The sequence below is a fragment of the Homo sapiens genome, chromosome 17 (genome assembly GCF_000001405.40).
Source record: "Homo sapiens chromosome 17, GRCh38.p14 Primary Assembly".
NCBI lineage: Eukaryota > Metazoa > Chordata > Mammalia > Primates > Hominidae > Homo > Homo sapiens.
In genome coordinates, this window is record NC_000017.11 from 1922899 (window position 1) to 3021130 (window position 1098232).

The window sequence follows — 1098232 nt, forward strand, 5'->3', positions numbered from 1 at the left end:
TAGTGAGAGAGAAGGAACTTCTGAGATGAAAAGGCCCAGTTTTTTTTTTTTTTTTGATGGAGACTTACTCTGTCGCCCAGGCTGGAGTGCAGTGGCTCGATCTCGGCTCACTGCAAGCTCTGCCTCCAGGGTTCAAGCCATTCTCCTGCCTCAGCCTCCCGATGAGCTGGGACTACAGGCGCCCGCCATCACGCCTGGCTCTAATTTTTGTATTTTTAGTAGAGACGGGGTTTCACCGTGTTAGCCAGGATGGTCTCCATCTCTTGACCTCGTGATCTGCCCGCCTCAGCCTCCCAACATGCTAGGATTACAGGCCTGAGCCACCGCACCCGGCCCAAAATATATTTTTTTTATGGTGAATTAACAGGGAGTTACGCAAAATATTACCATTGAGGGAAACTGGGTGAAAGGGCTCCAGGACCTCCCTGCTGCTTTCTTTTTTTCAGTTTCCTGTGAACCTGTAAGTATTTCCAAATAAAAAGAAAAAAACTAAGACACATTGTAAAATGTTGTAGTATCACCTAGGATAAATTGATATATGAATTAGTGGTTGCCCGTTCAGTTTTTAAGCCAATTTGCTATTAGACCATTTAAAATTGGAAACAAAATATTAAAATCCATGAAAATATTCCAAATAAGAAAAGTAGACATATTTGATTGAAATTAACATGAAAATTTTGAGACAATTTTTCAAATGAGCAAAAACAGTGAAAAGAAAATATAAATTCCAAGGACAGTCCCGGGATTCACAAAAGCTCTTGAGAAGAGGCCTAAAACTGTCACCAGACCCAGCTAATTTTTTTTTTTTTTTTTTTTTGAGACAGGGTCTAACTCAGTCACTCAGGCTGGAGTACAGCGGCACAATCACAGTTCACTGCACCCTTGAACCCCTGGGCTCAAGTGATTCTCCCACCTCAGCCTCCTGGGTACCTGGGACCACAGGCACATGCCACCGTGCCTGGCTAATTTATTTTTTATTTTATTTTATTATTATTATTTTTTTGAGACAGAGTTTCGCTTTTTGTTGACCAGGCTGGAATGCAATGACACGATCTTGGCTCACCGCAACCTCTGCCTCCCAGGTTCAAGCGATTCTCCTGCCTCAGCCTCCCGAGTAGCTGGGATGACAGGCATGCGCCACCACACCCGGCTGATTTTTTTTTATTTTTATTTTTATTTTTAGTAGAGACAGGGTTTCTCCATGTTGATCAGGCTGGTCTCGAACTCCTGACCTCACGTGATCCACCTGCCTCAGCCTCCCAAAGTGCTGGGATTACAGGCGTGAGCCATTGTGCCCAGCCTATTTTCTTTTTTTTTTTTGTAGCTGGACCGTCTATGTTGTTCAGGCTGGTCACAAACTTATGGACTCAAGTGATCCCCCTGCCTCAGCCTCCTAAAGTACTTGAATTACAGGCGTGAGCCACCGCACCCAGCCCTGTGTGTTGTTTTGTTTTGTTTTGTTTTGTTTTTGTAGCTGGGCCATCTATGTTGCTCAGGCTGGTCACAAACTTATGGGTTCAAGTGATCTTCCTGCCTCAGCTTCCTAAAGTACTTGAATTACAGGAGTGAGCCACCATGCCCAGCCTGCCCAGCTAATTAAAACAATTTTTTTTGTAGAGCCAGGCATGGTGGCTCTACAGCCAGTTAGGCTGCCCAGGCTGGTCTTAAACTCCTGGGCTTAAAACCAAGGCCAACATGGGAGGCTAAGGCAGGAGAATCACTTGAACCCAGGAGGCAGAGGTTGCAGTGAGCCAATATCATACCACTGCACTCCAGCCTGGGCAACACGGCGAGACTCCGTCTAAAAAAAAAAAAAAAAGGCCGGGCGCAGTGGCTCACGCCTGTAATCCCAGCACTTCAGGAGGCTGAGGCAGGCAGATCACGAGGTCAGGAGATCGAGACCATCCTGGCTAACATGGTGAAACCCTGTCTCTACTAAAAATACAAAAAATTAGCCGGGCGTGATGGCAGGCGCCTGTAGTTCCAGCTACTCGGGAGGCTGAGGCTGGAGAATTGCTCGAATCCGGGATTGCGCCATTGCACTCCAGCCTGGGCAACACAGAGAGACTCAGTCTCAAAAAAAAAAAAAAAGAAAAAGAAAAAAAGAAAAAAACAAATTGGCCAGTCGCGGTGGCTCATGCCTGTAATCCCAGCACTTTGGGAGGCTGAGGTGGGCAGATCACCTGAGGTCAGGAGTTCAAGATCAGCCTGGCCAACGTGGTGAAACCCCGTCTCTACCAAAAATGCGAAAAAAATTAGCCAGGCGTTGTGGCATGTGCCTGTAATCCCAGCTACTCTGGAGGCTGAGGCAGGAGAATCGCTTGAACCCAGGAGGCAGAGGTTGCAGTGAGCTGAGATCACGCCATTGCACTCCAGCCTGGGCAACAAGAGCAAGACTCTGTCTCAAAAAAAAAAAAATTTTTTTTTTGTAGAAATGGGTCTCGCTATGTTACCCAGGCTGTTCTTGAACTCCTGGTCTAAAGTGTCCTTCCTCCTTGGCCTCCCAAAGCATTGGGATTACAGGTGTCAGCCACCACACCCAGCCCAGAATGTACCTATTTTTTATTTATTTTTATTTTTAGTTTTTTTTTGAGACAGAGTTTCACTCTGTCGCCGAGGCTGGAGTGCAGTGGCGCGATCTTGGCTCACTGCAACCTCCACCCTCCGGGTTCAAACGATTCTCCTTCCTCAGCCTCCTGAGTAGCTGGGACTACAGGCGCCTGCCACTGCGCCCAGCTAATTTTTTGTATTTTTAGTAGAGAGGGGGTTTCACCATCTTGGCCTGGCTGGTCTTGAACTCCTGACCACGTGATCCACCCGCCTCAGCCTCCCAACGTGCTGGGATTACAGGCATGAACCACCACACCCAGCCATTTTTTGTATTTTTTGTAGAGACGGAGTCTTGCTATGTTGTCCAGGCTGGTCTTGAGCTCCTGACTCCAAGAGATCCTCCTGCCTTGGCCTCTCAAAGTGCTGGGATTCCAGGCGTCCACTATCTTCCTTTACTTTGTGGAAGGAATTCCCTGTGGCAGCCTCGTGGTACCCTGTAGGAAGAAGGATGATGGGGCCAGGTCTTCTTTCTCTGCCCAGACTACAGGAGTCGGTCACACTGAACATGGGGTCTTTTCAGAAATGAGGATTCAGCTACACCTGTCAAGAAACTGGGGCCACCACCTTGGCCAGTTTGGGAGTTTTCTGTTTGTTTGTTTTTTGAGACGGAGTCTCGCTCTGTCGCCCAGGCTGGAGTGCAGTGGCGCGATCTCAGCTCACTGCAGCCTCTGCCTCCTGGGTTCACGCCATTCCCCTGCCTCAGCCTCCCGAGTAGCTGGGACTACAGGCGCCCGCCACCACGCCCGGCTAATTTTTTGTATTTTTAGTAGAGATGGGGTTTCACCGTGTTAGCCAGGATGGTCTCGATCTCCTGACCTTGTGATCCGCCCGCCTCGGCCTCCCAAAGTGCTGGGATTACAGGCGTGAGCCACCGCGCCCGGCCCAGTTTGGGAGTTTTCTGCCACTGCCCCCTTTTCGTGGTGGGAAGGAAGACAGATGGGAGGGAGCTCTTGGCAGCTCCCTCAGTGACCGGGTGGGCAATCCCAGTCACCTAGTTTGGGATGAGGGGTCAGGACAGCAGAAAGATCTAGGAAAGTCAGGAAGACGGACCTTCTGACTTTCTCTCCAAGGCTTTTTGCACATCAGCTCTTCTGAGCTTGAAGTTCCTGGGAATGAAAAGGAAGATTCCCCCAGACTGGTCCCATCTTAGCCTTAAGGCGCGCAGGATGGGCTCTCCGCCACTTGGATTTCTTCCTCTTGGGCAAAAGGAAGAACAGGGCTGAGCTGAGGAAGAGCTCCGCTCTTGGACTCAGAAGCACAGGTCTGAATAACTAGAAGGACCATTTCTTTCTCTGTAAAGTGAGGATTATAATCCCTTCTCCACACAGGAGGCACTTCTCAGTTGTGTCTGGGAGGGGACTTTAAAAATCTGAAATACGGGCGGGGCGCGGTGGCTCACGCCTGTGATCCCAGCACTTTGGGAGGCCAAGGTGGGCGGATCACCTGAGGTCAGGAGTTCGAGACCAGCCTGGCCAACATAGTGAAACCCCATCTCTACTAAAAATACAGAAATTAGACGGGCGTGGTGGTGCTCACCTGTAATCCCAGCTACTCGGGAGGCTGAGGCAGGAGAATTTCGCTCGAACCCGGGAGCCGGAGGGGTTGCAGTGAACCGAGATCACACCACTGTACTCCAGCCTGGACGACAGAATGAGACTCCATTTTAAAAAAAAAAGAAAGAAGGAAAGAAATGAAGCCACTTTGAGCGTGAAGGGGGAGTGGGCAAAAGGAGGCAGCTTCCATGGTGGCCTCTGGGGAGCCTGAGACCAAGCACTGGGCCTAGCATGAGGTTGGCTGGGGAGGAGAGAGGAGCTCGTGCCGCAGCGGGAGTGGTCACAGGAAGATCCCTCCCCAAGGGGTCCCTGTGAGGCCAGAGGGATGCTCATTTTTGGGGTGGTGTGGAGTGAGTGAGGAAGGAAGGAGGGAGATCAAGTTTGAGGCTGGGGGCAGCCAGCAGGCTTGGAGGTCCCAGCAGCTGTACCCTGGCAGTTTGCAGCCGGGACGTCTCTAAAGCACCTTCTAACTAGAATACCCGACCTCTGCCCGTCTCCCCTCAGTAGGCATGATGCCAAGTGGGAGCCGCTCAAGGTGGCTTTCAGCCTCTTTCCTTTTTCTTTTCTTTGCTTTTTACTTTGTTTTAATATTTTTAGTCTGCTTGCTAAGGACCTTTTTTTTTTTTTTTCTGAGATGGAGTCTTGCTCTCTTGCCCAGGCTGGAGCGCAATGGCACGATCTCAGCTCACTGCAACCTCCGCCTCCCGCATTCAAATGATTCTCCTGCCTCAGCCTCCCAAGTAGCTGGGATTACAGGCGCACGCCACCACGTCCGGCTAATTTTTGCATTTTTAGTAGAGACAGGGTTTCACCATGTTGGCCAGGCTGGTCTCAAACCGCTGACCTCGCGATCCGCCTGCCTCAGCCTCCCAAAGTGCTGGGATTACAGGCATGAGCCACAGTGCCTGGCCAATGAACTTTTTTTTTTTTTGAGACAGGGTTTTGCTGTGTCACCCAGGCTGGCGTGCAGTGGTGTGATCACGACTCTCTGCAGCCTCAAACTCCTGGGCTGGAGCCATCCTCCTGCCTCAGCCTCCTGAGTAGCTGGGACTACAAGCACGTGTCACCACGCCCACCTAATTTTTATATTTTTCATAGAGATGGTATCTCACTATGTTGTCCAGGCTGGTCTTGAACTATGTTGTCCAGGCTGGTCTTGAACTTCTGGCCTCAAGCAGTCCTCCCACCTTGGCCTCCCGAAGTGTTGGGATTACGGGCGTTAGCCACTGTGCCAGTCCTGAGCCTCCTTTCTGAGTGCTCTGGTCACAGGCGAGGAGGCCAGCCTGGGAGTAGCTCCTGGAAAGGGGGCTGGTGCGGAAATTCAGAAGAGCCTGTACCTTAGACTCCCAAAGTGCCAGACACCCGGTGGCACTTTAAATGTCGCAGATAAAACAGTGAGAGACTCTCCTGGCAACAAGCGAGATGAGGGGCCAGGGACCTCAGGGCCTCCGAGGCTCAGATTTGAGATAAAGAATAAAAACATCACAGGACGAGGTGGCTCACGCCTGTAATCCCAGCACTTTGGGAGGCTGAAGTGGGCGGATCACGAGGTCAGGAGTTTGAGACCATCCTGGCCAACACTGTGAAACCCCGTCTCTAATAAAAATACAAAAATTAGCCGGGCGTGGTGGTGGGCGCTTGTAGTCCCAGCTACTCGGGAGGTTGAGGCCGGAGAATTGCTTGAAACCGGGAGGTGGAGGTCCAGTGAGCCGAGATCACGCCACAGCACTCCAGCCTGGGTAACAAGAGTGAAACTCCGTCTCAAAAACAAACAAACAAAAAACAAAAACAACTTGGGGACCCCGTGGTCCCTGGTACAGGGGAGAATGTCAGTGCACCCCAGCCCGCAGGGGGAGTACAGACCCTCCAAGCTCACACTGGACAGGCGAGGCATCGGGTGGGACTAGGGGCTTCCTGCCCTCGACGCCTCCACCCACTCCAAGTCAGATAAACTCCTTTAGGGCCAGGGCTCAGTGGGAAATGCCGCCACTCAGGGCGCAGCCCAGAATCTGCCCACTTATCACACAAGCGTCTGTGTCCCTGACAGATGGCCACCAGCCTGCGTGGAGGGCGGGGCTCAGCCCCACTCTTCACTCTTCCTGAGTGACAGCTGCGTGACAGACTCTGCTGCCTCTCTCCTGACAACTACCATGGCAATTAGATAAAGAGGGATTTGGTTTTCTGCCACTGCCTCCTTGGCTGGTATGTCAGCTGCACATGGGGAGGCCCTCGTGTTCACCCGGCAGTCCCAGCGCTGGCCGGGGCCTTGCACATGGCCAGGGCTCAAATCTGTTTTGTTTTGTTTCTTTTCTTTTCTTTTCTTTTTTTTTTTTTTTTGAGATGGAGTCTCACTCTGTCGCCCAGGCTGGAGTGTAGTGGCGCGATCTTGGCTCATTGCAAGCTCCGCCTCCCGTGTTCACGCCATTCTCCTGCCTCAGCCTCCTGAGTAGCTGGGACTACAGGCGCCTGCCACCACGCCCAGCTAATGTTTGTATTTTTAGTAGAGACGGGGTTTCACCATGTTTGCCAGGATGGTCTCAATTTCTTGACCTTGTGATCTGCCCGCCTCGGCCTCCCAAAGTGCTGGGATTACAGGCATGAGCCACCACGCCTGGCCCGAATCTATTGACTATGTGAATGTCCCACACTAGGCTGCATGAGACTGCACAAGGGAGAGAGGCAGGACGCCGTGCCAGAGAGGCATGTGCACGTGTGTGTGCAAAAGCCTCTCCCTAACGCGGCGCCCGTCTGCATATTTTCCTCCTTCTGCCTGTTTGGCTATACGGCTGCCCCGCAGAGCTGTGCCCTCTCTCTCCAAGTGAGACTGTACATGTGCATCCTTTGGGGTCTTGCTTAGAGACCACCTTCCCCTGCCCATCCAGTCCATGCTATTGTTTCCTCTGTGGGTTTGTCCCCCCGGCCTCTCATCACTGAGCAAGTCTTACGTGGCAATTATCCCTCCAATCTCTCTGGCTGGAGTGGCGCGTGGCCACCTGGATGCTGCCACTCAGAGGGCATTCTTGTCTTGCCAGGGACTGTCCCCAAAGCAGTACCGGGGGTGGGGAGAGGAGACACGAAGCCTGGTGCCTCCTCCCAACCTCCTACCTGTGTAGGCCTCCAGCACTTGTGTTTCCTTCTTCCTTAGAGTCGGTCTCCTGGGAAATGGTGCTTACAGAGATGGAAGAGTTTAATACATCTCTTGCTTCCTCTCTCTTTTCCGAGGCCCTCAGAGGGAGCTGCAGAAGCAGTGGCTGGCGGGGGCTCTGAGGCGCCTGGGTGAGGGAGGAGGGGGGTGGCGTGGAGCCTCAGCCAATTTGGAAAGCACTGTGACCCAAGCACATCTTGCAGCAGCAATGTCAAATTCTGCCGTTCAGGCATGCCATTAGTGTGCACGCTGCCACACAGGAATCGGTGACACAAAGGCACATCCTTCCCCACCCTCCTGGAGCTTAGAAACTAACGGCTCTAATGAGAAATGAGGGCAGAGAGGAGAGAGATGGGGGCGGGCCCCCTCCTTGTGGGCTGGCGCTGGTGTCAGAGGAGGCTGACCCACTTCTTGTGGTGGTGAGGGGCCTTGGCGGCCAGCCCACTGAAATGCCACTTAAACCAGCCGCTGCTCCCTGCACGAGGGTCTCCTTTGTCCAAACCCCTCACTCGGCGCTCTTGGAGAGAGCCCTGTCCCCCTGGTAGTACAGCTACTCTCTCTGCCTCGCTTCCTTTTCTCCCCCAGGGTCCCTTCACCTCATGGGCTCTTCAGGGCCCAGACTCCCCTGCCTTCAGCAGCCCTCTCTGGAGAGACCGGCAGGACCGCGCGAGGGAGGGTGCTCAGGTGGCCATGCGACGCGCCGAGCCTCTCTTCTTTTCCCGGCTTTTTGATTGTGCCGTGAGTTATTTAGCCAACAATAGATGTTTATGTATTTTTTTAGAGCTCATATTTATTAACAGCCTGGGAAGGAGGAGACCGGGAGATTTATACGGAAAGCACGGTGAGTTAAAAGGGACAATTAGAGGAGCAGAAAGATACCGAGCATAGAATTCTAAAGGATATTTTAACGCACAATCAAAGGTTCTTGAGATATTTTCCAAGTAGACAGAAGGTAAAAGAAAATTGGCCCATTACGAGCTGATAGTGGGGGATTGGTGATGGGGATGGAGTCGCGGCTGATGGCTGAACTCCTGCTTAGAGGAAAGTGAAGTTAGAGGGCAAGGCGGGGAGCTGAACCGGGTCAGGAGGCTTCAGAACGGGGGCTGGAAGGGACTCCATCAAAGCATGCACCCACCCCTCCTCAAAGAATGAACACCAGCCAGGTGCGCTGGCCCAGCCTGTAATCCCAGCACTTTGGGAGGCCGAGGTGGGCGGATCTCTTGAGGTCAGGAGTTCGAGACCAGCCTGGCCAACATGGTGAAACCCTATCTCTACTAAAAAGTTAAAAAATTAGCTGGGCGTGGTGGCTCGCACCTACAATCCCAGCACTTTGGGAGGCTGAGGCAAGTGGATCCCATGAGGTCAGGAGTTCGAGACTAGCCTGGCCAATGTAGAGAAAACCCATCTCTATTAAAAATACAAAAATTAGCCGTGCACGGTGGCTTGCTCCTGTAATCCCAGGTTCTTGGGAGGCTGAGACAGGAGAATCGCTTGAACCCGGGAGGTGGAGGTTGCAGTGAGCCAAGATCGCGCCACTGCACTCCATCCTGGGCGACAGAGCAAGACTCTGTCTCAAAAAATAAATAAATAAATAAATAATAAAACAATTAGCCTGGTATGGTGGTGTGTCCCTGTAGTCCCAGCTAATCAGGAGGCTGAGGCAGGAGGATTGTTTGAGCCTCAGGAGGCTACAAATAAACGCAGAGAAAGACTGCCTCCCTAGGTCAGCATAGAGTAGGACAAATAAACGCAGAGAAAGACTGCCTCCCTAGGTCAGCATAGAGTAGGGCCCGGAGGAGCTGGGTCCCTGGCAGAGAGGTGGGTCGGCTCATGGGCTGGTGGGGCCTGCCTGGGAAGCGGGCGTGCATGTCCAGGGGAATTTGCTGAGGGCTCGGTGGCTCCAGGGAGCCTCCGCAGCAAACTCCTTCCCTCTGACCCCAGTCCCTGCAGCTTGCCCTCCACGAGGCCTCCCGGGCTCTCCCGCTCCCCCCAACCTGCTCACAGGCCTTCCTGGAGCCCATTCACCGTGGCGGCAGAGCGCTGGTGATTAGCTGGGTGATGAGTAAACATTTGCTAAATGGGATTCTTGGCTTTTGCAAAGAACAGCCCCGGCAGGAGAGGAGGGGTGCGGTTGGTGGGAGGGGCTCTGGGGCTGGCTGATGGTCACAGCCCGCACAGGCAGAAGCGCCGGGGTGATCTGAGCTGCTCCGAAGTCAGGAGGGGCTGAGGGCGGCCGCGGCTGGGAAGCAGGGAGCGCAGGCCGTGGAATGCTTCCCAAGCTTGGAAGCAGCAGGTGTCTGGGAATGGGCCTGTGGCCCAGGCAGACTTCCAGCGAGCGCTCCAGCTTGCTGGCACCAGGGGAGGATCTGGCTGAGCCCAGGAGGCAAGTTTCCACCATGAAACCCACTGTTGAAGAACCGCGGCAAGGTTGCCACGGTCAGAAACCACGTGCCTATGGACAGGCTGGGGGGGGTGGGCGGGAGGACGACCAGGTCGGGGGGACCGCACAGCCCCTCCACTTCCACGGCAGAGTGGAGTCCCTGAGCAGAGTCCCCTGGGCCGCTCCCATACAGGGCGCGTCTCCCATGCCCTCAGCTGGGAGTGGTTTGTGGATACCCCAGACACAGTGCTGTTACCACCTCTAGCCCTACTCCCCACACTCTTCTCTGGGTGGCTCCTCATCCTCCAAGACTCATTGGAGTGTCACCTCTGCCTGGAAGCCCTCTCTGACTGCCCCCACCCAGCTGAGCTCCTCATTTTGGGGGCCGAGGGGTGCTACCACAAGCGCCAACTCCATACCAGTTGCGAATACTTGTTTCTACATCTAGGCTCTGAGCTCCTTTTGCCCCGAGCCACGTCTTCTCACGTTTATGTCCCCAGAGCCTGGCCAGTGGCTGGACACGGAGGTCCCTGATCAGCCCTTGTTGAATGAACTATGCAGAGCCAGCCAAGCTCTGGGGTCAGGGGAGGAGCTTGTGTGAAAGGCCTTAGAGACCACCAGTGGCCATCCAGCCCCTCCGACAGGGGTGGCTCTGTCCCCATCAGTCCACAGTGGAGGCCTTCAGTGGCCACCCAGCCCCTCCAACAGGGGTGGCTCTGTCCCCGTCAGTCCACAGTGGAGACCACCAGTGGCCACCCAGCCCCTCCAACAGGGGTGGCTCTGTCCCCATCAGTCCACAGTGGAGGCCTGTGTGGCAGGAGGGCTGGGAGGGAGAAGAGATGACTCCCTCTGGGGGTCCAGGGAAAGTGGGAAGATGGCAGCGGAGGGGTGGCCCCCGCCTCTGGGAAGACCACAGGAATCTGCATCTCCATGCCCTGAACCAGACGCAAGGGGCTGGAGCTGGCGAATAGAGAAGCTTTTGCCTCGCCCCTGACGCGTCCAGTTGCTTTGATGTTTGGGGCGATGGTGTCATCATAACTGCGTAGCATGAGCTGCTGAGTGACAACTGATGTCGTCTGCAACAGAGCTGCCTTGATTCCCCCTACCTCTTAGAGGAGAAAGCTGCTAAAAATACCTGGCGTCCTGGGCCCCCACTGCCTTGCCTCTAATAACAGTCGGCAACCAGAGACTGTGCTGTGCTTGACAGAAGCGGATCATTTATAAAACATTAGCATTTCTCGTACTGACATTTCACTTCCATATTACAGGACTTCCTAAGTCTTTTTTTAAAAAAAAAATTAATAAAGTGCTTAGACTCTTGATTTTCCCACTGAGGGCCTTGCTGTCTGAAGCTGGAAATGAAATCAACAACACAACAACATCCTTGGGTTCTAAGGGACAGCCAGGCCCTAGCACCTCGGCCTGGGTCAGAGCCTGCAGGCCACAGGGGAGCAGGTGCAGGCTGAGGATTCTTTGGTCTGCAGTCACTGGGCTCCCTTTAGTGAATGCCCCAAGCCTCATACTGAGGAGGATTTGTCCAGCCAGGCCTGAAAACACAGCCTTCCTCCCTCTATCCGGGGAACCCTCTCCTTTCTCTGAAGCCAGAGAGACGTGTGCAGTCTCCAAGCCCACCCACAGCTGTCCGGGTGGGTCCCTAGCCTCCTGGAAAACTCCTTGGGCCCCAGGTACTGACTGTTTCCTTGCAGCCGCCCGTCCCCACCAGCCGCCTGCCGGGCGCCCTGAGGATCAGTCACTTAGCCATTGCTCCGGAGACTCCCGGGAATAGGCCAGGAAGGACCCAGGACCAGCCTCCTCCGGGGAGAGCCACGGAGATGGTGCCGACCCGGGGCAGTCAGAATGTGGAAAGTGAATCATGATCTGTGCGGGCAAGGGAAGTGCCACGAAACGGAGCACCAGGGTGTGCGTGCTCTCATGTGTCCCGTGAATCAGTGCGCCCCTGCCCCCTGCGGCTCCTCCCGCCAACAAATGTGCTGTGTTCCCAGAGCTGTGCCCGGCCAGGCTCGCCCACCCACAGAAGCCCAGGATCTGCCACCTGTCGGGAATGCGGGGTTAGGAAATGAAAAACAGGGTTCTTGTCCAAGATCATTTATTGTTATTATTATTTTTCTCTCTTAATTGGATTCAGCGTTTCTGGCTCCTCACACACATCCTCTCTGGTGGGGGATTCAGGTTTGTGCAAAGCACAAAGGAGCTTGTACCCACCTGGGCCCCCGGCCAGCAGCACGGCCGGCTTTGATCGGAGCCCCTCTTCCCTGTCCGGGCTCGCCTGCCCCAGTCCCTGCTTCTGACCCCTGAGTCCGGCCTCCCGAGCCTCTGCCTGCACCCTGAGCATCCCCAGGACGGCTGGGAGGGCCAGGTCTTCCGTGATGCAGAAGTGCCTGAGATGGTTCATGAAATGCCCTCATTGTTCCCCTTCTGCTAAGGCCCCCGACGCCTCCCTCCTGCTGTCCCACACAGGGCCCTTGCTGGGTCACACACCAAACAGCCTCAAGGAAAAATTCAGCAGCTGAGCCGTGCGGGAGGCCTGGGCTCAAGCCCGGAGTCTCCTTGGCCCGTCCAGGCCGTCACTGACCAAACGCTAGGCTGACGACACGGTCCGACCCTTTGGACTAACACTGTGGATGCTGCCTGGCCTGCTGGTTTCCAGATCCCAAAGCCCCTTCCTTCCCCTTCTCCATCTCGCTCACCCTCGGGGCCTGGCTCCCTCATATACAATAAGCTGCTTCTCACTTCTCACCCTGAAGCCAACAGCTACGACAGCAGGGGTGACAGGGCGCTCCAGGGTGGCAGACAGGCTTGTGTTGCATATAAAAACAAGGTGATGCTCTAAATATCTAAGAATATTGGTCCCCCAAAGTGACTCTTGCTGCCTCCCCCTTCCTCACCGTCCCGCCGACACCTTGCCCCAGGCCCTTGGCAAGGCCAGGTCCCTTGGAGACTATCGTTGCCAGTTTGGGATTCTAGACAAAAATTCTATCACTTTGTTTTTGCTAGAAATCACCAATACAATCCTTAGTTCAGCAAATACAGTTTTCTGTATAGTTTATAAACATGAAAAGACGTACAGTTAGGTAACGGAGTGGGAGGGGGACTGTGCATTTGTGTATATATATATATATATATATATATATATATATATATATATATGTAGAGTGTGAATATATATAAGTGGACGTAGTTAGTTATAAAACTGCACCTTCTGTGAGAACCTCATTGCCCGGGATGAAGTTCTAGATTTCAGCCTCTGATGATCTTTCCTTTGGTAATTGGTTCTTGGACCCCAGCAGTTGGACCTGGGTCTGCCAGGGTTGCCTGAGACATCAGGAATGAGAGGCGCTACCCCCGAGGGAGGGGCTGAAGGTGGAGTAGGATAGAATTCAGGGCAGGGTGACTGGCCTCAGGCAAGAGCCAAGATGCCACCTGCTCGTGTGTGCCCAGACTGCTGGCCACCCAGCCTCGTGGGTGAGCCTCATTTGTTCTTCTCTGCGTCCTGCTTTCTCCAGGAACCACGGGGCCCTCCAGACCTCTCGGAACGATCGGGATTCCACAGAGCCCCGGTGCCGCCGTCGGGGGCAATTGTCCCACTGTTGCCAGTGGAGGATGCACTTGGAGTGCCTTTTCCCACCTTGCCAGAGTGGACACTGTCCGTGGGCGCTCTGCGGGGCTGGCTGGGACAGCCGGCTGAGAAGCGCCACCCCCTCCCGCCTAGGGCTGTACACTTTGGGTTTATAATCCACATGGCAGGGTCCAGACGTCCAGACAGCAGCCGAAGGCTCTACCAGCCTTTTCCTGAAACCCAGCAGATCTTCCACTTGTTAAAAAAAGAAGAAAATAAATTCTGTTCCTTGGTGGACATGTGGCAGTGCTGGGTGCTGACGCCCTGGGTCCTCAGCGGAGAGTGACCGCCAGCCCCAGTGTCCAGGCCAGGAGGGAGGCCCCCAGGGAACTGGCCGAGGAGGCCTGCTGCACCCCGCTGGGGGCACGGATGGGGGTCCTGCGGGCACACTTGCCCTTCCTCTTGGGCCGGGCCGTAGGCATGATGTCAAAACTGAACTTGTGCTGGTAGTCTGGGGCATAGTCTGGCAGCTCGGGGGCCTGTTTCCCGGCGCCCGCCTTAGAGATCTGATTGCGGTTCCTGGGGTTGGTGCAGTTCTTCCCCGGCTTCCTGTGGCCGGGCCGGGGGCCGTGCGGGTGGCCCTTGCTCCTGGTGGGGCCGTGGGGTGAGTGGTGTTCCTTGCGGGCGGCCCTGTCGGTGGTGGTGAGCGTGTGTGACTTGATCTGGTGCGGGGACGCTGGTCCCGTGCAGTTCCGGAAGTCCTCGGCCCTCAGCAGCTTCAGGTCCTGGCCGTGCCGCAGCCCAGGGGACACACAGGGGACAGCGGAGCTGGAGCCCCGGAACCTCTGCAGCCATTCCCACAGGGAGCGCGCGCGACAACCACAGTCCCAGGGGTTGCCGTTGAGGCGGAGGAACTCCAGGGCCCCCAGCGGGGCCAGGCACTCACCCTGCAGCTCCGAGAGGCTGTTGTTGAAGAGGAAGAGGGTGGTCAGCCTGCGGAGGTCGTGGAACGCCTTGTGGTGGACCCACTGCAGCTGGTTCTCGTGCAGCAAAAGACGGTCCAGGTTCACCAGGCCCCGGAAGGTGCCCGGGCCCAGACTCCACAGCTTGTTGCCGTGGAGAAACAGGTGGCTGAGGTTGACCAGGTCCACGAAGATGTCGTCCTGGAGGTACTCGATGTGGTTGTCCTGCAGGTAGAGGTACTGCAGGCTGTGCAGGCCGCCAAAGACGCCGGCCGGCAAGGCGCTGAGCCCACACTTGTAGAGGTAGAGGGCGTGAAGCTTCACCAGGCCCTGGAAGGTCTCGGGTGCCAGCGTCCGCAGCTGCCGGTTGTCGCCGAGGTCCAGCTCCTCCAGGTGCACGAAGCCCTCGAAGGTGCTGGGGTGGATGTAGGTGATGTTGTTCGAGTAGATCCACAGGGTGACCATGGCGGGGCTGAAGTGGCCGGGCTGGAGGAGGCCGATGCGGTTGTTCTGCAGGAAGACGCGCTCGCTGTCCACGGGGATGCCCTCCGGGATGGCTGCAAAGTTGTGCGCCTGGCAGCTGACCGTCATGGGCGCCGGGTAGCACACACAGTCCCGTGGGCAGCCACCACCCAGGGGCAGCTCCGCAGCTACCAACAGCAGCAGCAACTCCACACAGCACCCTGGCAGGGAGAGAGAGCACAGCCAGGTCAGGGGCCGTGCAGGTGAGGACTGGCACCGCACCCTCCGGCGCCCGCCGAGGACGCATCCTCGTCTTGGCTGAGCTCCGTGAGAGCCTTGTCCCTGGCTGGAGCAAGGCCAGGGTCAAGGCCCAAGCCTGGAACCCGTCGGGGATGAGAGGCCTCCCCTCCTTGGTGACCCACTTCTGCTGGGCTGGGAGGTGAGTCTGGGGTGAAGGCCCCAATCACCCCCACACCTCCTTAGTTCCACCCCACAGCTGCTGAGCCCCAGCCCCACCTGCTCCAGCTCTGTCACACTGCTGGGGTGTAGGTCATGACCCAGGGACACAGCCGTCAGCCTCCTGCTCTCCTCCTAGCTGTGCCGCTGGTTGTTGTTATCTGTGCTCACGGATATTGGGAAGGACTCTTGCTCTAATGTAGTAAATATCTCATGCAGAGTCCTGAAGAATCTCTATTTATTTATTTTTATTTTTTATTGAATTTAATTTTTTTTTTGAATGGAGTCTCACTCTGTTGCCCAGGCTGGAGTGCAGTGGCGGGATCTGGGCTCACTGCAACCTCCGCCTCCGGGGTTCAAGTGATTCTCTGCCTCAGCCTCCTGAGTAGCTGGGATTATAGGTGCGCACCATCACGCCCAGGTAGTTTTTGTATTTTTAGTAGAGACGGGGTTTCTCCATGTTGGCCAGGCTGGTCTCGAACTCCCCGCCTCAGGTGATCTGCCTTGGCCTCCCAAAGTGCTGGGATTACAGGTGTGAGCCACCGCGCCCGGCCAGAATCTCTTTATTTGAATCATTCCCAATTACAAGCACAGCATGCATGCGTGGCACCAAAGTTCACCTCAAATAATGTCTCCTTTACATTTACAGTGTCTTCCACATCCTCAAAACATACGGGCAACACCCCTTCTAAGCCTCAGTTTCCTCATTTCTGAAATACAGACATGGCCGGGCGCGGTGGCTCACGCCTGTAATCCCAACACTTTGGGAAGCCGAGGCAGGCGGATCACCTGAGGTCAGGAGTTCAACACCACCCTAGCCAACATGGTGAAACCCTGTCTCTACTAAAAACACAAAAATTAGCCGGGTGGCTACTCAGGAGGCTCAGTAGTACTCAGGAGGCTGAGGCAGGAGAATCGTTTGAACCTGGGAGGCGGAGGTTGCAGTGAGCTGAGATTGCACTACCACACTCCAGCCTGGGTGACAAAGTGAGATTCTGTCTCAAAAAAAATAAATAAATAAAATAAAGGCCGGGAGCAGTGGCTCACACCTGTAGTCTCAGCACTTTGGGAGGCCGAGGCGGGCGGATCACGAGGTCAGGAGATCGAGACCATCCTGGCTAACACGGCGAAACCCCGTCTCTACTAAAAATACAAAAAAATTAGCCGGGCGTGGTGGCGCGCACTTGTAGTCCCAGCTACTTGGGAGGCTGAGGCAGGAGAATAGCGTGAACCCGGGAGGTGGAGCTTGCAGTGAGCTGAGATCGTGCCACTGCACTCCAGCCTGGGCGACAGAGCGAAACTCCGTCTCAATAAATAAATAAATAAATAAATAAATAAATAAATAAATAAAATACAGACAATAGCAGTTCTCCCTGGCAGAGCTGTGTGGATGTCCTGAGAGGGCGCCTGTCTGTGAAGGTCTGGGGGTGGCACCAGCTGTCAGGCGAGGCTGCCCCAATCCCGGCCCACCTTCTGGCCACTCCCCTCTCCCACCTCACTCCAGCCTCCAGGCTGTGGTTGCAAAACCAGGCCTTGCCTCTCGACTGTCCAGAGCGTTTCCTCTGTAGCTTCCCTCTAATTGGGCATTAATTAGGCATTCGTTAATGGATCCTTAAAATAATTTATTTTCCGATGTGTCCAGCCTGTGGTCGGATAATAGCCCCGTGCTCATTATTGGAGCACCCTCATTACGGACGATCGTCATTACCTACCTTTTTCCAGGGTCCCAGCTGCCCCAGGCGGCCAGGCAGGCGCGCCGAGGTTGGGGGGCCGGCTCCAGGCCTCCAGGCCCCCACCCTGGAGGGCCAGGCAGCCATCTCCTCCCTACCCAGCTAGCCTCCAGCCCCTTTGCTTCTAGCTTTCCAGCCAGGCCTCATGGGAGAGCCGGGGCACCCAGGGCAGCTGAGTCTCTGCTGCAGCTGTACCCAGAGCTTGTGGGATGAGAGAACCAACCCTCTGGCCACTCTCGGGCCAGCCCTGCTCCCGGCCTCGTGCCGCTGCCTGCCCAGGCTCACGGCCCAGCAGGCCTCACCGCCACTGTCACCCCCTCGTTCCTGGCAGAAACAGCCTCGTAAATAAGTGACAGCTCCCAGCTGTTGGGAGTTATGGGCTCCCAGAGAGTGGCAGCTGCTTCCCGTCCCCTGTAATCACCCGGCTTCGACTGAACATTTCCAACACATAAAAATCATCGTACATAATTTGTTTTTTTTGCATAATTGGGCTCGGTTGCGAATTCAGAGGAATTATGACTTCAGCGGTGGCGGTGGCACAGCTTCAAGGACCCTTTCTGGGCCAAGCCGTGCTCTCTGTGCTCTCTGCAGTGACTTCTGTCCCGCCCAGTGCACAGCCCGCAGGCTGGGCCGAGGCTGCTGCTGTTTCCCCCTCCTACCTCAGTTTCCCCTCCTACCACACGTAGGAGATGATGGCAGTGTCCACCGTCTCCACTTGGAGGCTCAGATCTGGCTTCCAGCCCCTGCTGCCTGCCTCCATCTGCCCAAGGAGACCCAGCCTGCAGGGGGAGGCAGGGGTGTGTTGGGGGAGGAACCTGGGCTCCAAACCCCACTTGACTTTTGGGAAGCCTGCCCACTGCCTGAACCCTCCACACCCAGGGCTGGGAGGGGGCCCCAACCCACACCAGCTGCACCTTCCACAGAGCCGACACTCCCCGTCTCTCTCAGCTCACACTCCTCACCCCTCCTCGGGCTGCTACCCTCCAGGAAGGTGCTTCCCGCACCTGTAGGAAGCTTCCTCCCCCAGGGAGCCGCCCCGCTCTGCCACCCTGAGGGAGCCAGGGTGCCCCTCCTAGCTCAAGGGTGTTCATGGTGTTCACTGCTTCTCATCCCACATCTCAGGCTTTTGGGGACGGGGCCACAGCCAGGCCATTCTGCAAAGACAAAGCCATTTCGTCCCTTGGGCTGCAGCAAGAGAGGCCTTGCGGCAGGGGGACGGGGTGATATGTGTCCGGCTCAGCGCTAATCCCACTCGACATTTGCACAGCTTACTGGAGTTTACAAAGTGCTTCTGCTCACACTCCCCTGAGCCTCAGGACTACCCGGTGTGCTGGGGTGTGGGGAGCCCTCCTTCACCCACTGTGTGGCTATCTCTGTAAGGTCCAGGATGCAGTTCTCTGAAATGACACCCGGAGAAGCTAATAGCGGGTCCCACGGAGAGACATTTCCCCGTCAGACACAAAGCAGGTGCCTCCAAGGGATGTCAGGAAACAGGGGACACCAGGCAAGGACCCCAGTTTAGGTGAAAAAGCCAAATGGCCCCCACATCCAGGAGTGGGCTTGGTACGTGGCTCGTGGGTGTGCCGTGGGTGGGAGGGGTCAGAGAGCAGGGGTGGAGTGAAGACCCAGGGCAGGAACCCTCCTGCCCCTCCTCTGAGAGGGCTCCAGGCTTGGTGCAGGGCCTGGCTCACATTCCCGGTCTCAAGGAAGAACAAGCCATTGTATCAGGGGCCTGGGGCGGGGGCCGGGCAACAAGCCACAGGCACCAGTGTGGGCAGCCCCTCCCGTCCCAGTGCCTGAGGATGGTGGAGGGCCCCTCGGGGGCCAGGCGGTGGGGGGGGATCCGAGCCCGGGGGAGTGCTCACCGACCTTGGGTACTGCCCAGATGCAGGGGACCCACCCCAGGGAAGCTGTCCTTCCAGGCACCCCTGCCCCTCCTCCTGGAGAGTAGGGATGTCTCTGCTGAGTGCTTCTGCACGCTGGAAGTTGGTCCCATCTCCAAGACCTGGACCAGCTGTCCCAGCTGGCCCCGCCGCCTCTGGTACCCCCTGCCAGAGCCAGTGGGTGCCCCAGTCTTGGACGGTCCCCCTGCTGGGTTTCTCCCAGGGAGGCTGGCGCAGCTTTGCCACGGCTCCTCTCATGCCCCTCCATGCAGCCCTTGGGAGCCCCGACCCGCTGATTGCCTGATTAATGTGCAGAAGTGAGGCCCGAGCCTTGGCGGTGCATTTTAAGATTGCAAATTAGCAGGGATCAGACTCTCTCCGGAGGAGCCCTGCACCCCTCCCACCAGCCTCCTCGTCCCCTCCTGGGTGGGCCAGGGGTGGCTCTGCCAGAGGGGGCTGAGGAGAGCAAGGCCGGGCCTCCCCCAAAACTCCCCCAAGCTTTCCCTGGGGGAGTCCCCCTGCTCCTCCTCTCCTCCAGGGGCACGTGCTCGGCTGACTGCTCGGGTATCCCCAAACCTCCTGGCCTCCCACATGCCTGAGCTCACCCGCATCTCTGAGGCCTCATTCATTCCCTCCTCCATTCAACACTTGCTGCCTGAGCCCCGGGGTGTGGGGGGTGCCAGTGGGGAGGGCCCAGAATGACTGGGTGGGGGGATACGGAGGATCCTCATGGCTCACTAGCAGATGGGGGGGCTCACTAGGAGATGGGGGCTCCCAAGAGCAGGCAGTCTGGCCAGGTGCTGGGGCCTAGGGTAGGCCCCTGGAGGTGTGTGTGGGAAGTGGGGGTGCTCAGGAAAGACCCCTGCCATCCCCGTGCCACCTGCCAACATTGTTCCGTCACCTCCTGGAGTATGAATCTGGGAACCAGGGAGAAGGGTCCCTGCCTCACAGGGTTGCCTTAGGATTCCAGCCAGCACAGAGGAGGCAAGGAGAGCTGTGTTGTGTTCAGGTCCTCCTTTCTGCAAATCCCCAAGTCCCTGCTTGCTGGTCAGGGAGCATGGGGGCAGCTCAGGCGGGTGGCCTGAGCACGGGAAGCCACCCTACCCGGTCCGCTCAGCAGCCCCAGATGTGCCTACAAGTTGTCCTGTGAGGCCACACCTGCCAGGATGGTGGGAAGGGAAAGGCAATGGCCACAGCCCGTGCGAAGGCCCTGCAGTGGGAAGGGGGCGACGTGCCCCTTCCTACCCTGGCTCTGTCTCTCAGGCTCTAAGTACACAGAGCCTCCAAGGAGGCTGTAACCTCAGCTCAGCTGGGCTGGGGGAACCCAGAGCCAGGATGGCCAGAGATGTCCCCAGTGGGACCAGCCCTCACAGGGCCCTTGCCCCAGGCCCAGGCCGGCCAGCCACAGCTGGTCATTGTGGAGGGCACTCTGCAGCTTCCCGGCCCCTGGAAGCAGGACAGGACCAACCAAGGCGGACCCAGCCCTAACTGTGTACCAGAGTCCTCAGGACAGCCCCCATTTCACAAAGGAGGAAACGAGGCCCACCAGGGTAAGGCACCGGCCACGGCACATGGCTGGCGACAGGGCAGCGAGCAGGCCTCAACCCAGCTGACTGCAAGTCCAGGGCTCTGCCCCCAGCTCCATCCTGCACGTGGTGGGCAGGGCGTCCTCCACGAAGGGCTGGTTGGCCCTCATAGGCCCCAGAGCCTCGAGCTGCTCACCCCAACTTGCCAGCACCGAAGGGACTGCCCCTCCCTGTGCCTGAGCAGGGCTGGCCCCATGGCTGGTATCCCCGCAGCCCCCTGGGCAGGGCCGTGGGGCTCTCTGGGTCTTGGAGACCGGTAAGATCCCTCTGGCTCTGCAGCCCTCCCTCTCTCCCCCTCCCCGCTTTCCCAGTCCTGGCAGATTGGCAGATCCTCCTCTCTATGCCAGTCGATGCTAACCCAATGCTCTCTGCTGGTCAGATAACAGCCTCAGGCCAGGCCGGCTGCACTTGGGGCTGCTGGCGCCTTAGGCTACTTGGCACTGTCCCTCCATGCTGCACCCAAGCACAGGCCACTTCCTGGTGGGCCCATCATCCCCTCTGCAGCCCCGCCTGGAGCCTGGCTCAGCCCTGGAGACATGGAAGCCAGCCAGCGCACAGCTGGGCTTCCCTCGTCCTATTGCTGGACGTGGGGCGTGGGGTGTGCAGGATGGGCAGGGGCTCCTTGTCCATGGCATAGGGCATTGGAAAGAGCACAAGCTTTGGAGCCAGAGAGACCTGAGTTTGAATCCTATTTTTTTTTTAAGACACGGTCTTGCTCTGTCGCCTGGGCAGGAGTGCAGTGGCACAATCATAGCTCACTGCAACCTCAACCTCCTGGGCTCAGGAGATCCTCCCACCTCAGCCTCCCAGACAGCTTGGAATATAGGCCCACACCACCACGCTCCGTGAATTTTTTATTTTTTGTAGCAATAGGATCTCACTATGTTCCCCAGGCTGGTCTTGAACTCCTGGGCTCGGCCTCCCGAAGTGCTGGGATTACAGGCGCGAGCTACCTCGCCCAGCCCTGGATCCTCAACTTAACCGGTGTGTCCCCACGCTTGTGTGAGCCTCATCTTCCTCACCTGCAAAATGGGGCAGTCATTTAAAGCTCCAGCGTGGCCCTCTTGTCTGCGGACGTCGGCCTCCCCCACATCTCCATCTGTCACACGAAAGCCTCCCAAACTGAGCTCTGCTCTTCCCCCACAAGCCTCCTCCACTCGCATATAATCCATCTCAGTCAGACGCAGCGCCTTCATTTCAGCTTCTCCGGCCAAACACCTTAGAAATATTTTAGACAGAGTCTCGCTCTGTCCCCCAGGCTGGAGTGCAGTGGTGCGATCTCGGCTCACTGCAACTTCCAACCTCCTGAGTTCAAGTGATTCTCCTGCCTCAGCCTCCTGAGTAGCTGGGATTACAGGTGCCCACCACCACACCCGGCTAATTTTTGTATTTTTAGTAGAGACGGTGTTTCGTCATGTTGGCCAGGCTGGTCTCAAACTCCTGACCTCAGGTGATCTGTTCACCTTGGCCTCCCAAAGTGCTGGGATTACAGGCATGAGCCACCGTGCCCGGCCAACTTCAAAATGTATTACGCAACTACCCACTTCTCATGGCCACCACCCTAGTCTGGGCAACCATCACCTCTCACCTGGACTATTGCAATAGGCTCCTAAGTGGTCCCTCTGCCCCAACCTCGCCCCTGTATCTCATCTGACACAGTAGGCAGGGAGATCCAGCACCCCTCTGTGGCTCCCATCTCTCTCAGTAAGGTCCCTCCAAGTCTGTTCTGTGGCCCAGAGGCCCAGTTGGATCTGAGCTGCCACCCCCTCCTTCCCTCCCCAGCCGCAGTGGCCTCCCTGATACACCCTATTCACGCCAGGGATGCTCCACCTCTAGCCTTTTGCACGTGCTGTTCCCTCTGCCTGGAGCGCTTCCCAGGGTGTCTGGGGGACTCCTGCCCTCACCCCACCATTCGCAGCTGTCCCTGCCTCTTCCTCAGGTGCCCCAAGTCCCCTGAGGCCTTGTCTGAGCAACCTGGTGGTTTTGTTTTTTGTTTTCTGTGACAGAATCTCACCTATCACCCAGGCTGGAGTGCAGTGGCACGATCTCAGCTCACTGTAACCTCCACCTCCCGGGTTCAAGCGATTCTCTCGCCTCATCCTCCTGAGTAGTTGGGATTACAGGTGCCCGCCACCATGCCCGGCTAATTTTTGTATTTTTAGTAGAAATGGGGTTTCACCATGTTGGCCAGGCTGGTCTTGAACTCCCAACCTCTTGATCCACCGCCTTGGCCTCCCAAAGTGCTGGGATTACAGGTGTGAGCCACTGCGCCCAGTCTTTTTTTAAAAAATAGAGATGGGGTTTCACTATGTTGACCAGGCTTGTTTCAAACTCCTGGCCTCAAGCAATCCTCCCACCTGGGCCTCCCAAAGTGCTGGGATAACCGTTGTGAGCCACCACGCCCGGCCGCCCTGCTTCACTTTACCCCACAGCATTCCCCCTCTTCTAATACACTACGTGATTTCCTTATTTTTCTTATTGACTTTCCATCTCTCCGCACTGAGTGTATGTTGACTCCGTGAGGACGGTGGTTTTGCCTGCTGTGTTCTCCGCAGTACCCTCAGGGCCCAGAACACTGGCATCCAGCAGGTGACCTGTCACAATGGCTGGATGAAGGAAGAATCTTTCTGAGTCAGCAGGGGGACTGAGAGATGCTGCTCAGGAAGCCCTAGGCCCAGGGCCTGGCTCCTAGCAGGCGCTCCATAAACAGAGGGGCGCTTACCCAAAGCGAGGAGACTCAGAGCCTCCAGGGTGAGAGCAGAGACTAGGCCCTGGCTCTATCTGGAGGCTTCCTGGTCAATCACGGGGTGACCACACGGTGAGGAGAGCTCTGGGAAGGAGGATCCAGCCCCAGGCCAGCCAGAGGCCCAGGGCAGGGTGACCAGGGCAGGTTTGCCTGGGACAGAGGGGTTTTCCAGGATGTGTGGGACTTTCAGTGCTAAAACCAGGACAGTCCCAAACAAACCAACCAACCAGGACAGGTCAGTCATCCAGGTCATTCAGGTCAGGCAAATCCAAGCCTGTGCCTCCCTCAACAAAAACCTCTGAATGCAGGAAGGGGAGGGGCACACAGGCAGGCACAAGGCACGTGTCTTCTCAAACACCATGCGTCCCGCTCAGTCCCTGCAGCCAGGAGGCCGGCCTGGGCCCAGACTGAGCCTGTGCGTGGTGTGTGTACCTGTGTGTCATGGGCATGTGTACGTGTGTGCACAGGGTCTGTGTCCATCTATGTTGAATGTGTGTCTGTGGGTGCACGGGGTCTGCGTGGATCTATGTGTGATTGTGTGTCTGTGTGTGCATGGCAAATGTGTGTGTCTCTGTGTGAATGTGTGTGTGTGCACGGGGTCTGTGTGCATCTATGTTGAATGTGTGTCTGTGTGCACGTGTGTCTGTGCATCTCTGTGTGAATATGTGTGTGTGCATGTGTGTCTGTGTGCATCTCTGTGAATGTGTGTGTGCACGGGGTCTGTGTGTGTCTCTGTGTGAATATGTGTGTGCACGGGGTCTGTGTGGATCTATGTGTGATTGTGTGTCTGTGTGTGCATGGCGAATGTGTGCGTCTCTGTGTGAATTGTGTGTGCACGGGGTCTGTGTGCATCTATGTTGAATGTGTGTCTGTGTGCACGTGTGTCTGTGTCTCTGTGTGTGCACGTGTGTCTGTGTATGCACGTGTGTCTGTGTGCATCTCTGTGTGAATGTGTGTGTGCACGGGGTCTGTGTGCGTCTCTGTGTGAATGTGTGTGCATGGGGCCTGTGTGCATCTCTGTGTGAATGTGTCTGTGTGTGCACATGTGTCTGTGTGCGTCTCTGTGAATGTGTCTGTGTGTGCACGGGGTCTGTGCGTGTCTCTGTGTCAATGTGTGTGTGCGCACGGGGTCTGTGTGTGTCTATGTTGAATGTGTGTCTGTGTATGCACGGGGTCTGTGTGCGTCTCTGTGTGACTGTGTGTCTGTGTGTGCACGTGTGTCTGCGCACGCACGCTTGTGTGCTCATGTACCTGGGCGGGCCTGTGTTTACATGTGTGTGCACAGCTGAGTGCACGTGCAAAGCCGATGCATGTGTGCAAATACACAGGTATGCACACAGAAACACATGCCTGTCTCGGGACTGTGGATAGGGTGGCGGCCCGGCCCCCTTCACCCTGCAGCGTGCCTCGCTCACCCTCCTGAAAAGGGAGCGGGGCCCTGTTCTGGGCAGAGCCACCCATCCCAGGTCTTATCTCGGCACTGGCTCTGGTTTGCCTTCAACTCCCGCCCTCCTCCCGACACGCTGAATTATGTACCCACTCCAGGTCCCTCCAGCACGCCAGGATCGCTCTCAGCTGAGAAGTGGGCGGCCCCTTATTGGAATAGCCTTTCAGCTTTCATCTGCCTCGCTGGGCCCCTGGAGCAGGCCTGGCTGGGAATGCCGTGCTAATTAGGCCGCCACATTCTCAGGGGGCCTTGTCGGAGCCACCCCCAGCTCCCCTACCCTCTGCCCATCGGGTCTCCGGTCTCCTTGCTGTGAAGGTCTCGCATGGGGTGGGGGCTGGACGCTGGCACTCTGACAGCTCTGGACCCACGTACTGCCCAGGCTTGAGACCGGCCCCCGTGGCAGCACATTGCAGTGGGATGACCTTGGGACAGGCGCTCAGTCCTGAGGTCTGGGAACTGCGGGTCAGAGCGGCTGGCTCCTCAGGTGCACTCAGTGGGACAGGGCTGGTTGTACGGGTGGCCCTCCCTAAGCCGTGATGATTACGTTACTGCTAGTGTTACCAGAGGGAGCTGCCCCCACTCCTGCTTAGGGCTCTCCCAACCCCCAGTGGACCCTGGACCCTGGATTTCACTCCACCCACCCTGATGCACCCAACCCGCCGCAGAAAGACCTGACATATCAGATGCCGAGAAGGGGCTTTAGCCCAGGGCTGAGGGTCCCTGCCAGGCTACGGCTGCAGGTGGAAACAGCGCACTGACCTCTCTACTGGGCCCTCTCTCCCCATCGAGCCAGCCCCACCTGGTCCTGGCAGTGCTCTGCAGGAAGCCCAGGGCCCGTGGCCTCTATTTCCACCTCCTGTAGCCCCTGCTTTCCAGGGCTCATAAAATGTGTCCCGTTATGCAAATTTGCTCCCAGGTTTGGGGGCCCCAGAACCTGAGTTGTGGCAGCGCAGACTCCAGGGCTGAAGGCCGAGGGCTTCTGAGAGCTTGCCCTTCCCAGGAGGTTTCAGTGAAGGCTCTGGGCCCTGCGTCTGAGCTTGGCACCTTGTGGAGCCAACTGCCCCTCCCCCAAAGCTACAGCTAATTGTGGACCACCCACTGCCGGACAGGCAGACAGGCAGACAGGCAGACACAGGCAGACAGGCGGACACAGGCGGACGGGCAGACACAGGTGGACGGGCGGACGGGCGGATGGGCCCACCAAGTCCTCAGTGATACCATAGGTGTGTTTAGTGGGGCAGGGGTTACCTCCGTGGCGACGAGACCGTCCTCGGTGGCAAATGTCTGTTTGTGATGCCTGCCTGGGGGTCCAGGAGGGGTGTGAGGGGGAGGGCGTGGGGTGGGGACCTACTGTTTTCTTTTCTTTTTCTTTTTTTTTTTTGAGACAATCTCAGTCGCCCAGGCTGGAGTGCAGTGGTGAAATCTTGGCTCACTGCAACCTCCGCCTCCTGGGCTCAAGTCATTCTCCTGCCTCAGCCTCCTGAGTAGCTGGGATTACAGGCACCTGCCACCACGCCTGGCTAATTTTTGTTTTTTTTTGAGACGGAGTCTCGCTCTGTCGCCCAGGCTGGAGTGCAGTGGCATGATCTCGGCTCACTGCAAGCTCCGCCTCCCGGGTTCAAGGCATTCTTCTGCCTCAGCCTCCAGAGTAGCTGGGACTACAGGCGCCTGCCACGACACCTGGCTAATTTTTTTTTTTGTATTTTTAGTAGAGACGGGGTTTTCTTGTGTTAGCCAGGGTGTTCTCAATCTCCGAACCTCATGATCTGCCCGCCTCGGCCTCCCTAAGTGCTGGGATTACAGGCGTGAGCCACCGTGCCTGGCCTAATTTTTGTATTTTTAGTAGAGACGGGGTTTCACCATGTTGGCCAGGCTGGTCTCCAACTCCTGACCTCAGGTAATCCGCCCGCCTCAGCCTCCCAAAGTGCTGGGATTACAGGCGTGAGCCACAACGCCTGGCCAAGACCCACTGTTCTTGAAGGCCCTGGTGCTCACGGGCAGGCCAAGGTGTCAACAATGCAAAACAGGAGCTGGGAGCCTGCCTTTGAGAAGCAGGTGCAGAACGCCCTGCCAGGGTCCTTGTTCCCCAGCCCCGAAGACCCGCCCCTTCCCTGCGATCAGTGAAAGGCATTCAGAACCGGCATCTAGAGCTCTGAGCGCAGCCCAGATCCTGTCCATCACCCGGTTCTGAATCTATCCCCACTCCTTCATTCACGAGAGTGACTGAGCTCCGGGTTTGCTTCCACAGCAGCAAGAGGCTCGGCTCCTTCCCTCCTGGGGCCTACATTCTCCTGGGGGTGCAGTCAAAATAAAGGAACCAGATAAGCCCCAAATGACGGATCATGGTAAGTGCTGGGGACAAAAAGGGTTGAGATAGAGACAAAGGAAGGGACCTATCTTAGCTGTGTGCTCTTGGAGGGCCTCCCTCCCTGGGCGACTTCTGAATTGAAACCTAAAAGATAAGAAGGAGCTGAGGAACAGCATTCCAGGCAGAGGGCACAGCAGGTGCAAAGGCCCTGAGGCAGGACTGAGCTTGGCTTGGACAAGGGCAGAGGGGCAGGAGATGGGGTCAGAACAGCAGGAGCCAGGCCTCGTATGGCCTGAAACACCACCAGAAAGGGTTTGGATCTAATTCTGAGTGTGATGAGAAGTCACTGAAGAGCCCGGGGCGGGAGCAACAGGATTGGGTTTGGATTTGGGAGGTTGCATTTGGAGGGTGAGTTGGGGGGGAGCAAGGAGGGAGGCCTGTGGCCGTGAGAGACCTTGGGGGCCTGAAGAGGGCAGGGGCCATGGAGACAGACAGTGCTGAATGGACCGGACAGATGCCAGGATGGGGCCCGACAGGACACACTGACGGATCAGGGTGAGGGAGGCGACGGGGGTCACGGGGCGGCTTCCCAAGTCTATTCCAGAAGACGGACAGGATGAGGGTATCACTATGAGACTGGAGGAATAAAACAGGAAAACCGGCTCAGGGCAGCCAGGGCACAGCTGAGGATGCATAACGTCCGAGAAGCCTTAGAGAGATGTTTAGTTGGCTGCAGCTGGAAGTACAAAACTGAAGCCCAGAGGTTGGCTGTACACTCAAGAGCTGTCGGCACAGAGCGGGCGTGTAAATTGGTGGGAATGAAGCCGGGGCAGCAGCTCACGCCTGGAATCCCAGCACTTTGGGAGGCTGAGGCAGGTGGATCACTTGAGTTCAGGAGTTTGAGACCAGCCTGGTCAACATGGTTAAACCTCATGTCTACTAAAAATACAAAAATTAGACGGGTGTGGTGGCGCGCACCTGTAATCCCAGCCACTTGGGAGGCTGAGGCTGAGAATCGCTTGAACCCCCAAAGCAGGGGTTGCAATGAGCTGAGGTCACACCCCCGCACTCCAACCTGGGCGACAGAGTGAGACACAGTCTCCAAAAAAAAAAAAAAAAAAAAAAAAAAAAGGCTACTTGGCAACATACTGAGACTCTCTCTCTCTCTCTGTCTCTCTTTCTCTGTGTGTGAAAGGAAGTTTGTTAAGAAAGTAAAGGAACTAAAGAATAGCTACTCCATGGCTGGGCGCGGTGGCTCACGCCTGTAATCCCAGCACTTTGGGAGGCTGAGGAGGGTGGATCACGAGGTCAGGAGATCGAGACCATCCTGGCTAACACGGTGAAACCCCATCTCTACTAAAAATACAAAAAATTAGCCAGGTGTGGTGGTGGGTACCTGTAGTCCCAGCTACTCGGGAGGCTGAGGCAGGAGAATGGCATGAACCTGGTAGAAGGAGCTTGCAGTGAGCCAAGATCACGCCACTGCACTCCAGCCTGGGCGACAGAGCGAGACTCCGTCTCAAAAAAAAAAATATTAAATTTTATTAACAAAAAATAGTAAACAAACAGGATTGAGGCTTTTCGCGACACAATGCTTTTGTGGAGGGGAAAGGAGGAGTCAGCCAAGGAGAAGGAACCGCCAGTAAGGTGAGAGGAAACCAGGAAAGTGTGGCTTTACCGAAGCCACAAAGTTTTTTTTGTTGTTTTTTTGTTTGTTTGTTTTTTTGGGACAGAGTCTCGCTCTGTCTCACAGGCTGGAGTGCAGTGGTGCGATCTCGGCTCACTGCAACCTCTGCCTCCGAGTTCAAGCGATTCTCCTGCCTCAGCCTCCTGAGTAGCTGGGATTACAGGCACACGCCACCACACCTGGCTAACTTTTGTATTTTTAGTAGAGATGGGGTTTCACCACATGTTGGTCAGGCTGGTCTCGAACTCCTGACCTCAGGTGATCCAGCTGCCTCGGCCTCCCAAAGTGCTGGGATTACAGGCGTGAGCCACCGCGCCCGGCCCGAAGCCACAAAGTTTTTCAGGAAGAGGGATAATCAACTGTGATGAGGACTGCCGAAGACTAACGTGAGGACAGAGAAGCGCCCCACTGATTTGGCGACTTGGAGGCCACTGGAAAGTTCCTTCCTGGCAGAAAGGCGGAGGCAGAAGGCATATGGAGTGGGATGAAGATCGAATGTGAGTGAGGTGGGGGAGCCAGGACAGGCGGGTGGTGCTGAAATCACGAGGGACTCAGAATTCTAATGGCTCAGGGACAGCAGGACGGCTGAGGCTCTGCTCCAGGACCTGGGCTGAGAGGGCACCCTCTACCCAGAAGCTGCTGCTCTCCTAGCAGAAGGGAAAGACTTGTGCACGTGGCCCTTGCCCTTTTGTTTCAAACGACACATGTCTCTCCTGCTCACATTTCATTGGTCAAAGTAAGTCACGGGGTCCAGCTGCCATCATGCACGAATACCCCCAGGGGAGTTTGGGGAATAGTGAATATCTGTGAGCACCCAGAGACCACGCTGCATGACGTTTTGCCATGAGGGGCAGCGGAGAAACGGGGCTGGACTTGGAGGGGCATGGGTCAAGGGAGGTTGGTTTTTTTTTTTTTTTTTTTTTTGAGATGGAGTGTCACTCTGTCGCCCAGGCTGGAGTGCAGTAGTGCGATCTCGGCTCATTGCAACCTCTGCCTCCCGGGTTCGAGTGATTCTCCTGCCCCAGCTTCTTGAATAGCTGGGATTGCGAATGCAGGCATCCACCACCACGCCCGGCTAATTTTTTCATATTTTTAGTAGAGACGGGGTTTCATCATGTTGGTGAGACTGGTCTTGAACTCCTGACCTCGTGATCCACCCGCCTCAGCCTCCCAAAGTGCTGGGATTACAGGCGTGAGCCACCACACCCGGCCTCTCCTCCCCCATTTTCATTCTGCACAGGTCCACCCAACCCCCCTCCTCTTGGCAATCAGGATCCAAATTTCCTTCAGAGGCAACCATGTGCTCCTCTAGAGGAGCCGGGCTCCTCTCCTGCCGGGGGTGAGTCTTTGTCTACTTCACTGTCTGGGGTTGGTTTAAACAGGAGCATGTAATCCCAGCACTTTGGGAGGCTGAGGGGGGTTGATCACCTGAGGTCAGGAGTTCAAGACCAGCCTGGTCAACATGGTGAAACCCCATCTCTACTAAAAATGCAAAAATTAGTCGGGTGTGGTGGCGTGCCTCTGTAGTCCCAGCTACTCGGGAGGCTGAGGTGGGAGAACTGCTTGAACCCAGGAGGCAGAGGCTGTAGTGAGCCGAGATTGTGCCACTGTATTCTGGGTGACAGAGTGAGATCTAGTTTCAAAAAATAAAATAAAATAAAATAAAATAAATAAATATTAAAAAATAAAAATTAAGGCGAGACATGGTAGCTCATGCCTGTAATCCCAGCACTTTGGGCGGCAAAGATGGGAGGATTGTTTGAGCCCAGGGTTTGAGACCAACCTGGACAACATAGTTAGAACCCATCTCTACAAAAAATACAAAATCAGCTGGGCACAGTGGCATGCACCTGTAGTCCCAGCTACTCAGGAGGCTGAGGCGGGAAGATCACTTGAGCCCAAGAGCTTAAGGCTGCAGTGAGCCATGATTACACCACTGTACTCCAGCCTGGGTAGAGCGAGATCCCGTCTCAAAAATTAAAATTGGGGGGAGGGATAGCATTAGGAGATATACCTAATGTAAATGATGAGTTAATGGGTGCAGCACACCAACATGGCACATGTATACATATGTAACAAACCTGCACGTTGTGCACATGTTCCCTAGAACTCAAAGTATAAAAAAAATTGAATTAAAAAAAAAATTTTTTTTTGAGACAGAGTCTCACTCTGTCACCAGGCTGGAGTGCAGTGGCGTGATCTCGGCTCACTGCAACCTCTACCTCCTGGGTTCAAGCGATTCTCCTGCCTCAGCCTCCTGAGTAGCTGGGATTACAGGCGAGCACCACCAAGCTCGGTTAATTTTTGTATTTTTAGTAGAGGCGGGGTTTCACCATGTTGGCCAGGCTGGTCTCGAACTCCTGACCTCAAGTGACCCACCCGCCTTGGCCTCCCAAAGTGCTGGGATTACACGCATGAGCCACCGTGCCTGGCCATTAAATTTTTTTTAAAGGATTGGGAGATACAAGGAAGAGATGTTCTACCTCCTGCCTCTGGGTGTGGCTGGACGAGCATGAAATGCATGGCCCTGAAGCCCCATCTTTCAACCATGAAGGGACCAGCCCAAAGGCTAATGTCAGCTTGCCAGGACTACAGAGTAAAACGGAGAGAACCTGTGTCCACAGTGATCTTGTTAAGCCAATGAGTCAACCAATGCTGGAATTTCCAAACTTCTTGTCATAGAACATGGTAGTATGTCCTCTTTCTGTTTAAGCCATTTTGGGTTGGATTTTCAATTACTTGTGTCCAGAAGTGTCCCAACACGCCTTCCAATGAGTTCCTTTTTTGCTCAGTCAGTCAGACAAGATTTCTCTTGCTTACTACTAAAAAAAAGTCTAACTTACATACTGGGCAACTCTGTGATTTGGCTCAGATGGGACCTGCTCCAGAAGCCTCCCTGGACTCACTCTTCCTTTCCTTTCCTTTCCCTTCCCTTCCTTCCTTGCTTCCTTCCTTTTTTTTTTTTTTTTTTTTTTGAGATGGAGTCTCGCTCTTGCCACCCAGACTGGAGTGCAGTGGCACGATCTCAGCTCACTGCAACCTCCGCCTCCTGGGTTCAAGTCATCTCCTGCCTCAGCCTCCCAAGTAGCTGGGATTACAGGTGCTCACCACCACGCCAAGCTAGTTTTTGTATTTTTAGTAGAGACGGGGTTTCACCATGTTGGCCAGGCTGGTCTCGAACTCCTGACCTCAGATGATCCACCCGCCTCGGCCTCCCAAAGTGCTGGGATTACAGACAGGAGCCACTGCGCCCAGCCACTCCCACTCTCTTCTCTCTCCACCCCAGAGGCGCAGCACTGCTGCGCGTCCAACTGGTTCCTGGTACATAGAGGTCATCCTGCTGTCTGTCAAGTCAATGAATGAATGAATGATTTAGCTGATGTCATTCCAGTCAAAAGCAAAAACCCCAGGTGGCCTTATTGTGGGTAAATGGAGATATATAATAAGTTGCAGCAGCCAGACGACCCCAGGGTAGGTAACTTATGCTTACAGGATAAGTTGACTACCAGCCATTTCCAGCCTCAGCTCACAGATAATTCTCCTCGGACCCTCTGCAGGATTTCTCCTCACTGGCTGCTTGAGATGCCTGCAGTCTCTAAGAATCTCCGGTCCCAGGCCTTAAATTACCTTCTCTTCTCTGTCAGCCTGAGCGCCGCCCTTTCACTAGGGACCTACCTCTCACCAGCCACGAGCCCCTGCCAGTCTGTGACCTCAGGCCCAGGAGGTTGAGCCCAGGTAGCATTTAGCATAGGCCTTGTGTGCGGTCCCCAACCCTATTTCTCCCTGTAAGGTTTTTATTTAATATCACTCATCTTTATTTACTTTCAAAATAATACTTGCCAGGGCTGGGTGAGGTGGCTGACACTTGTAATGCCAATAATTTGGGAGGTCAAGGCAGGAGGATGGCTTGAGTCCAGGGGTTTGAGATAGCCTGGGCAACATAGTGAGACTCCATCTCTATAAAACATTTTAACAATGAGCCGGCTGTGGTGGCACATGCCTGTAATCCCAGCTACTCAGGAGGCTGAGGCGGGAGGATCACTTGAGCCCGGGAGGTCAAGGCTGCTGTTAACCATGATCATGCCACTGCACTCCAGCCTGGGTAACAGAGTGAGACCCTATCTCAAAATAATAATAATAATAGTTATTATTATTACTATTATTATTTTTTGAGAGAAAGTCTCACTCTGTCGCCCAGGCTGGAGTGCAGTGGCGCGATCTCGGCTCACTGCAACCTCCACCTCCCGGGTTCAAGCGATTCTCCCATCTCAACCTCCTGAGTAGCTGGGATTACAGGCGCCCACCACCATGCCCGGCGAATTTTTGTATTTTTAGTAGAGACAGGGTTTCGCCATGTAGGCCAGGCTGGTCTCGAACTCCTGAACTCAAGTGATCCGCCCGCCTCAGCCTCCCAACGTGCTGCGATTACAGGTATGAAATAATTATTATTGAATTAAATAAGACTTGCCAGTTGTGGAAAACATGAAAAGTATAGAAGTAAAAAGGAAGAAAAATCACTACAGTCCCATTACCCTTGACAACCATTGACAGAGCCTTGCTGTATCTTCTTTCAATACTTCCCTTTTTATATGGAGCTATATAAAATTTAAATAAAAATTTTATTTAAAGAAATAAAATTGGGATCATGCTATATATGGAGTTCTGTATCCCGCATTTTCTACTTAAGACCATTCCATTCATTCAGCAGCTCTCAGGGGGTCTCTATCTTTGAGGCTGTGTACTAAGGAAGCAGCAGGCAGCTCAGCAGGCAGAGGGGCCCCACCACCCAGCGGGGTGCAGGCGAATAGGTAAACAGGCACTCGTCAAACACCACGCCCAGATACAATCGCAGCTCCTAACGCGTACGGCGAAAGATCCAGGTAGCTATGAGAACTGCGGGGTTTCCCTCATCAGTGGGGGTGTGAAGCCTTGGACAGCCTCGGAGAGTCATCAGTGGGGGTGTGAAGTCTTGGAGAGTCTGAAGGCTGAGGACTCAAGTGGGGGCCTGGTGGGGGGGCGGGTTCCAGCCAGAAGCAGTAGTCTAGGCTGAGGGCCTGGGGCCAGAGGCAATGCACAGTTACTTAACAGAAGAGGGATGCGGTAACAGGCACGATGTTTAGAGACTGCAGAGTATCCCACTGCATGGACAGACTGTAATTTATTTATCCGTGAAAGAGTTAGATCGTTTCTCATTTTTCACTGTTACAAATGATCATGGCAGAAATTGGTAACAGTTGCCTCCTGGGAGGGCTGCAGGGGAGCTCAGGGTCTGGGGTGAGGGAAACATCACTGCATACCTGTCGGGAACTTTTTTTTTTTTTTTTTTTTTTAAGATGGAGTCTCACTCTGTCGCCCAGGCTAGAGCGCAATGGTGCGATCTCAGCTCACTACAACCTCTGCCTCCCGGTTCAAGTGATTCTCCTTCGTCAGCACTCCCCGAGTAGCTGGGATTACAGGCGTCCACCACCACGCCCGGCTTTTGTATTTTGAGTACAGACGGGTTTTCACCATGTTGGCCAGGCTGGTCTCGAACTCCTGACCTCAGGTGATCCACCCGCCTTGGCCTCCCAAAGTGCTGGGATTACAGGCGTGAGCCACCGCGCCCAGCCAGGAACTTTTGATGTATTACCACATGACTGTATCTATTGATTCTTTTCAAGAGTCAGTTAAATTAAAACTAAATAACGTTGGAATGAACATCTTTGTGCTCACGGCTTGGTTCAAATACCTGATCCTTTCCTTAGATCAGATTGGTTGAGTCCAAGTGCTCCTGACATTTGCTGATGAGTCACCTTTCAGAACATTCAGCTCCTAAAACCTCAAGTTCTACACTCGGAAAATCACCAGCTGTGGGAGCTCTCAGAGATTCAACCCTTTCCTCTGTTTGCCTTCCCAACTGGCCCGTGAGCTATGTAAAACAGACCAGGCCCGTGAGCCTCATATGAAGAGGAGACCGTGGGGAAGGGAAGGGGGTTAACATGTGCTGGACCCCTTCTGTGTGCCAGGCCTACCCACGCTGGGGGTGTCCACATACACGCTTTGAACAGTCTCCTCTCAATTATTATAAGGGTATTAATAGCCTCATTTTACACTTGAGAAAAATGAAGCTCAACAAAGTGAGGTGGCAGGGCCGGGTGCAGTGGCTCACACCTGTAATCCCAGCACTTTGGGAGGCTGAGGCGGGTGGATCACCTGAGGTCAGGAGATTGACACCAGCGTGGCCAACATGGTGAAACCCCGCCTCTACTAAAAATACAGAAATTAGCCGGGCATGTTGGTGGCGGGCACCTGTAATCCCAGCTACTCGGGAGGCTGAGGCAGGAGAATCGCTTGAACCCAGGAGGTGGAGGTTGCACTAAGCCTAGATTGCACCACTGCACTCCAGCCTGGGCAATAGAGTGAGACTCTGTCTCAAACAACAACAACAAAACAAACAAACAAACGAACAAACAAACAAAGTGAGATGGTGGGTTGCAGCACTCACACCTGTAATCCCAACACTTTGGGAGGCCGAGGCAGGAGGATCACTTGAGCCCAGGAGTTCAGGACCAGCCTGGGTAATGCAGTGAGACCCATCTCTACAAAAACTAAAAAAATAAAAAATAAAAAAAAATTAGCCCGGCATGTCAGGGCACACCTGTAGTCCCCGCTACTTGAGAGGCTGAGGAGGATAGCTTGAGCCCAGGAGTTCAAAGGTTGCTATGGGTTGTGATTGCACCACTGCACTCCAGCCTGGGAGACAAAGTGAGATTGTGTCTCAAAAACAAAAACAAAAATAAAACCAAAGCGAAGTGATTTGTCCAAAATGGTGGAGTCAAGATTCAAACAAGATTGCCGTGGCATCCGACCGTGGGAGGAGACATCTCTCTCCTTAGAGGCCGCTGCTGCACAGAGACCCCTCTCCCAGCATCGGCCCCCGCCAGTGCCCCACCAGGCACCCCGTCCCCACCTCCCATGAGCCGTGTCTTTGCTCCCTTGCCAATAACTTCATTCCTCCCCTGTTTTCATTATTAATTCCCTCTTCTTGTGCTTCACACTCATGAGGCCGGGGAAATGGACAAGGCGGTTGGGGAAGGAAGTGGAAATTCTGTGTAATACCATCATCGGTATCACAAAACTTGTCTTAAGTGCCAGCCCCAGGGATTTGCTGGAGTTGGCACGACAGAGGTGGGGCTGAAGGTCAGATTAAATTGGACTAGTAACCCCAGGGGATACTTGAAAGAGGTTGCTAAAGAAACAGTTCCGGCAGGATCGTGCAGCAGCTGAGGCAGGCAGCTGGCAGCAGCGTGCGGGCCGGCCGGCCAGATCAAGCCTGCTTAGCAGGGCTTGCTGGTGACAGGCCTGGGTTCACACGTCCTCCTCCGGAAGCCTGAAATCTTGCCTTTTCCCCCCAATAATGAGTTGGTATAAAAATGGATCTTGAATAAAATTGTCTGCAGTTTTCAAATTTCAAACTGCATTAGTCAAAATATATCAAATTTCCATGTACTGACTTACCACCTGCTCAAAATCTGATCCTTTTTCAGCTGGAATATATTGAAATATGAATCACCTCCTGAGAGGCAAAAGGGAAAAGACGCGGAGGGTGAGGCCCTCTCAAAACACGCCGGTGGGCGAGCGGGAATCCTGGGCTCCGCTGGGCTCCCCCGGCCTCCACCTGACAATGGCTCCTTTTATTTCCGGGGTGGCCCAGGCCTCTTGGCCACTTCCCTTGATCCTAGGTTTCTGGCTGAGACCCTTATACTCTGGGCAGTCTATGGCACACAGTGCAGAAACTAATCATTTCATGCCTCTGGCCTTTAATAAGCACCTACTATGTGCTGGGTGCTCAGACTCACCAGAGAGGCAGTCCTATCATGGTATTGCTGAATCTAATAGTGTCTTCTTCATCCTAATCTGCTCACCTTGGCAGCACTGGACACAGTTGGCCCTCCCCTCTGGAAACTCTTTCTTCTCTTCTCTTCAGAGACCTGGCTCTGTCGTCTTGTCTGCCTTGCTGCCTGCTTCTTCTTGGTCTGCTCTTCCCGGCCTGATGACCACATACACCTAAATCCCCAGAGCTCAGCCCTTGAAACTTCTCTCTTCTGTAGTCACACCTGTCCCCAGGTGAGCTTGTCCAGGCCCAAGTCTTTGTTTTGTTTTGTTTTGTTTTGAGGCAGAGTCTCACTGTGTCACCCAGGCTGGAGTGTAGTAGCACGATCTCGGCTCACTGCAACCTCCACCTCCCATGTTCAAACGATTCTCACACCTCAGCCTCCTGAGTAGCTGGGATTACAGGCACCCGCCACCACGCCCAGCTAATTTTTGTATTTTTAGTAGAGACGGGGTTTCGCCATGTGGGCCCAGCTGGTTTCGAACTCCTGACCTCGTGATCCACCCACCTCGGCCTCCCAAAGTGCTGGGATTACAGGCGTGAGCCACCGCGCCCAGCCAGGCTCAGGTTTTAAATACCATCTTCATAGGGGTGGGGATTAGACATGTGTTCTGGCTCTAAACTGCAGACCAGTCCACCCGCCTGCCCGCCTGGCACTGCCACGTTAGTATCTAATAAGCAGCTCAAACTCCGATTGTCCTGTGTTCACCGTGTAGGCTTCCCTGTCTCAGCAGGTGACACCTGTAGCATTTCGGCTGCTCAAGCTGGAAATGCAGGTGTTATTCTCCATTCTTCCCTTTCCTTCATCATCTCTTCCTTTAATCCACTAAGTCCCACTGGCCCCACCGTCAAAATACATCCCAAATTCACATCACCCCGCCCCCACCACCCCCACCCTACCCTGGGCCACTCTCTTCTGTTCCCTGGACCTCTGCCGTGGCCACCCTCACTGGTCTCCCTGTTTATATTGCAGCCCCATCACCACCCACAGCCTAAGCACAGCCAGAAGGATCTTCAAAAACAGTAAGTGCTATCATGTTACTTTCCTGCTCGAAATCTTCAGTGGCTTTCCATTGCACCAGAATAAAATGCAGGCTGCTCACCAGCCCACGTCGCCCTCGTGAGCGGCCCCACCTCCCTCTCCAGCCCCGTCCTGCGCCACTCTTCACAGCGCTAGCTGCACTGGCCTCTGTTCCTAGACCACAGCGAGCTCATTCTTGCCTTGGAGGCTTTGTTTTCTTGTAAAATATACACATTTTTATTACAAATAAATAACTAAAAGTTAACATTTTAAAGCGTACAATTCACTGGCACGCAGCATATTCGCAACTATCATCACTATCTGGCTCAGAACGTTTTCCTCACCCCAAAAGGAAACTCCATCCCCCTTAGCAGTCACTCCCCATTCTCCCTCCCCCAGCCCCTGGCAAACACTAATCTGCTGCTTTCTGTCTCTGTGGATTGGCCTCTTCTGGATATTTCATACAAATGGATCATAGCACGTTGGCCTCGGAGTTTTCACACTGACGGTTCCCACGGGGCCCTCTCTGCCCCAGGCCTTTGGGGGACCATCTCCTTCTTAACATTTGTCTTGGCTCAAAAGTCACCTCCCTGTCTCCAGCCGATGCCCACGGCCCCTCTGCTCCTGGCCACTCTCAATGTCATAAGGACCCAGCCCTATTTATTTCCCTTTCAGCACCTAACACTCTCTGAGAGCACCTTGCTTAATTATTTGTTTACACATTTATTGTCTTTCCCCTTGTCGCTCCCTGTGATATCCCCATCCCCGGGACAGGGCCAGGCACCCAGGTAGTGCTCAGCAATTATTTGTGGATTGAATGAGCCGGTTCACTATCAAGCACTCGGATGAAGCCATCTACAAAGATAAAGAAACAGCCAAGGAAGGAAGAAAGCGGTGCTGCTGGGGAGGGGAGGAGTAACCAGGAAAAGTCACGAAGGGAAGGGGGGCCTGGAAGGATGACTAGAAGCTCAGCTGGCCTTCGGGGTGGAAGGGGCATTGGAGGACGACGGGGCAGGGCATTCCAGGCAGAAGGAACCGCATGGGCGGAGGCCTGGAGGCGCGAGAGAGGGAGACAGCAGTCACGGTAGGAGTCACGTGACGGCCTCTCTAGTTTGCAATTTGTCCCCTAACTGATTGGCATTCACTGGCCTCCCACAGAGAGAACATTTAACACAGGTCTGGGAGTTGGGTTTGATACAACACGTAAGGGACTGAGAGGAAAGAAAGGGTGGAGTCTCTTTTGTTCGTTTCTTCTTCCCTCCTCCCACTCTTGTCCTAGTGTGCTCTGGACACCCCACAGACACAAAGAAAAGTAGGCCGGGGCCAGGCGCGGTGGCTCATGCCTGTAATCCCAGCACTTTGGGAGGCCGATGCGGGCAGATCACTTGAGGTCAGGAGTTCAAGACCAGCCTGGCCAACATGGTGAAACCCTGTCTCCACTAAAAATACAAAAAAAAAAAAAAAAAAAAAAAAATTAGCAGGGCGTGGTGGCATGTGCCTGTAATCCCAGCTACTTGGGAGGCTGTGGCAGGAGAATCGCTCGAACCCGGGAGGTGGAGGTTGCAGTGAGCCAAGATCACACCATTGGACTCCAGCCTGGGCTACAGAGCGAGACTCTGCCTCAAAAAAAAAAAAGAAAAGAAAAGAAAGAAAAGAAAGAAAGAAAAGAAAAGCAGGCCGGGCGTGGTGGCTCATGCTTATAATCCCAGTGCTTTGGGAGGCTGAGGTAAGAGGATCACTTGAGTCCAGGGGTTTCAGAACAGCCTAGGCAACACAGCAAGACCCTATCTCTTAAAAAAAAAAAAAAAATTAGCCAGGCGTGGCACGTGCATGCAGTCCCAGCTACTCAGGAGGCAGAGGTGGGAGGATTGCTTGAGCCTGGGAGGTGAAGACTGCCATGAGCCATGGTGCGTTACTGCACTTTATCCTAGATGACAAATCAAGACCCTCTCTGGAAAAAAAAAAAAGAAAGTAAGAAAAAAGAAAAGAAGTAAGAAAGAAAAAGAAAAAACAGACTAGTTACCAGTTTTCTTTTTATTTACTTATTTTTTGAGATGGGGTCTCACTCTGTCGCCCAGGCTGGAATGCAGTGGTGCAATCTCAGCTCCCTGCAACCTCCGTCTCCCGGGTTCAAGTGATTCTCCCTGCCTCAGCCTCCCGAGTAGCTGGGACTACAGGTGCTCGCCATCACGCCTGGTGTAGTTTCCAGTTTTCTGATTTAAAATCATCTTGTAACCACCTTTTAAGAGTCATGGGAAGGCCAGGGGTGGTGGCTCACACCTGTAATCCCAGCACTTTGGGAGGCCGAGGCAGGTGGATCATTTGAGGTCAGGAGTTCGAGATCAGCCCGGCCAACATGGTGAAACCTCGTCTCTACTAAAAATACAAAAACTAGCCGGGCAGGATGGTGTGCCTGTAACCCCAGCCACTCGGGAGGCTGAGGTAAGAGAATAGCTTGAACCAGGAGGCAGAGGTTGCAGTGAGCCGAGATCGCACCACTGCACTCCAGCCTGGGCGGCAGAGGGAGACTCGATCTCAGAAAAAAAAAAAAAAAAAAGAGATGTGGGAAGGTAGGGAGGGCAATGAAGTATATTACAGATCATTGCCAACTCTATTTTATTTTTTTTTTAAGAGACAGGGTCTCACTCAGTTGCCCTGGCTGGAGTGCAGAGGTATAATCATAGCTCACTGCAACCTCGAACTCCTGGGCTCAAACGATCCTCCTGCCTCTGCCTCCTGAGTAGTTGGAATTACAGACATGAGCCACAGCACCTGGCTTGTCAACTGTGTTTTAATGGTCAGAGGAGGGTCCCCGCTCTTTGGGTTCCTAGGAGGAAGGCAGAGCTGGGATGGACCTGGGATGGCTTCCCATTGGCCCTCCCCAGCCTCATCTTTCTGGGCTGAGCCACCAGCCCCTCTGGGCGTAGAGCTGTCTGTGAGCCCCGTGTCCTTCATTTCTCTTGATTGAATCAGGCCTGGCTGACCCAGCCCCGTGGCTCTGGGAGTCCAGCTGAGCTCCCAGGAGGAGAGGCCCTTGCCCAAAGCCAGGAGGCTCACAAGGGCAAATTCAATTGTGGGCGAGGTAGGAGCCATTAACCTGTCTGTGGACTGCAGCTCCCCCACCTTCTCTCCCTCTGCCAGCCAGGCCTGTCCAGGCTGCCTCTGCTGGATCCCTACTGCCCGCCACCTTCAGGGGCTCCCTGCTGCCTCTGGGCTGTGTCCACCCGCCTTTGCCACTCGGCACCCCATAGCTGTCATCACCTGGGCCTCTAGGATCAGAGCGGATTTTGAGGTGAGAAGGAGAACAAATCTATGGGAATTTGCACTTCACCATGGAGGCAAACCAGGCTCTTGGCCCTTCCCAACTCTCAAGCTTCCGGGTGCAATCTGCCCTTCGGAGTTTTTTCTTTTTCTTTTTCTTTTTTTGAGACAGTTTCGCTCTTGTTGCCCGGGCTGGAGTGCAGTGGTGCGATCTCGGCTGAGCGCAACCTCCACTTCACGGGTTCACGCCATTCTCCTGCCTCAGGCTCCCGAGTAGCTGGGATCACAGGCGCCACCACGCCCGGCTCATTTTGCATTTTTAGTAGAGACAGGATTTCACCATGTTGGTCAGGCTGGTCTCAGACTCCCGACCTCAGGTGATCCACCTGCCTCGGCCTCCCAAAGTGCTGGATTACAGGCGTGAGCCACCGCGCCGGGCCTGCCCTTGGGAGTTCTAATGGGGAGGAGGTCCTGGAGGCAGGTGGGAGTCACTTGAGAAAAGCGTTCTGGGGTCTCAAGCCTCCGGAACAGTCTGGGGCTGCGCTGTCCAGCATAGTAGCTGCTACGCACACGTGGCTTCCAAAAACTTGAAATGTGCTCACTTCAAAGACTTAGTAAGAAAAAGAATAAAAATACCTCATGAATAATTTTATATTGATTGCATGTTGATATTGCAATATCATATTTTGAATATATTTGGTTAAATATAAAAATATTTTAGGCCCAGTGTGGCTCCTCACGCCTGGAATCCCAGCTCTTTGAGAGGCTGAAGTGGGAGGGTTGCTTAAGTCCAGGAGTTCGAGACCAGCCTGGGCAACATGGCAAGACCCCCATCTCTACAAAAAATTTAAAAATTAGCCACACAGGTCGGGTGTGGTGGCTCACGCCTGTTATCCCAGCACTTTGGGAGGCCAAGGCAGGTGGATCATGAGGTCAGGAGATTGAGACCATCCTGGCTAACATGGTGAAACCCCGTCTCTACTAAAAATACAAAACATTAGCCGGGCGTGGTGGCGGGCGCCTGTAGTCCCAGCTACTCGGGAGGCTGAGGCAGGAGAATGGCGTGAACCTGGGAGGCGGAGCTTGCAGTGAGCCGAGATCACACCAGTGCACTCCAGCCTGGGCGACAGAGCAAGAACCTGTCTCTAAAAAAAAATTTTTTTAATTAATTTCACCGTTACAGTTTGCATTTCTTTTCTTTTCTTTTTTTTTTTTTTTTTTGAGATGGAGTCTCGCTGTGTCACCAAGGCTGGAGTGCAGTGGCGCAATCTTGGCTCACTGCAACCTCCGCCTCTCGTGTTCAAGAGATTCTCTTGCCTCAGCCCTCTGAGTAACTGGGACTACAGGCGTGCGCCACCACGCCTGGCTAATTTTTGTAATTTTAGTAGAGACAGGGTTTCACCATATTGGTCAGGCTGGTCTTGAACTCCTGACATCGTGATCCGCCCGCCTCAGCCTCCCAAAGTGGTGGGATTACAGGCGTGAGCCACCGCGCCTGGCTTACAGTTTGCTTTTCTTTTCTTTCTTTCTTTTTTTTTTTTGAGACGTTGTTTCACTCTTGTTGCCCAAGCTGGAGTGCAATGGCGCGATCTCACCTCACTGCAACCTCTGCCTCCCGGGTTCAAGTGATTCTCTTGCCTCAGCCTCCCAAGTAGCTGGGATTACAGGCGCGCGCCCCCCATGCCCAGCTCGTTTTTCGTATTTTTAGTAGAGATGGGGTTTCACCATGTTGGTCAGGCTGGTCTTGAACTCCTGACCTCAGGTGATCCGCCCACCTCGGCCTCCCAAAGTGCTGGAATTACAGGCATGAGCCACTGCGCCCAGTCCAGTTTGCTTTTCTAATATGGCTACTAGAAAATCTAATGTACCTGTGGCTGCACAGAGTTGGTCTTGAGTGGGGAACACAGGCTCTGGGTGGGTCCATCTCCCTGGCCCCATGGACTTACTGTCCTTTGGGGTGGGAAGCAGCAGGAAGCAGGCCAGAGTGGGCCCCCCTCTGAAACACCCAGTTACCGTGGAGGAGCAGGGCAGGCCAGGAGCCCCGAATGGGTCTGGGCGACCCTCAGGGGTGCAAAGGAGAGTTGGCTCAAGGTAGAGGTGGTCTGGGGCCTCTCCCAGTTCACTTTCCAGGTAAAGACCCCTGGCCCCGCCAGGCCCCCACTGCCCTCAGCGCTGACCGACACCTGTCCAGCCCATTTTTGCGGGAAGTCTAGCTCCTCAGCCCCAGGACTCTCCGCCCTCGTCTGGGCTCTGTATAGCAAAAGGCCATGTGCCTGTGGTGAGGACTATGGCTTCTGCCTTCCCCCCACCCCTGAGAGGGATGGCTCGCTCTCTTTCCCTGCTTCAAAGCCCAGAACACCCTCTCAGGCTCCCCACTAAAGCTCCTGCTTCCAGCTCAAGAACAGGGCAGGCTCGCTGACACAGCCAAGACAAGCACATCACGAGCGGCTCTGGAGCTAAGGAAGGAGCCCAGCCTCCTGCTCAGGTCAACAGCCCCCCGCCCACCTCCCTGCCCCTCTGTGATGGCTCATTATTCCGGTATTCCCAGGAGACAGATGGAATTTTCCCCACCAGCGCCTAATTACATTCCAACTCGACGTGGTACAGTGACATGTGTCCAAGCCGCGTACGATTCCCAGTGTGACTGAGAGCTGAACACTCTGCAAAAGGGTCCAAATGGGGATGTTTCAGTCTTGAGGTGTGTGTTGAGCTGTTACCTGGGGAGGCCCTGGGGCGAGGCCCCCTCTCCTGTCAGGAGCAAGCCCCATCTGGAACTAATAGAACTCAGCCTAAGGCTACAGCTGGGCAGGCAGAAGATGCTTCAGATGGAAACCGATGGAGGGAGGGGGTGTAGGAAAAGCATTCCCTGAGGGCCTGTCCCAAGGGAGGGAGAGGATTCTGACCCGGAATCCAAGGAGCAGCCTAACTTCCCTGGACAGGAGTGCTTCCCAGCGCTCAGTGGAGCGATCTCAGCGTGCTCCTAGCCTAGGAGAGTCCCTGGGCTGGGGAAGGGCAGTCTCTGTCTTGGGGTTCCCTGTCTGTGTGGCCCGAAGTTCCAGGGACTGCCCCCACCCACTAACATAGCCAAGGGTCTGATGTTGGGTGTGGAGGCTCCTAGAGGACACAGAGATCCTCTGCCCTCTGCTTCTCTCCAGAACCGGTTCTGTCATCCTGTGATGGGAATGGAGCCACTACTGGTTCCTGGTTTAACATTTTACCTAGTTCCGGCATTGCCACCACCAAAGCTCTTCTCCACTGAGGGCTTCCCAGCTTCACCCCCTCCCTCACTGCCTTCAGGGGCCCTTCCAAACCTCGCCCAGTCTCTCCCTACCTCACCTCCAGGCCTGGCCCCTGGCCTTCCCAGCATCCTCACACATCCCTCCCAGAATTATGGGCCCTCTGCCTCTGGTCCCATTCTCTCACTGCTCCTGACCCCGAGGTCTCAATTCAAATGATTTCAGAGGCCACGCAGGAAACAGAAGAGGCTAAAGTGGGCAGGGAGGTGGTACAGGTGGCAACCCAGGAGCCAGGCCCCTCTGCAGGCCCCAGGCTCCCGCCGCTCCTCCCCAGAAGGAAGAGGGGGCCCTGGGTTATCAATTCTTTGGATTTTGCCAGAGGCTGGGAATCAGGATTTTTGCATGCAATTGGTTGGCAGCAAATTCGACAAAACAAACAAAACAAACAAAACACTGTGTGGGCCAACACAGCTCCACCTGCAGCATGGATTCCGCCGGAGGCCAAGGCTTCTGACAGCTGCCTTCCTGGTCTAGATGGCCCCCTCAGCATCCTCAGCTCCCCGCCCCCGCTACCCACCACGCCTCGCCGTCTGTCTGTAGACTCAGATCAAGCCTCTCCCCTTGAACCACAAAACCCGCCCAACCCAAATCTCCCTGCAGCCACTGCCTCACTCTCCTGCCCTTCACAGGCAAACTTCTCCAAAGGCCGCCTCCTCCCTGGCCTCTCCCTCTTCGAGCCCTACACCTGGAATTCTACCCCTCCTCCCAGACAGCCATGCAGACTCCTGCTGTTGCCCAAGCCCAACACTTTCCAGTCTCTCTCTTTCTTTTTTTTTTTAAAACAGAGTCTCACTGTCACCCAGGCTGGAGTGCAATGGCGCCATCTCAGCTCACTGCAACCTCCTCCTCCCAGGTTTAAGCGATTCTCCTGCCTCAGCTTCCCAAGTAGCCGGGAGTACAGGCACCTGCCACCACGCATGGATAATTTTTGTAATTTTTAGTAGAGACGGGGTTTCACCATGTTGGCCAGGCTGGTCTCGAACTCCTGACCTCAGGTGATCCACTCGCCTCAGCCTCCCAAAGTGCTGGGATTACAGGCGTGAGCCATCGGGCCCGGCCTCCAGTCTCTGTCTTGCCTCAACTGCCCTGAGGTCAAAGTCCCCTTGAAATCTCCCCCTCTCGGTTTCCTTGACACAACGCCCACCCGGGACCACTCCAACTTTCCTGGACGTTCCTTCTCAGCCCCTGGCATGGGCACCTCTTCTCATTTTACCCACAGCCCGTGGGAGCCACCGTGACCTGTGCATATACTGGTGGCTCCAGATTCCCCTGATCTCAGCACTCTGCCGACTCCAATTCCGAACTGCTTTCCGCACAGGTCCTCTGGAATCTCCTGGAGGCTGCCCCCTCAGCATTCCCCAAATGAAAAGCACCCCGTCCAAACCCTTTCCCTCTTCCTGGGCCACCCTCTCAGTGACTACCACCGCCTCCATCTGCCAGAAACCCAGGACGCTGCCTTCTCCTCTCCCCTTGAGTCGGGTTCACCAAGTCCCATAGCTCGGGCCGGCCGTCCTCTCTCCTGACAGATCAGCTGCCTCCTCACTCATCTCCTGCCTTTGCCTGGCCCCACTCCCCCTTCTCTATCGGAGTTTTTCTAAAACTCAGCTCCGATGGTGTCACTCCCAATTTCTGTGACCCTTCTTGCAGGAGGATTTCTGACTCTGCCCTGGGCTCGAAGCCAACACTCATCTGCAGTCAGGAGCTCAGCGCACTCAGGAGCTAATGTTCCCTGCATGTGCCATGTTCCCTCCCATCCCCGGGCCTGGGGTCACACCATCCCCTCTCCCTGGGATGCCCCTCCTTCCTGCACATCCCCGGGCCTGAGGTCACCCGTCCCCTCTCCCTGGGATGCCCCTCCTTCCCGCACCTGCCTGGCTCATTGCACTTGTTCTTTGAACTTGGCACAGGCTAAGGGGATTGTCCCCCTTTGGGGCTTACCCAGAACACTGTTCATTCGACCTGGCCTCATAATTGTCAGTTTACATGTAGGTATCTATCGCCGAGTGACAGACTAGAGGCACAAATGGACAGTGCCAGGCCACATATAAAAATAGAACTCTGACCCATGGTCTGCAGCAACCAGCCCAGGAAACCAACCCATGATCTATAGCAACCAGCCCAGGAAGCCAATCTGCTGTCTACAAGTCAGACTCGTGGGGGAGCTGGACCACTGTCCCTTTTTTTTTTTTTTTTTTGAGATGGAGTCTCACTCTGTCACCCAGGCTGGAGTGCAGTGGCGCAATCTCAGTTCACTGCAACCTCTGCCTCCGAGGTTAAAACGATTCTCCTGCCTCAGCCTCCTGAGTAGCTGGGATTACAGGCACCCACCACCACATCCAGCTAATTTTTTTATTTTTAGTAGAGACAGGATTTCACCATGTTGGCCAGGCTAGTCTTGAACTCCTGACCTTGTGATCCACCCGCCTCGGCCTCCCAAAGTGCTGGGATTACAGGCATGAGCCACCATGCCCGGCCCGGACCACTGTCTCTAGCAAACAATCCGAGAAGCCAAACAAGGACCTCTGCAACAGTCTGCCCAGAACAGCTAGGACTTGATTAGTTTCCCTCATTTTTGTCCCCACTTCTAACTTCAGACCAACCAGAGAGAAAGCCAAATATGCTCCCCTAGCCGATCACAGTGGATGAGCTGCTTCCCCTTAGCCAGCCGCCAGCTTCCCTAAGCGAACAGCCTCCAGTCAGGGCAGGCTTGAAGCTTTCCCATTTTCCTCTATAAAACTTGCCCACTCCTCTGCCTGCCTGGACTATCTGCCAGAATTTGAGTGAGGTGGCTGGCTCCCTTGCTATAAAAGCTCTGAATAAGTAGCCTTTACCGGTTCTCATTTGGTTGGTCATTTATTTCCACATGTGTAACAAACCACTCTGAACACGAGGGCTTAAAACAAAACCATTTCTTACTACAATAGTCCTGTCCATGAAAAAAAGTTAATGATCTCATGACTCTGTGGGTCAAACAGGCTCAGCAGGATGGTTCTTCTGTTGTTCTCACTCCAGGTGTCTCATGTGGTTGCAGTCAGATGGTGGCAGGGGCTGGAGTCATTTGGGAACTGAGTTATGATGTGTAGACACCTGAGCCTCTCTCTCTCTCCATGTGGCCTCAGGATTTCTGCTCTCTCTCTCTTTTTTTTTTTTTTTTTTTTGAGATAGAGTTTCACTCTGTCGTCTAGGCTGGAGTGCAATGGCGCAATCTCAATTCACTGCAACCTCCGCCTCCCAGGTTCAAGCGATTCTCCTGCCTCAGCCTCCCAAGTAGCTGGGATTACAGGCACATGCCACCACGCCTGGCCAATTTTCTGTATTTAGTAGAGATGGGGTTTGACCGTGTTGGTCATGCTGGTCTCGAACTACTGACCTCAGGTGATCCACCTGCGTCAGCCTCCCAAAGTGCTGGTATTACAGGCGTGAGCCACTGTGCCTGGCGAGGATTTCTCCTCTTAATGTGGTCTCTGTGCACGATCTCTCCAGCAAGGTAGCTGGATTTTTTACCTGGTGGCTCTGAGCTCCTAAAACCACAGCGTGAAACTGCCAGCCTTCTTAAGGCTTAGGACCTGAACTGGCACAGCCTTACTTTCACTGCATTCTACCCGTTAGATCCAGCCGCAGACCCAGCCCAGGTTCCACGTGGGAAGGGGCCCTCGTGGGACAGGCGTGGCAGGAGGGATGGGGGCCATCTTTGGAGACTGGCCACGACCCAGCTTCCTTCCCCGCTGACACTGTGTTCTTGGTCTCTGTGCCCTCGGCATCTAGCAGGGTGCCTGTCCGAGTCAGTGCTCAGCAACACCTGATAATCAAGGGACTGGAGGGAAGGACGGTGGGTCCGACAGATGGACAGAAGGGCTCCACACTGGCTCCCCTGCCCCCAGGCTCCTACCACCCTGTTTAGTTCACATAAACACGGCTCTCTGCTGCCTAACACTCCTCTATTTTTAAACCTCTCAAGCAGTGAGTGGTGCTTAACATTTTTTGAATCAGGGACCCCTTAAGGAATCTCATGAAAGCTGTAGGAGACCCTCTCCCTAGAGAAGCGAGCCTACACATAATCACTCACACTTCTGCAGTATATTAATGACGGCTGCCCTTGACTAAGATCTTACCACGTGCCAGTGACTGTGAAGGCACATTGTGTACATTACCCGACCTCTTACCCCAAACATCCTGCAAGGTAGATGCTACTCAGTATGGTTTGGCTCTGTGTCCCCACCCAGATCTCATCCCTTATTGTAATCTCCATGTGTCGAAGGGGGAGGTGATTGGATGATGGAGGCAGTTTCTCCCTTGCTGTTCTCGTGATAGTGAGGGAGTTCTCATGAGATCTGATGGTTTATACGTGTTTGACAGTTCCTCCTTCACATGCTCTCTCTCCTGTCGCCTTGCGAAGAAGGATGTGTTTGCTTCCCCTTCCGCCATGATTGTAAGTTTCCTGAGGCCTCCCCAGTCACGCAGAACTGTAGGTCAATTAAACCTCTTTCGTTTATAAATCACCCAGTCTCGGGTGTTTCTTTACAGCAGTGTGAAAACGGAGTAATACGCTACTATTTGTTCAGTTTTATAGATGAGGAAGCTGAGCCTCAAAGAGGTGAAGGAATAACTAGAAAGAGGTAGAACTGAGGCTCTGAGCAGGAAGGTCTAACTGCAAAGCCACGTACTTGGCTGGGCATGGTGGCTCACACCTGTAATCCCAGCACGTCGGGAGGCTGAGGTGGGAGGGTTGTGTGAGCTCAGGCCTTGGAGACCAGCCTGGACAACAGAAGGAGACCCTGTCTCTACAAAAAAAAAATTTAGGCCAGGCACGGTGGCTCAAGCCTGTAATCCCAGCACTTTGGGGGGCAGAGGCGGGTGGATCACGAGGTCAGGAGATCGAGACCATCCTAGCTAACATGGTGAAACCCCGTCTCTACTAAAAATACAAAACATTAGCCAGGTGTGGTGGCGGGCGCCTGTAGTCCCAGCTACTCGGGAGGCTGAGGCAGGAGAATGGCATGAACCTGGGAGGCGGAGCTTGCAGTGAGCCGAGATTGCGCCACTGCACTCCAGCCTGGGCGACAGAGCCAGACTCCCTCTCAAAAAAAAAAAAAAAAAATTTTAAACATTAGCCAGGTGTGGTGGCACACACCCGTAGTCCCAGCTACTTGGGAGGGTGAGGTGGGAAGATCACTTGGGCCCAGGAGGTCAAGGCTGCAGTGAACTGTGATCACACCACTGCACTCCAGCTGGGCAACAGAGCAAGATGCTGTCTCAAAAAATAAAGTAAAATCAAATTAGCTGGGCGTGGTGGCAGGCACCTGTAGTCCCAGCTACTTGGGAGGCTGAGGCAGGAGAGTGGCTTGAACCCAGGAGGTGAAGGCTGCAGTGAGCAGAGATCGCGCCACTGCACTCCAGCCTGGTGACAGAGCAATACTCGGTCTCAAAAATAAATAAATAAATAAATAAAAATTTAAAAAAAAAAGTAAAATCAAACCCCTCTCTAAGTGCTCCTAGAGTCCTACTTCCTGTTCTAAACACCCGGCCTGGCTTCAAGGCCCTGAATAAGCCAGAGTGATAACTCTGTGCCCCCTCTTAGATTTCTGGCCGCTCTCAGGCCACCCCTCCTGCTCCCTTCAGCCTGGCCACCCTTGACCCTTCCCGCTTTGCGGCCCCTCCCCTGCAACGCCCTCTCTACCCTCTGTCTCCACCCTAAGGTCAAGTCTCCCTTCTCCCTGGAGATTTCCTCGACCCTAGCCTGCCCCAGACTCGTGCCTGTTTTCCCGCCCACGTGGAGCTCTCATCATTTCCTGAGTAAAAGTGAACTTCCCGACTCAGCCGCAAGTGCCTCGAGAGCAGAGACCCATCGTCCACGTCCTTCTCACTTTCCAGACAGGCACTGGCATCAACGCTAACTGTTCACAGACTCCTCCACAGGCCCATTTTCTATGCGATTCTGTTGTTTCCTGAATCCTCAAACCCAAAGACTAAATGAACCTCCAGAGGGGACCAGGCCAGAGAGAGCCTGGCTGGAGCTGGACTTCTCTCCTCTCTGCAGATGAAGCAGCGGCCGAAATGAAATGCAGAGTCCGACCCCCACCTGCTGCTCCAGCGGGGATATCAGGTGTCATCTGTTTCTTTCTTTTGCATTCTCAGTGGATACCATGTTGCACGAAATCTGTGGCTGCTTTTGTTTCCCAATAACAACAAATAAAGACTAGGCTGGGCACGGCGGCTCATGCCTGTAATCCCAGCACTTTGGGACGCTGAGGCAGGCACATCACTCGAGATCAGGAGTTCAAGACCGGCCTGGCCAACATGGCAAAACCCCGTCTCTACTAAAAATACAAAAAAATTAGCCGGGCGTAGTGGCAAACGCTTATAATCCCAGCTTCTTGGGAGGCTGAGGTGGGAGAATCACTGGAAACCTGGGAGGTGAAGGTTGCAGTGAGCTGAGATTGCACCACTGCACTCCAGCCTGGGCAATAGTGTGAGACACTGTCTTAAAAAAAAAAAAAAAAAAAGTCTGGGTGGGGTGGTTCACACCTGTAATCCCAGCACTTTGGGAAGCTGAGGCGGGCAAATCACTTGAGGTTACAGTGAGCCGGGATCGCGCCATTGCACTCCAGCGTGGGCAACAGAACAAGACTCCATGTCAAAAAAAAAAAAAGCAATCCCAGCTTCTTGAGTTCCTCAGGATTCTGCTCCCCTGGTGTCCTCCACCCAAACTAGGTCATGAACAGAAAGCAGAGACTCCCATTGGTCCAAGGACAGACGTGACTGACCAGTCCTGTCCCCATCATTTCTGTCTCTGAGGCCTGGCCCCAGCCCCGCATGTTAGCTTGAGGGACAAGGTTACACTTTGCATATAATGATACATTTAGTTAAAAAGAGCTGGCCGGGTGTGGTGGCTCATACCTGTAATCCCAGCACTTTGGGAGGCCGAGACAGGCGGATCACCTGAGGTCAGGAGTTTGAAACCAGCCTGGCCAACATAGTGAAACCCCGTCTCTACTAAAAGTACAAAAATTAGCCGGGTGTGGTAGTGTACACCTGTAATCCCAGCTACCGGGGAGGCTGAGGCAGGAGAATAGCTTGAACCCATGAAGCGGAGATTGCAGTGAGCCGAGATTGCGCCACTGCACTCCAGTCTGGGCGACAGAGCGAGACTCCGTCTCAGAAAAAAAAAAAAAAAAAAAAGCTATCCTTAGGAGGGGGGAAAGGTTACATTTAGTTCTCACTACCACCACACATGGAAACTGTTTAATAATAAAACTTTCCAGCCTGGGCAACAGGGCGAAACTCCATCTTTACAAAAAAATACAACAAATTAGCCAGACACAGTGGCCTGTGTCTGTAGTCCCAGCTACTTGTCTGCAGTCCCAGATGAGATCTGGGTGGGGACACAGAACTACTGTAGACCCAGCTGCAGAGATGAGAGGATGGCTTGAGCCCAGGAGGTGGAGGTTGCAGTGAGCTGAGATTGTGTCATTGCACTCCAGCCTGGGCGACAGAGCAAGACTCTATCTCAAAAACAGAACAAACCCTCCATTTTACAGATGAGAGAGAACCAAAGCTTAGAGAGGTAAATGACTTGTCCAGGACCACTGTGTCAGCTGAGTGTCATTATGTAATTTGAGGAGAGTTTAATAAAGGGATGATTGACAAAGGTGTGGGTGGGGCCTAGGGCATCCACAGGGATAGTAAATAACAGGCAAGAACCCACTGGTGTTACTACCCAGGGTCTGAAAGGGTAAAGAAAGGGACTGGAAATGGGAACCCAAACAGGGAAGCCAGGTGGAGACGGGCTCTGACCAGAGCGAGAACTTTGGTCAGGGGCAGTGCCAGCCTGTGGGGGTGGGGAGGGGGGAGGGAATAAATACCCAGCGGTCACTCTCCTCCTCACTCCCCTCTCTCACTCTGCTCACCTGCCACTGTCTCCCATCGGCTGAACCTGAAGGCCGAGGGCAGGAGCCCACTGGTGTCATCAGCATAGGCCAGCTTCCCAGGCATGGTGCCTGATGGAAGGGCAAATGGGATGTCCCAGCACCTTTACTAGCTGGGAAGGAACAAGCCTGCACTGAAACTCAGCCTCACTCGCTGCTAAAGGCCAAGCATTTAGCCCTTCCACTACCATCTTTCCATGGGGTAGAATCCAGAGGCCCAGGGGCCCCCACTGCCCTGAGTGTTGGCACCTGCGGCACCCCCACCCATGGTGATCTAACTCCTACCTTGCTCTCAGCACACGGCTCTGATCCCAAAATGTACTTTCTAGTTTTGAGAGAAGACATGGTACAGGGAGCCGAGGAAATCCCCAGCAGAGAGGAGCTGTTCTACGATTAACCTAAAGCCTCTTATTAGCATCTTTACCTAAAATGTCCCAAACACCCACCCAGAAATGAGTCTCCTCCACCCTGACTGGCTTCTTCCTTGGGGTAGTAAAAGGGTTTCAATGAAGATGTGAGCTGAGACTCTGCAGTTCAGAGCATCAGCAGAAAACTTTGGGGGGACCAGACGTGGTGGCTCATGCCTGTAATCCCAGCATTTTGAGAGACCGAGGTGGGTGGATCACTTGAGGTCAGGAGTTGGAGACCAGCCTGGCCAACATGGTGAAAGTCTGTCTCTACTAAAAATACAAAAATTAGCCAGGTGTGGTGGCGCGGACCTGTAATCCCAGCTACTCGGGAGGCTGAGGCAGGAGAATCGCTTGAACCCGGGAGGTGGAGGTTGCAGTGAGCTGAGATTGCGCCACTGCACTCCAGCCTGGGCAACAGAGTGAGACTTTGACTCAAAAAAGAAAAAGAAAGGAAAAGAAAAATAGAAAGCTTTGGTGGAAGGGAGATTAAGCTGCACCGTGTGACAGGAGGCTCAAAGCAAGCTAAGGCCACATCATCTCACTGAACCCTGCACCATTTGCAGATTTACTGAATCGAGAGCCAATTCTGACACAGTTTCTTTCAAGACGATCTACCTCACGGGTGTGCGAAATTTATTTGAGATAAAGAAAACCACTACAGAGAGAGCACAATCTTCAAAGCCCACCCCTGAGACCAGAAATAAATAAAAACAGTAGCCCGTACAAATACTTGGGAGCCGTGAGAAACGCCATCCCTGCAGAGAGCAGGTCTTTAAGGCAATTTTCTTGAACTCTATTCAGCACTCACTCAAAATGCCTTTTAAAAATAACATATGATTTTCCTCCCTCTCCAAATGCACCCTTGTTCTTTCTCTTTCAGGTAAGAATGAGCCAGCTCTGGAGTGAGAAAGGCAGTCACTCATGTTGATAGGCAATGATGGACTATGTTCCCAGGAGGGCAAATCCCAAAGCCAAACAATAGCCCAGGGCTACAGGAGTCTTGCTGAGCCACGAGAAGGCCCAGGGGCAGGGGGCTGGCCCCAGGGGTCTTCACTCAACCCTAGAAGGTCAAGGTTCCAGAGACCAGGCTCCTCTCTGAAGAGGTGTCGGCCCATGGCCTGGTCTGGGTTCAAATAATGAACACTTTCCCCAGATGGAGATTTGATTCCCTGTGAGAAGTCTCAGTTTCACTGTAAGGTTTGCTAAGAATGAAAGGATCTTCTCTCTGCATGAGGTTGAGGGAGTTACAAAGAGGTTTAAGTAGTGTTGGTGCTGCAGAAGGAAACGGGACCCACATCCTGGCCCTGCCACTCAGCAGCAGTGTGACTTTGGGCAGGTGGATTGGCCTCCTTGAGCCTCAGTTTCTGAGCTACAGTGGGGTACTTCCCAGGGCTGTTGGGAGGCCGTGCAGTTTATCTGAGTACCTAGTTACAGTCCCTGAATCTAGGCAAAAACCACTGCAGTTGGGGCTCAAACCATTGCCCCACTCCTGGAAAGAGACCACCACCCAGCTCACGGGGCAGGGAGCCAGGGGTGACACTGTCCAGAGACAGCACAGGCCATGGTTAAAACTAAAGCCCGGTCTTTGGGTGGAACTCGGCTGGGACTCAACTTGTCATTTAGTGGCTATTTGCTCTTGGCCAAAGCCCTTAGCTTCTCTGAACCTCAGCGTCTGTATCTGTGAAATGGGAACATTGATAACATGAGATCAAATGAGCCAGTCCAGGTACAGTGCTTAGCTAGTGCCTGGCTCGGAGTAAGTGCTTATTTTGTTACCATTGTGGCCTCTCAGATCAGACTCCCTGTGCTACCATTTAATCACATTTTGTTTCTTTGTATTTATTTTTACAGTTAGTTTCTGTTTATGGCAGGTGATAGATACTCTGCCTCTCCACTTAAAGATGCCGTATCCAGTTTCCTTTTAAAATACATTTATCTAAGTGAAAATGGGTCAATCTACGGAAGAAAACAGAAGTGCAAAAATAGTGCAGGTGTGCACAGACGGGCGAGACGCTGGGAAGGTGCGAGGCAGAGACTAGAGTCTGGGGAACACCCAGGCAATAGAAAGGCAGAGTCAGGCCCGAGAGCGCCCCGCACCCACCCCACGGCCACCCCAAGGTCGTTCCACCCCAAGGTCAGTCCAAGGCCAGCAACGGCGGTGGTGACCCTGACGACCTTGGAGCCTGCCCTTCCCCACCTTCGGGGTTCTCCCTGGATCCACCACCTCGTCTCAGGCGGAGGTCCCCATCCCCCTGAGGATGACTTTCCCCAAACAAGAGCGGGGTCGAGAGCCGCCCAGTGCCGCCCCCCACCCCGCCCGCCGGCCTGGGGTGTCTGGGACCCAGGAACCACCCGCGGCTGGGAGACCTGGGGCGGCCTGGCCAGAGACCGCGGGGCCTGGGGCTGGGGGAGGGGAGCGGTAAGTGGGGGCGGGAGGAGGTCCCTTTGCAGAGGGAAACCAATGTCATCCGTCTCCAACTTCTGAGGAGAGACCCGGAGCAGCCAGCAGATTAAAAACCCCATCCCGGCCCTCACCGAGGTGTTACAACTCTGTCCCAGTTGCCTGGCAACCGCGCAGGTGTGTGATAGGGCGAGCGGCGCTCCCGGGAGCCAACCAGCGGCCGCGGGCCGCCCGGGTGGGAGCCGGGGTCGGGGGCGCATCCTGCATCCTGCACCCCGCATCCCGCACCTGCATCGGAGCCCCGCGTCCCGCACCCCGCACCCTGCACCCTGGATCCTGCATCCTGCACCCCGCACCCCTCATCCCGCATCTTGCACCCCGGATCCCGCACCCCGCATCCTGCACCCCGCATCTCTCACTCCGCATCCGGCACCCCGCAGCTGCACGCACCGCAACCCTCCCGCGGCCCCGCCTCCTGCACTCTCGGGGAGGGAGGAACCGCCATTGCCTGTGGGGGTCAAGGTTGGGGCGGCTGCCAGGCCCTGCTGGGCTGCATTTAACCCCAGGGTGCTCCTGCCGCCTCTGCTGTCTCCAGGCGTCGCATCACCGGCCTTGAAATCAGTGGCCAAGAGCCCCGACCCGTGCAAGCGGCCTCCAGGGTCCCCACCCCACTGGGATCCAAACCCAGCACTTCAGGGGAACCCAAGAATGGGGACGGGAGGCACCTCCCTCTCCAGGACCTGGGCTCTGCTTTGGGCCACACATACACCTTCTCCTGTCCCCAGAGGACGGGCTCGTGGAGCAGAAGCCTTTAGAGGAGAGGCTTGGCCGACCGTCCGCAACAGCCATCCAGGCGGAAGCGCCCAGGTGGGCTCTGCAGCCGGCCTCCCAGCAACAGCAGCCAAGAATAGTGGCCAACAGCTCTTGCTTGGAATTAGGCTGCGTTTGGATCCCAGCCGGTGACTGTGTGACCTTTAGCCAGTCTTGCAACCTCTCAGTTTGCTCATCCGGAAAATGGGGGGGGTGGAGGGTGGGCTGCTGTGCGGATTCAGTGAGGTAGTGCGCACGGAGCATGGAGCGTGGTGCTTAGCAAATAGCCCTCCATTCAGCTCAGAGAAAGAAATGGTTCCTTTGGGAACTGGAAGCTGTTGCCATTAGGCACAAGTCCCAGAGTTGCTGCAGAGAATCCCAACACAGTGCTCCAAGCTCCCCACCACACCCCACTTCCAGTAACCTGTGCAGGGAACCTCTCAGAGGTAGGGCCCAGAGAAGGGTGGAGGGCCACCTGGCTTCCCCACGTGGTGGCTATGCCCAGATAGCAGAAGGTGTGGCCCCCTCATCTGCTGCCTCTTAGCACCATTTCCATCAATCCTAAAGAAACACTGAGGCCAACGCCTGTAATCCCAGCACTTTGGGACGCCTAGGCGAGTGCATCACTTGGGGTCAGGAGTTCAAGACCAGCCTGGCCAACACGGTGAAACACCATCTCTACTAAAAATGCAAAAATTAGCTGAGCGTGGTGGCACGCACCTGTAATCCCAGTTATTCAGGAGGCTGAGGCAGGAGAATTGCTTGAACCTGGAAAGCAAAGGTTGCAGTGAGCCAAGATAGCGCCACTGCACTCCAGCCTGGGCGACAGAGCCAGACTTTGCTTCAAAAAAACCAAAATAAAAAACAAAAAACCCCATCTCTACAAAAAAATACAAAAAATTACCCAGGCATGGTGGCACACGCCTGTGGTCCCAGCTACTCAGGAGGCTGAGGTGGGAGGATTGTTTGAGTTCAGGAGGTCAAGGCTGCAATGAGCTATGCGTGCGCCACTGCACTCCAGCCTGGGTGACACAGCAAGACCCTGTCTAAAAAAAAGAAAAAAAAAGACAAAGAAGGAAAGAAAAGAAATGCTGAGTGGGGGGGTGTGGGTTGGGAGTACCACTCAAGGCTTTGCCTAACTGCCCAACTGACTCACCCTGTCTTGGCCCTAGCTTTCCTCTGTCCCTCTAAGTAGCATTCCCCATGGGAGTCTTCACCAGCCTATACTAAGATCTCTGCCTTCCTGAAGCAATCACTGCGCACCTGCTATTCAGCAGGGCCAGAGACAGACCAGGACAGAAAAGGGGAAAAAACAGGCCAGCCAAGTCCAGCCCTTTGCCCAGTAGGGTGGCCCTTCTCTTTGGAGAGCACCTCCCCACCCCTTCCCTCCTCCTCCCCCCTTGACTGCCGCTTACCGCTAGGCAGGCCAAGCGTGAAAGTGCTCAGACCCGGAATTGCGTGGAGAAGGAAATCTCTGTTCTTCAGGCAAACCCCATCCAGCCTTTTGGGATTCTCCTGAGAAGCCATGCTGAGCCCCAGGAGCTGAAGGCCCAGGCCCTTTCCCACACACCCTGGCCTGGGGGTGTCTTAAAATCCCAGCACTCCTAATCCACTTGGCTCAGATATATTTTTTCTTTTCTTTTCTTTTTTGTTTGAGACAGGGCCTCACTCCGTCGCCCAGCCTGGAGTGCAGTGCCACAATCACGGCTCACCAAAGCCTTGACCTCCCAGGCTCAGGTGATCCTCCCACCTCAGCCTCCCAAGTAGCTGGGACTACAAGCTCGTGCCACCACGCTCAGCTAATTTTTTTTTTTTTTTTTTTTAGTAGAGACAGGACCTCACTATGTTGCCCAGCCTGGTTTGGAACTCCTGGGCTCAAGTGATCTGCCTGCCTCGGCCTCCCAAACCGCTAAGATTACAGGCATCAGCCCCCATGCCTGGCCTGATATGTTTTCTTAAAAAGACAAATTCCAATTCCATAGGATCCCAGGCAGCTTTTGACACTAATGTTTCCATGGGGCTTTTTAAAAGCTTCGGCTATTCGGTGGAGAGCAAACATGTTCACATGCTAACAGTGGTGCTTGGCTCTGCCCTGGGTATTTGCCTCCCTCCCACTTCTTTATAGCGTTCTGTACTTTTCATACTTTCCACAGATGACATATATTACTTTTATAGTAAAAATAAATAAACAAACACAAGAGATTAATTCATGGGCCCGCTCAGCAACCTATTTAAATCCTTATCAAAGTGGAGCATTTGGGAGGCTGAGGCGGGCGGATCACCTGAGGTCAGGAGTTCAAGACCAGCCTGGCCAACATGGAGAAACCCCGTCTCTACTAAAAATACACAAAAACAGCCGAGTGTGGTGGTGTAGCCTGTAATCCCAGCTACTCAGGAGGCTGAGGCAGGAGAATCACTTGAACCCAGGAGGTGGCAGTGCGGTGTGCGGAGATCACACCACTGCACTTCAGTCTGGGCCACAGAGTGAGATTCTATCTCAAAAAAAAAAAAAAAAAAAAGAAGTGGAGCAGAGTTTCCCAGGGGGCCAAAACTGGCCCCTGTCCCTGGCTGCTTCCTGGAGCCACACTCATCAGGCAGGAGGCACTGATGGGGTAAAGTGCTCCACAGGAGCCCCTTGTGACCCACAGGGAGTCACAGTGCAAGAGGCCAGCAGTTTCCTGGGAGCCTCGTGCCTAGGACATTGGCAGCACTTTGGGAGGCTGAGGAGGGAGGATCACTTGAGCCCAGTTCAAGACCAGCCTGGACAACATAAGGAGACTCCGTCCCTACAAAAAAATTTAAAATTATCTGGGTATAGTAGTGCACACCTGTAGTCTCAGCTACCTGGGAGGCTGAGGAGGGAGGATCACTTGAGCTCTGGGGGTCAAGGCTGCAGTGAGCCGTGATCGTGCTACTGCAACTCCAACCTGGGTGACAGAGTGATACCTTGTCTCCAAAAACAACAACAACAAAAACCTAGAAATGAAGCTGACTCCATCTTGGTATTTTTTTCTTTGCATAACTCTGCTTTCCAGAGACTTTAGGGAAAGGGGACTGCTGGGCCTTCCCTCCCTTTTGCCCTGCGGCTGCCTCGTGTGCAGATTGGCTGTGCTGAGGTCTTCCCTCCCTCATGCCCTGTGGCTGCCTCGTGTGCAGATAGGCTGACCTGGTCCACCCTGAGCAGCCTCACACGAGTCACTGCCTCCTTCCAGCTGAGCCTGCTCCAGCCTGAGCTGTGGCTGACGTGCTGGTACACACTGCCCTGGGAGCTGTGTGCCTCAGCCTGGACTGCTGTTCTCCCAGGAAGCTCTAGAACCCACAGTGCAGTGTCTGGGACACAGCTTGTACCCAACAAGCACAGTCATGCATCACTTAATGACAGGGTGTGTTCTGAGAAATGTATCATCAGACCATTTCACTGTGCAAACATCATAGAGTATACTTACAGAAATCTAGATGCTAGAGCCTACCGCACACCTAGGCTATATGGGATAGCCCACTGCTCCTAGGCTACAAACCTGCACAGCACGTGCCTGTGCTGAACACGGCAGGCAACTGTAACACAAGAGTGAGTATTTATGTATTGAAACTGGCCGGCACGGTGGCTCACGCCTGTAATCCCAGCACTTTGGGAGGCCGAGGCGGGTGGATCACCTGAGGTCAGGAGTTCCAGACCAGCATGGCCAGCATGGTGAAAACCCATCTCTGCTAAAAACTACAAAAATTAGCTGGGCGTGGTGGAGAGTGCCTGTAATCCCAGCTATTCAGGAGGATGAGGCAGGAGAATCGCTTAAACCCAGGAGGCGGAGGTTGCAGTGAGCTGAGATCACGCCACTCCACTCCAGCCTGGTGAACAGAATAGGACTTTGTCTCAAAAAGAAAAGAGAAGAGAAGAGAAGAGGAAGCCGGGCGAGGTGCCTCGCGCCTGTAATCCCAGCACTTTGGGAGACCGAGGCGGGCGGACCACGAGGTCAGGAGTTCGAGACCATCCTGGCTAACACGGTGAAACCTCATCTCTACTATAAATACAAAAAAAAATTAGCCAGGCATGGTGGCGGGCGCCTGTAGTCCCAGCTACTCGGGGGGCCAAGGCAGGAGAATGGCATGAACCAGGGAGCGGAGGTTGCAGTGAGCCGAGATCGCGCCACTGCACTCCAGCCTGGGGGTCAGAGCGAGACTCCGTCTCAAAAGAAAAGAAAAGAAAAGAAAAGAAAAGAAAAGAAACTCTGGGAAGGGGCAGTTCCACAAACACCGGGCCCTCGACGCCGTGCAGGAAGCCCTCCCCTCCTGCATGGAGGTGGACCGCCAGGCTCCCCGACAGCTCCAGGTTGCTGGGTAACCCTGAAAATGGAGTGAGGAAAGTTCGACAACTTGCTGACCCAGAGGAAGGAGGAATGGGGTGGCTGAGCAGGAGGTAAAGCGAACCTCAGGGAGGGGCAGCGGCTGACAGTCACTGTGTGCCACAGGCTGGGCTCCCTTTGCTGTGAGCTCCTTGAAGGGCTGGGTTTTCCCCAGTTCTCTCTCAGGCACCCCGCAGGGCAGCAACCCGCAAACTGGGCAAGTGCCTCTGGGGGGCCATTTGGTGGTGGAGCTATGCTGAGACCTCACATTCTTCTTCTTCTTCTTTTTTTTTTTTTTCCTGAGACAGAGTCTCGCCCTGTCACCCAGGCTGGAGTGCAATGGCGCCATCTCGGCTCACTGCAACCTCCACCTCCCAGGTTCAAGCGATTACAGTAGCTGGGATTACAGCTGGGATTACAGGCACCCGCCACCACACCCGGCTAATTTTTGTGTTTTTAGTAGAGACAGGGTTTCACCATGTTGTACAGTCTGATCTTGAACCCCTGGCCTCAAGTGATCCACCTGCCTCAGCCTCCCAAAGGGCTGGGATGACAGGCGTGAGCCGCCACACCTGGCCGAGACCTCACATTCTTCTGAGGATACTTGTCCAGTAATGACACCAGCGGGGGCCAATTGACAGTGATACTAACAAAACATCCGCAAGCCCTTCCCAAGACGCTGCACCTAATTCGGGAACGAGGTTCACTGCAGCCTTCGCCTCCTAGGCTCAAGCGATCCTCCCACCTCAGCCACCCGAGCAGCTGAGACCATAGTCACACAGCACCACGCCTGGCTAACAGCTTCTATTTTTTCTGTAGAGACGGGGTCTTACCAGGTGTGTCCAGGATGGTCTCAAACTCCTGAGCTCAAGCGATCCTCCCACCTCAGTTACCCAAGCAGCTAAGACCATAGGCAGGCACCACCATGCCTGGCTAACATTTTCTATTTTTTTTGTAGAGACGGGGTCTTACCCAGTGTGTCCAGGATGGTCTCGAACTCCTGGGCTCAAGCAATCCTCCCACCTCAGCCTCCCAAAGTGCTGGGATTACAGGTGTGAGCCACGGCGCCGGGTCCTGAACCTAACTCCGTACTCATGACTCGTTTTCATAACGGGGTCCACAAAACCTTTAGGCTCCACCCAATCCGGATCGGAACCCTGCTCCCTCCCGGCTGGGACATGTAAGCTGGTTTCCCCTGGTAGAACCAGGCTGGAATAAGGGCTGGCCGGAGCCCTGAGGCCGAGGAAACCCCCAGATCATGTCTCAAGGCCAGCTGTATACACCAAATGCAGGTGGGCAGGGCGGGCAGCACCTTCCCTTCCCCCATTTAGTCACAATATCACAGAGTCCAAAGAAATTCTTGATCATTTTGAACGGGGGCTCCTTTCGAGAAGCCGATAAAGCCCATGGATATTCTCCCCCCTAAAATGCACCTACACCTATTGTTCTAGGGGCCTGTGGATGCCTGAGGCCCACCAGGTGCCCTGTAGGAGCCTGAGAAGCCGAGTCAAGGCCGCTGCTCTGCTCTGGAAGCAGCTTGGCGTGAAGGTGACACAGGTGACAGTGAGGAGGCTGAGTTCTATCCCAGCCGCTGCTGCTTCTTTTCATTCTTTCCAGACAGGGTCTCGCTCTGTCAAACAGGCTGGAGTGCAGTGGCCCAGTCATAGCTCACTGAAGCCTCAAACTCCTGGACTCAAGCGACCCTCCCTCCTTAGCCTCCCAAAGTGCTGGGATTCCAGCCAGGAGCCCATGGTGCCTGGCCCCATCCCAGCTTCTAAGTCACTTCCCCAAAACTCTACTGAGCTTTGTATGAGATGTTCTCAAACTTCCTCCCAACTTGAGAATTCTGATCCTTTCTGCGACTTTCATCTTCTGCAGGAATGAGCCCTGCCCCGAGGCCTTCAAGAAAAACAGGAGAGCCGGGCGCCGTGGCTCACGCCTGTAATCCCAGCACTTCGGGAGACCGAGGCCAGTGGATCATCTGAGGTCAGGAGCTCGAAGCCAGCCTGGCCAACATGGTGAAACCCCGTCTCTACTAAAAATACAAAAATTAGCCGGGCGTGGTAGCACACACCTGTAATCCCAGCTACTCAGGAGGCTGAGGCAGGTGAATCGCTTGAACCCAGAAGGCGGAGGTTGCAGTGAGCCGAGATCCTGCCACTGCATTCCAGCCTGGGCAACAAGAGCGAAACTCCATCTCAAAAAAAAAAAGAAAAAAGAAAAATAGGAGAAATGGAACTCACTTAGGCTGAACACCCCGTTATATGCGACAAGCATTTTTCACGCACTGCTCATTTCATTCTCTCAATGACCCTTTCAGGCAAATATACTTTGTTCCTTTTTAACTGATCATGAAACTCTCCTGTCAGGTGAAGGAACTTCCAGGAAGGTGTTTGGCAAGTGGTGGGGATTGGATTTGAACCTGGGCCTGCTGGACTCCACAAGCCTGTGCTCCTGGCACAAAGGTGTTCACTCCCTGAGTGCCTGCACCAATGCCCTAGGTCCCCTCCTTCTTCTCACCTCCTCTGTCAACTCTGCCCGGAAATGTGGGCCTTCCCTCTACCTTTGGAACCTCTTGGGATCAAGCCACCTGCCTCCTACTCTCTGTCCCCAGGGCTCGCAAGCCGCCTGGCAGATGGGAAACGAAGATCCCATTCCCATCCATCTGCATCAAATCCTACTGAGTCCACCCCCTCCTGGGTCCACTGCTTCACTGGGGGACAATTAATAGCTATGGTTGATTACTGGACACTTATGCACGGAGGAACATAAACCGGGTTTACATTCCCGGCTTTAAAAGCCCAGATTAATCGCCCTGGGCTGGTTCTGTCACACATAGGGATATATTTTCTTCTTGGAATTTACAAGTAGTTCCATCTGAGAAATAAACAACCAGAGATAAAAATTACATTGTCACAGTACAGGTGTGACAGATGTAGGAAGCCAGCCGTCTGGTGGCTGAGGAGGTGCTCTGCCAATGGAATCCACCAAATGAGCCCTGGAGGAGCCCCAGGTAAGGGGGATAGGATGCTGATGGGATCTCAGCCACAGGGGAAGTGTGGAATCTCTGCAATTTGCATTTCATCACTGTAAATCACAGGGTTCCCAGGCCGGCCTCCAGAGCCAGGGTGAGAGGTTGATTGGCAGGAGACCTCCTCAAGCTGCCCCGCCTCTCAGCTGCAGGCCTCAGGAACCCCAGCCTTCAGGGACAGTAGGATGGCCCCAGCTAAGCAACAAGCAGGAAGACACTTGCCTATAACCTTGACAGCTCTGTCTCCACCAAGACACGAACCACCTCTCTTGTCTCTACTGCTACTAGCAGAGAGGACTAGGCCCGTTGGTGGAAGAGAGCCATCTCCAGAAGGTCACAGGAAAACCAGGCGGGATCTGGGGTCCACAGAGTCATAATAACAATTAGCATCTCTTGAGTGCTTACCAAGTGCTCGGCACCCTGTGAAGGACTCGGTGAGGATTATTGTGTATTAATCCTCATGACCACCCGATGAAGTAGGTATTATTATTAACCTCACTTTACAGATGACAAAACTGAGGTGCACAGAGGTTAAGTGACTTGCCCAAGGTCCCTGGAGTGAATTGAATGGTGGCCCCCCAAAAGGATATGTCCACATCCATATCCCTGGAGCCTGTGACCTTATTTGGAAAAAGGCGTCTTTGTCGATGTAATTAAGTTAAAGATCTTGAGATAAGATCATCCTGGATTACCCCAAAGGGCCATAAATGCAATGACAAATTTCCTTATAAGAGACAGAAGAGGAGGAGACAGAGGGAAGCCACGTGAAGTCGGAGGCAGAGACTGGAGCGATGCAGCCACAGAGAACCCCCACGGCCCCCAGAAGCTGGAAGAGCCTTCGTGGGGTGCACAGTCCTGCCAACACCTTGATTTCAGATTTCTGGCCTCCAGAACTGTGAGAGAATAAATTTCTCTGGTTTTAAACTAACGAGTTTGTTGTAATAGCCATTAAAAAAAAAAAATTCATAGCCAGGAGTCACAGAGCCAGGAGTCAGGTCCGGCAGGCTGACCCCAGACTCAGGCCCTGCCCCCCGACCCAGGCCCAGGCTCTGCCCACCACATGACACAATGCTCACAGGCTTCCAGGCCTGGGTTCCAGGCTTGGCTCTGCTGCAACTGAGCCGTGCGACCTTGAGGACATCTCTAAGCCGCAGCTTCCTTATCTGCAAAATGAGGGGGCTGGACAAGATAAGTGGGTGCCTTCGGGGCTGCCGCTGCGACAAGGGGACCAAGTGGGGTTCTGAGTAACGCAGGCAGGTGCGAAGGAGAAAGAAAAAAGGTTCAGCAAACCACCTGTAGGCAGCCATTTATTACAGGGAGTTTGGGCCACCCATGATATGTTCCCCTCCTTTTAGCCACAGAACCCTGCTTTTCCTTTGGGAGAGCCGGTCCCCTCCCCCAGCTCTCCACCCATGCGCCATGATAGAGCCAGCTCAGCCCCCACCTTCCGGAGTGGGCTCGTACCCAATCAACACCTGCTCCCAGGCCTCCATGACTGGTTCAGGGTTGAATTTGAGCCAATGTTATCAGGCCCACAACTTTCGTTCAAGCCTGTGGGGGAAGAGAAGTTCTCCTTTTCCGGGAGGAGGGACAGATGGAAACCTGGAGCTGCTGGATCCTTCTGAGAATGACGCCAACTCCGTGAAGCCATGCCAAGAAGCCAAGAAGGAGAAACCACGTCCGGAGACACCATGGGCTCAAGATGCACCTGAGGACGAGGCTGTCTGTTTCATGAGCCTGTAAGATTCCCGCTCTGTCCCAGTGGTTTTGTTTCCGTCTTTTGTAACCAGAGTCTCACCCTTCAGGTCCCCAGGTCTGGCCATTTCCAAGGGTCCTTCTAGCTCTGAAGCAGTGTGATTTCACAGCCAACAAAATCACAGCACCTGTTTGCCTGCACTGCAGATGTGTGTGAGTTCAGGGACACACACACACACACACACACACACACACACACACACACACACACACACGGACTTTCCACACATTATCCCACAATATCTCTGACCAGAAATAATTAAGCCCTCATGCTGGGTGCGGTAGCTCACGCCTGTAATCCCAGCACTTTGGGAGGCCAAGGCAGGTGGATCACCTGAGGTCAGGATTTCAAGACCATCATGGCCAACATGGTGAAACACCATCTCTATTAAAAATACAAAAATTAGCCGGGTGTGGTGGCACACACCTGTAATCCCAGCTACTCGGGAGGCTGAGGCAGGAGAATCACTTGAACCCAGGAAGTGGAGGTTGCAGTGAGCTGAGATCACACCATTGCACTCCAGCCTAGGAAACAAGAGCGAAACTCCATCTCAGAAAAAAAGGAAAAAAAGGAAAAGAAGGAGGCCGGGCATGGTGGCTCACGCCTGTAATCCCAGCACTTTGGGAGGCTGAGGTGGGCAGATCACGAGGTCAAGAGATCGAGACCATCCTGGCCAATGGTGAAAACCCGTCTCTACTAAAAATACAAAAATTAGCTGGGTGTGCCTATAGTCCCAGCTACTCAGGAGGCTGAGGCAGGAGAATTGCTTGAACCTGGGAGGTGGAGACTGCAGTGAGCCAAGATGGCGTCACTGCATTCCAGCCTGGTGACAGAGCAAGACTCCGCCTCAAAAAAAAAAAAAAAAAAGAAAAGAAAAGAAGGAGCCACGAATATGTTCAGTATTTTGTATTTACTGTACTCCAGCCTGGGGGACAGAGAGAGACTCTGTCTCAAAAAAAAAAAAAAAAGAAAAGAAAAGAAAAAGAAAGAATTAAGTCCTCAATGATGGAACATCCCTCCCCTCTCCAGAGGTGTCTCTCTCCACCGCATCCCTAGCACCCAGGAGTGTGCCTGAACCCCCTGATGTCTTAAATGCTTCCTGAAGGAATGGAGAAATGAATAAATGGATGCTGGATGCTGTAGGCACTTATAACTGGGGGACCTGACCTCGTCTGGAAGGCTCAGGACCACTTCCCAAGGAAGCATCCTTTGAGCTGGGCTCTAGAAGAAGGGTAGGAATTGTCCAGGTAAGCAGGCTGAGGCAGGGGCAACATTACAGGCAGCACAGCCCAGGTACATGTGAGGAACAGAAAGAAAATAGTCAGCATGAGCGGACACTGGTGTGAGATGAGGCTGGAGGAGAGGCAGGGGCCAGATCTCATGAGGTCAGTTAAAAAGCCCTGTTAAAAACAGGGGCCCCTATTTCAAGAGCCGTGGGAAGCCACTAAAGGATTGTAAGCAATCAAAGTGATATGATCACATCGTGTTCCCTAACATCCCCTAATTGCGGCAAGGAGGCTGGAGACCAGAGAGTAATCTAGACCACCAATCAGGAGGCTACTGCAGTAGTCCAAGCAAGAGATGTAGGACCCTGGTTTAAGACGGTTAGCGGCGGCGGGGGAAACGGAGAGGAGGGGATGGAGGTAAAGGATGTGCAGGAGATGGACTCAACTGATGGAAGATGACGAGGGAGAGGATGACTCAGTGGGTGCTCAGCACACAGCAAGCCAGATCCTGCACCGCCCTAGATTTGGACACTTCTATTAATGTGGCCAAAAATTATAGAGGCTTTTTTTTTTTTGGAAGGCACATCAAACTTTCTGACTCACTGTGCTTGCAGGCAAATAAATGCTTCCTCATCATAACCCTTAATGGGACGAGAAGGCTCTACTGCGAGCACGCTGGAGGGGCCCTGGAGCCAGGGCCAGCTGCTGGATCACAGGCTTGAGAAGGGTGCTGGAGCATCACACTGGCTGAGAACAGAAAGCCGGGGAGTGGGGGTGTCATATGTTTTTTATTTATTTATTTTTATTTTTTGAGACAAAGTGTTGCTCTGTCGCCCAGGCTGGAGTGTAATGGCATGATCTCGGTTCACTGCCACCTCCACCTCCCGGTTTCAAGCAATTCTTCTGCCTCAGCCTCCCGAGTAGCCAGGATTACAGGTGCATGCCACCATGCTTAGTTAATTTTTGTATTTTTAGTAGAGAGGGGGTTTCACCATTTTGGACAGGCTGGTCTCGAACTCCTGACCTCATGATCCACCAGCCTCAGCTTCCCAAAGTTCTGGGATTACAGGTGTGAGCCACTGTGCCTGGCCTGAGTGTCATTTCAAGAAGGAGAAAGTATGCTTAAGCCTAGGAGTTCGAGACCAGCCCGGGCAAGACAGCAAGACCCTGTCTCTACAAAAAAAAACAAAACAAAAAACAAAGGTCACGATAGTTTGTACAACAATGTGAGTGTGCTTAATGCCACAGAACTGTACACTTAAAATGATTACAATGGTAAATTTTGTTGTGTACATTAAAAAACTTTTTTTTAATTATCAAGGATGCATAGAATATTTGGGAAGCTGAGGCTGGAGGATCACCTGAGGCCAAGAGGTTGAGACCAGCCTGATCAACACGGTGAAACCCCATCTCTGCTAAAAATAAAAAATTAGCCGGGCATGGTGGTGGGCACCTGTAATCCCAGCTACTTGCGAGGCTGAGAGGCTGAGGCAGGAGAATCGCTTGAATCTGGGAGGTGGAGGTTGCAGTGAGCCGAGATCGAGCCACTGCACTCAGCCTGGGTGACAAAGCAAGACTCCATCTCAAAAATAAACAAATAAAATAAAATAATGAAAAATAAAAAGTTCTTGTAGGCCGGGCATGGTGGCTCACATCTGTAGTCCCAGAACCTTGGGAGGCTAAGGCAAGGCAGGAGGATGGCTTGAGCTCAGGAGTTCAAGACCAGCCTGGGCAACAGAGGAAGACCTCATCTCTACAAAACATAAAAAATATTAGCCAGATGTGTGGCATGCACTTTTGGTCCCAGCTACTCGGGAGGCTGAGGTGGGAGGATCGCTTGAGCCCAGGAGGTTGAGGCTGCAGTGAGCCATGATGACACCACTGCACTCCAGCCTGGGCAATAGAGCAAGACCCTGTTTCAAAAAACAAAACTTACTGTAATACAATCAAGGCTAACAGAAGAAAGGAAGGAAGGGATTATCATGGAACTTTTTGAGTCCACTACAGATGCGCTTCTGAGTCAGAATCTTTTACAAAGCTGGGTTTTCCGTCTATCACACTGTTGTTTCGCTCTACCTCTTAAAGTCTCTCTGAGCTGTGTCTCCAAGAGAGGAGACGGTGTGCACACAGCCCTGCACCCACCCTTTCCTGCATGTGTAGTGCTCCCCCTGCATAGCCACAATGGAGAAAATGAGAGCATCCAGGGAACGAGTCCCTCTCTAGGCGCAGAGAGCACCAACCCATGTGCAATTTGGATGCCTGACCTTGGCCAATTAGTACCTTGCTCAGTGTAACCAACCGAGTCGCAGATTCCATTCGATTCAGCAAACATTTATCGAGCATCTCAGTGCCAGCTGATTTCTGTCTGTTCTATAAGTGCAATGGAGCTCAGCCTTCTCTCCAGATTAGAGTTATTTGTATTTCAAGGCAAAAAGATAGGTTTTAAGTACCTGTAAGAGGCGGTAATGGATGCCCCGGGGAAGGGTAGGCATAGGCTTGTAGGGAGGGAGAGGAGCTGAGAAAAGGCCTGAGAATCAGGGTGGTAGGACCGGGCTGGAAACGGAAGAAAAGGTGGACTGAGAAGCCAGATAAAGCCTGTGAGTTTGTTTTTTTTTGAACCTCCCCCAACTTTCTTTTTAATCGAAAAGATAATACATGCACATAGTAAAAAAAAAAAAAAAAACAAAAAAAAACTTCAAAGAACACAAAAGGGTATACAATAAAAAGTAAGTCTCCTTTCCTCTCCCAGACCTCCAGGCCCCAGTTTCTTTCTTCAGAGGTATCCTACTGTTAACAGTTTCTTTTGTGTATTTCCAGAAAATTTCTATCACATACAAGCATGTCTTTTTAGAACCCAAATGGTAGCGCCATGTATTACCACTGCTTTTTCACTTTGCAAGGTAGCTTGGCATCCACCCCATCTCAGTGCACACAGAGTCACCCATTCCTCGCAGCGGAAAATCCCATCGCACGGGGGTGTTGTCATCTACCCAGTGGATCCCCTCCTGATGGACAAGTAGGTTGTTTCCAGTTTCTGAACTTGCATGCTCCCACATGCGCATTTCTGCCCACAGATACAAGGGTAGCAGTAGATCAATTCCTGGAAGTGGAATTGCTCTATTTACGGAGCTGTAACTGACTCTGACTGAGAAGTCCAGGGAGAGCTATGTCTCCAGAAGAGGAGAGACGTGTACTGAGCCCCACGCCCACCCTCCTTCCTTGTACACACAGTCCCCCAGATCCTTCATGACATGGGCCACGTAGGAGCAAGGGTTGGACTGCATGCAGAAAAAGAGTCCTCGTGCCGGGCGCAGTGGCTCACGCCTGTAATCCCAGCACTTTGGGAGGCCGCGGCGGGTGGATGACGAGGTCAGGAGAACGAGACCATCCTGGCTAACACGGTGAAACCCCATCTCTACTAAAAATACAAAAAATTAGCCGGGCGTGGTGGCGGGCGCCTGCAGTCCCAGCTACTTGGGGGGGCAGGAGAATGGCGTGAACCCGGGAGGCAGAGGTTGCAGTGAGCCAAGATCGCGCCACTGCACTCCAGCCTGGGTGACAGAGCGAGACTCTGTCTCAAAAAAAAAAAAAAAAAAAGAAAAACGAAAAAAGAAAAAGAGTCCTTCTCTGGGTTCAGAGAGAACCAACTTGTGTGGCTGGGGACTCAGTTGGGGACAAAGAGCCGCCCCCTCCCCCAGTTGGGGCTAAGAGCATGTAGAGGGATTGAAGCTTAAGGATACAGTGCCTGGCACGCAGTGACTGCTCCATCAGCATGACCTATTGTGGGTATTATTATTATCGCTGTTGTGATCCAGAGGGAGCCTGTCTCGCGGGTGGCTGGGAAAGCTCCCTGTGCTGTTCTGTCCAAGAGTCCAGTTGATTCAAAGGCACTGAAGTGGGAGCCTGCTCAGCTCTTGGAGCTGGATGAGAGCTGAGACAGGCAGTTCCCACTTAGCACAGCTTGGCATCTTCAACTCCCGGGCCTTTGCCAGTACCTAATAAACACCATACTCCATGCCTTGCCATCGTCGCCCACGTGTGTCCTACGCCTGCTGACGATGGCTGCCACAGCACACAGTCAGCATTTCACCCTGACACATGACTCTCTTATGACCTGCTTTCTCTTTGAATGGATGCGGCCTGAATGATGTCACTGTGACACAATGAAACTACAGGTGAGGGCCGGGCGCGGTGGCTCCCACCTGTCCTCCCAGCACTTTGGGAGGCCGAGGCAGGTGGATCGCCTGAGGTCAGCAGTTCGAGACCAGCCTGGACAACATAGTGAAACCCCATCTCTACTAAAAAAGAATACAAAAAATTAGCCGGGCATGGTGGTGAGCACCTGTGATCCCAGCTATTCGGGAGGCTGAGGCAGGAGAATCGCTTGAACCTGGGAGGCGGAGGTTGCAGAGAGCTGAGATCGCGCCACCGCACTCCAGCCTGGGTGACAGAGCGAAACTCTGTCTCAAAAAAAGAAAAGAAAAGAAAAGAAACTACAGGTGTGTATTACTGGGTGGGGAATGTCAGAACTGACACACCCAAAAAAGAATTAGAAGAATTAGCCTTGACTCTGGGGCCAGTCAGACCTGGGTTCAAATCCTGGCCCTGACACTTCTAAGCATGTGTCCTGGGGAAGTCATTTAACTTCCTTGAGCCTTAGTTTCATCACCTGTGAAATGGGCTAAGCACTTGTTCTAACAGGATTACTGTGAGGAGTAAGCAAAATAATGGATTATTTATGAGTTTTTTGTTTTGTTTTGTTTTTACAGACCTGCTTTATTCTTAAACTTATTTCGGCAGTTGAGATAATATATGTAAAGTGTCTGGCACATAGTAACGGTTCAATAAAGCATCCGTTCCCTTCCCCTACCCTTCCATCAGAGTGGTCATCTTTGAACCCAAGTCCCCCATTGCAAAGCACTGCCATTACTTGAAACAATTCTGGAACTTCCTCGTGAGAAAACTGGCTCAGTTGGTTAGGGTGCCATCGCGTTTTGAATCTCAAAAAAAAAAAAAATTCCGATAACAAAAACAAATCACATTCTGCAAATTGCTCAGCCCCTGTATTCACAACACACAGCTTCAAATTACTTTTGGCCTTTTCCAAAAAATCAAACCCACCCTCAAAGGTCAAGGATTCACCACTGCCAAGGCTATTAAGAGGAAAATGCTGTGAAATCTGAAGCAATTTCCCAAGAAGAACTCATCAAGTTTTAAGCAAGCACAGCAGAACTGGTAGAAAAACAAAGCCCCCCAGTCCCCACCCCCGGCTACGCTGAACCACCCCGTTCCTCAGGACACGTGCACTCGAACCTCGCCGCTCCGGGTCCCAATCTGTGGATTGCTTTCCCCAGTCTCTGGAGTAAGATCTCATTTTGCTGCCTCTGAGAAGAGTGTGCCCAGGTGGAATTCACAGGCGCTGGGAGCTTGAGGGGGAAGTGATGGGCAAGAGCTGGGGAGGACAAAGCGGCTTTCACTCCATCCCTTATGGGGATAGTGAGGAGGGAGTCCAGGGACAGGGGGCCAGCAACTAGATGCCTTGGGGGCACAGCCATGTCTCCCCTGTGCTGAGCCCACCGTGTTACAGAGGACCTACCAGCTCTCCCAGCCAGGGACACACTTGGTCCCTCCTCGGGCAAAAGCAGGGCGAGTACTGCCCAAGTCCTGAATATCCTCGGCCTCATCCCCTGATATTCTCAATTCTCAGGTCAGAAAATGCCAAGGGGCCTGCTCCATCCCCTTCCCACCAGCTTGCGAGCTTATCAAACCCACAATTTGGGAGAAGGTCCTGCCACTACCTAACTTCACAGAAGGCAGAGGACAATGAGTCTGAGTGAAGATGCTGGAGTCAGCCAGGCCTGGATTCCAATCCCAGCTCCGCCACTGACAGGCCCGGTGACCTCGGTCAACACAAGCAGGCTCTGCTGCCTCCCACCTCCAAGCCTCAGTTTCCTTCTCTAGGAAAGGGGATAATACACGCTTGCGTTGGGGGAAAGGTGGTTAAAAAGGAGGCTTATAAAGATTAAATGACGGCCAGGTGCAGTGGCTCATACCTGCATATAATCCCAGTACTTTGGGAAGCCGAGGTGGGAGGACTGCTTGAAGCCAGGAGTTCAAGACCAACCTGGCCAACATAGTAAGACCCCATCTCTAAAAAAAAAAAAAAATCATGAAATGAGATGACAGAGGCTGTCAACAGATGGCCAGAAATACTCCCAAGGCCCTGTGTCTGGAGCATGTGGTTCCCCTGTGCTTACAGGGGCCCTGGGACCATGCTCAGAGCCCACAGTGATGGAATGAGCCTCTCAGGCCCCAGCAGCCCACTGAGCTCTCACTGCAAAAGGTAGGCATGGGGCCGAGTGCAGGGGCTCACACCTGTAATCCCAGCACTTTGGGAGGCCAAGGGAGGCCAAGGCGGGTGGATCACCTGAGGACAGGAGTTTGAGACCGGCCTGGCCAACATGGTGAAACACCGTCTCTACTAAAAATACAAAAATTAGCCGGGCATGGTGGTAGGTGCCTGTAACCCCAGCTACTCGGGAAGCTGAGGCAGGAAAATCACTTAAACTCGGGAGGCGGAGGTTGCAGTGAGCCGAGATTGCGCCATTGCACTACAGCCTGGGTGACAAGAGTGAAACTCTGTCTCAAAAAAAAAAAAAAAAAAAAGATAGGCATGGCAGGGGAACCTCTACAGCCAGGAGGGCCTAAGCTTGGCTCTGGAAAGACCTTTGTCCTTTGCTCACTCTCCTCGTCCTTACAGGCTCATACCCCAGATGAGGGAGCTGACTCTCACTGTCGCCGGAAGTCCCACCTGCCAGAAGGCGTAGAACAACATGGTTCTGCCTGGCACTGCGTGCTGAAGAAATACCCCTGGATCATTATCATCCCCCTCAGATGGCTCGCTGCAAGATCTACCATCAAAGGTAAACAAGTCCTTATCTTCTTGCTAATTGGTTCGAATCGATTGACTTTATAAGTGGGTCTAATGTGCAACTGGTGAGAGATGGCCTATGTGCCGAGCAACCCATGCACTTAACTAGCTGTCGCTCAAGCACGGAACAAGGCATATTAACCCAAATTTCTCAGACCGCCTTCTCCTGAGAGGCTGCAGAGCCAGCGTCTCCCCTGTTGGGCTCATATTTGCTGGGTCAACAGGCCCGCTTAGAGGCACCTGGATGCTGTTAGGCGGGTGGCGATAACACTGGTGTAGGTTCCTTGGCGAGGTGAGGGCGTGCTGAGCCTGTGACAAGCATCCCTGGGCCCTGCCCTGCCCTGGCTCAGGCTGCCTGGCAGGAGAAGGGACTGAATCCCAAGTGTTGGCAGGGGAGGAGCAGGAAGGCAATTTTCCCGGTACTCTCATCATCTGCCTTCCATGTGCCTTTTGATGTGTTTCCTTACTCGGCTTTCTCCCAGGAAAGCTTGAATCTGTCTCATTGAACCCATCTCTGAGGCCAGGTCACTGCTGCTTTCCAGGTGAGAGCTGATGTTCAGTCTTTTATCACTGCCAGTGTCTGAAATAGTCCAGAAACTGGTAAAGACAACAGACACCAGGAGATGACCTAAAAATCTTGGGCAGAGTACGGGTGAACAGCAGCTCTCCCCACCTCCCCTCCCCCCCGGCCCAAGGTCCCCCTGCAGAGGGCTGGCTGCTGCCCTCCCCCTGAGAAGCGGCCAGCTACCCCCAACTTTTTTCTGCTCTATTAATAAACCTCAGCTGAGATCCTTGTGACCCCCCTCTTCCGGATGTGATCCTCGCTGCCTTGCCTTATCAGCCTTGCTTTTCACAAGCTCTTAAATTCATGAGAAAAGGGAAAAAGTGAAATCAGATAGAAATGCAGGTCTGTTTGCTGTTTTCTCCAATGAAATGGTTCTGGGTAAACAGCAGACGCCTTTGATGAAATCCCAGCAGGCTTAAACAATAAAGCTGGTTACAAACTCAATCTGGCGGAGATATCAGATCTGAAATTGTTTCAAAAAACATGTCAACATTTTCTAATGCTCCTAAAAAAAACCTTCCTGGGCTGCCCACTGTGGAGTCTGGGTCTCGGAGACAGGACGGGGGCCACCCCAGCCTCTGCCCAGGCCAGCTGGGACTCTGTGCACAAAGAACCCAGGAGCAGGCTATTCCTGGTTGCTGGGGGCCCTGCCAGCTGCAGATGTGTAAATGGCCACTTCAGTCATAACCCAAGCCAGGCAGGGGACCAGCCACCCTTGTGTACACCACTGCACCATCCCCCGCAACCAACCTGGCCTCCCCGCCTTCCCCCTTAACTATCTTCCATTCTCCACACTGCAGCCAGCAGAGGCTTTTAAAAATGTAAATCAGATCATGTCATTCCTTTGCTTAAAACCTCTAATGCATTCACACTGCACTTAGAACAAAATCCAAACTCCTCCGTGGCCCACGAGACCTTCAGGGATCTGCCGCTCACTACCTGCTTCTTCACTCACGACAATCAACCTCACTGGCCTTCCTCGCAAATTATTTCCTGCCTCTGGGCCTTTGCACTTCCTACAGACTTTGTCTGGGATGCTTTTTCCCCAACCCATCGTCCTCAGCCAGCTCCAGGACCAGCCCAGCTGATGTGGCTCCTCTCCCGGCCAAGTACAATATCACATTAACAGTTTTATTCTCTACACTGAGTCCAACCACGATCTGAAATCATCGCATGTGTTTACTTATTAACTGTCGCTCTCTGGAATGCGATCCCTCTGCAGGTCTGAACTTGTCTGTCTGGTAGTCGACAAGTATGACTGGCCCATAGTAGGTGCTCAATCATAAACCACTGCATGAATGAGCAGTGAGGATGTCACCGTCCCCTCTAGGTATTCCCCAGGCAATGCCCAGGAAATCGGGAGCACCACCAGCACACTAAGGTATCCTACTCCAAGGTACAGGAACACCTCGCCAGCCTCCCTCTAGGGCACCCCTAGCTGCCCCTGCCCCACCCAGGCCTCATCCAAGCCCCTGCTGGCTTTAAACCACTAGGACTCGGAGGTCAGGCCTGAGCCGGGGCTGGGAGGTCCCCGCCCCCTTCACAGCCCTCCTACTCGGGCCTGCATCCCCGCAGACCCCCGACCCCAGCTGACGCCCTCTGAGAAGGGAGGTGACAAGGGCAGGCCGGCAGGGGCCGGCGCGCTCCTCGCAGGCCTTCTGGGGAAAGCGTGGGCGCAGGTGCCTTCGGTTGGGCTCCTGGGTCTGGGGCCTGGGGGCGGGCAGCGATGTCCCCCTCAGGGTGCCGGGCGCCCCACCCCCACCCCCGCCTCCGCCCCAGGCCGCGATCGATCCCGGCCTCTCCCGGCCTCATTACCGAGGGAGAGCTGCCGGGGCTGGCAGGGGAGCCAGACGGCGGCGGAGGGGGCGGGGAGGCCTCCTTGGCTCCCTGGCCCGGATTAAATATTTACTATGTTTTGTTTGGCCTTTGGGGGAGGGGCGGGGAGGGCTGTCGCATTGATCCGGAGCTGCAGGGCGAGGGCGGTGCCCAGACCCGGCGCCCCAAGGCCTCCCGCAGGCCGACCCGAGCCGAGCGCGCCCTTTGGGCACCGGCCCCGCCCGGGAGGGTCTTCTCGCTCTAGAGCCGGGGGCCCGCGCTGAGAGATCGGGGTTACCGCGCGGGGAGCCGCGGCCGCGCTGGGATCCGTTCCCTCTCGCGGGAGCCGCCGGCCGGGGATCTGCGCACCCCACGCGCCCCGCTCGGGTCGGGCCTCCCCTCCCCGCGGCTGCCCCCGGGCCGGCCACCGCTGCCCAGCGCGCAGGTCCCTGCCGGATCCCCGGCGGCTTTCCTGCCCCCACTTTACAGACGTGAACGCTGAGGCGGAGGGTGGGGGACGTGGGGCCGGCTCGCCTCCTCCTGGGCTCGCCGGGATGTGGCCTCCGAGGTCGCCGCGGCGCTTTCCTGCCCAAGCTGGCGCTGCCGGAGCGCCCGGGCCCCGCTCCCCTCACGGGCCTCGCAGCACAGACGGGGACAGGGGCGGCCTCGCGCGCACGGGGACCCCGGGGTGGGGGTGGGGGTGGGGCTCTGCGAGGGCCCTAAAAACGCTGGGGACGCGGGTTTGACGCACTTTCCCGGCAGCCGAAGACGACCCCGGAGCCCCTTTATTCTCTACGCGCTCATCCCACGCGCAGAACAGACACAGGCCCTGCCCTCACCGAGGGTTCCAGTCGGCTGTGCACAACTGAAGAGCTGCTCCCCCTTCCCTGCACGATGCCATCCTCTCACACACAGGGCGGGGACCACTCCACAGCCCCTTACAGCGATGTTCACTCGCCCCAGAGAGCTGCTCACGCCAGTCTACACCAGACACATGCGCGATCACACACACACACACACACACACGCTGCACTGAATGTGTGCTCATCATACACACACACACACACACACACCGGCCGGGCGCGGTGGCTCACGGCTGTAATCTCAGCACTTTGGGAGGCGGAGGCGGGCGGATCACGAGATCAAGAGTTGGAGACCATCCTGGCCAACATGGTGAAACCCCGTCTCTACCAAGAATACAAAAATTAGCCGGGCGTGGTGGCGCGCGCCTGTGATCCCAGCTACTCGGGAGGCTGAGGCAGGAGAATCACTTGAACCCGGGAGGAGGAGATTGCAGTGAACCGAGATCGCGCCACTGCACTCCAGCCTGAGCAACAGAGCAAGACTCCGTCTCGAAAAAAATAAAACACACACACACACACACACATGAACTGCCCCATCCCTATCCACGTATGTGCACATGCAGCTCCCAACACCCATACACAAAGAGCTGTTCACCCACTGCCACCCTGTACATGTCGGTGTACACACAAGCACACACGTACACAGAACATCCAGCCTCTTCTTCCTGTCCCTGCACACATGCACAAATACACACTGCAGTGCCCACTCCCTATACATGCCCCCCCCACACACACACGCACAGGCACACACACTCTTGCGTGCTGACTGCAGGCGGCTGGGGAAGAGCTGCAGCCTCCAGCCCTGCTCCTATTTAAAGAGAGGCATTGCTGGAAAAGGAACAAAAGCAAAGCTGGCTATAAATAGCCACCTCCCTCCCGGCTTTTCCTGCCCTCCGGCCTCACGGCCTTGCCTCTTCTCGCCTCTCCTCTCCTGTCTAGGGCCCAGAGCAGCTGGGGCAGGCCTGTCCCCAGGGGGGCAGGCAGTGGGGCCCTGGAGGCCAGGTGGCCAAGTGCTGACCACTGGGCAGGCCAGGGTCCCTGGGCCTGGATGGGTGCAGGGGCACAGGCCGGCCATCTGCAGCCAGCCCTGTGTGCATGTACCCAGCACAGAGGGAGGGAAGCCTGCCTGGGCCAGGGCTGCTGCCTCAGCAGAACTGCAAAGGCTGACAGCTGTGTCAGGGAGAAGGCGTGTCTGCCAAGTAGCAGCCACCGCTGCCCCAGGTGTCCCTACCCAGCCCGGCCAGGCCTTTCCTAGTTTGCTTCCTGGGTTGGCTCCTGGAGCCCAGAGCCAAGGATATTGGGTGCCTTGTTAGGAAGCAGGATGGGGCAGAGGAAGGAATGTCAGGACGGGAGGCAGGGAAGGGACACAAAGTCCTACTTTGGGTTCCAGTTTTTGTTTGTTTGTTTGTTTAAGATGGAGTCTCTCTCTGCCGCCCAGGCTGGAGTGCAGCGGCATGGTCTCGGTGCTACCTCCACCTCCTGGGTTCTAGCGATTCTCAAGTCTCAGCCTCCCGAGTAACTGGGATTACAAGCACATGCCACCATGTCCAGCTAATTTTAGTATTTTATTTATTTATTTATTTATTTTGAGACTGATTTTCGCTTTTCTTGCCCAGGCTGGTGTGCAATGGTGCGATCTCGGCTCACCTCCGTCTCCCAGGTTCAAGTCATTCTCCTGCCTCAGCCTCCTGAGTAGCTGGGATTACAGGGGCGTGCCACCACGTCTGGCTAATTTTTGTATTTTTAGTAGAGATGGGGTTTCGCCATGTTGGCCAGGCTGGTCTTGAACTCCTGACCTCAGGTGATCCGCCCAGCTCAGCCTCCCGAAGTACGGGGATTACAGGGGTGCGCCACTGCAGCTGGCAGGGTTCTGGTTCTATTACCTACGGGTCCAGCAGCCTTGGGCAAGGCTCCAAATCATGCCACCCAGCCTCACCTTCAGCCCCTCTTGGAGGGATGGTGGGAATACTGCATGGAAACAGCTGTGGCTCGCAGGCCTTTGTGAGCTGTGGAGGGTCATGGAATAGGAGACGTGACAGGCTGCCCTCTGTGTCTGAGAATCACTTGATAAAGATAACAATAATAATGTTTTTCATTTACTTTTTTTTTTTTTGTAGTGATGGGGTCTCACTATGTTGCCCAGGCTGGCATTGAACTCCTGGGTTCAAGTCATCCTCCCCTCTCAGCCTCCCAAAGTGCTGGGATTACAGGTGTGAGCCACCACGCCTGGCCTTTCATTTACTTTGTATTTTCCATGTGCCAGACACTGGACTATGTTTAGCTTATTTGATCCTCTGGGTTTTTTTTTGAGATGGAGTCTCACTCTGTTGCCCAGGCTGGAGTGCAGTGGTGTGATCTGGGCTCACTGCAAGCTCCGCCTCCGGGTTCACACCATTCTCCTGCCTCAGCCTCCCGAGTAGCTGGGACTACAGGCGCCCGTCACCATGCCCTGCTAATTTCTTTTCGTACTTTTAGTAGAGACGGGGTTTCACCATGTTAGCCAGGATGGTCTCGATTTCCTGACCTCGTGATCCGCCCGCCTCGGCCTCCCAAAGTGCTGGGATTACAGGCATGAGCCACCGCGCCCGGCCTTATTTGATCCTCTGTAAGGTAGGCACTATTTATATTCCCATTTTCCAGATGAAGAAACTGAGACTCAAGTGCTTGTTCCAAGGTCACACAGGCCCCTAAAGCACAGAGCCATGCTGCAAGGTAGAACTGGGTCTTTCTGAGACCAAAGGCCTCCTTCCTATGTCCTGTACTGCTGGGGACTAGGGCAGCCTTGTTCTCGAGCAGCCCCTCCTCAATGGCCAGTGGAGAGCTGGGCCGGGCTAGGCTGCCTCCCCCAGGACTCGATGGGCTGCGGGAAGGGGTGACTGCGGGATTCTCCCCTGCTAAGGTCCCCACTTGGGGTTTGCAGCATCAGCTCCCCCCGTCCCCGGCTCCCCTGAGGGGCCTCTTCACTTCAGCCCTGGGGGAGGGGAGGGGAGGGAGTGGGGGGAGCTCAGGCAGACCTACTTTCAAGGTTTTAATCCTTTTTGCTTAAAGGATTTTTTTTTTTTGCTTGGGGAAGACTTGGTCTGATCAGAGGAGAGACGCAGGGAGCTGACAAGCATCGGAGGTTGGGGGATGATGAGGAGAAAGAAATACATATTTATTACCCTCAATTATTAAAAAATAGATAGTACGAGATCTTAGGTCCTGGCAGACACTGCAGCGGTATTTCTGCAAGGACTGTCTTCCTTCCTTCCTTCTTTCTCTTTCTTTCCCTTTCTTCCTTCCTTCCCTCCCTCCCTCCTTTCTTTTTTCTTTCTCTCTTTCTCTTTTTTTTAATTTTTAATTTTAATTTTTTTTTTGAGACGGAGTCTTGCTCTGTCGCCCAGGCTGGAGTGCAGTGGCGCGATCTCGGCTCACTGCAAGCTCCGCCTCCCGGGTTCACGCCATTCTCCTGCCTCAGCCTCCCGAGTAGCTGGGACTACAGGCGCCCGCCACCTCGCCTGGCTAATTTTTTGTATTTTTAGTACAGATGGGGTTTCACCGTGTTAGCCAGGATGGTCTCAATCTCCTGACCTCGTGATCCGCCCACCTCGGCCTCCCAAAGTGCTGGGATTACAGGCGTGAGCCACCGCGCCCGGCCTGTCTTTCTTTATTTCCTCTCTCTGTCTCTTCCCTCCTCCCTCCCTCCCTTCCTTCCTTCCTTTCTTTTCTCTGTCTCTGTCTCCCTCTCTCTTCCTCCCCACGCCCGTCTCTCTCTGTTGAGATTGTGACATGGCTAGCTTGTTAGTAAAAACACTCTGGCCAGTTCCCAGTGGGGGGCAGAGGGAAAGTCAGGTCCCGGCGAGGAGGCAGGGGCAGCAGCCAGGGTCCTCCATACCCCGGCTACCAGGAGGGGCCCAGACCCAACTCAGCAGCAAGGGTGGGGCGGGACGGATCTGTGCCCCCGTTTTGGGCTGCACAGGCTGGGTCCGAGGCCGGCGTGTTGCCCCAGCTATTTTTTTATGTACCTGCTGCTCTCTCAGGACAAACCCTCCACCAATAACAGGCCTTCCCTTGTGTTGCTGTTCTTTCCAAGGGAGTGGTGAGAGAGGAATCGATTCCAGCTTTCTCTGTGGGGGAGGTGACAGCTCTCGCCCCAGGCTTCTGAGGGCTTCACCAGGGGGCACTGCCAGCTTCCAGAACACACCCTTATCCTCCCAGGGATTGGATCTGCCTGCCGAATGGGGGCCAGGCATAAGTGTGGTGCAGAGATGCCAAGGCAGCCTACGAGAGTCCTGAAGGCCTCCGATACCTGATCCTGCAGGCTGGCAGACGGGCGGGTGACACCCACAGACTCTTTTGTTATGGCTCCTAAAACAGGGAAGGCAAGAGGGATCTACGGTGAGGAGAAAGGCCAGGGAGGCAAGCCCACCGAGAAGAGGACTGTGGCATTTTCATTTGGGTGCCCAGAGTCCCCCCAGAGCCTGCCACCGAGAGGCCTCGTCCATGGCTGCAGTGATAGAGGACAGTGATGCAGGAGGAACAGCAGCAGCGGCTCCGGGAGGCCTTGCTCTGCCACAAGAAGGCACGCTACATCCACTTTGTCACAAACTCTCAAAGCCCCAGAAGGCAGATGGCATTAACCCCACTTTTCAGATGACAAAACTGAGGCCAGAAGGATTTAAAGCATCTGCCCAGGGTCAGGCACCTGGTAAATGGCAAAGCAGGAGCCCAAGTCCCGCCTGCCTGGCCCCAGGGCCCCGGCCCGTGTCTGCTTGGCGCAATCTACGGAAGCAGCAGGAAAACCCGAGCAGACCAGCATTAACTTCGAGAGGAACCAAGCAAGAAGCAGTGTCTTGGCCGGGCGCGGTGGCTCATGCCTGTAAACCCAGAGCTTTGGGAGTCTGAGGCGGGCAGATCACTTGAGGTTAGGAGTTCGAGACCAGCCTGGCCAACATGGCGAAACCTGGTCTTTACTAAAAATACAAAACTTAGCTGGGCTTGTTGGCAGGTGCCTGTAATCCCAGCTACTCGGGAGGCTGAGGCAGGAGAATCACTTGAACCCTGGAGGCGGAGGTTGCAGTGAGCCGAGGTCGCACCACTGCACTCCAGCCTGGGCAACAGAGTGAGACCCTGTCTCAAAAAAACAAAAAGCAGGCCGGGCGCGGTGGCTCACGCCTGTAATCCCAGCACTTTGGGAGGCCGAGGCGGGTGGATCACGAGGTCAACAGATCAAGACCATCCTGGCTAACACGGTGAAACCCCGTCTCTACTAAAAATACAAAAAATTAGCCGGGTGTGGTGGCGGGCGCCTGTAGTCCTAGCTACTCGGGAGGCTGAGGCAGGAGAATGATGTGAACCTGGGAGGCGGAACTTGGAGTGAGCCGAGATCGCGCCACTGCACTCCAGCCTGGGCAACAGAGCGAGACTCTGTCTCAAAAAAAAAAAAAAAAAAAAAAAAGCAAAAAACAAAACAAAGAAGCAGTGTCTATTTTGCGGGCCAGGAGGCAGAGGCACTGGGCTGAGGCGGGGCTTTCTTTTCCAGTCGGGGGACCCTGTTTCAGAGACAAGGAAGAAGTGGCCGCCTGGAGTTCAAGGCTGTGGACTGGCAGTTCTTGGATGATGCACCAGTGTTCTGGGGAGGCCTTCACCCTTATCTCACTTTTCCAAGCGAATGGAAACCACTTTAAAATGCTTCCCGCAGCTCCGCCTGCACCGCCTTAGGGGACTTCTCCCTGGCCCTGGGCAGAGAGGGCAGAGGGTTCAGGACAGAGCAAGGATAGTCCTTGGCAAACAGGGTGGCCCCCTCCACCCTACGTGACCTGTCCCTGCTGGTCTTGAGTTTCCTGCCCCTGGCCAGGGCTGGCATGTGTCTGTCCTGATCACTCACACAGCTCTGGAGGCAGAGAGGCAAAACTCCAAAGGGCAGTGAGATGTGGGCTGTAGCTAAGGCCGGCACATGGAGCATGCCTGGAAGGAAGTTACCACCGCTGCTAGCAGTAGGAATGGCGGCGTTCATTGAGCTCCTGTTCTGGGTCAGGCCACAATATAGTGCCAAGAGCTTTTTAAATTTTTATTTATTTGTTTATTTTTGAGGCAGGGTCTGGCTCTGTTGCCGAGGTTAGAGTGCAGTGGCACGATCTTAGCTCACTGTAGCCTCGACCTCCTGGGCTCAAGCAATCCTCCTACCTCAGCCTCTCCAGTGGCTGGGACTACGGGTGCACACCACCACATTTGGCTAATGTTTTTCACGTTTTGTGGAGATGTGGTCTCACTATGTTGTCCACGCTGTTCTCAAACTCCTGGGCTCAAGTGATCCTCCTGCCTCGGCTTCCCAAAGTGCTGGGATTACAGGTATGAGCCACCACATCCGGCCACCAAGAGCTTTATAAGCATTGTCTTCTTTAATCTTCACAACTCTAAAGATAGGCACTGTTATTAGGCCCATTTTACAGATGAACTCAAGTCTGGAGAAAAAAGGTAATTCCCAGATTTCAACCTGGCTCTGGTTTAATCACTCCACTCAGAGGTGAAGGGCTTGGCCACTGACCTTTGCAATTAGGCCCTCCCTACCAAGCCCTTTCCTCTGATGAGGAGGAAGCTTCCATTGAGAAAGGACAGTCACTGGTACATCCAGAGAGGCCACAGGGCTCATGGCTGGTGTGGTGGCGTACTCCTGTGGTTCCAAGTACTCAGGAGGCTGAGGTGGGAGGATCGCCTGAGCCCGGGAGGTGGAGGCTGCAGTGAGCTGGGATTGCACTGTTGCACTCCAGCCTGGACACCAGAGCAAGACCATCTCTCTCTCTCTTTCTCTCTCTCTCTCTCTCTCTCTCTCCTTCTCTTTCTTTTTTCTTTTATTTTTCTTTCTTCCTTTTTTTTTTTTTGACACAGAGTCTCGCCGTGTCGCCCAGGCTGGAGTGCAGTGGCGCAATCTCGGTTCACTGCAACCTCCGCCACCCGGGTTCCAGCGATTCTCCTGCCTCAGCCTCCCGAGTACCTGGGACCACCGGTGCATGCCGCCACGCCCGCCTTATTTTTTGTATTTTTTAGTAAAGACGGGATTTCACTGGATTAGCCAGGATGGTCTCGATCTCTTGACCTCATGATCCACCCGCCTTGGACTCCTAAAGTGCTGGGATTACAGGCGTGAGCCACCACCCCGGCCTCTTTTCTTTTAATAGGTAGGCTAAGGGGAATTAGGAATGTCATATTTGGGGGAGGTTTGCAATTTTTTTTTTTTTTTTGGCAACAGAGCCTTGCTCTGTGGCCCAGGCTGGAGTGCAATGGCACAATCTCGGCTCACTGTAACCTCCGCCTCCCAGGTTCAAGCAATTCTCAAGCTTCAGCCTCCCAAGTAGCTGGGATTACAGGCGCGCGCCACCACACCCAGCTAATTTTTTTGTATTTTTAGTAGAGACTGGGTTTCTCCATTGTTGGCCAGGCTGGTCTCCGACTCCTGACCTCAGGCAGTCTGCCCACCTCAGCCTCCCAAAGTGCTGGGATTACAGGCGTAAGCCACTGCAACCAGTTGGGTTTTTTTGAGACAGGGTTTTGTTCAGTCACCCAGGCTGGGGTGCAGTGGTGCAATCATGGTTCACCGTAGCCTTGACCTACCAGGCTCAAGTGACCCTCCCGCCTCAGCCTCCCAAAGTGCTGGGATCATAGGCATGAGCCACCACGCCTGGCCAAATTTGTTTTGTTTTGTTTTGAGACAGTCTCTCGCTTTGTTGCCCAGGCTGGAGTGCAGTCGCACGATCTCAGCTCACTGCAACTTCCGCCTCCCGGCTTCAAGTGATTCTTGTCCCTCGGCCTCCTGAGTAGCTAGGATTACAGGCACATGCCATGATGCCTGGCTAATTTTTGCATTTATTTTTTTTAGTAGAGACGGGGTTTCGCCATGTTGGCTGGTCTTGAACTCCTGGCCTCAAACGATCCTCCTGCCTCAGCCTCCCAAAGTCCGGGGATTACAGGCATAAGCCACTGTGCCCGGCCTTTTCTTTTTTTTAATGTGTGCTCAGCGGAGCAGAGGTACAGGAAGAGGTTGGCGATGGGGTCCTGGAAAGATGAAGGGTGTGTTACCCACCGTGCTCTACGGAACACATTGGCTGACCATTTCCAGTGCCGTATGATGCTGGGCAAGCTGCTGCAGCTCTCTGAGCTTCAATTTTCTCAGCTATAAGGTCCCTTCTGGTGCCGCAGTTGAAAGTCTACAAATACATCAAAATCACACAAATCCCCTGGCCCAAATCAGAAGCAAGGGGTACGCCTTTCCTCATACTCCAGCCACAGTTTTCTGATGCCACAAGCCACCCAGATCCCAAAGAAAACAAATGCCTCTGTACACCTTCCTCCTCTGGATCACCCACAGTCGGCTGCACTGCAGACCTAGGCCATGTTCACAGCCCCAACACACACACACACACACACACACACACACACACACACTCTTCCTCTCCAAATAATTGGATGATAGTAATTCAAGTCCCGTCTGGCTGCTTGGGGTGGTGCCAATGGATGTCGCCGACCTCTTGCTCTGGCCTTCACCCAGCCAGCTCCCTGTGAAGGCCTTGGCCTCTCATTCTGCTCCCCTGCCTCTGCTCAGAAACTCACAAAGTGGGTAGGCCAGGCTGCCAGATGCTGGCTGTGGCATGGTCTCTAACAGTGGTCTTGCCAACCTGAGGGTGCTGGCAAATCCTACAATGGAACATTTTGCAGCCGTTAAAACTGAGGCTTGGCTGGGCACAGTGGCTCACGCCTGTAATCCCAGCACTTTGGGAGGCCAAGGCGGTCAGACCATGAGGTCAGGAGTTCGAAACCAGCCTGGCCAGGGTGGTGAAACCCCGTCTCTACTAAAAATACAAAAGAATTAGCCAGGCATGGTGGCACGCGCCTGTAATCCCAGCTACTCAGGAGGCTGAGGCAGGAGAATCGCTTGACCCTGGAAGGAGGAGGCTGCAGTGAGCCGAGATTGCGCCCCTGCACTCCAGCCTGGGTGACAGAGCAAGACTCCGTCTCAAAAAAAACCCAAAAAAATAAACAACAACAAAAAGCTGAGGCTTAGGCCAGGCATGGTGGCTCATGCCTGTAATCCCAGCACTTTGGGAGGCCGAGGCGGGCGGATCACCTGAGGTCAGGAGTTCGCGACCAGCCTTGACATGGAGAAACCCCGTCTCTACTAAAAATACAAAATTATCCGGCTGTGGTGGTGCATGCCTGTAATTCCAGCTACTCGGGAGGCTGAGGCAGGAGAATCACTTGAACCCGGGAGGCAGAGGTTGCGGTGAGCCGAGATTGCGCCATTGCAATTCAGCCTGGGCAACAAGGGCTAGACTCCATCTCAAAAAAAAAAAAAAGACCACCCCAAACTGAGGCTTAGAATTACAAACATAATGAAAAATAAAACAAAATTTTGACACATTAAAAAAAAGGAATTACCAACATAGAAAGGTGTTTGAGAAATACTGTTAATTAAACGAGACGGGTGCATCTGCGTGAACGTAGGAAGGAAGCGTAGCCGGATTATGAAATGCACGAACACCCTGGGAGGGGTGAGCTTTCCCACACTTTGCTCTTTGGGCTGTGGGGTTGTAGTGATTTTCTTCTTTTTGCCAATCTGTAGGTTTCCAATCTGTGTTTGCTCCCTGGGTATGCATTTGGGAAGTTCAAAAAAATTCTGTGGCTGTTGAGTCAACCAACCTCCTCCTCCCTGGTTCTTGAGGCTTTGCAACAGTTGGGCTCCCACCAATCCGCCCTACCACTAACTGATCTGCCACCGATCCGTGGCACGAACAGTGACTGTGGCCTAAGCACGGGTTGTCGCGTTGCTCTCCAGCCTTTCCAACCTTCCTGTCAAGCCTCTCTTCCTCTCACAAAGCCTCCCAGGTGCACCTGGGAGCAGGTACCTCACCTCCAGCCGCCTTCCCCCTGGCTTGAAAGTGCCTTCCTTATCACCTACACCATCCTTTCACTTATCCAGGGTGTGGCTTCTCTCTCCTAGCAGGTTGTAAATTTCCTGGGCCTGCAGACTGAGCCTCAGCCCAGGGTTTACTCACTCCCACCCTGCCTGGAACACAGTGAGAGTTCATTCAGGAAATGACTACAAGGCACAGGGGCTCTGGTCTGGCTGGAACTGATGGTGTAAATGGGGAGAAAAGGGTGATGTATCAATGAGACAGGGACTGAAAAAGACAAGGCTGTGCCCAGAACTAAGTTCTATGTTGTATGCTGTGGAGTAAAAGGGCAGGGTTCGCCGGGCTTGGTGGCTCACACCTGTAATCCCAGCACTTTGGGAGGCCGAGGCAGGTGGATCACCTGAGGTCAGGAGTTCAAGACCAGCCTGGTCAACAAGGGGAAACCCTGTCTCTACTAAAAGTACAAACATTGGCCAAGTGCGGTGGCTTACGCCTGTAATCCCAGCACTTTGGGAGCCTGAGGTGGGCAGATCATGAGGTCAGGAGTTTGAGACCAGCCTGGCCAACATGGTGAATCCCATCTCTACTAAAAACACAAAAATTAGCTGGGCGTGGTGGTGTGTGCCTGTAATCTCAGCTACTCGAGAGGCTGAGGTAGGAGAATTGCTTGAAGCCAGGAGGTGGAGGTTGCAATGAGCCGAGATCACGCCACTGCACTCCAGCCTGGGCGACAGAGCAAGACTCCGTCTCAAAAAAAAAAAAAAAAGGCAGGATTCATGGGAATCAATCTCTGACCTTATACTCAAACTGCAGCCTGGGCCACATAAACAGCTGAGAAAGAGAGGCATCTGACCCCGATGTAAAGGGGGATCCCCAGATCGGCCACTTCTCCTCCTGCCCGCTGCCATAGCTGTTGCCTTGGTCCCTGAACCCCTGGCCAAGTGGCTGATGGACTTGGGACTGACCGCAAGTTCTGGTACTCTCCAAAGGAATCTCAAACCACTCCACAGGCCACAACACAGAATGCCGGCCCTGTCCACAGCCCCAGCCACGGAGACAGCCAGGTACTGTAGCAAGCACATGCCTGACGCAGGGCCTTTGCACCTGCTATTGTTCCTTCTGCCAGGAGAGCCCTCCCCAGGGAGAAGCAGCTCTAATGTCTGCAGCGCCCTCCCTCACTCCCTCACTTCGCTTAGGCCTCTGTTCGAATGTCCGTCTATCAGAAAGACTTCTCTGCCAATCTCCTAAAATAACCGCTCTCTGGTCACCCTCTGTTCTTCAACTGTTAATTTTCTTCAAAGCACTTACCCCACCTGATAGAATATAGTTGTTTAGCCAGGCGCGGTAGCTCACGCCTATAATCCCAGCACTTTGGGAGGCCGATGTGGGTAGATCACTTGAGGCCAGGAGTTCAAGACCAGCCTGGCCTACATGGTGAAACCCCATCTCTTCTAAAAATAAAAAAATAATAATAAAAAATAAAAAACTAGCCAGGCACGATGGCAGGCGTCTGTAATCCCAGCTACTCAGGAGGCTGAGGCACGAGAATCGCTTGAACCCAGGAGACGGAGATTGCAGTGAGCCAAGATCTTGCCACTGCACTCCAACCTGGGCTAGCGAGCAAGACTCTGTCTCAATATATATATAGTTGTTTATTGTCTATTTCTCCACCCCAACTAGAATGTAAGCTCCAAAAAAAACAGGAAACTTGGAATTTATTTATTTATTTAGAGATGGGGTCTTGCTCTGCCACCCAGGCTGGATGGAGTGCAGTGGTGTGATCACAACTCATTGCAGCCACGGTCTCCTGGGCTCAAGCAATCCTCCCACCTCAGCCTCCCAAATAGCTGGGACTACAGGCACACACCATCATGCCTGGCTAATTAAAAAACAAACAAACAAACAAACAAACAAACAAAGCACTTTGTAGAGATGAAGTCTCACTATGTTTCCCAGACTGGTCTTGAAATCCTGGGTTCGAGTGATCCTCCCACCTCGGCCTCCCTAAGTGTTGGGATCACAGGTGTGAGCCACCATGCTCGGTGCCTTGGATTTTATTCATCGCTTCACCCTCAGTGCCAAACCAGCAGTAGGCAGGCAGTTCATCGTTGTTAAATAAACGTTTGTCGGCCGGGCGCGGTAGCTCACACCTGTAATCCCAGCACTTTGGGAGGCCAAGGCAGGCGGATCACCTGAGGTCTGGAGTTTGAGACCAGCCTGACCAACATGGAGAAACCCCGTCTCTACTAAAAATACAAAATTGGCCGGGCGTGATGGCGCATGCCTGTAATCCCAGCTACTCGGGAGGCTGAGGCAGGAGAATGGCTTGAACCTGGGAGGCGGAGGTTGCTGTGAGCCAAGATCGCGCCATTGCACTCCAGCCTGGGCAACAAGAGTGAAACTCCATCTCAAAAAAATAAAATGAAATGAAATAAAAATAAACGTTTGTCAAATGGAGACAGCCCTCCATACCCCTCCTGGCTGACAAGATAAAAGGTGACCGCTCATCCATGGATAAAGAACTGGTCGGTGATCATGGTCTGTAACACGGTCCGACAGGAGTCATGACACGGCTGGCTCCACTGGGCTCTTCCTTCTGGGAAAGCCAGGAATTGGAGGCACCTAGCTGTGGGAGGGGAAGATGAAAGGCCGTGCTGGAGAGCAAGGGGTGGGTCCATGGCTTTGGATGTGGGGCAAGAGGAGGAGCTGGCGGGGTGGAGGGAGAGGCCAGGGCAGAGAGGCCAGGAGAGGGACCACGGAGGGCTGTACATTCTGGAGCTCCTCCCTTGCCTGGAGGCTTTGGGAGTCCAGGTCACTCATCTCCTTGCAATAATCCCCCATTTCCAATGAGCTCCCATGAATCTCTGCAATCAGAATTGGCCATGAAAGCAGAAATACCAGCCCATCAGGGGCAGTGGGCCAATTAGGTAAGATGATCATTGCCACAATCTCAAGGCAGCCCCGGGGCTAACTGCCACCCCACGAGTCACGTGTGAGTGGTAAAATGTCCCCTTTGGCTGGTGCATTCTCTTGAGCATAGCCCAAGAAGTTCCCGAGCCTCTTTCCCTCGGCCCCTCCTCGCTTGGGGAGATTCTTTTTAAACCGCAGGCCTGAGCAACGCCCCTGGAGCCCTCCCTGGGAGGAGAGGAAGCAGTTCAAAGTAACGAGTCAATTTCACAGATGGGAGCCAAGACAAAAGAGGCAGCGTCTTCTCACCCCAGGCACCACCCGAGCTCAGCTTCCTCTGGCAATTTTAGCATGTTTGGTCCGGCCTCATTTAGACATTTCAGATCTCTGAAGCCCAGAGAGTGTCCATGAGAGGTTTCCGTTTGCCACGGAGTCGATAGTACAAATTTTGTTCCAAACACATCTGCCAAGTACAACCCTAAACTTTTCCAAGCGAGAGGTTATTTTCCTAACACAGCGCCTGCTCTGCTGGGCATCCTCTGTGGTCCAGAAGGCCAGTCTTTCCGTGCCTGCTGGCTTCCTGGAGCCACAAGGAACACAGCTGGGCTGCGGTGAGGCGGCCCTAAGGCCCTGCCCAAGCTACTGAGCCCCTCAGAGCCTCGGTATCCTCATCTGTAACTTGGGACTAATGAGACGTGCGTTTTCTGCTTTTAATGAGGCATTGCACAGGGAAAAGTGCGTGGTGTAGGACTCTTCTCTGCATCCTCCTCACTAAAAATTCCCCATTTCCTCCTGGTTCCTGGTACTGTTTCTATTTTTTTCTTTCTCTTTTTCTCCTTCTCTCTCTGTTTTTTTTTTAAGCCCTAGATCACGATTTAATTTCTCTTATGGTTACAGAACAATATAAATATTAGGTTTTGGTACTAAGTTTCTTGTGGTCCAACCTATGTACAATCATTCAATCAACATTTATTAGCCAATCAACTCAAGTCTACTGATCCAGCACTTTTTACCTAATGTCACTATGTGCTATGTTCTTCTTCTTCTTCTTTTTTTTTTTTCTGAGTTGGAGTCTCGCTCTGTCACCCAGGCTGGAGTGAAGTGGCATGATCTCGGCTCACCGCAACTTCCACCTCCTGTGTTCAAGCAATTCTCCTGCCTCAGCCTCCCAAGTAGCTGGAATTATAGGCACACGCCACCATGCCCAACTAAATTTTGTATTTTTAGCACAGACAGGATTTCATCATGTTGACCAGGCTAGTCTCGAACTCATGACCTCAGGTGATCCGCCCTCCTCGGCCTCCCAAAGTGCTGGGATTACAGGTGTGAGCCACTGCGCCCGGCCTGCTATGTTCTATTTTGTGCAGGATGCTGTTTTAGTGGGGTCCTGATAGGAAAGAGCATTTTCAGATTGAGTAATTTGATGAATAAAGAAGAAGAGAGAAGTGAGGGGGACAGGGAAGCCCTAAGAGATAATGTCATAACCACCCCCAACACATACAGACCCCCAGGGCTAAGTGAGGGGGAGCTCTTACTGAACTCACAGGTAGAAAGAGCTGCCAGGAGGGCTAGTGGCAGGGGCTGTGTAGCAGATACTGCGAGGGCCTGCCCACAGCCCTGGCTTTGACCATTTCGGCACACCAGCCTGACTTCCAGCTGCAAAGACTTGCATTTCTTTGCCTCAGGGCTTTCTCTAGCAGCGGAGCTGGCTTTGCTCACCTACAGAGCAGGCCAACTGTGCTGGGAATGAATACCACCACAGGAACAAGACTCAGCCAGTGACCGGTGGGTGCTGGAACATAAATACCCCTGCTCCCTCACCCTGGAACATAAATACCCCAGCTCCCTCACCCTGGAACATAAATACCCCAGCTCCCTCACCCTGGAACATAAATACCCCAGCTCTCTCACCCTGGAACATAAATACCCCAGCTGTCTCACCCTGGAACATAAATACGCCAGCTCCCTCACCCTGGAACATAAATACCCCAGCTCCCTCACCCTGGAACATAAATACCCCAGCTCCCTCACCCTGGAACATAAATACCCCAGCTCCCTCACCCTGGAACATAAATACCCCAGCTCCCTCACCCTGGAACATAAATACCCCAGCTCTCTCACCCTTGGGGTTTGATAGCTTTGAGGTGCGGGTTCTAGACTGCATCCCAAAGCTGTGCAGCAGGGTTAAGCTCTGGTACCCACAGTGGTAATTACTTGACCCAGTGAGTCCCTGACTGGCTTCTCCCCTACTCTGTTTCAACCTCTCACTCAGTTCCTGGCATTTCCTTGGATCATTTCCCAAATAAACTACTTGCTTGAATTTTTGAAACTCAGGCTGTGCTTCTGGGAAAATCTTTCAGTAACCTTTTGGGAGGGACACCCAGTGCCCATGGGGACTCACCCTTGGCCAACCCAGCTGGAAGTGGGAGGGTGTGGAAGCCCACTGTTGAACTTGGACAGGCCAACCCTGGAGGACACAGAGCAGCATGAGGGATCTGGAGGGGCACAGGGTGGAGAAGTTGCAGTCTCCTCATGGAACTCACCAACTGGCGGGGAAGACAGATCACATAAAAGTATTATCATCGCAACAAGGAAGGCTGAGTACCATGACAGGGATGTGCAGAGCCCCACAGAGCTCTCAGGACCCCCCACTCTCCCCATTCAAGGCATGGAGGGACCTTCCCCAGAAGATGTGTATAAGTTGAGACCTGAGGATGGGAGTGCAGGGGAAGCAGCCACGGAGTGTTCTAGGCAGAATGAGCTGCTTGAGCAAATCCTTCAAGACAAAAGAACATGATTCAGGCTGGGCACGGTGGCTCATGCCTGTAATCCCAGAGCTTTGGGAGGCCGACGCAGGCAGATCACCTGAGGTCAGGAGTTCGAGACCAGCCTGGCCAACATGGCAAAACCTTGTCTCTACTAAAAATACAAAAATTAGCCGGGTGTGGTGGTGTGCACCTGTAATCCCAGCTACTCGGGAGGCTGAGGCAGGAGAATCGCTTGAATCTGGGAGACAGAGGTTGCAGTGAGCTGAGATTGCGCCACTGCACTCCAGCCTGGACGACAGGGAAGGACTCCATCTCAAAGGAAAAAAAAAAAAAGAACATGATTCAATTGAATCCAAAGAAGTTCGGTAGACCTGGAGCTCAGAGTTCAAAGCAGTGGGGAGAAAGAAGGCCAGAGCTGTGGTGGGGCCAGGGGGAAGGACATGGCAGGCCATTCCCTGATGAAAAAGGGAATCGCTGAAGGGTTCTAAGAAGAGAGAGACAAGGGCACAGGGCACTGTGGAATCCGGCCGCTGTGTAAGGCCTGGTTTCAGCAAAGGCAAGACAGGAGGCTGCTGGGAGGGTCAGGAGATGATGGTGGCCTGGGCTCAGGTGGAGGCACAGCAGGCAGTGGCGGAGGAGGTGCAAAGGGCATCATGGGAGAAGGGCAGGGCTTCGCGAGGCACGGAGGGTGTGGGAAGGGCAGGGGTCAGCTCTTGGGCTGGGGGTGGCTGGAGAGCAATGGTGCCAGATGCCATGATGGGGAAATTGCGGAAGAGGCAATTTCAGACACGCCGGGTTTGAGAGGCCTTTGAGGCCACCAATGAGGGCACTGGGGGTCGGTGGGCAGGTGGCTCTGGACATCAGAGGCTGGAGACGGGATATCTGGGGAGTCAGTCAATGGCCGGCCACTGCAGCCACGGCCGTGCTGAAAGCCCCCAGAGCCAAGCATGGCGCTGCCCGGGGAGGTGCCACATTGGAGAGGTGGCAAGAGGAGGGAAGCTGGCCAAGACGGCCGAGAGGGGCAGCCGCAGAACCATGGAGGCTGCCATCAGGGAAGCCGGGGAAGCAGGACGGCCAACAGGGCCGATGCCCCAGAAGGTCAAGGAGATAAGGAAAAGGTCTGTCGGGTTTAGTGTCAAGCCAGAGCAGTGACTGTGGATGCCAGGGAAAAAGCAGGGTCTGGCTTGAGGAGTGAGAGGTGAGAATAAGGAGTCTCCAAGTGTGGACAACCCCTTCCTTGATCCGGGCAGAGAGAGCCGAGCGGCCGCAAGGGGTCCGAAAGGAGGGGATGCAACACCCCATCAGCCGCAGGTGACAGAACTCAAACCCCTCGCCCTGTGGACAGCGGACAGTCCTCCTTGTTAACAGGCAACGCTCAGCACACCCAGTGGCTTCCTATATCCTGCTAGGAGGGACCACAGGGGACTCCAGAGCCTCCAAGCTGGAGGGGCGGCCAGGGTGGCACCGAGGCCAAGGGAGGAAGCCCTTCCCCCTGGGTCTGGCTCTGATCATGGCCCCCCTGCCCTGGGCTCTGACATTAGGTACCATTTGAAGAAACTCCTGCTATTGAAAAACCTTTGAAGGCCGGGCGCGGTGGCTCATGCCTGTAATCCCAGCACTTTGGGAGGCCGAGTTGGGAGGATCACCTGAGGTTAGGAGTTCAAGACCAGCCTGGCCAACATAGTGAAACCCCGTTTCTACTAAAAATACAAAAATTAGCCAGTTGTGGTGGCAGGTGCCTGTAATCCCAGCTACTTGGGAGGCTGAGGCAGGAGAATCACTTGAACCCAGGAGGCAGAATTTGCAGTGAGCCAAGATCACACCACTGCACTCCAGCCTGGGTGACACAGCAAGACTCCATCTCAAAAACAAAAACAAAAAACAAAAAAAAACTTTGAAAGACCATTGATCTAGTCATATTACAGATGGGTAAACTGAGGCCCAGAGATGAGGAGACATGTCTGGGGTTCTACTGAGTCCGCCCCAGAGCTGACCGAACACAGCCCCAGGGTGCCAGCTCCGTTGGTCTTTCCACAGCCCCACAGTTCCTGGAAAGGAAAGGGCCGTGACAAGGGCAAAGCCAGGGTTGCATACAGGGCTGCGGTGAGAGACGGAGTCTGGCAGCGTGTGATGAGAGACAGAGAGACGCAGCGTGTGGCATGCGGCACATGCCAGCGACAGGCGGCAGCAGGCGGGCAGGCGGGAGGCCGGGCTGCAGCGCCAGAGCATAGCCATTGTCCCCAGCGTCCGGCCTGCCCAGGTGCCCCTCACTGGCCATCAAGTGACCTCCCTCGGCCCTGCCTCCCCTGAGGCTGGCCAGCTGTAGACCCCAGGCCCACCTCCACACGTGCTCCTTCCTTCTCCCAGCTTGCTCAGACAAGCCCATGAATAGAACATTAAAGGCAAAACCTTCTAAAAGGAAAAGCAGCTCCCTGGTAGGAGTCACCCCACTAAATGTCAAATGCAGAGCAAGGCTTCTTGCCTTGTGCGCTTCTCACTCATGGAGTCACCTTAGCCTCCATATCCCCATCATCCTATCGCCGTATAAATAAATCATGGTCAGAAGAATGCCAATTTCCCCCCAGGGCCTCATGAATCTCTCAACATAAGCATATGTAAAGGCCCCCTTCACTGCGTGCTGGTCCTGGTGCCCAGAAAGAGATAGCAAATCCTGTGGGGATGATTTTGGAGGCAGAAGCAAACTTTCTACCACCTCAGTGGGCTGAAAGTTGGGAGCCCAGCTTTTGTCCTGATTTGGGAAAGACCCTTGCTCACGTAGTTGTCACCATGATGCCACTACCCTCTGGAATCAACTCAGTGAGCTGCCAAGTGGCCCATCGCTGGGGGCTGCAGTGGTCTGTCCCCTGGCAGACATGTCACGAGTCGTGCCCACCCACCCCCTGTGAGGGCGAGCCACACACCCACTCAGCAAGTGTTGTTCCTGACATGTGGCACACACAGCGCTGGCCTGCCCACTCCTGGGAGCCCCTGCCCCCACTGACTGGCTCACCATCGTGCCACGGCACCGAGCCCTGCCAGTGGACCAATGGTGTGGGTGCCAGCAGAGGCTCTGGTGCACTAGGGTGTCCTGCTCTGCAACAGTGACCTCTGCCACACACACTACAGGGAGCCTGTTGCATGCTTTGCCAGGTGTGTTTCTGTACATACACACACACACACACACACACACGCACACACACTATGGTACCAACTCTTTTGCTGTGCCAGCACAGAGGTCTCCAGAGCGACTCTCCTGAATCAGATAGCAGGGGCTGTTTGCAGTTTCGTTTCCACGCTTCGCTGACTGGTTAGACAGTGATCACAGGTTCGGAAGCACGAGCCTCACCACAGCGGAGGAGGCCTCCACTCTGAAGCGGGATTCCACGCTCCTGCACCCTAAGATCAGCTAGACTCTCTGCCTTGTTTCATCTTCTTTCTTTTCCTAAAGAATCACGGGGAGAACTGACCTCTCTGGGACTCAACCGTGGCTGGAAGGGGACAGGAGAAGCCCTTTCTGGAGGACAGCTGAGCCCTGCAGCTGCCATCCTGCCTGGCAGGCTAGGGCTGGGCTGCGGGAAGGCCCCCCAGGAGGTAGGGAGCACTACAAGGCAAGAGGGGCAGGTATAGGTGGTGGAGCCAGTGTGTTCCGGGGCTGTGCTAGCAAGTCCATCAGGTCACCCTGGAGGGAAGCCAGGGAGAGCAAACCATGGGGAGGGCTGAGATCCCAAGCAGAGCACAGCCCCCCAATAATCCATGGCCCTGGGCCCTCCTCAGGGGCGTGAAAGCAGGCAGGAGGGTTCCTGGCCCACTGTCCCATCTCTGTCCCCAAGGAAGAAACCAGGGCAGGAGACAGAGGTGAGGACTGTGTCTTCCAGACACCGGGGGAGAGGGAGTAGGAGAGGACATATGAGACAGCAGCTCAGGCCCCAGGAGTCCCAGATCCCAGCCAGAGAGGCTCCTGAGGAACCGCAGAGGGGAGTGCATAGGAACCACCAGCAAGCTCTGCGAGAAGCCAGAAATGAATCAGCAGCGCCCAGCGCCCCACAAAACAAATGTCAGAGAAATCAAGACAGATGGGCACGTGAGACAGTGGAGCACAGAGGTCCAGAGGGCAAGGGAGACGGTGGGCTTGACAGACAGAGCGGGGGCTGCATCCTGACTCAGCAGTGCGCCGGCTGGGTGGCCCAGGGAAAGGGACTCCAGCTAGCTATGCCTCAGTTTCCTCATCTGACACGGAGGAATGAGCACAGACGGATCCTGCAGGGTGGGGGTGGAGGTGGCATGAGATAAGGCGTGGAGCACACTCAGTGAGGCTGTAACAAGTGCTCAGTAAACACAAGCGGCTATTGGCAGCATGTGGACAGTGACGGGCAGGTGGGGAAGAGCAGGTTATTGCCTGCTGCCTGTTTCCAGCTAGCATCCATGTCTCCTCCCAGCAGGCTTGGCTGGGCATGCTCTGTGAAGCCCGAGGTGGCTGGGACTCATTCTAGTGATGGACACCAAGTCAGCGGGCTCCTCTCTCCAGTTCCTCGACATCCCTGGAGGCCCCTCTGCTCCTGCAGCCCTAGCCTTGGAGCTGATGGTTCCCTCAGTCTTCTCCAGGCCTTGGGGGGGGCCCTCACGCTAGGGTCCCTTCCCAACTCCTCTCTCTGTCTCATTTCTGCCCAGGGAGGTCCGGCCACTGCACCCCGAGGAAAGGGCTGCTTTCGGCACTCTGCGTGGAGGTCCTGGCTTCTGCCGTCCCTGGAGGCTCCGTTCCCGTTTCGCCAGCTATTTTGCTGCCTCGGCCATCTGTTCCCTCCCTGTCATCTCCTCTCTGCTTTAACCTTAACCACTACTTCACTGCAGATGGTACCAGGCAGTTCTGCTCTCGACATCCTTCACGACGCCTGGCCCTCCTTCTCATCTCCAGCAAGTGAACCGCTCTGTCCTTTTTAAAGCCTCATCCCAAAGACACGGCCAGAGCTTGGAGTTGGATTCGCCCCACACAACTCCCCCTCTTTGATGCCATCTGCTTTCAACTCCACCACTGGCCAGGGGCAAACACCTACCCCTTCCCCTGCCTTTTCCTCCTGAGACTTCTTCTCAAACTCGGCCAAGAAGCTCTCCTGGCATGGACAGCGTGTCTGCTCCGGGTCTCTACCTGGTCTCCATCAACAGAGCCATGTAACCGCCCAGAGGGCTCCAGGTCCGCAAGCTGAGGCGGAGGCCAGAAACTCTGAAGTTCACTCCTACTGTGGAGGAACGAGGGCTCGTGCTGGGAGTTTGGGTCATGAACAGTTTCCCTGTAGAAAATGGACCTGAACACTCTGCAGTAAGGAATTGTTTCCCATGCTGGCATGGTGGGAACCGAACCAAAACACATTTTCTATGTTGTCTGAGCTCACAGGGAACATCCCTCTGCTGTCCTTGCTGTTATTCTGGCATGCTGGTGAGAAAATGCATGCATGGGCTTTACTTAGCAACTCGCTCTGCCTCTCCTCTCTGTCAGGGCGCTCCCCTAAAATCTCTCCTCTTGACGTCTTTTTTCTGGCATAAGGACCCGGAGCTTTGAGGAGCGCAGCAGCCCAGAAGCTCCTAAGGAGAGAAGCTGTTTTGGTGAGATTGGTTCCACCAGGCTACATGCCTTGACTGGGACAGAAATGGGCTGGGAAGGCCGAAATTTGACTTCTGCACCTGGATTTGGGCTAAAAAGTCTCACAGCTCAGCCTCCTTGATAAGGGTTCTTCTATCTCCCCTCTATACTTCCTCTGCAGCAGAAAAGAGTATCTTGGCCGTGCAGGGAACGCTCTTCTCTCACTCTCGCCACTGGGGTTAAGGGCAGCTACATTACTATAGCTCCAAGTCTTGGTTGCCCCCAGAGAGAGGCAGAGATGTAGCCTGCCCACATCTGGACACTTGAAGACTCTCCAAACACCTAGAGGAGCTGTGGATTCAAGTGAAGCAACCATCTGATGCCACCACGGTCCCTCCTTCCCTTTGCCTTCCCTTCTTCCCACAAAAGAGAAGCCCAAATCCGCCACCAGACCAGCCCATCTGCCCGTGGAAACCAAGGGAACCAAATGCATCGTACTGGGTTGCAGGCCTTAATCTAGCTCTCGCTGAATTATTCAGGGATGGCATTAACTTATAAATGAGTGTGTTTGACTGATTTTGTGGTTGATGTACAGATAAAGTCTAATGAAAGACAGTTATAAGATTTTAAATTATTAATTAGACTGCCACTTAACAAAGCCTATTTGGCACTCTATTTTCTTGCTTAACAAGACAAAAACTTTAAGGAAAGGTTCTGTATTAGCCCAGAGGCTCTGGATTTGCATTCTGTTTTCATAGCTCTACACAGGAAAGCCACGGGTCCCGACCTTAAGTAGAGGCCACTTCTGGCAAAGCAAACCCCCCAGCGGGCCGCCCTTCCTTCCTGGATGTTGCCGGGTGGCTTGGGGCCTCGCTTGCCCTGCTGCCTCTCACCTCTTAACCAGAGGCTTGCTTTTAATATCCCTGGTTTTGCCGGCTAGGCCACGAGATGGAGAAGCAGGGAGGGCAGCTGCTGAAGCCTTCAGCTACCAGCACTGTCAGCAGCTTGGTCCCACTGGGGTTGTTCTAGTTCACAGAGGTGGGGCTGTGGCCAGTAGAGTCCTTTCATTAAGAGATGCAAGGCAGTCCCCCTCAGTCCTCCCAAAATGTCATGCCAGGGGACAGCTTTACTAGGACAACCAGGAATCAGAGAGATGATCCTTATGGCCCAAGGTGTGCTCCGCCTTCCTCCTCCTCTGGGGCTTCATACCACTGCACCCCTCACTGCATAGGGCACCCCATTATCAAGACCATGAGCCCTGCCCTTTGCAGAAAGATGAGGGGTTTTTTCTCTTCCCTCCTTCCCACAGGATCTAGGGAGGGCTACCCTTTCTTCATCTTTCAAACCCTTTTCAGAATCATAATTAAATTATTACACTCCCTCAGGTCCAGGACCCCACATAGGGCTCTGCATATTATAGGCAAGAAAACAGCAAGAACTATTTAAACACATCCTATACCTTTTTTTTTTTTTTTTTTTTTGAGACAGAGTCTCGCATCTTCTCCTGGGCTGGAGTGCAGTGGTGCGATCTTGGCTCACTGTAACCTCCGCCTCCCGGGTTCAAGCAATTCTCCTGCCTCAACTTCCCAAGGAGCTGGGATTACAGGCATGAACCAGCACGCCCGGCTAATTTTTGTATTTTTAGTAGAGACGGGGTTTCACCATGTTGGCCAGGCTGGTCTCGAACTCCTGACCTCCGGTGATCCTCCCAACTCGGCCTCCCAAAGTGCTGGGATTACAGGTGTGAGCCACTGTGCCCGGTCTTTTTTTTTTTTTTTTTTTTTTTAAATAGGGTCTGGCTTTGTCCCCCAGGCTGGAGGGCAGTTGTACAATCTCGGCCCACTGCAGCCCCCACCTCTCAGACTCAAGTGATCCTCCCACCTCAGCCTCTCAAGTAGCTGGGACCACCAGTGTATGCCACTGCAAATTTTTTAAAATTTTGGCCGGGTGCAGTGACTCACACCTGTAATCCCAGCACTTCAGGAGGCCGAGGTGGGCAGATCACTTGAGACCAGGAGTTTGAGACCAGCCTGGCCAACATGGCAAAACCCCATCTCTACTAAAAATACAAAAAATGAGTCAAGCATGGTGGCGTGCACCTGTAGTCCTAGCTACTTGGGAGGCTGAGGCAGGAGAATTGCTTGAATCTGGGAGGCAGAGGTTGCAGTTAGCTGAGATTGCACCACTGCACTCCAGCCTGGGCAACAGAGTGAAACTCTGTCTCAAAAAAAATTTTTTTTTGTAGAGACGAAGTCCCACTCTGTTGCCCGAGCTGGCCTCGAACTCCTGGTCTCAAGTGATCCTCCTACCTCGGCCTCCCAAAATGCTGGGATTACAGCCATGAGCCACCACACCTGGCCTCCTGTATCATTTTCGCTTGGAAACTTTGGGAAGAATTCTAGAAGCAGACACTTCAATGGCCACCTCCCTGGGCATTAGCCTCAGGCATGCTTTTGGCTTTGGGCGCCTACCTAGAATCCATACAGAGAATCTGAGTGTCCTATACAGGTGTGCAGAAGAAACTAATCCAAAAGATCAGGATCTGGGGCCAAGAGAGAAAACTGCCTGCCCAGGAAAGAACCAACACAAGTCACCCGTCCACACGATGCCCTAGGGGCGGTCTCCAGGTCACCCAGGCTGAGCCCAGCCCAGTGAAGGGCTTCTCTGCTCTGCTTCCTTTGGGCCAATCCAGGTGGAAACCTATCGGTGGAACCTCTTCAGCCAACCAGGCTGTGCAGGAAGGAAGAAACAGCCCGAGTGGCAAACACACGTGACTGCTAAGCCTCCGGTGGCCGCCTCTTGTGCAGGGTAAGGAGCCTCCCCCCGGGGAGCGGCCCCCACAGTGCACTGTGCTCATCCACAGCTGGGCCTCTGGCTAGCCAGGGTGGGAGAGAAAGGCTCTTGGAGGCTGCTGGAGCCTCCTTGGGCACCTAAACCATATAAATAAAGTGTGTGGGCTGCTTGGTGGCTCATTTTTAACTATAAACTGCCAAAAGACAAAAGACCAAAAGGGAAATGAGATGTCAGTTCCTCTCCATTATCCCTATCACAGACCTGCAGCCCAGACATGGCGGCCTCTCAGAGCTGTCTGGGAAGCCTTCTCGACCGGGGCAAGTTTGCACGCTCCAGGCCCAAGTTTCTCAGACCCGGGCTTCTGCTCAGCTCTGTAAAAAGCACCTTCTCTGTGCAAAGACACTTTGGCCAGCACTGCTCGGTTGCTGAAAGGACTTTTTGTCCCTTTCTGCAGGGAAAAGGAGAACCTGGGGTGTGTCTGCGAAGCGGTTTCTCCAACTAGCCCCAGAAACTCTTCCATACCACAGCGAAGGCAGCCGGCGTTTCCCCCTGAACTGCACCGACCCACGTGGAGGGCACAAGTCACACACAAGTTTGTTACTATTCCAGGACGACGGGGCAACTCAGCTTCCTCGGTCGGCCCAAGCTAGGACCACCACACGGCCTTCACTGCCCCACCAAAGGCGTGGTTCCTCCACCCACCTGCCTGACCTGCTTATATCTGGGTCTTCGCCATCACCTCCACATCTGCTTCTCTCCGCCCATCTTAGGGCTTCGCTTCCCCCCACCTCCCCAACCTCCCCCCCCTCCACCCCCTCCCCGTGCGCGTTTTCTCCTTCCCCATCCTGCTGTGAGGTCAGAATCCTGTGCTTACGACACCTCGGTCTGTTGCCATGGAAACAGGGGCGGATTAAGGCTGGAGCGTGGAGCGCAGGGATCAGGCCCCTCGGCTACCTGAGCTCCCGCCTCAGCCGCTCCCGCAGGGCCGGGGCAGCCAGCCGCAGGCGCCGCGGCTTCTCAGCCTCCTGGCCGGGCCAGGCGCGGGGGGGATCCCGGCGGGGCGCCACAGCCTGCTCGGGCCTGGGAGGGGAGAGGCAGACGCAGAGGCTGGAACAGCTGGTGGCGGGGCCCGTGGGCTCCCGGCGTGATCACCTGCCCTCCCAGGGCCCGGGGGACGGCGCCCCGCGTGGCAACCACGTGGGGGCGCGGCGGGACTTCCCCGGTGCCCGCACCAACTTTGCCGCGCTCCGTACCGGGCCGGGCTGCTGGGGCGTCTAGCTACGGTGGTCGCGAAGCCAGCTGTCCTCAAGTTGAGCTGTGCACCGGTCGCGCACACTGGCGGCACGGCTTTCGCGTCCCTCCGCTCCCAGCATAATGAAAGTTTGAGGAACTGGACATCAGGCGCTGGCCGCTCCCCACCCTCAGCCGCTGGGTGCCCAGAGCCCATCCCTAGCGATCAGAGCAGAACTGCAGAGAAGACGTCCGCGTCCGGGCCCCGTCTGGGGAGCTAGGGCGCGCGGGGAGCGCCCGGGCCGCGCGGTCACTGACCGCTGGCTGCACGGGGGCGCCGTGCGGACTCGGCCTCCACAAAGCGGCAGAAGCAAGGGCGTGTGCCCGCGCAGGGAATGGAGGCTGCAAGTGCAAAACTTTATCCCAGCAAAGCAAAGGTCCCAGGAGGCCGGCTCCCCTTCCACCACCGGCCGCTCACTCTGGTCTCCGACTGACCCCTCCGGGCCGGATCTCTAGGCCTGGCCACTCGATCCATGGAGAAAACCCCGTGTCTCACAACTGGCCGCTGACGGGAGCTGAGCCCCAGCAGCAGCCCCTCGGCGGGTGCGCCCGGCAAAACCCACCAGCCCGCCGGGGGCTACTTCCCAGACCGGGAGCCCCGGCGCCGGGCGGCGCCCGGGCTCGCGGCTCTTTCCGGAGCGCATTCAACTTCAACTTGCCCCTGCGGCTCCAACTCACCTTTGCGAAGCATGTTGGCCACGGGGCCGCCGCTCCGAGGTCGGCCTAGGCGCACTCCCTCCCGGGGTCCAGATTCAAATCCCTGGGCGCCAGCTGCAGCTAATCCGAGCGCGTCGAGGCGGGGGCAAGCCGGGGATCCGCTCGTGCCCGGTGGCCCGGCCCCGCAGGGGCATGGTGAGCTCCAGCCCCGCGCCGAGGGCACCGGCGCCCGCAAGCAACCGTGGTGCTGCCCGGCAGCCCCGCGCGCTTGCTCAGCCCCGGGGCGAGCGGCTTGCTCCGCGGAGCCGGCGGCCTGCTTCTGCCACCCGGAGCACTTCGCAGGCGGTTTTGAGGGGGGACGCCGCCCCCTGGCCGGCCGGCCGCAGCCCCCTCCTCTCCGCCCCCTCGGACCACCGCCGCCGCGGCTGCAGCAAAAGGGCGCTCGCACGCACCGCCGAGCTCCGGGGAAAGCGCCCGGCGCGCGTTTGCAGGACCGAGCGATCGGCGGAGCGGGGCGCCTCCCTTCCTCCCCCCGGCTTCCCCCTCCTCTCCTCCTCCCTCCCTCCCTTGCTCTCTAGCTCCCTCCCTCTCGCTCCGCTCCCCGCCCCCGCTCACGGAGCGCCTCCCATACAAAATTTATGAAAGTGCTCTCAGCTCGCAGTGCCGAGCGCCGTCCTATTCCCAAGGCAGCAGCGCTCAGCCGCGCGGCGCCGCCTCCCAAGGTGTTTTCACTGCGCCCGCCCCCGGGGAAGATGCTCGGCCCGCGTCCGTCCAGGCACCTGCCCCCAGTCCCCAAGCCGGTCCTCGGACCACTCCACGCCCCTCCCCGGCCCCGCAGGCCTCCTGGAGCCCGAACCCGCAGCCCAGCCCCCGCCCGCTCGCCCTTCGCGGCTGGAGGTCATCGGGAGACGCGGCTGGGACGCGAGGACCGCCGCCCAGAGTACGGATCGCGAGTCCGCTCCCTGCCCCGTCTCCTCCCTGGCCAGCGCCCCTTCTCCCAGTCTCGACGGCTCTTCCCCGCACTGAACAGCTCCAGCGAACCCGGCTGCCCCGCACCCCGAGTCCCAGGACACTGTTCTTTCGTGGGGAGAGGAGGGGAGCAAGCATTCGGAAAGGGCCAGCTGCAAATTCCAGGGAGAAGGAAGGACCCGTGCGGGTTCGGGTGGGCCGTCTCCGCCTGGGTGGGGTGGCGGCGGGGGGTCTCTGATCTCCCTTGGTCCACACAGACCCCGCCGGGGGGTTCGCGGAAAATGGAGGAGGCGCCGCTTGGAAAGCGGGTCCCGCAGGGGCCTGTTGAGCTGAGGGAAGAGAAGGTTCGGGCCAGGCGAGATCCTGGGTGGAGGCGGCACCCCCTGCTGGCCTGGGATCAGAGGGATTCGGAGAGAAGAAAAAGCGGATGGACCAAGGCTGTCATTCAACACACATTCACCGAAGGCTCAGCATGTGTGGGGCACTACTGTTCCTGAAAATTCAGCAGACGAAAAAGACTTGTCTTTGCCCTGTCCTCAAGGAGTTTCCATTTTAATAGGGGCCAAATGAGGAAAGTCCAGAGAAGATGGGAAGATTGTGCTTCGAAGAAAAACAAGCAGAGTATTGTTCTGGAGCTGACACGGGGGTAGAGGTGGCAGTCAAGGAAAGCTGCTCTGAGCAGGTGACATCCAAGCAGAAATCCAACTGAATCCCTCCTTGTAGGAAAAGGTGACATGATAGGAAGGTCAAAAAGAAGGTCAGGGCCGGGCGCGGTGGCTCACGCCTGTAATCCTAGCACTTTGGGAGGCGGAGGCAGGCAGATCACGAGGTCAGGAGTTCGAGACCACCCTGGCCCGCATGGTGAAACCCGGTCTCTAATAAAAATACAAAAATTAGCCGGGCATGGTGGCAGGCGCCTGTAATCCCAGGTACTCGGGAGGCTGAGGCAGGAGACTCGCTTGAACCCGGGAGGCGGAGGTTGCAGTGAGCCGAGATCGCGCCACTGCACTCCAGCCTGGGTGACAGAGTGAGACTCTGTCTCAAAAAAAAAAAAAAAAAAAGGGCCAGGCTGGGCGCGGTGGCTCACACCTGTAATCCCAGCACTTTGGGAGGCTGAGCAGATCACTTGAGGTCAGGAGTTCGAGACCAGCCTGGCCAAGGTGAAACCCCGTCTCTATTAAAAATACAAAAATTAGCCGAGCGTGGTGGTGTGCGCCTGTAATCCCAGCTACTTGGGAGGCTACGGGAGAATCTCTTGAACACAGGAGATGGAGATTGCAATGAGCCGAGATCACACCACTGCACTCCTGCCTGGGTGACAGAGCGAGACTGTCTCAAAAAAACAAAACAAACAAAAAAAAAGAAGGCCAGTCTGACGTATTCACTCACACCTGCATTTGGTGGCACTGAAGCTTCAGATTTGAGCTAAGGCTCTGGGCTTGGACTTCCAGAAGCTTCAGGTGTCGTGGGAAAAGAAAGACCCGCAAACCATCTTAGAGTGTGACTGACAGAAGTCACAAAGACTGCGAAAGGGCTCTGCTAGCTCTGCCAGGGGCTACCAGATAATCAGGAAACAGTCACAGAAGAGGTGCCCTTGGAGTTAGGTCTTGAAGGCTGAGTTCACCACACTAAGAAGGGGGAAGGGCATTCCACGTAGATGCTTGAAGGTGAGAAGTAACCTTGTTCTGAAGATAGATAAGATTGGTCCTTCCTGAGGACCATGGGCTCACACCTATAATCTCACCACTTTGGAAGGCTGGGGTGGGAGGATTGCTTGAGGCCAGGAGTTTGAGACCAGCCTGGGCAACAGTGTGAGACTCCATCTCTATTTCAAAAAAATGTTTAAAGATAAAAAAAGATGGATGGCTGCTACTCTGGGCACACTGCCCATGGCCACAGGAGCAGTTAAACACGAACAAAAAAAGATTGGTCCCTCTTGGCGTAGAACAGAAGGTGAGGTATTCCTTCTCTTAGCCACCAGCTACAAGGCAGTGCTCACCCCACTGCCTGCCTTAGCCCTGACACTGGGAGCCTGAGAGGTCCTCTGTAAGTACACCGAGGCCCAGAGAGGATGAACAACTTGCTCAACGTCACATCACAGATCAGCGATAAAGTGTGGGCCTGACTCAGGGCCTGAATGTGGGATAATCCTCCTTCCACCTCTCCAAGCCGCCTCCCCATGACCCCCTAGCCCACAAACTCTAGCGTCTTAGGAAAAGTTGGCTGGGGCTGGGCGTGAGTGTGAGAAGCAGAGTTATTTCAGGCCTCAGGAGGGTTGGGTGCTGCCTTGGAGTCCAGCCAGGGAGTGGGGGCGAGTGAAGGCGGGTGTTGTGGTGTACTGTGGGGGTGCACTGTGCCCGCCTTCTTGTCAGGCAGTAATTACTCAGACTGCTGAGTAACTCAGGCAGGGAGACCCCCACAGACAGATGGAGGTGCCCTCAGCCCAAGCTGAATGGCAGCCCCCAATGTCCTGCACCACGGAGTCTTGGGGAAGCATTCTCACATCTGTTCTTCATGTCCAGTTCTCCTAGGCATCATCCGGCTTCCTAATGGGGGCCAGAGCAGCTCATTAGGCACAGCGGGTGCGGGGCAATGTTACTAGAGGGATGGGACTTTTGCCATCAAACAGGCCCCACCTCTGATGAGGGAAAGGTCCCAAGGGATATGGCGCCTGCTAGGGAGAAGCCATTGCTCAGTTGGAGCCAGTCCTTTCCCCTTGAAACTCCATGCTGCAGTCACAGCTAAGGCTGTCCACAGGCTGGGCAGCAGTGTCCTGAGAGAGGAGGGGCTGAGCTCCCAGAATTCAGATCTTGCACCCTGGGGATCCAGAGAAGCTGGGGGGAGATGGGAAGGTCTAGTCCGGACGCTTATCGAGTTGAGGGGAGTGTTCCTGGGACCCACATTGGTCACTTTTCTGTCTAGAGCTACCTGTCCTAAGAGTGCCGGTGGCCTGGGGGGCACAGCACTGACCCTTGGTGATGGTCCCTCAGCTGCTCACTCCCTGCCTGTCCAGCCATTCCTCCTCTCTGGGCAGCCTCCCAGGCAGGGCCTGTCTCTGGCTGCTTGTTTTTACTTCTCCCTGCACCTTAATTAGGGGTTTCCAAGCAGGGAGGGCCTCTGGGGGAGCCCGAGGACACAGAGCTGACTTAAAGGGCCAGCTGTGATCACAGCACCACCGCAGAGAGAGGAGGAGGATGCCAGGGGGCTGGGTAGACCGTCAGACCTGGAAGACCATTGTTCCACGGGACAGACTGCTGAGGGCCAGTCCTGCAGGTACTTTGCTCTTCCACAGGTCAAAGCCGTCTCACTGGCTGTCTTCTCTTTGGGGTCTCTGGGGCTCTGGCCAGTGATCAGGAGAAAGACCAGCCCTGAGGGGCAGGGCAAAGGTTGGCCAGGGTCCAGAAGGGTTAGACATCACAGTCCTCCACTGCCCACCTTCCCAGGAAAGCACCCTCAGGCTGTGGGCCTTCCCCAGAGGGGCAGTTTCTACAGGGTCTACGCAGTGGATTCTAAAGGTGATAAAGGCTGGGTGCAGTGGCTCGCGCCTGTAATCCCAGCACTTTGGGAGGCCAAAGTGGGAGGATTGCTTGAGTCCAGAGGTTCAAGACCAGCCTGAGCAAAATAGTGAAACCTTATCTCTACTAAAAAAAAAAAAAAAAAAAAAAAAAAAAATTAGCTGAACGTACGCCTGTGGTCCCGGGTACTCAGGGGGCTGAGGCAGGAAGATGAATTGAGCCCAGAAGGTTGAGACTGCTGTGAACCATGATCGCACCACTGCACTCCAGCCTGGGCGACAGACCAAGACCCTGTCTCAAAAAAAATAATTTAAAAAGCTGATAAGGGCGATCCACAAACCTGCACCAAGACTCTCAACTTGGAGCTGGGCTGGTGGTCCCTGAGTTCTGTCCTGCCGGACAGTAGAGTCCCCCTAGGTAGGGAACGTGGCCCCACACGGCGGCCGGGTGACCGACCACTGCTTACCAGGAGGGGAGACTGGCAGGGGGGGCTCAAGGAACATCTGGTGGGTGTCCCCTTCACAAGACTCGGCCTGCAGAGTTCGTGCAGGGAGTTCGCACATAGGAGAGCACCGGTCCGGGAGTGCCAGGCTCGTGCCCGGCCGGGGAGAGGAGTGGGAGACTAAGTCGCAGGGCAAGGGCAACTGCATAGTCGGGGACCTCTAGGGAATCCTGAGTCCCGGCATTCTGGGCTGGGGTGGAGCCCACTACAGCCCCGCCCCTATCTCCTCCTTTATGGCCCCGCCCAGCGGGTATCCCCCGCCCCCGCTGGCCGATCGGCGATCGATCGCAATGTCTGCGCTCTCCGCGTTCTTCCAGCGCTGTCTTTTTAGTACCACATGCGCAGGCAGGTGATGGCGGCGCTGGTCGTATCCGGGGCAGCGGAGCAGGGCGGCCGAGACGGCCCTGGCAGAGGTGGGTGCTGGAACGCTGCGCCCTCCAGACCTCGCATCTCGGGGCGGGGCCCCCAAGTTAGGGACAGGACCAACCCCCTTTAACGGCGGCGGCGCCTTTCTCCGCTAGATCCCGCTGTTAGTCGCCTTGGGCCGCTGTCACCAGCTCGGGGTCGCTGTCAGCCGGAGCCCAGGGGTACCAGTCTTTTGCAGCTTTAGGGCACGACCGAGAGCAGCCCTTAATCCTCCAATCGGAAACTACAGCCTTGTCTTGGCGGGTAGACGGATAAAATGGACTCGACGGGGAGGGAAAGGGCCAGGCCAGATGCAGCGGGCATTTTACGAGTGCGCCCTCAGGGAATGCTTTCAGGGAAGAGGCAAAAGGTTTCATTCGCCAGGCATTAACTGAGCGCCCACCGAATGCCAGGCCTGCGCTGGGTGCAGGTACTAGAATCAGAGATCTCAGTCTACTGGGGGAATGTTAATGTAAACATATCATAGCCACGTGATAAAGGAGGAGGTGCCTACTGGTCCCTGGGACACATTGAAGGGCTAATGTTAGCAGTTCCTTACACGCCAGCGACCACTAGGGACCTGTCAGAGGAGGATCTGTAATGGGCCTAGGAAGCCTAGGCTGATTGTCCAAGGCTTTTGAAACAACTGGCCAAAAACCATAGCAGTGGTAACGTTCAAATCTGATCTCAGGGCCCCAGCCTCCGCTGGACCATCCCCACCGCCGCCCACACAGTGGGTGAAGCCTCATGTCTGGGCGGGTCCCTCCTATCATAGTGTGGGGCCCTAGCAGAAGTTGTGGCACATAGCACAGTCTCAATACATATTCGTTGAATAAGTTAATTTCTTGCCTTTTCATATCCTCAGACTCTGTGGCTCCTGAAGAGATAACGGGGTTGAACTAAGCTTAATTGTCGGGGCAGGGCATAGTGGCTTACACCTTTAGTCTGAGCACTTTGGGAGGCTAAGGAGGATTGTGTGAGCCCAGGAATTCCACACCAGTCTGGGAAACATAGGGGGACCCTGTATGCACAAAAAAATAAAAAATAGCCGTGCGTGGCCGGGCACGGTGGCTTACACCTGTAATCCCAGCACTCTGGGAGGCTGAGGCGGGCGGATTACCTGAGGTCAGGAGTTTGAGACCAGCCTGGCCAACATGGTGGAAACCCTGTCTCTACTAAAAATACAAAAATTAGCCGCGTGTGGTAGCACACGCCTGTAATCCCAGCTACTCGGGAGGCTGAGGCAGGAGAATTGCTTGAGTCCGAGAGGCTGAGGTTGCAGTGAGCCGAGATTGCACCACTGCACTCCAGCCTGGCCAACAGACAGAGTGAGACTCTGTCTCAAAAAAAAAAAAAAAAAAAAAAATTAGCCCTGCGTCTTGGCACATGCCTGTGGTCCTAGCTACTGGGGAGGCTGAGGTGGGAGGATTATCGTTTGAGCCCAGGACGTCGAGGCCGCAGTGGACCATGATTGCACCCCTGCACTCCAGCCTGGGTGATGGAGTGAGACCCTGCCTTAAAAAATAATAAGATGAATTGTTTATTCAGCTTATTATTTTTTATCCTACTTAGGAGTAGGATGAGACCAGAGTAAGAGTTGCAGTTTGCTAAGGGCTACGGTTTCCCCTTTACTCCAGGAGTTGTAATTATGTGTATACCTGTCTTTTCCCCCACTAGACTGCTGGTCTCTAAGGGACAAGGTCACTTTTCTGTCCTTACTGGTACGTCCACCACCCTGACTCAAGTGTTCTTTCCATCCTTCCTGGTTTAAGAGTAAGGAGGAGCAATGGGACAGCTAAGTCAGTTAAATGTATGATGTTTATTTCCCTTTTAAATGAGGAGAGGTAAGCGTGAAAGAACGAACAGTGTGGCCACAGTCAGTGGGGTTCTGAGTCAGGAGGGCAGTCTTTTAAGTTAGTATTCATGTTTAACGGTTTGCTTATAGACCTCATATCTAGAAGCTCAAAACTTCAAGGTGTCCTCAGGAGGTGGGAGAGGGGGGACATTCTCCCAGGCTGGCTGGGCTGGCTAGACTGACTCTTAGGTTTTCCGCAGGGCTGTTCTCTATCAGGGAGCAGTATATGGACTCAGACTCATTCTTTGCCCCTTAGCCCCTGGTGTCACCTCTGTTCTCCTGAGGAAGAAGGTGAGCCATATTCTATTCATGGGCTCAAGTCTTCGATTCCCAGTGATTTCACAACATGGAAATTATACCGGTTACCTTCTGGCTTAATGAATTGTCTCTACCTTCAGGATGAATTCAGTGAGAACGAAAGCTGGGCCAACCCCCTTGGTGTCTGGATCTGGCCCTTAAACTTGGTGGAGTTAACAGCTTAGCTGGGTCTTGTTACCAAACTCAACTTGGGTCTTCCCATCCACACAAAGCAAAAGCCAAACACTGACATGGAGATTTGCAGGGAGAGAACAAGCATTTATTGTAAGGCACCAAGCAGGGAGACTGGGCAGCTAAAGCTTAAGACCTAAACTTCCTGATGGCTTACAAGCAAAGGGTTTTTATTTTATTTATTTATTTATTTTTGAGATGGTGTCTCGCTCTGTTGCCCAGGCTGGAGTGCAGCGGCGTGATCTCGGCTCACTGCAAGCTCCGCCTCCCGGGTTCACCCCATTCTCCTGCCTTAGCTGGGACTACAGGTGCCTGCCACCAGGCCCGGCTAATTTTTTGTATTTTTAGTAGAGAGTAGTATTTCCCCGTGTTAGCCAGGATGGTCTCGATCTCCTGATCTCGTGATCCGCCCGCCTCAGCCTCCCAAAGTGCTGGGATTACAGGCGTGAGCCACTGCGCCCGGCTGCAGAGGGTTTTTAAAGGCTGGGCTTCTGGGGATCTTTAAAGTGAATTAAGGGCTGGGGAATTTCTGGAACTTTCTTACCTATTTTCTGGCTTCAGTCTGTCTGAGGTCTTACATGACAGCAATTAGTTGGCATTTTTCACCTGGTGGGGGGGTGGGTGTCCTGGTTTCTGAAAAACAACTTAGGGATATATGTCAAGGTGTTATGTGTAGTTTCTATAGGGAACCAGGCATCTCGTGACTCTGACTTGGGTGACTGTTGTTTATTATCTTCTTGTTTAGCAAGTTATTTAATTCCCTAATTGCTGGTTGTAGGGCTAGCTAAGATGCCTGGGATTTTTCTTGAGATGACTCAAAATTTTTATTTCTATGCTTGAGCGGGGGCACCGGCAGGCCCTGAAAAGGGATCCCTATTCCATCTCAATCTGGCTTCAGCCAAAGACAGACACCAACTCAGGCCTTATATCCATTCTAGGTCGGGCCCCTCGGGGCCGCGTGGCCAATCAGATCCCCCCTGAGATCCTGAAGAACCCTCAGCTGCAGGCAGCAATCCGGGTCCTGCCTTCCAACTACAACTTTGAGATCCCCAAGACCATCTGGAGGATCCAACAAGCCCAGGCCAAGAAGGGTGAGCCTGTGATCATTGAGCTGGGGTTGGGGTGGAGAGGTTGCCTGGCCCAGATGGGACAGTGTCCCCCTTGCAGCCCCTTCCTAGCCCTCCACCTCTCATGTCTCTGCTCGTCTTGCAGTGGCCTTGCAAATGCCGGAAGGCCTCCTCCTCTTTGCCTGTACCATTGTGGATATCTTGGAAAGGTGAGGCTTGGGGCACTGGAGAGGAGGGTGAGCCAGGCTTCCCCCACCCCCTATGCTCATTACCCGGGTGGGTAAAGCCCTGGTGGCGGGCATTTTTTCCTTCTGAACCTCCACCTTCCCCCTTTCCCTCCCACAACCATACACACACTCAGGGAAAACCCAAAACAAATCTCCCAGCTTGCTGAGAGCCCTGCTTGTCCCTGCAAATCCCCCCTCCCCTAAACATTTGGGACAGAGAAAGAAATCAATCCCAGTGTCTTCAAAGCTAGACCCAGAGCAGGTGGTAGGACCTGGGGAGGACCCTAAGAATTCTCCAAGCTGCCCCTGAAATGCGCTGAGTGATCAGTGGGAGGTCTGCCGGTCGGGGGCGGTGGGGGGCACCTGTTCCTCGGGCACATTTGGGGAAGTAGGGCAAGGATGGGTTTGGAGTGGGAGGTGCCTGGGAGAAGGTATTCAGTTCCTCTACATCCTACCCCTGTCACTCTAAGTTTCTGCAATACAATGAGCCATCCTTGGTGGGGAGGGTGAGAGCTCAGCCATCTGGAACCAGCACAGGAACAGGGGAGGGGAACGAAGAAAGGGGAGGTCATCTCATGCTGGGAACCTCCCACTCCCCTGCTGCCCCATCGCCCTCCCCTGCTCCTCCCTCCCCCTCCCCTTCTCCCCCATCCCCCTCCCCTGCTCCCCCATCCCCTGCTGCCCCATCCCCCTCCCCTGCTGCCACCCTCCCTCCCCTGCTCCCCCAAACCTCTCTTCTCCCCCCTTCCCCTCCCCTGCTCCCCCTCTCTCCCCTCCCCTTCCCCCTCCCCTGCTCCCCCTCCCCTCCCCTGCTCCCCATCCCCCTCCCCAGTTTCCCCATCCCCTCCCCTGCTGCCCCATTCCCCTCCCCTACTCCCCCTTCCCCCTCCCCTGCTCCCCCCTCCCCTGCTGCCCCCTCCCCTCCTCCCCCACTCCCCTGCTGCCCCATCCCCCTCCCCTGCTGCTGCCCCATCCCCCTCCCCTGCTGCTGCCCTCCCTCCCCTGCTGCCCCATCTTGTTGCCACAGACTCACTTCCCTGCTCCCACCGTCTTGCCCCTTGGGGATGCTCTCTGGGGCTCAGGCCAATTTGCATACATTTTAATCTATAAAAAATTAAGTGCTGTGGCTGACTTAGACGCCTGGGCTGCATTCTAAGGAGGTGAATAATCTGCTTCTGGGCACAGCCTGATTTGGGGAAGGGGGTGGAGGAGGGGGTGACTAGCAGGAGCTCAACTCTTCCACTGCCACACCCCCAGGGGAAGGATGGGGGGACCCCAGTCACTGAGCCAGGCTCCACGCCCCAAGTGTGAGTCTCTTTCAAGGAAGAGGGGGTTCTCCTCCATTCCTAGGGTGAGTTCAGGGGTACAAGGTCTTCCCCACCCACCCCCTCCCCCAGTGATTCAGGCCTGGCAGCAGTTCCCACGGCAGTGTTCTGGCCAGAGCCTCCTCTTCCTGATGCAGGAGGCGTGTAGGTGGTGCCATGTGCTATGGGGGAGCTGTGCCTGGGTCCCCCCATCCTGGGCACCAAGGGCCCTGCCTGCGGTGGGGAGGTAGTGGGGGTCCGGACGAGAGGGCCCTGCCTGTGGTGGGGAGGTAGTGGGGGTCCGGGTGAGGGGGCCCTGCCTGTGGTGGGGAGGGGGTGGGGGCCCTGCCTGTGGTGGGGAGGGAGTGGGGGTCCCGGCAAGAGGGAGGCTGTGTGTATTCATACAGCCACGCCCATGCCCACCACAGCACTCAGCGCGGGAGTGAGGACCTTTGGGTGTGTGTGCGTGCTCACGGCTCTGGGTGGGTGAGTCAGGGCATGGGGCGTCTGTGTTTTGACCCCACGTGTGCCGGAGTGAGGGTTGGGGTCCCTCCTGCAGCCTGAGCCTGGGTAGAGGAATGAGGGTCCTCACGCAGCAACAGTTCCAGGAGCGGCTGCCAGGCTGGGGCAGGCGGCAGCTGTGCCCCTCCTAATCTTTGTTGGCAGAAGTGGCAGCTGCCATCCCGAGGAACTGGGAGAGGTAGGGAGAGAGGAGCTGGGCCCTGAGACACCCTCCCAGGGTTGGGTCTCTCCTACCTCAGTCCCTGTGTCCCTGTCCCACCGTTCCCCGCCCCTGTGCCCGCAGGTTCACGGAGGCCGAAGTGATGGTGATGGGTGACGTGACCTACGGGGCTTGCTGTGTGGATGACTTCACAGCGAGGGCCCTGGGAGCTGACTTCTTGGTGCACTACGGCCACAGTTGCCTGAGTATGGTGGGGCCAGGACACCTGGACGGTGGCGGGGCTGGCAGGGAGGCAGGCTGCACATTCATCTTCCCCATGGCAGTGCCTTCTTGTCCTGCTTGGAGACACAAGGTCCCTCCTGGTTTCTGGGGTGGCCTCTGCCTTCCCGCTCTGCAGGTAGATCTTTCCTTTGGATTTGGTTGCCTTGGCAACGGTGCTCTGTCCCAGATGCAGGTGTTTGAAAGGCTGTTGGTTGTAGAGCAGGCTGGGCCCCGGCCGGGTGACAGAGAAGTCTGATTGAGAAGGAGCTTCTAGGGGATCTGTGACCCCCCTCTTCTCCTACCCTGTCCTTTTACCCCCAGGCTGAAGCCACTGCGCCTGGCTGCTCAGAGACCTGAGCCTGGCCGGGCCCTCTGCTGCTCCTGCCTTCCCAAACAGCCCCTGAACTCCTCCCTCCCACAGTTCCCATGGACACCTCGGCCCAAGACTTCCGGGTGCTGTACGTCTTTGTGGACATCCGGATAGACACTACACACCTCCTGGACTCTCTCCGCCTCACCTTTCCCCCAGCCACTGCCCTTGCCCTGGTCAGCACCATTCAGTTTGTGTCGACCTTGCAGGTGGGTGGAACGAGGATCCTCGGCCTCCTGCAGGGTGGACAGCGGCCACTCTCCAGCTGTTGCGGGATCCCCAGGTGCTCCAGGCTGTTTCTCAGCCCTGGCTCTCCTGCCCCAGCCGCTGGCTTCACTTCCCTCGTCATTCCTACAGGCAGCCGCCCAGGAGCTGAAAGCCGAGTATCGTGTGAGTGTCCCACAGTGCAAGCCCCTGTCCCCTGGAGAGATCCTGGGCTGCACATCCCCCCGACTGTCCAAAGAGGTGGAGGCCGTTGTGTAAGTTAAAAATGGGGGCCAAGTAAGTCCTAGAGACATGCGTGTACCCTGGGAGGGAGCCTGAGGTTCATCATCCAGGAAAGAAACCAAATCTAATGCTCCTTACCTGTGAGCCCGAGGTCACACTGCAAGGTAGGGACCAAACAGGGAGCAGACCTCAGGTTTACTGTCGCTTTCTCCACTGCCCAGTCCATCATCCAGAAGGCTGTGCAGGGTGGGGGCAGGAATCAGAGGGCCTGATGGGGGTTGAGGGTGGGCTGGAAATGGTGGGAATATAATTGGAGAAGATGGATGGGCACGCCCAGGCTGCAGCCCCATTAATTTACCATCCGGACAGCTAACAAGCAGAAGCAGCGTGTCTCCTGCCGCCTAATTATTTTAGGTAATGGAAATGCTTAATGTTGTGTGAATGCAGCCAGCCTGAGAGCCGACGGCTCCCCCGACTGGGACTAGGGAAGGGAGTCCCGTTCCGTACTAATGGCAGGGAGGGAGGGTCGCTCCCTGACTCAGTCCCACCTCTGGGGCTTTGGAGGCTGTTTCCACAGGCCTGACACCCCTGTCCCTAGACAGGCCCACATCAGGGCCTTCCCCAGCCCAGATCTGGCAGCCCTGCTCCCCGAGCAGCACTGAGTGGCATTCCCCCTGTGCCCACGTCACTCAGTCTCTACCCTTGGGGTCTTCAAAGTGTATGTTGGAGGGAGGGACACCCTGAGTGTTAGCCATTCATCAGAATGAAGTGTGGTCTCCAAGAGGGAGAGAAGGAGCTGCCACAGGCAGGTTATCTTCCACGCTCTGTAATCTTCATGGGCTGGGAAGCTACTGTCAGGGACAGCATGTCTGGGGGCACACTTGGTACAGCCTGGGTTGAGCCTCAGACACACTGCTTCCTAGCTGTTTAATACTAGGCGAGTTTCTTAACATCCCTGAGCCTCAGTTGTTACCTTCTGTAAAACAGGTATACTATACGTATCTGGGAGGATTAGGAGATAGGACTGCGTGAACTAATTCACAGCAGGTACTTAGTCTATGCCTGGTACACAGAAGGCACAAGTCCAATAAACAGTAGCTGTTGGCCGGGCACAGTGGCTCACGCCTGTAATCTCAACACTTTGGGAGGCCAAGGCAGGAGAATTGCATATGTCCAGGAGTTTGAGACCAGCTTGGGGAATATAATGAAACCCTGTTCTCTCCAAAAAAAAAAAAAAAAAAAAAAAAAAGAATTAGCTGGGTACAGTGTCCATGCCTGTAGTCCCAGCTCCTCAGGAGGCTTAGGTGAGAGGATCGCTTGAGCCTGGGAGGTTGAGGCTGCAGCGAGCCATGACCGAGTCACTCAACCTGGGTGACAGAGTAAGACCCTGCCTCAAAAAAACAAAATGAAAATCCGGTAGCTTTTGTTATAACTCAGTAACTGGCCCCAAGAGCTAGTTTGGGCAGAAAGTAGCCATTGTATGCCCTGCAACCTCATGTACAGCATAGATCAGAGGTCCCCAACCCCTGGTCCCATGTCCTGTTAGGAAACCTGCCGCACAGTAGAAGGTGAGGGGTGGGCCAGCCAGCGTGACCACCTGAGCTCCGCCTCCTGTCAGATCCGCCGCGGCATTAGATTCTTGTAGGAGCTCAAACCCTATCGTGACCTGTACATGCGAGGGATCTAGGTTGCATGATCTTTATGAGATCCTAATGCCTGATGATCTGAGGTGAGACAGTTTCATCCTGAAACCATCCCCCAATCCCACCCGTGTCTTCCACAAAACCTGTTCCCAGTGCCAAAAATATTGGTTACTGCTGGCGTAGATGACTCCTTGAACACTACTGTCCACATCTGTATTGAGCTTGTGAAGGAGAATCTGTTCCCCAACTTCCAAATGAGGATCTCTAGAACCCCAGGTGGCCTCACCACGGCCGGCTGCTCCTTCACTCTTCCTCAGAAGCTTGGGGTGGGACGGTTCTTAGATTCTGCATTATGTAAATAGAGGGACCGTAGAGTCATCCAATTCAAACTCCTTATTTCACACGTGAGAAAACCAAGGCTCCAAGAGGTGAAGTGAAGGCTTGTCCCAGTTTACACAGAGGCACAGCACAGCCAGCTGTGAACTCAGTCCTCTGGACTTTTTTTTTTTTTTGAGACAGAGTCTTGTTCTGTCGCCCAGGCTGGAGTGCAGAGGTGCGATCTCGGCTCACTGCAGCCTCTGCCTCCCGGGTTCAAGTGATTATCCTGCTTCAGCCTCCCCAGTAGCTGGGACTACAGGTGCCCGCCACCACGCCCAGCTAAGTTTTTGTATTTTTAGTAGAGACAGGGTTTCACCGTGTTAGCCAGGATGGTCTTGATCTCCTGACCTCGTGATCCACCCGCCTCGGCCTCCCAAAGTGTTGGGATTACAGGCATGAGCCACTGCACCTGGCAGCCCTGTGGACTTCTTTTTTTTTTTTTTTCTTTTTGAGACGGAGTCTCACTCTGTCACCCAGGCTGGAGTGCAGTGGCGCGATCTCAGCTCACTGCAAGCTACGCCTCCCGGGTTCACGCCATTCTCCTGCCTCAGCCTCCCGAGTAGCTGGGACTACAGGCGCCCGTCACCACACCCAGCTAAGTTTTTGTATTTTTAGTAGAGACGGGGTTTCACTGTGTTAGCCAGGATGGTCTCGATCTCCTGACCTCATGATCCGCCCGCCTCGGTCTCCCAAAGTGCTGGGATTACAGGCGTGAGCCACCGCGCCCGGCCAGCCCTGTGGACTTCTAAGCCAGCGAGTGCCTCTTCTGCTGCCCTAAACCACACTTAGCCTCCTTTCCACCCCTGCAGGTATCTTGGAGATGGCCGCTTCCATCTGGAGTCTGTCATGATTGCCAACCCCAATGTCCCCGCTTACCGGTATGGGCTGGGCCGGGCTGGGCTGACCAGCTGGTGAGGGGTGAGATTCCCTGCCACTGAGGTCCTCAATTGGTTGCATCCCCATTTCCTGGCCACTAAGCCACCAGCCCTAAGGGTCTGAGGCACTTGGGCCCTGGATCTGGGCATTAGCCCCAGGGCTGCTGTTGCCTACCCGTCTCCTGGGGTTTACACGGAGATCTTAAAGCCGCCCACTCTTGTCTGCTCCAGCTGTGGGACAGGTCTTCCTAATGACAGTCCCCGCTCTTGCCTCTGTTCTTAATTACCTGCGTGGGGCCTAAAGGTTCAGGAGCCCACGGGGCTGAGTCAGGAGCTGTGTGCATAATACTGGTCCTGACAGTGGCTGCCACAGTGACCCTGACTGCTTCTTTTCCAGGTATGACCCATATAGCAAAGTCCTATCCAGAGAACACTATGACCACCAGCGCATGCAGGCTGCTCGCCAAGAAGCCATAGCCACTGCCCGCTCAGCTAAGTCCTGGGGCCTTATTCTGGGCACTTTGGGCCGCCAGGGCAGTCCTAAGATCCTGGAGGTCAGTGGGCTCAGGACAGCCTCTGGAGGAGGGAAGTGACTGGGAACACAGCTGGGAAAACCAGTAGGCCACAGGTTCAGCTTTGGCTGCTTGACCAGGTGACCCCCACCCTGCCTCCCTCTCCCAACAGCACCTGGAATCTCGACTCCGAGCCTTGGGCCTTTCCTTTGTGAGGCTGCTGCTCTCTGAGATCTTCCCCAGCAAGCTTAGCCTACTTCCTGAGGTGGATGTGTGAGTATCTGCCTGGCTATGACTGGCTAAAGAAGCTTAGAAGCTGGGTCTTGCCCAGCTCGTCTTGAAGGCTGGAGCCAACAGGAATTGCTTCCATGGTCATGGAATTTTACTGTTTACAGAGACCTCCCTGGGAGGGCTAACTGGGTCATACCTGCTTTGGGACTTTGGGGCTCAGAGGCAATGGCAACATCACATTTGTCCTTGTGAGATGAGTTTGAGCGGTGGCTGACACCTGCCCTGTACCAGGTACTAAATGTGGTTCTGGGGATACTATCACCAGTGAGCTGCCCTGGAAAGCTCATTGTCGGCAGAGGAAACAGGAGAAAACACGCAACAATACAGTATTCCAAACAGCAGTGGGTCACTGTCTTTACTTTAGGATTCATAAAGCCTGTTAATGAATGGGTGTGCTGGGGGCACTGTCATGTTCTTCAGCATGCTGCCTGGGCGACGAGGAGGCCCTTCCTAGGGTCTGACCTGGCTTCCCTTCCCAGGTGGGTGCAGGTGGCATGTCCACGTCTCTCCATTGACTGGGGCACAGCCTTCCCCAAGCCGCTGCTGACACCCTATGAGGTAACACCAAGCTCTGGGAGAGAGTGGGCTTTGGACGTGGTTCTCAAAGGTGAGGTCTGGAGTGGAGTGGGGTGGGTGGGCAGCACTTCGTTATGTTCGTAGATTCCGGAGTCTGTCTCGATTTCTCCAGCGGAGTCACTTCCTAGCTGTGTAGCCTTAGGCAAGGCCCTGAACCACACAGTTCCCTTCTGTGGCAGGGGACAGTGTGCCCTTCACAGGCCGTCGTGAGGACTGAATTCAGTAATCCAGGGGCAGAAAAACACTGGCAGATGTTATTGTCCCTCCCTCCCCTCCCCTAGGCGGCCGTGGCTCTGAGGGACATTTCCTGGCAGCAGCCCTACCCGATGGACTTCTACGCTGGCAGCTCCTTGGGGCCCTGGACGGTGAACCACGGCCAGGACCGCCGTCCCCACGCCCCGGGCCGGCCCGCGCGGGGGAAGGTAGGCGGGGGCTTCCAGGAGGGAGGAGAGACCGCGCCTGGGCACTGGCCGCCGCCCTGCGACCGCGACGGGAAACGCACAGGAGCGGAGCGGAGGGAAACGCAGGGTCGCAGGAGCGAGACCCTAACCAAAGTCTGCGACCTCAGGTGCAGGAGGGGTCCGCGCGTCCCCCTTCGGCCGTGGCTTGCGAGGACTGCAGCTGCAGGGACGAGAAGGTGGCGCCGCTGGCTCCTTGACGCGCTCCCGGGCCTCAGGTATCAGCCCCCGCTCTGGGTGCGCCCCGCCTTTTGCCGTTGTCATGGGAACGCCTTGGCGCTCCGAGGCCCGCCCTCGGGGCGGTGCTGACGTTCGGTTCCGCCCCGTGCATTGTGCTTCCGCTCGGGGAAAGACCGCTTCCGGTGCTTCCGTCGCTCCTTGCCGGGCATAATGGCCGCGCAGCGACCCCTGCGGGTCCTGTGCCTGGCGGGCTTCCGGCAGAGCGAGCGGGGCTTCCGTGAGAAGACCGGGGCGCTGAGGAAGGCGCTGCGGGGTCGCGCCGAGCTCGTGTGCCTCAGCGGCCCGCACCCGGTCCCCGACCCCCCGGGCCCCGAGGGCGCCAGATCAGACTTCGGTGAGACAAGCCCCGCTCCGGAAACGCACTCAGTTTCCTCCATCTTGTTTCGTCCCCCTCGACACCCTTCAGCATCCCCCACCCTGCGTCCACCCGCATTCCTCCCACCCAGTCCACACCCTTCATTTCTCGCGACCCATACCCTCTTTGCTCAAACTGCAGCCTGTCCTCCCAGGCTTCCGCCTTCACCGTCTTCCTCCGCTGTCTCCTGTTCAGGCCAATCCACTCATTTCCCCCCTCTCATTTCCCCCAGACTTTTGCCTCGATTCCCTTTTTCTCTCTGTCATCTCGAACCCTCCTGCCCTTTCTCATTTCTTTCCTTCCTGGAGCCTCCCATGCCCTAATCCCATCCTTTTTCCTCATATCGCTGTAGGGTCCTGCCCTCCGGAGGAGCAGCCTCGAGGCTGGTGGTTTTCAGAGCAGGAGGCCGACGTTTTCTCCGCATTGGAAGAGCCCGCCGTCTGCAGGGGCCTGGAGGAATCACTGGGGATGGTGGCACAGGCACTGAACAGGCTGGGGCCTTTTGACGGCCTTCTTGGTTTCAGCCAAGGGGCTGCGCTAGCAGCCCTTGTGTGTGCCCTGGGCCAGGCAGGCGATCCCCGCTTCCCCTTGCCACGGTTTATCCTCTTGGTGTCTGGTTTCTGTCCCCGGGGCATTGGGTTCAAGGAATCCATCCTGCAAAGGCCCTTGTCATTGCCTTCGCTCCATGTTTTTGGGGACACTGACAAAGTCATCCCCTCTCAGGAGAGTGTGCAACTGGCCAGCCAATTTCCCGGAGCCATCACCCTCACCCACTCTGGTGGCCACTTCATTCCAGCAGCTGCACCCCAGCGTCAGGCCTACCTCAAGTTCTTGGACCAGTTTGCAGAGTGAAAGATCAAGAAATGTCTCTGCTCCTACATCCAGCTCCTCTAGGGGCAGCCTCCGTCATCCATGCCCTCCCAGGACCCTCCACTCACTGCTGTGAGTGCGCCTCACCAGAACCAGTTAAGAGACAACTATCAATTCTTGAGACCCAAATTATAAGGGCCCTGCCCTGTACTGAAGAAAAGGGGAGCACAAGGCCTTAATGGACATTGACTTGTGAAAACGCAAACATGAATATGGTTGGAGAGCCCTGGATTAGGAGGGTGACATGGGGAAGGCAGAGGCTGGCACCATGGTGACTGCCACATAATAAAGTGGTGATTTGGATTTTGAGCATCTTTTTCCTGGTACACACAGAAAAACATTTTATAATGGAAGTCGGTTTCTTGGCCATCTACATAGTTTTCTGGGCAGCGCCAAGCAGGGAGGTGTCTCCAGTTGTGAGTCCTCGGACAGGCTGCTGCATGGGTGCACATACTCACGTTATTGGTGGAAGTTTTAAGTCCCAAACTGAAGGGAAGGAGGCCTAGGTGGCACAATCAGGGAGGAATATACATCTGAGAAGTTTTGGGAAGACATCACCTGGCAAGGCTGCCTGAACCACAGTAATTTAGTCTTCCTCTATCCAGATCACTGAGAGTTGTGTGCTGGTCTTCTCTCAAACCCTGGATGTGTTACCTGCTTCTCCCTAAGTGCTCTAACCTCGCTGAACTATGAGCCTGAAGGGTGGGTCGATGCCAGACCTTAGGTGGAGGCCAAAGACAGTACAGAATAAACAGCTTCTTCCTAAATTGACCCCATCTTGAGGGTTTCTGAGATTGATGCCATTCTTTAGTGACTACAGCCAAGGCCTAAGCAATCCAGCTGGTTTTCCCCTTGGGGCGTGTAGTTGTTCTTGGATACTTTGAGGATTGCTCACTCTTTTTTTTTTTTTTTTTGAGACAGGCTCACTCTGTCACCCAGGCTGGAGAGCAGTGGCCAAGATCCTGGCTCACTGCAACCTCAGCCTCCTGGGTTCAAGCAGTTCTGTCTCAGCCTCCTGAGTAGGTGGCGTTACAGGCATGCGCCACCACGCCTGGCTAATTTCTATATTTTTTTGTAGAGATAGGGTTTTGCCACGTTGCCCAGGCTGGTCTCAAAACTCTTTAGCTCAAACAATCCACCTGCCTCAGCCTCCCAAAGTGCTAGGATTATAGGCCTGAGCCACTGCACCTACCTAGGATTGCCCACTCTTTTTTTGTTTTCTTTACTTTTAAAGACAAGGTCTGACTCTATCACCCAGGCTGGAGTGCAGTGGCACAATCTTGACAGCCTCCACCTCCCGGGCTCAAGCCATCCATCCTCCCACCTCAGCCTCCCAAGCAGCTGGGGCTGCAGGCGCAAATCACCATGCCTGGCTAATTTTTGTATTTGTTGTAGAGAAGGGGTCTCACCATGTTGTGCGGATGGTCTCCAACTTGCGAGCTCAAGCAATCCACCTGTCCTGGCCTCCCAAAGTGCTGGAATTAACAGGCGTGAGCCACCTCACCTGGCCAATTGCCCACTCTTAATGAGTTCCCTCCCATTTCCAGTGCCACCTGACACCCCCCACCCCCTGACACACACACACACACTCTTGTTTTCTGACTTCCTGCCTCTGCAAGACAAGAAGCCTGTTCTTTTTCTGGAAGATCACACCAACTCCTGTTTAGCCCTCAGACATAGTTGCCAGGGAGCTAAGCAACTGAGCAGGAATTATGGTCAGGGACACAGCACAAATACTCCAGCCCATTTTTCTGACAACCAGACTAATATCCCTTACATTACCGAAAGTTCTGGGTTCCTCACTACAGAGATTAGCTGTCCAAAATTAAAAAAAACAAAACAAAACAGAATTATCCGCCCAGAGACCTAGTTACTGGGTGTGGAAAGTGTGTGTGGGGAGGGGTGGGAGGTGGTTCTCCCTTGCTTCAGTTGGCTTCTGCCTTGTTTTAAGGAATCTTCTCCTTTAGCAAAAGGAGGAGACTTTGGAATGGATTGATTACACAGACTGTGGTATCTGACCCATTGAATTTTAGAAAAAATTCTGATTTAAAGTTTCAGAAATTGCACAGAAAATTTCAGATTTCTGGCTTCTCTGGAAATGATAGATTTGCAGTTCAGGGCTCCCATACCCTCATGGTAATCATAGGCTGCCCCCTTTAGCACGGTCCCAAGAGGTGAAAACGACTTGTACACCCCAGCTGCTTGGGATTATTGAGGACGAAAGTAGAGAGAAGGGGAGAAATATTGGGGAGTGAATTTTGAGCCAAGGCTTAAAATTAAAAGTGGGGGAGGTAGAGCCCAGCAGTAGTAGGTGGAGGAGAAGGGCTCCTGGCCGGGGGTGAGGATTCCTCCTGAGAACCATAGTGTCCAAGCTAGAGGGAAACATGGGGTCCACTAGTTCTCGACAAGTGGAACAGGTCACTTCCCATCATGCCGTCCAGGAGCAAGAGAGACTCTTAGGGGGTTGTGCCCCTCCCCACCCCCAATACGCAGATTCTGTGTACCATTTACATCCAGAACATTGGTTAAAACCTGAATTCTGGCCCTGCGTGGTGGCTCATGCCTGTAATCCCAGCACTTTGGGAGGCGGAGGCGGGCAGATCACCTGAGGTTGGGAATTTGAGGCCAGCCAGACCAACAGAGAGAAACTCTGTCTCTACTAAAAATACAAAATTAGCCAACCATGGTGGCGCATGCCTGTAATCCCAGCTACTTGGAAGGCTGAAGCAGGAGAATTGCTTGAACCTGGGAGGCAAAGGTTGCGGTAAGCCGAGATCACGCTATTGCACTCCAACCTGGGCAACGAGAGCGAAACTGTCTCAAAAAAAAAAAAAAAAAAAAGTAGCTGGGCGTGGTGGCATGCACCTGTAATCCTAGCTACTTGGTAGGCTGAGGCAGGAGAATTGCTTGAACCCAGGAGGCGGAGGTTGCAGTGAGCCGAAATTGTGCCACTGCACTCCAGCCTGGGTGACAGAGTGAGACTCCATCTCAAAAAACCAACTTGAATTCTGGGGCCAACTCCAGATGTACTGAGTCAGAATCACTGGGACCCAGGAATCTGCATTTTGGCAAATTGCCCCCATCATTCCCAAGCAGGGATTTGAAAAGCCACTGCCTTAGGGGTTGAATGAAAGCCTCGGGTGAGGGTGTGTTATCTGAAAAACCCCTAGTGTGACTCTCTTGCAACCCACCAGGGAGGGGAGCAAGCTCCCCAGAACAATCACTGCTTAAACATTTTCAATTTATAGCAAAGGAAAATTAGGTCTGAAGGATAGAAATAGGAATAGCATTTATTTATTTACTTACTTATTTGAGACGGAGTCTCGCTCTGTCACCCAGGCTGGAGTGCAGTGGTACAGTCTCCGCTCTCTGCGACCTCCGCCTCCTGAGTTCGAGCGATCCGCCTGCCTCAGCCTCCAGAGTAGCTGGGATTACAGGTGTGCATCACCACTCCCAGCTAATTTTTGCATTTTCAGTAGAGACAGGGTTTCGCCATGTTGGCCAGGCTGGTCTTGAACTCCTGATCTCAAGTGATTCGCCCACCTCAGCCTCCCAAAGTGTTGGGATTACAGGTGTGAGCCACTGCACCCGGCCAGAAGAGCATTTATTGAGTAATAACTGTATACCAGACATTGTAATAAGCAAGAGCTTTAATGCGGCCTAATTTAGGGCCAGGTGCGATTGCTCATGCCTATAATCCCAGCACTTTGGGAGGCTAAGGCATGAGGATCAATTGAGCCCAGGAGTTCAGAACCAGCCTGGGAAACATAGTGAGACCCCCTCTCTACAAATAATTTAAAAGTTAGCTGGGTGTGGTGGCATGCACCTGTGGTCCCAGCTACTCGGGAGGCTCAGGTGGGAGGATCACTTGAGCCCAGGAGTTTTGAGGCTGCAGTAAGCTGTGATTGTGCCACTGTATTCCAGCCTGGGAGACAGAGCTAGACCCTGTCTCCAAAAAAAAAGAAAAAAAAACAAACTACAAAAATTGGCTGGGGGTGGTGGCACACACCTGTAGTCCTAACTACTCAGGAGGCTGAGACAGGAGAATTGCTTGAACCTGGGAGGCGGACGTTGCAGTGAGCCGAGATCATGCTACTGCACTTCAGCCTGGGCAACAGAGCAAGACTCCATCTCAGAAGAAAAAAACAAATAAAATTATATATATATAACACATATATATTTTATATATATTAGGCAATAAATATATATAGCTTAAACCTTACAACTTCATGTTTAATCTCACAACTTCATGAGGTAGGTACCATTATTATTATTATTATTTGAGACGGAGTGTCACTCAGCCACCCAGGCTGGAGTTCAGTGGCACGATCACGGCTCACTGCACCTCCGTCTCCTGGGTTCAAGTGATTCTAGTGCCTCAGCCTCCCAAGCAGCTGGAATTACTGGCAAGCACCACCATGGCTGGCTAATTTTTTGTGTTATTAGTAGAGACGGAGTCTGACCATATTGGCCAGGCTGGATTATTATTAAGACAGGGTCTACCTCTGTCACCAGGTGCAGGATCATGGCTCACTGCAGCCTCGACCTCTTCGGCTCAAGTGACCCTCCCGCTTCAGCCTCCTGAGTAGCTTAGCTGAGACTACAGGTGCCACCTATCACACTGGCTTTTTTTTTTTTAAGACATGGGGTCTCACTATGTTGCCCAGGCTGGTCTCGAATTTCTGGGCTCAAGCAGTCCTCCAGCCTCTGCCCCGCCCCGCAAAATGGTGTGATTACAGGCATGAGCCATGTCTCCCAGCCCTAAATAATGATTTTTTTTTTTTGAGACAGGGTCTCACTCTGTCATCCAGGCTGGAGTACAGTGGTGCAATCACAGCTCACTGCAGCCTCAACCTCCCAGCCTCAAGCAATCCTCCCACCTCAACTTCCCAAGTAGCTGGGACTACAGGTGTGCACAACTAATTTTCTTTCTTTTCTTTCCTTTCTTCTTTCCTTTCTTTCTTTTTTGTAGAGATGGGAGTCGCATTGTATTGCCCAGGCTGGTCTCGAACTCCTGGGCTCAAGAGATCCTCCCACCTATGCCTCCCAAAGTGCTGGGATTACAGGCGTGAGCCACTGTGCCCTGCCCTAAATGATTTCTAAGATGCTAAACAACCCTGACGTACGGTCAATCCTCTGGTTCTTTCCCCTCTGACCACATTCTGACCTCTTCTCAGAATATCCCAACCATTTCTGTTTTCCACCTCTGATTCCACCTTGGATTCCTAGAGCTCTTAGGAGAGAGAACCCCCTTAGCAAGGAACCTCTCAACAGCCCCAGGCCCAGAGTGAACCCGGGAGGCGGAGGTTGCAGTGAGCCGAGATAGTGCCACTGCACTCCAGCCTGGGCGACAGAGCGAGACTGTCTCAGAAGAAAAAAAATAAAAGTATATGTATGTATAACATATATATAATATAGATTATATATATATTAGACAATAAATATATATAGCCTAAAGCTCAAGGTGTACCCCCCACATCCCGTTCATTCTGCCTAAGTGCACAGAGCTGGGGTCCCCTCCCAACACCACCCCTTCACAAACATGTAGTAGCCTAACAGAATACTTAAGATCAAAATAACATTCTGCTGTTTTTGGATTTTTACTTACATGATCCTATTTAATCCTCACAGTGCACCTGCCGAGGAGAAGAGATTATTATCCCGTTTTACAGAAAGCTCAGAAACAGAATATGGCCCCTTAACCACCAGTTGCTGATAATGCCAGGTTGGACCTCTGGCTTCCCAGAGCACTACACCCAGCAGTCCACTGCAGTCCACCCACTGACATCCCCTGGAACCCAGAAGCAAGTGCGTTTTAATCTGCAAGACCTCGGGGCCCTGGGGAGGTGGGATGGCTAGCATGTGGGTGTTGATTAACTGGGAAACCGGCACGAGTGTCTTAGAAGTACTTCACAAAGGAGCCGGGTGGGGAGTGAAGGAGGGGGTGGGGCGTGAGACGTTAAGAAAAATTGGATTAACGTGTCGTGGGCTGGGTTGCATTAACCATTCCCAACACTATCTCTGGGGAAGTCTCACACCTGATATTCAATAGACATCCCCTGTAGTGGGTGATGTTGGCAGAGGCAGGCGACATATACAATAATATTTTTAGAGATCCTTGTTCACACTTCATCCGCACCAGAGGACTTCAGCCCCTGTGGTATTCACTCCTCTTTAGGGCTAATTTGAGAAACTGTCTCAGATTGGAATCCAGCACCTAGAGATAGGCTGAGGTGAGCAGGCTGATCTGTTCAGACGCTTCGCGGACCAGGTTAACTTTACAAGCTCATTGGCTTCCAGAGGGTTGGGGACCCTTCTTATCCTCCTAGCTCAGAGGGAAAGATTCAAGAGTTTACTCTTCGCCCAATGCCCACTTCAGCTAGGGGTTCCTGGAAGAACGGGGCTGTGGAGTATCTCAGAAAACTTTCCTCCCTCTACTGTCTTCAGGCCCCAGGAGACAAACCTCCTTCCAAGCCTCCTGGTCCCAGTGGCTTCCCTCTCACCGAAATCGAAAGAACCCGAGTCCCAGCCCGACCCCTTCTCTCGCCGAGCCCTGGCTGGGATACCTTGGCCGGGAGGACAGGACGGCCTCAGGCTGGCCGCCAGACGCACTCCGCAGGACGCGCGCGCTCGAGCCTCGGTGGACTCAGCCGCCGGCCCCGGGAGGCCGCCTCCCTGCGCAGCACCTCCTGCCACCCGCGCGGGCACGTGGGATCTTGACTCGCCGCCCCCGCCTCCTTCTGCTCCGCGTCCCCAGCCCGCGGCTCGGGGCGCGGCGTGGCGCGGCGCGTGGGCGTGCTGCGGGGCGACCATGGCTGTAGACTGTTACCTCCAGTTCCCACAGTAACAATCGAAAGCCACGGTTGCCCTGGAGACGCGGGGGCGGGGCGCGCGGACGGCGCCGGCGCGGGGCGGGCTGACGTCAGGGCCGCGGGGGGGCGGGCGGGGCGGCGGGGGCTGAGGAGCGCGCGTGGGCCACCGCCCCTCGCAGCCCCTAGGGACCCGGACGGGGCGGCCCGATGGCGGCGCCTGCGTTGATCAGCACCGCGGACAGCGGCGGCGCAGGCAGCGGGCCGGGGGCGGGGCCCTGAGGGACGGGGACTGGGGGTCCCCGGGCGCGGCGGCGGCGGCCGGGGCCGCGGTCCTGGGGCGGGGCCAGGCGTCGGTGGCCGTGACTGGAGACTGTTACTGAGGGCGGCCCGGGCAGTAAGCAGTCTAGAGCCAAGGTGCCGGCGCGCTGTCCGGGCGGGGTGCCCCGGTCGCCCCGGCTGCCCCGGCTGGGGGCTCTGCTGCTCCGCCTCCCCTGCGTCTCCCGCCCTGCCCCGCCCGGCGCTCGCGACCAGGCACGCGGCCCCTGACGTCAGAGGGCCGTGACGTCAAAGATGTCCCAGAGGGGGCACTTCCGGCGGGGGCGTGGGGGCGGGGCGGGACCTGGGAGGCCCCGCCCCCCCGGTCCTGAGAGGACAGCTCCGCTCGCAGAGGCGGGAAGCCGTGGGCGCCGCGGGACCCGCTGGACGGGACCTGCCGGGAAGGGGCGCCCGACGCCATGCGGGGCGGGGGTCCCAGGAGGGCCGGGGAAGCGGGGGTGGGCGTCCGTCTCTCGCCTGCACCCCCGCTCAGCCGGCCCGGGCAGCGAGGCTGAGTCACCGCGCCGCAGGGAGGGAGAGGAGGGGGCGCGTCTCCTGGGGCGCCAGCACCTTCGCCTCACTTTCCTGGGAGAATGGCGCAGGAGCCCCAAGAAAGCCGGGGGGGGGTCTCCGAGGTCGGTCCTCCACTCGATGCTCCTCCGAAGTAGCTGCGTGTCCATCGGGCGCCGGCAGGTGCTGCGCGGGCTCGTGTCGTCTCTGGCCCCGGCTCCGCAGCCGCGAGGGGACCCCGGTGCCCCCCGTCCGCCCCCATCCCCACCCCGGAGGGGCCGCCCCACCCGCCGCCTGCCCGTCCCCTCCTCGTCCTCCCGTCCGTGTCCGCACATCTGTCCCTCCGCGGCTGGTCCGTCCCGCTTACCTGGCGGGCCGCGTCGCCACTGCCCGGTCGCCTCCCGCAGCCTGGCCGGCGCGGCGGCTTTTATAGGCGCGCGTAGTACTCGTGCGGCGGCTCATTCATGCGGCCGCGGCTCCTACACACTGACGCGCTGCCGACGTCAGCGGGGAATTTAGGAAATGGGAAAAGGGGCTATTTATAGTGGCGAGGCGGGGGGTGGGGACCGAGGCGACCGGGAGGGGAGGAGGGGGCGCGGAAGCGGCGGCGGGGTAGGGGGAGCCGCGCCCCTGCCCAGCCGACAAGGGGTTAACTTTCCGGAACCGCGGGCCTGGGGCCGGGGAGGCGGCGCGGAGGGGCGCGGCGGGCCCTTCGAGCTTATTCACGCTCTCCTTCCGGAGCCCCGCGGCTCCTGGGGGTCTTCACGTGGCAGCCCCTTCCCCCTCCTCAGTTCCTGGACCTGACGTTTCTGCCGTCACACCCCGCAAGGCCACTGCGGTGTCGCCACCCTCTCGTCCTGCAGGGTGGGCAGGAGAGGAAGCTGGACTCCCGTGGGGGCCTGGGGCGCAGCGAGGGCTGTGGCGTCGGGGGCCGGGAGAAGAAGAGTAGGGGAGCCCAAAGTAGCCCAGGAGTCTTTAGCGGAGGAACCTGGGCCTGGGAGGGAAGGCCCAGCGGGGATTCAGGTACCACCCAGGAGCTGGAGACCCGAGGGACGGCAGAGAAGTTGGGGAAGGTGGGCCAACCTCCCCAGAAATGATGAGCAACGGGATCCTCTATGAGGGAGCTGGGGGAACGCGCCAGAGGTAGGGGTGAGAGGAATGGGCAGCCTCAGCAAGGGAGAGAGGAAAGGCTGTCAGTGCCACGCTCCAGAGCCTGGCATCCAGGACCCACCTTCGGACCATTTGTGGCACGATGGACGCTCCCAGAGCTCACGTTAGGGTAATAGAGAGTGAAGGAGACCAGCAGCTTGGCCAAGAGGGGCCCCCAGGGGATGAGGAGGACGGTTTCCTGGAGAAGTTAATGTTCCCGGAGACCAGAATTGGCAGGGAGAGCCCATGACTTGTGGGGCAGTTCCCCTGGTTGGGAGCGGGGAAATGCATGGTCCTGGCCCAGCCTGGCTCCATCGAGATGGAGGAAGGGTCTAAATGAGAGGAGTGTGTTCAGACGAGGAGCTGGACCAGGATGGGGAGGGCTGTGCAAGGCATGGCCGGAAGAGCGGGGCAGGGAGAGAAAGGTCGAAGAGTGAAGTGCACAGGAGGGCAAGGCGGTCCTCACCCTGCCTGGGCTGGGGCAGGGCTGTGAGACCCTCCCTTACAGAAGCAATGAGGGCTTGAGGAGGGGGTTAGGGGCCTGGGCTGGGGCAGGGCTGTGAGACCCTCCCTTACAGAAGCAATGAGGGCTTGAGGAGGGGGTTAGGGGCCTGGGCTGGGGCAGGGCTGTGAGACCCTCCCTTACAGAAGCAATGAGGGCTTGAGGATGGGGTTAGGGGCCTGGGCTGGGGCAGGGCTGTGAGACCCTCCCTTACAGAAGCAATGAGGGCTTGAGGAGGGGGTTAGGGGCCTGGGCTGGGGCAGGGCTGTGAGACCCTCCCTTACAGAAGCAATGAGGGCTTGAGGAGGGGGTTAGGGGCCTGGGCTGGGGCAGGGCTGTGAGACCCTCCCTTACAGAAGCAATGAGGGCTTGAGGAGGGGGTTAGGGGCCTGGGCTGGGGCAGGGCTGTGAGACCCTCCCTTACAGAAGCAATGAGGGCTTGAGGATGGGGTTAGGGGCCTGGGCTGGGGCAGGGCTGTGAGACCCTCCCTTACAGAAGCAATGAGGGCTTGAGGATGGGGTTAGGGGCCTGGGCTGGGGCAGGGCTGTGAGACCCTCCCTTACAGAAGCAATGAGGGCTTGAGGATGGGGTTAGGGGCCTGGGCTGGGGCAGGGCTGTGAGACCCTCCCTTACAGAAGCAATGAGGGCTTGAGGATGGGGTTAGGGGCAGTAAGTTAACTTGGGGAGCGGATGTGGGGGAACGCTGAAGAATAAAGACTGTGGGCACAGCAGACCCCTGGGGCAGGTTAGCAATGCACAGACTCCACTGCACAAGATACATGGGGCGGAGGGGCTCTTTGGAAGTCGGGGGTGGGGGATCTGACTCTATCAAAAAGAGAAAAGATAAAAGAGATGGGGTCAGAGAGGCCCTGCATAGTCTGGATTTGGCCTACTAGAGCTCCAGTTTTCTTGCCGCTAGCCTTTGTTCCAGGGATTCTGTTATTCACAAATGCCTTCCTGCTCGGTAGAAGAACTCCTATTCATCCGTCAAAGCCCAGCTCTAGGAGCACTTATGAGGAGCCTCTCCACCTCCCCTCAACACTCCGTAACTTCCACCTCAGGCCGCAGCACGTCCCTCGGGCGAGATGTCGGGGTCCGCCTTCCCTAGAGACCGGCAGCTCCGGAGGCCTCCGTTTTCCTCTTTGGGACCTCACTGCTTCTAAAGTGAGGATGCTATGGGGAGACATGGGAGAGGGAGTGGGTAAGATGGATCCAGAACATGGGGCGGACTCAGGCAGCGGCGGGAATCAGGCGGACTCGTTTGGACCGAAGCCTCCGCCAGGCACCGAAGCCGTGAAGTCGCCTGCGCAGCAAAGGGAGCCTCCGGGGGGCGCCCGAGACCTTGGTGTCGCTCGGGGGCCGCTGGTAGCCGCGCCCGCTGCCCCTCGCCCGGTGACTCAGCCGGTACCTCTGGCGGGGCCATGGGGGCCAGAGGACAGCGCGGGGGGCGGCGAGCGCGGTTGCTAAGCTCTCCAAGGCCTCGGAGGGACAGGATCTGGGCGCACCTCACCGGTTGCCATGGTAACGCAGCGCCCCAGCCCCTCGCGCTCCGCGGTGGAGGGAGGCGCAGCCAATCGGAAGCGGCGGAGTTCTCGGGGACCCCCCCCCCCCCCGCTCCACGCCGTGTGTGGGCGGGGGTCAGGAGGTGCGGGGCGGAGGCGGAGCGTGGGCCGCGGAGATCCGGCGTTCGCAGGAGGCTTGGTGCGCGGCGGGGCTGCACGGGGCCACTTCCGGAGTAGTACTGCGAGCAGCGGCGCGACAGTGCGGGGTCCCCTTTCTCCCAGAAGAGACGTCACCCACACAAACCTGACCTTCACGTGGGGCGCGGGACCTTGCGGGGTCCCAGCCGCAGGCGCCCCTGTTGTTTCCTTCGGGCGGGTGGGTTGGAGAAGAAGTCCACGCGGGATTCTTCAAAACGGCGTACAGGGGGATTCTAGGGCCCCATGGTTACTTCTTTGGACCCCCCGGAGGCGCTGTCCAGCCACTTCCAGTCGCCCTGATGACTCGTCGTGGGTTCCTTTAGGAGACCCGAAAGTTCAGGGCGGGCTGTGTGGGTAACACCTCTGCCCAGGTTCCCGGAGGGCCCTACGTGGCTGCCCCTGGAGTATCCCAGAGCGCTAGGGCTGCGGGAAGGGGCGGGTGTGCTTCTGGAAACATGAGCGCCTGTTAGTATCAGTGCCTGGATAGGGCTGGGGACAAATCAGTTTATGCCGCGCACACCGAATCCATGCGCCTGAGTGAGGGTGGGTGTGTTGGGGAGTGCGTCCAAGTGGACAGTGCCGTACAGTAATGTCTACGGGGAGTTCCAGGAGAGCTCGGCTACTCCTGCGCAGGATAACCTCTCCCCCACCACCCGAGTCCCGTGCTCGCGGGCAGGACTTTTCCGAACTGGGGCTGTGTGCCTAGAAATACGTACATGGGAGCGCTCAGCTCAAAGCCCCAGGGTTTCTGGGACTCGCGTGTCCGGGGTCGGGGTCCCAGGTGGGTACAGGTGGGAGGGCGAACCTGCGGGTAGGGTGGGCCCCTCCCCGCGGGCTCAGCATCTGTGCGCCTCCAGCTCAGGTGCGCGGGAGGAAGGCAGCGGCCTGCCGCGCAGAGCCCTGCGCGCCCGCGAGGTGGCGCCATAGCCGCAGCAGCGCCCGCCGGCCCGGGCCGCTCCAGATAAGAGTGTGCGGAAAGCGCGGCGGGGCTGAGACGCGACCAGGACGCGGGGAGGACGGACCAGCAGGACAGACCGACCGGGGGCCCGGCGGGCGGAGGGCAGCGCAGCCACGTCCCCCCTGGATCCGCCGTCAGCCGGGCCCGGGGCTTTCGACATGCCCCCCAGGTGGGTCCTCGAGCCGGGGACCGGGAGGGACGGGGGACCCGGGACAGCCCGGTCCTCGTGCGTCGGCCGCCTCGGGTGCATCTTCTGGCGCGGGTGCCCCATCGCGGCTGGCGGCTGGCGTTCAGGGCTCCGGGTGTCGTCCCTTTCGGACTCAGGACCACCGGGCCGCGGCTCCGCGCCGGGTTCACGGCGGGGTCAGCGGCCCGGGGCCGGCTCTGCCCGCACATGGGCTGGAGAGGCGAGGGGAAGGGAAGGGAAGGGGAGCTGGCGGGCGGGGCTGGCAGGGGCGCTGCCCTGGCACAGCTCGGGGCCTGGCAGCGGCGGGTGGGGCATCGGCTAAGAGCTGCCACCGCCGCGGGGAGGGGAGCCCGGCCCGCCGGGACCGCAGGTAACGGGCCGCGGGGCCCCGCGGGCCAGGAGGGGAACGGGGTCGGGCGGGCGAGCAGCGGGCAGGGGAGCTCAGGGCTCGGCTCCGGGCTCTGCCGCCGGATTTGGGGGCCGCGAGGAAGAGCTGCGAGCCGAGGGCCTGGGGCCGGCGCACTCCTCCCGCCCTGTCTGCAGTTGGAAAACTTTTCCCCAAGTTTGGGGCGGCGGAGTTCCGGGGGAGAAGGGGCCGGGGGAGCCGCGGAGGGAGGCGCCGGGCCCGCGCGTGTAGGGCCCAGGCCGAGGCCGGGACGCGGGTGGGGCGCAGGCCCGGGTCAGGGCCGCAGCCGGCTGTGCGCCGTGCCCGCCCGGGGCGCTGCCCCCTCCCTCCCCTGGGAGCTGCGTGGCTCCCCCCTCCCCCCCACCTGCTTCCTGCCTCAGCCTCCTGCCCCGATATAACGCCCTCCCCGCGCCGGGCCCGGCCTTCGCGCTCTGCCCGCCACGGCAGCCGCTGCCTCCGCTCCCCGCGCGGCCGCCGCCCGGGCCCCGACCGAGGGTTGACAGCCCCCGGCCAGGGCGGCGCCAGGGCGGGCACCGCGCTCCCCTCCTCCGTATCACTTCCCCCAACTGGGGCAACTTCTCCCGAGGCGGGAGGCGCTGGTTCCTCGGCTCCCTTTCTCCCTACTTGGGTAAAGTTCTCCGCCCTGAATGACTTTTCCTGAAGCGGACATTTTACTTAAATCGGGTAACTGTCTCCAAAAGGGTCACTGCGCCTGAACAGTTTTCTTCTCGGAAGCCCCAGCACCCAGCCAGGTGCCCTGGGGCGTGCAGGCCGCCCTGGCCTCCCCTCCACCGGCGGCCGCTCACCTCCTGCTCCTTCTCCTGGTCCGGGCGGGCCGGCCTGGGCTCCCACTCCAGAGGGCAGCCGGTCCTTCGCCGGTGCCCAGGCCGCAGGGCTGATGCCCCCGCTCAGCTGAGGGAAGGGGAAGTGGAGGGGAGAAGTGCCGGGCTGGGGCCAGGCGGCCAGGGCGCCGCACGGCTCTCACCCGGCCGGTGTGTGTCCCCGCAGGAGAGTGTGCTGGGCAGACGATGCTGGACACGATGGAGGCGCCCGGCCACTCCAGGCAGCTGCTGCTGCAGCTCAACAACCAGCGCACCAAGGGCTTCTTGTGCGACGTGATCATCGTGGTGCAGAACGCCCTCTTCCGCGCGCACAAGAACGTGCTGGCGGCCAGCAGCGCCTACCTCAAGTCCCTGGTGGTGCATGACAACCTGCTCAACCTGGACCATGACATGGTGAGCCCGGCCGTGTTCCGCCTGGTGCTGGACTTCATCTACACCGGCCGCCTGGCTGACGGCGCAGAGGCGGCTGCGGCCGCGGCCGTGGCCCCGGGGGCTGAGCCGAGCCTGGGCGCCGTGCTGGCCGCCGCCAGCTACCTGCAGATCCCCGACCTCGTGGCGCTGTGCAAGAAACGCCTCAAGCGCCACGGCAAGTACTGCCACCTGCGGGGCGGCGGCGGCGGCGGCGGCGGCTACGCGCCCTATGGTCGGCCGGGCCGGGGCCTGCGGGCCGCCACGCCGGTCATCCAGGCCTGCTACCCGTCCCCAGTCGGGCCTCCGCCGCCGCCTGCCGCGGAGCCGCCCTCGGGCCCAGAGGCCGCGGTCAACACGCACTGCGCCGAGCTGTACGCGTCGGGACCCGGCCCGGCCGCCGCACTCTGTGCCTCGGAGCGCCGCTGCTCCCCTCTTTGTGGCCTGGACCTGTCCAAGAAGAGCCCGCCGGGCTCCGCGGCGCCAGAGCGGCCGCTGGCTGAGCGCGAGCTGCCCCCGCGCCCGGACAGCCCTCCCAGCGCCGGCCCCGCCGCCTACAAGGAGCCGCCTCTCGCCCTGCCGTCGCTGCCGCCGCTGCCCTTCCAGAAGCTGGAGGAGGCCGCACCGCCTTCCGACCCATTTCGCGGCGGCAGCGGCAGCCCGGGACCCGAGCCCCCCGGCCGCCCCGACGGGCCTAGTCTCCTCTATCGCTGGATGAAGCACGAGCCGGGCCTGGGTAGCTATGGCGACGAGCTGGGCCGGGAGCGCGGCTCCCCCAGCGAGCGCTGCGAAGAGCGTGGTGGGGACGCGGCCGTCTCGCCCGGGGGGCCCCCGCTCGGCCTGGCGCCGCCGCCGCGCTACCCTGGCAGCCTGGACGGGCCCGGCGCGGGCGGCGACGGCGACGACTACAAGAGCAGCAGCGAGGAGACCGGTAGCAGCGAGGACCCCAGCCCGCCTGGCGGCCACCTCGAGGGCTACCCATGCCCGCACCTGGCCTATGGCGAGCCCGAGAGCTTCGGTGACAACCTGTACGTGTGCATTCCGTGCGGCAAGGGCTTCCCCAGCTCTGAGCAGCTGAACGCGCACGTGGAGGCTCACGTGGAGGAGGAGGAAGCGCTGTACGGCAGGGCCGAGGCGGCCGAAGTGGCCGCTGGGGCCGCCGGCCTAGGGCCCCCTTTTGGAGGCGGCGGGGACAAGGTCGCCGGGGCTCCGGGTGGCCTGGGAGAGCTGCTGCGGCCCTACCGCTGCGCGTCGTGCGACAAGAGCTACAAGGACCCGGCCACGCTGCGGCAGCACGAGAAGACGCACTGGCTGACCCGGCCCTACCCATGCACCATCTGCGGGAAGAAGTTCACGCAGCGTGGGACCATGACGCGCCACATGCGCAGCCACCTGGGCCTCAAGCCCTTCGCGTGCGACGCGTGCGGCATGCGGTTCACGCGCCAGTACCGCCTCACGGAGCACATGCGCATCCACTCGGGCGAGAAGCCCTACGAGTGCCAGGTGTGCGGCGGCAAGTTCGCACAGCAACGCAACCTCATCAGCCACATGAAGATGCACGCCGTGGGGGGCGCGGCCGGCGCGGCCGGGGCGCTGGCGGGCTTGGGGGGGCTCCCCGGCGTCCCCGGCCCCGACGGCAAGGGCAAGCTCGACTTCCCCGAGGGCGTCTTTGCTGTGGCTCGCCTCACGGCCGAGCAGCTGAGCCTGAAGCAGCAGGACAAGGCGGCCGCGGCCGAGCTGCTGGCGCAGACCACGCACTTCCTGCACGACCCCAAGGTGGCGCTGGAGAGCCTCTACCCGCTGGCCAAGTTCACGGCCGAGCTGGGCCTCAGCCCCGACAAGGCGGCCGAGGTGCTGAGCCAGGGCGCTCACCTGGCGGCCGGGCCCGACGGCCGGACCATCGACCGTTTCTCTCCCACCTAGAGCGCCCCTCGCCAGCCCGCTCTGTCGCTGCTGCGCGGCCCTGGCCCGCACCCCAGGGAGCGGCGGGGGCGGCGCGCAGGGCCCACTGTGCCCGGGACAACCGCAGCGTCGCCACAGTGGCGGCTCCACCTCTCGGCGGCCTCACCTGGCCTCACTGCTTCGTGCCTTAGCTCGGGGGTCGGGGGAGAACCCCGGGACGGGGGTGGGATGGGGTAAGGGAAATTTATATTTTTGATATCAGCTTTGACCAAAGGAGACCCCAGGCCCCTCCCGCCTCTTCCTGTGGTTCGTCGGCCCCCTCCCCCGGCTCCGCGCTGCTCTTAGAGGGGGAGGGGTGTCACTGTCGGGGCACTCCTAGCCCTACCTCCGGCCCTTGCGACCACACCCATTCTCACTGTGAATCTCCCCGCTGGGGTCGGAGCGTCGGGCAGAGTTGGGGAGTGGGGAGGGGACTGAGCCGGCCGGAGGGCCCCCCGCACCCCCGCTCCCACCCACCCCGGGACTGATAATGTGAAGTTCCTCATTTTGCACAAGTGGCACTAGCCCCAGGGCCAACCCTTCCTTCCTCAGTCACCAAGGGCGGGGAGTTCTGGAGTCGGAAGGCGAAGAGCCTACCACCAGGTCTCCCACTCCCGCGGTGCCCTCCCTTCCCTTCCCTGCGGCCCCGGACCATATTTATTGCATGCGCCCCGGCGGCCCCCCATCCCGAGCCCAGGCTGGGCTGGGCTGGAACGCGGTCTCTTTAGCTCCCTCCTCTTCGTTTGTATATTTCCTACCTTGTACACAGGCTCTTCCAGAGCCGCTTCCATTTTCTATACTCGAACCAAACAGCAATAAAGCAGTAACCAAGGACCCCGACCCCGCTGCTCTCTTCTGCCCCTGCACAAGGACCTGGATGGGCTGCGCCCGCTGGGTGGAGGAGCCAGAAAGGGCCACCCTCACACAGGTGCAGAGGCTTGGACCTGCCTCCCTCCCCAGTCCCAGAAACAGATCAGCAAGAGGTCAGGTATGTTTCATAACTAAAAATTTATTAAGGAAACAAAACCAGTGCTGCAAACGGGACAGAAAGGAGAGCTGGGTCTCCCTCCCGACCACCCAGTCATCGGCCTTCCAGCTGGGGAGAGAATCTTAAAGGAGAGGCCGGGGACCCTGTACTCCAAAGAGCCCAGTCTTCTGAGACTCTAGGGGACTCCTACCCCCAAACTACTGGCCTTGGCTCCCCTACACGGTACCCCATCGCTTCTGGCATAGTCCTGGGCCTCAGGGAGGGCAGAGCTGCGCACCCATCCTCCAGGCAGGCTGTGCAGTCAGGCCATGGGCTCTGGGGTATCCCCCACTGGTCCCATTAAGATTTGCCCCTGGCTCCACCGAAAACCCCGTCTTCCCCTAAGTTGTCCTTGTCTCTGGCCCTGGGTTTCAGGAACTCATTCTTGGTAAGGAAGCCTCCCCACTGAGGTACCAGCTAAAGGGGCAAGGAAAGGGCCCCTGTGTCAGTGTCAGTTTTTCCGGGGAGTGAGGGCAAAGCTAGAAACCAGGTTAGGCGACGGTGCCCCAGCACTGGAATGCCTCAGGCTGGGCTGTCCACGCCTGGAAGTTTCTCCCAGCACAGGAGCCGAGGGTGGAAGGCCCTGGGTGGGAGACCTGTACTAGGTTCCTGCCATGGGTAGTAGAGAGGGAAAGTTCAGAGTGAGAACCCCTATGACGAGGAACCGCGGTGAAGAAATGAAGGGGATCAGGGAGGTGAAAAGGATCAACTAGAAGGGGAAGAAGGGTGAGGGGCTATTCTGGAGGGAGGGTAGGCGGGCAAGGAGGGGTGAAGGGGGAGCTGAGGGGAGTCAGGACATTTCCTGAAGAGGAAGCTAGACGGAAAGAAAGGCCAGTGAGGAGAGAGGGAGCAGGTGGAGGCCACCCGAGAGCACGGGCCTGAGACCAGATGCCCCTTTCCTCTAGACTCATGACTGTCCACGGGGACGCAACTGGCGAAGTGTGAGGGACCCAGGTTGATAAGGGCAGGAAGAGGAGCAGCAGGAAGGGTGTGTGGTAAGTCTGGGGTGGATGGTAGAAGAGGTGGGGGCCCAGGGCTGCTGTTAGGGACATGCTGTCTAGAAGCCGACTTGGGTTCATGGGCGAGTCCAGGCCTCAGGGAGACTGGGGACACACACCCTGGGCACTTCTTCCTGACTTAACCAAAGCCTCTTGAACACATTCACGACAGAGGTTCTGAAGATGAAAGGGAACTGTGATTTCACTGCATCTGACGGAAACTCAGAACCCCTGCCCTGTCTCCACTGGAGAAAGTGGCTGCGTCCCCAGGCGAGAAGGCCCTCCCTCAGCCTTGGAATGAGACGGGGGAGGGAGAAAGGCTGAGAGCATGGGCGGCCTATCTGGCTTGCCCAGCTGCTGTTGCTGTAGCCAGCCACCTCCCTGCTAAATCCTGGCAGCCCAGGAGGGTCCCAGCAGCTTCCGCCCGATCCTTGGGAGGGGCTCTGTGAGGAGCAGGTCCCCCACAGCATGGCCGTGGCGTGGGTTGGAAGAGGATGGTTTATTGTCTGGGTGGATTGGTGGCTCAGGCACGTGGGCATCTTCCGTGCTACACTGGGCGCCTGGTGGCCTTTCAGGAACGGTTCCACGGGGGGGGGGCCCCAGTGTGGCTCCCTCAGCCCACCTGGGCCCACGTGAGGAAGGCTGGGATGTCCCGTACAGGAACATTCCTTGTGAGCGCCTTCACACGCAGGTTCCGGTCATCCGTCAACAGCACCACCTCCCGCAGTAGCCGGATTGGCTCCTCTGTGGGCATGAGAGAGCAGAAGGCTGTCACTGAGGACAGGAGGCAGAGGGCTGGCTGCTCTTCTCACCCTGGAGAATGTGGTCCTGGGGAGGGGGTGCCACGCTAGCCGTGTCTTGGCTCTTCTACCAGTCCTTTCCTCCGTCCGGGCTCTCAGCCCCGGGGACCCTCCCCTGCTGGCCTAGAGAGGGCTGCACTGGGCTTCTGCCTTGACTCCGGCCTCCCATACAGGACTCTCTTCTGCCTAGTTCCCAAAAGCTGCCCAAACCCGTCAGCCTCCCAGGACCCTAAACTGAGGGAATAGAAGCAGCCCCTTGACCTCTACTCCTTTTTACCACATGGCTGGCCCCCAGATCACAACACCGCTCTCCCCACACCCCACTTTTTTTTTTTTAACAAGTCCTCTCCCTCTAAAAGCCAGCAGGTTGAAGCTTTACGCATCCAGAGGCAGAAAACTAAAGATGGAACAGAAAATGTATCCAGGGTTTTCCAGATGTGGGGAGAGGGGTTAAGGGAGCCCTGAGGAGAGGAGAGGGTAAGGGTCTTGGCAGAATTGTGCCAAGGGCACACCAAGGCTTTGGCCAACCGGTCGCCCCTGCTAAGTAACAGTAATCCATGTATACAGGCGAAAGTCTCTAAGAGGACAGAAGAGTAAAAAGGAAGAGTAGAGTTAAGATGATGATCCCAGTTCTCCGTCTTGTACCCCAGGGAAGACCTGTGTATCCTTCCAGGTTTCTTTAGGCACATTTACAAGTACATACACTTGGACATATAACCTTTTTTTCCTACAGCATCATGATCATATTAGCCACACTTTCAGAGTATATACTTAAAAGGTCTTGCTATAGTGGCACAGATATCTTTCATTCTTTTTAGATGACTTTTTTTTTTTTTAAGCACAGTCTCTCCACTACCTCTCTTTCCCTAACTCCCTAATCTTTAACACATTGGAGAGAATTTAAGCCAGGGACAAGCACTCACACAAGTGACATCCCTACCCTGACAGGCCTGCTTGGGTGGCAGGTCTACTCGTCAGTCCCAGGCTGGGCATTTCCTGACAGAGGTCCAGGTCCGGCAGACAGCAAGGCACAGGAAGTGTCCTGCTGTGCTCACTGACTGCGTGGGCTGGCGGGGGTGGGGGGCTGCAAATATCCATGTCGGACCTGAGCAGTCTCAGGCTTGCCAGCTCCAGGCAGGGAGGCTGAGAACTGGCTTTCAGCCTGGGGAGGAGTTTGGAGGATTCGGGAGGGAGAGGTTTGTGGGGTTGGTGGTGGCGAGAGAAGAGGACAGGAGGAAGGAGAGTGTGAAGGGAGGCAAGGGGCTGTGGGCAGAGGGGAAAGGAAGGTGGCCTCGGGTGAGGGGATACTCAGAGACTACTCAGCTGCCTGGGCCAGGCCCCTCTGCAGATAAGTGTGGCTGGGGTGGTGGTATGCAGGGCTGTGTGGGGCTCCCAGCTGACTGGCTGCGTCTGTAGCAGCCCCACTATTCCTGCCCTGGGCCTCAAACCAGGAGCGTCCCAGGCCTTAGGTCAGCTAACCAAGGCCCGACATTGCTGGCAGGGGTCTGCAGGGGTTTCTGTGGATACTTTGACATTTTTCACAATAAACATCCTCTGTTTTGACACTGGTAACTTCACTTTGTTAGAAACCAGAGACTGTCATCTTGTCAGGCCCCATCCGCCATAATCCACATGATTTTAAAATTCAACATCGTTTACACATAAACATTTAGTGACGGTTTCTCTGTGAATCTGACAAGTTAATCTGCTAAGAATTCACACTGACAAATGGGCTTTGATTACACCAGCCATTGCTGATGTCATTCTGATAGGGGCGGTCCCCCGGATGGCAATGGGTTCCTGTAGGCTGTTTGGGGTGAAGTCGGGGGTGGGAGGACTAGTAGGACCAAAGCCAAAATGTGTCCGTTCTGAGAAAGAAAGTTCTGAGGCTGGGGTGGGGCCCAGCAGTCCTGGAACCACACTTCCCAACAAGGCCTTCAGCAATCCCGCCTACCTTTCTCTCAGGAGGTACCCCTCTAGGAAGCTCAGGCTTGCCAGCTCCAGGCAGGGAGGCTGAGAACTGGCTTTCAGCCTGGGGAGGAGTTTGGAGGATTTGGGAGGGAGAGGCTTGTGGGGTTGGTGGTGGCGAGAGAAGACGACAGGAGGAAGGAGAGTGTGAAGGGAGGCAAGGGGCTGTGGTGGGCAGAGGGGAGAAGAAGGTGGCCTCGGGTGAGGGGATACTCAGAGACTACTGAGCTGCCGGGGACAGAACATAACCTCCTCTGTTTGGCTCAGCCAGGTCTCCTTTTATCACTTTAATGCTCATATCTGGTCCCAAGGGATATGGCATGCAAACCTGGTGGCAGGACAGGACCTCTCTTGAGTAGCGGCTGTGGGCTCGTAACCAGCCCCTAGTAAAGAGACTCATGCAGGAGTGAGGGGCTGTGTCTGTATGGGGAGAGGACGCAGGAGAGAGTCAACTCCCAGAGCAGCCTGAACACAAGGGCTAGAAAGAAACACGCACAGAAAGGAGAGAGCAGCAGAGACGGAAAGGCAATGACAAGAGACCACTTATAGGTAGACAGAAACGAAACGGTGAGAACTGCCAGCTCTGCAGATGACACAGAGCTGGCAGGTCCTAGGAATTCCTTCCAAATGAAAAAAATGCCAGAATCCTGGGAGCCAGGAGCAGAAAACCCTAGTGTCATTGACCTGTGGGGTGAGGCATGAAGGCCAGCTCAGGGTTGAGGGTGAGGTGGTCAAGCGCTTGGGTGAGAAACCCAGAGTGGGCCTTTGGCCCAAAGATGAGATTCTGCTTACCCCAAAAGGTCTTGAAAACCGGGCTGAGGGCTCAGTCCTCAAGCTCTCACCAACCTCAAACTCTAGCCAGCCTTCAAAGTGCTACAGCTTGTGACCAAAGAGACCAGGAAGCAAAGCCCACTATTCACTGGGGAAATGCCTCTGCCCCAGGCCTGAAATAGGGTAAACACTCAGGGGTGAACAGAGAAGGTAGGAAGGTAAGCATGGCCAAGAAAGGGAAGTGTGCCCCAGGGACCCCTGGGGGGCTGCCCTCAGAGCTGCAGAGGGCTGGGCTCGGGAGACCATGGCCAGCACCAGCTACAGTGAATCATAAAGACATTCTTGCTGTCAGACGGAACTCACTGAGGACACCCAAGAAAGGAAACGGATGCATGCGGGGTGAAGAACCTCGCGGCCTAGGGCTGGGCTTCCTGGGCTAGGCTCATCTCTAGTTGGCCCAGGGTGCACCTGGCATTCCCTGGGGCTGGGGGAGCCAGGACAGGGAGGTTGGGCCTCAGGCATACATCAGCCCTGAGCACTGATTCCTTAGACTTCCCAGGCCAGAGTCAGTGGAGCCCTTCTCAGGGGCTGAGGATGGGTAGGATGAGGTAGGGCAGTGGGGATGGAAGATCCCAAGGCGGAGGCAAAGCTGTACCTTTGCTGGCGGGCATGAAGTCCTTAGCCTTGTCTTTGCAGTAGTGGAGGCAGCAGGACAGGATGAGATCATCGTTGTTACCCTGGAGGAAGACGTGTGTGAGAAGCACCACTGGGCAGAAGGGGGCGCCATGTGGAGGAGGAGGAGGGATCCTCTGCCTCGGGGGCCCTGGGCAGGGCCACCTCCCCGATCCCTCCCATGCATGCGCTGGCCCTGCCTGGCCTGATCTGACTGTGCTACGAGTGACTTAGGGGAGAAGGAACTCCCCCACCTGGGCCTCCATGGTGGCTGGCCCTCAGCTGCCCAGGCTGATGGGCCTCCTTCAGCCCTTCCTTCCTGGAGACCTTGTTCTGGAAGCTGGCTGTGGGCTTTCCCTTCCTGCCACAGGGTCTCACCAGCTGGCCAGTGATGTCCTCACTGCGGAAGGCGATGGATTCGAGTTCATTGCCACGGCTGGTCAGGGCTCGCAGGCAAGAGTCCCGACTCTCGAATCGCTGCTCGAGGAACTCGATGGACTTGCGGGCCTTCTCTTGTACCACACGGGCGTAGCCCCCAGCCCGGTGGTCTGTCTCCTGCCCCTTGGCCAGGCCGTCCAGCTCATTGATCACTGATGAGATAGAGCCCCACAAGGTATCAGCCTCAGCAATCAGCTTTCATCCTAGGCCTCTGTCCATTCACTTTCCCAGCCAACACCTTCCCAGACCAGAATCCATCCTTCCCCCACAGGAGTCTTCCAATGAAACTAGGGCCGGAGGGGAGCTTGTGGGGGCAAGAAGTGTCTCGAGATTTCACAGGGCTCTACTCCCTTTCTGTCTCTTCTCCTGGGCCCTGCCCTCCTCTTGGGAGGAACTTAAAGGAATCTTCTGGAGCTGCTGTATTTAGAGGAAGAAATCTGGTCCCTCTATTGCATTCCTTGGTTACAGGACTCACGTGAAAGGGTCCCTCAGGAGAGTCCAGGGTATGCAGCAGCTCGAGGGAAAGGGAGGCGTCCTTCCTTAACTCCTTGGGCCCACACACACTGCAGTCCAGGAGGGGTAAAGTTCTACCCCCAGCCCCACTGGTGGAGTGCAGGGAGGTCACCATGGAGGAAGGGGCAGTCACAGCCTCATTTGCAAGGCCCTGGTATTTCTCAAGACCAGAACCTTGGCACATCTACCTTCTCTGATACTGCACGTGTGTGTGTGCGCGCACGTGTATGTCTGTGTGCGTGTATGTGTCTGTGTGCGTGTGTACATGTATGTGTGTGTGTACATGTGTGTATGTGTATGCGTGTATGTGTGTACATGTGTGTATATGTCTCTGTGTGTGTGTGTGTGTGTGCCTGTCTGCCTCCCTATGTGTCTGGGACATGGCTTCATTTTCTGGTGAAGATTCTTTCCAAAATTCCAGCCAAAAGCCTGAGGTCAAGTGGGAAATATGTGCTCCTCGGGGGCTCTGGGAGAGTTTGGGGTCTGAGGCCTCTCCTTAGCGCAGTGATTCATGGCTCAGGGAGCCGGCGTGAGCATGCTGTTCCATGGTGAGCCTGGCACTCATTGTCTGGGTATTCGGAGACACTTTCTGGAAAGGGCCCATGTGGGAATACACACACACACACACACACACACACACACACACACACACACAATGCCCATGCTTTCGGCACCCTGAGGCTGCAGTGTCCACACAGTGCATGGCTGAGGTTGGGAAGCAGTGGTAGATGGGTGTATGGTACAGCAAACAACATCAAACAGGAAAAACGGGTATTCTATCCCAAAATCTGCTTTCCTGCTTCCAAACTAAACAGGCTTCAAAGAGGAAGCTTGTTTGTGCTTCTGCACCAGGCGGGGCTTCTCCACGCTGGGGTCAGGTCTGCGGAGCACAGAGCAGGTTAAAGAGCACCAGAAACAAGAAGGGAAAGCTGGCGGCTTAACCCTTTGCTGCTCTGGGCACAGGACGTGAGTCTACCAAGGAAAGCATCAGTAAACAGGAGCCCTCCTCTTACAGCCTCTGGGAGAGTCCAGGAGCCTGCCCAGCTGAGGCAGGTCCAGAGAGGCTGGCCTGTATGGCTGTAGCACAACTGTCAGTTCCCAGCACCCTTAGGCGTCGTCTCTTTGTCCTGCATGTATCTGCTGGGTTTTCTCATGCGTTTGCTCCCTCCCCACCGAATCCGGATTTCCTTACTAAACCCTAAGCTCCTCAGGGCCAAGGGCTACAGCCTGCCTTTCACCGGATCAAGAACAAGGAGACTCAGCCCACAGCCTGGGGTACGATCAGTCCTGGTGACAAAAAACCCTGGCAGCCTGGGACGGCGTCTGAGGCACCTTACGGCTCTTAGGGGGCTCCTGAGATGTCCACAGCCTCTTTCAGTTGTACCCTTTCCTGACCATCTAGCAAAACACTTTCTTTCCCCTGAAAAGCTCCTGGGTAGGAAAGCAGAGAGACATATGACCCGGCAAGGCAGCCCGCCCCAGCGAGGAGAAGGGAAAGCCTGGGACAACGTGATGGTTCTGCTGCCCTGCCTTGGTGACAGAAACTGTTCTACTGTTGAAGAGCAGAAAGCCTTCCCTTAGGTCTAAGGGCCTGGATTTAAGAGGTTCTGGCCAGGCCACATGGGGAGGGGAAGGAAGACGGGGAGGGTGGAGGCAGGGAGGAGGGCTGCTTCGGTGCCAACATTCTCAGGTGGTGCTAACGTGTTTCCCACAACCCCCCAGGGTTCTGCAGCCTCTGCAGGGGCGGATGTTTCCTGCCCTTTGTTTCCACCCCCATCTGGCACTAAGACACTTGGGACTGGGAGGGAAGGCCCAATGGAACATCTTGGCATGGATGTCAAAGGTGGCTTGGCAGGCAGACTGCCAGTCTGGTGGCTTTTCCAGAAGACAAGGCTCTCAAACTTGCTCCAAGTAGCTGCTGAGAAGGGGATGTGCAAACGCCTGGGCCTCCCAATCATCTCCTAGACTCTCTCCCTCCACAGAGGCCATCAGCTAGATATGAGCCCAGAGCCCAGAGCCCACCCTGAGGCTGACCCACCACAGAGCTCCAAGAACTAAGGGTACCCAGACGGTCCCGTGGAGACGGCCCAGCTGGGCCTCTCTGGCTAGAGGGTGGGAAAGCAAGCTAGCTGGGTCCTGAGATGCTGACCCTGCACCAGCACCAAGGCCCAGACAGTGGTAAGGGCCCAAGTGGTAGGAATCCACAGGCATGAGCCAAGGGCTTGCTCTGGAGGGTTCCTGCTGGCCTAGCCTTAGGGTGACACTGGCCAGAAGAATGCTACCTCGAACCAACAGAGTGATCATGAAAAGCTACAAGACAATCAGACCAAAGGCATCTAACCACTTCAAAATCCTCCCAGCCTCCCTGCCAGACCACCCAGCAGCACTGCCGTTATCTGCCAGGGCTGAGTGTTTACCAATAACGGGAACCAGCTTTGCTGTTTTACTGCAAGCTTTATAAGGATAAAAACAAGGGCTGGGCTCATGCAGCCTCTGGTTGCTGGGACACAGGAGTCCATTTGCTCAAGCAGTTTAAGCCATGGATCAGCCATGAGAATGTGAACTACTTTGATTATTAAACAGTTTTCTTTGCCCCACGCGTTCCCTACTCCCCTGCAAATCCCATCTTACACACGCACAGCAGGGCTCTGCCTGCCTGGCCCCCAGGCCGTGGGGCGTGTGTGGAGGGGGCTGCTGTGCACATGCAAGGCCGCTCTGCCCTTCCCGCCTGACTCACCGATGAGGGGCACCACCAGGATGTACTTCCTGCTCTCCAGCAGCCGCGCCAGACTGGCCAGGTGGTCAATGAAGCCGTTGGTGTCTGGTACGAGGAACAAAGGTCTGATTTCGAGCTCCATCTGCCTCATCTGACTGTGGTCCTCCAGGACAGCCTATGGGGACAGAGTGGTGAATGAGCCAGACAGCGAGCAGGCAAGCAGGTGGGTGAGCCAGGGCCCTGACACTACGGTGTGTCAGCATCCTGCCCCTAGGAACCTCTTCCCCTCCACAGTAATAACCAGTCCCCGTCGGGTCTCAGGGATAGGCCCAAGGGCTGAGCATAGCACTGCAATAAAAACAGAGCTCAAGGGGCCCAGGGAATGGCATGGGTACAACCCTGCCGAGGGCTGAGAAAGGATCCTGAGGATATTCAACATAACAGGTCTCTCAAAGTAAGACTGGGACTCAAATTCAACAAGGGAGAATTAGGTTCCTTAGATATGAAAGTGGTTTCACATACATTATCTAGAAAGCCTACAGAGGAGGTACTTTTCAATCTAGACATGAAAATGCAAACAGAATCTGTTATTTTGACTTACTTCACTGTGTAGCTAAAACAAAACAAAACAAAATAAAATATACCCTGGGCAACATGCTGAAACCCCGTCTCTACAAAAAAAAAAAAAAATTAGCTGGGTGTGGTGGCACACGCCTGTGGTCCCAGCTACTTGGGAGGCTGACATGGGAGGATTGCCTGAGCTCTGGAGGCGGAGGCTGCAGCGAGCCGAGATCACACCACTGCACTCCACCCTGGGTGACAGAACGAGACCCTGTCTCAAAAAACAAAAACAACAACAACAAACAACGAACAATGAAGTTGAACTCAAAGGCTATACAAAAAAGTGATACTGACAGCTAATAATACGAAATTCTCCTGCAGCAGCAGCCGAAGTCCGTGCAATGTGATGAATTAAGACTCAACTCATGTGTCTGCAAAGAGCAACACCCAGGTCGATCACAATGGCCCACCACCTTGCCCTTGACCAGCGCAGTTTCCTAAACACGGGTCTTTTCTGTTCTACCTCTGCTCCTTTGCCACGAATCTGTACCAGCTACACTATTATTTACTCGACGTTTTTCTTTAAACTGACTTTGTCACTTTTTTTCTTAGCCTCTTCTTCAGCAACCATATCGTGGTACTAAGCAATTGACAGCCTAGTCATATGCTTACTAGTGCAAGCTAAACTGCCAAACAAAAAGTAGACAAAAGAATAAAAGCAGAAGAGTCTCCTTGGCCCCACTGTCCCACCGCCTCCTCTAGCACCTCTCACCAAGCACGTGGCCCAGCGCTTGCCTTCCCTGTGGACTTTCACATTTCTCAGGGAAGTTCCCGAGAGATGCACATTTGCAAAAGCCTGATTTTCTTCTCTGACAGCCTTACACGTGTGGCAGCGGCCCTTCGAGACCGGCTCTGGGTATGTCTGCCACTACAGAACATGGCCACTACTGCACTGCTTCCTCTTCTGGGGACCATGGCCAAGAATCGAACTGATCTGCTGGCATCTGCCCAGACAGCATGCTCCCTGAGTAGGGAGGTGGAGGGCACCCACACAAACCTGGCGGGGCCAGGAGGGCAGGTCCCAGCCCTGTCACACCCTCTCATGGCCTTCTGCCACAGAGCAACTTGCAGAGACCCAGATGCAGGCACAGGGCTGGGGAAGTGGACGTGCGTGCCAACCGAGATGGGGCCCACAGTGCTGGTCCTGGCCACCAACAGTCAGTGAGGAGGCTGCTCAGGTTTCACTGACAATGACAGTAAAACTGAAAGGGCATGCCTTCAAATGATGGGGGTGGCTTCTCTGTGACCTGCCAGGGACCTCTCCCTATGAGTAAGTTGTTGCTGCCACTGCCACCACAGCTGGTAAAGGCACAGGCTACAGAACGCTGGCAGGCATGAGAAATGCAGCTCAGGGGCCCGCTCTGCTGAAGTCTTCCTACTGATCTCACCTCATGAGAGCAAGGTGCCACTACTGCGGGCTACCTTCCCATGGGAGGCGGGGTCACTGACCCTCTACATAGGGCTGCCACCTAGAGGGTGACAGGCATTCCAACAAACCTGGCTTGGGCAGTTTGTAAGAACAGGAAATGGTCCCTGCTCAGGTTCAGTAAACCCCTCTGCCCTTTCTCCTCTTGCGGAGGAGCATCAGCACTCTCGTTCCTCATTTCTCAGGCCATGCGCTCTCCGTCTAGCTCTTCTGTTGCCAGGCATGCTCTCCTGGTACCGTGGCTCTCAAATCTGTCTTTCTGGGTGAGCAGGGACAGAACAAGCATGGCTTAGGGAGACGTGGGAGCAGTGGCAGCTGGAGTGACAGGGGCTGGGGGTCCGGCTCTGCACTGCGCCTCTGCCTCTGCCTCTGCCCCGCAAGTCCACTACCATCTCAGTTCTCCTGCCTTGAGAAACAACCGTCCAGCCTGGTCTGACTCTATCAAGGAAGTGGCTGCCATTTTTTTTTTTACCCTATGTGAACAGTCAGCTCCTAAGCCCTGGTACCATCCTACCTCTATTGCTGGCAATTAGGCAGGAGAGCCTTGAAGCCAGGTGGCTGAGGGATGCTGGGGACAAACTGAGCCTACCTGTGTGTTCTGATGGCAGGACAGAAGAAAAATCTAGAAGCGAGGTCCAGAGACGCTCTAAATTCCCCGGGTTCTTAGCTCTGGCTTGCAGCTAGAAAGGTGAATAGGCCGCAGCCTTTCAGAGGGGGCTTCCCTGGGTGTGGGGTGGGGCCAAGCCCCGTGAGGGTGGTCAGAGCTGTGCTGCCATCATCCGGTCCCAGGGACGCCCGCAGACAACTTCCCTTAACCTGGCTCTGCCCAGTGAGTCACCAAACAACTGCTTCCTGTTCCCCGCATGCCCTCATGGAGTCTCAGGAGATGAGATGAAGCTGCTCCCTTTTCTCCTGGGGTACCGGTGGGCCTCTGGGCGGGGGGGGTCACACCTGGGTCACAAGACTGGCTCAGTCCCCTTAAAAAGAGTGGCAGGCGGAGGAGGGCTTCGGAGTCCACAGGCACCCTTCTACGGGTGTCTGCATTTCCGGCCCTTTCTGAGTGGCGCTGTGTGTGTGTGTGTGTTTAGCATCTGCCCTCCCAACTTTTCCAGATTTTACCCGTCAGATTCCTGGCAGCTGTGCACGGCGCCTGTGCCGGCCGTCACGTCCCATTCCGATCTCTGGGTCGCACGGTAAGAGGAGGACACAGGATGCGCAGGGAGTGAAAAAGTGATGTCGGTGGGGAGAGTGCCAAGTCCCCACTCGCAGCCATGGGACACTTGGGGAGCAGGGGAAGCATGCCGCTGCAGAGTTCAGAGGCCGGTAGTGAGGTTTATTTTTGTTTGTATGAGTAAAAAGCTGCAGAAGCCTCTGGTGGGGGTGAGGGGGGTGCAACCGGAATGCTGTGGTTCAGACAGACTGGCCCTGGCATGGAGTCAAGCGTGCTGACCCGGAAGGAGAGTTCCACAGGAACCTTCTAACAGCAGCTGAGGTTGGGCCACAGTGATCCCTGGATAGTGCCCTTGGAACCCAAGCAACACACGGACACTCTGAATCAGGTTGGTAGCAATAAGGACCCAAGTTGGCATAAAATGTGGAAGAAAAAAATAATTCTGTTTCTGGAAGGTGCTAAGTAACTAACTTTCTCTAAGGTATGGGAGTTTCCTGGAGCAAGCTGGCAGAGAACTGGGAAAGAGATCATATACAATAATACCTAAGGAGGAAGCTAACAGGCTTGGGTCTCCAGGAAAAACTTTTGCAGGTTAAGTTCCTTCTCTACGGTGGAGATGATCTTATGATGCTTACCGCTGCAAGCTGAGACACTGAACATTACAAGTAACAGCAATTCAATGAGCTGACACAGGAGGTGTGGCACTTGGAGAACCTGGATCATGAAGCAGAGCAAGACCAGGAGAGGGCCTTCTGAGGTCTTCCTTCTGCTTAGGGGCTCCCATAGGGAGTGCGGCTGCTTCCTTCCCTCTACAGGGTGAAGAATCATTCATCCCTGAGCCTCTCTGGCCAGAGCAATGTCTTCAACAGAAATTAGAAGCTTTGTAACACAGGAAATTTCCACATTCACCTTATATATGAAAGTACCTAGCAAAGTGCCTGACACATATTAGTAACTCAATAAATGCCAGCTTCCTTTCTTCCTTCCTAACTCTATTTTTTATTTTCTACATATCCAGAGCATAAATATCAGGGGGAAACCACCAGGAAATAGAACTGGGGATGAGGAGGGGTGGAGCAGAGGACTACTGATGTGTTTTTTTTGTTTTGTTTTGTTTTGTTTTGTTTGAGACGGAGTCTTGCTCTGATGCCTATGCTGGAGTGTAGTGGCGTGATCTCGGCTCACTGCAATCTCTGCCTCTCAGATTCAAGCGATTCTCCTGCCTCAGCCTCCCAAGTAGCTGGGATTACAAGCGTGAGCCAACACGCCCGGCTAATTTTTGTATTTTTAGTAGAGATGGGGTTTCACCATGTTGGCCACACTGGTCTCAAACTCCCGACCTCAGGTGATCCGCCCGCCTCGGTCCCCCAAAGTGCTGGGATTACAGGCGTAAGCCACTGTGCCCAGCGTTTTTTTGTTTTGTTTTGTTTTGTTTTAAAGAGACACGAGTCTCAGACCAGGCACGGTGGCTCACGCCTATAATCCCAGCACTTTGGGAGGCCAAGGCGGGTGGATCATGAGGTCAGGAGTTCGAGACCAGCCTGGCCAACATCGCGGAACCCCGTCTCTACTAAAAATACAAAAATTAGCTGGACGTGGTGGCTCATGCCTGTAATCCCAGCTACTCGGGAGGCTGAGGCAGGAGAATTGCTTGAACCCAGGCAGCAGAGGTTGCTGTGAGCCGAGATGGTGCCACTGCACTCCAGCCTGGGCAACAGAGCGAGACTCCGTCTCAAAAAAAAAAAAAAAAAAAAAGAGACAGAGTCTCATCCAAGCCTGACCAACATGGTGAAACCCCATCTCTACTAAAAATATAAAAATTAGCCAGGCGTGGTGGCACGTGCTTGTAATCCCAGCACTTTGGGAGGCAGAGGTAGGCGGATCACTTGAGGTCAGGAGTTTGAGACCAGCATGGACAATATAGTAAAACCCCATCTCTACTAAAACTACAAAAATCAGCCGGGGATGGTGGCACATGCCTGTAGTCCCAGCTACTCGGGAGGCTGAGGCAGGAGAATCGCTTAAACCCGGGAGGCAGCGGTTACAGTGAGCCGAGACCATGCCACTGCACTCCATCCAGCCTGGGTGATAAGAGCAAAACTCCATCTCAAAAAAAGAGAGAGAGAGAGTCTAACTCTGTCACTCAGGCTGGAGTGCAGTGGTGCGATCACAGGTCACTGTAGCCTGAAACTCCCAGGCTCAAGTGATCCTCCCGCCTCAGCCTCCTGAGTAGCTGGGACTACAGGTGTGTGCCACCATGCCCGCGCTTCTGATTTCTATGAAAAGACTTATTGTATATATGTATCTTAACTATGTGGATGTACATGAAAAACTGGAAATAAAATAAAAATAGGAACAGTGGGTGAGATAAGCACTGGCTAACTGTTCATCCTGGGCCAGCAGAAGCCAACGAGGGCAGATACTGAGGGTGCTAGAAAAGGCAGGCAGAGCCACCAGCAGCATCCCCTGGGAGCAGGAGGAGGAGCATCTTCATTTGGGGTACACTGCAAATGAAAAACTGCTGCTTAGAACTCCTTTTCTGGATGTCCAAATGTACCACAGAGCTTAATATATTCTTGCACTCTTTTTAAAAGTGATAACTATGGCAATTTGTTTGCTATTTCTTACTGTTTTAGGAGGACTCATCTTATTTTCAAACTAGACTGTCAAGTGCTCAAGGAGAACTGCCTACTTTTCTTGCAGTTTCCATTGTCATACCTCCCATACCGCCTGTTGTATCATAGGACTTCGGGGGACAGTGGGCTCAGTCACTGGCTCTCAGAGCTGAAGGGCACTTAAAGATAATCGGATTGAATTTTAACTGATAACTTGATCTAAAAAGCCAAAGAAGCAGGCAGGCCCTTTCCTGATGGAGAGGGAGGGGCAGGGCTAAGCATGACACCTTTGAGCTTGCTCTGAGCAGCAGCCTGAGGGCGTTTCAGACAGTGGCCTGGCCACTCTGTGGGAAGCCAGGCCCCCAGTGGATGGTGCTGGAGCAAAAGCTGGGGCCCAGCACTCAGGTTTTGGGGAGGCTGGAGCGGGTCTGGGTGGGAAGGGCGGATGCCCGCTCCACAGGCTGATGTGCTTTCCTGCCTTGACGTGAACGTGCCCCCGGCCTGGTGCTGTGCTGGCTCCCACCCTGTCTCCGACAGCCAGGAGCCAGGCCTGAGTGTCTGCCTTCCGCCAGCTTCCATACAGGTGTGGGGGGCTCTGTGTATACCCCATTGTTCCACAACAGCCCCCCCTAGCTGGGTGGCAGTATGAATGGACGGCAGCTAAATTTAGAGTGGAACTCCTGGGGCCACCACAAAGGAGGGACTACATCTTCAGGAGGGCGGGTGGGCGGGAAAGGGACAGGGGAGAGAAGCTATTTTGAGAACACATGTCATTGCTGGCCACAGAGCAAGACTGTGGCCATAATGCTGAGGGAAACAATAGATGTGGCCAGAGGAAGAGCCTGTTATGTTTCAGGTGGGATGTTTGCAACTGCTCAGGAAACCTGACCCCGCCCGACAGCAGCACAAATCACAGCAAAGCCTCAGAGAGGCAGTGAGGAAGCGGGGGATTCACAGGGCCAGGGCCAGCATGAGGTGCCAAGAGGCCACGCCTCATGCCTGGAGGAGCATTTTCAGTGACTGCTTTGCCCTGGTGGTTTGGTTAGGAATCAAACACTTCTGACCAACTTCCCAAACCATGTACCCTGCCCTGGTCTCTGAACAACTCCAAATGGCAATGGGAACAAAAAGAACTCAGGAGAAAAGCAGCAAGGTGGGCAGAACCCACAGGAGGAGCTGTCTCAGGCAACAAGACAGAGCGTGGGCTGAGCCGGAGAGTGTGGCCTCAAAGCCCTGGGTGGGCGGACTTGGCGCCCCCAGCATCCAGGGGCCTGCCTGGGCGCTGCAGCTCCAGCTGCACAGGCTCTGAGAGCTCCCCACACCCCTTTTCTGACCTCCAGTCGGCCCCACTCACCAGCCTCTGTGCAACGCCGGAAGCAGGGAGGGACAGGCTGCAGAGGGAGACCAGGCCTCACCTCCCCCATGCTCACAGAAGAGCTTAGGCGGCCCAGGGGTCTAGGTAAGAGCAGGGAAGTGGGGGTGTGGTTACAGCCCCAGATCTCACTTGGACTTTATAGCTATCCTGGGGGCCAGGAGGATTTTTTTCAACCCCATCTTCACATCCCCTTCCCCAAACATGCGTGGTTCCTGTTTTGCCACATCTGTGAGAGGCGCTGGGAACGGGGACTTGCCTTACACCTCTCGGTTAACACCCTGGAGACTGATGGAGTTCAGAGCAGGGTAATTTACAGCCCATCCCTCCAATCTTAATTCACTCGATGCTCCTTTCTTCCTTATTGTATTAGTGTGACCCAGGTACCTGCCAACAATAATGGCCTCTCCAGCTAGGAGCCTCTCCCCAACTCCCAGGACAATTTATACCTTTTCCTTGGATTTTCCCCCCTTAAATTAAACAAAAAGAGGAAAAATGAGAAAAGGTTAGCATGGGTTTGGAGCACTGAAGCCCCCGTGGTTCTGGGCAGGAAGCCAATGGCCTGAGGGCACACATGTGTGTGCTCTCCCAGAAGGGCCTTCACCGGCCCTGTTTTACAGCCACCTCGGCACAGACTCCAGGGTTCACGCATATGGCCAGACAGATGTGTCTGGCTTACGTTCAAGGCTGGAAAATGAAGAATTATGGAAGTGAAGGGCCCCGGGCATTAAAGCGGGGTGGGGAAGGGAAGGGGGGAATTTTTCCTCTGCTGAGAAATCCTCTTGTGGCTGTGAGGCTGGAGGAAGGAGGCTGACAGGAGGCAGGGCCGCCAGCTTGGTGCATGTGGGGCCTGTTCTTAAAGGGGCCACAGCAACCCCAACTCCAGCTGGCCCGCAGCAGGCCTTCCATGCTTGGGCCTAAGCAGCTTCCTCAGAAGGAGCTGATCAGGAGAACAGGCAGCCTGGACAGGGCCCACCAGGCGCACGGGAAGTCAAGCGTTGGAGGAGACCTCCAATTCTGAAGGTGCTGCTGGTCGCTGGAGAGGCAAAGCTAAACACCAAGCTCCAGAAGCGGATGGATCCTGGCAGCATGTGCTCCCTCGGCATCCTGGACTTGCGTTTTGTACGGACGCTCATTCACACTTCAAATCACTTGTCAAGGACTCTACCACACTGTACCACTGTACACTCTGGAATGTGATTAGTTCTGTGTCCCCCAGACACTGGCACAGTAAATGCTCAATGCCGCTTGCTAAACTGAGCTGAAGACATGCCTCCCGATTCCAAGGAGTGCACAGACAATGTGGGAAACAAGTCCAGAAATAACTGGAACATGAGACATGATGGCAGGTCCACAAATGAAGCCTGAAGAGTGTCACAGGAACGCTAAGCAGAGGCAGACGGATTCCTCCTGGGGGAGACCAGGGGGGGCTTCACTGGGGAAGTGGAGTTTCATCTGGGGATTGAAGGAGGAATAGAATTTCGACAGGTAACAAGACATATGGAGCAGAAAAAGGGCACTCTGCTTTGAGGGACAGCATGAACAAAAACCCGAGTGGAAAAAGGCAGAGCATGCCTAGGGAGTGGAAAGGAAGGTGGGTGTCACTGTCCAGGCAGGAGGGCCTTAGTGTCTGCACAGGCATTTTACGTGCACTGTGGTTCATTCCGAGGCCTCACAGCAGCTCTAATATTGGTGCTTTTACCACTTTCACTAAAAAAGTGTTTAAGAGACGGGGTTTTGCTATGTTGCAGTGGTTATTCACGGGCATGATCACTGCACACCATAGCCTTGTACTCCTGGGCTCAAGCTATCATCCAGCCTCAGCCTCCTGAGTAGTTGGAACCATAGGCACGTGCCCACTGTGTCTGGCATTACTTTCATTATAAAGATGAGGAAACAGGCTCAGAAAAGTTAAATAATCTGCCCAATGTCATATAACTAGTAAGGGTTCATGAGGGATGGGGTAGTGGGAGAAGAGGCTGGAAAAACAGACTGGGAACAGATCAAAAAGCCTTAAATGCCAATAATAGGGAATTAAGACTTTTTTTTACTAGCCAAGCAAAGGCCTGATGATTTCTGAGCAGGGGAGTGGCTCTTTCAGGAAGAGAATGATGGAGGCAGTGCAGTGAATAGGAGCCTGGTGGGCAGGAGCCTGGTATGCTACAAACTCCAGGAGGTGCCACTTACAGAAACAAGGCAAATGGCACCTTCTGGGGCTGTGCAATGCAGGGGCCTTGACTGCTACACTCTAAGCAACTACTTGACCTAGAATAGTAGTAGTGGCAATGGAAACAGAGAGGAGAAGAGGGAATAAATGTGTGAATAAATAGTATTTAATATGAAATTAGATACTAGGGGTTAAAAGCCAGAGTGGAATTTAAGATGATGCTCTAGTTGCTACTATTATTGTCACTGAATACTTTTTTTTTTTTTTTGAGACAGAGTCTCGCCCAGGGCTAAAGTCTAATGGCTCGATCTCGGCTCACTGCAACCTCCACCTTCTGGGTTGAAGTGATTCTCCTGCCTCAGCCTCCTGAGTAGCTGGGATTACAGGCACCCGCCACAACACTCAGCTAGTTTTTGTATTTTTAGTAGAGATGAGGTTTCATCATGTTGGCCAGGCTGGTCTTGAACTCCTGACCTCAAGTGATCTGCCAGCCTCGGCTGCCCAAAGTGCTGGGATTACAGGCATAAGCCACTGCGCCCAGCCACTGAATACATATCTGCTGAGCACTAACTCAGCTTGCTGAGACTAAGGAGTAAAAGGAAGGATGGAGGAGACCAAAAAAAGAATGGTGGTGAGGAAGCCCAGGAGGGTGGTCTGGCGAACAGGGAGAAGACAAGGGGTCATTCATCGATGCTGAAGGGAAGCTGAAGGAAGGTGGCTTTAGGGCCCAAAGACAAAGGGAGGTCAACTATGACACAGACTGAAATTTGATAAAGATAGGTCATTGGTGATTGGTCAACTATGACACAGACTAAGGTTTGATGAAGATAGGTCATCGGTGATTTTTCTTTTTAAGATGGAGTCTTGCTCTGTTGCCCAGGCTGGGGTGCAGTGGCGCAATCTTGGCTCACTGTAACCTCCGCCTCCTGGGTTCAAGAGATTCTCCTGCCTCAGCCTCCCGAGTAGCTGGGACTACAGGCACCCGCCACCACACCCGGCTCACTTTTGTATTTTTAGTAGAGACAGGGTTTCACCATGTTGGCCAGGCTGGTCTCGAACTCCTGATCTCAAATGATCCACCCACCGTGGCCTCCCAAAGTGTTGGCATTATAGGCGTGAGCCACCGTGCCTGGCCATATTGGTGACTTTTGACGCAACAGTTTCCATAACTGCTGGGTTGAGAGTCAAGAAATAACGGTAGAAACAGAATTTCTGGGAAAACAGATGGTAAGGAAGAGCAAGAAAAGAAGCATAAGGGCACTTCGGGAGGCCGTGGCGGGCAGATCACGAAGTCAAGAGATTGAGACCATCCTGGCTAACATGGTGAAACCTGGTCTCTACGAAAAATACAAAAAAAATTAGCTGGGCGTGGTGGTGCATGCCTGTAATCCCAGCTACTTGGGAGGCTGAGGCAGGAGAATCACTTGAACCTGGGAGGTGGAGGTTGCAGTGAGCTGAGATCACGACAGCGAGACTCCATCTCAAAAAAAAAAAAGTAAAAGAAGCATGAGGATAAAGCTGTTTTGAGGATCATGCACAAGTTTACATGTAGACCCACAGCAGGGCTGGGGAGGCAGCCACATGACAATGGATGATGCTGGTAGAGGTATTACACACTGATTCCAATGGTAGCAGGGACGTGAATCTGTCTAAAGAATGATGGAGGCTGGGCGCAGTGGCTCACGCCTGTAATCCCAGCACTTTGGGAGGCCAAGGCGGGCAGATCACCTGAGGTCAGGAGTTTGAGACCAGCCTGGCCAACATGGTGAAACCCCATTTCTACTAAAAATACAGAAATTAGCTGGGTATGGTGGCAGGCGCCTGTAATCCCAGCTACTTGGGAGGCTGAGACAGGAGAATCGTTTCAACCCGGGAGGCAGAGGTTGCAGTGAGCTGAGATTGCGCCACTACACTCCAGCCTGGGCAACAGGGCAAGACTCCATCTCAAAACAAAACAAAACAAAACAAAACAAAACAAAACAAAACAAAACAAAAGAATGATGGATCTTGGCCAGTGTGACGGCTCATGCCTGTAATCCCAGCACTTTGGAAGGCAGAGGCGGGCAGATCACCTGAGGTCAGGAGTTCAAGACTGGCCTGGCACACACAGCAAAACCCTGTCTTTACTAAAAATACAAAATTAGCTGGGCATGGTGGCAGGCATCTGTAATTCCAGCTACTCTGGAGGCTGAGGCAAGAGAATCGCTGGAACCCGGGAGGTGGAGGTTGGAGTGAGCTGAGATCATGCCACTGGACTCCAGCCTGGGCAACACAGCGAGACTCTGTCTCAAAACAAAAACAAAAACAAACAAACAAAAAAAAGATGGCTCTCGATTGGTATTTATTCCTCTTCCCTGGCCAGGGTGATTAGACAAATATCAGACAAAGGTGGCCGTTCATGGAGCACATACTAAGTGCCATGCACTATGCTAAGTGCTTTACATACACTGTCTCGTGTAGGCCTCACAGTGACTCTGAGAGATAGGTGCTATTAGCACTTTTTTCTTTTTTCTTTTTTTTTTTTTGAGATGGAGTCTCACCCTGTAGCCCAGGCTGGAGTGCAATGGTGCAAGATTGGCTCACTGCAACCTCCGCCTCCCGGGTTCAAGCGATTCTCTTGCCTCAGCCTCCTGAGTAGCTGGGATTACAGGTGTGCACCACCATGCCCAGCTAATTTTTTGTATTTTTAGTAGAGACAGGGTTTCACCATGTTAGCCAGGATGGTCTCAATCTCCTGACCTCATGATCCGCCCGCCTCAGCCTCCCAAAGTGCTGGGATGACAGGCGTGAGCCACCGCGCCCGGCCAGCACTTTCATTTAACAGATGAGGAAACAGGCTCTGAGAAGCTGAATGATTTGCCCCATGTTACAAAGCTATTTAGGTGGCAGGGCCTAGACTGTCACTGGGTCTGCCTGATCACATGCATCAAACCCTATGCCAAAGGACAGGGTTGGAAATGGGCATCCTTAAAGAAGCGGAGTGGGTGGCTTGATGCTTCCCTATGCACACGGTTCACCTTTAAACGGGGAGCAGGACTGCCTCTTCCCTGTCTGCCCCGAGCCCTAGAGGACAGCAAACGGCCTCACAGCACAAGGGAACAGACCTAGAAGGCCAGGAAGAAACACTTGCTGGGGGTGAAGGCACAGGCCCGTGAGAGGGCTGATGGGGGTCAAAGTCCCTGTGTGGAGATTAAGTAGTTTGTCTCTGCAAGGGTGTAGGGAGTATCTTGTCCAGAGGAGTCTTCCATTTCATTGGGAATCCAGGCAAGCAGACTGTGGCCATGCCATCCTCTCCCTGGGAACAGGCGTTCTGAAGTAAGAATCCACAGCCTCTCCAGGGATATCTGGATAAGGCTCAGGGAAACTCTGAAACCCCTCACATTGTGTGAAAGATCATGTATGTGTGGTGTGCATTTGGAGATTCTCACTGGGGAAGCAGCTTTTCTCAGAGTCTCTGAGAAGACCGTACCCCTGCCTTGGAGCCCAGGATGAGGGAGACTCTAGGCACCAAACCTGCTACCAGAATTTAGTGGTAGAGTGAAAAACGGGTAGAGCTAGAGAGAACACTGCAGGACTGACTCACTCTTAGTGTCCTGCTCAGCTCTGCTCTCTGCCCACATCCTCTCATGCCCTAGACAGCAACCCCCATAGTGGGAACCACGCTCCCCAGGCCGACTTCACCTGGATCTTTTCCTGGCGACGCTGCTGCTCAGCTATCTTCCTGGCCAGAGCCAGCTTCTTGGCCCGAAGCTCCCTGATGTCATCCTCGCCTCCGCTGCCTTCAGCCTCTGAATCTTCCTCAAAGTCTTCAATCACCACATCCTCCTCCTTTGGGTGGTGGAGCCGACCAGGACAAAGAGGAGACAGTTAGCTGGGCCCATGGCTCTTACTGAACCCAACATTGCCCTTGTGGCCCCTCACCCACGCAGACTGGGACCATCCCTTGCAAAGGGTCCCCTGGTGTGTGCTTCCCTCTACTCAGGCAAAGGGAGGTTGACAAAAGCTGTCACTCTTCCCCCGGAGCTGCTCTCTTTTATACTCTGGGGCTTTTCCCTCAGAGAGTTACACCATAAGTCACTCGCAATCACACATATATACCTGCGTGCTTTACTCACACTCTGTGTTCTTCCTGGTACACACTCACAAAGTCAAACTTTAGGCCTATTTTCATTCTGAAGTCACCAATGATTCAAGAGGGAAACAACAGAGAAAGTTAAACCACCCAACTTAAATCTAATTCATGCTAACGATCTGATAGGAATCAGCTCTGGCCAACAGCTGGGAATGAGGCGTGGAAGTTCCCTTGCCGCAGACAGCATCAGGGACAGATGCTGCAGCTCAGCAGACCTCGCCCTGGTTTCTTTTGAAGACTCCAGCCTGGTGGTGTGAGGACTGCTGGGCCCCTTTACTGGAATTCACACGACATGACCTTGCTCAGCTGCCCTCAATGGCCTGGGCAGGGTAGGAGGTGGCTGGCTGGCTTAAGGAGCCTCCTGCCAGGCTGGTGGCACATTCCCCAAGGATGGCACCTCCCTACTTGCAGCCTCAGCTCTTAGCAGCCATCACTCCCTGGGTGGTCCCAGGCTCCATTCCTTGCTTTCTTACTTTTGGCCTTGGTCAACAGAGAACATGCAGCTGCCCAAGATAGCTTCCTTTGAGGGACAGGGTTAGCATGGGTACACAGGGAATAATTTAGTAGAAGGTTCCTGTTTCTAACTGGATTATAATAATGACAGTGATGACAACAGCTATCACTTACTGAGTGCTTATTACTGGCCAGGTACCGGGCTACCCATTTTTCATGTATTAACTCAGTTAATCCTCACAACAGCCTGTGAGATAAGATAGGTGCTATCACCATCCCTATCTTATAAATGAACAAACTGAGGTTTAGAAGTCAACACCTCGCTCAGGGTCACATGGCTAGTAAAGGCAGAACAGGGATTGAAGCCCAAGTGAATCTGACTCCAAAGTTTATGCTCTTACCAATAATAATAAGCTAAGCCATCCTGAATCCAGACCAGAAGCTCAGATCCAGCCCTCAGTGGCTCAGCATCGTGAGGCCTGCTGCAGGCCCACCCTAGATCTGTTCAGTACAGACTGCTCTCTTCTCTAACTGTCCAGCTCAAGGTCATATACAGATGGAATCTCTTGACTGAAAGGGATTACTCAGGTGGGTGGCTGGGTAGATGACGGGGGTATACTTTGCCTTGTGAGCAGAATCTAGGGGTGTTTTGGTAGGATCCCTAAGCGACTAAACTGTGTTCTATTCACAAAGAACTATGTCTGAAGAAACACCTTTCCCTACCTCTCCCAATCTGCTGAAGTGATTCAGTTTTGCAGTTTGGGGAGAGATGAGATCTGAGGATGGGGCCAGAACTGTCACTATCCTAAGAGATGTCAGGGGTCTGGGATGCTGTCCACAGTCACCATTCATCTGACACAGGCATGCTATAGTGTCACAGCGCTCACCTCCAGAGAGGCCCAGGCCGTGGAAAGAAGGAAAACTCTGCACATTCACTTCCTTGTTCATGAGGTTAACCCAGACTGCAGTGAGCGGGACAGAATGCCTGCCTAGCCCATGGGGGAACACTGCCTCTGCCTGCTCTGACTAGGGATATACAAGGTTATCACGGGGCTTGAAGTGAGCTTGACTGAGGTCAAAAGAGGGTCAGAGAAGCTTGTCTGAGGTTGGCTCAGCTCTCACAGTAAACGAGGAAGTGCAAGGTTATGAAATTACACAGACCAGGGTAAGCACAGTTTCCCAGAGGCCACTAACATGAAGGAACCCAGGAGACTCGTGGGAAAAGGAAGAAGTGGGCAGCCTGGTGTGGGTCACAACCTTTGTCTGGTCAATAAGCCTTAGAACGAGAAAAAAAAGTGTGGCACTACCAAGATCCGGGACCAGAGAAGTCATCTGTTCCTTGTGAGGGCAGAGAAGGCCTTCTCTGGCTTTGGTGCTGTGGCCCTCTCTGGGCCTCACTTGCCTCACTGGATTTGGGACTGCAGGCTCCCCTGGCCACAGGGCATCTTTGGGCAAGCCTGGGAGCTAACCTGGCTGTGCCCTCAGCCTGAAAGTGCGGGTGAAAGAGCTGACGGAGGCACTGCTCCACCTGTGCTTCCCCACACAGTACCCAGGGCTTGGGTGGCACTGCTCTGCCCTGCCTGAAGCCTGGATGCCCTGCCAGCTTTAGCAAGCCTGCTGTCCCCTCCCATGCTAACAGCTCATTCTTTCCCATTATTCTCTGCCCAGGTTTCATCTGGAGAGTCTGGAATCCTAGGCTCAGCTTTATCCCTGGAACCACCTCTGTCCTGGAAGCTGAGCCCTATGTCATCAGGGGTGGGGTGGGGCTCTCCAGTTATTCTAATGAAGCCAGTCCAAGACTCTGCTGCTCTCAGGACTCTGATCCAAAGGTGGCCACTCTATCACTGTTTCAGATCACAAACGACAGCTTCCAGCTGACATCTGGCTTCCTTGGCCTGTTGCTGACTTCATCCCTGTACCCCGCCCTGCTCTACCGGGCGCTTGAGACTGCTGCAGGCCAAATGACTGTGTTGGCCTATGGGTGACCTGGCCCCTGGCTAGAATCGCTTCCGTCCCTTCCCTTAGTCCCATGTTCCTTCCCACCTAAGTCTCTTGTCTTTAACACTGTGGGGTAAAAAGAAGAGTCAACCTTCAGGTAAAAGTGAGGTGTGTGTGAACACACATCCAGACAGAAATACCCACACCCAGACACACAGCAGGGCAGCTGGAAGTGATACTAAATGCATACATGCTCCAACAACATCACACTCACAACCACTCAGAACCCACAGAGAGCAGGGAAGCTGGCAGCAGTGTTTACTTAAACTGACACACAAACCCAGCACACACAGACCCACATCAACAATCACTCCCAGAAAGACACAAATAGGCAATGGCAATATATAGGGCAGGGCAACTGCCAGTGGACTATTGCAGGGGCGGGTACACAGGCTCATGCATGTGCATGCGCGTGCGCACACACACACACAGACGCGCACACACACACACAGACACACACACACGAGTCTGGAGTGAAGCAAGGGCTACAGGAACAACCAAGGGCAAACAAACAAGAGGAGAATTCCTTAATCACATCAGGATGTGCAGGAGGGAGGGAGGGAACAAGGGAGGGAGGGTAGGGCAGGGGAGGGGTGATTTTCCACACAGGGCCAGCAATGTCAGCTCTTCCTGTACGTGTGCTGGAGGCTGGAGTTCAGGCCTGTGCTGCATTGGGCTCCACACATCTATAAACTTGATCCTGACCACCCCCCTCTCCCTTTCCTAAGCCTCGAGAGCTGCACATTATTCAACTCCTTTCTTTCTTTTCCTCCCTTCTCCTCAATGCAGCATTAAAAGAAGCATCTGGAACTCGTAGTGGAGTAGGATGGAGGCACCGGGGTGGACTGGCAGGAAGGGGCACCATCAGAGCACACTCTCGAGAAGCTGGCTGGTCACATTAACACAGACGCTGTTCTCTGTGCTCATAAATAAGCAGGAGGAAAAGCTGAAGCCACGAGCAGAATGGGGAGGGGGCCTTCCCTCTGCCACAGCGGGCTCTTCCCGCATAGTACCTCATCTTCCAGTCGTGTTCCCTCTTGGCTTCCCATTTCCTTTCCCATGGTGTCTGGGACGGGTGCCACTGACACATACTTTCCACCCTTGAATGCCAGCAGAGGCTCTTCTTGTCCACAAAGGGCTTCCAGAAAATACTTCAGCACTGTGACCCTTTTGCAGTCAGCTGCAATAACCTACAGGGTGAGAGGGAGAGAAGAAAAACAGCATTTTCTGAAAGGGAAGATGGAGACGAGATGTTGCTTGCCGGCTGAGGGGCACAGGGGAACTGTGTCAAAGCTACCAGGCAAGGGGGTCAGAATGAATGACGGGGTGCGGAGGGCACAAGGGCATGTCAGGTGGTAAGTGAGGGCCCAGGGCAGGCTGAGGATCAAGATCTTCTGAGGTTATCTCTCCTTAGGTTATCTCTGGGGCAGCAGACAACCCCAGGGACCAGTGACAGGTGCCTTACATTTATTTGAGTAAGGTCCTGATACAAAACAGAATATATGACATATCTTCTAAGTTTGGTCTAGAACCAGCAGAGGGAAGAGTGGAGTGCTTTCACAGCATAGAGCTTTCTGGGGCCCCTCGCTGCCACTCTCCACTCCTCTCCCAGCACCCCTGCTCCAGACTCCCAAAAGGAGAATTTTCAGCCCAAGTGCAAATTGAATGCTAAGGGCTTTCTTGGCTGTTTCATTTCAACCAGATCATTTTGGGCTTCCCCTGACAGGTTCCTGCCCTATCTAAGAGCTCCTCATGCTCAAGAGACTAGAGTCAGGCAGGAAATTGTCAGGAGAGAGACAGGCAGAGCAGGTGGGGATGTTTCACCAAAGCTATACTCTTTCTGACGTTTACGCCAACCTGCTCCCATGTGGCCACATCAGCACACAAGTCAGTGCTGTCAGAGAAGCTTGGGCTGATTTAGCTGAGATGAAACTCAGTATCTTGAGCAACAGTCAAATGTGTAAGTGTCTCAGATTAAGTGTCCACCGTCCCCCAGTCTGGGCCCCCCTTCTGGAGGCACCACACCTGCATGCCCTCTCCTCCACACCCGTTTGCTTGGCTCACACTCTCCTCCATGCTTGCCCCTGTGTGCCCTTCTCTTCATCTCTAGCCTCCAGCATCCTCTTCTCCCTACTGGCTGAGTGCTCACCAAGGGAGAGGGGCCCTGCTGGATCTGGAGCTTGAAAGCTGAAGGCCATTCCACATGGGAAACACACGTCCGTGGCCAGACGTGCCACAGGGGACGGCCCCTTCATCCTCACTGACTAGCCCCTGCCTCTCTTTTAATGCATCCTCGTTTCTTAGTGTGAAAGGAACTTCACAGTAATAAGCCTTCTATCTGCAGCACATAGGGAAGTACTAACCTGGAGACTACTGATGATCATTTTACAGGTGCAGGTGTTCTCTCTCTCATGTGGACAGCAACCCCTCTGGTGGCAAAGCCTAAATCTCATCGTTTTCGTACGTCACTGGCAAGAATTGTAAGGACAAGCTGTGCACACAGTAGGCTCACAGTAAAGACGGACAGCCCAGGGAAGCTCGGCTGGGTACCACAGAGAGCAGATGAAGCAGGCATGACCCATGTTCTCTAAGACAGTGGAAATAAATGAGCACCGCTGTGCAGGCTGGCTGCCCAGGAAAGTGCGGCACACACCGGTCAACTGTGTGCTCTGTGGCTGCATCCTCTGCCACCTTCACCAAAAAGCCAACCCCGCTTTCCTACACGGTCTAGGAGTGTTCTCTGCTTTCTCTCACCATTGGCCCTGTTACCATTATAGGCTGGAATCTCAAGCTAAGTACTTTGACCACCTTCACCTGAGAGGTTGATGTAGAAGGTTCTCGGCTACCCAGAAGGGCTTAGAAAAAGTTCAGCCCCTTGAGCTTGGGGTGCCTGGTCCTGGGCTTGCCTCCGTGAAGGAGAAGGGAAGCTTGTCTTGGCCCAGGGCAGGTAAGCCTGGTTCCATTGCGTGTATTCAAACATGTGATGAGGAAGGCTAGAAATACAGAAGCAGGGGCTAAAAGGCATTAAAGAACAGAGCCGAAATGAGTAATAGCCTGGCAGGCAGCACGCACAGTGGCCTCCCTGCATCTCCAGCCTCTCACTTGCATAGGAAACTTCTGCATTTCCACAAGACTGCCAGTTTCCTCTCTGTGGTCTAATTTTAACCACCTTGTCGTTACAGTGTGTGTCAGCCACCTGACCCCACTATGACCTCTGACCTTACGCCCCAGCTACTGCTTGCACTATGGAGAATTATGTAATGGGTCCAGGATTTTCCTTCTTGGTGTGAGGCTGCTGCCACTGAATGGAGAGGAGAGGGGAGCTAAGGAGTGAGAAGAGGACAGAGGAAAAGCTTGCAATTGTCCTTGGCCTCACCTGGACGATGAGAGGTACACTGGCACCCCTGCTAAGTGTGCAGAGGAAACCTGCCCAGGACAGGAGTGTGCCACGGACACATGCACAGACAGGCGGGCAGGAGTGTTGCTGCTGCTAGAGCACGGGCTACATGGTATGCTGCGTGGCTAAGAAAGCATGGTTTCTGGCCGACAGGGAGAAAAGCCACATGTGTGGATGTGGGACTCCTGGAGATGGGGATTTCCAGGGCACAGCAGGACCCAGGGATGTGGACATCCTGAGGCCACCTGCAGCACTTCCTTACAGGGTCTGTGGGAATTGCCTATTCCATGGACACAAGCAACGAGGAGTAGCCCTCTCCCAGTTTTCATTTCCGCCCCATTTAGAAGGAAATTGGTTTCCTTGGGGATTGTGTCTGTCATAGCTATTAGTTCCTTCTCTAGGACAAGGACAACTGCTGGCTGATATGCAAAAGGCTGTGATCTACTGGGGTCTCTGACCTGGTGTTAACAGGCCTGGAAAGGATTCTACCTGTTTGGAGAGAGAAAGGTTGTCTGTCTTTTGGAAGAGTACCCTGTCCTTTGCAATCCAAGCAGCAGGGAGGATGGTCAAAGCTGTGTAAAGTGTACTGTGGGAGTGAGAAGTGCACAGTCTGAGCTCTTTAGTAGATGGAGAAACTGAGAGGCAGAATGTCCAGGGCTTGCCCAGAGGCACAGAGAAACCTTCTGTCTGTAGCTCACTGGCCTGTCTGCAAAAGCATTCTGTCTTAACTTGGGGGGAATAAGCCCACTGGGGAGAGGACCACCGCTCTCTTGATGCTGGAGTTCTGTAGGAGACTTACGGGAATATTCTCCTAGACAAAGCCTCCAGCACTTGAGTCAGGGAAAAAGCAACACAAGACAGTTTAAATACAGTTAATAAGAGACTTCATAATGAAAGAAGCCTTTCAAACCACTGACAAAAAGCCAATTCCAAGATGATCTTTGCTTGGTCTAGGAGGACTTCCTGGTAGGAGAGGGGTTAAAGCTGGACTCCCTGCTTGGAGAGGAAGGACTCCAGATGAAGTCTGTGACATCATCCCCACAGTTAACTCTGCTCGTGAGCACATTTTTCCACTCTATATCAATGAAAACCAGAGAATGTAAGTGGCATGTATATCGCAGCTCTGGGGGCAAACTCTGGATCCTCCAGAGGAGAAAGAGCTGGGCGGGAGAGGCTCCCTTCCTGGGCTACATTAGCACGTGGGGCTGGACTGGGGATAGAGGCGACTAAAAGGGCCGCCAGCCAGGGAACACCCTGGGGAGCCTACGGACCTCTCCTCTGCGGTGTACCTTCTCAGTCACAGTCCTGACCCTTCTGGAGGGAGATGCACTGTGTAGGCGATTGTCAAGAATTCCCAAGTTAATTGACAAAATATCACATACAAATCATTTCAATCAGCTTGGGAAAGAAAACTGGGGCTTTAGGTCAGGGAAGAGCTGAAAGAAAGCCCCTTTCCCTTCCCCTGAAGATTGTCGGAGGCAGCTTACCACTGCAGCAGGAACTGAAACCTTTAGCTTTAGGGCTCCAGTTATCACTCTAATCAAGTCCACACGCAAAGAACCAAGCAGAAAGGAAAACTGAAAGTGAGATGTGGAGAGGCGATACCGGAGGCTGTTCTCTCCTAGGCTCAGTTCCTTAGAGAGAGATAATGTAAGCATCGGGTAAGTAGGGGCTGGAGCCAAGGGGAGCGAGGAACAAAGGAGAAAACCTCTAGGTCAAGAGAGTAGACTGGGTTACTGTTCTGGGGTATTTAAGGTGGAGAGGTGGAGAAGTAAAGAAAAATGGTGTTTCTTGACTGGGCACGGTAGCTCACGAATGTCATGTCAGCACTTTGGGAGGCCAAGGTGGGCAGATCACCTGAGGTCAGGAGTTCAAGACCAGCCTGGACAACATGGTGAAACCCCATCTCTACTAAAAATACAAAAATCAGCCGGGTGTGGTAGTACATGTGGTAGTCCCAGCTACTAGGGAGGCTGAGGCAGGAGAATCGCTTGAATCTGGGAGGTGGAGGTTGCAGTGAGCCGAGATTGCACCACCGCACTCCAGCCCAGGCAACAAGGCGAGACTCTGTCTCAAAAAAAAAAAAAAAAAAAAGGAAAGAAGAAAAAATGGTGTTCTCTGAAAACTGGTGACTCTTCACAGCCACTCGGTAGGGAACAAGCACAGTGTGGGTAGAGATGCCCGGCGGGGGAGGGGGGTTGGGGAGAGAAAACGAGCTATATGCTGCTTTATGAAGGTAGGGAGGGTAAGAGAGAACGGGAACTAAGCACCAGGTATCACATACTCATGTGCTCTGAGTTGCAAGACTTAACACCTCAGGGCAGCCCCGGGGAAGGGAGAAAACCTCCAAATCTAGCCAGGGAATATGAGGAAGGGCTGGAGAGCCAGGACCCTGGATGCAAGCTCTAGGGAGTGAGGGACTCGCTCTATCGTTACCTGGTCCCCGTTTTCTCCAAACAGGCTTCTTGGAAGGCACAACCATGGTTACTAGTCATTTTGCAAAATTTCTTTTTCTGAATTTTTGGTTTGGAGAAATCGGAGTTTAAACTTGTACTATCAGCCAGTTCTTTTTTCTAGTCTTAACAGTCCAGCTTGCTACTGCTCCTCTGGTTAAAGAGAACAATCACACGGGTTTCCCCCCACAAACTCAAGTTTACAGGTTGTTTTTCTTGTTTCTCTAAATGGAGCCAATTATTCTCACATTTGTTGAAACCTTCAATCAAACTTTATAGCTTGTTAATTTTACAGAATGTCCTTAGAGCAAATAAGATGCAGACAGGAACATGAAGTCTTTCTGAGATTATTAAGAAACCTTAAAATAGCCTACAAATCCAACACCAAGGCTGGTAAAATACAGGCTGCTTGGCTGGCTTCTGAGGTCAATTAGCAATGGGTTAATTATCATCTTTAATGAGCCAAACCTCCAGGATTGGCCACAAGAAATTTAACTCAGACTAATGTGTTTTCACAAACTGGGAACCTCTAGTTATGCACTACTCACCCTCAGAGGAAACTGAAGGGTGGGAAGCTCAATTCTGTAGCAGCCAAGGGTGGGCCAGCCTACGAAGGGGTCTGCCAATGGAAGTTCAGACACAAGAAATAAAAAATACCACACAGGGAATCCTCTGGAGCTGGGAGGACAGAGGAAATGGTTTATTCACATTCCTAGGGGGAGGGGCCTCCTGGCAGGAAGCAGACTCCAGAAGGCAGGAGCGAAACTGGCCACAAGGATGCACAGTCAGTCTGAAGACACAGGCAGTAGCTTAGGATGGGGAGACAGACATTCACAGCCTACTTGAGTCAGAAGAAGTTGGTATGAAATTGAGAAAGAGGCTCATGGGTCAGAGAGGAGGGAAAGAAAGAACCTGTGCAGGGGCTGAATGATAAGGGGGACAGAGTGAGAAAAAGCACACATCCTTGGACCAGATGCATCTCCTGACAACCTCGGAGCATACTGTCCAAGGGATCAATTCAAACAGTATTTCACTCTTTCCCTACCCCTGCTATAGCTGGGCCTCTTTCTATGTAAAGCGTTAAGTACAGGCTACTTTCTCAGTCTTTTTGCTTTTTTTTTTTTTTTGAGAGAGAGTCTCGCTCTGTTGCCCAGGCTGGAGTGCAGTGGTGCGATCTCGGCTCACTGCAAGCTCTGCCTCCCGCGTTCACGCCATTCTCCTACCTCAGCCTCCCGAGTAGCTGGGACTACAGGCACCCGCCACCACGCCCAGCTAATTTTGTGTGTGTGTGTGTTTTTTTTTAGTAGAGACGAGGTTTCACCGTGTTAGCCAGGACGGTCTTGATCTCCTGACCTCGTGATCCGCCCGCCTTGGCCAACCAAAGTGCTGGGATTACAGGCGTGAGCCACTGCGCCTGGCCCCTTTTTCTTTTTTTTTTTTTGAGACAGAGTCTTGCTCAGTCACCCAAGCTGGAGTTGCACTGGCATGATCTCAGCTCACTGCAACCTCCGCCTCCCGGGTTGAAGCGATTCTCCTGCCTCAGCCTCCTGAGTAGCTGGGATTACAGGTGCGCACTACCATGCCTGGCTAATTTATGTATTTTCAGTAGAGACGGGGTTTCGCCATGTTGGCCAGGCTGGTCTCGAACGCCTGACCTCAAGTGATCCACCGCGCCCGGCCTTTCTCAGTCATTTCTAATCCCGGTGTCCAGATCCAACCCTCCGTAGTCCTATGGTTGGCCTGTGCTAGCTGAAGGGTCATTGGGTCACAAGATGAAATGCTAACATCATTGGTCCACCCACAGCAACCACACCATTCCATGTGTCTGGTCCCAACAGCTGTGTTTTCTTCTTAGAGGAGGCAATGAGGGCCATTATCAATCAGCCAGCATTGCACAGATGCCTGCTGTCCCCACCTGTAACCACCAGGTGTGTGCTGAAGTCTCTTAGAGAAGGGGAGGTGGGAACTGGCAAATGGTCAGATGGCAAGACCTGGTGCTGGTGGGGAGACTATCCCAAGACAGGGTTACTGAAGATCCCAAAAGGTACACGTATATTTGGCTACTAGGAAGGAGACGATGTTCACACTGAAGGGAGAACCAGGGGAACAGGGGAGTTGTGAAGCACACACAGGAAGTAATGAGGTAAATAAAGTATAAAAAACAGGGCCATTCTGGCAAGAGGCAAGACAAGGCAATACAGGAGGTTGGACAAGAGCCTGGGCTTCATAGTTACACAGACGTGAGTTCAAGTACTAACTGCCACTTCCTGGCTGTTTATCCTTAGACAAGTTACTTAACCTCTCTGAGCCTTTGTTTGCTCAAGTTGTTTGTGAGGTTTAAAAGATAATACAGGCCGGGTGCAGTGGCTCATGCCTGTAATCGCAGCACTTGGGGAGGCTGAGGCAGTGGATCACCTGCGGTCAGGAGTCCGAGATCAGCCCGGCCAACATGGTGAAACCCCATCTCTACTAAAAATACAAAAATTAGCTGGGTTAGTAGCGGGCTCCTGTAATTCCAGCTACTCAAGAGGCTGAGGCAGGAGAATCTATTGAACCCAGGAAGTGGAGGTTACAGTGAGCTCAGATCGTTCTATTGCAATCCAGCCTGGGTGACAGAGCAAGACTCTGTTGCAAAAAAAAAAAAAAAGATAAGACAAGCCTGGGCAACATAGTGAGACTGTGTCTGTCAAAAACAAACAAACAAACAAAAAAGCTGGGCATGGTGGTGCAACACACCTATGGTCCGAGCTAACTAGGAGGCTGAGGTAGGAGGATTGCTTGAGCCGGGGAAGTCAGAGCTGCAGTGAGCCATGAGCACGCCACTGCACTCTAGCCAGGGTGACAGAGTGATATCGTGACTCAAAAAGAAAAAAAAAGACAGAGGGAATACATATCAAATACTTAGCGAGATGCCTGGGCCCAGTAGGTGCTCGATAATTGAGCAGCTGGCATTTTTTTTTCCTCTTATCTCCACTCTCTTCAGAGGTGGGAGGGGCACTGCCTAACATGGCTGAGCTGTTTGGAAGCCAGTCTGAGAGGCAAGGTGGGAAGCATGGGGCTGGCACATAGCCTAGGGCCAAGGGGAGAGGCCCTGGAATGCTTACCTGGCTGTTGAAGCTGCAAAAAAAATTTTTTTTAAATTTGTCCAGGCTGGAGTTTGCAGTGGCGTCATCATGGCTTGCAGCAGGCTCAGTCTCTTGAGCTCAAGCGGGAAGCTGGCTAATTTTTAAAAATTGTTTTGTAAAGATGAGGTCTTGCTATATTGTTGGTCTCAAACTCCTGGCCTCAAGTGATCCTCCCACCTTGGCCTCCCAAAGCACTGGGATTACAGGCACGAGCCACCACTCAGGGCCTGAAATATTTTATTCAGAACTAAGGTGCTAGATCCAGGCTACTGGGCTGGCCAAGCAGGGGAGGAAAGACCTTGCCTCTCTTCAGCAATCCCTCTCCCTATTCTTCAGAAAGACTCCGGACCTAACCATAGGTATGCATGCATTACTCCAGTAATCTAGAGAGGCTCCAAGGTCCCGGGCTTCGGAACAAGCGGGCCACTAATAAATGTATCAGAAATACAGTCACAATTGCCTTGTCCATGAGGTCCCTTCACAGTGGGGTACGGGCGGTGGCTCTGCCTTTGCTAGTGGGATCGTTGAGGGTTTGAGGAGGCCCTGCAAACCCTGCAACGTAACTTTCTTTCTTTTTTTCTGAGATGGAGTCTGGCTCTGTCACCCCAGGCTGCGGTGCAGTGGCGAGATATCAGCTCACTGCAACCTCCACCTCTTGGGTTCAAGAGATTCTTCCTAAGTAGCTGGGGCTACAGGCACGTGCCACCACACCCAGCTAAGTTTTGTATATTTAGTAGGGATGGGGTTTCACCATATTGGCCAGGCTGGTCTCTAATTCCTTACCTCAAGTGATCCACCTGTCTCGGCCTCCCAAAGTGCTGGGATTACAGGCGTGAGCCACTTTGCTTGGCCAACAGTATCTTATTTTATTCTAAGATGGGGTCTTGCTTTGTTGCCCGGGCTGCTCTTGGCTACTCCGAACTCCTGGCCTCAAGGAATCCCACTGCCTTAGCCTCCCAAAGTGCTGGGATTATAGGTGTTAGCCACCGTGTCCAGCCTGGTATCTTTCTTAAATAAGACCCAGCTGGATCCTTGCCTCATGTCTCCCAATATGAAAGTAGTGATGAGAAGATCCCCAATATGGTATTTTCTACCCACCTGAATTTCCTGAGCTTAGATGTTCCAAACAAAGCCAGATAGGAGTCTGGTCTTCCATGGGCAGAGTAAGCTTGCTCTTCTTGAACTGTTCCTTCATGGACAGAAACTATTCTTTTCTAGAGCTCTCGGCTCCGGCTGTACCAGAAAGGTACATTCTCAGCGGCAAAAGCGTCACAGAGAGCAAGCTATAGGCAGCAGTAGCTCGGGCTTCAGTCCAATTCTGCTTCCCCTGCAGAGTGCTCTTAGAGCAGCCACCCACATTGGCAGGGGTTAAGGACGGATATTGGCACTGCCAACACAAGCCTTTCAGGTCTGGCTGGCTTCAGCTGATCTGAAACCTGGAACACAGGCGCTGGGGCCCTCACTTACTGAACCAGCAGGGGAGGCTGCAGGCTCAGCCCCTGGGGATGAAAGTCCTCCCGTCTGTCTCAGTCTGCAAATATCCACACACAGTCTGTTTCTACACTGCCAGTTAGCTCTGGGCCAGAAGCACTGAACCTTGGGCTCTAGTCACTCTGAACCACACTGTTTGCCTTCTAGACAGCCACGTCCAGGAGGCCTCCCCTTAGGTTTGTGTTTAGGCTCCTTTACCAAATTTGCTCCTAATTGTATTTATTCTACGCGTGGCACAAGAGTGGACTCTCGGAGACATCTGTAGTCTTCAACACACTTAGGCAACATGCAGTTCAGCAACATGTAAGTGCCTACTGTGTGTGTGAGGCACTGTCCTCCAGACCCTGGGGACTCATCACAGAACAAAGGAAAATCCCTGTTTCACTTGGGGGGTTGGGTGGCGTGGGTCACATTCATACCAGATACATCAACAGACCCCCTGCATCAAGAGAGCACGCGCCCCTCCCCGGCTGCCATGACCTGCGGTACTCAGGAAGGCAGAATTCTCAGCCCAAGGGAGAAGAAAAGCTCCTTGCAGAGACCCAGGACACTGCTCCTTCATTCCTTTCAGGCGGATGGGTCCCGAGGAAGTCGGGATGGAAAATTCTTTTGGGCTTAGCCTTGCTATCAAATGAAATCCCAAGCTCCTTGCAAACCCTCGCCCACCCACCCCTCCCCCCAAAGATCACTACTGGCACTTGTGGCTATTATTCCCTAATCCGGAACTTCAAGCCCCAGGCAACCCCCTTTGCTATACCCTGCAGGCTGTCTGCTTCCCCTGGCACCTCTGAAAGTTCACATATTACTCCCCCAACCTGCAGTTATTTTACATTTAAGCAATCAATTCATTCCCTCATCGTCTTTTAAGCTTGGTAAGGTCTTTTTCTTTTTTCTCTTTTTTTTGAAACAGAGTCTTGCTCTGTTAGCAATCAAGGCTCACTGCTGCCTCAAATAACTGGGCTCAAGCAATCCTCCCACCTCAGCCTCCAGAGTAGCTGGGACCACAGAGGCACACCACTTATGTCTGGCAAATAATTATTTATTGAGACAGAGTCTCACTGTATCGCCCAGGCTGGAGTGCAGTGGCGCGATCTCGGCTCACTGCAACCTTCGTCTTGAACCTGGGTTCAAGTGATTCTCGTGCCTCAGCCTCCTGAGTAGCTGGGATTCACAGGTGCACGCCACCATGCCCGGCTAATTTTCATATTTTTAATAGAGATGTGGTTTCACCATGTTGGCCAGGATGGCCTCGAACTCCTGACCTCAGGTGATCCACCTGCCTTGGCCTCCCAAAGTGCTGGGATTACAGGCGTGAGCCACTGCGCCTGGCTAATGGCTAATTTTTTTTTTGTAGAGACAAGGTCTTACTATGTCCCCTAGCTGATCTCAAACTCATAGCTTTAAGTGATCCTCCTGTATTGGCCTCCCAAAGTGCTGGAGTTGCAGGTGTGAGCCGCCCATCCCAGCCTATAAGTCCTTCAAGACGCCAGTTAGCCTTTGTCCAGTCTGCCAGCCTACCTTCCACAAATCTTTCGTAACGCCCTACTATGTGACAGGGACTGCTAGACATCCTGGGCACACAAGACAAGACAAGACAAGACAAGACAGATGCAGTCCTTGACTTCACATGACCTTCAGTCCAGCAAAGGACTCCACAGGAACCTCACACTAACCTCTCCCAAGTACACAGGTATCCCTCCAGCAACTATGGACTAGGCCTACACTTCATTCATCTTCTCTGACTCCATTAGCAGCCCTCAACATCTGCACTACTTGTACGTCACAAAGTGAATTCTTTTGTCCTTTGGTTGGAAGAGACCTTAACAATCACTCAGAGCCACAAGAGAACCTCCTCTAAATACCCCTCAGTGATCCAAGTCTTTCTTGACTACTTCTGGTGGAGAGGACTCAAGGCCCTGGAGTAGTTTTTAAAATCAATCATTACTTAACATTGAAGAAATATATAATTTTTCTTTTCTTTTCTTTTTTTTTTTTAGACAGGGTCTCTCTCTGTCCACCCAGGCTGGTGTGCAGTGGCACAATCACGGCTCACTACAGCCTCGACTTCCTGGGCTTAGGTGATCCTCCCACCTCAGCCTCCCAGATAGCTGGGACCACAGGTGCGAGCCACCACACCTGCTAATTTCAGGGTTTCACCATGTTGGCATGGCTGGTCTTGAACTCTTGGCCTCAAGCAATCTGCTTGCCTCCGCCTCCCAAAGTGCTGGGATGATAGGCATGAGTCACCACGTCCAGCCAATCATTTTTATTGTCTACACTAACAGACTTTTTTCCTGACCATTCTGTATGAGGTGTGTTACTGTGTTGAATCTGTAAGGGGGCATATTTCCTACCAGAAGGCCATTCTATTTTTGGACTTTTCTAATTGCTAGAAATGTTTACACCTTTTAAACCCAGATCTGCCTCCCAATGCTTCTAATTCGGTTCTCTGGGGCCATGTAAAAAAACAAAAAACAAAAGAAAACAAACTCAAATTCTGCTTTTATCTGACTGGCCTCAAATTATGAGGTCTGCTGTGTTATACACCTTCTCTAGGCTAAACAGTCCCACTTCCTTCAACTGTGCCTCACTCCAACTGTCTCCTAAACATCCTGCTTATTCTTTCACTAAGACTTTCACTAAGACTAAAGTGTCTCCCACAGTGAGTGCCCACGTGACCTGGTAGCAGAGCAGAGAGTAGACCATTCCCTCCCATTTCTATCGGGGATACTCAATTTTAATAATAGACTTAACAGCATTACTGTTGTTGTCCCCACCTTGCACTACTGATAAACTGTGAGCTTCTTTTTTCCTTTTCTTGGGGGGCGGGGGACAGGGTCTTGCTCTGTCCCTCAGGCTGGAGTACAGTGACGAGATCATGGTTCACTGCAGCCTTGACTTCTCAGACTCAGGTGATCCTTCCGCCTCAACTTCCTCAGGAGCTGGGACTACAAGCACGTGCCACCACACCTGGCTGTGTGTTCTGTAGAGACGGGGTTTCACCATATTGCCCCAGTTGGTCTTGAACTCCAGTTCAAGTTTAAGGAATCCTCCTGCCTCAGCCCCCCAAAGTGTTCGGACTACAGGTGTGAGCCACTGTGCCCTGCCAATTGTGAGCTTCTAATCAACAAATCCCCAAATTGTTTTCACATATGTTGCTAAATCCTATCTCCCTTTATGGAGTACAAGCCCTCCACCAACTATTCCCTTTCACATCTTTTCCTTCACCAAGGTCTTCTCCCCATGCCTGAAGAAATCCGATTATTTACCATTGTGCTGCATGCTACATGCTAAGTGTGGCTGACTTTTTGGACCAGGGTAGGGTTTTACATTCTTTCTTTTCTGATTTCATCTTGTCATTTACTTCTCCCCATTGCAACCTATTAAGTTCTCTTTGGATCCTAAATTTTTCATCTAAGAATGCATTCCCTTCTCAGGTTTATGTTACATACTTTTTGTTGTTGTTGTTGTTGAGACAGTCTCGGTCTTGTTGCCCAGGCTGGAGTGCAATGGCGTGATCTCGGCTCACTGAAACCTCTGCCTCCTGTGTTCAAGTGATTCTCCTGCCTCAGCCTCCCGAGTAGCTGGGATTACAGGCACCCGCCACCATGTCCAACTAATTTTTGTATTTTTAATAGAGACGGAGCTTCCCCATGTTGGTCAGGCTGGTCTCAAACTCCTGACCTCAGGTGATCCACCCGCCTCAGCCTCCCAAAGGGCTGGAATTACAGGCGTGAGCCACCGTGCCTGGCCATGTTACATGAATTTTATCAGTTGGTTTTATTTACAATTCTTAATATCTTTCTCCCATTAATCTGTCGTGTTTTTTTCTCCTAAGTAAGATTCTTGAGGGGAGGCACTAGTGTGTGTGTTTGTGTGTGTGCTTAAAATAAAATCTATCTGCAGTATTTAACATGCACTATGGATACCTGAACAATGTGGATGAGTGATCGTGGGGGTCAGATGGCAGCCTCAGGACAATCCCAGAGGACATCACGGAGGTGGTGCGGCCATACTGCCTATACTGTGTCAATCATGCTCCCCGAAGCTGTGCAACACAGACACCTGGACACACTCGGAGATGCTACCTTCTGTTTGGGGGGTGCTCCTCATGGGGGTTTGGACTCAATAAGGAATAGGGACTCCTCTTTGACAGGCTGCCTCCAGTTTCTCATGTGAAACCAGATACCAGAAGAAGCCACGCTCTGGGCAGGTCTTAACTCCATGGAGGCTGTTGTACCAGGTCAAGGTAAAATGTACCTCCTAAGAAGTGACATTTAATGATCTTCAAAGCACTGATGTCATGCTTTGAAAAAAAAAAATTACATCCACATCTGAAGAACCCCCACAGCATATTAAAAAATGTAGTATGCAGACATTCTCTGAGATTTGGGCTGAGGTAGAAAGCCATTTTAAGTTGCATTTTCAGGTTCTATGTTTCTGGAGTCCTGAATCACAAACATGACCCATGCCTCATAGTTGGAGACAAGAGAAGCTTTGTTAACGAAAACGAACTAGCCTATCCATAGCTCGGGATAACGTGTAAGTCAGCAAATGGCTGCCATACAGAACCAGCTCAATCAGTGTCAGTTCTCCCTTCTTCACATCTGAACATGAAAAGGCATTTTTTCAAAACCAACTGTATCACAATCACACGCTGAGCTTATTAAAAATGCAGATTCCCGAACTCCACTTTTTTTCTGGAGACTGGGTCTCACTCTGTCGCCCAGGCTGGAGTGCAGTGGTGAGATTTCCGCTCACTGCAACCTCTGCCTTCTGGGCTCAAGTGATCCTTCCATCTCAGCCTCCTGAGTAGCTGGGACTACAGGTGCCTGCCACCATGCCCAGGTAATTTTTATCTTTTTTTTTTTTTTTTTCGAGACAGTGTCTTGCTTTGTTGCCCAGGCTGGCGTGCAGTGGCACAATCTTGGCTCACTGAAATCTCCACCTCCCAGATCTAAGCAATTCTTCTGCCTCAGCCTCCTGGGCAACAGGGATTACAGGCAAGTGCCACCATACCCAGCTAGTTTTTGTATTTTTTGTAGAGATGAGGTTTTGCCATGTTGGCCAGGCTAGTCTCAAACTCCTGGCCTCAAATGACTCGCCCGCCTCGGCCTTCCAAAGTGTTCAAGTACAGGAGTGAGCCACCGTCCCTGGCCTAATCTTTGTATTTTTTTTAGAGATGGGTTTTCACCACATTGGCCAGTCTGGGCTTGAACTCCTGGCCTCAAGTGATCTGCCCTCCTTCACCTACCAAAGTGCTGGGATTATAGGCATAAGCCACTGGTGCCCGACTTTGTTTGTTTTCTTTTTACCTAACACTACTCCTTGGCTATGGATTCCACTTTGAATTCAATGAATTAGTATTTCTTGAGATAGGACCTTAGAATGTGTACTTTTAAACATTTTATTCTATGAGACAGGGTTTTGCTCTCTCACCTAGGCTGGAGTGCTGTGGTGTAAACACGGCTCACTGCAGTCTCAACCTATCGAGTAGCTGGGAATACAGGCGCACACCATCACATCCAGCTAATTTTTAAAAAATGTTTTGTAGAGATGGGGTCTCGCGATATTGAACAGGCTGGTCTTGAACTCCCAGGCTCAAGAGATCCCCCTGCTTCAGCTTCCCAAAGTGCTAGGATTACAGGTGTGAGCCACAGCACCTGGCCAGAATGTATTGCACAGGCTGGTCTTGAACTCCTAGGCTCAAGAGATCCCCCTGCTTCAGCCTCCCAAAGTGCTGGGATTACAGGTGTGGGCCACAGCACCTGGCCAGAATGTGTGTAAGTGTTCCAGGTACTTATGAACACTGAGTTTTAGAATTACTGCTTTAAAGGATGGAAGGTTAGGTCAAAGTGGTCACAATTTTACTAGACTCTTCAAAATGCAACTCTATTTTTCAAAGGTGCAAACACTACTACTATCTATATATTTTTTGAGACAGGGTCTTGCTCTGTCACCCAGGCTGGAGTACAGTGGCGTGATCAAAGCTCACTGCAACCTTGAACTCCTGGACTCAAGTAATCCTCCTGCCTCAGCCTCCCAAGTGGCTGGGACGACAGTCATGCATCACCATGCCCAGCTAATTTTTGAATTTTTATTTTTGTAGAGATGGGGCCTCGCTATGCTGCCAGGACTGGTCTTGAACTCCTGGTCTCAAGCAGTCCTTCTGCTTTGGCCTCCCAAAGTGTTGGGGTTACAGCCGTGAGCCACTGCACCCAACCTACTTTATATTTTTCATGATACTTTTAGGATCTAGAAATCCTCTGCACTCTTTGATGCAGTTACTACATCCAGATGATGTAGATGAGGAAACTAAAATTCAAATAAATTCAATGACATTCTCAGGAGAACTAAGATCCAAAGCCAGATAAAATGACTTCCTCATTCAAGGTTTACCAGCTCACCAGCGCTACCTTCCTGGAAGAGTGCCATCGGCCTTCCGGGACGTAATAAAACCTGCTGCATGCCTCACTCACCCTTCGCAGCCACAGCGAACACCGAGCGAATGGTTACTACAAGCCAGGCACTGTGCCAAATGCTTTACACGAACCAACTCGTGATCCCCACAACCTCATGAAGTAGATACTGTCACTGCTTCGATTATAGAGGTGAGGAAATTAAGGCACAGAGAAGTAACTTGCTCAGGAAATGCAGCCAGTAACTGCAGGGGCCGGACTGTTCTAACTGCCACAGCTCTCCATGATCCAGAACATTCACAGGTGTTTCAGAGACCCTCACCATCTCCCCAAGGAGAAAGCTCTTCTCTTGCCTGGAAATTCACAGAAGAAGAGAAAAAGGCAGCCTCTCAGAGCTGATTTCTTGAAGACTGAACTCTTCTGGGCATGGTGCACTCCTCCTGGGTGGGTGACACGCCACAGTCTAGGACAAGCAGGGCCTAGTGGAACGACAGTGTCGTGGCCTCCTAACTTGTGTGCTCTCAGGCAAATTACTGAGCCCTGTCTGCAAGATGCTAATAACTCTGAAGATCTATATTCCTAGTCCTTTACAAAATTTTATTATAAATTGACAATTTATATTTGTGTTTATTTACAAGGGTACAAAGTGATATATTTTATGAATACAATGTATAATAATTAAACCCAGCTAATTAACATACCCATCACCTCAAATACTTATCATTTTATTGTGGTGAGAAAATTTGAAATTTACTCTTAAAGGAATTTTTTTTTCTTTTAGACAGGGTCTTGCTCTGTCACCCAGGCTGGAGTGCAGTGGTGTGATCAAGACTCACTGCAGTCTTCACTTCCCAGGCTCAAGTGATCTTCCCGCCTCAGCCTCCCAAGTAGCTGGGACTACAGGCGTGGACCACCACATCCTGCTAATTTCATTTTTTTTTTTTTTTTTTTTTTTTTTAGAGATGAGGTCTCACTATGTTGCCCAGGCTGGTTTGAGCTCCTGGTGTCAAGTGATCATCCTGCCTCAGCCTCGCAAAATGTTGGGATTACAGTTGTGAGTGACCACGTCTGACCTCTTAAAGCAATTTTAAATGTACAGTGCTGTATTTTTATGCTCACCATGCTGTTCAACAGATCTCAGAAAAACACACACCCATCTTTCTCCCATGGAACTGACGCTTTGAACCCTTTGACCATCATCTCCCCATTTCCCAGCCTCTGTAGCCACCATCCTACTCTCTGCTTTTATGAGCTGGACTCTTTCAGATTCTACATGTAAGTGAGAACATATGGTATGTGTCTTTCCGTGCCTGGCTTATTTCACTCAGCATAATGCTCTTCAATTCCACCCATGTTGCTGAAAACAACAGAATTTCTTTTTAAAGGCCAAATAGTACTCCATTGTGTGTATGTCCCACCTTTTCTTTATCCATTCATCTGTTGATGGACACTCAGACTAATTCCATAACTTGGTTATTGTGACTAATGCTGCAGTGAACCTGGGAGTCCAGACATCTCTTCAACCAACTGATTTCAAATCTTTTGGGTGAATGCCCAGAATTGGGATTACTCTCTTTCCATTCTTACAGGTTTCTGTGATTCTGGGCAGTCATCTTGGAAAGGAGGAAAGGATCGTTCTGCCACTGAGCTTGATGGAGGAGCTCAGCTCTGTCATAGGGGACAGTGCCAAGAGCTGGGCTTGGCCTTTTTGGAAGGGTTAAAGATTCAGAATGCGAACTAACAGTGAGAGGCTAGAGATTACTCTGATGGAAAAGGGTGGTATAGGTTACTCTCATATGATAAGCCACTCAGGAAGACTTGGAGGGTTTTATGGAATCATTAGCACAGAGCTCCCCTCTGGCCACAGAGCAGAGGAAGAAACAGCGGACCAGTTTATAAAGCTACAGAGCGGAAAATTTCTGTTGCTGTCCAAACTAAGTTTTTGGCTTTCTGTGAAGCTTGGAAAGACTTATACTGATGTTTTAATCACCTGTTTAGTGTTCTGAGGACTCTTGTCAGCGGCCTCACTGAGCTTGCTCCAGCAGGCAGTGGGGAACGGCTGGCTCTCGCCCCACGCTCTTCTTGTGAGCTGTTTCTTTCCCATGACCACCTCCAACACCCTGTAGCTCCCATTGGGCCACTTGGAGGGTATAAGCCAAACCTGTGAGCCCTATAGGAGACTGAGCACACTCTTTTGGGCTAACTCATCACCGGATCTAAAGTCAGGAAAGACCCCTTAATAAGAGCCTTGGTGCAAAGAGGTAAGAAGTCGTCTCAAGATTAGTCTGCCAGCAACACCTCTGTGATGGCACAGAGAAAGCAGGCTTGACTTCCAGGAGAATCACCATCAACACATTCTTTTTTTTTTTTTTTCAGTTGGAATCTTGTTCTGTAGCCCAGGCAGGAGTGTAATGGCACGATCTCAGCTCACTGCAACCTCTGCTTCCCAGGTTCAAGTCATTCTCCTGCCTCAGCCTCCCGAGTAGCTGGGACTACAGGCGCCCACCACCTCGCCCGGCTAATTTTTTGTATTTTTAGTAGAGACGGGGTTTCACCATGTTAGCCAGGATGGTCTTGATCTCCTGACCTCGTGATCCGCCCACCTCGGCCTCCCAAAGTGCTGGGATTACAGGCGTGAGCCACCGCGCCCGGCCACACCTGGCTAATTTTTGTATTTTTAGTACAGACAGGGTTTCACCATGTTGGCCAGGCAGGTCACGAATTCCTGATTTCAAGGGTTCCGTCTGCCTCAGCTTCCCAAATTGCTGGGATTACAAGCTTGAGCCACTGTGCCTGGCCACCATCCAGACATTCTAAAGCACTTGGGTATTTATTGTGAAAAGAAGTCCTCACAAGTGACAATGCATACTGAACAAATTCAGGGCAGGGAAAGTTCTAGAAAGAAAAACCCATGAGCATGCCAGAAGCTCTTTAAAGAGGTTAAGGGGGTTGAAAAAAAAAAAGGTTCAGGGTAGTGGCAGGTAGAGCAAGTTAGCATCTTACTTCCTCTGCAATTTTCATTGATCACGCTTTCTTGGTGGCCTAAATATCCCATTTTACTGGGAAAGCTGTGGTGTAGATGAAGTGGTGACAGATGGTTACTAGGAATTATGTTATTTCATTTGATTATCATGGTAATCCTGTGAGACAGGAAGAGGAAACTAAAGCTCAGAAAAAGCAAGTGATGAAGTGATGAAGCTGGGCTTTGAACCCAGATTTGTCTTACTCCAAAGTTTGTGCTCAGTTCATTATATTATAATATGGCCTCTTATGAAGGTAATGGCACTTTCACAAAGAGTATAGGGAAAGGTCTCTACTTCAAGTCATCTTTTTTTTTGGGAGACAAGGTCACACTCTGTTGCCCAGGCTGAGTGCAATGGTGTGATCTTGGCTCACTGCAGCCTCAACCTCCCAGGTTCAAGTGATCCTCCCACTTCAGCCTCCTGAACATCTAGGACTACAGGTATGCACCACCACACCCAGCTAATTTTTTTTTTTTTTTTTTTTTTTTGTAGAGATGGGGTCTCACCATGTTACCCAGGCTGCTCTCAAACTCCTGGACTCAAGCAATCCTCCCGCCTCGACCTCCCAAAGTGCTGGGATTACAGGCGTGAGCCACTGCACTCAGCCTACTTCAAGTCTTTCTCACTTAAAAAATATTACACTCAGCCGGGCGTGGTGGCTCACACCTGTAATCCCAGCACTTTGGGAGGCCAAGGTGGGTGGATCACCTGAGGTCAGGAGTTTGAGACCAGCCTGGCCAACATGGTGAAACCCAATCTCTACTAAAAATACAAAAATTAGCCGGGCGTGGTGGCAGGTGCCTGTAATCCCAGCTACCTGGGAGGCTAAGGCAGAATTGCTTGAACTTGGGAGGCGGAGAGTGCAGTGAGCCAAGACCGCGCCACTGCACTCCAGCCTGAGCAACAAGAGCAAAACTCTGTCTCAAAAATAAATAAATAAATAAATAAATAACACTTGCCCAGACTCAGCAGTAGCCTAAAGGCCCTCAGGACAGAAGAAACAGTTCTGACGAATTTGCCTTTAGAGGAACACAAATTGAATGGGTGCTTGGCTAAGCTACAGGCAAGAAAAGAAATACTGAAATTTAAAATTTCTCAGGATACCTGCCCTAAAAAGAGTTCTATCACTTAGATTCATTTCATTTCACTGGACATAATATGGGCAAAACCTCAGCTGAATACTTGATGAGCTGAATGAATATAGGAAACTAGTAACTGCCAGATGTTAAGTTTTAAGACCTATATGTGGGTAACCTCTGAAAGTTGTCTGCACCACAGCCTTGAACTTTTCTACTGAATGTAAAGAGTAAAGTCCATCATGAAGACAGGAAAATGGAAATCAAAGCTCCCTCCTGATACTTGGCACCCAAAGGCTCCACAAATCTGTCAATCCAAGTAACTTTTACTTTGCAAGCAACAGGGTGTGTTACTTATCTGGCAACGCTTGATCTTGGAGAAGGTATGAAGGAGGAGAAGAGAGAATAATAGTTTACTTCTCAGTGGAAAAACCAGGCTTAAGGAGGAGATACTGATTTCTGATTGAGTTCTCAGGGAGACCTTCTCTGCCATAGAATTTTCCCTTTCCACCCCATCACTTTTCTTCTTGTCTCTTTTCTTACTAAGGGAAGTTTCTTCAAACTGCTGTCTCTGGCTCAAAGTTAATTTCCCTTTGGCCAAAGCACTCTGCACATGCCATTGTTCCATGCCCTGTTATGCCAGAGTTCAAGCAGATAAGCCACCAACGTGCCTTTTAATAAAGGAAGGGAGGGGGGTCTCTCAAGGGAACTCTGCTTACTGGGGGAAAAGAGAGTCCTATAGCAGCAAAGGCACATACTACCATTCCTCGGTGACCTCAGAGGAGTCTATTTACAAAGGCTATAGTTAGAGAGGAAAGGGCAAGAAGGAAGGGAAAGAGAGGGAGACCATGACCAGAGAGGTCTTATGTCCCACAGGAATAACTCCGAGGACAAGGGAAAGGCTGTCCTGTCACAAGGGCAAAATTAACCAGACCCAGCCGATTATGAGAGAGGGAAGGAGGATGCTGGGAACATGAAGGGGGCAAAGCTTACAGGCCACTACATATATGGGGGAATGCAGGAGGAAAATGTTTCAAAGCTGATGACAAGGCAGACAGGAAACCTCCGTGTCCCTGCTGACAGGAAAGAAAGAGTGAAAGAAATTCTGGGATCTTCTCTCTAGGCAGGAATTTTTTTTTTTTTTTTGAGACAGAGTCTCGGTTTGTCGCCCAGGCTGGAATGCAATTGTGCGATCTCGGCTCACTGCAACCTCCGCCTCCCGGGTTCTAGCAATTCTCCTGCCTCAGTCTCCCAAGTAGCTGGGATTACAGGCATGTGCCACCACGCCTGGCTGAGTTTTGTATTTTTAGTAGAGACGTTTAGTATTTCAGTACTTAGTAGTTTAGTATTTTAGCCTGACATGTTGGTCATGCTAGTCTTGAACTCCTGACCTCAGGTGATCTGCCCACCTTGGCCTCCCAAAGTGCTGGGATTATAGGTGTGAGCCACTGTGCCCAGACTCTATGCAGGATTCCTAATAGGCATGTGAAGTTCCCTGTCTTCCCATGGGTGTGCTGACAGCTGGAAATCCTGCCCTTTGGGTCAGGCAGGGCAGGGATCTAGACCTCTCGGGAGTTCATGAAGAGGTTCACTAAGGACTGAAACCATGATCCCAAACACAAATGGGGACTGTCATTTCCTGTTGGGTTTCCATGCTGTAAAAAAGTGGGGGAGAAATGCCAGCTACGAAGTACTATGTCTTCTATGGAAAATGGAGTATGCAGTGTATCTGGCTCCTGGTTCTGACTTGTAAATCTAAGTGAGAACTAGTTGTTAGCTGCTAGAGGATTATAGTGTTAAACAGACATTCTACCACCCAACCTGCCAGCCTTTCTGCTCACTGTCTCTGGGCCTCTAGGTAGCTGATGACACAGTTGTCTTGAGCCTCCATAGGAAGGGCAGTCTTGGGCTGGGGCAGCTCCTCTGGGCACTAGTTCACTGCTCTGTGTTCTTAAACAGCTCTGATGGAACAAGCCATCTGTGAGGGTTATTTAACTTGGAGCTGGAAGAGGGTGAGGATGTGGAAAAAATAAACTGAACAGCCAATGGATGGGGCCAGAGAGAGAGAGAAGGCAGGTGGCATGTTCATGGGACTGCGTGCCAGGGCCAAGCGGGGTGGGACTGCAGAAAGGAATGGTGCCGAAAGGAGGCCAGCATGGGAGGGGCTGGAACACCCAGGACAGCAGAATTTTATTTCCAAAATGGTATTTTGTTGTTCTCCTTCAAGGGCACCCAAGTCCTCACTTTAGAGTTCTATTTCTGGGAGAATCTTGGAATAGTGTAACTAAGCACACCTGCCTCGCCTTCTGAAAAGCTACCTGAACCTTGCCCAATTTCTGAGCCTTAGCCTACAAGATAAATCTAACAGGTTTTTTTTTGTTTTGTTTTGTTTTTTACATCCAATGCCTCAAAATAATGGCAACAGCTAAGTGGGTAGAAAACGGAAATGAAGGATTACAGAGAATTTGCATGAATTACAGAAAACAGCTATAGAAACTACAGGATGATCCAGAAGGAGACATGGGAATCTGATGTGTGACTGAGTTGTAACTGGACCTCTTTGGAGTCTTCTTAGCCACTCTCCAATCCCCAGCGTCCACTATGAAAACACATATTGAAACTTTCATTTTTAAAAATCTTGCCAGGCGCAGTGACTCACGCCTGTAATCCCAGGCCTTTGAAAGGCCGAGGCGGGCGGGTAACTTGAGGTCAGGTGTTCGAGACCAGCCTGGCCAACATAGTGAAACCCTGTCTCTACTAAAAATACAAAAATTAACCAGGCCCACGCCTGCAAACCTGCAGGTGCACACCTGCAGTCCCAGCTACCCAGGAGGCTGAGGCAGAAGAATTGCTTGAATCTGGGAGGCAGAGGTTGTAGTGAGCCGAGATTGTGTCACTGCACTCCAGCCTGGGCCACAAAGCGAGACTCTGTCTCAGATAATAATAATAATAAAAAAATTCTGAGCCAGGTGTGGTGGCTCATCCCTTTAATTCCAGAACTTTGGGAGGCCAAGGTGGGTGGATCACCTGAGGGTTAGGAGTTTGAGAACAGCCTGGCCAATACAGCGAAGACCCGTCTCTGCTAAAAATATAAAAAAATTAGTCGCGCATGGTGGCGGGCGCCTGTAATCGCAGCTACTCGGGAGGCTGAGGTGGTAGAATCACTTGAATCCAGGAGTTGGAGGTTGCAGTGAGTTGAGGATTACACCACTGCACTCCAGCCTGGGCGACAGAGCAAAAAAACCTAGGCATTTTCACTTATTTTATCTCATTTAATCCTTACTAAAATCTTATGAAATAACTAATGTCATCCCCATTTTTCAGAGAGTAAACTCAACCCCAGAGACAATACATTAATTATCTGGCGTTTTCTCATGACTAGCACAGAGCATAATAAAGGCTATGACATCTATCTAGAACAGGAAGATGTATTTTTCTGCAGGTTGTCCTGGCAAAATAGCATTAGAGTTGACAGTATCTCATCTGATCCATTCCTGATTACCAAGTCTATGTAGTATATTCTCACAGGATTTGAAAAAGAGACCAAAAAGCTGCTGTTAGAATATATGTCTCTCTTTTTTTTTTTGAGATGGAGACTTGCTTTGTCACCCAGGCTGGAGTGCGGTGGCACAATCTTGGCTCACTCCAACCTCCACCTCCTGGGTTCAAGTGATTCTCGTGCCTCAGCCTCGTAAGTAGCTGTGATTATAGGCGCGTGCCACCACGCCTGGTTAATTTTTGTATTTTTAGTAGAGACAGGGTTTCGCCATGTTGGCCAGCCTGGTCTTGAATTGCTGGCCTCAAGTGATCCGCCTGCCTCAGCCTCTCAAAGTGCTGGGATTACAGGTGTGAGCCACCGTGCATGGCCTTTCTCATTCTTTATTAAATATTTTCAAGGCAGTAGATTAAGAATAGGATTAGAGACAGGAATCCAATAACTACGTGCTGCTTACTCTACTTTTGAAGAACACATATAGACACGCAAACCATTATAAACTACTTTGAAGTATAGTTTCAGTGCTTTATACTGACAAAACAGAGACAAAATTTCTGGACCAGCCTATACTAGAGAAACCTATATACACCCTAAACTTTAAAAAAATTGACAACACAAGGGCAGACGCAGTGGCTCACACCTGTAGTCGCAGCACTTTGGGAGGCCAAGGTGGGTGGATCACCTGAGCTCAGGAGTTCAAGACCAACATGGCAAAACTCTGTTTCTACTAAAAATACAAAAATTAGCCAGGCGTGGTGGTGCACGTCTGCAGTCCCAACTACTTGGGAGGCTGAGGCATGAGAATTGCTTGAACCCGGAGGCAGAGGTTGCAGTGAGCAGAGATTGCACTACTGCATTCCAGTATGGGCGACAGAGTGAGATTCCATCTCAAAAAAAAAAAAAAAAAAAAAAAAGACAACACAGAACTAAAAGCTGTCACTTAATTCTGTTACTTAAGCTAAAGTCACTCTTGCTGCTGACAAAGTACCAAAGGAGTTCAATGAGATATGGTGGCATCTCAGAATCAAGTACCAGGCCAAACTGAAGCCAAAGCTGCTTAGTAACGTGGAGTTCAGAAACATGGCACATGGTGAAAAAAAGCAATACAAAGGCCGAATTTTAAAAACAAAACCTTCCCACCTTTGATTTTTAGGCCCTGTTGCGAGTTTCTGGTATGTTCTTCAGAGATAGTTCTGCATTTACTGACATATGTGATTAACTACGAGCTCTCTCTATGCCTTTTATAGATACATTTATGTAAGTGGTGATATACTATGACACACGCACACGCACACACACGGTATTTTAAAGATAATCAACATCATTTGTGAAGCACATTTCATGCCAAATACTAAGGATCATCAACAATAAAGCACTCTGTGTTGGGGGGACTGATGGAAAGATCTGGCGGAAGCAGCAAAGGAAAGCAGACGGAAGAAAGACCCTGATGAGGTGCTCAAGTCCATCAGTCATCATCAAGTCCAACAGGCCTGGGAGAGGTCAGCAACAACAGTCTCCCCAGCCAAGCAGGGTCTCAAATGACAAAAAGTTGGGCAAAATAATGTGCAAAGTATATACATGTGCTCCAGTCTGCACGCTGCCCAGAAAGAGCTCCCACCCCAGAGGAATCAATATCAGGAGGGTCATCAACAAATTTGAAGGCCAGAAACAAAGAGTGCTATATATGTATTTACTGTGAAAATTAAGCGGCTCCAATTCCATTTCGATGTGTAGGCTATAGGTGTTACGGCAAGAGCTGCCTGGTACATCTGAAGGCCGCTACGCCCACCTTCAGTGCCAGTTTCCTTATCAGAGGAGCTCGTAGAGCCTCACAGAACACAAAGTAAGATATCTGAGGTGTTTCAGGCTGATCTCACAGTCTGAGTTCTAAATGTATTCTACTGAAATTCAATAAATATTTATTAAGCACATGCTATGGTGTGGCAGGCCCTATTCAAACCACCAGGAATACAGCAGTGAATAAAACAATGCTCCTGTTCCCATGGAACTTAAAACATTTTTCTGAGACTGAGAATCAAATAAGCAGACAGTAGTGGGAAGTACTGTGAAAAAAAGTTGGGTAAGGGAGACAGAGAGCGGCAGGGTGGGGAAGAGTATTGCTATTTTATATAAGATGGTGAATAGAAGACCCTAAGAAAGGTAATATTTGATCAGACTTGAAGGTGCAAGCCACAAAAAAGAGAGGTCCTTTCTTATCTCGCTCAAAGAGGTCCTCTGAGATCACAGGATCTCGCTGTTGCCCAGGCTGCAGTACAGTGGTGTGATCATAGCTCACTGCAGCCTCGACCTCCTGGGCTCAAGCGATCCTTCTACCTCAGCCTCCCAAGTAGCTGGGACCACAGGCGCCTGCCACCACGCCTGGCTAATTTTTTATAGAAACGGGGTCTCCCTATATTGCCCAGACTGGCCTTGAACTCCTAGGTTCAAGGGATCCTCCGGCCTTGGCCTCTTAAAGTGCTGGGATTACAGGCATGAGCTACTGTGCCTGGCCCGAAAGGTCCTTAGAGCGGGTTTCTTGGGTGGTGGCTGGAGCATCAAGGAGTTCCTTCTCTGATCGAAGGGCTTGTTAGCTACACAGTTTGAAGGAAGGAGAACAGGCTTTTCCAGCTCAGCCTGGTGAGAGGAGAGGCCTTTGAGAGTTTATGCAGCTTGCACACCCGCTCCATGCAGTTTCTGGAAAGTTTCCATCACAGATGAGAGTTTTACGTTGAATTTTAAGTTTGACCACAAATATTTAAACTTCCCTGGACCACAAATACAGTATCTTCCCTGTGGTTTATCTGGCAGCAAGTACATATTTACAAATCTCTATATGTCTGCCTGTTATTTAAATTTCTTACAGAAGTGCCAAGGTCTTTAGTTGTGATTTATCCCCTCCCCCTCCGTACTGGTAGGTATAGTCTTCATTAGGCCTAACTCTTGGGAAAAGGAGGTATCTTTACAATTGAAGCTTAGAAATCTTCCTGATTAAATTTCCTATTACCGCTTCCCTCTTAAAAAAAAAAAAGTCGGCCGGGCGCGGTGGCTCACGCCTGTAATCCCAGCACTTTGGGAGGCTGAGGCGGGTGGATCACGAGGTCAGGAGATCGAGACCATCATGGCTAACATGGTGAAACCCCGTCTCTACTAAAAATACAAAAAAAAAATTAGCCAGGCGTCGTGGCGGGCGTCTGGAGTCCCAGCTACTCGGGAGGCTGAGGCAGGAGAATGGCATGAACCCGGGAGGCGGAGGTTGCAGTGAGCCGAGATCGTGCCACTGCACTCCAGCCTGGGTGACTGAGCAAGACTCTGTCTCAAAAAAAATAAAATAAAAAATAAATAAATAAATAAATAAATAAATAAATAAATAAATAAATAAAAGGCAATGGTCTGTTCCAAGTTCTTGCATTTGAATTGAAATGTAAAAATTGAATTTTTTTGGTGCTTTTTTTTTTCCACTAGGGAATTGAGAACAAAACTTAAAGCTAAATAAATCTGCATACTTTAGCTATATTAAAAAGCAAAACAGCAAACAATAAAAGCCAGGTGTAATGAGCTCCAAACTTTTTTTTTTTTTTTTTTTTGAGACAGACTCTCACTCCGCCACCCAGGCTAGAGTGCAGTGGCGCAATCACAGCTCACTGCAACCTCTGCCTCCCAGGCTCAAGCAATCCCCCTGCCTCAGCCTCCTGAGTAGCTGGGACCACAGACATGCGTCACCATGCCTGACTAATTTTTGTATTTTTGGTAGAGATGGGGTTTCACCATGTTAACCAGGCTGGTCTTGACCTCCTGAGCTCAAGTGATCTACTGGCCTCAGCTTCCCAAAGTGCTGGGATTACAGGTGTGAGCCACTGTTCCCAGCCTTTTATTTTCTTTTTTAAGAGACAGAGTCTTGCTCTGTCACCCAGGCTGGAGTGCAGTGGCATGATCAAGGCTTACTGCAGCCTCCATCTCCCAGCCTCCCAGGCTCCAGTGATCCTCCCCGCGACTTCAGCCTCCTGATTAGTGAACAGCTAGCATTGCAGGCGTGTGCCACCATGCCTGGCCAATTTTTTTTTTTATTTTTTGTAGAGATAGGGCCTATTTGCCCAGATTGGACTCGAACTCCTGGGCTCAAGTGATCCACCCGCCTCGGCCTCACAGCGTGCTTGGGTAACAGGCATGAGCCACTATGCTGGGCCTAAGGCCCAATTTCTAAATGAATACTCATTTGCTTACCAATTCCTGAACATTATAACATGCACTAGGGTTACAAAGAATACAGCACACATCCCTGCTCTCCAGCTGGGTCTTGAACAAAGCCGGCTTGGGAAAGGGTGCTGGCTCCACGAGAGCACACAATTCTTAAATGGGTCTCTGGGTTATCAGGACTGCTTTCTCTTACACAGCTGCCAAGTGAGCTATATGGCATTCTTATCAAATGAAAGCAAACAGCTAGATCATCTAAAACCCATGGCCTCAAAACCATCACTCCTACTCCATTCTGGAGATCTTATTATTTTCACCTTTCCTTTCCTGGACCTTTGGGGTATGGTCCCTATTAATATCCAGCCTACAGGGTTGAGACCCAACACAGAAAGACTTAAGGAGCATCTTCATGAAATCACTAAATTATCTCCTCCTGAGTGTCACACGAGAGTGGTGGAACTAGTTATGAAGTAACAAACCCATGCATATAAACCCATGAAAGCACAATCTAAGTCCAATGCCTACCTTTATCAAATGAACAATGACCTTCCAAGTATTTCAATCTGGAAGGCTAGAAACTCATTTCTTAAAAACTAGCATTGAGGCCAGGCACGGTGGCTCACGCCTGTAATCTCAGCAGTTTGGGAGGCCGAGGCAGGCGGATCACCTGAGGTCAGGAGTTCAAGACCAGCCTGGCCAACATGGCGAAACCCCGTCTCTACTAAAAAAATACAAAAATTAGCTGGGCACGGTGGCGCATGCCTGTAATCCCAGCTACTTGGGAGGCTGAGGCAGGAGGATAGCTTGAACCCAGGAGGCAGAGGTTGCAGTGAGCCTAGATTGCGCCATTGCACTCCAGCCTGGGTGACAGAGTGGGACTCCATCCCAAAACAAAACAAAAAATACTCCCCAAAATGAAAACAAAACTAACATTGATTTGTTTAATCAGAATGACATTAAGCATATGCTTCTCTTCTATCCTTCCAGTTTCCCATTGAAATGACTAAAAATAAATAAATAAATAAAAATGAAGAAAGCATCCATCAGTACTAGGCAACCCCATACCAGAAACTTTGGGAAACTGTCTGCAAGTCTAACAGTGGGTGGAACTGGAGTGAGAAAAAGGACAACTGATGTTCAACCCTTTTCAGGCTGAGTAAGAATACAGATGAGACCTTAGCGGCAGTACCACATTAATACCCTTATCTTGGGGCAACTAAGACAAGAACCAAGGTGGGTTGTGATGCAGTTGGAAGGGCACAGGGGCCAGGCGCGGTGGCTCACACCTGTAATCCCAGCACTTTGGGGGGCCAAGGCGGGTGGATCACCTGAGCTCAGGAGTTTGAGACCATCCTGGCCAACATGGTGAAACCCCATCTCTACTAAAAATACAAAAATCAGTTGGGCGTGGTGGCAGGCGCCTGTAATCCCAGCTACTCAGGAGGCTGAGGCACAAGAATCTCTTCAATCCAGGAGGCGGAGGTTGTGGAGTCGAAATCGTGCCACTGCACTCCAGCCTGGGCAAAAATAAAATAAAATAAAATAAAATAAAATAAAATAAAATAAAATAAAAAAATGAAATGAAATGAAATAAAATAAAATAAAATAAAATAAAATAAAATAATTAAAAAAAAAGAAGGGCACAACTGGATCCTACCAGGGTTGATGGGAAACACAGCAGGTATTTGTGGCTGCTAACTGATAGCTGGTGTGGGTGGCCAGATGAGGCAGAAGGAAGACACAGCTGAGGAGGATGGGTTCTAATAAAGGCAAAAAACCCAGAATAACATTAGGTTGAGAAACCTAGTCTACTCTAGCAAACAGAGTGTTTAACACTGGCAGTATAAATCAAATGTTCCTCTTTTCCCTTTGTCTGCACCTGAAAATCTTAAGAGGCCCATCTAAACTCTCAATATGAACAAGTATAGACTGGCCCTAGTAAGGATGAAAAAAAAATCACCTAACATATAAAAAAGTATTGCAGTTCAACAGGATACCAATCTAAGGAATTGGTAAACCTCTTTCTAGAAGAGTCAATGTGAAAACAGGCACAAACTTCGGAAACTTTCAAACTAATATTTAAAAATTTAATAGTAATGGCACAAGCAGAGATAAATAGACCTTTGGGGAAGAAGATACAGTATAGAAATAGACCCAAACATATATAATCATCTGACTTATGACATGGCATCATTGCAGTTCAGTGGGGAAAACTGATCTTTCAATAAAATGAACCACAGACCCAAGTGTGAATGGTAAAATAATATAGTTTCAAGATCAAAATACAGAAGAATATCTTCCTTCCAATATGTTGCACTTGGAATAGGCAAACATTTCTCTTTTTTGCGGGGGAGGTGGGAAGTCAGGTTTTTGCTCTGTCCCCTAGGCTGGAGTACAGTGGCATGATCATAGTTTACTGTAGCCTCGAACTCCCGGGTCCAAGCAATCCTCCTGCTTCAGTAGCTAAGCGTGTACCACCATGCCAGGGTAATTATTTATTTAATTTTAGAGACAGGGTCTTGCTATATTGGCCAGGTTGGTCTTGAACTCATGGATGGAAGCAGTCCTCCCACCCTGGCCCCCCAAAGTGCAAGAATTACAGGTGTGAGTCACTGTGCCTGGCCACATTTCTTAAATAAGACACAAAAAGCACTCACTAACTTTTAATAAAAATATATCTATTTATTATTTCATTTATTTATTTTTGAGACAGGATCTCGCTGTGTTGCCCAGGCTAGAGTGCAGTGGCATGATCTTGGCTCACTGCACCCTCAACTGCCTCGGCCCAAGCAGTCTTCCCACTTCAGCCTCTTGAGTAGTTGGTACATATGGGTATGAGCCACCCTGCCCAGCTATTTTTTATTTTTTATTTTTTTTGTACAGGCAGGGTCTTGCTATGTTGCCCAGGCTGGTACTGAACTCCTGGCCTCAAGGGATCCTCCCGCCTCGGCCTTCCAAAGTGTTGAGATTACAGGCATGAGCCACTGTACCTGACCAAGAAAAAATTATTTTAACTAAGATTTGTGTTCATAAAAAGATACCATTAATACTGAAAAGATGGCTGGGCATGGTGGCTCACGCCTGTAATCCCAGCACTTTGGGAGGCTGAGGTGGGTGGGGTCAGGAGTTTGAGGTCAGGAGTTCCTTGAGGTCAGGAGTTTGAGACCAGCCTGGCCAACATGGTGAAACCCCGTCTCTACTAAAAATACAAAAATTAGCTGGGTGTGGTGGCGGGTACATGTGTAATCCCAGTTACTCAGGAGGCTGAGGCAGGAGAATCACTTGAACCCAGGAGGTAGAGGTTGCAGTGAGCTGAGATTGCGCCACTGCACTCCAGCCTGGGCGGCAGAGCGAGACTCTGCCTCAAAAAAATAAAAACCCTGAAAAGATGAACCACAGACTGCGAGAAGATATTTTCAATACTTCTATCCAACATAGGACTTATATTCAGAATACTGGAAAAAAAAAACACCCTATAAATCAGTAAGAAAAAAGACAAAGAATCCAAGAAAAACATGGGTAAAAATCAGGAACAGGCACTCCCCAGAAGAGGGTATTCAAATGGCCAATAGCAGAAGAAAAGGCACTCAATATCATTACTCATCAGGGAAATGCAAATTAAAATCACAATGAGAACAACAACAAAAAAAGAAAGCAAAACAAAACAAAAATCACAATGAAATACTTCTAGACAGTCACCAGTATGGCTTTTAAATTTTTTTTTTTTTTTGAGACAGGGTCTCTCTCTGTCGCCCAGTGTGTAGTGCAGTAGCGTGAACATGGCTCACTGCAGCCTTGACCTCCTGGGCTCAAGTGATCCTTTCACCTCAGCCTCCCAAGTAGCTGGGACCACAGATATACGTGGTCCTAGCAAGGATGCCTGCTCTCACCATTTCCTTTCAACTCACTAGTGGAGATCTCAGACACTGTATTAAGGCAAGAAAAAAAACGCTGAAAGCATAAAAATGGAAAAGAACTGCCTCTGTTTGCAGATGACATGATTGTTTAACACAAAAAATCCCAAATAATGCGCAAATAACTACTAGATTAAATTCTAATAAAAATGTCTTTAGGATTGAAGGATACATCAATATACAAAAGTCAATTGTATTTTCATATTCTAGCAGCAAAAGACTGGTAAATACAATTTAGAAACAATTCCATTTATAATGGCATAAAAAATAAAATGTATTTAGGAATAAACTTAACAGACAATGTATAAGACCTGTACAGTGAAAAGTATAAAAGACCTAGGTAAAAGGCTAGCTATACTATGTTCATAAACTAGAAAAATGTTGTTAAGATGTCAATTTTCTCAAAACTGATACGTAAATTAAACTTACTCCCATAAGGATTCTAGCGTTTGTCGTAAGAATTTTTAAATAAAACGAACAAAAAGAACAGAAAGCATGACACCCCTGCTTATATGCTCATCTGATATTTGAAAAAAAGTACCAAAGCAATCCAGCAGAGGCAAGAAATGCCTTTTCAATAAATAGTGCTGATATAACTTGATATCCATATGGGGGGAAAAAAGTTTTAGTTCTTATATTACACCATATACAAAATTAATTTGAAGACCAGGCACACTGGCTCATGTCTGTAATTCCAGCACTTTGGGAGGCCAAGGCAGGGGGATCACTTGAGTTCAGGAGTTCAAGAGCAGCCTGGGAAACATAGTGAGACCCCATTTCTATAAAAAATTAAAAAATTAGCCAGGTGTGGTGGTGCTTGCTTATAGTTCCAGCTTCTTGGGAGGTTGAGGTGGGAGGATCACTTGAGCCTGGGAGGTTGAGGCTGCAGTGAGTCATCCCTGCCACTGCATTCTAGCCTAGGTGACAGAGCAAGACCGTCTCAAAAAACAAAACAACAGGAATGGGCGCAGTGGCTCATGCCTGTAATCCCAGCACTTTGGGAGGCTGAGGCAGGCAGATCACTTGAGGTCAGGAGTTAAGAGACCAGCCTGGCCAACATGATGAAACCCCGTCTCTACTAAAAATACAAAAATTAGCCAAGCATAGTGGTGTGCACCTGTAGTCCCAGTTACTCAGGAGGCTGAGGCACGAGAATCACTTGAACCTGGGGAGTAGAGGTAGCAGTGAGCCAAGATCGTGCCACTGCACTCCAGCCTGGGTGTAAGAGTGAGACTCTGTCTCAAAAAAAAATTTATTTCCAATGTCTCATAGACCTAAATATAAAAGCTAAATCTAGATAGCTTTTTTTTTTTTTTTTGTCTTTTTAAATTTTGAGCAACGGTCTTGCTCTGTTGCCCAGGCTGAAGTGCAGTGGTGCAAACATGGCACACTGCAGCCTTGCCGTGCACGGCTGCAAGTAGCTGGGACCACAGGTGTAGGCCACCATGTCTGGCTGATTTTTTAATTTTTTTGTAGTCATGGGGGTCTCACTATGTTGTCCAAGCTGGTCTCGAATTCCTGGACTGAAGGGATTCTCCTGCCTTAGACTGATAAAGTGTTGAGATTATAGGCATGGGCCACTGTGCCTGGCTCAATGTAGCTTTTTTTTTTTTTTTTTGACATAGAATCTCGTTCTGTTGCCCAGGCTGGATGGAGTGCAGAGGTGTGACCTCGACTCACTGCAACCTCCGTCTCCCGGTTCAAGCAATTCTCCTGCCTCAGTCTGCTGAGTAGCTGGGATTACAGGCACCCACCTGGCTAATTTTTTTTTTTTTTTTTGAGACGAAGTCTTGCTCTGTCGCCCAGGCTGGAGTGCAGTGGCACGATCTTGGCTTACTGCAACCTCCGTCTCCCGGGTTCAAGCAATTCTCCTGACTCAGCCTCCCAAATAGCTGGGATTATAGGCATGTGCCACCACGCCCGGCTAATTTTTTGTATTTCTAGTAGAGATGGGGTTTCACTGTGTTAGCCAGGACGGTCTCAATCTCCTGACCTTGTGATCTGCCCGCCTCGGCCTCCCAAAGTGCTGGGATTACAAGCATGAGCCACTGCGCCCGGCCATAATTTTTGTATTTTTAATAGAGACAGGGTTTTACCATATTGGCCAGGCTGGTCTCGAACTCTTGACCTCAAGTGATCCGCCTGCCTCAGCCTTCCATAGTGCTGGGATTATAGGCATTAGTCACCGCACCCAGCCCAGAATTATTTATTATTATTATTTGAGACGGAGTCTTGCTCTGTTGCCCAGGCCAGAGTACAGTGGCACGATCTCGGCTCACTGCAACCTCTGCCTCCTGGGTTCAAGCGATTCTTGTGCCTCAGCCTCCTGAGTAGTTGGGATTACAGGCATGTACCACCATGCCCAGCTAATTTATTTTTTTTTGAGACGGAGTCTTGCTCTGTTGCCCAGGCTGGAGTGCAGTGGCGTGATCTCGGCTCACTGCAAGCTCCGCCTCCCGGGTTCATGCCATTCTCCTGCCTCAGCCTCCCAAGTAGATTGGGCTACAGACGCCCGCTGCCATGCCTGGCTAATTTTTTTGTATTTTTAGTAGAGACCAGGTTTCACTGTGTTAGCCGGCATGGTCTCGATCTCCTGACCTCGCGATCCACCCGCCTCGGCCTCCCAAAGTGCTGATATTACAGGCATGAGCCACTGCACCCGGCCATGTCCAGCTAACGTCTTATATTTTTAGTAGAGAAACGGTTTCACCGTGTTGGTAAGGCTGGTCTTGAACTCCTGGCCTCAAGCGATCCACCCACCTCGGCCTCCCAAAGTGCTGGGATTCCACGCGTGAGCCACCGCGCCCGGCCTCCATACAGCGCTTAGAGGAGAACCGAGTAGAAGATCCTCATCACTTGGGATTTTTAGCCCTCATAAAGTAATAACCATAAAAGAAAAGCAGGATAAATTGATTTCATGAAAATTAAAACCTTTTGCTTATCAAAAGATATTAAGAAAATGAATAGGTAAGACACAGGCTTTGTGAAAATATTCACAAAACATGTATCTGACAAATTACTTACATCCAGAATACATAAGGAACTCAACAAGAAAATAACTCAAGAAAATGGGAGGAAGATGTGAAAAGATCCTTCATAAGGAAGATAGGCAAAAAAGTCAGTAAGCATATGAAAAAGTATACAACTTCAGCTGGGCATGGGGGCTCACGCCTAGCACTTTGGACGAGTGAGGCAGGAGGACTGCTTGAGCCCAGAAGCTGGAGACCAGCATAGACAACATAGCAATACCTTGTCTCTACAAAAAATTGTAATAAAATGAGCCCAATGTGGTGGCACACACCTGTAGTCTCAGCTACTTGAGAGGCTGAGGCAGGAGGATTGCCCGAACCCAGGAGGTCAAGTCTGCAGTGAGCTGTGATTGTGCCACTGCTCTTTGGCTTGGGTGATAGAGCAAGACCCTGTCTGAAAAAACAAAAAGCATACAACTTCATTAGTCATCAGGGAGATACAAATTAAAGCCAAAAATGATATATCACCAGTCACCACACACCTACCAGAAAGAGGATGTGAAGCAATGGGAAGTGTCATAATTGTTGGAGTCTAACAAAATCATCTTTGGAAAAAGCTGTAGGGCAGGGGTATCCTGGGCCACGATGGAAGAAATGCCTTGGGCCACGCGTAAAATATAATAGCACCAACTATAGATGATGAGCTTAAAAAAAAGCGGGGGGCAAAAAAGCTCATAATGTTTTAAGAAAGTTTACGAATTTGTGTTGGGCTGCATTCAAAGCATCCTGGGCTGCGTGCAGCCTGTGGGCCACGGGTTGGACAAGCTTGGTCCAGGGGATCTCTAATAAAAAATGCACATCTAATCTCTGACTCAGCAATTCTAATCCTAGGCATTTACTCAAGTGAAAACACATGTCCAAAAACAGATTTGTGTACAACTATTCACAGCAACTTTATTCATAACAGCTAAAAACTAGAAACAGATTCACTGTCAACCAGATAAACTGTGACATATTCATAAAATGGAATACTACTCAGCAATAAAAAGGAGTGAGCTACTAATATATACTAATATATGTAACAACACAGAGGAATCTCAAAAAGATTAAGCTAAATGAAAAAAGCCTTTCTCAAGAGCATGTACTTATTGTGTGATTCCATTTATATGGGGTTCTAAAATAGGCAAATCTAATCTTGGTGGAAAAAATCAGAACAGAGCTTGCCTCTGGGGACAGAGGTGGAGATAAGGGATTATAATATAATTATATGATTATTTATATATACACACACACACATATATGTATATATGTACATGTCTGTCTGTGTGTGTGTGTGTGTGTGTGTGTGTGTGTGTGTGTGTGTGTGTGTGTGTGTGTGTGTAGAGAGAGAGAGAGTATCACCCAGGCTGGAGTACAGTAGCATGATTTTGGGCTCACTACAGCCTTGACCTCCTGGGCTACTAAAGCAGCTCTCCCGAGTAGCTGGGTCAACAGGTGCTAGCCACTACATTTGGCTAATTTTTGTATTTTTTGTGGAGATGGGGTTTCGCCATGTTGCCCAGGCTGGTCTTTTCTTTTCTTTTCTTTTGAGATAGTCTCACTCTGTCGCCCAGGCTGGAGTGCATGGCGCAATCTCAGCTCATTGCAACCTCTGCCCTCCTGGGTTCAAGCAATTCTCATGCTTCAGCTTCCTGAATAGCTGGGATTATAGGTGCCCGTCACCACATCCAGCTCATTTTTGTATTTTTAGTAGAGACGGGGTTTCACCATGTTGGCCAGGATGGTCTCGAACTCCTGGCTGCAAGCAATCTGCCCGCCTTGGCCTCCCAAAGTGCTAGGATTATAGGCATTAAAAAAATTATTTAAAAGAAGAAAAAATGGATGGATGGGTGGATAGATGGGGGAAGAGAGGGAGAGAGAGAAATAAACAGATAACATGATAAGACAAATACAGTAAAATGAGAATCACAGCATGTAGGTACTGGGTATAAGTGAGCTCACTGGAGAATGTTCAACTTTGCTGTATAATAAAATGTTGGAAAATCAATCACATCACTAAAAAAATAAAAAGACAATATCTGGAAGCAGTGGACCTAGTCAGATTAAAAAAAGAAAATCTGCATCAATCCCTGTTGCCGTCACTAAACAGCTGTCTCATTAGCTATTAAGGAAAACACAGTGTCAGAGGGCTGGTTTTGCCATGTAAAAGAAGTCTTCAGCTTGCTGTGTCCTAACACTGGATCGCATATAAATCCCCAAATTCTAAAGGCTAGAAAGGTTTAAAATGTAGATGCAGCTTCAATATCCAGGAGGCAGAACTAAGAACAAGAGATGTAAATCTAGCTCTGGCAGTGGGAAGCGGGGCGGGGGGCAATGGCGAAGCTAAGTTAGAAGCCGCGAGCCACTTAGCCTCTCCAGCTCCAGTAGTTCTGTGTCTGGACGTCGGCCCCATATACTGGCTTAAAACCTCAAGATACTAGAGGATCTCACCAGTGGGAGGTGCCAGAGCAGCTGAAACATGTCCCTGTAAACAATAAATGTTTATCTGGGCAGATAACCTGGCAGACAGCCTTATTCTCATCTTAGGCAACTCGAAACTCCACAACAGGAGACTGAGCACAGAGGGGCCCCTTCCTCTTTGCCACATGGGTAGGAAGCAGAGATGGAGGTGGTCCTGGCTCCTACCACATGAGGGGTGGCAGAAAGCCACTCTCTGTAAATGCCAGCTTCTTCCCTGCTGGATGATGGCCAGATTCCCTTAAACACAGAGGGTGGGGACAGAGAAGTCAAGTGAAGCAACGCTAGACAATGCTGCCGCATAACGCTGGCTGCTCCACCGCAGCCCTGAAGGTATGAGGAAACCCTGGCGTGTTGGCGGCTGCCTCAGGAACCGCGCTGGCTAAGGGCTTCCCCAGGCCTGGGTGGGAGGCTTGTCACTGACTCTGGCCACACACATAGGCTTGGTCGCCACCTCGGTCAGTGGCAAACAGCTGCTGAGAGGGGAGGGGAGGAGTAGACCCAGGGGTGCTGTGTGCTGCACAGCCAAATCTTCCACTTCTGGAGACTCCAAACGATATTCCTAAGAGCCATATGGCTTAAACCCCATGGAGGTACCAGGAAAAAGGCAGTACGACGGAAAGAGGCAGCTGGAAGGAAGGAATGGAAGTGTGTTAACGGCACAGAAACTCCTTTCATTGACAATTAACTGCAAACAATTTTATTACCAGTTCTGAAACCCCAATCCCTAACTGATGAATTAAATCTTGGCAATGGTTATTCCTCCCACCTATACACTTCTGCCCACACTCTTCTTGGAAGGAGAGAGGACAGGGAAGTGAAACCCACAGTATGCCAAAAGGGAAGTCGAGCTCTCATTCATAAGACTACTAAGCTCTCTCCCAGGGAAGAGAATGGAGATGGCACAACAAAGGCTCTTTGCTCTGAAATAGCACCGAAGTGAAGCCCGGCAGAGCCAGGGTGTGGATCTTGGATGGAGTGCAGAGGAGGAGTGTGTTTGTGTATATGTTTGTGCTCATCTGGTTTTTGTTGGGGGAAGGTGACAATTCATTCTTTTGATTTCATTCAAACTTAGAGCTGCTTTTATAATCACTTCCTGAAAACAGAGCAGGAAGAGAGTGCTATCTGCTCACCCCACCCTCCATTTAACACTGCCCCAGCAATCCAACTATGTGCTTTACACTGAGAGGCCAGCTTCTTGCCTTTGGCAGCACTGAAGGCCAGACATTACCAGCACTCCTGTGTACAGCTCAAGGCTCCACCCAAATCAGACTGCACACACTGAATCCAAGAGGAATATCATTCCAGAACAACAACCCAGGAGAGAGAGAGGAGAGCTGAGCAGGCTGGGTGGGACAGTTGGGGCACTTCTAACTTCTGACACCAGGACACCCAAGTGGTTGGCAGAGGCATTTTGGTAGTGCGGTGACAGATCAACTGTAGTGTGGGAAATCCCAAATGCTACAGTAAAGAAGTTATCTCTGTACAAAGAAAGGGGTGACAATAAGGGTGGGGTACAGGCCACAGGGCAGTAAGGTAGAGAAATCAGTTTTAGCGAACTGGCTAACTACTGGGTTAGTCCAATTCTGAATACACAAGTAATATTCTAGCCTCTTTTCAGGAGAGACTGATGTAGAGTAGTCATGGGCAGGCCAGGGAACAAAGTTCCATTTCTGGCCTAAAGTGGATTGGAGGGTTCCTCCGCAGAGAGTCGTAACAGAGTGTTTATATAAAACCCCACAAACCCACTGCTCCTGGCTGTCCAAGGCCAAAGGCATCTTCTTCCTGGAGAGCTGTGTCTCTTACCCTCTAGGCTCTAAGACTCCCTATTTTACTTAGTCAGGTTTCCTGTTTACTCTGAGACCTGTGATCTCCCCGGGGAGTCATTAGAGAGAAGCTGGGGAAGGGGCAGCAGGGAGACGGAACAGTACTAAGGACACAGGTCTTCCGCATCCTACCATTACTTCTTACATGGCAGAAAAACGAATGGACACTGAAAGGGGGTTTCCTGGTTTAATTAATTATTTACAGCGTTTATTCTTTATTTTTTGTTTCTAACGTGCAGGCATCTCTTAGACTGCTGACCCTCAAGGAAAATGCAATTGGGAGCACAACCATGATTGGCACCGAAAGGCATTTTTTGTTGCTGTTCCCATGAGAACCCCATCAGAATGATGAACAAGGTACATACGCTGCTATAAAATAATCAGCATCTCCATTTGGAGAAGGAATTTCTTTTAAAAACACCTCATTTGGGGCACTATGGTCTCTTCTTCTATGGAAATAGGAAGAGGCAGAAGGAGTTCCATTCCTGCCAGAGCAGAGTCTACTTTTTGCTAATTTTTTGGAAAACAAGAGGTTCTCTTTGGCTCTGGAGAAAAACAGACATTTCCAAAGGGAAAATAGAGAAGGAGACAGGGTCTGATGTGGCAAGACTTGTAGCCCTCTCATATCTCCGAGACAGAGATAACCTGGAGGGACCGAAACCCCCTATTTATTCACCCTTCTAACCATGCATTCCATACAATCCAGACATCCTGAGACCAATGATGATTCAGATACTACAAGGCCTCTGAAGACGTCACTACGATCCTACGATTTAGGAAGAAAAGAAAATCTGAGGATAATTCTCTTGGGCTTGCTGGCCAATAGGATGATGATTAGCTACAATATGGCCAAACAAATTTAAATTTCCTAAAATTGAATATAATTAAAAACGGAGTTCCAATAAATGGAAAAACATTCTATGTTCATGAATTGGAAGACTTAATATTGTTAAGCTGACTACAGTAACCAAAGCAATCTACAGATTCAATGCAGTTCCTATCAAAATCCCAATGGCATTTTCCACAGATCCATAAAAACATCTTAAAATTCATATGGAATCTAGCTGGATGCAATGGCTCATGCCAGTAGTCCCAGCACTCTGGGAGGCCAAAGCGGGCAGATTGCTTGAGGTCAGGAGTTGGAGACCAGCCTGGTCAACATGGCAAAACACCGTCTATACTAAAAATACAAAAATCAGCTGGGTGTGGTGGCGCATGCCTGTAATCCCAGGTACTTGGGAGGCTGAGGCACAAGAATCGCTTGAACCTGAGAGGCAGAGGTTGCAGTGAGCTGACATTGTGCCACTGCACTCCAGCCTGGGAGATGGAGTGAGAACCCATCTCAAAAAAAAAAAAAAAAAAATCATATGGAATCTTAAGGGACCCCATACAGCCAAATTAATCGTGAAAAAGAACAAAAGTTAAAGGGCTCATGCTTCTGGATTTCAAAACTTACTGCAAAACTATACTAATCAAAACGGTGTGGTACTGGCATAGAATAGAACAGAAAACCTAGAAGTAAACTCTCACAAATACAGGGTCAACTGACTTTTGACAAGGGTGTCAAGACCAATTCCAATCTTATGGAAGGAATAGTCTTTTCAATAAAAAGAGCTTAAAAAAACCTGGATATTCACATGCAAAAGAATGAAGCTGAACCCTTACCTAAGACCATATACAAAAACAAATTCAAAATGGATCAAAGACCTAAAAAGAGCTAAAACTAGAAAACTCTTAGAAGAAAGCATAAGGGAAAATCTTTATGACACTGGATTTGGCAATGATTTCTTGGATATGACATCAAAAGCATAGGAAACAAAAGAAAAAAATAAGCAGACCAGACACAGTGCCTCATATTTGTAATCCCAGCACTTTGGGAGGCTGAGGCAGGCAGATCACTTGAGGTCAGGAGTTGAGACCAGACTGGCCAACATGGTGAAACCCCATCTCTACTAAAAATACAAAAACTAGCCAGGTGGGCCCCTGTAATCTCAGCTATTTGAAAGGCGGGGCACAAGAATCACTTGAACCCGGGAGGTGGAGGTTGCAGTGAGCCAAGATCAAGCCACTGCACTCTGGCCTGGGCAACAGAGTGAGGCTCAGTTTCAAAAAAAAAAAAAAAAAAGCAAACTGGACTTTATCAAAATTAAACACTTTTGTGCATCAAAGGTGGAAACTCACACCAGTAATCTCAGCACTTTGGGAGGCTATGGTGGGACGATCACTCGAGGCTGAGGAGTTCAAGAGAAGCTTTGACAACATGGGGAGACCCTATTTCTACACACACACGCACACACATGCACACAGACACAAACATACATGCACACATGCGCACACATGCACACACACACATATACGCGTGAACACACGCGTGCATATAATTAGCTGGGTGTGGTGGTACGTGCTTGTGGTCCCAGCTACTTAGGAAGCTGAGGTGGGAGGATCCCTTGGGCTTGGGAGTTCGAGGCTGCAGTGAGCCGTAATGGTGACACTGCACTCCAGCCTGGGCAACACAGAGAGACCTTGTCTCAAAAAAAAAAAAAAAAAAAAAAAGACAAATATTGCATGATTCTACTTATATGAGATACTTACAATAGGGAAATGCATAGAGCTAGAAAGTAGAAGTTGCCAGGGGAAGGGGGAATGAGGAGTTACTGTGTAATGGTTACGGCGTTTGGAATGATGAAGAGTTCTGGAAATGGATAGTAGTGATGGTCGCACAACACTGTGAATGTACTTAATGCCACTGAGTTGTACACTTAAGAAATGGTTGAAATGGTAAATCCTTTTCCCCCCCTCTTTAAATAGACACTTTATTAGATCCACAGGTGATAAAATCCCAGAGCTACTGTTAGGCACGTAAATATAGACCCTGCTAAATATTTAATATTATCAAGCTTGTATGACTCAAGCATGGTTTTGGGGCCAGCATCCTCAGTTTCTATCTTCCTATCTCTCTGGGTGACGGCCCAATCTTGCTGGGCATGCAATGTCACTATTTCTGTTCTCAATTCCAGCAGCTTCCTTTCATTCAACGAATACAATTCTTTTACTCTGCTCTTTTCTAGGTTGAAGTCTAATTTAGTATCTGTTCGGACTTTAATCACTTCATCCATTACTTGTTTTAACTGATGTAGTTTGAGTTTTATTTTCTCACGTTCTGCTCTGAGGGCTGAAAATTCACTCTTCTCCAAAGTAATCATATCGTTTTTCACATTCACAGTCTGAGACATTATTTGCTGAAGAGCGATCTCCTGCTTCATCTTGGTGGCCATATCTTTGTAGACGATGTCCACGTTGGCCTCCAGTACCTGGACCAATGCAGACACAATGATTTCTGCTTGCTGAGTAGCAAACCCATGGTCTTCCAGAAAGCACACTAAGGAACGAGTGTCAAAGGAGAGCTTCCTACTCCCAGAAGAGCTGAAATCTCTCCTGTGCTCCAGCTGCAGGTATCCAGCAGACTCCTGCAGGAAGTGAGTATAGGCACCATGCTGAAGCATGGGTGAAGGGCGCTGGCAGCAGCAGCGATGCCCAGGGCAAGGCCCCACAGGCACATCCACGCGCCGCTTTGTCCAGCCAGTGGGGCGGCATACCCAAGGCACGAGTGCTCCCAGTCCCCAGGCTGCCGGCACGGAGCAGCGGCGGTCAAGTGCAGGGAGGGCACGAAATGGTAAATTTTATGTTGTGTATATTTTACCACAATTAAAAAAAATCATTTCTTCAGGTAGACCAGCCGCATTTCATGTGTTCAACAGCTACATGCGGCCAGTAGTTACCATACTAGACGGTGTCAAGTAGAACACTTTCCCCACTGCAGAAAGTGGTACTGGACAGGATGGCTCTAGAGTTAGATTAAAAACCACCGGATTCTGATGTCAACGGTATTAACCTATACGCCAATCCAACTGCCTTATGCTGTATTCTGTATGCCACTATCCTGCCAATTTGTTATTCTAACAGCCTCTCCAAGCATTGTATACCCACTATTGCAAACTTGAGGTCAGGAGTTCGAGACTAGCTTGACCAACGTGGTGAAACCCCGTCTCTACTAAAAATACAAAAATTAGCTGGGCGTGGTGGCGTGCACCTGTAGGCCCAGCTACTTGGGAGACTGAGACAGGAGAATCACTTGAACCCAGGAGGTGGAGGTTGCACTGAGCCAAGATCGCGCCACGGCACTCTAGCCTGGGTGACAGAGCAAGACTCAAAAAAAAAAAAAAAAAGAGAGAGAGAGAAAGAAAGAAAGAAAGAGGAAGACAAAAAGACAGAAAAAGAAAGAAAGAAAGAAAATGGCATGCAAGCAGCAGAGTAAAAACCTTTAAGAAAATGAAAGAAATATGTTATCTCCCATGAAACAACTATGAGTCAAGAATATGCTCATTTTGAAGTTTGGGAGAGTACACTGGACTATTTTAGGAAGAAAATGATAGTTTTAAATTAGAATTTTATTACTGGGCTGGGTGGGGTGGCTCACACCTGTAATCCCAGCATTTTGGGAAGCCAAGGCAGGCGGATCGCTTGAGCCCAGGATGGCGAAACCCCATCTTTATTAAAAATACAAAAAAGTAGCCAGATATGGTGGCACATGCCCATAGTCTCAGTTACTCAGGAGGGTGAGGTGGGAGGGGCAAGCCCAGGGAGGTCGAGGCTGCAGTGAGCCATAATCGCACCACTGTACTCCAGCCTGGGCAATGGGAATAAGAACCTATTTTAAAAAAATTATTAATGTGTAACCCCATATAAACAGGTTAAAAAGAAAAACTACACTATCATCAACAGATTAAGAAAAAATATTTAATAAAATTCAGCCCTTATTTGTGATTTAAAGAAAATACTCAGCAATCTAGGAATAGAAGCGAATGGTCTTAACATGACAAGATACACTTATCACAAATCTATGGGCCAGGCATGGTTGGTCACACCTGTAATCCCAGCACTTCGCGAGGCTGAGACAGGCAGACCACTTGAGGTCAGGAGTTCGAGACCAGCCTGGCCAACATGGTGAAATCCTGTTTCTACTTAAAATAAAAAAATCAGCCTGGCGTGGTGGTGCGCTCCTGTAACCACAGCTACTCGGCAGGCTGAGACAGGAGAATCGCTTGAACCCAGGAGGTGGAGGTTGCAATGAGCTGAGATCATGCCACTGCACTCCAGCCTGGGTGACAGAGCAAGGCTCTGTCTCAAAAAAAAAAAAAAAAAAAAAAAAAAAAGAAATCCATGACAAATAGATTTAATAATGTAACTTTAGAAGCATTGCTATTAAAGTTAGAAACATAGAATTTCTATTATTATGGTTACCATTATAGAACAAGACAGTTCAGTAAAGTTGATAGATGTAAGATGAAGATAAAGAAACAGCATTTAGGCTGGGGGCGAGGTGGCTCACATCTGTAATCCCAGCACTTTGGGAGGCTGAGGCGAGTGGATCACGAGGTCAGGAGATCAAGACCATCCTGGCTAACATGGTGAAATCCCGTCTCTACTAAAAAATACAAAAAATTAGCTGGGCGTGGTGGCGGGCGCCTGTAGTCCCAGCTACTCGGGAGGCTGAGGCAGGAGAATGGCGTGAACCCGGGAAGCGGAGCTTGCAGTGAGCCGAGATTGCGCCACTGCAGTCCGCAGTCCGGCCTGGGCGACAGAGCGAGACTCCGTCTCAAAAAAAAAAAAAAAAAAGAAACAGCATTTATATTCATACCATTAATAGTTAACTAGAAAATATGATACTTAAATTAGTAACAAAATCTGTGCGAGGGTTTTATGGGAAATATTACAAAACATCCTTGAAGGGCATAAAAGAAGACCTGAATAAATTAACAGTATATCATGTTCATGGATGGGAAGACTAAATATTGTAAATATGGCAATTGCTCACTGGCTCAATGGAACAGAACAGAGGACTAGGAAACAGGGAAACCTGCTTTACAAAATAAATTCCAAATGGAACAAAGACATAAATGTAAAACCAAAATGAAAACCAAATATTCAGAAGAAAAATTTAAAGTAAAACTAAAACTTTTAGAAGAAAAATATGTTGGTATATATTCTTTATGACCTCAGGGTATGTAAGGTTTCCTTTTTTTTCATGTAAAATTGCAATTACTCTTGGTAATATTTTAACCTAACAATCAAGTGGTTTAAAAAAAAAAAAACATCAAATAGGCCAGGCGGGTGGATCACAAGGTCAGGAGTTTGACACCAGCCTGGCCAACATGGTGAAACCCGTCTCTACTAAAAATACAAAAATTAGCTGGGCGTGGTGGCAGGTGCCTGTAATCCCAGCTACTCAGGAGGCTGAGGCAGAGAATTGCTTGAACCCAGGAGGAAGAGGTTGCAGTGAGCCGAGATCACGCCACTGCACTCCAGCCTGGACGACAAGAGCAAGACTCCGTCTTTAAAAAAAGATCAAATGACAAACTCCTGCACAGAGATAAAAGTAACCCTTTTACCCCACCAAATTATAAGCTCTGGCTTATTATTAAAACAATTGATTTTTATATACAATAAAACTTTAAGCATATTTGCTATTAAATGAATGCCAGTGGTCTTGTTTTAATTAAAATTTTATTATGGAAAATCTCAAACATATATAAAAGGAGAGACTAGAGACTAGTGTAATAAATAAACCTGCTATCATCACCTAGCTTCAACATTTAGCAATATATGGCCAATATTGCACACTCAGAAATGATTTTTTTTTTTTTTGAGACGGAGTCTTGCTCTGTCACCCAGGCTAGAGTGCAGTGGTGCAATCTAGGCTCACTGCAACCTCCGCCTCCCGGGTTCAAGCGATTCTCCTGCCTCAGCCTCCTGAGTAGCTAGGACTACAGGTGCCTGGCCACCATGCCCAGCTAACTTTTTTTGTATTTTTAGTAGAGACTGGGTTTCACTATATAGGCCAGGGTGGTCTTGAACTCCTAACCTTGTGATCTGCTCACCTCGGTCTCCCAAAATGCTGGGGGATTCCAGGCATGAGCCCCCATGCCCAGCCAGAAAGGATTTCTTAAATAAGACATAAACTGGAAAGGAAATGGCTGATTTGTCACACAAATTTTTATGCAAAGAAAATGCTGTAAATTAATTTAAAATTAAACTATAAACTGGGTGATCCACAATGCACATAGCTGACAAAGATTCATATTCAGACTTGCAAATCAATAAAAACCAACCAGCTGGGCACGGTGGCACACGCCTGTAATTCTAGTGTAATTCTAGCACTTTAGGAGGCCAAGGCAGGCGGACCACTTGAGGACACGAGTTCAAGACCAGCCTGGCCAACACAGTAAAACCCCGTTTCTACTAAAAATACAAAAATTAGCCAGGTGTGGTGGTGGGCACCTGTAATCCCAGCTACCCGGGAGACTGAGGCAGGCGAATCCCTTCAACACAGGAGGCGGAGGTTGTAGTGAGCCAAGATGGCACCACTGCACTCCAGCATTGGGTGACAGAGCAAGACTCTGTCTCCAAAAAAAGAAAAAAAAAAGGAACTTTTGAACTCGAGCAATCCTCCTGCCTTGGGCTCTCAAAGTGTCGGGATTACAGGCATGAGCCACCACGCCCAGTGAATTTATTTTGCTTATTTATTTCTTTACTTCTTTGCTCTGTATCCCCATAACTGGAATGTAAAATCTATGAGGTAAGAGACTATGCCTGTCTCATTCACCACAAAATCCCTAGCACTGTGAATGTCTGGTAAATAGTAAGTGTTCAATAAATATCTAATGTTGAATGAACGCGAGAAGTCAAGCCTCAGAGCAACTTAACAGCAGATGCGTCACCCTGGCAGAGAAGCCCAGTCTACATGTGGACTGTCAATTCAAGTGCCGGTTCTCACTGAGTTGTCTATGGGGAAGCGGTGTGGGACGATCAGTGGATGGTGCTCTTACCTGCTACAACTCATAAGAGTACCAGAGGGAGTGGGAGTGAAGAGAAAATACAAAATTGTATTTGGAAATCAAATTTCTATTAACAAGATATAGAAACTTTGAGCCTCTGGATTCTCTGCAGACATCTCATTAATTCCCCAGCACAATTTTCTCATGCAAGTTCCTACATGAGGTACAGGAACTAAACTTTCTAAAAACCTAAAGCATGTCAATCTCTTTTCCTAGCCTCAGGTCTGAGAGAGTGACAGAAGAAGAAAGGGGACAGTGAAGAGAAAAACAAGAAGGCACATTAAATATACTGCCTTTTGTTGTTGTTGAGACAGGGTCTCATTTTGTCACTCAGGGTGGTGGGAACATAGCTCACTGCAGCCTCGACCTCCCAGGCTCAAGCAATGTCCCTGCCTCACTCCCCAGGAAGCTGGGACTACAGGCACGTGCTACCATGTCTGGCTAATTTTTGTATATTTTGTAGAGACGGGGATTCACCATGTTGTAATCCCAGCACTTTGGGAGGCCAAGGTGGGTGGATTACTTGAGGCCAGGAGTTTGAGACCAGCCTGGTCAACATGGTGAAACCCTGTCTCTACTAAAAATACAAAAATTAGCTGGACGTGGTGGCGCATGCCTGTAGTCCCAGATACTCGGGAGGCTGAGGCAGGAGAATCACGTGAACCCGGGAGACAGAGGCTGCAGTGAGCGAGATGGCGTCACTGCACTCCAGTGTGGGTGACAGAACGAGACTCCATCTGGGGGGGAAAAAAAAGTTTAAAAACGTAAAATTCTTAGAATAATATCTAAGACAAAGCAAGTCCTCAGTAAACTGTAGCTTTTACTGTAATTATTCATCTGGGAGAGAGAGAACTTATGTTTAATTCTTTGGAAAAAATGGCAGCCTTCATAACAAGTCAGAGACAATATGAAACAGTGGGAAAGCGCTAGACTAAATATCAAAACACCTCCTGGAGCAGAGTTTGCTAGTTACCTCCCAATCCAGTCTTCCCTTCTTTAGCAAAATAACTTTGATTTTTAGCTAAGAGTATGAGTGCATGTGTGTGTTTTAGACACAGGGTCTCAATATGTCACCCAGGGATGGGATACGGTGGCATGATCATGGCTTACTGCAGCCTAGAACTCCTGGGCTCCAGTGATCCTCCTGCTTCAGCCTCTAGAGTAGCTAGGATTACAGGTACGTGCTAACACATGTGGCTAATAGCTGGATACATTTCTGCCAGCCAGGTGACCATATTTTCAGCTTTTTCTGCAGGTAGGATAGCCATGTGACTCTTGAGATGTAAATAGAACTTTTACGTAAAACCTTGAAGAAGTCTCTTTAAATATATGGGGCATACCCTTTCTGTTTTCTTCCTCCATTAAGCTGCCTGCTGATGCTCTACTAACCATCTTGGGATGGGACCACATTGTAGGATGTTGTATACTGAGCTGGAGGTTCCAGTGTCTGCCAACTTGGGGAAGCCAAGTGGTAGAGCCCGAACACTAGCCCTGGACTGCCTATGTCTAGACTCTTGATGTAAGAGGATAAAACTGTATGTTTAGGCCTCTTATTCACCTAAATCTAATACAAAATGATAGTTCTGGGTTCTGACCTAGTATTGTCATATGATCTCAGATAAATCAGTCTAAGTCTTAATCTTCTCAGCTGTAAAATGTGATAATGCCCACTTTGGGAGGCCGATGTGGGTGGATCACAAGGTCAGGAGTTCGAGACCAGCCTGTCCAATACGGTGAAACCCCATCTCTACTAAAAATACAAAAACTAGCTGGGCATGGTGGTGCACGCCTGTAATCCCAGCAATTTGGGAGGCCGAGGCAGGCGAATTGCTTGAACCCAAGAGGCGAAGGTTGCAGTGAGCCGAGATCGTGCCTACAACCTGGGAGCCTGGGCGATAAGAGCGAGACTCCATCTCAAAAAAAAAAAAAAAAAAAAAAAAAAAAAGATAATGCCTCCTAGAACTGTAGTGGAAATCAAATGAAATAATACATCATGATAGCACTACGGAAAATGCTGATGTAAGTTTTATCTATGAAAATGAAACACTGAGATTGGAAAAGCAAGTGTTAACAATGAAGGCATAAAGACAAAATCACTTTTTAAGAAGTCTATGAAAGGAGGCTGTTTATAAGAGTAGACAAATTCCTTATAGAAGGTCATGAAAATTGATCATGTTGGAGATAATATTCTGAATCCTGCTAAATACACTACTAAATTATCTCAGTAGGAATCTTGTAATTTTCCACTCTTTGAAGTCCATGGCTTCTGATGCTGATTCATTCCTAATTAAATGGCTTTAGCTATTCAAATCCTAGTATCTCCCTCTCAATATCCTCCCTGTCATCATCCCAGACCTTTTTTAAAAAGTTTTATTTTAATTTATTTTTTTTTTTGAGACAGAGTCTCACTCTGTCACCCAGGCTGGAGTTCCGTGGCACGAACTCGGCTCATTGCAACTTCTGCCTCCTGGGTTCAAGTGATTCTCCTACCTCAGGCTCCCGACTAGCTGGGATTACAGGCGTGAGCCACCATGCCTGGCTAATTTTTGTATTTTTAGTAGAAATGGAGTTTTGCCATGTTGGCGAGGCTGGTCTCAAATTCCTGACCTCAGGTGATCCACCTGCCTCGGCCTCCCAAAGTGCTGGGATTACAGGCATGAGCCACTGCACCCAGCCTAATAGTTTTATTTTAAATTGACAAATAGTAATTGTATATATTTATGAAGCACAATGTGATGTTTTGATAAATGTATACATGTGGAACAATCAAATTGGACTATGTAACACATTCGTCATCTCATATACTTATTTATTTGTGGTGAGAACATTAAAAATCTATTCTTTAAGCTATTTTGAAATATACATTATTCACTCTAGTCACCATGCTGTACAACAGATCACAAGAACCTACTCCTCTTGTCTAATAAAAACTCTGTATCCTTTGCCCAACGTCTCCTCTTTCCCCGTCCACCCCCACCAACCCCAATCTTAAAAACTGAGTTATACTTAGTGACTTTATCACAAAGCAAAGCTGTCTAAGAGAACCTTATGGCAATAATGGAAATGTTCTATATTATGCTTGACAATACAGTACCCATTAGTCTCATGTGGTTACTGACCACTAGAAATGTGACTAGTGTGACTGAAGAATTGATTTTTCAATTTTACTTAATTTTAATTAACTAAGTTTTGACTGATTGATTGAAACAGTGTTCTCACTCTGTCACCCAGGCTGGAGTGCAGTGGTGCAATCACAGCTCACTATAGCCTTAACCTCTCAGGCTCAAGCAATCTTCCCACCTTAGCCCCTTGAGTAGCTGGGACTACAGGCGCTACCACCATGCCCAGCTAACTTAAATTTTGTGTAGAGATGGAATCTCACTATGTTGTCCAGGCTGGTCTTGAACGCTTGGACTCAATCCTCCCACACTGGCCTCTCAAAGTGCTGGGATTACAGGCATGAGATACCACACCTAGCCTATATATATATTTATGTGTGTGTGTGTGTGTGTGTGTGTGTGTGTGTGTGTGTGTCTGTGTGTGTATATATACAGATATAAATATATACATATTTTTTGAGACAGAGTCTCGCTCTGTCGCCCAGGCTGGAGTGCAGTGGTGTGATCTTGGCTCACTGAAACCTCTGCCCTGGGGTTCAAGCGATTTTCACGTCTCAGTTTCCTGAGTAGCTGGGATTACAGGCATGCACACCATGCCTGGCTAATTTTTGTATTTTTAGCATAGACGGGGTTTCACCATGTTGGCTAGGCTGGTCTCGAACTCCTGACCTCAGCCTCCCAAAGTGCTGGGATTACAGGCATGAGTCACTGCGCCTGGCCAATTAATTTAAGTAGACAAATGTGGCTAGTGACTGTTATCAGTCAACCACACAGTGAGCTCTAAGAAATAGAAGTAAATCATGGCATTTCTTCATTTCTATCTCATCTATCTCATTGATTCTAAATATCTGTGGCAAAATGTTTCCTTTTCGCCTGCTCCTGACACTCCTTGGAAAGTCTCCATTTCCCTATTCAGAATTTGGATTTAATGATCTTTCCAGAGGAATAGACACATATGTTCAACACACACACGCATACGCACACAGAGTCCTAAGTCAAACTCAGGGAAAACTTTACTGAATACACCAAAATAGCTGGATTCATGGAATTCACCAAAAAATGCACCAAAGACGATTCAATCCCTGAAAAGGCCTCACCTTTTTTTCCTTTTTTTTTTTTTAGCTTTTTTGTCTAAAGACACCAGAATTTCAATTATCCTTCTTGGTAAGTCCTTACATAAGTTTAGTATGTTCTTTTTATTAAATAAAACACAAGAAAAAACAGGCATGTTCTGCTCCTGAAAGATCAAATTAAGGTCAGGCATGATGGCTCACGCTTGTAATTTCAGCACTTTGGGAGGCCGAGGCAGGAGAATTGCTTGAGCCAGGAGTTCAAGAACAGGCTGGGCAACATGGTGAGACCTCTTCTTTACAAAAAAATAAAATAAAAAAATTAGCTGGGCATGGTGGCACACGCCTGTAGTCCCAGCTACCTTGGAGGCTGAGGTAGGAGGATCGCTACTTGAACCCAGGAGGTGGAGGTTGCAGTGAGCGCAGATCCCGCCGCTGCACTCCAGCCTGGGTGACAGAGTGAGACCCTGACTCAAAAAAAGGATCCAGCTAAAAGAAATGGTTTGAATGCAGGTTACTAACCACGGAACGCTTCTTGGTACAGGTTACTACTACCACACTAATAGGTAGACAGGAGAAAAGCAACTCTCCAGAAGGGAGTACCAAAAGTGGTGATATACGGAGAAATGTTTTTCCAGCTCAAAAGAAACACACTAGAACAAACACCCTAACCTTGATGACCCCCACAGGCTGCTATTCAGGTGCTCATGTTTTCGATGTGAGCCAAAGTGTCATTCCTTAAAAAACTCCTTGATGTGACTCCAAGAAATGGTGTGACAGTACTCGCTGCAGATTCGCTTACAGGCACGCCAGCAGGACCTTTCACATGCAAATGGGCTTACTCATCACAGCTGTCAGGGTTCTCGGGGAGGAGTTTAAAAGAAAAGGCAACACTTCCCTCTCAGTGAACTGAGGAGTGTGGCTGACCCTGATTAAGTGAGAATGAAGGGATAAAAGACACCTGGAGAATGACCCCAGCAAGCAGAAAGCGCCATGGGACTAGGTCTTGAGAGAACTTGATGGGAATTGAAAGTCTTTGGCTCTATAGATTCTCTGATTCAGTCAGCCCACCTTGATTGGTTTTGGCACATCCCCCACCCGCAAGCTGGCTTAGATATTCATGGACCTTAGTACAGAATCCAAATGTCCTCTGTATCTCCAAGTCAGATCTTCCTTGTCTTTACAGCAGGAGTGCCTGTCAACCATGTCATTCAGCTAGGCCTCACTGGCTCTTCCTCACACAGCCCTCATAAGACATGAGCACCACACTAGACACTTGGGGATGGCGGTTGGAGAGTAGTATCACGGAGCTCACAATCGAATTGTCCAGTGTGTAGTCTTAAAGGCAGATGCAGACAGAAAGAGCTGAGCGATGGCCCAGAACTGTGTCCACACCTGGAAAATGCCTTTGGTGTTGTTATATCACAACATGGAAATACAGTTATTTAGTAGGAGGCAGGAAAAAAAAAACACCCTGGAATTTCAGAAAGAAGAAAAAAAATATACGGTAAAGGTAGGCAGTGGCTGGGATTAGTGAAAATGACAGTGAAAGCTTTAGATTTTTTCAAATGTAAAGGTTAGGGAAATGAGAACTGGATACTCAAACACTCCAAGATAAAGAAGCCTGTCCCCCATCTACAGGAAGTTTATCCCTGACATCTAAATAGTCATGTTTTAAAATCAACAAGTTTGCTGGTTCTCAGCTGCCACTAACCAGAACCCCCAGTGGCTGTGGCCTACAGTGTAGACAGACTGTGCCCAGCCAGACTAAATGAAGACATATAACCGGAAGTCAGCCACCAGCCTGACCCCTCCCAGTTTCAGGAGGAGACTGAGCAAAACACTATCCAGCTACAGGAGTAGTAGACCAGATGCTTTAACCCTAGCAGCATGGGGTACAAAGGACCCCACATATGAATCAGCAGATTCAGAGAGTAAGTGGTCTATGACCCAAGGAAACTCTAAGAATAAGAATGGAAACTTACCAGCAAGGTCAGCAGGACTTTTGGTTTCCCCCACCTCTCTCCCTCCCTGTCCACTGCAGTTACATATTCATGTCCACAGTCACATATTTTTAAAATTTGATATAATTATCTCCTAGAAATTACTGTATGTAGCCTCTTGGGATCTAAAGCAATTAAGTGAAGATAAATGTATTTCATAGAGCAAGCTGTCAAAGGATAAAGCAATTTCATTCCCCATTTGAAGTGGAGGCTTGGGTCATGCATGGTTTATTTGAAACAAAGCCATCACCTAAAGCTGCTGATCTTATCTCTAACTCTGTTCTCCATTCCAAACTGCTGGAGATGTGTAGCGTGGCACTGCCTGAAGTTATGACATCTGGCTCAAGGCCAGCAGAACAAGCCAGCTCCTCTTCTAGGTTTCAAGCATAAGAGGACGAAAGTCATATTAAAAGACAGTAACTATACAGGTGAAGTCTGTTAAACCCTAAAAAAGGGAGATGTTTCCAGGGTATTGGGAGTGACTACAGAGGCATCTAACAATGGGGAAGTTGTGCAAGAAAAGGCAGAAGAAACAGCCCCCAAATGGGGTAGGTAAAATAAATGCCAAGGAACCAGATTTTTCTCTTCTGGGAGACACCAAACCAAACAGTGAGGCCTATTTCACCAAACAGCCTAAGAGATGGAAAGCACGCCAGACTGACAATCAAGAGCTCAGGGTTCTAGTACTATAAGACCGTGTGAAACTTATGGAAAAGTGCCTGCTTTTTTCTTTTTTTTTTTTTTGAGATGGAGTCTCACTCTGTCACCCAGGCTGGAGTGCAGTGGCGCGATCTCAGCTCACTGCACCCTTGGCCTCCCGGCATCAAGCGATTCTCCAGCCTCAACTTCCCAAGGAGCTGGGATCACAGGCGTGCGCCACCATGCCTGGCTAATTTTGTATTTTTAGTAGAGACGGGGTTTCGCCATGTTGGCCAGGCTGGTCTTGAACTCCTGACCGCAAGTGATCTGTCTGCCTTGGTTCCCAAAGTGCTGGGACTACAGGTGTGAGCCACTGTGCCAAGACATTTAACAAACAAATTTTTTTTTTGAGATGGAGTTTCGCTCTGTCACCCAGGCTGGAGTGCAGTGGTGTGATCTTGGCTCACTGTCACCTCTACCTCCTGAGTTTGAGCGATTCTCCTGCCTCAGCCTCCCAAGTAGCTGGGATTACAGGCGCATGCCACCATACCCGGCTAATTTTTGTATTTTTAGTAGAGATGGGATTTCACCATGTTGCCCAGGCTGCTCTCGAATTCCTGAGCTCATGTGATCCTCCCACCTCAGCCTCCCAAAGTGCTGGGATTACAGGCGTGAGCCACCACGCCCAGCTGGGAAACTGCCTGTTAACTAATTTTTTTTAAACTGTTAAGGGGCACTTTATTTTTGAGACAGGGTCTCACTCTGTCACCCATGCTGGAGTGCAGTAGTGAGACCTCGGCTCACTGCAACCTCCGCCTCCCAGGCTCCAGTGATCCTCCCACCTCAAACTCCCAAGTAGCTGGGACCACAGGCATGTGCAACCATGCCCAACTAGTTTTTGTACTTTTAGTAGAGATGGGGTTTTGCCATGCTGCCTAAGCTGGTCTCCTGATATCAAGTGATCTGCATGCCTCAGCCTCCCAAAGTGCTGGGGTTACAGGCGTAAGCCACTGCACCTGGCCTGACACTTTATTTTTTTAAATTCTTCATATCCAGGCCGGGTACGATGGCTCACACCTGTAATCCCAATACTTTGGGAGGCCAAGGTGGGTGGATCCTGAGGTCAGGAGATCAAGACCATCCTGGCTAGCATGGTGAAATCCTGTCTCTACTAAAAATGCAAAAAAATCAGCCGGGTGTGGTAGCACGCACCTGTTGTCCCAGCTACTTGGGAGGCTGAGGCAGGAGAATCGCTTGAACCTGGGAGGCGGAGGTTGCAGTGAGCCGAGATTGCACCACTGCACTCCAGCCTGGGTGACAGAGTGAGATTCCATCTCAAAAAAAAAAAAAAAAATTCTTCATATCCACATTGTATTCATTTTTATAACATGCAGTCAATGCAATATTTAGAAAGTAGTATTCAATTAAAAAAAAAAGCCATTGAAGCTGTCTTTAGGTGAAATCCATGCATGTCAGACCTTGTCTGAGCACTGCTTTTTACAGAAGCCTTGACAAACTGGAATTGCCTTTCAAGTATTAGTGCATTGGAATCACCTGGAGAGCTTGTTAAATGAGCCTGCTGGGCTCCACCCTCAACTGTTTATGATTCAAAAGGCTGAGGTAGGGCCTAAAACATTACAAGTTCCCAGGTGAATCTGATGCTGCTGGTAATGGCACAGAGAAATCTGGCCAGGAGAATGATCTAGAATTGCAGTGTTTAATACAGTAGCCACTAGCCACATGTGGATATTTCAATTTAACTACATTAAGATTTGTTTTTCGGTTGCACTAGCCACATTTCAAGTATTCAAAAGTCACATGTGGCCAGTGGCTACCATAGAGGATGGTGTGGAAATAGTAACTTTCCATCATTACAGTACTAAACACTGCATCATTACATAAAGTCCTATAATATTTCGCAGCACTGGCCAAGAATCTATTTGATTGCACTGGTTTGTTTAGCTTAGAGAAAAGAAAACGTAAAGAGAATTTCAAGTATAACTAAGGTGTGTCAGATATAGAAAAAACAGACTTTGTGATTTTGAGAAAACTTTTAAAAAATCATTAAGTGGGAATTACAGGAAGGCAGGCTGTGTTCAGTTTGAGAAGGAACTTTTTTTTCTTAGAGATGCGGTCTTGCTCTGTCACCCAGGCTGGAGTGCAGTGGCACAATCACAGCTCACTGTAACCTTGAAATCCTGGGCTCAAGTGATCCTCCTGCCTCAGCCACTTGAATGGCTAGGACCACAGGTGTGCACACCATACCCGCTAATTTTTAAAAAATTTTTTTGCAGAGGCAGGGTCTTGCTATGTTGCATGGCTGGTCTTGAACTCCTGGGCTCAAGTGCTCCTCCTACCTTGGCCTCCCAAAGTGCTGAGATGACAGGCACAAGCCACCTCACTCAGCCTGAGGAGGAACTTTTTATAGTGACTGTCTCATAATAGAGTAAATTCTGGGGAAGCATCTGGAGCAGAGGCCATTGAGAAAACTGGAGGACTATTTTTTCATTAGATAAGAGACTGGCCCTGATGTCTTCTAAGGAAGCTTTTAACTCCATGGTTCCTTTGTAATCAATCTGATCCAATTTTATAGTTACAATCACTGTTTACCATTTCTTTGGAATCTAGGATACTTTTCTGAAGTGTGTACTTCAGGTAGAAGAAACTTCGTTTAGTGAGGATATTTGGTGATAAACTCTGTTTTGTTTTTGTTTTTGGCGGGAGGACAGGATCTCACTATGGCTGGACTCCAATGCCTGGGCTCCAGTGATCCTCCTGTCTTAGCCTCCCAAGTGGCTGGGAATACAGGCGCACACCAGCTTCTCCCAGTCCTTATTGTTTAAAAATGTCTTTATAACACCAAAGCACAAGTAACAAAATAAAATAAACCAGATTAATTGGACTTCGTAAAAATTAAAACATTCAAGAAAGTGCAAGGACAATCAAATCATAGGGAGAAAATATTTGTAAATCATTTATCTGATAAAGGACTTGTATCCAGAATCTATAAAGAACTCCTGCAACTCAAGGCTGGGTGTGGTGACTCATGCCTGTAATCCCAGCACTTTGGGAGGCCAAGGCAGGAGGATCGCTGGAGCCCAGGAGTTCAAAACCAGCCTGGGCAACACAGTGAGACCCTCTCTGTCTGTCTGTCTATCTATCTATGAACTCCTACAACTCAATGTAATCTTTCTATCTATCTATCTATCTATGAACTCCTACAACTCAACAATAAAAGACAACCCAATTTTAAAAGTAGGCAAATATGGCCGGGCACAGTGGCTCACGCCTGTAATCCCAGCACTTTGGGAGGCTGAGGTGGGCGGATCACCTGAGGCCAGGAGTTCGAGACCAGCCTGACCAACATGGAGAAACCCCGTCTCTACTAAAAATAAAAAAAAAAATTAGCCAGGCGTGGTGGCGCATGCCTGTAACCCCAGCTACTCGGGAGGCTGAGGCGGGAGAATTGGTTGAACCTGGGAGGCGGAGGTTGCGGTGAGCCAAGATTGCGCCATTGCACTCCAGCCTGGGCAACAAGAGCAAAACACTGTCTCAAAAAAAAAAAAAAAAAAAAAAAAGTAGGCAAATATTTGAACAGTATTCCAAAGAAATACCAACAGCCACTGAACACATGAAAAGCTGTTCAACATCATTAGTTATTGAGAAATGCAAGTGAAAATCACAACTGAGATACCACTTCACACACACTAGGATGGCTATAATAAAAAAAATAATAAGTGTTAGTGAAGATGTGGGGAAATTGAACCCTCATACATTTGCTGCTAGTGAGAATGTAAAATGTTGCAGCTGCTTTGGAAAACTGTCTAGTGTGGAAGTTCCTCCAAGAGTTAAACACAGTTTACCATATGACCAAACAATACTACTTCTAGGTATATATATCTAAGAGAAATGAAAACATATGTCCACATAAAAACTCATACACAAATGTTCATATCAACATTATTCATAATAGCCAAAAAATGCAAACAACCTAAATGTTTATGAAACTGATGAATGGATAAACAAATGTGGAATTACCATATAATGGAATATGATTCAGGCATAAAAAGGAATGAAGTACTGATATGAGCTGTGACATGGATGAACCTTAAAACATTAAGCAAACCAGAAGACACCAGATACAAAAGGCCATAATTATATGATCCCATTCATATGAAAGAAGCAGAAGAGGCAAATCTAGAGAGACTGAAAGTAAACTAGTGGTTGACAGGGGCTAGGAAGAAGGGAAAATGGAGATGACGCGATAGGTAGAGGGTTTCTTTATGAGGTAATGAAAATGTTCTGAAATTAGTGGTGATTGTTGTATTGCTCTATGAATATAATGAAACAACGGAATTGTGTACTTTAAAAGGTTGAACTTCATGGAATGTGAATCATATCTCAATAAATTGATTAAAATTTAAAAAGGGTATTAAAACATCTTCACTCTTATTTTGTAGTTAGGAAATAATAAATTGTATCTTTTTAAGCTAAAGGGGTTAAAAGTATTCTTTTAGATTTTTTTCTCCACAACTGTACTGGGGTATAACTGAAGTGTACTAAAACTGCACATATTTAAAGTGTACAATTTGATCAGTTTTGGCTGCAAGTGGCAGGATCATGGCTCACTGAAGGCTGAAACTCCTGGACTTAAGGGATCCTCCCCACTTAGCCTCCCAAGTACTGGGACTATAAGTGCATGCCACCACGGCCGCTTTTTTTTTTTTTTTTTTTTTTTTTTGAGATGCAGTTTCACTCTTGTTGCCCAGGCTGGAGTGCAATGGTGCGATCTCGGCTCACTGCAATGTCCGCCTCCCGGGTTCAAGTGATTCTCCTGCCTCAGGCTCCAGAGTAGCTGGGATTACAGGTGCCTGCCATCACGCCCAGCTAATTTTTATATTTTCAGTAGAGACGGGGTTTCGCCTTGTTGACCTCGAGACCAGGCTGGTCTCAAACTCCTGACTTCAGGTGATCTGCCCGCCTCGGCCTCCCAACATGCTGCGGTTACAGGCGTGAGCCATGGCGCCTGGCCATTAATTTTTAAATCTTTTTGTAGAGATGGGTTTCTCATCATGTTTCCCGGGCGGGTCTGGAACTCCAGAGCTCAAGTGATCCTCCTGCCTTGACTTCCCTAAGTAGTGGGTTTACAGGCATGACCCACCATGCCTGGTCACCTTTGTTTATCCTTTACAAGGTAGCTTTTTTGGGAATGATAATTATTTACTTTAAGTATATTAAAGGCTGTGGGCTGATTTCCATGGAACTGTATCCACGGGAATTCTTTGTGGCCTGAGTAGAAGCTGCTTTTTTCCAGAGAGGACTTGTCTTTGCTTCTGCGGGTTACCCTGGGACACTGTCAGACACAGAGATCACTTTAAATTAAACCATCTGCTGCTCAAGGTTTTTCAGAGTACATAGGTAGTATGAATTCAGACTCAAAACTCAGGTGAGGGTTAGCTCATGGTCGTAAAATGCTCACCATGAGGTTTCCTAAAGCTGGAATCCCAGCTTTAGGCAGGGCCTCCTACATCATTCCTCACCTAGGGCGCACCCCACGCTTTCAGGCCCGCTCACCATAGTCCAAGCAGTTTTTAGTGAGTAAGCCCAAAGCTTCCAGGGCTTGACAGAAATCATCAGGGCAAGCACCAGCCAGCTTTGGCACTCGCTTACTTTTCAGAAATCTTTTGTTCATTTAGTTCTTAAGATCTGCAGATTTCTCGTTTTCATGCCAGCTCAGGATGCGTTATATTATAGTTAGCATTTTATGTTATTTATTTATATTTTTATTTTTTTGGAGACAGTCTCTCTCTGTCGCTCTGTTGCCCAGGCTGATCAGTGGGGTGAAATCGGTTCACTGCAACATCTACCTCCTGGGTTCAAGCGATTCTCATGCTTCAGCCTTCTGAGTAGCTGGGACTACAGGCGTGTGCCACCACACCCAGCTAATTTTTTTTTTTTTTTTGTCCTCTTAGTAAAGACAGGGTTTCCCCCAGGCTGGTCTTCAACTCCTGAGCTCAGGCAATCCACCTGCCTCAGCCTCCCAAAGTGCTGGGATTACAGGCGTGAGCCACTGTGCCCAGCCTACAGGGAGCACTTTAGCTGTGTTAATTGAGAAGGTTGTTCAGTGTATCTAATCCTACCATACAACTAAAAATGGAAGACCCTATTAAGCTCCTTGAGTTCTAAAAACCTCATGTAGGGTGGGCGCAGTGGCTCACACCTGTAATCCCAAAACTTTGGGAGGCCGAAATGGCCGAGATCGCGCCACTGCACTCCAGCCTTGGTGACAGAGCAAGGCTCCATCTCCCCAAAAAAAAAAAAAAAAAAAAAAAGCATATAGCTTACCTTTGCATCAGAAGCCACAGAGAGGATGCTGATGTACCTCCAGAAATAAAAACAAAAAAGAAAAAACAAAAAACAAGAAGCCACAGAGAGGAAAATCCATTCTTATTCATCCATTCTGAACTCAATTAGGTGACTGTTGGTAACTGGAATAGTTTCTGGAAAGCACAATCCACCCTGAAGTTTGGGTCAATGTAGATTCTACCTGTCTGCAACTGTTCCTGAGTAGATGAATGATGCTCTATCTAAATCTCAATATATATTCCATGTCTTTCAGTTATTCAGATTAGCATCTGAATAACTAAAAATATTTAAAATAAGTAAAATCTTAAGGGACTCCTTTCCTAAATATTTCTCTTTGTTGAAACAAAGAAACAACAGGAGAAAAAGGGCCTAGAAGATATGATTAAATGAACTAAAATAATATATGTGGGAGGTTATAATTCTCAAAAAACAATAGTAATGCAAAAATATGCTTAAGTAAAACCTAGTGAAGCATGTGGAAGCATGAACTCTGGTGTCTGGCACATGCTAAGTGGTAAATATTTGTTAGATTACATAACATGCTTACTTTAGATGGGCAGGTGATGGGGCCAATGCATCCACATCCCTAAACAATGCTGAGCAGACTTTGTGACCATTTTCAGGGAAAAACCAAGTCAGAGACTTGACCCTTGCCCTAGTTCAGAGGAGGCAACCCCATACTGGGAGATGAACAGATATGAGTAAGTAGGTCACCTGTGCTCTGTTCCCCTTACCTACCAAAGAAACATACAGCCTTTGGTCTAAGACAAAAAGACTAAATTTGTTTTGCCTTCAGGTTTAGCAAAGAATTTCAGTAACAGTGAATTTGATGGCTCAAGATGATAATGTCTTTTCTTTTTTTGAGACTAAGACTCTGCCACTCAGGCTACAGTGCGGTGGCGTGATCTCAGCTCACTGCAACCTCCACCTCCCATGTTCAAGTGATTCTCGAACTCTTAAGCTCAAGTGATCTGCCCACTTCAGCCTCCCAGGTAGCTAGGACTACAGGCGCATGCTGCCACGCCCGGCTAAGTTTTGTATTTTTAGTAGAAATTGGGTTTCACCATGTTGACCAGGCTAGTCTTCAATTCCTGGCCTGAAGTGAGCCACTCACCTCAGCCTCCCAAAAAGCTGGGATTACACGTGTGAGCCACCACGCATGGCCTAAATTGTATTTTTATAAAATCTTTACAAAGTGCTTTCATAGAGCTGATCTCCTTTAATTCTCACAACAGCTCTTTGAGCTGGGTAGGGCAGTTAGGGGTTTCCTTATTTTATTGAAGAAGATACAGAAGCCCAGAGAGGTTACAGGGATATTTCACTTTTGCTTCAAAAAGAAAGAAAATCCAAAAGAAGGTATATATGAGATAGAGTTTTTGTTCGTTTGGTTTAGAAAGCTATAGGTTATAGGGGCCAGAATGGTGGCTCACACCTGTAATCCCAGAACTTTGGGAGGCCGAGGTGGGTGGATCATTTGAGGTCAGGAGTTTGAGACCAGCCTGGCCAACATGGTGAAACCCTGTCTCTACTAAAAATACAAAAATTAGCTGAGCGTGGTGGTGGGTGACTGTAATCCCAGCTACTTGGGAGGCTGAGGCAGGAGAATCACTTGAACCTGGGAGGCAGAGGTTGCAGTGAGCCAGGATTGCACCACTGCACTCCAGCCTGGGTGACAGAGCAAGACTACATCTCAAAAAAACAGCTATAGGTTATAGGCCACACAAGTAGCTTATAGCAAGTTAGGATCAGAGCCTAGGTGGGCGTAGTGGTGCACACGAGTAGTCTCAGCTACTGGGAAGGCTGAGGCAGGAGAATCACTTGAGCTCAGGAGTTCAAGTCCCGCCTGGGCAACATAATGAGACCTTACTTCTTAAAAAAAAATGATCAGAGCCAACATCTGACACCTTAATGCTCAAGCATTCCAAGGCCAATCAACTGAGAAAGGAGAAATTATACATTTAAAATGAACACAACAAATAAGCACACAAAAAGATGTTCGACATCACTTGTCATTAGGAAAATGCAAAATCAAAACCACAGTGCAATACTGCTTCACACCAATACACCGACTAGGATGGCTGTTACTAAAAAACAAAAGTATTGTGAGAATGTGAAGAAACTGGAACTCCTGTGCACTATTGGTGAGGATGTAAAATAGTACAGCCGCTGTGGAAAATGTATGACGATTCTTCAAAAAATTAAACACAGATGACCGGGCACGGTGCCTCACGCCTTAAATCCCAGTGCTTTGGGCCGAGGTGGGTGGATCGCTTGAGCTCAGGAGTTCGACACCAGCCTGGGCAACATGGTGAAACCCCATCTCTACCAAAAACACAAAAACTTAGCTGGGTGTGGTGGTGCGCACCTGTGGTCCCAGCTACTGGGGAGGCTGAGGTGGGACGATCGTTTGAGCCCAGGAGGTGCAGGTTGCAGTGAGCTGAGAGTGTGCCACTGCACTCCAGCCTGGGCGACAGAGTGAGACCCCATCTCAAAAAATAAAATAAAATAAAATAAAATAATTAAACATAGAGCAACCATAGGATTCAGCAATTCTACTTTCTACTTCTGGGTATACACCCAAAAGAATTGAAAGCAGGATCTCAAAGAGATATTTGTACATTTACGTTCACAACAGCCAAAAAGTGGAAGCAACCCAAGTGTCCATCAACAGGTGAATGGACACACAAATTGTGGTAGATGTATGCATACAACAGAATATTATTCAGCATTAAAAAGAAATGAACTTTTGCCACGTGCTACGGCACGGATAAAACGTGAAATCATTATGCTGAGTGAAATAAGCCAATCACAAAAGGACAAATATTTTATGATTCCACTTATATGAGGTTCACAGAGTAGTCAAATTTATAGAGAAAAGCTGGGCACCATGGCTCATACTTGTAATCCCAACACTTTGAGAGGCCAAGGCGGGCGGATCACTTGAGGCCAGGAGCTCAAGACCAACCTGGACAACATGCCAAGACTCCGTCTCTACTAAAAATACAAAAATTAGCCAGGTGTGGTGGCAGGCACCTGTAATCCCAACTACTTAGAAGGCTGAGGCAGGAGAATTGCCTGAACCCAGAAAACTGAGGTTGCAGTGAGCTGAGATGGCACCACTGCTCTCCAACCTGGGAGGCAGAGTAAGACTCTGTCTCAAAAAAAAAAAAAATTCAGAGAGAAAGTAAATAGAATGATGGTTGTCAGGGGCTGTGGGGAGGGAGGAATGGAGACTTATTATTTCATGGGTACAGTGTTTGAGTTGGTGAAGATGAAAAAGCTCTAGAGATGGTTGTGGTGATGGCTACACAACAGTTTGAATGTACTTAATGCTGTAGAACCGTACATTTAAAAAACTGGTTAAAATGGCTGGGCAAAGTGGGTCACGCCTATAATCCCAGCACTTTGGGAGGCCGGGGAGAGTGGATCACTTGAGGTCAGGAGTTCGAGACCAGCCTGGCCAACATGGCGAAACCCTGTCTCTACAAAAAATACAAAAATTAGCCGGGCGTGGTGGCACATGCCTGTAATCCCAGCTACTCGGGAGGCTGAAGCAGGAGAATCACTTGAACCCAGGAGGCAGAGGCTGCAGTGAGCCGAGATCACACCACTACACTCTACCCTGGGTGACAGAGCGAGATTCCCCCTCAAAAAAAAAAAAAAAAAAAAAAAAAGGGTTAAAATGGTAAATTTTATCTTATGTATATTTCATCACAATTAAAAAAATAGAATGAACATTACTTAAAGAATAAGACTAATCTCTCTTCCTAACTCCTCACCCTCTTGCCTCTTCTGGTAGTTGACATTTTGCAGCTTCTGGTATTGACAACACAAGGAAGAACAGGTGAAAGCTACCAGTGAACGAAGGGCTGTCCCGTGACCCCCATACACCTGGAGCAAAAAGCAATCTAGGCAGGGCTTGTAGGCACTCCTTGACATCGTGGTCTGACTGGCAAGGCCAAATATTGTCCTCAGCTCTGTCTGTGTGAGATATGGAGGTGAAGAAAGAAATAACAAAGGACTGCTTCAGTTGTCTTTTTATGGGTTGGGCCCTCCAAGAAACAGAGCTGGCTCTTAGTCCTAAGAGGCTAAAACTTGCCTTCTATCAAAATGTAAGTCAGTGGCAAAGCACCAATTCCAACATTTCAGTTCTAAGTCCACAGGACTTTAATGTTTCCACCGGGAGGGTCCTGCTCATGTTTTGTAATCCTAAAAGGCAGAACTGCCTGTTCATTCATGTTCAGTTTAGCAGGAGGGCTAGAAAGGAGACAGGTTAGATTCTGGCAGAGTGCCTTCTTCCCCCAACTGCATCCAGTCTAGAGCAGGGGTCCCAGCCCCCGGGGTTGTGGACCGTGGTACCAGTCCATGGCTTGTTAGGAACTGGGCCGCACAGCAGGAAGAGAGCGGTCAAAGCAAGCAAGACCGCCTGAGCTCCGCCTCCTGTCAAGTCAGCAGCAGCATTAGATTCTCACAGGAGTGGAGCGCGAACCCTATTGTGAACCACACGTGCAAGGAATCTAGCCTGCGTGCTCCTTCTGAGAACCTAACTAATGCTGGATGATGGCAAGTGGAACAGTTTCATCCTGAAACCACCCACTGCTAACCCTGTCTGTGGAAAAACTGTCTCCCACAAAACCAGTTCCTGGTGCCAAAAAGGTTGGGGACCACCGGTCTAGAGTATCAAGGGCCCAATACCAATGTGTTGAACAGATGCTGTTGGCACTGTCTACTGTGTTCATCAACATCCCCAAAGGACACAGCTATGCCCCATGTCATCAGGGGTAGCTCGCCTCTAGGTGGTTATGTCTTCCTGGCCCTCGATGCTATGGAAGTGATCCCCAAAGGACACAGCTATGCCCCATGTCATCAGGGGTAGCTCACCTCTAGGTGGTTATGTCTCCTGGCCCTCGATGCTATGGAAGTGACCAGGTTCAACTCTGATGGCCATCTTGAGATGTTCTTCCTATTACACTTTATATTGCTGTTCCCAGAAGTCAGGCAAAGGCAAATCACAAAAGATCTCTGCCTATACAAAGTATGACTCTAAGGTAATAAGATATGTTTTTAAAAATCACAAATGAGTATTGGTCTAATTAGGATACTTGACAGTGACATCTTACACCGAGGCTGTGAAATACCCTTTCCCCCAACTCTCAAACCCAGATCTCACTTGAGTGTGAAGGATTAAAAAAAAAAAAAATCCGTAACCCAGCTGTGACACTTCCTTCCACCTCTACCTGTACATCTGTTTCCTATGGCGTGCTGCCGCCTCAAGTAAGATGGGTGAGGCTTCTGTAGATGCTGGGGAACAAGATGGAACAAAAATGCTTCACACCTGGCTCCCAAATTACAGGAACGCTGGACCGAGGCCAACATAAGCTGGCACAGCACCAGCTGAAATGGACATCAATTAAGGAGCTTGTCATCTTTCAAGACTACAGGGTCTTTTTTCACTCCACAGTCTGCACTGCTCCACAAACCAGCCATAGCACCACTAGCAGGGTTTTCCAGATGGGATCATTTCCCTTAGATTCCACATTTGCAGATTTATTGCAGAACTTTTTAACCCATCCCTCCATTTTTAAAGCCTGAAATATTATTCCACATTACAGTTTTATATTCAATTGATTTGTCTATAGCAAAATCTGTACTTTCATGAGCAGAAAAAGAAAGTTTTAAGCCTGCCTACAAGTTGCTGTTTGCTTACAAAAAGACATGCAAATAACTGAGATTCACGAAGGCTCAGAAATTCTTCTCTGAACACATTGCTCCAACTGGGATCAGAAGTCAGAGAGCCTTCACCAGGCTCCACTGTCCTGGAGAAATGGTCAGATCTCCAGCACTAAGGCAGGCCTCCTCTGACCATCACATGCAGTGTTAGTGATCCATGTCACATGCACAAAGAAAAAGAAACTCTACTAATGTCTAGTCAGTGGCAAATGCTGCTTAAGAAAAACATCTTAACACGGATCAGCAATTAAAAAGTGACAAGATTCCACATAGTATCTTCTCTTGACTTTTATCCAATGGGGCAGGACATTTTCCCTACACCTATGCGGCTGCCCAGTGGAAAGAATTCCACACAACATGAAAGAGACCCATGGTGAGTATGTTCTGAGAACTGAATTCCATTGCCTCGGGGGCCTGTCTGCTGCTGCCAATTTGCTTCTCATGGCAGAACCCTGTGTGTCAGAACCCTGACTAGGCTCTGCCGATGGTTGTTTGGAAAAGAGTCCAGCTGGAGATGAAAGGAGTTCTTCAAAGCAATGACTCCTTGGAGGCTATCACTTTAGAATTGGGAATGATTACTTATCAAAAAACGACTTCACTCTGGAATATACTACGGGCAAGAAGCTGGCCTGACCTCTCGGGTATTCTGTTGGAGTCGGCCTGAGCCGGAGAGGCCTTGATGAATTTGGAGTGATGGCAGGAAGTGAGGAACCCAGTTGAAGGTAAGAGCCCAGAAGCTACATCATAGGCGGGGACAGGAGAAAGAACTGAAAAAAGCTTCAGAAATCTGTCTGGACAATTCAGTTTGGCCCACCCCTTATCCCCCTCTTTCATTTTAAATAAACAGCTTCAAAAGGGGTGGTCCTCACAACTTTCTGCTGACTAAGGTCTCAATTTCCTTATGGTCCTCTACTAAGAGAGCCTGTGAACCCTTCAGCTCTCAGCATTTAATCAGTCAAAACTTAGTCTCTAAAGTGAAAAGACAAGCCACAGACTGAGAGAAAATATCTGCAATGCATTTGTACCTGACAAAGGATTTGCATCCTAAATATATAAAGACCTCTCAAGACTCAGTAAGAAAATAATCCGATTTAACAATAGGCAAAAGATGTGAATAGACACTTCACCAAAGAAGATACACAGATGACAAATGAACATATGAAAAGATGCTCAACATCATTAGCCATTAGAGAAATGCGAATTAAAATCACAAGGTACCTAGTATAATTATTAAAAAACAAACAAACTGACAGGATCAAGTGCTGATAATGATGCCAGAACAGGAACTGCTCGTGCAATACGGTGCAGCCACTTTGTAAAACAGTTTGCTGGTCTCTAGCGAAGTTAAACATACTCTTATCACATAAACCACCCGTTCCACTCCTAAGTATTTATCCAAGAGAAATGAAAACCTAAGTTCATTTAAGAAACGTAAAGACTGATGCACAAATGTTTACAGCAGTTCTATCCATGACCACCAAAAACTGCAAATAGCCCAAATGTTCAACTGGTGAATGGATAAACAAATCATAGTGTATGTATACAATGGAATACTACTCTGCAACAAAAAAGAACATATGATTGATATAGGCAACAGCATGCATGAATCTCAAATGTATTACGCTATGCGAAAAGAAGCCAGACTCAAGAGCTCTATATCAAGCTTATCCAACCCGTGGCCCACGCAGCCCAACGCAAATTTATAAACTTTCTTAAAATACTATGAGATGTTTTTTGAGACTTTTTTTTAAAGCTTATTAGCTATCGTTAGTGTTAGTGTAGTCTATGTGTGGCCCAAGACAATTCTTCCAATGTGGCCCAGGGAAGCCAAAAGATTGGCACCCCTGCTCTATGTACTGTATGATTTTATTTATACGTCATTCTGGAAAAAGCTAAGTTACAGAGACAGAAAACATCAGAAGTTGTCAGGGACTGGGGTTGGGAAGGGAGCTGGTTGCATGAGGGAATTTTTGGGGGTGTTGAAAATGGTCTATATCTTAATTGTAGTGATGGTTACATGAAAGTATGTGTTTCTCAAAACTGTACAACAGAGTGAATTTTAACTTATGCAAACCCGCCCATCTTGGTTGCTAAGAGTCTCTATGGCACAGGGGTAAACTGGTGGAACGCCACTCCACGCGGTGACTGGGGGAACCTGGGGATGCATGTAGAGTGTGACGGTGACTGGGGAACCTGGGGATGCATGTAGAGTGTGACGGTGACTGGGGGAACCTGGGGATGCATGTAGAGTGTGACGGTGACTGGGGAACCTGGGGATGCATGTAGAGTGTGACGGTGACGGGGGAACCTGGGGATGCATCTAGAGTGTGACGGTGACTGGGAAACCTGGGGATGCACGTAGAGTGTGATGGTGACTGGGGGAACCTGGGGATGCATGTAGAGTGTGACGGTGACTGGGAAACCTGGGGATGCACGTAGAGTGTGCGGTGACGGGGGAACCTGGGGAGGCACGTAGAGTGTGACGGTGACGGGGGAACCTGGGGATGCACGTAGAGTGTGACGGTGACTGGGGAACCTGGGGATGCATGTAGAGTGTGACGGTGACTGGGGAAACCTGGGGATGCATGTAGAGTGTGACGGTGACTGGGGAACCTGGGGATGCATATAGAGTGTGACGGTGACTGGGGGAACCTGGGGATGCATGTAGAGTGTGACGGTGACTGGGGAACCTGGGGATGCATGTAGAGTGTGACGGTGACTGGGAAACCTGAGGATGCACGTAGAGTGTGACGGTGACGGGGGAACCTGGGGATGCACGCAGAGTGTGACGGTGACTGGGAAACCTGGGGATGCATCTAGAGTGTGACGGTGACTGGGAAACCTGGGGATGCATCTAGAGTGTGACGGTGACTGGGAAACCTGGGGATGCATGTAGAGTGTGACGGTGACGGGGGGGAATCTGGGGATGCATCTAGAGTGTGACGGGGCTGAGGGAGGGCCCACTTTCACCTTGAAATTACAGACAACACTATAAAACAGACAAAGATTTATGTTGGAAAAAAAGAATTTTATGCCCTTTGTCCTTCAACTTTTTCCTTGTTGTAGAGACAATACAACCTTCTTTAGAGATTACAAAGGTATGAAATCTCAGCCTGGTATTCCTCCTCCCTTTACATGTCCTGTTTCACTTAGGCAGAGGTCTCTGTTTCTCCAAAAGAGCAAAGTGTATATTCAAGCTGAAATCAGAGGCCTAGACTAACTAGAGGCCTGCTGGCTGGAAGGGATTAATGTGCACAGAACTTAATAAAAATGAATACTGAAACTATTGTTAATAATAAACACCTGCTAACCTCTAATTAAAAAGTATAAGGACAGCATGGTGGCTGTAATCACAGCACTTTGGGAGGCCAAGGTGGGTGAACTGCTTGAGCTCAGGACTTCAAGACCAGCCTGGGCAACATGGTGAAATCTCATCTCTACAAAAAAATACAAAAATTAGCGGGGTGTGGTAGCATGTACCTGTGGTCCCAGCTACTCAGAAGCTGAGGTGGGAGGATCCCTTGAGCTCAGAAGGTTGAGGCCACAGTGAGCCACTGCATTCCAGCACTGGCAACAAAACAAGATGTTGTCTCAAAAAAAACAAAGTATACTCTGAGAAAAAAAATTTTTTTTTTTTTTTGAGATGGAGTCTCACTCCATCACCCAGGCTGGAGTGCAGTGGTGGGATCTCAGCTCACTGCAACCTCCACCTTGCTGGTTCAAGTGATTCTCCTGCCTTAGCACCCCTAGCAGCTGGGATTACTGGGATTACAGGTGTGCGCCACCATGCCCGGCTACTTTTTGTATTTTTAGTAGAGACAGGGTTTCACCATGTTGGTCAGGCTGGTCTCAAGCTCCTGACCTCAGGTGATCTGCCCGCCTCAGCTTTCCAAAGTGCTGGGATTATAGGCGTGAGCCACGGCGAATGAACCAAGAAATCTGTCATGTTTTCAGTGGGTAAGGGAAAAAACATAAAGTATCCATGTGAAAATAAAGTTTCTCTTCATGTCATTAACAATAAAATGATGAGGATAGCCACCTCCAAAGATATAGCAGATTAAATGAAAAAGTATGCCTCTTATAATGAGGTTACATGACCATAAGGAGCAAGTAGGTTCCATGGAAAAAGATGTGTGTTACAGCAGTACCCAGAAAGCTATGAAAGCAGTGAGCCTGAAGAAGAGAACACATCCCACTCCTACCATAGTGTCTGATCTCCACGCCTCTGCTTCACAACTTAGTCCTTCTAGCACTTTTTGGGTGCTTCAAGAGAGGAAGGAAATGGTACAGAAACGCAGCTTGTACATAAAGGGCACAAGCATGTAAGCATATGCACACATACAAATGCAGAGAAAAGGTCTTTTCATTTAAATGGAGGAAGCTGCCATGTCTACCTCTATAAGCAAAAGTATTAATCATCCACCGTCTGGTTTTAATCCACACGCTCCTGATCCTGCATTTGAATGTATTGTTATCAGGGGAAGAAGCATTTCTGCTCAATCTTATTCACCAGCCAAAAACCTGAAAATGTGAAAACCACATTGGTAGGGTACCTTCTTGGGGACCCAGAAAACTGAGCTGAGCTGCTCTTTTACTGTTTTCTTTACCTTTTTTTTTTTTTTTTTAAAATAATGAACAAATGTCAATTTCAGGGGCACTCAGATTAGATAGAGCTCAGGCCGGGTGCCGTGGTTCACGCCTGTAATCCCAGCACTTCGGGAAGCTGAGGTGGGCAGATCATTTGAGGTCAGGAGTTCGAGACCATCCTGGGCAACATAATGAAACTCTGTCTCTACTAAAAATACAAAAAAAATTAGCCGGGCGTGGTCAGTGGGTGCCTGTAACCCCAGCTACTCCGGAGGCTGAGGCAGGAGAATCGCTTGAACTCGGGAGGTGGAGGATGAAGTGAGCTGAGATTGCACCACTGTACTTCACCCTGGGCAACAGAGAGACACTCCTTCTCAAAAAAAAAAAAAAAAAAAAAAAAAAAAAGAGTTAAAAGCTCAAACTACAGGTCCTTCTATCTTAGAGTGACACTATCCTCAGGGAAATTAGCATCTTTTCTTCTGTTATTTCCCAAAGAGATCCAGCCACACACAACTTGACTAACATCAGCCTGTCAGATGCAAGACTGGGCACCCAGGTGCATCCCTTATGAGCATTTACAAATGAAATGCCAAGCCCAAACAGCAAGCCTTTCCCTCCTGTCTCTGTTTTGTTTTTTTTTGCTTGTTTGTTTTTTGAGACAGGGTCTTGCTGTGTAACCCAGGCTACAGTGCAGTGGCACGATCACTGCTCACTGTAGCCTCGACCTTCCAGGCTCAAGCAATCCTCCCACTTCAGCCTCCAAGTAGCTGGGACTACAAGCATGCAACGCCATGCCTGGCTAATTTTTATTTTTTTGTGGTGACAAGGTCTCACTATGTTGCCCAGACTGGTCTCGAACTTCTGGGCTCGAGCGATCCTCCCGCTTTAGCTTCCCAAAGTGCTGGGATTACAGGCATGGTGTCACCGGGTGTGTCTCCATTCTTCTAGTTCATGCTTTGCTAACAGTAAGGGAAGGGTTTAAAAAAGTGTTTGTATGTATCTCAGCATGTTTCTTCCACTGTTTGTGCTAGAGACCCTCCCTCCTCCTAAGGGTTAACCTAAAAAGGTTCCCAAAGTCCGTATGTGGGCTGAAGTACCTTCTTCAAAGCCATTAGTCACCAACCTTGCAGTCTTACTCCAGACTGCACACGGGGCCACCCATGACACAAAAACTCTGGCAAGATTAGGGGCTAGCAAGAGCAGAAGAAACCACAATATGCCTGAGACTCCCAGGAGAACAGTGACTAGTGCTGGTAGGGAACAGACTGACAGACAAAGCAGACAGACTCTAACCAGGCCTCGCTCTGTTTTCGATGCAACACAAATGTTTTCCATTAAAAGTTCCCTGCCCCACAAACACTCATACATGCAGCTATGAACTCCACATACTCAACTTCTGCTTTTCTGGCACACTGACCCAACTACCTCTCCTGTTCCTCTGGAAGAGAGCAAAGATGAGGGTAAACAGATTTTGGTACCCCTATCACAAAGGTAAGTGGAAGGGAACCACAATTAGAAGCATGCTTACTAAGTACCACCCAACATGAGTATGACTGAGCAGGCCAAAGGGAAGAAGGCAGAAAGCATGGACTTTCCTTTTGCCAAAACCAATCCTGTCTAGCTTTGGATCTTACTGTTTGGCTCTCATGCTTTCAGCTTAAAGTTAGGCTTAACTTTGTAGTAAAGTCTGCAAATGATCTTCATCAGGAGGTGTTGGTCACCAATAAAACCAAAACAGGCAAAAACCTCAGAACACTCATTACAAAGTCTGCAAAATTCTAGTACTAAGCAATCAGGGAATGCTGGCTGATTTGTAACCTGTATTTCAAATGCTTAGAACCAGCTGGGTATTGCAATGGCGACAAGAAGCTGAATTAGAAATCCCTAAACCATCAGCAAGCTCTCCTCCCACCACCAGTAGAACCTGGCCCAGGTGCATTTCTAACCAAAGTCACAGGAGTGGGACACATAAATGTTTGAGTAATTCCTTAAAAGAAAAGAAACCACAAGTAAGAATTTAAGGGAGTAATAAAAAGGGGTGAACATTGAAAAGAAGGGAAGAAGTTAATTTTTTAAATGGCATGTGAGAAATAAAAAGGAAATCCCCTGTTCAGGCAGCTCTGGAGTTCCCTAATTGCACAAGAGCAAAGGACACCCCCACGGAACATGTATGCCTTCTGAAGCCATTGCTCAACCTACACTCATTGTGCAATTTCAATCTTCCAAAGTTTTTTGCTGCACATATGCAAACCACGTTTTCCTCTGCATTCTAGAATTAAGAACAGTTTATCATTATTCTCTTCACTTTAGAGAGGGGTGTATGCATGAGCCAAAAAAGAAAAAAAAAAGTATTGCTAGATAAGCATTCACTACAAATGAGGTTTTATATTATTTCATCTGGTTATTTCTGAGTTTACTGGTAGTTAAGAAACACTTGAATTCACTCTTAGGCAGCTAAAGATTCATTTTTCCTGTCACTGACAATAATGATATCACAAAAAATAGCCCACGAAAACATCAAACCTTCAAAAGCCTTTGTCCTAAATGATGGCAATTCTAGAGTATTTGAAACAGTTAAAAGTGGAAGTCCCTACTGTGTAGTCAAAATTCCACCGGAAGGCTAAGCGCCGTGGCTCATGCCTATAATCCCAGCACTTTGGGAGGCTAAGGCAGGTAGATCGCTGGAGATCAGGAGTTGAGACCAGCCTGGGCAACATGGCGAAACCATGGCTCTACGAAAATTACAAAAATTAGACAGGTGTGGTGGCGTGCACCCATAGTCCCAGCTACTGGGGAGGCTAAGGTGGGAGGATCCCTTGGGAAACAGAGCAAGACCCTGTTTCAAAAAAAAAAAAAAAAAGTTTGCTGTTCAAGACTATGTTTAAAAAAAAAAAAAAAAGGCAAACCAGTCACAGACCACGAGAAATATTCACAGGATGTATATCTGACAAGTATTTGTGTCAAGAATATTTGAAGAACTCTTATAACTCAATAAGAAAACACCCCAATGTTTAAAAATGGCCAACAGATTAGAACATTTCCCAAATGAGGATATAATAATTGTCAGTAAACTCATAAAAAGATGCTCATCATTATTCAGGAAAATGACTATTAAAACTATGGCCAGGCACAGTGGCTCACGCCTGTAATCTCAGCACTTTGGGAGGCCGAGGCGGGTGGATCATTTGAGGTCAGAAGTTCGAGACCAGTCTGGCCAACATGGTGAAACCCTGTCTCTGCTAAAAATATGTAAAAAAATTAGGTGGGTGTGTGGTGGCATGCTACAGCTGTAATCCCAGCTACTTGAGAGGCTGAGGTAGGAGAATTGCTTTAACCCAGGAGACGGAGGCTGCAGTGAGCTGAGATCACGCCACTACACTCCAGTGTGGGTGACAGCGAGACTCTGTCTCAAACAAACAAACAAAAAAACCCTCCAAAAACATAAAACCAAAATGAGATACTACTTCACACTTACTAGCATGTCTAAAACTATAAAGATCAGAAATACCAAGTGTTGGCAAGAATATGAGCAACTAGAACGCTCACATATTGCTAGTGGGAGTATAAAAGGGTGTAATCACTTCAAAAAAGTTTGGAAGCTTCTTTTAAAGTTAGATATATACTTAAATGACTAAGCAATTCTACTCCTGGATATTTATCCAAGAGAAATGAAAATATATGACCACAAAAAAACCTGTACATTAATGTTCACAGTATCTTTTTCATAACCCCTCCAAAATAAAAACAGCCAAAATATCTATCAACAAGTGAATGGATAAACTGTGATATATCCATACAATGGAATACTACTCATCAATAAACGACTGAAAAAATATAATGCCCAATATGGATGAATCTCAGACGTTATGCTGAGTGACAAAACAAAGACATAAGAGTATATACTATATGATTCCATGTATATGAAATTTTATAACAGGCAAATCTAATCTATAGTGAGAATAATTAGATCAGTAGCTGCCTGGGGCAGGGAGTAGGATGGGGGATAGAGGCACTTGGGAACATTTTGTGGAGAAGGAAATATTCTATACCTTGATTGAAGTGGTCCTTATGCAGAATATATAAATATTCTGTATCTTGATACGGGTATATATACACCCATACATTCAAATGTATACCTTTCATTGTATGTAAATATATATTAGTAAGTTGATTAATGAAGTAAAGGTATTAACTATAAATTTATTTTTAATTAATTTTTTTGAGACAGATCTCACTCTATTGCCCAGGCTGGAGTGCAGTGGTGCAATCTCAGCTCACTGCAGCCTCCGCCTCCTGGGTTCAAGTGATTCTTGTGCCTCAGCCTCCCAAGTAGCTGGGATTACAGGGTGCACAACCAAACCTGGTTAATTTTTGTATTTTTAGTAGAGACAGGGTTTCACCATACTGCCCAGGCTAGTCTCGAACCCCTGACCTCTGGTGAACCGCCTGCCTCGGCCTCCCAAAGTGCTGGGATTACAGGCATGAGCCACCGCGCCTGGCCTTCAATTGTTTTGAATATCTAAAATTATGGGCTGGGTACAGTGGCTCATGCCTGTAATTCCAGCACTTTAGGATGCCAAGGCAGGAGGATCACCTAAACCTAGGAGTTCAAGGCCAGCCCAGGCAACATAGTGGGACCCCGTTTCCACAAAAAATTTAAAAATTAGCCAGGTGTGATGGCGTGCGCCTATAGTCCCCAGCTACTCAAGGGACTGAGGTGGGAGGATTGCTTGAGCCTGGGAAGTCAAGGCTGCAGTGAGCCATGATTGTATCACTGCCCTCCACCCTGGACAACAGGGCAAGACCCTGTCTCAAAAAAATAAATAAAATAAAAGTAAATATAATTATGAAGTAAAAATATATATTCTTTTACATATATGATATTATATTAGTAAAGAAAACTAAAAAGGGTGAGACAAAAAGTACCAGGGCAGAAGTTTAAATCAAAGTTTCTTTTTCTATCATACATTCTCCTCTTAACCAATTTTAATTTTATATTTATTAAGTCTTGAGACAAAGGTTGTATGTATGTATGTAGGTAGGTAGGTAGGAAGGCTAGGCAGGTAGGCATGCTCACATAACTGACCCTTTTTTTTTTTTTTTTTTAGAGATGGAGTTTTGCTCTGGTTGCCCAGGCTGGAGTGCAGGGGCGCGATCTTGGCTCACTGCAACCTCTGCCTCCTGGGTTCAAGCAATTCTGCCTCAGCCTCCCGAGTAGCTGGGATTACAGGCGTGCATCACCAAGCCTGGCTAATTTTGTACTTTTAGTAGAGATGGGGTTTCATCATGTTGGCCAGACTGTTCTCAAACTCCCGACCTCAGGTTGATCAGCCTGCCTCGGCCTCTCAAAGTGCTAGGATTACAGGCATGAGCCACCAATCCCGGCCTTTATTTATTTATTTTTTTTTTTGAGACAGAGTCTCACACACTGTCACCCGGGCTGGAGTGCAATGGTGCGACCTCGGCTCACTAATCTTCAGGTTTTCATATACCAGTCATCATCATTAATTACTGTTCATCTATAAGCAATCTTGCCTCCAAAGTTTGGAGTCCAGGACATTGTCCTGATCTTCTGGTCCTCAGACATTGCACTGCCACTACTCTTATATTTTTGCCCTTGAACACACCTCCTAAATGATGTAGATAAGACTACATACATTTAGTACCACTCAGAGCACTCTCAAGTCTCAAGGATTTGTCTAAAAAAAAAAAAAATCAAATTCTCTCTTCAAAGACTCAAATTCTAGACTTTGAGGTGCTTTTGAATCCAGGGCATTCCAAGATTTGAAGAACATTCAATCCAGAGGGAAAGATGCTGATAAATTCAGTCTGAGCATTCTATTCCACTCATATGAACCTTTCCTTCTTTGTTTATCCTCGGGAACTATTCTGAGTCCCTTTAAATATCTATGAAATGATAGAGAGGGAGGTCTAAGAAGGAGAAACTATCTCAAAGGGTAAGAACAAAAGACTTATGTGTAAGGCTCCCTGAGATGGCATCGTTTATACAACAGATAAAAGTCAATAACTTCCTATAAAACATCTAATGATTGAGGACTAAACAAATATTATAATATATTCATACAATATTGTGCAGCTCTTAAATTCATGTTATAGGTAAACATGGAAATATATATTTATTGCTAAGTGAACAAAGTACATTACAAAACAAAACATAAAGTTTGATTCTATTTCTGTTAAAAAGCAAAAATTGGCCAGGCGAGGTGGCTCACGCCTGTAATCCCAGCACTTTGGGAGGCCGAGGCGGCCAGATCACGAGGTCAGGAGATCGAGACCATCCTGGCTAACATGGTGAAACCCCGTCTCTACTAAAAATATAAAAAAAATTAGCCAGGCGTGGTGGTGGGCGCCTATAGTCCCAGCTACTCGGGAGGCTGAGGCAGGAGAATGGTGTGAACCCAGGAGGTGGAGCTTGCAATAAGCCCAGATTGCACCACTGCACTCCAGCCTGGGCGACAGAGTGAGACTCCCCATCTCAGAAAAAAAAAAAAAAAAAAAAAAAAAATCAGTGCTGGACATGGTGGTTTGTACCTGCAATCCCAGCTATTCAGGAAGCTGAGGCGGGAATACTGCTTGAAGCCAGGAGTTCAAGACCAGCCTGAGGAACACAGCTGAGATCCTGTCTCTAATAAATAAACAAATAACCAAAAAACTTCACTTATATCCAGTCATCCATCTACCTATCAGCCATCCTTCTAGGTTGGAACATATGCAGCAACATGGAACAAGAAACAGTAGTTATCTCTGGGTAGTGGATCAAGAAAATCTTTTCTTTTCCGTATTGCTAATCTTGATTTTCCTCTCTTTTTTTGAGAAAGGGTCTCCCTCTGTGGCCCAGGCTGGAGTGCAGTGGTGCAATCTAGGCTGAGTACAACCTCTGCCTCCTTGGTTCAAGTGATCCTCCCACCTCAGCCTCTCAAGTAGCTGGGACTACAGATGCACACCACCACACCTGACTGATTTTTTAATTTTTTATAGAGACAAGGTCTCATTATATTGCCCAGGCTGGTCTTGAACTCCTGGGCTCAAGCGATCCTCCTGCCTCAGCCTCCTGAAGTACTGGCGTTACAGGTGTGAGCCAACATGCCTGGCTGCTAATCTTAATTTGTAAAGTATTTCTAAATGAACATTTATTTTGTAATACAAAGATTATTTTATTTATTTTTTAGACAGGGTCTTGCTCTGTCACTCAGGCTGGAATGCAGTGGTATGATCACAGCTCACTACAGCCTCGACCTCCTGGGCTCAAGTGATTCACCCACCTCAACCTCTCAAGTAGCTAGGACCACAGACGGAGGCCACCAAGCCCAGCTGATTTTTTAAATTTTTAGTAGAGATGCTGTGTTTCCCAGGCTGGTCTCGAACTCCTGGGCTCAGGTGATCCTCCCACCTTGGCCTCCCAAAGTGCTGTGATTAGAGGTGCGAGCCACTGTGCCAGGCACCAAATCTTCATTTTGTTTGATTCTAATATGTAGATATGGGATTGATTTTTGTACAATGGCTTCATATCCAGCAACTTTGCTACATTTACTTATTATGAGAATAATTCTAATAATTTATGCTTTTTGGGGATTTTCTAAATGTATCATGTTATTATCTACAAATAAAAACAGCTTTATTTTTTCCCTTCCAACAGTCTTATTAATACTTCATTTTTTTTTTTTTCACGTCTTACTGTACTGACTAGGACCAACACAGACTGAATGGAACTGGTAACTCACCGCCCTTATCTTATTCTGTTTCTTGAGCTGCTTGCTTGGTGGTTATGTAGTTGTTTATTCTCTAAGGCTGAGGGCAGCAGATCACTTGAGGTCAGGAGTTCGCGACCAGCCTGGGCAACAGGGTGAAACCTCATCTCCACTAAAAATACAAAAATTAGCCGGTGTGGTGGCAGGTGCTTGTAGTCCCAGCTACTCAAGAGGCTGAGGCAGGAGAATCGCTTGAACCAAGAAGACGGAGGTTGCAGTGGGTCTAGATCACGTTACTGCACTCCAGCCTGGGCGACAGAGAAAAACTCTGTCTCAGAAAACAAGGACGACAATGACAGGGTGAAACCCTATTGTACTAAAAGTACAAAAATATAAAAACTTAGCCAGAGAGGGGCACAGTGGCTCACACCTGTAATCCCAGCACTTTGGGAGGCTGAGGTGGAGGCGGGCAAATCACTTGAGGTCAGGAGTTTGAGACCAGCTTGGCCAACATGGTGAAACCCCATCTCTACTAAAAATACAAAAATTAGCCGGGCATGGTGGCAGGTGCTTGTAGTCCCAGCTACTCAAGAGGCTGAGGCAGGAGAATCGCTTAAACCCGGGAGACAGAGGTTGCAGTGAGCCAAGATCATGCTACTGCACTCCAGCCTGGGCAATAGAGCAAAACGCTGTCTCAGAAAACAACAATGACAATGCAAACAACAACAAAACTTAGCCGGGCGTGGTGGCATGCACTTGTAATCCCAGCTACTAGGGAGACTGAGGCAGGATCATCACTTGAACCCAGGAGGTGGAGGTTGCAGCGTGCCGAGATCGCGCCACTGCACTCCAGCCTGAGTGACAGAGTAAGAGAGTGAGACTCCCCGTCTCAAAGAAAAAACAAAAACAAACAAATAAAAAAACAACCAGCCGGGAACGGTGGCTCATGCCTGTAATCCCAGCACTTTGGGAGGCTGAGGCAGGTGGATCACCTGAGGTCAGGCGTTTGAGACCAGCCTGGCTAACATGGCAAAACCCCATCTCTACTAAAAACACAAAAATTAGCCAGGCGTGGTGACGCGTGCCTGTAGTCCCAGCTACTCCGGAGGCTGAGGCAGGAGAATTACTTGAACCTGGGAGGCAGAGGTTACAGTGAGCCAAGACTAAACCACTGTACTCCAGCGTGGGCGACAGAGCGAGACTCCATCTCAAGGAAAAAAAAAAAAATCCTTGATGACATCTGCAAAGGTCTTTTTGTCACGTAAGGTAACATGTAACAGGTTTTAGAGATTGAAGACATAAACCTCTTTGGGGTGGGGGTGTTACTTTGCCTACCACAAAGGGTTACGACAGCTCATGAGGTAGACACAGACCACCACTTGGAAGCTTTCTCACTGCTACGAATCAGTACCATTCGCAATGCTTCAGCAGTTCAGAGAGGTCTAAGGCAAATTCCCATACTAAATGGAAAGTGGCCCAATGACAGAATTTCTTCTTCACATGGTAGCTCCAAGAAGGTGACAGGACACTGCAGTATCATTTATATGAAAGAGACTGAAAAAAAAAAAACTGAAAACTAGACATGAGCGATAGCTCTGATACAGCAGCTCCACTGTATACAGAACAGAAAATGTAGAAAATAAATTCATTTATTGACATTGCACACCACTTGGTCCCCTTCCCACTCCCTTGAGGTTAATGACTTGCTAATATAGCTTATTCTTTATCCAAAATGCCTGGGACCAGAAGTGTTTCAGATTTTGGAATATTTGCACTTTATCCTTACTGGTTGAGCATCCCTAATTGGAAAATCTGAAATCAAGCTTTGGATTTTAGAGTCTTTTGTATTTCAGATTTTTGGACTAGGGATATTCAATGTGTACAAACTCTATACTTGAGCAAGGGATTTCACCTATTATCTGTGGGTCACTCTGGGAGGCCAAGGCGGGAGGATCACTTGAGCTCAGGAGTTTGAGACCATCCTGGGCAACACAGGGAGGCCTTGCCTCTAATAAAAAAGTAAAAATAATTAGCCAGGTGAGGTGACGCTTGCCTGTAGTCCCAGCTACTCAGGAGGCTGAGGGGGGAGGATCGCTTTAACCCAGGAGGTCGAGACTGCAGTGAGCTATGATCACACCACTGCATTCCATTCTGGGTGACAGAGTGAGACACTGTCTCAAAAACACAAAGAAACAAACAAAATGGACGGGCGCGGTGACTCAGGCCTGCAATCCCAGCACTTAGGGAGGCCGAGGTGGGCGGATCACTTGATGTCAGGAGTCTGAGACCAGCCTGGCCGACATAGCAAAACCCCGTCTCTACTAAAAATACAAAAATTAACTGGGCGTGGTGGCAGGTGCCTGAAATCACAGCTACTCGGGAGGCTGAGGCAGGAGAATCACTTGAACTTGATAGGTGGAGGATGCAGTGAGCCGGGGGGTCACGCCACTGCACTCCAGCTTGGGAGACAGAGCCAGACTCCATCTCCAAAACAACAACAACAACAAAAAACTACTGTAGACAAAGAAGGTATCCAGTGAGAATCTACCTAATCTGTTCAAAGAAATGTAAGTGACCAGCATCAAATCGTAGAAACTAGAGCTGAGGTCTAAGAAAATAATCTGCAATATATTAATAAAAAGGAGAATGTAGCACGCAAATAGAGAAACAAATTATATTTTGGGGGAAAAAATGCCAAATGAAAAAGAAGGTACTATCTGCTATATTCTTTCAATTGAATTTATTTTTAAAGACAAGGTCTTGCTCTGTCCCTCGGGCTGGAGTATGGTGGCACAATCACAGCTCACTGCAGCCTAGACGGCCAGGGCTGAAGTAATTCTTCCACCTCAGCCACCTGATTAGCTGGAACTACAGGTGTAATACCATCAACCCTGGCTAATTTTTATGTTTTTTGTAGGGACAGGTTTTTGCCATGTTGCCCAAGCTGGTCTCAAACCCCTGGGCTCAAGTGATCTGTCTGCCTTGACTTCCTAAAGTGCTGGGATGACAGGCATGGGCCACTGCTCCTGACCTTCAACTGAATTCTTCAAATTATAGACTCTGTGAAGTATGCTAAATGAAAAATGAAAAAGCAAAGACAGATATAAGGGGACTGAGGCCAGGCACAGTGGCTCATGCCTGTAATCCTAGCACTCTGGGAGGCTGAGGCGGGCAGATCACCTTGAGGTCAGGAGTTCGAGACCAGCCTGGCCAATATGGCAAAACCCCGTCTCTACTAAAAATACAAAAAAATTAGCTACTTGTGGCAGCGCGTGCCCCTGTAATCCCAGCTACGCGGGGGGCTGAGGCAAGAGAATCGTTTGAACTTGGGAGGCAGAGGGGGTGCAGTGAGCCGAGATCACACCACTGCACTCCAGCCTGGGCGACAGAGTAGGACTCCATCTCAAAAAAAAAAAAAAAAAAAAAAAAAGATATAAAGGGACTGACTAAAAGGCAGGCAAAAAAAATAAAGGTTATAAGATATAATGTAAGAGAACAAATAATGCAATAGAAGACTTAAAACCTGAACTAGAAGTAGTAAAGAGTAGAATCAATGCTATAAAAATATATCAAGATGACAAACTTGAGAAACCTTCCTAGAATGCAGAAGAAAAGCAAAAACAGATTAAAGTGATGACAGAAAAAGTGACATATAGGACAAAGAATGGAGATCTAATGTATCAGGACAGCAGAAATTACTGAAGAAAAGAATAGAACAAAGAGAGTATTTGCACTCAAAGGCATATAAGGTGAAAACTTTTCTGCTTCAAAGATACAATGATTACGTTAATGCCAAATCAGTGCTCTTGAAGCACGCCTTCACCGGGGTATTACCAGCTCAACAAAACTCAAGAACTCTTCAAATTCACTTATGGTGCCACTCACATCTTTATATATGGCACAAACTGTCTCTCGAACTAGGAAGATACCTGCCTTATGTGTCTGGATCTCCCAGGCTGTGTTGGCAATACGTGTTTCGTAAGTATCTGCAGAATAAGCATCAAGGCAGGACCAAACATGAGACTAATCTCGACCAGCAATAAAGCTGCTCACGTTGCTGCCACTGATGAGCACTGGAGATATGTTTTACATTTCCTAGTAATGAACACTAGAAGCTGGAGGAAATGTTTATATTTTTCAAATTTCCTTTTTCTTTCTTTTTTTTCAGACGGGGTCTTGCTCTGAGACCCAGGCTGCAGTGCAGTGGCGCAATCATAATGAGCACCAAACCCCTGCACTTAAAAAGTTCTCCTGCCTCAGGCTCCTGAGTAGCTGGGACTACAGGCGCTTGCCACCACACCTGGCTGTTTTTAAACTTGTTTGTAGGGACAAGGCCTCACTATGTCACCCAGGCTGGTTTAGAGATCCTGGTCTCAAGTGCTCCTCCCACTTTGGCCTTCCAGAATATTGGGATTACTGGTGTGAGCCACCATGCCTGGCCCTTTTGCAGGTTTTTTTTAAAAAAATTTTATTTATTTATTTTTTGAGACAGAGTCTCACTCTGTCACCCAGGCTGGAGTACAGTGGCACAATTTCAGCTCACTGCAACTCCACCTCCCAGGCTCAAGCAATTCTCATGCCTCAGCCTCCCGAGTAGCTGGGATTACAGGTGCCTACCACCATGCCTGGCTAATTTAGTAGAGACGGGATTTCACTATGTTGGCCAAGCTGGTCTCGAACTCCTAGCCTCAAGTGATCCACCCGCCTCAGCCTCCCAGAGTGTTGGGATTACAGGCGTGAGCCATCACGCTAGGTCTGCTTTTGCAGATTTCTAAAAGGTCAAGAGTTCCTAAAGATTCAACTCCTAGGTTGGCCATGGAAATGACCCATGTGAGCTTATCATCATTCTTTTCTCTTGAGCCTCAGTATCCTCTTTTACAAAATTTGAAGGGTGTGGCTCACACCTATAATCCCAGCACTTTAGGAGGCCGAGGCAGGAGGATCACTTGAGCCTAGCCTGGGCAAGATGGTGAGACCCCGTCTCTATTAAAAAACAACAAAAAAAGTTTTTTTTGTTTTGTGTTGTTTTGTTTTGTTTTTGAGACGGAGTCTTGCTCTGTCACCCAGGCTAGAGTGCAGTGGCACGATCTTGGCTCACTGCAACCTCTACCTTCTGGGTTCAAGCAATTCTCCTGTCTCAGCCTCCCGAGTAGCTGGGATTACACGGCCCGCCACCACACCTGGCTACTTTTTCTATTTTTAGTAGAGACGGGGTTTCACAATGTTGGCCAGGCTGGTCTCAGACTCCTGACCTCGTGATCCGCCTGCCTCGGCCTCCCAAAGTGCTGGGATTACAGGCATGAGCCACCATGCCCAGCCAAAACTTTTTTTTTTTTTAATCAGCCAGGCATGGTGGCACATGCCTATAGTCCCAGCTACTCAAAATACAAAAAATTTAGCTGGTCATGGTGGCGTGCCTGTAATCCCAGCTACTCGGGAGGCTGAGGCAACAGAATCGCTTGAACCCGGGAGAAAGAGGTCCCGCAGAGGCGGGAGGATTGCTTGTGCGCAGGAATTTGAGGTGGCAGTGAGTTATGATAGTGCCACTTACTCCAGCCTGGGTGACAAAGTGAGACTCATCTCTTAAAAAAAAAAAAAAGGAGGTAATAATACTTACATGGCAGGCTTATTTAGAGAACTTAACGAAATACTGTACAGAAGTACCTAGCTCAGGGACTGATACATGATAGATACTCAGGAGATGTTATTTTCCCCTGCCGTGGATGGAGAATAATAAAGCAGAGTACCACTTTATATGATTATATGATGTGGCCAGGGAAGCTCTCTTTACCAAGGTGATAGAAGGGAGTGCGAGAGGCACACAGCCGAGTACAGAGTGTTTCCGGTTAAGAAAAGAGCAACTGCAAAGACCCTGAGGCATGAGCGCTTGGTTTGTTTGAGGAACAGCAAGGATGTCAATGTGACTAGAGCACACTGGGTTGAAGGACAGTAGGAGGACCTGAGGTCAGAGAGCTTGGGAGTGGGATGAAGGTGGGGTCACATAATGGAGGGCATCGTAGGCCACTGTGAAAACTTTGGCCTCTAAGTGAGAGGAGCAACCATCAGAAGGTTTTGAACTAAGAAATGACATGATCTCACTGATATTTTAAAAATAGACTGAAGAGTAGAAGGGGGAAGGAACCAGAGCAACCAGTCAGAAGGCATTTCAGAGAACTGAACCAGGGTGCAGTGGGAAGACAGAATTGTATCTGTGTGTGTTTTGAAGGTAAAGAAGACATTACCTGCTGATGGATTAGATATGGAAGTGTGACAAAGAAGTGCCAAGAATAACCCCAAGCATTTTGACACAAGCAGCCCAAAAATCAAGGCTGCCATTTACCAAGATGGGGAAGGGTAAAGGAAGACCAGGTTGGCGGGCAGCGGGTGGGGCAGGATTCAGGAGTTTGGATTTGGACATGTTAGGTTTGACATACCTATTTCACAGTCGTTGAAGTGGAGACCTACCTTAGTCTCACTGAGCCGCCACTGCCCCCTAGGTAGCCTGTGGATCACTACATAGGCTGAGGGCTGGTCTGCTGGCTCTGTGTTCTCCTCGAGCCAAAACACATACGTGGTATCTGACACTAGAGCTGAGAGAGCTGATGAAGATGGGGCGTAGGAAGAGTCTGAAGCTCGTTAGGACTCTTCTACTCAGCACCTGTCCCACACTAAAAGACAGCTTCAATAGCGAACTCCCCAAAGCATCCTCTGGAATCAAGACCACCTTGTGATCACCAAAGAAAAGTATGGGGATCCTCTGGCCCAAGCCATGTCATCCAGTCTCTCTTCTAACTCAACATCTTCCACATGTATAAAACAACTTGTTAGCTGTCCTCAGCCTCACATACTACAAATCCCCATTATTTTCCCATTCTGAGACTAGAAGAGCAGAATTTCACTCTACGTTTTTGTTGGAAAGGCAAAAAGTAAGTATTCCTCTTGGGAAAGAAGGGTTCTCTGATTCCCAAGATGTAGTAGCCATTAAGTGCATCCAAAGAGTATGAGTTTTTGATATATCAATGTCTAGAACCTTAATCTACTTACAGCAATTTAACCAAAGGGAATATATGCTCAAATTCTGCTACAAGAAATTGATACACTATTCATAACTGTAAAAAAATTGGGAACATTCTCTTGGTTCAATAAAGCAAAGATTGGTTAAAGAAATCTTGGAATATAAAAGAATTCTGGGTAACTATAAAAATGATTCCATATAAGAATATATTAAAAATGTTAGGAAAAAAGCAGATTACAAACAGTATATACAGCTGGGCATGTTAGCGCAGACCTATAATCCCAGCACTTTGGGAGACTGAGGCAGGTAAATCACTTGAGTTCAGTAGTTTGAGACCAGCCTGGCAACATGGTGAAACCCCATCTCTATAAAAAATACAAAAATTAGCTAGGTATGAAGGTGGGTGCCTGTAGTCCTAGCTATGTGGGAGGGTGAGGTAGGAGGATCACTTGAGCCTGGGAGGCAGAGGTTGCAGTGAGCTGAGATTGTGCCACCATACTCCAGCCTGGGCAACAGAGTGAGACTCTATCTAAAAATAATAATAATAAAATAAAATAAAAACAAATAGTATATATAAATATTAATATAACCTCCAGTTTTATTGAAAATGAAAGAGTGTGTGTGTGTGTGTGTGTGTGTGTACTATAAATTAAATACGATTATATATGATCAGCAAAATAACAGTGCTCTCACTTCTGGGTAGAAAGAAGGATTACGGATAATTTTTCCTCTTTTTATTTGTGTGTGTTTTCCAGATTTTCCACAGTGAACAAATACTCTTTTATACTAAAAACTGTTTGTTTGCTTGTTTGCTTGTAGAGACAGGTTTCTCATGTTGCCAGGGATGGTCTCAAACTCCTGGGCTCAAGCGATCCGCCCGTCTCCGCTTCTCAAAGTGCTGGGATTAAAGGTGTGAGCCACTGCAACGGGCCAAGACTTTATATTCTACATAAAGTCTCTCATATTTGTGGCTCATGTTTGGAATTTTTACTTTTTTTTTTTTTTTTTAACATCTCCCTATGTCCCTAGTATATACTTCATGTAGGTCAAAAGACTTCCTCCTGAGAAGACATTTGTGGAGCCTCCCCAAAGGCCTGTCCCCAGGGGATGTGATCCTCACTACTCTGCAGAGAAGTCAGTCACAGGGTATTCCTGCCTCCACACAGCACTTCGCTCCCAAGCTCGGTGGCTACTACTTCCCTAGCCTAGTAACTGTTATTACACGTGGGAAATGTGAAGCCGACTGGACTACCCCTACTCTTTACCTGGCTGAAAACCCAACTGATAAGCAGAGACTAAGAACTCCACAGTCTCCAACAGCGCAACAGGGAATCGGCTTTGTTTTCTATAAACAGACAGGCAAGAAAAACGTTCAGGTTAAAACGCAGTCCTCAGAGGAAGGAAAATAGAAACCAGGCAGTGGGGAATGCTTCATATTCCTACAAGTTTTTTTTTCTAAGTTAACACATGGTGTCTGCTTCTCTCTAGTCACCTATTTATCACTCTCCTCCTCAGAGAAGGGAAAAAGCCCTGGCTGTTTTCCTAGTGCAGAGCTTTGTGGCGGAGGGGGGCGGGGAGGAAGGGGGAGAAAGGAGGGTGCTTTAAGCATGATGCAAACCATTTGGAGCTGAGTGAGAGCACTGCCAACACAAGCTGCACTATTTAAACAAGTGAGGAAATGATCGTATATACAACATGCCAGCAAGCACACACACACACCAAAGGAAGTCGAGAGGGCTTTTTTTTTTCAGGACACAGAGCTGGATGTCAGCGGCTAAAAGGTCGATATTTTCCCTTAACACCCTTCTCAATGACTTAATCATGTTCCATTTGCACAGAAAACTTCCCAAGAATAAAAAAGTCTGGAGAATTAAGAGGAGGGGCGAATGGGGAGGGATGTTTGGCCTGGGGCTGACCTTATCCGAGGTTTTCTCCACGTAGCAGGGGTCCTGAGGGGCAGCCAGCAAGGGGACAAAGCCCGAGAGAAGCCGATCCTCTTCCAGGATAAGAAGGGTGAGGTCATCATCCGGGTCCTTGTACAGTGGCACCTCAGACTGATTCACTGCAGTCAGTATGTTACAGAAATCAGCCAGCGTCGACCATACATCCACAGCAACACTGTGAGAAATAAGGTAAGAAAAGAGCAGCTCTAAAGAGGGACCAGTAAAAAAAAGTATTCTCAGTATTTGTGAGCAGGGAAGTACTTGCAGCAAATGTTGTCTAGGCTGGCATCTGCCAGGAAATCATACCCCAAAAATGCTAGGAAACAAAACTGTGCCCAAGGCAGCAATCTGAGGTATGTGTATGTGGATTTATGCAAAGTTGAAATTGATTAGGGGGAGTTTTTAATCCTCACCAGAGAGGAAAAAGAATTTGGAGACTCAGTTGCCTAATGCAGGGTCCTGTCATCTTTCCAGACAGTGTGCCTGAGACGCTTACTCAAACACTCTAGACACCCAGTGCTTGTGGCTGCTCCCAGAATTCCCCACTGCTGTCCAGCCAAGTACATGCCACACAGACAGCAACTGAGCACCAGCCTCTCCTCCTCCAGCCACAGCCATGGAGGGTCTAGTCACAATACAGCAAGAGTCATGCATGTTTTCCTCCTACAATGCTTTAGAAATCTCTTCCCTATATATAGGCAGGCAATCAATCAATCAATCAACCAATCACACAAACAAACAAAAACCTCATTCCTGGCCCATCAAGATCCTCACAGGAAGGTAAAGCCTCTTACACAATTCATCAGCGCTGTCTCAGCCATTCCACACCTCTCCTTTCTCTCATTTGTGGAAGGTGAGATACAGGGTGATCAACTATTCCGGTTTGTGTGGGACTGTCCCAGTTTTAGCACTGAAAGTCCCACGTCCCCAGAAACCCCCCAGTCCTGGGCAAACTGGGATGGCTGGCTGTCCTAATTGCGTATCACCAGGTCCTGGCTGAACCTGAGAAGAAACCTTGAAACTGCAAAGTCTGGCTCTCCTTAATTGAAATTTCAGCATAGAATTATAAAAAAAGAGGTTCATTTCTCTGTCACCATCACTTGTCAAAAATCGACTGTGGGTCAGATTCCTGCTTTGGTGGGTGCTGAGGATCCATAAAGCTTTTTTTTTTTTTTTTTTTTTTTTTTGGCCTGCCCAGGGATACTACAAATTGTGGTAAGCATATAGGGCCTGCCAAGGCTACAGACTTGGCTTTCTTCTCCAGGAAAGCACCTAACCAGGAGTCTGGAACAGATAATATCCTATGGATGCTAAGTTTTACTCTAAAAGAAGAGAGATGCATAGGAGAATTACAAAGAAAAGCTTCACAATTAGATTCATGAGCTAGAGTGGCAAGAGGCAATATGTAAAGAGAGCTGTAAGAATCATCCTGGGCGGGGTGTGGTGGCTCACGCCTGTAATCCCAGTACTTTGGGAACATGAGAAGGGAGGATCACTTGAGGCCAGGAGTTCAAGACCAGCCTGGGCAACACAGTGAGACCCTCTTGCTAAAAACAACAAAGAAGAATCATCCTGGAATCTCCCCAGTGGAGTTACTGCCTATGAGTCCTACTAGGGAGGGGCCTCAGATCTAAGCAATTTGTTTCTCCTGGAGACCAAGAATCTTTGGGAGATGGCAGAAAAGAAAGCATTCAAGGGACATGCCACCGAAGGTGACAGTGGGGGAGAAAGTGGAGCAGAGGTATGGGAACTCCCTGACTGGCTCCAGGTGGAAGGAGGCTGCAATGGTTTATTTACTGTAATCATTGCACTAGGAAAAGGCAATGAAATGAAACATCTTGTTTTCAAGAGTGTCCTGGGAACCAGACGGAACACAGCCCCATTAATCACACAACGGCACATAATCAACACACGTGTACTGCAGAAGTAACTCGCTTCACAGGCTTTACCCAGGAAAAAGAACATGTTTGGGAAGAATCACCGGAGGGACGAGTTTTCTAAAGCCTCTCTCAGCGCAGACACCGACAACCAGACTCATTCACAAAGCTCCATCTTTTGGCTCAGCCGGGTTTGGCTGTCAGAAATGTTTAAATATGGAAAAAAATAAACAGTTGCAACACGTTTCTGTGCAGAGATCTGCCTGAGCTCCTTTGTGATGTAATGGGAAACGCGGCATTCAGGCTACCAGCTGTAGAATAAACAGAACTTCGAGGGTTAAAAGGAACTGAACTTTCCACGACCCCATCTGCAGAGAAGAAAATAATAAGAGGAATGATGCACTGCCCCACAGCCCTGATAGTTTATCCTCCGGTCCCGGCTGCAGAGACAAGCACCGGATGTGATAGGGCTGCTCAGGGCCGCCTCCGAGGTTAGTGCTGCCCATGGGAGACGCACAGGGAGGCTCTTCCAGTTCCCCGCTTCCTCCCCCAGTGCCCTGCTGGCCACTTGAGCCCGCTGCCTGAGTCTGATCCCACAGCACTGGTGAGCTTTGGCCAACAGGCACTGCTCGGCTGCAGAGCAGCAATTTGGAAAATAAACAGGAAAGACGACAGTGAGAAGGAAGAAGGTGAAAAGTCTCCCAGCTGAATTCTTGGCTTGGGGGCCCTGGTTGGTGCGTGCAGGTCAAGGCTGCTGCAGGACATAGTTGGGGGTTGGGGGTGGTGTGGGCAGCAGCATCCCCAGCCAGAGAGAGGCGGCCGAAAATTACCCACGGCTGCCACAGTGGGAGGCCCCACATCCCTCTCTCATCCTCCCACCCCTACCATCTTGGATCCAAGATGAAGAAATATGTGGTACCATGTGGTTCTCATTACCATGCTCTCCTGTCCCCTAAGGCTCAGATAAACCAAAACTGACTCCTCCCAGAGACTGCTGGCCACCACTAGGGACCCCTGCCCACATACGCCTTTTTGCCCATTACCACCCACCTTGTACCAAAACCTTGAGACTCACTGCAAAAATAAGGTGGACGAGAATCCCTACCTCAATGTTGATTTGTAAGAAAGCAGCTGATGCCAAAAGACACAGGGAGTGCCCAGAGTTCCCAACTCAGAAATATAAATAAAAGTGGTCCAAGAGCCAAGCTAGACTGTGCAGAACCAAGGAAATACACAAAATGCTTCAATGAGAGGTCACTTCTGCTCTGGTTAATTCAAATTGGTCTTGTGCTCTGATTGTGAGTAGCTGCCTTCTTCTGGTGTTTCAGTGGGATCACCCAAACTCAGTTCACATTCATATCATCAGTTATCTCCTTTCATCGAACACCACAGACATGAACACAACACAACTACCCAGAGACCCATGGGCGACACAGTGACTCTCTACAGGAGTGAGGGAGTGTCAGGAAACTCAAAGGAAGAGGTGCTTTGAAAAACCAGGTGAGATGTCTGAACTCAAAAGTTAAGATATTTGCAAAAGGATGAGGTAATTCCTGGAAGCTGGGCAACATCACCTCAGCTTACCCCAATCAGGCCTCTGGGCTGGGAGGTCAGTTCTGTGGGTGCACATAGGATTTCCTGTCTGTAGAAGGAGAAAAGCTTAGCTTTTTCCTGCTTTAATTCCTCATCCCAACCAGGAGCACCTTCTAGCCTTCACCCGACAGCAGCCCTTAGGCCCTATGGATTCAAGGTTGGCCAGGGCCAAGGAGCCAAAAGTCAAATTCGGGTGGCGATGAGGATCTGTAAACAGCTGCCAATCTTTTGGAAATGCTTGGGAAATAACTTCCCAGAAGGTTTCCCAAATAATCTCAAACAACTTTTGATTCTAAATGGACCCTCTAGAGTGCTGTGGACTCATGCAGGTCCTTCTGGTTTGTTCTGGTTCAATGCATATTTTAGGGAAATTCCCAGAGTCCACAATATCCCGCTAAAGTTAGGGTGGACTGTTCACCAAGCAGACACAAAGCAGCCAGAGAATACGCAACTGTGTCCAATGAGCCTGCTTATGGCTCCCAGAATGATGGCCAGGGAGTCTCTCAGCAGCTGTGATGTGATTAGAGAGCAGGGATCAGCAGTTGCAAGGTGACCCACTGGCCCAACCCCACAGAACACACCACACACCAGGACGGCAGAGCCCTGGCTGGAGTCGGAAAGCCAGATCCGAGTTTGGGACAAACCAGCAGTGACTAGTTACAAGTATGCACTCAGAACCAAGGCTCACTTGCTTCCCTACAGACATGCATTCACTTAGTCCACCAGGAAAGGAAAAAAATAAGAGTTAATTTACTTTTTATTGCCTCAGAATTCCAAGGTTTAATGTATCTGTCAGTTTGAGTGCAGTGCAGCTGCTGGCCGATACAATGCAGCCCAGGCCAGCCCAGGTGACTGGGGAAACACATTTCACAGAAACAAACCAACACACACTCCTGGCTGGTTGTTTGGGGGATATTGACTCCGGAATCAGATTAACCCTTCAGGCTGAGGTGAGTTCTGCAAATAGCTGTAGAAAGGCAGCTGACGTCCAGGGAACTGAGAAGCCCTGCTCTCAGAGGGGCCATGGGTTTCTGTGTTCCTAAAATTTTGCTTTTCTCACAGGAGAGGTTACCCAACTGCAGCATCCTCTGACAGATTAAGGTATGCCAGGTGAGACACGTCACACCACAATAATCTACCTTCTTGCCCAGAACTCAGAAAGGCAGTCTGCCAGCTTCATAGGGAAGGAGTCAGGCAGGACTTTTTCTGAAAGCTCCACTGGGGCAGGACTGAGAGGAGGAGAGAGTCTGAAAAGAGTGGAGCACCAACGCCTGACCAAGACTCAGTCCATCTTCCTGGCAAGTCTAAGGAGGATGAGGCACTCACACACTCCTTCATATTTTACTGGGGGAACAAGCTGACTGGTGATTAACATCAAGTACAATGACCCCATGTTACAAGCCTGCTGGGGCCTGTGGAGGTGGCCATTTCCTGTGTAATACCAGCTTGTTTAAACACTAACATTCAAACTCCACAGCTGCAGAACAAACCCGGAAAGAGTTGAGTGAGAAGAAGCCGTGCATTGTGTTTCAGAGCTATGGAAGATCAGAGAAGCAGTACAGATGGGAAACAAGTTGGGTCTTCTGGTTCCTGGAGTGAGGAGATCTGGAAATACAGCCAAGATGGCACAGAAGCTAGGCACAAAGAAGCTGAAAAAGAGGACACCCATGTGGTACAGACACAAAGACAAATGGCTGTAACAAGAGAACCACGCCTAAGACATGCAATATCTGCCTTTTCAAACGGTTTCCCTGTGGGCCATTATATCCTAGCCTACAACTGTCCACGCAGGGGTCAGAGGCTAACATAAGACCACTGTTGCCCTGGAGAGCTTCTCACTCCACTGGAGAAAACTGCAGGAATTCAGCAGCTAATAGCAGAAATGGACTTGAATCCAATAAGTGTGGCAGAGTTAAAAGAATAATACCCGGGCTTGAAATGGCTTAGCATGCCTCTTGGAAAGCCAAGATGTCATGCCAACTCTGTTTGCATTGGGCGAAGGATTTGATTCTGGTACCTCAGTGCTAGGTAGCTCAAGAGGCCCTGGGCTGGGCTGGAGATGGGGAGAATTCTATGCGGCTCCTGGAGATTTCTAGCAACAATGTGTCATCCAGATGCCACATGATACAAAGAAGAGACAAAGGTATCAAAGGCCACCATTCCAGGAGTTAAGATATGAGCAGCAAGACACCATCCTCTAAGAATAAGAGATGTTTGCTGGGTGACCCCTAAAGAGACCAGACTTAGATGAAGGTAATCCCTTCTATCTTTCTCATTTATACCAACAAGTCGACTTGGGACTTTGGGAGAGTACTCACCCTAAATCAATTTTGCCCAAAAGGGCAAATCAAATTCTGAAGCTTAGTCATCCTGCCCTACTGCAAGAATATAAACCTCTCCATGTTCTAAGCAGGGCAGCTGGAACCCTATGGCCAGCAATAGGTCACAGTAACCTCGTTCCAGGATTTCTCAAGTATCAGAGCACCTCAACCATCCACTGCCCCCAATATGTTCGGGGTCGGCGCCTTATTTGATTTCAGTTCTCCAAAGCCACCCTCATATGTATAGCCTCTGTCATATCACTATGGTGTGCTAAACCCATCAGCACTGTATGTTTGGGAAAGAGCAGCCCCTAGGGGATCCTGACATCTCCACGGCATGAGTGGAGCCCTCGGCGGCCTCCCTGGTGCGGATTCTCACGGTTCCTGCCTCTCCAAACTTTTAGCTGTAACCACTCCAACACGTCTTCTTAGCTTAGCACACACTGGACCCAAATAACCTCAGCTCAGAGCTGGAAAGTACTCTCCCTGGGGTCAGCTGCTGTACCCTGCTGGGGTCAGACTGGAGCCTTAGGCCAACACCCCTTCCTCTCACAAGGAGTCCTACGGGAGGCGTGGGGAGGGGACAGGGGCTCCTGCCGTGGGAGAGATCACGTGTGCCCCACACTCAGCACTTGGAGGAAGAGGAACCCCCTGGTGCCAGGCTGCAGTGCTAACGCCCCAACCCGGAGCCAGGGAGACTGGGTGGGGAGCCAGGGTAGCAAAGGGGCTTCCCACAGCCACCACCACTTCCTTCAGGGAAGTGCTGATGGACTATTACTCAGTGACCTCCTAAAATGCCCTTTTGGGAAGGCATATTAAGTGTCCTTGAAGGGGTGCCGATTAGCCTTGGGATTAGTTCTTATTTCAGAGCTGCCCTATGAAGGTGAGTGAACTAGTTGTTTTTTAACTTGAGAATTTCTATCTCATCTACAGAGTCAACACATGGAAGCTCCCTAAGGAAGTCAGCTTACTGCATACGCCCTACGTATCCCTCTTTCTCCCTATGTGACAAGACCTCAGAGGGCTCCCTACGACCCTTCTCCAGTGTGCTCTGTAGACTATGGAAGACGATCCATGGAAAAGCAGCAAGTACAAGAATTTCTAGAGTTTTTTTTTTTTTAAACAGTACTCCAATCCAACAGTGTGATAAATGCATCCGAGCTACAATTAGGAAGATATATAGCATCAGAATGCGAAGGTCTGGGCAGCCTGGTGAAACGCGGGCTCTCCAGAGCCCCAGCTATGTTTCCCATTATGTAACCCTGGTCATGGGCAGACAGCCAGACTCCAAATGAAAAAGAGACTCTGGCTTGGCACTGGTTCTATTTTCCTATCCTCATTCGGGGTCAGCGCAGTGTCATACAGCTGCAGAGAAAGCTCTGGGGATTAAACCTGGGAAAGCCTCCAAGACCAGGACCTGGGTTCAAGTACCAGCTGAAAGCAATAAACCAACTGCCACAGCTGGGCTAGGTTTGGATGTTCTCAAAGTCCCCTGACTCTTTCACTTACTGAGAACTAGAAATCAGGATAAGTGAAGATTTGGCCTCAGCAGAGACTGAAATGAGGTAGGCTGTCCCACTGCCCTAGCCTTGCCAAAGGTCCTGGGATGCAAGGGGTCACTATGCTCAGGTCCATGAAGCCTGTCGCTCTACTCCTCTCCAGCACGACTTTCCTTGTGCTCACTTGCCGAAGTAGGGGTGCAGCTGCCTCTCCCTTCTCACCAGAGGCTTGGTGTGGATGGGAACACAAACTATGCTAGCAGATGGGGCAAGTAGGTGGGCCCTCCAAACCAAGCAGTCTGTCCTAAACACACCCAGCACTCTACATTGACTTTCACAGTGGCCCCAGGCCACTTTCCACATCCTGCTATAATCCTCTATACCAATAATCTCCTGGGATTATGAAGCCATTCTGTTACAATCCCTAACGGGTACAACTGGGGAGTCAACTTGCTTCCATCCATGCTGGCTCTAACACACAGATCTAATAAGTGCCACAGCGAGGGAAGGCACACATGCCCACATGCCCAGCAATCCTGCCCTCATCACTCTGCAGTGCCAACGATACTCTCATCATCATCCTAGGTGTTCCACATGTGCCTGCTGTTGTGGTTTTGACTGGAAGGAAGAGGAGCATGGGCAAAGAGGAGAGAACCAAGGAAACTCAAGATGAACCCTGGAATTCCCCTCAGAGAGGGGAAGATGCTGTGCAATGATTCTCTAACTGCATAAGGAAAGAGGGTAACAAATTAAAGACAGGGAGGGAATGAAGGAAGAGAGATGAAAGAAGGGTCCCACATGTCAGAGGGACCATTTGGAAGTGGGGTTTCTGGAGGAAAAGCAAAGGAGACTTCCTCTTTGTAGGAAAAACAGGCTCTCTGGTCACCTTATCTTAGGATCAGAGAAATGTATCTTTGCAAAGAAGAAACTCAGGCAAAGACCAATGAAAGCATGCCAAGAAGGGGCACTAAACAGCAGCCATTTCATTCCTGCTCCCTTGGGAGCATTTCCAAACCCTTCAAAACGATGAGCAGCAACAAGGACTTTACAAGCGTCAGGGGGGTTACAGTTTTGGCATCTACAGAACCATTGGGGTGTGTTATTCTCTATGACCTTAAAAGAAAAGCCTCTTCAATCTGTAAGGTCAGTGGGCATGAGATTAAGTTTGAAACCCACAAAAGCACCATACCTTTGCCAATCTCTCAACCAGAGTATTTACTCAGTGAGTATTAGGAAGCTACATGAGAATATGGGAAACAAAAGAAGGAAGGTGCAATTCTGATTCCACTTTTCCAGGCCTCTGATCTGAAGACTCTGAGGTGGGACTACCCTCAGTGGTAGTCAGGCCAGGTTTGCTCTGTTGAACGCGGGCACCAGTCCTTAAATAGCCATGCCTTGGGGTCAGGCCCCAGGATAGCAAAGCCTCTCTTTCATGCTTAAACTCGCATTCCAGAGATAACCAGCTGCTGATCCTAACTGCAGAGAGAGAAAGAAAGAGAGCACAGAAGGAGATGTTTTTCTCTATTACACTGTTTTATCTCTCTAGCCCGGACTGGCTTCACGAGAGAGTAAGTGGTATCCACAGCTACGGTAACGTATTTGCTGGGTAATTAAATTCAATATACTATTTGGTCAGATTTGCTCTCCTCGTGAAGAAGTCTGAGAAGACTAAGCAAATATGACTCAAATGTCCCAACCCCCTCTGCCTCTCTGTAGCCCAGAATGTGAAGCCCAGCCGGGGATGGCTGTAGCTTGGACCACGTGCCTGCCTGTAGATTGAGCCCTTGCCCAAAGATGGGCAGCAGCTCAGAGCCGGCAACGGGCCATTTGCTGCAGCATCCAAAGAGAAAACAGACTCAGCATCTCAAGCAAATGAGACCCAGCACTTCCTGTGTGAGCTTTCCATTTCCTCAGCCGAACAAAAGCCAAAAGGGAGTGAGAGAGGGAGGAGGGATGAAGGGAGACATGCTGCGTGAGAGAGCTAACAGACCTGTGGCCCGGGATATGGGTAAACAGGGGCTGTGTGAATCCTATCTAAGAGACCTGTGGTTGTGAGGTGAGGTGACCCGGGGAAGGCCCAGGCTCCAAGGACAGATGGTCTGCCTCCCCACCCTGAGAGTAAGGAAGGGACACTCAGTGACCCTTGTGCATGCTCAGAAGCAGTGGCTTAGATACTTGGAGAACTGAGTCCTTTCTTGGCATTTTCGTTCCAAAACTGCAAACTGCCTAGTCCTCATTACAGATTAATAGCCTGAAAAGTTTGAGGCTGTAGATGTTAACTCTTTGGGGATCACTGCTGAGAAACAGCTGTCCCCTGGCCAGCAGATCCGTCAGTTCCTTTGTGTGGCCCCAGCTGCACAGCTTGGAGCTCCAAGGCTTCAGCCTGGAGTGCATTTTGGAAACCTAGGAGGGCCCACAGATAGGATGCAGAGAACTGTCCGATGCTGTGAGTGCCGCCCACACCGTTACAGAGCTAGAGGTGGGGAGGGCATGGGGAGACTGAGATTAATAACAGTCCAGGGGGTACATCTTGAGGCAAGTACAGGGAAAAAATTTAGAAAGAAAAGGGGAAGAATCAGACTACACAGTCCACACATAAACTGCTGCCCAGAAATCTCTGCTTTAGCCTTCCCTCTGGAGGTTACCCATGAGTCTAGGAGACTCACATGGCTGGTCCCCAAGTCAAACAAGCTCCCCTCCCTACTCCCCAAAAGTGCCCTCCAAAGTAGCCAGGGTCTCCATAATCTATCCCCCAGCATTACTTCTCTCCAGAGAAGAACACTGGAGATGCTTGTTCTGAAACACACATAAATGCATAACACAGAGCATGAAGGAGCTTTGGGTACACAGCACCAGCCGAAGACCACACTGAGAGAATGTGGGGTAGGGGAAGAAAAGGAAGAGGGAAACGAGAAATGGCCAGGGGGGTGGGGTGGGCAGGGGTGAAACAGAGAAAGACAGAGACACTAAGGAAGAGTAGAGATAAGAAAGAGAGGCCCAGCACTGTGGGAGGCCGAGGCAGGCAGACCGCTTTAGCCCAGGAGATCAAGGCCAACTTGGGCAACATGACAATGCCCCATCTCTATTTAAAAAATACAAAAAGTTAGCCGGGTTGGTGGTGCATGCCTGTAGTCCCAGCTACTTGGGAGACTGAGGTGGGAGAATCACCTGAGCCCAGGAGGTCGAGGCTGCAGCGAGCTGTGATCGTGCCACTGCCGTCCACCCTGGGTAACAGAGCGAGACCCTGGGAAAGGAAGGTAGGAAGGCAGGAAGGGAGGGAAGAAGGAAAAAGAAAGAAAAAAGAAAGAAGGGAGGGAGGGAGGGAAAAATTAAAGTGAGCAGGAGGGAGAGATGAATAGTGAACAGGGCTGAACAGAGATGGAGCCTACACGCACAGTTGTACAAACATGAACACACACAGTGACACTAACACAAAGAAGAATGTGACACATGGAACATGGACAGAGATTGAAGTCAGCAAGCTTTTTCTGTAATGAGCTAAACTGCAAATATTCCAGGCCGTGTGAACCATACAGCCTGTGGCAACTACTCAACTCTGCTCTGTAATGTGAAATCAGCCATAGACACAGTGTAAACAAGTAAGCATGGTTATATTCCAATCAACTTTATGGACACTAAAATCTGACTTTTATACAATTTTCATGAGTCATGAAATAGTACTCGTTTGATTTTTTGTTTAACCATTTAAAAATGTAAACCATTATTAGCTTGTGGGCCATGGTATGCTGATCCCTGATACAGGTGCGTGCGACACACACACACACACACACACACACACACACACACACACACACACAGCAGAGGCAGACGAAAGCAGAGGCAAAGAGAAAGACAGAGGCAGGCAGGCAGAGACAGGCCAGGACAGACAGACAGACAGGTAGGTAAAAGGCAAGGCAGGCAGATACAGGAAGACCCACATACACAGAAACCCCCTCTAACAGAGAGATCCAGACTGGCATACAGAGACATAGTTACACACAAACATGGACACAACACAGACATTCAGGAACACATACTCACAGACCCAGACACAGACACAGACTGACATGGACCCAGAATCAGCACAGACACAGACAGATACACTGGTCTGATGTGGTGGCTCACGCCTGTAATCCCTGCACTTCTGGAGGCTGAGGCGGGTGGACCACTGGAGGGCAGGAGTTTTGAGACCAGCCTGACCAGCATGGTGAAACCCCATCTCTACTAAACATAAAAAAATTAGCCAGGCCTGGTGGCTCATACCTGTAATCCCAGCCACTTGGGAGGCTGAGGTGGGAGAATCACTTGAACCCAGGAGGCAGAGGCTACAGTGAACTGAGATCATGCCACTGCACTTGAACCTGGGCAACAGAGCAAGACTCTGGGGGGAAAAAAAAAAAGGGCCAGATGGGGTGGCTCACACCTGTAATCCCAGCACTTTGGGAGGCTGAGGTGGGTAGATCACCTGAGGTCAGGAGTTTGAGACCAGCCTGGCCAACATAGTGAAACCTCATCTCTACTAAAAATAAAAAATTAGCTGGGTGTGGTAGCACATGCCTGTAGTCCCAGCTACTTGGGAGGCTGAGGCAGGAGAACTGCTTGAACATGGGAGGCTGAGGATGCAGTGAGCTGAGGTCGCGCCATTATACTCCAGCCCAGGCAACAAGAGCAAAACTCCGTCTCAAAAAAAAAAAAAAAAAAAAAAAGGCTGGGTACGGTGGTTCATGCGCCTGTAATCCCAGCACTTTGGGAGGCTGAGGCGGGTGGATTGCCTGAGGTCAGGAGTTTGAGACCAGCCTGGCCCACGTGGTAAAACCCCGTCTCTATTAAAAATACAAAAATTAGCCGGGTGTGGTGGCAGGTGCCTGTAATCCCAGCTACTCGGGAGGCTGAGGTAGGAGAATAGCTTGAACTCAGGAGACAGAGGTTGCAGCCAAGATTATGCCACTGCACTCCAGCCTGGGAGACAGAGCGGGACTCCATCTCAAAAAAAAAAAAAAAAAAAAAAAAAAGACAGCTATAGATGTGGACACAGAGACATGAAAACACAGACATACACTGAAAGAAACCTACTTGGGGACACATGAATCCCATACAGAGATATATATACTCAAGGATATACAGACACAAACAGGTATAGACACAAATACAGACATAGATACGGACATCCCACATGAACACATACAGATAACAACACACGTGGCCACAGTTGGATGGATGCACATGGACAAGTAAACACAGACAGACATGGACCAGGCACACGGAAAGACCCCTAGACAAGCGCCCAGAGGCAGACACACAGAACTTTGCGCTCAGATACAGACACTAAGACACACACAGACTTACAGACACACAGACAAATGGACCTAGACAAGCACAGAGTCGGACACAACCCAGACACAGATATAGACAAAGATAAAAGAAGTAACCATATGGGGTTCCACAACACTCTGTAAATGTAATTTATGTCACCGAACTTAGAAATAGTTAAGATGGCAAATGTTACATCTATCTCCACAATTAAAAAAAAGAAAAAGAAAAAGGTATACAAACACATAAACTGATCTACGTAAATACACCCAGACAGACACACAGACTCCAACACCTGCCCCCGCCCCCAATACACAAATGCTCTCTGCTATACACAAATGCTCTGAGAGATGCCAGACTGACACACAGAGACAGGGGGCGAGGGCAGGCTCATGGTGAGAAGACAGGGGATGAGGGTGAGGGCAGAGGCATGGTGAGAAGACGGAAACGAGGGCGAGGTGTAGTGAGAAGACGGGGACGAGGGCAGGGACGTGGTGAGAAGACAGGGGGCGAGGGGAGGGACGTGGTGAGAAGACAGGGCATGAGTGAATGGAAGAGAGATGTGCATGCATTCAGCCTCCCCACACGCTGCCATGCCAGGAGACAAACTGCAGAAGACAGCACAAGCAGCAGTGAGAGAGCCTTAAAGATGCAGAGAAGGCTGGGCATGGTGGGTCATGCCTGTCATCCCAGCACTTTGGGAGGCTGAGGCAGGTGGATCTCCTGAGCTCAAGAGTTTAAGACCAGCCTGGGCAACACGGCGAAACCCTGTCTCTACCGAAAAATACAAAAAATGAGCCAGGCGTGGTGGTGTGCACCTGTGGTCCCAGCTACTCAGGAGGCCGAGGCAGGAGGATCACATGAGCTGGGAGGTGGAGGTTGCAGTGAGATCGCGTCACTGCACTCCAGCCTGGGTGAGCTGAGATCATGCCACTGCACTCCAGCCTGGGTGACAAAGTGATACCCTGTTTCAAAAAAAAAAAAAAAAGCAAGATGCACAGAAAAACTAATAAGAGAAGATACAAAGTCTCACACACACATATCCACACAAATCCAGACTCCAGAGGCAGCTGCAGAGATGGTGAGTATGCACAATATGGAGTGAGGATGAGGGAACGAGAGCAAGAACAAATAACAAAATGGAGAGTGAGAGGAAAAAGAGAGTGTGAGAGGAGGGGGAAGAGGCCTGGAGAACAGGAAAAAATAACCTAAAACATCAGAGGATAGGGAAGGTATTCAAAAAAAGTTCAAATAAAGAAGAAATAGAGAGGCAGGCAGGCTGTGGGCAGAAAGAAACAGAGCAGGATGAAGAGGGGAGCTGTAGGAACACGGGCAGGCCCAAGCCAGTGGTGCTGAAGCAATGGGCAGGTCAACTCACTGCGAGGGCAGATCCAGGGATGTGGGAGGAGGATTCCAGGTGTCCGGGTAGCCGAGCATCCAATCTGACCAGACTTTGACACTGGGGAGCAGCTCCTTCAGGTCCGGGACAAAGGAAGACACCTTGATGTCGTCTTGGTCATCCTGGTCCTCAGGAGAGGACAGCTGAGCTGCAGAGGCAAAGGGTGAGAACTGGGCCTATGTCTGCTGTAGCCCCCGAGTGAGGCCTGGGGCGCTGGGACGGCAGCAAGCTCTTAGGGAAGGGAGACCAAGTCCACAGGAAAGATAGGCCCAGAAGCGAGGACAAGCGCCAGCACCTAAGAGGATTCTGAAAAGTAGGACAAAGAGAGAACCAGTGTACTGGGTCTGCCCCTGGACACAACTGCTTCTGCTTCACCTGTGGCTTGGCTGAAGCCTCTACTCTGGCCTCTAGCCCACCCTTCCAGCCTTCCTTCAGCACAGTACCAAGATGGCACCAGAGTTCTTGCCAAAACTGCATGACCTGAATTTAATCACAAGGAAACACCAGAGAAACCCAAACTGTGGGACACTGTGCAAATGCTTCATATTCTTCAAAAATGACAAGGACATGTAGGACAAAGAAAGACAGAAAAACCATCCCAAATTAAAGGACATTAAAGAGACACGATGATATCTAAATGCAACGTGTGCTCCTGCACTGGATCCCAGAGCAGAAAACAACTTTTTTTTCCCCTTGCTATAAAGAAATTAGGGCAACTGGCACAAACTAAGTAAGGTCTGTGAATGCAATAATAGTATTTTGTCAATGTTGACTTCCGATTTTGATAACCGTTGTTAAGAGAATATCCTTATTATTAGGAATATAGAGTCAAGTATTTGGGGGTAAAGGGCCCGCAACTCTGTAACTTAAAAATCAAATGGTTCAGAAGAAAAATAATAACCTTAAGTATGTGTGTATGGAAAGACGAACGTAAGCCCATATGGTAAAATGTTAACTGGGGAATCCGGGTGAAGGGTATGTAAGAGTTCTCTGCACTATTCTGGCTACTGTTCTGTAAATATGAAGTTACTTCAAAATAAAAAGTTGCCCTTCTGTCCCTAAAAAAAAAAAAGGCAGCCTCCGAAGCTGGAGGCATTCACAAAGCTGGTGCGGCATGGGGTGACAGTGGGGTCTCATTAAGTCACTAATATTGATCTAGGAGCTGAAAAGAAAGGTGTAACCTTCAGCCCTACCTTCTACTGCTACAACAATCTGGCTTAGACTTCTAAGGGCAGCCTTAAAGGATATGGGATACTGTCTCAACCTAAGGGCTAAAAATAGCACCTGCTCTATCTGGTCCAGTGAGTCTCCCATGATGGCTGGTCCACAGCGGTTACAGAACTCACCAGGTACCACACAAACAGAAACAAAGAGATAAAGGGGAAAACACAACGTCGATTATGGAAACTAACTTTTCTGGTTTCCTGAAGATGCAGGAACATGCAGCAGCTCATAGGTACAGTGAAAATCCTAACTACTAAAGGAGAAAAGAGAGAGGAAAGGGTTCTACAAAAAGGAGAAGAGGGCCTTAGAGGCAATCAGACTGTAAAAGGAAATGGGACTAGTTAGGCAGGCAAAAGGAAGAGGGGCATGTAGGTAAGAGGAAGAATGGAGACTACAGGGAGAAGACACCGAGAAAACAGCATGGCACTGTGAGGTCTGGACAAGGCCAGGCAACTGGAAAGCCCACCAGGCTGGGGACTCCTCCTGCTTACCTTTGGCGGACTCCTTAAGTAAGCAGGTGCAGCGGCGGACCAGTAGAGAAAACATGGCCAAGCCCAGAGCTGCGGCTTGTTCCTGGATCACAGAGCGGCACTCCTCCGAGAAGCAGTCTGCGGACAGGCAAATGAAACTCTCAGCGCCCCAGGCGGACAAGATGCACATCACTGGCCACGTTACCGAGCTTCCTTTTCCTCACTGAAGACTAGGGCTAGTGATATTCCCTCTCTCAGAGTGGTCATAAGGCCAAGTAGAAAATGCATGTGAAGCACTTACCATGAGGTCTGGCATATGGATATGTGTTTGATAAGATGATAAGGGTCACCTCTGTCAATTCTACATCACTTTCCCAGGAACGGTTACCTCAGGAAGGGCAGTCTGAGCTGGAGCTGCATGGTCTCTGCCTTTAGCTGCCTACTGATAATGTAAAGCCATCGTAACAAGAACTCAGATTTAATTAACTCAGTCTCTCTAGTGTATAACTAACAGGAGCACAGTCATCAGTTAAGATTGGAAAAATACACATTTAAAAATGATCTTCTGTCTACTGCCATACCACCCTGAACGCGCCCGATCTCGTCTAAAAATGATCTTCTTGAATCACCAACCTTTAGTCCCATCCTTACTTCCTCCATGTCCCTCCTCCTAAGAAAACACACATGACACAAATAACCTACTTTCATGGAATGAGTTAATTTTATGCAGAACAGTGCTTGGCACATAATAAGCACTTAATCAGTGTTGGCTTTTGTTTTCACAAATTCCTTCCCCTAGCGCTAAAAAATAAACCTGGCTCCCAATCCCAGTACCCTCTTCCCGTCACTTTTTCAGCCTGGCTAACTAACTTCCTTCTGGCTCCAGGTCACCGAAAGGAGCCATCTTTTTGGTGGGCAGAATTATTCTTTGGTGGGAGCTATGTGGCATACTCCCAAAAGCCTGCCTGTACCTACTCTTCATCACTGGCCTTCCCTGAAAGCCACGTCATCTGAACTCGAGAGGAGCTGGTGACACACAGAAGGCAGCAGTCCACCACACAGCCTCCGAGGAGGAGACACCACATACCCACAGGAGACAGAATCAGGGGCCAGGCTCACTAGCTCTGGCAGCAGCTAATCTGTGAATTCCCTCTCTAATACAGGAGAACTCTCAGAATCTCCAAGTGTTAAAAGGATAATCAGCTGAATGTCTGATCTCTGTCCCTGCCTGTATTTTAACCTCAGTAGCCAAGGGGAGCCCTCTCATCAGCTCACCAGTCTTGTCAATGGGGCCCCATTGAAGTTGTTACTCCAGGAGACAATACCCAACCACAGTGATTCCTTACCATCTTTGCCCCAGGAGCAAGTATGATTGGAGTACACAAAGCCAGCCCCAACCCACTTCTGAAAGTACTGGGTGTAAGAAGGAGCAGGCTGCTGCTCAGAAGGGCCCAACAAACGAATAGCATCCAGGGTAGTAATTCTTTGATTGTGGCTTTCCCACCAACCTTCCAGATGCCCACTGGTCCCAGATGTCACCCTCTGACTTTCCAGCTCAACTGTGGCAGGCAGTTAAGGAAGTGGTAACAATCCATGTGATTAGAATAGACCAGTCTCACTCCTGTCCTGTTAAGGCCCTAAACCTCTGTTACAAAGAAAACAAGCATGCAAGAGCCAAGAAGAGGGGAGGATGGAAAGCAGGAAAGGGGGAGATATGTAAGTTGTCAAGAAAAGTTACCAACTTCTCCCCTTCACCCTCCCCATAGGCAGCAGCACTGTCAGTACCGCCCAGCTCAGTCCAGGCCATTGCCACGCCCGGACAACATCCTGCCTCTAACTAGCAACAGAGCCGGGAAGAAGGGAGTAAGTCCAGAAAAGAGGGAGTTGGGAGAAGACAAGTGGAGGCCACATCCTGGTAGCTGATACTCTGAGTAAACATTAGTGCCTCCTCATCAACTAAGCAGAAGTTACCTGCACTCAGAAGGCTAGAAGGGATGGAGGGGGGTGTCCTGGCTCCAAGAGACTGGCATTTTATGAAGCACAGGCTACACTAAGACACTCCCATGACCCTGGACAGGGATAAGACAGGGGAGGTTTCTTTCACCAAGCCCAGTTCTGTATTTATGACAAATGGCAATCACAAGCTAGACTGTCTCTCAGAGTTCAAGGTGGGGGCTAGGGCTCAGAGGGAGAATGGCTGCTTAACAACAATGGGATCTGCGGTCTTCGTGGACTCCAGGTTGGCTCCTTTTCTAAAGGCTCCTGCAATAAGGTCTGGAGACCAGGCAAGGTAGCAACAGCTGGAGTCTCTTTGGTGTAGATCTGAAAGTGCTCAGCCACCTCCCAGGGCAGCAGCTAGAAGGCAGCTTCATGACTGCTCTGTCCTTGGTGACGGTTATGTCACCTCAACTCCCCATCCCCTAACCCCCTCCTGAAGAAAGGCTTGAAATAACACTGCCTGCTTATGTGTCTGGTCCATCTGATGCGGAGTATTAAGCAGTAACTGTTCTGCTGTAATCAAGCAGGTGGAGATTTTACAAACGATCAAGGGGGTCAGCATGTCTGAGTGTTGGTCAGGCCTCTGACTGGCCATGTTACCTAGAGCACCTCCTGGAAGGCCTGTCCTTCTCCATGGCTCAGTAGTACCTCAAGCACATACTGAGCATGTAGAATGTTCCAGACTCTGTACTAGGTATGATGGAGCACACAGTTACAAATAAAACATGGTCTCTGCAACCGTAGGACCTTTCAATAGGGTAAAGAAAATTGTTATTTATCCAAGTATCCACGGCAACTTGGATCCAGTGCCTCAAGTGAGACATGCACTAAGTGCACAGCATCTTCATGGGCTGCTCTTGGCCTCACGTAGGCTTCCACAGGCTAGAAACCGTAAGACGCTACTCCCTGAAAGCATTCACCGTTACACAAGTGGGTAGGAAAACAGCATCTAGATTCCCAGAGTCCACCCACTTTGGGGCTAGATCTAGGAAACTGGCCCTAGTCTGATGAATGCCCATATATATCCCTAGTGTTGGGCTGGGCCAAGCCAACAAGTGATGTGGGGTGGGGGAGGAAAAGGCATTGTTTGCCTTGGTATTCGCCTGGGTTCCTCTGGCTTTGTGTCAGGTAGCAGGAGCATGACAGGAGCTGAGGAACTCATTAACACTGTGAAACAGCCTTTCCCCTTCTTTCCAAAAGCAGAGACTTGCTTAAGGGTTTCGGGTAAGGGTTTTGGCTAAGGAAGTCAGACGGAAATATTTCTTAATAAGAAAGTCACCTGAGGTCTGAACTTGGTTCTGCTCCTTCCCACATGTGGGCAGGTGACCACAGCTCCTATTATTCCTATGGCCAAATACCGGCTCGGACAGAAATATTCTTCTTGCTCCTATGTAACAGGGAGACTTTCTCGTTTTTCTGAGAATATATTCATGGAAAACATAAACCAACTGTCGTCAAAGTTGCATGAAATCAGGAAATGGAGCGGCCGGGAGAAGGCTGCCATGTGGCCGGATGTTATGTATTTCTAATTAGTGCTATACATCTTTCAACAGCAAGTGTCCTTCTGCTGGGAAACACAACACACTGCCCTTGTTATTGTAACTGTCAGAGAAGTGCTTAAACAGATAATCTCCAGGAAAAGTGATAAACACGTCCCCTCTCCCACCAGTATGTGTGCGACGGTGCTGCCAAAGCAAAGCTGTGCCTGACAGCTCCAGGATGGCAAAGCATCCTCCTGCAGGAAATGGGAGTGAGGCAGGAGGGGCGGAGAGGGAAGAGCAGGGGATGGGAGGCAGGCCCACCTGCCTGGGCCCTCTAAGCCGAGCCAAGGGATGGTGGTTCAGAACCACTGCTTCTGATCAATTCCAGTGTTGCCATCAGGGAGAGATTTGAAGGAAACCAGTACCAGTGGGATGGAGTTTGGTTGGTCACAGAAAAATCTGGCAGCGATGGAACTATCAGAGTTCCCTTGGTGCACACAGCCAGTTTCCTGGCAAGAGCATAAGAAGAGTAATGAAGAGAAGACACAGGATGGATGACACCTAAGTCTGATGCTCTGATAGCAGCAGAGGGGATTCTGAGGGCACTGGGGTCCACGAGCCATTCCAGCCCAGAGAACCAACTATCTGCCTGGCTGCATCACTAAGAGCTGGAGAAAAACGCAGGCAAGACCACTTATTCACCAATTCCCTCCCCACTGTCTCCTCCCAAAGAAAGGAAATGAATGGTCAGTCACCTCCAAACTACCACCACCTGGAGGCAATTTGTTGGCCCTTATCTTTCCGACATAAGGCTGCTTTTCTCATGAGTCAGTTACCAGTCAGACACAAGGCTGGCACAGTTCCTAAGCAGCCCACCAAAACCTCCTTGTCTACAGGAAGTGGGCAGTGAGAGTATCTTTCAACTGCTGCTGCTTGAGCCACAGAGTTCCCCGTGGCAGCTGCTAGCTGAAGAGGAGGTAGAGGAAGCAGTCGCTGTATAGGAACGAGACAAAAACAAAATCTCAGAGCAAAAGCAGAGATGTCTTTTCATCATTTTATTCCCTGAGGAGCAGAACGAATGAGTCAGCAGAATCAGGCACTAATACACCCAAGCAAATTATTCATGCACAATGGCAAAACAGAGGCTGACTGAGTGTAAAGCAAGTCATAACATTTCCCTAAACTGATACAGCCAAGTGACATGGTGGAATATTTGTCCCCACCCAAATCTCACGTCGAATTGTAATCCCCACTGCTGGAGATGGGGCCTGGTGGGAGGTGTCTGGATGGCAGGGTGGATCCCTCAGGGCTTGGGTGCTGTCTATGTGGTAGTGGCTGAATTCTTGCAAGATCTGGTCCTTGAAAAGTAGGTGGGACTGCCCCACTCTTTGCTCCTGCTTTCGCCATGTAAAGTGCCTGCTCCCCTTTCGCCTTCTGCCATGATTGTAGCCTTCCTTAGGCCTCCCTAGAAGCCGAAATGCTTCCTGTACAACCTGCAGAACCGTAAGTCAATGAAACCTCTTTACTTTATAAATTATACAGTCTTAGGTATTTGTCTATAGCAATGCAAGAACGGCCTAATGCACCAAGACAAGACAGAAGAAGGTGGAAGGTAATTTCCTCCCTAGGAGCCCTCGCTGTCAGTGTTCCCTTTGGATTTTCTTCTAAAGCTCTTCTGAAAGTAGGGAAATATGGGGGCAAAGGAAATCCCAATCTTCTAACAAAATGACTTCTCCCATTAATTCCGAAAACACTTGAGTGCCCAATTGTGGAGGATATAAAGGAAAGTAGGATCCTGTCTGGGAGAAGAAGATAATCTAATAAGGAAGACAGGAAGAATACATACCTACTCAAGTAACTATAATTCAAGACAATGTACTACATATCATAAGGAAGATGGAAGTAAGATGTTTCTGTCACCAGAGGGAGAGGAAACCATTTCAGCTAGCATGTAACAGAGAAGGTTTCATGGTAGAGACCTTTATTTTTGAGACAGATTCTCACTCTGTCGTCTAGACTGGAGTGGTGCAGTGGTACAACTGTGGCTCAGTGCAACCTCTGCCTCCTGGGTTCAAGCGATTCTTCCGCCTCAGCCTCCCAAGTAGCTGGGATTAGAGGCACGCACAGTTTCACCATGTTGGTCAGGCTGGTCTCGAACTCTCGGACTCAAGTGATCCACCTGCCTCGGTCTCCCAAAGTGCTGGGATTACAGGCATGAGCCACCATGCTCGGCCAGAAGAGACCATTTCTAAGGTGGGCTGGAAGAGATGAACAATGATGGAGTTGGTGGATGCAGGGGGGACCACATGTACTACTTGAGGCACGCAAGTACTGTGTGTGCTGTGCTCTACCTGGAACCACAAAGTATAGGGCCTGCAATGCCAGAACAGGGAACATGAACTTGACTCAACAGTGAGGGAGCACTCACTCAATGTTCTTGGATGAAGCAATGAGTGAATATTTTATAAAGATTAATCTAGCTAAAGCATTTAGGACTAATTAGGGTAGCTGGAAAAAGGTAACAATGAGGGAGACCAGTTGGGAAGCTAAGAGAGCATGAACTTGTTTGAAGCAAGCGAAATTACATGTAAAGCACTCATAAAGTTTATAATGCCAAGTAAGGGTAACATCTTCTTATAATAGAGGTAGAAGAGGGAATGAAAAGCAGTGCACAGATATGAAAATTACCGCAGAAAGAAAATCAAAAGAGGCCAGGAATGGTGGCTTACGCCTGTAATCCCAGCACTTTGGGATGCTGAGGCAGGAGGACTGCTTGAGAGCCCAGTAGTTCAAGACCAGCCTGAGCAACAGAGTAAGACCCTGTCTCTACCAAAAGAAAAGAAAACAAAACAAAACAAAAAAAAAAAGAAAGAAACATCAAAAGAGGCTGGAGATAATGCTGTTGAGGGGGTACGTAGGGGTGAAGACTGCTGGAGCAGGTCAAAGACTCTCACGTGTATTCTCGGCAGGTTCCAGAGGATCCTGAAAACTCAAGAAGAGTAACAACTCACCAAACAAGATCCAAGTAAGGGGGAAGAAACTCAGGACTGCAAAACACCTGGAGGGAGAGAGGTATGTGTCAAGGAGTCCCCAGGCTCCCTCCCTCTTGGCTCTGGGCCAAGTCCTGTCTTTCCAGAACAAAGACACTTCAGGGGGTCAGAAATACTTGAGGAAGACCTAGCAAGAGGCGGCCTGGGAAGTCTGAACTGGTGCTCCCTGTGGAAGCCATTAGATATTCGGCACTTCATTTGTTTCCAATTCTTGTACGAGTACAGCTCCAGGCTGTGGGGTGACAGGCTCCTCTCTGACGTAATCAGGAAGCAGCTGCAAAATTAAGGAATCCCTCATGACATCATAAAAAGGGTCGATGGTTTACTGGGGAAAGTATAAAAATTAATTACATATTCCCACATGACACCCTTCCCCTAAATCTGTACACACCCTCTCCCACCTCCACACATTCTCTCATCAACAACATCCAGAAGCCACCTCAATGGACAGGGTACAAAAGGGCAAACAAAACCCAGAGAAGGTTCTTTGATGCACTCACACTGTCTGCCCACCTATTTGGAACTTAACAAGCAATACCTTGTCCTGGAATTGTTATTCATACAGTAGGTTTCCTCAACAGAATTATAAGCCCCTTGAGGGCAAGAGCTATGTCAAGACTTCACATCCTTGGAAATCAGCACCATAGAGAGGTTCAAGAAACATTTGCTGCTCATAATAGTAGGCACACTTGCCTCTCTCACTTTGGATCTAACCATGAATGACATGATTCCACTGTGGCCAGACATAATAACTAAGACATTTTGAGACCTATGTTAGGCAAACAATATTTATATATATTATCTCAAAGCTTTACAAAAGGATTGCCTGAGTATTATTCTCCTTTTTGACATTTGAGGAAACAGGCTCAGAGAGACTAAATGACCTGCCCAATAACACAAGGCTAGAAAGTGCCAGAGCTGGGATCTGAATCCAGTTCTGTCTGCTCTCATGCCCACATTGTTTGCATATCTGATTTTCACACGCCCGTGACTCAAGTGTCACACTCCCACTGCTCCTCTCTCCTTTGCTATGAACATGAAAAGCTCAGACTACTCCAACCACAGTGCTGCACAAAGAGCTCAGAGATGATGACTGTGTGGAAGCCAAAATGAAAAACATGCCATCGTTTACAATAGTGACAAAGAAAATGAAATATTCAGGTATAAGTCTAACAGAACGTACGGAAACGCTATGCTAAAAATCTGAAAATGCTGATGAAAATCAAAGACAAAGCCAGGCATGGTGACTCAACGCCTGTAAACCCAGCACTTCAGGAAGCTGAAGCGGGCAGATCACCTGAGATCAGGAGTTCGAGACCAGCCTGGCCAACATGGTGAAACCCTGTTTCTACTAAAAATACAAAAATTAGCTGGGCGTGGCGGCGCGTGCCTGTAATCCCAGCTACTCGGGAGGCTGAGGCAGGAGCAGGGGAATCACTTGAACCCAGGAGGCGGAGGTTGCAGTGAGCCGAGAATGCGTCATTGCGCTTCAGCCTGGGTGACAAACTCTGTCTCAAAAAAACAAAACCCAGAAAATAAAAGACAACCTAAAAACTGGGGAGAGTTACCATGTTCATGAACTGAGCAACTCAGCATTGTAGAGATGCCAGTTAATTGTTTAACGCAATTGCTATCAAAATCTTAGGAAGGTTTTATGTAGACAATAGATCTATAGGTTTAACGCAACAGCTATCAAAATCTCAGGAACGTTTCACGTAGATAAAGACAAGCTTATTCTAAAGCTTATCTGGAAAAGCAAAGGATGTAGAACATTTCAAACAATTCTGAAAAAGAATAAAGCGGGAGAAATCGTTCTCCCTGATGTTAAGTTAATGAAGAAAGGGGCCGGGCATGGTGGTTCATGCCTATAATCTCAGCAATCTGGGGGACCAAGGCAGGACTGCTTGAGATCAGGAGTTTGAGACTAACGTAAACAACATAGCAAGACCCCACCTCTTCTAAAATAAAATTAAAAGGAGGAATATCTTTTCAACAAATGGTACTGAAGCAATTAGACATCTGTATGCAAAAAAACAAAGCAATAAAACCTTGACCTAACTTTCACACTTATACAAAAATTATCTCATAATAGATCGAAGACTTATATATAAAACATAGGACCATAAAACTCTTAGAAAAAAATGGAAGAAAATCTTCAGGACCTAGGACTAAGAGTTCTAAGACTTAATGCCAAAAGTACAATCCATAAAAGGAAAAACTGATATACTGGATTTCATAAAAATTAAAAACTTTTGCACTGCAAAAGACCCTGTAAAAAGATGAAAAGGCAAATGATAGGCTAGGAAAATCTGTTTGTAAACCACATATCTGCCGAAGAACTAGTAACCAGATTACATATAAAACTCTTAAAACCTGGCCAGGCGCGGTGGCTCACGCCTATAATTCCAGCACGCTGGGAGGCCAAGGTGGGAGAATTGCTTGAGCCCAGGAGTCTGAGACCAGCCCTGGCAACATAGCAAGACTGTGTCTCTAAAAAAAAAAAAATTTAATTAGCTGGATGTGGTAACATTTGCCTGTAGTCCCAGCTACTTGGGAGGCAGAAGTGGGAGGATCACTTGAGCCTGGGAGGTCAAGGCTGCAGTGACCCGTGACAGTGCCGCTGCACTCCAGCCTGGGTGACAGAGACCCTGTCTCAAAAAAAACAACACATAAAGAAAAATAAACACAAACCAAAAAACAAAAAACCTCTCAAAACTTAACAGTAAGAAAACAACAATACATTTAGAAAATGGGCAAAAAAAAAGACAAACCAGATATTTCATCAAAGAGGATATACAAATAGAAAATAAGCACAAGCAAAGATGTTCAATATAATTAGCCATTAGGGAAATGGAAAATAAAACTACAGTGAGATCTCATTACATATCTATCAGAATGGCTAAAATAAAAAACAGTACCACCACCAAATATTGGTAAGGATGCTGGGAAATTGGATCACATGTACGTTGCTGATGGAATGTAAAATGGTATAGCTGCTCTGGAAAATAGTTTGGCAGTTTCTTCTAAAACTAAAAATGCACTTATGATATGATCCAGCAATTGAACTCTGGGGCTTTATCCTGAAGAAATGAAAACTTACGTTTAGAAAAAAAACCAGTATATAAATGTTCATAGCAGCTTTATTCATAATGGCCCCAAACTAGAAACAACCCAAATGTCTTTCCACAGGTGAATGGTTAAACAACTGTGGAATATCCGTACCAGGGAATACAGGGAATACTACTCAGCAATAAAAAGGAATGAACAACCAATACGTGCAGTGAGTTGGACAGACTCCAGGAAATTACGCTTAGTGAAAAGCCAGCTTCAAAAGGTTATATACTGTACAATCCCATCTATATAATATTCTTGAAATAATATATTTATAGAGATGGAAAACAGATTAGTGGTTGCCAGGGGTTAGGATTGGGGGCTGAAAGGCGGTAGGGATGGTTCTAAAGCATAGAGCAGGAAGGAGCTTTGAGTGTTGGGAAAGTTCTGCATCTTGATTATAGTAATAGTTACATGAAGCTACATGTGTGATAAAATTGCACAGAACCCCACACACACACGCACACAAGTGCAAGATAACTTGTGAAATCTGATTAAAGTCAGTGGATACCAATGTCAGTTTCACGATGTTGATATATACTAAAGCTATGCAAGACATGAAAAATGGGGAAGGACGGGTGAAGGGTGCATAAGACCTCTCTGTACATTTTTAAAACAACTTCCTGTGAATCTATAATTATTTCAAAATAAAAAGCTTTAAACAAGTAAACACAACAAAAAAAGTAAACCCAAGTAAAACCGAAGAAGATCTGACACAGCATTCCAGAAAGTTTTACACAGAAAAGGGTTACTCAGTCACTTGGGGGATACTTTCTCAATTAACAGTAGCTGATTACCCTGTCCAGATGCTGGAGCCCCTTGTTCTCATCTTCTGCTGCCTGGCCTGAGCTGGTGGAGATGCCCAGTTGCGGCTCCTCACCAGCTTACACAAGAAACTGTCAGGGGCAACCAGAAGGAAAATAAAATAAAATTAAAAAAAAAAAAAAAAAAAAAAAAGAAAAGTTCACTGAAGACAGAACTTCTGTCTAAAGAATAAGGAGTATAGCAAGAGAACGTCATCGTCAAGGCCGTGAATCACTGGATCAGTAAATTCCACAGCAAGCAGCACAAGATGAAGGTGATGAGAAAGTGAAGAAAGATGACGAATGAATTGCAGAAACTGAGCGAGCAGTTAAAAAATGTTCTTGCTTCTCAAAAATAAGGTACACATCTCAAACCAATGGTATGCACATTCTTCAAGAAAGGGCAGTCAGAGGAAAAAGCGGCTTCAAACATGAGTCTGAGTACTGTTTTCTTCATAAAGGAAACTACTTAGGCATTTTTGGTGTTGCTTTGGATTATCAATCAGATGGATATTAAGGTATTTATTTTTGGCCAGGCATGGTGGCTCATGCTTATAATCCCAGCACTTTGGGAGGCTGAGGTGGGAGCATCACTTGAGCCCAGGAATTCGAGACCAGCCTAGGCAATACAGTGTGAGACCCAGGAGGTTGAGGCTGCAGTATTGTGGAGTGATTATGTCACTGCACTCCAGCCTGGGTGACAGACCAAGACCCTGTCTCAAAAAAATAAATAAAAATAAATAAATAAATAAATAAATAAAAATAAAAAAGATTTAATTTTGATTTAAAAAAATATTTTTGTAGGCCAGGCACAGTGGCTCACACCTGTAATCCCAGCGCTTTGAGAGGCTGAGGCGGATGATCACTTGAGGCCAGGAATTCGAGACCAGCCTGTGGGCCACCGTGGCGAAACCCCATCTCTACAAAAAATACAAAAATTAGCCGGGTGTGGTGGCGTGTGCCTGTAGTCCCAGCTACTTGGGAGGCTGAGGCAGGAGAATCGCTTGAACCCGGGAGGCGGGGTTGCAGTGAACTGAGATTGTGCCACCGCACTCCAGCTTGGGTAAGAGAGCACGATTCTGTCTCAAAAAACAAAGGTTTGTTTTTTTTGTTTGTTTTGAGATGGAGTCTCACTCTGTCACCCAGGCTGGAGTGTAGTGGTACAATCTTAGCTCACTGTAACCTCTGCCTCCCGGGTTCAAGCGATTCTCCTGCCTCAGCCTCCCGAGTAGCTGGAATTACAAGTGCCCACCACCACACCCAGCTACTTTTTGTATTTTTATTAGAGATGGGTTTCGCTATGTTGGCTAGGCTGGTCTTGAACTCCTGACCTCAAGTGATCCACCCACCTCGACCTCCCAAACTGTTGGGATTACAGGAGTGAGCCACCGTGCCTGGACAAAAAAAACTTTTTGTTTTTTTTAAGTGCCAGCAGTAAATGAATTTTATTTTAGGTAAACTTTGCTGAAAAGTGGAGACTAAAAGGGATTCAACCTGCATATACCTTTTTTAAAAACGTGAATTTAAGCCCTGTATTCCTTATTTTTTTTAATTATACTCTAAGTTCCAGGGTACATGTGCACAACGTGCAGGTTTGTCACATATGTATACATGTGCCATGTTGGTGTGCTGCACCCATCAACTCGTCATTTACATTGGGTGTATCTCCTAATGCTATCCCTCCCCTTCCCCCAAACCCACGACAGAAAAAAAAAAAAAACTTTTTGTAGAGACAGGGTCTTGTTTTGTTGACCAAGCTGGTCTCAAACTCCTGGCCTCAAGTGATCCTCCTGTCTCAGCCTCCCAAAGTGCAAGAATTAGAGGCATGAGCCACTGCACCTAGCCCTAGATATATACAAACAGACACACATACACACAATTTAATTTAATTTTATTTATTTATGAATGAGACAGGCTCTCGCTCTGTTGCCCAGGGTGGAGTGCAGTGGCGCAATCATAGCTCACTGTAGCCTCAACTTTCCAGGTTCAAGCAATCCTCCCACCTCGGCCTCCCAACCTCCTGGTCTCAAATTCCTGAACTCAAGTGATCCTCCGGCCTTGAACTCCCAAAGTGCTGGGATTACAGGTGTGAACCACCACACCCGGCCCATTATTTATTTTTTAATTGGCAGCATCAACTGCAATACTCTGATAAATAGCCCCTTTGCCAATGTATCTGTAATTACAAATCAAACATTTTCTAAAAAGTAGGTGATTTTATCAGAATCAAACATGTTTGCTTTTCAAAAGACAAAATGAAAAGGAAAGCTACAGAAAATTATCTCACTGGGAGAAAATAATTGTAAAAGATACATCTGACAAAGGACTCAGAACTGAGGTATATAAAGAACTCTTTCAACTCAGCAAAATAAATAAAAAATTGGGCAAAGAAGATATATGGATGGCAAGTAGGTACATGAAAAGATGCTCAACATTACTAATCATTAGGGAAATGCAGATCAAAATCACACATACAACTCCATACCCAACAGCATGGCAATAATAAAACAGATGGATGAACAATAACAAGCATTGGAGAGGATATCAAGTAACTGAAATTCTCACACACTGCTTTAACAATGTTAAATGAGACCGGGGCACAGTGACTCACACCTGTAACCCCAGCACTTTAGAAGGCTGAGGTGTGTGGATGGCTTGCGGTCAGGAGTTCGAGACTGGCCTGATCAACATGGTGAAACCCCATCTCTATTAAAAACACAAAAAATATTGGGCGTGGTGGCAGGCACTGTAATGCCAACTACGCAGGAGAATAGCTTGAACCTGGGAGGTGGAGGTTGTAGTGAGCCGAGACCACGCCACTGCACTACAGCCTGGGTGACAAAGTGAGACTTGATTCAAAAAAAAAAAAAAAAGTTAAATAATATAACCACTTTGGCAGTATCTTAAAAAGTTAAACACCAGGCTGGGTGCGGTGGCTCATGGCTGTAATCTCAGCACTTTGGGAGGCCAAGGTGGGTGGATCACTTGAGGCCAGGAGTTCGAGACTAGCCTGGCAAACATGGTGAAACCCCATCTCTACTAAAAATACAAAAATCAGCCGGGCATGGTGGCAGGTGCCTGTAATCCCAGCTACTTGGGAGGCTGAGGCAGGAGAATCGCTTGAACCCAGAAGGTGGAGGTTGTAGTGAGCTGAGATCATGCCGCTGCACTCCAGCTGGGGCAAGAGAGCGAGACTCCATCTCAAAGGAAAAAAAAAAGTTAAGTACCAAACGACCCAGCTATATCACTCACAGGTATTTACTCCCTAAAAATGAAAGCATACATGCACGCAAAGAATGTTCATAGCAGTTTTACTCATGAAGGTTAAAAACTGGAGGAGAAAACACCAAATATCCATCAACAAGTGAATGGATAAATAAATTGTGGTATATCCACACAGTGAGGACTATTCAACAATAAAAAGGAATAAACTACTTAATCATTCGAATGTCAAAAACAGACTCACACCTGTAATCCTAGCACTTTGGGAAGCCAAGAGGAGAGGATCACATGAGCCCAAGAGTTTGAGACCAGCCTGAGCAACACAGTGAGACCCTACCTCTAGCAGAAAAAAATAAAAAATTAGCCTGCAGTGGTGGCAGGTGCCTATAGTCTCAGCTATTTAGGAGGCTAAGGCAGGAAGATCACTTGAGCCCGGAAGTTCAAGGCTACAGTGAACTAAGAACATATCACTGCTTTCCAGCCTGGGTGATAGAGCAAGACTGTGTCTGAAAAAGGAAAAAAAAAAATAGAGTAATGACATTTAGAAACACATTAGTCTGACCCTTCACTTGAACTGTTAAGAGTTCATAACTGGAGGCTAATTTGATAAAGAAAAGTAGACATACATGAGTACCCAGTAGGTAACAAAGCCTTGGACAAGGTGTTTTGCGTATTTTATCTAACACTCAGAAAACCCCTGAGAATTGGCACTGATAACCTGCTTTATGAACAAAGAAACTCAACCTCAGAGACGGTAAGTAAACTTTCGTCATCAAGGTCACACAGCTGGCAAGTGGCTGAGTAGAGAATTCTCGCCCTCCATCAGGTTGATTCCAAAGCTCTGTACAGCATTACCACACAGCTGCTGCCTTCTGCAGGTGAGACAATGATCTCCAGAAGTGCTAGGCCCCCTCCAGAGGACACCCTGGCTTTCCCTTCTTCTTTATATAGGACTCCAGGGCCAAGAAATGTCCTGGGGGCTCTATCAATACATCTTGGCAAGAAAGACAGCAAACCATCTACTCTCTACAAGAAAAAATGAAAACACTTCTAAATGGGTGCTTCCCTTGTTCCAGGAAATACCCATGCAGTTTCAGAAATGGTACTCCAATAGATTTCCTGGAAAATAAATAAATAAGTAAGTTGCCAGTCAAAACACACTTTGGCCATTTCCACCTTAGTTGTGTCTCTGGATTGATATTTTTGTTACTTACAGGTTACTGTCTGAGCCCAGAGTTATTCAATACACATCCCCTCTTGGGCAGGACAGAGCTGCTGCCAGCAGAATAGCATGCTGGCACTGGACGAGTCCCTTAGTAATGGGGCCCAGGAGAACGAGGGCCTGCCATTCCAGCATCTCATTTGGAAGAGTTACAAGCAGATCTTGCAGGACAGAGTTTCTGCTTCTACACTGCTTGCCAGACGTTTTGGGAAGCTTGCCTCTCTCCCAGTATTTGAGGAAAAGCAAAGGAAGAGTAGAAAAGCATGGCAGGTCTTTAATTAAACAAGACAGGTAGTCCCTATGGAATCCCATACAGCAGATATGAGGTGTCCTGTGTCAAAAGTTATTTAAGGTTGTGGAGGAGAAGTGATATGAAAGAGGCTTCCTAAGAGGCATACCCATTAGCCAATCTAGAAGGAAGTTTTCCTGTTAACAGTCAGGAGGGAGAAATATAGCTATATCACTTTTAATAAAGCAAGGAGAGATTTGGCTGCTGATTCAGACACACACCTTGAAACCCACCTCTGCTGGCGTGAAGCTTCAGGAGCACTTTGAGCCAGAAGTAAAAATTAGGGAGGGATAATGCCTGCAGACACCCTGATTCAGAGAAACTCCATTGACAGGGCAGGCAGAGGGGCAGGGAAGTGTTCTGCTTCCATTTTTACAAATTAACTCAATTTCTTTTCATTCTGTGGCTTCCTGAACGATTTTTTTTAAGAGATGGGGTCTTGCTCTGTTGCCCAGGCTGGAGTTGAGTGGCATGGTCATAGCTCACCACAGCCTTGACCTCTCAGGCTCAAGCAATCCTCCCACCTCAGCCTCTGAAGTAACTGGGACCACAGGCATGTGCCACCATGCCCAGCTAAGGATTTTTAAAAGTCTGACAGTGTTTGTAAACAACGCCAAAAATAAAACAATTCCGAGATAGGTGAGACAGAAAGGTACCTAGAATAAAAAGGACCTCTTGGAGGCCTTCTGAGAAGTTAGCTTTTTCAGGAAGCTTCCAGAATGTAAAGATTAGAGTCATCAAACAAACTTTGAGGGGTCAGTACTGAAAAATAAGACCAATGATAAGGCACAATTTTTTGGTGGTTACCTTGTGAATATCCAGATCTGCACATTCATTTGACTCTGCTCCAGAAACTCATCCCAAAATGGTTCCTCAAGGCCTCAGAATCCATGATCAATGTCCAAACCAAACTGCGAACGTAATGACTTCATCCAACCCCACCCACTGTGGTGCATCTAGTTTTAAAGTAGAGGTCAGGAGAATAATAAGCTAGATAAAGCAGTTATGCCAAGGAAGGAAGTGAGAAAGCAGCAATGAATGAAGGTGACTAGAAATGTGCTAAGGTGCCAGCTAGTCTCCTGACCTAGAAGCTGTGGAATCGACATACCTTTTAATAATAATGCTTCCAGCTGGGCATGGTGGCTCACGCCTATAATTCCAACACTTTGGGATGCGAGGTAGGCGAATCACTTAAGCTCAGGAGTTCCTGGCCAGCCTAGGCAACGTGGCAAAACCTCACCTCTATTAAAAATACAAAAATGAGCCAGACGTAGTGGCACGTGCCTATAACCCCAGCTAATCAGGAGGCTTAGGAAGGAAGATCGCTTCAGCCTGGGAGGCAAAAGTTGCAGTGAGCTGAGATCATGCCACTACACTCCAGCCTGGGCAACAGAGTAAAACTCTGCCTTAATAGTAACATAGCCCTTCCAAATTTGTACTCAGTTGCTGGACTGGTCAATTTGTCAATACACTTACCGAAACCAATATACATTGTTTGAAACCTGTATGTATCTAGTTTTTGGTTTTTTTTCTGAGACTGAGTCTCGCTTTGTCACCCAGGCTGGAGTGCAATGGCGCGATCTCAGCTCACTGCAACCTCCGCGTCCCAGGATCAAGCGATTCTCCTGCATCAGCCTCCCAAGTAGCTGGGATTACAGGTGCTCACCACCATGTCTGGCTAATTTTTGTATTTTTAGTAGAAATTGAGTTTCACCATGTTGGCCAGCCTGGTCTCGAACCCCTGACCTCAAGTGATCCGTCCATCTTGCTGGGATTACAGCAATTACTCCCAAATTGCTGGGATTACAGGCGTGAGCCACCACGCCTGGCCTGTATCTAATTTTAAACTAGATTAAAATTTTTTATATTTACTCTTTTATACCACAATTCACAAAAGATTTGTGACAACTTACAGCAAAATCACATAAAATGAGATAACATTAAAGTAGATTAGAGAATCAAGACCAAGAAAAAGGTAAAAATGTCAATCACATGGATTAACAGCCTACCATAAACGGACTTAAAATTTGACTTAAAATTTCCTGTCAGGCAAAGCAAAAGAGGAAACACCAATAACTGTATAGTTCTCATTATTAGAAAGGAATAAGTATATCAATTCTTCAGGAAAAACAACTCCTTTTTCTCAGCACTGAGTTCTAAAATAACTTTTTAAAGCATGGACTCTATGCAAGAGATAGTATATGAAAAAAGTGAACAATAACCTTACAGATATATAGATAAATATATATGTGTATATATATTTTTTTTCTTCCCAGACAGATGCTAGCTCTGTCACCCAGGTTGCAGTACAGTGCCGCAATCTCAGCTCACTGCAACCTCTGCCTCCCGAGCTCAAGCAATTCCCGTGCCTCAGCCTCTTGAGTAGCTGGGACTACAGATGTGTGCCACCATGTCTGGCTAATTTTTATATTTTTAGTAGAGGTGGCATTTAACCATGTTGGCCAGGCTGGTCTCAAACTCCTGACCTCAACTGATCCACCCGCCTTGGCCTCCCAAAGTGCTGGGATCATAGGCGTGAGCAATTGCACCCAGCCTGAAAATATTTTTTATAACACACAGCCTCTTATCACATGCTGTTAAAAGATACCCCAAAAATAGTATCCTAAAGTTATCTATATGGTGAAACAAAATACATATATATATAAAATTCTAAAAATATTTTTCCAAAACCCATATATAGGAATAAGTTACATATTCATAGATACATGGTGTTTTAAGAAGCTCTATAGGCCAGATGCAGTGGCTCATGCCTATTAACCCCAGCACTTTGGGAGGCCGAGGCTGGAGAATCACTTGAGTCCAGCCTGGGCAACATAGTGAGACCCCATCTCTACAAAAAAAATAAATAAATAAAATTAGTTGGGCAAGGTGGCATGCTCCTGTAGTTCCAGCTACTCACGAGGCTGAGGTAGGAGGATCACTTGAACCCAGGAGTTCAAGGCTGCGGTGAGCTATAATCACACCACTGCACTCTGGCCTGGGCAACAAAGCAAGATCTTGTCTCTAAAAAAAATAATAAAATTTGGCGGGGAGCAGTGGCTCATGCCTGTAATCACAGCACTTTAGGAGGCCAAGGCAGGCGGATTGCCTGAGGTCAGGAGTTCAAGACCAGAGGCCAGCCTGACCAACATGGTGAAACCCCCTCTCTACTACAAGTACAAAAATTAGCTGGATGTGGTGGTGCATGCCTGTAATCCCAGCTACTTGGAAGGCTGAGGCAGGAGAATTGCTTGAACCCTGAAGGCGGAGGTCACAGTGAACTGAAACTGTGCCAGTACACTCCAGCCTGGGCAACAGAGTGAGACACCTTCTCAAATAATAATAATAATAACGATAATGATAATAATAAAACAAATAAAGATGAAAGTAAAATATTTTTTAAAAAGATCTATAAAACTAAATTAAAATAACAATAGGTCAGGCACGGTGGCTCATGCCTATAATCCCAGCACTTTGGGAAGCCGGGGCAGGCAGATCACTTGAGGCCAGCAGTTCAAGACCATGCTGGCCAACATGGTGAAATCTTGTCTCTACTAAAAATCCAAAAAAAAAAAAAAAAAAAAAAATAGCAGGCATGGTGGTACATGCCTATAATCCTAGCTACTCAGGACACTGAGGCATGAGAATCACTTGAACTCAGGAAGCAGTGAGCCGAGGCCGAGATGGTGCCACTGCACTCCAACCTGGGCAACAGAGCAAGACTGTGACTCAAAAAAACAAAACACAACAAACAAAAAACCCCACTAAATTAGAAAATGATCAGTTTTATTTCAAAATTATCCATGATGGGTTTCTTTAAATAGAGGGATACCTGCTATCTAATGCAGTTGTTTAGTCAACATTCTGTACATGACACCTCTGACTAAGGGTCAGAGAAACCCAAATGCAAAAATGCTTTACAGCTGATCATGAACGATCCATCCAGAATGAGGAATGAAGAACTCTAAAGTCCTAAAGAAAAACTCTAGATAAATGAGAAAGTGACATACACTAGAAAAGATTGTTTTAAAAAGATCAATGATATATTAAAATATCTATAATTAAATATATACATATATAAACACAAATGTATGGATATAAAGGGGGAATTGTCTAGATTGTAAAATTTAATTTAGGCACATTTTTGGAATATTTCTACAACAAAAAGTATAACAGTATGCTATAAAGCAAGGGGATTTAAAAGCTACATTTATATTTTAACACTGGTAGCGAGAACAAAGCTCCATAAATGTGGGATTAGCAACCCCCTGCCAAACAGACAGTTTTTAAAGCACCAGTTCAACTTTATTTTCTTGGTGAGACTTCCTCCATTTAGAGGATAGAACTGACCTGCTTCTGCCTGGCTCAAAAGACCTAACAGGTTTATTTATAGACCACTGCCTTGCTTCTTTAAAAGGGCCCCACACTTGCCGGGTGCGGTGGCTCATGCCTGTAATCCAAGCACTTTGGGAGGTCGAGGTGGGAGGATGGCTTAAGCCCAGGAGTTTGAGGCTGCAGTGAGCAATGTTCGTGCCACCGCACTCCAGCCTGGGCGACAGAGGGAGACCGTGTCTCTCTAAAATAAATAAATAAATAAAGGGTCCCACATCAAAAGATGGTGAATGACCACAGTCAAGAGACAAAATAGCAAACCTGCCTCCACACTCCTGAATGGCCATTCTCCTACCCCCACTCTCCACAGTTTACGTCTTTCCTCTCCCTTGCCTAAGTCGTTCCTTCAAGATCCAGCATGTTATCAGACCTGTACTACAGGCCTCCTCCTCTGGATTCTGGCAGTATTTCTACCTGTAGAAATACTGTAACACTCACCAGGTATGTGGGCTCACAGCTGTCCTCGTACAGGATTTACAATTCACCAAGCTGCCCCACTAGCCTAGAAATCCCAACAGGGAGGGGTCCACAGCGCAGACCCCACCAAATCTGAAGTGCTTACTGCAGCGCCTGGGTGTTGAAGCTGATCTGAACGGTACTTCACATGGTGCTGAACCAATTCGTTTCTTTATATTCACACAGTCAGCATTCACCAAGTGGCTACTACAAGTAAGGATCTGTGCTGGGCACTTAGTTTTTGAAGATGAATCAGACATAAACTGGACCTTCAAGGAGCTGAAGTCTAACAGGACTTGCTTATGCTATCAACTATAAATCAAAGAAGAAAGTGAAAAATCTCTTAAGAAGTTTAAAGAGGCATGAAATGACGTGAATGATGAAACTCACTGTTGATATAGTTTGGACAGAAAAAGGTTGCAAACATGAATATAAAACCACTAAAATTATGGTACACACGTATCGTGGGATAGATAGCCGTTAAAAAGCGTAACATGTCCAGGTGCGGTGGCTCATGCCTGTAACCCCAGCACTTTGGGAGGCTGAAGTGGGTGGGTTGCCTGAGCTCAGGAATTCAAGACCAGCCTGGGCAACAAAGTGAGACTCCATCAAAATTAGCTGGGCATGGTAGCATGTGTCTGTGGTCCCAGATACTGGGGAGGTGAGGTAGGAGGATGGGTTAAGCCCAGGAGGAGGAGCTTGCAGTGAGCCGAGATCACACCACTGCATTCCAACCTGGATGACAGAGGGAAACCTTGTCTCAAAAAAACAAAACAAAACAAGAGAGTAAGATGTAAGACAGCTCTATTTGTTTTCTGGTTTTGTATTGAGATGGAGTCTCCCCTCTACTGCCTAGGCTGGAGTGCAATGGTGCCATCTCAGCTCACTGCAACCTCTGTCTCCCGGGTTTAAGAGATCAGCCTCCCAAGTAGCTGGGATTACACGTGCACGCCACCATGCCCAGCTAAAAATTTTTTTTTTGAGGTGGAGTCTTGCTCTGTTGCCCAGGCCAGAGTGCAGTAGCACGATCTCGGCTCTGCAACCTCCACCTCCCAGGTTCAAGCGATTCTCCTGCCTCAGCCTCCTGAGTAGCTGGGACTACAGGTGTGTGTCACCACGCCCCGGCTAACTTTTGTATTTTTAGTAGAGATGGGGTTTCACCATGTTGGCCAGGCTGGTCTTGAACTCCTGGCCTCACGTGATCTGCCCACCTTGGCCTCCCAAACTGCTAGGATTACAGGCATGAGCCACTGCACCCAATCTAAATTTTTGTATTTTTAGTAGAGAAGGAGTTTCACCATGTTGGCCAGCCTGGTCTCGAACTCCTGACCTTAATGACCCACCTGCCTTAGCCTCCCAAAGTGCTGGGATTACAGGCGTGAGGCACCGTGCCCAGCCAAGATAGCTCTATTTGTAAAAATATATGTATACAAAAGTGACACAACAATTAAAGCTACCATTTACTGAACCCTTACTATATGCCAGGCAGGGAAGAGGGTCAGAGAGGCAAGCAATACACAGAAAACAGGTACAGAAAGAGGCCTTCACTGAGACCTTCACTGAGACTTGATCTCAGCTAAAGAAAGGCACTTCCCCCAAATCACCGCACCTTCCCAGGTAACCTACATCCAACTACTTGGTGGGGAGAGAGAGGGGGTATAAAGACTCAGCCCCTTTGACCCAATTTGGGAGTACTTGGAAAGGTTAGCCTAGGTCCAGAGCTCCTTGCTGGACTGGGTAAGCCCTTTGTTATAGCTGCAACACAGTTCAATTTCTCCCTCTGCCCCAATCCAGCTTCCTGCATGCAAATATCCATCTTCACAGTCTGCTTCCTGGGGGGAACTTGACAAGTGAGGGAGAGGATGAACCGTTTTCTTTTCTTTTCTTTTTTTTTTTTTTTTAAGAGATGGGGTCTCATTATGTTGCCCAGTTTGGCCTCAAACTTCTGGGCTCAAGCGATCTTCTTTCCTCAGCCTCTTGAGTAGCTGGGACTACTGGTGTGCATTACTGCAAACCAGCTATGGATGAGTCAATTTTGAATAAACTTGCGATTCCAGGTGAAAATATAGAACAAAAAGTTAGAAATGTGGGCCAAAGTTCATGAAAAAGATCAGGGCAGTAAAGAAATTTTGCGAGGGTGCACAGAGATGACAGTTGAAACGACAAGATTTTACAATACACCAATGGGGAAAGAGAAAGAGGAGGGCAAACGTAGTATCTTTAGTTAATGCTGATATACTGGATGCTGCACGAGAAAGAGGAAACCCAAGAAACAGGCAGAGAGGATGAGCAAACCGAGAGAAAACAGATACAGCATTTCTGGAAATGCTGTCTGCAGCCAACAAAGGCAAAAGCTTTAAAAAAAAATAAAATAAAAAAAAAAGCAAGCTAAGAGCTAAGAAGAAAGACACATAATGAGTGCTTAACAAACCCTTGTTAACTAACTGAGTGGGATACATGACCTGCAGGATGCTCAGCTTTTACACCTAGGTAAGCCAAGACACAGATTAGCTTCTGCTTGAGCAATCTGGAAGAAATCCCCTTCTGAAAGGCTTCTTTCAAGAGCATTCCCAAGGATCTCCTGAACAAACTGCCGGGGTACTTGAGAAGGATCACCATGCTTGACTACCAAATTCCAACCTCAGTCAAACCGATGGACTTTCAAATACATAGAACTTCCTGGAGGAGCTGGATTTTATTAAAAAAAAAAAAATAGAAAAAAGATACATAGAACATGCTATAACAGGATGTCTTAGACTGGACAACAGTTCAAAGGTGAAAGAAAAAAAGAAGTTAACAATCATAAAAAATAAGAAAAAATACATAGACAAATTCTAATACATATATATATTTTTGCTTCAGAACATTTTTTGGGAGGTAAACATTTTTAACAATAGCAACATCATTACTGACTTGAAGGAAAATAAATAACTCTTCTTAGCCTTGGCACCCTAAAGAAAATAACAAAAAGGTGTTATTTGGGCCAGGCGCGGTGGCTCACGCCTGTAATCCCAGCACTTTGGGAGGCCAAGGCAGGCGGATCATGAGGTCAGGGGATCGAGACCATCCTAGCTAACACGGTGAAACCCCGTCTCTACTAAAAACACAAAAAATTAGCCGGGCGTGGTGGTGGGCGCCTGTAGTCTCAGCTACTCGGGAGGCTGAGGCAGGAGAATGGCGTGAACCCGGGATGTGGAGCTTGCAGTGAGCCGAGATCGTGCCAGGGCACTCCAGCCTGGGAGACAGAGCGAGACTCCATCTAATTAAAAAAAAAAAAAAAAAGGGCGTTCTTTGACCTTCAGTCTTGGCTGGAATAAACAGAAAGTAGTTTACCTTCTATGCATAGACACATAGAAGGAATATACATTCTGTTACTGTGCCCAACACGGCTATGCCATATTCTTCACTGACTCACTGACCTTCCCTGTTTCCCTCTGGGTGTGGCTGGGGATCCCCACATCCACATCTCTCGCTCCAACTCTTCCTGCCCAACCTGCCAATCAAAAGCCAAGGCTCCAAGCATCACAGACTCCCCAAGAGCCAGTTTGGTTATATTTCCCACAGAGATCTGAAAACCTGCTGGAGCTCCAGAAGTCAGTACCAATTTCAAATCTGATCAGCATCTCTGAAAGTCACAGTTACCATATAGCTGAATATTTTTTCATAAATTTAATGCCAGCGTGTCTGTTTGGAAACTTTGAAAATACATGTTGTATGGTTTACTGCACTGGAAAAGGTGCCAACAGAGTTTCAAAGGAAGGGAAGTGTATAACTGTTTCCTTTCAAATGCATTTTCCAATGGGATCCATTCAGCGAAAAGGCTGGAACTAACTAAAACATTATTAAAACTGTTATGGAAAGAGACAGGGAGATGGAAAAAGATAGACCCAAAAAAGTGAAATACATAAGCAAGAGTGAGACAGACATACGAGGAAAAAGAAAGGGGATCTGGGCAGAGAGACAGGTTGGACAGGGAAATGGGGTGAGATGGAGTTTTGTCTGGCAGTTGCTGTTCGTGGTTTTATATTGCTGCAGATCAATCGATCAGGACTGCAGTGCTGCTGGCCCAGTGGCACAAGACAAACCACAGAGTTGGCTTTACGTTCGGCACTTGCGAACTGCTGACCTTCAGTTTTCAAACCAAAAATATTCTTTGGTAAACAGTAATACCAGGTTCAGTCCAACCAGTCAAGAGAAAACAAGGACTACTAACCTGAAGTAGCACCCTATTCAGTTACATCAGGCACCAACCCTTCATAGGCATCAACCGGGGATGTCTGCAAACCTGAAACCACACCCTACCAAACTAACTCCAGGTTCTGACTCAACCAACTAGGCAGTGATAACCAGGAATGCTCAAATAAGTGACATGTTTCAAAATTGGCTTAACCGGGACCTACTCAAGCGGGAAGGCCAGTCCACACTCACAGAGCCAGAAACACAGCAATGCTTTCTGAGGTCACATGTGCATGACTCCAGTGGAATCTGCATGCAATGCTCAGGGCAGGGTTTGGCGCTGCCTCACGAAGCCATTACATTTCTAGACAAAGAATTAACAGTTTGTAGTGAGTGGGTTATCTGTTATTTCTTGCTGAATTCATCTAAGCTAGCATGATGCTAAAATTTATCGCCTAAACTGGGATACTTCCGAGAGTGAAGGGGTGTGCTATGAGTAATTCATAAATAGGATCCATCCCTGGGCAAACCAGGACTTACAGTCACCCTGGCCTAAACCATAGGATCTTTTTTCTTCTCTGGGTCAGTATTATAAAACTCTACCTCAGAAGAATCTTTTCAAGAGGCAGAACTGCTCTGCTGAGTGCCAAAGCACTTTCTTTTTGAGCTCCTCCAATGGAGAGGTAAACAAATCAATTAAGTTAACTACAAAAACTAACAAGAAAGATTGAGCTGACAATCAGGATTCTGGAGAAGCTCAAAATTCCAAGCAGCAGCTTCAGAGAAGGGAAATGTGCCACAGATGGAGCTGTGGAGGCTGATCCACCCGGCCTCTCAGCGCTAGGCCCTGATGCCGCAGCCAGCTTCAAACAACAGAATGCAGGGCGGGCAGACGTTGGTGCGAGTTTGCTGAGTTCCAGGCCATCATTCTTGAGGGTGTAATAACCATGGGCTGTAGCACACATGTTGAGGGATGAGGGAAAAAAATAAACAGAGAGACAAAAGAATGAGGATGCACTGCCAATTTCAATTGTGCAGCTTTTATTTTTAAATGCTTATCAAGCTGAGAGAGAGCAGAGTTCTTGGAAAACAAGGTTTCCTTTTTTCCAATGCCAGGGTAAAACACCCTCAAGGATGGGCACTGCACAGACTGTAACAACAAGGAACGTGGCTTTGCATCCTCCCAGCAACAAAGTCTACCACGGATCCCACCCCACTCTGATTTCGGCTCAGCCGAGAACTTGAAATAACGGGCCCACTGCCTCTGGTAAAAACTGCTCTTTTAAAATTTTTTATTAATCTCCAAACTGGCTGTGTTAGAATTACAGCCCATTACCTACCAACTCTCTTCACTAATAAAATAAATTTGTAAAAGCCCTAATTACTACTTTTACTGAACTACACTGTTTGGGGATCAAGTACAGGAAGCTGAGAGTTCAACCATTTGTCAGCCAGGGGATGATGGGGAGAGGACCGGGGGACCTAGAGTCACTAGCAGGAACATAAGGCCCAGAGATAAGTCTCAGAACCCATGCCCAAAAAGAAACAAAAGGTCACTAACCCTGTTTTTGTTCTCAACAGCTCCACGAGGATCCATGCCATCATGGCACTTTGGGAGGCCTGTCACGAGTTACACAGGCCTAGGCTGCCCACACCCCAGCTCAGCAGAAAAAGAGAACTGCAATCCAAGTCAGACAGATCCTGCCTGGACTCTCCGCAGAGAGCCTGGAGAGTCTGACCAGCAAAGAAACAGCAATCTTCCTACCTACCCCACTCTCAATCCCCCCCACCCCAATCCAGGCTCCCGAAGAAGAAAAACAAACAACAACAGAGCAGGCAATTGCACAAGAGCTGCAGAGTGAAGGCGAGGTGGACGGCAACGGCTTCTCGGCTGTGCCCCGTATCTCTTCCCAGAACACTGATGACAAAGCTGGAGACGTTACTCACATGCTGAGCCAGTCAGCCCCTCACCCAGGGCTGGTGCTGAGAAGTCTGACTAGAAACCGGCAGTCAACGCTGACACACTCATTTATAATAAAAGGTGTATATTAAACAAACTAGTCAAATCCTTAAACAAAAAGTAAGGGCAAAATGTGACTGTCATTCTTAATTGTCCATGCAAAATCCTCCCGGTTAAATTCCATGTGTCTCCTGGACTTTGATAAATGTTATTTCTCCTCTCAAGAACATGAACAGAGATACCGCTGTCGAAGTAGCTCTCTTGGAAAGAAACCTGATAAGAAAACCTGCTATGGCAGGTGAGTGAAACCTGTGACGGACACCATTTTGGGGGATGACCAGACTGGAACATAATATTTCACTGAGGCAGAGGGGTCTGTGGTTACTTTCTGCATGCCACATGTCTAGCCCTAAAGAACTGAGGAATGCTCTCGACAGGAAAAACACAGCAGCCAATGCTGCGATACCAAAGCCACAACTCCACGGGGCCCTGGAGCCTCTCAAACTAAGCTGCCAGCTAGGGAGCTAACACTAGCTTTGGATAAAACACAGCTCTGGTACAGTAATTAATTTTTTTCTTAACTAGGATTACATTAATTTTCAAGGACTAATGGAGTCCAGCTGTAATGTGAAGAGTGGCTGCTGATGCACAAAGGCACTTGTGCGTACATTATAAACACACACACACGCGCGCGCACACACACACACAGACCTATAAAAAGGATCTACTATAACAGGATATTTTTAGTTTCTACAATGCTGCACTAAAAATACAGTCCCGGCTGATACATCATGGCAGAACTATTCTCTCTCTGTCCCTTCAGGAACAGTTTAAAACATTTATTTTTGTTTCCTTTTGCGATGGTCAGAGTAGAGAGAGAAAATAGCAACTCATTGATAAGAGGAAACGAGACAGACATGAAAAATTGAAAACTACCTAAAAACTCATGGAGAGGTTTATTTTATTAGTTCTTAATAAATATCTTGCAGATTTCCTCAGGAAATACACCAGATCACATGTAAAATAGTTTGATACTGATGTCAACTGCATCAACATATGAAGTCTATTAGGGTGAAGCCGCAGCAGGGTGATCAGCGTGCTGAAAAACTCCACAGTACTTGTGTGTGTGGGGGGGGATCTCACGGCCTTCCAAATTCTTCGAGAGGTAAAAAAGTCAGCCAAGACGCAGAGAGAGAAAGAGAGAGAAAAAAAGATCCCACATCCTGCTTTCAGCTGCCAGCAATGTGAAGTGCCCAGAGATTAATTCTACGTCTGGCCTGGAAATGCGACTTTAAAGCATGAGGGAGGGGAGTGAGGGTGGGTGGGGGGCGGCGAGGAGGAAAGAGGAAAGAGAAGGGCAGGCTAACCGAGGCTGGCAGCAGGCCACCAACCCCTTCCCAAGCCATGTTTCAATGCAGACAGAAGTAAACCCCTATAGACAGCAGCGCCTCAGCCTGCCAGGGCCTTACACCAGCTGCAGTGCATCTCGCGCTCTCCCTCAGCCCTGAGTGCAGATGTTCCCCGCAGCATCACTTCCGCTACACTTTCTTTTAAAGAAACAGCGCACACATAGAGGTATTTCTGCCTCTTCCCAGTAGGCAGAAATTTTTGGCCTTCAGGGATCTCGGGCAAGGTGGAAACTCAGATGGCAGGTACCACGATGGTAAAGCAGCTACCCCAATCTCCCTTGGAAGGGACCAACCAAGGTATCCAAGGAATGGGGTCAAGAGCATTAGTGAGGTAATAGGAATTTTTTTTACAGATTTGGCTTTCTACTGTCTTCAGAGGGAGAGAGAGAGGTCCCCACAGTTTGGGGCTAAGAAAAGGGGGGGAAAAAGTAGGCTGAAGATTTAAACCGTGATTTCTCAAAGCAGTCTACTGTAACATTACCATCTCAAAGGGATTCTGATGACTTCATCATCATGGAAGTCTTACAGAATTTTTTAAAAATATAATTCTAAGGTATTAACATTTTGCAAGGCACAAATACTTACCTATAAGACATAATTTTTTTAAATCAACAATCTGTTAATTTCTTATTTGCCTAAACTCTTTATACATTTTCAGACCTTAGAAAATCAATCAATCAATCACTGATTAGGCACCTAACTTTTTCAAAATTTCTGGCCCTTTTTTGTGAGAATAAGCATCTAATTTTGGAGTTAGCCTTGAACATTGTTAGGAATTTGCTAAAATATTATATAGTCTCTTGTCCCCATGGAGACATACTCTAGTTGAGGGATTTATGCATTTTATGAAGCTAAAATAATTCCATTTTCAAGATGAGCTAAATATTCCCTAATTGATCTATGAGGTTGTTAGTTCTTCTGGAATGCAGGAAGAGTTAGAAGAATCAGTAATGTCAAAATGTCAAAAAAAAACAAGACAACTGGTATACCCTCAAAACCTAAGTTGCTTCTTTTGAAATTCAAGTTCAAAATAAGAAACAGAATCTTCCTTTATGGGAAGGGGAGAAACACTGGCAATCAGTGGCGAACACATTATGGCAGGAAAGTTTAATTCAACAAACATTTATTAAATGTATTCCATCCACAAGGTACTGGACGTAGAAACAGGTTTGGAAATGGTTAAGTAATTTGCATAACACAGCAAGTAAACAATCAGAATTAGAACCTAGTTTTATCTAATTTCAAATATTTCTTTTTATCATTATAATTTTTAAAAATACATTTACACAATACATTATTACTAAAGTATTGTGATAATTTCAGAAAACTACAAAAATACAGAGAAAAAAGAAAATTTAAAACATGTTTAATTCTACCATCTTAGAGAATCATGGGTAAGTTTTGATGGATATCCATCAGTCTATTAAAATTAATATATGTATAATATATATTATTTTACCAAAATGTGATCAATTGCAAAGTTCATAACCATGAAGCCACACGGTCTTCAGGAAAAGCAGAGATCACATTTTTGGCAGCTGACCACTCCCAACCACCAGAAAACAGAAGAGTCATGGTCCAACTCTAAACTGGGCAGGATTTTTCTATTCCATCTTTACACTTCTCTCTGAACTCTTTAAAGCAAAGAAATTTAAAAATATCTCATTACCCTCTACCATCCTCCTGCACATCACCTAGAGCCCAAGACAGCCAAGTGCACTGGCTCCCCTCAGCCACCTTCCACAGTACTTCCAGAGCCAAAGAATAAACAATGAAAAGGACCGCCGGGCACGGTGGCTCACGCCTGCAATCCTGGCACTTTGGGAGGCCGAGGCGGGCAGATAACAAGGTCAGGAGATCGAGACGATCCTGGCCAACATGGTGAAACCCCGTCTCTACTAAAAATAAAAAAAATCAGCCGGGTGTGGTGGCGCACACCTGTAGTCCCAGCTACTCGGGAGGGCGAGACAGGAGAATCGCTTGAACCCGGGATGCAGAGGTTGCAGTGAGCTGAGATTGTGCCACCACACTCCAGCTTGGGCGACACAGCGAGACTCGGTCTCAAAAAACAAAAACAAAAACAAAAAAAAAAACAATGAAAAGGACCATCAGAGATGGGTAACACCTGTATTTAAATGTTTAAATGTCTGGCTGAGTATGGCACCCTGAGCCCCCACAGACAGCCTACTCTCTTGCTGTTCAGCTCAATAGAAGGTTTAATCCAAGAGCTTTTACTCCAAAAGAATGATGTGCTTCTCCCATAACATTCTGTTATGGTGCAGACAATTCATTCGTTAGTAAAAAAATAAGATAACCAAATAGGCCAGGCGCGGTGGCTCACACCTGTAATCCCAGCACTTTGGGAGGCTGAGGTGGGCAGATCACGAGGCCAGGAGATCGAGACCATCCTGGCTAACACGGTGAAATCCCGTCTCTACTAAAAATACAAAAAATTAGCCGGACACGGTGGCGGGCGCCTGTAGCCCAGCTACTCGAAGGCTGAGACAGGAGAATGGCGTGGACCCAGGGGCAGAGCTTGCAGTGAGCCTAGATCGCACCACTGCACTCCAGCCTGAGCGACAGACCGAGACTCCGTCTCAAAAAAAAAGATAACCAAATAAGGAAACCACATTCTTTCCTCCCTGTAATGGCAAACCAACAAGACTACTCACCTACATACCCATGCCAACCTTCCAAGCTTGAGCTACTCATCACCTGAGGTGCTGGCATGTCATCACCTGAGGTGAGGTGAAAGATTTAACCCTGACAATGTAGTCCATGATGACTCCAAACTTACTCACTCAGAGTGATGTATAAAAATAAGCTAGTTACCCACAGAATGCACAACACCGAGAGTGAACCCTAATGTAAACTACGAACTTTGGGTGATGATGTGTCAATACAGGTTCACTGACTGTAACAAATGTCCCACTCTGGTGTGGGATATTGATAGCGGAGAAGTTTTTATGTTGTGGGAGACAAGAGGTACATGGGAATTTTATGTATATTCTGTTCAATCTTGATGTGAACACAAAACTGCTTTAAAATGTAAAGTCTATTTTTTAAAAGGACAGGTTTTATTCTGCCATTTATTCAACAAATACATGAAGGCCTACATTGTGCCAAAGACTGTAAAAAATTTAAAATGCTTAATGCAGCCAGGCACGGTGGCTCATGCCTGTAATCCCCGCACTTTGGGAGGCGGAGGTGGGTGGATCCCCTGAGGTCAGGAGTTTGAGACCAGCCTGGCCAACAAGACAAAGCCCCATCTCTGCTAAAAATCCAAAAATTAGCCACGCGTGGTGGCGGGCACCTGTAGTCCCAGCTACATCGGAGGCTGAGGCAGGAGAATAGCTTGAACCTGGGAGGTGGAGGTTGCAGTGAGCCGAGATCGCGCCAACACACTCCAGCCTGGGCGGCAGAGCGAGACTCTGCCTCAAAAATAAAAAACAAAATAAGATAAATAAAATGCTTAATGTCTACAGGAAGGTGGTTGCTGGACATTCTCAAACACTGCTAAGAGTGTAAGCTGATACACCTTCTTCAAAAAGTAACCTAGGTCGGGTGCAGTGGCTCATGCCTGTAATCCCAGCGCATTTTGAGAGGCCAAGGTGAGAGGACTGCTTGAGCCCAGGAGTTTGAGGCCAGCCTGGGCAATATAGTGAGGCTTCATCTCTGCAAAATATTTGAAAATCAGATGGGCGTGGTAGCACGTGCCTGTAGTCCCATCTACCTGGGAGGCTGAGATGGGAGGACTGCTTGAGCCTAAGAAGAAGCTTGAGGCTGCAGTGAATGCAATGAACTATGACCACACCACTGCACTCCAGCCTAGGTGACACAGAACAAGACCCTTTATCAAAAAAAAAAAAAAAAAAGAAAAGAAAAAGAAAAAAGAAAAAATAATCTAGCATCATGTATCAAAAGTATTAAGATGCCAAAACCCCTTCACCCAACAACCAAACTTCTAAAAATATAGTATTTATTTATTTATTTGAGACAGGGTCTGGCTGTGTTTCCTAGGCTGGAATGCAATGGCATGATCTCGTCTCACTGCAACCTCCAACCCCTGGGCTTAAGCCATTCTCCCGTATAATTTTCCCAAGTAGCTGGGACTACAGACATGTACCACCACATCCAGCTAATTTTTGTATTTTTTTGTAGAGATGGGGTTTTGCCATGTTACCCAGGCTGGTCTCAAACTCCTGGGCTCAAGTGATCTGCCTGCATGATTACAGGCATGAGCCACCACGCTTGGCCTATTCTAATAAAACAACATGAAACGCAGACAAAAATTTTATGTACAGAGATGTTAATTACAGCTTTATTTATAATACTAGAAACCTGAGAAGAAAATGTTCAAAAAGAGGGTAATGATTAAATGAAAGTTAACATATTCATGTGAAGCCAAGCTCAGCGGCTCATGCCTGTAATCCCAAGACTTTGGGAGGCCGAGGAAGGAGGATCACTTGGACCCAGGAGTTTGAGACTAGCTTGGGCAACACAGTGAGACCCTGTCTCCACAAAAAATAAAAAATTAGCTGAGCGTAGTGGCATGCGCTTGTAGTCCCAGCTACTTGGGAGGCTGAGACAGGAGGATCACTTGAGCCCAAGAGTTCGAGGCTGCAGTGAGCTATGATCATGCCACTGTACTCCAGCCTGGGCAACACAGTGAATATACATAACAATAAAAACATTCATATGAGAACATGATTCAGTTTATACTAGGTTGGTACAAAAGTAATTGCACTTTTTGCCATTACTATTATTTGTATGTAAATTACAAATGTTTACAAAGAATTTTATAGCTTTGTATACTTGTAAGTAAAAATAGTAGAATCAAACATTGTATAGTCAGTATCTTTTCAACTGTGTAAAAACTCCTTGAATATTTATACATCGTATAGGAAAGAATGTCACTGCCAGAAGTTGGTTTCTACTTTACCTTTTTTAGTACTTTCAATGAAACCCAAAATGTTAAATCCTTTAAAAAAAATCATTTAGTTTTCATAAATAGGACAGAATTGCTCCAGTTAGGTGAATGTAAAAATATGATATATGAGTAGGGAAATAAAAAAGTATTTCTAGTCAGGAAGAAAGGACAGAGAGTAAAAGATGAAAGATTCAAGAGACCAGAAAGGACTGAACTTACGCTGTTCTATAGAAATTTACTTTCCAGAGCCCCAATGATATTTACTCCAGGGTTAAGAGCTGATATGGTTTGGATTGTGTCTCCACTCAAATCTCATGATGAATTGTAATTTCCAGTGCTGGAGGTGGGGCCTGGTAGGAGGTGACTGCATCCTGGGGTGGTTTCTGATGGTTTAGCACCATCCTCCTGGTGCTATCTCCTGATGGAGCTCTCGGGACATCTGGTTGTTTTAAAGTCTGTAGCCCCTCCCCCTTCACTCTCTTCCTCCTGCTCCAGCCATGGAAGACGTGCCTCCTTCCTCTTTGCCTTCCACCATGATTGTGATTCTCCTGAGGCCTCCCTAGCCATGTTTCCTGTACAGCCTGTGGAACTATGAGCCAATTAAACTTCTTTTCTTTATAAATTACCCAGCCTCAGGTATGTCTTTATGGCAGTATGAGAAAGGATTAATACAACAGTAGATACCAAAGCACATTTAATGGATTTTACTTTAATGCCAGATGTAAAATATGCATTTGGAAATTATGCTTTCAAGAAAGTCACCTTAACAAAAAACAAGGAAAGACAGTAAGATTATGAGCAGTAACCTAGTTAACAGATGCCCCTGCCCTTGCCATTCAATCTTCATTGTCCAGGCTGACCTGCTGACAGATTATTCTTTTTTTTGAGACGGAGTCTTGCAATGTTGCCCAGGCTGGAGTGCAATGGGGTGATCTCGGCTCACTGCAAGCTCCACCTCCCGGGTTAACGCCAGTCTCCTGCCTCAGCCTCCCAAGTAGCTGGGATTACTACCATGCCTGGCTAATTTTTGTATTTTTTAGTAAAGACAGGGTTTCGCCATGTTGGCCAGGCTGGTCTTGAATTCCTGAGCTCAAGTGATCCACCTGCACTGGCCTCCCAAAGAGCTGGGATTACAGACGTCGGCCACGGCACCTGGCCTCAAATTATTCTTTGACTTGAACTTGATATAACGCATGTTTACTGAGAAGTTACAACAGGTCAGGGACTGTTTTAGATGTTCACAATGTATCAGTGGATAAAACAGACCAGAGACCCCTATAAGCAGGGAGCTTACATTCTTGCAGAATAGTAGAGGAAAATAAATAATAAACATATACACATTAATTATCTAGTATTTAGAAAATAAATCAATAGAATTGGAAGATAAAGAGTGCAGGTTTGGAGTAGAATGCAGCAGTGTTAAATAGGATGGTTGGGGCAGGTCTCACAGAAGTAACATTAAGCAAAGACTTATAGGAGGCGAGGTATTCACCAGACAGATGGCTGGATGCAGAACATTCCAAACAGAGAAAACAGCTAATGCGAAGGGCCAAAGGTGGGAGAGTCCCCAGCTTAGCAGAGAACTTGCAAGAAGGGTAGTGTGGCTGAAGCAGAGTAACCAAGCCATGGGGAGAACAGTCGTGAATGAGCTCAGAGAGAGGCAATGCGGGGGCGGGGGGGGGGGGGGGGGGCAGGAGAAGAGGTCCATATATGAAGGCCTTGTAAATAATGTGGCTTTTACACTGAGTGAAATGGGAAGTCAGTGAAGGATTTTGAACACAGCAGACTCTGTATGTAATGTGTCTGTGTGTGCATGTTTGGGAAGGAACGAGAGAGGTAAGGGGTACAAAAAGAGACCACTTAGGAGTTTCAAGACTTTCTTTCCAAGTTTAAAAAGAAGTTTTATCCACAAGGGGTATTCAGGCCATGTTTGCAAACACAGGTTTTCTCTTCCAATGAGGAATATTGAAGAATGTGTCAATGGCCTACAACTGTATCCCTAGCAGGCATCTGAAAAATAATACTTACGAAACATTTTCCTCTGCTCATTGCCCTGACATGAGTTCTGGGCATCACCCTCTCTCAGGGGAGAGGTGAAAAGAGGTTATGTGGAACAGACAGTGATAACAGGATGACGTCACAGGTGTGCCTCAAAGAAGTCCCTGGTGAGCTGGGCTCATAACTACTCTGCAGTGATTTATTCGACCCTGCCAGCTCCAGCTGGAGAAGAGATGCAGAAAGCTGACACAGCCTAAAGCCCTGGGCAGGCATTATAAGATCTTTCTCCCTGCAGTCCCCTGCCAGCTCCTCCCCTCTTTCAACCACTGATCCTTGCCTCAGAAGCCAAAGTGTGAACAGCACGTGTCCGGATTTCAGAAACCTGCCCAGCAGTTGGAAATTCCCTGCAGCGTGTCAACTGCTACATCTGCTGTTGGCACTTGGGGCAAAGGGATCACACGCGCATATTTTCTGAACATAAGCTTCAAGATATGAGTCTTATATTTGAAGAGGGGACTAAACAAGCCAGAACACTCCAATTACAGTAAATGCATTCCTAAATAGACGACAATCTGCCTTCTGAAAAGGAAACTGAGACATACAAGCAAACCGAATAGCACTAAGAACAGCAGTAGTCAAGAACAAAAGCACAGAGAACCCTGACTAATGGAAAGGATTTCATGGGCCAGCAAGGTTCACCAGATATATAATGTGATGTAGCTGAAACAACAGAGTACTCTTTTCCAAATCTCTAACTCACATCTTTTTGTCAATAAATGGCTCCTATCACTTCAGCTGCAGCCTTTCCTCTCCACTCCTTTGATCTTTCTTCCCCACCCAATTAGCCCTCTAAGTGATATTCTATACACTGGACACCTCTTGGAAAAATGAAAAAATGTGAGCCCAATGACACCATTTGCCATAAGACTGAGCTGTAAATGGGCAGGAGCTGGAAAAGAAACTAATCTTTGGAAGAGCAAACTACATGCCCTTGCCACCCTGGATGTAGGTGCCCAGTCACACTGCTCATGGGCATCACAGGCAGAGCAAAAAAAAAGAAAAGAAAAGAAAGAAAGTCTGAGTAAGTCTGATGGAACAAGGAAATCCCAGCTTCCTCTGGTAGTACGGCAGACTAGACACCTAGATCCATTCTCCCAATCAAACAGCTCATTATTCTGAAAAAAAGAGTATGTTAAACATCTTTTTGAAAAGCATTCGTGAGCTAGTAAAATAAAAGAAAATCCTTTGGTCAGAGATTGAATAAAGATGGGAAACCAGATAGGTAAGTGTGGCATTACAAACAGCCTTTACCCTAAGAACATTTGCTACCTGATGAACTCGAGCTTTGCTTTCCAAGGCTGCATGGACACAGCCAAGATCCTTATCATAAAGCTAGGGTCCCACAAGGCTACACCCCAAATACACCATTTCAGATTATGGAGTCTCTAAAATGCCATGTTGAATATATTTTAGAGAAATAAAAGACAAGCTCACAAGTATATTTGGGAAATAAGAAACCATAAAGAAAGTCAAAGCAGATTTGATTTAAAAAATATATGGAAATAAAAAATTTATTAAAATTAAAAACATTGTCAATGGGGCATATTTAATAGAAGGTTAGATATAGCTATGGAAAGGTTCAATGAACTGAAAGATAGTTAAGGAAATTATCTGGAATGTAGCACAAAAAGAAGGGAGTCAGAAAAATCAAAGAAAGGTTTAAGAGACATCAAAAACTAAGCCTGATGTATGTCTTATCAGGGTCACAGAAGGAGAAGAGAAAGCATGGGGAGATGCAGTCTTTGAAAAAAGACACTAAGAGTTTTCCAAAACTGATAGGAAAACCAACCAACCAACCAACCAACCAACCAACCAACCTCATAGGTTACATGAAGCCCGACAAATACTTCGCAGGAATAATTTTTAAAAATCCAAACCTAGACCAATCACCAAAACTGTGGAACATCAAAGATTTTAAAAAGACCTGGAAAGCACCTAGAGAGAAAAGACAGGCTGCTTTCAAAAGAGAAACAAAACAGATAGCTGACTTTAATCAACAACAGTGAAAGCCCAAAGATGTAGTAACCTATCTTCAATGGGCTGAGCAAAAGTAACTGTTAGGCTAGAATTCTATTACTGGAATAAGGGTAAAATAAAGCATTTTCAGACAAATAAAAAAATGAAGAATATTTGCCTTCAAAAGAACTTCACTAAATACATTCTAAATATAAATAGTATACTTCAGGCAGAAAGAAAATGATCCCAGATAGAGGGTCTGAAATGCAAAAGTGAATTTAACAGTAAATATACAGGTGAGTTAAGGCCAGGCGCAGTGGCTCACACCTGTAATCCCAGCACTTTGGGAGGCTGAGGTGGGGAGATCACTTGAGGTCAGGAGTTCGAGACCAACCTGGCCAACAAGGTGAACTCCATCTTTACTAAAAATACAAAAAAAAGAAAAAAAGAAAAAAAAAAAAAGAAAAAGCTGGGTGTGGTCATGCCCTTGTAATCCCAGCTACTCAGGAGGCTGAGGTACAAAAACTGCTTGAACCTGTGAGGCAGAGGTTGCAATGAGCCAACACTGCACCACTGCACTCCAGCCTGGGTGACAGAGTGAGCCTCTGCCTCAAAAAATATAGGTGCGTTTGAACAAATATTTACTGTCAAAATAATAATTAAAAAACCAAATAAATCAAACCAAAAATAACGATAACTTGTTTTATAGGGTTTAAAAGGAAAAAAGAATATACATGACAACGATGGCATGCAAATTGGGAAAATAAATTTAATAAATAAAATTTTAAGTTTTTCTGTGGTTCTTATATTGTTTAAGAGGAGAATGGAAATCTGATTAACTTTTGATTTTGGCAAGGTGAAGTATGCATGCTTTAATTCCTAGGGTAACCCTAAAAGAAAAGAAGACTAGTGCTGGGGGTAAGGAGTAGGGGCACGACGACAACGGTGGAATGGAAACAATAATCCATCCAAAAGAAGACAGAAGAAAAAGAGAAACAGAAGAGACAGGAGAATGAGAAAGCACCCGGAGAAAATTTCTGCAAAATATAAATCGGATAAGGGCTTATGTCCAGGTTATAGAGAGAACTCTTAAGACGTAATAATAAAGACAAACAACTTGATAAAAAAACAAGTGGGCACTTTGGGAGGCTGAGGCAGGCGGATCGCCTGAGGTCGGGAGTTCAAGACCAGCCTGACCAACATGGAGAAACCCTGTTTCTACTAAAAATACAAAATTAGCTGGGTGTGGTGGCGCATGCCTGTAATCCCAGCTACTAGGGAGGCTGAGGCAGAAGAATTGCTTGAACTAGAGAGACAGAGGTTGCAGTGAGCCAAGATCATGCCATTGCACTCCAGCCTAGGAAACAAGAGTGAAACTCCGTCTCAAAAAAAAAAGAAAAAAGAAAAAAAAGAGCCGGGCGTAGTGGCTCCTGTAATCCCAGGACTCTGGGAGGCCAAAGTGGGTGGATCACGAGGTCAGAAGTTTGAGACCAGTCTGGCCAACACAGTGAAACCCCGTCTTACTAAATATACAAAAAATTAGCCGGGTGTGGTGGTGTGTGCCTGTAATCCCAGCTACTTGGGAGACTGAGGCAGGAGAATTGCATGAACCCGGGAGGTGGAGGTTGCAGTGAGCCAAGATCACGCCATTGCACTCCAGCCCAGGCGACAGTACGAGACTCTGTCTTAAAACAAACAAACAAACAAACAAAAAAAAAACAAACAAGTGGGGCTGGGCTCACACCTGTAATCCCAGCACTTTGGGAGGCCAAGGCGGGTGGATCACCTGAGGTCAGGAGTTTGAGACCAGCCTTGCCAACATGGTGAAACCCCGTATCTACTAAAAATACAAAAATTAGCCAGGCGTGGTGGTGAGTACCTATAGTCCCAGCTACTCTCGGGAGGCTGAGGCACGAGAATTGTTTAAATCCAGGAGGCGGAGGGTGCAGTGCAGTGAGCCGAGATCACGCCAATGCACTCCAGCCCTGTGACGGCAGAGTGAGACTCCACCTCAAAAAGGAAAAAAAGCAAGTGGGCAAGAGATGTAAACACTTACCAAAGAAGATATACAAGTGGCAAATAAACACATGAAAAGTCTCTCATCCTTAGTTATTAGAGAAACACAAACCAAAATGAAATAGCACCACACATTTACTAGAATAGCTAAAATAAAAAGAAATGACAATACCAAATGCTGACAAGGATATAAAGAAAGTGGAATTCTCACTGCTGGAGGGAATATAAAATGGTCCAACCACCACAGAAAACAGTTTAGCAGTTTCTTACAGAGTTAAAGATACACATGCCATATGATCCGGCAAGTCCATTCCTAGGTACTTACGTAAGAGAAATGAAAACACGTCCACAAAATACTTGCATATAAATGTTCATGGCAGCTTTATTCATACTAGTGAAAAACTAGAAACAACCCAAATGTTTATCAACAGGTAACTGGATAAACAAAACTACACAATATCCAGACTCCTCAGTAATGCAAGGAAATGAAATACTGATACATGTAACAACATGAATAAATCTAAAAATTACTATGCTGAGCTAAAGAAGTCAGACATTAGTCAGACACAAAGAGTGCACACTCTTAGGATTCCATTTACATGAAACTCTAGAAAAGACAAATCTAACATACGGTGACAGAAAGCAGATAAGCAGTCGCCTAGGGCAAGGGGTGGGATGGAGATCAACTGGGATGGGCACAAAGAGAACTTCTGGGGATGATGGAAACGCTCTCTATCTTGATTGTGATGGTTAGTAACTTGGGCATGTAAATTTGTCAAACTGACTGAAGTGCATGCTTAAAATGGGTGTGTTTTATTGTATGTAAACTTTACTTCAACAAAATTCATTTTAAAATATAGGATGATGCATATAACTCTCAAGGTACCAATAACTGCAGTAACCATCAATAGACTCAATGCTTATAATAGTCCCAAAGAGAAAACAACCGAAATGCCCATCAATGGAAAAATGGATAAACTAATGTGACTAAAATGTAAGATTACTGCAATGAAAATAAATCAACTACAGCTACACATATGAACATGGACAGAACTCGCAAACATATGGAATAAAATAAACCAGGGAGAAAAGAATATAAATAGTATGATTAGCACGATACCATCTCTATGCAAGCAAAGCAAAATTATGTGTTTTGTTTTATTTTGACTTTTTTTGAGACAAACTCTCGCTCTGTCACCCAGGCTGGAGTGCAGTGGTGTGATCTTGGCTCACTATAACCTCCACCTCCTGGGTTCAAGCAATTCTTGTGCCTCAGCCTCTTGAGTAGCTGGGATTACAGGCATATGCCACTGCGCCCAGCTAACTTTTTTTTTTTGAGACGGAGCCTCACTCTGTTTGTTGCCCAGGCTGGAGTACAGTGGCACAATCTTGGCTCACTGCAACCTCCACTCCCCAGGTTCAAGCGATTCTCCTGCCTCAGCCTCCTCAGTAGCTGGGATTACAGGCGCCTGCCACCGTGCAGGGCTAATTTTTGTATTTTTAGTAGAGATGGGGTTTCACCATCTTGGCCAGGCTGGTCTAGAACTCCTGACCTCATGATCCACCCGCCTCAGCCTCCCAAAGTGCTGGGACTACAGGCGTGAGCCATCGCGCCCGGCCTAATTTTTGCATTTTTAATGGAGGCAAGGTTTCCCCACGTTGACCAGGCTGGTCTTGAACTCCTGGCCTCAAGTGATCTGCCCGCCTCGGCCTCCCAAAGTGCTGGGATTACAGGCGCAAGCCACCGTGCCTGGCCCCAAATTATATTTTACATATATATACATATACACACACATACATATATACATACTAGGTGATAACACTACAAAGAAAAGCAAGGAAATGAATTCGCAGGTCAGGATGATAGTTACCTGTTGGTGAGGTAACTACAGCTATACAGAGAGGAAGTACATAGGAACATCTGAGGGACTGACAATATTCTATTTCTTAACCTGGGTGGTAGTTACATGTGTGTTTACTTTATCCTTCTTTCAGATGTTTTATACTCTCACACTCCTTTCTGTATCAATGACATATCTACCTTCCCCCCAGGCCACAAAAAGTAGCACAGTCTCTCCTAAGAAAAGCATGTGAGAGGCCTCTTTTCTAAAAGAAGAGGGATATTAGACATGATGGTGAAAATATGAAACAATGCTCCTTAAAAAAATCCGCCCACCCCCTTTTTAAGAGACACTATGTATCCTAAGCCAAGAGAAAGAGTAAACACTTCTACCAACTAGTCATGGACTGCGCTTTCCATGTGAGAGGGAGGTTTCCTCTACCCATGACAATAATGAACATGAACTCCAGACAGCCCTGAGTTGCCCAAACAACAACCTTCTGCTAGCTTATTTGTTGTAGCCCCACCTGAGTGTCACGCCACTCAGAGAATTCTGACTTACCCCAACTCTCTTACCTTTACTCCTGTTCCTCTTCCTATCTCAGATCAGATTCACAGGTCACTTTCTTCATCAGAGAACAACAGTGCTCAGATTTGGGGGGACATTCCTTGCACTGTCTAGCTGCCCAGAGAAGCTTTTTCTTTTTTCTGATATCAAAGGATGGACACTTGACACCTGTGTATAATTTACTAGCTGTGCAGCCCTGCTTAACCTTTCTGATATGATTTTCCTCATCTATGAAACAGGACACAAAATATCTGTCCAGCCTGTCTCACAGGGCTGACAAGAGAATCAAAGGAAAACACATATGCAGTAACTATAAAGTGTCATCATGTATTAGAGCATGGAGTCATTGCTGTGGTTGTCATTACTGGTCACGCCCTCTGAAAACTACAATTCTTCCTCATATAGGCATTTACTTGGTTAGGGTCCAAAGTTCAACACTTCCCACCCCTCACCAGCCCCCTAGAACATACCTACTTTCTCTGTGAATTCAGCATACAGTATGAATCTGGCCTGAGCCCCACACCCACACCCAAGCTATACATTTACAAAACTTAGAGCTCTGAAAAGGTAGCTGAAAGTCCTGCTGCCAGGCCAAGCGCAGTGGCTCATGCCTGTAATCCCAGCACTTTGGGAGGCTGAGGTGGGCGGATCACTTGAGGTCAGGAGTTTGAGACCAGCCTGGCCAATGTGGTGAAACCCTGTCTCTACTAAAAATATAAAAATTAGCCGGGTGTGGTGGCCTGTGCCTGTAATCCCAGCTACTCGGGAGGCTGAGGCATGGGAATCGCTTGAACCCAGGAGGCAGAGGTTGCAGTGAGCTGAGATCGTGCCACTGCACTCCAGCCTGGGCCACAGAGCAAGACTCCGTCTCCAAAAAAAAAAAAAAAAAAAAAAAAAAAAAAAAAAAGGAAAAGAAAGGAAAAGAAAAGTGTCCTGCTGCCAAAATTCCTCCAAATAATGTTTCTCCTTCAGAATAAGTCCATGTCGGGGCAAAAAAAAAAAAAAAAAAAAAAAAAAAAAAAGGGAAAACCACAAACAATCAAATTGACAAGCTATAAAACGGCAAAAGAAACGAAATCTGGGCAACATGGGATATTGCATCTCTCACTCCACACCAAAGCAGCCATGGACACCAAACCACATGGCTATCTTGGGGCAAAACAAAGACCATTTCTTCAACTGATATGATAAAAGGCTTAATTTTACTGAGATGACAATTTTCTCATTTCTTTGGCTTTTCCTATTTCTCCTTCCCCAGCCTAAATACATTCTGAAAACAAGGACCCTGGAACCCAGAAGTGGAAAGACAGGTGGGTCCCTTGACATACTCACTTCTCTTCAGGGAACTACAGGCAGATCCACAGGCAGAGAGTGCCGAGAGCAGTCTGCACTAAGCGGCCTGTCAAGAGTTCTATCTCCCCCACAGGGAAAGAGGGCAGAGCTGAAGCATGCATCCTTCTCTGGCCTGCCTTCCAAAGCCTAACCTATTCTGACCTTTGAATCTACTTCTACTTTGAATCTACTTCTCACAAAATTCCTTGCTCAGGCTGGCTCTGTTCATTTTCTCTAAACTGAGGCATCCTGAAAATGAAAGTCAGGTGGCAATGATTCCCTACGGAAATCTACCCACAGAGATCCTTGTAGAGAAAAAGCCCAAGGGTTTCTACCACCAGAGATGTAGGAGGAGGAATGAGGGGGCCAGTTTACACAGCTAACTCAAGCCTAACCCCTTATGAAAGGTGGATTTCCTGTACAACTGTTCTGACAAGCGGAGGATTAGGCACTTCATACATTCTGCTTGGGTAAGAGACTCACGACAGAAGTGAATCACCACAGAGGAGCATACTGCTTTTCTGAACGTCTCTGAGATTGTTGTATGCTGGAAGACAAGGACACTTCGGTTGCGAACCAAACTCAACTAGAGTCACCTCCCATCACAACAATGGCATGAAACATCCCACACCTACAAGTTAAAGCTATCAGTCCTATACAGACAGCTGTAGCTAGCTAGCTAGCTCTCTCTCCCTCTGGAGACCCACATGTGACACTCCCTCTACCTTCTGTAATTCAGGATTACTAACACCATTCAAAGCAAGCATAAGGCTGGGTGCAGTGGCTCATGCCTGTAATCCCAGTAATTTGGGAGGCCGAGGCGGACGGATCACGAAGTCAGGAGTTCGAGACCAGCCTGGCCAACATGGTGAAACCCCCGTCTCTACTAAAAATACAAAACTTAGCCAGGCGTGGTGGTGGGCGCCTGTGACCCCAGCTACTCAGGAGGCTGAGGCAGGAGAACTGCTTGAACCCGGGAGGCAGAGGTTGCAGTGAGCCGAGATCGCACCACTGCACTCCAGCCTGGGCGACAGAGCAAGATTCTGTCCCTCCCTCCCCCCACCCAAAAAAAGCAAGCATAAATGATAATGAAAGGAATGCCAGTCAGGCTCTACCTTAATCCCAGCTCCCAAATATTCCCTAAAAGCAGGCAATACCAATAGCACGTGCAAGAAGTGTCTCTTGGGTGCCCTCTTGCTGCCACCGGGGCTTCTCTGCAAAGCTAAATGGATGTATGTGCTATGAAACTGGTAGAGGAAAACAGAGGGAGCCAGGGCACAGAAAAGGGAAGTTATTCCAGTGGTGGCCAATGAGTAACATCCAGTGATTTATAGGCGGTATAATCCAATAATACAGTAAAATAAAACAGTGTGTGCCTGAAGTGGTTTTGATTCCAGGAATTATAAAACATTTTTGAAAAAGAGAGAACAAGAGGGGGAGAGAAAATGAAGGAAGAAAAAAAAAAGGGCCAGATTGGAACAAATTGGGCACAGATGGGGGATGCAATGGGGTTTCAGTGCTCCCCTACCACAATGCTGCTTCAATTCTTCCCTTCAAGAAACTAGAGTTTTATTTCCTTAAATTACAAAATTTTTAAAAATTAAAATTCTTGGAGTACTTGTGGTTTAGATCAATAGGTCACCCTCCGGCACCACGTCAACCAATGAGATGACTACCGAAGTGTTAAATACGGAGGCACGTGGAGAAAGCCCTTCCTCGCTTCAGGCTCAGGAATGCCTTAGAGAGATTATCAGTTATGACATCACTCTGGGAACCACCTATCTCACCACCAGCTTTGGACCTGGTCCACGTAAGAAACACTGCTCGGTGAGAGCTGGCTTTCCCAGAACTGTTGCCTTCTTCACCCATGCACTCAGCAAATGCTTACTGAATGCCTAATACATACCAGGCCCTATGCCAAGGCCCTCAAACGTCCCTTGTCCCACCCCTCAAATTTATCTATCCCCAACTACCTGAGTGTGCAGTATGAGGATTCTAGAATTCTGTATCCACTGACGTAGGACTCTGCATAGGGCCCAACCGAGAGGAGATCAAGGTCTCTCCACCAACACCCGTGAACCCGTGAGTTTTAAGACCACTGCTGAAACTGGAAAGTTTAGTTGGTTAAATAATGTGGCATTACTCAACTTATTTCGCCCTGTAGGAAGGGGGGCAAATCTGGCCTCACATCCTCTGCCTCCAAGAGCAGAGTGGGCTCCTAGGAAAACCATAACCTAGGGAAAGGCAAAGATGCCATTCTCTCACCACCATCTAAACTTTTCCTTTCATTTTGCCTTCTGCAGTGTCCAAAGCTTTTCTACACACTTGAAAAGTAATCACAGTAAAACGTTAGCAACAATATGATTTCCATCCTGGATTACTGATATTGCAGAAAGAAGATAGTTATACAAGGGTGGCACTGAACACACAAGAAACAAATGATTCACGGTAGCATTAGAGGCACCAGCAAAGGACACACTTTTAGAGAAAGGAATCTGCTCCCCTGTGGCTCTCCAAATCACACTCCTTAGGCACCACATCTACAGGGAAGACCCAGGTAGAGACTGTGAGGATCTCAATGGCCTGGTGGGCCACAAGATCACTTCTGCTTCCGGCTGGAATGCTCCTTCTCCACAGAGTCCGGAAACTGACATATGCAGCCACCCACCCAGAAGGACATGTCCAAGAAGGAATGGAAAGAAAAATGATGGCCCAGATGTTCTGTAGCTTGCAGTGACTGCCAATTCACCACAGACCCCAGTACCTGGGAGGGCAAGGCAGCATCAGGCTCTTGCTTCCTGGTTTCAGGCAGCCAGGGCCCTGATGGTGGGTGGCAACTCTGACAGAATGCAGACTGGCCAGGGGAGAAACCTTTAGAAGGGCACTGGCTGACGGGACTTGGGGGTTGAACACACAGCGCTGATTTATCACTTCCTTACTCATAAAAATGTGATTCGAACTGCTGCTGATTAGTGAAGGATTTCAATCTTTACCCTCTCCCCAACCCCCCTCCTTCTCCACCCCCGGCACAGATGCTGCTACTCAGCCACAACACCCCCTTATTGCCACTGTCCAGGCAAGCACAGCACAGCACAGGGGACCAAAGATGATGACTCATGTGCTGGGAAATGGAAAAGTGCATCTTCCCACCAGCCAGCCCTGCCGAGCACTCTGCTCGCCCCTGTCCCAATGGCAGCCCACACAGCGGGGTCTGGATGGCCACCTCAGCTGCACACTGGGTACTTGGCAGCACGTCCACAGAGCTCTCTGTCCTCACTGAGTGTTATATCCTGTGGCCTGGGCCGTTTTTCCTTGAAACACCCTTGGAGCCTCTGAACACCTCAACCCATACTCTTCTTGGCCCCAGTGACCTCATCGAGGTGACAATGAGGTGAGAGTCAGGAGCAGACCAGTCATGAAAAGTAGGGTCTCAAGTACGGGCTTTATTTTTCCATGTCTCTCCTGGCTAGAGGGTACTCGTTATGACCCACCATGGAAGAGTCCTAGAAAAAGTGCCTTGGCCTCACATCAGGGAACAACCGATTTCTTTCTCTGTACTCACCATCTTACCTTCCTTTTACCTGTATTTTCTTTTTTTTTTACTTTTAATTCTTAATTATTATTATTATTTTTTGAGATGGAGTCTCACTCTGCTGCCCAGGCTGCAGTATAGTTTGCAATCTCGGCTCACTGCAACCTCCACCTCCCAGGTTCAAGCAATTCTCCTGCCTCAGCCTCCTGTGAAGCTGGGATTACAGGTGCCCACCACCAAGCGCAGCTAATTTTTGGTATTTTTAGTATAGACAGGGTTTCGCCATGTTGGCCAGGCTGGTCTCAATCTCCTGACCTCAGGTGATCTGCCTGCCTTGGCCTCCCAAAGCGCTGGGATTACAGGCGTGAGCCACCGCACCCGGCCTACCATTATTTTCTTAACCTTTACTTAACAACAGCTACAAGAAAAAGACTCACTGGTGGCCTATTAAAAGGCCAAGGTATTCCTTTCCATGGAATAGAAGCTGCTGAAAACAGATGCTTCATGGGCAAGGGCTTTTAATTCTTAATTATTATTATTATTATTTGAGATGGAGTCTCACTCTGCTGCCCAGGCTGCAGTATAGTTTGCAATCTCGGCTCACTGCAACCTCCACCTCCCAGGTTCAAGCAATTCTCCTGCCTCAGCCTCCTGAGAAGCTGGGATTACAGGTGCCCACCACCAAGCACAGCTAATTTTTGGTATTTAAAGGCAGGTCCTTTACATTCACACCTAAAGAAGCCACAGGTCATTTGGTGCTGGAACAATGTCTTGGCTGAGGCTGCAGCTCTGTGACAGGTAGCTCACTGAACTCTGTGGGTTGTTTTTAGTGGGAGATGGGAATGAACAGGAGGGCACCTCAGGAGGGCCCATTTCCAGAGTCAGGTGGGCTTCCTACTTGGTAGCAGACTGTCCCTCCCCTTTGGGCCTCACCAGCACAGCATTTTACAAACTTTGTTCTCTTCTCCCTGGAAACCAGTGCTGCCACTTAAGAATCGATGCTTCCTCAGGGCCATTTACCCAAATAGCCATCTCAGGAAAAATTAGCCAAGTTCAAAAAGGCATCTAAGCCCCTGGATCTCACTTTCTGCTGGGAATTCTAAACGCTGTAGCAGGCAGCATGAGAGGAGGAAATCCTCTAGGATTCAGAAGTAACTGAGAACCCAGACACACTCTGAGAGGACCTTGCCTAGTCCCAGAAAGATCCGCATTTCCATTTCAAGGCAAAGTGTGGCATATTCACTCCCCCACCACAACCAAGTGAAGCATAACCCTTAAGTACAAACGGGGAGATAAATCAATCAACTTCATGGTGAGAGAAAGTGCTATGAAAAGGGGCAACAAGAGACCCAGCGCCACTCTGTCAAGAAACACCAGATCTGTTTTACAGCAGGGTCTCTATGGGCCAATTCCCACTTCCTGGCATTTCTTGCCCTGAGACCAAACACTCTCTGTCAGTGTTCTGAAATGACTCCTAGGCAGCATGGACCAAATTACCCTTGCGAACAGACACAGAAAATAATGTCATCCCTGTACTACATAATTCCATCAAGTCATACCATATCATCCTTACCTAAGTGAAATGAAGGGAACGGAAGGGAAGGGAAGGAATCCTGGTAACATCCTTTGACCCTGACCTGGTCATCAGAACATTTAAAACCCTGCCAATCTGTCCTTCTCCCCTCTACTTCCACACCCACCCGACCCCCTATGAAAAAACCCCAAAATGTTCAGAAAAACATTTTAGAATGCACACTGGTATAATAGCTAAATTCTGGGACTGGTGGTTTTTGTGCTTCCAGATTTGAGTCACCAAAGCTCATCAATTCTCGGTTCTTACTCCCTGGCAGGCTCCCACTAGGGATATCCCATAGGGAACTAGACTTTTCCATATTGAACAAACAGGGTACATGAGTCCAGAAACAGCTATTCCCAATCCCTGCCAAGCGTATGGTCTCTGCAATGAAACATCTCAGCAATGCCTCTCCCTTGGGAGAGGCTCTGGGTCTGCAGCCTTCAAGAGGCCTTGCTGCTGCCTTTCGCGTGGCCAGATGTGCAACTGCATCTCTGCATTTGCAAATTAAGCTCTATACCCATGATTCCCTCCTTCCATCCCACCCAAGCACTAGAGAGTCATACAGATTTCAAAGTAAACTAAATATCTGAGACAATGGTAGGAAGCGTAGGGTAGGGTGTGTGTGTTCGGGGGTGGGGTGGGGGGAGGTAGGTATGGTAGGTATGGTAACACAAGAAAGAAGCTACATTAATCTCTATCTGTCTATATTCTAGATGAAGAAACTAAACATGCCTTACCTTTCAGCTGGGAGTTGTGTACTGCAAACATATTGATGGTCATAAGCTGCAGCATGCGGGTACTTCCAATGGGAGAGGGGCTGTGCTGCAGTAACACCTGGAACTCCTTGAGGACCTTCTCAGCCACTGCAGGGAATGTCTCCATCCTGCAGATTCAGAAAACCCATCAATGAGGCACCTCTCTCTTTCAGTCTCTCTCTCACTCTGTCTCACACACACACACACACACACACACACACACACACACACACACACACACACCAGACAACTACTGCCTAGGACATTTCTTTGCTACTTTCACAAACCTTCCCGGTATCCTGCAATTTTGAACAAATTCAAGATAAAGGAGTTTTCAGGGTCCAGAGATGCAAACAACTCAAGTTTTGGATAAATCACTATGAGTTATTATGCTTTGGTATGCTATTTCCTCACCCCTGGCAATAACTGTGTTCAAGCTAATATCAAAGTTTCTCTCTGAAACCATCGGCTTTTCTAAATACTCAACAAATTTCCTGAAACCTTCACAGTCCCTAAACTCTCTGGTATGAAACTTAATTCAATTAAAAAAGTAATGTGAATCTAAACAAAAAAAAAAAAATTTTTTTTTTTTTTTGAGACAAAGTTTCGCTTTTTTCGCCCAATCTCGGCTCACTGCAACCTCTGCCTCCCAGGTTCAAGCAATTCTCCTGCCTCAGCCTCCTGAGTAGCTGGGACTACAGGCATGTGCCACCATGCCCGGCTAATGTTTGTATTTTTAGTAGAGACGGGATTTCACCATGTTGGCCAGGCTGGTGTCAAACTCCTGACCTCAAGTGATCCACCTGCCTCGGCCTCCCAAAGTGCTGGGATTACAGGCATGAGCCACTGCACTCGGCCTAAAGATATTTTACCCAAGCGTTTACTTTAGGTAACCAGACATAGTTCTGCTATTGTCTTCTGAGGTACTATCACACTGACTGTTCCGCCTAACGATCCCAAATTTCCCCTTGAAGAATGCCTAGACCTAGAAGCCCCCAGTCATCTGTCTCAGTTCTTCGTGTGTTGCCGTCCTCCTCCCTCTCACAAGGCTCTGCTCATCGGGGTCTGTATGTTTTCAGGCCAGTGGAAATAGAATGCCCTGGCCAAGTGCCACTCCCAATACAGGAAGAGGCTGTAACGCAGGGAGGCAGAAATCTAGCCAGTGACCTAGGGCTCCTAAGGAGAGGTCATTCAAATCACTCCTTGCCAAATGTGGCCACTGGATCCCAAACAGTGGTGCATGCCTGGAGCTTCTTTGGCAACAGAAACAAACCACAGCTGAAGTCTTCAGAAATAAAAAGCAAGTTCAAGCTTGGTGCTAGAGAGAGTAGCCAGGCACATGGGCCTTAGGGTTATGCCAAACAATTCGTGGTCACCAAAGTATTTTTTACCATGTCCCCCAGCCCCCAAATAAACAAACTGCTTGTGACATACTTGTGGGGTTGGGGAAACAGCTCCAGGTTGGATTAACAAATAGCTTCTGAAAAGCCACAAGGAAGGTAATCCTTCTCAAAAGATAGAAAGCAGTTTCAAGTTCTAGAGGAAGGTGCTTCTAGCTTCACCCATCTCGGCCCTTCCCGACTGGGAAGTGTCCTCCCTGGATTAGAAAACTCCAGGTTTTCTAGAATCTTGGCAATCTTCACTCCTTGCACTTGGATGGCAACTCTTATTACTGACCCCCTGGTGCCCAGAAGTCGTGCCACAGTTATGGGTCAATTACAGTTTACATTCCAGTTCCCTCCTCTGCTGAGCTGTCCTCATTTTCATTGGCACAAAAGATGCCATGCATTTGCTTTTTTTCTCCACATGCCATTTCAAGTACCCACCCCTCCAAAACAAAACAAAACTCTTTTTTTTTTCTCTAAAAAATTTCAGAGCCGTTAAAACTCTTGGAAGATGTGGAATGGCAGAGAGTGACATGTTTGGGGCTGGACTAGATCCGTTTTTCCCCACGGGCTCTAACAAAGGTTTCATTTTAAACCCTGACACTGTGCAGCACTCTTTCTGGTCAGAGGTGGGGAGGGGGCTAGCACTTCTCGTTACGAGAATAGCAGCGTTCACTCTGCTTGAAAAGCAGCCACGCTGGGCAAGTTTCAGAGCCATGTGTCTCCGTGTTGAAAGGCAGTAGAGAGCCAGCACAGAACGACAGGACAGAAGTGTCACGTGGGACAGTTTTGCTTCGAAGCTGTGTCTGAGGAAGCCTCTTCCCTGGAGTAGGAATTGGAAACAGATCCATTAACACTCTCTGGGTCAGACTGAAGTCTTGAACGAGCACCAGGTCAAATGTCCACATTTCCTTTTTATAAAAAGTTTTTTAAAAAAAATTCTCCCTTTGCCTTCCAACTAATTCAACATGATTAAAACAAAAGAAAAAACTGAAAGCAGAAGGATATAAGTTAGAGTAACTTCAAATGTGAGATGTGAGAGAAGGTGGATCTATTCATGCAAAACCAGCCTTGTTCAGCAGTAACCACGGGAGGCACAGATAAAGAGAGGAACCCTCCTCAGGGCTCAGTAGGTGGTTTCTGGTTTCCAGTTTTGTAACCAAAATGCTATCTAATTCTGGCCTCAAACTACCTGTAAGTAGTTTTATGTCTTTCTCTCTGAGAAATAATCTTTGCTTCACCCCGCATTACTGATGGACACGTACGTAAGTATGTAGGTAGATGAGTGAAAGGTCTGGAAGAATACACGCCCTGATGTCTACTACTATCTTTTTGGAGGGCACAGAGTTAAAAGAAATTTTACTCTTAGTTTTAATGTTATACTTTTATAAGGATTTCTGGATAATACTTATGTAATAATTATAAAATTATAGCCAAGAAGAAACAGCAGTCTCAGCAATAAAGCAGGAAGAGAAGCAACAGAGAAAACATACAAAAAGTGGTCATTTATAATCGCCAAAAATTGGAAGCAATCTAAAGTGCCCAACAATAGATGATTAAGATGGAACATGCACACAATTGAATACTAGTTTTTTTAAGTTGTATTACATTTTTTAATCATGTGAGAGAAACTTCCAAACATATTAAATGAAAATAGTTGTAAAGCAATAGAAAAAAAGTGTGTATGTGATATGTAGGAAAAAAATTGAAAAAATTTTACCAAATTTTAACGGTGGAGTTATCTCTAGGTGGTAGGAATATGGGTAATTTTTTATTTGTTCTTCTTTGCTGAGTTTTCTAAATACTTTACAAAGAGCACTGTAAAGAAAGAAAAGATTTCTCCCATAATGAATACATCTTACTTTTGTATTTAAGAACATCTGTTAATTTAAAAAGCAAATCAGACACAAACATTATATTTTTAAAAATTAAAAGTACAAAATAAATATATCAGTCTTTGAATTCCAAGAGACTTCGAAGCTATGCAAATAGCATGACTAGGCAAGCAAGTAAAAGCTAAAGTGGTAACTGTGATCAAGGCAATAAGAGGAAGCAAAAGCATACTATTTGTCACAAATTCAGAGCCTATAGGCTGCCAGCTTCCTAACCTCTCTCAGTGGAGTCCAAGTGCAGGTGTGATCTGCCTCTCACCAGGAAAGGGTCTGTCAGGAGCCATATGGCACCCCGACTGAGTACTTCTCCCGAATCCGAGATGACTCTGTCCCTATCCTTTAAAACCTCAGAAGATACCATCGTTTTCGGGCTGTGTGTGTCACTGACTAAAGTGGCTGCCTTGTGATGTGATCTCTAGAGACACCTTGTTTCATTTGAATGGCAGTTTCAAGAAACCAATCTTTCAGACAACACCGGGACCTAGGCCCAGGACTGACTCAGACGGTGACTAACCGAGCAGGACTCAGCCCTCAGATGCTGAGGAACACAGCTGGGCTAGACAACATTCTCTGCAGAAAACAATCCAGGTTAGTTTTTCTCAACCTCTTATTTTTAAAAAACGAGCAAGATACGAATAACCCAGGAGCAAAAGACCAAAACCAAAAAACTAAGCCATGTGACAGGGTGGAAATGAGAAAAAAAAAAACAAATCATAGTACTACAGAACATAAGGACTGGAATGGACCTCAGAGACCATATCTTTAAACCACTGATCAGGTTAGTTGAAGCCCGCAGCAGCTCTGACTTGTTTACTCTCAAGATCTTGTAACTAGTAAGTGGTGAAAAACAAACTCTTTTTGGCACTGAATATTTCCTCTAAAGCTCTGAACCTCTCGTCAGCTAGTGCTGGGAGTTAAGAGACTTATCTTGCACATAGTAGGCATTCGAGTCTCTGCTGACGCAGTGTGGAGCACCAGGCACAGAGCAGACCATGCCTGGAAGCGCAGCGTCCGAGCTTTTCCGAAAGGGCAGGCGGGAGAGTGATGTGCCTTCAGCTGCTCCCCATTACAATCTCCTCACTCTTAATTCGTTTTCAACACCGCCCACATTTCACATCTTCTTCGTAATTAGGCAACAGTCTACGATGTTGTGTGTGGCTTGGGCTCATTGCTTTCCTAGTCTTACAGACTTCTATACCTTTTTCCCTGCAACAGAAATGTTATTTCTGTTTCTGCCTTCCAGAATAAATATGGCGCTCAATTTTATTTTACCTCCAGGACAGAATAAGAGGATACCCATAGAGGGAGTGTAGTGCCTAGAATCCACATACATTTTCCTCAATGAAAACTACCGTAAGTCATTTCTTAGGAAGGTGAAATTGGGCTGGCTTTACCTTTTTGACAACAGAATATGTTATATGCAGGAATAAAAGAGATCCTGAAAAATAACCTGGAACACAGTAAACCACCTCAGACAAATGAGATATCTATTCATTTTTAAAGGCCTCCAAAAAAGAAAACTCTCAAACATCCTCCCTTCTGTGAAATTTTCTTACACCTAACCCAAATCTCTCCAGCTACAACAGAAGCCAATTTCTCTTACTGTCATCCCATAAAAATCAAGACTATCCTATTAGGACCCTTTTATATTTAAACATGTTAGGCACCCTACAGCTGTCTCTAAATAAGTATTTTTTTACCTTAATGTTTTTCAAAATTAATTTTTCCTTTCAGATCTCATTTTCTGGCTTTTAAAAAAATTATCTATTATACTCATTAAAAAGAGAGATGGGGTCTTCTGCCTATGTTGCCCAGGCTGGTCTTGAACTCCTGGGCTCAGGCGATTCTCCCACCTTGGCCTCTCAAAATGCTAGGATTATAGGCGTGAGCCACCGCACCCGGTCATTATCTCGCTTTTTCATCATTACTGTGGTCCTTTCCCAAACTTATTCCAAAATATGTGTCAAAATATAAGAATTTTAGAAGTGGAGGGGAAATCAGGGTGTTTAGCTACTGCATAACCTGATAAAAATATATCCTAAATGTTCCTACATTCTGCACCAAGATTTATAACTTTTTTATTCCCAAAAGTCTCTAACAGGGCAAGAAATATCTAGAGTAGTGGTTTTCAGTGAGGGGCAACTTTGTCTCCCAGGGAACACGTGGCAATGTCTGGAGACATTCTGAGTCAGCACATTTGGTGCACAGTGGGAAGAAGGCAGGGATGCTGCCAAGTATCCTACAACGCACAGGACAGCCCCTCACAGCAGAGTCATCTGGCTCAAAATGTCGACAGCACCAAGGGTTGGGAAATCCTGACTTAGGGCAACATGGTACGGGAAAATTTAAAGAACAAACATAGGCAAAGGAAAAAAGGAGAGAAAACACTGAGTGAAAAGTAGTAAAGGAGAGAAAGGTGAAAAAACGAGAATAAAAGATAAATAGGCCGGGCGCGGTGGCTCACACCTGTAATCCCAGCACTTTGGGAGGCTGAGGCGGGTGGACCACGAGGTCAGGAGATCGAGACCATCCTGGCTAACGTAGTAAAACCCCATCTCTACTGAAGATACAAAAAAAAAAAAAAAAAAAAAAAATTAGTCGGGCATGGTGGCAGGCACCTGTAGTCCCAGCTACTCGGGAGGCTGAGGCAGAAGAATGGCATGAACCCGGGAGGCGGAGCTTGCAGTGAGCGGAGATCGCGCCACTGCACTCCAGCCTGGGCGACAGAGCGAGACTTCGTCTCAAAAAAAAAAGATAAATAAGCCATCTGTGGTGGTGTGAGCATGCAGTCCCAGTGACACGGGAGGCTGAGCCACGAGTTCAAGGCTATAGTGCGGTATGATCACACCTGTGAATAGCCACTGCACTTCAGCCTGGGTAACACAGACAGGCTCCATCTCTTTAAAAAAAAAAAAAAAAAAAAAAAAAAAAGAATAAGAAAGAAGCAGGAGTACCATCAACTGTCACTTTAAGTGTAGCACAATGGTATTTCCTACTCGGATGTGTTATTTTTAAGATGATACCGATATCATCTTATCCACCTTCAACCTTGTAACTACAGCCTTACATTACTCACTAGTGATTGTCTTGGGTCTACAGTAACCTACTAGAATACTACATATTTCTCTGCAGTGCTTAGCAATCCATCCGTCTTTTTATAATTCATTCATTTGTACAACAAATACTACATGCCAGGCTCTAGGAACACAACAGTGAGGCAAAAACTGCCAGAGTGGAACTTAAACTGGTGGCAGTGGCAGTGGCAGGACGGGGGAGGTGGGAGGCAGGAGATGGGACCAGTGATGCATCTAGTTTACTTTGCCTAAGTGAATGTCTCCACCTGTTATGTCTACAGATAGAGATTCATCTACTGGTACCTTGTCCAATTTTCCCAAGTCATTTTGAAATCCAAACTATGCTTGCAATGACCATCACTATCATTCTTACCCAGGTTGATACCAAATGAATATGTAATAAGCACACTTTCTAGTCCACCGCCCGTGGAGCAGAGTTTCTTCCAGTGGAACCAAGCCTTTCCGCTTCTCAAAAAAGTTAACTACAACGGTATGTGGAAACTGACATAGCCCCTACCTCCACTAAGAGAGCCTTCTAGGCCGGGCGTGGTGGTTCACGGCTGTAATCCCAGCACTTTGGGAGGGCGAGGCAGGTGGATCACATGAGGTCAGGAGTTCAAGACCAGCCTGGCCAATATGGTGAAACCCCATCTCTGCTAAAAATGCAAAAATTAGCCAGACGCGGTGGCATGTGCCTGTAATCCCAGCTACTTGGGGGGCTGAGGCAGAAGAATCACTTGAACTCAGAGGGCAGAGGTTGCAGAGAGTCGAGTCATGCCGCTGCACTCCAGCCTGGGCAAGAGAGCAAGGCTCTGTCTCAAAAAAAAGCCTTCTAGAGAATTACAGATAAACTTACGAAGTTATGACGGGAAGTGAAAGGGAAACATTGACAATAACTGGGGTATTCATAATTCAAAACAAATCACCCCAAAGGGTAGCTCACAATACAACTTCCAACTCAGAAAATATTAGAATCCAGTAGAAAACTGGTCTAGTGGAAGACTGGTCTGGGGGCACTGCCACCTACTACTTTCTTCACTCTCCTATACTCAGGGAGATCCTATACTAAAGAGGCACCAGGCATCCATCTGCTCTGGCGTGTAGGCATTACGTTGGGCTTAGGATCACTAGTTTTATGCAGAGAGGAAGAACTCGGATCCATCCAAGGAATAAAGGAATACTCAAAACTCGATCTGTTTCCAGGAATTTAAGCAGTCAAGTGTTAGTTTTGCACACACTACCTTCCCTGAGATGTCTATGGAAATCCATGGTGGATGATGAAACCGTAAGAGGCTTGGTATCTAATGAGATCAGCAATATGGCAAAGGAATCTGAGCATAGGAGGAAAGGATATGGGTCAAAAGGATATAGAAAGAAAATGTTACTCTTATTTTTGATGGAAAAGTAGTGGACAGTATTCTTCCCAAGGAGGACCCCCTGACAGCTGCACCCAGGGATTTAGCACAACTGCCCTGAGGCACTCACTAGGGACCTAAGCCGGAAGGCAGAGGAAAGAGAAACCCAGAGGGACTGGGGTGGGGGCTGGGACAAGATTGTATTTAAAGGAGTGTTTTAGTAAAGGTAGAGAAAGAAGAAACAAGAGAGATAGAGAGTAATATTTACCAAATTTCATGAGCACAGTAGGACAGAAGATGAAGGGAAGAGAAGAGAAGGTGGAGGCCTCTAAGAATTCACACCCTGTGCCCTCAGTTACAAACACAGTCCAGTTGCTAACAATATTAAATTCCAAAATGACTTGTAATGTAGGAAAATAAAATAAACATCCTGCACACTTACCCAATCCGGGTAAACAGCTTCCCATGGGCATGGAGAAAACTGAGGATGAACCTTTTGTTCAGCTGCATGGGAAAAAGGGAGAGGAGAAAACAATTAAACTTTCCCCAGTTTCCTGTTACTGAACAGAGTCCCCAGTGACACAATAACCTGGCCAGGGTCTAAGGGGTGGGCACTAGGGATGGGAACCAAATGGACATGCCCAAACTCTCACAGACCCAGGGCACATGCCCAACAGCTGCCGCTCAGCTGAGCCAAGATGACAACAGGCTCAGTGAGCAGACAGCACCCTCTGCCGGCAGTGGCACCTGTGTGCAGGGGATGAGGCGGTGAATCCTAATAAGCAGGATATAAAGAAAGGTGCCCACAGCTCTCTGAGGATCTAGGAGCCACTCCGGCTCCATAATCATGGAAATGAAACTCTAACAGGAGCAAGGATAATAGTGAAGGCCCTGGTTCTATTTGGGTTATTTTTCTACCTACCTAGCTAGGAAAGCAGGACTCTTTGACAACCAAGAGCAAGGTAACCCACCACTAACTAGCTCATCAAATTGTACTTCACCAGCTTTAAAAACTAGAGTTCATGTTCTAGGTCTGGAGTTGAAAATTCAAGTGTCTAAAGGGCTAGGCGTGAAGTATGCTGATGGAGACAGTAGCAAGCTATGACTATTCCACTCCAGTTTTGGCCAAATCCTCTATGTAGGCCCAAGCTGGAAACTGCAATCTGGGTTTTTTTGTTTTTGTTTTTTGAGACAGAATCTTGCTCTGTCACCCAGGCTGGAGTGCAGTGGTATGATTTCAGCTCACTGCAACCTCCACCTCCCAGTTCAAGCAATTCTCGTGTCTCAGCCACTCAAGTAGCTGGGATTACAGGCATGCACCCCCATAATCGGCTAATTTTTGTATTTTTAGAAGAGACGGGGTTTTGCCATGTCGGCCAGGCTGGTCTCCAACTCCTGGCCTCAAGTGATCCACCTGCTTTGGCCTCCCAAAGTGCTGGGATTACAGGCATGAGCCACTGCACCCAGCATGTTTTGTTGTTTTGAGACAGGGTCTCACTCTGTCGCCCAGACTGGAGCACAGTGGTGTGATCACAGCTCACTGCAACCTCAACCTCCTGGGCTCAAGTGATCCTCCTGCCTCAGCCTCCTGAGTAGCTGGGACTACAGGTATGTGTCACCACACCTAGCTAATTTTTAATTTTTTGTAGAGAGGAGTTCTCAATACGTTGCCCAGACTGGTCTCAAAATCCTGGGCTCAAGCAATCCTCCTGCCTCAGCCTCTCAAAGTGCTGGGATCACAGAGGTGAGAGTCACTGCACCTGGCTGAATCTGGATTTTTATGTGAAATACTCTGGCTTTTACATGTTGGCTACTAATGAAAATAATTTAAGCATTAAAGAAGCCAAAAAACACATTTGCCAGCTACATCTGGCCCATGAGCCACCAATTTACAATCGTGGTTCAAGGTTCTAGAAAATCTACTTCCATTGAAACCAAACTATTTCTCAGCAAAACAAGGGAGGGAAAAAAATTTCAATTCAAATCCAAAGCAAGTAGAAACAATCTAAAAACTAAACCTCCTTGTCATCTTCCCTGGTCTCCTAGAAGCAGTATATTCAGGGCTCTGTAGCCAGCCAGGAAGAGAAGTGAAGAATCTTGACCCCAGGATCCCAGTGGTCAGGGCAAGGAGTCCAGTATCGCTGGGCAGTCTGCCCCACAAGGAGAAAGTCCCTGTTTAATCCTCTGACAAAACAGAACATCAATCAAGCTATGGCAGTTCCATCTATTTCATATGGAAGCCAAGTGTGGGAAAAGAGGTACATTCTCACTTAACCAATGATCAACATCAAACTCTGCATAGAATGTTCACTCTATTTTTGCTTTAAATGAGTTACACTCATTTAATTTATAGATAAAAAGCTCAGAATATTTCATTGAAGATAACCTGTCTATACAGCAAGGTGAGTCAGGGCCAGGGACACTGGGTTCCATCAACAGAATGGAAGAGGCCGGGTGCAGTGGCTCATGCCTGGAATCCCAGCACTTTGGGAGGCCATGGCAGGTGGATCAATTGAGGTCAGGAGTTCAAGACCAGCCTGGCCAACACGGTGAAACCCCGTCTCTACTAAAAATACAAAAATTAGCTGGGTGTGGTGGCAGGTGCCTGTAATGCCAGCTACTTGGGAGGCTGAGGCAGGAGAATCGCTTGAACCCGGGAGGCAGAGGTTGCAGTGAGCCAAGATCATACCATTGCACTCCAGCCTGGACAACAAAGAGCGAAACTCTGTCTCAAAAAATAAAACAAAACAAAACACAAAAACACTAGAATACAAGAGTGAGGAACAGCTGCAAAATAAATTGCCCATGGCTACACCAACATTAGTGGCGAAACCTGGCCAGAATGCAGATCTCTAGATTTCCTAGTAGAGGAAGATGGTGAGAAACAGGGACCTTCCCATGAAAGACCTCTGCCATTTACCTGCGGTGGGATCTTAGGCAACGGATCTAAATGCTCGCTTGACCTGTAAACACTCAATTGTTAACATTCTCTCCTAACAAATGATGAAGCAAGTGGTGAAATGAAGCAACTGGAGAATCTGGGAGAAGAATATGTGGGAGTTTTTTGTGTTATTCTTACAACTTTTCCACAGATAGGATGTTATTTCAAATAAAAAGTTAAGAATACACATTCTCTCTCTCTTCCTATTTTAACTTGGTTATCCCTCTTCCTATAGATGTCAATCATAAATTGGTTAATTCATTCATAATCAGAAGGAATCCCTTATAAACTGGTTCTATTTATATCCTAAGTCTTTCATAAACTGGTTATATATAAAGGTTACTTGTACAGCCGGGTGCAGTGGTTCACGCCTGTAATCCTAGGACTTTGGGAAGCCAAGGCAGGTAGATCATCTGCGGTCAGGAGTTCAAGACCAGCCTGGCCAACATGTTGAAACCCTGTCTCTACTAAAAATACAAAAATTAGCCGGGTGGTGGGTGCCTGTAATCCCAGCTACTAGAGAGGCTGAGGCAGGAAAATCACTTGAACTTGGGAGGCGGAGACTGCAGTGAGCCATGATTGCTCCATTGCACCCCAGCCTAGGGGACAGAATGAAACTGTCTCAGAGAAAAAAAGAAAAAAGAAAAAAGATACAGGCCAGGCATGGTGGCTTACGCCTGTAGTCCCAGCACTTTTGGAGGTTGAGGCGGGTAGATCATGAGGTCAGGAGTTCAAGACCAGCCTGGCCAATATGGTGAAACCCAGTATCTGTTAAACAAACAAACAAACAAACAAACGAAACAGCCAGGCGTGGTGGCACGCACCTGTAGTCCCAGCTACTTGGGAGGCTGAGGCAGAAGAATCGCTTGAACCTGGGAGGCGGAGGCTGCAGTGAGCCGAGATCACACCACTGCACTCCAGCCTGGGAGACAGAGTGAGACTCTATCTCAAAAAATAAAAAATAAAAATAAAAAGATACTAACCCACTTCATTCAAGCCTAAATACCATCCCCCAAGCCAACTCAGAAATTTAAGCAACTTTACTTTAGTAAATGGCAGAGTCAGAACTTGAACCCAGGTCTTCAGATTCCAAACACAGTTTTCTTTCTCTTATCCTACACCTATCTCGGGGAAAAGAACTGGTGAGCTGATTCAACCAAGGGCTAACGAGGGAATAAGAGCAACTAAGAAGCCGTTCAAGTTTTGCTTTTAAGTTTTCCTTCCTGATTAGGTAGGAAACTCATACTGTTTGAACCACAACACCTCCTGGACTAAAACGAGAGCCCCAAGAGGTTTGGAACATCTGTGCTTCTATGTGTACTTCACAAACATCCTTCCCTTAGGGTAGGAGATGAAGCCCACCTAATTACCTGAGTCTGTACTTGCCACTACCGTATTTTAACTGCAAAAAGTCGATTTCAATGCATTACTTTTCAACTAGTGGGAGTGAAGAAAATCTCAGATAACCTTTTCAAACTATACACACACTCTCCCTAACCTTAGTTAATGAGAACCACCGCTTTATTTTTAGTCTGAAGGTCACTGTTAAACATACTTTCTCTTTGTTGTCATCAATAACACTTCAATTAGGAAAGGAGCTAAAAATGTAGATACATCTAGAAGGTATGTGACATGAAGGAGCAGATTTGTTACATATTGATCAAATCGGACCTAAACAACATTTACAAGAGACAATATGAAGTCAACTAGCACTGAGACAGATACTTTGGAGAACTTTTTTTTTTTTTGAGACAGAGTCTTGCTCTTTCACCCAGGCTGGAGTGCAGTGGCGCTATCTCAGCTCACTGCAAGCTCCGCCTCCCGGGTTCACGCCATTCTCCTGTCTCAGCCTCCCAAGTAGCTGGGACTACAGGCGCCCGCCACCACGCCCCGTTAATTTTTTTTTTTTTGTATTTTCAGTAGAGATGGGGTTTCACCGTGTTAGCCAGGATGGTCTCAATCTCCTGACCTTGTGATCCGCCCGCCTTGGCCTCCCAAAGTGCTGGGATTACAGGCGTGAGCCACCGCGAGAACTCTTAACTGACCCCAAACCCATAGTCACAAAAACCTTAGTCCGAGCTTCCTTCTTCCTTCCTAACACATCAGCATGGACTGGCTTCCATTTCTACCACTTTTCAATTTTTATCATTTATCTTAGAGACAGTGTCTCACTCTGTTACCCAGCCTGGAGTGCAGTGGCAACATCACGGCTCACTGCAGCCTCTGACTCCTGGGCTCAAGCAATCCTCTCACCTTAGCCCGCAAAGTGCTAAGATTATAGGCGCATACCAATGTGCAGGGCTAATTTATTTTCATTTTTTGTAGAGATGGGGTTCTCACTTTGTTGCCCAGGCTGGTCTCCTCACTTTGTTGCCCAGGCTGGTCTCAAACTCCTGGCTTCAAGCAATCCTCCAGTTTTGGCTTCCCAAAGTGCTCAGATCACAGGCGTGAGCCACCTTGCCTGGCAGACTTTTTTCATTTTTAACAATACACCTAGATGGTTCTCGGTCAGGTGGAAAATAAATGTTACTTCTCAAATTGTGAGGCCACCTGCGTTCAGATCTTCCTTACATATTTACCTACTGTTCACTGAAACAAAAATGCTTCTTGGGTGTATCCCTGAGAGGTAGTGTTAGAATTATTAAAGGTCTTCTGGCTCCTTAGCTCAAGTCCAAAACAAATTCACTGTGGACTCCTGAGCTCAACCCAAAGAGACACCAATGGCAGTAGATGGATGGGTAGGTCTCTGGACACACAATAAAGTCCGTCCTGTCATTAACTGTGGGATTATAAGTAAAATGTTTTGGATTGTTCCTGGACTGTAAAATGGAATTTCTACCACTGACATTACCTAATTCAGAACTAAAAGGATGAAATGAAATAATACAAATTAAAGTAGTCTGAGGAGTAGATGTTTTACACAAGCCTTGAAAGTTATCACTCAAAATTGTGTCTAAGGGCTTGGTGACTGTGGAGCAAGGAAGGAGAGAGAAGCTGCTCAGAGGCAACAACGCAAGAGGAGGGGATTCTGAAACAGGCCCAATTTCAGTTCCGAAAGAGTCGTTCCTGCTTCTACAGAGTCGTGTGAAAAACCGAATTTCTGAAAAGTGAATCATTTTAAGGACAGTAAGGGTAGTCAGTATTAAAGGAATTCCAAAGTGCATTTTAAAGTGATTTTGAGGAGCATAAATTATTATTCTCTTATCTGTATGGAATGTCTCTATTTTTATATACACTTTTTTTTTTTTTGAGACAGGGTCTCACTCTGTCACCCAGACTGGAGTACAGTGGCACAATCAAGGCTCACTGTTGTCTAGACCTCCTAGGCTCAAGTGATCCTCCCGCCTCAGCCTTCTAAGTAGCTGGGCCTACAGGCACACACAATCATGCCTGGCTAGTTTTTTATTTTTTGTAGAGACGGGGTCTCACTATATTGCCAAGGAGTCTCAAACTCCTGGGCTCAAGCGATCCTCTGCCTCACCCTCCTAAAGTAGTGGGATTACAGACATGAGTCACTGGTCCTGGCCCCATATATTTTTAAAAAAACAAAACTTTCTTGCATTTTAGAAAAGGGATCTATCCTCTTAGATATGAGACAACATAGGTGGAGACCAAATTTCATGAGTACCTGTTAGTAAAACAGCCAGGACTTTCACAGCATTCAATCAAAGCCCACTTATCAGTCTCTCTCAAGCAATGAGATCACAAGGCGGAGGAGGATGTGGGCGCACTGGTGATGTTGTTCACACGTCATCCTCATCCCTGCGCTCCTATGCTGGGCATAAGAGGAAACCAACAAGATAGGGTCTCTGATGCCAAGGAGCTTATAGTCCAAGAACAAAGATAAATAACATACCAACTTGCCCACTGGCCATTTATGCTCCCACACCTAAGACAAGGCCTATGAAGGTTCCAGGAGGCACTGTGTTTCCCTTACTGTCATTTTTCCTGTCACAGAGATGAGATGGAATCTAAGAAAAAAAAAAAATGAGGGAAGGGGGGCCTGGTACAAAAAATGTGGAAACCCATCAGTAATGCAATAATCATTCAGTAAAGACAGAGTTATTCATTATTAGTACTTTCAGCATTCCTCTTTCCAGGATATACAGATTAAAAAAAAAAAAAAGCACGGGAAAACCAAATAGCGTGACTCAAATGCCTCGTAGGAAGATGTAGCAAATCAAATCAACCCTTAGGCCCCTTACTTGGACCAAAGAGCCACGCTGAGGCTGAGGTAGAACCGGGATGGCAACAGCTCTTCACCCTTTACTTCCTCCACTCCAGAACTGTTCAGGGCTGGATGACAGCTCAATTAGCTTCAATTAAACATAAGTTCCTGTACAGATGTCCCACTTAAGATGGCTAGATCTGAGACATGTGAATTTAAGTGTAAAATGTGCCTTTTAAAACTACCTCTTCCAACTAACGCACCCCTTGAAACAATGCCTCTCAACTTTGCACTGCAGTTTAGTGCTGCCTCTTATACTAAAGCAATTTGTTACTTCGTTATCCCTCCTAGTTAAAGCCAGCAGACTGAGGGAAATTGAGCTAAATCAGTAGGCAGCTCCAGAAAACACAGCCAACCAGCAGAGGGACAGCCGAGCTCAGAGTACCTGGCTGGCTCTCAGAAAGGAAACTGGCACCAGGTATAAAGAAAAGAAGGGGCCAGGCACAGTGGCTCATGCCTGTAATCCCAGCACTTTGGGAGGCCGAGGCGGGCGGATCACCTGAGGTCGGGAGTTCGAGACCAGCCTGACCAACATGGAGAAACCCCATCTCTACTAAAAATACAAAATTAGCCGGGCGTGGTGGCTCATGCCTGTAATCCCAGCTACACTGGAGGCTGAGGCAGGAGAATCGCTTGAACCAGGAGACGGAGGTTGCAGTGAGCCAAGATCGCACCACTGCACTCCAGCCTAGGAAACAAGAGCGAAACTCCATCTCAGAAAAAAAAGGAAAAAAAAGAAAAGAAGGAGGCCGGGCACGGTGGCTCACGCCTGTAATCCCAGCACTTTGGGAGGCTGAGGTGGGCAGATCACGAGGTCAAGAGATCGAGCCCATCCTGGCCAACGGTGAAACCCCGTCTCTACTAAAAATACAAAAATTAGCTGGGTGTGCCTATAGTCCCAGCTACTCAGGAGGCTGAGGCAGGAGAATTGCTTGAACCTGGGAGGTGGAGACTGCAGTGAGCCAAGATGGCGCCACTGCATTCCAGCCTGGTGACAGAGCAAGACTCCAACTCAAAAAAAATAAAGAAAAGAAAAGAAGGAGCCACGAATATGTTCAGTATTTTGTATTTACTGCTCATGTGTTTACTGGGGGAAGGAATATGACAGAATGGTATGAACAGAGACCGCTGATCTTAAGAGTTGAAAACCTGGGTTCGAATTTTGGTCATGCCATTTATTTGCTGTTAATTATCAGGAAGTCACATAAATCTTCTAGGGCTGTTTCTTCAACAGTTAAATGAGTGAGATCAGTACTGCTAATTCCACAACCCTGAGTGTATGTCTATCACCTGAACAGCTTTTATAAAAAATACAGATTCCTCACTCCTACAGAATCAGAATCCTCAAGGACGAGAGAGGGGCACTTCGAATCAACATTTTTAAAGGTCTCCAGGTCACTGTGAAAGATAGCCAGATTTGGAAACCACTGGGCTATATCAGACACTGGCAAACTATGGCCATGGGTCAAATGTAGCCTGCCACCTGTTTTTGTATGACCCATGAGCTAAGAATGGTTTTTACATTTTTTTAATGGCTGAAAAAAAAAATAAGAGAATATTTGATGACATGAAAATTATATGAAATATAAATTTCAGTTTCCATAAATAAAATTCTGTTGAAACACAGCCACCCTCATTTGTTTACATATTGTCAGTGGCTGCTTTCCCCCTACAAAGGCAGAGCTGAGTAGCTGCAGCAGAGGGCACATGGCCCACAAAGCCTAAAATATTTTATTTTATTTATTTATTTATTTATTTATTTATTTATTTATTTTGAGATGGAGTCTCGCTCTGTCACCCAGGCTGGAGTGCAGTGGCGCGATCTCGGCTCACTCTAAGCTCCGCTTCCCGGGTTCACGCCATTCTCCTGCCTCAGCCTCCTGAGCAGCTGGGACTACAGGCGCCTGCCACTACGCCTGGCTAATTTTTTGTATTCTTTTAGTAGAGATGGGGTTTCACCGTGTTGACCAGGATGGTCTCGATCTCCTGACCTCCTGATCCGCCCGCCTCGGTCTCCCAAAGTAGCCTAAAATATTTACTATCCAGATCGTTACAGAAAAAAAATGTCTGCTGATACCTGGGCTAAATAATCTACAACGCTGGTGTCTCAAAAGATGTTTCTTCCTGCACCGCACTTCAGAGCTACCACACACGTGTACTGGAAACAGTCACGATTCTCATGAGCTAAGAGGTGAAGATGGGTAGTGATGAAGAGTATGGTTTAAAAGACCCCCCTCCGCCACCAGAATATTCTGATATCCACCCACTTCTCACCACCACAGGAGAAGCACCAATTTTCAGTATTTCTCCCAATGCTAAGAGCCCACAAATGCATAATTCTAAGTAAATATAACTTTTCTTGCCAGCTTCTGTGTAAGCACCATCCCATTCTATGATAGCACAAGTGACACCAAATGCCAAAGACTCCTGCTCTCGGACAGTCACACACTCCAAAGGCTACAGAGAAATATAAATGGGACTCTCCAGGTTTCCACCTGCAGGGTAGAAACAGAACACACCCAAGCCCAACGGAGACTTCACTTAGGCCAGAGGGCTCCTGGACGTTTCCCAAAACATCCCTATCAAAGGAAAGTGCCAGATTAAGATTTATGAATCCCTATGCTGTGGTGTGACAATCTGTAACAACCAACTCAAATGTGCCACCAGCTTAGCATCTCCAGGTACACAGAAAAAGAGAAAGAAAGTTCAGCCAAAGGGCAACACTGTTGCTCTGACTGAGTTACTTTCTGAATGACTCTTCTTTCTGCCTCATCTCTCTCATGCCTGGGAACTCTCATGCCCATCCACCCAAATAGTAGGGGAGCTAGGACACGCTGTGTCTGCACTCCAGGAAGTGAGAGAGAAGAGGAAATGGCTGAAGCTCCCACTGCGTGATCCCATGGACAACCAGATAACAGTTTTCCAAGAGCACATACATAAGCTCAAACCCATTTTTTTTGTTGTTGTTGAGACAGAGTCTTGCTCTGTGGCCCAAGCTGGAGTACACTGGTGCAATCCCAGCTCACTGCAACCTCCGCCTCTGGGGTTCAAGCAACAATCGTGCCTCAGCTTCCCAAGTAGCTGGGACTAGAAGCACGTGCCACCAAGCCCGGCCAATTTTTGTATTTTTAGTAGAGACGGGGTTTTGCCATGTTGTCCAGGCTGGTCTTGAACTTCTGGCCTCAAGTGATCTGCCCACCTCGGGCTCCCAAAGTGCTGGGACTACAGGCGTGAGATACCGTGCTCGGCCATCAAACCCATCTTATAAATCAACAGGTTGACACAGCGTAAGAGGGATGGTGAAGACTTCCTCACACATGGACCCATACATTTATTCATTCAACAAAAACCTACTGGGCACATTTTATGTACAAAGCACAGTGCACAAGCTGTGAACAAGGCAGAGATAATCCTTCCTCTATGGGTAACACAGACAATTATGAAGTGCCATGACTGGGGAAGGCTAGGATGCTGTGGAAATATACAGAAGCAGCACCAGAGATATCCTCTCAGAGGAAAAGACCTTTGAGTTGAAAAGTGAGGGTTGAAGAAACAGTTGGTTTTGGAGAGGAGAGGGAGTCACGTCCTGGTGTGTCTTAAGCAAAGGGAACAACATATATGATGTTCTCAAAAGTGGTACATTGTAGACTGGCATGGCTAGATGATTGATTCTGTAAGAAAGTCTGGAGAAGTGGGCAGGGCATGTTGGACAGGTCCTTGTTAAAGAATGTGATCTTCGGCCGGGCGCGGTGGCTCACACCTGTAATCCCAGCACTTTGGGAGGCCGAGGCGGGCGGATCACGAGGTCAGGAGATCGAGACCATCCTGGCTAACACGGTGAAACCCCGTCTCTACTAAAAATACAAAAAATTAGCCGGGCGTGGTGGCGGGCGCCTGTAGTCCCAGCTACTCGGGAGGCTGAGGCAGGAGAATGGCGTGAACCCGGGAGGCGGAGCTTGCAGTGAGCCGAGATCGCGCCACTGCACTCCAGCCTGGGCGACAGAGCGAGACTCCGTCTCAAAAAAAAAAAAAAAAAAAAAAAAAAGAATGTGATCTTCATTAAAGCCACTGAAGGGTTTTCAGCAGGGAAGTGACATGAGCAAACCTGTATTTGTAAAGGTTGTTCTGGATGTTTAGAAAACTTAGGGTTTTGGCCAGCTGCCCCGTCCGGGAGGGAGGTGGCGGGCGCCTCCGCCCGGCCAGCCGCCCCGTCCGGGAGGTGGGGGGCACCTCTGCCCGGCCGCCCCTTCTGGGAAGTGAGGAGCCCCTCTGCCCGGCCACTACCCCGTCTGGGAGGTGTACCCAACAGCTCATTGAGACGGGCCATGATGACGATGGCGGTTTTGTGGAATAGAAAGGGGGGAAAGGTGGGGAAAGAATAGAGAAATTAGATTGTTGCTGTGTCTGTGTGGAAGGAAGTAGACATGGGAGACTTTTCATTTTGTTCTGTACTAAGAAAAGTTCTTCTGCCTTGGGATGCTGTTGATCTGTGACCTTACCCCCAACCATGTGCTCTCTGAAACATGTGCTGTGTCCACTCAGGGTTGAATGGATTAAGGGCGGTGCAAGATGTGCTTTGTTAAACAGATGCTTGAAGGCAGCATGCTCATTAAGAGTCATCATCACTCCCTAATCTCAAATACCCAGAGACACAAACACTGCGGAGAGCCGCAGGGTCCTCTGCCTAGGAAAACCAGAGACCTCTGTTCACTTGTTTGTCTGCTGACCTTCCCTCCACTGTTGTCCCATGACCCTGCCAAATCCCCCTCTGCGAGAAACACCCAAGAATGATCAATAAAATAAATAAATAAATAAATAAGAAGAAAAAAAAAAAAGAAAACTTAGGGTTTTTTTGAGGGGTGAGGGGTTGGGTGGAGTCAAGTGTGTGGAGGTGAGGAGACCAGGTAAAAGGTTGTTGTTGCAATCATCCACTGGCAATGGAAACACAGAGGGAGGGAAGATGTGAAGATTGTCATTCCACACTTGGACAATCATGAGCCCTGTCTTTAAGTCTCAGTGGTTCTAGTTCCAAGTAACTTAATTTACAGACTAGCGGTGGTGCAGAACCAAGCATGAGTATTTTAAAAAGACTAAAGGCCAAGCACGGTGGGTCACGCCTGTAATCCCAGCACCTTAAGAGGCTGAGGCGGGTGGATCGCTTGAGCTCAGGAGTTTGAGACCAGCCTGGGCCAACATGGCAAAACTCCATCTTTACAAAAAATAAAAATAAAATAAAATAAATCAGCCACGCATGGTGGCGCACACCTGTAGTTCTAGCTACTTGTGAGGCTTAGGTGGGAGAACTGCTGGAGCCTGGGAGGCAGAGATTGCAGTGAGCCGTGATGGTGCCACTGCACTCCAGCCTGGGAGACACAGTGAGACTTAATTTTTAAAAAAAATAGATAGACAGATTTGATACGGATTAAATAGGTTATCCAGGCAATATATACAAGAAAACTCGTGAGAAAAAGAGATGAATGTTGTAGGGAAAGAGCATACACATCACTATCTGTGAGAATTTAAATCCACTTCTTTTTGGAGAGTAATGTGGCAAAACCCAGACAAAGGTATGTATGTATGTATGTATGTATTTATTTATTTATTATTTTGAGACGGAGTCTCACTCTGTTGCCCAGGCTGGAGTACAGTGGTGCCATCTTGGCTCACTGCAACCTCCACCTCCCAGGTTCAAGGGATTCTTCCTTTTTTTTTTTTTTTTGAGACAGAGTCTCGCTCTGTTGCCCAGGCTGTAGTGCAGTGGCGTGATCTCGGCTCACTGCAACCTCCGCCTCCCAGGTTCAAGCAATTCTCCTGCCTCAGCCTCCCGAGTAGCTGGGACTACAGGCACGTGCCACCACACCCAGCTAATTTTTGTATTTTCAGCAGAGACGGGATTTCACCACGTTGGCCAGGATGGTCTCCATCTCTTGAGCTCGTGATCTGCCCACCTCCCAAAGTGTTGGGATTACAGGCGTGAGCCACTGCGCCCGGCCAAAAGAATCCTGTGCCTCAGCCTCCTGAGTAGCTGGGATTATAGACACGAGCCACCACGCCTGGCCCCCAAAGGTATTTAAAGGAAAAGGTATTTCTGTCAGGATTTAAGGATTCTGATCCTGAGTAGTAGCAATTCCATCTGCTACATTCCAGCCTAAGTGAGTGGGCAAAAAGAGACTACACTTAACATCAGAATGAAAGCCAAAGTCCTTACAATGGCCTACAAAAGACCTATATAATCTTACTCCACTACCTCCTTCTGCTCCTTAAATGTGATGAGTATGCTCCCAACTCGGGCCTTTGTATTTATCTTCCAGCCCAGTGGTTCCCAAACTTTACAGTACATTGAAATTTTCCTGGCTGGGCCTGGTGGCTCATGCTTGTAATCCCAGCACTTTGGGGGGCTGGGCGGATCACGAGATCAAGAGCTCGAGACCAGCCTGACCAAATGGCGAAACCCCATCTCTACAAAAAAATACAAAAATTAGCTGATGGTGGCACATGCCTGTAGTCCCAGCTACTCAGGAGGCTGAGGCAGGAGAATCACTTGAACCCAGAAGGCGGAGGGTGCAGTGAGCTGAGATCATGCCACTGGACTCCAGCCTGGGCGACAAAGCGAGACTCTGTCGCAAAAAAAAAAAAAAAAAAAAAAAAAAATATACACACACACACACACACACACACACACATATATATACATATATAGATGGTCAAAACTTCTATAGCATCTTCTATGTGTAGCACACTACTCTAAGCACTTTGCGTCTGTTAACATTACAACAATTCTGTGAGGATAAGTACTACTATTATTTCCTTACAGAAAACAGCAAAGAGGTTAATTGACTTGCCTAGAGCCTGAGCTCTTTATTTCTCGCCTTTTAAAAAAGGCGACCTTGGCTGGGTGCAGTGACTCACGCCTGTAATCCCAGCACTTTGGGAGGCTGACGCAGGCAGATCAACGGAGGTCAGGAGTTCGAGACCAACCTGGCCAACACGGTGAAGGACCATCTCTACTAAAATCACAAAAAAATTAGCTGGGTGTTATGGCACATGCCTGTAATCCCAGCTACTGGGGAGACTGAGGCAGGAGAATCATTTGAACTGGGAAATGGAGGTTGCAGTGAGCCAAGACTGCACCACTGCACTCCAGGCTAGGCGACAGAGTAAGACTCTGTCTCAAAAAAAAAAAAAAAAAGGCAACCTCATTTGAACCTAGGAATTCAAGACCAGCCTGGGCAACATAGAGAGACCTTGTTTCTACGAAAAAATAATTAGCTGGGCGTGGTGGTGCAGCCTGTAGTCCCAGCTACTCTATGGGCTGAGTTGGGAGGATTGCTTGAGCCCAGGAGGTGAAGGGTGAAGTGAGCTGTGATCACGCCACTGCACTCCCAGCCTCAGTGACAGAGCAAGACGCCAGCTCAAAAAAAAAAAAAAGGAACTGGCGCGATGGCTCACACCTGCAATTCCAGCATGTTGGGGGGCCGAGGTCAGGAGTTCAAGACCAGCCTGGCCAACATGGTGAAACCCCATTTCTACTAAAAATACAAAAATGAGCACGGTGTGGTGGCATGTACCTGTAATCCCAGCTAGTTGGGAGGCTGAGGTAGGAGAATTGCTTCAACCCAGGAAGCGGAAGTTGCAGTGAGCAGAGATCACACCACTGCACTCCAGCCTGGGCGACAAAGCGAGACTCTATCTCAAAAACACACAAACAAAAGGCAACTTTTTCAGCAGAACCGAGACAGACACGGAGAATGTTTCTATAAAGACCAAAAGCAAAAGCCCCAAACAAAACCCACCAATGGTTTCAGCTTTCTTTCACCGAGAGACCACCAGGCCAAACCAACAGAGAAGTCTTGGAGATTAAGGTAAGTAAATACTTCCAGTCCAGACAATACCATGCAAGTTGGCAGAAGCATGTAACAACATGCACCCTCAAATAGTATCAGTAAGAAGAGATAAAAGATAAAATTGTAAAACTGAACAAGTTTATTCATGGTGATAAAGCAACAGGAGCCTGATGAATAAGGAAAGAGTCCTTCAAGGACGGGCACAGTAGCTCATGCCTGTAAGAGGATCACTTGGGCCCAGGAGTTTGACCAGCCTGGGCAACACAGTGAGACCTCATCTCTACAAAAAATAAACAAAATTAGCCAGCTATGGTGGCACACGCCTGTAGTCCCAGTTGGGAGGCTGAGGTGGGAGGATCACCTGAGCCCAGGAGGTTGAGGCTGCAGTGAGCCGAGATCGTGCCACTGCACTCCAGCCTGGGTGACAAAACGAGACCCTGTCTCCAAAAAAAAAAAAAAAAAAAAAGTTCAAGGAATATGTGTGCATTCGCACACTAATAAAGGGACTGTGCACAGTCCAGAAAAATATTTGAAAATATAACCTCTCTACCTACCTAACGCCATACAGGAAAACCCCTGAATCTCTCAGGAAAGGGAGGAGCACGAACTAATCTAAGAACCCAAAGGAGAACGAAGCTTCAGTTTAAGATAGATGTGGTCACAAAGACGGTTTCACAAACCACTCTGCTGTGGTTATTTGCCATAAAGCAAATAACCAGCACACAGGGAGCTTTGGCTACCTTGTGCGAGCTTCAGATTTAAGCAAGGCACCAAATAAGGGAAGGATTCTGGCGCATCAACTCCCAGGAAAAGTGTTTCAAGTTAAAAATGGTCATTCAGGTTTGGATGTGAACTTCTGTATCTGCTCTTTATCAACAGAGGCAACTCTACCTCCCTGGCAGCTAGCAGCAGAAAAAGAAGAAAACTGTTAGAATACAAATGGATTACACAAAGACAACAACATGGCCTGCTACAGCCTGGCATTCGCCTTGACACTAAAAACAAGGCTAGAAACACGCATTGCAGATCTTCTGGGATTCCACATCTGAGCTGAACCAAGCATGTCCAGGAGAAGGCAGGCCATGATGTCACTTTCCCCCCCCACAGCCAGATGCTTCAAGATGAAGGCTGTAAACCACAGCACTGTTGGTGAGAGACTCAGTTTCACTGTGACTGGAGGCAAGGCCTGCTTCCAGCTAGTTTTTTTGGTCAATCAAATCTTTTCTGTGCTGGTTCCCAGACCCAAACTCTGTAGTTCAAAAGTCAAAGCAAACACCTCAAATCTTTTATCTTTGATCCAATTCTTTATCTTCCAAATTCTCTCTTCGTCCTCTGTCTCTGAACAATGAAAATCAATCTTAACAAGGATCCACAAAGCAAGGAAAACATGGGCATTAACTTCTTCCTAATTTATTTAAAATGCTCTGTCACTGCTATCATTAAACGTATAGAAAAAAATTTGAGTTTAGAGTTAAAAGGGAAGAGGCCGGGCGCAGTGGCTCATGCCTGTAATCCCAGCACTTTGGGAGGCCGAGGTGGGTGGATCACCTGAGGTCAGGAGTTTGAGACCAGCCTGGCCAAAAATGGCAAAACCCTGTCTCTACTGAAAATACAAAAATTAGCTGGGTGTGATGGCGGGTGCCTGTAATCCCAGCTACTTGAGAGGCTGAGGCAGAAGAATCACTTGAACCCGGGAGGCGGAGGTTGCAGTGAGACGAGATCATGCCATTCCACTCCAGCCTGGGCAACAGGGCAAGACTCTATCTCAAAAATATATTTAAGAAAAAAGAAAAAAAAGTCGGGCGCGGTGGCTCACGCCTGTAATCCCAGCACTTTGGGAGGCCCAGGAGGGCAGATCACGAGGTCAGGAGATCGAGACCATCCTGGCTAACACAGTGAAACCCTTTCTCTACTAAAAATACAAAAAAAAAAAAAATTAGCCAGGTGTGGTGGCGAGCACCTGTAGTCCCAGCTACTCAGGAGGCTGAGGCAGGAGAATCACTTGAACCCGGGAGGCGGAGCTTGCAGTGAGCCAAGATCGCACCACTGCATTCTAGCCTGGGTGACAGAGCGAGACTCCGTCTCAAAAAAAAAAAAAGGGAAGAGAAGAATGACAGCGATACAAGTAAATAAACTGCTGGTTATACAAGTATGCTTACATTGTCACAATTTATCACCTGTATGGCTCTGTTATGTGCACTTTTCTGTGTATATATATTTTTGGAAGATTTCTTTTAACTCTGCAATAATTTTTTAAATTGCCACAACTTTTTCTACTAGTCCACAAAAAGCCTTTGTTTCACAGCCAATAAATACCCTTTGCCCCATATGTCCTAATCCCCACCATTATTCTAACTCTGAGGTGGTAGACATGCAGATGACTGGTGCTATAATAAACAACTTTCTGCTACCCCTCGGTGGACAAAGCTGTGCAGATGTGTTGATGGTGTATGCTATATCCCCAGTGTACGGATGTAAAGACAAGGAAAGAGATTAAAAAATCTGTTCATGCAAACAAAAAGAAATTTAGGAATGCAACCCATAAGATCTCACTCCTGGTCTGCAGTGACCACAAGTGACAGCTTCCTAGGAGCACGAAGGGCACTATTAGTGCCTTATTCAACCTTTTGACATATGTCACTTGCAAGTATTTCAAAAGCCATAGAGTTTTATAGATCTGTCCAGAAGTCTAAAGGAAAACCTGCCAAAGACATTCCTCAGAAGAGAATGTCAAATGTGTTAACATAGTTTGCTTGACAAATTAGGACCTAGCATCTCAGAGATTTGTGGCACAAGTAAACTCAAAATCTCAATAGCAAGAATAAGGTTTTAGCATCTTTATCAAGAAAAAAAATCCCAGAAAAATGTAAATCCATAGCGAGTATTATCACAATTCCTCTTTCCCATACGCATCAGGAGCTGCAGTCCTACTGTGTGTGTGAAAGTCAAGAATAGGACTTAGTGCCAATGATTACAACACAAAGCATAACTTATTCCTAAGCCAAGCTGGGCTTGGCTCAGAAAGCTTCCCAGAATGATGGAAGGCATGACTTTAGAGTGAGTCAACCTTTGCTAATACATAAAATAAAGCAGAGAAAGAACTATTTGAAGGATTCACTTCTAAGCTTGAGCCAAATCAAAAGCTCAAATCTATCTACATTGTGATGAATCTTCAGTTCCAACTGAGTGATCAGACAGCACCAATGTGGACATCTGTACCATGGCCCAAGACATTATAATGACAGAATCTTGGCTGGGAATCTCAGAAGCAACCATTCCTTGCAGTTTCGAACCATGCTATGTTTTTATCCATGTTGTTCCTTCTGCCAGAAAAGTCAGCTGACCACATCTACCTAAAATACTTCTTTGACTTGCAAAATTAAGGACAAAGATTACCTTTCTAGGTCGCTCTACCTGTTCACCCTGAGTTAATCTCTTTTACCTCTGTCCAGTGTATATATTTCTATTATTACATTTATAACACTTTATTGCAAGTATTTATTTACATATCCTTTTTTCTTACTAGACTGTGTTTTTGAGGGAAGGACCAACATCACTTACTTTTCTGTGTGCAGTACCTAGAATAACAATATATAAAGGTGCTCCATGAATATTTATGGAAATGACCTGAATTGGGACAGGGAAAAACTTGATTTCCTCAGAGACTACTAGCTGGCCTCAGAGGAGGTTTTACAGCAAAATGGGCAAGTGAAAAGAGAAAAAATATCTATATAAAACTTTGAAGCCACTTATTTTAGGCAACATACAAAGGTATATACTATACTGTAAGATAAAATAGATAAAAACAAGAAAGAGAAGCCAAAGAGAAAAAGATAAAGAGGTCACCAAACAGTAAGGTCACGACCGAAGATAAACGCCCTTTACACTTACTAAAGGAAGTTTGGCTACAACCTCTGGAACAATTAAAATAGAGAATCATTCTGGGTTAAAAATTCACAAATTTGCTATTATAACAATCTTACAAATGTGCATGAGGTTGAAGAAACCCATTTTCTACTAAGAGCAGAAATTTCTTCCACAGGCTTCCACAAAGACACCACGCAACACAAACAGCAATCCTTCTCTAGGTCTCTTTTTTATGTATCTTCATAGAGGCTGATGACACACTCAAGTACAAATCAGTAAAAGCAGTACTACTAGTAACCAATGTTACCTAGTTACATAGCTCTCTGATGGTTCTAAGCATGAACGACACGGAAAAAACAGTAGCAGGAGAGGTGCCTAGTGATTTCTATAATAAATGCTCAACAAATTTTGGATCAGAAGATGGAAGACAACTCAAAAAACCACTTAAGCTCTTAAAAATAAAAATGTGTGGTTAATACATTTTATAGGAACCAAAACATCAGAAAGACAGAGGGTACAGATAGTATTTTAAATTCTTTCTGGTCTAGAGAGTCTATCCACTCATACTAGGGAGAAAAAAAAGAGCACAGTTCACTTCAATACTAAATATTTATGAGTAAAGTGAAAGGCTTCCAAGAGGGGAAGAACCTGGAGTTTCCCCCTGGAGTCAAACAAACAGCCCGCAGACTGGGGAAGGATCACGAGCCAAGAAAACAACGATTTCATATTCTCTATCTTAGCTCAAATACATCAGATCTAAGATGTTGAAAAGAGGGTAGAGAGATGAAATTCTGGCACCTTTAAGAGCAAAGAGGGATTTTACAGAATGATCAAACTATGGATACAGCTCCCCAAGAGAACAGTCAGAAACAAAAACCAATATAGGAAGTTGGTGAGAAACGCAACACGGGAAAAACATAAAGGGTAGTGCAGTCTTACCCCACATAACAGGCAGTGTGTTACTATATAAAGTGAGCTGCTCCCAGAGTAACATCACCTCACTACTCCTTCCTATAGCAGCTGCAGATTGAACAAGGATCCAATGTACAGGTCTCATTCTTATTTGGAAGGCTCTTCACAGACCACAAGCTGGATCCTAAGGGACGATTTATAGTACCCCCTCACGTACATTCCAGTTGGCTGGAACTCAGCAGCTGATTGCTCCCTTGTCTAACTTGGCAAGGAGCCAAAGGAGGACTTTTCTCAGTCAACTCTCCCAAGCTGGAAAATTCTCTAATGCCAGAGTTCTGGCTTAAGTCGGGATATCAGGTTATTCATGAGATGCCAAAACTACATCTTTACATTGGCTTTGAACAAGTCCCTCAAGTACACCATACAGATTCCCACAGACCTCAAAATCATCTGGATATTAAGGCCAAAGATGGCTACTCCATCTCTCACATAGAGAGGAATGTGCTTTTCACAACACCAGCAACATCAAAACAAACCTTTCATAAATCACAAATCAATCTCAATTCTTAAAATAGGTGTCAAGCAACAAACGCAACATTAAATTACTTCCTAGGCTGGACACAGTGACTCATAGCTATAATCTCAGCACTTTGGGAGGCTGAGGTGGGTGGATCGCTTGAGCCCAGGAGTTTGAGACCAGCCTGACCCACATGGTGAAACCCCGTCTCTACGGAAAATACAAAAATTAGCTGGGCATGGTGGTGTGTGCCTGTAGTCCCAGCTACTCAGGAGGCTGGGAGGGGAGGATTGCTTGAGCCCAGGAGGCGAAGGTTGCAGTGAGCTGAGATCGCGCCACTGCATTCCAGCCTGGGTGACAGAACGAAACCCCATCTCAAAAAAAAAAAAAAAATTTCCTTAAAATCTTGTATTCCACCCTACTGAAAACTCTCCCTATTCCACTAGCTACTCAAATTCTCTCACTATTGTTAATCCCTAGGCCATCAAGATCCAAATCCCAAGTCAGGTTCTCTGAGAGGAAATGAAGGAGTAAACCTTAACAAAATGTTTTTGACCTTGTCAAGCTTCAAAAGTAGTGGTTCTCAACCAGAATATGACCACCCATCCCAGGAACTGTTTGGAAGTATGTGTGGGCCGTTACTGGCATCTAATGAGCAGAGCCAGGAACGCTAAACATCCTGCAAGGTCAGACCTGCATAATGAAGAACTGTCGGCCGGGCACAGTGGCTCAAGCCTGTAATCCCAGCACTTTGGGAGGCTGACCACCTGAGGTCAGGAGTTCGAGACCAGACTGGCCAACATGGCGAAACACCATCTCTTCTAAAAATACAAAAATTAGCAGCGGGTGGTGACAGGAGCCTGTAGTCCCAGCTACTGGGGAGGCTGAGGCAGGAGAAACGCTTGAACCTGGGAGGCGGAGGTTGCAGTGAGCTGAGATTGCGCCACTGCACTCCAGCCTGGACAACAGAGCAAGACTGCCTCTCAAAAAAAAAAAACTGTCTGCTTAAAAGGCGATAACATTCTCATTAACAATCAATTTCCTAACAGAAGAACCTTATCATTAACTGCATTCACCTCTCCCAGCTTTTACAGCAGTGGTAAATTTTTTCTGTAAAAGGTCACAGAAAATAATTTAGGCTTCGTGAGCCACGTACATCTCTGTCTCGTGTTGCTCTTTTTAAACAACTCCTGACATAAGAATGTAAAAACCATTCTTAGCTCATAGGCCACTGGCAATATTTTGCCCATCCCTGTTCTAGGGTATTACCTGAATCATTAGTCTGTTTATATTAATTTAGAGATGCTGGTTAAAATAAAGTGTGATGGAGTATGCTATAAACAACACCAATAATGCATATGACAATCTTAAAGAATGAAATATGAACTTCAGAACTTAGCCTTACCACCTAAGAACTGGTGCATGTGTTGGGCTTCTAATCACCTCTCATTCTCGTCCCCTGTGCATTTCAGGTGCTTTAGGTTTTCTTCTGAATGTTCATTTTCAAACACTTTACCAGGAAGAGCACAGAAATGCCTTTCCCCCCTCTTCAGGATCTAGTACTTTCTGTTCACCATGCGTGCCACTCAAAGTCTTTTACAATTATTGCTGTTAACATCTTCTAAAATGTCTAAACCAAACCAAGGCCTGGAAATTCTGACGGGTATCTGGGTCCTGACTTTCCGGATGGTAACTAAAGGTCACGTGGGGTGGAAAGTGGCCTGTGGGTAACACAGAATATACACACGCACGCGAACAGGATATGCTGGTAATCCGGCTTCCTGAGACCTGGTGAGTTTTGAGAGTTCTCATCAACACTCTCGGGGAGGATGAAAAACCTTAAGCTGGGAAATGGCAGATTTTAAGCAAGTGCTCATTGTTAGATCTCTGTCTACAGCAGAATGGGAAGGTACACCATTTACTCCTCTATATTTTATTTGCCTAAAAACACAATACACAAAAAATAAACAAAGTGACTACTGAGAGAGGTTTCTTCAGTGTGGAAGCTGGCGTTTGCAGCATGGCTTATGTCACGTCTCAACCCCAGAAAGATGAAGAGTGTGGTTTTGGTGTTTAACCAGCCTCAGCAGCACCCTGGCACTCTGTTTCTTCCCCCAGAGAACTCTGCTCTGTTAGAGGAAAGAAACCAACCTCACATATTGAAACAAAACGGATAGGATAAAAATAAAGCCCTGAAGTGGTTTGGTGACCGAGGTCATTTGGGGCATTAAGGGTTTATAGGTAGGGCTGATGTACTTTGAGAAACTTGCACTCACTACCAACCACAAAGACATTAGCCTTACAGTCCAGCAGTGATCTGGACAAAGCAGCCCCAATCCTTGCCTACCAGGGGCTGCTCCTTGCAACCCACCTCACATTATCAACATCTGAAAAACCCGGTTCTGGTTCTGACCTTCTTTGAGGATCCCACTAAGCTGTTTCTCATGGCCTAAGAAAAAGAAAACCAATCTGCTTCTTCCCACAGAAAGAGGCTCTAATGAACTGCTGTCATCACGTGCTGCCAAACTGCAGTTCACACACTTTTCAAATAGCTTCCAGAGTGAAGAGTACAGCCTGAGGTACATATTGCAAACTACTTTACAAAAGCATAGGACTAATTAAAGACATGAAGTCAACTCACAAAAACCCTAAAAAATTTTCTGATGCCCACCTTACAGATACGGAATCTTTTTCTTTTGAGGCAGGGTCTCACTCTGTAACCCAGGCTGGAGTGAAGTGGAGCAGTCAAGACTCACTGCAGCCTCAACCTTCCAGACCAGAGTATTCTCCCACCTCAGGCTCCCGAGTAACTAGGACCACCCACCACACCTGGCTAATTTTTTTTTTTTAGTAGAGACAGGGTATCCCTACGTTGTCAAGGCTAGTCATGAATGAACTCCTGGATTCAAGCAATCCTCCTGCCTCAGCCTCCCAATGTGCCGGGATTATACCGGCGTTGAGTCACTGTTCCCAGCAAGATATGGAGTCTTTATATCCATGAGGCCAAAAAATTAAGCTGGCTTTCTCTGTCATGATGATATAATTATGAGACAATGAAATAACTGGGTTATCACAGATAAAGCACTTACCTACTAGTGCAGAGACTCAACTATTCTTTATCATTATAGATTAAATCAGTGCTTGTGCTATCCAGAGAGAACCAGGCCAAAAGCTTTCTTTTTTAATGTATTTACTTATTTATGTATTTTTAATTATTTTTATTATTATTTTTTTTTTTTTTGAGACAGAGTCTCGCTCTGTTGCCCAGGCTGGAGTGCCGTGGCGCGATCTCGGCTCACTGTAAGCTCCACCTCACAGGTTCAAACCATTCTCCTGCCTCAACCTCCCGAGTAGATGGGACTACAGGCGCCTGCCACCACACCCGGCTAATTTTTTGTATTTTTAGTAGAGACGGGGTTTCACCGTGTTAGCCAGGGTAGTCTCGATCTCCTGACCTCGGGATCCGCCTGCCTTGGCCTCCCAAAGTGCTGGGATTACAGGCGTGAGCCACTGCACCCAGCCTTATTTATGTATTTTTTAAGTGAAATATTTTTATTATTATTAGAGACGGCATCTCATTATGTTGCCTAGGCTGGTCTCCAACTCCTGGGTTCATGCAATTTCCCACCTCAGCCTCCCAAAATGCTGGGATTATAGGCATGTGCTACTGTGTCCAGTCTAAAAGCTTTTTCTAAGCTTCATAATGGGTACTGGCTCTCAAACTATAAACCTAAAGCCTCATGATACAACTCTAGGAATTAGAACTCATTCCAACAGAAAGCAAGTCACCTTGTCTAAGGAAACCTTATAAAACCATGCTCTGATCTATAATTGTTTTGCGGGGAGGGTGGAGGAATTAGATGTGTACCACTCATACACAGCAGCTTTCACAGCAGCAGCAGCTCAGGTGCACAAACTACGCAAGGGGCACTGAAAAGACAAATGATGAGTCTAAAGAAAATATTGGGTGGGGAGCAGTGACTCATGCCTGTAATCCCAACACTTTGGGAGGCCGAAGTGGGCAGATCACTAGAGGTCAGGAGTTTGAAACCAGCCTGGTCAACATGGTAAAACCCCATCGCTACTTAAAAAAATACAAAAATTAGGCCGGGAGCGGTGGCTCACGCTTATAATCCCAGCACTTCGGGAGGCCGAGGTGGGCGGATCACAAGGTAAGGAGATCGAGACCATCCTGGCTAATATGGTGAAACCCCATCTCTACTAAAAATACAAAAAAATTAGCCGGGCATGGTGGCGGGCACCTGTAGTCCCAGCTACTTGGGAGGCTGAGGCAGGAGAATGGCATGAACCCGGGAGACAGACCTGGCAGTGAGCTGAGATCACGCCAGTGCACTCCAGCCTGGGCGACAGAGTTAGACTTCGTCTCAAAAAAAAAACGATCAGGCACGGTGGCTCACGCCTGTAATCCCAGCACTTTGGGAGGCCGAGGCGGGCAGATCACGAGGTAAGGAGATCGAGACCATCCTGGCTAACATGGTGAAACCCCGTCTCTACTAAAAATACAAAAAATTAGCTGGGCATGTTGGCAGGCGCCTGTAGTCCCAGCTACTCATAGTCCCAGCTACCCGAGAGGCTGCGGCAGGAGAATGGTTTGAACCTGGGAGGCGGAGCTTGCAGTGAGCCGAGATCGCAGCACTGCACTCCAGCCTGGGCGACAGAGCCAGACTCCATCTCAAAAAAAAAAAAAAAAAAAAAATTAGCCGGGTGCAGTGGTAGGTGCCTGTAATCCCAGCTACTTGGCAGGCTGAGGCATGAGAATCACTTGAACCTGGGAGGCGAAGGTTGCAATGAGCCGAGATCGTGCCGCTGCACTCCAGCCCAGGGTGACAGCATGAGACTCTGTCCCAAAAAAAAAAGAAAGAAAAGAAAATGCCACCTACATAACACACTTTCAAAACAAAAAACTATACATTAAAAAAAAAAAAAATAGCCCTCAAGCAAATACAACAAGTTGAGCATGTGGTGAACGTTCTGTGCTACAGGCCACCTGGCCTGGGTTTTCCACAGGGAAGCCATGCTCCTTTGCTAACCAACTTTCACTTTGCTGGTCTACTGATTAAATGCAAAAAGAAAATATACTATCCAACTTTGTGTAGCCACGTATTCCAACTCAGAAAGAAAACTGTCCTTCTCAACTTTCAATAGCACCTCTAAGAAAATCACGAGAGATTTGGGAAGAGGCAGCATGCAAAATTCCAAGCAGAAACTATGAGCTCCAGCCCTAGGGAAACAAGGTTATCACTGTCATCATCTTACAGATAGAAAACTAAAGCTCAGCCAGGTTACAGAACATGCCCAAAGTCTCGCAGCTAATATCTGATAAAAGTAGGACTTCAGGCCAGGCATGGTGGCTCACGCCTGTAATCCTAGTGCTTTGGGAGGTCAAGGCAAGAGGATGGCTTGAGCCCAGGAGTTTGAGACTGCAGTGAGCTATGATGGCGCCCCTATGCTCCAGCCTGGGCGACAGAGTGAGACTCTGTCTCAAAACGAAAAAAACAAAAAAACTAGCACTTGAACTCAGGACTTTCCAAAGCTCTGCACTATCCTGGCTCTGACATACAAATACTAGACAAAATTATGAAGGCTATCAGCCAGGCTCTAGAGAGATACAATGGATTTGAGGGCAATTACTCAGAGAAGGATCTCCGAAGTCCAGTAGCAATAGGGAAAAAAAAAGGTGAATATACCAGTGTGTATAATATGCCACTAATAATGCAAGAGAAGAAAAATAATCACATATACACCTACATAATATATGACCTACTGAAAATAGTTCTTTAGAGTCCAGGTGTAGTGGTTTATGCTTGTAATCCTAGCACTTTGGGAGGCTGAGGTGGGAGGATCACTTGAGCTCAGTTTGAGACCAGTCTCAGCAACACAGCGAGACCCTTCCTCTATGAAAAATAAAAAACATTGGCCAGGCATGGTGGCACATGCCTGTAGTCCCAGCTACTCAGGAGGCTGAGGCAGGAAGACCACTTGAGCCTGGGAGATGGAGGCTTCAGTGAGCGATGATCATGCTGCTGCACTCCAGCCTGCACAACAGAGAGGAACCATGTCTCAAGGAAAAAAAAAATTCTTCAACTAAAATACTTTAAAAGGCAATCACTCCTCTGTGTGATCTCTTTCAACCTCTATTCCCACTAACTTAGAAACCAACTCCGGCATTACAGCCTAGGCACTTTTCCAACTACACCCCAGCCTTTGAAACAAGGTCATCAACTTTCCATGCCCAGGGGGCGTCAAATTAATGCCCCATTCCCCAAGGTGTCACTAGTTCAAGATGCTTCCTTACGAAATGGGCATTTTCAGACTCAATCTTTCGAAACAATAATTGGTCTATCAGATGCCTAACATTTCTTGAACTCTCTATGCTCTATTCATGTGGCTTGAGAAGTTTCTCTCTACACACAGGAGGAAAGGCCTACAGTTGTAACTTTAATTGTGTTACTTTGATAAAACAGAAAAATAAGGCCAGGCGTGGTAGCTCACACCTGTATCCCAGCACTTTGGGAGGTTGAAGCAGGAGGATTGCTTGAGTCCAGGAAATTGTTCTTCTGTTTTTTTCTGGTTTTTTTTTTTTTTTTTTGAGACAGTCTCACTCCACAACCCAGGCTGGAGTGCAGTGGTGCAATCTTGGCTCACTACAACCTCTGCCTCCCAGCATCCCGAGTAGCTGGAATTACAGGCATGCACCACTATGCCCGGCTAATTTTTGTATTTTTAGTAGAGACGGGGTTTCGCCATGTTGGCCAGGCTGGTCTTGGACTCCTGATCTCAAATAACCTGCCTGCCTCAGACTCCCAAAGTGCTGGGATTACAGGTGTGAGCCACCATGCCCAGCCAAGTCCAGGAGTTTGAAACCAGCCTATACATTTTAAAAAGCAGCCAGGCATGGTGGCTCATGCCTGTAATCCCAGCACTTTGAAAGGCCAAGGTGGGTGGATCACCTGAGGTCAGGAGTTCGAGACCAGCCTGGCCAACACGGTGAAACCCCGTCTCTCCTAAAAACTACAAAAATTAGCTGGGCATGATGGCGGGCGCCTGTAGTCCCAGCTACTCAGGAGGCTGAGGCGGGAGAATCGCTTAATCCCAGGAGGCAGAGATTGCAGTGAGCCGAGATCATACCATTGCACTCCAGCCTAGGAAACAGAGCAAGACTCCGTCTCAAAAAAAATAAAAATAAAAATAAAAAGCTGTAAATTTTTTTTAATTAAAAAGAAAAAAGGCTTTGCCCTACTTAACCCAAACCACTGGCAATTTCCTCCAACTACCAAGACACAGAGAGACACTAGCATGTTTGAGTTCAAAATGCCTAAGTGCATTGTCTAAAAGAATAGCCCTTCAACTTTTTAAGTCAGCAAACTGTGGGGTAAAAGATTCAGTCAATCTCCACCCTACCAAATTTAATGGATAGAATAGTGCTGCTTTTGCTCAATTAACAATGCAGACATGACAAGTAAACAGTGAGAAATTCCAGAAACAAATTATTATTTCCAGAATCCTAAGGTATCTTATGGGAGATCAGCCCCCTGACTACCTCCCAAGTGCACACCATGGCACCAAACTAGAATGTGGCTCTGGCAGAAGGCTCAGCCTCCTCTCTACCCTCCAACTTTCTCACATTGGCCTCCAAATTACCACAGATTTAGGTGCCCTGTGAGCCCTCTGCTGTTTCACACCTTCTCTGTCTTTGCTCATGCTATTACTTCTATTTGGAACACTCTCTTCCCACTCTGCCCAGTTAACTTTTCCAGGAAGCCTTCTGAATTCACTTTCCTCTCTCCTCACCCCAAACCATGCCTCTGCCAGGGCTGGACCAAGAGCCTCTCTCTGTGCTTCCACAGTACCCAATACATACCTCCCTCCTGGCACCCACCACAATACAATCAACCTTCATTGTTCATGGATTTTGCATTGTGAATTCACTTACTTGCTAAAACTTACTTGTAACCCCCAAATCACTACTCATGATGCTTTCACAGTCATTCCTAGACATGCACAGAGCAGCACAAAATTTGAGTCACCTGAGGTGCATGTTCCTAGCTAACTAAGGTCAGAAAAAGCAACTCTCTGCCTTCGTATTTCAGGTCATACTTAGAAGTGTCCTTGGCCGGGCACGGTGGCTCATGCCTGTAATCCCAGAACTTTGGGAGGCCGAGGCAGGCGGATCATGAGGTCAAGAAATCGAGACCATCTTGGCTAACACGGTGAAACCCCATCTCTACTAAAAATACTAAAAATTAGCCGGGTGTGGTGGTGGGCGCCTGTAGTCCCAGCTACTCGGGAGGCTGAGGCAGGAGAATGGCGTGAACCCAGGAGGCGGAGGAGCTGAGTTCACGCCACTGCACTCCAGCATGGGGGACAGAGAGAAACTCTGTCTCAAAAAAAAAAAAAGTGTCCTTTTCATGGTGTATTTAGTATCACATTTCTGAGATTTTTGTTGGTGATTTTGTTGTCTCACGTGGCCCCCACACCACTGTGCTTGGGGAGTGTGCCGAAGTGTGTGACTCCCTAAGTGCAAGAAGGCTGTGATGTGTTTTACAGGGAAAATGTGTATTAGATAAGCCTCATTCAGCTATGAGTTATAGTGCTGTTAGGCAGTGAGCTCTCTGTTAATGAATTAATAATATATATTAAATAAGGTGTCTTTAAACAGAAACCCACATAAAACAAGGTTATATAACTGGTCAGGTGTGGTGGCTCATGCCTGTAATCCCAGCAATTTGGAAGGCTGAGGTGGGCGGATCACTTAAGGTCAGGAGTTCACGACCTGCCTGGACAACACAGAGACACCCTGGCTCTACTCAAAATATAAAAATTAGCCAGGCGTGGCTGGGGACAGTGGCTCACGCCTGTAATCCCAGCACTTTGGGAGGCCGAGGCGGGTGGATCACGAGGTCAGGAGATTGAGGCCAGCCTGGCCAAAATACACAAATTAGCCAGGCATGGTGGCGGGTGCCTGTAGTCCCAGCTACACGGGAGGCTGAGGCAGGAGAATCGTTTGAACCGGGGAGGCGGAAGTTGCAGCGAGCAGAGATTGTGCCATTGCACTCCAGCCCGGGCAACAGTGTGAGACTTTGTCTCAAAAACAAATAAATAAATAAATATTAGCCAGGCGCACACCTATAATCCCAGCCACTCAGGAGGCTAAGGCACAAGAATCGCTTGAGCCTGGGAGGCAGAGGTTGCAGTGAGCAGAGATCGCGCCACTGCACTCCACCCTGGGCAACAGAGTGAGACTGTGTCTCAAAAAAAAAAACCCAAAAAAAGCAAGGTTATATATTGACCAGTTGATTAAAATGTTGTGATCAGAGGCTTGAAGGAATGTAATTCTGTATTTCCCTTAGGAGCAACAATCCACTATTCACTAATTCAGTGTTTGTGGTGAATTTATTGAATGTATAGAACATAACCACCACAAATAACAAGAATCAACTGTTTACTGTATTCTATTTATGTAACCATTTCTTCCACTGGAACAGAAGTTGGCAAACTAGGCCCACAGGCCAAATTCAATCCACCATCTGTCTTTGTAAATAAAGTTTTAATGGAATACAGTCATGCTCATTCATTTACATATTGTCCATGGCTACTTTGGTGGTACAACAGTAAAGGTGAGTGGTGGCAACAAAGAACATATGCCCTATAAAGTAATTTACTATCTGGCCCTTCATAGAAAAAGTTTGCTGACCTATACACTAGACTACACAATCAGAGAAAGTAACAATAGTGTATTCATCTTTACAATCCTAGCACAAAACTGGCACAACAGAACAGGTAAACTTTAGTCTACTTAAGCACTGAGCCCAGAACATGGTCTTCTACTCCAAAAACTCAGGGGCAACTGCATTAAATTCTCCAGACCTGAACAAGTCCTGAAAAAAGACATTATGCAAATAAATAAAATAGATAATGATATGTAACAGAAGGAAGAAGAGCAAAAGGAGAGAGAACAAGGTAAACAAAATCATTTGTTGGGTGAAGATAGAGAAAAAGGAAAACAGACAGACACGTATTACATTCTATTTGGATAACAGAGATTAGGAGCTTCTATGGTACAGTCCAGACTGAACCACAAAACATTCAAAGAGGCCAAGGAGAAGGAAGGTTTGACAAGAGCTTGGCCAAATATACAATGGCATTTCTCTTGTCTAAAGACATTATTTGCTACAATCAGCACCAAGCATGTTGCAGGAATAGTCACAGTGGCTTGGAGAAAATGCTGGCAATGGTAAACCAAATCATTCCACGGCAGGAAGACTCACTCAAGTTTCAGAGACAAACACCTATTGGCCACATGCAGTGGCTCAGACCTGTATTCCTAACACTTTGGAAGGCTGAGGTGGGAGGACTGCTTGAGCCTAGGAGTTTGAGACCATCCCAGGCAACATAGCAAGACCTTATCTCCACATATTTAGCAAAGCATAATGGATGGAATAAGCATAAAAAAGCATGGGCAAAAAAAAAAAAAAAAATAGGCGTGAGCATAAAAAAGGTAGAAACCTAATTATGTAGGTTCCTATCTTTTTAATTATGTCACTGAGGAAGTGTTTTAAGGGTTGTGCTCCTTCCTACATATATAAAGAATACGAGCCGGGCATGGTGGCTGACGCCTGTCATCCCAGCACTTTGGCAGGCCAAGGTGGGTGGATCACTTGAGGTCAGGAGTTCAATACCAGCCTGGCCAACATGGTGAAACCCCATCTCTACTAACAATACAAAAATCAGCTGGGCATGGTGGTGCGTGCCTGTAATCCCAGTCACTCAGGAGGCTGAGGCTGGAAGATCACTTGAACTCAGGAGGTGGCGGCTGCAGTGAGCTGAGATCACGCCGCTGCACTCCAGCCTGGGAGACAGAGCGAGACTCTGTCACAAAACAAAACAAAATTAAAATAAGTCTATCAGTCTATCATCTATCAACCACTCCCAATCCTATATGCTTTCTTCCCCAGCAGACAGACATGTATTACATTCTATTCAAGATGCTGATAACAAAACAATCAGATCTAAAAAATCCTCAGCAGTTCTATCAGAGACCCTTGCTTTTCAGTGTGAAAATGATTTCTGATGCTGTAATTTAATATCCTTAACTCCCTGACTGTCAGCAACAACCCAGTTGACAAGCAGTACCCCGTTTCTAAAGGGAGACGAAGAACAGCAGAAGATATAGCCACTAAATAACAAATGCCCAGAACCCTGGCAACGTGGATTTGGAGGGTCCTGGCTGGCAGGTGGAAGAGTTGAAATGTGAATCTCAATAGGATGCTACTTGCAGTTGAGGCTGGCAATCCCTCCCCAGGCTGGATGTTCAACCCAAACCACATCTCAAGACTAAAAACCAACAACCCACAAGCTAACCTCCTGCAACCATTCAGAGAGAGAAAGATCCAAAGCAAATGCTTGGCAGAGAACAGACTAGTTGGGATGTTACCACTGTTACTAACAACCACCTGAAGCCAAACTTTCTGTTTACTCATGGATCTAAATTTAAGCAGTCTGTATTAGAAATTCTCTAGGAGTTGTCAAAGGAACAATTCCAATTAAGGCTAATCACCCAGTTCTGCTATAATGTTCATTTTGAAAATGAGAATTTGTTTCATTGCCATAAATACATAAACGAACAATTTGGGCATAACACAAACTTTGCCTTTCCTTATGTGTGATTTTGTTTACAAGAAACACCAGGTAACACAGAGAACTGCATCCAGTTGAATCAAGCTGCACAGGAATACACAAAGCATACACACGCACACACCCCAAACATCTACAGCTACCCCAGTTCACCACAGGATCATGTTAGGAGCCAGGCCTATCCACATCTGCTGTTACAACTGTCCAGCAAACGTTTTTTTTTTGTTTTTGAGTTTTGCTCGTTGCCCAGGCTGGAGTGCAATGGTGCGATCTTGGCTCACTACAACTTCCATTTTCCAGGTTCAAGTGATTCTCCCGCCTCAGCCTCCAGAGTAGCTGGGATTACAGGCATACGTCATCACACCCAGCTTATTTTTTGTGTTTTTAGTAGAGACAGGGTTTCACTATGTTGGTCAGGCTTGTCTCGAACTTCCAACCTCAGGTGATCCACCCACCTCGGTCTCCCAAAGTGCTGGGATTACAGGCGTAAGCCACTGCACCTGGCCTCTGTCCATCAAATTTTAAGTAACCCTCCTTCTACCACTTCACAGTAACTCACAAGCCGTAACCCTTCCCAAGTCCACTTCCACATGCCAACTGTATGTCTTTTTGTTTTTTTGAGATGGAGTTTCCCTCTTATTGTCCAGGCTGGAGTGCAATGGCACAATCTCGGCTCACCGCAACCTCCACCTCCCGGGTTCAAGTGATTCTCCTGCCTCAGCCTCTTGAGTAGCTGGGATTACAGGCATGCGCCACCACGCCTGGCTAATTTTGTATTTTTAGTAGAGATGGGGTTTCTCCATGTTAGTCAGCCTGGTCTCGAACTCCCAACCTCAAGTGATCCGCCTGCCTCAGCCTCCCAAAGTGTTGGGATTACAGGCATGAGCCACTGCGCCCGGCCTACTTTATGTCTTTTTCAAGGTAAAGTGCTATGTTTAATGTAGTATTTACACATTTATTTATTTATTTATTTATTTATTTATTTATTTTTTATTTTTTTTTTTTTTGAGACAGAGTCTCGCTGTCACCCAGGCTGGAGTGCAGTGGCGCGATCTCGGCTCACTGCAAGCTCCGCCTCCCGGGTTCACGCCATTCTCCTGCCTCAGCCTCCCGAGTAGCTGGGACTACAGGTGCCTGCCACCATGCCCGGCTAACTTTTTGTATTTTTAGTAGAGACGAGGTTTCACCGTGTTAGCCAGGATGGTCTCGATCTCCTGACCTCGTGATCCGCCCGCGTTGGCCTCCTAAAGAGCTGGGATTACAGGCGTAAGCACCACGCCCGGCCATATTTACGTATTTCTTAACCATTTCACATGTATAAAATTGTACAACAGTTTTAAATCAGGCTCCTATCTTTTTCACTATGTCACTGAGAAAGTTTTTGAGGTTTGTGCTCCTAACTCCATTTTCTGCATAAGCCCTGTGTGGTTTTTATTGCATGATTTTGCACAGCACAGCAATTTTTAGGAATGTATATATTGCATTATAGCAGGAATAATTTATGTTCAAATAATAATTTTAAAAAGTAAGTTGCAGATTGTTATACATAGTACTATCCTCCTTTTTGTTAAAAAATGTATTTCAGCCAGGCTTGGTGGCTCACACCTATAATCCAAACATTTTGTGAGGCAAAGGTGGGAGGATCACTTGAGCCTAAAAGTTTGAGACCAGCCTAAGCAACATAAGGAAATCCCATCTCTACAAAACATTCTTAAAAAATTAGCCAGGCATGGTGGCGCATGCTTGCAGTCCCAGCTACTCAGAAGACTAAGGCAGGAGGATCACTTGAGCCCAGGAAATAGAGGCTCCAGTGGGCCGTGACCATGCCACCGCACCCCAGCCTGGGAAACAGAGGGAGATCCTATCTCTCAAAAAAAAATTTTATAATGCATTTCATGTTTTTACAGGTATGTGCATACACGTATACACTTATAAATGCTTAGAAAAAGGTCTGGAAGGACATCAATCAGTTAATAGTGATGTCTCCGAAGGAAAGAATACAAGTGACTGCCACTTTATATATACTTTTTTTTTTTTTTTTGAGACAAAGTCTCCCTCTGTCGCCCAGGCTGGAGTGCAATGGTGCAATCTTGGCTCACTGCAACCTCCGCCTCCCGGGTTCAAGCGATTCTCTTGCCTCAGCCTCCCGAGTAGCTGGGATTACAGGCAGACACCACTATGCCCAGGTAACTTTTTTGTATTTTTAGTACAGATGGGGTTTCACCATGTTGGCCAGGCTGGTCTCAAACTCCTGACCTCAGGTGATTGGCCCGCTTCGGCCTCCCAAAGTGCTGGCATTACAAGCGTGAGCCACCGTACCCAGCCTAAACTATATATACATTACTGTTTAATGTTGAGACAATGAATTGTTATTAGTTATGCAACTTGAAAAGTTCCTTTTAAAACAAAATAAATTTGTTCCAGTACTGGAAGTATTGGAACGAGTGATCATTATAGAAATCCAATTATATCATCCCTCTGCTTAAAATCCTTAGTACCTAAATGACTAATGTTTGACGTGACAGACATTCTAAATACCGATTTGATCATTACACATTCTGTGCACGTATAAAAATATCACATGTAGCCCATAAATATGTACAATTATTATATATCAATTTTTAAACATGACCAACACAACTCCAAAAAAATTAAAAGCCCTCAATACCTGACAGCCAAACTTCAAAATATTTATGAAGGACCTGGCCCCTGCTATCTTCTCTAGCCTCATCCCTCGCTGCCCTTCCCCTCATTCGCGTATCAACTAAGATTTATTTAGAATCTTCCATATGCAGACACTGGGGACAAAGAAGTGAACACACTAGATATGACTCTACTCTCACAGGGCCTTCAATCTAGCAAGGGAAAGATCTGCACAAAACTACACTTAAAAGCACTTAAACCAGAAATGTGGTTATTACAAAGGCGAAATGGCCAGTCTCAGGGATCAGGAAACGCTTCCTTGAAAACGTGACATTTAGGCTGAGACCTGAAGGGTAAGAAAGAAAGTGACTGATAAAGGCAGAAATACCAGTGAGAGGTAAGAGCGGTGCGGGCAGAGAGATGAACAACAGCCAGGAGCCAGAAAAGAGCTTGGATCCTTCAAGGAAGAAGCCAGTGTGGCTGGAATACAGTAACAAAGGAAGAAAAGTATGAAAAGTGTAAGATTTGAAGTAGCAGGAGCCAGATCATGAGGAGCCTAGTGGACTATGTCGAGGATTTTAGACCTGATTGTAAGAGCACACAGAAATAACTAAACACTTTCAAGAAGGCAGTGGCATGATCAGAAATGGATATTTGGAAGTTCATTCATTTGGGTTACTGTCTAAAATGAAAGGCCAGAAGAGGACCAGGAATAAATCTGAAAAGACCATTATGAACTTCTTTCCATAGTATATGGATTACTGAAATGGTGATAGCTTGAACTACGATGGCAGCAATGAGAAAGGAGAGAAGTGGATGGCTTCAAGTTACGATTAGGAGGTGGACTCAACAGTATCCACCTCCTAATACCAGGTGGTACTGACTGGATGTGGGGACAGAGGAAAGGAACATGTCAAGCACGACTCCAGTCGCTCACAGGAGAACTTCTCACACTCTAGACTCCAGCCATACTGAACTACTCGCAGTTCCTGAAGCCTCCATGCCTCATCCACATTTTCATGCCTCCAAGTAGAAATGCCTTTACGACATCTTTAAGCTGCAAAATGCGGCCTCGCCCCAGCCTTCCCTAACCATGACTGGATTAGGTGTTCCAACTGCATGCTCCCACGGCCTCTCATGCTTGCCTTTATCACAGTACTTACCACACGGAACTATAATGACACACCTATGTCTTCCTCACGTGACCAAGTGCTCTTTGAGGTTAAAAATCATTTTTGGTTATTTTAATTTCTCTATCCTCAATGCTTACTTCTTATCAATGTGTGTGTTCCAAGGAACAGAGAAAGCAAGCTAAGCTCTTGGGACCTACTGTGAGAGAAAAAAAAGAATATAGGAAGCTAACTTGGGCCTAAGAAAGCAGGTAAAAATGGCAGTGTGGTTTCCTGGATAGATAAATGAAAAGTTATGAAACTGCAGATTTCTTTTTCTTTTTTTTTTGAGACAAAGTCTGGCTTCTTTGCCCAGGCTGGAGTGCAGTGGCACGATCTCGGCTCACTGCAACCTCCGCCTCCCGGGTTCAAGCAACTCTCCTGCCTCAGCCTCCCGAGTAGCTGGGATTACAGGAGTGCGCTGCCACGCCCAGCTAATTTTTTTGCATTTTTAGTAGAGACAGGGTTTCACCATGTTGGCCAGGCTGGTCTCGAACTCCTGACCTTGTGATCTGCTCGCCTCGGCCTCCTAAAGTGCTGGGATTACAGGCGTAAGCCACCGCGTCAGGCCAGAAACTGCAGATTTCTTCGAGGGCTGGTAGCCTAAAATGAAAAGCTCAAACTCAAAGATTTAAATTTAAAGAAAATTAAGGGTAATAGTTACCCAAGGATGATGTACAAACTAAAAATATATAGTTTCATCAATAGTTTAGAAAACAAATTACCACGTTGTAGTCTACCTACAAGAATTTAAAGTTTTTACCAAAAATATATTCATCTATTATTTGTATAATTAGAAATAAAATGGGACAGACATGATACACCTCATGCCTGTAATCCCAGATCTTTGGGAGGCCACGGGAGGACTGCTTGAGGCCAGGAGTTTGAGACCAGCCTGCGCAACAGGGCAAGTCTCCATCGCTACAAAAAATTAGCTGGGTGTGGTGGCATGTGCCTGTAGTCCTAGCAACTCAGGAGGCTGAGGCAGGAAAATCACTGGAACTCAGGATTTCGATCGCATCACTGCACTCTGGCCTGAGCAACAGAGACCGACCCTGTTTTTGATTGTATTCATTTATTTTTTGGAAGGCAGAGTCTCACTCATCACTCAGGCTGCAGTGCAGTGGTGCAGCCTTGACGCTCTTGGGCTCATTCTTGACTTTTTTGAGACAGGGTCTTGCTCTGGCACCTACGCTGGATCATAGCTCATGACATCCTTGAACTCCTGGACTCAAGCAATCCTCCTGCCTCAGACTCCTGAGTAGCTAGAACTAGAGGCCCGCATCACCATGCCCAGCCAATTTTGAAAATTTTTTTACAGAGACAGAAGCCTCGTTTTGTTGACCAGGCTGGTACTGAATTCCTAGGCTCCAGCGAACCTCCTGCCTTGGCCTCCCAAAGTGCTGGGATTACAGATGGGAGCCACCACACCAGACCTTGACTCTTTCTTCTCCCTGAGCTCCCCACGTTCAACCAAGTCTTTTGGATTCTACTGTAATAATATGACTTGTGTCTGTTCACTTCTTCCCACCTCCAAAGCCATTTCTTGGTTCAAGTCTTTTTCATATCTCACTTGGAACTACCGCAGCACCCTCCTTGTCTCCTATTTCTAGTCTTACTCTTCTCCAAACATTTTACAAAGCGGCCAGGGTTTATTTCTGAAGAGCAGATGTTATTCCCCTATTTAAAGCATCCAATAGCTTCCTACTATTTTCAGGATAAAGGTCAAATAATTTATCATATGACCCTTCAACATCTAGCCCCAGCTTACACCACCCACTGGGTGAATTTTACCCTTAAGGCGCAACGAACCAGCCACTGCAGTTTTCCACCTACCGTGCTCTCTCTCCCCCAGCCAGCCTCAGCCCTTTGCATATGCTATTTCCTTTGCCTGGGAATCACTTTACCACCTCCCTTTCCTTCTCAAGCTAACTCCTACTTGTTCTTTATACTTCAATTGACCAATGGCTGCTTTGGTCCCATGGCTATGTGCTCTCATATACTGGGTGTGCACCCCAAAAACAGAAGTAATTACAATGTTAAGTCTCTTGCGTCCTCCACTAGAATGCACTGAGACAGCAAGAGATCTTGTTCACTGTTATCTTTAGTGACTGGCACACTGTCGATAATTACTTACTGAGTCAATGAAGAGGAGAAATCTTCTAAACAAGCCTGTGATTTTTCTACTGTCATTTCTCCTGGCTTAAAGGAAAAAGTCCCCGCCCAAGAGTTATAAGAGGATATCCCATAGAAAGCCCATCACAAATCAGACTAACTAACCTATCCATGCTACTTTAGTTCATTCTCGGAATATAAGGTCAACCAAGAGGAAAAGATAAGTACAAAATCCCACATAGAATCCTAAAGCATCATGTTGATGACGCTGAACAAAAAGCAGCAAAAAAAAAAAAAAAAAAAAAAAAATTCTAATCCTACTTTTACTAAATTCTGCAGTGACACATAGTGGTGAGAGAGGGAAGTACATAATAAAGATAAAGGAAGCGTACATGAGAAGGGAAAAGACCATCAGGGAGCCTCAAGTGGTTTGTCTTCCTTGCAATCAGTGGGAAGTATCTGTGCCTCACAGCTGTATGAACCAGGGCACCCAGGCTTACTGAGCTAGTTTGGCTCATTGCATCATTCTCAGGAACTTACATCACTGGGACTCAGGCTGCCCAGCCCATTCTCTTGCTCAGAATCCTTCCCAGACTCAGTGCCCTGGGAAGACCGTGGATGGGATGGATGAATCCAGATCTCCAGGCGAGTGGTGTCATCTCCAACATGCCGGAAAGTAGACTTCTTTCCTTTCCGCCACTGGTCAGGGCTCAGGTCAAATTCCTCATGTTGCTTCTTTTCCATCTGTTCTGCCTATATAACATACAAACACATTAGCTCATGGCCTGGTGTGGTGGCTCACGCCTGTAATCCCAGCACTTAGAGATGCGGAGGCAGGCGGATCACTTGAGGTCAGGAGTTTGAGACCAGCCTGACCAACATAGTGAAACCCTGTCTCTACTAAAAATACAAAATTAGCTGGGTGTGGTGGCGCATATCTGTAATCCTAGCTACTCGGGAGGCTGAGGCATGAGAATCACTTAAATCCGGGAGGCAGAGGTTGCAGTGAGCCAAGATCGCATCACTGCACTCCAGTCTGGGCAACAAGAGCGAAACTCTGTCTCAAAAACAAAAAACACACATGAGCTCAGACTTTCCTGAGACTCAGCTTACAAAGAGAAAAGCCTCACCTCACCGGTATTTATTTGACAATAAAAATACTGTACCACAGTCCCAAAGTAGCAGAGTGTCATCTGCTTTGTTTCATATAGTTATTAATTCTGTAGACTGAAGGCTGTAGAGCACGTACATGTACATCCAAGGGCCCCTGAAAGCTCTCCTGAAGATCACAGTTTTGTTCTGCACAGGGGCTGACCAACTACCCACCAGCACAGTCTGATGGGACCATTTAAGGACACTATGAGTCATTCCCCGAGGACACACAGACACTGAGCAATAACTGCACCTTGGATAAACCTCACTGGCTACGATCCTGCCGGTGCGCAGAGCTAGGGCACACCAACACTCAGGGAAATGCACTATTCGAGGAAGGAAGGGTTCTGCCACATCCCCACTCACCTTCCGCTTGGTCTCTTCAAACAAGCTCATGAGACTCTCCTTGGCAGTCAGGATAGGGTTGCTGGCAGCTAAACTGCGCATATAGTAATAGACAGCGTCAAGCTTCCTCCTCTGTGGAAAGAGGCCAGAGACATTCAGTCAACCAATTCTCGTCCTAACTCCAGCAAGAGGCAGCTGACTCAGGAAACCCTACTATCTCTCCCAGCCTGTCTCCCAAACTGAGAGGAATCCCAACAACAAAATCAGAAATGCTATCCACAGGAGAAGCCATTGCAATTACATCACAGATCTCTTCTTGCACAGTATTATATCTTACATGCAGAGGTGCTCCAAGAACCAAGTACTCATAAGGAGAGAAAGGAATAAACAGGCTCTTAAAATATAAACAGAAATTACATCTTGTTCTTAGAAAAAGCATGATGTTCAATTCACTTTATATTTCCTGTTCTTATCAGAGAGTCAGTATGCTATAATGAAATCACGAAATTACAAGCCAGACAGACCTTGGTCCAAATACTGGCTAATCCAGGAGTTGACTCGGAAACTTTGGACAAAAGACTCCAAGATTATTACATTATTATGTAATAATCTTCCTGAGTTCCTATATCCTCAACATTACAATGGGAGTAATAATACCCAATGGAGGAGTATCCTCAGGTTTACAAAGTGTTGTCCACTGTCTCACACTTAACTGTACTTAATCAATGATGTTGCCATTGTTATTGATAATTTTTTAAAATAAATAAGTAGCTGAGTTGAACATTTTATGGATATTATTCAAGAAATTCAGCAAGTCTATTTATAAGCAATTAATAGGGAAAAGAAGAAGTAAAGAAAAAGGAAGTGGGTCAGAAAGAAGGAAAAAGGAAAACATTGAAACAAAGGCAGAAAGAATATCCAAAAGGCTTTCTCACTTTTTCTCCAACTTCATGTACATTTTCAATGTTTTCCATAACTGTTTCAAAATACATTTAAAATGCTAGCTTCTCTCTCTCCCCAGCGTCTACCCATTCTTCAAAACTCCTATCTTATATTCACCTGGCATGGCTAGAGGTGCAGGTTCTAAGGTCAGTGCCTGAGTCTGAATTCGGTCTTGCATTTATTAGGTATGACACAGCACGTTAACCTAGAGAGGTTTCCTTATTTGCAAAATGGAAATGTTTACAACATATGGCTCCCAAAAAGATTAAAATTATATAATGCATATAGTTTAACAGAATATTTGGCACACCATTACAGTTACTTGGTAGCTATTTTTATTATTATTCCAATCCATACTAATTTCTATCTACACTACTCACCTGATTTGAGACTGTATTATATTAATTCTATAAAATATTTTTTCATATGAAAAAATTTCCAAAACAGAGATACAACTTACAATCGGTATCTATTGTTATGTCTTATTTTAATTTGCAGCATTTTTCTTAGTGGAACAGAAGATAATGGTGCATCTAACAATCAATTACATATTTATCAAGTCTAATTTGCATCACTGTCTATACAGCTCACTTGTTTTCTCAACACATTTTTTTTTTCAGGGAAGAAAGCAAGTCAATATTTTATCATTCCTGGCACCTAGAAAAGCACTACTGTACACGTGTTGTGTTCTCAATAAATACCTGAGATTCACTGATTGGAAGAGACAGAATGACTGACTGATTGGAATTGGCAGAAAAGTTGGGAAAATGTTGCTAACAGACAACTAAGATGAGACAGACAGAAAAAAGAGGGATAGAGGAAAAGAACTTGAAGAAAGTGCGAATCTAGGTCAGAGGTCTGTGAAAAAGAAAATTTAATTCAAATGACAAAAAGCCATTGAGGGAATTCAGCACAGTTGCAACATACAAGATCAACACACGAAATTCAGTTACATTTCTATATACTAGCAATGAGCAATCTGAAAAAAAAGAAATTAAGAAAACAATTTCTGGCTAGGCCCAATGGCTCAGGCTTATAATCCCAGCACTTTAGGAGGCAGAGGGAGGAGGCTCACTTGAAGCCAGGAGTTCAGGACCAGCCTTGGCAACGCAGTGAGACCCTCTTTTCTTTTTTTTTTTCTTTTTTGAGACGAAGTCTCGCTCTGTCATCCAGGCTGGAGTGCAGTGGCATGATCTCAGCTCACTGCAAACTCCACCTCCCGGATTTGAGCAATTCTCCCGCCTCAGCCTCCCGAGTAGCTGGGACTACAGGTGTGTGCTGCCACACCTGGCTAATTTTTATATTTTTAGTAGAGATGGGGTTTCACCAAGTTAGCCAGGCTGGTCTGGAACTCATGACCTCAAGTGATCCGCCTGCCTCAGCCTCCCAAAGTGCTGGGATTACAGGGGTCAGACACCCCACCTGGCCAAGACCCTGTCTAAAAAAATAGAGAGAAAGACAGAGAAAAAAAAGAAAACAATTCCTTTTGCAAAAGCATCAAAAAGAATGACATACTTAGGAATACATTTAACCAAGGAAGTGCAAAACTTATTATACACAGGGTTAAAAGAAATTAAAGAACGAAGTAAATGAAAAGACACCCTGTGTTCATGAATTAGAAGGCTTAATATTTTGAAGATGGCAATACTTCCCAAAGCAATCTACAGATTCAGTGCAACCTTATCAAAATTCCAATGATTTTGCAAAAATGAAAAAGCTGACCCTAAAATCCATACATAATTACAAGGGACCTCAAATGGCCAAAAAAAAAAAAAAAAAACGAAGTTAGGGGACTCACATTTCCCAATTTTTCTTACCACAAACCTACAGTAACTAACACAGCTGTGGTACTGGCATGAGGACTGACATATAAATCAATGGAAGAAAACTGAGAGCTCAGAAAAAACCCACATATAAAGTGACTTTTTACAAGGGAACCAAGACCATTCAATGAAGAAAGAGCAGTCTCTTCAACAAATGGTGCTGAGAGAATGTAATAACCACATGTAAAAGAATGAAGTTGGACCTTTACCTCATACTATATATAAAAATTCACCTAAAATTAATCAAAGGCCTAAATATAAGAGGTAAAAGTCTAAAACTCTAAGAAGAAAACGTAGAGGTAAATTTTCCAAACCTTGGATTTGGTAATGGTTTCATAGCTATGACATCGAAAGTGAAAGGAACAAAAGAAAAAAAGATAAACTGGACTTCAGCAAAATTAAAAAACACTTGTGCATCGAAAGATATTCTCAGCAGAATGAAAAGACAATCCACAAAATGGAAGAAAATGTTTGCAAATTATGTATCTAATAAAGGTCTAGCATCCAGAATATATAAAGAACTCATACATCTTGACAACACAAAACATAAAATAATTTTTTTTTTTTTTTTTTTTTTTTTTGAGACAGAGTCTCGCTCTGTCGCTCAGGCTGGAGTGCAGTGGCGTGATCTTGGCTCACTGCAAGCTCCGCCTCTCGGGTTCACGCCATTCTCCTGCCTCAGCCTTCCCAGTAGCTGGGACTACAGGCGCCTGCCACTGCGCCTGGCTAATTTTTTGTATTTTTAGTAGAGACGGGGTTTCATCGTGGTCTCAATCTCTTGACCTCGTGATCCGCCCGCCTCGGCCTCCCAAAGTGCTGGGATTACAGGCGTGAGCCACTGGGCCCGGCTAAAATAACAATTTTTAAATGGACAAAGGACTTGAATAGACATTTCTCCAAAGATGATATGCAAATGACCAATGTGCATATGAAAAAATGCTCATCATTAGGGAAACATAAATTAAAACCATAATGTGATATCACCTCACCACCACTACGATGGCTACTATCAGAAATGCAGAAAATAACAAGTGTTGGCAAGGAAGTGGAGAAATCAGAAGCCTTGCATGCTGTTGGTTGGAATGTAAAATGGTGTAGCTGCTATGGAAAACAATATGGTTGTTCTAAAAACCTAAAATCAGAATTACCAAATGATCTAGTAATTCGTTTTCTGGGTATGTACCCAGAAGAATTGGAAGCAGGGTCTTGAAGAGATTTTATTTGAACACCCATGTTCACTGTGGCATTATTCACAATAGCCAACAGATGGAAGCAATCCAAGTATCCATCAATGGGTGAACGTACATATAAAATGTGGTATATATACACAATGAAATGTAATTCACCCTCCAAAAGGAGGAAATTCTGACACATGCTACAACATGGATGAACCTTGAGGACCTAAGCTAAGTGAAATAAGCCAGTCACAAGAGGACAAATACTGTATAATTCCACTTATATGAGGTACCTAGAGTAGCCAAATTCATAGTGACAGAAAGCAGAAGGTTAGTTGCAGAGGTTGTGGGAAGAGAGAAGTGGGAGCTGTTATTTAATAGATATGGAGTTCCAGTTTTGTAAAATGAAAAGCATTCTGGAGGTTCGTTACACTACAATATGAATGTACGTAATGCTACTGAAGCTACACTTAAAAATGGGTAAGACAGGCAGGGCATGGTGGCTCACGCCTGTAATCCCAGCACTTTCGGAGGCCAAGGTGGGTGGATCACCTGAAGTCTGGAGTTCGAGACCAGCCTGGCCAACATGGTGAAACCCCATCTGCATTAAAAATACAAAAATTAGCCAGGCGTGGTGGTATAAGCCTGTGGTCCCAGCTACTCAGGAAGCTGAGAAAGGAGAATCACTTGAACCCGGGAGGTGGAGGTTACAGTGAGCCAAGATCGTGCCACTGCACTCCAGCCTGGGCCACAGAGCGAGACTCCATCACAAAAAAAAGAAAAAGAGCAAGACAGCCCGGGAGTGGTGGCTCATGCCTGTAATCCCAGCACTTTGGGAGGCTGAGGCAGGTGGCTAGCTTGAAGTCAGGAGTTCAAGACCAGCCTGAGCAACATAGTGAAACCAAATCTCTACTAAAAATACAAAAAATTTAGCCAAGTGGGGTGGCATGCGCCTGTGGTCCCAGCTACTTGGGAGGCTGGGGTAGGAGGATCACTTGAGCCTGGGAGGCAGAGGTTGCAGTGAGCCAAGATTAGGCCACTGCACTCCAGCCTGGGTGACAGAGACCTTCTCTCAATTAAAAAAAAAAAAAAAGTGGGTAAGATAGGCAGGGCTGGTGGCTCACACCTGTATCCTAGCACTTTGAGAGGCTGAGGTGGGCAGATCACTTAGGAGCTCAGGAGTTCAAGACCAGCCTGGATAACATGGCGAAATCCCGTCTCTACAAAAAATACAAAAATTAGCCAGGCGTGAGCAGCCAGGCGCGGTGGCTCACGCCTGTAATCCCAGCACTTTGGGAGGCTGAGGTGGGCGGATCACGAGGTCAGGAGATTGAGACCATCCTGGCTAACACAGTGAAACCCCGTCTCTACTAAAAATACAAAAAATTAGCCGGGTGTGGTGGAGGGCGCCTGTAGTCCCAGCTACTCGGGAGGCTGAGGCAGGAGAATGGCGTGAACCCGGGAGGTGGAGCTCGCAGTGAGCCGAGATTGCGCCACTGCACTCCAGCCTGGGCAACAGAGCAAGACTCTGTCTCAAAAAAAAAAAAAAAAAAAAAATTAGCCAGCTGTGGTGGCGGGCACCTGTAGTTGCATCTATTTGGGGGGCTGAGGCAGAAGAATAGCTTGAACCTGGGAGGTTGAGGCTGCAGTGAGCTGAGGTCATGCCACTGTATTCCAGCCTGGGTGACAAAGTGAGACCCTGCCTCAAAAAAAGAAAAAAAAAATTAAGTGACTGGGAGCAGTGACTCATGCCTGTAATCTCAGCAGTTTGGGAGGCCAACGCAAGAGGATCACTTGAGGCCAGGAGTTCCAAGACCTGCCTGGGCAACGGAGTGAGATCCTGTCTATACAAAAAATCAAAATATTACCTGGGTATGATGGTGAGTGCCTGTAGTCCCAGCTAATCAGGAGGCTAAGGCAGGAGGATCACTTGAGCCCAGGAGGTCGAGACTGCAGTGAGCTATGATTGTGTCACTGCACTCCAGCCTAGGTGACAGAGTGCGATCCTATCTCTTAAATATATATACACACATATATATGTGGGTAAGAGGATAAATTCTATGAGTATTTTACAATTAAAATTTTAAAACTGCCAGGTGCGGTGGCTCACGCATATAATCCCAGTGTGAGGCTGAGGTAGGTGGATCACTTGAGGTCACAAGTTCAAGACCAGCCTGGCCAACATGGTGAAACCCCATCTCTACTAAAAATACAAAAAAATTAGCAGGGGCTGGTGGTGTGCACCTGTAATCCCAGCTACCCTGGAGGCTGAGGCAGGAGAATAGCTTGAACCCAGGAGGCGGAGGTTACAGTAAGCCGAGACTACTGCAGCGCTGCACTCCGGCCTGCGCAACAAAGCGAGGCTCCATCTCAAAAAAAAATAATTATTATTTTATACATATATATATATATATATATATATGTAATTAAAATTTTTCTCAATGAGCAATGAAATAGATATTTCTCCCAATAGCAAATCAGCACATGAAAAGATGCACATCATTAGTTGCTAGGAGAATCCAATAAAAAACCACAATGAGTTATCACTTAATACTCACTAGGTTTGTGGATACCAACAAAGTGATTCTAAAGTTTACATGGGAAGGCAAAAGATCCAGAATAGCCAATACAATACTGAAAAACAAAGGTGGAAGACTGACACTACTGAACTTCAAGACATAAATAAAGTTACAGGAACCAAGACAGTGTGGTACTGACCAAAGAACAGAGAAATAGATGAACAGAGAGGCCAGAAATAAACTTATGCAAATATAGTCAGCTGGTCTTTGACAAAGGAGCAAAGGCAATTCGATGGTAAAAGGACAGTCATTTCAACAAATGGTGCTAGAACAACTGTATATCCACCTGCATCAATAAATCTATACACGAGCCTTACACTTTTCACAAAAATTAACTCAAAATGTATTACAGACTTAAATGTAAAACATAAAACTATACAACTGCTAGAAAATAACACAACATTAAGCTAGCCGTGGGTGTGAAGACAACTTCTTAAATAAAACACCAGAAGCATAACCCATGAAAGAAATAACTGGTAAGATGGATTTCACTAAAATTTAAAACTTCTGCTCTGCAAAAGACACTGCTGAAGAATGTGAAGACAAGCCACAGTCTGGAAGAAAATAGATGCAAATCACACACCTGATAAAGGACTTGTAACCAAAATATATAAAGAACTCTTAAATAAGGGAAAAAACTCAATTTTAAAAATGGGCAAAAAAGTAGTGGGGGGGCCAAAAGATCTGAACACCTCACTGAATAAGATATGTAGATGGCAAGCATATGAAAAGACGCTCAACATCGTGTGTCATTAGAGAACTGCAAAAAGTCATACATTATATGATCCCATTTATGTGAGACATCCAGAACAGGTAAAGATACAGAGACAGAAATCAGACTAGTGGTTGTCAGGGGCTGAGGGGAGGCAGGGATGGAAAGCGTAAGTATCAGGTCTCCTTTGGGGTGATGAAAATGTTCTGACACATGGCCAGGTGCGGTGGCTCACGCCTGTAATCCCAGCACTTTGGGAGGCCGAGGCGGGCGGATCACGAGGTCAGGAGGTCGAGACCATCCTGGCTAACACAATGAAACCCCGTCTCTACTAAAAATATAAAAAACTAGCCGGGCGTGGTGGCGGGCGCCTGTAGTCCCAGCTACTCGGGAGGCTGAGGCAGGAGAATGGCGTGAACCCGGGAGGCGGAGCTTGCCGTGAGCCGAGATCGCGCCACTGCACTCCAGCCTGAGCGACAGAGCGAGACTCCGTCTCAGAAAAAAAAAAAAAGGAAAATGTTCTGACACTAGATAAAGGTGATGGTTAATTGTACTTTCTAATTAACAGTTCATTCAACGATTACAAAGAAGGAATCAGGAAAAGACGGATATAGAGAAAAAGGGAAGAAAAAATAGTGCTGCAAAGAGGGCGGGAAAAAAAATCCCATAAACCCATCACGGAGAATGAGACAGAGGCAAAAACCGGAGAGAGATCAACCAATTCTGAAAGAAGTGTTTCAGTAAACCACATTACTTAATCAACTATTTCAATCCATAATTATTAAGAATTTTCTTGGGAGGCTGAGGCTGGAGGATCACTTCGGCCCAGGTGTTTTGAGGCCAGCCTGGGCAACAAAGCAATACCCCGTCTCTACAGAAAAATACTTGTCATCCGGGTGCAGCAGTGTGTGCCTGCAGTCCCAGTTACTTGGGAGGCTGAGGCAGGAGGATCACCTAAGCCAGTAGTTTGCGTCACTGCACTCCAGCCTGGGTGACAGAGCAAGACCCTGCCTCTCTTAAAAAAAAAAAAAAAAAAAGAGAGAGACAATTTTCTCCTTGCTAATGAGCATCTTATTTGTTTCTTACGATGGAACCTCTGGTACCTACCACTGGTCCCCACTTTCCCCCTTGAATTGAGCTTTCTCCCTAGGAGCTGTCTCAGCTCCCAAGGCCCGCTTCTCCATTACAGACATATTTAGAGCACAGTGATTAGACCTAGGGAGGTACAACCTGCTGCTTACTGTGCTTCTGCTAAGGAGGCACCTCAGATAAAAAGTTAAAAGAAGTAACAGGGTCTAGGGAAAGGAAGCAAAGATCTGACTACTTAGAGGTAGGTGAAAACTTTAAGGGAGAGAAGTAAGCCTTATTTTTCGTCTAGAATGAGTTGCCTAGTTCAACAGAAAGGGAAGAGAATCAAGACAAAATTCAGAGTGGCAGCTCTGGTCAGAAACAAAGAATGGTGTTTAGCTGGAGCATGAGCATTCCCTCAGGAATTTGAGTGCAGTGGTAAGTGGAGAGATGAAGTACAGAGTTAAGTGAAGTGAGGAATCCCTGACAACTTAATTCTGAGAGTAACCGTAACAAAAGGAGTTTGAGGGGATATTCTTTGGGCTACAGTGATGAGATGAAATGAAGCTCCAGGAACTGATATTATCAAACTCCATATTGTAAGATACTTCCTGCAAAGCACTTTTCCCCTGTCCACAGGATTTCTTACCGTATACACTGCCAGCAAAGCCAACTGGTTATAGGGGCGCCCATTCTTGGGAGCAATGTGCTGGGCCTTCAGGTACCAACTAGAACAGAAAAAACAGTAAGAAAATGCTAGTTCCAGATTAGCTTTTTCCCAATTCATCCTGATAGCCCTAATACTTAAAACATAAGGTAGAGTGTTAGATGTAACCCTGGAGGGGTAAGGCATGACTACAGGGACCAATAGGGACACCTGTACAACACCCACATGGCCTACTGCTCTTAGTAAGGCTTAGCTTAGAGCCACATAGGGAAGAGAAATAACGAAGCAGAGGTAAAAGTACCTGCGTGCTTTCCCATAATTCGCTGTATCACTGGCTTGCTCCCGGTACCTAGCAATATCTCCTTGGCATATCATGCATCGCTGGGCACTGATCAAGGCATATTTTACCTTCAGGAAAAACAACCAGTTAGTAGAAAAGCCAAGAAACACTAACTTCAACCCTCAAAGGACAGGGATGGGGTGAAAATGACAATGTAGCACTCGTAAGGCACTAGCGGTCCTCAACAAAGTATAAAGTTTTTAGCCTAAACCTGACTACCAAAAAAACACAACAAACTATAAAGTTTTCAGCCTAAACCTGACTACCAAAAAAACAGTCAGCAGTGTGATACAAAATTTAGTGAGAAAGAGAGAGGGTGATTCTTGAGTCCCAGGCAAATGAAAGAAAATATTTTGATATTAGTAGTCAGGAGATCTGACTCTACGGAATAGTGTTGGATCTCAAGGAAGTCTTTGAGATGCTCTGGGACTCAGTTTCTTCACCTGAATGTAAAAGTAACTACTCTATAGGGTAACTGGAGGAAATAAATGTAAAAATATTTTATAAACTATAAAGAGACAAACAAATATGAAAACAATTGTTTACTCTATTCTTTTTTTTCCCCCCTAATAATTTCTGAGACAGCGTCTCACTCTGTTGCCCAGGCTGGAGTGTAGTGGCGTGATCTCAGCTCACTGCAACCTCCACCTCCTGAGCTCAAGTGATTCTCGTGCCTCAGCCTCCTGAGTAACTGGGATGATAGGCATGCGCCACCATGCCTGGCTAATTTTTTTATTTTTAATAGAGACAGGGTTTCGCCATGTTGCCCAGGCTGGTCTCAAACTCCTGGCCTCAAGTGATCCATGTGCCTGCCTCAGCATCCCAAAGTGCTGGGATTACAGGCGTGAGCCATCACGCCCACCCACTTTTTTTGCCATCATTATAGTCTTTCTTCAAACTGTTAACATCACTGAATTGTACCACGGCATTACATTACCTTCACCTAAAACAATGGATCGTCCTTTATCACACATTAACAACGTGCCACACACTGTGCAGGACTATGTGTTTTCTCACTGATTGGCTTGGCATCTGTCACTCAGAAAACAGAGTAAACCAATCCCAAGGCATGTGCCCCCCAAAATATCTCCCTAGGGAACACCACCTCACAGCACACAATATAATTCCACTCCACTCCACACAAAAGAAATTAACATATCACTGAATAAAGAACAAAGCTTCATTGAGAAGAAGATACTGACCCCTCAGGAAGGCACACTCACTAAGCGAAATAGCTACTGCACATTAACCTCCTACCTAGCACATAACTCAAATTTGTACCTCAGCAAAGTTATAATGACTACATATCACATACCCCAAGTCCTAACTGTTCCACAGATTCTATGAATGAACATCCCCAAAGGTGTTAAGAATCCTCTGTATTTAACTGATAAAGCACAAAGAGAACTGATTATGCCTCCATACTACATCCACTTTGTCATGTTGGTAAGAGACAAAAACAAAACAAAACAAAACAAATTCTTTCAAAGGCTCTCCGTCAGCCTCAGCATGAAGTCCTGGACGATTGAGCCTCTGCTTACCTCATCAGCACCATATTCCCGGTCACTTTCTGTACCTCAGTCAGACCAGACTCCAAAGTTCCCCTAACACACCACGGTGTTCTCCACTTCAGGGCCTTTAAGTATATTGTCCTCTTCCCCTAAAATGTTCCTCTCCTTGCATCTACACATACACCTTCACCTGGCTGAAGCTTTCGGCCTTCAGCGTTAGTTTAACTATGATTTTCTCAGTCTCACAGGATTCTTTAAAACTAGGTTAACCCTTTACAGTATACACCCCCAACATCCTTGGCAAAAGTCACTCCATCAGCAATTACTCATCCAAAGTCTGTACTCACCAGCAATCAAACACTAAACTCCAAGAAACAGGAGCACGGTTTTTTTTCAATCTGCACTGAATTGCCTCTGCCTAAAATACCACCAAGCATGTAAGAGGAACTCAATAAACACTTTTTTTTTTTTTTGAGATAGAGTCTCACTTTGTTGCCCAGGCTAGAGTGCAATAACGCAGTCTTAGCTCACTGCAACCACTGCCTTCTGGTTTTTAAGCGATTCTCCTGTCTCAGCCTCCTGAGTAGCTGGGATTACAGGCATGCACCACCACACCCAGCTAATTTTTGTATTTTTAGTAGAGAGGGGGTTTCGCCATGTTGGGCCAGGCTGGTCTCAAACTCCTGACCTCAGGTGATCTGCCTGCCTTGGCCTCCCAAAGGGCTGGGATTAAAGAGTGAGCCACTGCGCCCAGCCAAAAACATCTGTCCATCAGTAAGAAAGTGTGTATGTAGTAGAAGGAGCAAAAAGGCAAGAGGAAGCCTCTGCTCCATAAATCACGCTGCTCTCCCTAATGCATCTCTAACTGCTTCCTAAATATGCTCAACTTTCCAATCTTAAAACAAAAACTGGCCAGGCGTGGTACAGACAAAAAAAACGAAAAACAAAGAACAAAAAACCTTCTCTTAGAACCCTATGTTCTTTTAGCTGTCTTCCCTCCTTGTCTTCGCAGCCAAGATGCTTAAAAGAATGGTCTATATTACTCTCTGGCAATCTCTACTGCTTTATCTCTCTTCACTACAATCCGGCTTCCAGTTTCCCCAACTAAATTAACTCTTGATAAGTTCATCCAATCCAACGGACACTTTTTAGTAATCTTAACATTTGACAGCTCCATTGCACTTGACAATTTTACCTACCCCCACCTTGAAATGTAACCCCCGTTTCTGGCCAGCCTTCCCAGTACCCCAACTTTTGCTTCAACCACCACCTGTATCATGATGACTCATGAATCTATATCACCAGCCCAGCTTTCTCCTGACCTCCAGAGAGACCACAATATTCACTTGTTCACTTTCAAGTTCCTGTAACACACACACCTCCACATCAGCATATCCAAACCTGAACCAATCTCTTTCCTTTGCAGCCACTCCCCTGGACTACCAGCTGGGAGATGATTCAGACTCTTCATGCCTCCAATCTCATCCCTCACACCAAATCAGTCAACAATTCCATTCTATTTCCTTTCTTTCTTTCCAATCTGTCTTCTCTTTCCCATCTCCACGACCTCTATCTTAGTTCAGACCTACAACCTGACTCCTCTATCTCCACTCTTGCCCAGCTCCCATTCAAACTCACCAATTTGCCCAAGTGACTGGTTCTAAGAACAAATCTACCTTATCCATTTACTAAAAAATCAATTAATGGTTCCCCAGTGCTTTCAGAATGAAGTCCAAACTCTTCGGCATAGCATATGAGAGTTTATGACCTAGTCGCTTCCCACTTTGTTAGCTTTTCCACCTACAATAGCCCCCTCCACACTACAAACACCAGCATACTGAAGTTCTTGCACTTTCCCAACAATGCCTGGTTCTCTTTTGCTGGACCCTCTATCTAAACTGCCCCTCCCACCTTCAAACTCCTAGTCATGTTTCAAAACTCAGCTTGACAATCTCCAAGAAGCCTTCCTTGGCCCCACCAGGCTACGTTAGATTCACTTCTCCCTATGGCCCTTCAACACTCTATATCAGGGGTCCCCAGCCCCCAGGCCGCGGACTGGTACCAGTCTCTGGTCTGAGCGGTGGGCAGGCAAGCATCACCACCTGAACCCTAACTCCTGTCAGATCAGCAGCGGTATTAGTTCTCACAGGTGCGCAAACCCTATTGTGAACTAAGCATGCGAGGGACCTAGGCTATGCACTCCTCATGAGAATCTAATGCCCCAACATCTCCGTCCATGGAAAAACTGTCTTCCATGAAACTAGTCCCCGGTGCCAAAAAGGCTAGGGACTGGCCAGGCCCGGTGGCTCATGCCTGCAATCCCAGCACTTTGGGAGGCTGAGGCGGGTGGCTCACCGAAGGTCAGAAGTTCGAGACCAGCCTGGGCAACATGATGAAACCCCCGTCTCTACAAAACATAGAAAAATTAGCCAGGCTTGGTGGTGGGCACCTGTAACGCCAGCTACTCGGGAGACTGACAGAGGAGAATCCCTTAAACCTGGGAGGCAGAGGTTGAAGGTTACAGTGAGCCAAGATCAAACCACTGCACTCCAGCCTGGGTGACATGAATGAAACTCCTTCTCAAAAAATGAAAAAAAAAAAAAAAAGAAAGAAAGAAAGAAAAAAGGCTGGGGAGCACTGCTATATACCACTACCATAGTACATATGACATTACAATTGTTGGTTTAATCTATCTGTCCCTGCACTGAACTGTATCATTATTTTATCCTCAACACCCAGTACAGTGTCTAGCACATACCTAACACTAGATAAACGCTTACGAAATGAATGAAAATTTAAGATACATAAAGAAGGTAGCTTACTGTCTTGCGTAATGGCTTGCTGCGAATGGCAAGACCATCCATGTAGTCTTCCAGTTTGAACTTGTAAGTAACCTGCAGCTTCTGAAGCAAACTATCAAAGAAGTCACTACCCTATAAAAAGAAAAAAAGAAATGACTGAATCAATCTATTCTAATCCAACCTATCCACCAAAAACCGGGGCAGACAACCCTTTCACAGTTCTGCTGATGTTCAGACATCCTATGAAAAGGGAGGCACGCACAATATTCACTGGCCACCAATTTGAGAACAAGGCAAATTCACAGTCAAAGCCTCCATGGTTTTAAAGATATGAACACATGAACACACACACACACACACACACACGCTCTCTCCACACAAACACAAACACATACATACACATTCTCATTCTCTCTCTTTTAGGCCAAGGCATTCAGAAAGCTTTCAACCTCAAAACTCCAATTGCCAGTAATTTATGGTCCCAAGGAAGCAACTGGTGTAGGGAAGGCTCAGAACCCAAGAAAAGGGCAGTTTTTTTGTCGATATTCTGTTCTAAAACATAGTATTTCAGGTAGTAAAAATCCATCGTAACTACAGAATGCTGAAGCCTTTATCCTGAGGACAAAAAGATGACAGTTTACCTCATCCAAGAGCTCCAAAAGTCTGTTCCGAATCTGTTCTGGGTTCTCAACATTCGGATCCTTGACAAGTTGCCTGAACTTCTCAATCACCTGATAGAAAGCATTCTTCCACAGGATCTGATCCACATTCTGATTATCAGAGAACTCAATATCTAATAGAATACAGCGCTCATATAGCTGCAGCAGTTCAGCTCTGGAATAAAATACATGCAACTTCCAGCTCCAAATACACCACAGAAAAAGCTAGACTCAAGTTTTGAGATTCCTGCAAATTAACCACCTCCCCTGGCAGGAAATAAAAAATGTGACCAGGTAGGTATACTACTCACTCTGGTTTCCATTCTGCAGAGCAGAATGTCATTCTAAAGATAGTTGTGTCTAGGAAAATAGTTTTTCCCCATATGTCTTCACCTAAATTTAACAACTGAAATAAGATCTTCACTGCAAGTTACATGTTGTTCATTTCTTGGCATTCTAGAAAGTCTTTTTCCATTTCAAGATTCCATGATCCCTTAAAGATAATTTTTTCTTAAAGAAAAAGTAGGATGCATAATTATTTCTAAGACTAGAAATAGGGCCGGGCGCGGTGGCTCATGCCTGTAATCCCAGCACTTTGGGAGGCCGAGGCAGGCGGATCACGAGGTCAGGAGATCGAGATCATCCTGGCTAACATGGTGAAACTCCGTCTCTCTAAAAATACAAAAAATTAGCCGGGTGTGGTGGCAGGCGCCTGTAGTCCCAGCTACTTGGGAGGCTGAGGCAGGAGAATGGTATGAACCCAGGAGGCAGAGTTTGTAGTGAGCCAAGATCGTGCCACTGCACTCCAGCCTGGGCGACAGAGCGAGACTCCGTCTTAAAAAAAAAAAAAAAAAAGACTAGAAATAAAACTTCTGTTCTGTTTCCAACTGCCCTTCCCTTACAACGTGAAAAGGAAATAATACCCAGTGGCTCAGCTAAAAAGTTTCTACCTTCCTCAGCCATAGCAATCTATACACCTCCGGCTGATCCCCATTTCCCTCCAGCCAGAATAGACCACATCATACCTGAGTTGCGCCATCTTCTCCAGGCCCTCCGGACTGATGCGGTCCCTGGAGAGCAGGTTGCTGAGCTGCAGTTCCTGGTTGTCAGCCACCCGGAGAAGCCTGTGCAGCTCCTGTTGCTGCAGGTTCCTCATGTGCTGCTCTACCTCCTCGGGACTCATGGTGCTGGTAGGTAGAGGGCTACACACATACTGTCCTGACGGAGTCGGGTAGCCTGGGTAGTAAGGCCCTGGGTACACACCATTCGTAGGGCCCACTGGGTACTGTAGAGGGTTATAGCCCGTATAGGGATACTGGGAGGCAGGGCCTGGTGTCCGGGGGTAATAATAGGGGTTGTCAGAGTTTTGAAACTTATAGTAAGATGCCTGAGCCTGGCGTGAGTCACCCCAAGATGTAGGGCTGACTTCATCATCAGTGTCCAAGAAATGTAGCTGGGGCGTCTGAGTCTTTAGAGCAGGTTTCTGATCAGGATTGTTTGGGTCCCACAATCGGCGTGTGGTGCCTCCACGGCCCCAACTCCGAGATCCCTTACTACCAGATCCAAACAAAAGCCGAGGTCCCAAAGGCGCGGACTCTGGAGAACCTGCTGAATTGACAGATAGGGTGGTATGGGCAGGCAAAATCAGAATGCCACGACCACGACCCCGAAGTTCTTGTTTCGGGTTTTTGGACTCCTGCTTCTCAGAGCCTTTGCCCCCACTGCTCAAGCCTTTGTCAGGCTTTCCTCTATCCATATCATCCCTGGCTGACCTCACCATGGGAGACTCTTTGTTCATGGCTTCTGCATCGAAAGTGACACGAAGAGTGCCTCGATATTCTTTAGCACTGTTTTTCTGCTCACCCTCCCCACGGCCAGACCAGTTTCTTTCTAAATGTCTCTTCCTTTCTGAACTTCTCCTGGGTCCTAATCCATCAGGCTCATCAATTCTGTCCTCGTCTAAGGAATCGGTTGAGGACACAGACACTTGCTTCTTCAGTCGTGGCCTCTCCTTGGTCCTATCCTGTCGGCGGCGGCGACATCCATTATCCGTCAGGCCAGCTCCCTCAGCGCTGTTGTTGCTGCCAGCTGAGCTGGTGCTGCGCGTGCGGTAGCGATTCCTTCGTTTGTCTGAGCGGGAGTAGCGCTTTGCGGAGCCCGGCCTCCCGCGGGCTGGGTCGTCGTGGGTTTCCCTCACCCCCTCCCCTTTTCCCATCCTCTTTCCTTTTTCTCCTTTTGCAGCCCCTACTCTCCCACCACCTGGGCTCTTTTCTATCTCAGCCCTGTCTGGTTTATTCGCAACTTCCTCCTTCGCAACATTTCCCCTACACTCATCTTCCTCTACTCTCAGTTGTTCTACCTGGTTGAGGACTTCTTCCTCCTCCACCCGACTGGCGGATTCTTTGCTAACAGTCTGCAAACGTCGTCCAGGCTGATAGATCTGCAGGTCGGGTTTCTTTGTTCTTTTGATAATTTTTAGACTACGATCCTCTTGTCCAGCAGTCCTAGGAAAGGATTCTTGTCCCCGATTATTTTCTGGGTCTATAGGACCATTCTGCTCTTGGTTGTTCAGTTCCTTGCAGACATCTTTAACGGGCTGTGTACCATTTTCAACAGCAGAGCAATCTCGGTCATTAACAATTTCATCTTTGAATTCCTCACTCCCAGGGGGTTCCTTGATTTTGGGCTTGTTCCTTAGCCGAGAAAGGCCAGGCTTATAGATTTCCAGATCTGGACGCCTGTTATCTTTGCGCGGCCTGGCCTCCTTTAATTCCTTCATGTTTTCTGTTATGTCGGGGAAAGAGTTTGGGAGGGAAAGGTAGAAGATAAGAATAAAGAAGGAAGATAGGGGAAAGACTGTCATTCTGGTTAAGTAACAAAAAAAGTCGAGCAAGAATTACATATCCAAATGCTAATACTGGTAGGCAAAGAAGGACATTTCTGTAGAAGCAGAAATTCTGGGTTTACAACACTTGTTCAACAATTCACAAGGCTAAGGACCTAACTGTGTTGGGGCTACCTACACTTGGGTAAGTGAAATGGGGGAAACCCATCTCCTTATGTGTCATCCAAGTCATATTCAGAAATCCAAGATCCCAAACTACCTCATTATTGTCAGAACAAAAGACCTCTCTAACCTTTTCAGCACTACACTGTTCTCTATCTATAGAGCCTGTGAATCCACCTCAGCCTTTTCTTCCGCCTCTAACTTTTTCCTGGGTGGCTAAGTTCTTTTAACATAACAGCAGGAGGAAGAAGTAAAAAAGGAGAAAAAGGAGGGAGGGTATTATAACAATTATCAGTCCTGGACATCTCTGGAGAAAAAAAATGCAACTTTAGTCTTTAAACTTGACCAGGATGATTCTCTTCTTCAAGATACCAATTACCAAATAACATACCTGCTGGTGAATTAAACAGCAAGCAGTTCTTTTCCCATTCTTCAACTTCACCCATCCTCACCAACTCACTAACAGTAGCTCACAGAGTTACCAAAATACTGCTCAGACTATCATACTAGAATACTGACACTAACTGCTACTGTGATGATGGAATTATTAGAAAAAAGTTCCATAAGGGAACTTTCCCTGGATGCTGATGGAAAGATTGTGACATACTCTCAAAATGCCAACAACTGGGAACTCAAGAATTAAGAATAATACAGGACTTTAGAAACCACTCTCGGCCGGGCGCGGTGGGTCACGCCTGTAATCCCAGCACTTTGGGAGGCCGTGGTGGGTGGATCACGAGGTCAGGAGATCGAGACCATCCTGGCTAACACGGTGAAACCCCGTCTCAACAAAAAATACAAAAAATTAGCCGGGCGTGGTGGTGGGCGCCTGTAGTCCCAGCTACTCGGGAAGCTGAGGCAGGAGAATAGCGTGAACCCAGGAGGCGGAGCTTGCAGTACGCGGAGATCGCGCCAGTGCACTCCAGCCCAGCGGACAGATACTTACTTAAGTATCTGGTTTTTTAAAAAAGTATCTGTTACCGTTATCAAAAGTAACCACTAAACATTACAATGGAAAAGTGACAGAATTCGGGAGAATATTATCAAGTACACAAATGGAATGCTATATAAAATCCTAGCATAGGCCAGGTGCAGTAGCTCACGCCTATAATCCCAGCACTTTGGGAGGCTGAGGCGGGAGGACTGCTTGAGGCCAGGAGTTCGAGATCAGCCTGGGCAACATGGCAACACCCTGTCTCTATAACGTATACAAAAAATAGCCAGGTGTGGTGGTGCAGGTCTGTAATTCCAGCTACTCGGAAGGCTGAGGTGGGAGGATCACTTGAGCACAGGAGGGGGAGGCTACAGTGAGCTGAGATCCCTCCACTGCACTCCAGCCTGGAAGACAGAGTGAGACCCTGCCTCAAAAAAATTGGCCGGGCACGGTGGCTCACGCCTGTAATCCCAGCACTTTGGGAGGCCAAGGCGGGCGGATCACGAGGACAGGAGTCCAGACCATCCTGGCCAACACGGAGAAACCCCGTCACTACAAAAATACAAAAAATTAGCCAGGCGTGGTGGCACACGCCTACAGTCCAAGCTACTGGGGAGGCTGAGGTAGGAGAATGGCGTGAACCCGGGAGGCGGAGGTTGCAGTGAGCAGAGATCGCGCCACTGCACTCCAGCCTGGGCGACAGAGCTAGACTCCGTCTCAAAAAATAATAATAACAACAATAAAAAAGTTTTTAATCCTAGTATTGCTCTCTAAATATAAATGGAAACAAGCCCAAAACAGGAATCATATGCTCCAGCAAGTACATTTACTGTTTGTAGGTGTAAGGAAAAGGGGAAGAAAAGAGACTGAGGTTTTGGATAGTGCTTCACTATTTTCATAAGTTTAAAAGGTAGGTTCATGAAGTATCCACAAAGATAAAGCAGTTTAACCCAAGAATAGCTCACCCTCGGCAGTCTGTAACTTGGTGGGGGGCGGGGGGATGGGGAAAGCTATTCCTACTACTTTCTAGAGCAGCGGGAGAAAATAGCCTTAATAATCCAATTATGTTAATCAACAAAAACCAATTTCACAGACTGGCCGCAAACCTAGAGAAGGCACCTATCACAGCTACCATTCTACACAACTCTATTGCCTAACGCAGGAGAGGTGAGACACTTAGAATCTTTCTTACTTTCCTGACGTGGCTGGAGACTTGAAATTAACTTGCAAATTGAGCATTCTCTCTAATAAAAACTGCTCCCACACATGCCAGGGCCAAACCCGAGTAGTCTGAGGTCCCGGATCCCTCCAGTGGCGCAGCTTTCGGAAGCCTGTCTTGGGGGGGAAAAGTTCAGCAACGAAGTCGCAGGCTCTTAAACCTTTCTCCCCAATTCCTTCTCTCCGACGTTAAAGCGGTGGCCGGGGCAGGCCCGCGGAGGGCGGCCTGGAGAGCGATACGCCCGGGGCCTCCACCAGACCCCACTCCTTTCCGCGTCTCCCGATGCCTGGGAATCCGGGGCGGGTCTGAGAGGGCTGGGGCAAAAGGAACAGTCACCTTCGCGGCGAGAAAGAGGGTGGAGGCAGGAATTCGGGCCAGGCTCTCCCGGAGCTGGCCAGGACTGGCCGAGCCCGACCCCGCACTAACCCGCGAGAGAGGTAGGGCAGCGAGGGTCCGCCGCGGCCCCAGCGCCTACTGCTGGGGGAAGGGGCGGGGGCTCCGGAGCCGAGGGCCGAGCGGGGAGGAGGCAGAGGAGGAGGAGAGGGAGGCGGGGCGGGCAGGCCCGGCCCAGGAGCTGGGCGGCGCGACTCACCTCTGCTCCCGGCCTGCGGGGCCAGAGTAGCCAGGATCCCGCGCAGCTCCGACGCGGAGATCCGCACACGCTCCAGCCCTTCCGCCATCTTCGCGGCTGCTGCTACAGCCGTAGCGGCTCCGCCACCGCCGCGCGCAGCCAGGAAACCACCACAGACGGGCGGCGCGCGCGCTCGCCCACCTCCCGGCCTTTCCCCGCCCCCTGCCGCCCTCCCTTTCCGAACGACGGTGGCCGCGCTGGGAGGAAAAGCGCCCGCCGCCGGTTCCAGAGGGGCGGGACCGGAGCGAGAGCCTGGGTGGGGCGGGCGGGCGCTGCGCGTGCGCAGAGGTGCGGCCGGGGAGGCGCGCGGAGGCTGGAGCTGGAGGCGCGGCGCCGGTGAGCTGAGGTGAGGCGAGGCCGGGCCGTGCCAGGCCAGGCGGGCGTTTGCGGCGGTGGCTGCCGTTGCTGTTGTCGTGGACACCAAGGACACTGCTAGTCTGGGACTCGGGTTGACAGAGACACCCCTCAGCCTGGGCTCCTCTGGACACCTTAGGCCAGGCTCTCCCGCCACAGGCCCGGCCTAGCGCCGCGGGCCATTACTTGGGACCTTGAAGATCTGCTAAGAGTAGTTGTTACTATTCCCTTTTTTTTTTAGTTGGAGTCTCGCTCTGTTGGAGACTCCCGGGCTGGAGTGCAGTGGCGCGGTCTCGGCTCACTGCAACCTCTGCCTCCTGGATTCAAGCGATTCTCCTGCCTCAGCCTCCCTAGTAGCTGGGATTACAGGTGCACGCCACCAAGCCCGGCTAATTTTTGTATTTTTTGTAGAGACGGGGTTTCACTAGGCTGGTCTCGAACTCCTGACCTCAGGTGATCCACCCGCGTCGGCCTCCCAAAGTGCTGGGATTACAGGCGTGAGCCACCGCGCCCGGCCGCCCCCTGACTTTTAAAAACTAGATACGATATAGTTGGAATCGTGTGGAAGGAAGTACATCAGGAGGCATATAAGTCCATTTGGGACCTGTAATCCCGGCGACTCGGAACGCTGAGACGGGCGGATCGCTTGAACCCGGGAGGCGGAGACTGCAGTGAGCCGAGATCGCGCCACTGCACTCCAGCCCGGGAGTCTCCAACAGAGCGAGACTCCGCCTCAAAAAAAAAAAAAAGTCAATTTGGGAATTTCTGTGTCACTATGGATTCTTGAAAAAAATTACTGCTGTGGATCTCAGGTTGACTTTTTAATTTCCCATCTTTAAAATTGAACTATACCAGAAGGCTGGTACTTGAATCTTTTTTTGGAGAACTGTACAGAGGTGAAGCTCCCTTCCCCAAGGCCTCCTGCCTCCACCTGTTGCCCCTCCACAGCCCCATAGGCTTTTACCCCACACCCATCACAGAATAGTTACCAATTATTCCTTAGTCTGAGCCGAAGGGATTGCCACAACCTCTGACAGAACTCCTTCAGTTCCTTTTACGTGACACTTTGTCACCGGAAGGTTAAGCATAAGAAGAAAGTCAGTAGATGATGGGTGAAAAGATCCAACAGTTCAGAAGAGGAACCATTTGAGTGGTCAGAGCAGAAGACAGCCTTTGCCACCAGATTTGAGAGAAATAGGAAGAAGCGTTAAAAAATAATCTGTTTCATATTGAAATTTGAGAGGCCATTGCATGATTTCTTTTTTCAGCTGGAAAAATAATGGAAAACAAGAAAACTTTCTTAGGACAAATGGCACCACCCATTTAATGCAACAGTGTCAGTGAACTGCAGATTAGATATGCCAAAAGTTAAACCAGTTCAAGAAAATTTACCAGAACTCAGAAGGAAAAGGTAATAGATAAAAACTGAGAGACAAAGATAGGAGACATGGAGAAGGGGTACAAAAAATTAATAATTAAATACGAGTTCCAGAAGGGGATAATACAGCTGACTGCAGAAGAGCAATAATCAAATAGTAGAAGAAAATTTACTACGTTGGTGGAAATTTTTGAATTATCAGATTTAAAGAATTCATGAAATACCAGGTAAAAAGAAATGACAAGAAAGACAACCATATTTAAGTCAGTATCACAATGAAAGCTGCTGAGATTTTTTGTTTTTCGTTTTTTTTGAGACGGAGTTTCACTCTTGTTGCCCAGGCTGGAGTGCAGTGGCACAATCTTGGCTCACTGCAACCTGCCTCCTGGTTTCAAGCAATTCTCTTGCCTCAGCCTCCTGAGTAGCTGGTATTACAGGCGCCCACCACCATGCCCAGCTAATTTTTTGTATTTTTAGTAGAGATGGGGTTTCACCATGTTGACCAGTCTGGTCTCGAACTCCTGACCTCAGGTGATCCACCCGCCTCAACCTCCTAAAGTGCTGGGATTACAGGCGTGAGCCACCGCGCCCAGCCTTGAATTCAGTTTCTAAAAGTAAAAATTGTACAAGTTGGCCGGGCGCGGTGGCTCACGCCTGTAATCCCAGCACTTTGGGAGGCCGAGGTGGGCAGATTGCCTGAGCTCAGGAGTTCCCAACCAGCTTGGGCAAGATGAAACCCCATCTCTACTAAAATACAAAAAAATTAGCTGGGTGTGGTGGCGGGCACCTGTAGTCCCAGCTACTTGGGACGCTCAGGCAGGAGAACTGCTTGAACCTGGGAGGCAGAGGTTGCAGCGAGCCGAGATTGCTCCACTGCACTCCAGCCTGGGCGACAGAGTGAGACTCCGTCAAAAAAAAAAATTGTACAGGTCATATTTACTTAGCACAAAGTAATAAAACTAGAAGTGAATAGCCACAAATGAAGCAAAACATTCTAACCATTTGGAATTTTTTTAAAAACAACAATTTTAGGCCAGGCCCCGTGGCTCATGCCTGTAATCCCAGCACTTTGGGAGGCCAAGGTGGGCAGATCACTTGAGGTCAGGAGTTCGAGACCAGCCTGGCCAACATGGCGAAACCCCGTCTCTACTAAAAATACAAAAACTAGCCGGGCGTGGTGGTGGGTGCCTGTAATCCCAGCTACTTGGGAGACTGAGGCAGGAGAATCACTTGAACCAAGGAGGTAGAGGCTGCAGTGAGCCGAGATCACGCCACTGCACTCCAGCCTGGGTGACAGATAGAGACTCTGTCTCAAAAATAAAACAAAACAAACACTTTCCACCCATGGACACCGCCAAGTCTAAGTCAGAGTCTCCTAAAGAGCTCGTACAGCTGAAGAAGCTCTTCATTGGAGGGCTGAGCTTTGAAACAACCAATGAGAGCCTGAGGAGCCATTCTGAGCAATGGGGAACACTCGCGGACTGTGTGGTAATGAGAGATCCAAACACCAAGCACTCCAGGGGCTTTGGATTTGCCACATATGCCACTGAGGAGGAGGTGGATGCAGCCACGAATGCAAGGCCACACAAGGTGGATGGAAGAGTTGTGGAACCAAAGAGAGCTGTCTCAAGAGAAGATTCTCAAAGACCAGATGCCCACTTAACTATGGAAAAGATATTTGTTGGTGGCATTAACGAAGACACTGAAGAATATCACCTAAGTGATTATTTTGAACAGTATGGAAAAACTGAAGTGATTGAAATCATGACTGACCAAGGCAGTGGCAAGAAAAGGGGCTTTGCCTTTGTAACCTTTGATGATCATGACTCCGTGGATAAGACTGTCATTCAGAAATACCATACTGTGAATGGCCACAACTGTGAAATTAGGAAAGGCCTGTCAAAGCAAGAGATGGTGAGTGCTTCATCCAGCCAAAGAGGTCAAAGTACTTCTGGAAACTTTGGTGGTGGTCGTGGAGGTGGTTTCGGTAGGAATGACAACTTTGGTTGTGAAGGAAATTTCAGTGGTCATGGTGGCTTTGGTGGCAGCTGTGGTGGTGGTGGATATCGTGCAGTGGGGATGGCTATAATGGATTTGGTAATGATGGAAGCAATTTTGGAGGTGGAAGCTACAATGATTTTGGCAATTACAACAATTAGTCTTCAATTTTTGGACCCATGAAGGGAGGAAACTTTGGAGGCAGAAGCTCTGGCCCCTATGGTGGTGCAGGCCAATACTTTACCAAACCACGAAACCAAGGTGGCTATGGCGGTTCCAGTAGCAGCAGTAGCTATGGCAGTGGCGGAAGATTTTAATTAGGCAACAAAGCTTAGCATGAGAGGAGAGCCAGCGAAGTGACAGGGAAGCTACAGGTTACAACAGATTTGTGAACTAAGCCAAGCACAGTGGTGGCAGGGCCTAGCTGCTACAAAGAAGATATGTTTTAGACAAATACTCATGTGTATGGGCAAAAAACTCGAAGACTGTATTTGTGACTAGTTGTATAACAGGTTGTTTTAGTTTCTGTTCTGTGGAAAGTGTAAAGCATTCCAACAAAGGGTTTTAATGTATTTTTTTTTTTTGCACCCAAGCTGTTGATTGCTAAATGTAATAGTCTGATCGTGACACTGAATAAATGTCTTTTTAAAAAAAAAAAACAACAAAAAAACCACCAATTTTAAATAATTCATGGGTCAAAAAAGAAAACAAGACTAAAATCTTGGATTATTTAGAAATTATAATAATGAAAATATTGCATAATGGAATCCATGATATTAAAGCACTTCTCAGAGGAAAAATCCTATAAGTAACCTTATATGCTTTCTTTTTAAAGTGAAAATTAGTAAGCTAAGCATTCAACAAATATAGAAGACAATTAAAGGAAAATGGCAGAGTAAACAATCAGAAATAAGGGAAAAAGAGCTGTACTTTAAATAGATTGAAAAGCTCATTCTTCAGAAATAAAGCAGATACTAATATACACACATTTCTGGCAAAAAATAATTTTTAAAAAAGGGACATCCTCTTGGATGTTTCATAAACAATTCAAACTTAGCTAATCAAATCTGATTTTCCTGTCAAATACTTATTTCTTCTCCTGTTTTAAATCTCAACAAATTGTACCACCATTTAAGTCAAAACCCAGGAGTTACTCTTTTTAAAGAAAAATTTTTGGCTGGGCACGGTGGCTCACACCTGTAATCCCAGTACTTTGGGAGGCCGAGGTGGGTGGATCACAAGGTCAAGAGATCAAGACTATCCTGGCCAATTAGCTGGGCATGGTGGCACGCTCCTGTAATCTCAGCTACTTGGGAGGCTGAGGTAGGAGAATCACTTGAACCCAAGAGGCAGAGGTTGCAGTGAGCCAAGATCGCACCACTGCACTCCAGCCTGGTGACAGAGTGAGACTCCATCTCAAAAAAATAAAAATATTGGCCGGGTGTGGTGGCTCATACCTGTAATCCCAGCACTTTGGGAGGCTGAGGCAGGTGGATCATCTGAGGTCAGGAGTTCGAGACCAGCCTGACCAACATGGTGAAACCCTGTCCCTACTAAATACAAAACATTAGCCAGGTGTGGTGCTACATGCCTGTAATCCCAGCTACTTGGGAGGCTGAGGCAGGAGAATCGCTTGAATCCGGGAGGCGGAGGTTGCAGTGAGCTGAGATTGCCCCATTGCACTCCAGCCTGGGCAACAAGAGCGAAACTCCATCTCAAAATAATAATAATAATAATAATTTGTAGAGGCAGGGTTTCCCTGTGTTGCCCAGGCTGGTCTCAAACTCCTTGCCTCTGGCAATCTTCCCACCTTGGCCTTCCAAAGTGTTGGGATTACAGGTGTGAGCCACCAGGCCTGGCCCAGGATTTATTCTTCACACTTCTCTCCCCCATTCAATCCACTATCAGGATATGTCTCTTCTGTTCCTATAATGAACATGTATGGAATCATCTCCCCAGCATTCTCCCCTTTATTTTCACTTGGAAAATGCCCCTTACTCCCACTCAAAAGTACTTTTTTCTTTTCTTTGTTTTCTTTCCTGTGTCACTCCTTTATTTTGCTATTTTCCCCTCAGGTGCAGAGAATTGAGCCAGTCATACTCGTTTATTCACACTGTCATTAACAAGCCCTTTCTCATTTTATCTTTTCTCTTCATTCCAGTTCCCACTAATGTTCCTTTCCTCCCTCCTTAGGTATTCACTCTAATGTGTTTGATATATGTCTTTGAATATACATGTATCTTTGAATAATATGTAATGTTTTATGTATGTATGTGTTTTAAATGTACCTAATTGATACTGTGTTACAGATCTCATTCTGTTTCTTTTTCATGTTTATGTAAATACTTCTGACTATTGCACACTGTTATCTTCAGTGACCTCATACCCTGGCCACTGGTCCTGGGCCAAGATGGGCCAGAGTCCTTACCCAGAATTTTTTTAACTGAAACTGAGAAAGAAAATTCCCCTTCAGTGTGGAAGCCATAAAATGTAAAACATACGAGCTGTCAGCAGCCACGTGTCAGTTGGTTCCATATGGAACCAACTCGCCTGTGTGAAAAAGAAGCCGACGTGCAGAAAGCAGCAGAGGTGAGAGACTAAGAGTCTGGGAAGCTGTCAAATCTCTGGTTCCAGTAGTTCCTGAAGCTCCATATTCCTCCCCTTACCATGGTTTGTTCATTTCTTCATGGATTCCATGAGCTAGTAAATCTCAACACCTCCACCTTGTGCCTACTAAGGTAGTACAAATTGAGGTTCTATCACTTGCAACTAAGAGGACTAACTGTTTACAACCTCCAAAATATATCTTATTTTTGATAGTGGGTTTTTTGTATTCTGGGTTTTGTTGTTGAGAGACAGGGTCTACATGTAGGAATGGAATCGGTAGATCATAGGATGATTCTATGTTCAATTTTTTGAGGAAGCACCATACTGTTTACTGTAGAATTACCACTACAGGCGCCTGCCACCTGCACGGCTAATTTTTGTATTTTTGGTAGAGATAGGGTTTCAACGTGTTGCCCAGGCTGGTCTTAAATTCCTGAGCTCAAGCAGTCCGCCCACCTAAAGTGCTGGGATTACAGGTATGAGCCACTGCATCCTGCCAAGGGGGCATAATTGACATTTATTCATAAAAATATTGAGACTTCAGGCCTGGCATGGTTTTTTGGGATTTTTGGTTGTTGTTTTTTTTTTGAGACAGAGTCTCACTCTGTCGCCCAGGCTGGAGTGCAGTGGAACATTCTCGGCTTACTGCAACCTTTGCCTTCCAGGTTCAAGCGATTTTTCTGCCTCAGCCTCCCTAGTAGCTGGGACTACAGGCAAATGCCACTACTCCTGGCTAATTTTTTTGTTTGTTTGTTTGAGACAGAGTCTTGCTCTGTCACCCAGGCTGGAGTGCAGTGGCATGATCTTGGCTCACTGCAAACTCCGCCTCCCGGGTTCATGCCATTCTCCTGCCTCAGCCTCCCGAGTAGCTGGGACTACAGGTGCCCGCCACCATGCCCGGCTAATTTTTTGTATTTTTAGTAGAGACAGGGTTTCACCATGTTAGCCAGGATGGTCTCGATCTCCTGACCTTGTGATCTTCCCACCTCAGCCTCCCAAAGTGCTGGGATTACAGGCGTGACCCACCACGCCCGGCCAATTTTTGTTTTTTTAATGGAGACGGGATTTTACTATGTTAGTCAGTCTGGTCTCAAACTCCTGAACTCCTGATCTCAAGTGATCCACTTGCTTTGGCCTCCAAAAGTGCTGGGATTACAGGCAAGAGCCACCACGCCCAGCCAACTATTTTTTGTTCTCTTGTTTTTTTGTTTTTAAGAGACAGGGTCTTGCTCTTGCAGTGGTACAATAACTCACTGCAGCCTTGAACTCCTGGGTTTAAGCAATCCTCCTGCCACTGTGCCCAGCCGAGGGGGCATAATTGACATTAAAAAATATTGAGTTTTCGGGCCCGTCATGGTGGCTCACGCCTGTAATCCCAGCACTTTGGGAGGCCAAGGTGGGTGGATCACTTGAGCTCAGAAGGTCAAGACCAGCCTGGGCAACATGGCAAAACCTTGTCTCTACAAAAAATACAGACGTTTTTTGTATTTGTGGTGGCACAGTGCACCTGTGGTCCCAGCTACTCAGGAGGCTGAGGTGAGAGGATTGCCTGAGCCTGGGAGGCAGAGGTTGCAGTGAGCTGAGATCATGCCAATGCACTCCAGCCTGGACGACAAGAGACCCCGTCTCAGTAAATAAATAATGCCTCCAATTCATTTATACATCTTTACAATGGAATTTCTGGCAACTTTGATAAAGTAATTCTAGTTCACCTGAAAGAATTGATATGTGAGAAAAGCCAATGAATTTTAGAGCAATCAAGGGAGAATTTATTAATACAGTATATAATAGGAAAAGACATTGGCAGTCTGGCCAATGGAACAAAATACAATAGCCCCAACCATTCATAGAAATTTAATTTTTGATAAATAGAGCATTTCAGAGGAAAAGGATTCTGTCAGTAAATGGTGTGTTAAGAAGGCTGGGTGTGGTGCCTCATGCCTGTAATCCCAGCACTTTGGAAGGCCAAGGCGGAAGGATCACTTGAGCTCAGGGGTTTGAGACCAGCCTGGGCAACACAGCAAGACTTCCTCTCTACTAAAATAAAAATTTAAAAAATTAGCTGGGTATGGTGGTGCACAGTCATAGTCCCAGGTACTTGGGAGGCTGAGGCGGGAAGATCACTTGAGCTCAAGAGTTTGAAGCTGCAGGGAGCCATAATTGAGCCACTGTACACCAGCCTGGACAACAGAGTGAGACCTTATCTAAAAAAAAAAAAAAAAGACTGAGAAAAGAACAAGTGGCCAAGATACACAAAAAAATGTTCAATCACTAGTAATTAATGTAAATTAAAACTACTAGACATTGCCAGGCACAGTGGCTCACACCTGTAATCTCAGCACTTTGGGAGTCTGAGGCAGGTGGATCACGAAGTCAGGAGATCGAGACCATCCTGGCTAACACAGTGAAACCCTGTCTCTACTAAAAATACAAAAAATTAGCCTGGCGTGGTGGCACACACCGGTAGTCCCAGCTACTCGGGAGGCTGAGGCAGGAGAATCACTTGAACCTGGGAGGTGGAGGTTGCAGTGAGCCAAGATCCCACCACTGCACTCCAGCCTGGGCAACAGAGCAAGACTCCGTCTCAAAGAAACAACAACTACTAGACATAACTAAATTGACATAAAAATGATATAGGACGGATGAAGGAAAAGAGGCATCATTCCATCAAAACTGTTGTTGGGAGTACAAATTGATGTAATATAGGACCCTTCTGGAGATCAGTTTGGCAGTGGGTATCAGATTTCTTAGAAATATGTATGCCTTTTGATACAAAATACCATTTGGTGAAATCTACCCTAAGGACTGACGGAGGTACACAAAAATCTTGCAACAAGGCTATTCATTACATCATTCTTACAGCCAACAACAACAAAAGGAAATCCAAATGTTCATTTGAGCTATGTAAACTTAAAATTATTATTTTTTCTTTTTCAAGAGATAGGGTCCTGCTTATGTTGCCCAGGCCACAGTACAGTGGCTATTCATAGACGTGATAATAACACACTCCCGGGCTCAAGCAAGCCTCCCGCCTTAGCCTCCCAAGTAGCCGGGACTACCAGTGTGTGTCACTGCCCCCAGCTAAATTATTGTATTTTTGTAAAAGAAGTACTATTAAGTCATTTTAAAAGTTGGATAAAGCCGGGCGCAGTGGCTCACGCCTGTAATCCCAGCACTTTGGGAGGCTGAGCCAGGTGGATTGCCTGAAGTCAGGAGTTCGAGACTAGCCTGGCCAACATGGTGAAACCCTGTCTCCACTAAAAATAAAAAAATTAGCTGGGTGTGGTGGCAGGCGCCTGTAATCCCAGCTACTAGGGAGGCTAGGGCAGGAGAATCGCTTGAACCTGGGAGGCAGAGGTTGCAGTGAGCTGAGATGGCGCCACCGCACTCCAGCCTGGCGGCAGAGCAAGACTCTCTCAAAAAAAAAAAAAAAGTTGGATAAATGGGCCGGGCGTGGTGGCTCACGCCTGTAATACCAGCACTTTGGGAGGCCGAGGCGGGCGGATCACCTAAGATCAGGAGTTCAAGACCAGCCTGGCCAACATGGTGAAACCCCGCCTCTACGAAAAATATAAAAATTAGCTGGGTGTGGTGGTGGGCGCCTGTAATGCCAGCAACTCAGGAGGTTGAGGCAGGAGAATTGCTTGAACCCAGGAGGCAGAGGTTGCAGTGAGCCACAGTCATGCCACTGCACTTCAGTCTGGGTGACAGTGAAACTCCATCTCAAAAAAACAACAAAAAAAAAATGTTGATAAATGTACTCACCTATGAGATTCATTGATATTCATAATACTGTCTGACAAAAAAAGAAGTTACCAAACCTACCAAAGAGTTTTGTCTGCATATGTAGTTGGGCCTGGAAAGGTAAACCACTGGATAGCAACTGTCTTTAGGTAGGAAGGTTTCGTGGCTATTTTCATGTTCTTTTTGTATCTCTGTATTTTCAGATTAACTCAGTTTTCTAATGAATATAGATTCTTTTGTAATAAGGAAAAATAGAGAAACTTCATATTTAACTGCTACAATAGACACAGTGGAAAGTGGAAGCTTAATGTAGTTATTGAAAATTATGAAAATTGTAAAGAAACTGAGTCAAATGTAGGAGCAAATAAAATGTTTGCTTTAACTGTTACATAATGTATATTGAGAATGCAGAAGGAGCCGGGCGCAGTGACTCACGCCTATAATCCCAGCACTTTGGGAGTCTGAGGCAGGCGGATCACCTGAGGTCGGGAGTTCGAGACCAGCCTGCACAACATGGAGAAACCCCGTCTCTATTAAAAATACAAAATTGGCCGGGTTTGGTGGCTCACGCCTGTAATCCCAGCACTTTGGGAGGCCGAGGCAGGCGGATCACGAGGTCAGGAGATTGAGACTATCCTGGCTAACACGGTGAAACCCCGTCTTTACTAAAAATACAAAAAATTAGCCAGGCATGGTGGCAGGTGCCTGTAGTCCCAGCTACCAGGGAGGCTGAGGCAGGAGAATGGCGTGAACCCGGGAGGCGGAGCTTGCAGTGAGCCGAGATCGCGCCACTGCACTCCAGCCTGGGTGACAGAGCGAGACTCTGTCTCAAAAAAAAAAAAAAAAAAAAATTAGCTGGGCATGGTGGTGCATGCCTGTAATCTCAGCTACTCGGGAGGCTGAAGCAGGAGAATCGCTTGAACCTGGGATGTGGAGGTTGTGGTGAGCCAGGACTGCACCAGTGCACTCCAGCCGGGACAACAGGAGTGAAACACCATCTCAAAAAACAAAAAAAAAGAAAATGCAGAGGGAAATAAAGAAAATGAACATAGTTATTTAAATGGAATAGTCTAGCTATTTTTTCTTTATCAAATAATTTGTTAAATTTTTATTAAAAATTAAAAATTTAAATTTATAAATTAAAAATAATATAAAAATTGAATCCAATTCATTCAAGTAGCTTCACAACGATGATTAAAAGAAAGGTGGAGCTGGGCACGGTGGCTTACACCTGTAATCCCAGCACTTTGGGAGGCCGAGGCAGGCGGATCACGAGGTCAGAAGTTCAAGACCAGCCTGGACAACATGGTGAAACCCCGTGTCTACTAAAAATATAAAAATTAGCTGGGCACGATGGCACATTCCTGTAATCCCAGCTACTCGGGAGGCTGAGGCAGGAGAATTGCTTGACCCGGGAGGCGGAGGTTGCAGTGAGCCGAGATTGTGCCACTGCACTCCAGCCTGGGCTACAGAGCGAGACTCCGTCTCAAAAAAAAAAAAAAAAAAAGGAAGATGGAGACCAGTGGCAGTGCCAACAGTGCCAAGAGATGGGTGGTGTGGGTGGGGAGTGGGCTTTAGCCTTCTGTAATCACCATCAGTTACTTCCCTCAAAGCTTCACCAGAAAAACTTCGTTCAGCTTTTAAGTCAACTCTCTTTTAGGGAAATTCTGACACTCCAATAATGGAGAATTTCCACATGACACCACAGGCCCCAGGTCTATTCTGTTACGTATTTTCAAAATCTCTTCAATAAACATACTGTCTCAGACTTTGCTTTGACCCCTTTCTTATTCCTGGGTTTCAGAACCATGTGTGCTCAGTATTGCATCTCCTTTGCTGATGTTGAAAAAGCTCATATCAACATTCGAGATTCTATCCACCTCACACCAGTGCTAACAAGCTCCATTTTGAATCAACTAACAGGGCGCAATCTTTTCTTCAAATGTGAACTCTTCCAGAAAACAGGATCTTTTAAGGTAACAATCCTTTTTCTCAGTGTATCATGTATGTTTTCACACCCTTTCACATATCAGTTTGATTCTCCTGACCACCCAATGAGATAGGCAGAAGTAAATTAATGCCTTTATACAGCTGGAAAAAAGGTTACAGAAATTTTCCTTTCAAGTCCTTGTTTTACCTAGCATCATAGTGTTGATAAGCAACTTTTACACAGTCATAAATCCTTATAATTAGGATAATATATATAACTTATCCGAGTAATTTTTATATATATGTATGTGCATATATATAATATATACATAAAATACAGTCATATGCCACATAACGTTTCAGTCAATGACAGACCACCTATATGATGGTGGTCCTTGGTCCCATAAGGTTATACCACACATTTACTGTACGATTTCTGTGTTTAGATACAGAAATACTTCTCATTGTGTTATAGCTGCCTACAGTATTCAGTACAGTAACATGCTATACAGGGTTTGCAGCCTAGGAGTAATAGGCTGTAACAGCTGGATTTGTATAAGTACACTCTATGGTGCATGCAAGATGATGAAATTGCCAAATCATGCATTTCTCGAAACATATCCCCATCCTTAAGCAAAGCATGACTTTATTATATATACCATCACTTACTGTCCAAACTAAGACATAATTTATTATCCAAACTAGGACATGTTTGGGACTGAAAGAAGCAACCTGAAATATCTAAACAGACACCTGAACTGTTGCAGGCAAATTGGAAAGTGTTATCACTCTGTATATGACCCAAGTTTAAGCATTCACTGTATCAACTTGCTACACATGGATACATTATCAATATAAAAGATCTAAGCCTGGGCCACACGGCAAAACTCTGTCTACAAAAAATACAAATATATGACAGGCGCAGTGGTTCACACTTGTAATCCCAGCACTTTGGGAGGCTGAGGCAGGTGGATCACCTGAGGTCAGGAGTTCGACACCAGCCTGACCAACATGATGAAACGCTTTTTTGTTTTGTTTTGTTTTGTTTTGAGACGGAGTCTCACTCTGTCCCCCAGGCTGGAGTGCAGTGGCACGATCTCGGCTCACTGTAAGCTCCACCTCCCAGGTTCACGCCATTCTCCTGCCTCAGCCACCCGATTACCTGGGACTACAGGCGCCTGCCACCACGCCCAGCTAATTTTTTTTTTTTTTTTTTTGAATTTTTAGTAGAGACAGGGTTTCACCGTGTTAGCCAGGATGTTCTTGATCTGACCTTGTGATCCGCCCGCCTCTGCCTCCCAAAGTGCTGGGATTACTGGCATGAGTCACCGCACCCAGCCTTGGTGAAACACTTTCTACTAAAAATACAAAATGAGCGGGACTTGGTGCCAGGCACCTGTAATCCCAGCTGCTTGGGAGGCTGAGGCAGGAGAATTGCTTGAACCCAGAAGGCAGAGGTTGCAGTGAGTTGAGATCACGCCATTGCACTCCACCATGGGTGATAGAGGAAGACTCCATCTCGGGGGAAAAAAAAAAAAAAAAAAAAAAGGCCGGGTGCGGTGGCTCACGCCTGTAATCCCAGCACTTTGGGAGGCTGAGGCAGGCGGATAACGAGGTCAAAAGATCGAGACCATCCTGGCTAACACGGGGAAACCCCGTCGCTACTAAAAATACAAAAAAATTAGCCGGGCGTGGTGGCGGGCGCCTGCAGACCCGGCTACTCGAGAAGCTGAGGCAGGAGAATGGCGTGAACCCGGGAGGCGGAGCTTGCAGTGAGCCGAGATCGCGCCACTGCACTGCAGCCCGGGCTACAACAGAGCGAGACTAGGTCTAAAAAAATAAAAAAAAAAAATTTAGCCGGGCATGGTGGCAGGTGCCTATAATCCCAGCTACTTGGGAGGCTGAGGCAGGAAAATCACTTGAACCCGGCCCTGGGGGTAGACGCAGTGTGGGGAGGCGGACGTTGCAGTAAGCCGAGATCGTGGCACTGCACTCCAGCCGGGATAACGGAGACTCCATCTCAAAAAAATAAAAAATAAAGATGCACATGAGATATTTAAGAGGTAAATCGATAAGATTTGGTGACAGATTGGATGTGCATGTTAAGGATAGAAAATCTAGAAAAGCTCCTTGCTTTCCAAAACAATGTTTTAATCAAATATGTGAATTCACCATCCCTCTTTTTCAGATTCGTGGTGCTCTCAATGCCGTCAGAAGCTTGGTTCCTGATGCTTTAGAAAGGAAGCCGAAAGCTGTTGTTACTCACAGCAGTGGAAACCATGGCCAGGCTCTCACCTATGCTGCCAAATTGGAAGGTACTTGATTTCTCAAGGTACTGGGTAGATCTTCAGAAAGGAGTGGAAAAGTGCCCTTAATTTCAGTGAGAGTGATGATAGCTGTGGGAAGTAACTTTCCAAAGAAATCTCTATCTGATTGCAAGCAATATGAACATAAGTTTTTTTTTTGTTTGTTTTGTTTTTTTGAAGACAGAATCTTGCTGTCACCCAGGCTGGAGAGCGGTGACGCGATCTCGGCTCACTGTAACCTCCACCTGCCGGGTTCAAGCGATTCTCCTGCCTCAGCCTCCTGAGTAGCTGGGACTACAGGTGCGCACCACCACGCCTGGCTAATTTTTTCTATTTTACAAATACAAAATACTAATTTCACCATGTTGCCCAGGCTGGTCTCGAACTCCTGGGCTCAAGCAATCCACCCGCCTTGGCCTCCCAAAGTCCTAGGATTACAGGCGTGAGCCACCACACCTGGCTGAACATGTTTCTTTCTTTTTTTTTTTTTTTTTTGAGACGGAGTCTTGCACTGTCGCCCAGGCTGGAATGCAGTGGCAGGATCTCGGCTCACTGCAAGCTCCACCTCCCGGGTTCACACCATTGTCCTGCCTCAGCCTGGGACTACAGGAGCCTGCCACCATGCCTGGCTATTTTTTTTTTTTTTTTTTTTTTTTGTATTTTTAGTAAAGACAGGGTTTCACCGTGTTAGCCAGGATGGTCTCAATTTCCTGACCTTGTGATCCGCCTGCCTCAGCCTCCCAAAGTGCTGGGATTACAGGTGTGACCCACCGTGCCTGGCCACATAAGTTTCTATTCTAAATTCTCCTGACTTTTTCCTCTCGTTTTCCTCTCCCAGGAATTCCTGCTTATATTGTGGTGCCCCAGACAGCTCCAGACTGTAAAAAACTTGCAATACAAGCCTACGGAGCGTCAATTGTATACTGTGAACCTAGTGATGAGGTAAGGAGAGCAGTGCTTGGTACCACCTTAACAGCTTTCATTTGACCAATGGCTCTTTCTACCTTACTGGCTGCTCCTTCTCAGCCTCCTTTGTGGTTTCCCCTTTATTTCTGTTAGCATGCTCAACCTTTTCTCTATCTACACTCACAAGATCTCATTAGTCTCATTTCTTAAATTATTACCTATGGTCTAACAACACCAACTCCAACTTCTCTCCCTTTAACAGCCAACTTTTATATAACAGCTACCTAACTTTCCCACTTGATGTCTTAAAAGGCATCTCAAACTACAGCTAAAACCAAACTCCTGATCTTACTTCCCTATATTGCTTCCCTTCCAGTCTTCCTCATCTTAGTAAATGGCAATTTTTATTCTTCTAGTTACTCAAAAAAAAGTTGGAGTCATCTTTTTTTGAAAATTTTTTGTTGTTGTTGTTAAAGATGGACTCTTTCTATGTTGTGGGATCCTTCTGCCTCAGCCTGTTGAGTAGCTAGGACTACAGGTGCATGCCACCACACCTAATTCCTTTATTTTTTGTAGACAGGGTCTCACTGTTGCCCAGGCTGGTCTCAAACTCCTGGATTCAAGCAGTCCTCCCACCTTGGCCTCCCAAAATGCTGGGATCACAGGCATGACCCACTGCACACAGCCAGGAATCCTCTCTGATAACCCTCTCATACCCCACATCCAAATCTCAGTCTGCTTTCAACATATTTCCATAACCCAACTGCTTCTGTGTCTACCGTTAGCACTCTGATTCAAACCAACATCAATTCTCACCTATATTCAATTCAGTAGCCAAACTGGTCTCTCTGCATCCACCCTTGCCACACTACAGGCTTTTTTGAGCAACCAGAGGTCTCCATTTAATAAAGTCAGAACTTGTCTCTTCTTTTTTTTTTTTTTTGAGGCGGAGTCTTGCTCTGTCGCCCAAGCTGGAGTGCAGTGGTGCCATCTTGGCTCACTGCAAGCCCCGCCTCCTGGGTTCCAGCGATTCTCTTGCCTCAGCCTCCCGAGTAGCTGGGACTACAGGCGCCTGCCACCATGCCCAGCTAATTTTTTCTATTTTTAGTAGAGACGGGGTTTCACTGTGTTAGCCAGGATGGTCTCGATCTCCTGACCTCGTGATCCACCCACCTCGGCCTCCCAAAGTGCTGGGATTACAGGCGTGAGCCACCACGCCTGGCCAGAACTTGTCTCTTTTCAAGTCTAAATCCTCTGTTGGTTTCCCATCTCATACACGGTGGAAACGAGAGTTCTTGCAATCATCTAATCCCTGGATAAACTCAAACATTCCTATCTTTCTGACCTCATCTCTCATCTTTTTTTTTTTTTTTTTTTTTTTTTAGACAGAATCTCCCCGTCTCCCAGGCTGGAGTGCAGCGGCACAATCTCGGCTCACTGCAACCTCCGCCTCCTGGGTTCAAGCGATTCTTCTGCCTCAGCCTCCCGAGTAGCTGGGACTACAGGCGCGTGCCACCATGCCCAGCTAATTTTTGATTCTTTAGTACAGACAGGGTTTCACCATATTGGCCAGGCTGGTCTCGAACTCCTGACCTCGTGATCTGCCCGCCTTGGCCTCCCAAAGTGCTGGGATTACAAGTGTGAGCCACCGTGCCTGGTCCCTCATCTTCTTTTTATTTATTTTGAGACAGGGTCTCACTCTGTCCAACCCAGGCTGGAGTGCGGTAGTTTCTTCTCAGCTCCCTGCAGCCTCCGCTTCCTGGGTTCAAGAGATTCTCATGCCTCAGCCACCAGAGTAGCTGGGATTACAGGCGCGTGCCACCACATCTGGCTAATTTTTGTATTTTTAGTAGAGACGGGGTTTTGCCGTGTTGGCAAGGCTGGTCTTGAACTCCTGACCTGAAGTGATCTGCCCACCTTGGCCTCCCAGAGTGCTGGGATTATAGGTGTCAGCCACTGCACCCAGCCTTGACCTCATCTTCTATTATTTCTCTTGCCCACTCTGTGCCAGCCATACTAACCTTTTTAGCTGTTCCTCAGAAAGGCCAAGCACTCCTACTTTGTAGTCTTTGCACTGTTACCCCCTCTCTGGAATATTCTAGACATCCACAGCACTTGTTCAGATCTTTTAAAATGTCACTTTACTAGAGGCTCTTCTTGGCTACCCTATATGAAATAAATTCCTTCATTTTACTCCATTGCACTTAGACATACCATATATTTACTTCATCCATCTCTACCATACAATATAACGTGCTTGAGGGCAGGGATATTTTATTAACATATATATCTCTAGTACCTGAACAAAGTGTGAAAAAAGTAGATGGTCAATAAAATGCTGAATGACCAAATGGAACTTGTTGGGGACTCTATTAAATACAAATCAATTAAGCTAAATTAATGTACTTTCAGTCCAGAGAAAATGTTGCAAAAAGAGTTACAGAAGAAACAGAAGGCATCATGGTACATCCCAACCAGGAGCCTGCAGTGATAGCTGGACAAGGGACAATTGCCCTGGAAGTGCTGAACCAGGTAAAATAGCTGAGTTCTTCCTGTTTAGCTACTGGTAAAGCTGTTGGGCTATATTCAATTATTTTATATGTATACATTAAATATAAAACTGCTTACAGTTTATATTTTCACTAAAGGTTCCTTTGGTGGATGCACTGGTGGTACCTGTAGGTGGAGGAGGAATGCTTGCTGGAATAGCAATTACAGTTAAGGTGAGCAGCTTCTGGAGGATTCCCTGCTTCAAGCAGAGGATTTACTTTACATCCTAAATGTTCTGTATACACGTGCTCAACATTCTGCACACATTACCATTCCTTCCCCTTATTCCTTTGGGACTTGAGATGAAGGCCCATCTCTGCCTCACTACTCTATTTACTATTATTATTATTTTTTGAGACAGATTCTCGCTGTTGCCCAGGCTGGAGTGCAGTGGCACGATCCTGGCCCACTGCAGCCTCCACCTCCCGGGTTCAAGCGATTCTCCTGTCTCAGCCTCCTGAGTAGCTGGGATTACAGGCATGAGCCACCACACCCCGCTAATTTTTTTGTATTTTTTTTAGTAGAGACAGGGTTTCACCATGTTGGTCAGGCTGGTCTTGAACTCCTGACCTTGCGATCCACCCGCCTTGGCCTCCCAAAGTGTTGGGATTACAGGCGTGAGCCACTGCGCCCGGCCTATTTATTATTTCTAATATTTTTATTTTTTTTAAGAGATGGGGTCTTGCTGTGTTGGCCAGGTTGGTCTGGAACTCCTGGGCTCAAGCAGTCCTTACTTTGGCCTCCCAAAGTGCTAGGATTACAGGTGTGAGCCACCGCACCCAGCCAACTCTCTTCTTAATCCATGACAATTTTACAGCACAAAAGCAGTTACAAGTGACACCATCATAGTCTTTTCCCTGAATTCCATGTCATCAAGCTACTATCCATACCAAGGGGCTACCCTTTTCTCAAATTACCAGGACAATCAGATGTGATCCAGGCAATGGAAGGCTAGTATCAGACATATAATTTATTTATAAAGTGCTTGAAGATATTTTCATTACATCCACAAAAGGGAAGGCTCTTACTTGGGCAGAAATGTATTACTTATTGTGCCTATTTTCTTTTTTTTTTTGAGACGGAGTCTCACTCTGTCACCCAGGCTGGAGTGCAGTGGCACGATCTTGGCTCACTGCAAGCTCCACCTCCCAGGTTCACGCCATTCTCCTGCCTCTGCCTCCCGAGTAGCTGGGACTACAGGTGCCTGCCACCATGCCTGGCTAGTTTTTTTTTGTTTTTTTTTTTTGTATTTTTAGTAGAGACGGGGTTTCACCGTGTTAGCCAGGATGGTCTTGATCTCCCTACCTCGTGATCCGCCCACCTCGGCCTCCCAAAGTGCTGGGATTACAGGCGTGAGCCACTGCGCCCCACCCCATTTTGGTGTGATCTCAGCTCACTGCAACCTACCCCTCCCAAGTTCAAGTGATTCTCCTACCTCAGCCTCTTGAGTAGCTGGGATTACAGGGGTCTGCCACCACGCCTGGCTGATTTTCCTATTTTTAGTTGACACTGCATTTCACCAGGTTGGCCAGGCTGGTCTTGAACTCCTGACCTCAGCTGATCCACCCGCCTCGGGCTCCCAAAGTGTTGGGATTACAGGTGTGAGCCACCACACCAGGCCCATATTTTCTTTTAGACATGCAGGCAATGTTGTGGTTTGTTGTTAAGATGTCTTAATATTCCTCTTCCCAGGCTCTGAAACCTAGTGTGAAGGTATATGCTGCTGAACCCTCAAATGCAGATGACTGCTACCAGTCCAAGCTGAAGGGGAAACTGATGCCCAATCTTTATCCTCCAGAAACCATAGCAGATGGTGTCAAATCCAGCATTGGCTTGAACACCTGGCCTATTATCAGGGACCTTGTGGATGATATCTTCACTGTCACAGAGGATGAAATTAAGGTGAGGCTCCAGCAAGAAAAGAAATAGCAAAGCATGGTGTAACTTCTTAGGCAGAAGAAACTTCCCTTAGGAGTAGCAAGTGACCCACGGGAACCTGACTAGGTAACTTCATGACATGGGAGGGTACCCTAGATGTATTAATGACAACCCTCTTGACAGAAGCAGAGTCAGAATTAAAGAAAAGCTTTGGGAAGCGTGTGTACACAGTGATAAGAAAATTCAAACTGGACACGTATTCTCATCTGAACTTTATAGGTAAACCAACTAGACTCCCCTTTCACTAATTCCTACTCCCTTCCATATCAACAGTGTGCAACCCAGCTGGTGTGGGAGAGGATGAAACTACTCATTGAACCTACAGCTGGTGTTGGAGTGGCTGCTGTGCTGTCTCAACATTTTCAAACTGTTTCCCCAGAAGTAAAGAACATTTGTATTGTGCTCAGTGGTGGAAATGTAGACTTAACCTCCTCCATAACTTGGGTGAAGCAGGCTGAAAGGCCAGCTTCTTATCAGTCTGTTTCTGTTTAATTTACAGAAAAGGAAATGGTGGGAATTCAGTGTCTTTAGATACTGAAGACATTTTGTTTCCTAGTATTGTCAACTCTTAGTTATCAGATTCTTAATGGAGAGTGGCTATTTCATTAAGATTTAATAGTTTTTTTTGGACTAAGTAGTGGAAAAACTTTTATACTTAACTGAGACATTTTGTCAAGGCTAAAAAAAAGTCTTGCAAAATGGGGCAGTGGACTGACAGGCTGACATAGAAAATAAACTTTGCCCAATCACAACTTGTGCCTCCCATCCCTGGAGTACTGACTGGCACCGGTAAGACAGAATCTCTTTGAATCCATTACTCCATGCCCCCTTGAGGCACTGTTGAAGAAATCTCACTTTTCAGCCAGGGTACTGGTTCTGGTACATATGGATCATAAGTCCATTTGGGGAAGACTCGTTTATACAGGTTCATCAGTACTGTGTCTTGAGATTTTAGCTTCCCATCAAAGCTGCATTTCATGTGGCCATGGGTACCTAGAAAGACATCAGAACAAGTCGGTCAAATTAAAAGTAGAAAATTTTAAAGCAATGACTTCCAACCCAACAGTCATTTAGCAACACTGCAGAAATGCAGACATGGTCTCAAATCCCGTGTTTCCTTACCTAAAGGTTCCTTGATATGTCCTCTCCGGCCCCACTTCGTTCTCAGTTCCACTGGTTTAAACCACAGCACATCCTCTTAGAATCAAACACATTAAAGACCAAGATGAAACATTTACCCACAAAATGTAAACCCAACCTTTATACCACAAAGGCAATCAGATCCCATCCTCCTCCTTCATACCCACCTCTGTTGAAGAACATGTAACGTACTACTGCCATCTTAGTAAAAATTTTGAAAGGATGACCACTCAGAACAACTCTCTTGATGACCATTCTGTCTGGATCTACTGACATAAGATGGCCTGTAGCAATGAGGCTGTGCATTCCTAAAGGACAAAAGCAAAGAAGCTATTTAGGAATTTACAGGCCAAAGTCTTCATTTATTGCCCAGTCCATTTAAAGACCCATGCAAGAGCCTGGTTTGTCATCCCTGCCCTAGCCCAATCTGAGGCTAAGATTGGTAAACTGTAAGCCCACACTTAACCTTGTCAATAGGTTCTTGAAAACTTGTACTTCAAGAGAAATGATGTATAACAAAACCATACTTTTTCTCATCAGTTGTTACAAGGAAAGGATGTTGAACAAAAGGCAGTTATTTGAGGACTGGCTATACACTGTTTCACGTAAAAGTTGGAGTTTTCATTGTTCTATTAACAATGTTAAATGAAGACTTACTGTATTTTGAAAACCATCATTACCTTCTCCATACCATTTGGCTCCCAAATTTAAATAAACAAGAGAAAACGGTGTTCATCTATTAAGGACCTGCAGGGTCTGTTCATCTCTGTGGCTCAACTTACCATTGCTTTTTTGCTTGAAAAGCAGCACAGATGCAGGAGGAAAAGTGATTGGCGCATAGACTGTCGCCACCAGGGCCATGTCAGCAGTCAGGAATCTCTGCAATTTATGTTTGTCCGCTGCCATAAGGGTTAAAAAATGAAAAGCAAAACCATTTTGAGAAACCAGAGGTGATAGAGGCCTGTGAAAAGCTGTATTAGTGCAACTCTTAAACCTATGGCAGCTTCTACTTCTCTAAACCACCAGTTCTCAAAAATTTTCGCTGCCTCAATGCACCTAAAAGATACGATCTAGTCCTATCAGTAACTTTTTTTTTTTCTTTTTTTTTGAGTTTGAGTATCGTTCCTGTCACCCAGGCTGGAATGCAATGGTGTGATCTCAGCTGACTGCAACCTCTGCCTCCCGGGTTCAAGCAGTTCTCCTGCCTCAGCCTCCTGAGTAGCTGGGATTACAGGCACATGCCACCACGCCCGGCTAATTTTTGTATTTTTAGTAGAGACCGGGTTTCACCATGTTGGCCAGGCTGGTCTCGAACTCCTCACCTTGTGATCCACCCACCTCAATCTCCCAAAGTGCTGGGATTACAGGCGTGAGCCACCGCGCCAGGCTGTATCAGTAACTTTTTATTTATTTATTTATTTTGAGATGGTGTCTCGCTCTTGTTGCCCAGGCTGGAGTACAATGGTGCCATCTCTGCTCACTGCAACCTCCACCTCCCAGGTTCAAGTGATTCTTCTGCCTCAGGCTCCCGAATAGCTGGAATTGCAGGTGCCTGATCAGTAACTTTTTTATCTGGAGTCAGAATCTTGGAGCCTAGACTGTATTTGATGTTCTACCTTCAAGGTAGCCCTCACCTCCTTTTTAAAATACTAAACTTAAAGGAAAATAAAATATTTTAAGGCAAAGAAAAATTAATCTCACTTAGAGATTGTGATTCTCACAATTGGTGAGAATAAAAATTATCCAAAACACCATTAATACTGCTTTCTTCATATTCCTCCTGCCACTGCTGAGAGTGAGTGAACTAGGACGATGTTCAGAAGCCCCCAAGTTAGTGGGCAACATATCTTCCTGCTCCTACTGTGTAGGAGACAATCATTTCTGCTGCAAGTCCCGTCCAGTAGTCTCTCAGTATCTCAGGACCCCTACCTCTGCTTTACCCAACTATGAGCCATACCCAGCCTCCATTCCTTCACCCACACTGCCCTTGGCACACTAGACATCAAAGTTTCCACACTTTATCACACCCTTTTAAATTCTGAGAGACAGTGTCTCACTCTGCTATCTAGGCTAGACTGTATTTGGTGTTCTACCTTCAATGTAGCCCTCACCCCCCTTTTAAAAATACTAAACTTATAGGAAAATAAAATATTTTAAGGGCTGTGGTGTGAACACAGCTCACTGGAGCCTCAAACTCCTGGGCCCACTGGCTCAGGCAATCCCTCTTGCCTCAGCCTCCCAAGTAGCTGGGACTGCAAAGCACATGCCACCACACCTGGCTAATTAAAAAGAAAAATTTTTGGCCGGGCGCAGTGGCTCATGCCTGTAATCCCAGCACTTTGGGAGGCCAATGCGGGTGGATCACCTGAGGTCGGGAGTTTGAGACCAGCCTGGCCAAGATGGTGAAACTCTATCTCTACTAATAATAGAAAAATTAGCTAGGCATGGTGGTACACGCCTGTAATCCCAGCTGCTTGGGAGGCTGAGGCAGGAGAATCACTTGAACCTAGGAGGCAGAGGTTGCAGTGAGCCAAGATCCTGCCACTGCACTCCAGCCTGGGCAACAAGAGTGAAACTCCATCTCCCAAAAAAAAAAATTTTTTTTTCGTAGAGGCCGGGCATGTTGGCTCATCCCTATAAATCCCAGCACTTTGGGAGGCCAAGGCACGTGGATCACCTGAGGTCAAGAGTTTGAGAACAGACTGGCCAACTTGGTGAAACCCCATCTCTACTAAAAATACAAAAAGTAGCTGGGCGTGGTGGCAGACACCTATGGTCCGAGCTACTTGGGAGGCTGAGGCGCCAGAATCACTTGAACCTGGGACGGGGAGGCTGCAATGAGCTGAGATCATGTTACTGCACTCCAGCCTTGGTGACAGAGTTGGACTCTATATCAAAAAAAAAAAAAAAAAAATTGTAGAGACCGGAGTCTCACACTCCTGACCTCAAGCGATCCTCCTGCCTCAGTCTCTGCAACTGAGACTTTTATTTAGTTCCAGTTCTAAGGATCTGCCTTTACAAAATAAGCAAAGAAGTAAATAAAGTTTTATGCATACAGATCTAGTTTAGAGCAAAACATTAGAAATAGCCTAAGTGCTCACCCGTAGAAGCTCAAATAAGTATCAGTACATCACATACACTGGAATATATCCAAATGACAATAAAGCATTAAAAGTCTCATTAACTAATTAATCTTATGGAAAATTGATCAAAATCAATTAAGTGATAAATGCAATGTTTAACACCATATTTACAATTACAATCCAAATTGTGTAAAGAAAAAAAATGAGATCTGGATGAAAATGTATAAAATAAAAATGAATTTTCTCTAATATAAGGTAATTTTACTTTTACATTATTCCTTATTTTCCCAACTGTATAAAATATGAAAATAGTTCATCCTAAAAAAAAAAATCAAAACCATTTTGAAACAATAAAAGAATGACTGGCCAGGCGCAGTGGCTCACGCCTGTAATCCCAGCACTTTGGAAGGCCAAGGCAGGAGGATCGCCTAAGGTCGAGACCAGCCTGGCCAGCATGGTGAAACCCCGTCTCTACTAAAAATACAAAAATTAGCTAGGCGTGGTGGCGGGTGCCTGTAATCTCAGCTACTCGGGAAGCTGAGGCAGGAAAACTGATTGAACCTGGAAGGCAGAGGTTGCAGTGAGCCTGGATTGCACCATTGCACTCCAGTTGAGCATCAGAGTGAGACTCGGTCTCAAAAAAAAAAAAAAAAAAAAAGAGGCCAGGCACATTGGCTCATGTCTGTAATCCCAGCACTTTGGGAGACCGAGGTGGGCGGATCACCTGAGACCAGGAGTTCAAAACCAGCCTGAACTCCTGGTCTTGGTGAAACCCCATCTCTACTAAACCCCAACATGGTGAAACCCCATCTCTACTAAAAATACAAAAATTAGCTGGGCATGGTCGTGCATGCCTGTAGTCCCAACTACTCTACTCGGGAGGCTGAGGCAGGAGAATTGCTTGAACCCGGGAGGCGGAGGTTGCAGTGAGCCGAGATCACGCTATTGCACTCCAGCCTGGGCAACGGAGTAAGACTCCGTCTCCAAAAAAACAAACAAACAAACAAACAAAAAAAAACAAAAAAAACAAGAGGGGGCGCGGTGGCTCACACCTGTAATCCCAGCACTTTGGGAGGCTGAGGCGGGCGGCTCACGAGGTCAGGAGATAGAGACCATCCTGGCTAACACGGTGAAACCCCGTCTCTACTAAAAATACAAAAAATTAGCTGGGCATGGTGGCGGGCGCCTGTAGTCCCAGCTACTTGGGAGGCTGAGGCAGGAAAATGGTGTAAGTAAACCTGAGAGGCGGAGCTTGCAGTGAGCCTAGATCGCGCCACTGCACTCCAGCCTGGGCGACAGAGTGAGACTCCGTCTCAAAAAAAAAAAAAAAAAAAAAAAAAAAACAGAAACAAAAACAAGATTAAATCTTACCTTTTTTGGTCTTCAATTCCCCGTTCTAATGCCACAAGTGTTGGGATTACAGGTGTGAACCACTGCACCACTGCACCCACCCTAATACCCTTTTTATAAAGCTGCCAACTTCTATTCAAAACCTGCTATGGAACAAATACTCATGGCAAAAAAGCCTCAGTATCACACAGAAGTTGCATCACTGGGATGCTTCAGACAGGTTCAGACATTTTGAATAAAAACATCATTGGCTCTTAAGCCAGAGTACTGAAAATACCTCTAACCCAGAGATGTAAGATTTTGAAACCATATATTTTGGCACCCCTCCACCACAAGTCACTTTCCCAAAAGACAAGATGGACAAGAACCCAGCTTCCCCATTGCTAACCTGCAGTGTGCTGAGAGAATAAAGGTGAGGCTCGGAAGCGCCTGAATCCACAGTGAAATATGAGCTCTTCCTTGGCTTTCACAGGTTCAGTGTTGCCAGGGTCACGCCTCACCACCATATTCAATACTGACATCTGGGGACCAAGTAAGAAAAACAAAAATCTTCATAGTCTAGGAATACAATTGCCTAAACTGAAAGAAGGCAAACCAAACTAGCAGATTCAGACTCATTCTAAGAACTGACAATGCTAATTAATGGTGGAGTGTAGATGCTGAAACACGGGTTCATCCTTTACCTCCACCAATGACTGGCATTTAAGCCAAACACAGGCTGATCAGAGCTTTCATGCACCCTTCAATGCTAACCTACCTTCCTGCACCTAACAGAAAAGAGCTCAACATCTGCCACACAAAAATCAGTGGCCTTCAAGGCATTCACTCACCACAATCTCAAAACCACACTCATTCAAGCCCCTTCTTCTTGAGCCCTTACCAAAACCGATCAAAGAACTATCACATACCCCACAACATACACAACTACTGGCCACCAAGAGAAAAGAGATCTGCACTTTGGCATAAACTTTTTTTTTTTTTGACATAAGAGTTTCGCTCTTGTTGCCCAGGCTGGAGTGCAATGGTGCAATCTTGGCTCACCACAACCTCCGCCTACTGGGTTCAAGCAATTCTTCTGCCTCAGCCTCCCAAGTAGCTGGGATTACAGGCATGTGCCACCACGCCTGGCTAATTTTGTATTTTTGGTAGAGACAGGGTTCCTCCATGTTGGTCAGGCTGGTCTCGAACTCCCGACCTCAGGTGATCCACCCACCTTGGCCTCCCAAAAAGTGCTGGGATTACAGGCGTGAGCCGCCGCGCCCAGCCAAACCTTTATTTTTAAGGCTGCCAACCCTTATTCAAAATCTGGTCTGAAAAACATACTTGGAGAAGTCTCAGAACCACACAGAGATTGCATCACTGAGATGCTTCAGACAGGTTCAGACGATATGAATAAAACCATCATTGACTTCTCTATTATTCTCCAATTCCTAATCATAAAGGCAGACTTTTTGCATCCCAATGAGCAAAATTTTAGTCACACATAAACAGAATTTTAGACTGTCAGAAGCAGCTGGAAAGTTTCACAACCCCCCATTTTCCCACAAGACAGCAATTTACCTTCTGTTCATGAGGTAGTAAAGAAAATGCAATCAAGGGTGTTCCTTGCCTGAAGCACTCGACCACTGAGACGGGGACTTCAGAGACATGAAGTGTGACATACCAGCCAACCTGCCACAAGAAAGCAGAAAGCAATCATGGAGTTACCTTTCAAAGTCCCAATAGCGAGGAAGCTTTCTCCAAATATGTTGAGTCTCTCAGATAAAATTTTTAAAGCCAACCCTCATCCTTCAAGATGCTTCATTTACCCAGATCACACTTTTTCATTTAACATAGCTGATACCTCTTTGTTCCCAGTATCATTCTAATCAATGACTCAGGGGCTCCCCTAATCCCCAAATGCAGCATATTTTCATGCCAAGAGAAGGAATAAAGTAGGGAGCATGTTGACAAATGAAAGCAACATACAAGATGAACAAGGAGGATAGATACCTCAGCTCCTTCAACCTCTTTTTCTTCAACCTCTTTAAAGATGCTTTTCCTAGTGTTAGTAAAGTTCTGAAACTGAAATATTCGAGCATAATCTTGAGGAAGGTTTTCCTTAGGATCCCATGGAGATGTCCGGAAGCTCTTAAGGCCTCTGTATTTCTGAAATCTAGAATATTGAAGATTTTTAAAGACATTAAGTCAGATTTATATGGTGCTATATAGACTCAAGTCACTGCTAAAATGGCTAAGGAGCTAGCTGAAAAGAACTCCAATCATCCTCTCTCCAAACAACCCAACAGCTTAAACCAAGACGACACTCCGAACAGCTTATAACAAGTTCTATCGGAACCAAACCCAAGCTTCTCACTGACAAAAAAGATGCTTGGTAATGGCCTGATACAGTTCAGATGTGTCTCCCTGCCCCAATCTCATACTGAAATACAATCCCCAGTGTTGGAGGTGGAGCCTGGTGGGAGGTGACTGCATTAGGGGAGAGGTTTTCTCATGAGTGGGTTAGCACCACCCTCCTTGTTGAGTGAGTTCTCATGAGATCTAGTTGTTTAAAGTGTGTAGCACCTCCTGCCTTGCTCTCGTTACTGCGCTGGCCGTGTGACATGACTTGCTCCCCCTCCACCTTCTGCCATGATTGTAAGTTTCTTGAGGACACCCCCAGAAGCTGAGCAGATGCCAACACCATGCTTCCTGTACAGTCTGCAGGACCATGACCCAATTAAATCTCTTTTCTTTATAAATTATGCAGTCTCTGGTACTTCTTTATAGCCATGCGAGAATGGCCTAATACATAGCCTTACCTCCTAATATCCAAAATTAATTCACTGGCTTTAGTCACTCACCTCCAGAACAGATATAATCATCTACTTCTTCACTCTTCTACTTCTGCTATTCTACCCAAACCCCCTAAAATTTCCAAACATTATATACTTCAATTGAGTACTGGCTCCTTTGGGAAGAAGTATTTGCTAATTAACCTTAGTATTTCCCCTTCATTCAAGTCCTGTAACGTGAGTCTGCACCACAGTCTAGAACTTAATTACATATGACCATTTCCCGTATGTATGTCCTGCCTTCCCATATTAAATGTTAGCTCTTCAGGAGCAGAAAAAATGTGTTTTTCTTCTTTTGCATCACAGTGACACAGCTCTGAGCCAAGTTTTTAAAAACGTATTGACTGAATTTAGATTTGTTGATAGACTTGTTGACTAACCGAATTCGAGCAGCCACATCACGGGGCGTGTCCACTTCATCTGGAAACATCTCTTCCAGTCTTTCTTGTTTATATTTCTCCAACATTTTTGCCTCAGCTTCTTCATCTACTTTCTTATCATACAGATCATCATGCACAGACTCCCCAATAGTCATAGTTTCATATTCTTCCTCTTCTTCACTACTCTCATCCTGTAGAATAGGATTACAGTTTTTTCAGAAGAAATCCACACCTGTCTCTACCCCAAAGGCCAATAAGCTAAGAGTAAAATAATTGTACTAGATCCCTATTCCCAACCAACATAAATTCTAATACAGTCTAAAGTATAAAACAAAAGCCTCATTCCTGGCAACTACAGAGTCATTCCTAAGAAACTAACCATACACGGCCGGGTGCGGTGGCTCACGCCTGTAATCCCAGCACTTTGGGAGGCCAAGGCAGGCGGATCATGAGGTCAGGAGATTGAGACCATCCTGGCTAACACAGTGAAACCCCGTCTCTACTAAAAATACAAAAAAATTAGCCAGGCATGGTGGTGGGCGCCTGTAGTCCCAGCTACTCAGGAGGCTGAGGCAGGAGAATGGCGTGAACCCAGGAGGGAGAGCTTGCAGTGAGCCCAGATCGCACCACTGCACTCCAGCCTGAGCAACAGAGCAAGACTCCGTCTCATAAAAAAAAAATAAAAAAAATAAAAAAAAGAAACTAACCACACACACCCATCAAGATCACACCTGCACTTTGCCTTACATTTGGAGCTAGACACAGAATTGGCCTAAGGCCTCATTTCCTTACCTGAGATTCCTCCTCCATAAAATCCTCATGTTCCATATCATCATATTCATATTCATCTCCTTCCCCACCACTTTGGCTGCCACCATCCAAAATCCATTCAGCTTGGTAACTGGATGTTCCTTTGGGGACCTTCTTTACCACCTTAGAACTTTCCTTCAAGAAATCTGTAAAAGCCCAAACAAATTAAGTAAATTACAGACTTCTTTTCCCTATCCCTCTGGTTATTCTCACCTAGGCAAGGCACCAGATACTGCTGCCAACATGGGAAATTCTGGCAGACACTGTAAATAGAACTACTTCCAAATTTAATTCAGCTGCCTCACAACTAGCAATACTTACACAGCTAAATAAGCCCTGCAATGAATCCAAAGTTGTTTATCTGTTCATGATAAAACATTAACACAAGTAATTTTGAGAAATGGAACAAGACTGTGTATAATGTTTGTTTATTGAAAACATACAGCATTTGAGGGTGAGGAGAGACTTTCAACTATACCCCCACCCCACTCTATCCTATAGGGCCCTCACTTGGAACAGCTACAGAAAATCCACAATTCCAGGTCAGATGAATTACAGACAAGTTTACCAATACTGACCCTTTGCCTCGCTCAGCTCCTCCTCAGTGGGCCAGGTTTGCTCTCCCTCCATTGGATCTGGGATAACCTCTGCTTGCAAGGATTCCTGTCTACCAGGGTCTGCCTTCATTAGGACTTTAAGACCTTCTTCCATATCATCTACAGCATCCGTAGCACAAATCTGAAAACCAAAAGCAGGTGATAGTCAACCATGAACCAAAAATCTCCTAAATCTAACACAGTAACCAGAAAGACCCAGAAATATCAGTCCTCATGTATAAGATGAGTGCGACAGAATGCTAAAACTTGTCAAAACTTTTCCAATGGCTGTTTTCTAATTTCCAGGGTATTTTAAGTCTCTGCTTGGCTCTTGAGGTCTTTCTTAATCTGCTCCCACTCCTATCCATTTATTACGTACCTCACTCCCATCAAGCTGATTTCTTCAAGGTTCACATAAACCCTTTGATCCACCACTGTGCCTAGGTTCATTCTGTCTCTTATCTTCTAGGATATTCTTTTATCCCTCTTCAACTCATAAATCACATTTATCCTTCTCAACACCTAGCTCAAGTCTGATCTCTTATGTGAAGCTTGCTAGTCTACTTTCTCAACTTCCACTGCTGGTCCGCACTCTAACCATATGCTATCTCAATCTTTATTTCACACATGCCATTTTGTTCCAGCCCAATTAAGTCCCTTGAGGAAAGCAACCACATCTTGAGTGTGTTCTATAAACTCAGAGCCAATCACAGTGCAGACTACCTAGAAAGTGCTGGATAAATATGTGATTTATCAACCTATTTATAACTGACTATTGCCTTACTTCAGACTAGCAGTCTCCTCATTCACCTAAGTGTACAGACTATCTTCTCTGAATTTAAGTTTCCTTCCTGTGCCAACTTTCATATGAACATGAATTAAGAATATCAGTCTTACCTCCATTGCCATGTCTGGGTCCTTTTGGGGTTTAATTCCTCTAGGATTTAAAGGGAAAGGGTCTCCGGGGGCATCTATCTGTTTCATCTGGAAATCACCATATCCAACGATATGCAGCAACCTATTGACATTCAGAGTCTGCCCTCGAACATAGCCTGAAATTTTCAAGGTGCCCACCAAGTTATTCTCTTCACTAGGAACAAAATCAACAGCATGGGCAAATAGGTAGGCCCGCCGATCTCGAAAAGCAAGATGCTGTTGCTTCTGGTTAGCCAACTGCCTAAGCAGCATCCCTGCCTCCTGTTGAGTGTCTAACAAGAGGAGTTTGTCATGCGGAAAGCGCTTCTCCACTGCTTTACTTAGCTTCTTCCTGGTATCTATTTGTTTCTTCAGTGGGAGGCCAGAAATCCCCTGGACAGCTAGTGCTGTAAGCGAAAGAGAAAACGCTTCATGACCTACTGCTTCATTACATAAAAATCCCTCTGCAGTTCACAAACAACCTAATAGCTCAGTTGCAAGCCCAGAGATCACTGGGAAGCCCAACACTGAACTACCCTGAAGGAATTTCACAGTGAAATCAAACTTCATATCCTTGTTTCTCTGGGCAAAGGACAGCCAAAAACAAAAAGACACCCTGAGTGATAATCTGTAAACAATGGATCAAGTTTAATCCATATGTGTACATCCCACCACCAGCTGAATATGATCCATCAGTTGTATTCCTGTATCAAATACCAGGCATAGTGCCTGACAAATTAAAGGTGCACAATAAATGCTAACTCACTTACTATAGGTCGGAAGGCCCTGAGCAAAGAGGCAGGAAAGACAGTAATCACCGGTGCTGTCCCAGCCTTCTAGTGGATCAAGGAGGAACAGGATGGTATCAGCTACTTTAGCCATGTCTAACACAACGTGCAGATCCCCTGCAGATAGAAGACACAGTAAGAAGAGGTGGTTGGCACCAGCACATTATTCTAAAAAAAAAAAAAAAAAATACCACTACTCAAACATAATACAAAATATTGGTGTATACTCTAACCTGGCCTTGCTGAGGTGAAAAACCACCGATGTTTCAAGCGGGGGCACAGCAGCATAAAGTTCTGGGTGTTTCCCAATTCATTCAAGTGTACTGTTCCAGTGTCCCTATCTTGAAGCAGCTGCATGGCCTCTGGCAGGGAAATTCTGCTGTGCAGGGGCACCACCAGTACCTGATGAGGAGGGCCATCCTTGCCACCCAGCTGTCTCTTCTCTGCCAGAACCTGAAAATAGAAAGATATCCGAGAACATCTCAGTGTCTCAGTACTTCACTCCAGCATTGCATTTCCACTCCCACAGATGCTCCCCCTACCCAAAACCAGCATCTCTCTAGTAAAAGACCACAGGTATGCCAGCGGGGTGGCAGGAATTCTGACCAAAGCAAAGAATGCTAGACCTGCACGCTCGACACGTGCTCTAGGGCTATGCTCTGTCCCTGGACCCTCCTCCCGGTCTCATTTTCCACTTCGAGGCATTAGCCACCTAGAACACCAGAGAAGCCGCATTCTCCCAAATCCCGCTCCTCTCACCGCCTCCTTCTTCTGCTTTCGGAGCTGGCTGGCGCGATGCCTCTGGTCGACTCTGCTGAGTTCTTTTCTCACCTTCTTGCTTAGGGTTTTCAGTGCCAGACGGCCTGAATGGCAGATTAGAAGGGGCTGGTGTGATCGGCCCCACAAGGTCAAGAAAAGGGACTCCTCTCCGCCCACCTTAGAAAGGGCCTTTCGCGTGGAGCCCAGACGGGAGACAGAAGCTCAGTCTGGGCATGAGGAAAAAGAGTTAATAACGGCCAAATAGCCCTTATTCCTTCTACGTTATCTCCTTACCCTTGCCGTCCCGCTGTGCAGATCCCCGACCCCGATGCCGTCCGCCTTTATGAGCTTTATTCTGCTGCTTGAGCGGGCCGGGGCGGTGGGCCGCCATGCCGCAGCGCGCGTGTACGGAGTCAGCACTGCTTCCGGGCCAGGACAAGCGCTTCCGGTCCCCTCCAAGGGGGCGGGCCCTCCAGGGAGCGGGACTCCCTGCGCCCTCTCGCGAAGGTCTTTTCCAGCAGCTCGTGAGAGCGCCGTGTTAGCGGGTTCGCCAAGCCGCGCTGGGAACTTTTCCCACTTCGCAGTGTGTGGTTGGGGGCTTGAAGGCGCCGGATGTAGACTGTCGAGGCTCGGGCTGTTGGTCTAGCAGGGCTGTTTGTACCCCTTGCATTGTCATTTTTTTGCGCTATAAAGCTGCATCACGTAGAAGCATGTTGACTGGAAGGCTCCATTCGTGCCGAAAAGGCCTAAGCCCTTCCTGTCACCTAGATTCGGGCACGTTGCTCTTCCGTTTGCAACGGCATGTTCTTTATCACTCTGAGCAACCTTTCTTCTCCCTCGATTCCCTAGCGAGGCTTGGGAATCGCGTGGAAGACACTTCTCTCACCTTGCCCGGTTCCGTACCAGCTCAAGCCCGTCCCTGTTACTCCAACCTGCGCCCCGCCTCCCACGGAGCGGCCGGGAAGGACCTTGTGGGACGTGGCGACCCGGCAAGGGGGACTGGCCGCGACCCTCCGGCCGTCGGGCTCGGGCGGCTGCGCTCCCACTAATCTTCCCAGAAACTTGACAACTGCACGGCGACGGCCGGACGGGGATTCAGAGGGGTCACGGGGCCAGGCTGCACCGGCTTCGCCGTGGGCAGGCTCGGACCGCAGGGGACCCCATGCCCGAGCCCCGGCCCTTTCCGTCCCGTCGGGAGAGGGAGCAGGCAGAAGTCAGGGGAGCTTCAGCGGGACCGAGGCTCGCTCTCAGCCGCGGGGCCGCGGGCTCCAGGGCCAGCGCTCACAATGCGGCTTCGCGCCCTCCATGCGGGAGCGGGTGCGTTGCCATGACAGCGACCCCCGTGGCGCGCGCCCGGGTCTGCCGCCCCTAGGCGCGCACGGCCTCTCCCCGCCCCGATCCCCCGTCGCTGTGCGCAACCCCCCTCCGGCTGTGGGAAGGGGCCGGGCCTGCCGCCTGACGTCTGTGCGGGGCTCGGAAGATGGCTGCGGAGCCGAGCACCGGGCAGTGGCTGCGGCGGCGGCGGCGGCGGCGGGCCGGGAGCGCGGCGGGCGGGGGCTCCGCCTTGCGCGTGGGGCGCTGAGCCGAGAGGCGCGGAGGCGGCGAGGGCGCGGGGGCTCTGAGGACCGCTCGGCGCCGCCTCCTGCCACACCATGGGCAGCGCAGAGGACGCAGTCAAAGAGAAACTGCTGTGGAACGTGAAGAAGGAGGTAAAGTCGAGTCAAGAACCCCGGGGGGCTCGCGCCCTGGCCCGCGCGGCCCAGGGGGCAGAAAGGTCCGCGCCCACCCCCCGGCGCGGGCACCCGGGCCGAACCTGGGCCGGGCGGGGCGGGTCCTGGACGGGCTGCGCCTCCTTCCCCTTTCTCGGATGGGGGAGGGCAGCGCCCCTCTGCCCGGGGGACCCGGCCGGCGCTCCCGGCTTGTTTGCTTCGCAGCCCCGCAGCTCCCCGCCCAGTGACGGCAGCGGCGCTGGGAGCCCAAGGCCGGGGGAGGGGTGGCGGCGATGGCGGGGATGGCTGGATCCGGAGCTGCCCATTCAGTGCCCGCGCCGCCAGGGGAGGGGGCGGGGCCCCGCGCGAGCTCCCGCGGCGCAGGTGGGTGTCGTGCGGGCCGAGCTTCCCCACGTCCTAAGTGGGTGTCGTGCGGGCTGAGCTCCCCCTTGTCCGACGTCCGCTGTGCCTCCAGCTACGGAGTGATCGCTGCCGGAGGGGTGCGCCGCACACCTCAGTTTCTCCCTCCACGCCCACCTCCTTAGCCAGGGACCAGGGGCTTGTTTGGAATGGTTTTTAACACTCGGAAGTTTTTCCCTTTTGAGGGAAGCCCCCCTACTTCAGAAAGAGAAGTAGTCCTTCCCTCTACTAACTCCGTTTACCTTGACCCTGCCCAAAAGCCCATTTCCATTTCGGGTGGGGGGCAGTGACCATGTGAATGACTCACTCCCATATGAGAGCTGGAGAGCTCCAACCCACAGCGCAGCTTAGAATACATTGGGCCTCCTTCCCCTGCCTGCCTCTGTGGCTGTTGTCTGCCTGGTAAGTAAACTCCACCAGGGCAGGAGACCCTCTGTTTTGTCCACTGCCTTGTATCCAGTGCCTGGCATACTGTAGGCACTCCGTGACTGTTTGGTAAATAAATGTGCTGATTTTGGAGACTTCGAGGCCTGGTGTTTGGAAAGCATACATTTTGGAATAGTCTGGACCTAATTCTGTGTGACCTTGAGTCTCTATGCCGTCTCCCTAATATATATATATATAACCTCACGCCTGTAATCCCAGCACGTTGGGAGGCCTAGGTGGGTGGATCACCTGAGCTCAGGAGTTCGAGATCAGCCTGGCCAATATAGTGAAACCCCGTCTCTACTAAAAATACCAAAATAAGCCAGGGGTGGTGGTGCGTGCCTGTAATCCCAGCTACCCGGGAGACTGAGGCAGGAGAATCGCTGGAACCTGGGAGGTGGAGATTGCAGTGAGCCGATATTGTGCCACTGCACTCCAGCCTGGGCGACAGAGTGAGACTCCGTCTCAAAAAAAAAAAAGTTTACCTTAGCTGAGCCGTAATTAGAGTTTCAGGGTTGGGGAAGCGTCTGGACTCTCATAACATCCTGGAAAGTGGACAGGCGCGGTGGCTTACGCCTGTAATCCCAGCACTTTGGGAGGCTGAGGCGGGTAGATCACGAGGTCAGGAGTTCCAGACCAGCCTGGCCAAGATGGTGAAACCCCATCTCTACTGAAAAAAACAAAAAATACAAAAATTAGCCAGGCACAGTGGTGGGCACCTGTAATCCCAGCTACTCGGGAGGCTGTGGCAGGAGAATCGCTTGAACCCAGGAGGTGTGGTTGCAGTGAGCCAAGATCGAACCACTGCAGTCTAGCCTGGGCGACAGAGCAACTCTCCGTCTAAAAAAGAAAGCTGGGCATGGTGGCTCACGACTGTAATCCTAGCACTTTGGGAGGCTGGGACGGGCGGATCACGAGGTCAGGAGATCGAGACCATCCTGGCTAACACGGTGAAACCTCTCTCTACAAAAAATTAGCTGGGCGTGGTGGCGGGCGAATGTAGTCCCAGCTACTTGGGAGGCAGGAGAATGGCATGAACCCGGGAGGCAGAGCTTGCAGTGAGCCCAGATCGTGCCACTGCACTCCAGCCTGGGCGACAGAGCAACACTCCATCTCAAAAAAAAAAAAAAAAAAAGTCCCGGAAATCTCTAGATGGTTCTCATGCGTTAGCCATGGCCTGGCTACTAGGCCCTAATGTTTGTTCCCACCCCTCCCCTTGGTAAAGATGTAGTTGAAGCCATCAGCTTTCCCGCTTGTGGGAGAAGCTTCATTATGTCTTTGCTGTGAAGAGGCCCAAAAAAGGATTTCTTAGGCCAGGGGTGTATCAAGTCAGCATTTAAGCCCAATTCTGCTCTCCCCAATGAAAAGAGAAATCTTGATTCTCCTGCAAAAGGAAGCAGTCTAGTGACAGAGACTTGAACAGTGTAAACAAAATAGAAAAGTACTTGTGTCTACACTTGAGGTGGATATGCTGGGATTATAGATATGGCTCAATTTTGGAGGTTAGTCACAGATAATGGGAAATACTTTTTTTTTTTTTTGGAGACGGAGTCTTGCTCTGTCGCCAGGCTGGAGTGCAGTGGTGCGATCTCAGCTCACTGCAACCTCCAGCTCCTGGGTTCAAGCGATTTCCCTGCCTCAGCCTCCCAAGTAGCTGGGACTACAGGCACATGCCACCACACCCAGCTAATTTTTCGTATTTTAGTAGAGATGGGGTTTCACCATGTTGGCCAGGATAGTCTCGATCTCCTGACCTCGCCTTGGCCTCCCAAGGTGCTGGGATTACAGGCATGAGCCACTGCGACCGCCAGGAAATATTTTTTAAGAGGATGATGACTTTTTCCACCAGTGCTTAGAAACTGGACTATACTGCTCCAAAAGTGATTCCTAAGAAAATGTGAGAAATGTCAGAATATGCCACAGCTACGTATCATTCCTGACAAAAGTTGACCTGCTCTGAACTCATGTTTCTCCTTTCCTCCTTCAGTGTTTGATTTCTTTTTTTTTTTTTGAGATGGAGTCTCGCTCTGTTGCCCAGGCTGGAGTGCCGTGGCGCCATCTCAGCTCACTGCAAGCTCCGCCTCCCGGGTTCACGCCTTTCTCCTGCCTCAGCCTTCTGAGTAGCTGGGACTACAGGCGCCTGCCACCACGCCCGGCTAATTTTTTGTATTTTTAGTAGAGACGGGGTTTCACCATGTTAGCCAGGATGGTCTCGATCTCCTGACCTCGTGATCCGCCCACCTTGGCCTCCCAAAGTGCTGGGATTATAGTCGTGAGCCACCACGCCTGGCCCAGTGTTTAATTTCTACAGAAACATCCTGTCCCTTCTGCAAGGAAAAACAACAGGAATATTGGTAGACCAGGCTGGCCTTTCACAAAGGACCACTGGTATAATTCTAGGGGTATCTGCAGATCCTTCAACCCAAAAATCCTCCCCATCAGCCTGCTTCAGATGCCTCCAGGTCTTTAGCTGTGACATTATCCTCTGTTGAATGCTAACATCCTTGGGAGGTAATCTAGGAAGTTTTTTTTGTTTGTTTGTTTGTTTTTTTGAGATAGAGTTTCACTCTTGTTGCCCAGGCTGGAGTGCGATCTCAGCTCACTGCAACCTCTGCCTCCGGGTTCAAGTGATTCTTCTGCCTCAGCCTCTTGAGTAGCTGGGATTACTGGCACCCACCACCATGCTTGGCTAATTTTTGTATTTTTAGTAGAAATGGGGTTTCACCATTTTGGTCAGCCTGATCCTCCCAAAGTGCTGGGATTACAGGCGTGAGCCACCATGCCCAGCCGTCTAGGAAGCTTTTAACAGCTTAGAGTGCATTTGCATTAATTGATCTGATCCCCTTTTACCTGAGCACTAACCATTAGCAGTTTCCGGCAGGGAGGGGCCTCCAGGTCCTTCTTCCCGCCTCCCCAGGCTTTTGAGGTTCTACCACCCTCCAAACTATACAGTCTTGACTAAGGGTCTTGGGAACCTGGACAGCATCAGAACATTACATTCCTGTCTAAAGAATGGGGAAGACTAGCTCTACCCAAGGCTCACTTTATGTGTAACATTCTGCACTAGGTAATCTCTATAATCTCCAGTACTAGGACTGCCTGCTAGCAGGTTCTCCCAGGACATCAACAGAGTTTGGGTTAAATGTTGGGAACCACCAGAACCTCATACATGGGAGTGTAAAGTGGTATAACCAACTTTGGAGAACAATTTGGCAATATCTAATAAAGTGTGTGCATCAGACATTCCTTGCCTAGAAACATAAATCCCAAACATTTGTTCACCAGAAGACAGTCCTCAATGTTCACAGCAGCAGTATCCATAACAGCCCCAAACTGGAAACCACCCAAACGCCGGGTGTTTGTACGTTCACACCACGGAGAGTGAACAACCTACAACTGTACACAACGCGCACGGAGAATGAACAATCTACAGCTATACACAACATGAACAAATTTCAGAATGACACAGGTGAGCAAAAGAAACTAGTCACAAAACACTACACGCTGAGTGATTCCACTTATAAAAAGTATAAAAACCCAGGCCGGGTGTGGTGGCGGCTCACACCTGTAATCCCAGCACTTTGGGAGGCCAACGCGGGTGGATCACCGAGGTCAGGAGTTCAAGACCAGCCTGGCCAACATGGAGAAACCCCGTCTCTACTAAAAATACAAAAAAAAAAAAAAAAGCCAGGTGTGGTGGTGCATGCCTGTAATCCCGGCTACTGTGGAGGCTGAGGCAGGAGAATCTCTTGAACCCGGGAGTTGGAGGTTGCAGTGAGCTGAGAACGCGCCACTTCACTCCAGCCTGGGCAAAAGAGCGAAACTCCATTTCAGAAACAAACAAACAAAAAAAGTATAAAAACCCACAAAACTGTCGTGTTGGAATCAGGAGAGTGGGTACCCTTAGGGGGAATAGTGACTAGAAGGGAAGGTGATGAGGCGAGGGTGTTGGTCACATGTTCTGTTTCTTGCTCTAGTTGCTGATTTCACAGGAGTGTTCAGTTTGTGAAAATTCACCACGCTGTGTAATTGTGATATGTTCTTTTATATGTTTACTGCACATCAGTTAAAAAGATTTCTTTTTAAGTGCTTTCTTAAAGAAATGACTGAGCACAGTGGCTCACGCCTGTAATCCCAGCACTTTGGGAGGCCGGGCGGGTGGATCACCTGAGGTCAGGCGTTCAAGACCAGCCTGACCAATATGGTGAAACCCCATCGTTACTAAAAATACAAAAATTAGCAGGGCGTGGTGGCATGCACCTGTTGTCCCAGCTACTCGGGAGGCTGAGGCAGGAGAATCGCTTGAACCCGGGAGGCAGAGGCTGCAGTGAGCCGAGATCACGCCACTGTACTCCAGCCTGGGCAACAGAGCGAGACTCCATCTCAAAAAAAAATGACTGTTTACCTTACAAGGTATTTGGGAACTTTTACATCCAGGTGGGAACCCCAAACATCAGAGTTCTAGACCCTAGATGGAAAGAAGGCTGGGCTTTTGAGCATGTAGAGGGTGTCCCTGAGGTATGAGACCTACCCCTAACCTTGGAGAATAGGGAGAAAAGGAGGAGGGGCAGGTTGTTTATCTGCAGGCTGTACCGAGATGGTTTGTCTCTAAAGGACAGTATATCTGCCCAGAAGCCCTTCGTGAGCTGAGAACAGATGAGCAAACAGCATCCTATTCCTGTTCTCCAAGGCAGGGCACTTCCACCTGGGCTGGAACATGCACTGATTGTTTGATGGGTTTTTGGCATCTCTTTCCCTGGTTTCCCCTCCAAAAGACTGGAATCAGACTGTGCTGAAGAAACTTTGCTTCCCCACACCTTTCATCCCTGTCATCTCTGCAAGTGTCTGAAAGTGCCCTTCAGACCAGAAGGGCGGAACCAAACTATTTATTTGCCCAGAGGTCTTTGATAAGGGAAAATAATAAAAGCAGTGATGCTGTCCATGTGTCCGCAGGTGAAGCAAATCATGGAGGAGGCTGTCACCAGGAAGTTTGTGCATGAAGACAGCAGCCACATCATTGCTTTATGTGGTGAGTGAGTGACTGAAGGATGATGGGAGGTCGGTCTAGAGCCGAGGACACTGGCCTGGGGCCAGGAAAAGATGAGTCCTCAGGTGCAGTAGCTCTCAAATCTGGCTGCAAGTCCAAATCAACCTGGAAGCTTTTGAAATCCTCTTTGGCCCCATTTGCAGACCTACTAAATCAGGTTCTTCAGGGGTCAAGAATCTGCGTATTTTTTGTTCCCCAGGATAGTAATTCTCACATTTTAGCATGTATCAGAGTCACCTGAAGGGCTTGGTAGAACACAGATTTCTGGGTCCCAACCCTGGAGTTTCTGATTCTAGTAGGTCTGGGGACCCCACTTTGAGAGCCGCTGCCCTAGGTCATTTGAGTTCAGGAACCAGTGCTCTGACTGATTTTGATTTTGACTTCAGGGAGGGGTTTGTGCTTTTCGGATGCTCTGTGCCACTTTCCCTTTGTTTCCCACCCGTGTTGCTCCATGATCCTAACCCCAAGCCCTTGACTGGATGCAAAGGAGCCTGAGCGTGGGCTAGGAGAGGTGGCTAAGGCTTCCAGCCTCAGAAGGGACTCTCTCATCACCTCCTTCTCAGTGTGGCCAAGCCTTCCAGCCCCAGAAAGGAGAGAGTCGCTTATAAACCATTTCCGCCTCCTCAGCCTGAAGACTTTTGCTTTGTAGGAGCAAGCCTATCCCTACGCACAGACTCTTCTTGGATTTCTAGGAATTTCAGCTTCCTCTCAACCCCCCATCTGAAGGGACAGGGAACCATTCACCTTCTCTGTGTTGTATTCCTTGGCCTCTGAGATTGGTGTTGGGGTTTGTGGAGGGAAAATAATGAAAGAACAGATAAGGGAAGGGATGCTTTGGACGGTAGTGTGGCACAGCAGATACAGCTGCCCTTCCCCTCATCCAGCAGCAGATCCCCACCAAGGGCTCACCAGGTGCCAGACACCGTTCACCGTGCAAGGAAATGGCAGTGACAAGATGGACAGAGTCTCTGCCGCAGGAGCTTACATTCTGTTGGGGAGACAGACAGGAAACAAATGCGCAAGTAAATATGTCATCCAATAACTTGGCATGTGATAAGAGCTAGGAAGAAAAAACATGTGGGAGGGCAGTCGGAGAGGCAGCCTCTGAGCAGAGTCTGAGTGACAGACTGGGGTTTGAATCCTGGCGTCCTGCCTTTTAAGTCGTCTTGGACAAGTTTCTTAACTTCTCTCACCCTCAGTTTGCTCCTCTAAAAACAGACTGATGATTCCCACCTCAAGGAACTTTCGTGGGGATTGAGATGATGTGTGTAAATGTTCATTCGTTCGTAGCATTGTAAGCACTCAAAGAATATTCGTCTCTCCTCCTTTGGCTGTTGAGGCTGAAGGTAGGTTTGTAGGACTTGAGTTCATACCATGTCCGTTTGGGAAGGTTTCCCCAGTTCTTTGAGATGGTGGAATAATGATTCCTAGGTTTACAAGACACAGCCTGACCTCAGTTTTTCTCAGCAGAACCTATGCTCTGGAAAAAAAAAAGGCATGCCAGTATTATGATAAGCAACTTTGAAGAGTATTAGAATTCTCGGCCGGGCACAGTGGCTCACGCCTGTAATCCCAGCACTTTGGGAGGTGAGGCAGGTGGATCACCTGAGGTCAGGAGTTCGAGACCAGCCTGGCCAACTTGGTGAAACCCCGTCTCTACTAAAAATACAAAAATTAGCAGGGCGTGGTGGCGGGCGCCTGTAATCCCAGCACTTTGGGAGGTGGAGGTGGGCGGATCACGAGGTCAGGAGATCGAGACCATCCTGGCTAACACGGTGAAACCCCGTCTCTACTAAAAATACAAAAAATTAGCCAGGCGTGGTGGCGGGCGCCTGTAGTCCCAGCTACTCAGGAGGCTGAGGCAGGAGAATGGCGTGAACCCGGGAGGCGGAGCTTGCAGTGAGCCAAGATCGCGCCACTGCACTCCAGCCTGGGTGACAGAGCGAGACTCTGTCTCAAAAAAAAAAAAAAAAAAAAATTCCTACTTTTTAAATACTGACAGCTAATTCCCATTTAAAAAAAAATTGTGTGGGCCACACAAAAGACATCTGCCAGCCTCTGCCAGTGTGCAGCCTCTGTTTTGGGTTCGGTACAGTCACGGAGAACAGGAGCAGGAGAGGTTCCAACAGTATCGGGCTAAGTCAGGCCAGGGTATCTCAGGGCCTACAGACAGAGAAATCCTTATGCTTTGTCAAAATTGGTGCTCAGTGGTGAGCTAAATCCCAATTTGGGCTGAAACTGAGGCTCGTTGAAAGCATTGATTATCAACCTTTTTCCTCTGCCTGCAAAGCAGCTTCCTTGCATTGCATGGTGGAATCACGAGAGACTCTTGCGGGGGACGGGGAGGGAAGACTAGCAAGGTATGGATCAAAAACACCACCCCTCTCTGCCTTTTTGGAGATTCTGATGTGCCAGTCTCCCTCAGTCCCTGGAAAAATGCTCTGAAATGCATTTTTAGTCTGAAGTTGATCCAGACTTAAACTGTGCCTTGCTACTGTCCTAGCCACGTCCGAATTCAGCTTTGTTGTGGGAGAAATGGGAGTATAGAGAACGTGCTGAGAGGTCAAGAGCAGAGTGAAGTCTGTGGAGACTGGATTACCAGCCTAGCGACACCACGGTCCCTAGTTTCAAGGGACCCTTGTGTACTGGGCCCCTCAACTCCACACCGACCCATGGTTCTTGGCAGAGGAGGGTTGGGGGTGACTGAGGAGAGCCAGGCCTAGGCAATACAAGCTTCTCTGAGCTTCTTAGAATGCAGACATTTAAACAGAAAACACAGAGCCTTCCTGGAGAGCCTTCCTGAAGAATCACTGTGTCAAGACCTGACCATGGGCAAACCCAGGAAAGTTTGCAGCCAGATCCCCATTCCTGTTACCCAACGGGAGGGGCAAGACTCCTAGGACTGGCTAGAAAATTGCTTTGTTGAGTGTTTGCTGTGGTTGTTCCTAAACCTGTCTGTCCAGAAGCTGGACATGCAGTAGGCCCCTGCGAGTAGAAACTTTCCTTGTGTGGAAGTTTTCGCTGGCAAACCAGTCTGGCGGCAGCAGGGGGGTGGGTGGGGTTCTCTGTGTGCTGTTCCCAGGCCCGAGGATCAGAACCTATGTAACTGCCACCTCCGTGCCAGTGGAGGGTGGCGCTAGGAGAATGGACTCAAAACTACCACTATGGGGCCAGGCATGGTGACTCACACCTGCAATCCCAGTGCTCTGGGAGGCTGAGGCGGGAGGATCCCTTGAGACCAGAAGCTTGAGACCAGCCTGGGCAATATTACAGGATGCAGTCTCTACAAAAAAATAAATAACTCGCTGGGCATGGTGGTGCACGCCTGTAGTCCCAGCTACTCCAGAGGCTGAGGTAGGAGGATCACTTGAGCCCGGGAGGTTGAGGCTGCAGTGAGCTATGATTGCACCACTGCCCTCCAGCTTGGGCAACAGAGAGAGAGAGAGACCCTGTCTCGTTTGTTTGTTTATTTATTTATTTATTTAGAGACGGAGTCTCACTCTGCTGCCCAGGCTGGAGTTCTGTGGTGCTATCTCAGCTCACTGCAACCTCCGCCTCTCAGGTTCAAGCAATTCTCCTGCCTCAGCCTCCTGAGTAGCTGGGATTACAGGTGCCTGCCACCACACCTAGCTAATTTTTGTATTTTTAGTAGAGACAGGGGTTTCACCATGTTGGCCAGGCTGGTCTCGAACTCCTGACCTCAGGTGATCTGCCCACCTTGGCCTCCCAAAGTGCTGGGATTACAGGTGTGAACCATCACACCCGGCCTCATTTTTTTTTTTTTTTTTTAAACAAAATCCAAAAACTACCACTGTTGGGGAGAGGTCTTTGATATATCCTTTTATCCTTTTTATCTTAAAACATCACATCAAGTTTACATTTTTCTCTATCATATGGTTTTTGGATTTTTTTTCATTTTAATATAAAGACTTACTGTTGAATTAAAGTATAGGCTGGTATCTCCTGTCGCCCCCTCCCCTGGAGGGGAAGGTGCTTTTGTTTTTTCTTTTTTTTTTTTTCCAGATGAGGTCTTGCTATGTTGCCAAGATTGGTCTCAAACTCGTGGGCTCCAGGTATGCTCCTGCCTTGGCATCCCAAGTAACTGGGATTACAGGTGCATACCACCGCCCGAGGTCCATAGTGTTTTATTTACCCTATTCCGATTGGGCACTGAGTTTGCATTTTAACCTTTGGCTGGTAGAGCAGGTTTCAGAGGCTCACAGAGAGGCTTCTGGCCAGGCAGAGCAGGTTCTCAGGCCAATCATATCTCCCAGGACCTCAGCCTCCCCACCCCCCAGGGATTGGGGCAGACACCAGCCTGCCTCCTCAGTCACCAGATTCCCTGCCCTGCTGTGTGCAAGTGGGTCAACATGAGGGTTGCTTCAGACTGAGGATGAGCTGTAATTCGAGAAGGGTGGAATCTGTGGAGCCGGGAATAACATCAGGCTTTATTAACCAGCTCCCTGTTGCTAGGCAGCTTTCATTAGCCAGGAAGGTCTGCCCTGCAGTGAGCTCCTTCAGGGAATGGCAAGGAGATGCTAATAAGCTGGGAGAGAAGCCGGTGCTAGGGAAGGCTTGCCTCTCCCCTGGGATATTGCAGCCAGCGATATTTCAGCACATTCTGAGATTTGGACTCCAGGCAGTCTTCAGCCTGTCTCTTTTCAGTAAAAGGGATTCCTGGAGGCTGAGGTGGGAGGATCCCTTGCAGGAGTTCGAGACCAGCCTGAGCAAAAAAGACCCCATCGCCACAAAAAGGAGGAGCGGGTTCCTCCTCCTTCCCACCCACAGGGAATGAATAGCTCATTCTCTTGCTATCTAACTCGTGCCTTCCATCTAGAAATGATCTAAGAGGAAGGAGGGAGCTCTGAAGGAGCTGACTCCCCTCACTCTATCTTGGGGCATTGCGGAGGGCATATGGGGATGTTCATAGCTGGGACTTTGGGGTCACACAGACCTGGGTTCACATCCTGGCTGTGCCACGAAGTGTGTAGCCGTGCTTACTCATCTCTGAGCCTACCCCAGAAGGCAGATGTAAGGAACAGAAGAGCAATGCAGGCAACACACACAGCATGGATCTGAGTATGCAGAAGGTGCTCAATCGCATTCTACTTTGGTTTTTATTTTGTTTTGTTTCGTTTTGTTTGAGATGGAGTCTCACTCTGTCTCCCCGCTGGAGTGCAGTGGTGTGATCATAGCTCACTCAGCCTCGACCTTCTGGGTTCAGGCGATCCTCTCACTTCAGCCTCCTGAGTAGCTGGGTCTACAGGTCTACGCGCCACCACACTCGGCTACTTTTTTGTATTTTTGTAGAGACGGGGTTTCGCCATGTTGCCCAGGCTGGTCTCAAACTCCTGACCTCAAGTGATCTACCCGCCTCGGCCTCCCAAAGTGCTGGGATTACAGGCATGAGCCACCACCCCACCCCACATCTGCTTTGTTTTTGAAAGGGAGCATAGGCCGGGCACAGTGGCTCACGCCTGCAATCCCAGCACTTTGGGAGGCTCAGCTGGGTGGATCACCTGAGGTCAGGAGTTCGAGACCAGCCTGGCCAAAATGGCGAAGCCCCATCTGTACTAAAAATACAAAAATTAGCTGGGCATCATGGTGCACGCCTGTAATCCCAGCTCTTTGGGAGGCTGAGGCAGGAGAATCACTTGAACCTGAGAGATGGAGGTTTCAGTGAGCGAGATTGTGCTGCTGCACTCCAGCCTGGGCGACAGAGCGAGACTTGGTCTAAAAAAAAAAAGTGACCTTACAACCTTTCCTATAAAGCCTCCTCGAGCCTTCCCCAGGATTCCATCTGGGAATCTGTGTTTCTGGAAGTTTGGAGCATCTGGAGAATCAGAAATTTGAACATCAGGAACTCAATAAGGAAATTTGATAATATAAAGGAATTGTTACCAATTTTGTCAGTGTAATAGAGGTATAAGTGCATGTTTTTAAGAGTCCTCTTTCAGAGATAAATATATATGATGTCTAAAATTTGCTTCAGAATAATCCAGTGGTAGGAAACAATGGTTGCAGGCGGAGGAGCTGAAGCAAGATGGTCGTGACTTGATCATTGTTGAAGCTGGGTAATGAGTACATGGGCAGCTGTTATACTGTCCCCTTTTCCTTCTGTATATGGTTGGAATTTTCCCTAGTGAAATGTTTTGTTTTTTTTTTTTGAGATGGAGTCTCCCTCTGTCGCCCAGGCTGGAGTGCAATGGAGCGGTCTTGGCTCACTGCAAGCTCCGCCTCCCGGGTTCACACCATTCTCCTGCCTCAGCCTCCCAAGTAGCTGGGACTACAGGCGCCCACCACCACGCTCGGCTAATTTTTTGTATTTTTAGTAGACATGGGGTTTCACCGTGTTAGCCAGGATGGTCTCAATCTCCTGACCTCGTGATCCGCCCACCTCGGCCTCCCAAAGTGCTGGGATTACAGGCGTAAGCCACCACGCCTGGCCTAATTTTTGTATTTTAGTAGAGATGGGATTTCACCATGATGCCCAGACTGGTCTCAAACTCCTGACCTCAGGTGATCCACCTGCCTCGGTCTCCCAAAGTGCTGGGATTACAGGTGTGAGCCACTGCATTTGGCCTAGAATGTTTATATTCACATGGGAAGTATCTAATAGGGAAAAATTGCAGGCATAAAAAAGAGAAGAGAAGTTTGCTGGAGGAGCGTCTTTGAAAAGGTGCAAGGGAGGTGGGGTGCGGTGGCTCACACCTGTAATCGCAGCACTTTGAGAGGCCAAGGCAGGTGGATCACCTGAGGTCAGGAGTTCTAGACCAGCCTGGCCAATATAGTGAAACCCTGTCTCTACAAAAAATACAAAAATGTGCCGGGTGTGGTGGCGCACGTCTATAATTCCAACTGCTGGGGAGGCTGAGGCAGGAGAATCGCTTGAACCCAGGTGGTGGAGGTTGCAGTGAGCCGAGACCGTACCACTGCACCACTGTACTCCAGCCTGGGCGACAGAGTGAGACTCTGTCTCAAAAAAAACAAAAAAACAAGACATAAGAAATGGTGCAGGGGCAGCACTCCAGCCTCCAGCGTGCCGGTGGAAGGTGACCTCAGAGACAAGTCCAACTAGACCATCCCTAGGAACGAGAGGAAGGCAGGGACTGGGCATGAGGTGCAGGGAGGGAAGGCACCTGCATTCATCAGTCCCCTTCGGTGTGGTAGGCAGGGGCCGAGAAGCCTTTCACACCTTGGGATATGCTGTTACTTTTCATCACCCAGCATCCATTGAGGTAGACCCTGATTTTCTCCCTAATTACATCAGAAGCTCAGAGAGGTTTAGTGACTTGACCAAAGTCAAACAGCCAGTAAGGAGAGGAGCCCGTGGGCTGGGCGTGGTGGCTCACGCCTGTAATCCCAGCACTTTGGGAGGCTGAGGAGGGTGGATCACTTGAGGTCAGGAGTTCGAGACCAGCCTGGCCATCATGGTAAAACCCCTTCTCTACTAAAAATACAAAAATTAGCCGGCCATGATGGTGGGTGCCTGTAATCCCAGCTACTTGGGAGGCTGAGGCAGGAGAATTGCTTGAACCTGGCAGGCGGAGATTGCAGTAAGCCAAGATCACGTCACTGCACTCCGACCTGGGCAATAGATCGAGACTCAGTCTCAAAAAAAAAAAAAGGAGAGGAGCTAGTGTTTGAACCCACCTCTGTCTTGCTCCAGACTCTGTGCTGCCCAGGGATTGGTCTGCCTGTGAGGCCTACCCAGGAGTAGAGACTAGAGGGGCGGCGGCATTGAGGAGTTGGCCCTCATGCAGACGAAGCTCTGGTCATTGAACTGTGGGCTTATGGTGTCCAGAGACACTCTAGGAGACTGTGGCTTCCTTACCCAGCCAGCTGAGTGTGCCCACATCAGTGTCCACTGCATGAGAGGCTGGCCCTGGCCTGGTTCCCTGGGTAGCCGCCATGAGCACTGTGCATGCGGACCCTGTCTTGCATCTCCAGCAGGACAAGGACAATGGGATGTGTAGCATGGATTTCATTTCCCCCTCCTTGGTTCTAGGTTCTGGGTTCAGGCGATCTCTCACTTCAGCCTCCTGAGTAGCTGGGTCTGCAGGTCTACGCACCACCACGCTCGGCTACTTTTTTGTATTTTTGTAGAGACGGGGTTTCGCCATGTTGCCCAGGCTGGTCTCAAACTCCTGACCTCAAGTGACCTACCCGCCTCAGGACAGTTCTTTATCCTCCCAATCAGAGTCCAGTTGCGAATGTTGCTTTCTTGTTTTGGGGGTTGAGCAGGGCTGAATGCCTTCCAAAGTTGAAGCAAACAACCAGTATCACCAGTGCAGGCTGAGAGAAAATGCACCCTAGTTACCGCAGAAACGCTCATCTGAGTAAAGGCAGCCACTACAAATCCCTGGGTGGAAATAGCCAGGGAGAGAAGCGGGGAAGAGAGGGGCAGGTCACACTTGGCGATGGCCCTTCGCTCCTCTCACCTTGTCTGTGGCAGATGAAACACTGGCTCCTTCCACCGGCAGTTGGAGTAAAGATACTTGATGCTTCTTCTCCTTCAGTTGTTACTTGAAAGAGGCGGGTCCTCCCACCCATTCCTTTATCTCCAGGAAGGCTGCTCCTCTCCGGCATTGTTGGTTCCACCATCCAGGGACCTGAACCACTGGCCCCCAGGCAGGCATTGGGCTTTTGAATTCTGCTCTAATTAGCGTCTCCCAAAGCCCCAGGTCCAGAATGGACTACCTGAGGCTGGCTGCCCTGCTTGCACTTCCTCGCTTGGGTTCTGTGTGGCAGCGGTGGCTGAACTCCCCTGTCGTGCAGATGGCAGCTGGTAGCAAAAGGTGAAACCGGGCCGGAGGTGGGGAGCAAGCCACACCTGCCAACTTGCTGTCCTCCCATTCCCAACTCCGGGCCCAGCATCTCAGGCCCAGTTTCATGTTGAGTTGTGCTAACTCTGTCCCTGTACCTCAAGCAAACTAGGCTAGTCCTCTGAAGGCCACTGAGTGGTTCCCACTGTTACCAGGCTGGGCTTGTCCAGGCTGCTGAGTGCAGCTTTCAACGTAGATATATATGCACATGAGAGCCAAGGCAGAATGCAGGTGCAGAGACCCAGCCCTGCTTCTGAGGCTCCCTGGGCTGACTGATGACCCTCCTAACCACTGCTGCATTTTCTTTTTTTTTTTTTTTTTTTTTTTTTTTTGAGACGGAGTCTCGCTCTGTCGCCCAGGCTGGAGTGCAGTGGCGCGATCTCGGCTCACTGCAAGCTCTGCCTCCCGGGTTCACGCCATTCTCCTGCCTCAGCCTCCCGAGTAGCTGGGACTACAGGCGTCCGCCACCACGCCCGGCTAATTTTTTGTATTTTTAGTAGAGACGGGGTTTCACCATGTTAGCCAGGATGGTCTGGATCTCCTGACCTCGTGATCCACCCGCCTCGGCCTCCCAAAGTGCTGGGATTACAGGCGTGAGCCACCGCGCCCGGCCCACTGCTGCATATTCTAGCAGCCGAGCTATAGTTCATTTCTGTGAGCTCCTGAGACACCTTAGCTTGTCTCAGCCCTCTGGATCGTTTCTCTAATCCCTGCCCCGCTCAGGTCACCTGCTGCTGCCCTAAGCAGAGCCCACATGCGCCCCCTAGTGGTGGGAAACCAAACGATTCCACAGATCCTGTTTGTTGAGGGAGGAGGTGAAACGAGATGCCCACGGGCGACCCAGCCTTCCTGGGTTTTGTGAATTCTGATTCACACCTAGATTGGAGAGACTCTCTGGCATCATCTCATGATGGGAACCCTAGTGCTGGTCACCCACTCAATTATTATAATTAATTTTGCATTCATAATATATTTAACTGGTTCAAAAATCAAAACCATATAAAAAGGATACAGTGGGGCCGGGCACATTGGCTCACACCTGTAATCCCAGCACCTTGGAAGGCTGAGACGGGCAGATTGCTTGAGCTCAGGAGTTCGAGACCAGCCTGGGCAACATGGTGAAACCCTGTCTCTACTAAAAATTTTTAAAAATTAGCCAGGCATGGTAGTGCACGCCTGCAGTCCCAGCTACTCAGCAGGCTGAGGTAGGAGGATCACTTGAGCCTGGGAGGCAGAGGTTACGGTGAACAGAGATTGTGCCCACTGCAGTCCAGCCTGGGTGACAGACTGAGACTCTGTCTTTAAAAAAAAAAGCGTGCAGTGAAAAGTCTCACTCCTTTCTCTGCTCTTATTCACCCACTTCCTGTCTATGTACGAGTCCCACACAGGTAACCACTTTTGTTTCTCATGCATCCTTCTAGAGGTTTTCTTATGTTGGTTTTTTGTTTGTTTGGTTGTTTTTTGAGACAGGGTTTCATTCTGTCACCCAGGCTGGAGTGCAATGGTGCAATCTCAGCTCACTGCAACCTCCTGGGCTGGGCTCAAGCAATCCTCCCACCTCCACCTCCTGAGTAGCTAGAATACAGGCTCATGTCACCACACCCAGCTAGTTTTTAAATTTTTTGTAGAGATGGGGTCTCCCTGTGTTGCCTAGGCTGGTCTCAAACTTCTGGGCTCAAGTGATCTTCCCACCTTGGCCTCCCAAACTGTTGGGACTATAGATGTGAGCCACTGCACCTGACCTAGAGTTTTTTTGTTTGTTTTTTAGTAGAGACGGGGTTTCACTATGTTACCCAGGATAGTCTCAATCTCCTGACCTCGTGACCCACCCGCCTCGGCCTCCCAAAGTGCTGGGATTACAGGCGTGAGCCACCGCGCCCAGCCAAGTTTTTTATACTAATAAAAAAGATTGTATTCTTTGTTCACACCTCCCTTTTTGTAATTAAAAGGTGTCATGCAATTATACCATTCTGCATCTTGCTGTTGGCGAGCTTTCCATTATTCATTCCTAGAGAGCATCCTCATTCTTTTTCAGAGTTGCATGATATTCTGCTAGAGATGTACCATATTTACTTCACCTGTCCCCTATTGATGGGCATGTGGATGACTTCCAGTCTTTTGCTGTTATAACTAAATAATCACGCAGTTATATCTGTAGGACGGATTCTCAGAAGAGGGGTTACTGGATCAGAGGTTATTTGCAGCATTAGTGGAGAGGGCCATATTGCGTCTATACGGGTTGCAGCATCTTGCCTACCTACCAGCAATATATGAATGGATTCAGCAGCTCCCCACGTCCCTTCCATCTGTGTCTTCCTGGCGTCTCCTCTACTCTAAATTGGGTCTCTTGGAATGGTGAAATCAGTGTGTAAGGGTTGGGGGCAGGGACCCTATATCTTAGAATGGTGGAATCGGGGTGTAAGCGTTGGGGAAGGGACCCCATATCTTAGAATGGTGGAATCGGGGTGTAAGCGTTGGGGAAGGGACCCCATATCTTAGAATGGTGGAATCGGGGTGTAAGGGTTGGGGGAAGGGACCCCATATCTTAGAATGGTGGAATCGGGGTGTAAGGGTTGGGGAAGGGACCCCATATCTTAGAATGGTGGAATCGGGGTGTAAGGGTTGGGGGAAGGGACCCCATATCTTAGAATGGTGGAATCGGGGTGTAAGGGTTGGGGGCAGGGGCCCCATATCTTAGAATGGTGGAATCGGGGTGTAAGGGTTGGGGGAAGGGACCCCATATCTTAGAATGGTGGAATCGGGGTGTAAGGGTTGGGGGCAGGGGCCCCATATCTTAGAATGGTGGAATCGGGGTGTAAGGGTTGGGGGAAGGGGCCCCATATCTTAGAATGGTGGAATCGGGGTGTAAGAGTTGGGGGAAGGGACCCCATATCTTAGAATGGTGGAATCGGGGTGTAAGGGTTGGGGCAGGGGCCCCATATCTTAGAATGGTGGAATCGGGGTGTAAGAGTTGGGGGAAGGGACCCCATATCTTAGAATGGTGGAATCGGGGTGTAAGGGTTGGGGAAGGGACCCCATATCTTAGAATGGTGGAATCGGGGTGTAAGGGTTGGGGGAAGGGACCCCATATCTTAGAATGGTAGAATCGGGGTGTAAGAGTTGGGGGAAGGGACCCCATATCTTAGAATGGTGGAATCGGGGTGTAAGGGTTGGGGAAGGGACCCCATATCTTAGAATGGTGGAATCGGGGTGTAAGAGTTGGGGGAAGGGACCCCATATCTTAGAATGGTGGAATCGGGGTGTAAGGGTTGGGGAAGGGACCCCATATCTTAGAATGGTGGAATCGGGGTGTAAGGGTTGGGGGAAGGGACCCCATATCTTAGAATGGTGGAATCGGGGTGTAAGGGTTGGGGGAAGGGACCCCATATCTTAGAATGGTGGAATCGGGGTGTAAGGGTTGGGGAAGGGACCCCATATCTTAGAATGGTGGAATCGGGGTGTAAGGGTTGGGGGAAGGGACCCCATATCTTAGAATGGTAGAATCGGGGTGTAAGAGTTGGGGGAAGGGACCCCATATCTTAGAATGGTGGAATCGGGGTGTAAGGGTTGGGGAAGGGACCCCATATCTTAGAATGGTGGAATCGGGGTGTAAGAGTTGGGGGAAGGGACCCCATATCTTAGAATGGTGGAATCGGGGTGTAAGGGTTGGGGGAAGGGACCCCATATCTTAGAATGGTGGAATCGGGGTGTAAGGGTTGGGGAAGGGACCCCATATCTTAGAATGGTGGAATCGGGGTGTAAGAGTTGGGGGAAGGGACCCCATATCTTAGAATGGTGGAATCGGGGTGTAAGGGTTGGGGCAGGGGCCCCATATCTTAGAATGGTGGAATCGGGGTGTAAGAGTTGGGGGAAGGGACCCCATATCTTAGAATGGTGGAATCGGGGTGTAAGGGTTGGGGGAAGGGACCCCATATCTTAGAATGGTGGAATCGGGGTGTAAGGGTTGGGGGCAGGGGCCCCATATCTTAAAATGGTGGAATCGGGGTGTAAGGGTTGGGGGAAGGGACCCCATATCTTAAAATGGTGGAATCGGGGTGTAAGGGTTGGGGGAAGGGACCCCATATCTTAAAATGGTGGAATCGGGGTGTAAGGGTTGGGGGAAGGGACCCCATATCTTAAAATGGTGGAATCGGGGTGTAAGGATTGGGGAAGGGACCCCATATCTTAAAATGGTGGAATCGGGGTGTAAGGGTTGGGGGAAGGGACCCCATATCTTAAAATGGTGGAATCGGGGTGTAAGGATTGGGGAAGGGACCCCATATCTTAAAATGGTGGAATCGGGGTGTAAGGGTTGGGGGAAGGGACCCCATATCTTAAAATGGTGGAATCGGGGTGTAAGGATTGGGGAAGGGACCCCATATCTTAAAATGGTGGAATCGGGGTGTAAGGATTGGGGAAGGGATCCCATATCTTAGAATGGTGGAATCGGGGTGTAAGGGTTGGGGGAAGGGACCCCATATCTTAGAATGGTGGAATTGGGGTGTAAGGGTTAGGGAAGGGACCCCATATCTTAGAATGGTGGAATTGGGGTGTAAGGGTTGGGGTGCCCATAGGATTCCATCAGCATCTGTGGTCTCCAGCCGTGTGTAGCATTTGTTAGGCTGCAGAACTTGATGGCTTTGAGGTCACATCGGGGCTGGTGAAGGGAGCCCCAGGGCTAGTCTGGGTCTGTAGTTCCTGGCCTTTCCCTGGGAAGATGGCTCCAGACCTTTGTAGGGGTGTCCAACAGTGTGCTGGAGTTAAATGCAGTTATGCTCCTGCCCACTCAGAGTTGCAGTTCCTTGAGCCTTGCTGTCAGCAGGATGGGATGGGCTGACAGGGTAGAGAATGTACCTGGGCTCAGCTGGCCCAGACTCCAAAGGCCACCAGAAAACCAGGGTGACAAATGCCCATCATTCAACGAGTGGATAAAGAAACTGATAAATACATACAGTGGAATACTACTCAGCCATAAAAAGGAATACATTCATGGCATTCGCAGCAACCTGGATGGGATTGGAGACTATTATTCTTTTTATTTTATTTTCTTGAGATGGAGTTTTTGCTCTTGTCACCCAGGCTGGAGTGCAATGGCGCGATCTCAACTCACTGCAACCTTTGCTTCCCAGGTTCAAGCAATTCTTCTGCCTCAACCTCCCAAGTAGCTGGGACTACAGGTGCCCACCACGACACCCGGCTAATTTTTGTATTTTTAGCAGAGACGGAGTTTCACCATATTGGCCAGGCTGATCTCGAACTCCTGACCTCAGGTGATCCGCCCACCTCGCCTCCCAAAGTGCTGGGATTACAGGTGTGAGCCACCATGCCCAGCCACTAAAGTCATGTTTCTCTCTTCTCCATTTTGATTCATTTGCCCAAACCTTTCCATGCCAACCAGTGTTGGTTTTTATTAATTAGTCCACATTTTTTCTCATATGAAATAAGCCAAATAATGTCAGGGTCATCACCTTGTGGTGGTGCACCCAGGGTGGCCGTAGCTGGTGCTGGGACCCACTGGATCAGGGGTCCTGAAGCCTTCACAGGTGGGAGCCCAGGGCCCAGACAGCTCAGTCAGCAGGCAGGTAGGTTCAGCTAACCTGGTGCTTTAGCCCTGCAAGTATCTCCTGCCACCACCCTCCACCCTGGGAGGTGGGGTCACAGTGGGGACCTGGGGAAGGAAGGAGTAAGGGGAGTAAGGCCCTGGAGTTCTGCTTGGTGCTCTGGGCCTCCAGTCAGAACGGGGGATAAGCTTGGGCCGTCATGTGGACTCTCCCTGGGGAAGGGTCCTTCACCGTCCCGTGTCTGTGAGACACGTCCCCGGGGAAGGAGGACACTGTTGCTGCCGGCTTTGCAGGCAGTTCTGAGTGTGGTATTCACTAGATGCGGGATGGCATGTGTTTATGTCTCCATGTATGTTTCAATTAGTGACAATGCCTGGGTTTCTGCTCGACTCAGAAGTCTCAGAGCCAGGCTCAGTGGCTCAAGCCTGTAATGCCGGCGCTTTGGAAGGCTGAGGTGGAAGGATCACTTGAGCCAGGCATTGGAGACCAGCCTAGGCAACATAGTGAGACCTCAGTCTCTACAAAAAATTTTTAAAAATTAGCCAAGCTTAGTGACCCAAGCCTGTAGTCCCAGCTGCTTGAGAGGCTGAGGTGGGAGGATGGCTTGAACCCAGGAGGCTGAGACTGCAGTGAGCTGTGGTTGCACCGTTGCACGCCAGACCAGGCAATAGAGTGAGACCCGGTCTCAAAAAAAACGGCTTCTTAATCTTTTTTGGGTCAGAAGCTGAGAACCACAGACCTACTATCCAGGAAAAAAAGCACTCTCCTAATCATTCTAGAGCACCTCAACAATTTGCATTCAAATTGCTCCCAATATCAGGGAGGGGCTCTTTTTTGTTGTTGTTGTTGTTTTTTTTTTTTTTTTTTTTTGAGACAAAGTCTCGCTGTGTTCCCCCAGGCTGGAGTGCAGTGGCGCCATCTCGGCTCACTGCAACCTCTGCCTCCCAGGTTCAAGTGATTCTCCTACCTCAGCCTCCCAGGTAGCTGGGACTTCAGGTGCCCCCTACCACGCCCAGCTAATTTTTTGTATTTTTAGTAGAGATGGGATTTCACCGTGTTAGCCAGGATGGTCTCAATCTCCTGACCTCATGATCCGCCTGCCTCGGCCTCCCAAAGTGCTGGGATTACAGGCGTGAGCCACGGCGCCCAGACCCAGGGAGGGAGTTTTTGGAGCCCCAGAAGCCCATTCACAAAGTCCTCTCGGGGCCATAGTTCTCAAGTAGTGGTGTCACTATTATTATTTTGTCTGCACACTGCACGCGATAACATATTCATCACACGTGCACACTCTCGGTGGGGAACACCTTGTGGGCATGGCATAGGACAAGTGCAGTGTGAACAGTTACTGGCCGGGAGCCCACAGAGCTGAGTCAGTAATGCCTGGCCTAATGGCCTAACTGGTCTTAGCTTGGAAAGTCGATGCATGAGAGGGATTTCTCCTTCCCCAGACACTGCCTGGCACCTTGCCTGGGTTGCACAGAAGGAAATTAGGGACCGTGGGGTAAAGGGGGGACTGAGCGTGATGCCTGGCTTCTCTCAGTATTCCTTAGTTGCAGTAATTGCTTAGGAATGCCTCCTCTCACCCGAGAGAACCCCATGGCTGTGCTCAGAGGCTGGCCGGGAAGGTAGGCGAGGCCACCCCGATGGGAGTGCTGGGGCCGGCCACTCCCCAGTCCCCACGGCCTGGCTGCTTTTGCGGTCGCCTAGGGAAGGTGGGGAAGCGAATGACTCATTATCCCGGCAATTAATCACACCACTGAGGCATGTGATCCGTGCAGGACATGTGCCACCTGCTGCCCCTCTGTCCTGTTCAGTGCTGCTTCTCTCCCCACTCTGAATGGGAAGTGCAACCCCAGGAAATGATCACCCCCTTTCCACAGGCACGGAATTGTAGCTGCAGCAGCCCAGGACCAAGAGACTGGGACAAAAGGGTCATTCGCCTGTATATCCCAGGGCCACACAAGACCTCCAGGGACCAGGGGGAATGATCATGGAGAGGAGCATGTGGACGCTTAAGCCAAAGATTTCCCCATGTGGGCCGGGCGCGGTGCCTCACGCCTGTAATCCCAGCACTTTGAGAGGCCGAGGCGGGCGGATCACTTGAGGTCAGGAGTTCGAGACCAGCCTGGCCAACGTGGCGAAACCCCGTCTCTACTAAAATACAAAAATTAGCTGGGCATGGTGGTGTGTGCCTGTAGTCTCAGCTACTCGGGAGGCTGAGGCGGGAGAATCACCTGAACCACAGAGGTCAGCTCTCAGCTGCTGTGAGCTGAGATTCCACGATTGCACTCCAGCCTGGGCATCAGAGTGGGTCCCTGTCTCAAAAATAAAAATAAAAAAACCTTGACAGACCTCAATTTCCCTGTCTCCACCCACTTCTGGGGCAGCCTTGGATCGTCTCTCCAGTGCACCCTCTTCCTGTCCCTGTCGGGGAGAGGTCCTGCTGAAAGCCAGCTCTTAGAGGCTAGCTGTAGAACTGTATCTGAACCAACAGGGTGAGGAGTCAGGAACTGACCTAGACCCAGCACCTCCTGAGAGCCAGACCCCGCATGGGTGATTTCACATCCTCCGTCTCATGTGACATCTCACACTAGCCCTCTTCCCATTTCACAGAGGATACAACTGAGTCTCAGAGCAAGTGACCGTGCCAAGCTCAGACTTTGTTCTGTCTGACTGTCTCCAGCACAGCTCACTGTTTCCAGTCCGTGTGAAAAAACCACCTCCTTCTCCCCTCAGTGTCCCTGCCCCCAACCAGACACACCTGGACGTGGCAAAAGGGGCTCGGGCCGAGGCTTGGAGCCCTGGGTCCTCATCCTGGTGGCTCTGCCATGTTGTGACTGTGATCGAGTTTCTTCCCCTCTTTGGGCCTTTCCCTCCTCACCTGTAAAACTGTTAGTTTGGCCCAATCATGTAGAAGCTTCTCCGCCCCACACACATACACACTCCTGTCTTTAGAGTCTGTCTGGGCACAGGGCAGCTCCCTACTGTCTCCTACCAAGCCCTTCTTTTCTTCCTGCAGGGTCTGTCTGTGGAAAGTCCAGACAGAGACTAAGCCTAACCCTAAACCATGAATGAATGGAGGGAAGCCCTCCTAGCATGGAAAAGAGAAATCTCTCCCTCAGCTGCTGGGCTCATCAGTCCAGCGGCCACTGTCGGGTCCAAGCTCTGCAGTGACTTCATCAATATTTTAGCTCCTGCAGAGCCCTGTTCCTTAGCAACCGCATCCTCCGTGCCCTCCAGAAAGGCTCCCGAGTCGGGTGTTCCTCACATCCCCGTCCTGTAGGTGCTGTGCCTTGCTGTCAGGTTTGGAGCCACTCATGCCACCCTGAATGGGGAGCTTTGGTCCTCATGACCCCCAGGGGTGAGGCTGCATATAGGAGGTGTGTGCGCACCAGGCGAGGGAGAGGGACAGCTTGGCATGTCAAAGCTCTTCGCCCCGGGCAGGAGCCGAGGGACGGGGAGGGGAATTTTGGAAGGAAGCCAGGGTATCTCCCTGGCCTGCCCTTGGCTTGCCCTTACCCCTTGCCTCACCACAGGTATGGGGAAGAGGAGCTTTTCTTCCTGCTCCCCCGTCTTTCCCAGGCTCAGATGCCGTTTCCCTTTGTGGCCTAGGTGCAGTGGAGGCTTGCCTCTTGCATCAGCTGAGACGCCGTGCCGCTGGCTTCCTGCGCAGTGACAAGATGGCAGCCCTGTTCACCAAGGTGGGGAAGACGTGCCCAGTGGCGGGGGAGATTTGCCACAAGGTACAGGAGCTGCAGCAACAAGCAGAGGGCAGGTGAGCCCTGGGCCAGCCCCTTCTTCCCTCCTTTCAGCTCTTCCCACTTGGCAATTGCTACTTCCTAGGACACCCATCGGAAAGTTGGCATCCTGGGCCTGTTCCTTGCAGGGCCTCTGGGTGAGGGATCAGCTTGAGGGAGGGGATTGGTTCCTTGTGGGCACAAGGCTCTGTACCCCTCCTTCACCTCCCAACCCCAGTCAGTTCTCTGTGCTCCCATCTTGGGGTACCAAGCCCCACTCCCAATGCCAGCATTCTGGGGTTTACCCCTAGACCACTGCACTCCTGGAGCCCTCCCCGCCTTTGCAGGAAACCCTCAGGGGTCAGCCAGGAGGCCCTGCGGAGACAGGGCTCAGCCAGCGGGAAGGCCCCGGCCCTCAGCCCTCAGGCCTTGAAACACGTATGGGTACGCACGGCGCTCATCGAGAAAGTTCTGGACAAGGTCGTGCAATACCTGGCGGAAAACTGCAGGTGACCGCCCCGTTCCCCAAAAACTGCAGGTGACCACCCCGTTCCCCCCAAAACTGCAGGTGACCGCCCCGTTCCCCAAAAACTGCAGGTGACCGCCCCGTTCCCCAAAAACTGCAGGTGACCGCCCCGTTCCCCCCAAAACTGCAGGTGACCGCCCCGTTCCCAAAAACTGCAGGTGACCGCCCCGTTCCCCAAAAACTGCAGGTGACCGCCCCGTTCCCCAAAAACTGCAGGTGACCGCCCCGTTCCCCAAAAACTGCAGGTGACCGCCTCGTTCCCCAAGCAGCCCCTCCCTTGACCCGTCTCCCGACGTCCCTCAGCCCCAGCCCTCAGGATGCTTGCCTGTCCGTGACAGCCTGTAGGCAACCCTCCATCTCCCCGTCCCCTTCGGTGCCCTCAAGGCATTGGCCATACCAGGCACCTCACGAAGCCCAGTCCCTAAGGACTCACTGTTTCTTGATGACTGATCTGAATCTGGTCTTTGTGGGGATGTCCCTACCTGGTGAGCTTGACTGCCCTGGAATGAGCCCCGGAGCCTCGGCAGTCACACTGTCTGTCTCCTGGCAGCAAGTACTACGAGAAGGAGGCACTGCTGGCAGACCCTGTGTTCGGCCCGATCCTGGCCTCTCTTCTAGGTGAGCCTGAGAGCACAGGCACAGTGGGTACGGGGCAGGTGCTGAGGGAGCATCGTCTGGGCTGGCTGTCTCTGTCTCCACAGTGGGACCCTGTGCCTTGGAATACACTAAGCTCAAGACAGCCGATCACTACTGGACTGACCCCTCTGCTGATGAGCTGGTCCAGCGGCACCGCATCCGGGGTCCACCTACTCGCCAGGACTCCCCTGCAAAGCGCCCAGCCCTGGGGGTAGGTGCCCCCTCCCCACCCTTTGGGCTCATCTGGGCTATGCCCATGGGCCTGTAGGGACGGGAAACCGGCCTCTCTACGGGACAGGCCTTGGAGATGCCCCAAGGTAGCGGCTGCCTCAGAAGAGCCTTCTCCGCACAATAAAACTTAACACAAATGCCGGGAGCCCATGCTGGTCCGTGGCTGGAGAGCAGAGGGTGGCTGGGAGTAAACCGGGGCAGGAAGGACCCCTGGGGTCAGCTGGAGAGGGTCAGCATGGAAGCGTGAGGGTTCCCAAGCCTTGAGGCCAGTTTCCCAAGGCTGGAGGCTGAGCCCCGGCCTTCCACACAGATCCGGAAACGGCACTCAAGCGGCAGCGCGTCGGAGGACAGGCTGGCTGCCTGTGCCCGCGAGTGTGTGGAGTCCCTGCACCAGAACTCACGGACGCGGCTGCTCTATGGCAAGAACCACGTGCTGGTGCAGCCGGTAGGAAAGCTTCATCCTGCCATCCCTCCCCGAAGGTCCCCGAACGAGACGACTGGAAGCCTCTAGCCATGGCTATTCCTTTCCTGAGGAGCTTGACCAGAGACGGGGGGGAGAATGGCCCCAGCCTCCCAACTCCCTGTTTCACACGACTCACGCCCAGCCTTTAGTTGGCAGGGGACAGGAATGGCAGCCAGCAGGCGAGGGGAGTCCGCAGTGTGGGTATGGCTGGCCTGGAATGGACCTGGCATCCAGGAGGCTGGCAGGAGAGAGTCAGTGGCACCAGGCTGACCAGGGAAACTGAGTCCTGTTTTCCTGTGCTTCTGCCCCGTCCCTAGTCCAGGACCCCGTGACTAGCCTAGCTTGGCCTCCCCTCCTCCCAGCGGGAGCTCATTTCTCATAGGCCATCCCTGAGAGCCTCTCAGCCCTTCATCGTCGGTCTTCCGGTGTCTCCCGCTGTAGAAGGAGGATATGGAGGCGGTCCCTGGCTACCTCTCCCTGCACCAGTCTGCAGAGAGCCTGACTCTGAAGTGGACCCCCAACCAGCTCATGAATGGGACTCTGGGGGACTCCGAGCTGGAAAAGAGGTGGGGGCTTTGGGACTCAATCCCAGGAGCCAGGGCAGGGAGTGGGTTTGACCTCAGGCAGAGGGATGGAGAAACCCCGCTTGCTCCAGGAGGCCAACCTCACTCTTTATTTGGACGCCAAGAATAGCAGGGAGCGGCTGCCTGGAGTGATTCCCAAGCTCTCTAGGACGGAGCCAAGCCTGGCCGTGAAGAGGTTTGTCTGAGCCAAGCTCTCAGCGGCTGAGACGGACAGCTGTCCATGTGCCGAGCGGGCAGCACAGATCTCAGGGGTCATGGCTGGCTGTGTGCACCTCTTGGCTATGGTCATCCTATCTTCAGGGGAGTTTCGTGGGGTGGTAGGACCAGGAGACAAGGAAGGAAGGAAGGATGGCAGGTCTTTGGACACAGTGACAGCAGTCTGGTTCCTTTCTAGCGTTTACTGGGACTATGCCCTCGTGGTGCCCTTCAGCCAGGTCGTGTGCATCCACTGCCACCAGCAAAGTAAGCCTGCCTTGTCCTCGGCTCGGGTGGGAAGGGAGAGGCTGCCTTCTGCCAGCTGTGCACTGTGCGTGGGGCCTGTAAGACTCCTCGTCCTCCTCCCATCCTTGTTAATGGGGCTCCCAGGCCATGCTGTAGCCCAGCCATCTGCCTCCTACCCAGCCTGGGGGCACTGGCCAGCAGGGTGTGATAGCCGACGAGAGGGCCTCAGCCGCACTCTCCACGTTCACCCCCAGAGAGCGGTGGCACGCTTGTGCTGGTGAGCCAGGATGGCATCCAGAGGCCGCCGCTGCATTTCCCACAGGGAGGACACCTGCTGTCCTTTCTGTCCTGTCTGGAGAATGGGCTGCTGCCTCGGGGACAGCTAGAGCCCCCGCTGTGGACCCAGCAAGGGAAGGTAACTCGGGTGGGAGGCTTTAGGGGAAGGGCTGTGTGTGGGGTTCTCTGCCCGCCTCCCTTCCTTCCCCACGTGGAGTTCTTAGGAGCGGCCTTGTGTGGAACCCTGGATGAGACTCTGCCCTATACAGCCCGACCACCTACCCCTCCTTCCACAGGGGAAAGTGTTCCCCAAGCTACGGAAACGAAGCAGCATTCGCTCCGTGGATATGGAGGAGATGGGCACGGGGCGGGCCACCGACTATGTGTTCCGGATCATCTACCCCGGCCACAGGCACGAGCACAGTGAGTGTCCCGAGCTTCATCCCGGGGGAGGAGAGGAAGACGCTCTGGGAGGCGGGGAGCGCAGCGTCACCCAGGAGGGCAGCAGGCAGGGCCCACTGACCAGGCCAGGTTAACACCAGAGGCTCATCGCCTAGCCTCTCAGCTGGACCTTTTACCCACAGATATTGCCTTTGAAAAGGTGCGTCTCTTCTACCCAGCTCCCTTCCCCACTTCTCCACGCCAGGACTCTTGGCTCAGCAGACCTAGGCGTCACTACACAAGACTCTTAGTTATCCTTTCAGACCCTGTCCAGGGGTAAAACACGTGGAGAAACGAGAAGTAGAAGGTGGGGAACCCTCCATTGCTCTTCACCTCCTGCTCCCCAACCCCTACAAGACAGCCTGGGTATGGGACCAGCGCTACTTTTTTTTTTTTTTTTTTTTTGAGACGACGTCTCGCTCTTTTACCCAGGCTGGAGTTTAATGGCGTGATCTCAGCTCACTGCAACCTCTGCCCCTGGGTTCAAGCGATCCTCCTACCTCAGCCTCCTGAGTAGCTGGGATTACAGGCGCACACCTCCATGCCCGGCTAATTTTTGTATTTTTAGTAGAGATGGGGTTTCACCATATTGGCCAGGCTGGTCTCAAACTCCTGACCTTGTGATCTGCCTGCCTCAGCCTCCCAAAGTGCTAGGGTTACAGGCGTGACCACTGCGCCCGGCCCAGCGCTTCTTTTTGGATGGTGAATATTGTCTGCTGACTCCCCTAGAGCCAGAGCCCTCCTCAAACCAACTACTGATGAGCGTTAGCTGAAGTAGCAGGTTGCATCAGAGGCAGACTCGGGGCTGCCTGGGGGCTTTGGGCACTGGCGGGTAGAAAGGCGGCTTGGCCCTTGTGGGTCCTGCCCCACCCTGGACACACACCCCTGGGCCCAAGGGGGTCTCTCTGTCTATGTGCATCTACCAACACCAAAGTTCCCTTTCTGGTCAGAGTGCTGCTGCTGCCCATAGGCTTCTCTGGGCAGACTTGCTTTTCTTACAGATAAGGTCGGGGAATTTGCCAGCCCAGAGCGTTTATTGCTAACAAGACCACCCGCTCCCTAAATTTCCAACTTGTGCCAAAAAGTTGTCAACAAGTTGTCTCTGTATTAGGGACCGGACTGCCCAGACGGCACACTCAGCCACAGCACAGATAGCTCCACCAGGCTCAGAGGGCACACGGCACAGGGATGTCCCCCCTTCCCAGATGTACCTGACAAAGAGACGCATCTTTGGCCAGAATGTATTTACACACTTGGCACTTAGTCTCAGGCTGTTGCTTGGTTTAGCTTCTCCAGTCTCTGCCTCCCCTCTTCGATCTTTGCCATTTCCCAGTCCTGGTCACTTCACTTCCAGGACCACCTCGCCAAGGGCAAGCCAGGGCACCCAGAGGCTGAAACTCCACCAAGCGACTCCAGCTCCTTGAGGACAGCTCTGGGAAAACCCTTTCCTTTTCCTGGGAGGGAAGAAGGTGGAATTTATAGTCTGAAAAAGGGGATTTGGAGTAATCTTCAGATTTGGTCCAGCCTGAGAGGAGCTAGAGAACGATCAGGACCCATCTGCCAGCTGTCATGCGCAGCCTCTGTGAGGGCCGATGACCTCCTGGGCTGCCAGCCCATCCCAGACAGTCCCGGTCTTTCACATCCTCCCACCTCTGTTCTCTCTCTTCTGTTCTTCCTAGAGAGGCTGCCTCCGAAGAGTGAGGTTCTGCAGCTGCCCCAGCCCCTCGCCTCCTTCCACACTCTCCCAGGAAAATCATCCAAAGAGCTTTCTGGTCCCCTCCCTTCCCCTCTTCTGTGCCCTGCAGATTCACGATGACCCCGGCCTCCATTCCACTCCCCTTAAGGAGGGAGTCCGTCCTGCCCAGGGATGAGGGCCTCATGCCTCTGCCTCTCGCTGTTCTCTTTGAGCAGTCACTATTAACTACCACCACCTAGCGGCCAGCCGCGCGGCCTCGGTGGACGATGATGAGGAAGAGGAGGATAAACTGCACGCGATGCTCTCAATGATCTGCTCGCGGAACCTCACAGCTCCCAATCCGATGAAAGGTTCTTATCCCTCCCTCTCCCTGACCCACCTCATCCCCACCCTCCCTCCCGGGCCCGCCTGCCACCCACCACAGGGGTTCGAACGGCAGTGTTGGCATTAGGGGACTTGCACCCAGGGCAGTTCCCTTCCATCGGGGGCAGATCAGGGAGGGCAGAAGGAGGCCAGACAGGTGCTGGCAAGAAAAGGGGCTGGCCCAGGGCAGGTGGCTCCAGGCTGTGAGGAGGAAGAGGATTTGCTAATAGGAAGGTCTGATTATCTGATTGCCTCCTGGGCACCCTGAATGGATCTCTGAGCCCATTCCTACTCCGGGGGTCAGGCTGGCAAATGCCAGACAGAGGTCTCTTCCTTTCTCTCTGCTGATTGGGAAGACCAGCCTCTGGGCCTGGTGCTTCTGACTCCTGACTTAACAGAAACAGGATGGAGGTACCGGGTCCTTCCTGGGGCAGGGGCAGCAGCTGTGGGTCAGGCGAGGGGTTGAGGGCTGCCATGCGAAGGGCCCCAGGGCTCAGTCTTCCCAGGAGGCCTGAGGGCCCCAGCCGGCAGGGCCTGGTACTTTGGCATGAAATCTAGAAATAGCTGCAGCATGGTGTCCAGGAAGGGGCCAGGCTCAGGGCCTGGCAACATGAACTCCCGCCCCAGATATGCCCCTGGTTCACTGTGTGGTTTTGAGCAAGTTTCTCACTATCCCGGAGCTCCGTCTCTTCACCTGCGCCAGGGATATAAGACAGATGTGTTCCTGCCCTCATGAGTCTCAGGGTCCACGAATGGAGAGGTCACCTTTGTTGGAGGTGATAGCGTAGTGCCCTCAGCCTCTCAGGGTTCCTCTGCCTACCACCCATCTTTCCTAGCACAGAGCTGGCTTGGTAGAGAGGGAGCCCCCCTCTTTTCAGCAAGCAATCAGCCAGGCGACCTGTGAGGGCTGGGATGGGTGCTCCAGAAAGGGGTGGGTAGGAAGAGGCTGAGGCCAGTTCTCCCAGAGACGAGGGGAGCTTCCCCATTCCCACCCATTCCCATGCTACAAAATCAATTGCTTCTCCCTTTCCCCGCCCCTGCAGAGGATGTCCTCAGAATATGTCACACTCCCCTTAGGCTTCCAAAGTTCTGCCGGGAAGCCCAGTTCCTTAGCCGGCCACTGATCCAGTAACTGTCTCCGGGCAGGCAGGACGGCCTGGTCTGTGTTAGAACACACCCAGCACACCCTCTGCACAAGCTGCCAGCTGCCCTCCTACTGCCAGGCGCCTGCCCTCATGCCCACCCTCCCTCCCAGCCCTTCCAATATGAGCCCGTAGGCCAGGCCTAGGTGGGAACATCCTACTTCTGATGTTTATTGCCTACACACACCCCTGCCATCTGGTTTCTTGCAAACCTGGACTTGGGGCTGTTGCCTATTTACAGTGAACTGACTGAGCAGTGTGGGAAGGTTGAGCTCTGAGGGGACCCACGGAGCTACTTCTTCCCCCACGAACTGGTAGTCAGGCTAGAGGCTGGAGGGTCCTAGCAGAGCCCTTGGCAGACTCGGTGATAAAAAGCCTATCCCTGACTAGTCTTAGGGCTGAGGCCTCCGGGATCAGAGAAACTTCCAGACCCACTTCCAGGGGTCCAGAGGCCTCAGGGCTCATCTGTGCATCCTCTCAAGGAACTCAGGGGCTAGGCCAACCTAGTATAGAGCTTCTGGGCCCCTAATACTTGGGAAAGGAGAGGAGGCATAAGAGCAGAATCAGCAGGCGGTTGGGGAGAGGGCTGGGGAATGGGGGCCCCCCACCTCCACTCCAGTCCATAATGACAACACTGTTGAGTCCGTTCTGCCAGCTGTTGCTTTTCAGGCCTGCAACATGCTTGACTTGTGCATGTGAATCAGTGGCGGGGTGTCCAAATTTCCTCTCCCTCCCTCTTCCTCTCCCCTTCCTTTTCCTGCTGCCTCCCCACAGAGCAGATGCTATTCACTCTAATTCTGCTCCAGGCCAGGCACCTTTCACTCGGAGTCTTAGGGGCTGTGGGGTTCGCCCACCCTGTTTTCTTGCTTTACACTTTCCTCATGCTCAGAGGAGAGAGTCAGAGTCAAAGCTGACCCAGCAGACCCCCCTCCCCCCGTCCAGCCTGTGCCCTCACCCAGTCACGCCATAGCCCCAGCTATCTGCACTGGGCTCGCTCAGAGACAGTGTTCGAATGTGGCTGGTTCAGCTCCTTCCTGGAGGATTAAGGTGAAGAGCATTGGCCCAGGAGACCTTGGCTGGGCCTCCTTTCTGGGCATGAGCTTGGTTCCCTTTGCCCACCCCCGCCCTCACCCCTGTTGCCCTCCCTGCCTGCCCGCCTGTTGCCTGCTGCCTGCCTGGCTGGGCCTCTTCCCACCCCGGCTCCTCCCGGGACTGTCCTCTTCTCTCCTGCCTGCTGCAGGGGCCTGAGCTGGGCTCCTGCCCCACTGCACCTGCACCCTCCCCTTCTTCCCAGAGTCTCAGGCATGGCTTGCAACGCCCTCACTCCCAGAGCCGCAGCCCCTCCTCACCACGCGTGTTCCCTTAATTTGCCTCCTGGTGGAGCTGAAGGGCCAGATATCTGCAAAACTCCCGGCCGTGGGTCTGGGAAGAGAGCCCCGGCCAAGGCAGGGCAACCGCTGAGGGAACCGGAAGGGGCTCAGCTCAGCCCTCCTCACCAAGGCACACCCAGAGCTGGAGTCCAGCTCCCACCAAAGCCAGGCCCACGCCTGCGGCAGGCCACAGTGGGCCCCGGCCCAGGCTGAGCCAGCCGAGCAAACTGCTGCTGACAGGACTCCCTCAGCACACACGGCTCTCCATCCCTGTTCTTCCGAACTCTTCTCCACTCTCTCCCTCCCTCCCGGCATCACCCCCCAGTGCTTCCACTTCCTCTCTCACTTTGCTTCATGTCTGTGGCTCCCTGGACCTGCCAGAGTCCCCCTTAAGCAGTGCCCTGCCCCACGTGGGCCGTGGAAGCTCTCGAGGGTCTTGAGTTCTGATTCAGACCGCCTGGGCTGGCTGGGCAGGCCCTGTCGCTGGCAGCGTAGCTGTGTCTAAGGAGTCATCTTCTGAGGCTGCAACTGGGCCTGTTCTTCTCTGTCACATTGGATAGTGGGCCTCTGTGCCCAGCCACCACTCCCGGCCCCGCAGTGGCCTCGTAGTCCTGGGACCTGTGACTTCCATCCAGCTCCCTGGTGTTTTCGGGAGGCCACCATGCTAACTGCTGTCAGGCTAGGCAGGGATGGAGCAGAGCTCAGAAAGGGGCCATAGGAGCTGACAGCAGGGGTACCTGGCCTGGGCACGGGGCACTGCTCATCCGTAGCCACTGGCCACCAGATCTAGACTCCCCCAGAAGAGCCAGGCCTACGGGCAGGTGACTCAGATTCCTCGGGGGCTTTGAACAGTGGGGACTCCCTGGAGGGGAGCGTTCAGAGTTGGAAGTATTCCAAAGACCTCCTTGAGCATCTCAGAGTTTGCCAAGAGGACCGAGCTGAATCCGTGAAGGCTGAGCTAGCTGGTGGCTTTGAGGAGCTCAGGTCTTTGTTCCTTCTCTTTCTTTCCCTTCCCTCTAGAAAAGCAAGTGCTTGCTGGTCGCAGGATAGAGCTAGGCACAATCATCCAAGACTCAGTCCAAGCATTTTACCACATGCAGAAGGACGCCTTGCGCCCCTCTCCAGGCTTGCTGGAGGCTAGGAAGTGTCAGGCGCCCTCTCTCCCTACCGTTTCCATCTCTGGGCTCTGGACCAGGCAGGCCCCACCTCTGTGATTTTCCACCCATGGGTGACTTGATGCTGCAGCTCTGGGCACAGAGGTGGGCATGGTGCAGGGTGCCTGGGAGAGAAGGTGTCTCAGGCCCTGACCATGCCACCCTTCCTGCCCGCAGACGCTGGTGACATGATCGAGATGCAGGGCTTTGGGCCCAGCCTGCCAGCCTGGCACCTGGAGCCCCTGTGCAGTCAGGGCTCCTCCTGCCTCTCCTGCTCCTCCAGCAGCTCCCCACATGCAACCCCCAGCCACTGTAGCTGCATCCCCGACCGGTGAGTGGGCAGCGCTCGGCCCCAGCTTCCCGTTAGCGTGTCCAGCCACGTGTGTGTCCGTCTGTCCTTAAAGGCCGTGTCACCTGCACGACAGGGTGGCCTCTAGAGTGGGACAGATCTGGGTTCAAATTTCACTTTTGCTACCCACGTGACTTACAAGTTATGGAATTACCATGAGCCTCTACGTTTCTGAACCTCAGTTTCCTCATCTGTAAAATGGGGATGATGCCACTTGCTGCCTGCAGTACTTATGAGGACAGAATGAGAGAGAACCCAAGTGAAGGTCCGGAGTTGTGCCGGCACATCATGGGCTCAGTGCCCGTGAGCTCCCCTTCCCGATGTGCACACAGACCCTGCTGACAGGCCGTCCACCTGAGGACACTCAGCAGCCACCTGCCGTGTGCCAGGGCAGTGAGTGAATGGCTTTTATGGGAGGTGTTCTCTTTTACCTTTACTTCGTCTTCCGTTTATTAATCCTGATGATCCTCCGCTGCCTCTCTCCATTTTTCACATGAGGAAACGAAGATTCATGTAGGTGAAGTTCGTTGACCAAGATCCCTGGGTGGTTGGGGGCCAGGCGGGGGCCCCACAGCACTCTGTCCAGGTGGCAGGCAGGGACAGGGCACCCACTGACGGCTGCTGGGCTGCGGCTCCTCCTCCTCGCACCCTCCCCAGTGCCTTACCTGCCCCCCAGGACAGAGCCTCCTCCCTTCTCTCTCTCCTCCCACCAGAGGGGCCGCAGCCCCTCCCTGCTGAGCCCGGTTGTTGCCACAGGTTGCCGCTCAGGCTACTGTGTGAGAGTATGAAGAGGCAGATCGTGTCCCGGGCCTTCTACGGCTGTGAGTGTGGGGCGCGCCGGGCTGTGGCGGGCTGGGGGCGGGCGGCCCTGGGTCCCAGCCTCCTGCTGCCCACCGCTGCCCACCGCAGGGCTGGCACACTGCCGCCACCTGTCCACGGTGCGGACCCACCTGTCGGCGCTGGTGCACCATAGCGTTATCCCACCTGACCGGCCCCCGGGGGCCTCCGCGGGCCTCACCAAGGACGTGTGGAGCAAGTATCAGAAGGACAAAAAGGTGCCAACCCTGGGGTTCCAGGGCCACAGGTCGAGGGGCTGGGGCGGGCAGGAGTGAGGGCTTCAGGGTAAAATGTGCCAGTGGGTGCGGTTGACAGGCCAGGGCCGATGCCACGGAGTGACCAGGGTCCCGGCAGAATCTCTTGCAGCTGGGCCTGGGGCTGACACGGGAAGGGGGCTGGACTGGGAAGCCGTCCTGCCTCCACATCGCCCTGTGACCCTGGACAAAGCTTTGCCTCTCTCCGGGCGCCATTTCCTGCCCCTTAAGGAAGGAGAGCAGAACGAGATCTCATCCCACTGTGAGCTGGGGCACGGGAGGACGTGGCCACCCCAAAGCAGGCCTTGCCTGGGCTTCAGCAGTCACTACAGGCCCCGCCCCAGCCCATTCTCCGTGGGATGGGGCTCACCCAGCTGGGCCACGGTGACTGTGGAGGCTGCACAGTCTTGACTCCCCGGGTCCCTCAGAACTACAAAGAGCTGGAGCTGCTGCGGCAAGTTTACTACGGAGGCATAGAGCACGAGATCCGCAAGGACGTCTGGCCCTTTCTGCTTGGCCACTACAAGTTCGGCATGAGCAAGAAGGAGATGGAGCAGGTGAGGGGAGCCTGTTCCCATGGGGCTGATGAGATGGGGAGCTGGGCCAGGGGACGCCAGGGAGGGGACCTTGGAAGCCTCAGCCCCTTCCCAGCCGGAAAGAAGCATGGCAGGGCAGCTCCACCGTCCTTACCCTGAGGCCCGTCTTGAGTCTGAGACTCAGGACCCAAGGTCCAGTGCAGGCCCAGCTCCTGAAGGGGAGGGCCTGGTGCACGCTTCCCCCATGGTCGTGGTGTGGTCTGAGTACAGGTGGACGCAGTGGTGGCAGCAAGGTACCAGCAGGTGTTGGCAGAGTGGAAGGCCTGCGAGGTGGTGGTGAGGCAGCGGGAGCGGGAGGCCCACCCAGCCACACGCACCAAGTTCTCCTCAGGCAGCAGCATCGACAGCCACGTGCAGCGCCTCATCCACCGAGACTCCACCATCAGCAACGATGTGAGCCAGACGGGACCTGGAGGGTTGGGGGTCTCGGGGGCCACCCGCGTTTTATGCACAGTGGTCCTGAGCACCAGCCTGACCTCTGGGAACTGGTGGGGCCCTGCGAGAAAGGCCTAAGGTGCCTGTGTCTCATTTTCTCCAACTGGAAATGGCTAACTGTGCCTCTGCTGCCTACTTCTCTGGGTATTGTAGGAATAAAGTGAGAGAGTGCATTGTGCTCAGTTTTAGCCAACTATAGGGAAAGATGGACTTACTGGGATTTAGGGAAGCCCTCCTCCTTGTAGAAAGACCTCAAAGCTAGCAACAGGCAGCGCTGGGTTCTAGTCCCAGATCCACTACTGACAAGCTGAATGTCTCTGGGCAAGCACTTCCCGTCTCTGGGTCTCAGTTTCCCCTCTCCACCCATATCCTCTGACTGCAGAGGCTTCCTGAGATCTGTGGGCCTGAGAATAGGGGAGCCCGTAGAGCAGCCCCATTGGTGTCGACTGGCGAGATCCTTCCTCCCCGCGATGTTGCCTGTCACTGTACAGAACTGACTATGGCAGGCTTGTTCGGAGCACGGGAGGGTAGCTCTTTCTGGCATCACTCCTGCCTTTTGAACAGCAAGTTCTAAACTGTGACTGCCTGGCCCAACCAACACTGATAAGTTTCAATTTTAAGGACGCTTTATTAATTTTTCTTTAAAATTGCCTCTTTAGATAATGTGTATTCTTGTTACTTTACTAAATCCTTACCAACATTAACAGAAAATGTAAGTTGAAGTAAGTTAAATATAACTGGCTGGGTGTGATGGCTCATGCCTGTAATTCCAACACTTTGGGAGGCAGAGGTGGGAGGATTGCTTCAGTTCAAGAGTTTGAGACCAGCCTGGGTAACATGGCGAAACCCTGTCTTTACAAAAAATGCAAACCTTTGCCGCATGTGTTGGGGTGCGCCTGTAGTCCCAGCTTCTCGGGAGGCTGAGGTGGGGGGACCACCTGAGCCATGGAGGTTGAGGCTGCAGTGAGCCGTGATACCACCACTGTACTCTAGCCTGGGCCATAGAGTGAGACACCCTGCCTCAGAAATAAAATAAAAAAAAAGAAATAGAACAAACAAGGCACATTGTCATTTCCCACGTGCTTTGTTCTTAATCCCCTATCCAGGAACACATTCTCCCTCTCTCTGGCTTTGGGTTTTGTAAAAATCTGTCTGTGCCAGTGCCCAGCTGCTGAGCTCATGGACAGCAGTAGCTCCTCGCTGGCGTATTAGATTGCCACAGAACCGTGGCCTTACCCAGCACTTCATGCTTCCTGCCCAAAGTAGAAACTACTTTTAGCATTGCTTTCCCTACGTGGTGAAAACAGAGAGAGAAAAATCCCAAACAGTCTCTGTATGTGTCTCTTCTTTTCCTCGTGCCTTGTCCATGGTGGTGGACTGTATCTAGGAGGCAGAATGTTTGCTTTTCCTTCCTACATCTCCCCACCTTGCCTGAGGGCTAATGGAACTGACTAGGTGCTTGCTACAGAACGTTCCTGTCTTGTCCTGCTGAACACTCAGTACTGAAAATAAGGCAAAACTTGTTTTTCCTAAAACCTCTAGGCTTCTCTCCACCCAGCCACACCAAAACACTAAGGCCATTCTCCCGGTCTCATGACTTCAGGCGTTTCTAGAATGAGACTGAGTTCAAACTGGCCATTGAGCGTTCAGCCCCCTGGCTCCCCTACTTCCCTTCAGTAGCCACAGGAAGACCTGGGGCTGTTCCTTCAAGCAGGGCTGAAGACGTGTCTTCATGTTTGGCCAGAGGCTTGTTTCTCTCCGCCTGGCTGGCTGGGTCAGAAGCTGGCTTGGTGCCCCGTGGCCACAGTGTTGGAGGCTGTGGTGGGAGAGGGGGTGTGAAGAGTTTTGCATTCCAGCTCCCTTCTGGCCCGAGGAGGCGGTGGGCTGCGGGAAGGTGCTGGAGTGCAGGTGGAGCCGCCCTGTGTTCACCCCCCAGGTGTTTATCTCAGTGGATGATCTGGAACCCCCGGAGCCCCAGGACCCTGAAGATTCCAGACCAAAACCTGAGCAGGAAGCAGGACCCGGGACTCCGGGCACCGCCGTGGTGGAGCAGCAGCATTCCGTGGAGTTCGACTCTCCAGACTCAGGACTGCCCTCCTCTCGCAATTACTCCGTGGCCTCGGGCATCCAGTCAAGCCTAGATGAGGGGCAGAGCGTGGGCTTCGAAGAGGAGGACGGCGGTGGGGAGGAAGGCTCCAGTGGGCCCGGCCCTGCAGCTCACACTTTGAGGGAGCCCCAGGATCCCAGCCAGGAGAAGCCTCAGGCCGGAGAACTGGAGGCCGGAGAGGAGCTTGCGGCTGTGTGTGCGGCTGCCTACACTGTGCGTACATGCTCCCCAGGCTGTTCCCAGCCGCCCCAGAGGCCCTCCTGACATCCCAGAGCTGGGGAAGCGCTGGTGGGGTGGAAGGCGGGGCGCCCTGACTGCCCTGGAAGGGAGTTCTGAGCCCATTTCTCAGCATCCCCACAGGACTCGCTCTGGTCTCTGGGTTCCGTTTTGCTGCATTTCTTGGGGCGTCACCTCCTGCCCCCAGCCTGGGAAGGGCTGCCCGGTCTCATGCCTGAGGGCCCTCCACTCTTCCAGATAGAATTACTGGACACTGTGGCCTTAAACCTGCACCGCATAGACAAGGATGTGCAGAGGTGTGACCGCAACTACTGGTACTTCACGCCCCCCAACCTCGAGAGGCTCAGAGACGTCATGTGCAGGTGCCTTGTGGGGCGGGGCTCAGGGTGGGAGGCGGGACCCTGCCGCCAGTTACTCTGTGAAGATGAGGTCCGGAAGGTGCCCTGCTCCTCTCTCCTGCTCCTGAATCACACTTGGCTCCCCCTGCCTGGAACGCTTTTTTCCTGCACACCCCTCCCCCGCGCCTCTTCATTCTTAGGGGCCTACCAGACCTCCACTTCAGCCACACCTCTTCAGGAAGCTTTCCCTCATCCCCGCACCCCCGCCCCACATACCAAGCGTGACGGCCTTGGCTCTCCCTAAGTCGGAGTGCCTTGGGGGGGACCCGTGGGTTGTTCCCCGTTGTCTCCCTGTGGGGGGTGCACAGTACATGCCTTAGGGTCGTGGAAAGGCTGACTTCTGGGCGGCAGGTGGCTCTGGAGGACGTCTTCCCAGGGATCCCGAGGGAGGGAAGAATGGGGCACAGCCACAGTGACTCTCCCCCTGCCTTTCAGCTACGTGTGGGAGCACCTGGACGTGGGCTATGTGCAGGGCATGTGCGATCTGCTGGCGCCTCTCCTGGTCACCCTCGACAATGGTGAGGGATGGCGGGACATGGGACTGGGCTGCGTAAGCTGGAGAAAGGACGAGAGGGTGGCCAGGTCTGGAGGGGTGGGAATGGGAGCCGGCTCTGTCCCCTGCGTCTCCTGCCCTGCCAGCTTCACTCCTGTCTCCCCTCAGATCAGCTGGCCTACAGCTGCTTCAGCCACCTCATGAAGAGGATGAGCCAGAACTTCCCCAACGGGGGTGCCATGGACACCCACTTTGCCAACATGCGCTCCCTCATCCAGGTGAGGCCGGTTGCCACCCATGGGCATGGGAGCAGGCAGTGCTGGGCTGGTCCATCGTCCACATGGCTAGGGAGCATTCCACAAACATACTTGACATAGAAACTTAACTTCTTTCATTTTAAAAGACATGGTTTCAGCAGGGCAACGTGGCTCAGGCCTGTCATCCCAGCAATTTAGGAGGCCGAGGCAGGCGGATCACGAAGTCAGGAGTTTGAGACCAGCCTGGCCAACATCGTGAAACCCCATCTCTACTAAAAATACAAAAATTAGCCGGGCGTGGTGGCACACACCTGTAGTCCCAGCTACTCGGGAGGCTGAGGCAGGAGAATCACTTGAACCCGGGAGGTGGAGGTTGCAGTGAGCCGAGATCACACCACTGCACTCCAGCCTGGGTGACAGAGCGAGACTCTGTCTCAAAAAAAAAAAAAAAAACCATGGTTTCAGCGTTAGAAATTGAGGAGGAGTGTGTGTGTGTGTGAATGCTCGTGCCCATGAAAGTTCTGGCGAACAGTAGGGGTTGCTGATGACATCAGACACCCAGAAAATCCTATAACCCTAAAAATAATGCAGCTCAGAGAGATGGGTGATGGGAGGGGCAGCAGGAGCAACCCACCCTCCACAAGGAGATCCGAGGGGGAGAGAGTGCACCGCGCAGCACAGGGCAACAGACAGACCCACTGCCAGGTTGGGGATCGCCTGCATCCCTGGGCGTGAGCGGACGGTGAGTGGCGGCCAGAGGCAGCATCGGCTCAGGGCTCAGCCTCTCTCCCTTTTCCCACCCACATAAGATCCTGGACTCAGAGCTGTTTGAGCTGATGCATCAGAATGGAGACTACACCCACTTCTACTTCTGTTATCGCTGGTTCCTGCTGGATTTTAAGAGAGGTAAGAAGTGGGTTGGATCATGGGGCTGAGGTCAGGGACAGTGAGAGATCCCTCTTCCCCCAAGCCAACAGTTCTCAATCCTAACTGGACCTTGGAACCACCTGGGGAGCTTTAAAACCTGCCAGAACCCTGGCCCCACCCAGCCCAGACTCATGAACTGTGGCTGCCTGGGCCTATGGGTTCTTAAATGCTCGCTGACCAGACACAGTGGCTCACGCCTGTAAACCCAGCACTTTGGGAAGTCAAGGTGAGAGGATCGCTTGCACCCAGGATCTTGAGACTAGCCTGGGCAACATAGCGAGACCCTGTCTTTAATTTTTAAAAAAGAAAGAAAAAATGAGGCTGGGTGCGGTGGCTCATGCCTGTAATCCCAGCACTTTGGGAGGCCAAGGCAAGCAAATCACTTGAGGTCAGGGGTTTGAGGCCAGCCTGGCCAACATGGTGAAACTCCGTCTCTACTAAAAATACAAAAATCAGCCGGGCATGGTGGCGGGTGCCTGTAGTGGAGGCAAGGTTATGGTGAGCTGAGATTGTGCCACTGCACTCCAGCCTGGGCAACAGAGCCAGACTGTGTCTCAAAAAAAAAAAAAGAAAAGAAAAGAAAAAATTGAAAAGAAAACAAAATTTCCATAGGTGATTCCGAAGTGCCACTAGGGTTGACAGTTACAACTCTCATAGATCATAGTTTGGGGAACTTTTTTCAAACCAAAGCATTCCTGAGCACCAAGATGGGAGGCCTGTGACAGCTGCCCGGCTGAAGTGCAGGCAGAGTCTGCAGGAACCCAGTGTGCAGAAATTACCCAAGAAAAGGATGGGGCCTTGGTACGGGGTACAGAACCCCCATTCCTGAGCCAGGCTCTGTGTCATGGAGAGAATCCCACGACTTTGGCCCCTGAAGCTCTGATCCCTCACCTGGCTCCATTTAGAGGCCTGTGAGCAGCCAGTCCGGCCAGCATCAGCCCCAGCCCCAGCCTCAGCCTCAGCCTCAGCCCCAGCCTCAATCCCAGCCTCAGCCTCAATCCCAGCCTCAGCCCCAGATATGCGGCTAGGACGGGTGAGCAGCAGCCGCTTACTCTCCGCAGAACTGCTGTATGAGGATGTGTTTGCTGTGTGGGAGGTGATCTGGGCAGCCAGGCACATCTCATCGGAGCACTTTGTCCTGTTCATCGCCCTCGCCCTGGTGGAGGCCTACCGAGAGATCATCCGTGACAACAACATGGACTTCACTGACATCATCAAGTTTTTCAATGGTACGAGCTGGTCCAGCCATCCAGGCTGCCCTGAGCAGAGGTGTGGAGGCCCCCACCTCTGCCCCGCACACAGCTGGAGGGTTCTCAGGAATCCTGGGGGCCCTTCCCCAAAGGCCGGGATGTCAAGAATCTAGCAGAGCAGATGGAAACAGAGCAGGGTAGTCAGCCACCTCCTAGCCTGCTGCCCTTTCTCTGGGCCTCTCTACAGCTCTTCACGTTTCCCCCCAGAACGTGCTGAGCATCACGATGCCCAGGAGATCCTGCGGATTGCCCGGGACCTCGTCCACAAGGTGCAGATGCTCATAGAGAACAAGTGAGCTGGGGCCAGGAGGCAGCAGCCGTGCAGAGCCTGGGCTCCGGCAGGGAGAGGTGCAGGGGAGTCACCGCCCAGACCTCCCCAGCCACCAACCGACCCCACCTCTGTTCCTAACAAAGCGGTTGTGAGCCTGGATCCGACTCCCGGCAGTGCTGACCCTGCAGGGCAAGTCAGGGGCCAGGATGCCCTCGGATCAGGGCCGGGATGGGAGGGGTCAGCCTCAGGGAGCAGCTGCCTTGGGGGACACACCTACTCTGCTCCCCTCTCACACATCTGGGAGTAGCCCCACTGCCACCTGCAGCCGCAGCCTGGACTGCTGCCCACGAGTGAACCTGGGGCCCCACAGGATTAACAGGGGCTATAGCGGCCTGGGCCCTACTCAGCTGGGGTGGCAGAGGGCGAGAGGCTCTGTGCTGTGTCCCTTCTGAGGGTCCCTTTGCAGTCCCAGTATATTGTGCGTGCACCAGCCCCAGCTGGAGCAACCAAAACTGCTTCTGGTTTAGGCACACGTCACGGGTGCGGGAGACCCGGGCACGGGAGACCCGGGCCGCCTTCAGGCCGCTCCCCCGAGATTCTGGGGCAGTCGGAAGATGTGGGCCCTGGGTGGGAGCAGCCCACTTCAGCAGCACTGCCACTGCCTTTGGCCACCTGAGGTGACCCCCAGGCCTCCCCGGCCTTGTACAGTGTACCTCTGTGTATCTGTACAGCCTCGCTCCTGCCACCCCACCCTTGCGTTCTGCATTAGGTACTTCCCTGAAAACCACGTGTAAGAAGTGATGCTTTTGCCAGTGGATGATCTGGAATGCGACCGGAGCACTTGCTCTGAGGAATCCCAGGGTGACTCTGTCGGGGAAGAATCCGGTCACAGCCTCCCCTCAGAGACAGGCCTCAGTTCGAGGGCAGCCCATTATCTGTCGCAGACATCTGCCATGTCCCTGAGACTGCGGGAGGCAGGGGATGCATGGGTGTCCCCATCTGTCCCTGGTGAGAAGCAAGGCTAGCTCTGCCTTCCACATGCTTCTCAGGATGCCAAGAGGCCTAGGAACCCAGAAACCCCCTTGGAGGAGCTGTGTATGCGGGGGTGCCAGGAAGGGCATAGCTCCTGCCCCCAGGCCTAGGCATGCTGCTTGCTCGGCCATCCCCACTTCCTCCTCTACCCCAACACATGCAGGCTAGGCCTTGCCCTGGAACATGGAGGCCCTGCCCGGGGCTGGGGCCTAGTCCAGCAGCCACCAAAGTCTGGCAGACTTTCTGCATTTGAGAAACATGACAAAGGGCCCCGCAGCCCTTCTGCACCCAGCACAGCCTGCCCAGCCCAGCCCTGCCCCCGGGCACTGCACAGCCTGTCTGGGGGCCAGACCACCCCATTGTCCATCCTTGTTGTCCGTGAGTCCTTGGCCTCCACCAAGCACGTGTGGCCATTGTGTGCCTGCCTTAGTGACTCCGTGGTTTTGTGAGGAGCAGAGTGTGTATGATTTTTGCCTCAGAAACTATACTCTTCTGTGTAACAGACCAATAAACAACATTTGTCAACACTGGAGCCTCTGGGACTGGACACTGAGAGACCACGTGCCTTCTTTAAGCTCCACAGTCGGCCAGCCCCAAAAGGCGAGGACGGCAAAAAACTAAAGTTTCCAAGAGAGGTACTCCAGCCGCCAGTCTGGAGGGTGTGGGCTGGTCAGGAAGTCAGGGTGATTTGATAGCCAAACCTCAAGTACTCAGCGCCCTTGAGGGGACCTCACCCCAGAGTCATGGCCCCATCTCACGATGACCAGTGGCCCCTCTAGCCTGTGGATGAGAGAAGGTCCCTGTCCCATCCCTACCCCCTGCCTGCCCTACTGACCAGGCTGCAATGAGAAGCTGGAGCTTGACTATGCCACTGCAGCTGATGGCAACGGAGCTGCCCCTGTGGGTGTGGCTCTCACCCCGAGCACTGTCTGAGAGGCCGGAGGGGAGTGTCAGGAGGAGTCAGACCCTGCTGAGCTATAGACAGGCCCAGCTGTAACGGGTCTGCACCTCTCTTCCTGCCCTTCCCCAACCCGAGTGCTACTGGTCCCATCGTCGATGGCTCCAGGGAGAAGACACCAGTCACACAACATGTCTTCTACCCTAGAGGACACTGGCTTCCTGGACATTAGGGCCTGTTTTCCACTCACTCAAAGCTGAAGACCCCAGCCCATGGTCCTAGCAGGCTGAACCCAGCTTTATTATACAGAGAGAGAGACAGACAGATAGACAGACACAGAGTCTTGCTATCTCTCCCAGAATGGAGTGCAATGGTATGATCATGGCTCACTGCAGCCTTGAACTCCTAGGCTCAAGCGATCCTCCCAACTCAGCCTCCCAAGTAGCCAGGGATGCAGGCCCCCATCATGGCAGTTTTTCTATCTTTTTGGTAGAGGCAGAGGCTCACTGTTGCTCAGGCTAGTCTTGAACTCTGGCCTCAAGCAGTCCACCCACTTGGCCTCCCGAAGTGCTGGGATTACAGGCTTGAGCCACTGCATCTGGCCCTGAACCCAGCTTTTAGGAAAGAGTGCAAACTAGTGGCCAGAGCTACCCAAAGAAACCAGTTGGTGCAGAGAGAGCTCTGGGGCCAGGGAACTTGATGAGCCCTTCAGGGGAACACCCCCGACCCGCCAGCCGACTCTGTTGCCTGGAGGAGTCAGAATTCCTTTGCTGTGACCACCTAAAGGAAATTTCACCTAGCCTGGGAGTAACCCTTCACACACTTCCGTCCTGCCCTACTCCCCCTGACTACTGGACTGGGATCCTGGGACCAGAGGGGATCCCACAGCTTTTCAAAACGATGGGACAGCTGGGGCGGGAAGAGCAAGCAGCACAGTGGGCTCTCCAAACACCATCTCAAGGAACCTTTGCAATCTGGAAAGTCAGGTCTTCCTCTTACAGAGCAGGAGCTGGTAAATGGAAGCACCTGGATTCATACTTTATCCTGACCACAGGCCCCTTTCTTATAAGCTCCAGCTGAGCCATGGGTGAGTGAGAACTGTGGGTGAGGGGGAGCTTTGAGTACAGCTTCTGCCTAAAGATTTAGTGACAGCCCTCAGATGACAGCCAAGTTATCACTGCCTGGGGAGGGTCTTCATCTGTGTTCCCAGTGGGCACAGGGCCTGGCACTGAGCATGCACCCAGGAAGGGTTAACCCTCACCCTATCCCTTCCCTAAAGCGTCGCTTAGTGAGCTAATGGAAGTGACCCAGCTCTTCCAGGAGCTACCAGCAGAGGGAGCCCGCGTCTCACAAGTAAAAAGGGCAGGCTCAGTAGGGAGGGCTGGATTCCGAACTTTCATTTTAATTAAAAAAATTTTTTTTGAGACAGAGTCTCGCTCTGTCTCCCAGGCTGGAGTGCAGTGGCGCAATCTCGGCTCACTGCAGCCTCCACCCCCCGGGTTCAAGTGATTCTCCTGCCTCAGCCTCCTGAGTAGCTGGGATCATAGGCATGCACCACCATGCCCGGCTCATTTTTGTATTTTTAGTAGAGAAGGGTTTTTGCCATGTTGGCCAGGCTGGTCTCGAACTCCAGACCTCAGGTGATCTGCCCACCTAAGCCTCCCGAAGTGCTGGGATTACAGGCGTGTGCCACCGTGCCCGGCCTGAACTTTTTGAAGTCAACTCTTCTCTTTCAGAAAACAGGACCCAAGACAGCACTCCCTTCCTCAAGGATAACCCCTACCCACCCCACCTCAGGAAGAGACGCAGAGTCAGTCTCCCCTGTGGGGACTGGGAGTCAGTCAGGTACTGTCAGGGTGGAAATGAGAAGCTGGGCCCCCTTGCCCAGCCTGGTCTCCAGCAAGGCCTAGCTAGTGGCTCCCTGACCTCACTTCCCACACCACCTCCTCCCATGACAGCCTGCCCAGGGAGAGAAGACACAGCCACAGGGACAAGGGGCTTCCAGCCCAGCTGAGAACACGGCTCTTTGCCCCTGACCTCCAGCCTCTTCTTCCCCTTGTTCCTTTCCCTTAGAGGACAGCTTTATGGACTCCCCGGCTGACCTGTTGTAACTGCACCCCCAGAGCAGCCCCTCAGGAAGCTCTCACCCTCTGTGCCCAATCCCTGGGGCAACTCCCCTGTACCTTTTTTATTGGATCCGAGTCTAGGACTGGCCCCAGGTGCCACAAGGGTGGCAGATGCTGGGTAAGAACTCTGTACCCAGTTCAGAGGTCTGACTGCAGCTCCAACGAAGTCTCCAGCTAGCCGTGTGGCCTCAACAAGTCACTGGGCCACCTCAATCCTGTTTCCTTATCTGCCAAAATGGGGCTAAGTCTGGCTTATTTACTTCACTTGGCTGTTGAAAGATGAAACAAGATAATGCTTGTAAAATGGTCTGAGGAAATACGAAGCTTTGCAAAAGTTTCAGACCGACCAGAACTGCCATTTTCAGAGCGGCGGAGGCACCGGGTCAGAGCCGCTTGAGGACTATGCTGGGCAGACAGGGTCGAGACAGGTGATCTCACCGCTCCTGCCACATGCTTCCCTACAGGCCTCAGCCTCCTTTTGCAATAAAATGACCCAGATGCTGCAGGCTGGCAGCTCCATCTCAGGTTTCAGTGCAGGTTTATTTCAGTTTTATATTTTATTCCAGGCAAGTGCTTATTACATGGATAGTATTCATGTCTCGGTAACTAAAGTCTTGGAGCATGAACAGCCACTAGAATACAGTTCAATAGTAAAAATACAGTATGTACAAAATTAGGGTTTTTGTAGTTTTTTTTTTTTTCCACACAGCAGATGTATCCAAACACATAAAAATCTCTACAGTCTGGGGTCGCTACAGTTTATATTTCAGGAAACAGAGACACAGTGGCCGAGTCCTCACTGTAAACAAGGGCCACCTCTGGGGGTTGGGGGTGGGACCCTGGGATGGGGGGAGAAGCAGCTGTTTCTGGAGAGAGAAGGGGTCATGGTGGCCCCCCAGTTACCCTCCAGGCATTCCCTGCCTTCTTTGGCCCCCCAAGGAACCAACCTCCCCCTCTCCCCGAGGTAAGGACTCCCAGCCAGTGAGCCACTCTGAACATCAAAAGGTAAAACACGCATGAGAGGTAAGATGTGTGCGTGTGCGTGCGTGTGTGTGTGTGTGTGTGTGTGTGTGTGTCCCAGGCTGGAAGGGCTAGGGAGGGAGGGCCAGGCGGTCCCACAGGGTGAGGACAGATGTGGTCCCGACAGCACTCTGGGGGAGACGCCCAAGGAAGGGCTGGGTGGTGACTGCCCACTTGGGCACACAGCATCACAGCGTTCACAAACGACAAGAAAAACAGCAACACCCATCGTCACCAATCTGGACATAGTCATTCGGCACTAGATTTGCAGGCCCCCGATGCTGGGGGACAGGGACGGGGAGGGGCAGCGGGTGGATGATGAGGTATCTGTGCAGGCCCGGGGGCCACTGGCCTCAGGATGCAGGGAGAGGTGGGCAGGCTGAGGGGAGGGGCGAGCTCCACGAGGCTGCTCTAACTGCCCCGTGGGTCAGGCCTGCCATCGCTGTCACAATGGGAATAGCAAAGCTGGCTCTCCCAGAGCCACGGGGTCTGGCGGAGGTGGCTGTGCTGGGGTGGGTACAGGGCTCAGCCTCTGAGGATGGTGACCTGGTTTGTAACTGTCCCTTTACCCACACCAGGAGAGAGAAATAAGGAACAGTCCCCTGGGAGGTGTCCAGGACCAGGAGGGAACAGGAAGGGAATTTTTAGGCATCTAAGGATTCTTTATTTCCAGAGAAAATCTATTCAAGACCTTTGCTGACCTCCTCTGTGCCTGCAGGGCACTCCAGGAAATCCTCAGCTCTGTCCCCTCCCCCCGGCCCCCTCGCCGGCCCAGGCCCCTGCCCCAGCCCATCAGTGTGAGCTTCACATCCAGGGACACCGGCTTCCTCCCGCTACACTGAAAGGCCACTGGTGAGTGTGTGTCCAGGTGGGGAGCCGAGCGTGTCTGACACAAAGCCACTTGTAATAAACACCCACATACAAGGAAAGGCCAAAGCAGGCTGCCCAGAGGCAGAGAAAGCCGCATCCTAACACAGAGCCCCTGACTCCTCCCCCTTCCACGCTCAGCCCTGTCCTTGACCCAACCAAGGACCTCTTCTCAGAGAAAGGTGCTGCTGCTCTGCAGCTCCCCGGGCAGGGCCCACTCAAAAGCGTCCCCGGGAGAAGCAGGGTGTTGAGGGGATGGGAGGACAGAGGCAAAGGGGCTGGAGCAGAAGCAGCAGCCCTAGCTCTGGCCCTCTGTTCTGTATAGGTCCCAGGGTTGGTCTGGGGACAGGCTTAGGGCTTGGCTAAGCCGCTGGGTTTTTACCTTCCTGATGTCTCAACGATGTGGCTTCTATGCTCCTGGAAACAAGACCAGATGCTGGTCCATGTCTCCCAAACTGCAGGAGGCACCCAAACCCACAGGCCGCCAGGCCCACCTGTCCCTTGGAGCAGTGCCCAGCACTCAGCAGAGGTCAGAGATCAGGGGCTGAACGCAGGACAGCGCCCCTCTTTGCTGCCTTCTGGAAGCCAAGAGCCAAGCCCAGGGCTGGGGACTGGGGACTGGGGACAGGGGCCCAGTGGCTCTCCTCCCATCCAGACCCAGGCTGCAGGGGACGGGGAAGGGGAAGGACAGCCAAGTCCCTCCTTCCCCACCTCAGCCTGCCCTCCTGAGGTCCAGAGCCCAGTGGCAGGGATTGGGGTGAGGGCACAGGAAGCTTGGCAGTGGCTGGGTTTGGTTTATTGTTGGTAGAGAATCATTTTAAGTAGTATCTACGGTAACGAATCACAGTGACTGCAACCGGGTCAGAGAGCCCCAGGCTGAGGCCCCACCTGTCCGGGTGGGACTCCAGACCAGCCACTTCCTATGATCTGTCACCTGTGCTCAGAGCAAGGCCCCTTATCACCCCAATCCGCAGCTTTCTGGGCCAAGTGGCTTCAGTTCTGCTTTCCCCATTTCCCCTCCAAAGGCCTGGGAAGAGAACATGAGGCTCCGGAGGAAAGCCGGGGGCCTGGGCCACCTCACCAGACAGCAATAGCAGCAGCAGCACACGAAGGCGGGGCAGGGCGGGGGAGAAGTCAGGGAGCGTGACGTCCACATCGCACTGATTTCCGAGGGTAGGGAGGGGAAGCAGGAGCGGCACTGGAGCTGGCACTGGGCCGGACAGGTGGCACATTCCATCAGAGTCTCGCATTTTCTCAGAGTCATCTTACCAAGTCCTAGTGCAGCAGGGTGGCCCTTCCCTCCCTTGGCTCAGAGTCTTTGCACCCCCTTCCCCTAGGAGGCCTGGGGGTGGGTGGGGGGGCTGGCCTGGGCCTGGCTGGAATGTGTGGAGCTGGTGGGTGAGAGAGTGGGGGACAGGTCCCCCTCCCTGTCCCCACTGGGGGCCTCTGAGTGGCCTCGTCCTCAAGCCAGCTTGAGTGTGCTGACTGGGAAGGAGGGCATGGTGACCATGGTCACAGGGTTGAGCACGGTCTGGCCCACCAGCTGGGGGTGGTGCACCACCTGAGCCCCCACGGCCGGCTTTGCCATGACAGTAGCCGGGGGCCCCAGGCCGGCCGTGCCGTTGACTTGCTGGTGCGAGAGGGTGTGGGCGATGTGGCTCACTGCCACGGGCTGCGGGTACAAGGGCAGCTGGGAGCCCAGGTGGGCCACATGGTTGAGGGTGGCAGGGTGCACAGTGATGTGCCCAATGGGGGGTGTGGCAGGCGCCAGTTGCACCGCAGGGCTGGGGGCCGAGGGGGCGATGTGGGCGATGTGCTTGCCGCCTGGCCCCTGCAGAACGTGGTTCACAGTCTGGATGACTGAAGCGTGAGTGGTGGCTGTGTGGGCGATGACCGTGGAGCCACCCCCAGCCGTCGCCACCAGATGGGCTGGAGCTGGCACCAGTGTCTGGGCAGGGGCAGCCGGTGGGGGAGGAGGGGCTGGCAGAGGGGTCTTCTGCTGTGGCTGCTGCTGCTGCACGGGGAGGTGGGCAGGAGGTAGGGCCACGGAGTGGGGGTGAGGGTGTGGGTGTGGAGGCAGAGGCGCAGGGGTGGTGCTGGGGGGTGGCAGGGTGGACTTCAGCAGCTCCGGCTGGGGACGATGGCTCAGCTTAGGTGGGCCCAGGCCCGCCCGGTCCTCCTCCATATCCTCGTCTATGTTGTCCTCACCCTCTGTGGGGAACATGGGGCAGGGAGCAGGTCAGAAGGGCGGGGAAGCAAGTGGCTGGAGGCGTAGATGCTCGTGGGGGCGTGGGAATGTGATGGGGCTGGGGCCAGGGCCATCTTTTCTAGCAGGCAAGAAAGAGCCTGGCCAGGGAGGCTGGAATTTGAGGTGTAACATCTGAGGGCTGGGGGGCCAGCGTGGGGGCTGGGGCTCACCAGAGGCGGTGGAGGTGGAGGCCTGGTCATCCTCGGGCTGGCCCGTCTGCCGCAGCACGCGGTCAATCTCCAGTACGTCCATCCACTGGCTCAGCTCGTGCTTGAGCTCTGCCAGCCGCTGCTGCGTGGCAATCTTCTCACGTGCCAGCCGCTCCATTTCATGCTCATATTCCTTCTCCTTCCTCTTCAGGGACTGGCACACAGAGTAAGGGACAGCAGGACACCCTGAGCAGCAGCCTTGGGGCCCAAAGCCCCCACAAACCTCTCCCTATCAGCTGGCCCACAGAGGCAAGTCCGTGGCAACCAGCGGGCCCAGCCTGACGGGGGCTGCTGGAGACCGCACCTGTTGTGGTCCATGCCCCTGCCCAGTGAGGCCCAGCGTCCCAAGGAGTGTGGGCTCTTGGGACAGGCACCACTGAAGCAAGCTCAACCAGGTGTGCAGGTCCTTCCCTGTCCTCCACAATTCATCCTCAGGGGCTTCTCCGCCTCTCGCCCCATCCCTCCTCCAGCAGCCTCTTCACTTTGCACACTTCTGCCGCGAGCTACCCTCTAAGGAACCTGATCCTGCGCTTCCACCTCACCGTTCACTTGTCTCCCTGGTAACATCAACATCCTTGCACGATGAGCCACTAGGCAGTGACACGCCCTCGCCCCATCTCATCTCCAGGACTCGCCTCCCTCCTGGCTGCTGGTCTGCACCTGCTCCCCGACCCCCTAGGCGACTCTCCACTGTGCCCGCCTGTGACGCTTCTCGACGAGGCTCCATTTACATGCTGCTCCCCATCACCCTGCCCACTCCCCTCCAGACTCCCTGGGCTGAACAACCCCCAAGCCTAGGAACGTGCCCCCTGTACTTGGGCTAAACCGATCCATGAGAAATGGCTGTTGCGTCCCATGACCCAGCTCCCCTCCACACTCAGTCTTTCCCGTGCTCCAACCCGACACTTCATCAATCCCACCCTTTCAAGTCTCACAGACCTCCCTGCTGGCAGCTTTTCGCCCAGGCACGTCATGACCAATGTGTCCACCAGGCAACGCCGACACGTGTCCTTGCTGCCTCCCGAGTCCCTTTCTTGGCCTGCTCTCGAGCTCCTAGCTTCCCAGGCTTACTGGTCATGTCCAGGTGCAGGGCCCGCAGGCTTTTCACACACACAACTCACCAGCCCGCCTTGGTTTTCCTCTCTGAACCCCGTCTGCCCTCATCACACACAGATCCTCCTCCCTTTACCCCCTAGATCTTATCTGCCCGTGCTCCAAGACCACATCTCAGCCCCTACCTCCCCCACTGTCCTTCTGTCTGCCACATCCTCCTGCCTCCAAGCCCTTCCAGGCACCGCACCGTTTTTTTCGAGGCTGGTTTGGATTTGGGGTGGGTTTTGGTTATATTCCCCTCCCCCACTCTCCCTCAATTTTTTTTTTTTACTGTTTGTTTTTTTCCAACAGAGTTTCGCTCTTGTTGCCCAGGCTGGAGTGCAGTGGCATGATCTTGGCTCACTGCAATCTCTGCCTCCCAGGTTCAAGCGATTCTCCTGCCTCAGCCTCCTGAGCAGCTGGGATTACAGGCATGTGCCACCACACCCGGCTAATTTTATATTTGTAGTAGAGACAGGGTTTCTCCATGTTGGTCAGGCTGGTCTCGAATTCCCGACCTCAGGTGATCTGCCCGCCTTGGCTTCCGAAAGTGCTGGGATTACAGGCATGAGCCACCGCGCCCGGCCTACTAGTGTTTTATCTTTGATTCTCTGTCAGCCCTCACCCCTGGTTCTTGCCTTTCTTGATCAACACCTTTTCTTGCCTCTGTCCCCTTCTCTCCCTGTATCTCTCACTCCCCTCCAACCTGGGGGACAGTGGTGTGGAGGAGGAACCATAGGCCTGAGAGTCCATCTGCACTCCTTCCTGGAGCCCAGAGGCAGGAGAAGGGGGTGGTGTCTCCAGCCCCCTGGCACTGAGGAAAAATGGGGCTCTTCTCACTCCACCCTTCCCTTCCTACCCTGCACCAGGACTGGGCCACTTCTGGGTGGGGCGGTGGGTCACAGATTGGCTCACACTGAGAATGTAAGAACTGCAAACAAAATTTCTATTAAGTTTTCTGTCTCAAAAAAAAAAAGCGGGAGGGTGAAGAAAAGAGCCCCATCTGCCTGGGCAGTAAATACGAGGCTGAAAGATAGGACTTCATCAGGAACCGGCTCATACAAAGTCTCTCACATACATGTTTTGTCTTTCCGCCTCAACACACACTGTCCCTGTCCGAGCTGTGAATGAAAGTGAGAATGGCTGCATAGTCCGTTTAGATCCCAGAGCCCACAGGCGGCCAGGAAGAGCTACGCGCAGGGTGCTTACTCAGCCCCAGGGGAAGGACCTGGAAGAGTGCTGTCCCGACTCCTGGTGACCATGTTCCTTCCCACCTCTGTCCTGTCTCTTCCCTGCATCGCAGGGAGAATCACAGTAACCCATTAGACCCAGGTTTCCCTTCTTTCATCCCCTAGGGCGGGGGACCCCAAACCCCAGGTACTGGTCCGTGGCCTGTCAGGAACAGGGCCGCATGCAGGAAGTGAGCAGCGATGGCGCTCTGATCCTGTCACATCAGTGGGACATTTGGTTCTCACAGAAGCAGAAGCCCTCCTGTGAACTGTGCACACCAGGAGTGTAGGTTTTGTGTGCTCCTTAGGAGAGTTTGACTAATGCCTGATGATGGGAGATGGAACACTTCCATCCCGAAACCAGCCCCGCCCTCCCTCTCCATGGAAAAATGGTCTTCCAGGAAAATACTCCCTGTTGCCAAAAAGGTTGGGGATCGCTGCACTAGGAGCAGTTTTGCTGTTTTGTAGCAGCTTTTCCTGACCAGGCCTGGCAAAGTCTCCAACCCCACCCACCAGTGAGGCCAGCTTCCCACACCCACTCCTGCATACATTTCTGCCCTCACCAGTGACAGATGTCTCTAACCATTAGTGCCGGCAACACATAACCCAGGTAGAACCGTGCTCTGTACTGGCCTGAAACCTGGCAGCTTGACACTTCTGTTGCCAGTCCCAGGCCACACACAGCCCTCCCTCATTCTGGCTTTAACAGTTTCTCCCCATTTTCTGCTAGGAAGACAGTAGGAAACTCCCTTGCCCCTACACACACACCTGTGTGGCTTTTCTTTTTTTGGAGACAGAGTCCCGCTCTGTCACCCAGGCTGGAGTGCAGTGGCATGATCTCGGCTCACTGCAACCTCCGCCTCCCGGGTTCAAGCGATTCTCCTGCCTCAGCCTCCCGAGTAGCTGGGACTACAGGCATGTGCCACCAGGCAGGACTAATTTTTGTATTTTTAGTAGAGACGGGATTTTGCCATGTTGGCCAGGATGGTCTTGAACTCCTGACCTCAGGTGATCCACCTGCCTCGGCCTCCCAAAGTGCTGGGATTACAGGCGTGAGCCATCGCGCCCAGCCTGTGTGTGGCTTTTCACCTGGCTCTGAGGCTCTAACAAGGGGCCCTAGGTGAGTCAGCTCTCACTTGAACCTTGCTGCTGGGGGCTGGAAGCAGCAGTCCTGAACTCAACCCACCTGTGGGTAGGATATAGTTCTGGGCCAGGGAGTGACATGGGTCAAAAGCTTCTTCTTCTCACCTAGTCCAGTTCTTCACAGGCCTACAGACCCCTGCAAGGTTTCCCCAGGGTCTAACTTTAACCCACATTGCTTCAATCTAAACCCATTTCCTTTCTGTGACTACCTGGATGCACGGTTTGGTACCTATTTTTCTTGTCTCTGTCCACTTTACTGTGGCTGTCTTCAAACCTTTGACCACCTCCAAGCCACTCCGTATTCTGGCTGGGGACCACTGCCTTCTTCCTGCAGCTTCCTGCTCTCAGCAAACAACCAAAGCTCCCAGTCTACACAGCCCCACTGGTCTCTCCAGGACCAGCTCTTGATTCTGCCTGTCTCTGAGTGACAGCCTCCTGACCATGTTTGTGTTTGTTCTTAGAGACGGAGGTCGCACTCTGTGGCCCAGGCTGTCCTCGAACTCCCTGGGCTCAAGCGCTCTTACTGCCTTGGCCTCCCGAGTAGCGTAGCTGGGACTCAGGTGCAAGCCACCGTGCCTCACTTTTATTTCCAAAAAGCATCCTGTTCCCTCCTGCTGGAGAAACTGGGCTGCCCCTGGGCTCTTGGCCTCCACTTTGCTCCGTGCCACCCAGACTTATCCTGCAGGTCTCAGCTCAAAGGTCCTTTCCTCAGGAACAGCTATCCTCCCTCCCCAGAACAGATCCCGCCGCCCGGTCCCTATTATGCCCATACGGCCGCCTTCTGTAGAATGACTTGTTCGTCATCTGCCACAAGACCCAGGCTTTTTTACTTGCTCGCCACCATTCGCCCAGAAGCAGAGACTTCGCTAAAAGCACCTCAATGAATAAATGAATAAATGGTTTGTAGACAGGCCTTTGAGGTTCCTGCTTCTGTGACCAGCACCAGAATGGGTGTCCCTTCTGCACAGCCTGAGTGAGGCCTACCCCGGCTCCTACTTCACCGGGCCCAGCTCCTCAAGAGCTTCCTTCTGCGGCTGCTGCTGAGTCTTCTTCCGATTCATTTCCAAACCCACACGTTACGCAAGGCGCCCTCTGCAAGTAGTATCTGCAAAGAGGAACTCGCCATGCCGTCCTTCCTATTTCTCAAAAATAATAGCTAAGCAAATGTCGGGAGTGCAGCGAAGTGTCTGCATGAACACCCTCAGCCAGCCCTGCGACTAAACTACAACCAAGCCCAGGTTCTGCAAAACGATTCCAGAAATAAGCCACCGGCCTGCCGCGGCCTCCGGAGCCCTCTCCCGCTCGGCGCCCCGAGGCCCCACCCCGAAGCACGCGCGCACCCACGCGGCCGCGGCTTCCCTGCGTCACCCTCGCCGGCTGCACCGCCCTCCGCGACTCGAGAGCACCGCCCCCGCCCGCTGCAGCCAATCCGCGAGCCCGGCCCCGCCCCTCCCGGCTGCCCGGAAGCGGCCTGGAGGCGCGCCAGCCCCGCCCCCTGGCCGGGAGGGCGGGCGGAAGGGCGCGTTGGCGGGAGGCTGGGAGAGAGCTGCCCCCCTGGAGCAGTCGCGAAGCAGCGCCTCAGCCCCTCCCTCAGCAAGTCAGGCTCCGGTTACCTCAGGGCTGTGACCCCGCGGTCGAGGCCGGGGGAGGGGCGGCGCCCAGCGGCTGGCTCCTCGCGCGCTGGACCCTCCTCGCCACCCCTCCCACGGGGCCCGTGACGCCGCGCCGCCCCCGGAGCTTCCTCAGAGGATGGACAGGGAGAGTCCCGGCTCGCCGCCCACCCCCCCCCCAACGCGGGCTGGGAGCCCCACGTCCCTCCATCCCCTACGGCTCCGCGTCTCCGCGGCTGCCGGCCCATCCCCCACAGCCTCCGGCCCGGCGCGCGGAAGCCCCGCCGGTTTCCAGGGAAACCGAAGCTCAGGCCGCCATGGCAACCGCCTGACGTGGCGGCGCCCCCGGCCCGAGCACTGCAGAGGGAGCGACGCCCAAAGGGAGGGGACGCGCAGCCGGGAGGGCCCCGAAAAAAGAGACACCCCCTCTTCCTAGCCCAGGAGGAAGGAAAGCGTGACGTGTTTCAGGCTCGGCGGCCCCGGGGCTGTTTGCCGCCCAGTCAAATCGGAGTTTTCCCCGCCCCAGGCGTAACCCCACACTCGGGCCGTGGCGCCTCCACGCGCGCTCCGAAAAGACCTTCCTCCTTTGGGGTAAACGGGGCTCGGCCCGCGCCGCAGCGTGGACGGGGACCACGCCCAACCCTCCCCGCAGATAGCTACAGACATTCGGGCGGAATCTGGGCTCCCGCCCAGGCTCTGCGGCCGGGGAGGAGGCGCCGGGCCGCCCCATGCCCTTCCCTCCCGCGGCTGCACCAACACGCGCGAACGGGAGCCGCCATCGGGACTCGCACCAGGCGTCACGGCGCGCGCCTCACGGCCCCGGGGACGCCGAGGCTGCAGGGGCTCGGGAGCGGCGCGGGAGGGGAGCCGCGCCCTCCTCTGCGCACGCGCGCCCTCCCGGGCAGGGAGCCCCGCTGACGTCAGCCGGGCCATGTGCTCAGCGCCCGCGTGGAGGTGGGAGGGAGGCGCGGGGGAGCCGCCGGGGCGTGAGGGCGGGGCGGGGCGCGGCCGGGGGAGGGGCGGCGGAGGGAGGGCGGGGGAAGCTGCGCGACGCCGGCCTCCGGGCCCCATACCTGGATGTACCGCAGCGCCGTCCGCAGCACGCTCAGATTGGACGTCTTCTTGTCATCCACGTTGGGGATGTTCCGCTTCAGGGTCTCAAAGCACTCTTTCAGATGGGCCCTCCTGAAGAGAGGGGCGAGCGCCGGTCAGCGGTGCCTGGGGCGGGGCTGGGACGGGGGGAGGCAGGACCGGGGAAGCTGGGGCCGAGGGCCGCCGGGGCCCGGGTCGCGCGCGCACGCACGCACGCACACACACACACACACACACACACACCTGTTCTTCTCCAATTTGTTGTGGACTTCTCTGGTTCCGATCCTGAAACCCAGACAGATAGGAGGCTCAGGGAGGAGGACTCGATTAGACGGCCTTCCTGACCAGCGCCGCCACCCGCAAAATTGCCACAGGCTGTTTGTCCCCAACACTGTCTTAAAGCAGACTGGGAGACGTTCGCCCTGTGCCATGCTGCGCCCACCCCCTGGAGGACACATCTGTGCTCATAATCACAACTCCTGTCACCCTCCGTCCCACCAGGAGGGAGACAGGAGGACTCCTGGGACTCAGAGGCAGCCGGTTGACCCCAGCCCTCACCCAAGAGGCCCATACTCTGTCCAGAGGCCTGGGAATGCCATAAGCCTCAGCCTTGGACTGCGTTAGGAAACACAGAAGCCTGGGAACGGGGGGCAATGGGACATTCCTTCCCAGGATAGACATGGGCACAGTGATGACGTGTTCAAATACAGGGGGCACTTCTAAGCTGGGGAGGGCACCTTGTCTTGCACACAGCCCGGGGGATGGGCACCTCTCCTATCCCCCACCAGCCCGACCCCGCCACACCCCACTCACCCCCCGGGCCTCTTCTTCTGTTCACTGGATTTGACTTCTTCAGCTGGTGCCAACTTCAGGGTCCCCAGCGTGGGTGGGGGCGGCTGCTGGGGGGCCAGCTGAGGCTGGACTCCAGGGTGTGGCGCTATGGTCAGGACAGGCGTGGGGAGGGGCTGCAAAGGCTTGGGGCTGCCATTGGGTGGAATGGTGGCCTTCGAGTCCGGCAGTAGGGGAGCAGGGGTGGGCACCTGCGGCCTGCTGGGCAGGGGGGCAGGCTCCTTAATGCTGAGTCCGGGGGCGCCAACCAGGGCCGGCTGACGAGGCGCCAGGGGCAGAGGCTGGGCTGCCGCGGGCAAGGGTGGGGGTGGGGGTAGAGGCTGAGGGGAGTTGGTCACCACAGGGATAGGGATGACAGTCAGTGGGGCAGGGGTGGCAAGTGGTGGTGGGGGTGCCGGCGGGGGAGCCGGTGGAGACAGAGGCAGGGGTGGCGCCTCCATGCGGGGTTCCTCCACAGGAAGGGTATGTGCCAGCCTGGCCAGGCTATTGGCCTTCTTCTGTTCCTGCTCTCGCTCCTGCTCCAAGCGAAGCCGCTCCTGCTCCTCTACACAGAGAGAACACAAGGGGGGGAGGGTCTCAGCGGGGCCCCAGAACTCCAGCCCTAACTCGTCCTCTGACCCTAGCCCAGTCAGTACTCAGTGACACCCCTGCTCAGCGAGAGACACCACAAATAGCCTACCAGCCCAGCCAGGCACGGGGGAAAGTGCCGGGGGCACAGCAGTGAACAAATCAAGCAGACCTGTTCCCCGCCACCAGGGAATAGTAGGACAGTCACGGGGGCTGACAGTCACGGGGGCTGACAGTCCGGGCTGCGGGCAGGACAGGCGGCCCTGGAAAGGTGGAGCAGAGCTGTCAGAGGGTGCTGCAGGCCACCTGCCAGCCTGCAGGGTGAGGAGGAAGGCGGGTGAGGGCAGCGAGGGTCAGGGGACCACAGGGCCGAGGTGGGAGAGGCGGGCAGAGGCCCAGCCACCCAAGACTTCACACCAGAGGGGGGGGTGTGCTGACAGATCCCAGCTTCCGTGGAAGGCCTTTAACAATGTTTACCAAGCACTTTCTAGAGGGCAGGCAGTGCCTGCATGGCACAGATGAAGTCAGTGAAGCTCAGGGAGCAAAGTGATTCGCTGCAGGTCCCACAGCAAGCCTCCTGACCCCTGGAGGACGCTTGCCGTGCTCACAAGGAAGTGCTGACAGTCCCTGGATCCTCACAAGAGCCCCACGTCACATCATGGGCAGGACAGGGACATCACCCTCATTTCACACATGTGGAAACAGCCCAGCACTCTTGACTCCGAGGCTAGGTCCCAATGCCTGTTTTCCTCAGGGACCATTCAACAAACACACTTCGTCCCTCTCTGACCCTTCTCGTGTTATAACTCATTTTCCCCAAATCCCCAACATCCCCACCACCAGCAGCAGCGCCAGCATGTCCTGTCCTTCAGGCCTAAAGCATCCTCTGACATCCTCAGTGACACCCCGCTCAGCCTGAGACAATACAAATACCCAACCACTCCAGCCAGGCACCGGGGAAAGTGCACCTGCCTGGTTCTGGGTGAGAGAGGGCAGTTGAGGAGGAGGAGGTACAGCAGCGACCATTTCTCCCAAACAAGAAGGGGCTGGGCTCTTCAATGGGGGCTGAGCAGGGCAGTGCACCCCACCACCCGCTCAGCATCCCTGCTGAAAGCCCAGCAGGAAGGCAAGGCCCACTCAGGAGCTGGCTGCCAACAGGGGAAGGGGAGGCACCTCCATCTCCCGCTTGCCTCGTCCTCTCCCAGGCGCCACCATTCTGGTTCCCTGGCTACGGGGCTGGCCCAGGCCCTTGGAGTCTGCAGACTCCAGGCCAGGGAGCCGCCGGGACAAGCAGCCCTCTCCTCTGACCCCGGACGCCCGCCCCGCTCCGCTGACGAACGCAGCAGACAGCCCGGGCTCGTGGACACGCCCCAAACACCCGGGCAAGGGGTGGCGTGGGGGACTGGAGTCGGCTAAGGCCCCCTGGGGAGGAGAGCACCCACCTCCCACACTCTTACTGGCTCAGGCGCCCCAGAAAACCTGAGGCCTCAGGCCCTTTGGCCAATCAACAACTGGAGTGTGAGCCAGGCCTGCTCCCAGCCCCGCCCTCCTGCAGAGGGAAGAGGCCGAGGAGGAAGCGGAGGGGGAAGCGTCCTGGGAGGGGAAGCCTCAGTGGTTTCCCAGCAGCCGGAGTTCAGGGGCTGGGCCAGCCAGCGGGCCTCTTCCAGATCTCCCTAGCCCTTCGGGAAGGGGCGATGCCAGGCCGGTGCAGGCCTGCTCCAGTGCGGGGAGGCCTTAGGTTACGCCCGGGAGAAAACCAGCCCTGCGCTCCCGCTTCCCACAGACCGCAGTGGCCAAGCAGCCTGCTGAGTTCCAGTGACAGGGCCCTTCTCAGTCGGGCACAGCCTCAGTTGTCCCCAGCCCCTTCCCCTACCCCAAGACAAGGCTCTGGATCCCAGGGCCTAACACAGACCCTGCCTCCATTCCTTTGGCTGACACAGACCTAACTTTTCATTGGCCTTGAGACATGGACTCCACTCTTTATAGGCAGAGGAACAATCAGGGCCCTCCCTGAGTCACAAGGACATGTGGGACCCTAGAGTGCAAGCCAACCCCCATTCCCCATATTTTAAAGCAATCCCAAAGCTCACCTGGGAGGTAGCAACCTCCTTCTCACCTGCCCTCTCTCACCCAGAACCACGCCGGTACACCTCACAGGTGCCAGGAAGGACCCAGTTACACCTGGAGCAGCATGAAAAAGCTCCACAGGTGGTGAGGAAGAGGAGCTGCCCCTGGCCAGATCCAGCCCACCGGAGCTTCCTGTCCCTTCCCACCCAGCGGCAACCCTCTCCCTGTGCACTGGAGAACCACCAAACTGGTGGTGGCTGGTGCTCCCTCAGGAGCACCCTGCGCTTAGGCTCTTTAAAAGAATGTTCTGCACATCCACCAGACAGGGTGCGCCCCCTCACATGCTTCCCTGGGCTCCACCCAGAGGCTGCCCCCAAAGAATTTAGCATGCCCCTCTGCAGTGACCCAGGGGCCAAGGCTTCCGCCCACAGTCAAGAGCAGAGCCAGCGTGCTCCCTTCAACCTTCCCAAGTGACTGTGGCCCAGGTGCTCTGCAGGCACAGGGCTAGGGGTGGAGGAGTCCACACTGGTGGGCCCCAGCAGCCACAGGAATTCTCCCATCTGCACGCTAAACAGGAGGCTTGGTGCCTAAGGCAGGCCCAGGGTAAGCCTTGGAGAGTTGGTCAGGAGCCTCTGGACACTCCAACCAACTCCCTCGAAACAAGGCAGAAGAGTTGCATCTGAGCCACCTCTATGAACACTAGAAATGACCAGGCCAGGCCTTCCGTCTGGGCACCAGGATAGCTCTGCCCTTTCCCCTCTCTCTCACAGGCACACACATCTGCGGGGTCCTCATGTGAGCAAACTGGCTGGTCTAGGTCAGAAACCCATGCTTGCGGTTGAAAGGGAGAAAGGACAAGAGGATCCCTGTCCAGAGCTGGTCCTAGGTCCCGGGAAAGCGTTCTGGTCAGCAGGTTCACCTGCCATGCCCTTCCTTCCATTCGTCCTGCCCCAGCTCAGAGGACAGAACCTCAAGAGGGAGAAGAAAATGAATTCTGGAGGAGAAACTGCTGGGATCGGTTCCGGACACCCGTACATGAGTTTTTGAGTAGATCTAGCTTTCCGCACCCACTCATCTACAAAGACCTCTGACCGGCACACAGAAGTCGTGACCAGGCCGCTGAACTCGGCCTAAACACAGTGCGTACTCGAACTGCAACGTGTTGATGGCGGCAGCAGGTGACTTAATCTCTCCGAACCTTGTGCACGGTCTTCCCCTGACCCCTGTGCCCAAACGTAGGACATTCTTGGTCACCAGGGGCACTCTCCACTGCCAGACCCTGCTCTGGACCATCAAGGCAACAGCCGGGGAGTGTGGGCGATGTCCCCGCCCATCACTTCTGCAAAACCCAGGCATCTGAGCCTCACATATCTCCAGTGACTCTTGACCTTGAGAGGCCGGTCGCCCCGACTAGGCCGCCGGCCCCGCAGCTCCCCCGCCCCTTGCCCGCTGCCGCTCCCCCCTTCCCCCACCCCCGCCCGCCGCGGCGGCGGCACACGGCGGCGCGCGCGCACACAACACACTACTACCTCCTGCATGACTCATCATTGAAGCAACAATAGGCAGAGAGAAAGGAAAGGAGGGCGAAGCACTCTCCAACACAACCAACCCTGCCGGGGGATTCTGGGGGGCGGGGAGGGCACAGGAGTCCCCGGGTCCTGCACACACACCGTTCCAGAGCCGAGGCCCTGGCAGCACCCTGGAAAAGGGAGGTCTTTCCCGCCAGCCCCTCTGCAGCACCCTGAAGCCAGGGACCACCAACAGGGCGCGTGAAGATAGGAGTCATTAGTCTCTTCCCTTTCGAGGGAGCGCCGAAGTTTGCCCTTTCTCATCCTGGCTCATTCCAGCGTGGCCCCGGCTGATGCCAGGGGGCATAGTTGGAACGTTTTGGGGGTCAGTGGAAAAATGTGAGCTCTAAATGTCTCGTCGCCCTGCGATTCTGAGGGTTTCCCTTGCCTCGGGATCAAACACAGGAGGTTAGGGGCCAGAGCCGACAGGTGAGCTCGGCTCCTCCCTCGCAGGGCAAAGGCTCTCCCTGGGAGGTGCCCAGAGGCCGGGGCCCGGGCCCAGGCCCAACCCAGCGCAAGGCCCCTTGCCAGCCCCGCCCAGGCCCCGCCCCCGGCCGAGCGCGAGGCGGTGAGGAGGGGCCGGGCCGCGCCGTCCCCAGCAGGAGTGTCCCCGGTGCACGTGGTCGGGGGCGGAGCCCGTCCACGTCACCACCCGGTGTAACCAACGGGCTCGGAACGCAGGCACACGCAACATTCCAGGCGAGAGCGGGTTTGGAACGCGCAGACACGCCACATTCCACACTGGCTAAAGCGGGGCGCAGCGAGGGGGGCCCGGGGGCTGACCCCCAGCGACCCGCGGGCCATTTCGCAAACGCCCAATTAGCCCGGCTTTCACCCAAACCCCGGACGCGCAGCCCAGCCCAGCTCTGGGAGGCGGGGTCAGGCGGGGCTGGCCAGGATCATAAGACACGCGATGTCATTTCATTCTGCAAAGGCCGCCTCCGCCCCAAGCGGCGCGTAGATCTGCCGGGAGCGCCCCCCGCACCCTCCCCACGGGGCCAGGGAAGCCGAAGAGCTGCTCCGCGTAGAGTAGTCCCCACCCCCACTCCGTTACACACACGCCCACTCGTGTGCTATACACACGCCCGTGTACACGTCCGTTCATCTGCTCTTCCCGAGGCTCACATCACACATCCCCCGTGCACACACGCACGCACACGCGAGCCTGCCACCCCCACGCAACACCATTCCTCACCCCACCCCCCGGCTCACACATCCTCAGTGCCACCGAGGGCTCCGCTGGCCCACGCAAAAGCAGCCCACCACAGAAGGGGCACAGGGGTGCCACGCAGCCGGGGTGGCGCCCGCAGGAGCCAGGTCCCTCGCAGCATGTTAATGAATTCATTAATTAATTTCACTGCCCACATCACCCCTCCCCAGGCGGCGGCTCTCGCGGGGAGCCGTGCGCTGCCAGGCTCCGCAGGCCGCCCGGGAGGGGGCCCTGTCCGCGGTTTCGCGTGGGTTCGGGGACCGGGGTCACTCGCTTCCCCTTCCCCAGTGCCCCAGGGGCCCAGCCCGGCCGCTCACCACGTGCTCTCTGTTGTTGCTGCGCTTGCCATTCCAGGAAGCGGGCCGCCTCCAGTAGCGTCTCTATGCTCATCGCGCCGAGAGCTGCCGGGGGCGCGCCGGGGCCGAGGCTGCGGCCCGCGAGCCGGGCACAGGTCAGGCTGGCGGGCAGGCAGGAGGGAGGGATCACCTCCGGGGGGCGACAGGGCTGGGCGGCGCAGCGCACTCCGCAGGGAAGAACGGGGGAGCACGGGGAGAAAAATCAATGTCTCTCAAAATATTTGCAAAATATAAAATTGCAAATTTAAAAAAATGGGATGCAAAAAAAAAAAAAAGGCGGCACTGCCTCCCTTCTTCCCCTCCCTCTCTACCTCCCTTCCGATGCCTCCCGCCCCGCGGCCCCCGGGAGTCCCGCCGACAAGAAAGGGCTTTGCAACAAGATGGCGAGGAGGCACCGACACACACAACAAGGGAAGGAGCCGCGCTGCCCCCGGCCGCCGCCCCCGCTACTACACCGGGGCCACAGCCAAAGCCCGGACCGGAGCCCCCGCCCGCAGGGCCGCGGCGTCTCGCGAAGGGAGGGGCGGGTCCTGCGCTGCTGGCCCCGCCCCCCGGATCCGGCGCGCGCACACGTGGCCCGGGCAGGGAGGGAGAGGTCCGAGCGGGGTGTGCGCGCCGCGGTTCCGCTTTCCTGCTGGCCCCGCCCCGGCTGCAAGCCACAAGTTGGGCCGGGGCGGTGCGTTTGGGTCGTTCACGACGAAATCTGTCCTGCTGGAGGGAGGGTAGGGTGAACAATTCAAGATTTAACAGAGTTCCAACCAGGATATTCCGGGTCAGGGAAACCTTGGGAATGGCAGAGACTGGCCTGACCCTGGGTCTCCACGCTCCACCCACTCGCGACCTAAATCCCGCAATCGCCGGGCTGTCGCAATTCCCCCGGGATCCGCCCCTGGGCGGAGCTGCCGGCGACTGGAGACTGTCAAGAGAACCAGCGGAGGGAGCGGAGCGGCAGTCCGGCTCCGCGTTTTGTCTCCGTTCCTCCCCCCGCAGTGCGTTCGCATCCTATTAGGGGACGTCACCGGGCCGCGAGCCAATGGGCGGGCAGGACAACACGGCATGGAGCAGCTCCACATGGACACCCCGCGCCGCCAGCCTTCGGTTTAAAGGGCCAGTGTCTGCAGGTCACATTCGCGGGTGCGGATGGGGCCACTGGGCGAACCCAGGGTGGGATGCCGTAAGGGGAATCCCGCAGTCGTGCCCTGGCCTCTCCATTCCTTTTCACCACCTTCCATTTAAAACCAGGCCTTTATCTTTCCTTCCCCTGAACTCCAGTCTTTGTCCACGCGTATTCGATGTGGGTGGAGATACGGACTGTGCCACCCCATGGGCCACCCTTTCCTCTGGGGCCGGGGCCAGGGCGGGGAACACGAAGCGCCCGCAGCCCAGACCGGGGGGCGTGGCCCAAATCGGGAACAACAACGTGGAGGGCGGAAGCCCGGCCCTCCCCGCGCCTGGCGACCGGCGGTGGGCGGGGCGCGGGGGCGGGGTCCGCTGCGGCCGGCTGGAACCGCGCTCCCCAGAGGGAGGGACCCCCCGTCGCCCGCCCGCCCGCCCGCGTCTTCCGGGCTCGAGTGTTTAGGGGAGCTCGGGTGCAATCGGAGAGTTAGCTCTTTGAGGCCGGCTGCCCTTAAATCCTCTCACTTCACACATAAGGAAACTGAGGCCGTGACGGCCAAGGACTCGCCTAAGGTCGTTCCGTATTCCACCTGCTCCTCTCTCCCGAAGCGGGGGCACTCTTCCCTGACCCCAGGGACGACTCTGAAGCCAGTTCTGGAGGAGGGCCCCCAATTAGAAAAATGCCAGGGAGGAATAGCAACCCTGACCACTTAACACACTGTGATTGGGGCAACAAAAATCTTCACCTGAGACCCAACTCCGCTGTTCTGCTTCCTCGGTGGAAGCCACACGAACCCCACTGGTACAGCGGCAGCGATAGACCCCAGGCGGCTGAAAGCTTATTTGGAGCGTCCCGGAGCATGTCGATTGTGCTGTGCCAGTGCAGGGGGAGTACCCCTCAGTTCTGGCCCCAGGCTCCATTCTTTGCTAACCGGTCCAAGAAGTGGGGGGGCAGTCAGTGCCAGTGGGTTTAGAACTCCTCAGCCGCGGCTTCAACATCACACACAACCAGAAAGCAAACCTTCATGAGGCTGAGAGGCAGGCCGCCCTGCCAATACATTCCATCACATGGCACCCTCGGAGCGTTCCTATTTTAGGGACTGGTTGGAAGACAGCTAGAAACATAGAAAGCAGGCAAAATGTTTGCTGGCTTTACTCCTTTCCTTTGAGGGCATCGTCATGCATCCTAGGGGGGAAAAATCTGCACAGATCCTGGAAATCAAGAACTTCGTGAACCAGAGGAAGGGGGCTGTTTGCCAGTACTAGTCTACAGAGGCCTCTGATCTTTTCACATTTAATGCCCCAGCATCTAGAGCTGAGCATGCAGAAGTCGCCACACACACAAATGTCCAGGTAGGTACCACTGATTTTGCTTATGATGAAGCTGGAGCAAAGGCGGATTAGAACGGAACAGCCCAGTTCTTCTCCATGGGATGAGTGCCCCTTTGCTGGGAGGGCCAGATCTGTGCTGGCTCCAACATTGCTTCCTTTAAGGTGTCTGCCACTTGCCACCAGTATGGTTGGGCCTGGCCCATTCTGCACAACTAGAGAAAATGGAAAATTCAAAGGCAATATAATATATAGGCGGCAGTGGAACAGGGACTCTCAACAGTATACAGACAGTCCCTGACTTGTGATGGTTTGACACAGGACTTTCCAAGTTTGCAATGGTTGTAAAAGTGATAATCTAGCATGCGCTCAATTTAGGATGGGATTATGGCTGGTGAAACCCGTCCTAAGTGGAGCTGCATCTATACATGATTGTGACCTGAGTTAATGCTTTTGGGCAAGTTCTTATTTTGTGTGGGGTCAGCACCGTGGTGCACAGTGCTCCATCCAGCTGTCCCTTCCTGCTCTCCTCAGGTGGCCATGCACTCATACAGCCCTGGAGTTTCTGCTGAAGGCTGAGGTTTAATTTTTTACACTCTTCTTTGTCACTGGCCAACTCTATACCAGTAAGTAGGCACCTCTCTGAAAGGCAGTGTTCTTAAGACACTGTTCGCTTCAGGGGTGAGGAAGCAGAAGGTAAGAGTAGAGTGAACACAGATTTGAATGCCAGCCTCTCCATTGCCCCCAATACTCCATCTGCTCCAGAGCTTAGTGGAGATGTTTGCTATTTAAAACAAACAGCCTTACTGGCTTCACATGATCATCTGTTTATTTGGGTCATGTGGGGACAGCAGCCAGGGGATGTTAGACAAAAACAAGGGTTTAGAAGGGAGGCTGCAGGCCAGGAGCGGTGGCTCACGCCTGTAATCCCAGCACTTTGGGAGGCCGAGGTGCATGGATCACTTGAGGTCCGGAGTTCGAGACAATCCTGGCCAACGTGGTGTGGTGAAACCCTGTCTCTACTAAAAAAAAAAAAAAAAAAAGGAAGAAAAAAGAAAATTAGCTGGGCGTGGTGGCAGGCGCCTGTAATCCCAGCTACTGGGGGTGGTTAAGGCAGGAGAGTCACTTGAACCCGGGAGGTGGAGGTTGCAGTGAGCTGAGATGACACCACTGCACTCCAGCCTGGGCCACAGAGAGAGACTCCGTCTCCAAAAAAAAAAAAAAAAAAAAAAAAAAAGGGTGGGGGAGGCTGTTTCTGGACCTATTGTTGCCTACAGGAGCCTGAAAATGGCCAAAAACAATACCTCATCAACCAAGCTTTCCCCAGTTGAGGAATGGACAGTGGGGGTGGGAGATACCTATAAATGGCGATGTGAGGGCATGAAAGAAGAGGGGAATGAATAGGAGGGCTGTTTAATATTTTAGCCCCAGCTTCCTGTTCCAAGGGGGTGGAGCCAGGATAGAAGCTGGCAAATGTACTCACTCAAGAGAAAGAGAAATAAGTCCTTTTGGTTTCAGCAGAAAGGTTAGCAGGTTTGGGGAATTATCCAAAGGCCAGCAATCTCTAAAAAGGTGTTCCTTAAGTTTCTTTTTCTTTTTTTCTTTTTTGAGATAGAGTCTCCCTCTGTTGCCCAGGCTGGAGTGCAGTGGTGTGATCTTGGCTCACTGCAACTTCTGCCTCCCAGGTTCAAGTGATTCTCCTGCCTCAGCCTCCGGAGTAGCTGGGATTACAAGCACGCACCACCACGCCCGGCTAATTTTTGTATTTTTAGTAGAGACGGGGTTTCACCATGTTGGCCAGGCTGGTCTCAAACTCCTGACCTCAAGTGATCTGCCTGTCTTGGCCTCCCAAAGGGCTGGGATGACAGGCGTGAGCCACCGCGCCCGGCTGTTCCTTAAGTTTCTTCATGGCTTCTGGGTGCTTAGTACCTTGGAGCAGGAGAAAAGCTGGGCTGTCCATCATTGTGAGTTTCTCACGAGAGGGTTTCCGTTTTCAGTCTTCCTCCCCGAGTCTTGTGCACCCCACCTCCCAGTTCAAATTCCATTATGTCCTCCAATTTTTTAATCTTTTATTCTTTTTTTCACCAACCACAATAAGAAGCACCAATTCCCCAATTTTTTAATATGCTGAGCCAGAGACATCCCCTTAGTGGAACTGTCTTCCTATCCCCCACCACTCACCTAACAAAGTATCAACTCCAAGAGCTATGAAAATCAGTGCCCTGACTCCTACAAAGCCTGAGTCATGAGATGGGGGAAAGGGCGTGAAGCCGAAAGTACAGATGTTCACAGGAAATCCCAACCCTTCAAGCCTGATGTCTCATCTTTTGCAAGCAGCTAAGGAGCTTTTCACATACCATCATTAAAACAAGACCCATGGGAGGAAGCTGGCTGCAGGATGAAGAGGAAAAAACAGAAGACTAGTACACTCAAGACATACCAGAGAAGATCCATTTCATAAATATTTATTGTGTGCCTGAGGTGCCAAGCACTAGGCTAGGTATGCTGTGGCCAAGGCCAGGGGACCTCTGGTAAGCCAGAGCGGGGCAAAAGCAAACAGAGCGGAACTCCACTCCACTGTGATAACTTGCAAAAGATTAGTTCTGCTGTTCGCCACCGTGCTGGATGCAGCACCAGAGACAGGACGACACGAGGACCCAGAGGGCGCCGCCATGCTCATTTCAGAAGGTGCAGCCTCCGTGTCCGTGGGTCCGCACCCATGGAGGCAACTAACCGTGGATCAAAAATATTCAGGAAAAAAAAATGGAAAATATACAAGAAAAAATAATACAAATTTAAAAACCAACACAGCACAAGAACTATTTACACAGCATTTACATGGTATGAGGTATTTGAGTAGCGCAGAGATGAGTTAAAGGATACCTGAGGATGTGCATAGGTTACATGTAAGGGATTTGAGCATCATCCATGGACAGGTATTCAGGGAGGCTCCAGGAACCAATCCCCATTGGACAGTGAGAAGCAACTGTAATTCCGTTTTTCTATGTAGAGATAAAAACAAATTCAGTGGATTTAAGGCTGGGCCAGTCAACTGAGCCTGATTCCCCCAGTCTGAATGATGAGTGGGACTCTGAATTCCTTTGACAGAGGTGGACCCATTCAATCATCAGTGAAATGGGGTCCCCACAGCCAAAAGTTTCCACAGGACTCTTTACCTCCTTTCCCCACCCCAAGTGAGTTGTCAGAGGACCTCTCCTGAACTCACAGAACAGGTCCAATCAAGTTCCACCTCCCCATTCATGTCCTTTCCAGAAGCTGGGCGCGGTGGCTCACGCCCTAAGTTCCAGCTACGTGGGAGGCTGAGACAGGAGAATCGCCTGAGCCCAGGATTTCAAGGCCAGCCTGGGCAACATAGCAAGATACTGTCTCAAAAAAAAAAAAAAAAAAATTGCAGCCTCACATGATGTCATAGCTGGAAGAGCTGGGATCATGGGGTCTGACCTCCCAAGAGAAGGTGTATCCAAGGTCACAAAGCTGCCAAGCATCAGCTAGGTTGAGAAGTGGCCTGGTCCTCCTCTTTGGCTGGCTGGGCCAGGCCTGGGGAAGTGCTATCAGTGTGGGGTGTTGAGTCCCTGAAAGCCTCCCAGAAGTGGGTGAAGATGGAGAGGGAACTCCACCCCTCCTCGTTAAAGACAGGAATAATCATTCACTTTGCTTAGTGGTCCCCAATAAACAAGCTTAGCAGATAAGCGGGAAGACAGGGAAAGGGAATCAGACTTGGGATCCAGGAGCTCGCAGGACCCTGTTCTGCCCCAGGCCACTCAGGAATGGAGAGCTGCTAGCTGGACCTGGGTAGGTCACCATTACTCACTGGGGCTTTTGTCTGGCATGAAAGGTGACGGGAGAAAGGGGCAGATTTTTATCCAGGCAGCCACCGTGGGTGTGGACACTGAGTAATAAGGAAAGAAATGCAGTTCAGAAGCAAAGAGGGAGGAGCCAGGTCCTCTGAGCTCTTCTGAGAAACCAGAGCCCAGTCGAGCTCTGCAGCTAGAGTGGCAGCTGCGGATGACAGTGGGTCAGAAGCTTGGTGGGAGGAGGCTGACCCAGCGGAAAGGCACAGGAGACGGATGACGATGTCAGGGATTCCTTTAAAGGAAAAAAGAGGTGGCTTTATGACAGCAAAACTAATTCAGGTCAAGGGAGTGGGACTGGGCAGAAGTTATGAGTAAAGCCGGGTGGAGTCTTGCCATGGGAGTCAAGAGTCCGCTGGATCACGCAGGGGTGGGGACATGGTGATAGGGAAGAAACCTCCCAGGACCGACGGGCTGCAATGTGATCAGTGCCCCACACAAAGGACTAAGGTCTATATCCCAGCAGCCCCAGTTCACACCCAAATGCAAGGCTGTAGCATCAAGTCTTGAAAGCCCAAGAGATCAGCAGCCTATGCCAGGAATGAGGCTCTCTCTGGAGGCAAGGCCGAGAGCAGTGGCCGGTCACTGGCTGCACAGCCCAGAGCAGATACCACAGAGCCAGGGCTCAGCTCCAGGTGCACTATGAGATCTCTCCCCAAGGCCCCAGGGCCCACTGGGAAAGGACACACCACTGCTGCCCAGCCTGCTCCACTCCCTGTGCCATCAGGGACACCTCAGTGGGGAGTGCTAGAGCTTCCCAGCGCCCTCTCTGATGAGTTAGTCTGAAATAATGCTGAACCACTGGTAAAAGACAGGTCCTTAAACTTCACACCATACAGCAATGTAAATTCAAATGCTAAATGTAAAAAATAAAACTAAAATAGCCATAATAAAATATAGGAAAACATTTTTCAGCTCTAGGGTGGTGAAGGAGTTTCTACCCATAAAGGCAAACAAAGAAAATATAAAAGCACAGTGTGATAGATTTGATTACCTCTAAAAGCTATAAAAATAAAACAAAATCATCACTAAAGAAAAGAAAAAGGGGCCGGGCACAGTGGCTCATGCCTGTAATCCTAGCACTCTGGGAGGCCGAGGCGGGCGGATCACGTGAGGTTGGGAGTTCGAGACCAGCCTGGGCAACATGGTGAAACCCCTGTGTCTACTAAAAATACAAAAAAGTACCCGGGTGTGGTGGTACATGCGTGTAATCCCAGCTACTCTGGAGGCAGAGGCACGAGAATTGCTTGAACCCGGGAGGCGGAGGTTGCAGTGAGCCGAGATTGCACCACCGCACTCCAGCCTGGGGCGGGGCTGGGGGGTATGGGGAGAAAGAGCAAGACTCTGCCTCAAAAAAAAAAAAAAAAAAAAAAAAAAAAAAAAAAAAGGCCGGGCACAGTGGCTCACGCTTGTAATCCCAGCACTTTGGGAGGCCGAGGTGGGCGGATCACGAGGTCAGGAGATCGAGACCATCCTGGCTAACACGGTGAAACCCCGTCGCTACTAAAAATACAAAAATTAGCCGGGCGTGGTGGCATGCACCTGTACTCCCAGCTACTCAGGAGGCTGAGGCAGGAGAATCACTTGAACCCAGGAGGCGGAGGTTGCAGTGAGCCGAGATCACACCACTGCACTCCATCCTGGGCGACAGAGCGAGACTCCATCTCAGGGAAAAAAAAATCACAATGGGGCCAAGCGCAGTGGCTCACACCTGTAATCCCAGCACTTTGGGAGGCCGAGGCGGGCGGATCACGAGGTCAGGAGATCGAGACCATCCTGGCTAACACGGTGAAACCCCGTCTCTACTAAACAAAATACAAAAAATTAGTCGGGCGTGGTGGCGGGCGCCTGTAGTCCCAGCTACTCGGGAGGCTGAGGCAGGAGAATGGCGTGAACCCGGGAGGCGGAGCTTGCAGTGAGCCGAGATCGCGCCACTGCACTCCAGCCCGGGCGACAGAGCGAGACTCTGTCTCAAAAAAAAAAAAAAAAAAAAAAAAAAAAAAAAAAAAAAAAAAGAAAAGAAAAAGGAAAGTGAAAACCAGAAAATCCAAATTTCCGACTAGTAACGGCTAGCTGAAGCAATGCTCACAATACTGACAGCATGTGAGGAAAACAGGGTTGCTACTATTAGCAGGGCTTGTCGCTGGGCAGTGTGGTTACCACTAATTTTTATTTGTACAAGTTTTCTGAAACATGTTAACTTTATAATAAGAAAAAAGTTATATTACTAAATGAAAAAGATTATAAAACACTAAGATACCATATGATCCATAATTTCTATGTAAAAAATATGCATATAAAATAGACAACAAAATGTAAAATAATTTGATTTGAATAGTAGAATTCTAGTGTTATTCAATATTTTCTAAAATTTTTCTCAGACAGGGTCTCACTCTGTCGCCCAGGCTGGAGTGCAGTGGTGTGCTCACAGCTCACTGCAGCCTTGACCTCCCTGGCTCAAGTGATCCTCCTACCTCAGCCTCCTGAGTATCTGGGACTACAGGCGTGCACCACCACACCCGACTAATTTTTTTATTTTTTGTAGAGATGGTATTTCGCCATGTTACCCAGGCTGGTCTTGAACTCCTGAGGTCAAGCGATCCATCCACCTCAGCCTCCCAAAGTGCTAAGATTAAAGGTGTGAGCCACAGTGCCCAGCATTTCTAAATTTTTTATAATGAAAATGTACTGCTTTTTTTTTTTTTGAGACGGAGTTTCACTCTTGTTGCCCAGGCTGGAGTGCAATGGCGTGATCTCGGCTCACCGTAGCCTCTGCCTCTTGGTTCAGGCGAGTCTCCTGCCTCAGCCTCCCAAGTTGGCTGAGATTACAGGCATGACGCACCATGCCCGGCTAATATTGTATTTTTAGTAGAGATGGGGTTTCTCCATGTTGGTCAGGCTGGTCTCAAACTCCCAACCTCAGGCGATCCGCCCGCCTCAGCCTCCCAAAGTGCTGGGATTACAGGCATGAGCCACTGCATCCGGCCTGTCCTGCTTTTTAAAAATAAAATTGCCGGGCACGGTAGCTCACGCCTGTAATCCCAGCACTTTGGGAGGCCGAGGAGGGTGGATCATGAGGTCAGGAGATCGAGACCATCCTGGCTAACACGGTGAAACCCTGTCTCTACTAAAAATACAAAAAATTAGTCGGGTGTGGTGGCGGGCGCCTGTAGTCCCAGCTACTCGGGAGGCTGAGGCAGGAGAATGGCGTGAACCTGGGAGGCGGGGCTTGCAGTGAGCCAAGATCGCGCCACTGCACTCCAGCCTGTGCGACAGAGCAAGACTCGTCTCAAAAATAAATAAATAAAATAAAATAAAATAAAATAAAATTGTCGGACTAAGAATTAAAAAAACCTGGCTGGGCACAGTGGCTCACGCCTGTAATCCCAACACTTTGGGAGGCCGAGGTGGGCGGATCACGAGGTCAGGAGATCGAGACCATCCTGCCCAACATGGTAAAACCCCGACTCTACCAAAAATTCAAAAATTAGCTGGGTGTGGTGGCGTGCGCCTGTAGTCCTAGCTACTTGGGAGGCTGAGGCAGGAGAATCGCTTGAACCTGGAAGACAGAGGTTGCGGTGAGCCGAAATAGTGCCATTGCACTCCAGCCTGGCGACAGAGCGAGACCCCGTCTCAAAACAACACAACAACAACAACAAAACCTGGAAATTATCAAAGGGGGAAAATGCTGGCCTGTCCTGTATCAGAAAGGGCCTCCCATTTTTTGGGATCTCGCATCTCTTGATCTCAACCAACTCCCCTGCCTGTGGGATCTATTTCCCATTCTACTCTTTCTTTTGAAAGCTTCCAGTTCACTCCCCAAACAAAGCAGATTTCATCTTGTTCTCTGCCCAAAATACCTAAATCTACTCTTTCTACTTCTTTACTCTGAAGCTCCCCGGAACTCGCTGAGGCCATTACAGAGCTCTATCGGGCTGGACTGGGGAGAGGTTTCTAAGGTGGAATTGGTGGGATTTAGTGGAAGACTTTACACCTGGTGGGAAAGGAGGGGGAAGAACAGAGATTTGTCCTCTGGAGAGCTGGGTGGATGGTGAGCAAGGCAACAGGAGAAGCAGGTGCAGACAATCAGAGGAGTTTCACACGGCCATGGGCCGGCGGGTGAGGAATGAGGATGCTGGAAGTTCAGGATGGGTCTGGATCTGGGCACAATGAATGTATGAGGAGTGGTTGAAGAAACTGGCGTGGATGAGGTCAGCCAGCAGTGGGAGAAAGAGCAAGCAGGCCCATGGGTAGACTCCTTCGGACTCCTCCCTTAAGAGGTGGGAAGGACCCTAAAACAGGGAAACAGGCAGCAAGCCGACCAGTAGCTCCAGTGAGAGGGTCGTGGAGGCAGGAAGACACAGGCAGTTCTACTCCTGGTGGCAGAAGTGGTCACTGACAAACGGTTTACCGCAAATTGTTTTTTTCTTTTTTTTATTTGAGACAAGGTCTTACTTTGTTACCCGGGTTGGAATGTAGCAGTACGATCTCGGCTCACTCTAGCCTTGACCTCTCTGGGCTCAAGCAATCCTCCCGCCTCAGCTCCCCCAAGTAGCTGGAACTACAAGTGCGCACCATCACACCCAGCTAATGTTTTGTATTTTTCATAGAGATGGGGTTTTGCCATGTTGCCCAGGCTGGTCTCGAACTCCTGGCCTCAAGCAGTCCACCAACCTCAGCCTCCCAAAGGTGCTAGGATTATAGGCTTGCGCCACCATGCCCAGCTGGTTTACATTTTTAATAAAATAATTAATTGTCAGGGTTCACAATTAAGCAAATTTCTCATAAATCTGGATTTCTGGCTTCCCTCAAAACATCAGAAGATCCAGCAACACTGGGCACCTATTTCAGCACAGCAATAACCAGGGGGAGCTGAACACAAGCCACTCCACTATATTTTTATTTTTAGATTTATTATTATTATTTTGAGACAGAGTCTCGCTGTGTCACCTAGGCTGGAGTGCAGTGGTGCTATCTTGGCTCACTGCAACCTCCGCCTCCCGGGTTCAAGCGATTCTCCTGCCTCGGCCTTCCAAGTAGCTGGGATTACAGGCATGCGCCACCACACCCAGCTAATTTTTGTATTTTTAGTAGAGACGGGGTTTTGCCATGTTGGCCAGGCTGGTCTCGAACTCCTGACCTCAGGTGATCCGCCCTCCTCGGCCTCCAGAAGTGCTGGGATTCCAGGCTGAGCCGCTGCACCTGGCTGAGATGTTTCCTTTGAGAACGAAGAAGTCCTCATCTTTGCTAGTCCAGAGCTCTCACTGAATATGGCCAGAGTTTGCTCCATAAAGCCCCCAAATAAACCCACATCTGGGCAGCCGTGTGCGGTGGCTCACGCCTGGAATCCCAGCACTCTGGGAGGCCGAGGCAGGTGGATAACCTGAGGTTGGGAGTTCAAGACCAGCCTGGGCAACATGGTGAAACCCCGTCTTCTACTAAAAATACAAAAAATTAGCCAGGCATTGTGGCAGGTGCCTGTAGTCCCAGCTACTTGGGGAGACTGAGGCAGGAGAATCGCTTGAACCCCGGCAGAGGTTGCAGTGAGCTGAGATCACGCCTTTGCACTCCAGCCTGGGCAACAAGAGTGAAATTCTGTCTCAAAACAAACAAGCCCACATTTGGCCTTGAAGGCAGGAATCTGGGACAAATATGTGTGAAGTAAGGATCCTGTGTCAGACCAGACAGGGACTCCCCTTTTCCCAGCAGGAGACACAGTTTCCAAATGGCCAGTCTCTGGGCACAGGCCCCTGCTCACCAGTGTCCCAGGAGGGGGCCTGCTCAGCAGTGCCCTCTGGGCCACATTCTCATTCTCTCTCTGGACAGCAGCAGCACAAGCTGCCATTTCCCTGGGGCCTGACTGGCTCCTCGAGCCAGCCAAGTGCCCCAGCTGGGAACTTCCTGGCTCTGGTTTTTAGATTCTGGGGCCACATTCCCTGAATGGGTCCACCAGATGGCAGGCAGCCTTTCCTCTTCCCAGACTGATACTAGTTCACACACCCTGCCCGGGGAGGAGGCCTGGCTGTTTTTCTGGCAATTGCTACCTTCTCCAGGAAGCTCAAAAAGCACATCAGTTTTGTGTTGTTCTGTAAGTGAAATATCTGGAGCTGCCTTATTTTAAAAAAATAATTAAACCTCTCTTTCATTATACAATTATGTATTGCCAAAGAATAATTCACCTAATAATCAGTTATTTCCTATTGATTCTGGTCCAACATGTACTTTAACTAGACATTTTATTTTGCGCTTTCACTAACTACATAATTACCTGCACTACTGCCAAATACAAAGTTCTGTGAAGATTTGGTAGCATAATTTTTTTTTCTCATTCTGTCCCCCAGGCTGGAGCACAGTGGCGCGATCTCGGCTCACTGCAACCTCCGCCACCCGGGTTCAAGCGATTCTCCTGCCTCAGCCTCCCGAGTAGCTGGGATTACAGGTGTGAGCCACCACGCCCGGCTAATTTTTGTATTTTTAGTAGAGACGGGTTTCACCATGTTGGCCAGGCTGGTCTCAAACTCCTGACCTCAGGTGATCCACCCGCCTCGGCCTCCCAAAGTGCTGGGATTACAGGCGTGAGCCACTGCATCTGGCCCCAACATGTACTTTCACTAGATATTTTATTTTGCGCTTTCACTAACTACTTAATTATCTGCACTACTGCCAAATACAAAGTTCCGTGAAGATTTGGTAGCATAAATGAAGAATTCTAAGTAATTCCACTGACTACATGTCACTCGTTCATCATAGGCTGGAAAATAATATTACCTTGAAGTGCTAAACTGTGAGGGTGAAAGATGCTTTTTTCCTTCCCCGTGTTGTATCACTGCAGCCCCCTCCCTAGAGGTGGGTCAGACGAGCCTGGAAGTACATTTCCACATGAAGTGCGGCACTTGCTATAGACTTTTGAGTTCCGGCACAAGATCCCAGTCTTGGCTTCTTGGACCTGAGTTCGAATCCCATTTCTATGACTGAGCTCCGTGGATAACCTTACAGCAAGTCACTGACACTCTCTGAGCTTCCCTTTCCTTCAGCCACCACCTAGGAACGTCACACAGGCTGACGGGGTTACTAAATGAGACAGTGTGTGTGGAAGGTGGACCATCAATATTGGCCCCCAGTCCTCCCTCCATCACATCAAGTATGGGTTTTGCTCTTTGTCAACGGTGGTACTTTACACCTACAGACATACACGTGAGGTCTCAGCCTTTTCATCTGAGTCTACTGGTAGAAGGTTTTCTGAATGGAAATGGACAATTCAAAGAATCGGAAGAGGAGCAAGTGTTTCCACCCTCTGCTGAGATTTCAGTCCTTCTTGCACTTAAGCACTGCTCTAAATGTGAAGCGACAATTCCTCATCTGTGGCACGAGGAAGACAAGGCTTAGTAAACGGACTTACCCTGTGCAAGGAATGGAACTGGACGGGAACCCAGGTCTGAACGTCGAAGTCTGTGCTCTTTCCTGCCTCTTGCTCCCCTAGGGTGGGTGGAAAAGAGTCTTGGGTTTACACCTGCCTGGCCCTCTCAGAGCACCATTTGCGAGCCAGTTCTGCCAAGTCCGACTGTACTTTTCCTCTACCCCTTCTCCTTTCAGTTCCCCTGTGAGGGAAGCACCCACAATCTTCCTCTTCCCTAAGGAAACCCACGCTTCTGCTTGGATTGAGACCGGCAGACAGGCTACATCTCAAAGGGCACCTCGAGGGGCAAGGGCGTTCTGTAGTCACAACACAGTCCGTGGAGTACAAAGCACAGCCTCCACCAGGCAGCATTAGCTGCTCCAACCAGGAATTTAAAACACCAACCGCTGTTTTAGTCATTTGGCTGAGCCACAGCAGAGCATGTGAATGTCACAGAACAGAGCAGGAACGCCGGGGCACGTGTGATGCCCATCATCAGTGGGGCAGGCGCCGTCCGGGCCTCTGATACTGCGCTGGCACTCATACCGAGAGCCGCGTACTCGGGATTACTAGAGAGGTTCGACACATCAGTGCTGCCCGCAGGAGGCAGGAGTCAGTTCATTCTATTCAGCCTCTTCTGGGTTTTACCGAGGTTAGTGCCCATTCAGCAAACCAAGTCTCCTGTGCACCAACTTCCCTAAAAAGGCCGTGACCCTTTCCTGAGGGGACCCCCTCTATCGCCATAAACCTGCTGCACCTTTGAAATGCTCCTTCTTCCAGAGGGCTCTTGACTTACTTTTCCCACCTGGCCCCTTCTCCTCCTATGTGCACAACTGCTGGGCGGCCACATCTGATCCTGTACCAGAAACATAAGGGGAGACGGGATCCTCCTTGAGCCCACACAGACCCCAGCGTTCTCCCCAGAAACGCCCCTTGTGAGAAGCAAGGCCGGCTAACCGACAGCATCTACACCACACAGAACCCTCACCTTCTGATATAAGCAACACACGACATGCATGGTAGCCAGCCAACCAGAGGAACCCCAAACAAGGGTCAACAACAGAACACTGAACCCAGCTGCTTTTTTTTTTTTTTTTTTTTTTTTTTTTTGAGACTGAGTCTTACTCTGTTGCCTGGGCTGGAGTGCAGTGGCACGATCTTGGCTCACTGCAACCTCTGCCTCCCGGGTTCAAGCGATTCTCCTACCTCAGCCTCCTGAGTAGCTGGGATTACAGGCATGCACCACCACGCCCAGCTCATTTTTGTATTTTTAGTAGAAACAGGGTTTCACCATGTTGGTCAGGCTGGTCTTGAACTCCTGACCTTGTGATCTGCCTGCCTCTGCCTCCCAAAGTGCTGGGATGACAGGCGTGAGCCACCGCACCCGGCCTTCTGAACCCAGCTGCTTTCTTGGAGATCTTGGTATTACTCCTGGCTTTTGGAAAGTTACTGTTTGAAGATCACTCAGCATTTCCCCTCCAGTATCTTCATTAACTAGATATCAAGAAAAACTGGATCCAAAGGACTGGCCCAACCTGGATATATTCTAGAGTAGAAGGACAGCTGGAAAGAACAGAAAAAACAGTCAGCTGGGACCATTAAAAAAACATTAAAAAGTCGAAAGGGATTATACCAGGTAAAGAGACCATGGCTAGTGTTTTTTTCTCTTTCTACTTTTATTTTTCAAATTTTATTTCTGTGAAAATGTATTTGTTTACATAAAAATACAAATCTGGGTAGCAACTGGGTATTTCAAGAAAACACCGTGGACAGACTTGTCTCCATTCCCACGGGGAAGTGAAGGCGCTTTGATAAAAGGGCCAAGGGTGCCCTCGTGTGGCCACGGAGGGAAATGCCGCGGCTTCAGCAGAAAGGAGGGGCTCCAGGAGCTGGTCGTGAAGTCATCAGCTCCCTTCTTTCAAAAGGCCTCGGATTTCCCACAGGCTTTTCCATCTTTTCCACTCCTTGCAGTTTTGTTATTCCTGTCACAACTTAGAAGTTCGAGTGCTCACATGGTAAGCTTTGATTTCCATCGAGAGGAAAGGCTTTATGTTTTATAAAAAATATATACTAAAGTAATCTACACGAAGCTTAGGATGAGTTGAAAGGGTACTGCCAAAACGCGGCCCTGCCCAGGACACACAGCAGAGGTCTGGAGTGGGGACAGTGCGGCCAGCATGTGTGGGGAAGGAAGCAGGCTGACGGAGGCAAAGCAGATTCCGAAGAACAAAAGCAGCTTTAGTTTGCCTGGGCAACAGGCTCAACTTCTGTCTCCACTTCAGTTATCAGGAGACCAGAAGCCGATTCTAGGGACCAGAAGAGAATGTAGGGTCACATCACCAAGATTTAATTTCATACCAACCCCGCAACATGAATGTGACCTCTGGACACCGGGAGAGTAACACTCAAGGTTATGACATATGAGTCAATAACCCATTTCTTCAAAGAAAAACTTGCCCACCTGTACCAGAGGTATATGCTATGAAACAACACACAATTATAAAGCATATGCATGACCAAAACAATGCTTAGATGTCCTTTAAAAATATTTTCAATGTTCTCTCACTAGGTAGCCTAAGAAAATCTTCTCAGGGAAGGAAATGGAAACATCCAAATGCACAGAAGGCACTCGGCTCCAGACTGAAAGCTGGCCTGCTCATGGGTTCCTTTTTTTTTTTTTTTTTTTTTTTTTTTGAGACAGTCCCACTTTGTCGCCCAGGCTGTAGTGCAGTGGCATTCTCGGCTCACTGCAACCTCCACCTCCCAGGTTCAAGCGAGTCTCCTGCCTCAGCCTCCCGAGTAGCTGGGATTACAGGCACGTGCTATCATGCCCGGCTAATTTTTGTATTTTGAGTAGAGACGGGGTTTCGCCATGTTGGCCAGGCTGGTCTCAAACTCCCGACCTCATGCGATGCGCCCATCTCAGCCTCACAGTGCTGGGATTACAGGCGTGAGCCACTGCGCCTGGCCACGGTCACGGATTTTTTAAAACTCTAAGGTCATTAGCTTGACATCTATAAAATCTCCTCCATGACATGAAGCCTTAAACCTAGGGACAGAAACACACTGAGACACAGAAACACCTTCTGTGCTTCAATACACAGAGCATTCTCTGGAAATCCCTACGACACAGGCTTAAAGGCCAGTGCTGTGCCTGAAAGACATTTTGAACAGGCAAGGAGTGTAAGCTAATACACTACTGTTACAACATGGACAAATACTTGTAAGATGTTAAATGAACAAAGGACCAGAATACAAAACTGAATACGCAGCATGAGGACAACCAAAGTTAAACCCACACACTCACACACCCCGTCTACAGAGAGACTAGAAAGGAACACGCCAATGCCAAGAGTGGTTATGTTACAGAAGGTTGGGACTCGGGGTGATTTTGTTGTTTTGACTTTCATTTTTCCAAATCTTTAATGAGCATGTGCCACTCTTTCATAATGAAACAAGCAAACAATAAGTACTTACTACTTACTGAATGAATAGTTGCCACTTAAACAATTATCCTAAAATTATACCAAGGAAACTAGGTTTGGGCCCAGCAAATGACTCAAATGTAATATTCACTCGAGGTAAGGACAGTGGGGTGGTGTGGGCTGGCACAGCAGAAAATTTCTAGACCAGGGGAATCCACGGTCCTGAATTGAGTCTTGGCTCTGTGTGACCCTGGGTATTGTTTTTTGCAGCCTGACACATGAATGCTTGGACTAGAATAATGATTCTTAATCCTTAGTGGGTTATTGACCCCTTTGTCTGTGTCTGAGGGTTCTGGGAACCCTCTCTCCAGGAAAAAAAATACACACACACACACACACACACACACATGCTCACAGAGCTTTTAGAAGTAACTCTAGGAGGTACATGGACTCTCTGGAGGTCCACGGACCAGGTTAAGAACACTGGTCAGAGGCTGGGAGTAGTGGCTCACGGCTGTAATCCCAGCACTTTGGGAGGCCAAGGTGGGCGGATCACCCGAGATCATGAGTTCGAGATTAGCCTGGCCAACATGGTGAAATCCCATCTCTACCAAAAACACAAAATTAGCCAGGCGTGGTGGCGCGTGCCTGTAATCCCAGCTACTTGGGAGGCTGAGGCAGGAGAATCGCTTGAACCCGGGAGGCGGGGGTTGCAGTGAGCTAAGATCGCACCACGGCACTCCAGCCTAGACAACAAGAGTAAAACTCCACCTCATAACAAACAATCAATCAAAAAGCCACTGGTCAGTATGCTGCCTTCTCCAGCTCCAGCTCCACAGCCAAGTTAAGGCACAGCAGTTCCGCTTCCTGTGTCTCTGCCGAGGGCCTGATCTAGCTGCTGCCAAGACATGCCAAGGTCACCAGCTTCCCGTCCTGACCAACAGCCACCTCTCAGAAGGCTGGCTTAACTACTCAGCCCCAGTCTTCTTAGCAGATGGCAAGGAGCTCTGGCCAAGATTTTAGTCTAAACAGAACCCTAGGCTGCTGATGCAACATCAAGCACAGCAAAAGGTCACCCCTTTCCGGGGGGACGGCTACTGAACCCTGGCATTCCAATTAGAAACGTGTTTCAAGGACACAGTTACTCCGGCCTCAGAACTCTCCAATGTGAGTAGGTAAGTACAGGGGGGATTACAAGTGAAGCCACAAAAAAACAGTATTTGATCAGCAACAAAATATCTGAGACTTTCTTAAGCTACCTACGGCACATACTATTTTGTTCTATTTCTCATTTCTATCATCAGCCGCTCACTCAGCTAACCCCAGGATTCAAATAGGACCGCTGGTTTTTAATTTGTGAATATTCTTATTTAAAAACAAAACAAGCTCTACTTCAGATGTCCAAACAAAAATCACACAGTAGTAAAACTGCTACAAAATGGTACTGTCAACAGGCTGGAGGTGGGGGTATGGGTGCCTTCTGTGTGCCTCAGTCACACCGGGGAGTTTTGCTTACCTAATTCTGCTTCTGAAATAAGCAACATCAAAACAGCCAGGTGTCAGGAATGTGCCATTTACCGGGTGGTCCCCAGACTCTGCTGCTCCTTCCCAGCATTACTAAGGTTTCTCTCCCAGATTCCCCACCACCCACCATACAGCTCCCTTTGTGGGATTGATGCAAGGTAGGCCCCATCTTGAAGAGTGACCTAGAACAGGGTACCAGGGCCTCCAGCTGGAGGCAGAGAGAGCCACCCCTCCTCAAGAAACACCCTTGGGTGACAGAGACAGCATGATATTCTAGGCAGTGCTGCCCAGCCCAGACTCCACAAACAACCCTTCTGACCTTGCAGAGGCAGTCCAGAGCTGAGGGGCCAGCTTGAGCCAGCTTGCAATCCCTCGGGAGTTTACTGAGGGCTTTCTGTTGTTACTGATGACCACAATTCCTCCTTGTAAATGACCACACTACGACTCCCTGTAACTCAAAAAGCGGGAAGGAGGCGGGGGGAGGTGGGGGACAGATTCATAGGTTTTTGTTTTCGAAGATAATTCCACATCGTGCTACTAATGGGCCGCTGGTAGGATTCCTCTTGCCACCCCACAGGCCACTCCAAAGCAAGTTACTATCAACACGTTTCCAACTGTGCAGGAGGTTTCTAGTTAACTGCAACAAGCCTGAAAATTTGGTTACGTATGTAGGTGCAAAGCTGGTTCATCAGATCCCTGTTCTGGCCCTCAACCCAGTGCATCTCCACTAAGGCATCGTCCACCTCCTTCTTAACGTTTATCAAACACTTAAACAGGTACTGTCCGGCCACTCCTGGGAGACGTTTCCCCCTTTCAGCCACTGGGCTGCCGAACTGCTCAGAAGCCTCTTGGTCCTGGGCTCCGTTGCTAGAGCCTTGACAACTTTCCAAAACCTCCACCCCTCCCTTTTCCTCACTCCTTTCATCCTCCGTGGGTTCCGGGTTTTCCTCCTGGGACAGGGACTCCTGGCTCGGGCACGGGCCCTCCACAGCGGCAGCCTCGCCTTCCCGCAGAGCAGGCCCACAGGGGGTCCTCTCCTGGGGGCCCCTGGCCAGTTCTTGGCTATTGCCAGACTCTTTGGGGGTGGGCTTTTTCTCTTCCAAGGCCTGAATGACGTCCTCAGGAGCTCGGGGAACTTCTCTCAGCTGTCTCACACGCTCTCTTTTCTTTCTCCTTAAATGAATCCAGGAGTTTTCTATGGCCGTTAGGAAAAGGCTGACTTCCTCTTTTCCACAGGGAACTCGTTTATGCTGGACCTGTTTGGAGGAAAAACAGAATTTTGTGGGAAATCACGTTTCCCCTCTCTCCAAACTCTCAATAAAAAAAAAAAGAAAAAAGAAAAAAGAGAAGGATCATTATGAGTACTTCGTCAATATGGTTAAGCAGGTACCTTCAAATCAGTGAGAATTTTTTCAATCCATGTCGTGACAACGACTATGCCTTCCGCCGTCTCCGAGCGCAGAGGTGATGCTTTGAGGGATAATTCCTTCATCACGGACGCCAGCACCACGAATGTTATGGGTTTTCTCGGTTTCTCTAATTTTCTTCGCTTACTTGGTGGTGACTGCAAGAAAAAGGAAGCATAGAAAAGAGAAGAAAGTTATCCGAATAATTAAACCTCATGCATTGTAATGAACTCAGAGAAAATTTCCACAACTTCTGCTACCAATCATAGAGCACTGAAAACACAAAGGGTTTTGTGTGTGTTATGTCCAGCACTTAAAACAACCCTGCAAGGTGCAGTCATTCACGCCTATAATCCCAGCACTTTGGGGGGCCATGGCAGGAGCATCACTTGAGCCCAGGAGTTTGAGATCAGCCCCAGCAACATAGTAAGACCTCCATCTCTAAAAAAACGTTTAAAACTAGTCAGCCACAATGGTGTATGCCTGTGGTCCCGGCTACTCTGAAAGCAGAGGAGGGAGGATCATTTGAGCCCAAGACTTCCAGGCTGCAGGGAGCTCTGATTGCGCCACCGCAATCTAGCCCAGGAAACGGGGTGAGACCCTGTCTCTTAAGAAAAAAAAAATTTTTAATTAAAAAAATAAGAACCCCACAAGATAGTTTAGGCATCTCCAGGAAAACGAAGATACAGAAAGGCTATGTCACACAGCTCAAGGTCACACAGTAACTGCAGTTAGGACTGAACGCCGAACCCACGTTCTTTCCAGCCGCACCGCACTGCCTTTGTTCTGGCTATCAGATGTAACTCCTCCAACTGCTAAACGTCCTTCGTGTACCTGTGGTACCCAAAGCAGACCTGCACAATTATTTATTTCATGACAACTCGAGGACCCTGGGGGCACTGTGTTCTTGGCTGGAAAGAACTGCAGGGCAGAAACATCATCAACTTGTAGTTTGAGTTTATATTGGCTGAGGCTTGAGATAAAGCAGCCGGTGAACCACAGCCATGAGATGACATGCGAGGAAGGATCAGGGCCACTAAGATCACGTGGGCAGAGGAGGAGGACTCCTGAATCGTGGCTGATGTCGGGACCAAGCCGGCGGCGAGCTAAGCACTGCCTTTTAGCTGGGGAGGGTGACACCGGCGCTGATGAGAAGACTGGATTTCAAAGCTGGTTCCAAGAAAATCACGACTGGCATCTTCCATTCTATCTCAAGCTGGGAAGGTGAATTATACCCTACCCACTAGAGGGACTCAAGTTCCACTTTAAAAACCAATGGCACCTGCCGGGCGCGGTGGCTCATGCTTGTAATCCTAGCACTCTGGGAGGCCGAAGCAGGCAGATCACTTGAGGTCAGGAGTTCAAGACCATCCTGGCCCACATGGTGAAACCCCGTCTCTACCAAAAATACAAAAATTAGCTGGGCATGGGGGCACGCACCTATAATCCCAGCTACTCGGGAGGCTGAGGCAGAAGAATTGCTTGAACCCAGGAGCCAAAGGTTGCAGTGAGCCAAAGGTTGCAGTGAGCCGAGATTGTGCCACTGCACTCCAGTCTGGGCCTGGGCAACAAGAGTGAAACTCCGTTTTAGAAAAAAAAAAAAACAAAACCAATGCCACCACTGTATTGAAAATTTATTTATTCATTTATTTATTTTTGAGATGGAATCTCACTCTGTCACTGGAGTGCAATGGCGCCATCTCGGCTCACTGCAACCTCCACCTCCGGTTTCAAGCGATTCTCCTGCCTCAGCCTCCCAAGTACCTGGGACTACGTCACCAAGCCCAGCCAATTTTTGTATTTTTAGTAGAGACGGGGTTTCACCATGTTGGCCAGGATGGTCTCGATCTCTTGACCTCGTGATCCACCCACCTCGGCCTCTCAAAGTGCTGGGATTACAAGTGTGAGCCACCGTGTCCAGCCTGAGAATTTCTTTCTTTAAAGTAGAAACTTTAGGCTGGGTGTGGTGGCTTATGCCTGTAATCCCAGCACTTTCGGAGGCCGAGGCGGCCGGATGGATTGAGCTCAGGAGTTTGAGACCAGCCTGGCCAACATGGTGAAACCCCATCTCTAGTAAAAATACAAAAATTAGCCGGGTGTGGTGGCCGCGCCTGTAATTCCAGCTACTCGGGAGGCTGAGGCAGGAGAATCACTTGAACCCAGGAGGTGCAGGTTGCAGTGAGATGAGATTGCGCCACTGCACTCCAGCCTGGAGACAGAAGGAGACTGTGTCTCAAAAACAACAACAACAAAAAGGATAAAAAAGAAAAAACACCAAGTCAGGTTTGAAGATCTTTTTCTGCTAAAAGGAATCTGACGACTGCTACTGATCATTCCAGTCGTACCTGGCCACACTGACAGCGCACACGCACACATGCAGACACCACAGGTTCTGATTACTGGGGGACGTCTTCTAATAAGAACTAACCAGCGGCCTCACACTGCATACATACACAACAACCTAACCAGTTTATTCTATACTAGGAAACTGTTAGGGAAGGATAAAAAACAAAGGGTGTGTGTGTGTGTGTGTGTGTGTGTGTGTGTGTGTGTGTGTTTGAAGAACCTGCTCTTGAGAAATGAATAGTGGACTCTAAGACCTGTCTGAACCTGAACTTGTTCAATTATGTTTCAGACAAGATGAGACAAATTCATATTGACATTAAGACAGTCATATTGTTATTACTCAATCATCCTGCATGAGAAACATAATTTCTAGTCTACTGAGAGCCTAACGCTTTGCAGTAAGGAGCTTACAATAAGCGTATTAAGCTGGGGAAGAAGCGTATTAAGCCGGTGTGTGGGAGGATGATGGGGGTGGAGAATCAGACTCCCCATTCCCCGTCCCAACATCAAAGGCCATGACCATGGAGAGCTCACTGCAACCTGGCCCTCCCTGCCAGCCCGCCCTGTACAGCAAAGGTCACCTACAAGCATGGCTAAAAGGGCAGCACTTCCCATCTCTTCTCACAGAAGGAGTGATCATTTTGCTCACAAATTCTGACCAGTAAAGTCAGGATATTGCTGTTTCTCATTATGCTAAAGCTGACCTGCGACACTCTTTCTCCAAAAGTAAGGACGGGCTTCATCATTTCTAGAGATTAAAATAAGAAAATACATCTTTACCAACCTGACAAGAACTCTATCAGGGATACTTTCAGAGTTCTGAGGAAGTCAGAAATCACAAAATCGACAACTTATTACCCAGTTATCTCAGGACTAAAATGAAAACTTCCCTCTCTCAAATATGGCTCCTTCACCTGCATCCTGACCCAACTTTCCCATATACAATGGTCAGTCAACAAACTTGATATTCCTGAAGATTTTTTAAAAAATTTTCCTTTTATTTTATTTTATTTTATTTTATTATTTTATTTTTTTTTTTGAGACGGAGTCTCGCTCTGTCGCCCAGGCTGGAGTGCAGTGGCGGGATCTCGGCTCACTGCAAGCTCCGCCTCCCGGGTTCACGCCATTCTCCTGCCTCAGCCTCCCAAGTAGCTGGGACTACAGGCGCCCGCCACTACGCCCGGCTAATTTTTTGTATTTTTAGTAGAGACGGGGTTTCACCGTTTTAGCCGGGATGGTCTCGATCTCCTGACCTCGTGATCCGCCCGCCTCGGCCTCCCAAAGTGCTGGGATTACAGGCGTGAGCCACCGCGCCCGGCCTTATTTTTATTTTTTAAATAGAGAAGGGTCTTGCTATATTGATTGCCCAGGCTGGTCTGGAACTCATAGGCTGAAGCTCTCCATCTGCCTCAGCCTCCCAAAGTGTTCGGACTCCAGGCCTGAGCCACTGCGCCAGCTGCATTCGGAAGATTTCTAATGAACTGCTCTAGCACACACATGCACACACATCATCTCAGGACGGTCTTCAATTTGGCTTTGCTCTACTATAGAAACTAGACATTAAGAGACAGACAGGCCAGGCGCAGTGGCTCACGCCTGTAATCCCAGCATTTTGGGAGGCTGAGGTGGGTGGATCACAAGGTCGGGAGATTGAGACCATCCTGGACAATATGGTGAAATCCCATCTCTACTAAAAATACAAAAAATTAGCCAGGCGTGGCGGCACACGCCTGTAGTCCCAGCTACTTGGGAGGCTGAGGTGGGAGAATGGCGTGAACCCGGGAGGCGGACCTTGCAGCGAGCAGAGATCGCGCCACTGCACTCCAGCCTCGGTGACAGAGCGAGACTCCGTCTCAAAAAAAAAAAAAAAGACAGATAATTCATACTCCAGGAGTTCTCAGGCAAGGCTTTTAAATGATGAAAGATTAACTGAAGTATGGCTCACAGCAGTTGTTCAGTCCCCTCTTATTTATCATGAAAAGTCCTCGTGGGCAGGGTCACAGTAAAATATAGGATCAAGTTCTAAGAAATTAATAGTTAAATTCAACACCACAGCTCTCTGGTCGTAGGCAATTTTTACATTTTGCTGCAAACACTAGTACATAGAAGCTGTCAGTTTTTCCCCAATTGAAATGATCTTATTTTGCTAATATCCTTATAATTGCAAAACACAAATATTTTAAATGAAGAGTGCTACACTCAAACTGTCATAATCTAGTTTAGCAGGCAAGGCGTACATAAATAATTCAACATTTTAAAGTCTACCCCAAAACCAATCATTTACAATGATTAATCCAGTTTAATGCAAAGAACTAGGTGAATTTACAGCTGATTTTGGATTTGAAGATGCACTGCTGGAATTACAATGTGAGAGAAGCCTGGTGAGCAGTCGTAGGTCTGCAGAGACCACAGGTTTTATATCTTTTGAATTCCAAGTAGTCAAGGAATGATCATCAATAAGAGAGGAACTGCAAGCGTTAAAAACACATTAGATCACAGAAGCCATCAATCAGGCACAAACAAACAAACAAACAAAAAACCAGTTCTTAAATTTTAAAATATGCTACGTAGCAGGGTGGTCTACAAATTTCTTTTCTTGTCTTTTTTTTTTTGAGACAGGGTCATGCTCTGGCACCCAGGCTGGAGTGCAGTGGCGCAATTACGGCTCAGTGCAGCCTCCACCTCCTAGGCTCAAGTGATCCTCCCACCTCAGTCTTCTGAGTAGCAGGGACTATAGGTGTGTGCCACCATGCCTAGCTAATTTTTGTATTTTTTGTAGAGATGGGGTTCTGCCATGTCGCCCAGACTGGTACAAATTTGAATCTTCACTTTAATTTCTAAATCTCAATGATGCCATCAGCCAAGAAACTTTCACATGTGGTGTAGCTTGACACAGATCAGTGTAGCATGTTATGTCTCCGTTAATTATGGCTAAGGCAAAAAAAAAAAAAAAAAGCCACAGGCTGAATGAAATCATTAAATTCTCTCTAGTATTTGCAGGAAGAGAAGAGCCATTCTACAGAGAAATCTGGTGCGCACGAAGCCACAACCTCTTTGTTTTGGCAAAGCAGCTTCTAGAAAAACCTCAAGTGGAAAGGGGACAGGGCAGAGAGGAGACCCCAGTGCAGTGGCCGTCTGTTTTTTAAAAGAGATAGGGAGTTACAATGTTGCCCAGGCTGGCCTTGAACTCCTGTGCGCAGGTGATTCTCTCACTTCAGCCTCCCAAGTAGCTGCAACTACAGGTGCACATCACCACACCCAGCCCATTTCTTTCATCTTAATCTGACAGGTCGTTGTTTAAAATGTCCTGAAATCACCCCCAGGAGTACGTAAAAACAGTAAAAAGTAAAAATAGCAGCCGGGTGCCATGGCTCACGCCTGTAATCCCAGCACTTTGGGAGGCTGAGGCAGGTAGATCACAAGGTCAGGAGATCAAGACTAGCCTGGCCAACATGGTGAAACCCCATCTCTACTAAAAATATAAAAATTAGTTGGGCATGGTGGCACGTGTCTATAATCCCAGCTACTCGGCAGGCTGAGGCAGGAGAATTGCTCGAACCAGGGAGTCGGAGGTTGCAGTGAGCCGAGATCACGCCACTGGACTCCAACCTGGGTGACAGAGCAAGACTCCGTCTCAAAAAAAAAAAAAAAAAAAAAAAAGTAAAAATAGCAAGGGGAAGAAAACTATTGCAGAATGCTACCTATTTAAGAAGGAATGATTATAAATACATACGTGTATTTCTTTGAATTTGAAAAAATGGGTCAGGCACGGTGGCTCATGCCTGCAATCCCAGCACTTTTGGAGGCCAAGGCAGGCAGATCACTTGAGGTCAGTAGTTCCAGACCAGCCTGGCCAACATGGTGAAACCCCATCTCTACTAAAAATACGAAAAAAAAAAAAAGAGCCGGGCATGGAGGCATACACCTGTAATCCCAGCTGCTCGGAAGACTGAGGCAGGAGAATAATAGCTTGAACCCAGGAGGCAGGGCCTGCAGTGAGCCGACATCGTGCCACAGCACTCCAGCCTGGGCAACGGAGCAAGACCCTGGCTCAAAAATATAAATACAAATAAAGGAATGATAAATTATAAAACTGTTTAAATAGTAACCCATGAAGAAGTAAAGGATTAGGGTGAATGAGATAGAAGAAAGAAGTCAGACTTCTGACCATTCTTTTGAGATTTTTTTCATTTCACAGGTAGAGAAATAAGAAATATATTTTATTACAAAACAAAACTAACAACAAAAAAGGCACTCCCTAAAAATCTGAAGATGATGAAACAAACGAACCTCTGTCCTGACTCCATGCAGAAAATTCAGAGTGGAAACGTTCCAAATGACTTTGAAATCCATCATGAGAGTCTCCAAGGACAAAAAAGAATTGTAAAAGTAAAAAAGTAGCTATTTTCAGAAATCACTTTGTTGATGGTAATGTTACTTTTGAGACTCCTGGGGCATATTGTGAGATAAAGTTAATGAGTAATATGTTGGCTGAGGACTGGAGTTTTTGGCATGGGATTCTTTTATTTTTTTAAGAGATAGGGTCTTCTGTGTTGCCCAGGCTGGCCTCAAACACCTGAGCTCAAGTGATCCCCCCGCCTCAGCCTCCTGAGTAGCTAGGATTACAGGCGTGCACCACCGCAGTCACAGGATTTTTGAATGGGAGATACAGATGGACAACTGATGAAATTAAGTAAAAACCCACAGATGTGAAGCTGAATAAAGTATCAGCAAGTATATGCTGGGTACAGTGGCTCACACCTGCAATCCCAGCACTTGGGGAGGTCGAGGCAGGAGGATCACTTGAGCCCAAGAGTTTGAGACCAGCTTGGGCAACATGGCAAAACTCCATCTTTACCCAAAAAAAAAAAAAAATTAGCTGGATGTGGTGGCAAGGAAGGAAGGGAGGGAGGGAGGAAGTGGAAGAGGGAAGGAGAGGGATGGGAAAGGAAGGGGAGGGGAGAGGAGGAAAGGAAAAGAAAGGAAAGGAATCAACAAGAACTTGCAACATATTTCATCTTAAAAATAGTAATTCCTAGCTCTGCTGAAAAAGCCTCTAAAAACAATGACTAACCTGGTACCATCCCTAGTGCCCAGATGAATACCTTTAAATACGACTTCCCAGCAAAATAAACCAGATCTCCTGGGAGAAATGGTTGATTCCAGATCTGAGAGAGGAAAAAATATGAGCCTAGAACAACCTGTGATACCAGAAAGCAAGGAAGCCACCAAAGACTACAGTGGATATGATAAAAAAGACTCACGAGCCAAGTTGAATAAATTCTCCATGGCCAAAGGCGGTTAACTGTGCCTCAGTAGAGATAGTAAGTGTAATGAATTGAAAAATGTAGCCTCAACCCGGGAGGCAGAGCTTGCAGTGAGCTGAGATCCTGCCATTGCACTCCAGCCCAGGCGACAGAGCGAGACTCCGTCTCAAAAAAAAAAAAAAAAAAAAAAAAAAAAAAAAAAAAAATATATATATATATATATATATATATATATATATATATAAATTGTAATACAGCGGGGCACAGTGGCTCACACCTGTAATCTCAGCACTTTGGGAGGCAGAAGCAGGAGGATCACTTGAGCCCAGGAGTTCGAGACCAGCATGGGCAACATAGTAAGACCCCATCTCTATTTAATAAAAAGAAAAAAAAAAGTAATCCATGACTTCATAAGATGCTACAAAGGAAAACCAAACCACCCTCTTTGGTCACTTTTGGAAGATGCTAGGGAACCACCAACTCATTGTTTTTATTTATTTTACTTTTTTACTTTTTGAGACGGAGTTTTGCTCTTGTTGCCCAGGCTGGAGTGCAGTGGCACAATCTCGGCTCACCGCAACCTCTGCCTCCTGGGTTCAAGTGATTCTCCCGCCTCAGCCTCCCGAGTAGCTGGGACTACAGGTATGCGCCACCAGGCCTGGCTAATTTTGTATTTTTAGTAGAGACAGGGTTTCTCCATGTTGGTTGGGCTGGTCTCGAACTCCCGACCTCAGGTGATCCACCCGCTTCGGCCTCCCAAAGCGCTGGGATTACAGGCATGAGCCACCGTGCCCAGCCAACTCATTATTTTTAAAACTGATAAAGCAAAAGAATGAAACTTTTTTTTTTTTTTTTGGAGATGTAGTCTCACCCAGGCGGAGTGCAGTGGTACGATCTTGGCTCACTGCAACCTCCACCTCCCGGGTTCAAGCGATTCTCCTGCCTCAGCCTCCCAAGTAGATGGGACTACAGGCGTGTATCATCACACCCGACTAAATTTGTATTTTTAATAGAGACGGGGATTCACTATGTTGGCCAGGCTGGTCTCGAACTCCTGACCTCAGGCAATCCGCCCGCCTCGGCCTCCCAAAGTGCTGGGATTACAGGTGTGAGCCACTGTGCTCGGCCAAGAATCAAACATTTATCCGGCTTTACTAGATGAACTGTACTTCAAAGTTACTAATAACTAATAGGAGAAGTTTCCTTTCATAGAAGTACCTCAGCTAATAAATGAAGGGACGAATAGAATTGGAATATCATTATTTGCAACTCTAAATGAATTAATGGATCTAGGCAATGATCATCAATGACTGCTCACATCATGAAGACACAATCTAACATGTGCCTCCATACGATAGTATATACCACATACCACCTGCAAAGTATTCTTGCTCCCCCTCCCCAATCAAAAAAAAAGAACAATCAACCCTGTATCTGATCAAGCTGCTGCTGCTTCTTTTTTTTTTTCTGAGGCGGAGTCTCGCTCTGTCGCCCAGGCTGGAGTGCAGTGGCACGATCTCAGCTCACAGCAACCTCTGCCTACCGGGTTCAAGCGATTCTCCTGTCTCAGCCTCCCGAGTAGCTGGGATTACAGGCGCCCGCCACCATGCCCGGCTAATTTTTTTCTATTTTTAGTGGAGACGGGGGTTTCACCATGTTGGCCAGGCTAGTCTCAAACTCCTAACCTCAGTTGATCCACCTGCCTCGGCCTCCCAAAGTGCTGGGATTACAGACATGAGCCACCTGCCCACTTCCCACTTTTTTTCTTTTTAAGACAAAGTCTTGCTCTGTCACCCAGGCTGGAGTGCAGTGGTGCAATCATAGCTCACTGCAGACTCAAACTACTGGGGTCAAGCGATCTTCTCATCTCAGCCTCCCAAGTAGCTGGGACTTCAGGCGCATACCACCACTCCTGGCTATTTTTTTTTTTCATAGAGACAGCGCTGCTGTACCTAAAAATATGCTTCTATCTGTATTTAAAGTTGAATTATGAACTTTAGACAGTTTCAGTTGCCTTAATTCTGTTCTATTCAGATATATTTTTAGAATTCTCTTTTTTTTTTTTTTTTTTTTTGAGACGGAGTCTCGCTCTGTCGCCCAGGCTGGAGTGCAGTGGCGGGATCTCGGCTCACTGCAAGCTCCGCCTCCCGGGTTCACGCCATTCTCCTGCCTCAGCCTCCTGAGTAGCTGGGACTACAGGCGCCCACCACCACGCCGGGCTAATTTTTTTGTATTTTTTTAGTAGAGACGGGGTTTCACTGTGTTAGCCAGGATGGTCTCGATCTCCTGACCTCGCGATCCGCCGGCCTTGGCCTCCTAAAGTGCTGGGATTACAGGCGTGAGCCACCGCGCCCAGCCTAGATATATTTTTAGAATTTTTTTTTAAATTGAAATATAGATACAGAAAAGCACATCTGTTATAAACGTTAAGTCTTAAGAACTTATTTACCAGGAACCCCAATTCCCTCTCATGCTCATTGGCCATTACCAATCCCTCTCTCAGTATCCCAATTTCTATCACCATGGGTTGTACCTGTTTGCAGGCTTCAGTATCTGACTTCTTTCATGTAAATTATTAAATAATAATAATTATTATTATTTTTGAGACAGAGTCTCGCTCTTGTTGCCCAGGCTGGAGTGCAGTGGTGTGATCTCAGCTCACTGCAACCTCCGCCTCCTGGGTTCAAGCAATTCTCCTGCCTCAGCCTCCCAACTAGCTGGGATTACAGGAATGTGCCACCATGCCCAGCTAATTTTTGTTACTTTTAGTAGAGACAGAGTTTCACTATGTTGGCCAGGCTGGTCTCAAAATCCTGACCTCAGGTGACCCACCTGCCTCTGCCTCCCAAAATGCTAGGATTACATGTGGGAGCTGCTGCACCCAGCCTTTTCGTGTAAATCATGTGTATGGGATTCATTCATATTGTTGTGAAGGCAGGTTCATTCACTGGAACAGAATTACTGTTTAGTTTCCATCTTCTGAATATACTACAACTTATTTACCCTTTCTACTATTTAGAGACATTTCAGTGGCTTCTAGTTTAGGGCTATTATGAATAATGTTGCTGTGAACATTCTTGTACAATGTTTGTGATACGTGTGAATACACATTTCTTTTGGATATAAACTTAGGAGTGGAATTGCTGGGTCACAGGGTATGAGCAAGCTCAGCTCTCATAAATCTTCCTAAAGATATGTTCTCCTGAATGTTACCAGTTGACACCCAGCTGCATGAGAGGATCGGCAATTGCTCTGCATCCTTGCCAACGCTGGATGGTCTATCCAGTATGCCATTATGCTTTTCATTTGCAGTTCTCTAATAACTAATGAGATTTAACATCCTTTTTGGTATCTTTTGACTCAAAAATAAATAAATAAATAAAATGCCTGTGAATTGGGGAGTCTGCAATCTGCATTTTGGGGAATAGATGGTTTAAAATTAAATGTTTAAAAATAACCTTATCATTTGCCATAATTTGTAGAAATAACAACGGAGCAAGAGAAATAACAACAAGGATATAATAACAATAATAACAAGGAGAAATAACAACAAGCTATCTTCTCAGAAGCTCAATGTGACTCAATATTTTTTTTTTTTCTTTTGAGACTGAGTCTTGCTCTGTCGCCCAGGCTGGAGTGCAGTGGCACGATCCTGGCTCACTGCACACTCTGTCTCCCAGGTTCACGCCGTTCTCCAGCCTCAGCCTCTGGGGTAGCTGGGACTATAGGCGCGCACCACCATGTCCAGCTATTTTTTTGTATTTTTAGTAGAGACGGAGGGAAGGTTTCACCGTGTTAGCCAGGATGGTCTCGATCTCCTGACCTCGTGATCCGCCTGCCTTGGCCTCCCAAAGTGCTGGGATTACAGGTGTGAGCCACCACGCCCAGCTTAAATGTGACTCAATGTTAAATTAGTTTGCATTTTAGGCTGGGTGCAATGGCTTATGCCTGTAATCCCAGCACTGTGGGAGGCCGAGGAAGGTGGATCACTTGAGCCCAGGAGTTCAAGACCAACCTGGGCAACCTAGGGAGACTCTGTCTCTATAAAATAATACAAAAATTAGCCAGGCATGGTGGCACATGCCTGTAGGCGCAGCTACTAGGGAGGCTGACAGGGGAGGATCACACGAGCCTGGGAGGTCAAAGCTGCAGTGAGCCGTGAGCGCGCCAATACATTCCAGCCTTGGCAACAGTGAGACCCAGTCTCAAAATAAAAAAAAAAATTAAGCTTGGTGGAATTATTTATATCCGACGCTCACGGTCATCGCCAAGGTCTGAGTTTTCACAAAAAAAAAACTTGCAACTTCCGGCATAAATGGGTTAATGGTCAGAGGAGGAATCTCCAGGCAGAGGGATTAGAGAGCTGTAGCTCAACATGACTGGAGTAACAAATACAGGGGCAGGTGGGAAGAAATGGTGGGAAATGACAACACAATATATTTTACTGAGCATTACTACATACCAGGCACTAAGTTAAGTACACTTAATCCTCAAAACAACCCTATGTGGTAGATACTATTATTCTTCCCCATTTTACAGATGAGGAAACTGAAGTTTAGCGAAGTTAAGTAGCCTGTTCTATGTAAAGCCAGACAGGGACCAGCTCACAAAAGGCCTTTTCCACACCTATGCAAGAAGGTTTTGGTGTTATCCACAGTACCTCAGTTAAACAAAACACCAGTGTAAAGTATGCCACAAGGAAGTTTATGCAGAGTATAGATAACTGAAAGAGATCAATGCAGTTAAGTCCAGAGGAAGGGAGAGATGTCCAGGTTCTATGGGCTGAATGCTTATGGGAGCTCTATGCAAGTAAGTTGGAACTGGGCTGGGTTGCAGTGGAGGACGTCAGAGGGAAGGATCAGAACAGGGTATGAGCAAAGGCTGTACAAAGTCAGCTCTGACTTCGGCACCATGGGAAGGCTGTGGAGACAGTACAGTCAGGACAACTGGGAGTGATTAGGATGGAAAGTCAGGACAGATCTGGGAGGCCCAAGGAGCCAAACGAGGAGCTGTACTTCCTCCCACTTGTGGTAGGTGGCCACTCAGGAGTGGGTGAGCAGGATGCTGACTGCAGGATGAATCCAGTCACTCGCAGATGAGAAACTGCTAGGATGGTCCATAAGCAAGATGTGAGGCCATCATGAGCAGGTTCTGGCCAGGCCAGGAACAACATAGGGCCGTGGCGGGCAGAGTGTCAGAGTGACATTAGGTGCTCAGGCTGTGAAATCAGACTCATCTGGGTTCTAACCTGACTTTTTGGAGCCTGCAGTAGACGTAGTTCACTCGATTGCTGTCAGGTGGAAATAAAATGAGACTATAATGTATGTGAAGTATTCAAACAACAACAAATATTATATCCAGTGCTTCAAATCTACTAAATCTACTGGATCCTGCGCACGATGTTGCTCTTTAACGCAAGTCCTACACCATTCCTTTAAACATACAACAAACACTGGGAACGCCACCCACCGACCTACGAGTCAGACGCTGGCGACTCCTCCTCCATAAAGCGGTCTTTGACTAGCCCCAGCCTGAGCCACTTCCTTTTCTCAACTCCTGGCCACTCCTGCCCCTACCACTCAGCACTTACTCACATGCAAATCTGCTGCAGATCGGGATCAATAGCTCCACGTGTTTTTCTTTCCTATAAAACTCATCATTGTGAGTAACAGAAAACAATGTCTGATTTGTTTATCATCACAATGAAGACCACACTTAAGAAGAAAAGTAACTAAGAAGAGGGTCCTAAGCTTTGGTTTTGCTCAAGAGCTCAGCCCCTGTCCATCTTGTAGCATAATGCACAGCCTGGTACAGTACTGGTTTTCAAACTATTTTTATTCAAACTTCTTTTTATTTTGAGACCCAGTCTCACTCTGTCACCCAGGCTGGTGGGCAACGGCGTGACCTCGGCTCACTGTAACCTCCGCCCACTGTAACCTCCGCCTTGCAGGTTCAAGCGATTCTCCTGCCTCAGTCTCCCCAGTAGCTGGGATTACAGGTGTGCACCACCACGCCCAGCTAACTTTTGTATTTTTAGTAGAGATGGGGTTTCATCATGTTGGCCAGGCTGGTCTCAAACTCCTGACTTCAGGTGATCACCACCTTGGCCTCCCAAAGTGCTGGGATCACAGGCATCAGCCACCACGGCCAGCCCAAACCATTTCTTAACAGCAGGACACTTTCAACAAATAAATCAACACATAATAATGATAAAAGCAGATGAGCTCTTTAAAATGAGAGGGAGGTCTCAAGTACCAGCCTGATGTCTGCCCCACCCTGGGGCACCTACCTGGCATCCCTCAGCTATGTGGACAAGACTGAAAACCTAAGGAGAAGGGAGCTGGGCACTGTCAGGATACCCAGCTCCAACATGCACAAAGTTGCCTAATTAATTTGACACCTCTCCTCCATCTGCTCTCCAAAAAGCCCTCTAGTTCTTACTCCCTAGACAGCCACGTCCCAGGCTTAAAGGTAATGTCTTCAATGCAGGGGATCCTTTTTAAGCCCAGAGTTCCTGAGCAGTGCTCACACCAAGAGTGAACAACTCACTAGGGCTACACTTTCCCCTTTTTCTCCTAACAAACGTCAAACTTCCTTCAAGCAAACCAAAACAAAGCTAAAATAATGCTTTCGGCAATTAGCGGAGAGCTGGAACAAAGAGGTAAGTGGCTTGTTAGAATTCTGCAGAGAACAGTTTGTAGAACATGCTTCCTTATATTCATCATTAGCTGAAATTATGGAACAAAATTCTATCAACATTAGGACCTTTTTGTTGCTAAAAGAAATCCAGACAACAGGAATGGGCTGAGTGTGGGCACTTGAATCACCAGTGAATTAGAATTTTTCAGCATTCAGCACCAACAGAAACGAGTCAGTAGGCCTGAGATAAGTGAAAACAGAAGTTGCCATAGTAACTTGCACATTTACCCTAAAATGGCGGGAGTGGGGGTGGGGAAATAGGTCAATGTTTCTGCTTAACTAGCTCTATTCCTTGTCTAAAGCAGCATCCTCCTCCTTCCTTACCCCCACCAGGAGCAAGAGGGGGAAAGTCAGATGGGGTTTTCAAAAAACGAGGGTGGGGAGAGAGGTCTAGGAAGAGGGAAGAGAACCAAGAGGATGGCTAAATAAAAACCTCGTGAGTACCCTGGGACGACCCCCTGGGGAAAGCAGTTGCCGATCAAGGGCAGCAGTGCTAAGAAACTGTTGCTGGGTTACTACAAATCAGGAATTGCCGTTTTTTCCTGTAGCGGCTGAAGTGCGTCTAACAGAACACTTGGGAGTGCATTATTAGCAGCTTGGGGCTGGGGTAGTGGTGGGGAGGAAGGAAGACTCTGGCAGGGGGGAGTCTGGGGCCCTCAGCATTCTCTGATGGTTGAGATGGGAGTGCATTATTAGCGGCTTGGGGCTGGGGTAGTGGTGGGGAGGGAGGAAGACTCTGGTAGGGGGGGAATCTGGGGCCCTCAGCATTCTCTGATGGTTGAGAACTATGAACGGGGCTGAAGGATGCCCCAAAACAGAGGAGAGGAGGGGAGGGAAGCTTAGGGGGTTCCTTTGCAAAATAAGCTGGTTTTGTTAACACAGAAGCAGTGCCCTTTACTACGTGGACCTGACAAGGCTACTCATGCAGGAGGGCCCGGAGGACTCGGTCTCGGAGCTGGTGTGGAGTGCCAGGGTGCTTTATCTGCTCTTCCACCTGCAGCGCCGACACATGTGGGAGGCGGGTGAAGCAGAAAGCACTTGAAAACAGGTGCAGTTCCAGTTTGCTGCAGCTGTTAGTGTCTCCACGGGGATAACTCAGAGCATTACTAATGATTTTAACCATGTGGTGTGAGGGCCCTGATATTCTAGAAAATGACAGAAAGGATAATTCTTCGGGGTGGTGAGGGGTGTCAAAAAAGGAGAAGCATCTTTTTAACCAGAGACTATTTCAAACACAAACCTCTAGATAACTTACTGCACTGTCCAGGAGTCTACCCTTCATGGAAGGGCCATTCAAATGGCACTGGGGAGTGTAATTGAACCCAGCAGCACTTCTAGCTGCAGAGTAGGACAGGCTCAACCTCGGATTTAAGCTCCTGTTTTCAGAAACATGGTAGTATCTGCAAATTGTTCCCTTGTGCTACATGTCTCTACTCCTCTACCCTACAAGAGCAGGAGAAGAGACTCAGACACACAGCAACATGTAAGATGACGTTAGAGACCAAGAGCAGCCAAGAGCTTGGAAGAACAGCACCCAGAACAAGCCCACTGTAGGCGCTGAGGGAGCAAAGCAGCAGGTGTCAGGTCCCCGCACATACTAAGAAAGGAAGAGCACCTGCTGGGCAGTGTGTGCAGACACTTCAGCTGGGAATCTCCAGGCAACAAGAAGCCAACCACACCTGGGAGGGAACTGTGAGAAGCAACAGATGCTGTTCTGTCACTGCCCGGAAAATCATTCAGTCTGGCCAGCTCAGAGGTGGTTTTCCTTTACCTATAGCAGCACTGAGGACAAAGAGACATCTGTGAACAAACCTTTTTTTTTTTTTTTTTTGAGACAGGATCTCACTCTGTTGCCCCAGGCTGAAGTGCAGAAAGTGCAGTGACACGATCAGGGCTCACTGCAGCCTCTACCTGCCAGGCTCAAGTGATCCTCCCACCTCAGCCTCCGCAGCAGCTGGGACTACAGGCATGCGCCATCAAAATACAAAAATTTTTGTATTTTTTGTAGAGACGGGGTTTCACCATGTTGCCTAGGCTGGTTTCGAACTCCTGAGTTCAAGTGATCTGCCCGCCTCGGCCTCCCAAAGTGTTGAGATCACAGGTGTGAGCCACCAGGCCTGGACACAAATCATTTCTTTAAACTTTTTATTCCAGAAAATGTTCTAGCACACACAAAATAGAAAGGAATAATGATCTATCACCCAGCTTCAAAAATGGTTAAGATTCTAGTGCTAATCTGAAAGCCAAGACAGAACCCTTCATTAAAATGATCCCCAAGTGTTGCACATCAAAAGCCTGCAATCCAAAAAGTCAACTTCTACGTTCTCCAGGAGCCCCAAGAGGCAGCTATTCTAGGAAAGCAGCAGTGGTAAGGAAAAGAAAGAGACCTCATTTTCAATTCTTGAGGAATGTCCACCAGCGTAATTATATCTGCAAAATGTTTCTACAGGTTATGTTACCTGAATTTTGTTTTTTAAAAAAATTTTTATTTATTTCATTTTTAATATTTTTGAGACAGAGTCTTGCTCTGTGGCCCAGGCTGGAGTGCAGTGGCACAATCTCAGCTCACCGCAACCTCCGCCTCCTGGGTTCAAGCAATTCTCGTGCCTCAGCCTCCCGAGTAGCTGGGACTACAGGAGTGCCACCACGCCCAGCTAATTTTTGCATTTTTAGCAGAGACACAGTTTCACCATGTTGGCCAGGCAGGTCTCAAACTCCTGGCCTCAAGTTATCCGCCCAGCTCGGCTTCCCAAAGTGCTGGGATTACAGGCATAAGCCACCATGCCCAGCCAAATTTTTAATTCCTAAAAGATACATTTCTGTCAGCTGAGCAAAAATCACTATGTTGTACAGACTCACAGAGGAAGGCTCCACAGTCTCCAGGACCAGCCTTCTAGGACTGTGTCTTGGTTACAACCCCTTTCCATTCTGACATAAGCATTTGGGACAAACTTCAGTTAAACAGGACACTACCAATTCAGTTCACTTATGATGGACTGAAACCCACCATGTGCTGGCAGGTGGTGAAGCGGAGCAAGGTCTGTACTTACTGGTACTGTGACATCATCATAAAAACTCCAAGCTAAGGCCCATCTCATTGTCCGACCTTGACAGAATTCAGTGTACGTTACTTTGGGAACCTGAAACCAACAAAGACAGCATCTCATCAAACTGCAATCATTCTACCAATATGTTTCTGGCTGCTGCGTCATGCCATATTATGTTGATCCTTCTTTTTAATCAGTTAACAAACAATATTACCAAACAACAGTTATAGATAGCTGCCTAATAATGAATGAATAAATCATCTCTCAACAAAGTTATATTTTTTCCTCCCATAAAACATAAGAGAATTTACAGATATGACTTGAAGGTTCAAATATATGAAACACTGAAAACACAGCTCTTTAGAGAATTATTTGTAATATGACTCAAGTGAGTTTTTTTGTTTTTTGTTTTTTTGAGACAGAGTCTTGCTCTGTCACCCAGGCTGGAGTGCAGTGTGCGGTCTTGGCTCACTGCAACCTCCACCTCCCAGATTCAAGCAATTCTCCTGCCTCAGCCTCCCGAGTGGCTGGGATTACAGGCGCATGCCACCACGCCCAGCTAATTTTTGTATTTTTAGTAGAGATGGGGTTTCACCATCACTGGTCTCAAACTCCTGACCTCAGGCGATCCGCCCACCTCGGCCTCCCAAAGTGCTGAGATTACAGGTGTGAGCCACCACACCCAGCCTCAAGTGATTTTTTGTTTTCTTTTTTAGAAAGAAAGTCAACCAAAGTCTGGGCTAGACACAGGTAGGTAATCTGTTTTATCAATCAGATTTTAGGAAAGGTAAAGGAACTAGTTTGTAGCTCTCACAATTTACCCAAGAAATGGTATTGTGAGGAAAAGAGGAGGAATAGGACGTCAGAGAGAAACCAGAGACCAGAAACTCTGCTCCTCCCACTGGCTTGCATCTGACCCTTTTGCTGAGAAGTCCTCTGACTCACACTAAAAACCAGAAACTGGGAGGAAAGTGGAAGTGGCGGTGGGAGTATTTATTTTATTTAAAAGAAAATTTTTTGGGGAGACAGGGTCTCGCTCTGTCGTCCAGATTGTAGTGCAGTGGCGTGATCTTAGCTTGCTGCAACTTCAACTTTCCGGGCTCAATGGATCCTCCCACCTCAGCCTCCTGGGTAGTGGGGACTACAAGCACGCGCCATCACACTTGGCTAACTTTTTGTATTTTTTTGTTGAGATGAGATTTCGCTGTGTTGCCCAGGCTGGTCTTGAATTCCTAGGTTCAAGCAATCTGCCCGCCTCAGCCTCCCAAAGTGCTGTGATTACAGACATGAGCCACTTTGCCCGGCCTGGGAGTACTTACTTGCGACCTGCCTTCTGAAACAGGAGCACGGGGCTCTGCTCTTGTGGAATGTCATCCTAGTGGGAAGCACAGGGGACCGAGACCGTGTGCTGGTGCTGTTCCCCCAGAGCTAACTGCATGGCCCACAACAAGCCCTTAAACCTATGTAGCTTGAGTTTCTGGATCTATAAAGGAGTGAGTTGAACTTGTCTTGGAGGCATAGTAAAAAATAAAAATTAAAAAAATATTAAAAAGGAGTTCGATGTGAGGTCAGTGGTAGATACCAGGTTTTTTGATTTCTGGCTTCTCTCTGACATTCTACTCACCCTGTTTTTCTCCACCTTTCTCTATAATTGTCAAAAAAGGCCTTGTTTTAATAATCTATAAAAAATATATTTTAGCCCTAAAAATATAAAACTTAGAAAACAAAACAAAAAACATATTTAGAGTTTTAGAGTATAAAGAAAATTCTATACTCAAAACTACCATCAGAGTAGACACAGGTCAGGTGCATGGGTCACGCCTGTAATCCCAGCACTTTGGGAGGCCAAGGTGGAAGGATCACTTGAGGCCAGTAGTTTGAGACCAGCCTGGGCAATACAGCAAGACCCTATCTTTATAAAAAATAAGGATTACTTGAGTACAGGAGTTTGAACTAGTCTGGGCAACACAGAGAGACCTTGTTTCTACTAAAAATTTAAAAATTAGCTGGGCGTGGTGGTGTGTGCCAACAGTCCCAGCTACTTGAGAGGCTGAAGTGGGAGGATTGCTTAAGCCTAGATGTTTGAGGTTGCAGCAAACTATGACTGTGCAACCACACTACAGTCTGGTTGACAGAGCAAGACACCATCTTTTTTTTTTTTTGAGACGGAGTCTCGCTGTGTCACCAGGCTGGAGTGCAGTGGCACGATCTCAGCTCACTGCAACCTCTGCCTCCCAGGTTCAAGAGATTCTCCTGCCTCAGCCTCCCCAGTAGCTGGGACTACAGGCGCGTGCCACCATGCCCGGCTAATTTTTGCATTTTTAGTAGAGATGGGGTTTCACCATGTTGCCCAGGATGGTCTCGATCTCTTGACCTCATGATCCGCCCACATCGGCCTGCCAAAGTGCTGGGATTACAGGCGTGAGCCACTGCGCCCAGCCCGACCCCATTTCTCAAAAAAAAACAAAAACAAAACAGTAGATATATGAAAAAAAACCTCAAGATGGACTAAAGACTTGAATATAAGACCTGAAAGTACAAAAAATACTAGAAGACTTGGTCCCAAAGGAAAAGAAATCATTAGGTGGGGTGCAATGGTGCACACCTGTAATCCCAGCACTTTGGGAGGCTGAGGTGAGAGGACTGCTTGAGCCCAGGAATTTGAGACCAGCCTGGGCAACATGGCAAGACCCCATCACTACTAAAGAAAAACAAAATTAGCTAGGCATGGTGCCATCTGCCTATAGTCCCAGCTACTCAGGAGGCTGAGGTAGGAGGATGGGTTGAGCCCAGGAGTTCAAGGTTACAGTGAGTCATGATCCCACCACTGTACTCCAGCCTGGGAACAGAGCTAGACTTGATCTCAAAAAAAAAAAAAAAAAAAAAAAAAAGAAGAAGAAGAAGAAGAAAAGAAAAGAAAGAAAAGATATCTGGACTTGAATAAACTTAAGTATCCATCAACAAAGGACTGGATTTTAAAAATGCAGTATACATACACAATGGAATACTATTCAGCCATAAAAAAGAATGAAATTGTGTCTTCAGCAACATGGACAGAACTGGAGGCCATTATCTTAAGTGAAACAACTGAGACAAATACCACGTGTTCTTACTTCTAAGTAGGAGTTAAATAATGTGTACACATGGAAGCAAAGTATGGAATGACGGGCAAAGGGAGACTTGTGGTTGGGGAGTGGGAGACCGGGTGACGGGAGGTTGCTTGGTGGGTAGGACATGCACAACGACATGAATTGTTCCGGTGACAGTTACACTGAAAGCCCTGACTTCACCACAATGCAATATATCAATGTAGCAAAACTGTACTTGTGCCCCATGGATACAAAGAAAAGTAGCTACACGAGAACAGTAATGAGGAAGCCTCACCCCTTGTATGCGAAGCTCCTCCTTCAGAGGCGCCAGGCTGCATTTCTTTCCCAGCATGCAGCTATACCATCTAGGAAAAAAAAAATCAGACAAGTAAATACGGTTTATGTGGTTAAAATTTTAAACTAAGCATTATTCAAGTGAATAAGATGAGAACAGTAACAAACAAACATTGAGTAAGGTCACAAGTGAAAAATATCAGGAATTACATACAATGTATTTCGACAAAGACCAAATCTAATGATGGAAAACAAGCCCAAGGCAACTTAAAAAATAAATAAATAAATAAATGTACTTAGCCTCTCCAATGCTTCAGGGCTATGTATTAAATATTTGGAAAAAGAGTAAAGAAGTCTCATCTGTCATGCTTACAACGAAGGCCGTTTATCTCTAGGACAGAAATTAGAAAATAAAAAACAACAAAAACATAATACTAAGAGAACTCAAGATTAGATCCAGCATGAACCTGTATTGTGAGATGTCCTCATCTGCACGTAATTTAAGGATAGATAATGCATTTGAGTTTCAACAGATCATGAAATCAATTTGCTCTAGAGTAAAAACAAATCCAGAAGAAGGAATGTGGAGAAGTTGGACTGAACTGATTAAAAGGTAAAGGGATAGAATATACTGCTTCTGATTATTCTAAAAAGTTTGTAAAGGACCTTTGCTTCAGCCCATGAAAGATTAGTTACTATGGGAATTGCCCTTCCACCATAAACAACCAGGAAACTGGACAAAACATATAAAATAGCTGTTTTTCAGACATTGGATAACTGGCAGTGCAGACCTACAGTCCCAGAAACAAATGAGGTGAGCCTGCATTTGCTAGAGCTTTCCTAGAAGGAAATTCCCAGACTGCAGTACAGGGAAAAGAAATTCAAACACAGTCCAACGTCTTGCTGAGTTGATGAGACACAGATCAAAGTTCAGAGATGCTGACGGAGTTACGATTTGTAAAGCAAATTAACAAGAGCAAATGAAACCCAAGTAAGAAGAAGAAAGGAAAAAAAAAAAGATTAGAGCAGAAACTGAGGAAAGAGAAAACAGGAAAACAATGGAGAAGAATGATGAAACCAAGAGCTGGTTCTATGAAAACAAATTTTCTTGAAGTCAAGAAAAAAAGAAGACAGAACTCTCAGTATCAGAACTGAAAGAGGGGACGTCCCACAGACCCTATAGGTATTAAGAGGGGACGTCCCGCAGGTCCTACAGGTATTAAAGGGTGTGAAGAGGTATAGAACAACTTTTTGCCAATAAATTTCACAACTTAGATGAAACAAATTGCTTCAAAAACACAAACTACCCAAGATTACTCAGGAAGAAATAGATAACTTCAATAGTTCTTTTTTTTTTTTGAGATAGTCTTGTTCTGTTGCCCAGGCTGGAGTGCAGTGGTACCATCTGGGCTCACCGCCACCTCCGCCTTCCGGGTTGAGGTAATTCTCCCGCCTCAGCCTCGCAAGTAGCTGGGATTATATGTGTGTGCCACCACGCCCAACTAATTTTTTTGTTTTTGAGACAGAGTACCACTCTGTCGCCCAGGCTGGAGTGCAGTGGCGTGATCTCCACTCACTGCAACCTCCACTTCCGGGCTCAAGCGATTTTCCCGCCTCAGCCTCCTGAGTAGTTGGGATTACAAGCGTGCGCCACCACACCCGGCTAATTTTCTTTTGTATTTTTAGTAGAGACAGGGTTTCACCATGTTGGACAGGCTGGTCTCAAACTCCCGCCTCAGCCTCTCTAAGTGCTGGAATTACAAGCATGAGCCACCATGCGTGACAGAGAAATAGATAACTTGAATAGTTCTCTATCAATTAAAGAAACTGAATTTGTATTAACTTTCCAGACCCAAGTCACTTCACTAGTGAATTCTACTAAACATTTAAGGAAGAAATAATATTAATTATATGCAAACTCTTCCAAAAAATATTAAAGAGGGAACACTTCCCCAACTCATCTTATAAGGCCAGTATTACATCAACAAATCATATCATTTCTTTTTTTTTTTTTTTGAGACACAGTCTCACTCTGTCACCCAGGCTGGAGTGCAGTAGCACGATCTAGGCTCGCTGCAAGCTCCACCTCCTGAGTTCAGGCCATTATCCTGCCTCAGCCTCCCGAGTAGCTGGGACTACAGGCGCCCACCACGACGCCCGGCTATTTTTTTTTTATTATTATTTTTATTTTTAGTAGAAACGGGGTTTCACCATGTTAGCCAGGATGGTCTCGATCTCCTGACCTCGTGATCCGTCCACCTCGGCCTCCCGAAGTGCGGGGATTACAGGGGTGAGCCACCGCACCTGGCCTTATTTCTTATAATGATAAGAAAGGTATAGACCAGGTATCCTTCATGAACATAAGATATAAAAATCCTTAACAAGGGAGGGTAGGCTGGGAAAAGGGAAGATGTTGGTGGGAGGGCACAAAGTTTCAGACAGCAGGAATAAGTTTTAGTTTTTAGCATAGCATGTTGACTATAGTTAATAATGACATATTACATATTTCAAAATTGCTAAAAGATTAGACTTAAAATGTTCTCACCACACAAAAAATTGGGTGAGGCATATGTTAGTTAGTTTGATTGAATCATTTAACAATAAATACATACAGCCATGAGTCACATAAGGACATCTCAGTCAGTAACAGATGGCACTTACAACAGGGGGTCCCATAAGATTAAAATGGAGTTGAGGCCGGGCACGGTGGCTCACACTTTGGGAGGCTAAGGCGGCAGATCACTTGAGGCCAAGAGTTCGAGACTAGCTTGGCCAACATGGTGAAACCCTGCCTCTGCTAAAAATACAAAAATTAGCCAGATGTGGTGGTGGGCATCTATAATCCCAGCTACTCAGGAGGCTGACGCAGGAAAATAGCTTGAACCCCAGAGGTGGAGGTTGCAGTGAGCAGAGATCACACCACTGCACTCCAGCCTGGGCTACAGAGCGAGACTCTGTCTCAAAATAAAATAAAGTAAAATAAAATAAAATAAAATGAAGTTGAAAAATTCCTATTGCCTAGTGATGTCGTAGCTGTTGCAACATCATAGCACAGTTTTAAAAAATAAAGTGTAGCTTAAGTGTACGGTGTTTATAAAGTCTACAATACTATACAGTGATGTTCTAGGCCTTCATATTCGCTCGCCACTCTCTCACTGACTCACACAGAGCAGCTTCTAGTCCTGCAAGCTCCACTCATGGTAAGTGCCCTACACAGATGGACCATTTTTTTTTTTTTTTTTTGAGATGGAGTTTCGCTCTGTCGCCCAGGCTGCAGTGCAGTGGCGTGATCTTGGCTCACTGCAAACTCTGCCTCCCGGGTTCAAGCAATTCCCCTGCCTCAGCCTCCCGAGTAGCTGGGAGTACAGGCACCCCCTCCACCACTCCCAGCTAATTTTTGTATTTTTAGTAGTGACAGGGTTTCACCATGTTGGCCAGGCTGGTCTTGAACTCCTGACCTCAGGTGTTCCACCCACTTAGGCCTCTCAAAGTGCTGGAATTAGAGGTGCATGCCACCATGCTAGGCTAATTTTTTGTATTTTTAGTAGAGACAGGGTTTCACCATGTTAGCCACAATGGTCTCCATCTCCTAACCTCGTGATCCACCCACCTTGGCCTCCCAAAGTGCTGGGATTACAGGTGTAAGCCGCCGTGCTCAGCCCATTTTTATCTTTAATTTTTACTGTCCCTTTTCTATGTTTGATATGTTTACATACACAAAACTTACCACTGTGCTAAAACTGCCCATGGTATTCAATACCATGCTGTACATGCCGTACAGGTTTGTAGCCTAGAAAACACAGGCTATTATTACATTATAGGCCTAGGTGTGTAGTAGGCTATATCATCTATAGCATTCACACAATAACAAAAAAATCACCTAATGATGCATTTCTCAGATTTCCCCCCTCATTAAGCAACACATGACTGTATATTAAAACATCACCTTGTACCCCCCAAAAAATACAACTATTATTTGTCAAGTAAAAATAAAATGCATATAAAGGTCAGGGATTTATATGCGTGGTGGCTCACGCCTGTAATCCCAGCACTTTGGGAGGCTGAGGTGGGTGGATCACTTGAGGTCAGGAGTTTGAGACCAGCCTGGCCAATATGGCAAAACCCCGCCTCTACTGAAAATACAAAAATTAGACAGGTGTGGTGGCACACACCTGTAATCCTAGCTACTCAGGAGGCTGAGACAGGAGAATTGCTTGAACCCGAGAGGCAGAGGTCACAGTGAGCTGAGATGGTGCCACTCCACTCCAGCCTGGGCAACAGAGTAAGACTCTAACTTAAAAAAAAAAAATTAATTAATTTAAAAAATAATAAAATAAAAGGTATATAAAAAAGGCTTTAAAATCCTTAATAAAATACTAGTAAATTTAATCCAGCAATATATAAAAAGAATAATACATTATAACCAAGGGGCATTTACTACAAGAAGGCAAGGCTGGTTTAATATTCAAAAATCAATATCTATAAGTCACTGTATTAATGGACTAAAAAGGACAAACCACATTATCACCTCAATAGACTAGAAAAAGCATTTGGAAAAAGTCAATGCTTTTTCATGACAAAACTCATCATTCATGATTAAAAACTCTAAACAGACTAGAAATAGAAGAAAACTTCCTCAACCTAATAAAGTGAATCTAAGAAACAAACAAAACCCCCAAACCAAAAAACTCTGTAACAGCCAACATCATCATGGTCAAAGTATAATAAAACTGCCTTAAGATTGGGAATGATGCAAGATGGCCACTCTTCACCACTTCTATTCAAAATTGTGCTGGAGATCCTAGTCAGTACAAGTAAGGCAAGAAAAAGAAATAAAATGCATACAAACTGAAATGAAAGAAGTAAAACTGCCTTTACTTCTGCCTTTACATCACAGAAGACATGGTCTTCTACGCAGAAAATTCCATGAAATCTAGGAAAAACCTATTAGAACTAATAAGTGAGTTCAGCAAGGCCACAGAATGAAAGGTCAACACAAAATCAATTGTTGGGGCCAGGTGCAGTGGCTCACACCTGTAATCTCAGCACTTTGGAAGGCCAAGGTGGGTAGATCACAAGGTCAAGAGATCAAGAGCATCCTGGCTCTCCCTCTCCCTCTCCCTCTCCCTCTCCCTCCACGGTCTCCTTCCACGGTCTCCCTCTGATGCCGAGCCAAGGCTGGACGGTGCTGCTGCCATCTCGGCTCACTGCAGCCTCCCTGCCTGATTCTCCTGCCTCAGCCTGCTACGCCTCACTGGTTCTCGTTTTTTTTTTGGTGGAGACGGGGTTTTGCTGTGTTGGCCGGGCTGGTCTCCAGCTCCTAGCCGTGAGTGATCCGCCAGCCTCGGCCTCCCGGGGTGCCGGGATTGCGGATGGAGTCTCGTTCACTCAGTGCTCAGTGGTGCCCAGGCTGGAGTGCAGTGGCGTGATCTCGGCTCGCTACAGCCTCCACCTCCCAGCCGCCTGCCTTGGCCCCCCAAAGTGCCGAGATTGCAGCCTCTGCCCAGCCGCCACCCCGTCTGGGAAGTGAGGAGCGTCTCTGCTTGGCCACCCATCGTCTGGGATATGAGGAGCCTCTCTGCCTGGCTGCCCAGTCTGGAAAGTGAGGAGCGTCTCTGCCCGGCCGCCGTCCCATCTAGGAAGCGAGGAGCGCCTCTTCCCCGCCGCCTTCCCATCTAGGAAGTGAGGAGCGTCTCTGCCCGGCCGCCCATCGTCTGAGATGTGGGGAGCACCTCTGACCCGCCGCCCTGTCTGGGATGTGAGGAGCGCCTCTGCTGGCCGCAACCCTGTCTGGGAGGTGAGGAGCGTCTCTGCCCGGCCGCCCCGTCTGAGAAGTGAGGAAACCCTCTGCCTGGCAACCGCCCCGTCTGAGAAGTGAGGAGCCCCTCCGTCCAGCAGCCACCCCGTCTGGGAAGTGAGGAGCGTCTCCGCCCGGCAGCCACCCCGTCCGGGAGGGAGGTGGGGGGGGTCAGCCCCCCGCCCGGCCAGCCGCCCCGTCCGGGAGGTGAGGGGCTCCTCTGCCCGGCCGCCCCTACTGGGAAGTGAGGAGCCCCTCTGCCTGGCCAGTCGCCCCGTCCAGGAGGGAGGTGGGGGGGGTCAGCCCCCCGCCCGGCCAGCCGCCCAGTCCGGGAGGTGAGGGGCGCCTCTGCCCGGCCGCCCCTACTGGGAAGTGAGGAGCCCCTCTGCCCGGCCAGCCGCCCCGTCCGGGAGGGGGGAGGGGGGGTCAGCCCCCCGCCCGGCCAGCCGCCCAGTCCGGGAGGGAGGTGGGGGGATCAGCCCCCCGCCCGGCCAGCCGCCCCGTCCGGGAGGGAGGTGGGGGGGTCAGCCCCCCGCCTGGCCAGCCGCCCCATCCGGGAGGGAGGTGGGGGGTCAGCCCTCCACCTGGCCAGCCGCCCCGTCCGGGAGGGAGGTGGGGGGGGTCAGCCCCCCGCCCGGCCAGCCGCCCCGTCCGGGAGGGAGGTGGGGGGATCAGCCCCCCGCCTGGCCAGCCGCCCCGTCCGGGAGGTGAGGGGCGCCTCTGCCCGGCCGCCCCTACTGGGAAGTGAGGAGCCCCTCTGCCCGGCCAGCCGCCCCGTCCGGGAGGGAGGCGGGGGGGTGGGGGTCGGCCAGCCGCCCTGTCCGGGAGGGAGGTGGGGGGGTCAGCCCCCCGCCCGGCCGGCCGCCCCGTCCGGGAGGTGAGGGGCGCCTCTGCCCGGCCGCCCCTACTGGGAAGTGAGGAGCCCCTCTGCCCGGCCACGACCCCGTCTGGGAGGTGTGCCCAGCGGCTCATTGGGGATGGGCCATGATGACAATGGCGGTTTTGTGGAATAGAAAGGCGGGAAGGGTGGGGAAAAAATTGAGAAATCAGATGGTTGCCGGGTCTGTGTGGATAGAAGTAGACATGGGAGACTTTTCATTTTGTTCTGTACTAAGAAAAATTCTTCTGCCTTGGGATCCTGTTGATCTGTGACCTTATCCCCAACCCTGTGCTCTCTGAAACATGTGCTGTGTCCACTCAGGGTTAAATGGATTAAGGGCGGTGCAAGATGTGCTTTGTTAAACAGATGCTTGAAGGCAGCATGCTCGTTAAGAGTCATCACCACTCCCTAATCTTAAGTACCCAGGGACACAAACACTGCGGAAGGCCGCAGGGTCCTCTGCCTAGGAAAACCAGAGACCTTTGTTCACTTGTTTATCTGCTGACCTTCCCTCCACTATTGTCCTATGACCCTGCCAAATCCCCCTCTGCGAGAAACACCCAAGAATGATCAATAAAAAAAAAAATAAAATAAAAAAAATAAAAAATAAAAAAATAAAAAAATAAAAATAAAATTTAAAAAAAAAAAAAAAAAAAAAAAAGAGCATCCTGGCCAACATGGTGAAACCCCATCTCTACTAAAAATACAAAAATTAGCTGGGTGTGGTGGTGCGCGCCTGTAGTCCCAGCTACTTGGGAGGCTGAGGCATGAGAATCGCTTGAACCTGGGAGACAGAGGTTGCAGTGAGCCGAGATTGCGCCACTGCACTCCAGCCTAGTGACAGAGCAAGACTCCGTCTCAAAAAAAAAAAAAAGTAAAATACTAATAAAATAAATCAACTGTATTTTCTTATAGTAGCAATACCTAACTAGAAATTAAAATTTTAAAATGCCATTTACGGTAGCATGAAAATACATAAAATACTTAGGAATAAAGTTCGTATAATGTGTGTAAAGGTGAAAGATATTGAAGACCTAAATAAATGAACAGCTAAACCAGGTTGGAATGGAAGACTCATTATTGTTAAGGTATCAATTCTTTCCAACTTGACCTATAAATTCAACACAATCCCAACCATACATTTTCATGAAAATTGATAAACTGATGCTAAAATTTATATGGAAATGCAAAAGATTTCAAGTAGCTAAAACAAATTTTTTTCCATAAAGACAGGGTATGCCTATGTTGCACAGGCTGGTCTCAAACTCCTGGATGCAAGCAATCCTCCTGCCTCAGCCTCCCAACGTGCTGGGATTACAGGCGTGAGCCACCATGTCTGGCTTAAAACAATTTTGAAAACAAAAAACAAACAAAAAAAAACAAAGATAGAGGATTTATACTGCCAGATTTCAAGACTTCTACAAAGCTATGATAATTCAGACCATATGGTACTGGCATAAGATAGACACAGATTAACAGAATGGAACAGAGTCCAGAAATAACTCACTTACACGGTCAGCTGATTTTAAACAAAGGCCACTAAAGGTTTGGTCTTTTTAAAAGAGATTTATAGAAATGGAAAGGCAACTATAGACTGGGAGGAAATACTTGCAAAACACATTTGACAATGGACTGTATTCAGAATCTATAAAGAACTGCCAATCAGTAAGATTAATAAACCAATAAAAAGGAGATACAGGAATGGCCAATAAGCACATGCGGATACTCCCTATCACCAGCCACCAGAGAAATGCAAATTCCAATCATAATGAGATACCACTACCTACCCGTTAGAACAGATACATTTTTAAAAGGTGACAACAGTACCAAATGGTGTCAACGGAAACTCTCAGATATTGCTGGTGGGAATGTAAAATGCTGTATAGTCACTTTGAAAAGCAGCTTCTTAATAAAGTTAAACATACACTTACAACAGGACCAGGAGTCCTACTCTCAGGTATTTACTTAAGATGGAGGAAAATTTAATTAGACACAAAAAATTATAAGCAAATGTTCAGTTTTATTCCTACTAGCCAAAACCTGGAAATGACCCAAATGTCCTTCAACTGGCAAATGGATGAACGAACTGTGGTATACTCAGCCTATTTAGCAACAAAAGGGACAGGCCACTGACACAAAAAATCATGGATATGCTGCTACGTGAAAGAAAGCAGACAATCAAAACCTACATTTTCTATGACTCCATTTGTATGAAAAGTCTAGAACACACAAAACTGTTGTGACAGAAAGTACATCAGGGCTACAGGAAGCTGGGAGCAGAGTGTGGACAGACTGCAGAGGGGAACAGGAAACTTTTCAGGGTGATGGAAATGTTCCACATTTGTCTAAACTCATCCAACTGCACACTTAAATGGGAGTTACTCAAGTTTACCTCAGGACGACTGACTGAAATATATAAATTTATAAATGGGATTATCTTATACCTTCAAATACACATAAAATAAGGTTAACCATATCGTAACGTTTTACATGTTTCCTTCTTGTTTTGTAACAGCTTAGCCAAACTAACAATACATATTCTGTCTCCTGCTTTTCTCACTAAGCATTATAATCAACCTGTGTCATTCAAAATTCACCTAATCGCATTAAAAGGGAAATTTCAGATTAAGGGATATACATTCAATATTTAATTGTTTATATACAAAATGCCTACTACAAGATGAATTTTCAAGAATTTAATTTCAAGAATTTAAATTTCAAGAAATTTCAAGAATTTAAATTCTAAGAGAATTTAAGAGCCTCTAAAATCACCAATTAGGTTAAAACTGTATGAAACTGACATTTTTATACATCAAAAACTGTTTTATAGGTCAAAAACTATTGAAGACTGGCAATCTGGTATTTCGACCTCATACATTAAATAACATAAATGAAAAATCTAATTATTTTAAAAGTATGAAAAATACTATTATATTACTTTAGAAACAGTGGGCATCAACAAATATTTTGTCTTCACTGTGAATTCAACAAGAGGTGACCACATCTATTTTTGTTTAGGCAATCCTTTTTCCCTTTGAAAATAAAGAAATAATTGTTATAGCTAAAACACTTTAAACAAACCCCGGTAAAGTTATTTAAAGGATAATAAATTTCATTTGGTGGTTTAAAAATGTTTAGAAGAAAAATAATATGTTCCCTTTAAGAAAGTATCATCGGGCACAGCGGCTCACGCCTGTAATCCCAGCACTTTCGGAGGGCGAGGTAGGAGGATCACTTGGGGTCAGGAGTTCGGGACCAGCCTGGCCAACATGGGAAACCCTGTCTCTATTAAAAAATACAAAAAAATTTAGCTGGTGTGGTGGTGCGCACCTGTAGTTCCAGGTACGCAGGAGGCTGAAGCAGGAGAATCGCTTGAACCCAGGAGGCGGAGGTTGCAGTGAGCTGAGATGGTGGCACTGCACTCCAGCCTGGGTGACAGAGGTAGACTCTGTTTCCAAAAAAAAAAAAAGAAAAGAAAAGAAAGAAAGTGTATAAATGGATTCATTAACCAGGAATTTAAAGCCTTGGGTATATTATGAACAAGAGGAAGGAAGAGAAATCGGGAGCAATTAGTGCTGACACAGTAACAGCATAAAACAGGTTAACAGTTTCCTTTAAAACTAGCATTCCTCAACAGATTAGATAGATCAGAGCTATCAGAAGCCAAGAAGCGGCACAGAACAACAAAAAAAGATACTGGCTTGGCGTGGTGGCTCACATCTGTAACCCCAGCACTTTGGGAGGCCGAGGCAGGTGGATCACTTGAGCCCAGGAGTTTGAGACCATCCTGGGCAACATGGCAAGACCCCATCTCTACAAAAAATAGCTGGGCATGGTGATGCATGCCTGTGGTCCCAGCTACTAGGGGGGCTGAGGTGATAGGATCGCTTGAGCCTGGGAGGTCAGGGCTGCAGTGAGCAGTGATTGCACCACTGCACCCCAGCCTGGATGACAGAGCAAGCCCTTGTCTCAAAAAAAAAAAAAAAAAAAAGATACTGTAAGGTTCTTCAGGAGATGAAGGAAAAGAAATATTTAGAAGACAAGAAAAGCTAGTAATAGTTAAACATGCCATTGATACTTAATAGACACTCGGGAGGGAGTTCATATTTCTTTTAACCTTTGCACTAAACTGAATACCACACTGCGAATCATTTCAGATTGAATGTCATATATACGCTGTTTTCAGCAACAGTTGTATTTGTTATGGAAAAAGCAGAAGTCATTGGATGTGTTAAAAATCCTATTTTAGCTGCACATTTTAAATATGCCTACCCACTAGATCCTAGCTACTCTCAACGGGCATCTTGTGACAACTAATCAAAATGCAAGTGGAAAAAAAAATGAAGAAAAGGAAGATCTAGTCACCCAAGAGACTTTGAATCCATTAAACTATTTTAATGATGAAAGTAGCACTCTACTTATTACAACATTTAGGAATTCCTCTGAGATGGTAGGTTTCAAGAAAAATTATTTTGAAATAATTTCAAACTTTCAGAAGAGTTGCAGGATTCGCGCAAATGACTCCAGTATACCCTTCACCCAGATTCACCAATTACATCTTCCTTCATTCTGTGTGTATGTGTTTTTTCCTAAGCTGTTTGAGAATCAGTTACAGACATCAACATGTCTCATTAACTGTAATATTTTGGCATGTCCATTTTAAAAGCGTGTATTGTTTTTTGTTTTTGTTTTTGTTTTTTTTAGACTTTTTTTCAGACAGAGGCTCACTCTGTCTCCCAGGCTGGAGTGCAGTGGTGCAATCTCAGCTCACTGCACCTCCACCTCCCAGGCTCAGGCGATTCTCCTGACTCAGCCTCCAGAGTAGCTGGGATTACAGGCATGTGCCACCACAACAGGCTAATTTTTGTATTTTCCCTAGAGACAGGGTTTCACTGTGTTGGTCAGGCTGGTCTTGAACTCCTGACCTCAGGTGATCCACCTGCCTTGGCCTCCCAAAGTGCTGGGATTACAGGTGTGAGCCGCTGCGCCCCCACGGAAACAAGTGTATTCATTTTTGTAACCACAGAGGAATTATCAAATTGCTAAAACTTAACACTCATTCAATACTATTATCTGGAATACAGTCCACACTTAAATTTCACCTGTTTATCCCAATATTCTCCCCGATACAAGGCCCCTTAGGATTGCGAATTTCATGTACTTGTCATGTCTCTTTAGCCTCCTTCAATCTGGAATAGTTCCTCAGTCTTCTTTTACTCTCATGACCTTAATGTTTTTGAGGAGCTGATTTTACACAGTCCCTCAACTGGGTGTGTCTGAAGTTTCCACGTCATTGGATTCAGATGACACATTTCTGGCGTGAAGAGCACGGAGGCGCTGCTTGTCCTTCCAGGTGCGTCACATCAGGAGATGAGCACCTGGTCAGGGAGGTGGCCTGTGCTTTCTCCAAAGCAAACTCTTTACTTTGTAAACTCCCACACTTCTCTCTGTAACTGTAAGTAACCTAAAGGGGGAAGGGGTGGTTCTTTGAAACTAGGTAGTTATCCTGTTCCTTTTCAAATTTCCCTTTGCCAATTGTTCCACGAATCAATTATTACTATGATTGTTGCAAAATTTAAGAGCCTCTAAAATCACCAATTAGGTTAAAACTGTATGAAACTGACATTTTTATACATCAAAAACTATTTGATAGGTCAGAAACTATTGAAGACTGGCAATCTGGTATTTCAACCTCATACACTAAATAACATACATGAAAAATCTAACTTTAAAAGTATGAAAAATGCTATTACATTATTTTAGAAATAAGTAATATAATAGTTTATTATTCTTTCTATATTTATTCATCGGCATCCACTCTATCCCCTGTATGTACTGTATCTTATTCAATGGGTTATAAGTCATTATTGTCATTATTCATCTTGAAACTCATGTTGTCCCAGCTTTGCCCTGAGCTCACTCTAGGTTCTTCTGACATGTCATTTTTTGAGTATGTCATTACTTTCTGGTACTAGAAGATATTCCAGGCTCATTGTGTATTCACCCCAACTCAGAAGTGGAATTTACCGTTTCTCCAAAAAACTTTTTTTCCCCTCACTGGGGAACGGTTATTTAGAAACTTATTAAAAACTCAAGTGAAGTATAATATAGAAAAACAGGAAAGCAGAGGTTTGGGGTATAAGCAATTATGAACCTTACCTAAAAAGTTCTCTAAGTAGTAAAATCCAACACCTTGCTGCCTATAATAAATTACCAGAACAAATGCCCCTAGATATTCAACGGAGCAGCCCCAATGTCCACCTGATCTCAAAATTTACTATTTAAACTATCATAAATTTCGAATCTATATAACTAAAAATAAACTTTTATCCTATGCTCTTATAAGTGATTTTAATTATTCACTTTTTGACATGGATAAGACTATATTATTATTATTATTTTTTTTTTTTTTTTTTTGAGACGGAGTCTTGCTCAGCCGCCCAGGGTGGAGTGCAGTGGCATGATCTCAGCTCACTGCAACCACTGTCTCCTGGGTTCAAGCAATTTTCCCATCTCAGCCTCCCAAGTAGCTGGGATTACAGGCACCCGCCATCATGCCCAGCTAATTTTTGTATTTTAGTAGAGACAGGGTTTCATCATGTTGGCCAGGCTGATCTTGAACTCCCGACCTCTGGTGATCTGCCCACCTTGGCCTCCCAAAGTGCTAGGATTACAGGAGTGAGCCCCCACGCCCAGCCAAAAGACTACATTATAACAAGCAAGTGGAACCAAGGCTTTTAATTTGTTATCCTATTTATTTATTTATTATTTTTGAGATGGAGTCTCGCTCTGTTGCTCAGGCTGGAGTGCAGTGGCGCAATCTTGGTTCACTGCAACCTCTGCCTCCCAGTTTCAAGCGATTCTCCTGCCTCAGCCTCCCAAGCAGCTGGGATTACAGGCACGTGCCACTATGCCCAGGTACTTTTTTTTTTTTTTTTTTTGAGACGGAGTCTCACTCTGTTGCCCAGGCTGGAGTGCAATGGCGTTATCTTGGCTCACTGCAACCTCCGCCTCCCAGGTTCAAGCGATTCTCCTGCCTCAGCCTCCCAAATAGCTGGGACTATAGGCATGCACCACCACGTCTGGCTACTTTTTGTATTTTTATAAAGACGAGGTTTCAACATGTTGGCCAGACTGGTCTCAACTCCTGACCTCAGGTGATCCGCCCACCTCAGCCTCCCAAAGTGCCAGGATTACAGGCGTGAGCCACCGTGCCCAGCCTGTTATTCCTTTGTAGACTGTTAGATGAACTCAAAATACATGCTTGTTGATTTTAAGAATTCTCTTCTTTCACCAGCTAACGCAGAACCAAGCAGTGACTATGTCACGTAGTCGGAAATGCCATGTAAGCTGACACAGCTAGCTCACCGTGGCGCAAGCTGCTGGATCCAATCTTTTCTCCCTGAGACCTCAGAGCAGACACCAATCAACAAGGCTGCCATATCAATCCTGAAAGGGATTAAACTAAGCATCATACCTGAGTTAAAATGATGAAATGCATATAACCTAATTCATCAAAGAAAATAAGGTAAGGCCAGGTGCAATGGTTCACGCCTGTAACCCCAGAACTCTAGGAAGCCAAGGTGGGGTGGAATGACTTGAGCCCAGGACTTTGAGGCCACCCTGGGCAACATGGCAAAACCCCATCTCTACAAAAAAATGCAAAAATTGGCCAGGCATGGTGTTGTGCACGTATAGTCCTAGCTACTCAGGAGGCTGAGGCAGGAGGATTGCTTGAGCTCAGAAGGTGAAGGCTGCAGTGAGCCGTGATCATGCCACTGCACTCTAGTCTGGGTGACAGAGCAAGACCCTGTCTCGAAAATTAATTAATTAATTAATTAATTAAAATAAAATAAGGTAGTCCCTTATCTTTCAGGCTGCTTATCCTTCTTTTTCCTACCTTAGTATGAAGGAAAAATCAAAATAGCAGCATCTACCCCCTGTGGAGCTCACAACTGGGAAATGTTCCTTCATGTTTTAATTGCAAAAACGCTGCACTACCTGGAGAACAAGCTGGTACACCATCTGTCCCCAGTACTTCTCTATCTCTGGTATCTGTGTAGGAAGCTGAGGGGCACAATTCTTTGTAATGATACCCTAAAACACCTTTACTGACTGACAACCCTACTTTGGGTCCCAGTCAAAGATGAAAGCAGGGGTCAAACGTAGCCATTCATAACAGCCTCAACAGATGGCAGTTCAGTAAGAAACAAGAAGTGGTATGTTCTTTTTAACAGTGAAAACAAGAAAACCTCTGAATGCCCAATAACAAAGAATTAGTTAATTATGGACTGTTGTTAAGCTCACTAGCTACTGACTGATTGACTGAGACAGGGTCTCGTTCTGTTGCCCCGGTTGGAGTGCAATGGTGTGATCATGGCTCACTGCAGCCTTGACCTCCTGGACTTAAGTGATCCTCAGGCCTCAGCCTCACAAGTAGCTGGGACTATAGGAACATGCCACCACACACCAGGCTGATTTTTTGTAGACACAGAGTCTTGCTATGTTGCCCAGGCTGGTCTTGAACTCCTGGCCTGAAGCCATCCTCCAGCCTCAGGTTTGCAAAGTGCTGAGATTACAGGCATGAGTTACCACACCCGGACTGTCAAGCTACTTATTTTGTATTTATTTATTTATTTTTAAGACATAGTTTCACTCTGTTGCCCAGGCTGGAGTACACTGTCTCAATCTCAGCTCACTGCAACCTTCTGTCTCCCAGGTAAGTGATTCTCCTGCCTCAGCCTGCCATGTAGCTGGGATTACAGGCGCATGCACCCGGCCTTTTTTTTTTTTTTAAATGCCAAAGCAGCTTTCTCCATTTTCTAATTTCCTGTAAGTGTGGTTATATTGTTTAAGAGATAACAAAATTATAAAAATAATAATGTCAGCTGGGCGTGGTGGCTCACGCCTGTAATCCCAGCACTTTGGGAGGCCAAGGCGGGTGGATCACGAGGTCATGAGATCGAGATCATCCCGGCTAACACAGTGAAACCCCGTCTCTACTAAAAATACAAAAAAAAAAATTAGCTGGGCGTGGTGACGGGCGCCTGTAGTCCAAGCTACTAGGGAGGCTGAGGCAGGAGAATGGCGTGAACCTGGGAGGCGGAGGTTGCAGTGAGCCGAGATCGCGCCACTGCACTCCAACATGGACGACAGAGCGAGACTCCGTCTCAAAAAAAAAAAAAAAAAAAAAAAAAGTCATTATCTAACATTTATACTACATGCTGCAACCTCCTAGAATAGTCAAGAGTTAAAAATCGGCCGGGCACAGTGGCTCACGCCTGTAATCCCAGCACTTTAGGAGGCCGAGGCAGGCGGATAACCTGAGGTCAGGAGTTTTGAGACCAGCCTGGCCAACACGCTGAAACCCCATTTCTACTAAAAATACAAAAATTAGCCAGGCATGGTGGCGCGTGCCTTTAATCCCAGCTACTTGGGAGACTGAGGCAGGAGAATTGCTTAAACCTAGGAGACGGCGGAGGTTGCGGTGAGCTAAAATCACGCCACTGCACTCCAGCCTGGATGACAGAGCGAGACTCTGTCTCAAAAAAAAAAAAAAGAGTTAAAAATCACCCTATTTAATATCCACTATTATTATTATGTCAAATATGTATTCATTTAATTCTATAACCACTTTATGAGATAGCTACTATCATTCCATTTTACCAATGATAAATCAAAATTTCAAACCAAAGAATCACATTCAAAAGGCCCAGATTATTACCAATTTTTGAGACGGGCTCTTGCTCTGTCACCCAGGCTGGAGTGCAGCGGCATAAACACAGCTCATGGCAGCCTCAACCTCCCAGGCTCAAGCAATTCTTCCACCTTGGCCTACTGGGTAGCTGGGACCACAGGCACGTGCAACCATACCCAGCTAATTTTTAAATTTTTTGTAGAGATGGGGTCTTGCTATGTTGCCCAGGCTGGTCTCAATCTCCTGAGCTCAACTGATCGTCCTACCTCAGCCTCCCAAAGTGCTAGGATTATAGGTATGGGCCACTGTGCCTGGCCTAGGCCCAGATTATTAAATTTATTACCCATCCCAAAATAGGTGGATTATATCCAAATCCAAGCAGTATCCATCATCTGGCAGGGGACACGCTGGTGCTTTGTAGAATACAGATCTCTGGTTCCTAAGAAAAGCCTAAAATCATTGCCATAAAGGGCATCAGTTATAGAACTGGTAACCAATGACAAGAGAGAATCCAAAACATACAAAATTATGGTGTGGAGAATAAATTAAAAAAAAAAAAAATTCAGGGCCAGGGTGTGGTGACTCACACCTGTAATCCCAGCACTTTGTGAGGCCAAGGGGGGCAGATCATTTGAGCTCAAGAGTTCCAGACCAGCCTGGGCAACATGGTGAAACCCTGACTCTAATAAAAATACAAAAATCAGCTGAGTGTGGGGGTACACATTTGAAATCCCAGCAACTAGGGAGGCTGACGTGGGAGAATCACTTGAACTTGGGAGGCAGAGGTTGCAGTGAGACAAGATCACTCCACCTCACTGCAGCCTGGGTGACAGAGCAAGACTCTGACACACACACACATACACACACACTCACACACAATTCAGGCCATGAGGAGTTTGATAAAGTCTGGTAATTTATCTAGAAGGTTAGATGGGTGAGTCCCTTTTTTTTTTTTCTTTTTTGAGATAGGGTCTCACTCTGTCACTCAAGCTGGAGTGCAGTGGTACAATCTCGGCTTACTGTAGCCTCGACCTCCTGGGCTCAAGCGATCCTCCTACCTCAGCCTCCCGAGTAGCTGGGACTAAAGGCATGTGCCACCACATCCAGCTAATTTTTGTATTATTTGTAGGGAAGGGGTGTCGCCATGTGGCCCAGGCTGGTCTTGAACTCCTGGGCTCAAGTGATCCACCAACTCAGCCTCCCAAAGTGTTGGGATTACAGGTGTGAGCCATTGTGCCCGGACTGGGTGAGTCACTTGAGAAAAAAAAGCTATTAAGTAAGCTCAAGCCACAGGCACAAAAAGCCAAAGTAAGGGTGACAAGCACTTGTAAATCCTCATCAACGACAGAAAGGCTCTTCACAGAGTCCAACTGCAGCTTAGAGCTGCAGAGGCTGCAAGGGGTGGTGGAAAGACCACTGGACTAGAATGAGGATATCTGAGTTCTAATTTCCAGTCTGTAAACCAAGAGGTTGGATAACTTTACCTCTCAAGGTCTTTCCAGCTGCAAAATTCCTTAAGATACAAAACAAAACTGTTAACTGCTGCTGAGCATGACAGAGGTGAGACATGAACCTCCCAGGGGAGGCGAGGCATCACAAGCGCCATCCTGAGGTCAGTCCAACACATTTAACTTATTTCACCCCATAATGCTGCAAATTCTGCTTAGTTCCTGTATTTCTTCAGGGACAAGGAGAAAAACATTCTACAGGGATAAGAAACAGATGGTAGGGTTAAGGCACTTGTTTATAATCTCTTATTTTTTAGAGCTTCAAAATACACAATTTTCAGAGCATTCTGAAATGTGAGTCACACGGTTGTATAAACATTATGATGTCAACTATAAAAATATGCATGGGGGCCGGGCGCAGTGGCTCATGCCTTTCATCCCAGCACTTTGGGAGGCCGAGGCAGGCGGATCACCTGAGGTCAGGAGTTCGAGACCAGCCTGACCAACATGGAGAAATCCTGTCTCTACTAAAAATACAAAATTAGCCAGGCATGGTGGCACATGCCTGTAATCCCAGCTACTCTCGAGGCGGAGGCAGGATAATCGCTTGAATCCAGGAAGCGGGGGTTGCAGTGAGCTGAGATCACACCATTGCACTCCAGCCTGGGCAACAAGAGCAAAAACTCCATCTCAGAAAACGTATGTGTATATATGTGTATATATACATGCATGGGGACACGAACTGGTAGTTGTACAAATGTAAGTCATCATGGTAGGATGTGAGTGAAAACAATACTTGCAAGCAACACCCTTTCACAAAACACTGTTCTAGTTTCTTCTCAGTAAAAATCACTTCATTTCTTCCTTTCTTTCATCTAAACTCTCAAACTGCTTGAGTCCTCACAGAGAAGAAAGTTGCACCCTGTTTTAAATAAATCCTAAAGGGCAGTGTTTCCCATATATGAGACCAAGCACAAAATGGCCAGCTCTCCAGAGCTGGGATGGGCTCTTGCATTTTATCCTTCCTAGCAAATTTACACCCTTCATTCAATTTGCAGGCTGCCACAGAGCCAAGTATAAGCAGACTAGGAACATACTGAGTCCATTTCTACCCCTTAGAATGGTGTTCTATTCAAACATATTTTTGTAGTTCAAATGGTACTTTGGAAATAACAGAAATTTACTGTTTAAAAGCCTCCTAAAAACAACCCCATTATTATTGTAGCCTAGTAGAGCCACCTACAGTTCCCCATTTTCCTGGCTGGCTCTAGTTCCCTCAAAAGCCATAATGAGGGTTGGGCGCGGTGGCTCACGCCTGTAATCCCAGCACTTTGGGAGGCCAAGGCGGGTGGATCACCTGAGGTCGGGAGTTCAAGACCAGCCTGACCAACACGGAGAAACCCCATCTCTACTAAAAATACAAAATTAGCTTGGTGTGGTGGCACATGCCTGTAATCCCAGCTACTCGGGAGGCTGAGGCAGGAGAATCACTTGAACCTGGGAGGCAGAGGTTGCAGTGAGCCAAGATCACGCCATTGCACTCCAGCCTAGGCAGTAAGAGGGAAACTCAGTCTCAAAAAAAAAAAAAAAAAAAGTCATCATGAAATGGTCACATGACTTGGTTAACTCTTTTCTGTGAATTTCAGTGCTGTTACCTTCTTTAAGTTTATTTTACTTTCTCAGACTTTTCTCAATGCTCAGTATAATTTTAGTCTATTTCTTCTTCAAGATAGTCTAATGTGTCTAAATAAGTCAATCTAGACTGGGTGCGGTGGCTCGCACCTGTAATCCTAACACGTTGGGAGGCTGAGACAGGAGAATCACCTGAGGTCAAGACTTCGAGACCAGCCTGGCCAACATGGTGAAACCCCAACACTACTAAAAAAAATACAAAAACTTAGCCAGGCGTGGTGGCGCGTGCCTGTAGTCCCAACTACTCAGGAAGTTGAGGCATGAGAATTGTTTGAAACTGGGAAGCAGACAGAGGCTGCAGTGAGCCAACATCACCCTAGTGCATGCACTCCAGCCTGGGTGACAGAGTGAGACTCTGTCTCAAAAAAACAAAAAACAAACAAACAAACAAAAACAGGATATTTGATGATTTTGGAATTGGTCTTTAATAAAATAAGCAGCTTTCCACCTTTGGGAGATAGGAAAGATTTATAGAATAAGAATATACAAAGATTGAAAAGGTAGTAGTAGCTCCTGTAGCCTGCAAAGACCCTGTTTCTGAGGATGTTTTCATTTCTGAGGATGTTCTCCTGTCTTTTTTTTTTTTTTTTTTCAGATGGAGTCTCACTCTGTCACCCAGGCTGGAGTGCAGTGGCACAATCTTGGTTCACTGCAACCTCTGCCTCCCAGGTTCAAGCAGTTCTCCTGCCTCAGCCTCCCGAGTAGCTGGGATTACAGGCGCCTGCCACCACACCCAGCTAATTTTTTGTATTTTTTACTAGAGACGGGGTTTCACCATGTTGGTGAGGCTGGTCTCCAACTCCTGACCTCAGGTGATCCACCCGCTTTGGTCTCCCAGAGTGCTGGGATTACAGGTGTGAGCCACCGTGCCCAGCCTTCTCATGTCTTTAAGTGATTTTGTTTCCTATAATCATCTATACTACATAGACAGAAAAGAGGACAATACCGTATAGGAAAAAAATCTTCCCTATCCAGGAATTCCACTTCTAGGTCTACATCCAAAGAAATGAAAGCAGGGTCTCCAGGAGATATTTATATACCCACATTCACACAGCATTATTCACAATAGCCAAAGGGTACAAGCAACCTAAGTATCTTCCATCAATAGATGAACGGATAAACGAAATGTGGCATATCAGCCTTAAAAAGGAAGAAAATTCTGAAATATGCTGCATCATGGAAGAACCTTGAAAACATGACGAAAAGTGAAAAAAGCCAGTCATAAAAGGACAAATACTGTATGATTCCATTTGTATGAAGTGCCTAGAGTAGTCAAGTTCATAGAGACAGACAGCAGAATGATGGTTGCCAGGGGCTCAGGAAGGAGAGAATAGGAGGGATTTAACGAGTACAGAGTTACAGTTACAAAACATGAAGAGTTCTGGAGACTGCTTGTGCAACAGTGAGAATGTACTTCACATTACTAAACTATACTCTAAAATTTTAGATGGCGATACGGTTTGGATTTGTGTCCCCGCCCAAATCTCATGTCAAACTGTAATCTCTAGTGTTGGCGACGGGGCCTGCTGGGAGGTGACTGGATCCTGAGGGCAGATTTCCCCTTGCTGTTCTGGTGACAGTGAGTGAGATCTCACTAGATCTGGTTGTTTAAGTGTGTAGCACCTCCTCCTTCCCTCTCTTCCTCCTCCTCTGGCCACGTAATGATGTGCCTGCTTCCCCTTCACCTTCCGCCATGATTGTACGTTTCCTGAGACTTCCCCAGCCGTGCTTCCGGTACAGCCTGTGGAACTGTGAACTAATTAAGCCTCTTTTCTTTACAAATTACTCAGTCTCAGGTATTTCTTTATAGCAGTGTGAGAATGGACTAATACAGATGGTAAATTTTATGTTACGTGTATTTACCACAATAATAATAATAAATAAAACCTTCCCTATGTCCCAAAGCTAAATCCTTGGATTGAAAGCTCTTTTAGTTTTTGAACTACCATATTATCCATCATTTCAACAACATGTGGCAGGGTGAGAAGTCAAGCGAGACAAATAGCTCTTTTTGAGTACCTTATGTTGCTTAATGACAGGTGTGTTGTCCAAAATAATTAGCTTTCAAAAGGAATGGCCTTAACCCTCCTCTGCAACTGGTTAGTGATCTCAGTTTCCCTTCATTAAGTTCTTGACAGCTCAATGTCCTCACATCTGTCACTGGGAGACTGATTCCAAGAACCTAAACTGCTGAAAGGACGAGGCAACAAATTTATTCTGGTTCATGGGACAGAACTGAACCCATCTGTTTTCTAATCAAAAGCCATATTTGAATCCGTTTTGTTCTATCACAGGACCATCCTAATGGGAGCAATACAATCATGCGGTATTTTCCTCTTTCCTGTCTATGTAATATACATGATTACAGTAAACACTAATCAATTAAAGGCATGGAACATCCTCAGAAACACAGTCTTCGCAGATTGTAGGAGCCACTACCTTTGCAATCTTTATTTTTATTTTCATTTTTATTTTTGGAGAAGGAATCTTACTCTCTCACCCAGGCTGGAGCGCAGTGGCATGATCTCGGCTCACTGCAACCTCTGCCTCCTGGGTTCAAGCGATTCTCCTGCGTCAGCCTCCCTAGTAGCTGGGACTACAGGCACCCACCACCACACCCAGCTCATTTTTATATTTTTAGTAGAGACAGGGTTTCACTATATTGGCCAGGCTGGTCTTGAACTCCTAACCTTCTGATCTGCCCACCTCGGCCTCCCAAAGTGCTGGGATTACAGGTGTGAGCCACCACGCCCAGCCTGCAATCTTTATCTGCTTGTTCTTCTGAGCACTAGGATTACTTTTGCTCTGAGTGACATAGTTTGTTTTAGAACTACACAGGGGAGGCCGGGCACAGAGCCTCATGCCTATAATTCCAGCACTTTGGGAGGTCGAGGCAGGCAGATCACCTGAGGCTAGGAGTTCCAGACCAGCCTGGCCAAAATGGTGAAACCCCCTTGTCTCTACTAGAAATACAAAAATTACAGGTGGCAGGTGCCTGTAATCCCAGCTACTTGGGAGGCTGAGGCACAAGAAAAGCTTGAACCCAGGAGGCAGAGGTTGCAGTGAGCTGAGATCACGCCACTGCACTCCAGCCTGGCAACAAGAGCAAGACTCTGTCCCCCGCCACCAAAAAAAAGAGAACTACATAGCGGGTAAATATTCCTGTGTTGTAAAGATGGACTCTATGTTGTAAAAACAGACTTACCTTAATCTTTTTTTAAGTTGTAGACTGTCATGGATGATCCTTTTAACAAACTCTAATTCACCTCCTTCTGCCATGATCTCTGTGATGCCTCCTGTATTAACAGAACTAGGCGGAGGTCTTCGAGGATTTCGTGAGTTTACTCCCTGAAAAACAACAAAAAACCCTGGTGAAAAATGTGTACACCCCAAGAACCAAGTTTGAATGTAATCTATCTCTAAGTTAGAATGTTTAGTTGCAATTTTTACTTTCCAAATAGTATGCTAGATTTAGGATTTTAAAATCATAGCCACTAAAATATTTTATTTCAAACAGCTACTTCATGCAACTATTTCTTCCCAGGTCTTTTACTTTCCATTTTTGTGGTTAAACATGAAAATTGTTTACCTTTTTATAAAGCCCAATCTGTCACTTTTTCTTTATGCTTTCTTTCTCCTGTACAGAAGATCCACCCAAAGATTAAACAAATATTTACTTGTTTTTTCCTAGCATTTTCACGGTTTTGCTTTTCACATTTAAATATTTAATCCACCCTTACCTCATACCATATGAAAAGTTAACTCAAAATTCATCAAAGAACTAAAAGGAAAAGCTAAAACTATAAATTTTCATGAGCTTGGATTAATTTTCATTAAGAAAATTAATTTTCATGAGCTTGGATTAGGCAACGGTTTCTGAGACATGACAACAAAAGCATAAGCAACAAAAGAAAACAGATAAATTGGACTTCATCCGAATTAAAAACTTCTGAGCTGCAAAGGGCACCGTCAAGAAAGTGAGAAGACAACCCACAGGAAGGGAATGTTTGCAAATCACTATCTAATAAGGAACTTGCTTATAAAGAATGCTTACAACTTAATAATAAAAACAAAAACAAACCAACTTAAACGTGAGCAAAAGATATGAATAAGCATTTCTCCAAAGAAGATATGTAAATGGCCAATAAGCACGTGAAAAGATGCTCAGCATCATCAGTCATCAGGGAAATCCTAATCAAAACCACAGTGAGATACCACTTTTTACCCACTAGGATGGCTATAATCAAAAAGACAGATCAGGCCGGGCGCGGTGGCTCATGTCTGTCATCCCAGCACTTTAGGAGGCCGAGGCGGGAGGATCACGAGGTCAGGAGATTGAGACCATCCTGGCTAACAAAGTGAAACCCCATCTCTACTAAAAAAAAATACAAAAAATTAGCTGGGCGTGGTGGCTCACGCCTGTAGTCCCAGCTACTCGGGGGGCTGAGGCAGGAGAATCGCTTGAATCCAGGAGGCAGAGGTTGCAGTGAAACGAGATCACGCCACTGCACTCCAGCCTGGGCGACAGAGCAAGACTCCATCTCAAAAAAAAAAAAAAAAAAAAAAAAAGACAGATCAGGCTGGGCATGGTGGCTCATGCCTGTAATCCTAGCATCTGGGGAGGCCAAGGTGGGCAGATCACTTGAGGTCAGGATTTCGAGACCAGCCTGGCCAACATGGTAAAACCCTGTCTCTAATAAAAATGCAAAAAAAATTAGCCACACGCGGTGGTGTCCACCAGGAGTCCCAGCAACTCAGGAGGCTGAGGCATGAGAATCACTTGAACCTAGGAGGTGGAGGTTGCGGTGAGCAGAGATCTCACCACTGCACTCCAGCCTTGGCAACAGAACAAGACTCCATTCCCCACACCCCCCGACCTCAAAAAAAAAAGGACAAATAAGAAGTGTTGACCGGGTGTGATGGCTTACACCTGTAATCCCAGCACTTTGGGAGGCCAAGGCAGGTAGATCACTTGAGGTCAGGAGTTTGAGACCAGCCTGGCCAACATGGCGAAACCCCGTCTCTACTAAAAATACAAAAATTAGCCGGGCGTGGAGGTGCACGCTTATGATCCCAGCTACTCAGAAGGCTGAGGCAGGAGAATTGCTTGAACCTGGGAGGTGGAGGTTGCAGTGAGCTGAGATCACGCCACTACACTCCAGCCTGGGTGACAAGAGTAAGACTCTGTCACAAAAAAAAAAAAAAAAAAAGCCACTTAACAGTAAAAACATTGATTTCCTTCCTAAGCCAAGAAGCTCAGTCCAGGAGTGGACTATGACCTGAGTTGGTCCAATGAGAAGAAAATCAAATGTTCAATGGTTTAGGGAAGAAAAAAGCTCTCTCCTCACCCTCCCACCCTCTAAATATTGCTGTACCACAAGTAAACCAGCTTAAGAACAAAAACAACCATAGAACAAGTCACAGCCAAGAGAAAAACAGAGCTCTTAATACTGCCAACACCTTAATCAAGTCATTATGAAATCCCAACTACTGCTGGGTTTCTCAAATATGTCAGCCAATGAACTTTCTTTGTCGTTAAGTCAATCTAAATTGGGTTTTTAGGTACAGGACTCCTCGGTATCTGAGGAAGATCTGCCTTAGATACCAAAATCCAAGGAAGCTCAAGTCCCTTTTATCACATGGGGTAGGATTTGAATTTCACCTGCCCACATCATCTGGTATACTTTCAATAATTCCTAGATTAGTTATAATACCTTATACAATGTGAATGCTATGTAAAAATAGTGATACTGTATTTTTGTATTATTTTTCATTGTTACATTGTTATTTTTTTTTGTTTTCTTTTTTTCCCAAAATATTTTTTTTTTGAGACAGGGTTACCGAGGCTGGAGTGCAGTAACACGATCCTGGCTCAATGCAACCTGCACCTCCTGGGCTCAAGCCTTCCTCCCACCTCAGCCTCCCAAGTAGCTGGGTCTACAGGCACACGCCATAGTGCCTGGTTAATTGTTTTTGTAGTTTTTGTAGAGACAGGGCTTCACCACGTTGCCCAGGCTGGTTTTGAACTCCGAGCTCAAGCTATCCACCCACCTCAGCCTCCCAAAGTACTGGGATTACAAGTGTGAGTCACCGTGCAAGCTTCCCAATGCTTTCAATGCATGGCTGGCTGAATCCACGATGCGGAACCCACAGGTGTAGGACCTGTGGATACAGAGAGCCGAAAGTACTTCAAACCAAAAGCCCCCTAACTGGTATACAGCTTTCAAAAGCGAGGCACTGCAGCACACGCCTATGGCCTCAGCTACTAGGGGAGCTGACGGGCGGGGGACTGCTTGAGTCCGGATGTTCAAGACCAGCTTGAGCAACACAGCGAGACCTCATCTCAAATATATTAATTTAAAAAATAGTAAGTTAATTTTTTAAAGTTTTCTTTGCTCTTATCTGTGCAAATAAGGCAAATTTAGATTTTTTTTTCTTTTTGAGATAGAGTCTTGCCCTGTAGCCCAGGCTGGAGTGCAATGGCGCAATCTTGGCCCACTGCAACCTCTGCCTCCCGGGTTCTAGCGATTCTCCTGCCTCAACCTCCCAAGTAGCTGGGATTACAGGCATGGGCCATGACGCCTGGCTAATTTTTTTGTATCTTTAGTAGAGACGGAGTTTCACCATGTTGGCCAGGCTGGTCTCAAACTCCTGACTTCATGATTCACCCGCCTTGGCCTCCCAAAGTGCAGGGATTACAGGCGTGAGCCACCGCGCCCAGCCTATATTCAATTATTTTAAAGCAGAAGACATTTTACCTTGGCTTCCAATTGATTGGCAAAAAAGGGAGGGTTGCACATGCAAAAGTCATAGATTATCTCAGATTCTTCTTTAAGAGCATCCATCAGGAGTGTCTTCTGTGGCACTTTCACCACTAGGAGAAAAAACAGGACTGTGAACTAATATTAATGTTGCAGTGGTTCTAAAGTATAACCGCGCACTGCGTAATGATTCTTTGGTCAACTGCATATATGATGGTGGTCCCGTAAGATTATAACACCACATTTTTACTGTACCTTTTCTATGTTTGATATGCTTAGATAGACAAATACCATTGTGCTAAAATGGCCTTCAGTATTCAATACAGTGACATACTGTTCAGGTTATAGCCTAGGAGCCACAGGCTATTACACATAGGCCCAGGTGTGTAGTAGGCTACACCATTCAGGTGTGTGTGAGCACACACTACGATGAATCACCTAACAATGCATTTCTCAGAATATATCCCTGCTGTTAAGTAAGGTGTGACTGTATGTCCTCAAACTCTTCGACAGTACTCCCTTCAGGAGATGGAGTTTAATTTCCCTCCCCTTAAGTATAGGCTGCATTTTAAGGACACTCAAATAGCTTCATGGAGAGATCCACATGGCTATGAACTAGGGTTTCCTTCCAAGAGTCGTGTGAGTGAGCCATGAGTAAGCCATCTTGGAAGCAAATCTCTACCACCCATACATCCTTCAGATGACTGTAGCTCTAGCCAACAACTTGACCGCAAATGCATCAAAGGGTCTCAGCTAGAACCACTCAACTAAGCCATGCCAAAATTTATGACCCATAGGAACTAGGAGATAAATGTTTATTGTTTAAAGTTGCTAGGGCCAAGTGTGATGGTTCATGCCTGTAATCCCAGTGCTTTGGGAGGCCAAGACGGGAGAACTGCTTGAGACCAAGAGTTCCAGATTAACCTGGGCAATACAGCAAGAACCTATCTCTACAAAAATTTTAAAAATAAGAAAATTATCTGAGCATGGTGGTACGAGCCTGTAATTCCAGCTACTTGGGAGGCTAAAGTGAGAGACTGCTTGAGCCCAGGAGGCTGAGGCTGCAGCGAGCCATGATCACGCCACGGCACACCGGCATGGATGACAGAGTGAGACCCTGTCTCTAATAAAAAAATGTTTTTTTTTTGTTGTTGTGTGTGTGTGTTTTTTTTTTCTAAAAGGCTCCTAGCGCCAGGCATGGTGGCTCATGCCTATAATTCCAACACTTCGGGAGGCCGAGGCAGGTGGATCACTTGAGGTCAGGAGTTCGAGACCTGCCTGGCCAACATGGTGAAACCCTGTCCCTACTAAAAAATTACAAAACTTAGACGGGTGTGGTGGTGGGCACCTACAATCCCAGCTACTCAGGAGGCTGAGGCAGGAGAATCACTTGAACCTGGGAGACAGAGGTTGCAGTGAGCAGCAGATTGTGCCATTGCACTCCAGCCTGGGCGACACAGCAAGACTCTGTCTCAAAAAATAAAAAATAAAAATAAATAAATAAATAGGCTCCTAGATTTTGGAATAATTTGTTACACAACAATGGAGAAATAAAACAAATGCACTAATAATATTAATGTCTCCCCTTACAAAGATATGTTCAATACTATGAAGAAAAGTCTTATTTCTTTCATAAAGAGACATAAAATCTCTTTAACGGAAAAAAAATTAACACTGCTTTATACACAGAATGGTCACAAAAATAAAAAGTAACTAATCACAAGGGGATTTGACTATTTCTAGCACAGTTCTATGTACTGAAATTATTATTTGTTTTTGAGACACAGTCTCATTCTGTAGAACAGGATAGAGTGCAGCGGCGAGATCTCCACTCAACTGCAACCTCTGCCTCCTGGGTTCAAGCGATTCTCCTGCCTCAGCCTCCCAAGTAGCTGGGATTACAGATGCCCATCACCACGCCTGGCTAATTTTTGTATTTTTAGTAGAGATGGAGTTGCACCATGTTGGTCAGGCTGGTCTCAAACTCCTCACCTCAGACAATCTGCTTCGGCCTCCCAAAGAGCTGGGATTACAGGTGTGAGCCACCGCACCCGGCCTATGTACTGAAATTAAAAAGATGGTATAGTTTAATCAACAGTAGGGTTTCCTTCCTTTTAAAATCTTGGTGACTAAGTTACTTCATATATAGTCAATTCTCATTATCTGCGCTAGTTATATTCTACAAAGTAGCCACAAATAGTCAATGAGTGAATACTGAACCACTGATTCCCAGGGGAAATACAGGGTTAGGTTCCTACAAGTCTCTCTTCGTATTTTCATCAACTGATAGACACACAACCTTATTTTATGGTGTTCCTGTTCAAAGACACTTTATCGAATATATGTCGCTGATTCACTAACACTGAACTCATGGCCAACAGCACTACAGCTCGCGTCTGAAGGAAGCTTGTCTAACACACGTGTTTTCTCTGTAAGGCACATCACAGCCTTTTTGCACTGAGGAACACAAGACAGCCTTTCAGCACTATGTTTAGGGACTATTTTAAACAGCAAAATCACCAAGAGAAAGCACAAAAATGAAAAAGAAAAAAAAAACCCCAAAACGTGGTATTAAATAGACCAATAAAAGGACGCTTGGTTCACAGTCCGGAAGCTGGAGTAAGAAGGCAGAGCATTGCCTTGTTGAGCCTCAGCTGGGAACATGCACACTGGGGCAACTCCAATTATTTGCCACTATGCACAAGTCTGTGAATGACCACAAAAGTACCATGAATGTCAATTTTAAGTTAAAAATAAATTTTAGGTTGGGGGCAGTGGCTCATGCCTGTAACTCCAGCACTTTGGGAGGCTGAGGCCAGAAAATCACTCAAGCCCAGGAGTTCAAGACCAGCCTGGGCAACACGGTAAGACCCCATCTCTACAAAAAAAACACAAAAATTAGCCAGGCGTGGTGGCACGCACTGGCAGTCTCAGCTACTCACAAGGCTGAGGCTGGATGATTACCTGAACATAGGAGGTTGAGGCTACAGTGAACCACTACACTCCAGCCTGGGTGACAGTGAGACCCTGTCTCTAAAATTAAATAAGTAAATACCTTCATGCATACAAACATATACATACACTTTAGCTATTGATAAACTAATTGTAAAGTTTATTTGGAGAGGCAAAAGACTCAGGATAGCCAACACAATACTGAAAGAGAAGAGGCAAGTTAAAAAACTGACACTACCCAATTCTAAGACTTACTACAAAGCTACTGTAATCAAAACAGTATGTTTTTAGTGAATGAATAGATCAACAGAAGAGAATAGATATAGTCTTTTCAAGAACTGATACTGGCACATCACTTGGACATCCACATGCATAAAATGAATCTAGACAAAGACCTTATATCCCTCACAAAATTTAACTCAAAACAGATCACAGACCTAAATGTAAAATGCAAGACTATAAAACTCCTAGAAAGTAACAGAGTCCTGCTCTGTTTCCCAGGCTGGGGTGCAGCGTCGCAATCTCAGCTCACTGCAACCTCCGCCTCCCAGGTTCAAGTGATTCTTGTTCCTCAGCCACCTGAGTCACTGGGATTACATGCATGCGCCACCACGCTGGCTAATTTTTGTATTTTTAGTAGAGATGGGGGTTTCATCATATAGGCCAGGCTGGTCTCGAACTCCTGACCGGAAGGATCTACCCACCTCAGCCTCCCAGCATGCTGAGATTACAGCACTTTTTGGATATAATACCAACAGTACTGTATACCATTCCTTAAAAGAAGGGATCAATGGCCAGGTGCAGTGGCTCACGCCTGTAATCCCAGTACTTTGGGAGGCCGAGGCGGGCAGATCACGAGGTCAGGAGATCGAGACCATCCTGGCTAACATAGTGAAACCCCGTCTCTACTGAAAATACAAAAAATTGGCCAGGCACGGTGGCGGGCGCCTGTAGTCCCAGCTACTCGGGAGGTGAGGCAGGAGAATGGTGTGAACCCAGCAGGCGGAGCTTGCAATGAGCCGAGATTGCGCCACTGCACTCCAGCCTGGCGACAGAGCGAGACTCCATCTCAAAAAATAAAAAATAAAAATAAGAAGGGATCAATAAGCTGGGCTTGGCTGGGGGCAGTAGCTCATGTCTATCATTCCAACGTTCTAGGAGGTCCAGACAAGAGAATCACTTGAGGACAGGAGTTTGAGACCAGCCTGGGCAACATGGTGAAACCCCATCTCTACTAAAAATACAAAAATTAGCTGGGCGTGGTGGCAGGCGCCTGTCATCTCAGCTACTTAGGAGGCTGAAGCAGGAGAATTGCTTGAACCCAGGAGGCAGAGGTTGCAGTGAGCCAAGATCATACCATTGCATTCCAGCCTGGGGAACAAGAGCAAAACTAAGTCTCAAAAAAAAAAAAAGGGCAAAAGGCCTGAACAGACATCTCACCAAAAAAGATATACAGATGGTAAATAAGCACATGAAAAGATGCTCCACATGAATATCAGCAAAATGCAAATTAAAATAATGAAATACCACTACACGCCTATTAGAACGGCCAAAATCCAGAACACCGACAGCACCCAGCACCCAGTGCTGGCAAGGATGTGAGCAACAGGAACTTTCATCCATTGCTGCTGGGAGTGCAAAACAGTACTCTGGAAGACAGTTTAGTGGTTTCTTACAAAATTAAACATACTATTACCATACCATCCAGCAAGCACACTGCTTGGTATTTACCTAAAGGAGTCAAAAACTTACATGCACAGAAAAAGCTGCGCACAGATGTTTCTCACAACTTTATTTGTAATTGTCAAAATTCGAAAGCAATCAAGATGTCCTTCAATAGGTGAATGGAGAAACTCTGGTACACCCAGATAATGGAATATCAAAATGAAATGTGCTAAAAATAAATGAGCTTTCTGCAATTAGAGAGGCAGCAGGAAAAAAAAAATTAAAAGAATAAAAAAAAGCTATCAAACTATAAAAAGACATTAGGAAATTTAAATAAATGTCACTAAGTGGAAGAAGCCAATCTGAAAAGTCTATATACTGTATGATTCCAATTATATGACATTCTGGAAAATGTAAAACTGTGGAGACAGTAAAAAGGTCAGTAGTTTCCTGGGGTTGGGGGCAGTGAGAGATGGACAGTTGAGGCACAGAAGACGGCAGGGCAGTGAAACGATTCTGTGTATACCGTACTGGGAGATACATGTCAGCTTCATTATTCCAAAACTACAGAATGTACACCACCAAGAGGAAACCGTAATGTAAAGAATGAACTGTGGGTGATAATGATGTGCCAGCATAGGTTCATCACCTGTAACAAATATCCCACTCTGTTGGGGGATGCTGATAATGGAGAAGGCTATGCGTGTGTGGGGGCAGGGATATACAGGGAATCTCTGAACCTTTCACTTCATTTTGCTATGAACCTAAAAATGCCCTAAAAAATAAACTCAACAAACAAACAAAAAACCCCCACTTAAAGTCTCTGGAAATGTTTCTAAGGGGTTATAGCGAATAAAGAAACATTTATTCAAGAAAATCTACTAAAATAAATGAATGGATAAATAAATAAATTTAGGCAAATAGGCAAATTCACAAAAAAAGAATCCACAAATCATAAGGATCAACTGTAGTTACTATTTTCTGAGTTAATTCTGGTATCAAGACAGCAAACCCAATTACAAAGTGCCAGATTTTTTTAAATTACCGAAGTCTGTGTATTAAAGAAAAAGGTAATGAAATGCGTTAAACTAAAAAGGCAGGTGAAGACACAAAGTTTGGAGGCATTCATTCTGTGGCGCTAACCTTTTATGAGATCAGATAAGTTATTCTGTTCCACATTTTTCTTTGCATAGTTGAAACACATATCATCCACTTCTGTTGCGAGGAAATACCAGCCATTCAAGGTTGCTCCAAGTAAGGGGTAGATGCAAGATGCCCCCGTGCCTAATAAAATAAAAATACAAAACACATTCTACACACCAGAGGGAAAGGTTACAATAATCATGAAAACACCATTCTTCTCAGAATTCTGTTTGCAGACAGGGTCTCACTCTGTCGCCCAGGCTACAGTGCAGTGGTGTGATCACGGTTCACTGCAGCCTCAACTTTCTGGGCTCAGGCGATTCTCCCTGCTCAGCCTCCTGAGTACCTGGGACTACAGGTGCATGCCACCATGCCTGGCTATTTTTTGTATTTTCTGTAATTTTTGTATTTTTTGGCAGAGAAATCACAAGCTGGTACCTGATGTCATACATGTTATGGCTACTGGGTTCCCTAGTCATTCGTGTATGTTAGTCCTACCTCCTAATTAGATCCAACTTCCTAAAGGATCGAAACCTTGCTGGCCTCCTCTTTCGTGTGTTGTATAAAAAATGAAGAACACACAAGCAGAGGTCGAGGAATACATGACTAATTCACCTAAAATGCTCAAAACTCAGCTGATTTACTTTGTAAAGAGTCTTCATTTTAAATCTCATACAAAACTCAATTTTCTTAAAAGAAAACAATGCTATTTATTAAAATGCCTTTGTAATATCTTAAAATGGATCAATGTACATTCCATTCTCCAAAAGCAGGAAAAAATATGTAGGGTATAAAATGTTTATTATATTAAACTGCTGAATTACCCAAATGTCTGTAAGTTGTCAGCTGAAAGAAACAAAAAGAAAAAAAAAAAAAAAAAAAAAGCTAAACTAAAGAGATAACTCATCTCTCAGATGAGAAGACATGCGAAAATATTTGGTTTGGAGCCACGACATCAGAGTCACTGGCTAGCCCCACCACAGTTTCAAGGGAAGCACTCAAGAGGCAAACGCTCCATGCAAAAAAAAACACTCTTTGACCACTAGGGTTTGGTACTAAATTATGTAGAACCGCTAGCCCTGGACTGGACTATATACTAACCAAGAATATTGTTTTTACAGGCCGGGCGTGGTGGCTCACACCTGTAGTCCCAGCACTTTGGGAGGCCGAGGCAGGCGGACCACCTGAGGTCAGGAGTTCGAGGCCTGCCTGGCCAACATGGTGAAACCCCATCTCTACTAAAAGTACAAAAATTAGCTGGGCATGATGGTGGGTACCTCCAGCTACTCAGGAGGCTGAGGCAGGAGAATCGCTCGAACCTGGGAGGCGGAGGTTGCAGTGAGCCGAGATCGTGCCATTGCACTCCAGCCTAGGTGACATCAAGTCTCTCTCTCTCTCTCTCTCTCTTACAATATTGACTATCTTGGCCAATTAGATCCTAAAGAGTATTATCAAGAGAAGAGTGTTTCTCCCAAAAGCCTAAAGCAGTCAGCCTCTACCAGCCACTCTAGGCCTGCTCTCATCTGACCATATCCCAATTCTGGTCTAGCCTTGTAAGGATTTGCCAGGAAGAAGCAGAGGCTAGATACTCTTAACCCAGAGGAAATCCAGACTCGTCATACTGCTTCCTCATTACGCATCCTGAACAGGCTAGTAAAAGATGATGGCCGCAACATTTAAGCTCTCCGACGGTCACGGTGAACGCTGCATTGCCTACCATTTTTGCCCGAGGGTATCCTGGCCCCAGTGCTACTGGACAAGCACGTCCTTGGATACCTGCGGGGCAGTGAGGGAAGGCGTGGTAAAGGGTATTCGAGGTCCTGTCAGAAACCACAGTTCTTTGGCTGCTGCTAGCCGTTCTAGTAAGCCAAACACACACACAGTAAGAACATGTCAGTTGTACTTTCGACTCTGTAGGAAAAAAATCCAGACCAGATCCTTGACTTTTATACAACTGCCTCTCTCTTCAAACTTCAATTTCATTTAAAAGATAAAAAAGTACACTTACCTCCAGGGTAATAAATACACATAAAAGATTTGTCAGCGCCAAAAAAAGTTTCTTAATTCTTAAGACCCAAAGACTTGCACTCTAATAGAACGCAACAGATTCTCTACTAGTCCTTTACAGGACAGAATGAAATCCCCTCAGAAAGCCAAATGACATTTTTAAATGGGTAATAATCTTTGTAATGACAAATAAAAATGGAAAGTACATAATGGTAGAATTAGAGCAAACTGATGGAGTCTGGGGGAAGAATTTATATAAAACCCTAATTAGAATGGATGTGATTGCAGTTAGGTAGTGCCCCTTGTGAAGAATTGAAATCCATTAACCTCCTCTATCCCCAAGTGCTATTTTAGAGGGTTTGGGGCATAATTAAAATCAAATTAGTACCAACTAGGCTGTCAAGCTTTTTAAGCAAACTAGCTGAGAAGCAGAAGAGGTGAGAAATGCAGAAAGGTGAGAGACGATGACTTGGCTAGGATGGCAGTGGAGATGGAGAGAAGTAGATGATTTCAGAAGTATTTAAGAGACAAAGTCAACAGGAAACAGTGATAGATATTTTTTCACTGCATGTGGAGAAGCAAGTATCAAGGACCACAGGGTGGACTATGGTAGACTCACTGAAACAAGAAACAAAGAGAACCAGGATTAGGGAAACAGAGTGTGGGTTTGGTCTTGGACATAGCAAGTCTGAGATGTTTTTCAGAAATCCAAGTTTCTCATATATATGAGATTGGAGGTCAAGGAAAGTAATCTGAGTTGGAGGAACATATAAATATGTGATTTATTTGCATGGAGTTGGGAAATCGTCATAGAAGTGAATGCAATTACCAGGGTAGGGTGCTGAGTGAGAAAGGAGCTAAAGGCTGAGCCTTATGCAAGGAATACCAGTATCTAGTGGTCAGCTACAGGAAGGTATGCCTGAAAAGTGGAGAACAGTGCAAAGAAATGAAAGAGGAAACCAGCAGTCTGGTGTCATGGAAGCCAATGAAGGAGAGTGAACAAAAGAGAAAGGAGGGATCAATAAATGCCGCTGAAAAGATCATGTAGGATGAGGGCTGAAAATGCATGCAAATATCAAAGTTAAACATTTACTGCTATCTAGAAATTAGGACTGCTATTAGTTCTACTCAGTTAGAAATAGAGGCTGGGCATGGTGGCTCACGCCTGTAATCCCAGCACTTTGGGAGGACGAGGCAGGCGGATCACCTGACGTCAGGAGTTTGAGAACAACCTGATCAACATGGTGAAATCCCACCTCTACTAAAAATACAAAAATTAGCCAGGGGTGGTGGCAGGCACCTGTAATCCCAGCTACTTGGGAGGCTGAGGCAGGAGCATTGCTTGAACCCGGGAGGCGGAGGTTGCAACGAGTCGAGACCGTGCTATTGCACTCCAGCCTGGGCGACAAGAGCAAAATTCCGTTTCAAAAAAAAAAAAAAATCAGAATACGAACACATCAAATAATCCAGAGTAAAAATAAAGCCCAACAGACACAGACATCAAAGTGGTAATCTGAAAAGCTAAATAGGGCCAGGCGTAGTGGCTCATGCCTGTAATCCCAGCACTTTGGGAAGCCAAGGCAGGTGGACTGCTTGAGCCCAGGAGTCAAGACCAACCTGGGCAACACGAGACCCCATCTCAAAATAAAAAAATTTTTAAATTAAAAAAATAAAATGAAAAGCTATATAAATAAGAGCCTCATTTTCATTTTGTACTTCCCTTAACCTCTTGCTCCCTGTTTGGACTGACAATCCCTTCTCAAGAGAAATCAGTGGGAGAAAAGGCCAGGTGTAGTAAAAAAGAACGGTAATGCAGGCTGAGGATCCCTAATCCAAAATGCTTGGGATGAGAAGTGTTTTGGATTTCAATTTTTTTTTCAGATTTTGAAATATGTGCACTATATTTACAGGCTGAACATCCCTAACCCCCAAATCTGGAACGCTCCAACGCACATTGCCTTTGAGCAACACATCAGTGCTCAAAGGTTGCAGATTTTGAAGCATTTCGGATTTTCGGATTAAGGATGCTCAACCTGTATCTGTAGCCAGCTTCTTTTGTACAACAACAAATACCCAGTAGAAAAGTTTACAAAGAATTTGATCTCGCAAAACTTATGAAAACTGTTTAGCCAAAAAAGAATTTAAAATGATATACCTATGTCAATTCCTCTTCGGAGAGTACTTTTGTCAGAATCCTGGTGACCGATCAGATCTTCTACCCAGTGAATATAGTTGAGTCTCAAGGGAACTGTGGGAATTAGTCTCTCCAATGGAATATCAATAGAAAGTCCAAAATCTTCCCTTAGGAGAGTACACGTCAGAGCTCTGACTGCTTCGGGGTCTTTAAAATTAAGGCTGAGGAATAAAGAAAAGGAAGTAAAACTGATTAGTAAGATTCACTATGTTGTACAAGCTCTACGGCAAACAGGCAGAACCAAATACCCATCCGAACCTCCCAGGGAGATCACACACAGTTACACAGAGCACTCATCCCAGTGGCACATACACGAGTGTTTCACACAGTCACAGCTTATGAAAATCAGTACAATCCTCCACCAAAAACACTGCATATCCGTATATGGAGCACAGAGATTAAATGACTCGGCTCAAATTCCTGTCTCGTCGTCTCCTCACTGTGTGACTTTGAACAAGTCATTTACCTCTATGAAAGTGTTTCCTCTGCTGTGAAATGAGGACAGTAATACCAATATCACAATGCTACTGTGAGATGACCTGAGAAGTACTTAGCATAATGTCTGGTGCATAATAACTATTTTACAAATGCTAGCTGTTTTTACTCTTACCATTAACATCATCTGACATTAGCATTCCTTGAAAATCCTACTTAAAAGTGGAAAGAAGTCAGTATAAAAATGTTTAATATGAACACAGGATAAGATACTTAAATATGACAAATATTACAGACATCAAATTTTAAATGTAACTTTTTAAAGCTTTATGAAGTATAATTCACATACTATAAAATTCACCTGTAAGTGTACAATTGAATAGTTTCTAGTATATTAACAGAGTCGTGCAACCATCACCAAAACCCACTTTTAGAACACTCCTATCACCCCAAAAAGCAGAACTCATGACCATTTGCATGTCTTTCCTCATTTCCAACGTTAGCCTGAGGCAACCATTGATGTACTTTCTGTCTTCATAGATTTGCCTTTTCTGGACACTTCAAGTAACTGAAATCATAATGAGGTCTTCTGGTCACTTAACACAAGTTTGTGAGGTTCATCCATTTTGTAACTTGTCAGTGTTTCACTTCTTTTTATGGGCGAATAATGTTCCATAGTAAGAATGACTACATTTTGTTTATCCATTCACCAGTTCCTGAACATCTGGGTTGTTTCCATCACGGTCATGATGGATTGTTGACCATCACGAACAATGCTGCTATGAACATTTACATACAAGTCTTTGTGTGGACATACGTTTTCGCTGCTCTTGGGTAGACAGTCAGGAATGGATCATAAGATATATTTGTATTTAACCTTTTAAGAAACTTGTACCAATATAACTATGTTGATGTCAAAATACTGCTAAACTGAAAATATTAAAAAAGAATATCAACAGACCTTATTTATAAACAGAGCAGGGTCTTTTTTGGTTTTTGTGGGTTTTGTTTTGTTTTGTTTTGTTTTTGAGCCAGGTCCTCACTGTCTCCCAGACTGGAATGCACGGTGTGATCATGGCTCACTGCAGCCTCACCCTCCCAGGCTCAAGTGACCCTCCTGCCTCGGCCCCACAAGTAGCTGGGACTACAGGTGCATACCACCACACTAAGCTTTTTTTTTTTTTTTTTTTCGTAGAGAAAAGGGCCCAGCCCCTTATGTTGCCTCAACTGGTCTTGAACTCCTGGGCCCATGTAATCCTCCCGCCTCAGCCTAAGTGTTGGGATTGCAGGCGTGAACCACTGCACCTGGCCAACAGAGCATTTTGAAGAAAGCAGAAAGTCAGTAGATGGGGTATGAAAGGGAGGAGTTTTGAAACTACTTAGAATTCTGGCCTCAAGGTGTCTGGTCAGGCAACAACACATCCTCAAACAGCTTCTGGTCTGTACTATCTCCTTTTCTGCTCCCCTGCCTGGTCATCAAATGACCAATCATTGGAAAAATTCAATGTCCATCGGGATGCTTGAGTGCCAAGACAGAAGGAAGAGTGCTGTTTCCACCCAGCAACCATGGAAACTTCAGGCAGGTACCATCAACCCAATCTCTCTCCACTCCCCACAGCAAAAATGTTCTAGTATGGAAGTTAGGAGATCTGGACTCCACTTTTGGCTCTGCAATCAATTTGCCATGGACGTAAGTCACTTCAGTTCTTAGGTCTCAGTTTCTCCACCTATAAAAGTAAAGGACTGGCCGGGCACGGTGGCTCACACCTGTAATCCTACCACTTTGGGAGGCTGAGGTGGGTGGATCACCTGAGGTTGGGAGTTCGAGACCAGCCTGACCAACATGGAGAAACCCCAACTCTACTAAAAATACAAAATCAGCCAGGCATGGTGGCGCATGCCTGTAATCCCAGCTACTCAGGAGGCTGAGGCAGGAGAATCGCTTGAACCCGGAAGGCAGAGGTTGCAGTGAGCCGAGACTGTGCCACTGCACTTCAGCCTAGGTGACAGAGAGAGACTCTGTCTCAAAAAAAAAAAAAAAAAGAAAAGAAAAGAAAAAACATACCTTTCACAGGAAAAGACCTTGCAAAAAGATGGATGATGGGCAGCATCAGATTTCATGAATATAGATTTGTTATCTATACAAAAATTGCATTCCATACCTGAATATAATGATTTCGTCTGACCTCTAAGAATGCTTCCAGACACTAACTTATAGGGAGGAAAATGGAAGGGATGAAGAATGAAGCTTTAATATAATCTACAGCAGACAGAAACAGGATGACTATAGTGGACCCTGAAGAGACACAGCCAGAGCCTGGAAGCAATGACGCTCCCATCGCTACGAGCATACCTAGAGTGCCAGACCTTGGTTTCCAAATAGCACTCCCCAAAGGAATCGGAGTTCCTTGGATAAATGGTTATTCCAGAATTGGAAAGGGAAGTACAAGATAAACCCGAAGCATTTTATTGTATTAGAAAACAGGACATGCTGAAAGGAAGATAGAAACAAATCAGAAGTACACTAGACCCTGCTTGATGGGGCTCCCTTTGGCCAAATCTGTGTCAATGTGAATGAAGAAGGCTAACAAAGGATTATAGACCATAGAATAAAATACATGAGTCCATCCTTAAATGTAGAAGTAATGAAAGAGTTAGATAATTACATTTGGCAATCGCCATGCTAATAATTGTTTCAATTAAGAATTATCAATGGATGCTAAAAATAATGAGTAAAAGTTTGTTGAAAAACAGGATATTGGGCTGGGCACGGCAGCTCACACCTGTAATCCCAACACTTTGGGAGGCCAAGGCAGATGGATCACTTGAGGTCAGGAGTTCAAGACCAGCTTGGCCAACATGGTGCAACTCCATCTCTATCAAAAATTACAAAAATTAGCCAAGCATAGTGGCACATGCACCTTTAGTCCCAGCTACTCAGGAGGCTGAGCTTGCAGAATTGCTTGGACCTGGAAGGGGCAGAGGTTGCAGTGAGCCTAGATGAAGCCACCGCACTCCCGTACGGATGACAGAGTGAGACCATGTTTCAGAAAAAAAAGAAACAATGACAAAAAAAAAAAAAACCCAGGATATTTACACAGTCACAACGTACTTCCCCACAAATTATCAACTACCTTGATAATGATATCAATTATCAGATTATGAAAGGATAAAATAACAGTAAAATGAAGAAATCTGACAGATACCCCCTTAACGAAGTGACCAAAGTTAATACCCCTAATTATGAAACAAACTGGTATTATATGCTTCAACGATACAGAGAAGAAGAGAAAGGGATACAGCAAGCAAGACCCAAAAAAGCAGGCACAATTAAACAAAATTCAGGAAGGAGAGAGTGGCCATGGTTGTACACGTGTCAATATACTAAAAACCACCAAGTTATGAGAGTGAATTTTATAGTATATGAACTATATCTCAATAAACAAATGAAATGGAAAGGAGCAAGAAGTTTTAAAAAGTAAAGAAAAAGTAGTAAACATAAGAGAGGTTAATAATGAAGACCCCCTTGCAGATAACTGGGGATTCTGAATAAGAGAACCAAAGGATTAGAATAAAGAAATATTCAAAGACATGATTCAAGGTAACTTTCCAGAAATAGAAGGCTCACTATGTTCCCAGGAAAAGATACAGAATTAGAAATACCAACACCTAAAAAAATTACCAGACTTTAAGGCTTACAAGAAAAAAAAATCCTTTAGATATCTAGGCAAGTAAGCTAAACAATTGATTTTGGGGTTAGGGACGCAGTAGGGTACATGAGGCTGCTTTTAGATGTCCACACAGCACCATTCAATAGTAAAAGACAAAAGAACAGTGACTACAAAGCCCTTAGAGGAAAAAAAGTGTGACACAATTTTATGCTCAGCCAAACTTACTTTGATTATAATGACAACAGATAAACATTTTGAGTATACAGGAACTCAAGGAGTAGAGTTTTCACGAGCTCTTTGTGAAGAAATTCCTAATGGAAAAAGTTAATCAATTGAGATAAATTAAGGAACTACAGTAAGTCTTCACTTAACATTGACAATAGGTTCTTTGACTTTAAGCGAAACCATACGTAACAAAATCAATTTTTTTCTCATCACTTATAAGGAAATGACGTTATTAGAGGACCTGCTATACATCATTTCATTCATGTCGCAGTTTCCAAGAATCTACTGGCAACACTAACTGAGGACTTACTGTATAGCAAAACAACTGGCACTGAGCAGTTAAGCCATTTTAACCAGAGAGCTAAGATGAAAACACCTGTGAACCGTGGCTACATAATAAAATGTAAGTGTTTACAAACCACGACAACATACACATAATCAAAATTCGGGACAGGAAACAGGAAATGGAGAGGGAGTGCCTCAGCTTTTATACACAGGGTCAAAAGACTTCATTTAAGGCTGATAAACTAAGTAGCAGAGATAGAAGCACACATTTAGGAAGATAAACTGGCTGGGCCCAATGGCTCACACCTGTAATCTCAGCACTTTGGGAGGCCGAGGTGGGCGGACTGCTTGAGCTCAGGAGCTTGAGACCAGCCTGGGCAACATGGCGAAAGCCCGTCTCTACAAATAGTACAAAAATTAGCTGGATGTGGAGTATGGTGGTTGTGTGAGCCTGCGGTCCCCGCTACGCAGGAGGCAGGAGGATCACTTGAGCCCAGGAGATCAAGGCTGCAGTGAGCCAAGATCCCATCACTGCACTCCAGCCTGGGTGACAGAGTGGGACCCTGTCTCAAAAATAATAATAATAATAATATTAACACTAGAAGAATGAAGATAAATAATATAATCAAATAAAATCAGGGGCAGTAAAGGAAAGGTAGGTGAAAATCAGATCATATAGTGTTAAAAAAAAAAAGCAGCAAGAACAAAGCATGATATAAAATGAATGTGAAATGAATGTAAATAGTAAACTCATAATACTCTCAGATTAGATTACAAAAGACAAAACCAACTAATTACAATAAACTGTTTTAAACAAAAACTACGGCTAAAACAAAATGATCCAAAGGTTGAAAATAAAAGCTTAACCAAAAGTATCCCAGACAACTACAAATAAAAATGAAAATAGGAGTTATTTCACAACAGACAACCTTAATTTTTGGATCAAAAGGATTAAATGAGCAACTATGTAGAATGGGTTAAAAATATAAAATGCTGATGGAGGTCAAGAGAATAATAACTTTAAAAAGTGACTGACTCCATTTCTGTGGGTGTTGGTTTTAAAGAACAGCTTCTATAGGACAGTGGAAGCAGAAGTTTATTGCATAAATATATGCTAGCAATTAAAAGTCTCATTAAAATACATTAAGTCTATTTAAAGGGGTATTAAGTTTATTCTTAGACATCAGAATTGGATATGTATTAATTTTGTCATTTATGGGGGCTAATAAAAGAGGGTTAATCCAGGGGCAACAACCACGAACACATTTCTGCTTTACTCAATAGCACGCAATGGCCTCAATCAATTTTCACATAAAAAAAAGATTTGCACTATCTTTGTATTTCTTACTCGACTAAAAGCAGTATAAACTCAGGATCAACAAGATAAATGATGAGCAATAAAAAGGTATAAAATCTATAAGCACTTCAGTTTTACTTCTAACGAGAATATTTTATTCCTGTGAAATCAGTCAAGTGTGTGAGAAAAATGGGCCAATTCCATTTCCTTCAATGACATAGGAATGAAAGTCAAGTTTTACATATGACGAAGAAGTTCACATCTAAGTACCATGCTAAGGCATTCAAACACATTCGTGTCTTTAACTCGAGAATGGTAGCCTGACCTATTAACTAAATTTCACTGCTAAACACACAAAAGGAAAAATATCCCATGTCTATGTTCAAAGGCTTAATATCTCAAACGTAAAATTTCATGGTAAAAGGAATTTGAGGAGAAAAAAGTTTTCAGAAAAATCTCTATTAAAGAAACTTAGTAACTTACTTATAAAATAAGCTTGATAAAGAGTATTATCTAAGGGCAGTAAATAGTAACAAAAGTATTGCTATTTTGCACTGGCATTTCAAAGTAATTGTGAAAATCAGGGGTTTCAAAATATTTATAAGGAATAGCTATTGGTACTACTCAAAATGCCAGTCCCTGACAAGATAAAGAGCTTGTGCCAGAATGTAAACAACACATTAAAAAGTCAATTAAACCAAAGAAATGTGAGGTAACCTAAACATACGGCACAAGGTCCTTATCTCTGTGGACAGTAACAAATAGTCTGTGGTTAAGCAGCCAGTTCAATAACCACTTTTAGTAGCACTATGCCAGATGCCACAAATGACCATTTCAAAGGTTATGACCACTACTCTGTTCTTTTTTTTTTTTTGAGACGAAGTTTCGTTCTTGTCGCCCAGCCTGGAGTTCAATGGCGCAATATCAGCTCACTGCAACCTCCACCTCCCGGCTTCAGGCGACTCTTCTGCCTCAACCTCCTGAGTAGATAGGACTACAGACATGTACCACCATGCCCGGCTAATTTTGTATTTTTAGTAGAGACGGGGTTTCGCCATGTTGGCCAGGCTGGTCTTGAACTCCTGACCTCAGGCATACTGCCTGCCTCGGCCTCCCAAAGTGCTGGGATTACAGGTGTGAGCCACCGCGCCTGGTGACCACCACTCTAAGTAGTTAATGTTGTGTGGATTTGCCAGCCCGGTTTTGCCAGCTCTCTAATACTTTCAAACAAAACCAGTGATCCATGTTTTCATATGAAATGGATCTGATTCTTAAGATTAATATGGGCAATAAATAATAACTGCAAGCCTTATACAATTCACAGGCTAATGGGCCGCACCCTCTATTACAGGAGTCCCCAACCCCTGGGCCATGGACTGATATTGGTCCCTGGCCTGTTAGGACTTGTGCCGCACAGCAGGAGGTGAGAGGCAAGCAAAGCTTCATCTGAATTTACAGCCACTTTCCATTGCTCACATTACTGCCTCAGCTCCGCCTCCTGTCAGATCAGCGCAGCATTAGATTCTCACAGGAGCGTGAACCCTCCTGGGAACGCCGCATGCGAGGGATCTAGGTTGAGCACTCCTTGAGGATCTAAAGCCTGATGATCTGTCACTGTCTCCCATCACCCCCATATGGGACCGTCTAGCTGAGGGGAAACAAGCTGCGGGAAAACAAGCTGATTCTACACTATGGTGAGTTGTATAATTATTTCATTACATGAAATAATACAACGTAATAAATGTACAATAAATGTAATGCGCTTGAATCATCCCGAAATCACCCCTCCCCCACCACAGGTCCATGAAAAAATTGTCATCCGTGAAACTGGTCCCTGGTGCCAAAAAGGTTGGAGACCACTGCTCTACTCAATTGTAAACAGTAGAATTGTAAAGAAAGTTGGGGTACTTGGCTACTCTACTTTTAAAAGTGAAATATAAAAATGTTTATTTTGAGCACTACTTTGTTCAACTGAGGTATACAGAATAGGTCAGAATTTTTAAGAAACTGTGACAGCTGGCATGCATTCCTTTATTCATTCAACAAATAGTTATTAAGTGTCAACTATGTGCCAGGTATTACGCAAAATGCTAGGGATATTGCAGTAAGCAAACACAGACAATCCCTCCCTTTCTGAAGCGGACGGTCTGGCGGAGGATAGGTATTATCCAGAAATCACTTAAATACCTGTAAAACTATAACTGCGACAGATGCTATAAAAGACAGGTAAAAGATACTACTGACCCCCCCTAATTAGTGGATCTGCCTTAGGAAGGTCAGAGGAGGCTTCCCTGCACAGACAACTAAGCTAAGAACTGACAATGGAAGAAAAATTCACAAAGGAAGGAACGAAGGGAAGGGAACGTGGCATTCTAGGGTCCTAGGTAAAGCAAACCGCAAGTACAAAGACCCTAAGGCAGAACTTCTGGAGCATTCCAGGTACTAAGAGACAGTCACTGTGCCTCAAATGCAGAGAGCAAAGTAAGCGTATATAGTTCAAGGTGAAGCTGGGGAGGAAGGCAGGTTCCAGATTACGTAGGGCATTATAATTAGAGTGACCATATAATTTTATCATGTCCAGTCTGAAACTTTCTGAAAGTGAAAGAAAAACTATTAATAATCACACCAGGATACTACTCTTTTTTTTTTTTTGAGACAGAGTCTCGCTCTGTCACCCAGGCTGGAGTGCAATGGCGAGATCTCGGCTCATTGCAACTTACGCCTCCCGGGTTCAAGCAATTCTCCTGCCTCAGCCTCCCGAGTAGCTGGGACTACAGGCATGTACCACCATGCCCAGCTAATTTTTTGTATTTTTAGTAGAGACGGGGTTTCACCGTGTCAGGCAGGATGGTCTCAATCTCCTGACCTCATGATCTGCCCGCCTCGACCTCCCAAAGTGCTGGGATTACAGGTGTGAGCCACTGCACCCAGCTGATAAAAGTATATTCTATGTTAAGGATTTAGGTATGGTATAGAATAAAGTTGGAACAAAGTGGAAGCAAAGGCTCTAATTAGGAAGCTACTGCTATACCTGCGTTAAGAGGCTAGATAAAGGCTGGGTGTGGTGGCTCACAACTGTAATTCCAGCACTTTGGGTGGCTGAGGTGGGTGGATGGCTTGAGTCCAGGAGTTTGAGACCAACCTGGGTAGCATGGTGAAACCCTATTTCTATAAAATATACAAAAATTAGTCAGTGTGGTGGTGTGGTGGCATGCACCTGTGTTCCCAGCTACTCTAGGCGGGGGAGTGGGAGTAGGGCGCGGTACTGAGGTGGGAGGATCACTTGAGCCTGGGAGGTGGAGGCTGCAGTGAGCCGAAATTGTACCACTGCACTCCAGCCTGGGCAACAGAGTGAGATCCTGTCTCAAAAAAAAAAAAAAAAAAAAAAAGGCTATATCTAGATAAAGGTAGCAATGGCAGAGATAGGGAAAAGTGAAAGGAATTAGAGATATTTTGGAGAGAACATCTGTGAGATTTAGCAACGAAATGATATGTGAGCTAAGGGATGCTGTGTTTCACATGAGTCTCCCAAGGTTCTAGCTTGCTCAACAGGATAGGCGGTGCCACCCTAACTGAAGTTAGTAACTCTGGCAGAGAACCGTTTTTGAAGAGAAATATAAATCTGAGCTGCATCTGAGACATTTAAGCGGAGATGGAGCCCAGAGAAGAGGTGTGTAGAAATAAACATGTAAGTGATTTGCAAACAAACAAGTGAAGCCCTGGCACGGATAACAGCGATGAAGGAGAAAATATAAAGTGCGAAGGAAAGAGAGCTGCGGCGCAAGCTTTGAAAACTCCTTTAATAGCTGTATGCACAGTCATTACAGAGGAAGTTCCACAAGGAGACAAAGGAACACCAGAGTGGAAGAAGGAAAACCAGTTTTCCAGTGTGGTGCTGAGGAGGCCAAGGCAAGAGGGTATCCATGAAGGATAAACCAACCAGCAGAGTGACCTGCTGCTCAGAAGGCAACGGAGCCCTGAAAATCAGAGTCAGTGACATGAGGCTGCTGGAGACCTTTTAAAGAGCTGCTTTGGTAGTGGTAGAGTTAGAAACCACTGTGGAATCAGCTAAAGATTAAATGAGGGCAGAGTGTGGAAGCTCACACCTGTAATCCCAGCACTGTGGGAGGCTGAGGCGGGAGGATTGCTTGAGCCCAGGAGTTCAAGACCAGCCTGGGCAACAAAAAGAGACCCTGTCTCTACAAAAAAAAATTTTAAATTAGCCAGATGTGGTGGCAGACACCTATAATCTTAGCTACTCAGGAGGCTGAGGCAGGAGGATCACTCAGCACAGGAGGTCAAGGCTACAGTGAGCTGTGATCGCATCACTGTATTCCAGCCCAGGCAACAGAGCAAGACCCAGTCTCAAATAAAATAAAATAAATAAAATAAAATAAAAATCATGCAGTACACCTTAAATATAGACAATTTCAACTCTAAAAAATGAAAAAAACCTCAAAAGATTTGAAAACAGGACCTCAAAAAGATATCTGCACACCCATATTTACTGCAGCATTAACCCCAACAGCCAAGAGGTGAAAGCAACCTAAAGGTCCACTGACAGATTAACAGATAAAGCAAATGTGGTATATACACAAAATGGAATACTATTCTGCCTTTAAAAAGAAGGAAATCCCAGCCCGGCGCAGTGGCTCACGCCTGTAATCCCAACACTTTGGGAGGCTGAGGTGGGCAGATCACCTGAGGTCAGGAGTTTGAGACCAGCCTGGCCAATATGGTGAAACCCCATCTCTACTAGAAATACAAAAATTAGCCAGGCTTGGTGGTGGGCGCTTATGATCCCAGCTACTCGGGAGGCTGAGGCAGGAGAATCGCTTCAACCCGGGAGGCGGATAGGTTGCAGTGAGCAGAGATAGTGCCACTGCACTCCAGCCTGGGCAACAGAGCAAGACTCCGTTCCCCACCCACCAAAAAAACAAATTAAAAAAAACAAAAAAAAGGAAATCCTGTCACGTGCTAGAACATGGATAAGTCTTTGAGGATATCAAGCTAAGTGAAATAAGCGAGTCAAAAACAACAAATACTGCATGATTCTACTTTAAGGTAAAGGTATCTAAAGTAGTCTAACTCATGAAAAGGTTCTAGAAATCTGCACAACAACAAGCACAGGGTTAACACACTGTACACTTAAACTGGATTAAGATGGGACATTCTACGTTGCGTTTCTCACAACAATAAAAAAAATTAAGTGGCCTTAAATTATTATTCGCGTACTGTACTGACATCCTTCCCACTTTTCAACTCTCTGATACAGAAGACTTATTGAAGAAAATGTCCACTTTTTAAACACTCTCATGGGTCAAATAAGCAATTAGATAGTAATATACAAAAACACAGATCCTGAAACAATGGAAACAACCATTACTGATAACCCTAAGTTAACCAAAGAATCCAAAATCCTACTGGCAAAATAAAAAATTGTACCTCGATCAATCAAGCTAAACTTTTCATTCTTTTTTTTTTATTTTTTTTTATTTTTTGTAGAGAAGGGGTCTCACTATATTGACCAGGCTGATCTTGAACTCCTGGCCTCAAGCAATAGCTTCCCAAAATGTTGTGATTACAAGCATAAAGCAGCTTGAAGCCAGGCCTTCAGGCTGATCTTTTAAATGCCATTCCTATGCTAACTAAAGAGCAACTAACAGAAAAGAAAAATCTAGTCATCCAAACACCTCTTTGCCCTTTCCAGGCATAGTTAAGAATACTGTGATTTCGGCCGGGCGCAGTGGCTCACATCTGTAATCCCAGCACTTTGGTAGGCCGAGGCAGGCAGGTCACCTGACGTCAGGAGTTTGAGAGCAGCCTGGCCAACACGGTGAAACCCCGTCTCCACTAAAAGTACAAAAATTAGCCGAGCGTGGTGGCAGGCAACTGTAATCGCCATTTAATAGAGACGGTGAAATCCCGTCTCTACTAAAAATGCAAAAAAAATTAGCTGGGCGTGGTGGCACGTGCCTGTAACCCCAGCTACTAAGGAGGCTGAGGCAGGAGAATCGCTTGAACCTGAGAGGTGGAGGTTGCAGTGAGCCAAGATCACGCCACTGCACTCCAGCCTGGATGACAGAGCGAGACTCAAAAAAAAAAAAAAAAACGAATACTGCGATTTCCTAGCAATGCCCAGTGACTTACCCTAAATTCAGTGAAGCTTAAAAAGAAAGAAAAATAAGTCCAGTGATAAAAGAGGAACTGTTAAATTTAAGTTTTGTACTACAGAAAATTTAGGAACAACCTAAAAGTAATCAGTATGGAATTGGCTAAATAAGCTATAATATAACCATGCAAGAAAATCCTATACAGTTATTACAAAGAATAAGATTAGGCTGATCTACATATACTTGTATGAAGAGCGTTCCTCAATATATTACGTTTGAAAAAGAAGTTGAGTAGAAGTATATATGTACATTCTGATTGCATTCTTGTAAAAACAAAACAAAAAGACCCTGTATAAACAGATGCAGAGGAAAAGTCTGGAAGGTAAGTAGGGACTCGATATGCACGCAGGTGGGTAGATGCGTCGGGTGGAGACTTCCTTCACCTCACATTTCTGTATTATCTAAACACATTTAATTACATAATTCCACTTTTTTTTTAACTAAATATGTAAACTCTCTTCATACAAGTGTATGTGGATCAGCCCAGTCTTATTCTTTTTAATGACTGCACTGTACTCGCTTGGGGGGATGTATTACAGCTTTTGTAACTTTATGCAAAATGCTTACAGTATAATGTCAAATGGGGGAGAAGACGACGAATGATTGTATGTAACTACAACTACAACCACAAAAATTCCTACGTATGAATAAAGACAAGGGCTTAGAAAGATGAGATTACGGACTAATTTCATCTTTTAGGGTGAAAGAACTGACTTTTTGTATGTATGTGACATTACCATTATAAATGTAGTTAGGAAAAATATATTTCTCTAATTTTCCCATTAAGGGGTCTATAATGTCTGTATAGTAAAAAATAATTCCTTTTTTGAAAACCAGAAAACAGGTCCTTGGTTCTAGAATATCTGCTCTCTGTAACACAGTGACAGCAATCACCAAAAGATAGTGCTGCAGCTGTAGGGCTCATCATAAAGCTTCAAGAGACATTTTGGGCAAGAGAACAATGTAATTAATGTTTTCCAAGGGCCTTCAAAGAAAGTTGTTGCTTACATAAACAATTCTTGTTATTCAAATATATATATATATTCAACTTACAAAATGATGAACTAGAGCACACAATTTATTCACAAGGAACTATATCCTAAAAAAGTACAAGACATTAAGCTGAGGCTAGTTTCATGGAAGGAAATAAAGTGAACACCAATGAAGAGCTGATTGTTAGACTTTGTTGTTTATTTTCTTTTCTGAAAAGATCCAGACACTAGTCTGAGTGTCAAAAATACTTTTGTTGGGCAAAGTCAAGTCACTCGACTTCACTAGTTAAGAATCTAGGTCACGTTAGCACTCTGGGACATTCAAAAAACCTGAACACAGACAGGCAAGATCTTTTCTCATTCTCATTTCAGAGATCACAGGGAGGCCCAGGAACTAAAATTAGCTCTCACGTGAAAATCAGCAGTTTATTCATTTTCAGTCTTTGTTGTTTGTTTAACACATTCAGCTTCCCAAAATAGCCTATTGTCAACAGGCTCATGGCCGATTTCCCCAGAATGACTCCTGCTCTACCACTGATGAATACAGTATTACCATTACAGATGGATTTTGAACAGACACATTTCTGTAATCCATTGTTAAAATAACAATCATTCTAATCCTGTAGAAGCTGAACCTGATGCAACAAAAACAAAAGCCAAAAGCCTCCCAGTGTTACTCCAAGGTTGGTTTCTAGTCTTTAGATGGTCACTGAGGTGCTAAAAATGGTACAGTCTACCCAGCATGATAAAGCCCTTCCATGCTAGGTCTTTGGTTTAAAAACAAATCAGTTGGCCGGGCACGGTGGCTCACACCTGTAATGTCAGCACGTTGGGAGGCCAAGGCGGGTGAATCACGAGGTCAGGAGATGGAGACCATCCTGGCTAACACGGTGAAACCCCGTCTCTATTAAAAATACAAAAAATTAGCCAGGCGTGGTGGTGGGAGCCTGTAGTTCCAGCTACTCCGGAGGCTGAGGCAGGAGAATGGCATGAACCTGGGAGGCAGAGCTTGCAGTGAGCCGAGATCGCGCCACTGCACTCCAGCCTGGGCGACAGAGCGAGACACCGTCTCACAAAAAAAAAAAAAAAAAAAATCAGTTAAAATAAATAAAAATAAAAACAAATAGGGCTGGGCGCGGTGGCTCACGCCTGTAACCCCAGCACTTTAGGAGGCCAAGGCTGACGGATCACGAGGTCAGGAGATCGAGACCATCCTGGCTAACACGGTGAAACCCTGTCTCTACTAAAAATACAAAAAATTAGCCGGGCGTGGTGGCGGGTGCCTGTAGTCCCAGCTACTCGGGAGGCTGAGGTAGGAGAATGGCGTGAACCTGGGAGGCGGAGCTTGCAGTGAGCCGAGATTGCGCCACTGCACTCCAGCCTGGGCGACAGAGCAAGACTCCGTCTCAAAAATAAACAAATAAATAAATAAAAACAAATCGGTTAAGTGTCACATTCTATTCAAGCTGAACTGACAGTGCTGAACTAAATTGTAGGCTGTCCCTATGGAACTGATTATTGTGAAAAAACACAAACTAAAATCTAATTGCAATGGTCAGATATGATTATAACAAAGCAGTGACATGCAGGGGAGAAAAATAAGATATCAGAGTAGCAATCCTTGCCACCTTACTTATACCAGGCTTAACAACAATATGAGCACCTACCATGAACTCAGTGTCCATAGAATGCTAGTCATTCTACACAACTGCTAACCTTCATGAGGATGTCCTCTCATCCCTCCTTTTCAGGTGAGAAGATTCAGTCTCAGTAAAGCTAAGAAAATTACATAAAATCTCACAGCTAAGGCCGGCCACAGTGGCTCACACCTGTAATCCCAGCACTTTGGGAGGCTGAGGCAGGTGGATCAAGAGGTCAGGAGTTTGAGACCAGCCTGGCCAACATGGTGAAACCCCGTCTCTACTAAAAATAAAAAATAAAAAAATTAGCCAGGTGTGGTGGTTGGCACCTATAATCCCAGCAACTCAGGACGCTGAGGCAGGAGAATTGCTTGAACCCCAGGAGGCAGAGGTTGCAGTGAGCCAAGAACACGCCACTGCACTCCAGCCTGGGCAACAGAGCAAGACTCCGTCTCAAAAAAAAAAAAAAAAAAACAACAAAAAAAACACAGCTGGAACTGGCACCCTCAAGACTGATACTTAACAAGACTAACTTAGAAATGTCCCCTTTCCAAAACACCCCTGATTCCCTTAAGAGACCACTTAGGAGTTAAGCAAATAAGTGACACTCTGACCCACTGAAGGTCTAATGTTTTGTGTGACATTTCTTTTCCATCATTAGTTGAGTTTATATTTTGGTGATTCTTCTTTTTTTTTTTTTTTTTGAGACAATTTCAGCTCACTGCAAGCTCCGCCTCCCGGGTTCATGCCATTCTCCTGCCTCAGCCTCCTGAGTAGCTGGGATTAGAGGTGCGTGCCACCACGCCCGGCTAATTTTTTTGTATTTTTAGTAGAGATGGGGTTTCACTGTGTTAGCCAGGATAGTCTTGATCTCCTGACCTCATGATCCGCCCGCCTTGGCCTCCCAAAGTGCTGGAATTACAGGCAGCCACCACACCCAGCCCAGTAATTCTTCTTTAATACAACTGACAGAATTAAATACAAAGCCATTGTAGGCTGGGCGCTGTGGCTCACACCTGTAATCCCAGCACTTTGGGAGGCCAAAGCGGGCGGATCACTTGACGTCAGGAGTTCGAGACCAGCCTAACCAACATGGTAAAACCCCATCTCTACTAAAAATACAAAAATTAGCCAGCTGTAGTGGCACATGCCTATAATTCCAGCTACTCAGGAGACTGAGGCACATGAATTGCTTGAGCTCAGGTGGTGGAGGTTGCAGTGAGCCGAGATTGGGCCACTGCACTCCAGTCTGGGTGACGCTGTGAGACTCTGTCTCAAAAAAAAAAAAAAAACCATTGTAAAAATGAAGAACATTCTACCAGTGCAGACAATCATCAACAACTCCTACCTAAGCAGGAAGGGGGAAGATTTCTGGGAGCTGCCAGGTCATTTACACCAAGGTAGACTCTCCTATGTCTACCACAGGTTCCTGCGAACCATGCGAGGTTGCAACTATAAATAGGCTCACATTGCTCTCATCTCTAAAAGAAAAACAAGGAAGTTCTCCTCAAGACTGCCGTATCCTCTTCCCATCGCCTCACAGACACATTTCTTCTTCCCTGTAACAAGTCTTTTTAAAAAACTTTTTAAAGATTACTTTTAATTTCTTTTCTTTTTGTTTTTGACAGAGTCTCGCTCTGTTGCCCTGGCTGGAGTGCAGTGGTGCAATCTTGGCTCACCGTAACCTCTATCTCCTGGGTTCAAGTGATCCTCATGCCTCAGCCTCCCGAGTCGCTGGGAGGTTAATTTTTGTATTTTTAGTAGAGATGGGGTTTCTCCATGTTGGCCAGGCTGGTCTCAAACTCCTGGCCTCAAGTGATCCACCCACCTTGGCCTCCCAAAGTGCTGGGATTACAGGCGTGAGCCACTGTGCCCAGTCAAGATTTACTAATTTTTGTGGGTACATGGTAGGTATATATATTTAGGGGGTATATGGGATATACATTGTATTTTTAGCAAATCAAATGTTTGTGGCAATCTTACATCTAGCAAGTGTATTGGTGCCATTTTTCTAATAGCACGTGCCCACTTTATGTCTCTATGCCACATGTCAGTAACTCTCACAATATTTCAAACTTTGTTGTGGTGATTTATGATCAGTGGTCTTTGTTTTTTGTTTTTTTGTGTGTGTATGTTTGTTTTTGTTTTAGTGACTCAGGAGACTGAGGTAGGAGGATTGCTTGAGCCCAGGAATTTGAGGCTACAATGAGCTATAATCCTACCACTGCACTCCAGCCTGGGCAACAGGAACCCTCTCTCTAAAAAAGAAAAACAAGGCCGGGCGTGGTTGCTCACGCCTGTAATCCTAGCACTTTGGGAGGCTGAGGCAGGCGAATCATGAGGTCAGGAGATCGAGACCATCCTGGCCAACATGGTGAAACCCCATCTCTACTAAAATACAAAAAAACAGCCAGGCATGGTGGCGTGCACCTGTAGTCCCAGATACTCGAGAGGCTGAGGCAGAGGAATCGTTTGAACCCGGGAGCCGGAGGTTGCACATCTTATTATTTAAGAAACATTTTAAGGCCATAGATAGTGATTCCTCAGACAGATCTAGGCAAAGTAAATTGAAAACCTTCTGGAAAAGATTCAGCATTCTAGATGCCATTAAAAACATTCAGGATTGGCCAGGCATGGTGGCTCATGCCTGTAATCCCAATACTTTCAGAGGTCGAGAGAGGCAAATCACTTGAGCCCAGGAGTTCAAGACCAGATGGGGTGAAACAACAACGACAAAAAATTAGCTGGGTGTGGCAGCACACACCCAGTCCCAGCTACTTGGGAGGCTGAGGTAAGAGGATCACCTGAGCCCGGGGAGGTTGAGGCTACTGTGAGCCACAATTATACCACTGCACTCTAGCCTGGGCAACAGAGTGAGACCCTGTCTCAAAAACACAAAAAATAAAAGAACATTTGGGATTGATGAGAGGAGGTCATTATCAACATTAATCGAATATGAAAAAGATGATTTCGGCTGGGTGCGGTGGCTCACGCCTGTAATCCCAGCACTTTGAGAGGCCAAGGTGGGCGGATCACGAGGTCAGGAGTTCGAGACCAGCCTGGCTAACATGGTGAAACACTGTCTCTACTAAAAATACAAAAATTAGCCAGGTGTGGTTGTGCGCACCTGTAATCCCAGCTAGCCAGGAGGCTGAGGCAGAAGAATCCCTTGAACCCAGGAGGTGGAGGCTGCAGTGAGCTGAGATCCGGCCACTGCACCCCAGCCTGGGTGACAGAGAAAGACTCTGTCTCAAAAAAAAAAAAAAAAAGAAAAAGATTATTTCAACCCTCATAGGTGAGTCTGACGGGCTCAAGACTTCAGCATGGGAAGTAACTGCAGATGTGCTGAAAATAGCAAGAGAACTAGAATTAAAAGTGAAGACCGGCCGGGCGCGGTGGCTCACGCCTGTAATCCCAGCACTTTGGGAGGCCGAGGCAGGCGGGTCACTTGAGGTCAGCAGTTTGAGATCAGCCTGGCCAACATGGCAAAACCTTGTCTCTACTAAAAAATACAAAAATTATTTGGGCGTGGCAGTGCACACCTGTAATCCCAGCTACTCAGGAGGCTGAGGCAGGAGAATTGCTTGTACCTGGGAGCTGGAGGTTGCAGTGACCTGAGACCACACCACTGCACTCCAGCAGCCAGGGTGACAGAGCGACTCTGTCTCAAAACACACATGCACACACACACACACAAAACAAAACAAAAAAAAAGAAAAAACATCCTACACAAATAGTATTTTTATCTAATTGTGTTCAAGGCATTCATGGATCCTCTCAAAGTCCCTAAGTTCACTCTTCTCTGTATATTTCTGTCTACTTAGTTAGAAATATTTAAAAAAAAGTTCCAAATTACGTCAAACAGTGTTTTTTAGAGATGGGTCTCACCTTGTCGCTCAGGCTGGAGTGCAGTGGTGTAATCATAAGTTCACTGCAGCCTTGAACTCCTGGGATCAAATGATCCCCCCACCTCAGCCTCCCAAGTAGCTGGGATTACAGACGTGCACCACTATACCCTGTCAAACATGTTTTTAAAAATTTCTATACTTTTCAAAATGCTAAGTCTTCATCTTCACTGAAAGTTATTTATCCACATAATTTTCCATTTTGATGCTTTTTGCCTTCTTTTCTACTTTATTTGATTTAGGGGGAACTCTCATTTACCTACTTATTTTTGCGCATCCCTTTACTTTCATTTCTCTGTAATTCCGTTTTAGGTATGTGCTATGATCTGAATGTGTCCCCCAGAATTCCTTTGTTGGAAACCTAATCCCCAATGCCAACAGTGTTAGGAGGTGGGACCTAGTGGGAGAGGTTTAGGTCACGAGGGCTTTGCCCTTATGAATGGATTAATGCTGCTGTTTAAAAAAAAGCTTGCAGAAGTGGGTTTGCCCCCTTCCACCTTCCACCCTGTGAGGATGCAGCAAAAGGGCCCTTAACCAGATGCCAGGGCCTTGCTCTTGGACTTCCCAGCCCCCAGACTATGAGAAATAAATTTCTGTTCTTCATAAATTACCAGTCTCATGCCACTTATGTATGGCATATCGTTTTGTTGTTGTTGTTTTTCTTTTTTATTTTCTTGAGGCAGACTCTTGCTCTGTTGCCCAGGTTGCACTGCAGTGGCACAATCTCGGCTCACTGCAACCTCCACCTCCTGGGTTCAAGCGATTCTCCTGCCTCAGCCTCCCGAGTAGCTGGGATCACAAGTGCGCACCATCACGCCTGGCTTATTTTTGTATTTTTAGTAGAGACGGGGTTTCACCATGTTGGCCAGACTGGTCTCGAACTCCTGACCTCAGGTGATCCGCCCACCTTGGCCTCCCAAAGTGCTGGGTTTACAGGCGTGCGCCACTGCACCCGGCCTTTTTTTTTTTTTTTTTTTTTTTTTGAGATAGGATCTCACTCTGTCGCCCAGGCTGGAGTGTAGTGGCACAATCTCAGCTCACTGCAACCTCTACCTCTCAAGCTCAAGCGATTCTCGTGCCTCAGCCTTCTGAGTAGCTGAGATTACAGGCATATGCCACCACGCCCGGCTCATTTTTGTACTTTTAGCAGAGAAGGGGTCTCTCCATGTTGCCCAGGATGATCTCAAACTTCTGAGCTCAAGCCATTCGCTGGCCTCTCAAAGTGCTGGGAATATAGGCATGAGCCACTATGCCCGGCCTGGCATATCATTTAATAGAGAAATTATTCTCATGCAGTCAACAAATATTAACTCAATGTTTGTGACTTGCCAGGTACCTTTAGATATGTTGTAAAAACACATCTGTTAGGTCTGCTTCAGACTGACAGGTTTTTTTTGGAAACAAGGTCTTGCTCTGTTGCCTAGGCTGGAGTGCAGTGGCGCGATCATGGTTCACTGCAGCCTTGACCCCCTGGGCTCAAGCAGTCCTCCTGCCTCAGCCTCTGAAAGTGCTGTGACTGCAGGTATGAGGCACTGCGCTTGGCCTTTTAAAAAATATACCTCTTAGGCCCGGCGCGGTGGCTCACGCCTGTAATCCCAGCACTTTGGGAGGCTGAGGTGGGCAGATCACGAGGTCAGGAGATCGAGACCATCGTGGCTAACACGGTGAAACCCCATCTCTACTAAAAATACAAAAAATTAGCAGGGCGTGGTGGCGGGCACCTGTAGTCCCAGCTACTCAGGAGGCTGAGGCAGGAGAATGGCGTGAACCCGGGAGGCAGAGCTTGCAGTGAGCCGAGATCGCGCCACTGCACTCCAGCCTGGGCGACAGAGTAAGACTCCATCTCAAAAAAAAAAGAGATCGAGACCATCCTGCCCATCATAGTGAAACCCCGTCTCTACTAAAAATACAAAAATTAGTTGGGCATGGTGGCATGTGCCTGTAGTCCCAGCTACTCAGGAGGTTGAGGCAGGAGAATCTCTTGAACCCGGGAGGCAGAGCTTGCGGTGAGCCGAGACAGCGCCACTGCACTCCAGCCTGGTGACAGAGCAAGACTCTGTCTCCAAACAATGCAAAACAAAACAAAAATCTTAAAAATCCTAACCATCAGCTGGGCGCGGTGGCTCACGCCTGTAATCCCAGTACTTTGGGAGGTTGAGGTGGGCAGATCACTTGAAGTCAGGAGTTCTGAGACCAGCCTGGCCAACATGTTGAAACTCCGTCTTTACTAAAAATACAAAAATTAGATGGCCGTGGTGGTGCGAGCCTGTAATCCCAGCTACTCAGGAGGCTGAGACAGGAGAATCGTTTGAACCCAGGAGGCGGAGGTTGCAGTGAACCAAGATGACATTACTGCACTCCAGCCTGGGCAACAGAGCAAGACTGTGTCTCAGAAAATAATATAAAACTTTAGTGGATGAGGATGGGGATGGGCAAGGCACAAGAATCCTCCATACCACGCCCTTAAGAAAAATTTCAAACTCCTCAGTGGGCCTTATAAAGCACCACAAAGTATAACCATCCCCAGCCCACCTCCTCCTGTCTCTTGTCCACTGCACCCCAGCCACGCTTCACTTCTTCAGTTCCCCTCTGCCCAGTATTCTTTGCACATGCTGCTGCCTCTGCCTGGAATACTCTTCTTTCTACCTGGCTCACTCCACTCATTCCTTAAAACACAACCAAGAGACCATTTCGGTTTCAAATCATTCTCTAAATCCCAAAGTCAGGGTACGGTCTCCTTTTCATGTGATCCCACTGCACATCCCCCGGATTCTCCCATACTAAAAGGTTAACGGCTTATGTATTTGTCCATTTTCCCCACTAGTGTATAAACTAGCGTGTGACTGTGGCAGTGACATCTTTCTTGTTTTTTAAGGCTTTCCTAGAACTGAGCACAATGTGGCTAATCAATAGGTTTTTGTTAAATAGCTGATTAAGTACAATAGTAAGTATAGAGAGGAAACAAACAATGACAAAACTATATCTTTTTTTTTTTTTTTTTTTTAATTACAGGATTTCGCTATGTTGCCCAGGCTGGATTCAGACTCCTGGACTCAAGATCCTCTCACCTCAGCCTCTCATGTAGCTGGGACTACAGATGCACAGTGTTGCACCCCACTAAAATGGTATCTTTCCTAAAGCTACTAGGATCAACATCCACGTATATCACTATGAAACAATGACTTACAAACAATGAGAGAGATGTTATAAACAGAGAAATCCCAATTCAATCTCTTTAGGGTAAGTGACTCCAAAGTAAGGTGCCAAAGGTGATTATGGTATCCAAAGAAAATACCTGAAGTCCTATTTAAATATATTTTTAATTTCTATTTTGAAATATGTTTTCAAATGTACTTAATATATTAACACAGTAAGTAGTACAAGCATTCACATATAGGCTGTGCTCAATTTATTCTATTTTTTTGAGATAGAGTCTCATTCTGTTGCCCAGGCTGAAGTGCAGTGGCATGATCTCGGTTCACTAAAACCTCCGCCTCCCCAGTTCAAGCAATTCTCCCTCCTCAGTCTCCTGAGTAGCTGTGACTATAGTGTGCATCACCACACCCAGCTAATTTTTTGTATTTTTAATAGAGACAGGGTTTTGCTTTGTTGGCCAGGCTGGTCTTGAACTCCTAACTTCAGGTGATCTGCCCACCTCGGCCTCCCAAAGTGATCTTAACCCTTATACTTGGGTGTGGGTGGAGAGTTTCACAGATCCCTTTGAGAATGTGATGACAGCTAAGGATTATCTGTCAGAAAAATGAACATAAATATTTGTTTGAACTCCTGTATGATTTTAAGGGTTATCTTGGCTTCCAGGTTAAGTCTTGCCCCAGGGCCTCCATTTCTAAAGCTATAAGAAGAGGGCTTAGAGTAAAGAAGAGGTGAAGAAAATGCCTCAAGCCCTATGATCCTAATCTTCTTTTTTTCTTTTTTCTTTTTTTTTTGAGATGGAGTCTCAGTCTGTCACCCAGGTTGGAGTGCAGTGGCACAATCTCGGCTCACTGCAACCTCCACCTCTCAGGTTCAAGTGATTCTCCTGCCTCACTCAGCCTCCGGAGTAGCTGGGATTACAGGCTTGCGCCACCACACCCAGCTCATTTTTGTATTTTTAGTAGAGATGAGGTTTTCACCCTGTTGGTCAGGCTGGTCTCAAACTCCTGACCTCAAGTGATCCGCCCACCTTGGCCTCCCAAAGTGCTGGGATTCCAGGCGTGAGCCACCGCGCCCGGCCACTATTATTCTTTCCCTTCCTTTTTCTCCTCTAATCCTGCTCCTCTTCCTTCCCATAGCTGAATCACCACGCCTCTCTCCAGGCAGGCTGGGAATTTCCAATTCCCTCTGTAACTCGCAGAGTTGAGGAATGCAGTTAGAGATAGTTCTTTCTCAGAGGTATAAAAGACACATCAGTCATTCCCATATAGTTATCATAATTTTGCCATTTCCTGAAACACTTATACTATTATTTTCTTAATTTAAAAAAATCAAGGCCGGGCACATGGCTCACACCTGTAATCCCAGCACTTTGGGAAGCCAAGGCGGGCGGATCACCTGAGGCCAGGAGTTCAAGACCAGTCTGGCCAACATGGTGAAACTCTGTCCCTACTAAAAATACAAAAATTAGCCAGGCGTGGTGGTAGAGGCCTGTAGTCCCAGCTACTCAGGAGGCTGAGACAGGAGAATTGCTTGAACTCAGGAGGCAGAGGTTGCAGTGAGGCGAGACTGCACCACTGTACTCCACCCTGGGCAACAGAGACTCCGTCTCAAAAAAATAAAATAAAGTAAAAATAAAAAATCAACTTTCTGGCTTGGTGTGGTGGCTGTAATCTCAGAACCTTGGGAGGCAAAGGAGGGAGGACCACTTGAATCTAGGCGTTTGAGACCAGCCTGGGCAATATGACAAGACCTTGTCTCTACAAAAATAAAAATAAAAATAGCTAAGCATGGTAGGGCACACTTGGCTATTTTTATCTGGGGAGGCTGGGGCAGGAAGACAGCTTGAGCCCAGGAGTTCAATGCTATCACAAGCTATGACTGTGCCACTGCACTCCAGCTTGGGCAACAGAGCAAGATCCTATCTCTAAAAACAAAATAAATAAATAAAAATAAATCAACTTCTTAAATTTAGTAACATCTTAAATAATAATATCTGTGAAATCAGTCCTGATGTCCTGGTTATTATTTTCCTGCCTCACATCAAAATAAACACACACTTATTAAAATATCTTTAGGCCAGGCACAGTGGCTCACACCTGTAATCCCAGCACTTTGGGAGGCCAAGGTGGGCGGATCACGAGGTCAGGAGTTCCAGACCAGTCTGACCAACATGGTGAAACCCCGTCTCTACTAAAAATACAGACGTTGGCTGAGTGTGGTGGCGGGCGCCTGTAATCCCAGCTACTCAGGAGGCTGAGGCAGGAGAATCACTTGAACCTGGGAGGCAGAGGTTGCAGTGAGCCGAGATCATGCCACTGTACTCTAGCCTGGGCAACAGAGCGAGACTTTGTCTCAAAAAAAAAAAAAAAAGTGTTTAGATCCTCACCAGTCACTAAGTTTTAGATCACAAAGAGCACAATCGTAAATCTCTGAAGTTACTCTGGGATTTCCGTAGGGTAAGCAACAATTTGGACATCAAGAGAATTTTTTTTTAAGCCAGAAGGAAACTTAAAAGCATCTGGTCCATTCCTCTAATGTTATACATTAAAAAGCTGAGACCAAGAGAGGTTAAGTGATTTGTCCAAGGTCGCATGGGACGTTTAATCAAATGTCTAAGATTAACACTCAGGTGGGCTTTCTATTACATCATATCCATTTGAATCACACAAGAATAACAGTGATTTTTCATCCGTTACCTACCTCACTCTTCCATTCAGATTTATCTGAACATGCTGCTTAAAATCTGGATATTTGGATGCCAGATATGCAAAGTCAGGAGGTTTGTCCTTGTATCTATTTCTTGCATGCATTGATTTACTCAGAGCCATCTTAAGGAGAGAAAGAGAGAAAGAAAATCAGCATATTTATTAAAAACCATTAATGGGGGCCGGGTGCGGTGCCTCATGCCTCTAATCCCAGTACTTTGGGAGGCCAAGGTAAGTAGATCACCTGATTCAGGAGTTCAAGACCATCCCATCCTGGCCAACATGATGGGATGAAAGCCCGTCTCTACTAAAAATACAAAAAGTAGCCAAGTAGCCGAGCATGGTGGCGGGAGCCTGTAATCCCAGCTACTTGGGAGGCTGAGGCAGGAGAATTGCTTGAACCCAGGAGGTGGAGGGTGCAGTGAGCCGAGATCACGCCATTGCACTCCAGCCTGGGCAACAAGAGCGAAACTCCGTCTCAAAAAAAAAAAAATCAGTGGGGAAAGCTGTGGATGCCAAGTTAATAGTTACAGCCAACATGTCTTTGCCGATCAAGTGAGAAAGTAGAAATCACATTTTTAAAATGCATACAACAAATAAGCACATGAAGAGATGGTGAACATCATTAGTCATCAGGGAAATACAAATCAAAACCACGTGAGACACCACTTCATACCCACTAGGATGGCTGCTGTCAACAAAAAAACAAAAATAAAAAATTAAAAAAACAGAAACAACGAGTGTTCTGCAAGGATGTGAAGAAATTGGAGTTCTCATGCATTGCTGTTGGGAATGTGAAATGGCACAGCTGCTGTCGAAAAACGCTTGGCGGTTCTTTAAAAAGCTAAACATAGAATTACTATCTGATTCAGCAATTCCACTCCTAGGTATATTCCCAAAAGAACTGAAAGGAGGAACTGAAACAGATATTTGTACAGCAGTGTTCATAGTAGTATCATTCCCAAGAGTGAAAAGGTGGGAAACAATCTGAGTGTCCATCAGCAGATGAATGTGGACCAACAAAATACAGTATATCCATACACTAAATATGGATCAACAAAATACAGTATATCCATACCCTAAATATGGATCAACAAAATACAGTATATCCATACACTAAATATGAAAATACGGTATATCCATATAATAAATATGGGTCAACAAAATACGGTATATCCATACCCTAAATATGGATCAACAAAATACGGTATATCCATACACTAAATATGGGTCAACAAAATACAGTATATCCATACAATAAATATGGGTCAACAAAATACGGTATATCCATACACTAAATATGGGTCAACAAAATACAGTATATCCATAAAATAAATATGGGTCAATGAAATACAGTATATCCATACACTAAATATGGATCAACAAAATACAGTAATCCATACAATAAATATAGATTAACAAAACATGGTATATCCATACAATAAATATGGATCAACAAAAGATGGTATATCCATACAATAAATATGGATCAACAAAATATGGTATATCCATACAATAAATATGGATAAACAAAATACAGTATATCCATACAATAAATATGGATAAACAAAACATGGTATATCCATACAGTAAATATGGATCAACAAAATACGGTATATCCACACACTAAATATGGATCAACAAAATACGGTATATCCACACACTAAATATGGATCAACAAAATACGGTATATCCATACAATAAATATGGATCAACAAAATACGATATACCCATACAATACATATGATCAACAAAATATGGTATATCCATACAATAAATATGGATCAAGAAAATACGGTATATACATACAATAAATATTATGCAGCCCTAAGAAGAAATGAAATTCTGATACATGCTACAACATGGAAGAACCCTGAAAACACCATGCTAAGGGAAATAAACCACACACAAAAGGACAAATATTGTATGCTTTCACTTATATGAGGCACCCAGTAGAGGTAAATTTATTACACAGATGGAGAGTGGAATAGAGGTGATGAGGAGCTGGGGAGGGAAGAATGAGGAGTTACTGTTTAATAGGTACAGAGTTTCACTTTGGAATGATGACAAAGTTCTGGAGATAGAGGTGATGGTTGCACAAGAGAATGAACACATTTAATGTCACTGAATGGTACACTTAAAAATGGCTAAAATGGTAAATTTTATGTTATGTATATTTTTCCATGATTTTAAAAATGCAGACAACGTAAGAGTGAGTCTTTTTTTTTAAATCAAGGGAAGAAAGCTGAAAAGTATTCCTTTAAGAGCATCAAAGTGACAGAACACAGTCTGTATATATGATCTATAACCAAGGATATTAGTTAGAGGTTAGTTGTGTTTTGTTTTGTCTTGTTTTGTTTGTTCTGAGACAGTGTCTCACTCTGTCATCCAGGATGGAGTGCAGTAGCACAATCATACCTCACTGCAGCCTCAATCTCCCATGCTCAAACAGTCCTTCCACCTCAGCCTCCCGAGTAGCTGGGACTATAGGTATGTGCCACCATGCCACCACGCCTGGCTAATTTATTTTTAATTTTATTTTTTGTAGAGACAGGGTCTCCCTTTGTTGCCCAGATTGGTTTCCGACTCCTGAGCTCAAGTGATCCTCCTGCCTCAGCCTCCCAAAGTGCTACGACTACAGACATGAACCATCACACCCAGCTTGGGGGTTAGTTTTTACAGTATCCTTACAAGGACTGAATATTTGGTAGTGTACCATAACATCACCAAACTTTGAAAAAATATCTTTGATTCCAACTTAAAGTTTCAATCTTGTCATTCCTAGGTAGCTAAAACCAAATGAAAACGAACATAATTTTGTCTTCTTCCAGATTACAACAAGAAATAAAAGCAAATGTACTTATATCAAGACATAAACACTGAAAGAGAAACTATTATAATGGTTTAGTAAATCTCCAGGTAGTTGGTAATTTAAAAAATATTTTACTATTATATATATATATATCTCTCTCTGGGTGGCAAGTGACTTTTATTTTCTTAATATCTTTATTTTTTACCTTTTAAATAATGATTATTCTTCTAAACAATATTATGTTAGCCAAAAATCTAGGAGTCAGTTGATAGTTTCTCATATCCAAGAAATCACCACTTCTGTAGGTTTTACCTGCTAAATACCTCTTAAATCCACTCTTTTTCCCTGTCCCCAACAATGTCAAGCCCAGAGGCATTTTTTTTTTTTTTTTTTTTTTTTTTTTTTTTTTTTAGATACATGGTTTCGTTATGTTGGCCAGGTTGGTATTGAACTCCTGGCCTCAAGCAATCCTGCCACCTCAGCCTCCCAAAGTGCTAGGATTATAGTTGTAAGCCACCACGCCCGGCCAGAACAGCCTTTTTATTTACTTACTTTTATTTCCTTAGAGACTACATTGCCCAGGCCAGACTTGAACTCCTGAGCTTAAGCAATCCTCCCACCTCGGGCTCCCAAATGGCTGAGACTACAGGTGTGCACCACCGCACCTGGTTTACAGTAGCCTCTTAATTGGTCTCCCTGCATCCACTCTTGTTCTCACCATCCCTCCTTCCACCTCGTAGTGATCATTTCCAAACACAAATCTCAGTATGTCCTTCTCCTATGTCCACCTGCTCAAAACCTTACTCTTAGGATAAAATAAAAAAACATCACTTCAGCCTACATGCAAGGCACTACATGACCTGGCCTTGCCTATCTTTTCACCATCAGTTTAAGTCACATGCCCTTGCTCTTTGTGTCCTTCTACCCTGACCACAGGACCTTTATGCAGGCTATTCTTTTTTTTTTGAGACAGAGTCTCCCTCTGTCACCAGGCTGGAGTGCAGTGGCGCAATCTTGGCTCACTGCAACGTCTGCCTCCCGGGTTCAAGCGATTCTCCTGCCTCAGCCTCCTATGCAGGTTATTCTTTTTATCTGTAACGTTTTTTCCTCCCTCTCTTCAGTCGGCAAATTCTTAGTCATTCTTGGGCTCACAGTTCAAGCACCTCTTCTTCAGGAAGATCTTTCCTTCCCTAATCTCCCCAGTTAAGACAAATCCTCTCCCTCTCCCTCCCCCTCCCCCTCCCTCTCCCTCTCCCCACGGTCTCCCTCTCCCTCTCCCTCTCCCCCTCTTGCCACGGTCTCCCTCTGATGCCGAGCCGAAGCTGAACTGTGCTGCTGCCATCTCGGCTCACTGCAACCTCCCTGCCTGATTCTCCTGCCTCAGCCTGCCGAGTGCCTGCGATTGCAGGCGCACGCCGCCACGCCTGACTGGTTTTCGTATTTTTTTGGTGGAGACGGGGTTTCGCTGTGTTGGCCGGGCTGGTCTCCAGCTCCTAACCGCGAGTGATCCGCCAGCCTCGGCCTCCCAAGGTGCCGGGATGGCAGACGGAGTTGCGTTCACTCAGTGCTCAATGGTGCCCAGGCTGGAGTGCAGTGGCGTAATCGCGGCTCGCTACAACCTCCACCTCCCAGCTGCCTGCCTTGGCCCCGCAAAGTGCCGAGATTGCAGCCTCTGCCCAGCCGCCACCCCGTCTGGGAAGTGAGGAGCGTCTCTGCCTGGCCGCCCATCATCTGGGATGTGAGGAGCCTCTCTGCCTGGCTGCCCAGTCTGGAAAGTGAGGAGCGTCTCTGCCCGGCCGCCATCCCATCTAGGAAGTGAGGAGCGTCTCTGCCCGGCCGCCCATCATCTGAGATGTGGGGAGCGCCTCTGCCCTGCCGCCCCGTCTGGGATGTGAGGAGCATCTCTGCCCGGCCGCCCCGTCTGAGAAGTGAGGAGACCCTCTGCCTGGCAACCGCCCCGTCGGAGAAGTGAGGAGCCCCTCCGCCCGGCAGCCACCCCGTCTGGGAAGTGAGGATCGTCTCCACCCGGCAGCCACCCCGTCCGGGAGGGAGGTGGGGGTCAGCCCCCCGCCTGGCCAGCCGCCCCGTCCAGGAGGTGAGGGGCACCTCTGCCCGGCCGCCCCTACTGCGAAGTGAGGAGCCCCTCTGCCCGGCCAGCCGCCCCGTCCGGGAAGGAGGTGAGGGGGTCAGCCCCCCGCCCGGCCAGCCGCCCCGACCGGGAGGTGAGGGGCGCCTCTGCCCGGCCGCCTCTACTGGGAAGAGAGGAGCCCCTCTGCCCGGCCAGCCACCCCATCCAGGAGGGAGGTGGGGGGGTCAGCCCCCCACCCAGCCAGCCACCCCGTCCGGGAGGGAGGTGGGGGGGTCAGCCCCCAGCCCGGCCAGCCGCCCCATCCGGGAGGTGAGGGGTGCCTCTGCCCGGCCGCCCCTACTGGGAAGTGAGGAGCCCCTCTGCCCGGACAGCCGCCCTGTCCGGGAGGGAGGTGGGGGGGTCAGCCCCCCGCCCGGCCAGCCGCCCCATCCGGGAGGTGAGGGGCGCCTCTGCCCGGCCGCCCCTACTGGGAAGTGAGGAGCCCCTCTGCCCGGCCACCACCCCGTCTGGGTGGTGTACCCAACAGCTCATTGAGAATGGGCCATGATGACAATGGCGGTTTTGTGGAATAGAAAAGGGGGAAAGGTGGGGAAAAGATTGAGAAATCGGATGGTTGCCGTGGCTGTGTAGAAAGAGGTAGACATGGGAGACTTTTCATTTTGTTCTGTACTAAGAAAAATTCTTCTGCCTTGGGATCCTGTTGATCTGTGACCTTACCCCCAACCCTGTGCTCTCTGAAATATGTGCTGTGTCCACTCAGGGTTGAATGGATGAAGGGTGGTGCAAGATATGCTTTGTTAAACAGATGCTTGAAGGCAGCATGCTCCTTAAGAGTCATCACCACTCCCTAATCTCAAGTACCCAGGGACACAAACACTGCGGAAGGCCGCAGGGTTCTCTGCCTAGGAAAACCAGAGACCTTTGTTCACTTGTTTATCTGCTGACCTTCCCTCCACTATTGTCCTGTGACCCTGCCAAATCCCCCTCTGCGAGAAACACCCAAGAATGATCAATAAAAAAAAAAAAAAAGACAAATCCTCTATTATAACATCTCCTAGCAATAAATATTTTTCTTTTGCAATCTTTGTTAGAGACATAATTTTACATAGTCATAAATCTGTCAATGCTATTTCAGATGGTTTTTTGACAGCTTCCTACACTGGAAATTAAACCAATTTCAGAAAAGAACTGTTGTCTTCATTCCAGACTTTTCCAAATCACATATCCAACTGCCTACCATATTTCTCACTTGAAGGGCTCAAAAATACATGTACAATATGTGCAAAATTAAATCACTTCTACCCACCCCAAACTGGTCCTTCTCATCTTCCCTATCTCACCAAATGCACTGCTATCTTTCTTGTGATAAACACATCAAAAATCTTCAACACCTTCTCCATGCTGCCTCCCCCATTCACAACACACCAGGTCCTGAATACTCCATCTCCCAATTATTTCTTGACCTTATCCCACTTTTCACCCTTCACAACACCACCTCTCTGGCCCAGGTCATTATCATGTCTTTCTTGGGTTGCTCTAAGAGTCTCAAACTGATCTCTTCATAAACACTCTTGCCCTCTACCAGCCACTTTTCACTCAGCAGACAAGCCACTCCCCCCATGCAAATGTGAACATTTCCTTATTAAATCCCTTCAGTGGCATCCCAAAGCTATTAAGCTAAAAAAGTCTAAAATCATTAAAAAGGCAGGCATAATCCAGGCCTTATCTGTCCCTCCAACTTCATTTGTTGCCACTTTCCCCTTCCAGACATACTGGTCTTCTTCCATTTTCTCTGCTGCATGGTAGTCTGTCTCACCATCTCCTATTCTTACTGCCTGTAAGACTCTCCTCAACCTCCCACCATCGCCTTTCACCTCTGAAGGTCCACTAGCTACTCAAATCACACCCTAGGCATCATTTACTCAGGCAGCCTTTCTCTGACCCCACAATCCAATCAGATGCCCATCTACACGCTTTCAAAGCACCCTGTGCTGCTTCTCCCTCAGAGATCTTCAGTTTACTACTGGGTGTGTAATTAATTTGCATATGTCACACATAGACCTGCAACCATATCCATCCTAGTCTTTACTATACCCCCAGCAACCTGTATACAATAAATATTTTTTGAGTAAACAATTCAGAATTTGAGGGGATTAGTAGTCACCTGAAAGTTTTTCAGCATACTGTTACTACATTTTGCCCCTCACACTATGACTAAAAATGACTATATACCTGTCTTAATTTCCTAGCATTGACATACCCTTTACTGACCATCAGGAAAGAGGGGAGCATAAAACTAGGATGGCCCCCAGTTCTCAAGAAAACATCAACTGGGCAAGGTGGTGCATGCCTGTGTTCCTAGCTACTAGGGATGCCAAGGATAGCTTGAGCCCAGGAGTTCCAGTCCAGCCTGGGCCACACAGTGAGACCCTGTCTCAAAATAAACAAATACAAATAATAGACTTTATTAAAAAGAAAATATCCAAAATTAAAGTGTTGGCCGGGCACAGTCGCTCACGACTATAATCCCAACACTTTCGGAGGCCAAGACTGGAGGATCACCTGAGGTCAGGAGTTTGTGAGACCAGCCTGGCCAACATGGAGACCATCCTGGCCAACATAGTGAAACCCTATCTCTACTAAAAATACAAAAATTAGCTGGGTGTGGTGGCATGTGCCTGAAGTCCCAGCTACTTGGGAGGCTGAGGCAGGAGAATCACTTGAATTCAGGAGGCCGAAGTTGCAGTGAGCCAAGATCACGCCACTGCACTCCAGCCTGGTGACAGAGCAACACTCCGTCTCAAAAAAAAAAAAAAAATTAGCTGGGCGTGGTGGTGGGTGCCTGTAATCCCAGCTACTCGGGAGGCTGAGGCAGGAGAATCACTTGAACCCAGGAGGTGGAGGTTGCAGTGAGCCAAGATCGTGCTACTGCACTCCAGCCTTGGTGACAGTGAAACTGTCTCAAAAAAAAAAAAGAAAAAGAAAATGTTCTTTCTTGTGATTCTGGCAAGCAACAAAAAAAAGTAAACTAAGAGTAATTTCTTTAAACTGATGGAAAATATTTTCCCAATTTATGGGGGACATGTGACATTTATGCGGTATTTGTTCCACGCATAGAATGTGTGCTGATCAAGTCAGAGTATATGGGGTATTCACCACTTTGAGTATTTTTTATATCTATGTATTGGTAACATTTCAAGCCCTCTCCTAGCTATTTTGAAATATACATTGTTGCTGACTTTAGTCACCATATCCTAACAGTGACTTCAAGAGACAGTGGCATGTTAGGGCTCTGCCACACATTAAGGAAAATTCTACAGACTACATAGCTGACATCAGTGCACACACAACATAATACTCTGAATATATGTGAAACAAATTAAATTACAGACATGGCAGATTCGATTCATTTCCTACATTATTCAACTTTTCTGGTCAGAACAGATACAGAATGAGTAAATACAACCACTTCTTTTCTAACTAACCTCCCAATATAGGCAATGAGTTCTTAGCTAAATATAACCTATTCTTCAGAGTTTAACTGGGCATCAATTCTTTTTTTTTTCTTCTTGTTGAGACAAGGTCTTCCATTCTGTTGCCCAGAGTGCAATGATGGAATCATAGCTCCCTGCAGCCTCCAACTCCTGAGATCAAGCAATCCTCCCGCCTGAGCCTCCCAAGCAGCTGGGACTACAGGTACAGAGCACTGCACCTGGTTAATTTACTTCATTTTTTGTAGAAAGGGAGTCTGGCTTTGCTACCCAGGCTCTAGCTTCAATTTTCTACACAGAATTTACCCATCTGGCATTCCATATATTTTACTTACTTTAAAAAATCTCCCGTCAGTAAGTTTCAAGAGGGTAAATATTTTGTCTGTCTTGTTCACCGCATATCCCAACGCCTAAAATAGGGCCTAAGAGAGTAGGCACTCAAGTATTTGTTGATTGAAACCACGATAGAACTCTTCCCTGTCTGGACCACCGACACAAAGCACCCTCACTGAGTTTCAAAAAAAGCTCAGCCCATGGACTGGAACTTTTCTTCCCGGTTACTTGAGTCAGTCCAGAAAGCCACAGTTAATAGTAGAACCCTGAGAATGAGGCTTTCCCTTTTTTTTTTTTTCTTTCTCATCTCCATGCTTCTGTTTCCTTGGTTCCTCTTGACCATTAACCCTCTTCAACTACCACTCTCTTGATACACAGCCTGTAAAACAGTCTAAATTCCAATTTCAGAACTTCAAATTCTTTCTGCACAGATCCCTCCCACTTCCACACCAATCTACATCTTCTCTCTTCGCCTTCTCTCATAAATCCGACGTTTCCCACTAGTCCTGCCACTGCCGTTCTTTCCATGCCCTCATTTTATCAGCTCAGTTTGTCTTCCCGCCTCAGTTTTGGATCTCTCTAAACCTCCTAAACACCGGGGAGTCTTTCCTACTTCAGTCCTAGTCTCTATTCTATTCGCCAACTCCTCCCACTCATCCACTCTCAACACCCCCGCGTGCGCACACACAGCCACATCAGGTCTCCCCTCCTAGACCCCGAAGTCGGCACCTCACTAGCCCAAAACTCAAGAATGAGGAACCCGTGTGATCCACGGGTTAAGTGACCCATGATAGTAAATCTGCGTGAGAGATATAAGTGACCCACCTCTGAGGCCGAGGTTCCTGCCAGACGTCGTGTCTGGCGTGGGCCTGTACAACCCTAGAATCTTAAAGCAGCCGCATAGCGAAGCTCCTAGAAACGCAGATGATACGCTCCCAGCGCGCCGCCATCTTGTGAAGCCATCTAGCCTCGTGATTGGACACATCCCTCTCGCGCGACCTGTGGCTGATCTTGAAGAAAGAAGAAACCCTCGCGACACCTGGGGTTTGCTGCTCCTAACAGAAGGCGCGGGGGCGTGGTGACGAGCGGAGTCCTTTGAGGTATGGCAGGAGGAGGACATGCGTTCGAATTCGCGAGAAAACTTATTTAAAAGAAAAAGAAACAAGTTTTCCGGGCCCTGCTGCAGACTTACCTCTCACACTCACTGGGATTGGGCAGGTTATGAAGATGAGGGTACGAGACTTGGGTGTGATGGCGTGCAGTGAGCCCTTTTTGTGCAACAGGTGTGTCCTCAGCCGATGTCTCACTCACTGAATTGTAAGAGATATAAGCCTGTGGGTTGGGGAAGAGTACTCTCGTTTACAGCGAAAGAACTGAGGATCCGGCCGGACGCGGCGGCTCACGCTTGTAATCCCAGCACTTTGGGAGGCTGAGGCGGGCAGATCACCTGAGGTCAGGAGTTCAAGACCAGCCTGGACAACATGGTGAAACCCCGTCTCTACTAAAAATACAAAAATTAGCCGGGCGTGGTGGCGGGCGCCTGTAATCCCAGCTACTCGGGAGGCTGAGGCAGGAGAATCGCTTGAATCCGGGAAGCGGAGGTTGCAGTGAGCCAAGATCGCACCACTGCACTCCAGCCTGAGCGAAAGAGCAAGACTCTGTCTCAAAAAAAAAAAAAAAAGGGGGGGCCTGCCTACGTCCTCGTCGTTAATGTGAACGCTTCTGGCAAACTATTACCATAAAATTGGGAGATAGTAAGGATTAAGGAATGGAGACTTATACACAAGTGAGTACCAGTAGTCACCCAAGGAAAGCTGAGGAGGTGTTTTCATAATCTGTTGTGTAACAAACCGCCCCAAAACGTAAGACTTAAAACAACCACCATTTTACTTGCTCACAGTTCTGCAATCTGGGCTGGGATTAGCCCACCCGTTCTGCTGGTCTTGCCAGTGGTCATAGCAACAAGTGGGGGCTGGTTCCGCTGAAAGAACTGGGTCTCTCTCCCTGTAGTCCAAGTTCTCTCCCTGTCCACGTGGCCTTTCCATGTAATTTGTCTAGCAGAGTAGGATGACATTTTTTTTTTCCCCCGAGATGGAGTTTCTTATTGCCCAGGCTGGAGTGCAATGGCGCCATCTCGGCTCACTGCATGCAACCTCTGCCTCCTGGGTTCAAGCGATTTTCTTGCCTCAGCCTCCCAAGTAGCTGAGTAGCTGAGATTACAGGCGCCCGCCACCATGCCCAGCTAATTTTTTGTATTTTTAGTAGAGACGGGGTTTCATCCTGTTGGCCAGGCTGGTCTCAAACTCCTGACCTCAGATGATCCACCCGCCTCGGCCTCCCAAAGTACTGAGATTACAGGCATGAGCCATCGTGCCCCGCCAGAATACTTCTTACATGTTGGCTCGGGGCTCCCAAAAGGGCAAAAGTGGAAGCTGCCAGGCCTTCTTAAAGCGTAGGTGCAGAACTAGCACCTTGGCTATATTCTTGGTTAAAGCAAGTAGAAGGGCTAGCCCCAATTCAAGGGGAGGGGACTATGCCAGGGTCCCTTCCAATACTGGAAGGCATGGTTCATTTCAGCAACCAATGTAACATATTACCACAGAAAGTTTTCCATCTTTGGTTGGTAGTGGCTTTGATACTAGTTATGGCATTTTATTTAGTGCATGCTGCTGGAAAGGTAAAAGAAAAGATGGCCTCGGAGATAGGACTGGTGGGGTTGAAGTGATTGTATTTAAGATATTGGTAACTTTCTGTTAGCTCCAAAGAGCAACCCAGTTTACCTGTAGGTCGGGCCAGAGAGACCCTAGTAGCACTGCAGCTGGGAAACCTGGCCTTTAATCCTGCCCCCACCATTTACTAACCCTGTGAGTATGGGCAATTTGCTTAAACACTTGAAGGCTTAGTTTGCTCAATATTACAAAATAGGATAATAATCTCATGGGGTTGTGAGAATTAAATCAGATAATGCATATAAAACAGCAGAATGTCTAGTATATAGTGAGTTCCTAATAATAATAATATTGTTCCTTATAACTTCTCTGGTCAGTTTTTTTTAAGTATTCCATAAAGATAAAACATTTTAATAACTGAAAATTTTTAAATAATTTAAATAATACATAAAGATATCAGAAAGACAAAAATTATCTAAAATCTCACCACTCACAGCCAAGCACCATCAAATTTGGGTAACCTTACTACTAAACCTCTATATCTCATAAGGATATATAACCAAATAATTTTTATACAAATAATAATATATATTTGTATATATATGTAATTACATATATATACACACACACACATGCACATATACTCAAATATAACTCTTGGAGATTCTTCCACTTCCAACAATATAGCTCTTTATTGTTCTTTGTGATAGGTGCACAGTATTCCATTGAATGCATATAACACTTTTTTTTTTTTTTTTGAGACAGAGTCTCTCTGTCGCCCAGGCTGGAGTGCAGTGGCGTGATCTCGGCTCACTGCAACCTCCACCTCCTAGGTTCAAGCGATTCTTCTGCCTCAGCCTCCCGAGTAGCTGGGATTACAGGTGCCCACCACCACGCCTGGCTAATTTTTTTGTATTTTTAGTAGAGACAGGGTTTCACCATGTTGGCCAGGTTGGTCTCGAACTCCTGACTTCGTGATCCACTCGCCTCGGCCTCCCAGAGGGCTGGGATTATAGGCCTGGGCCACCGCACCCAGCTGGATATACCACTTTTTAAAAAACTAATTCGTGCCCAGGTTGGGTTGGCCAGACCTATAATCCCAGCACTCTGAGAGGCGAAGGCAGGTGGGTCACTTGAGGTCAGGAGTTTGAGACCAGCCTGGCCAACATAGTCAAACCCCGTCTCCATTAAAAATACAAAAATTAGCTGGGCGTGGTGGCGGGCACCTGCAATCCCAGCTACTCGGGAGGCTGAGGCAGGAAAATCGCTTAAACCCGGGAGGCAGAGGTTGCAGTGAGCCGAGATCGCGCCATTGCACTCCAGCCTGGGCAACAGAGTAAGACTCCATCTCAAAAACAAACAAACAAACAAACAAACAAACAACAACAAAAAAAAAACTAATTCCCCTGTGGATGGACATAGGTTCTTTCCAATGTATCTGGTATGACCTATTCCCAAATATTGTGGTACAATGATAAATACATATCCTTGAAAACTTTTTTATATAAAATGAAAATTATCTGGAGACTCCACAGAATAGATTAACAACATCTGCCTTTTTCCAAATTTACCCTGAAATGTCCAAGGATGTAATTGGTCAGAGAAGTCTCTCAAACTTCCATACCACAGCAAGGACAGTGCAGATGTCCAATTAGCCAGTTACATCCTTTGCTACCTCTTTGTAGCAGGAAACTGATTCTGCACATCCAGTGAATAATGCTGCTAATTATGAAATGTTGCCTAGCAAGTTATCAGAGCTGCTTTCAGCATCAGCTGCCTACTGGACTGGAATCAATCCTTGAGGGCATCAGACTGGACTCCCTCTTGACTGAAATTAATTATTTCAAGGACTTTGTGGCCCTTCCCTGTCACTGTCCTTTGGCCACAGCCAGCCTGTCAACAGCCACAGGTCTCTCTAACTTTGTATTTCAGAAAGTAATCATTGAGTATCAATTTCTTCTAGCTTAGAAGACTCTAGCTTCCTTATGTAAATGTATCCACCTCCTTCTTAGGGACCAAGTTTACATATCAGGGATCTAATAGCCATTATAGTTGTCACAAAAGCTATATCCAGGCAGGTGCAGTGGCTTACACCTGTAATCCCAGCACTTTCGGAGGCTGAGGAGGGTGGATCACCTGTGGTCATGAGTTCTAGACTAGCCTGGCCAACATGATGAAACCCCGTCTCTATTAAAAATACAAAAAATTAGTCAGGCGGGGTGGTAGATGGCTGTAATCCCAGCTACTTGGGAGGCTGAGGCAGGAGAATCACTTGAACCCAGGAGGCAGAGATTGCAGTGAACTGAGATCACGCCACTGCATTCCAGCCTGGGCAACAGCAAGAGTCCATGACAAAAAAAAAAAAAAAAAAAAAAAGATATCCTGTTACAGAACAATTATTTTTTCTCAGCTTACATTTACATAACTGAGAGAGCCACTGAAGTGATCCTCTGCACTAAGGATACCACATTTTCTTTTTCATTTCTTTACGGTTTTTGAGACAGGATCTCATTCTGTCACCCAGGCTGGAGTGTAGCGTCATGATCACAGCTCACTGTAGACTCGACTACCTGGGCTCTTGAATCCGGGAGGCAGAGGTTGCAGTTAGCCAAGATCACGCCATTGCACTCCCCCCTGGGCAACAGAGGGAGACTCCGTCTCAAAAAATAAAATAAATAAATGAATAATGATAGCTGGTGGAAGAACTGGATATAAATGTACATCTTACTACTGCCCTGCTTCCTGTTCCAAGTCTCATAAAACAGAACATACTCATTTTAAAAATTAAACAGTAAATTTCAAATCGAGCTGAAAATTCAGAATTAGTGTTATTGACACACCAGAAAATTTGAGGATACTCTGAAAAAATACAGGGTGAATAGGAAGACCATCTAAAATGCCAAGAAGTTTTATAGGAAGCTTAAGATGATTATAACATTTAGCTGGAAAACAAAATGTGCAAGAATAGCCAATAATGATGTTTTCCACTTGGAAAAAAATTAAAATTACACCATACATAAAATAATCCCATATGGATTAAGAAACAAAATAATCATAAAAACCAAAAAAAATTGACCAGGTACGATAGCTCATTCCTATAATCCCAGCACCTTGGAAGGCTGAGGCAGGTAGGTTCGCTTGAGCCCAGGAGTTTGAGCCCTGCCTAGGAAGCCAACATGGCAAAACCCCATTTCTACAAAAAATACAAAAATTAGCCGGGTGTGGTGGTGTGGGAAGCCAACATGGCAAAACCCCATTTCTACAAAAAATAAAAAAATTAGCCGGGTGTGGTGGTGTGGGAAGCCAACATGACAAAACCCCATTTCTACAAAAAATACAAAAATTAGCCGGGTGTGGTGGTGTGTGCCTATAGTCCCAGCTACTTGAGGGGCTGAGGCAGGAGGATTGCTTGAGCCGAAGAGGTCGAGGCCACAGTGAGCCATGTTCATGCCACTGCATTCCAACCTGGGTGACAAAGCGGGACCCTGTCTCAAAAAAAAAAAAAAAAAAAGGAAATCTATATCTACTGACACAGAAAATTTCCAAGATATGGAATAAGGTAAAAGGAAATTGTGAAACAGTAGGTTCAGTTTGATATTGTTTATATAAAGTAAAACCAGAACACATTTCAATATGAAAATATAAAGCATAAAAGTAGCCGTAGAAAAAGATCTGAAAGGAAAAACCCAGACTGAGAACAGCGTTACCTTAGGGAAACCTCAGGAAAACTGAGTTGGAATGTTAGAAGTGGGACATGAGAGTCTTTAATTTTGTCTATATCATTTGAATGTCTTACAATGATAATGGATTCATACATCATTTGTATGATTTAAAAAAAAATGATTTAAAATAAGAAAAAGAAGAGAAAATCAAATTTGTCAAAAAAAAAAAAAAAAAACCACACACACACACACAGCCTGACACTTATGCAGGAAAAGACAGTTTGGAGGGGAAGCAAAGCCTCCTGTGGCCTCAGCAGCTGCTCAGGACAGCCATCCTCCATGTGACGATTCTATGATCCACATAGCCACAGTCTGCGGCACCACCATGTCAACATGGGCTTCCAGGACCCCTGCAAAAAGGAGAGAGAGAGGATGGCTTTTCAGAGCTTCCACTCGGAAGTGAGACGCATCATTGACAACCAAATCAACTCAGATGTCCCCACCTAACTTGGGGTGGGGAAGAGGGCAGGCCTGCAGTCCCTCCATGTGCTCAAAATACTGCTGAAGAGTGATGGTGTTCACTACACACACCTCATCCACAAGCACCACAGACAGACAAAACAGAATCAAAATGTAGACGAATAGGGATTATACTCTAAAATGAGCAATTCCTCAAAAAATTAAAAATAGGATTACCCTGTGATCTGGCAATTCCACTTCTAGGTATATAGCCCCCAAAACTGAAGGCAGGATCTCGCCTACCATCACACCTGCCTAATTTTTTGTATTTTTAGTAGAGACGGGGTTTCACCGTGTTAGCTGGGATGGTCTTGATCTCCTGACCTTGTGATCCGCCTGCCTGGGCCTCCCAAAGTGCTGGGATTACAGGCGTGAGCCACCGCACCTGGCCTCCATGTCAGCCTCTTAAGTAGCTACGACTACAGGTGCACACCATCACATCCAGCGAATTAAAAAAAAAAAATTTTTTTTTTTTTTTTTTTTTTTAGAGACAGAGTCTTGCTATGTTGCCCAGGCTAGTCTTGAACTCTTGGCCTAGAGCGATCCTTCCTTCCAGCTGGGCCTCCCAAAATGCTGGGATTACAGATGTGAGCCACCACACCCAGCATGAATACCTTTTTTTTTTTTTTGAGATGGAGTCTCACTCTGTCACCCAGGCTGGAGAGCAGTGGCATGATCTCAGCTCACGGCAACCTCCGCCTCCTGGGTTCAAGCAATTCTCCTATCTCAGTCCTCTGAGTAGCCACCACACCTGGCTGATTTTTGTATTTTTAGTAGACACGGGTTTTTACCATGTTGGCCAGAGTGCTCTCCTGACCTCAGGTGATCCGCCTGCCTGCCTTGGCCTCCCAAAGTGCTGGGATTACAGGCATGAGCCACTGCGGCCGGCCCGCGTGAATACCATTTTTAACACATCGATTTGAATCGTCCTGTTGGTAATTCATGTACTTCCCACATATGCTTGAGTTTATTTCTAGACTTGTTTCATTGATCTGTCAGCTTATTTCTATACATGTACACATTTGTTTTAATTAGTGTAGCTTTCTATTACTATGCAGTATAATATAACATAAGGCCCCTATGTTAATCTTGTTTTTCAGAATTTGCCTGACTCACATGTCCATGCAATAAACTCCAGAACCATTTTATTAAGTTTTCTACAAAAATCCTTTTGGGATTTTTTTATTGTTATTACATTTTATATAGATAGATGAATTTTGAGAGGATTGGCATTTCTTCAATATTGACTCTCCTACTCATATTTAATAAGACTTCATCCTAGAATACAAGACCATTCACAGCAGTTCCAATCTACCTTTTCCTTCGGCGTTTAACTACCTTCCAGCCAAATTCACTATGATCTGGTCTCTGAACATATTCTGTGTTCTTTTCTGCATCTCTCTTCACCCAAACTAGTCTCTCTTTCTGAAACATCCTCCTCCTCTTCTTCCCACAGTTTCCTGGCCGGGCACGGTGGCTCATGCCTGTAATCCCAGCACTTTGGGAGGCCGAGGCAGGCAGATCATGAGGTCAGGAGATGGAGACCACCCTGGCTAATATGGTGAAATCCCGTCTCTACTAAAAATACAAAAAATTAGCTGGGCGTGGTGGTGCACGCCTGTAATCCCAGCTACTCGGGAGGCTGAGGCAGGAGAATCACTTGAACCCAGGAGGCAGAGGTTGCAGTGAGCCGAGATCATGCCACTGTGCCACTGTACTCCAGCCTGGGAAACAGAGTGAGACTCTGTCTCAAAAAAAAAAAAAAAAAAAAAAAAAATATATATATATATATATCCTCCTCCTCTTCTTCCCAGTTTCCTTTTTTTTTTTTTTTTTAATGAGACAGAGTCTCCTCTGTGGCCCAGGCTGGAATGTAGCAGTGCAATCTCAACTCACTGCAACCTCTGCCTCCCAGGCTCAAGTGATTCTCCTGCTTCAGCCTCCTGAGTAGCTAGCTGGGATTACAGGTGCCCGCCTCCCTGCCCGGCTTTTTTTTTTTTTTAAAGAGATGGGGTTTCACCATGTTGAACAGGCTCAAATTCCTGACCTGAAGTGATCTGCCCACCTTGGACCCCCAAAGTGCTGGAATTACAGGTGTGAGCCACCATGTCCAGCCTCCTTCCCACAATTTCTACTGTCCCACAGCCTACATATACTTTCATGTCTCATTACAAATTGCCACTTAACCCATAAAGCCTTCTTCATTCTTCCATCCAGATGTAACCTCTAGCTCCGTTGAAGCCCCATAGCATTTGTTTCGTCACTTTCTTAGGGTACTCACTCAAATTTGCCCTCTGAATAGTTATTTGCGTTTCTTTTATTGGCCCACAATCAACAACAGTTCTGTATTACAGCAACAGGTCTCAACTAGGAGTTCACGTCAGAATCTTGGAAGACCTTTTTAAAAAATCCAAATGCTAGCCAGGCGCAGTGGCTCACGCCTGTAATCCCAGCACTTTGGGAAGCTTAGGCGGGTGGGTCACCTGAGGCCAGGAGTTCGAGACCAGCCTGACCAAAATGGAGAAAACCCCATCTCTACTAAAAATACAAAATTAGCCTGGTGTGGTGGCACATGCCTGTAATCCCAGCTACTGGGGAGGCTGAGGCAGGAGACTCGCTTGAACCCGGGAGGCGGAGGTTGCGGTGAGCCCCGACATCGCGCCACTGCACTCTAGCCTGGGCAACAAAAGCAAAACTCCGCCAAAAAAAAAAATCCCCACAGGTTGTCTGTGAACCTCTGGTTGAAACACTGTTTTATTTATTTATTTATTTATTTATTTATTTATTTATTTATTTATTTTTGAAACAGTCTCACTCTGTCGCCCAGGCCAGAGTGCAGTGGCACGATCTCGGCTCACTGCAAGCTCCGCCTCCCGGGTTCACACTGTTCTCCTGCCTCAGCCTCCCCAGTAGCTGGGACTGCAAGTGCTCGCCACTGCACCCGGCTAATTTTTTGTACTTTTAGTAGAGACGGGGTTTCACCGTAGTGTTGTTCTCCTGACCTCGTGATCCGCCCACCTCCGCCTCCCAAAGTGCTGGGATTACAGGGGTGAGCCACCGCGCCCGGCCCGTGTTTTATTTATCTCTTGAGACAGGGTCTGGCTCCGTTGTCCAGGTTGGAGTGCAGTGGCGCAATCTTGGCTCACTGCAACCTCTGCCTTTCTGCAACTTCGACTTCCCTGGGCTCAAGCCATTCTCCCACCTCAGGCTCCCAGGTAGCTGGGACTACAGGCACCCACCATCACACCCTGCTAATTTTTATATGTTTTGTAGAGACGGGGTTTCACCATGTTGCCCAGGCTGGTCTCAAACTCCTGGACTCAAGTGATCCACCCACCTTGGCGTCCCAAAGCGGTGGGATTACAGGCGTGAGCCACCGCGCCCGGACATCAAGCCACTTCTAATAGCTGCACAGCATTCCACTGGAAAGATGAGCCATTACATATTTTACCAGGCTTCTACTAGCAAGCAGCTGTTTTTAGTTTCTTTCTACTATAAACAATGCTGGGATACACATCTTGTACCTGCGGATCCTACAATTTAAGGGGTCAGCGGAAGTAAGGGAAGCATCAGGGGAAAATGGGATTCAACTTGTCCCTTACGGAGGAGAGTGTCTGAAGCTGCTTAGAGATGACCTTGGCCTGACCTCCTTGATGGCAGTGCTTAGAGCAGTAGCCCTCAAATCTCAATGTGAAGATCACTTGGGGAGCTAATTAAACAGCAGGTTCCTAAGTCGCACTCCAGAGAATCAGGTTCAGTCTGGGGCAAGGTCTGAGAATACGCTTTTTTTTTTTTTTTTTTTTTTTTGAGACAGTCTTACTCTGTTGCCCAGGCTGGAGTGCAGTGCTGTGATCTCTGCTCACTGCAAGCTCTGCCTCCCGGGTTCAAGCGATTCTCCTGCCTCAGGCTCCCAAGCAGCTGGGACTACAGGCATAAGCCACCATGCCCAGCTAATTTTTGTATTTTTAGTAGAGATGGGGTTTCACCATATTGGCCAGGCTGGTCTAGAACTCCTGACCTCGTGATCTGCCCACCTCGGCCTCCCAAAGTGCTAGGATTACAGGTGTGAGCCCCCGTGCCCAGCTGGGAATCTGCTTTTTTTTTTTTTTTTTTTGAGGCAGAGTTTCACTCTTGTTGCCCAGGCTGGAGTGCAATGGTGCAATCTTGGCTCACCGCAACCGCAACCTCCCAGGTTCAAGCGATTTTCCTGCCTTGGCCTCCCAAGTGGCTGGGATTACAGGCATATGCCACCATACCTGGCTAATTTTTCTATTTTTAGTAGAGATGAGGTTTCGCCATGTTGGTCAGGCTGCTCTCAAACTCCCGACCTCAGGTGATCTGCCCACCTCGGCCTCCCAAAGTGCTAGGATTATAGGCGTGAGCCACTGCGCCCAGCCAAGAATCTGCAATTTTAACAACACGTCAGCTGATTCTAATGTAAGTGGCTGTGTGCCACACTTGGAGAAACACTGACTTCAAGAGTAGAGGGAAGTAAACAGTGTTCACCTGAGAAGCAGGAGAGGCTGTCGGGGGTCGGATAGGACAGACAGTTACTTAGGCATCTTCAATCATTCCCAGAGGATCAGGCCGTAGTGTGCTTTGGGGTGGAACAGAACTATGAATAACAAATCCACCAGCTGGCTTCCATTCTCTAAGAAAGTCCAGGGATTCTCAGAGTCACATAGAAAGACCCCAAGTCCCCTAGTCTCTCCCTAATCTGGCAATTCCTCCCCTCCCTTGTCCTCCATGTCATTCAGTTAGGACTATAGGACTACAGGACTAGAAGTAGCTCAGCATGTTCACTGGAGCATTAAAAAGTCCACTAGTGGCTGGGCGAAGTGGCTCATGCCTGTAATCCCAGCACTTTGGGAGGCCAAGGCGGGCGGATCACCTGAGGTTGGAGTTCAAGACCAGCCTGACCAACATGGAGAAACACCGTTTCTCCCACCTCAGCCTCCTGAGTAGCTGGGACCACACGTGCACACCAGCACACCTGGCTAATTTTTGTACTTTTTTTTTTTTTTTAGACAGAGTTTCCTCTGTCACCCAGACTGGAGTGCAGTGGCATGATATTGGCTCACTGCAACCTCCGCCTCCCGGGTTCAAGCAATTCTCCTGCCTCAGCCTCCTGAGTAGCTGGGATTACAGGCACGCACCACTGTGCCTGGTTAGTTTTTGTATTTTTAGTAGAGGCGGGGTTTCACCATGTTGGCCAGGCTGGTCTTGAACTTTTGACCTTGAGTGATCCACCGCCTCGACCTCCCAAAATTCTGGGATTAGAGGCATCAGCCACCAAGCCCGGCCTTTACTTTTTGTCGAGACAGAGTCTCACTTTGTTGCCCAGGCTGGTCTCAAACTTCTGGGCTCAAGCGATCCTCCCACCTCAGCCTCCCAAATTGCTGGGATTACAGGCAGAAGCATTATTTAAACAGCAAAAATCTGGAAAAGAATTCCAGTTGTTAAAATGAGTGGTAGGTTCACAAGTCTTTGTCTTATTGTGCATACAAAATACATATGCATGACTTTATTTTTTTTTTTTAGACGGAGTCTCGCTCTGTTGCCCAGGCTGCAGTGCAGTGGTGCGATCTCGGCTCACTGCAAGCTCCGCCTCCTGGGTTCATGCCATTCTTCTGCCTCAGCCTCCCGAGTAGCTGGGATTACAGGCATGCGCCACCATGCCCAGCTAATTTTGTATTTTTAGTAAAGATGGGGTTTTGCCATGTTGGTCAGGCTGGTCTTGAACTCCCGACCTCAGGTGACCCGCCCGCCTCAGCCTCCCAAAGTGCTGGGATTACAGGTGTGAGCCACCGTGCCTGGCAACATGTATTTTTTGACTATGTTAAATATTTTAAAATTAAAAAATAGGCCAGGCGCGGTGGCTCACACCTGTAATCCCAGCACTTTGGGAGGCCAAGGCGGGTGGATCACGAGGTCAGGAGATCGAGACCATCCTGGCCAACATGGTGAAACCCCATCTCTACTAAAATACAAAAAGCTAGCTAGGCGTGGTGGTGCATGCCTGTAGTCCCAGCTACTTGGGAGGCTGAAGCAAGGGAACTGCTTGAACCCAGGAGGCGGAGGTTGCAGTGAGCCAAGATCGTGCCTCTGCACTCCAGCCTGGCGACAGAGGGAGACTCCGTCTCAGGAAAAAAAAAAAATTAAAAATTAAATTAATAAAATAAGAGAAAGACAAAGTTCCTTACTCACTACTGGAATCTCTTGAGGTTATTTACCCTCTGTACCTCATCTCTCCTCCATCAGGCACTAGGGACCAGGGAGCAAGATGTCAGGCCTCAGCTGGATGCAGTGGCTCATGCCTGTAATCCCAACACTTTGGGAGGCCGACATGGACAGATCATGAGATCAGGAGTTCAGGACCAGCCTGGCCAATATTGTGAAACCCCCATCTCTACTAAAAATTCAAAAGCTAGGTGGGCATGGTGGCACAAGCCTGTAGTCCCAGCTACTTGGGAGGCTAAGGCAGGAGAATCTCTTGAACCCTGGAGGCGGAGGTTTCAGTGAGCCGAGATTGCGCCACTGCACTCCAGCCTGGCCAATAGAGGGAGACTCCGTCTCAAAACAAAAAACAAAAAAGACGTTAGGCCTCAAGAGGCCAATGGAAGCTTGTAAAAATCCACCTCCGCCTCCCCCATGCAGACTGCAACCAGCCCCTGTCCTGCTCCTCCCAGTCTGTGTCTCACAGCCTGTATCTGTCACGAAGACTTGGCCTCATTTCCCAGCCGAGCTGATTGCATGTTTGGCTAATATGACATTTTTCTCTGATGACAACAGGACTATGTGGGACACTGTATTTTGGACAAGCAAGTCATTCCAGCATCTACCTTCTCCTATCCTACTGCCTCCAAACCATTCCCACTGTTTCTCTTTTGCATCCTCCAGCCTCACATCTGGCTGTGTCTCTAGGTTTCCTTTTGCATCTCTAGTGATGAGCCTTCTTTGGCTCTTTCTCACTGTTTGTAAGCTCAGCAGCCAGCCTAGAGCTCTCCTGAGTCTTTTTTTTTTTTTTTTTTTTTTTTGAGACGGAGTCTTGCTCTGTCGCCCAGGCTACAGTGCGGTGGCGTGATCCTGGCTCACTGCAGTTTCTGCTTACTCGATTCAAGCAATTCTCCTGCCTCGGCTTCCCCAGTAGCTGGGATTAAAAGCATGTGCCACCACGTCTGGCTAATTGTATTTTTTAGTAGAGACGGGGTTTCGCCATGTTGGCCAGGCTGGTCTCAGACTCCTGACCTCAGGTGATCTGCCCACCTCGGCCTCCCAAAGTGCTGGGATTACAGGCATGAGCCACCGCGCCCGGCCCCAAAGTGCTAGGATTTAAGATGTGAGCCACTGGGTCCAGCTCCATCTAGTTTTAATCACTTGTCTTAAAAATGGAAAAACTAATGCTAGAGTGGGAAGGAGACTTGGATGGACCGAGGATGCTTAGCTCTTCCGTGGCAGATTTTGGACCAGAACCCGGATCTCCTGTGTCTCCTGAGGGATAGAGGTGAGGGAGGAGGACCCACAGCCACTAGCTCAGCCTTGCCCCAGCTCCTCCCAAGGCCTCAACACTCAGCCCTTTGAAGATGCTGGCTACTAAGCAGCTAATGAGTCTACCACTCTGGGGGTGGGAAGAGCCTGCCTCACCTGTCAGCCGGTCCATTGCATAACTTGACAAGTTGAGGCCAGGGACTCTGCTTCCCACACTAGGCCCAGCTGAAGAGGGGAAAGGTCAGGGTGCAGGGAGTAACAAGGAAGCTGGACGCTAGTCCTACCTTCCCCTCAGATCCTACCCCCTCTCCCTGCAGGGCTTGGGGTGGGTTAAAGTTAAGAGAGGCCTATCGGGGAAGCAGGGGTGGGAAAACAGGTTCTCTGCAAGAGTTCAACGGGGCAGGGCTAGTACTCTTTCTCACCTCTGAAGGGTCTTTTATTTCAGGGAGGGAATTTGCGGACAAGACAGAAAAGAGGCTGGGTGCAGTGGCTCACACTTGTAATCCCAACACTTTGGGAGGCTGAGGCAGGAGAATCACTTGAGCCAAGGAGTTTGAGACCAAACTGGGCAACATAGTGAGGCCCTGTCTATACCATTTTAAAAATTAACCAAGCATGGTGGCGCATGCTTGTAGTCCCAGCTATTTGGGAGGCTGAGGCAGGAGGATGGCTTTAGGAGTTCGAGGCTGCAGTGAGCTGTGATGTGCACCACTGCACTCCAGCCTGAGGGACAGAGCAAGACCTTGTCTTAGAAACAACAACAACAGCAACAAAACACGTAGGCCAGGTGCAGTTGTTCACCCCTGTAATCCCAGCTACTCAAGAGGCTAAGGCAGGGAGAATCTCTTGAACCCAGGAGGTGGAGGCAGCAGTGAGCTGAGAGCTGAGACTGCGCCACTGCACTCCAGCCTGGGTGACAGAGTGAGACCTTGTCTCCAAAAAAAAGAAAAAAAGAAAAATAAAAAACATGGAAAGGAAGAGGAAGCGCCGGGCGCAGTGACTCACGCCTGTAATCCCAGCACTTTGGGAGGCCATGGCAGGCGGATCACTTAAGGTCTGGAGTTAGAGACCAGCCTGGCCAACATAGCAAAATCCCGTCTCTACTAAAAATACAAAACTCAGCCAGGCGTGGTGGCAGGCACCTGTAGTCCCAGCTACTCAGGAGGCTGAGGCAGGAGAATCGCTTGAGCCCAGGAGGCGGAGGTTGCAGTGAGCTGAGATCGCGCCACTGCACTCCAGCCTGGACGACAGAGCGAGACTCCATCTCAAAAAAAAAAAAAGAAAGGAGGAGGAAGCAGCTTTTGGCTGGTCCTTCTTTCAGGCCATGAGTTGTGAGTTTACGTATAAAATGGAGAAATAAGAGATGAGACGGAGAGCCGACTTTGTCGTTGAGGCTGCCCATGCAGCCTCTAATGGAGGCACTGGAGAGTGGACTCAGTGCAAACATGTCCGGGGTCCCAGTTTGGTTCCCTGAGCTGTGAGGCAACAAATGCAGAGGCCAGACACGCCTTTCCCAGGGCCATGGACTTTCTCAGGTGTGCCATGAAGATGGCCATACTTGGCCACTGTTCAGCAATTCCATCACAGCCTCTGAGCAATCCAATGAGAGGCTTTTGTTTTTGTTTTTTTTTTGGAGACTGAGTCTTGCTCTGTCACCCTGGCTGGAGTGCAGTGGCATGATCTCAGCTCACTGCAACTTTCCCCCTCCTGGGTTCAAGCAATTCTTGTGCCTCAGCCTCCTGAGCAGCTGGGATCACAGTCACGCGCCACCACACCTGGCTAATTTTTGTATTTTAGTAGAGACAGGGTTTCACCATGTTGTCCATGTTGAAGTAAGGAGTCTCAAACTCCTTACTTCAAGTGTTCCACCCGCCTTGGCCTCCCAGAGTGCTGGGATTACAGGCGTGAGCCACCACTCCCAGCCTGGTTTTGTTTTTTTAAATTATCCAACTGTTTATCATCTATAAGACCACATATATGTATATAATATATAGTATATATCATATATATGATATATATTTAGTATATATCATATATATATATAAAATATATATCATATATATGATATATATTTTATATATATATCATATATAAGGCCCTCCCACAGAAGCACTCCCAAAACTGTACACAACCCATGGAAATACAGGATCCCCAAAACCCAAAGTACTTCCTACGCAACTGAGTTTGGGGGTTGAAGTTTGTGGCAGCTACAGAGGCCTCTCTGGTGACTGAAGGCCTGGTTTTAGTTACAGACTTCTGTGCATTGTAGATATCAACAGCACGGAAAAGTCAAACACACGTGTTCGCATGCTGAGGTCCAGTTTGGACTTGCCGTGTACGCTTCGCTGTAACATTAAATGAAAAAAAAACCCTCTTTGTATTATACTCGCCCAGCCAGAAATTTATATTTTAGATACAAATTAGTGAATATAAAGATGTAATTTTTTGGCTGGGCGTGGTAGCTCACGCCTGTAATCCCAACACTTTGGGAGGCCAAAGCAGGTGGATCACGAGGTCAAGAGATCGAGACCATCCTGGCCAACATGGTGAAACCCCATCTCTACTAAAAATAGAAAAATTAGCCGGGTGTGGTGGCGGGCGCCTGTAGTCGCAGCTACTCAGGAGGCTGAGGCAGGAGAATCACTTCAACCCCGGAGGCCCAGGTTGCAGTGAGCCGAGATCATGCCACTGCACTCCAGCCTGGTGACAGAGCAAGACTCCACCTCAATAATAATAACAAAAAAGATGTAATTGTTTTTCCCATCCATATTCAAGGACCCCAGGTCATAAGAAATCCTGGCCACAAGAAATTCATCTCTTCTCAATCCCAAACTCTTCCACAGGACTCACAAGGCCTCCAGAGACAAGTAGCCCAAGATCTTTGACCTGCTTGAAGGAAGAGCGGGAGAGGGTGGGGGCGCAGTTCTCACCCAGCGTCAGCCCTTGATGTGTCTCTGGGCTTGCTCTGGCAGGCCCCAGTCCAAGGGCAAAATGGAGGACATTTGGCTTTGATTGGAAAAGATTTCAGAATTCTGTGGTTTGATGCTCTCTGACCATGAGTGGATAGGTGGGAGCCACTGATGGTTAATATCTCAATATAATATTTTCCCATTTACCTTTATGGCGTTACACACAATCCTAACATGCCTAGTCATCTCCCCTCCCCTCTCCTCCCCTTCCCTTTTTGAGATGGAGTCTGGTCCTGTTGCCCACACCAGAATGCAGTGGCATGATCATAGTTCACTGCAGCCTTGAACTCCGGTGTCACAAATAATCTTTTTTTTTCTTTTTTTGAGATGGCGTCTCCCTCTGTCGCCCAGGCTGGAGTGCAGTGGCGTGATCTCGGCTCACTGCAACCTCCACCTCCCAGGTTCAAGCAATTCTCCTATCTCACCCTCTTGAGTAGCTGGGATTACAGGCATACACCACCACACCTGGCTAATTTTTCCATTTTTAGTAGAGACGGGTTTTCACCATGTTGGTCAGGCTGGTCTCAAACTCCTGACATCATGATCCGCCCACCTCGGCCTCCCAAAGTGCTGGGATTACAGGCGTGAGCCACCACACCCGGCCCTATCTCTTTTCTTAACTCACAGGAAAATAGAAGCAGCAGATTAGAAAAGTCTGATCAGCAGCTGCTAAAAAAACACATAATACCGAGGCTGGGTGTGGTGGCTCACACCTGTAATCCCAGCACTTTAGGAACCTGAGGTGGGAGGATTGCATGAGGCCTAGGAGTTGAAGACCAGCGTGGGCAATATAGCGAGACCCCTGTCTCCACAAAAAAATTAAGAAAAAAAAACAAACAAAAAACTAGCTGACTGTGGTGGCATGCACCTGTCATTCTAGGTACTTGAGAAGCTAAGGTGGGAGGATTGATTGATCCCAGAAGTTCGAGGCTGCAGTGAGCTATCATTGTGCCATTGCACTCCAGCCTGGCCAAGAGAGCAAGACCCCGCCTCTAAAAAAAACAATAAAAATGGCCGGGCACAGTGGCTCACGCCTGTAATCCCAGCACTTTGGGAGGCCAAGGTGGGCAGATCACAAGGTCAGGAGATCAAGACCATCCTGGCTAACATGGTGAAATCCCATCTACTAAAAATACAAAAAAAAATTAGCCAGGCACGGTGGTGGGTGCCTGTAGTCCCAGCTACTTGGGAGGCTGAGGCAGGAGAATGGCGTGAACCTGGGAGGTGGAGCTTGCAGTGAGCGGAGATCGCACCACTGCACTCCAGCCTAGGCGACAGAGCAAGACTCCGTAAGAAGAATAATAATAATAATAATAAATAAATAAATAAATAAAAATGGCCTGGCGCAGTGGCTTACGCCTGTAATCCCAGCACTTTGGGAGGCCGAGGCGGGCAAATCACCTGAGTGATCAGGAGTTCCAGACCAGCCTGGCCAACATGGAGAAACCCCATCCCTACTAAAAGTACAAAAATTAGCCAGGCGTGGTGGTGGGCGCCTGTAATCCCAGCTGCTCAGGAGGCTGAGGCAGGAGAATCACTTGAACCCGGGGGGTGGAGGTTGCAGTGAGCCAAGATCACACCACTGCACTCCAGCCTGGGAGATAAGAGCGACACTGTTTAAAAACAAACAAACAACAAAAATAAAAATAAAAATAAATAACACATAATGCCTAAGGTAATTGAAAACACCCTGAAACATACAGAAGATTTTTGTTTTTGTTTTGTTTGAGACATATCACTCTGTCATGCAGGCTGGAGCGCAGTGGCATGATCTCAGCTCACCGAAACCTCCGCTTCCTGGGTTCAAGCGATTCTCCTGCCTCAGCCTCCCAAGTAGCTGGTATTGCAGGCATGCACCACAACACCAGGCTAATTCTTTTTGTATTTTTAGTAGAGATGGGGTTTCACCATGTTGGCCAGGCTGGTCTCGAACTCCTGACCTCAAATGATCTACCTGCCTTGGCCTCCCAAAGTGCTGGGATTACAGGCGTGAGCCACCATGTCCGGCTGAAGAGATTATATATATTTTAATGCCAGATGAGAATTCAAAAATCACAGAAAATTGGAAAAGCCTGGGCAACATGCTTAAAACCCCATCTTTACCAAAAAAAAATATATATATAGATATAGATATAGATATTAAAAAATTAGCTGGGCATGGTGGTATGAGCCTGTAGTTCCAGCTACTGGGGAGGCTGAAGTGGGAGGATTACTGACCCTGGGAGATCAAGGGTGATGAGTCATGATCCTGTCCCTGCACTCCAGCACTCAGGGTCAACAGAGCAGGACTGTCTCAAAAAAAAAAAAAAAAAAAAAAAAAAAAAGGAAAGATTTAGTTGGTATAGGAGCAGATAATTATATGCATTTTAATTTCCCGAAATGCTTCTCTGACATTACAATAACTGATATTTATCACTATAACCCTATATTCTGAAGAAAAACCCAGAGAACATAGATTTGTTAACCTATACCTAAGAAAGAGATGCATAGAATATATTTAGCAGTTTCCAAGCAAGATGGTAAAAATAAAAAGTTTTGGTGCTTAGAGAGGTAAATCTATAGGTTCTGGATAGCTGAAGTTTTGAAATTAATATCACACTCCAGACCCCATCTGCCCTTAATCCTGGGGTTCTTACAGGATACCTTGTTTTTGAGGAGTCTCGCTCTGTCTCCCAGGCGGGAGTACAGTAGCACAACCTCGGCTCACATATTGGCCAAGGTGGTCTCAATCTCCTAACCTCAGGTGATCTGCCTGCCTTAGCCTCCCAAAGTGCTGGAATTAGAGGCATGAACCACTGCGCCTGGCTTTCTTACAGGATACTTTTAAGTTTCCTATGCTCCCCTGGGAGGAAAAGGAGGTGGTGGAGATCATAGTGTGTCCGGAACTGGTGGGTTCTTGGTCTCACTGACTTCAAGAATGAAGCCGTGAAGCCTCGTGGTGAGTGTTACAGTTCTTAAAGGCGGCGTGTCTGGAGTTTTTTCCTTCTGATGTTCAGATTTGTTCAGAGTTTCTTCCTTCTGGTGGGTTCGTGGTCTGACGCTGGCTCAGGAGTGAAGCTACAGACCTTCACGGCGAGTGTTAATAGGTCTTAAGAGGGCACATGTAGAGTTGTTCCCTCCTCTCAGTGGGTTTGTGGTCTTGCTATCTTCAGGAGCGAAGCTGCAGACCTTTGTGATGAGTGTTACAGCTCATAAGAGCAGTGTGGACCCAAAGTCTCAGCAGCAGCAAGATTTACTGCAAAGAGCAAAAGAACAAAGTTTCCACAACGTGAAGGGATACCCAATCAGATTGCTGCTGCTGCTAGCTCAAGCAGCCTGCTTTTATTCTCTTATCTGACCCCACCCACATACTGCTCATTGGTCCATTTTATAGAGAGCCGATTGGTTTGTTTTACAGAGAGCTGATTGGTCCGTTTTGACAGGGTGCTGATTGGTGCATTTACAATCCCTGAGCTAGACGCAAAAGTTCTCCAAGTCCCCACTAGATTAGCTAGATACAGAGTGCTGACTGGTGTATTTACAAACCCTGAGCAAGACACAGAGTGCTGATTGGTGCATTTACAAACCTTGAGCTAGACACAGAGTGCTGATTGATGCATTCACAATCCCTTAGCTAGACATAAAGATTCTCCAAGTCCCCACCAGATTAGCTAGATACAGAGTGCTGATTGGTGCATCCACAAACCCTGAGCTAGACACAGGGTGCTGATTGGTGTGTTCACAAACCTTGAGCTAGACACAGAGTGTTGATTGGTGCACTCACAATCCCTTAGCTAAACACAAAGCCTCTCCAAGTACCCACTAGACTCAGGAGCCCAGCTGGCCTCTCCCCCTGGATTGCTCACTGGGGCCGCAGGTGGAGCTGCCTGCCAGTCCCGCGCCCTGCGCCCACACTCCTCAGCCCTTGGGCGGTCGATGGGATTGGGCGCTGTGGAGCAGGGAGCGGCACTCCTCAGGGAGGCTCAAGCCGCGCAGGAGCCCAGCGTGGGGGGTGGGTTGGAGATGCAGGCATGGCGGACTGCAGGTCCCGAGCCCTGCCCCGCAGGGAGGCAGCTAAGGCCCGGCGAGAAACCGACCACAGCAGCTGCTGGCCCAGGTGCTAAGCCCCTCACTGCCCGGGCTGGCGGGGCAGGCCAGCCGGCTGCTCAGAGTGCCGGGCCCGCCCAGCCCACGCCCACCCGGAACTCATGCTGGCCTGCAAGCGCCGCGTGCAGCCCGGGTTCCCGCCCGCGCCTTTCCCTCCACACCTCCCTGCAAGCTGAGGGAGCTGGCTCCGGCCTTGGCCAGCCCAGAGTAGGGCTCCCACGGTGCAGCGGCGGGCTGAAGGGCTCAAGCGCGGCCAGAATGGGCACCGAGGCCGAGGAGGCACCCAGAGCAAGCTAGGGCTGCCAGCACGCTGTCACCTCTCAATAGGACCCCTGGAGGAGGACCCACTTCAGTTCACATGGGAACATCCATTGCAGATTACAGACCACGGAGAATGGAGCCCAGGCAGCTTTCACTCATCCACTGATGATCAGCCAGTACCGAACCACACAATGTTTTTTTTTTTGAGACGGAGTCTCACTATGTTGCCCAGGCTGGTCTTGAACTTCTGGGCTCAAGCGATCTTCCCACCTTGGTCTCCCAAAGTGCTGGGATTACAGGCATGAGCCACTGCACCCGGCCATACCAAACCACAGAATTGTGAAGCCTTTTTCAAAGTGAAATATCTTCAACTTTGCTCTTGCCCCAGGAGTCCCCTGTAAGCAGCCAAGAGTGAAACTTTTGAGTTTAGGTGGTCCAACATCTGCCTTATACAGATGAGAAAATTGAGGCCCAGGTATGAAGTTAGTATAAAAGTAGCATTCTTTCTTCCTTAAGTATTTTGGTAGAATTCAATGATAAAGCCATCTGGGCCTGGAATTACTTTGTGGGAATGGATTTAATTTCATTAATATTTCTTTCTTGGGACATTCTTTACCATTCATCTTTTCTTCTTGTGATAATTTTCTTTTTGCCAGCTTGTGCCTGTTTCTACAATATGTAGAAATTCCTGAAATAAAGTGGTTTGTAATGTCATATAAAAATATTTAAGGAACTGGCTGGGCGTGGTGGTGGGGCCTGTAATCCCAACACTTTGGGAGGCTGAGGCGGGTGAATTACTTGAGGCCAGGAGCTTGACACCAGCCTGGTCAACATGGCGAAACCCCGTCTCTACTAAAAAAAAAAACAAAAAAAACCCCACAAAAACTAGCCAGGCGTGGTGGCGCCTGCCTGTAATCCCAGCTACTCAGGACGCTGAGGCACGAGAATTGCTCGAGCCTGAGAGTTGGAGGTTGAAGTGAGCTGAGATTGTACCACTTCACTCCAGCCTGGGCGACAGATAGAGACTCCATCTCAAAACAAACAAACAAACTGCCCTGCTACTTTTAACCGCTTACATTCCCACCAAGAGTACACGAGAGTTCCAATGTTTCCACATTCTCTCCAACACTTAATTTTCTGTGTGTGTTTTTTTTTTTTTTTCCTGTAGTGGCCATCCTAATGGGAATGAGGTTTTGATTTACATTTCCTTAACGATTAGTGATGTTGAGCATCTTTTCATGTGTTTCTTGGCCATTTGTATACCTTCATTTGTCTCCCTCTGTCGCCCAGGCTGGAGTGCAGTGGCGTGATCTTGGCTCACTGCAAGTTCCGCCTCCCGGGTTCATGCCATTCTCCTGCCTCAGCCTCCGGAGTTGGGACTACAGGCTCCCACCACCACGCCCGGCTAATTTTTTGTATTTTTAGTAGAGATGGGGTTTTACCGTGTTAGCCAGGATGGTCTCGATCTCCTGACCCCGCGATCCGCCCGCCTCGGCCTCCCAAAGCGCTGGGATTACAGGCGTGAGCCACCGCACCCGGCCTTGCCGATTTTTAAATTATTATTATTAATATTTCTGTTTTTGAGTGAATGATGTGCCTTTCTGCATCCTTATATTTAAGGTGTATATTATAAGAAGCGGTGGCTCACTGCACTCCAGCCTGGGCGACAGAGCGAGACTCTGTCTCAAAAAAAAGAAAAGGATTTGTGGATATATCTGAAAACAACTGCATCTCGTATTTTGAAAAGAGTAATTGCCAACCCCCTGGCATAGCTGGTTAAGAAAAAGACAAAAGGTTTTTTTTTTTGTTTGTTTTTTTTTTTTGAGACGGAGTCTCATTCTGTCACTCAGGCTAGAGTGCAGTGGCACAATCTCTGCTCACTGCAACCTCTGCCTCCTGGGTTCAAGCAATTCTCCTGCCTCAGCTTCCCAAATAGTTGGGATTACAGGTGTGTACCACCACACCTGGCTAACTTTTGTATTTTTTTAGTAGAGACGGGGTTTCACTATGTTGGCCAGGCTGGTCTCAAACTCCTGATCTCAAGCGATCCACCCACCTCAGCCTCCCAAATTGCTGGGATTACAGGCGTAAGCCACCGTGCCCGGCCAAGAGAAAGAAAAAAGGTTTAAATAACCTTTATCATGAATGAAAAGAGGTACTAAATAAATATCAGCTGCACTTAAAAATTTTTTTCCAGCCAGGCATGCTCACGCCTGTAATCCCAGCACTCTGGGAGGCCGAGGTGGGCAGATCACTTGAGCTCAGGAGTTCGAGACCAGGCTGGACAACATGGTGAAACCCCTATCTCTATTTTTTTTAATCAAAGAAAAAATTCCTATATATTTACAACTGACAGTAAGAGAGTTTTTAATGTTTTGACCAAAATATTTAAAGGTCACAGAGCAATCATACATTTTCTCATTGATTATTAAGATTGCTTTGCGGCCGGGCGTGGTGGCTTATGCCTGTAATCTCAGCACTTTGGGAGGCCGAGGCAGGCGGTCAGGAGATGGAGACCATCCTGGCTAACACGGTGAAACCCCGTCTCTACTAAAAATACAAAAAATTAGCCGGGCGTGGGGGCGGCAACCTGTAGTCCCACTAATCAGGAGGCAGAGGCAGGAGAATCGCTTGAACCTGGGAGGTGGAGGTTAAAGTGAGCCGAGATGGCGCCACTGCATTCCAGCCTGGGTGACAGAGTGGGACTCCGTCTCAAAAAACAAAAACAAAAACAAAAAAAAAGGCCGGGCGTGGTGTAATCGTAGCACTTTGAGAGGCTGAGGTAGATGGATCACAAGGTCAGGAGTTCAAGATCAGCCTGGCCAATATAGTGAAACCCCATCTCTACTAAAAATACAAAAATTAACTGGGCGTGGTAGCGCACTCCTGTAATCCCAGCTACTTGGAAGGCTGAGGCAGAAGAATCACTTGAACCCAGGAGGCAGAGGTTGCAGTGAGCCGAGATTGTGCCACTGCACTCCAGCATGGGCAACAGAGCGAGACTCTGTATCCAAAAAAAAAAAAAAAAAAAAAAAAAGATTGCTCTGCATGGTTTCAGCTTGCACGGTCCTATCTGTGGTCCTGCATGGCCATGCAAAGTGAAGGCTGCTGGTTAAGCAGTTTCTACACCGTTGTTGTCTTCATATCTGATGCTGGAGTTTGAGGTCCCCGGGGCAGGCAGTTGGTAAAGTGGAGAATGAGCTGGAACTCACTAGCATAAACTGGAGCCCATGAGGGCAGGCTGGAGACCGCGTCAGTTCTTGTTGCTTCTAATGTTGGTGGTGTGGGCATCCAGGAGAAACCAGGGCTCTTTGCCCAGAGATATAAACACTGACACCTGGTCCAGGAGTAAGAGAAGCTGAAGGAAGATTCAGGAGAAGGTGAAGCAATTACAGGTGTAGCTGCTGCCTCTTGCCAATGAGTTGAGGCATCAGATAACCAGCACTGTCAGCTGCGGAACGGCTGCTGCTTCAATTCAGCCCTCCAGTCTCTCACAGGACTCTCTTGTGTAGTTTTCAATTGGGTTCAGGGGCGAAAAAAAAAAAAAAGAATCATTTGTGGCCCATGCTAACTGGAAATGAACAGGAAAGGGAACTCTGGGAAAGGGGATTCTGGGAAAGGGAATTCAGCCACCATAGTTACCGTATAGTTTAATGGCTGTGCATGGAGGGCTCGAAGTCAGACTTCTCAGATTTGATTTGTTTCCTTTATTTCAAGTCGTATGTCCAAGGGTAAGTTTCTTAGTCTTTCTGGGCCTCAGTTTGCTTGTCTGTAAAATGAAGATGTAATAGTAGCATTTAAGATTAGTTTGAGGTTTTTTAAAATTATTTTTATTTCCTTTTAATTTTTTGTTTTGTTTTTGTTTTTGTTGTTTTTGAGACGGAGTTTCACTCTTGTTGCCCAGGCTGGAGTGCAGGGGCTCAATCTTGGCTCACCGCAACTTCTGCCTCGCGGGTTCAAGTGATTCTCCTGCCTCAGCCTCCTGAGTAGCTGGGATTACAGGCACACGCCACCACGCCTGACTAATTTTGTATTTTTAGTAGAGATGGGGTTTGTCCATGTTGGTCAGGCTGGTCTTTAACTGCTGACCTCAGGTGATCCGCCCGCCTCGGCCTCCCAAATTGCTGGGATTATAGGCGTGAGCCACCACGACCGGCCCCTTTTAAATTTGTATTTATATAAAAACTTCTATGCTAGTTTGAGGTTTAAATGAGATAATACATATAAATTGTTAACATATTATTGGTGTATTATCAATAAGACTTGCCTTATTGGAAATGTTTAATAAACATCAGCCATGTCGGCCAGGCGCAGTGACTCACACCTGTAATGCCAGTACTTTGGGAGGCTGAGGCAGGAGGATTGCTTGAGTCCAGGAGTTTGGGACCAGCCTGGGCAACATAGGGAGACCCTGCTTCTACAAAAAAAAAATTTAAATTAGCAGGACGTGGTGGTGCACACCTGTAGTCCCAGCTACTCAGGAGGCTGAGGCAAGAGGATCACTTGAGTCCAGGAGGTTGAGGCTGCAGTGATCCAAGATTGTGCCGCTATGCTCCAGTCTGGGCAACTGAATGAGACCCTGTCTCAAAACAAAACAACAAACAAAAACAATCAAATAGACAAAAATATATCAGCCATGATTATTAGTAATTGTGTGATCTTTCTGGTCCTCAGTTTTTTTCAGCTGTAAGGTGGGGATAACTTCCTTGGCCTACTTCACAGGCATATATTGAGAATCAAATGAAATAAATAATTCAAATAAAATAGGAATAATTATATGAATAACATATCACCACTTCATGGTAGAGGTGGTGGTAAAAATGATGATAAACATAGTTCTTAGTTCCTTCCAGCCTCCATATTGGTATCTACTCCAGTGACTAAAGCCAGCTATTCCATGATTATTAATCAGAAAAGCAGTTATCCAAATGTAAGATGTTAATAGGGAAACTGAGTGCAGAGGATATGGAACTTTTTGTACTTACCATCTTTGCCATTTTTCTGTAAATATAAAACTGTTTACTAAAAAAATAAGTTTACTGAAAAAACTTGATAAAAAAAAAAGAATGTCATTGTCAAACTTTAGCAGAATTCTCTGGAAGGCTTATTAAATATTAAATACACATTGCTGGGTCCTAGCCCCAGAGTTGCTGATTCAGTGGGTCTGGGCTGGAGCCAGAGAACTTGCATTTCTTTTTTTGAGATGGAGTCTTGGTCTGTTGCCCAGGCTGGAATGCAGTGGTGCGATCTCGGCTCACTGCAACCTCCGCCCCCTGGGTTCAAGCGATTCTTCTGCCTCAGCCTCCTGAGTACCTGGGATTACAGGCATGTGCCACCACACCCGGCTAATTTTATATTTTTAGTAGAGATGGGGTTTCTCCATGTTGGCCAGGCTTGTCTCAATCTCCTGACCTCGTGATCCACCTGCGTCGGCCTCCCAAAGTGCTGGGATTACAGGCATGAGCCACTGTGCCCTGCCGAGAAGTTGCATTTCTAACAAGCAGTGCTGAGGCTGCTGATCTGAGGATGACACTTTGAGAACTCCTGACTTAAAATGTAAAGTAGTACGTGGGTTTCCTGTCTTTCCTATGAACAAAGGCTCCTATTCATCACGGTCTGCCATTTCTTGGTTCGTGCTGTCCATGACATCACCCAACATTTACCTACGAAGCAAGAGGAAGGAGACAACTGATGACTGACTGAGCAGGATGATACTAAACGGGGCCTGCATAATCCCTTTTACCCTGCTTTTCTCCAGCTTCTTCGAAGCTTTAGGCCATGGATCCAAACCATGCTTAAAATAACACACAAGTACATATTTAAATATGTATATGTTAAATATATAATACATATATATTTTATGCATACATTTCATTACAGGTTGAGCATCCCAAATCCCAAAATCTGAAACCCGAAATGTTTCAAAATCCAAAACTTTTGAGCACCAACATGACACTCAAGGAAAATGCTCACTGCAGCATTTCAGATTTTGAATTTTTGGATTTGGGATGTTCAACACATAAATATAATGCAAATATTCCAAAATCTGGAAAAAAATCTGAAATCTGAAACACTTCTGGTTGCAAACATTGCAGATAAGGGATACTCAGCCTGCAAAAAGAAATACATGGGCTGGGCATGGTGGCTCATGCCTGTAATCCCAGCACTTTGGGAGGCTGAGGCAGGAGGATCATTTAAGGCCAGGAGTTCAAGATCAGCCTGCACAACATGGCAAGACCCTGTCTCTACAAAAAAATTAAAAAACAAGCCGAGTATGGTGGTGTGTGCCTATAGTCCCAGCTACTCAGGAGGCTGAGGTGGGAGGATCGCTTGAGCCCACGTTGTCAAGGCTGCAGTGAGCCATGATCGTGCCATTGCACTACAGCCTGGGCGACAGATCTCAGGCTGTCTCAAAAATAAATACGTGTGTACATACGTGCATACATGCACACATGCATGCACGCATACACGCATGCATGCATACATACATGCATGCACACGTACATGCATGCACACATGCATACACACGTACATGCATACACACATACATGCATACACACCTACATGTTCATAGAGGAAAAAAATTACCCACAGCTTCCCAAAGACAACCACTTAACATTTTGGTCTAGTCCCAAATTTTATTTCAACTATGTTTTGAGGGTTTTCTTTTAAACATTGCTTTTGCTTCTTTTGTTTTGCTTTGTGGTTTCTTTTTTCTTTTTTTTGAGACAGAGCTGGCTCTGTTGCCAAGCTGGAGTGCAGTGGCATGATCTAGGCTCACTACAACCTTCGCTTTCAGGGTTCAAAACATTTCCCTGGCTCTGCCTCCTGAGTAGCTGGGACTACAGGCACGTGCCACTACACCTGGCTAATTTTTGTATTTATAGTAGAGAAGGAGTTTCACGATGTGGGCCAGGATGGTCTCTATCTCTTTACCTCGTGATCTGCCCACCTCGGCCTCCCAAAGTGTTGGGGTTACAGCGTGAGCCACCGCACCTGGTCTGTTGTTGTTTTTTTTTTTTCGAGACGGAGTCTTGCTCTGTCCCCCAGGCTGGAGTGCAGTGGCGCAGTCTCTGCTCACTGCAAGCTCTGCCTCCCGGGTTCATGCCATTCTCCTGCCTCAGCCTCCTGAGTAGCTGGGACTACAGGTGCCCGCCACCACGCCTGGCTAATTTTTTGTATTTTTAGTAGAGACGGGGTTTCACCGTGTTAACCAGGATGGTCTCAATCTCCTGACCTCGTGATCCGCCCGCCTCGGCCTCCCAAAGTGCTGGGATTACAGGCGTGATACTGGGATTACACCACGCCCGGCCCTGTTTTGTTTTAATAGAAACAAGGTCTCGTTCTGTCACTGAGGCTGAAGTATAGTGGTGTCATCATAGCTCACTGCAGCCTTGAACTCCTGGGCTCAAGTGGTTCTCCCATCTTAACCTCCTGAGTAGCTGGGACTACAGGTGTGTGCCACCATGCCCAGCTGTTTTTTTTTTCTTTTTTTGTAGAGACGGGGTCTTGCTCTGTTACCTAGGTTGGTCTCAAACTTCTTGGCTCAAGTGATCCTCCCACCTTGGTCTCCTAAAGTGTTGGGATTACAGGCACGAGCCACCATGCCCAGCCTCTTCTAAACATTGTCATAATTTAGGCCGTGTGCAGTCTCATGCCTGTAATCCCAGCACTTTGGGAGGCCCAAGCAGGCAGATCACTTGAGGTCAGGAGTTCAAGAACAGCCTGGCCAACATGCGGAAACCCAGTCTCTACTAAAAATACAAACATTAGCCGGGCATGGTGGTGGGCGCCTATAATCCTAGCTACTCAGGAGGCAGAGGCAGGAGAATCGCTTGAACCTGGGAGGCAGAGGTTACAGTGAGCCGAGATCGTGCCACTGCACTCTAGTCTGGAAGACAGAGAAAGACTCCATCTCAAAAAAAAAAAGACAAACATTGTTGTAATTTATAAGGGCACACACGTCCTGCTTTTTCACATAACACTGTATCATAAAGATTTCTATGTTAGTGTGTAGTATTTGTAAATATTAAATACTTGCATAGGCCGGGCACAATGGCTCATGCCTGTAATCCCAGCACTTTGGGAGGTTGAGACAGGCAGATCACTTGAGCCCAGGAGGTTGAGACCAACCTGGGCAGCATAGCAAAACCCTGTCTCTACAAAACATACAAAAATTAGCTAGGCGTGGTGGCACATGCCTGTAGTCCCAGCTACTCAGGAGGCTGAGGCAGGAGAATCGCTTCAGCCTGGGAAGCCTCAGGGCTGCAGTCATCTGAGATGGTGCCGCTGCAGTCCAGCCTGAGCGACAGAGTGAGACCTCGTCTCAAAGAAAACAACAACAACAAAAAACCTTGCTTAATACTGCAGGGTTATTGTTGGATCCCCGCTTTTCCATTTGTTCACTGTCATCAAAGGAGACTCAAATTTCACAGTTGCATGGACTTTATTTTTCTATAACTGAACTAAATGTCTTTCTTAAGCCCCAGGTCTCTGGAAGCAAAGAACATAATCAAGTCACTTCCAAGTAAACTCAGTGTTTGTGTGTGTGTGTGTGTGTGTGTGTGTGTGTGTGTGTGTATATATATATATTTTTTTTTTTTTTTTTTTTTTTGAGATGGAGTCTCGCTCTGTCACCCAGGCTGGAGTGCAGTGGTGCGATGTCGGCTCACTGCAAGCTCCGCCTCCTGGGTTCATGCCATTCTCGTGCCTCAGCCTCCCGAGTAGCTGGGACTACAGGCACCTCAGCCTCCCAAAGTGCTGGGATTACAGGTGTGAGCCACCGTGCTCGGCCCAGGTAAACTGTCTTAATCAGATTCTGCTGTTCTCAAGTCCTCACCACTCTGTTGCTGAGGGAGTTATGTAAATGTCACCAAAGAGCCAATGGGGAGGCTTCTTGATCTTTGTCAGCCTCGTTCCATGGTGGTCTCCTGTTCCAGGTATACCAGGTGAGCCATCCCTGTCTGTCTCAGGCTGGGGTAGAAGAAGGTAGGAAGGCAGCATTGAGGGAATGTGTGAGTGGGAGGCAGGAAGGATCTGCCTTGAGTGTGGATAACCTGCTGTGTAGCCACATCCTCATCCATCCATGTGGCATTCTCTTATCACAGCCATGAGATCGCCCCTCTCTAAAGAAGTAGAATGTAGAAGCTGGAAGAACCTGTTTCTTTTTGTTTTTGTTTTGAGACAGAGTCTTGCTCTGTCGCCCAGGCTGGAGTGCCATGACATGATCTTGGCTCACTGCAACCTCTGCCTCCTGGGTTCAAGTGATCCTCCTGCCTCAGCCTCCCCAGTAGCTGGGATTACAGGCACCTGCCACCATGCCCAACTAATTTTTGTATTTTTTAGTAGAGACGGGGTTTCACCATGTTGGCCAGGCTGGTCTCGAACTCCTGATCTCGTGATCCACCTGCCTCGGTCTCCCAAAGTGCTGGAATTACAGGCGTGAGCCACTGTGCCCGGCCAAGAATCTGTTTCTAATCTCAAGCCTAGACATGCCAAGCTACCATTTCTATTCCACAGTGTCCATGCCATCATGGTAGGAGATCTGCCTCTGGGGCTTACTGCCCTCCTGGGGCTTCCCCAGGAATCAAGATCTTTTCAATCCACTTAAAAGAGGTTTATTGAACTTCAGATGGGGCTGGGTGCGCAGTTCCTGTTCTTTCGCTTCCTCTTCCAATGCCCCACCTGTCTTCCCTCTCTAATGAAACCTTATCTGGAGCGGAGGTGCGGAGAATTGTTTCTCCTCTTCCTGAGTCTTTTGGTCTCACTCTTGAATGCACAGCTTGTGAGTTTAAAAACCAAGATGTTGTTGACTTTTTTTATCTGGTTCTATCCTAGGAGGGATGGTGGCCTTGGATTAAAAGGGATTTTGAGAAAGGGAAAGAAGAAACTCGTTATCATCTTAAATTATTATCCTGCCTCATAAATAATGCAGCAAAATTATCTGGGCACATGTCACCAGTGACCTTTGGCAGACAGGGTGGAGCAGAGAGCTGTGTATGAGCCAAGACCTGATGTCATTGAGGAAGGTAAAGTGAGGCTGGGGAGGCTGATGGTAAAGACAGCAGCATAGGCAGGTGGTTCCCCCTGTGAAAAAGGAGAAGGGTGCAGACTGTGGGTGTCTGAACAACGGTGGTTTGTGCCGTCCGCAGAGCTGCAAGTCATCACCCGCCCCTCCTCCCTCAGTAAGAAAGTTGGAGCACAGACTCAGACAATTAAGGGCGCCCTTTCCAATCCACCCGGACACAGTGATGATTGTCCAAAGCAATTGGCTTGCTCAGACAGCCAGAAAAAAATCTAGTCTATCGGCATAAACTGTTTGTTTTTTTTGTTTTGTTTTGTTTTTTGAGATGGAGTTTCACCCTTGTTGCCCAGGCTGGAGTGCAGTGGCGCCATCTTGGCTCACTACAACCTCTGCCTCCTGGGTTCAAGTGATTCTCCTGCCTCAGCCTCCCCAAGTAGGTGGGATTACAGTCGTGAGCCACCACGCCCGGCTAATTTTGTACTTTTTTTTAGTAGAGACGGGGTCTCACCATGTTGGTCAGGCTGGTCTCGAACTACTGACCTCAAGCAATCCACCTGCCTTAGCCTCCCAAAGTGCTGGGATTACAGGTTTGAGCCACCACGCCTGTATGAACTCTTTATGTGTATATAATCATATACAAAGTGATTACAATTTGCAGTGAGCCTCAGCATAAACTCTTTTTGTGCATGTAATCCGGATATTTTCTTTAAAATTTTTCCCATGAGTAGAATTGCTGAGCCAAAGGATAAAACTTATGCAATTATGATGTTAAAAAAGAAAGGTCGGTGGTTCACGCCTATAATCCCAGCACTTTGGGAGGCTGAGGCAGGCGGATCACGAGGTCAGGAGATAGAGACCATCCTGGCTAACATGGTGAAACCCCGTCTCTACTAAAAATACAAAAAAAAAAAAAAATTAGCCGGGCGTGGTGGCGGGCGCCTGTAGTCCCAGCTCTTCCGGAGGCTGAGGAGGAGCTCTGTCCCCTAGGGGCTGAAGTGCAGTGGTGCCATCATAGCTTACTGCAACCTGGAACTCCTGAGCACAGGTGATCCTCCCACCTGAGCCTCCTGAGTAACTGGGGCTATAGGCAGAGGCCGCCAAGCTGAGCTAATTTTTAAACTTTTTGTAAATACAGGATCTCAAGATGTGGGCCAGGCTTGTCTCAAACTGCTGACCTCAAGTGATTCTCCCACTTCAGCCTCCCAAAATGCTGGGATTACAGGCAGGAGCCACAGCGCCCAGCCAGCCATGGTCTTAATACAAAAAGTACCAAAGCTGTTAACTTAAAGGGGGATGAGGCATGAGTCATGGTGGTGGAAAATAAATTGGTACAATCTTTCTGTAGGAAAAGTGGTCAGTATGTCAATATGCATAAAAAAAATTTAACCTAGCACCTCTACTTTTAGGAATTCATCTGAAGGCAATAATTGGACAGATGTGCAAAGATATATATATATGCCAGGAAGTTTAAAGAAGCATGTTTATAATAGTTGAAAATAGACATGATTTAAATATCTAGCAACAGAAGATTGTTAAAAATAGTACTTCCGGCCAGGCACAGTGGCTCACACCTGTAATCCCAGCACTTTGGGAGGCCAAGGCAGGCAGATCACCTGAGGTTGAGAGTTTGAGACCAGCCTGACCAACATGGAGAAACCTCGTGTCTACTAAAATTACAAAATAAGCCAGGCATGGTGGTGCATACCTGTAATCCCAGCTACTCAGGAGGCTGAAGAAAGAGATTCGCTTGAACCCGGGAGGCAGAGGTTGCTGTGAGCCGAGATCGTGCCATTGCACTCCAGCCCGGGCAATAAGAGCAAAACTCCTACTATATATACATATATGTGTATACACACACACACACATATACATATATATGTATAGTACATTCACATAATCAAATATCTTACAGTCATTAAAAATTATGACAAGGCCGGGCGTGGTGGCTCACAGCTGTAATCCCAGCACTTTGGGAGGCTGAGGCGGGCAGATCATGAGGTCAGGAGTTCGAGACCAGCCTGGCCAATATGGTGAAACCCCGTCTCTACTAAAAATACAAAAATTAGCTGGGAGTGGTGGTATGTGCCTGTTGTCCTAGCTACTCAGGAGGCTGAGGCAGGAAAATCACTTGAACCCAGCAGACGGAGGTTGCGGTGAGCTGAGATCTTGCCACTGCACTCCAGTCTGGGCGACAGAGCAAGACTCTGTCTAAAAACAAAACAAAACAAAACAAAACAAAAAACCACTTTGAAGAAATAAAAAGATAAAAAGCAAAACAAATAACAAATTGTATGTACTTATTGTGTACAACATGATGTGACATTCTGTACATTTTAATCTTTTTTTGTTTATTTATTTATTTTGAGACGAAGCTCTATCGCCCAGACTGAGTGCAGTGGCACGATCTCATCTCACTGCAACCTCCACCTTCTGGGTTCAAGAGATTCTCCTGCCTCAGCCTCCAGAGTAGCTGGGATTACAGGTGCATGTCACCGTGTCTGGCTAATTTTTTTGTATTTTTAGAAGAGATGGGGGTTTCATCATGTTGGCCAGGCTGGTCTTGAATTCTCCACCTCAGGTGATCCGCCCACCTCGGCCTCCCAAAGTGCTGGGATGACAGGCGTGAGCCACCGCGCCCAACCACATTTTAATCTATTTTTCACTTAAGGATCTTCCTGGGCCAAACTAGATTTCTTGGAAGCCATGCTTTGTTTCATTTCGTAAGTTCAAGCCTTTTTCTTCCTTTTGGGTAACTCCAGAATTCCTCACTCTCCTCCCCCACTCATTGCCTCTGCTTCTTCCCACATGCCCCTCTTCTCTTCCCATCAGGCTTCCCTAGTCAACATTCTTTTCAGAAGTGAGGCTTGCCCTCGTGACACCTCTCTTAAGTGGCTCAGCCTGGAAAATCCTCTAGGAGAGTTGCCCTTGACGACAGACAGACTCAGAGGTCACAGGCCCTGTGGGCTGTGGGGCCTGGTGTGGATGAGGGTGTCAGCCAAAGTGGCACTTCTGGGGCAACTAACAATAGATTACACAAAGTCCACTGCCAAGTAGTCGCTTGGGCTGGGCCGGTAAAAGGCCCTGATCAGCCGCTGGGAAAGGCTGGTCTTCAACCCTTGGACTCTAACCGCGGCAGGACTCAGCAGAATTCAAGGTCCTGATCATGAGAATGGCTTTGGGTCTCACATGTGCCAGTTCCTGCCCTGAAGCCTTAAGTTTGAGAGCAAGAAGGAAACAAATGGACAGGAAGACTCCCATGAATACAGGAAGCGCCCAAAGATCTCAGGAGCAAGCCCCTTCTTTAACTGAGAGCATTCACTTTCCCTTCTGATTTACTCCCCCAGAAAAACATTAGAGCTGACACCTTCTTGGTGACTTTGGATCATGAGCTCAAACACGATCTCAGAGCTTTGCCATTAGAGATCATCTGTCCTGGCCGGCGCGGTGGCTTACGCCTATAATCCCAGGACTTTGAGAGGCCAAGGCGGGTGGATTACTTGAGGCGAGGAGTTTGAGACCAGCCTGGCCAACTTGGTGAAACCCCATCTCGAACTAAAAATACAAAAATTAGGCCGGGCGCAGTGGCTCACATCTGTAATCCCAGCACTTTGGGAGTCTGAGGCAGGCAGATCACAAGGTCAGGAGTTTGAGACCAGCCTGGCCAACACGGTGAAACCTCGTCTCTACTAAAAATACAAAAATTAACTGGGCGTGGTCGTGGGCGCCTGTAATCCCAGCTACTTGGGAGGCTGAGGCAGGAGAATCATTTGAACCTGGAGGTGTAGGTTGCACTTAGCCGAAATCATGCCATTGCACTCCAGCCTGGGCAACAGGGCGAGACTCCGTCTCAAAAATAAAATAAAATAGGCTGGGCATGGTGGCTCACTTCTGTAATCCCAGCACTTTGGGAGGCTGAGGCAGGCGGATCACGAGATCAGGAGATCAAGACCATCCTGGCTAACACGGTGAAACCTGTCTCTACTAAAAATACAAAAACAAAATTAGCTGGGCGTGGTGGCGGGCGCCTGTAGTCCCAGCTACTCGGGAGGCTGAGGCGGGAGAAGGGCATGAACCCGGGAGGTGGAGCTTGCAATGAGCCGAGATAGCGCCACTGCACTCCAGCCTGGGCGACAGAGCGAGACTCCGTCTCAGAAAAAAAAAAAAAAAAAAAAATTAGCCACATGCAGCGGTGTACACGTGTGGTCGCAGGTATTCAGGAGGCTGAGGCAGGAGGATGACTTGAGCCCAGGAGTTCAAGGGTACGGTGAGCTATGGTCACACCACTGCACTCCACCCTGGGTGACAGAATGAGACACTGTCTCCAAAAAATAAAAATAAAATCAGGACTGTCTTCTTTGTAGACAGTTTGAAATTCTGAAAGAGACCGGGCGCAGTAGCTCACGCCTGTAATCCCAGCACTTTCGAAGGCCAAGGCGGGCGGATCACCTGAGGTCTGGAGTTCAAGACAGCCTGGCTAACATGGTGAAACCCCGTTTCTACTAAAAATACAAAAAATTAGCCAGGCATGGTGGCGCACACCTATAATCCCAGCTACTGGAGAGGCTGAGGCAGGAGAATCGCTTGAACCCGGGAGGCGGAGGTTGCAGAGAGCCGAGATTGCACCACTGCACTCCAGCTTGGGCAATAAGAGTGAAACTCCGTCTCAAAAAAAAAAGAAATTCTGAAAGATAGCTGTTGAATAATTGGCTCATCTGGATTACTGAGACTGGACAATTGCCAAATCTTAGAGCAGAAAATGACAGTGAATCATAGTATTCTGCCCCTGGCTTCTAGGTTGGTAAATATCCCAGCAGTCCGAGATAAACGGCTATCCCTGCCCTTCTTGGCTGTCTCCAGGGATATGCTATCATGTCCCTTCACATATTCTTTGAGGAATTACACACCAAGCGAGAATAGGAGATGGCGTATACTAGTTTTAAGGGAGGAGACCACCCCTCATATTGTCTTATGCCCAATTTCTGCCTCCAAAGAAAGAAAAAGTAAAAACTAAAAGGCAGAAATGAAATCCACAGGCAGACAGCCCGGCGCCACACCCTGGGCCTGGTTGAAAAGCGACCCCTGACCTAATCGGTTATGTTATCTATAGATTACAGGCGTTATATAGAAAAGCACCGTGAAAATCCCTGTCCTGTTCTGTTCCGTTCTGATTACCGGTGCATGCAGACCCCAGTCACGTACCCCCTGCTTGCTCAATCTATCACGACCGTCTCACGCAGACCCCCTTAGAGTTTTGAGCCCTTAAAAGGGACAGGAATTGCTCACTCGGGGAGCTCAGTTGTTGGAGACGTGAGTCTTTTTTTTTTTTTTTTTTAATTGAACATTGTTGGGTGTTTCTCGCAGAAGGGGATTTGGCAGGGTCACAGGACAATAGTGGAGGGACGGTCAGCAGATAAACAAGTGAACCAGAGACGTGAGTCTTTAGAAGCTCCCGGCCGAATAAAGCCCTTCCTTCTTTAACTTGGTGTCTGAGGGGTTTTGTCTGCAGCTTGTCCTGCTACAGTTTATTTATTTATTTTTGAGACAGAGTCTTGCTCCGTTGCTCAGGCTGGAGTGCAGTGGCGCAGTCTCAGCTCACTGCAACCTCCACGTCCCAGGTTCAAGCGATTCTTGTGTCTCACCCTCTTGAGTAGCTGAGATTACAGGCATGTGCCACCACGCCCAGCTAATTTTTTTTTTTTTTTTTTTGAGACGGAGTTTCACTCTGTTGCCCAGGCTGGAGTGCAGTGGTGTGATCTCTGCACCCTGGAACCTCCTTCTCCTGGGTTCAAGTGATTCTCCTGCCTCAGCCTCCTGAGTAGCTGGGATTATAGGCACCTGCCACCATGCCCAGCTAATTTTTGTATTTTAGTAAAGACGGGGTTTCACCATGTTGGTCAGGCTGGTCTTGAACTCCTGACCTCAGGTGATCCACCTGCCTTGGCCTCCCAAAGTGCTGGGATTACAGGCAGGAGATGGAGTATACTAGTTACCCAGGGTAGGTACCTGTGCACTCCCCTGGAACTGGGGCATGGTGTCAGCTGCACCCAACCATATGCATTGCAAGTAGGAGAGAGGTGGCTCCTCAAAGGAAAACCTTTTATTATTAGAAGAAAGGACTATAGAAAGTAGGAAGGACAAAAATAGCTCTGCGCATAACAGAGACCGTGAGATTTCCTAGAGGTGACCAGCCTCTGCTGGATGGCGTAGGGTGAGCCTCGGCAGCTCTTCCAGCGGGCCTTTCTGTGCTGTGGAGGCTGGAAGGAGAAAGCTGCCCTTCCCAGATTGCATGCAGCTTGGATTCTGGGCGCAGCCTGGGTTCTAGGTTGATACTTATTAATAAATGCATTCCTTCGAGATCTGAAAAGTGGAAGTGGGCTGGGTGAGGTGGCTCACGCCGGTAATCCCAGCACTTTGGAAGGCCGAGGCTGGTGGATCACCTGAGGTCAGGAGTTCAAGACCAGCCAGGCCAACATGGTGAAACTCCACCTCTACTAAAAATACAAAAATTAGCTGGGTGTGGTGGTGGGCACCTGTAATCCCAGCTACTCGGGAGGCTGAGGCAGGAGAATCACTTAAACCCAGAAGGCGGAGGTTGCGGTGAGCCGAGATCGCACCACTGCACTCCAGCCTGGACAACAGGAGTGAAACTCTGTCTCAGGAAAAAAAAGAGAAAAGAAGAGAAGAAGAAGGGAGGGGAGGAAAGAGACTAGAAGAGACGAGATGAAGGGAAGGGAGGGGAAGGGAGGGGAAGGGAAGGAGGTCGTGCTGTGTTCTTTTTGCTCTCAGCTGTTTGCTTTTGGCAAGAAGGCCATGAGATGCCCATGTCAAGTCTCCAGGTTTGAGGATATTGAGAGAAACTGTGGAGGTAGCAGTGGCAGAATTCCACATTCTAGTGTATAGGTGGGGGCGGTGGGTGGCAGCAACCTCTTGGGCCCAGCTTCCTGGTACCTGGATTGTCGCTAGAACAGAATGTCCTACAACTCAGCGTTCCTGTGGGTGACAGATAATGACTCCATTGGGAGTGTTCTGGGAGTCATTCCTGAAAGCAAACCTTGAGTCTGCTCCTCTCGCCCTTCCAGGGACTTGGTAATCTTTCAGTTGCATAGATTATGTGTGCCTAGAACAGGCACAGTGGCTAATGCCTGTAATCCCAACACTTTGGGGGGCCGAGGTGGGAGCATCGCTTTAGCCTAGGAGTTGGAGACCAGCCTGGGCAGCACAGTGAGACCCCATTTCCACACACAACATTTTTTTTTTAATTAGCTGAGAGTGGTGGCACACACCTGTAGTCTCAGCTGCTTAGGAGGCTGAGGTGGGAAGATCGCTTGAGCCCAGGAGGCCAAGGCTCCAGTGAGCTGTGATGGCACCACTGCATTCCAGCCTGGGTGACAGAGCAAGACCCTGTCTCTACAAAGGAAAAAAAAATTCCTAAGATTTTTCAAGGAGCTAGCTCATTGTTGAATGCTTGGAGGTTCTCAGTCTTTACTCTGTCACTCCTATTCTACTTTCCCACCATGCTGTTTCTCACTGTGCCACCTCATTCCTTCATTCCTCCCAAACACTCTACCATTTCTCTCAAACCACGTGTGCAGCAGACTTTATTGAAGTGTGTTTTTTTTTTTTTTTTTTTGAGGCGGAGTCTCGCTCTGTCACCAGGCTGGGGTGCAATGGCACGATCTTGGCTCACAGCAACCTCCACCTCCCCGGTTGAAGCGATTCTCCTGCCTCAGCCTCCTGAGTAGCTGGGACTACAGGAGCATGTCACCACACCCAGCAAATTTTTGTATTTTTAGTACAGATGGGGTTTCACCATGTTGGCCAGGCTGGTCTCGATCTCCTGACCTCAAGTGATCTGCCCGCCTTGGCCTCCCAATATGCTGGGATTACAGTCATGAGCCACCGCCCCTGGCCTTTACTGAAGATTTGAGGTAGAGAACCACAACACACTACAGTGTGCAATACGGCTCAAAATTGAACATTGGACATCACTGTCCAAAATAACCACCTGCCATTCTCTTGCCTGAAGATATGTCTCATTTAGTTAGTTATTTGCAACAGAGTCTTGCTCTGCCACCCAGATTCGAGTGCCCAGGTGTTGCTCACTCACTGCAGCCTCGTCCTCCTGGGTAAAAATGGGGTTTCACCATGTTGCCTAGGCTGGTCTCGAACTCTTGGGCTCAATCGAACCTCCCACTTCGCCTCCCAAAGTGCTGGGATTGTAGGCGTGAGCCACGGTGCCAGGCCTATTTATTTTTTCACATGCCTGCTGTGTCAAATGAAGATATTTCCACCTCAAGGGCGGATCACTTAAGGTCAGGAGTTCGAGACCAGCCTGGCCAACATGGTGAAACCCCGTCTCTACTAAAAATAAAAAAAATCAGCTGGGCGTGGTGGCACATGCCTGTAATCCCAGCCAATCTGGAGGCTGAGGCAGGAGAATCGCTTGAACCCGGGAGGTGGAGGCTACAGTTAGCCAAGATTGTGCTATTGCACTCCATCCTGGTTGACAGAGTGAGACTCTATCTTTAAAGAATAGGCTGGGTGCGGTGGCTCATGCTTGTAATCCCAGCACTTTGGGAGGCTGAGGAGGGTGGATCACCTGAGGTCTGGAGTTCAAGACTGGCCTGGCCAATATGGTGAAACTCCATCTCTACTAAAAATACAAAAAATTTTACAAAATCAGCCGGGTGTGGTGGCGGATGCCTGTAATCCCAGCTACTCAGGAGGCTGAGGCAGGAGAATCAGCTGAACCCGGGAGGCAGAGGTTGCGGTGAGCCGAGATCATGCTATTGCACTGCAGCCTCGGCAACAGGAGTGAAACTCCATCTCAAAAAAAAATAATAATTAATTAATTAATAATAAATAAATAGCTTCATGAGGCTAGTGACTACCATAGTGGACTATGCGACTCTAGACACTTCATCCCTTGCATGCTGTGGGTCTTCAACGTCTTAATTCCTACCACTGCCTCCTGGCAAAGCATTTGATTCCTCTGTTTTTTCAAAAACGTTTTCTCTGCTTGTGCTCTGTTAACCGTGTCCTGGGGCAGGCGGCACTTTTGCTATTCATCTACGGATGAGGCCCGACAAGCTATTTGCCTCCACAGCGGAATCTTCCTGCTGCTCTTCCGGGGCAGGAATGCAGCACCCCTGAGCTTTGTTTTCAAAATAGCATTTCCCCCCCTGCTTCCCCCACGCTCTACCCTCTTTGATGTATACCAATGTGTAGAAAAAGACCAAGAAGATATCTACCAAAATGTCAATGGTTATGTTTGGGTAGAAAAATTATATATCACCTTTATTTTTCTTTCTTGTGCCTTTTTAGTTTTTCTACAATGAACAGGTAGGGCTTTTGAAAGGTATAAAAATAGTTATAAAACAATTCTCTTTGGCGTTCCCAGGAGGACAGCAAAGGAAAGTTTCAGCAAGGGAACCTTGCGGCGGCTGGGAGAGCAGCCTGTCCAGGTGGGGTGAGGGGCTGCAGAGGGGCCCACAAAGAAAACACAGAACCGAGGAACTAGCCGGCAAGTTTGACTATGCGGAAAATTGGATTAGGACGGGTTTACAGAGTTGCTGGAGAGTGTGGGAAGACTCACAGATTCCAACAAAGCTGAGCACGTGAAAAAAAGAAGACGTTCACTCCAGGGAAAACAAAAGGGAAATACATGTAGTTGTCACTGATACCTACATAGCCATCATAAGGAAGACACTAAATAAGGCTTTAGCCAAAATTGTGTTAAAAGACCTTGAGAAGGGCAGGGCTCGGTGGCTCATGCTTGTAATCCCAGCACTTTGGGAGGCTGAGGGGGGCGGATCACCTGAGGTCGGATGTTCAAGACCAGCCTGGCCAGCATGGAGAAACCCTGTGTCTACCAAAAATACAAAATTAGCCGGACGTGGTGGCGCATGCCTGTAATCCCAGCTACTCAGGAGGCTGAGGCAGGAGAATCGCTTGAAACCGGGAGGCCTTGGAGGTTGTGGTGAGCTGAGATTATGCCATTGCACTCCAGCCTGTGCAACAAGAGCGAAACTCCATCTCAAAAAAAAAAAAAAAAAAGATGTTGAGAAGGCAAGGAAAGAGGTGAGGTAAGACAGTTAAATCCTCCAAGTTCATAAATCCTCAAGTTCCTCCAAGGAAGCCCATTGGTAATATCTGCAACTGAAATTTTAAGAAGTGCTGATATAAACCTGTTATTGGAGATATGGGGATAAATACCAGAAAAAAATAGCTAAAAAGGAGTTCAAAGTGGTTGGATCTGAGAAGCAGGACTTGGGTAGGGAGTTGGGGAGCAGAAGGCGGCTGTCTTTCCTCTAAGCCTTTTTCTTCTATTGGACTCTTTAAAAACTCAGTTCCTATATGATTTTATTAAAGATAAAAAATTTTGGCCAGGTGCAGTGGCTCATGCCTGTAATCTCAGCACTTTGGGAGGTTGAGGCAGGCGGATCATTTGAGATCAGGAGTTCAAGACCAGCCTGGTCGACATGGCGAAACCCTGTCTCTACTAAAAATACAAAAATTAGCTGGGCATGGTGGCAGGTGCCTGTAATCCCAGCTACTTGGGAGTCTGAGGTGTGAGAATCACTGGAACCCAGGAGGCAGAGGTTGCAGTGAGCTGAGATCGAGCCGCTGCACTCCAGCCTGGGAGACAGGGCAAGACTCTATCTCAAAAAAAAAAAAAAAAAAAAAAAAAAGACCAGGCGCGGTGGCTCACGCCTGTAATCCCAGCACTATGGGAGGCCAAGGCAGGCGGATCACGAGTTCAGGAGATTGAGACCATCCTGGCTAACACGGTGAAACCCTGTCTCTGCTAAAAATACTAGCTGGGCATGGTGGCGGGCGCCTGTAGTCCCAGCTACTCGGGAGGCTGAGGCAGGAGAATGGTGTAAACCCGGGAGGTGGAGCTTGCAGTGAGCCGAGATCGCGCCACTGCACTCCAGCCAGGGCGACACAGCGAGACTCTGTCTCAAAAAAGAAAAAAAAAAATTAAATGTCATTTAAACAAATGCCCTCCAATAACCAGAAAAAAGATGTGGCAATGCTTTGGCTTTCTCTTTCTAGTGATGTCAAAAGGATCCCTGCTACATGGGCTGATCTTGGTTGGACCACGTTGTTGTCAAGCACAGTAACAGAACGGGACACCCTGCCCATGCAGGCTGAATGACTATGACTCCTAGGGCAGGAAAGGACTCCTGCCACTGCCCTACCCTCAGCCCCGCAGCTCGACAGTCCCGTCTTCCTCCGACAGACAGGGCTGCAGATGCTTTTTTTTTTGAGACGGAGTTTTGTTCTGTCGCCCAGGCTGGAGTGGAGTGCAGTGGCATCATCTCGGCTCACTGCAACCTCCGCCTCCCAGGTTCAAGCATTCTCCTGCCTCAGCCTCCCGAGTAGCTGGGATTACAGGTGCACACCACCATGCCCGGCTAATTTTTGTATTTTTAGTGGAGATGGGGTTTCACCGTGTTGGCCAGCCTGGTCTCAAACTCCTGACCTCAAGTGATCCTCCTGCCTCGGCCTCCCAAAGTGCTGGGATGACAGGCATGAGCCACTGCACCCAGCCTCCATTTAACCATTTTTAAGTGTATGGTTCAGCGGCAGTAAGTACATTCCTAGTTGTACAACCATCACACCCATCTGTCTCCATAACTTTTTCATCATCCTCCCCTGAAACTGCACCCATTAAACACTAACTCCCCATTCTCCCCTCCCCCCAGCCCACAAACCACCCTCTTAATTTCTGTCCCCATGATTTTGACTACCCTAGAAACCTCATATAAGTGGAATCATAAAACATTTTTCTTTTTGTGACTAGCTTATTTCACTTCACATGATGTTTTCAATGTTGTAGCGTGGGCCAGAATTTTCTCACATTTTCAGGCTTACTAATGTATCTCCTTGTATGAATCTACCACATTTTGTGTGTCCATTCACCTGTCGATGGACACTTGGGTAGCTTCTACTTGGCTGTTGTGAATAATGCAGCTGTGAATGTAGGTGAACAAATATACGTTGCGGTCCCTGCTTTAATTATTTTGGGTCTACACCCAGAAGTGGAATTACTGAGGCTGGGCGTGGTGGCTCACACCTGTAATCCAAGCACTTTGGGAGGCTGACGTGGGAGGTTCACCTCAGATCAGGAGTTCAAGACCAGCCTGGCCAACATGGTAAAACCCCGTCTCTACTAAAAACACAAAAATTAGCCAGGCGTGGTGGCACGTTCCTGTAATCCCAGCTACTCGGGAGGCTGAGGCAGGAGAATCACTGGAATCCAGGAGGCAGAGGCTGCAGTGAGCTGAGGTGGCGCCACTGCACTCCAGCCTGGGCAGCAGAGTGAGACTCCACCAAAAAAAAAAAAAAAAGTGGAATTGCTGGGTTGGATGGTAATTCCACACTTAGTTTTGTAGGGATTCACTGTACTGTTTCCTGCAGCAGCGGCCTCATTTTACATTCCCACAGAATCCACATGGGTTCCAGTTTCTTCGCACCCTCACCAACACTTGTTATTTTATTTCTTTTTTTTTTAGAGATAGGATCTCACGATGTTGCCCAGGCTGGTCTTGAACTCCTAGTCTCAGGTAATCCTCCTGCTTTGGCCTCCCAGAGCATTGAGCTTACACACGTGAGCCGCCAGGCCCAGCAAACACTTGTTTTTTTTTGTTTTTTTGAAACGGGGTTTCACTCTCGTTAACCAGGCTGGAGTACAATGATGTGATCTCGGCTCACTGCAACCTCCCACTCCCGGGTTCAAGCGATTCTCCTGTCTCGGCCTCCTGAGTAGCTGGGATTACAGGCGCCGACCACTACACCCAGGTAATTTTTGGTATTTTTAGTAGAAATGGGGTTTCACCGTGTTGGCCAGGGTGGTCTCGAACTCCTGACGTCAGGTGATCCACCTGCCTCAGCCTCCCAAAGTGCTGAGATTACAGGCAGGAGCCACTGCACCTGGCCCTTTCCTTTCCTTCCTTTCTTCTTTCGATTTATTTATTTATTTATTTGTTTGTTTGTTTGTTTGTTTATGACAGAGTCTCTCTCTGTTGCCCAGACTGGAGTGCAGTGGCGCAATGTCAGTTCACTGCAGCCTCTACCTCCCGAGTTTAAGCGATTCTTGTGCCTCAGCCTCCTGAGTAGCTGGGACTACAGGCGTGCACCACCATGCCTGGCTAACTTTTGTATTTTTAATAGAGATGGGTGGGGTTTCACCATGTTGGCCAAGCTGGTCTCGAACTCCTGGCCTCAAGTGATCTGCCCGCCTTGGCCTCCCAAAGTGCTGGGATTACAGATGTGAGCCACTGTGTGGCATTTGTTTTTTTCTTTTAAATAATAGCCATCCTAGTAGATGTGAGCACTGATGTTTTCCTCTCTTAATCTTGCTCAGTAGGACAGTGGTTTAGTTGTAATGGAAAACTCTGGGTTTTATTGGGCTGAGTTGGCCTGAGGTGCCAAGGCTGCACTGGGGGCCACAGAGATAGCCTGGTACTATTAGAAAGGCCTAGGGGAGATGAAATTTACCACCTTGCAGCCTAGTCCTCCAACAGACTTGAGTGATGGTTAATGGCACGGACTTCAGACCCAGAGCACCCAGGCATGGTGTGTCATATCCGTAATGCCAGCACTTTGGTAGACTGAGGTAGAAGGATTGCTTGAGCCCAGAAAGAAGTTCAAGACTAGCCTGGGCAACATAGTGAGACTCTGTCTCTACCATAAAAAAAAAATTAGCCAGGCGTAGAGGCATGCACCTGTAGTCCCAGCTACTCCGCAGGCTGAGGCAAGAAGATCACTTGAACCCTGGAGGTCAAGGCTGCAGTGAGCTATGATGGCACCACTGTACTCCAGCCTGGGCAACAGAATGACACCCTGTCTGTAAACAAAAAAACCCTCCTTTCCACATTCAGCCCACAAATCTTTCAGGAATGACCATTATACACCAAGTACCATGCTAGACACAGGGGATTCAACAATAAACAAAAGCACACAATGCCCTGCCCTCATGGAGCTTATAGTCTAGTGAGGGAAAAAGATGTTAGTTGAATTATCACCTTTCAATGAATGTGTGATTACAAAATGAATAAAACAAATGCTTTGATGGCAGAGGCTCTAGCAGTACCTCAGTGTTCCTTCTGTCCCTCTTTATGAGTAATAGAACCTTTGATTTTTACATAGACATATGGGTACCTAGAATAAAGACTACATTTTCCAGGCTTCTTGCAACCAGATGTGGCCTTGTGGCTAAATTCTGGCCAGTCCTACATATGCAGAAGTGGGATGTTCAACTTGTAGGAGATGTCTGTAAAGGGAGGAGGCTTGCCCGTTTTTCCTCTTTCTTATTCCCACTTGTGGGAATGTGGACATAATGGCTGGAGCTCCAGCTGCTGTCTTGGACTATCAAGCGACCTTGAGAATGAAAACCATGTATATTGGAGCAAGAAAATAAAGGAAGCCCGTGGGGCTGGTGTCGTGGTTCACACCTGTAATCCCAGCACTTTGGGCAAGAGAATCACTTGAGCCCAGGAGTTCAAGACCAACCTGGGCAACATAGTGAGACCCCTTCTCTACTAAAAATTTAAAACATAGTGAAGCACAGAGGTGTGTACCTGTGATCCTAGCTAGTTGGAAGACTGAGATAAGAGGATCTCTTGAGCTGGTTCAGCTCTGTTGTCCAGGCTGGAGTGCAGTGAGCTATGATTGCACCACTGCATTCCAGCCTGGGAAACAGTGCAAGACCCTGTCTCAAAACAGAAGGAAGAAAGAAGAAGAAGGAGGAGGAGGAAAGAAGAAGGAAGAAGGAAGATGAAGAGGAAGGGGAAGAAGGAGAAAGCAGCAGCAGCTTGGCTCTTAGGCACCATGAGGCCCAGGACTTTTTTTTTTAGAGATGAGGTCTCACTATGTTGCCCAGGCTGGAGTGCAGTGGCTGTTCACAGGTGTGATCCCACTACTGATCAGTACAGGAGTTTTTTTGTTTTTGTTTTTTGTTTTGTTTTTTGAGACGGAGTTTTGCTCTTGTTGCCCAGGCTGGAGTGAAATGGCGCCATCTCGGCTCACTGCAACCTCCATCTCCCGGGTTCAAGCGATTCTCCTGCCTCAGCCTCCGAAGTAGCTGGGATTACAGGCATGCACCACCACACCCAGCTAATTTGTATTTTTAGTAGAGATGGAATTTCTCCATGTTGGTCAGGCTGGTCTCAAACTTCCGACCTCTGGTGATCCGCCCACCTCGGCCTCCCAAAGTGCTAGGATTACAGGTGTGAACAACCGCGCCCGGCCAGCACAGGAGTTTTGACCTGCTCCGTTTCTGACCTGGGCCTGTTACCCCTCCTTAGGCAACCTGGTGGTCCCCTGTTCCTTGGAGGTCACCATATTGATGCTGAACTTAGTGTGGACACCTGATTGGCCCAGTGCACTACAGCCCAGAACTCCTGGACTCAAGTGATCCTCCCACCTCAGCCTCCCAAGTAGCCGGGACTATAGGCAGGCATTACCATGCCCAGCACCCAGGACTTCTAAGTGCAAAAGAAATGAGGTTTAATTTTGTGTAAGCCCCTGTTATTTGGAGTTTTTCTGTGGTTTGCCACTGTAACAGGAAGATGTAGTTCTATGAGCAAATGTAACACGGAACTTGACCCATACCAGGAGGGCTTCTTTGAGGAAATGACACTTGGGTTGAGTTAGCAATAGAGTGAGGAGGAAAGGGTTTTCAAGCAAAGGAAAAGTCCTATGCAAAAGTCCTGGGGTAGAAAGGAGCTTGCTGTGTTCCAAGGAAGAGAAGAAAGACCAGGGTGGCTGGGATAGAAAAAACAAGTAGAGGATCAGCACGAAATGAGGTTGGAAAGGTGACAACACAGGGCACCATAAGCCTGTCAAGGCTTTTGCCAAAGATCCCAAGAGTAATGGGAGGCCACTGAAGGGGTTTTAGTGAGGAGATTAGAGGGCTAGATTGGTTCTCCTGGCTAGTAGCTCCATCCATCTGGAAGGCAGCTGCCATCTCTCAACCCCAGGATATCTTAGAGGCTGGGATCAAATGTTGTTTATCTGTGGATGAACTTTTTTTTTTTTTGAGACGGAGTCTCGCTGTCGCCCAGGCTGGAGTGCAGTGGCAGTGATCTCGGCTCACTGCAGGTTCCGCCCCCTGGCGGGGTTCACGCCATTCTCCTGCCTCAGCCTCCCACCTAGCTGGGACTACAAGCTCCCGCCACCTCGCCCGGCTAATTTTTTGTATTTTTAGTAGAGATGGGGTTTCACCGTGTTAGCCAGGATGGTCTCGATCTCCTGACCTCGTGATCCGCCCGCCTCGGCCTCCCAAAGTGCTGGGATTACAGGTATGAGCCACCGCGCCCGGCCTGGATGAACTTTTTATAAAACTATTTTTTTGACAGAATCTTGCTTTGTCACCCAGGCTGCAGTACAGTGGCACGATCTCCACTCACTGCTACCTCCACCTCCCAGGTTCAGACGATTCCCCTGCCTCAGCCTCCCGAGTAGCTGGGACTACAGGCATATGCCACGCCATGCCCGGCTAACTTTTTGTATTTTAATAGAGACGGGGTTTCACCATGTTGACCAGGATGGTCTCAAGCTCCTGACCTCGTGATCTGCCTGCCTCGGCCTCTCAAAATGCTGGGATTACAGGCATGAGCCACAGTGCCCCCGGCTATAAAACTGTTTTTTAAAGTGTGGTAAAATAGGGCCAGGCACGGTGGCTCATGCCTGTAATCCCAACACTTTGGGAGGCCGAGGCAGGTGAATCACCTGAGGTCAGGAATTCAAGACCAGACCAGCCAACATGGCAAAACCCCATCTCTACTAAAAATACAAAAATTAGCCAGGCATGGTGGTGGGCTGCTGTAATCCCAGCTACTTGGGAGGCTGAGGCAGGAGAATCGCTTGAACCTGTGAGTTGGAGGTTGCAGTGAGCCAAGATAGCACCACTGCACTCCAGCCTGGGCAACAAGAAGGAAACTCTGTCTCAAAAATAAATAAATAAATAAATAAATGCTGTGTTAAAATATATATAACATTTGCCATTTTAACTATTTTAAAGTGTACAATTCAGTGGCTTTAATTACATTCACAATGTTGTGCAACCATCACCACTATCTCCAAACATTTTTGTGAGGCCAGGTGCCATGGCTCACACTTGTAATCCCAGCATTTTGGGAGGCGAGGCAGGCAGATCACTTGAGCCCAGGAGTTCAAGACCAGCCTGGGCAACATGGCAAAACCTTGTCTCTACAAAACACACACAAATTAGCTGGATGCCTGTAGTCCCAGCTACTCGGGAGGCCATGGTGGGAGGATCTGGGGGAAGATTACCTGAGCCTGGGAGGAGGAGGCTGCAGTGAGACGTGATCACGCCACTGCACTCTAGCCTGGACAACCGAGCCAGACCTTATCTCAAAACAAAAACAAAAACAGAAACAAAACAGCCCCACAAACTTTTTTATGGATGAACTTTTGCACACAGTAATTATTTACCGCATGTTGGACTGAACTACATAATTGCAGCAGTCACTGTGTGTGAATTCCTAGAAAGTGGGCTGCGGACCATGAGGAAGGGTTGACCAAGTCAGATCAGAGATAGCTGGGACCAGCCTGAGGAATGTCACACCCAGGTCAGCAGCTCTGTGGACCTGCCAGCTGTCCTTGGATACGTCATTTGGTGTGCTTTACTTAAGAGGAAGAATCAGGCCCAGCGCAGCGGATCATGAGGTCAGAAGATGGAGACCATCATGGCTAACACGGTGAAACCCTGCCTCTACTAAAAAACAACAACAAAAAAAAAAAAAATAGCCGGGCACAGTGGCTCACGCCTGTAATCCCAGCACTTTGGGAGGCCGAGCATGGCAGATCACGAGGTCAGGAGATCGAGACCATCCTGGCTAACACGGTGAAACCCCTCTACTAAAAATACAAAAAAATTATCCGAGCGTGGTGGTGGGCACCTGTAGTCCCAGCTACTCAAGAGGCTGAGGCAGGAGAATCACTTGAACCCAGAAGGCGGAGGTTGCAGTGAGCCGAGATTGCGCCACTGTGCTCCAGCCTGGGCAACAGAGCAAGACTCCGCCTCAAAAAATAAAAAAATAAATAAATAAAAGAGGAATAATCATCCCCAGAACTGGAGTCAGAGTAGAGTAAACCGATGTCTGACCACTCCCAGGATCTTAGGAAAACAGTCTGACTTCATTCATTGTTCTACCCACCAAGGAATGCCGAAAACAATGGAGAACTGGTTGTTCTGTGTTTCTCAACTTGAGGCAGTTTCCTGGATATACACAGTGGTATGTCTGGGACACGTGTAGCCTCAGGATAAACATGGGGCATTCATTTGACTTGATGGGAAATGATTTGTATTATTTTATTTTAAAACAAGTGTGCACGTATTATGGGACAATAAACAACTTATGATGAGGTTTAAGAGTAAAAGATGAGGCTTTGAAGAAATTGTACCTGCAGCTTGGGCCTCACTCTCAGACTTTCAGTAATATTTGCCCTTTTCCCTTGCCAATAGTGGTATTTTCCATCTCGAAAAAAAAAAAAAAGATTCTCATAGGAGTATGAACCCTACTGTGAACTGCTCATGCAAGGGATCTGGGTTGCACACGCCTTAATGAAAATCTAATGCCTGATGATCTGAGGTGGAACAGTTTCATCCAAAAACCATCCCCTCCGCCCCTCAATCTGTGGAAAAATTGTCTTCCATGAAACTGGTCCCTGGTGCTGAAAACATTGGGGACTGCTGTTTTAGGGCATTTTGGCTGTGCTGGTGATGTTGCCTTCTTCTGGAAACTTATAACAGCTTGTATCTCTGAGAATGAATGGAAAAGACTGCTCCAGACCCAAAGCCATGCTGTCCACAAACTCCTTCTAGGAAATGCACTTTTACAAAGGATCTTTTTTTTTTTTTTTTTTTTTTGAGACAGAGTGTCGCTCTGTCACCCAGGCTGGAGTGCAGTGGCACAGTCTTGGCTCACTGCAACCTCTGCCTCCTGGGTTCAAGGGATTCTCCTGCCTCATCCTCCCCAGTAGCTGGGACTACAGGCGTGTGCCATCATGCCTGGCTAATTTTTGTATTTTTAGTAGAGATGGGGTTTTGCCATGTTGGTCAGGCTGGTCTGGAGCTCCTGATCCTAAGTGATCTGCCCACCTCGGCCTCCCAAGGTGCTGGGATTACAGGCGTGAGCCACCATACGTGGCCAGAAGAACGTAATCTAATGAGACTTTGAGAGACTGGGAGCTTGGTGAAAACTGCTCTTGGTGTATTTCCTTCCTTCTGCTTGACTTCAGAGCTCCACCTTGATTTCCTGATTCTGTACTTACGTTGTGAAAGGAGGATGGTTGGCCGGGTGCAGTGGCTCACGCCTGTAATCCCAGCACTTTGGGAGGCTGAGGTGGGAGGATCACTTGAGTTCGGGAGTTCGAGACCAGCCTGATTAACAAGGAGAAACTACGTCTCTACTAAAGATACAAACTTAGCCAGGCGTGGTGGCAGGCACCTGTAATCCCAGCTACTCGGGAGGCTGAGCCAGGAGAATTGCTTGAACCCGGGAGGTGGAGGTTGTGGTCAGCCGAGATCATGCCATTGCACTCCAGCCTGGGCAACAAGAGTGAGACTCTGTCGAAAGAAAGAAAGGAAGAAAGAAAGGAATAAAGAAAGAAAGAAAGAAAGAAAGAAGGAAGGAAAGAAGGAAGAAAGGAAGGAGAAAGGAAGGAAGGGAGGAAAGGAAGGGAAGGAAGGGAAGGAAGGAAGGGAGGAAGAAAGAGAAAGAGAAAGGAAGGAAGGGAAGGGAAGGAAAGGAAGGAAGGAAGGGAAGGGAAGGGAAGGAAAGGAAGGAAGGAAGAAAGGGAAGGAAAGGAAGGAAGGAAGATGGTGGGAGGGTAAAGGCTGGTTGAAGCTGCTAATTCTAATTTGTAGTGTTCCCTGCTTCTTCTCCTCCCTCGCTATTTTGTGCCTTTGGTCTCAGGACCTTCCTCAGCCGTCCCTTCTTCCAGGCAGACTTTGCTCAGTGCCTCACTCAGTGTGAATCCCGTGCCTTCTACCTCCCCGCATAATGTCCCCCAAACTTCGTCAGAGTACAAATTCAGCTGCACTGTGGTTCTCATTTAGTCATCTTTGTTCTTCACTAGATCAAAAATTCTTGAGGACAGAAAAGCGATTTCCTGTCAAGCAATTTTCCCTTCAAACCTTGGGTCTAGCACATGGCACATGACATTTACTAACTAAAACATACATTGAGTAGGTGGCAGGAGTAAGCAGTTGTTTACAAAGGTAGCTGCAATCATTTTTTGTTGTTCTTTTTTTTTTTTTTTTTTTTTGAGACGAAGTCTTGCTCTATCATACAGGCTGGAGTGCAGTGGCACAATCTCAGATTACTGCAGCCTCTGCCCCCTGGGTTCCAGCGATTCTCCTGCCTCAGCCTCCTGGGTAACTGAGATTACAGGTGCACGCCACCGCGCCCGGCTGGCTGCAATAGTTTTTCCCATCCCTTTATGCAAATCCCTTTTGCAACGTGACTATGCTGCGTCAAAGGGTAGGGATTATTCCTCCACCCCTTGAATCTGGGCTTGGCCACCGGGACATTAGCAAACGTGATGCAAGCAGGGGCTTGAAAAGCACTTGCACAAAAGGAATTACCCCTTTTTGACAGCGGCTGTAACCCTGAGACCGGTGATGTGAGCAAGCCTGGGCTGGCCTAATAGAGAGGCCTTATGCAGCAGGGCTGAGCCCAGGCAGCAGCCTGCCTATGTCCAACCAGCCAATTGCCAGACACGTGAGTGAGGTCATCTTAGGCCATCCAGCCCCATTTAAGACCCTAGAGGACTACAGACACATGAATGACTCCAGGGAAGACCAGCAGCAGAACCACTCCGGTGACCTCAGCCCAAATCGCTGATCCAGATTCATGAGCAAGCCGTTAAGTCTGGCCATGGTTTGTAACGCAGTGATCAATAACTGATATAGAAGGTACTTTGTATGTGATCGTTCCTTCATTTGGCGTCTGTTCCTACTTTTCCTTTAGTGGCTAGCTCTTGTTTTTGCCTGTCCAGACTTTATTTCACTTTCTTCCTGTAGCGGCAAGTAGGTACTTTCTGTAGGAAAATTCTTAGAAATCACAGTGCTGAATCAAAGAGTAGCTGACATTCTGACTATCTCTCCAGCTTCCACTCCACCTCCTCCGGGGTTAGTCATATAGTTTGGGTAGGGCCAGGCATGGTCGCTCACGCCTGTAATCCCAGCACTTTGGGAAGCTGAGGCAGGATTATTTGAGCCCAGGAGTTTGAGACCAGCCTGGGCAAAATAGTGAGACCTCACTGCTATTTATTATTACTATTATTATTTATTATTATTATTTTTTTGAGACAGAGTCACTCTGTTGCCCAGGCTGGAGTGCAGTGGCACGATCTTGGCTCACTGCAAGCTCCGCCTCCTGGGTTCACGCCATTCTCCTGCCTCAGCCTCCCGAGTAGGAGGGAATACAGTCGCCCACCTCCATGCCCAGCTAAATTTTTTGTATTTTTACTACAGATGGGGTTTCACCATGTTGGTCAGGCTAGTTTCAAACTCATGACCTCAGGTGATCTTCCCACCTCAGCCTCCCAAAGTGCTGGGATTACAGGCATGAGCCACCACACCAGGCCTATTATTATTATTATTATTATTATTATTATTATTATTATTATTATTTTTGAGACAGAGTCTCGCTCTGTTGCCCAGGCTGGAGTGCAGTGGTGCGATCTCGGCTCACTGCAAGTTCCGCCTCTTGGGTTCACACCATTCTCCTGCCTCAGCCTCCCCAGTAGCTGGGACTACAGGTGCCTGCCACCGTGCCCAGCTAATTTGTGTGTGTGTGTGTGTGTGTATTTTTAGTACAGATGGGGTTTCACTGTGTGAGCCAGGGTGGTTTCGATCTCCAGACCTCGTGATCTGCCCGCCTCGGCCTCCCAAAGTGCTAGGATTACAGGTGTGAGCCACCGTACCTGGCCTATTATTATTTTTTTAAATGAAAAAATGGTTTGGGTAGGATGTAACTCACTTGTAGTTCTAGATGCGAGCCACATTAGGACTACACTTGATCTTAGCCAAAAGGCTGAGAAGCAATACCACATTAGGTCTAAATAAATCAAGCAAAATAATCCTATCTTCCATTCTATGATTGTAGAAAATCCTCCAGATTTGAATGAGAATACTCCCCATAGTCCTAAATGATCCCGGCCCAATATCTTGTTACTTTGTAGAAAGCCATCCTGAGGATTTGACAGCATGGGAAGGAGTTGAAGAATCCAGAGAAACAGAACCAGGCTTTATTGACCTACCCCTGAAGCTGCATTACCTGTGGACCTTCAGTTACGGAAGTTACTGTGTTACCTTTAGTATTCAAGCCACATTGTTTGGGTTTTCTCTTACTTTCAATAAGAGCATTCTCACTGACAAGAACAAAAGGTGATACATGTTGATCAAATATTTTTCCATTGCGTCATGAGGGTTATCCACTTCCTTGATTGCAGTAACACTCTTTGCTGTCAAAAGCCCTATTTTAAACATTCCAAGGCCGGGCGTGGTGGCTCATGCCTGTAAACTCAGCACTTTGGGAGGCCAAGGCAGAGGATCACAGGGTCAGGAGATCAAGACCATCCTGGCCAACATGCTGAAACCCCGTCTCTGCTAAAAATACAAAAATTAGCAGGGTGTGGTGGCGCATATCTGTAATCCCAGCTACTCGGGAGGCTGAGGCTGGAGAATAGCTTGAACCCAGGAGGCGGATGTTGCAGTGAGCCGAGATCTTGCCATTGTATGCCAGCCTGGGCGACAAGAGCAAAACTCCATCTCAAAAAAAAAAAGAGAGAGAGAAATATAAGGATGTCTGAGTGCAGTGGCTCATGCCTGTAGTCCCAGCACTTTGGGAGACTGAGGCAGGTGGATAGCTTGAGCCCAGGAGTTTGAGACCAGCTTGAAGAAAATGGTGAAAACCTATCTCTACAAAAAAACCCACAAAAATTAGCCAGGCGGCTGGGCGCGGTGGCTCACGCCTGTAATCCCAGCACTTTGTGAGGCTGAAGCAGGCGGATCACCTGAGGTTGGGAGTTTGAGACCAGCCTGGCCAATATGGTGAAACCCCGTCTGTACTAAAAATACAAAAATTAGCCGGTGTGGTGGTGGGCACCTGTAATCCCAGCTACTCGGGAAGCTGAGGCAGGATAATCTCTTGAACCTGAGAGGCGGAGGTTGCAGTGAGCCAAGATCATGCCACTGCACTCCAGCCTGGGTGACAGAGCAAGACTCTGTCTCAAAAAAAAAAAAAAGAAAAAGAAAAAATTAGCCAGGCTTGGTGGCACGGGCCTGTAGTCCCAGCTACTTGGGAGGCTGAGGTAGGGGGATCACTTGAGCCCAGGAGGTGGAGGTTGCAGTGAACCCAGATTGTGCCACTCCACTCCAGCCTGGACGACAGAGTGAGACCCTGTCTCAAAACAATAAAAATTTTAAAAAAAGAAGTATAAGGGCAAGCAGGTATTGTAGGCAGAAGAGTGGCCCCCAAAGATGTCCATGTCCCAACTCCCCATATTTGTGAATGTGTTACCTTTCATGGCAGGAAGGATTTTGCAGATGTGACTATTGCAATAATTTTGAGATTGGGAGATTTTTCTGGAGTACCTGGGTGGGTCACGTGATCACAAAGACATTTATAAATGAAAGAAGGAAAAAGGAGGGTCAGAGTGATACTATGAGAGAAAGACTCTGCTGGCCGGAGATGTGGGGTTTTTTTGAGACAGGGTCTGGCTTTGTTGCCCAGGCTAGAGTGTAGTGTCTCAGTCTCAGCTCACTGCAGCCTCGACCTCCTGGGCTCAGGTAATCCTTCCACCTCAGCCTCCCGAGTAGCTGGGACTACAGGCACGTACTATCATGCACAGCTAATTTCTGCGTTTGTTTTTTTGTTTGTTTGTTTGTTTTTGTAGAGACAGGGCTTTACCATGTTCCCAGGCTGATATCAAACTCCTGGGCCCAAGTGATCCTCCTGCCTTGGCCTCCCAAAGTGCTGGGACTACAGGTGTGAGCCACCACGCCTGGCACATTGATGGTTTTGAAGATGGAAGGGGGCCACCAGCAGAGGAGTGCAGGTAGCTTCTAGAAAGTGGAAAATGCAAAAAAAAAAAAAAAGAATTTTCCTCTAGAGATTCCAGAAAAGAATGCAGGCAGCTTCTAGAAAGTGGAAAATGCAAAAAACAAAACAAAACAAAACAATTTGCCTCTACAGCTTCCAGAAAAGAATGCAGGCCTACCAGCACATTGATTTTAGCCCAGTGACATTCATTTTGGACTTCTGATAGATTGTAATAAGATAACAAAAGTATGTAGCTTTAAGCCACAAGATAACAAACGTATGTTGCTTTAAGCCGTTAAGATTGTAACGTGTATGTGATGGCCAATAAAATAGACCAAATTTAAAAATGAGAAATATAAGGATGTCCGGGCGCAGTGGCTCACGCCTGTAATCCCAGCACTTTGGGAGGCCAAGGCCGGCAGATCACGAGGTCAAGGGCTCGAGACCATCCTGGCCAACATGGTAAAACCCCATCTCTACTAAAAGTACAAAAATTAGCCGGGCATGGTGGCGGGTGCCTATCTTCCCAGCTACTGGGGAGGCTGAGGCAGGAAAATCTCTTGAAACGGGAAGGAAAGCAGAGGTTGCAGTGAGCTGAGATCATGCCACTGCACTCCAGCCTGGGCGAAAGAGCGAGACTCTGTCTCGAGAAAAAAAAAAAAAATTGTGGTAATTTGTTACAGCATCAATAGGGAATTGATACAGAAGAAAAGAGAGAAAAATATTTGTAGATGGTACAGTCAATACATATGAACCAGCCGGGCGAGGCGGCTCATGACTGTAATCCCAGCACTTTGGGAGGCCGAGGCAGGTGGATGACCTGAGGTCAGGAGTTCGAATCCAGCCTGGCCAACTCAAAAAAGAAAAGGCCAGGCTTGGTGGCTCATGCCTGTAATCCCAACACTTTGGGAGGCCAAGGCGGGTGGATCACCTGAGATCATGAGTTCGAGACCAGCCTGGCCAGTGTGGTGAAACCCCGTCTCTGCTAAAAATACAAAAAATTAGCTGGGTGTGGTGGCACACACCTGTAGTCCCAGCTACTCAGGAGGCTGAGACAGGAGAATTGCTTGAACCCGGGAGGCGGAGGTTGCTGTGAGCCGAGATCGCACCACTGCACTCCAGCCTGGGCGACAGAGCAAGATTCTGTCTCAAAAAAAAAAAAAAAAAAAAAAAAAAAATATATATATATATATATATATATATATATAAATCAACAAGATCTTAGCGATAAACAAAATTTTGCAGTAAGACCAAATAGAAGATCAACACACTAAACTCAATAATAATAAACAGATGAATGGATAAATAAAATATGGTATATAGTACATGAAATATTATTCAGCCTGAAAAATAAAAATTCTTTTTTTTTTTTTTTTGAGATGGAATCTCACTCTTTTGCCCAGGCTGGAGTGAAGTGGCGCAATCTCGGCTCACTGCAACCTCCGCCCTGCGGGTTCAAGTGATTCTCCTGCCTCAACCTCCCGAGTATCTATAAAAAATACAAAAATTAGCTGGGTGTTCTAGTGCATGTCTGTAATCCCAGCTACTCAGGAGGCTGAGGCATGGGAATCGCTTCAACCCAGGAGGCGGAGATTGCAGTAAGCCGAGACTGCACCACTGTACTACAGTCTGGGTGACAAAGCAACGCTCCATCCATCTCAAAAAAAAATAAAATAAGGTAAAATAGGGAAAATTTGATAATGAATGTCTGGTTAAACATGCCAATCAAATCTGATTTCTTTTTTTTTTTTTGAGACAGGGTCTTGCTCTGTCACCCAGGCTGGAGTGCCATGTCATGGTCTCAGCTCACTGCAGCCTCCATCTCCCGGGCTCAAGTGATCCTCCTGCCTCAGCTTCCTGAGTAGCTGGGAGTACGGACATGTGCTACCACATCCAGCTAATTTTCGCATTTTTTGTAGACACGGGATTTCATCATGTTGCCCAGGCTGGTCTCAAACTCCTGGACTCAAGCGATCTGCCTTGCATGGCCTTCCACAGTACTGGGATTATAGGCAAGAGCCACAGCTCTGGCCTGAATCCAAATATTTATTTGGTTCTTCCTGTTACCCCAATAAAGTAACAGCAAAGAACTAAAAATGTGATAAATCCACAGGTGAAAGAGAACAGTTGCAGAGAATATGAGTGATGTCGACCCCATTTTGGAAGACGGGAAGGATTAGCGATAATTGATTTAGGTTTCAGCTTTCTCTTTTCTAGGTCCTGCAGAGAGAGAAGACCACGAGAAGCAAAAAGCAGCAAGATGACTGGAAAGATTCAGGAATTGGGAGCAGTGAATAACTCAAAGTGCAGTGGAGGTTGGTGCTGAACATCAGCATTAGCTGACAATTTGTAAAAGAAGCAGTTCCTGGCCAGGTGCCATGGCTCACGCCTATAATCTCAGCACTTTGGGAGACCAAGGAGGGTGTATCACGAGGTCAAGAGATCGAGACCATCCTGGCTAACACAGTGAAACCCTGTCTCTACGAAAAAGAACACAAAAAATTAGCCAGGTGTGGTGGCACGGGCCTGTAGTCCCAGCTATTCGGGAGGCTGAGGCAGGAGAATCACTTTAACCTGAGAGGCGGAGGTTGCAGTGAGCCGAGATCGAGTCACTGCACTCCAGCCTGGGTGACAGGGCTAGAGTCCGTCTCATAAATAAAATGAAATAATAAAAAACAGATGTTCAAACTCACTGGTAATCAATGAAATGCAAGTTAAAACAATGAGATACCATTTTATACCTCGCAGAGGGACAAAAATTAGAGTTAGAAAATAGCAGGGTGAAAATTGGAGAAATGATCATCCTTTTGTCTCATTATGGGAGTGCAAACTGGTGCAGATATTTAAGAAACAAATGTGGCTGAATTGGGGAAGTCAAGGATATAAGACCCAGCAACCAGCAATCTCAGCCTGGGTTGGGAGGTGAATTCTGTACATCTGAGAGTTCGCCCATCCACAAGGGGTCGTGTACAAGGATGTTCACTGCAGATTTGTTGTAAAAATGAGGAGGTGGTGTCCATCACTAATGGAATATTTGGGTGCATCTCATGTGCTGCTGCTCAGCGGTAGGACCCAGGAGCGAGGTGGACAGGCAGCGGCCGGAGGAGGTCAGAAAAACAGTGCTGGGGCTGGACGCAGTGGCTCACGCCTGTAATCCCAGCACTTTGGGAGGCAGAGGCGGGTGGATCACTTGAGGTCAGGAGTTCCAGACCAGCCTGGCCAACATGGTAAAACCCCGTCTCTACTAAAAATACAAAAATTATCTGTGCGTGGTGGCGCACCTGTTATCCCCACCTACTATGGAGGCTGAGGCAGGAGAATCGCTTGAACCCGGGAGGCGGAGGTTGCAGTGAGCCGATACTGTGCCACTGCACTCCAGCCTGGGCGACAGAGTGAGACTCCATCTCAAACAAACAAACAAACAAACAAACATAAAAACAGTGTTGGAAAGGAATAGAAAAAGATTCTTGGACCCATACTGTTTATTTAAATAGAAAACATACAACATATGTGGCTTTTATTGCAGAAATAATAAAAATAGAAAAGAAAAGAAGCCGGGCACGGTGGCTCAAGCCTGTAATCCCAGCACTTTGGGAGGCCGAGGCGGGCAGATCACCTGAGGTCAGGAGTTTGAGACCAACCTGACCAACATGGAGAAATCCTGTCTCTACTAAAAATACAAAAAATTAGCCGGGCATGGTGGTGGGCACCTGTAATCCCAGCTACTAGGGAGGCTGAGGTAAGAAAATCGCTTGAACCCATGAGGCAGAGGTTGCAGTGAGCCAAGATCGCACCACTGCACTCCAGCCTGGGCAACAAGAGCAAACTCTGTGTTAAAAAAAAAAAAAAAGAAAAAGAAAAAGAAAAAGAAATCAAAAAGAAAAAAAAAACCATACACACAAAACAGGAGTATGTTTTTTACTACACCTATGTTTCCAAGAAACACATAATGGTGGGTGTTTATGTGGGAGGGGAAGGGGAATGTGGACCAAGAGTAAGGGTGGGGTTCAAATGAATGGGAGACCGTGAAAGACCATGGGCACCATGAGTGGATGAACCTGATGAGCTCAACTCTCCGCACACAAGACAGCCGCAGCCCCCAGTAGCCTTTTTCATGCAATTTCAGCAAAAACCTCAGTGGAATTTCTGGAGGACTTTGCAATATAATTCTAAAGATTTTCTGGAAGAATACATTATGAAAGAAAAATTTGAAAACTTTGAAAAAGAAGATCATCTATCCGTGACTTGGCCTACCAGATAATAGAATGTATAAATAATGCAGCAGTCACTAGAACAGTATGCTATGTGCACACTGGAATGGACAGAAGAATCAATAGAAGAGAAAAAACGGGCAGAAATAGACCTCAAAAATTATCAAAAGCTATTAGATATTAAGAGTGGCGTCAATCGGCCAGGCACCAAAGCTCACGCCTGTAATCCCAGCGCTTTGGGAGGCCAAGGTGTGTGGATCACTTGAGGTCAGGAGTTTGAGACCAGCCTGGCCAACATGGCAAAACCCCATCTCTACTGAAAATACAAAAATTAGCCAGGCATGTGGTGGTGCACACCTGTAGTCCCAGCTACTCAGGAGGCTGAGGCAGAAGAGTTGCTTGAACCCGGGAGGCGGAGGTTGCAGTGAGCGGAGACCGAGCTACTGCACTCTAGCCTGGGTGACAGAGCGAGACTCGGTCTCAAGAAAAAATAAAAAAATAATATACAAAAAATTAGTCGGGCATGGTGGCATGCACCTGTAATCCTAGCTACTCAGGAGGCTGAGGCAGGAGAATCGCTTGAATCCAGGAAGCGGAGGCTGCAGTGAGCCAAGACTGTGCCACTGCACTCCAGCCTGGGCAACAAGAGTGAAACTCTGTCTCAAAAAAAAAAAAAAAATTGTGGCATCAACCAGTGGGGGAAAGGCTGAATTGACAAATGATACCAGAAAAAATGACTAAAAATTTGAGAGTAAAGGTAGAAAAATACAGAGCAATGATTAAGACCCTTGAAAGTAAGATGGGGCAACATAGGGAGACCCCATCTCTACGAATAATCTTTAAAAAACTAACCAGGCTTGGTGGCACACACCTGTGGTCTCAGCTACTCAGGAGGCTGAAGTGGAAGATCAACTGAGCCTGGGAGGTTGAGGCTTCAGTGACCTATGATCGTGCCCCTGCACTCCAGCCTAGGTGACAGAGGAGACGCTGTCACACATACACACACAAAGACCTTTGAAAGTAAACAGACTTGGGGTTTGAATGCCAGTTTTGCCACTGATTAGCTGTGTAAATTGCAGGCAAGATCCTTAACTTCCCAAAGCCTAATTTCTCCCATATTTAAAAGCAAGGTAATAAAAATGACTACCTCACATGATTATGAGGATTAAAAGGGATAATGAGTATACAAAAGTAAAACCACGGTGCCTATTACACAGAATGTGCCTCATACAAGTTAGTTATTTTTATGTCTACTCTGTACCACATGCAAAGTAAGGTGCAAAATGAAACCATAAATGTTCTAGAAAGAAAATGAGTACTATTATGATTGTGGGTGGTAGAGGACTTCCTAAATATGGCCCTAAGGGTGGAAAACAGGAAGGAAAAGATAATAGTTCTGACTACCAAAACAAAACAAAAAGCCCACCACATTCTTTTTCTTTTGAGACAGGGTCTCGCTCTGTAGCCCAGGCAGTGCAGCAGCAAGATCTCAGCTCACCCACAGGTTCCTCCTCTCAGGTCTGAGCAATTCTCCCGCGTCAGACTCTGGAGTACCTGGGAGATTTTTGCTTTTTTTTTTTTTTTGAGACGGAATTTCACTCGTCACCCAGGCTGGAGTGCAATGGCGCAATCTTGGCTCACTGCAACCTCCACCTCCCGGGTTCAAGTGATTATTCTGCCTCAGCCTCCTGAGTAGCTGGGATTACAAGCACCCGCCACCACGTCCGGCTAATTTTTGTATTTTCAGTAGACATGGGGTTTCACCATGTTGGCCAAGCTGGTCTCGAACACCTGACCTCAGGTGATCCACCCACCTCGTCCTCCCAAAGTGCTGGGATTATAAGTGTGAGCCAACGCGCCCAGCCCTAATTTTTGCATTTTTGTAGAAACAAGGTTTTACCATGTTGGCCAGTCTGGTCTCAAACTCCTGGCCTCAAGTGATTCACCTGCCTTGGCCTCCCAAAGTGCTGGGATTACAGGCATCAGCCACCACATCTGGCTCACCATGCTTTTTGGTGCCAAAATCTCTTCACAAAGTCGAAACACAAATGGCAAACTGGGGGAAATGCTTGCAACATATGTAATAGACAAATGGTTTATGGTCTCTTACTAATCTATGAGGAAAAGGTGGATACGACAATAGAAAAATGCACCAAGAACATTGACAAATAAACAGGCTGGGCGTGACAGCCCCACGCCTGTAAACCCAACACTTTGAGAGCCCACAGCAAGTGGATTGCTTGAGTCCAGTAGTTCGAGACCAGCTTGGGCAACATGGCAAAACCCCGTCTCTACCAAAAACAAAAAACAAAACAAAAAAACATAAACAAAAAAGAGGTTACAAATATATAAATGGGGGGGATGGCGGGGCGTGGTGGCTCACGCCTGTAATCCCTTTGGGAGGCACTTTGGGAGGCCGAGGCGGGCGGATCACCTGAGGTCGGGAGTTTGAGACCAGCCTGACCAACATGGTGAAACCCCATCTCTACTAAAAATACAAAATTAGCCGGGCATGGTAGCACACGCCTGTAATCCCAGCTACTCGGGAGTCTGAGGCAGGAGAATCGCTTGAACCTGAGAGGCAGAGGTTGCAGTGAGCCAAGATTGCGCCATTGCACTCCAGCATGGGCAACAAGAGTGAAACTGTGTCTCAAAAAAAAAAAACAATAAAAAAAAATTAATGAGGAGGGACGTTCGACCTCCCTAATAAAGAATATAAATGAAAAGAAATCCCATTTATCAAATATTAAATTAGTACAATACGTTTTTATGATACTATTTCATTTCACTAAGCATACTTTTGTTTTGTTTTGTTTTTGAGGTGGAGTCCCCCTCTGTCACCAGGCTGGGGTGCAGTGGTGCGATCTCAGCTCACTGTAACTTCCAACTCCCAGGTTCAAGCGATCCTCCTGCCTCAGCCTCCTGAGTAGCTGGGACTACAGGTGTGCACCACCATGCCCACCTAATTTTTTGTATTTTTAGTAGAGACGGGGTTTCACCACATTGGCCAGGATGGTCTCCATCTCTTGACCTCGTGATACACCCACCTCAGCCTCCCAAAGTGCTGGGATTACAAGCGTGAGCCACCGTGCCCCACCTTGTTTTTCTTTTTTGAGACAGAGTCTCGCTCTGTCACCCAGGTTGGAGTGCAGTGGTGCGATCTTGGCTCACTGCAAACTCTGCCTCCCGGGTTGACGCCATTCTCCTGCCTCAGCCTCCCGAGTAGCTGGGACTACAGGCACCTGCCACCATGCCCGGCTAATTTTTGGTATTTTTAGTAGAGACGGGGTTTCACTGTGTTTGCCAGGATGGTCTCGATCTCCTGACCTGGTTATCTGCCCGCCTCGGTCTCCCAAAGTGCTGGGATTACAGGCCTGAGCCACCGCGCCCGGCAATTTGTTTATTTTTAGTAGAGACAGAGTCTGGTCATGTTGCCCACACTCATCTTGAAATCCTGGGCTTAAGTGATCCTCCCGCTTTGACCTCCCAATACGCCAGAATTATAGGTGCCCGGCCTTATTCCTTTTTATGACTGAATAATATTCCATTGTATGTATTAATATATATCATATTTTTGTGGTGGCATGCACCTGCTACTTGGGAGGCTGAGGCAGGAGAATCACTTGAACTTGGGAGGTGGAGGTTGCAGTGAGCCGAGATCACGCCGCTGCTCTCCAGCCTGGGCGACAGGGTCAGACTCTGTCTCAGAAAAAAAAAAAGAAAAAAAAAGGAAAATAATATATACCACATTTTGTTTATGCATTCATCTTCAATGGACATTTGAGTTGTTTCCAGCTTTTGGCTATTGTGAATAATGCTACTGTTTGAGTCCTGGCTTTCAACTCTTTTGGCTATACACCTGGCTGTAGAATTGCTGGACCATATGTTTATTCTGTGTTTAACTTTTTGAGAAACTGCCAAACTTGTTTTTGTTTTAAATGTCAGGTTTATTAAGAAATGATTTACATGCAGTAAAATTCACTTTTTAGGTATACAGTTCTATGAGTTTTTTTTTTTTCTTTTTTTTTTTGAGACAGTTTCACTCTTGTTGAGCAGGCTGGAGTGCAATGGCACGATCTCAGCTCACCGCAACCTCTGCCTCCCAGGTTCAAGGGATTCTCCTGCCTCAGCCTCCTGAGTAGCTGGGACTACAAGCATGTGCCACCACGCCCGGCTAATTTTGTATTTTTAGTAGAGACAGGGTTTCTCTATGTTTGTCAGGCTGGTCTCAAACTCCCAACCTCAGGTGATCTGCCCGTCTCGGCCTCTCAAAGTGCTGGGATTACAGGTGTGAGCCACCGCACCCAGTCAGTTCTATGAGTTTTGCCCAATACAGGCAGTTGTATAACTGTCACCACAATCAAAATATAGTATAGCTCGGCCAGGCATGGTGGCTCACACCTGTAATCCCAGCACTTTGGGAGGCCACGGTGGGTGGATCACCTGACATCAGGAGTTTGAGACCAGCCTGGCCAACAGGCAAAACCCCATCTCTACAAAATACAAAAATTAGCCGGGCATGGTGGTGGGCGCCTGTAGTCCCAGCTACTTTGGAGCCTGAGGCAGGAGAATCGTTTGAACCCGTGGGGCAGAGGTTGCAGTGAGCCGAGATTGTGCCATTGCACTCCAGCCTGGGCGACAGGGCAAGACCCTGTCTCAAAAACAAACAAACAAACAAAAAGATATAGTATAACTCCATTCCCCAAAAGTTCTCTGTGCTCCTTTGTACTTCACCGTCTGCCCTTACCCCTTGGCAACTACTGACCTGATTTCTGTCCTTACAATTTTTTGTTTTTTAGTCGGAATCTTGCTGTGTTGCCCGGGCTGGAGTACAGTGGTGCAATCTTGGCTCACTACAACCTCCGCCTCCTGGGGTCAAGTAATCCTCCCACCTCAGCCTTTCAAGTAGCTAGGACGACAGGTGCGTGCCACCACACCCAGATAATTTTTGTATTTTTTGTAGAGACAGGGTTTCACTATGTTGCCCAGGCTGGTCTTGAACTCCCAGGCTCAAGTGATCCTCTCGTCTTGGCCTCCTAAAATACTGGGATTATAGTCATGAGCCACTACGCCCAGCCTGCCCCTATAATTTGATTTTTCCAGAATGTTATATAAATGGAACCACTGGAGCTTGGCTTCTTTCATTCAGCACAATGTATCTGAGGTTCATCCAAGGGAGTGCAGTAATCATTTGCTCCTTTTACTGCAGTATAGTATTCCATTGTATGACTGCACTACGTGTACTTATCCATTCACCAGTTGATGAACATCCATTTTAAAATTTTTTTTCGAGACAGGGTCTTGCTCTGTCACCCAGGCTGGAGTGCAGTGGTGCGATCTCGGCTTACTGCAACCTCTACCTCTTGAGTTCAAGCGATCCTCCCACCTCAACCTCCTGAATAGCTGGGATTAAAAGTGTGCGCCGCCACACCCAGCTCATTTTTGTATTTTTAGTAGAGACGGGGCTTCGCCATGTTGGCCAGGCTGGTCTCGAACTCCTAACATCAAGTGATCCGCCCGCATGAGCCACCACGCCTGGCCTGTAAAGCAATCTTGTGTCTCTGCTGCCCCCGCCCTGCTACAGTCCTTTTCTCTCTGCATATCTGCTTTTATTTTCTCCCCTGTGCTCCACTTCACAAGCGGAATATGGCTGCTGTGTAGCTCCCAGTCCACATGTTAAAATCCCAGCCACCTTCGAACTGATTCGCTGCTTCTCAGTCCAATCCTAAATTCCCAGTGATCATCTGAGTTGGGGCTGTGGTCCATGCCATGCAGCCATGGCCAGGGAGGCAGAGTCAGATAGAAGCAAAATGGCTCCCAAGAACCCACTCTAGTGATGTAATCTGTGGGTATGCTTCCCAGAGAAAAGACGTGGCTACGAGGCTGGGGAAATAACCCAAAACATAAAGCAAATCCGTTTATTGCTCTGATATTTGGACTATTTGAAGTTCAGGATATTTTTTTATTTTTTATTTTTATTTTTATTTATTTATTTATTTATTTTGTGATGGAGTCTCATTCTGTCACCCAGGTTGGAGTGCAGTGGCGTGATCTCAGCTCACTGCAACCTCTGCCTCCTGGGTTCAAGCGATTCTCCTGCCTCAGCCTTCCGAGTAGCTGGGATTACAGGCACCTGCCACCATGCCCAGCTAATTTTTGTATTTTTAGTAGAGATGGGGTTTCACCATGTTGGCCAGGATGATCTTGATCTCTTGACCTGGTGATCGCCAGCCTCGGCCTCCCAAAGTGCTGGAATTACAGGTGTGAGCCACCGCGCTCAGCCAGGAATGTTTTGTTTTGTTTTCTTTTTGAGATGGAGTCTCACTCTGTTGCCAAGGCTGGAGTGCAGTGGCATAATCTCGGCTCACTGCAACCTCCACCTCCCGGGTTCCAGCGATTCTTCTGCTTCAGCCTCCCAAATAGATGGGACTACAGGCACCCGCCACCACGCCCAGCTAATAGTTTGTATTTTTAGTAGAGACGAGGTTTCATTATGTTGGCCAGGCTGGTCTCGAACTCCTGACCTCGTGATCCACCCGCCTCTGCCTCCCAAAGTGCTGGGATTACAGGTGTGAGCCACTGCTCCTGGCCAACCAGGAATGTTTTAAAGAAAATAATTCCAGTTACGTTTTTGTAAAATAAAGTTTGCATGACCATGGCCAGTTCATATAGCAGGGTGGAAACAGGAGACCACTTCTTGTGGGCAGCCCAAATGACCACCCTCTCAGATCCCAGCTGCACCAAATCTTAGATCCCAGCTGCACCAAATCTCTGTACCTTTCCAGTCTTCAAGGTGCAGTAAACTCAAAATTAAGTAGTGAGCATTAACTTTTGCTTCCAGGGCTCCCAAGTAGAGTCTATTTTTAGGAACAGCTTGGATCTTTGAAAATGCAGCTTGGCCCGGCGTGGTGGCTCGCGCCTGTAATCCCAGCACTTTGGGAGGCCAAGACAGGGGGATCACCTGAGGTCAGGAGTTCGAGACCAGCCTGGCCAACATGGCGAAACCCCATCTCTACTAAAAGTACAGGCATGGTGGCACGTGCCTGTAATCCCAGCTACTCAGGAGGCTGAGGTAGGAGAATCGCTTGAACCCGGAAGGCGGAGGTTGCAGTGTGCCAAGATCATGCCACCGTACTCCAGCCTGGACGACAGAGTGACACTGTCCCCCGCCAAAACAAACAAACAAACAAAAAAAAACAAGAAAAAAAAACAAGAAAATAGCACTGATTGCAGAAGACCTGGGTTTCAATCCTGATGCTCTCACTGAATGCTTTGTCATCTTGGGCAAAGCACCCAGCTACTCTCCATCTCTTCATCTGAAAAATGGAAGTAATAATATTTTATTTCTACCTCAAAGGGCTAATTGAGATTCAAATGAAATTATGTAATTAAATAGACAGTACTTTGCAAATTGTACAGAATAGCGAAGTGTGTCACTTGTATATCCACAAACCTCACCAGACTTTGGTACAAATAGGGAGGATAACTGTTGTATACAACATAATGTGGTAGTTAAGAACAAGTTGATTTCTGCAAATGGTGCTGGAACAATTGGATATTAATATGTAAGAAAGGGAACCATGATCCATAATGTGTACCATATACAAAAATGAACCTGAAATGAATCATACCCCTAAATTTAAACTTAAAGCTATAAACTTTCAGAAGAAAATATTTATAACTTATGGACAGGCAAAAATTTCATAGATAAGACACACAAAAAACATGAACCGTAAAAAATGTTTCAATTAGACTCAATAAATGAAAACCTCTGCCCTCCAAAAACACTGTTAAGAAAATGAAAAGACAAGACACAAATTGAAAGAAAATATTTTAAAAACACACATCTGATAAAAGCTTTGTATCCGGGGCTGGGTGTGGTGGCTCACATCTGTAATCCCAGTGCTTTGGGAGGCTGAGGCGGGCAGATCACTTGAGGCTAACAGTTCGAGACCAGCCTGGCCAACATAGTGAGACCTCCCCCCATCTCTATTAAAAATTAAAAAAAGGAAAAAAGTGGGCAAAATATATAAATAGATCTCCACTAGGTAAGAGAAAAAGATGGCAAGTACATGAAAAAAAGTTCAATGTCATTAGCCATCGGGTGCAAATTAAAACCATAATGAGATACCACCACGTACTTATTAGAGTGGTTAAAATAAAAATAAGCCGGGCGTGGTGGCACATGCCTGTAATCCCAGCACTTTGGGAGGCCAAGGCGGGCGGATCACGAGGTTCACACGGTGAAACCCCGTCTCTCCTAAAAAAATACGAAAAAAATTAGCCGGGCATGGTGGCAGGTGCCTGTAGTCGCAGCTACTCGGGAGGCTGAGGCAGCAGAATGGTGTGAACCCGGGAGACGGAGCTTGCAGTGAGCCGAGATTTTGCCACTGTACTCCAGCCTGGGTGACAGAGCGAGACTCCGTCTCAAAATAAATAAATTAATTAATTAAATTAAATAAATTCATAATACGAAATGTTGTAGAGGATACAGAATAACTGGAAGTTTCATACATATACATTGCAAGTGGGAATGTGAAAAGGGTACAGCCACTTTGGAAAATAGGCAGTTTACTATATTTTTAAAGTTATTATTATTATTATTATTATTATTATTATTATTATTATTATTTTGAGATAGGCTCTTGCTCTATCTCCCAGGCTGGGGTGCAGCGGCAGGATCACAGCTTACTACAGCCCTGACCTTCTGGGCTCAATCAATCCTCCCACCTCAGCCTCCCGAGTAGCTGGGACTACAAGTGCACACCACCATGCCCAGCTAATTTTTGTCTTTGTTTCAAAGAGCTGGGGTTTTGCTAGCCCTGGTCTCCAACTCCTGGGTTCAAGTGATCAGCTCTCCTTACCCTCCCAAAGTGCTGAGATAACAGGTGTGAGCCATTAGCCAGGCATAATGACCCATGCCTGTAATCCCATATACTTGGGAGGCTGAGGCATGAAAATCGCTTGAACCCGGGAGGCAGAGGTTGCAGTGAGCCGAGATCGTGTCACTGCTTTCCAGCCTGGGCAACAGAGCAAGACTCCGTCTCAAAAAAAAAAAAAAAAGAAAAGAAAAGAAATGACAAAGATTGCTTTGCTGGTCCTGGTTCCAGATGCTTTCAGGACCCTGCTGCATACCTGTCCATCAGTGCTATGAAAGCACCTCTCTATCCTTTCAAAACTGCCCTTTTTTTTTCCCTTAGGCTCACTCAAATGGGTTTCTGTTCTTTAGAACCAAAGAGTCCTACCTACCACAATAGAGGTAAAAAGAGTTATCATGGAGTAGAAAGACAAGTCTTGGACCCAGCCCATGGGGACTGAGAAGCAGAGCTGACTTTCTTGGCAATGGGTGCTGTGAGCCAGAGACGGAATCCTCCCCTCTTCTGTTCCTTATAAAATAAATCGCATGAAAGGTTTAGGCCAGCTGAGTGAACATTAGCTATACAAAGTGAACAAGGGAGGGTATTATCCAGGTTAAACTATCATTTGTTTCCAGCTGGGAAGGAGCAGAGAGGAGAAACTGGGAGGAAGAAAAGGCAGTGGAGGAGGGGAGGAAAAAAACTGACATGATATCGTGCCAGAAAATGCTTATATATTCACATTTGGAGGCTTCTTACCTTCGGATGAAAAATGCTGGTCAATTGCCAGGTATTTGTTTGTAAATTAGGAATTTATAGTACATTTAAGTTTACTGTAAATAAATGAACCTTCCATAAAATCAGCTTTCTGACACATTTCCAGACATTTCTCCAAAGCAGCCCATGAGAAATCCTGACTCTCTTTACCAGCAGAATTAAATAGGAGTTTTAGTTTCTCTGCCATGTTCCTGCCTTTGCCGTTAGCTGGGATGAACAGAATGAATGATGCACAGAGGCGGGTGAGACAATGGGGCTGATTCATGGTTTGGGAAAACAGGGAATTGTCACAGAGCTAACACTGGCCCTCCTTTTTGCCGAGGACACTGCAATGTTTAGCTGAAAGCATCTTGCTTGGATTCTTCCAACCACTGGGTAAGCGTCTAAATGAGAAAAGCAATATGGGGCTCCCAGGATCCCTGGGGACGCTTAAAACAATCCTGAGATACCCTGGCAAAGCTTGTGATCTTTGTAAACAAGCAGAGAGATGTTTTTCAAACAGCTGTTAATTTCATTAAGAAGCCTAATTTTAAGGTCCCAGAACAGGCATTTCTTTTTATGCCAGGATCATCTCTGAGTTTTATATTTGCATGCAGTCCTGGTAGCTTAGCTTGGATGTCAGTGTTAGTTAAGCTTACATTTGGATAGGCATTTTCACTTGAGCTTCAAAAAGAATTTACCCTTAGACTAGACTACATTTGACCAAACTAAAGTTAACGGGCAATTGAGAACTACTTATTTACATTTTTATCGTTATCATATTGCACAAACTGTTTTGTGACTTTTTCATTGAACGCTATAGTTTGAAAATATTAACTTGTCAACAAATTTTAATCTATAAGATAACTTCAGGCCCGGCGTGGTGGGTCACGCCTGTAATCCCAGCACTTTGGAAGGCCAAGGCGGGCGGATCACCTGAGGTCAGGAGTTCGAGACCAGCCTGACCAACATGGTGAAACCCCCCATCTCTACTAAATATACAAAATCAGCTGGGTGTGGTGGTGCATACCTGTAATCCCAGCTACTTGGGAGGCTGAAGCAAGAGAATTGCTTGAACCCAGGAGGCGGAGGTTGCAGTCAGCCAAGATCGTGCCATTGCACTCCAGCCTGGGCAACAAGAGCAAAACTCCGTCTCAAAAAAAAAAAAAAAAGGCCGGGCGCGGTGACTCATGCCTGCAATCCCAGCACTTTGGGAGGCCGAAGCGGGTGGATCATGAGGTCAGGAGATCAAGACCATCCTAGCTAACATGGTGAAACCCCGTCTCTACTAAAAAAATACAAAAAAAATTAGCCGGGCATGGTCACACAATGAAACCCCGTCTCTACTAAAAACACAAAAAATTACCTGGCCATGGTGGCGGGCGCCTGTAGTCCCAGCTACTTGGGAGGCTGAGGCAGGAGAATGGCGTGAACCTGGGAGGCGGAGCTTGCAGTGAGCCGAGATTGCGCCACTGCACTACAGCCTGGGCAACAGAGCGAGACTCTGCCTCAAAAAAAAAAAAAAAAGAAAAAAGATAACTTCGAATAGATGTGTAGTGTTTGTGGATGGACCATCGTTTGTTTAACCACTCCCTTATTGTTGGACAACTAGGTTGTTTTTTATTTTTCATAGCAATAAACCATGCTTCAGTAAAAATTATTGTAGATAAATCTTTGCACACTTTCTTATTTTCCTAAAAAAAAAATTCTGGGCCCGGTGCAGTGGCTCATGCTGGTAATCCCAGCACTTTGGGAGGCCAAGGTGGGCGAATCACCTGAGGTCAGGACTTCATGGCAAAACCCCATCTCTACTAAAAGTACAAAAATTAGCCAGGCGTGGTGGTGGGTGCCTGTAATCCAGGTATCAGGAGGCTGAGGCAGGAGAATCCCTTGAACCTGGGAGGTGGAGGTTGTGGTGAGCTGAGATTGCACCACTGCACTCCAGCCTAGGTGACAAGAGCGAGGCTCCATCTCAAAAAAAAAAAAAAAAAAATTCTGGATTTTGCGTTGCTGGGTCAGAAGAGAAGCATTTTTTAATGTTGTTTTTTGTTTTTTGTTTTCAGACGGAGTTTCGTTCTTGTCGCCCAGGCTGGAGTGCAATGGCGCGATTTTGGCTCACGGCAACCTCCGTCTCCCGGGTTCAAGCAATTCTCCTACCTCAGCCTCCTGAGTCGCTGGGATTACAGGGACGCGCCACCACGCCCGGCTAATTTTGTATTTTTAGTAGAGATGAGTTTCTCCATGTCGGCCAGGCTGGTCTCGAACTCCCGACCTCAGGTGATCTGCCTGCCTCGGCCAATGTTTTTGACTCACTTCATACTGAGAAATTGCCCTCTGGAATATAATGTATACACTTGCCTAAGCATAAAATTGCTTTCCTTCACACACACACAGCTCTACGGTTTATTTATTAATTTTCTTTTTTTTAAGTGATTTTCTTGAGTTTTCCAGGAAAGTGAGCATATAATCTACAAATAATAATAATCTTTGGGGTTTTTTTGTGTGTGTTTCATCTACTAGATGAGCAAAGTCGCAAGAATTTATGTTTCAGCATTGGTAAGAATGGGGGTAAATGGATGTTCTCAAACCCTATGAGTATACATTGGTAAGTATTTTTGGAGGATAATTTGAGGCTGTGAAAAATTTAAAATTGCATATCCTTTCACCTACTGATTACACTTCTAGGAGATTATTCTTCACAAGTGAGCAAAGATACACGGATAAAGGTATTCATTAAGAAATTTTCCTTAAGAGCAAAAATTAAAATAAAATAAAAAATTCATCAGTAAGAAATGGTTAAACAGGCCAGGTGCAGTGGCTCACGCCTATAATCCCCGCATTTTGGGAAGCTGAGGTGGCAGATTACTTGACCTCAGGAGTTCGAGACCAGCCTGGCCAACATGGTGAAACCCCGTCTCTACTAACAAAATAAAAACAAACAAACAAACAAAAAAACAAATAGCCAGGTGAGGCGGCAAGTGCCTGTAGTCCCAGCTACTCAGGAGGAGGCTGAGGCAGGAGAATAGCTTGAACCTGGGAGGCGGAGGTTGCAGTGAGCCAAGATCGCACTACTGCGCTCCAGCTTGGGCAGCAGAGCAAGACTGTCTCCAAAAAAAAAAAAAAAAAAAAAAGCCGGGCACAGTGGCTCACGCCTATAATCCCAGCACTTTGGCAGGCCGAGGCGGGTGGATCACGAGGTCAGGAGATCGAGACCATCCTGGCTAACACAGTGAAACCCCATCTCTACTAAAAATACAAAAAAAAAAAAAAGTTAGCCGGGCGTGGTGGGAGGCGCCTGTAGTCCCAGCTACTCGGGAGGCTGAGGCAGGAGAATGGAGTGAACCTGGGAGGTGGAGCTTGCAGTGAGCCGAGATCGCGCTACTGCACTCCAGCCTGGGTGACAGAGCAAGACTCCGTCTCAAAAAAAAAAGAAATGGTTAAATAAATTACAGTAGCTAATACTATGAAATACTGTGCATCCACTGAAGAGAATAAGGTAGATCGCTAGTACCAAACTGGAAATTGGTCCATGCGATTTTGTTAAGTTGATAAAGTATGTTGCAGGATAATAGTATTTTATGATCCCAGTTTTATTTTTAAAAATCCATGTATATACACTCAGAAATATATATGCCTAAATATGCATAGAAAAGTGTCTGAAAAAGACACATCGAACTGTTGAAGGTGATTACCTCTGAGAAATGAAATAGAATAACAGGAATGTTTACTCTTTAGTTTATATGTTGTTTTAACTTTTTTTCTTTCTTTTTTTTGAGACGGAATCTCACTCTGTCGCCCAGGCCAGAGTGCAATGGCGAGATCTCAGCTCACTGCAACTTCCGCCTCCTGGATTCAAGCAATTCTCCTGCCTCAGCCTCCAGAGTAGCAGGGATTACAGGCGCGCACCACCATGCCTGGCTACTTTTTTGTATCTTTAGTAGAGATGGGGTTTCACCATGTTGGTCAGGCTAGTTTCAAACTCCTGACCTCGTGATCCACCTGCCTCGGCCTCCCAAAATGTTGGGATTACAGGCATGAGCCACCGCACCCAGCCATTTTAACTTTTTATGAATATTTATTCCTCTAAAAAAGAGGAAAGTAATGTGTCTCTTCCTTTCCAATTCCGTCATTTCTTTTTCTTATCTTATTGCATTAGATTAGAATTTTGAGAGCAGTTGTTACTATGAATAGTAATAGATGACATCCTTGTCTTGCTCCTGATTTTATTTTATTTTTATTTTTATTTTTGAGACCATATCTTGCCCTGTCACCCAGGCTGGAGTGCAATGGCAAGATCTTGGTTCACTGCAAACTCCACCTCCCAGGTTCAAGCAATTCTCCTGCCTCAGCCTCCCGAGTAGCTGGGATTACAGGCGCAAGCCACCATGCCTGGCTAATTTCTTTTTTTTTTTATCTTTAGTAGAGATGGAGTTTCATTATGTTGGCCAGGCTGGCCTTGAACTCCTGACCTTATGATCCTCCCACCTCAGCCTCCCAAAGTGCTGGGATCAGGTGTGAGCCGCTGTGCCCGGCTTTTTTTTTTTTTTTTTTTTTTTTTTTTAAGACAGAGTCTTGCTCTGTCACCCAGGCTGGGGTGTAGTGGCTCAATCTCAGCTCACTGCAGCGTCTGCCTCCCGGGTTCCAGTGATTCTCCTGCCTCAGCCTCTCAAGTAGCTGGGATTACAGGCACACTCCACCATGCCTGGCTAATTTTTGTATTTTTAATAGAGACGGGGTTTCACCACGTTAGCGAGGCTGGTCTCGAACTCCTGACCTGAGATGATCCTCCCGCCTTGACCTCCCAAAGTGCTGGGATTACAGGCATGAGCCACTGTGCCTGGCTGTTGCTACTGACTTTAACAGTTACACCTTTGGCCAGATGTGGTGGCTTACGCCTGTACAGTCCTACTTTAAATCACTCCTTCATAAAATCTCCTTTAAGCCTTCTAGGTGAGAATTAATCTCTTACTCCACTAGTTAAATAAAACTAGCAGAAAGGGACAGAAAGTTTATTTTACCTGGCCAGGTATGGTGGCTCATACCTGTAATCCCAGCACTTTGGGAGGCCGAGGTGGGTGGATCACCTGAGATCAGGAGTTTGAGACCAGCCTGACCAACATGGAGAAACCCCGTCTCTACTAAAAATACAAAATTAGCCAGGCGTCGTGGTGCATGCCTGTAATCCCAGGTACTTGGGAGGCTGAGGCAGGAGAATCGCTTGAACCTGGCAGGTGGAGGTTGCAGTGAGCTGAGATCACGCCATTGCACTCCAGCCTGGGTAACAAGAGCGAGACTCTGTCTCAAAAAAAAAAAAAAAAGAAAAGAAAAGAAAGTCTGTTCTACCCTTTGCCTGGTTTATGTGGTGACATGCCAAATAAATTTGATACATCCTTTTGTACTATGTTTCTCCATATTAAAACTTCAAAAATTATATATATATATAATTGCCTCACATATTATATATATTATATATATAAATCAAAATTATATATATATCAAAATTATATACATTATATAATATATAAAAATCAAAATTATATATATTATATATAATATAAATCAAAATTATATATTATATAATATATATCAAAATTATATATATTATATATAATATATATAAATCAAAATTATATATATATATAATTGCCTCAAAATAATTGCCTCAAATTGCCTCAAAAAGTGACATGTATTCAAAGAAAAAAATAACAAGATGTCCATTCCTTGGCTCCCTTCCCTCCCCGTTCCTGCTGCTCCTCAGTCCCCTGAGATTGAACCCTGGCTGGGGCTGGGTCGCAGGACAGCCCCTCAGATGAGGTCAGCAACATTGAGGGACATTTCCTCAATGGAGGTGTTGTAGACAGTCTCGATATCTCAAAGAGTCCTCTTGTCTTCTTCTGTCACCATGCTAATAGCCACACCCTTACGGCCAAACTGTCCACCTCGACCAATTCTGTGGATATAGTTTTCTCTGTTGGTGGGAAGGTCATAGTCGATGAGTAAAGAAACCTGCAGCACAGCAATGCCTCTGGCCAGCAGGTCAGTGGTAATCAAAACTCTGCTAGAGCCAGAACAAAACTCCCTCATTGGCCAGGCACGGTGCCTCACGCCTGTAATCCCAGCACTTTGGGAGGCCGAGGCGGGCAGATCACCTGAGGTCAGGAGTTCGAGACCAGCCTGACCAACATGGAGAAACCCCATCTCTACTAAAAGTACAAAATTAGCCAGGCGTGGTGGCGCATGCCTGTAATCCCAGCTACTCAGGAGGCTGAGGCAGGAGAATCACTCGAACCTAGGAGGCGGAGGTTGTAGTGAGCTGAGATCACGCCATTGCACTCCAGCCTGGGCAACAAGAGCAAAACTCCATCTCAAAAACAAACAAGCAAAAAAACAAAACAAAACAAAAACTCCCTCATGATCACATCTTGTTCCTCTTGACCTTTATCTCCATGCATGGCAGAGACAGTGAAATCTCAAGCATGCAACTTCTCGGGGGAGCCAGTCCACCTTCCTTCGGGTGTTGATGAAGACACCTGCCTGAGTGACGGTCAGGGTTTCATGCAAGTCATACAGGGTGTCCTGCTTCCACTCCTCTCATTCCACGTTGATGTAGAATTGGCGGATACCCTCCAGGTCAACTCTTCCTTCTTGACAAGAATCTGAATGGGGTCCCTCATGAATTTCTTGGTCACCTCAAGTACATCAGAAGGCATTGTAGCTGACAGCAAACAGGATGTTGTTGTTGAGCTTTTGGAATATGTCATAGATCTGGTCCCTGAATCCACAGCTTAACATTTCATCAGCTTTGTCCAGTACAAATATCTTGATGTATTTGGGAGACAGGTATCTCCAGTTAAGCATATCACACACAGGGCCAGGGGTACCCCCAATTATATGGGGAGCTTCCATCTGCAGTTTCTGCACCTCAGCACACACGTGGGTGCCCCCTCTACAGGCGTGATAGGAGGCACCCATGCAGTCTCCGAGTGCCATGCCCACCTTCTATATCTGCTGAGCCAATTCCCGAGTGGGTGCTAGAACCAAAGCCTGGGTGGCCTTTAGATCTAATTCAATCTGTTGCAGAATTGATGTGGCAAATGTGGCAGTTTTCCAGTCCCAGACTGGGCTTGAGTGATCACATCATAACCCTTGATACAAGGTAGAATGGCTCGCTGCTGGACGGCAAAGGCTTCTCAAAACCATAGGCGTAGACGCCACGGAGAAGGGACTCCAAGAGGTTCATGTCATCAAAGCTGTCTACAATCTCATTCCAGTTACTCTCTATGACGTCTCCAGGCTCCATCCCATTAGGGCCATTGTCTCTGGATCAGGAATCCTGACTCGCTGACATGATCCTTAGAAACATACATACATATATATATGAATGTTTCTCTCTATATATAGAGAAACATACACACATATATGTATATATACACATATGTATATATATGATTCTTAGAAATACACAAACGTATACATGTTACATATATGTAACATATAAGCATGCATATAACATATACACATAGTTACATATATGTAACATATACACATAGTTACATATATGTAGCAGTTACATATATGTAGCATATACGCATAGTTACATGTATGTAGCATATACGTATGTTACATATACATATATGTGTGTATATATACATGCATGATCCTCAGAAACATAGATATGTGTATATATATACAGACATCCTTAGAAACATATATATGTGTATATATATACTATATATATGTTTCTAAGGATCATGTCTGTGTATATATATATACACATATATATGTATATATATTTAATTTTATTAATGTTATTTTTTTGAGACTGAGTTTCGCTCTATCGCCCAGGCTGGAGTGAAGCGATCTCGGCTCACCTCAACCTCTACCTCCCGGGTTCAAGCGATTCTCCTGCCTCAGCCTCCTGAGTAGCTGGAACTACAGGCTCGGGCTACCACACCTGGGTAATTTTTTTTTTTTGTATTTTTAGTAGAGATGGGTTTTGCCACACTGGCCAGGCTGATCTCGAACTTCTGGTCTCAGCTGATCCGCCTGCCTCGGCCTCCCAAAGTGCTGGGATTACAGGCGTGAGCCGCCACGCCCGGCAAGTGCTGCTTTTTAAATATTCCTTCTATGTCCAGGCTGAGTTTCACTCTGTTAAGAGCCTTTAATTTGTTTTTATGGACTCACAGTGTCCATGACACAGGTGGATGTCATGATGCTGAGATGAGGAAGGACGGGTCTAGTTGGACTTGCCCTCGCTGACATATCCATGCCTTGGGGAAATGCAGGTACACACAATAACTAGCTATAATCTCCCAGAGTGAGTCGCATGACAGGCGGGTCGTGATTCTCCTTTAAATGGGACCTTGATTCACATAACTTGGATGCCCAAAAGCTCCCTTCTCACAACTTGCTAATTGCTTTCTATCAAATTTGCACACATAACAATGTACATTTGCCTATAAATTATAGAGGACAGTTAATTTCTCAAAACAACACTTTAACATTTGCCCTTATCATAAACAGACTTTTGCTCTGGAGATACCTTTAGAAGACTTTTTGTCCTTTTCCCAATAGAAGTATTTTTGGAGTGTTTCTTCCAGTCAGCTTATTTGCAGAATTGTTTAAACTGACACTAATTTTACTGCAGCAATTGAAATAAATGTTTCCAGGCTGGACGTGGTGGCTCACGCCTGTAATCCCAGCACTTTGAGAGGCTGAGGTGGGCAGATCACCTGAGGTCAGGAGTTCGAGACCAGCCTGGCCAACGTGGTGAAACCCCATCTCTACTAAAAATACAAAACTTAGCTGGGCATGGTGACGGGCGCCTGTAATCTCAGCTTCTCAGGAGGCTGAGGCAGGAGAATCGCTTCACCCGGGAGGCAGAGGATGCAGTGAACTGAGATTGTGCCATTGCACTCCAGGCTGGGTGACACAGTGAGAGTCCGTCTCAATAAATAAATCAATAAATAAATGTTTATGTTTCCATTTTGAAAATGTCTACTGGAAAAATAAAGATCTGCAATTAAAATGAACAGGGAGATTCTTGGATTGTGGTAAGTAAAATGGATGTTTATACTTATTTTTTTTCAAGAAACATCATCTGAAATGTCCATTATTAAACGTTTCCTGGATGGATATAGTAAGTTCTGTATAAGTCCTTACAAATTCTGATTGATAGCACAGATGTCCTAATTCTACATTTTCAATAGACAAGTGTTTATTAAGATAGATCTATCAGGCCGGGCGTGGTGGCTCACGCCTGTAATCCTAGCACTTTGGGAGGCTGAGGTAGGTGGATTGCTTGAGCTCAGGAGTTCGAGACCAGCCTGGGCAACATGGTAAAACCCCGTCTCTACTCAAATACAAAAAAAAATTAGCCGGGCGTGATAGCGCACGCCTGTAATCCCAGCTACTATGGAGGCTGAGACAGGAGAATCGCTTGAACCTGGGAGGCAGAGGTTGCAGTGAGCCGAGATCATGCCATTGCACTCCAGCCTGGGCGACAGAGTGAGACTCCATCTCAAAAAAAAAAAAAAAAAAAAAAGATAGATCTATCATCCTAGCAGCTAACTGAAGGGAAGGTGCATAGAACCGTAACACATCACTTCACATCAAGGTAAGCACGTAACCGTTTTCTGTTCAGAAAAATCATAATCCAGGGAGAAAGTTTTATACCTTACCACAAAGGGAGTTTATTGTTTTTTGAAGGACCACTATAGAAATAAAATTTGATATAAATTTAGTGCATAATTACATCATATAGATTTTAAATCTTTCTAAATATGAGTCTGTGAGCTCAAGGTTTATAGGAGTTAGTGCTACCTATTTGTATGAAGTCAGTGTTTATAAAAGTGTTTCTGATCTCTTTCTGGGCAATTTTATTTACTTTTAGAGCATTCGTTTAAAAAATAAGGAACTGATTTACTCAGCTAATTAAATATTAAGTAGCATGATATCAGACCATAATAAATATTTTAAAAGGTAAAAATGAAGGGAGGGTGGATTCTTAGAACAAAGGGATGCTAATTTATTGCATGTTTATTGACTGTTATTGAACCCAAGCAATAGCACAGACCAAAGCTCTATGCCTCATTTTATTGTCCTTATCTGAAAATCCCAGAAATGTAAAACTGGACAAGACTTTCTAAGACAATTTGATTCATCTCTGGCAAATCTTCATGAGGCAAAAACCCAAGGCCTTCATGCAATTGGCTCATGTTGCCTTTGAACACTTAGGGGATAGAGACAATCTTTCTTTTTTACTCATTTTACTTATTTAATTTAACTTTATTTTGAGACAGGGTCTTGCTCTGTCACCCAGGCTGGAGTGCAGTGGTGTGATCTCGGTTCACTGCAGCCTCCACCTCCTGGGCTCAAACGATCCTCCCATCTCAGCCTCCCAATGGGTGGAACCACAGGCCCAAACCACCACATCTGGCTAATTTCTCTATTTTTCCGTAGAGACGGGGTTTCCCTGTCTTGCCCAAGCTGCTCTCCAACTCCTGGGCTCAAGAGATTCTCCCACCTTGGCACCCCAAAGTGCTGGGATTACAGCCTTGAACGACTGATCCCAGCCTATTTTTAGAGATGGGGGTCCAGTCTGCCCAGGATACAGTGCAGTAGCATGACCATGATTCACTGCAGCCTGGACCTCCTGGGCTCAAGCGATCCGCCTGCCTCTGCCTCCTGGGTAGCTAGGACTCCAGGCATGCGCCACCACACCCAGCTAATTAAAAGTTTTTGTTTTTGTTTGTTTTTTTGAGACAGACTCTGGCTTTGTTACCTAGGCTGGAGTGCAGTGGCATGATCTTGACTCACTGCAACCTCCGCCTCCCGGCTTCAAGCGATTCTCATGCCTCAGTCCCGAAAGTAGCTGGGATTACAGGCACACACCACCATGCCCGGCTAATTTTTGTGTTTTTAGTAGAGATGGCATTTCGCCATGTTGACCAGGCCGGTCTCGAAATCCTGACCTCAAGTGATCCACCTGTCTGAGCCTCCCAAAGTGTTGGGATTGCAGGCGTGAGTCCCCGCGCCCGGCTGTTTTTCTTTTCTTTTTTTGTTTTTAGAGATGAGATCTTGCTTTGTTGCCCTGGCTGGTCTGGATCTCCAGGGCTTGAGCAATCCTCCCATCTCATCCTCCCCAGTAGCTGGGACTACAGGCATGTGCCACCACACTTAGCTAATTTTTAAAATTTTTTTGTAGAGATGAGGTTTCACTATGTTGCACCTGCTGGTCTCCAACTCCTTGGCTCAGGTGATCCACGGCCCCCCTCCCAACCTCCCCATCCCTGCCTTGGCCTCCCAAATTGCTGGGATTACAGGGGTTAGCAACCTGTGCCTGGCAGAGATAACCTTTCTTGAACAAAGGAAACTTGTTTTGGTATCAAGCAACAGTAATGTTTACATGAGTTACCTATAAGTCCCCACGAAACTAAGATACTTTACACAGGCTGCACCTCCTCTGTAATTCTCACAAAAGCCGGGTTAGTTATTAGGTGTCTTTTATTGAGAAACTGAGGCCAAAGAGAGGTATGGTAATTTGCCCCAGGTCGCGCTTCTGGCAAGTGCGGGGTCCAGGATTTACACCTAAGTTGTCTCTTTCGTTAACTCTGCTGCTTCTCAAATGCAGTATATATATATATATTTACCTACATAAAGTGACGCAATAAAATCAGTACACATAAGCTTAAGCCTGTTTCAAGAAAAAAGCTTCCTTGGACAATACAAATGAATGATAAGATAATCTCATTTAAACCTGTTATTAAAATAATAGCCCATATTGAATTATTCAGAACCCCAAATCTCGCTTTTTAAAAATCAAGGGTCGGCTGAGCACGGTGGCTCACGCCTGTAATCCCAGCACTTTGGGAGGCAGAGGCGGGCGGATCACGAGGTCAAGGGATCGAGACCATCCGGGCCAACATGATGAAACCCCGTCTCTACTAAAAATACCAAAAAAATTAGCCGGGCGTGGTGGTGGGCGCCTGTGGTCCCAGCTACTCGGGAGGCTGAGGCAGGAGAATGGCGTGAACCCGGGAGGCGGAGCCTGCAGTGAGTGGAGATTGCACCACTGCACTCCAGCCTGGGCGACAGAGCGAGACTCCATCTCAAAAACAAAAACAAAAACAAAAAACAAAAATTAGCTGGGCGTGGTGGCAAGTGCCTGTACTCCCAGCTACTCGGGAGGCTGATGCAGAGAATCGCTTGAACTCGGGAGGCGGAGGTTGCAGTGAGCCGAGATCGCGCCACTGCACTCCAGCCTGGGCGACACAGCGAGACTCCGTCTCAAAAAAAAAAAAAAAAAAAAAAGGAAAAGAAAAGAAAAATCATAGGTATCTGTGTGGAATAAATTAACTACAAATCCCCAAGACGACTCTTGTCATCAATATTTCAATCCATAATTTAGCAAACACACACAGACATCCCTTATAGGGATACAGTTCCAGGCCTTTCTTTGGGCATCCGTTTCGAGACCTGGAGAGACTCTGATGTCTGTGTGTGACTAAGGAGAAGAATAGCTGAATCATATCCAAAAGCGAGTCCTCCCAATTAAGAATCTATAATACAAATCAAGACAATGACAGCATTCCATCTGCCTTTTAACCTCAACAGCTCCTCCTCCCAAGCCAGCCAGCCTACTCCCCTCCCTCATTCCCCCCCAAACTGGGAAATCATCTCGGAGGCCGGAGGCAGAAAGGGGCGGTAGGTGGCCGGGCCCCGCTGCCTCTCGCGCCTCCCGGGGCCCGCCACACACGGTGCCAACGGGACGCCGCGGTCGGCCGCATGAGCGCAAAAGCAGGGCAGCGAGGTGAGCAGAGCCAGAGTTCAGAAGGGGCCGCAAGTCAGACGAGGGGCTGGGAAAAAAGAGCCTCTCCCAAGGTTAACAGAAGCGTGCGGAGCGTGAGAAGCAGCACCTCGCACGCAGACTCGCCCGCCGGCCGGGTGGCACCGCTCAGCCGCCCGCCCGCTAGAAGGCAGCGCGGCCCCGGCCCGGCCCAGCCCGGCGCATGCGCCGCAGCCCCTCCTCCGCTCCCGGCGCCCGCCCCTCCCTCTTCCTGGCGGGTCTGGGGCGGCGGCGGCGGCGGCGGCGGCGGCGCGGTGACGTCAGGGCGTTGGGGCAGCTCCTGTGACAGACGGAGCTGGAGCGGCGGGGCGGCGGCGGAGTCCGGCGGCCGGGAGAGCGAGTGAGCGAGCGGAGGAGCAGCGACACGGGAGTCTAGGGAGCGAGAAGGAGAAGGAGGGGAGCGCTCGGGCGCGAGCGAGAGAAACCGCGAGCGCCGAGCTTGGACTCGAGCCCCGGAACGGCTGAGGAGCCCGCCCGCTCCCCTCCCCTCCCCCTCCCCGGGCCCGGGCCCAGCGCGCCATCCTCCCCCCTCCTTCCCTCCCTCCCTCCTTCCTCCCTCCCCTCTCCCTCCCCCTCCCCCGCCGGTGGATGGGAGTGAAGGACGGAAGAGGCCCTGCGGAGGCGGCGGTGCAGCGCTCCGGTAAGGCGGCGCGGGTCTGCGCCCTCCCCTCTGTCTCCTCCACCGCGCCCGGGCGGCTGCAGGCCGGACCCGGCGGCCTGACGATGTGGCTGCGCCGGTCCCCTCCCTCCCATTCTCCCCTCCCCCTGCCTCCGCCGCCGCCTCCTCCTTCTTCTTCTCTCCTCGCTCTCAAAATGGCGGCCGCGACGGCCGTTGAGTGAGAGACCCGGAGGAGGGGGACTGTCCGGGGAGGGCGCTGCCCTCGCTCCTCTCCTCCCGGGCCCGGCTTTGGGGGCTGCCGGCGCCTCTGCGACCCCCGCCCCGCGGCCCTCCCCAAGAAGGGATCGCCCTCCTCCCTCGGTGACTTAGCAAGAAAAGTATTCTTGGGTTGGAAGGGCGTGGGGACCAGGTAGCTCTCTGATCTTGGGGAAAAGGATCGGCCCTGCTCTCCCCGGCCGCGGAGACGAGCACCGCAGTCCCCACCCCACCCTCAGTTATCGGCTCGGGGACCGGCTCAGCCCCGCGCCGCCGGGGCACTCATAGGGCCTTCCAGGCATTCCGTCCCCGACTGGTCCTTAAGATGGGGTTGACCAGCGGAGGGTGGCCCACCGTCTCCCTGGCCCCCGGTGCGGCGGTCCAGCCTCAGCACCCGCCGAGGAGAGGCAGCCCGGCCCACCGAGCAATCCGCAGCATCCACCCACCGAATCTGGCAGGATTTTCTTTCTGCCACCGGCTCCTCGGTCGGGAGTTGCCTTTTGATGCTGTTAACATTCAGCTTCGAGGCTCCCTGCCATTCCCCTTCGTCTAATCTCATCTCCCTGCCCCTTTGGGAAACGCAGTGCCTCTGCATATTTACCCTCTTTAGCCTCCCACATGAGAAAATGCCTTTGAGGTGGTCGACACATTTTGACTCTGCACCTCTAAACGTAGCAGTAGAGGGGAAGAGGTTTTCCGTATTTAGTAGGAGAGAGCAAGGTACCATAGCTTTATATGTTATGCTACCTTTCTTCAGTGACTTAGCAAGAAACTCCTTGGGAAGAGGGCAGGAAATTTTCTTTTGGGGTTTGGGCCCAATTTATATCAGTCTTTTGGTTAAGAAAATACGCCTTTGAAGAGGAGGACCAGATTTGTGGTCTCGTTCTCAATGGGCGATGTCATGCCAAGGTCCCCCCTCCCTCTTTCCTTAAGTGGCAGTCCGGACAAATAGAGATATTACTGATATTCCCATCTCTCCTTTAAGCACACAGTCTTGGAGTTTCATAAGGTTTTAAAGGCCAAACAAACAATTTGTGCCATTTTTGGCAATTCTGTTTTTGTTGGGGGGGTGGGTTATTTTGTGTGAATTTCTTTTCGAGGCTAGGGCGGAGGAGACAGTGCTTGGGCCTTTCATACCAGTGATAATGTCATCCCTCCCTTTTTGCCACAGGAGTGTTTGCTTTTTTTTTTTTTTTTGCTGCAGCAGGGCGGCTTAATTGCTGCGGGGTCCAGTCTCATAATCAGGAAAATTTCCTGTTGACTGTGTCATAGTGATGTTGAATATATAGTAAAAGCTTTTACTTAAAAAATTCTGATTTGGTTTTAAGGCATTAGCTAGCTTTTAATCTCTAATGGGTGTCTTTTAGGACACAGTTTCACAAAATAATTAGCAGTTGCAAATTGCAGTTTTTAATAAAGCAGAAGAGTAATCTGTATTTAGGGTGATTTCTTTCGTGTTCATTAATGATCATTGTTTGGATTGCTCAGAAGGGGGGAATCTCCTAAAAGAAATTGAAGGCTGGTATATATTTTAAAATCAGAAAGGAATCCAATTTTTCACTTGAAGTATTTCTGTATATGTTGATTTTGATGGAGCAAGCCCTACGTTGGTACCTCCCCCCACATCCTTTTTTAAAAAAATGGGCTAATATTTGTGGATGCTGTGAACAGCCATTGAGCCGAGAAGACTGGGTGGAGTAAGGGAGCAGAAGCTGTGAAATGCTGTATTGCCCTTTCACAGCGTCTTTCTCTTGCTTATGTTTTGTAAGGTTATTTGATATGAATGGTTGCTACAACTAAGTCATTTCTCTGTCGTAAGTCTTAAAATCTAATGTTTTCCACCTTTTTTGCATGATGGGCATTGAATGATTGGAATAAAAAGCAATGTCCCTGCTTTAAAATAGACACTTATTGTCTCCTTATTTGTCCCTGTGTGTGTGTGTGTATATATTAATATATAAAGATACACACACACATATATCTACACTCTTGTTAATGTTTTTTATTGTTCTCGCCATATAAGTATAAATTAATGTCAGAAATATTTGGCAAGAAATAGGGGGTACAGGAATACTGCAATAATCTAAGAAAAATACTACAATTGTTTTACTTAAAACAGTAAATCTATTTGAGATTTTAAAATAGTGAACATAAAAGGTGGGGAAAAAAGGATAAGATAATTTGCATGAAAGCCCCTTCAGATCTTTTCTCTTGTGTTGCTCTTTGAAAGGGACCTTTTTGTGAGATACTGCCATAAGCTAGGGTAGGTCATTTTAATGCCCTGTATCAAGCATTCACATGAGTAGACATCTTCAAAAGAATTTCACATATAGGTGGTAAATGTGACTTTGATTAGCCTTATGAATGCTTGTCAGTGTATGATGTATTTTTACACTTTTGTTCTTTTTAATATGATTAGAAAGTAGAAGGGTTATTATGGTGAGGAAATGAGTAAGGTTGGGAATGATAATTCACTGTATTATGTGTCTGACATATCCCTATTCCTACTGTTTGTAGAATATCAAAGCACACTAAGGTCCAGGTGCAGTGGTTCACGCCTGTAATCTCAGCACTTTGGGAGGCCGAGGCAGGTGGATCACCTGAGGTCAGGAGTTCGAGACCAGACTGACCAATATGGTGAAACCCCGTCTCTACTAAAAATACAAAAAAATTAGCCATGTCTTGTGCCATGCGCCTGTAATCCCAGCTGCTGGGGAGGCTGAGACAGGAGAATAGATTGAACCCGGGAGGCGGAGGTTGCAGTGAGCCGAGATCGTGCCACTGTACTCCAGCCTGGGCGACAGAGCAAGACTCTGTCAAAAACAAACAAACAAAACCCCACACACTGAGTGGTGATTTTTCAGTAGATTGTTGTTAATCAGGAGCTTAAGATAATTTGACTTAAGGAGCTTTAGTTCCAAGTGTATGTAGTGTTTCTTGATACATGTTGGAGAATCTTAGGCTTAATTTGGAGATTAATTTTTAAAATTATTCATAGTTCTGTATAGAACTCTTAATGAGATTGGAAGGAATTTTTTAGTACAATTTTTTGTTACCTGTTTTTCCAGATAAAATATCTCTAGTGTAAAGAGATTTTGAGATGTTTCTGGGAAGGAAAAGTCAGAATCATAATTTATGCTTTTCTAGCTAGAACATCCGTGTCTTTTTTTTTTTTTTTTTTTTTTTTTGAGGGGAAGTCTTGCTCTGTTGCCCAGGCTAGAGTGCAGTGGGGTGATCTCAGCTCACTGCAACCTCTGCCTTCTGGGTTCAAGCGATTCTCCTGTCTCAGCCTCTTGAGTAGTTGGGATTACAGGTGCCTGCCACTACACCTGGCTAATTTTTGTATTTTTAGTAGAGATGGAGTTTCACCATGTTGGTCAGGTTGGTCTGGAACTCCTGACCTCGTGATCCGCCCGCCTCTGCCTCTCAAAGTTCTGGAATTACAGATGTGAGCCACCACACCCTTCCCTATTTTCTATTTTTTAAAAATAATATAAATGTTTCTCTCTCAGTTGTATACTAAGTAACAGAGAGACAGAAAGTGTGTGTGTGTGTGTGTCTGTCTGTCTGTCTGCGTATATGAGACTTTATGGCTTATATTTTAAGTATCCAGCAAAAATAAGACCCTCTTGTTTACATGTGGTTCATGTTATTCATAATTTGTCATCTTTGTGAATAAGTCATGGATGCTATAGAAATTGTCAACATTAAGATGAAGATGTCTGGCCAGACATGGTGGCTCACACTTACACTCCCAGAACTTTGGGAGGCCGAGGCGGGTGGATCACCTGAGGTCAGGAGTTCAAGACCAGCATGGCCAACATGGTGAAACCCCGTCTCTACTAAAAATACAAAAAAATTAGCCGGGCATGGTGGCGCACACCTGTAGTTCCAGCTACTGGGGAGACTAAGGCAGGAGAATTGCTTGAACCCGGGAGGTGGAGGTTGCAATGAGCCGAGATCGCACCATTACGCTCCAGCCTGGGCAACAAGAGCGAAACTCCATCTCAAAAAATAAATAAATAAATAAAAATAAGATGAAGATGTCTTAAAAAACCCAAAGCAAAATATTAGGGCAGAGTGAATTTTCAATATCTTCCCATTGAGTTCTAAAGCAGTGAGTCATGCGCTCTTTTGCCAAAGGGACTTGAGGCTCGGTTGGTTTTAAACCAAGCTGGCCATTTCTGCTTGTGGTCCTAAAATATTTTTTACTTGCCTCTAAGTCCCTGTTAACGAAAATATTTCATTATGACAGGTAACTTATTTTTATGTGCTTTGGAAAGAGGGAAATAGTTAAGTTTTGAAGTGGAAATTCTTTGCCACTGTTTTTATTATGTCATCTACAGTACAACTATTACTTTTTTTTTTTTTTTACTTAGAAAGTTGTTCTATTTAAAATAAAACTAGTGGTATACAATACGAGTTCTGAAAAAAAGACAGACCTACCGTTCTCCAGAAGATGCTTAGCTGTAAATTGAATCCTCGTCATTGAAGGTCAAACATTTTGAGAAATCTGTATTTCATGAAGAAAGATGCTGTATTATGTAAGCGTAATAGTTAACTGCAGTGAAGGCTTTTTGGATTGTTCTTTGTTGCTGGTTTGGCATGGCACTTTTTGGCTAGTCATTGAAATGGAACCTTAGTTTAACTTCTGTTACATATGTAATTTTTAACCTTGGCATGGCAGTCATAGAATTTAATTGATATTTATGAAATGCTTTATATTCATTGGTGGCAGGCATCATAAGCACTTATTATTTTATTTCTTGTTTTCTTTTTAAAAGATGGTGGCTTCTTGTTGAAACTTACCTAGATAGGACTAATCTGCATTTGTCAAGGATACTTCTGGAATGGTACTCTCTATTGTCTTTTAACATTGTCATAAACGTTTCTCTAGAACTTTCTAAATATTGAGCTTGGTACTGATTTTCATTTGTTCTTCTGCCAGCTACTTTTTGAGGTAGATTGGTATTTTTATGGATGAGAGAACTGAAATCCAGAGAATTTCTTTTCCTGTCGAATGTTAGGTTAGTGACTAGAATAAGGTAAATATTGCAGTCACAGAACTCTTGGGTACTGCTTTGTAAAATCACACATTCCTTCTTTCTATAACGATTGGACTCCTTAATCTTTGTTAAATGGTGAAAGTTGGTGGTATTTATTGCCTGCATCATTTAAATTGGCATTTATTAACATATGGTCTTGTATTGTTGACTGCTTTGCATGCATAAGGCTTTTGGCATTTGAGTAGCTTCTCCCAAAAAATGCCTAATACTGCTTTACAGATAGTATTAATAAGTGAATAAGTACTAGTTGCATTTGACTGAATGGTTATGTGAAAGGAAATGTGCTATCCTAAAGATCTTTGTAATAGTTGACTCCGGTGATCTCAAGAGAATTAAGGTGATGGAGGAAAGAGTGGCTGCATTTCGTATACAGAGATTTTATATTCTCTGAGGGAACAGGGTTACACTTTGACAGAATTCTTAAGTATAAAAAGTGAATTAACTCAACTGGACAAATTACCTATACATTTTGATTATCTGCTTTTGGGGCTCTTATGTTGACAAGAATTGACAGTTAACTGAGGCCATTAAAAAATTTTCTGAGACTTTTTACAAAAGTAAAATTAAGAATCTTTGAACATTTTAATAAATTTAATTTTTGAAAGCATTGTAGAAAGTTATATGTTTATTAAAATTTTACAGTGCAGATTAATCCATTTTTAACCTTTTTTTTTTTTTTTTTTTTTTTTTGAGGTAAGAGTCTCACTCCATCACCCAGGCTGGAGTGCAGTGTCTCGATCTCAGCTCACTGCAACCTCCACCTCCTGGGTTCAAACGATTCTTCTGCCTCAGTCTCCCGAGTAGCTGGGACCACAGGCACATACCACCACAGACAGCTAATTTTTGTATTTTTACTAAAGAACTCCTGGCCTCAAGTGATCCACCCGAGTTGGCCTCCCAAAGTGCTGGGATTACAGGTGTGAGCCACCACACCCAGCCCAATCCATTTTTAATCTAAGGTAAAGATAGAAGAGTTTGTTTTATGGGTTGGGCACTGTGGTTCATGCCTGTAATCCCAGGACTTTGGGAGGCCAAGGCGGGCAGAAGGTGATCAGGAGTTCCAGACCAGCCTGGCCAATGTGGTGAAACCCTGTCTCTACTAAAAATACAAAAATTAGCCAGGTGTGGTGGTGGGTGCCTGTAATCCCAGCTACTTGGGAGGCTGAGACAGGAGAATTGCTTGAACCCGGGAGGCGGAGGTTGCAGTGAGCCGAGATCGTGCCATTGCGCTCCAGCCTGGGCAACAAGAGTGAAACTATCTCAAAAAAAAAAAAAAAAAACCAAAAAAAGAAAGAATATGTTCTATGATATACTAGTGTTTTATCTATTTCTTTTCATATTTTTATTTTATAAAAAATATGCTAACTACAAAAGAAAGAAGATGGAGATAAATGAGTCAGATGTTTTGATTATTTAGTATTTTGGTTAAGTTTTTCTTTTTGAGACGGACTCTCGCTGTGTTGCCCAGACTGTAGTACAGTGGCGCGATCTCGGCTCACTGCAACCTCCGCCTCCTGGGTTCAAGCGATTCTCCTGCTTTAGCCTCCCTAGTAATAGCTGGAATTACAGGCATGTGCCACCACACCTGGCTAATTTTTTATTTTTAGTAGAGATGGGGTTTCGCCATATTGGCCAGGCTGATCTCGAACTCCTGACCTCAGGTGATCTACCCACTTCAGTGTCTGAAAGTGCTAGGATTATAGGCATGAGCTATCATGCCTGGCCTTGGTTAACTTTTTATGGGTGAGGAAAGGCTATACATTTAGCATTGTCAGAGAAAATGAAATAAGCTGTTGACTAAACTCATACATGAATATTTATTTATTATTTATTTATTTATTTTTCAAGACTGAGTCTCGTTCTTGTCGCCCAGGCTGGAGTGCAGTGTTGCGATCTTGGCTCACTGCAGCCTCCGCCTTTTGGGTTCAAGTGATTTTCCTGCCTCAGCCTTCTGAATAGCTGGGATTACAGGCATCTGTTACCCTGCCCAGTGAAGTTTTTTGTATTTTTAATAGAGATGGGGGGTCTCTGTTGGCCAGGCTGGTCTCGAACTCCTGACCTCGTGATCTGCCCACCTTGGCCTCCCAAAGTGCTAGGAGTACAGGCATGAGCCACCGTGCCCAGCCACACCTGGCTAATTTTTGTTTTTTGAGATGGAGTCTCCCAATCTTGTTGCCCAGGCTGGAGTGCAATGGCATGATCTTGGCTTACTTCAACCTCTGCCTCCTGGATTCAAGCAATTCTCCTGCCTCAGCCTCCCGAGTAGCTGAGATTACAGGTGCCTGCCGGCATACCTGGCTCATATTTCTATTTTTAGGAGAGATGGAGTATCACCATGTTGGTCAGGCAGGCCTTGAACTCCTGACCTCAGGTGATCCTCCTGCCTCGGCCCCGCAAAGTGCTGGGATTACAGGCATGCACCACGGCGCCCGGCCTAATTTTTCTATTTTCTGTAAGAGGTGAGGTCTTGCCATGTTGCCCAGGCCAGTCTCAAACTCCTAGCCTAAGCAAACTGCCTCAAGCCATCTGCTCACCTTTACCTCCCAATGTGCTGGGATTACAGGCATGAGCCACTGCTCTCAGCCTAAGAAAAAATATTTTTAAAGTTGACAAATGTAGAAATGAGCTAAGATTTGTCAAAGGGATCAATAAGTAATGAAATATTCTGGTTATCAAAGTTTATCATATATGAATGAACAGTGAAAAAATTGGAAATAACAGAATTAACAAATTTTAATTTGTCTTTAATGGTTCAGCAGTCACTTAAAAATTTTTACAGTATTACCATGATGCTATAGTCTTTATCATCACAAATCCCAACGTAAAGATAAAAAAAAACCCCACTTAATAAAATCATTATTCAAGCTTTCTGGCTCTTCGACTTGGGCTAAATAAGTGTTCTGTATAATGGTATGTCCTTAAAGAGAAATTATCTCCACCTACTGAAAAAAAAAACAAAACAGCGAGGGCCTATCAATTTGAGAGTTTAAACAGGCCTGTGGTTCGCATTTTTATGGAAGCATCATAATACAACCCCAAGACATCAAATGTCACTAGCACAGAAGACATCTAGGATCCAAAGTTCTTAGAAGAATATTACTTTTAAAAACATTAGAAATAATACTTTACGTGGGACTCAACCTTGACTCTTCTTTCTTCCTCTATATCCAATCAATTACCTTGTCTTGCCAATTTTACCTCCTCGATATTTGTTGAGTTAGTCCCCTTCTATCCATACTTACCATTACTACTACTACCATCATAGTTCACATAATCTCTTACCCAACTAATTTCACATCGTCTCTCTAAATTCAGTCTTGTCCGGTTAACGTCTTTCTGCTACATAGTCCCCAGTCATCTATCTAAAATGCAATCTGACCATATCACACTTCCCTACTTAAAAAGAACCCTCCCTTGGCTCCCTTTGTATTTATTTAACAAATATTTACATAGCACTTACTAATACGCCAGGCTCTGTTTTAAGTGCTTTACAAGTATTCGTTTACTCCTCACAACATTCTGGGAGAATTTAGCTAGCCCTTTGTGACAGCTTTGTAAGTAGCAGAGCTGAAAGTTGAACCTCAGGTACTGAGGCTCCACAGTTGGGGCTTTCAGCCACCGTACTGTGCTGACTCCCTCTTTCCTATAGTCCACATACTTTAACACAGTTTGCTAGGTCTTCAGTCACTTCAAGTTTCATTTCTAATCAAGCCCCACCTTGCTCACACTCTAATATATATATGCTTTCTCCCTCCCCACTTTGTGATCTTTGTGATTCTACTCCTGCTGTCCTCTCTGTCTAGAGCAACTTGTAGTATCTCAGAACAGAGTGCAGTGAATACATTTTGACAAAAGAATGATTTTTTTTTTTGAGACAGGGTCTGGCTCTGTTGCCCAGGCTGGAGTGCAGTGGCTAACTACAACTCTGCAAATCCTGGGCTCAAGCAGTCTTCTTGCCTCAGCCTCCTGAGTAGCTGGGTCTACAGGCCCGCGCCACCATGCCTGGGTAATTTTTGTATTTTTCAAAATACAGGCCAGGCGCGGTGGCTCACGCCTGTAATCCCAGCACTTGGGGAGGCCGAGGCAGGTGGATCACCTGAGGTCAGGAGTTCGAGACCAGCCTGGCTAACATGGTGAAACCCCGTCTCTACTAAAAATAAAAAAATTAGCTGAGCGTGGTGGTAGATGCCTGTAATCCCAGCTACTTGGGAGGCTGAGGCAGGAGAATTGCTTGAACCCAGGAGGCAGAAGTTGCAGTGAGTTGAGATTGCACCACTGTACTCCAGCCTGGGCAAAAAGAGCAAAACTTTTGTCTCAAGGAAAAAAAAAAGTATGTATATATGTATACACACACACATTTTTGTTTTTATTCAATTTCATAAGAAGGGGGAAAATCTTGATTGACATTGGGTAATTTGAAATTTTCTCCAGATTCTTTTTTTTTTTTTTCTGGACACGGAGTCTCTCTCTGTCGCCTAGACTGGAGTGCAGTGGCACGATCTTGGCTTACTGCAGCCTCCACCTCCCAGGTTCGAGTGCTTCTGCCTCAGCCTCCTGAGTAGCTGGGATTACAGGCATGCGCAACCACGCGCGGCTAATTTTTGTATTTTTAGTAGAGATGGGGTTTCACCATGTTGGTCAGACTGGTCTCAAACTCCTGACCCCGTGATCCTCCCACCTTGGCCTCCCAAAGTGCTGGGATTACAGGCGTGAGCCATCGCGCCTGGCCAGATTATTTTTATTTTCTTTTTTGAGACGGAGTTGAGGTCTTGTCGCCCAGGAGTGCAATGGCGTGATCTTGGCTCACTGCAACCTCCACCTCCCAGGTTCAAGAGATTTTCCTGCCTCAGCCTCCCGAGTAGCTGGGATTACAAGTGTGTGCCACCACACCCGGCTAATTTTTGTATTTTTAGTAGAGATGGAGTTTCACCACATTGGCCAGGCTGGTCTCCAACCCCTCACCTCAAGTGATCCCCCCGCCTCGGCCTCCCAAAGTGCTGAGGTTACAGGTGTGAGCCACCGCACCCTGCTGAGATTCTTAATAAAATGATTAAATGGATAGGAAAATCAGTGTACTTGGTATTTTAAAGCTGTCCTGAGTTGTTATGGTATACCTTGTATGTGACCTGTGTCATTTAGGCTATTTCAGGGCCCATCAAATCTACACACTAAAGACAGCCAAGAGATGATACTTGAACTGAATCTTGAAGAATGAATAATTGGGCCAGGCGTGGTGGCTTACACCTGCAATCCCAGCACTTCGAGAGGCTGAGGTGGGTGGATCACTTGACGTCAGGAGTTCGAGACCAGCCTGGCTAACATGGTGAAGCCCTATCTCTACTAAAAATACACAAATTAGCCGGGCCTGGTGGTGCATGCCTGTAATCCCAGCTACTCGGGAGACTGAGGCTGGAGAATCACTTGACCCAGGAGGAGTATTGGAGTGAGCCGAGATGGCGGCCACTGCACTCCAGACTGCTGAGCGACAGCAAGACTCTGTCTCAAAAAAAAAATAATTGGAGTGAACGTGGGAGGTCATTTTAGGTGGAGGGAACAGCAACATAAATAGTCACAGAAGCATGAGAAACTATTTTATGTATGCTGGTAATAGTTTGGCAGAGGGGATTGTAGAATTTGAGGTTGGAGAGGCACGTCTGAGCCAGATTGATAGAATTTGTATATTGTGTAGCTTGTAGGCAAGTTGGAAGTCATTAAACAATTTCAGGTAAAAACAAGCATTATGAGATGATGTATATTTTGGAGAGATTATGCAGGTGGCAATAATGAATGTGGATTTTGGAGGTCATGTAGACTTCTTCAGAAAATAATGATTAGTGCTTGAAGCAAGACAGTGACATTAAATGTTGTTGAGTGGAGAAAGGTTTAGGAGGTCCGGTTGTGAATGAGTAGTGTGATGGGGAGAGGCAAGTTGAAACAATTCAGATTTGTAGTTTGGGTGACTGAGTGGAACTGAGAAACGAGGTGTTATTAGCCATAGCAGAGAATAAGAGGAGGAGTTGTATAGAATATTACATAAAGCAGCCAGATAAATGTTCCTGAACCACAATTTTCAAGTCACTTTGTTGCCAAAAACCCATCATCAGCTTTTTACTGTCTTTAATGAAAATGCAAAGAACACAATGGCAAAACTATGGTACTGAATAGGTGTTTATTGAATCCTAAATGGGCACTCAAAGACTTCTCTTACATGTCCTGGCTTTTCATCCTGTTTCTTATTGCCTTCCATGTCTACTGTGATTCAGCTTTGGGAAGATATTTTCTGTTCCTTTTGCTGCTTTGACTCCCTGCCGCGCCCCCCTTACTTACGCTTCAAATCTGCCTACCAGGTTTTCCATTTCCAGGCAGTCTTTTCTAATTTTTTCCACCTGGAAGAAACTTTCTTTTCTCTGAGTTCGTAATCTTATAATAAGTACCTATTTTTCTCTTCTTCTAGCGTATATAAAATGTATTATCTGACGTGTCAAGTGAGTTAATGCATTTAAAGAGCCTAGGAATGGTACCTAGAACATAGTAAGTACTCAATAAATATTGTTATTATGGTGATGATTGATGATGATTAAGATGAGGTGACCTTTGCTTTCTGCTTTCTTGTGATGGCAAAAATGATTTGTTGTCTGTCTTTGGACACTAGGGAAGCAAAGTCTTTTACTTTGCTTATGTATATAAAAGTACAAAAGTGAAATTATTCTTGAGCTGTAGGTGAGAGATATACAAAGCTAGACAAGCCCTTAAATATTGACGATTTTGTTAAGCTTCACCACAGCTGTTTGAGGTAGGCGGTATATTAGTCCCTTTTTAAAAATGGGTAAATAGGCTTAGGAAATTTGTAGATTTCCCCAAGGTCACACAGTTTGTAAGGAGCCAGATTGATATATGAATCTTAACTATTCGACTCCAAAATTCTTCACAGGAGGGCTTCATGTGTGTAGGACTTACCCTTCAGGGCTTTCATTTCATTTATGTATCCAACTTGTTACCTGTCAGAAAGCCTATCATGAGACCTATGCCCAATGGAAAAAAAGTGCTTTTTGAGTTTTCTTTAATTTTTTTTTTTGGAGACGAAGTTTCACTCTTGTCGCCCAGGCTGGAGTGCAATGACGCTATCTTAGCTCACTGCAACCTCTGCTTCCTGGGTTCAAGCAGTTCTGCCTCAGCATCCTGAGTAGCTGGAATTATGGGTGCCTGCCACCAAGCCAAGCTAATTTTTGTATTTTTAGTAGAGATGGGGTTTCACCACGTTGGCCAGGCTGGTCTTGAGCTCCTGACTTCAGGCCCGCCTTGGCCTCCCAAAATGCTGGGATTACAGGTGAGCCACCATGCCTGGCTAAAATTTTATTTTGTGTATTTACAGTTTAATTTGTTTTCTATTTTTATTAGGGAATATGTTAAATGTTAAAAGTACCTGCAGTAGTAAAACAGAATAGCCATATAAGTATTACCAGAATTGACAGATGTTAACATTTTGTCATATTTGCCTCAGAGCTTTTTTTTTTTTTTTTTTTTTTTTTTTAAGACGGAGTCTCGCTCTGTCGCCCAGGCTGGGCTGGAGTGCAGTGGCGCAATCTCAGCTCACTGCAACCTCTGCCTCCCAGGTTCACACCATTCTCCTGCCTCAGCCTCCCTAGTAGCTGGGACTACAGGTGCCCGCCACCACGCCTGGCTAACTTTTTGTATTTTTAGTAGAGATGGGGTTTCACCATGTTAGCTAGGATGGTCTCGATTTCCTGACATTGTGATCCACCCGCCTCGGCCTCCTGCGGTGCTGGGATTACAGGCTTGAGCCACCACGCTTGGCCTAGAGCTTTTTTAAAGAAGGCATTATTACAGTTATAGTTGATATCTTTTTGTATTTTGTTTTTTATTTTGAGACAGAGTCTTGCTCTGTCACCAGAGTGGAGTGCAGTGGTGTAATATCCGCTCACTGCAACCTCGGCCTCCAGGGTTCAAGAGATTCCCCTCCCTCAGCCTCCTGAGTAGCTGGGACTACAGGCGTGCACCAGCGTGCCCGGCTGATTTTTTTTTGTATTTTAGTAGAGATGGGGTTTCACCATGTTGGCCAGGGTGGTCTCCATCTCCTGACCTCATGATCTGTCTGCCTGGGCCTCCCAAAGCGCTGGGATTACAGGTGTGAGCCACCACGCCTGGCCTTTTCTTTTCTTTTTCTTTTTTTTTTTTGAGATGGAGTCCCGCTCTATCACCCAGGCCAGAGTGCAGCAGCACCATCTCGGCTCACTGCAGCCTCCACCTCCCAGGTTCAAGCGATTGTCTGCCTCAGCCACCCGAGTAGTTGGGATCACAGGCATGTACCACCACACCTAGCTAATTTTTGTACTTTTAGTAGAGACAGGGTTTCACCATGTTGGGGCCAGGCTGGTCTCAAACTCTGGGCCTCAAGTGATCCACCTGCCTCAGCCTCCCAAAGTTCTGGGATTACAGGTGTGAATCACCGCACCCGGCTTGATGTCCCTTTTGTACTTCTTTCCAATTGTGTCCACCTTCCTCTTCTCAGTAGTAAAGTTTCTCCTAAATGTTGTATATAGCCCTTCGTTCCATATTTTTATGCATTTACTATATTTGGGTGTATCTATAAACAATATATAGTAGTGCTTTATAGATTGTTAGAATTTACGTGAATATTCTACTGTATATCTATATTAATCTACTTGGTTTTCTTTCCTGTTTTTTAGATGCATTATTGATATATGTAGATCTAGTTTATTTAGTTGTATAATTTCTTATATATGATACCATATTTTCTTTTTCTTTTTTTTTTGTGAGACAAAGTCTCACTCTGTTGTCCAAGCTGGAGTGCAATGGCACAATATCAGCTCACTGCAACCTCCACCTCCCAGGTTCAAGCGATTGTCCTCCCTCAGCCTCCTGAGTAGCTGGGACTACAGACACGCACCACCATGCTCGGCTAATTTTTGTATTTTTAGTAGAGATGGGGGTTGCACTATGTTGGCCAGGCTGGTCTCGAACTCCTGACCTCGTGATCCACTGGCCTCAGCCTCTCAAAGTGCTGGGATTACAGGCGTGAGCCATCACACCTGGCCCTTTTACCATATTTTCTTTATGTTTAGACTACAGAAATGGGCAATTAGGTTGTTTACAGCTTTTTACTATTACAGACAATGCTGCAGTGAACATAAGGAAGGTGTTTGCTAGTGAGATGATATGATGTGTTTACTTGGGCTGGGTGTGGTGGCTCACAACTGTAATCTCAACACTTTGGGAGGCCAAAGCAGGGGATTGCTTGAGGCCAGGAATTTGGCACCAGCCTGGGCAACATAGTGAGACCCTGTCTCTACAAAAAACAAATTAACCGGATGTGGTGGCATGTGCCTGTGGTCCCTAGAAGTTTGAGGTCGCTGTGAGCTGTGCTTGTGCCTCTGCACTCCAACCTGGACAACCGGGTGCGACCTCATCTCTAAAAATAAAAAATGATTTGTTTGTTTTTGCACTGCAGAATTCACCCTTAGGTTAATTAAATAAAATATTTGTTCTTTGGTAATATTTATGCTTCGAGCTGAATAAAGAGAATGGATAATATTATTGCATCAATTTTAGACCATAATTTCCTAAACTTCATTCTGTTTTCTTCCGTCTCTTCAACCATTCAAACATATTTATTCATTATCTAGCCAGGGGTTGAATACTGGCAGCCTTGTATTTCTCTTTGCATTGATGGTTAACATTTTTTTGAGCCAACATTTAAAAACTAGCTGTTTTACATAAAGTCTCTATTTTCTGGTTATCCTGAAAAATTAGGAGCTCTGTCAACAGGCAGCCCACATTTTCCCATGACAGCAGTTAACCTAAGCTGAATTACAGCTGCCTTCTTGAATTTTTTTTTCCCCCTGCTGGAGATGGGGTCTCACTCTGGTGCTGGGGCTGGTCTCAGACTCCTGGGCTCAAGTGATCCCCCTGCCTCGGCCTGCCAAAGTTGTGGGATTGCAGGGATGAGCCACCGCGCCCGGCTCCCGCTGCCTGCCTTTAGATGAGCATACGCTCTCCAGTGGAACAAGTTGCTGGTCCTCCTTGTTGGTGTTTATTATCGCCCTTGTATTGTTCATGGTGGACAGATACTTCTCTATTGATGATGTTTCTTTCAAAAATGAAAAAAAGTATAGCTTGACAGCTGTAGTTTTCAAGAAAAGTAGAAAAGAGCATATTTTTCTGGAAATGAAGATTTTTTTTTTTGAGACGGAGTCTCACTCTGTTGCCCAGGCTGGAGTGCAGTGGCGCTGTCTCGGCTCCTGCAACCTCTGCCTCCCAGGTTCAAGCGATTCTCCTGTCTCAGCCTCCCGAGTAGCTGGGATTAGAGGCGCCCGCCACCAGGCCCAGCTAATTTTTGTATTTTTAGTGGAGACGGGGTTTTACCATGTTGGCCAGGCTGGTCTCGAACTCCTGACCTCGTGATCCACCCGCCTAGGCCTCCCAAAGTGCTGGGATTACAGGCATGAGCCACCGCGCCCGGCTGAAACGAAGAATATTTTAATATATATATATTTTAAGACAGAGTCCTGCTCTGTCGCCCATGCTAGAGTGCAGTGGCACGATCTCGGCTCACTGTAGCCTTTGCCTCCTGGGTTCAAACAATTCTTGTGCCTCAGCCTCCCAAGTCGCTGGGATTACGGGCGTGTGCTACCATGCCCTGCTAATTTTTGTATTTTTAGTAGAGGCAGGGTTTCGCCATGTTGGCCATCTGGTCTTGAACTCCTGGCCTCAAATTATTTGCCCACCTCAGCTTCCCAAAGTGGTCAGATTACTGGCGTGAGCCACTGTGGCTGGCCAGTAATTTTGTTTTTAATTGAACTTTGAAAACGCAGTTCTATCATTGGTGTTCTATTTCTAGCCGACTCAGACTTTCACCTGGCAAGTTGGTCTCTGTATTTGATTTGTAACTCCTTATTTAAAGCAATTTATGAGGATGCATAAAACTACAAAATGCCTCAGATAAAAGTAAGGAGAAAGAAGAAACAAAAACAAAAGATAAAGATAAAGTCAAGTCAGGATGTAGGCCAAAAAGGTTTATTATAATTTTCTTCCTACAGGCAGAGCACAGATTTGACTCTGAGCTTTCTAGGAACCAGCAGGAGAGAAAAACTTGGTAGTTTATTTTTTTACAGTGTCCTTAAGATACAAAATAACTAGATAGTTCAGAAAGATAACTAACCACTTGGCACTATCAGGCTAGAGCAGAAGTGTCCAATATTTTGACTTCCCTGGGCCACATTGGAAGAAAAAGAATTGTCTTGGGCTACACATAAAATACACTAACGATAGTTGATGAGCTTAAAAAAAGTCACAAAAAAAATGTCAGTGTTTTAGGAAAGCTTACGAATTTGTGTTGGGCCACATTCAAAGCTGTCCTGGGCCGTGGGTAGCACAAGCTTGGGCTAGAGTTTCTCATGGGGCTCTCATAAAGAGGATTATGTTGTAATTATTATTATCCTCTTCAACATCTTTAAGGTAGATGGATGACAAGTATTTAAGTAGTCTTAGTGTGGGAGACCAATCACATCACATGAGTCAGTCTGAAAGAGTGGATAGATTTGTCTTTCAGTGTCTGATGAGTGGATGAGTTTCCCTCAACCCAGCTTTTTAACCTCCTTGGCAGGTACCTCCATACATCAAGTACAGACCATTCATATGTAGGATTTAAATTACCCTGTGAAAATCTAATTTTACCCAGAATAGAATTTGTGGGAGTGACTGTACATTAAAATTCTTGTTAGAAAATAATTTCAAATCTTCTTCATCCTTGTCTGTCTTCTTCTCTGTAATTTGAAGGTGGGTAGAGAATATTCTTCCAGAATATCCAAAAGTGGTAAAAACATTAAGAAATATAGAAAAGGGCCAGGCGCGGTGACTCATGCCTATAATCTCAGCACTTTGGGAGACTGAGGCAGGCGGATCATGAGGTCAGGAGTTCGAGACCAGCCTGACCAATATGGTGAAACCCTATCTCTACTAAAAATACAAAAATTAACCGAGCATGGTTGTGTGCGCCTGTAGTCCCAGCTACTCAGGAGGCTGAGGCAGGAGAATCGCTTGAACCTGGGAGGCAGAGGTTGCAGTGAACCGAGATCACGCCATTGCACTCCAGCCTGGGTGACAGAGCAAGACTCCGTCTCGGGGCAAAAAAAAAAAATAAAAAAAGAAAGAAATACAGAAAAGGGGTCCAGGACACAGCTGTGTTTTATATTGCTAGAATTTGCTTCAGCAGAAGACCCGTGAATCAGGACTCATGCTGGTTTTCAGCATAGATTAAATGTAAGGAGAGGTTTGGTTTTTGTTTGTTTTGAGTCGGAGTCTCGCTTACTTTTTCTTTTGAATTTTAAAAAAGAAGAGTGAGAGTACGTCTTTACTCTCTCAGAACACAGTAAGTTTTGATCTTAGTTTTTACTAGGATGCCTACAGTAGTTGTTTAGAAACACTAATTACCATGAGTTTGGTCGGGACACAATGAACAGTGTGTCAAGGGTTGAGGCAACATCAGGGCAGATAATTACAGTGTATTGTGAGAAGTGGTAAATACGTGTATGTATGAAGTACTATGAAGTCACAGAAGAGGTGGTTACTCTGTGTTCGCTTAATTGTTTGGGGTCAAAACTAGTGAGAATGGTAACTAAACCCGCAAGTTCTGCTGTTTATGCTAGCTGCTGAGAGGCTTGCTAATGATGTTTAAATATCATTGATAGCTATTAGGTTGAACCATTATTGGCAGTTTTTAATGGTTTAACCCTAGTAGTATCTTGGTGTGACGATTTAAAAGGTATTTTATTTTTTGCCAATACTGTTTGACGGTTGTTGAATAATTGATATTTTGTTAAAGCTTTGAATATTGAATAAATGTGCCATTTTGGGAAAATGGCACTTTTTTTTTTTTTTTTGAGACTGAGTCTCATCGCCCAGGCTGGAGTGCAGTGGCATGATCTCCACTCACTGCAACCTCCGCCTCGTGGGTTCGAGTGATTCTCCTGCCTCAGTCTCCCAAGTAGCTAGGACTACAGGCGCGCACCACCACGCCTGGCTAATTTTTTGTATTTTTTTTAGTAGAGACGAGGTTTTGCCATGTTGGCCAGGCTGGTCTCAAACTACCGACCTCAGGTGATCTGCCCGCCTCAGCCTCCCAAAGTGCTGGGATTAAAGGTGTGAGCCACCATGCCCGGCCGTATCTTCCCGACAATCTTGTGAAATAGATACTACTATTAAAAGTAGCTGTATCAGATAATTTCTAGATGTAAGAGGGTTCGCCAACTATAGCTAGCAAGTCAAATCCTGCTGTTTTTATTTTGAGAAGGGGACTCTGTCCCCCAAGCTGGAGTCCAGTGGCCTGAACACGGCTTCTCTGTAGCCTTGACTTCCTAGGCTCAAGCAATCCTCCTGCCCCAGCCTCCTACGTAGCTGGGATCACAAGATGCGCACCACTACGCCTGGCTGTTTTTGATTTTTTGTAGAGGTGGGGATCTCACTTTTTTGCCCAGGCTGGTCTCAGACTCCTGGGCTCAAGTGATCCTCCTGCCTCGGCCTCCACAAGTGCTGAGATTACTGGTGTGAGCCAGCATGCCCGGCCTGCCACCTGATTTTGTACCATAAGCCTAAAAATGTTTGTTGTTTGTTTTTTCAATTTTTAGTGGTCGAAAAATCAAAATAAAATGTTTTGTAAAATAATTTTATAAAATCCATTTGATAAATTAATAATTTGTAAAAAAAAAAAAAAAAAAGGTGAAATTCAAATTTTAGTGTCCATAAAGTTTTGTTGGAACAAAACCATATCTTTTTCTTTCTTTTTTTTTCACATTTTCCTTTAAAATTTTGTTTTTGTTTTTGTTTGCATCCAAAACTGAAAGAAAGAATGCAAGCTGTGGGAGGCAGGCCATTGCATCAAGTGGTGGCTCCTGGGAGTTTGTGTGGCCCCACCCCCCACCCACCCCTGGCCACTTCAGCACAGAGGCTGGGAAGGGTCTGGGGGCCCTGGAAGCAGAGCCAAGGTCCCATTTTCTTGCTTGGGCGAAGCTCAGCCGGCAGGGCCGTGGCCCCCTTCATAGGGGGAGGTGGCTGTCATGGGGGACAAGGGCTGCTGCTCTCCTGTGCTGAGTTCCCTCTCTGGGGCCCGCAGTGTTGGTGGCTGCAGCGGCAGAGCCATGGGGAAGCTGGCCATGTAGAAGATGTGGCCCAGGCGCCTGGCCACCTGGGCCTGGGTCTTGAGGGCAGGCCCCAGCTTCAACCCCGTGGTGGTCAGCGGGTGCTCCCCCGTCAGCAGTGGCAGGGTCTCCCCTTCGATCCCCTGCTCCCTGAAGACCTGAGTATACTCTCCACAGCCAGACAGCCGCCCCTCCGCGAAGCTGCAGACATCATCCATGGTCCACTTGCTGACGTCCTCAAGGGCTGGGGCCTCCTCCCCATCCACAGAGAGTCCCCCTGTGGCGCTGGGCCAGGTTCTGCTTCTGCAGGAGCTCCTGATGCCGGGCGAGCATCTCCACTCGGGCAGGGGCAGGAATCCGTAGCCTGGGATCTGGCACAGAGGTGAGGGCACTCCCAGAAAGGGGGGCCTGAAATGGGGGCCCAGGGTGATGTGAGGGGCATTCTGGGGCGACAGCAAGAGGGGGCGGCTGTGGCAGCTCCTTGTCAACAGTAGCGCAATGAGCGGCCTCTTTATATATTATATATTGTTTATATATTGGGTTTTTTTTTTTTTTTTTTTTTGAGACGTGGGTCTGGCTCTGTCGCCCAGGGTGGAGTGCAGTGATGTGATCACAGTTCACTGCTGCAGCCTCAACCTCCCAGGCTCAAGCTATCCTCCCACCTTAGCCTCCTGAGTAGCTGGGACCGCAGGTGTGTGCCACCATTCCTGGCTAATTTTTAAATTTGTGGTAGAATGAGGTCTTGCTGTTTTGCCCAGGCTGATCTCAAACTCCTGAGCTCAAGGGATCCTCATGCCTCAGCCTCCCAAAGTGCTGGATTAGTGAGCCGTGGCACTTACCTAGCCAGTATATTGTTTATTGTTGCTTTCTTACTGCAGTGGCAGAAGAGTTGCTACAGAATCTGAATGGCCCACAAAACCTAAAATACTTACTATCTTTGCAGAGTTTGCTGACCCCTGGTCTAGATACAAAGGGGAGAGAACATAAGATAGAAAGCAGCAAACTTAATATAGATGCAAAGAATGTGTCTGTATTACAACATCCCAGGAAGACTAGATAGTTATATAATGAACAAGGCAACTGTGTTTTCTTCTTGAAGGATTTTTAAAGACGACTTTTATAAAAGCTCTGTTGCCTAGGCGGGAGTGCAGTGGTGTCATCATGGCTCACCAAAGCCTTGAACTCCTGGGCTCAAGTGATCCTCCCACCTTAGCCTCCTGAGTAGCTAGGACTACAGGCACATGCCACCATGCATGGCTAGATTTTATAATTTTTTCTTTTCTTTTTTTTTAGAGATGAGTCTTGCTGCGTTGCCCAGGCCGGTGTTAAACTTCTGGCCTCAAGCAATCCTCCCACCTCAGCCTCCAAAGGGGCAAAGATTATAGTGCACCACCATTGCAGGCCAACATTAAAGTAAATTTAAAGGAAAAAAGTGACCCACAATCTTGAAAATCATACGAAAACAGTCAATGTTTGTCCTCACATTCCTTCCCACTATTTGTGGCATATGCAGTTGGCCGTCCATATCCATGGGTTTTGTACTGTGGATTCAACCAACTCCAGATTGAAACTATTCAGACAAAATGATAGTTGTGTCAGTACTGAACATGCAGTTTTCCTGTCATTATTCCCTGAACAATACAATATAACAACTATTTACATAGCTTTTATTTTTTTAGGTATTCTAAGTAATCTAGAGATGATTTAAAGTATATGAGAGTATATGTGTAGGTTATATGCAAATACTAAGCCATTTTATATAAGGGATTCGAGCATTGTTTTATTGGTATCCGGGGGGTCCTGGAATGACTGTACATGTGTATAATATACAACAACTGATATCAGATAGAAAGTACAAGGAAAAAGCGATTTATGACAAAATCTAAAGTCATAATTCAGTTTCTTTAGAACCTTTAGGTGTTCAAAATGGCTTCATTTCGAAGACAAAAGTAGGAAACTTTCTTTCTTTCTTTTTTTTGAGATGGAGTCTCACTGTGTCGCCCAGCCTGGAGTGCAGTGGCACAATCTTGGCTCACTGCAACCTCTGCCGCCCGGGTTCAAGCGATTCTCCTGCCTTAGCCTCCCGAGTAGCTGAGACTGCAGGGGCCTGCCACCGCGCCTGGCTAATTTTTCTATTTTTAGTAGAGACAGGGTTTCACCATCTTGGCCAGGCTGGTCTTGAACTCCTGACCTCATGATCCCCCTGCCTTGGCCTCCCAAAATGCTGGGATTACAGGCGTGAGCCACCGCGCCCAGCCTGAAACTTTCTCTTTTTAGAGGGGCAGTGAAGAAGTAGTCTTTGAGCACCCATCAACAAATGAACACATCTGGGATGAAGATTGTACCTAACATGTTTGATCAGTCTGGTGTGGCAATAAGGATGCACCCAGGAGGTGATAAGGAAATCCAGGAGGTGATAAGGTAGACAGACTGAGAAAGAAGACACAAGGAGAGAAAAGTAAAGAGAGGAAAGATGAGCATTAATGAGGGTGCTTACAAGCGGCAGAGGCAGTGAATACAAAAACTTAGTGGAAAGAAAGCAACGACGAAACAAGAATAGGATGAGTTCTCAGTTACCTACTTTATTCTTCAAATAGCCCTTATTCAGCACATCTTTCTTGTTTGTTGTAGAATGGAGAGCAGTTTATTACATTTGATAATCCTTGAAAGCATTAATTTGCTTGGAGGGTACCCAGGGAGTAGAGTTCAAGCAGTATGAAGAGTGAAGAATATTCATTCTGGTAGAGTTTAGTGACAGACTAAGCTTATATTAATAACGGTTCTATATTATAGAAGAATACTACTGCTGGAGTATGGCAGTATATTAGGTTTCTCCAGAGAAGCAAGGCCAATAGGGTGTGTGTGTGTAGAGATTGACTGGTTGATTGATGTTTGAGGAATTGGCTCATGCTATTGTGAAGGCTTGCAAGTTCAAAATCTGTAGGGTAGGCTGACAGGCCGGGGACCTGGGGAAGAGGTGATGTTGCATCTCAAGTCCAAACGCAGTCTTTTGGCAGAATTCTATCTTACTTGGGAAATCAGTCTTTTCTTTTTCTCTTAAGGTCTTCAACTGATAGAATAAGGCCCGCCCACATTATAAAGATAATTGACTTTACTCTGAGTCTGCTGACTTAAATGTTAATTGTATCTGAAGAAATATCTTCACAGCAACATCTAAACTATTGTTTGATCAAATATACTGGGCCTAGCCAAGTTGGAATGTAAAATTAACCATCACAAGACTGTAATAGAAACCATCTCATAATGTACATTTGGGACTTATGGTGAAAGGCAAAGGGCAGACCGGGTGCAGTGGCTCACGCCTGTAATCCCAGCACTTTGGGAGGCCGAGGCGAACAGATCACGAGGTCAAGAGATCGAGACCATCCTGGCTAACACGGTGAAACCCCGTCTCTACTAAAAATACCAAAAAAAAAAAAAAATTAGCCGGACCTGGTGGCGAGCGTCTGTAGTCCCAGCTACTCGGGAGGCTGAGGCAGGAGAATGGTGTGAACCCGGGAGGCAGAGGTTGCAGTGAGCCGAGATCGCACCACTGCACTCCAGCCTGGGCGACAGAACGAGACTCCGTCTCAAAAAAAAATGATTGCTCTTAATAAGAAAAAAACAGACATCCAGATATGACTTATATTGTGTTACTTAAATCTAAGTCTGATTGATTTCAAAGCCCCAAAACTATTTCTACTTTATTTCTTCAGATTTAAAGCTGTGGACCAACTATTTGCAGCACTTGCCTTTAATACTGGAGTTAGTAGATTTGAGGTCAGTAGGAATGCTTCTCAGTGAAAAAAGTGGTAGCTTAATCTTTGGCTCAAGGCTAATCGTAAAATAGGAAACATTTTCCTATGTAAATTTTGGATGGGTAACTTAAATCTTGCAAAATGAATGAAGTATAGTGGTTAGCTGTAACTAATAGAAAAGCGAGGAGATGGTGAAGCTGTAAAAGAATTTTACAACTTTTTCAGTGAACCATACCTGAGCACAGTCCATCCCTCAGTGATTTTACCATACTGATAAACCAACCTGATCTCTTTTTTTGTTTTTATTACCTGCTGACAGCAGATGCTAGTGAATCATAGATGGGCCTCCAAGCTGAAGCAGAATAAGAAGTAGACGTGTTAAAGTCTCAGTGTTTGAGGCCAGGCATGGTGGCTCACGCCTGTAATCCCAGCACTTTGGGAGGCTGAGGCAGGCAGATCACTTGAGGTGAGGAGTTTGAGACCAGCACAGACAACATGGTGAAACCCCCTGTCTCTACTAAAAATGCAGCATTTAGCCAGGTGTGGCGGTGGGTGTCTGTAATCCCAGCTACTCGGGAGGCTGAGGCAGGAGAATTGCTTGAACCTGGGAGGTGAAGGTTGTAGGGAGGGAGTGGAGATTGCGCCATTGCACTCCAGCCTGGGCAACAGAGCGAGACTCAGTCCCGCATCAAAAAACGTCTCGGTATTGGATTAAAAACTTGCATTTAGGCCGGGTGCGGTGGCTCACGCCTGTAATCCCAGCACTTTGGGAGGCCGAGGTGGGTGGATCACGAGGTCATGAGCTCGAGAGCAGCCTGCCCAACATGGTGAAATCTTGCCTCCACTAAAAATACAAAAAATTAGCTGGGCGTGGTGGTGGGCACCTGTAATCCCAGCTATTCGGGAAGCTGAGTCAGGAGAATCGCTTGAACCTGGGAGATGCGAGGTTGCAGTGAGCCGAGATTGCGCCACTACACTCCAGCCTGAGCGACAGAGCAAGACTCTGTCTCAAACAAACCAAACTTTCATTTATCATTTGTAATAGTGTGAATGGGAAAAGTCTAAATTCTCTCATATCTTCAGTTATTCATACAGAGCACACGATACTTCAAGAACATGAAGTTAATCTTTTGATAAATTTTGCCACCTTTTAATCAGAAAACAATTTTAAAACTCTAGAAATTTACCTCTCTGGGTAAGAAAGGAAATAAAAAGATTGATCTAAGGAAATGAAGTTACTCTTACGGAGTATTTTGTCCTTCTATGTAATCTCATGGATTTAGCTAAAGACTGGAGTCTTTTTCAGATACGTGATGCAATGATTTTATAGGAAAATTTACTTTTTTAAAAGAAATTATTTGACTGCATTATAGTATAGTGTTAATGATGGAGTTTTATTTATTTATGTTATTTTTTTATTTATTTTGAGACAGAGTTTCGCTCTTGTTGCCCAGGCTGGAGTGCAGTGGCGTGATCTCGGCTCACTGCATCCTCCACCTCCTGGGTTCAAGTGATTCTCCTGCTTGGGCCTCACGAGTAGCTGGGATTACAGGTACTCGCTCACTTGGGAGGCCGAGGTAGGAGAATCACTTGAACCCGGGAGGTGGAGGTTGCAGTGAGGCAGGAGAATCACTTGAACCCAGGAGGTGGAGACTGCAGTGAGCCGAGATTGTACCATTGCACTCTAGGCTGGGCAATGGAGTGAGACTCCGTCTCAAAAAAAAAAAAAAAAAAAAAAATTCAGAGCAACAGTCATATAACACTCCCACAAGAGATAATTCTTCACGATGTTAAACGAGAACTGTCAAAAGTAAGCCAATTTCAGGGACTTTTATAAGAAAGCATGTCTCAAGTTCATTGTTTTAGCTGGGGTTTTTTGTTTGCTTGTTTTGTTTTTTGTTATTTTGTTATTTTTCTTTATTTATTTTTGAGACAGGGTCTCACTGTGTCTCCTAGGCTTTCGTGTAGCGGCGTAATCACCGCAGCTCACTGTAGACTCCAACTCCTGGGCTTAGGTGATCCTCCCACTTCAGCCTCTGGGTAGCTGGGACCTAAGTATGTACCAACCACCACACCCGGCTAATTAAAAAAAATTATTTTGTAGAGATGGGGTTTCACTAGCTGGGACTACAAGCATGTGCCACCATGCCTGGCTAATTAAAAAAAATTTTTTTGGTAGAGACTGGGTTTCACTGTGTTGCCCAGGCTGGTCTTGAACTCTTTAGCTCAGTCTGCCCACCTCACCCTCCCAAAGTGCTGGGTTTACAGGTGTGAGCCACTGTGCCTGGCCCTTACCTGTTTTTTTTTTGTTTTTTTTCCTCTCAGGAGATGTTCCTGAATTACCTGGGGTCTTGACTTAAAGTTCAGAACTAATTGTAATAGGTAACATATGGTACTTCTTAGTTTATAAAATTTGTTTACATTAATATCCTGCCTATTCCTCACTGAATCTTTTAAGGTGAATTTCACATTTAAGTCTATTATACAATTGAGGAAACTCAGGCTTAATGAGGAAACTGGGGTTTAGGGAGACTTTGTGAACATCAAACTTTTCTTTTAATGGCAGAGTCTCCCTCTTTCACCCATGCTGGAGTACCGTGGTTTGATCGTAGCTCACTGTAACCTCAAATTCCTGGGCCCAGATATTCTCCTGCTTCAGTCTCCTATGTAGCTAGGACCACAGGCATGCACCACTATGCTTGGCTAATTATTATTTTTTTATTATTATTCTTTGTGGAGATGTGGTCTTGCTGTGTTGCCCAGCCTGGTTTTGAACTCCTGGATTGAAGCAATCCTCTGGCCCTGGCCTCTTTGTAATATGCCCCCACAAATATGCCCCAGCCCCATATTTTCATAAATGCTACTTGATAAATTCTACCTGATTTTTAGTATATTCAGAAGAAAGTGCGTAATCTCTTATTTTGATTAAATTTTGTTCCTTGTAGCTTAGAACTTTAGGTGAGATTCCCCAAGCATTTGGTGAGTTGATTGTCTAAGCCTAAAGTAAGGTAATGTTGCTTTATGCTGCATTCAGAACATTCTTGTAACTGTAACATTCACCTTAGAATGGAAATGTACAGATTGTTTATAAACATCAGATTCCTATCTAATTCTCTTTACTTTTTGTGACTTTGTTGTAACTTAACTCAGTATCTTATAATATTTTGGTTTGATTCTTTTTTGATTATCTAAAAAATAGATTATTAGGTAGGAACATTAAGACTTAAAAGTGAATAAACAAGTTTTATGTCTCTTTTCTGTTGGATGCTGGTTGTCTGTGCTGTTTAAGTTTTTGTCTGGTTTTAAAAAGCTTGTAGAACCAGCATAACTAAGAAAGTAGCGTGGCCGGGCGCCGTTGCTCATGCCTGTAATCCCAGCACTTTGGGAGGCCGAGGTCGGTAGATCACAAGGTCAAGAGATTGATACCATCCTGGCCAACATGGTAAAACCCCGTCTCTACTAAAAATACAAAAATTAGCTGGGTATGGTGGCGCGTACCTGTAATCCTAGCTACTCGGGAGGCTGAGGTAGGAGAATCACTTGAACCTGGGAGGCAGAGGTTGCGGTGAGCCGAGATCACACCATTGCACTCCAGCCTGGGTGACAAGAGCAAAACTCTGTCTCAAAAAAAAAGTTGCTTTTACTTTTCTAACTGAAATTCAGATTTTAATTCACTAAATTGTAGGCAAAACATCTTTAATTCTTTACCAGCTTTTTTAAAAAATAGATTTTTTCCTTTAATAGATTGTGTACAAAACTAAAGATAATTGAATAAAATGGCAAAAATTGTTGAAAACAAGAGTATATCTGTGATATGAATAGTCATACATATTAATAAAAATCTTCTGTCTCATAAATGAATTTGAAAAAATGCTGTTATTTTGAAACTACCTTTTTTTTTTAAGTTGAGGTGTATATGTGCAGGTTTGTTACATAGGTTAAGCCTAGTACCCATTCGTTATTTTTGCTGATTCTCTCCCTCCTACCATCCTTCACCCTCCGAAAGGCCCCAGTGTGTGTGGTTTCCCTCTATGTGTCCACATGTTCTCATCATTTAGCTCCCGCTTGTAAGTGAGAACATGCGCTATTTGGCTTTGCAATCCTGTGTTAGTTTGTTAAGGATAATGGCCTCCAGTTCCATCCATGTGGAATTACTATTCTAAACATCTGGTAACTTGCAAGGTGTCATGGAACCCAGCTTATCAGGAAACATTGCTTAACAGATTCTTGAAAGCAACTGGCCTGAAAAGATACTTAGTTCTTGACTGAGAATAACTTCTGCCTTGCTTCATTGCTGCATCTGGAAAATATTTGGATTAAGAGCCATAATATATAATACGTGCTATTCAAGCATGGTAGATAATCTGTCTTTTTTTTTTTTTTTTTTTTTTTTTTTTTTTTTTTTGAGACAGGGTCACCCTCTGTTGCCCAGGCTGGAGTGCAGTGGCGTCATCTCAGCTCACTGCAACCTCTGCATCCCAGGTGTTGCCCTCCCACCTCAGCCTTCTGAGTAGCTGAGACTACAGGCGTGCGCCACTATGTCCAGCTGATTTTTGTATTTTTTAGTAGAGATGGGGTGTATGTATTCGTTCGTTTTCACGTTGCTGATAAAGGCATAACCGAAACTGGGAACAAAAAGAGGTTTAATTGGACTTACAGTTCCACATGGCTGGGGAGGCTTCAGAATCATGGCAGGAGGCGAAAGGCACCTATTACATTGTGGTGGCAAGAGAAAAATGAGGAAGAAGCAAAACCAGAAACAAGATAATCCCATCCGATCTCGTGAGACTTATTCACTATCACGAGAATAGCATGGGAAAGACCAGCCTCCATGATTCAGTTACCTCCCCCTGGGTCTCTCCTGCAACACGTGGGAATTCTGAGAGCTACAGTGCAAGTTGAGATTTGGGTGAGGACACAGCCAAACCATATCATTCCACCCCTGGTCCCTCCATATCTCATGTCCTCCCTTTCAAAACCAATCTTGCCTTCCCAGCAGTCCTGCAAAGTCTTAACTCATTTCAGCATTAACCCAAAAGTCCACAGTCCAAAGTCTTATTTGAGACAAGGCAAGTCCCTTCTGCCTATGAGCCTGTAAAATGAAAAGCAAACTAGTTACTTCCTAGATACAATGGGGGTATAGGTATTGGGTAAATGCAGCCATTCCAAATGGGAGAAATTGGCTAAAACAAAGGGGTTACAGGGCCCATGCAAGTCCAGAATCCAGCGGGACAGTCAAATTTTAAAGCTCCAAAATAATCTCCTTTGACTCCAGGTCTCAGATCCAGGTCACGCTGATGCAAGAGGTGGGTTCCCATGGTCTTGGGCAGCTCTGCTCCTGCGGCTTTGCAGGGTACGGCCTCCCTCCTGTCTGCTTTCACCGGCTGGCCTTGAGTGTCTGCAGCTTTTCCAGGCGACAGTGCAAGCTGTCGGTGGATCTACCATTCTGGGGTCTGGAAGACAGTGGCCCTCTTCTCACAGCTGGGACTCACAGTAGGGACTCGTATGGGGGGCTCTGACCCCACATTTCCCTTCAGCACTGCCTTAGCAGAGGTTCTCCATGAGGGCCCTGTCCCTGCAGCAAACTTTTGCCTGGGCATCTGGACGTTTCCATACATCTTCTGAAATCAAGTTGGAGGTTCCCAAACCTCAATTCTTGACTTCTGTGAACCCACTTGCTCAACACCACGTGGAAGCTGCCAAGGCTTGGGGCTTCCACCCTCTGAAGCCACAGCCTGAGCTGTACGTCAGCCCCTTTCAGCCACAGCTGGAGTGGCTGGGACACAGGGTACCAAGTCCCTAGGCTGCACACAGCATGGGGACCCTGGGCCCAGCTCATGAAACCACTTTTTTCTCCTGGGCCTCCAGGCCTGTGATGGGAGGGGCTGCTGCCAGGAAGTTCTCTGACATGGACTGGAGACATTTTCTCCATAGTCTTGGGGATTAACATTAGGCTCCTTGCTTCTTATGCAGATTTCTGCAGCCAGCTTGAATTTCTCCCCAGAAAATGGGTTTTTCCTTTCTTTTTTTTTTTTTTTTTTTTTTCCCTGAGAGGGAGTCTCACTCTGTCGCCCGGGCTGGAGTGCAGTGGCATGATCTTGGCTCCGCCTCCTGGATTCATGCCATTCTCTTGACTCAGCCTCCCGAGTAGCTGGGACTACAGGTGACCACCACCACACCCGGCTAATTTTTTGTATTTTTAGTAGAGACAGGGTTTCAGCATGTTAGCCAGGATGGTCTCAATCTCCTGACCTTGTGATCTACCCGCCTTGGCCTCCCAAAGTCCTGGGATTACAGGCGTGAGCCACTGCGTCTGGCCAAAAAATGTTGTTTTTTTTTCTATCATATAGTCAGGCTGCAAATTTTCTAAACTTTCATGCTCTACTTCCCCGTTTTTTTTTTTTTTAAAGATGGAGTCTTGCTCTGTCGCCCAGGCTGGACTGCAGTGGTGCGATCTCTGCTCACTGAAACCTCCACCTCCTGGGTTGAAGTGATTCTCCTGCCTCAGCCTCCAGGTAGCTGGGATCCCAGCCACAGTAGCTGGGATTAGCCACCACTCCTGGCTAATTTTTGTGTTTTTAGTAGAGATGGGGTTTCACCATGTTGGCCAGGCTGGTCTCGAAACTGCTGACTTCAGAGGATCCGCCCACCTTGGCGTCCCAAAATGCTAGGATTACAGGCGTGAGCCACTGCCCCTGGTTGCTCTGCTTCCCTTTGAAAACGAAATACTTTTCAAACACCCAGGTCACCTTTTGGATGCTTTACTGCTTAGAAATTTCTTTTGCCAGATACCCTAAATCATCTTTCTCAAGTTCAAAGTTCCACAAATCTCTAGGGCAGGGGCAAAATGCTGCCAGTCTCTTTGCTAAAACATAATAAGAGTCACCTTTGCTCCAGTTCCCAACGAACTCCTCATTTCCATCTGAGACCACCTCAGCCTGGACCTTATTGTTCATATCACCATCAGCATTTTTGTAAAAGTCATTCAACAAGTCTCTAGGAGATTCTAAACTTTCCCAGGTTTTCCTGTCTTCTGAGCCCTCCAAACTGTTCCAAACTCTGCCTGTTACCCACTTCCAAAGTCACTTCCTCATTTCCGGGTATCTTTTCAGCAATTCCGCGTTCTACTGTTACCAGTTTACTGTATTAGTTCGTTTTCTTGCTGCTGATACAGACATACCCGAAACTGGGAACAAGAAAAGGTTTAATTGGACTTGTAGTTCCACATGGCTGGGGAGGCCTCAGAATCATGATAGGAAGTGAAAGGCACTTCTTACATGTCAGGGGCAAGAGAAAAATGAGGAAGAAGCAAAAATGGAAACCCCTGATAAACCTGTCAGATCTTGTGAGACTTACTATCGCAACAATAGCACAGGAAAGACTGGCCCCGTGATTCAGTTACCTCCCGCTGGGTCCCTTCCGTAACACATGGGAATTCTGGGAGATACAAGTCAAGTTGAGATTTCTGTGGGGACGCAGCCAAACCATATCACCTGGTTTCTCTGTGTTGCCCAGGCTAGTCTTGAACTCCTGGGCTCAAGCGATCTGCATGCCTCGGTCCATCAAAATATTGGAATTACAGGCTTGAGCCACTGTGCCCGGCCTCTGCTGACCTTTTAAATAAAGCTTTGGCAAGTGACAGTTTGAGGTTAGGAACCATTGATAATTGATGAATTACCGGATAAGTCTTTATTTCTTCCTTCTACATCTGATAATAAATCCGATGATTTCCATTTTCATGTCATTGCGCCTCTACTGTTAACATATAATTATTTATACTTTCTATTTTTTTTTTTTTAACTCTTCCACTTTCTCTTTTTGTGGTGGGGTACTTACCCTAGCAATAAACACATTGTTGTCTTAGATGCTGCATTGGATAGCAGATACGTGGATATAGTATTAGACTAGAGAATGCTTAAGAATTCTGCATTCCAAAAGCATACTAAAGCCTCTGTTTCTAGTGCTTAAGCAACAGTGTCCTTGATATCAGTCTAAGAAAGTCTGGATATTGACATGCAAATGAAAAAATCAGACTCTTTGAATTTTGTTTGTCATATATGCAAGTAGCTTAAAAGAATATTGGAATACTGCCAAAATACATTTCAAAAATATTAAATCTTCTTATTCGTTATTTTGACTTTGGAAAGATTTGTGAACCCCCTTAAAATACATGCAATATTTTGTTTATTTTCATATGTGCTTCTTTGAGAGGAAAGATCTTAGCTTTCATTATATTCTCAAAGGAGTCCAGTAACCTCAAAAAAGGTTAAGAACTTCTATACCAGGTAGTATGAAAATATTGCCTGATTTATTTGTACTGTTGGTTAATGTAGATTGTTCGTTGCAAAATATTCTAAACTCTTTCTTTAAAAAATGTTTACTCCATTTAAGAACCATTTATTAGAGGCTGGGCATGGAGGCTCTTTCCTGTAATCTCAGCACTTTGGGTGGCCGAGGTGACAGAATCGCTTGAGCCCAGGAATTAAAGACCAGCCTAGGCAACATAGCGGGACCCCGTCTCTAGCGGAGGTTGGGGGTAAAAAGAAAAAATTAGCTAGGCATGGTGGCATGCATCTGTTGTCCCAGCTACTCAGGAGGCTAAGGTAGGAGGATCTCTTGAGCCTAGGAGTTAGAGGCTGCAGTGAGCTATGATCGATCATGCCATTGCTCTCTAGCCTGAGTGACAGAGTGAGGACCCTGTCTCAAGAAAAACAGAAAAACGTTAATAAAAGCCAGGCGTGGTGGCTCATGCCTGTAATTCCAGCACTTTGGGAGGCCAAGGCAGGTGGATCACTTGAGGTCAGGAGTTGGGAACCAGCCTGACCAACATGGTGAAACCCTGTCTCTACTAAAAATACAAAAAAATTTAGCTAGGCATAGTGGTATGCACCTGTAATACCAGCTACTCGGGAGGCTGAGGCAAAACAATCGCTTGAACCCAGGAGGCAGAGGTTGCAGTAAGCCGAGATCACGCCACTGCACTCCAGCCTGGGCGACAGTGAGACTCCGTCTCAAAAAAAAAAAAAATTATTTCTGTTTTCATGTGGTATTTTGCGATTATGTGTTAACCATTAAAAGGCAACTGGAAAGGTAAAATTGTATTCTTAAAATAAGTATGATAACTCAATCATATACTTGTGCTTTCTGATAGCAAAAATACATGTTAAAGGTTGGAAAGGTTAAAGTTAGAAAATTCACAGGCTGAAATAATCTGAGTTAAAGGGTGCCTTAGATGTTAGCTACTATGTAGAAAATTTAGATTAATTACTCAGGTTATAGAGTTGATGACAAACTTGAACCGGCATCACCTTTCTTCCCCCCCCCCCCCCCCCCGAGGCGGAGTCTTGTTCTGTCGCCCAGAGCTGGAGTGCAGTGGCGCGATCTTGGCTCACTGCAACCTCTGACTCCCTGGTTCAAGCAATTCAACTGCCTCAGCCTCCCAAGTAGCTGGGATTACATGCGCGTGCCACCAAGCCCGGCTAATTTTTGTATTTTTAGTAGAGATAGGGTTTCACCATATTGGCCAGGCTGGTCTTGAAGTCCAGATCTTGTGATCTGCCCGCATCGACCTCCCAGAGTGCTGGGATTACAGTCGTGAGCCACCCCGCCTGGGTGCAATTTTTTATATGTTTGTTGGCCATTTGTATATCTTCTTTTGAGAATTGTCTCTTCATGTCCTTAGCCAACTTTTTGATGGGATTGTTTGTTTTTTCTTACTGACTTGTTTGAGTTCATTGTAGATTCTGGATATCAGTCCTTTGTCAGATGTATAGATTGTGAAGATTTTCTCCCACCCTGTGGGTTGTCTGTTTACTCTGCTGATTGTTCCTTTTGCCATCCAAAAGCTCTTCAGTTTAATTAGGTCCCAGCTATTTATCTTTGTTTTTATTGCATTTGCTTTTGGGTTCTTGGTCATGAGATCCTTGCCTAAGCCAATGTCTAGAAGGGTTTTTCCAGTGTTACCTTCTAGAATTTTTAGTTTCAGGTCTTAGGTTTAAGTCCTTAATTCATCCTGAGTTGATTTTTGTATAAGGTGAGAGATGAGGATCCAGTTTCATTTTCCTGTATGTGGCTAGCCAGTTATCTCAGCACTATTTATTGAAAAGGGTGTCCTTTCCCTACTTTATGTGTTTGTTTGCTTTGTTGAAGATCAGTTGGCTGTAAGTATTTGGGTTTATTTCTGGGTTCTCCATTCTGTTCCATTGGTCTATGTGCCTATTTTTTACCAGTGCCACGCTGTTTTGGTGACTATGGCCTTATAGTATAGTTTGAAAGCAGATAGTGTGATGCCTCCAGATTTGTTCTTTTTGCTTAGTCTTACTTTGGCTATGCAGTCTCTTTTTTGGTTCCACATAAATTTTAGAATCATTTTTTGTAATTCTATGAAGAATGATGGTATTTTGATGGGGATTGTGTTGAATTTGTAGATTGCTTTTGGCAGTATGGTCATTTTCACAATATTCTACCCATCCATGAGCATGGGATGTGTTTCCATTTGTTTGTGTCATCTCTGATTTCTTTTGGCAACATTTTATAGTTTTCCTTGTAGATGTCTTTCAACTCCTTGGTTAGGTATATTCCTAAGTATTTTATTTGTGGCTATTGTAAAAGGGGTTGAGTTCTTGATTTGATCCTCTGCTTAGTTGCTCTTGGTGTATAGAAGAGCTACTGATTTGTGTACATTAATCTTGAATCCAGAAACTTTGCCGAATTCTTTTATCAGTTCTAGGAGCTATCTGAGGAGTCTTTAGGGTTTTCAAGGTAAACGATCATATCGTCAGCAAACAGTGACAGTTTGACTTCCTCTTTACTGACTTGGATGCCCTTTATTTCTTTCTCTTGTCTGATTGCTCTGGCTAGGACTTCCAGTACTATGTTGAAGAGGAGCGGTGAGAGTGGGCATCCTTGTCTTGTTCGAGTTCTCAGAGGGAATGCTTTCAACTTTTCCCCTTTCATTATTATGTTGGCTGTGGGTTTGTCATAGTTGGCTTTTATTATGTTATTTCCCTTGTATGCTGATTTTGCAGAGAGTTTTAATTATAAAGGGATTCTGGATTTTGTTGAACGCTTTTTCTACATCTATTGAGATGATCATGTGGTTTTTGTTTTTAATTCTGTATGTATTGTATCACATTTATTGACCTGCATATATTAAACCATCCCTGCATCCCTAATATGAAACCTACTTGATCATGGTGGATCAACACATCTTTTTGATATGTTGTTGGATTTGGTTAGCTAGTATTTTTTTAAGGATTTTAGCATCTATGTTCATTAAGGATATTGGTCTGTAGTTTTCTTTTTTTGGTTGTTTGGTTGTAGTTTCCTTTCCTGGTTTTGGTATTAGGGTGATGCTGGCTTCATAAAATGAATTAGGGAGGGCTCCTTCTTTCTCTGTCTTGTGGAATATTATCAAAAGAATTGGTACCAACTCTTCTTTGAATGTCTGATAGAATTCTGCTGTGAATCCGTCTGGTCCTGGACCTTTTTTTGTTGGTAATTTCTTAATTACCGTTTCAGTGTCACTGCTTGTTATTGGTCTGTTCAGCGTATCTAATTCTTCCTGATTTATGTGAGGAGGGTTGTGTTTTTCCAAGAATTTATCCATCTCTTTTAGGTTTTCTCATTTATGTGTGTAAAGGTGCTCACAGTAGCCTTGAATGATCTTTTGTATTTCTGTGGTGTCAGTTGTAATATCTCCTGTTTCATTTCTTAGTGAGGTTATTTGGATTTTCTCTCTGCTTTCCTTGGTTAATCTTGCTAATGGTCTATCAATTTTGTTTTATCTTTTCAAAGAACCAGCTTGTTTCATTTATCTTTTGTACTGTGTTTTTTTGTTTGTTTGTTTCAATTTCATTTAGTTCTGCTCTGATCTTGGTTATTTATTTTCTTCTGCTGGGTTTGGGTTTGGTTTGTTCCTCTTTCTCTAGTTCCTTGAGGTGTGACCTTAGATTGTCTGTGCTCTTTCAGACTTTTTGATGTAGGCGTTTAGGGCTATGAACTTTCCTCTTAGCACTGCGTTTGCTGTATCCCAGAGGTTTTGATAGGGTGTGTCATTATTGTCATTCAGTTCAAAGAATTTTTTAATTTCCATCTTGATTTCATTTTTGACCCAGTGCTCATTCAGGAACAGGTTATTTAATTTCCATGTATTTGCATGGTTTTGAAGGTTCATTTTGGAGTTTATTTTCAGTTTTATTCCATCGTGGTCTGAGAGAGTGCTTGATATAATTTCAATTTTCTTAAATTTATTGATGCTCGTTTTGTGGTCTGCTTTGGAGAAAGTTCCATGGGCTGTTGAATAGAATGTGTATTCTGTGGTTATTGGATGAGATGTTCTGTGTATATCTGTTAAGTCCATTTGTTCCAGGGTATAGTTTAAATCCGTTGTTCCTTTGTTGACTTTCTGTCTTGATGACCTGTCTAGTGCTGTCAGTGGAGTATTGAAGTCCCCCACTATTATTGTGTTGCTGTCTGTCTCATTTCTTAGGTCTATTAGTAATTGTTTTATAAATTTGGGCACTCCAGTGTTAGATGCATATATGTTTAGGATTGTGGTATTTTCCTGTTGGACAAGGCCTTTTACTATTATATAACGTCCCTCTTTTTCTCTTTTAACCGCTGTTGCTTTAAAATTTGTTTTGTCTGATATGAGAATAGCTGCCCCTGCTTGCTTTTGGTGTCCATTTGCATGAAATGCCCTTTTCCACCCCTTTACTTTAAATTTATGTGAGTCCTTATGCTTTAGGTGAGTCTCCTGAACAGGAGGCTGCAGATGGTTGGTGAGTTCTTACTCAGTCTGCAGTTCTGCATCTTTTAAGTGGAGTATTTAGTCCATTTCCATTCAATGTTAGTATTGAAATGTGAGGTACCGCGGCATTCATCATGCTCTTTGTTGCCTGTGTACTTTGGGTTTTTTTGTTTTTTGCTTTTGCTTTTTAACTTGAATTTTTGTTTTGTAGGTCCTATGTGATTTATGCTTTAAAGAGGTTCTGTTTTGATGTGTTTCAAGGATTTGTTTCAAGATTTAGAGCTCCGTTTAGCAGTTCTTGTAATGGTGGCTTGGTAATGGTGAATTCTCTCAGCATTTGTTTGTCTGAAAATGACTGTAGCTTTCCTTCATACACGATGCTTGGTTTCACTGGATATAAAATTCTTGGCTGATAATTGTTTTGTTTGAGGAGGCCGAAGATAAGGCCCTAATCCCTTCTAGCTTGTAGGGTTTTTGCTGAGAAATCTGCTGTTAAACTGATAGGTTTTCCTTTATAGGTTACCTGGTGCTTCTGTCTCACAGCTCTTAAGATTCTTTCCTTTGTCTTAACTTTGGATAACCTGATGACAGTGTGCCTAGTGAAGATCTTTTTGCAGTGACTTTCCCAGGTGTTCTTTGTGCTTCTTGTATTTGAATGTCTAGGTCTCTAGCAGGGCCGGGGGAGTTTCCTCAGTTATTCTCCCAAATATGTTTTCCACGCTTTTAGAGTTCTCTTCTTCCTCAGGAACACTGATTATTCTTAGGTTTGGTCGTTTAAGATAATCCCAGACGTCTTGGAAGCTTTGTTCATATTTTCTTATTCTTTTTTCTTTGTCTTTGTTGGGTTGGGTTACTGTCTTCAAGCTGGTAATTGAAAATAGACATGATTTAAATATCTAGCCATAAAAGATTGTTAAAAATAGTACATCCACATGATCAAATATCATTCAGTCATTAAAAATTATGACAAGGCTGGGCGCGGTGGCCCACGCCTGCAATCCCAGCACTTTGGGAGGCTGAGGTGGTGGATCACCTGAGGTCATGAGTTTGAGACCAGCCTGACCAACATGGTGAAACCTTGTCTCTACTAAAAATACAAAAATTAGCCAGGCGTGGTGGCGTGTGCTTGTAATCCCAGCTACTCAGGAGGCTGAGGCAGGGGAATCACTAGAACCCGGGAGGCAGAGGCTGCAGTGAGCCAAGGTTGGACCACTGCACTTCAGCCTGGGCGACAGAGCAAGATGCTCTGTCTCAAAAAAAAAAAGAAAGAAAAAGAAAGAAAGGAAACTTGGCCCAGGCTATCTGCCTCCCAGCGGTGAAAGAAAAGGGCTTTAGTTCTTCCGTAGTCTGTGAAGTCTGCATGCCGGATTCGCACCCTCCCCTGAGTTCTGGCCAGGAGGCTTCCCACCCCATTCAGATGGTTACAAAATTTGGCTAGAGAATTCCTTCTCCCTGTGGGGTTTTACCCCCTCCTTCTCTGTCCACCCTCCCTGTGGTGCCAGGCAAGAATGGGCTGCTTGGGGATCCAGTGAGCTCCCGGGGCCTTTCTGCTGCATCCTCTATCCCTGCATTTTGCGTGGCTCTCTAAGTTAGTCTGAAACTTCGACTGCAAACGGACCTTCAGCTTCTCTAGTGGGGGTGTGTGCTCAGGAGAGGAGGGTCTTCCTTTCTCACTTCTGCAGTTGGGACACTCACAGTATTTGGGGTGTCTCCCGGGTCCTGCAGGAGCAATCCGCTTCCTTCAGAGGGTCTGTGGATCCTCTTGGGGTTGCTGGTTTGTTCTTGCAGTGGATCTGGAGCTAAAATTCACAGTGCAAGCCTCTGCATGCAGCTCTGTCCGAAGCTGCAATCTAGTCCTGCTTCCTGTCTGCCATGATCCTTTAATTCCTCTCCTTCTGATTTTTTAAAAAATGTTTTATTATGGAAAATGTCAGACCCTTCCACAAAGTTAGAGTAGTGTAATGAACCATTATGTACCCATTACCCAGCCTCAACAGTTAGCAATTCAAAGCCTGTCTTGTTTCATGTATCTCTCTTATTCACTGTCATTACCCAAGTCACAGACATGATATTATTTTACTTCGATTTGATGTAGCTTTTTCATTGTTTATTTTCTTTTTGTAGAGATGGGGTCTTGCTGTGTTGCTCAGGCTGGTCTTGAACTCCTGGCCTCAAACAATCCTCCTGCCTTGGCCTCCCGAAGTCTTGGGATTTCAGGCGTGAGCCTCCACACTCAGCCTCATTGTGTATTTCTGAAAGATTTTTAAAAATAGCCACAATACTGTTATCACTTCAAAAAAATTCAGTTATTTAGTATTACCAGATGTCCAGCCAGTGTTCAAATTTTCCCAAGTTTGTTCATTGGTTTATTTTACAATTTGTCTAACTCTAGATCTAAATTAAGTCTATAAATTGCTATTGGTTGATATGTTACTTGTCTCACTTAATCCAGAGGTTTCCCTTTCTATCTCTTTTTTCTTCCCTTGGTATTTATTGAAGAAACTGGGTCATTTGTTTTATAGGACTTTTCACAGTCTAGATTTTGTTGATTGTATCCCCATGGTGTTCTTTAACGTACAGTTGGCCCTCTGTATCTGTGGGTTCTGCATCTGTGAATTCAATCCCGGATAGAAAATATTAGAAAAAAATATGTCTGTACTGAATATATACAGACTTTTATTCTTGTCATTCTCTTAATAATACATTATAACAACTATTTACATAATATTTACATTGTATTGAGTATTATATGTAATCCAGAGATGATTTATATTATAGGGGAAGATATGCATAGGTTATATGTAAATCCTACACCATTTTTTATCAGGGATATGAGCAACCTCGGATACCAAAATCCTGGAGGTCCTAGAACCATTGCCCCATGGATACTGAGGTGCACACTGTATTCATCTGCCCTCTGTACTTCTTGCAGATTGGTAGTTGGAGCCAGAGGCTTGATTCATGTTTGATTTTTGTGGCAAGAATACTTCTTGGGTGGTAGTTGTTATTCCATCACTACACCAATATAAACTGTAGTTATATAGATATATAACTATAATCATACCCCTGGTCTGGTTGTCTTTTTGTTGTTTCACTAGGCTTTGGTTAATTCTTTCTTCATTTCTCCTGTGGTCTTTTTCTCCACCATCAAGATTTATTTTTTTCTTTTTCTTTTTCTTTCTTTTCTTTTTTTTTTTTGGAGCTGGAGTTTTGCTCTGTTGCCAGGGCAGTGCAGTGATGCAATCTCAGCTCACTGCAACCTCCGTCTCCTGGGTTCCAGCACTTCTCCTCCCTCAGCCTCCCGAGTAGCTGGGATTACAGGTGCCTGCTGCCACAACCAGCTAATTTTTGTATTTTTAGTAGAGATGGGGTTTCGCCATGTTGGTCAGGCTGGACTCAAACTCCTGACCTCAGGTAATCCACCTGCCTCAGCCTCCCAAAGTGCTGGGATTACAGGTGTGAGCCACTGTGCCCAGCCAGGATTTCTTTTTTTTTTTTTAATTTGTAAGGCATCATACCTAGACTATCAGGATTTAAGTATCTAATTTGGCTGGGGGAAGAAAGAGAAAAACTGCTTTTCAATATTTTCATCTACTTTTAAAATATTTGTTTATGGTACCATCTCTGCTTCATCTCTTTCCTCATTTAAATATTTCTGCCATGTGAAACCATTTTACTGAAACCATTCTCATCAAGGTTATCAACGAACTCCTTGCTGAGTACAACAGACCCATCCAACCTTACTTTGCTTGATAGTTGGACAGGTTTGGATACTGTTGATTGCTTCCTTGAAATACTTTCTTGGCTTTTGAGACATACTCTCTCCTCTTTTTCTTTTACCTCTTGAACTGTTACTTTCAGCCTCAGTTGTAGGCTCTTTTTAATATAGGTGTTGCTCTGCACAGTCTCCATGGGTAATCTTACCATCTGCTGTGGTTTCAGAAAACATTTCTAAATAAAAAGTACCAAACCTTTTTTTTTTTTTTTTTTTTTTAATAGGTTGGTTCGCTTCAGAACTAACTTGTTTGTTACAGTTTGGTACTGGAGATTTCACAGGCATCTTAGAATCAACATACGTAAAATGGAGTTAATCATACTTTCCTCATCCCCTCACACATTCTAGTTTCCTGTTCAATTTAGTTTAGTTTTTTTGTTTGTTTTTTTGAGACGGAGTCTTGCTCTGTTGCCCACCCTGGAGTGCAATGGCTCAATTTCAGCTCAACTGCAACCTCCGCCTCCCAGGTTCAAGCGATTCTCCTGCCTCAGCCTCTCAAGTAGCTGGATTACAGGTGCTCGCCACCATGCCCAGCTAATTTTTTGTATTTTTAGTAGAGACGGGGTTTTGCCATGTTGGCCAGGCTGGTCTTGAACTCCTGACCTCAGGTGATCCACCCACCTTGGCCTCCCAAAGTCCTGAGATTACAGGCATGAGCCACCGCGCCCAGTCTCAACTTGGTTGTAAGCCAGAAATCACTTGACTCCTTGACTGACTTTCTCCCTTTCTGGCTGTCCACATTGAGTCACTAGTCCTGTAAGATATACCCAGTAAACAACTTAAATGCATCTCATTTTTTTTATTTACTCCTGTTGTCCTAATGTAGACCTCTGTCATCTGTAACCTTCATTACTGTAAGCTTCCTTTCTGATCTATTCTTCACTATGTAAGTGAGTGATTTTTTTTTTTCCTAAAATCTTATCTAATGGCTCCCTATTGGCCCTGGGATAAATTATAAAGACCTGAGTTTATTTTGTGGCCTGTTTGCTTGCTCAGCTTCGTCCTGAGTCATCACCCGCAGGTGGCAATACTTGTCACATTATTCACGCTGTTTTAATTGCCTTCTTGGCCGATGCTTCCAGTAGACTGTAACTTCTTGAATGTAAAGACCAAGTCCAGCCAGGTGTGGTGGCTCAAGCCTGTAATCCGAGCACTTTGGAGACCAAGGCCGGCGGATCACTTGAAGTCAGGAGTTTGAGACCAGCCTGGCCAACATGGTGAAACCCCGTCTTTACTAAAAATACAAAAAGTAGCCAGGCATGGTCGTGGGTGCCTGTAATCCCAGCTACTCAGGAGGCTGAGGCAGGAGAATCACTAGAAGCTGGGAGGCAGAGGTTGCAGTGAGCTGAGATTGTGCCAGTGCCCTCCTGGGCAACAAGAGTGAAACTCTGTCTCAAAAAAAAAAAAAAAGACCAAGTCATTTTCCCCATTAAACATGTTATTTAAGACAATACGTAGCACATAATATAAATTAAGTGTTCTTTATATGTTTGTTGAATGAATAAATTTGTTCAGTACACCAATATATTTAATGATTTATGTATGTGTTTTATCATTATTAGATAATCCTACTGTGCCAGTACTGTCATCATTCTTTCTTTTATTTTTATTTCTTAAGAGACAGAGTTTCTCTCTGGCGCCCAGCCTGGAGTATAGTGCCACAATCATGGTTCACTGCAGCCTTGACCTCCTGGGCTCAAGCAACCCTCCTGCCTCTGCCGCCTGAGTAGCTGGGACTGACTATAGGTGTGTGCCACCATGCCCTGCCAATTTTTTTTACTTGTAGAGACAGGGTCTCGCTTTGTTTCCCAGGCTGGTCTCAAACTCCTGGGCTCAAGCAATCCTTCCACCTCAGCCTCCCAAAGTGTTGGGATTACAGGCATGAGCCACCATGTACTACACTGTCATTATTCTTGTACATTCATTTGCTTTTTTGGCTAGCAGAGATATGTTTATAATTAAATTGGACTCTGTAATATACATAATATAGTGGGGGTTTTTTTCTGATTAAAGCAGGGAGTTTTGCCCTACCTCGTTTTCACTCTATATAATTGAGCCAGGCATGGTGGCTCATGCTTGTAATCCTAGGACTTTGGGAGGCCAAGCCAGGAGGATTGCTTCAGTTCAGAAATTTGAGACCAGCCTGGGCAACGTGGCAAAACCCTGTCTCTACAAAAATAGAAAAATACAAAAAAAAAAAAAAAAAAAATTAGCTGGGGTTGGTGGCACATGCCTGTATTCTTAGCTACTCAAGAGGCTGAGCCCAGCTTGGTTGAGGCTGCAATGAACCATGATTATGCTGCCACTGTACGCCAGCCTGGACAACAAAATAAGACCCCATCTCAAAAAAGAAACAGTATGAAGAAAAGTGAGACTTGAATAATTGGGAGTTGTTAAGTACCAAAGAAGTATGGTTTACTGGCTTGTCTGTTGTGTTTGGTTCCAGTTCCACTAGTTCTTACTGATTCCAACCATATTTCTCAGAATTTAGATGGAGTGATAGTGATGGCTTTCAGCTATCATTTGTAGTTAGCTGGGCTCCAGGTCAGAAGAATCCTTAAGGATTATAAAATAAATTCCTGCTTATATTTACTAGAATTGTTCTTCAGATAAGGATCTCTAATGAAATAGCAGTTGCCATAGCGAGCACCTGAGCTGTCACTTTTTCACTCAGGGCTCATGTTCGTTTTTCGTTTGTTTGTTTTTGAGACGGACTCTTCCTCTGTTGCCCAGACTGGAGTACAGTAGCATGTTGGCTCACTGCAACCTCTGTCTCCCAGGTTCAAGCAATTTCTCGCAAATTTTTGTATTTTTAGTAGAGACGAGATTTCACCGTGTTGGCCAGGCTGGTCGCAAACTCCTCACCTCAAGTGGTCTGCCCACCTCAGCCTCCCAAAGTGCTAGGTTTGCAGACATAAGCCACCACGCCTGGCCTCAGGGCTCATATTTGAAACCCGAAGGTATGCATTTTTTTTTCCTTTAAAAGAAATTGGGTCTCGCTTTGTCACCTAGGCTGGAGTGCAATGGCATGATCGTAGCTTTCCATAACCTTGAACTCTTGGGTAGCAAGCATTCCTCCTGCCTTAGCTTCTCAAGTAAGCATGCACCATCACACCTACCTAATTTTTAAAATTTTCTGTAGAGACGGGGTCTCCTGTGTTTCCCAGGCTGGTCTTGAACTCCTGGGCTCAAGTGATCCTCTTGCCTTAACCTCCCAAAGTACTAGGATTAATTACATATGTGAGCCACCACACCCCGCCTCTCATTCTTCTTTCTTCACTGGCTTATTCATTACTGTATTCTCAGTGCCTGGAGCAGTGACTGGAATGGCATTTGAAAGGTACTCAGGAAATGGTCCTTAACTCTTCTGTCCATGATAGGTTTCTAGATTGGTTGTCCCACAGGATCTTCATTATATGTTAATTTCATATCATTTGGAGGATGATTTTTTTATTGCTTTGAATTGCCTCTTCCAATCAAATTTTATATATACCAGTAGCCTCTATTTTAAGTAAGACCATCTCAAATACATTTCTTAATTAGGTACATTGGTTAAGAGAGCATAAGATTCCAGCACTTTGGGAGACTGAGGCAGGAGGATCCCATGAATACAGGAGTTTGAGACCAGCAATGTAGGGAGACCTGTCTCTACAAAAAAAAAATTTAAGAATTAGCTGGGCATGGTGGTGTGTGCCTGTCGTCCCAGCTGCTTGGGAAGCTGAGGTGGGAGGATCGCTTAAGCCCAGAGGGGGAAGGCTGCAATAAGCTGTGATCATGCCACTGCACTCCAACCTGTGTGAGAACCTGTCTCCAAAAAAACAATAAAAAGCGTAAGATTGCTAAGTAGTGTATGTTATAAATACCGGCCATTCTAAGGTTATTGGTGACTAACACTCAACCTTGAAGGTTACTTCAGTTATAGTTGGCACTGTTCGGCTTGTGCAGTTCATGAAACCCTTATCTGTTTTACCTTTTATACCTTTTTTGTAAATTTGAAATTTTACTTTTTGTCTCTAAGAGAGAATTACATTCGTTTAGAGTTACATGTTAATATTTGAAATCAAATGTATCTGGCAGGTTAACATGATTGGGAGTGGGTAAATGTATGTTAAATTTAAAAGTAATGCTGTTTTGGCTCATTGAATTATTAATTTAAAAGACAAAACAGTATGGTTTTTGACATTAGTTGACTTTCACTATAAGTGGAAAATCATCATCTAATATTTATACTAACATCACAATAAAATTTATCTTTGAAAATGAGTACTGTAACTAATAATTTAGAAATAAATTTTAAGTGAAATAATCTTTTTTTTTCTTCTCTTTCTCCTTAGGTGGAATGAATCTTACTTGTTGAATATCTTCTGGTTACTAGTTGGATTCATTTGTGAAAGAATCATTTTCCCCTGTGTGGAAGACACTTAGTGGCATATTTAAATTATAAGTCCACGGATCAAAAAGCTTTTTGATTTCCCAAAGGAGGGACATACCACTATATCAGATAAGCTTGACATTACAGCCAAGATGGTGCTGTCCCAGAGACAACGAGATGAACTGTAAGTTTCTTTGTTTTGTGCTTTAAAAAAAATCTCCCTCATGAGAGAGAAAGTAGTAAATTAAAATACAGCTTTGGGAGGTCTCTTCTAAGATTAAAACTATTTTTACCAGTGTTCCAATATTAGTTTAGGCAGTTTGGTCTGATTTTAAAACAGTCTTATTATGATATAGCATTATTTTTAAAATTTATTTATTCTTTCTGAGAAGGAGTTTTTCGCTTTTGTCACCCAGGCTGGAGTGCAATGGCGCCATCTCGGCTCACTTCAACCTCCGCCTCCCAGGTTCAAGCTATTCTTCTGCCTCAGCCTCCCAAGTAGCTGGGATTACAGGCACCCGCTACCATGCCTAGCTAATTTTTGTATTTTTAGTAGAGATGGGCTTTCACCATCTTGTCCAGGCTGGTCTCGAACTCCTGACCTCAAGTGATCCACTCACCTCGGCCTCCCAAAGTGCTGGGATTACAGGCATGAGCCACTTTGCCCGGCCGTGATACAGCATTATTCACCCTTGTGACTTGACTGTATGTAAGTTTAACGCAAAACAGACAAGTCAGTTGGGATGAGTTTTACCCTAAGCTTATTTTTATTTTTATTTTTGAGATGGACTCTCGTTCTGTCACCCAGGCTGGAGTGCAGTGGCGCAATCTCGGCTCACTGCAAGCTCTGCCTCCTGGGTTCACGCCATTCTTCTGCCTCAACCTCCCGAGTAGCTGAGACTACAGGTGACCGTCAACACGCCTGGCTAAGTTTTGTATTTTTAGTAGAGATGGGGTTTCACCGTGTTAGCCAGGATGGTCTCAATCTCCTGACCTCGTGATCCGCCTGCCTCGGCCTCCCAAAGTGCTGGGATTACAGGCGTGAGCCACCGCGCCTGGCCCCTAAGCTTATCTTTTAAAATATTATGTTCAATAGGAAGTTAGGTGCTTCATAGCTCCTCTAAACCTTTTTTTGGTGTGGAATCTGTGCATTAGAAAAATGAAAGCTGTTTTGTTCTTGTTATCACTGATGTCTTTCCTTTGCCTTGTTGTGTTTCTTTTATCTTCCAATGGCCATTACAGAATTTGAAGAATTTGAACTTTATGAGGTAGCTAATAAAATAATTAATGCAGATGCTTTAATGAGAGAGGTGTGAAATGGTTTGACCTCTTCTGTTTTAGAGTATTTTATAGCATTCCATTTTTATAGGTGAAGAACATAGGGGGATTTTCCACTCCCCCGCTTCACCTGACTAGCTTTAAAAACATAAAAACAAAACGGGAAAATGTAGCTTTATGTTCTACTTCTTTTTTTTTTTGAGATGGAGTCTTGCTCTGTCGCCCAGGCTGGAGTGCAGTGGTGCAATCTCGGCTCACTGCAACCTCCGCTTCCAGGGTTCAACCAATTCTCTTGCCTCAGCCTCCCAAGTAGCTGGGATTACAGGCGCCTGCCACTGCGCCCAGCTAATTTTTGTATTTTTAGTAGAGAAAAGGGTTTCACCATCTTTGCCAGGCTGGTCTCTAACTCCTGACTTCGTGATCCTCCTGCTTTGGCCTCCCAAAGTGCTGGGATTACAGGCATGAGTATGTTCTATATTTTTACAATTAAAAAAAAAATTTTGTGGCTTTTCAACAATTTTTATTTGGAAGTAATTTCAAATTTATAAAGTTGCAAGATTAGCACAAAGCATACTAATGTTTTTTGAAATACACCCATTGTTAACATTTTGTACCATTTGCTTTATCATTTGCACTCTGTGTGTTGGGGGTCTGTGTGTGCAGTATGCAATAGGTTTTTCTTAAACCATGTTAGAGTAAGTTGCATATATCAAAGAAATACCTTTTCCCACAAATAAACTTAAGTAGTTCCCCAAAATAAGGATATTCTATAAAACCATAGTATAGCTAGCAGTTTTATTAAATTTAACCTTCCATATTCCAGTTTTATCAGTTGATTCCATAATGTCCTTTGTGGCACTTTGTTACTCTCGTACATCATCCCATCCAGGATCAGGTATTTCATTTAGCCCTCATGTGTCTTCAGTCACATTTAATCTGGAACAGTTCCTCAGCTTTTGTCTTTTTTTTTTTTTTTTGACCTTGATGTTTTTGAGGAATAGTCTTTGTTTTAAAATAGAGTATTTCTCATATTGTCCTTTTTTTTTTTTTTTTTTGAGACAGAGCCTCGCACTGTCACTCGGGCTGGAGTGCAATGGTGTGATCTCGGCTCACTGCAACCTCCACTTCCTGGGTTCACACTATTCTCCTGCCTCAGCCTCTCGAGTAGCTGGAATTACAGGCGCACACCACCACACCCGGCTTATTTTTTGTATTTTTAGTAGAGGCGGGGTTTCACTGTGTCGGCCAGACTGGTCTCAAACTCCTGACCTGGTGATCTGTCCACCTCAGCCTCCCAAAATGCTCATATTGTACTTTTCTAGTGTTTCCTCATGATGAGATTCAGGTTACGCATTCTTGGCCAGAATACTACATAAGTAGTTTGTATTCTTCTTAAGAGAGTTGGATTTAGAGAGACATAATGGTCATCTGCCCCTCAGTTTTCATCCTCAACCAAGATGATTGATTTTTTCACTGTGTAGTTACTGTCATTTTCTTTACCACAAATAAGTGGGAAGTACTTTAAGACCATGCAAACATTCATGTTTTCCATCAGTATTTCCCTCCTGGATTTGAGGTCTATTGATTCTCGCCTGAACCATCTTTACTACAGTGGTTATAGAGTGATGGTTTTCACCACCACTCATTCCACACTACAGGCAGCACTTATCATTTTGCTGTAAGCAAGGGACTTTCTTTTTCTTCTTTTTATTTACTTGTCTTTTTTCTTTTGTTTTTGTTTTTGTTTTTTTGGGAGATGGAGTCTCACTCTATTACCCAGGCTGGAGTGCACAGAGTGCAGTGCTGCGATTTTGGCTCACTCCAACCTCTGCCTCCCGGGTTCAAGCGATTCTCCTGCCTCAGCCTCCCAAGTAGCTGAGATTACAGGCACCCACCACCACTCCTGGCTAATTTTTGTATTTTTAGTAGAGACAGGGTTTCACCATGTTGGCCAGGCTGGTCTTGAACTCCTGACCTCAGGTGATGCGCCCACCTCGGCCTCCCAAAGTGCTGGGATTACAGATGTGAGCCACCACACCTGGCTGTCTTTTCATTATTGGTGTGAACTCATGAGTTCTCATATTTTCCATAGTTTATCATTCATTACTATTCTCACTGTTTTCATACTTGAATTGTCCCAAATTTGGCCCATGAGAGCCCCCTCAGTTGATGCTTTTGTATGCTTCTATCATTTTGGGAGATTATTTCCTTACTTTCTAGAATAACAAGATGTTCCGGGTTTACTGTGTACCTATCCTGCCTTAATTCTAGAATCAGCTCTTTCTCCAACAAGCTTTGGTTCTTCTTAGTGGCGCATGATATGTATTAGAGACCAAGATACGGGCACTAGGTATGGGCATTATTACTGGGATGTCTTTGTTTCTGGGCCCTTTAAGTAGACAGAGGTAGAAAATACATGCATGTATAAATACATATACTGACACCCTAGTATACACATATACAAGTGTTTTCTCAGTCTTGGCACGATTGACATTTTGGGCCAAATAATTCCTTATTGTGGGGTCAGTCTTGTATAGTTTTGGTTGTTAGCAACATCTCTGGCTTCCACCCACTAGATGCTACAAAGAAAATTATCTCCAGACATTGCCAGTGTCACCAGTTGAAAACTACTGATAAGTACCTACATGTCCACATACTTAACTTTAGAAATCATTAGGCTACAGTGATGCTTCTAATTCTGGTCTGTCCCCACAGAATTCTTTATCTTCTCTCATACCATTTATTTGTATCCCTCTTCTTCTATAGTGAGAACTCTGACTCCCAATAATATCAATAGATTGATTCACTTCCTCAATTCTGTAATATAGGATGAGCAGCCCAAGTCCAGAAATCCAAAATGCTTCAAAATCTGAAACTTTTTGAGTGCCAACATGACACTACAAGTGGACAGTTCCACACCTGACTGACCCCATGTGACAAGTTGCAAATGTTATTTAAAATTTTGTATAGAATTACCTTCATTAGAACTTGGGGATAAGTGTTCAGAAAAAAATAAATAAAATTGCCTTCAGTCTGTATGTATAAGGCATTTATGAAACAAATGAATTTCGTGTTTAGACTTGGTTGAGTCTCATATCCGAGATACCTCGTTAGATACATGCAAATATTCCATAATTTAGAAAAAATGTCGAAATCTGAAATACTTCTGATCCCAAGCATTTCAGATAAGAGCTACTCAACCTCTACTTCTCAAATAGTTTTAGAATTGTTTCCCTCATACTTCCACGAAGACCAGACATCCGGGAAAGGATTGAGAATTCGCATGCAGCTCTGCTCCTGCCTGTCCTGCCCACGACATGATCATCAAATGTGTTAATAGGTTACTTAGAATTTGTTTTGTTGTTGTTTTCCCTCTTTGCATGATGGTATTACTCATTTGAAATATAGTTGGGTTCATCTTGCTTGTTTTCATCCTCCCCCTCACTCCCCGCTGTCCTATCTTTAATTTTTTTAATATATAAACCATTATCTATAGAAAAACATGTACCCAGAAGTGTTACTCTCTTCTGAATCCCTTCCACCATGTTACCCCCAACTCCTTTCATCCCTTGAGGGAACCAAGCTTATTGTTTTTAAAAATATGAGATAGATATATATCTTCTTATTTCTCCCTCTTTCTTAAATAAAAGTAGCATACTGTATATGTTCTTTGTTTGTTTTTTTGTTTTGGAGACAAGAGTCTCATTCTGTCTTCCAGTCTGGACTGGAGTGCAGTGGCATGATCATGGCTCACTGCAGCCTTGACCTCCTGGGCTAAAGCGATTGTTACACCTCAGCCTCCCGAGTAGCTGGGACTACAGGTGCATGCCATGCCACCATGCTCAGCTAATTTTTTCCTTTGCCTTTTTTGTTTTCCCCCTTTTGTGGAGAACGGGGTCTCGCTATATTGCCCAGGCAGGTCTCGAACTCCTGGGCTCAAGCTATTCTCCTGCCTCTGCCCCCCTAATAGCTGGGATTACAGGCATGAGCCACTGCACCTGGCCACACTCAGCTAATTTTTCTTTAGTTTTTGTAGAGATGGTCTCACTATGTTGCCCAGGCTGCCTCTGGGCTCAGGTGATGCTTGCACCTAGGCCTCACAAAGTGCTGGGATTACAAGTGTGAGCCAACACACCTGGCTTTTTTTTTTTTCTCTTCCCCCGGAGACAGAGGCTTTCTCTGTTGCCCAGACTGGAGTGCAGTGGGGTGATCTCAGCTCCCTGCAACCTCTGCCTCCTGGGTTCAAGTGATTCTTGTGTCTCAGCCTCCTGAGTAGCTGGGGTTACAGGCAGGCACCACCACACCCCGCTAATTTTTTGTATTTTTAGTAGAGACAGGATTTCACCATGTTGGCCAGGCTGGTCTCAAGCTCCTGACCTCAACAGATCACCTGCTTCGGCCTTCCAAAGTGTTGGGATTACAGGCGTGAGCCACCGTGCCCGGCCCACACCTGGCTCTTTTTGATGTTGTTAAAGACAGATTCAACCCCTTTCGCCCAGGCTGGAGTACAGTGGCGCAGTCAGAGCTCACTGCAGCATTTAATTTCTGGGCTCAAGAGATCCTCCCACGTCAGTCTTCTGAGCAGCTGGGACTGCAGGCTCCCGCCACCACATCTGGCTAATTTTTTATTTACAGATTTTTTTTGTAAAGATGAAGTCTTGCTATGTTGCCCACGGTGGTCTCACTCTTGGGCCCAAGCCTCCCGAGTTGCTGGGATTACAGGCTCAAGCCACTGAGCCTCTCTTGCTCTTTTTTTTTTTTTTCTTACCAATCCAGTATCTCCTGGAACTTTTTCCATATAAGCTCATAAAGTTTTTCCTTATTTTTCTTTTTAAAACAGTTGTAGGCTGGGCACAGTGACTCATGCCTGTAATCCCAGCACTTTGGGAGGCCGAGACGGGTGCATGACCTTAGGTCAGGAGTCCAAGACCAGCCTGGCTAACATGGTGAAACCCCATCTCTACTAAAAATACAAAAAATGAGCCGGGCGTGGTGGTGGGCGCCTCTAGTCTCAGCTACTCGGGAGGCTGAGGCAGGAGAATCACTTGAACTTGGGAGGCGGAGGTTGCGGTGAGCCGCGATCACACCCTTGTACTTCAGCCTGGGCAACAAGAGTGAGACTCCATCTCAAAAAATAAATAAATAAATAAAACAGTTGTATATGTAGTACCTAGTTCTCTACTTATACCTTAATGTATTCAACCAGTCTCCCGTGTTTGGTATATTTAGGTAGTTTTCAATATTTTGTAACTCCAAATAATACTGTAATACATAACCCTGCATATGTGTACCTTTGTATTATTTGGAGGTATATGTGTTTTTTTAGTCATTGTTATTTCTGAGTCAATTCAGATCTGTCTTCCAGATGCTTTGTATGAACTCACTGCAGTCACACTACCTTCATAATCAGGATAAGTATTTAAGCATTATGATATTATGGCCCAAAAGAGAGCTTTTAATTTGAATAAAAATAAAGTGAAAGAGGAGAACCTAATTTCAGATGACTAAATTTATAGAGAGCTTTAGATAAATAATTTAAAATGTTCATCAGGCCAGGTGTGGTGACTCACACCTATAATCCCAGCATTTTGGGAGGCCGAAGTGAGAGAATGGCTTGAGCACAGAGGTTCAAGACCAGCGTGGGCAACCTGGTGAAACCCCGTCTCTACAAAAAATACAAAAATTAGCCGGTTGTGGTGGCAGGCACCTGTAATCCCGGCTACTCAGCTGGCTGAGGCAAGAGGATTGCTTGACCTTGGGAGATTGAGGCTGCAGTGAGCCATGATCATGTCACTGCACACCACTCCAGCAACAGAGCAAGATCCTGTCAAAAAACAAAAACAAAAGTGTTCTTCAAGCAAAGAAAATTTGTCTTATAATAAGATTTAAATGTAAATCTGGGGCCGGGTGCAGTGGCTCATGCCTGTCATCCCAGCACTTTGGGAGGCTGAGGCAGATCACTTGAGGTCAGGAGTTGGAGACCAACCTGGCCAACATGGTGAAACCCACCTCTACTAAAAATGCAAAAATTAGCTGGGCGTGATAGCGCATGCCTGTAATCCCAGCTAGTCGGGAGGCTGAGGCACAAGAATCACTTGAACCTGGGAGGCAGAGGTTGCAGTGAGCCGAGATCGCACCACTGCACTCCAGCCTGGGGGACAGAGGGAGACCCTGTCTCAAAAATATATATATTTATATATATATATATATTTTTTGTTAGACGGAGTCTCGCTCTGTCCCCCAGGCTGGAGTGCAGTGGCACGATCTCAGCTCACTGCAACCTCCACCTCTTGGGTTCTCCTGCCTCAGCCTCCCGAGTAGCTGGGACTACAGGCGCATGCCACCACGCCTGGCCACTTTTTTGTATTTTTAGTAGAGACGGGGTTTCATTGTGTTAGCCAGGATGGTCTCACTCTCCTGACCTCGTGATCCACCCGCCTGGACCTCCCAAAGTGCTAGGATTACAGGCATGAGCCACCACGCCTGGCCAAATATATATATATTTCTAAATAGCTAAGGAGTTGAGATTAAAATAAAACTTAGGAGCTGAAGACATCAGTAATAATGAGGGTACTGATAACAAAAACCTATCAGATACAGCCAACATAGCCTACAGAAAATACAGTCTTCAATGAATCTTTATAAAAATGACAGAAAATGAACTATGTGTTCAATTTAAGGATAAGAACGACAAAATAAGTCTAAAGAAAGCAGGAAAGGGGAAGAATTAATAATAAATAAAAGCAGACCTTAATAAAATAGAAAATAGTCCAGTAAACTTAATTGATAAAACCAAAAACTAGCTTTTTAAAAAGACCAGTAAAATAGACAGTTTTTTAAAGAGAAAATTTATAAAACCAATTTAAGAAAATTTATAACCAATTTAATAAAGAGAAAAGACATAAATGAACTTTATAGGAATGAGAAATTCAACATAAAATGAACTCAGATGATTTTCAAACTTATGAGAGTACGGTATCCTATTAGGTTTGAAACAATCTGCTGGGCGCAGTGGATCACTTGAGGTCAGGAGTTTGAGACCTGCCTGGCCAACATGGTGAAGCCCCATCTCTACTAAAAATACAAAAATTAGCCGGGTGTGGTGGCACATGCCTGTAATCCCCACTACTCAGGAGCTGAGGCATGAGAATTGCTTGAACCTGGGAGGTGGAGGTTGCAGTGAGCCAAGGTTGCGCACTCCAGCCTGGGCAACAGAGTGAGACTCTGTCTCAAAAAATAATAAAATAAATAAATAAATTTGAAAATCTGAATGACCTGGGTGCTTTTTCTAGGAAAATATGTGATAACATTGGTTCAAGAAATAGTAGGAAACTTGAATAGATCATTAAATATAGAGAACATTGTAACATTAAAGATTTCAAGCCCAGGCAGTTTTTAAGCCTAGATGCTAATTTTTTCAAATCTTAAGGACCATTTGCTTCCCAGATTACATTGCTTTTTCCGGGACATAAAGGTAGTAAATTTAGGAGCTTATTTTATAAGGTGGGCACCACCTTCGTAGAAACACTGGGTGAGGCCAGGCATGGTGGCTCACACCTGTAACCCCAGCACTCAGAGAGGCCGAGGTGGGTGGATCTCTTGAGTCCAGCCTAGCCAACATGGCAAAACCCTGTCTCTATTAAAAATAAATTTGGCTGGGCACAGTGGCTCATGCCTGTAATCACAGCACTTTGGGAGGCTGAGGCAGGTGGATCACCTGAGGTCAGGAGTTCAAGGCCAACCTGGCCAACATGGAGAAAGCCCTTCTCTACTAAAAATACAAAAATTAGCTGGGCGTCGTGGTGCACACCTGTAGTCCCAGCTACTTGGGGCGGTGAGGGAGGTGCGAGCTGAGGCACGAGAATTGCTTGAACCCTTGAGGTGGAGGTTGCAGTGAGCCGAGATCGTGCCACTGCACTTCAGCCTGGGAGACAGAGTGAGACTGTCTCAGAAAAATAAAAATACAAAAATTAGCTGGGCATGGTGGCACACACCTGTAATCTCAGCTACTATTTTGAAGGCTGAGGCGTGAGAATCACTTGAACCTGAGAGGCAGAGATTGCAGTGAGCTGAGATCATGCCACTGTATTCCAGCCTGGGTGACAGAGTGAGACCCTGTCTCAAAAAGGAAAACAAGAAGATTACAGTCTAATGATTTCTGTGAACTCAGATTAAACATACTAAATAATATAATAGTGGAATCCAGTCGGATATGAAAAACATTGCTCATTGCCAAATGTATTCATCCACTCTCATGCTGCTAATAAAAACATACCCAAGACAGGGTAATTTATAAAGGAGAGAGGGCAGCCGGGCGAGGTGGCTCACGCCTGTAATCCCAGCACTTTGGGAGGCTGAGGTGGGTGGATCATGGGGTCAGGTGATTGAGACCATCCTGGCTAACACAGTGAAACTCCGTCTCTACTAAAAATACAAAAAATTAGCCGGGCATGGTGGCGGGCGCCTTTAGTTCCAGCTACTCGGGAGGCTGAGGCAGGAGAATGGGGTGAACCCGGGAGGCAGAGTTTGCAGTGATCCGAGATCATGCCGCTGCACTCCAGTCTGGGCAACAGAGTGAGACTCTCTCAAAATAAATAAATAAATAAATAAATAAAGGAAAGAGGTTTAATTGACTCACAGTTCAACATGGCTGGCAGGCCTCAGGAAAGTTAAAATAATGACAGAAGGGGAAGCACACGTCGTCCTTCACATAGTGGCAGAAAGGAGAAGAATGAGAGACGAGTGAAGGGGGAAGCCCCTTATTAAGCCATTAGATCTCATGAGAGCTTACTATCATGAGAACAGCATGGGGGAACCACCACCATGATCCAGTTACCTTCCACCGGGTCCCTCCCACCACACGTGGGGATTATGGGACCTACAATTCAAGATGAGGTTTGGGTGGGGACACAGCCAAACCCTATCACCAAGTATAATTTTTCCCGTGATTACAAGGTTGGTTCAACATTAAGAAATTTATGGCCGGGCATGGTGGCTCACACCTGTAATCCCAGCACTTTGGGAAGCCAAAGTGGGTGGATCACTTGAGGTCAAGAGTTCAAGACCAGCCTGGCCAACATGGTGAAACCCCATACCTACTAAAAATACAAAAAAATAGCCGGGTGTGGTGGCACACACCTGTAGCCCCAGCTAATTGGGAGGCTGAGGTGGGAGACTCTCATGAGCCCAGGGGGCAGAGGTTGCAGTGACCTGAGATCGTGCCATTGCACTCCATGCTGGGCAACAGAGTGAGACTCTGTCTCAAAAAAAAAAAAAAAAGTGAAACACCATATGATTAACCCAAAATATAGAAAATGGTGTATTTTTAATACCCATTCCTGATGGTTAAAAAAAAAAAACCCTGTAGAAAATAACAGGATATTTTCTTAACTTGATTATGGCTACCTACCAGAAATTTACAACAAACATTAAAATATAAATACTAGGTGCATTCCCATTAAAGTCAGCAAGAAACTAAGAGTTCCTGTGTCTCTGCATCTATTTCAGTATATATTTGAGATTCCAGCTCATGTAGTAAGGCAACAGAAAGAATTAGAACTATTGGAAAGGAAGCAGCCAAACATTTATAGGTGACAGCATCTACAGAGCCAACCTAAGGGAATCAACAATTACAATTAATGGTTTCAGGGCCAGGTGGGGGTGGCTCACACCTGTAACCCGAGCACTTTGGGATGTCGAGGCTGAGACAGGAGGATTGCTTGAAACTGGGAGGCAGAGGCTGCAGTGAGGCGAGATCATGCCACTGCACTCCAGCCTGGGCAACAAAGCAAGACTGTCTCAAAAAAAAAAAAAAAAAATTAATGGGTTTAGTATGGTAACCTGAAACAAGATGGCATACAAAAATAAACTCTTCCTGGCCAGGTGCAGTGGCTCACACCTTTAATCCCAGCATTTTGGAAGGCCGAGGCGGGTGAATCACCTAAGATAAGGAGTTCAAGACCAGCCTGGCCAATATGACGAAACCCCATCTCTACTAAAAATACAAAAATCTAGCCAGCCGTGGTGGTGCGCGCCTGTAGTCCCACATACTTGGGAGGCTGAGGCAGGAGGATCGCTTGAACCTGGGAGGCGGGGAGGTTGCAGTGAGCGGATGTCGTGCCACTGCACTCCAGCCTGGGCAACAGTAAGACTCCGTCTCAAAATAAATAAATAATAAACTGTTCTTGTTGTTGGATAATATAGTAGAAAAGATTTTCCTTGTTTCTGGATGAAAAAGTCAGTATTGGACAGATATCACAACTCTTAAAATAATAAAATTAAATGCAATCCCAATCAAAATTCAAACTAAATTTCTCATTAACTTGACCAGCTTGATCTTAAAAATCATTTGGAAGAGAAAAATAAATAAAATATTTTAAATGATAAATGGGAAAGCACCTGAATCTATCAGATATACAAATATTATTGTAAAATGTGGAATAGACAAATAGGTTAGGGGAACAAAGTTCAAAGACATGCCCATTTATGAAATTTAGCATGGGATAAGGTGGTATTAAAAGCCTTAATGTTGAACACATACAGAATAACAGTATAAAGTGGTAGAGAAAATATACCCTTTGGGTAGAGGTGGACTTCCTCAAGGTATAAAATGTAGAAACAAAAGGAAGACTGGTAAGTTTGACTGTATCAAAATAGAAAACTTCTGTGTGAAGAAAGGCCTCAAAACAGGCCAGGCACTGTGGCTTAGGCCTGGAATCCCTGCGCTTTGGGAGGCCAAGGAGTTTGAGATCGGCCTGGGCAACGTAGGTGCAAGATTTTATCTTTACAAAAAATTGATTTAAAAAATAGTCTGGCAGCCAGGTGCAGTGGCTCACGCCTGTAATCCCAACACTTTGGGAGGCCGAGGCGGGTGGATCACTTGAGGTCAGGAGTTCAAGACCAGCTTGGACAACATGGCAAAACCCCATCTCTACTGAAAATACGAACATTAGCCAGACGTGGCGGTGTGCACCTGTAATCCCAGCTACTCAGGAGGCTGAGACAGGAGAATCACTTGAACCCGGGAGCTGGAGGTTGCAGTGAGCCGAGACTGCACCACTGCACTCCAGCCTGGGTGACAGAGCAAGACTCCATCTAAAAAAAAAAAAAAAATACAGGGATGTCGGCGCAGTCTTGGGACCTACCTGGGAGGCCTCAGTGGGAGGATCCTGGGAGGTCTTGCGCCACTGCACTCCAGCCTGGGTGACAGAGCAAGACTCTGTCTCAAAAAAAAAAAAAAAAAAAAAGGAAGTTAATTGAAAAAATCAAATTTTATGTGGGTATATAAAAGTAATCCCACAATTTATAGAAATATTTTCTTTAAAATTATTGTGAGTTCTAACCATTTTTTTGTGTGTGTATAATGCCATTCTCTTCCTCTGTGAAGTGCCTGTTCGGGGTGTTGCTACGTTTTTGTTTTGTTGTGTTTTCTGTTGTAGTGTTTACATTTTTCTTGTCGATTCCTAAGAGGACTTTAGGGTACTGAGTCACCCATGGTCATGTGTTGCAGAGAAGTGTCACAGAGTGAAAACTGTCTTTTCCTTGATACTACCTTTAGATTCATATTTGGGAAGACCTTCGCTAATCATGACTACATAAGTATTCACTTTTACTTTCTTAAGACCTTTTTGTTTTCATTTCTTTTTATAGTAATGTCTAAGCCATCTGGAATTTATGTTTGTTGATTATGCAAGAAAGGGATCGAAGTGCTTTTTCTGAGTCATTATCCACATGCCGAAACATTTATTGAATAGCCCTTTCCTTATTGATCTGAAAACACCTTCTTATAAAACCTTGCATTGGTTTTTGGACTTGCTGTGCTTTCAGGAGTCAGAAGAACATTCTTTTGATTATTGTAGCTTTACATTAATAATACATTTTGGCCGGGTGCGGTGGCTCACGTATGTAATCCTAGCATTTTGGGAGACTGAGGCAGGCGGAACACCTGAGGTCAGGGGTTCAAGACCAGACTGGCCAACATGGCAAAACCCCGTCTCTACAAAAAAAAAAAAAAAAAAAAATTAGCTGGGCATGGTGGTGCCTGCCTGAAATCCCAGCTACTTTGGGAGGCTGAGGCAGGAGAACCTCTTGAGCCTGGGAGGTAGAGGCTGCAGTGAGCCGAGCTTGCACCACTGCACTCCAACTTGGGTAACAGAGTGAGACTCCATCTCAAAAAAAAAAAAAAGAAAAATACATTTCAATATGAGGTAATAAATTCTCCTAAATTTTTTGTTTTGTAAACCTCCTTGCTTCTCTTAAATTATTTTCCCAAAAAGCCTTAAGTGTTTTCCGTAGTAATTTTGATTTGGGAATGGAGTGAGTGACTTGGTAGAGGGTGCCATATGCCTTTTTGCCTTTCCCCAGTTTCCCCTACTGTTAACATCTCACATTTATGTGGTGTATTTATTATAATTGATGAGCCAACATTGACACATTATTACTGAAGTCCATAGTTGACATTAGGGTTTACTCTTTTTGTTGTATATTCTGTTGGTTTTGACAAATGCCTAATGTTATATATCCATCAGTCATACAGAATAAATTCACTGCCCTAAAAATCTCAGCCTCCCCCTATTCATCCTTCCCTGCCTCCCTAAACCCCTCATATTTTTACTGTTAACCATAGTTTTGTCTTTTCCAGAAAATTACAATTATATAGCTTGTATCCTTTTCAGATTGGCTGCTTTGACTTAACAATATGTACTTAACATTTCTAGGCCAGACACAGTGGCTCACGCCTGTAATCCCACACTTTGGGAGGCCAAGGCGGGCAAATCACGAGGTCAGGAGATCGAGACCATCCTGGCTAACACGGTGAAACCCCGTCTCTACTAAAAATACAAAAAAAAAAATTGGCCGGGCGTGGTGGCGGGTGCCTGTAGTCCCAGCTACTCGGGAGGCTGAGGCAGGAGAATGGCGTGAACCCGGGAGGCGGAGCTTGCAGTGAGCCAAGATCGCGCCACTGCACTCCAGCCTGGGCGGCAGAGCGAGACTCCGTCTCAAACAAAACAAAACAAAAACCAAAAACATTTCTCCATGTGTTTTCATGACTGTGATATATTTTTAAGCATTTTTGTTGTTGTTTACTTTATTGCTTTAAAAAACTGACTTTTGCAGTTAGTTGAGGTCCTGAGGTTTCTCCTGTGAATCTGTTTGAACATCATATATATTTGGCATTGATTGGAAAGCGGTTTTTCCCTGGCCTGTGTGAAATACACTGAAGGTCTGCACCTGCCCGCGCACTTCACGTTGTACATGGGAATGTACTATAGCTGCACATGTTCATGTAGTGGCGTTAGATGCCAAATAGTTCTAGGGCTTAGTTTAAGATTGGGTACTTTTTGTCAGGAAACAACAGGTGCTGGAGAGGATTTGGAGAAATAGGAACACTTTTGCACTGTTGGTGGGACTGTAAACTAGTTCAACCGTTATGGAAGTCAGTGTGGCGATTCCTCAGGGATCTAGAACTGGAAATATCATTTGACCCAGCCATCCCATTACTGGGTATATATACCCAAAGGATTATAAATCATGCTGCTATAAAGACACATGCACACATATGTTTATTGTGGCACTGTTCACAATAGCAAAGACTTGGAACCAACCCAGATGTCCAACAACGATAGACTGGATTAAGAAAATGTGGTACATATACATCGTGGAATACTATGCAGCCATAAAAAAGGATGAGTTTGTGCCCTTTATAGGGACATGGATGAAGCTGGAAACCATCATTCTCAGCAAACTATTGCAGGGACAAAAAACCAAACACCACATGTTCTCACTCATAGGTGGGAATTGAACAATGAGAACAGCTGGACACAGGAAGGGGAACATCACACACCAGGGCCTGTCGTGAGGTGAGGGGAGAGGGGAGGGATAGCATTAGGAGATATACCTAATGTAAATGACGAGTTAATGGGTGCAGCACACCAACATGGCACATGTATACATATGTAACAAACCTGCACGTTGTGCACATGTACCCTAGAACTTAAAAGTATTAAAAAAAAAAAAGATTTGGGTACTTTTTGCCTGACTTTGTGATCTATAATAAGGCATGAAAGTAATTTTTAGATCTTGTTAGTGACTCAGCTTTCAAACAGGTATTTTCCACTCCTTTTTAAATCTTCTGGCTCAGTTTAATTGAAGAATACTCTGAGACTGCAAGTTGAGCTGTTTAAATCCAGGGACTGTTTGCACTGTTTACCTGTGTGAATTTGAATTTTGTTAATATAGGGCAACAAAAACAAAGTACACGAATGAATTTGGATAGTAAGGTTGAAATAAGACTATAACTATAATCTAAATTTCAGATGGTTATATTTATAAAAACAGCTATATATTTTCATTGATTGTCAAAGTAACTATACATTTTTTATTTTTATTTTTTAAATTTATTATTATTTTTGAAACCGAGTCTTATACTCTGTTGCCCAGGCTGGAGTACAGTGGCGCAATCTCGGCTTACTGCAACCTCCACCTCCTGGGTTCACGTGATTCTCCTGCCTCAGCCTCCCAAGTAGCTGGGATTACAGGCGCGTGCCACCATGCCCGGTTAATTTTTTCTATTTTTAGTAGGAACAGGTTTCACCATGTTAGCCAGGATGGTCTCAATCTCCTGACCTGGTGATACACCCGCCTCGGCCTCCAAAAGTGCTGGGATTACAGGCGTGAGCCACCATGCCCGGCCAGTCACTATACATTTAAATATAAACTATTTAATATGCTGCTTCTATCCAGCTTACATGTTGAGGTCCCTGTTGTCTTTTAAACCTTTTTTTTTTTTTTTTTAAAGACAGTTTTGCTCTTATCGCCTAGGCTGAAGTGCAATGGTGCTGTCTTGGCTCACTGCAACCCCTGTCTCCCAGGTTCAATCAATTCTCCTGCCTCAACCTCCTGAATAGCTGGGATTACAGGCACGCACCATCACTCCCAGCTAATTTTTGTATTTTTAGTTTCACCATGTTGGCCAGGCTGGTCTCAAACTGACCTCAGGTGATCGCCCGCCTCAGCCTCTCAAAGTGTTGGGATTACAGGCATGAGCCACTCCACTCGGTCTGTCTTTTCAACTTTAAAAGTTTGATAATGATGGAATCTATAATCATATTGTCTATATTTTCACTTTCTATGCAGTGACGGTTGTTTCTAATTATTGCCTTAAGGTAAAAAATTAAAAAGGCCCTCTGAGTCTTCAGAGGAGGATTAAAATATTCTCAGTTTGTGTTAGTTTTTGTTTGTTTTTTGAGATAGTGTCTGGCTCTGTTACCGAGGCTGGAGTGCAGTGGCTCAATCTCAGTTCACTGCAGCCTCCGCCTCCCGGGCTCAAACCATCCTCTCACCTCAGCCTCCCAAGTTGTTGGGACTACAGGTGTGTGCCACCATGCCTAGCTAATTTTTCTATTTTTTATAGAGACAGATTTTTGCCATGTTGCCCAGGCTGGTCTTGAACTCCTGGGCTCAAGCAGTCTGCCTGCCTCAGCCTCTCGAAGTGCTGGAATTACAGGTGTGAGCCACCCTGCGTGGCTTTTTTTTTTCTTCTTTTTTTTTTTTTTAAAAGAGACAGGGTTCAGGCTGGAGTAGTGCAATGGCATGATCATAGCTCATAACTCTGGGGCTCAAACAATCCTCCCGCATTGGCCTTTCAAAGTGCTGGGATTACAGGTGTGAGCCACCATGCCCAGCTTGTGTTAGATTTTTTTATTCTTTGGAAATTTTTGATTTCCAGAATGAAATTGCTGATCATTTAAAAAATATATATATACATATATGTGTGTGTGTGTGTGTGTGTGTGTGTGTGTGTTTATAAGAGTGAAATGTAGGCATCTATAAAGATGATCAAGATATGATCAAGGTCAAAATTGTTGACTTTCTGGAGAATTCATACAAAGCCCTTTTACATACCACATCACATTGCATTTCACTGAAAGATGGAGGGTATTCTAGAGAATTGTATTAGAAAGAGAAGACACATCGTAGGCCAGGCACAGTGGCTCACTTCTGTAATCCCAGCACCTTGGGAGGCCGAAGCAGGTGGATCACCTGAAGTCAGGAATTCAACATCAGCCTGACCAACATGGAGAAAACATGTCTCCACTAAAAATATAAAAATTAGCTGGGTGTGGTGGCACATGCCTGGTAATCCCAGCTACTCCGGAGGCAGAGGTTGCAATAAGCTGAGATTGTGCCACAGCCCTCCAGCCTAGGTGACATGGCAAGACCCTGTCTCAAGAAAGAGAAAACACATCACAGAAGAGGAAGGGAGATTCTTTTGTAGTTGCTACGTGTGACGACAGGGTGTTCACACACATGTGTAAGATGTACCACCCTCCAGCCTTGTTACAATGTCGTCACATTACCCGACCGATGTGAAAAAAAAAAAAATAGAAGAGGAAAGCAGTGCCACAAATACAGGAAACTACATTGAGAAAGTTATATGCTGAGTAGCTTCTATTTTCTGTGTGGAGTTGGAGGTCAGCTGAAGGATGGGATGCAATTAGGTGGTTTTCGTTTTGTTTTGTTTGTTTTGAGACTGAGTCTCCATCTGTCACCCAGGCTGGAGTGCAGTGGCACGATCTCGGCTCACTGCAACCTCCGCCCCTGGGTTCAAGTGATTCTCCTGCTTCAGCCTCCCAAGTGACTGAGACTACAGACATCTGCCACCACGCCCGGCTAATTTTTTTTGTATTTTTAGTAGAGACGGGGTTTCACTATGTTGGCCAGGCTGGTCTCGAACTCCTAACCTCGTGATCTGCCCGCCTCAGCCTCCCAAAGTGCTGGGATTACAGGCGTGAGCCACTGCGCCTGGCCACAATTAGCTATTTAAAAGGGAAAAAAGGACCAGTCTAGACAACATATTGAGACCCTATCTCTACTTTAAAAAAAAATTAACCCATCATGGTGGCATGTGCCTGTAGTTCCAGCTACTCAGGAGGCTGAAGCAGGAGGATCCATTGAGCCCAGGAGCTTGAGGATGCAGTGAGCCATGATTGTGCCACAGCACTCCAGCTTGGGTGACAGAGCAAGACCTCATCTTTTTTTTTTTTCAAAGAGTGAGGAAAGGGGCCCGGGACAAGTAAATGATTCATCAGGTGGCAGTGAATGACTACCATATACTATGACTTGACCTATCCTAATTCTAAAAATATAAATACATTATTAGCAGTATTGTAGATAATTGAATATCCTGCTCTTCAGTGCAGAGTAAAAACTGCTCCATCAACAATTGGAAGCTATATTTAATCAGATAATTCTGGGGATGCCTATTATGAATATGACCTGATTTTAAGGGATCTTCATTGTTTTTTAGGGCTTGACTTACTATACAGTGGTCTTCCTTTGTTTAGTTTGCTGTTTCATGTAATCTGCCTGTATACTTCTGACACTTCTGATAAATAGGTCTTTTAAAATTACTGTTTTCATTCAATTGCTTTTTCTTGCCTTGAATGTCCTACATAGTCTGTTTCTGTTTCTAGCCATTTCTCTCATTATTTTAATGCCACCTGATTTAGAGCAGTTTTTTTTTTGAGACAGAGTCTCGCTCTGTAGCCCAGGCTGGAGTGCAGTGGCGCAGCCTGGGCCCACTGCAAGCTGCGCCTCTCAGGTTCACGCCATTCTCCTGCCTCAGCTTCACTAGAGCAGTTTTAAGTAATAGGAATGATTATAGCATCTTTGCCTTGTTCTTTGACACAAGTGTTTCTAGTGTTCTGCCATTAACTATTAGATTTATTGGTTGAAGGTTTGAGAGATTTCTTTTTTCCTGATGTTAATGAACATTCTTAATGAAGACCTTTCCGTTAATGAGGAATGTTTAAAAATCAAGAATGTTGAATTTGTTTCTGTTTTTTGAGACAAGAGTCTCACTGTGTCACCCAGGCTGTAAGGCAGTGGCGCCATCTTGGCTCACTGCAATACTCCACCTCCCAGGTTCAAGTGATTCTCCTGCCTCAGCCTCCCAAGTAGCTGGGATTACAGGTGTCCACCGCCGTGCCCGGCTAATATTGTATTTTTAGTAGAGCTGAGGTTTCACCATGTTGGCCAGGCTGGTCTCAAACTCCTGACCTCAAGTGATCCACCCACCTCAGTCTCCCAAAGTGGTGGGATTACAGGCGTGAGCTACCACGCCTGGCCAAGAATGTTGAATTTGATCAGATGTTTTTAGGTAAACATTGAGATCTCCATAATGTACCATTCTGATTCACTTGGTCCAGCTCAGCTCCCTGCCTAGGTAATACTTACTATTTCCTTTAAGTCCTCGCATCTCGCCTTTATAAAAAGATTCTTCCATTCAGTCTCATTTCTCTCGTCTTTGAATTAAATTTCATAGACTTCAGTAGCTTTTATTTTGCTCCTCAGATAGGTTTACAAGATCCTAGGAGGCAAGGGACCATATATAACTTAACCTTCTTTTATATTCCTTGGTATAAAACTGGAAATAACAAGCACTCATCCCTTCTTCCTCTTTCCTTTTTTCTTTACATGTTTTATAGTGAAATTTTGCTTTACATTTTAAAAATATAAATGTTTCAAACTATTCAATACATGACAGTTGTATTGTGTATCTTTCCTATTGTACAACCTGACTTTGCCTTATGAGTTTTTGAAATAATGCAAAATATTTTTATAGGAATATATCCTGAGTGGATCTCACAGTTGTAAATTATGCTGAACAACTAAGGCAAAATCTCCTCCTCTCTGGAAACGTAGCTGACCTCTGGCCTGTAGCAGGCCATGCAGTTTTTTTCTAAGTGTCAGTCAATAATATAGTAACTTTAAAACAACATAATTAGGAGTTCAGCTGGGTTAGTGTGACATTCTCTCTCCCTCTCCCCCAACCCCCTTTCTCTCTTAGACCTTTAAGTATTTTAGTTTTCAGTAATGTTATTTTTCTTAACAGGTTAAAAGGGTAAAGAGGGAAACACAGATAAATAAGGGTGGAGGCTGAAAACAACTGTTTAGTGACTGCCCTCTGTTTTGTGTTTCCATTACTCAAGAAATTTAATCGAAATACGAGAATGAACAGTAATGCATATTTTTTGTTTATTTATTTGGTTTTGCTTTTTAAAAAGTGCAGTGTGATATACTTAACTGGTAGATCATTTTTGGCTTTTGTTGCAACTGTGGGCTGGAGGGTATATCAGGATGTCATCTGAGACCCAGCCGTCTGATGAAAAGAAATGGAATCGAGCAGGCTAGTATACTGGGTACAGGGTTCTTTTTGCTTGATGGGGAAGATAAAGGTCCACTCACCCTGCATTGCCTGAATTACATTCTTCTTCACTTTGTCTCTGCCATGGATAAGGTCTCATTATAACCTCTTGCTGAACTTGTACTTGTCCTAAGACTGGTAGTAGTTAAATCCTGAACTACCTTTTGGAAGTAGTTATCTTAGAATGTGATGGTGAAGGATGGTAATGGCAATCAATTTGTCAGACAGATTTCTTAGGGTACGTGAGGTTGGAGAAGTATAAGACCTATGGCCAGGAACTCATCACATCTGTGCTGCCCTTTCCCTGAAGAGTCAGTAGGGTATTGTAGCATAAAAGTTTAGGAAGTCTTGGCTGGACACAGTGGCTCACACCTGTAATCCCAGCACTTTGGGCCAAGGTGGACGAATCACTTGAGATCATGAATTCAAGACCACCCTGGCCAACATGGCAAAACCCCGTCTCTACTAAAAATACAAAAATTAGCTGGGCCTAATGGCACGTGCCTGTAGTCTCAGCTTCTCAGGAGGCTGAGGCAGGAGAATCGCTTGAACCCAGGAGGGGGAGGTTGCAGTGAGCCGAGATTGCCACACTGCAGCCTGGATGACAGAATAAGACTCCGTTTCAAAAAAAAAAAGGCCAGGTACAGTGGCCCACGCCTGTTATCCCAGCACTTTGGGAGGCCAAGGCGGGCGGATCACAAGGTCAAGAGATCGAGACCATCCTTGCCAATATGGTGAAACCCCGTCTCTGCTAAAAATGCAAAAATTAGCTGGGCATGGTGGCACACGCCTGTAGTCCCAGCTACTCGGGAGGCTGAGCCAGGAGAATCGTGAGGTTGTGGTGAGCTGAGATTGTGCCACTGCATTCCAGCCTGGCGACAGAGTGAGACTGCCTCGCCAAAAAAAAAAAAAAAAAAAAAGGAAGCCTTGGCTGGGCGTGGTGGCTGATGACTGTAATCCCAGCACTGGGAGGCCAAGGCAGTCAGGTCACATGAGGCCAGGAGTTTGAGACCAGCCTAGCCAACACAGTGAAACCCCGTCTCCACTAAAAATATTAAAAAAAAAATTAGCTGGGCATGGTGGTGCTCACCTGTAATCCCAGCTACTCAGGAGGCTGAGGCATGAGAATCACTTGAACTCAGGAAACAGGCTTCAGTGAGCCGAGATCATGCCACTGCACTCCAGCCTGGGTGACAGAGTGAGACTCCGTTTCAAAAAAAAATTAGGAAGCCTTGTTACCTGTTTGAGACTTGATTGATATCCTGTGGCTGCAGCTTAGGGAATGATCCCCTGTATATCTCTGCCCTGGAAATAAATTTTAATCACATTCTCTCCCAAGACTATATAGTTTCATCTTGTTATCTAAAACAGTATAGCCCGGGGTGGTGTGAGAGATGTCTTTTGGAGGAGGGTACTAAGGATGACTCCATGTGTGCTTCTGGTGGTGTCATGCTTGATACTGCCTGGTCTTTTGTGTTACCTTCCCAGAGCCTTCAACAGCCCTGCAGACATCTCAGATTTGTTGGGCCCCTGGACCTTTTAGAGGAATGCATGTTATCTCCATTGCTGCCCTGAATATGCAAGCTTAGCCTTTTCAGTGTATCTTTTTTTTTTTTTAATTTTTATTTTACTTTAAGTTCCGGGATACATGTGCAGAATGTGCAGGTTTGTTACATAGGTAAATGTGTGCCATGGTGGTTTGCTGCACCTATCAAGTCATCACCTAGGTTTTAAGCTCCACACGCATTAGCTATTTGTCCTGATGCTCTCCCTCCCCTCAACCCCCACCCCCACCAACAGGCCCGGGTGTGTGTTGTTCCCCTCCCTGTGGTCCATGTGTTCTCATTGTTCAACTCCCAGTTATGCGTGAGAGCATGCGGTGCTTGGTTTTCTGTTCCTGTGTTAGTCTGCTGAGGATGGTGGCTTCTAGCTTCATCCATGTCGCCACAAAGGACATGATCTCATTCCTTTTTATGGCTGCATAGTATTCCATGGTGTATGTGTACCACATTTTCTTTATCCAGTCTGTCATTGATAGGCATTTGGGTTGGTTCCATGTCTTTGCTGTTGTAAATAGTGCTGCAGTAAACATGTGTGCATGTGTCTTTATAGCAAAATGATTTATATTCCTTTGGGTATATACCCAGTAATGGGATTGCTGGGTCAAATGGTATTTCTGCTTCTAGATTCTTGAGGAATCACCACACTATCTTCCATGATGGTTGAACTAATTTATATTCCCACCAATCGTGTAAAAGCATTCCTATTTCTCCACAGCCTTGCCAGCATCTTTCGTTTCTTGACTTTATAATAATCGCCATTCTGACTGGTGTGAGATAGTATCTCATTGTGGTTTTGATTTGCATTTCTCTAATGATCAGTGATGTTGAGCTTTTTTTCATATGTTTTTTGGCCACATAAATGTCTTCTTTTGAGAAGTGTCTGTTCATATCCTTTGCCCACTTTTTGATGGTTTTTTTTTCCCGTTCTGTAGGTTGCATGTTCACTCTGATGATAGTTTATTTTGCTGTGCAGAAACTCTTGAGTTTAATTAGATCCCACTTGTCAATTTTAGCTTTTGATGCAGTTGCTTTTGGCATTTTCATCAAGAAATCTTTGCCCATGCCTGAATGGTATTGCCTAGGTTTTCTTCTAGGATTTTTATGGTTTTGGGTTTTACATGTAAGTCTTTAATCCATCTTGACTTATTTTTTGTATAAGGTGTAAGGAAGGGGTCCAGTTTCAGTTTTCTGCATATGGCTAACCAGTTTTTTGAGCACCATTTATTAATTAAGGAATCCTTTCCCCATTGCTTGTTTTTGTCAGGTTTGTTGAAGATCAGATGTTTGTAGATATGTGGTGTTATTTCTGAGGTCTCTGTTCTGTTCCCTTGGTCTGTGTGTCTGTTTTGGTACCAGTAGCATGCTGTTTTGGTTACTGTAGCCTTGTAGTATAGTTTGAAGTCAGGTAGTACGTGTGATGCCTCCAGCTTTGTTCTTTTTGCTTAGGATTGTCCTGGCTATTAGTGTATCTCTTTAAATGGGTCTAGTAAGAAAACATCTCAGTTCATCAGCCTTTGACTTAACCTTGTTTTTTCTTCATATGAGCAATGAAATTAAAATGGTTACGGAACTCTTAGAACTTTTTCATTCTTAGAATGCTAGAGTATACAGTTTGTAAAATACTATTATTGGCCAGGCGTGGTGGCTCATGTCTGTAATCCCAGCACTCTGGGAGGCTGACGTGATGAAACCCCATCTCTACAAAAAAATACAAAAAATTAGCTGGGCGTGGTGGTGGGTGCCTATAATCCCAGCTACTCAGGAGGCTGAGGCAGGAGAATTGCTTGAACCCAGGAGGCGGAGGTTGCAGTGAGCCGAGCTTGCGCCATTGCGCTCCAGCCTGGAGGAGACTCCATCTCAAAAAAAAAAAAAAAAAAAAAAATCTTATGGGTGGTATTGATGAGGTGTTATGACTAGTATTACAGCTGCAGAAATTACCCTAGGGGATAAAAACAAATGAAAAGAATGTAGGAAGTCAGCTAAAGTGCTTAAAATCGAATGCTGGCATTTTCATAAACTTGTAATAGTTTAGAAAATAATTTCATTCGTTATGTTTGTAATAGTTTGATATTTAAGCCTAGGCTGTGTCTAGCTTAGGATCTGTTTGCTCATGGATAAAAGTCCTTCATCTCAGTTTTGATTTTAACCATTTTCTTTTTTATTTTTCTTAACCATTTTTATTTTTTTAACCTCTTTGTGTGTGTGTGTGTGTGTGTGTGTGTGTGTGTGTGTGTGTGTGTGACGGAGTTTCACTCTGTCATCCAGGCTGGAGTGCAGTGACGCAATCTTGGCTCACCGAAACCTTTGCCTCCCAGATTCAAGCAATTCTCCTGCCTCAGCCTCCCAAGTAGCTGGGATTACAGGCTCCTGCCACCATACCCGGCTAATTTTTTGTATTTTTAGTAGAGATGGGGTTTCACCATGTTGGCCAGGCTGCTCTTGAACTCCTGTCCTCAAGTGATCTGCCCTCCTGGGCCTCCCAAAGTGCTGGAATTACATGCGTAGGCCACTGCGCCCAGCCTTCTCTGATTCTTTATAGTATTACTGGTTTTGGTCTACTCCATTTTACTTCTGTGTGAATTTCTCTTTAATTCTAGTGACTGGTTTCAAAGAGGTGAAGATTCCATCCTTAATAAAGCTGATGAGGCCAGGTACAGTGGCTAACGCCTGTAATCCCAACACTTTGGGAGGCCAAGGTGGGCGGATCACCTGAGGTCAGGAGTTTGAGAAGACCAGCCTGACCAACATGGAGAAACCCCGTCTCTACTAAAAATACAAAATTAGCTGGGCATCGTGGCACCTGCCTGTAATCCCAGCTACTCTGGAGGCTGATGCAGGAGAATCGCTTGAACCTGGGAGACAGAGGTTGTGGTGAGCCAAGATCACGCCATTGCACCCCAGCCTGGGCAATAAGAGTGAAACTCTGTCTCTAAATAAAGAAAGAAAGAGCCAAGCGTGGTGGCGGGCACCTGTAGTCCCAGCTACTGGGGAGGCTGAGGCAGGAGAATGGTGTGAACCCAGGAGGCAGAGCTTGTCGTGAGTGGAGATCGCACCACTGCACTCCAGCCTGGGCAACAGAGCAAAAAATAAAATAAAATAAAGCTGATGAAAATCAACTCTAGGTCAACAACTGAGATTAGTAGCAAGCCCCAGAAGCACCCTTTAGGCTGTTAGAACCAAGAGTTTTGTGGGTTTTTGTTTTGTTTTGTTTGTTGTTTTTTTGAGAGAGGGTCTTGCTCTGATAGGCAGGCTGGAATGCAGGGGCTCACTCACAGCTTGCTGCAACCTCAACCTGCCAGGCTCAAGCCATTCTCCCGCCTCAGCCTCCCAAAGTGCTGGGATTACAGGTGTGAGCCACTGCCACCTGCTGAGGTTCTTCAGTCTTTACTTAACTTATTACTTTTAGTAACGGTAGTACACCTTGCTGAAGTTAAAGGTTCTACATTAACTGGATCAGATTGTTGGCTTAAATATTGAGAGGCAGGGCATCAAAGGTGGTAGTGCTAAAATTCTCTGGATTTTTTTTTTTTTTGAGACAGAGTTTCACTCTGTTTCCCAGGCTGGAGTGCAGTGGTGCAGTCTCAGCTCACTGCAACCTTTGCCTCCCGGGTTCAAGCAATTCTGCGTCAGTCTTCCAAGTAGCTGGGACTACAGGCGCATACCACCACACCTGGCTAATTTTTGTATTTTTAGTAGAGATGGAGTTTCACCATGTTGGCCAGGCTGGTCTCGAGCTCCCGACCTCGTGATGCGCCCACCTCGGGCTCCCAAAGTGCTGAGATTACAGGCGTGAGCCACCGCTCCCAGCCTCTGGTCTTGAACTTCTGACCTTGTGATTTGCCCGCCTCGGCCTCCCAAAGTGCTGGGATTACAGACGTGAGCCACTGCGCTGGCCTAACCCTGTAATTATTATACGTTGATTTTTGGCATGCTCATAATTACCTGGAACATAAAGTTTTTGCTGGTAATTCCCTGTTATCTTTCTTTGCTGATTTGTTTTAAACATACCATTGAATTAAAGCCAGTAATCCCACCAGTTATACAATACTACTGGAGTGTGTTTTGTTTTGTATTTTGAGACGTAGTTTCGCTGTTGTTGCCTAGGCTGGAGTGCAGTGGCACGAACTGGGCTCACCACAGCCTCCACCTCCCAGGTTCAAGTGATTCTCCTGCCTCAGCTTCCCAAGTAGGTGGGATTACAGGCATGTGCCACCACACCTGGCCTTTTTTTTTTTTTTTTGAGAAGGAATCTTGCTCTGTTGCCCAGGCTAGAGTGCAGTGATGCGGTCTTGGCTCACTGCAATCTCCGCCTCCCGGGTTCAAGCAATTCTTCTGCCTTGGCCTCCCGAGTAGCTGGGATTACAGGGGCTTGCCACCACGCCAGCTAATTTTTGTATTTTTAGTGGAGACGGGGTTTCACCATGTTGGCCAGGCTGGTCTCCAACTCCTGACTTTGTGATATATATCTATATCTATCTATCGCTCTCTCTCTCTCTCTCTCTCTCTCTCTTTCTCTCTCCATCTATAAAGCCCAAAACATTTTTGGTCCCGAGCATTTTGTATAAAGGGTACTCAAACTGTAGAAGGCAAACATGAAAAGGCTAATTCAGCTTCTCTAACCTTCAAGTTCTAATTCTAAATGAATGTCTCATTCTACGACAGTACACTAAGTTTATACTGTATGATTGCTTTTTTTCACCCACTCCAATGGTTCAAAGTTATTTCTAATATGAAAATACTTTAGTTTTCTCAAAACTTTTCTCTGCAAAACTAAATTCCAGCTGTCAGCCCTTGAGTGTATAACAAGTGGTAAAGAAAGACTAAATGTAAATGTTAGCAAAATTGATGGTTGCTGTCACAGAGCCATAGCTTGATCTATAGAGTGCCTACAGCTTGTGAGGTAAGCAACACATTTGAAACTTATAAATATGAAGTTTCTCTTCTGATGTTAAAAAAAAGAAAGAAAAACTTATAACTAAGAATATAATATTATGGATGTAGTATGACAGGGGCTAAAAGTTCTGGAGGCTTTGCGGGGGTGTCCTTTTTAATGAAATACTTGTATGATTTGAAAGGGAATACTCTTGAAAAGAGTATCTTCAGGGTTAATGAGATTTTAAATAAATTCTATTTCTTCAGAATAGAAATGAGGTCTTTTTTTTAGGAGTCATTTGAATTTTTCTTTCAGAAATCGAGCTATAGCAGATTATCTTCGTTCAAATGGCTATGAAGAGGCATATTCAGTTTTTAAAAAGGAAGCTGAATTAGATGTGGTATGTTTTACTTTTTACAATTCAAAGTATAGTTAATGAGTGGATTTTCACTCAAGTATCTGTAGTTAACAGTTACGCACAATTTTGTCATTTGTTATTGTGGTCTACTTGGTACTGAACTTGATTTTCACTCCTTTTTTTTTTATTTTTTATTTTAATTTTTGAGATGGAGTCTCACTTTGTCTCCCAGGCTGGAGTGCAGTGGCGTGATCTCGGCTCACTGCAACCTCTGCCTCCCAGATTCAAGCGATTCTCCTACTTCAGCCTTCCGAGTAGCTGGGATTACAGGCACGCACCACCACACCCAGCTAATTTTTGTATTTTTAGTAGAGACGGGGTCTCGCCATGTTGGCCAGGCTGGTCTCAAACTCCAGACCTCAGGTGATCCACCCGCCTTAGCTTCCCAAAGTGCTGGGATTACAGGTGAGCCACCATGCCCAGCCACTCCCTTTTTTTATAATCAGATTTTTAGTAATATTTGGACTTAAAGATGAATGATCTTTGTCTTGAGGATCATAGTTAAGCCATTTTTTAAAAATTCTAAATTTATTTTCTCTAGAATGAAGAATTAGATAAAAAGTATGCTGGTCTTTTGGAAAAAAAATGGACATCTGTTATTAGATTACAAAAGAAGGTAACTAAGTCTTTTTTCTTTAAAATTAGTTGTATTCAGTTATATAAACTTTCTGAAAATAACATTCTTCTGCATTAATTAATAATTGCATCTAATCTTTAAAAAGCAAATAAAAATACATTTTTTGTGCTTCATGAAAAGTATGACCTAGGCATATTATTGCAGATACATGGTAATTCACATATCTGGAGTTGCTGACTGGGTTCAATCTGCATAGTCCTGACTTTGAGGAATTGATACTGAAAGAACTCATTTGTGCACTTAGAAGGAAAGAATACATGGAGCCATTGTGATTAATGCTGGGAAAAGAACACTAAAATGTGCTCGTAGACAAGTTGTTTTTATCTCTGAGCTTTTATTTTTATCTGTAAATACAACAAATAATATTCCAGTCCTAAAATGGATACTTCATAGGCAAAGTTAGAATAAGTAAATAACATTGTTATGAGTTCATCATATAAAGCTCTTAGAAAAATGCTTAGCACATAGTAGATGCTCAATAAATATTAGCTTTTATTAATATTATTATTACCATATATAATGTGGTTTGGAAAGAACTTACTAAGAGTAGCAGCCTTAGAGGGACCAAGACAAATTCACTGCCCTTCTCTAATTAGTAGAGGACTCTGTCACCAGATACAAATCGAAATTTTTCTTTTTGTTAAAGAGTTAAGGCAATTGTACTGAATTTTTCTCAATTTTTAGTTTCCTCACATGACTTAGATTTTGATGCTGTACAAAATAAATAATTTTCATTTAAATTTGACAAATGCTTTGGAGATTACTGAAATTTTTTCAAGTATCCTACATACATAGTTGCAAAATAAAGGCAGTTTTTTAAAATGTCACATGCTATTTTTATTGAAATCTATCTGTACGTAACTACATGTTCTTTTTCAAGGTTATGGAATTAGAATCAAAGCTAAATGAAGCAAAAGAAGAATTTACGTCAGGTGGACCTCTTGGTCAGAAACGAGACCCAAAAGAATGGATTCCCCGTCCGCCAGAAAAATATGCATTGAGTGGTCACAGGAGTCCAGTCACTCGAGTCATTTTCCATCCTGTGTTCAGTGTTATGGTCTCTGCTTCAGAGGATGCTACAATTAAGGTAATTTTTTGTTAAAAGCAGACTTAACGGGAGGCTGAAGCAGGAGAATGGCATGAACCCGGGAGGCGGAGTTTGCAGTGAGCCGAGATTGCACCACTGCACTCCAGCCTGGGCGACAGAGCCACACTCTGTCTCAAAAAAAAAAAGCAGACTTAATAGGGTGAAGAAAATTAAAAGATCCTGAAAATGAGGGCCTATGAAGAGGGACAGGAGGTACTCTGAAACGTGTGATTTGGTTCTAAATCTTAAAAGACAGAATTGGAATAAAATATCATTGTGGCTCCTGAGAGGCATGCTGCCAGGTAAGTTTGATGGTGAATTTGAGAAAGTCGGGTGTCACTAACTGAGTTGATGTCAGTACATCACCTTGTGCTTGAACAATTTTTGTTCTTGGAGAATGAAAAGTGTGTGTCTTACCTTTAAACGGAGGTTATGTGTGAAATACTGATTGACAAAACTAGTAATTGATAGGGTGAATCTATACTGCAAAAGAATTCAGTAGAGGATTCATTTAAATTGGGCTTTCCTTGATGTATTTAAAATTGGCTTTCCAGGAGTGTGGGAATATACAAGCTTTTCATTTTATAAATTACGTATTTCATTAAAAAATTTTTTTCACAGTAAAAATATTATTACCTTTTAATGTTGTGCTTTTTTAATTAGGAAAAGAGTTGTTTTTAAGTTGCCTTTGTTCCGGACACAATAAAATGACCGTTGTATAAACCACCTACAGAAAGATAAGATAGTTGCAATATAGGTAGATTTAGGTAGATGCCTCTATCCTAAGGGTTATTTCAAAGTAAGTTACAGATATTAAGTTTCATTTACAAAAGTATAACCAATCGGCCGGGCACGGTGGCTCACGCCTGTAATCCCAGCACTTTGGGAGGCCGAGGCGGGTGGATTGCCTGAGCTCAGGAGTTCAAGACCAGCCTGAGCAACACGGAGAAACCCCATCTCTACTAAAATACAAAAAAATTAGCTGGGCATGGCAGCGTGCGCCTGTAGTCCCAGCTACTTGGAAGGCTGAGGCAGGAAATTCGCTTGAACCCAGGAGACAGGTTGCAGTTAGCCAAGATCGCTCCACTGCACTCCAGCCTGGGCGACAGAGCGAGACTGTCTCAAAAAGGTAGTTACAACTAACCAAATAGTAACGACGGTTTGGCCTTACTACTAACAGCAGAAGAAATAAACACTGAAATTATGGGCCGGGTGTGGTAGCTCATGCCTATAGTCCTAGGACTTTGGGAGGCCAAGGTGGGAGGACTGCTTGAGCTCAGGAGTTAGAGAGCAGCCTGGGCAACATAGCAAGACCTCGTCTCTACTTAAAATTAGCCAGGTATGGTGGTGCATGCCTGTAGTCCTAGCTACTCAGGAGGCTGAGATGGGAGGATCACATGAGCCTGGGAGTTGGAGGCTGCAGTGAGCTATGATTGAGCCAGTGTACTCCAGCCTGGGCGAAGAGTGAGACCCTGTCTTAAAAACAAAAAAATTGGACTGGGCACGGTAGCTCATGCCTGTAATCCCAGCACTTTGGGAGGCCAAGGTGGGTGGATCATGAGGTCAGGAGATCGAGACCATCCTGGCTAACATGGTGAAACCCCGTCTCTACTAAAAAATACAAAAAATTAGCCGGGAGTGATGGCGGGCTCCTGTAGTCCCAGCTACTCGGGAGGCTGAGTCAGGAGAATGGCGTGAACCCGGGAGGCGGAGCTTGCAGTGAGCCAAGATCGCGCCACTGCACTCCAGCCTGGGCGACAAGAGTGAGACACACATACATATATATGTGTGTCAAATTGTCAAGGTATTTTACCTATTAAATAAGAATTCCCAGTGATGATAAGATTTTGATAAAGTAGTCATTCTCATTACATATGATACAGTCTTACGGGATATCAATTTAATAGAGTATATGAAGGCTTTAAAAGTTTATACTTTTTGACCCACTAATTGTTTCTCCCCATTACTGTCTGACCTAGGTATTATAAAATGAGGACAGAATTTTTTTATATTAAAAAATGTTCACTATAATGTTTTCTATAATAGTGATTTAGCCAGCAATTAGAATTTTTTTTTTTTTTTTGAGATGGAGTTTCACTCTTGTTACCCAGGCTGGAGTGCAGTGGTATGATCTTGGCTCACTGCAGCCTCCGCCTCCCAGGTTCAAGCAATTCTGCCTCAGCCTCCCGAGTAGCCGGGAGTACAGGCGCCCACCACTGTGCCTGGCTAATTTTTTGTGTTTTTTAGTAGAGACGGGGTTTCACCATATTAGCCAGGATAGTCTCGAACTGACCTCGTGGTCCGCCCGCCTTGGCCTTCCTAAGTGCTGGGATTACAGGCGTGAGCCACTGCGCCCGGCCATATTTCATTTTTTAACTCAAAATGACATATGCTCTTGTTCATTTGCTATTCGTGAACAGTTAACATCTTCTGAAATCTTTCCTTGGCCCTTTAGATGTCTGAGTTCTGATGGTCTAGTAGGATCGAGTATTCATCCATTGTTCCTCAAATATTCTACATACAAATGCCTGCTATAGCCCTCTGAAGCTCCTTCCCTTCCCCTTCCCTTTCCCCTTTCTTTCCCTTTCCTTTCCATCTCTTTCTCTTTCTTTCCTCTTATTTCTTCCCCTTAAGTTTCCTTATTTACATGTCATTCCTGCTCTGAGACAGGGAGCGGACTATGTCTTGTGACTTTATATACCTTATCACTATTACAGTTGGTTATGTGATAGAAACCTTATAAATGTGGTTCTAGAGATAGATTTTAATAATTGCAACATTAGTTTTCCCTGTAGAAAAAAAGACCAATTTATACATGAGATACAATATTTCTAAAATAGTTATCCTTTGTTACTTGTTCGGTTAGTTACTCAGTAAGGTGCCAGACTGGCCTGCTGAGTGCAAATGTGAAACAAGAAAGGAGTGATGGAGTTGGTGTTAACCAATTTTCTGTTCACTTGACAGGTGTGGGATTATGAGACTGGAGATTTTGAACGAACTCTTAAAGGACATACAGACTCTGTACAGGACATTTCATTCGACCACAGCGGCAAGCTTCTGGCTTCCTGTTCTGCAGATATGACCATTAAACTATGGGATTTTCAGGGCTTTGAATGCATCAGAACCATGCACGGTAAGGGGTAGAGGATAGTGCTTTAACAGTAATTTCTATCATGGTACTTCAGAAGGAATATTGTTTCTAACAGTGTACAGTGTTCCTTTATTCACCTCTTAATTGTCAGTATTGGTGGAAGAGCATACCATGTAGATAGTCCAGGGATAAGCCACAGTAGTTGAGAGTGCTTTCTATTAGGAAGTTTTAAGTATCTTTTAGTACTTTACATAAAATATTTGTATGAGTATTTCTTGGTAAGAAAAACTGCCAGGTCATTTATCTGTATTTGAGTTAAAAATGGTTTTGTTTGTGTTTTAATTTTTGTTAGTTGGGAAACTGAAGTCCAGAGAGAGTAGGTCGAGTGAAAACGAGCCCAGATTCTCTTGCTCACTTAAGTGAAATGAGCTGAGCGCACAGACCCCATGCCCTCGTTCATTATTTCCCGGGTCTTGTTGTGGGAACTGTTTTCTGAGGCAGTATGTTTTGTGGAAAGAGAGTAATTTGCTTTGGAGTCAGACACCTGGGTTCAAATTCCTACTTGTCTACTTACGGTATTAGAAAATTTAAACCTCTTTCATCTGCAAAACAGAGGTAATAATACCAGAGTCATAGAGTTGTCATGAGGATAAGATGAAGTCATAAGATAAATCATCTTGGTGTAGTACCTGCCACATAGGAGATGCTCATTACTTAGGGATTTTTGTTGTTTCTTTATACATGATGACATTTGAATGTTGGGATTTTGTACAAGGAACACGTTAACACATGAGTAAACTGTGTTTACCTAGAGGGCATAATTTGAAGGTTGTGTTTTCTCTGTCCCAAATTAAATGCATTGGGGAAGTTTATAATTACAGGAATTCCACGCATGAACACTGTTTTTTTGTTGTTGTTTTTTGGTTGTTTTTTTTTTGAGACTGTGTCTCACTCTGTCGCCCAGGCTGGAGTGCAGTGGCACAATCTTGGCTCACTGCAACCTCCGCCTCCCAGGTTTAAGTGATTCTCCTGCCTCAGCCTCCTGAGTATCTAGGATTATAGGCACGCGCCACCACGCCCGTCTAATTTTTGTATTTTTAGTAGAGACGGGGTTTCACCATGTTGGTCAAGCTGGTCTCGAACTCCTGACCTCCTGATCTGCCTCAGCCTCCCAAAGTGCTGGAATTATAGGCGTGAGCCACGTAAGGTCTATCATTTATTTTTCTTTAAGTTGCCTGTATCTTCTAGCTGTAACTTTAAAAAGAGTTCTTTCTAATGCATTTTTTTTTTTTACCCCCAACACCACCTTTTTTTTTTTTTTTTTTTTTCTGGAGATGGCCTCTTGCTTTGTCACCCAAGCTGGAGTACAGTGGCACAATCTTTGCTCACTGCAACCTCCACCTCCCAGGTTCAAATGATTCTCCCACCTCAGCCTCCAAAGTAGCTGGCAATACAGGCAAGCACCACCACACCCGGCTAACTTTTTTATTTTTAGTAGAAACAGGGTTTAACCATATTGGCCAGGCTGGTCTTGAACTCCTGACCTCAGGTGATCCGCCCGCCTCGGCCTCCCAAAGTGCTGGGATTACAGGCATGAACCACTGCGCCTGGCCCACCATTTTAAACAGAGAACCAATTCCCCATTTTTTGTATCCATTTGCTTTATCTTTTTTATATCTTAGAATATCAACCTAGAAGCTAGGCACAGTGGCTCACACCTATAATCTCAGCACTTTTGGAGGCCAAGGCAGGAAGGATTGCTTGAGGACAGGAGTTCGAGACCAGTGTGAGCAAAATATGGAGACCTTGTCTCTACAAAAAATAAAATAGTTGTGGGTGTGGTGGTACCAGATGTGGTGGTACACACCTGTGTAGTTCCAGCTACCCGACAGGCTGAGGCGGGAAGAGCTCTTGAGCCCAGGAGTTCAAGGCTACAGTGAGCTATGATTGCACCACTGCACTTTAGCCTGGGTAACAGAGCAAGTCCTTGCCTCACAAAAAAAAAAAAAAAAAAAAAAAAAAATGTTTCCCTAGCGTTCATATGTAAACATTCAGACTCACTGAGGTAAGTATATGAATATATTCAAATGTTGATAATCGTGATGCCTTTTGTTTTTAAACCATTTGTACAGGTTGAAATTTAATCCTAAATGGAGTTGACTATTTCCTTGTGGGTTGTTGTTTTACTGATTTTTTTAACTTTATCGTGTAAATCCAGGTTTCTTATCCAATTTGTATAAAATCCAGTGTATTTAGAACTTGCTTTGACATAGTGAAACCCCATGGTAAAATCCCATGGTCAATTGATGTTTCATTGCTCTTGGTGGTATATTACTTCATAATATATTGCTGTTATGTGTTTTAGGCCATGACCACAATGTTTCTTCAGTAGCCATCATGCCCAATGGAGATCATATAGTGTCTGCCTCAAGGGATAAAACTATAAAAATGTGGGAAGTGCAAACTGGGTAAGTAAGTTTAGTTGAAAAGGCATCAGCGGCCAGGTGCAGTGGCTCACACCTGTCATCCCAGCGCTTTGGGAGGCCAAGGTGGGCAGATCACCTGGTCAGGAATTGAAGACCAGCCTGGCCAACATGATGAAACCCCATCTCTACTAAAAATACAAAAATTAGCCGGGTGTGGTGGCGCACACCTGTATTCCCAGCTACTTGGGAGGCTGAGACAGGAGAATCACTTGAACCTGGGAGGTGGAGGTTGCAGTGAGCCGAGATCGTGCCATTGCACTCTAGCCTGGGCAACAAGAGTGAGACTCCGTCTCAAAAAAAAAGAAAAGGCATCAGCTTAAAGACATATTTATAAAAAACAAAATTGTGTTCTGGTGTTGCAGTCACTTCGACTTTAACCCGGAATGATCATTATGACAGTCATATTAAATATACTTTAAAACTAAGTTTGATCTGTACATGTCTCCCAAAAAGGAGCACAGAGACATTGTAAGGAGAGACTCTATGTCCTTGAGAAGCATTTCTGTGTAATGGCTTATTTCCTCTGTGGTCTTCTTTTAGGTGATCTCTCTGTGGGTTTAAATTAAAGTGTAAATAATCTTTGGCCGGGCGCGGTGGCTCACGCCTGTAATCCCAGCACTTTGGGAGGCAGAGGCGGGCGGATCATGAGGTCAGGAGATCGAGACCGTCCTGGCTAACACGATGAAACCCCGTCTCTACTAAAAATACAAAAAATTAGCCGGGCGTGGTGGCGGGCGCCTGTAGTCCCAGCTACTCGGGAGGCTGAGGCAGGAGAATGGCGTGAACCTGGGAGGTGGAGCCTGCAGTGAGCCGAGATCGCGCCACTGCACTCCAGCCTGGGCGACAGAGCGAGACTCCGTCTCAAAAAAAAAAAACAAAAAGTAAATAATCTTTGTGCTGGTATACCTCTGTTAGGCTGAATTTGGTTGTGCATAGAATTACACTTGATTTTTGTAGTACAAAGTTACTAGTTTTACTCAGATTAGTAGAGCATAGCTTTTTTCCAATATGGCTGGAAATACTTTTAAGTGTGCATTTAGTTTTGAAAGATTTTATTTCTTATACATATTTTATCTTCTAGATGTTGATTTTATTAGCTCCTTAATGATATGTCTGTTAGCTTATTGTTCCTACTTTAATTAACCAGGATTGTACATTTATTCTGTCGACTTGCATCTCTAACTTGGTACCATTCTCTTCATCCCAGTACATATTTTTATATCACTTCTGGGAAGTGTCCTGATGATTGTCATTCACAGTGTAAGTTATTATTTATATTGACAGCTACTGTGTGAAGACATTCACAGGACACAGAGAATGGGTACGTATGGTACGGCCAAATCAAGATGGCACTCTGATAGCCAGCTGTTCCAATGACCAGACTGTGCGTGTATGGGTCGTAGCAACAAAGGAATGCAAGGCTGAGCTCCGAGAGCATGAGCATGTGGTAGAATGCATTTCCTGGGCTCCAGAAAGCTCATATTCCTCCATCTCTGAAGCAACAGGATCTGAGGTACTGTATATACAAATGTCTTCATGGTTTTATTGCTGATATCTGAAGTCCTTAGATAACTTTGCTAATTCCCTGTTTCAGGGCTGTTAATGCATTTAAAAATCTGCATCCAGCAATTCTGAATCTTGAAATTCTCTACTCTTCACAGCTTGCTGATGTGTTTACATTATTTAACCAGTGATGATTATTGCTGTCAGCCTATCCTTGATTTGATACGTGATGGGTATTCTCCTAAAGAATTAAAATTTATCAGAAAAATCAGTGTTATGAGATCATCTCAATGTAAAACAAAACCTGAGGGAGAGGTTAAAGTTTTCTGTCAGAAAAATAGCCTTCATTAATGAAGATAATGATTTTATTTATAAATTTATGGTAAAATGCAGTTCAGTATTTATTTTTTAAAATTAATTCCAGATGTGATAGTATAAATGTTTTTTTAAATGAAGACTAATCCATATGGCAGCCTCTGATGTTCTTGATCATTTAAAAGTACTAGCTGAGCCTGGAGTTTTAACGCATTTCTTTGTGATCTTTATGGTTTTGGTCTTTATTATTAATATGTTAAAAATTACAAGGTACAGCGGCACATGGCTATAGTCCTAGCTACTCAGGAGGCTGAGGCAAGAGGATCACTTGTGTCCAGAAGTTAAAGTTCAGCCTGGGACAACATAGCAAGATCCCTGTTTCTAATAAATGAATGAAAATGAATGGTCTAAAACTTTTGTTTGTTTTTGAGACAGTCTCACTCTGTTGCCCAGGCTGGAGTACAGTAGCGTGATCTCGGCTCACTGCAACCTCCGCCTCCCAGGTTCAGGCGATTCTCCTGCCTCAGCCTCCTGAGTAGCTGGGACCACGGATGCATGTACCACCCTGCCAGCTAATTTTTATATTTTTAGTAGAAACAAGGTTTTGCCATGTTGGCCAGGCTGCTCTCAAACTCATGGCCTCAAGTGATCCGACCACCTCAGCTTCCCAAAGTTCTGGGATTACAGGTGTGAGCCACTGTGCCTGGCTTCACATTGATTTTGACAGAGGCATTCCTATCATGTATTTTTAAAACTACATGTCAATAAACAAAGGAGGCAGTTTCCTCTCCCTCTACCCCCATCCCACTTATTTTTCTAAATGAATCTTCTCTTGTGAGTTCTCTTTATTTTGATTGGCCCATTGCATTTTGAGATTCTGTTTACTGCCCTCTGGTGGTGGTTACATGCTGTATGTCATAAATTTGATTCTGGTGTGGTGGCTCACGCCTGTAATCCCAGCACTTTGGGAAGTCAAGGCAGGAGGATCACTTGAGCCCAGGAGTTTGAGCAACATAGCGAGACCCCGTCTCTACAGAAAACTTTTTTTTTTTTTTTAAACTCACCACTATACTAATGACGGAAAAAATTTTCAAAAACTTAGCTAGGTGTGGTGGTACACTCCTGTAGTCCCAGCCACTAGGGAGACTGAGACAGGAAGATTGCTTGATCCCAGGAGTTCAAAGCTGCAGTGAGCTATGATTGTTCCACTGCACTCCAGCCTGGGTGACAGAATGAGACCCTGTCTTGAAATAAATAAATATTCCCTAATCCAGATCAAAAAAATAAATAAGTAAATTTGGTTTTGGTTGGATTTGTAAAAGTTAAATTAAATAGTGATTACAGAAATCTTGAAAAGTAAATTTATTATCTGTTGGTTTTATGAAAACTGAGTCCTAACCTAAATAGAGACTTCTGTTCTTACATTATCTGAGTCCTTCCTGTGTAGCATAGGTATGGTGTGAAAGACTTGTGTATTTCAACAGATAAAAACAAATTGGGCTGGGCGCAGTGGCTCACGCCTGTAATTCCAGCACTTTGGGAGGCCGAGGTGGGCCGATCGATCATCTGAGGTTAGGAGTTCAAGACCAGCCTGCCCAACATGGCAAAACCCCATCTCTACTAAAAATACAAAAATTAGCCACATGTGGTGGTGCGTGCCTGTAATCACATCTACTTGGGAGGCTGAGGCAGGAGATTCGCTTGAACCCGGGAGGCGGAGGTTGCAGTGACCCAAGATTGCACCACGGTACTCCAGCCTGGGTGACAGAGCCAGACTCCGTCTGAAAACAAACAAAAAACCAAAATGCAACAAAAAAATTGGAAATATATATCATTATTAGATAGAAGCCATTTAAAGTCCATACCTAACTTCTTGTGTGGGAAACTTAATTTTTATTATGTTTTCTGTAGACTAAAAAAAGTGGTAAACCTGGGCCATTCTTGCTGTCTGGATCCAGAGACAAGACTATTAAGATGTGGGATGTCAGTACTGGCATGTGCCTTATGACCCTCGTAAGTTTGCATAATCTTACCATTTCTTTTGCATCTTCACTGTTTATACCTTTTTGGATTAATGCTTTATGATATCTTAAATAATCTGAATTATTCTGGGCTTTAAAATAACTTCTTTATAAAGATAGTTTTCCTTTAGCTTTTGTTGTTGTTATAGTGATGTGAAAGTTATTTCTCTAGAATGCAGATTCTATAAAGAATCTGTAGAGCCAGTCGGTGTTTGAGGGGGAGATGCTGCTAGCTCACTGTATCTTTAAAAATTGTGTAATATCTCGGCCGGGCGCGGTGGCTTACGCCTGTAATCCCAGCACTTTGGGAGGCCGAGGCGGGTGGATCACGAGGTCAGGAGATCGAGCTAACTTGGGGAAATCCCGTCTCTACCAAAAAATACAAAAAATTAGCTGGGCGTGGTGGCGGGCGCCTGTAGTCCCAGCTACTCGGGAGGCTGAGGCAGGAGAATGGCGTGAACCCGGGAGGTGGAGCTTGCAGTGAGCCGAGATTGTGCCACTGCACTCCAGCCTGGGCGACAGAGTGAGACTCCATCTCAAAAAAAATAAAATAAAACAAATGTGTAATATCTCTTACGGAGAAAAAGCAGCATTCTTAGAGACCTGTTCACTGTTGAAGATGTTTGTTTCTCTGTTTCACTTTATTTATATGAATCCTTTTAACTGTTATACCTCCTTGCTCACATGATCTAGTTTATTTGGCTTATTTAGGAGCATCTGTATTTCCATAGAAAGATATGTCAATACTAGTAAGGGATTGTGGACATTCCTATGTGCCTAAAGGAGTTCCAAGGAGATCTGTGGATGTTTGTTTAGTAGTAGTTTTTATAATTTGGCATCCACATTTGTTTAGAGATTTTTTAGGTGCTAATGATACCTTGAAGTGATTGTCTCTCTGTAGGATATGACAGACATATGTGGAAGCATCTTCAAGAACTGATTAGAAAATGAAACTCTCGGCCGGGCACGGTGGCTCACGCCTGTAATCCCCGCACTTTGGGAGGCCGAGGCGAGCAGATCACGAGGTCAGGAGATTGAGACCATCCTGGCTAACATGGTGAAACCCCGTCTCTACTAAAAATACAAAAAATTAGCCGGGCATCCTGGCGGGTGCCTGTAGTCCCAGCTACTTGGGAGGCTGAGGCAGGAGAATGGCGTGAACCCGGGAGGCGGAGCTTGCAGTGACCGGAGATGGCACCACTGTACTCCAGCCTGGGCGACAGAGCGAGACTCCGCCTCAAAAAATAAATAAATAAATAAATAAAAAGAAAATGAAACTCTCCTCTAGTAGTATTCTGAGCGGAGTTCAGCTATACCATGTTGCTGTTAAGAAAAGATGATATATAATTAAAATAAAGCAGGCCAGGCGCAGTGGCTCACTCCTGCAATCCCAGCACTTTTGGAGGCTGAGGCAGGTGGATCACCTGAGGTCAGGAGTTCAGGACCAGCCTGGCCAACATGGTGAAACCCCGTCTCTACTAAAATTACAAAAATTAGCCGGGCGTGGCCAGGCGCGGTGGCTCACGCCTGTAATCCCAGCACTTTGGGAGGCCGAGATGGGTGGATCACCTGAGGTTGGGAGTTCGAGACCAGCCTGACCAACATGGAGGAACCCCATCGCTGCTAAAAACACAAAATTAGCCAGGCATGGTGGCACATGCCTGTAATCCCAGCTACTTGGGAAGGCTGAGGCAGGCAAATCACTTTAACCTGGGAGGCGGAGGTTGCAGTGAGCCAAGATCACGCCATTGTACTCCAGCCTGGGCAACAAGAGTGAAACCATCTCAAAAAAAAAAAAAAAAAAACCCGGGCATGGTGGCGCACGTCTGTAATCCCAGCTACTCGGGAGGCTGAGGCTTGAGAATCGTTTGCACCTGGGAGACGGAGGTTGCAGTGAGCCGAGATCGCACCATTGCCCTCCATCCTGGGCAGTGAAGTAAGACTCTGTCTCCAGGAAAAAAAAAGAAAAGAAACAAGAAAAACATACTCTTGGCCAGGCACAGTGGCTCACACCTGTAATCCCAGGACTTTGGGAGGCCAAGGCAGGAGGAGCCCAGGAGTTTGAGACCAGCCTGAGCAACATAACAAGACCCTGTCTCTACCAAAATAAAAGTTTAAAAATTAGTCATGCATGATGATGCATGCCTATAGTCCTAGCTACTTGGGAGGCTAAGGCAGGAGGATTACTTGAACCCAGGAATTTGAGGCTTTAGTGAGCCGTGATCATGCCACTATACTCCAGCCTGGGCAACAGAGTTGCTGTCTCTTTTTAAAACAAAACAAAATTTTGCAGTGCTGTGCTATAACTGCACTATCCAGCGTGGTAGCTACTAGCCACATGCAGCTATTATACTCTTGAAATGTGGCTAGTGAGACTGAAGAACTGAATTGTTGGTTGTATGTAATCTTAATATTATATATTAAAGTAGGCGTACATGGACAGTAGCTACCATGTTCAACTGTGCAGTTCTAAGCCTTTTTCTTTAATGTGTAGATGAATGTGCTATTTTTTATAAAAATGGTATCATGCCCCTTAAGGTAGCTTTGTAGCAAACCTTTAATTTAGAAAGTATGTGATCCTTGCTTATGTTGTTAGATGCTCTTCTACACTGATCTACAGACAATGCTTTGTGAACATCTTTGCTAACTAAATCTCTGGGCATGTCCTTAAAGATAAATTGCAAGAACAGAACTGCTGCGACAGGGGAAATATGGATGGATAGATGGATGGATGATTAAATGGATGGATGATTAGATGGATGAATGATTGGATGGATGGATGGATGGATGATTGGATGGATGGATAGATGGATGATTGGATGGTTGGATGGATAGATGGATGATTGGATGGATGGATGGATGATTGGATGGATGGATGGATGGATGATTGGATGGATGGATGGATGGATGATTGGATGGATGGATGGATGGATGGATGATTAGATGGATGATTAGATGGATGATTGGATGGATAGATAGATGGGTGGGTGGGTGGATGGATGGATGATTGGATGATTGGATGGATGGATGGATGGATGGATGGATGGATGGATGGATATATAGATATATAGTGAATGCCTGTATATCCTTCACTTAGTTACCATTTGTTGGTTTTCCTTCATGTATGTGTGTATATTTTGCTGAAATCATTTGAGCGTTCTTTGCAGACATCGTAACACTTTACCCCCAAGTATTTTAGCATGAACCACCTAAGAACAAGGATAGTATATAAATAACCAAAATAAAATTATTCACACTCAAGAAATTTACCATTGATAGACTACATATTGAGATTTGTTCTTGTTATTTCCATAATGCCCTGCGGGACTTCTTTTTAACCCTCATCCAGGACCCAGTCAGGGATCGTACGTTATATTCACTCCTCATGTCTTATGAGTTTTCAGTTTCCTTTAATCTAGAATCCCCTAGACTTTTATTTTCTTCTGGTCTTTTGATGTTTTTGGTATGTATAGTTTTATCGTATTATGAAATAGATGCTATTTAAACATTTTGCCTTTTACTGAGTCAAATAACTTTTTTGTTTTTAAGGTGGGTCATGATAACTGGGTACGTGGAGTTCTGTTCCATTCTGGGGGGAAGTTTATTTTGAGTTGTGCTGATGACAAGACCCTACGCGTATGGGATTACAAGAACAAGCGATGCATGAAGACCCTCAATGCGCATGAACACTTTGTTACCTCCTTGGGTATGTACGCCTCGCGAGGTCTCTGAACATTAGATTTTGGAGTGCCAGACAAACTGTGTTTTACATAATCGTGTGGACTTTGCCAGGTAAGAAATGACTGTGCTTTCAGGGCAGAATAGAGAAGACATGAAAATCTTGTGGATTCCTACCATTTGTTTTAAATTCTCCTTTCCCGTTAACTCTTTCCATCGTTAGCCTTATAATAAAAACATTACTTTCTCCACTGCACAACATTGGTTTTGGAAACCACAATTTGTGAAGAGGTTACTTACCACTCTGATGGGTAATTTTTCTCCCCTATTAGTTTGTTTCTCAAACAAAATCTTCCTCAACCTTTCCCACTGGCAGGTGTATACTATCAGATACTAGAAACTCAGAAAATTGTATTTGATTTGAGTAAACATCCTCACTATCATCTGGACTTGAATCTGGAATTTAAGAGAGTGAATACAGTCAAGTATAATAAATGCACTAAAGTATAATGGACCAAAGCCTGCGTAAGGTGGGCTAATACCTGCCTCACAGGATTGGTTCAAGGATTAGGCACAAATACGGAGCATTTATGCCATGCCTGGAACATCGTGTTCAGTAAATGGATATGGCGAGACTGTGTATTGTTAGATTTGAGCCCTGCTGTGCCTTAGTCCCAGCTACTCAGGAGGCTGAGGCTGGAGGATTGCTTGAGCCCAGGAGTTCTGGGTTACAGTGTGCTGTGCTGATGGGATGTTTGCACTAAGTGCAGCATCAATATGGTGACCTCCTGGGAACAGGAGACTCCCAGGTTGCCTAAGGAGGGGTGACCTGGCCCAGGTCAGAAACAGAGCAGGTCAAAACTCCCTTGCTGATCAGTAGTGGGATCGCACCTTTGAACAGCCACTGCACTCCAGCCTGGGCAACATAGTGAGACCCTGCCTTTGAAAAAAGAAGAAAAAGGATTTGAGCCCCATTTGGGATGGGCCAAAGAGGAACAGGCGTTTTTATTGAGATGTTAATACAGGATTTGATCATTGAGTCTCAACTTCCCTAACTGAATTGGCAAACTAGATACCTTCTTGGGTTATGGTATATTAGAGAAACACGAAAACTACTGGCATTTGGACTTTCTTAGAATTTTGTGGCTCATTAAAAATTGTATCTGGCTCAGTGTGATGGAGGGTTGGGACCGGGCAGGGTCTTGCTCTGTCACCCAGGCTGGAGTGCAGTGGTGCAGTCATGGCTCGCTGCAGCCTCGACTTCCCAGCTCAAACAGTTCTGCATCAGTCTCCCGAGTAGCTGGGACTACAGGCACACACTACCATGCCCGGCTAATTTTTTTTTTAATTTTGTATTTTGTAGAGAGGGGGTCTCACTATGTTTGTTGTCCAGGCTTACGTGTGAGTTTTAAATAAACCATTTCTTTTTCTTTCAGATTTCCACAAGACGGCACCCTATGTCGTCACTGGCAGCGTAGATCAAACAGTAAAAGTGTGGGAGTGCCGTTGATTGTGTCTCCTTCGGCCCCTCCTCCCTCTTTTCCTCTGGATGCACTCTGATGATACCATGGTTACCCCATTGAGCTCTGTTTAAATAAATATTGTCCTTTCATGTAAATTATTCTGGATGTAGATTGAGCTTATTAAATGTTACACACAAAGTATTCATGCATGGTGAATCCAAATTGTATACTGTAAATTTACATACGTTGTCTAGAAGTACCATAGGGTTTAAAAACCTGGGCTGGCATTGGTCACACCAGGCCTAAGAAGGCAGAAGTTGAATCAATTGAACTAGGGCACTAAACTGAATAGTTGACAGTGTCATTTTATGTTGGATTATTAATTCCTGTTTTTCTTTCTGCTATCTGTTGGTGCCTGACTTGATGGCCTCATTTGGGGAAAAGTGGTGGTTATTAGGGCTTTTTCTGAAATGTGTATCTATGTAACATCACTTAAGTGTGCTTAATAAATCTTCTGTAAGGATTTTAGATGATAAGGCTACAATTCAGAATCTTCTGAACCATCTATGTAATGAATGGGGATTATACATTGGAATTTTTGTCATGACACATTTGCCAAATCAGTAGGATATATTTGTTTTGGCAGCCTATCACGCAGAGGCTAGTGGTATATTTATGTAAGAAAATGACTGTAAATCTCAAGAAAAATCTCAGCAGCTAATAGCAACTCATTTATTTCATTTTGGTCTTAATGCTTTGTAAACAGGTCAAAAAATACTGTCATACTCTAAGCTTCTATTTTCCACACTGGACATACTTCTAGTTGTATTCTCCATACTATTAGACTGTGTAGTGATGTGACTTCCAAGTAGAATTTAATCTCCCCATTGAGTGTGTCATGGTACAAATCACTATTCGTTTTTGGTGTTTTTTAGGGATGTGCAATGTGCATTACATAATGACAGAAATACTGAGAAGGTTCTGTGTGCCCATTTGAAAGGAGTGGGAGGAATACAGCAGTTTGTTTTTCAACATGAATCTGATATTGATTTAAACTGTGTTTCACTTACAAGTTTTAAAAAAATGACAGGGTTTAATGGAGCGTGCATAAAAATGTACTGTTTTCACCTTTTGTTTATATGTAAATGTTTGTAAGTATATGGGCCTATCTGTAAGTGGATAAGTCTGTATGTGTGTATCATACACATCAACCTCCATGTCCTTAGTCCTGGGTTTTTGAAAAAGTGCTAAAACGGACAAGTAGAATAAATGTTGCTGTGGAATGCCATGCTTTAGAACAAACCCTTTTTGATCTTAATGCTTCTGAAAACTAGGTCTGACTCTGGGGATTTTTTTCCAGCCGAAGGAAAATCACTTCCGTTATGTCCCCCTCTAATTTAGCCGCTCGACATTTTACACAACCCGGATATGTTGTATATTTTGACCCAAAGTTACAGGTAGGTTTAAGAGAATTTTTAGCCATGACTTTTGGAGCACTATTCCATTGTCAGTTATTAATAAAGAATTCCATTGCTTAGCTAACCAACAGGTTTTTTTTGTTTCCAAGAGAGTTATTTGAAAAGTTAACAGAACAATGAGATAACAGTGACAGTTTAACAAAGATAAAATTCTGAACTGCGTTTTATTCATTTGTGTACTATGTGATTTTTTAAATGTCCCCTTTAGTATTTAATGGAAAATTGGTTCCTGCAAAAGACAAAGGGTGAGAGTTAGCGTCCTGTAGATACACACAGAGACTAGGCCGTATATTAACTAGAAGCAGCTTTATGTCTAGCTTGTGTCTTTTTGTTTGTTTGCTTGTTTGTTTTTAGATTCCTGAGAGATGTCTCTGGAAGGGAAAGTTTTGAGAACTAATGGCTATTTTTGAGGACAAAAATTACATCTTAAGCTAATTCCTTAAATACATACAGTAGGTGAATTTTCAGGACAATATTGCCTCACAACCCTGCTTACATTGAAAAGTCTTTTTCCCTTAGCTCTTCTGACTGGATTTTTCTACAAAAACTATGGAAAATATCTTTGTTCTTGTTTGCTGCTATTTTCTGTCCTATTTTGAGAAATATAAATACATAGAAATGGTGCATCTTAACATTTGTTTGTACATGTATAAATGTCTTGTATTTTAATTCATTTTTAGCATGAATTGTTTAAGGGTAAGCCACAACATCTAGAAATCACTCATAGATATTGAACAATAAAGGAGAATGGTACCGATGCAGGAGGAAGCAAGCGTGTCTTCCCCTGCAGCACACAGCGACTTGCGTTGACAAAGGAGGAGGAAACGATTACTCTGTAAACAAAGTTATCCTTACTTGGGAGATTGCCACAGCCTGCTGCTGAGTTGAGTTACCAGACATCCTCCATGTGAGAAGCAGCGAACATTGAATCTCAGGGATGGCCCACAACTGGGTCCACATGTAATGAGCCCTGTTTAATAACGAAGGGGTGGGGGAGAGCAGTCCGTCTACAACCTGGAATCAGATTTGCAAAATTTCCTGCACTGCTGTCTGACACTGTCCTGTTGATGCCCTTTCTGACTGTGTTCTCTGTTTTCTCTGTCTGCTGTCTAACCCTGTGCCTTGCCTGGGATAAGGACAATGATGAGGTTACTGGTTTGGATTGTAAGTAGAGGACTTTTATTAATTGGTTTAGAGGTTCACTGCTGCTTTGTCACTTTCTCAATCAAATTGGCCACTTAAGAAATAAAGAGCTGGTAGAATTGCATCCTCAGATGATTATTGACTGTGTGTGTGTGTGAAAACAGACATTCCAGTGCCACCCAAATATATATCTGTAACGTGCCCAAGAAATCCTAGCTGCGCTCTTGAGAGTGCATGCCATGGAGACTGGTTTAGACACCGCGTGGAGCCTAGTTGCCTGTTGTCACGGCATCTTGCACTTTAGGAGACTAAGACCGTCCTGGTTCGTCTGTGTGTGGTGTGACCAATGGTGTGCCCAGAGCACTACTCTCAAAATCACTAGTGTTAGCAAGTCGTCCCGGGCTGGGGAGCGTTCGCCGTAGTCTTTGGAAGCTTTGGCTTTAGATTTACCAAGCCCCGCCTCCCCGCTGCCAGTGCCCTGCTCTCCCGTTCGCCTCTTTCTGTTTCTGTGTGAACTTTCCCGGTAATATCACTCGTTAAATAGGTTTTCTTTAAACTTAATTAAAGAAAAACTATTTAAAGGTAAAGGATATTTTGTTGACATCGGTGGCTCGATCATCCTTAAGCAACTGAAGTTAAAATTGTTGAAGGAAAAGGCACTTAAATTGGTTACTTTCATGTCCAGCTGTATATAAGTCCAGTGTGTTCATCTAGATGACGCAAAGAATCTCCTGGTAGAGAAGCGACATGTAAAAAACTGGTGGAAAAAGGTTTTGGATTTTTTTTCCAGTGGGGTGGGGGGAGGGCAAGCTGGATTTACAGGTCACGGCTGGACTGAATGGGCCTTTTTATCTTCCCACTGTATCATGGAAGTAGCTGCTTGCTTGTACTGTCCATCCTTCAGGCATCCCTAAAGCTCACTCTGAAGATGTTAGAGACAAACACAAACTCTTCGAGTTAAAGTTGATCCTGACACTGACATGAAGGCAAGCCTTGATTTCGTATGAACGTTGCTGAAGTGGTAATTGAGGAAAACAGTTCCCCAGATTGTTAAGAGTTCACTGAAGATATTGACACAATTTTAAAAAATCAGTAAAGGAATGTATATAATATTGCTCTCGTGTTTTACAGTAAGATTTGTTGCTCTCAGACTGTGTAAAACAAAATTTATTCATGTTTTCTGCATATTAAAAAATCTTATTGTACCAACTGGTAAACTATTAAATGCCTATAAAACTAGATGTGATTTTTTTTTTTTTTTTTTTTTTTTTTTTTGTCTTCCTTTGCACAGGGGAAATGCTGATAGAAAGTGGGGCTGTGTGTAGCTCCAGTCACAAAGAGTGACACGAATCGGTGTCAGGGCAGTAAGGCCTCATGAGCTGCTTTCCTTCAGGGCAGCACCCGAACTGGCTTTGCTGTCCCCCTTCCCCCGGGTGGAGGAGGGAGTGCCTCAGCCTGAGCCTTGCCATGGCATGCGTCTGCGGCACAGGCCCGCTCTCCCCAACCCTCCCAGCAGCCCGTTCTGACTGTGGCTATCGCTGTGGCCAGAGAGCCAAAGCCAGGATGGCTGGTTACAGGCCCAAGACTAGACTCTTGGGGACAGAGTCTAGAGATAAGGGGCCCTGCCGGGCGCGGTGGCTCACGCCTGTAATCCCAGCTCTTGGGGAGGCAGAGACGGGAGGATAGCTTGAGCCCAGGAGTTCGGGACCTCCCTGGGCAATATAGCGAGACCCCGTTCTCCACAAAAAGGAAAAAAAAAAGATGGGGCCCTACCCCCTTTGTTCTGTTAGCCTCTAATCTTGCTCAGTGGTCTTGGAATCATAAAAGTAAATCCTTAATACTGTTTTCGATTTTGGTTGAAACATACAAAATAAGAGTGTTCATCTTTGTCCCAGAAACCCCAGCTCTGCACTTTACACATGGCTGTATCTGTGGTGTATTCAAGGTGCCCTACAAAGGACAGTTTGGTGATGTGCTGGTTCCTTTCTTACAGCCCAGCTGTTTTCCTGCCTCCTATTGGGAGTAGTAGCCTGCCCCAAAATAGGAGCTTGGCCCAGAGCAAAAAAGGAATGGGCCATGCGCAGTGGTACGCCTGCAATCCCAGCAATTTGGGAGGCCGAGACGGGCAGATTGCCTGAGCTCAGGAGTTTGACACCAGCCTGGACAATACAGTGAAACCCCGTCTCTACTAAAAATACAAAAAAAATTAGCCAGGCGTGGTAGCAGGTGCCTGTAGTCCCAGCTACTTGGGAGGCTGAGGCAGGAGAAACACTTGAACCTGGGAGGCGGAGGTTGCACTGGGCCAGGATTGCACCACTGCACTCCAGCCTGGGCAATGAAGCAAGACCCTGGCTCAAAAAAGCAAGAAAAAACAAAGAAATTGGCCTGAAGTTAGTTCCCTGCACTTTTGCAGCTTTTCCATTTCCTTGCAAGACTCTTCCAGGCTGAGATCCAGATGATAGGGCCCCAGGGGCAGAGTTCTAGCGTTAGTATCACTATCCAGAAATGCTGTTAGCTGTTCAAAACCTGGCAAGTAACTCGCTGGCTTGTAACTGCCTCAAACCTCCTTCCAGGAGTCATGACTGTGTATGGCCTTTGATGCAGGGGGAGGGTAGCTGGCTGTGGCAGCTCTGTCCCTGCCTAGCCTGGTGAAACCTGACTTGTGTGCAGACGGTTCTTAACTGCTGATACACCAGAAGCTCTAGGACAGGCATCCTCAAAGTGTGTTCCCTGGTTCAGCAGAGCAGCAGCACCTGGGAGCTCACGCCTCAGAACCCCTGAGTGGAAGCGGTGCAGCCTGCTTGCTTGCTTGATTCACAATCTATTATAACAAGCCCTTCCAATGACTGAGGCAGGCTCAGGTTCGAGAACCACCGAGCTAAATGATTCAACTTCTCACCAAAGAAACTTGGGCACATCACTGGTCTCTTGGCCCCGCAGCTCAGGTCTGGATCCCGATCTTTCCTCTTTCATCCTTTTATTTATTTTTATTTTTTGAGACAGAGTGTCACTCTGTCATCCAGGCTTGAGTGCAGTGGGATGATCTCAGCTCACTGCAATCTCTTCCTCCCAGGTTCAAGCAATTCTTCTGCCTCAGCCTCCCAAGTGGCTGGGATTACAGGCGCGTGCCACCGTGCCCGGCTAATTTTTGTATTTTTAGTAGAGACAGGGTTTCACTATGTTGGCCAGGCTGGTCTTGAACTCCTGACCTTGTGATCTGCCCGCCTCGGCCTCCCAAAGTGCTGGGATTACATGTGTGAGCCACCGCGCCCGGCCTATCCTCACTTTGAACATGTGGAGTTTGTCCCTTTGTGACGATGTCCTATGATCTTCATTCCCACTTGGTCACCTGACCTTGACTGACTCTGTCTCAAAAATAAAATAATGGCTTACTCCCACAAATGAGGGCATTTCACCTGCCATTCGAGGATGGCTGGGCCTGCACTCTGTGGGGAGGGGGGGGTCCTGATTGATTTGGTAGTTTAGACCTTAGAGGTAGGGGAGAGGAAAATTTGGGCCACATCAGGATGCCTTACTCTCCAGCTGCAGGATATATAGGAATTTCCCCAATTTGTGTATGTGGGTGTGTGTGTGTGACAGTCTCACTCTTGCTGCCCAGACTGGAGTGCAGTGGCGTGATTTCGGCTCACTGCAACCTCAGCCTCCTGGGCTTCAAGTGATTCTCCTGCCTCAGCCTCCCGAGTAGCTGGGATTACAGGTGTCCGCCATCACATACCTGGCTAATTTTTGTAATTTTAGTAGAGATGGGGTTTCAGCATGTTGGCCAGGCTGGTTTTGAACTCCTGGCCTCAAATGATCCACCAGCCTTGGCTTCCCAAAGTGCTGGGAATACAGGCGTGAGCCACCACGCCTGGCCCACTTTTTAAAAAGTTGAAACCTGTCACCTAAAAGAAGGGAAGGAGAAAGAGTGGATTTCACACCTAGGGCCTCCATTTGCTTTATGAAAACAGCCCCTTGTCATTTGGGTCGTCAAAAGATGTCTGAGGGCACTAATACGCTTAAAGGATCAGCCAGGAAATAGGGGCCTCTCAGGTGACAAGGAGGCACAACCCTAACCAACCCCGATCTGTTCTCAGCTTCACAGGAGGCCCTGTTTTGAGAGGTGCATGAACATGTGGCTCACGTTCAACAACAAACACTCAGGAGAGGGGACAGAATGTTCAGGACACACCGGTGAGAGCAAAGGAAGCTGCTGCTGGGCTGGGGCTGCTGGGAAGTCTGAGAGGTTCTGTAGCAGGACACTCACTCGCTGGTGGCTGTCCCCGGGTGTCACCTAAAACCGCCAGGTCAGAAGCACCTTTTCTCCGGTTGGCTCAGGAAAACTGACAGACTCAGGGATGGAATTTTTTTCTTTTCAGAATTTCCAAGACGTACAGATCTCTCCAAGCATCCCAAAAGGCGTATGTTCCTGGTGGGGCCGAGGGCCTGCTCTTGGAGACAGATGGCGAGCAGCGGTCAGCAGCTACTGAGAGCTCAACTTCCCCTCTAGAGACAGGCTCTGCCGCTCAAGTCCACCTGGGTCTTGGCTCTCTGAATCCTGTCCGAGGGTGGCGAACTTGAGGCCCTCCTCCCTGCCCCCAGTGTCTCACCTCTGGGCAGTGCTGCCCACCCTCCTTCCTACCTCGAGTGAAGAGACAGGGGCAGGTGGCCAGCCAGGGGGGTGTTCAGTGACCTCACGGGTCCAGCATGCACAGGGCCTGGCCCCACAGCCCAGCACCCCTCCCCACCTGGCCTTCACAGTTTCTTCTGCACCTGGTGACAGGTGACATTCACCTGCACGACACTCCCGCGAACCTGGTGACGGACTGGCAGCTCGGTGAATTCCAGCTGAGTGCCTGTGATTCCACCCCCTTACCTCCCACTCAAGTGACAATGTAAGCGTGACCTCGAACTTGACCTCGTTTGTATCTATTCCTCTCCCAGTCACATTCCTGTCAGCCCTCACCATCCACCCAGACCGGGTTACAGAACACACAGGTGAGCCTGGGGCCGCAGGTTTCAAAAACTCACTTTATTCCAATGTGAAATGAGGACGTGATGGTTTAAAAACAAGAAAAAGTTCTTGCTCAGCGGTGGGGATGCTCTGCTTGCCCGCTCACGCCCATCCCCCTTGAAACAAGGTGTCTGGACGGACCACACCCATAAGCGGCTCTCCGCAAACCCAGGCAGACGCCCGTCTCCTCCGGGTCTCAGGGTGGCCACATCCTCCCCCACCAGGGCTCTGACAGCAGGCACAGAGCAGCAGCACGGGCAGGGTGGAGCGGGAGCAGCGTGTGGGGGCCCCCGCCACCCCCAGAGCTAGTCTCAGACCAGGAAGGGAGCTGGGCACCAGAGAAGCGACATCACGTCGGCACCTGTAACTCCCGGGATCCGTAATTGGGCCCCGCTTCCCCCAGCCTCGCCCCCGGCCCACTGTGCGTTCGGCAGCTCAGGTTAAAACTGAGGGGAGGGATACATTCAGACCGCAGGCCCCAAGGCTGCGCCCAGCTGGGTGCAGGGAGTAGGGAGCCGAGTCAGAGCCACCCACTGGGCTCTGAGGGCCCAGCAAGCCAACCCCGACCCCTCCGTTCGGGAGCAGCAGCCAGACCACGCCAGTCACAACGGCGGCTCCCGTCCCGCCCCAAACTAAAGTGCACCCCAGCCCTCCAGCCCCGCCACAGAGCTCCGGCTCCCCACCCCTCCCCACCGGGTTTTTCGGCCTAAACCCTGAACTTTCAGACAGGCTGGGCCCGGGGGTGGTGGCAGCCAAAGCAGCAGCCATCATGTCGACCATACAAATGACCTGAGAAATCCCGTCTGCGCGTCACCCACTCAGGAGTCACCCACTCAGGACTGGCTCGGGCTATGTACAGGGGAGAGGAACGGTCAACACTCACAGCCAGGGGCGCACTCGCACACGCCGGCCGGACGGCGGGGGCCGAAGCAACACCTGCCCCCCAGCCGGGAACTGATGGCCGCACACGCCATTCACGTGTCTCCAATGGGGCCTCTGCATCATCTATTCATTGAACCAGCGCAAAAACACCTTCTGCGGGGCAGGCAGGCCAGGCTCCCAGGAGGACACGGGGGTGGGGTGGGGTGAGACGTGGAGGAAGAGGGCCTTGCTTCCTCTTCCGCCCGCAGGCTCGCCCCCTTCTCCCGCAGTCGGGCTCCCTGGTGACGGGGCCGCTGGCTGGCTGTCCGTCTGGCTCCCTCTCTATCCCTGCACGCTCGGAGAAGGGTCCTTGGCAGCCGGGGGCTGGGAGCCCAGGTCTCCTGGGGCCCCCGCTGGCGCGGGCTCGGTAGCCATGGGCTCCTCGGCTCTATCCCTGTTTCTGCTGGCCTCCTGGAGCTGGTGCCGCCGCGCCACCTCGGCTTTCAGATTCTCCAGGTCTTTTTGGCTGAGGATAAGGGTGGGGATGGAGGTGGCTCTCAGAGGAGTCCTGGGGGCTCCACCCGCCTCCCGGCTTTCCTGTGGGATAAGCTCAGGCTCTGCGCTCTATTCAGTGGGGAATGTGTGTGAACAAGCGCTTCCCTCCTGAAGGCGGAAGGTCCCTGAACACGGAGAAGGTAAGGACCCCGCACCTGACCCGGCCTCGGGGCTCCCCTCGCTGCCCTCGGTGGCCTCCCTCCAGCGCAGGGGGAGGAAAGCGGAGTTGGGGGGCTGCTGCCACGCCTTGCTGACCAAATCCACTCCCCACAGGAGGCCACACTGCTTGTGGCCACCCCGGGGAGCCCGGGGCCTGCTCCTCAGCCCCCCCCCGCCGCAGGATGGGAAGCGTGGGGAGGGAATGAAGCCGCTTCTTAGGGACTGGTGGGAAAACGCCAAGATACTTTGTGTGAAGCAGAAACACCAAGGTCTTCACTCGCGGAATGCGAGGATGCTGGGGAAGATAAGCGGGGCGGGCCGGGCGCGATGGCTCACGCCTGGAATCCCAGCACTCTGAGAGGCCGAGGCGGGCGGATCGCAAGGTTAAGAGTTCGAGACCAGCCTGGTCAACGTGGTGAAACCCCATCTCTACTACAAACACAAAAATGAGCCGGGCGAGGTGGCGGACACCTGTAATCCCAGCTACTGGGGAGGCTGAGGCAGGAGAATCGCTGAACCCGGGAGGCGGAGGCTGCAGTGAGCCGGGATGGCGCCGCCGCACTCCAGCCCGGGTGACAGGGCGAGACTCCGACTCACAAAAAACCCCCAACCGGGAGACACTCGAGTGGGGCGGAGGCCTCACCTGAGAGGAATGAAGAGGATGCCGTTAATGACGTTCAGCTGCTCCAAGACGCTGGCCATGCTGGGGGCCGTGAACTGCGGGGCGGGGAAACCAGCGGTGAGCGGGGCTCCCGCGCTCGCCGGGCCGGAGGGGCCGCTCCGCCCCGGACTCACCTTGAGGGGCGGGATGTTGGCGCTGGAGCCGTTGCGGTAGATCTCGTTCATGGTGCGCTGCAGGGCCACGGCCTGCTGGGTCAGGCACTTGAGGTACTCGGAGCTTTCCTTGGTCTTCTCATGGTCCTCGCCCAGCTGCGGGGAGGCGGGAAGGGATCAGGCCCCCCCGTGCCCCCGCGGCCCCGCCCCCGCCCCGCCACGCCCCCGCCCCGCCCCCGCCCCCGCCACGCCCCCGCCGCGCACCTGCGTCTTGTAGATGGTGTAACCCTCCTTCTCGTGCTGCAGGGCCGACCGGAACTCAGCTTTGCTCTCGTAGACTCGGGCGACAAGGTGGTGGCTGCCGGGAGGCGCGGCGCGGGGCGAGGGAAGGGCATAAGTGGGCTGGGTGTGGGGGCCTGACTCGGGGGCCCGGGGTCTCCCGTAGATCCCTCCCTGGAAGCCACCGAGGGGAACAGCAAGTCCAGGGCTCAGGGAAGAGGGGGAGGTCGAGAGAAATTTTCTCGGGTGGAGGAAGACAGGAGCACTGGGTCTCTTCCCCGCCCCCGCCGGCTGCCCCGCAGGCCTCCGCCGGCCTTGGCGTTTGGACGGGCGGCCCCTCACCTGAGGGCCACCTTGAGGGCCTTGGGCCCGTGGTACTTGGTGCTGACGGCCAGCGCGTTCTCCAGGAAGCGCAGCGACAGGTCGTACTCCATCACCCCGTGCAGCACCAGCCCGATGTTGTTCTGGGGGCAGGCGGTGGGGGGCCCTGGTCAGCTCCCGGTCCCCTGGGATGGAGCTGGGTCCCTGCCGCCCCCCCGCCCCAGCACTCACGTCCAGCAGCGCCATCTCGGGGTGGTCTTCCCCGAACACCAGCAGCATGAGGTAGCGGGCGCGGTACAGCAGGCTCAGGGCGGTGGACAGCTGGCTGCTGGCGAAGCAGTACAGGGCCAGGTGCATCTGCGGGCGGGGCGGAGACAGGTCAGGGTGGCCGCGGACCCAGCCCCTCGCATCCCCCGGCGCGGGCGGCACTCGCGACTCACGTATTCCTGGATGGTGTTGGGGTGCTCGGTGCCCATCACCCGCTCGCTCATCAGCACCGCCTTCTGCTGGTTACTCAGGGCCTGGGGAGAGACAGTGGTGGTTGCCGCGGCGTGGGAACCCCCACTGCACCCAGAGCCCGCCTGGCCCCGGCCCAGCAGCCCACGGTGCCGCTCTGCAGGCTCCTGTCCCCTCCGGCTGCGCCCAGCACAGTGCAGCAGGGGGGAGGGGGATCAGCAGCAGCTGCTGCCACACCTTGAAGGGCAGGTCACGCTCCACAGAGAGCTCCACACACCCATGTCTTACACCCAACAAAATCTCCACAAACACCCAAATACAAACCTAAAACTACTAAAAATGTTACAAAAAAAAAAAAAAAGCCTGAGCAGGGGTGGGTCCCTTGAGGTCAGGAGTTTGAGACCATCCTGGCCAACATGATGAAACCCCATCTCTACTAAAAATACAAAAATTAGCTGGGTGTGCTGGCTCACGCCTGTAATCCCAGCTACTCGGGAGGCTGAGGTGGGAGAATCGCTTGAGCCCAGGAGGTTGAGGCTGCAGGGAGTCGATATCACGCCACTACACTCCAGCCTGGGTGACAAAGCAAGACCCTGTCTCAGAAACAAACAAACAAACAAACAACCCACCCATTTATAAACAGAAGAAAAAACAGTCCCTTTGCAGGGAGTAGGGATCCTAAGACATGCTAACCCTGAAACAGCCCTGGCCAGGCAGGGCACCCAGAACCCCACCACAGCCTCCACCAGCCCCGGCCAGGCAGGGCACCCAGAACCCCACAGCCTGCACTGGGCACAGAGGACGTGGGAGCTCGGTGGCATGCTTCCTGCCCACTCACGGAGTCTCAGGAGGCGTCCTTGCTGACGCCCTGTGGGGGGGTCCCCTGCCATCGCCTCCCAGAACTGACCTCACCGCAGCACAGGGTGCTCCTGAGCTCTCCCGCTCGGGACACAGTTACAGAGGGGTGGAGCCAGGGGTGGCCTGGGCAGAACCAGCGACTTCCTGGGGTCTCCCTGGACTCCACCCACTCCTCCGTCAGGGGCCCCCTCACTCCCCATCCCCCAACACGAGGCCAGGCCTTTGCTGCCACAGCCCAGAGGGTACCTCTGCGTAGTCGCCCATGATGTAGTGGAGGCGGGCGAGGAGGCGCAGGCAGGCGCAGGTCTCCACGTGCATGGCTCCGTAGACGTTGTTAAACAGGTTCAGGGCCTCATTGATGAGCTCACAGCCCTCCTTCAGGAAGCCTGCAGGGCACCCCCAGGGGTGGCAAGGTCAGGACGGGCCATGGGGAACCCCCACCTCCACCCAGCCCCACCTGGCCACACACCCTGCTGCACTTTGGCCTGCCCGCTCTGGAAGAAATGGAAGGCATCCGAGGCCTTGGGGTTGACGTGCTTGACCACGGGGAAGATGTTGAGCACGTCCTCCTCGGTGAACGCGGGCTTGTGGCGACTGTCGAAGCTGTACTCCTTCAGCAGGACCTGGGGGGCAGCCCCCCCACCACAGGAAGCCTCAGGCCCAGGTTCAGCGGGTTGGCACCTCCCAACCCACCAACGCTTGCGCACAGACGGCTACCGTGAAAAAGCCACTTCCCCTGTGGCCCTGGCCAGGAGTGGGAGCCTGCAGCAGGGACGCAGCGGGGACACAGCGGGGACACAGCGGGGATGCTGTGAGCCATGCCCACCTGGATCCCTGTTTTCAGCGAGATCTCCCGCAGGAGCGTTATCTTCTGCAGGCCGTAGGTCTCCACAGCCTGGTCCACGGTCTCACTGAGGAGGGAGCAGGGGGCCTGAGCAGCCCAAGCACCGCCGGGCCCCCCCAACACCGCCCCACCCAGCTCCCCAACGCTGTCCAGCCCGGGCCCCCAACACTGCCCCACCCGGCCCCCGGGAGCCTCCCGGCTGCCCTCACCCTCCAGCACCCAGTGATCTCCACAGCTGCTCCCTCTTCTCTCTGACTCCCTGGCCTATGACCACAGGCCTTAGACGCCATCTGGGAGCAGGTGGTGGCCGCCTCATCTGCCCAATCCCACCCACCCCACCGCCCCTGCCCCGCACGCACCACTCGAGGTCGAAGTCAAAGTAGTTCTTGGCCTCCTGGCAGATGTTCTTCCAGAGCTCCTGGGGGGTCATGACAGCCCAGGCTGTGTTATCTGCAGCCCCCGGGGGCCGGTTTTTCCTCCTCTTATTCCGCTTCTTGGAGACCAGCTCGTCGGCGGGCAGGTGGGCCACGGGGTTTGGGTAGGAGCTCAGGAAGCAGTTCAGGAAGTGGCTGATGGCGGCTGAGAGGCCGGAGAGCTCGACTCCCTGCGAGGCAGGTTGGATCCGAGTCATGAGGGCCCTCAGCCCCACCTCAGGCTCTTTCCCGACGCCCCACACCACCCTGGGAGGCCATGGCCAGCCGCAGAGCGGACGGGTGGCACCTGTAAGTACGTCTTGAAGATGTGCTTGGCCGAGCGGGTGATGAGTTCTCCAATGCCGATTTTCTGGAAGGATTCAGAAGGGAGGTCTTGGTCAGGCCCCCGGCCTCCATCCCAGTCCCACAGCTCCCGTTCCGCCCCACCCCGGGCAGCACTCACAAAGACGTGGTCCAGCTGGTGGCGGGCCGGGCTCCGCAGCACCAGCTCCAGCACCTTGCCCAGGTAGCGCATGTTGATGCCCCGCTGGCGCATCACCTCTGCCAGCGTTGCCCCGTCCACGGGCAGGACCGCGTGCTCCATGCAGTCCTTCACCTGCGGGCTGCAGCAGCTCAGGCCCCCACCCAGCTCCTCTGCCTCCACCCAACTGAGTCCTTCTGGGGGAGCACAGCTATCCTGGGAGGCCCTGGAGAAGGACCCCGAAGGCTCCAGCTCCCAGTCAGGATGTCAGAATGTGCCCAGCCTCTGGCAGGAGCGCAGGCCAAGAACCAAGAGCCCGGTGGTGGTACAGGCCCCCTCTAACCATGTGGGAGAAGCAGAGGTGCCCGCTTGGGGGCACTACTTGACCCCCAGCCCCGTGTCCTGAGGCTTGGAGGCCACGGTGTTGGGGGAGCACCCAGCATCCTGGAACCAGACACAGAGCCTGCGGGAGGAGGAGGAGGATGGGCAGCCCCCACTGAGCTCTGGCCCCGTCCCCCAGCCATGCCACCATCCAGGGCTCAGAAGACTGGATTACCAGCTGCCAGCCCACACGGTGGGCTCAGCAGGGCCTGTGCCCTTGACCTCTGGGGGTCAGGCTCCCCATCTGTCAAACGGGGATGCCCACTCAGGGAAAGCTGAAAAAGTCACTCCTGCGAGCCTGTGTTCATGGGCCTCCAAGTCGGAGACAGATGAGGGACCAGCACCCTCCACACAAGCCCCACCCAGCCCCGCAGCCCCTCCCTCACCAAGCCAGGGATCTGGCAGGAGAGCAGGAAGGCAGCCGCGTCCTTCAGCAGCTGCTTCTGGTCCCGAACTTCATCCTGGCAGGACTCAGGGAAACGAACCCCTGGAGGAGGGAGAGCAGAGAGGCTGAGCCAGGCAGTGGCAAGACAAATGCCGCCTGGCGCTGGCGGGGGAAGCGCTCAGATGGGGGACAAACCCACCAGCCCCAAGGGCCCAGGCCCCCCAGCGAAGCTCTGGCCCTGGAGGGCTCCTGCGCTGGCCGGCCCCCACCACCTGCCTGGTGAGAAGATGTCAGGATTGAAGCGAATGTCGAAGGCGGTGCTGCTGATGGAGCCGACCGCCTTGCACGCGTTGCGGATCACCTCCCGGCTCCGAGGGTCTGCTGTGGAGACATGGCTCCATGAGACACGGGTCCCCTCTGCCACCGGTGGAGCTGGGCTGCGCCAAGCCTCGCCCCCTAGCTCCTTGCAGAGATGTCTGCCAGCCTCTCCCAGGTGGGGGTCATAAGCCACCCTGGCAGGGCCAGCCCGGGCTCTCTCCCGGCCATCTGCAGCAGCCCCACCTGTGCCGTCGTCTGCGGCGATGGTCTCTGCCAGCTCCTTCACCTTGGCCAGGCCGCTGGCGCTGCTACCCTCCTCCTCACTTCCCGCCTCCTGTCCTGGAGGATCCTCAGACTTGGACTCCAAGGAGGAAGGACCACCATTTTCCAGGGAGGAGGGGGTCTCCAGCTGGCTGGCGTTCTGCTGCATCAGCTGCAAGGCGGCCAGCTTCATAAAGAGGAGGTACCTGGAGCAGAGGAAACAGGGCAGAGCAGGAGCTGGACATCGGGGAGAGGAGCTCTGCTGGCCCACGGCTCCCGGCAGCTGGGGCTCCACACCCCGCAGGCATAGGGCACCTCCTGGCCGGTGTGCATGAGTCAACGCAGAAAAACCAAGATCTCCCAAGACAGGAAGAAAAAGGCGGCCGGGCGTGGTGGCTCACGCCTGTAATCCCAGCACTTTGAGGACGAGGCAGGCAGATCACTTGAGGTTGGGAGTTCGAGACCAGCCTGACCACCATGGAGAAACCCCGTCTCTACTAAAAATACAAAAAATTAGCTGGGCGTGGTGGTGCACGCCTGTAATACCAGCTATTCGGGAGGCTCAGACAGGAGAATCACTTGAACCCGGGAGGCAGAGGTTGCGGTGAGCCGGGATCGTGCCATTGCACTCCAGCCTAGGCGACAAGAGTGAAACTCCGTCTCAGAAAAAAAAAAAAAAAGGCAGCTGCGTTCTGGAGGGTATGGGAAAAGAGGAGCTCCCCATCCAGGTCAGGGCTCTCAACAGTGACAGGAAGCCACTGGCATTTGAGAGTTACTCATGCTGTGGGACCTCTGACATGGCCATTTCCCCATTTCCTAAGCACTAAACACCAGCGGCGGGGACCCCCGGTGCCCCACCTGCCCGCCCCAGCACGGGGACAGTCACAGCCACCCAGACTTCCAAGTGCTCCTTAAGAGAACAGTGTCCGCCACAGCCACATTACCCGCCTGGCTGCTCGCGAGTCTGCAGCCCGGGTTTCTGCGCTCGGGAGCCTGACAGCAGGGCAGGTGGGGACGGGTCTCCAATGACTGTGGCTAGACGGAGCCCTTCTTCACTCTCCAGCGCTTCTCCCTTCAAGGACCCAACCCCGGATCCACCCAGGGCGCCCGCACTCCCTGCAGCTGGCCCCGGCCCTGGTCCGGCAGGGCCGCCCCTCACCTGTGCTCCACGAAGGCGTCCACCAGCTCCTGGCGCAGGCAGCAGAGCTTGTGCCGGTGGGCGCGGGGGAAGCCGGCGCGGGCGCATTCCTCAGGCAGCTCCTCGCCAGGCACGGGCAGGAAGTTGAGGTCCGGGGGGAAGGTGCGCAGCAGGTCGAGGATGTAGTGGCGCCCGTCGTTGCCAATGATGCCCTTGCACTCGACCGAGGAGCAGAGCTCCACCTCCTCGTCACGGTCGTTGAGCACCTGGTGCCGCAGGATCTTGAGGGGCCGACTCGTGCGCTCCAGCAGCTCCAGGTACCGCGGGTGTGACACCACGGTCTTGCCGAAGTCGATGGAGCCGTAGATGACGCTCTGCTCCTGGTCCCGCTCCAGGATGCCGGGGATGATGGACTGGGCCGTGACCCGGTAGCCGCGGTAATCCACCACCACCGTGCCCAGCGTGTACAGCCCCTCCACGTCCACCGCGTTGTACGTGCGGACGCCATTCAGGTCGTTGGTGGGCGCCACGTAGGCCGCCACGTCCCCCCCGAAGTCCTTGTAGTGGTCTCGGACGTCGAAGCCCAGGCTGAAGAAGATGTTGTTCCAGATGAACATCTGCATCTTGGTCTCCTCGCTGGGGTTGATGGCCATCACGTTGCCGTCAATGACGGCCATGGCGCCCCTGGTGGCTGCCGCGGTGAAGTCGCTGTGCACCTGGCGGGGGTCGAGGAGGGCAGGGTTAGAGGCCGCGCCCACAAGAGCCTGCATCCACCTGGCCAAGCGCACGCACCTAGACCGCGGAGGCAACCGGGCCTGCCTTGGAAACCCAAGGACCCGGAGCCTCAGTTTCCTCATATGTAGAAAAGGGCAAGAAAACCATGTTTTGGCCGGGCGCGGTGGCTCACACCTGTAATCCCAGCACTTTGAGGGGCCGAGGCGGTCAGACCACTTGAGGTCACGAGTTCGAGACCAGCCTGACCAATATGGTGAAACCCCATCTCTAATAAAAATACAAAAAAAATCAGCCAGGCGAGGTGGCGCGCGCCTGTAGTCCCAGCCACCCGACAGGCTGAGGCAGGAGAATTGCTTGAACCCGGGAGGTGGAGGTTACAGTGAGCCGAAATCACACCACTGCACTCCAGCCTGGGGGACAGAGTGAGACTCCATTTCTAAAAAAGCGCAAACAAACCAAAACCCCCATGTTTTGAGAATACACTTGTGCTGAGGGAGACAGCAGGGCTTAGTGATTAACAAGCGTGCGCAGGTTTGGGATCCACCAGTTATGTGCCAGGTGAACTTGAACAGATAAAGGTATTGACCTTTACAAGTTGTCCAATATATTATAGGAAATAGTCTCTATAACGCACTTGGCACCATCTCTGGTGAAGTCGGTACCCGAGAAATGAGTTTTTGTTTCTACAATTATCATCTCTAGGCAGTATAACTATGGGAGGTTGGTTGTTTTCAGACAGGGTATCACGCTGTTGCCAAGGCTGGAATGCAGCGGCACGAGATCCGAGCTCACTGAAGCCTCGACTTCCCCTGGCTCAGGCCATCCTCCCACTCCAGCCTCCCGAGTAGCTGGGACTACAGGCACATGCCACCATGCCTGGCTAATCTTTTGTATTTTTTGCAGAGACGAGGTTTCACCATGTTTCGTAGGCTGGTTTCCAACTCCTGGGCTCAAGTGATCTGCCTGTCTCAGCCTCCCAAAGTGCTAGGATTACAGGCGTGAGCCACTGTGCCTGGCTGAGATTTCTTTTTTTTTTTTTTGAGACGTAGTCTTGTTCTGTCGCCCAGGCTGGAGTGCAGTGATGCAATTTCGGCTCACTGCAACCTCCGCCTATTGGGTTCAAGCAATTCTCCTGTCTCAGACTCCCGAGTAGCTGGGACTACAGGCATGCGCCACCACACCCAGCTAATTTTTGTATTTTTAGTGGAGATGGGGTTTCCCCATATTGGCCAGGCTGGTCTTGAACTCCTGACCTTGTGATCCGCCCGCCTCGGCCTCCCAAAGTGCTGGGATTACAGGCATGAGCTACTGAAGCCGGCCTGAGATTTTTTTTTTCTTAAGCAACTGCTTTTCCTCATTTCTCTTAGTAACCCAGCACTAATAACTTTTAAACCCCAGCAAACTAAAAGTGTTATGCAAATGAGCACCCGCCCTAGAAGGGCCATGGCCGGCCAGTGCTCGCCCAGGCAAAAGCCCCGCAGCAGTCACAGAGGGCGGGAAGCTGCACGGCCCTGGACACTCAGTCCCTATGGGAAGTAGGGCCCGCTCCTTCCAGGGACTCAAAGCCTCAGAGAGGCCAGAGAAAGGTACTGGGATGGTCTGCTGGGAGGCGGAAGGCTAGCAGACCCTGCGGGAGACGCTGACTGGCCTTCGGGGAACCTGACAGGGTTAGGGCTGCCCCTGCCTCCCTTGCTTTCCTCCTCTCCATGAGAAAACCCGTCAGCAGGTGGACAGCGGGCCTCAGACTGCCGGTCAGCAGAGGCTGCAGGCACCTTGAATATGGCCCTTTCTCGGAGCAGCCGCTCAGGCAGGTTCTTGCGAGGCAGCTCCCTCGTCGTCTGCAGCTCCTCATTCCAGTCTCGGGTCTGCAGAGAGATCAGGGAGGGAAAAACGAGCTCAGCCTGTGCCCTGTGACCTGCTCCCGGAAGTCGCTCCTTCTACCTTCCTGAGAAGAGCCCCAGACTCCCAAATGAAGTCAAGCATGGGGCCTCCAGGGAAGTGCACGGAACCAGCCCAGCACCCAGGAGGGCAGGGGTGCCCAGCGAGGGCAGGGCCAGGTTGCAGGCACCTGTCCAGGAATGTGCTCCTCATAGCCCAGCCTCGAGGTGTAGGCGTCCTCTGCACGCACGCAATCCATGGCATGCTCCGCCTGGGGGGCTGTCCAGCTGTACACCTGGAATGGGGTGGCGATCCTCTCGAACGGGTGGCGCTGGACCCTGTGGCAGGCAGGGGAGGGGGAGATGGGGCAGCCCACCAAGCTCAGAGCCCTTCCACGGGCCCCTTTTCTGAGGCCCCCGCCTGCTCCGGCATCTCCCACCCTGAGACACTGCCCTGGAGCCAGATGGAAGTGCACGGGCGCCTCTCCTGCGGCTGCTGTCTCGGCACTGGCCGACAGCTCCCTAGAGCGGGGACTCCAACACTGGGGGCCCAGGGCGGTTTCTTCAGACAGAAGCACTGGAGTGCAGGTGGGCCGGCTCACCCCATGCCCCCGTGTGCCATGAGACAAGGCGGGAGGGGACAAAGGCACTACCTTTTCTTCTGCAGCACAGCGAAGTTCTTCTTGAAGGTCGGGCTGATCTGGTTGAGCAGCTCCACTAGGGAATGGCTTAGGAAGCGGGGGCTGGCGGGCTTGGGGTTGAAGTGATAAGCTGTGGACCTGCAGGGAGAGGGCGGGCACTGAGCGGGGGCCCAGGTGTCTGCCCAGACCCAGGACGGCTGGCACGGCAGGGGGGTGTGGTGGGCTGGCAGGGACTCACTGATTCAGGTAAAAGCCCCGTGTGGACGCGGTGATGCTGACTTGCCGGTCCTCGGCTGTGATCACAAACAGGTACATGAGGTCCCCGTGCATCTTCCGGTTCCCCGGGGGCGGGTTCCATCCGCTCATGGTGAGTACTTTCAGGCACTGCAAGGGCTTCGGGAGCGGCCGAGTCTGAGGGGCCAGGCCTCTGGTGTGGGGCCTCCACCCCGCCAGGGACCCTCTTCCTCCCTCCCCCAGGATCCTACCTTCCAGTCACGGTTTTGGGGCTGCAGGGGACACAGTGGCCGCTCCCGGCTCCCTGGCAGGATGTACTCGGGTGGTGTGCAGTCGATGGGGTCCATCTCCAAGCCCTTCTTCCGCTTCCCGCTGTCTGAGGGACCCGAGGCTGGTGGTCAGCACAGGGCCACCCAGGGCCAGCTGTCTCCCTACCTCCTGATGGCCGTGGTCCGGGTGCCTCAGGCCCAGGCCCCTCGGCCCCTTCTCCAGCCCCCCACCTCCGTGCTCCCCGCCCTTTGGCCCAATCCCCGGCCCCAGTGCCTCCCGCACCTCCCAGGTCGCCGTCGGTGAAGACACTCAGGAAGGACAAGGAGTTGCAGTCAACCCCGTTGAAGGCATCGGATGGGTCCAGGCTCTTGAGCAGGTCTCGGACATGGCGCACGTGGATGCGGGCCTCACGCACCGTGTACGGCTCTGTCAGGAAGGCAGGGAGGGTATGGCGTTACCAGGGCCCTGCACCCTGAACAACCTGCCCAGCACAAAACAGGTTTTGGAGGTGCTAACACAGTGGTTTTAATTTTCAACTTTAGGTTTCCGTTTTCAAATTCCACTGTGAACACATAAGCTGGAGTTCTGGTTTTGACACCACAAACACACACACACACACACTCTGCCTACTGGTGAGCAGGGATCTTTGTTTATAAAGAACTTTCTGCCAAATGCCTCTGAAGCACACACAGGCCTCAGGCGTCCACAAGGCTGCCTGCTTTTGTGCGCCAGTGTGTCGGCTGGGCAGGGCTTTTGGAGCTGTGGGACTTCCACACCACAGCCTTGCCCTGCTCTCCCGAGGCAGCCTCATGTAGGGGTGGCCTGAGGACTTTCCAAGGCCCCCAATGTCAACACTGCCCCTATGTGGTTTCATGGGATTTTAATGGCAGTTCTTTTGGTGGAGGGGAGAGGTTCCGTGATCAACTGTGGGCGCTGTTGAGCTACAGACCTTTTCCGTCACTGCTCTCAACAGGCGGACAGGCCCTGGGGTGGAACCCAAGCAGCTTCTACCCAGAAAACTCGAGGCCACAGACCAACCGGATGGCACCTCCCCGTGCCCGACCTCCCCACTCTAGGGCTAGGAAACGTTTGGGACTTCTCATGGATCTCTACAGAACTGAACTGCGCTGACTTCACGCCCTGGGATGGTACTGCCTGATTTTTTTTTTTTAGAATCACGGCTCTGTTCTTTTGTTTTGTTTTTTTTTTTGAGACGGAGTTTCGTTCTTGTTGCCCATGCTGGAGTGCAGTGGCACGATCCGGGCACACTGCAACCTCTGCCTCCCAGGTTCAAGTGATTCTCCTGCCTCAGCCTCCCGAGTAGCTGGGATTACAGGCACCTGCCACCACGCGCAGCTAACTTTTTGTATTTTTAGTAGAGATGGGGTTTCACCATGTTGGCCAGGCAAGTCTCCAACTCCTGACCTCAGGTGATCCACACGCCTTGGCCTCCCAAAGTGTTGGGATTACAGGCGTGAGCCACCATGCCCAGCCCACGGCTCTGTTCTTTAACCCATGGGCCGTGAAGTTGGCAGATATAGGTGTGCTGGCCTGAGAAGCAGATCTGTGCTCCAATCCTGCCTCCATGAGCTCATCCGTGACACAGGGACCCTGGCATGGATGGTGCTGCCTGCCTCTGCCTCCGTGGGCCCTCCCCCGGGCAGGCTGTCCAACTTCCAGACCAACCTTCCACCACACGCAGCACAGAGCCCTCCTGCAGCCCCTCGACGCTGCGCAGCTCCGAGAAGTGGTCCAGCACGTTGCCATCCAGGTGCAGTGAGAAGCAGGTGCGGTGACACGTGTCCTCCCGGTCCATGAGCACCTGGTGAATCTCCTGCACCATCTCCTGGGGGGACACCTGCAGGGAGAAGGCCCCGCCCACCCCGGTGAGAGAGCACGTAGCGGGGAGAGAAGGCCCCAACCGCCCCGGTGAGAGGCCACGTAGCGGACAGCAAGGACAATATCCCCTTGTCCCCAGCCCAAAGTACCTTGGTCCCCAGAATAAATGCCCCAAATACTCGAATATCGGCTATCCCACTTTCTGGCTTTTAAATCCAGGCCATGTCCACACATGCCATGCCCTGTGTGTGCAGCCTGGAGCCTGGCCCACCGACTCGGCCTGCAGACCCAGAGCAATGCCCGAGCAGAGAAGGGAGATGAAGAACAGCGGGACAGAAGACGGCAGGCTCGCCCCCGGCCTTGCCCAGTGCTAAGGTGCCTGGGGCAAATGGCTTTCCCCTTCCAGAAGGGGTGCTCTGGGGCCCAAGCCTGCGGGTGCCGAGACATACGACGACCCTGTCTCGTTCCCCACTGAGTCACCGGCTTGCAAGACCTCCACGCTGGCTCTGCCCTTGGAGATAACCCAATACTACCCTCCCCTCTGGCAGATGGTAAAATCACGGCCCAGAGAGAGGTGACTTGCCTGAGGGCACAGAGCAAGAGGCTGGGGAGTCCTGGGATGCCAACACTTCCCAGCCACTATCACTCCCCTCCCCACATAGGGCTGGCAGGCCCAGCTGGTTGCTGTCCTCTAGCAATGGGGCAACGACCTGACCCTGGGCTCGATTCCCACGTCCACCACGCTAGCTGAGTGACTCTAGGGAGGGCACGGGATCCTCAGTTTCCTGCCACAAAATGGGGCCGGTAGGAGCACGAGCAAGGCTGAGCTTTCCAGCTCACCCTCCCCAGCAGGCTCAGGCCTGGCCCCCAGCACCCGTTCCTCCATCTTACCTGCAGGGAGAAGGGCTCGATCCCAGGGGCGAGGATCTTCACAGAAAAGCCCGTGTCCTGAATGACAATGACTTCCTGGCCGGTGGTCTCATCTCCCGGGCCGGCCTCGTCAAGCCCATTTTCCCTGGGTGGCTCGGCCGCCGCCGCCTCCTTCTTCAGGCTCTCTGGGCAGTCCCCGTTTAAGAGCATGACTGATGGCAGCTCTGCGGGTGACAAGAACGGGTCAGAATCAGGCAGCCTCGCTGGTCGGCGGGGCTGTCCGCCTGACCCCACACGGGGACACGTGCCTTCTGGAAAGGCATCTGCATGCCCTCGAGAGTCCCAGCCTCACGGTCGCGCCTCGCCCTCCGTGCACCTGCAGGCCACTTCCACACCCAGCCGCCCCTCCCAGCCACTGTTCCCTGGCCCACTGTGGTATGGCTTGCACCTGAACCCATGTCCCAAACCACTCTCCCCAGGGTCACCAAAGCCACCCTTCAAGCCAAGCCCGAGGGTCTCCTCCGGCCCTAACACACCTAGCTTCCCAGCAGCAGTTCCCCTCTTCCTCTCCTCTTCTCTGACCCCACACAGTGCCCTTGCCCCTCCCTCTCCAGCTCCATCCTCTTCCATCCCTCCTGAGCTGTGGTCCTGGGCTGCAGGGGGGCTGCAGGGGAGTGCCTAGGCCCAGCCTCTCCTGTTTCTGACCCCACCCCCTCCCATACACTCCTGCCCCGTGGCTCACACGGCCAATCCTGTCCTCTCTCCAGCCTTTTGGACCAAGGAGACCGCTGCCTCCCAGGCATCAACATGTGGCTGTCCCTGAGGCATCACTGAAGCCTCGTCTTGCAGGGACAGAACTCATCTTCCTCCTCAAACTGGCACCTGCTCTATCTAGTCACCCACCCTAAATCTCCCAACCCACCCACGGGACCCGGCCTCTGCAGCCACTGCCCTAGGGCAGGCATTTCCTCTATTTCAGCAGTGCCACCTGCAACCCTCCTAGGAAGCCCACTGCTTACAAGACCAAGCTTCTCAGGCCAGCGCTCTCAGGCACCCACCTGAAGTCAGCCTCAGCTCCTGCCTGCTCCCTGCTGAGGTCTAAGGACACCACACCATGCAAGCCTGGTACCGCCCACAGCCCTCCCACCGCCCTCCCACCGCTGTGCTTCTGTGTCTGTGCTGCCCCTGACATCCCATTCTGTACAGCAAACACTGACTCACCCTTCAAGGCCTAGGAGAAATAAACCTTTTCCACAGCCTGCCCAAATGACCCTTAATGGCAGAATCACACTCCCTCCCCCTTTCATTCCCAGAGACATTCGGCTGCACCCAGGGTGGCGTCCTCACCAGCAGCTCTACCCACCACCTTCTATCTTGCCCAGGCTCAACAAAAAAGGCAACAAATAAAGTACTTACTGCAAACCTCTAGCTACATCCAATATTTGAAGACAGCACCCAATCCACATGCTCCAGGGTGGGGAGCAGGTGACAAAACCTTGCATTCCTACCCAGGCACCAGTGGAACAAAGGAGAACCCCCTGTTCCGCTGAGGAGCCAAGGATCGCCTCTCAGTAACCCTCCAGCAGACACGGGCCTGCCTGGGCACCCATCTAGGAGATGAGGACCTTGGCCCCCAGGATCTGTCCATGGGCCAGGCTCACCTGCCTGGCTTGGCTTGAAGTTCAACGGTCCCAACTCTGAGGAGTGCCTGGGTTCCCTTCCAGAAAGAAGAGCTCGCCCAGCTCTGCCCATCCCATCTAGACCCCACCTCCCCTTCCCCACCCGGCTCTCAGGAGCGGGGACAGGTGCCTTTCCCAGAACTGTGTGGTCCCAATCCGGACCCACCAGAAACACGGAGCAGGAGCCTCAGGGAAGGGATGAGGCCAGTACGGAAAGGCAGAGACCGGGGGGCCTGGAGAGAGTCGCTCCCTTTCCCTGGATCCCCACGAGCAAACGAGAAACAGGACCTCTAAGAGCTCAGAGTCTCTTCCCCCTTACCCCAAAGAGGGGTATTTGAAGCCCAGAAAGGCTCGGAGCCTGGCCTAAGGTCAACCAAGTCAGAATGGGCCCCAGACTCCCTCCTGCAGCCCGCACCCTACGCCGCGGCACTCCCTCAACTCTGGCCACTGAGGACCTTCAGTAACTGTGCATGTCATGGCTCTCCACCCCACCCTCTCCAAGCCTGCAGTGGACTCCCAGGAACCACGAGGATGTACAAAGACCTCCCTTCCAGGATCCAACCGCCCCAGGAAGGGCACCCCCAATCCCCTCGCACGTGAGCAGCCCCACACACCTGCCTGACTCTAGTGACAGAGCAGAAAGACAGCCGGGGCGGTGGTCGGTCAGCTTGCAAACAGCAAGAGGCAGGGCAGCCAGGTGGAGGAACTGCCCCCACAGGGTCCCTGAGAAAGGCTGTGCTGGCTGCCAAGCCCCTGGAATAAGGGGAGAAGCAGGAAGGGCCCCCACCCAATATAGAACAGCAGTTTTGAGCTATGAGATCCCAAAAGTGGGGAGTCAAATACCTAGACAGAGACAGCCTGTGTTCTTTCGCATGTCTGGAATGGGAGGACAGAAAGGAGGGACGACAAGGCAAGGTGGCCGCGGCTCCCACTCTCCTTCCCCAGCCCAGGGAGACGACCCTCAGGGGGTACCTATTCCCTATCCCGTTTCAAAGGAATGCAGCTGGCTCCCAAGGGGCCTCCTCTCCCCAGGACAGCATGTTTTACCCTAATCCTTCCTCCTAGGAACCCCGAAGGTCTCCCCACCCCTGGATGAAGGCTGAGCGATCTCCCCCGCAGGCAGCTGGCTGGCTCACCAGGTCCCGGTGCTCACCTGGTGCAGTTGGCAGCTGCCCTCCCCTCGGCTCTGGAGTCTCAGGATGGCCGTGGCAGCAAGGCAGCCAGCTCTCCAGCTCAGCCCCAGCATTGCCCGGGTTCCTTGTTCCAGCCTCTGCCGCTACCCTTGCCCTAATGCAGCCAGTCGGCCCGGGGCTGGAGCTCCGGCTGGCTTCGGGTTTCAGTGGGGCCAGGCCTGCCATGGCAGCCCCAGGAAGGGCACACTCCCCCTGCCTGGCATCCCGCTCAAGGTCGGCCAGAAGGACGGCTGTGGGCCAGGAGAACCCGGTGGCCCCAGGACCCCAGGGGGAGCTGCTATCAGCACTCAGGCCCACCTCCCTATGCCCCCTAGAGAGGGGGTCACTGCCGGCAAAGCCGCTAGGGGGATCGGAGAACCCAGAATTTGGGGTACCTGGACCCCTCAAGATTGAGGGCCTAGGAGACTGGCTGGCAGGGGCAGGGCCCAGCAAGGGGGTCCTCTCCTCCGCTCCCATCCCAGTGGGGGTGAACAGGACCGCTTCTGCCAGCTGCCGCCAACAGCTGGCACAGACCCGGGTCCAGGCCATAAGGTGGCTGCCTCTGCCCACCAGTCCCAGACACTGAGCACCCCACTGTCCCTGGGCCAAGGGCCTGGCTGGGACCTCTGGCTCCTGCTGCCCCCTGCAGGTGACCTGGCTGCCAGCCCCTTCCTGGGAGTCACTGGTTCTGGTGGAAGGGAGGGGGATGGGCCCCCAGCTTCCCAGAGGACAACTGCACCCGTGCCCCTGGCCTCCAGGCTCCATCAAGAAGCTGGCAGGCTCCATCTTCCCTTCCCAGCAGCCCCGGCTCTGCCAGGAGGGAACCAAGTCTCTCCCAGGGGAGAACAGAGCTGGCAGCAAGAGGCCAGTGGCCGCACGGCGGGGGAGGAGGTGCCCAGCTGGCCAGGGCGCCTTCCCAGGGCCTCTGACATGCTGCCAGTGCCCAGTAAGGGCTGCCCCAGCATCCACCCTACCCAGGGTGGGCGGGAGCCAGGCTCTCACTCCATCCCCTCCCCTCCAGGACCAGGGATCAGGCAGACCCTGGGCTGCTTCACAGCCCCCATGGAAGGTTCTGGGTCTCACACAATGACCAGAGGAGAAGGACCAGGCCTAGACAGAGCCCCTCTGCTCCTACCCTCTCCTGAAATACACCCTAACCCTCCGGAGAGAGGGGTGGGGCAGGGCAGCCTGGCAGTGACCCCAGAGAAGTGTTGACAACCACCTGCACTCTGATTACCACAGAGCCAGGACTCACGCTAGGCCCAGCCCACGGCAGCTCCCTAAACCGCCGTGCCAGCCCATCTCACCTGAGGAAACTGAGGCTCCAGAAGGCTAGGAAGCAGCTGCCCAAGGTCACAGAGGCAAGAGGAGCCAACCCAGAGCAAGAAAAAACCAGGTGTTACTATCACATTTGGGATTAAGTTTAAAAAAAAAAGGAAAGAAAAAACAGGAGTGTCAGACGCCCAAGCCCATGGCTTTTGAGTCACTCCCACTGAGCGCGGGCTACCCACCCGCTCCCACCGACCTGCTCCCGCCGACCCGCTCCCATGGACCCGCTCCCACTGACCCACTCCCACTCAGCGCAGCCCACCCACCCCCTCCCGAGGGGCCCGGCAGCACCCACAGGTAGGCTGCACCTGCCTCCTCGTCCAGGCCTCAGCCTCTACTCGGGGGGGGGGGAGCAGAACTATCCCAGTCACAGCACTCCCCAAGGCCTCTACACCCTTGGGCCAATACTCCCTCCTCTCATAGTCCAGGAGCACCTCTGAGGATGTGAGCTTTAGGGGAGGGGAAAAGGAGGTCTTCTGCAGAGCGGGAGAGCCGTGCCCCAACAGCACTCTGCATACACGCAAACTCAGATGCTAGTGAAGAGACAAAGCACACCCTTGCCCCGGCCTGGAGGCGCCGGGAGCTCAAAGGCGGCAGAGAGGAGGAACTAGAAAAGAAACTTAGGCCTCCCAGAGGACCTGTGTGCTGCCCAAGCCAGGCACAATCTCACTCAGAAGACTGTGCCAGGGCCAGGCCACGCCCCAGCCAAGGCCTCAGCAAGTGAGGCTCCAGCAGGAAGTAGGGTCCGAAAAGGTGCATCACCCGTCCCGGGAGCCCAGGGCTTCAGGGAAAGGCAATGGGGCGGGCAGGCGGCCTATGGAAGAACCTACAGACCAGGCACCTGTTTGCCTCCTTCCTGTCCCACCCAGGCCAGAGGCAGGCGTTCAGGGCCTGAGGACAGTTCAGAGTTCCTCAGGCTGCTCTCCCCACATCCCATCCAAGATCCTGTTGCGGAGCTCCCATAAGCCCCTAGACTCCTTCCCCAGCTGCCAGCCTCCTCCTCCTCCCCCTCTGGGCCTCAACTCCAGGGAGCCCTCCCCTGGGCAGAAGGAACCTGACGCACCACTGTGGACCTGAAAAACCTGCCTGTTCTCTTAACCCCTAAAAGCCGCTGTATTCCCAGGAAGGTAACCAACCCTTGCCCCCGACCCTCAATGGCCTAGATCAGCTCCTTCCTAAGGGGGCTGAAGAGCCTTCCAGAGCTGGATCTCAGAGGTCAGAAGCCTTGGTTCTGATGCTCAGGTGGGCCCCAGCTGGGGGGTCTTCATTAAGGCTCCTTCCTTCTTTCAATAGATCCGGGCTGGCTGTAACGTAAGTCCTAGCTAGCTGTACTACCTTCCCAGGGACGTAGGAGCCCATGTCCTGCCCACGAGTATGCTCCCAGTTTCCCCAAAACAAATAGCTGTGCCCTTCCCTGACTCAGTTTACCCCCGACAGAGCCCCCCCACCCCCAGCAGAGTTAGGAAGGGGCTTCACTGACTCCCTCACAGAAATCCTCCAACAGACGCTCGTCAGCCCCCTAGTTCTCAGCACGGGATCCAAACCAACACGCCTGTCCCAGCTTCCTCTGGGCCAGGCCACGGCAGCCTTGGCTTGCTGGCCATGAGCTGGAATCCAAACACTTCCCTTAACAGCTAAATCGCTGTGTGACCTTGGGCAAGTCACTTCGACTCTTCGGGTCTCTGCTAGAGGGGAAATCAGCCAACCTCCTCTCATCCAGCCTGCCCCCACTGATTCAGAGCCACATCAGCACAAAGCCTGGTAGGTTGGGGCGATGAGCATCTGCTCTTCTGCCCAAACCTTGGCCTTGTCTAGACAATCAGCAGTACTGCCCCAGCACCTGTCCCTCACCCCAAGGCAACTCCGCTATGATGGGAACAGGGTCAGAGGGCTGAACGCTGTCCCCATCCTGATTCCCAAGTCAGCCCTGGCGCACTCACTGAAGCTAGGAAGGGAGATGATGAGGCGTTAAGACCACAAGTCCCAACTGAGGACAGTCGACGGAGGAGGGAGGGACTGGGGGACAGGAGTAGCTCTGCACCTCCACTGCCACCCAGAGCAAAGAGGGCCTGAGGAAGATGACGACTGAGGGCCTGGGAAGGGGATTCCAGCCCCAAGGCTGGAGTCTGAGACACGGTGGAGGGAACAGAAGGAAGAGAAGGGGCTCAGGAGAAAGGGAAAGCAGGCCCCACCCGAGACAAGCTGCAGCCACTGCCACAGTCACCACCATACAGCCCCCATGGGGGATCGCTGGGAGCTTGACTCCACACTAACGACCTTTGCCTTAAAAACAGCAACTCTGGTCTGACCCACTTTTCGCAATAAGGCAGGTTAATGATCAAGTTCTGGCACAAACACTTCCCCCTGCCAAGGAGTTTGGCTCTGCCCCATGCAAAGGCAGACGCCCCCTACACCAGGTCGGCCGAGCAGGCCAACACACCTGAGAGTCTCCGCCACAGCCTGAAGACCTGCGGTTATAGCCTGGCCTCAGGGCATGAACCAGGGACGCCCCTCACAACGCACACCCCGCACCTCGTGCTCTTCCCACAAACCAAGCCTGGGAAGCCTCGAGCGGAGCTTCACTCCCAGGGCTGCAGCCCTGCGCACAGGGGATGCCTGGGAGGCCGCCGCGGAGCAGGTGCCGAAGGGGGCTGTCCCGCAAACGTCGGAGCGACCCCAGCTCAGAGAGCTCCCATGCTCGGGCGCAGAGGGGGTGGGGCCGCCGATTCTTTCGGTCTGCGGCGGCGGCGCACCCCGAAACCGCGTGTGCGCGCACGTGTCCCCGCGATGAGGCGCGCGTGTGCCCGCCGAGGGTGCCAGCCGAGGCTGCCCTCCACGGGACCGCACGTGCGAAACCCGGGCCGCAGCCGGGGGCGACTGTGAAGGTGACCTTCAGCGCGGGGGCGACCCGGTGAAGGCCCCAGCGAGATACAACCGGGCCCGACGCGGAGGGAAGGCGGCGATCCCCGCGGAGTCCCGAACCCGCCCGCCCTGGTCCGGCGCCCCCCGCCCAGCGGCCCGCTGGCCCTGGCCCCGCTCACCGGCCGCGCCCGGCCGCCCCTTGCCCCCGGCCTGCGAGCCGTGTTCCCGGGCGCTGTCGGCCGGGGCGGCCGCCGGCAACTCGTCCGTCTTGATAACCATGGTGGCGGGAGCGGGCGTCCGCCTCGGCTGTCCGCGCCGCCCGCCGCGCCACTAACCCAAGTGCCCTGCGCGCCGCGGCTGCTGAGGGAAGGACGGAGTCACCGGCCCACGTGGTGCGCGCCGTGGCCTTTGACCCCGCCGCCGTTTCCCTGCCCCACCCTCGCGCCCGGCCCAGCCCACGGCGGCCCGCGAGGGACAAAACGCGCCGCGCCTGGTTCCCCGCCCACGGACGCGGTGACTTTCCAGAACGTCTTAAAGGCAACGCACTCTGACTCAAGGCCCAGGGAGGCTGGGCGCCCTCGCGGGGCGGGGCCTCGGGGAGACTCCCTGCTGCTCGCTGCCCGTCGGGCGGGCACTGTGACCTTGGGTGGAGACTGGTCTGGTTCTGCCATGGCTAATCCTCCCCTCTCCAAGGATCCCCTGTTTTCTCTTGCAGATTTGCTAAATGACCGCGCAGTCTGTCATCTGCGGTGTTCGCGTGACCCTCAGCGCCCTCCCCACCCGGCAGGCCCTTTCCCGCCGAATGGGTGCGGCTGGATTATTGAGGGAGTGGAGGGTCGCTTAGGGCACGGGCACGAGAGGCGAGGGCGAGACGTGGCTAATGGGGATCAAGAGTCAGAATGGACCCGCCAAACTTTGCCCCGAGCCAGAACGGGCTCCCTACCCGCGTCCTCGACCCATGGGTCCTCACCTCCAGGCTGGTGTCCTCATTTTACAGTGGAGGAGGCCGAGACCAAGGTCACACAGAGAGCAAGGGGTAGAGCCGGGTCTGACTCCATCCACAGCCAGGACGCTTTAACTCGTATTTTTCACTTGGCAGGGGCTTGGCGGGGACGGAACGGTGAGGTCAGAGAATGCTGCAGAGGGGACATTGGGACCAGGTCTTGCAGTGAGTTGAAGTGCTCCAGGCAGAGAGCGCCGGTGGGTCTTTCCTGGCCAGGCCGCAGGGGGCCTTTGGGAAGCACCCGAGGCCTATAACCTTCGGAGCGTTTGTCAAGCTCTAATGAGAACTGGAAAGCTTCAGCTTCCCGAGGTGGGCTGGGAGGGCCTTAGGTAGGGCCTCGCACAAATTGCGAAGGAAAGCCGACCTTGTTCTGGAGAGCACGTGGTGAGGAAAGCCAGCGACTTGATGTGAGCATTTAAACGGGAGGAAGGAAGATGAGAACTGGTAAGATTCTTCTCGGCCGGGCGGTGCAGCGGCTCACGCCTGTAATCCTAGCACTTTGGGAGGCCGAAGCCAGGCGGATGACTTGAGTTCAGGATTCGGAAGTTTGAGACCAACCTGGGCAACATTTCAAAACCCCCGTCTCTACAAAAAATATTGTTTAAAAAAAGCCAGGTGTAGTGGCACGCGCCTGTAGTCCCAGCTACTTGGGAGCTGAGCTGGGAGTATCACTCAGGACGGCTCAGATTGAGCCCAGGAGTTCCAAGCTGCAGTGAGCTATGATCGCACCACTGCACTCCTGCCTGGGTGACACAGACACCGTCTCAAAAAAAAAAAAAAAAAAAAAGCCGGGCGCGGTGGCTCACGCCTGTAATTCCAGCACTTTGGGAGGCAGAGGCGGGCGGATCACGAGGTCAGGAATTAGAGACCAGCCTGGCCAAGATGGTGAAACCCCGTCTCTACTAAAAATACAAAAATTAGCTGCGCATGGTGGTGTGCGCCTGTAGTCCCAGCTACTCGGGTGGCTGAGGCAGAAGAATCGCTTGAACCCAGGAGGTGGAGGTTGCGGTGAGCCGAGATCGCGCCATTGCACTCCAGCTTGGGCAACAAGAGAGAAACTCCGTCTCAAAAAAAGAAAAAAAAAGTGTGCATATATATATATAGTGTGTGTATATATATATAGTGTGTATATATAGTGTGTATATATATAGTGTGTGTATATATATAGTGTGTATATATATAAGTGTATATATAAAATATATATATTTATAATCAATATATATAAAAGTGTGTATATATGTGTGTATATATACACATACATACTTATGTGTGCGTGTGTATATACGTATGTGTATACACACACTCGTTCCTCTTTTGTTACACAAATGTGCAGAAAATTGTACCTGCTATTCTTCACTCTGATTTTTTTTTTACACGCTTTCAGTAGGTGTTCTCATTCCATTTACGCTGGATAATGTTGTATTGTTTGGTTGTACCATAATTCTTTTAGCCGGTCACCTGACTGATGGGTACTTAGTTTGTATTCATGAAACTCCAGGGTTTTTGAGAATTGTGCCTAGTGGCCCAGTGCAGCTGAAGTTGGAAGCCCGTGCATGTTGCTAATGCTACTCATAATAGGAAGCTCAGTTTTAACCCTGGGGGTTGGGGAAGAGCAGCAAGCCTGGGGTTAGAGAAACAGACACGTATAAAAAGCATCATCCAGCCGAGTGCGGCGGCTCACGCCTGTAATGCCAACACTTTGAGAGGCCGAGGAGAGCAGATTGTATGAGCTCAGGAGTTGGACACCAGCCTGGGCAATATGGCAAAACCTCATCTCTACAAAAAATACAAAAATTAGCTGGGTGTGGTGGTGTGCGCCTATAGTCCCTGCTACTCAGGAGGCTGAGGTAGGAGGATCACTTGAGCCCAAGAGGTTGAGGCTGCAGGATCTCGCCACTGCACTCCAGCCTGGGCGACAGAGCAAGACCCTGTCTCAAAAAAAAAAAGAAAGCAAAGAAAGAAAAGAAAAGAAAAAAAAATCATCCTCTGATCACATTCTCCATAGTCTGGTGGTCTGACCTCTGACCACACATTAAGCAGACTGATTCTTGCTTTCACACAGCTTCCACCAAAGTCTTTTCATCATAGTCTTTTTTTGGGACAGCATCTCGCTGTGTAGCTCACGTTGGAGAACAGTGGCAAGATCTCAGCTCATTGCAACCCCGCCTCCCGGGTTCAAGCGATTCTCCTGCCTCAGCCTCCCTTGTAGCTGGGACTACAGGCGCCCGCCACCATGCCCGACTAATTTTTGTATTTTTAGTAGAGAGGGGGTTTCACCATGTTGGCCAGGCTGGTCTTGAACTCCTGACCTCAGGTGACCTGCCCACCTTGGCCTCCCATAGTGCTGGGATTACAGGCGTGAGCCACCGCACCCGGCCTCCATCATAGTCTTAACAGCACATACTCCCATTTTCCCCAGCTATTTCCACCATTGCCTATAACAATGTGCTATGGTTAAGGTGATCGCATAGTTTATCATTAAAACCAGAACACTTTTGAGAGTGCAAGTGGAACCTATTAATAATGACACAGGGGCAATAGGCATAAATTGAGACCCTCTTGGCCATACTGGGATGTCTGGGTCTTGGGTGAGGAGTCCAGCTGCTAGACCCGGGGACTTTGTTATTTTTTATTTTTTTTTGATATGGAGTCTTGCTCTGTCGCCCAGGCTGGAGTGCAGTGACGTGATCTCAGCTCATTGCAACCTCTACCTCCCGGATTCAAGTGATTCCCTGCCTCAGCCTCCCAAGTAGTTGGGATTACAGGCATGCGTCACCATGCCCGGCTCATTTTTGTATTTTTAGTAGAGATGGGGTTTCACCATGTTGGTCAGGCTGGCCTCGAACTTCTGACCTCGTGATCCGCCCGCCTTGGCCTCCCAAAGTGCTGGGATTACAGGCATGAGCCACCGCGCCTGGCCGACCTGGGGACTTCTTGAAGGCAAGAACCATAACTTATTTATCTGGGTGTTCCCAGCATCTTTCCAGAGCCCAATGCATGGTAGGTGTTTAATGCACATTTATTTATTTTTAATTTTATTTTTAGAGACAGGGTCTCATTCTGTTGCCCAGGCTGGAGTGCAGTGGCATGATCACGGCTCACGGAAGCCTCCAACTTATGGGCTCAAGTGACCCTCCCGTCTCAGTTCCCTGAGTAGCTGGGATTACAGGTGCACACGACCATACCCCACTTAATGCACATTTGTTGACTGAGTGAATGATTTCAGTGTAGAAGGTGCCAGGCCCTGAGGGCTCCACAGGATGTGGGGGGGCAGCATTGCTGGCAGCCTGGGGTTTCACCTTTGAGCCCCCCATTATTTATTTATTTATTTATTTTTTGAGACGGAGTTTTGCTCTTGTTGCCCAGGTTGGAGTGCAATGGCTCAATCTTGGCTGACCACAACCTCTGCCTCCCAGGTTCAAGCAATTCTCCTGCCTCAGCCTCCCCAGTAGCTGGGATTACAGGCATGCGCCACCAGGCCTGGCAAATTTTGTATTTTTAGTAGAGATGGGTTTTAGTAGGGTTTTAGTAGAGTTTAGTAGGGTTTTAGTAGAGATGGGTTTAGTAGAGGTGGTTTCTCTATGTCGGTCAGGCTGGTCTCGAACACCCGACCTCAGGTGGTCTGCCGCCTTGGCCTCCCAAAGTGCTGGGATTACAGGCGTGAGCCACTGTGCCTGGCTGAGTCCCCCATTATTTATAACAGTTGGCTTTCCTTTCAGACACTCCTTTTGTGTACTGTATGCTTTGACCTTTGTGTCTAGAACTTCAGATCATTTCCATAATGCCTGACTGAGACCCACCAGCCTGAGCCCACGGAGGATGCCAAGCGGAGGCACCTCTCCCTATCCTCCTCAGGGTCAGTGAGCGTCCGTAAGTGCCTACCGGTCAGCATGGGGATCGGTGACCAGTTTGTCCATGGGCCTAGTGACGAACCAGTCCCAGCAGCTTTAGAATCTGCAGTTTAAGGCCGGGCGCAGTGGCTCACGCCTGTAATACCAGCACTTTGGGGGCCAAGGCAGGTGGATCACCTGAGGTCAGGAGTTCAAGACCAGCCTGGACAACATGGCAAAACCCTGTCTCTACTAAAACTACAAAAATTAACCTGGTGAGGTGGCGGGTGCCTGTAATCCCAGCTACTTGGGAGCTGAGGGAGGAGAATCACTTGAACCCAGGAGGCGGAGGTTGCAGTGAGCCAAGATCATGCCACTGCACTCTAGCCTAGGTGACAGAGCAAGACTCCGCCTCAAAAAACAAAAACAAACAAATAAAATAATCTGCAGTTTATCTTTGGTGGATCCCTTCCCCTTTCCCTCGCAGGGTCCTGTTGCACAGCAGGCGTCCTTAGGGCTACCTCATGGCACTCCTGAGCACTGCAGTTTTCCTATCTTTTGGGTCCCTGCATAAAGATAAGGAGGAGGGTTATCTAGTCTGAGACCCAGCCTGCATAATTAGCCCGCTCAAAGCCTCCCACCTCCCTAATTACTGTTATCATGGATACACCCACTCAGCAGGCCATTCCTACATTCCTATTTCCCCCTCCTTTGCACAGTTCCCTAGGGGGCTGGAGAGGTGATGTGGGAACCCAAATCCCTTCGACTGCGGCACAGAGTCCCCTACTTCCCTGGCCAATCTCTGGGAACCCCTAGAAAGGAAGTTCTCCACCTCCCTCAACCCCAAAACTGCATGGGCAGAACTGCCAGGAAGGAAGGGGTAACCGCCAGCAAGATGCCCTGAGCTTCAGTTTCCCCATGTGTAAAATGAAGGGGTTGCACAGATGATCTTTAAGAGTTATCTGAGGCTGGGCGCAGTGGCTCTCGCCTGTAATCCCAGCACTTGGGGAGACCCAGGTGGGCAGATCACTTGAGGTCAGAGGTTCGAGACCAGCCTGGCCAACATGGTGAAATCCTGGCTCTACTAAAATACAAAAAAAAAAAAAAAAAAAAAATCTGCTGGGCATGGGTGGTGTACACCTACAATCCCAGCTACTCGGGAGGCTGAGGTGGGAGGATCACTGGAGCCCGGAAGGAGGAGGTTGCAGTGAGCCGAGATTGCGCTGCTGCACTCCAGCCTGGGTGACAGTGAGACTCCCTCTCAAAAAAAAACAGCCGGGCGGTGGCTCACGCCTGTAATCCCAGCACTGTGGGAGGCTGAGGCGGGCGGATCATGAAGTCAGGAGATCGAGACTATCCTGGCTAACACGGTGAAACCCCTTCTCTACTAAAAATACAAAAAATTAGCCGGGTGTGGTGGCAGGTGCCTGTAGTCCCAGCTACTTGGGAGGCTGAGGCAGAAGAATGGCGTGAACCCAGGAGGCAGAGCTTGCAGTGAGCCGAGATGGTGCCACTGCACTCCAGCTTGGGTGACAGAGCGAGACTCCATCTCAAACAAACAAACAAAACAGTTATCTGGTTTTGACATTCCATATCTCCACCCTGAACTGTGACTCTGGGATGGGCTTAGTCAAGCATCCCCAGGGGTCTGTCTGTCTGGGGAACTCTAATGCCTGTGCCCTGCCCTCCCCACACTTCTCTTTCTTTTTCTTTTCTTTTTTGGGACAGAGTCTCACTCTCTTGCCCAGGCTGGAGTGCAGTGGCATGACCCCGGCTCACTGCAGCCTCTGCCTCCCAGATTCAAGCGATTGTCCTGCCTCAGCCTCCAGAGTAGCTGGAATTACAGGGTTGTGCCACCATGCCGAGCTAATTTTTGTAGTTTTAGTAGAGATGGGGTTTTACCATGTTGGCCAGGCTAGTCTCAAACTCCTGGCCTCAAGTGATCCGCCTGCCTTGGCCCCCCAGAGTGCTGGGATTACAGGCATGAGCCACTGCGCCCCGCTCCCTTTCTTTTCTCGTTTTCTGAAATTGTACATGAGACTCAAGAGTCTTGGGCAGATGTTTATCCAAGGCTGGGCCTTCGGTTCCCTAATTGCCCCAGGAGATAAAAGGCTAAGAACAAGAAGAGGCCTGGGCCAGGCTGCCTGGGCTTGCTGCAGGTCCTGGTCCCAGCCCATCCTGGGCCCAAACCTGAGTCTAGAGGCTTAAGCAAGAAACTGAGTTCAAAATAAAAAGTAGGAAAAAACTGGCCAGGTGTGTTATTTTCCACGTGGCCACTGCATTTCAGCCTGGGCAATAGAACAAGACTGTGTCAATATATATATATTTTGAGTATACATATACATGTGTGTGTGTGTTGTTAGCTAGGCCTGTACTCTTCAGCTGCTCAGAAGGCTGAGGTGGAAGGATCCCCTTGAGCACCAGAGTTCAAGTCCAGCCTGAGCAACACAGTGAGACCTTGTCTCTAAAAAAAACAAACAGCCGGGAGTGGTGACTCATGTCCCAGCACTTTTGGAAACCAAGGGGGCGGGTCACCTGAAGTCGGGAGTTCAAGACCAGTCTGATCAACATAGTGAAACCCCATCTCTACTAAAAATACAAAATTAGCCGGGCGTGGTGGTGCATGCCTGTAATCCCAGCTACTCAGGAGGCTGAGGCAGGAGAATCCCTTGAACCCGGCAGGCAGAGGTTGCAGTGAGTTGAGATCGTGCCATTGCACTCTAGCCTGGGCAACAAGAGTGAAACTCCATTTCAAAAACAAAACCAACAGAAACAAAAAAAAATTCCACACCTAAGTTTGGGAGGGGGAGGGGATTTATTGATCCATGTAACAGAAAAGGGTAGGAGTCTGTGAGCTTCGGGCATGGCTGGATCCAAGTGACTTGATTATCTGGAATTGTCTCCATATCTCTTTGTTCTGTTTCTCTCTCTTTTTTTTTTTTTTTTGGAACGGAGTCTCGCCCTGTCGCCCAGGCTGGAGTGCAATGGCATGATCTCGGCTCACTGCAACCTCTGCCTCCCAGGTTCAAAGGATTCTCCTGCCTCAGCCTCCCGAGTAGCTGGGATTACAGGTGCCCACCACAATGCCCGGCTTTTTTTTGTGTGCTTTTTGTAAAGATGGGGTTTTACCACGTTGGGTAGGCTGGTCTCGAACTCCGGACTTCGTGATCCGCCCGCCTCGGCCTCCCAAAGTGCTGGGATTACAGACGTGAGCCACCGCGCCCAGCCATTCTGTTTCTCTTGTGGTAGCTTTATACTCAGGCAGCTTTACCCCTTGTAGTGGCAAATGACCTGCCAGATTTCTTGGGTGCCATTTTAGCCACCCAAGAGTTTGTCCTTCTCCATAGTCATGCTTTGTTCACTGCTGAACCAAACGGCACCTAACATGAGGTGCTGAATGAATGTCTCCAGCAAAAGGCCCAAGATTGACTCTTGTTGGCTCAGATGGAGTTGCATGTCTTCTTCCGCCCGATCACTGTGACCTGCCACGCCTGGGCCACATGGGTGGAGTCCGCCCTCCCCACACATGGACTGAGATGGGTGCAGAGCAGTTCCCCAGAAGGAAGAGATGGGTCCTTCCACCTGGGTCCTTCCTTTAGGAGGAAGGAAGAGATGCGTCCTTCCTTCAGGAGGGTTGCAAGCAAAGCCACTTTTTTTGGTTTTGGTTTTGGTCCCCCGTGTCCTTAGAACACAGAGCTGCTGCCTTTTTCTCTGAGTCATCCCCAACATAGACCTGCATTGAAAATGTACCAGCTTGAGTTCTCATGGTGCTGGCTGCGCTGAGCTCCTAAAGCTGCAGTCCCAGGATAACCCTCTTTAGTGGAGGATAAGAATAGGGCTCCTGCCGGGATGCGGGGCTTCTTGCAGCTGGATCAGGTGGGGGGCAGGGCACCAGCATGGCCAAAGATGCCAGAACCCAGGATTCCTTCTGGGAAAGGACAGTGGGCAATTCCAGGCACTGGACCCTTCCAATCTTCTCCTCTCCACTCTAGTCAGGAGCCTGTGATCTAAGATTCTGTTTCTTCATTTGGATTGGGGTGGCATGGAGAGAGGGGCAGGGCTTGGCTGAGGGTGAGGACACCTCAGATGGGTGCCTTATACTTGATCTGAGGAACAGCTTTTTTTTTTTTTTTTTGAGATAGTCTCACTCTGTCACCCAGGCTGGAATACACTGGTGCGATCTCAGCTCACTGGATCCTCTGCCTCCTGGGTTCAAGGGATTCTCCTGCCTCAGCCTCCTGAGTAGCTGGGATTACAGGCACGCGCCACCACGCCTGGCTAATTTTTGTATTTTTAGATAGAGATGGGGTTTCACTATGTTGGCTAGGCTGGCCTTGAACTCCTGACCTCAAGTGACCTGCCCACCTCGGCCTCCCAAAGTGCTGGAATGGCAGGCGTGAGCCACCACGCCCGGCCCATCTGAGGGGTTATCTACTGAGGGGACCCCAGAGTCTCAGCTCCTGGTCTCATCGTACCCCCTGGCTGACCCTGAACCACCTCCTGGCTCATCCACATGCTCTTCCCACACCTGCAAGAACCGAGGTGTGGTGGGGCCGAGTGCCCAATGCAAGAGATTGGACTCACGTGTTTTTCAGAGATTTTATTAAGAATAAGGCATATGACAGTCACCCCTAAAGCACAGGGCTCTATTTCTGTGGGTGAGTGAATACACTCTGAAAAGCATTGGATACAAAAGCGCAGCCAACAGAGAATTTGGAGCAGGGTCCCTCTGCCCTGCCACAGGGCTCCTGCCAGGTGGGTTTGAAGCCCTGCACATCCCCCATTCAAGGCTGGCATGTCCAGGAGAAGGTGCTTGGAGACCCCCGGCTCCCCGCGCTTCGAAGCTGCCCCACACCCTCTAGGCCTCCTTCCTCTCTCCACCAGGGGGGACGCCATCCTACTGCTTATATGGGGAAGGGTTATCCCATTTTGGCCCTGGACTAGTCCCCCAAGCTAGAGGGTGCTGTGGCTGAGCTGTGGGGGCCAGGGGTACAGAGCCTCAAACCGCACTGCCCAGTGCTCCCTGGCTGATTTCCAGAGCAGGGGGAGGTCCCCACCTGCAGCTCTGTGTCCTGGAGCTGTCCATACTTGGGGTGTGGCAGGAGCTCCGCCTAGGGACCTGAGTGTCCTCTTCAACACTCTCTCTCCCAATGGGGATTCGTGCAGCAGAGGAGAGAGAAATGCAGTCCTTTCCCTTCTTAGTCACCAAGATATTCCAGGGGCCAGGAGCGCGTGGGGGTGCGAGGTTTCCCTTTGGCCAGGTGGGCTCTCAAGCCAGACCCAGGGAGGGTGGGGCCTCTCCAGGGCCCTGAGGCTGAGGAGAGTTGGGCCCCTGTGGCCAAGAGCGGGCCATGCACTCCAGCTCCCAGTCTCGTTCTGCTGCACAGAGGGTTCTGTGCAGGCGGGTGGAGGGGTTTCCATTATTTCCAGGAGGGCGAGGAGGGGAATTTCTGTGAAAACTGGAACCCTGTATCTGCTACAGGTGCTCCCCCAGCTTGCCTTATTTCCTTTCCCAGGCACCTCCAGCACCTCAGCTGAGAGTCAGTGAGTCAGCTGCCCCAGCACCCAGAACCTTTCATCTAGGGGATCTCCAAGCACCTCACAAACAATTGTCATTATCTGTGGTTGCTGGAAGAGGGATGGGAGTTGGGTGGAGCTGATGGGGTCACTTCGGGAGAAGCAGGCAGGCCACTGGAAGATCCCTGGGACCAGAGTGCGGTGGGGGCCCCTAGCTGGACACCCTGGATGCCCAGGAGGGAAGGGGGAAGGGGGCTATTGCTATAGAGCTGGGGGGAGGCCAGGCGGACGGAGCTATGGCTTTTAGTGGGTGGGTGGGCAGATAGAGTACTTCACCATCTCTGCAGAAGAATCGACCTAACAAAGTCACCCTGTTCACCCCAAAAGTGTGGTCGTGGGAGATGAGGGTCTGTGCACGCTCCTCTGGAAAGAGACTTTGCCCTTCTTCCCACAGTCCTCTGGGCACCTCCGAGAGAGGAGTGAGGCCCTCACACACAAGACAGGTTCTGAAAGGGAGGGGGACAGAATAGGGGTGCAGTGAGTTACACACACTTGAGGGGGGACAGAGATGGTACAGGCGCAACCACAGGACTAGTAGAGAGTAGAGGTGGGGGCAGGCAGAGCAAGGACCCCAGGCCACCTTCTTGGCCCAAGTTGGACTGGAGAGCACTGTCCCAAGGGTGCCCCAACCTCAGCCATCTGCATCCCAGGAGCTGGACACCCCAGACCAGGCGTGGTTATTGCTCAGTGGTCTTGGGCAGTCCCGAGTGGCGTCAGCTGGGAGAGCCGCACATTGCTTGGCCCTGAGTGCGCTCGCTCACTGGTTTCTACTTCTTGCCAATTTCCTGCTCCAACAAATGGAGAGAAAGGGGGTGTGATCTGGGACTCCCCCTTCTTCATGGGGCTGTGATGGGAGAAGAGCTCGTCACCCCTAGAGCTTGACTCTGCTCACCTCCCAGACCCCTGCGTGACAGAATGTGTGGCCTCAGCCAGGGTCAGGACCTGTCAGGAAAGGGGTGTCTGTGAGGGAGGCAAAGGCCTCTCCCTGCCCCACGTCCTCCCCTCGAAGCCCCTGGAAGACCTCACAGGCACTTAGGACTTGATGCAGGACCCACACAGGAGGGATGGCACGGGCTGGAGGGGTTTGTGTTTCCTTCTAGGCTGGGCTGGGGGTGGGGGAATAAGCTGCGCTGAAACTGTCCTTCCTGCCTTTGGTGGTGGACGGGGAGCTTGGGAGAAGGGGCGTTAGGAGGTGGGGCTTTCCCCTTTCCACGTCGCCATTCCCCAGGCTAGACAGCAGGGAACTGAGCAGCCCGCCACTGCCAGATTCTGATAGGTTTAGGGGCATCCGTGGAGGGGGCCAGGATGGGGACTAACCTGTGCTCCCACCATCCCCCCAGCAAACACAAACCCAAACTCCTATCAGTAGCTGCCACTTCCAAGAAGCCAGGCCCTTCTTCTTTTTTTCGTTTTTGAGACGGAGTTTTGCTCTTGTTGCCCAGGCTGGAGTGCAGTGGCGCGATCTTGGCTCACTGCAACCTCTGCCTCCCAGGTTCAAGCGATTCTCCTGCCTCAGCCTCCGGAGTAGCTGGGATTACAGGCGTGCACCACCACGCCCGGCTAATTTTTGTATTTTTTAGTAGAGACGGGGTTTCACCACGTTGGCCAGGCTGGTCTCGAACTCCTGACCTCAGGTGATCCGCCCACCTCGGCCTCCCAAAGTGCTGGGATTACAGGAGTGAGCCACCGCGCCCAGCCAAGGCTCTCTTCTTCTTGTCTCTGGGTGCAGCCAGCTGATTAGGAAGCCGAGCAACATTAGCACCAATAAACAGGACCAGGAAAACGCCTGGGGCTGCCTCCTGAGAAGGAAGACAGCTCCTGCCTTCCAGAAGCCTGGCCAGCAGCAGGCCTGTCACCTCCCTTCCCCAGCAGAGCTCCCAGTCCCTGCATACCCAGCGGGGTGGCGACTCGGGAAGAGCTGAGCTGGAGACGGCTCTAGACCAAGTCCGGCCAACCAGGCGGTTCTGTAATCCTCTCCCAGGGCCCATGGAAGTTAGGCTTCCATCAGGCGCACTTTTCCCACCAGGGGCTCTGGGAGGACGTGTCTTCTAAAGTGTTCCGTGCTCACCTGCAAGGACCTATCGGCAGGGTCAGGGTGGGGGTAGAAGGACCAGCCCCTAGCCTGGGCCTCTCCTGGGGAGGAAGAAGGCTTGGCGGGAAGGGCGTCGGCGCGGGGGTGGGGGAGGCGGGGGGTGGGGAGCTAGAGGGCCTGGGGCGCCAATGCCACTCTGCGTCCCTTTCCGTAGGCGAGCCCAGCCCTCCCCACCCCACCAAGGATTGTCGGCTTTCCCGGGGAAGGGCGTGGCCCCCGCCCCTCCTGTCTCACAGGCAGGTGGGACCAGGCCAGGATCGGGACGGCGAGTCCTCTCGGTAGAGAAGGTGCCCCCGCTCGGCCCCGCGGAGGAACTCTCGCGCGAGGAGAGGGCTCGAAGCTTTGGAAACGTCGGGAAGTACAAAAGGCTGGCGGTTCGGGGATTTGGGGGGAGCCGGGGCCGCCTCGCCCCGCTTCCTGGAGGAGGGGCGGCTGCCCTCCGACCCGGGACCTGCCTGCGGGGACCGAGCTGCGTCCCTGGCCGGCCCTCCCCGTCCGTCCCGCGTCACCCCGGCCAGCCTGGCGCCTACTCCGGGTCCCCGGGCGCGCTGGGCTGGCTGGGCGCGGGCTGCGGGCCGGCTCGGTCCGGGGGCTCCTGGGGAGGCGGCTGGCGCGGGCTGCGGGCGCTGGGCCGCAGCGGCCTGCGTGCATAGAGGAAGAGCGCGGGGTCGGGCATGGGGTCGGCGTCGTCGAGGGCGCCGGCCCCGCGGTCCCAGGCGGCCCAGTCCCGGCCGGGGCCCTTGGCGGCGGCCTCGTGGGCAGCAGGCGGGCGGCGGGCTCGCAGTGCGCGGCGGCGTGGCCTGGGCTCGGCGGTGGCGCCGGGGCCCGGGCGCGGGGCCTGCAGTCTCTGGCGCGCCGCGTGCAGCTGGCAGGAGAGGTAGGCGGCCGCCTCGGTGTGCTTCTGCAGCTCGGTGCCCAGCACGGTGGCGCGGTGGCTGCGGCGGCGCAGCTCCTCCAGGAAGCGGCGCTCCTCGGTGCGCAGGCTGCAGCGCAGCGCGGACACCAGCGCCTCGCGCTGCGCCACCTCCCGCCGCAGCTCCGCGTTGGCCGCAGCACGCGCCTCCAGCTGCGACTCCAGCGCGCGGCACTTGCTCTCCAGCTCCCGGGACGCCGCCTCTGGAACGGGGCAGAGGCCAGAGGTGACGGTCTCCCCCTGGCTTGGAACAGAACCTGCACGGCTCAGAGCTCCGTGTAACAAAACCCCCAGGCCGGGCGCGGGGCCTCATTTCTGCAATCCCAGCACTTTGGGAGGCCGAGATGGGCAGATGGACTTGAGGTCAGGAGTTCGAGACCAGCCTGGCCAACATGGTGAAACCCAGTCTCTACTAAAAATACAAAAATTAGCCGGGCGTGGTGGTGGTGGTGGTGGGCGCCTGTAATCCCAGCTACTCGGGAGGCTGAGACAGGGGACTCGCTTGAACCGGGGAGGCGGAGGTTGCAGTGAGCCGAGATCACGCCACTGCTCTCCAGCCTAGGTGACACAACGAGATTCCGTCTCAAAAAGCAAAAACAAAAAAACAAAACAAAGCCCCACTCCTCCCCACGTCCCCACCTGCACGTCCTACCGCGCTCCCCCTCCTTCCCCACGCGTCGGCTCAGTGGCCTTCCTTGTTCCGCCCTCGTACCTACTCTACCCTCTGCTTGGTCTCTAATTCTTCAGGTTTCAGCTTAAGTGCAAACCCCTTCCTGGCCCTTTATTCATTCCACAGAGAATTTGTGGAGCCCTGACTTTGTGCATTGTGTTAGGTATTGGAGATAGGGCGCATAATAAAACGGTCTCTGTGAAGCTTATTGCATAGTGGGAGAGACATAGTAAATAATCACAAATACGTGTGAGGTTGCAAATGTGACATGTGGAAAGTCAATGCTGTGACTGTAACTGGAGAATGTGACCTCATCAGGGAAGTCTTCCCAGCAGAAGAGACTTGAGCTAAGATCTGAAGGATAAACAGGAGTTAAGTAGTGAAGACAGGAGAGAAGGATGCTGCAGATGGAGGGAACAGCTTGTGTAAAAGTCCAGAGAGCAAGGGACTGAAAGAGCTGCCAGTGTGCACAGGAAGGGAGTCAGTGTCCTTGTTTCCTCCATAGGGCATTTTATCACGTCTTTTTTTTTTTTTTTTTTTTTTTTTGAGATAGAGTCTTGCTCTGTCGCCAGGCTGGAGTGCAAGTGGTGCAATCTCGGCTCACTGCAACCTTAGCCTTACGGGTTCAAGCAGTTCTCGTGCCTCAGCCTCCCAAGTAGCTGGGATTACAGGTGCACACCACCACACCCAGCTAATTTTTGTATATATATATATATTTTTTTTTTTTTGAGATGGAGTCTTGCTCTCTCGCCCAGGTTGGAGTGCAGTGGCGCAATCTTGGCTCACTGCAAGCTCCACCTCCCGGGTTCAAGCCATTCTCCTGCCTCAGCCTCCTGAGTAGCTGGGACTACAGGCGCCCGCCACCATGCCTGGCTTATTTTTTTTTTTGTATTTTTAGTAGAGACAGGGTTTCACCATGTTAGCCAGGATGGTTTCGATCTCCTGACCTCGTGATCCGCCTGCCTCAGCCTCCCAAAGTGCTGGGATTACAGGCATGAGCCACCGCGCCCGGCTAATTTTTGTATTTTTAGTAGAGACGGGGTTTCACCATGTTGGCCAGAATGGTCTTGAACTCCTGACCTCAGGTCATCCTCCCGCCTCAGCCTCCCAAAGTGCTGGGATTACAGGCGTGAGCCACTGCACCTGGCCTCTTTTGTTGTTGTTGAGGCAGAGTCTCACTCTGTCACCCAGGCTGGAGTGCAGTGGCATGATCTCGGTTCACTGCACCCTCTGCCTCCTGGGTTCAAGCGATTCTCCTGCCTCAGCCTCCGGAGTAGCTGGGATTACAGGCACCCGCTACCACACCCAGCTAATTTATTTTTGTATTTTTACAGATGAGGTTTCACCATATTGGCCTGGCTGGTCTCAAACTCCTGACCTTGTGATCCACCCGCCTCGGACTCCCAGAGTGCTGGGATTACAGGCGTGAGCCACCACGCCCAGCCCTTTTTTTTTTTTTTTTTTGAGACAAAGTCTCCCTCTTGCCAGGCTGGAGTGCAGCGGCATAGCTCACTGCAGCCTCTATCACCTGGGCTTGAGTAATTCTCCCACCTCAGCCTTCCCAGGAGTTGGGACCACAGGCATGCACATTTTTTGTAGAGATGAGGTTTTGCCATGTTGCCTGGGCTGGTCTCGAACTTGTGGGTTCAGGCAATCCTCCTGCCTCAGCCTCATAAAGTGCTGGGATTATAGGTGGGAGTCACCGTGCCTGGCCACATGTTTGTCATTTTTTGTTTACTTGTTTATTGTTGGCCTTTGCCACTGCAGCAGGTTTCAACCCTGGATAGACATTAGAACCACCCAGAGAGCTTTAACCAGTGCTGTTTCCTGGGCGCTATGAAAGACCAATTGCACCAGCATCCCTGGAGCTGGACCTGGGAACTGGTGTTGCTTAAATCTTCCCCGGTGGTTCTCACGTGCAGCGTGAGTTGAGGACCCCTGCCTCCTGGAAGCTCCATCTCGGCAGGACCATATCCTAGGACTTGGCACAGGTGAGTGTAGGGACGTAGGCAGCCGAAAGTGGCAAAGAGTGACCCTGGAAGGATGAAAATCACCAAGTGATAAGAGGACAAAGAGGGCTGGGTGCAGTGGCTCACGCCTGTAATCCCAGCACTTTGGGAGGCCAAGGTGGGCGGATCACAAGGTCAGGAGTTCGAGACCAGCCTGGCCAGCATGGCGAAACCCCGTCTCTACTAAAAATACAAAAATTAGCTGGGTATGGTGGTGTGCGCCTGTGATCCCAGCTACTTGGGAGGCTGAAGTAGGAGAATTGCTTGACCCTGGGAGGCGGAGGTTGCAGTGAGCTGAGATCGCGCCACTGCACTCCAGCCTGGGCGCCAGAGTGAGACTCCGTCTCAAAAAAAAAAAAAACGAAAGAGGACAAAGAAAGTTCTTAAGCCCAGTGGGTTGACACACTCATCCCAGTGACTCAGGGGAGGGCTGAGGTGGGAGGATCTCTTGAGCCCAGGAGTACAAAGCTGCAGTGAGCTATGATTCTGCTACTGCACACTACAGCCTGGACAACAGAGCAAGATCCTGTCTCTAAAAAAAGAAAGAGTTCTCAAAGCCCATTGAAAGAGCCAGGCACAGTGGTCGTGCCTGTAATCCCAGCACTTTGGGAGGCTGAGGGGGGCAAATTGCTTAAGCTCAGGAGTTCAAAACCAGCCTGGGTGACATGGCGAAACCCCTCTCTACAAAAAAGCTGGGCATGGTGGCATGTATCTGTAGTACCAGCTAATCTCGAGGTTGAGGTGGAAGGATCTCTTGAACCCACCTAGGAGGCAGAGGTTGCAGTGAGCAGAGATGGTGCCATGGCACTCCAGCCTGGGTGACAGAGTATGTCTCAAAAAAAAAAAAAAGGCCAGACGCGGTGGCTCATGCCTGTAATCCCAGCACTTTGGGAGGCCGAGGTGGGTGGATCACGAGGTCAGGAGATCTAGACCATCCTGGCTAACACGGTGAAACCCGTCTCTACTAAAAATACAAAAAATGAGCCGGGCGTGGTGGCGGGCGCCTGTAGTCCCAGCTACACGGGAGACTGAGGCAGAATGGCGTGAACCCGGGAGGCAGAGCTTGCAGTGAGCCGAGACCGCACCACTGCACTCCAGCCTGGGCGACAGAGCGAGACTCCGTCTCAAAAAAAAAAAACAAAAAAAACAAAAAGATGAAGACATTGGATTGGGGCAGTGGCTTGGGCCCAGGTGATCTCAAAAGCCCTTTCAGATAAAGGACAGTAAGTGGGGTGAAAGTGGCTGTGTCACAGAACTGTCCTAATCTAGTGTCTGGGGCATGTGCTGCCTTCCTCCAGCCACCTAGGCACCAAGAGGTTGCCTGTGGTTGTCCTCTAAAGAGGGCAGGATTAGTCCAAGTTCGTAAGTGTTTAGATGGTCTGTAACTGATCTTCATGCATGAATACACAAAGCAGTTTCTAGGGTTCCTAACATCATAGCTTAAACTTCCAGCCTGTAGCATTTGATCTATAAGCAATACATCAGTATGGAAGAGAGTCTGTTCTTAAGAACTCTTCTGGCCAAGAAAGACTTTTTATGATTCCTTTTAACATTTTTTTAATATTAAAAAAAAATGGTAGGGACAGAGTCTTACTATTTTGTCCAGGCTGGTCTTGAACTCCTGGGCTCAAGTGATTCTCCTGCCTTGGTTTCCTAAAGTCTTGGGATTACAGGCGTGAGCCACCACACCTGGCCTTGTGATTCATTTTTAATTAAATAGTTACTATGTCCTGGCCAGACTCGGTGGCTCACACCTGTACTTCCAGCACTTTGCAAGGCTGAGGCGGGTGGATCACCTGAGGTCAAGAGTTTGAGACCAGCCTGGCCAACATGGTGAAACCCTGTCTCTACTAAGAAATACAAAAAATTAGCCGGTGGATGGTGGTGTGCGCCTGTTGTCTCAGCTACTTGGGAGGCTGCAGCAGGAGAATCACTTGAACACGGGAGGTGGAGGTTGCAGTGAGCCGAGATCGTGCCACTGCACTCCAGCCTGGGCGACAAGAGCGAGACTCCGTCTCAAAAAAAAAAAAAAAAAAAATTACTGTGTCCCTCCAAGTCAGGTAACGTGCGTTATACTTCAGAGACAATGGGTAACACTCAGTCCTAGTTCTGAGATCTTATAATCTGATGATAAAGATCTCAAGAATGCAATTAAAAAATTAATTGTGGGGGAAAAAATGACAAAATTTAGCATCTTAACCATTTGTAGGAGTACCATTCATTACTGTTAAGTATATTCATGTTGGGGTGCAGCAGATCTTTAGAACTTTTTAATCTTGCAAAAGTAAAAGTCTACACCCATTGAACTCCCCCAGCTCCCCCATGTTATGGGTGAAGTAAACAAATATTTTAGAGGAATTTCTACAATGGCAAGAAGTCATGCTTTTGTAAAATGCAGGATTTACTAATGTGTGTGTGTTTCTTTTCTCGTATAGAACAAGTTCCTTGAAGTCAAGGAACCCATCCTGACATGCATCTTGACACTCGGCCTGTGATCACTCAGTTCAGTGAATCTTGACACTGACCATGTGATCACTTGTGCCAGGATGGGAAGGACTGGGGAGGTGGGTCACAGCAAGGAATTAAGCAGGCTAAGGGGAAGTAAAGCCACATTACCATTTCCTTCATGCCTTACTTTCCTCACTTTGGACAGAGACATGGATACAGGCTACTATGTGTGGTGGTGCAGGTTGTTCACTGCACAAGGTCATCCAACTGAGGTGGTGCAGGTTGTTCACTGCACAAGGTCACCCAACTGAGGTGGTGCAGGTTGTTCACTGCACAAGGCATTTCACAATGTCGTCCACTGGGCAAGTGTGGCTGACATCCTGCACTCTGCTCACCAGCCAAGGAGTGACTATCCCCAAGTCTAGGCTGGGGACAGAGAAGGTTTGGGTCCTGCAAAGGGCTGGGAAAAACTCCAGCTGTTGGGCCCCATGACGCTTCCCCACCAGTGGTCCTTCTCTTACCTTGCTGGTGAGATTGGGCCTCTCTCATTTCCAGGTCATGGGTCAGTTCTGGGGGGAAAGAAAAGAAAAGGCAGTTTGTGTGTGTGTGTGTGTGTGTGTGTGTGTGTGTGTGTGTGTGAGAGAGAGAGAGAGAGAGAGAGATCATGGAATTACAGCTCAGTAAAGTGGCAATAAGGATCTTTAGAAGCCACCTCCACACTATTTTACCGCAACCCTGCAAGGGAAAGAGATGAAGAGATGTGTCCAGGGCACAGCCTGAACCTGGCCAGCTTGACTCCAAGCTCAGAAATCTTCCCAGCTCCAGCTTTGAGCCTGGGTTCGGAGTTTAGTTCACCCCTCGTGGGACTGAGGAGCCTGGCTTGTTTTGGGGCTGGGGGACTATCTGCCTTTCCTGGGGTGATATGCCAGCCAGTCAAAGCAGTTCTGGAGGACCCTTGCCGTGCAGGGCTTTGACCCTTTCGTGTTTAGCTGATGGCCGCTGGAGTGTCCAGAACTGCCTGGCGGCACTGGAGGCAGGCTCGGCAGTGGCTACTTACCAGTCTGGACACTTGCTTTTCACTATTTTGACAGCCAGTACCGCTGAGCCTGTGTTATTACCTGAACATCAGCGCTGCCCCTTCCCAAGCCCCAGTTGCGCCGTATTCCCCACGGCAGGGAGAAGGGCTTCGAGCAGGACGGTGCGGTCTATTGATGGGGGCCGGGCTTGGCACTGAGGGGGTGGAGCGGGCAGCCTAGGAGCCACTCAAGGGCACTGGTGCAGGAGCAGTTTCCTCCTGGGTGCTGCAGCCCAGCTGCCACCCCTCTGCCTGCCTGTCCCCCCAGTCTCCATTCCTTAGTGTCCCCCAAGCCCCATTTCTCAGCCCAGGTGAGTTTGATAATTTTTCCAGCCCCACCCCCACTCCCCCAACTCCACCAGGGCTCAAGAACTGGTACAAGGGCAGAAGGAAGCCAGAAGCCACAGCTGCCTGTGATGCAGACCGACTCGGGGGCACCTGTGTACACCTGCAGGGACACAGTCTGGTGTCCACGGGGAGGAGGTGTGAACCGGGGGTTGGGGAAGGAAGGCGGCACATCTCTGGGACCACCACCCAGCAGCGCCTTCAGGGGCCTTGTGACCCCTCTGCCCCTCCTCCTCACTGCCCTCACCGGCTCTTCCAGAGACCCAGGGCTTTGCCAGAGGTGCCTTCTCTGAGGAGGCCGGTTGTTGCTTGGAGGCAGGCAGCTCAGGGTGCCTGAGCCTTCTGCTGTTACCAGAGTCTGAACCTGTTCCCTGAGGCACCTGTGAGGACTCTGATGCTTCTACCTCCAGGGCTTCCTGGGACCAACTGGCCCCTCCTTCAAGGCCTTGTGATGTAGCCCAGGGACCTTGGCCTAGGTTCAGGGATTTGGGAGCAGGGATACCTTGGCTCCGCCATTAACTCCCTGTGGGTGGTTTCTCTTCAGCCTTTCAACACAGGACTTGGGGGTAGGGAGATAAAAATCTCAGCTGGGCTATAGATGAGCGTGCTGTGAGGTCAGATACGCTGTGTGACCTTGGGCCAGTAACAGCACTTCTCTGAGCCTCAGTTTTCTCGTCTGGAAAATGGGGGCACAATAGCACCTTTCCAAGAGGCTGTCGCCAGGATTAAATGAGAAAAAAACAGCGGGCTTGGCCCAGGGCTGAGTTGGTGCTGAACGCGTGTGAGCAGTTCTTATCAATCAGGCTGCTTCGCCACCCCAGAACGTACCCACCTCTCAAGCCCTTCATTCTGAGTCCTCACCCATCCTTAGCCAGCTCCCTGGGCAGCCTATCCCTTCAGCTCCTACACCAGCCTCTCCTCTCTCCCAACCGCCTCCCAGCTCTGGGTCCCTCTTTAATCTCCTTCCCCTTATCTTCTCCCTTCTCATCACCTCCTCCTTGGGGGAAAGGCCTTATTCAGTCATTTCAGCCCCAAGAGTGGCTGCTCTAGCCTAGCCTAGTTATTTTCATCTCCTTAATAACCTAGAGGTGGCTGGGCGTGGTAGCTCATGCCTGTAAAGCCAGCACTTTGGGAGGCCACGGTGGGCAGATCATCTGAGGTCAGGAGTTTGAGACCAGCCTGGCCAACGTGGTGAAACCCCATCTCTACTAAAAATACAAAAATTAGCCAGGCATGGTGGCGGGCACCTGTAATCCCAGCTACTTCGGAGGCTGAGGCAGGAGAATTGCTTGAACCCGGGAGGCAGAGGTTTCAGTGAGCTGAGATCGTGCCACTGTACTCCAGCCAGGGCAACAGAGCAAGACTCTGTTGTAAAAATTAAAAAAAAGGCCAGGCACGGTGGCTCACGCCTGTAATCTCAGCACTTTGGGAGGCCGAGGTGGGCGGATCACGAGGTCAGGAGATCGAGACCATCCTGGCTAACACGGTGAAACCCCGTCTCTACTAAAAATACAAAAAATTAGCCGGGCGTGTTGGCAGGCGCCTGTAGTCCCAGCTACTCGGGAGGCTGAGGCAGGAGAATGGTGTGAACCTGGGAGGCGGAGCTTGCAGTGAGCCGAGATCACGCCACTGCACTCCAGCCTGGGCGACAGAGCAAGACCCTGTCTCAAAATAAATAAATAAATAAAAATAAATAAATAAATAAATAAATAAATAACTAGTAAAAAAAAAAACCAAGGGGTTTCAGGCCCATACCCATCTGAGAAGCATGGCGTGGGTGAGGGCGCTCTGTTCCTGCCTGCTCCACATTTTGGGATCTGGCCCGTGTCCTAAAAAGAGCCACAAGTTCTCAGAATTAGGGCAAAACAGAAAGAAATGACAGGAGCTGCTATGGTGTCTTAGGGTTTCCTCTTCTCTTTTTTTTTTTTTTTTGAGACGGAGTTTCACTCTTGTTGCCCAGGCTGGAGTGCAATGGCATGATCTCGGCTCACCGCAACCTCCGCCTCCCAGGTTCAAGCGATTCTCCTGCCTCAGCCTCCCTAATAGCTGGGATTACAGGCATGTGCCACCACGTCCGGCTAATTTTGTATTTTTAGTAGAGACGGGGTTTCTCCATGTTGGTCAGGCTGGTCTCGAACTCCCGACCTCAGGTGATCCGCCCGCCTCAGCCTCCCAAAGTGCTGGGATTACAGGCGTGAGCCACCGTGCCCAGCTCCTCTTCTCATAATTTTGTTATTGCAATGAAAAGGTGGCATCAGGCAGGGCTGAGATACTTGGGCCATTCTTGTCCCCCAGGCTGGCCTCTGCTCCCGTCCAATCTTCAGGGGAGATTAGAATGTGGCGGCTGACCCTGTCTGTGGAGCCTTAGGAAGCTGTGATGGCTGAATCAGGACCACTGGCTTTTTTTTTTTTTTTTTTTTTTTTTTTTTTGAGACAGAGTTTCACTCTTGTTGCCCAGGATGGAGTACAATGGCAACCATCTTGGCTCACCACAACCTCTGCCTCCCAGGTTCAAGCGATTCTCCTGCCTCAGCCTTCCGAGTAGCTGGGATTACAGGCGTGCACCACCACGCCTGGCTAATTTTTTGTATTTTTAGTAGAGACGGGGTTTCGCCACGTTGGCCAGGCTGGTCTTGAACTCCTGACCTCAGGTGATCCACCCACCTCGGCCTCCCAAAGTGCTGGGATTACAGGTGTGAGCCACCGTGCCTGGCCTCCAGCTGGATTTCTTATCTGTCTCCTTTAAGTGATGCTTTATCCATCAACTAGAACCTTCCATGAGCTTTTGGCTTCCCACCTTTCGACCTTTGCCGTGCTGTTCCCTTCATCTGGAATACTCTCTTCACTCCCCTTTCTCCTGTGATATCTTGGCATGTCCACATGTTACGCAGCCTCCAGGGAGTTGAAGCACCCCCTCCTCTGGGGAGCCTCGGAGGCTGGGCCTCCTCCTTCAGCACCTGCTCCTCAAGCTGGACATGCTCCTGCCCATGAGGTCCTGCTTGATTTCTGCTCTACCTTAATACCACCAGTTGGCCTGTGTGTCTCCCTAGCTAGACCGAGGGCTGGGAGTTGCTTGGTGAAGAGTGACTCGGAAAGGATGGGAACCTCCAGGATTTGGATCCTAGGAGTCCTCCACTCCCTAACCAGAGCTTTTTTTTTTTTTGAGACAGAGTCTTGCTCTGTCATCTAGGCTGGAGTGCAGTGGCGTGATCTCAGCTCACTGCAACCTCCACCTCCTGGGTTCAAGCGATTCCTCTGCCTCAGCCTCCCAAGTAGCTGGGACTACAAGCGCCCACCACCGTAACCAGCTAATTTTTTGTATTTTAGTAGAGATGGGGTTTCACCATGTTGTCCAGGATGGTCTTGATCTCCTGACCTCGTGATCCGCCCGCCTCGGCCTCCCAAAGTGCTGGGATTACAGGTGTGAGCCACCGCGCCCAGCCCTAACCAGAGCTCTTTGCTGTGAAACTTTCAGATGTTTCTAGAACTTTTCCAACTTCTCTGTCCATCTCACCTCCCCAAGTCCCAGTTTCCTTAATCAGAAAAAGAGGCAGCAGAATCGGTGCAGTGTGAGGCTCACGGGGGCTGTTGGTGGGCACAACCCAGAGACAGTGGTTGTGATGATGACAGTGACCTCTCCCCACCCGTCCAGCCGCCTCTCCTGGCCTCACCTGAGCAGCGTTTCTGCAGCCTCAGGATCTCCAGGTGCAGGTCTCGCAGCAGGGCCATCTGCTCCTTTTTCAGGAAGCTGATGTGGCGTTGCACGCTCTGGATCTGATGCTCCAGGGACACGGTATCCATGGCAACCCAGGCCTGGGCCCCACCTAGGGAGGACGACAAGGTGAACCCACCTCTTCTGAGCCCATCTGCGCTGCCCCACCCTCAGCTCTTTCACTGTCTCCTCCGCTCTAGGTCCTGTTGCCACCAGGAAGATGATTCTGCCACTGCTGTCACCTCCACACTATTCCTTCATTCAGGCTTCATGAAGAAGCAGGGGAGTTGGCAGGAAAGCATCATTACTCTCATTTAACACATGGAGAACCAGAGGCCCAGAGGGCAATGGCTTCCTTCTCCTGTTCCCATGTAACTTTTTTTCTTTTTTTTGAGATGGAGTCTTGCTCTGTTGCACAGACTGGAGTGCAGTGGCACGATCTTGGCTCACTGCAACCTCCACCTCCTGGGTTCAAGCAATTCTCCTTCCTCAGCCTCCTGAGTAGCTGGGATTACAGGCAGCTGCCACCATGCCCGGCTAATTTTTGTATTTTTAGTAGAGACAGGGTTTCACCATGTTGGCCAGGCTGGTCTTGAACTCCTAACCTCAGGAGATCCATCCGCCTTGGCCTCCCAGAGTGCCAGGATGACAGGTGTGAACCACTGTGCCCAGGCCCATATAACTTTAGCCTCTTCTACTTCTCAAACAGGAAAACAAATGGAGTGGCAAAGTCAGTAGAGAGACAGAGAACCTGGGTTCTAGCCTGCTCCTCCCGCCCTAGCAGTGTGACCTGGGTGAGCCCTTTCCCTCTGTGGGCTCTCAAGTTTCTCAGGGGTAAAATGAGGGAGATGTGGAGTGAGTGAGCCCTAGAGTCTCTTCCAGTTCTGACACCCTGCAAGTATCTCAGCCCAAGGGCTACATGGCTGTTCTGAATATTATTCTCCCTTAGTTCAACTCCACTTCAACTTCACCACAGTCCAGGGCTCCAGGCTCCTCCAAGTGGCAGAGGAGGAAGATCTGGTGAATGTTTCACTAACACTGACTCTGGGCTGAAGGCAGGTGGTGGAGTCCCTTTGTAAAAGAGAAAGGCGGGCCGGGCGCGGTGGCTCACACAGTAATCCCAGCACTTTGGGAGCTTGAGGTGGGAGGATCACAAGGTCAGGAGTTCAAGACCAGCCTTTCCAACATGGTGAAACCCCGTCTCTACTCAAAATACAAAAATTAGCCAGGCTTGGTGGCACGTGCTTGTAATCCCAGCTACTCAGAAGGCTGAGGCAGGAGAATGGCTTGAACCCGGGAGGCGGAGGTTGCAGTGAACTGAGACCATGCCACTGCACCCCAGCCTGGGCGACAGGGTGAGACTCTGTCTCTAAATAAATAAATTAAATTAAATTAAATTAAAGAAATAGGCCAGCCGTGGTGGCTCACTCCTGTAATCCCAGCACTCTGAGAGGCTGACGTGGGAAGACTGCGTGAGTCCAGGAGTTTGAGACCAGCCTGGGTAACAAAGTGAGATCTCGTCTCTAAAAATATATATCCATAGGCCGGACTCGGTGGTTCACGCCTGTAATCCCAGCACTTTTGGAGGCCAAGGTCGGCGGATCACTTGAGGTCAGTTCGAGACCAGCCTGGCCGACGTGGTGAAACCCCATCTCTACTAAAAATACAAAAAATTAGCTGGGCGTGGTGGGGCAGGTGCCTGTAATCTCAGCTACTCGGGAGGCTGAGGCACAAGGATTGCTTGAACCCGGGAGGTGGAAGCTCCAATGAGCCAACATTGCACCACTGTACTGCAGCCTGGGCAACAGAGTGAGACTCTGTCTCAAAAAATAAATAAATAAATAAATAAATAAATAAAATACATACATACATATAAATAAATACAATAAAAAAGAGAAATAGGAGAGGGGAAGAGAGACTCATGCAGTGACTCCCATGGCAGAACTTTGAGTTGCAGTGATGGATGAGAGCCATGCATCCCTGAATCCTAATGATGGCCTGGCTTTCCAGCTCTGCTGCTTCTGGCTCCGCCCCCTTCCCCATGACTCTGTTCTGTGATAATCAGCATCTTGGACAAGCAGAGGCAGACCGCGAACACTGGAGCCCAGGACTTAGAGCTCCTGCTTTCTCAGCCAAGGACTCCCTAAGCTTTGGAGGAACCTGCCTTCACCTGCCCCTGGAATGTCCTGGGCAGTGGGAGAGACAGGCCAGTAAGATGAGTAATTCTGTTCACCAAATGGTCCCTTCCAGACTAGCTTACATGTAAGACTCAGAAAAATCCAGATTTTCATTTGTGGGGTTACATCGAGCAGGTCCCCCTGAGAACTCCAATCCTCAGGGCACTCCTCTCTCTGGGCCCCTTTCTCTGGTACTCCCCTGACCCCCCTAATCCAACCAAATAGGCCTTTCTTTTTTTTTTTTTTTTTTTTTTTTTTTGAGACGGAGTCTTGCTCTGTCACCCAGGCTGGAGTGCAGTGGCACGATCTCGGCTCACTGCAAGCTCCGCCTCCCAAGTTCACGCCATTCTGCCTCAGCCTCCCGAGTAGCTGGGACTACAGGCGCCCACCACCACGCCCGGCTAATTTTATTTTTGTATTTTTAGTAGAGATGGGGGTTTCACCATGTTAGCCAGGATGGTCTCGATCTCCTGACCACGTGATCCACCCGCCTCGGCCTCCCAAAGTGCTGGTATTACGGGCGTGAGCCACCGCGTCCAGCCATCCAAATAGGCCTTTAATTTCAGCAAGGGGTGGCCCTTTGGCCTGTGGGGATCGCTGGCTACATGTGCTGACCATCTGCTATGTTCAGGGAACATTATACACATGATCTTACTTCTGCCAACCACTCTTCAGCGGGTATTACCACCCCACCCCACTTCACAAAAAAGGGCTCTCGTACCGCTTCACACGCTCAGTAAGGGGTGGCAGAGCCAATTCTCCAACCAAGTCTTACGAATCCAGAGAAGGTTCCCAATATTTACACGAATATTTACACTGGGAACAGTCCTAGGTTTGAATCTGTCACCCAGGCTGGAGTGCAGTGGGGCAATGGTAGCTCACTGCAGCCTCAAACTCCTGGGCTCAAGCAATCCTTCCACCTCAGCCTCCCAAGTAGCTAAGGTCTACAAGTGACTGCCACCATGCCTGGCTAATTTTTAAAATTTTTTGTAGAGACAGGGTTCTCTACACCCAGGCTGGTGTCCACCTCCTGGCCTCAAGCAATCCTCCCACCTTGGTCTCCCAAAGTGCTGGGATTACAGGCATGAGCTGCTGGATCCAGCTGATTTATGGCTCTTTCAGTTACCTGCTGTGAGACTTTTGGCAAGAAAATTAACCTCTCTGAGCCATTTTCCTTCCCCCTGTAAGATGGGGCTGCAAATCCTACCATCCTAGGATAGTTGTAAGGATTAAATGAGATAAGAAATGTAAGGCCTGGGCTGGGCGCAGTGGCTCACGCTTGTAATCCCAGCACTTTGGGAGGCCGAGGCGGGCGGATCACGAGGTCGGGAGATCGAGACCACGGTGAAACCCCGTCTCTACTAAAAATATAAAAAATTAGCCGGGTGTGGTGGCGGGCGCCTGTAGTCCCAGCTACTCGGAGAGGCCGAGGCAGGAGAATGGCTGAACCCGGGAGGCGGAGCTTGCAGTGAGCTGAGATCGCGCCACTGCACTCCAGCCTGGGTGACAGAGCAAGACTCGTCTCAAAAAAAAAAAAAAGAAAAAAGAAATGTAAGGCCTGGCACAGTGGCTCACGCCTGTAATCCCAGCACTTTGGGAGGCTGAGGCGGGTGGATCACCTGAGGTCAGGAGTTTGAGACCAGGCTGACCAATATGGTGAAACCCTGTCTGTACTAAAAATACAAAAATCAGCCGGGCATGGTGGCATGCACCTGAAGTCCCAGCTACTCGGGAGGTTGACCCAGGAGAATCGCTTGAACCCAGGGGGCAGAAGTTGCAGTGAGCTGAGATCGAGCCACTGCACTCCAGCCTGGGCAATAGAGCAAGACTCTGTCTCAAAAATAAATAAATAGGGCGGGCGCAATGGCTCACGCCTGTAATCCCAGCACTTTGGGAGGCCAAGGTGGGCGGATCACGAGGTCAGGAGATCGAGACCATCCTGGCTAACATGGTAGAACCCCATCTCTACTAAAAATACAAAAAATTAGCTGGGTGTGGTGGCGGGCGCCTGTAGTCCCAGCTACTCGGGAGGCTGAGGCAGGAGAATTGTTTGAACCAGGGAGTCAGAGGTTGCAGTGAGCTGAGATCGCGCCATTGCACTCCAGCCTGGCGACAGAGCGAGACTCCATCTCAAAATAAATAAATAAAATAAAAATAAACAAACAGGCTGGGCGCGGTGGCTCATGCCTGTAATCCCAGCACTTTGGGAGGCAGAGGCAGGCAGATCAGGAGGTCAGGAGATCAAGACCATCCTGGCTAACACAGTGAAACCCTGTCTCTACTAAAAATACAAAAAAAATTAGCTGGGCGTGGTGGCGGGTGCCTGTAGTCCCAGCTACTGAGGAGGCTGAGGCAGGAGAACGGCGTGAACCCGGGAGGTGGAGCTTGCAGTGAGCCAAGATTGCGCCACTGCACTCCAGCCTGGGCTACAGAGCAAGACTCGTCTCAAAAAAATAGATAGATAGATAGATAGGTGATAGATAGATAGATAGAATAAAGAAATGTAAAGTGCTTAGCACAGGACGTAGCTCAGTCAATGCTACCTCCCTTCTTCCTCTTCTTCTCTGTCCATTTAATGTCTGAGTAGGTTAATTCCTGTCTTGATTTGCTCACTTTCTCATTCACTCATTTAGTGATCTACTATTGCCAAGCACTGTCCTGGGTTTGGGGAACACGGTAACGAACACAGTGAAGTCCCTGCTCTCATGGATCTCACGGGGTGAAGAGAAGAGAATCAAACACATAATGTGTCAAACAGATAATACAAATAAGGATAGAATTACAATCTGTGATAAGGGCCACTAAAGAGACCTACAAGGTAATGTGAAAGAATAAAGAGGGGAACCTGCTTTAGATTTGAGGTGAGGAAAGTTCTCTTTGGGGAAGTAACTTTTAGGCTGTAACTTTCTGCCTTGTGACAGGCAGAGTTCCAGGACGGTCCCCAAGATTCCCAGCCTCTGGTATGCAGCTGCTCTGCTCGAGTGTGGGTGGGCCTGCGCGTATGATGGATTTCACCCCTGTGATTAGGCTATACACAAAGGTAAAGGGATCCTGCAGATGTAATTAAGGCCTCCAATCAGTTGACTTTGATTTAATCAAATGGAGATTATTCTGGGTGGGCCTGACCTAATTAGGCAAAACCCTGAGGCTGGGCACGGTGGTTTATGCCTGTAATCTCAGCACTTTGGGAGGCTGAGGCAGGCTGATCACTTGAGGTCAAGAGATCGAGACCAGCCTGGCCAACATGGGTGAAATACTGTCTCTACTAAAAATACAAAAATTAGCTGGGCATGGTGACAGGCGCCTGTAATCCCAGCTACTCAGGAGGCTGAAGCAGGAGAATCACTTGAACCCAGGAGGCGGAGGTTGCAGTGAGCCGACATCGTGCTACTGCACTCAAGCCTGGGCGACTGAGTGAGACTCCATCTCAAAAAACAAACAAAACAAAAAACAAAAAAATAAGAGCCCCGAGCAGAGGACCTAGTTTAAAAATGGTAGACTAAGGCCAGACGCAGTGGCTCACACCTGTAATCTCACCACTTTGGGCAACATGATGAAACCTCGTCTCTACAAAAATACAAAAATTAGCCAGGCATGGTGGCATGGGCCTGTAGTCCCAGCTACTGGGAGGCTGAGGTGGGAAGATGGCTTGGGCCCAGGAGGTCAAGTCTGCGGTGAGCCATGATTGTGCCATTGCACTTCAGTCCTGGTGACAGACAAAGACCCTGTCTCAAAAAAAAAAAAAAAAAAAAAAAAAAAGAGCCAGACTCCTGGGCTTAGACATTGTAAGATAATAAATGTATGTTGTTTTAAGCCACTATGTTTATGATAATTTGTTACACAGCGATAAAAAACTAATACAGACTTGAAGGAGGGGTAGGACTTAGAAGAATGAAGGGAAGAGCACCTCCAACAGGGAACAGCATCTGTGAAGGCACAGAGGTAGGAAAGAAGTAAGTGATCACAATGATAGCTTACATTTACAGAACGCTTACTATGTCTCAAACTTTCTGCTAAGTGCTTCACGTGGTCTGTCTGAGAAACAGACATTGCCGCTGCTAGTAAGGGCTGAGGTGAAAGGTACTGAAGGAGGGTCGCAGGAAGGAAGGTTAGCAAGAGTAGGTTCACATGGCGTCTTGAAAACCATGTTAAGAACTTTTGGGCTGGGTGCGGGGTCTCACGCCTGTAATCCCAGCACTTTGGAAGGCCAAGGCGGGCAGATCACCTGAGGTCAGGAGATCGAGACCAGCCTGGCCAACATGGCAAAATCCTGTGTCTCTACTAAAAATACAAAAACTACCCAGGCGTTGAGGTGTCCACCTGTAGTCCTAGCTACTTGGGAGGCCGAGGCAGGAGAATCTCTTTTTTTTTTTTTTTGAGATGGAGTCTCGCTCTGTCGCCCAGGCTGGAGTGCAGTGGTGTGATCTCGGCTCACTGCAAGCTCTGCCTCCCGGGTTCGCCTCATTCTCCTGCCTCAGCCTCCCGAGTAGCTGGGACTACAGGGGCCCACGACCGCGCCTGGCTAATTTTTTGTATTTTTAGTAGAGATGGAGTTTCACCGTGTTAGCCAGGATGGTCTCAATCTCTTGACCTCGTGATCCGCCTGCCTCAGCCTCCCAAAGTACTGGGATCACAGGCGTGAGCCACCGCGCCCGGCCAGGAGAATCTCTTGAAACCAGGACGCGGAGGTTGCAGTGAGCCGAGATCACGCCACTGCACTCCAGCTTGGGCGACAGAGCAAGACTCCATCTCAAAAAAAAAAAAAAAGAACATTTAATATTAAGTAAATTTGGAAGTTCTTAAAGGATTTTAAGCAGTGGAAGAACATGATATGATTTGCATTTTTTATTTTTTTTGAGACGGGATCTCACTCTGTCACCCAGGCTGGAATGCAGTGGTGTAATGATGGCTCATTGCAGCCTCCAACTCCCAGGTTCATGCTGAGACTCTACCTCAGCCTCCCAAGGAGCTGGGACCACAGGCTCGTGCCCCCGTGCCCGGCTAATTTTTCACTTTTGTAGAGATGGGGTCTCACTATGTTGCCCAGGCTATCCTTTGCATTTTTAAAGTATCACTCTGGCGGCTGTGGGGAGAGCAATCTAGAGCCAACAGAGTGGATGTGGGGAGGTCAGCTGGAAGAATAAAGCAGTGGTCAAGGTGCCAGGTGATGGTGGCCTGGATGAGATGATGGAGGTGAAGGCGGAGAGTGGTCCTAGGTGTATTTTAGTGGTAGGACTGGCAGGACTTGGAGATGGATTGGATTAATTCATGATGATAGGGAGGGGGATGGCTAAGATATCTCCAGTTTTCCAGCTTAAGCAACCCAAGAATGAAGGCATATTTGCTAGATCTTTCCCCATTTCATCCTCTTTCACCATGAATCTCTTCTTTATCTATAATCACTCCCTGGGTGTTCTTGTCCCATCCCATGGCTGTAAATACTATTTATATGCTATTGACCGCCAAAATAACTCTTCCCTGGCTGCTAGACTGATGACCTAACACCTCCATTTGGATATTCAGTGAGGATATCCCTCAAACTTTCAAGTCCCAATACTGAACTTGCATTCCCTTCTGCAAACCAGGTCTTGACCACTGTTCGCCATCTTGATAAACCACATTGCTGTTTGCCCACTCATTCTGTTGCTCAGGCCAAAACTTGGGAGTCATGTTTGATTCCTCTCTTTCTTTATATTCCATAGTCAATCCATCTGCAAATCCTGTTTGCTCTACCTTCAAAAAACATATCCCAAAGCCAGTCACTTCTCACTATCTCCATCGTCATCACCCAAGTCCAAGCCAAAAACATCCTTCTGGTGTACCATTGCAGTAGGCTCCTGACTGTCATCTCACTTCCATTCTTGCCCCTTGTTTTCCATGCAGGAGCCAGAATTCCTTTAACAAATATAAGTCGGGTCAGGCACGGTGGCTCACGCCTGTCATCCCAGCACTTTGGGAGGCCGAGGCGGGAGGATCACCCAAGGTCAGGAGTTCGAGACCAGCCTGGCCAACATGGTGAAACCCTGTCTCTAAGAAAAATACAAAAAATTAGCCGGGCATAGTGGCACATGCCTGTAGTCCCAGCTACTTGGGAGGCTGAGGCAGGAGAATCTCTTGAACCCGGGAGGCAGAGGTTGCAGTGAGCCGAGATCTCACTGCTGCACTCCAGCCTGGGTGACAGAGCGAGACTCCGTCTCAAAACAATAACAAAAACAAATATAAGTCTGATCATGTCTCCCCAAACCCCACTCAAAATCCTCTGTGTGGCTTTCCATCACATTTAAAACAAACCCAAAGTTCTTATGAGCCCTTGCACAGTCTTCCCTGGCTCCCTCTGTCCTCATCCTGCTGGTTCCACCCCAGCCACTCCGACCTTGCTTCTTCCTGAATGTGCCCAGCACACTCTTGCCTCGGGGACTTTGTACATGCTGTCCCCTCTGCCAGGAATGCCCTTCACCAAGATCTCCTCAAGGCCTATTCCCCTCCTTCATTCAGGACTCTCCAAATGTCAGCTCCTCAGGGACTTGCTCTCATCACCCAATTTAAAATAGAAGCTTTTGTTACTCTGCATTCCCTTAATCTGCATTATTTTTTCTTCCGTGAATGTATTACCACATGAATATATTAACTTTTTATTTTTATGTATTTTTTTTTATTTTTTTGAGATGGAGTCTGGCTCTGTTGCCCAGGTTGGAGTGCAATGGCGCGATCTCAGCTCACCGCAACCTCCACCTCCCGGGTTCGAGCAAATCTCCTGCCGCAGCCTCCCGAGTAGCTGGGATTGCAGGTGTGCACCACCATGCCCAGCTAATTTTTGTATTTTTAGCAGAGATGGGGTTTCACCATGTTGGCCAGGCTGGTCTCAAACTCCCGACCTCGTGATCCAACCACCTCAGCCTCCCAAAGTGCTGGGATTACAGGTGTGAGCCACGGCGCTGCACCCGGCCTAAATTTTTTTTTTTCATTTTTTATTTTGTAGAGACAAGAGTTTCACTGTGTTGCCCAGGCTGACCTCGAACTTCTAGTCTCCAGCAATCTTCTAGCTTTGGCATCTCAAAAGTGCTGGGATTACAGGCGTGAGCCACTGCGCTGCACCCGGCCTAAATTTTTTTTATTTTTATTTTTATTTTTGTTTTTGTAGAGACCAGAGTCTCACTAGGTTGCCCAGGCTGACCTCGAACTCCTGGTCTCAAGCAGTCTTCCGGCTTTGGCATCTCAAAAGTGCTGGGATTACAGGCATGACCTCCTGCTTCCAGCCCCCGGTTTTTGTTTATTGTCTGTTTCTCCTGCCAGATTGTTAGCAACTGAGATGAAGGACATTGCTTTGGTTCCTCCTTTTCCTTAGTACCTAGCACAGTATGTGGCAAACAGGAAGTACTCAGTAAACATCTTTAGAGTGGGTGAAGTTGTGGGGATGGGGTAGACTGATGGAGAAGCAGATTGACACAAGGTAAGATCAAGATGCCATGTGTTAGGGGTGATATACCCAAGAGACCTCAAACAAGGAGAAATAGATGTCAAGTAGGCAGGTCAATATACTGGTGCAACCAGGCTCAGTGGCTCATGCCTATAATCCCAGAACTTTGGGAGACAGAGGTGAACAGATCGTGTGTGCCCAGGAGTTTGAGACCAGCCTGGAAAACATGGTGAAACCCTGAAACCCCGTCTCTACTAAAGATACAAAAATTAGCTGGGCGTGGTGGCGTGTGCCTGTGGTCCCAGCGTGGAGGCTGAGGTGGGAGGATTACTTGAGCCCGGGAGTTTGAGGCTTCAGTGAGCCATGATTGCACCACTGCATTCCAGCTTGGGTGACAGACAGTGAGACCCTGTCTCAAAAAAAAAAAAAAAAAAAAAAAAGATAAAATAAAAACATAATAATACACTGGTGCATAACTCAAGAGAAACAGGTGAGCTGCTGACTGTGAGTCTATGTCAGGGTTTGTGTGCTTGCGTATCTGTATGTGTGCCTGAGCCTGCGTGTGTGCCTCAAGGAGTACGTGTGTGTGTTTCCCGATTCTCTTTGCTGCTGTGTGTCTGCTGTGCGCACATCTGGAGGATGAAGGTGTGTGGGCCTGTTCTTAGGATAAAGAGAGAAACGTCTGTTCCCAGCCACTGAAATGCAAATGTTTCTGAAGAGTAAAAACCCTTCCCACACAGCTCTGGAGACTGGACCCTGGCCACCGTGAGAGACTGAGCCAACCAGCTGTTTCTGTGCTTTCCCAGAACGACTTGAGTATTTGCTTCCAACTAGGCAGGCTGCTTTTCTCAGGGAGGAAATTTGGGTCACAAACGATCTTGGCAAATATTCTTTCTTAGACGTTATTGTTTAGTTTGTTTGGGGGAGGGTGGGAGATAGAGTGGGGAAGGGAACTAGTGACAACAAAAATCTCTCTGTCTGGCTGGGGAGTTGCAGGCACTACTTCAGAAGGCCTAAGCCAGGAAAACGTCCGATTTTCCCATCAGAAATGCAGTCCTGGAACATCTGGCCTTCAGAAGCTCATGCCCGAGGACTTGACCCAGGCCAGTAACAGTAGCTGAAGGGCTGGAGCTGTCAGCTCCATCTTTCCCCCCGACACAGCACTAGATGTCCAGCCTCCTGAGTGAACACACTCGGGGAAGAGGTCACACTCCTCTGTCCACTGTCCTGAGCACCTCAGAGCCTGCATTGTTTCTGCTTCCCTCCTTCTTCTGGTTCTCTGAGTTCTTTTTCCTGTTAATTTTCTCTTCCCCTTGTCCTTCTCCTTCTCCTTCTTTTTTTTCCCCCCGAGATGGAGTTTTGCTCTTGTTGCCCAGGCTGGAGTGCAATGGCACAATCTCGGCTCACTGCAACCTTCGCCTCCCCGATTCAAGCGATTCTCCTGCCTCAGCCTCCCAAGTAGCTGGGATTATAGGTGCCCACCACCACGCCTGGCTAATTTTTGTATTTTTAGTAGAGACGTGGTTTTGCCATGTTGGCCAGGCTGGTCTCGAACTCCTGACCTCAAGTGATCCATTTGCCTCGGACTCCCAAAGTGCTGGGATTACAGGTGTGAGCCACCGCGCCCAGCCTTTCCTGTTAATTTTCTAGCTTGATGAAAAAATATTCATTTAAAAAAATTGTTACCAAAAATATTAAAAAGACCCTAACACAAGGTTCACAATTTATAGGATTAATTCCAAGTACTTTTAACATGTCTCTGATGTGTCTGAAAGTTACAAATACTTTTCCCTTTGGGGAAGTTGGTGGAGAAGGCTTCTGTGCTCAGGTCCCCAAACACGGGTAGAGTGTCAGACTCAGGAACCTTCTGACCCTGGCACAGTTGGGACTCTCTGAGGTCCGGGCTCCTGATCCCTGAAAATGACCTCTCTTCCTGCTTGTTTCTGGAGATTCTGGGTACCCACTTCCCTACCCAGTTACAACTGACTTGGCAAGTGGGAAACTACAGTTCTCTCCCTGCTTCAGCTGTTTGTTTTTTTGAGACGGAGTCTCCTCTGTCGCCCAGGCTGGAGTGCAGTGGCTCGATCTTGGCTCACTGCAACCTCCGCCTCCTGGGTTCAAGCAATTCTTCTGCCTCAGCCTCCCGAGTAGCTGGAATTACAGGCACCCACCCAACACACCCAGCTATTTTTTGTATTTTTAGTAGAGACGGGGTTTCACCATGTTGGACAGGCTGGTCTTGAACTCCTGACCTCAGGTGATCCATCCGCCTCAGCCTCCCAAAGGGCTGGGACTACAGATGTGAGCCACAGCGCCTGGCCTGCTAACCAGCAGTTTGAAAACCTCTTTTACAGTCCAATATTTCCTTGGGTATCTAAATCTCACCTTCCCCACACCCTTTTTGTCTGCTCCAGGTCCCCTGGCCTCTGCCACCTCTTTCTTTCCCTCAAGCAGAGGAGGTCGCTGGAAGAGGAACCAGACCCCACACTTCTTGTGACCTGCTTGCCTGGGGTTTGCATTGTCTGCCACCCCTCACTCACTGGCGGGTTCTCTTGTCCCAGTTTCAGCTTTTCCTAGTGTTTCTTTTCTGTTTGGGACTGAAAATATTTATCAAGTCAACAGATATCTTTGTGTTGTTCTTAACAGTCAATAGCCATGTTTTCTTAAAGTTCTTTAAGTATGTATGTTTTCTTGTTTTAAGGAGAATGTTAGACTTATTTTTATTATTCTTATAGTCAGCGCGGGTATATTAGATAGGACAAGCATGGCGATAAGTGAACAAATAAATGAATCAGGTCAGGTGCGGTGGCTCACGCCTGTCATCCCAGCACTTTGGGAGGCCGACTGGGGCAGATCACCTGAGGTCAGGAGTTTGAGACCAGCCTGGCCAACATGGCAAAACCCCATCTCTACTAAAAATACAAAAATTAGCAGGGCATGATGGCACGCACCTGTAGTACCAGCTACTCGGGAGGCTGAGCCAGGAGAGTCGTTTCAACCTGGGAGGCAGAGGTTGCAGTGAGTTGAGATCGCACCACTGCACTCCAACCTGGGCAATAAGAGCAAAACTCTATCTCAAAAGAAATAATCAATATGAGGTTTATGTTTCTTAGTCATTATTCCTGTTCATGGCCTGACTCAGAGGCCTGGGGCAGTCGGAAAGCAGGAACTCAAGAAGCCTTTCTTGGACATGGCATCAATGCATAAATAATAATACTTATAATAATAAGTAATTGGTACTGTTCTTAGCATTTTACATATATTAACTCATTTATCTTGGCAACAACCCCACGTTGAAGATTCTATTAATGTATCCACTTTATCGATGAGGAGACAGGCTTAGAAAGGTAAAGTAGTTTGCTCAGTATCTGCAACTACAGTGCCTGGCAACTAGAAGCACCCCACTGGGTGCTCGTCCTGGCGTTTATGGCTTCTCATAAGAGAATCCCAAAGGGGAGAAGATCAGCCTGCATTTAGCAGTCCACATCTGCAGGCTGATCTTCTTCTCTTTTGGATTCTATCTCTTGCTGCTCTGATGACAAACTCTTCCAGTAGCCCAGTAGCCAGGCCATCCCCTCACTTACTATATCCACCCTATCTCTGCCTCTTGAAGCCTGACCCATCCTTCAGGGCCTTGCTCTGATGTGACTTTTACCATGAAGCCATCCCTGATCCCCCACCAAGATGGAACGACTCTCTCCCGCCTCTCTGTTCCCCAGGCAATTTGTTGGAATCTGGGTGGCAGCTAGCACCACAGTCTGCCATATTATCACTCTTTGTTCTGTGTGTGTGTGTGTGTGCACGCATGCCTGCACGCACCTGGCTTCCGTGCAAAGCCATAAGTCTTCATCGTGTTTGTGTGTGTGTGTGTGTGTGTGTGTGTGTGTGTGCATGTGCCTGAATGCACCTGGCTTCTGTACTAAGCCATACGCTTCCTGAGGGCAAGGCTTTGTCTCTGGGAATCTCTTGCAAGGAACAGGCCCACAATGAATGCTGCTGAAACAGGGAGAATGGATTGAGTCTTACTGGGAATCACCAGGGCAAGTAAATACACATATTAAAAAATAAGTATGCTGGTCCCTCAACCCCACATCCTTGGCTTTCCTGGGGACTGGAGTTTGGAACAAGGATTCAGCCTTTGACAAATGTCTAGGACTCTGTCTGCAAGGTGGGGCCGCTTGGCCAGTGGTGGAGCCACACTCCCCAGGGACCTTGTGGTCCTCTCCACTCCGGAGCCCCTCCCCGCCGAACCCCTCAACTCTGGCTGCCCCCTGCACTGAAGCGCTCAGGACCCTCCACCTCAGCAAAGCTGAGGATCCAGTCACACGGGAATGGGGTGTATGGGGAAACTGGAGCCCCCCACCCCCTTCAGGCTTCAGGTTCTGCCCTGATTATGCCTCCAATATGACTCCCAGGGAAGGCAGGGGTTGGGGGGGGGATGTGGAGACTAAGGAGGACGGGGAAGCGAGGTAGCAGAGAGGAGGGCAAAGGCAGCAGAAATAAAGGTGTGCGTGGCGGGAGGTGGCGGGGCTCGACCTCGGGCCGCTCTGGACGCCCGGCAGTGCCAGGCAGGGCCCGGGTCTGGGCGGTGGAGGACAACTTCTGCCAGCAGCCCGCCGCGAGTCCTGTCCGCCTCCCGCGCGCTGCGGTGCCCAGCCCCGCGCCAGCCCTCCCGGGGGAGCTGGAGCTTGGCCGCGCTGCTCCCCCCTGGGGCCGCTCCGGCGCCCACACCCCCCACGCCCACCGACCGGCCTCCTCACCTTCGGGACCTGGGAGTCACCGGCCGGCGGGGCCCTGGGTCCGGGCCGGGCTGGGTGGGGGCGGCGCTCTTCCCCCCACGCTAGCTGCGCCCGGGGATCTGCAGCGCCCGCCCCGGCTGCGGCGCCATCAGCTGCTGGGAGGCTGCGGGGCAGTCGGGCCGGGGCTCCGGGGGGCTCGGGGGCGCCGAAGGGGGGTCGGGGGCGGGCTCGAGGCGTAAACACCCAGCAACGTGACCGGAACTGGCGAACGAGCCGGAGGGGTGCGGGGGGCGGGAGAGAGAAAGGGGGAGGGGAGGGACCTGAGACGGGCGGGGAGGGGCCGTGGGCGGGGCGGGGGGAGGGGAGGCCGGCGGCGCGCGGTCGGGGGGAGGGGGAACCCCGGGAGCCCCGAGAGCCCCGGGAACCGGGCCTGAGGCCCCCAGCGGGCCGCTGGGCTCGCGGAGCTGGCTTTGGCTGGTAGCTGGAAGGGCAAACTGGGGAACCCGCCGGTGCCTTGGCGCGCAGGGGCGCGGCGAAGGATCAGCACCGCGGACAGCGCCCAGGCCGCCAGGCCGCGATCCGCTCCGCCCCTCCCGCCCTGGCGTAGGAAGGAGAGGCAGCGCCCGCAGCCGCGCAGGCAAGGCTTGGGGCGAAGCGCGATCTGACCAGTGGGCTGGGAATCCGTCCCGTGTCTAGGCAGCAGCAAACCTGCCCCAGACCTCTCACTAGCTGTGTGGCCTTGGGTGAGTCACATCACCTCTCTGGGCCGCAGTTGATAAGATGCCCTATTTCTAAAATTCTTTTATTATTATTATTATGCTTTAAGTTCTATGAGGGTCCCAAGAGCCAAGGGAAGATTCTTGATAAACTCCAAAGTTCAGGCCGGGCGCAGTGGCTCACGCCTGTGAGGCCAGCAGTTTGGGAGGCCGAGGCGGGCGGATCACCTGAAGTCAGGAGTTCGAGACCAGCCTGGCCAACATGGTGTATGTATCCCAATCTCTACTAAAACTACAAAAATTAGCCGGGAGTGGCGGGCGCCTCTAATCCCAGCTACTCGGAAGGCTGAGGCAGGAGAATCGCTTGAACCTGGGAGGCAGAGGTTGCAGTGGCCAAGATCGTGCCACCGCACTCCAGCCTGTGTGACAGAGCGAGACTCTATGTCAAAAACAAATAAACAAAAAAACTCCAAAGTTCAGAACACGTGCGAGGCATTGCTGTTGATCCGTTTTCACCAAACGTGGGAGGCTTCAGGAGTCCCACTGTGTGCCTCAAAAGTGTGGCTGCCCTAATATCTTCCTCCTGCCGGGGGCTTGGTCTCATCTGTAAATGAGGATAATGATGATCTATGTAGCTCATAAGATCTTCGGGTTGTTGTGAGGATTAAATGAATTCCTTCCTGTAAAGTGCTCAGAACAGTACTGCTGAGTGCTTGTTAGGCCTCTGTGCTCATGACAAGGGATGAGGTAGCATTGTGTGAGTGGCAGGTGGCTCAGAGATTGCTCTGGGTAAGTCATTCCTGTCCCTGCCTGGAGGACTGGGCTGAGTGGATTCAGGCTAATGGGTTGGTGCCTGGCTTTCCCCACTCCATGGCTAGCCAAATAATCCCTGGCCTTTCCTCCTGGACCAAATTTTCAGAGAAGCCCTGTACCTTCAGAGCTGGGAGACCCGGCACCTACTTGCCACAGAGGCCCTGGGGAGGCCTCAAGGGGCACCCTGCCTCTCTATGGGTCCCTTTCCTCCCTGTCCTCCCCACTTTCCAAAGGTTAACTGGACTCAGGTGTCAACAACTAAAAAGCTTTAGCTGCTCCTGGAAAATTCTAATCCTAAAGAGTTGCAGGGGCCAGGCTCAGTGGCTCACGGCTCTAATCCCAGCATTTTCGGAGGCTGAGGTGGGTGGATCATGAGGTTAGGAATTCAAGACCAGCCTGACCAAGATGATAAAACCCTGTCTTTACTAAAAATACAAAAATTAGTCGGGCGTGGTGGCAGGTGCCTGTAATCCCAGCTACTCAGGAGGCTGAAGCAGGAGAACCGCTTGAACCTGGGCGGCAGAGGTTGCGGTCAGCCAAGATCACACCACTGCACTCCAGCCTGGGTGATAGAGTGGGACTCCATCTCAAAACAAACAAACAAACAAACAAACAAACAGAGAGTTGCAGGAATGACTGTCTTAGGTGGCTTGACAGGCTGCGGGGTTTGAATTTTGTTCAAAGGCCTCTCAAATCCCACCCTGCAGGAACTCTAGCTACTAGCTGCACTGTGGGTGGCCCCTCTTCATCCTGTCTGAGGAAATCCTTGGGAGAGGAACAGAAAGGCCAGCCTCACCCCTCTTCCTGTCTCTTGCTGTCCTTCCTAGAGGGCAGTATTCCTGGACTGTGCTCCTTGGACCTGCATATCAGTATCTCCAGCAGCAGTGTGAGTTCTGATGAACCATCCATATTCCCTCCATTTCATGAGATATCGGTAAGAATGATGAAAGGTATGTTTTGTATCTCCAAAAACAGGTGATATGAAGGAGCCTGAAAACCTGGCTTCTGGCCCCAGCTCTGTTACTTACTACTTGGGTAATTCTGGGCAAGACTCAGCCTCTCAGAGCTCCAGTTCCTTCTCAGTTAAATGGGAAGAGTAACATTGACTCTGCCAACAGGATCCTTGTGAGGCTGTCTTAAGGTACAAGTGAAGGGGCTGATAAAGTGCACATGGATAGAATTGTTATCACCAAGTCTCAAATGTTCTTCTCTTTGATCTGTGTCAGGATGAATCCTGGAACTCTGTCTTTTATTTATTTATTTATCTATTTATTTATTTATTTAAGGTGGAGTCTCACTCTTTCGCCCAGGCTGGAGTGAAGTGGCATGATCTCAGCTCACCGCAACTTCTGCCCCCTGGGTTCAAGTGATTCTCCTGCCTCAGCCTCCCAAGTAGCTGGGATTACAGGCACGCACCACCAGGCCCGGCTAATTTTTGTATTTCTAGTAGAGATGGAGTTTCACCATGTTGGCCAGGCTAGTTTTGAACTCCTGACCTCAAGTGATCTGCCCACCTTGGCCTCCCAAAGTGCTGGGATTACAGGCGTGAGCCACGAAGCCCGGCCCTTTTTTTTTTTTTTTTTCTGAGATGGAGTCTAGCTCTGTCACCCGGGCTGGAGTGCAGTGGAGTGATCTCAGTTTACGGAAACCTCTACCTCCTGGGTTCAAGCAGTTCTCCTACCTCAGCCTTCCGAGTAGCTGGGATTATAGACGTATGCCACCACGCCCAGCTGATTTTTGTGTTTTCAGTAGAGATAGGGTTTTGCCATATTGGCCAGGCTGGTCTCGAACTCCTGACCTCAAGTGGATCTGCCCACCTCGGTCTCCCAAAGTGCTGGGATTACAGGTGTGAGCCCCTGTGCCTGGCCTTTTTTCTACTTTCTTTTTTTTCCTTTTCCTTTTTTTTTTTTAGAAACAGGCCCTGGCTCTGCTGCTCAGGCTGGAGTGCAGTGGTGCAATCATAGCTGACCAAAGCCTCGAACTCCTGGGCTCAAGTGATCCTCCAGCCTCAGCCTCCCAAAGCACTAGGATTACAGGAGTGAGCCACTGCGCCCAGCTCTCTTTTCTTTTCTTTTTATTTTTGAGACAGGGTCTCAGTCTGTTGTCCAGGACGGAGTGCAGTCGTGCAAACACAGCTCACTGCAGCCTCCACCTCCTGAGCTCAGGTCCTCCCACCGCAGCCTCCCAAGTAGCTGGGCTCCAGGCGTGTGCCACCATGCCTGGCTAATTTTTGTAGTTTTTTGTAGAGATGGGGTTTCACCCTGTTGCCCAGGCTGATCTTGAACTCCTGGGCTCAAGTGATCTACCTGCCTTGGCCTCCCAAAGTGCTGAGATGACAGCGCTTTGCTGGGATTAGCCACGGTGCCACACCCTGGCTCCATTTCCAAAATTAAACTTGTAACAAAGTAAAAGAAAACTAAAGTTTAGAAAAAGTGTACCTCTTGCTTCCGAAGCCACGATTACTTTGAGTTGAGCACTTTACCAATGGGATCTCATTTAAACTTCAGATAAATCGTATTGGAAAGGTTTATTCCCATTTTCAGATGGAGAGAATGAGGTTGAATTTAACATCACACAGCTTGGAAATGGCAGAGCCAGGATTCAAACTCCAGCCCAGCCTGGCCCAGAGACAAGCTTGTAACCACAGCATCCTCACGCCTGCCAGAGAGAACATGAGTCCAGCTGTGGCAGCCACAGTGGTCATAGCTTAAAGGGAAGGTAAGGGCCAAAGTGTGCAAGGCCTGGAATGCCAGCTAGAGGAATGAGGCCTGGGTGGCAGAGAAGGCCTAGAGTCTCCTCCATCTCTTCATGACAGTCAGAAATTCTGACTTTCTCAGTTTAGTTTGGGTAACAGTTCTGTATTGGTTAGCATCCTGGCAGGGAACAGATGGCACATTTAAAATGGACAATTTGGCTGGGCCCGGTGGCTCTCACCTGTAATCCCAGCACTTTGGGAGGCCAAGGTGGGCAGATCACTTGCGGTCAGGAGTTTGAGACCAGCCTGGCCAACATGACGAAATCTCGTCTCTACTAAAAATACAAAAATTAGCCAGGTGTGGTGGTGGGTGCTTGTAATCCCAGCTACTCGGGAGGCTGAGGCAGGAGAATCGCTTGAATCCAGGAGGTGGAGGCTAATTTTTGTATTTTTTAGTAGAGATGGGGTTTTACCATATTGGCCAGGATGGTCTCGATCTCCTGACCTCGTGATCTGCCCGCCTCGGCCTCCCAAAGTGCTAGGATTACAGGCGTGAGCCACCGCGCCCGGCCGTATATATATATACCACATTTTGTTTATCCATTCATCCATCAGTGAACATTTAGGTTGCTTCCACCTGTTGGCTATTGTGAATAATGCTGCCATGAACACGGGGCACACTTTCTTTTCTTTTCTTTTTTTTTTCTTGAGACGGAGTCTCGCACTGTCGCCCAGGCTGGAGTGCAGTGGCGCGATCTCGGCTCGCTGCAAGCTCTGCCCTCTGCCTCCCAGGTTCACGCCATTCTCCTGCCTCAGCCTTCCGAGTAGCTGGGACTACAGGCGCCCGCCACCACGCACGGCTAATTTTTTGTATTTTTAGTAGAGAGGGGGTTTCACCATGTTGGCCAGGATGGTCTCCATCTCCTGACCTCGTGATCCACCTGCCTCGGCCTCCCAAAGTGCTGGGATTACAGGCATGAGCCACCACGCATGGGGCACACATTTTTTAAACCAGTTTGACATTTGACATATATATATATATATATTTTATATATATATTTAGAGACCGGGTCTTGCTATGTTGCCCAGGCTGGAGTGGCAGCGGCTATTCCCAGGTATGTTTATAGCACTCAACAGACTTGAACTCCTGGCTCAAGTGATCCTCCTGCCTCAGACTCCTAAGTAGCTGGGACTACAGGCATATACCACCACACCTGGCTGACATTAGCCTTTTAATTTTGCTTATTGTGTTTTTGTGATGTGCAGATATTAAACATTTTTATTTTAGCCAAATCCATTAATCTCTTCCTTTATGGCTTCTGCCACTGATGTCATGCTAAAAAAAAAAAACCTATCCTCACTTTAATATAATGACAATACTTATCCACGTTTTTTTCTTTTCTTTCTTTTTTTTTTTTTTTTTTTTTTTTTGAGACAGTCTTGCCCTGTTGCCCAGGCTGGAGTGCAATGGCGCGACCTCTGCTCACTGCAACCTCCGCCTCCCCGGTTCAAGCGATTCTCCTGCCTCAGCCTCCCGAGTAGCTGGGATTACAGGCAGGCGCCACCACGCCCCGCTAAGTTTTCTATTTTTAGTAGAGACGGGGTTTCACCATGTTGGCCAGGTTGGTCTCGATCGTCTTGACCTCGTGATCCGCCCACCTCCGCCTCCCAAAGCGCTGGGATTACAGGCGTGAGCCACCGCGCCCGGCCGAGTAGTTTACTTCTTTAGGCATCACTTCCTGGGTAGAACGGGTTTCCTAAGGGAGTAAGGCACAGAACGAGGCAATGGGCCGCCTGGTCTCTCCGCGCGTCAGTAGGACTCGGGGAACCAGACTCCGCCCAGTGCTCCCCAGAAACCCGGCTCCTCGGCGCGGCGGGGAGAGACCCGGACGGGGAGAGGCCGCTGTCCCGCCCGTTCTGCGGGGCCGGCGCTGACCCGGCTCCAGCCGCCTCCAGGGGCGGGGTCTGAGCGCCGCGCCCTCCCCGCGCCCTCCCCGCGCCCTCCCCGCGCCCTCCCCGCGAGCGCGCCCCGGACACCCGCCTGCGGCAGCCGAGCCTCCTCCACCGTGCGGCCCGCGGAGGGCAGGGAGCGGCCGGGCGAGGCATGGCGGGCCGCCGGGCGCCGGGGGAGAAGCGCTGGCAGCTGGTGCGCTGGTGAGTGGGCGCCGGGCGGCGCGGGGCCTAATGCGGGAGCGAACCCCGAGGCCCGGCCGGCGCGGGAAGCAGCGGGGCGCGGGCCCAAAGTTTCGTCCCGGGCTGAGGCTGCGGGGCCCGGGTGGGCGGAGGGGCGCCGGCTGCCTGGTCCCCACCACCCCCTCCGGTCCCCACCACCCCGCGTCCCCGCGCCGGGTCTCTGCGGCTCTCCAAAGAGATGGGCGACGGGGACCCTGTGCGAGCCGTCAGGCTTTGGGGGAACCCCGTCCCCCTCCCGCGGGGGCGCCCTTTCCCTGCACTTCACCTTTCACGCTCGCACGGGGCTTCCGCCTTCCCCTTCGCCCCCTTCAGGTTTCCCATTTGTGCCTCCCTCCGTTCCTTCTGCCACCCGGGGCAGGGCTCTGGACTTGGGCCCCGAGAAGGCACCACCCACAGCCCCCAACCCCTGCGTGGAAAGGGGTGCTTTAGCCCCGAAACACAGGAGCCCCTGGGGGTGTGCACTCTGGGGACAGGGCGCAGAGAAGGGGGCCTAGGAGACCAGGGCAGGGGAGGGGTCCCCGTGTAGCGGGGCAGTCGCCCTTTCCCCCTCCGCAGTCCTGGCCCGCTGGGAAGTCAGAGCCTGCGGTGTCAGGTTACCGGACTGCAAGCTCAGAGGGTTTCAGACGCAGCGCTGTCGAGTCACCTGATCTGGGCCCCCGAACCCACGTCCCAGGGTTCCAGGTGTCCCAATGTTCAGGACGGCTTCAGCCAGGGGCCTGACCTCTGCTTGGCGGCACTTGGAGCTTAGGGCAGCCTGCACAGCCCTCCCCGGACCTCGGAGGACTCCAAGATTCAAAAGAGAATGTCGGCCTGGGACTCCTCCCCATCCCAAATCATCCCACACACAGCAGGGTCAGAGAGCACCTCTGAAGGTACATTCTGTAGCCTGCATACAATGAACAATAATGTCATCAATAACAGCAACGTGGGCTTCCCCAGCACCTCCCGTGGCTCTGGAGTAGTCAGGATTCAGGCACACACTGAGAGGAAGGTATTAGCACCTCCATTTTACTAAAGATGAGGAAGCCGAGGGTCAGAGAGGGAAAAGGATTCAAGGTCACCCAACAAGCGCATGGTAGAGGCAAGGTTTGAACCAGGTCTTGCTCAGGAGCTTAACTTTTCCTCTGTTTTGCATATTTCCTGGATGGTTCCACCCAGCGTGGCCACACATCCAAGTTCACATTGTCCGAAAATCCCACAGTGTCAGAGCAGGAGGTGCCAATGGGTTTCCAAGTATATTAGTTAGCAGTGGAATCACTCTTCAAGTGAAGCTCCAATAGAGAAACCAGATAAAAGTAGAATTAATCTCCTTTATTTAATTCTTTTTTTTGAGATAGGGTCTCACTCTGTTGCCCAGGCTGGAGTGCAGTGGTGCAATCTCGGCTCACTGCAGCCTCCACCTCCCAGGCTCAAGTGATCCTCCCACCTCAGCCTCCCAAGTAGCTGGGACTGCAGGCATGGGCCATCACGCCCAGCTAATTTTTGTATTTTTTTTGTAGAGGTGGGATTTCACCATATTGTCCATAGCTAGTCTCGAACTCCTGGGCTCGAGCGATCTACCCACTTCAGCCTCCCAAAGTGCTGGGATTACAGGCATGAGCCACCGTGCCCCTGGCAGAGGTAATCCACTTTTGAATTACCTCAGGGGAGGTGGGCAGTTAGTGTCCCTTTCCTCAAAATGACATAGCATTCCATCGCCCGACCACAGCGCCTGGCTCAAGTATGGGTGTGTGACCTAGGTCAGGTCAGTGACATGACATCATGGGAACTGGGCTGGAACCACTGAGACAGGGAAGCTCTGTCTCCATAGAGTGTTGATCTGGGCCACTGATGACCACCTTGCTGCCACAAGGACTAAAACTGGAACAGAGGGAGGCAGAGGTATAAAGAAAGTAGGACCACCCCAGCACCCCAGACCTTCCAGATCAGTTCCCTCACTTCACAGAAGAAATAGGAAGAGATTTAAGGCGTAGAGCTTGGATGCCTGTTTTGACTCATCCTCCCAACTCTTGCCCCTGGCACTGTCTGCTGGGGTTGTTTCTTGGGCTGGACCTGATGATGCCTGAATTTTTTTTTTTTTTGAGATGGAGTCTCACACTGTCACCCAAGCTGGAGTGGAGTGGCGCGATCTCGGCTCACTGCAAGCTCCGCCTGCCGGGTTCACACCATTCTCCTGCCTCAGCCTCCTGAGTAGCTGGGACTACAGGTGCCCGCCACCACGCCAGGCTAATTTTTTGTATTTTTAGTAGAGACGGGGTTTCACCATGTTAGCCCGGATGGTGTCGATCTCCTGACCTCATGATCCGCCCGCCTTGGCCTCTCAAAGTGCTGGGATTACAGGCGTGAGCCACCACGCCTGGCCACGCCCCCCCCCCTTTTTTTTTTTTAAGATGAAGTCTACCTCTGTTGCCCAGGCTGGAGTGCAGTGGTGTGATCTTGGCTTACTGCAACCTGTGCCTCCTGGGTTCAAGTGATTCCCCTGCCTCAGCCTCCCGAGTACCTGGGACTACAGGTGCGCACCACCACGCCTGGCTAATTTTTTCTATTTTAGTAGAGAGAGGGTTTCACCATGTTGGCCAGGCTGGTCTTGATCTCTGACTTTGTGATCCGCCTGCCTCAGCCTCCCAAAGTGCTGGGATTACAAGTGTGAGCCACTGCACCCAGCCACATGAATCATTTTTAGTGCCGTAATTGGGTTTGGGGTCACCCCTCACCCCAGATAAAAGCTCATCTTTCTGAGAAGGTCCTGAAGATGTGACTTGAGTGGTTAGGCAGCCTGGCAGGGTGCACGTCTGAGGCCGAGATACCCTCTCAATCCATGCCATGCTCCAGCCATGGCCAGCCATGCTCCAGCTGTGGCCCCTGGATCTAGGACTTCCCACTGAGTCAGTTTACTTTCCTTTTTAATGAATCAGGATTCTTTCACTTGTAAATTGTAGAAATCGACTCAAACTAGCTTCAAAGAAAAAGGGAATTTATAGACTCACTGAACTGAAAAAACTCTAGGAGCTCTTCATGTTTCAGGCACAGCTAGATTCAGGAGCTCAAACAACGCCACTGAGGCTGGAGTGCAGTGGCGATCACAGCTCACTGCAGCCTCGACTTCCCAGGCCTGAGTGATCCTCCTCCATCAGCTTCCCATGTAGCTGGGGCCATAGTTGAGGTCCACCATCGAGAGCCACCACGTCTGGCTAACTTTTACATCTTTTTTTTTGCAGAGATGGGGTCTTGCTATATTGTCCAGGCTGGTCTCAAACTCCTGGGCTCAAGGGATCCTCCCATCTTGGCCTCCCAAAGTGCTGGGGCTACAGGCATGAGCCACTGTGCCCAGCCTTGAGTCATCATTCCTTTACCTAACCTCTACTGACAATCTTTCAAGTATTTTGAACATTTTGATATTACAAGCATTGTGGCAAAGAACATTCTTGAATCTATATCTGTGCATACTTGTGCAAAGATAGTGGTTGGATACTTTATTATTTTTTATTTTTTGAGACAGAATCTTGCTCTGTCACCCAGGATAGAGTGCAGTGGCTCAATCACAGCTCACTGTAGCCTCTACCCGCTAGGCTCAGGTGATCCTTCCACCTCAGCCCCCTGAGTAACTGGGACTACAGGCACGTGCCACCACGCCCAGCTAATTTTTTGTATTTTATTTTTTGAGACAGAGTCTCACTCTTGTCGCCCAGGCTGGAGTGCAATGGTACAACCTCAGCTCACTGCAACCTCCGCCTCCCAGGTTCAAGCAATTCTCCTGCCTCAGCCCCCGGAGTAGCTGGGATTACAGGCGCCTGCCACCATACCCGGCTAATTTTTATATTTTTAGTAGAGATGGGGTTTCACCATGTTGGCCAGGCTGGTCTCAAACTCCTGACCTCAGGTGATCTGCCCGCTTTGGCCTCCCAAAATGCTGGGATTACAGGCATGAGCCACCGCGCCCGGCCAATTCTTTGTATTTTTTATAGAAGCAGGTTTTCACCATGTTGCCCAGGCTGGTCTGAAACTCCTGGCTCAAGTGATGCATTTGCCTCCCGAAGTGTTGAGATTATAGATTTGAGCCAGCGCGCCTGGCCCATGGTTGGATATATTCTTCAAAGTGAAATTGCAGGGTAAAAACATTTGCATATTGAAAAAGATATTGCCAACCTGACCTCCAAAGAAGTTGTACCGTTTTATATTATCTCCAGTGATGTGTGAGATGCCAGTTTCTTCACAATTTTGCTCATGCTGCGATTAACAAACTTTAAAATCTTGGCCAATCTCACTGATGAAAAATGGTCTCTTGGACCATCCTGGCTAACACGGTGAAACCCCGTCTCTACCAAAAATACAAAAAATTAGCCAGGCGTGGTGGCGGGAGCCTGTAGTCCCAGCTACTGGGGAGGCTGAGGCAGGAGAATGGTGTGAACCTGGGAGGCGGAGCTTGCAGTGAGTTGAGATCGCGCCACTGCACTCCAACCTGGGGGACAGAGCGAGACTCTGTCTCAAAAAAAAAAAAAAAAAAAAAGAAAAGAAAAAAGAAAAATGGTCTCGTTAACTTTCACTTTTTTTTGAGACGGAGTCTTGCTCTGTCGCCCAGGGTGGAGTGTAGTGGCGCAATCTCAGCTCACTGCAGCCTCTGCCTCCTGGGTTCAAACAATTCTCCTGCCTCAGCCTCCTGAGTAGCTGAGATTACAGGTGTGTGCCACCACACCCGGCTAATTTTTGTATTTTTAGTAGAGGCAGGGTTTCACCATGTTGGCCAGGCTGGTCTTGAACTCCTGACCTCAGGTGATCCATCGACCTTGGCCTCCCAGAGTGCTGGGATTACAGGCGTGAGCCACCGCGCCTGGCCAACTTTCACTTTTTTTTTTACTTACGGTAAACTTTAATTTTCCCTAATGTCCTTTCCCTGTTCTAGGGCCCCATTCAAGATACCGCATTACGTTTAGTTCCTGTGCTTCGTTGAGCTCCTCTTAGCTGTGAAAGCTTCTCAGACGTTCCTTGTTTTAGATGACCTTGACAGTTTTTGAGGAGTACTGCTCATATTTTGTAGATTGCCACTCACTCAGTTGGGATTTCTCTGATGTTTTTCTCATGATTAAACTGGTATTATGAGTTTTGGGGAGGAGGATCACAGGGATGGGTGCCATTTTCTTTTCTTTTCTTTCTTTTTCTTTTTTTTTGAGACACAGTTTCACTCTTGTTGTCCAGGCTGGAGTGCAATGGTGTGATCTCTGCACACTGCAACCTCCGCCTCCGGGGTTCAAGCGATTCTTCTGCCTCAGCCTCCCGAGTAGCTGGGATTACAGGCGTGTGCCACCATGCCTAATTAATTTTTGTATGTTTAGTAGGGTTGAGGTTTCACCTTGTTGGCCAGGCTGGTCTTGAACTCCTGACCTTAAATGATCCACCCATCTCGGCCTCCCAAAGTGCTGGGATTACAGGAGTGAGCCACTGAGCCTGGCCGGTGGGGTGCCATTTTCTCTTTTTGGTCTTTTTTCTTTTTTTTTTTTTTTTGAGACGGAGTTTCACTCTTGTTGCCCAGGCTGGAGTGCAATGGTGTGATCTCAGCTCACCGCAACCTCCGTCCCCCGGGTTCAAGCGATTCTCTTGCCTCAGCCTCCCAAACAGCTGGGATTACAGGCATGTGCCACCACTCCCAGCTAATTTTGTATTTTTAGTAGAGACGGGGTTTCTCCACGTTGGCCAGGCTGGTTTCAGACTCCCAGGCTCAGGTGATCTGCCCGCCTCGGCCTCCCAACGTGCTGGGATTACAGGTGTGAGGCACCGCACCCGGCCAGGGGGGTGCCATTCTCATCATATCGTCAAGGGTATATACAGTTGTCCCTTTGTATCCTTGGGGGATTGGTTTCAGCACCCTTGGGGATACCAGAATTCAAGGATGCTCTAGTCCCTTGAGTAAAATGGTGAAGTACAGGTCGCAGAATTTGTTTGAGAAAAGAAATACAATAAAATAAATAAATTGGTGCTGGGTGTGGGAATGTGCACCAGCTGTGTACGAAGGTTCCGGTTTTTCCACATCCCCATCAACACTTGTTATTATCTCTGTCTTTGCTTATAGCCATCCTAGTGAGTGTGAAATGGTGTCTCATTGTGGTTTTCATTTGCATTTCCCTGATGGCTGATGACGTCGGGCATCTTTTCATGTAGTTATTGTCCGTTTATATATCTTTTTTTTTTTTTTTTTTTTTTTTTTTGAGACGGAGTCTTGCTCTGTTGCCCATGCTGGAGCACAGTGGTGCAATCTTGGCTTACTGCAAGCTCCGCCTCCCAGGTTCACGCCATTCTCTATCTCAGCCTCCCGAGTAGCTGGGACTACAGGCGCCCGCCACCACGCCCAGCTAATTTTTTGTGTTTTTAGTAGAGACGGGGTTTCACCGTGTTAGCCAGGATGATCTCGATCTCCTGACCTCGTGATCCACCTGCCTCGGCCTCCCAAAGTGCTGGGATTACAGGCGTGAGCCACTGCGCCTGGCCGTCCATTTATATATCCTTTTTAGAGAAAGGACTATTCAGATCCTTTGCCCATGTTTAAATTGTGTTAGTTGTCTTTGTATTATTGAGTTGTAAAAGTTTCTTTTTTCTTTCTTTTTTTTTTTTTTTTTTGAGACAGAGTCTTACTCTGTCGCCGAGGCTGGAGTGCAGTGGCACGATCTCGGCTCACTGCAACCTCCACCTCCCAGGTTCAAGTGATTCTCCTGCCTCAGCCTCCTGAATAGCTGGGATTAGAGGTGCCCACAACCACACCTGGCTAATTTTTGTTTTTTTTTTGGTAGAGATGGGATTTCACCATGCTGGCCAAGCTGGTCTCGAACTCCTTACCTCAGATGATCCACTTGCCTTGGCCTCCCAAAGTGCTATGCTGGAATTACGTGAGCCACTGCACCCAGCCTGGGTTAGGATTTCAACATAGAAATTTTGTGGGGACACAAAAATTCGGGCCCTAGCACTGGGTCTCGTCACTTCAAGTGATCCTCCTGCCTCAGCCTCCTTGGTAGCTGGGGCTATAGGTGCACGCCACCATACCTGGCTAATTATTTATCTTTTGTAGAGATAAGGTTTTGCCACGTTGCCCACGCTGGTCTCGAACTCCCGGACTCAAGCAATCCTCCTACCTCAGCCTCTGAAAGTACTGGGACTACAGGTGTGAGCCACCACACCCAGCTTTCTTGCCGAAGTTTGAGTGGCTGATAGTGATTGAAAAGGTTGGCCCTCTGTAGCAGTTACTCTCCTTCAGTGTAGTGTTCAGCGGGATTTCAGATACACGGCAAGGTGATAGGGAAGATAGTTGGAGATGGCAGTTTACTTTTCCTTATATTCAATGCAATCCAATTCAGCAAACATATTTTCTACGTTAACAAGTTGGACTCGTTAGTGGGGATCATCTGTGTCAGAGCATTCCGAGGATGTAGTTAGTTGATCACTGTTCTTGCTGTGATTTTTACAGCAGGCTGGCTTCGAAGACCAGAGGGCTGTGTAAGGATGTTGTGGGGATTTCAGAGATGGATCAGATACAGCCTTTGTACTTCAGCAGTGAGACAGACAGGCACATAAATAACTAACATCCAGGCAGGCAGAGAAATGCTGTGATCAAGGTTAAGGAAGGCCGGGTGCGGCAGCTCATGCCTGGAATCCCAGCGCTTTGGGAGGCCGAGGCAGGTGGATCACCTGAAGTCAGGAGTTCAAGACCAGGCTGGCAATCATGGTGCAACCCTGTCTCTACTAAAAATGCACAAATTAGCTGGGCGTGGTGGCGGGTGCCTGTAATCCCAGCTACTAGGGAGGCTGAGGCAGGAGAATCTCTTGAACTTGGGAGGTGGAGGTTGCAATGAGCCGAGATTGTACCACTGCACTCCAGCCTGGGTGACACAGAGAGACTCTGTCTCAAAACAAAAAAAGAATAAAGAATAAAAGAAAATCCCTCATTCACAGCCTCTGGGAGATGGGGGTGGAGAGCGGGAGGAGGGGAGGGGAGGCTGGGTGGGGCCAGGAGGTGAAGGCTGTGCAGGTGGCCGGGGCTGTATTCCACCAGTGGAAAGGGTGAGTGATGGGGTTGGAGTGGGAGATGGCTCCTGAGTGAGCCTGCTCTTCTTTCAGCCTGGGGACCTGTGTGTGCCCGGTGGGATCAAGGACAGCATGATGTGATGTGTGGTCTGTCAGCCCGGGAGAGACCCTGTGCCTCTGCTGGGTCTCACGTCCTCATCTATAAAATAAAGCTGCTGGACCAGATGAGTGACTTCTTGGGATTTTTCTGGCCCTAGCAACCTACGATGATGTCATAATCAGAAGATATCTTAAATTAAAAAAAAAAGGTATTTACCTTTTAAAAAATATAAAATAGGCTGTGCGCAGTGGCTCACGCCTGTAATCCCAGCATTTTGGGAGGCTGAGGCGGGTGGATCATTTGAGGTCAGGAGTTTGAGACCAGCCTGGCCAACATGGTGTAACCCTGTCTGTACTAAAAATACAAAAATTAGCCGGGCATGGTGGCGGGCGCCTGTAATCCCAGCTACTCGGGAGGCTGAGGCAGGCGAATTGCATGAACCTGGGAGGTGGAGGTTGCAGTGAGCCTAGATTGCGCCATTGCCTGGGCGACGCAGCAAGACTCTGTCTCAAAAAATAAAAATAGAAGGCCAGGCGCGGTGGCTCACGCCTGTAATCCTAGCACTTTGGGAAGCCGAGGCGGGTGGATCATGAGGTCAGGGGTTTGAGACCAGCCTGACCAACATGGTGAAACCCCGTCTCTACTAAAAGCACAAAAATTAGCTGGGTGTGGTGGCAGGCACCTATAATCCCAGCTACTCAGGAGGCTGAGGCAGGAGAATTGCTTGAACCTGGGAGGTGGAGGTTGCAGTGAGCTGAGATCATGCCACTGCACTCCAGCCTGGGTGACAGAACGAGACTCCGTCTCAAAAATAAATAAATAAAAAAATAAAAATAAAAACAGAGTGAGATTCCATCTCAAAAATAAAAATACAATATAGTCACATGGTTCTCATTCAAAAGGGTCTAAAGCAGTGACAGGGCTCCCCAGGCACTAATCTCCCTCCTCGGAGGCAACCAGGTTTACCAGTTCATCAGTGTTATCAGTTTCTCCCACAGAGATGGCAAGAGTCTGTCACCCAGGGCTGAATTCTGAGGAACCCAACGATGGGGAAAGTCAGGGACACTCATGCTCAGAATAGGATGGGATTAATCAGGGTGGGCTTCCTGGAGGAGCCTAATTACTCATGCTCAGAATAGGATGGGCTCCTGGAGGAGCCTACTTTTGAGCCAGGTTTTACAGGAGGGGAGTCACTTTGGGGCAGGAAGCAGGTCACAGAGGAGGGACATGTCCCAAATGGAAGTCATAATCTTTCCTCTCAAAGCTGTCCTCATCCAGTACAGATGGCTCCGCAGCCAGCCACCTGCACAAACCAGGAACGGGGGAATGATGTTGCTGCCTGTCTTCTCACCTGTGTCCAGCCCAGCACCAGGTCCTGCCAACACCACTTCCTTAGCACATTCTCAAGTCGCCCCATCTTACCTGAGCCGGGAGTGGTAGCTAACACCTGTAATCCCAGCTACTCAGGAAGCTGAGGCAGGAGGATCGCTTGAGCCCAGGAGACCAGCCTGGGCAACATATTGAGACCCTGTTTCTAAAAAACAGAGAGGGCGCGGTGGCTCACGCCTGTAATCCCAGCACTTTGAGAGGCTGAGGCAGGCGGATCATTTGAGGTCAGGAGATCGAGACCATCCTGGCTAACATGGTGAAACCCCGTCTCTACTAAAATAATACAAAAAATTAGCCGGGCATGGTGGTGGGCGCCTGTAGTCCCAGCTACTTGGGAGGCTGAGGCAGGAGGATGGTGTGAACCCAGAAGGCAGAGCTTGCAGTGAGCTGAGATCGCGCCACTGCACCCCAGACTGGGCGACAGAGGGAGACTCTGTCTCAAAAAAAAAAAAGAGTTTGAGCAAGAGCAGCCTGGCCAATATGGTGAAACCCCCTCTCTACTAAAAATACAAAAAAATGAGCCAGGCATGGTGCTGCGCCCCTGTAATCCCAGCTACTCGGGAGGCTGAGGCTCGAGAATTGCTTGAACCCGGGAGGTGGAGGTTGCAGTGAGCCAAGATTGCACCACTGCACTCCAGCCTGGGTGACAGAGTGAGAACCTGTCTCCAAACAAACAAACAAACAAAGCGTCTAACCTGGCCGTCCTATTATTTTCCACCCAGCAGCCAGGATGATCTTCTCAACACACCCACTGCATTATGTGGAGGAGAGTGGAAAGAGGCCGGCGAGGACAGATGCTGTGGTTGGGCGGCCATGGGGGCGGTGGCAGCCTTGTGCTCTGCAGCAACCCAACCTCTTTTAGATCCGGGACACTGTGCGTCCTCTGCACCCTGGGGCCCATTCTACCACGGCGCCTTTCTCCCAGTGAGTCCTTGTTATGAACTGAATGTTTGTGTCCCCGGAAATTCATAGGTTGAAATCCTAGCCCCGCACTGTGATGGGTTTAGGAGACGGGGCCTTTGGGAGGGAGAGAGGTCTTGAAAGTGGAGCCCACATCCAGACGCACTGGCTCACGCCTGTAATCTCAGCACTTTGGGAGGCCAGGTGGGCGAATCACCAGGTCAGGAGTTCGAGACCAGCTTGGCCAACATGGCAGAAGCCCATCTCTACTAAAAATACAAAAAATTGTCCCAGCTACTTGGGAGGCTGAGGCAGGAGAATTGCTTGAACCCAGGAGGTGGAGGTTGCTGTGAGCCGAGATCACGCCATTGCACTCCAGCTCAGGTGACAGAGAAAGACTCCGTCTAAAAAAAAAAAAGTGGAGCCCTCATGAATGGGATTAGTGTCTGTATACGAAGATGCATGAGAGAGATGCTCTGTGTCCCTGCCATGTGAGGATGCAATGGGCGTCTGCATGCCAGGAAGAGGGCCCTCACCAGGCACTGGCGCCTCAACCTTAGGACATCCCAGCCTCCAGAACTGAGAGATACATTTCTGTCATTTAAGCCATGCAGTCTATGCTATTTGATTGTAGCAGCCCCAACTGTCTAACAGGGTCCTCCTTATCTTGTCCTTTAGAGCTCAGCTCAAACTGCCTCTCCCCGGGGAGGACTTATGGGAAGTCCCCTCCCCCAGCAAATCCCCTGTGCCCCACTGGGCAACATCAGGGCAGCTGCACAGTTTTTTTTTTTTCATAGCACTTTATCCAGTTTGTAATGATACAGGCTGACAGGCAGGCACCCCTCCAGTCTTCTCCCTCGTTAAAGATTTGGAATTGGTGGCCAGGCGTGGTGGCTCACGTCTGTAATCCCAGCACTTTGGGAGGCCGAGGTGGGTGGATCACGAGGTCAGGAGTTCGAGACCAGCCTGGCCAAGGTGGTGAAACCCCGTTTCCACTAAAAACACAAAAATTAACCGGGTGTGGTGACAGATGCCTGTAATCCCAGCTGCTTGGGAGGCTGAGGCAGGAGAATCACTTGAACCCGGGCGGCAGAGGTTGCAGTGAGTTGAGATCATGCCACTGCACTCCAGCCTGGGCAACAGAGTGAGACTCTGTTAAAAAAAAAAAAAAAAAAAAAAAAAAAAGGTTGGAATAGGTAATCTCTCTCCTGTGTGAGAAGATACGTTGTGAAAAGGTCACTTTCCCATGCCCTCATCCACCCTCTTCTCTCTTCCCCCAACCCAGGAGGTGACTTTTATTAGCTTTTGTGTCTCCAGAGTTTCTACAGGTAAAGATAAGCGAGTATGAATTCCCACTTTATTCCCTGCCCCCTTTTTAATGTCAATCACGCATGAGGCCCTGCACTTGATTTTTTCCTCTGAACAATGTGCCTTGGAGATCTTGGCAGGATAGCACATGGGAACACCCTCATTTACAACATCTTTTATGGCCACACATGGCTTTACTATATGGATGTACCATAATTTATTATAGCTTTTTTTTTTTTTTTGAGATGGACTCACTCTCTCTCCCAGGCTGGAGTGCGGTGGCACGATCTTGGCTCACTGCAAGCTCCGCCTCCCAGGTTCACGCTATTCTCCTGCCTCAGCCTCCCGAGTAGCTGGGATTACAGGTACCTGCCACCACGCCCAGCTAATTTCTTTTGTATTTTTAGCAAACGAGGTTTCACCGTATTAGCCAGGATGGTTTCAATCTCCTGACCTCGTGATCCATCTGCCTCGGCCTCCCAAAGTGCTGGGATTACAGGCGTGAGCCACCGTACGTGGCCAATTTATTATAGCTTTTTATTTCTTTATTATAATTTATTTAGCTCCCTACTGAAGGGTGCATGGGTCGCCCTCAGTCTTTTGCTATTATAGACAATCCCACAGCAAGCATTGTCCACTTGCTGGAATCCCTAGGTAAATTCCCCAAAGAGGGGATTATTGGGATAAAAGGGAAATGCATTTGGAATTCAGACAGATGTTGTCAGGTTGTCCTTCAGAGCGGTTGTACCAAGTGACATTCCCACTGATAATGTATCAGAGTGCCTGTTTGTAATTATACATGTATTTATGTGATTATTGTATGGTTTCTCTCCCCACAGGAGGGCAGGGACTATGTCAGTTTTCTTTATCATCATAGGCCCTCAATAAATGTTGAATTAGGCTGGGCGTGGTGGCTCACGCCTGCAATCCCAGAACTTTGGGAGGCCAAGGTGGGCGGATCACCTGAGGTCAGCAGTTCCAGACCAGCCTGGCCAACATGGTGAAACCCCATCTCTACTAAAAATACAAAAATTAGCTGGGCATGGTGGTGGGTGCCTGTAATTCCAGCTACTCAGGAGACTGAGGGAGGAGAATCACATGAACCTGGGATGCAGAGGTTGCAGTGAGCTGAGATGAAGCCATTGCACTCTAGGCTGGGCAACAAGAGCGAAACTCTGTCTCAAAAAAAAAAAAAAAAAAGAGTTGAATTAATGAATAGATTCATGGTTCTTCCAGGAGGGGTTGGCCAAGGTAGGAGGGAGATCACCTTCATTTTATGTTCACTGTGCCCGGCCCAGCTTCCCTGATCCTTCCATAGAACAGCTGGGAGCCTGGGAGAGACCCTGGAGGTTCTAGAAGACCTAATCTTGACTGCTGACTCCTGACCCCTGCTCCAGAGTAGCCCTTCTCCTGCTGTGAAATCAAGAAGTCCATGGCTAGGCTCAGTGGTGCACTCCTGTAAACCCAGCACTTTGGGAGGCCCAGGCAGGAAGATCGCTTGAGGCCAGGAGTTCAAGACCAGCCTGGGCAACATAGCAAGATCCTGTCTCTACAAAAAATTTAATAAGAAAATTAGCTGGGTGGGGTGGCTTGTGCCTGCAGTCCTAGCTACTCAAGATACCGAGGCGAGAGGATTGCTTGAGTCCACAGGTTGGAGGCTTCAGTGAACTATAATTGCGCCACTGCACTCTAGCCTGGATGAGAAAGTGAAACCATTTCTCTAAAAAAAAAAAAAAAAAAAAAAAAAAAAAAAAAAAAAAAAGGTCTGGGTGCGGTGGCTCACGCCTGTAATCCCAGCACTTTGGGAGGCCGAGGCGGGCGGATCACGAGGTCAGGAGATCGAGACCATCCTGGCTAACACGGTGAAACCCCGTCTGTACTAAAAATACAAAAAATTAGCCGGGCGTGGCGGTGGGCGCCTGTAGTCCCAGCTACTCGGGAGGCTGAGGCGGGAGAATGGCGTGAACCTGGAAGGCGGAGCTTGCAGTGAGCCGAGATCGCGCCACTGCACTCCAGCCTGGGTGACAGAGCGAGACTCCATCTCAAAAAAATAAAATAAAATGAAATAACATAAATAAAATAAAATAAAATAAAATAAAAAAGAAAAAATAAGTCCAATGTCTTAGCCCTGTAAAGGGGCTTAAAGGATGGACACTTGCCTGATGCCTGAATTGCCTGTGTGTCCTCTGCTTACATACCTCCAGTGACGGGGAACTTACTCCTTCCAAGTGACTTCTTTCAGCTTCAGACAACTAACTTCTAGAAAGCTTTTCCATCTACTGCCAGGTGCAGTGGTTCACACCTGTAATCCCAGGACTTTGGGAGGCCAAGGCGGGTGGATCACTTGAGGTCAGGAATTTGAGACCAGCCTGGCCAACATGGTAAAACCCCGTCTCAACTAAAAATACAAAAATTAGCGAGGCGTGGTGGTGGGCACCTGTAATCCCAGCTACCTGGGAGGCTGAGGCAGGAGAATCGCTTGAACTTGGGAGGTGGAGGTTGCAGTGAGCCAAAATCGCACCACTGCACTCCAGCCTGGGCAACAGAGAGAGACTCGGTCTCAAAACAAAAAAAAAAAAAAAAAGAAGAAGAAAGGAAAGCTTTTCCATTTATTGCGTTGAAATCTGATCCTTCTAGCTGCCTCCTCTTCAGGGAATCTTAATGATGGCCCTCTGGAAACAGGGCTTTCTGGCAGATGAGCAGGAGGGATATTTGTAAACAGGTACCCCTCAGCAATTCTCCGGCAAGCAGGGCTGACTCTCCCAAGGAGCTCTGCAGAGCTCAGCCACCTCCTCACTCTCTCCTGTCCTGCCCACAGGTACGTGCAGGAAGGGCGGTTCCGAATCGAGGAGAGGACGCTGACAGCCTTCCAGTGGCTCTACAGCCCGCAGCAGCATCGCATCCTCAGCCGGGCTGACCTCGAGTCTCCCTCCAGGTAAAGGGGCCTTCTGCCTTGACCCTCACATTCTTTGGCCTCGGCCCAGGCCTCTCAGCTGGTACTTAGGAAGTGAGCTCCGCACTGGTCCACAAATCCACCATGGGGAACTTTGCCCTCAGTGATGGGGAGGCCTTCTAGGAAAGAATTTATCAGCCTGGATGCTTGTCCCACCTCGAATGCACTGAGGCAACTCACTGCCTCTGCTTTCTCCTCTATAAAACGGATAGGATCATACTTTCCCTGACTTCTCTTGGGAGATTATAAGTCTCCAGTGAAATATGACTGCAGAGATTTACAAAGCCTGGAGATTGGTCGGGCTCAGTGGCTCATGCCTGTAATCCCAGCACTTTGGGAGGCTGAGGTGGGTGGATCACTTGAGGTCAGGAGTTCAAGAGCAGCCTGGCCAACATGGTGAAAACTCGTCTCTACTAAAAATACAAAAATTAGCTGAGCGTGGTGGCACATGCCTGTAATCCCAGCTACTCGGGATTGAGTAGCTGAGACAGGAGAATCTCTTGAACCCCGGAGGCAGAGGTTGCAGTGAGCCGCAGTTGAACCACTGCACTCCAGCCTGGGCAACAGAGGGAGACTCTGTTTCAAAAAACAAACAAACAAACAAACAACAAACAACATAAAACAAACAAAAAACCCAACAAAACAAAACAAAAGACCAAAGACTGGAGATCCCTGGTTCCTTCCTCTCTGGAGGGAGAGTGGCAGGTAAATTTGCTGGGCACACTTTGCTTTGACCTGGAGCCAGCCGTGCCTTCTTTGTCCGCCTCCTTTCCCATGCCAGAGAGTCCAGCTGGGATCCTGAGTCTGGGTAGGGGGCTGGGAGGTGAGGGCTTTTTCTGACCCAGATCCTTGCTCCAAACCCCTGCCCACTCTTCCCCCAGCACTGGACACGTATGGCCAGCATCGGCAGTCACAACAGAGGCGTCCTGGCAACCCTTCTGCAGCCACAGCGCTTCCCAAGGCCTCTGCCACACCCGACCCGGGGACTTTCTTTCCACTTTCCCCATCAAAGCCACTTTTTTGTTTTTTTTTTTTGTTTTTTTTTTTTAGATAGAGTTTTGCTCTTGTCGTCCAGGCTGGAGTGTAATGGCACGATCTTGGCTCACTGCAACCTCCGCCTCCTGGAGGCGATTCTCCTGCCTCAGCCTCCCGCGTAGCTGGGATTACAGATGCCCGCCACCATACCTGGCTAATTTTTGTATTTTTAGTAGAGTCAGGTTTTCACCATGTTGGCCAGGCTGGTCTTGAATTCCTGATCTCAGGTGATCCACCCGCCTTGGCCTCCCAAAGTGCTGGGATTACAAGCGTGAGCCACTGTGCCCGGCCACATAACTTCAGATTTCATACATGGGAAGGTTACATGCCAGAGGACTTGAAGAAGAGTCTGCCATATAGTCATTGAGATAAGTGACTGAATTCATTTTTGTGATAGAATATTAATTTTTTTTTAAGAAATAGAGTCTCACTGTGTTGCCCATGCTGGCCTTGAACCCCTGGGCTCAAGTGATCCTCCTGACTCAGCCACAATAGTTCTCTTTTTTTTGAGATGGAGTTTCACTCTTGTTACCCAGCCTGGAGTGCAATGGCATGATCTTGGCTCACTGCAGCCTCCGCCTCCAGGGTTCAAGCGATTCTCCTCCCTCAGCCTCTTGAGTAGCTGGGATTACAGGCATGTGGCACCACGCCCAGCTAATTTTTTATATTTTTAGTAGAGACGGGGTTTCACCATGGTCAGGCTGGTCTCGAACTCCTGACCTCAGATGATCCACCCACCTGTGCCTACCAAAGTACTGGGATTACAGGTGTGAACACAATAGTTTCTAATTATTTTATTTAATGTATTTTGAGACAGGGTCTCACTCTGTCACACGGGCTGGACTGCAATGGGATGATCATGGCTTACTACAGCCTCAAACTTTTGGGCTCAAGGAATCCTGTTCAGCCTCCTGAGTAGCTGGGACTATAGGCATGCACCACCTTGCATGGCTAATTTATTTCATTTTATTCTTATTTTTATAGAGATGGGGTCTCCCTATTGTGCCCAGGCTGGTCAACTCCTAGGTTCAAGCCATTCTCCTGCCTCTGCCTCCCAAGGTGCTGAGATGACAGACGTGAGCCACTGTGCCCAGCCAATAGTTATTTTTTTAGTTCCCGTTATGTGTCATGCAAATGCTTTGCAGGAATAAATTGATTTAATCTTCATAGCAATGCTATGATCTAGGTACTATTGTTGTCCTTGTTTTTCAGATGAGGAAACTGAGGCACAGAGGTTAAGTTACAGCTAGTAAGTGGCAGTGCTCCCAACTACTATGCACACTGCCTCTCAGAGAATAAGGTTTATACTTGAAGTGGGGGAAAAGGGGCGTAATTTCTTTTTCTTTTTCTTTCTTTCTTTTTTTTTTTTTTTTTTTTGAGACGGAGTTTTGCTCTTGTTGCCCAGGCTGGAGTGCAATGGCACAATCTCAGCTCACTGCAACCTCCGTTTCCTGGGTTCAAATGATTCTCCTGCCTCAGCCTCCCTAGTAGCTGGGATTACAGGCATGCGTCACCACACCTGGCTAATTTTGTATTTTTAGTAGATACAGGGTTTCACTATGTTGGCTAGGCTGGTCTCGAACTCCTCGAACTCCTCCCAGAGTGCTGGGATTACAGGCGTGAGCCACTGTGCCCAGCCTCTTTACAAAGAGCAAGAAGGTGGTGTCCGCAAACTATAGATGGGTGGACTTAGCATCAGTCCTAGTCAAGTTCCAGAGTCAGCAGTTATTAAAGAGGAGGTGTGTGGGCACTTAGACAAGGAAGACGTGGACGATCCGCATCGGTGAGTAGGTTCCCTAAGAACTCACCCTACTAGGGGAAGCTTTTTGCTTTTCTGATTAGTTTTCTAGACTCAAAATTAGACCGGGGGTGGAGCAGGAGACTGCTTCTGAGTTTCAGCAAGCAATTGTTCTTTCTTCTTGTGGTCAGGTCCTTGCAGATGACACAGAGCCACATGGGCAGGGGGATGGGACAGCTAAGGAGGTTGGTGAGTGGACTGCCATCAGCTGAGTTCTATTCAGTGTGTTTAAAGGTGGTTTGATGAGGGAAGGTGTGACCAGTGTGCTGGCGACATTGCTGATGGCAGGAACCTGGGTACCATTCCAGCAAGCAAGATGGCAGAATTGGGACCCAAAGTGCCCTGGAAGCTGAATTCCAGGTCCAAGTCCAGTAGATACTATTCATTCATTCATTCGTTCATTTTAGCAAGGATGCTCACAGTAGACACTATTTATTTATTTATTTATTTATTTATTTATTTATTTATTTATTCTTTTTTGAGACAGTTTCACTCTTGTCGCCCAGGCTGGAGTGCAATGGTGCCATCTCAGCTCACTGCAACCTCCGCCTCCCGGGTTTAAGCAATTCTCCTGCCTCAGCCTCCCGAGTAGCTGGGATTACAGGTGCCCGCCACGATGCCCAACTAAGTTTTGTATTTTTAGTAGAGAAGGGGTTTCACCATGTTGGCCAGGCTGGTCTCAAACTCCTGCCCTCAGGTGATCTGCCTGCCTCGGCCTCCCAAAGTGCTGGGATTACAGGCATGAGCCATCGTGCCTGGCCAGGTAGTAGACACAATTTAACAGGGGTAAAGGATAAATGTATTTTGGTTTCTAATCCTGTTTGCACCTGGGCAGCAGGGTGAAGGAATCAGAATTGTCTGAAGGGTTCCCATGGAGTAGAAGCTTGGGTATGGCCCCATGTGTTAGGTGTCTACCAAAGAAAACGCTTACATTTTGAGGCTGCAAGAGCTCAGGGCAGAGTCCAGAGTGAGGGAAGAGAAGGTCCTGCTGTTCTGAGGCCAAGGCTCTATGAGGAATGTTCCTTTGCTTGTTCATTTATTTGGTGGGCATGGATTGAATGCCGTTCCTCTGCCAGACATTGTGCCAGGTGTCCCCCTTGAACAGCTGAGCAGTTGTATTTCTGGGTGATGGAACGGGCTGCTGATAGGACTATGGGACTATGGGCTGGTCACCCCTGCTATCGTTTTTTTTTTTTTTTTTTTGAGATGGAGTCTCGCTCTGTCACCCAGGCTGGAGTGCAGTAGTGCGATCTGCAATGTCCGACTCCCGGTTCAAGCGATTCTTCTGTCTCAGCCTCCTGAGTAGCTGGGACGACAGGCACTCCCCCACCATGCCTGGCTAATTTTTGTATTTTTAGTAGAGATAGGGGTCACCATGTTGGCAGGCTGGTCTCGAATTCCTGACCTCAGGTGATCCACCCACCTTGGCCTCCCAAAGTGCTGGGATTATAGGTGTGAGCTACCATGCCCAGCCAGCCACCACGCCCAGCCAGCCACCATACCTGGCCTCCCTGCTATCCTTTTTTTTTTTTTTTTTTCCCCAAGATGGAGTTTTGGTCTGTTGCCCAGGCTGGAGTGCAGTGATGCGATCTCAGCTCACTGCAACCTCCGCCTCCCAGATTCAAGCAATTCTCCTGCTTCAGCCTCCTGAGTAGCTGGGATTACAGGCATGCGCCAATATGCCCTGCTAAATTTTTTTTTTTTTTGTATTTTTAGTAGAGACAGTGGTTTCACCATGTTGACCAGGTTGGCCTTGAACTCCTGACCTTAAATGATCCACCCGCCTCAGCCTCCCAAAGCGCTAGGATTACAGGTGTGAGGCACCGCGCCCGGCCAGCCACCCTGCCCAGCCTCCCTGCTATCCTTTCTTTCTCCCACAACTATCCATTGTGATCCTGCTCTGGGTCAGGCCCTCAAGGAAGACCAGGGTACTGCCTCCATGGGCCACACATTCTAGTGGGAGAGACAGACGATAAACATGTAAACGCAGAGACAAGAGAATTTCCCAATATGACCAGCGTGCTGAAGAAACTCACACAGGGCATCGAGATCATGAGCAGCCAGTGGGTGTGTGGGGACTCTGGAAGAGGTGGAAGTCCTCTCCAAGAAAGTGACATGTGAGCTGAGTCCTGAAGGGCACAGGGGCGACCACATAAAGAAGCTGCTGGTGAGAGGTGTTAAGTGGGTGGTGGGGAGGGGGCACGGGGCATGGGGTGGAAGAGTCCTTCTGCAGGGGGAGCAGCAAGTGCAAGGCTGTTCTAGAAGCAGAAGGCCATTGTAGCTAGAGCAGAGTCATGATCCACAGGGTCAGGAGGCCATGACCCACAGACAGAAGCGAAAACTTCTGTGCAATTAAAGGAACGGCTTTCTAGCACTTAGAGCTGCCTGAGGATGGAGTGGGCTGCCCCGAGGGAGAGAACTTCCCATCACTAAGCCATAGTCAAAGGCCGCTGTCCACGGAGGTTACTGAGGATGAGACTCAAGCATCCCAAAGGTTGGCTAGAGGACCCTTCGTTCCTTCTACGCCTTCACGTTCAGGAGCATCCTTGGTTTGGCGGAAGCTGGGGGGATGTCTATGGAGTGCATGAATGAAAGTTCCAGGCCGAGCGCGGTGGCTCATGCCTGTCATCTCAGCACTTTGGGAGGCCGAGGCGGGTGGATCACCTAAGGCCAGGAGTTTGAGACCAGCCTGGCCAACATGGCGAAACCCCGTCTCTACTAAAAATACAAAAAGTAGCCGGGTATGGTGGCGGGTGCCTGTAATCCCAGCTACTCGGCAGGCTGAGGCACAAGAATCGCTTGAACCCGGGAGGCGGAGGTTGCAGTGAGCCGAGATCGCGCCACTGCACTCCAGCCTGGGGGACAGAGCAAGACTCTGTCTCATAAAAGTCCAGCCTCCAGATCCCAGGCAGCGGGGAGTTTCAGGGGTCTGAGCAGCCCTGGAGACTCGCAGCATAGCGTTCTGTACCCCGTCCCGGGTCCCGCGCAACGCAGAGCTAGAGGGAGCCCCAGAGTATCTTCCTCAGTAGATCAGGAGCCCCCAGGCCTCACCGCACCTCGGTTCCCCATTGCCCCCATTGCCCCCATTGCATCTTCCAGGAACCCCTGGCGGGCAGGCTGCTCCTTCTCTCCCCGGGTCCTCTGGGTGCACCTGCCCCGCCCCGCGCCTTTGTTCCGGAGGAGCCGCCTTGGGCAGCCCCCAGGGAGCTCAGGACCCGCTGTACCCCCTGCCACCGCCTCCCGGTGCCCGCCCCTCCGCCCCCTCTCCGCGGCTGCGCCAGGCGATCCGCAGGCAGCGGCACAGGGACCAGGGCGCGCCCCGGGTGGCGGAGGCGCGGCGAGGGCGGGAGCACGAGGACCCCGGACCCTGGATCGGCGCGGGCTCCGGCTGCGCGTGCGCGGCGGCGGCGGCGAGGGGCGCCAGGTGTGCGGGCGGTGGCGGCTGCGGAGGGCGCGGCTTTGTGCGCTGGGGCCGGCCGGGGTGCGCGCGTGCGCGGCAGGACTGCTGCGAGGGACCCCGCCGCCCCGGAGGAGGAGGAGGAGGAGGAGGAGGAGGAGGAGGGGGCTGGGCCGAGGGAGGGGGCGACCGCGGGGACTGAGGTGCCCTTCGCTCCGGGTCCAGAGGCAGCCGCGCGCCAGGCGGCGCAGAAGGTCAGTGGCCCCGGGGCTGGGATTCCGCAGCCAGCCTGGATCGGGACGTGAGTCCTGGTGTGACTGACGGGGAATCGGAGCGTGTGTGGAGTGTGAACGCGTGTGTTTGCAGACAGACATCGGCACGTATGGACGGCGCGAGCCGGTACTGCGTTCCGGAGGAGCCATCCGGCGTCACAGGCTGTGCTGGGGAGGTGGGGTGACCGTCCTCAGAAACCCCCGCGGGCGGGGCGCTGCACACACGTCCACCTATAGGGTGTGTGTGCGTGCGTGAGGTGTGCAGCCCCTGTCAGGATCTGGCGAGAGAAGCTGACCGGGATGGAGGTCAGAGGTAGGGTGTTTACAGGTGGTGGTAGAAGGAAAACAGCCAGGAACCCCAGGAGGACCCTGGAGCTAGGCTGGGCTTCCTGAAACCCCCCATCCCATCCTCGCTCCAGCCTGTGCCTATTGCAGGAAGAGGAGCTAGGGAGGTGGGCTGCCGGCTGAGAGGCCTTGAGGGATCTTTGGGAGCGGGGCCCGATTTCAGCCTGATCCTCATTTCCAGAGGCCTGGATGGGTGTGGGGGTGCCGGCCCTGAGTGGGGGGTCCAGGGCAGGCGTGTGTTCAGGAGACCTCAGGGGTCCGTGTAGACTGTCCTCTGGCTTTGCCAGCACCAGGTGCTGTGTGTCTGGACCTGGGAGCTGGCTGAGGGATACCCTTGCTTCCTCTCATTTGTTTTCTATAGCTCCCCCTACATGCTTGTTAACAAACCTGAAGGGCACTTGTATGCCAGTGGGGTTTGCTGGGATGTGCCCTGTTGAGGGGCTGTCATCAGAGAAGCCTCCATGGGGAATGAGAGAGTTGTCCTGAGCCAGGTGCCAGGGCTCTTGGGTTCTTTGCCTGCGTTGTGACCCTGGGGCCATCCCTCAAGCCCTATACGCCTCAGTTTCCCATGGCGCTTTGCCCTCCCCCTTCTTCCTGTTGCAGGGTGGGGAGTAAACAGCTTGCACAGCTGCCAGGAGGCTGGGAGGCTGGGAGGCGGGGAGGCTGGGAGGCTGGGAGGCGGGGAGGCTGGGAGGCTGGGAGGCGGGGAGGCTGGGAGGCTGGGAGGCGGGGAGTGACTCAGGGTCTGTGAGGTCTTGGGCAGCGATTTTTCAGGCGAAAGTCCCAGCACATCTTCTCGACTTGGGCAGGAGTTGGGGGAGGCTCTGCCCTCAGCTCCAAGCTGTGGTGCTGGGTTTTCTGAGTCCTGGGGTGGGGTGGGGTGGGCATCTGTTGGATTTGGCTGCTCAGGCTTCAAGAAGCTGCCTCTGGTCCCTCCTTCTTCCCAGATATCAAGTAGTTGGAGAGGGATGGGGCTGGGGGGCCTGGTAGCTGGGTGGGATGCGGGGGCGGGAGCTGAAGTGCTACAGCAGCCTCTCTTGGTTCCTGTGTTTGATGTTACTGGGCAGAGACAGATGCTAAGCTTGGGTAGGGTCGGGGCTGGTCTAAGTGGGACTGCTCAGCTCAGCATGTTGAGGCAATTTGGTGGGAGGTGGCCTCAGCTCCAGAGAAGAGGACCCTGCTGCTGGAGGCACGCTTGCAGCTCTCCTCACCCTCTTTCCCATGACCCTGTCTGATCAACTCTGGCTGAGCCACCATGGCTCAGAATGACTTGAGCCTTGAGGGAAAGGGACCCTGGCATGGATGGGGGTGGTGGCAGGGTCACATAGTGGCTAAGCATGAAGGCCCTGCTGTCACTCAGACCTGGGCGTAAGTCCCAGCTCCATCACCTACTGCTGTGGCCGCACCTGCATTCCCCTCAATGGGAGCCCGAGAGAAAGGCTTGCAGGCTGTGGCTTATTTGGGAAGCAATCTCAGGAAACAAGGGCGAGGACATGGGGTTTGAAGGAGAGGGAGGGGAAGCAACAATTTGATTATTCCCACCACTCTCCTGGGCGGTGTTCTGAGGAGCCTTACAGACAGAACTGCTCTGTTGGGGAGAGAAACAGGGAAGCACTTACCCATTAGCCCCATCCCCTGCCAGACAAGGGTGGCTCTGTGGACATTCGCTCCCGTGTGGACTTCCAGATTGCACATGTGTGGGGCTCAAGTGGTTCCCTGTGGGTACTCCACACGGCAGCTTCCAAGAAGGCCCAGCGTGGCCTGACATGAAGCACTGTCCCATTGCACCTGTAAGATGCTGCTTGGAGCCTGTGGGGACCTGGTCATTGCAGAAGTGTTTGGAGTGAGAGGTGGGGCCAAGAGGGCTGGAAGCAGCACACTGAGGTGCCTAACACTGCGTGACCTTGGCCAAATTACCTGACTTCTCTGAGCCTCGGTTTCCTTAGCTGGGTGTTTTAAGTGTTAATAAGGCATTTATTGAATTTTTGAACATGGTGATGGCCCCATAGCAAGGGCTTCACCCGGGGTATTTCTGTGTGGCCAGGAAGACCACATGCCCAGGGTGGCTCAGATAGTCATTCACTCAAGTGGAGGTGGGTCCGCATAAGAGGACCTCTAAAGACCCCTCCCGGTCATAGGACCTGGGGCTCAGGGGCCAGACTGCTGACCTGGTCAGTTCCTCTAGGGCTGTGGCCCAGTTTCCCAGACCTCCTGAATGCTTCCATTTCACAGCCTATGAATTGGAGTCAGCGATGTCCTGCTCCTGGGCTGGCCGCTCAGATATACCTCTTCCTGGGCTCTGCCTCAGGAGGACACAGAGGCCAGCACTGGGCAGAGGAGGGCGAGGGGAGAGGACAGCTCAGAAGCAGGTGCTTGAAGGAGGAGTGGAGGGAGGGTGGATGCTGGCATTTCTGGCATTGGGAGCTGGCATACGGTCATGGGCATGGGTCTGGGCCATAGTCAGTGGGGGAGGACAAGGCAGGGGGCTGGGGGGGGGCAGGAAAGGAAGGTGAGCGGGTTGGCAGAAGGTGGCCAAGAAGCATGGAAGAGACAGGGACAGGGAGTGGGTTGGGCAGCCTTGGCGTATGGGGATTCACAGCGTCTGGGGTGGTGGTAACCAAATGGGAGGGGGATGAGGTGGCAGGAAGGAAGGGAGGGCATTGGGTGAGGTCTAGCTGGGCCTTCCTAGGGCGTAAACTGGGGCAGTGTTCGTAGTTCGTGGTACAGCATCCACAAGCCTCCTCGTTCCTTTTTTTTGAGATGGAGTTTCGCTCTTGTTGTCCAGGCTGGAGTGCAGTGGCGCGATCTCGGCTCACCGCAACCTCCGCCTCCTGGGTTCAAGTGATTCTCCTGTCTCAGCCTCCCGAGTTGCTGGGATTACAGGCGTGCGCCACCACGTCCTACTAATTTTTGTATTTTCAGTAGGGACAGGGTTTCTCCATGTTGGTCAGGCTGGTCTCGAACTCCTGACCTCAGGTGATCCGCCCGCCCTGGCCTCCCAAAGTGCTGGGGTGACAGGCGGGAGCCGCCGCCTCTGGCAAAAGTCTCTTCATCCTTTTTTCCACGGTGTCCACCTGCCCCTCCCAGGCCACCGCCCCGTTTGACAGGGGAGGAGTTGTTTGCAAACAGTTCCTGTTATGAGCGGCGATTGGAGAAGGTCCACAGGTGCCTTTGCCAAGGCCTGTTGCCATGGTGGCATGGTGGGCCTTGTCTGCCTACCCTCTCCCATCTCTGAGCAATGTGCACCCCCCCCAGGAGAGGTCACAGAGTGGGGAAGGTGTCCAGCTGCCTCTTTGCTCACACATGGCCAGCTCAGGCTGGCCTTACAAAGGTCACTGCGTTCATCCCTCTGCCTGCAGGCAGGGTCACACCCAGCCTATGCTGGGAGACCCAGCAGCCGCCGTCTTCATTACAGCCATTTAAAGTCTACTCCGATCTCTGCAATTTGTTTTTAATAAGTTTAATGAAAAATAAAGCAATGATACTAGCCTATTCATCTGCTCCCCTTTTAAAGCGGGCATCTCATGGATGATACTCTTCTTGTCCACACCTCTCTCAGTGCTTTGGTGCCTGTCCAGTAGGAAGTTCTGCCTCATGTCTGATCTCAGCCTGACATGCTGTACTGTTTTTGGGTGTGTTTTGTGTTTCTGATTTTCTATTTGTTGCAACCCTTCAGGGATTCCAGATGGTTCTAAGGGCATTCCTGTCTACCTGCTCATGATCTGGAGCAGTCGCAGGGGCACCCAAGGCAGGTGTGATGCCAACGATACAAGGCTGTGCCGAGCCCCTGGCCCCGGCCACGCTCTGGTTCTGGACTTTTGCAGCTTGCTCTCAGGGCCAGCTGGTTCCCACTCCTTTCCCTAGTTCAGATCCAGGATTACTGGCCTCCTTCTTGGACCATGCTGGGCCTGCTGGCTGCGCTCTGCCAGGTCTGGGTCAGCAAGCAGATGGCAGCAGGCATGGGCACTTGGGGGACTCTGGCACAGTCAGGGCCCTGCCGATTAGATGGCTGGTGGAGAGCAAGAGCAGGAGGGGAGAGACAGGGAGTGACAGGCAGTCGGGAACACTGAGGTGTGCCTGTGCATGTGGACACATCTGTGCTTGGTGTGCACGTGTGGCCTTGGAGGGCTTGTTGCTGGATTGCTGTGTCTGGACATCTCTGGGTGGTTATATGTGGTTCTTCTGAGCACACCCCTGTGTGTGCACCGTGTGAGCACGTCTCTGTGTGAGCACGTCTCTGTGTGTGCACGTCTCTGTGTGTGCAGGTCTCTGTGTGGGCACGTCTCTGTGTGTGCAGGTCTCTGTGTGAGCACGTCTCTGTGTGAGCACGTCTCTGTGTGTGCAGGTCTCTGTGTGGGCACGTCTCTGTGTGTGCAGGTCTCTGTGTGTGCACGTCTCTGTGTGAGCACGTCTCTGTGTGTGCACGTCTCTGTGTGAGTACGTCTCTGTGTGTGCACGTCTGTGTGTGCACGTTTCTGTGTGTGCACGTCTGTGTGTGCACGTCTCTGTGTGTGCAGGTCTCTGTGTGGGCACGTCTCTGTGTGGGCAGGTCTCTGTGTGTGCACGTCTCTGTGTGTGCACGTCTCTGTGTGTGCAGGTCTCTGTGTGGGCACGTCTCTGTGTGGGCAGGTCTCTGTGTGTGCATGTCTCTGTGTGTGCACTGTTGTGTGCTCTGGGTTGTTCATGGGTACTTTCTCTGGATATGTGTGCCAGCCACCTACTGGGTGTCTCCAGGGTTCTCAAGAGTGTGCCCATCTGGATGGCAGGTGATACTTTTTCCCTGCAGGATTTCCTGCCCCCACGGAGGCTCCCTTGAGTCTTCTGCCATGCCCCATCCCGCCCTCTCTCCAGGCTTCCTTATCCTGTTTCTCCCTCTGTCTGAGGAAGTTGCTTCTCCCCCTCTGGCTGTGTGGGCGTCCACTGCCTTCTGGGCAGGGCCTGAAGAGGGACGGCAAGTCCAGCCTCCAGCCCCATCCTCCCGAGCTCTGAGCTGAGGGTGATGGGCTCAAGCTCTGAGTTGAGGAGATGAGTCAGGGATGGCTGCAGGGGGTGGGCAGAAGTGGCCTGTGTGTCAGCATGCTGTAGGGAAGTGTGTGCTCTTGCCCCCCTCCACCTGACCCGCCCTCAGTGGCTTGGGCACCAGTGCAGCTGTGATGAGGCTCCCTTACCTTCATACTCTTCCCCAGTAGCCTTGGTTGGCACAGTTTCTGATGGGGAGCAGAGTGGTCTCTGGGGCTCCGGGCATCCAATGGGGGCCTTGGCCTTAGCATAATTTATCTCACCATAATCACTGGTACTAATGGAGCTCTTCCTGCACCAGGCCCTGGACTACACACTGTACATGTAATCAGCTCATTTACTCCTCAGAACAATCCCATCCCAGGGGATAGTAGGTCCTATTAGGTGGGTTCGAAAACATCCCTGGCCAGGCGCGGTGGCCCATGCCTGTAATCCCAGCACTCTGGGAGGCCAAGGTGAGTGGATCATCTGAGGTCAGGAGTTCGTGACCAGCCTGGCCAACATGGTGAAACCCCGTCTCTACTAAAAATACAAAAAATTACCCGGGTGTGGTGGTGAGCACCTGTAATCCCAGCTACTTTGGAGGCTGAGGCAGGAGAATCTCTTGAACCTGGGAGGTGGAGGCTGCAGTGAGCCCAGATCGTGCCCCTGCACTCCAGCCTGGGTGACAGAGTAAGACTCCGTCTCAAAACAAACAAACCATCCCCATTTTATGAGGAAGTTTTCCCATTTTATGAGGAAGTAGAGGCTCAGAGAGCCTGGGTTACTTCCACAAGGTCACACAGCTAGTAAGTGATGGAGCCGGGTTCTGAACCCAGACCCGTTCTTCTGCTGTTCCCTCCGCTCTTCACAAAGCTGTGAAGCTGTGTCCGTCTCGTCTTGGCAGTCTCCCTCTCAGAGAGGCCATCCCAGATCACCCCCTCTACACAGGACTCCCTAGCCATCTGGTCCCATTTGGATCGGATCACCCTATTGTAAATACCTGCATAAAGGTAGCCCTCATTTATCCTCTACTTCCTAACCCCCTCTTCCCCACCTAGAGCAGGGACCTGTCTGTCTTGCTTACTAAAATATTCTTAGAACTGGAAGACAGCTTGGAACACAGTAGGGATGCAATAAACATTTGATGAATGAATGAATTAATGAATGAAGAGAGGACTGACTCCAGACCTAAGCTTGAAATCCCTCCTATATACTGTCTCTTACACAACAGGGACTGTTGCAGAGTGGCAGGAGCACAGGCTCTGGAGCCAGCTTGCTTGGTTCAAATTCTGGTCCTGCCAGTGTTCTGGTTATCTAATGCTGCTTAATAAACCACCCAAAGCTTATGGCTTAAAACACTGGTGACACTGATTTTGCCCATGAATCTGCAACATGGGCAGGGTTCAGTGGGGATAACGCTTCTCCACTCAGCATTGTCTGGAGTGTTTCAAGGTCTAGGGGCTGAAGCCATCTGAAGGCTTAGTCGCTCACACGTCTGGCGTTTCTTGCTGGCTGTTGGCTTTGGGTCAGTTCCTCTGCACATGGGCCTCTCTATGTGCTGTCTCCACATGCTAGATTGGGCTTCCTCCCAGCATGGTGGCTGAGCTAAGGGACAAGCATGCCCAGAAAGAGAGCCAGGTGGAAGCTATTTCACTTTTTATTTTATTTGTTTATTTATTGAGATGGAGTCTTGCTCTGTTGCCCAGGGTGGAATGCAGTGGCGCAATCTCGGCTCACTGCAACCTCTACCTCCCGGGTTTAAGTGATTCTCTTGTCTCAGCCTCCCAAGTAGCTGAGACTACAGGTCCATGCCACCACGCCAGGCTAATTTTTTGTATTTTTAGTAGAGACGAGGGTTTCACTGTGTTAGCCAGGATGGTCTCGAATTCCTGACCTTGTGATCTGTCCTCCTCGGCCTCCCAAAGTGCTGGGATTACAGGCGTGAGCCACCACGCCTGGCCTATTTTTATTTATTTAGAGACAGAGTCTCGCTCTGTCGCCCAGGCTGGAGTACAGTGGCGTGATCTCGGCTCACTGCGACCTCCATCTCCCGGACTCAAGCGATTCTCCTGCCTCAGCCTCCCAAATAGCTGGGACTACAGGTGCCTGCCATGACACCTGGCTAATTTTTGTATTTTTAGTAGAGACAGGGTCTTGCCATGTTAGCCAGGCTGGTCTTGAACTCCTGACCTCAAGTGATCCGCCCGACTCGGCATCCCAAAGTGCTGGGATTACAGGCGTGAGCCACCGCGCCCGGCCAGCAGTTTATTCTTTTAGCAGCAGCTACACTTTTGCTCACTGATCCCCTGGCCACAGGTGAGGCTTGGGTCTGTCCCCAGATCCCCGCCTACTCTCATGTAGTCCAGGAGGCATCTTACTGTGCAGAGCCCTGCTGAGGGTGGGGCCCGTAATGAGAGAAGGGGGAACTTGAATGGGAAAGGCCTTTTCTGTCCCAGTTTATTATCTCATTACAGGTCAGCCCTGCTCCCTTCAAGGGGCCTGGGACACATGTTGCTGATGGAGATACCATGAGGGTGGGGCTCAGGCAGAATTGCTCTGGGCTTGGGGCTGGGATGAACCCCACCAGACCCCCATCTTTATCCAGGAAAAATCAAGATGGTGAGGCCTGAACATGCTGTGTTTGAGCTGAGGGAGCTCTCCGCTTCTCCCTGTCCCTGCCGCCTGCTTCCACCTGAGTCACTGTTCATCTGCCTGCGGCATCATCCCCCTGCGGCATCATCCCCCTGCCTCGCTTGCTGGCCTCAGGGAGGAATCTCAGGGTTTGCTCCTTGTGGCCCAGGTTAGGGCTGCTCCTGAGCAGAGCGTTGGCAGGGGGCCCAGGAAGAATCTGGGGGTTTGCACGAGCCCAGCCTGGCAGTGTCTCCCATCTAACGCAGCCCTCATTTAGGGCCTGCTCTCCTCTGAGCCTTCCCTGAAGGAATGGCAGAAGGGCTCAAAGGGGGACTCTGGGTTTGAATTCTGTCACCTTCCAGCCCTGTTAAGGAAGGAGACCACTGCTCCTCCTGCTGCCCTCCTGCCCCCACCTTGCCTAGTTCACAAGATAGGAGGAGAGAAAAAGCAAAAAGTTGGAAAAAAAAAAAAAGTAAGATAAATAGCCAGACAACCTTGGCACCACCACCCGGCCCTAGGAGTTAAAAAAAGTGATAATTATAACATCAACCCCTGACCTAAACTACTTTTGTTATCTGTAAATTCCAGACACTGTATGAAAAAAGCATTGTGAAACTTTTTGTTCTGTTAGCTGATGCATGTAGCTCCCAGTCACATTTCCCACGCTTGCTTGATGTATCACGACCTTTTCACGTGGACCCCTTTAAGTTGTAAGCCTTTAAAAAGGCCAAGAATTTCTTTTTCGGGAAGCTCGGTTCTTAAGACGCGAGTCTGCCGATGCTCCCGGCCGAATAAAAACCTCTTCCTTCTTTAATCCGGTGTCTGAGGAGTTTTGTCTGTGGCTCGTCCTGCTACACTGTGACCTTGGACGAGTCTCTTAACCTCTCTGAGGCTCCAGTTACTTACCAGGAGGGAGACTGTGGTATGGTAAAGATGAAAGGAAGTAAAAAGTATGACTTTTTTTTTTTTTTTTTTTTAGACAGAGATTTGCTCTTGTTGCCCAGGCTGGAGTGCAGTGGTCAGATCTCGGCTCACCGCAACCTCCACCTCCCGGGTTCAAGCGATTCTCCTGCCTCAGCCTCCTGCGTAGCTGGGATTACAGGCATGTGCCACCATGCCTGGCTAATTTTGTATTTTTAGGAGAGACGGGGTTTCACCATGTTGGCCAGGCTGATCTCGAACTCCTGACCTCAGGTGATCCGTCCGCCTCGGCCTCCCACAGTGCTGGGATTACAGGCGTGAGCCACCGCGCCCAGCCTGGAGTTATTCTTTACAGATGAAAAACCTGAGGCAGAGGGAGTTTAAGTGGTTTCCTCACAGCTACATTTAATGTCAGGACTGGGGCTGGAATCCGTGTGTTCTGACACCAGGTGGTGGTTGCTTATCTTTTGCAGGAGGAGGATTTCCCCCTCCCTTCAACCCCTTCCGCCAGAGGGCAACATGGCTGCCATCCTAGAAACAAGCCCAGGAAGACGCTCCCTTTCCTCCTCGCACCACCCAAGCTTGCCTGCAGAGGGCGCAAACGCCCACCTTCTGGCCGGTCCTGGGAGGCGCCAGGTGCCCCGCCTTAGCAGGGGAGGGCGGGAGTGACCCAGCTGGGTGGGTGTGGGCAGAGTTGGCTGTGTGTTCTCCTTTAGTGAGAAGCTCCTTCAGACAGCCCCCACGGTCCAAGCCTTTCTTTTCTTTTTTTTTCTTCAATTTTTTTTTTTTTTAATGTTTTGCGATGGAGTCTCACTCTGTTGCCCAGGCTGGAGTGCAGTGGCGTGGTCTCGGGCTCACTGCACCCTCTGCCTCCCGGATTCAAGCGACTCTCCTGCCCCAGTCTCCTGAGTAGCTGGGATTACAGGCAGGTGCCACCATGCCCGGCTAATTTTTGTAGTGTTTAGTAGAGACGGGGTTTCACCATCTTGGCAGGGCTGGTCTCAAACTCCTGACCTCAAGTGATCCACCCACCTTGGCTTCCCAAACTGCTGGGATTACAGGCGTGAGCCATCGCTCCCAGCCTTTTTTTTTTTTTTTTTTTTTTTGAGATGGAGTCTCGCTCTGTCCCCAGGCTGGTGCGCAGGGGCGCGATCTCTGCTCACTGCAACCTCCGCTTCCCGGGTTCAAGCCATTCTCCTGCCCCAGCCTCCCAAATAGCTGGGGTTATAGGCGCATGCCACCATACCTGGCTAGTTTTGTAGTTTTTAGTAGAGACAGGGTTTTACCATGTTGGCCAGGCTGGTCTCGAACTCCTGACCTCAAGTGATCCACCCCACCATGGCCTCCAAAGTGCTGGGATTACAGGTGTGAGCCACCATGCCCAGCTTTGGTTTTTTTTTTTTTTTCTTTTTTTTTTTCGAGACAGAGTCTTGCTTTTTGGCCACACTGGAGTGCAGTGGTCTTTACTGCAGCCCCAACCTCCTGGGCTCAAGTGATCCTTCCACATCAGCCTTCTAGGTAGCTGGGAATACAGGTGCACAGCACCATGCCTGGCTAATTTAAAAAAATTTTTGTACAGATGGGGTCTTACTATGTTGCTGGGACTGGTCACAAACTCCTGGGCTCAAGCAATCCCCCTGCCTTGGCCTCCCAAAGTGCTAGGATGACAGGTGTGAGTCACCACACGCTGAGCCTGTTTTTTTGTTTTGTTTTGTTTTTTTTGAGATGGAGTCTTGCTCTGTCGCCCAGGCTGGAGTGCAGTGGCGCCATCTCAGCTCACTGCAAGCTGCCTCTCCCAGGTTCACGCAATTCTCCTGCCTCAGCCTCCCGAGTAGCTGGGAATACAGGCGCATGCCGCCACACCTGGCTAAGTTTTTGTATTTTCAGTAGAGATGGGGTTTCACCATGTTGGCCAGGATGGTTTCAATCTCCTGACCTCGTGATCTGCCCGCCTCGGCCTCCCAAAGTACTGGGATTACAGGCATGAGCCACCGCGCCCAGCCTGTGCCTGTTTTTTAAAACTTGAACTTTTAGCATATCTTCATATATTAACATATATTAAGTGCTACCTCGTTATTTTCAGTGGCTAGATAGTATTCCATTGTACGCTTATTCTGCAATGTAGTTAATCCTCAGTTGATGATCATTTAGATTATTTTTTGAATTTGCTATTATAATGATATGATTAACATCTGTATACATAGATCTTGTCAAGTGGTATGAGTTAACCTGTGCAATAAATTTCTAAAAACAAAATTGTTGGCATAAAGGGTATGTGCACTTAAACAATTTTGATAGAGTGTATTAGTCAGGGCTTTGCAGAGAAATAGAACTAATAGGAAATATATACATATGTATATAGGGGTGTGTGTGTATGTGTGTGTGTGTTTAGATTTATTATGAGGGATTGGTTCATGCAATTTTGTGGGGTTTTTTTGTTTGTTTGCTTTGAGATAGAGACTGGCTCTGTTGCCCAGGCAGGAGTGCAGTGGCACAATCTCAGCTCACTGCAACCTCTACCTCCCTGATTCAAGCAGTTCTCCTGCCTCAGCCTCCTGAGTAGCTGGGATTACAGGTGCCCGCCACCATGCCCAGATTTTTTTTTGTATTTTTAGTAGAGACGTGGGTTTCACCATGTTGATCACACTGGTCTCGAACTCCTGACCTCAAGTGATCCACCTGCCTTGGCCTCCCAAAGTGCTGGGATTACTGAGCCCCAGCCAGGCATGAGCCACTGCACCCCATCAGGTTAATGCAATTTTGGAGGCCGAGAAGTCCCATGATTTGCCGTCTATTAGCTGGGGATCCAGGAAAGCTGGTGGTATGTTCTAGTCCAAGTCCTAAGGCACAAGAACGAGGAGCGTTGATAGCTGAGGGCAGGAGAAGGCGGGTTCTCAGCTCAGGCAGAGAATGAACTCTCCTTTCCTCCACATTTTTCGTCTATTCAAGCTCTCAGTGGATTGGTTGATGCCGGCCCACATTGGTAAAGCGGCATCTTCTTTACTTAGTCTACCAATTCAAAGGCTAATCTCTTCCAGAAACAACTCACAGACATACCCAGAAATAATATTTCAACAGCTATGGAGATATCCCCTAGCCCAGTCAAATTGACACATAAATTTAACCAGCACAGAGATATTGCCCAATAGCTACACATTAATGGGACGCCCGTTTCCTTATACCTTTACACAATTATCAATTTTTTCTTTTTGAGATGGGGTCTGGGCTCTGTCACTCAGGCTGGAGTGCAGTGGCCCAATCATGGCTCTGCTTCCTGGGCTCAAGTGATCCTCCCACCTCAGCCTCCCAAGTAGCTGGGACTACAGGTGCCTGCCATCATGCCCCACTAATTTTTGTATTTTTTGTAGACATGGGGGTTCCACCATGTTGCCCACACTGGTCTCGAACTCCTGAGCTCAGGTGATCCACCCGCCTTGTCCTCCCAAAGTGCTGGGATTACAGGTGTGAGCCACCGTGGCCGGCATTATCAAATTTTTAAAACTTTATCTGATGGGTAAAAGTGATACCTTGTTATTATTTAAAATTTTTAACTGTAGTAAACTTCGTAGCTTCTTTAGTTCAGAGCCATGTGTGGCTAAAACTCTCTTGGCAGATGGACCTTACTGAACAGATAAGAATAAACTGCAATAATTTTGGGAAACTGAGGCGGGCAGATCACCTGAGGTCAGGAGTTCAAGACCAGCCTGGCCAACATGGTGAAACGACTCACAGACAGTCTCTACTAAAAAAAAAAAAAAAAAAAAAAACATTAGCCAGGCATGGTGGCGTGTACTGGTAGTCCTAGCTACTCTGGAGGCTGAGGCAGGAGAATTGCTTGAACCTGGGAGGCAGAGACTGCAGTGAGCCGAGATTGCACCAGTGCACTCCAGCTTGGGCGACAGAGTGAGACTCCATCTGAAAAAAAAAAAAAAAAAAAAAGTAAATAAATAAATTGTGCAATTGTGGTATATGTCTGGGCCCTGCTCTTGGAACTCAGTTTTTACAAGCCCTCCCTTTGCAATCTGCCATCATCTTGCTTTTCAGCACTTGTGCAATGGGAAATTTAGTCTGGACCTTGAGATAGTGCAGGTGGGCAGTGATCTGTGGACTGTAAATCACTATGCAGATGCTAGGTGCTGTTTTTATCTTGACCCTGAGGCGTGAATTCTTCACTAATGTGGGGTTGCTGGCCCTGAATGCCCACTGTGCCCTGTTTCCCTGGAGACCAGCATCTTTCTCCATCATCCTTTTTTTTTTTTGGTGGTTTTGAGATGGAGTCTCCCTCTGTCACCAGGCTGGAGTGCAGCGGCATGATCTCAGCTCACTGCAACCTCCACCTCCTGGGTTCAAGCAATTCTCCCGCCTCAGCCTCCCGAGTAGCTGGGATTACAGGCATGAGCCACTACACCCAGCTAATTTTGTATTTTTAGTAGAGACGGGGTTTCTCCATGTTGGTCAGGCTGGTCTCAAACTCCCGACCTCAGGTGATCCACCCGCCTTGGCAGGTGTAATCCCAAAGCGCTGGGATTACAGGCGTGAGCCACCGCACCCGACCTCTCTATCACCCTTTATCTTCATATGGTTTATGAAGGAAGCAGAGGCCAGTCTAAGTCTCCCCTTGGATGACTAGTAGGCTGAAGTCTCAAAAGAGTAGGTCACCTGCCCCCAGTGACTTAGAGGTGGATCTGGGATGAGAGCTGAGCTCCAGGGGGTTAGTACTGGGGCTGGAATGGGTACTACTGTCTGGATGGGGGAGGATCTGGGTCAGACCACCTAGTGCCTGCTTCACTCGGGACATCTGTTTCCTGAGCTTCCTGTAACTGCCTCATCCCCATGCCTGGGGAAGGAGCTTGTCTCATCTTTCAGCTCCCACTGGTGGCTATGAGGTCTGAGCTGCTCGAGCAGAGGAAACCACATTGTCCCTTCCTCCCGTCCTGCCCCGAGGGCCAGGGGACACAGTGGAGGGGCTGCTGCTGACAGGAGCCTGAACTGCCCCCTCCTCTGAGCCCAGCCAGCTTTCTTGGCTCTACCTGCCTCAAAAGCCCGTAGAGGCCGGGCGCTGCGAGCGCCGTGGCTCACGCCTGTAATCCCAGCACTTTGGGAGGCTGAGGTGGACGGATCTTTTGAGGTCATGAGTTCGAGACCATCCAGGCCAACATGGCAAAACCCCATCTCCACTAAAAGTACAAAAATTAGCCAGGTGTGGTGGCAGGTGCCTGTAATCCCAGCTACTCTGGAGGCAGAGGCAGGAGAATCACTTGAACCTGGGAGGCGGAGGTTGCAGTGAGCTGAGATAGTGCCACTGCACTCCAGCCTGGGTGACAGAACGAGCCCCCTTCTCTAAAAAAGAAAAAAAAATGCCCATCGAACTGGGTGAGTTCCCTGGAGCTCTGCCCTGGGGTTGGGACTCTGGCTGGGACTTTGCCCCAGGCTGGTCCCCGAGAAACACCTACAGCCCTTGTGAACTGTGACCCACAGCAGGCTCTGGGAAGCGTTTTGAGCCTGAGAGAGAAGGAGCCCGTCCAGCCAGGCATTGGGGGTAGCTGGGTACTTGCTCTTTCCATCTTCATTATTCTCTCCCCAGTGATGAGCTGAGTTTTGCTTTAGGACCTTACTTTTCCTGTCTGTAACATGGGCACTGATGCACTGTGCATTTCTGTGGATCCAGAATTAGTGGGGCTGATAATCATCAAGCTGGGTTAATTTGGTTGGATTCCTTCACTTCCCTGAGCCTCAGTGTTCCTATCTGTAAAATGGGATAACAGGGCACCCTCTCAGAGGGGTTGTGAGGCTGAAAAGCTAAGCGCTTTGGTCCGCGCTGGCCCACAGGAGACTCACAGATGCCGGTGCTGCCCTGGCTCTCTTGTGCCCGCAGCTCATCCTCCTCTCCCCGCTGGCTGCTGAGAGTCAGCTGAGCTCTGGGAGGAAGCTGGGCTGTGCTTGATGGGGCCAGGAGGGCTGGGCCTGCTTCACAGACCGCTTCCCTTTTCTCTCTTTTTTTTTTTTTTTTTTTTGAGATGGAGTCTCACTCTGTCACCCAGGCTGGAGTGCAATGTCACGGTCTTGGCTCACTGAAACCTCCGCCTCCCAGGCTCAAACGATTCTCCTGCCTCAGCCTTCCGAGGAGCTGTGATTACAGGTGCCCGCCACCATGCCTGGCTAATTTTTGTGTTTTTAGTAGAGGTGGGGTTTCACCATGTTGGCCAGGCTGGTCTTGAACTCCTGACCTCAGGTGATCCGCTTGCCTCGGCTTCCCAAAGTGCTGGGATTACAGGCGTGAGACAGTGCGCCTGGCCGCTTCCCTTGTCTCTTGACTCACAATCCTTCCCAGGGAGCCCACAGTCTCCTTGCTGTGCACGGCACATGGAAGAGGAATCACAGGGTCAGAGCAGGGGGTCAAGAAGCTGCGCGGGACTGAAGCAGGGACAGAATCGTCCTTGACAGTAATGATAGCAGCTCCCGTGACGGCCTTGGAGCCCCGTGCTCAGTGTTTCTGTTTGCTGATAAACTCGTGAAGGTGGTGGCAGCCTCCCCAAATTACAGAAGAGAAAACTGAGGCCTGGAGAGATTAGGTAACTTGCCCAAGGTCGCTGGGCCCCAAGGAAGGAGAGGAAGGCAGCGTGGGAAAGGCCCTAGGAAGACTCTCACACCCTGCAGGGCTCATGATGGGCCATGAGCCGTCTGGGAGAGTCCCTTCCCCCTTTCCAGCCCTCAGTCTGGGGACGTGTGGGCCCCTGGATCCTCCTGGTTTCTCCAAGGTTCCTGGATCCCAGCGGCATCGAAGAAGTCCAGGCTGTGGGTTCTGCAGGGCCGGCAGCCGGGCCAGTCCTGCTCCTTGGCCGGGTGTCTGACTCAGGAGTGTTGTTTGTGGCTGTCAGGGGCACACCCCCCGGTGGGGGAAACCAGCCTCAGGGTGGCAGCAGCGGAGGCCTCGAAACGCACCCCTTCCCTGTCTCCAGGCTGCCGTTCAGATGTCTGTGCCTGGGCCGGAGTCTGTCCCGGCTCTGGGAACACTTGGTCCAGGTGTTCATAGCTGGGCATTTACCTGGCTGTCTCCATAGACCGGGAGGCCCCAGATAAAAGCATCTGTCAGCTTTGTCTTCCCCTAGAATGCATGCGGCGGGCAGCTTTCACATGTGGTCAGTGTGGGTGGTGAGGCGTGCCCAAGTGTGATGTGACTATCACCCCGCTTCTCTCTCATGTATGAAAGCGCATCAACGTATACTCCAAAGATGGGCCTGTCATTAACTCCCTCTAACTGATTTTTTAAAAAAGTAATTTGCAACAGGATTTTTTTTTTTTTTTTTGAGATAGAGTTTCGCTCTTGTCGCCCAGGCTGGAGTGCAGTGGCGTGATCTTGGCTCACTGCAACCTCTGCCTCCCAGGTTCAAGCGATTCTCCTGTCTCAGCCTCCTGAGTAGCTGGGAATACAGGCATGTGCCACGACGCCCGGCTAATTTTTGTACTTTTAGTAAAGACAGGGTTTCACCATGTTGGCCAGGCTGGTCTCGAACTCCTGACCTCAGGTGATCTCCCTGCCTCGGTCTCCCAAAGTGTTGGGATTACAGGCGTGAACCACTGCACCCGGCCTGCAACAGGAATTCTTGCAACGTATGCAACACCTCCAACCCCAGCACCTCCCAACTGAGGCTGTGGGCTGTACCTGGCTCACCCTGGTGCTTTCTGCACCCAGCATGGTGCTTGGCCTAGAGCAGGTGTTGCTGTCAGCGGCGGGAGGCCAGGTGGGCTGACTGTTCCCACTTTCACTTGTTCACTTGTCAAGCTCTTTTCTTTAGTTGGGACTTTATTAATGGAGAATGAAAGAAATCCAACTCATACTGGCTTTAGGAATAACTCTTTATTCGTACGGCTGGCTCTCCTATACCCGGGGTCAGCTGGTTCCTGGCACAGCCGGATCCTGGAGCTCAGATGATGCCCTTGAGACTCAATCTTTTGGCCGGGTGTGGTGGCTCCCGCCTGGAATCCCAGCACTTTGGGAGGCTGAGACGGGTGGATCACCGGAGGTCAGGAGTTCGAGACTAGCCTGGCCAACATGGTGAAACCCTGTCTCTACTAAAAACACAAAAATTAGCTGGGCGTGGTGGCGGGCGCCTGTAAACAGATATGTGGGAGGCTGAGGCAGGGGAATCACTTGAACCAGGGAGGTGGAGGTTGCAGTGAGCCGTGCCACTGCACTCCAGCCTGGGTGACAGAGCGAGACTCTTCAAAAAAAAAAAAAAAAAAGACATGATCTTTCTCCTCTTTCCCTTTCTCTGTCAGTTCTCTTCTCTGCCTTCCTGTGAGTCGGTTTCATTTTCCCCACACTCTCCACAGCCCCAGGCTTTCATCTCATGCTTCAGCAGGGGAAGCCTCTTGGGATGGTGTCTTGTTGGGTTTACTTAGGTCTCCTGAACCAGTCCCCTTGGCTGGCCAGGCCTGGTCAGGTGCCCACTCCTGACCCTGGAGGTGGATTGAGTGCAGAGGGTTCTTCTCAGATGGAGGCAGGGCAGGCAGGACCCAAGTTGTCCACGGTACCTGTTGAGCACTTCCTGGGTGTGGGTGGGTGCCTCTGGGGAGAGAGGCGCTTGTGGCACTCTGCAGTGGCCATCCTGTGGGAAGCCAGCAGCCTGAAGCCACCCCAGAGCATGAACCACACAATCCTAACTTTCCTGGGGCAGAGGTGAGGGTTGGGGGAAGCCTCCGGGCTCCTGCTGGGGACTAGCTGCCTTGGAGGTAGAGAGTCAGCCCCCAGCCCTGCTCTGGCCCAGGACCCTGAAGCTGCTCCCCCAGCCCACTCAGGGCTTGAGGCCCCTGTGCTGTCCCCTGCTGTGAAGGAGTCAAGAAAATAGAAATCCTTGTACCCTTCGTCCACAAGCTGGGGTTGGCCCCTGGCACCTCAGCACGGAGTCTAGGACCTTCACAGTGGCAGCAGGTGCCAGAGAGGAAATTTCAGGGAGGGTTGGCCAGAGAGAGAGGCCAATGGCACCAGCTAGGGCCGTTTTTTTCCTTTTTTTTTTTTTTTTTTTTTTTGAGATGGAGTTTTGCTCTTTGTTGCACAGGCTGGAGTACAACAGCATGATCTTGGCTCACTGCAACCTCTGCCTCCCAGGTTCAAACGATTCTCCTGCCTCAGCCTCCAGAGTAGCTGGGATTATAGGTACCTGCCATCATGCCTGGCTCATTTTTGTATTTTTAGTAGAGATGGGGTTTCACCATGTTGGCCAGGCTGGTCTCGAACTCCTGACCTCAGGTGATCCACCCGCGTTGGCCTCCCAAAGTGCTGGGATTACAGGTGTGAGCCGCCACACCCGGCCTTTCTTCTTCTTCTTTTTTTTTTTTTGAGACGTTTTCTTCCCTTTCTCCACTGCTTGGGGGTAGGGTGGGGCCTGGGGCCCTATCTGTGCCCACTCCCCCCAGTGTCTGTTGTAGTGTACGTGCCACATCCCTTTGAGGGGCTGCCATTAGTAAGTGCCTGCTGTGTACCAGGTGTGGTCAGCACCAGTGCGTGCAGAGATGAGCACTGGCCCTGTGGTGTGCAGACTGGGATGCGTGCAGGACACGCTAGCCCTGTGGCATGAGGACCAGCACCTGAGCATGCAGAGATGAGGACGAACCCTGCGGTTCAGCTGGGAAGACAAATCCACCCGCACATGGGTACCGCCCCCCCACCCCACACAGCCAGCGTGAAGCATGCCACTGCTCTGACCTCTGTCTAGACACTTGGCGGCGGGGGTGGGGGGCGGCTGACAGGTACAGCTCTGTGCCCATGTGTGTGTACATGCGAATGCCCCTTGCAGTGTGATGTGGTCTGAGTATGTGGATGAGTGCCTGCGGGCACATGTGTATGCGTTCATGTCTGTGCACGTGTCCAATGGGGCTTTGTCAGTATGTGAGAAGCGTGTGCAGGTGTGTCTACTGATGCCTGTGTGAAGTGGTGTGTGGATGTGCACGGGAGCGTGTGTGCCGCGCTGTGCTCAGGTGTGTACAGGTGTCTAATGATACGTATGTCTGCGTGCATGTATCTGTGTGTACCTGGGTATCCTGGGCGTGTGTGTGTCCATGTGTGCATCCCACGTGCCCCTGTGCCCATGCGTGTGCATGTATACTTACATCCACGTGTGCTAGTGGAATGACATGTGTGTGGCTGGTTCCTCTGGCGTGTGCCGAGCCATGGTGGGGCAGGCAGGCAAAGGTCCCTGTCTCAGGCAGCCCTCGGGAGTGGGTGTGAAGGTCCCCAGTGCTCAGGCGTCCCTGAGGCTTCCAGCTGAATCTTTCTGTCCCTCCTAGGCGTGGCTGTGGGAATCCTTGGGGCGCCTTTGGGTTCCAGGAAGCTGGGGCTGTGTGGGCCGGGCTGCTAACTGGGGCTGTGGAGCAATCTGCCAGCCGAGCCCCTTCCGGAGCTGTGGGTTCCTCTGGGTGTGGGGAAGCTGCCCTCCACAACCTCCTCGGCCTATCTTGGTGCCTCCTGGAGTGCAGGACACACCTCCCAGCTCTGCAGCCTCACCCACAGGAAGCTCGGGTTGGGGGCAGGCGAAGAGGGAGGTGCCACGCTGGGCTCCCCGCCCTGCACCGGCACTGACCCCGCTGTACCACGGCCCTCTTGCGGACAGCCCCGGGGACGTCGTTGGGACATCGCTGGGACCCCGGGCTCTGCAGCCACAACCATGTTTGGCCGGAAGCGCAGTGTCTCCTTTGGGGGCTTCGGATGGTGGGTGACAGGTGGGAGGGTGGGGGAATGATGGGAGAGAACTTAGAAGTGAAGTCTTGTTAAGTGCATTGGCGGCCGTGGGAACAGAGGGGCTCGGGCTGTGCCTGAGAGCTGGGTCTGCTGACGCCCTGGCAGGTCGAGATGCAGGATCCTGGTGGGGACATCAGAGACCGTAAGCCTTCCCCACTGTCCCTGGGCACAATCTGCTGGCGAATCCTGGAGGTCTGCGCCGGCTGCCCGTGGGGAGGTGGATAGCATGAGTGTGACTGCAGTTGAATGTGTGTGTCTCTGTGTCCGCAGGTTCCCATGTATGTGTGTGCGTGTCTGGGATTATGTGTAAGTGTGTGTGTGCGCGTTTGAGCCTGTGTGTGCAGGCGTGTGTGTGTGGCTGTGACTGCCAGTCCGTGTGACCGTGTGTGAGGTGTGTGCCTGTGCATGTGGGCAGCTGCCTGTCTGCACTTCTGGCCTTCTGTGTCTGTGTGTGCTTGTGTCTGCGTGTTTGTGTGTGTGATGCTCCTGTCTGTGCTGTTGTTGTGGCCTTGTGGCAGGGGAGTCTGTACCTGCTGGACCTCTGGGCTGCCTGCTGTCTTGGGGGTGGGTTGTGAGAGAAGGTCTCCCACCTGCACCCCAGGCAGCCCACCCTAGCTCTGTCCTAGCCTGAGCAGCTGCATCTGTCCCCAGCCTCCTGCCTGGCCCTCTGGACACTCTTGCCTCTAAGCTTCTGTCTGGGATGAGGGATGTGCTTTTTCTTCCCGGCGGGGGGCAGAAGGTAGGCACACGAAGGCCAAAGGCTTGTCTCTGGTTCCCAGTGCTGGCAGCTTCTTCGCAGCTGGGGAACAGAGTCTGGTGGTTTTCATGATCGGTTTCCTTTCAGTGCCTGGGCTGGGGGCGTTGTCAGACTGGGAGAGGGCCCCGCGGGAGGTGGCCGGGGGGTGTCCCGGTGTGGAAAATGGTGGACTAATGGGGGTGGCACGAAGGGCGAGGGGGAGAGGGGCTGTGTTCCTCGGTAATTTTTCGCTTCCGTGTGTGTGGCTTATTTCCCTCTTCCTCCTCTTCAAAAGCACTTTGCCATCCATCCTCTGGCAGGGGGGGACTGTGGGCACTCCATGTTTGGCAGATGGGATGGTGCGGATGAGAAGATGGCACAGCGTCGCCTGTGTCTGCTCTCGGGCCCTCCCTGACGCCTGGATCTGGGAGCTGCCACCCCGAGGGTAGGTGCCAGTGTCCGGGAGGCAGCAGAGGACTTGGCTTCTGGTTGGGAGGGGTGTGTGTGTCTTGGCTGTGGGCCTTGCAGGGCAGGGCCCAGCAATTAGATTGTGCCCTCCAAGGCCCGCCTTTCTCTGGGAGGTGTGGAGCAGATGGAAGGCTGGTCGCCAGAAAGCTCCGGGTGCACAGGTCCCGGTCTCAGCCTAGCTTCATTCCATATGAAGCCCTCTGTGTTGAGACCCACAGCTCCAGAGCACAAGGCAAAGCCAGGCCTGAGATTTGAATCTGGGCAGGTGAGGGGGAAGACAGGAGTGTGGCTGCCCAGGGCTGCCAAGATAGAAAGCAGAATTCCAAGTTCTTCTCTAGCAGCCCTTCTCACTGGGGCTTCCTTAATGAAATGCACATTCAGATTCAGGAGGTCTAGGGTGAGCCGAAGGTGGAGGAAGAGCCCTAGGATGTCCCAGACGCCCTTGTGTGCTGGCTCAGTGTCCACTAGGCTGTGGGTTCCAGGAGGGCAGGCCCTGCCCCGTCGCGTTCACCTGGAAGCCTGGCATGTCACACAGGCTCAGTCGATGCTTGTGGACTCATCGAGGTCTTTTGCACACAGCAGGTGTCTGCTTGGGGCCCCTTGAGGTTGACGGGATGGCGGGGCCTTCTGGGCTTGGAAGGTTAAGGCAGCAAGAAAGGGGGCGAGACTGGGGTTTGGGCCTCCTCATCTGGGATGGCTGTCAGCTGGGAGGGGGTGTCACGGATTCCTGGAGCCCTGGTCCCTCCAGACAGTGAACAGAATCTCTGGGGCTGGTGTTTTCCAAGCTCCATTGGATGCAGGGTGGATAACCTCTGGCACCAGGGGCAGACAAGGTGATGAGGGTGGGTGGGATGGGATGGGAGAGGGAGGAGTGCCCAGGAGCCTTGGCTTCCTGAAAGGGAAAGGCCCAGCCTCACAGTCCTCTCCATCTCCCATCTCAGCCTCTCCAAAACCAGAGCCCTGCCCTCCTGAGGCCACACCCTGATGTGGGAACTCTGGTGGGCTGGCTGCTGTGTAGGCGTGGTTTGAACCAGGGCTGCTGTGACCACGGTGCCTGTAGGTGGTGCGGTGGGCGGGGCTGACCCGACAGCGGTCAGAGGTGCACGCACCAGGAGCCCCGGTTCCAGCGGTTCCAGCGCCGACTCCACCTTGACCATTGAGGAACTCTAATGGGACACTTCCTCTCTCTGGGTCTCAGTTTCCCCTTGTGTCAGTGGGGGATTTCTGCCTTACCCACAACACAGGGCTGTTGTAAGAATTAGGAGATTCCTTGAGAAAATGTAAAACCTAAGCGCCTGCTGTGAGGGGCTGCCATCCGGCAGCTCTGGGTTGCACGCGTTACAGCAGAGTGTGGGGCTCTGAGTCCTGCTCGGATCTGGGTGTCTGTGCGTTGAATGGGGGAAGAGGAGGGTCTGCACCCCAGAGCGGGTGGGGATTCCAGGGTGAGACCCTCAGGGACCAGTAGTGGAAGCCCTAAGGAAGGGACTCAAGAGGACGTGTGAGGAAGAAACTGGGAGAGACGTGGGCCAGGCCCCTCGGGGTGCCGCTTGCTTTGCTGTTGTAACTGAGATCAGAAGGTGCTGGGAGTTTACTCAGAGTGAAAGGACCCCGTCCCCTAGCTCCAGGCCTCAGGGTGACTTGTGGGCTGGCTCAGCTCCGTGTCCTCTCCTCTTCCCTGGAGCTGTGACTGTGGGAAGCCTGAGGCAGCGCTGGGCTGGCCAGAGAAGGGTGCCGGAAAGAGCCTCCAGGGTCTCCAGCATGCTGGAGCCAGTGGCAGTTTTAGTGAAGCTGACAGTGATGGTGACACTGATGATGACATGTGGTGACATGGACAGTGATGGTGACACGAATCGTGATGTTGCAAAGGCAGCATTGGTGCTGGTGGCAGTGCTGGTGACAGTGGTGGTCACGACCCTTCCACAAGAGGAGATACTGACAGTGGGAACACTGTCCACCTTTCTGCCTCTGGAGAGGGAGGAGGGGCCTCTTCTTGCCAGCCATAAGGGCTGGCATATGCAGGGGGGTAAAAATAGAACCTCAGCGGCGCTGTCTCCCCTTCCAGTGAGGGCGGGCACAGGCTGGGGATGGAGGAGCTGGCTGTGAGGGCAGTCTGCAGCAAACGTGATCTTCCCCGCTCTGAACCTCTGTGCCTGATACAACCCACCAGGGTCTGCCCCAGGAGCAGGGTCTGCCTCCCTGGATGGACTGGTGGCTCCTTGGGCAGGAGGGTCCCTGGGGCTGGGGATGCTTGCGTCTTCCCAAAGCAGACGCCTGGGAAATATGGATGTCCACCTGGCATTCAGATTGACATCCGTGCTGACCCCTGAAGCCGGGTTGCTGGGTTCTCTTGCGAGGGTAGCCGTAATAAAGGGAGAGGCTGCATACAAAGTGCTTACGATCCCTGGACCTGACGTGAGATACCTGAATTCAGACTGGGCCAGTGATTTTACCTTTCTGAGCCTGGGTTTCCTCATCTCTGAAATGGGGAGAATAATAATACGCATGTTGTAGGGTGGTGTGTGGCCCCAGCTCTCCCAGCACTCAGAGGCGTCTCTCCCCCTGCTAGCGGAGAACTGGCCCCTTTAGCCAGTCCCTGACAGAGCCCTGCTGTCTGGTGGTTTGGGCTGTCCCGGGGACTCCTCCATACAGATGCTATGTAGGAGTCTTCAGCCTCAGCACTGACCGGAGCCCTTGCTTTTCTCTTGGCAGGATCGACAAGACCATGCTGGCAAGTCTGAAGGTCAAGTAAGTAGCAATTTCCTGTTCTGTAAAGGTCAGAGATGACGCGGATCAGAGCGCCGGGCCCTTGCTCCCCCCAGGTTGTGGGAGACACAAGAGGGGCTGTCGTGTTTGTCAGATTCCAGTCCGAGTCCATGGTGCTTCCAGATCGGAGGAGGCTGGACTAACTCTTATTCCTGGGGTGTTCAGGGAGAGGTAGAGGTGGGAATGGAATCACCAGGGGCTAGAATGGTGGGAGTGTGTGTAGCAGGTGTAACATTCAGTCCCATTATTCTTTTTTTTCTTTTTCTTTTTCTTTCTTTCTTTCTTTCTTTTTTTTTTTTTGAGACGGAGTCTTGCTCTGTTGCCAGGCTGGAGTGCGGTGGCATGATCTCTGCTCACTGCAACCTCCACCTTCCAGGTTCAAGTGAATCTCCTGCCTCAGCCTCCCAAGTAGCTGGGATTACAGGCGCCCACCACCACACCTGGCTAATTTTTGTATTTTTAGTAGAGACGGAGTTTCACCATGTTGGCCAGGCTGGTCTCAATCTCTTGACGTCATGGTCCGCCCACCTAGGCCTCCCAAAGTGCTGGGATTATAGGCGTGAGCCACTGCGCCTAGCCCAGACCCATTATCTTCCTATCACTTTAGTTTTTAGATATATATTGGGCTGGGCATGGTGGCTCACACCTGTAATCCCAGCACTTTGGGAGGCCGAGGTGGGTGGATCACCTGAGGTCAGGAGTTCCAGACCAGCCTGGCCAACATGGTGAAACCCCGTCTCTACTAAAAATACAAAAATTAGCTGAGCGTGATGGCACTTGCCTGTAATCCCAGATACTCAGGAGGCTGAAGCAGGAGAATCACTTGAACCCAGGAGGTGGAGGTTGCATTGAGCCGAGATCACACCATTGCACTCCAGCCTGGGGGACAGAGTGAGACTCTGTCTCAAAAAAAAAAAAAGAAAGATAATTACATTTTTTATCACTTTAATTTTTATGTGAACTCCCAATCCTGGCAGTGACTTTCTGACATTCCCCGCCTACTAGGACCTGACTAAACACTCCAGGGTATGTGTGTGTGTGTGTGTGTGTGTGTGTGTGTGTGTGTGTGTGTGTGTGTGTGATGTCAGCTGCTCATCAAGTCATTTGTTGCCAGGTATGTCAGCATGGGCAGCCTGGCCCTGGGGCTTTCTGAGGCTCCCACGCCAGACTCAGGGTGTGGGAATTACCTGCCTCGGTTTACCGTGTATCTCTTGGTCCGTCTGCTGAGGTCCGAAGCAGGCACAGCCCTCTCCTAGAACCTCTGACCTCTCTTCCCTCACCACCTTCATTCCTTTTTCCTCTGCGTTTCTGGCCAAACCATTTTGTCTGCATCCTGATCTCCTTTTTCTTTTGAGACTTAACCAAAGTGTAGCCTGCGTCCAGCTGCACCCCTCCCATGAGGCAATGAGTACTGGCTAACCATCTGCTCCAGTGGAGTGAATTGAAAAGGAGGGAAATTCTAGGAGGAAAAAAGCATTGGCCTCTAGCTCAAAATATTCTCCCGGCACATGTGAATTCACTGTTGCATGGAAAATTCCTCCAATGAATCGCCCTCCTTCCGAGGCAGCTTCTCTGGGTTGTCACTCCCCCATCTCGGCAGAAGGTTTTCCCTGCCTAGTCTCCCTCTGTCATGCCATTCAGTTGCCAGCCCTGGTTGTGTATCCCCTGGATGCAGGTCCCTGGGCAAAGTACGGCCAGTCTTGACGGTTGGCATAAAAGAGGGTCAAAATAAGAGGTTTCCCACTTTGGTTGGTTTTGTTCAAAAAGGTGAGGCTGGGCAGTTCGCAGGGCCGGGATGGAGGACAGACTTTTCCTGCCCTTCAAGAGCTTTCAGTTTCTCTGTTGAGCTGATGCCAGGAAGCTGGATGTGGTGGTTCACGCCTGTAATCCCAGTACTTTGGGAGGCCAAGGTGGGTGGATCGCCTGAGGTCAGGAGTTCGAGACCAGCCTGGTCAACATGGTGAAACCCTATCTCTGCTAAAAATAAAAAAAATTAGCTGGGCGCGGTGGCGGGCACCTGTAATCCCAGCTACTCGGCCGACTGAGGCAGGAGAATTGCTTGAACCTGGGAGGTGGAGGTTGCAGTGAGGCGAGATCGCACCACAGCCTGGGAGACAAGAGTGAAATGCCGTCTCAAAAAAAAAAGTCTAGAGCTGATGCCAGGAGTGCCATGGAGTAGTCCCGAAAGGCTGCCTGGAGGAGGTGGCCTCTAAAGTAGCTCTTAGAGATGAAGCAGGATAGTAGGACCCCCATGTCTGTGCTGGCTTGGCATGGTGTGTGCATCAGTGCAGACCCATTCAATCTGGAGGTGTCAGGGCAAGTCACCCGGGACAAGATGCTTCCCTTCTCTGGGCTTTAGTTTCCATATCTTTTGTCCAGTGGACACAATAATGTCTGGTTTTCCTAGAGCTTTCTAGAGCATATTTGCATACTGAGTGAGACGCCAGGCATGAAGCAGAGCTGCTAAGGGGTGTAGAGTGGTCAGAGTGTTCTTTTGGTGCTGTTTTGGGACATCTAGTTCAATCTCACAAGCACTTATCGAGGGAGGGCCTGTTTGTAAATATAATATCTGCAACCTGGAAGTGCACCAGTTATAGGGTAGAGTGAAAAGCTGGGGGCGTGGGCCAGGGTTGAGATTGGGACCCCAGTGAGGTCTCTGAGTGATTATCTGGGAAGGCGATATTGGGATGATAGCTTGGGACAGTGTGTAGCACTGTGTTCGGAGTTTTATTGGTTAAGATTCCTTTGATTACAAGAAACAAAAACCCAGTGTCATCTGGTTACGCAAAAGATGGAATTTATGGGGAAGAAAGCAGGGTGCCCCAGGGAACTGAAGGGGAGGAAGCAAAGCCAGAGCTCAGGAGTGGTTGAACCAGGAACTGGAAACCCGTTGCCATCAAAATCCCAGCTGGCTTCTTTGCAGACATGGATAAGCTGATCCTGAGATTCACATAGAAGTTCAAAGATAATCTTGAAAAAGGAGAACAAAGTTGGTGCACTCATTCTTCCTGATTTCAAAACGTATCGCGGCCAGGCGCGATGGCTCACGCCTGTAATCCCAGCACTTTCGGAGGTCGAGGCACGTGGATCATTTGAGGTCAGGAGTTTGCGACAAGCCTGACCAACATGGTAAAACCCCGTCTCTACTGAAAATACAAAAATTAGCCCAGTGTGGTGGTGTGCGCCTGTAGCCCCGGCTACTTGGGAGGCTGAGGCAGGAGAGTCGCTTGAACCCAGGAGGTGGAGGTTACCATGAGCTGAGATCACACCATTACACTACAGCCTGGGTGACAGAGTGAGACTATGTCTCAAAACAAAACAAAAACAGAACAAAACAAAACAAAAGTATTGCAAAGCTATGGTTATTAAGACAGTGTGGTACGGACATAAAGATGGACAGACAGATGGATCCAGTAGAATTCAGAGTTCAGAAATAAGCCCTTGCATTTCTGGTGAATTGATGAGGCAGCCAAATGCCCACTGTTGGGGCTCCTGAGTCACCAAGATGCCTCCTCCCTCTGCCTTTGCTGGGTGAGGCATCTCTCCTTCTACAGCAGCTCACTGCATTCCCTGCCATGTAGCGGATACTCCTGGGCTGCAGCCCAGGCTCCCTGGTTGCCTTGGCTCCCTCCCCAAGGACCTGGTGTCCTTGGTGCCTCCCCAGGTGTCCCTGAGGCCTGCAGCTCTGACGACAGGGGTCTGGCCTCACCGTTATGAAGCATTCACTGTGTGCTCAGGCTTCGTTGCACTGTTTTCCTGAGGCTTTGCACCCACCTCATGAAGCAGGCACCAATCCTCTCTGCATTTTACAGATAAGAAAGTGGAGACTGAGAGAGTTTAGGAAACCCGTTCAAGGTCTTCAGGGAGGAAGTCACAGAGTTGGGATTTGAATCTGGGTCTGTGTTTTGTGTGTGGAGCTGAGTGGTTCTCACACCTGCCTCCCGCCCTACTTTCCCATATTCTTTCCCTGATGTTCTCAGGGGCTGTGTATATAGAATCCGTGGCCGCAGAATGCACCTCCGCCTCCACGACACCGTGGGTGAGAAGGCCGCCCCTGGTTTGCTGGGGCCCATCCCCTTGCTGGAGGCCTGGATTGAATGGGGTCTGTGGTGCCTGGATGAGTTGGACACTCAGAAGCAAGGATTTACTTAACTGCAGTGCAGGGGTACAGGGGCTATGGAGCCACGTTGGAATGCTGGAGGGGAGGTGGCAACGGTACCACGCAGGAGAAGGAGGCTTGTGTGTGGGATATAGCCTCAGGCTAACACACAGGCAAATCGTTCACCTCTCTGGGTCAGTTTCCCCGTCTGTAAAGGGTTGGATTAGCGTCCAGCCTTCTCTCTTCCAGCCTTGACGTTCTAGGAGTTTGCATTCATGCCTTGAATCCTTTCGTATTTTTCTCAGGACCTTGGTGATGGTAGGCGCTCGCTGTTGAGTGAGTGAATGCATGGCTGTGTGAATGGAAGTCTCTGAGAGCAGGGGCTCTGTGCATTACATCCCTGACTCCTTAGGGCCTACCCAGTGCCTGGCACAAAACAGGTTTTCAGTCTGTATTTGCTGAATGAATCAACATGTGTCATCATGGTTGGCCCATCACATGCAGGTGGAAGGAAGGAGAGAAAGAGGCAGGCTCAGCGTGTGGGGATCCCTCTTCTCCAGTCCGCTCTGGGGGCCAGCTGGGCATGAGGTCCCTGTCGGGCAGGTGCCTGGGGTTTTCTTGTGGAGCTCCTTGAAGGAGCAGCCGGAACGGGAGGATCTGAGCTGGGAGCCTCCGAGACACTCCTCTTGTCCTTTATTTCTTTTTTGAGACCGCGTCTTGGTCTGTTGCCCAGGCTGCAGTGCAGTGGTGCAATCTCGGCTCACTGCAACCTCCGTCTCCTGGGTTCAAGCGATTCTCCCACCTCAGCTTCCCAAGTAGCTGGGATTACAGGTGTGCACCACCACGCCCAGCTATTATTATTATTATTATTATTTTTGTATTTTAGTAGAGATGGGGGTTTCACCATGTTGGCCAGGCTGATCTCGAACTCCCGACCTCAGGTGATCCACCCACCTCAGCCTCCCAAAGTGTTGGGATTACAGGCGTGAGCCACTGCACCTGGCCAAAACCTCTGCTCCTTTTTGCTACCCTCTGTGCTCTCTCCACAGAGACCCCTGCATCTTTGCTAAAGAAAGAGATGCGTGTATGTGTGTGTGTGTGTGTCTGTCTGTCTGTCTGCTGCATGGGCTCCAGCTACCTGAGGTGACCGTCATGCACAGGGGCTGGCTGCGGTGGCCTGGAGTGAGCACGTGAATGGTTCAGGGTAGCCTGTCTCCACTGCTGGAGCACATTCTCATGCACACTCCTGAGGGGTGGGGAAGTCTAAAATCCATTGCCTTGTAGGAAAAAAATCCAGCTTAAATTTAAGTGGGTGGCTGCAGCCCTTGGTCCCTAGAAGTGGCACCTCTGGAGAGGGATGAAGCCCATGATGGGACCTGGGTGCAGCTGTGCTCTGTGATTTCTTCCCTAGGAGAAGGACGGGGAGGGCCTGGAGGAGCTCCTGCTTGGCTGGGCCAGCATGTCAGTTCTACTGTGGTTTGGCCAGAAGATACCACACAGCCACCGCTATTCTAAGTTTCAGATTTAACCAGCTAAGAATTGAAAATCCTGCTAGAAATGAAGGGGCCATGAAGGACAGGGCTCAGTGTGTCTCCGGGCAGCTTTCCTAGGTCCCTGGGGACTCCAGTGTCAGCTGCTGGAGACATTGTCCATGAGAGCAGGGGCTTGCCACAGCCAGGAAGCTTGATTTCTTCTCTGCTACAACCTTTTTATTATTATTATTATTATTATTATTATTATTTTGAGAGGGAGTCTCGCTCTGTCGCCCAGTCTGGAGTGCAGTGGTGAAATTTCGGCTCACTGCAACCTCCACCTCCTGGGTTCAAGCGATTCTCCTGCCTCAGCCTCCCGAGTAGCTGGGATTACAGGTGCGGCCCACCGTGCCCGGCTACTTTTTGTATTTTTTTTTAGTAGAGGCGGGGTTTCGCTGTGTTGGCCAGGCTGGTCTTGAACTCGTGACCTCAGATGATCCACTTGTCTCGGCCTCCCAAAGTGCTGGGATTACAGGTGTGAGCCACTGGGCCTGGTCTATTATTATTATTTTTATTTATTATTATTATTTTTGAGACAGAGTCTCACTCTCTCTCAGGCTGGAGTGCAGTGGCATGATCTTGGCTCACTGTGACACCTCTGCCTCCTGGGTTCAAGTGATCCTCCTGCCTCAGGACCATACCCAACTATTTTTTTTGTATTTTTAGTACAGACGGGGTTTTGCCATGTTGGCCAGGCTGGTCTCAAACTCCTAGCCTCAAGCGATCCACCTGCCTCGGCCTCCCGAAGTGCTGTGATTACAGGCATGAGCCACTGTGCCTGGTCTGCCACAACCCTTTAAACTCAGGCTTCCCTCCCCATGCTGTGAGAATTATGCACAACATGGGGCACGTTTTTGTGGCTAATTTTTGTATTTTTAGTAGAGACGGGGTTTCGCCGTGTTGGCCAGGCTGGTCTCAAACTCCCGACCTCAGGTGATCCGCCTGCCTCGGCCTCTCAAAGTGCTGGGATTACAGGCTTGGGCCACCGCCTCCGGCCGTTGATTCCAATTTAATGACTCTTTTCATTCACCAGTTGAAGGCCACACCTACCAATTCATTCCCCCACCTTTGGCCACTGGGTCTTTGTTTACTGTAGATTACAAGAATTCTTGAGGCACCACTACGATGTTCTAGAACCCTCTGGGGCCAACTCATCTTAGTCTGCTCTTCTCCTACACACCTAGGGCATCTGCTGAGAGTTTGCTGGGGTTGTCAAGGACAGGGGGAGCTTGAGGTTTTTGGGGGTAGACAGCTGAGTCAGTTCAGCCTACATTTACTGGGCACCTACACTCTGCAGGGAGACAGTTGCCATGGCACGGGACAAGGGCTGCGATGCCCACAGAAAGGATGGAGGGGGGCCTCCTGGAGACCTGGTGATGCCTGAGCTGTCTCCAGGGGTGCGTAAGGTCAGCAGGGAGGAGAGAATGCACTCCAGGTAGCCCGACCCTCACGAAGGCAGTGGGGCGTGAAGCAGCTTCAGCAGGTGGGACCTGGGAGCAGTTACTATTACCAGACAGAAGCGAGGGTGGGAGTGCAGGGGGCTGGGGGAAGGCAGGCCACGTCTGGGAGGGTAGGTGAGCTATGCTGGAAGTGGGGCTGGATCAAAGGGCTTAGGACTAGGGGAATGCTATGGTGAGCTCGAGTCTGAGAGCCCCTCTGGCTGACTGGAGGGGTTAGAGAGGAGGCAGGGCGGCCAGGAGGGGATATTGAGACAGCCACGTAAAGAGGTCCCCGGAGACCCTCCGCTGGCCTGCGCCCTGGGGTGAGGCCTCGGGAAGTTCGCACTGTTTCCAGCGGGGAGGATCCTGGCCATTCCTGTTTGGAGGTGGTAACCTGGGGATCCAACCTGTGAGATGGAGGCCTGTTAACAGGAACCTCTCTTGCTTTGCTGAGCTTTTTTCCTTTCGCCCAGTAAATCCCGTTGTTCTCACCCTTCTGTCGTGTCCAAGAGCCTAATCTTTCTTGGTGGTGTGACAAGGACCCCGTTTTGAGCTGAGCTCAGGAGAAAGTCCCATAATAGCATGGGGCTGGAGGGAGTGGCCTTCCCTGCCTGGAGCTGGTTTGGAAGGTGTGGGTGAAGGTGAGAAGAAGGGTCAGCTGAGGACTCTCAGAAGGCTTCCTGTGAGCGCTGGGTGGATGCTGGTCCCATTCATGGAGACGGAGAACTAGCGAGTTTGGGCAGTTTGGGCGGGGAAGGAGGGAGTAAGACTCTGAATGTAAAATCTTCCCTCCACTTTCCACTCTCCTGTTTGGTCTGTCTGAGACCCACCATATACCTCCTGCCCTGTGGAAGGGGGCAGAGGAGAGAGCAGCATCCTGAGGGCCGTGGGGGCTGGTCTGCGGCCTGGGAAGCAGCTGCACGGCGTCCCCTCGCTGGCCCGGCTCGGCTCCTGGGTGCCTTTGGCAGGTGAGTTCCAGGTGAGCACTGGCCGGTGTGGCCGCCCTTGTGACTGACAGCTGGCCACACCACAGAACCCACTGTTAGATACCCTCCAGGTGGGTCGAGGAGAATGTGCCCATTTCTGTCTTGAGTGGCAGACTCTGGTTCGTTGATTTCTTCAGGATGGGCCCTGTGCCTGAGGACAGTGTTGGCATGTGTGGGGGCATGTGGGTGTGTGCAGATACGTGTAGGCGTGTGTGCACGCTCGCCCATGCAGGTGGACGTGAGCGCTGAGGGCCCATGTGGGTGCCTATGTGGTGCCTTTTTTGGCTTTAGCGAGTTCCTATGGTAACCATGAACATGCCTGTTTTGGGATCTGGAGTCTCGGGGCGTGCGTGGCTGCAGGGAGAAGCAGGGAAGGCGAGCGCTTAGCCGGTGGTTGGCTTGATTTCATTACCAGGCACCGGGGCTGCTCCTGGAGGTACCATTTGCCAGGCGGCAAGGTCTGCAGACTCCAAGACCCATGTGCTCCTGGCCCTCCTCCTGGCCAGTCCCTGCCATGCCCAGGAAGCCCTGGTGAGTCCCTGTTCTGGTTTCTCATTGGACAAACAGCTCCCCGGACTTGGCCAGGTCTTGTGGGTATCTGCTGATGGGCAGGCAGGGAGCCGGCTGGCAGCCCTGGCCAGTAGGTACCAGGAATTGGGGCTCTTCTGAGATGAGTGTGGGACAGTGGGCAGGAGGGGCTTTGCCTATTCACGGAGCCCGTGAGGGTGTTTTCCATGTGGCTGGTGGAGTGGCATGGTCCTTGTGGGTCCCATGGACAGGGCTAACCGTGTGAGTGTGAGGGTATGGGCAAGGACGCCGGAGAGGAAAATGTGGACCGGGTGGCCTGTGGCCCGCCAGCCGAGACCCAACCATCCCCGGAGGCCCCCCTCACCCCTCTCAGCTCCCCGGGTCCTCATGAACCCCCAGGCCTCTGGCCATGCACTTGGGCTTCCTCGCTGGTCTCCCCAGGCCCAGAGGCCTGCTGGCCTGGCCTGGATGGGAAGACTCACGGTCCTGTGGAAGAGGCCAGAGGGCTCTGCCCGGCTCGCTGGGAGCTGGATTTGGCCAAGGCCGGGGAAGAATTGCTCCCACTTGGCTCTGGAGAAAGACTCGTGCCTCCCCAGATTGTGCACCCCCTGGTGCTTCTTGTCTACACACTGCAGACCCATGGGTGTGTCAGGACACCCCTCTCCAGCCACCGCGGGAGAGGCTCTTGATGGACAGGGGCCCAAGCAGCCCTCAGGGGCCGTACAGAGACGACGCTGGTGTCTGGGAGCGGGGTGGCACCTTCTATCCCCTTCCTCCCGCTGGCTCCTCTGGGGCAGCTAGCAGGGAGTTGGGGATGTGAGTGTCAATAGGGGCTGTCAGTGGCCCCTCTGGCTTGTGCTGGGACCCTCCCCTCCCCCCGCCCCACCCCAGGAGTTCCTTCCTCTGCCTCTGAGAAGGCTCTGGGTGAGGCTATGCTGGGACCGGGGGCTGTGTGTGGAGCAGGAGTTGCTAGGGCTGGACAGAGGGCTGAGGCCCTGGTGAAGGGCGAGGGGAGCAAATGTGGACCTTGCGAGCTTTGTCTGGACCACCCCGGCCTTCCCTCCCTGGGAGGCAGAGTCCAGAACCTAATCCCCGATGGCCTTCCCTGGGGGCGCTGGGAGAGGGAGAGGGGAACCTTCAGGAGAGACCCCCAGATCTCTAGAGTCTTTGAATCTTAGGGCTTGAGATTTAAAAAGTCAAATTAGTCGTTTTTTTTTTTTAATTATACTTTAAGTTCTAGGGTACATGTGCACAACATGCAGGTTTGTTACATATGTATACATGTGCCATGTTGGTGTGCTGCACCCATTAACTCGTCATTTAACATTAGGTATGTCTTTTAATGCTATCCCTCCCCTGTCCCCCCACCCTTTTTTTTTTTTTTTTTTTTTTTTTTGAGACGGAGTCTCGCTCTGTCACCCAGGCTAGAGTGCAATGGTACGATCTTGGCTCACTGCAACCTCTGCCTCCCAGGTTCAAGTGATTCTCCTGCCTTAGGCTCCTGAGTAGCTGGGATTACAGGCATGCGCCACCACACCCGGCTAATTTTTGTATTTTTAGTAGAGATGGGGTTTCACCACGTTGGTCAGGCTGGTCGCAAACTCCTGACCTCGTGATCCGCCCGCCTCAGCCTCCCAAAGTGCTGGGATTACAGGCGTGAGCCACCGCGCCTGGCCAACAAAAGTCAAATTAGTCTTTATGCAAATCTCCTGTGCCCCTAAAACTAGTCACCCAGGCTGAGCTTGGTTACCTGTGGGGACAGTGAGCTCATTACCTTGTATGGATGCCTATTTTATTGTAGTACAACTTTGCTCGAAGCTGACCGCTGTTTTCATCTGGAATCTCTGTAACTGCATTGCTCGGTCCAGTCTTGACCCTTGGCCCGCACGTCCCCACTTACCCCCATTCAACAAGGTTCACCCCTCTTTCCACTAAGAGCCCTGCAGACACTGGAAGGCTGCTTTTTCACCCTGAGTCTTCCCTTCCCTCCCCTTGGCTGGTCACCCCGGCCTCTGCAGCTATATTTGGGATTCCTCACCTGCCTGGGCTGATCTTTGTCGGAAGGGTTCAGGTTTTGCAGGCACCCTGCAGGAGCCCCATGGACACGAGGATGGACAGCTAGAGGCGATGGGCCTCACCCTCCTTATTTACAGATCAGTAAGCTGAGACCCTGAGCAGGGGTGCTGCTAACTTGCGATAGGACAACACAGAGGTGGTCAGGGCAGGGTCGGGACGTGAGGGGCTGCTCTTGTCGTCTGTGACGTGCTGGCCCCTGGTTCTTTTCCTGCTTCTCCATCAGCTCCATCCTTGCTGCTTTCTGACTTGGACCCTCAGCTCTTGGGCACTGCAAGAATGCTGGCCTGTCTTAGCGGATCTTCCATTTTATAACAGCAGCTGGAAATCCGTTTCTTTGTGTGTGTATTTTTTTGTTTTTTTGTTTTTTGAGACGGAGTCTCGCTCTGTCACCCAGGCTGGAGTGCAATGGCACGATCTTGGTGCATTGCAACCTCTGCCTCCCGGGTTCAAGTGATTCTCCTGCCTCAGTCTCCCGAGTAGCTGGGATTACAGGCATGCGCCACCATTTCTGGCTAATTTTTTGTATTTTTAGTAGAGACAGGGTTTCACCACGTTGAGCAGGCTGGTCCCGAACTCCTGACCTCAGGTGATCCGCCCACCTCTGCTTCCTAAAGTGCTGGGATTACAGGCGTGAGCCACTGCGCCTGGCCTGATTTTTGTATTTTTACTAGAGGCGAGGTTTCACCATGTTGGCCAGGCTGGTCTCGAACTCCCAACCTCAGGTGATCCCCCCAGCTCGGCCTCCCAAAGTGCTGGGATTACAGGCATGAGTCACTGCGCCTGGCCGGAAATCTGGAGTTTTAGACAAAATCTTGACAACTAACTGCAGACTTTAAAGAACAGAGCTGGCCGCAGCCTACCCTGCAGACCAGAGTCAGCCGGACCCTCTGCTCTGCTCACCTCCTTAGGCCTCAGCTCTTGTTTCTTTGTGGCTGACTCCCAAGTCCCTCTCCCCAGGTCATCCCCAAGAACAGTGCTCTTGCCCCGACCTCAGTGGCTGGCTGGTCATTTCGGCTCTGTTCCCAGACTGAACTGACTCTCAATTAACCTTTTCTCTCTTTCAGATCCAGTTCTTTTCTGTCACTGGGTTGAGAAGCCTCTGAGTCATGGGGGGGTGGTTCCTCCTGTCTCCCGGTTCAGGCCCATTATCTCCTGCCCAGTGACACAGGCTTTCTAATTAACCTCCTCCTCCGGTCTCTGCCAGCTGTGACTAACTCTTCATCCCTCAAGCTGGCTCCAGCTCTGCCTTCCCTATTACTAGACGCTGGCCCGAAGGCAGACCTTGATAGTGCTGACTCTGATGGGCTTCTCATGCCAGGATGCTGGTGTAGGGACCCCCAGCCCCCATCTGGTGGGGGGCTGTCTTTGGGTCACAGCAAATAGTTTGTTTGTTCCTTCCTTCCCTCCCCCAGGACGGTGGTTCTCAAACTTTTCTACAATTTGGTTTCACCTGGAGGTGCTTTTAAAAATTCTGATGCCGGCTGGGCGCAGTGGCTCACACCTGTAATCCCAGCATTTTGGGAGGCCGAGGTGGGTGGATCACCTGAGGTCAGAAGTTCGAGACCAGCCTGACCAATATAATGAAACCCTGTCTCTACTAAAAATACAAAAACTAGCCAGGCGTGGTGGTGGTTCCCTGTAATCCTAGCTACTCAGGAGGCTGAGGCAGGAGAATCGCTTGAACCCGGGAGATGGAAGTTGCAGTGAGCCGAGATCGCACCATTGCACTCTAGCCTGGGTAACAAGAGTGAAACTCCGTCTCAAAAAAAAAAAAAAATTCTGATGCCCAGGTTGTACCCAGTTCCAATTAAATCTGAATGTCGGAGGGTAGAACCCAGCATCAGTACTTTTTTTTTTTTTTGAGATGGAGTCTCGCCCTGTCGCCCAGGCTGGAGTGCAGTGGTGCAATCTTGGCTCACTGCAACCTCCGCCTCCCAGGTTCAAGCGATTTCTCCTGCCTCCGTCTCCTGAGTAGCTGGGATTACAGGTGCATGCCACCATGCCCAGATAATGTTTTGTATCTTTAGTAGAGATGGGGTTTAGTAGCCATGTTGGCCAGGCTGACCTCGAACTCCTGACCTCGTGATCTGCCTGCTTCAGCCTCCCAAAGTGCTGGGAATACAGGCGTGAGCTGCGGTGCCCAACTATACTTTTAAAAGATCCCCCGTTCATTCCAATAGGCAGCCAAACCTGGGAAGCACTTCCCCAAGGGATACACAAGTGTGGTGACCGTCAGTGGTTGGGCAATGACTCAGGTCAGGCTGGATGTTAAAATGGGCTCCTGGTGGGCGTGAGCCCTCTGGGCCAGGGCTTCTGGTAACATTTGAGGCTGGCTGACTCTTTGTTTTACGGTGCCATCCTGTGCGTTGTAGGGTGTTGCGCAGCCTCTCTAGCCTGTATCCACAAGATGCCCACAACCCACCCCTCACTGTGATAATGAAAATGTCTCCAGGCCAGGCATGGTGGCTCACAAATCCCAGCACTTTGGGAGGCCCAGGCAGGTGGATCACCTGAGGTCAGGAGTTCGTCGAGACCAGCCGGGCCAACATGGTGAAACCCTGTCTCTACTAAAAAAGTACAAAAAATTAGCCGGGCATGGTGGCACGTGCCTGTAATCGTAGCTACTCGGGAGGCTGAGGCAGGAGAATCACTTAAACCCGGGAGGCGGAGGTTGCAGTGAGCCGAGATCGCACCATTGCACTCTAGCCTGGGCAACAGAGTGAGACTCCATCTCAAAAAAAAGAAAAAAGAAAAGAAAAAAAGAAAATGTCTCCAGACGTTGCTCTATTTCTGGGGCAGTGGTATAAAATCTCCCCGACTCCGTTGAAAACTACTGTTCTAGGCCTAGTAGGTTCACCTTGACAGCATTCTCAAATATTCACAGAAGAAAAGGGGCAAAGGACACCAAGTGGGGACCCCAGCTTACTGATTGATTTGTGGGCTTGGCAGTCAGGCAGCCTCTGTTTAAATCCTGACTCTACCAGCTGGGTGACCTTGGACAAGTTACTTAACCTCTCTGTGCCTCTGTCAGTTCTGGTTTTGTTTTCTCACAATCGTGCCTCCTCTTGATCTTCAGCTGCAGCCCGAGGGTGGAACTTGCTGTGTGTGGCTGGGCACTTTCGCCTGTGGCTGTGCTGCTCTGCCCACAGGGAACATGCCTTTGCTGCCCCTTCCCTGTCAGCATCAGGGTCACAACCTGCCCGTCCTTCCAGGGCCAGCTTCCATGCAGCTTCCTCCACGCACAGCCCCTTCCCCATCGGCATGGAAGGCTCTCTTCCTTGTGCCCCTGGGGCAGCCGGAACCTCAGGTCACATGCAGCTCCTCCCGCGCCGTGGGGATCTGGTGGTTTCTGTCTGAGTTCCTCCCCACTTGGGGTCTGAGACCGTGGGAGCCTCTAGCGTGCCCAGCTCGGGCTGTCTCACTGTTTGTTACCCAGGTGAGGTGGCTGTCCCCTCCCTACCTTGGGTTGAGCTGTGAACCAGTAGGTTACCGCAGTGTGGTACCACCCCCCCCAACCCCAACACCCAGCTCATTCTGAGAGGGTGGAGTGGGCGGAAATCCGTGCCTGGCAGACCACAAAGCCACATAACTGACTTTTGTAGCCCTGCCCTGGGGTGTTGGGGGGGAGGGTTGACGGCAGCCATTGCCCCTTTCTTCGGTGCTTTGCCACCAGCAGACGCCCCGTGGAATTGAGGAGCTTTGTTCTACGAGCTCGGGAACGGGACTTGGGAGGGACAGCCCCTGTCCCACCCTGCCATGCCCTGTTCAACCCTGTCAGGCAGCTGAACGTAGGCTGGACCCATGGCTGCCCACCCTGGCTGCAGTACAGAATCACCTAGGGGACCTCGTTAAAATGCAGCTTCCGGACCCCACCCTGGGGCTTGGGGATTCTGCCTCATCAGCCTGGGTGGGGCCCAGGAAACCTGTGTGTTACCAGCGCTGAGGTGCTGCTGATGAGGCAGCTGGCTTCACAGCTGCACGGGAACCAGTGCCGTTTAAAGCACTTTCCCCCACAGTGCGGCTCCAGCAGTCAGGTTCACGTACTCTGGGTGACCTGGGGCAGGCTGCGCAACCTCTCTGTGCCCCAGTTTCTTTGTCTGAGGATAATAACAGTACCTGCACGTGGGTGCGCTTGTTGTGAGGCTTAAATGAGATTATCCAGGTGAAATGGGAACAGAGTGCCTGGTACCTAGTGCTCAACACATGTAACCTGCCTTAACATCTCTGATATTATTATTATTATTATTATTATTATTATTATTATTATTATTGAGACAGAGTCTCGCTTTGTCACCCAGGCTGGATTGCAGTGGCATAATCTCAGCTCACTGCAACCTCCACCTCCCCGGTTCAAGCGATTCTCCTGTCTCAGCCTCTTGAGTAGCTGGGATTACAGGCGCGCACCACCACGCCCAGCTAATTTTTGTATTTTTAGTAGAGATGGGGTTTCACCACGTTGACCAGGCTGGTCTTGAACTCCTGACCTCAGGTGATCCGCCCACCTTGGCCTCCCAAAGTGCTGGGATTACAGGCGCGAGCCACCGCACCCGGCCCCATTTCCGATATTAACAACAGTCCTGGGCTGTGCGGTCACACACGTGTAACTGTGCGATGTGCCCTCGTGCCTGCAGGCGTACCTACGCAGGCACACTGAGCATTGTGTACCGGGACCCAGGCCTCCCTGCTGAGGACAGAGCATCCCTGTGGTACATGCGTGGACGCAGTCACTGGCTGGACGTGGTCAGAAGGGCAGACGTGTGTGTACACAAGGCCCAGACAAGCGGGTTTTTATTTGATTCACACTCTGACCTTATTCCTTGAGTTAGCAGCACCTGGGCTGAGCTCTGGGAGCCCAAGGTGCCCCTTGTTTCCATAGCAACCATAATCTGGTAAAAATAGGCGGGGGAGGGAAGAGCTGGAAGAGGCCCGAGCCGGCTCCGGGGGCATCCTGCCTGCTAAGGTCCTTTTTTCCACATTGCTGACCATACAGAGGTGCTGTTTTGTTTTGTTTTTTTTTTTTCTTAGGATAATGACATGCAAACCTCTGAGTACTCATGACTCAGAATTGACACTTGTTAACATTTTTTCTCATTTTCATCAAACCCTCTTATTTATTTATTTATTTTTGAGACGGAGTCTCACTCTGTCGCCCAGGCTGAAGTGCAGTGGCGCGATCTTGGCTCACTGCAACCTCCGCCTTTCGGGTTCAAGCGATTCTCCTGCCTCAGCCTCCTGAGTAGCTGGGATCACAGGCGCCCGACACCACACCTGGCTAATTTTTATATTTTTTAGTAGAGATGGGGTTTCACCATGTTGGCCAGGCTGGTCTCGAACTCCTGACCTCAGGTGATCCACCCACCTCGGCCTCCCAAAGTGCTGGGATTACATCAAAGTCTTTTTAAAAAACTGTGTTAAAATATACATATTATAAAACTTACCATTTAAAGCATTTTTAAGTGCACCATTCTGTGACATTAAGTACATTTACAATGCTGTGCAAGGATCACCATTATTTCTAGAAGTTTTTCATCATCCCAAACTGAAACTTCGTATACATTAAATAATAACTCCCTATTCCCTCATCTCCACAGCACCCTGCAGCCACCATTCTGCTTTCTGTTTCTATGAATTTGACTGCTCGGTGAACTGTGTATAGGTGAAATCACACAGTACTTGTCCTTCTGTGTCTGGCTTATTTCACTTCCCATAATGTCTTCAAGGTTCATCCATGTTGTAGCGTGTGTCAGAATTTCCTTTTTTTTTTTTTTTTTTTTTTTGAGATGGGGTCTTGCTCTGTTGCCCAGGCTGGATTGCCGTGGTATGATCTTGGCTCACTGCAGCCTCCACTTCCCAGGCTCAAGCGTTTCTCGTGCCTCAGCCTCCTATGTAGCTGGGATTACAGGTGTGCACCACCACACAAGGCTAATTTCTGTATTTTTAGTAGAGATAGAGATAGGGTTTCGCCATGATGGCCAGGCTGGTCTTGAACTCCTGACCTCAGGTGATCCGCCTGCCTCGGCCTCCTAAGGTGCTGGGATTACAGGGGTGAGCCACCATGCCTGGCCTAGAATTTCCTTTCCTTTTAAGACTGAATAATATCCCATTGTTGCATGTATCACATTTTGTTTATCCATGTGTTCACTGATGGACATCTGAGTTGCTTCCAATTTTTTTTTGCTGTTGCGAATAATGCCACAGTGAACGTAGGTGTATAAATATCTGGGTCTCTGTTTTCAGTTCTTTTGGGTATCTATTTAGGAGCAGAATTGCTGATCGTATGGCAATTCTATGTATAGTTTTTTTTTTTTTTGAGGCAGGGTTTTACTGTGTTGCCCAGGCTGGAGTGAAGTGGCATGATCTCGGCTCACTGCAACCTCCGCCTCCCTGGTTCAAGTGATTCTCCTGCCTCAGCCTCCCAAGTAGCTGGGATCACAGGCGCCTGCCACCACACACGGCTAAATTTTGTATTTTTAGTAGAGACGGGGTTTCACCATGTTGGCTAGGCTGGTCTTGAACTCCTGACCTCAGGCAATCCAACTGCCTCAACCTCCCAAAGTGTTAGGATTACAGGCATGAGCCACTGCGTCTGGCCTCTATGTTTAATTGTTTTTGTTTTGTTTTGTTTTTGAGATGGAGTCTGGCTTTGTTGCCCAGGCTGGAATGTAGGGCACAATCTCAGCTCACTGCAACCTCTGCTTCCCAGGTTCATGCCATTCTCCTGCCTCAGCCTCCCGAGTAGCTGGGACTACAGGTGCCCACGACCACGCCTGGCTAATTTTTTGTATTTTTAACAGAGACGGGGTTTCACTGTGTTAGCCAGGATGGTCTCAATCTCCTGACCTCGTGATCTGCCCTCCTCGGCCTCCTAAAGTGCTGGGATTACAGGCGTGAGCCACTGCGCCCGGCCTCTATGTTTAATTTTTTTAGCTTTTTTTAAAATTAAAGAAATAAAACACACACATAAAGTTAAGTTCCGGTCATCATTTCTGCTTGCCTCCGTTCCTCTATTTCTTCCATCCATAGGGGCTACCATTAGCAGGAATTTTGTGTTTTCTCTCAGCCCACTTTATTTATTTATTTATTTATTTATTTATTTATTTATTTATTTATTTATTTTTGAGACGGAGTCTCTGTTGCCCAGGCTGGAGTGCAGTGGTGCGATCTTGGCTCACTGCAACCTCCGCCTCCCGGTTCAAGTAATTCTCCTGCCTCAGCCTCCCAAGTAGCTGGGATTACAAGTGCGTGCCACCACGCCCGGCTAATTTTTGTATTTTTTTTTAGTAGAGATGGGGTTTCACCATGTTGGCCAGGCTGGTCTTGAACTCCTGACCTCAAGTGATCCACCTGCCTTGGCCTCCCAAAGTTTTGGGATTGCAGGTGTGAGCCACCGTGCCCGGCCTCAGCCCACATTTTTAATGCTTTCACATTCATACACAGGTATCTAGAAACATTTATAGTTTTTGTGTGCATTAAAAAGGGACATACCTGACATCCTTTTGAATTTGTGTGAGGTGGCGTTCTGGCGCTAGATTGCCTGGGTTCAGATCTTGGCTCTGACACGCAGCAGCTGTGAGACCTCAGGCAGGTTCCTTCATCTCTCCATGCCTCCCTTTTCTAATCTTTGAAACTGGACTAATAGCAAAGCCTGAAACCTACTGCAAGGGTTGTTTTGGAGACTGAGTAAGTTTATACATGTCTAGTGCTTAGAACAGAGAGGGGATGTAGCAGACACAGGATGGATATATTACCATTATCGTTCTGCATGTGTGTCTGTCCACATGGTTGTAAAGTCTATTTTTTTTTTTTTTGAGACAGAGTCTCACTCTGTCGCCCAGGCTGGAATGCAGTGGCGCGATCTTGGCTCACTGCAAGCTCCGCCTCCCAGGTTCACGCCATTCTCCTGCCTCAGCCTCCCAAGTACCTGGGACTACAGGCGCCCGCTACCACACCCGGCTAATTTTTTTTGTATTTTTAGTAGAGACGGGGTTTCACCGTGTTAGCCAGGATGGTCTCGATCTCCTGACCTCATCATCTGCCTGCCTTGGCCTCCCAAAGTGCTGAGATTACAGATGTGAGCCACCATGCCTTGCTTTTTTTTTTTTTTTCTTTTTTTGGAGACTGAGTCTTGCTCTGCTGGAGTGCAGTGGCAGGATCTTGGCTGACTGCAACCTCTGCCTCCTGGGTACAAGTGATTCTCTTGCATCAGCCTTCCAAGCAGCTGGGATCACAGGAGCATGCCACCACACACTTTTTTTTTTCTTTTTTGACGGAGTCTTGCTCTGTCACCCAGGCTGGAGTGCAGTGGTGCAATCTCGGCTCATTGCAGCCTCTGCCTCCCGGGTTCCAGCGACTCTCCTGCCTCAGCCTCCTGGGTAGCTGGGATTACAGGTGCATGCCACCATGCCCAGCTAATTTTTGTGTTTTTGGTAGAGACGGGGTTTTTTGGCCAGGCTGGTCTTGAACTCCTGACCTCAGATGATCCACCTGCCTCGGCCTCCCAAAGTGCTGGGATTACAGGCATGAGCCTCAGCGCCTGGTGATAGATCTAGTTTCTTCTCTCTTTCTCCTTTTTTTTTTTTTTTTGAGACAGGATCTCACTCTGTTGCTCAAGGTGGTGTGATCCTGGCTCACTGTAGCCTCAATACCCCCAGGGCTCAAGTGATTCTCCAACCTCAGCCTCCCACGTGGTTGGGACTACAGCATGCACCACCATGCTTGGTTAAGTTTTTAAGAAATTTTTGTAGAGATGAGGTTTCACCATCTTGCTGTCTCAAACTTCTGGGCTCAAATGATTCTCCAACCTTGGCCTCCCAAAGTGTTGGGATTACAGGCGGGAGCCACCACTTCTGGCCTAGTTTTTTCTTTTTGGTGCCATGCATATTAATTTGTACAAATAGATCACATTTTTTTTGTATCCCCCATTGATCCCCTCTTGCTGGACACCTAGGTCGTTTCCATTTTCTGATATTGCAAGCAATGCTGCAGGCAGTGGCTTTCCCCTTGCCTGGCCCTCTGTGCGTTTGTGTGAGGTCATGAGGGGTACCTAGAGGTGGGGCTGTTGGGTCGCAGCTCTACTGGATGCTGCCAGATTGCCCTCAAGAGAGGACTTAGGCTGGGCGCGGTGGCTCACGCCTGTAATCACAGCACTTTGGCAGGCCAAGGTGGGCGGATCACTTGAGGTCAGGAGCTCGAGACCAGCCTGGCCAACATGGCAAAACCCCGTCTCTACTAAAAACACAAAAATTAGCCAGGTGTGGTGGCGGGTGCCTGTAATCCAGCTACTAGGGTGGCTGAGGCAGGAGAATCACTTGAAGACGGGAGGCAGAGGCTGCAGTGAGCTGAGATCTCATCACTGCACTCCAGCCTGGGCAGCAATGAGAGACACCGTCTCAAAAAAAAAAAAAAAAAGAGGACTTAGTATTTTCACTGCTCCCAATTCTATGATTCCCATTCCCCACGTCCTCACTGATGTTTGATTTTCATGTTGATTTGAGTGACAGAAGCATATTTTATTTTATTTTATTTTGAGACGGAGTCTCACTCTGTATAGTGGCATGATCTCGGCTCACTAAAATCTCCGCCTCCCGGGTTCAAGCAATTCTCCTGCCTCAGCCTCCCAAGTAGCTGGGACTACAGGTGCCCGCCACCACGGCCCGGATAATGGTTTTTTTTTTTTTTTTTGTATTTTTAGTAGAGATAGGTTTCATTATGTTGGCCAGGCTGCTCTCGAACTGCTGACCTGTTGATCTGCCTGCCTCGGCCTCCCAAAGTGCTGGGATTACAGGCATGAGCCACCGCGTCCTGCCTATTATTTTATTCTTTATTATACAAACATGAACAGATCTCTGAATAAGCGCTTGGAAACCCTCATGGCTCCACTGTCAGATCGCTGTGTCTGAGCCTCCCTCGAGTCCCTCTCCACAGGCCCAGGGATGCGCTTCTCTTCACCCTTTTTCTGTGTCACAAGCATTTCCATATATTGCTACATTCTTTTTTCCCCTCTTTAAAAATAGCACTTTTCCTGATTATAAAAATAGTACATGCTCACTGTAGAACATTTAGAGAATATGTACAAATAGAGATTAAAAAATAAAAATATGACCCATCACCCAAAATGTTATCATTCTGATGTATTTCTTTACACCTTTTTTTTTTTTTTTTTTTTGAGACGGAGTCTCGCTCTGTCGCCCAGGCTGGAGTGCAGTGGCACGCTTACAGTTCACTGCAACCTCCACCTCCTAGGCTCAAGCGATCCTCCCACCTTAGCCTCCGGAGTAGCTGGGACCACAGCATCTGCCACCATGCCTGGCTAATTTTTTTTTTTTTGTAGAGATGAAGTTTTGCCATGTTGCCCAGGCTGGTTTTGAACTCCTGGTCTCAAGCAATCCATCCGCCTTGGCCTCCCAAAGTGCTGGGATTACAGGTGTGAGCCACCTTGCCCCGCCAAGTGTGGTGTTTTAAATTTAAGTGAATTAAGTACAATTAAAAATGCAGCTCCTCGGTTGCACTAGCCACATCTCAAGGGCTCAGTAGCCACATGTGGCTGGTGGCTACCATAGGGAACAACGCAGGTACAGAACATTACAGAACATTTTCATCATCCCAGAAAGTTCTACTGTACAGCGCTGGTTGAGAATGAGGTCCAGACTCCCCTGGAGGACTTCCAAGGGCTGGACAAGCCCAGAGAGTCTATGCTGTCTATGATGGATTACGCACTGCAGAAACGTCCCTGGACCCCCAGGCCAGAAGGCATCTGAACCGCATAAAGCCAGTGCCACCGGGTGGTGCTGAGGAGGAGGAGGCGGCAAGCTGGTGTCTGGGGCAGTGAGGATTTCAGATGCAGCTCCTGCCTCCTTGGGCAGACAGAACTGTCACCTCCAGGGTTGCCCAATCCCATGGTCAGCACCCAGTTCAAGCATAATATGTCGTGGGTCCTGGTGTCTCTTGCATTCACGCACACACACACACAGGTATGTACCATTGAGACATGACCACGCAGGGTCACCCAGGTTCACACATACAGCCTCATTCATGCTCAGAAACAGTTCCCCAAAAGGCACAAACACGGTCTTTGCCGATTGCCATTATAACAGCAACAAAAATAGCTGTTAGGCTGGGCGCCGTGGTTCACGCCTGTAATCATAGCACTTTGGGAGGCTGAGGCCAGAGGATCACTTGAGCCCAGGAGTTTAACACTAGCCTGGGCAACATGGTGAAACCTCGTTGCCAAAGAAAATTAAAAAACAATTAGCCAGGTGTTGTGTGGTATGTGCCTGTAGTCTCAGCTACTTGGGAGTCAGGTGGGAGGATTGCTTGAGCCCAGGAGTGGGAAGCTGCAGTGAGCTATGATCACACCACCGTACTCCGCCTGGAGGACAATAAAACCCTGTTTTTTTTTGTTTTTTTTTTTTTTTTTTTTTTTAAGAAAAGGTGGCTCACGCCTATAATCCCAGCACTTTTTTTTTTTCCTTTGGGGAAATTTTTTTTTTAATTATACTTTAAGTTTTAGCGTACATGTGCACAACGTGCAGGTTTGTTACATATGTATACATGTGCCATGTTGGTGTGCTGCACCCATTAACTCTTCATTTAACATTAGGTATATCTCCTAATGCTATCCCTCCCCACTCCCCCCAGTCCCAGCACTTTGAGCGGCTGAGGCAGCTGTGAGGTCAGGAGTTCTAGACCAGCCTGACCAACATGGTGAAACCCTGTCTCTACTAAAAATACAAAAAGTAGCCGGGTGTGGTGGTGCGCATCTGTAATTTCAGTTACTCAGGGAGTGCTGCTTCCTTGGGGTGAGGCACAGCCCTGTGGCGAGTCTCTTGGTAAAGTGAAAAATGCTGTAAATGGGTGGCTGAGATGGGTGCAGAGGATTGGGGTGTCATGGGGATGGCGGGTGGCATGGGGCTGGCTTCCGGATACCTCATCCCTGACATTTTCTCTGTTGACATTGGAACCCAGGATGTCCAGATGCTGTTTTTGAAGCCCTATCGGCCAGGGAGTCAATGGGCCCCCACTTTGCCTGGGAGGGCTGTGTCCTGGTGTCCTGTGGGGTTTTGGTCTCCCACCCCGGGGCCTAAGGGCCTCAGAATGAACTGGAACCCAACCTTTGTCAGGGGAGCCCCAGCAATGTCTGCACGACATACGCCCCCAAACAGCGTGGGTTCAGGAATTTGTAAGTGTTTGAGAAAGAAAAACTGTTAGGATTCTAGTTTCGTTGAAAAGCCATTTTGCCTTTGTCTTCCTCTGGGCACCTGACCATCCATTCTTAGCCCACCTGAGTATTGAGCATACACTATCGTCTCTGCAGTGGAGGTGGTCCTGGACGCATGGCGTAACGTGGGCTCTCTGGGCCCTCCAGAAAAGTGTGCCACTCGCTCCTCTCCGGCTGGGCCGTCAGAACCCACAGCTCACACACACATCCAGTCAAGGTCAGAAGAGGTGGCTGCATTCCTGACTCAAGGTCAAAAGAGGCAACTACATAATCAGTGAGTGGCCCTGAGGGGCCAGTAAGCAATAAGGCAGCGGGAAAGGGTGCAGAGCAATTGTGGAGCAATTACTAAGCAAGCAGAATGGGAAGCAACACGACTGAACAAGAAACAGCACATGGGGCCGGGCACGGCGGCTCACACCTGTCATCCCAGCACTTTGGGAGGCCGAGGCGGGCGGATCACGAGGTCAGGAGATCGAGACCATCCTGGCCAACATGGTGAAACCCCATCTCTACTAAAAATATAAAAAATTAGCTGGGCGTGGTGGCGGGCGCCTGTAGTCCCAGCTACTCGGGAGGCTGAGGCAGGAGAATGGCGTGAACCCGGGAGGCAGAGCTTGCAGTGAGCTGAGATTGTGCCACTGCACTCCAGCCTGGGTGACAGAGCAAGACTGTCTCAAAAAAAAAAAAAAAAGAAAGAAAGAAAAAAAGAAACAGCACATGGGCCAGGTGTGGTGGCTCACACCTGTCATCCCAGCAGTTTGGGAGGCCGAGGCAGATGGATCACTTGAGATTAGGAGTTCGAGACCAGCCTGGCCAACATGGTGAAACCCTGTCTCTACTAAAGTACAAAAATTAGCTGGGCATGGTGGCACACGCCTGTAATCTCAGCTACTTGGGAGGTTGAGGCAGGAGAATCACTTGAACCCGGGAGGCGGAGGTTTCAGTGAACCGAGATTGTGCCACTGTACTCCAGCCTGGGTGACAGAGCTAGACTCCATCTCAAAAAAAAAAAAAAGTCCGGGCATGGTGGCTCACGCCTGTAATCCCAGCATTTTGGGAGGCCGAGGCGGGCAGATCACCTGAGGTCAGGAGTTCGAGACCAGCCTCAACGTGGAGAAACCCTGTCTCTACTAAAAATACAAAAATTAGCCGGGCATGGTGGTGCATGCCTGTAATCCTAGCTACTCGGGAGGCTGAGGCAGGAGAATTGCTTGAACCTGGGAGGCGGAGGTTGCAGTGAGCCGAGATTGCGCCATTGCACTCCAGCCTGGGTGACAAAAGCGAAACTCTGTCTCAAAAAAAAAAAAAAAAAAAAAAAGAAATAGCATATGGGTCACAAATTCTGTTGACTAAGTAGAAGCAGAGGCTTGGCCAGAGAGGAGGAGGAGGCGGCGGCTGGAGATGCCTGTGGTGGTTCGAAAGGAAGCACCTGGACTGTTTGAGGGAAGCCTCTGTACAATGTCCAATTTTACCCCAAAACGTATCATGCTGCCTCCCTGCACCACTTCCTCTTTTAGGAGACAAGGTGTTGCTCTGTCCCCCAGGCTGGAGTGCAGTGGCATAATTGTGGCTCACTGCAGCCTTGAACTCATGGCACAAGCAATCTTCCTGCGTAGCTGGGATGACAGGCATGTGCCACCACACCTGGCTAATTTTTAAAATGTTTCTTATAGAGATGGGGTCTTGCTATGCTGTCCAGGCTGGTCTTGAACTCCTGGCCTCAAGTGATCCTCCCACCTTGGCCTCCTAAATTGCTGGTATTATGGGTGTGAGCCACCACACCTAGTCCCATCTTCCCTTTCAAACACAGGCCTAGCAGCAGCATCTCTCCAGCCTGTCTCCGCAGGGTTGTTTTTGGCTCATGATTTGGGCAAGAGGAGGGAGAAGGGAAGAGAAGAAACTTTGCTGTTGGAACTGGGTCAGAATTGGAATACAGGAAGCAAGAACATGAGTGTTCACGCTTTGACTGAGCTGTTGACAGCACCGAGGCCAGAGGCAGGAGAAATGAAGCTGTTTGTTTATCTGATGAATATTCATCGAGCTCCTATTTGTAGCCAGCCGCCTCTGTTTTAGGAGCCGGGGATCCCTTTGTTGAATCCTGGCTCTGCCACTCACTGCTGGGGTTACCTTGGGCAACCGTCTGAACCTCTCTGAGCTTGTTTTCCCATCCGGAAAGTGAAGATAAGGAGCGTCCCTGTCTCACAGGGATGTTTGAGGATGAAATGAGCTAACATAGGAAAAGCACTTAGCATGGTGCTTGGCGCAGAGTTAGTGCTCGTGACTGCAGCTGTTACTGAAGACAGAGCGTTTAGGTGTGAAGAGGGTCTGGTGCCCGCATCCAAGGAACTCACAGTCTCTGGAGGAAACAGACATTTAACAGTCATCTGCAAAGCATGAGGCAGTGCCAATAGAGATATTCTTCCTGGTGGAATGAGGGAAGGCTTCTTGAAGGAGGCGGCGCTGGAAGGTTGAAAAGGAATCCCTAGGAAGAGAAGGTTGCAGGGGGCATTTTTTTTCTTTTTTCTTTCTTTCTTTCTGTTTTTTTTTTTTTTTGAGACGGAGTCTTGCTCTGTCGCCCCGGCTGGAGTGCAGTGGTGCCATCTCGGCTCACTGCAACTTCCTCCTCCCAGGTTCAAGCGATTCTGCTGCCTCAGCTTCCCGAGTAGCTGGGATTACAGGCACCCACCACCACGCCCAGCAAATTTTTTTTTTTTTTTTTTTTTGTATTTTTAGTAGACACAGGGTTTCACCGTGTTAGCCAGGATGGTCTCAATCTCCTAACCTCGTGATCTCCCCGCCTCGGCCTCCCCAAGTGCTGGGATTACAGGCGTGAGCCACCATGCCTGGCCTGCAGGGGGCATTTCACACTGAGGAAACAGTAAGGGCAAAGGCTGCGGGTGGGTGGGGAAGTGTGTAGAGCTGTTTGAGAAGCGGTGAGCCAGGCTCTCGAAATGGATGGAGGGACATGGCAGGAAACAGCCAGAGGCGAGGGTGGGGATCCGCTCGGGGAGGCTCTGAGTGTGTTGCCGGCGAGATGACGGGTGCCCTGGAAGAGCGGGATGGGGGAACCGCCTGTCTCCTTGGTGACTTGGGAAGGCGGCCTTGGGAGCTTTGGGGATGGATTGCGGAAGGGAGGAGATGCTTGCTGTGCTCCTGAGGAGGGGTGGGGCCTGAATGTCCTCTTGGCTGGGGTTGGAGGGGAGGGCCAGGCTAGGGTCCTAAGAAGGTGAATCCTGAGCCCAGGCATCTAGCCCACGTGCAGCATGAAAGGAGGATTTCCGGCCGGGCGCGGTGGCTCACGCCTGTAATCCCAACACTTTGGGAGGCTGAGGCGGGCGGATCACGAGGTCAAGAGATCGAGACCATCCTGGCCAACATGGCGAAACCCCGTCTCTACTAAAAATATAAAAATTAGCTGGGCGTGGTGGCGTACGCCTGTAGTCCCAGCTACTTGGGAGGCTGAGACAAGAGAATCGCTTGAACCTGGGAATGGGAGGTTGCAGTGAGCCGAGATGACACCACTGCACTTCAGCCTGGTGTCACAGCGAGACTCCGTTTCGAGAGAGAGAGAGGAGAGAAAGAAAGAAAGAGAGAGAGAAAGAAAGAAAGAGAAAGTCCCATGGAAATGGGGGTTTCACATTTGGGGGATTTGCAAAGTAGTCACGTGGGTGAGGCAGGAGGGAAGCCTAGTAGCAGAGAAGATGATGCCTTCGGCCTTGAGTGTGGTGCGTTTGAGGAGCTTGTGGATCGTCCCAGGGGTGTGTGTGGTTGGGCTCTTTAGCTCAGGAGAGCTCAGCTGAGTGGATACCCACTCGCACATCCAACAGCTCTCATTCCCAAAGCGTGTTCTGAGTGTGAGTCCTACAAAAGTGGACAATTCAGACCCTGTTGGGTTTTGTGGCACTTTCTAGTCAGGGAGGCAGATGAGAACAGAATGAAGAACGCAGATGGTTTCAGACAGTGCCCAGTCCTGCGAAGGAAATAGAACAGTGAGGCGATGAGGGTGGGGCTCGGGGCTGGGGGAAGGGGCTACCCTGGGTGGGTGGTCAGGAAGAGCCTCTCCATAGAAGGGACATTTGAGGCCTGGCGCGGTGGCTCATGCCTGTAATCCCAGCACTTTGGGAGGCCAAGGCGGGTGGATCACCTGAGGTCAGGGGTTCAAGACCAGCCTGGATAACATGGTGAAACCCCCTCTCTACTAAAAATACAAAAATTAGCCGGGCGTGGTGGTACCTGCCTGTAATCCCCAAGCTCTTCTCCCAGCCCACCCGGCACCAGCCAGTTTGAGCTCTGACTGGGAACTGGGATCTCATTCATCCCATCTGGTCAGCATCTCTTTGGTTGCTTTTTATCAGCTTCCTATTAGAAAAAAAAAAAATCCCCTTGAAAAACAAGGGGGAGGGTTCATACACGATCGGTTGCAGCAGGCACGCCAGTGACGGTGGGGGCCCAGGGGGAGCGTGGCAGAGGCTCTCAGGCTGGAGGCCAGCTACTGCTCCGGCCAGCCCTTCCCTGTGGGGGAGCCACAAGAGGCCGTCCCTGGGCCTGCAAGCATGAGATGAGCCGAGCACTTGACCAAAACTAGTTTGGGTCTTAGAATTTAACTTATCCTGGGCCGGGTGCGGTGGCTCACGCCTGTCATCCCAACACTTTGGGAGGCCAAGGCTGGCGGATCACTTGAGGTCAGGAGTTCGAGACCAGCCTGGCTAACATGGGGAAACCCTATCTCTACTAAAAATACAAAAATTAGCAGGGTGTGGTGGTGCACGCCTGTAATCCCAGCTACTCGGGAGGCTGAGTCAGGAGAATCGCTTGAACCTGGGAGGCGGAGGTTGCAGTGAGCCGAGATCGCGCCATTGCACTCCAACCTGGGCGACAGTGAGACTCCATCTCAAAAACAACAACAAACAAACAAAAATAATACTGCGATTTCCTAGCAATGCCCAGTGACTTACCCTAAATTCAGTGAAAGTTGAAAAAAAAAAAGAAGTGGCATTTGAAGGAGACCCGAAGGAAGAAAAGGAGCCAGTGTGAAGCTGTCTGGGGAAGAGCATTCCAGGTGGTGGGAACAGGCTTGGCAGGTGTGAAGATGAGGAAGGAGGCCCCTGAAGAGCCGGCGGGAAGAGCGGGTGGATGGGAACACAGTTTCCCCGTCCGCCAGCAGGTGGCACTGTTGGCCCAGGACTGCCCGGGCATGGCTGGGAGAGCAGGTGGGGCCGCGGGTTCTTTGACCTCAGGTTTGTGATTCTGGCTGTGGGCTCATCACAGGCTCTACCTCCACCCTCTGGGGAGATAAGCCCTGGCCGGGGGCAGAAGAGCAGTTGTAATGGTTTCCTGGCTGTTCTCCTTCCCCAACGGGTCTTGCTTTCAGTGTTTCTTTGCTTGCTCCCTCTCCAGAGGTGACTTCCCTCCCGGTTTCTGGGTATCTGTGTCTTTGCTCTCTCCTTTTGCTTTTCTTTTTGCTCCCTTGGTCTCTTCTCCTCCCTCTCTCATTGCTCCCTGGGGGGGCAGGTTCCTGTCTCAAAGATTAATTACTTGCTTTTTTTTTTTTTTTTTTTGGGAAACCTCGCTCTGTCGCCCAGGCTGGAGTGCAGTGGCACGATCTGGGCTCACTGCAACCTCTGCCTCCCAGGTTCAAGCGATTCTCCTGCCTCAGCCTTCTGAGTAGCTGGGATTACAGGCACCCGCCACCACGCCCGGCTAATTTTTTGTATTTTTAGTAGAGACGGGGTTTCGCCATGTTGGCCAGGCTAGTCTCAAACTCCTGACCTCAGGTGATCCACCCGCCTCAGCCTTAAAAAGTACTGGGATTACAGGCCTGAGCTACCATGCCCGGCCAATTACTTGCTTTCCTGATGTAGCTCAGATGGAGCGGGTGGTGACTTAGGATCAGGAAGGTGCTGTTTCTCATCCCATTGCCTACCCTTCCTTCCCGTGGCTTCAGATCTCCATAAAGGGCTGGGGCTGGGGTCGTGACCCCGTCGGTAGAAAATGGTCCCAGCGACCCTTCTCTCCTGGAGCCCATGGACCCACCTCCCAGTGCCATGCCCTGCTCACCTCCAGCCCCTCTAGCAGGCAGCCCTGTCTTCATGTGAGAAGGGAGAACTGGATGGCAAAGCAGATGGCACAGAACAGCTGCACAAGAGCTCACCGAAGGGCTTGTTATGAAAGAGTCATTTTTGTCAACAGAAGTACGCTTCTGCCCTATACTCCGTGCTCTGTGAATTATTTCTCAGGGGAGACTAAGCTGGCCAGAGCCTGGTGGTGGCCTCCTGGCTGTCGGATGTCAGAGTTAGGGCTGCAGGTTGAGGGGTCCTTGGCTTTGGTCTGTGAGTACCATGGTGGTTAAGAGCCTGGTCTCTCTCTCTTAAATTTTTTTTTTTTTTTTTTGAGATGAGATTTTGCTATGTTGCCCAGGCTAGTCTTGAATTCCTGGCTTCAAGAGATCCTTCTGCCTCAGTCTCTCGAGAGGCTGGGATTACAGTTGTGAGCCACCGTACCTGGCAGTCTCTTTATTTTACTTTACTTTTTCCTCTAAAGTTAAAGTTTACAGTATTTTATTTTGTTGTGGTGAGAACACATAACATGAACTCTACCCTCTTAACAGACTTTTAAGTGTACAATACATTATTGTTGAATGTAAGTAAGAGTTTACTCTCTTAAAGCCTCCCACTGGGTGGGAAGTCTAGCACCTTACAACAGGACCCTGTAATCCCAGCACTTTGGGAGGCCGAGGTGGGCGGATCACTTGAGGTCAGGAGTTCAAGACCAGCCTGGCCAACATGGTGAAACCCTGTCTGTACTAAAAACACAAAAAAATTAGCTGGGTGTGGTGGTGCATGCCTGTAATTCGAGCTACTCGGGAGGCTGAGGGAGGAGAATAGCTTGAACCCATGAGGCGGAGGTTGCAGTGAGCCGAGGAGATCGTGCCATTGCACTCCAGTCTGGGCGACAGAGGAAAACTCCGTCTCAAAAAATTAAAAAAGATGGCCGGGTGTGGTGGCTCACGCCTGTAATCCCAGCACTTTGGGAGGCCGAGGCGGGCAGATCACGATGTCAAGAGATCGAGACCATCCTGGCTAACATGGTGAAACCCCGTCTCTACTAAAAATACAAAAATTAGCTGGGCGTGGTGGCGGGCGCCTGTAGTCCCAGCTACTCAGGAAGCTGAGGCAGGAGAATCGCTTGAACCTGGGAGGCGGAAGTTGCAGTGAGCCGAGATCACACCACTGCACTCCAGCCTGGGCGACAGAATGAGACTCTGTCTCAAAACAAAACAAAACAAAACAAAAACTAAAAAAAAGATTTTGAACAGTAAATGTATTTACATGGTTGGTTCTAAAACCAAAATGATATAAAAATATATGTGGTAGAAAGATTTGCTTGTACTCCAATCCGCCCTGTCCCTACATTCTAAAATTCACTTTGAGGTTCTTTCCAGTGCTTCTTTATTCACATGTAAGATGAGCATATCCTTTTCTTACCTCCACTCCCCTTCCCTCCCTTCCCCTCCCCTCCCCTTCCCTCCCTTCCCCTACCCTTCCCTCCACTTCCCTCCCCTCCCCTCCTCTCCCCTCCCTTTCCTTCCCCTCCCTCCCCTGCCCTTCCTTCCTCTCCCCTTCCCTCTTTCTTTTTCTTTCTTTCTTTTTTTGAGATGGAGTCTTGCTCTGTTGCCAGGCTGGAGTGCAGTGGTGTGATCTCGGCTCACTGCAACCTCTGCCTCCCGGGTTCAAGGATTCTCCTGCCTTAGCCTCCCGAGTAGTTGGGACTACAGGCACCTGCCACCACGCCCAGCTACTTTTTGTATTTTTAGTAGAGATGGGATTTCACTACATTGGCCAGGCTGGTCTTGAACTCCTGACCTCAGGTGATCTGCCTGCTCCAGCCTCCCAAAATGCTGGGATTACAGGTGTGAGCCACCATGCCCAGCCTCCTATTTCTTTTTCTTAAATAAAAGGTAATATCCTACAAAACACTGTTTTACATCTTGCCTTTTTCTCTGGAGAATTCCTGTCTGACCACTGAGAGCTGCTGCTGCCTCTGCCCCATTCCTTTTAAAAATAACTGTGTAGTATTTAACGGTGTGGATTTAATTTTAGAGACTGATGATTCCTTTCAGAAATTTAATTTTGTATAACGTAAGTAATATAAGAATACATTTTTGGCTGTGCATGGTGGCTCATGCCTGTAATCCCAGGACCGTAGGAGGCCAACGTGTGTGGATTGCTTGAGCCCAGGAGTTTGAGACCAGCCTGGTGGGGGGGCAGCATGACAAAACCTCATCTCTACTAAAAATAAAAAAAATTAGATGTGGTGGTGCACACCTGTAATCCCAGGTACTGGGGAGGCTGAGGTTGGAGGATCCCTTGAGCCCAGGAGTTTGAGGCTGCCATGAGCTGTGATCATGCCATTGCAATCCAGGCTGGGTGACAGAGTGAGACCCTGTCTCAAAAAACAACAACAACAACACAAAAAACAGGCTGGGCGTGGTGGCTCACGCTTTTAATCCCAGCACTTTGGGAGGCTGAGGCGGGCGGATCACGAGGTTAGGAGTTCGAGACCAGCCTGCCCAATATGGCGAAACCCTGTCTCTACTAAAAATACAAAAATTAGATGGGCTTGGTGGTGGGTGCCTGTAATCCCAGCTACTCGGGAGGCTGAGGCAGGAGAATCACTTGAACCTGGGAGGTGGAGTTTGCAATGAGCTGAGATCACGCCATTGCATTCCAGTCTGGGTGACAGAGTGAGACTCTGTCTCCAAAAAAAAAAAGAAAACAAAAAAACCCAAATCATTTTCCTTAAAACAATCAGAACATTAAAGATAAAGTCTCGGCCGGGCGCGGTGGCTCATGCCTGTAATCCCAGCACTTTGGGAGGCCAAGGTGGGTGGATCACGAGGTCAGGAGATCGAGATCATCCTGGCTAAAACGGTGAAACCCCATCTCTACTAAAAATACAAAAAATTACCCAGGTGTTGTGGCGGGCACCTGTAGTCCCAGCTACTCGGGAGGCTGAGGCAGGAGAATGGCGTGAACCCAGGAGGTGGAGGTTGCAGTGAGCCGAGATCGCGCCACTGCACTCCAGCCTGGGCGACAGAGCGAGACTCCATCTCAAAAAAAAAAAAAAAAAAAAGATAAAGTCTCCTATGGCCAGCAGTGACATTCCCTTTCTCTCCTCCCCAGAGTAGCCACTGTTCAGAGTTTGGTACATACTTTTCTAGATATTTAAACAGGGCTGGGTGCAGTGGCTGGCCAGGTGCATTGACTCACTCCTGTAATCCCAGCACTTTGGGAGGCCGAGGCGGGCGATGGCTCGAGGTCAGGAATTCGAGTCCAGCCTGGCCAACATGGTGAAACCCCATCTCTACTAAAAATACAAAAAGTAGCTGGGCGTGGTGGCACTTGCGTGTAGTCCCAGCTACTCGGTGGGGGGCTGAGGCAGGAGACTTGCTGGAACTTGGGAGGCAGAGGTTGCAATGAGCGAGATCGCACCACTGCACTCCAGCCCGGGTCACAGAGCAAGACTGTCTCAAAAAAACGAAAACAAAAACAAACCAGTATTTTTACATGTACCTTAAGTAACCATCAATGTCCATACATACACAGTTAGCTCATTCCTTCTAATCACAGTTTAGGGTCCAGCTTACAAATATACCACACCCTGCTTATCTGTTTCTCCTGTAAATGGTTGTTCTTGATAATTTTTTTTTTTTTTTTAGATGGAGTCTTGCTCTGTCTCCCAGGCTGGAGTGCAGTGGTGCAATCTCGGTTCACTGCAACCTCTGCCTCCTGGGTTCAAGCGATTCTCCTGCCTCAGCCTCCCGGGTAGCTGGGATTACAGGCACACACCACCATGCCTGATTTTTGTATTTAGTAGAGATGAGGTTTCACCATGTTGGCCAGGCTGGTCTTGAACTCCTGACCTCAGGTGATCCACCCGCCTCAGCCTCCCAAAGTGTTGGGATTACAGGGGTGAGCCACCGCGCCTGGCCTGTTCTTGGTATGTTTTTACTCTTATGAAAAGTGCCGAGGTCAGGAGATCGAGACCATCTTGGCTAACACGGTGAAACCCCGTTTCTACTAAAAATACAAAAAATGAGCCGGGTGTGTTGGCGGGCGCCTGTAGTCCCAGCTACTTGGGAGGCTGAGGCAGGAGAATGGCATGAACCTGGGAGGCGGAGCTTGCAGTGAGCCGAGATCTCGCCACTGCACTCCAACCTGGGAGACACAGCGAGACTCCGTCTCAAAAAAAAAAAAAAAAAAAAAAGAAAAGTGCCACAGTGGACATCCTCATAGTTGACTGTCTACACATGAAAGTGTTTCTCTAGACTTGAGTGAATCCTAGATGTGAGATTGCTGGGTGATAGGGTAGGTGACTTTCTATTTCATCATACTGCAAATTGCCTGCCAATTTCTATGCCACTAGTAGGAGTGTACATGTTGCTTGTCTGTTGGGTGAAGCATCCTGTCTCCTTGCTGTGGTTGCATTCCCTGATTTCCAGCCCTCTGAGCAGCTCTGGCTGTGTCCTGCGTGCTGTACCCTCCGCCCAGAGAAGCACTGTCCTCCGTAAGTCAGGTGGACTCTCGGCCTCTGAAGTTCCTGCACCCGCCTGGTGTCTTTGCAGCATGGTCTTTTGCTGAGAATAACCTCGACCTTCTCCTTTTCAAAAGCCCTCCAGAGGGCTTTACTGACCAGAGAGGTGGCTAGAGAGTTGGCTGTGGGATTGACCACACTGACTTCCCCAGACCCATCTTAAGAGGCTGGCTTTAGATTTTCATCCTATCCCAGTTCTTAAGATGTAAGTTCTGCCCTGAGGGCCCCTGGGGGAAGCCACAGCTTAAAGCTCAAATGCATTTCCCTTGCTGAAGGAGCTGAGCCAGCCAATTCCCCTTGTGCTAGTTCAGGGGTTTTGTCTGCCAATCTCAAACCCAGGAACAAGTTCTAAGAACTGGGTCCCTTGAGAGACCTAGAGTCTGGCAGTTGGGTGGGAAGAGGATTGACCTTGGAGACAGTTTCTGTCACCTACACCCACCTCCTGAGAAATAACTTCAAGAGAGGAAGGACCATCTTGGTCGAGGTGGTATCTCACACCTGTAATCCCAGCACTTTGGGAAGCTGGGGTGGGCAGATGGCTCGAGCCCAGGAGTTTAAGACCAGCTTGGGCAACGTGGCAAAACCCCATCTCTACAAAAAATACAAAAATTAGCTGGGCATGGTGGCAGGTGCTTGTAGTCTCAGCTACTCAGGAGGCTGAAGTGGGAGGACTGCTTGAGCCCACGAGGTTGAGGCTGTAGGGAGCTGTGATCTCATCACTGTACTCCAGCCTGGGTGACAGAGTGAGACCCTGTCTCAAAAAAAAGAAAGGACCATCTCATCTGGTCCTCTGCCTCAGTTCCTACCCCATTTACTATACCACTGAATCCTTCACCATCCACCTGACCTTTATTTAAATTAAAATAAATTAAATTAATTAATTATTATTATTATTTTTTGAGATGGAGTCTCGCTCTGTTGCCTAGGCTGGAGTGCAGTGGCGTGATCTCTCCTCACTGCACACTCCACCTCCCAGGTTCATGCCATTCTCCTGCCTCAGCCTCCCAAGTAGCTGGGACTACAGGCGCCCGCCACCACACCTGGCTAATTTTTTTTTGTATTTTTAGTAGAGACAGGGATTCACCGTGTTAGCCAGGATGGTCTCGATCTCCTGACCTTGTGATCCACCTGCCTTGGCCTCCCAAAGTGCTGAAATTACAGGCATGAGCCACTGCACTCTGCCATTAATTAATTTTTCTGAGATGGAGTCTCGCTCTGTCACCCAGGCTGGAGTGCATTGGCACGATCTTGGCTCACTGCAAACTCCACCTCACGGGTTCAAGCGATTCTCCTGCCTCAGCCTCCTGAGTAGCTGGGATTACAGGTGTGCGCCACCACACCCTGTTAATTTTTTGTATTTTTAGTAGAGATGGGGTTTCACCATGTTGGCCAGGATGGTCTCGAACTCCTGACCTCAGGTGATCCGCCTGCCTCAGCCTCCCACAGTGCTGGAATTACAGGCGTGAGCCACCACAAACTTGTTGTTAATGGTCACTCATTGTCCGTGGTTGTCACATCTCTTTTGTCTCTTTAAATACAGAACAGAGCTGGGTGTGGTGAACTGTACTTCCAGCTATTCAGGAGGCTGAGGTGGGAGGATCATTGGAGCCCAGGAGTTTGAGGCTGCAGTGAGCTATGATCGCACCACTGCATTCCAGCCTGGGTGCATTCCAGAGTGTGACCCTGTCTATAAATAAATATAGAACAGCAGACCTGGCAAAGTTGTTTAGTAGAACGTCTCACATTTTGGATTTATCTGAATGCTTCCTTTTTTTATTCCCCAACATTTTCCTGGAATAGTCCTTGATTTTACGGAAGAAAGATGAAATGAGTAGCTTGTGTGCTGACAGTGAAGAGGAAGGGAGACACTCCTGTTTTATCTGCTGGGGCCAGATTTGTGCCAGCCCTGCCTTTTCCTTGGGTGTGGTTGAGAGGACTGTGCGCAGACCGCCCCCAGCCAGCCACTGGCGGGGTGTGTTGGTGCATCTGGCACTGGCGGGGTGTGTTGGTGCATCTGGGTGTTAGGAGGTAGGTCCAGGGGCTTCTCCTGGGAAGTTGTCCCCATGTCGCCTTCGGGGGGTGCTCCCTGTGGGAGAATGAGTGGTGTGGTCGTCCCCCTTGCCTGAAGCTGTTATTTTGTTCCCTCCTGTGTTTCCTTGCCGGTTGGGTAGAGGTCTACTATGTTCACTAACTAGGTTACTAGTGACAGAAACCTTACTCAAACTGGCTTAAGAAAAAAAAAAAGAAACCAAAAGGAAAAACAAAGTCCATGAAAACTTTTGTAATTGGTAAGTTTAAGGAACCTGGCTTTGGCCGGGTGCAGTGGCTCACACCTGTAATCTCAGGACTTGGGGAGGCCAAGGCAGGCGGATCACCTGAGGTCAGGAGTTCAAGATCATCCTGACCAACATGGTGAGACCCCATCTCTCTTAAAAACACAAAAATCAGCTGGGCATGGTGGCGGGCAACTGCAATCCCAGCTCCTCAAAAGGCTGAGGTACGAGAATCGCTTGGACCTGGGAGGCGGAGGTTGCAGTGAGCTGAGATCACGTCACTGCACTCCAGCCTGGGTGATACAGCGAGACTCAGTCTCAAAAACAAAACAAAACAAAACAACAAGCAAACAAAAAACTGGCTTCAGGTCCAGCTAGATCCAGGTGGGTGAGACAGCATCATCGGACCATCTATTTGTACCTATCTCTTGGCTCTAATTCCTGCATTTATTTCATTCACAGGCACCTCTCCCCACATGTTATAAGGCAGCCACTGGCAGCTCTAGTGTGAGCTTTGAAAATCTCAGTAGGTATGATTAAGCTGCTTCCTTCTATAGCACCTGTAAAAATTTGGTGTTCACTCTGTTTGGACTGACGAGGTGTGTGCCCATTCCTGAAGCAATCGTAGTGGATTGGTGAATAGAGTACATGAATTGAGGCCAGTAACGGTGGCTCACACCTGTCATCCCAGCACTTTGGGATGCCAAGACAGGAGGATCACTTGAGGCCAGGAGTTCAAGACCAGTGTGGGCAACAAGGTGAGACCCTGTCACTACAAAAAATTAAAAAATTAACTAAGCATGGTGGTGCACACCTGTAGTCCTAGACACCCAGGAGGCTGGGGCTGGAGGATTGCTTACACCCAGGAGGTTGAGGCTGCAGTAAGCTATGATTGCGCCACTGCACTCCAGCCTGGGTGACAGAGCAAGACTCTGTCTCTGGAAAAAAAAAAAAAAAAAGCATGAATTTGAATTTGAATTGGCCAAGCCTGCATCGTGTACCTACCCCAAAGCTCAGGCTGGGTAGGTTGAGAAAGGGGCAGCCCCGTATAAACCACAAAAACCAACAGTGGTGTCAGAGTGCTCCCCAGGGGAGCATCAAGGTACTGTCAGCTAGAGGAAGGGGCCTGGGCACGGAGCAGGCAGAAAGGCATATTCCGCTTCGTCTGGTGATGGGCATCGGGAGTCTCTGGCCGAGTCAGCTCCTCGTTTCCTGGGGCTCCATTCCTCTTCATTTTGGATTTGGCGGAAGTCAGTGTCCACAGGACCATCTGTGTCAGGGTGTCAGCCCTGCTTCTTTTTTTTTTTTTTTTTGAGATGGAGTCTCACTCAGTTGCCCAGGCTGGAGTGCAGTGGCGTGACCTTGGCTCACTGCAAGCTCTGCCTCCCGGGTTCACGCCATTCTTCTGCCTCAGCCTCCTGAGTAGCTGGGACTACAGGTGCCTGCCACCATGTCCGGCTATTTTTTTGTATTTTTAGCTGAGACGGGGTTTCGCCGTGTTAGCCAGGATGGTCTCGATCCCCTGACCTTGTGATCTGTCTGCCTTGGCCTCCCAAAGTGCTGGGATTACAGGGGTGAGCCACCGCACCCGGTCTCAGCCCTGCTTCTTAGTGGCTGTGTGATCCTGGACAGAAGAGTTAGCCTTTCTAGGTTTCGGTTTACTCATCTGGAAAGGAGTATGATGTTCATGTTCTTTCTTTTTTCCTTTTTTTTTTTTTTTTTTTTGAGACAGAGTCTCGCCTTATCACCCAGGCTGGAGTGCGGTGGTGCGATCTCGGCTCACTGCAACCTCCGCCTCCCAGGTTCAAGCAATTCTCCTGCCTCAGCCTCCTGAGTAACTGCGATTACAGGCGCCCACCACTGCATCCAGCTAATTTTTTGTATTTTTAGTAGAGGTGGGGTTTCACCATGTTGGTCAGGCTGGTCTTGAACTCCTGATCTTGTGATCCGCCCGCCTCGGCCTCCCAAAGTGCTGGGATTACAGGTGTGAGCCACGGCGCCCGGCCTTGTGTTCCTTCTTGATGGGGCTGACAGGATCCAGTGGAGTGGTAGGTGTGGAAGTGCAGGCAGCTGGCGACATGCTGAACCCAGGGGGTGGTGTGTGCTGCCCTGCAAGGTGATTCTTCTGCTCCAGGGTGAGCAGGGCCTGTCCTTGGACTTGCTCTTTGGAGAGTTGGGATGGTGACCTGTACTGGGATGGTGACCTGTACTGGGTTGTTGACCCCTCGGGATGTGTGGGGTGATTCTTCCACAGATGAACATAGCATGGGGCAGAACACTGTCCCACTGCGGGAACCCTTTGCTCATTCTCCGAGCTCCAGATGAGGAAGGGAGGCGGGTGGAATTGGATGAATTGGCGCAGTGATTCCGAAATTGTAACCGGGGGAGATGACATTTGGTGGTAAGAGGACGGGACACAGCATTCCCCGAAACTGATCCCCGGAGAGAAAGCTGTTTATTCCCTTTGCAGTTCTCTTTCTGTGCAGCTCATCACTTCAAGGAGAATGTCTCAGTTAGGGGCTAATATATGTCTTTAACACCTTTCTAACATTTGCTAACCTTCCTTATTAACAGAGAGAGTGGGTCTCAAGCCTCAGGCCTTGGGCAGGCGACAGTGTTTAGCAGACTGTAATAACATTATTCAATTTTCATTATATTTACCTTTTTTCTGGTAGACATTTTTTTTTAAGGTTTAAAAATTATAGAAAAGGCCAAGTGTGGTGGCTCAGGCCTGTAATCCCAGCACTTTTGGAGGCCAAGGCAGGTGGATCACTTAAGGTCAGAAGTTTGAGACCAGCCTGGCCAACATGGTGAAACCCTGTCTCTACTAAAAATACAAAAATTAGCAGGACATGGTGGCGGACGCCTGTAATCCCAGCTGCTCGGGAGGCTGAGGCAGGAGAATCACTTGAACCCAGGAGGCAGAGGTTGAGTGAACCAGTGAGCCGAGGTCACGCCACTGCACTCCAGCCTGGGCAACACAGTGAGACTCTGTCTTAATAATAAAAAAAAAAAGAATAAAAAATAAATAAAATTACAGAAAAATTAAGAGTACAGAGAGTCCCCATAGGCTCTATAATCCAGTTCCCTACAACTTACATTAGTACGATCCATTTGCTATAATTAACATTAGTGTGGTCCATTTGCTATAATTAACATTAATATGGTCCATTTGCTATAATTAATGAACCTAGACTGATGTATGATCATTAATAACTGAAATGCATGGTTTATTCAGATTTTAGAGTTTTTCCCTAATGTCCTTTTCTGTTCCAGGAACCACATTACATTTAGTTTTCACAGCTCCTTAGACTCCTCTTGGCTGTGACTGTTTCTCAGACTTTGCTTGTTTTTGGCAGCCCTGACAGCTTTGAGGCGTGCTTGTCACTCAATTTAGATTTGTCTCATATTTTTCTCATGATTAGACTGGGTATTGGTTTTTGAGAGGATGACTACCCAGGTATAGACCAGGTATAGAACCATTTTTCTTTTTTTAATTTTTTTTGAGACGGAGTTTTGCTCTTGTTGCCCAGGCTGGAGTGCAATGCGTGATCTCGGCTCACTGCAACCTCCGCCTCCTGGGTTCAAGTGATTCTCCTGCCTCAGCCTCCGGAGTAGCTGGGATTACAGGCATGCGCCACCACGCCCAGCTATTTTTGTATTTTTAGTAGAAACGGGGTTTCACCATGTTGGTCAGGCTGGTCTCAAACTCCCAACCTCAGGTTCGCACCCGGCAGAACCATTTTCGTCACATCCTGATAACCACTGTTGATGTTGGCCTTGGTCACCTGGCTGAGATAGTGTTTTGTCAGATGTCTCCATTGTAAAGTTATTCTTTATTTTTAAATTTTTATTGATTGATTGAGATGGAGTCTCACTCCATCTCACTCCAGTGTCACTGGAGTGCGGTGGCGCGATCTCGGTTCACTGCGACCCCCACCTCCTGGATTCAAGCGATTCTCCTGCCTCAGCCTCCCGAGTAGCTGGGATTACAGGCGCCCACCACAACACCCAGCTAATTTTTGTATTTTTAGTAGAGGTGGGTTTCACCACATTGGCCAGGCTGGTCTCAAACTCCTGACCTCAGGTGATCCGCCCACCTTGGCCTCCCAAAGTGTTGGGATTACAGGCGTGAGCCACAGTGCCCGGCTGTTATTCTTTATTTTCTTCCATCCGTAGTATACTGTTCACATCTAAGGAGCAGGGCATTATATTTTCTTTCTTTTCTTTTTTCGCTATGTTTCCCAGGCTGGGCTCAAACTCCTGGGCTCAACTTGATCTCCTGCCTTAGCCTCCTGAGTAGCTGGGACTACAGGCATGAGCCATCATGCCTGGCTTATATTTACTTTACCTTCTATTTATGAGAAATGATTATATCCATTTATGATGTGAACATAAAGTCTTGGCTGGGCACCGTGGCTCACGCCTGTAATCCCAGCACTTTGGGAGGCTGAAGTGAGTGGATTGCTTGAGGCCAGGAGTTCGAGACCAGCCTGGCCAATATGGTGACACCCTGTCTCTACAAAAAATACAAAAATTAGCTGGGTGTGGTGGCCTGGGCCTGTAGTCCCAGTTACTCAGGAGGCTGAGGTAGGAGGATTGCTTGAGCCCGGGAGGTGGAGGCTGCAGTGAGCCGAGATTGCGCCACTGCACTCCAGCCTGGGTGACAGGGTGAGACCCTGTTTAAAAAATAAAAAGACCGGTGTGGTGGCTCACGCCTGTAATTCCAGCTGCTTGGGAAGCTGAGGCAGGAGAATCGCTCGAACCTGGGAGGCAGAGGTTGCAGTGAGCCGAGATTGCGCCACTGCACTCCAGCCTGGGCAAGAAGAGCTAAAGTCTGTCTCAAAAACAAACAAACAAACAATAAAAAACATGAAGTCTTTATAATATTAATTTATAAAACATGAAGTCTTTTCAGTATTTAATTTAAAAATTAAGTCCATTTAAAGAAAAATATTAAGTAGAGAGAAAAGTTACAAGAGATATGGGGAATTTTTTTTTTTTTTTTTTGAGACGGAGTCTTGCTCTGTCGCCCAGGCTGGAGTGCAGTGGCACGAACTCGGCTCACTGCAACCTCCACCTCCCAGGTTCACGCCATTCTCCTGCCTCAGCCTCCTGAGTAGCTGGGACTACAGGCGCCCGCCACCACACGCGGCTAATTTTTTTTTGTATTTTTAGTAGAGATGGGGTTTCACCTTGTTAGCCAGGATGGTCTCAATCTCCTGACCTTGTGATCTGCCTGCCTCGGCCTCGGAAAGTGCTGGGATTACAGGCGTGAGCCACCGTGCCCGGCCGATTTGGGGACATTTTAAAAAGCAGGAAAGCCACCCTGGAATGGTAGATGTCAGAGAAATGCTGAAGGCAGGAAGATGTTGAGAGTATGGTCTGGGAAAATGGCTGGGGCTCAGTGTCATCTCCTGGCCTGTTTCCCAAATCCCCTTAAGACAAGGAACAGGAAGTGACTGATGTAGCCTCTGAGAAGTCTCAGACACAGCGCAGAGGGGCCATGGCTACCCCAGGGACGGGTGTGATGACTCCCTGGGGTCACGGCTTTTCCTCCCTCCCTTCTCTCGGGCTCCTCCTGACCCCACAGCATTCCCAGCAGTTTCTGGCAGGCAGGTGAGGAGACCTGGGTCAGGCAGGCTGTGGCAGCTGCCTGTGCAACTGGCCCTGTGGCGTGCAAGCCTCAACCCTCTCTACAGCTCAGGGTCTGAAAGGCGGTGCCAGGTACTGGGTCCTTCCGCCCATGTTATCTAGTTTCCTCCACAACCTGGGGGAGTATTGGGGTCCTTGTCATTCTCATCACTCAGGGGAAGAGACCTGTCCAGGTCACCAGCTGGTCAGGGCCCACGCTTGGGTAATAGGTGAATATTTGACCTCACACCTTTGGATGTGAAACAAGTTACACTCCTTTATTTTTCTAAAAAGTCTTTTAAAAATATGGGCTAGCCAGGTGTGTGGTGGCTCATGCACTTTGGGAGGGCGAGGCAGGCAGGTCACCTGAGGTCAGGAGTTCGAGACCAGCCTGGCCAACATGGTGAAACCCTGTCTCTAACAAAAATACAAAAATTAGCCAGGCGTGGTGGCACATGCCTGTAATCCCAGCTACTTGGGAGGCTGAGGCAGGAGAATTGCTTGAATCCGGGAGGCAGAGGTTGCAGTGAGCCGAGATCGCGCTACTGCACTCCAGCCTGGGTGACAGAGCGAGATTCCGTCTCAAAAAAAAAAAAAAAAAAAAAAATACCACTTTTACTACCCTCTAGGAATGGCATGAAATACAGTAGTTTTGGAGCCCTCCCCTCCCTAGAGTTGCCTAAAAGCCGTGGGTGCCCTAAGAGAGACCTTTGAGTCGAGCCACTGCTTTGACACCTTTCCTTGGCAGGCTGGTGGTGTGAGGCTCTGGGTGTGAGCATCCTTTAGACGCCCATCTGAGTTTATGCCTCCAGTGTCAGGGCCGAAGGTGGGTCTCCATCCTGAGACCTCGCTGTCCCACCCTCTCCTCCCCTCCAGCCAATCCAATTCTGTCAAGTCAAAAGCCTGGGAAAGTTTTTCTGGGGCAGAGGAAGCTGAGGCTCCAGAACATGGAATCCTCCTTCTTTTCTCTCTCTTCCTCCCTTCCGTCTTTCCCCTTCTTTTCTTTCCATGGTATTTATTGAGGGCTAGCGTAGAGCAGACGCCATCCTGAGTGTGGGGTAGGGCGATGACTAAGGTGTACACGGTGTCTGCCTCCGTGGAGTATACATTCCACCGGGGGCTGGTGTGGGGCAAATAGACAAGAAAACAAGCACACAGACAAATCAGCAACAACAAAAAACCCAAAACCTCAACCTGGAATAATACATGAAGAAAACAAGCCAGCGGCTAGGTGCAGAATCACTAAGGGTGTGTCCTGCAGGTGAGTGGTCAAGGAAGCCCTCTCTGGGAGGCAACATGCTTTTGGGATAGGTCTATGGTGGAGAAACAACTCAGTTAATTTCCCTTTTTTTTTTTTTTTAATGGTGTCTCGCTCTGTCGCCCAGGCTGGAGTGCAGTGGCGCGATCTCGGCTCACGGCAACCTCCACCTCCTGGGTTCAAGCTATTTTCCTGCCTCAGCCTCTTGAGTAGCTGGGATTACAGGTGCATGCCACCATGACTGACTACTTTTTTGTATTTTTAGTAGAGACGGGGTTTCACCATGTTAGCCAGGCTGGTCTCGAACTCCTGACCTCAAGTGATCCACCCACCTCAGCCTCCCAAAGTGCTGGGATTACAGGTGTGAGCCACCGTGCCCGGCCCAATTTCCCCATTTGGTGGTTCAGTTACATTGCATCATTAATAAAGTCTCCTGCCTCCCACTACCTTGCAGGGTGGGGCGGGGTGGGGCTGAGATGGTTTCCGTCCAGGTTCTCCAAGAAAGACAAGAGCTTCGCCTTCCCAGAGTCATGCTGAGTGTACTTCTTATTGCTGACATGGGGCCACGTGAAGGTCACTACTGGCCTTGCCTGGGCAACATCTTTCCCCCTGTGATTGGGAGGACGTGATTGGCACACTTAAGTCCTTTAGTTATCAGCTGTGATCCATCATTTGTGACCCACAGAGCCCCTGATTCTGCCTTGTGGGTACAGTGAGCGAGGGGTTGGGGGCGGGGGTGGAGGAAATGGACAGAAGCAAAGAGTTTGGAGCGTTGGGTAAAAGGAAGATGGCCGGCGCGCTTTTTTTTATTTTTATTTTTATTTATTTATTTTTTGAGACGGAGTCTTGCTGTGTCGCCCAGGCTGGAGTGCAGTGGCTCGATCTCGGCTCACTGCAAGCTCTGCCTCCTGGGTTCACGCCATTCTCCTGCCTCAGCCTCCGGAGTAGCTGGGACTACAGGCGCCCGCCACCATGCCTGGCTAATATTTTGTATTTTTAGTAGAGATGGTGTTTCGCCATTTTAACCAGGATGGTCTTGATCCCCTGACCTCGTGATCTGCCCGCCTCGGCCTCCCAAAGTGCTGGGATTACAGGCATGAGCCACTGCGCCCGGCCGGCCAGCGCGGTTTCTGAAGCTGCTTTGGGACTTGGAGGGTTCAGAGAGTGGGAACTGAATTTTTTTCCCCTAAGAGTAGAGAGGGAGTTGCTTACACGAAAGAGCTTTGATTACAACAGGAGTGATGGAGGCTAGACAGCTGGAAGGATTTTCCTTATGGAAAGGGGGTGGAAAAGCCCCAGAAAGCAGGCCTGGTGGAAAGCTTGCACATTGCAGACCTGCAGTTGCTCAGCAGGAGGTTTGGAGCTCAGCTCCCGGCTGGGTGAAGCTCTGGGAGTCTGTGTCAACACCTAGGGAAGATGAGCTTTGTGTTTACCTTTTAGGCTAAAAGGACTTAATGTCGGGGTGGGAAGGATCATTAACACATCAGTGACTCAGAGTCCAGAAGGAAACTGTTGTCCTTCCTTCTGTCACGAAGGAAACTGTCGTTGGCTAAGCCAAGCCGGAAAGTCTTTGATTACACCCACAAAGAGGGGCATTTTCCCCTGGACCCAACCCAGAGTTCTCTTCAGGGACTGATAGAGGAGAAAGAGATGAATTCAGACAACAGGGAAATAAATTAGAATTTATTAGGAGTCGGGTAAAAGGGTCCCCAACCTATAAGTTTTCTAGTTAGTCAGGCGTGTGAGCTGGCAACCAACCCCTGCCAGTTTCTGCAGTCCACGGGGTGGTCCCCAGGAGGTTGAATGAAAGAATCAGTGTCCCCGCCTCATCTGGTCCCGGCCTGCACACTGTGCCTAGTACCCTCATCCCTGCACATGTATGGCACTGACTACATAAGTTCTAGCCCAGAGGCACCCAGCAGTGCCTCAGTCTTTTTTTGTTGTTGTTTTTTGTTTTGAGACGGAGTCTCACTCTGTTGCTCACGCTGGAGTGCAGTTGCATGATCTCAGCTGACTGCAACCTCTGCCTCCCGGGTTCAAGTGATTCTCCTGCCTCAGTCTCCAGAGTAGCTGGGATTACAGGCGCCCACCACCACGCCCAGCTAATTTTTGTATTTTTACTAGAGACGGGGTTTCACCATATTGGCCAGACTGGTCTTGAACTCCTGACCTCAAGTGATCCACCTGCCTTGGCCTCCCAAAGTGCTGGGATTACAGGCATGTAAATGCACAAATCTTCATTATACATTTTGGACAAATGGATCCTTCTTCCATCCTGATATAGAACATTTCTGTCTGTCCAGAAAAATCTCCCACATCCAGAGGCAGCCATTGTTCTAATGTTTTTGTATCTTAGATTGTTTTAAAACTTCTTATCAGCTGGGTGTGGTGGCTCACGCCTGTAATCCCAGCACTTTGAGAGGCTGAGGCGGGCGGATCATGAGGTCAGGAGTTCGAGACCAGCCTGACCAACATGGTGAAACCCCATTTCTACTCAAAATACAAAAATTAGTTGGGCGTGGTGGTAGGCGCCTGTAATCCCAGCTACTCTGGAGGCTGAGGCAGGAGAATCGCTTGAACCCTGTAGGCGAAGGTTTTGGTGAGCCGAGGTCGCACCACTACACTCTAACCTGGGTGACAGAGTGAGGCTCTGTCTTAAAATAAATAAATAAAATAAAATAAAATAAAATTTCTTATCAGCCGGGTGTGGTGGCTCACGCCTGTAATTCCAGCACTTTCGGAGGCCAAGGCGGGTGAATTCCGAGGTGAGGAATTCGAGACCAGCTGGACCAACATGGTGAAACCGAGTCTCTACTAAAAATACAAAAAATTAGTCGAGCGTGGTATTGGGAGCCTGTAATCCCAGCTACTTGGGAGGCTGAGACTGGAGAATTGCTTGAACCCGGGAGGTGGAGGTTGTAGTGAGCCGAGATTGCACCACTGCACTCCACCCTGGGCAACAGTGCGAGACTCTGTCTCAATTGAAAAAAAAAAAAAAAGTTCTCATCAATGGAATCCCGTTGAAGCATTTTAAGCATTTTTTGGTGTCTGGCTTCTTTCACTTAGATCTTGCTTTTGAGGTGCTTCCTTGTTGTTGCATGTGTCCATGTTTTGTTCCCCTTTATTATTGGGTCGTATTCCACCGCGGGGATGTACCACAGCTTGTTGATGGACACTTGGGCTGCTTTCCGACTTTGGCGGTTTGTTTTGTTTTGTTTTGTTTTTGAGATGGAATCTCACTCTGTCACTCAGGCTGGACTGCAGTGGTGCAATCTCGGCTCACTGCAACCTCCGCCTCCCAGGTTCAAGTGATTCTCCTGCCTTAGCCTCCCGAGTAGCTGGGATTACAGGCATGAGCCACCATGCCTGGCCAACTTTGGCTATTTTGAATAAAATGGTGATGAACATTGTCATGCAAGTCTTTGTGTAGAGCATGCATGTTCACTGAATCCTTGCAGTAGCTAATAGGTTGGCACTGTTGTTATTCCCATTTTACAGATGAAGACACTGAGGCACAGAGGGGGTGAATTCCTAGTCCAAGGCCGCATGCATAGTAAAAGCTGGGGGTAGGATTCTAACCCAGGTTCGTCTGACTGCAGCATATGTATTTTTATTCCCTCACTGTAGTGTCTTTGCACCACAGCTGTTTGGGGCCATTAAGCCTAGGGACAAGTGGGCATCTCCTCTCAATGGCCTGTCAATTCCTAACTGCATTTTAGCTCACAATAGTAGTTGATAATAATGGTAGTGTTGATAATAATGGATTTGAGTCACCACAAAAAGATTCCATCAAACCTGCCTTTATTTTTATCTGTTTATTTTTGAGACGGAGTCTTGCTCTGTCGCCCAGGTTGGAGTGCAGTGGCGCGATCTCGGCTCACTGCAACCTCCACCTCCCTGGTTCACGCGATTCTCCTGCCTCAGCCTCCCGAGTAGCTGGGATTACAGGCGCCCGCCACGTTGCCTGGCTAATTTTTGTATTTTGAGTAGAGACGGGGTTTCACCATGTTGGCCAGACTGGTCTCGAACTCCTGACCTCGTGATCCACCCGCCTCAGCCTCCCAAAGTGCTGGGATTGCAGGTGTGAGCCACCGCGCCCGGCATCAAACCTGTCTTTAAAGGACAACAGCATTTGGAGGCGTTTGAGAGAAATCTCTAGCTAGGGTCATTACAGTAACTAACAGCAAGCAAGGAAGCAAACAAAAAGTCTTGCTACCCAAAGCCCTAGTCGCCTGGAAATCTCACATAGTTGTAATTCGTCATCTCCCAGAGAAGCCAGGCACAGAAGGCGTTACTGGATATATAAAATAGTATATAAATAATACATGTATAAGAAACCACTCTGTTCTCTGTAGAGCCAAACAGAATAGGGTTTTGGAGAGTCTGCTGGTTCTCGCTTTGAAAGATGTTGCTAAGCAATGTTGCTAATATTATGGAAAGACAGCTTCCCTCCCGGCTTTTCCACTCAGCCTCAGAAACTCTGGAAGAGGTGGAAGTGGCTTCAGGAGTAGCAGCAGCTGGGGAGGTTTGGTAATCAGTGAGGCGGGGGCCGGGGGACCTTGGGTTGGAGAGGGACTGTGCTGTAGGCCACCCAGCCCTCAGCCTCATCCGCTCCTGATTCTCTGTACTGACTCCTGGGCGGCCTCTATGCAAAATAACACCTCTTCCTGTTCGTCAGAAATTTCACACACAGAAGGATCCTTTTGAATTTTTTCACTGTGGGAAAAATTACTGTAGTCATGCAGCTTAGCAAAAATTCAAAAATCCATAAATGAACTTCAAAAAAGGAAGTATTTTAAATAACTTCAGTAACCCAAGTGATATATGAAGAACTTCTTTATTCCTCCCTCTACCCACTCTCCATAATCCCTGAACAGGAAGTCGGCAGGGTTCTGATTGACATCACGTACTGCAGGCCCCACCTTCATGGCTCTGGGTACCAGAGCGCAGGGTGCCCGCCACTGAGTGGGATCTGTGGGTTTCCTCAGCGTGGTTTCCTTTCCTTGGAGCTTGGAAATGCCACACAAGTCACAGAGATCCGTTTCCAAAACCTGAGCCAGTTTAGATCCTCTGCTTAATATGACGTCTGTGGCCCCAGGAAAGTTGGGCTGAGCTGAGGTTTCCCAGGCTTGTCTTTGAGGCCTCCGAGTCCTGGCCTGCGTTTATCACGGAACGACCCTATTGTGGTGGGATGGACCTCTTGGGGGCTGGTCATGGGTTCTGTGAGGGGATTTTAGAAGCTGGGAGGAGAGTCAGTATGTTGGCAGAGAGTTTTCCTGCATCTCTCTCTTTTCCTTCTTTTTTTTTTTTTAATTAGTTATTTATTTATGAGATAGAGTCTTGCTCTGTTCCCCAGGCTGGAGTGCAGTGGCACGATCTCAGCTCACTACAACCTCCGCCTCTGGGCTCCAGCAATTCTCCTTCCTCAGCCTCCCGAGTAACTGGTATTCCAAGCGCCCGCCACCACGCCTGGATGATTTTCGTATTTTTAGTAGAGACGGGGTTTCACCATGTTGGCCAGGCTGGTCTCGAACTCCTGGCCTCAAGTGATTCGCCTGCCACGGCCTTCCAAAGTGTTGGGATTACAGGCGTGAGCCACCGCACCCGGCCCAGCTCTCACTTTTCAAAAATAGAAACTGCTTCCCGACCTCAGATGACTTCAATCTTTCCCTTCCCCCGACGCCTTCCTGCCTCCCTCTTCCCCCTCCTCTGTCTTCCTCCTAAGGGGGCATCCCAGAGACGCAACTGTGCTGTGGCCCAGCAGGGGGCGCTGATGTACCTGCCAAGAGTGGAGGTGTCTTAGCACAGGTGTGAGCGTTCAGCTGTGTGCGAGCGGGCTTCAGAGTGATATCCCAGAGCAGGTGTGTGTATGTGTGTACCCTCAAAGGCAGAAGAGAGCGGGGGTGCTGGACCGTCCTGTCCAAGGCTCTGTTTATAACCCTTGCGTTGTCCCAAAGGTTGTGTGGTCCATGGAATAGCTGGGACCCTGCCCGTGGAGGGGAGGGGCAAGGCGTTTGAAGACATCTGGTTTTCATCAAAGGCCCCACCCTCCTTGCTCCATGGCCCCCCTCGCCCCCACCCACCCCCAATCCCAGCCCAGAACGGTGGCAGTCATTCTGCCCAGCAGTGGGGCGCTGGGAGTTGGTGGCTGGGTGGGGCGACGAGGTGGCGTCTGCTGCAGGCTGGCTCTCTGACGAGGGGCACGGGGATTGGGGCTGATTCCCGCTTTCTCATGGATATGTCTCCTGGAGCCGGTTCCCAGGCACAGAAGGCCCTTTTCTTCAGGGCCAGGCATGCGTGTCTGTCTGCCTCAACCCACTGGCCCCTCAGGAACGGGCTGTGCAGCTGTCTGCGCTCTGTTCATGATTAACTTCGCTGTCTCCCGCCCCAGGCCTGATTCCCACCCAGGCCCCCTCAGCCTTTGGAGTTCCCCTGGACTGGAAGAGAGACCTGGGCTGGCAGCTGCCGGGCACTTTGTTCTCTGGGACTGTGAGCTTTGGAGGCTGGAACAGGCCATGGAGGTCCTGAGAGCTGGGACGCCGTGGGGCATAAGTTGGGTGAGGTGAGACCTGCAGGAAGACCCCTTCTCTGCCGTCAGAGACTTCTGCCGTCCTCATTTCCTGCGGTCTGCATGTATCCAGCTTTCTCAGCCCACCCCAAAGTGCCTCATGAATGTGGCCTTGGAGCAGAGTAATGTGAAAATTCTTCCCTGTCCGTTCTCTTTCGAACTGTGATTTCTTCAAGAACAGTGCCTTGGTTTGGCGCAGGTGTGTCACTAACACCTAACACTGCCTGCTTTTTTTTTTTTTTTTTTTGAGATGGAGTCTCGCTCTGTTGCCCAGGCTGGAGTGCAGTGGTGTGATCTCGGTTCACTGCAACCTCTGCCTCCCGGGTTCATGCCATTCCCCTGCCTCAGCCTCCCGAGTAGCTGGGATTACAGGCACCCGCCACCACGCCCGGCTAATTTTTTGTATTTTTAGTAGAGACGGGGTTTCACCATGTTAGCCAGGATGGTCTCGATCTCCTGACCTCATGATCCGCCCGCCTCGGCCTCCCAAAGTGCTGGGATTACAGGCGTGAGCCACTGCGCCTGGCCCGCCTGCTTTTTTAAGGAAGGTACTTCAAGCTTAGAGCCTTTGTCAGGCAACAGTATTGAGGCAGAACTTAATAAATTTATGTTTGTTTTCATGGTAGGAAGGGCAAGTGATAATGGATTTTCATTTAGGGTTGCAATAACGTTTTCTTTTAAAATTAAGTAAAGGCAGCCGGGCGCTGTGGCTCATGCCTGTAATCCCAGCACTTTGGGAGGCCAAGATGGGCGGATCACGAGGTCAGGAGATCGAGACCATCCTGGCTAACACGGTGAAACCCCGTCTCTACTAAAAATACAAAAAAAACTAGCCGGGCATGGTGGCGGGCGCCTGTAATCCCAGCTACTCGGGAGGCTGAGGCAGGGGAATGGCATGAACCCGGTTGGCGGAAGTTGCAGTGAGCCAAGATCTTGCCACTGCACTCCAGCCTGAGGGATGGAGCAAGACTCCACCTCAAAAAAAAAAAAAAAAAAAAATTAAGTAAAGGCCAGGCGCGATGGCTCACACCTGTAATCCCAGAACTTGGGAGGCCAAGGCAGGCGGATCACCTGAGGTCAGGAGTTCGAGATCAGCCTGGCCAACATGGCGAAACCCCGTCTCTACTAAAAATACAAAATTAGCCCGATGTGGTGGCGAATGCCGGTAGTCCCAGCTACTCAGGAGGCTGAGCCAGGAGAATCGCTTGAACCCAGGAGGTGGAGGTTGCAGTGAGCCAAGACCGTGCCATTGCACTCCAGCCTGGGCGACGAGCAAAACAACGTCTCAAGAAAAAAAAAAAAAAAAGTGAAAAAGTAAGTTGATGTAATTAAAGCAAAATTATAAACAGCAGAGCAGCATGACACTAAGACAAAGAATTATGAAGGAGGTGGCGTGTGGCCCAATTGTGGGAAGCTTTGGCTGGGCTAACTGCACACACTGGCTGGAAATGGTCTTCTTTTGAGGTTTGGAGTGTGTTAACCCTGTTTGTTTCGGGCAGGGATGGTCTTCCATTTTTCTTTCTTGCCCTGGTCTCTTGCATAAAGCTGGACATACTGTACATGTTTAATAAATGCTGGTGGAATGGGTAAGCCTAGCATTGATGGTTGTTCCAGTCTCTGCTATTGATGGGTTTTCTTGTGCTTTGGGGTCCCCTCTGTGGGGTGTGGGTGTGATGGGCTGTGGGGGCTGGAGTGGGAGTTAAGAGGGGAAATTGCTGTTTATGCACCAAAGGTGGCGAGCTTGTAGGGCAGGGGCAGAAGGATGGGACCTCTCACTGCCAGGAAAATTCTACCTCTTAGAGACTCAGGAGTCAGGGGCTGAGAGGTTACGATTTTTTGGGGGACAGCCTTGTGTTTGCAGTGACACTGGGCTTGTAGAAGGACTTAGAGGGCTGGGAACCCCAGAATAAGAGAATGAATAATGGAACCTGCATGGTGGATTTTGTGCCTTCATCATCCCAATTCCCTGTTGTAGTTGTTTGGAGAGGTGGGGTCTCACTATGTTGCCCAGGCTGGTCTAGAACTCCTGGTCTCAACTCAAGTGATCCACCTGCCTGCCTCGGCCTTCCAAAGTGCTGGGATTACAGGTGTGAGCCACCCTGTTACCCACTGTGCACTTGACCTGAACTAGCTCCCACACTCTCACCTGCTGGGAAGGAGGATCAGGCCTTCCGTTGAGGTGCAGCCTTCTGTGTGTGGGTAAAATACACCCAACGCTAGGATAGACCTAAGCCAGCGCCCTCATCACCTTCCCTGCCATCTAACTGAAGCGGTCCATCAGCTAACCTGTGGGTCCTCGGGTGCTGTGTGCTATAGCGCGGTGGGAGAGAGGGGAAGAGAAGCTCTGGGTTGCATGCTGCTGGGAGCTCTTCCCTTTTCTCTACCAAGGACACTCATTTTATTCTTTTTCCAGACCAATTCTTAAGTCACTACTGGCATAGTACTTGCAGCCTGCCTAACCGCCAATCTCAGGAGTGGGGCCCGGGTCATTCAAATCTCTAGCTATAAAAAGATGTCCATGGCTATCTATATCTCTGATCCCCCACAACCCCGGCAGGGAGGGGGTGGGGGTGGGGGTGGGGGGCACAAGGCCAGTGGTAACGGCTGCTTCATAAATAGACCAGGTGCATTTAAGAACCACCCTGGGGCTTCCTCCCCTCCACCCCAACTCCAGTGCCAGCAGGAAGCTGTGGGCATTGGAGAGGCAGGGCTGAAGCCTCAGGCCCTCGAATTCGTTTGCAGTCCCTCTCCCCTCTCCACCCAGCATGGTCCCCTCCCTGCCTGGATTTTCTGTGTTTGCTTGAACACCAGACTATTAAAAACAAAACAAAAAACAAAACAACAACAAAAAACAAGGCAAATTGCCTCAGGGGGAACCTCTTCGGCCCCAAAGATGGACTAATTGGCTTGTTCTAATTCCTTTCAGCCCCCTGCCCACTTCCTTTTCCCTAGAGGGGCAAAGCTGTGAGTGATGCTTCGGAGGGGTGAGGCGGGAGGGGGCTGGGAGGCTGGGCAGCACCTGGAAGTGGATGAGGGCGATTGTGAGCGAGGCCCCGCGCCGATGGTAGGGACCAGGCCACAGCCCTTTCCCCAGGAGCCGGCGCGACCTTCCGACCTTCCGACCTTCCGCCCTTCCTTTCCGAAGGAGATGAGGCTCGCGCGCGGCTGGCAGGGGCGGGAGGGACCACGCGACGAGTGCGCAGCGGCCAGGCCCGGGTGGGCGCGGGGAGGGCGGAGTGGGGGGCGCCCGGCCCGCCAGGAGGAAGCGGGGTCGCCGTGAAGTTGGTTATTGAACCCATGTGGAGTCAAACTCCCAGGGCCGGGAGAGCCAGTGTTCGCGGGGAGCCGACCCCAGCCCACTCTGCATCCCAGCTCGGCGATCCTTGCGCCGACTCTGCGGGGAGGCGGGGGCAGAATTCCGCCTCGTTCCTCCCATCCGCAAGCTCCCACCCGGGGACCCGGGCCCGGGAGCTGCGAGCCGGGGCGGGCGCCGGGCTCAGGTGCCCCCTGTAAGCGCTGGGCGGCCGGGAGGGGACGGGGACCGCGCGCGGGCAGTTTCGTTTGGACGGAGGAGGACGCGCGTTTCCTCTTGGTGCCTGTTTTCTCTCCCTCTGTTTTAAAAGCAGTGACAGCATCGGGGAAGTATCCGGGGCCGGGCCGGGGAGGGCGGCAGCCGCCTCTGCCTGGGGAGGGAGCTCGGGGCCGCCGGCGGGAGTGCGGGCGGGGACCAGAAGGAGCGGGCGAGGGGAGGCAGGGCCGGGGCCGGGGAGGGCGCCTGGGAGCCGGGCAGGGGGGTCCCGGGAGCGCTGTCCGCCTCCTCCTGCGCTTCGCCCGCTCCCTGTGCCCCGCGTCCTCCACCATCCGGGCGGCCGAGGCCGGGGCGCGGGAGGCGGGGCCGGGGCGGGTCCCGGCGCGGGCGGCGCGTCTGAGCGGGAGCCGGGAGCCGCCGGCCCGGGCCGCGCCCCGAGCGAGCCTCGGAAATGCCCGCGCCGGGGGAGCGGACGGCGGCTGCCCCGCGGGCCCCGAGGAGACGCTGAAGGTCGCCGGGAGGGAGGGGAGAGCGCGCGGTCACCTGACCCCCGGGGCGCACCTAGGCGGGGCGGGGCCCATGCGAGGCGGAGGCCGGGGGCCGGGGCGCGGGCTCAGGGGCCGGGTGCGGAGCGCGCGGAGCCGGGGCTGCGGGGACGCGGGCGGGCGAGGTCGGGCACCGCGGGCGGCCTCGCCATGTCCCAGCCCGCGGGGAGGAGGCATTGCCGAAAGGCGGGGATCCGCGCCGCCGTGGTGCTCATCGGACTCCTGCACAAATCCCGGAGGCAGAATAAAGAGAAAAGGTAAACCCCTGCAGCGCCGGCCGCTTCCCTCCGCTCTCCTGCTGCATGCCAGTTTTCTTTGGGGTGGACTTTTCCGATGGGTGTTTGGTTCCGTGTTGGTTAGAAAAAAGCCTCCTCTCCAGGTACCGTCGTGCGAACCGAGTTCGGAGCTTCGCCCCGGACCCTGGCTGGTGCGAGGAGCCTGGGCAGGACCTTGGCGGAATCGGAGGGCCGCTGGGAGGGCGCATCGGGGTGGATCCCTGACGGAGGGACCCCAAGTCCGTCGCCCCCAGACCCTTTGCAGACCGCGACCCCGTTCCCCAAGCCTGCAGCCGCGGATGCCATTGATCCAGCCCAGGCGGCTCCATGCGCCGGTGTTGCCATTTGCTTCCTGCAACTTGGCTGAGCCCTCGAGGTGCCTGCCTGGCCGAGATCCGCTTGCTCTGCGCTCGGTGCCGGCAGGCGAGGAGCAAGTTTGGAGGTTGTTCGCTCCCCACCCACCCTCTCGCCCCACCGCCATAGGGTGACTTTGCCTCTTCGCCTTTCTGGCGTTTGTTCTTTCGTTTGCTCCTGGATATTGAAAATAGTTTTCTTTAGCTATTTCAGAGACATTTTGGACGACCTGTGTGGTGGGAGGTGTGGGGTTTGGAGTAGGCAAAGGAGGTTCTGAGGAAGCTTTCTAGGCTGCAACCGCAGCTGCAGGTCTGACATCCACCAGACCCCAAGGAGCTACCAGGCAGGTCGTTGGCACAAAGCCTCCCTGTTCTGCTAGGGTGCATGGCAGAGCCTCCAGCAATGGGGGGAGGGGAGTGCGGAAGCTGACTGCCCACAGAGATGTTGCCGGGATCAGGATTTGGGGTAGCTTCCAGTGACCCTGCTGGATCCTAGTTTCCAGAGGAGTTTTGGAATGGTTAATACCGCACCCTATAAGACACGGGCAGTGGAACCAGAGACACCTGGGGGTGACCAGCAGCCCCTGGATATGCCCACAGGTATGAACGTACCTGGGGTGGTGGTAGGCAGGGAATACGGGGGACTTTGAGAAGCTGGCATGGATTGCCCTTGTGGTGGGTTGTCCCCCATTCCTCTCGTCCCCCCTTCCTATAATGTGTGTAACAAGATGTTGCCCGCTGCACAGAATGAATTTCCCGTGAAAATGACATAAGGTGGTTCAGCATGAAATAACATTGAGTCACCTAGTGAGAAAGTTCTTCCCTTTTCAGTTCTCTGCGAATCCTTGTGATTTCTTTGAGGGGAAGTTTCAGGTGGATGCTAGTCTGCCTTTAACACATTTTAAACACTTGCTAATCTTCCTTTTGTAATTAAGAGAGAGCAGACCTCCGGCTCCCGGTCCTCTGAGTGGGGAACAGTTGCCTGGCTAGAACTTAGGTTGTTTTTGTTTTTGTTTCATTTATTTTTAGGATTCTCTCCTGGTTAATGGCCAGTGGTACTGATGTTTTTCCATTTGTGGTAGTGATATAAAACATCTCTTTAAACATATGAAGTCACAAGAATTAATCTATTTTATTTATTTATTTATTTATTTTTGAGGAGGAGTCTCACTCTGTTAGCCCAAGCTGGAGTACAGTGGCGCCATCTCGGCCCACTGCAACCTCCACCTCCTGGGCTCAAACAATTCTCGGGCCTCAGCCTCCGGAGTAGCTGGGACTACAAGTACCCACCACCACGCCCAGCTAATTTTTTGTATTTTAGTAGAGACGGGGGTTTCACCATGTTGCCCAGGGTGGTCTCAAACTCCTGAGCTCAGGCGATCCACCTGCCTCGGCCTCTCAAAGTGCTGGGATTACAGGCATGAGCCACCGTGCCCGGCTGAAGTGAATCTATTTAATAGAAATAGTAGTAATAATAATACAAGTGTTAACAAATATAGTGGAAATCCTGCAAGTGGTCTAGGAATGGCTGATGCCAGCGACATGTGTGTCTAGCAGAAGAAGCTGCCATGGGAACTCTGGAGTGCAATGTTCCAGGGCCTGAGTCCATCTTCCCCTGGACTTGGATTCCCTTCTGTTTTCTGCCCTTCAGCATTTTATCTGTAGAGTGGTGGTGAACAGGTCAACTCTGAGACAGCCTGGGCCTGCTTTGAGGGCTGGAATGGAAAATGGGCTTGATAGAAAGGCAGATGCGTGGGACCAATTCCTGATTCTGAGTATAGAATGGGTGGTGGTTGGGGGGTGGAGAGGAAAAGCCCCCTGCACAGAGAGCGAGAAGTTCTCTTCCTGGCTCATCTGTTGACTGTGGTGTGATGGTAGATTTCATCTCTGGGAACCTCGGTTTCTGCCTCACCACAAAGGGCTGTGAGGCTCAAGTCAGATCATGTGAGTGGAGACAGGACAGAAAGGTACAAAGTGCTGCATAAAGGTAACGGGGGTTTGATCGGAACTGTTCCCCCTCTTCTCTCCCTGAGCCTGTGCTCCTGGTGACCAAGGTCAGATGTCCGGTGGTGACAGCCCCACCAGTAGCAGTCAAGACCAGCCATGCATGGGCCAAGGGGGCAGCCAGGTGGGTTTGAGCCTGGGCAGAACTAGTCTGTGGGTGGTGGGGGCAGGTGCAGTGAGGCCCAGGGAAGGACCCGGATAGGGACAGGGAGGGATTGGCTGGGACCCGGGTACCCCAGGCCCATGGAGTCCTTTATTTCTTCCTGAGTGCACTGTGCTCTTAAGAGCCTGCAATGCAGGCAGACATTGGTGGCCTTCCTAGCCCCTGGCTTCATCCCGTTCTTCTGTCGCTCCAACCATCCTGGTGGCTTTGGCCATGGACTTAACCTACCCAAGGAGAAAGAGTGATTGATTTCATCATGGTGCTAAGTGACCTTTGCTTCCCTCTCTGTATCTGGAGTTTCTTTGTCTCTTTAAGCGTCTGAAATGAGTGCAGCAAGCACTATTGACCCTTGCTCTGCAGGTGCTGGTGGCCACGGGAGGCCTGGAGCAGGCTGCAGCTGCCAGCCTCTCTTAAGCATCCCCCATACTCCATGCTGGGCGTTACATTTGATGAGCTCTTCCTTCCACCACCTCTCATCACAAGGTGGGGTCAGGCTCAGGCCCCTTCTTCTCCTCCCAGAAGGCTTGATCCATCCATCGATCTTCCCAGCACCTGTAATTGACAGGCTTGTGCAGATAACACTGTTGGCTCTTAGCCTTAAGGGTTGAAATGGTTGTGTGTGGCTTGCAGGGACCACCCAGTGGTCTTTTTCATCCTCCTGCTCTCTCCAGGCCACTTGGAAATATTGCGTATTAGGGGACAGGGAGGTGTGCCAGCCAGGGTAGTCATGAGACAGATGTCCCATATAGTCCCAGAACTAGGAGACTCCCAGCTAGTCTTGGTAGTTCCCAAGAACTGTGCTCCAGGCTCCAACTTCAATTTCCGTTTTCGAGAAATGGGCGTGGTGATCATCATGTTGGACTTGACCGTGCTCTACGGGAGCTGTGGGGCAGCCTGGAGGTTATGCCTTTTTCTGCCCATCTTTCAGGGTTTCTGGCACATGGGATCCTGTAAAAGCAGTGGCGTGTCTGAGAGGGGATTGGGTTTGAGTATGGCTCCCAGGAGACACCTGGATGAAGCCTTCCTCAGAGACTGCGGTTTGGAAACCACTTTGATTTTCAGAGCCTGCTTCTTATGGATGTGGGTAGTGGGGAGCTTGGCTCCCTGAGGGGGAAAACAGGCAGCTTTGCTGGGAAGGACGGAGGCCGAGGAACACGATCAAAATATGTACGTTCTTGGCCGGGCGCGGCAGCTCACGCCTGTAATCCCAGCACTTTGGGAGGCCGAGGTGGGTGGACCACCTGAGGTCAGGAGTTGAAAACCACCCTGGCCAACATGGCAAAAACCCATCTCTACTAAAAATGCAAAAAGTAGCTGGGTGTGGTGGCGTGCACCTGTAATCCCAGCTATTCAGGAGGCTGAGGCAGGACAACTGCTTGAACCCGGGAGGCTGAGGTTGCAGTGAGCTGAGATTGTGCCACTGCACTCTAGCCTGGGCAACACAGCGAGACTCTGTCTCAAAAAAAAGGTACGTTCTGAAAGATGTGGATAAAGTCACTGTGGCCTTGGGTGTGACTTTCTGAACTGGAGAGAGGTCATTTAGCATAAATGAAAACAAGTCCACTTCTTATGGTGGGTAGTTATTTTGAGACAGCTCCCATCATGGAGTTTATGAGGAGGAAGATATGGATTCTCTCATCATTTAGCAAATTCTGGCAGGCTGTCAGGGGAGAGCTCGAATCTGATGAATGTGATCCCTTTGTTGTGGAGTATCATACCTGGTGGGTTATTCCTGGGTAGAAAAAGCCTATCGCAATTCTTGTTTAAAAAAATTTTGTTGTGAAAATTCTCAAGCATACACAAAAGTAGAGAGAATAGGGTAACATAATACCTACTTTCAGCCATTATCAACTTACGGCCCCAATCTTGTTTCATTTATGTACCAATGCACTCCTCCACAAGATTATTTTTTTGAAGTAAATCTCAGGTACTAGATCATTTCATTCTTAAATATTTCAATTTGTATCTTAAAGATAAGAATTCTTGGCCAGGCACGGTGGCTCACGCCTGTAATCTCAGCACGTTGGGAGGCCAAGGTGGGAGGATCACCACTGGAGCCCAGGAGTTCGAGACCAGCCTGGGCAATATAGTGAGACTCATCTCTACAAAAAAAATAAAAAAACATAGCTGAGCATGGTGGCATGTGCCTTTGGTCCCAGCTACTCGGGAGGCTGAGGCATGAGAGTTGCTTGAACCCAGAGGCAGAGGTTGCAGAGAGCTGAGATAGAGCCATTGCACTCCAGCCTGGGCAACAGGAAAAAAAAAGTTAAGAATTCTTAAAAAAACCCCCGTAACACTACCGTTATTATACCCTCTAAATTAACAGTGATTTCTTAATACCATATTTAGTCAGTATTTGAATTTCCCCAGTTGTCTCGTAAAAGTTTTCAAAAGTTTTTTTGAGTCAGAATTCAAACAATACTATGTGATGGGTGATGTGTCTCTTAATCTGTATTTTCCTCCAACTCTTTTTTTTTTTTTTTTTTTTGAGACAGAGTCTTGCTCTGTCACCCAGGCTGGAGTGCAGTGGCACGATCTCGGCTCACTGCAACCTCTGCCTCCTGGTTTCAAGCCATTCTCGGGCCTCAACCTCTCAAGTAGCTGGGATTACAGGCGCCTGTCACTACGGCCGGCTAATTTTTGTATTTTTAGTAGAGATGGGGTTTTACCATGTTGGCCAGGCTGGTCTCGAACTCCTGGCCTTAAGTGATCCACCTACCTTGGCCTCCCAAAGTGCTGGAATTATAGGATACATGAGCCACCCTGCTTGGCCCTTTCAACTCTTTTAAAAAAATTTTAATTTAATTTTTTTGGAGATGTGGTCTCACTCTGCCACCCAGGGTGGAGTGCAGTGGTATGATCTTGGCTTACTGCAACTTCCGCCTCCTGGGCTCGAGTGATTCTCCCACCTCAGCCTCCCAAGTAGCTGGGACTACAGGTGTCCGTCACAACACCCAGCTAATTTTTGTACTTTTTGTAGAGATGGGGTTTCGTCATGTTGCCCAGGCTGGTCTCGAACTCCTGGACTCAAGTGATCTGCCCACCTCGGCCTTCCAATGTGTTGGGATTATAGGTGTGAGCCGCTGTGCATGGCCCACCCAACTCTTTTTTTCTTACAATTTATTTATTGAAGAAACTGGACTGTTTGTCTTGTGGAGTTTCCCACAGTCAGGATTTTGTGGATGGCATCTCCTGGTGTTATTTAACATGTTCTGCTGTCCCCTGTGTTACCTGTAAGTTGGTATTTAGTTCTAGAGGCACCATCAGATTTGTTTTTTGTTGTTGATTGTTTGTTTTTTTTTTTTGGCAAGATCGTGCCATTAGTAATTGTGTAGTTGTCTCTTTTTGCGACGTTAGTCATTGTTGATTGATTTGTTTCTAGGGTGTGAACCTGGTATCGGGAGATTACCTGTGTCCTGCCATTGCAGGCAGCCCCATGAGCTGGCTGGACATGAGGACTGTGCCTGGGGTTTGTCCAGAATTCTGGCCTTGCAGTCCCAGAGTCCCAGAGCTGGAAGGGGCATGAGACAGGAGCCGATCCACTCCCTGGTCCCAGAACAGATGGCTGCTTGTTCTCTCCTTAGGAGGCAGCTGGGTCCTGCCCTTTCTGGAAGGGCCTGTCTCCTGTCCTCTTCTGTCTGATGTTTGAATGACACCCGGTGGGCTGTCGTTGCTTTAAAGAACAAACACCTCCCTTTAGCCAGCTTCCCACTATTCACTTCACCAAAGGTCTGAGGCCTTAGACCATTCGAGTTGAAGGGACAGAATGTGAGGTGCAAATGAGTTTAATTCCTCCTGAGCCACTATTTTAATCTCCTGCTTGGTCTCCTGGCTTCTAGTCTCCCTTATCCTCTCTCCTTATGGTGGCCAGAGTGGAGTTTAAAACATTCAAATAGAACCAGGTCTCTCTCCTGTGGAAAGCTCTCCATAGACTTTCCATTATACTTATTTATCTTTTTTTTTTTTTTTTTTTTTTTTTTTGAGACAGCATCTTGCTCTGTCACCCATTCTGGAGTGCAGTGGCGCGATCTCAGCTCACTGCAGCCTCCGCCTCCTGGGTTCAAGCGATTCTCCTGCCTCAGTCTCCCAAGTAGCTGGGATTACAGGCACGCACTACCGTGCCTGGGTAATTTTTTTGTATTTTCAGTAGAGATGGGGTTTCACCATGTTGGCCAGGCTGGTCTTGAACTCCTGGCCTCAAGTGATCCTCCTACCTCAGTCTCCCAAACTGTTGGAATTACAGGTGTGAGTCACCGCGCCTGGCCGACTTTCCGTTATACTTTAAATGAAATCCCAACTCCATAGTCCGGCCCACACCCCCTGCCTGCTTCTGTGACCTCACCTCCCAACTTGTCGTCCTTTCCTCCTGGTGATCACCATGATTCTGTTGCGGAGGCCTCCTTTCCACACTTGGAACATGGCAGGCTCGCCCCTGCCACAGGCCCTTTGCACCTGCTGTTTACAGTGAGCTCATTGGCTGGTGCTTCCTCATCCCCGGACTCTTCACTCACATGGCATCTCTTTCAAAAGGCCTCCCCTGACGATCCAATCTAAGCAGCTCCCTCCAGTCATTACTGCTTTACCCTGCTGTATTTCCTCCATGGTACTCCTCATTTACTGATCGTATCTAGTGTGTGCAATAAATAGTTGATTGGCTGTTTCCTCCCCTAGAATGGAAACTGTTTCAGAGCGGGAACTTTGCCTTCTTTACCTCTGGGTCTCCATTGCCCAGAATAGGAGATGCTCAGTAAATATTTGCTGAGTGAATGGATGGAAGCCCAAGAGGCCTCCTGGCTCCCCTAAGTAGAACGTGCCCATTGCCTGTTTCTCTGGGGTCTTTTTTTTTTTTTTTTGAGACAGAGTCTCGCCCAGGCTGGAGTGCAATGGCGTGATCTGGGTTCACTGCAACCTCTGCCTTCCAGGTTCAAGCGATTCTCCTACCTCAGCCTCCCAAGTAGCTGGGATTACTGGTACCCACCACCATGCCCAGCTAATTTTTGTATTTTTTTTGGGGGGGGGGACGGAGTCTCGCTCTGTCGCCCAGGCTGGAGTGCAGTGGCGCGATCACAGCTCGCTGCAAGCTCCGCCTCCCAGGTTCATGCCATTCTCCTGCCTCAGCCTGGGCCCTCCTCCCGTGCTGAGTAGCTGGGACTACAGGTGCCCGCCACCATGCCCGGCTAATTTTTTGTATTTTTAGTAGAGACGGGGTTTCACCATGTTGGCCAGGCTGCTCTCGAACTCCTGACCCCAGGTGATCCACCCACCTTGGCTTCCCAAAGTGCTGGGATTACAGACGTGAGCCTCCATGCCTGGCTCCCTGGGGCCCTTTTAATACTCAGCGCCCTTTCTTTTGTCTGAGATTGGGGACTGTCTCCCTTCTCTCTCCTTTCTTTCCTTCTGGAAGAGATTTTGTAGAGAATTGCAAATGATCACTTGCCCGTGTGTAGCTCTGTCATTATGCCTTGCCTCTGCATAGCTTTGGGACCCGTAGACGTGAGAGGGACCAGGCTCAGCCATGACCGTCCTGAAGCTGGGGCCAGGAGCCAGGGCTCTTCTTGACACTGCGTTCCTAAGTCTTGGGTCCTGGAACTGCCGCCTGATTGGCAGAGGCAGCCTCCCTTCATTTATGCCAAAGAGGGGCAGTGGGCGTCTGAATTAGTGGACAGTCGCCATTAGCCAATATATATATTTTTCTAAATGCAGTTTTATCTCTTTGGAGCTTGTGTGGTGCACAGATGGCTGCTTACCAGGATGTTGCCAAATAGAGGGCTTGTCAGGCCTGTTCGGTGAAATCAACGAAAAGCACTTCTGTTCAGACGGGGGCTGCTGAAGGGCCCAGGAAGTCTCTCAGTCATTTTAAGCAGATGAAGCACCCCCACGCCCCCCAACTCCCTGCCCCTCAACAAACTCAGTTTCTTTGCCTACTGAATCCATAAAAAGTAAGTGAGGTAGGCAAGATGATTTCAGGTGGACAAGTGCTTTTTATTTTAATAGCTACTTTAAGAAATGAATCCTGGCAAGTGATACTGGTTTTCCATGTATGATAGTTATATAACGTTAGAAAACCCGAATATGGGCTGTGCACAGTGGCTCACGCCTGTAATTCCAGCACTTTGGGAGGCCAAGGCGGGCGGATCACTCAAGGCTGGGAGTTCGAGACCAGCCTGGCCAACGTGGCGAAACCCCGTCTCTACTAAAAATAAAAAATTAGCTGGGCGTGGTGGCGTGCGCCTGTAATCTCAACTACTTGGGAGGCTGAGGCAGGAGAATTGCTTGAACTTGGGAGGCAGAGGTTGCAGTGAGCCGAGATTGCACCACTGAACTCCAGCCTGGGTGACAAAGCCAGACTCTGTCTCAAAAAAAAAAAAAAAAAAAAAAAAAGTAAAGTCAGGCCCATCACTTTAGGGATTCCACTAAGAGTGTCTGGGTGGTGCCCGGGGTACCCTTTATACCCATGGCAGAAGGAAGAACATGGCTGGTATTTCATAAGCTGAGATTTCTGAGTGCGGGGGTCCTGGTTGAACCCTGAAGAGGGTCTCGAAGAATCCAAGCTCATTTCTAGGGGTGAGTACACTTGATCAACCTTCCCTTCTCCTTCCAGGCAGACTAGTGGGAACCTGGAGCAGACGCTGTGTTTATTCAGTGCCCTTGGAGCAAGGGTGGATTGAAAAATTGTCACTTGCTTTTAAGCTTATCAGTTATGAACACTGTATTTCATGAAGGCTGGAGCTCCAGCCAAGTCCTTTCCAGAGTCCTCCAGGGCTGGGCAGCCTGGCTGGGAGCTGGGGACGCCTCTGGAGACATGTCGGCCCCATGTGTGTCCTGAGACAGCTGACCTTGCCTTATGGTTAGTCCATTTCTCCAAAGGCAGGAGTTGCGGGGGGCCTGTGGATGAGAGCCACCTCCTCCCTTCTTTCTCCCTCTTCTGCCTTTTTCTCTTTCTCTACTGTAAAGATCTTTATCAGTCACACTGAATGCTGTGTGGCAGGATCAGGGCACTGTGATGATACCTGTTGTCAAGAGGGCTTACTCTGGAGGGTAAAGCAACTTGTAAGAACCCCATAAGGGAGGCATCTCTCTTGTCTTTGGTTGATGGATGGGGCTGAGTTAAGAGTCTAGTAAGAGTGGAGGTAGGGCCGGGCACGGTGGCTCACACCAGTAATCCCAGCGCCTTGGGAGGCCAAGGCAGGCGGATCACCTGAGGTCGGGAGTTCGAGACCAGCCAACATGGTGAAACTCCGTCTCTACTAAAAATACAAAAATTAGCCAGGCGTGGTGGTGGGTGCCTGTAATCCCAGCTACTCAGGAAGCTGAGACAGGAGAATCGCTTGAACCCGGGAGGCGGAGGTTGCAGTGAGCCGAGATCGCGCCACTGCACTCCATCCTGGGCCACAAGAGTGAAACTCTGTCCCCCTCAAAAAAAAAAAACAGTGGCGGCGGGAGCCCCCGGTTCCTCACCGTCTTGTCCCGTACGTAGCAGCATGCCATCCTGACTGCGGAGAGTGCAGACAGCAGCAGCCCTGCCACCTAGGAGCTTGCAGTCTGAGGCGGAGGTGGGGAGTGGGCCCCTGCAGACTCCTCATATGGTTAGGAAGCCTGTCCTCTGGACCAGACACAGTCCTAGGTGCTGAGGACGCAGCAGTGGGCAGCAGAGAAGCAAAGCCCTGTCTGGCTGGAGCGTCCATGCCTGATGGGTGTTATTCTGCCCACATACTTTGTTTTTTCCTTTGGAGCTGATATTTTAGAATTGGAAGATTCCACATTGTGAATCTGTTTTTCAGTCTTGAGAAATCAGAAGCTCTGGGAACACTGGCTGGACTGGCCTTCCCTCATTACACCTCAACTTCTAGCTACCTGATCAGTACAGGGCTGGTAGCCTCCTGCTCACTGCAGCCCACCTACACCTGGCCACACCTTTGCTACCTGCCCCTTCCCTGAAGGACGGGACGTACGGTGTGGGGAGCAGGAGGCTGGGGGTTGGGAGCTCTGGGTGTAACCCTGTGAACACAGAGGCTGGGGGTTGCATCCCAGTCCTGTGCGTCCTTTGGGACTTCTTGGTCTTGGCAGATCCATTGCGATGAGAAAGGAGGGGTCCCGGCAGCCTAGCGGGGCGCCCTGTGGGAGCTGGGCTGCAGAATGGCCACTGTGGATTTGCCTTCAAGTATTCCTCCTCCCTCCCCCTCCTGAATTACCTCCAAACAAAATGACAGAAGTTATGGGAGGCTGCGCGTCGCAGTACAGAAACTCAGGAATAACGTGAGAAGGGACAGAGACAGAAACACTCGTGGATCCCCGCTCTGGGCCTGCACCTGCCTGGTACTTATGCTTCACTTACCTCATTTCATTCTCTGCATGACACTGATGATCATTATCTTCATTCTTCATAGAGGAGAAAGCTGAGGTTCAAAAGGGATGGCGTCTCCAATGTCACCTAGCTCGTATAACAGAGCTGGGATTCCAATCTGTCTGGTGCCAAATTCTATGCTTTTTCTCCCACCACCAATTATATGGTGACCCTGGCTGAGGTACTTAACACCCCCGTGCTACAGTCCAATGAAGTAGATTGAAGTGCAGCTCAGAGAGACCAGGTGTCCTGGTCAAGACTCCAAAACTCTGTTTTGGGTCTCCTGTTAAGGAGTTAAGAACTCTGGCACCCTAGAACATTCTGGTTGTTTTTAAAGGAAGGGATCAGATGGGTCTCTGGAACAGCTGGGCTTCTTTTGAATGCTTAGCCTGAGCTAAGGGGAGGGTGGAGCCTAGAGCAGGGAAAGGTCTGTCCTGTCAGGTGTCAGATAAGCTGAAAGGTCTCCTGGCTGCTGGCCTCACTAATGAGAACAGAAATTCTCACTTCTCGATATGAACTGGAAGGTCCCGGCTGCAGCCTGGGTTACCTGTGCCATCTGTATTTTAATAGAACGTCTATTTTAATAAGATCTTTGAGATGCACAGACAGAAACAGCATGTAAATCAATAGGTCACTGAAACAGGCCATCTGAAAACGAGATCTGCAAATGTGCCAGGAAGGGCTTTTGAGAGTGACAGCAATAAATGCCCCTTGTGGATGGCCAGAAGGTCCCCCAAGGGTATGGCCACATGGAGGCAGGACTCAGCCGTGGTGCAAGTGATGGGAACCGAGATGCCTGGCTTCCACATTGCAGCTCCTCTGACCCCCAGCCCCCTTCTAGAAAGGGCTGCCAGCCCTCTTGGTGGCATCTGCCCCTCTCTTTCCCCTCCATGAATGCAAATGCAAGCTGCAGTCCCTCCTTAAATGGATTGTGTCCCAAACGTTCATTCACTCATTCAGTTCACCTCCATCAATATGCGGGTGCCCTCCCTGCCTCCAGCAGCCCATGCTCCTGAAGCAGAGATCAACCATGGAATGTGAATCCAAGACAGAAGAGGGAGGTGTGGAGAAGAGGTGCAGGGAGCCCTGGAGGTCAGAAGAAAGGGGGACCGCCCAAGGAAGGCTGCCTGGAGTTGGTGGCATTTGAAGTGGGCCTCGGGGACTGGACAGGATGTCTGAAGGGAGAGATGGAGTGGGAAGCACATCCCCAAAGGAGACAGTGGAAGACAAGGGGCCAAGATAAAAAAACAGGGGCCCGCTCAGATCCCACCTTGGCTGTGGTGTGGATTCCCTGCTGGGGAACGTGGGAGATGAGGCTGTTAGGGCGGCCTGGGGCCATTTCGTGTTAGGTGTTGAATGCTGGGGAAAGAAGGGCAGGTCAGGCTGTGGGAGGCTTCCCTGCTCCCCGCCTCCCCTAGACTCAGGGCAGTTGGTACCCCAGTTAGAATACAAAAACAGAGTCAGTCAGTGTTATACATGAAACAATTCTGTAACATTTGTGTTATTGTGATTTTTATTAAATAGAGGTTTGGGGCCCAAGGGCCTTTGTGTTGGTGAGGCAGTAGATAATACCCCCAAATGTCCCTTCTGATTGGTAATTTATTTTATTTATTTATTTTATTTTATTATTTTTTGAGGCAGCATCTCCCTCTGTCGCCAGGCTGGAGTGCAGTGGTGCGATCTCGGCTCACTGCAGCCTCCGCCTCCCGGGTTCAAGCGATTCTCCTGTCTCAGCCTCCCGAGTAGCTGGGATTACAGGTGTCCGCCACCAGGTCCGGCTAATTTTTATGTTTTTAGTAGAGATGGGGTTTCACCACGTTGGCCGGGCTGGTCTCGAACTCCTGGCCTCAAGCGATCTGCCTGTCTTGGCCTCCCAAAGTGCTGGGATTACAGGTGTGAGCCACTGCACTCGGCCTATTTTATTTTTTATTTTAGAGATGGAGTCTCACTCTGTCACCCAGGCTGGAGTGCAGTGGTACAATCTCGGCTCACTGCAACCTCCACCTCTCAGGTTCGAATGATTCTTCTGCCTCATTCTCCCAAGTAGCTGGGATTACAGGTGCCCACTGTCATGTCTAGCTAATTTTTGTATTTGTAGTAGAGACGGGGTTTCACCATGTTGGCCAGGCTGGTCTCGAACTCCTGGTGTCGTGATTCCCCTCACCTTGGCCTCCCAAAGTGCTGGGATTACAGGTGTGAGCCACCGTGCCTGGCCTCTGATTGGTCATTTAGCTGATTTAGTCAAGAAACTTTTGGTTTGAAGTGGCAAGCCCCAATTCAAATTAATGTAAAGAAAAAATGAAGCTTTGGGGTTTAGGTAACTGGAAGGTTCAAGGGGGACGGATTCAGGCCTGGCTGGATCGAGAGCTCCAGTGGGGTCTTTGGACACTGGTTCTTTCACCCCGTCTCTAGGCTGTGCCTTCCTTTGGGTTGCCTTCGTCCTCAGGTACCTTATCCACGAAGATGGACGATGGCTGCCCTGGGCTGACCTTCTACCCACTTAGCAATACCAACAGGAAGAGCAAATCTGTTTCCCAATCATTTCAGCAGATGTCCCAGGGATGGCTCACCCTGGACAGAAAGTGAGTCACATACGCATCCCTGAACTTTGGCCAGAGGGGTGGGATACACTGATTCATGAAGTCTAGGTCTTACGCCCACCGCTGGTTCCCGGGATGCAGGGACTTGGCTGGGAGTATAGGAGGGATGGGTCACCTAAGGAAACCTGGCATGTTGCTCTCAGAAGCTCAGGGGATGGAAGCTGGGCAGTAAAAATGCCAACAGCTGTCCACTCTGCTGGCCCTAGTGGCTTAGTTGATGCTGATCTTGGCACGGTCTTGTCAACTTGGCTGGTGGCTGCAGCTGCTGGTACCCTCCCAGACGCAAGGAGGCTTCCTTCTGCCTTGGCTGGATGAGGTGTGCTTTCTTCTTCACGGATGCAGCTCGCGGGATCCCCAAGCCTTTGGTAGTAAACACACTTCCTGGGCTGTCTTTTCTCTGAGTCCATTCTGAACATCAAAGCATTCAGCCTGTGACCGCGCTGGACCTGGTCTGAGAGGACAGCCTGGCTTTGCTCGGGGTTGGCTCTCGGCTCTGGGATTGGATAATGTGTCCCCTTCCTGTTTTGCTTATGCTTTGTGGCACCCAGCTGCCCTCCACCCCAGCAGGTCCGGATTCCTTGAATACAGATTGCCCCTCCTTCCAGACGTCTGGCCAGTGGATGCTTTTGGTTACGAGGCCCTGGCTGAGAGAAGGGCTGGCTCTCTGCTATCCATCCCCCTGGTGGAGGGCCAGGCCCAGAGGAAGTCTCAGAGGTCTTAGAGATAGGCACCTCTAGATGGCAAAAACACGACTGCAGAAGGGCAGAGGAGCGGCCTCAGGAAAAACCCAGGGGGATATATGATCTTGAACGTACATGGTGTCGAAACTGCGGCCCTTGGCTTTCCCATGTGTGAAATGCGACTAAGACTAATGAAAGTCTTTTATGTGTGTAGGCAAAAATCTTATTTAGCAATTCCTCTACCAGGTGCAATTTTTTTTTTTTTTTTTTTGAGATGGAGTCTTGCTCTGTCACCCAGGCTGGAGTGCAGTGGCACGATCTCAGCTCAGTGCAAGCTCCACCTCCCAGGTTCAAGCTATTCTCTTGCCTCAGCCTCTCGAGTAGCTGGGATTACAGGCATGTGCCACTACGCCTGTCTAATTTCTGTATTTTTTAGTAGAGACAGGGTCTCACCATGTTGGCCAGGCTGGTCTCGAACTCCTGACCTCAGGTGATCTGCCTGCCTTGGCCTCCCAAAATTCTGGGATTACAGGTGTGAGCCACTGTGCCCGGCCAGAACAGATAGTGTTTAATTCCACTTTGTCTGTGTCTGTTTGAGCTGCTATCACAAAATACCATAGACTGAGTGGCTTAAACCAACATTTACTTCTCCCACTTCTGGAAGCTGGAAAGTCCAAGTTCAGGGTACTGGCAGATGGGGTGTCTCATGAGGGCTCAAATCCTGCATCACAGACAACCGTCTTCTCGCCATGTTCTCACATAGCGAAGGGGCAAGGGAGCTCTCAGGGGCCTCTTTTCCAAGGCACTGATTCCATTCATGAGGGCTTCACTCCTCCTGACCCAATCACCTCCCAAAGGCCCCTCTTCCTCATACCACGGCAGTGTTAGTTAGGATTTCAACACAGAAATTTTAAGGGGTGCACAAATATAGTCTATAGTCTATCTACTCTTATAGTGTATAGTATGCTTATATGAGGCACCTAGAATAGGCAAATTCCTAGGGGCAGAAAGTAGAATAGAGGTTGCCAGGTGTTGGAGGGAAAGAGAATTTTTGTTGAATGTGTACAAAGTTCCTGTTCGGGATGATGATAAAGTTCTGGAAATGGACAATGGGGTTAGTTGTACAACGATGTAAATGCCACTGAATTGCAAACTTAAAAAGGGGTAAAATGATGAAAAAAAAAAAACCTAAACAAACTTTATGCAAAACCTTAATATGTACAATAGAAAAAGCGTTCCTCTGGTTGAAGATGGGGTGGGCTGGCTGGTGGTTCTCGCCTGGTCTCTGTGAATGCTCAGCTGAGTTGGGAACCAAAGTGCCTTGGGGACTCCAGGGAAGCAGCAGCCCTCCCTTCCCCAACAGCCCACGTTCTGAAGTTGAAGGTCCCTCAGGGCTCTGTCCTGCCCAAGCTCACACCCCCACTGAGGGTCACGTGTTGCTGGGGAAGGTCAGGTCCCGGGAGCAGGTGCGGGCAGCGCTGGGCCACCTTCTGCGAGCTCCCTTCTCATCCTGACATTTCCCTTTCCTGCAGTCTTGGGCTCATGGCCAGCCGTCAGCCAGCACCCTGTGGCGCTCTCCTAGGAGGCTGATCTGGTGAGCGGGGACGTATAGGGGGTCAGCAAGTGGCCCAGGTGGAACGTGGCTCCGGGCCACGTGAGTGGAGGGCTTGAGTTTTGTGACCACAATGTGGATGCCCTCTGTGACCTGCTGGCCTGCTTTGAGATGGGCAGCAGCTACTCCAGGGTGCGTTGACCTGCAGAGCAGGCCTCAGGGGTGGGAATCTGTATGGCCCCTGACCCCGGCATGGCCTCAGAACCTTCCTCAGAGTGCACTCTGTGCTGCTGCTTGACAATCTTTTTTTTTTTTTTTGGAGATGGAGTCTCGCACTGTCACCCGGGCTGGAATGCAATGGTGCAATCTCGGCTCACTGTAACCTCCCTCCCAAGTTCAAGTGATTCTCCTTGCCTTAGCCTCCCGAGTAGCTGGGATTACAGGCGCCCACCACCACACCTGGCTAATTTTTTTGTATTTTTAGTAAATACGGGGTTTTACTATGTTGGCCAGGCTGGTCTCAAACTCTTGACCTCGTGATCTGCCTGCCTCGTCCTCCCAAAGTGCTGGGATTACAGGCATGAGCCACCGTGCCCTGCCTGACAATCTGGTTTTTGAAAGAAATGTTTATTATATTTTAAAAATCCTTGTTCCTTGCAGAAAATTTGGAAAACACAGAAAAGCACAAGGATTAAAATAAAAATCACCTTCAGTCCCACAAGGGAGACTGTAGAGATATTAACGTTTAATATTTTTTTTGTGGTCTTTTTTTTCTATGCAAAAGCACACCCTTTCACGTAATATACTTACATCTGCATCTACGTCTGTTTCTCTGTATTGTAACAAAGGCGGGATTATACTTTAGGTACAGTACATTAGTCAAGACCCTTGGTGGCAAGTGACAGAGGCCCATCTTGAATTAGCCAAACAAAATAAGGGGGTTTATTGGCTGGGGTAACCCATCTGTGGAAAGGGTTGGGCCTCAGAAACAGCTGGATCCAGGGGCATTGGCAGAACTCCTCTCTGTCTCGTCACTGTGTCTCTTTGTGTTGGCTTCATTCTCTTGGGCCATCTGTCTCCATGATGTTGGATCCATGGTTGTAGATCCTTGTGGGCTAAACGTTTCATTTTATTTTATTATTACTATTATTCTTTTGAGACAGAGTTTCACTCTTGTCACCCAGGCTGGAGTGCAGTGGTGCGATCTTGGCTTACTGCAACCTCCGCCTCCTGGGTTCAAGTGATTCTCCTGCCTCTGCTTCCCAAGTAGCTGGAATTCCAGGCATGCGCCGCCACACCTGGCTAATTTTTGTATTTTTAATAGAGACGAGGTTTCACCATGTTGGCCAGGCTGGTCTTGAACTCCTGACCTCAGGTGATCCACCCACCTCGGCCTCCCACAGTGCTGGGATTACAGGCATGAGCCACTGCGCCCAGCCAAGGGCTAAACATTTTAATGGCTGAATTTCCCCCAGAGAGGAAGGAAAGCTCCTTTCCAACAGCTCTGGTTAGATACATTCCAGGGAGGAGTTCTGATTGGCCTGGATTGTGTGTCCATCTCAGTCCCTATGTGCAGGGGTGGGAGCGGGGAGCCATGATTGGCCCAGGGAGAGTCAGGGGCGCACTCTGGTCAGAGTGGTGTTGTGTTACAAGAGTCCTGTCCAGCGGGAGAGGGGCAGTTCCCTAAAGCAGAGGTGGGGAGCTTCATTACAGAGGAGGGAGAGGCAACAGCGGTAGGGCCAGCAAACACCATAGACAAAAGCTGCTTTGGAGTTGGTGCCAGCCACGGGGGTGCCAGCACGGCGTGTTGGGTGAGCACGTGGACCCTCACCTTCATGCTGATTTCATTGGGGTTCAATTGGTACCATCCCATGGGCAGTACAGTTTGGCAGTAGCTGTCTCCATTATCCATGCTATCCTCCTTGACCCAGTGAGCCACCTCTGGGGATCTGTCAGATGTGCATCTTTCCACACACGTGGAATGACGTAGAATGAGGTCATTCACGGCAATATTATTTGAAATAGCAAAACACTGGAAACAACCAAATCCCTATTCATAGTGAACTGGCTGCCTAAATTATTTCACATTCATACCATGGACTAACTACTTAAAATAGAATGATGAGGCCAGGCGTGGTGGCTCACGCCTGGAATCTCAGCGCTTTTGGAGGCTGAGGTGGGTGAATCACCTGAGGCCAGGAATTCGAGACCAGACTAGCCAACATGGTCTCTACTAAAAATACAAAAATTAGCTGGGTGTGGTGATGCACGCCTGTAATCCCAGCTACTCGGGAGGCTGAGGCAGGAGAATCGCTTGAACCCAGAAGGTGGAGGTTGCAGTAAGCTGAGATTGCACCATTGCACTCCAGCTTGGATGACAGAATGAGCCTCTGTCTCAAAAAAAAAAAAAAAAAAAAAGGTGAAGCTGTCTGTGTAACTGCATCAGCCTAAAATGAGTGACAGAAAGACGAGTTCTCCAAAACAAAGAGTTTCTTTGGGAATAGCAAGGGGTTGCAATCTGAGGTGTCCATGCTCTGATGGACCATAGGCACATCCGAGGGGAGTGGGACAAGGGGAAGCTTTTAGAGGAAAAAGAAGGTCATATAAGCTGCTTTGAAACAAAGACCGTTGGTTACAGAGGCTTATCTCAGGAGGGGGCTTTTGTTCTTGGTGGTATTGGCTGCTGCTAGGAGAGGGTCTTCACAGAAGTGGCTTAACTGGAAAGTTCCAGCAGGGACAGCCCTTCCCGGCAGTTTCTGTTACCCGCAGTCATGCGCGAGGGCCTTTTCTTCATGGCTTCCTTTTGTTAGGGTTTGATGTAAGCCACTCCGTTTTTGATACTGACAACTTTCACACTTGATGGAAAGTTCTCCCTAGATTTTTTTTTTTACAAAGACAAAGTTTTGTTCTGTCACCCAGGCTAGAGTGCAGTGGTGTGAACACTGCAGCTTTGACCTCCTGGGCTCAAGGGATCCTCCTGCCTCAGCCTCCTCACAGGTGCACACTACCATGCCTGGCAAAGTTTTTGTAGAGACTGGATCCCACTTTGTTGCCCAGGCCTGGTCTCAAACTCTTGGGCTCAAGCGATCCTCCAACCTCAGCCTCCCAAAAGTGGGACTCTAGTAAAAATACAAAAATTAGCTGGGTGCGGTGGTGGGTGTCTGTAATCCCAGCTGCTTGGGAGGCTGAGGCATGAGAATCGCTTGAACCCGAGGGGCGGAGGTTGCAGTGAGCTGAGATTGCGCCACCGCACTCCAGCCTAGGGGACAGACTGAGACTTTGTCTGAAAAAAAAAAAAACGGAAAATAGTACTTCATCTTTGTGTTGTGTTGGCTTGTATTTGCATAAAGAAGCTGCAGTAGGCTGGGTGCAGTGGCTCATGTCTGTAATCCCAGCACTTTGGGAGGCTGAGGTGGGCAGATTGCTTGAGCTCAGGAGTTCGAGACCAGCCTGGGCAACATGGTGAAACCCTATCTCTACCAAAAATACAAAAAAAAAAAAAAAAAAAATTAGCCGGTTGGGGCGGGGCATGCCTGTGGTTCCAGCTACTTGGGAGGCTGAGGTGGGAGGATCGCCTGAGCCCAGGAGGCGGAGGTTGCAATGAGCTGAGATTTTGCCACTGCACTCCAGCCAGGGTAATAGAATGAGACCCTGTCTCAAAAAAAAAAAAAAAAAAAAAAAAAAAAAAAAAAAAAGCAGCAGCAGCTGCAGAAAGGTGTGTAAAGATCATTTCACAGGCTGAATAAGTGGACAGATTGGGACAAGGATAAGACAAAATAGGCCTTCTAATAATTTTGGCGTTTGAGCCCTGCTAATGTATTCCTCATTCAAAACTCAACAGACCAGTTTCCTTTTGGGGTGATGAAAAAGTTATGGAATTAGTGGTGGTGGTTACATAACATCGTGAATGTACTTAATGCTACTGAATTGTATACTTTATTATTTATTTATTTATTTATTTTTGAGATGGAGTTCCAGTCTTGTTGCTCAGGCTGGAGTGCAGTGGCGCGATCTCAGCTCACTGCAACCTCCGCCTCCTGGGTACAAGTGATTCTCCTGCCTCAGCCTCCCGAGTAGCTGGGATTACAGGCATGCGCCACCACGCCTGGCTAATTCTGTATTTTTGGTAGAGACGCGGTGGGGGGGGGCGGGTTTCACCATGTTGGCCAGGCTGGTCTTGAACTCCCGACCTCAGGTGATCCACCCGTCTCAGCCTCCCAAAGTGCTGGGATTACAGGCATGAGCCACTGCACCTGGCCTGGCTTTCTCATTTTCTAGCTCTCTGACTGTGGACAAGTTACCTGATTTCTCAAAGAATCAGTTTCTCATTTGTAAAGTGTGGATAATAAAAGAGTCTGTATTCTGCAGATTAAATAAGAGGCATAAGATTGAGCTCTGTGCCTGGGGAACAATGGGTACACCCTCCCTCCCCTTTCTCCCCTCTGCCAACTGGACATTTGCATTTAAATGGGGACTCTTGAAGACTAAAAACACTCTAAACTCCAAGGGAGGAATGGTTGGAATTTCAGAAAAATTCATAGCTCTTATCTAGGGTAAGGTCTGGGTCTTTTCCTGTGGAGAGTTAAGCTTTTAGGTCCTCCTCACCTGAGGCCCCGGGCTGACGGAGGCATTGGAAGCTTGTAAAAGTCAGGGCTGAGATGACCTATCTACAAAGAGCATTTCTGGCACCCTCATTTCAAGCAGGTATTCAGTGTATGTGCATAAGAATGACGTGGAGAGGAAAGGAGAAAGAGGTGGAAAAGGGGGAGGGAGAAAGGACCCGATCAAGGTCAACAGCCTGAACCAGTCAGAGGCCTCAGCCTGGGGCTGGATTCTGGAGGAAATGAGACGGTAGGTGCTACATCACCCATGGAAACAAAGGAGCAGCCACCCAGCCAGGAAAAGCCCCAAACCCTTGAAACCCCACGTTTAGCTTGCGAGCTCTCTGCTCTCCTGTATAGCAGAAGTTCTTGAAGTTCTGCCTCTGCTTCTCACCAATGCCCAGCAGCCACTCTGGTTCTGGACCCGGTGGTCACCCTCTGCCCTCAGTTTGGCATCCCTCACACAGCCTCATACTCGCTTCTCAAAAGGCTGTCTCCATTTTGCTCATGACTGTCGACCTAGAGAAAGAAACAGAGAGAAAATTAATATAGAGAGTTTGCTCGGGCCAAAGTTGAGGACAGCTGCCAGGGACGCTTCAAAATTACCTTGGGGACGGCGCCCTTCGACATTTGTTAAAAGCAAGTTTTTGTTTTGTTTTGTTTCTTGAGATGTAGCCTTGCTCTTGACGCCCAGGCTAGAGTGCAATGGTGCGATCTCGGCTCACTGCAACCCCTGCCTCCCGGGTTCAAGCAATTCTCCTGCCTCAGTCTCCGGAGTAGCTGAGATTACAGGCGTGCACCACCACGCCTGGTGAATTTTTGTGTTTTTAGTAGAGATGGGATCTTGCCATGTTGGCCAGGCTGGTCTCGAACTCCTGACCTCAGGTGGTCTGCCTGCCTCGGCCTCCCAAAGTGCTGGGATTACAGGCATGAGCCACTGCACCCGGCCACAAGCAGGTTTGTAAAGGCAAAGGGGACAGGGAGTGGGGTGATATGAAGTTGTTGGATGGGCATTCTAACTGGTTACAGGGGTAACATTGGCTGTGCGTTGTTGAGCTCTAGGGTCTGAGTGATGGCGTCCAGTGTATGGCTATGTGGCATCAGTTAGTTTAGGGCTCATGTAGCAAGTGGCTTCAAGAAGTGATTACTTAGCTCATGGAGCGGGTGAGAGGGACCGCTGTTGCTTTTCAGTGCCTCTCTGGGCCTGACCGTGACAGGAGGATTGCATTTCTCAGATTCAACATTGCCTTTTTTTCTCACGACAGTGAATGTCTTGTCCTCCTGGTTTCCCTCCGTCTCGCCGCCTGTCTGTCTCATCCTCCTCCTCTGCTGGCCTTCCACCTGCTGTCGTGCCTGGGCCCCTTCCTCTTCTCTGTCTCCCTTGGTGATCTCCGCTTGGACATCCGATAGTTCTTCCAAGCTGAACGTGTCCCAACTCCAGGTCTTCATTCTTGCCCCGCCAAAGTCATCCTTCCTGTAGCCTTCCCCAGCTTGACTTCTCTGCATTGTTTTTTGTTTGTTTGTTTGTTTTTTTTTTTGAGATGGAATCTGGCTCTGTCGCCCAGGCTGGAGTGCAATGATGCGATCTCGGCTCACCACAATCTCCGCCCCCCGGGTTCACGCCATTCTCCTGCCTCAGCCTCCCGAGTGGCTGGGACTACAGGCACCCGCCCCCACGCCCGGCTAATTTTTTGTATTTTTAGTAGAGACGGGGTTTCACCGTGTTAGCCAGGATGGTCTTGATCTCCTGACCTTGTGAGCTGCCTGCCTCGGCCTCTCAAAGTGCTGGGATTACAGGCATGAGCCACCGCGCCTGGCTACATTGTTTTTATAGATGAAAAGAGTCCAACTCTGTAAAATATTCGAAGAGATTTATTCTGAGCCAAATAAGAGTGACCAATGTAGCCCCAGGAGATCCCGAGAACAAGTGCCCAAGGTGGTTGGGCTACAGGTGGTTTTATACATTTTAGGGAGACGTGAGACATCAGTCCATCCATGTAAGATGTCCATTGGTTTGGTCTGGAAGGTTAGGACAACCAGAATCGGGGGTTTTGGAGGGTCCATAGGTGGATTCAAAGATTTTCTGATTGGCAGTTCATTGAGTGAGTTTATCTAAAGACCTGGAATCCATAGAAAGGAATGTCAGGGTTAAGATAAGCAGCCGTGGAGACCAAGGTTTCATCATGCGGGTGACGCCTCCAGGTAGCAGGTTTCCGAGAGATGAGATAGCAAATGTTTCTTATAGACCTGGAGTCTGTTCTATGAGTCTTTAGGTCCCTGTGCTGATGTTGATGCTGGTCAGCTGGGGCTGAATTCCAAAGGCGAGGAGAGCATAAGGAGGCATGTCCGACCACCCCTTCCCATCATGGCCTGAACCAGTTTTTCTGGCTAACTTTGGAATGCCCTTGGCTGAGGGGAAGGGTCATCAGTTGGTTGGGGGCCTTAGAATGTTATTTTTGGTTTACGTTCTTTTTTTTTTTTTTTTTTCTTGAGACGGAGTTTTGCTCTGTTGCCAGGCTGGAGTGCAGTGGCGTGATCTTGGCTCACCGCAACCTCCACCTCCCGGGTTCAAGCGATTCTCCTGCCTCAGCCTCCCGAGTAGCTGGGACTACAGGCATGCGCTGCCACACCCAGCTAATTTTTGTATTTTTAGTAGAGACGGGGTTTCTCCATGTTGCTCAGGCTGGTCTCGAACTCCTGACCTCAGGTGATGCACCCGCCTCAGCCTCCCAAAGTGCTGGAATTACAGGCGTGAGCCACTGTGCCCAGCCTTGGTTTATGTTCTTATTCCCCATGTCCACTTGTCAGCATGCTCTGTTGCTGCCTCCATGATGCATCCAGAGACGGATCATATCTCCCATCTCCACCACGGTCTTTTGAGGCCAGTCCATCATCAGCTGTCACCTGGATTATTGAGGAACCTTTCAGCCAGCCTCCCTGCGGCCATGTTTTTCCCCTTACAGTCCGTCCTCCGTAAGGCAGCCAGAGTGATCCTGTGAAACTGTGGGACACATCACATCTCTGCTCTGCTCACAAATCTCCCTGCCTGGCCGGGTGTGGTGGCTCACACCTGTAATCCCAGCACTTTGGGAGGCCAAAGCGCGTGGATCACCTGAGGTCAGGAGTTCAAGACCAGCCTGGCCAACATGGTGAAACCCCATCTCTACTAAAAAAACACAAAAAATTAACTGGGTATGGTGGCGGGCACCTGTAATCCCAGCTATTCAGGAGGCTGAGGCATGAGGATTGCTTGAACCTGGGAGGTGGAGGTTGCAGTGAACTGAGATTGCGCCACTGTACTTCAGCCTGGGTGACAGAGAATTAAATGAATGCCTGAAATTTGGTTTTAGTGAATGAATGCTTGAAATTTGGTTCTCATGGTGAGGGTGACAGGAAGCCATTTCAAGGCCTTAGATAGGGGGCTCATATGATCAGGTTGACATTTTGGAAGGTCCCTGTAGCTCCTGGGGGAGACAGTTTGGGAGTGGGACCAGAGTGGGATCCTGGAGATTGGCTGGGAAGGTGTCAGTGGCTTGGAGATGATGGTGGAGGGGGATTGGGGTGCATTGACTGAGCTGAGAGACGTGTAGGAGGCAGAGTGAAAGGCTTGTTGTTAGAGCTGTGCTTAATACACTTTCATGGACACACGCGTTACCTGGCATCCTCTGGAAATGCAGATGCGTAAAGGTGGGTCTGGGCTGGGTCCTGGAGTCTGCTTTTGGGTGACATTATGTTGCCGGCCGGGGACACACTTAGAGTAGCAAGGGGTTGGGTGTCAGGCATAAGGGAAGGGGAGTCAGGAACACATTGTGCCTTTAATTGCAAGAGAACCTAGGAGGAGGAGCAGGTTGGGGGAAACGATGAGGTCATTTAGGGACACATTGGGTTCGAGGTGCCTGTGAGACCCCCCCGGGGATGTGGCATCTGGAGCTCAGCCCAGGCTGGCGGTGGAAAATGAGGAGTCGTCCTTGGGTTGGTGGGTGCAGCCTTGGTGTGGGTGAGGCTGAGTGGGAGAGGGCATAGGGAGGGTGGTCAGAGCTGCGGAAGCCCCTGTCTGTATGCCGTATCGCTGACTCGAAAGGTGCATCACCTAGGCAAGGGCGTTGGTTAGGTGGTCTAACCACCACCCCTTCCGATCATGGCTTAGGTGGTCTAACCAACACCCTTGATTTAGGGCAGGGGTTTCTCTCGCTGGTTCCTGCTGGTTCATCAGCCTAACTAAGGAAGGGAGCAGGAGCCTCTCCCCTGAAGGAGGCGGCAGCCTGTGGGCCCATGAGGGAAGCCAGCCAACCCTGGCTCTCTGCTTCTGATGCACCTGTCCCAGTGGGCCTGTCCGGAAGCATTTGGGTATCCCTGCTGCCCAGGAGCCCCACGGTGGACTCAGGCAAACCTGGGCCCCAGAGCCCACTTAGCCACTTGGTAGCTGCGTGAGCACGCGCAAGGTGCTGCAGCTTGCTGGGCCCCGGTTTTCTCATCCGTGTGATGGGGTAATAATAGTGCCCTCTTCCCGTGACGGTTGTGACGATCAGTGAGATGGGGTGTGTGACATGCTGAGCCCGGAGGCCGGCGCTGGCCAGTGCTCAGTGAGGTTCTGTTATCTCTGGAGGGTGTGGCAAGGTCAGGATGGACACTGGCCTTGCCTCCTCCTTCCTGCCCTACCCACTGCATGCACCTGGCTTGGCCCCACCTCCAAGCCCTTCTTTTTTTTTTTTTTTGAGACAGAGTCTTGCTCTTGTCACTCAGGGTGGAGTGCAGTGGCGTGATCTCAGCTCACTGCAACCTCTGCCTCCCCGGTTCAAGTGATTTTCCTGCCTCGGCCTCCCAAGTATCTAGTTTTACAGGCACCCGCCACCATAACTGGCTAATTTTTGTAAACTTAGTAGAGCTGGGGTTTCACCATGTTGGCCAGGCTGGTTTCGAACTACTGACCTCAAGTGATCCACCCGCCTCGGCCTCCCCAAGTGTTGGGATTACAGGCGTGAGCCACTGCGCCCGGCCACAAAGCCCTTCTTACATTGAAAGTCCCTTGGCTGGGCGTGGCAGCTCATGCCTGTCATCGCAGCACTTTGAGAGGCCAAGGCGGGCAGATCACGAGATCAGGAGTTCAAGACCAGCCTGGCCAGCATGGTGAAACCCCGTCTCTACTAAAAATACAAAAAATAGCTGGGTATGGTGGTCGGCGCCTGTAATCCCAGCTACTCAGGAGGCTGAGACAGGAGAATTGTTTGAACCCGGGAGGCAGAGGTTGCAGTGAGCTGAGATCGCACCATGGCACTCCAGCCTGGGCGACAGGGCGAGACTCCATCTCAAAAAAAAAAAAAAGAAAGTCCCTGCTTCCTGTTGGGTCCTCCTCCTTGCCTTGAGCCCTCTCCCTCCATTCAGATCCATCCCCACTGATGTCTCCTGCTCGTCTCTTGTCCATTACTTTTTTCCTCCTGAGCCCTACTGTAATGCTTGGAGAGTTTGGGGGGCTGGTGAGGGCAGGATCATCTGCTGTCTGTTCATGTCTCCCAAGAGACCGCAGGGTCCTTCAGGCTGGGTGGGTGCTGAATATCCAATGGGGACCAGGTAGGCCTGATTCCTGCCCTCCTGGAGCTCACCGTCCAGCGGGAAGGACAGGCATCAGACTGATCGTGACAACTGAGGGGCTGGGAGCAGGGGGCTGGGAGCAGGGTGCCGTGGTGGCAGAGAGCACGGGGACTGATGGATGACATCGGAAGGGAGGGACATTCAGGCAGAGACCTGGAGGATGATTAGGATACAGGAAGACGAAGGCTTGGGGGGGATGGGAGTGTGGGTGAGAGAAGGGTCTAGACAGAGGGAGTAGTGTGAGTGGGAGGGCTCATCACAGGAACCCACAGGCTGTGTAGACCGGTTGGGGCAGGTGTGGAGAGGAAGTGAGAGGGGTGGGAGATGAGGCTGGGTGGGGCCGTTGGGACAAGGGGGTGCGGAGAGTTGGGTTTGAGCCACATGGTCATGGGAGCCATGGAAGGAGGACAGAATAATCCACCTCACATTTATTTTTCACCTTCTTCTTTTTTTTTTTTTTTTATTGTGGTAAAATACACATCACACACAGTGTCTCACTTGAATCATTTTAAAGTATACGGTTCCGTGGCATCAAGTCCTGTTCACAGTGTTTTGGGATCCTCACTACCATTCTCCAGACCATGTTCATCATCCAGATGGAAACTGTATCCATTAGCCGTCACTCCCACCCCCGCCTCCCCCATCCCGAAGCAACTACCATCTACTTTCTGTCTCTATGGATTTGCCTCTTCTGAGCATTTCATAATGCAGGTTGGGTGTGTCTTATCTGACATGCTTGGGACCAGATTTCATATTTTTTTTGGATTTTGCTGTATTTCCATTGTACTTAGTGGTTCAACATCCCTACTCTGAAAATTCAAAATCTGAAATGTGCCGAGGTCAGGCACGGTGGCTCACGCCTGGAATCCCAGCACTTTGGGAGGCCGAGGCGGGTGGATCATTTGAGGTCAGGAGTTCGAGACCAGCCTGTCCAACATGGTGAAGCCCCATCTCTACTAAAAATACAAAAATTAGCCATGTGTGGTGATACATGTCTGTAACCCAGCACTTTGGGAGGCCGAGGCAGGTGGCTCATTTGTGGTCAGGAGTTCAAGACCAGCCTGGCCAACATGGTGAAGCCCCATCTCTACTAAAAATGCAAAAATTAGCTGGGCATGGTGGTGCACGCCTGTAATCCCAGCTACTCGGGAGGCTGAGGCAGGAGGATTGCTTGAACCTGGGAGGCAGAGGCTGGAGTGAGCCGAGATCGTGCCACTGCACTCCAGCCTGGGGGACAGAGTGAGACTCTGCCTCAAAAAAAAAAAAAAGAAAAAATGTGCCAGTGAGCATTTCCTTTGAGCACCATGTTGGCACTGAAAAAGTTTAGGATTTGGGAGCATTTTGGATTTCAGCTTTTTGGATTTGGGATGCTCAGTGTGTAGATGGAATCACACAGTAGGTGGTGGTCTGTGTGTGGCTTCTTCCACTTAGCCAGCATTCATCCACATTGTAGCACGAATCCGTAACGGCACTTCATTCCTTTTCAGGGTTGAATAATGTTCCTTTGTGTTGGTGTGCCACGTTTTGTTTATCCACTCATTCGTTCATGGACATTTGTGTTTCTTTCACCTGTGATCATTGTGAATAGTGTTGCTATGAACACTTGTGTACATGTTTTTGTTTGGAAATGTTTTCTGGAGTGGAATTGCTGGGTCATATGGTAATTGTTTGTGTAACTTTTTGAGGAGCGTCCACACTTTTCAACAATGGGCTACAGTTTCTCTGCATTCTTGATAACGTTTATTGTTATCTGTTTTTTTGCTTTTTTCTTTTTTTCTCGATGATGGCCATCCTAGTGGGTGTGATCTGCTTTTTTTTATTTGTTTGTTTTTGAGACGGAGTCTCGCTATGTCGCCCAAGCTGGAGTGCAGTGGCGCAATCTCGGCTCACTGCAACCTCTGTCTCCCGGGTTCACGCCATTCTCCTGCCTCAGCCTCCCGAGTAGCTGGGACTACAGGTGCCTGCCACCACGCCTGGCTAATTTTTTGTATTTTTAGTAGAGGTGGGGTTTCACTGTGTTAGCCAGGATGGCCTCGATCTCCTGACCTCGTGATCCACTTGCCTCAGTTTCTCAAAGTGCTGGGATTACAGGCATGAGCCACTGTGCCTGGCCTTTTTTTTTTTTTTTTTTTAATTTTGAGATGTAGTCTCACTCTTTTGCCCAGGCTAGAGTGCAGTGGTGCGTTCTTGGCTCACTGCAGCCTCCACCTCCTGGGTTCAAGCAATTCTCCTGCCTCAGCCTCCTGAGTAGCTGGGATTACAGGTGTGCACCACCACGCCCAGCTAATTTTTTTTTTTTTTTGGCATAGAGTCTTACTCTTGTCCCCCAGGGTGGAGTGCAGTGGCACAATCTCAACTCACTGCAGCCTCCACCTCCCAGGTTCAAGTGATTCTCCTGCCTTGGCCTCCCAAGTAGCTGGGGTTACAGGCACGCGCCACCACGCCCGGCTAATTTTTGCATTTTTAGTAGAGACGGGGTTTCGCCACGTTGGCCAGGCTGGTCTCCATCTCTTGACGTCATGATCCACCCACCCTGGCCTCCCAAAGTGCTGGGATTACAGGCATGCGCCACCACGCCTGGCTAATTTTTGCATTTTTAGTAGAGATGGGGTTTCGCCACGTTGGCCAGGATGGTTGATTGGCTTTTCATTTCAGCATGGTCCCTGTGTCTCCTTCCTGGAGAATGGGTTGCTCAGTGCAGTGGCTGGAGATGGGCTGGGATGCGGGTGCCGTTGTCTAGGTGAGAGATCATGCTTCGGGGTGGAGTGATGGAACAGTTAGGGAGGTGGCGAGGACTTTGTGATACCATGGAGGCCACGGGTGAGGGAAGTAGGGACTCAAACGTGACTGATTCGTGTCATGTCCCCAGCGGCTAGCGCTATGCTGGCACACCGTCGGTGCTTTACAGATACTCGCGGAATGAATGTCAGATCCCCAAGAAGAAATGGGAACCTGGAAGTTCTTGGTGCTCTTTCTGAAGGCCCCTCCCCTGTGGGCCCCCTGATGGTCCTGGGCTTGGGCAGCCCCTCTTCTGAGGGAGGCTGCGGGGTTGTCTTGGTCGGGGTTATGTGAAGGTGGGGTGGGCAGCAGAGCAGCTTCCAGGGGCTACCTCCATCTTCTCTGTGTTCAAGCTCCACAGCCCCCAGGAGACCACGTGGGTGGTGCTGGGGAGCTGGAGAGGATGGTCTTTTGGGAGGGGCGCATTTGAGGGCTGCACTGTGAGCTCTGAGGGGGCAGCAAAGCCTTTCCTGAGCTCCCCAAGGCTGGTGTGAAAGCACTTTCTGTCTGCAGGTCGGTGTCCCAGCCCAGGGACGCTCCTCCATTCTTGGCATTTCTCTCGGGGTTCTGGGAGGGTCCAGAAAGGCCTCGCCCAGCCTTTGCGGTTCCCTTTCCTCTGGCTTCCACTCCACGTGCTGCCCTGCTCTCGGCACCTTCCCCAGCCGGGCAGCCTTTTAACGGATGGATTTTGGCCTTGATGGAGAGGGAAGCGCCTTCGATCTAAAAGCTTCCAAAAGCTTCTCTCTCCACCCTTCTGTCTTTCCTCTCTCTCTCCCTCATTTTCTCCTCTCCTGTTTTCTTTTTTTTTCCTCACCTGTGTTCTGTAAATCTGTAAAACAAACACACTTTAAAAATGTCACTTGTCTCTTCTATCTGCGGCCTAGAGTGGGGTAAAGCTGTTACCTCCCTTGGGAGTCGGCTTTTGAGCTCTGGGCATGAGTCAGCCCTGTTCCTGATGGCCGCAGGATGATTGGCAGAGAATCCCAGGGTGGCTGCCTCATGGCCTGGGGCCTCGCCAGCTGGGGCTTCAAGGCTGTGACCCAGATAGGGAGGTGGGTGACCCTTTCTGCCTATTCCCTGCTCACCTTCTGGTCCAGGGAGGGACCCAGAATGGACAGGCAGGGGCCTAGGACTTTAGCCAACCTTCGAGCAACAGCAAAAACTCTAGACAGGCCCCTGTGGTTACCCACGTCAGTGTGAACTGTGGGCTCCTGTCAGCCTTCACCTCCGCCTCCTCTCTCTCCAGGGAGAGCAGGTGTGTCCTTTCTGGGCCAGTCGGGAATCTCTTGTTCAGCACTGTTGGAGGTGTGGGGGATGCATGGGGCACAGGGTGTGGTCTCCAGAAACTTCTAGTGTGCATTGCAAGTGAGAAGCATCCTCTTACGCCAGGACTCTGATTGGGCAGGGAATACTCAGCGTACTCAATTCCAGGCTTTGCTATGGGGCTGAGAGAACGCTCGCTGTGGGGTGCAGTGGGGCTGCAGTGGCCCTTTCATTCATTCTTTGCTTCTTCAATCACTCCTTCACTCTGTATGTGAATGGGCGAGACGGGTCGGACACAGCTCTTGGAGTCAGAGTTCTTGAGTTGTTTTTTTTTTTTTTTTTTGAGACAGAATCTCGCTCTGTTGCCCAGGCTGGAGTGCAGTGGTGCAGTCTCGGCTCACTGTAACCTTCGCCTCCCCGGTTCAAGCGATTCTCCTGCCTCAGCCTCCCAAGTAGCTGGGACTACAGGCGTGCACCACTATGCCTGGCTAATATTTGTATTTTTAGTGGAAAAGGGGGTTTCACCATGTTGCCCAGGCTGGTCTCAAACTCCTGACCTCAGGTGATCCGCCTGCCTCGGCCTCCCAAAATCCTGGGATTACAGGTGTGAGCCACTGCGCCCAGCCTAGCGTTCTTGAATTTGAATTCTGTTTCTTCCACTGACTAGCTGTGTTCCTGTTAGCAAGTCATTCAGCCTTTCCCAAGCCTCAGCCGACTCATCTATATATAAGATGAAAACATCACTCCTTGTCCTGATCTTCCTCACGGAACTGTGCTTGGCAGAGGAAGTAATCATACGCGTCACAGCAAATTATGACACAAGTGTAAAGTCTTTCTGCGAACAGATACTTTTTGAGGGCCTTCAGGGTAGGAATGCTGCCCTTGACCCTGTGGGCTACATGGAGATGGTCAAGACAGTCCCTGTCCTCATAGCCGTTACGGCCTGGCAGGCCAAATAGGCACATTTCTTTTATTTCTTTCTTTTTTTTTTTTTTTTTTTTTTTGAGATGGAGTCTCGCTCTGTCGCCCAGGCTGGAGTACAGTGGCACGATCTCGGCTCACTGCAAGCTCCGCCTCCCAGGTTCAAGTGATTCTTCTGCCTCAGCCTCCCCAGTAGTTGGATTACAGGCACCCGCCACCACGCCTGACTAATTTTTTGTATTTCTGGTAGAGATGGGGTTTCCCCATGTTGGCCAGGCTGGTCTCGAACTCCTGACCTCGTGATCCACCCGCCTCGGCCTCCCAAAGTGCTGGGATTACAGGCGTGAGCCACCGCGCCCGGCAGATAGACACACGTCTTGGCAGATCCGGCTGGAAGGTTCTCAGCATGCTTTCTCATGGGGCACTGATGCAACAGAGCCCCTGAGCACCTCAGTTCATCCAGCACATAGTCCCTGCATGTCCACAGGAGCCAGGAGCTGTTCAGAGGCTAGATCGGTGGGCTTGGAGTACGTTGGAGGTGAGCAATGGTGAGGCCCGGCTACCCCCACCAAGTCTCGCAGCTGCAACCAGCTCCTCCAGCAGGAAGAGCCTCTGTGTTCTCTCCCTTTGGCAGCTCCTCGCATCCCACCACGTACACTCAGTTCTGGGTCTAGGGGCTGAAGCAGTGCCTTTTCACTTGGGTGATTTTCTGGCTGGCCTAGGAATGGCCTCTTCCTGTCACCATTTGGTTGAGCCAACTGGGGCAGGGAGAGGATCTGGGAAGGGGAGACAGAGATCCTGAAGAGGGCCCCTTAATTCTCAGTGGCTCCAGCTGCCTGGCGAGGCCACCCTCATGCCTCCTGGGGAGAATATCGCCGTGTCTGTGGATAGTCCCTTCCAGCATTATTGACATTGATGCATCATCTTGTCACTTAGGTGACCAGGGCAGCTGGAAATGATTCGGCAGGAAGGCCGAAATGCCGGCCTTTTCTCAGCCCTGATTCCCTGTGGCAGGTGCTGGGTTTGCCCCCTGGGGCCTCCTGCTCTGGGTTGAGATGTCGCATGAGAAGAGCAGAAGGCAGATGCGGCAGGGCCTTCCCCACACCCCGTCCACTTTACTAGATGCCTCTGGACTCTGAATTTTTTTTCCCAATGAATATGTATTTATGTGTGTGTGTGTGTGTGTGTGTGTGTATATATATATTTTTTTTTTTTTTTTTTTGAGCCGGAGTCTCGCTGTGTCCCCCAGGCTGGAGTGCAGTGGTGCGATCTCAGCTCACTGCAACCTCCGCCTCCCAGATTTAAGCGATTCTTTTGCCTCAGCCTCTCGAGTAGCTGGTACTACAGGCACACGCCACCACGCCCAGCTAATTTTTGTATTTTTAGTAGAGATGAGGTTCCACCACGTTATCCAGGCTGGTCTCGAACTTCTGACCTCAGGTGATCCACCTGTCCTGGCCTCCCAAAGTACTGGGATTACAGGTGTGAGCCACCGTGCCCGGCCATATGTATTTATATTTACAATAAAAATTTAAAAATCAGAAAACAGAATGATAGTCAGTGGTGCCCTTTGTAACAATCCAAGAATGGGTTATTGGTATTTAACAGGATACTTTTGTAGGCATTTAGCGAAGCAAAAATAACTTTCTCTTAGAAAAACATAACGCCTGTCTCAGGCGCTTTCCCACGCAGCTTTGCTTGTGGACTTCAGGTTTGTCTAGGTGGGTGTTTGCACGGCCCTTGAACTACCCATTCCCCAGCAGACGGCTTGATGAATGAGCCCAGTGGCTCAGCACACCAGAGCGGCAGGGGTCGGGGAGTGGGACTGAGGCCGAGGGATCCAAAGCAGCAGTGCAACAGGCAAGTCATCCAGGGATTGCCCCTCCGGGTCCCTCAGAATCCCAGCTGTGCCACTTACTTGCTGCAGGACCTTCCAGAAATCACTTACCGTCTCTGAGCCTCAGTTTCTTCATCTGCAAAATGGGAGAATAATTCTGTATCTACCACATAGGGGTGTTGAAAAGATTAAATGAAATAACGTACATAAAGAGTTTAGTATAGTGCTAAGCAAATATTAGCTGATATGATGATGATGACGAATAATAGTTTTTTTTTTTTTGGAGACAGGATCTCGCTCTGTTGCTCAGGCTGGAGTGCAGTGGCGCATTGCACTCTGCCTCCTAGGTCCAAGCGATTCTAGTGCCTCAGCCTCCCGAGTAGCTGGGACTACAGGCATGCACCAACACGCTCAGCTAATTTTTGTATTTTTAGTAGAGACGGGGTTTCCCCATATTGCCCAGGCTGGTCTTGAATTCCTGGCCTCAAGGGATCTGCCTGCCTTGGCTTCCCAAAGTGCTACTATTACAGGCATGAGCCACCGTACCTGGCTGATGATGAAGAATACTTACCTTTTTTTTTTTTTTAAGATGGAGTTTCGCTCTTGTTGTCCAAGCTGGAGTGCAATGGCGTGATCTCGGCTCACTACAACCTCCACCTCCTGGGTTCAAGCGATTTTCCTGCCTTAGCCTCCCGAGTAGCTGGGATTACAGGCACACGCCACTGCGCCCAGCTAATTTTTTGTATTTTTAGTAGAAATGGGTTTCACCATGTTAGCCAGGCTGGTCTCGAACTCCTGACCTAAGGTGATCTGCCTGCCTCAGCCTCCCAAAGTGCTGGGATTACAGGCGTGAGCCACCGCGCTTGGTTTTTTTGTTTTTTTTTTTTGAAATGGAGTCTCTCTCTATTGCCCAGGTTGGAGTGCAGTGATGCAATCTCAGCTCACTGCAACCTATGCCTCCCGGGTTCAAGCAATCCCCCTGCCTCAGCCTCCCGAGTACCTGGGACTACAGGTGCATACCACCACACTGGCAAATCTTTGTACTTTTAGTAGAGAAGGGGTTTCACCATGTTGGGCAGGCTGGTCTTGAACTCCTGACCTCAGGTGATCCTCCTGCCTCGGCCTCCCAAAGTGCTGGGATTACAAGTGTGAACCGCTGCGCCTGGCCTAACTATTATCTCTACTATCTGTGTCCAGACAAGAAGCCCGAGGCCAGGAGCAGAATCAATCCCCAGGGAATAGCAGGAGCTTGGTAACAGACCAAATAGGTGGGGAAGTGGTTAACTCTGTCTCAGAGTTTTTAAAAATTTTGCTTTTATCATGATCATGATTTCTAATTGACACATAATAATTATACCTATTTTGGGGGTACAGTGTGATATTTTGATATGTGTATACAATGTGTAATCATCAAATCAAGGTAATTAGCATATCTGTCACCTCAAACGTTGATCATTTCTTTGTATTGGGAACGTTCAAAATCTGCTCTTCTGGCTATTTGAAAATATACAATAAATTGTTAATTATGGTCACCCTACAAGGCTACAGAATACTAGAAATGATTCCTCCTTTCGGTACTTTTGTATCCCTGCCAACCTCTCCCTAACCCCTCTCTTTCCTGCCCTTCTCAGCCTCTGCTGACCACTATTCTGCTTTCTACTTCTGTGAGATCAACTTTTTTAGCTTCTACGTTTGCATGAGAACCCACAGTGTGTGTGTTTCTGTGCCTGGCTTATTTCACTTCCCATAATGTCCTCCAGTTTTATGCATGTCGCCACGAATGACGGGATTTGGTTCTTTTTTTATGGCTGGATAGTATCGTGCATATATACCACCTTTTCTTTTTCTTTTTTTTTTTTTTTTTGGAGACGGAGTCTTGCTTTGTCACCAGGCTGGAGCGTATTGGTGCGATCTCAGCTTGCTGCAACCTCCGCCTCCCGGGTTCAAGTGATTCTCCGGCCTCAGCCTCCCAAGTAGTTGGGACTACAGTGTACACCACCACGCCCAGCTAATTTTTTTTTTTTTTTTTTGTATTTTAGCAGAGGTGGGGTTTCACCATGTTGCCCAGGCTGGTCTTGAACTCCTGAGCTCAGGCGATCTGCCCGCCTTGGCCTCCCAAAGTGTAGGATTACAGGTGTGAGCCACCGTGCCTGGCCTATACCACCTTTTCTTTGTACATTCTTCTGTTTATAGACTCAGGTTCATTCCACACCTGGGCTGTTGTGAGCAGTAAACACAGGAGTGCAGATGGCTCTTCAACAGGCTGACTGCCTTTCCCTCAGATATGTACCCTGCAGTGGGATCGCTGGGTCATGTGGTTGTTCTGTTTCTAGTGTTTTGAGGACCCTCCGTGCTGTGTTCCATAGTGGCTGTGCTCACTTACGTTCCCACCAATCGTGTCTCAGGCTCTTGAGCAGGGAGATGAGGTCAACCAAAGCACTGATGAACCAAATTGCAGTGGTGATGAGCCGGGTGCCAGCTCAGCCGAGTCCTCCACCTCTTGGGGTCTATGAGCTCCCCATGTGTTACACATTTTTGAGTTCATTCAGTGCCAGGCCCTGTGCTGGGGCAGGCCAGTGGTCAGGGTGCGTGTTAGAGCCCAGCCAGAGGCCTCTGTTCTCTCTGGGTCAGAGGTAGGCTTGGCCGGGGGAGTGAGTTTCTGCTCATCACGTGGAGATCTTGATCACCCAGTGGAGCTCCCGGCGGCTGAGCCCTCTTTCTGAACTTTCCAGCCGTGAAATACTGCAGGGGCCATGGCCAGATTCCAGTATGCCCCTGGAGGCTCTTGCAGGTATCTTGTCCTTTCTTTTCTAATGTCCCAGAGAAAGAGGCCAGCACTGGGAGGAGGCAGGAGGTTTGATCGATCTGCGCTGGATTTTTTTTTTTTTTTTTTTTGAGATGGAGTCTCACTCTGTCGCCCAGGCTGGAGTGCAGTGGCACGATCTCAGATCATTGCAACCTCTGCCTCCCGGGTTCAAGTGATTCTCCTGCCTCAGCCTCCAGAGTAGCTGGGACTACAGGCGCACGCCACCACGCCTGGCTAATTTTTATGTGTGTGTATATATATATATATATATATATATATTTTTTTTTTTTTTTGTAGAGATGGGTTTTCCCCATTTTGGCCAGGTGGGTCTTGAACTCCTGACCTCAAGTGATCCGCCCGCTTTGGCCTCCCAAAGTGCTGGGATTACAGGTGTGAGCCCCCGCACTGGCCTGCGCTGTGTTCTGTAGGTTGGGTTAGAGCATGCTGTTGAGATGAGATCCCAGCCCTGGTCCCTGGGAGCCAAATCACTGATGCTTGGTTGCATGGCCATGGGTGGAACCCCTTGTTCTGGACACTCGTCTTCCAGGAATGTACCACGGTCACAAGCAAGAAAGGGGAGGAACGAGGATGGGCCAGGTGCCCTGTCTCAGTGCTGGAAAACAGCTTCATGCATTTGTCTTTCTAATGAGTGAGAATAACATTATTATAGTAATTGAATAGACCAGGCAGATTTACCCTGAAATGCTGTAGTCTGTCCCCATTGAAACTGTTATTTAGTTTGAACCAATGATGGAAGCTCCTAATCCATTATGTCACCAAGTAATCTTATTCAGAAGAGTTAAGACTTAAGACACAGTCTTAGAGCGGAGTGGAGCAGTGGCTTAGCTGGAAGGCCGGTTGGCTCTGTGATAGGGAAACTTTCAGTGCTCACAGACTGCTGGGGGATTTCTTAGCATGGATGGTTTAACACGCCTCTGTGCTGGGCACTGTGAGACGGGGCTCCTTTTCTTCTTGGGCTTGCCGGGAATTCAGCCAACACATGGGACCCCTTATTACACAGTGTATCCTCCCAGTAGCACCAGTTTTTGGTCCAATTCAATGGTCAGTGTTTACTTTTTTTTTTTTTTTTTGAGACAGAGTCTTGCTCTGTCACCCAGGCTGGAGTGCAGTGGCGCAATCTTGGCTCACTGCAAGCTCCGCCTCCTGGGTTCACACCATTCTCCTGTCTCAGCCTCCCGAGTAGCTGGGACCACAGGCGCCCGCCACCACGCCCGGCTAATTTTTTGTGTTTTTAGTAGAGACGGGGTTTCACTGTGTTAGTCAGGATGGTCTCGATCTCCTGACCTCTAGTGATCTGCCCACCTCGGCCTCCCAAAGTGCTGGGATTACAGGCTTGAGCCACCACGCCCGACCAATGTTTACTTTTTATGACTGTGTAAATGTTATTCATTGTTATGTGAGAGGGTACCATAATTATGTTTTCTTTCTTGTATAACTTTTCATGTTTCTTGGAGTTAATGATTAACTCCTGTTTCTGCCATTAGCTTTGTTTTCTATGGACCTATCTTTCTTTTTCTTTTTTTTTTAATTTTTGAGACAGGGTCTCACTCTGTCACCCAGGCTGGAGTGCAGTGCCACATTCATGGCTTACTACAGTCTTGACCTCCAGGGTTCAAGCGATCCCCCTACCTCAGCTTCCCAAATAGCTGGGACCATGGGTGCTTGCCACCATGCCTGGCTAATTTTTGTGGAGAGACATGGTCTCACTATATTGCCCAAACTGGTCTCAAACTCCTGAGCTCAACCAATCCTCCCGCCTTGGCCTCCCAAAGTACTGTAATTACAGGTGAGAGCCACTGTACCTGGCCTATTTTTCTACTTTTATTTTTTTCTACCACAATTACTTTAATAGATGGCCCCTCCCTACCCTCCCCCATCTCCGCCAAGCTTGCATCCATCAGATAACCTGTCAATTCCATTCTTTCCCCCAGGAGATCTCACTTCCAGAGCCCCCCCATCCTCTAGTGATAGTATCCTCCCAAGAAAGGGTGCAAGGGTGTGAATTTTTTTGAGCTCTTGCATATTTCAGAATGTCTTTATTGGTTGATAGTTTGCCTGGGTGTGAAATTTTAGGTTGAAAATAATTTTCTTTGAGAATTTTGAGAGTTATAACATCATTGCCTACTAGATTCCAGAGTTGCTGTTGAAAAGTCTGATGATATGCAGATTCATATTTCTTTTCTTTTTTTTTTTTTTTTTTTTTTTTTTGAGACAGAGTTTCACTCTCGTCTCCCAGGCTGGAGTGTAATGATGTGATCTCGGCTCACTGCAACCTCTGCCTCCTCGGTTCAAGCGATTCTCCTGCTTCAGCCTCCCAAGTAGCTGGGACTACAGTCATGTGCCACCATGCCCGGCTAATTTTTGTATTTTTAGTAGAGACGGGGTTTCACTATGTTGGCCAGGCTGGTCTCGGACTCCTGACCTCAGGTGATCTGCCTGTCTCGACCTCCCAAAGTGCTGGGATGACAGGCGTGAGCCACCGCACCCGGCCCAGATTCCTATTTCTCTGTATATGGTATGTATTTATATTTTCTCTCTGGTGTCACTGAGAATTTTTCATTTGCCCAGGTGTTCTGAAATTTCCTGACAGTGTTTGGGATGGATCTTGTGTCTTTACTGTGCTGTGTACTTGGTGGACCCAGAGACTCAGGACCTTCAGTTCTGGAAGATGTTCTTGTACTATTTCCCTGCTAATCTTTCTGTTATGGTGAGACAACAGCCATTTTATTATGCTCAAGTTCTGTGGGTGAGGAATTCAGCTAGGGCGTGTTGGAGATGATGGCTTCTCTCTGCTTTCACAACGTCTGGGGACCTCATCTTGGGTGGCTCAGATGGCTGGAGATGACTGCGACGGTCCACTGGGGCTGTATGTCCGGGAGCTGGGCTGTGTTCTCATAGCATCTACTGGAGCTGAGATGCCCAAGGTGGTTTCTTCATGTGCATGGACTGGGATGTTTGGAGCATCTGGGCATCTCTCTCCATGTAGCCTCTCCATGTTCCCAGCTGCAGCATTGACAGTCTCAGTCAGGCCTTTCACGTGCAGGCTTGCTTTCTCTGGAGCAAATGTTCCTAGAGGTAGAGGTGGAAGCTGTCCTGTGACTCATTCCTGAAAGTGAGGTAATGTTACGTCTGTCTCATTCTGTTGGTCAAGACTGAGTCACAGGGCCAGCCCAGATTCAAGAGGGGAGCACACAAAGCCATCAGCACCAAGAGATGCCAGCTTTGGATACCAGCTGCCAGCTCCCCTCCCCTTTCTCTTTCTGGGAACTTTCTTGGTCGGCTATTTGATCTTTTTTCTCTTCCCTCTTTTGTTTTCTGTATCTTTATGTTTTTGTTCTACTTTTTGGGAGATTTCCTCAACTTAGTCTTTTCATCATATTTCTTTTTCTCTTTTTCTTTTTTCTTTTTTTTTGAGATGGAGTTTTGCTCTTGTTGCACAGGCTGGAGTGTAGTAGCGTGATCTTGGCTCACTGCAACCTCTGCCTCCCGGGTTCAAGTGATTCTCCTGCCTCAGCCTCCCAACTAGCTGGGATTACAGGCACCCGCCACCAGCTACTAGCCCGGCTAGTTTTTTTATTTTTTATTTTTAGTAGAGACGTGGTTTCTCCATGTTGGCCAGGCTGGTCTCGAACTCCTGACCTCAGGTGATCTGCCTGCCTCAGTCTCCCAAAGTGCTGGGATTACAGGCGTGAGCCACCGCACCCAGCCCCCTTACTGTTATTTTAATGGGCTTCAGAAGAAGTGGGATAATAAATGCGTGTGGTCAGTCTGACAGGTTCATCCTGGAAGTCTCAACAGGCTTCAGAATATCTCTATTTATATCTCCTAAAGGAAGTGAGGGTACATAGTTATCACTGCTGAAACATGATTTTTTATTGTGATAAATGTTATACATCCACACTGAATGAATCATAAGATGAATGCGCCTTTCCTCGCCATCCAGGTGAAGGGCGTTTACGGGCTGGGAAAATGCTGATAGCCCACACCTTGTGACTCCCGGCTTTTGTGAGTGGTTTCTGAAGCTGCCGGAGGCCGTGACCTTGTGCGCTGGCTGCCTCTGCTCTGACCATGACGCTGCTCCCCCCATGGAGGCCAGGCAGTGCCAGGCAGAGCCGCTGACTGCGCCCGGGAGGGGAACTGCTCTGTCGGCAGTTTCTGAGTGACGGAGTGCGTTTGAAGGGCTGGGTGCGTAGGCACCTGGCTTGGTGATTTCTTCAGCGCAGGGGAGGTGGAGCCTCTGCCACCCCCTGCTTGGCACGCGCTCTTCCCTGAGCACCGCCCTTCCAGCCCATCCCAGCAGGCTGCCTTCTCACCTCTCCTTCCCTGCCCCTTGGAGGGCTCCTGTTCATTTTTGCTTTATGAAAGCCGGCCAGGCGCTCATGTCTGTGATCCCAGCACTTTGGGAGGCCGAGGTGGGCAGATCACCTGAGGTCAAGGGTTTGAGACGAGCCTGGCCAACATGGCGAAACCCCGTCTCAACTAAAAATACAGAAAAAAAAAAAAGTTAGGCTGGGCATGGTGGCCCATGCCTGCAATCCCAGCACCCAGCACTTTGGGAGGCCAAGGCAGGCAGATCACCTGAGGTCAAGGGTTTGAGACCAGCTTGGCCAACATGGCAAAAACCCCATCTCTACTAAAAATACAAAACTTAGCCAGGCATGGTGGTAGGCACCTGTAGTCCCAGCTACTTGGGAGGCTGAGACAGGAGAATCGCTTGAACCCAGGAGGCGGAGCTTGCAGTGAGCCAAGATCGCGCCACTGCTCTCCAGACTGGGTGACAGAGCGAGACTCCGTTTCAAAAACAAACAAAAAACCCCCTAAAACCCCAAAGCCCTACATGCTGTCCCTGAGGGCCTCCACCCCTCCCGTGGCCTCAGCTTCCACCTCTGTTCTTGTTACACCTGTCTTTCTGCTTAGGTTTTAGTGCTGTTCTGATCCCATTTGGGTGTCCCAGGGGCCCCTGGCTTGCCGTGCGTCCAGAAAGAGAGCCTTATCATCTGCCTCTCGCAAAGCGACTCTCCTCCTCCGTCTGTATCACGGCTGAAGCGTCCGTCATTCTGTTTTCTGAAACCCAGGTTACTTGGTGTGTTTAGCTCTCGGCCCCCCCTTTACTTTCTGTCACCAAGTCCTCTTAATTTTGCTCCCGAAATGCCTTATGACTCTGACCCTTTCATGTCATTTCTGTGGCTGTGAGCGCAGTGGAGGGCAGCGCCCCTCGGCCCCGTTTCGGTCTTCCCCTGGCCCCTCCCTTCCAGCCGCTCCGTTCTCTCTCTGCTGCTTGCAGAGTCCTCCAGCAAAGCTCTGCAGGTCATGGGCACCCCGCCTCGGGCCCCTTGGCTTCCTTCCTTTGCCCTCGAGAGAGGGTTCAGCATGCGGCACCTTTTCCCAGCGTCCGCACAGCGCCGGCACTGTTTGTACTGTGTGTGTGTCACCTGTCTCAGGCCCATAATGTTTTCCTTCAAGCGGCTCAGGTGTTACAACTTCAGTGGACTTGTTTCAGAAGGCACCTTTACGTCACTACCATAAAAGGAAAATCAGGGTGGCCTCCCACAAAGAGGGTCTCTGTCAAAGCTCAGTAAGTGACTGTTACAGTGAAGACCACCCCAGGTGCCCTCGGGGGCCCGCGGGGAGGCAGGCGTCCACTCTGGGAAGCCGTGGGCCATGGGATCTCCTCCCCAGCGGGCCCCTTCTCCTCCTCAGAGGCAGTGTAGCACCGTGGTAAACGCCACAGACCCTGGGGCCAAGCCTGCGCCCAAGCCTCACTCTGCTCCTTTCCAGCAACATGATCTTGGTCCGCTTAACCTCTCTGAGCCTCATTTTCCCTGCTGTAAAAGGGGTTAATACTATTTCCTTCAGTGGATTGTGGTATTAAATAAGAGAGTGTACATGGATCACTTCACACAGTGCCCTAACCCTTGAGGCCTGTTTGCTGGCATTTGCCCTTCCCCGCTACTTTTTTTTTGAGACGGGGTCTTGCTCTGTTGCCCAGGCTGGAGTGCAGTGGCGCGATCTCGGCTTACTGCAACCTCCGCCTCCCGGGTTCAAGCAATTCTCCTGCCTCAGCCTCCCGAGTAGCTGGGATTACAGGCGCCTGCCACCATGCCTGGCTAATTTTTTGTATTTTTAGTAGATATGAGGCTTCACCACATTGGCCAGGCCGGTCTCAAACTCCTGACCTCTAGTGATCTGCCTGCCTCGGCCTCCCAAAGTGCTGGGATTACATCTGTGAGCCACCGCGCCCGGCCTGCCCTCCCCTTTTGCCAGCCTGCTGTGCCCTCGAATGGTGTGATGTGTCTCCTGGGCATTGCGACACTGGTGGTCTCTCCGTCATGCTGGTCACGTTCCTCTGCGTCCTGCTTCTGTGCCCTCCCCTTCCCCGCTTCTCCCGTAGGTCACTGCTGGCCTCTTCTCTAGGCCTAGATCAGCCGTTGCCTCCTGTGCGATCCCGTAGCTGGTCTCCCAAGGAGAACCAGACCTCTCCTCCCTGTGACCTCATGGCACTTGATTCTGTATCTCTTGTTTCACCCCATGACCCCACAGTCCATGTTTGGCACTCGGGTCTTTCAGGTGGGTGTGCCGTGCCTGCAGGATGGTTTTCTGCATTTTGCCCGGATCATTTTCTCAGATGCTTGTGAATCACACAGACGTCGCCTCCCACGCTGAGACACTACCCTTGGTCCCCAAGAACTCAAAACACACAAGAAGACGTTTGGCCACTGTCCCCTCCTCGCTCCCTGCTGTGGTACTTGGGCCAGGTGGAGCTGGCTTTCCCATGGCAGTGGGAAGGAGCACCGGAATGGGAGTCAGAGATCTCAGGGTTGAGGTCCAGCTCTCGTATTTTCTGACTCTGTGACCCCAGGCTCACATAGAACTCGGAATCTCTGCTGGCTTGGGTGTAAACCATAAAGCACGCATCAGTTCTAAAAGCTGCTTGTGCGGTAAAGGCTTATTTTCCCAGGGTGAGGATTTGCCCATGTGGGTAGATTGGTCCATCGCTCTGAGATATGTGCACGAGGGGGCCCCAGGTGCCCCCAACCACAGGGCTGTGGAGGGGCTGCAGAGGTTCTCCCAGGTGGTCTGCCCGTAGGGTCCTGTTCCTCCCGCCTCCTGCCCTTTTTCCTAGCCCTGGTGCAGTTTAGGACTTCAGGTCCTGTCCTCATCTAATGCACCTGGAGGGCAGCAGGAGTGTCTTCTGAAGCTGCAGCCCGAGTCTGGCCCGGGCCTCCCCTTGTGCCCACGTGCAGCCACAGGGTCCTGCGCAGGGTGTAGCCTGCAGCAGAGACTCCAGCCGGCTCATCTCCTGCACAGCCTGGGCCTCCTGCTCTCTGTCTGCTCTATGCAGGGGACCAGTAGCCCCCTTTGACCCTCTCCCCCTTCTGTCCCCTCACTTGAGGGCCTTGGCACTTTATAAACGGGTGTCCAGGCCAGGTGCGCTGGCTCACGCCTATAATCCCAGCGCTTTGGGAGGCTGAGGCGGGTAGATCGCCTGAGGTCAGGAGTTCGAGACCAGCCTGGCCAACATAGTGAAACCCTGTCTCTAATAAAAATACAAAAAATTGTTTGGGCGTGGTGGCGCGTGCCTGTAATCCAAGCTGCTTGGGAGGCTGAGGCAGGAGAATTGCCGGAACCCAGGAGGCGGAGGCTGCAGTGAGCCGAGATTGTGCCATTGCACTCCAACCTGGGCAACAAGAGTGAAACTCCGTCTCAAAACCAAAAACAAACAAACAAAAAAATGGGTGTCCAGAAGCCAGTTGTGCTTCCTGACACGTTCCTCCTGGAGACTTTTTTTTTTCTTTGAGATGGAATCTCGCTCTGTTGCCCAGGCTGGAATGCAGTGGCACGATCTTGGCTCACTGCAACCTCTGCCTCCTGGGATCAAGCAATTTCTGGCTAATTTTTGTATTTTGAGTAGAGATGGGGTTTCACCATGTTGGCCAGGCTGGTCTCGAACTCCTGACCTCAAGTGATCTGCCCACCTCAGCCTCCCAAGGTGCTGGGATGACAGGCGTGAGCCACCATACCCAGCCCCTCCTGAGACTTGCTCCCCACTTCCCACAAGCCTGGGCCGAGGTGATTTGGAAGTGGGGCCTCTTCCTTGGAGAAGAGAAGAGAGGCTCACTGTGGGGTTTGGGCGGTTCCCTCGGCTCTCCAGCCTCCACGTGCTTGTCTGCATAATGAGGCTGTCGGGTGGCATCTGGTGCTTTCTCCCACGGCTGCTGCTCTCTGCATCCGTGAACCCTGGGATTGAAGTAGGGGTGGGGATTGCCATTTTGCAATTTCTGCGGAGTCTTTTTTTTTTTTTTTTTGAGACAGGGTCTCGCTCTGTCCCCCAGGCTGGAGTGCAGTGGCATGATTACGGCTCACTGTAGCCTTGATCTCCTAGGCTCAAGTGATCCTCCCACCTCAGCCTCCTGAATAGCTAGGACTACAGGCATGCACCTGGCTCATTTTTAAATTTTTTATGGAGATGGGATTTCACCATGTTGCCCAGGTTGGTCTTGAACTCGTGGGCTCAAGCCATCCTCCTACCTCAGCCTCCAAAGTGCTGGGATTACAGGTGTGAGCCACCTCACCCGGCCAACGGGGGAGTTTTGAATCACCAAAGGTCTAGAGTTGGTGCCCCAAATCTTTGGAATCCTCTCAGAGTATGTGCTGGGATGGGCTGTGACCCCGAGGTCAGCCCTGCCAGGTAGGAACAGGTGCGCAACACCTGCTCCTTCTCAAGCTACCCATTCACTCCACCTGTTGGAGCCTTTTGTTCCTGAATCCAGTGTCCTCTTCCCTCCCCCACACTCTGCCAGGTCTGCTGGGCTCATGCCCTTTCTCCCTTCCACACTGGCCCCAGCACAGGCATGAGGGTCATCAGTGCCCGCATCTCCATGTCTGTCCCCTTGGGGCTTGGAATTGAGCCATGTGCATATACCCGGGGCCTGGCGGTTCCCACATGGCAGCTGGGCTCCCGTGTCCCTGTCTCCCAGCTTAGCATCCACAGTATGTGGGGCAGCGAGTGCCCAGATCTGAAGATGTCCCTGCCCCCGTCCACCTCTGCCTTCTGATCAGCTTTCTGCCTTGGCCCCTCCTCCTCCGTGCCCATTCTTCCCGTTGATTTGAGCCTTGGCAACAAGGCGACCAGCCATGTTTTTGCAGCGTACCAGGCACTGTGCTGAGTGCTTTCTGGGCCTTCCTCATAACGCCCCATGAGGCGAGGAGTAGTCACACCGTTTTACAGATGAGGAAGCTGAGGCATGGAGAGGTGAGATAACCTGACCACACAGTGAATCAGGAGTGGTGCTGGAGTATTGATTAGCAGGAGTATTGATTAGCGATTGCATCCCGTTCCCCTCTCCCTGCAGCCCCTGGCAACCTCTCATCACCGTTCTGTCTGTGGATTTGCCTGTTCTGTGGATTTCATGGAACTGGAATCACACAGCATGTGGCCTTTTGTGCCTGGCTCCTGTCACTCGGCACCGTGCTTCCTAGGTGCATCCGTGTTGTAGCATGCATCAGTTCTTCATTCCTTTTCTTTCTATTGTCTTTATAGTCATAAGCTATCAGTTTGTTTTTATTTTTATTTTATTTTATTTTATTTTGAGACGGAGTCTCACTCTGTCACCCAGGCTGGAGTGCAGTGGAGCGATCTCGGCTCACTGCAAGCTCCGCCTTCCGGGAGCTTCCGCTATTCTCCTGCCTCAGCCTCTCGAGTAGCTGGGACTACAGGTGCTCGCCACCACACCTGGCTAATTTTTTAAATATTTTTTTTAGTAGAGACGGGGTTTCACCATGTTAGCCAGGATGGTCTCGATCTCCTGACCTCGTGATCCGCCTGCCTTGGCTTCCCAAAGTGCTGGGATTACAGGCGTCAGCCACCACAGCCAGCCACTTATTTTTATTTTTTTGAGGTGGAGTCTCGCTCTGTCACCCGGGCTGGAGTGCAGTGGCACAATCTTGGCTCACTGCAACCTCTGTCTCCCAGGTTCAAGTGATTCTCCTGCCTCAGCCTCCTTAGTAGCTGGGACTACAGACATGCGCCATCATGCCTGGCTAATTTTTTGTATTTTTAGTGAGATGGGGTTTCGCCATGTTAGCCAGGTTGTTCTTGAACTCCTGACCTCAGGTGATCTGCCTGCCTCAGCCTCCCAAAGTGCTGGGATTACAGGCATGAGCCACTGCCCGTGGTCCTATTTTTATTTTTGAAAATTAATTATTTTTGCTTCATTTCTTTTTATGGGTGAGCAGTATTCCACAGTATGGAACAACCAAATTTTATTTATCTGTTCGTTGGCGGATGGACACTTGGATTGCTTCCCCCTTTTGGCCATTATGAATCATGTTTCTTGTTCCTTTTGGTTTGGTTTTCCCGAGAAGCTCTTTGCAGCCCAGCTGTCTGTATTCCTCTAGCTTGGCTATTTGGAAAGCAAGAGAAAGCGTAGCTGAGCGTGGGTGGATGGCTGGGAGCGGGTGTGGGGAGGGGATGCAGGAAAGGGGAGTTTCAGGCTTTGGGAGAACCCCGTGTGGAGGGGGCCTTACACCTGGCCCCAGAGCCACCTGCTGCTAGGTGAGTGTTTTTCCTGTGGTTGATTATTAACCAACGGTTATGATCCTGAGAGTAGATCCCCAGGCTAGAACTGGTGCTCATTTGAGATGCCAGAAATGTTTTCCAAGGCATTTAAACGGCCTTGGACTCTTGCTTCTGTCTCCACTTGGAGACCACATCAACATTTTATGAGTTATAATCATCATCATCATCATCATGGTCTACATTGATATAGAACTTCATGTTTTATGTCACAGCTGTTATTTTTTTAAATTAATTAATTCATTTTTTTGAGACGGAGTTTCGCTCTTGTTGCCCAGGCTGGAGTGCCATGGTGAGATCTCGGCTCACTGCAACCTCCCCCTCCCAGGTTCAAGCGATTCTCCTGCCTCAGCCTCTCAAGTAGCTGGGATTACAGGCACCCGCCACCACGCCTGGCTAATTTTTGTATTTTTAGTAGTGACAGGGTTTCACCATGTTGGCCAGGCTGGTCTCGAACTCCTGACCTCAGGTGATCTGCCCACTTTTGCCTCCCAAAGTGCTGGGATTACAGGTGAGAGCCACCTCTCCCAGCCACAGCTATTATTTTTAACTCCTTGGTACTTTATTACCCCTATCTTTGCAGATGAAGGAAACAAGACACAACGAGGTAACTTAACCAAGGCCTCACAGCTGGGTAGCAGGCAGAGCCAAACTTGAACCCAGGAATCCCTTGATTCCAAGTGTAGGGTGCTCTCCATAGCGATGTGTGAGACATGACGGTTGCAGTGACCTCAAGATGGTCTGAGGCAGAGCCCTCCGAGGGTGGGGAGGCGAGGAGCCTGCAGGCCTGGGTGCTGTCACAGGGGCTCCGCCAGGGGTCTGTCTAGCTCCGTCTGGGTGAATCATGGCCTTTGACTTCTCAGCTTCCACTCCAGGCCCCTTTGACCATTTCCTCCAGAGATTTGCATTTGGCCAACGCTGGCTAGGACGCGTCCTGGTCTCCCTGAGCCTCCCCATCTGCCCTTGGATCTCCTGTGCTTCTAGGGAGGAAAAGAATCCCAGAGCAGGGAACCTCAGTGCCATGTGAGAAGGGGCAGGGCCTCCAGGACTCCCCCAGGTGGCAGAGGCTCTCTGACCTGCCCTTCCAGCCTGCCCTTGCCACCCTTCTCTTTGAACTGAGTATGTAATCTTCCTCTTCTCTTCCTCTGGCTTCTCTCCATCCTCCTTTTCCCTTCTCTGCTTTCCAAGCTGTCCCCATCTCCAGCCCCTCCTCTCATGGGTCCTTGTGGGTCCCTGGGTGGGTCTGGGGCCCCGCGTCGTTAGAGTTGCATGCGAGTATGGGGCTGGGTCGCTTGAGGGCTGCGGTTTTCAATCTCAGTGCCATGACATGTGGCAAGATAGATCCCTGTGGGTCACAAAGAAGTTGTCACCTCGGCTAAGGATTTACCTTTTGCTTCTAATTAGAGCACATTCAAGGTTATCCCTTGATATAATCACATCACTTTCACCTCCTCGTGTGTGATATGTTTGCCTGAGTGGGAGAAAAAGGGATAAAACTGCATCAAGCACCGCGTCACTTAACTCTATCTTATCTCGGTGCCAGCTGGTGGCTGGGCTGGGCTGTGCCTGGCTGTCCTTGGGAGGGTGGCTCATGTGTAAATGTCATTGTCCTGGGGCAGGACAAGGCTGAGCATAGCTGATCAGAGCAGGGGTGGTGAGGCAGAAGCAGGATTTCATCTTCACTGTTTTTGGCTCTCTAGGCCAAGGCTAGAACCTGGGGCCTGGGCACTGCATTCATTTCCTAGGGCTGCCATTACCAAGGACCTCAGATGGCTTAAAGCCGCAGACATTTATTATTTCAGTTCTGGAGGCCAGAAGTCCAAAATCAAGGTGTCAGCAGGGCGACGCTCCCTCTGCAGGCTCTAGGGAAGAATCCTTCCTCGCCTCTTCTAGCCTCTGGCGGGGTCGGCAAGCCTCAGCATGCGTTGGCTTGCAGCCGCATCACTCCTGTGTCTGCCTGAGAACACGGGGCATTCTCACTGTGTGTTTCTTCACATTGTTGCCTTCCCTTCTTTTTTTTTTTTTTGAGATGGAGTCTTGCTCTGTCACCCGAGCTGGAGTGCAGTGGCACGATCTCAGCTCACTGCAACCTCCACCTCTTGGGTTCAAGCGATTCTCTTGCCTCAGCCTCCCAAGTAGCTCGGATGACAGGCACACGCCACCATGCCTGGCTAATTTTTGTATTTTTAGTAGAGACGGGGTTTCGCCACGTTGAACAGGCTGGTTTGGAACTCCTGACCTCAAGTGATCCACCCCCGTCTCAGCCTCCCAAAATGGTGGGATTACAGGCATGAGCCACCGCTCTGGGCCCAGTTCAGATGTTTTTGAGGGTGGCAGTCATGCCTTCTGCCCACCCTGGCACCCCCTCTGGAGTCCTGGACACAGCGCTGGAGCTTGCATGAGGCTGGTCACCACTGGTGCTCATGTCTGCTCTAGCGCCTTCCAAGCTCCCAGGCATCATTTGGGAAATCCTTCTGGTCAGAAGCTGCCATGTGCTCCGACTTGAGAGTCTGCCTCGCTTCCTAGAGACCGGCCCCAGGAGCTTATCCAGTGTCCAGTAGAGACCGGCCCCAGGAGCTTATCCAGCATCCAGGGGGAAAAGGCAGGGGAGAGGGGCTCAGCTCAGGGAGTGTTGGATGCTGCGCCCTTTTGACCGGGACTCAGGGCCTTGAACAATAATCATATGTGCCCTGGTGCCATGAGCGTGGACACCTTGTGCCTGATGGGGAAAAATAGACAGCATGACTGTGTGTATGAGCGTCCAGTGACCGGTGATGTTAAAACCAGCTCTGTCCTCCTCTGGACTGTGTGTTTCTGGAGAGCCAGGGCTGCTGTCCATCAAGGTGCCTGCGAGCCATCTCCAGAGGCCCTCTGCTAAGCCCAGAGTCGCCCTATAGCATCTGGTGGGGGCTTGTTTTACTTCCCCTCCCTGCGTGCTTTTCCTTGCTGGGCTCCTAGCCTTACAGGGGAGCAGCTGTCATTCTCACCATGGGCCCGAAGAGGACCTGAGGGTGATGCCCTCCTGCTTGATCATTCTTCCTTTCCCCCATCATGGCTCTTAAAGGCCAGGCCCATTGAGGAGGAGCTGTGGCTGCTTGGGAGAGGGCCAGGTGGAGGAGGCGGTGAGCCTGTGCTGGACCCAGCTCTGTTGTGCACACAGGCAGGTGAGTGTCTGGCAGAGCAGCCAGACTGGAGCCTACGGTGGTAATGTCCAAGGCCGTACATAGAAGGAGGCTGGCAGCTCTAGCTGAGAGGTAGCAGGAGCTGGTGCCTGCTTTTGTGTGTGTGTGAGAGTGTGTGCACACACCTAGGAGCTATCTCAGCCCTGCTGGTTTCTTGAGCCAGTTACAGCCTGGATCAGGCGGGAGAGTCCCCCCTCTCCAGCCATCAAAACTTACATCAACAAGGTCCAGGAAGAAAGAAAGAGGAAGGGAGATGGGGAGCAGGAGACAGGGATTGCCAGGTTCAGGTTAATGGGGTGGAATGGATTCTCTGCCAAGCCAGGTAGTCCCCAGGCCCCTGATGTGGCTCCCTAGTTGGCCACAGGGAGGGCTGGCTGGTCAACTGCAGGGGCAGGCAGGGGTACACATGACCCAGGCCTAGCCTGGAAGTGTTCTCAGCCTGGTCCTGCTCCGTGGGCTCAGGGAGCCAGGCAGGATGGGGTCTGGGCCTGGAAACCTGGAGGGCTGGGCTCTGTAGGGAGGGTGGGTTTCTGTCATGAAGAAGGTGTGGGGTTGGAACTGTCGCTTCGCTGGCAGGACTTGGGCTGGGAAGAGGGGCAGAAGGATTCTCTGGAGGTGGCAGTGGGGGTGCTTTGATCATTTACGCAGGACCTGGGGGTTGGGCTGACTCTCTCTGCTGCTTCAGAGCGGGGCTGTAGAGGAGGACACACTTGTAAAGTTGGGGGCTTTGACGGCTCAGCCCGGCCCTCTTCGGCTTTTAATACGGTTCTCCCAGCCCCCTCGTCCCCTCCTGGGTACAGCCAGAGCTTGTTCAGGACACTGGAGTCCCTCACCCGGGAATTCCCCAGGCTCTGCCCAGCTGGCCCTGTTGTGCAGCCGTGGCTCTGAAGGCTGATCCCATGCCAAACCGTCTGCTTGGTGATGGGACCGCACACAGCACTCCCCGGTCACCAGCGAGGGCCAGATGGAAAGTGGGGAGTGTGTGAGCGCGGCAAACTTGTCGCAGTCATGTTGCCATGGTGACACAACTCTGTTTAGCTGCCTCTCTACCGTCCTAGCCCACATGGACTAAGTTAAGTTTTACCTGCGGTTGCACGGCAGGCAGCCCTGTCTCCCGAGGACAGCTTTTTGACCAGGGCCTGTGTGTGTGTGTGTGTGTGTGTGTGTGTGTGTGTGTGTACGTGCAGAGGGGCTCAAGGGAGAATGAATCCGCGTTTCTCCCCTCCTCTTCTCACACCCAGCCCCAGTCCTGGATCTCTTTAGCCCCGTGGTTCTCAGACTTTGCCGTGTAGCAGAATGACCTGGAGAGCTCGTTGGAGCGCAGGTTCCTGGGCTCATCACTGGAGAGCCTGGTGTGCACCTGCAAATGTGCATGTCTTTCGAGTTCCCAGGTGCCGCTGGTGGTCCAGGGACCATACTTAGAGTAGCACTGCTTTAGATTTTGGTGCATTGGAGTAAAGAAAATGCTCCCAATTCTGGTTTCTGCATTGTATTTTTTTTTTTAATTGGAAACGGAGTTTCATTCTTGTTGCCCAGGCTGGAGTGCAGTGGCGCCATCTTGGCTCACTGCAACCTCCACCTCCCAGGTTCAAGTGATTCTCCTGCCTCAGTCTCTCTAGTAGCTGGGACTACAGGCGTGCACCACCACGCCCAGCTAATTTTTTGTATTTTTAGTAGAGATGGGGTTTCACCATGTTGGTCAGGCTGGTCTTGAACTCCTGACCTCAGGTGATCCGTCTGCCTCGGCCTCCCAAAGTGCTGGGATTACTGGCGTGAGCCACCCAACCCAGCCTGCATTGTATGTTAAACTGTGTCCGAGAGCCCAGTCACTCTTGGAGGAGAGAAGGGAAGGCGCAGGCAGGTCCTCACTCACCTCTTTTGGCCTCTTCACAGGAAGCAGGAGCTGGCCAACAGCTCGGATGCGACCCTCCCAGACCGGCCGCTCTCCCCTCCTCTCACGGCACCTCCCACCATGAAGGTAAGAGGCTTCGATTCAGGAAGGCAGGGAGGGGAGAGTGTGGGGAAGTTGTGAGGCCTTGCTGTGGCTTTGGCTCCAGGCCCAGCAGCGTCCGTCGCAGTGGGGCTGTGGAGTGTCCTGACACCTCGGAGGAGGTGATGTTCAGTTAAGCACCAGTGCGGGGGAAGCATGACAAGAGACTCAGGGTGTCTGTGTCAAGGGGCGGTGAGGACATTGGGGTTGAAATGGGGTTGGCAGGACTCTTGGTAATTGGTAGTGGAGTTTGGGAACAAGGGGCCCAGCCAGGAGGAAGCCGGGGGATAGAAGGCAGCTGCCCAGAAGGACTGCCTGGGGCTGGGCTGTGGCCCTCCTGGGACTTGAAGGGCATTTGCATGCTGGTCTGCCGGCCTCTGGCTGGCCCTTCTGAGCTGGGCCTGTTCACGGCAGTCCCCATGGAAGGGTTGGCTGGAGGTTCGGGTCGGGGTGGCAGTTATTTTCTTATCAGCACTTCCTTCGTGAGCCTTTTTCCTGGGGAGACCACAGTCCAGGCTGCTAGGCCCAGGACCTTCTCACTCCTGGACGGGAGCCGAGGGAGCAGTGCCCTTCTGCCACCATGACCTTCCCCCATCACTTTTCAGTCCGACGCCTCGGCAGGATGGCCACACAGGCCTGAGCTGGTCCTCAGAGGAGACTTTTGGCTCAGCCAGTGTTTCTGCATAGGCTGGCATGCACGCTCTCCCTCCCTCCCTCCCTGCCTCCCTCCTTCCTTCACACTCTGTGGAGTGAGTGAGGACTAGTGCTGAAGAAGTCACCTGCCTCCTGAGTCATCTGAGGGGACATCTAGGCCAGCTCCTCTCTGTCCTGGGGCTGTGCTCTGAGTGGCTCACAGGGAGATCATCAGGCATCTCTTCCTCACTGCTCTGCATCACCCCTCCTCTTCCCTGAACCTAATCTTTTGCAAGATGACAACCCATAGGAAGCAGATAAAACCCATCCATCTTCCTGTTGTTGTCCTGTATCCGATACCCATCACATACAGAGCCATGTGGTATGCCTCGAGGAGCCTGTGTGTTGAGGGGTAGCCAGAGCCTGCCCTGGGTGGGTTAAGTGGTCAGCGGTGGGCGGGGGGGCAGGACAGGGTGCAGGGCTGACCAAGGAGAGCTGTGCTGTCTTCCTTGTGCAGTACCCAGAGGGCAGTGGAAGCCAGACCACCTTCACTAGCCTAGTGCCTGCCCCAGCACCCAGCTCAGTGTTGGTATCTGAGCCGGGTGCTGGGCCAGCTCTTTGCACAGGGTAATGCTAAGAAGCCTGTCACCATTCCGAGTGTCCCCTTGGTCTACAAAGGTGGCTGTGGGATGCTTGTCTCTGTCCTCACAGATGGCAGGAGTTTGCAGGGAGAAGTCTGACAGTCTCCTAGGAGGAGTCCCTGAATTCTCTTGGCAGATTTTACTTACTCATGTACTCATTTAATTCATTTAATACCCAGTATTTATTTGAATTTTGTATTAGTTAGGACTCTTGGTTGTAAGTGACAGAAACATAACTCACTCTGGCTTAGTCATAAAAGGGTATTTTTTGCCTTTGTAATTGCAAGCATAGACGGCAGGCATGACTGCATCCGCAAGATCAGTCTCATTCTTTCTCTCTTCTGTGTTGGTTTCATTCTTTGTCAAGCTGCCTTTGTGGCAGCCGAAGGGTGGTAGCAGCTCCTACCTGTGAAGTAACCCCAGTGAAAAGAAAAGTATTTTTTTCCCCCAGTAGTTCTAACAAAGTCCCAGGGAAGAAGCTCATTGGCTGGCTTAGGTCACATGTTTGTCCCTGAACCAATTACCGGCACCAGAAAGATGAAAGGCTCTGATTGGCCAGACCTGGGTCTCATGACCGCCCACCTAAACCATAAGAACTGAGAATGAGGGAGGGGTAGGTCCTAGAGGGAAATGGCGGTGGTACCATGAGAAGAAGGGGAAGGGATGCGGGGCAGGCAAGACCCACAGCTTTCCGCCACATGTGCGCATGCTCAGCCAGGCCCAGTGCTCGGTTCTGGGGACCTTGTAGTAAACCAGACATTGTGGTCCCTGCTCTCCTAGAGCTTGTCGTCTAGCTAGGGAGCCAAAAATGGAAAAATAATGTCAGGAATGAGGGCTGCACAGTTAAACGTGGTGAATATTCTAAAGGTGAAGCACAGCATAGCTCAGGGGGAACGTAAGGTTAGGAGGTGGGGGGACTCTAACCTAGTCTCGGAGAGGGTCAGGTAGGGCTTTTTGTTAGGAAATGATGTTTCAGCTGAGCCCTGAAAATTGGATAGGTGCTAGTTAGGCTAAGGTGGAGTCCGAGTGGAGGAGAGTGTTCTAGATTCTTGCTGTTCAAAGGGAGGCCAAGGGACCAGCAACACCTGCACCATTTGCGAGCCCCTTAGAAATGCAGAATCTCAGGTTCCACCCCAGACCACTGAATCAGAGTCAGCTTTTTTATTTTTTTGAGACAGAGCCTTGCTCTGTCGCCGAGCCAGAGTGCAGTGGCGCGATCTTGGCTCACTGCAACCTCCACCTCCTGGGTTCAAGCGCTTCTCCTACCTGAGCCTCCCGAGTAGCTGGGATTACAGGTGCGTGCCACCACGCCTGGCTAACTTTTGTATTTTTAGTAGAGACGGGGATTCACCATGTTGGCCAGGCTGGTCTCGAACTCCTGACCTCGTGATGCGCCCGCCTCGGCCTCCCAAAGTGCTGGGATTACAGTCGTGAGCCACCACGCCTGGCCCAGAGTCAGCATTTTACCGTCATTTTCCGGTGATTTGTATACACAGGGCAGCTTGAGAAGCACTGCTGTGGGCCTCTGCACATGCGTTCAGGCAGCCGAGAGAGAGAAGGCGACAGCAAGAGGAACCGGAGGGAGATCAGAACAGCTGGTGAAGCCGGAGTTAGTGTTGGAGAGGCTGGGCATGCAGGCAGGGACCAGATCAAGCAGACGCTTGGACATTCTGCTGAAGATTTTAGAGTTTATTCCTAGTTAAGAGCACTGGAGTCATTGACGATGTTACCCAGAGGATTAAGATGAGACCTTTGGAAAATCACCTGGCGTCATATGGCGAATGCATGGCAGGGAACAGAGTGGAGAGGGGATGAGCTGAGGCTGCTGCAGGATCCAGGGGAAGAGATGGAAGCCTGACTCGGAGGGGCCGGTGGGGTTGTTTGGAAGTGGTTGGAGCTCAGATTTTGCAGGTGGTGAATTGATGAGATATGAGATTTGGGGAGAAGGAGGCGGCGAGAATGGCTCCCAGGTTTGTAGCCAGTAGATACATGGGACAACCATTCTCTGAGATAAAGGTTGGTGCAGGAGGGAGGATTAGGATTCAATTCTTCTTCTTTTAAATTAAAAAAAAATTTTAGGGACAGGGTCGTGCGCTGTCACTCAGCCTGGAGGATAGTGGTTCATTCCAAGGTCACTGCAACCTCGGGCTCAAGGATCCTCCCATCTTAGCCTCCCGAGTAGCTGGGAATATAGGCATGTGCCACCGAGCCCAGCTAATTTAAAAATTTTCTGTAGAGACAAGGTCTTGCTGTGTTGCCCAGGCTGGTCTGAGACTCTTGGGTTCAAGCCATCCTTCCGCCTTGACCTCCCAAAGTGCTGGGATTACAGGTGTGAGCCACTGCGCCTTGTCGAGGGGTCAGCTCTAAGCACTGAGTTGGACGTGCCTGAGGCTCAGAAGAACATTCTGTGCTGGAGGTAAACATCTGGGAGCCCTTCTCCTAGAGAAGGGAATGGAAGCTTTGGGATGAGTGAGCTCTCCAGGGAGAGGATAGAGCAGGAAGAGAGGTTCCTGAGGCGGCACCTCGAGGTGGTGCTGGGGTCTCTGCAGAGGAGGCTGGGCCCGGACATGGAGGGAGAAGCATTTCACGGTGGTGGGACCGGCAGCAGTGCCAGCTGCTGCTGAGAGGCCAAGTATGGTGCAGAGTGCACAGTGGCCACTGGGCTCCGCGGCCTGGCAGTTGCAGGGGATGTAACTCAGACCAGCCCTGGGAGGGGTGGGGCGGACAGCAGATGGCCGTGTGTTGAGGAATGGGTGGAGATGGTCAGAGTCAGAGGGTGTAGACGGTACTTGTGAGGTGGGGAGCCTGGAGTGTGAGGAAATGTGGAAAGGAGGGAGTGAGGCAGGGGTGCTCAGGAATCTGGACCACAGCAGGGATTATTTTTAACATATTCTTTCAAAAAATGATTTGTGAGCATCCACTGGGTGCCTGCCCCTGCTGCGCTCTCCCATGACAGGCTGTCGGGAGGGGCCTCAGGCAGGCCCGGAGCAGAGCAGCCTCAGGGAAAGCTCAGCAGCTGCAGTCAGGAGGTGTCCCTTCCTCCTCCTCCCCCGTGTTCTGTCCTTCTCCCCTTTGAGCTCAGCTCAGCAATTTCCCAGCCTGTGACTTTACTGCCCAGGCCCCAAGCACAAGGTCAGAGCTGGGAAGGGAGGAAGGGGTGAGGGATTGTCCTGGGGACTCAGACTGGGTGGGGGTCCTTCTGTGGTTGGGGTTGGGGGTCAGTGTGTGTGGTGTGCCTGGCCCGAGGGGTTCTCTTTGTGACTGTCATTTGGGTTCATTCTGTGGCTTAGCCTGTGGCTGCAGTTAGGAGTCTGTCTATGGCGAGGAGGTTTTTTCCCTTTGTGTGAAAGCTAACCACCCATGAGGGATTTAAAACCACAATCCTCACCTTACACCAGCCTGCTCACCACAGGAGTGTCCCATCACAAAAGTGATGACATTGATGAAATAATATTGCAGCTCCTGCTTGCAGGCTGTCCGATTCTTTCCTTAACTTGAGTTCCCTGAGCATAGCGACTGTGTCCTATTCTTTAGGGCCCCCAGGCCCTGGCTTAGGGTGGGGACCTGGGACTTGTTTATGGTTGCTGACAGTAAGGGACATCTCGGTCAGAGGAGGTTGTTCTGCTCCTGACCCTCCACTCCTCTGCTTCTGGCTGGATCCTATATCCCAGCAGGCCTGGGCTCCACCTGCCACATCCCTGTCCTAGGGTGAGGCCAGGCCTCTGCTTGGTTGACACATCCCAGGTTATTATAGCACACTGAGGCCAGAGACGCCCTGGATGGAGGCTGGCCTCTCTCCGAGGGTCCCTGGCCCTGAGGGTTCATGAATCAGTTCTCTGTTCTTTGAGCCTCGGGCAGTGGGAGAAGGCTTCACCTGGTTCTCTTGGCAGTGCAGGCTCAGGGAGGGTGTGGCAGGGGCACCCCTTTGGTTGATTAGCTTGGGAGTCACAGAAGATTAGGGATGGGCGATCCATTTCCTTTATAGGTAAACCAGAAGCCCCAAGGTAGGAAATGACTCTCCCAACGCAACGCCGTTCCTCCTCGAGTCAACAGAATAAGTTACATTCTTTATTTTTATATTTATTTTTTGAGACGGAGTCTCACTCTGTCACCCAGGCTGAAATGTAATGGCGCGATCTCGGCTCCCTGCAACCTCCGTCTCCCAGGCTCAAGCAGTTCTCCTGCCCCAGCGCACCACCACACCCCGCTAATTTTTGTATTTTTAGTAGAGATGGGGTTTCCCCCTGTTGGCCAGGCTGGTCTCGAGCTCCTGACCTCAAGTGATCCGCCAGCCTTGGCCTCCCAAAGTGTTCAGATGACAGGCGTGAGCCACTGCACCTGGCCCACGATAAGTTAAATTCTAAGACCCAAACTAGTTTTGGTCAAGTGCTCGGCTCATCTCATGCTTGCTCATCTCACGCTTGCGGGCCCAGGGACGGCCTCTTGTGGCTCTCCCACTGGGAAGGGCTGGCTGGAGCAGTAGCTGGCCTCCAGCCTGAGAGTCTCTGCCGCGCTCCCCCCGGGCCCCCACCCTCACTGGCGTGCCTGCTGCTACCCGACCTATACGCACCCTCCCCCACCTCTTTGCTGTTTGTTTTGAAGGGGATTTTTTTTTTTTGCTAATATGAAGCTGATAAAAAGCAACCAAAGAGATGCTGACCAGATGGGCTGAATAAGATCCCAGTTCCCAGCCAGAGCTCAAACTGGCTGGTGCCGGGTGGGCTGGGAGAGGGACTTGAGGCTGCGTCTGTGGGAATACCGTAGGTGGTTTCCAGGCCCATATTTTTTTTTGGAAGCTGATTTTCATGCCCCAATGGATCAGCAGGCATTTAGGGAGGGGCAGTTGTATGCCCAGAATTGTGCTGGGTCCCCTGGGTCACATCGAAGCTGCAGTCCTCCACCCTCAGAGAGCCTGCCGTCTACAGGGGCCCTGACTGAGCCGGAGAAACCAGATGGCTCAGTGTGACAAGGCTCAGATGTGAAATGTGGCTTCTCAGTGGGGAGGAGAGGAGGGGGAAACGCTATGTGGGGAGGTGGGGTGGGATGGGGCGGGGTGGGGCAGCCGGAAGGGGCCCTAATGGCAAGCATGGGGGTCAGGGTGACCCCCTGGGACCATAGACAGTAAAACCTTCCCAGGCCCCGTGAAGTAAAGGGGTTGATTCTCCTGATTCTCTCGACGCTCATGGGAAGGACACAGAGCATTTCACTGAAGTCCACTCTGCTGGGACTTGACCTGACCTTGTCCCTGGAGCCGCACCGGGCCCTGAGCTGGCTCGGTCAGCTGGGAGGTGGCCCTTGCTCAGCCTTCCACACCCCTCTTTGTGCAAGTCTGAGGGCAGCCCCTCTCAGACCTTCTCCTTTCCAGAAGAGGATAATGTGCGCTTGGAGTTCCCACTGCAGGGACCAGCAGAACGTCTGGTTCCTCCCTTGCTCCTTGGCACGTGGCTCTCCACGGCCAGGGAATGCCCCCACCGCCTCTATGGTAGGTAAGGCAGGTGTGCAGGCTTCCTATGGCAGGGAAGAGGATGGAGATCAGAGGAGCCTCCTCCTTGCCCCTCTCTATCCCTCTGGGCAGAGCTGGGCTGGGCCTCCCTTTCTGGCTCATGGATTACCCACCGGCCACCCTCTCTCCCTGGGGTTGGGGGGTGGTGTGTGGGGGCTTCTGTTCCAGCTTGTAGCACAGCCCCCGGCCTGATTTCGTCTCTTCTTTTGCTCCTGGTTCCTGCCTCCTGTCTTCTGTTAGGCTGTGCAGGGAGACTTGCCCCTCATCAGGGTGGAGTGACAGTGTCAGCCCCCCATACATCCACCAGCTCTGGATGGATGAAGGGAGGAGGCATTTGTGGGAGGGTTGACGGGAGCCTTTCTGGGCTGGGGCAGGAAGGGCTGAAGGACATCAGCAAGGAGGTTTGGTTTTTCCCTCTTCAAGAAAACCCTGTGTAGGGACAGGAGAGGACAGATATATATTCCCTCCATCCCTACTGCTGGAGGGAGGCCCTTGCTGAAGCTCTGTGGGTCCTGGGAGAGTCACCTCTGGTCTCCACATCGATTGTGTTTCTGTTGCCGCTCCGGACATGGTTGGGATACAACCCCATCTCCTCAGGAGCCACTGCCCATTGTTCTCTTGACTCCATCCAGGAGCCAAGGAAGTTCACATCTGATTTAATGCAGGCATGAGGAAGGGCTTATTTGGCTACTGAGGGTGAGGATGCTAACTAGGAGGCTTTAAGAACATGGAGATGTTGGCTGGGCATGGTGGCACATGCCTGAAATCCCAGCATTTTGGGAGGCTGAGGCAGGAGGATCCCTTGAGGCCAGGAGTTTGAGACCAGCCTGGGCAACACAGTGAGACCCCATTTCTACAAAAAATTAAAAAATTAGCTGGGCCTATTGGCTCATGCCTATAGTCCCAGCTACTCTGGAGGCCAAGGTGGGAAGATGGATTGAGCCCAGGAGATTGAGCTTGCAGTGAGTTATGATTGCACCACTGCACTCTAGCCTGGGTGACAGAGCAAAATCCTGTTTCAAAAAAAAAGAAAAAGAAAACATGAAGATGTCTGCATGTGCACCTACTTACCTGCATGCATTTCCCTCCTCACCTGTGCACACCTGAGCATGTGCCTATTTTCCCTAATTCTGTTCTCTTTTTTTTTTGAGATGGAATCTCGCTCTTGTCACCCAGGTTGGAGTGCAGTGGCGTAATCTCAGCTCACTGCAACCCCTGCTTCCTGGGTTCAAGCGATTCTCCTCCCTCAGCCTCCCGAGTAGCTGGGATTACAGGCACACGCCACCATGCCCAGCTAATTTTTGTATTTTTAGTAGAGATGGGGTTTCACCATGTTGGTCAGGCTGCTCTCAAACTCCTGACCTCAGGTGATCCGCCGGCCTCAGCCTCCCAAAGTACTGGGATTACAGGCGTGAGCCACCACACTCGGCCTTCTGTTCATGTTTTAAGGCCAACTTGCTTATGCTTCTGGAAGATTACTCTAGGTGTAACTGGATTTTTAAAAATTTGCAGACACAGAAATGCGTAAGTCTTAATTGTATTGTATACTTTGACTAATGATACACCCACGTGAGCCATACCTTGATCAAGAAACAGGACATTTCTGCAACCCCAGAAAGTTCCCATTGTCCTGACCCAGTCAATCATAACTGCCCCCTTGAGGAGCAAACAGTGTTCTGATTTTTTTCAAAAGTGAGTTTTGTCTGTTCTAGAACTTAATTTTTTTTTTTTGAGGTGGAGTCTCGCTCTGTTGCCCAGGCTGGAGAGCAGTGACGCAATCTCTGCTCACTGCAGCCTCCGCCTCCCGGGTTCAAGGGATTCTCCTGCCTCAGCCTCCCCAGTAGCTGGGATTACAGGTGCCCACTACCACTCCCGGCTAAGTTTTTTGTATTTTTAATAGGGACGGGGTTTCACCATGTTGGCCAGGATGGTCTCGAACTCCCAACCTCAAGTGATCCGCCTTCCTCAGGCCTCCCAAAGTGCTGGGATTACAGGCGAGAGCCACCATGCCTGGCCGGTGACTGTTTATATGAAACTGCTACACTGTTTGCCAAATGGTCAGGCCATCTTATATCCTCACCAGCAGTGTCATTTGAGTTCTCGCTGCTCTGCATCCTCATCAACATTTGCCATTGTTGGTTTTGACAATTTTAGCTACTTGAACGGTATCTCATTGTGGTTTTAATCCACATTTTCTCATGACTAATGATGTTGAATATTTTTCATATGCTTATTGACTATTCTTATAGTTCTTTTTTCCCTTCCTCCTTCCTTTAAATTCGGTAGTCTTCTTGTAGGCGTTCTTTACATATTCTAGTCAAGTTCGTTTCTTTTCTTCTTCTTCTGTTTTTGAGGCAGAGTCTCGCTCTGTCGCCCAGGCTGGAGTGCAGTGGCCCGATCTCAGCTCACTGCAAGCTCTGCCTCCTGGGTTCACACCATTCTCCTGCCTCAGCCTCCCGAGTAGCTGGGACTACAGGCGCCCGCCACCACGCCCGGCAAATTTTTTGTATTTTTAGTAGAGACGGGGTTTCACCGTGTTAGCCAGGATGGTCTCAATCTCCTGACCTTGTGATCCACCCACCTCGGCCTCCCAAAGTGCTGGGATTACAGGTGCGAGCCACTGTGCCCGGCCACTTCTTTTTTTTTTTTTTTGAGACGGAGCCTTGCTCTGTCACCCAGGCTAGAGTGCAATGGCGCCATCTCGGCTCACTACAACCTCCACCTCCTGGGTTCAAACGATTCTCCTGCCTCAGTCCCCCGAGTAGCTGGGATTACAGGTGCCCGCCACCACGCCCAGCTAATTGTTTTATTCTCAGTAAAGACAAGGTTTCACCATGTTGGCCAGGCTGGTCTTGAACTCCTGACCTCGTGATCCGCCCGCCTCGGCCTCCCAAAGTGCTGGGATTACAGACGTGAGCCACTGCGTCCGGCCTTCTTCTTTTTAGAAATAGAGATGGGGACTCACTATGTCGCCCGGGTTGGTCTCAAACTCTGGCCTCAAGTGATCCTCCTGCCTGGGCTCCCAAATTGTTGGGATTACAAGCTTGAGCCACCATTTCTGGCCCATTTCTTTTCTTGTTTTTATTTTTTGGATACAAGGTCTCACTTTGTTGCCCAGGCTGGAGTGCAGTGGTGCGAACAGAGCTCACTGCAGCCTCAACCTCCTGGGCTCAAGCCATCCTTCCACCTCAGCCCCCCGAGTAGCTGGGACTACAGGCTGGTGCCACCACGCCTGACTAATTTTTGAATTTTTTGTAGGGAGAGACAGGGTTTCACCCTGTTGCCCAGGCTGGTCTTGAACTCCTGAGCTCAAGCGATCCGCCCACCTTGGCTTTCCAAAGTGCTGGTATTACAGGCGTGAGCCAACGCGCCTGGCCCATTTCTTTTCTTAACGGTGTCTTTAATGAGCAGAAGTTTTAATTTTGAAGAAGTCTAATTATGGACTCTTTCCTTTTATGTCTGTAGCTTTGTGTGTCCTAAGAAGTCTTTGCTTACCCCAGCTCACAAAGATTTCCTTCCATGTATTCTTTTAGAAGCTTTATTTTTATTTATTTTTTTTGAGACAGAGTCTCGCTCTGTCACCAGGCTGGAGTGCAGTGGCGTGATCTCGGCTCACTGCAACCTCTGCTTCCTGAGTTCAAGCGATTCTCCTGCCTCAGCTTTTCGAATAGCTGGAACTACAGGTGCCTGCCACCACACCTGGCTGATTTTTTTGTATTTTTACTAGAAACGGGGTTTCACCACGTTGGCCAGGATGGTCTCAGTCTCCTGATCTCGTGATCCGCCCGCCTCAGCCTCTCCCAAAGTGCTGGGATTACAGGCATGAGCCACTGCGCCCGGCTAGAAGCTTTATTGTTTTAGCTCTAGGTCTAGGATAAACTTGTTTTAATTTAATTATGTATGGCAGTATGTTGGGGTCTAGGTTCATTTATTGCCATATGGATACTCTGTTGTTCCAGTACTGTATGTTGAGAAGACTTTCCTTTCCTTGCTGAACTGCTTTGGTGCCTTAGTCAAAACTCTGCCAGGCATGTAAGTGTACACGTGTGTTTGTTTATTGTCTCTCCAACCATGGTGTTTCTCTGCATCAGGGATGGAAAATACGTGCCATCCGTGCCGTCAGTCCACCGTTTGGCTCCCGTGGCAGATACTGGTAATTGATCATGGCACTCTTTCCCAAGAGCTTAGACGTGGTCTCAGAATCCTGTTCAACAAAGCACCGTAGGCAGCCACTGGCAGTCATTTGGAGTTGTCATTTGAGATAAATCACTTCTGGCATCTCTGATTGAAATTGTCACAAGAGGTTATTTGCTGAAGGTCCCACAGCTGGTGAGTGGCAGAGCCAGGATGTGGGCTCAGGTTTGTCTGTGTGGGTCTGAAGCCTGTGCTGTCTTCCCCACCTCTACAGACTGCTCTGCGTGAATCATTTCAACAGGTCGCTTCATCTCCGTGACCTCCAGTCTCTTCACTTGCATAATAGGGACGGTGGCCACCGGGAGGAGTGGGTGTGGGCAGTAATGAGGTCATCCACAGAATCGCTAGTGGAGCATCTGATACGCAGGTGCTCCGTGATGGACTGTGACGATGGCGATGGTGGCGATGACAACCATGATGAGTGAGATGCAGATGCCCTTGAGAAACACACAGTCAGGGCTTCTCTCTAGGGAACCCAGAGTAGCTGGCTCATCAGAGTCCCTTGCCTCTTCTTATGTATCTTCGGGCCCGTGGCCTTCCAAGCTGGAGGCCCCAGAGCGGAGCCACGCTTCCTCAAGTTTGCTAATAGGGTGCGAGCCACGGGCTTCGGCCTAGGCGTCTAGGCCAGCTGAGCTGTGCTCCTTCTCTCTTTGTGGGAGGAACAGCTGGCTGGGTTCGTAGAATTCTCTTTCTGGGAACCTTCTTGCCCTCTCTGTTGATTCTCCAGCCCATCTTTCTTTCCTTTGGATTGGCCACATGATCCTGCCTGCCACAGGGGCGATTAATCCAGCTCCTTCGACCTGGTCCTGGACCCCTCTGAGGTTCTTCTTAAGAAGTTGAAGCAATAGAGGGTTGTAGCTAAGAATACAGTTTCTGGAGCCAGTCTGCCTGGGGTTAAGGCTTCCCCACTTCTTCTTCTTTTTTTTTTTCTTTTTTGAGACAGAGTTGCGCTCTTGTTGCCCAGGCTGGAGGGCAATGGCGCGATCTCGGCTCACTGCAACCTCTGCCTCCCGGGTTCAAGCAATTCTCCTGCCTCAGCCTCCCGAGTAGCTGGGATTACAGGCATGCGCCACCACGCCCAGCTAATTTTATATTTTTAGTAGAGTTGGGGTTTCTCCATGTTGGTCAGGCTGGTCTCGAACTCCTGACCTCAGGTGATCCACCCGCCTTGGGCTCCCAAAGTGCTGGGATTATAAGTGTGAGCCACCGTGCCCAGCCATTTTTGGTATTTTTAGTAGAGACGGGGTTTCACCATGTTGGCCAGGCTGGTCTCAAACTCCAGATCTCAGGTGATCCTCCCACCTGGGCCTCCCAAAGTGCTGGAATTACAGGTGTGAGCCACTGTGCCTGGCCCCCCCGTTTTTAAAATTCATTTTTATTTTGAGATGGAGTCTTGCTCTGTTGCCCAGGCTGAAGTACAATGGCACGATCTTGGCTCACCGCAACCTCCGCTTCCTGGGTTCAAGTGATTCTCCTGCCTCAGCTTCCCAAGTAGCTGAGATTACAAGCACATGCCACCACACCCAGCTAATTTATGTATTTTTAGTAGAGATGGCGATTAACCATGTTGGCCAGGCTGGTGTCAAACTCCTGACCTCAGGTGATCCACCTGCCTCGGCCTCCGGAAGTGCTGGGATTACAGGCATAAGCCACTGCACCTGGCCAAAGCTTACCCTCTTCTTAGCTGTATAACCTCTGTGCATCTCAGTTTCCTCATTTGTAGAATAGGGATGTATTAGCCCTGTCTCCCATTGCTCTAAAGTAATACCTGAGATTGGATAATTTATAAAGAAAGGAGGTTTGGCCAGGCGTGGTGGCTCACACCTGTAATCCCAGCACTTTGGAAGGCTGAGGCGGGCAGATCATGAGGTCAGGAGTTCAAGACCAGCCTGGCCAATATGGTGAAACCTGTTTCTACTAAAAATACAAAAATTAGTTGGGCATGGTGGCGAGCGCCTATAATCCCAGCTATTTGGGAGGCTGAGGCAGGAGAATCACTTGAACCTGGGAGGTGGAGGTTGCAGTGAGTCGACATCGTGCCACTACACTCCAGCCTGGGCAATAGAATGAGACTCCATCTCAAAAAAAAAAAAAAAAAAAAAGAAAGGTTTAACTGGCTCACAGTTCTGTAGGCTGTACAGGCAGCAGGATGCTGACATCTGCTTGGCTGTTGGGGTGGCCTCAGGAAACTTTTATTCATGGTGGAAGGTGAAGGGAGAGGAGGCAGGTCACAGGGCCAGAGCGGGAGCAAGAGAGCAAGGGAGGGTGCCACACACTTTTAAACAACCAGAGCTCGTGAGAATTCACTCATGATCTTGAGGACGGCACCAGGGAGGGGATGGTGGTAAAGCATTCATGAGAAATCCGCCCTCTGATCCAGTCAGCTCCCTGCAGGCCCCACCTCCAGCACTGAGGGTTACAGTCCCACGTGAGATTTGAGTGGGGACACAAATCCAAACTATTTCAAGGATAATAAGAGTACCTGCCCTGGGTGGCTGTAGTGAAGATTAATTGAGATAATATGCCTTTATTGCTTAAAACAGAGGTATGCAGTAAGTGCTACATAAATATTAGTCATTATTATTCCTCCAAAAAACTTTGTTTCTGAAATGTGCGGAGAATAGCAATGCTTAGAGAGACCATCTAGGGGGAAGTACACCAGGTTTTCGGTGAATATAGTTTGTCAGGACGCCCTGATTTCTGCCCTGCCAGGTGCCCACAGCTGAGGGGCCTGTCTGTGGAATGAATAAGGATTGAAATTGCATTTTGTGTGAGTGGCCTTCCAAGAGCCTTGTGGATCAGACTCCAAACCCTGCCTGATAAATGTGGATGCCCTTGAGGGTCTTGGAAAAAGGCTAAAAACCAGGATCCAGCCCAGCATCTGAGCCAGACCTGGAGGAAGGAACATCTTTCTGGGTTGTGCTTTCACCTCTTGCCTTCTGAATCTGACCCAAACAGGGGTCTCCAGGGTGGCAGAAAGAACCTGCAGGGTCGCCATCCTCATGAAGGTTTTTGGGACTAGACTGAGTCGAGACTTGGATAATTCGGGGCTGGGAGCGTCCCAAGGCTGGCGTTGGAATGAGTTTTATGAGCAGTTTGTCCCTATCATAAGTTTCTTTCCTAACTTCTTTTGCCTGCAGCTGATATTAAAATGAGTCTGTATTTCGGGGACAGATGCTGACCTTGTGGGGAACACGGGAAGTGGGGGCAGGGCCTAAAAGCCATGGGGGGCCAGGCGGGGGAGCAGCTGCCCTTTCAGCCTGGGTGGCCCATGGTCTGGGGGGTCTGGGCTGATGGTAAAGGTGACCGGCTGCCAGGCCCTCCTTCCTTAGCCCTCTCCTTTTTCCTTTTCTCTTTTTTTTCTTTTTTGAGACGGAGTCTTGCTCTGTTGCCCAGGCTGGAGTGCAGTAGCGCGATCTCGGCTCACTGCAACCTCTGCCTCCCGGGTTCAAGCAATTCTCCTGCCTCAGCCTCCCAAGTAGCTGGGATTACAGGCACCGCCCCATACCTGGTTAATTTTTGTATTTGTAGTAGAGATGGGGTTTCGCCATGTTGGCCAGGCTGGTCTCGAACTCTTGACCTCAGGTGATCCGCCCGCCTCGGCCTCCCAAAGTGCTGGGATGACAGGCGTGAGCCGCCGCATCTGGCCTCCTTTTTTCTTTTTTTTTTTTTTTTGAGACAGGTTCTCTGTCGCCCAGACTGGAGTACAGTGGTGCGATCAGGGCTCACTGCAGCCTTGACCTTCTGGGCCCAAGCAACTGTCCTACCTCAGCCTCCCAAGTAGCTGGGACCACAGGTGTGCACCACCACGCCCTGCTAGGCTTAAAAAAAATTTTTTTTAATTCGTAGAAGCAGGGTCTCCCTGTGTTCCTAGGCTGTCCTTTCCCCTTTTCTCGTCGTGCTCTCCTCCTCTTTCTGCCTGTTGGTGAGGGCTCGGCTCTGTCTCCCCTTGATGGCATTCAGAAGACTGATAGAGCACTTGGCATTCAGGGCGTCACCCAGGGGATGCCCCCAGGGGCCCCCCAACCCCCGCCCCAGGCATGCCACCTGCCTTTGGAAGCCTGACCAGCCATCCCACCCCAGAACTTAGCCCCTGGGTCTGTGACATCCCTGCCTGTTTTCAGGCCCTGCCTCCCCCGCTGGATGGTGCTGGGTCTGGGGACAGAGCCCTTGCCTCTTCCTGGGATTTAGAAACCAACTGTGTGACATCGTGCAGTTCAGTCATCTTCTGTGGACCTCGGTTTCCTCATTTATAGAACGGAGCTCACCCTGTAGGGTTACTGCAGGGATTAAAGGAGGAAGCAGGCGGACGAGGGCTTCGTCAAGTGCCAGGCTTCTGCAGGTGTCGAATATCGGCACATAATGGACACCAGTGGTTGTTATCATGGTCAATATGCCAAACACGCATAGGGTGGTTTCATTGATAATCCCGCCCTTCTGCTCTGCCAACTGCCATAGACTCTACTCCACTGAGACCGGCTCAGCAGCGGGATGCTGCCAGATTCTGTGTTCTGCCACCCACCCCCATCCGCTACCCTCTTCCATGAGTGTCATTTACCCGACACTCAAGCCTGCTGTGTCTGGGACTTCAGAGGCCAGTGGATGGTGGGTTCTGTGTTGCTTCGTGAAGGGATGTCCCCTGCGTAGATCTGTGCCTCAGTGGGTTCCTCCTGTGTGTGCCCCTCCCGCTGGCTTCTTCTCCCGGAGCCCCCCCGGCAGACTCTGCTCTTGGCGGAGTGTGGAGCTGGAGTTTCAGGCCTTGGGGTGTAGATTTGATTCCTAGGGTTGCTGTAACAAATTACTGTGAACTTGATGGGTTGAAATAAAAGGATAAAAGGAATTTCTTATCTTTTTTTTTTCTTTTTTGAGACAGAGTCTCACTCTGTCACCCAGGCTGAAGTGCAGTGGCGTGATCTTGGCTCACTGCACCTTTCTGCCTCCTGGGTTCAAGCAATTCTCCTGCCTCAGCCTCCCAAGTAGCTTGGGATTACAGGCACCGGCCACCACACCCGGCTAACTTTTTGTATTTTTAGTAGAGACGGTGTTTTGCCATGTTGGTCAGGCTGGTCTTGAACTCCTGATCTCAGGTGATCCACCCGCCTCAGCCCCCCAAAGTCCTGGGATTACAGGCATGAGCTACCATGACCGGCCAGGAATTTATTTTCTCACAACTCTAGAGGCCAGAAGTCTGGAATTAAGGTGTCAGCAGGGCCGTTAAAGTGTCCGCAGGGCCTTTAAGGTGTCTGCAGGGTCGTTAAGGTGTCAGCAGGGTCGTTAAGGTGTCAGCAGGGCCGTTATGTGTCCTCAGGGCCGTTAAGGTGTCAGCAGGGCCGTTAAGGTGTCCGCAGGGCCGTTATGTGTCCACAGGGCCGTTAAGGTGTCAGCAGGACCGTTAAGGTGTCCTTAAGGTGTCCGCAGGGCCATGTTCCCGCCAGAGGCTCGAGGGGAAGCTCCTTGCCTGCCTCTTCCAGCGCCTGGTGGCTCCAGGCCGGGGACTGCACAGCTCTGCTCTCTTCCTCCGTCTTCTTCACATGTCTCCCTCCTCTTCTCCCTGGGGGTCTCTCCTCTGTGTGTCTCTTTTAAGGACACTTGTCATTGGATTTAGAGCCCACCTGGGTAATCGGGATGATCTCATCTCAAACTCCTTCATATCTTAAAATTATATCTGTTATCTCAGTCTGTTCCAACTGTTACAACAAAATACCTTAGACTGGGTAATTTACAAACAATAGCCATTTATTTCTCACCATTCTGGAGGCTGGGAAATCCCAGATCAAGGCTCCAAGAGACCCACTGTCTGATGAAGGCCCACGTTCTGCGTCTAAGATGACACCTTCTTGCAGTGTCCTCACAGGGAGGAAGGCGGAAGGACAGAAGGGATTCGCTAGTCCCTCAGGCCTTCTATGAGGACGTTAATCCCGTTCCCGAGGGTGGAACCTTTATTACCTGGTCACCTCCCTAGGCCTTGCCTTCTAATTCCATCACCTTGGGAGGGACATGTACATTCAGACTGCAGCATGGGTAAAGACCCTTTTTCCGAATAAGGTTACACACTCAGGTTCCTGGATACAGACATATCTTTTTGGGGGCCACCATTACGGGGTCAGGGCTGCCCTCTCCTGGGAGTTCCTGGTGGGAGCTTGGTGAGGTCCCCGAGGTCTGCCAGCACCTGCTCTCCTTGTGTAGTTGTAAGTCATTCAAGTGCCACTGCAAGGGTGTGTGTGTGAGGTACAGGGTGTTGCGGGGCTGGGAGGACCCAGTGCAGCTCCAGCTCGCACAAATGGGGTAGAGCATGATCTTCCCATCCCTGCTGCCCCGGGACCTGGTACATATGGGGCCATGGCAGGTGCTTCATAAACACTTAGTAGTTGGTGCTTAATAAATACTCACAATAGGTTTTCAGTGAATCCTCATTGATTGATCCAGCCTTAAGGATGTGGCAATGAACAAAAAAGTGCCCAGTATTTTCTTTTTGTTTTTGTTTTTTTTTTTTTTTTTGAGACAGAAATTCGCTGATGTTGCCCAGGTTGGAGTGCAATGGTGCGACCTTGCACTACCTTGGCTTGTGGCACGACCTTGGCTCATGGCACGACCTTGGCTCACTGCACCCTCTGCCTCCCAGGCTCCAGCGATTCTCCTGCCTCAGCTGGAGTAGCTGGGATTACAGGCGTCCACCACCACACCTGGCTATTTTTTTTTTTTTTTTTGAGATGGAGTCTTGCTCTGTTGCCAGGCTGGAGTGCAGTGGCACAATCTCAGCTCACTGCAACCTCCACCTCCTGAGTTCAAGTGATTCTCCTGCCTCAGCCTCCCGAGCAGCTGGGACTACAGGCACCTGCCACCACACCCAGTTAATTTTTGTATTTTTAATAGAGATGGGGTTTCACCATGTCGGCCAGGCTGGTCTCAAACTCCTGACCTCGTGATCTGCCCGCCTCGGCCTCCCAAAGTGCTGGGGTTACAGGTGTGAGCCACCGCGCCCGGCCTTTTTTTTTTTTGAGACAGAGTCTCGCTCTGTTGCCCAGGCTGGAATGCAGTGGTGCAATCTTGGCTCACTGCACCCTCTGCCTCCCAGGCTCCAGAGATTCTCCTGCCTTAGCTGGAGTAGCTGGGATTACAGACGCATACCACCACGCCTGGCTAATTTTTTTTTTGTATTTTTAGTAGAGACAGGGTTTCACCATGTTGGCCAGGCTGGTCTCGAACTCCTGACCTCAGGTGATCCACCTGCCTCAGCCTCCCAAAGTGCTGGGATTACAGGCCTGAGCCAATGTGCCCGGCTGTTTTCTTAGATAATTTTTATCAGTTTTTTTTTTGTGTGTGTGCAAATAACCAGCAAATATGAAACACCCCAGACAATTTTAAATAAAATGATATATGCATATTATAAAGTTAAAGCAATTGTAAAGTACAGAGAAAATAAAAAAATGAATAATGTCCTAATCATAATCCTACCATCCAGAAATATCCGTTCTTACCATTTGCTAATCGTCCAGACATCTTGGCATCATACACATAGATAGAGGCAAACATAAATGAGATCACACTGTTTGTGCTCCTTTGTAATAAAAAGAGCTAAATTCAATTTTCCTTGCATTAACCAATGAAGAAGAAATAAACAAGTGGCTCAGAAGGAGTTGCTGAAGTTTAGAGAAATGTTTCCTCTCTGTAAGAGATATTAATTTCTCTAAGAGTTCTCTAACAGTGAGGAAAAAGATTATGATAAAAAGAACCAAACCTTTGGGGTAGAGATATTAATTTAAAAAGGTAATTTCAACTTTATACATAGAGTTTGGCTCCCTGCTTTGAATATGAGAGCCAGGTGATTTTGGAGGAGAGAGGGTGCAGTCTGGGAACTTTGAGAGTGCTCCTTTTGAGGGGACCTGCTGTTCTCAGAAGAGCAGGCTGAGTAACGGTCTGCACCTCCCGATGCCTGGAGGGAGTGTTCCGAGCCGAGGCTCAGTTACACGTGGGAATCAAGCAGAGCCCATCCCGGGAGCGAATAGGGTTTGTTAGCAAATGACATGGCTGAGCTGATTTGATTTGGCAGCAGGACTGAGAAGTTTCTGAAATGTCAGATGTTAATAGGATGGCTGGTTGTCTCTAAACGGGAAGCCAGAAGTGGGGGTGGATGGCCAGGTGACGTCATCTGCTGTAGAGGAGGAATTTGGGAGAAAGGAAATCGGAGGTGGGGAGGGGAAAAGAGGGAAGGAGGGAAGGAAGGTGGAAGATGGAGGAGAGAGGCCAGTGGCATTAGAGGTGGAGGGGGAAAGCGAATGAGATGGGGCTGGTGGAGGAGTTGGGTTTGCTTCCCCGAGGATCATACGTTGGGGTGGGCTGAGTTTGTCCTCAAATATGTTTTGTTTGGCCAACGTGATGTTAAAAAAGTCATTTCAATACTCTTTAGGGGGAATGTCCCCTCCCCAATCCTATTTCGTCTTGGAGCCTATCTCCTCCCTGGCCCCTGAAGACATCTGGGTTTGAGACCTTCGCCAGATGACCTGTGGCTCTTTCTAGAGCTCTTTCCTCCGGGGGGCTAGTGGGTGGCCCAGGCTCAGAGGAGACCAGAATTGCATCTCATCTCAGAGATGCCACGGGGATCAGGAGAATTCTGAGAATCAGGTGAGATCCCCAATGGTGCCCTGACCTCAGGCCGCTGTGGATTCCAGATGTGGTTTGGGACTGTATGTGAGTGCCCCTTGGCGGTGGTCAGTTCCGTGGTCTGGAGAGCTGGGCTGTGGGAGACAGGAGGCAGGAGCTGTTGTTCTTGTCTGCTTGGCCTCGTGCTTGGTGACTCTTGGTTGAACCGGGAAGATGTGATCTCTGTTCTTTGAAGACATAATGGCCGTGAGGAGGCAAAAACCACAGAAACCTTCCTCCAAAAGTGATGCAAGATGAGCCATTCGCACACTGCTGTAAAGAAATACTTCATCGCAGTATAAATAGAAGAAATACCGGAGACTGGGTAATTTATAAAGAAAGAGGTTTAATTGACTCACAGTTCTGTATGGCTGGGGAGGCCTCAGGAAACTTACAATCATGAAGGAGAAGCATGTGCCTTCTTCACAAGGCAGCAGGAAAGAGAAGAGCGAAGGAGGAGCTTCCAAACACGTAAACCCATCAGATCTCATGAGAACTCACTCACTGTCACGAGAACAGCGTGGGGAAAACCGCTCCCTCGCTCCACTCGTGGGGATTACAGTTCGAGATGAGATTTGGATGGGGACACAGAGCCACACCTTTGCCAGGGTAAGCTGAAAAGGCCAGGAATTCCTTGGATGATGCTCTCCCTGCCTTTTCTCTAAGAGGAGGTTGATTCTGGGGCTTGGAAGGTACTTCCAGGCCATCCTTGAAGGAGCTCAGAGTGAGTCCTTCAAACACCAGCATGGAAAAGCAGAAAGCAGGCCAGCAGCCCTGGTCAGATCTGGGGAGCAGGAAGGCAGGTCTGCAAAGCCTGGGGAGGGTCCAGTCAGCGTGGGTCCGGGCCGGGTTAGGAACCTGGTCAGGCCAGGCCCGGTGGCTCATGCCTGTAATCCCAGCACTTTGGGAGGCTGAGGCAGGTGGATCACCTGAGGTCAGGAGTTTGAGACCAGCCTGGCCAACATGGCGAAAGCCCTGTCTCTACTAAAAATACAAAAATTAGCTGGGCGTGGTGGTGGGTGTCTGTAATCCCAGCTACTCAGGAGAGTGAGGCAGGAGAATAGCTTGAACCCAGGAGGCAGAGGTTGCAGTGAGCCGAGATCATGCCCGGGCAACACAGCAAGCCTCTGTCTCAAAAAAAAAAAAAAAAAAAGGAACCTGGTCAGAGCAGAGCAAGGCTGAGCCCTGGGGGTAACTGAGCTTAGTGTTACTCATGGAGACAGGAGCCAGGAAGCGCAGGCCTCCCGGCCCATCGGTGCAGCCTGACTTGGCGTGGACAGCCCCACCTCCACGGGCAGCGCCCACGTCCTCTTCACACGGCATGATCTCTACAACCCATCTGGCAGCTTTCTCCTTGCTGTGTGAGTCTTGGGCCTGGTAGAAGTCAGGAGTGTACACTTGGTTTTTTGAGGAGCAGCTCAGAGCTTCAAGGCAGTTACAACAATAAAGCTCACTGCACACTGTGAATATGTGCCCCAGAGCATCGCAGTTTTGAGGATGGGAGTGAGACTAGCAGTTCAGAGGCACGGTGCCAGAGTGTCACAGTTCCTCCCTCCCCCAAAGCCAGCTTGTACTTGAACCTGTCGGGAGGTTTCTATTAGTTTCTTATGGCCGCTGTCACAAATACCCACACACTTAGTGGCTTAAGACAACACAAATCTATCATCTTACAGTTCTGAGGTTAGAAGTATGGAATGGGTCTCACTGAGATCAAATCAAGATATTGCCAGGGGCTGGGCGCGATGGCTCACATCTGTAATCCTAGCACTTTGAGAGGCCGAGGCGGGCGGATCACCTGAGGTCAAGAGTTCGAGACCAGCCTGGCCAACATGGTGAAACCCTGTCTCTACTAAAAATACAAAAAATACTACAGGTGTGGTGGTGCATGCCTGTAGTCCCAGCTACTTGGGAGGTTGAGGCAGGATAATTGCTTGAACCCGGGAGGCGGAGGTTGCAGTGAGCTGAGATTGTGCCACTGCACTCCAGCCTGGGGAACAGAGCAAGACTCCATCTCAAAAAAAAAAAAAAAAAAAAAAGATATTGCCAGGGCCGCATTCCCTCTGTAGGCTCTAGGGGACAATCTATCCTCTTGTCTTGTCAGCTCCTAGAAGGCCACCTGTATTCTGGCCCCATACCTCTGTTTTCAAGGCCAGCCACGCTGGAGCAAGTCTTTTTTTTTTTAGACAGAATCTCGCTCTGTCACCCAGGCTGGAGTGCAGTGGCGCGATCTCGGCTCACTGCAAGCTCCGCCTCCCGGGTTCAGGCCGTTCTCCTGCCTCAGCCTCCCGAGTAGCTGGGACTACAGGCACCCGCCACCGCGCCCGGCTAATTTTTTGTATTTTTAGTAGAGACGGGGTTTCACCGTGTTAGCCAGGATGGTCTCGATCTCCTGACCTCGTGATCCGCCCGCCTTGGCCTCCCAAAGTGCTGGGATTACAGGCGTGAGCCACCGCGCCCGGCTGAGCAAGTCTTTCTCACACCGCCGTCTCTCGGATTCCCTCTCTTCTGCCTCCTTCTCATTACAGAGACTCTTTTGATCACACTGGGTGGACCTGGGTCATCCAGGCCCCTCTTCCCATCTCAGGGGCAGCCTTAATTCTAGCCACAACCTGAACTCCCCCTTGCCGTGTAACCTCACACATTCCCAGGTTTTGGGGATTGGGACAAGGGCACCTCTGGGTGTGAGTGTTGGGGGGCAGTATTTGGCCTATCACAAGGACCCACCTTCATGGGCTTTGCTCAGCCCTGGGTCCTCATCGGTAAAATGGGCATCTCTACCTGCTTCCTAGAGGAAACGCTAGCCGGCCCACCGCATAGCGGGCCTTCCCTCTGTGGGATTCCGTAGTTCTGGGACTAATTCTTCACCTGCCTGATCTCATTGCTTTGCGAGCCCGTGACTGATGATACAGTATCAGATGTCCTTGCCCTGATCCCACGACCATGAGACTTGAAGGGCAGGGATGGAATATGTGCCTAAGCATTTCCACAGAGAGAAGAGGGACATAGCACACACGCTGCAGCCTAGAGGAGCTATGACCTTGGTTTTGTTACCGTCAGTCAGCTGCTTGCTGATCCCCCAGCAACTGATGGAACTGATGGAAAAGCCACCACTCCTTGAGAGAGGAAGAAAAAAGACTTATGTTAAGCTTTGCCCAGCTCTGATTTGGACTTGCCCAATTTTACTTGAAGGAAGGTGCCACTGTCCGCTTCCCATTCACACATCGCCGCCTTCCTCCTGTCTAACCGGAATCTTTCTTGTTGCAATTTCAGCCTGCTGGCTCTCCATGCGGCCGGTGGGGAAACAGCAAAGCTGGTTCCCACATTGATAATGACACCTAATCCTGCAATCTGCTTCTGTCCGGTTCTAATCACGCCACTGCTTCCATTCCCAGGAGGACCAGGGGCACCCTCTGTTTCGTCCTGACAAAGTGGACTGCCCATGGTTGACAGCCTGCGTGTCCGGGGTCGCCTGGGGGTGAGGGTGGGAAGGTGTGGGAGGGACGGAGGCACTGCCTTCTGCTCAGATGAGCAGCACGTAGATAACCCTCCCCAGGTGACCTGCCTGGCATGGAAAGTCCTTCTCGTGGTCCCCCAGGTCAGATAGCGTTGCCTGGCTACGGGGCAGTCAGCGAGGCTCCGGCAGGGCGAGTAAACAGGCACACATGTTTAAAATTCAATATCACTGGCGGGCAAACACTCCAGCAGCGCCTTCCAGCCCACCGATAATCTCTAATTCTCCTCGCTTGATGCGTGTGGGGGCCCTGCACCAAGACCCAGATGGTCTCTTCTGGGAATTGGTCGTCAGCTGTTGTGAGGGATGGGGAGTCGGAGGGGTGGGGGTGCCTGTTATAGCCTCAGCCTCATGCAGACTATCATCCTGATCGCTCTGGGCAGGCTCCTGAGAGACCCAGGGGCTGGTCTGGATTCACTGGCTGGGTGGAGCTTCCAGGGTGGGGAGCTGTCTGGGTTCAGTGGCTCACACCTGTAATCCCAGCACTTTGGGAAGCCGAGGCAGGACAATTGTTTGAAGCCAGGAGTTCAAGACCAGCCTGGGCAACATAGCAAGACCCCTCCATCTCTAAAAAACAAAAACTAGTTGGGCATGGAGGTGCACCCCTGTAGTCCCAACTACTTGGGAGGCTGAGGCGGGAGGATCCCTGGAGCCCAGGCATTTGAGGCTGCAGTGAACCATGATCGCGCCACTGTACTCCAGCCTGGGCGACAGAGTGAGACTCCATCTCAAGAAAAAAATAAAAGGCAGGGGCCTTTGGGGAAGCTCATGCAGATTTTTGTCTGCCTTAGGCTGCAAAGAGGCTGTGGAGGGGGCAGGGCCTGTGGAGGGTGTGCACCCGGCACAGGCGATGAGTGAGGGCTGGAATCTGGCAATCCCCTGGCCCCGCCAGGTGACTGTGATGGGCGGCATTTATTAAGAGGAAGGGGCGCTCCATCTGCAGGGTGGAAGAAGGTAAGCCAGCCTCCTCTTTGCTGGAGGTGCACACATGGCTGCCTGGGGCATCTCCTGGGGCAGTTGGTGAGCTGGTTCCTGGTAAAGTCATTCCTCGTAGGGATCGTTTGGCATCAACACGGGGAGCAGGTGAGGTTGACTGTTTTCCCTGCATGTGCCTCATGCTTGCCCTCTTCCGTTGCTTAGGCTTCCTTCCCTTCACTGCCTTTCATGTGTCAAGGCCAGGTTATGCCCCTGGTAGCGAAGACCCCGGGACTGCCCTGCCCGCTCCACGAAGGCAGTGGGCTCTTTTCCTGGGTACACTGTTTTCCAGAGGCAGCCCTGATCCAGGCTGCCTGATAGTTCCAGGAGATGACGGTCCTGAGGGTGCGTGCCCAGCCTGAGGCTTGTAGGTTCAGCCCAGATCACCAGTGCACCCCGAGATCACCAGTGCACCCACTTCTCCAGTAGACATGGCCTGTCCTTCAGGCCTCGGCGGGGGGCAGGGCCACGATGAGCAGACTCGTCACTCCCGGAGCCACCTGCTCACCCTTCCCTCTGAGTAGCAGTGTGGCCAAAGGACCTCTTAGTTTAGTGCCTTGGGGCCATGGTGTGTCACCTGCCCTGTGTGGCTCTGAAAGGCTCCTGGAAGGGTGTCTGGGACTGTAAGAGGCCAGGGCTCTCTTCGAGATGGATCTGCCTTGCAGTCAACTGCCTCAGCCTCATCCATCGCTGGCTGGGAGATGACTGGGAGCGGGATTGTCCCAGCTGTGGGTCTGGACCTTCCTACAGTGGCTCACCAGGCCCCCTTGTGGCCAATACCATCAGTACCACGTGGGAGCCTGTGGCTGGGGCTGGGGGTCTGGGGAGGGGTGACAAGCCCACCAGCTGCTCACTGTGCCAGCTGGGTAGACCCAGAGGGTCAGGCGGCCAGGAACTGGGACCCTGCCCTGCGTCCACTGCCAGCCTCAGTGCTCAGGTGCCCTGGAGACCTCATTAGACCAGGCCTGAGTGGGGGCGTGGCAGCTTCCTCACTCGGAATGGAGGCTTCTGTTACTTGCCCTGCATTTCCTACTTCGCAGGCTCATCCGGAGTTTCAGTCTTGCCTGGCCTGCAGCTTCAGCCGAGGTCTGCAAGGCAGCACCAGCTCTTGGAGCCAGGTGGGAATGCCGCTTCAAACACACGCACAGAGGCATCGCTCTCTTTTGGTAGAAAAGCTGTCGGATTGTAAGACAAAGGCTGAGGTCTCTAACGTGTCCTCCTTTACTCTGGGTGCCTCTTGTGTTACCTTTGTGCTTGAGTGGGGGGACCACAGGACAGGCAAATTAGAAACTGCACGAAACAAAACAAAATGCAAAGAAAAACAAAATCGAAACAAAGAAATACAATATAAAACAAAACAAAAGAGCTGGGCGTGGTGGCTCACGCCTGTAATCCCAGCACTTTGGGAGGCCGAGGCGGGCAGATCACTTGAGGTCAGGAGTTTGAGACCAGCCTGGCCAACATGGTGAAACTTCATCCCTACTAAACATACAAAAAAACTAGCCAGGCGTGGCATGCCCTGTAATCTCAGCTGCTTGGGAGGCTGAGGCAGGAGAATCGCTTGAACCTGGGAGGCAGGGGCTGCAGTGAGCCGAGATCGTGCCCTTGCACTCTGGCCTGGGTGACAGAGCGAGACTCCATCTCAAAAAAAAAAAAAAAAAAAAAAAGAAGAAGAGAAACCACAACAGATGATAACTGTTTATGGCAGGAGGGTGTGTGCAGCTGGGTCATGGTCCCCACCTTTTGGGCTGATAAACCTGGCTGAGGGCTAGGCGTGTATGTTTGCCATGAGTGAGTGTTTCTTGTGTGTGTGTGTGTGTGTGTGTGTGTGTGTGTTGGGTGAACGTGACTGTGAATGTTGTGGTTAGTTCTTTGTTGTATCAAGTGTTTTGGATGTCTGTTTGGGGGTGGATATTGTGGGACGCCACGTTGGTGTGAATGTATCTGCAGCTGAGTGATTCCCCCAGCCAGGACAGCGGGGCCGGGAAGGACAGCCCATTGTCCCTACCCTAACCTCGTTAGGGCCTCGTTTGCCCCAGCACCCCCTTCTTCAGCCCCAGCTGGCAAAAGGGGGTGGGGCAATCGTGTTATTTAACATACAGCTTATAGGGAAGAGAGCTGTTGAGCATTAAAGCCCCCATGCGGTTGTTCATGTATAATTAGGCTGTGGGAGCTTGGGGACTGACTGACTGTTAGAATCACTCGGGACCGAAGCACTTATTTAAGTAATCATTAACTGGAAGATGGGAAAGGAACAGAACATGCAATTTGCAGATGTCCCCTCTTCTTGCAGGTCAGCCTGAAATGAAACTCCCAGCAAGTGAGGAGGCTGGCGCCTTGCTCAGCCTTCCTCTTCCCTCTGGTGAGGGGAAGGGCAGGTTAGGGGATGCTGGGGCTGAGTTGGGGTTATGGAGATGGCATCTCTCAGGCACATCAGAAGCACAAGCCCCCCAAAATTTCCAGCTTCTCATGACTCCTTCGCTGACACCGCCCTTTACCCAGCAGCACAAAGATATATAATGATATATTCAGTTCTCAGTCCGGCGCATTTGATCAACACCTGCTCTGCACTAGGCCAGGGACGGCTCCAGCAAAGTCCCAGTAATCCGTTGTCCCAGGTGGAGGAGGATGTTAACAGGAAGAGCCCAGATAATTGAAATTCTGGTTTAGCTCATCTGTAAATCTGCTTTTGCTGCTTCCCAGCAGTGCTGATGTGGTCATGGGGGATGGGACGCTGTGTTTTCCTCCTTCGCGCTGAAGCAGAGGGTGCCTGGCTGGGGGTCTCTAGGCAGGAGCGTGTGGGAGCGGCCAAGTTCTGGAGCAGTTAAGGCTGTTAGTGGTGACGGGGCACCTCATGGTCTCTCTGGGGGACAACTGCAGCCCCAGTGGAGGAGGAGGGAGACTGGCCAACTGCATATCCCATAACAAGTGTGGGACCCGGAGCTCAGGGAGAGGAGAGGGAGGAAGGGTGTTCGGTATGTGGTGTGTGTCTTGGCATATGATGCCTCTTGCTTTGGAAATTCTGTGAGGTTCCATCCTTTTTATTTATTATTTATTATATCGCGCCACTGCACTCCAGCCTGGGTGACAGAGTGAGACTCCATCTCAAAAAAAAAAAAAAAAAAAAGAGGAGCTCGAGACCAGCCTGACCAACATGGTGAAACCCCGTCTCTACTAAAAATACAAAAATTAGCCAGGAGTGGTGGCGGGCGCCTGTAATCCCAGCTACTCAGGAGGCTGAGGCACGAGAATCACTTGAACCCGGGGGAGGCAGAGGTTGCAGTGAGCCAAGATTGCACCACTGCACTCCAGCCTGGCAGCAGAGCAAGACTCCATCTCAAAAAAAGAAAAAAAAAAAAAAAAAAAGAGCAGGGACCACGGGCAGGGTATGGGTTCCATGTCTGGTCTGTGATGTGTTCCCTCTGGATGGGCAAACCCAGAAGCTTCTTCAGCCCCTTTCCTCCTCCAGGCACAGGTCGAGGCTGGGATTGCGGGAGGAGGGGAATGGCACTGGGATCTGGAGTGCCTGGTTCTCAACACTTGCTTGGCAGAGGGGAGGAGGCCCAGTGTCCCCGCGTACAGGGCAGCATGGCTGCGGTTTCCCTCCTCCATGAGCCAGCCAGCCAGACAGTGGGCAGGAGAGGGCGGGAAGAGAGAAGGGCGAGTGGAAGGAAATGGAGTCGTGTGGGCGGGTGAGCAAGTTGGAAAGCGCCTGGTGTAGAGAGGAACATTGTTGGGGAGCAGAGACCACTGTGGAGTGAGGGAGGGGGCCAGCTGTGCCTCTTGACACAGCCAGACACCTGCCCGCCAGGGCCAGTAAAGTGCCTGGTGTAGAGAAGAACCTTGCCTGGGGGGCAGAGACCACCGTGGAGTGAGGGAGGGGGCCAGCCGTGCCTCTGACACAGCCAGACACCTGCCTTCCAGGGCCAGTTAGGAGAGGGTACAAGCTGCGGAGCCCATGGGGCTTTGCATTTTCCAGGGACAAGGAAGCTTGGAGCGAAGCAGAGATTTTCCGGGAGGCCAACACCTCCCTTTTCTCCCACTCTGTCAGCCTGGGGGGCTCTTTATTCCCATTCTTTAGAGAGAGACACGGTGGAGAAGATGGGACCACAGCTGTGGCTGCTGGGTAGACCGAGGCCAAACCAGCCCCCTGCTCACTTTCCTGCCTCTAAGCCTTTGCCTGGGCTGTTCCCTCTCCTAGAATGCCTAACCCTCTAGTTGACCCTGTTACGGACCTGGCAAGGTTAGTCTTGAATAACCTGATGAGATTTCCAGAGCTGCTTTTTTCCAGTTCCCCCACTAAGAGGCTTAGACCTGAAGCTGAGCCCCACTTTGGGGGAAGACTGGAAGTTTCAGGTTGAAGACCGGATCAGGACCAGGAGCTCGGCCAGCTGACGCTGCAAAGCCTGCCTTGGAGAGTCTGTGGCGTAGGAACCTTACGCCTTAACCAGCGTGGGCAGCTCGGAAGCAGGAGCCCCAGTTGTTTCTTGGAAAAATGGGGCCGATTGCCCCAAGGCAGCCACGCCCTTACAGAGCCTCTTGCAAATACCCACAGGGTCACCCGTCTTTGGTCACAGCCACGGATGGCGTCCGTCATCCATGCCTCATCTTTATCCTGTTTGTACTTTAGGTTGGTTCAGTACTTGACTGTTTACAAAGCACTTTTTTTTTTGAGACAGAGTCTTGTTCCGTTGCCCAGGCTGGAGTGCAATGGCACGATCTCGGCTCACTGCAACCTCTGCCTCCTGGGTTCAAGTGATTGTCCTGACTCAGCCTCCTGAGTAGCTGGGACTATAGGCATGGGCCACCATGCTAGGCTAATTTTTGTATTTTTGGTAGAGAGGGGGTTTCACCATGTTGACCAGGCTGGTCTTGAACTCCTGACCTCAGGTGATCTGCCTACCTTGGCCTCCCAAAGTGCTGGGATTACAGGCGTGAGCCACCGCACCCGGCCTTGCAAAGCACTTTCTTGAACTCTTCTGGTTCTTGCAGAAAAGAAGAATGATTTCCCCATTGCGCAGAGAAGAAAATGAAATACTCCTTTTAGCCAGCTGGTAAGACACAAACCTGAGTCTTGAGATTTCAAATCCACTGTTCTTTCTGTTACCCCAAGAAATAATTACTGAGTACAAATAATTACTGAGTGTCTACTACTGTATTTCATTGCTTCGAAGACACTTTCTTCCCTCTCATTTAACAACTCTGAAATCAGGGTGCATCTCATGAGCAATAGCACACCGTAATTTGTAATTGGAAGCATTTTTGCTTTCTTAGCGGAGAACAAAATAATGTGTACCTTCCAGTGGATGTCCTTTTAGTTTGACGAAATCTGGTGCGTGCACAACTGTGGTGTGTGTAAATATGGCCTCTGCCTGCAAGGTGTGCAGTTTAGAGGAAAGATCAGTCTTAGCTATTCGTGTGAAACAGAATATGACGCCTACCAAAACCAACTCGAGTGCCGTGGGAATTCCAGCTGAGGGGCTTCAGAAAAGCTTTAGGGAAGACGGGTGGGATTTGGCCTCTCAGCATCCTGTACCATCTGCATCAACCAGCTGATTTAGACAATACACCCAAGCCCTGTTAGAGTGAAGGCTCAAAACTTGGCCCCTGGAGGCTGACTATGGGTTTGCATTGCCTGTCGTTCTAGATGTTTAACTCTCAGCCTCAGTTTTCTCAGTGACAGAGTGGATGTGATGATAGTGCTTGCCTCACAGGTAGGCGTGAGGATCAGATAAAAGAACATATTCAGGCCAGGCGCAGTGGCTCACACCTGTAATCCCAGCACTCTGGGAGGCCGCAGCAGGTGGATCACCTGAGATCAGGAGCTCAAGACCAGACTGACCAACATGGTGAAACCCCATCTCTACTAAATACAAAAAATAAGCTGGGTGTGGTGGCGGGTGCCTGTAATCGCAGCTACTTGGGAGGCTGAGGCAGGATAATTGCTTGAACCTGGTAGGCGGAGGTTGCAGTGAGCTGAGATTGTGCCATTGCACTCCAGCCTGGGCAATAAGAGTGAAACTCTGTCACACACACACACACACAAAAGAGAACGTCCCACATCTTTAGTCAAGGGTCTGACAGATAGAGTGAGAGATCAATAAATGTCACCCCCCCGCCCCCATCCTGAAATTAATTCTATAAATCCAGTACACGTAGAGCCGGCAGACATTTGTCGTTCGATCACTGTTGCAATGTCAAGCACGTTCACATTTGTGGCCTCATTTGATCTTCGGAAGTGCCGGAGGATGGGGATCATTACTCCAGTGTCACAAAGGAGGCAAGTGAGGCGCGAGGCCTCACAGCTGGCCGGTGACCGGGCTGGGATTCGGAGGCTGGTCTGTCTGACGCTCAGTCCCATGCTCTCTTCACCGGATTGCAGCTGCTGGAGAAAAACCACAAGCAAGGAAGGAAACGCGGCCGATCTGGCGGGTTTGCTCCAGCCGGGGTATTTTATAAATGAATGATCACTGCTGGGCATCCTTAATAGTGGGGTTTCTGGTTTCGAGAGAAGAGAGGTCTCATTTAGAGGCTCAGGAGGCTAATTTGACGGTGGGGAGATGTGCGCAGACCGCCATCTCCTCTCCCTGTCTCCACCTCCAGTGGCCGGTGGCCAGTTTTGCCTCTTTTTTTTTTTTTATTATTATACTTTAAGTTTTAGGGTACATGTGCACAACGTGCAGGTTTGTTACATATGTATACACGTGCCATGTTGGTGTGCTGCACCCATTAACTCGTCATTTAGCATTAGGTATGTCTCCTAATGCTATCCCTCCCCCCTCCCCCCACCCAGTTTTGCCTCTTAAGTACTATTTGTCTCGCTGGCCTTCATGCCTCCTTCTTTGCTTGGTTGCCTCCCCTGGCCATGGAGAGGATGTCAGAGTGTGGTCACACTGGTCTCTGCTCATGACCCTGCCAGGGGCTGTGGGCCTTCTCCGCCAGCCAGATTCTCCTTTGTGCCCTCTGAGGTTAACACAGACAAACGCACTCACCTTCTTCCTCCCTCTTCCTCTCCTTCCTCCCTGCCTCGAACCTCTTTCACTCAGAACACCTGGCTTTGCTAGTAACAGGCTGTGTGACCTTCAGCAGGCCAGTTAACCTCTCTGAGCTTTAGTTACCCTCCCCCGGTGCCCCAAAATGGATGATCATGAGGGTCAAATGGGAGGTGGTAGGAATGGGTCCTGGGCTCTGATATTGAGTCTTGCTCTTCTACTGTGTACCATTAGACGCAGCCCTGACTTCCTTTTTACCTCTGTGGCTTTATCTCCAAAACAGAGGGAATAACTCTCTGGAAGTCCTCCCGGGACCCCCTTCCTTGCAGGAGAGCCATTGCCCACTCCTCTGTGCGCCCAGGCAGCTGTGGGCTTTACCCATGCTCCTTGCTCTTCGTTTTCCGGATTGTAATTATTTGCTTCTATGATTGTCATAGTCACCAGACTGAAGTCAGTTCCTTTCTTCAGTTATTCATTCAGCAAGTGTTTACTGAGCATCTGTGTGCCAGGTGCTGGGATTACAGATGAAATGGGGGAAACAGCTAATTAAACGAGAAGTTTTAAAGCTGAGAGTTAAAGTGGTTGGATAGGGCATGTGTAGGACGGGAGTACCACCTTGGGACAGGGAGGAGGGTGCAGACCAAGAGGGCTTCCTGGAGGAGGTGACCTCCAAGTTAAGACCTAAAGGCCAAGTAGGAGTCAAGCAAATAAAGTGGAGTGGGAAGGAGGAGAGGGACCGAGGGTGATCTTCCTTGGTCTCCAGCTCCAAGCCAGTGCCTGGCCTGGAGGAGATCAGTAAGTTGGTTCTCCATCTCTCTTCTTCCTTGCTCCTTCTGAATGCCTTCCTGCAAAGAGGCAGGAGCCTGGATCCTTGGTTTTCTGGACCCTGGGATGCTGTGGCCAAGGGGGTTGCAGAAGTGTTCTGGATATGGCATGTCCTTCCAGCTTGGGGCACGCCACGTTCCTGAGGCTGGGGCTGCAGGAACGGGCATGGCAGCGTGTGCTGGGGGACACTGTGCTGAATGATTCACTGGCTCTGAGTAGGAGTGGAGATGAGCCAGGCCAGCAGCACGTGCAGGAGGGAGCTGGAAGGATGCTGAGGATGCACGAGCCTTATCCTGGGTCCCTTTTTCCAGGGGAAGGAGAGAAGGGCTCAGTAGGGGACAGCGAGGCTCATGAACTTGACAATATCATTTCTCCAAGATAGTCTTTTATGTCAGAATTTTGAGTTGGAAGGAACATTGCCAGGCCTCTCTGCAGCTAGGGGTCCCTCTAGCACATGGAGCTTCCAAAGGAAGTGAGGTGGTGCAGTTCACATGCTAGAGCTATGCTCCTCTCCTCCTTTATGCCCTGACCTCCAGCGTCATTTTAAGCCCCCGGGGATGGACCTGTGCCAAGGTCTTCTCTGCCTGGCCTCGATTAAGCTGTGTCTTCCCCCAGCCCCTGGAGACATTTCCTGGCCTCTGTTCTCCCTTGGAAGACTGTGGGGTTCTGGAGCTGAAGCAAGCACAGGATAGGGCTGTGCTGGAGAGAGGAGACGGGCTTTGTGCCTGGTGGCAGGCTGGGCAGGAGCAGGGAGCGAGCACGGAGCCAGGGCTGGGAGGAAGGATCGATGATCATCACAATCCCCATTGACAGAGGACATTTCGTGTCTCACCTTGCTCTGGACACAGCACGTACGTCATGTCCTATTCTACAGCCACTTTGCAGAGTGGCTTATATTTCTCCCATTTTATAGATATAGAAACTGAGGCTCAGAGGCTGAGTGACCAACCCATGCAGCTTGTCAGCAGCAGGGCCACGAGTTAGTAGCTTGTCTGCCCCACACTAGGTCTGGAGCTGTTTCTCCCACACCACACTGCCTTGTTTTGAGGGTTTAAAAAATTCATTCCTTTCCTTCCAAGCTGGGGACCTTGCTTTCCTCTCAAAGCTGGAACAGAACCGAGGGCCCTGGATGGGTATGGAGCGTGACATGTCATTAGTGTTGGAAAAAGACTGTGAGACCCAGGGGATCCCTGGGCTGAGCCGGGGCTGGCTTCTCCTTCCCCACAGCACCAAGTGCCTCTGGGCCCTGAGCTCATGGTGTGTCTCCCCCAGCCATTCGCTATCTTTAATTTTTTTTGGTAAAATAATTACAGGGCATGAGCACTGCTATCTTTATTTAAACCATGTTAATTTTTTTTAAAACAGAGTAACACACACACAAAACACCTTGGATAAAAAAAATAAATATCTGGCTGGGTGCGGTGGCTTATGCCTGTAATCCCAGCAATTTGGGAGGCCTAGGCAGGTGGATCACCTGAGGTTAGGAGTTTGAGATCAGCCTGGCCAACGTCGCAAAACCCCATCTCTACTAAAAATACGAAAATTAGCCGGGTATGGTGGCGGGTGCCTGTAACCCCAGCCACTCGGGGACTGAGGCAGGAGAATCTCTTGAACCCAGGAGGCAGAGGTTGTAGTGTGCCGAGATCATCCCATTGCATTCCAGCCTGGGCAACAAGAGTGAAACTCCGTCTCAAAAAACAAAACAAAACAAAAAAAATGCTTCAGGCTGTTCCTCAAAGAAAACGGTTCCCTATGCCTCTGCACACCCCTTTCCAGTCCTCCAAGCCACCACTTATTCTTTTTTTTTCTTTTTTGAGACAGAGTCCTGCTGTGTCGCCCAGGCTGGAGTGCAGTGGCACAGTCTTGGCTCACTGCAATGTCTGCCTCCCGGGTTCAAGTGATCCTCTGCCTCACTCCCCCGAGTAGCTGGGACTACAGGCATGCGCCACCATACCCAGCTAATTTTTGTATTTTTAGTAGAGACGGGCTTTCGCCATGTTGGCCAGGCTGGTCTCGAACTCCTGACCTCAGGTGATCCACCCGCCTCGGCCTCCCAAAGTGCTGGGATGACAGGCGGGAGCCGCCTTGCCCGGCGCACTTACTCTTTTAGCTCTTTCTTCACACCTCTTAGGTGGTGTGAGGTGCGTGGGAATGCCTCGAAAGATGCAGGCACCGGTCTCTCTTTTACTTGTTTTTATTTTTCTTGCACAGAGAGGGCTTCCCAGTTCAGAGAAGGGAAAATTGAGGCCCCCACCAAGGGGAGCCTGCTGGAGTCTCCAAACACACAAGACCCGGGGTCTCCTTCAGGCCCAACACTGTGGCTGGTTTCCTGTGTCCCAGTCGTGCCTTCCGTCCGGCCACGCGGGCCAGCAGTGTTGAGAACTCACTCAGGGCAGGGATGGAGGGGGGAGGCTTCTCACCCCTTTACCTTCCTAGGCCCCAGTGGGCGTCCATTCATCACCTGCTGGCGTGGGGCCTCTCCCTTGGAAGGGACCCCCTTGCCCTTATGACGTAAGACGTGTGGCACCTCCATCAGCCCTGGGTTCCCCAGAAAAACGCCCGCGGCAGAGGACAGGTCAAAGGTCAGCGCTAGTCAGCGTGGACTAACAGCTTCGGGCGGACACCCGAGTCCTGTAGTTCCTTGTTTGATCTGAAGGAAGTTGTCCAGCGTCAGCAGCAGCCGCCGCCGTGGTGGTAGCAGCTGCAGTGGAGCTAAAGGCAGCAGGGCCCCGACTCTCGGGACCCAGGCCCTGGCGGGAGATGGATTTCTTAAAGTACCTTTTCGTGAGTGTCCCTGGGCTGTGGAGGGATGCCCGTCCAGGCCCTGCTGCCTGGAGGGGGTGGGGAACAGAGCCTCTCCTGTTGTCACCTGGCTGGGAGCCCCGAGTGGCTGTTTGCCTGCCACGGGTCATGGAAGCCACCCTTCACTCAGGGGAAGGAGGAACCGAGACCAGGGACAGAGGGGCCTCTGGGTGGGGGATGTGGAGGGCAGGGGACAGACTCAGCACCCGGGCCTTTCCTCCCTGGCTTGGAGATTCGAGGTGGGTCCTGGCAGAGGGCTGGAGAGAACTCACTTCTGTGTTCCTCTGGGAAGGCTTCTCGGCTCCCTGCCGGGGCCCGAGGGAACCCACTGCCAGCCAAAGGCTGTGCATAGGTGGGAGTTGCCATGGCGAGAGGGGGAGGGACTCCTCAGCTGGGCTTCCGCCTGGCCTGGACGCTTGGAGCTGGCCAGGCTGCGGGTCCCGCCCTCTCTTCTTTGGGCTGTGGTTCTGGGGACTCTGTGTCCTGTCACGGAGCCTCAGAGTGTGGTTAGTGTGAGGCCCAGCGAGGAGAGTGTGAGCCGTGGTCCTCTGCTGCCAAGCCACACTGTCCCTGCAGGCTCTGCAGACGCCCCTTCCAGCTTTGGCAGACCCTTTGTGCCCGCTCCTGGTGAACATGGGGGGCCCACGCGGACTTGGCCAGGTGGGGACTGTGAGGCTCTTCGTCTTTCCCCTGCCTGCTGCCAGCCCGGGACTGGCTGTTTTCTTGCCTTTCTTCTCCCTCCTTGGCTGTGTCATCTTTTTCTCTATGGGAGTCAAGGGTGACAATTCAGGGACGAGTGTGAGGAGTGACAGGACACTTGTTTGTGGGGTTGGACCAAGGAGTTCCCCAATCTCAGGCTGCACCGCCATGGGCTCCAGGATGCTGTGGGGGGACCGGGGACCTTGTGACCAGCCAGAAACGGCCCAACCTCTCTGGACCCTGGCAGGGTGTGGGTAGTGGTATAGTGGAGAGTTTTAAGCTGCGAACTGATCTCACCTGATTGATGTTTCAAAAGACCGCGTGGGCCGGGAACGGTGGCTCACGCCTGTAATCCCAGCACTTTGGGAGGCCGAAGCGGGTGGATCACTTGAGGTCAGGAGTCTGAGACCAGCCTGGCCAACGTGGTGAAACCCCGTCTCTACTAAAAACACAAAAATTAGCTGGGCATGGTGGCACGTGCTTGTAATCCCAGCTACTCGGGAAGCTGAGGCAGGAGAATCGCTTGAACCCAGGAGGTGGAAGCGGAGGTTGTGGTGAGCTGAGATTGTGCCGTTGCACTCCAGCCTGGGCAACAGAGCAAGACTCCATCTAAAACATAAATTAAAAATAAAATGAAATAAAAACAACAAAAACAAAAAAAAGACCATGTGGCTGTTCTGTGGGGAACTGATTTGAGAGGGGGTTGGAAGGAGGCAGGAGCCCGAGGCGCTGTCCAGTTGAGGCACCGTGAGATGAGGGAGGCAGTGCAGGTAAGGAGAGGTGGTGAGATGTGGGATGCCTTGTGATGGCGGACTTGCCAGGAGGATTGGATGTGGAGGATGAGGGATCAAGACATCAGTGATGACTCTTGGGTTTTTTTTTTTTTTTTGAGACAGAGTTTTTGCTCTTGTCGCCCAGGCTGGAGTGCAGTGGTGTGATCTCGGCTCACCGCAACCTCCTCACAGCAACCTCCGCCTCCCAGGTTCAAGTGATTCTCCTGTGTCAGCCTCTGGAGTAGCTGGGATTACAGACATGTGCCACCACGCCTGGCTAATTTTTGTATTATTAGTAGAGACGGGGTTTTACCGTGTTGGTCAGGCTGGTTTTGAACTCCTGACCTCAGGTGATCCACCTGCCTCGGCCTCCCAAAGTGCTGGGATGACAGGCGTGAGCCACTGCATCCAGCCGACTCTCTGGGCTTTGTCCTGAGTGTCACTGAGATGGCTTTTGAGGGAAAGAATGAATGAGAGTTCCTGTTTTGGCCTCTAACTTGGGAAGTTTGAGGTGCCTGTCAGACATGCACGTGAGATGCTGAGTTGGCAAACCTTGATGGATCTGAATTTGAATCAGGATTCATTCTGGGCAAGTTGCTTAACCACTCTAAGTCTCCAACCCTCCAGGCCTCCCTCCCCGAGTACGTGTGAGGCGTATGGAAAGTGCCCAGTTCAGTGCCTTATACCTGCCTGGCACATCACCAGTGCCCAACAGAGGATACCTTGGGACTTCCTACAACATTGCTTAATATCATCTCATCTTCCAGCTCAGGAACATTCAGTGGCTTCCATAGCTTGAAACTTGTGTTTGGGGCTGAAACTTGGGGGCTGATTTGGCTCATAGAATGATTACGTTTGGTCCACATAGAGATTTTTAAAATTTTGTGTCATCCATGTACAAAAATTGGGAGACTCACACAAAAAATTGGATTTCTGGCTTATTTTGAAAACTTCAGCAACACTGAGCTTGCCTTTCTGCTGGACAGCTTAGTGAGAGATAAGTAAATAGTGGCCGCCCCCTTTGGAATGGCCGTGTGCTCTTCAGTGTACCATTGTCTCAGTCTCATGCTCTTTTTCTCTTTTAAAAAAATTGGTGAAATTTATATAACATAAAATTAATGATCTTAAAGTGAACAACTCAGTGGCGTTTAGTACTTTTGTGATGTCGTACAACCATCACGTCTATCTAATTCCAATTTTTATTTTATTTTATTTTTGAGACGGAGTCTTGCTCTGTCACCCAGGCTGGAGTGAAGTGGTGTGATATTGGCTCACTGCAACCTCCGCCTCCTGAGTTCAAACGATTCTCCTGCCTTAGCCTCCTGAGTAGCTGGGATGACAGGCACTCACCACCCACGCCTAGCTAATTTTTGTATTTTTAGTAGAGATGGGGTTTCACCATGTTGGTCAGGCTGGTCTTGAACTCCTGACCTCAAGTGATCTGCCCGCCTTGGCCACCCAAAGTGCTGGGATTACAGGTGTGAACCACCACACCTGACCTAGTTCCAAAATATTTGATCATCCCCAAATAAAACCCCTTTAAGCAGTTACTCCCCACTTTCTCCTCCCCCCAAGCCCCTGACAATCACGAATCTGTTTTCTGTCTTTATAGATTTACCCATCCTAGATATTTTATAGAGATTGAATTATTAGGCTTCTGCACAGCAAAGGAAACAATCAACAGGGTGGAAAGGCAGCCTACAGAATGGGAGGAAATATTTGCAAACCATATATCAGATAAGGGGTCAGTTTTTAAAATGTATAAGGAACTCCTACAGCTCAATAATAAAAAAGCCTCACCTGATTTAAGAAGTGCACTATAGGGGTGGGTACAGTGCTCACGCCTGTAATCCCAGCACTTTGGGAGGCTGAAGCAGGCAGATCATCTGAGGTCAGGAGTTCAAGACCAGGCTGGCCAACATGGTGAAATCCTGTCTCTACTAAAAATTAGCTGGGTGTGGTGGCACACGCCTGTAATCTCAGCTGCTTGGGAGCCTGAGGCAGGAGAATTGCTTGAACGTGGCAGGTGGATGAGGCAGTGAGCTGAGATCGTACCAGTGCACTCCAGCCTGGGTGACAGAGCAAGACTCTGTCTCCAAAACAAACAAACAAAAAAAAACAAACAAAAACCAAACAAAAACGTGTACTAAAGACTTGAATAGACACTTCTCCAAAGAAGACATACAAGTGGTCAACAGGTATATGAGAGGGTCGTTAATCATCAGGGAAATGCAAATAAAACCACAGTGATATATCACCTCAGACCTGTTAGGATGGCTAGTATCAAAACCACAGAAGAGGCCAGGCATGGTGGCTCACGCCTGTAATCCCAGCACTTTGGGAGGCCAAGGAGGGCGGACCATGAGGTCAGGAGATCGAGACCATCCTGGCCAACATGGTGAAACCAGTCTCTACTAAAATACAAAAAATTAGCCAGGTATGGTGGTGTCCGCCCCTGTAATCCCAGCTACTCAGGAGGCTGAGGCAGGAGAATCGCTTGAACCCAGGAGTCAGAGGTTGCTATGAGCCGAGATTGCGCCATTGCACTCTAGCCTGGCGACAGAGCGAGACTCCGTCTCAAAACAGCAAAACCAAAAAAAAAAAAAAAAAAAAAACCAAACCACAAAAGATAACAAGCATTGGTGAGGATGTGGAGAAATTGGAACTCTTGTAACACTGTTGGTAGAAATGTAAATTGGTGCAGCCGCTATGGGAAACAGCACGGAGATTGCTCAAAAAATTAAAAACATTAAAAAGAGAACTACCAACTTCATTCTTTGCACGTGGATATCCAGCTTTTTTGCAGCGCCATTTGTTGAAAAGACTATTCTTTCCCTAGGATTGGTCTTGGCAATCCTGTCAAAACACAGTTGGCCATAGATGTGTGGGTTTATCTCTGGACTCTTAATTCTACTCTGTCGGTTCATATGCCTGTTATTGCCAGGACCACACGGTTTTGATCACTGTAGCTTTATAGTAAGTATTGATTGGGAAATATGAGTTCTCCACCTTTGACCTTCCTCTTTAAGAAGGTTTTGAGTATTCTGGATGGAATTTCCCTATCAAATTTAGGAGGAGCTTTTCAGTTTCTTCAAAACATCCAGCTAGGATTCTGATAGAGATCGCGTTAGATAGGTAGATCACTTTGAATGGTACTGCCACCTTAACAGTATTAAATCTCCAATCCATGAACATGGAATGTCGTTCCATTTATTTATGTCTTCTTTAATGTCATTGGGCAATGTTTTGTAGTGCTTAGTGTGCCAGCCACTCGGTTAAATTTGTTCCTAGGTATTTTATTCTTTTTAATGCTATTTTATTTTTTATTTTTTGAGACGGAGTCTTGCTCTGCCACCCAGGCTGGAGTGCAGTGGCACTATCTCGGCTCACTGCAAGCTCTGTCTCCCGGGTTCACGTCATTCTCCTGCCTCAGTAGCTGGGATTACAGGCGCCCGCCACCACGCCCGGCTGATTTTTTTTGTATTTTTAGTAGAGACGAGGTTTCACTGTGTTAGCCAGGATGGCCTCGATCTCCTGACTTCGTGATCCACCCGCCTCGGCCTCCCAAAATGCTGGGATTATAGGCGTGAGCCACCGTGCCCAGCCTAATGCTATTTTAAAATGGAATTGTTTTCTTAATTTTCTGATTGTTTATTGATTGTTTATTTTAATTTATTATTTTTATTATTTTTATTGTTTGTCTTTTCTGATTGTGTCTCTCCGATTGTTCATTGCTGGTGTATAGAAACACAACTGATTTTTGTACTCTGCAATTTTGCAGACTTCCTTTATCAGCTCTAGTAGATTTTGTGCATGTGTGAAATCTGTGAGGTTTTTTTGTGTTGGAACGTCTCATCTGACAATAGAGATAGTTTTACTGTTTCCTTTCCGTGGTAGATACCTTTTATTTCTTTGTTCTGGCTAGAACTTTTAGTACACCCAATGGTAGTGGTGAAAGTGAGTTTCCTTGTTTTGTTGCTACTTCATCTTAAGGGGAAAGCTTTTAGTTTTTCATCACTGAGTATGATGTTAGCTATGTCTTTTTTTTTTTAATGCCTTTTATGTCAAGGAAGTTCCCTTTTATTCTTAGTTTTCTGAGAGTTTATATCATGAAAGGATATTAGCTTTTGTCGTGCTCTTTCTGTATCAATTGAGATAATCATGTATTTTTTCTTCTTCATCCTGTTAATGTGATACATTGATTTTCTTTTTTTTTCTTTATTTTATTATTATTTTTTTTGAGACGAGTTTTGCTCTTTCGCCCAGGCTGGAGTACAGTGGCACAATCTGGGCTCACTGCAACCTCTTTCCCCTGGGTGCAAGCGATTCTCATGCCTCACCCTCCCGAGTAGCTGGGATTATAGGCACGTGCCACCACGCCTGGGTAATTTGTGTATATTTTAGTAGAGACGGGCTTTCACCATGTCGGCCAGGCTGGTCTTGAACTCCTGACCTCAGGTGATCCTCCTGCCTCAGCCTCCCAAAGTGCTGGGATTACAGGTGTGAGCCACCGTGCCCGGCCTATTACATTGATTTTCTTGTGTTGAACTGAGTTTGCATTCCTAGGATAAATTCCACTTGGTCATGGAATATAACAGTACGCTGTTGGATTTGGTTTATTGGTACTTCGTTGAGGATGTCTGACTCTATCCATAAAGATACTGGCCTGTAGTTTTCTGTGGTTCCTTTGTGTCACTTTGATAACGCTGGCCTCATAGGATGAGTTAGGAAGTGTTTCCTCCTCTTCTATTTTTGGAAGAGTGTGAGAAGGACTGGTGTGAATTCTTCTGTAAGTGTTTGGTCGGCTTCACTATGAAGCCATCTGGCCCTGGACTGTTCTTTGTTGGGAGGTTTTTAATTACTACGGATTCCATCTCTTTACTTCTCCCATCACTCGTTTAGGTTGCTTGCCTCGTGCCTGAAGTCATTGGCATCTTCTAGTCCTGTCTTAGAATTTAAATATGAGTCTGCCTAATTTAAGATGTCCTATAAAAACCCAACCATCTTCCCACCCTTCCCCACCTTGCCACATCTCTGCTCTGGTATCTCTGCTGAGAGATGGTCCCTCCCACACAGCAGCAGCATTCAACATGATGAACCCCATAGGTCAGTGGTTCTCACTTGGGAACTTCTTAGAAACGCACATTCTCTGGCCAAGAATCAGAAGCTCTAGGGGTGGGGCCTAGGAAACTTTTTTTATTTTTGAGACAGAGTTTTGCTCCTTCGCCCAGGCTGGCGTGCAGTGGCGTGATCTCGGCTCACTGCAACCTCCACCCCCCGGGTTCAAGTGAATCTCCTGCCTCAGCCTCCCAAGTAGCTGGGATTATAGGCGCCCGCCACCACACCTGGTTCATTTTTGTATTTTTAGTAGAAACAGGGTTTCTCCATGTTGGTCAGGCTGGTCTTGAACGCCTGACCCCAGGTGATCCGCCCGCCTTGGCCTCCCAAAGTGTTGGGATTACAGGCGTGAGCCACCGTGCCCGGCCGGAAACTGTGTTTTAACTAGCCCCCAGGTGGTTCTGTGGCATTAGCACTGCCACACTTAACAGAGAGCCATTGCAGGCTCCTGGCCCCAGTGACATAGTGAAATGGCACCTCTGAAACGCTCCAGCAGCAAAGGAGCCGTGAGCATCAGGAGTTGGTGGAAAAAGGAGACCAGAGAAGGGAAAGAGGAGCAAGCAGGTGGCTTGGCGGGGGTGGTGGGGGGAGACTTGGTTGGAACAGGACCTGATTCTGGAGGACGGTTCATTATTGGGAGCACCCACTGGGCATAGGGTTGGCCATCCAGGGTGAGGGGTGCAGTCTGTGGTCAGAGCACAGACAGCTGTTAATAGCAGTAACACTGGCCCGTCCAGCCCTGACTCTAGCCATCCCAACAAGCCCGCCCTGGCCACTCCCAGGCCAAGACTCAGCCCTCACCGCTTGCTTCGTTGCATCTTGCTTAGCAGAATATTTAGTCATTCATCTGGCAAATGTTTATTGAGCATCTACTGTGTGCTAGGCAGTTCTATTAATAGCACAGGGATATGGCAAGGATCACAGCAAACGAAGAGCTCTGCCCTCGAGGACCTTCTGTTCTGCAGCCAGCCTGGTGGCCGGCTGGTTCTCATCCTGCTTGCCCTGTGGATGGGGACTTCTGGACCGGTAGCGGAGTCGGGCAGTGTGGCGTGCTCGGTGGTCAGACGACATGGGACACATCCCATCCCGCTCCCAGGGCGTGCCCTGTTTCCCCAGCTTTCCAGAAACGGGTTTAGAGAACTCTCCAGAAATCCTTTTCCTTGGTCATGTCTTCCCTCTTCATCCGGATGAGAAACTCACTCTGACCTGTTTGCTTCTCCCCCCAGCACTTTCTGGCCCGCATCTCCCCCCGATTTTCCTGGGACCCACGTAGGTGCAAAACACCTGCTCCTCCATCCTTGTCTTCTGGTAATGTTTTTAGTTTGCTGTTGATGTAGCCTTGTCCCCTCCGTGTGTCCTGGATTGGGGTGGGCGGGAATAACGAGGCGATTGCAAGGACTCATTGAGCGACCTGTGTGCCAGGCTCTGTACACGCTGGCCCGTGTGGTCCTGCCACAGCTCTGTGAGTTAGCGGTCATGTTTTCAGCCCCATGCAAAGGCGCAAGCACTCAGACAGCGTGGTTCTGTGAACATGAGTGTGTGGTGCCTCCCAGGAGCAGGGATTTTAGCGAGGCTGCTGACACATAAACACACCCCCACCTCCAGAAGCAGAGGAGAGGAGCCCAGGGCCAGGGCAGGTAGCTCAGCAAGGACCCAGCATGCTGCAGGTGGGGCCAGTGAGAGTCACTTCTCCAGCGAGGGTCAGAGAGGAGAGAGGCAAGAGTGTTGCAGGGGCGAGGGTCTCATGAGCTGGGGTGCGGCAAGAGGGAAGGAACAGGTGGATGCCTGTCTGCAGGAGAAGCTGTGCCTGTGTGTAGAGCTGCTGTGGACCAGGGGGAGGCAGGGAGGGCACAGGGTGGTGATGAGATGGAGAGAAGGGGTCCTGGACTCGGGTGCAACAAGAGGGAAGGAAGAGGTGGCTGCCTGTCTGCAGGAGAAGCCGTGTCCATGTGTAGAGCTGCTGTGGACCAGGGGGAGGCAGGGAGGGCACAGGGTGGTGATGAGATGGAGAGAAGGGGTCCTGGACTCGGGTGCAACAAGAGGGAAGGAACAGGTGGCTGCCTGTCTGCAGGAGAAGCTGTGCCTGTGTGTAGAGCTGCTGTGGACCAGGGGGAGGCAGGGAGGGCACAGGGTGGTGAGATGGAGAGAGGGGGTCCTGGACTCACACGAGTGCCATCTTTTCCCGTCGCTTCTTCTGCTTTGCCGCCTGGGCAGTGGGCTGGCACCCGAACCGGCAAGTAGGGGCATTGGGAAAGATCCCTCAAGATTTCCCAAGCCTAAATTACTCCTTGTGGTTCTTGTTCACGTCTGCCCCTGCTACCTGGGACCTCCTCCAGCATCCTCCTCCCCAAAGACTTCTCTGCCTTTCTGAAGGAAGACCAGGCTGTTTCTGTATCGGGAGGTGGTGGGGACAGGGGTGGAACTTGGGGCCCAGACGGAGTTCCTCAGCTGAGTGCTGGCTCTGCGTGGTTATCTATTGACTGGCTGTGAACGCAGAGTCCACGGGGAAATGCTGGCCGCCCCTCTGATTTGGGTGGCAAGAGCTGCTGCTGCTAATACATTAGACAGCTGCATGGACGCTGCTATTGATGAGGAGACCCAATTACATGCCTCTGTGAAAATCCAGCGGCTGGCTTCCTGGTGGATGGAGACCCCTTCCGGAGGCTGTCCCGGGCAGGACGTTAGTCTCTGGGGCAATGCCAGTGAGTCAGTGAGCATTAACTGAGCACCTGCTGTGTGCCCTGAGCATTAACCGAGTGCCTGCTCTATGCCCTGAGCATTAACTGAGTGCCTGTTGTGTGCCCTGAGCATTAACTGAGTGCCTGCTGTATGCCCTGAGCATTAACTGAGTGCCTGCTGTATGCCCTGAGCATTAACTGAGTGCCTGCTGTGTGCCCTGAGCATTAACTCAGTGCCTGCTGTATGCCCTGAGCATTAACTCAGTGCCTGCTGTGTGCCCTGAGCATTAACTGAGTGCCTTCTGTGTGCCCTGAGCGTTAACTGAGTGCCTGCTATGTGCCCTTGGCTGTATGCAGCCATCTCAGGGTGTGTGGATGAGGGTGTGTCCGAAAGGCTGAGCTGCTGTTCCCGGCTGGCCTGAGTCACGCTGCTTCTGGGTGGAAAAGGAGACTCACTCCCTGCCAACTGTCCCATTGGAAAGTGCAGCAAGTCGCTGAGAAGTGGGGCCGGCCCAGCCAAGGCCATGCTGCCACTGGCTGATTTCTGCTGCTGGGCACTGTCCATGCAGGGATCATCCACCCAGCACGTTGCTCATGGCTGAGGCTGAATCATAGCCCTTCTCACCAACTGTGCCAGCCCCAGGCCATGGGGCATCTTCATTCAGACCCATTTCTTTTCTTCTTCTTCTTCTTCTTCTTTTTTTTTTGAGATGGAGTCTTGCTCTGTTGCCCAGGCTGGAGTGCAGTGGCACAATCTTGCCTCACTGCAACCTCCACCTCCCAGGTTCAAGTGATTCTCCTGCCTCAGCCTCCCAAGTAGCTGAGATCACAGGCCTGTGCCACCATGCCTGGCTAAGTTTTGTATTTTTAATAGAGACAGTTTCACCATGTTGGCCAGGCTGGTCTCAAACTCCTGGCCTTAGGTGATCTGCCCACCTCGGCCTCCCAAAATGTTGGGATTACAGGTGTGAGCCAATGCGCCCAGCCAGACTCATTTCTAACAGTCTTCTAAAGACACTGTCTCTGGGAAGACCAATGAAATCGAGAAAAAGTATCTTGAAGCTGCTAGCCCACCTCCAACAGGACAAAGCATGCTTCCAGAGGGAGCTTTCCCATAGCTCCTTCTAGGAGCTGCTATTTACTGGGCATTCACTGCAGACCAGACCCTGGCTGGGCACTTCTTACGCCTGTTCTCACCTCATCTGCCTAAGAGCGCTGAAGTCAGGAACTATTTGCTTCAATTTTTTTTTTTTTTTTTTTTTTTGAGACAGAGTCTTGCTCTGTCACCCAGGCTGAAGGGCAATGGTGTGATCTCAGCTCACTGCAACCTCTGCCTCCAAGGCTCAAGCAATTCTCCTGCCTCAGCCTCCCAAATAGCTGGGATTACAGGTGCCCGCCACCATGCCCAGCTAATTTTTGTATTTTTAGTAGAGATGGGGTTTCATCATGTTGGCCAGGCTGGTCTTGAACTCCTGACCTCAAGTGATCCACCCACCTCAGCCTCCCTAAGTGCTGGGATTATAGGCGTGAGCCACCGCGCCCGGCCTGCTTCAATTTTCAGGTGAGGAACTTAAAAGAGGAATGAAGAGAGGTTAACATGCCTCATGCAACACAGCTGGGCAGTAGCAGGTTGCCCACTCCCCAGACCTGGGCTTCGACCACCGGGCTCTGCTGCCTCCTGTGTGTTTCTGCTGCACCTAAACCTAAATCACTCTGCATGACCTTGCAGCCGAAGCCTGAGTTCTGGGGTTCAGCATCTCTCAGGCCCAGGCCCCAGCTTTGCTCTCCCATCTGATCTTCAGGATGTCTGACCCAGAGGCCTCCAGCCAGCCGGGCTGATCCACTAACGCTTCACTGACTGTGTGCCGAGCTGCTTCTCTTTTCTGTCTTTGCCCATTCAGTTCCTGCTGCCCGAGTGCCACAGTCTCCTCACCCCTCTCTATCCAGTGATTTCTCTTGATCCTTTAAGGTCTGTCTGGGATCTTGTGTCTTGCAAAAAGCCTTCGTTGACATTTTGGTTTTAAGATGTGTCCATGAATTCTTTGATGCTTCTCTCTTCAAGAGGTCGAACTTGTTGTGTGCGGTGGCTCACACCTGTAATCCCAGCACTTTGGGAGGCTGAGGCGGGAGGATCGCTTGAGCTCAGGAGTTCAAAACCAGCCTGGGCAACATGATGAAACCCTGTTTCTACTAAAAATACAAAAATTGGCTGGGTGTGGTGGCAGTGCTTGTAGTCCCTGCTACTTGGGAGGCTGGGGTGGGAGGATCGCTTGAGGCCAGGAGATCGAGACTGCAGTGAGCTGTGATCATGCCACTGCACTTCAGCCTGGGTGACAGAATGAGACCCTGTCTCAAAAACAAACGAAAATAAAAAGACGTGAAACCTAGGCTGGGCGCAGTGGCTCACGCCTGTAATCCCAGCACTTGGGGAGGCCGAGGCAGGCGGATCATTTGAGGTCAGGAGTTCAAGACCAGCCTGGCCAACATGGTAAAACCCTGTCTCTACTAAAAATACAAAGATTAACTGGGTTTGGTGGTGGGCGCCTGTAGTCCCAGGTACTTGGGAGGCTGAGGCAGGAGAATCGCTTGAACCCAGGAGGCGGAGGTTGCAGTGAGCCAAGATTGCGCCACTGCACTCCAGCCTGGGCGATAGAGTGAGACTGTGTCTCAGAAAAAATAAAATAAAATAAAATAAATACTGAAAAGCACAAAGGGAAAAATCATCTGTACCTTCAGCCTCATTTTGTTGTGTATCCTTTGGGATATTTTTCTCCGTGGGGGTGATGCATGCCCTCAGATGCAGTCCTGTGTCTCTCTATACAAACACATTCTTTATGTTTCATGGAAACAATGGGATCATCTTGTTCAAAACTCTATTTTTCTCACTTAGCAATGCACTGTGAATCTTTGCAGTAGCATCATGAGCACAGACCTCCTCTTGTCGTTTATTGTATGAGTGTACCCCTGTGCCTTATTTACTTTTCCTTTCACGGTTGGGTACTTCCCCCATTGCTTAGACTTTTTGGCCCTTAAACAGTGCTGGGACAAACATCCTTGTACATGTGTTCTTGTGGCATGGCCCGGATATTGTTCTAGGGTAAATTCCTTAGAGTGGGTTTCCTGGACCAAAGGACGTGGATATTTTAAACGGTTTGGATACATGGTGCCTTTCGGAAAGCTGTATCAGGTGTGCACTCAGCAGAGTTCCTGCAGCCCGGGGCCTGCAGACTGGACACAGTGGCTGTACTGTTTCTCATTCCTGCCAGCTATATGTTCCTGCCACATATCCTTGCCAACACTGGTTGATCTGATAGTGAAAGATGTTATCTTACTGTGATCTTAATTTCTTTCATAACTAGAGAGGTTGGGTTTGTTTCCATGTGTTCATTGGTTATTTTATGTGTGTCCTTTAATCATTTGTTCATGTCCTTTGCACATTTTTCTGTTTTTTTTTTCTTTTGAGACAGTCTCACTTTGTCGCTCAGGCTGGAGTGCAGTGGTGGGATCTCAGCTCACTGCAGCCTCCACCTCTTGGGTTCAAGTGATTCTCATGCCTCAGCCTTCCGAGTAGCTGGGATTACAGGTGTGCGCCACCACACCCAGCTAATTTTTGTTATTTTTAGTAGAGACAGGGTTTCACTATGTTGGCCAGGCTGGTCTCGAACTCCTGGGCTCATGTGGTCTGCCCGCCTCAGCCTCCTAAAGTGCTGGGATTACAGGTGTGAGCCACCACTGCACCAGACCCCTCATTTATTGATATAATGGCTTTTGGATAGTTTGAGGTATGGTCTTCCAGATCATTTTCTATGAATTTATATGCATACATTATATACAGTATCTTTTTTTTTTTAAGAGATGGAGCCTCACTGTGTCACCCAGGGTAGGGTACAGTGTCATGATCATAGCTCACTGCAGCCTTGAACTCCTGGGCTCTAGCAACCCTCCTTGCCTCAGCCTCCTGTGTAGCTAGGATTACAGGTGTGAACCACCGTGTCTGGCTGTTTTTATAAAATTGAGATTATATTCAATGTATTGTCTCTGATTTCCTCCACCCCTCAACTTAATATATCTTGGAGAGTGTCATATGTAAGCAACATGAATCTGTTGCTGTCTTTTTGAATGATTGTATAGTTTTTTTGAACAGCTTTATTGAGATATAATTTACGTATCATAAAGTCACCCATTTAAAGTGTACAATTTGGCCGGGTACGATGGCTCACGCTTGTCATCCCAGCACTTCGGGAGGCCAAGGTGGGCAGATCACCTGAGGTCAGGAGTTCAAGACCAGCCTGGCCAACATGGTGAAACCCTGTCTCTACCAAAAATACAAAAATTAGCTGGGCATGGGGGCGCATGCCTGTAATCCCAGCTACTCCGGAGGCTGAGGCAGGAGAATCGCTTGAACCCAGGAGGTGGAAGTTGCAGTGAGCTGACATCGCGCCATTGCACTCCAGCCTGGGTGAAAAGAGCGAAACTCCATTTCAAAAAATAAAAAATAAAATAAAGTGTACAATTCAGTGGTTTTTGGTGGTATTCACGGAGCTGTGTAACCACCATCATAATCAGTTTTAGAACCTTTTTATTGCTTTGAAACGAAATCCGTACCTTTTAGCTATCACCTTCCAATCCCCCATCCCCCTCAGCTTAAGCAAGCGCTCATCTTCTTTCTGTCTCTATGAGGTTGCATACTCTGGACATTTGATTAAAATGGAATTATGGTCCTTTATCTCTGACTTTTGTCTTTTTTAAATTTTTTTTGAGATGGAGTCTCACTTTGTCATCCAGGCTGGAGTGCAGTAGCGCGATCTTGGCTCACTGCAGGCTCCGCCTCCCGGGTTCACGCCATTCTCCTGCCTCAGCCTCCTGAGTAGCTGGGATTACAGGCGCCCGCCACCATGCCCAGCTAATTTTTTGTATTTTTAGTAGAGACGGGGTTTCACCGTGTTAGCCAGGATGGTCTCGATCTCCTGACCTCGTGATCCGCCCGCCTCGGCCTCCCAAAGTGCTGGGATTACAGGCTTGAGCCACCACGCCTGGCCTTATGTAAGAGTTTTTGTGTGGACGTGTATTTTCCATTCTCTTGTGTAGGTGTCTAGGAGTGGCACTGCTGGGTCATGCGGGTACAGAGGCAGGTTCTTAACTGCTTTTCTATACCTCCTCCTGTAGTGAGGGAATTTGTCATCCATTTGGTTCACATATCAGTACTTATTTATTTATTTATTTATTTATTTATTTTACTTATTTACTGAGAGGCAGTCTTGCTCTGTTGCCCAGGCTGGAGTGCAATGGTGCGATCTCTGCTCACTGCAACCTCTGCCTCCCAGGTTCAAGCGATTCTCCTGCCTCAGCCTCCCAAGTAGCTCAGATTACAGGTACCCGCCGCCAAGCCCAGCTAATTTTTGTATTTTTAGTAGAGACGGGGTTTCACCATGTTGGCTAGGCTGGTCTTGAACTCCTGACCTCGTGATCCGCCTGCCTCAGCCTCTCAGAGTGCTGGGATTACAGGTGTGAGCCACCGTACCCGGCCCTATCTCTACCTTTTTTCATTTGGTGTAATGCACTCAAGGGTCAGCAGTGTTGTGGCAGGTATCAGTATATGTTATTTTTATTGGCTGAATATTATTCCATCGTATGGATACAGCACATTTTGTTTATTCGTCAGTTGATGGACATTTGGGTTGTACCCACCGTTTGGCAAGAGTGAATACTGCAGTAGTGAATGTTTGTGTACAAGTATTTGCTTGAGTACCTGCTTTCAATTCTTTTGTGTATATTCCTGGGGGTCGAATTGCTGAGTTGTGTGGTCATAATTCCGTGTTGAACATTTCCGGGAATTGCCAAATGATTTTCCACAATGGCTGTACTGTTTGACATTCCTACCAGCAATAGATGAGGGATCTGATTTCTCCACAGCCTTGCTCACGCCTGTGATAGTCTGTGTTTTGATCGTGGCTATGTTAGTGGTATGAGTGGTGTCTCATTGTGGTTTTGATTTGCATTTCCTGATGACTAATGGCTTGAGTGTCTTTTCATGTACTTATTGTTCCTTTGTATGTCTTCTTTGGGTATATGTGTATTTAGATCCTTTGCCCGTTTTTAAATTGAGCTGTCTTTTTCTGACTGAGTTGTAAGAGTTTGTTTTTGTAGAGACACGTCCTTTATCAGATATACAATTTGCAAATATTTCCTAGCATTCTGCGGGCTTTCTTTTGACTTTCTTGAGAGTAAGTATGAGGAATTCGTATTAACTTTTCTTTAAACGTTTGGTAGAATTTACAAATGAAGCCACCTGGGTCTGGGCTTTCCTTCGTGCGTCGTTTTTTTGATCATTAATTTGATCTTTTTATTTGTTATATGTCTTTAGATTTTCTATTTCTTACTGAGTCAGTTGTGATAGGTTATGTTTTTCAGGGAATTTGTTCATTTTATCGAAGTTATCTAATTTATTGACCTATAGTTTATAGTACTTGTATTTTATTCTGTGAGTGTAGCTTCTTTTAACCAATTTTCTGCAGACTTTTAAGTTGTTTTTATTTTTTTACTGTTAGAAACGATGCTGCAGTGAACATTTGAGCCTGTCTGTCTTTGTGCACATTGCAAGTGTGTTAGAGGATGGATTGTTAGACGTGGAATCGCGTGTCAGAGGTCCGTGTATTTAACATGTTGATTGCTTCTGTTGCATTATCCTCCTCCTGTTCATCTTTCTATCCGTATTGATTGGTATAAGCTCTTTACGTCTGCTAATCCTGGTCTCCTAAGCCTGGAGATGGTAAGAATGCCCCGCGTGGGTGGTGCATGTGCACCTGAGCAAGTTGGAAGAGGAGGTTTGGCATCTGGATGTTTGGCGGCTCACTTCTGGTCAAGGGAGTTGGGCGCGGGTGCCCTAAGCCCACCCCTGTACATTCACACGTGGGGTTTCTAGATGCCAGATCCTGAACTGCTGGTAGGTCGGAGCTTTTTGCCTCTGACACGCTGGCTTTGGCCTGACAGAGGTTGTCTGGAGTCAACAGCAGGGCTGGGTCTCTCCAGGGACTTCACCAGGCTCCTTCCCAGGGCGGGTCTGGGAATTCTGGGAGCAGTGGGAGCTCCAGGCAGTTCTGGCCCATGGGTGCCTGCAGAGGTAGGAAGAGTGCTTGGAGGCCCCACCTCTGCCTGAAGAAGAACCGAGGACACTGTTCCTCATCCCTGCTTTCTTTTCTCTCGTCTTCACTGGGGACTGTCTGTTCTGGGCACTCATGACCTCCCGGCTTCGCGGTGCCCAGATGTGGGCAGTGACATTAGTCTGAGGAGGAGTAGCTGTTTTCAGGGGATAGGAAGTGGGGTGGCCTCTGTGTGTTTTGTTGGGGTAGAGTTGCCAGCCCCTCACGCTTCCATTCCGCTTCCCTTTTCTCCTTTTTGTTTTTCCTGGATACACAAGGGTGGCACCAAAGTAGGTCAAAGGTTTGGACAAGTGCAATTGGGATTTTAAAAATAACCCATCTAGGCTGGGCGTGGTAGCTCACGCCTGTAATCCCAGCACTTTGGGAGGCCAAGGCGGGAGGATCACAAGGTCAGGAGTTCGAGACCATCCTGGCCAACATAGTGAAACCCCGTCTCTACTAAAAATACAAAAAATTAGCCGGGCACGATGGCGGGCGCCTGTAGTTCCAGCTACTCGGGAGGCTGAGGCAGGAGAATGGCGTGAACCCGGGAGGCGGAGGTTGCAGTGAGCCGAGATTGCGCCACTGCACTCCAGCCTGGGTGACAGAGCGAGACTCTGTCTCAAAAAAAAAAAAAAAGAAAAAAAAAATCCCTCTAGGCCCCTGGAGGCCTCGGTTCAATGGTGTTCAGGCTTTGCTTCACCAGCTTTAGGGTGCCAGAGTGGTGCCTTGTGGGCAGGGGACCGGGCAGGCAGAGGCAGAGGTGGCATAGCGGGCCCTCCCCCTCCTTCCCTGGCTGCTGTGGCCACAGCGACCCTGCTTTCACCGGTTGGTTTTCTGTATCAGGGTGTGGAACGCCGCTTGTGTTGGACACCTTGGCCCCACTGTTGGGTTGAAAACATCCTAAATATGGCTCCTGCCGGAGGCTGAATGCCGAGGACGATAGGCGTTTGCAGAATTTGGCTCTTCCCAGGGGCCGGCAGGCCCCTTTCCTTGACAGAGGCTGAGTGTCTGCTCCCCCAGCACCATTCATTTGCCAGCCCAGGTGTGCCTTAGCCTCTCTCCTGTTGTATGGGGTGTTTGGCCCTCTAGCCCTGCAAAGGCAAAATCAAATTATCTTCTCTGTTGATCCAAATGAATTTTGTCCCTGGGGAAGCCCCAGGCTCAGCTTCCTGATAGTTGGTGAGGAAGAGGCTTTTGCTGTGGACCTCCCGGCTGATCCCTGTCTTTCTGTCCCCCTGCTTTTGTCTTTCAGTCGTCGGAGTTCTTTGAGATGCTGGAGAAAATGCAGGTGAGTACGTACCCCCACCGTGGCGGGGAAGAAGCCCAGCCCCAGATGTGGGTGGCATAGGGACCAGGCAGAACCCACGGGCAGAAGCCGGGTGCCCTGGACGGGGGTGCAGAGAAGAGACAATTGCATCCCCTTGGCCCAGACAACCTGAGGCCATTTTGCTGTTGAGGGGTACGGAGCACTTTGGGAAGACTCCTGCGGAGGGACAGGGAGGATAAAAGCAGAACTTCCCCAGCAGGGCAGCTGGGGAGGCCATAAGCCCTGTGGATGTGGAGGAGGGTTTGAAGGGTCCATTGTTCCTAGCACGAGCTGGAAAGAAGGCCTGAAAGAACTAGCTGCTTCTTGGAGGAGTCATCTTGCATAGGGAGGCAGAGGGGTGGGGTGGGAGGCTGGCTTGTGTTCAAGTCCTGCACCAGACACTTACTAGCACCAGTTCCTTTCCTGTGCTAAGCCTCCATAAATAAATAAGAATGAATGCACCCACTTACATGGTGGTTGGGGTGAAATGAGATAATCGGTGTAAATACTTGGTAGACACTACATAAAAGTTGGTGTGTGATGTGGGTTTGGGGGTTCTTCGTTGTTCCTCACCAGGGTCAGGGCTCCCAGGTAAGAGCTGCTGCCCTGGGGAGTATGTGCAGAGGCCCGGCAGGGTTCATTGACGTGGGCGGGAAGACTGGGAAGACAATGCTGATAATACACCTGTAGCTCAAGCACTTCACTGGGCTCAGAGATTGACAGGCGTCATTTCTTCCTGCTAAGGCCTTCAGAAGTAGGCATATTATTATTATTATTATCCCCATAGGACAGGTGAGAAAATCGAGGCACAGAACAATTAAAGGCAGCACTCAAAGGGTGCGTGGCTCATAAGTAGCTTCAGAGCCAGAGAGTCCAGCCATTATGTCATGATGCTTTTTACCATAAGTAGGTGCTCCAGGCTCAAGGGAGGAAGATTCTGCAATAATGGTCTGGAAGTCCTAGGAGGAGGGGCAAATACAGCACCCACGGCAGTCCTGAGATGTGGGCCAAGCAGCCAGGTGTCCCTGAGGGTGGGGAGGGAGGGGAGACGCTGTTTGAAGGGAAAGTATTGTTACTGCCGTGTCACCGAGAGCCAGTTATTAAAATTGTCCTCTGCGCCCAGCAGCGTGTAGATGACAGACTCATCTTCTACGCATTTAGGGAACTTATCATCAGCTTGCGGAAACCAGGCTGGCATGTGCCTCACAGTGAGGGGTGGGAGATGGTATATAATCAAGTGCTCCATTGCTTGGAGCAAAGCTGGGATTTTCGCCTCTAGTCAGTGGGATCCTGGCACTCTGGGAAGCTGGCAGGGGGTTTGCAGCCCACCCAGCCTTCTCTCCGGTTGCTCCTCAGATCCTCTCTTCCTTCTCCCCCAGCTGGAGTCCCCTTCCCACAACTTTGCCCCACACAGGGTCTCTCTGAGCACAGCATTCAGCCCCAGTTAACCAGCCTCAGAGTGTTGTGTTGTGTAGAGGCTGCAGGGCTTGTCTGTTCATGTAGATCGGGTGCTTTCTAGGGTAGGGGTCTTGTTTTATTCTCCCTCTGTCTGTGCAATGGCTGATCCCCCTGGGTAGCGTGCCTGTTCCCTTTCAGTTGAGACTGTTGAAGCCAAATTTCTGGGTGTTTAAGTCCCTACCATGTGCCCCCTGGGCCCAGCCTCAGAGGGTTCACTCTTAGTAAGAAGCTCACGTATGGGGCACTGCTGGCCATGGAGTGCCCGCGTGGGCCTTGAGCCTGGGCTCCATCTCTCTTCATCTTGCACGTGTGGAAACTGAAGCTCAGAGCAGTGAAGCGCCCGGGTCACTTAGCTAGTTGTGAAGAGCTGAAACTGGAATCCGGGATTCCCGATACCTAGCCCAAGAGTCTGGGAACTGGGAGAAGGCAGAAGCTTTGGATTCCTTCAGTCCTGGGTTCAGGTTCTAACCCTGACGCTTTCTAGCTGAGTATCTTCAGTCAAGTCGGTTTCCCCTTCTGAGCCTTAATTTCTTCACTGAGGGGAGAAGGGGAAATAAAGATAATACCCATTGTGGCCAGTTGCGGTGTCTCACACCTGTCATCCCAGCACTTGGGAGGTCGAGGCAGGTGGATCGCCTGAGGTCAGGAGTTCGAGACCAGCCTGGCCAACCTGGTGAAACCCTGTCTCTACTAAAAATAGAAAAATTAGCTGGGTGTGGTGGCACACGCCTGTAATCCCAGCTACTTGGGAGGCTGAGGCAGGGGAATCTCTTGAACCCGGGAGGTGGAGGCTGCAGTGAGCCGAGATTGCGCCACTGCATTCAGCCTGGATGGCAGAGCAAGACTCCATCTCAAAAAAAAAAAAAAAAAACAACAAAAAAAGACAATACCTCTAGCAAAATAGCACATGGAGGAGAGAGGGCCCCGTGCTGGGCAGTGGCTCTGCGGTAGGTTATTAGGGGAGGGAGTGGCGTGGGGAGGGGATGGGAGGAAGTTTGCTCTCCTGCCCTCGGGGCTGTTCCCAGACAGGGATGACTAATGCAGGCCAAACAAAACAGACTCCTGCCCTCACTGCCCCCACCCGCCATCTGCCCAGTTTGCCAGCTGGGACAGGGTCTGTAGGGCCACCCAGGTGGCTTTGTGTGTGTGTGAGGGGAGCGCCTGTTCAGTGGGAACGGCCCTCCCACGCCCTCCTGAACAATGCTGCAAGGCGACTCAGCCCAGGGAAGTCCGCAGAGGCTGCATGTCAATCCACCCAGTTAACAGGAGCCCTGCTGTCCACAGAGTGTGGGGTACGTCACGCGCTTGGTGAGCCGGTGACCCGGCTTCAAATCTAGGCCCTGCCACTCACTGGCTGTGTGACCTTAGGCAAGCAGCCTCCTTCTGGGGCCCCAGTGTCCTCGCTGGTGGAAAGTGCTGTGAGTTTCAAAGGAGGCCACAGAGAGAGCTAGCTTGGGAAGGTCAAAATCCCTGTGCATTAGTGTTGTGACCAGGCAGACGCTGCTTCTGGACTCCTTCTGCTTCAGAGGGGACCTGTTTCTTCTAGTTTGTGTACCGTCTCATACTGTCACCCGATTTTCTCAGATAGTCTTGGAAACACCACGTGTTCCCCTCCTGCACAACACGGTTAAGTCAGAACTCAGTGATAGAACTGCTGGACCAGGGCCAGGCGCAGTGGCTCACGCCTGTAATCCCAGCACTTTGGGAGGCTGAGGCGGGTGGATCACCTGAGGTTGGGAGTTCAAGACCAGCCTGGGCAACATGGTGAAACCCCATCTCTACTAAAAATGCAAAAAACTAGCTGGGCATGGTGGCACATGCCTGTAATCCCAGTTACTTGGGAGGCTGAGGCAGGAGAATCACTTGAACGCGGGAGGTGGAGGTTGCAGTGAACCGAGATCCCACCACTGCACTCCAGCCTGGGCAACAAGAATGAAACTCCATCTCAAAAAAAAAAGAAGAGGCTGGGTGCAGTGGCTCACGCCTATAATCCCAGCACTTTGGGAAGCCAAGGCGGGTGGATCACCTGAGGTCAGGAGTTCGAGACCAGCCTGGCCAACATGGTGAAACCTCGTCTCTACTAAAAATACAAACATTAGCTGGGCGTGGTGGTACATGCCTGTAATCTCAGCTACTCGGGAGGCCGAGGCAGGAGAATTGCTTGAACCTGGGAGGTGGAGGTTGCAGTAAGCCGAGATCATACCACTGCACTCCAGCCTGGGCAATAGAGAGAGACTCCGTCTCAAAAACAAAAACAAACAAACAAACAAAACTGTTGGACAGGGCACTGCTCCCCAGAAGTGAATTCTTCAGATACCTGTAGATAAACTCCCTTAGTCCAGTCCCAGGCATCATATCTGATCCTTGCAGTCATCCTTCCATTAGTGAGATGAAAGGTGAGCGTCTAATCCTCATTTTACAGATGACACTGGGGGCTCCAAGAAGCTACGCTTTGTCAAGGGTCACAAATAGTAAGTTCGCAGCAGAATGAGGGCCAGCACCAGGCCTCCTGCCTGTCCCTTGAAGGCCTGTTGGCGTGGGCTCTAGAGCGCTGGCTCCGACACCAACAGGCATGACTTCCTATGTTTCCCTTCCCTTACTGGCTCTGTGACCCTAAGGATTTTTTTTTTTTTTTTTTTTTTTTAATTTGAGACGGAGTTTCGCTCTTGTTGCCCAGGCTGAAGTGCAATGGCGCGATCTCGGCTCACTGCAACCTCTGCCTCCCGGGTTCAAGCAATTCTACCGCCTCAGCCTCCTGAGTAGCTGGGATTACAGGCATGCGCCACCACGCCCAGCTAATTTTGTATTTTTAGTAGAGACAGGGTTTCTCCATGTTGGTCAGGCTGGTCCTGAGCTCCTGACCTCAGGTAATCTGCCCGTCTTGGCCTCCCAAAGTGCTGCGATTACAGGCGTGAGCCACTGTGTCCGACAAGACAGCTATTTAAGCTTTGAATGATAATACCGCCTCCTTCATGATGATAATGACCCACAGCATTTATTATATACCAGTCAGTGTTCCAAGTGCTCAACCCATTGTTAACCTTTAACCTTCACCACCATAGTCGATGCCATCATCATTCCCATTTTACAGATGAGAACATTGAGTCACAGAGAGGTTTCTGTGACTTGCCAAGGTCATCAGGCTGATAGGTGGCAGTGTTGGGATTTGAACCCCGGCGATCTGGCTCAAGTCTATGCTGTTAGCCCAGCGGCGCTGTTGCCTCACCTGAGGCTGCTGTGAGGCCCGCCCCTGGCCAGGTGTGATGTGTGCAGGCCCAGCACGGGCCAGCTTTTGCTGCTGCTCCTGTTACTAACCCCCTGTAAGGCCAGGTGCTCTTTATCTGGCCCTGTCTTCTGACCTTTGCTTTTCTGTGGATCCTGTTTTCCTTGTTTCTATAGGGGATCAAGCTTGAAGAGCAGAAGCCGGGACCCCAGAAGAACAAGGTGGGCTGGGTGGGTGAGGGGGTGGCCAGACGGCCCTGGTGAGGGGCTAGGGCGAGAGGAAGGCAGGAGGGGCTGCCGGGATGCTGGGGTCTTCTGTCTCACACCTGTCTAACTCTGACTCGCACCACGGGCCGCTTCACGACTGCCTTGTTAGACCAGTGCACGGTGGGCAGCAGAGGGGTCCTGGCTTGATGCCTTAGGACAGCTTCAGAGCAGGCTGGGGGTGGAGGCCTCGGTGGGACCTCAGGCTTGGCCGTTTGGCCCGGCTCTTCCCTACCCTGTGCAGTGTGTAAGGGTGTCAGGCTCTGTGCCCCGGGTTCCAGTGGGCAGTCAGCTCTCAGCTTCCCAACCCAGGGGTGCCGCTTATCACTTGGAGGTCAGTCCGCCTGCCTGGAAAGGGGTGCTGGGGGAGACTAGGGGTCATTTTCCGGAATGAGCGTTCTAGGATGAGAAGCTGGTATCACGAGGGGTGAGAAGTTCAGCACCTTCGGACACTGCATCATCAGCTGGCAGGGTTTATGTTTGGGTTCTGTCAGTTTGGAGAAGAACATGGGGGATGTTAGATTCCAGAGCTGATTCTGAGCTGTTCTTCCATCGAATGTTCCTCCCTCAAAGCCCCCCCACAACATATCCCCCTTGCAAGACCTGGAAACAGTGGTCAGACTTTACGGGCACTGCCGGGACTAACGGTGGCATCATCTGGTTTGTCTTGCAGGACGACTATATCCCATACCCCAGCATCGACGAGGTAGGTGCCCTCCCCTCACTCCCACCTGCCCTGCAGCCTGCTCTGGGTCCCGTCCCTGGGGAAATGATGGCGATGGCCTGTGCCCAGCCCCCCAGGGGAGAGAACCTTGGGCCTGGGACCTCTCTTCCTGTCTTTGCCTTTGTAACCTCAGCTTCTCCATGTGTTAAGTTGGGGGTGCTCATCTAGGCCTTTCAGCCCTGGGGCTACAGGGTTGGCGAATGAAGCTGGAGGTGTTGTGGGGCTTGGAGGAGGGGTTCATGTCACTGCCTTTGGCCTCAAGTACCAGTGGGTACCAGGCCCCACTCCTGGGAGCAGCGCAGAGGGGACACCGCCACCGGCCCCCTCCCTCCCCTGCGGTCCCAGGGGAGCGCACGACCCTCCCTCTGCCTTCAGGTTGTGGAGAAGGGAGGCCCGTACCCTCAGGTCATCCTGCCACAGTTTGGGGGCTATTGGATCGAGGACCCGGAGAACGTGGGCACCCCAACATCGCTGGGGAGCAGCATCTGTGAGGAGGAGGAAGAGGACAACCTCAGCCCCAACACATTTGGCTACAAGCTCGAGTGCAAGGGTGAAGCCAGGGCCTACCGGAGGCACTTCCTGGGGAAGGTGAGGCTGGGGGAGAGGAGCTGCTGGGGGTTGGGGGCAGAGGCTGGGGACGCTGGGAGAGAGGAGGTACCAGGCGGTAGGGGATGGGGAGAGGTTGAGGGAGGCTGTGGGAGGCTGTGGGAGAGGAGCTGCCAGGGGTGGGGGTGAGGCTGGGAGAGGCTGTGGGAGAGGAGCTGCCGGGGATGGGGGTGAGGCTGGGGGAGGCTGTGGGAGAGGAGCTGCGGGGGGTGGGGGTGAGGCTGGGGGAGGCTTGGGGGACAGAGGAGCTGGCGGGGGTGGGGGGAGGGGCTGGGGGCCCTGGGGGAGAGGAGCTGGCGGGGGTGGGGGTAGGGCAGAGTGCCCCCCTTTTCCTTGGCCTCTTACCTCCTTCCTAGTCTGTCCTTTTGTTGCTGCCTGCTGCTGTCTTAGTTGGAGAGGTCTGAGGGCCTCTGTCCTGGGATAGGGGACGGGGCAGGGGAGCCATGTAACAATCAGGGAGGCCCAGTGCCATGAGTCCTTGTGGGGACCACCCCCCGCAAATGTTTCGGGAGGCGATGGAATGGGTAGTGTTTGGGGTGAAGGACGGTGGCTGGAGTTTTGACTGTTCGAGGAAAAATGTGTTCTCACACCTCAAGAAGTCTCTGTTTCCATCTAAATCACGCAAATCTCTCCGTCCTCATTCAGGCAGATCCTCTGAGTGCTTGTACTGCATAGTGTCTGCGAGCCTCTGATTGCTTAAAAGTGACAAAGTTAAATTTAAAAGAATAGATTCTGCCCTTCAGATTTACCAGGTTCTTGATGTACTGAGGGCAGATTCCGGAAATCTGTAGCCTGAGGCCGCTTTGCAGAGTCTCACGTGACGGGAGGCTGCCTCAGAGCCCCTGGGTCTTGTTAGCATGCAGATTCCAGGGCCTCAGTCTGATCCAGCAGGTCTGGGGAGCTGTGTTTTTCGCCCGTGTTCCCCGAGCCAGGGAGTGACCCACTGGCTCAGGACACCTCCCAGCTCCCCTGGGTGGAGGTGCCAGGGTTCCTCCTTGCTGTCTTGCCCCAGATAGTGTGAACTGGTGAGGGCCGCCCCATGGGAATGAGAATGTGGACTCGGTATCTTGTGGTTAAGAACTTGCCCTTCAGAGTCAAGACAGCTGTGCGTTTGAACCCTGGATCTGTCCCTTACTCATCGTGTCATCCTGGGCAGTGACTTAACCCCCCGACCATTGGTTTTCCCATCTGTGAAATGGGGATGATGTTCTCTCCCGGATACAGCTGTGGTCAGGACTGAAGGAGATAGTGGGTATTAAGCCCCTGGCACGGTGCCTGGCGCCTCCTGAGGATCCGGCCGTCGGTACCTGTTAATGTCGTTGTCATTGTCATCAGTAGCATCCTTCTCTTCCTTGTTGCTGTGGGGCTTCTCCTGGTGAAGGAGGTGGTTTAGGGGGAACATACCTGGAAGGTTTCTTCCTCCTTCCTGCTCACACTCAGTTTCTTTTTTTAGGATCATCTAAACTTTTACTGTACCGGCAGCAGCCTGGGGAACTTGATCCTGTCCGTCAAGTGCGAGGAAGCAGAGGGGATCGAGTACCTCCGGGTCATCCTTAGGTAGGGCTGTTGCGCTGCTTGAGGCCACTTCTCTTCCAGGCAGGGCTCTCATCGGTGGTGTGGGGGCTGGGATGGGACTCAGAAATACCAGACTGACCAGTCTGGTCTGGGTGCACTGGCTGACGGGGACAGGCCTGCTGGAATCCTGGGGCTGTGTCTGAAGTTGCCTAGCAGGGAGACCCACGCGCTCCACCAGTTAGCTGACAGTCAGAGGGGCATCCAGGTCTCAAGGTCACCCAGACTGTACCCCTTCCTGCCCCTCTTTCTTACAAGTCCATGGCTCTGAGGAAGACGGGAAGAAAAGTAGGGATGGTTCAGTGTGACTCATCCTGCTGAGACACAGCTCCGAGTCCTGGGAGAGGGTTCGCCAGAGTGCTGCCTGTGGTATACATCTTGCCAGGAAAGATAGTGCCCTGTGTGTTTGTTGTATGGGCTGGGTTCCCTGAGATGCACTGATGTTCACAACAGGAGCACTGATTTATAGCGGAAGCCAGGGCACCTCTCTCTGGATTGTGACCTTCTCAAGGGCAGGAGCTGGAACTGGTTTCTGTTTGGTTTAGCTAACATGTTTTGTAAAACCTCCTCTGTACCAGGAACTGCGATAGGTGTTAGAGATACCATGATGGCTGAGACTTGGTCCCTGTTCTCTGAAAGGCATATGGTTTCATGAATTTAATGTGTGTCACGGGTATGATTTTAGCAATATGCACAGGTTGCTATGGGGGCACGAAGGAATCTGTGTCTTATTTATCTCTGTCCCTGGTTGGGTGGTGCTTAGCAGAATGCTGTGAACCTGTCAGGCTCTCAATCCTTATTTGTGGAGTCTAATTGAAGATTCATAAAGGTATTTGGAAAAGAGCAATCACATTTTTTTTTCCTGCCCAAATTTTGAGATAAATATTGGAGGGAATAAGGACATATAACCCCACTTTGGGAAAGGTGGGGGTCCGTGGTTTCAGGATGTCGTCAGCACCCATCCAATCTTAGTTTGTTTCTTATCAAGAAAGGAAGCAATTTTCTCTACAGAGGTTCACTTGGCTGGAAATCATATTTGCAAGGCATAGAAGAGTCAATTAAATAGCAAGAGCCAATTTTCTGAGAGGTTAATACCTGGATCTCCATCTCCAAATAGGATTTCCAGCTAGGTGAACCTCTGTGAAGAAAATTGCTACCTTAATAAAAATCAGACCGAGACTGGGTAGCATTTTTGAATAAGATGACAATGGAATACAAAGATCTAACCCCCTTTTTCTAATACTGTATCCTCCATTAGGACTGGAAATGCTGCTTCGGGGCTGAAAGCTAAGAAAAATGCCGGGCACGCAACACGCACTTTGATGGTTTTTTGTTTTTGTTTTGTAATCTATGGGGGCAGTTAGGACTAAAAGTAGGTGAATATTGAGAGTTGAACCCCAGATTCTCTTCCTTAGAAAGCAGTGTTGTGGCCAGGCACGGTGGCTCACGCCTGTAATCCCAGGACTTTGGGAGGTCAAGGCGGGTGGATCACGAGGTCAGGAGATCGAGACCATCCTGGCTAACACGGTGAAACCCCGTCTCTACTAAAAATACAAAAAAAAATTAGCTGGGCGTGGTGGCGGGTGCCTGTAGTCCCAGCTACTCAGGAGGCTGAGGCAGGAGAATCACCTGAACCCAGGAAGCAGAGGTTGCAGTGAGCAAGGATCGCACCACTGCACTCCAGCCTGGGCGACAGAGTGAGACTCTGTCTCAACAACAACAACGATGACAACAACAACGACGACAACAACAAAAAGCAATGTCGTATGGGAATATATGAAGTTGGAGATCTAGAAGAATCCTGTCCTCTTTAGGAGTGAGAGTGAGCCCTGGAATAGACAGGGATCTTTCCACATAGAATTATTTTTGTTGTTGTGGGTCAACAGCATTGAAATCAATGCCCCAGGAAGCCCAGCAAGCTCAAATGTGGCTCTCCCAGATGGAAAGCTAGTAGGTAGGGTGGTGACGAGAAGCCGTACCCCAGCTCGGAAGTTGGGCAGTCACATCATGTACTTGGAGTGATTGCCAGGCCAAATTGGAAACCAGACATAAGAAATTGGCTCCACGGTTTAGCAGCTTTGCCAGACACAAAGAAGAAATTATCCAGAGATGAAATTCCCCTGCTGGCGGTGACTACTGTCCAAACTTCTTCCTCATTCCCCATAGGCTTCTGGATTTTTTAACGGATGTCCCAAATTTATAACAAGCAGCTCTCCAGTCTAAGATCTAAGTATTCTAACAGCCTGTGTGTGCCATGAGAGTAGCCAAGAAGAATCTACCCACAGTTTGGAGACAATGAGCCTGTGTAGATTTCTTCTGTTTCAAGTTTGGATATAAAGAAGAAGAAGTTTTATGGGTTTGTAAAAGAAGAGATTCTGCCTCTAAAAAAGCATAAACTAGTTAGAGAATAACAGAGTTTTGAAAAGTATTTACTTTTACAGAAAGCCAGGTGAATTTGAGAGATTTATTAACTTTGAATTTTCCACAAACCTCTAGAAAAAATACACACTAAGAAAGAAAAGATAGAGTGAGCCAACAGAATGGGAGGAAACAGTTGCTGGTTAAGTTAGGGAGATAATAAAATAAAAATGGACAAAAAGAATTTTAAATAGTATATGAAACAGTACAAAGCAGAATCTACTTTGTAGAAAATCCAGTTATTAATATGGGGAACAAGCTTAAGAAACTCTCACATAATTCAAAGGAAACACAACTTTAAAATGATGAGTGAGATGATGATGAATATGGAGGGTAGTGAGCAGGAATTACACATATGGATAATTGATGTTGTCAAGCTGATTGAAGACTTAAATCTGAAAATCAAAATGACTCACCCATTAACAGACAAAATCAATGAAAGGAAACTAATTGCTGGATGTACTTTGATGAAAATTTAGTATTTCATAGATATAAAGTTACTAGTAGTAGAATGGAAGCATTCCAAATAGTAAGAGAAGACAAAGAAAACACACTTTGTCTGTAGAAAAAGAAAACAAAGGAATAATAAAGAAATATGATAGAAGTGTGCGTACATATGTGATGATAATAAATATAAATGACTTAAATTCGATTGTTAACAAAGATTCTCGATTTGGGTCATCTCTCCAAAAAACCTACACAAATTGATCTATATTTTATTAAAGAAAGTAACTCAGAATATTTGAAAATTGTTAAGAAAAAAATTAGAAAAGTCAAATACAAAAAGAAAGCGGGATTGGCAATATTAATATAGAAAAGTAGAATTCAAGGCAAAAAAGCAATCAGTGTGATAAAGAGGGCTATTATCCATCTTTTCATAAAAGGTAAAATCAATAATGATATTTTATATTGTCAGTAGTATATATTATAGTATATGTATATGTACACATGTATGTAATGATTATGGAAAAATTCACAGAATACAATTGTAATGGTAGATTTTTAACACACATCACTTGACATATCAATACTAGGGTTAGAAATGACATTTATTCATCTCAATATCAATTATATACATATTTTTCTTTATCTATCTATCTATCTATATATATATATATCTGTTTCTGTATCTAACTATCAGACTTTGATCCTCTAACAGATTTTACTTCTTTTCAATTGCCTTTGGAATATTTACACAAATTGATTGCATAGTAGATCAGTGGTTTTCTGTGGACCTGCTACATCAGAATCATTTTGGATCTTTAAAACAAAGTAAAACAAAGCAAAAACAAACAAAAAAGCCCAACAAACAAAAACCAAAACCTAGACTTCTAGGCTCCAACCCAACCATTTGAAACACACACACACACACAATAAATAAATAAATAAGATATGTAAAGATGTGTAAATATATATATTCTTTTTTTTTTTTTTTTTTTTTTTGAGATGGAGTCTTGCTCTGTTGCCCAGGTTGGAGTGCAGTGGTGCAATCTTGGTTTATTGCAACCTGCAACTCCCAGGTTCAAGCAATTGTCCTGCCTCAGCCTCCCAAGTAGCTGGGACTACAGGCTCATGCCACCACACCTGGCTAATTTTTTTGTATTTTCAGTAGAGATGGGGTTTCGCTGTGTTGGCCAGGCTTGTCCCGAACTCCTGACCTCAGGTGATCTGCCCTCCTCTGCCTCCCAAAGTGCTGGGATTACAGGCGTGAGTCACCGCGTCTGGCCTAAATATATATATTCTTATTTCCTTCCTTATTTCCACAGGATTCTGTAGAATTCTGTAACTTGCTTCTCTTAACAATGTATCTTAGAGATTTTTCCGTATTAGCATATAGAGAATGTCTTAATTTATTTTACTGCTGGATGGTATTCCATTGCATGGATGTGAAATAATTTATTTAATACATCCCCTGGGCCGGGCATCGTGGTTCACGCCTGTAATCTCAGCACTTTGGGAGGCCAAAGCAGATGGCTCACCTGAGGTCAGGAGTTTAAGACCAGCCTGGCTAACATGGCAAAACCCTGTCTCTACTAAAAATACAAAAATTAGCCGGGCGTGGTGACATGCACCTGTAACCCTAGCTACTCGGGAGGCTGAGGCAGGAGAATCACTTGAACCCGGGATGCGCAGGTTGCAGTGAGCCGATTTGGCGCCACTGCACTTCGGCCTGGGCGACAGAGTGAGACTCTGTCTCAAAAAAAAAAAAAAAAAAAAAAATAATAATAATACGTCCCTTGTTAATGACCATTGCCAATATTTTGGTAACACAATAATGATTAAATGAATAACCTTGTGCAGACTCAGTTTTTATGGATTATGATAGTTTCTCAGATGAGATAGCTAGGTTAAAACATAAATGCATTTGTATTTTGATAGATAACGTTAAATTGCCCTCTGTAGGGGCTGTGTAAATTCCAACTTTCACCAGTAATGTATCAAAGTGCTTCTTATTCCAAAGCCTCTTCAGTAGAATGTATTGTCAAACACTTGGATTTTTGCCCGTCTGATAGATGAGAATAGTATTTAGTGTTGTTTAAATTTATAATCTTAATATGAATCATGTTGGACATCTCTTCATATATTTAAGAACTGCCTCTATTTATTTGCTATGAACAGTTTATAAGCTTTGCTTCTTTTTAAATTGGGCTGTTATTTAAGATTCTATTTTTTAAAATCTTGGCTAGGCACAGTGGCTCATGCCTATAATCCTAGCACTTTGGGAGGCTGAGGCGGGAGGATCACTTGAGCCCAGGAGTTCAAGACCAGCCTGGGCAACACAGGGTGACCCCATCTCTTAAAAAAAAAATTAGCTGGGTGAAGTGGCACACACCTGTGGTCCCAGCTACTCAGGAGGCTGAGGCAGGAGGATTGCTTGAGCCTGGGAGGTCGAGGCTACAATGAGCCATGATTGTGCCACTGCACTACAGCCTGGGTGACAGAACAAGACCCTGTTTTTAAATAAATAAACTAAATCAATCAATCCATCAATCAGTCGACCTATGTAACTAACTTACTTGTAGGTAATTATCGATAGCAGCTATAATTAGGAACTTCTGAACCACAAAGTAAAACTAAATACATTTCAGAGAGCAAGCTCTCTGCTGGATGTATTCACTTACAATTTGATGATAAAACTAGCAATTAATAACAAAATAATGATTTAAAAAAACCACTAAACCACTGAGAAGTAAACAATCCCAATACTTTCTTAAGTAGCTTTTAGGCCAAAGGGAATAGAAGCTGCAGTTACAGAATATTTATAAAGTAATGACATTTATAATACTATACATAAAACCTATGGGTTGTATTCAAAGCAATACTTAGAAAAAAATTTATTACCTTAAATGGTTTCCTATTAAATAAGAAAAAGAACTGGCAGGTGTGTTGGCTCATGCCTGTAATCCCAGCGTTTTGGGCGGCTGAGGCAGGAGGGTCACTTGAGCCCAGGAGTTCGAGACCAGCCTGAACAATAGAATGGACCTCATCTTTACAAAAATAAAAATAATAATAATACAGTAAAATAAAAATAAGAGTGATATTTGCAAGTTGTTATTATTGTTAGCAACTTCTCTGTGTCTCATTTTCCTCATCTGTGAAATGATGATGGTAGCATGTACCTTGAAATTATTGAGTGCTTACATGTCCTGGTGAGTGAGGACCTTACATGCTGCAGCTGCTCAGTAATGGTGGCTATTATTATTATCAATATTGTTACCTAAAGAAAGCCAGAGGAAGGAATTCACAAAGATTAAAGCAGAAATAAATAAACTAGAAATAAAAATAATTTGAGACTTGATAAACCTAGGTTTCTTTTGGAAGAAGCAATAAGATAGGTAACTAGCTAGTCGAATATAGATGAGAAGAGAAAATAAGAATATACAAAATTAGTCATAAAAAGATGCATGACCACAGATGTGAAGAAGATTAAATGATTACTAATGGATGCTGTGTTCAACTCATGCTATTAAATTGCTTCTGTTTCTAATTTTATTTGAAATTTTATTTGAAACAGATGCCTTTCTAGGAAAGTATGCCAAATGTAACTTAAGATGAGGTAAAAAAGAAACCTGAACAAACCGGTAACTGTGGAAGAAATTGAAAAAGTTCTCAAAGAATTATCTCTTCAAATGTTTCTAGATCTAGATGGTCTTGCAGGAAGGTGTTTTAAACTTTAAAGGAGCAGATTTTATGTTATTTAAACTGTTCAAGAGAAAAGAAAAAAAAATATGGAAAGCTTCCCAATTAATAATGCTTAAAAGAGCTTTATGGGCTGGGCACGGTGGCTCACGCCTGTAATCCCAGCACTTTGGGAGGCCAAGGCGAGTGGATCACCTGAGGTCAGGAGTTCACGACCAACATGAGTGAAACCTGAAATGAGCCTGGCCAACATGGTGAAACCCTGTCTCTACTAATAATACAAAAAAATTAGCTGGGCGTGGTGGTGCACACCTGTAATTGCAGTGAGCCGAGCTTGTGCCATTGCACTACAGCCTGGGTGACAAGAGTGAAAGTCCTTCTCAAAAAAAAAAAAAAAAAAAAAGGATCTTTTTGAATAAAATCAGTCAAATGAGATGCAAAAAAAGGGTAGGGGCCAATATTCCTTACGAATGTAGAAATCAATGTTGTAAATAAAATAGCAGCCCCAGAAACTCAAATCTAAATAGACTAATAAGAGTAATTCACTATAGCCAAGAAAGAGTTATTTTACCAATGCAGGATGGTTAATATTAGGAAATTCATTCAGTGTTTGTTTACCCAAGGCTTAATATATGCCGGACTTTGTCTGGTTGTAGAGATACTGTGAGGAATGAGTTCTTGCTACTTGCCCATAGAAGGCATTCAGTCCAAATGCACTGCGTTTTAGAGATTCTTGTTTCTGTTCTCGGTCTTACTCATCATCTTCTTCTTAGGGACAGGGATCATTATAGGCTAGTGAGGCTGATGGGAGACGTAGGTGGTGAGGGAGAACTGAAGGCAATGTGGAGGGTGTGTCTGAGTGTGTGTAGGGTTGATAAATGATGCTAGAGAAGTAAGAAAAGGCTAGATCCTGTACCAGTGATGTTTAGGAGCTCAGATTTTATCCTAAGAGTCATAGGAGAGGTACTGAAGGGAGAAGGTCATGATCAGATTTGCACAGTAGAATGATCACTCTGGCGCCGGGCGTGGTGGCTCACTCCTGTAATCCCAGCACTTTGGGTGGCCAAGGCAGGTGGATCACCTGAGGTCAGGAGTTCGAGACCAGGCTGGCCAATGTGGCGAAACCCTGTCTCTACTAAAAATACAAAAACTAGCCAGGCGTGGTGGTGGGTGCCTGTAATCCCAGTTACACAGGAGGCTGAGGCAGGAGAATCCCTTGAACCTGAGAAGTGGAGGTTGCAGTGAGCCGAGATCACACCACTGCACTCCAGCCTGGGTCACAAGAGCAAGAATCCTTCTCAACAAACAAAAGGAAAACAGTAAAATTGTTGGAACTCAAGAAATAATTGTAGAAATAAACAACAACATGGGATAAAATCTAGTCTGTTTAAATAATGAATTTATGAATTGGAAGATAGACCCAAGGAATTCCTCCAGAACACAGCACAGATCAAGAGATGAAGTATATGAAAAAGAAGATATGTGGATAATAGACTGGGAGGCCCCAGCATGTGTCATAAAGACGTTCCGGAAGGAAAGAATAAACTAGTGAACAAATATCCACAAAAATATTAGATGAGAATGTTTCAGAATTGAAGAAACCACACACCGTGCTGCTGAAAGTGATTTAAAAACAAAACAATACTTCTAGACATGCTGAAGTGAAACATCAGAAATAAAAGATTTTAAAAATTTAAAAGAATTTTAAAAGCTGTCTGAGGATACAGACAAGATAATCTATGATCTAATGAGAACTAGGATGAAAATAGATTTCTCCCTATCCATGATAGTTGTTAAAGACAATGGGGCAATATCTTTCAAGTGTTTAAAAAAAGAAAGAAGGGGCCGGGCGTGGTGTCTCATGCCTGTAATCCCAGCACCTTGGGAGGCCAAGGCGGGCGGATCACGAGGTCAGGAGATCGAGACCATCCTGGCTAATACGGTGAAACCCTGTCTCTACTAAAAATACAAAAAAAAAAAAAATTAGCTGGGCGCAGTGGCAGGCGCCTGTAGTCCCAGCTACTTGGGAGGCTGAGGCAGGAGAATGGCGTGAACCCAGGAGGCGGAGCTTGTAGTGAGCCGAGATAGCGCCACTGCACTCTGGCCTGGGCGAAAGAGCGAGATTCCATCTCAAAAAAAAAAAAGAAGGAAAATAACCCTCAACCTAAAATTCTATACCTAGAAAAGCCAAAGACAAAATAAAACTGCTTTCAGACATAAAAAAATGGAGGGAATGTCCCACTCGGGCTCTTTCTGAAAGAATTACTGAAGGATACACTTCAGTCAAAAGAAAAGAAAAACCAGAAAAGATTTAATTAGAAAGTGACAAGAAATAGATAAAATATGTTGATAAATTTAATTACTGATGGTAAAAAGTGGGATTTTTTTTTTTGCATGTTTAAAAGGAGGCTTGAACTAAATTTATAAACAAAAGTAGCAAGGACAATGGGAAGGAAAAAATGTTCAGTGGATAAAAGCATACTCTGTTGTTGCTTATTTGTGCCCCTCAGGAGAGAGAATACAATCTTAGAGTTTGATGAAAAAAATATAAATAGGTGTATTGGAAGATACAGAAATACAGTCTATAGCAAATTAGTAGGAGATAAAAGGAGGATTAACAAAAAGAAAGCAAAAAACAAAACATCAATTGAAGGTAGGAAAGGAAGAGAAAAAAAGGAAAGAAAACACAGGGAACAGAAAATATAAAATGATGGTTTAGAAATAATTTCAGGCCAGTCACGGTAGCTCACGCCTGTAATCCCCACACTTTGGGAAGCCAAGGTGGATGGATCACCTGAGGTCAGGAGTTTGAGACTAGCCTGGCCAACATGGCGAAACCCCATTTCTACTAAAAATACAAAAAATTAGCTGGGCGTAGTGGCATGTGCCTGTATTCCCAGCTACTCAGGAGGCTGAGGCAGGAGAATCACTTGGACCTGGGAGGCAGAGGTTGCAGTGAGCTGAAATTGCGCCACAATACTACTCCAGCAGGTGACAGAGCAAGACTGCGTCTCAAAAAAAAGAAAAAGAAAAAGAAAAAGTTTCAAATATGATAGTAATTGCAATAAGTATAAATAGATTAAATTAGCCTATTACAATACCAGCCTATCAAATTGAATTAAAAATATAGCTATATTCTGCTTATAAGAGACATACCTAAAGAAAAATGGTGTGGAAAGATTTAAAATAAAGGAATGGAAAAAGATATGCTGGGAAAGTACCATGAACGTTGGTATAGCAATAGTAATATCAGACAAAATAGAATTTCAGGACAAAAAGACTAGGGATAATGTACTCCTTTGTAACCTGGAATACTTCTTCCCCACTCCTGATGTTTCCTGTGGCTAGAGGGAATACTTTGGTGTAACACCCGGGCTCTCTTCACCCTCCCTGATGGGCGTGTTTGGGAGCAGGAACTCACGTGTGTAGCTGTGTTCCTTCCCCCTTTTCCTCTTGGACAGAGCTGCCCTGAGGGTGGTCTCCTGTGCAGTTAAGTCTCACCTGAGCAGCTCCATGGGAGGGGGCTTGCCCCTGGCCCGCACTGCCTGTGACTGGGTGGGTAAGTTGGGCTGATTCTGGTATTTAGTTAGACCCGTTTCATCTTCACACTAAGCCGTGTGCTCCCACGTGGTGGAGTGATTTTGACTCCGAACACCTTACTCTGTTGTTTGTTTGCTTTTGAATTTGTTCAGAAACTGGGCAGGGAAAGAGTCCTTTTTCTAGGTCCCCCAGAGGCCTTGGCCTGTGTGATTATAAAGAGGGCACGTTCTGTTTTTCATCACCCTGATGTTCCGTGAACACGCTCTGTTCACCCGGAATATCTAACAGTCATTAACTTGTACTTAATAACGTCGTCTTGAATTTTAAAAAGCAAAACTGAGAGAAATAGAAGGAGAAGTGGATAAACACTGAGTTATAGTGGGAGATTTTGACAACATTGCTGAGAACCCGGTGGATTGAGCAGGCAAAAAATTGTGAGGCTATGGAAGACTTGAAAGATACAGTTAACAAATTTGATCTTGGCTAACATGTATTCTTGCTCTTAGCAAAAGAAAAAAATACATTTTTTCAAGCTCACATGGAGTGGCAAAAAGTAAAAGTCCATGTATTAAAGTCAACACATTTCAAATAATATCATTTAGATTGTGTTCCTTGAATATAAGACAAATTATCAACAATTAAAATACTGGAGGGGAAAAAATCTCATATTTGGAAAGTTAAAAACTTTAAAAAATGACTAATGGACTAAAGAGGAAATCACAAAAGAACTGACAAAATATTTAGAACTAAATGACAGTGAAGATACTGTGTATCAAATTGTGTGGGCTGCAGTTGAAGTGGTATTTAGAGAGAGATGTATAGTTCTAAATGCACTTTAAAAAAAGATTAAATGAGTAAGTATGTAGGTCAGGAAGCTGGAAAAAGAGTAGTTGAAAAAACTCTGAAGAAAATAGAAGGAAGGAAATAAAAAAGACAAGAACCGACTAGTGAAATAGGAAGCAAAAATAAAAAAGGATAGAGATGGTAAAAGAAAAAACTCAGTCTTACTAGATCTTACTAGTCTTTCAAAAGACTAGTAAGATCGATAAACCTCCAGCTAAAACTGATAAGGGAAAACAAGGAAAAGATACAAACAGGCCAGGTGTGGTGGCTCACGCCTGTAATCCCAGCACTTTGGGAGGCTGAGGCGGGTGGATCACCTGAGGTCAGAAGTTCAAGACCAGCCTGGCCAACATGGTGAAATCCTGTCTCTACTAAAAATACAAAAAAATTAGTCAGGCGAGTTGGCGGGCACCTGTAATTCCAGCTACTCGGGAGGCGGAGGCAGGAGAATCACTTGAACCTGGGAGGCGGAGGTTGCAGTGAGCCGAGATCCAGCCTGGGCAACAAGAATGAAACTCCATCTCAAAAAAAAAAAAAAGAAAAAAAGAAAAGAAAAGATACAAATAGTATTACAGCAGTAAAGGTGAGGACGCAGTTAGAAACAAAGATGAAGTCTTCAGAGAATACCAAAAACAACTTTGTATCAATGTGCTTAATGAATGCTTTTATATAAACATATAAATTTCCAAAATTGACTCAATAAGGAGTAGAAAACCTAAACATTCACCACTAAAGAATTTGAATTAGTACGCAAAAGTATCCTCCTATAAAAACAGCAGGCCCAGAGATGTCACAGACTAGTTTTAGCAAACCTTTAAGGAATGAGAAAATCTCTTTATTATACAAACTATTTCAAAGGATCAAGCTGGGCGTGGTGGCTCACATCTGTAATCCCAGCACTTTGGGAGGCCAAGGTGGGTGGATCACTTGAGGTCAGGAGTTGGAGACCAGCCTGGCCAACATGGTGAAACCTCGTCTCTACTAAAAATATAAAAATTAGCTGGGCGTGGTGGCGCATGCCTGTAATCCCAGCTACTCGGGAGGCTGAGGCAGGAGAATTGCTTGAACCCGGGAGGCAGAGGTTGCAGTGAGCCGAGATTGTACCACCGCACTCCAGCCTGGGCGACAGAGTGAGAGACTCCGTCTTAAAAAAAAAAAAAAAAAAAAAAAAAAGATGAGAAGCAACCCAGCAATTTTATAAGACTGGAATAACACCTTGATATCAAAACCTGGCAAGGGAAGCACAAGAAAATAAAAAATAGGCCAGTGTTGCTTTTGAACAGAGCTGTGAAAATCTAAATAAAATACAGTAGTCTCCTCATATTCATGGGGGAAATATTCCAAGACCCCCAGTGGATGCCCAAAATGTCAGATAGTCCCAAACCTGATTGCCGTCAATGGAAACACATCTGTTTATATCTTTCACCCACACATGTCATCCTCTTTTCACCTTAACTAAGCATTTATGCACTGTGGGCATAACTTTTGCAGTTTGAGGTCCAACAGCAAAACTAGCAATAATTTCTTTTTCCTTCTTCACAATTTCACACATAGAAAATTCATCCGTACCATGGATCTCAGCAACCTTAGCATAGAATTTTTTTCTTTCCTTATTAAGAACTTTCACCTTTCGACTTAAAGGAGGCACTTAACAGTTTCTCTTTGTCATATCCAAAGTGCCAGCCTCACTCATGGGCCTTGTACTTTGGGGCCGTTATTAGTATGATAAGGATGAGGGTGGCTTGAACACAGGCGGTGAGATACTGCAACAGTCCCTCCGATCACTGAGATGGCTGATAAGTGACTGATGGGTAGGGAGCGTGTAGGGCGTGGGTATGCTGGACAAAGGGAAAATTCATGTCCCGGGTGGATAGAGTGGGATGGTGGAAGATTTCATCATGCTATTCAGGACGGCACAAAATTGAAAACTTATGAATTATTTCTGGAATTTTCCATGTAATATTTTTTTGGCCGTGGTTGACTGCAGGTAGCTGAAACTGGGGAAAGCAAAACCGTGGATAAGGGGGACTGCTGTATTAATAAATTGACTTCGGCCGGGTGCTGTGGCTCACCCCTGTAATCCCAGCACTTTGGGAGGCGGAGGTGGGTGGGTCACCTGAGGTCAGGAATTCGAGACCAGCCTGGCCAACATAGTGAAACCCTGTCTCTACTAAAAATATAAAAAATTAGCTAGGCATGGTGGCAAGCACCAGTAATCCCAGCTACTTGGGAGCCTAAGGCGGGAGAATCTCTTGAAACCGGGAGGCGGAGGTTGTAGTGAGCCGAGATCACGCCATTGCACTCCAGCCTGGGCAACAAGAGCGAAACTCTGTCTCAAATAAATAAATAAATAAATAGGCAACAAGAGCGAAACTCTGTCTCAAATAGATAAATAAATAAAAAAAATAAAAAAATTCAGGATATTAAAAATAATATGTCAGAAGTAAGTGGAGTTTTTACCCATGGAATCAAAAAACGGCTCAACAGAAATGTAATTCACCAGGTCAACAGATTAAAAACCATATGGTTATCTCCTCAGATGCAGAAAAGCATTCAGTAAAATCCAGCATTTTCATAATGTGCTGAATGAATCAGGGGATCAGGCTAAATTTAGACCCTCATGGTGAATCCCTTTATGAAGCAGATTCCATCCCATTTATATTTTGAGTAAGCCCAGATTTTGAAATACTAGGTTTTCTTTTCATAAAGGTTTAATTTCATGACGAAACCCAAATATATCCAGAAGCTGTGCTCAGTTCTTTGGGAGAACACAAAAACCTCCAAACAAACCAAAAAATAATGGCATCCTTATTTGCATTTCCCGTATTTCAGTGGCAGACAGATATATCAGGCGTGTTCTGTTTTTTTTTTTTTTTTTTTTTTTTGAGACAGAGTCTTGCTCTGTCACCCAGGCTGAAGTGCAGTGGCACAATCTCGGCTCACTGCAACCCCCACTTCCTGGGTTCAAGCGATTCTCCTGCCTCAGCCTCCCAAGTAGCTGGGATTACAGGCACCCACCACCGCGCCCAGCTAATTTTTGTATTTTTAGTAGAGACGGGGTTTCACCATATTGGCCAGGCTGGTCTCGAACTCCTGACCTCGTGATCCACCCTCTTTGGCTTCCCAAAGTGCTGGGATTACAGGCATGAGCCACTGCCCCCAGCCAGGTGTGTTCTTTAAGTAGCCACCTCCCCAGCATGCCTAAGTAGGATTCCGTTTTCCCACAAGGCAAGTGTGATGTGTGGTTGGGCCACCTGAGGCCGATCTGGCCTCAGAGAATCCTGAAGCCAGTGTCCTATGTGCTGTGATCTCGGCCACCTTCCTCTTGGACTGTTTCTTTCCTTTTCTTCTTTTTTTTGAGGTGGAGTCTCACTCTTGTTGCCCAGGCTGGAGTGCAGTGGTACAATCTCGACTCACTGCAACCTCCGTCTCCCGGGTTCAAGCGATTCTCCTGCCTTAGCCTCCCAAGTAGCTGGGATTACAGGCATCCGCCACCACGTCTGGCTAATTTTTTTGTATTTTTAGTAGAGACTGGGTTTCACCATGTTGGACAGGCTGGTCTCGAACTCCTGACCTCAAGTGATCTGCCCTCCTTGGCCTCCCAAAATGCTGAGATGACAGGCACGAGTCCCCGCGCCCTCACTGACTGTTTCTTAGGGATGTCCTTTTTTCTCCCGTCTTGTGCAGGTCCAAACTGAAGACGGTACATGAGCGGATCCCCTTGGCTGGACTGAGCAAGCTTCCCAGTGTCCCTCAGATTGCAAAGGTGAGAAACCAACCCGTGAGAGATGGTGGCTTCCTCTCTCAGCCCAGGGCTGGCCTCTGGAATGGGGGTGCAGGTATATCCTGGGTAGGCTCAGCCCTTAGAGAAGGGGAGGCCACTTTACTCTTTGGCCATTGACTGCACTGATAGGGGTCTGGGAGGGCTGTGGGCAGATGCCTCTGTCTTTCCTACGCCCTCCATAGCTCATCCTTGTTGCCGAGGCTGCTTAGGAACAGTATCCTCCATGGTCTCTACTTCCAGGTAGTTCACAGCTAGTTTGGGAAGTGAGAGAAGTAGAAAGACGGGGCTGGATGTGGTGAGTGCTGTAGGACTTCCGTGGAGGGGTGAGGGCGGGTGGCCTGGGGAACCTTCACAGCAGAGGAAAGGGCTGAGTTGGGCTGAAGGATGATCCAGATTGAGCACCCCCTTGAGTAAGGAGGCTGCGAACCTGAGAACTGAGTTAGCAAAGTGGGTGAGCAAGAGAGTCAGCTGGGTTGGTTGGACCCTCACTCTGGGAGCAGGAATGTCACAGAATTGTGCTGGAAACCTTTGGTGGCAGTTGTGGGCTGGATAGTTTTTGGCCTTGTCTTCAGGCCAGAACGGTGACGAGCCTCAGGCTTTGTCTAATCCCTTCCCACACTTCATCAGCAAACCCCAGAAAGGGCGGTTGACTTGCCTGGGCACGTGTTAGTGAGCAGCAGTCAGAATCCCCGCCCAGGCCTCCTGACCCATGTGCCTCGCCCTCCCATGCCGCATTGTCCAGGTGGGCAGAGGAGCCCAGATGTCCTCTACAGATATCATCCCTGACCTGCGTCTTCTTCTCCCTTCTCAGGCTTTCTGTGATGATGCAGTGGGACTGAGATTCAATCCTGTCCTGTACCCCAAGGTAAGGACCTTCATGCTCCCAACATAGGGGCCCTGCAGCTTGGCAAGGATTTGCAGACCTGTGGCTCTTTGGGGAGTTCTCTGCATCATAGTGGGGTTTCGTGGGGTCTCCATAATAAGCTTCCATGTCTCCCTCTCTCCCTGCCCACCCCTTCACAAACTGCTCCACTGGGAACCCAACCTCAGCCATGCCTAGGTCTCCAGCCCAGCTGAATTGGTCCCCAGGCTGCTGTGAAGGTGACAGAGGGTAGCAGTGTTGTAGCTTCTCCACCACACCTCATTGGTACCTCCCTGAGGCCAGTGCTGGAGGTGGACGTGACTCTGTAGCTGGGGGCTGGTGCAGATCCAGTCTGCTGTCACAGAGGGGCGGGAAGTACAGCAGGCAGACACCAAGAAGAGAAAGGCCAGACAGCCGCCCCGCCATTGCCTGTGTTACTGCAGCTCTCCGGCCATATAAGCCTCTGCTGCCTTCATTTATAAACCAGCTGGTTTTCTGATATCAGCTTCCTTTGAATTGGCCTGATACTGACCCCAGTTCTGATATGGGCGTGTGAGTGGGAAGAAGAGCAATAATAATAAACCCACTGAGGAATAATTATGGCACAAGAGGACTGAAGTCACCCATGGACAGTGAATTGCTTGAAATTGGCCACAGGAAAAGACCCAGTGCATCGACTGCGTCTTCATGGGCCAGCAGGCTCTGGAGAGGGACAACGGAAGCAGAGCTGTGCTTCTGAGCTTCTGCCGTGGGTCACGCTGCAGCGGCTGAGGCCTGCTGGGACCGGCTCTGTCTATCCTCTGAGTCCCAACTCTGACAACCAGGACCCGTGAGATGAAATGTCTGGTGAGGAAGAGAGGCCCCATTCCAGCAGAGACATCCAGAATCCCCTGGAACAAACACTCTTTTTTTGAGACTGAGTCTCGCTCTGTCACCCAGGCTGGAGTGCAGTGGCGTGATCTTGGCTCACTGCAACCTGCACCTCCTGGTTGAAGCGATTCTCCTGCCTCAGCCTCCCAAGTAGCTGGGACTACAGGTGTGCGCCACCATGCCCAGCTAATTTTTGTATTTTTAGTAGAGACGGGCGTTTCACCATGTTGGCCAGGCTGGTCTCGAACTGACCTCAGGTGATCTGCCCTCCTTGGCCTCCCAAAGTGCTGGGATTACAGGCGTGAGCCACCTCGCCCGGCTGGAACAAACACTTTCAGTGTTCAGGATTGGGCATGCCACTCTCAGAAGCAGCCGTGTATCCATCTGCAGTGGCTGAGCGAATGGCGGAGTCCTTTCCTGCACAGAGCCTTTCGTCTTCCACGTGCCTCTGTTTAGCTGTTTTAGCATCTGTTGATACCAGGAGTATGCTACGCTTCATTGAACATTTTCTCTCATTGAGACTGACCTCCCCTTTATAATTACAACTGAATGAGTGGGGTTTAACCAGACATTAAAATCCCATCATAAAGGTCTAACTTAACTACCGGTTTGGCAATTTTGGTTGTCAAATCTTAGCCACCGAGAGGACCAATGGTGTTTATTTGCAGAGTTCTCTCTATCCCTTGGAAAGCCTCGGGCCTTGGTCATAATGGAAGAGCAGCTGTATTTTCATGTTTTCTGTATCTGAAGGACCGCTGAGTCCGGCTGGGATGTTCATCTGGCTGAGATGCACGCATGTGTGTGTTTTTAAAATTTGCAGAGTTTAGAACGTTCTTTGGACGTTCTCCATGGCCTGGTGCCTCTCCCTGGCAGGGCAGCTGTTCCTCCCCTGTGACTCACCCAGGCAGGAGTGGAGGCTCCAGGGTCGGGCAGCAGCGCCGTCGCTGGGGGAGCTGCGAAGCGTCCGTTTCCCCAGACAGCTGACAGCTGAGAGCCTCACAGAGACACACAGTGTGTGGCAACCTCACACAGGCCGCAGATTCCGGCCAATAAGTCGTTCCTGGTTTGTTCTTCCTCTCGCATAACGCGTGGTTGAATCCCTCCTTTTTTTTTTTCTTTTTTAAATGTCACATTTAATGTTTTCACCGCTGTCCTTCAAATCTAAGTTGTGCAAAGTGACCAGAAAGTGTGCCACGGTAATTGACCAGCCTCTGAGATTGAACCTTTCACACTGGTGCCTTTTTGGGCTCTTTGGACGCTAAACACGTTTCTCATTCAAGTGCGTTGACATGCTTCAGTTGGGTTGATTCTCAGGAGCGTCATAAAAAACAAAACAAAACAGAAACAAAGATATTGCGCCATCTTTGTTTAGTAATTTAATGTTTGTGTCTTTCGTAGCAAATAATTACTTCATTGAAGTTAAAACTTCCAAACATAACTTATTAATGGTCTTCAAATTCAGCTCAGATCACTCAAGTCGAAAGTACTCTGCTAAGTACAGATAATTTAAAATAGCTTTAACAGTTAATTGTCCATAACACACACCAAGGTTTTTTTCCTAGACCAACTGTAAGACGATCCATTACTATTCCTTGTACAGGTGAAAAATGATACTCAGTTTTCTTGTCTTTTTATTTTTAATGTAAAAGTTGGAAGGGACGTTCAAATTTCAAGTCTCCACACTGAGAATCCCTCCTTTTTATTGCTGAGGTTATCCCAACAGCTCCCAGATCTTTTCTTCCCCCAGTAAGCTGGTTCAGCTCTGATATTTCTGGAGGGTCATATAGATGATGATGGTGTTGATGATGATGATAGCTGCTCTGTGCTCAGTTCTTTCTTTTTGAATCTTCATAACCACACATCTGCGTTTAACAGATGAGGAAACTCAGCTCCAGAGAAGCAGCTCACTCAAAGCTACATAGGTAAAAACAGTGGATTCAAAACTAGAGTTTAGGCTGGGCGTGGTAGCTCATGCCTGTAACCTCAGCGCTTTGGGAGGCTGAGGCAGGCGGATCACAAGGTCAGGAGTTCGAGACCAGCCTGGCCAACATGGTGAAACCCCGTCTCTACTAAAAATACAAAAATTAGCCGGTGTGATGGTGGGGGCCTGTAATCCCAACTACTCGGGAGGCTGAGGCAGGAGACTTGCTTGAACCCGGGAGGCGGAGGTTGCAGTGAGCCAAGACCACGCCATTGCACTCCAGCCTGGGTGACAGAGCGAGACTCCATCTCAAAAAACAAAAACAACAAAACCCGAAAAAACTTGGAGTTTAATTTTTCTGATCCCAGTCATCAACTCTATGATGCGTAACGGAAAATTAGATAGAACCAGGAGTCAGGTTTTAAACATTTCCTCTTTGCATATTGTATTAGGGTATGTTCCTCCTTAGCGTGGTCTCCTTAGAGACCTCTCATTTTATGCAGAGGGGACTGAAGTTTGGTCAGGAGCGGTGACTTGCTCGGACTCATGCTGCTGATTAGAGGTGGAATTAGGACTAGAGTTATCCTTGCTGACCAGTTTTGGGGTTTTGGCTTCACTTTTTACACCACAGATTCAACACTAGGGTTAAGTAAGCTGCTGGACACATGTGCCCGAGCCTTGACTGGCACATCTGGATGGGAGTGGAATGAGTGATACAGAGGTTTGGTTCCTACTGGGGAAGCCCAAGTTTTAGAAGCTAGCTGACTTTGGAGCTGCGGCCTGACTGTCTACTTATTATTTCTCTCTCTCTCCCTCCGTGTATGTGGATGTTTCATACCAGGGAACACATTCTCTCCCCAAATGGATGCTTCCCCTGCCATGTGCTTCCTCACTTGCTTCCAAATTTAACAAATGTTGATTTTTTTTTTCTTGCCACATTTTCCAGGCCTCCCAAATGATTGTGTCCTATGATGAGCATGAAGTCAACAACACATTCAAATTCGGAGTCATTTATCAAAAAGCCAGGCAGGTAAGCAGCACCATCCATACCGGTGACTGTATCCCGTGGTTTCTCACTTAGGACTCTTTTTATCCCCACCCAGAACACAGGAGTCCTGACCTGCGTTCTGAAGCATTTGGAATACAACGGTCACATTTAAGGTATGAATTAGACTGGAGGTGGCAGAACTTTCCAGCAAGGGTACTTCTTACAAAAAGGCCTGCACGTCCTTAAACAGTGATGTTTTTTTTTTTTTAATATAGCAAATTCTCATTCTTCCTGGCTGCCTCGTCTTCTACGTATTTATGGGCTGCTGGTTATAAGAAAAACCAGACTAGGTCAAGGGAATGGAGGAGCATAGGCTGCTCTCTCCTTGCCCAAATTTCTCCCCACTGGGAATTAGCTTTTTCTCCCCAAACTTGAGTGATGTGATGGAGCCAGCTGGGTGCGTCTCTTCACAACTCTGTTCCGTGACATCATGTTGGCAGCTTGAAGTCAACCATGGTGGAAGTATTTACACTATGGAAATTTGCAAACACCAGGGTTTCTATCTTCCTCCTTTGGAGAGCCAGTGACTCAAAATATGCCAGCACACCACTGCTCAGCCTCTGTGTTTTGTAGCCCTCACACGTTGCTTTGGAGTTAACTGGCCAGAACCATGTTTCTCAAAGTGTGTTTCATGAATGCGAGTCTGATGGTGTACTCTGTGAGCAAATGACCTGGGGAGGGGTTGTCACTTGTGTGGGAACCTTTTAAAGGCTTAAAGAACCCCCAAGGTAAAGGGCTCTTTATAACTTTGTTGAACTTAGTGGTTTCCATACTTACGGACACAAACTTCCCATCTTCCCTACCTCTTTCCTACCATGAACATTTATTAACATCCCAAGTAGAGGGGTTAGCTGAACACACTGTTTCCTCACCGAGACTCTTTGAGAGAAAAGTTCCACACCCATTTCATCTTTGTATCATCTAAGAGCCTAGCATAGAAATACACCTTCATATAAATACACTCCACTGTTAGGTGAGTTAATGAACGAATAAAAATGTTGGCCCTACTAATGGCAGGTTAATAGTATCTTCTGATACTATTTGTATTTTTTTGCATGATGGTATCTTTCTTGGTTAGACGACACCTGATGTTCTCATTTAGAGATATTGGCCCTTAAGAGACATGCGTTTGCTTAAAAATATTCTAATTATATGAAGAGTTTAGGATCTGCAAGACGAACACTGATGAATCTTATAAGTTAAGGGAGATTATTCAGGTAGCTACTATAATCATTTTCACATATTACATTTTTATTTTATACAGCTTTGCTAATAAAACCCCCTAATTAAAGTTCTTTGCTTGTGGAATTTACCAAAGCGGATCTTATAAGCTGATTATAATCCAATGTTCCAGCAAAGTTATAATTACTGAACATGAGCCATCCGTCTCCGAGAGGGAGTCTGTGTATTGTTTATGTACCTGATGCTGCTGTGGAGGAAAAAGCCAAGAAGATAATTTTTTTTTTTTTTTTTAAGAACCTAGGCAGATTGTTGTTTTGCAAACCTGCAGCTGGGGGACATTTAATATGAACATTTGTTGCATCAAAGCCCTATGCTGGTCTCTGGGTATAAATGAGCCTCACCTAACTCTCGTGTTTGCTGTTCACTGTGCTGTGCATGCTGGGGGATACGGTGACTAAGACCCCTCCCTGAGTGCACAGTCCAGCTCAAGGCCAGGATCAAAATAATGGCAATACTACTACTCTCAGGCTGGATGTGAATCTTGCAAGAGAAGTGCAGGTCCCACAGCACACGCTGCATTGTTTTTCTAGTGGGAGATGTAGTTTGCCTGGAAGCAGCTGCTCTTCCACAGTCTGGCCTCATGACCTGGGGCAAGTAGGACATGTGGCTAGAGTTGTGACGCCTTCATGGCATGCTATAGATCAGGGATTGGCAAACTTTTTTGGGTAAAGGGCCAGATAGTAAATATTTTTAGACTTCATGGGCCTTGGAGTCTCTGTGACAGCCTCTCAGCTTTGCCTTGGTGGTGCAGAAGTAGCAATAGACAATAGATAAATGAGTTGGCCTGTCTGCGTTCCAATAAAACTTTATCGATAAACACAGGCAGCAGGCCAGACTTGGCCCATGGGCTGCAGTTTGTTGACTCCTTCTAGAGTGCGGTGTTTCCCAGCCTTCAGACATTCACAGACCATATCCAGGATCTGTATCATAGCATTTGTTGCACCCTATGCCACTGTTAAGATCTTTATCACAATATTTTAACGAAATATTTTCTTTAAAAAGTTTTGTTTTAAACTTACATACATTTATTTTTTATTTTTATTTTTATTTTTTTGAGACGGAGTTTTGCTCTTGTTGCCCAAGCTGGAGTGCAAAGGTGTGATCTCGGCTCATTGCAACCTCCGCCTCCCGGGTTCAAGCAATTCTGCCTCAGCTCCCTCGAGCAGCTGGGATTACAGGCAGGCACCACCACGCCCAGCTAATTTTGTATTTTTAGTAGAGACGGGGTTTCACCGTGTTGGTCAGGCTGGTCTCGAACTCCCGACCTCAGGTGATCCGCCTGCCTTGGCCTCCCAAAGTGCTGGTATTACAGGGGTGAGCCACTGCACCCAGCAACATGCATTTATTTTTAAAGGAAATTTTATATCACTCCTCTAACTGGAAAACCAGTATCATGAAATGAAGGTAATTCTAAAAAAAAAATACTGTAAAAAGCAAAATAAAATTATTGAAATCTACCAGATTCTGTTGCCTGTTGAAGGCATGGAGCCCAAGTTCTGCTTTTTGTTGTTATTGTTACAATTACCTACTGAAGACATTCTCTTGAAGTGATTGGGTAGGCTAGAGTGTCTTTGTATCATCTGCCGCTCTTCATGGCAGCCTGTGCATGTTTGCAGAGCCTTCAGCTGTTTGTACATCCTGCTACTGTGGGTAGAGCCTGTTGATCAGGCAGTGTTTGAAGGCTGTTACTGTTTGCAGAGCTTGCTACTGTTTTCAGCTTTGTTTTTTACAAAATTAGCCAGGAGTGGTGGTGGGCGCCTATAGTCCCAGCTACTTGGGAGTCTAAGGCAGGAGAATCACTTGAACCTGGGATGCAGAGGTTGCAGTGAGCCGAGATCGTGCCATTGCACTCCAGCTGGAGCAACGAGCGAAACTCCATCTCAAAAAAAAAAAAAAATTACTAACCTTTTTATCTTTAGGTATTTGTAGATTCACATAGAGTTGTAAAAAATAATACAGCGAGATCTCATGTACCCTTTACCTACTTTCCCCGCAAAGTAATGTCTGACAAAACGATAGCACAATACCACAACCAGGATGTGGACATCAATCTCCCAGCTCCAGTCCGTAACCCCTGACAACCACTCATCTGTTCTCCAACTTCTAAAACATTGTTATTTCAAAAATGGTATATAAATGTAGTCATATAGTGTATAACCACTTGAGATTGGCTTTTTTCCAGTCAGCAAGATTAATCCAAGTTCTTGGGTGTATCAATACTGTGTTCTTTTTCATTGCTGAGTAGTACTCTGTGGTATTATAACTGTACCACAGTTTGTGTTTAACCATCACCCACTGAAAGACATTTTTGGCTATTATGAATAAAGTTGCTGTGAACATCTGTATATAGGTTTTTGTGTGAACATAAGTTTTCATTTCTCTGGGATACATGCTTAGGAATACACCTGCTGAGTTGTATGGTAATTATGTGTTTAGTTTTGTAAGAAACTGCCGGCCGGGCGCAGTGGCTCACGCCTGTAATCCCAGCACTTTGGGAGGCCGAGGTGGGCGGATCACGAGGTCAGGAGATTGAGACCATCCTGGCTAACACGGTGAAACCCTGTCTCTCCTAAAAATACAAAAAATTAGCCAGGTGGTAGTGGGCGCCTGTAGTCCCAGCTACTCGGGAGGCTGAGGCAGGAGAATCGCTTGAACCTGGGAGGCAGAGGTTGCCGTGAGCCGAGATTGCACCACTGCACTCTAGCCTGGGTGACAGAGTGAGACTCCATCTCAAAAAGACTCTGTCTCAAAAAACAAAAACAAAACAAAAAAAAAACTGCCAAACAGTTTTCTAGTGTTTCTTCTCACCAGCAGTGTATGAGTGATCCAGTTTCTCTATAACCTGCCAGCATTTGGTGTTGTGACTGTTTTTTATTTTAGCCATTCTGATAGATGTGTAGTGGTATCACCTTATGGTTTTAATTTGCATTTCTCTAATGGTTAATGATGTTGGACATCTTTTCATGTGCTTATTTGCCATCTGTATATCCTCTTAGGGGAAATGCCTGTTCATGTCTTTTTTTTGAGACAGAGTCTCACTCTGTCACCCAGGCTGGAGTGCAGTGGTGTGATCTCTACTCACTGCAACCTCTGCCTCCCGGGTTCCAGCGATTCTCCCACCTCAGCCTCCCAGGTAGCTGGGACTACAGGCACGTGCCACTATGCCCAGCTGATTTTTGCATTTTTAGTAGAGACTGGGTTTTGCCATGTTGGCCAGGCTGGTTTCGAACTCTGGACCTCAAGTGATCCACCCGCCTCGGCCTCCCATAGTGCTAGAATTGCAGGCGTGAGGCACCGCGCCCGGCCGTTTTCATGTCTTTTGACCATTTTCTAAATGGATTTTTTTTTTTAACTGTTGGGTTAAAAACATTTTTAAAAATAACAGCTTTATTGAGCACATCAGCATAATTCTTGTACCATATAATTCATAATGTTATGTAATTTATATCTCAATGAAGTGTGCAGTTCAGTGGTTTGTAGTGTAACCACAGAATCGTGCACCTGTCCTCACTAACTCCAGACATTTTCATCACCCCCAAAAGAAACCCCACACTCACCAGCAGGCACTCCCCATCCCCCTTTCCTTTAGTTCCTGCCAACCCTAATCTAATTTCTGTCTCTACAGATTTGCCTATTCTAGACCTTTTATAAATGGAATCATCATATGTGGCCTTTTGTGTCTGGTTTCTTTCACTCAGCGTAATATTTTCAGTGTTTATCCAGGTCGTAGTATGTATCAGCACGTTGTTCCTTGTTCATGGCCAAATAATATTCCATTGTGTGGATAGCCCACATTTTGTCTATCTATTCATCAGATGGACATTTGGGTTCTTTCTCCTTTTGGGCCATTATGAATAGTGCTGCTATTGATATTCATGCATACATTTTCTGTGGACATGTTTTCATTTCTCTTTGGTGTATACCTGAGAGTGAAGTTGCTAGATCATATGGTGACTCTATGATTAGCCTTTGGTATATACCTCAGAGTGAAGTTTCTGGATCATTTGGTGACTCTGTTTAGCCTTTGGCACATGCCCGGGAGCAAAGTTGCCAGATCATATGGTGACTCTGCGTTTAGCCTTTGGTATATGCCTGGGAGTGAAGTTGCCAGATCATATGGTGACTCTGCGTTTAGCTTTCCATATATGCCTGGGAGTGAAGTTTCTGGATCACATGGTGACTCTGCGTTTAGCCTTTGGTATATGCCCGGGAGTGAAGTTGCCGGATCATATGGTGACTCTGCGTTTAGCTTTCGGGACCTGCCTGGGAGTGCTGTTGCCAGATCATATAGTGACTCTGCATTTAGCCTTTTGAGGAACTGCTGGACTGTTTTCCACAGTGGCTGCGTCATTTTCCATTTTCAGCAGCAGCGTGTGATGGTTCTGATTTCTCCACACCCTCACCAACACTTGTTATTGCCTTTTATTGCCTTTATTTTTCATTGTGGCCATCCTAGTGGGTGGGAAGTGGTATATCATTGTGGTTTTGATTACTTTAGAGTTTTCAGAGTTCTTTATTCTTTTTTTTTTTTTTTTTGAGACGGGGTCTCACTCTGTCACCCAGACCGGACTGCAATGGTGTGATCTTGGCTCACTGCAACCTCCGCTTCCCAGGCTCAAGCGATTCTCCTCTCTCAGTCTCCCGAGCAGCTGGGATTACAGGCACCCACCACCATGCCCAGTTACTTTTTGTATTTTTAGTAGAGACAAGGTTTCACCATGTTGGCCAGGCTGGTCTCGAACTCCTGACCTCAAGTGATCCACCCGCCTCAGCCTCCCAAAGTACTGGGAGTGAGTCTCCATCAGTCCCTCCTCTCTCCACCCCAGTCCCACTGAGGGCAGCTATGGTGGATGTGCTGGGAGACAGGGAGAAAGGAAGAAAGGGACCAGGTACCTGGGCATCCATATTCCTTCCTTTAGCATCAGAAAGAATTTTTCTAATTCCTGCCCTTATTCCTGTTTCTCTTTCAGACCCTGGAGGAGGAGCTATTTGGGAACAATGAGGAGAGCCCAGCTTTTAAGGAGTTCTTGGACCTGCTGGGGGACACGATCACACTGCAGGATTTCAAAGGGTGGGTTTTAGCCAAGTGACGGCTCCAGCTCCATCAACAAGGGCACTAGAGGAAGGGCAAGACAGCTCAGTCCTCAGGGAGCACGTGTGAGTTAAAAACACACAAGAAATGAGGGATGGCTTTTCAGGGTCTTGTCGCTCACTGCATTTCTAAGGAATCAGGGGTCCAAGGAGTGATCCAGTGTGGCAGATTCCCCTGAAGGCGTTCACGTTCGGCCCTGGGCCCCGCCCCAGATGTGCCTTCCTACTTACCTTTGGCCCAGACTGAGAATGGAAGGAATCCACCTTCCCTGTCACTCACCTGCCAGGTGTGTGGGAAAGGGAGCCCCGTGCAGTTTTGGGGGGAAATGACCTATTTTATTTTATTTTTTATTTTTTTATTTTTGGAGACAGAGTCTTGCTCTGTTGCCCAGGCTGGAGTGCAGTGGTGTGATCTCAGCTCACTGCAACCTCCACCTCCCAGGTTCAGGCGATTCTCCTGCCTCGGCCTCCGGAGTAGCTGGGACTACAGGCGCCCGCCAACACGCCCAGCTAAGGTTTTTGTATTTGAGTAGAGACGGGGTTTCGCCATGTTGCCCAGGCTGGTCTTGAACTCTTGAGCTCAGGCAATCCACCCACCTCAGCCTCCCAAAGTGCTAGGATTACCGGCGTGAGCCGCCGCGCCTGGCCTGAAATGACCTATTTTAGATAATACACAAAGAATGCATCATGAGGAGCTGATGCAAATATAACAGTTCCTCAGGCAGGAGTCCATACAACAGTCTATGCTTTTTTTTTTTTTTTTGAGATGGAGTCATGCGCTTTGCCAGGCTGGAATGCAGTGGTGCGATCTTGACTCATGGCAGCCTTTGCCTCCTGGGTTCAAGCGATTCTCCTGCATCAGCCTCCCGAGTAGCTGGGACTACAAGGCGCGCGCCACCATGCCTGGCTAATTTTTGTATTTTTGGTAGAGACGGGGTTTCACCATGCTAGCCAGGATGGTCTCGATCTCCTGACCTCATGATCCGCCCGTCTGGGCCTCCCAAAGTGCTGGGATTACAGGCGTGAGCCACCGTGCCTGGCTCAGTCTATGCTTTTTTAAGTGGGCAGTAAGATAGAACATTGGGGCCGTTGCTTGGAAAACTCTGGCCCTTGACTTTCCTTGGCCAAGACCGCATTTGGGATGAGTCCAGACCTGGCCAGCCTGTTTTGTCCTTGGTGGCTGGCAGATGGCTCCAGGCCCCAGAATTCTCCATCCCAGCAGCCAGATTGACATGAGCTCCTCACATCGTGTGAAAATACCTAGCCCAGTGCCTGGCACACAGCGGATATTCACTAATTGCTTTCTTCCTCTGCTTCCTTCTCTGTCCTTCCTTCTTTTTCCTTTCCTCTCTTCCTCCATCTTCTCCCTCCCTCAAGGTCATCACGGCTGTCTGGGGTCAGTCACACCTGGGATAAAACCCCCGCTCCATCACTTATTAGCTCTGTGACTTTGGATAAGTGACTTGACCTCTATAAGCCTCAGTTTCCTCACTGTAAAAAGCGAGATAAAGGGCTGGGCTCAGTGGCTCACGCCTGTAATCCCAGCACTTTGGGAGGCCGAGGTGGGTGGATCACGAGGTCAGGAGTTTGAGACCAGCCTGGCCAATATGGTGAAACCCCGTCTCTACTAAAAATACAAAAAAAAAAAAAAAAAATTAGGCAGGCATGGTGGCAGGTGCCTGTCGTCCCAGCTACTTGGGAGGCTGAGGCAGGAGAATCGCTTGAACCCAAAAGGCAGTGGTTGCAATGAGCTGAGATTGCGCCAGTGCACTTCAGCCTGGTCAATAGAGGGAGACTCTGTCAAAAAAAAAAAAAAAGGAGGTAAAGATAGTGTCAGCCCTAAAAGGTTTTGGGGGGATTAAAATAAGATAATGGGCTGAGCGTGGTGGCTCACGCCTATAACCCCAGCACTTTGGGAGGCTGAGGCGGGCAGATCACGAGGTCAGGAGATTGAGACCATCTTGGCCAACATGGTGAAACCACGTCTCTACTAAAAATACGAAAAATTAGCCGGGCGTGGTGGCACGTGCCTGTAGTCCCAGCTACTTGGGAGGCTGAGGCAGGAGAATCGCTTGAACCCAGGAGATGGAGGCTGCAGTGAGCTGAGATTGTGCCATTGTACTCCAGCCTGGGTAACAGAGTGAGACTCTGTCTAAAAAAAAAAAAATAAATAAATAAATAAAAAATAAAAGATAAGATAATGCTCACGAAACACTTAAGTGCTGTTCAGGGCTAGCTAGTCACGATTGTTATTGTTCTTATATTGCCACCTTCCATTGACTTTGAGATGCTATCATTATAAGACACATCCTGTGACTTTAAAATGTGAAAAAACGGCCAGGCATGGTGGGTCTCACCTGTAAGCCCAGCACTTTGGGAGGCCGAGGCGGGTGGATCGCTTGAGCCCAGGAGTTTGAGACCAGCCTGGGCAACATGGTGAGACCCTGTCATTAACAAAAATTTGAAAAATTATAAAAATTAGCTGACTATTGTGGTGTGCTCCTGTGGTCCCCGCTACTTGGCAGGCTGAGGCGAGGAGGATCGCTTGAGCCCAGGAGGTTGAGGCTGCAGTCAGCCATGATTACACCATTGCGCTCCAGCCTGGATGACAGAGTGAACCCCTGACTGAAACCAAAACTAAACGTGGGCCTTAGAATAGCTGAAATACAGTATAGTAAGCCCAGAAGGTCCTCAGAGTTATGAAATTCTATCCCTTTATTTTATGGAGGCCTAGAGAGACTAAATGAATTGTCCACGATCACGTGCTGATTTAGTGGCAGAAGCAGGTCTAGAACCCGGAGCTCCTGCCCCCTGTCCAGCATTCTTTCTGCCATGCCAGCCTGGGCACATTTTCTGGCTTGTATTGTAGTGTTGGGGATGCTGAGATTCTAGGTCCATCTTATTTCATTTTCTTAAAGGAACCTGCATCTGCTGAAGACTGTGATCAAAGCTGGCAGCCGTGTGTATAAAGGCAGAAGGGACAACTCCTGGAAGCCCACCCAGTTCCTTAGAGCTTTTCTTTCTTGCCTGTGAGGAGACAGCCAGAGAAGGGACTTCCCTGGATACTCCCAAGCGGGATGCTGCAGTGGTTGGGCCTGTATCTTAGGGACTAGCTAGGCAGAAGTTGAGCATCTGCCACCTCTTCTGACTGACTCCAGATGCTCCTCTGGGGCTCCCCACCAGCCACCAGGATGGCTGGCTGCCCTAGCTCTGGGCAGAGGACTTGGACATGGCCTTGCAGAGAGCAAAGAAAGGCCGGCGCCCCACCTTGGGGGAATGGCACCGGGGATGGGCATTTGTCTGGGATTGTGGATGGATGCGCTTCCTTCCCATATAACCAGCAAGTGTGGACACGGCACAGCCAAGGCTTGAGATGGAGGTTCTGCTTTGTGATTGATTGGTTGATTGATTGATTGATGGAGTCTTGCTCTTGTTGCCCAGGCTGGAGTGCAGTGGCGCCATCTCGGCTCACTGCAACCTCCACCTCCTGGGTTCAAGCGATTCTCCTGCTTCAGCCTCCTGAGTAGCTGGGATTATAGGCATGCACCACCATATCTGGCTAACTTTTGTATTTTTAGTAGAGACGGGGGTTTCACCATGTTGGCCAGGCTGGTCTCGAACTCCTGACCTCAGGTGATCTGCCTGCCTCGGCCTCCCAAAGTGCTGGGATGACAGGCGTGAGCCACTGCGCCCGGCCAGCTTTGTCTAAATAATGGGTTTGTGGGTAGAGTGCCAGCGCTGATATACCTGGAAGAACAGATCTACCTGCTTTTCCCACATCACAGCCTGCTCTGCCCTCAGCTCTCCTGTCTCCTCTGCTGCGTATCCTCTGCTGCGTATACTTAGGGGAGCTTGCATTAAGTTGCCCACTTTGCCTCACTCTCTTTTCTCCCCATCTCCTGCCCTGTTTTGTTGACAGTTTCCGAGGAGGCCTGGACGTGACCCACGGACAGACAGGGGTGGAATCAGTGTACACAACATTCCGGGACAGGGAGATCATGTTTCACGTTTCCACAAAGCTGCCATTTACCGACGGAGACGCCCAGCAGGTAACCTGGTTTGGGAGGGCTTTGGGAGCCCAGGGCGGGCGAGGTGAGGGCCTGCCTCTGGTCTGACCTGCTAAGAGGCTGTGGCCGTCCCCATATTCGTTCCCGTAGCCGGCCATTCGTTCAGCTGCGCAGCAGCGTCACAGTCCGTTCTGCTGTGTTTCTGGCCGAGGCTGTGCCTCAGCGGTCCGTTCTGTTGTGTTTCTGGCCGAGGCCACACCTCAGGGGCCCTGGGCGGGAGGCGGGGCAGAGCTTGTGTTTCTTCCACGTTGACTGATGGGAAAACTGCAGCCCATGGTGGTGACAAGACTTCCTTGAGGTTTCTCCGTTTATCAGGGGCAGAGCCCAGGGCAGAGCCTGGGGGCCCTGGTCATAGAGGGTGGTGGCAAAGGGTGCATGGTGGGGTTTGCAGATGGGGGCCTGAAGCCGCCTGTGCCACTTTGGAGCGTGTGACTCTGGGCAAGCCAGTTAACCTTCTCATCTATAAAATGGGGGGTAACACCACCCATGGTAGAGGGTGATTGTGGGGATTACATACATTTCTGACTAGGGTTCATACGATGCCCAATTCATGGCTGGCTTCCTATAGAACAGCTGTTCACTGTCCAGCCCCTGGTCATTTTGTCCCCCTTCCTGCCCCAGTGACGGAAGGCTGGTTATTGCGTGAGAATCCTTCCCCACCCCCAGCCTTCCTCATCTCACAGGCTCCTCTCTCACCACACCTGTGGGAATTCAGCCTTGACCTCCACTAGGGAGACCTGGACGAGACCCCTGTCCCCACTGCTTTCCTGCCGTGCCCCCCGTTTGCTGCTCTGACAGCCGTGCATCCCTGGGGAGAGCCGCGGCTGGTTCCTGGCTGTTACAAGCCCAGTTCCCCCAGCCTGCCTTCTGCCCCTTTTCAGTCTGGGAAAATAAGAAAATGCAGGCAGGCCTTTGCCCAAACTCTGACCTGTGTGTCTCTGAGCAGGAACTGGGGAGGGAGCACAGATGTAAAATTGTAAACATAGTGCCTGGCTTCTTAGGAAAGAAGGAAATTGGCAAACGAGATGATGAGTTGGCTCTAAAATAGCTACTGAATGTTCCAGAAACAAATGGAAGCAGAAATCCTTTTGTATCCAAAGTGGGTTTTCATTCAACCTTTCACCTCCAGCCCCTCTGTTCCCTTATGGCCTCTCTCACCTGCTGCCCCGGCCTGGGCCTGAGGCCTGTTCTCTCTGGGCCTTCTCAGTCTTATGTGTGTTTCTTGGGAAATACACCTTGGCACAGGGCTCGGCTCTTGGCGGGGACTGAGTAAATATTAAGTTTCTCTTCCTGAGAAATGGAAAGATGCGCGTGGAGTAAGTGAGGCAATTTGTGTGAAAGTGCCCAGCACAGTGCTTGGTGTAAAACAGGTGCTCAGTGAATGAGAAACTCAGTGTGAAGGGACTGAGCATTGGGCCTGCATGCAGTGGGTGCTTAACAAAGGAACAAATGCATAGACAGGCACCTAGCCAGGACTCGACATACAGGAGCGGGTTTTTGTGTGTGTGTGAGGAGGGCTGTCACTCTCTCACCCAGGCTGGAGTGCAGTGGTGCGATCATAGCTCACCGCGGCCTTGAACTTCAGGACAGGGTTAACATTTGATATCATGCATGAACAGCCCAACATGGTTCCAGGGACACACCAGGTGCTTGGTGGCCGAGATCACACCCAGAAGCACCTGGCCCTGCTTGGGATATGGAGTTATGGTTGGGATCCTCCTTCCATCCCACCTACGCCAAGCTGGGTGAGCAGTGCTGTCATGATCTGCCACCTCATCACTCTCATTCACACCTTCAAGACCCCCTGACACGTCTCCTCCTCCAGGAAGCCCTCTCAGGTTGCTTTCCAGCCCTGTAATTTTGCCCTTGCCTCTGTCTCCAGAGCTGTCAGGGATTTCATGCACAGCAGCTGACTTAGCCCTTGCTGGCTGGTGGCTTTGTTAGTTTTCTCAGGTGGCTTCACCTGTGTTTGTATTTCTCCCAGATCAATGACAGGCTCTACCAGGGCAAGACCCCGCCTTGCCTTTTAAATATTCTTGCCAAGTCCTGAGTCAGGGATCTGCATGCTGTAGAGGTCAGTAAGATGCTCGCTAGCCTCTACCTAACGACTTGGCCATCTTCCCCATTTTTTTTTTCCTTTTTGGTGGCTTCTAAAGATTGAAAGAAGGTTGGGCACAGTGGCTTATGCCTATCATCCCAGCACTTTGGGAGGCTGAGGCGGGCTGGTCAGGAGTTTAAGACCAGCCTGGCCAACATGGTGAAACCTCGTCTCTACCAAAAAATACAGAAATTAGTGGGTGTAGTGTCACGCGTCTGTAATCCCAGCTACTCGGGAGGCTAAGGTGGGAGAATCACTTGAACCCAGGAGGCGGAGGTTGCAGTGAGCCGAGATCGTGCCACGGCACTCCAGCCTGGGCAACACAGTGAGACCCTGTCTCAAAAAAAAAAAAAAAAGAAAAAAAAAAGATTGAAAGAAGAACCCCCCTGGTTTTCCCCAAATAGGAAAGCAACTCAAAAGATACACAAAGCACGAAGCGTGTTCCATGCACTTCTCCCCTTGCTGCCTGGCATTGGTACTGTGCTTTCATACTTAAACTTCCAAAACAACAACCACGAACTCTTCTCACTCAGAATTCAGTTTTCCTGTGTGCAAAGGAAAGTGAACCCACTCTTTCCCCAAAACATCTTTCATGATTTTCCTAACTGGCTTATAACCTCTCAACACTTTTTATTTAGCTCCAGAGAAAGAGACACATTGGAAATGACATCGTGGCCATCATCTTCCAAGAGGAAAACACGCCGTTTGTCCCAGACATGATAGCCTCCAATTTCTTACATGCCTACATCGTCGTGCAGGTCGAGACCCCAGGCACAGAGACCCCATCCTACAAGGTAAGGAGAACGCCTTGTTGGAGGGAGTGGTGGGCCTCGACACCTCACCCTGTGTGGATGCTGTGATATCAGAGGACACTAGTCCTCAGCAGTCAGAGATTCTCCATGAGTTTGCAGGTTTCTGGGGTTTGGAGCTAGATTCTGGGTAGGGAGGACCTTCCAAGGCCACCTGATCCCCCTTGCTGCCTCCGGGCTCAATGGCATCTCACTTGAGGATTGAGGAGGTGTGAGTGTAGTATTTGGAATTTGGTGATGCCATTTGCTCGCTGTGAGTGTAGTATTTGGAATTTGGTGATGCCATTTGCTCGCTGTGAGTGTAGTATTTGGAATTTGGTAATGCCATTTGCTCGCTGTGAGTGTAGTATTTGGAATTTGGTGATGCCATTTGCTCGCTGTGAGTGTAGTATTTGGAATTTGGTGATGCCATTTGCTCGCTGTGAGTGTAGTATTTGGAATTTGGTGATGCCATTTGCTCGAGTAAGGCAGAGCTGGAATAAAGAAAGAGCGTGGAAAGGACGAGCAGGAAAGGGTAGCGATAGAAGGGTGCTAACGAAGGAAAAAAAGAAAAAAATGTTGATGGTGAGGGTGGAGAGGAGGGGCCTGGTAGACCCTGGCCACTGGGTAAGGCCCTGGCCTGGCTGTTTTGGACAAATGATGGATCTTAATTTAAAGACCTCCAGGGAGGCAGATACGCAAGCACCTGGGTCTGAACCTCCCAAGCAGTCACGGGTCTGTCAGATGGCTCGAAATCCTCACCGGTGCAGATGACAGCGAGACAGGGCAGCTCATTGCCCCTGCAGTCCCCCGCTCCCCACTCCTCATGGCTGGATCTCTGACCCTCCCTCCTCTGCTCCACGAGAAAGAATCTCCACCTCTTGGGCAACAGTCTCTTGGTATCACAGTGCTGTGGCGGGCATGGGACTCAAGGGCGTTGGACTGAGGCAGGCTTTCAAGGCAAGGGTTAGGCAGTCTCTGACTCCCTGCAGATAAATGCAAAATGCTGAATTTGTGCCTTTCCTTGGATTCCTGAAAAGAGAGGCCATACCTTAAATTCTCAAAGCGCTCCCTGCTCCGCAAAATATCAGGAACCACTGTTCTAAGGGGGAGGAAAGATGAGCCTGTGATTGCCAATGGGTAACCATGAGGCCTGAAAATGTTTCCCGTCAAATAATTTCAGCCCATCCTGATTCCTGGGGTTCATGAGGCCACAGCAGTTCAACTCAGTTAAGTGCAAAATTCACGTCAGCTTTTAAAATGTGATGTGAATCGTCAGAAGAAAATAAAAAGAGGCTGGGCACGGTGGCGTACGCCTGTAATTCTAGCGCTTTGGGAGGCAGAGGCAGGAGGATTGTTTGAGGCCAGAAGTTCAAGACCAGCCTGGGCAACATAGCGAGACCCTGTCTCTAAAAAAAAAAAAAAACAGAACAAAACAAAATAAAACAAAACAAGCAACAGAAACCCAATAGCAACCCCCTCCTGTTGAGGCTGATTCCTTCATGCCCAGGCTCATGTGTCCCTGCCATTGAGCAGTTTTAGCTGAAGCTGGCGAAGACATGGTGTGAGCATTTATTTTCTTTTCTTTTCTTTTTGAGACAGAGTCTTGCTCTGTTGCCCAGGCTGGAGTGCAGTGGTGCAGTCTCGGCTCACTGCAACCTCTGCCTCCCAGGTTCAAGTGACTCTCCTGCCTCAGCCTCCCAAGTAGCTGGGATTGCAGGCTCCTGCCACCATGCCCAGCTAATTTTTTGTATTTTTAGTAGAGACGGGGTTTCTCCATGTTGGCCAGGCTGGTCTCGAACTCCTGACCCCAAGTGATCTGCCTGCCTCTGCCTCCCAAAGTCCTGGGATTATAGGCGTGAGCCACTGTGCCCAGCCCATTTCTTGAAGGCTATAGGATCACCTGCTTTGAGTGAAATGGGCATTCACTTCAAACAGCTGCTCGATTCAAGTGTTGGTTGAAGCAAGTTGACTTACTCAGTGCCTACTGTGCGCCAAGCTCCAGGCTGGAATGGGGCTCGTGGAGGTAACAGAATCAGCCTCAGGGCCTTCCTGATGCCGGAGAAGGGGCAGAAGAAGCAGGGAGTGCAGGTCCAAGCACCAGGCTGAAGTGGGGCTCGTGGAGGTAACAGAATCAGCCTCAGGGCCTTCCTGATGCCGGAGAAGGGGCAGAAGAAGCAGGGAGTGCAGGTCCAAGCACCAGGCTGAAGTGGGGCTCGTGGAGGTAACAGAATCAGCCTCAGGGCCTTCCTGATGCCGGAGAAGGGACAGAAGAAGCAGGGAGTGCAGGTCCAAGCACCAGGCTGAAGTGAGGCTGGTGGAGGTAACAGTATCAGCCTCAGGGCCTTCCTGATGCCGGAGAAGGGACAGAAGAAGCAGGGAGTGCAGGTCCAAGCACCAGGCTGAAGTGGGGCTCGTGGAGGTAACAGAATCAGCCTCAGGGCCTTCCTGATGCCGGAGAAGGGGCAGAAGAAGCAGGGAGTGCAGGTCCAAGCACCAGGCTGAAGTGGGGCTCGTGGAGGTAACAGAATCAGCCTCAGGGCCTTCCTGATGCCGGAGAAGGGACAGAAGAAGCAGGGAGTGCAGGTCCAAGCACCAGGCTGAAGTGAGGCTCGTGGAGGTAACAGTATCAGCCTCAGGGCCTTCCTGATGCCGGAGAAGGGACAGAAGAAGCAGGGAGTGCAGGTCCAAGCTCCAGGCTGAAGTGAGGCTGGTGGAGGTAACAGTATCAGCCTCAGGGCCTTCCTGATGCCGGAGAAGGGGCAGAAGAAGCAGGGAGTGCAGGTCCAAGCACCAGGCTGAAGTGAGGCTGGTGGAGGTAACAGTATCAGCCTCAGGGCCTTCCTGATGCCGGAGAAGGGACAGAAGAAGCAGGGAGTGCAGGTCCAAGCTCCAGGCTGAAGTGAGGCTGGTGGAGGTAACAGTATCAGCCTCAGGGCCTTCCTGATGCCGGAGAAGGGACAGAAGAAGCAGGGAGTGCAGGTCCAAGCACCAGGCTGAAGTGAGGCTCGTGGAGGTAACAGAATCAGCCTCAGGGCCTTCCTGATGCCGGAGAAGGGACAGAAGAAGCAGGGAGTGCAGGTCCAAGCACCAGGCTGAAGTGAGGCTCGTGGAGGTAACAAGATCAGCCTCAGGGCCTTCCTGATGCCGGAGAAGGGACAGAAGAAGCAGGGAGTGCAGGTCCAAGCACCAGGCTGAAGTGAGGCTCGTGGAGGTAACAAGATCAGCCTCAGGGCCTTCCTGATGCCGGAGAAGGGATAGAAGAAGCAGGGAGTACAGGTCAGCCACTGGGCAGCTGAACTACTCAACTGCTTCTTTTAATAGACAGTTGAAGAGGAAGAACTACTGGGAAGGATCCTTGGAATGAAGCCATGTGATAGGAGGGCTCCCAGACCCTCTGGCAGAACGAGGCCTCCTGTAGACGTTTAGCATTTGCTTCTCTTTCCCAATAGGAAATGCATCTCAGCTAACCAGCTTCTCCACTTTCCCGAGACCTTAGCCGAGTGGTGCACTCATACAGAGAAAAATCAGAGATCCAAAAAAGCGCCACCCCACCTCCAGCTGTGGTGCTAGAAGTCTTTACCCACTCTTCTTCTCCTTTTTTTTTTTTTTTTGAGACAGTCTCGCTGTCACCCAGGCTAGAGTGCAGTGGTGTGATCTTGGCTCACTGCAACCTCTGCCTCCCGGGTTCAAGCAATTCTCCTGCCTCAGCCTCCTGAGTAGGTGGGATTACAGGCACCCACCACCATGCCCGGCTAATTTTTGTATTTTTGGTAGAGACGGGGTTTCACCATGTTGGCCAGACCGGCCTTGAACTCCTGACTTTGTGATCCACTGGCCTCGGCCTCCCAAAGTGCTGGCATTACAGGCGTGAACCATCATGCCTGGCTGTCTTTACTCTTTCTTCTAAGCCACAAAGCACAGCATTGTCCTCAGAGGGGTGATGAGAAGCAGGGGGGCAGGGCTTCCCGGAGGAGCAGGCTGTGGTACCTTGATCGTGCACTCCACCTGCCAGGCAGACACTGAGGCTGGAAGGCCAGACGTGTGAATGAGGCCAGGGAGGGGGACCAGCCTTCCAAGGCACTCCCCAAAGCGCTGTCCATCCACACTCCCGGCAGCACCCCAGGTAATTAGCAGACTGCGAGGAGGACCCGGTTAGATCCCCCAGGGGGCCTGGGTGAAGCAGGACCTTAGCTGGCCCCTGCAGGCTCAGGGGCTGTGGCAAAGAAGGCTGAGATTTCCTCTGGGACTGAGTAAGCCCCAGGAGGCCTCCACTGGGGAGGGTGAGCTGAAGAAAGAAGAGTATAAAGGAGGGACAGGGTTGGGTGTGTGCAGGAAGGGGTCCTCTTCTGTCCACGGAGGGGCCGGGCTGCCTGGGGTTCTGGTCCTGGCACTGCCTCTGCTGCGTGACCTTGTTCCTTCCCTCTCTGGGCCTCTAGTTTTGTCTGTGTGAAATGAGGAAGTTGGATTAGACACCTGCAGGCTGCTAGCCCTGACATCCTGCGGGAGGGAAGGAGGCGTGCTTGGGTGTGTGTGTGTGTGGTGGGTTGCAAGGTGCTTTGGGGAAACTCTATTTCAGGAGCCCTTTACTGGGTGCAGGTCAGCAGGGGAAGTGAAAAGGCCACTGGGCGACAGTGGTTACCCCTTACCAGCTGCTTGCTCATGCCAGGCACGGTGCTGGGTCCTTAGACGCACAGTCTTGAATCCTGACAAGCCCCTGGTGAGACAAGACCTCTCGCTAGAGGGAGGAAATGGAAGCTGAGAGCTGAACCCACTTAAGGCCTGAGGCCACAGAGCCAGGGAGCTGTGGCTGAGGTCCTGTCTGGGTCTGCTTGCGGTCTTGGTCATTGAGCCATCAGAGCAGGCGAGAAATTGGCTCCACGGAGTCGGGTGTGCACGAAGCATCACTCTGGATTATTTTTCAGAAATGAGTGTAGTCCTCATCCTGCCTGCTTGGAAGGAAAGTCCAGCTCAGCCATCACCAGGACTACCCCTTTCCCTCCCCCCTATCCCTGCCTCCCTCTCCGGAAGTCCTCAAAGGTGTCAGGAATCTCAGGTGAAGCCCACCGCCGGGGAGGGCCCTGTCTTTGTAGCCCCCTCCCCGTTTCCCGTCACGACTTGTCTGTTGCTCGGACGATGCTCTGTGTGCCACCGCGGCTCCCAGGCCACTCTTGGGCGTGGGGCCTTTGTCACGTTTGAAGCTTTCTGAGGTTCCCAGTGCATCCTCATGACCCACACCAAGCTCCTTCCTCCTTCCAGCCATGCAGGTCCCTTCCCCAGAGTCACCTGCATCTGCCTCTCTCCCTCCCTCCAAGCCCTCGCTGGAGGCCCTCGCTGCATTTAGAAAACAGGAAGGTGGGGCTGTGTTCAGGCAACTTCTGCTTTCAGTCCAGTGACCCAGATGTCCCCAAGAGGGGGGAACAACAAAGGCCTGGCCGCCTGGTTGGAATGGGGTCAAGAGAGGCGCACAATGAGGATGGAAGGTGAACGCACGTCGCAAGGAAGGGCCCTGTCCTCCGTGTGGCCCACAGGGCTCTGCTGTGGGACTGTCCAGCTGGAGGGTTGGATGGACTTGAGGATGTGTCTGAAGCCACTTACACGGTCGGCACAGACCACTCTAATGCAGGCTGGAGGAGGAGGGGGAGTGGGGTGGGAAGGGCAGAGCTGGGGCTGCCCTCTGGCCTCTGTCCCAGGTGCCCACGGTCTGCAGTCTCCCCATAGCCTTCCCACACCCCCACCCCTGATTCTGGCTCTGTGACTGAATTCTTGACCTGGGCCACCGGTGCCTGGTGGGTGGTGGTAGGGAACCGGGTTCAGCTGCTGGAGCCCAGCCAGAAATCACGTCAGCCGAACGCGCACCATTTCCTGACTCGGGGCACTGCAGTTTGGGCTGGGCAGACAGCCTGGAGCTTGAGAAGAGAAAGCCCGTATTGACCAGCTCTCTCCCGCTCCGTTTCCCCTCCGGACTCTGGCAGGGCCTTTCCTTGGCTCGGTGCCCAGCTGCCTGCTCACCCGGCCTGGCAGACTCTGCATCTGCTCCACTTCACAGGCCGGGGAGGCTGGCAGCACGCCAGGGCTGGGCTCACGTCAGCGGCTGTGTAGGGAAGGGAGGGCAGTCTCCCGAGAGCCTCACAGCCTCGTGGGCTGAGAATAGGTGAAGTCAGGGCACCTCTGTGCAGAGGGAAGGCGGGGTGTGGGGCCCGTCCCACGCCTGGGCGACCCCCATGCAGCGAACCTCGAGGCCGTCACTCTAAAGCTCAGTCTCACTCAGGGTGCCAGAGGTGCGCGCCCCACCCTCAGTTCCTAGCCTGGGCCTAGGACTGGCTGACCCCGTGTGTGGGGCCAGGGCTCCCGAACACGGGTCCACCGGCTGCACGAGAGTTTCCGGGGGGCCCTACCCTTCCGATTCGGCAGGTTTAGGCCAGAGCCCATGAACCCAGTCTGTATTTTTAAACACCTGAAGCAATTTTGAAGCAATTCTGATTTATGGCCGAGCTGAGGAGTCAGGCTTGGGAAGAGAACCCCAGAGACGGGTCGGGAGAGGTCTGGATGCTCTGTTCCTCTGCGGCTAATCACCTGTGGGACTTGGGGGCTTCTCTGTGTGTCTCTGGGCATCTGTTTCCTCATCAGGGAGAACAGTTCTCCCTGTGCCTTCTCAGTAGGATTAGCGTCACGGTCGAATGAGGTCACGAGATGCCATCTCCCGGGCACTTGTATGGCATTAAAATTAGGGTCCCAGCCCTGTCCAGTCATCTTGCCAAACCTGCTTCTGGCCTCCAGGAATGCAGATGAGAGGCTGCGGATGGCCCCACACCGTCCGGCCCCACTTCTAGGAACAGGGTCAGGGCCTGTGCTGGCGATGCTCACAGGAGTATTTTGTTTGTGTTCTGGGAAGAGGAGGAGGGAGAAGGTGAGTAGCTTTGTAAGGAGCGTGGCTCCCGTAGGGGCAGCGCTCGTCTCTTCCCTCCAGGTCCGTACCATGACTCTGTTTCACTCAGGTCTCTGTCACTGCGCGGGAAGATGTGCCCACCTTTGGTCCACCTCTGCCCAGTCCCCCCGTTTTCCAGAAGGTAGGACACTCTTCCTTCTGCCCCTCTCGCATCCACGATGCCAGGTCTCAGTGCTTGAGTAGCAATGGTTGGGATGGAGCCAAATTCAGGCTGGGAACATTAGGGAGCTCCTTTTGCAGGTTTTGGGGGGAACCTCCTTTCTTGGGGTCTCTCCCCACCTCTTTCATGCTGCCAGTCTGGCCCAGCATAGGACCACTTGTCAGGGTGTTTGACACTGGGGTTGCTTTTCTGCTGAAAGACGGGCTTTTATGTTGAGCCCCGGTCAAGGAGCCTTGGGCAGGAATGAGCTCCAGTCGTGGAAGTGCCACTGTGGCTTCCCAGGACCAGGGAAGCGGGTTTCCTTGTTGGGATATTTGCAAGTGGGCTTGGCCTGGGCTAGAAATGATCCGCTGTCGGAAGGGACTTTTCAGGGGTTCTCCCCATGGCCCCGGCTCTGCCTGCCTGTCACTGTGGCTGAAGACCTTCTGGCAACAGCCGAGAGTGACAGACCTGAGGTCCGTCTTGTCTCTTCCAGGGCCCGGAATTCAGGGAGTTTCTGCTCACCAAGCTCACCAATGCCGAGAACGCCTGCTGCAAGTCGGACAAGTTTGCAAAGCTGGAGGTGAGAGTGTGGTTTCTGAAGGTCTCCCTCCTGACTGCTGGGCCACCTGTTAGCCAGCCTCATCCAGGGCTCCTCCATCTTTTTTTTTTTTTTTTTTTTTTTTGAGACAGAGTCTTGCTCTGTTACCCAGGCTGGAGTGCAGTGGCATGATCTTGGGACTCACCACAACCTCTGCCTCCCGGGCTCAAGTGATTCTCCTGCCTCAGCCTCCCTAGTAACTGGGATTACAGGTGTGCGCCACCACGCCCAGCTAATTTTTGTATTTTTAGTAGAGACAGGGTTTCCTCCATGTTGGCCAGGCTGATCTTGAACTCCTGACCTCAGGTGATCCGCCTGGCCCAGCCTCCCAAAGTGCCGGGATTACAGGCGTGAGCCACTGCGCCTGGCCAATCAGTCCTTTTTTTTTTTTCAAGACAGAATCTCACTCTGTCACCCAGGCTGGAGTGCAGTGGCCCGATCTTGGCTCACTGCAAGCTCTGCCTCCCGGGTTCACACCATACTCCTGCCTCAGCCTCCCGAGTAGCTGGGACTACAGGCGCCCGCCACCACGCCCAGCTAATTTTTTGTATTTTTAGTAGAGATGGGGTTTTGCCATGTTAGCCAGGATGGTCTTGATCTCCTGACCTCGTGATCCGCCTGCCTCGGCCTCCCAAAATGCTGAGATTACAGGCGTGAGCCACTGCGCCTGGCCCAATCAGTCATTTTTAAAGCACCTACTATGTGTCAGGCCCTATTCTGTTCCCTGGGATATGGGGATAAGTGAGACAGTTTCTATCCCTGGAGAGTACACAGGGTAGTCGGGGGGTGGGGCAGGGGGTCATTACTAAATAGATAGTTATAGTACAGTGTGCCAGCACTAGGCTGGGATGGAGGTCAGCACAGCTCAGATAGTGACTGTTTCTGCCTGTAGGGGACAGAGGGTGTGTTCAGGGAAGGCTTCCTGGAGGAGGTGGCTCATGCACAGCTGAATCTTGATATCAGATGAACCTTCTGCCAGGAGGAAAGAGTGGGGAAGGGAGGGCTGATCTGGCATGGTAGACAGCATGAGCAAAGGTCAGGAAGAACCAGAGCCTGACGTCAGGAGGGAGCTCCTGAGGGTTTGCTGTGGCTGAAGGACCCACGGGGGCTGGAATGGTGGAGACTCAGCCGGAGATGTTGGTTGGATCAGATCCAGAAGGGCTTTGAGCTCGGGACGGTGGGCTGCTGGTAAAGCGCTTAGGCAGGAGAGTGAGGGGCTCGATGTGTATGCCAGAGGGATTGCTCTGACAGTGGTGTCATTGAGAACGATGGTGACAAGGACAGGTTGCAGGGCAAGAGGTGCAGGAAGGCGGCCAGTTAGAAGCTATTTACAGGAATGCAGGAGAGATGACAAAGGCTTATACTGTATGGAAGGAAATGGTTTAGGGTCAAGGTTGGGAAGACTTGGTGGACTCCTGGCTGTAAGTGTTGTGGGACGTGGGATTGATTGTAGGGTGACTCTTGGGCCTTTGGCCTGGGCTCTTTGATGACATGGTGGCCAAGTTGTGCCTGCGAAGGCCGGGTTGCTGAAAGGGCCAGTCCTCATCTGTGTGAATAGCGGCCCCTGGCATCCATGTGCATGGCTCTGGACGAACATCTGGATGGAGAGGAGCAGTGGGGAGTTGGGTGCGTGGATGTGGAGCTGGGGCAGAGGGCCGGGCTGGGATTCACTCTTCCTTCTGCTCCTCTACCACCAGGGTGGAGCTGTGGCAGTGGTGGGACGACCCAGGGAGAAGGGCAGGGGGAGTAGAGCAGGAGGCCGAGCACGCAGCCTTCATCTTAGCTGCAGCATTTGTGAGCACGAAGCTCAGCTCAGCAGTAGGTCCACACCGTTGCTGGGCCGGGCTGGGCAGAATGTCAGCCTCCAGGCCAGGTGTCTGGAGCTCACAAGGAGCAGGCACATCTCTGCTCTCAGAGCCAGCTTCTCCATCCCCACCCTCTTCCCTTCTAGGACCGGACCAGGGCTGCCCTCCTGGACAACCTTCACGATGAGCTCCACGCCCACACACAGGCCATGCTGGGACTGGGCCCAGAGGAGGACAAGTTTGAGAATGGAGGCCACGGGGGGTTCCTGGAGTCTTTTAAGGTATGAGCGTCAGAGTGACTGATGGTTGCTGTGGGGTTGGGATTGGGGAAGAAAGGAAGTGGTCCAAGGTCCATGGGATACTGATCCCAGAGCCCAAGGGCCAGCTGGAGGGGTGACAGGAAACGTATGGGTATCCTAGGTGTTTGCAAAGGGCAGGGCCGTTAGGAAGTGTGTGAGGCTGGAGCAGCCAGCAGTTTTCTCAGCAGCCTCCCCATCCTTCCTCTATCTGGGTCATCTCCTCCGGGCCCAGAAGTCTGTTAAGCAGGGACAGGTAAAGAGGTAGCAGTAGGAGAGGAGCTGGAGCAAGCCAGGAACATCGGCGCTTTCACCTGCCTCCTCCTGGGTTGGGGAGCCCAGGGCAGAATGGCAGGAGCGAGGACCACAGCCCTTACGGGTCTTCGTAGCTGCTGTGGGTGCCACAGTGATTCTTCCTAGCCAGCCGGCCGAGCATTGGAAGACCTGGCTGGGCAGGGGCCATGGAACTATAGGCAAGTCCCTTTGGACTTTGCCAAGGGAAAAAAACTAACTAGAAGGAGCTGCTAAAGGAAGCAGTGAGCTCCCTGTCCCTGGAAGTATTCAAGTGGAGCTCGGACGGCCCCCGAGCTGGCGTGTGGTAGAGGTTTTTCATCTTATGCTTGCTGAGTGCTTGTTGGTCCACGCAGCACGTAGACCCAGCATCTGGCTCGAGCCTGGCTGTCAGCCTGTGCAGGTGGCGGAACGGGTCTTGTTATATTCACGAACACACGTGGGGACAGGATGAGAGACGCCACAGGCCTGCTCAGGTCCTTACACCGAGGCAGAGTTAGAGCCTCATTTCAAACGCAGGTCTTCTGATTCTTAGGTCCGTGTGCTGCTGGATTGCCTGTTAGAAGGTGATTTGGAAACTCCCATCTGGGGGCATTATGTGTGGGACTTTATGGGGAATTATGTGTAGGGCTACACCCACCTCTATTAAAACCGCAGCTCTGTGGGATCCTGGGCAGTCTTTCAAGCCTCTTAAGGTGCAGCTTTCTTGTCAACAACATAAGGATAGGAAGCAGGACCCCTGTCAGAGCCATTGTGCGAGTTCATTGATACCATGCCTGGAAAAGTCCAGATTGCCTGGAATATAGTAAATGCTCAAAAATGTCAGCTGTTATTACAGTTGTATAAAGTGAAAGCTTCACACACATTATCCCACCTGGAGATTCACAACTGCCCTCAGTGCCCTGTGAGGAAGGCTATTATTTGGGGTGTAATAATTTTGGTATAATAGTTCATACTCAGTTTTAATAATGATAGGCATAGTATTATATGGGAGGAAACCAAGCCTCAAAGAGACAGAATCATTTGTGGGAGCAGGTGGAGTTGAATCCAGGTCCGCCGGATTCCAAATCCGACACCACCTCCCACTTCCTGACTTTGTTAAGATTCCACCCGCACTAGCCTGGGCCCGGGCAGGCCTGGGGTCAGTCCCCCACTGCCCGGCTGGACCGCAGAGAGCAGGGCACAGCTCTTCCTACCCTAGTTGGGGCCAGCTGCCAAGATGCCTCTTGGGGTTGGGAAAAGGAGCTGAGCTGCTTGTCCAGGCTGGTGGGTGATTCCTGGGGCACCTGTTTCAGTGCTGATGGACAGTGGGAGCCCGGGTGAAATAGGAGAAATTGGGAGATCAAGACGGAAGAGGGATGCAGAAGAAGAGGAACGGGAGGAGAGAGGGCGCCAGGTCAGACAACCCAGCGAGAGAATGGAGAGTGTGAGATGCGGTAAACAGGAAAACGGGCTTGGGTCTGGGGAAGGCAGGAAGGGGGGCACCACATTAAGCCTTCCACAGGCTCTAGACTTCCTTCCAGAGGCTCCACCACACTCCATAGCCCACGTATCAAAACATTCTGCATCCCTCAGTAAATGTAATTTATGCAGAACTATAAGAGGTGAGGCCAGGTGCCGTGCCTCACGCCTGTAATCCCAGCACTTTGGGAGGCCGAGGCAGGCGGATCACGAGGTCAGGAGATCGAGACCATCCTGGCCAACATGGTGAAACCTCGTCTCCACTAAAAATACAAAAATTAGCCGGGCGTGGTGACGTGAGCCTGTAATCCCAGCTACTCAGGAGGCTGAGGCAGGAGAATCACGTGAACCCGGGAGGCGGAGGTTGCAGTGAGCCGAGATCACGCCACTGCACTCCAGCCTGGAGACAGGGCGAGACTGTCTCAAAAAAAAAAAAAAAAAAAAAAAAGAAAAGTTGAGCTGCAGTTGGGGAGCCAACATAATGTTGTATTTTGTAGACATTTAATGAAGCACTTGTTTTGAGTTTTGCAGGTTTCTTGTAGTATTTTGGAGTTAATTGGTTTTTCAGGTTTCAAGTATTTCTATATCCTGGAGATGCTTGTAGGCTGTGGACACTCTGCCCATGGTGCCCAATGGAGGAGGTGGTCCAGCAGCTAAATACAGGTGGCAGGTATAAAGAGAGTGGCCTGAGGCCGCTCTGTCCAGTCCCCCGCCTCTGGCAGGAGTCGCAGTTGATCTGTGCTTGACTCGAGGGGGTCTGACGTATTCCTAGAGGGGCTTACAAGAGAGGAAACACTTTAAGACTTTATCACGACTCATCTTTGATCCAGTGATCCAGGGAATTCTTTTCAATACTAAAACCCTGCAACTGTAGGTTGAAGACAGGCCTGCTTCCAGATTCTGCTCTCACACCTACCTGAGGTAGCACCGTGGGGCGTGGGAGAGACTGTGACAGTCACACAGAGTAAGCTTCAGGGCCCTGACGGTTGTGACCAGATTTTTTTTAAATTTTTTTATTTTTTAATTTTTTTTGAGGCAGGGTCTTGCTTTGTCACCCAGGCTGGAGTGCAGTGGTGCAATCTTGGCTCACTGCAACCTCTGCCTCCCGGGTTCAAGTGATTATCCTACCTCAGCCTCCTGAGTAGCTAGAATTATAGGTGCCCGCCACCACGCCCGGCTAACTTTTTGTATTTTTAGTAGAGACGAGGTTTCACCATGTTGGCCAGGCTGGTCTCGAACTCCTGACCTCAGGTGATCCGCCCACCTCAGCCTCACAAAGTGCTGGGATTACAGGTGTGAGCCACCGCGCCCGGCCATTTGTGACCAGCTTTTTTCCCTCCCACCTGGGGAGCACGAGCTCCTGTTCCCTGTCCCTTTCGTCATTGCCCTCACATCTCCCAAGCATGGAGGCCTGAGCTGGGGACAGGCCAGGCTCAGCCGAATGGAGCCCTGGGGCCTGGGGTGGATTCTGGTGTTTAGGCCATGCCTGTGGCCAGGCCTGTGTGTCTGGCCCAGCTCAGGAAACCATCCCTAGTTTTGGTATTTTTTTTTCCTGGGCACCTTGGGCGGTGCTGCTGTGTCAACAGGACGTTGCTTAGGGAGTTCACCCACACCTTCCTGGGATCGCTCTTGAAACAAGTGATACCTGAAATGTTCCAGGAAGAAAAGTTACAGGCCTTTATCTCTTCCTGTCAAAGTTTTTTTTTTTTTTTTTTTTTGAGATGGAGTTTTGCTCTTGTTGCCCAGGCTCAGGCTGGAGTGCAGTGGTGCGACCTCGGCTCACTGCAACCTCTGCCTCCCGGGCTCAAGCGATTCTCCTGCCTCAGCCTCCCGAGTAGCTGGGATTACAGGTGCCCGCCACCACACATGGCTAAATTTTTTGTATTTTTAGTAGGGACACCATCTTGGTCAGGCTGATCTTGAACTCCTGACATCAGGTGATCCGCCCATCTTGGCCTCCCAAAGTGCTGGGATTACAGGCGTGAGGCACTGCGCCCGGCCTCCTTCCTGTCAAAGTTCTCATTTCCCAGGCTGATGGGAGCATAACTGAGAATCCCCAGGGCTGAAAGCCATCTCAGCCATCCATCCTTGCCCCTGGTGAGGCTGCTGCTCCCCCACGTCAGCACTGACCCTTGATCTTTCTCCTGAGCAGCAGGCCTGCCATTGCCCTGTGTTGTGCCGCCTGGCACCTCACCCCGCTTGGAGCAGTTCCTTACAGCTCACTTCTGTCCTCCCAGCTGTAATGGAAGCGTTTCTCCCATGAGACACAGAACAGTTGGCTTTTGGACATCTAGACCTACTTTTCAAGCTGAACTGCTTGGAGATAGTCTCAGGAATCTGCTGGTTCTACAAACACTTCTAAAGTTTGCATTTTCACTTAGATCTAAAAAAAAAAACCTTCCAATTATAAAGACTGAACGTTTGGCTGGGCGCGGTGGCTCACGTCTGTAATCCCAGCACTTTGGGAGGCCGAGGCAGGTGGATCACCTGAGGTCAGGAGTTCGAGACCAGCCTGGCCAACGTGGTGAAACCCTGTCTCTACTAAAAATACAAAAATCAGATGGGCGTGGTGGTGCACACCTGTAATCCCAGCTACTTGGGAGGCTGGGGCAGGAGAATTGCTCAAACCTGGGAGGTGGAGGTTGCAGTGAGCTGAGATTGCGCCACTGCACAGCAGATCCAGACTGTGTCTCAAAAAAAAAAAAAAAAAAAAAAAAAACAAACCTAAAGTTTGCAGTGATCACTCCAAATTAAGAGATGTTCCTATAGGGTAAATAGGTAAGGCCTGAAGTCAGCACTGCATACGCAGCCCATGGGGCCACTGGGGTTGGGGGTCTGTGAGCAGATTCTCGGGAGTCTTGCGAGAACAGCTTTCACGATGAAAGAGCTGTACGTTATGTTTGAACGATGCTGATCTCTAGACCATTTTCCAGTGCCATTCTCAGTTACTGCCAGCTGTTGATGAGGTTGTTATTGGTCCGTAATGCAATGAAAAGTGATGATACTTGCTGTACCGACGTCAGATGGACGTAGAGCACGTGCAGGCCACATTTTGAGAAATGCTGAGCTCACCCAGCCCTCCACTGACCTCATCGCACAGAGGTGGAGCAGAGGACCGGGGAGGAGAAGGCTGCCGGGCTGGCTGTGATGGACCCGGGACCGTGGCAAGCTGGGAGTTGCCAGGTTCATTTCTCCCAGCCTTTGAGGGACTGTGATAGTTCATGCCTTGGTCTGACCTGACCCCTAGTGGCAGGAGGGGCCACAGCTATCCCTGGCAGTCTTTGTGGCCCCGCAGTACCTGCAGGGAGGTACCTGTAAGCCGGTCCCCCTAGCAGTGCCAGTGATGGCAGGTGGAGCACAGCAGGGCCCCGCCAAGAATCCTTGGTCTTTGGCGTCTTTGCCCCCTCCTTTTCCTCCTGATGGGGAGTTGTGATGTCAGGATGGCCCCGCTGTTTTGGGGGTCCACGAGAGAGCTCAGGCCTTGTGCTTGGCCCTGCTCCACTCCTGGGTCGGAGTCATGGTCTCTTGGAGCAGAGTTGGCATCTGTCTTGCATTTGCCCCGCTAGAGGGACAGAAGACCCGGTGCTGACTCCTCACACTTACCCAGCCTGCCGCCTCCTCACACTTACCTTGCTGACTCCGGCGGCTGCACCAGGACTAATTGAGGAGCCAGTGTCCTCCCTGACACCAGCCTCTGAGTTTTTCTTTTCTTTTCTTTTCTTTTTTTTTTTTTTTTTTTTTGGTGGGAGCCTTGAAAATTCGTGGTTTCTAATCATCCTTCAGTCATCCACCAGTTGAATTGTATTTTCAACCTGGACCAGTTTTTAATATACAGGGACCCTTTTATCTGGAGCCCAGGGTTCTGGGTTTGGATCCTGGCTCTATCTCTTACCTGCTATGTGGGCTTGGGCAATAATTTACCCTTCAGAACTTTTTCTGTCCAATGCCTGTCCTCTCTGCATCTCAGAATTGTAGAGATTCAATAGATCTTGTATGTGAAGCTCATGAGACCAGATACTGTTACACAGGAGTTACTATTTCCCACATGGAATCCTTTCTGGGAAAGAGACAGGGAGGAATACAATCACGTGTCACTCAACGACGGGAAATACGTCCTGAGAAATGACGGGAATACGTCCTACGACACACGTCGGCTATAGAGCCCGTGGCTGCCAGCACAGACCTGGATGGTCTAGCCTAGGACACACGTCGGCTATAGAGCGTGTGGCTGCCAGCACAGACCTGGATGGTCTAGCCTAGGACACACGTTGGCTATAGGGCGCGTGGCTGCCAGCACAGACCTGGATGGTCGAGCCTAGGACACACGTCGGCTATAGAGCCTGTGGCTGCCAGGTTACAAAGCTGTGCAGCAGGTTCCTTTACTGAATATTGTAGGTAATTGTAACACAAAGACAGGCATTTGTATACTAAACATCTAAATATGGAAAAGGTACAGTAAAAATATAGTATTAGAATCTTAATAGGACCAGTGTCATCTATGCAGTCTGTTGACTGCAGTGTCATTGTGTGGTGCTGGACTGGATTGCAGAATATAAATGATTAGTTTGGAATGTCATGATTGATGATGGTGTTGTCAACGCACAAGGGCACCAAGAGAATGTAAAGATGCTGATTTTTTTTTTTTTTTTTTTTTTTTGAGACAGTCTCGTTCTGTCACCCAGGCTGGAGTGCAGTGGTGCGATCTCGGCTCACTGCAACCCCAGCCTCCTGGATTCAAGCAATTCTTCTGCCTCAGCCTGCCGAGTAGCTGGGATTATAGGCACACACCACCATGCCTGGCTAATTTTTGTATTTTTTACAAAAATTAGAGATGGGGTTTCACCATGTTGGCCAGGTTGGTCTCGAACTCCTGACCTCAGGTGATCCACGTGCCTCCACTTCCCAAAGTGTTGGGATTACAGGCGTGAGCCATCGCCCCTGGCCGAGATGCTGAGATTTATGGAGCACTTAACTCATTCATGGAACCTGGCTGCGGCCAGGCTTGGTGGCTCACTTTGGGAGGCCAAAGCAGGAGGCTTACTGGAGCCCAGGAGTTTGAGACCAGCCTGGGCAACACAGGAAGAACCTGTCTCTATTTATTTATTTATTTTAAAAAAGGAAGCTCGCCGCTCCTCCAGGGACACCTCAGTGTGCCACCACCCCTGTCCTGCCCTCAGTTGTTCAAAGGGTACATGGCTTTATGATGCTTGCGTGACGGGGTAAATAGAACGCGCTGACTGTTTTAACCATGCGGTAGGAAAACTGTTGCTAGGTGACCCTGTTCTATGGTATAGAGAGGGAGTGAGAGATGTCCCTCCAGGGGCATCTTTGACTCAGATAAGAGATGCCCGATCAAATCAGGGGTATGAAGCTGGTGGGCTACACACCTCACTGTCAGTAGCTCATCTAGGGGGCTGTCCGGTTTACAAATGGCCCTCCTGAGTCTGCATCCCTTGTCAGGATAGAAAAGCAGGCAGGATGGGGTTCTTTGCCCTTCCCAAGCTTGGAGAAATCCTGACGTCCAGAGAGCCCAGGGAGACCTGTTGTTTGGGTCAGGAGCAGCAGCCCTGCCATTTTCTTGGGACCACTTTGCTGTAGACCCAGCTCTTCCTAAGATGACTCAAGGCTGGGCGTGGTGGCTCACGCTTGTAATCCCAGCACTTTGGGAGGCTGAGGCAGGTGGATCACGAGGTCAGGAGTTCAAGACCAGCCTGGCCAACACAGTGAACCGCCATCTCTACTAAAAATACAAAAATTAGCCAGGCATGGTTGCGGGCGCCTGTAGTCCCAGCTACTCGGGAGGCTGAGGCAGGAGAATCTCTTGAACCTGGGAAGCGGAGGATGCTGTGAGCTGAGATCGTGCCACACGCTGTACTCCAGCCTGGGTGACAGAGCTAGACTCTGTCTCAGAAAAAAAAAAAGATGGCTCAAAAGAGGAAGGGAGGTTGTCCACATGAGACCATCTGTAGGTTACACATGGGGTGTGTGAGCCAACACAGTTGTACAGGTGTGCACAGGTGTGAATCCAGAGGGGAAGGGGAGCGGGGCCCACACCTTAGTCCTTCTGCATCAGCTTTCTGAAGCTGGAGTTCTGAGAGCAGCCTCCCTCGACTAGCTCACACTACGATAAGGAAAATTCATGAGCTGGTGTCCAAGGAGGGCTGGGTGACTCGTGGCTCAGTCAGCATCAAGATTCCTTTCGTCTTTCCCCTCTGCCCTCCCTGGCTTGTCAGCTTTGTCCCTCAGGCTTGGCCCCTCGTGGCCCTAAGATCATTGTCATGGTTTTGTCTGCTGACAAAACACTGCTGACATGTTAAATCTTTTTTGGGAATCATTGAGAAAACCTTTCCCCAGCGCACCCAGTGGATATGCCCTCCTCTGCCACTGGCAAGAGGATAGGCTAACTGACTGCCTTAGGCAGATCATGACTTAATCCTGCGTCCCATGGAGGAGGAGGACACGTTTGGCTAGAACCTGGCTCTGCCAGTGGGGAGCTCAGGGAGCAGAGGTGTTGATACTTGTATGTGAACAACAGATAATATTCGTGTCCAGGAGTCTTTGCCCTTGCAGAAGCCTGGACAACTGATTAATCCAGAAGGAGCACCCCACAGGCTCTGGGTCTTTCAGCATCGCCCAATGTGAGGAATATGTCTTGGGCATTCCTCAGAGGCAGAGGCCATGTCCTACACATCTCGACTTTCCTGCTGCGGGTCTCCCAGTTCCTGGCACAGTGCTAGGCACGTGAGCAGCCTGCAGCAGGTGCTTGTTATTAACCGTAAGAGTAGCCACACTTATCAGATCATTACGATGTGCTGGGCTGTCTCCTCAGAGCCCTGTGTGTATTCTCACAACTACTCTGTGGTGTAGACACCAACATCTCTTTCACTCTAAGTCTCAGAGAAGCTGGGTCACCTGCCCGGGGTTACTCAGCTAATGCGTGCTGGAGTAGAGGGCCCAGAAGCCCAGATACAAATCCTGGCAGTGAAACCCTAAAGCCTCCATGCTTTTGACTGCTGAGTTGCATTCCTGCCCGGCCAGATCCAGTGACTGATGGAATGATCAAAGGGTTACTGGAGAGAACCTTCTCTTCCTAGAATTCTCACACCATCTTTGAAGGCCTTTGGAGCCAGAGAGAGCATCATCCAGGGGGCAGCCAGAGTCCCCTGGGACTTCTTTTGTCAGGAAATCCCCCCCTGAGGTGGAGCCGAGCTCTGCTTCAACACAGCACTCTGAGGGGTGGTTGTGCCTTCCCGGGTCCATCCCTCCCGTGGCTGAGTAATCTTGGTTTTTAGCTGTTCTCACTCTCACATGTACTTTGACAAAGCCTTGACCTCCCTGGTGGTCCTCTCCTGGGTACTTCACCATTTGCCAGTGTGCCCCTTGCTCCTGGGTGGCCTGAGCAGCTCCGTGCCCCCCGAGACCCTGCACTTCTGCCAGGCTGAGGGTGCATCTCTTTCAGCACCTCCATCAGACCAGGGGCCGTAACAAAGGCGGATCTGAAGCCCCTGCAAGTGGGAGGGGCGGCTCAGTGCATGGATTGATGCACAGATGAGTAAGAGACCCTCACACACTTGCACCCATGGCCAGCATATTCCAAGTTGCCCAGAGCACACTTTGGGATACAATCCAGTGTTTATTACAGATGGAGGCTCAGTTTTCTGGAAAAGAGTCAACTTGTGGTCAGACACCTGAGTGTGTTGAATCCCCACCACGATGCTGGGTGTGAAACATAGAATTCCCATTTTACAGATGAGGAAGCTGTAGCTTAGAGAGGTTAGTAACTAGGTCAGTGTCGCACAGGCTTGGCGAGCTCCAAGCCTCATTTTCCTTACCTGTAAGATGAAGATAATAACCTTTGTCCACCGTGCAGGGGAGCTGGGGCGCTGACCCCTCAGATTCCCTCCAGCCGGGGCTGTGCCTTGCCTCCACCCATGCCCAGAGTGTGGGGCAGAATATGGAAACATCCTCTGTAAGCTGGAGTAACTAGTATGGGCCTCTGTGACCGTGTGTGTGTGTGTGTGTGTGTGTGTGTGTGTATGTGTGCACGCATACGTGTGCTGAGGGCTGTGTCTACAGACCCCACGAGGAGGGCAGAGTCATCCGGAGAGCCCGGGTGCTGATTCTCAGGCCCTTGTTCTCTCCCCGTAGAGGGCCATCCGCGTACGCAGCCACTCCATGGAGACCATGGTGGGCGGCCAGAAGAAGTCGCACAGTGGGGGCATCCCTGGCAGCCTCAGCGGGGGCATCTCCCACAACAGCATGGAGGTCACCAAGACCACCTTCTCGGTGAGTGCTGGCAGGCCCCGGGGCGGCAAGTGGGTCCCAGGGAGGCCCCCCCCAGACCTATGGAGGAAGAGTGCCCCCACCCAGGCTTGGGCAGGTGACTTGATCAGGGCAAGCTGGATGATGGTGGGAAACTGAGGCTGCTTGGGGGTGACCCTGACCCCTGACCTCTGAAAACGGTCCTTTGGAGCCTCCATCCTAGACAGCACCCGGGGTTGACCCAGATGGTGCTAGAAGCCCTCCTGTCCTGTTCTCTTGAGTTTCCTTGACAGCTAGACCTCCTCCTCGGGGCCAGCCCTGCAGTGTGGTCCTGGGGTGTGTTTTGCTGCTCAGGGGCTCGGGACCCATGACTGTGAGAGGGGTGTCCTTGCTTTGTTATTATTAATGGCAGCAGTAGCCACCCCAGCTTACTGTGTACCAGGCACTGAGCTGAGTAACCTGTAGACACAATCTCACCTGCTTCCCATAGCAGCTGCCCGAGATGGGTGCTGATGTGTTCTCCTGTTCCCATTTGAGGAAAAGGAGGCCCGCTGGGGCTCAGTAACTTGCTAGAGGCCACTCAGCTAAGCTTAAGAGCTGGGATTTGAGGCCGGGCGTGGTGGCTCATGCCTGGAATCCCAGCACTTTGGGAGGCTGAGGCAGGTGGACCACAAGGTCAGGAGTTCAAGACCAGCCTGGCCAACTTGGTGAAACCCCGTCTCTACTAAAAATACAAAAATTAACTGGGCGTGGTGGCGGGTGCCTGTAATCCCAGCTACTCAGGAGGCTGAGGCAGAGAATTGCTTGAACCTGGGAGGTGGAACTTGCAGTGAGCCGAGATCATGCCACTGCACTCCAGCCTGGGTGACAGCGAGACTGTCTCAAAAAAACAAAACAAAACAAAACACAAAATCAACTGAATTTGAATGCGATTCTGCTGGATCCAAAGTCTGTGCTGTTCATCACCATGTGTACAGTTCCCAAGGGAAGGGTCCTGCAGGCCTGTGAGTTTGGGCCTGATTGACTCGTACCAGGGGCTGGGAAGGGGAGGGAATCATGTAGTTGGGCCTTTCATAAAGCAAAGTGGGCCGGGCATGGTGGCTGAGGAGGGTGGATCCCTTGAGTCCAGGAATTCGAGACCAGCTTGGGGAACAAAGTGAGACCCCATCTCTACAAAAAAATGCAAAAATTAGCTGAGCATGGTGGCACGCACCAGTAGTCTTAGCTACTTGGGAGACTGAGGTGGGAGGATCACCTGTGCCTGGGGAGGTTGAGGCTCTAGCGAGCCGTAATTGGGCCACTGCACTCCAGCCTGGATGTCAGAGTGAGACCCTGTCTCCAAATCTAAGTAACTAAAGCAAAGTGGCTTTGGATTTGTATAGACTAGGATTTTCCTTTCTTTTCCTTCAAAATAGCAGAACATACTCACCATGGAACTAATTATGAGTATTATAAATGGCCTCGCATAATTAATTTAATTGACTAAATATTTTCCTAGCTATTATCTTGCTTCCCCCTGAAGGTGCATGGCGTGAGCAGAGCAGGGCCTCATCTCCATCCTGTGGATGAGGAGACTCAGGTCGGGTCTCATTGCTCTCCTGAGGTGCCATAACATGTGCATGGCAGGAGCTGGGGCCTGAGTTGGAGGCTTGGTGGCCTCTAGAGGTTGGTTCCAGGCTCCCATCTGCCCTCCTCAAACCCCCACCACTCATTGTCCACTGTGAGGCCAGGCAGCTTTCCAAAGCAGAAGGCGTCTTGGCTGCCGCCAACCGCCCATTGGTGCCTGTGGCCCTGGCTCTGCGGCTCTCAGCCTGTCTTGTTATTGGAACGCCTGCGCGGCTCCATTTGTTTGCGAGGAATGAAGGAGAGTCAGGAGTCCTCACCCTGCCAGTGATTTGCTGGAAGACCTTTGGTCTTCAGCTTCCTTGCCGGTAAAGTGAGAGGTTGAACCAGGTCCCTCCAGGGCCTCCCTGGCTCTGTGCCTCTCAGCCTGTGTCCCCCGGAATTGTTCTGACCTTCTCAATTTGGTGGGCCTGGCCCTGTGTTCCTCCAACAGTTGTGGTCTTTGGTGGATCATGACCTGGGACCACAAGGTTTGGCTTAACACAGGGAAGGAGGCTGTGACTGGCCTGAGTCTCCAGGTCTCAGCTTCAGTTACATAGATCTCAACCTTCCTAGCTGTCTTGCTATTTTCTGGGGTCTCTTCCAGACCAGGAGCCATTTGTAGACCAGGGAGGAGGATGAGGGGATAGGAGATCGGTGTTTGGGCCGGGAGCACTCATTTTGGCAATTTCATCGACAGCCTCCAGTGGTGGCGGCAACGGTGAAGAACCAGTCACGGAGTCCCATCAAGCGACGCTCGGGGCTCTTCCCCCGCCTGCACACGGGCTCAGAAGGCCAGGGCGACAGCCGGGCACGATGGTAACTGTTGGGAAACCCCTACCCCAGCCTGACTTGCGGGGTCTGTCAACCCCCTCCACTGCTACAGCTGTTCAGTGCCCTACCTTGCAGGGAGGAGCTTTGCTCAGCTTTAGGAGATGGCTCTGCCTTCAGGCACCTGTGTGTCCCCTGTCACTCACTCAGCTCTTTATCCAAAGAGGCGGACTTGGCCAGTCTCTGCCTGGGACCTTCCAGAGTTACTCTTGCCGCATTTTGACCCAGGCTAGAAACATTGCTTGGATTCTTGTTTCTTTGCCTCCTTTTTCAACGCTCACTCAAATGGCCTGTCTTATGGGAGCCTTCCCTGATTCTGCCAGGCAGAGTTAGTTGCACCTTCCTCTGGGCTTCTAAAAGGTTCTATGCTTTTTTCTTTTTAAGCAACTCATATATTACATTACATTGAACCTGTTCTTGGTAATTGTCTTTCTGATTCTTTTAAAAAAATGAACACACAGTACTTGTGCATATTTTTGGGGTACGTGTGATATTTTGATAAAATGCATAATGATCAAATCAA

General features: G+C 49.3%; 14 protein-coding genes, 11 long non-coding RNA genes, 7 other non-coding genes and 7 pseudogenes across 138 annotated transcripts in view, besides 212 other annotated features; 17 read left to right on the top strand and 22 right to left on the bottom strand.

The window, feature by feature from the left end:
* Positions 8754 to 9319: an enhancer, noted in NCBI's record as "H3K4me1 hESC enhancer chr17:1834946-1835511 (GRCh37/hg19 assembly coordinates)". NCBI's record gives its function as "activates a minimal SCP1, AML or CMV promoter by ChIP-STARR-seq in naive H9 embryonic stem cells {active_cell/tissue: H9 hESC(naive)}" and the evidence as "EXISTENCE:reporter gene assay evidence [ECO:0000049][PMID:30033119]".
* Positions 9320 to 9884: an enhancer, noted in NCBI's record as "H3K4me1 hESC enhancer chr17:1835512-1836076 (GRCh37/hg19 assembly coordinates)". NCBI's record gives its function as "activates a minimal SCP1, AML or CMV promoter by ChIP-STARR-seq in naive H9 embryonic stem cells {active_cell/tissue: H9 hESC(naive)}" and the evidence as "EXISTENCE:reporter gene assay evidence [ECO:0000049][PMID:30033119]".
* RTN4RL1 (reticulon 4 receptor like 1) lies at positions 11779 to 102436 on the bottom strand. The gene is made up of 2 exons (NM_178568.4): positions 101955 to 102436; positions 11779 to 14910 (listed from the first exon to the last, which is right to left on the bottom strand). The coding sequence occupies exons 1-2, from the start codon at positions 101965 to 101967 to the stop codon at positions 13598 to 13600; spliced, it is 1326 nt and encodes a 441-aa protein (NP_848663.1). The 5' UTR covers positions 101968 to 102436; the 3' UTR covers positions 11779 to 13597.
* Positions 20266 to 20457: a silencer, noted in NCBI's record as "fragment chr17:1846458-1846649 (GRCh37/hg19 assembly coordinates)". NCBI's record gives its function as "represses an EF-1alpha promoter that drives an FKBP-Casp9 reporter gene in an ReSE screen in phorbol 12-myristate 13-acetate-treated (for megakaryocytic differentiation) K562 erythroleukemia cells {active_cell/tissue: K562(+PMA)}" and the evidence as "EXISTENCE:reporter gene assay evidence [ECO:0000049][PMID:32094911]".
* Positions 23224 to 23782: an enhancer, noted in NCBI's record as "H3K4me1 hESC enhancer chr17:1849416-1849974 (GRCh37/hg19 assembly coordinates)". NCBI's record gives its function as "activates a minimal SCP1, AML or CMV promoter by ChIP-STARR-seq in naive H9 embryonic stem cells {active_cell/tissue: H9 hESC(naive)}" and the evidence as "EXISTENCE:reporter gene assay evidence [ECO:0000049][PMID:30033119]".
* Positions 24953 to 25456: an enhancer, noted in NCBI's record as "H3K4me1 hESC enhancer chr17:1851145-1851648 (GRCh37/hg19 assembly coordinates)". NCBI's record gives its function as "activates a minimal SCP1, AML or CMV promoter by ChIP-STARR-seq in naive H9 embryonic stem cells {active_cell/tissue: H9 hESC(naive)}" and the evidence as "EXISTENCE:reporter gene assay evidence [ECO:0000049][PMID:30033119]".
* Positions 25457 to 25958: an enhancer, noted in NCBI's record as "H3K4me1 hESC enhancer chr17:1851649-1852150 (GRCh37/hg19 assembly coordinates)". NCBI's record gives its function as "activates a minimal SCP1, AML or CMV promoter by ChIP-STARR-seq in naive H9 embryonic stem cells {active_cell/tissue: H9 hESC(naive)}" and the evidence as "EXISTENCE:reporter gene assay evidence [ECO:0000049][PMID:30033119]".
* Positions 39888 to 40554: an enhancer, noted in NCBI's record as "H3K4me1 hESC enhancer chr17:1866080-1866746 (GRCh37/hg19 assembly coordinates)". NCBI's record gives its function as "activates a minimal SCP1, AML or CMV promoter by ChIP-STARR-seq in naive H9 embryonic stem cells {active_cell/tissue: H9 hESC(naive)}" and the evidence as "EXISTENCE:reporter gene assay evidence [ECO:0000049][PMID:30033119]".
* Positions 48083 to 48283: a silencer, noted in NCBI's record as "peak2677 fragment used in MPRA reporter construct". NCBI's record gives its function as "represses an SCP1 promoter by STARR-seq MPRAs in K562 erythroleukemia cells {active_cell/tissue: K562}" and the evidence as "EXISTENCE:reporter gene assay evidence [ECO:0000049][PMID:32103011]".
* Positions 53053 to 53668: an enhancer, noted in NCBI's record as "NANOG hESC enhancer chr17:1879245-1879860 (GRCh37/hg19 assembly coordinates)". NCBI's record gives its function as "activates a minimal SCP1, AML or CMV promoter by ChIP-STARR-seq in naive H9 embryonic stem cells {active_cell/tissue: H9 hESC(naive)}" and the evidence as "EXISTENCE:reporter gene assay evidence [ECO:0000049][PMID:30033119]".
* Positions 59337 to 60178: an enhancer, noted in NCBI's record as "H3K4me1 hESC enhancer chr17:1885529-1886370 (GRCh37/hg19 assembly coordinates)". NCBI's record gives its function as "activates a minimal SCP1, AML or CMV promoter by ChIP-STARR-seq in naive H9 embryonic stem cells {active_cell/tissue: H9 hESC(naive)}" and the evidence as "EXISTENCE:reporter gene assay evidence [ECO:0000049][PMID:30033119]".
* Positions 60179 to 61020: an enhancer, noted in NCBI's record as "H3K4me1 hESC enhancer chr17:1886371-1887212 (GRCh37/hg19 assembly coordinates)". NCBI's record gives its function as "activates a minimal SCP1, AML or CMV promoter by ChIP-STARR-seq in naive and primed H9 embryonic stem cells {active_cell/tissue: H9 hESC(naive and primed)}" and the evidence as "EXISTENCE:reporter gene assay evidence [ECO:0000049][PMID:30033119]".
* Positions 63541 to 64044: an enhancer, noted in NCBI's record as "H3K4me1 hESC enhancer chr17:1889733-1890236 (GRCh37/hg19 assembly coordinates)". NCBI's record gives its function as "activates a minimal SCP1, AML or CMV promoter by ChIP-STARR-seq in naive H9 embryonic stem cells {active_cell/tissue: H9 hESC(naive)}" and the evidence as "EXISTENCE:reporter gene assay evidence [ECO:0000049][PMID:30033119]".
* Positions 64045 to 64546: an enhancer, noted in NCBI's record as "H3K4me1 hESC enhancer chr17:1890237-1890738 (GRCh37/hg19 assembly coordinates)". NCBI's record gives its function as "activates a minimal SCP1, AML or CMV promoter by ChIP-STARR-seq in naive H9 embryonic stem cells {active_cell/tissue: H9 hESC(naive)}" and the evidence as "EXISTENCE:reporter gene assay evidence [ECO:0000049][PMID:30033119]".
* Positions 68789 to 69650: an enhancer, noted in NCBI's record as "H3K4me1 hESC enhancer chr17:1894981-1895842 (GRCh37/hg19 assembly coordinates)". NCBI's record gives its function as "activates a minimal SCP1, AML or CMV promoter by ChIP-STARR-seq in naive H9 embryonic stem cells {active_cell/tissue: H9 hESC(naive)}" and the evidence as "EXISTENCE:reporter gene assay evidence [ECO:0000049][PMID:30033119]".
* Positions 69651 to 70511: an enhancer, noted in NCBI's record as "H3K4me1 hESC enhancer chr17:1895843-1896703 (GRCh37/hg19 assembly coordinates)". NCBI's record gives its function as "activates a minimal SCP1, AML or CMV promoter by ChIP-STARR-seq in naive H9 embryonic stem cells {active_cell/tissue: H9 hESC(naive)}" and the evidence as "EXISTENCE:reporter gene assay evidence [ECO:0000049][PMID:30033119]".
* Positions 77087 to 77597: an enhancer, noted in NCBI's record as "H3K4me1 hESC enhancer chr17:1903279-1903789 (GRCh37/hg19 assembly coordinates)". NCBI's record gives its function as "activates a minimal SCP1, AML or CMV promoter by ChIP-STARR-seq in naive H9 embryonic stem cells {active_cell/tissue: H9 hESC(naive)}" and the evidence as "EXISTENCE:reporter gene assay evidence [ECO:0000049][PMID:30033119]".
* On the bottom strand, positions 79753 to 100784 carry LOC105371486 (uncharacterized). Of its 7 annotated transcripts, none has more exons than XR_001752746.2 (4): positions 100698 to 100784; positions 91252 to 91396; positions 84116 to 84239; positions 79753 to 80403 (listed from the first exon to the last, which is right to left on the bottom strand). It is a non-coding gene; the product is annotated as an uncharacterized LOC105371486 (long non-coding RNA). The 7 variants fall into 7 exon arrangements; XR_001752747.1 differs by lacking the exon at positions 79753 to 80403 and adding an exon at positions 82340 to 82499; XR_001752749.1 differs by lacking the exons at positions 79753 to 80403; positions 84116 to 84239 and adding exons at positions 90124 to 90237; positions 90395 to 90590.
* On the top strand, positions 94818 to 97808 carry RTN4RL1-AS1 (RTN4RL1 antisense RNA 1). The gene is made up of 2 exons (NR_135642.1): positions 94818 to 95209; positions 96287 to 97808. It is a non-coding gene; the product is annotated as an RTN4RL1 antisense RNA 1 (long non-coding RNA).
* Positions 95415 to 95524: an enhancer, noted in NCBI's record as "active region_11461". NCBI's record gives its function as "activates an Ori minimal core promoter by ATAC-STARR-seq in GM12878 lymphoblastoid cells {active_cell/tissue: GM12878}" and the evidence as "EXISTENCE:reporter gene assay evidence [ECO:0000049][PMID:35858748]".
* Positions 99885 to 100064: a silencer, noted in NCBI's record as "silent region_7966". NCBI's record gives its function as "represses an Ori minimal core promoter by ATAC-STARR-seq in GM12878 lymphoblastoid cells {active_cell/tissue: GM12878}" and the evidence as "EXISTENCE:reporter gene assay evidence [ECO:0000049][PMID:35858748]".
* Positions 101283 to 101828: an enhancer, noted in NCBI's record as "H3K27ac-H3K4me1 hESC enhancer chr17:1927475-1928020 (GRCh37/hg19 assembly coordinates)". NCBI's record gives its function as "activates a minimal SCP1, AML or CMV promoter by ChIP-STARR-seq in primed H9 embryonic stem cells {active_cell/tissue: H9 hESC(primed)}" and the evidence as "EXISTENCE:reporter gene assay evidence [ECO:0000049][PMID:30033119]".
* Positions 102997 to 103497: an enhancer, noted in NCBI's record as "H3K4me1 hESC enhancer chr17:1929189-1929689 (GRCh37/hg19 assembly coordinates)". NCBI's record gives its function as "activates a minimal SCP1, AML or CMV promoter by ChIP-STARR-seq in naive H9 embryonic stem cells {active_cell/tissue: H9 hESC(naive)}" and the evidence as "EXISTENCE:reporter gene assay evidence [ECO:0000049][PMID:30033119]".
* Positions 107003 to 107594: an enhancer, noted in NCBI's record as "H3K27ac-H3K4me1 hESC enhancer chr17:1933195-1933786 (GRCh37/hg19 assembly coordinates)". NCBI's record gives its function as "activates a minimal SCP1, AML or CMV promoter by ChIP-STARR-seq in naive and primed H9 embryonic stem cells {active_cell/tissue: H9 hESC(naive and primed)}" and the evidence as "EXISTENCE:reporter gene assay evidence [ECO:0000049][PMID:30033119]".
* DPH1 (diphthamide biosynthesis 1) lies at positions 107214 to 121000 on the top strand. 7 transcript variants are annotated; one of them, NM_001346574.1, is made up of 13 exons: positions 107214 to 107332; positions 110607 to 110759; positions 110881 to 110944; positions 113072 to 113193; positions 113631 to 113788; positions 113937 to 114058; positions 116857 to 116925; positions 117320 to 117413; positions 117607 to 117707; positions 118205 to 118283; positions 118583 to 118723; positions 118870 to 118977; positions 119707 to 120533. In NM_001346574.1, the coding sequence occupies exons 1-12, from the start codon at positions 107257 to 107259 to the stop codon at positions 118957 to 118959; spliced, it is 1269 nt and encodes a 422-aa protein (NP_001333503.1). In that variant the 5' UTR covers positions 107214 to 107256; the 3' UTR covers positions 118960 to 118977; positions 119707 to 120533. The 7 variants fall into 7 exon arrangements, 4 of the variants coding, with proteins under 4 accessions (NP_001333503.1, NP_001333504.1, NP_001374.4 ...); NM_001346575.1 differs by having other exon boundaries at positions 113631 to 113755; NR_144476.2 differs by having other exon boundaries at positions 107255 to 107332; positions 113937 to 114440; positions 117320 to 117476; positions 119707 to 121000.
* Positions 107595 to 108186: an enhancer, noted in NCBI's record as "H3K27ac-H3K4me1 hESC enhancer chr17:1933787-1934378 (GRCh37/hg19 assembly coordinates)". NCBI's record gives its function as "activates a minimal SCP1, AML or CMV promoter by ChIP-STARR-seq in primed H9 embryonic stem cells {active_cell/tissue: H9 hESC(primed)}" and the evidence as "EXISTENCE:reporter gene assay evidence [ECO:0000049][PMID:30033119]".
* Positions 111395 to 111574: an enhancer, noted in NCBI's record as "active region_11462". NCBI's record gives its function as "activates an Ori minimal core promoter by ATAC-STARR-seq in GM12878 lymphoblastoid cells {active_cell/tissue: GM12878}" and the evidence as "EXISTENCE:reporter gene assay evidence [ECO:0000049][PMID:35858748]".
* Positions 118627 to 118716: a silencer, noted in NCBI's record as "silent region_7967". NCBI's record gives its function as "represses an Ori minimal core promoter by ATAC-STARR-seq in GM12878 lymphoblastoid cells {active_cell/tissue: GM12878}" and the evidence as "EXISTENCE:reporter gene assay evidence [ECO:0000049][PMID:35858748]".
* Positions 118977 to 119036: an enhancer, noted in NCBI's record as "active region_11463". NCBI's record gives its function as "activates an Ori minimal core promoter by ATAC-STARR-seq in GM12878 lymphoblastoid cells {active_cell/tissue: GM12878}" and the evidence as "EXISTENCE:reporter gene assay evidence [ECO:0000049][PMID:35858748]".
* OVCA2 (OVCA2 serine hydrolase domain containing) lies at positions 119124 to 120527 on the top strand. The gene is made up of 2 exons (NM_080822.3): positions 119124 to 119333; positions 119707 to 120527. Exons 1-2 carry the CDS (start codon positions 119150 to 119152, stop codon positions 120204 to 120206), a joined length of 684 nt encoding a protein of 227 aa, NP_543012.1. The 5' UTR covers positions 119124 to 119149; the 3' UTR covers positions 120207 to 120527.
* Positions 119227 to 119426: a silencer, noted in NCBI's record as "silent region_7968". NCBI's record gives its function as "represses an Ori minimal core promoter by ATAC-STARR-seq in GM12878 lymphoblastoid cells {active_cell/tissue: GM12878}" and the evidence as "EXISTENCE:reporter gene assay evidence [ECO:0000049][PMID:35858748]".
* LOC124903896 (uncharacterized) lies at positions 125809 to 127051 on the bottom strand. Its single transcript, XR_007065576.1, has 2 exons — positions 126263 to 127051; positions 125809 to 125860 (listed from the first exon to the last, which is right to left on the bottom strand). It is a non-coding gene; the product is annotated as an uncharacterized LOC124903896 (long non-coding RNA).
* Positions 126806 to 127605: a silencer, noted in NCBI's record as "silent region_7969". NCBI's record gives its function as "represses an Ori minimal core promoter by ATAC-STARR-seq in GM12878 lymphoblastoid cells {active_cell/tissue: GM12878}" and the evidence as "EXISTENCE:reporter gene assay evidence [ECO:0000049][PMID:35858748]".
* MIR132 (microRNA 132) lies at positions 127010 to 127110 on the bottom strand. Its single transcript, NR_029674.1, has one exon. It is a non-coding gene; the product is annotated as a microRNA 132 (primary transcript).
* On the bottom strand, positions 127373 to 127482 carry MIR212 (microRNA 212). The gene has a single exon (NR_029625.1). It is a non-coding gene; the product is annotated as a microRNA 212 (primary transcript).
* Positions 127616 to 127765: a silencer, noted in NCBI's record as "silent region_7970". NCBI's record gives its function as "represses an Ori minimal core promoter by ATAC-STARR-seq in GM12878 lymphoblastoid cells {active_cell/tissue: GM12878}" and the evidence as "EXISTENCE:reporter gene assay evidence [ECO:0000049][PMID:35858748]".
* Positions 128311 to 129206: an enhancer, noted in NCBI's record as "H3K4me1 hESC enhancer chr17:1954503-1955398 (GRCh37/hg19 assembly coordinates)". NCBI's record gives its function as "activates a minimal SCP1, AML or CMV promoter by ChIP-STARR-seq in primed H9 embryonic stem cells {active_cell/tissue: H9 hESC(primed)}" and the evidence as "EXISTENCE:reporter gene assay evidence [ECO:0000049][PMID:30033119]".
* Positions 130769 to 131238: a silencer, noted in NCBI's record as "silent region_7971". NCBI's record gives its function as "represses an Ori minimal core promoter by ATAC-STARR-seq in GM12878 lymphoblastoid cells {active_cell/tissue: GM12878}" and the evidence as "EXISTENCE:reporter gene assay evidence [ECO:0000049][PMID:35858748]".
* Positions 131989 to 132488: a silencer, noted in NCBI's record as "silent region_7972". NCBI's record gives its function as "represses an Ori minimal core promoter by ATAC-STARR-seq in GM12878 lymphoblastoid cells {active_cell/tissue: GM12878}" and the evidence as "EXISTENCE:reporter gene assay evidence [ECO:0000049][PMID:35858748]".
* On the top strand, positions 132205 to 140343 carry HIC1 (HIC ZBTB transcriptional repressor 1). Of its 2 annotated transcripts, none has more exons than NM_006497.4 (2): positions 132205 to 132340; positions 133773 to 140343. In NM_006497.4, exon 2 carries the CDS (start codon positions 133793 to 133795, stop codon positions 135935 to 135937), a length of 2145 nt encoding a protein of 714 aa, NP_006488.2. In that variant the 5' UTR covers positions 132205 to 132340; positions 133773 to 133792; the 3' UTR covers positions 135938 to 140343. The 2 variants fall into 2 exon arrangements, with proteins under 2 accessions (NP_006488.2, NP_001091672.1); NM_001098202.1 differs by lacking the exon at positions 132205 to 132340 and adding an exon at positions 133412 to 133448 and having other exon boundaries at positions 133773 to 136789.
* Positions 132629 to 132678: a silencer, noted in NCBI's record as "silent region_7973". NCBI's record gives its function as "represses an Ori minimal core promoter by ATAC-STARR-seq in GM12878 lymphoblastoid cells {active_cell/tissue: GM12878}" and the evidence as "EXISTENCE:reporter gene assay evidence [ECO:0000049][PMID:35858748]".
* Positions 132719 to 133128: a silencer, noted in NCBI's record as "silent region_7974". NCBI's record gives its function as "represses an Ori minimal core promoter by ATAC-STARR-seq in GM12878 lymphoblastoid cells {active_cell/tissue: GM12878}" and the evidence as "EXISTENCE:reporter gene assay evidence [ECO:0000049][PMID:35858748]".
* Positions 133179 to 133298: a silencer, noted in NCBI's record as "silent region_7975". NCBI's record gives its function as "represses an Ori minimal core promoter by ATAC-STARR-seq in GM12878 lymphoblastoid cells {active_cell/tissue: GM12878}" and the evidence as "EXISTENCE:reporter gene assay evidence [ECO:0000049][PMID:35858748]".
* Positions 133529 to 133658: a silencer, noted in NCBI's record as "silent region_7976". NCBI's record gives its function as "represses an Ori minimal core promoter by ATAC-STARR-seq in GM12878 lymphoblastoid cells {active_cell/tissue: GM12878}" and the evidence as "EXISTENCE:reporter gene assay evidence [ECO:0000049][PMID:35858748]".
* Positions 134009 to 134118: a silencer, noted in NCBI's record as "silent region_7977". NCBI's record gives its function as "represses an Ori minimal core promoter by ATAC-STARR-seq in GM12878 lymphoblastoid cells {active_cell/tissue: GM12878}" and the evidence as "EXISTENCE:reporter gene assay evidence [ECO:0000049][PMID:35858748]".
* Positions 134259 to 134388: a silencer, noted in NCBI's record as "silent region_7978". NCBI's record gives its function as "represses an Ori minimal core promoter by ATAC-STARR-seq in GM12878 lymphoblastoid cells {active_cell/tissue: GM12878}" and the evidence as "EXISTENCE:reporter gene assay evidence [ECO:0000049][PMID:35858748]".
* Positions 134499 to 134878: a silencer, noted in NCBI's record as "silent region_7979". NCBI's record gives its function as "represses an Ori minimal core promoter by ATAC-STARR-seq in GM12878 lymphoblastoid cells {active_cell/tissue: GM12878}" and the evidence as "EXISTENCE:reporter gene assay evidence [ECO:0000049][PMID:35858748]".
* Positions 135079 to 135168: a silencer, noted in NCBI's record as "silent region_7980". NCBI's record gives its function as "represses an Ori minimal core promoter by ATAC-STARR-seq in GM12878 lymphoblastoid cells {active_cell/tissue: GM12878}" and the evidence as "EXISTENCE:reporter gene assay evidence [ECO:0000049][PMID:35858748]".
* Positions 135179 to 135228: a silencer, noted in NCBI's record as "silent region_7981". NCBI's record gives its function as "represses an Ori minimal core promoter by ATAC-STARR-seq in GM12878 lymphoblastoid cells {active_cell/tissue: GM12878}" and the evidence as "EXISTENCE:reporter gene assay evidence [ECO:0000049][PMID:35858748]".
* Positions 135264 to 135766: an enhancer, noted in NCBI's record as "H3K27ac-H3K4me1 hESC enhancer chr17:1961456-1961958 (GRCh37/hg19 assembly coordinates)". NCBI's record gives its function as "activates a minimal SCP1, AML or CMV promoter by ChIP-STARR-seq in primed H9 embryonic stem cells {active_cell/tissue: H9 hESC(primed)}" and the evidence as "EXISTENCE:reporter gene assay evidence [ECO:0000049][PMID:30033119]".
* Positions 135264 to 135778: a biological region, named in NCBI's record as "H3K27ac-H3K4me1 hESC enhancer GRCh37_chr17:1961456-1961958".
* Positions 135459 to 135778: a silencer, noted in NCBI's record as "silent region_7982". NCBI's record gives its function as "represses an Ori minimal core promoter by ATAC-STARR-seq in GM12878 lymphoblastoid cells {active_cell/tissue: GM12878}" and the evidence as "EXISTENCE:reporter gene assay evidence [ECO:0000049][PMID:35858748]".
* Positions 135799 to 135888: a silencer, noted in NCBI's record as "silent region_7983". NCBI's record gives its function as "represses an Ori minimal core promoter by ATAC-STARR-seq in GM12878 lymphoblastoid cells {active_cell/tissue: GM12878}" and the evidence as "EXISTENCE:reporter gene assay evidence [ECO:0000049][PMID:35858748]".
* Positions 135909 to 136098: a silencer, noted in NCBI's record as "silent region_7984". NCBI's record gives its function as "represses an Ori minimal core promoter by ATAC-STARR-seq in GM12878 lymphoblastoid cells {active_cell/tissue: GM12878}" and the evidence as "EXISTENCE:reporter gene assay evidence [ECO:0000049][PMID:35858748]".
* Positions 136429 to 136498: a silencer, noted in NCBI's record as "silent region_7985". NCBI's record gives its function as "represses an Ori minimal core promoter by ATAC-STARR-seq in GM12878 lymphoblastoid cells {active_cell/tissue: GM12878}" and the evidence as "EXISTENCE:reporter gene assay evidence [ECO:0000049][PMID:35858748]".
* Positions 136941 to 380887, bottom strand: SMG6 (SMG6 nonsense mediated mRNA decay factor). 18 transcript variants are annotated; one of them, XM_011523769.3, is made up of 20 exons: positions 380735 to 380887; positions 380116 to 380258; positions 376008 to 377766; positions 374965 to 375157; positions 374345 to 374455; positions 369973 to 370079; positions 369654 to 369732; positions 360727 to 360837; positions 359749 to 359961; positions 321760 to 321821; positions 313594 to 313739; positions 265501 to 265617; positions 263765 to 263933; positions 249760 to 249961; positions 162827 to 163003; positions 158912 to 159058; positions 145880 to 146033; positions 142570 to 142781; positions 142175 to 142256; positions 136941 to 138724 (listed from the first exon to the last, which is right to left on the bottom strand). In XM_011523769.3, the coding sequence occupies exons 3-20, from the start codon at positions 377759 to 377761 to the stop codon at positions 138594 to 138596; spliced, it is 4167 nt and encodes a 1388-aa protein (XP_011522071.1). In that variant the 5' UTR covers positions 377762 to 377766; positions 380116 to 380258; positions 380735 to 380887; the 3' UTR covers positions 136941 to 138593. The 18 variants fall into 18 exon arrangements, with proteins under 18 accessions (XP_011522071.1, XP_047291652.1, XP_005256626.1 ...); XM_047435696.1 differs by lacking the exons at positions 380116 to 380258; positions 380735 to 380887 and adding an exon at positions 380479 to 380621; XM_005256569.5 differs by lacking the exon at positions 380735 to 380887 and having other exon boundaries at positions 380116 to 380449.
* Positions 141437 to 141606: an enhancer, noted in NCBI's record as "active region_11464". NCBI's record gives its function as "activates an Ori minimal core promoter by ATAC-STARR-seq in GM12878 lymphoblastoid cells {active_cell/tissue: GM12878}" and the evidence as "EXISTENCE:reporter gene assay evidence [ECO:0000049][PMID:35858748]".
* Positions 142213 to 142966: an enhancer, noted in NCBI's record as "H3K4me1 hESC enhancer chr17:1968405-1969158 (GRCh37/hg19 assembly coordinates)". NCBI's record gives its function as "activates a minimal SCP1, AML or CMV promoter by ChIP-STARR-seq in naive H9 embryonic stem cells {active_cell/tissue: H9 hESC(naive)}" and the evidence as "EXISTENCE:reporter gene assay evidence [ECO:0000049][PMID:30033119]".
* Positions 142253 to 142415: a silencer, noted in NCBI's record as "fragment chr17:1968445-1968607 (GRCh37/hg19 assembly coordinates)". NCBI's record gives its function as "represses an EF-1alpha promoter that drives an FKBP-Casp9 reporter gene in an ReSE screen in HepG2 liver carcinoma cells {active_cell/tissue: HepG2}" and the evidence as "EXISTENCE:reporter gene assay evidence [ECO:0000049][PMID:32094911]".
* Positions 147331 to 147550: an enhancer, noted in NCBI's record as "active region_11465". NCBI's record gives its function as "activates an Ori minimal core promoter by ATAC-STARR-seq in GM12878 lymphoblastoid cells {active_cell/tissue: GM12878}" and the evidence as "EXISTENCE:reporter gene assay evidence [ECO:0000049][PMID:35858748]".
* Positions 147871 to 147930: an enhancer, noted in NCBI's record as "active region_11466". NCBI's record gives its function as "activates an Ori minimal core promoter by ATAC-STARR-seq in GM12878 lymphoblastoid cells {active_cell/tissue: GM12878}" and the evidence as "EXISTENCE:reporter gene assay evidence [ECO:0000049][PMID:35858748]".
* Positions 148301 to 149500: an enhancer, noted in NCBI's record as "CDK7 strongly-dependent group 2 enhancer chr17:1974493-1975692 (GRCh37/hg19 assembly coordinates)". NCBI's record gives its function as "activates an origin of replication core promoter dependent on BRD2, BRD4, P300/CBP, MED14 and CDK7 cofactors, with strong dependence on CDK7, by STARR-seq in HCT116 cells {active_cell/tissue: HCT116}" and the evidence as "EXISTENCE:reporter gene assay evidence [ECO:0000049][PMID:35650434]".
* LOC107984988 (uncharacterized) lies at positions 148698 to 150066 on the top strand. Its single transcript, XR_001752757.2, has 2 exons — positions 148698 to 148822; positions 149018 to 150066. It is a non-coding gene; the product is annotated as an uncharacterized LOC107984988 (long non-coding RNA).
* Positions 152317 to 153006: an enhancer, noted in NCBI's record as "H3K4me1 hESC enhancer chr17:1978509-1979198 (GRCh37/hg19 assembly coordinates)". NCBI's record gives its function as "activates a minimal SCP1, AML or CMV promoter by ChIP-STARR-seq in primed H9 embryonic stem cells {active_cell/tissue: H9 hESC(primed)}" and the evidence as "EXISTENCE:reporter gene assay evidence [ECO:0000049][PMID:30033119]".
* Positions 152783 to 152862: an enhancer, noted in NCBI's record as "active region_11467". NCBI's record gives its function as "activates an Ori minimal core promoter by ATAC-STARR-seq in GM12878 lymphoblastoid cells {active_cell/tissue: GM12878}" and the evidence as "EXISTENCE:reporter gene assay evidence [ECO:0000049][PMID:35858748]".
* Positions 153007 to 153697: an enhancer, noted in NCBI's record as "H3K4me1 hESC enhancer chr17:1979199-1979889 (GRCh37/hg19 assembly coordinates)". NCBI's record gives its function as "activates a minimal SCP1, AML or CMV promoter by ChIP-STARR-seq in primed H9 embryonic stem cells {active_cell/tissue: H9 hESC(primed)}" and the evidence as "EXISTENCE:reporter gene assay evidence [ECO:0000049][PMID:30033119]".
* Positions 161002 to 161061: an enhancer, noted in NCBI's record as "active region_11468". NCBI's record gives its function as "activates an Ori minimal core promoter by ATAC-STARR-seq in GM12878 lymphoblastoid cells {active_cell/tissue: GM12878}" and the evidence as "EXISTENCE:reporter gene assay evidence [ECO:0000049][PMID:35858748]".
* Positions 161132 to 161211: an enhancer, noted in NCBI's record as "active region_11469". NCBI's record gives its function as "activates an Ori minimal core promoter by ATAC-STARR-seq in GM12878 lymphoblastoid cells {active_cell/tissue: GM12878}" and the evidence as "EXISTENCE:reporter gene assay evidence [ECO:0000049][PMID:35858748]".
* Positions 161667 to 162579: an enhancer, noted in NCBI's record as "H3K27ac-H3K4me1 hESC enhancer chr17:1987859-1988771 (GRCh37/hg19 assembly coordinates)". NCBI's record gives its function as "activates a minimal SCP1, AML or CMV promoter by ChIP-STARR-seq in naive H9 embryonic stem cells {active_cell/tissue: H9 hESC(naive)}" and the evidence as "EXISTENCE:reporter gene assay evidence [ECO:0000049][PMID:30033119]".
* Positions 165041 to 165090: an enhancer, noted in NCBI's record as "active region_11470". NCBI's record gives its function as "activates an Ori minimal core promoter by ATAC-STARR-seq in GM12878 lymphoblastoid cells {active_cell/tissue: GM12878}" and the evidence as "EXISTENCE:reporter gene assay evidence [ECO:0000049][PMID:35858748]".
* Positions 166452 to 166631: an enhancer, noted in NCBI's record as "active region_11471". NCBI's record gives its function as "activates an Ori minimal core promoter by ATAC-STARR-seq in GM12878 lymphoblastoid cells {active_cell/tissue: GM12878}" and the evidence as "EXISTENCE:reporter gene assay evidence [ECO:0000049][PMID:35858748]".
* Positions 166642 to 166741: an enhancer, noted in NCBI's record as "active region_11472". NCBI's record gives its function as "activates an Ori minimal core promoter by ATAC-STARR-seq in GM12878 lymphoblastoid cells {active_cell/tissue: GM12878}" and the evidence as "EXISTENCE:reporter gene assay evidence [ECO:0000049][PMID:35858748]".
* Positions 166762 to 166861: an enhancer, noted in NCBI's record as "active region_11473". NCBI's record gives its function as "activates an Ori minimal core promoter by ATAC-STARR-seq in GM12878 lymphoblastoid cells {active_cell/tissue: GM12878}" and the evidence as "EXISTENCE:reporter gene assay evidence [ECO:0000049][PMID:35858748]".
* SMG6-AS1 (SMG6 antisense RNA 1) lies at positions 166840 to 179405 on the top strand. The gene is made up of 2 exons (NR_199038.1): positions 166840 to 166871; positions 178224 to 179405. It is a non-coding gene; the product is annotated as an SMG6 antisense RNA 1 (long non-coding RNA).
* Positions 166892 to 166971: an enhancer, noted in NCBI's record as "active region_11474". NCBI's record gives its function as "activates an Ori minimal core promoter by ATAC-STARR-seq in GM12878 lymphoblastoid cells {active_cell/tissue: GM12878}" and the evidence as "EXISTENCE:reporter gene assay evidence [ECO:0000049][PMID:35858748]".
* Positions 199741 to 199800: an enhancer, noted in NCBI's record as "active region_11475". NCBI's record gives its function as "activates an Ori minimal core promoter by ATAC-STARR-seq in GM12878 lymphoblastoid cells {active_cell/tissue: GM12878}" and the evidence as "EXISTENCE:reporter gene assay evidence [ECO:0000049][PMID:35858748]".
* Positions 201006 to 201055: an enhancer, noted in NCBI's record as "active region_11476". NCBI's record gives its function as "activates an Ori minimal core promoter by ATAC-STARR-seq in GM12878 lymphoblastoid cells {active_cell/tissue: GM12878}" and the evidence as "EXISTENCE:reporter gene assay evidence [ECO:0000049][PMID:35858748]".
* MCUR1P1 (MCUR1 pseudogene 1) lies at positions 204507 to 205377 on the bottom strand (annotated as a pseudogene).
* Positions 214526 to 214575: an enhancer, noted in NCBI's record as "active region_11477". NCBI's record gives its function as "activates an Ori minimal core promoter by ATAC-STARR-seq in GM12878 lymphoblastoid cells {active_cell/tissue: GM12878}" and the evidence as "EXISTENCE:reporter gene assay evidence [ECO:0000049][PMID:35858748]".
* Positions 215501 to 215700: a silencer, noted in NCBI's record as "silent region_7986". NCBI's record gives its function as "represses an Ori minimal core promoter by ATAC-STARR-seq in GM12878 lymphoblastoid cells {active_cell/tissue: GM12878}" and the evidence as "EXISTENCE:reporter gene assay evidence [ECO:0000049][PMID:35858748]".
* Positions 216121 to 216320: an enhancer, noted in NCBI's record as "active region_11478". NCBI's record gives its function as "activates an Ori minimal core promoter by ATAC-STARR-seq in GM12878 lymphoblastoid cells {active_cell/tissue: GM12878}" and the evidence as "EXISTENCE:reporter gene assay evidence [ECO:0000049][PMID:35858748]".
* Positions 242797 to 243091: an enhancer, noted in NCBI's record as "tiled region #9675; HepG2 Activating non-DNase unmatched - State 15:Elon, and K562 Activating non-DNase unmatched - State 23:Low". NCBI's record gives its function as "activates a minimal TATA promoter and a strong SV40 promoter by Sharpr-MPRA in HepG2 and K562 cells {active_cell/tissue: HepG2 | K562}" and the evidence as "EXISTENCE:reporter gene assay evidence [ECO:0000049][PMID:27701403]".
* Positions 249995 to 250731: an enhancer, noted in NCBI's record as "H3K27ac hESC enhancer chr17:2076187-2076923 (GRCh37/hg19 assembly coordinates)". NCBI's record gives its function as "activates a minimal SCP1, AML or CMV promoter by ChIP-STARR-seq in primed H9 embryonic stem cells {active_cell/tissue: H9 hESC(primed)}" and the evidence as "EXISTENCE:reporter gene assay evidence [ECO:0000049][PMID:30033119]".
* Positions 253580 to 255044: an enhancer, noted in NCBI's record as "VISTA enhancer hs1445". NCBI's record gives its function as "enhancer in: limb[10/10]" and the evidence as "EXISTENCE:transgenic organism evidence [ECO:0001131][PMID:17130149]".
* Positions 255806 to 258097: an enhancer, noted in NCBI's record as "VISTA enhancer hs924". NCBI's record gives its function as "enhancer in: other[5/13]" and the evidence as "EXISTENCE:transgenic organism evidence [ECO:0001131][PMID:17130149]".
* Positions 271783 to 272284: an enhancer, noted in NCBI's record as "NANOG-H3K27ac hESC enhancer chr17:2097975-2098476 (GRCh37/hg19 assembly coordinates)". NCBI's record gives its function as "activates a minimal SCP1, AML or CMV promoter by ChIP-STARR-seq in primed H9 embryonic stem cells {active_cell/tissue: H9 hESC(primed)}" and the evidence as "EXISTENCE:reporter gene assay evidence [ECO:0000049][PMID:30033119]".
* Positions 276864 to 277141, top strand: RN7SL624P (RNA, 7SL, cytoplasmic 624, pseudogene; annotated as a pseudogene).
* Positions 290500 to 291699: an enhancer, noted in NCBI's record as "BRD4-independent group 4 enhancer chr17:2116692-2117891 (GRCh37/hg19 assembly coordinates)". NCBI's record gives its function as "activates an origin of replication core promoter dependent on BRD2, P300/CBP, MED14 and CDK7 cofactors, and independent of BRD4, by STARR-seq in HCT116 cells {active_cell/tissue: HCT116}" and the evidence as "EXISTENCE:reporter gene assay evidence [ECO:0000049][PMID:35650434]".
* Positions 292054 to 292902: an enhancer, noted in NCBI's record as "heart enhancer 8". NCBI's record gives its function as "activates a minimal c-fos promoter by transgenic reporter assays in zebrafish embryonic heart {active_cell/tissue: heart(embryonic)}" and the evidence as "EXISTENCE:transgenic organism evidence [ECO:0001131][PMID:20075146]".
* Positions 292905 to 292954: a silencer, noted in NCBI's record as "silent region_7987". NCBI's record gives its function as "represses an Ori minimal core promoter by ATAC-STARR-seq in GM12878 lymphoblastoid cells {active_cell/tissue: GM12878}" and the evidence as "EXISTENCE:reporter gene assay evidence [ECO:0000049][PMID:35858748]".
* Positions 293265 to 293474: an enhancer, noted in NCBI's record as "active region_11479". NCBI's record gives its function as "activates an Ori minimal core promoter by ATAC-STARR-seq in GM12878 lymphoblastoid cells {active_cell/tissue: GM12878}" and the evidence as "EXISTENCE:reporter gene assay evidence [ECO:0000049][PMID:35858748]".
* Positions 295947 to 296883: an enhancer, noted in NCBI's record as "H3K4me1 hESC enhancer chr17:2122139-2123075 (GRCh37/hg19 assembly coordinates)". NCBI's record gives its function as "activates a minimal SCP1, AML or CMV promoter by ChIP-STARR-seq in naive H9 embryonic stem cells {active_cell/tissue: H9 hESC(naive)}" and the evidence as "EXISTENCE:reporter gene assay evidence [ECO:0000049][PMID:30033119]".
* LOC101927839 (uncharacterized) lies at positions 309780 to 310712 on the top strand. The gene is made up of 2 exons (NR_110888.1): positions 309780 to 309830; positions 310052 to 310712. It is a non-coding gene; the product is annotated as an uncharacterized LOC101927839 (long non-coding RNA).
* Positions 315918 to 315987: an enhancer, noted in NCBI's record as "active region_11480". NCBI's record gives its function as "activates an Ori minimal core promoter by ATAC-STARR-seq in GM12878 lymphoblastoid cells {active_cell/tissue: GM12878}" and the evidence as "EXISTENCE:reporter gene assay evidence [ECO:0000049][PMID:35858748]".
* Positions 316959 to 317018: an enhancer, noted in NCBI's record as "active region_11481". NCBI's record gives its function as "activates an Ori minimal core promoter by ATAC-STARR-seq in GM12878 lymphoblastoid cells {active_cell/tissue: GM12878}" and the evidence as "EXISTENCE:reporter gene assay evidence [ECO:0000049][PMID:35858748]".
* Positions 317039 to 317168: an enhancer, noted in NCBI's record as "active region_11482". NCBI's record gives its function as "activates an Ori minimal core promoter by ATAC-STARR-seq in GM12878 lymphoblastoid cells {active_cell/tissue: GM12878}" and the evidence as "EXISTENCE:reporter gene assay evidence [ECO:0000049][PMID:35858748]".
* Positions 317709 to 317808: an enhancer, noted in NCBI's record as "active region_11483". NCBI's record gives its function as "activates an Ori minimal core promoter by ATAC-STARR-seq in GM12878 lymphoblastoid cells {active_cell/tissue: GM12878}" and the evidence as "EXISTENCE:reporter gene assay evidence [ECO:0000049][PMID:35858748]".
* Positions 322089 to 322138: an enhancer, noted in NCBI's record as "active region_11484". NCBI's record gives its function as "activates an Ori minimal core promoter by ATAC-STARR-seq in GM12878 lymphoblastoid cells {active_cell/tissue: GM12878}" and the evidence as "EXISTENCE:reporter gene assay evidence [ECO:0000049][PMID:35858748]".
* Positions 330856 to 331135: an enhancer, noted in NCBI's record as "active region_11485". NCBI's record gives its function as "activates an Ori minimal core promoter by ATAC-STARR-seq in GM12878 lymphoblastoid cells {active_cell/tissue: GM12878}" and the evidence as "EXISTENCE:reporter gene assay evidence [ECO:0000049][PMID:35858748]".
* Positions 336338 to 336537: an enhancer, noted in NCBI's record as "active region_11486". NCBI's record gives its function as "activates an Ori minimal core promoter by ATAC-STARR-seq in GM12878 lymphoblastoid cells {active_cell/tissue: GM12878}" and the evidence as "EXISTENCE:reporter gene assay evidence [ECO:0000049][PMID:35858748]".
* Positions 336818 to 336947: an enhancer, noted in NCBI's record as "active region_11487". NCBI's record gives its function as "activates an Ori minimal core promoter by ATAC-STARR-seq in GM12878 lymphoblastoid cells {active_cell/tissue: GM12878}" and the evidence as "EXISTENCE:reporter gene assay evidence [ECO:0000049][PMID:35858748]".
* Positions 343009 to 343218: an enhancer, noted in NCBI's record as "active region_11488". NCBI's record gives its function as "activates an Ori minimal core promoter by ATAC-STARR-seq in GM12878 lymphoblastoid cells {active_cell/tissue: GM12878}" and the evidence as "EXISTENCE:reporter gene assay evidence [ECO:0000049][PMID:35858748]".
* Positions 344109 to 344398: an enhancer, noted in NCBI's record as "active region_11489". NCBI's record gives its function as "activates an Ori minimal core promoter by ATAC-STARR-seq in GM12878 lymphoblastoid cells {active_cell/tissue: GM12878}" and the evidence as "EXISTENCE:reporter gene assay evidence [ECO:0000049][PMID:35858748]".
* Positions 379145 to 379959: an enhancer, noted in NCBI's record as "H3K4me1 hESC enhancer chr17:2205337-2206151 (GRCh37/hg19 assembly coordinates)". NCBI's record gives its function as "activates a minimal SCP1, AML or CMV promoter by ChIP-STARR-seq in primed H9 embryonic stem cells {active_cell/tissue: H9 hESC(primed)}" and the evidence as "EXISTENCE:reporter gene assay evidence [ECO:0000049][PMID:30033119]".
* Positions 380289 to 381015: an enhancer, noted in NCBI's record as "H3K27ac hESC enhancer chr17:2206481-2207207 (GRCh37/hg19 assembly coordinates)". NCBI's record gives its function as "activates a minimal SCP1, AML or CMV promoter by ChIP-STARR-seq in naive H9 embryonic stem cells {active_cell/tissue: H9 hESC(naive)}" and the evidence as "EXISTENCE:reporter gene assay evidence [ECO:0000049][PMID:30033119]".
* Positions 380289 to 381136: a biological region, named in NCBI's record as "H3K27ac hESC enhancer GRCh37_chr17:2206481-2207207".
* Positions 380480 to 402366, top strand: SRR (serine racemase). Of its 5 annotated transcripts, none has more exons than XM_006721565.4 (8): positions 380480 to 380579; positions 392659 to 392830; positions 394972 to 395098; positions 395928 to 396031; positions 398408 to 398527; positions 398644 to 398718; positions 400238 to 400447; positions 400757 to 402366. In XM_006721565.4, exons 2-8 carry the CDS (start codon positions 392663 to 392665, stop codon positions 400973 to 400975), a joined length of 1023 nt encoding a protein of 340 aa, XP_006721628.1. In that variant the 5' UTR covers positions 380480 to 380579; positions 392659 to 392662; the 3' UTR covers positions 400976 to 402366. The 5 variants fall into 5 exon arrangements, with proteins under 5 accessions (XP_006721628.1, NP_001291732.1, NP_068766.1 ...); NM_021947.3 differs by lacking the exon at positions 380480 to 380579 and adding an exon at positions 381052 to 381119 and having other exon boundaries at positions 400757 to 402362; XM_011523974.4 differs by lacking the exon at positions 380480 to 380579 and adding an exon at positions 383579 to 387092.
* Positions 380517 to 380726: a silencer, noted in NCBI's record as "silent region_7988". NCBI's record gives its function as "represses an Ori minimal core promoter by ATAC-STARR-seq in GM12878 lymphoblastoid cells {active_cell/tissue: GM12878}" and the evidence as "EXISTENCE:reporter gene assay evidence [ECO:0000049][PMID:35858748]".
* Positions 380917 to 381136: a silencer, noted in NCBI's record as "silent region_7989". NCBI's record gives its function as "represses an Ori minimal core promoter by ATAC-STARR-seq in GM12878 lymphoblastoid cells {active_cell/tissue: GM12878}" and the evidence as "EXISTENCE:reporter gene assay evidence [ECO:0000049][PMID:35858748]".
* On the top strand, positions 383864 to 385150 carry HNRNPA1P16 (heterogeneous nuclear ribonucleoprotein A1 pseudogene 16; annotated as a pseudogene).
* TSR1 (TSR1 ribosome maturation factor) lies at positions 399498 to 413559 on the bottom strand. Its single transcript, NM_018128.5, has 15 exons — positions 413433 to 413559; positions 413139 to 413242; positions 412613 to 412832; positions 412362 to 412496; positions 411574 to 411998; positions 410659 to 410818; positions 410063 to 410226; positions 409271 to 409461; positions 408049 to 408211; positions 407617 to 407727; positions 406445 to 406577; positions 402406 to 402522; positions 401791 to 401931; positions 401606 to 401680; positions 399498 to 401476 (listed from the first exon to the last, which is right to left on the bottom strand). The coding sequence occupies exons 1-15, from the start codon at positions 413527 to 413529 to the stop codon at positions 401298 to 401300; spliced, it is 2415 nt and encodes an 804-aa protein (NP_060598.3). The 5' UTR covers positions 413530 to 413559; the 3' UTR covers positions 399498 to 401297.
* SNORD91B (small nucleolar RNA, C/D box 91B) lies at positions 406227 to 406312 on the bottom strand. The gene has a single exon (NR_003073.1). It is a non-coding gene; the product is annotated as a small nucleolar RNA, C/D box 91B (small nucleolar RNA).
* On the bottom strand, positions 407381 to 407472 carry SNORD91A (small nucleolar RNA, C/D box 91A). Its single transcript, NR_003072.1, has one exon. It is a non-coding gene; the product is annotated as a small nucleolar RNA, C/D box 91A (small nucleolar RNA).
* Positions 413727 to 413836: an enhancer, noted in NCBI's record as "active region_11490". NCBI's record gives its function as "activates an Ori minimal core promoter by ATAC-STARR-seq in GM12878 lymphoblastoid cells {active_cell/tissue: GM12878}" and the evidence as "EXISTENCE:reporter gene assay evidence [ECO:0000049][PMID:35858748]".
* Positions 414067 to 414196: a silencer, noted in NCBI's record as "silent region_7990". NCBI's record gives its function as "represses an Ori minimal core promoter by ATAC-STARR-seq in GM12878 lymphoblastoid cells {active_cell/tissue: GM12878}" and the evidence as "EXISTENCE:reporter gene assay evidence [ECO:0000049][PMID:35858748]".
* Positions 414227 to 414536: a silencer, noted in NCBI's record as "silent region_7991". NCBI's record gives its function as "represses an Ori minimal core promoter by ATAC-STARR-seq in GM12878 lymphoblastoid cells {active_cell/tissue: GM12878}" and the evidence as "EXISTENCE:reporter gene assay evidence [ECO:0000049][PMID:35858748]".
* On the top strand, positions 414603 to 458156 carry SGSM2 (small G protein signaling modulator 2). Of its 27 annotated transcripts, none has more exons than XM_011524101.4 (26): positions 414603 to 414847; positions 420647 to 420722; positions 421625 to 421762; positions 438739 to 438901; positions 439211 to 439372; positions 439940 to 440007; positions 440091 to 440236; positions 440567 to 440701; positions 441161 to 441285; positions 441698 to 441765; positions 441999 to 442159; positions 442317 to 442443; positions 444373 to 444507; positions 448364 to 448517; positions 449292 to 449356; positions 449445 to 449590; positions 450055 to 450183; positions 450433 to 450615; positions 452594 to 452977; positions 453239 to 453363; positions 453835 to 453917; positions 454061 to 454170; positions 454959 to 455055; positions 456138 to 456305; positions 456514 to 456595; positions 457367 to 458156. In XM_011524101.4, exons 1-26 carry the CDS (start codon positions 414791 to 414793, stop codon positions 457389 to 457391), a joined length of 3312 nt encoding a protein of 1103 aa, XP_011522403.1. In that variant the 5' UTR covers positions 414603 to 414790; the 3' UTR covers positions 457392 to 458156. The 27 variants fall into 27 exon arrangements, with proteins under 27 accessions (XP_011522403.1, XP_011522405.1, XP_011522404.1 ...); XM_011524103.4 differs by having other exon boundaries at positions 456534 to 456595; XM_011524104.3 differs by lacking the exon at positions 414603 to 414847 and adding an exon at positions 417478 to 419162.
* Positions 414637 to 414746: a silencer, noted in NCBI's record as "silent region_7992". NCBI's record gives its function as "represses an Ori minimal core promoter by ATAC-STARR-seq in GM12878 lymphoblastoid cells {active_cell/tissue: GM12878}" and the evidence as "EXISTENCE:reporter gene assay evidence [ECO:0000049][PMID:35858748]".
* Positions 414847 to 414946: a silencer, noted in NCBI's record as "silent region_7993". NCBI's record gives its function as "represses an Ori minimal core promoter by ATAC-STARR-seq in GM12878 lymphoblastoid cells {active_cell/tissue: GM12878}" and the evidence as "EXISTENCE:reporter gene assay evidence [ECO:0000049][PMID:35858748]".
* Positions 414977 to 415286: a silencer, noted in NCBI's record as "silent region_7994". NCBI's record gives its function as "represses an Ori minimal core promoter by ATAC-STARR-seq in GM12878 lymphoblastoid cells {active_cell/tissue: GM12878}" and the evidence as "EXISTENCE:reporter gene assay evidence [ECO:0000049][PMID:35858748]".
* Positions 424808 to 425745: an enhancer, noted in NCBI's record as "H3K27ac-H3K4me1 hESC enhancer chr17:2251000-2251937 (GRCh37/hg19 assembly coordinates)". NCBI's record gives its function as "activates a minimal SCP1, AML or CMV promoter by ChIP-STARR-seq in naive and primed H9 embryonic stem cells {active_cell/tissue: H9 hESC(naive and primed)}" and the evidence as "EXISTENCE:reporter gene assay evidence [ECO:0000049][PMID:30033119]".
* Positions 430724 to 430823: an enhancer, noted in NCBI's record as "active region_11491". NCBI's record gives its function as "activates an Ori minimal core promoter by ATAC-STARR-seq in GM12878 lymphoblastoid cells {active_cell/tissue: GM12878}" and the evidence as "EXISTENCE:reporter gene assay evidence [ECO:0000049][PMID:35858748]".
* LOC101927864 (uncharacterized) lies at positions 443477 to 448757 on the bottom strand. The gene is made up of 3 exons (XR_007065577.1): positions 447012 to 448757; positions 446618 to 446696; positions 443477 to 443915 (listed from the first exon to the last, which is right to left on the bottom strand). It is a non-coding gene; the product is annotated as an uncharacterized LOC101927864 (long non-coding RNA).
* Positions 446492 to 447076: an enhancer, noted in NCBI's record as "H3K27ac-H3K4me1 hESC enhancer chr17:2272684-2273268 (GRCh37/hg19 assembly coordinates)". NCBI's record gives its function as "activates a minimal SCP1, AML or CMV promoter by ChIP-STARR-seq in naive H9 embryonic stem cells {active_cell/tissue: H9 hESC(naive)}" and the evidence as "EXISTENCE:reporter gene assay evidence [ECO:0000049][PMID:30033119]".
* Positions 447077 to 447659: an enhancer, noted in NCBI's record as "H3K27ac-H3K4me1 hESC enhancer chr17:2273269-2273851 (GRCh37/hg19 assembly coordinates)". NCBI's record gives its function as "activates a minimal SCP1, AML or CMV promoter by ChIP-STARR-seq in primed H9 embryonic stem cells {active_cell/tissue: H9 hESC(primed)}" and the evidence as "EXISTENCE:reporter gene assay evidence [ECO:0000049][PMID:30033119]".
* Positions 447660 to 448243: an enhancer, noted in NCBI's record as "H3K27ac-H3K4me1 hESC enhancer chr17:2273852-2274435 (GRCh37/hg19 assembly coordinates)". NCBI's record gives its function as "activates a minimal SCP1, AML or CMV promoter by ChIP-STARR-seq in primed H9 embryonic stem cells {active_cell/tissue: H9 hESC(primed)}" and the evidence as "EXISTENCE:reporter gene assay evidence [ECO:0000049][PMID:30033119]".
* Positions 459923 to 460132: an enhancer, noted in NCBI's record as "active region_11492". NCBI's record gives its function as "activates an Ori minimal core promoter by ATAC-STARR-seq in GM12878 lymphoblastoid cells {active_cell/tissue: GM12878}" and the evidence as "EXISTENCE:reporter gene assay evidence [ECO:0000049][PMID:35858748]".
* On the bottom strand, positions 461175 to 478162 carry MNT (MAX network transcriptional repressor). Of its 6 annotated transcripts, none has more exons than NM_020310.3 (6): positions 477742 to 478162; positions 471977 to 472556; positions 471407 to 471448; positions 471145 to 471256; positions 464959 to 465151; positions 461175 to 464751 (listed from the first exon to the last, which is right to left on the bottom strand). In NM_020310.3, exons 1-6 carry the CDS (start codon positions 477812 to 477814, stop codon positions 464003 to 464005), a joined length of 1749 nt encoding a protein of 582 aa, NP_064706.1. In that variant the 5' UTR covers positions 477815 to 478162; the 3' UTR covers positions 461175 to 464002. The 6 variants fall into 6 exon arrangements, with proteins under 6 accessions (NP_064706.1, XP_047292048.1, XP_011522170.1 ...); XM_047436092.1 differs by lacking the exon at positions 477742 to 478162 and adding an exon at positions 476317 to 476704; XM_011523868.3 differs by lacking the exon at positions 477742 to 478162 and adding an exon at positions 475794 to 476094.
* Positions 463085 to 463909: an enhancer, noted in NCBI's record as "H3K4me1 hESC enhancer chr17:2289277-2290101 (GRCh37/hg19 assembly coordinates)". NCBI's record gives its function as "activates a minimal SCP1, AML or CMV promoter by ChIP-STARR-seq in primed H9 embryonic stem cells {active_cell/tissue: H9 hESC(primed)}" and the evidence as "EXISTENCE:reporter gene assay evidence [ECO:0000049][PMID:30033119]".
* Positions 465437 to 465938: an enhancer, noted in NCBI's record as "H3K4me1 hESC enhancer chr17:2291629-2292130 (GRCh37/hg19 assembly coordinates)". NCBI's record gives its function as "activates a minimal SCP1, AML or CMV promoter by ChIP-STARR-seq in naive H9 embryonic stem cells {active_cell/tissue: H9 hESC(naive)}" and the evidence as "EXISTENCE:reporter gene assay evidence [ECO:0000049][PMID:30033119]".
* Positions 469699 to 470188: a silencer, noted in NCBI's record as "silent region_7995". NCBI's record gives its function as "represses an Ori minimal core promoter by ATAC-STARR-seq in GM12878 lymphoblastoid cells {active_cell/tissue: GM12878}" and the evidence as "EXISTENCE:reporter gene assay evidence [ECO:0000049][PMID:35858748]".
* Positions 469699 to 470512: a biological region, named in NCBI's record as "H3K27ac hESC enhancer GRCh37_chr17:2296137-2296704".
* Positions 469945 to 470512: an enhancer, noted in NCBI's record as "H3K27ac hESC enhancer chr17:2296137-2296704 (GRCh37/hg19 assembly coordinates)". NCBI's record gives its function as "activates a minimal SCP1, AML or CMV promoter by ChIP-STARR-seq in primed H9 embryonic stem cells {active_cell/tissue: H9 hESC(primed)}" and the evidence as "EXISTENCE:reporter gene assay evidence [ECO:0000049][PMID:30033119]".
* Positions 470219 to 470498: a silencer, noted in NCBI's record as "silent region_7996". NCBI's record gives its function as "represses an Ori minimal core promoter by ATAC-STARR-seq in GM12878 lymphoblastoid cells {active_cell/tissue: GM12878}" and the evidence as "EXISTENCE:reporter gene assay evidence [ECO:0000049][PMID:35858748]".
* Positions 470513 to 471079: an enhancer, noted in NCBI's record as "H3K27ac hESC enhancer chr17:2296705-2297271 (GRCh37/hg19 assembly coordinates)". NCBI's record gives its function as "activates a minimal SCP1, AML or CMV promoter by ChIP-STARR-seq in primed H9 embryonic stem cells {active_cell/tissue: H9 hESC(primed)}" and the evidence as "EXISTENCE:reporter gene assay evidence [ECO:0000049][PMID:30033119]".
* Positions 470513 to 471118: a biological region, named in NCBI's record as "H3K27ac hESC enhancer GRCh37_chr17:2296705-2297271".
* Positions 470709 to 471118: a silencer, noted in NCBI's record as "silent region_7997". NCBI's record gives its function as "represses an Ori minimal core promoter by ATAC-STARR-seq in GM12878 lymphoblastoid cells {active_cell/tissue: GM12878}" and the evidence as "EXISTENCE:reporter gene assay evidence [ECO:0000049][PMID:35858748]".
* Positions 471269 to 471358: a silencer, noted in NCBI's record as "silent region_7998". NCBI's record gives its function as "represses an Ori minimal core promoter by ATAC-STARR-seq in GM12878 lymphoblastoid cells {active_cell/tissue: GM12878}" and the evidence as "EXISTENCE:reporter gene assay evidence [ECO:0000049][PMID:35858748]".
* Positions 475705 to 476276: an enhancer, noted in NCBI's record as "H3K27ac-H3K4me1 hESC enhancer chr17:2301897-2302468 (GRCh37/hg19 assembly coordinates)". NCBI's record gives its function as "activates a minimal SCP1, AML or CMV promoter by ChIP-STARR-seq in primed H9 embryonic stem cells {active_cell/tissue: H9 hESC(primed)}" and the evidence as "EXISTENCE:reporter gene assay evidence [ECO:0000049][PMID:30033119]".
* Positions 476084 to 476228: an enhancer, noted in NCBI's record as "145 bp enhancer 161/162 fragment used in the MPRA reporter construct; PK_construct_4803". NCBI's record gives its function as "activates an SV40 promoter by MPRA in HepG2 cells {active_cell/tissue: HepG2}" and the evidence as "EXISTENCE:reporter gene assay evidence [ECO:0000049][PMID:23512712]".
* Positions 476149 to 476164: a transcriptional cis regulatory region, noted in NCBI's record as "ZFP161 motif; enhancer activity is reduced when this motif is scrambled". NCBI's record gives its function as "necessary for full MPRA enhancer 161/162 activity {active_cell/tissue: HepG2}" and the evidence as "EXISTENCE:site-directed mutagenesis evidence [ECO:0005528][PMID:23512712]".
* Positions 476277 to 476846: an enhancer, noted in NCBI's record as "H3K27ac-H3K4me1 hESC enhancer chr17:2302469-2303038 (GRCh37/hg19 assembly coordinates)". NCBI's record gives its function as "activates a minimal SCP1, AML or CMV promoter by ChIP-STARR-seq in primed H9 embryonic stem cells {active_cell/tissue: H9 hESC(primed)}" and the evidence as "EXISTENCE:reporter gene assay evidence [ECO:0000049][PMID:30033119]".
* Positions 476277 to 477417: a biological region, named in NCBI's record as "hESC enhancers GRCh37_chr17:2302469-2303038 and GRCh37_chr17:2303039-2303609".
* Positions 476638 to 477127: a silencer, noted in NCBI's record as "silent region_7999". NCBI's record gives its function as "represses an Ori minimal core promoter by ATAC-STARR-seq in GM12878 lymphoblastoid cells {active_cell/tissue: GM12878}" and the evidence as "EXISTENCE:reporter gene assay evidence [ECO:0000049][PMID:35858748]".
* Positions 476847 to 477417: an enhancer, noted in NCBI's record as "H3K27ac hESC enhancer chr17:2303039-2303609 (GRCh37/hg19 assembly coordinates)". NCBI's record gives its function as "activates a minimal SCP1, AML or CMV promoter by ChIP-STARR-seq in naive H9 embryonic stem cells {active_cell/tissue: H9 hESC(naive)}" and the evidence as "EXISTENCE:reporter gene assay evidence [ECO:0000049][PMID:30033119]".
* Positions 477648 to 477707: a silencer, noted in NCBI's record as "silent region_8000". NCBI's record gives its function as "represses an Ori minimal core promoter by ATAC-STARR-seq in GM12878 lymphoblastoid cells {active_cell/tissue: GM12878}" and the evidence as "EXISTENCE:reporter gene assay evidence [ECO:0000049][PMID:35858748]".
* Positions 477858 to 477937: a silencer, noted in NCBI's record as "silent region_8001". NCBI's record gives its function as "represses an Ori minimal core promoter by ATAC-STARR-seq in GM12878 lymphoblastoid cells {active_cell/tissue: GM12878}" and the evidence as "EXISTENCE:reporter gene assay evidence [ECO:0000049][PMID:35858748]".
* Positions 478128 to 478437: a silencer, noted in NCBI's record as "silent region_8002". NCBI's record gives its function as "represses an Ori minimal core promoter by ATAC-STARR-seq in GM12878 lymphoblastoid cells {active_cell/tissue: GM12878}" and the evidence as "EXISTENCE:reporter gene assay evidence [ECO:0000049][PMID:35858748]".
* Positions 478708 to 478757: an enhancer, noted in NCBI's record as "active region_11493". NCBI's record gives its function as "activates an Ori minimal core promoter by ATAC-STARR-seq in GM12878 lymphoblastoid cells {active_cell/tissue: GM12878}" and the evidence as "EXISTENCE:reporter gene assay evidence [ECO:0000049][PMID:35858748]".
* Positions 479088 to 479407: a silencer, noted in NCBI's record as "silent region_8003". NCBI's record gives its function as "represses an Ori minimal core promoter by ATAC-STARR-seq in GM12878 lymphoblastoid cells {active_cell/tissue: GM12878}" and the evidence as "EXISTENCE:reporter gene assay evidence [ECO:0000049][PMID:35858748]".
* Positions 479088 to 479699: a biological region, named in NCBI's record as "H3K27ac-H3K4me1 hESC enhancer GRCh37_chr17:2305321-2305891".
* Positions 479129 to 479699: an enhancer, noted in NCBI's record as "H3K27ac-H3K4me1 hESC enhancer chr17:2305321-2305891 (GRCh37/hg19 assembly coordinates)". NCBI's record gives its function as "activates a minimal SCP1, AML or CMV promoter by ChIP-STARR-seq in naive H9 embryonic stem cells {active_cell/tissue: H9 hESC(naive)}" and the evidence as "EXISTENCE:reporter gene assay evidence [ECO:0000049][PMID:30033119]".
* Positions 479700 to 480269: an enhancer, noted in NCBI's record as "H3K4me1 hESC enhancer chr17:2305892-2306461 (GRCh37/hg19 assembly coordinates)". NCBI's record gives its function as "activates a minimal SCP1, AML or CMV promoter by ChIP-STARR-seq in naive H9 embryonic stem cells {active_cell/tissue: H9 hESC(naive)}" and the evidence as "EXISTENCE:reporter gene assay evidence [ECO:0000049][PMID:30033119]".
* On the bottom strand, positions 484083 to 492538 carry LOC284009 (uncharacterized). Its single transcript, NR_028335.1, has 3 exons — positions 492290 to 492538; positions 491497 to 491573; positions 484083 to 484332 (listed from the first exon to the last, which is right to left on the bottom strand). It is a non-coding gene; the product is annotated as an uncharacterized LOC284009 (long non-coding RNA).
* Positions 492539 to 492816: 278 nt separating this feature from the next.
* METTL16 (methyltransferase 16, RNA N6-adenosine) lies at positions 492817 to 588990 on the bottom strand. Of its 5 annotated transcripts, XR_007065448.1 has the most exons (11): positions 588861 to 588990; positions 579306 to 579433; positions 554788 to 554987; positions 550626 to 550766; positions 544863 to 544978; positions 541310 to 541452; positions 518592 to 518661; positions 515211 to 515300; positions 497833 to 498006; positions 496762 to 497698; positions 492817 to 493056 (listed from the first exon to the last, which is right to left on the bottom strand). XR_007065448.1 is itself a non-coding variant. In NM_024086.4 (10 exons), the coding sequence occupies exons 2-10, from the start codon at positions 579431 to 579433 to the stop codon at positions 497072 to 497074; spliced, it is 1689 nt and encodes a 562-aa protein (NP_076991.3). In that variant the 5' UTR covers positions 588861 to 588990; the 3' UTR covers positions 493151 to 497071. The 5 variants fall into 5 exon arrangements, 4 of the variants coding, with proteins under 4 accessions (NP_076991.3, XP_047292653.1, XP_047292654.1 ...); NM_024086.4 differs by lacking the exon at positions 492817 to 493056 and having other exon boundaries at positions 493151 to 497698; XM_047436697.1 differs by lacking the exons at positions 492817 to 493056; positions 579306 to 579433 and having other exon boundaries at positions 493151 to 497698.
* Positions 510935 to 511614: an enhancer, noted in NCBI's record as "H3K27ac-H3K4me1 hESC enhancer chr17:2337127-2337806 (GRCh37/hg19 assembly coordinates)". NCBI's record gives its function as "activates a minimal SCP1, AML or CMV promoter by ChIP-STARR-seq in primed H9 embryonic stem cells {active_cell/tissue: H9 hESC(primed)}" and the evidence as "EXISTENCE:reporter gene assay evidence [ECO:0000049][PMID:30033119]".
* Positions 511615 to 512293: an enhancer, noted in NCBI's record as "H3K27ac-H3K4me1 hESC enhancer chr17:2337807-2338485 (GRCh37/hg19 assembly coordinates)". NCBI's record gives its function as "activates a minimal SCP1, AML or CMV promoter by ChIP-STARR-seq in primed H9 embryonic stem cells {active_cell/tissue: H9 hESC(primed)}" and the evidence as "EXISTENCE:reporter gene assay evidence [ECO:0000049][PMID:30033119]".
* Positions 512294 to 512972: an enhancer, noted in NCBI's record as "NANOG-H3K27ac-H3K4me1 hESC enhancer chr17:2338486-2339164 (GRCh37/hg19 assembly coordinates)". NCBI's record gives its function as "activates a minimal SCP1, AML or CMV promoter by ChIP-STARR-seq in naive H9 embryonic stem cells {active_cell/tissue: H9 hESC(naive)}" and the evidence as "EXISTENCE:reporter gene assay evidence [ECO:0000049][PMID:30033119]".
* Positions 512973 to 513651: an enhancer, noted in NCBI's record as "H3K27ac-H3K4me1 hESC enhancer chr17:2339165-2339843 (GRCh37/hg19 assembly coordinates)". NCBI's record gives its function as "activates a minimal SCP1, AML or CMV promoter by ChIP-STARR-seq in naive H9 embryonic stem cells {active_cell/tissue: H9 hESC(naive)}" and the evidence as "EXISTENCE:reporter gene assay evidence [ECO:0000049][PMID:30033119]".
* Positions 556848 to 557027: a silencer, noted in NCBI's record as "fragment chr17:2383040-2383219 (GRCh37/hg19 assembly coordinates)". NCBI's record gives its function as "represses an EF-1alpha promoter that drives an FKBP-Casp9 reporter gene in an ReSE screen in K562 erythroleukemia cells {active_cell/tissue: K562}" and the evidence as "EXISTENCE:reporter gene assay evidence [ECO:0000049][PMID:32094911]".
* Positions 566440 to 566539: a silencer, noted in NCBI's record as "silent region_8004". NCBI's record gives its function as "represses an Ori minimal core promoter by ATAC-STARR-seq in GM12878 lymphoblastoid cells {active_cell/tissue: GM12878}" and the evidence as "EXISTENCE:reporter gene assay evidence [ECO:0000049][PMID:35858748]".
* Positions 568199 to 568268: an enhancer, noted in NCBI's record as "active region_11494". NCBI's record gives its function as "activates an Ori minimal core promoter by ATAC-STARR-seq in GM12878 lymphoblastoid cells {active_cell/tissue: GM12878}" and the evidence as "EXISTENCE:reporter gene assay evidence [ECO:0000049][PMID:35858748]".
* Positions 572526 to 573026: an enhancer, noted in NCBI's record as "H3K4me1 hESC enhancer chr17:2398718-2399218 (GRCh37/hg19 assembly coordinates)". NCBI's record gives its function as "activates a minimal SCP1, AML or CMV promoter by ChIP-STARR-seq in primed H9 embryonic stem cells {active_cell/tissue: H9 hESC(primed)}" and the evidence as "EXISTENCE:reporter gene assay evidence [ECO:0000049][PMID:30033119]".
* Positions 577725 to 578226: an enhancer, noted in NCBI's record as "H3K27ac hESC enhancer chr17:2403917-2404418 (GRCh37/hg19 assembly coordinates)". NCBI's record gives its function as "activates a minimal SCP1, AML or CMV promoter by ChIP-STARR-seq in primed H9 embryonic stem cells {active_cell/tissue: H9 hESC(primed)}" and the evidence as "EXISTENCE:reporter gene assay evidence [ECO:0000049][PMID:30033119]".
* Positions 578227 to 578726: an enhancer, noted in NCBI's record as "H3K27ac hESC enhancer chr17:2404419-2404918 (GRCh37/hg19 assembly coordinates)". NCBI's record gives its function as "activates a minimal SCP1, AML or CMV promoter by ChIP-STARR-seq in primed H9 embryonic stem cells {active_cell/tissue: H9 hESC(primed)}" and the evidence as "EXISTENCE:reporter gene assay evidence [ECO:0000049][PMID:30033119]".
* Positions 583046 to 583957: an enhancer, noted in NCBI's record as "H3K27ac-H3K4me1 hESC enhancer chr17:2409238-2410149 (GRCh37/hg19 assembly coordinates)". NCBI's record gives its function as "activates a minimal SCP1, AML or CMV promoter by ChIP-STARR-seq in primed H9 embryonic stem cells {active_cell/tissue: H9 hESC(primed)}" and the evidence as "EXISTENCE:reporter gene assay evidence [ECO:0000049][PMID:30033119]".
* Positions 583958 to 584868: an enhancer, noted in NCBI's record as "H3K27ac-H3K4me1 hESC enhancer chr17:2410150-2411060 (GRCh37/hg19 assembly coordinates)". NCBI's record gives its function as "activates a minimal SCP1, AML or CMV promoter by ChIP-STARR-seq in primed H9 embryonic stem cells {active_cell/tissue: H9 hESC(primed)}" and the evidence as "EXISTENCE:reporter gene assay evidence [ECO:0000049][PMID:30033119]".
* Positions 588861 to 589070: an enhancer, noted in NCBI's record as "active region_11495". NCBI's record gives its function as "activates an Ori minimal core promoter by ATAC-STARR-seq in GM12878 lymphoblastoid cells {active_cell/tissue: GM12878}" and the evidence as "EXISTENCE:reporter gene assay evidence [ECO:0000049][PMID:35858748]".
* Positions 589141 to 589190: an enhancer, noted in NCBI's record as "active region_11496". NCBI's record gives its function as "activates an Ori minimal core promoter by ATAC-STARR-seq in GM12878 lymphoblastoid cells {active_cell/tissue: GM12878}" and the evidence as "EXISTENCE:reporter gene assay evidence [ECO:0000049][PMID:35858748]".
* Positions 608384 to 608584: a silencer, noted in NCBI's record as "peak2683 fragment used in MPRA reporter construct". NCBI's record gives its function as "represses an SCP1 promoter by STARR-seq MPRAs in K562 erythroleukemia cells {active_cell/tissue: K562}" and the evidence as "EXISTENCE:reporter gene assay evidence [ECO:0000049][PMID:32103011]".
* Positions 627648 to 628394: an enhancer, noted in NCBI's record as "H3K27ac hESC enhancer chr17:2453840-2454586 (GRCh37/hg19 assembly coordinates)". NCBI's record gives its function as "activates a minimal SCP1, AML or CMV promoter by ChIP-STARR-seq in primed H9 embryonic stem cells {active_cell/tissue: H9 hESC(primed)}" and the evidence as "EXISTENCE:reporter gene assay evidence [ECO:0000049][PMID:30033119]".
* On the bottom strand, positions 634855 to 635196 carry RN7SL33P (RNA, 7SL, cytoplasmic 33, pseudogene; annotated as a pseudogene).
* EIF4A1P9 (eukaryotic translation initiation factor 4A1 pseudogene 9) lies at positions 663289 to 664982 on the bottom strand (annotated as a pseudogene).
* Positions 669962 to 670690: an enhancer, noted in NCBI's record as "H3K27ac-H3K4me1 hESC enhancer chr17:2496154-2496882 (GRCh37/hg19 assembly coordinates)". NCBI's record gives its function as "activates a minimal SCP1, AML or CMV promoter by ChIP-STARR-seq in naive H9 embryonic stem cells {active_cell/tissue: H9 hESC(naive)}" and the evidence as "EXISTENCE:reporter gene assay evidence [ECO:0000049][PMID:30033119]".
* Positions 669962 to 670744: a biological region, named in NCBI's record as "H3K27ac-H3K4me1 hESC enhancer GRCh37_chr17:2496154-2496882".
* Positions 670285 to 762717, top strand: PAFAH1B1 (platelet activating factor acetylhydrolase 1b regulatory subunit 1). Of its 9 annotated transcripts, XM_011523902.4 has the most exons (13): positions 671059 to 671496; positions 690760 to 690964; positions 715201 to 715422; positions 739883 to 739936; positions 742474 to 742558; positions 743118 to 743192; positions 744094 to 744300; positions 747265 to 747433; positions 749757 to 749859; positions 751162 to 751390; positions 753607 to 753708; positions 757266 to 757422; positions 758831 to 762717. In XM_011523902.4, exons 3-13 carry the CDS (start codon positions 715391 to 715393, stop codon positions 758902 to 758904), a joined length of 1287 nt encoding a protein of 428 aa, XP_011522204.1. In that variant the 5' UTR covers positions 671059 to 671496; positions 690760 to 690964; positions 715201 to 715390; the 3' UTR covers positions 758905 to 762717. The 9 variants fall into 9 exon arrangements, with proteins under 9 accessions (XP_016880190.1, XP_011522203.1, NP_000421.1 ...); XM_011523901.3 differs by lacking the exon at positions 690760 to 690964 and having other exon boundaries at positions 670756 to 671108; XM_011523903.3 differs by lacking the exons at positions 671059 to 671496; positions 690760 to 690964 and adding an exon at positions 712490 to 712612.
* Positions 670525 to 670744: a silencer, noted in NCBI's record as "silent region_8005". NCBI's record gives its function as "represses an Ori minimal core promoter by ATAC-STARR-seq in GM12878 lymphoblastoid cells {active_cell/tissue: GM12878}" and the evidence as "EXISTENCE:reporter gene assay evidence [ECO:0000049][PMID:35858748]".
* Positions 670795 to 671024: a silencer, noted in NCBI's record as "silent region_8006". NCBI's record gives its function as "represses an Ori minimal core promoter by ATAC-STARR-seq in GM12878 lymphoblastoid cells {active_cell/tissue: GM12878}" and the evidence as "EXISTENCE:reporter gene assay evidence [ECO:0000049][PMID:35858748]".
* Positions 671435 to 671494: a silencer, noted in NCBI's record as "silent region_8007". NCBI's record gives its function as "represses an Ori minimal core promoter by ATAC-STARR-seq in GM12878 lymphoblastoid cells {active_cell/tissue: GM12878}" and the evidence as "EXISTENCE:reporter gene assay evidence [ECO:0000049][PMID:35858748]".
* Positions 671555 to 671604: a silencer, noted in NCBI's record as "silent region_8008". NCBI's record gives its function as "represses an Ori minimal core promoter by ATAC-STARR-seq in GM12878 lymphoblastoid cells {active_cell/tissue: GM12878}" and the evidence as "EXISTENCE:reporter gene assay evidence [ECO:0000049][PMID:35858748]".
* Positions 675677 to 675971: a silencer, noted in NCBI's record as "tiled region #7021; HepG2 Repressive non-DNase unmatched - State 19:H4K20". NCBI's record gives its function as "represses a minimal TATA promoter and a strong SV40 promoter by Sharpr-MPRA in HepG2 cells {active_cell/tissue: HepG2}" and the evidence as "EXISTENCE:reporter gene assay evidence [ECO:0000049][PMID:27701403]".
* SAMD11P1 (sterile alpha motif domain containing 11 pseudogene 1) lies at positions 690384 to 691071 on the bottom strand (annotated as a pseudogene).
* On the top strand, positions 732781 to 732884 carry LOC124904127 (small nucleolar RNA U13). Its single transcript, XR_007066004.1, has one exon. It is a non-coding gene; the product is annotated as a small nucleolar RNA U13 (small nucleolar RNA).
* Positions 736145 to 736646: an enhancer, noted in NCBI's record as "H3K4me1 hESC enhancer chr17:2562337-2562838 (GRCh37/hg19 assembly coordinates)". NCBI's record gives its function as "activates a minimal SCP1, AML or CMV promoter by ChIP-STARR-seq in naive H9 embryonic stem cells {active_cell/tissue: H9 hESC(naive)}" and the evidence as "EXISTENCE:reporter gene assay evidence [ECO:0000049][PMID:30033119]".
* RN7SL608P (RNA, 7SL, cytoplasmic 608, pseudogene) lies at positions 758058 to 758336 on the top strand (annotated as a pseudogene).
* On the top strand, positions 765327 to 766389 carry LOC105371490 (uncharacterized). Its single transcript, NR_188262.1, has 2 exons — positions 765327 to 765672; positions 765858 to 766389. It is a non-coding gene; the product is annotated as an uncharacterized LOC105371490 (long non-coding RNA).
* Positions 766390 to 766488: 99 nt separating this feature from the next.
* On the bottom strand, positions 766489 to 789122 carry CLUH (CLUH binding protein of NUMT mRNA). Of its 11 annotated transcripts, none has more exons than NM_001366662.1 (26): positions 789031 to 789122; positions 781464 to 781666; positions 780420 to 780591; positions 779016 to 779159; positions 778715 to 778839; positions 778468 to 778622; positions 778242 to 778367; positions 777780 to 777927; positions 777484 to 777576; positions 774998 to 775692; positions 773821 to 774044; positions 773536 to 773637; positions 773261 to 773361; positions 772476 to 772628; positions 772320 to 772382; positions 771959 to 772203; positions 771582 to 771666; positions 771225 to 771378; positions 771002 to 771141; positions 769882 to 769962; positions 769673 to 769798; positions 769463 to 769584; positions 769106 to 769199; positions 768863 to 768997; positions 768711 to 768784; positions 766489 to 767879 (listed from the first exon to the last, which is right to left on the bottom strand). In NM_001366662.1, exons 2-26 carry the CDS (start codon positions 781650 to 781652, stop codon positions 767696 to 767698), a joined length of 3930 nt encoding a protein of 1309 aa, NP_001353591.1. In that variant the 5' UTR covers positions 781653 to 781666; positions 789031 to 789122; the 3' UTR covers positions 766489 to 767695. The 11 variants fall into 11 exon arrangements, with proteins under 11 accessions (NP_001353591.1, XP_047291650.1, XP_011522070.1 ...); XM_047435694.1 differs by lacking the exon at positions 789031 to 789122 and adding an exon at positions 788820 to 788866; XM_011523768.4 differs by lacking the exon at positions 789031 to 789122 and adding an exon at positions 788820 to 788866 and having other exon boundaries at positions 773536 to 773640.
* Positions 768312 to 768820: an enhancer, noted in NCBI's record as "H3K4me1 hESC enhancer chr17:2594504-2595012 (GRCh37/hg19 assembly coordinates)". NCBI's record gives its function as "activates a minimal SCP1, AML or CMV promoter by ChIP-STARR-seq in naive H9 embryonic stem cells {active_cell/tissue: H9 hESC(naive)}" and the evidence as "EXISTENCE:reporter gene assay evidence [ECO:0000049][PMID:30033119]".
* Positions 768821 to 769328: an enhancer, noted in NCBI's record as "H3K27ac-H3K4me1 hESC enhancer chr17:2595013-2595520 (GRCh37/hg19 assembly coordinates)". NCBI's record gives its function as "activates a minimal SCP1, AML or CMV promoter by ChIP-STARR-seq in primed H9 embryonic stem cells {active_cell/tissue: H9 hESC(primed)}" and the evidence as "EXISTENCE:reporter gene assay evidence [ECO:0000049][PMID:30033119]".
* On the bottom strand, positions 769963 to 770021 carry MIR6776 (microRNA 6776). The gene has a single exon (NR_106834.1). It is a non-coding gene; the product is annotated as a microRNA 6776 (primary transcript).
* Positions 777316 to 777816: an enhancer, noted in NCBI's record as "H3K4me1 hESC enhancer chr17:2603508-2604008 (GRCh37/hg19 assembly coordinates)". NCBI's record gives its function as "activates a minimal SCP1, AML or CMV promoter by ChIP-STARR-seq in primed H9 embryonic stem cells {active_cell/tissue: H9 hESC(primed)}" and the evidence as "EXISTENCE:reporter gene assay evidence [ECO:0000049][PMID:30033119]".
* Positions 783855 to 784751: an enhancer, noted in NCBI's record as "H3K27ac-H3K4me1 hESC enhancer chr17:2610047-2610943 (GRCh37/hg19 assembly coordinates)". NCBI's record gives its function as "activates a minimal SCP1, AML or CMV promoter by ChIP-STARR-seq in naive H9 embryonic stem cells {active_cell/tissue: H9 hESC(naive)}" and the evidence as "EXISTENCE:reporter gene assay evidence [ECO:0000049][PMID:30033119]".
* Positions 785968 to 786167: an enhancer, noted in NCBI's record as "active region_11497". NCBI's record gives its function as "activates an Ori minimal core promoter by ATAC-STARR-seq in GM12878 lymphoblastoid cells {active_cell/tissue: GM12878}" and the evidence as "EXISTENCE:reporter gene assay evidence [ECO:0000049][PMID:35858748]".
* Positions 787425 to 787504: an enhancer, noted in NCBI's record as "active region_11498". NCBI's record gives its function as "activates an Ori minimal core promoter by ATAC-STARR-seq in GM12878 lymphoblastoid cells {active_cell/tissue: GM12878}" and the evidence as "EXISTENCE:reporter gene assay evidence [ECO:0000049][PMID:35858748]".
* Positions 788339 to 789235: an enhancer, noted in NCBI's record as "H3K27ac-H3K4me1 hESC enhancer chr17:2614531-2615427 (GRCh37/hg19 assembly coordinates)". NCBI's record gives its function as "activates a minimal SCP1, AML or CMV promoter by ChIP-STARR-seq in naive H9 embryonic stem cells {active_cell/tissue: H9 hESC(naive)}" and the evidence as "EXISTENCE:reporter gene assay evidence [ECO:0000049][PMID:30033119]".
* Positions 788745 to 788864: a silencer, noted in NCBI's record as "silent region_8009". NCBI's record gives its function as "represses an Ori minimal core promoter by ATAC-STARR-seq in GM12878 lymphoblastoid cells {active_cell/tissue: GM12878}" and the evidence as "EXISTENCE:reporter gene assay evidence [ECO:0000049][PMID:35858748]".
* Positions 788995 to 789174: a silencer, noted in NCBI's record as "silent region_8010". NCBI's record gives its function as "represses an Ori minimal core promoter by ATAC-STARR-seq in GM12878 lymphoblastoid cells {active_cell/tissue: GM12878}" and the evidence as "EXISTENCE:reporter gene assay evidence [ECO:0000049][PMID:35858748]".
* Positions 789236 to 790131: an enhancer, noted in NCBI's record as "H3K27ac-H3K4me1 hESC enhancer chr17:2615428-2616323 (GRCh37/hg19 assembly coordinates)". NCBI's record gives its function as "activates a minimal SCP1, AML or CMV promoter by ChIP-STARR-seq in primed H9 embryonic stem cells {active_cell/tissue: H9 hESC(primed)}" and the evidence as "EXISTENCE:reporter gene assay evidence [ECO:0000049][PMID:30033119]".
* On the top strand, positions 789411 to 789935 carry LOC105371592 (uncharacterized). The gene is given in 2 exon segments (NR_136412.1): positions 789411 to 789501; positions 789584 to 789935. It is a non-coding gene; the product is annotated as an uncharacterized LOC105371592 (long non-coding RNA).
* CCDC92B (coiled-coil domain containing 92B) lies at positions 797903 to 826754 on the bottom strand. 5 transcript variants are annotated; one of them, XR_002957942.2, is made up of 5 exons: positions 826513 to 826754; positions 812118 to 812270; positions 807548 to 807595; positions 800787 to 802102; positions 797903 to 799340 (listed from the first exon to the last, which is right to left on the bottom strand). XR_002957942.2 is itself a non-coding variant. In NM_001355573.2 (4 exons), the coding sequence occupies exons 2-4, from the start codon at positions 812245 to 812247 to the stop codon at positions 801513 to 801515; spliced, it is 768 nt and encodes a 255-aa protein (NP_001342502.1). In that variant the 5' UTR covers positions 812248 to 812270; positions 826513 to 826754; the 3' UTR covers positions 797903 to 801512. The 5 variants fall into 5 exon arrangements, 2 of the variants coding, with proteins under 2 accessions (NP_001342502.1, NP_001375411.1); XR_002957941.2 differs by having other exon boundaries at positions 797903 to 799679; positions 799787 to 802102; XR_002957940.2 differs by having other exon boundaries at positions 799525 to 802102.
* Positions 825180 to 825284, bottom strand: MIR1253 (microRNA 1253). Its single transcript, NR_031654.1, has one exon. It is a non-coding gene; the product is annotated as a microRNA 1253 (primary transcript).
* Positions 826944 to 827133: a silencer, noted in NCBI's record as "silent region_8011". NCBI's record gives its function as "represses an Ori minimal core promoter by ATAC-STARR-seq in GM12878 lymphoblastoid cells {active_cell/tissue: GM12878}" and the evidence as "EXISTENCE:reporter gene assay evidence [ECO:0000049][PMID:35858748]".
* Positions 832190 to 832399: a silencer, noted in NCBI's record as "fragment chr17:2658382-2658591 (GRCh37/hg19 assembly coordinates)". NCBI's record gives its function as "represses an EF-1alpha promoter that drives an FKBP-Casp9 reporter gene in an ReSE screen in both phorbol 12-myristate 13-acetate-treated (for megakaryocytic differentiation) and untreated K562 erythroleukemia cells {active_cell/tissue: K562 | K562(+PMA)}" and the evidence as "EXISTENCE:reporter gene assay evidence [ECO:0000049][PMID:32094911]".
* Positions 832747 to 1098232, top strand: part of RAP1GAP2 (RAP1 GTPase activating protein 2) — a 282097-nt gene continuing 16611 nt past the window's right edge. Inside the window, exons 1-21 of one of the 16 annotated variants that reach the window (XM_047435668.1) lie at positions 832747 to 832869; positions 843127 to 843328; positions 847431 to 847547; positions 877617 to 877652; positions 982386 to 982470; positions 1034861 to 1034896; positions 1039772 to 1039816; positions 1040532 to 1040564; positions 1040958 to 1041170; positions 1042642 to 1042745; positions 1057389 to 1057467; positions 1058297 to 1058350; positions 1062085 to 1062168; positions 1068399 to 1068499; positions 1072439 to 1072568; positions 1075323 to 1075478; positions 1082471 to 1082542; positions 1083057 to 1083143; positions 1085113 to 1085247; positions 1095163 to 1095300; positions 1097579 to 1097697. In XM_047435668.1, the coding sequence (XP_047291624.1) occupies positions 877630 to 877652; positions 982386 to 982470; positions 1034861 to 1034896; positions 1039772 to 1039816; positions 1040532 to 1040564; positions 1040958 to 1041170; positions 1042642 to 1042745; positions 1057389 to 1057467; positions 1058297 to 1058350; positions 1062085 to 1062168; positions 1068399 to 1068499; positions 1072439 to 1072568; positions 1075323 to 1075478; positions 1082471 to 1082542; positions 1083057 to 1083143; positions 1085113 to 1085247; positions 1095163 to 1095300; positions 1097579 to 1097697 (1694 nt within the window). In that variant the 5' untranslated portion in view covers positions 832747 to 832869; positions 843127 to 843328; positions 847431 to 847547; positions 877617 to 877629. Of the gene's footprint in view, positions 832870 to 843126; positions 843329 to 847430; positions 847548 to 853859; positions 854050 to 854331; positions 854381 to 873539; positions 873674 to 877616; positions 877653 to 886061; positions 886258 to 930785; positions 931205 to 982385; positions 982471 to 1017052; positions 1017181 to 1034860; positions 1034897 to 1039771; positions 1039817 to 1040531; positions 1040565 to 1040957; positions 1041171 to 1042641; positions 1042746 to 1052762; positions 1052878 to 1057388; positions 1057468 to 1058296; positions 1058351 to 1062084; positions 1062169 to 1068398; positions 1068500 to 1072438; positions 1072569 to 1075322; positions 1075479 to 1082252; positions 1082383 to 1082470; positions 1082543 to 1083056; positions 1083144 to 1085112; positions 1085248 to 1095162; positions 1095301 to 1097578; positions 1097698 to 1098232 lie in introns of those variants that run through there. The other 15 variants (NM_001411048.1, NM_001438816.1, NM_001330058.2 and 12 more) reach the window with 15 other exon arrangements.
* Positions 859468 to 859668: a silencer, noted in NCBI's record as "peak2687 fragment used in MPRA reporter construct". NCBI's record gives its function as "represses an SCP1 promoter by STARR-seq MPRAs in K562 erythroleukemia cells {active_cell/tissue: K562}" and the evidence as "EXISTENCE:reporter gene assay evidence [ECO:0000049][PMID:32103011]".
* Positions 869767 to 870006: an enhancer, noted in NCBI's record as "active region_11499". NCBI's record gives its function as "activates an Ori minimal core promoter by ATAC-STARR-seq in GM12878 lymphoblastoid cells {active_cell/tissue: GM12878}" and the evidence as "EXISTENCE:reporter gene assay evidence [ECO:0000049][PMID:35858748]".
* Positions 884509 to 885110: an enhancer, noted in NCBI's record as "NANOG-H3K4me1 hESC enhancer chr17:2710701-2711302 (GRCh37/hg19 assembly coordinates)". NCBI's record gives its function as "activates a minimal SCP1, AML or CMV promoter by ChIP-STARR-seq in primed H9 embryonic stem cells {active_cell/tissue: H9 hESC(primed)}" and the evidence as "EXISTENCE:reporter gene assay evidence [ECO:0000049][PMID:30033119]".
* Positions 902107 to 902186: an enhancer, noted in NCBI's record as "active region_11500". NCBI's record gives its function as "activates an Ori minimal core promoter by ATAC-STARR-seq in GM12878 lymphoblastoid cells {active_cell/tissue: GM12878}" and the evidence as "EXISTENCE:reporter gene assay evidence [ECO:0000049][PMID:35858748]".
* Positions 909719 to 910219: an enhancer, noted in NCBI's record as "H3K4me1 hESC enhancer chr17:2735911-2736411 (GRCh37/hg19 assembly coordinates)". NCBI's record gives its function as "activates a minimal SCP1, AML or CMV promoter by ChIP-STARR-seq in primed H9 embryonic stem cells {active_cell/tissue: H9 hESC(primed)}" and the evidence as "EXISTENCE:reporter gene assay evidence [ECO:0000049][PMID:30033119]".
* Positions 918865 to 919364: an enhancer, noted in NCBI's record as "H3K4me1 hESC enhancer chr17:2745057-2745556 (GRCh37/hg19 assembly coordinates)". NCBI's record gives its function as "activates a minimal SCP1, AML or CMV promoter by ChIP-STARR-seq in naive H9 embryonic stem cells {active_cell/tissue: H9 hESC(naive)}" and the evidence as "EXISTENCE:reporter gene assay evidence [ECO:0000049][PMID:30033119]".
* Positions 924845 to 925436: an enhancer, noted in NCBI's record as "H3K4me1 hESC enhancer chr17:2751037-2751628 (GRCh37/hg19 assembly coordinates)". NCBI's record gives its function as "activates a minimal SCP1, AML or CMV promoter by ChIP-STARR-seq in primed H9 embryonic stem cells {active_cell/tissue: H9 hESC(primed)}" and the evidence as "EXISTENCE:reporter gene assay evidence [ECO:0000049][PMID:30033119]".
* Positions 926619 to 927209: an enhancer, noted in NCBI's record as "H3K4me1 hESC enhancer chr17:2752811-2753401 (GRCh37/hg19 assembly coordinates)". NCBI's record gives its function as "activates a minimal SCP1, AML or CMV promoter by ChIP-STARR-seq in primed H9 embryonic stem cells {active_cell/tissue: H9 hESC(primed)}" and the evidence as "EXISTENCE:reporter gene assay evidence [ECO:0000049][PMID:30033119]".
* Positions 933234 to 933756: an enhancer, noted in NCBI's record as "H3K4me1 hESC enhancer chr17:2759426-2759948 (GRCh37/hg19 assembly coordinates)". NCBI's record gives its function as "activates a minimal SCP1, AML or CMV promoter by ChIP-STARR-seq in primed H9 embryonic stem cells {active_cell/tissue: H9 hESC(primed)}" and the evidence as "EXISTENCE:reporter gene assay evidence [ECO:0000049][PMID:30033119]".
* Positions 949170 to 949925: an enhancer, noted in NCBI's record as "OCT4-NANOG-H3K27ac-H3K4me1 hESC enhancer chr17:2775362-2776117 (GRCh37/hg19 assembly coordinates)". NCBI's record gives its function as "activates a minimal SCP1, AML or CMV promoter by ChIP-STARR-seq in naive and primed H9 embryonic stem cells {active_cell/tissue: H9 hESC(naive and primed)}" and the evidence as "EXISTENCE:reporter gene assay evidence [ECO:0000049][PMID:30033119]".
* Positions 950681 to 951436: an enhancer, noted in NCBI's record as "OCT4-NANOG-H3K27ac-H3K4me1 hESC enhancer chr17:2776873-2777628 (GRCh37/hg19 assembly coordinates)". NCBI's record gives its function as "activates a minimal SCP1, AML or CMV promoter by ChIP-STARR-seq in naive H9 embryonic stem cells {active_cell/tissue: H9 hESC(naive)}" and the evidence as "EXISTENCE:reporter gene assay evidence [ECO:0000049][PMID:30033119]".
* Positions 952949 to 953703: an enhancer, noted in NCBI's record as "H3K27ac-H3K4me1 hESC enhancer chr17:2779141-2779895 (GRCh37/hg19 assembly coordinates)". NCBI's record gives its function as "activates a minimal SCP1, AML or CMV promoter by ChIP-STARR-seq in primed H9 embryonic stem cells {active_cell/tissue: H9 hESC(primed)}" and the evidence as "EXISTENCE:reporter gene assay evidence [ECO:0000049][PMID:30033119]".
* Positions 956735 to 957652: an enhancer, noted in NCBI's record as "H3K27ac-H3K4me1 hESC enhancer chr17:2782927-2783844 (GRCh37/hg19 assembly coordinates)". NCBI's record gives its function as "activates a minimal SCP1, AML or CMV promoter by ChIP-STARR-seq in naive H9 embryonic stem cells {active_cell/tissue: H9 hESC(naive)}" and the evidence as "EXISTENCE:reporter gene assay evidence [ECO:0000049][PMID:30033119]".
* Positions 960447 to 961108: an enhancer, noted in NCBI's record as "H3K27ac-H3K4me1 hESC enhancer chr17:2786639-2787300 (GRCh37/hg19 assembly coordinates)". NCBI's record gives its function as "activates a minimal SCP1, AML or CMV promoter by ChIP-STARR-seq in naive H9 embryonic stem cells {active_cell/tissue: H9 hESC(naive)}" and the evidence as "EXISTENCE:reporter gene assay evidence [ECO:0000049][PMID:30033119]".
* Positions 962029 to 962782: an enhancer, noted in NCBI's record as "H3K27ac-H3K4me1 hESC enhancer chr17:2788221-2788974 (GRCh37/hg19 assembly coordinates)". NCBI's record gives its function as "activates a minimal SCP1, AML or CMV promoter by ChIP-STARR-seq in primed H9 embryonic stem cells {active_cell/tissue: H9 hESC(primed)}" and the evidence as "EXISTENCE:reporter gene assay evidence [ECO:0000049][PMID:30033119]".
* Positions 969593 to 970792: an enhancer, noted in NCBI's record as "P300/CBP strongly-dependent group 1 enhancer chr17:2795785-2796984 (GRCh37/hg19 assembly coordinates)". NCBI's record gives its function as "activates an origin of replication core promoter dependent on BRD2, BRD4, P300/CBP, MED14 and CDK7 cofactors, with strong dependence on P300/CBP, by STARR-seq in HCT116 cells {active_cell/tissue: HCT116}" and the evidence as "EXISTENCE:reporter gene assay evidence [ECO:0000049][PMID:35650434]".
* Positions 969593 to 971119: a biological region, named in NCBI's record as "P300/CBP strongly-dependent group 1 enhancer GRCh37_chr17:2795785-2796984".
* Positions 970336 to 971119: an enhancer, noted in NCBI's record as "H3K27ac-H3K4me1 hESC enhancer chr17:2796528-2797311 (GRCh37/hg19 assembly coordinates)". NCBI's record gives its function as "activates a minimal SCP1, AML or CMV promoter by ChIP-STARR-seq in naive H9 embryonic stem cells {active_cell/tissue: H9 hESC(naive)}" and the evidence as "EXISTENCE:reporter gene assay evidence [ECO:0000049][PMID:30033119]".
* Positions 976766 to 976978: a silencer, noted in NCBI's record as "fragment chr17:2802958-2803170 (GRCh37/hg19 assembly coordinates)". NCBI's record gives its function as "represses an EF-1alpha promoter that drives an FKBP-Casp9 reporter gene in an ReSE screen in K562 erythroleukemia cells {active_cell/tissue: K562}" and the evidence as "EXISTENCE:reporter gene assay evidence [ECO:0000049][PMID:32094911]".
* Positions 979803 to 980465: an enhancer, noted in NCBI's record as "H3K27ac-H3K4me1 hESC enhancer chr17:2805995-2806657 (GRCh37/hg19 assembly coordinates)". NCBI's record gives its function as "activates a minimal SCP1, AML or CMV promoter by ChIP-STARR-seq in naive H9 embryonic stem cells {active_cell/tissue: H9 hESC(naive)}" and the evidence as "EXISTENCE:reporter gene assay evidence [ECO:0000049][PMID:30033119]".
* Positions 980466 to 981128: an enhancer, noted in NCBI's record as "H3K27ac-H3K4me1 hESC enhancer chr17:2806658-2807320 (GRCh37/hg19 assembly coordinates)". NCBI's record gives its function as "activates a minimal SCP1, AML or CMV promoter by ChIP-STARR-seq in naive H9 embryonic stem cells {active_cell/tissue: H9 hESC(naive)}" and the evidence as "EXISTENCE:reporter gene assay evidence [ECO:0000049][PMID:30033119]".
* Positions 989109 to 989630: an enhancer, noted in NCBI's record as "H3K4me1 hESC enhancer chr17:2815301-2815822 (GRCh37/hg19 assembly coordinates)". NCBI's record gives its function as "activates a minimal SCP1, AML or CMV promoter by ChIP-STARR-seq in naive H9 embryonic stem cells {active_cell/tissue: H9 hESC(naive)}" and the evidence as "EXISTENCE:reporter gene assay evidence [ECO:0000049][PMID:30033119]".
* Positions 992131 to 992884: an enhancer, noted in NCBI's record as "H3K27ac-H3K4me1 hESC enhancer chr17:2818323-2819076 (GRCh37/hg19 assembly coordinates)". NCBI's record gives its function as "activates a minimal SCP1, AML or CMV promoter by ChIP-STARR-seq in primed H9 embryonic stem cells {active_cell/tissue: H9 hESC(primed)}" and the evidence as "EXISTENCE:reporter gene assay evidence [ECO:0000049][PMID:30033119]".
* Positions 998212 to 998784: an enhancer, noted in NCBI's record as "NANOG-H3K27ac-H3K4me1 hESC enhancer chr17:2824404-2824976 (GRCh37/hg19 assembly coordinates)". NCBI's record gives its function as "activates a minimal SCP1, AML or CMV promoter by ChIP-STARR-seq in primed H9 embryonic stem cells {active_cell/tissue: H9 hESC(primed)}" and the evidence as "EXISTENCE:reporter gene assay evidence [ECO:0000049][PMID:30033119]".
* Positions 998785 to 999355: an enhancer, noted in NCBI's record as "NANOG-H3K27ac-H3K4me1 hESC enhancer chr17:2824977-2825547 (GRCh37/hg19 assembly coordinates)". NCBI's record gives its function as "activates a minimal SCP1, AML or CMV promoter by ChIP-STARR-seq in naive and primed H9 embryonic stem cells {active_cell/tissue: H9 hESC(naive and primed)}" and the evidence as "EXISTENCE:reporter gene assay evidence [ECO:0000049][PMID:30033119]".
* Positions 1002448 to 1003166: an enhancer, noted in NCBI's record as "H3K27ac-H3K4me1 hESC enhancer chr17:2828640-2829358 (GRCh37/hg19 assembly coordinates)". NCBI's record gives its function as "activates a minimal SCP1, AML or CMV promoter by ChIP-STARR-seq in naive H9 embryonic stem cells {active_cell/tissue: H9 hESC(naive)}" and the evidence as "EXISTENCE:reporter gene assay evidence [ECO:0000049][PMID:30033119]".
* Positions 1003167 to 1003883: an enhancer, noted in NCBI's record as "H3K27ac-H3K4me1 hESC enhancer chr17:2829359-2830075 (GRCh37/hg19 assembly coordinates)". NCBI's record gives its function as "activates a minimal SCP1, AML or CMV promoter by ChIP-STARR-seq in naive H9 embryonic stem cells {active_cell/tissue: H9 hESC(naive)}" and the evidence as "EXISTENCE:reporter gene assay evidence [ECO:0000049][PMID:30033119]".
* Positions 1007868 to 1008614: an enhancer, noted in NCBI's record as "H3K4me1 hESC enhancer chr17:2834060-2834806 (GRCh37/hg19 assembly coordinates)". NCBI's record gives its function as "activates a minimal SCP1, AML or CMV promoter by ChIP-STARR-seq in primed H9 embryonic stem cells {active_cell/tissue: H9 hESC(primed)}" and the evidence as "EXISTENCE:reporter gene assay evidence [ECO:0000049][PMID:30033119]".
* Positions 1008615 to 1009359: an enhancer, noted in NCBI's record as "H3K4me1 hESC enhancer chr17:2834807-2835551 (GRCh37/hg19 assembly coordinates)". NCBI's record gives its function as "activates a minimal SCP1, AML or CMV promoter by ChIP-STARR-seq in naive H9 embryonic stem cells {active_cell/tissue: H9 hESC(naive)}" and the evidence as "EXISTENCE:reporter gene assay evidence [ECO:0000049][PMID:30033119]".
* Positions 1009360 to 1010105: an enhancer, noted in NCBI's record as "H3K4me1 hESC enhancer chr17:2835552-2836297 (GRCh37/hg19 assembly coordinates)". NCBI's record gives its function as "activates a minimal SCP1, AML or CMV promoter by ChIP-STARR-seq in naive H9 embryonic stem cells {active_cell/tissue: H9 hESC(naive)}" and the evidence as "EXISTENCE:reporter gene assay evidence [ECO:0000049][PMID:30033119]".
* Positions 1016297 to 1016814: an enhancer, noted in NCBI's record as "H3K4me1 hESC enhancer chr17:2842489-2843006 (GRCh37/hg19 assembly coordinates)". NCBI's record gives its function as "activates a minimal SCP1, AML or CMV promoter by ChIP-STARR-seq in primed H9 embryonic stem cells {active_cell/tissue: H9 hESC(primed)}" and the evidence as "EXISTENCE:reporter gene assay evidence [ECO:0000049][PMID:30033119]".
* Positions 1017332 to 1017848: an enhancer, noted in NCBI's record as "H3K4me1 hESC enhancer chr17:2843524-2844040 (GRCh37/hg19 assembly coordinates)". NCBI's record gives its function as "activates a minimal SCP1, AML or CMV promoter by ChIP-STARR-seq in primed H9 embryonic stem cells {active_cell/tissue: H9 hESC(primed)}" and the evidence as "EXISTENCE:reporter gene assay evidence [ECO:0000049][PMID:30033119]".
* Positions 1024164 to 1024684: an enhancer, noted in NCBI's record as "H3K4me1 hESC enhancer chr17:2850356-2850876 (GRCh37/hg19 assembly coordinates)". NCBI's record gives its function as "activates a minimal SCP1, AML or CMV promoter by ChIP-STARR-seq in primed H9 embryonic stem cells {active_cell/tissue: H9 hESC(primed)}" and the evidence as "EXISTENCE:reporter gene assay evidence [ECO:0000049][PMID:30033119]".
* Positions 1024685 to 1025205: an enhancer, noted in NCBI's record as "H3K4me1 hESC enhancer chr17:2850877-2851397 (GRCh37/hg19 assembly coordinates)". NCBI's record gives its function as "activates a minimal SCP1, AML or CMV promoter by ChIP-STARR-seq in primed H9 embryonic stem cells {active_cell/tissue: H9 hESC(primed)}" and the evidence as "EXISTENCE:reporter gene assay evidence [ECO:0000049][PMID:30033119]".
* Positions 1025206 to 1025726: an enhancer, noted in NCBI's record as "H3K4me1 hESC enhancer chr17:2851398-2851918 (GRCh37/hg19 assembly coordinates)". NCBI's record gives its function as "activates a minimal SCP1, AML or CMV promoter by ChIP-STARR-seq in primed H9 embryonic stem cells {active_cell/tissue: H9 hESC(primed)}" and the evidence as "EXISTENCE:reporter gene assay evidence [ECO:0000049][PMID:30033119]".
* Positions 1033568 to 1034196: an enhancer, noted in NCBI's record as "H3K27ac-H3K4me1 hESC enhancer chr17:2859760-2860388 (GRCh37/hg19 assembly coordinates)". NCBI's record gives its function as "activates a minimal SCP1, AML or CMV promoter by ChIP-STARR-seq in primed H9 embryonic stem cells {active_cell/tissue: H9 hESC(primed)}" and the evidence as "EXISTENCE:reporter gene assay evidence [ECO:0000049][PMID:30033119]".
* Positions 1034197 to 1034826: an enhancer, noted in NCBI's record as "H3K27ac-H3K4me1 hESC enhancer chr17:2860389-2861018 (GRCh37/hg19 assembly coordinates)". NCBI's record gives its function as "activates a minimal SCP1, AML or CMV promoter by ChIP-STARR-seq in primed H9 embryonic stem cells {active_cell/tissue: H9 hESC(primed)}" and the evidence as "EXISTENCE:reporter gene assay evidence [ECO:0000049][PMID:30033119]".
* Positions 1037215 to 1037756: an enhancer, noted in NCBI's record as "H3K27ac-H3K4me1 hESC enhancer chr17:2863407-2863948 (GRCh37/hg19 assembly coordinates)". NCBI's record gives its function as "activates a minimal SCP1, AML or CMV promoter by ChIP-STARR-seq in primed H9 embryonic stem cells {active_cell/tissue: H9 hESC(primed)}" and the evidence as "EXISTENCE:reporter gene assay evidence [ECO:0000049][PMID:30033119]".
* RAP1GAP2-AS1 (RAP1GAP2 antisense RNA 1) lies at positions 1039349 to 1042997 on the bottom strand. The gene is made up of 3 exons (NR_110818.1): positions 1041534 to 1042997; positions 1040982 to 1041067; positions 1039349 to 1040345 (listed from the first exon to the last, which is right to left on the bottom strand). It is a non-coding gene; the product is annotated as an RAP1GAP2 antisense RNA 1 (long non-coding RNA).
* Positions 1042330 to 1042830: an enhancer, noted in NCBI's record as "H3K4me1 hESC enhancer chr17:2868522-2869022 (GRCh37/hg19 assembly coordinates)". NCBI's record gives its function as "activates a minimal SCP1, AML or CMV promoter by ChIP-STARR-seq in primed H9 embryonic stem cells {active_cell/tissue: H9 hESC(primed)}" and the evidence as "EXISTENCE:reporter gene assay evidence [ECO:0000049][PMID:30033119]".
* Positions 1042831 to 1043331: an enhancer, noted in NCBI's record as "H3K4me1 hESC enhancer chr17:2869023-2869523 (GRCh37/hg19 assembly coordinates)". NCBI's record gives its function as "activates a minimal SCP1, AML or CMV promoter by ChIP-STARR-seq in primed H9 embryonic stem cells {active_cell/tissue: H9 hESC(primed)}" and the evidence as "EXISTENCE:reporter gene assay evidence [ECO:0000049][PMID:30033119]".
* Positions 1071880 to 1072056: a silencer, noted in NCBI's record as "fragment chr17:2898072-2898248 (GRCh37/hg19 assembly coordinates)". NCBI's record gives its function as "represses an EF-1alpha promoter that drives an FKBP-Casp9 reporter gene in an ReSE screen in HepG2 liver carcinoma cells {active_cell/tissue: HepG2}" and the evidence as "EXISTENCE:reporter gene assay evidence [ECO:0000049][PMID:32094911]".
* Positions 1072306 to 1072806: an enhancer, noted in NCBI's record as "H3K4me1 hESC enhancer chr17:2898498-2898998 (GRCh37/hg19 assembly coordinates)". NCBI's record gives its function as "activates a minimal SCP1, AML or CMV promoter by ChIP-STARR-seq in primed H9 embryonic stem cells {active_cell/tissue: H9 hESC(primed)}" and the evidence as "EXISTENCE:reporter gene assay evidence [ECO:0000049][PMID:30033119]".
* Positions 1079641 to 1079810: an enhancer, noted in NCBI's record as "active region_11501". NCBI's record gives its function as "activates an Ori minimal core promoter by ATAC-STARR-seq in GM12878 lymphoblastoid cells {active_cell/tissue: GM12878}" and the evidence as "EXISTENCE:reporter gene assay evidence [ECO:0000049][PMID:35858748]".
* Positions 1080721 to 1080850: an enhancer, noted in NCBI's record as "active region_11502". NCBI's record gives its function as "activates an Ori minimal core promoter by ATAC-STARR-seq in GM12878 lymphoblastoid cells {active_cell/tissue: GM12878}" and the evidence as "EXISTENCE:reporter gene assay evidence [ECO:0000049][PMID:35858748]".
* Positions 1081021 to 1081070: an enhancer, noted in NCBI's record as "active region_11503". NCBI's record gives its function as "activates an Ori minimal core promoter by ATAC-STARR-seq in GM12878 lymphoblastoid cells {active_cell/tissue: GM12878}" and the evidence as "EXISTENCE:reporter gene assay evidence [ECO:0000049][PMID:35858748]".
* Positions 1087881 to 1088382: an enhancer, noted in NCBI's record as "H3K4me1 hESC enhancer chr17:2914073-2914574 (GRCh37/hg19 assembly coordinates)". NCBI's record gives its function as "activates a minimal SCP1, AML or CMV promoter by ChIP-STARR-seq in primed H9 embryonic stem cells {active_cell/tissue: H9 hESC(primed)}" and the evidence as "EXISTENCE:reporter gene assay evidence [ECO:0000049][PMID:30033119]".

Bases quoted from the DNA above. Each gene is read 5' to 3' on its own strand.
- DPH1 (NM_001383.6), top strand. From the start codon at position 107,272: ATGGCGGCGCTGGTCGTATCCGGGGCAGCGGAGCAGGGCGGCCGAGAC. The intron at 110,945-113,071 runs GTGAGGCTTGGG...CTGTGCCCGCAG, and splicing joins ATTGTGGATATCTTGGAAAG to GTTCACGGAGGCCGAAGTGA. The intron at 113,789-113,936 runs GTGGGTGGAACG...TCATTCCTACAG, and splicing joins AGTTTGTGTCGACCTTGCAG to GCAGCCGCCCAGGAGCTGAA.
- OVCA2 (NM_080822.3), top strand. From the start codon at position 119,150: ATGGCCGCGCAGCGACCCCTGCGGGTCCTGTGCCTGGCGGGCTTCCGG. The intron at 119,334-119,706 runs GTGAGACAAGCC...ATATCGCTGTAG, and splicing joins GGGCGCCAGATCAGACTTCG to GGTCCTGCCCTCCGGAGGAG.
- HIC1 (NM_001098202.1), top strand. From the start codon at position 133,412: ATGACTTTTCCTGAAGCGGACATTTTACTTAAATCGG. The intron at 133,449-133,772 runs GTAACTGTCTCC...GTGTCCCCGCAG, and splicing joins GGACATTTTACTTAAATCGG to GAGAGTGTGCTGGGCAGACG.
- SMG6 (NM_017575.5), bottom strand. From the start codon at position 380,822: ATGGCGGAAGGGCTGGAGCGTGTGCGGATCTCCGCGTCGGAGCTGCGC. The intron at 370,080-374,344 runs GTAAGCTACCTT...TTTTTCCTGAAG, and splicing joins GCAAGCCATTACGCAAGACA to GTAAAATATGCCTTGATCAG. The intron at 359,962-360,726 runs GTGAGTGGGGAT...TATGTTATATAG, and splicing joins TTGAAGAGACCAAGCGGAAG to GCAGAACAGATGGAAAAGAA.
- SRR (XM_006721565.4), top strand. From the start codon at position 392,663: ATGTGTGCTCAGTATTGCATCTCCTTTGCTGATGTTGAAAAAGCTCAT. The intron at 398,719-400,237 runs GTGAGCAGCTTC...TCCTCTTCCCAG, and splicing joins GAATAGCAATTACAGTTAAG to GCTCTGAAACCTAGTGTGAA. The intron at 400,448-400,756 runs GTGAGGCTCCAG...CCATATCAACAG, and splicing joins TCACAGAGGATGAAATTAAG to TGTGCAACCCAGCTGGTGTG.
- TSR1 (NM_018128.5), bottom strand. From the start codon at position 413,529: ATGGCGGCCCACCGCCCCGGCCCGCTCAAGCAGCAGAATAAAGCTCAT. The intron at 412,833-413,138 runs GTGAGAGGAGCG...TTCTATTTTCAG, and splicing joins GAAAGCAGAAGAAGGAGGCG to GTTCTGGCAGAGAAGAGACA. The intron at 406,578-407,616 runs GTAAATTGCTGT...CTTGGTCCCCAG, and splicing joins TACTACCTCATGAACAGAAG to ATGTCAGTATTGAATATGGT.
- SGSM2 (XM_011524101.4), top strand. From the start codon at position 414,791: ATGGGCAGCGCAGAGGACGCAGTCAAAGAGAAACTGCTGTGGAACGTG. The intron at 420,723-421,624 runs GTGAGTGAGTGA...CCCCTCATCCAG, and splicing joins CCACATCATTGCTTTATGTG to CAGCAGATCCCCACCAAGGG. The intron at 449,591-450,054 runs GTGCCAACCCTG...CGGGTCCCTCAG, and splicing joins AGTATCAGAAGGACAAAAAG to AACTACAAAGAGCTGGAGCT.
- MNT (XM_011523868.3), bottom strand. From the start codon at position 475,890: ATGTCCTACGTTTGGGCACAGGGGTCAGGGGAAGACCGTGCACAAGGT. The intron at 472,557-475,793 runs GTACGCACTGTG...CTCTCTGTGTAG, and splicing joins ATCAACACGTTGCAGTTCGA to AGGAGCAGGAGCGGCTTCGC. The intron at 471,449-471,976 runs GTGAGTGGGGTG...TCTGGGTTTCAG, and splicing joins CAGAAGAAGAGGCCCGGGGG to GATCGGAACCAGAGAAGTCC.
- METTL16 (NM_024086.4), bottom strand. From the start codon at position 579,433: ATGGCTCTGAGTAAATCAATGCATGCAAGAAATAGATACAAGGACAAA. The intron at 541,453-544,862 runs GTAAAATGTCTT...GTTGTTTTTCAG, and splicing joins CCAATCAATTGGAAGCCAAG to GGAGTAAACTCACGAAATCC. The intron at 518,662-541,309 runs GTAAGTCTGTTT...TTTTTTTCCTAG, and splicing joins CAACTTAAAAAAAGATTAAG to ATGGTATAGCTGCATGCTGG.
- PAFAH1B1 (XM_011523901.3), top strand. From the start codon at position 715,391: ATGGTGCTGTCCCAGAGACAACGAGATGAACT. The intron at 743,193-744,093 runs GTAACTAAGTCT...TTCTTTTTCAAG, and splicing joins TTATTAGATTACAAAAGAAG to GTTATGGAATTAGAATCAAA. The intron at 749,860-751,161 runs GTAAGTAAGTTT...TTATATTGACAG, and splicing joins ATGTGGGAAGTGCAAACTGG to CTACTGTGTGAAGACATTCA.
- CLUH (XM_024450675.2), bottom strand. From the start codon at position 784,842: ATGGCCTGGACCCGGGTCTGTGCCAGCTGTTGGCGGCAGCTGGCAGAA. The intron at 781,667-784,274 runs GTGAGCACCGGG...TGTCACCCGCAG, and splicing joins GCAGCTGCCAACTGCACCAG to AGCTGCCATCAGTCATGCTC. The intron at 778,623-778,714 runs GTAGGATCCTGG...CCGCTCCCGAAG, and splicing joins CCCAAAACCGTGACTGGAAG to CCCTTGCAGTGCCTGAAAGT.
- CCDC92B (NM_001355573.2), bottom strand. From the start codon at position 812,247: ATGGATACCGTGTCCCTGGAGCATCAGATCCAGAGCGTGCAACGCCAC. The intron at 807,596-812,117 runs GTGAGGCCAGGA...CTTTCCCCCCAG, and splicing joins GCTGCAGAAACGCTGCTCAG to AACTGACCCATGACCTGGAA. The intron at 802,103-807,547 runs GTAAGAGAAGGA...GCCCCGTTCCAG, and splicing joins GGCCCAATCTCACCAGCAAG to AGGCGGCGTCCCGGGAGCTG.